At 42.2% G+C, this 1,145,298-nt stretch overlaps 10 protein-coding genes, 3 long non-coding RNA genes and 3 pseudogenes across 53 annotated transcripts; 8 read left to right on the forward strand and 8 right to left on the reverse strand.

The window, feature by feature from the left end:
• Nucleotides 1-29,933: 29,933 nt before the first annotated feature.
• CLYBL (citramalyl-CoA lyase) lies at nucleotides 29,934-285,982 on the reverse strand. 10 transcript variants are annotated; one of them, XR_014255988.1, is made up of 11 exons: nucleotides 285,878-285,982; nucleotides 149,504-149,690; nucleotides 77,718-77,906; nucleotides 73,652-73,753; nucleotides 71,813-71,906; nucleotides 70,328-70,495; nucleotides 65,652-65,776; nucleotides 50,393-50,512; nucleotides 39,289-42,670; nucleotides 38,868-38,913; nucleotides 29,934-35,216 (listed from the first exon to the last, which is right to left on the reverse strand). XR_014255988.1 is itself a non-coding variant. In XM_082434690.1 (9 exons), exons 1-8 carry the CDS (start codon nucleotides 285,937-285,939, stop codon nucleotides 50,417-50,419), a joined length of 1,023 nt encoding a protein of 340 aa, XP_082290816.1. In that variant the 5' UTR covers nucleotides 285,940-285,982; the 3' UTR covers nucleotides 29,934-42,670; nucleotides 50,393-50,416. The 10 variants fall into 10 exon arrangements, 6 of the variants coding, with proteins under 6 accessions (XP_082290816.1, XP_082290814.1, XP_082290817.1 ...); XR_014255987.1 differs by lacking the exon at nucleotides 38,868-38,913 and having other exon boundaries at nucleotides 42,552-42,670; XR_014255989.1 differs by having other exon boundaries at nucleotides 29,934-38,913.
• Nucleotides 81,474-116,363, reverse strand: LOC309647417. The gene is made up of 2 exons (XR_014256035.1): nucleotides 115,834-116,363; nucleotides 81,474-82,368 (listed from the first exon to the last, which is right to left on the reverse strand). It is a non-coding gene; the product is annotated as an uncharacterized lncRNA (long non-coding RNA).
• Nucleotides 96,443-386,888, forward strand: LOC309647423. The gene is made up of 2 exons (XR_014256041.1): nucleotides 96,443-102,110; nucleotides 386,327-386,888. It is a non-coding gene; the product is annotated as an uncharacterized lncRNA (long non-coding RNA).
• On the reverse strand, nucleotides 149,697-162,734 carry LOC309647362 (CUE domain-containing protein 2 pseudogene; annotated as a pseudogene). Its single transcript has one exon. The product of its transcript is annotated as a CUE domain-containing protein 2 pseudogene (transcript).
• On the reverse strand, nucleotides 314,994-372,292 carry TM9SF2 (transmembrane 9 superfamily member 2). The gene is made up of 17 exons (XM_082434637.1): nucleotides 371,940-372,292; nucleotides 358,474-358,541; nucleotides 356,636-356,729; nucleotides 350,990-351,117; nucleotides 345,901-346,030; nucleotides 343,034-343,158; nucleotides 342,022-342,133; nucleotides 340,561-340,640; nucleotides 339,633-339,741; nucleotides 335,417-335,549; nucleotides 332,998-333,117; nucleotides 329,764-329,821; nucleotides 326,578-326,737; nucleotides 324,672-324,823; nucleotides 323,336-323,447; nucleotides 319,677-319,848; nucleotides 314,994-315,683 (listed from the first exon to the last, which is right to left on the reverse strand). Exons 1-17 carry the CDS (start codon nucleotides 372,102-372,104, stop codon nucleotides 315,616-315,618), a joined length of 1,986 nt encoding a protein of 661 aa, XP_082290763.1. The 5' UTR covers nucleotides 372,105-372,292; the 3' UTR covers nucleotides 314,994-315,615.
• Nucleotides 386,889-388,387: 1,499 nt separating the features above from the next.
• LOC309647392 (uncharacterized protein) lies at nucleotides 388,388-452,707 on the reverse strand. Its single transcript, XM_082434731.1, has 8 exons — nucleotides 446,242-452,707; nucleotides 437,209-437,318; nucleotides 436,589-436,665; nucleotides 435,387-435,531; nucleotides 430,938-431,050; nucleotides 422,804-422,880; nucleotides 419,577-420,140; nucleotides 388,388-388,419 (listed from the first exon to the last, which is right to left on the reverse strand). Exons 1-5 carry the CDS (start codon nucleotides 446,276-446,278, stop codon nucleotides 430,997-430,999), a joined length of 423 nt encoding a protein of 140 aa, XP_082290857.1. The 5' UTR covers nucleotides 446,279-452,707; the 3' UTR covers nucleotides 388,388-388,419; nucleotides 419,577-420,140; nucleotides 422,804-422,880; nucleotides 430,938-430,996.
• On the forward strand, nucleotides 437,313-441,345 carry LOC309647366 (G-protein coupled receptor 183-like). The gene has a single exon (XM_082434687.1). The coding sequence runs from the start codon at nucleotides 439,393-439,395 to the stop codon at nucleotides 440,458-440,460; it is 1,068 nt and encodes a 355-aa protein (XP_082290813.1). The 5' UTR covers nucleotides 437,313-439,392; the 3' UTR covers nucleotides 440,461-441,345.
• Nucleotides 452,708-454,312: 1,605 nt separating the features above from the next.
• On the reverse strand, nucleotides 454,313-616,115 carry UBAC2 (UBA domain containing 2). 3 transcript variants are annotated; one of them, XM_082434669.1, is made up of 11 exons: nucleotides 615,657-615,831; nucleotides 587,541-587,668; nucleotides 585,293-585,412; nucleotides 584,205-584,314; nucleotides 569,662-569,711; nucleotides 569,493-569,580; nucleotides 518,564-518,687; nucleotides 515,078-515,125; nucleotides 492,796-493,041; nucleotides 466,247-466,369; nucleotides 454,313-455,515 (listed from the first exon to the last, which is right to left on the reverse strand). In XM_082434669.1, the coding sequence occupies exons 1-11, from the start codon at nucleotides 615,685-615,687 to the stop codon at nucleotides 455,408-455,410; spliced, it is 1,176 nt and encodes a 391-aa protein (XP_082290795.1). In that variant the 5' UTR covers nucleotides 615,688-615,831; the 3' UTR covers nucleotides 454,313-455,407. The 3 variants fall into 3 exon arrangements, with proteins under 3 accessions (XP_082290795.1, XP_082290797.1, XP_082290796.1); XM_082434671.1 differs by lacking the exons at nucleotides 569,493-569,580; nucleotides 569,662-569,711 and having other exon boundaries at nucleotides 615,657-616,115; XM_082434670.1 differs by lacking the exons at nucleotides 515,078-515,125; nucleotides 569,493-569,580; nucleotides 569,662-569,711 and having other exon boundaries at nucleotides 615,657-615,702.
• GPR183 (G protein-coupled receptor 183) lies at nucleotides 521,813-550,714 on the forward strand. The gene is made up of 2 exons (XM_082434685.1): nucleotides 521,813-524,329; nucleotides 535,471-550,714. The coding sequence occupies exon 2, from the start codon at nucleotides 535,489-535,491 to the stop codon at nucleotides 536,569-536,571; it is 1,083 nt and encodes a 360-aa protein (XP_082290811.1). The 5' UTR covers nucleotides 521,813-524,329; nucleotides 535,471-535,488; the 3' UTR covers nucleotides 536,572-550,714.
• GPR18 (G protein-coupled receptor 18) lies at nucleotides 569,718-584,198 on the forward strand. Its single transcript, XM_082434695.1, has 2 exons — nucleotides 569,718-576,509; nucleotides 579,071-584,198. Exon 2 carries the CDS (start codon nucleotides 579,105-579,107, stop codon nucleotides 580,098-580,100), a length of 996 nt encoding a protein of 331 aa, XP_082290821.1. The 5' UTR covers nucleotides 569,718-576,509; nucleotides 579,071-579,104; the 3' UTR covers nucleotides 580,101-584,198.
• On the forward strand, nucleotides 589,633-594,931 carry LOC309647549 (tRNA-splicing endonuclease subunit Sen15 pseudogene; annotated as a pseudogene). Its single transcript has 2 exons — nucleotides 589,633-589,749; nucleotides 593,937-594,931. The product of its transcript is annotated as a tRNA-splicing endonuclease subunit Sen15 pseudogene (transcript).
• A 51,381-nt stretch (nucleotides 616,116-667,496) lies between the features above and the next one.
• DOCK9 (dedicator of cytokinesis 9) lies at nucleotides 667,497-992,386 on the forward strand. Of its 24 annotated transcripts, XM_082434573.1 has the most exons (56): nucleotides 667,497-667,513; nucleotides 667,759-667,832; nucleotides 840,925-841,041; nucleotides 858,307-858,396; nucleotides 861,832-861,914; nucleotides 863,616-863,685; nucleotides 865,469-865,564; nucleotides 866,567-866,701; nucleotides 872,083-872,257; nucleotides 873,194-873,261; nucleotides 882,872-882,946; nucleotides 884,282-884,422; nucleotides 884,741-884,944; nucleotides 885,345-885,467; nucleotides 888,939-889,021; nucleotides 889,609-889,731; nucleotides 896,872-896,951; nucleotides 897,033-897,220; nucleotides 897,359-897,424; nucleotides 898,518-898,610; nucleotides 899,637-899,760; nucleotides 900,114-900,235; nucleotides 901,338-901,424; nucleotides 901,819-901,908; nucleotides 903,214-903,329; nucleotides 903,606-903,675; nucleotides 904,483-904,608; nucleotides 905,164-905,235; nucleotides 919,821-919,967; nucleotides 920,171-920,254; nucleotides 920,957-921,068; nucleotides 924,202-924,380; nucleotides 924,622-924,735; nucleotides 926,700-926,820; nucleotides 931,290-931,423; nucleotides 933,465-933,579; nucleotides 936,968-937,034; nucleotides 938,421-938,468; nucleotides 941,066-941,202; nucleotides 948,881-948,996; nucleotides 954,688-954,825; nucleotides 954,943-955,125; nucleotides 956,791-956,904; nucleotides 957,024-957,239; nucleotides 958,721-958,778; nucleotides 959,676-959,753; nucleotides 960,996-961,102; nucleotides 972,616-972,738; nucleotides 973,310-973,423; nucleotides 974,093-974,128; nucleotides 974,972-975,118; nucleotides 978,646-978,856; nucleotides 984,161-984,351; nucleotides 987,376-987,476; nucleotides 987,611-987,749; nucleotides 989,688-990,973. In XM_082434573.1, the coding sequence occupies exons 3-56, from the start codon at nucleotides 841,012-841,014 to the stop codon at nucleotides 989,808-989,810; spliced, it is 6,183 nt and encodes a 2,060-aa protein (XP_082290699.1). In that variant the 5' UTR covers nucleotides 667,497-667,513; nucleotides 667,759-667,832; nucleotides 840,925-841,011; the 3' UTR covers nucleotides 989,811-990,973. The 24 variants fall into 24 exon arrangements, with proteins under 24 accessions (XP_082290699.1, XP_082290698.1, XP_082290702.1 ...); XM_082434572.1 differs by lacking the exons at nucleotides 667,497-667,513; nucleotides 667,759-667,832 and adding an exon at nucleotides 670,953-671,018; XM_082434576.1 differs by lacking the exons at nucleotides 667,497-667,513; nucleotides 667,759-667,832 and adding an exon at nucleotides 712,478-712,901.
• Nucleotides 667,507-670,828, reverse strand: LOC309647400 (protein enabled homolog; annotated as a pseudogene). Its single transcript has 2 exons — nucleotides 667,932-670,828; nucleotides 667,507-667,895 (listed from the first exon to the last, which is right to left on the reverse strand). The product of its transcript is annotated as a protein enabled homolog (transcript).
• Nucleotides 699,590-712,487, reverse strand: LOC309647550 (uncharacterized protein; the record flags this gene model as incomplete). Its single annotated transcript, XM_082434980.1, has 2 exons — nucleotides 699,590-702,722; nucleotides 709,507-712,487. One exon carries the CDS (start codon nucleotides 712,485-712,487, stop codon nucleotides 711,768-711,770), a length of 720 nt encoding a protein of 239 aa, XP_082291106.1. The 3' UTR covers nucleotides 699,590-702,722; nucleotides 709,507-711,767.
• Nucleotides 721,967-732,811, forward strand: LOC309647415. The gene is made up of 2 exons (XR_014256033.1): nucleotides 721,967-723,930; nucleotides 724,239-732,811. It is a non-coding gene; the product is annotated as an uncharacterized lncRNA (long non-coding RNA).
• A 28,863-nt stretch (nucleotides 992,387-1,021,249) lies between the features above and the next one.
• On the forward strand, nucleotides 1,021,250-1,072,064 carry SLC15A1 (solute carrier family 15 member 1). Of its 4 annotated transcripts, none has more exons than XM_082434638.1 (24): nucleotides 1,021,340-1,021,453; nucleotides 1,036,549-1,036,727; nucleotides 1,037,214-1,037,230; nucleotides 1,038,481-1,038,562; nucleotides 1,038,673-1,038,814; nucleotides 1,039,765-1,039,884; nucleotides 1,042,518-1,042,617; nucleotides 1,042,836-1,042,926; nucleotides 1,044,830-1,044,913; nucleotides 1,047,409-1,047,491; nucleotides 1,049,761-1,049,847; nucleotides 1,050,389-1,050,478; nucleotides 1,052,219-1,052,263; nucleotides 1,052,418-1,052,450; nucleotides 1,052,532-1,052,620; nucleotides 1,053,144-1,053,225; nucleotides 1,055,287-1,055,406; nucleotides 1,056,461-1,056,607; nucleotides 1,057,425-1,057,474; nucleotides 1,067,963-1,068,070; nucleotides 1,068,193-1,068,301; nucleotides 1,068,853-1,068,996; nucleotides 1,070,239-1,070,346; nucleotides 1,071,287-1,072,064. In XM_082434638.1, exons 3-24 carry the CDS (start codon nucleotides 1,037,216-1,037,218, stop codon nucleotides 1,071,476-1,071,478), a joined length of 2,121 nt encoding a protein of 706 aa, XP_082290764.1. In that variant the 5' UTR covers nucleotides 1,021,340-1,021,453; nucleotides 1,036,549-1,036,727; nucleotides 1,037,214-1,037,215; the 3' UTR covers nucleotides 1,071,479-1,072,064. The 4 variants fall into 4 exon arrangements, with proteins under 4 accessions (XP_082290767.1, XP_082290764.1, XP_082290765.1 ...); XM_082434639.1 differs by lacking the exon at nucleotides 1,021,340-1,021,453 and adding an exon at nucleotides 1,035,224-1,035,306; XM_082434641.1 differs by lacking the exon at nucleotides 1,036,549-1,036,727 and having other exon boundaries at nucleotides 1,021,250-1,021,453.
• The last annotated feature ends 73,234 nt before the right edge of the window (nucleotides 1,072,065-1,145,298 follow it).

Below are 1,145,298 nucleotides of genomic sequence, written 5' to 3' on the forward strand. Positions count from 1 at the left end.
GGCCCTCGGGAGCTGGCGGCGGGGCTGGGAGTGGCGTGGGTAAGCTGGCCGGCGCGGGGCGCGGGCGGCGGGGCAAGAGGGCGCGACAGGAGGAGGGCGCGAGGGTGCCCGCGGCCGGCCGGGCGCTCCAAGAAGTCAGCGCGAGCAGCTGTGACTTCACCTATTAGCCCCGATGTCTTTCCGAGGAGCCTGGTGGAGTTAAACAGCCCACAATGGGCGCTCTGGGGCGCCTCCAGCCTGACCTCCACCCGGGTTTAATAGTTTCATAGGAACTTCATTAAATCAATTACTTAGTGAGCACATCATCATTTATTTGTAATTAGCAGCGAGGAGCGCGTTCTCTCCCCCAAGCCCGCGGCCCGGGTCCCAGCGGGGTTGGCGGAGTTGTGCAAGCACTTTTGTTTGCTCGAGTGTTGACTCCCGGCATTATTCGGCCCCGGTAATCTTTACGTCTTAATCTAGCATTCAGGGGACGAAGGGAAAACAAACAGGGCGCAGGCCAGAGGCCAGCCCTGCGGTCCCAGCCGCGCGCGCAGCACGGCCCTCGCTCGGCGCGCAGGGCGCGTCTCCAGGGCCCCCTCTCCTCCGGGCAGAGAGGGCGAGGGGCACCACGAGGGCAGCGGCGATGGAGGGGAATGAGCCAGGCCAGGGGACTCGGGAGGAAAGTGGCGAAGGAAGAGGAAGTGAAGGAGCGAAAAGAGCGAAGCCGGAGCAGGAAAGCATGTCCCGCAAAGCGAGCACAGAAAGAAAACGTCCAGGCTCGTGCGCGTGTGCCGGCGGCGTCGGAGGGGAAGCGCGTGTGTGCGTACGCAGGATGTGCGTGAAATCACATCCATTTCAGCTGCCAGGAGCTGGGCGGAGAGAGGGGAGCGCGAACAGGAGGTGCCGGCCTGGCGTGCGCGGAGGCAGCTCGATGGGTGTCCGGGACTGCAAAAGTGCTTTCATTTGGGGACTGCAGCCGCGGGCGCAGCTCCACCGCGGCCCACAAATTACGAGCGAGTGGTTAGCGAGCTGGGGGAGTTGCTGAAAGCCAGGCCAGAACCTGCGCGTGCGGAGCGACGCGAGTAATGGCCCCGCGAGGAGTCGTGATTCCTTTCGAGTGTAATCATCTTTCCCTACACGCCGCAGCGCCGGCCAAGAACCCGGTGGGTCGTAGGAGTCTCGGCTCCCGGGGCTGGAAACGTGGACGACGCGTCCTTGCCCCAGCGCAGGGATTTCCGCTCCCAGTTGGAGAAGTCCCTCCGGCACAGGAAACGCTCAACTTCTGCGCGAGATCCCAGCGCAGGAAACGGGGGGCGGAGGAGGCGAGGGGTCACTGATGATCCGGCTCCGGTGCTCAGCAGCCGGCGAGCGTGCACAGCTGTGAGGTTAGGAACAGGCCCATGGGACCCCCTCTCCCCCCCACCCCAGGAGTGGGCTTCCAGAAGAAACAGTGATCCCAGAGGGTCCTTGAGGCTAGTCTCCTAGGTGGACCTCGTATCTGTGAACTTTTGAGGAGAGGGTCTTGAATTTCTCCACTGGTTTTTGTGGCCAGGCCTGTTTGATTCAGGATGATATTTGGAGGCTATGAATGTGTGAAGGTTACCTTCTTGATTCAGTGTTTGGAGTGTTCGCACTCTAGTGGGCCCGGAGAGAGCTTGGTGCATCAGTGGGTGGCAGCATAGTGACAGGATCTGTGCTGGGGTGGGGGTGGGGAGGGAGGGTTGAGGCGTGGCCCCAGGGCCTGGCTGTCGTTGTGTTCCTGGGAGTGGCAGCTTTGTTTGCCTGGGACCCTGAGGTGGGCTCTCCTGAGGCCTCCGGTTGGGTGAGCCTGTACCCATGACATTGCCTTGAGTTTCAGAGACCCCACTGAGACCCCCCAGCTGCTGCTCACCTACCCTGGATTGTCTGAGAACTTGGGGTCAGCCTGAAAAACAGGAGTGGATCCAGAGAAGGACCATCTACTGGCAGGGCAACCATCTGGGAGAAGCACCTTTAAAAATACAAAAGCACTTGGCAACTTTGCATACTTCTCCCCACCCCTAAAGTGATATATGCTGAAGTAGTTAAAATGGTCAGGCTTCCAGAAGGATTACCAGCAAAAGCAAGTATGTCTGCATAACGCGAAACACAACTTTCTCAAATATCTCTCCAAACACTGTAAACACCAGCACGCCTTAGAGTCTGTTGTACATGTTTCTGCTTTGACATAATGAATACCTATGCATGTTACATGTATATTTGATCGTCCAAGACTGTACACACACACAGTTACAGCATATTTAAATCCAACCTTGCAAATGATCGGCGGGGGGGGGGCGCCTACCCATCCTGGACCTAGCCAAATTTAGGGCAGCCTTGAAGGAAGCAGAACTGAGAAAGACTCCCTTTAAAATAACAGTAAAATGGAATTCACCCCTGACTTCTCTCTCCGCTTCTCCCCCTCAACCTCGCGGCGACCCGCCCCTTCCCACAGCTTCAACAATGTTTAATAAAATAGCATCATAGGGAGAAAACAGGCAAGTCAGGCAAACATTTTATGAACTGGCAGGGAGTTTCGTGAAACGGCTGATTTAGAAAATCTAGATGTTGGCTGCAAAGTTTTCTTACAGATAAGCAGGTTCGGCGTCTCTCTCCCTGCTCTGAGTCCTAACAGCTTTGAACCCATTAGCTGGCTGCCATCTCAGACTCTGTTCTGCTTCTGCCTTTGCTGGGCCGCATGTCCCCGGCACCCCGCCCTGCCCAAGCCCTCCCTCCACAGTGGAAGCCCTGTGCTCTGCTCCCCACCTCCTTCCAGTGGGGCTTCCCCGGCAGGAGGTGTGGGACCCTTCTAGCCCACTCCCTTTACTTGTCTGGGGTCCTTGCCACTGGGCCCATCAGCCTGAAAATGAATAGGCATCTGCTCACATTTCTGTCCTGTCTCCGTGGAGGGATCTGAACAGGCTTCTCCCTCACCAGCTGCAGGTTGCCTCTTCCGGACCTGCAAGGAGAAGCAGGCCGGGCATGACAGACTGTAGACACAAAGCTGACCAAAGCCTGTGTGATGGACCCAGGAGCTCTCAGCAGCCTGGTCTGGGGTAATGACGTGTAAGGGAAATTTAAGGGAGGGCCAGGGGAGACTTGGAATGGGAGGAATTATGCCAACGTTTGTCTCGTTTTAGGGGCGAGGGCAAAGGTTTGACCACTCTGGCTTTTCTTAAATAAACTGACCCCAAAGTGCAAGCGTTAGAAAACCGGTGACCTAGGTCGAGCGTCTGCTGTGTTACTGAGAGAAACTTCTAGGTAGGCACGGGCACTCCTTTCTGCCTTCAGACCCAACCGCACGGGTGGTTCCCTGCTTATATCCGTGAGGGGCAAAATCAGGAAGCGATTCCAGGCAAGTGCCTCTCAGGAGGGAGCAACGCCAGAAGACAGAGAGGCAAGCGCAGGCAAACACTGCAGCCCAGCCAGTGCCAGCCCTCCCCACCTTCTCCCCCTAACTTCGACTTTCTAGACCTTTCTGGTCACCCCATAAATCAGAGGGCTGGGGTGGTCCAGAAGCAGAAAAGTGCCTTGAAAGCACTGTAGTGTCCTTGGCCACTGGCAAGGAGATTGGAGTGTTGGTTTAGATTCCTCCAATCTGAATAATGCCTGTTAGGAAGGAGCAGAGAAATGATATCATGAAAAATCTCCTTCTTGGTTCTTACATTCCTTTAATGGGAAGGTTTCCCTGGGCTGCATGCCTGTCTGGAGAATTGTAGACACAAAACTTCCCATTTCTTTAAGAGCAAAGGAAGCCCAGCTCGCATCCTGGGGGAGCCAGAGGCAACCTCCCTCTGAGGCCCTGGGGAGGCTGCCCTGGGCCCTGGGCAGGGGACATGAGTAGGAGCGGGGGGGGGGGGGGGGGGGGGGGAGGGGGAGTCATAGAGAACTCTGATGTCCATTACTCACATGCTTTTCTCTATTTAAAAAATTCTGAGGACTTCCCTGGCGGGCCAGGGGTTAAGACTCCACATTTCCACTGCGGGCGGTGCAGGTTCAATCCCTGGTGGGGGAACTAAGATCCCACATGCCACGCAGCCAAAAAAAAAAAAAAAAAAAACCATAAAAAATTCTGGTAATTTTTTGTGTCCGCGCTGCGGGATCTGAGTTCCCCGACCAGGGATCGAATCCATGCCCCCTGCAGTGGAAGTGAGGAGTCTTAACCACTGGACCACCAGGGAAGTCCCTGAACCACTTTTAAGTATACAGTTTTGTGGCATTACGTACATTCACATTTTTGTGCAGCTGTCACCACCATCCATTTCCATAACTTTTTCATCTTCCCAAACAGACCCTGTACCCATTAAACACTAACTCCCCATCCCCACTCCAGCCACTGCTAACCTCTATTTTACTTTGTCTCTATGAATTTGACTACTCTAGGTACCTCATATAAGTAATCATACAATGTTTGTCTGTGTCTGGCTTATTTCACTGAGCATAATGTCCTCAGAGTTCAACCATGTTGTAGCATGCATTAGAACACCATTCGTTTTTATGGCTGAATAATATTCCAGTGTGTGGCTATATAACATTGTGGTTATCTGTTTATCTGTCAGTGGACCTTTGGTGTGTTTCCACCTTCCGGTTACTGTGAATACTGCTGCTAGGAGCACGGGTGCCCACACATGCTTTTATATGTACCCATGTACCTATATATTTTTTTGTGAACCGATGTAAAACACTTTAAACTAAAGGGGGAGCTTCAGCCAAGAATTTAGAATATCCGATTTCTCACTTGGATCTGGCTCTCTGAGGTCAACGAAGTGCAGGTGGATTTCAAGGGAGAGCCAAAGCATTGTTTTCCAGTTCCATGGTATTCCCAGCTGTATTTGCACACGTGTGTGTGTGTGTGTCCGGCCCTACCCAGCGCTGCTGCTTCAGAGGAACTATTAACACATTAATATTATCAATAGCAGGCAGTGCCTGAGCCATTAGGGATTTATGAAAACATCTGAAGCAAGTCGTTTCAAAGCGCTGATTTGTTTTATAGTCAGTATTACATTTTATGACAGGCTCTTTTGCCAGCAAAATGAGCGTATAAGCATCATACGCAGCTCAGTAGATGGAAACCGCTGCCCTGTGCTGCCCTGCAAATTTGTGTTCCAGATCCCTTGGGAAGCTTCTGCAGTTTGCAGACAAACACTGACCCTTTGCTGAAGGGTCAGCCCAGAACCAGATAGCGAGTGTGGGCACCCCCCCCCCTTACATTTTTAGCTGTAGAAAAACTACGGCTCCTTTTCCTTTCTGTCATTTTCCTCACACCTAGAGCACAAGAAGCAAGCCAGTATCCAGCAGACCAAGGCCAAACATCTTCCTGGCCGCTTCTGCTTTTCTGTCGCGGTTGTTTTCCCTCCTGATTTGCCAGAGTTTCCCAAGGCAAGTTCTCTAGCTCTGGGGAAGTAGTCTCAGCCCCGCTTAGAACGGGGGTGACCAAGGAGGGGGGGCAAGCAGGTCCCTTGGAGGAGACGGATGTGTGTTTCTCAGCGCCCCACTCAAACCTGCAGCCCACCCCCAAGGGCAACCAAAGGAGGAGGCGGCGGTGTGTGGTCGAGGAGGGGGTGGGGTGCGGGAGAGGGGGGAGGGGCAGCGGGGCCGCGCAGGGAGCGGGCACACCCACCCTCCCTCCGCCCCCGCCCCCAAGCTGGGACCTGGGGGTCCCCTCGCGGCGGCCCCCCTCTGGGACGGGAAGGAGCACCCGGAAGTTCCTTCCCCACGCTCCCAGGGAGCGGGGTTTGTAAGATTTACAGCAGCTGTTTAACGTCTCCCTACCTAGTCATTAAACGCGGAAGGGAGAAAATTAAAATGGCAAAGTAGGATGAAATAAAAGGCGTCTTTTCCTGTAAAGAGACAACACCTAATTAGGGAGTATTTGAATCCCACAGAAATGCAGACGCTCATGGGTGACGTAAAACTTCTCCTTTTAAACCAGGAACAAAACCCAGAAAATTGGGGACCCGGCCCAAAGGTAGGCAGTCCCTTAAAACGACAAGCTCCTTCCTCTCACGCCTTTTGCCTGGCTTCCCCCTGCCCTCCTCCTCTTCCACAGCCCTGGGGGAGGAGGAGACTCAGACGACGCCGTGGAGTTAAAGTTTCTGGGGGCAGCGCCCAGCCCGGAGCCGGTTCCCTCCCCCAGGGCTCTCAGGCCTGACCCAGTTCCGTCCCAGTTTCCCTCTTTTGTCCCCTCCCGACTCTGTCTCATTGTTTTGTTTTGTTTTGCAACTTTTTCTCTAGCTTCCCCGTCTTTTCGGGGAGCCCGCCCCCATCTTCTGTTTCCCTCAACCTCCCGGAGCTTCGAGAGAAGTACCTTCTGCCTTTTTCTCCTGGCTCTTATCTGGTTCTTGGTTAGATAACAGAAGCTTTGCTCCCCTTCCGCGCGGTTCCACAGCTCAGCCCACTGGGTGTGGGCCCCTGAGCCCACCGGAAGCCTGGCTTTGACCTTTGCTCTCCGCTGCCTGCTGCCGATGCTTAAGGACTCTCCTGCCGCTCCTGCCGCTCCTGCCGCTCCTGCCCCGAATCAAACTCAGTGAGCTTAAGGGGTGCTCAGCCGCAGGGAGCTGGAAGGAGCTGCCTTCGCTCAGCCCGGAAACCTGCCTTCTGCCTCCGCTTTGCTCCCACGGGCTTTCCGGGAGGAAGCAAACGCGGGGCGCGCTCACTGGCCAGGACGGAGTTCTTCCCATAGTAGCTGCTCAGTTCCTCCGCTCTCCGGGTAGTTAGTTATTCTTCTAGGAGAGTGTCTTACTGTTTAGTCCTATGATTCAGGAGAAAGAAAAGACAGCTATGGGGAGGCTGAAGAAAATATGGATCAATGTGTCTTGAAATGTCTACAAGTTAAAGAGATTCTTAGTCACACCTCACCCCAAGTTTGCCTCTCTGGGATTATTTTAGGATTTTGATAGTTTAAATTTTCCCCAACATCACAATGCATAGGACAGAGCCAGAGGTGCCCAGATTCCTGCTTATTAGACTAAACAGTAAAAGGAAATCATTTTTTCCTTTCAAGAAGGAAGGAGAGGCTATTTTGTTGGCATTTCCCTTTGGGGATGGATCCTCTGTCTGGCTTTGCCTTTTAAAAGGGTAGACTCAGATCCCACCAAGGTGGAGTGTAATATGGATAGAAGCAGTGTCTGGTCCTCCCTGACCTGCTGCAGAAACATTTGTGTGTCCGCCTTGGCTGGGGTCCGGGAATGCAGCCCTCGTAGCTGCCTTAGTCCTACCTTCTCTTTTCTTTTCTGAAACATGTAGGTAGAAAGAGTTTTTTTTAAGTTCTTTAATTCTTTTCTTCTACATTAAAATGCATTGCATATACTATTTCTGAGTAAAACCTTGGGTGGTGTTTTTAGAAAAAGGATCATAGTAATAAAAATATTTTACATCAGTGTTGTATCTACCTAACACTCTTTAAGCCTTGCACATGTTTTAATTGATTTGATTCACGTACTACTTCTCTAAAGTAGAGTGGGAAGGCTTTGTTATTCTCATTTCGGGGGTGAGTAAATTGACTCAGAAGGTTAAGCTCACACAGTAGTAAGTGTAGAGCCAAAATGAGTTCAAGTCCATTTTTTTTTTTAACCAAAGCATAATGGACAGAAATAAAAAAAATAGAAAGAAAGTAATATGGTGATTTGGTGACCAGATCTCTCACAGTTTCTGGTATAATAGGGTCAGTGGATGAGCATGGTTCCATCCATTGCTCTCCTTCAAAAAAGCATCCTTCTTTACACAGATGGGTGAACAGAAAAAAATGGATGTTTGCCCGACCTTATTCCTAAGCAACACTCCAGCCATGGTGCATCTCCTTTGATGTACAATATGATCTTTCCACTGAAGAGGCTCTCATCATCTTTTCCATTGAAATTCACATTATCTCAAAAGTCAGCCCTTCCATCATCCCTGTCTCTAGTCCTGTATGATCACTCCTTTTTTTGAATACTAGTAGCCAGACCTAGTGACCTCTGTAGCCATGTGCTTTACTTAATATAACTCATTTAAATCCACAGCAAGGCTATGAAGCAGATGCTTTCATTATCTGCATGTAACAGATGAGGAAACTGAAGCACAGAGAGATTAAGAAGCGAGTTGAAAGTGACATGGCTGGAAATAGCTGAGCTGGGATTCAAACCTCTCTAGTCTGGGCTCCAGAGTCCTTCCTGACTCTTGTATGATGCTGCCTTTCAGCCATTATACTGTTAGGCATCATGCATGCGTTATCTCACAAGGCAATGCGTGCACTTCATCACATGATGCTGTACCATCTCCCTGTAGCGTGTGTCCTATTCTGCCTGAGGTGTGTAAAAGCACATTTTTCTCCTTCTTACACCATTGTAAGCTGCTTGAGTGGGATGGCTGTGCTCATCAGTTTTAAATGTCCTGTAGTACCTGTTGCTTATACAGCGTACATACTTGATACTCACACGTATTTTTGGAGTCAAGCTTAATCAACTGGAAAATGGTTTGTTTTCCAAGTATTCACTGAGTACCAACTATGCAAGAAGCCCTATTAGGCCCTGGTGAGCAAGTCAGAGAAGATTCTTCCTCTTAAGAAACTTAATTTTAGTGGGGGAAACAGATGATAAACAAACAGATAAAATAAGAAAACTATCAAGTAGTACATTTAGAAAATTAAAATGGGCTCTGATAAAGAGTGACAGGAGTAGAGGTACTACTTCAGGATGGGTGATCTGAAGGATCTCTAGGAAAATAAGATCTGAGGTGGGCCATGAATGCCGAGGAGTGAGCCATGCAGAGAGCAGAGGAAGGGCATTCTGGGTGAAGGCAATAGCTTGTGCAAAGGCCCTGAGGCAGGAAGGAGATTAGTGCCTACTTTCTTTGACAACTTGCAGGATTTCTGAACCTCAGCACTTGTCTTAGTCAGCTTGGGCTAGTATAGCAAAATAACAAATATTTATGGTGGCTTAAACAACAAATAGTTACTTCCCACAATTTGAAGGCTGAGAAGTCCAAGATCAAGGTGCTGGCAGATTTGTTATCTGTGGAAGGCCTCTTCTTGATTGTAGACTGCAACCTTCTCGCTGTGTCTTCACATGGCAGAGAGAGTCTCCTCCTCTTCTTTATGGGAACTAATTTCATCATGGGGCCCCACCTTCATGACCTCATTTAAACCTAATTAAACCTCAAAGGCCCTACCCCCAAATATCATCACACTGGGGATTAGGGCTTCAACATATGAATTTGGGGGCACACAAATATTCAGTCCATAGCAGTACTATTGACATTTTGGGCCAGATAATTCTTTGGGGGCTTTCCTGTGTCTTGTGGGACTTTTAGGAGCATCCCGGTACCCCCCAGCCTGTACATGTTAGATGCCAGTAGTAACCTCCTTCTCTCTAAAATGTGGCAATCAAAATGTCTCCAGACATTGCCAAGTGTCCCCTGAGGCAAAATCACCCCTGGCTGAGAACCACTGAGTTAGAGGGCCAGAAGGATGGCTAGAGTAGCTAGAACACAGTGAATGAGACGGAATATGGTTCGTGGGGCTGGAGAGATGCAGCCTGGACTCAGATCATGTAACGAGTTTAGATGTTTTTGGAGGTTCAGTGAAAGCCGTTGGAGGGGTTTAAGCTGGAGCACGGGATGATGTAATTTATTTTGGGGGGGAGAGGGAGGAGGCAAGAAGGAAGCTGAAGATCTGGGATCAAGCTATCGCAGTGGTCTAGGTGATGGGGGAATGGAGATGGAGAAAAGTGGACAGATTCGGGGTATGTTTCAGGTGAACAGTGGACAGCACTTGCCAAATCAACAGTGAGAGGTGAGGGAGAGAAGGATCAAGGAAATGACTAATGATTTGAGTCCAGTGACAGGGTGGGTAGTGGTGCCATTTGAAAGGCCTTAGCTGGGCCTTGAGACAGAAGGTTTGGGACAGAAAGTCATTCATGTGGAGGTGCCTGCTAGGCAGGAGGATGTAAAAATCTGGAGACCCAGGGAGGGGTTGGAGATGTGGGTATGGGAATTTGGGGCATGTTGATCTTCATAAATAGGTATTTAAACCACATGACTGAATGAGATCACCTAGGGGAACTGTATGAGTCGACAAGGGAAAGACGGCCAGAACAGAGTCCTGGAGACATTTTAGCAGGCAGAGGAGGGACCAGAGAAAGATCCAGATGGAACTCTCTGTGAGGTAGGAAAGGACGGAGCCATGGAAGTCAGGAGTGTGTCAAGAAGGCTGAGTGGTCGTTTGATTGGATGACATAGAGCTCATCCGTGTCTTCTCTATGGACAGTCCCTGTGGATATGGAAGGATGGATGGCTGATTGGGTGGGTGAGGTGAGGAGAGAGCGACCTAGAAACTTCCAAGGGGATGGCTGTGAAGGGAGCAGAGTATAGGCAGTAGCAGGTGAGGGACCAGGGTCACAGGCATTTTCTCAAGATAAGAGATGGTGGAACATGTTTGCGTGCTGGTACCAGTGGTCTGCGGGGTGGGGGGGGATTGGTTAGGGGGAGACAGAGAAAGGCCGAAAAAGGTTGATGGCTTGGGAGCAAGAGAGAATCCTGCAGGAAGAAAGTCCTTGAGTGGGATCCGAGCCCAAGTTGGGGGGCTGGGGTTTTTAAAAAATTTTACTGTGGTAAAATAGTTATGATATTTGCCATTTTAGCTATTTTAAGTGTATACTTGAGTGCTATTAATTATATTCACAACATTGTACAGCTAGATTGTACTATTTCCAAACGTTTTTGTCACCCCAAACCAAAACTCTAACCATTAAGCGATAATTCCCTAGTCCTTTCACCCCAGAGAGGAGTTTTTGATAAGAGCAGGACATTTCATCCCCAATAACAGGAGAGAAGGTGCAGACTGTGGCTAGTGGTAGGGGTGTTGATGGGAAGATAAGAGGTTTCTATCAGATGGCTTGCATTTTCTCATTGAAGCTTGAGGGTGAGGAAAGGCATAAGAGTGTAGGAGGAGACAGAAGCAAGTGTGAAACAGTCATTTGGAGAGTGGGAAAGTGAAAAAGCCAGGGAAGTATTGGGTTGGCCAAAAGGTTCATTTGTTTTTTTCCGTAAGATGGCTCTAATAGCGCTTAGTTGTCCTTAATTTCTTTTGAAACAAGTGTATTAGATTGTATTGTGACAGCTGTCATATCAGCGTGCATTTAAAAAAAGAACTTATCAAAATTGGTGAATTTTTGTGTAGCATTTTTAATATTGAAGGTGGAAGAAAAAAAGCAACATTTTCAACATATTATGCTTTATTATTTCAAGAAAGGTAAAAACGCAACTGAAATGCAAAAAAAGATTTGTGCAGTGTACGGAGAAGGTGCTGTGACTGACTGAAGGTGTCAAAAGTGGTTTACAAAGTTTCATGCTGGAGATTTCTCGCTGGACAATGCTCTGTGGTCGGGTAGACCAGTTGAAGGTGACAGCGATCAAATTGAGACATTAATTGAGAACAATCAACATTATACCATGCGGAAGATAGCTGACATACTCAAAATATCCAAATCAAGTGTTGAAAATCATTTGCACCACCTTGGTTATGTGAATCGCTTTGATGTTTGGGTTCCACATAAATTAAGCGAAAAAAACCTTCTTGACCGTATTTCCACATGTGATTCTCTACTGAAACAGAACGAAAACGTTCCGTTTTTAAAACAAACTGTGACAGGCGATGAAAAGTGGATACTGTACAATAATGTGGAATGGAAGAGACTGTGGGGCAAGCGAAATGAACCACCACCAACCACACCAAAGGCCGATCTTCATACAAAGAAGGTGATGTTGTGTATACGGTGGGATTGGAAGGGAGGCCTCTATTATGAGCTCATTCCAGAAAACCAAACGATTAATTCCAACAAGTACTGCTCCCAATTAGACCAACTGAAAGCAGCACTTGACAAAAAACATCCGGTATTAGTCAACAGAAAACGCATAATCTTCCATCAGGATAACCCAAGACCGCATGTTTCTTTGATGACCAGGCAAAAACTGTTACAGCTTGGCTGGGAAGTTCGGATTCATCCACCATATTCGCCAGACATTGCACCTTTGGATTTCCATTTATTTCGGTCTTTACAAAATTCTCTTAATGGAAAAAATTTCAATTCCCTGGAAGACTGTAAAAGGCACCTGGAACAGTTCTTTGCTCAAAAAGATAAAAAGTTTTGGGAAGATGGAATTATGAAGTTGCCTGAAAAATGGCAGAAGGTAGTGGAACAAAATGGTGAATATGTTGTTCAATAAAGTTCTTGGTGAAAATGAAAAGTGTGTCTTTTACTTTTAGTTAAAACCCAAAGAAACTTTTTGGCCAACCCAATATATTAGGATTGATGGCCCGTGTCAAATGTCCTCTTTCTATTTGTGTACTTGAAATTGAAGTGACACCAGCCAACAATATTGAGTGTGTTTTTAACTCTTTATTGTGGTAAAATGTACATGACACAAAACTTACTGGTTTAACCATTTTCAAGTGCACAGTTCGGTGGCATTAAGTCCATTCAAATTGTTGTGCAGCCATCACCACTATCCTTCTCCAGAACTTGTTCATTGTTCCAAACTGAAACTCTGTAACCATGAACTGGTAACTCCTGATGTCCCCTCCTCCCAGCCCCTGGGAACCACAGGGGGAGTCTTTCTCCCCAGCAATGTTTGGGTGTAGACATGGAGGGGCGGACACAGGCTTGGTGAGGGAGAGGGGAGCAAGGGTGTTAGTGGTGCTTGTGAGGTAGGGGTTACAGTGGGGGACCATGTAACTCAGGCTCCATGAGCCAGTGGGATGGAGGGGGTCATGAAGAGTGACCAATGGTGTCTTTGGAGCCCCAAAGATGGTGCTGTCTTCTTTCTCTTCCTTCCTCATGATGCTGCAGACGGCAGGAGTCAAACCTCATTTCAAATTTATTAACTAATATGGTTCCCTGTTGCTCTTCTCGTCCTGAAGAATGTTCTACAGGAGAGCCCAAAATGGCCACTCGAGTCACCTGGCATGATCCCCTCCCCTTACCTGCCACAGGTCCCTAGGATACACACACCCAATTAGGTAAGAGAAGAGGCATATGGTGTTTATTTGGGGAAAAAGGTACGTTTTCTATGAATAGCATAGCTATGTGAACAGACAGGCTGACAGGTGATCCCACTTTATCCCATCACACAATATGGGCATCCACACTGTGTGAAAACCCCCAAAGCTTCAAGAACTTGCAAACGTCCTCCTTGCGTTCTGCATCTCAGCCCTTGCTCTTCCCTTCAAAACTGAAGTAGAGGTGGAAAGGCCCTTTCTCAAACCCTGTGGGCTGTCTACTCAGAAATTTCCTCTGAACTTGCCTCTTTGGTGCTGTTCATATTTGGGGCTGGGCTATTGTCTGCATTGTCGATGAAATCGTCTCTTCTTCATAGTACGCTGGTCATCCTTCTGGTGATTGTGTTTTCTGATTTTGTCCATACATTTTTTTTTGGGGGGTGGGTATAAATTCTATTCCTGAAAGAGACACTTGCACTGTGTATAAGGCTACACCTTAGAGGGGAGCGTTGGTCCAGGCCCCTCCCACAGTACAGACATCCTGAGGAGAAGGCAGAAAGCCACAGGGGGTGGGTTTTTCCATAACGGAAAAAGCCGAGGCAGGTCACATCTTATGTGGTGACACTGGGTTAACTGTTTGATAGATAAGCTTAATTTCATGTAGAGTTATGTTTCCAGTAATACTACCATGTTGGACAGTGGAGCTTGTAGTACATACCAACTTACTAATCAGTTACAAGCTTCTCAATTAACATAACATAATTTTAATTAGATTTACTCAGTATCCAAATGATTACGATTGTCTTTGGCTGTGAGTTATAGGAACCTGAATAACCAGGGCTACACAGGTGAGGGGTTTATGTTTCTCCCGTAACAGGAAGGGCAGTGGTAGGCAGTGGAGGACTGGAAATGGAGATGGATAAAGAGCAAAGGGCAAACAAAAAGATCTGCAAAGTCAAAATGGTACAACTCCCATGGCAGAGAAGTTGGCAAGATAGAGCACAATTATATATGTTATTACCCTTCAACCCAACAATCCCATGTCTAGGAATTTACCCCAAATGGGATCAGACATAAATAGAAAATGACTCATGCATAAGATTATTCACTGTGGCATTACTGATGATTGAAAAAACCCAGATGTCCATCAATAAGTCACTGCTTGGATAATTCATAATATAGCCACACAGTCAAACACTATGCAGTAAAAAAGAAATGAGGAAGCACTACACATACAGCTATGGAGTGATCTCCAAGATTCAAGAATATGAAATTAAAAAAAAGAACAAGGGGAACAACATAGATACAGACATATTGATATATATCCTATTATGTAAAAGAGTAAGGAAAGAAATACACATACATTTGCTTATATTTGCAAGGGAAACAAACAAACACATCTACATCTAAAGGGGGAGGAAGGAACAGGTGTGGGAGACAAAGATGGAGGTGAGACCACTGTGAATGTACCTTATTTCATACTCTTGACTTTCAAATCATGTAAACAGGTCTTCATATCCCAAAACTAAAATAAAAAAGCATTTAAGAAAAGAAGGCTAGGGCTTCCCTGGTGGCACAGTGGTTGAGAATCTGCCTGCTAATGTAGGGGACACGGGTTCGAGCCCTGGTCTGGGAAGATCCCACATGCCGTGGAGCAACTAGGCCCGTGAGCCACAACTACTGAGCCTGCGCGTCTGGAGCCTGTGCTCCGCAACAAGAGAGGCCGCGATAGTGAGAGGCCCGCGCACCGCGATGAAGAGTGGCCCCCGCTTGCCGCAACTAGAGGAAGCCCTCGCACAGAAACGAAGACCCAACACAGCCAAAAATAAATAAATAAATAAATTAAAAAAAAAAAAAAGAAGAAGCCTCACCTAGACATTTTCTCTTTCATTTCCTTGACTAGAATTGGGTCACATGGCCACACCCAGCTGCCAGGGCATGTGGGAGGTGAATATTTTACTAGGCAGGTGACCATCCAAACCCAATCAGGATTTGGTAAGAGAGGAAGAAGGGGAGGGGACTAGACCTTGGGCAGCAACCATGCAGGGTTGGCCCTAGCTACTTCATGTGCCAGAGGATATTGCCCAGACTGGAAACATCTGTGACTGTGACTGCTTCAGGTCAGAGGAGGGCCAGCACTGACTGGACCTCCACCACGTGCAGCTGTACTGGTGGCTCCACATGGACCTTCTTGCCTCATTTCTTACTTTCAAGCCAGGTAGGGTGAGAATGTTCATGTTTTGTTATTTTACATGTAGCTGTCCAGCTTTCCCAGCACCACTTATTGAACAGACTATAAGAGACTACCACGAACAACTATATACCAATACAATGGACAACTTAGAAGAAAAGAGATACCATGTTCTTGGATTGGAGAATCAATATTGTTAAAATGACCACACTACCTAAGGCAATCTATAGATTCAGTGCAATCCCTATCAAAATACCAATGGCATTTTTCCCAGAACTAGAACAAAAAAATTTTTAATTTGTGTGGAAACACAAAAGACCCTGAATAGCCAAAGCAATCTTGAGAAAGAAGAACGGAGAGGGAGGAATCACACTCCCTGACTTCAGACTATACTACAAAACTACAGTAATTGAAACAGTTTGGTACTGGCACAAAAACAGACACATAGATCAATGGAACAGGATAGAAAGCCCAGAAATAAACCCACACACTTATGGTCAATTAATCTATGACAAAGGAGACAAGAATATACAATGGAGAAAAGGCAGTCTCTTCAGTAAGTGGTGCTGGGAAAACTGGACAGCTACATGTAAAAGAATGAAATTAGAACATTCTCTAACATAATTTACAAAAATAAACTCAAAATGGATTAAAGACCTAAACGTAAGACCAGCTACTATAAAACTTCTAGAGTAAAACATAGGCAGAACACTCTCTGACATAAATCGCAGTGATATTTTTTTGGATCCATATCCTAAAGTAAAGGAAATAAAAGCAAAAATAAATAAATGGGACCTAATTAAACTTAAAAGATTTTGCACAACAAAGGAAACCACTGACAAAATGAAAAGACAACCTACTGAATGGGAGAAAATATTTGCAAATGATATGACCAATAAGAGATTAATATCCAACATATATAAACAGCTCATACAACTCAACATTGAAAAATCAAACAACCCAATTTAAAAATGGGCAGAAGAACTGAATAGACATTTTTCCAAAGAGGAAAGGTAGATGGCCAACAGGCACACGAAAAGATGCTCAACATCACTAATCATCAGGGAAATGCAAATCAAAACCACAATGAGGTATCACCTCACACATGTCACAATGGCTATCATCAAAAAGAACACAAATAACGAATGTTGGTGAGGATGTGGAGAAACGGGAACCCTCGTACATTGTTGGTGGAAATGTAAATTGGTACAGACACTGTGGAAAACAGTATGGAGGTTTCTCAAAAAACTAAAAATAGGACTATCACATGACCCAGCAACCCAGCAATTCTACTCCTGGGTATATATCAAATAAAACCCTAAAACACTAATTTGAAAAGATATATACACCCCAATATTCATAGTAGCATTATTTACAATTGCCAAGATATGGAAGCAACCTAAGTGTCCATCAACAGATGACTGGATAAACAAAATGAGATGTATCCATACAATGGAATATTATTCAGCCTTAAAAAGGAAGGAAATTCTGACACATGTTACAACATGGATAAACCTTGAGGACATTATGCTCGGTGAAATAAGCCAGACGCAAAAGGACAAATATTGTGGATTCCACTGAAATGAAGTACCTAGGGTAGTCAAATTCATAGGGACAGGAAGTAGAAGAGAGGTTATCAGGGCTGGGGGGAGAGTGGGATGGGGAGTTAGTGTTTAATGGGCGCAGAGTTTCAGTTTGGGATGATGAAAAGGTTCTGGAAATGGATGGTGGTGATGGCACAGAAGACTGTGAATGTACTTAATGCCACTGAAACGGACTCTTAAAAATGGTTAAAATAGTAAAATTTATAATATGTATATTTTACCATAATTTAAAAAAAAGTATTGTTGTGAGCAGGATAATGTCTATAACAGGATGAAAAATAATTTGTCCTCCAGGGACAATTGGCAATGCCTGAAAACATTTTATCACTTAAAATAAAAAGAATTTAATAGACTTTATTTTTCAGAGAAGTTTTAGGCTCACAGCACAGTTGAGGGGAAAGTACCGAGGGTTCTCCTATTACCCTCTGCCCTCCCCCACTACCAACAGCCTACACGGGGCTGGCTGGCGTATTTGTTATAACTAATGAACCAACACTGGCACATCATTATCACCCCAAGTCCCCAGGGCAGGGGACTTACTTTAGGGTTCACGCTTGGTGTTGTACATTCTATGGATTTGGACAATTGTATAATGACACATGTCCACCATTATGGTATCATTCAGGATAGTTTCACTGCTCTAGGAATCCTCTGTGCTCTACCTTTTCGTCCCTCTCTCCTCCCCTAAATCTTTTCACTGACTCCTGGTGATATTTTTGGTTGTCACAGCTGGGGGTGGAGGTGCTACTGGTATCGCGTGTGTAGAGGCCAGGGATGCTGCTAGACATCCTACCAGGCATGGAACAGCCTCACGACAAAGAATTATCTGGCTCAAATGGCAACAGTACCAAGGCTGAGAAATCCTAATACAGAAGCTGAGCAAGAATCCCTTTAATCCATGACTACGTGGGGTACGTAGTAGATACTCAGTAAATACTAAATAAATGAATGACGTGTTTGAACAACCCAGAGAGAGCTACTCCTGAGTATACATAACATCCAGAAGAACAAAGGGAAACATCACCTGTTAAATTCAGGTCCTGTGGTTGTTCAGTTTGGTGCAGTGGGCTGGCAAGGAGAGGGCATTCTGACAAGGAGAACATGCCGTTTTCTTTCAGGGCCACGCCTGGAGATTCCATGTGCTGTGTGTGATAGAGTTTGTGCAGATACGCTTGGTAGTCCGTCGGCATTAGGTATGAGTCCTGTGACTACTGGGGAACAGCTGGGTCTGTGCTGTTTCCTCTGTAAGACAGAGGAATCCTGTGTACGTATTTAGCACAGAAGCAGCACTTTTCTCCTTTGTTTTATGAAGCATCCAAGAGATTCAGAAATGAAGAAAGGCAAGGGGTGGCAAGTTTCTAAACACCACTTGAAAGTGCATTTTTTTTTTTGTCCCTGGAGAGTTTTTAATACAGTATATTGAAGAACTGTCAGAGAGATAACAGAAGTGAGAGACTTTTGATATTTAGTTTGAAACAAAGCATAGAGACATGAGATTCAAATCTAACCAAGGGAGGGATTTCAAAAGAGAAACTGGGCCGCATTTTCTGGTTTTCACTCTCATATATCAAACGAAGCCCATCCTAAGTAACTGCTGCCACCCTGGCACCTCTGCTGTACCAGGGGACCGGGTACTTTAATGCCACAAGTCCTTCCTTTGGAGGCCCCGTTACCTTTGTTGCGTTTAGTGCCATCCTCAGGGGAAATGAGCCTCACTCGGACATGGTCGAGGGTGTTTTCTGTATTCCGAAGTTGGTCTGCGTGCTGCGTCCCACACTTGCCTTGACAATACGGAGTCCCTTCTCAGCCTCGTCTTCTGCACGTGTGATGTAGATGTGGCTGCAGGACAGGAGCAGGGCGGGTTGCTCAAGTCCATGCCAAGAAGAGGAAGATTCCATCTGAGCGCCGGGAGCTCACAGCTCAGCAAGGGAGACCTGTGTGTGGATGAACCGTCTGAACCACATGAAAACATGCTGATTTTTCTACTGGAGTATTTTCAAAGTGCTCTGGGAACACTGATGGTGGGGCAACCCTGCCTGGGCATCAGAGGATGCTTCAGAGAGGAGGGGACTTTTAGTCTGGGTCTTAAAGGTTGACTAAGAATGGAAACAGGGGAGAGCGGGGGAACATTCCAGGAAGAAGGAGCACAGATGAAAATCCAAGGGGTTGTAAATGGGACCATTGTGTTTGAGGGTAAGATGGTCCATGGGATGGGGGTTGGGGAGCTAGTGGCAGATAATGAAGCAGAGGAGTAAGTTGGAGCTTGACTGTGGGAGACGGTCATTAAAATGCAAAGCTAACGGTCAGGGATGCACAGTTGCACAACTCCAGGGGGTGCTAGTCACACTACAGCCTGAGTGAATGGTGCCCTGGAGTTGGGGCACTCAGAGCCCGTGTGGCTGTACCCATCGGCTCAGCGAATCGTTGCTGAGTGATTACTTCTAGACGGTACACTGACAGCTCTGTATGTTTTATCTTATTTGATTCTCACTACACCATGAGGAAAGTGCTATTTCCATTCCCAGTTTACAGATGGGAACCTGAGGCACACACAGGTAAGCTTGTGCGGCTATGAAGTGGTGGAATTGGGATTTTAATCCAGGCAGTTTGCTTCTAAATCCAAGGCAGAATGCTTCCCAAGTTTTGTCACTTACGGCACTCACAGGAAGTGATGTTTTATGACACAAGAGGGTAAATGACAAAGCTGCTCACCATCTGAAGTGCACTCCTGTGTCCCAGGCTGCATCCTGACTGACCTGACGGCTGAGGACATGCCCAGGGTCGTGGCACACCAGTGACCCATTTCCGCAGTACCTCTGGGCAGCGGGTGGATCTCAGACCTAGGGAGTACACCTGAGGTCACTTTTCCAGCCCAATTCTAGTTATATTATAATTAAGCTCTCAAATGGGGCATAGGAAAAAAAAAAACAAAACACTTTGCTTCAGGGTCCTAGATGGTTGGCTCTCGGTTTTGTAGTTGTAGAGATCAAGGGCAAAATGGTTGTGGAAAAAGCCTGGGCTCTGGAGACAGACAAATCAGGTCTTTATTACATGACCCTGGACAAGGTATTTGCTCTCTCTGAGCCTCAGTTTCTCTTGATGAAAAGGCTAGAGTAAATAGGCACTTCACTGACTTGTATTAAATGCAGTAGCTTCTGTAAAGCAGCTGGCACCAGCCCTCTGTAAACGCCAGCCTCCTTCTCTCCTTCCTCTCTTCCCACCAACCCCGATATTTCTGACTGGGAACTACAGTGAAGCCATGCGGCAGGGCAGTGGTTTGCAGAGAGCCAGGCAGTAGCCATCTATCAGCAAAACCACTTGTCATGATTGATGGGGACTTTGCTGGTGACATCACCCTTCAGAACTCCTTTCTTGTGAAAGTACTCCTGAGTTTTGTTGGTAGAAGTTTATAGCTGTCAAAACTGTCCATGAAAACAAATAAGAAAACTGTCCCACTCTTGTTTCCACTTTTTCCACACTTGCTGCAGTCATCTTGATAATTGTTTAAATATCTGCATTTATTTTATTGTGATTAAAAAACATATAACAGGAAATCTACCATCTTGATCACTTTTAATTGTACATTTCACTAGTATATTCACATTGCTGTAAAACAGATCTTCAGAACTTTTTATCTTGCCGATCTGAAAATCTGTACCCATGGAACAGCAACTCTCCCCTCCTAGTCCCTACCACCTTCATCATTTTATTTTTCCAAAGACAATTCAGTTTCCTGATAAGATGAACATTCTGCACTGCCAGTCTAGCAAGTTGCTTTTGAAATTATGACTAGATTAAATACTCCTGTGTATTTATTTACTGATCATAATTACTGGGTCTTTTTTTTAAATTAGTATTCAGAGGAGACTGACGATCAGTGATACTACTTGAAGACACATATATCTCACATAACAACCAAATCTTTTTTATTCCCTAATAGTTGATTTATCCCACATTCATCCAGTTGTCTGAAAGTATCCTAGGTTTTACAGGTTCCCTATAAAAGGCCTGTTTACTGAGTTTGAGTTACAGATCAGGCAAAGTGCAAGTAAAGGTTGAGTTAGTAGAAAACCACAAGCACGTGGACTGTTTTCTGCCTTTGAGAAAAACAATCCCCCCTCACCCCCCAGCACAGTGTGGAACTTACCTGTGAAATCCTTGGGGAATGAAAACAACATGGTACCTCTTGTTGGATTTAGTCCCTTGCCCTAAGAAGGGGCTCATGCGATGCCTGTGCTAATCAATAAAAGACAGAAGGACTCTGGGTGAGCAGAAAGGATGTACTGAGGACCGACAGTCAAGGGGTGTTTTTCAGATTCTGCAAAATCAGGTTTGTAAAGTTCATTATTGTCTATCTGGTTCTGGCCAGTTCACAGAATATCAACGATGAAAGGCCCCTTTTCCCAAGTAAATTGCACCAGGAAGTAGAAATCAGCCCACAACAAATGAGTTCTCTGGAAGAGGCCTGGTACATCTGGTTGGGGCACGTCTGCCTTATTTGGGTGCGATCAGGCAGCAGGCTAACACTTTTATTTTCTTGTGTGTGCGTTTGTGCGCACGTGCACGCGCGCACCTATTTCTCATCCCACGTCTTGCTTCCTCCACGGATGGGGGTTCGGAGATGCTCAGCTGGCAGTAACGACGCTCCCTTCCTTTGGGACATGTTTCTGAGCTGGTGTGTCACTGGGCCCTTGCCCGAAGACAAGAATCTACTTTCCTTGGCCATTCAGGCCTCTGTTTCTTGGACCAGAAGCAGTGTTTGTCTTTCTGCCAGTGGGCATTTATTCATGTTAACCGGTGGGATTTTTCTGGATCCCACACCCTGACAGTAGACTTTGGCTTCGCTCCCAAGCAAGCCTCCACCTCCCTCCTCTGCCAGCTGCCTCAGTTGCCTGGTCTCTGCTCCCACTACTCAGCAAGCTGCACCCCACACCTCCTTCCTATACCCCCTTCCTCTTCACCTGGAGTCTAATCTCTGTAACTTGTGTTTCCTCACTTTGGTTCCCCTGTTCATGGCAGAAATTCAGGATCTGGGCAGACAGTTGAAAGTGTTTCAGTGACCACAAGTCATGCAGCCTTCCTCTGCTTGGTACTTTCTGTGCTTACCCAAGGGACAATTAATAATAAATCAATGAAATGTGTTTCAATAATTCTCTTGCCTTATATCCTCAAAGACAGCTCTCAGGGAGGTATAAGGAAGCGGCAGCCTTCAGAATTTCTTCTGTCCTGCATCTTCAAACAGTTGGCGTTGATTAGTGGCTGTAAAGAGTCAAGGGGGTTAGAACTATGGAAGGGGGAAGGCTGAAAGGAAACCTGGAGCCGCTAGGTTCAGTTCAGTATATTCTGTGCTGGTTCAGCGCAAGACTCGAATGTTCCCCAGGTATACAGCTGCCAGAGCAAATAAGGAGTGTCAGCGGTGGAGAAGGAGAAGGAGGAGACAAGGAGGCCCATAAAGGGAGCAAGCACTGGGTGTCTGCTGGGTCACGATGGGAGAGAGAGGGCCATTGAACCACAGCAGTTTTCATACTTCTGTCATTAAGAAAATATATGAGCTTCAACTAAAACATGGCAGGGGAAGCAAGATGCCTCTTTAGTGATGAACTCTGAAGGAAGAACCAAAGCAACCCTGAGGCCCCGACCACGGCCCTGAGGCAGGACCAGGAAAGGGTGAGCAGACTCAGCTAGAGCTGGCGGTTGGGGAGCTGGGGGAAGCTGTGGACACAGCCCGCCCTGGCATGGCCGCAGGAGGAGGTCAAGGGAGAAGGCCATCCTGGAAGCAAGCGGAATCCTTCCAAAGCTTTCCACTTTCATCCTTTTGCATAATCAGATTTATGTTTCTCTTCTTGTCATATTCTCTCCAGCCTATTTCTAGATGTTAATCATGGGTAATTCCCGTTTTCATTGCATCAGAGTTGGTTATAAAGTGCCCCGTCCGTGACCTCCCTGGCCGGCTTCCTGGGGTAGACAGCTGGGGTGAACAAGACATATTCCCCTGTTCTGCTGGCTCGAGATGGGGGCCCGGGTGGGTTCTGACTGGTGGACTTACGATGTCCAAAAGGAACATCATCAGTAGGCGCGCTCCACAAGTGGAGATTATGGTGATTGCTGTTGCAGGGGAATAAAATTCTGTGCACTTGATGCAGCATTGAGGGAACCTGGAGTACTCTATTTGTATGGTACTTGTTAATAACATCCAGTCCAGTAGGTTCTGTGGGCTGAAACATCCCTAAAGCCATGAGTTAAGATCCATGCATATTGCTGCCCTATAGTTTATGGCAGTGACGTGGGGACATGTTCTTAACAATGATCCACATTAGGCAGGAGAGCGTTTGCTGAGGTCTGATTCAGAACACCAAGTCTGGTGGGGCCCTGACATCTTCAAGCCCTAGATGGTTCTCCAACTCACCTCATGACCCAGGTTCTGAAGAAGGTGGCGGTGGTGGGGTCCTGATGAGGAAGTGTGTTTTGAAGCAGTAAGGGTCGAGCTTCCTTTTGATTCCACGCTGCTTCAGGAGCTACATCAGTTAGCGCAAGGTGAATTCTGTTACCTGTCTGCATATGTGGACAAACACAAAGTTCATTGTCCTCTCATTAAAACGTACTATTATGATTACTACCTACGGTTAATTAAGTGCTTATTGTATATCAGGCTTTATACACACACGTACCGTACTGAGTGCTTTATCCGATGGTCTCACTCATTCCTGAAAGAGCTCCATTAGCTAGGAATGCCATTACCATATCCCCATTTTACAAGCGAGGAAACAGAGGCTTAGCGGTTTCACGGCTCATCATGGGATAAGTGGCAGAACGAGCATTTGAACCCCAGTTCTGTCTGATTCCAAAGCCCACATTCCACACTACAAAGTGAGACTGCCTCTCACTTTAAGTCTTTGGGTTTGAGTTGATTTATCTTCTTCATGTCCAGCGTGGTCTCCAGGAACCATCTCTTTAGACCTCTCATTCCTGTTGCCGAAACACTGGCCGGGCTCCTCTTCTGCTCAGAATTAATGATGGTAGGTGGCTGGGGTGACATCCGGGTGGCCTCCCATGGTGAGTCCCCCATCCAAACCAAATGGCGAGATCAAGCCCTTTGGGGGTGTCATTTCCTCACCCCTCTAAAAGTAATTCAGTTGTTTCTGCTTGTCAAACGCTTCTGTTTCCTCACTAAGCCCGTGTTAGTCATTGGGATATGTCAGTATGAATGGATTTACTGTGTTCCAACAGCTGCCGAGGCCCAGGCACATGCCCCACACATGGCGGCCACAGGAGCGGGCGGGGGGCCGGCCGACAACCGGGATCCCCGAAACTGCACGCAGGCCCTGAGGCTGGAGACAGGATGCTGAGGAGGAACCGTCCTTCTGAGGTCGGATGTCTGCCCCGACCCCGGCAAAACGATGAGGATGCTTTGCGTGCGGCGAGGAGACAGCCCTATAAAACATGTCGTCTCCGAGGTGTGGCTCTTCCCCGCTCGGAACGGAGCCCATCTGTCCAACAGTGTCTGAAATAACACCGCCGGCCAGCAAAGGAGTGTCCATTGTCACATGCGCATTTGGACGGCAGGTAGTCCACACGGGCCCCTGTAATTCAAGTCACAACAGCCTCTTCCGTGACAGGGAGGCGGGGAGTGAAAGTGGTAGTTGTGATTCCGACAACCAGGAGGATTGTTTTTCTAAGATTTTCTGCCAGTGGCCGTTGAGGATTCTTTGTGTGCGGCACCTACGGGATACCTCAAAATTTAGGCAGCTATCAGATTCCAAATTAAACACCTAGTGCCCCTGGCGTGCTGGAGAGGCAGGCTGGTCCTGCGGATCTGTGTGTGGGAAAGGCCAGAAGTTGATTGTGCTGGATGCTTTTATATGGAAATCCTCCTAACAGGCTTTCGCAGGATCGCAAATTAGATGCTAGGGTTTGAAGCTAGCAGGCCAATGGAGCTGTTGTTTAAAAACGCAGAAATAGTCTGCTTTGAAACTCGGGTCTCAGAATTTTCTAGAATGCGCTATTGTGATCCAGTCACGTGGGGATTTTCTTACCGCTTTAACACACATTGGGGCCTGGAGCTGACATCTGGCCTTTTGTCATTTCTTTGTCAGAGGTGAGCAGCGGTCAGATTGTAGCAAACATTTTCTCCTTTCCCCTAAATATTAACATCAGTGAGGGAGAGAATCGAGATGGTGTCATCCATGATTGAGGTTTAGGAAAGAATTCTCATGAACACGGGCTGTGAATCAGTACAGTTTCATATCCTGAACCTGCATCTCTCCTGCTTTGGGACCTTGGGCAAATTACTTAGCAACCTCAAGCCTCAGCTTTTTCTTCTATAAAATGGGGATAAGCGTTAACAAGAAGAACTCACTTGTTAGATTGTTGTGTGAATTAAAATGACATGATTGGACTTCCCTGGTGGCGCAGTGGTTAAGAATCCGCCTGCCGATGCAGGGGACACGGGTTCGAGCCCTGGTCCGGGAAGATCCCACACGCCACGGAGCAACTAAGCCCGTGTACCACAACTACTGAGCCTGCGCTCTAGAGCCCACGAGCCACAACTACTGAGCCCATGTGCCACAACTACTGAAGCCCACGTGCCTAGAGCCCGTGCTCCGCAACAAGAGAAGCCACTGCAATAAGAAGCCCGCGCACTGCAACGAAGAGTAGCCCTGGCTTGCTGCAACTAGAGAAAGCCCGCGCGCAGCAACGAAGACCCAAAAATAAATAAGTAGATAAATAAATAAATAAATAAATAAATAAAATGACATGATTGGGAATTCCCTGGTGGTCCAGTGGATAGGACTCGGCGCTTTCACTGCCTTGGGCCTGGGTTCGATCCCTGGTGGGGGAACGAAGATCCTGCAAGCTGCATGCCAAAAAAAAAAAAAGGACATGATTAACAAAACGTTTAGCATAGTACCTGGCACGTTATCAGCACTTACTATATTACTAGGGTGTTGTCTAAAGATGAAGATGGAAATTGAGTTTTGATGTTTCTTTTTGTTCCCTTATCCCTCTTGGGGGAGTGTAAGGTTTACTCTTGGGTTTTGGTGGGGGCCAGGATTTGAGCACCACAGAAAGGCAGAAGGCCAAGCCACTCGAGGTCAGTTCGTAGAAGCACAGATGCAGACACTGGGGGGATGAGGCAGCAGCCCCAGCTTCGGAATCTCCCATTCACCTTCTGTCCTGTCCTGAATGCACCCCTTGTACATGTCTCTACTTCCCAGCTTCCCTTCACTTTGAGTCTTAGTACCTGCGTTTCTCACCACCTGAAGCTTTACTAGAAAATCTAAAAGGCTTGATTCATCCTTGTTCTAGATGGCAAGTAGCTTCAGTCTAAATGTGCCAAGTGGGATTTAGAAAATAAAACGAGGATTTTGGAGAATGTAAGTATTTGTCCTGTCCACATTTATGAGCAGACTCTCTGTCATGTGGCTGTGGCAGTTGATGGGGACACAGGTGATGGAGGCACTCACTCCCCCCACTCTCTAGGAGTCTGTTGTGTGGCGTAGAAGCCAATGGATGTGGACAGTTTAAATGTGCCAGGTGCTATAATGCAGATCGTCCACGGTCGGGGCGGGGGCAGGCAGGGGCAGTTGGGGGTGGCTCAGGGAAGGCTTCAAAGCGGAGGTGACACCCAGCTCACTCAATTTGGTTACAGCACGAAATAACTGGGGTTTGAAAGGCGTCAAAGTCCAGAACCCACCATGCTATTCTATATATGGAATTGTTTCTCTACTTAATTTTCCTATTGTGCGTTTATGTTTTAAGAGAGAAATATATCAGAAAATGAAAGGCCGCCAGCTGAGGTTCCAGGTGTCCCTTCGTTATGCTGGATCTCAGGCGAGAGCCGTTGGGTTACATGTTTCCCTATAGCTTCTCCCTCCCGGGACTGTTGGGGGATTTGCAAATTGATGCTCTTGAAGCTTTAAAAGACTTGCATCAAAAAACCATATTAAGTTAGTATCAAGTAGAAAGCACTTCTTATTTACTTAGAGGTGGTCGAACAACAGAAGTATATGTGAAAGCAGCTTTAGCTCTTAGATTGATCAAAAAGAAAATGAAAAGATGTTAAAACGTTATACTTTAAACTCATGAGTAAACAAAAAATACTGTGTTTTACCCCCAAGTGTATTCATCTCTCCCTTCGAAAGTTAGTGCACACTTAAGGTTAGTGAATAATAACTAGTAAATCTACTGTTATAATGGCTGCAGATGGGAGTAGAGCATTTCATTTTCTTAAACTCAGCAAATATGTTAAAAACAAGATTAAATTTTTTGCATTTTGTATATCTACACGTTATTTTATTCTTAAAAAGAAAAAGCGATATTTTCTATATTTTTTATTTTAGGGATCCATCACATAGTTTTTTTGTAACTCCTGATATTGTCTAAAAAAAATAGGTTTTAAAATGACTGCTGGTGATTTTCAGACATTTATTCAAGTATTTCCCTCTGTTTCTAAAATACATAGAAAAGTGATACAACTGCTTTCTTAAAGGATTTACCAGGGATTATAGCCTTCAAGTAAAGGGATCCTGAATTCAGTCTGGTTGTCAGTTTGATTAAGAAGGAAGTAGCTCATCTTGGTATAAACATTCTTGAACAACGCTCTGTGACAGTCTGGCCAGGAGCACCCGGTGGGAGAAGCCTTCTAACTATAGTTGGAAATATTCTAAGAATAATTAATTTACTTTAGAATTAGAGGTGGTAGGTTTAAAGAAAAGACTTCTTTGTGGGCTTGAGACTTTCCTTGGGTAGCAAAGTGAAATCTGCACACCTGGGGCTTCGTGATGGTGAGTGTGTGGACTCTTCCCATCCCTCCCTGAATCCTCCATCTCACATTCCTTACTTTATCCTACGTAACCTCCCCGTCAGTAACATTACACTTACATATTTAAGAAACATGCGCTTACAGTTCCTTATGGATTAGCAGCAATTTCTGTCCTCTCAGAAGTAAGGTATTTTTGCAATGATGTATTGACAAGAAAGTTATGGGTGAGGGATGTGTCTAGATCAGGTGGTTCAGGTAAGAAGGGAGGAAGAAAGTTTTGAAGATGTTAGAAACCGTTGTTGACATTTTGGGCTGTCAACTTGGCTAACTGGTAAAAAGAAGGTGATAATTTCATTCTTTAGTAGGAACGTGAGGTGGGCTGGAAGAATATTTAAGAATTAGGTGATCAAAATGTTGAAATTGTCAGGTGAAGTACAGCAGACAGTTGCAAGATTTTGTTGAAGTCATTCATATGAAAGTCAGAATCATAAATTAATTCTAAGTGAATGGCATACTTCTTAGTTTACCGAAATTATGAAATTAGTGATAGTAAAACAATGTGATCTGAGCGTTAGGTAATGAGACTGGACTGACCGTGGATGGCTTGTCCGGTCTGGGACATGAGGACTTTTGTGTGTTTTCGACTAGGCAGGGGAAGGCTTGGACAGTCACACTAGTTTGGGATGCTCTGTGTCAGCCAGGAGTCGTGGGAATTTGCCTGCCCTGTTTGTTATGTTTGAGTTTGAATTTGGCTATATATGGGTTCTGTGTAAGATTTTAATGTCTTTCTTGGTTGGAAAGAATCTTTGCATGAGAGCGCTTTTGAGGAATATTGGTAATGAAGCTGGGAGCCATTTAGGGAACTGGCATACGAGCTACTACAGGAAAGGGTCAGATGCGTGGGATTAGCAAAAGGAGTAGCCCAGGAAATGGGGAAATGAGCTGGTCTCACTTACCACCATGTGGCCGGCAAAGCAAATTCCAAGCTGTGTGTGCCAGGGAGCATTCTCAGGAAGAGGAGACGACCACACCACTTTCTTTCCTGGCAAAGGATATGAAGTGCAGATTATACCACAGGTGGCCAAATCAATGCCAAGCTTCCCTCTGGATAATTAAGGCCATGGAGATGAAGGAAGAGATGCACAGTACAAAGATGGTGGATGGGATAAAAGTGAAAATTTACTGTAGTGCTTCCAACATTTTATCCACTGTGGCACACAGAGAAAATAATATTTTTATAGTGACTGGGCAGCTCTTGGCAGGAGATGACCAGCTTGGAAGCTCCAGCCATGCCTGGCCCTGTCCAGTCACCCAAGGGCTGAGGCGATCAGAGGCTCAAGCACACACCTGAAACCAATTCTTGCACATTGACTGGGGAAATTCTGGTCTAGTGAACATCGTGATTGCATCGTTACAAGATGGAGGTCATGGAGCCCTCTGAGAATCTGATGAAATTTATGGGCCCTCACCCCTCACCCGAAGGACCATTATGTACATACACATAGAATTTTACTCACAATTTCAAGGGATTCATGGAAGTGCTCAAGTCTACTTCTGGACCTCAGGATAAGAACCCTTGCTTTAGGTAATTAATCAAAGAAAGGATGTTGATGAAGAAATGGAGGCGAAGTCATATGGATAAATTCAGCAACTCGGATAAAAAAATCCATCTAAAGAAGGATAGAATCACAGACTCTATCTAAAGGGGTTCTCAAAGACCCTTTCTATAAAGCTCTGGCTTTGGAAATGGTTAAAAGGCTGGGGACACCAAGCAGAAAATATACAGGCCAGGTAATTAGATCCAAACAATTGAGCAAATTGCAATGGTTGAGCAGATTGCTTAGCTCCATGTTGTCTACTTTTTAAAGGTATTAGTGCTAACTTGGTCAGGGTAATTATTTGGTAAATGGTCAGCTCAGTGGCACAAGTTTAACTTCTGAATCCTTCCCTTCTAAACCATTTTCAAAAGGAACCTGCTCTAATTCCCTCAGTATGCATGGTGGAATGGGCAGGCCCTGGTGAAGCAGGCTGTTGCAAGTTTAGCAGGGGCTACTTGGGCACTTATTGCCCCAAGGGCTCTGCTGCTTGGTTTGTAATCAATTGTTCTGATTGACTCAGCTTCACTTGCCCAACTAAGCCCCATGCACCCTCAAAGCGCCTAGAGTCCTATGATGACAGGTACTCAAAACAAGCCATTCAGGGCTAAATGCCTTACCAATTATTTCAGAAACAAAATAAAAATCAGATCTCAAAAGACTAAGTGGTGAGGAAGGGATGGAGTGTCAGCTTTACCTTGAATAATGTAGGACTTCTGTTAGTTTAATCTCAGGTCTCACATCACGTGAAAAGTTGTCTCTTTGCAAAATATAGGCTGGAGGGAAATTTTGCCAGTGTCGTGCTCTGGTGAGTTAATATGCATTGCAACCGTTTTATAACAGATTATTTACCAACGGGAAAAGAATGCCTTGGCACGAGATGCCTTTAAGAGAGCAGTTCTATTGCACTAGCTAATTCCATATTTCAAAATCATTTCCACACACCTCCTAGTTCTTGTAGGTTCTCTCAAACTCTTCCCTCTACTGGTGAAATGAAAGAACTGATTACTAGGTGAGATTATGTTGCCCTCTGGTGTCTGCCAACCCAAAAGAAAGAGCTAGAACTCAAGAAGGGGACAAGAAGTAGAAGTAAGATAGAAACAAGACACACCATACCATGAGAAAGATGGAGGGATGGGGAGGGAAGGGGAGGGAGAGAGAAGAAGGGAGATGAGCCTGACATGAATCTTCTTCTTGCTGGTGAATGACAGGTTTTCAACTCACCGTTCTGGCTGAGGAAGAGAGTGATTGCCAGGGCTATCGGCCTGATCAACCTGGAGCCTTTCTGATCTGTGATGGAAGAGCAGGTTCATGGAGGGAGGGGGCTTGGCTTTCCTCTTTGGAGAACCAATGGGGAAGAAAACTGGGTGATGGCTATCCATCAGAACTGCAGGTTGCCTATCTGAGGACCCACCTCTTGTTGAGATGGAGACTGAGATTTCCATCCCTTTTAGGAATCTCCACCAATACCCCTAAAGGGGGGCAGGGCCTCACTGTCTAGCCCTTCAGTATATGCCTGGGCATGAGGGCCTTGGCTTTGGTGGTGGGATGGTGGCAGTACCACTGGTCCTTGGGGTTCCTCCTTACCCCTGCTATTCCCTCTTGCCCCATTGTCAGGGTTTGCCCACTCGATGGCTGTGCTTGCCAGGGCACGTGAGCAGGGTCTGGTTCGCTCTGCCTATTAAATCTTGAATCATTTTTGGATGCATCTGTCTTGTTCTTGACTTTTGATGCTCTATACAGGGACAGGTATTATGTCTTCTTGCTGCAAACTGGAAAGTCAGTGGAATATTGTTGATGACTTTTGCTTATAGAAACAATTGATGACTATTCAAAGAAATCAATGGAAGCCTGGAGCAAAAATGTGGGCAAAGTTTGGGCAGAGGTATGGGGAGGTCAAGCATTCCATCTTTGCTCAAGACTAGAGGAGATAATGGAGCCATGGAAAGGGATCCTTTGGGCAGCAGAGCCCTATAGGGAACAAGGAAAGGACTAGGGATGCTTGGTTACTTGCAAAGAGGCAGGAAGTGAGGCAAAGGAGGGAAGTGAAGTTGGGAGAAGGGGGCACCATCACATGTAAGTTCTTTTTGTATATTGACTTCCTTCCTTCCTTCTTTCCTTCCTTCCTTCCTTCCTTCCTTCCTTCCTCCCTCCCTCTCTCCCTCCTTCCTTCCTTCATTTTTTAGAATTTCTTGGCTGCACCGCACGGCATGCAGGATCTTAGTTCCCCGACCAGGGATCAAATCCAAGCCCGCTGCAGTGGAAGCGCAAGTCTTAACCACTGGACCGCCAGGGAAGTCTCTCTCCTGGGATCTTTAAATCCTGGTTTAAAAGACAGTAAAGCTGGGACTTCTGATGTATTCCTCAGGCTGACAGAACTCTTGAGTGAGAGAGGGATAATAGTCTGGCTCTTAGCACCCAGTTAATTCAGGACATTATTGAGTGAGTGGATGAAATATTATAACTCACTTTATTATTGGTTTTCAAATAGAGGGCATATATGGATGGTTAGTTAAGACGAGAAGAAGGGAAACAGATTATAATTTTTTCCCCCTCTATGACCATGTAAGAAATTCAGGTTGGTGCTAATTAGAGTCACGGAAACTATGAAAGACTAGAAAATACAAGGGAGGTTTAGAGGAAAAAAAGAAAGCCAATGGAATAATTTTCAAAAATAGCTAATTCATAGATTTGCAAATTATTTTAATTTATTAAATCATTATGCAACTGAAACAGAAGTAGGCATAATAATAGTAGTTTCCCCAAGCTCTTATCTATAGAAAGGTAATATGTGGTGGCAGGGGATTGGGTCAGGAACCCTACTGGGCACTTCCTGCTTCTACCCCCAGCTATGTTCCCCACAGGTGGGACAGCTTAGATGAATGCATATGAATACCTAGGGTTGGCTTTTAGGGCAAAGAAGCTGCAAAAGGACACTCTGAGCCCTACGTGGGGTGTGTGTGAGATCCCACCCATTTTACCTCAGTGCCTTCCAGGTGGGCTGTGCCTTTGAACTTGGGCTCCTTGAGTTCCCATTCACCTCAACCCACTTCCCTTGCATTTGCTCCCTCAGAGAAGGTGGCTTAGTTTATTCTACTCTAGCACTGGTTGTACCAGTAACCTGCATGCTCTTTTCTAGAAAAAGATTTGGTGAGACTCATCGTATTCAGACTAGGTTGTTCCTTAAGAAATCAGTTCGTTTTGGCTTTGTTTTGTCAAAATACGAGCTACAGCGAACTGGATCAATCGTTTTGCTAAATCCTCCCGCACCCCACCCTTTCTTCCTTTTTAAGTCAAAGCTGTTTTGGATTACCCAAGCAACAGAATGATTTACAAAATGAAAGAGAGGGACAATCTATTCTAACGGATGGAAGGCAGTAAAAAATATTTATGTGTGCCTGGCCGATGCGGACTTCTGGAAAGCGTTCACTTATGAACTGAAAGCTAGGGAAACGAAAGACGAAAATCAGCCCTCGGGGTTCTAATTTCGAGCGCACACCTTCTTAGGAAAAAACAACCTTCATTTCTTGGTTCCAGATTCTGCATTTGTCAAACAAAATTACTAGCCTGGACGCCTCCGTTGGTGGTGCTGTGCAGAGTTGTAGTTGATTTCTATGAGGCTGATTCTCAGAACTGGGGCTTGGAGGTGGCAGTGGAGAGAGGGGGGCTGGGGGCTGGGGGCTGGGGGATGGGATGGGTAAATCCTTAAAAGGCAATAATCCTGTCAGTTTCCTGGGCCAGGGGTTGGGGGAGGGTGGTCTTTTAAATTTGAACTCTTCCTAGGCCCCATCTTTTCCTCTATATTCTTTCCTCACTCAAATAATAATGCGCTTGTGAAGAAAAATATTTTTTAAATTAAAAAACAGCAGACAGTTATATATGCCCGTCTCATCCTCCTGCTGGCACCTTCCACCTCCCAGGGCTGGGCTGGGCTGGGCGTGCAGGAGATTTAGGGCTGTCAGGGTCGGAAAAGCTGCTTGCACCCTGGCTGATGAATCAGTAGTAAAGCTTGGCTCTGTAACATTTGTATGGAAAATGCAATGTTTGCACAATAAAGCTCTCCAGATTTTTAAGCTGTAAGAGTGAAGCCAGTTTACAACCAACAGGTTTCCCTCGTTGCCATTACCGCAAATAGTATCTTATTTCGGCAAAATGGTGGCAGCCAGCAGGCGGTCCAACAATGCAGATTTTAATCAGAAAATTTAATTTTATATACAATTCAGTTTGTGCACGGTGAGAAATGTTTCTCACGGCATGAACTTTCAGGACTCGGCTCTGAGCAAAAGGAGTTTCAATTTATGTAACGCCTTTCTCAGCACACAATACCCCGAAGCACTTCCTGGTAATATAAGGCTCGCACTGCTGCTGCAGACGTCTCTCTTAAAATTACCCGGGATATTTATTTGGAGCAATTAAAAGAAGCGGCTGCATTCCCCACAAATCCATGTTTACTGTAGATATTAAATTAGCCAAGATTTCAGTGCCGAGTGGCTGCATTGGGCTCTCTGCCTTGACGTGCTCCCTTGTAAGGCACCTTTCCACCTGGGCTCACTCTGTTTGCCAGTTGACTTGTAAACTCTCGAAAGAGAAGCCTGAATTGAAAATCTTGACAGAGCCTTTAAGAGAAGGGCCCTGGAGGAGTTGCCTCTCAGGCTGGGCCCAGGAAGAGTGGTGGGTACAGGGAGGAGAGGAGGGTCACAGGCTGTCCCGTGAATGACCAAGAGACGCCAGCCCTTGACTCACTTGCTGGACTTGAACATGGGTTGGGTCCAAAAGGTGCAAGGCCGCTTTTTCGGGGTCGGGGGTGGGATGGGAGCAGGACCTGTTCCTCTGGGTGATGGCGAGGGATATCACACACATACTTGGTAAGACAAGGCAGAGGGAGACAGCCAAGGCTTCTCAGGGAACAACCCTCTCAGTTGAAGAGGAGACAGGAGCTCATAACTGAGTCGTCCATACCGAGGTCCAGCTGGGAGGAGGTAATGAGAGCGGCTCCAGAAACAGGGGGTCTTAGCCCTGAGTGAGGAGGTGGAGAAGGCAGACAGGAGGGACTGTCCCTGTGGTCTCACCCTGGGCCGTGTGCAAGGGCCCCCTCTCTGCTTATGGGAGTAATGTAAACCCCCCAGTGCCCCCTCCCATCGTTTCCTAAGAGGGTCTGAGACGGGGTCCCTGTGCACACCTCAGGCGTCCCTCACTCCCCATTCCTCACCCCTCCTACCCCGCTGGCCTTCACCTATTCCCAGCTGTCGGAGCCCATGTGACCTTGAGTTCATTGACAGTTGAGTGGGGGCCCTGGTGCCTTAGACAGGAGCACCGCAGCCCTGTTCTATGTTATGCAGGACCCTGGGGGTGAAGTCATGAAGGTGCTGTGCCTGGCTGGCGGGAAGACGGCACCTACCTTTCACCGAGAGCCCACTCCAGCTGGGGCCACTCACATGCATGATCACATTCAATCCTCACGAGAATCTTGAGGGAGGTTCTATTTACCAAGAAGGAATCGGTGGCTCAGAGAGGGGTTAAGTTACTTGCTTAGCTGAGGTTACAGAGTTAGCCAGTGGCCATGGACCCACAAGGGAGGGCAGAGAAGAACCGGCTCGACTGGTGATCTCTCAGGAGTGAGGGCTGGCAGGCCACTGTGGGAGCTGGGCTTCAGTCCTGGGAGAAGGGCTGTCACACTGTGCCTCTGGCAGCAGGGCGACAGGAAGGCCGCCCCGTGTGTCCAGTGAGAAAAATGACCCTGAGGCTGACCCTAAGGTAAGGTTTAGGCCAGAGACATGGAGACACAGAGACTGGCACTGGTTTACAGTCACTGCCTGGGGCCCTGTTTGGAAACAATTCTGAGCCTGATTCTAGACTCAGTTGGAAAGGATTCTGAGGTTGATTAGCCATGTCTGCCCTGGACCAGGGAGAAGGGAGTAGTGGTTATTTAGGATGAATGTGCAATCCTCATCTAGGTGTCTCTTGGCTTTGAGAATTTTTTTCTTTTGGCTAAATGCTCATTATTTTCCACAAACAGACAGGAATCTTACCTTTCCTTCCCTGATTAACCCGAGTCCCCAGTTTTAGAGTTATGTTTGGTCACAAGTCCTATCTGGGGAGAATCATCAGGCATGCACAAAGAGAAAGCCAAACAGAGTTCTTAATGAGAGTTTAAAATTCAGAGAACACAGGAAAGATTTATTTGTATTTGGTATTTAGTACAAGCTTGGCACTATCCTGAGTTTTACAGATATTAACTCATTTACTCCTCATAACAACCCTATACGATAGGTCCCAGTATTAACCGCATTTTACAAATGGGACAGTTAAAGGCCAGAGAGGCTAAGCAACTTGTCCAAAGTCACACAGCTTTGTGAACTCAAGCAGTCTGATGCCAGAGTCTACATAATTAAATTATACCGTGCTGCCTCTCTATCAAGTCCATATTTCTGGTTTGCTTTCCTGGTGGTATTGTGCCTTGTTCTTCGTGTTTGTTTTCCAGATTAGACTGTGAACTCTGAAGGAAGGGATTACATTTTACTGTGTATAAGTACCTGACACATAGGAGGAGCTGAAACATGACTACATGAAACATTAGTGGTATGATTTTAGGAATCAATCACATTGTATTTGAGTCGTTTTCTATTTGTGTGTCTGGCTCCACTACTAGAGTGAGCTTCTAGGAGTGGGACTCTGAGGTATTTGTTTCTATAGCCCCACTATCTAACACAATATAGAAGAAACCCTGTCTCATTGGTTCACCAATTCATTAACTAATTCATGCAACAACAATTTATTAAGAACAAGTACCATGCTCAGTGCTAGGGATGAAGAAAGTAGATAAAATTTCTGTCTCTGTGGTTTGATTCCAACCTCACAAGAATAGATAGAGAAAAATGATGCTGACATTCTTTAAATTTGACACATTTGTCTATTTTTGCCAAAAATAATACTAGATTATTTGTCATTGCAACTTATCAATTCCCTCCTTTCCATAGTGTGTGATGAAGTCAAGTTGCAAACAATTATTTTATTCCTATTTTATTTACCAGGAGCATTGGTGGCCCACATTAGTCAGATCTAATATTTAAAGGTAAGAGAAAACCCTTTTGGTGTAGAGCCAATGGAAGAATTATTGGGTTCCCACAATGTGAGGTAGGGCTGTTTCATCCCCTTTTGTTATATGAAAAGCTTCAAGCATTATTAAGTGATGACAGAGAGTGCACTTGGCTTCTGGTATTTCTTTGAAGGCTTGCCTGTAGCATGCTGCTTGGAAGCAGGAATGATTCCACAAATGGTCAGGGAGCCACCCTGAAAACCGCCCTTCGCACCAGGTCCAGGTGTGTAAACAGAGCAGATGGGCCCTCCACCCTGGGAGAGGGAATTCCGAGGCTGGACAGCTGGAGTGGAGAATCACAGAGTTCAGGATCTCTTTTCCCTCCAACCGAGGCAGTATCTCAAAAATTCCCTCAACCACTTTTCTAATTCTCTGAGGCTGCTAACCGCATCAAGATCTCTCCTTATGGAGAAGGAGCAGGCTTTTCCCCAGAACACACAGGGAATAAGTGGCAGAGGGGGCACTGGAAATCAGGTTACTTTCATGCCAATGCTGGGCGCAGCCCACGACCCGACACAGCCAAGCTTGTCCTTCCTGTGATAAGAAGTGACCGTGGTGCCCAAGGCAGAAGGAGTCCTTGGAAGCCGGTGCCTGAGTCCTGGCAGCAGGAGGTTTCAGATCATATGAAAACTTCCTGCCGGGGCCTCTCTACTCAGGGCCTACTAGGTTTAACTGTAGAACGATCAAAAGCAGTGTTTCAAACATAGATTTTGTTTATAATTAGCTCTAAATTAGTTTTTAAAATTTTGATATATATTTAATGAAAAATTTGGAAACACAAAATTGTACAAAGAAGACAAAATGAAAATCACCAGTAGTCTCGACATCCAAACACAGTAATTGCTAACATTTTGGTGTATTTTCTTCTGTTGTGATTTCTTTTTAACATGGTTGTAATCACATTATAATAGTAATAGAAGCTAACATTTGTTGAGGGCCCTGATGTGTCAGGTACTCATCTTTATATGTGTTAACTCAATTAAGTCTCGTAACAATTCTATGAGATAGGTGCCACTATTACCCCCATTTCACAGATAATAAAACTGAGGCACAGAGAGGCTAGTTCCTTGCCCAAGATTACTCAAAAGTAAGCAGTAGAGGCCAGACAGTCCAGCTCCAGACTCTACATATACAGCTTGGTATCTGGAGGATTTTTTTGGAATTTTTTTTCTCTTTGATTTTTTAAAAATTAATTTATTTTATTTTTTTACTTATTTCTTGTTTGACCACATTGGGTCTTTGTTGCTGCACGCGGGCTTTCTCTAGTTGTGGCGAGCGGGGGCTACTCTTTGTTGGGGTGCACAGGCTTCTCACTGTGGTGGCTTCTCTTGCTGCAGAGCAAGGGCTCTAGGTGCGTGGGCTTCAGTAGTTGTGGCATACGGGCTCAGCAGTTGTGGCTTGAGGGCTCTAGAGTGCAGGCTCAGTAGTTGTGGCATACAGGCTTAGTTGCTCCGTGGCATGTGGGTTCTTCCCGGACCAGGGATTGAACCCGTGTCCCCTGCATTGGCAGGCGGATCCTTAACCACTGCGCCACCAGGGAAGTCCAGTATCTGTTTTTGAACAAACCTTTTTCTTATTTTCTTCAGAAACACAAGCTTTAAGCGGCTGCCTAATATTCCATCATGGTTTCCATGGTTTTCATGCCTCTCTAATTTAAATGACGCAACTGTGAGTTGTGTTTGTGAATGAGGCTTTTGCTGTATTTGGGATCACAGAATTTCCCAGATCCAGACGTAAAAGGCACAGGTAAATGACAATAAGTCTGTGGACACTCATTGCCAAATATTTTCCAGGAGGACTACCTAGCCTCACTGCCATCAGCCTTGTGAGTGCTGGGCCTTGGAGGTTATCACTCAAAAAATGATTTAGTTTGACAGTCAAAAAGCTTATTGCTTTAAATTTTCTCTGGTCCAATTTCTGACTACTCTTGTAATAATGAACTTCCGCTCTCATCCAAATTCTAATTTTTGCCTAGACTTATTTTCCTCACTTCTAGTCATCCTTACTTAAAACAACAATAAAATTAAATGGTAACACACATTTTTCTGATTACAAAACTTATAAATGTCCATTTTAGAAAATACGGATAATCCAAAATCCCATCTAGTTACATTTACTTATTTTATCGTTCATCTTATTTCTTGGCTATCACAGCGATGTGGGTTCACTGTAGCCAATTTGGAATGTACAGAAAAGAGTAAAGGAGCAGAAAGTGAAATAACTAAGCAGGGGCAAACTTTTCAGCAGTTCTTGCCATTAAAATTTTTATAAACTTTTTTTTTTAATGGGAATCTACCTCTAAGATACTTTATTCGTTTTTTTTTTGGTCTCAGGCCTGGAGCTATGATGTTGGTTAATTTTCATGTTTGTTGTAAAGGATAAGGAAGAGTAATTAGAACAGGATGCAGGGCGGGGGTGGGGCGGGAGAACCAGAATAAGAAAGGCTTTAGCCACCCACCTGCTTTCCCTTCTGATGGAGCTACTGGACACAGGGGCCTTAGGGCCACCCCAGGGTTACCCTCATAGCCCATGACTACCACAGTGACGTCACTCACCGCAGGCACACAACAGAAGCTCAATTAGTATCTGCTGGAGGAGTGAATTAATGAACGTATTCTTATGTAGGTATGACCTATATTAACTTACCGTCTCCTAGTAACTCTACAGCTTTAAACATTGCATCTCAGCATTCCTTTTGTTAAAAAAAAGAAAAAGAAAAAAGGTTTGCATCTGTGATCCCAGGTCCTGGCCTTATTAGGATCCTAGAGGATCGGCCAAACAGAGGTCTTTCAGCCCAAGGCAAATAATTGAGATCAAAGCTTCCTGGATCTCTCCCGGGAGGTCCTTGGCCCTCCAGTCAAAGTGACTGGAGCTCTCCTTTTCCCTTCGTGATCTGCAAGCACGCCATCCCGCCATCCGCCATCCCCGATGGGGAAGGGGGAGAAGGAGGCAGCTGAGGAGGAGTGGGAAAGGTGAGGGAGGTGCTGTTCTTGAGGGAGGGGGGTGAGGGCAAGCGTTTACCAAGCTGGCTCAAAGGCCCGCGGAGCCCCCAGCTGAGGCTTCTTACCAGAAGGAGCCCTTGCTCTCAGCGTGGCCCCCCTTTGCTCTCCTGAGGCCGTCAGAAGTGATAGCTAAGCTCAATTCTGCCTTCGTGGGGCTGTCGTTCTCACTCGGATGAGTTGTTATTTGATGTCTCTTTGCTTCTGTTTTTATAAAAATGGTACAATGTAAAGCTCTAAGGTTCATCTGTTTTGTGATCGTCAGATGACACTAGGAGAAATACTGCTTTTTGCCTATATATTTTAAATATATGTAAGAAAAATAAATTTGCAGAATATTAGTCAAGAAGCATGACACTGCCACTGCAAAGGGCAAACTTAAATGAATTTTCAGGAAGGGCAGCCATCTACACAAGTATACCTTATTTTAAAAATTAAATGTGAGACATTTCAAGGCTGTGATTATTCCAACCTATTCTGTGATCAGTGAGGGATGTGAATGTGTATAAAAGTAGAAAGTGTATCATGTGGGAAGAATCAGTCAACTATTTTACAATTCATGTGGCCCAAAACATAATTATGGAAACTTAATTAAGTTTGCTTTGTAAAGTTTAGCATGGCCAGGAGTTCCCAAATGATGTTACAGTATCGTACTTTAGACAGTTCTAATGTAAAAGCCATCCTGCATCTTTCAGAGTTTTGTTTGGTTGTTTCTCTTTTTAATCTGCAAAATGATGGGTTAGACTAAAGTATTTACTAAATGTTCGCCAGGTACTTCTAATTTGCAGCCAGGGTCCAGATCGTTGGCCTAGACGATCTCAAAAGTCCTTCTCTGGCACCAAAATGCTGTGGTATCTATAATTTTAAATTTTAAATCAAAATAAATAAGAAAATCAGATTCACCTAGCAGATAATTCTGCTTAAAAACATCTTCCTAAATTCAGAGGTCTCAGAAGTCCTACAATGAAACTTACTTCATAAGTGGCCCAACCCTCATGAAATATTTTGGACAGAGCTTATGAATTTGGAAAGTTTATGTTCGTTCCACATTCCAATATTCCTATATGAGTTTTAAGTCAATACCAAAAAAATTATTTTTCACCTTTGAGAGTCAAGATGTGGTCGAAGTTTTTGATTTCCAGGTGGAAATCAGAAGGCTTGAATGAAAATGTTTATGGATAAAGAGAGGTGAGAAATGAAGATATTGAATCTTTGCCATTAGCTTGGGATGACAACTCCCTGTGTGTGTGTGTGTGTGTGTGTGTGTGTGTGTGTGTTCGCACATGAGCCTCTGCTGGGATCTGGGAGGAACAGCTGATGTTGTGGGAATATCTCATAGAAACTATAGGGACAGATGGTGGCAGACTGCAGCCATGGGACCAGCATGCTACTGATTTCAACCTAGGAACCCTTCTTATTGAAGACTATGTCCCCAGAACCATCAAGTTTTAAAATGTAGTTGAACTGGAGATGGTTTTTATTTTCTTGTTATGAAACCCGGGCTCCCACATTCTGGACTCAAATGACTATATTCCATGTCTACTCAAGAACAGTATCTGTGGCAAAGAGATGTGAGGTTGAAGCCTCTCCAGGAATAAGTCAGGAAACAGAATGATCCAAGTTTGGTATTTAGATTAGAAATACAAGTGGAAGAAGTAAGGTTACCATCAGAAATGTGCATTTCTAAAGATATTCATTTGAAAGTTTTGAAAAAAGTAAAGCTCATGCCCTGGGGCTCCTGGGAGTATGTACAAAATACAATAATTAAATTAAGTCCAGCAGTTAAAATTCCTCATAAAAAGAAAAAGCTGGAGTGCTTCCCAATGGGGAATGCTTGACTTAAAAGAAAGGTTTTACTCTGTGGCCTGAAGGTCAACAAACTGGGACTCTGTGGGAATGTATAAAATTTCTTAAAGGGGTTCTCCGGTCTTTGTTTTGTTGAAAGAAAATAAAAGAGCAAAAAGAGACAAGTTTTGAAAATTCAAAAAATGAAGGTGCAGTCCTAAAATCATCATGATTTTTATAAACGCAGCACTAGAGGCTATGAAAACACGCTCTTTTCTGAGAACTAATGCAACACATATGCTCTTTGAGAAGGAAGGGAAAAGGCCAATGGCGCCTTTTGAACAAACTGTTTTCAAATGTGCTCATTTCCAGAGGCAGTGCATGCAAATCCACGACCCATTCATTTGCTACTTATTTTGAAAATATTCACCTTAAATATTCTCACAAATATATGTCACAGTTTAAAATTCCTTAGGTGATACAAAGACTGATTGTTTTTTAAAAAGGTCTTTATGAAGCAAAGTTGAAAAAAATGATTTTGGGGTGGGGTCACATCCTCAGTAATCTTAAATGGAACGTTTATCATAATTTGAAAATACCTGTTTTTATAAATAATCATTTATTGTTACCTTTCTGGTAACGTCCTCCCCCGAAATAAAGTTAAGAAAAGGATAGAAATGAAATTTTATATCCTTAAACTTTGTTATGTGTAAGCATCATTCTGGGTTCCTATGTGAGTTTCAGGCCGCACACTCAAATGACTTCTAAAACATAAAGAACCAATAACCAGTTTGCCAGGTCCTCATCTTCTTTATCGCTTAAATAGAATCTGAATGTTGGCTCTGCATTAAGACAGCATGATCAAATGTAGGACATTAGAAATAGCAGCTGTGGCAGCAATATTTAATTTACTGAATAATTAGCAGCCTCACTGACATTTCTCCGTTGATTCCCAAAGTGCAGCATTAGCTGTCCTCTGCACTCAGGCGCTCTGCAGTAAAATGGGCCAGTAAACTTCCTGTGCCAAGTTCACAGTAAATGAAGGACTACGCAGCGTCCTGCAAGCAGCTCACAGCTTAAGACACTAGATTTACTTCCAAAACACAGAAAAAACATTAGAAATGTACATTTTTACCCACTTTTGTTTTCTTTCCTACATTTGTTAATTTTTTTTTTTTGGTTTGGGAATTGCGAGGAGAGGAAGGAAGGTAAAATTATAAGAAAAAGGAAACGGGAAATGGAAGCAGGACAGTAGCCGGAGGAGGGACTATATGGAATGAGAAGTGATGCAGAGAATGATGGGGGCCATGAGGGTAGGGCCGCAGGAGTGGGGAGGGTACAAGAGGAGGCGTGGGGAGTGAACCCGGCTCTGTCCTTGAGTCTGCGTCCTGCTCCTTCATCCCTCCACTGGAACGCCTTTCCTCATGCCACCTACGACACTCTCCATGGCCACTAGGCCATTCCCCCCCAGTGCGCCATCCTGCAAAATGTGCGAGGGACTGTTTGTTTAGTCTGAGGGGCAGAGAGGGGGGGCATGAAGGCCTACCTCGAGGTTGAACTTGCCTGGTTGCCCAGCTCCCTGGCTGCACTGGATGACCGGCTGTTTGAATTGTGATGAGTTCACGTGCCCTGGCCAGGGTCAGGCACTGTCTCTGAGGCAGGCAGCTGTTGAAAAAGAGGCTTCAGCTATTTTCCTGTTGCTTCAAAAAACTCATCTAGAGCTTCCTTCGTCGGGAACTTAATGTGAAGCTATAATCTGGGGAGTTCTCGGGTGTGCAACTGTGTGGTTTAGTGGTTTCATTTCCAGACTTTAGTTGAAGTCTTGGTTTTGCCAGCTGTGTGACCTTGAGCAAGTGCACTAAAAGGGCCAATATTTGCACAAATCCGGGAGGCAAGATGTCTGATGGAGGAACAGACGTCTCAGGGCCTAATTGTAATGAACACACCTTTAGCGAGTTCTTGCGGGGGGGTGGCGGTTGGGGGTGGGATGGGGGTGGGGAGTGAGAGGTGAGCAGGAGAGGGATCTGGGGTACATGGCAATGTCCACCGTTCAGGGCCTCCACACTGCTGTGGGACACACCACACACAAAGTACTACAATAGAAATCTGATCCAATGCAATGGAAGGACTGGGAGAGGGCCAGCAAGCTGTCTCTGGGTAGTTGGGAAGACTTCACAGAAGTGGTCTTCAAGTTGTGTCTTGGAAAATGGTTAGGAGTTTGCTGGGTATGATGGAGAGGGAGGGATTACAGCTTGTGTAGAGCCTTTGCACAGGAGTGTCAGGCCCTGCAGCCGGGCACAGTCCACCTGCCCCGTGGCCAGGGCCCCTGGGGGAGGCGATGTGTCGCTGGGCTGGTGTGGAAATGCCAGCGAGGCTCCTGGTGGCCGGAGCTCCCTCACAGCACACTGGGAAAAGCATCACAGAGCTCCCCTGGAAGCTGTTGCATGAATCCCAGTCCCTGGAAATCCCACGGAGGAAACAGATGTGCTCCTCTCCTCATCTGGGAGTTTGGGTTATTAACACAGTTTTCCCAGAGATTCTAAGCCAGAAGTTCATGTTGGTTTTATGTTCTTCCTTCCATGGAACTCAAGAGCCCATTAAAAAAAAACAACAACAAAACTAAGCCAGATGCCTAGAGTGGATAGCCTTCTGAAGGAACTCTCCACCACAAAGCTATCTGAAATGGAATGCTCATTTTCTCTTGATTCCTTTACTGTGTCTGAATAACTAAGGCAATTTGATTCATTGTTTAAAAAAACAAAACCCAGCCAAACCAGCTATGTGGCATGATGTAGACAACAAACAAACATTCCCCCCACCCCCGCAGCAAAACAGTTTCTTTTCCCTGAATTTCTCCCCTTTAGCTAGGTATTTTAACATCACGATATAGTCACTGTTTGGTCTCTTTTGTTTTCATAAGATGGGGTTTTCAGTATATCAACTCTCTTATTTATGTAATGAAGGGAATCTGGAACGTTCCTTCCAGGGCTTAGACTAATCCCTGGGACCATGTCCAGTTTTCTATACGTCTACATGCTGCACACAGTGTGAGAGAGAAACTGATTTTGACTGACTGAGAAGTCTGACATTGTTGCAGGATTCCCCCTCGGTCAATAGGTAGGCACAGGTGATTTGAGAGTGGGTTGTTTTCTATTCTTCCTGGTGACACGAAGCTTTGTCTTTGACTCAGGTTTGGCAGTTATATTCCACCAAGAAGTGTGGTCCCTCTGCCCTTCCGGAATGCCCATCCTGATTCCTGAATGAGAGCTCACATTGGAGAAAACCACCTCGAGTTGGCCAAAATCTGCCCTAAGACTGAGCACAGCTTTCCAATTCCCTGTGTCTGGCCGAGGGCAGAATGGGGCCAGGACCCAGTGTGTTTGATCCTTTAGCAAATCTGACAGGCTGTTTACAAACATACAGAAGGGCTGACTTCGTTCCTCAGACCTCAGGCAGGACTCTAGTTTCAGGACTGCAGCCTGAAGGAACTCACAGGGACCAAAAGAATTGGGGAGGAGATGAAATAGTTGAAAAAAGTGGCTGGTTTTCAAAGCATATGGCGAGTTTTTCAAACGCTTTAAATTCTTAATTCGCTCCTCTCCTGTTACTGTCGCTATAGTAGCCAGTGGCACTTCTTTTTGTTTTGACATTTGACATTATTTTACGCCTTTGCTCCTCCTTTCACTTCACACAAGGGCATTTTAATTTTAAAAGAAAAGTGCATCCGGAACCAGTCCTACCGCTTTCCGACTAGCTGTCTGGCATCCAGTCGGGCTCAACAGATGTTTGTTGAATGAATAAACGAATGCATGAAGTGATTCTCTCTAAAAAGTTCCGAGAAATCTTTACTTTTAGCAAAGTTTGGGTTTGTCTTCTGTAAACTCGGGATTATCACTTAAAATATCCTCTGTGGATTTGATAGGAAAATAGGCAAAGTTAGAATCTTTTGAAGAAACTCCACTAAAAAGCTATCTGAAATGGAACGTTCATTTTTCTCTCGATTCTAAAACCGTGCTTGAATAACGAGGGCAATTCCACTCAATGACTGAAAAGCAAGGGGACCCGGATCCTCCGCAGGTCCCCTGGCCAGAGATCGGCTCCGAGCAGGACAGGCTAAGGGCGCCGGGATCGGGTCAGGGAAACCAGGACCCGCGAGATGCGCCTGGCGCTGGCAGGTCCCCCAGGGCCTCGTCCCGGCGCCTGGCCGCGGCGCCGACTTCGGAGGAAGACACAGGGGCCGGCCGGTCCCCAGGGCGGGCGTGAGGGCCCCGCGCAGGTGTCGGGCCTGTGCGCGGGGTGTGCGGGGCCTGGGAGACCCGAGAGAGACGTTATTGTTACACTGTAACGAGTCTGATTAACATGCTCCTGACACTTTCTCTTAGTTTCTCGGGCTCCTAGCAACAGCGCACAAAGGCGCGGGATTGTCCCGGGCTCCGCGGGGACACGGGGCAGCCTTTGATCTGCCACCATTACAGCGGGGCTGCGCGACAGGCTCGCAGGCTCCGGGCGGCCCGCGGTCCCGGCCCACTGCGCGCCCCGGCCCCGCCCGCCCGCCCGCCCGACGGTCGCAGCTCCGGGAGCGGCCGCCGCGCGGGACCGGGGCCACGGGGCGCACCGGCCGGGTCCCGCCGGTCTTCGCGTCGGGGCGCCCCCGACCTCAGCCTTCGGGAAGCGCGGGCGCTGGGGACGCGGACTCGGCGTGTCCTGGCCCGGCGGGCCACGTCCTTCCGACGGGGCGCGCGGTCCCCGAGATCGCCGGCCCTCCCCGTCGCAAGAAGCAAACAGTAAAACCGAGCGGGTCGCTTACAGCCGAAGAACACAAAAATTTTAAAAAGACAGGCGTGAGCGACAAACAAATCCCAAAAGATTTTGTAAAACATTTTAAAAATTAAAAAAAATCTGCAGGCTTCAGCCCGTTTAGCTGAAACTGGGCTCGATCGGCAGCAAACCACCAAAAGGCGCTAAGGATGATTTCGGTTCCTTCCTACAAATCACTTTCTTTTCGTCGTTGGCAATTCTTATAGATTCATAAGGAAATATATTGCCAAATAATCGCTGGAATTTAAACAAACTCACCACCACCACCCGTCACAGAACACTAAAAAGCTGCCCGGTCCCACCGCGCAAGCTTTCTGGTACTAAGGTATTTGAAAGTAATTTATTCTCCATTTGTTCGCTCTCTTAACCCCCCATCCCACCCCGATTTAAAATAAAGCGCGGAAAGAAAGACCAAGGTTTTAACATTTAAATGTTGAGGTCGGTTGATTACTTTCCCCCTAAGTTGCAATGTGAAAACCTGCCGGGGGGCCGAGGGGGAGGGTCTCAGGGCTGGGAGGACAGTGTCCCCCAGCCTGGGACGCAAGCTTTGCGGTTACAGACCGGTTCGGTGACCCTCCGCAGCACCAATATGCACAAGATCCTGCTGTTAATCTCAGAACCCGTTTTGTACCATCAACTGCCTTCCAAGTCTTATACTAGAGGTAAAAATCAAAATCAAAACGGAAGACATTTAGCTTTCCAAGCTAACCAGAAACCACAGAAGCAGAATGCCCTTCAAATAAAAAAGCACGTATTAACTCTTCTCTTAAGACATCATTAGAAAATTCATCGTCCCTATTCAAGGTCAGTTTCCCGAACTGCCGAAGAACTATCAGGGGCTGGGATGTTCATCATAATATTTTAGGAGAGAAAAGAAAAAAAAAAAAAAAACCTACACGGTCTATTCCATTTATGCAGCAAAATATGCCAGGCAACGAGTTACTTTCAAATTCAAATTGGAGGCGGCAAGTCTTCGTTGTTGAAGACACTTTTCCCAGTCAGTCCCTGGAGGAGAGGATGTCAGGGCAGTTAGCGGTTCAATACTTGTAAATCTGAAGGGAACCGCACCCAGATGCCGGGGGACTTCCCAACTTGCGCTCAGGGATAGTGCCTGACTCCGGACTCTGCTGGAGTTCCCCTCGCCATTTCAATAAAACATGATTGTACTGATATAATCCTCTATACATTAAAATGAGGTTGTCACAGATTGTCATTAAGACCTCAGTAAAACAATGAAGACATTATTGGGAACCCCCCCTCAGGCAAGGTATTAGGGAATAAAACAATCTACACCACTCGGGTCCTATTGAGATTAATGAAAAAATTATGCCAAAAAAATCTCAATTTCATTTTCCCGTGACGGGGCTTTGCATACATACAGTCAGTCTTGCCTTACACCTGATGATTTATTAAACTAATCTGTAGTGATCACCACTGATGTTCTCAACTCAATCTTGTCCTGGCTCATTTTCTAAGTAATTGTTTCTCATTAGTTCTGATAATGTTTTAATAGTGTTACCCATAATTTAGCCCCCAAGAATTAATAACAGGGGGGTAATATGGTGAAGCAGCTTGTGATGAGCTACACAAAATATAAACAGGTATAGTTTTTAATTAATCAGATTACTGCAAGGTTCTCTTCTTGCAGTCAGTCCATTCCTAGCTGGGAGGAATTCCCCGGGTTGGGCACTGTCACATACCAAGTGGGGTCAGCTCACCCAGCCCTCCCTCCCACCCTCCCTGTATTACCTTCACCCACCCGAGGCACCAAAGAGATGTGGGTGGGAAAAGTGGGGATACCTCTTGTCTCCCAACATCTCCTTGCCTTTGTTCCTCAAGGAATGAGGCATGATGGATCTCTGACTCTGACTAAACCCTCTTCTGGGTCCCTCTTGGAGGGTCTGTGCTCAGAGAGTGGGACCTTGGTCCAGATTTTTGGCTCTAGTGTGTCCCAGTGTCATGATCCTATCATAATTGGGACCCTGGGGTTATGAGGAAGATGATAAATTTGACACTCAGGGAGACTTAAACAACAAGGTGGTTTTGTTGGAACAAAGTGTGGTTTGAGATAAAGGGCGTGGTGACCAGTCCAACAGGGTTGGAAATCTAGGAACCTGTGAGCCCGTTGGTGATGAGGGTGGGGAAGACCTAGTCAGGTCCAGGCTCTCAGGGCCCCCTGGAGACCTTGCTGAGAGGATTGCTCTTCCCGAGGTCCGCATGCCTTCACCCTGGCATCTGGGGTCCCTTAGAGTGGAGGGCTTGGCTCTCAGTGAGCCCCAGGCTCGAGGAGGTCCATCTATAGGGTTTGGGGGTTGCCTGTGTAACAGGGGTGGAGACTAGAGCGTCTCCCTTTCATCCTGTCAAAACCCGAGGTGGGGTTATCTGGACCAACACATGAGGATGGGCAGGACGGCGGAGTTGAAGTGGGGGCTGCCTGTAGGGAAGTATGAAGAAAGGCTTTTATTATCGTCTTTTGTTTAAGACGGGTCCTGCCTATGCTTCCAACACCCTGAGGGTGTCAAAATGAGAGGAGGCTTCCCTCTGCCTTCCGAGCGGTCCTCCTGTGTTTGTGTGCTGAGCGGTGGGGTCCGGCTGCGCGGGCACCTATGGTCCTGGTTTACCCGGCGGGCACAGCTGCGCAGTGGGTTGCGGGGATGGCTTCTCCTGTAACTGCTGCCCACTGTCACTGTCCGCAGTCCTGAAGCCCAGTTTGGCTGGAGGCCAGTCATCTCCCAAGTCGGTTGAGACACTGTCTTCCTCCTTCCAGCCCCTCCGAGTGAGGACGAGGCAGGCTCCCACCTTTCTTTCCAGCTAACTCTGGAGCAGCACCGGGTGACCAATGCTCTCGAGGGGTTAGGGGGGTGCGATGCCCAGGGTAGGCAGGACCCCAGCGCAGCACATCCCATCTCAGTTAAGAGCCGCCTTGTCGGATCCCATGTTTGAGAACGTTAGTTGGTGTCTCAAAGCATGTGTTTCCCAGAACTGCCCAGCCTGGATCAGGTTCCTTTGCATGCCTGTCGGAACTGCCCTGCACTGGTGGTGGATGTTGTATGACCGTATGTGGGCCTCTCCCACTTTGCTTTGGTTCCATGATGCCTTTCCTTGTATATAACCTTCAGCCCTCCTCCCCTCTTGGGCTTCCTGGAGGAACTGGAAGGGGTAGGGGAAAGTAGACCCCTGGGTGGGGCACATGGTAGGGGCCACATAGGAAAATAAACAAAAAGGGCGTAGGAGGAGGTGAAAAATGAAAATAAAAAACAACTGTTTTCTATTTACGAATTTAAATAAACAGAACAGCCTTCCCTGCGGTGTTTGTCTAAGAGTAGCAGCTTTGCTGCTGTGTAGGTCATGAAAAGGTTGGTGTAGAGTTTAAAACTTCCCATTCTGTTAATTTCTTAAAGAACAGTCGTCCAGAGTCTCCACACAAAAGCTCATGATTTAATGAGGAGCAGAAACAAAATCTCTGATTGTTGGTGTTTCAAATTTCATTGGCGTCCTCTGGCAAACACAAGTTGATCCTTCGCAGCTTCAATACCCTTTAGCCTTCAATATAAGAGCACATGCTGAATAGGGAAGAATGGCTGGTTGTTATGTTTATTTACCCTTACTACAAGCTGGGTTAACCTCTTCAAAACAGCTTTACTAAGCCCGTTAACCACACCACCCATATGACCTGTAGCAGCATCTCTAATGTGATGCAAATCTCACAGGGGACCATATGCACCAGCTCTGTGGCATTGTGTCTTCTTAGAGGCTACAAGTTTATTGCTGAGGGGGCCCTGTCCCAGCCATACATTTACAGGGGGGAAATGGCCTCAATGGCAAACAGTTAAACAGGGAAATAAAGGGAGAGAATGGATGGTCTTGTGTTTCTGCACATTTATTTTTTAATTGCTGGTAACTGTTGACCCAAAGCATTCACCCAGGATGAGGGCTTTCATAGTGATCACCTAGCAGTCCAAGGATAGGGATATTTCATTTTTTGGGGGGGGGTGGGTGGAGGTTAAAGTAATCAGTTTTGAAGATTTATTTTTAGAAGATATCTATATAAACCAGTATGGTACTTAATCAACTTTTCTATGCCATCTCTGTTGTTTTATCAGATTACTAGTGAAATAAACACCAACCCTTCATTGAGTTATTATTTTTTAAAAGGTTGGCCTTTCTTAAAATTATTTCTGGTGTCGAGTGAATAATGCACAATGTGGGAAACATCTAACATGAGCAGGGTGAAGGGAGTATACGTATTTGGGTAAGATCTGTTTCACTAAAGACCGAACTTCCCCTGGAGCAGCCCATCTCTCCCCACTATTTTATCTCCCTGTGAAATCATAAGTCCGTACTTGTAACACACTCATGAACAATAAAATCATAAGCTTGGAACCAAAAAGAAGAAAGTTCATTTTTAGAGGAATAACTGGCCAGTGAGATAACCAAAAAAAAAAAAAAAAAAAAAAATGTGATTAACATGAACTGTAAATGAAGAAAGGCTCCCATCTGGCATACTAACAAGTTGCCTTGAGTATTATGGCTTGTCTTTAAGGAACCCACTGTATATGTTCAGCCCACCTGATGAGAGCTTCATTTAGCAGATCATTTTTCCTTGATGGATATGGCAAGCCTAACAATGTTCTGGGCCTGCTTCAGTAATGGCATGTCGATCACACTCCCTCGGAAAGTAAAGGCTCCCTGGAAGACAGAGAATACAAACTTCCTGAAAGAATGCTCGGAAATTACAGGCTTCCTTTCTGCACACACTTGTACAACAAGAACATTTTAGATTCCACCTGAATTATACTGACTTTCCTACCCAACTTTTGAGAAAGCCAAAGTAAATTACAGGGGAAAGATTTCTTTTTTCCTCCTAAAGAGGAAAAAGAAAACACTTCAGCATTTTAATGGAGAGGAAAAACATCAGGCACAAGGTATTGGAAACTGCTCATTTAACTCTTGAAATCAAGCAGAAAACAAGGGCGGAAGGAAAATGTAAATACTTCCATATATACTTTTTGAAATATTGCATAGAACTGTGAAAACAGTAATATGCTCTGGCAACTGATTACTGTTTGAATAAATAATTGTATGATCAGGTTAAAGGAAGAATGCTTCCTTCTTCTTGTAACGTAATTGAGGGGTAACACTATCACGTGATGAGAAAATGTAAGGTAGGATTATACTGAGTAAAAAGAGATTCTTCTGTCGGTACACACTTTTGCAGAAAAGGATTACAGTGACAGGGGACATGAATCTGTAACAAAGAAATCATAGGTCTGTTGAATGGTGAGCCTGGAAAGAACCTGAAAGCTCCTGATTTATACCCATTTTACAGATTCACTTTTTAAAAACTTCTGCAAAAACTCATTGAATGTGTCATGTGATCTCAGTGCTGTTCTAGATGAGGACTCTGATGCCCAGAGTAGTTAAGTGATTCTCCAAGGTCACTTGACTAGGAAAAGTTAGAGCGGGGGCTAGTACTTGGGTCTCAGAACCTCAAGCCTTCATTAGAGACTCCCACATTATGATGGTAGGGTAGTTTCTTTAGTGCCTCACAAAAAGAAGAATTAAATGGACAGAAGCAGTATGAATCTGAAATCAATGTCTTGTTATTCATGTTCTTTTAATCACTTCTTTTTGCTGTTTTCAATTACAGCTCTTCTTAATTCCCCTTCTTTCTACCTGTTGGTAAGGATGCTGGTGTGAGTGGGGAGCAGGTGGTCTTTTGAGACCTGAAGGTGGGTTGGAGCAATTACAATCCTTGATGATGGTCCATTTGTATATATTGCCATCCATTTCTGGATTTTACGAGTACCACCTCTCAACAGTCAATGTTGTCATTATTCAGGACTTCTGGGATAGTCTCCTGGGCTCGCTGGAAACCCTCATCTCTTATAATAACATAGAGTTATACACAGAATGGAGGTTAAAAACATTGGCAGGGAATCCTTAGCAGTGACTTTGAAATTTGTTTTTTAATCAAGAGAGATTTAAAAGTCATTAGGATTAGAATTCTCACCAGTGCTTAGCCTTCTCAGCCCTAGAATGATAAATCGGATTCATATGAACACCTGTGTTGCCTAAAATCCTATACCGTTAAGTCATTTTCCAATCTGCCCATTTTACTATTTATACTCCCAGATTGGTCTGTGCCTAATTTCATTCAACCTAGAGCTAATTTTGGTTGTCTCTGTGACCATGATGAATTTTATGAATTTGGTTAGAAGTTCTAAGGATATTCTGTGGGTTAGCATGACATGTGAAATCAGGGCATGGGACTCGTGCTGTTTTACAAGGCAAGAGTCTAGTTTTCTTAGTGGAGTATATGATGAAGACCAAAGGCCTCCTGGTTATCCGTCCACCACGTGGATTCTGGTCCTGTAAAACAGCACATGTGTCCTGCTAAAGCTTAAATAATAGGCTAATAATAATAGAGATGAAATTAGCCTAGATGCACATGAAATCAAAATGATGCACAGAGAATCAAGATGACTTGGCTTTGGGTCTATGCCATGTTCCCTGAATCCGCTTTGGATTCCACATGCACATCACATGCACATCAAAGATGCAAAATATTTCATGTAGTTTTTCACGACAGGGAAATCATTTCTTTCTTTTATGTGGCAGATTTTGCTTGACTTCCTTTGTTAAGCTTAAGCTGGAAAACAAAAGTTAACATTTTTGTTCTTTGTTTCCTTCATCTCTGCAAATTGAGGATTTTAGTGTTAAGAATCAAGACTTCCTAATATGAATATCCTCCTGTTTTCACATCGACCTAGAATATGGTTGGTTTTTTAACATATGGATCTACATGTGAAATGTGAACAGTCTGTTGATCAGGATTTGGAAGAATGCAGATTGTCAAAAGCTACCTAGATTTGTGGGGAGGGTCTGAAACATTCCTTAATGTGTGATCATAGATAAGTTTTGGTTTCACAGCTCAGTGCGTTTCTGAGAAACTGGTGTACCATTTTGAAAAGAAGAGGGAACTTCCATCAGCTTGAAGATTCGGAATATAATTTGGTTTAAAATGCCTCTAAGTAGTAACTCATTCATGGTTAAAAGCCTTAACAACCATGACTACAACAATAATAATAGCTATAATTTCTTGAGCAGTTGCTAGCCCCAGGACTGTGCCTGGTCTTTGACATGTTTTATTTCAGGTAATGCTTGTAAAAACACTGTGAGGTAGATACTATGACCCATTCCCATTAACAAATTGTTTTTCTTTTTCTTTTCAATTGTAGTAAAAACACATAACATAAATTCACCATCTTAACCATTTTAAAGCATATGAGTCTGTAGTGTTAGATTCACACTATTGCGCAACAGATCTCCAGAACCTTTTCATCTTGCAAAAGTGGAATTCAGTACCATTAGACAACTACTCTCCATTCCCCCTCCTCCATCCCCTGGCAATGAGTATGTATTCATCTGTTTCTATGAGTATATATCCATCCCCATATTATAACTGAGGAAACTGAGGCACAAAGAAACTTGTACGAGTCTGCCCTGTAGCTCGCTAAGTATAGAACTGGTATAAAACCTAGCTCTATTTGATCCAAAGCGTGCGCTCCAGGCTTATGCCCTGGGCTTGTAGATTGTTCTCCGAGTGGGTTGCCTGGCCGCCTGAATCAGAATCATCTAATGGGGAGGTGGCTTGTTAAAATGCAGATGCTTGGGCTCCATCCTGTAAGGTTTCATGCAGAAGGTCCAGGCGTTGGCCAGGAACCCTCTGGTGATTCTAATGCACATTGAAGTTTGAGAAGCTGTGTTTTAGCTCTCTTGGGTAGAAATGGTTAGGCTGGCTTTTAAATGGGTACAACTCCATCCCTGCTCTCAAGGAGCCTACAGTTTGCAGGAGGAGACACGGAAGAAAAGAAGCAGGTGCCATAAAATGCAACAAGAATTAGAGAATAAGCCAGTGTTATGAGTAGGGAGATCAGAGGCCTGAAGAGTCTGCCCTTCTTACCAATCAGGACCATGTTTGCCATTTCACACTGTTGACTTAGACATGATATTGTGTACCTAGTGCATGTCATGCATTTCCCGCTAGAGTTGTCATGGGGCTCCACCTCCGCACAACGGGCTTTTATTCAGCAATTACCTATTGAGTTATTTGTTGTAATAAATCACTAGTCAGCCACTGTGGCACCTCTTACTATACACATGTCTATGGCTTCAGCCTCCTGGAAATGAAGAGCAGTATCACCTTAGCATAGGTGTTATCTGTATAGGAAGGAAAACAATTACTTATTGGGCTGTACTTTTTCTAACATCTGGGTCATTGCCTGGTGGTAAGATAGGCACAGAAATAACATGAACTTTATCAGACCCTGAAGTTCTTCAATGGGGGAGAACCTGACTTACAATTTGATGGCAAAAGGACCGGTGATCATGATGGTGATGATGACAAGAGTAATCACATCTATGGGAAATATTCATATATTTTACATTTCTGGCACTTAGCACTTGAGAATTTTTTTCTGTAGAGTACTAAAAGAGTACTTTTCTAGCACCCATAAATTGATCTAATCCTTTCCCTACTCATTGTATTTTCAAATAACTTCTCTGGGCATTCAGGGAGCTCTCTCTGGCACATTCCCATGATGATGTTGCTCTGTCAGAATTAATGATAATATTTGAGCACAGCTGCTATACGCCTTCTTTTTCAGAGTGACACTTTATTTCTTCCTCTATGATGCTAAGTCTTATGCCCAATGAATTATTTACCTCATTACAGTTCCCAGTGAATTCCTAAAACTTTTAGTCAGTGTTGGCCACTATGGAATTTGTCTTTAGGACCTTGGTTGTGCCCTCTTCTTGCTAAACTCTCTCAGGCCCAGCCCTGACTTCCCATCACATAGCTCTTCCTTACTCCCGAAGTTAATTGCTCCTTGATACCCCTCAAAATGGGGAAAATGATGCTCACAGAGACACAAATGGGCACTGTTTCATTCTTTCTTTCCTGTTTTTCAACCTATCACACTTGGAGTCCTTGGACAGGCCCTAGTATGGCCTTGGTCCCCTCACAATTTGGCTAAGGGGTAAGGATTTAAGTTTGGTTACCAGGCACCCAAAGCTCAGTGGGGAGGCTGCCTGGCTCCCAGGCTGGCCAGCAGAGGTCTTGCTGAGAGACTGCTGGGACACCTTCCTAATTGGGACCGTGATGTTATTTTTCTAAAATATCAGATAAGATCATCCATTTGCTTAAACCTTGCTTTGGCTCCCTTTGGACTTACAAAATCAAGTGCAATCTCCTTAGCTGGGGGCCCAGGGCTCCCCACGGTGAGACCAGGCCCTGCCTCTGCTCTCAGCTTAGTCTCCTGCCAGTCTACACACACACACACCTCTGCACCTCTCCCACAGGCTCTGCTCTCTGCTCTGATGGTCCTTTCCCTGTCTGTCCGGCAAACTGCTCCTTATGCTTCAAGACGTCAGAAGATGTCATGTCCGTGAAGCATTTTTAGACTTCCCTGGTTGGGCTCATTTCTCTCCTTCCTTCCCTTACACGTCCTCCTGTAACAACATTTGTCACACTCTACTGTAATTATTTGTTTACGTCGCTGTCTTTCTCACTATGTTGGGAAGCCCTTGAGGACAGGGTCTCACATATCTTTGAATCCCCAGAATCCAGCACCCAAAACATGGTTCTGAGTGAAGCTTGTTTCTTTTGTGGGGCCTGAGCTGGGTGACTGAGGGGACAATGACTTGGGAAGACAGAATCACTCTTACCTTTCTGTTCTCCTATACCTGCAAGTGTCTTTCTGTGCCACTTGATCTTTCCCTGGTCTGGTAATACTCCCTGGTCAGTTGGCCAACACTTGCTGAGCCTCCAGTAGGACACAGGGACTGACCTAAGCAAATGTGATGTTGGGTTGGGGTCAGGTTAACTCATGCAAATGACTTAACGGTTGAAGTGCAAGTGAGTCTATCTGTAAGTGGTGCTTAAGGAATTAGATGCTGCAGAGAGAAAGAGCCATCAAAACGGGGTGGTTTGGCCTCGGAGGGGCTTTGGGGAACAGTACTTTATTTATTTATTTAGCTGCACCGCATAGCGTGTGTGGTCTTAGTTCCCCAACCTGGGATTGAACCTGGGCCCTCAGGAATGAACGTGTGGAGTCCTAACCACTGGACCACCAGGGAATTCCCAAGGGAACAGGTACTTTTAAAGTCAGCTTTAGAAGGTGAGAGATGCCAAATGAAGGTCAAGAGAGGGGCAGGGGAAACAGAGCAGTGTATCCATATGTGCGAGTGGGGTTGGCCTTCTGTGTTCGACAAGAGCCCCCTGTACTTCTGGTCATCAGTGACTCAATAGATCAAGCAAAATGAAGGACCACAGTATGAGTTACTGGATCTGTCTGTTGATGAAGGGGTTTCTCTAGGGCCTGAGGAAAGGGAGCCTAATCTAGCCTCAATGAGAGCAATCTGGAAGAGGGACAACAGACTTTCCTCACGACAAAGCACACAGGACTCAGTCCCTGCTTGATGCAGCCAGATTGGAACCCACAGGGCTCCCTCTGTTCTTGCTCCCTGCCCTGGTGGACCCAAGGGGGCCCTGGACCCTGAGGGGGAGGAAATTGAACCACTTGTTTCCTTTCCTTTATTCTGGGTAATTTTTTCTCTGTTCTAGAGTAGTCTGGGGATCCAACAATCTGATTTACAGATACAAAAACTGCAGTTCAGTTATTAGTTCATCTTTTTAAAGGAACTTATGAGTAGGATAGGACTAGAATCTTGGGTTTTTCACCCCAAATCTCAAACTCTTCCCACTAATCAGTATACCTCAAAGCATGTCTGGTAACCATGGTACATAAGATGATTATAGAAAAAATTAATATCAAAAATTTTTAATATATATTATTTTACATATACTATATTTAAAAAATTTTGATGTGATTTATAAAAAATAAATAGCATATCTAAACTGTTATTTCAGAGATATTATTACTTAGAATGAGGCTGAAAAAATTAATATATATAGGTAAGGCCCAGATAAGCAAGTATGTGAAAATGCAATTTTAATAACTGGCTTGGGAACAACTGAAATGCAACGTGCTTCCATCCTGAGTTTCCACTTGGACGCTTTTACTATAATTATTATGATGGCAGAAATACCAAAGGATATTTTCAGTGAGAAAAAATTCAATAATAAAAATGTGAATGACATTTTAAGTCCTCAAAAAACCCAAAGCATTTGTAAGAAGGATTAAAGGAGGTGACATTTGATCTTTGTGCTTCTGAATATCAGTAACCCTTTGTTTTATGGATAAACCATCTTTTAAAACTGCCATTGAGAGTAAAAGAATACTATTGAGGACTTGGGGAATAGAGAACATGTTTTTCTTTTTTTAACACTTTAAATTGTAGTGATAATTTGATAGGTATTTTAATATTTTGAATTAAAATTCAATAGTCGTTCACTCTATGACCAGAGAATTTACAGATGTTAATATATCTCTACTTGAAATTTCTAAAAGCTCAACTGAAGTCATTCAACATGGGCAATTCACATTGGGCTAATCTGTCTTTACTACTAGCACTGAAATTCTGACAGGTGATATTCCATGGCCTTTGATGGGGTGGCCCTTTAAATGATTCATAAGAATGTAACAGTTGAAATATTTGAAGGGGGTTTGTTTTGTGCCTGAGTGGGGAATATAGTGACAATTCGGGCCTATTGAACTGCTTCAACAGGATCCCTTCAGCCCCTGCCTCAGAGCACAGCCTCTGAGGGGGTGTCGGGTGCTGGGTATCCTGCATCCTGGGCAGCCTGTTGGATTTATTTTCCAAGTTCTGAAAGGTGGAAAAGCCTGGAGAAGCTCCCTCCTTATCCCTCCCATCCCTCCCCATCTTTCCCCTGTGGCTCTCTGGCTTGAAAAAAGAGCACAGAACCCTCCATGGAGAATGGGATGGAGGGTCCTGTATGCCCCCCAGTGCAGTTCCAGCTGCCAGGTCAGTGCTGCCTGAGAGGACGTGGGGAATCACCTGTCCAAGCGGCCCCTCTGTATTTAATTCTTTTAAATCCATTTAAAAGAATTAAAAAACTTATCAGCCGGAGGAGATAGGAATCAGATGCAGGTGACCAGCAGTTGGGAGCACGGCTATGCCGGAGGCAGTGGTGAAACAGGATAGTTTTCAGCAGACGGTGAGCAGGAAAAGGAAGACTACTAGCGAAGACAAATGGCCTGACACGTTTATAAAAAGAGGAAATTCTTTGGAACATGGCACCTGAGTGGATATAAAATGAAGGGACACCATTAACATCTTGCTTTTTAAAAAGGAAGCATGAAATTATTTAGCTTTAGCTCTACACAGGAAATAGAAACACTCATGTGTTGGACATTGGTAAGATTAATTTGGGACTTTACCGATAGTTTTAGGAAGCTGGAGGAGTAAAGAAGAATTAGTAGAAGATTTGGAAGATGAATTTGGCAGGGAAGATGGAGGTGGCTGAACAGTAGGGAGGAGAGCTGAGGTGAATGTTTAGGTCAATTATCTTAATATGTGACCAGTCCTGAGTTGTCTACTTGCCCAGATGGAGGGTCTCAGTGGACCAGAGCATCCTTACTTCACAAACGGATAGGGAGACCAAAGGTGCCTTCTGTTTTTAAAATTCTTCTCAGAACCCACTAAATGTAGGCAACAGGATTTATCTTTTAAAATATTCAGGCAAAATGATCAGACAGGAATAGACAAGTCTTTATTTTAAATATCTTTTGATAAGGAAATGTGGAAAAATCAGGCCAAGTATGCCACATGGAAAGCTACCTACCGACGTGAAACAATTGGATTTATAAGCATATTGCAATCTAAAGGAGTTTCCACATTTGCTAGCAAACTAAACGTTGTGCTTAATTTTCTGTTTTTTTAATAGCTTTATTGAGGTATAATTTGCATACCATAAACTTCACCCATTGTTAAGTGTATAATTCATTGACTTTTACTAATTACATAGAGTTCTGCAACTATCACCTCTCAGATTTTTTTTGAAACTAGAAATCTTGGAAAATATTTTATTTTTAATCCTGAGATAAATGTGTAAATACTTGCATTTAATTCAGAATATTTTACGTCAAATTTAAGCTGATATTGCCTATGAGAAAAGCAGAGAATGAGGGCCTTTTTATAGCAGCTTGCAGCTAAGACCAATAATATTAGACTTCTATTTTAAATGCTGTAGCCTTATTCTTTCTTTGGAAAATATATCTAAATGAACTAACATTAACTAGAAGGCACTTTAAACTTTAAACATTTACTAAAATACAACTGATGAACAATAACTGATGAAATAATTGGTGAAAATTTTTCTTTCAACTTTTCTAGAAGGGAAAAAAGGTCAGTATCATATATATTGTTAAAAAGTAAAACGGATAATTTCTTTTTAGCACTGTCAGAAATTTAGAAACCAGTTAGCTAAATAGTATTTACTAAATGTATATCATGTACCTATTTCCATCCAAGATGCTGCAGGGAGATCTGTGATAGAAAGAATTTTTTACTCTCTGGGGTAGTGGTGAGAAATTCCCCCACTTTTTTTTTTTCATTGAGGTCCACTAACCTAAAATGGAAAAAAAAGAGAATTCTAGAAACTCTTGATTCATATTTCTTAGTAAAGTAAAAGCTCCATTTGGCTGCTTTTAATATAAAAAGAATTACAAAATTCTTTAATAAGTACCACAAAATATTAAAAGAAGGCTCTGAACTTCTCTCTTACAATCAGCTGAAGGAGAGAAGGCACGGGGTAGTGGCGGGGTGTGGAGGTGATGTGGTGAGAAAGGAAGAGAGATATAAGGAAAAAGAGGAAACAAAAAAGAATCCATGGAAAGAGGAATGGGGAAGGAACAGGAAGGACATATACAGAAACACACATGCAGACCCACACATCCTAAGAGGGAGAAATACCGTAAGAGGAGAGGAGAGAGAAAGATGTCCAAGGAGTAAAACCATCCTTTCATGGCCCTTATTTGGCTCTTGCTATTAAAGGCACTGAAAGGCATGGTGTGTTTTTGCAACCACAGGTGTAACTGAGAACAGGACTTTGGGAACTTGTCCTTTGAGTGAGATGAAACTGAGCTCGGGGCCAGATATGGCCTCTTCGCCAAAGGCCCCCGGTCTTGCTCTGAGAGTTTCCAACCTACCTTAGGAGATTGAATGACTAATAAAACAGAATGAGGTTTGCAGTGATCAGAGCCAATAAGTCTTTCTGGGGCAGGGCAGTGGACAAGCGCAGGGTTCAGAACTGAGAAGGAGGGAGCGATGTGGGGAATAATAGCTAGGAAGGTTGGGAAGGTACAGGGATACTCTCTGCTCTTTCCTTCCTCATCAGTTTCTGCTCATGCAAAAAAAAAAAAAAAAAAAGTGCATTACTAAGAAAAAGATTCTAATCTGAACTAATGAAATTCACATTTTGTTTGTGACTGAATACTTTTAAAGCTCTATCTAGTTTTGGTCATTAGCGTGCAGATTCATTGTGACCGAATTGAAACCAGATTTAAGCTATGTTCTTATCTTTATTTACAAAGTGAGCCCCACATTCTGGTCAGGTCTCTATCACCATCTTGGCTGTGAGTGACCTTGGGTAACTTCCAAACCCAAGTTGGGTCTCAGTGTATTTTATAAGTTGTAAACTGAAGGGATTTAACTAGAATATTTCTGAGATTTCATCTAACAGAATTACATTTTTTAAAATTGAAATTGAGCAAGAAAAAAATCCTGAAACATATAAACCAGAATACAAGTATTTTGATTAAAATATCCTTCAGAATGTGTTATAAATTAAGGATGAAACAAACAACTTTAAAAATTATCAGATTTAACCTACATACAAAATCTCTTATCCTCTAATACTAAATCAGCCACTTGCCACTAAGCCTATGTGAAATAGGATATGATCAGCAGTAAAACCGTACTGCCTTGCTTTAAATGTTTAGAAATCTGCAATTTGTTGTTAATCAAATCAACCTTAAAGTCACCATTGGCAGACTATCAACTTTTCTAAGAACTTGACTTTTTAAAGTCAAAATTATGGGATATAGTTCTAAAGATTTTCAATGAACAAGGAAATAAATGGAGAAATGCAATAACTAAGCATCTCAAAAGTAGAGTGATGTCCCTTCCTCTTTCATTTTCACTGGCAATCACTCAGTTCTGATTTTAGCATTTCTGCTTACAAATAAAGGGGGCAAGGCTGTAGGCAGTGGGATGCATGAGTGTGGGAGGGCACACTGTTGTCTATTAGTGGAATCAACCCCTTCCTTTGACAAAGACAACAACCAAATCTTTGGATGGTTTATTTTATCTGCGTGAAAGAGTGGCAGTGGGATTTCTGGCACTTGAATAAGCGGAAACAATATTTTTGGCTAGAGAGACTTCTGAGTTCTCTCAGGGAGCCTTCTAGAAGGCCATCTGGACCAAACAGTATTTCTTTTGTAAAGCCTTGCATTTGGAAACACAAACGAAAGGTGTCTGAGCCGTAATCAGATACCTATGAAAATAATTTGCTTTCAATATTGGGGAGGGGGAATTATTCTTTGTAATTTTCTAGACGAAAAGACTTACATGAGGGAAAAAAACCTCTTTCTTTTTTCTTTCTTTATTAAGATATAAGTTCCCAATTTATATTCCTAGAGGGGATTTGCTTATTAATGTAAACATATTAATCTGCATTATTGCTCTCTCTTGAGTGAAGTTAGGATGTTTCAGTTATGTGTGTTGTTTATAGTTGTTATGTCAGCTAGTGACCTTATTTTTGACCTTTATAATTACTAGTGGAACCTAGATTTTAAAGGTGGACACTTTCCCTTCCTCGGTTTTTAGCCAGCTTGAGAAGTTATAATGAACAAAAAATATTGAAAAATTTAAACAAAATCCTTCCAAAACCAAATAAAGCATTTACAGATTTACTATGAATAGAGTGCTTAGAATACTGAAAATGAAGCAAAGCTATATTGGTAGCCAGACACTGCAGAAATATGAATATTCTAGCAAAGTACCTTTAAAGATCGATCTCATGTAATACATGTTGCTATTCTTAATACCTTTTGCTATTTTTTCATATTTTTCTGTTAGAGCCTCTATTTGAAAAGAAATGGTAAATTCTAAATGTAGGATCTCCTGGGATTATCAATCATTTTAAAAAAGCAACCAACTATTTCCTTTAGCTGTCATTTTTGCCTAAGAAGTGATGAATTTAGCACTGAGTTTATAATATAGATGTGAAAAAATACTCAGTAGCATACATATATGAATGTGTATATATATATATAGTATAAATATGTATATGTATTTATTTATATACAAATTACAATTTTATTGATATCAACTAATATTAACTAATTATTTGCTTGGGATGATTTCATTTCAATTATCTAATTTCATACTAGATACAGTTCTTAGTTGATAACAAAAGAAGTGTTAAAATCATATTTTAAACAATACTAAATTCAGTTCTGAATGGAGAATTTTCAAATATTGGAATCATTGTTATTATGAAAAAAATGACATCAAAAACGAAATTAACTTTTAAGAAAATACTTTACAAATTTAAAACAAATCACATGGCAGTGATTTATCCTGGCTAAAATATTTCACCAAATAATTTGAGACTAAAATAGTTAATGACATGCAGGTTGTATCTCAAATTATATTTTTCTGGAAGGATGAAAGAAAGAATCAAGTGTGATTAATAGTGTGGATATATACCTCACAACTGGTGTCAGCTAAAGTAGAAATATTTTAGCTTATGGGAATTAAAATAGGAGCACAGAGTATGTGGAATGTTTAAACTTTTTCCAGCAGATTTTAATGAGTCCCTAATATCAATCTATAGCCCTAATTCTTATGATGGGGACTGTCATGCCAGACAAAATTTTTTAGCCTGAAAATAAATATCTTTAGTTTCCTGAAACAAAGCAGTCACAAGTATCATCACCTGCCAAACAGAGACAGATTATATGAGCAGATTGTTATTTTTTATTATTTTTTAATGTAAAGTATTTTTTAGCCAACATTAGACTAAGGGCATCAAACTTTATTTCCTTAGAACTTTTAATTAATATAGAACAAAAAAAATTCCTGTGATACTAAAGACTAAACCCCAATAATTTATCTACTTGTGATCTAAGTATTCTCATGAAGTGTGTTATTTTGAATAATAATATTATTATCACTATAGAAAATACAAATGACCCAGCACTAACTGTGAACTTCAGCTATACCTTTCATCTTAGGGCAGAATACAATTTAAGATGGGAGCAGGAAGTAGAGAAAAGCAATGATACATAATTTTGCCTTCTTGGGTCATTTCTACTTGAAAGCATTACTTGAATGAAATTTTCATCAGAGGGCGAAAAAGGTCTTTTAGAAATTTATAAATATCTCACTAGGACACAAACCATCAGTTTCCCATCGTTGAGAGAGTCACCTGTGCTTTGGACAAAGTATCCGAGGGTTTATGTTTTCATCAGTGAGTCACATTTGAAATAAAACAGATTAGATGTTTGTTGGAAGCAATATTTTATACAACTGAGCGACCTATTTATACTAAATCTTTACAAACAGAACCTACATTATTTAAACCCCAAGACCCCTCAAGACCCAGAGTCACCTACCTGCAGACCCAATTTTTGTGACCAGCCAATTTATAGGCAAGGTGAAAGAAACATGCGGATTGGATAAAATAACCATATGTCCCCACTGGAAGCCCCATTACTTGAATCATTTAAACCTTGCTGGACAAAGCACCAGGAGAATTTGCTGTAGGAAACAAACCTACACGAATGGGGCAGGGAAGAAGTGACCTAATAGTGAGCCTCCCTTCTGCTCTAATTTCTATGGTTCTGTGTTAAGAAAAGCTATTCTACCACACTGTTGTGAAAGCGTATGTCCCAACAAGAGGGCATTTCTTATTTAAAAAAAAAAAAAAAAACAGTTCAGAATTTAACATCTAAGTTGCCATCATCAAAAGGCAAGGACACTTTAGGGCAATTTTCCCTGGGAATAGCACTTTCAAGATACAATGGAAAAGTGTTTTTCCCTCATTCAAGAACTTAAATGCTGGTAAAAGAGTGTGTTTCTAGTTTGAATTTTCTTTGCTGACTACGGAAACTTAGGTAACTTCTTCCACACCTCTAGCTGCTTATAATGCCAGTGGTGCCCTTTGATTTTATCCAATGTGAAACCCAGTGTAGACAGTTCAAGAAGGCAGTGTTGGCCCAGACTGGAACTCTACTTGGTCTGCCGTTTGGATGGTCCCCATCCTGCCTCAGTTTACTTCAGTAGGAAGTATGTATCAGGTACATATCCTTAGCTGGCATAAGGCACACACAGAGGTACAGAACATTTAGTGAGTGTGTGCACAGGCAAGCATGCAGGAGAGGGGAGTGGATGGAGTTATTTGCATGTATAAATGTAAAAGTATATGGCTCTTCTCTCTAGATAAGTATCTATATTTATTCATGGAGGATCTGGATTTTGGGATCAAGATATAGAAGTGGACATAAAACATAATGTCAACTGAAAAAATCTTTTTACCCACTGCAATATGTTTTTTTTGATAGTCACTACTGATTTGAAACGAAAGGTTGCTGTTTATCCCGAAACTGCTATAGTCCAAATGGGATGTCTCCAGTGTCATATATTCCGTCTTTTGATTTTAAGTGCCAGTTTGTGCAAAGATGAGCCTGAAAGTGTGTGAGGGTGAGCATGCGAGCATGGCTGGAGCTGAAGGCAGGTAATGAGAGGGAGGGAGTGACCCACTTAATATTGTTACCTACTTTTGAAAGCCCTGGGATTTTTAGGTGTTTTTACTGCCAGTGAAAAGTGTAAGCCACACTTCTCACACTGATGTCACCGGTTCACCACTGAAAACCAATTTTGTTCTTTTTTTTTTTGTAGGGGGTACTGTTTAACATTTAGAACCTTCATAATGTTTCAACATTCTTTCTCCCCTAAGTACTTTTGCATTACGGGCATCAAAACTTCATTCCTTATGTAAGTGACAAGGCCAGGTTTAGATACAACCTCTAGGATGGATTTATAAATGCAACTTTCCCCCCATCCTCTTAAAAAGAGGCAAACGGTATTATTGCAAATAACCTTTAAGATAATTAACTGACAATGCTGCAACTAGCATAAAATCTTCCTTCAGGCGACACCTAATTTAAGTGTTACTGGCACAAAGTGGAGACAGATTGTGCATCACCACTGCAATATTTACATAGCAGAAACCCACAGAGCAGGAAACGCGAGGCTCAATGATGCACTAAATTAGGAACAACCATACTCCAGTGTTAATTTGCTTTCCATTCTATCCAAATCTCAGGTCCAGAAATTGGTACTAACACATATACAACCTCCCACTCTTAAATGACTAAACCGGAGGAGATTTTTGTACTTTTTTCCCCCCAAATTAAAATAACTTGAAATTTATTTCTTCTCTCCACAAGAACCATTTGATCAAACTGTGTTTATTCCATTACAACTTGTTCTCATTCTGATCTAAAATTATTTTCATATGAATGCTGCATCAGGTCTGTAGAGTAAAACTAAACAGACTTCTATTTTCTCAAAGGCTGCCAATACAGTTTATGAAAAGAATAAAATGAGAGACTTGAGATCCAGTGAATGAAATATTTAGGAACGTGGAAGGGCAAATTTACCTTAAGTGAATTTCTCAGTGATAAATGTTGTCCCCCCTAAGCCCACACATATCCTCCTCCTCAAAATACGAGTTTTTAAAAACCACTCAAACAATATATATTTTTTCATTCTTCCCCACAGTATTTTAAACGCCAGTTTCACCAATGTTTCAAGGCATTAACAAAACATTTACCTTTCCTAATTGCTGATGTTCTTTAAAGGCAGCAATCAGTTCTTCAGCCCACTTAATTTTTTCAGGGGAAGGAGAAAACTGCTCCTGGACCACTGCAATTTGGTTAGGGTGTATCACCTGCTTACCTACACAAAGATTAATAACACCGGAAACACAAAACAACAAACAGATGTTCAAACAAAATGTCTCAACCACGCCAGTCTCCTGAATGCCTTACAGTCTGTATGTAAAATAACTAATTATTTTTAGAACTTTTTAAAAAGAAAATAACACAATCAGGCAGGCTTTTCCAGAATACCACATAAGAACAAATACAACAATGGGAGTAATTGTGTTTCCGATCCTATAGAAATGCCACCTTAGAGCAGATAATCTCTCATTTTTAGTTACAGGTGGATTGACCAGGCAGCACGTTGAATAACTGCTTTGGCTGGAACTTTAAAAGGATAATGTCTGCAAATTAAAGTGATTATTTTAAGTTAAAGTAGAAAAAAATTACATGTTAATTCTTTCCAGTTCTGCAAGTTGTCTTTTGCTTATTCTGTACCATTATCCCATCTTCCATGATTTCTTTTAAAAGTGGTCTGTTGGTTTTCATAAAGCTTACAGAAGCAGACATTACAACTATATTAATATCAATAGTGTCTTACAATAATACATTCAATTTTCTTTCTTTTAGATGAATTTAGTGTATCCCTTCTAACCACTAATAGAAAATTGGATTTCAATGAAAAAAATTTTATTCAGTATAGTAAAACAGAAGGCAGATTCGAACACTGTGATCTCTAGATTACTCCATTTAAAAATGTTTAAATAAAAAATTACATAAAGTTTCTCTAACCAAAAAAAAAAACCCCTCAGATTTTCCCTTTTTGCTTATGGAATGAAGATTGGATATTTCTCCTTTATACAGATGCTTAGACACCCCAGAAGAAATCTTATTTCTGTAGTAACGGTTTTAAAAAAGCTTTAGAAAGGAATCTTAAATTAAAACATTATACAAAGATAAGAGTCACAGGATTCTATGAAATCATGTAGTCATTAAAAAACAATTTAAAAATCAGGGAAGAGTGGAATCTAATCAGGTCATTGATAAAATGCAACATAATTTAATGTTATAATAATGATGAGATTATATTTTATTATATGATAAAATTATAGACATATTTGGTTCTTTAAAAATGAATGTACATTTAATGATAATTTACTCTGCTAAGTATATTTGTTGGCATATCAATTTGCTTTGCCTTTGAAACAGCAGCTTTAACATATAGCCAGTACAAATTATATCCGTGATGTTTTATAAAAGGTCCATTCCTGTTACTGTCATTATTCTGTCAAATAGAAAAAAGAACAATGTTTCTAAAAAAATTTTAGTATTTCATGAAAAAGAGTTTAAGTAAATAAATATAACAATATCTTTTCTTTACAGTAGCATAATTAAAACATCCTCATGTTGCTATTTCATTATCTGTCAGCATACTAATAAAACATTAAAATCCTATATAAATAAAGATGCTTTAAATTATTTGAGGAATAATTTCTGGGAACAAATAACATCAATTATGACAAATGAGACTTTTTTTCAATAGTAGATATTGAAATTATATTTAAGTAATCTAACAGTTGTTACAATATTATTAATAAAGGATGTCAGTTCTGGTAGTCATTTTGTACTAATTGTTAGTCCTGAATTTTATAATTTATGTACATAATTTACACTGATGTGTAAAAAGCCAGATTTCATGGGAACTTCTTGGTACAGACACTATAAATTGAGAAGCAAAACATAAACTATTTACAATGCTGTGAAACTAATGATGGCTTTTAAGTAGCCATATTTTGGTACTGAGGCTAATTTTAAGATATGTGTTAGGTTTTAGAAATTTATGAACCTCCATATGTGAAGTTATCTTTCGTCAAATCTTATATATCCCAACAACTGAACATCAGACTTTAATGCCATGTGGGAGCAAAGCAAATATTTTATACAGAAGAGTTGTTATTGACAAGTTACTGAGAGGGTGCAAAATTGGAAGACATTAAAATTTATGACCATGAAATCCTTTTTACAGTACCACTTGATATATAGTGCTTTAAATCAATACCTGTCAAGTCTTTTAGGTAACTGTATGATGGTGTCATTTTTGTCTTCTACAAAAGATTGCAAAAAAGAAGGAAACCTATAGTGCTTCATATTTATAATCTTTCTTCTCAGCATGTAGTACTGGAATAACTGTGATGACTAAGTTGGCTGTTAAAGCTTTATTCCAAGATTTATTTTTGGTTTCTTTTTATAAAAATAATTCCTAAAGTTAATAGTCATTTATACAGCCAATGCATTGATTTAAAGTCAATTTACATGGATTGCGGCCCCATGAAACAATGATTACAGAAAAGAAACTGTAACCAGCTGTTTGTTACATGGCTAAGTTGCAAAAAAACTACAACTCATTAAAAAATATCTAATTTTAAAAAGTCGAGAAAATCCTTATTAGCACAGATCCTTATCAGTGTTATGGATAACATAATACTTTATTGAATTTTAAAACTTTCAACCACTTGCTTCAGATAGGGTGTATAGCTCTCCTTTTTTCTTCCCCTCCTTCCTTCCCTCCCCTTTCTTTCCTTCCTTCTTTCCTTCCTTTTCTCCCTTCTTGTGCAAAGCCCAAAGTATGGCAATTAAATGACAAATAATTAGGACAAGCAGATCGTGAGTGGTCTAAAATACTCATTAAAGCACTTATTGTTTAAAAATACTACAAATAATCTCCTATCTTATTATCAGACTAATTACCTTTTCTTGGTGTACAGAAATATAATTGGGACAATAAAGACCTTCTTTCTAAAAATTACAAAATGGCTCTGAAGTTTAGCTTCCTACTTTACTGACTTGTTCACTTGAATATATAATGGGCACTGTACCCTCCGTGCCTCCTCATTCTCTCCCCTCTCCCTCCCACTTCCATTTTTTTTTGTGATTTAATACTCCCTGTTGTTGAGAAACAATAGTGCCAAGTCCGTAAGCTCCTCATGCTGAGTTGGGCACAGTCTAGAAATTTAAATCTGATTTGCAATAACTTGTCTTCTACGATTGAATTAGGGACCAATTTAATTCAGTCCTGTCTCTTGGAGAAACTCTCAAACTCCCTTATAAGTTCTGGAGCAAACATTTACCCCAGAGGAAGCAGGGGACACCCAGGTTATCCCGAGAGATGGTGAGAGAGGCCCCCATCAATTTAGTGTTTTCTATTTTTTATTGTATTAGTGCCTATTTCAGAGCAACATCTGGCTGCTTGGCAGCCAAAGACACATATTTTAGACCAACAACATCGGGGTCTATTAGATAGATTTCATGGAGTTTTTCTCCAACTTTTCCATTTGGGCCACATCCTAACAGGTCGTTGAAAAGAGGCAGGTGTCACAGGCACAGAGACAAGGACGACGCCAGGGATTTAGTGGAGGGACTCTTTCTCTCTCAGTCACTATTAAATGTAGGAAGGATTCATTTATTAATAGTTCAGATGACTGAGAAATATTTCTCTATAATAGACATTTATTTATTTATTTAACAAATTGGGGGAATCACATTTTAACTCTTTATGTTAAAAACACAAACACAAAGGTCAGAGCTTTACTTAATTCTACTATAACACTAAAATGGTTTCTACAGTCTTTCAATTTTACTTTGGGTTAAATTAACATCCACGAAGGTATCTTTAACATTGAAGGTCACTTTATGAAATGTTTCTTTCATTGACCTCTAAATGAACACATTTCAAAAATATTTACAAAAGGAATAGCATGGATGCTTGTCTCTTTTCCTTATTTTTTGGGTACATCTCTGATCAGGATATCCTTAGAACTTGCAGCAGGAGAACAAATAAGAATAAAAGAGCTTATGGTGTTTTTTACCCATGGTTGTGTACGTGTGTGTGTGTGCAACTGCTGACATGTGTTTGTATATAAAATCCTATTGTGGTTTTTTAAAAAATAGATTTCTGTTGCAAAAATATAATTTTCGGCTGCTCCCTGGGCTCCTGGGTATCTGAGTGATTGGGCACACCAATCAACAGATATCTGCCTGTTCTCCAGGACAGGATTTCGAGGACCCGCTGATCTTAGTGCCAGCCAATGCCCATAGGTGTCACCAGGTGCACAGACACTTACTGGGAGGTGGGAGAGTAAGGAGGGGCTTGAAGTGCCAGAAGAATAAAAGGCTAGTTATGAGTTTAAAAAAAAAAAAAAAGAAGATACCACTAAATTTTTTTCAGAAATAAATTAATATTTTGAATATTTGAGGAAATTTTTTTCTCCCCATCAACTCAAATTCTTACGGCAGTTCCCTCAAAAACACTTCTAAAATGGCCTCATCCCTCCCCTCGTGTCAGCAAAAACTGCAACAAAATACTTAAGAGGACAGAAAAAACTGGTAAGTAATATTAGGAGAAACTAAAACGAGTGCTTTGTTTTTTGACTTGTGGAGCCAAAGACAAACATGACAATTTGTTTGGCAGGTTCTGGTCCTTGATAACTTTTTCTTGTTTCAAATAGTGGAATAAGTATATGAGACACCTGGCTACATTAGAAACACCAGTTCCTGGTTAAATTTCTGTTTTTCTGGAATGTTTGCTTAATCTAGATACTGCTTTCTAAGATATTATTAAGAATCATACCAGTAAATCCCATTGCAGCTCCTTCTCTCGACTGCTTGAGAAGCCCCTCTCCATCCTGGAAGTCGATGTACACCAGGTCTATGGCCTGCAGGCCAAAGGCCTTTGCTACAACAATAATCTTTTGTCGGGCGTAGAGAATATCTTGGGTCTCCTTACTACTTGTTGCACCTGAAAACAGAATGTTGACCGAGAAAGGAGACGTTAACTTTGGAAACTGGACCTAGATATCTATTATAAAAACGCCGTTTGTAAAGACATCTCTGTTTTCCTGGGGATTTCTCCCTAGCGAAATGATGATTCAAATATAAATGAAGAGAGGGCTATGTGGAGGCAGAGTTAAATCTCACATGTATCTCTTTATATTGCAAGGCATCTTTTCGTGTAATTACTTGCACGTGCATTAAGAAGAGCCCCCTTCCCTACCTCAGGAGCTAGACACAAATGACTTGATAGGTCACAAAGGACTCCCGGTGTATTTTTTCCTTCTTGCCATTGCTCAGAAAGTGTCAGTCCAAAGATAGCACCATAAAAGGTAGCCAAACAGCTGTGCGTGGAAATAGTTAACTTCCGTCACTGAGCACAGAATTCGTGTGCTGTGGTTGTAATGCCATGTCATAACAGGTTCTGAGCCAAATACTGCAGCTTCAGGGTGTGGATGGAGAACTTGGGGAAACGAAAGGACACTCATTTTGAGGAGGCAGAAAGTGTCCACTGAGCTGTTGGATACACAAAAGTCTCCTGGAAAGACTGGTTCCTCTTTTTCCCCCAGGAGGGGGGTAACTGTCACTGTTTATATTTGGACCATATCACTGCTCAGGGAAAGCTCTTGTATTCAGGTCACTGGGAATGGTGTTCTGAAAACACTTTGTGGCCTTGGCCTCTTTTCTAGATGCACTCACAGCCTCTAGTTAGTTATACATGCACCCAGACCGAAGACATAGTGCCCAAGGGATGGGGAAGATCAGTGAAAACAAGCATACTATCTCAATAAATATTTCATAATAAAGGGGTTCTGAAATATATTTTAGGGGGAATTTAAGATCTATTTTAAATTTTTACATACTTCATTTAATGTAGAAAATGATTCATCAAAGCAATGTGAAACTGCCTTAAATTTGTGTTAGAAGCCTAGACAGCCGTCAGACTGATGGGAAAACAACACATTTAAGCAACAGAGAGGCTGTTCACGTAATGTAGTTATTATGAACACAGTAGATGTCATATATGCCTGAACATGTCTGAGGCTACGACAGGCTTTTTATTAGTTATTTTATAAATGAATGGAAGTGATGATGTAGTGTTCTGGAAGAAGGACAGCTATGAGGTGCCCTAAATTATCAGGAAGTATTGCTCATTCAGCTGAAAAACCATTGTCATGGTTGGCAAATATATATTGTCATGTAAATGCCCATTCTTGAAGGAGCAAAGAAAAAATATATACACATATGCACAGAGAGAATGAGAAGAGAACCATGTCTTTGACACCTATGCTGGCTCGAAAGTCTTCTCCTCCAAAAACGACTGCATCTAGAAAAAGACCCACTTGAGGCCCGTTCTTTAGTGCTTCTTCACACACTGCCTGTAAAAGAGCAGAACAGAACCAGAGCTCACAGAAATGCACCCATTAGAGAGAAGAAGCATGGTATATTTCAGTAACAGAAAGGTCCACCTCTTAACACACTTTAGCTGAAAGCAGTCCTGAAAATGCAGCCCCAATTCACCCCTTTCAAAAGGTATTTAATATTGTCCAAAGTAAGTATGTTGCATATATTTGCTTTGCTTAATGGATTATATTAATATAGTTAGTATATATTAATACAGTTACAATGTTCAAGTTTTAGTTCATCCAATCTCTAGAGAAACTTTCAAGTTAACTCATTTTGATTGGACTGTAAGTTATTTCTGTTCTTCCAAAATTTGTTTTTGCTTTAAGAGACCCTCCAACAATAAACATAAAACCACAGGAGAAAAGGAAAGAATTTAAAAATCAAACTAATTGGATTATTTGCATTGGGATCAAGATTTCTTAGTAAATGGTCTCAGGATTAAAGACAAACAATACAAAAATCTACAACTCCAGAGGGGAAAATAAAAATGCAATAAGTCATCCAAGATGTATGAATAAGCAACTTGGACATTTCTCTGTGAAATTAAATATGAATAACAGTCATCTTCGACAGGACTGTGGTGCTGCAAAGGTGGAGAGAAAGCATGCTAACATATGTGAGTGGGGAGGACATGAGAACCGGTGAGGACACTGTTGATTAATTTCAGGGGCTGTGAGTGCTTCTAAGTGTATTATGAATAAAATGGCAAACCAGTGCTTAAAATGAAATCACTGTATGAATCTAGTTGCATCTAAGAAATATGCGTTGACTATATCCTCAGAATTCTAGGGCAGGCTGGAAGGACTCGTGCTTAGTGGTGTAAACATGCTGATCACGAGGCCCGAAGCAGCTCCCCAAACATTGCACTCTGCCCCTCCTGCATAGGCCAGTAGGTCTCTCAAAGTTTCCTCTTGGAGCCTTTGCTCACATATTATCTCTCCAGTACAGTTCAACTATCTTTTTTTTGTTTTTGTTTTTAGGTATTTCTTCTCTCCTGCCCTCGGGGATGGGGCGCTACAGTGATGTTCACAGGTCAGGTGGAACGTGAGGCGTATTTTGGAAAACAATGTAAATGGCCACTGATAAAGAGGAAGAAACAAGCTAGCTATGAATTCGTTAAGGCAAATAGTTTAATGCAGCCATACAATGGTGAAAATGCTTGGCTCAGCTAATCTTCCTGAATGTATATTAGGAGATATTTTATGTTCTAATGTGGCAAACTGAAATAATATAGTACAAATTAGTGTGTATACTAACTCAAAAATAGTAATCTTATGTATTAGACATTATAGATTATGTTGCTACAAAGAGGCCTGATAATTTCCCAATAAAAGGCAATTGTTACAAAAGAATAATTGAAAGTTAATTCATAAGGGTGACAAATGTTCATGTACATTTATTCTATAAATGTAATAATTCACAGCAAAAATTTATATAGTGATTATTTAATTAAAATTAATGCCAGGAATATATAAATATTTCATGTAAATATTTAGGACTGGGAAGTTTTTCCTTGCTACTGTGTCTATTTCTCTGTTTTCTAAGATGCTCGCAACCTGGTTTTGGTTATTACAGATAACAAATGGTGCTCAAGGTTTACTTTGCTTATAAATCTTTCTAGAAAAATATTTTAAGTAGATGTTAAAATTGAAAACAAAAGTTCTCTTTAGGTAATAAATAAAATACTAACTTACTAGCCACATTATGGTTTTCTTACCTTAAAATTGAGTAAACCCATTGCAGTTTCCACAAAAGGGATTAAATTCATAGGTTGTTCAAGTTTTCGGCCTTGTAAGTAGAATGAAAATTTGTCTGAAAACTAGAATAAAAAGTGTCATAGGTGACTAGTGGGGGGAAAAAAATGTACAATCATTGAACTGTAGAATAGAAGTAGTATTTAAGTCTTTGACCTGAGGAAGTAATATCCCAGCCTCTTTCATCCACACAAAGAATAAAAAAAAAAAAAAAAAAAAAAAAAAGGGAAAAAACAGAGGAAAGACCAAAGAGAAAAGGTAACAAAGTTCCCAGCAAACTAAATAGTAAAACCCCAAGCATTAAAAATTGTTTTTTTTTCTGAAGGAGCAATTTGAGGCCTAGGAGTTAAGAAGTGGAAGGAGAGATTCTCAAGTTTAAATGCTTTCCTTGCAAAGGTTTTTACTTAAGCCCTCTCGCTTTCCCTTCGTTCAGTGCATGTGGCAGGCCCCTAAAACAATGAAGGCTTGCTCTACCTGCCATTCTGGTTTTGTTTCGGACCCCGCACAGACGTCGGTGTAACTGTTCAGCAGCTTTCTACGTGGAATCCATATTATTCATTATAGCAACACTACCCTTTGTTCGGAGGTTTTTCTTCATAATTTTTTAGCTTACCTAGGAAGACCTTAAAAAGGAAGTTTAATTCTTTGAAGACCAAAGCTCGCCAATTTTTTCCATGAGACCAGTTCACAGCTAGCTCTGTGCTGCCAGTGGGGTAGCCCAAATTCCAAAATCTATCATCTGGAAACATACAAAAGCTCTTGCACAGATCTCCCCCCCACCCCTTTCAAAGGGGGAAAAAAAAAAAAACCCCACCACACTCTAAATTGTAAATCTATTATGTCTATCTAGATCTAATAAGATGTGGGGAGATAAAAAAAAAAACACACAGGTACGAAAAAGCTATTTTTGTAAATAAAGATAAAAACATATATATCCATTTTAAATTTAAGGAATATTCAGCCATTAATGGATATCAAAGGAAAAGGGAATTTTAATCATCTCTCCATTCAGTCTCAGTTGGGTAAATCATATCTAAGAGATTTGCATAAATATAAACCATCAAAGACTTTTCATCTTCAAAGGGGGTTTCAAGACCCTATAAGCTTTGTACTGTAATCATCGCAGGTCACCACCCTGCAGGAATAGGGCTGCTATGGCAACATAAAAAAACTAATGCTTAAGGCTTAGCATAATATTCTGACTAATAGAAAGGAAACTCATTTTAAAGGCTGGCAGCCTATTTACCAGAAGCAGGATTAGAGGTGTTATTTCCCCTTTTAGCTGCCCCCCCACAACTGCCCATGCAGCACCTCCCTCCCCAACCAAAAAAAATCTAATCACTGGGATCTTTAAAAAGCTTTTGAGCGATTTGCAGTAACTTTACAATTAGGCTAAAATAAATCACAGCTTTCAGTGATGAAGAATTATTCCCAGTTGCTCCCACTGCCCCTCCCTTCCTCCACACCATGATCATCACCTCCTTAGCAACTTTACAAGGGAAGGAATAACTCAACCAAAACAGCAAGAAGGAAGAGAAGCCTACAGTTTCAGGGGACAAAGTGTACAGTATTCCACGAAAATGAAAATAAAGCCTAATTTATGGCACATTTAAGCTAGAAAATGGGTGATAAAATATTAGTGATTTTGGTGTTACCTGTGCACTGGAGAAATTTTGTTTTTCTTGTTAAGAAAAAAGAAAAACTTGCAATGTTACTTGCCCCATTCTTTGTGATAATGGTTATAACCACAAAAACCGCAGAGTTGAAAACTAGGTAAATCCTTTACAATATATTCCCTGTTCCTAGTGAGAAAAATCTCTAATGCCTTTTGTTTTTACGCCAATAGGGGCATTTAAAAATTAAATATTCTAGCCCATCCTCCTCCTCCTCCTCCCCTTCTTTCTTAAAAAATTGCATTAAGTACTAACACAAAAGGTAACTAGTGGAGAAGTTTCAATTAATTTTTTTCAAAAGGAGACGATTAAATGTTTCCGGCCTGGTAAAGTGTTCATTTCAGCGAGGTGGAGGGGACTGGGGGCGTGGGGGGAGGAAAAGAAGGGGGAAGATCACAAAGAGATTGGGGAGGAGATGAAGTAGCAGGGCTCAGCAATTCTTTCAGTTCCAGTGCACACCCGGCAGCGTGCTGGGAGAATGCGCCCTGTCCGGGATTTGTGGGAGAATTGTCCCGCCACAAAGGAGGTCCAGTCACGCTTGTTACCGCCCAATAAGCCGTGCCAGTCAAACAAGAACCCACACTAGCGACAAAAGGCCAGCGAGAGATTCTCACACAAAAGAAAACAAGGAAGCCCATCTTTCAGTTGTGCATCAGGCTCTGGGTTTTATGCTTCACATAAATACAAACGGAGAGGAAAAAATAAACAGCCCAAAAGACTTCTGTTAACTAGAAATCCTATTTAGATTTCGGTATGTTCCTCACATCCAAGGATTTAAAACAGCGAACAGAGGCCTTAGCTGAAGGCTGGGGTGAGCCCTCCCCTCTCAAATGAGGGGTAATAACGGTGATAAATAGGCATTAACTATGAAACCAAAAGGGAACAGTGACTTCAGATTCCATTTCAATCAACTTGAGACACATTCGAATGGGGTAGGAACTCTTGAGGACATTAACCTGCTATCACTAGGATCTCCCAGCTCCTGAGGGGTGACCTTGCTGAGAAGAGCTCCAGTTTTGAAAGTAAATATGGGCCCCTGAACGGAGGTCTTCAGGAAGACACCAATGCAGAGCTGACGGACAGAAAAATAATGGTAGCTACCTGTGTAATTCTAAACTTTCTAGTAGCTACATTATAAGAGTAAGATGAAACAGATGGTGAATTTAACTTTAATAAGAGGTTTATTCAACCCAATATATCTGAAATATTATCATTTCAACATGTAATCAACATAAAAATTATTGAGAACATTCTTTTTTCGGGGGGGGGGGGGCACCAGGGAGGGTGCTATGAAGTCTTCAAAGTCCCGTGTATCTTACAGCGCATCTCAATTTGGACTGGCCACATTTCGACTGCTCCGTAGCCACATGTGGCAGGCAGCCATGGCACTGGAAAGCACAGAGCCGACATAGCTACAGGCACTGAAAAGGTGAGCAATGTATTTGGGTGCCACAACTAGAACTTGGCGTATTGCTACAGTTGAAGCCACAGCCTTAGGGATCACCCTAGATGTGGCATCAAAATCACCACTGTCCACACGCCCTTACCATGCTTCCAGCACCTGGGTGCCACGGGCCCTCCTCTCAGGAGTGGCACGGTGGAACCGTACTGTATTCAGCAGAGATCTGCAGAATCACAGCAGCCCCTAAATAAAATCTAGCCTCACCCTCCAACCTCCACCCCACTTTAACAATTAGAACAATCATAGTATAATTAGGCCCATTTCAAAGTTTTCTTAAGGAATTTGACATGCCAGGGGTTTATTGGCTGAAAAGTCTGTCATGAAACAAACACACCTGTCAGCAATTTAAAAAGGATGAACTAGAAAACTGTTCAGGAAATAATATCTGTGCTAATTAAAACCACTAGTTAAAAGCTTCCTGTCTCTTCCTACAGTTGCCCTAAGGAGTGACCTTTTCCTCTCCTCCTCTAGGTTCATTTTTTCCTTTGCAGCTAATGTGCTTTCACTGTCTCTGATGACTTCAAATGAATCTGCCTAAGAGGTATGCAATCACTGCTCTTCCAGGTGGAGGGTTAGGGCCTGGCCGGTGTCGTCTCGGTAAGCTGGTTTCCAGGGGCTGCTCTGGAGGAGGCTGATCTGTCTAAAGCACAGATCTGTTAAGGCAGCAGGAGCATCATTTCAAGCGCAGAGCTGTTCCAGTGAACACTTACGGCAAAGCCAGGTTCTCCTCGTATGCAGGAAATGGTCTTTGGGGCCTGCTCCTTTTTCTCAGTTCCCTTTCTCTCTGCTCTGTGTATGCATTTTCAAAACCTACAGCACCCAAATCCTTCCTTTCTGCTACTCCTTGTTAGCCTCTCCTGAGTCTTTAATTAAAGCAAAGCATGAGCTACTCACCCACTGGATTTCTTCAGGATCTTCTACCTTCGGGAGCATCAGGCTGGAAGGAAGGACCCGGGACCGCAGGAGGGCCTGCAGGTCTTCTTCGGCCAGACCACTGGACACTGAGTTGATTCTTACACACTTTTCAGCTGGGCCCAGATCAAAGTCTTCAAGAGTTTTTACTATTCTCAATCGAGCTTCATCCTGTAAGTGTAGATAAAATGTATCTCCTAAGTTTATTTATCATTGAGAAGAAACACAATCAAACTGTCTATGAAACTCTTACGTGGATTGAGAGTCTGAGCACCATTATGACGTCTACTATGTCCACCAAATAACTGGTATTTGAAATGAGTTGTCCAATCTGACAGGCAAGTGACTGATTTCCAGACTTCATTCCAGATGACTATAGCAGAGATGAGAGCCATTGTAATGCACGCTGGTGAAAGAGTGGTCTAAATAGTGGTCTCAGGACTTCCCTGGTGGCACAGTGGTTAAGAATCCGCCTGCCAATGCAGGGGACACGGGTTCGATCCCTGGTCCTGGAAGATCCCACATGGCGCGGAGCAGCTAAGCCCGTGAGCCACAACTACTGAGCCCACATACCACAACTACTGAAGCCTGTGCGCCTAGAGCCTGTGCTCCGCAACAAGAGAAGCCTGTGGTGCACTGCAACGAAGAGTAGCCCCCACTCGCTGCAACTAGAGAAAGCCCGTGTACAGCCATGAAGACCCAACGCAGCCAAAAATAAATTTATAAATTTATAAATAAATAAATAGTGTTCTCATTTTGTGCATTAGCATTACTTTCCCACTGGAAAGGTAAAATAATTAATAGGTAACATTTATTGAGCATTTACTAAGCACCAGGCATGGTGCTAAGTGCTCTACCTGCATTTTCTCATTTAATAAATACAAGAAACTAGATAACTTATGGATTAATGGTAGTCTTGACTGCCAGCATATTCACATTAGGGAAAAAAATAAGGATTTGTTTTTCTCTTTCCACATGTGTCATGCTTTTTTTATTCACTTAAAAATTTTTTTGCAACTCAGTTGAATCTTAACATTCAATTAAGAAGGCACTCACAGGAAAATGACACTTCACACTACAAAAAAGCTCCAGCTTATTCAGATGGAAGGCAGTAATATCACCAAGAAATCCCTTCATGAAGTGGTAGACAAATACTTTTTTTTCTTTGATTTGGCAGGCTTTGCTCCACAGTTAAGAAAAGCTGAAAGGTTGAAAGTCTGCTTCAGTATTTGAATTGTCCCCAGAAAAACTGTATAAAACCAAACATGTTATTTATTGGCTTTGAGTTGGGGTGATGAAGGGGGGATAGGGGTTGGGGAGAGAGGAGTGCACTGGGGGCATGGGGGCCGGAATTAAGGGAAAGAAAGCCCTTGGGGTCATTACTTCCTGCCAATTTCAGTTTCAAAACCAAATTCCTCCAACTTGCCAACAGCCCTCAACAAATTCTCATTGTCAGAATGAACACTTATCAAAAGTAGTTTCATTTGGGAAGGGTTTTTATGATACTAATAAAACTTTAAAGCTTCTCACTGCTGATGAATGTAGTTTGAAAAAAAAAAGGTCTTAACAATATATGGCCATTTGGATGGCAATAGTTATCTAGGAAAATAATAAACCAAAGCATAGAAAAGAATTATTTGAGCCAATATTGAGTCGAAGTCCAATCAAGGAGACAAGCCGAGACAGTAGATTTAAACCAGGCGGATGTAGGTCTACGACCGGGTGGAAGCAGGGAAGGTCTCCAAATGTGGTCTGAGTTAAACAGTGTGAGGAAACCAGCTTAGAGCTGTCAAGTCGGATGGACGCAGAGTACATAGGAGCAGTTTGAGACAGCTCTGTGGAGTCCTGATTTACTGAGCTCTGACTGCCAATAATTACGCCAAGCTTAGACAAAAGCAAGAGAGAGCTCATGCCAGCTAAAGTGAGGAAGGATGCAGCCGACAGTGGCTTGGTTCCACACCGTGCTGTGTGCTGTCCCACAGCAATAAAATGCATCCGCTTGCTCTGTCCTGCCCTCTTGCTGCAGCCACAGGATAGGAAGATCCTGAAGGTGAAGGTCAGAAGTCAACTCAGTAGTATGGTTCCAAGGCCATCGACAGCTGTTGAGAGGAATGCTTCCTGTGTGTATCTAGATCCACGGCCTCAGAGAACCTAAGATGCGCTATGCTCCACGCAGCCTGGCACAGCTACAAACCCGGCATGGCTTCAGCTCAGAAAAGTTTCAACTTCCAGGTTTCCTTTCAAGGGCAGGTCGGGCTTGTAAAGGGTATGCTGGGACAAAGTGAATGGAAAATGGAAGGGAACTAACTAGATCATTTGGGCTGAAGTGCATTTTAAAACTTGAGGTAATTGAGGGACTTCCCTGGTGGCGCAGTGGTTAAGAATCCGCCTGTCAATGCAGCGGACACGGGGTCGAGCCCTGGTCCAGGAAGATCCCACATGCCATGGAGCAACTAAGTCCACAAGCCACAACTACTGAGCCCGCGTGCCTAGAGCCCGAGCTCCACAACAAGAGAAGCCACCACAATGAGAAGCCCGCGCACTGCAACGAAGAGTAGCCCCTGCTCGCCGCAACTAGAGAAAGCCCGCGCACAGCAACGAAGACCCAACGCAGCCAAGAATAATTAAATAAATAAATAAATTTATTAAAAAAACAAAAAACAAAAAACTTGAGTTATTTGAATCATCATCTCCATCCTCTAGTTTAATCTGCATGTGCGCTCAAGGACGCAGGATCCCTGGCAACATCAGCTTCCTAAATTGTTAATGTTGGTGTCAAACAAAATCTGACCTCTAAGCTGTTTAGTTGTTTCACTTGGATTCGAAGGGGACTGTTTGTTCAAAGCTCATGTTCTAAACCTGTTTGTGATTTTTATCTAAAGTCAGATTGCCATGGTTTCAGCACATTCTGGTTTACTTAGTAAAATTCAGCCCTTGTGAAATTGGCTGCAAATGAAGTACCCCATTCCAATTTTAGGCATAATCTGATTAGTACTTTTCATGCTGTAATAATGAGCAGTGACTACTCAGCATTTTATTAGACTTTTTTTCCTCTTTCTGGCTCAGAATTAAAACCAAGCTCTTTCCACTTCATCATTCTGTACCTTTCCAAAAAAAGATGATGGCTTTGGAGGTATATTGCCATACAACACTCTTATTAACGGGCTGTTGCTTGTGACAATTTACATAAGTGAAGTGTGCATCCCTCTGCTGTGTATCCCAAAATATCCAACAACTTCACTGAATTTACACCAACCAACAAGCATGTTTTTTTTTTTTTTCTTTTTGGTATTTTAATGGTGAAATATGTTACTGTGCTAGCAAATACACCCATGCCATCTGTTGGGTGAGAGGAAGGCAGTTTCTAAGAACAATTAAATTTAGTTCTGGGTCTTCAGCTAGAGAGAACCACAGTCCACCAGTGGTGAAAAGAAAGAAATTCTGTTCATGCTGTTCTCTCTCTCACACAGGCCTTACCTCTTGCTACCGTGTCTCTTACATCTCTCTCATCTCCATCACCTCGCTCCCTTCACACTTTCATTCTCTTTCTCTCTCTTTTTCTTTGGCTCCTGTTTGGCCCTGACCATCCTTCCAAGTGCCATCTCATTAGGGGGATTAGTAAGACTCGGCCTGGCAGACACCACCTTCTCAGAAGGGCTATCTGGGTGATCTGCTGAGATTATTGGGAGGTAAATGCTCCCTGGAGAAAAAAGGAAAAGGAAATGAAGGCAAAAAGAGGCCACTCAAAAACAACCTTTATTGGGGGGTGGGGTGGTCTTACATTCTGGAAGCAAAACAGGTTGTTCAAAATGAAGTTTAGAAGGAACTGCACTCTAAATGTGTTAACACTGCAGGACAGCCTTGGTAATAAGCATTTCTCAGTGTAGGATGAACTTGTCCTCCTAAAATCTGACAACCTGAAAAGAGGGAATAATGAATGTAAGGCCTTCCTCAACAGTTACATGAGATTTTTGCAGAGACTAATTACCTTTGTGTGTTTGTAGCATGTTTGATTCCAGAGGTGGGTTCTGCAAAGGCCACAAAGAAAGTTGGCACAGGTCAGACTCTTCACAGGCCCTGGTCCTAAAAGGTGGTGTTACCAAAGTTCCCACATTCAACTGATATTTCGTGCCATGGGCTGCTCAGTGCAGTGGACCAGTGGCTAATAAACTTGTCCTTATACATAAGCCACCGTATTATGTGACTCTGTCTGGGCCAGGAACCAAGGCGTGCTATGATTTCAGAGACCGGGTTCTTATCACCTGGGGAAGAGACATGCTCTGCTGACGTAAGAAAGCGGATAAATCAACCATCACCGAGACCTGCAGACTCTGAAATTAAAGGAGAAAATATGCGTGCCGTTGGTTCAATTGGCACCCATTAAAGCTAATAACTAATCAGCCTTGCAAGTTTCTAGCTCAGAATGATCAAATCTGCAAAGAAAACAACATCCGTCCACTTTTACACTCCAGTGGAAGAGGTGGTCCCTCGCGGCGGGGCGGCACAGTCTCGCCATCTGGAGAATAAATCGAGTGTGAAGTACAGTATAGTTTGGGACGAAGCTCCGTGGCAGCAGCTCAGCAGTCAGTTCATTAGTTCCAAACTTCCAGGGATTAGAGCGGCATCAATTCTACTGTCGGATAGGAAGAGACAGACAGGATACGAAATTCAAGGAGGATTGTGACAACCAGGAGGAGCCCCTTGGGCTTATTTATAAAACTACAAAGTATAAACATACCCAAATAAGTGTCTTAAATAATAGCATTATTACAGTTTCATAACATCTGAATTAACACCTTTCTCTTCTTCCACCTCCACCCCGAAACCTTGTATGTTAATAACATATAATGTTTTCAGATGAAATCACTGAGACGACCCTGAATGCAGCAGGAGCAGTGAGAAAGCTGTGCGGCCGAAACAAGACTTGGGAGTTAAGAAATACGGAATATTTTCTAGGCTCTGGGGAGATGCATAACCTTTGCGATTTTTAAAAATGAGCAATTACTATTTTCATCCTACAAAAGGCAAAGTGCCATGCCACATACTCAAAAACACTAATGAATTCTGTCTTTTCTGAATTTGTCCGTCTCACCTCACTTCGATTTCATCTAATTCATAAAATGATGTCATAAGCATGGATTGGAATGGGCAAAAGGCCCTGATATTGGCATCTATATAAAATGATTTTTTTTGAAAATTTTGAGATCGTTTGGTTTAAAATTAAAAGTTCTGATGTATTGTTCCATTTAAGGATCTCCTTTTTCATATAAGTTCTTTTTATACACTAATATTAAAAAACAGAAGTGCCTGTGACAAAGTCATCATTAGAAAATTACTGTATTTTTCTTACAAATGTATAAAATGTAGTATAATCACAGAGACTGCTGCAGTGACTGCATTAGAAAAAAAGCCAAATTCTCATTGATTATTACAACCTGGTAGTGTTTCTTTAGGTAAGATGGTAGTGTTGAGTTTTCTAGCCCCCCAAAAATTTTGGTTTGCCTGTTTTTTTTTTTTTACCTTTGTTTTTTTTGGCTGCACCACGTGTGGCATGCAGGATCTTAGTTCTCAGACCGGGGATTGAACCCATGCCCCCCTGCAATGGTAGCACAGAGTCTTAACCACTGGACCACCAGGGAAGTCCCTTGGTTTGCCTGTTTTTGAAAAAAGAAAATCTACAGCAATATTGAACATACCATGAGTTAACTGGTTAAAATTTCATTCATCAATAACACCAAAAGCACCAGTAACAAAAGAAAAAATAAACTGAACTTCATGAAAAATTTAAAATGTTGTGCATCAAAAGATACTTTCAACAGAGTAAAAAGGCAACCCACAGAATGGGAGAAAATATTTGCAAATCATATGTCTGATAAAGGAATATATATTCAGAACATATATAGAACTTCTAAAACTCAGCACCAAAAAAACAAACAACACAATTCAAAAATGGGCAGAGGACTTGAACAGACATTTCTCCTAAGAAGATATAAAAATGGACAATGAGCACATGAAAAGATGTTCAGTATCATTAATCATTAGGGAAATGTAAATCAAAACTACGAGACACCACTTAATACCCATTAGGATGGCTACTATCAAAAAAACAGAAAAAAACAACGGTTGGAGAGGATGTGGAGAAATTGGAACCCTTGTGCACTGCTGGTGGGAATGTAAAATGGTGCAGCCGCTATAGAAAATAGCATGGCAGTTCCTCAAAAAATTAAAAATAGGACTTCTCTGGTGGCGCAGTGGTTAAGAATCCGCCTGCCAGTGCAGGGAACACGGGTTCGAGCCCTGGTCAGGGAAGATCCCACATGCTGCGGAGCAACTAAGCCCGTGTGCTGCAACTACTGAGCCTGTGCTCTAGAGCCCACGAGCCACAACTACTGAGCCTGCGCTCTAGAGCCTGCGTGCCACAACTACTGAAGTCCGTGCACCTAGAGCCCGTGCTCCATAACAAGGGAAGGCACCTCAATGAGAAGCCCGCACACCACAACAAAGAGTAGTCCCGCTCGCCGCAACTAGGGAAAGCCCGCGTGCAGCAACGAAGACCCAACGCAGCCAAAATAAATAAATAAGTAAAATAAATTTATTAAAAAAAATTAAAAATAGAATTAACATATGATGCAGCAATTCCACGTCTGGGTATATACCCAAAAGCACTGAAAGCAGGTCTCGACGAAATTATTTGTACACCCATTTTTATAGCAGCATTATTCACAATAGCTAAAATGTGGAAGCAAACCAAGTGTCCACTGACAGAAGAATGGATAAGCAAAATGTGTTAAATACATGCAACGGAATACTGTTCAGGTTTAAAAAGGAAGGAAATTCTGACACATGCTACAACACGGATAAACCTGCTGTGCTAAGTGAAGACATTATGCTAAGTGAAATAAGCCAGTTACAAAAGGACAACAATGTGAATATATTTAATAACCACTTAATGGTACACTTAAAAATGGCTAAGATGGTAAATTTTATATTTTATCACAATAAAAAATGAGGAAAATGTTCATTTATTGATTTCATCCCACAAGTTATCACACTCTAGGCATTCTGTTTACTCTGAAACCGTAGATTTTGGTAGAGCAAAGTTTCTGATACGCTAATTATGAAAGATCCTTTAAAACTCAGGTTTATTAAAATGCCAAACCAGCTTTCATTCAAAGGACTAAGAAGGCTCAGGATGTGTATGGTTGGATACACTGGCATACAAGTACAAGTAGCTCTTTGAGTCTCTGTTTTCAATTCTTTTGGGTATATACCTAGGAGTAGAATTGCTGGGCCATTTAGTAATTCTATGTTTAGCTTTTTGAAGAACTGCCAAACTGTTTTCCAAAGTGGTTGTACCACATTTTACATTTCCCACCAACACTCTATCAGAGTTCCAAATTTTTCCACACTCTTGCCAACACTTGTTATTTTTCATTTTATTTGTTTTTGATAATAGCCATCCCAGTGGGTGTGATATGGTATCTCGTTGTGGTTTTGATTTGCATTTCTCTAACGATTAATGATGCTGAGCATCTTTCTATGTGCTTACTGGCCATCAGTGTACAGATCTTCCTTGACTTATGATGGAGTCATGTCCCGATAAACCCACTGTAAGCTGAAAATATCATAAGCTGAAAATGCATTTATACACCTAACCTACTGAACATCATAGCTCAGCCTAGCCTACCTTAAATGTGCTCTGAACACATATTAGCTTACAATTGGGCAAAGTCATCTAGACATGAATATCTCACGTAATTTATTGACTACTGTCCTAAAAGTGAAAAACTGAATGGTTGTCTGGGTAGAGAAGGATTGCCAGTGCATCGATTGTTGACCCTCGTGATCGCATTGCTGACTGGGAGCTGTGGTTCACTGCTGCTGCCCAGCATCACGAGACAGGATCGGACCACATATCACTAGACCAGGAAAAGATCAAAATTCAATATTCAAAGTATGGTTTCTACCGAATGCATACTGCTTTCGCACCATCATAAAGCTGAACCATTGTAAGTCAGGGACCATCTGTACCTTCTTTGGAGAAATGTCTATTCTAGTCCTAAATTTAAAAAAATGGGTTGTTTGTCTTTTGGTTGTTGGGTTATGAGTGTTCTTTATATATTCTAGATATTTAATCCGTATCAGATATATATGATTCACAAATATTTTCTCCCCTTCTGTAGGTCGTCATTTCCCTCTTTTTTTTTTTTTTGCCACACCATGCAGCTCGTGGCATCTTAGTTCCCCAACCAGGGATTGAACCTGCATCCTCGGCAATGAAAGCACAGAGTCTTAACCACTGTACCACCGGGGAATTCCCTGTCATTTCACTTTCTTGATAGTGTCCTATGATGCACAAAAGTTATAATTTTGCTGAAGTCCAATTTATTTATTTTTTCTTTGGTAGCTTGTGCTTTTGTTATCATTTTGAGATCATTGCCTAATCCAACGTTATGAAGACTTACACCTATGTCTTCTTCTACTAGTTTTACAGTTTTAATTCTAACAACATTTAGGCTCTTGATATATTTCTGGTCTACTAAGTTGTATACAATAGGGAGGCTTGTGATATTTTTATTTTGTGGTTTCAGTCTTCATCTCTCAACAAAATACAATGAAAATTCCCTGGGAAGAGGAAACTCAAGTGGAAAGAAAGGGCTTACTTCCATCAGCCTCTTCACTCAGCTCCGCCCTCACCCCTGACTGGTGAGTGGCTGGTGTTTAGCCTTCCTGTTGCCAACGCCCTACCCATCACCTCCTCCCCATGCTCTTCCTCTTTTACTTTGCCCTTTCCCCATCTGCTCCTAATGGATTTTCCTCAACTATATACGACAGGTCTTGTGTTGTTGTGGGTTTTTTTCTGAGGACCTTGCCAGGCTACCCCATGAGCCTCTGAGGGACCTCAAACCCAAACCTATAGGGAACTGGGAGCTACTCCTGAGAAGATGTCCTGCATGGGCATAGCCGCCCGTGTTTTTTACATTTCTTGTTAACTTTATGATTTAACAGTGAGGCTTTGAGGTACACTTTGCACACAGCTCTTCGCAAAGACAAAGTATTTGCTTACTAAAGGCTTGCATCGCCCTTCCCAAAGCCAATAACGACCACCACGCTCAGATTGGACTGGAGCTCCAGAGTCTGCAAGTTCATGGCTCTCTCCACTCATTATTTTCTTTGTTCTCACTCATTGCTTCTTCTCAGCCTCAGAGGAGCAATGTTATTTCTGTGTTCTAGCAGGGCACAAGAAGCCATGAGATCTGTTCCAAGTGGGATGATCTGAGTGAGGAAGGGGTGCTATGGCAGCTCTCTCCTGGGGGTAGGGGGTGGGCAGGAGCCATGGCCCCATGATGGGAGGGATCCAGAGGAAAACTGAACAATGTCATCACTCATGAGGTGTTTTATGTACTGAAGACCAAACTTCCAGATACTTGAAAACATTTAGATAACAGATAGGATTCGTCCTTTTTTAAAAAAGAGTGTTGGTGATTCTGAAAAGAAAATTTTCTGAATACTATTCTCACATTCTGCCTGATGTTCCTGGTCTGGTGCAATTAAAATTTTTTAACAAGCAGGAGAGGGCTCAATCAAATGTTATCCACCATGCTCGGTGGTGGGGACAGGTGTGGAGGAGAGGGAACAATATATAAATCCTTTATATTGACATATAAATCCATAGAGGAATGTATCATTTAGCTGGGGCGACGCAACGCCCGTAGGATGAGAATTGAAGTAACAGTTCAAGTCAGTGGAACAGACTTGAGGGGACTTAGAGGCAGGAGGGGGCACGGCAGGCTGAGCTGGGAGGCAGGAAATTGAGGATTTCAGTAGGTGCAGAGGAGGGAGGGGCACCCAGCAGAGAGCTGGTATAGGGCGAAGGGCAGAGGTGGGAATAATGAGTGAATCAAAAGGCAGATGGTCAGTATCTATGAGGTTAGGGAGGGAAGGTGCTGGCGCCCGGAGACGGACAGAAAGGAGATTCCCAAGCGGGCAGGGGAGAGCCCATGATTTAGGAGGCCCTGTTCCGTTGGGGGAGGAAAGGGTGATGGGGGAAGTGGGACAAGAATCACAGTTCACTTGAGGAAGCAGCTTCCACATCGGAAGCTGCCTGGTGCCCGGGCCGGACTGCGGGAAGGTCCACCCCGCAGCCCTTAGAGCATGAAGTGGAGAAGGTCCCTGCTTGAGTCAGCCCTGCCCGTGGGCAACTTCCCCATCCCCCGAGAATGCTTTTATCCAGAGATGGCCTCTAGTCCCAAAGCTACTTTAAAAAAAAATAATAATAAAATAAAATTATTTATTTATTTATTTTTTGGCTGCGTTGGGTCTTCATTGTTGCACGCGGGCTCTCTCTAGTTGCGGTGAGTGGGAGCTAGTCTTCGTTGCAGTGCGCGGGCTTCTCATTGCTGTGAAAGCTAATCTTTTTGTCTGGAATGGGTGTTTGTACGCGGGTCTCGAATCTGGGGGGTTCACAGTACCATACCTTGAAAGCCCTTGAAAGCGAAAATGGAAAGAACACGTGGAGTGGGAAGGATACCCCACGCCCCTACCCGCGCCTTCTAATTGGTCTCCCTCTGCCCTGGCCCTCCGACAGCGGAGAAGACGGCTCCCTTCCCACCTGGTGCAAAGCACAGCCGCAAGCAAAGCTGCCCTCTCCCTCTCAACCCACTCTATTTGTGTTTGGTGACTTCTCTGGGCTAGAGGAGGTAATGAACTGTTTTGGTTTAAAAGCCCTCCTGCTGGGTTGCAGTCTGCGTGGGAGAATAAAAGTAAACAAGCGAAAGGGAACTGTGTCATCAAAGGACTCTGCACCTGCCCTTCTTCATTGTAGGGTGAGAACCTTGCCATGTGCCACAGGTGGCACGGGGTACCCACACAGGGCAGGGCCGCGGGCCTTTCATTCTTCTTTAACAACAAATCAAGAGTGATCGGTTCATAATTTAATGAGACAGCCTTGCCGTGGTTCCAGATACGTATCAGGTAACAGCCGTGTCACCTGTATCCTGGCCTGAGCAGTTTTACTGTGATGCCTGCCACATATTTTGGCTGGTGACTTCCTTTACCTCTCAAGCCAACAGTGAGATACATTGCTAGAAATGGATCCAAATGGTCTTAATGTAAATATAAAGAACCAGTTTTTTCTTTGAAGCCAAAGCTGCTTCACTTCTTTGGTGGAAAACATTTGTTTCCCTTCCCATCACCAAATTTTGGAGGCAAGTCGGCTGCTTCTCTCTGAGGCTGCGCTAAGGTAGGTTATGAAGGAGCCCGGCTGCACCCACGTTTGTTGCCGCTGGGAAATTCCTGTCTGTGCGCCAAGTGCTTCAACAACACTTCGCTAAGGTGCTGACACAAAGAATCTTGTCTCAAGTAGGAGGTTATAAAAGCTTACAGATAGAAGTATAAATGTCTAATGATAAGGCACAAACAACCTTGCAATTAAACGAACCAAGCTAACAGGAATTTGAGCTAGCTGCAGGCTCAAGGCCTTGACTTCTCTTCTGGGCAGGAAGCTTTACCCTGGGACAGAAGAGCATCCCCAACAGGATTCTTTCCATTCCTTAGTGTTAATTAGTCTTCCTGGCAACCATGAATGAAGAAATCAGGTAACTGAATAAGCCCTGTGATGGCAGAAACAATGTAAAGAAGTATTTCTTGCAGCACATTAAACTGGATCATTATTCTCACAAACTGCTTTTAAGGTAGGTGAGGCTTTAGCTTTACAGCTAAAGGGAATTTTAAAATTCCCCGCACAATATTACCTGTTGGTTCTACCTTCGTATACTTTGATTTCTGTTGCCCAAATATACACTCACAACCTCATTTTATAGTAGCTGATCATTTATTTTTCATGGTTTGTCGTTGTTTGTCTTGCTTCCTAGCTATTTCCCAAAGAAAGTGAATTAAAAAAGACTGTTTCTTTTAGGTGGCAAATGTATAAGTATTTTAAAGGGTAGAACTTTTCCACCTTATTCCTTAAACATTTTATTTTATTCTAAAATCAACGAGGAAGGGAATTCCCTGGAGGTCCAATGGTTAGGACTCCGTGCTTTCACTGATGGGGCCCGGGTTCGATCCCTGATCAGGGAACTAAGATCCCGCAAGCCACGTGGCACGGCCAAAAAAAATCAACGAGGAAAGGGAAAGAAAAATATAACGTGTAAAATGGAAGAATGGAGGATGATGATAGCCATCAGAACATTCTATTTTAAAAAAGGCAGATTCTGCCCTTTGAGAACTAAGCTTTGGTTACAGCAAAGAGTGCTTCTCAAGGACCAGGCCATGTGGACGTTTCTCTCTGCCGACTACCACATCTTACGCCATAATTCCTCTGAAAATGGGTACCGTGGAGAAAGTGGCAGAGCCCAGAGTCATCTTTACTAGCTCACGGATACCAGATCTTCTATAATTAAATGTTTTCCTCGAGAAAATACTAATAAAACAATGCAATGGCTGGCACCACACTTGGTTTTCATTGCATTTGACACCTTTTCCTCTTGCCAGCTCTTCATGTTGACTTTCTCCTCGGCTTCATTCTTTCACTGGTGCCAGGCAGGCTCACTGCGGAACCACTTGGGTTTTCTTTCCTCTTTTTGCGCCCAGTAAATTTTCATAAAGCATTTAACGTGAGAACAAGCAGGTTAATTTGCTGTGCCGGTGAGCCAGGCTCTCGGAAGGCTCCCTGCAACACTGCCGTGTTCTGGCGTCAGGGTCAGAGGTTTTCATCCCAGTGGCAAGGATGCTTACCAGCCCCTTCTCCGTGCGGACACCAGGTGTGATTTAGCATAACGGACTGTGCAGATGCTCAGTGGCTCCTCTAACCCAGGCGTCAGAACCAAGTCGCTCTTTGCTCTTCATGCAAGGTGAAGATGAAAAGTCTCATGGGCTAGAAGTTCTGCCAGGAAAGGCTTCTGGACGTAGAAGAAATGGAAAATCACCCCATCTTGCAACAAACACCTGGTTTCAGGAACATGAAGTTCTTCTTCATGATATCAGTACCTGTTAAAATCCCCGGTCATATCACAGTGCTATTTTCCTCTAATGACAGGTAGGCAGTGAGAACCAAAGATTTTTTTCATATATAAAGAGAATATGCAAAAAACAGAAATAAGGAAATTTAAAAACTCACTGAATCCAGCCTTTGATTTATACCTAGTCAGTTGACATTGACTTTGAATGCTGATGCTCTAGGTGTCAGCCCTCATAGATGTTGAAGGTGACTGAGGAAGACTCTCAGGGAAGAAGCCAAGCTTGGTGGCCAGCACAGTGTAGGTCCCAGGGATGAGAAAAGCAAGCTCCCTGCGGATGGCAAGCTTAGTGACCCTCGAGAAAAGGGCAGGCTCAAAGAGGAGGCAAAGGTTGCCCCACAGGGAGAGTGGCTGAAGTCACACAGAAGATGATTTTAGGACAAGCTTAGCAAACACAACTGCTGGAATTACCAGCCTTTTTGTCCAGACCACTGCCACGGGGCAATTTAATGTGCAGCGACGTACAGTTAGTTAATAGAGAGGACCAATGCGTCCCAATGCCGAGCAATATGGTTTTAGAATGAAGTCTATGTGCTCAGACATTCAAAATCACCTGAAAACGATGATGTATGTGCATACACAGTTCAAAGGGCTTGTCTCTCATTTGCCATCACAGCAGCCCTGAGGTGTAGACAGGGCAGGTATTATTATCCATGTTTGCTTGAAGAACGTGGGGGTTATAAGACTCATCCAGGGATCCCACAGCCAGTCAGCAGTCGAGATGAGGAAGAACTCATGTGTCAGGCTCCCAGTCTTGTGCTCTGTCTGCAGAACCCCTCTTTGCATATCTTACAGAGTCTCTGATTTACCCAATAGCCTATAATAAACTATTTGTTTTCTGCTTAAACTCAGTAGAGCAGATTCTGTGGTTGGTTACCAGGAGCCCTGGCCGATATGGGGATCATATACACATGCATTATGTCATGTCTTTTTCACACAACAGGTAGGAAATACCTTTATGTAGGGGATAATCTATATAATCATTTGTAATGACTGCAGAGTATTCTATTGCATGGATATGCCATAATTTAATTAATCCCCTAATGATTAAGATTTAAATTTTCTCCAATTTTTTTGCTATTAATTCATTCATTTTGTTCAAGATATTTACTAAATACTCTTCACGTGCCAGGTACTATTTTAGGTAATGGAGATAACAGCTCCCTGACTACACAGAACTTACATTCCAGTCAGAAAACAACTAATAAACAAGTAAACCAATAAACAAATGCAGACTATGAAACGATTTAGTATGAGAACAGAATTTAATAATGGGAGAGTGATGGGGGGGAGGTGCTTGAGATAGGGTAGCAAAACAGCTTCTTTGAGGATGTGACATTTGCTCTGATGCCTAAAAGATTACATACACAAAGCTGTAATGAATATCTGAGAACATTCATCTTAGAGCACTCGTCTGAATATTCCCTTAAGCTAAATCCTAGAAGTACAAATGCAAAGTCAAATCACATGCTCATTTAGGCGCCAAAAGAATGGCCATGAGGGACCTCCCTGGTGGCACAGTGGATAAGAATCCACCTGCCAATGCAGGGGACATGGGTTCAACGCTGGTCTGGGAGGATCCCACATGCCGCAGAGCAACTAAGCCCGTGCGCCACAACTACAGAGCCTGTGCTCTAGAGCCCGTGAGCTACAACTATGGAGCCCGCGTGCCACAATTACTGAAGCCCACGCGCCTAAGCCCGTGCTCTGCAACAAAGAGAAGCCACTGCAATCAGAAGCCCGTGCACCGCAACGAAGAGTAGCCCCTGCTCGCCGCAACTAGAGAAAGCCTGTGTGCAGCAACGAAGACCCAACGCAGCCAAAAATAAATAAATAATTAAATCTTAAAAAAAAAAAAAGGGCTTCCCTGGTGGCGCAGTGGTTGAGAGTCTGCCTGCCAATGCAGGGGACACGGGTTCGAGCCCTGCTCTGGGAAGATCCCACATGCCGCGGAGCAACTAGGTCCGTGAGCCACAACTACTGAGCCTGAGCGTCTGGAGCCTGTGCTCCGCAACAAGAGAGGCCGCGATGGTGAGAGGCCCGCGCACGGCGATGAAGAGTGGCCCCCGCTTGCCGCAACTGGAGAAAGCCCTCGCACAGAAACGAAGACCCAACACAGCCATAAATAAATAAGTAAATAAATAAATAAACCGAAAGTTAAAAAAAAAAAAAAAAAAAAACCTTTAAAAAAAAAAAAAAATTAAATCTTAAAAGAAAAAAAAAACCAACACATTCTCCATAAACGTTTAAAAAGAAAAAAAAAAAGAATGGCCATGAAATTTCAACTCTCACAGCCTCCTTCTAAACGGGCTCTGAACCTAGCAAGTCTAGGTTCCAGTCCCAACTGGGCCAGTGACTGGCTCTCTAAGAGACTGGATAGTCTGCTATCCACTGCACATCACTGCACCTCAGTGTCCTCATCTGAAAAATGGGGACAATAAAAGTGCCTGACTCCGGAATTGATGAGGATTGAAAATGGTGTAACATAAGTGGTTAACAATGTTAGATGTAAAAAAATACATACTCATTTAAACATGTATACTAAAATTGCTTTTTAAAAAAGGGGTGTACGAATTTATTTATTATTATTTTTAGTATTTATTTATTTAGGCTGCGCCGGGTCTTAGTTGCGGCATGTGGGATCTTCATTTCGGCACGTGGGATCTTTTAGTTGCAGCACGTGGACTCTTAGTTGCGGCATGCATGTGAGATCTAGTTCCCCGACCGGGGATTGAACCCGGGCCCCCTGCAGTGGGAGCGTGGAGCCTTGGCCACTGGACCATCGGGGAAGTCCCGGGGTGTACGAATTTAAACTCCCATTTCCTGGTGCCCACCCACCTGGGGTTGGTTCTGAGCTCATACTAGCTCGACCTGTTTTCCGGAACCCAGCGCCCACCCACCAGGACTGTAACCCCATGAGGACAGGGATGGTAGCTTGTGGCTCTCATGTCCCTAGTGCCCAAACCACAGGAGAACTCAGGGGGCTGGTCTCCTGGCACTGAGGAGAGTCCCCAGAGAAGTCGATATACTCACAGATAGTGGGATAGCCTGCCTATTAAATCCTACACCTTTCATTTTAGATGACATCAGATCTTGAATATCCAACGTCTTCTTTCCTACAGGCGCCATGGCCTTCTGTTTGCTGGATTCTTCAGGAGGGCAGGTAGGTCTACTGTGCTCACCACTGCTTGATAAAAAACCAGAGAGCCACCTGCTGAATGTTTTCGTTTCAACATAGAGACCCCAAACCCGGAATCTTGAATGGGTGCCTTGTCAGGAATGGAAGGCCACAGGTTGCAGACGGCAAATGACTCACTGCCATCTGAAAAGGTCTATGCTGTTGGTACAAAACGTGACCACATTCCACTTCTTCCTTTGTCCATCTGCTGCCGTTGTGGTCTAGGAGTGATGATGATTTTAAAGATTCAAATTTGGACTGTGTGTAAGCTGATTTCTCAAGCCACATCAAATATGGTTTGGCAATAAGCACTACTTTGGTGCTGTTTGACTAAGAAGGTAGTCAAGCACACGAAGGTTTCTGTCCTTTTTCAGGCTGTATGCACATGTCACCTTGTTGAACGGAGGTGGCGGTGATTAAGGTGGCTAGCCACACAGCTGACTCACAAGAAGGCTGGTAAGAAGTTTTGGTTGATTACGATGTTGGACTAACTCTTTATCCACTCAGTGTGCTTAACAACATGGCTTCCATTGTCATCTTCTTAAATCCAGCCATTCTTAATACCAATTTTTCAGTTTTTCAAAAGGGTGTTAGGAATGTTTGATGTTTAATAACATAGTAACATGGAAGATTACCATATTTCATAAAAGTCAGGCTTCGACTTCTTCCAAAGCCAAACAACATACGTATTCAGAATTATTTTCTTGGCAACTCACTTTTAACTGCTATGGAAAATATGCCACAAACGGTAGCATTCCTGAGATAAAAATTTGATGTGTTTGGGGCCTGAAAAATTGGTTTCTGAGTTTCTTTCTGGCTGTAACATTCATCATTCTCTGTATAGCCCTACTCTGGTCAACTGTCCAAGAGAACCCCCTCCTTCCAATAGTACAAATACGTACCCTTATTACGTCCTTTTGGATAGAAATAATAACGTACTGCTGGCCTAATATTTTAATGGTACAAAAATGCAAAATATCTAATATTTGAGTATTCTTTGGTTTTAAATATAAAAGCTTAAAATCTTTGTCATTTTAGATGGAATAAGTTTTTTAAAAGTTAGCTTAAATTTATTATTTACCTTTATAAATACATTTAATATATAATTATTTATCCATAATCAAAGAACAGATAATGCCTACCTATCTTTAAACTGCATTGAAGAAGCATTAACAGGGACTTCCCTGGTGGCACAGTGGTTAAGAATCTGCCTGCTAGTGCAGGGGACATGGGTTCGAGCCCCGGTCTGGGAAGATCCCACGTGCCACAGAGCAACTAAGCCTGTGCACCACAACTACTGAGCCTGTGCTCTAGAACCCACGAGCCACAACTACTGAGCCCACGTGCCACAACTACTGAAGCCCGTGCACCTAGACTACTGAAGCCCGTGCACCTAGAACCTGTGCTCCTCAACAAGAGAAGCCTGCACACCACAACAAAGGGTAGCCCTGCTAGCCACAACTAGAGAAAGCCCGCGTGCAGCAATGAAGGCCCAACACAGCCAAAAATAAATAAATAAATTTATAAAAGAAAAGGAAGCATTAACAGATATAAAAGCACTAGGATTTTGAGGACTTCAAACGAGTTGATTTGGAGGAGTGCAAATCAGACATGTCAAGTAAAAAAAACCAATATGTGTCATTTTCAAGATCCATTTTTCATTTATAGTTAAGAAACTATATGACAAACCTTTTTAAGTATTTAGCAATGTACTTCTCTGCTCTTCTTGATATTTGGCTTCCTTGAGCGGATTGGTTTGGGTGGGGCTGAGACAGGTATTTTTCAAGGCTCTCCTGGTGATTCTGATGGACAGTCAGGGTTGAGAACCCTCTCCTAAAGGCATACGCACATGCCTTGCCTGCTGGACAAGCAGCCCTCAAGGCACAGATGAAGAAAAGGCTGCTGGGGAAGAGGAAGCCAGCAGCCCCTTAGCATTTGCCAGAAATCTGCAAGTAGCGTTTTATTTATCACATAAATCCTTACAAGCTAGCTCCATTTCACTATGTGACATACCTACCTGAGACACTGCTGGAAAATATTGTTGCTGAAGCAAACTGGAATCATGATACAGGCACACCTCAGAGAGACTGCGGGTTCGGTTCCAGACCACCACGATAAAGTAAATATTGCAGTAAAGCGAGTTGCATGAACTTTTTGGTTTCCTAGTGCATATAAAAGCTATGTTGGGCTTCCCTGGTGGCGCAGTGGTTGAGAATCTGCCTGCCAATGCAGGGGACATGGGTTCGAGCGCTGGTCTGGGAAGATCCCACATGCCGCGGAGCAACTAGGCCCGTGAGCCACAATTACTGAGCCTGCGCGTCTGGAGCCTGTGCTCCGCAACAAGAGAGGCCGCGATAGTGAGAGGCCCGCGCACCGCGATGAAGAGTGGCCCCCACTTGCCGCAACTAGAGAAAGCCCTCACACAGAAACGAAGACCCAACACAGCCATAAATAAATAAGTAAATAAATAAAATTAAAAAAAAAAATCTATGTTTACGCTATACGTAATCTATTAAGTGTGCAATAGCATTATGTCTAAAAAATGTAAATATGTTAATTAAAAATACTTTATTGCTAAAAAATGCTAACCATTGATCTGACAACACAGGGTTGCCACAAACCTTCACTTTGTAAAAAATGCAGTATCTGTGAAACACAATAAAGCAAAACACAATAAAACGAGGTACGCCTATATTTTTTGCTATTATAGTTGGTGATTGATATCCTGATCCTTATTCTCCTGTTCCCACCTGTGAGCTGAATGGAGGAATCACATGACAGTTGAACAGGGAGAGAATCATAAGCATTAAAGTGGGAGACCATTGAGGCCAACCCCTCATCTTACAGCTAAGCAAATTAAGGACCACAGAAATGAATAATCCTCCCATCACCACCATCTTGGAAGACTTTAATTCTAATGGTGTTTTTTTCTCACTATAAATGAAATATATACTCTATGGAAAAATTAGATATAGGAAAGTACATGTATGTATTTTAACAGATACTTGAAATCCATTTCACTGTCACGCCATGACGTCATCATTTGGAGCCCTGGAGCTGGGCTGTACAATACATAATCTAAGGCCACCACTCCTAAGTCCCAACTGCCTGCTTCCTTCATTTTCTTTCTTTTTTTAAAAAAAAAAATTTATTTATTTATTTTGGTTGCTCTGGGTCTTAGTTGCAGCACGTGGGATCTTTTTTAGTAGTGGCATGCGGGATCTAGTTCCCTGACCAGGGATCGAACCTGGGCCCCCTGCATTGGGAGCACGGAGACTTAACCACTGGACCACCAGGGAAGTCCCTTCCTTCATTTTCTTAATAAATTGTCACTCAACACTAGTTGAATCCATTCTTCATGCTCCTCCGTTTGGCTCAGGCCTATTTTTTCCTGGCCTAACCTGCTACCTTCGTGGGCTGTAGCTTCTGGAATGTTCTGAATTCTCTTATATCAACACCCATTCCCTGGAACACTGTTCATTCCATTCATCGTAACTGTTGTTTCTTGGCTTTGCCCTGCTGACTCTGTCTCACTACTCCCTCAAGGGAAGGAAAGGACGTATACCGTGTTTGCAGGGCCAGGAGTAGAGGGGGGCATCCTCTTCATCCCACCGCCAGTTCCTTGTCACTGCCCACCCCCCGCCTTGTCCAACACTCCCCCCACTGAAATCCATGCAATCCGGTTGTATCACCCTTTCAAATCCCCATCATGCTCATCAATGGAAGCTTCTCCATATCCCTCCAGTGGAAATCCATTCCCCAGTACCTATCCTGATGACTCAGACACACTTTGATCCTACCTTTCTCAAAGCTGCCTCATCCCTAAATTCTCAAGCCTGGAAACCACCCTCTCCAGTTTGCCTTCACACATTTCTAAGTCTTGGACACCTGGGGTGGGGGTCAGGTCACCCTCAGATTTTCTTGGCTGTCTACCACCTAACCTGGACTTCATGGTTAACTGTTGCAACTGCTGCCTTCACAAGCACCCTCGATTCTTGTTCCCCTTTAATTTTTTTTCACTCTTGTTTGAGTCCAGGGTTTGGTTTACTGGGGGGAAGATGTATTCATCATTCACTCATTTGTTCAACTACTCAAGTATGTTAGGTACTGTACTAGGTCCTGGGGATATAAAAATGTGTCCTTCTTAGGAATGAGCCTTGAGGATGTTGTGCTATGTAAAGTAAGCCAGTCACAAAAAGATAAATGTGTCAAAGTGTATGAATCCACTTACATGAGGTACCTAGAGTAGTCAAGTTCATAGAGACAGGAAGTAGGATGATGATTGCCAGGGGCTGGGGGGAGGGGAAATGGGGGAGTTGTTGTTTAATGGGTACTTTCAGTTTTGCAAGATGAAAACATTCTGGAGATTGGCTGTACAATGTCAGTACTCTTAATACTACTAAACTGTATACTTAGAAGTGGTTAGGATGGTAAAATTTATGTTATGTGTTTTTTTTTTACCATAATTAAAAATATTTCTTTTTTAAGTGCACCAGTCTTGCAATAAACAGAAATGAAAAATTGCGATGTAGGGTGATGTATGTATAACAGGGAAGGCATCACTTGGTGGTTGTTCAGGGGTGTGCCAAGACTGCTAATGGCCCCAGCACTCATTCTCCCCTCTTCCTTTGATTTGAGCAGGGCACACGGTTTACCTTTGAAAGCCTGCATGTCCCAGCCACACTGGCAGCTAGGATGTGAATGGAACCGAAGTGGTGTGCGAAACGTTGAACCTCTTAGAAGGAAGCCACTTGCCCTCCACTCTCTCTTCTCCCATCTCACAGGCTGAAACTCAAACGTGGTATGAAGAGAGTCTCAGCCACGCCCTATTACTCAGGGCATCAGAGTAATAGGTAGAAGCAACATGGGTCTCTGGATGACCGCAAGGACGAGGGCTGCTTACCTGCCTGGACTACCCGCCTGCCTCTGAACTGTTAGGTGAGAGAGAAATAAACTTCATTCAGTTTGAGCCACTCTAGCTTTGGGTCTTTCTGCTGCAGTAGCTGAGCCTATACACTAACAAAAAAGGAGGTCAACTGCACGTGGAGGATGGGGGTGATGGTGAGAGTGGAGTATGCAGTAGGGGCAAGAAGATTGTCTGGGAAGATAATATAAAGATAGGCTCTGCTACCAAGTCCTGCCTTCTAGCTTCTGAGCCCTGGGCACTGATCAGCAATCCTTTTACTGGTCCAGGATAATTCCGTTTCTCACTTCTCTGTGTGTGTATTAGGAACTGGGGGGTGTCTTCTAACAATGGAGGGAGGAGACCCAGGAGGAACCACAGGTGAAATTTTGGGGGGTGTGTGTAGATGATAAGTTGGATTTTAGATATGTTTGTTTAGCGCCTCAATGAATAATACCTCTTGACCATCAAGGTTCTGAACCAACAGAACAGTAAGGTAAAAGAGTCAGCAGGGGGAGATTTAAAACATCTCCTTTATTTCTGATAAGAGCTGGGTTAGGGACACAGTTTAGTGAAAGAGTGTGCTGGCTTTCTAATACTGAACCCTGGATTTGGATTGGCCATTATGCAGTTATGGCAGTAGCTCAAAGGTTCTGATATAACATAACATTTACTTAATCATTTACTTAATCATTTACTTAATCATTCTATTCCTTTAAATGATAAGAACTGATAGAATAAAGAAATATAAATTATTTAGTTAAATATATAAACTTTTCCATTAACATATAATGGTTATATAATGCATTCTTTCATTTTTAAATTTTCCACCCTTCCTCCCTCCCATCCTTCCTTCCTTTTTTCTTTTCTTCTCTCTCTCTTTTTTTTTTTGGCTTTAACAGATTTAATATGACATACCCCACATGCAGCTGGCCATTGGTCTCCATTGGTGGTCAAATGGAGCCATTATTGACATTCTGCTCCCGCTCTCTAACTAGAAAAACCAAAAGTTATTGTGAAACCCACACTCCTAATTCTGATTGTGACCAGTGGTAAATGGCTGGCTTGCCCAGTCCACTTAGGGGATGGGTTCTTGAGCTCCCCTGGAAGATAACTTTAGGACTAGAGAAGTCTGTCTGACAATAAACTTCCTTTCCAGGGTATTTCTCAGTTTTGATATATAAGTCTGAACACACCAGCTCACATCCATCTCTGTACAGTTACCCCTGTCAGTTTTTGCCACCATCTACTGAAATGACCTGTCTATGTGTTGGTTTCTTCTACCTGGCGAGCATGTTGTACCTGCTTAATAAATGTTTATTGAACTGAATAATTAAAAAAGAAGTAGAAGTAAGGTAACAGTGGGGTCTAAGGTGGGTTCTTTCAAGAGATCACTTTAAGGTGTGGAAGGAGAAACCAGTGGTATGAACTAGCGGTTGGCACCATGGGAATAGAGAAATGTCAGGAAGATCCAAGACCAGTACAAGGTAAGTGCTTTCATAGTTTTCCTACTGGAAGTCAACCATCAAAGCTAAGTTGCAAAACTGGATTATAAAAAACAAACAAGCATACAATGTGCTGTTATTTAAAAATCACTTGTTTGGAAATAGATAAATCCAATATTGTCACAAACACTGTAAGCTGTTCACCCTCAATTGTTAGTTAGCGAGTTGATTAACATCATATTCTAAATTTGAAATGAAAACTATATTGGAAAACAGTTTTTAAAAGATGTACTGAGACAGAACTCTGAGAACAGGCCAACAAATTCGGGCCAAAAGATCAGCTAGTCGACTGTTTGATAAATGTATAATAAAACAGCAGAATTGTATTGATACTATTACTCTGTGAAGCTGAAACACCCTAAAACAGAAAGGCTAATGAAGAGGGTGGATCTGGTAGAGAAATGAAGATACCAAAACAAAGCCGGGGATGGAGGAATGAAGCCCTTTTCTCTGATAGTGGGGTGTTTCCTTCTACCAAAAAATTTAAAAAAACGGTGGTTCATTCAAAGGATGATATTTATGGACAGCCATTACGTGAGCAAAAAATGTTTATTTCAAAAGAGATCCAATATTCAGAATAATATTATTAATATGTTTTAAGTCGGCATTCTTTGATTTTTATTATTAGTAAGACTGACCATGATGTTGCTAGAAAAAGAGATATCGGAGTTCCCAATTAATGTCCATCCTTTGAAATATAGTCCTCTGTAGTGTATTAGTTTCTTAAGGCTGCCACAAGCAATTATCACAAACTTGGCTGCTTAAAACAATGGAGATTTATTCTCTCACAGCTCTGAAGACCAGAAGAGTTTGAAATCAAGGGGTCAACAGGGCTGTGCTCCCTCCCTAGAGAATCCTTCCTTGCTTGTCCCAGCTTCTGTGGGCTGTCGGCATCCCCTGTGGCTGCATCGCTCTAATCTCTTCTCTGTGTCTCTTTTAAGAATACTTGTCCTTGGACTTAAGGCCCACTTGGATGATCTAGGATGACCTCATCTTGACATCCTAACTACATCTAGAAGGACCCTTTTCCACATAAGGTTGCATTTATAGGTTCTGGGAATTAAGATGTGGACACATCTTTTGTGAAGCCACCAATCAATCCACTACGGGAAGCATATTCCATGAACAGTGGAATAAAAGGTTCTTCAAAAGAGCTACTACAAAATAGTGTGTTAATGAAGATGAGTTCTCCCTTTTCCTTCCTTCCCTCTTAAATTCTACATTAAAGATCATAGTGCTGTCTGGCACCATATTTAGCCTTCCCATTCATTCTGTGCATCAGTGCCTGTTCTTGTCCTTTTTGCTTTTCACCTCCACTGAAAGGGCACCTGTTAAGGGGAAGAGGAAGACAGTATTTCTGAATCACTGTCTTTAGGATGTCTGCTTGGTTTAATTCTTTCCACCAAGAATGCCGACTTTTAAATTTAGGCCTAGTAGATATCATTCAAAGAATGCATTTTTAGATGATTGGCTAAGATTTGGAATCATAAAAACATACAATTTTAGGGCTGAAGAAAGTTCAGCAATTATCTAGTCATTTTAGAAACAAGGAGAGAAAAGTTCCAGGGAGATCAATAAATCACTGAGGGCTTCCTTGGTGGCGCAGTGGTTGAGGGTCCGCCTGCCAATGTGGGGGACGCGGGTTCGGGCCCTGGTCCAGGGGGATCCCACATGCCGCAGAGCAACTAAGCTCCTGCGCCACAGCTGCTGGGCCTGCGCTCTGGAGCCCGTGAGCCACAACTACTGAGCCCGCGTGCCACGGCTGCTGGGGTCCGTGCGCCTGGAGCCCGCGCTCTGCAGCAGGGGAGGCCACAGCAGTGAGAAGCCCGTGCACTGCAACAGGGAGTGGCCCTTGCTCGCCGCAGCTGGGGGGAGCCCGCACGCAGCAACGAAGACCCAACGCAGCCAAAAATAAATAAATAAAATAAATAAATAAAAATTTAAAAAAAAATTAATAATAAATAAATAAATTGCTGAAAGTCATCAATGTGATGGGGGTAGAGCCAAGACTATAAGTGAAGTCTCCTGATGCCTATTTAGGCACTTTTTCACTCTGTCACACACAATACAGAATGTGATGCAAAGCTCTCTCCTCCACGGATTACTCAAGATGTTGACCTCATTGGTGCCACTCAACGAGAGAATCAACCTTCTATGGACTGAATGTTTGTTTCCCTAAGATTCATATGTTGAAGCTCTAACCCCCAAATGTGACGGTATTTGGAGGATGGGGGTTTGGGGGGTAATTAGGTCATTAGGGTAGAGCTCTTGAATGGGATTAGTGCCCTCATAAGAAGAGACACAAGAGAGATGCTTTCCCCCATGTGTAGGCACAGAAAGGAGGCAGCCATCTATGAACCAGGAAGAGGGCTCTCATCAGGAACCAAATCGTCCTGAGTGTGTGCTGTGGGCAGAGCTTGCATACTCAGGTGAGTGAATGACTGACAGTATCTGAAAGGCCGCGAGGCTTTGATCCAGGTTTCACATTAGGGTGTTGTTTGGGACAAAGGTCACCTAGTTCAACTCTTGATTCTTCACTATACCCTTAGGAGAAAGGTAAAGTACCTGGAGTTAATGTCCCCACTTAGAAGTGTTTCTTAACTTGTCAGATGTCATCATTTGAGTCAAAAGCACCTATTGGCCTAGAAAATAAGTCTCCTCAATTCCTCTCTAGCGCTCAACTCTAAGATGAAGCAGGATTCCAAGGTCAACAACCCAAGCTGTGTTTTTTTTTGTTTTTTTTATTAAAACTCATCATTGCCCATAAAATCAAGTATATCTCTGGGGAATAGTAAAGCCGTCAACTAGCTACTTGTAAATGAGAGAGGCATTTTCTGGTTGACACAGTGAGCAAAAAAGACCCAGATGGTGGATCCTTTTGGCATAGACTTATCTGCTCCGGCTGTCTAATACATTTCTTCGCTGTGTTAATTCTTGCATCAGAACCGTCATGGCAGTTTGCTTATTTACAAGGAAGACAAAAATGGAAAGATTTTTGTCTGTAGGATTCTTGCCTTCCTCCTTCAACACTGGGGTGGCCTGTTCACTGCAGGGGGCAACTGAAATGACCTGGATCCTTTGGTGAAAAATTTCAAAGCTCTGTCCCATGCAAGGTTGAATACAGTCCCTTCCTCATGAAACAGGAAAGGGGATTAGACTTTTGGGGAGGTGGTTATGTTACCTCGGCTGGACCTAATGCCTGATGAAGGTTCAGAATTTATTTTAAAATGGGTTTTGGCTGCTTGGATAGAGCATGTTGCATTACTGCTGGCTGGAGAGTGAGTCCCGCAGGCTTTCGGCCCTGTCTTCTTTCATGAGGAATCCCTGCCAATCCAGGATCCGTGAACTGCTTCTGCCATCCAATCTCTAATTTAGCATATGTACAAAGCCAATTTTTGGACACCATGATGGAGCCTGGCACCTCTGCAGCCCACCATGTTTGCAGTGCTCACAGTGAAATAAGTAGCTAGAAAAATATATGCCATGAAAAGGCTTTTTAGATTCACAGATAAATTGTCTATGTATTATATATGTATATGTGTCTCTCTCCTGCTTTTTGAACATAAACTTCCCCCATGCCTTTCCTTGTAGTTATTTCATTTAGATTTTCAATCTGGGATGCACTTAGCAATAGCCAACACTGACAAAGATAAAACCCTGCTCCCCACAGAGAAGATCTGATTTTTAAAATGTAGAAATGCTGCTTGTTACAAAGTAGGACATTTCCCTTTTAATTAGTTTCAAAAAACACCCAAATAATTAGCAACTAGGAAATGATACCATTTTAGAGTACTTAAAAATAATTCCCACGCAAGCAAAACCAATTTGATGAGAGGCACAAGCTAGTGAAACCTTCAGTTTTGAGATAAATTCAACTGCTTCTTTGGGGACAGCTGTCACAACCATGGGAACATTCACGTAGCCCTCTGGCTTTGATTGTTGTTTTCGCTCAGAAAACCCATGTCTACGGTGTACTGAAATAGTTGGGAACAAGTGCTAATTGAGGCTCGAGTGCACCCACCCATCTTTGCTGAAAATGTGGATCTCCCTGCCTCCCTCCCTTCTATAGATTTTCTTGCCAATCATCTAGTTTTCTAACAGTTCTTCAAAAGAGACTAGGTAGCCACAAAAGCTCTATGGTGTCACGTCATGCGATCTTTGAAAATAAACACATGTATTGTGCTCTCTCACCTTGCAATGCGCTGGCCCTGAGTCCTCAGAAGACTGCCCATCAGGAGGGGCATCATTTTGACTTTCCCCTGTGCATAAATGAAATCAAATCTCTGAACAAAAGGGAGGGGAAAACGATGTGATTTTCTGATGTGTGTTTCTTCCAATGCTTAGATTGTGACAATGGCCAACTTTTTGACTCTTTTGGTAAATGAGATCCCTGCTCTGTCGGCCAGGTGAGCCATCGCCGATAGGTTTGCTTACATGGGATGAACGAATCCTCTCAAACCATACCCAGGCCTAACCTGCTATGGCTTCTGTTGGGTAAAAATGAATCTGAGCCCTGCCTGTATACATATAAATATTTCAGGAGCTTGGCTGACGGCGAGCTTTGCACGACCATGCAGAAGCCCAGCTTGATTGCCCTGGCCCGCCCGGTATGGCGCTCCCCAGGTGGCAGGGGCTGAGAGCGGGCCGTGCAGTTGGTAGGGGGTGGACGTGAGGGCCTACAGTCATTCTGAGTAGCCCCTGGGCTGATTAGTGACAAGGGCTGACAGGCTCCTATGGGGAGGTCCTGTCCAGTTTCCTTCTGCGGCAGGGATGATGGGCCATGCGTGGGGTCCTGAGGCAGAGACTGGGTACTTTCTTGTGTGACTGTGACTACATTCCTCATCAACAAGGCCACACTCACGGTCTCTTTGGAAGCCCTTGGCTTGCTGGAGGATTACCATCAAGAGACGTCTGCTCAGCAGGGCCAGGTTCTTTCCCCACCCCTCAAGGGCCAGCATGGTGCCTCCATGTGGCTTCACCCAAGCCAGAGAGAAGGGCAGGGCACCAGGTCTGGGAATTAGAAAGGGCGATTGTTATGTGTATACGGAACAGTCATGGACAGTTGGAAAGGCTTACACGTAACCCCATTGGGAATGGCTTAAAACTGAAGCCTGTGATAAATGACTCACAGAACCCAGACCCTGACTAGTATGCCTGGGAATGGCGAGAGGTGAGGTTCCTAACATCTGTGATTCTCAGAGTTCAAATGACTGGAATGTATGTAAAGGATTCCAGGACTGGTCCTGCAAACAAAAATAACTATTTAAACAGGGAAGAATTTTTCACTCCTGAGTGATCCTGAAACCTTAAAATATGAGATTATCACCTTTCAAGTTTAGTGTCAAAGGAAAGACTACTTCATTGTAATATAAAGCTTACAACTTCAGTCCCACTGTCTTAGCACCCAGAGACAACTGCCACCTCATTGGCATACTGAGGTTCCTTACTGATGGGTATGTGTTCAAGTGGGGAGACCAACTAGGTGAATAGTTAGAAACTATAAAGTTGTAAGAACTAAGGCAGATATGGGATTCAAATGCAGATATTTTGAACTTATAACTTTTGATAAGGTAAAATCAATAAGGATTTAAAAAATGTACTTCAGTTATATCAAAGATTAGTAGATTTTAAGATCAGAGTTGGATTATAATTTGGGATTAATTTACATGGTTTGTTGTTTTAGTAATGCAGTTGATTTTCCTAGTGTAAAGAAAACACTTTGTACCCTGGACCGCTGAGAGTTGGGTTTATAATAGAGACAAAAAAAAAAAAAGGCAAACTCTGGACAGAGAGAAGCTGTATCAGTCAGGGCTCTCTAGAGACACAGAACCAAAAGAAGATAGATAGATAGATAGATAGACAGACAGATTTATTTTAAAGCACTAGCTCAAAAGATGACAAGTGAAAATCCATAAGGCAAGCTGGGGGGCTGGAAACTTGGGCAGAAGTTGACGTTGTAGTCCTAAGGCAGAACTTCTTTTCCAGGAAACCTTACTTGTTGCTTCTAAGGTCTGCAACTGATTGGATGAGGCCCACCTATATTACCCAGGGTAATCTAATTTCTGTAAAGGTAATGTAATTTATGTAATTTATGTAAAGCCCACCTATATTACCCAGGGTAATCTAATTTATATAAAGTCTAACTTATGTAATTTATCTAATTTATGATTGTAGATGTTAACCACATCTACAAAACATATTCCTAGCAACATCTAGATTAGTGTTTGATTAAATAACTGGGTACTATAGCTTAGCCAAGTTGACACATAAAGCAGATCATAACAGTAGCTTTCTGCCAAACTGTGAAAAAATAATAGCTGTCTTCAGTCCATGAAGATTCAGCCTTCTTTCTCACTTTTGGAAGGGTCCAAGCCACAACCCATCACTTGAGGCATGATACTCTAGTGATCTATAGCTCTGCTGTCTTCCTCATCAGATACCCATTGGAAGAGGGCTGCAGGTCCTGAGCCTTGTACAGATGGTGTGCAGACAGGGGACTGGCAAACAAGCCGAAATGGAGGGGAGGAAGAGCCACCTATTTTATGGTTTCCATTCTACTAGTTCTACTAGCGTTCTACTAGTGTCTCTGAAGCAGTTCTTCCAACTACAGCCAATATACAAACGGTTGTCTGCCCACTGACCGGTTCCTGGTACATGCTCTCCATCACCATCGTTCTCAAATAGTCACTCAGTATGCCCTTTGGCCATGATGTGCTCTTAACACGTGAGATTATGAACGTATTGCACTGGGTCAATAAGTCATGGGTGTTCTCATCCCAGAGGATCATAAGCTTCCTTCCCTGCTAATTATACTCTAAGTCTTTCCTGTCATAATTTTTATATTTATAAAATACTTTAAACACAAAACATCCTTCCTCTAAGAGGACTAAATCAAAAGAAAAAAAAACCTTGGAATAAGAATGCATCCTTTTGATCTCTGAGGTCAGATAATGGTAAGTAACATTTACACGGTACTTTATCATTTATAAAGTGCTTTCACATACACTTATTTTATTTTTATCCTTGCAGCAACCTTGGGAGGTAGATGGTATTATCACCATTTTACAGATGATGGCTCCAAGGCTCAGAGAGGTTAACAGACTTTCCTGATGTCATACAGCCATCAGGCTGCTAAGCAGGGACAGGGGCTGCAATCTTCTGATCCTAGCTCCACACTTGGCTGCCTAGACTACTTTGGGGCTTGTTGCTGGTGACCAGCTTAACTCTCAAACCTTAGTTTACGAAGTTACATAAATGTGGCCAGAATCTGATTGCCCATTAAATCATGAAGTGGCTATCTACTATGGAAAACCTTCGCTGGAGGTAGTGTTCCCACATATGGCCAGGTACCTTTCCCCTCCCCATGTCTTACTCGGGTGCAGAGAGCTCTATTGGAAATCAGTGGGAGGCCTGCACAATGAAGAGCAGGGAATGAGAAGCAGGATGCAAATCTCTTTCATACAGTGGAAACTTACATTCTAACAAATAATTAAGAAAAAATCTGAGGTCGTTTCCTCAGCTGATCATCACCGGCAGAGCCAACTTTGGATTAAACACTTCTGCTCAGTGGTTTTGACATTCTCAGTCAGGCATAACTTTGTTTTTTTCCTATAAATTTATTTATTTATTTAATTTATTTTTTGGCTGCGTTGGGTCTTCGTTGCTGTGCACGGGCTTTCTCTAGTTGTGGCGAGCAGGGGCTACTCTTCGTTGCGGTGCGTGGGCTTCTCATTGCGGTGGCTTCTCTTGTTGCGGAGCACGGGCTCTAGGCGCGCGGGCTTCAGTAGCTGTGGCACGTGGGCTCTAGAGCTCAGGCTCAGTAGTTGTGGCGCAAGGGCTTAGTTGCTCCGCGGCATGCGGGATCTTCCCAGAGCAGGGCTCGAACCCGTGTCCCCCGCATTGGCAGGCGGATTCTTAACCACTGAGCCACCAGGGAAGTCCAGTCAGGCATATCCTGATGAAATCAGAGATGCAGAAAATATTTTTTGATGGAATTCAGGGACAAAACAGCTAGAAGGGAAGCCAATTCTGTGTGCAAACTTGTGCAGACAGAGATAAAGAGGAAAAGTGAAAGCAAGAGAATAAGAAGCGTGTGCTTGTGTGAGTGTGTATGTATAAATGAAGATGAAAGCAAGTGACAGAAGAGGAAAGGCGAAGCTGGGGTGATGCTAATTAATTAGACTTTAAGATCTTGGCAGCAAGAGGTGTGTTTTATAAACAATCTTCACTAAAACATACCTTTCCAACTATTAACTGTTTTATTTGCCAGAAAAAGACTCTAATTATTCTGTGCTTGTTTCAATCCAAAAGTGGAGAAAGAAATATTAATAAGTAAACATAGCCATTCTCATGCTATAATATATATCTCTGCACAGAGGTTAACGTTTCGAATGCTCAATTAATAAAGTGTGTCCAATTCAAACTATTTTACAAAAAAAGATTAAGTGGGGGGCTATTAGTCTGAAGGCTTCAAAATAGTGGAAAAGAAAAACTAGACCAAAGATATAAGAAATAATAGAATGTTAACCATTTAGGAATCTCTTAATAACATGCTTATACTAAGTCACCAGCAAGTCAACTAGCTTTCCTCTTAGGATTTAGGTCTAGAAAAGTCTGATCTATGAGGATAGAATAAAGACCTGCAGACATGCCAAATCTTTTAAAAAAATTATCTCCCATGTATCCTTTCTGAGGCAGTTAATAATGGATATACTCCATTAAAATGAGGGAACAAACCAAGAAAGAAAAAGACATGCGATCCAGTAAACAGAATATCCAACTCAGGAATTAAATCAAAGGACTTCCCAGATAGGAAGGGAAGCTCCCAGATAACAATTTAGTGAGTAACCAGAACAAGACTGGAGTGGTAGACGGCAACTCTGTTGGAGAGTTTGGGACTGAATTAGTGAGAGAGATGTAGAAAATAAAGCAAATTCAATAGGTGAAAGGATAAACAAACTGTGGTACACTCATACAATGGAATACTATTCAGCAATAAAAAGAAAAGCTATCAAACCACAAAAAGACATGAAGGAAACTTAAATGCATATTGCTAAGTGAAAGGAGCCAGTCTGATTCCAACTATATGACATTCTGGAGAACGCGAAACTATGGAGACAGTAAAACGATCAGTGGTTCCCAGGGGTTCACTGGGAGCAGGATGAACAGACCAGAAGGGATTTTTAGGGTAATAAAACTATTCTGTATGATACTGTAACTGTGGATAAATGATATTATGCAGTTGTCAAAACCCATAAACTGTACAACACAAAGAGTGAATCCTAATGTAATCTATGGACTTTGGGGGCTTCCCTGGTGGCGCAGTGGTTAAGAATCCATCTGCCAATGCAGGGGACACGGGTTCGAGCCCCGCTCTGGGAAGATCCCACATGCCGCAGAGCAACTAAGCCTGTGCACCACGACTACTGAGCCTGCGTTCTAGAGCCCGCGAGCCACAACTACTGAGCCCACGTGCCACAACTACTGAAGCCCACGCGCCTAGAGCCCATGCTCTGCAACAAGAGAAGCCAATGCAATGAGAAGCCCATGCACCACAACGAAAAGTAGCCCCTGCTTGCCACAACTAGAGAAAGCCCACACGCAGGAACAAAGACCCAACACAGCCAAAAATAAATAAATTTAAAAAAATACTCTGAAAAAAAAATCTATGGACTTTAGTTAATAAATTTTAAAGATTAAATAAATAAAACCAAAGCAATTATTAATTTCAGGAAAAAGAAAGCAAATATAATCACAGTAAGCCATATGACTCAGTTGTGAAAATACTTACTTAGACACATTAAGTAAACATTGAATATTGATATGATCCTAAAATATTTTATATTTATAGTGGAAAAATACAGATAAGGGAGAGGAGTGAGAGAGCTCAATCCTTATCTTACATAAAAAGAGGTCACTAGATAATATACAAAATTGAAAAATCAAGAAATAGTATAAACATGCTATTTAGAAATAGCAAGAAAGTGAAAAAAGTTGAAAGTAGTTCATTCTAGGGAGCAAGACTTGGGGAGGGGCAGGAAAGTCTGATTTTCTCTAAGAGCTTTATCGCAACAAAAAGGAAACCCATAAATCAGCTATGTTTCCCTGACCCCTCAGCACTCTGAGGCACAATTATGTAGTGGGTAGGGCACCATATTAATCAGGTCAGAGCTAGGACCTCTCTCTCTGAGCATATGGACCATACCTTACTCCTCAGCTCACTGCAGACATGTACCTTGTCTGAATGGAAACCGGGCTAGAGCACGTGGACAAATCAGCACAAATCCATGATCACCACTTACTAAGGCCCACTGGTCTGATTTGTCAGTATGTTGCACTTGATCTTGTTGAGAATGGCTCTTTTAAGAGGCACCAAACCTGCCCCTGTCAAGGCACCAACACAGACGAAGACAGTCAACTTCCATGAGTTAGTCTCAGCCTTGCTTCTGAATCATTTTCTTGACTCTGATCCTGTCCTAGTTTTAAGCCTCCCAGCCACCAGTCCTGCTGTTTTGCTCTCCTGTTTACAGTCTTACCTACTCATTTGGACTTGATGGTGTGGGTACCATATTTGTGTAATAAACCACCCCAAAACCTAGTGGCTTACAACCACAACCATTTTATTTGCTCAAGACTCTGTGGGTCAGAATTTGCCCTGGCCCACCCCAGGTGGTTCTTCTGCTGGTCCCACTGGGGTTTGTTTATGTGCATCCAGTTATCTGGTGGCTTGACTGGGGCTGGATGATCTAAGATGGCCCCACTCACCTGTCTGATTATTAGTATTAGTGCAGGCTATCATTAGGGCCATATGTCTCCAGCAGGGAGCCAGGGATCCATCATGAGGTGGCAGAGTTCCAGAAGGGCAAGCCCCAAATGTTCCCCTGACCAAGGCAAGCCACATGGCCCAAACCAGAATCAATGCAGGAGGGAACTACGCAATGGTGTGTATATGGGAGGTTTGAATCACTAGGGTCTACCACAGACACTTTCCCCACTTATGCTCTGGCTTCCTGCTTGGTCTCCAGCCTGCAGGTCTCAAAAGGAATATTTCCAGGAAATGGATGTGCCATTTTTTCTGTCTAAGAAGACTGTAAGCTCACTAGGGATTTATTTTTCACTCCTTCATAACCCATCCATAGTAGAATACAAAGGCAGTGTGCTTTCTTTTCTTTTTTTTTGTTTTTTAAGTTATTTTATTTCATTTATTTTTGACTGCATTGGGTCTTTGTTGCTGTGCACGGCTTTCTCTAGTTGTGGCGAGCGGGGGCTACTCTTCGTTGCGGTGTGCGGGCTTCTCATTGCAGTGGCTTCTCTTATTGTGGAGCACGGGCTCTAGGCACACGGGCTTCAGTAGTTGTGGCACGTGGGCTCAGCAGTTGTGGCACGTGGCTCAGTAGTTGTGGCTCGTGGGCTCTAGAGCGCAGGCTCAGTAGTTGTGGCACACGGGCTTAGTTGCTCCGTGGCATGTGGGATCTTCCCAGACCAGGGCTTGAACCCGTGTCCCCTGCATTGGCAGGCGGATTCTTAACCACTGCGCCACCAGGGAAGTCCAGCAGTGTGCTTTCTATGAGGGGAACCAGGTTGTTGTGAGCCTGAGGTCAATGCCACTGGGCTAGGCCATACCTAGGAGAGCAGGGGGAGAGGAAGGGTCGACACACATGAAGTGCCTTGGTGCTGTCTTGTAACACACACAAAAATTCCTTGGCTATGCCCTTTAGGGAGCACAACAAGCCTGATTTTCCATAGAAAATGAAAATTATTGATATGCTCATCCAAAAACAGGAGCAATTTTGGATAAATGGTATCTGTTCATTCATTTATTCACAGAATAGTGTGAATTAAACCAGTTAAGTGCCAGGTACAGTGTTAGATGCTCGGCATCCAAAGATGAATACATTATAGTTCCTGTCTTTAAGATGCTCAGAGCCTAGTAAGGGATACGGATAAATATAGATACCCTTCAACACCCAAAATCTAATCCATCCCTTGAAAATGGCCAGATAGCAAGTTTTTGGATGGCAAGAGCTTATATGCCATCACTATGAATGGAACAAAAGTATGATGTTCTCAGCCCACCTAAAAACCTTCAGAAAACATTTTTAACAGTTTAATTGCCGGGACTTCCCTGGTGGTCCAGTGGTTAAGACTCCGAGCTTCCACTGCAGGGGGCGAGGGTTCGATCCCTGGTCCGGGAACTAAGATCCCACATGCTGCGTGGGACGGCCAAAAAAAACCCACCCAGTTTAACTGCCCATATAACAACCCACCAAGTATTTTCTACATAATGTAAAAGATTTAGAACACTGATTATAATTATTTAACAATGAATGAGCACTCATGGGTGTATTTGTTACAGTACATGAGACTGTATAGTAGTGCATACAACTTATGTTTTCCTTCTATGCCATATTAAACATGTATGGTAATGTACATAAACAATGTAACTACATGCTAAGGAACCTCTCTTGGAAGACAATAACATGAGATGGATTGGACATTAGTGATAACACACCCGTTTAAATGACATGCAGTGTGATCCCAGCGGGGATACAGCTGAACACGCTCTGATCCTCTGATCTGAATCCATACAAAACCTAAATTTTTTGCCAGTACACACATACAAACCCATGTTGCAATTTTGATCAAGATGGTGAATGCTGTGTTAAAAGTTTCTGCAAGTTGTTACAGTGACTACTCCAACGGTGAGAGTTGAGCTAGTACAGGAGTTTTTTTTGTTTTTGTTTTTGTTTTTTTAGTACAGGAGTTTTGTACTAATATTGAGACTGTGAAACAATGTGACAATGTATAGGGTTACATGATGGAAGGAGGAAACAAACTGAACACAGATGAAAACAGCTAGGCATATTATGTGTGCATATGGGCAAGGTAAACAAAGTATATTGAAGAAGCACATCTACTGTTACTGTGAAAAAATTCTGAATGATTTTTTCCATTTCTCTTATTCTATTATCGCTGTTATATTGTTGTTTTTGCAGTTAAGACACGACTTTTAAAATGTGGGCATGTGCAAAAACAATGGATGCAAATATAAGTGTGAGCGCCCGTGAATGCAACCTCTCACCCCACCCCCACCATGGTCTTCAGAGCCTGGTTAGACCATGGCAAGTGGAGGAGGTCCAACACTCAGGAAAGATCACCTGGATCAGGTCTGCTTTAGGGAAGCTGGGATTCTCTGCAACCAGCAGCTACTGAATGCACAAGTCAAAATTTGTATATATTAAATACAAGTATCTTGCTTTGCATAGTAGGTGGCTGAGGGTGTATTACATTTTTGTAATTTAAATTATACTTCAAGAAACACAAGGGGAACTCAGTATTTAAAAGTCCCTTGCAGAGAATTCTTTTGATGAGTAAAAATTTCTTTCACTTTAGTGGTTACCCCCCTGATTTAACGGTTTTGATAAGCTGGATTTTCTCAAAGCCGGGTATAACAGCAGCATCTCACACTCGTTTTAGACAATTACGGGACATCAGCTTGATGGAATATTAAGCAGTCATTAACATTTATAATTATGAAGACTGTGGCAATGTGGAAAAATGCTTGTGGTGTGTTAAGTGAAAAAGAGCTAAATACAAAATTATATTTAAACCATTACTGCAACTGAGTAAAAATGCATGGGGAAGAACACAGAATAAAGAAAGTATTTTTACACACATCACGTTTTGATCTCAAGGGGATTAAGTGGAGCTTTTCAAAAAGCAAATTCTACCTTTCAGCTATAGAAACTGAAGAGGGTAGACCTCACATTTTAGCGGTGTGAGCTGCTATAACAGACACCCACAGTCACAGGGGCTTAACCCACTAGTAGTTCCTTTCCTATTCATGTCAAAACTAGTCTGTGGTGGGGTGGAGTTGCGAGGCTGTGTCTTCAGGGACCCAGCCCGTCAGTGGCTCTCATCTTAACCCACAACGTCCAAAGTCTTTCTCTGGCTATTAACAGTCAACAAGGAGAAAGAACATTGAGGATAGAGAAAAGTTTTTGTGGGTGAGGGATGGAAGTATACATCACTTCCACCCACATTCTGTGGGTCAAACTTTAATCACATGGCAATATGTAAATGCACAGGAGGCTCAAAAATATCATCTGTGTGCCAGGAGGAAGCAGAAGCAGGTTTTGGTGAACAGCTGGCTGATCTCTACCACACAAATACTCACATCTAACAAGAGGCAGGGCAAGAACTGGAAACCCAGGTCTTTCTAGCTTAGCTCAGTACTTACATTTTTATCTCTCATTCATATTCTCTCTCTCTCTGTCTCTCACACACACACACACACACACACATGCACTAAAGATAAAGATTTACGTGTGGAAATCTAAACAGAAGACAGCTGTTCTACATTTAAGTACAACCAATATACAATCTAATTCTTTTTAGGAAACACATTACATTCTCAATGAAAATCATCCCTGGGAAGGAAATACCAGGTATAAATCCAGGTTCTTGAGCAAGAGAATTTGGCTAAGAGCTGACTTGGCTGAGAAAGAATAAACAAATGCCTACATAATTACATGGCCCTTATATTTCCAGTGTCACTCACATCTCTGCTTAAGCATTATCCCATTGTCGATGGGTAGGAAGAAAATCAAATCCTACCTGTCGCATACATTAAGAGACCCCCTACCACTTCCCATGAAATCCCAGCCAGAAGGCACTAGAAAAGTGTTGGCATATTTATCTTCTTTGAGGCCTGTTTTTACTCGGCTCTTGCCCAACTTTTCAGATCTCCTCCACTGTGGTTGTGACCAACAAAAGGAAGGACACAGACACTGGGAGCTATTTTCAAGCAAAAACAGCTTACACAGCACATTAAAATATTATTTTGGGGTTACATCCTGAAAAACAGGTATCTGTCCCAAATTTGGCATTTTTGATGTTAAATGTTTTCATTTGGTGAAAAATCAGTTCAAACCAGGACAAATTATGAGATCTTATCGGAACTGGGTGAGGCTTGGTGAGTGTTGTTTGTGTCAAACATCTAAGTTACAGCCAGAGCTTAAATTGGACAATGAGAAAAATAAAATTGCTATTTTATATTTCTTTGTCCCCTGCCAAGACTAACCAGTACAATGCTCTGAACATTTAGGCACTTGGTAAATACTGAGCCAATCATTATAAACATCATTATTATGTTATGCTGTTTGACTATAGTTGAGAAACTACCAAAGTAAGAATGGATAATTGCATCTATAGTAAATGCTGCCAGGCTACTCTGCTTATAGGCCTGCTCTGAACTTTGTAAGGTTCACTCATTCCCTCATCCACACCACACACCCACCCTCCCCCACACACACCCATCCATACACACCATCTACACACACAAACACATCACCCCCCCAGAGATGCAACACACACACATGCCTCTACACACCCATCCACACACACACATGCCTCTACACACCCATCCACACACACAAATTCTATCTTGCTGCTTGCAGGGTTTCAGGTCCCTTTTGGGATTGTGACTTCTGACCTTTATTCTTGGGAATGCTGCTCCTGACAATCGTTCCATGGGGTGATCCTAAGTGTCCTGGTGAGCAATTGGGTCTGAAGTGCCACCCCAAGAGGCAGAGTAGGATGACCCAGGCCGGGTATGCTGCCCAGGGGCCACTAGAGAAACCTGTGCTTCAGGAGCCCCACCCTGGCTCACTCTTTCCCAACTTTTTATTGCAATGTTTGAAAGAAGAAACCTTGCTTTTGGGATAAAGGAACGTCTAGGAGGCTCAATTCCCATGCTCTGAGTTCAGTCTCTGTTTCTAACTCTAAGACCTGGGTGAGTTCCTTACTTTTCCAATGGGTTTGCCAGCCCTTGAACCAGGACTTGCAGTAACCCATAAAATCTACATGGTGAGGAGGGAGGAAAGGGTAACTTAAGAGCTGGTGTCAGAATTCTTCAGGGAGAAAACTGTCATAAAAAATTTTTATTTTAATAATTGCCTTTAATAAAATTAGTATAGAAAGGCTAAGGGTAGAAAGAACTATTTCTGTTTGTTTAAAAACAAATAAACAAAAACTGGTTGGGCCATTTGCTAGTGGAAAGAGCCCTCAGGGCAAGGCTGGGATGGACTAGGAGTGAGACAAAGAAAACCAAATTTCTCTGCAAAATAAAGTAAGAAGAATAGACAGGTTCTAGCAGTTTGAAAAGGAAGCGGGGAGGGAGTAGGAAAGGTGGTGGGACTTTGGTCCCTACTATGGCCTATGGATTTTTCTGTTTTAGGAAGTTTTGTGCTATAATATGATTCCCAGGCACTGGAGGACTTGGGGACAGCAAAGTGGCTGTCATCTAGTGTCAGGTAAGATATGTTGAGCACTTACTGTGGGCCAGGCACTAGGTTATGCAGTTGACATGCACATTCTGATTTAATCTTCAAACCCACTCTGTGATAAGCCTGCCGCTATCTCCACTTTACAGAGGAGGACATGGAGGCTTGATGAGGGACAGACACCCAGTAAGTCAGAGTCCAAATCTGAGTTTGACTGATTCCAAAATCCATCCTATTTATTAGTCACTAGAGCATACTGTCCTCATGAACACTGAAGACTATAGCACTAAGCTATGGAGCAGAAATTATTTGTGGTTTACTAATTAAGGGTGATAAAAGCATCCCAGAAATGCAAAGCACTAAATAAATACTAGTATCACTGTCCTTGAGCTTGACCACTGACATCTGAAGGAAGCACTGTCATCTAAAATGGAAACATGACAAGCCAGTAAGGGCTTATTAATGTCACATGAAAATGATATAAATACTCATGTTTGCATTCCACTGGATATTTACATTCTGAAGACCATCTTCTCAGGCACTGGACTCCCATTAAAGTCAGGATCATTTGCAAATCCAGTAGAAAATACAGACATATCACTTCATTTTTTTCTGAGACAATAAGAAGAAAAGTGGTGCACCATTTTGGCGCAGATCCGTAAAGCAGAAATCATGGTGCCTCTACCACTCCTGCTTCAAAAAGAAGAAATTATAGCCTTTCATTCTCCAAGCAGCATGTAACTAAGGTTTAGATGAGTGAACAGATGCATGCAGAAATCAGCCACGCGCATAGAAAACATTCATTTTCACAATCTGGTAAATCTGCTAGGTATGCATGAAACGGAGCCAAATTGATTTCAGCAGAATGCAATGTCACAGCCTCGGCGTGACAAGGAGCCTCCTCAGCCTCACTCATTGCCAGGCCTGTTATCATCCAGGGTCCTGGGTGTATTGATCACCCAGCACCAAGGGTCTGTGAACAGTCCCATAAATGGTGGCATGGTTTGCCCAACCCCAGTTGACTGGCTGTGTTATTTCCATCCCTAGTAATGGACCGGAACATGCAACCGTGTTCTTGCTTTTCCCTCTTTGAGGCCTTATCTGAGCTTCTTGCTACCCAGCTCCTTATCCCTCCTGTAGGTAGTTCATGGAATTATGGAATATAAAAACACAAAGTGTCCTTAGGGATCATCTTGTGCAAGTCTTTCATTTTATGGATGAGATCCAGGGAGGAGAAAAGTCTTGCCCAAGGCCACATGGGTCATTAATAATGGCCCAGGCACCTTCTGACTCCCAAACCCATGCTTTTTTCACCACATGCTGTCTCCATTGAAATTTGGACTCAGACTATGTAAGAGTAAATTTCTGCAATTCCATCAACCCCAAACATCTATATGGCTATTAAATATTTATAGTGCAAAGGGCTCTATTTAGTCTGCCCTTGGATTTCCTGATTATCTACTAGACCACAAGTCCTCAAACCCATAACAATACAAGTTTACAATCCCTCATTAGAAAACCTGGGAGACAAAGGTATTTTATTTTATTTTTTTTTAATGTTTGTTATAAACATTTTATTCAACAGATAACATTTATCTGGCAACTAATAGGTGTCCATTCTTGTGTTAGTTTTCAAGGAAATGGAAACACAATAGACTTTCTCAAAGTTATGAATGAAGAATTTTAGAATGAAGAATTTTTTGGAAAGGCAAAAGGCTACTCAGGCAGTTTATCTGACATCACCCCACCCGGAAACCTGGAGCAAAATGCAGGACTAGTCACATCCCCTTAGGGGATGGAGTCGACAAATCACCGTACATCAGTTTAGGGCAGGTTTTGCTGCCAAGTGGGTCAGCTAAAAACTTATAATAACATTTTTGGCTTTCAGAGCTCTTTGGATTTTGGAAATGTGGATAAAGGATTGTGGATTCATACTCTCCTCCTCACACAAGTGGCCTTAAATAAGTATCATGGACCAGTCGGATAGTATCACTTTATCAATAAAAGGGTGGTTGGTCACTAGAATTTTCTTGGCCAGACTTCGGTTTCTCTGTAGATTTCAGTTACGCCAGTTGCCTCTCAGTTATAGCCCAGATAGAAAATGGAATGGCCCGACACTGGCCAGACCTCAGGGAACTCGGGTTCAGAAGCTGACTGCCCTGTTCCAGCTGGGATCACCGGAGGGGCAGGCACATTGCGAGGCAGCTGGGGCGGCCGTGCGGGGACTGGCAGCGGCACCTGTCCTCTTGGGCTTCGGTAAGAGCAGCGCAGAGTGGATCTGCCACCAGGTCCCCAACGGGCAGCTGATCGCGCCTGCATCTCTGGGCTTTCTCGGGCTCCAGCCACTTCTCAGCTCCCTCCTTCTCATCAGATGGGCAGGTTTCCAGAGCTGTCAGATTTTCTTCTGCCCAAGTTAACAGGGACATTGATTTTGGAGGAAGGGAGGCCCTTCCTCCCCCAGCCCATCCTTCCCTCGCTCCTGGCTTAGCCACACCAGCTCTGTGGCATTGTCCGGTTTTATTAGTACTGCCTGGCTGAGGCCTCCTTTCCCAGGTGGCGCCTGTGATTTCCAGCTCCTCTCCACTTGGCATGTCGACGTGCACTTCTGGTCTCCCACGGAGAGCCTGCTTACCTGGATAATGGGCACTTGACCCCCTGGTTTCCAAAGTGGGCTTCTGTACCACAGCAGGGCTTGCATCTGTTTTTATTGTTTTCTGGACTGTTGCCGGGAGGGAGTCCTGTAAACGTGACCTTGCTTGGCTGGCTTTGGGATTGATGGAAATCAGATCACTTTGGGGGTTCTAATGGGCCTGGAAGGAGGGCTTCTGGAGTGGCACAGGAGGTCTACTGCGTTTGTGAGAAAGCCCTTTGCTTCTTCAGAACTGAACATGGCTTTCCTAAAATCTGTCATCTGGCATAGAATTGTAGGCCACTGTTTCTTTGAGGAATTTCCCCACAGAGACAGGAGGATGGAATTTTACTTAGAAAACTGTAAAAATCTTCTAAGAAAAAGAACGCATTTCTGCCTTTTGGAGCAGAGAGAGCAGATAGGTTTGGGGGGAAGGAGGGAAGGAGGGAGGGAAGGAAGGAGGAAGGGAAGGAAGGAAGGAAGGAGGGAGGGAGAGGGAGGAGAAAGGAGGGGAGGGAGGGGAATCCTGTCTCCCATGTCTTCTGTATCCCTCATCACCTCATTTCTTCCCGCTGACCATTGTGATGGCGTGCGGATGGCCTCCCCATCCACCCCGGCCCGGCTCCAGTCCATTCCACCGCATTCAGAATAATATTCTGTAAGACACCCATCTCTGCTGCTTAAAACCCTCAGTGGCCTTCCACTGTCCGTAGAATACATGTGTAGGCCTGGCTGTGGCACCTGGCCCTGCATCACCCAGCTCATGCCACCTGTCTGGCCTCATCCTGCATGACCCCTGGGCTCTGGGCACTCCAGCCACACGACCTTTTCACAGGCTTCTTGCTGCTCCTGGGCCTTTGCATGTGCCTCTCCTCTTGCCCACAGGCTTTCCGCTCCACTTCCCCCTGTATCCCACCCTTAGTCTAGTTATCGCCTTTGGATCCTAGTTCAAATGTCATTTCCATAAGGACTCCTTCTCTCCAGCCTGGAGTCCCGTTTTATACCCTCATAGCAGTTGTACTTTGTCTTCCCATCATCTATCACATTTATCACAACTACACATTAACTGCGGTGGCCATCGGACTGATGTCTGTCCCTCTCTCCAGCGCATAAGCTCTGTGAGCGGAGGGACTGCATTTTCTTTGCTCACCTCCAGCACTAGCAATCTCTTGCCAGATAGTGGTTTCTCAATAATTGCTTGATGAGTTACCGAGTGAATCATTTTTCTAGCTGGTATGCCTACCTTCACCAACTATGCTACGAGAAAAGCTCCCATGTTACTCCAGCGCACAGTGGAAACTTCCAGTTGCCAGCAATTTGGGCAGGGGTCATTCCTGAGAGTCTGAATGATGAGTCTGTGTCTCTTACTCCCTGGGGGCTACACCCAGCTCCATGCTTCTCTCCGGAAGCTCCAAGGGCCCCGTCTCACGGCACGCTGGCGTGTCTTCCCTGAATTTCCGTGTCGGCCAAGAGGAACATGTCACGTTGGTAATAACGTCAGTAAACTCTGACGCTGCCAAGGAGCACAGCAAGCGAAGGCCAAGAGGAAGCCGGCAGAGCCTTAAACACGCAAGCCCTGGAAATCATCTCATTACCAGAGGTGCCAGCCGTCACACCCTGGATGGAAGGGCATAATTACCGAAAACAACTAATCACTAACAGTGTGACAGCCGAGGGACTAGAGCCGCCCCTTTCTTCACTTCATGATCTGTCCCACCATGAGGGGAAAGGTGCCAGGAGAGGAAACCATGCATGACGACACAGCTCCTGACTCAGAGAAAGGACTCCCCTCAACTTTCACAAGATGCTTTGGGAGCCCTCTCTTTGTTACCAAGCTTGAATCCTTGATGCTTTTATCCAAATGCAGTGCCTCTGGACCCCAAAGATGTGATCACCAGCTCAGCATGGCAGAGGACAGTCTTCTGTGTGACACTGGCCATTCAAGGAAGGGAGTCTCACAAAAGTAACATTTTTCTTTCTCGGGAGAGCACGTGGGCAAATGCGGATTAGGCACCCATTGTGTAGACACTACTGCATAAGGTCCTTAGGGGGAAAATAAAAATAACAATGGTCCTCATAATTTCTTTGCTCAATTATATTTGTTATATAATGTATTTATGGCAATCCATTAAATTAAGTGGATGGCTTCATCCAGCAAACATCTGCATAGATATCAAAACAGAAGTTGTTGCAGGTATCTGGGAGTTATGTGTGTATAAAATTAACAAGCATAGCACCTGGATAAATTCAAGCATATCTTTTCCCCATAAGCCACCTCCTTCAACCATCTGTTGAGTACCTTTTTTGTGCCTGGAGCCGTACGAAGTGTTTAGGACACAAACATGGTTGTGGCCTCAAGGAGTTTGTGTACTAGTAGAAGAAACCCACATATAAATCAGCAACTATGCTGTGGAGTAGAGTTCTAGAATTGGAACAGTCATTATAAATTTTTTAAATGTCTGAGGGCAGCTTTTGTGCACAGAAAAGACCATGTAGGTTACTTTGGTTTTAAAAATTACCAGCTTAAAACATCTATCTTCCTTAGGCCTTTGTGTTCAGCCTACAATATTATTATTCTGTTTATAAAGAAAATGGATTAATCCAAGTTGAAGAGATTTAAATAAGTTCAAGTCTCAACTGGTGCCATTTACAGCTTTATTAAATTCCCTTAAACTTTAAAACCTGTATTTATGAATTTAATATATTTATTTTCTTTTTAAGTGCTTCAAATGCTTGACCTAACAAGCAAAACCTTCCCAAATACTTCAACAGTGCTTGTAAATCTTAAATTACTGATAATGTCTGTGGGGACTGATGTTTCCTATAGACCAAAGATGACCTCCAGGCACACAAAAGCCCAGGTGACTCTTTCTTTGCCAAGAGGATCCTGAGCCCTCTTATGGTTGCTACGACAATGGGGAATTTCCAGTTCCTATCCTTCGGATAGAGTTGGTTTTCTTGAATCTAAATTACAACCTAACCTAATTCTTTCCTCTCCTTTGAGTTGTAACCTTCTCCCCCAAGTTGCTGTTAACTTTTTTCAACTAACCTCTTTTCATGTTCTTCATATTCTTGGTTGAGTCCCAGTTTTTTTTTCTTTAAAAAAATATTTTGGGCTTCCCTGGTGGCACAGTGGTTAAGAATCTGCCTGCCAATGCAGGGGACACGGGTTCGAGCCCTGGTCTGGGAAGATCCCACATGCCGTGGAGCGACTAAGCCCGTGAGCCACAACTACTACTGAGCCTGCGCATCTGGAGCCTGTGCTCCGCAACGGAAGAGGTCGTGACAGTGAGAGGCCCGCGCACCGCGATGAAGAGTGGCCCCCGCTCTCCGCAACTGGAGAAAGCCCTCGCACAGAAACAAAGACCCAACACAGCCAAAAAAAAAAAAAAAAAAAAAAAATATATATATATATATATATATATATATATATTTTATTGTGGTAAAATATACCTAACATAAAATTTATCATTTTAACCCTTTTTAATATTTTACTGGTATTAAGTAAGTTCTCATGGTTGTGCAACCATCACCACCATCCATCTCCAGAACTTTTCTCATCTTCCCAAACTGAAACTCTGTACCCATTAAATAATAATTTTCTATTCCATCCTCCCCCTAGCCCCTGGCAACCACCATTCTACTTCCTGTCTCTATGAATTTGACTACGCTAGGTGCCTCATATGAGTGGAATCATACAGTCATTTGTCCCTTGTGACTGGCCCATTTCACTTAGTATAATATCTTTAAAATTCATACATGCTGAGCAAGTGTCAGCATTCCCTTCCTTTTTAAAGGCTGAATACTATTCCACTGTGTGGCTACACCACATTTTGTTTATTTATCTGTCATGGACACTTGGGTTACTGCTACAGTTTGGCTATTACGAATCATGCTGCTACGAACATGGGTGTGCTGGGTTCTAGTTCTTATAGATACTTTAATGCTACCCAACTGGATTTCGCATCAAATCAGACCTTTGTGGCTTAGTCATACTCATGCTGGGGCATGAGCCTAATTCTTGGGAGCCCAGAGGAGAGGCACCTAAATCAGAGTGGAATCTTACAGCTACTAAGAGTCAGAATCTTTATGAAAATAATGGGACTGGACTCAAGGTGAAAATATGGAAAATTAAAAACAAAAACAAAAACAAAGGAGACAAAAAGAAAGAATGAGAAATAAGCATGTAAGAAAAGGAATTTCTTTCTACTATAAAAATATACACTGCAATATATCTTCAAATACATGAATAATGACTAACATGCAGATGAGTTATGTAGTGGATAGTATAGGCCTTGGAATCACTTGGTGGTCTTGGGGCAAGTTGTCAAACTTCTTTCAAGTCTCAGTAAGAAAGCTTATATAAAGTGCCTGTCGAGTACTAGGTGCTAAAGAGACATGGACAGGACCTTCTGCCCCCTCTTGCTCTGTCTGAGGAGAAACAGCCAGATGTAGTTTGCAACTGCAACAGTGGAGTCCGAACTGGCTGGGTGTGAGGAAGCTCCTTTTTCCCTTGAACATCCTTGCAAGTAGGGTAACTCTACCTCAACAATCCTGGGCGAATGCCAGCTCTAATGGGAAGCATTCATTAGAAGCACAGGGCAGCTAAAATGGGGTCTCTGTACATCCTTCCAACTCTGCATTTCCACTGTTTACCATCCACCCACTTAACATAAGAATGCAGACACAGACATCTGGAGTGAAAACTCTGTTTAGCCAGATCAGATCATGGCCGTGTGTGAACACGATGGCAGGGCTGGCCCTGCACAACTCCACCACCTTACCTCTGACTCCCAGCAGCTCAATCACCCAAGGGTGAGAGGTAATGGGAAAAAAAAAAAAAAAGAAATAGAAGATGATAAAGACGAAGAGAAGGAAATTAGGTAGGGGGATGGCTTGAAGTAATAAGAACAAAGACGTTTAATATTAATTGAGCATATTCTATGTGCCAAACACTGTACTAAACTGATTCATATACATTACCTCATTTAATCTTTGCAATAATCCACTGAGGTAAGTACTATTATTGTTTCTGTTTTTAAGAATGAAAAATCTGAGGCTTAATGAAATTAAATATAACTTGCCCAAGATTAAGAAGTAACACAGGTGAGAACTGAATCCATCTTTGCTTCTGGCACCTAATGTCTTCATTTTAATGCAAAACTGCTAAAGTCACCCAATAGATAACGGCAAAGGGTGTAAAGAAACAAAATATAGGAAATTCCCTGGCGGTCCAGTGGTTAAGACTCCGTGCTTTCACTGCCGTGGTCCGAGTTCAATCCCTGGTTGGGGAACTAAGATCCCACAAGCTGCTAGGCATGGCCAAAAAAAAAAAAAAAAAGAAAAGAAAAGAAACAAAATACATGTGGAAATACACCTACTAAACACATGAAAACCATGCAAGTAATTTTTAAAAAAGCAACAATAAAGCATAATTTTACATGTACTAAAAATAGTAAAACAAAGTTAAAAGTAATACTTAATGTGGAGACATTGGTACACTCCAACACTGCTGTTGAAAATGTATTATTAATCTTTGAAAAGTAATTTTTTATATATCCCCCTGTAAAATGTTTCTACCCATTGATCTGGTAATCCTAGTCCTAGAAAGATATTATAAGGAAATGTCTTTAAAAAAAAAAGTCTAAGAAGGAAAAAGTTATATAGATGAAACCCTTTATTGCTAAAATTATAAAATTTTAAGTTATATAATAATTATACAATAAAATTATATAATAACTATATTATAAACTACAGTGAAAAACTGGAGACAATCTAAGTTTTCAGTAGTAGGGGAATGGTTAACTTAATTGAAATGTAACCACTTGATGCATATACACACATCTATTAAAATAATAAATACAAAGATTTTTGTAGCAATAAAAAAGCAGAGTATAAAATTATAACTATTCAATCATGTAAAAATTATGGCTTCAAATGGGCAAAGCCTGAAAAAGAACAGGGAAGTATTGGATGGAATTTTGTGTGAGACTGGTGGATTCAAAATGATTTCTTCCCTTTTAAAAATACTTTTTATGGCTGTTAAAAGTAATAAAAATTAAAAATTTGTAGTTGACAAGAATTGTCCATAAAAATAAGGGTACCTGCTGGGTTGTTTTGATGATTAAATAAGTTAATGGTTGCAAAAGCTCCTAGAAATAATCCCTGCAGGCACTCAATAGGGTCTCCCTCCCAGCCCTCTCTGCCTCACCCCTCCTTCTTTCCAGCTTTAGTATCCTGAGGTTGCAGGATCAACACTGGTCTCACAGTACCTCTGTACTCTCTCTTTCTCAGTATGAGCGCTTCTTTTGCTTTTTTATTGCTTTTATCTATGACTTCCAGAGCTCAATAGGATCTAGACACTTAACACTTTCTAATTCTCTCATCAAAATAAACTTGTTCTTTTCTCCTTGGTTAATATATGGTTTTTGTTTGTTTGTTTGTTTTTTAAGCATATAGTATTAACCGTCTGGCAGTTCTCCCAAAAATTAAACATAGAGTTACCATATGGTCCAGGATTTCCACTTCTGGGTATATATCCAAAAGAAGTAAAAGCAAGGACTTGAACAGATATTTGTACACCCATGTTCGTAGCAGCATTATTCACAATAGCCAAAAGCTGGAACAACCCATGTCCAATGACAGATGAGTGGATAAACAGAATGTGGTATATACATACAATGGGATATTATTCCAGCCTTAAAAAGGAAGGAAATTCTGATACATGCTACAACACAGACAAACCTTGAAGACATCACACTAAGTGAAATAAGCCAGTCACAAAAGAACAAATACTGTATGAATACACTCATATGAGGTGCCTAGAATAGACAAATTCAGAAACACAAAGTAGAATTGTGGATAGCAAGGGCTCGGGGGAAAGGAGAATAGGGAATTATTGTTTAATAGGCACAGCGTTTCAGTTTGGGATGATAAAAAAGTTCTGGAGATGGATGGTGGTGACGGCTGCACAAAACTGTGAATGTACTTAATGCCACTGAATGTACACTTAAAAATTATTAAAATGGTAAATTTTATGTTATGCATACTTAACCAAAATTCTAAAAAGGTATATGGTATTAATATCCCTCCTAGATAATGTATTAACAACTTACCAAGCACTATACGTATTGAGATCTTACCAAGTACATTCTGGAGGCAATGCCTTAGGTGAAAGATGAGGAAAATGGGAAAATTTCAGGTATTGTGGCATGCGAGACAGAAAGACTATAGAGCAGGTAGGCCTTTAAGTTCCCTAAAATCTGCACTGCAGAGCCCAAATCTCATTACCCTGTCTGTGTGTACAGGATCACTCTGACTGTCAATGGAGCATGGGAAATAAACATTCGAGGTGAGAGGTGAGTTTGAAGGATGAGGTGGAGGTGGTGGTCATGGGGCCAGCAGAGGAGGAATCAGAAAAACCACAGGAACAGCAAAACCTGAATCCACCTGCTAGAGCTCAAACAAGAGTCTCATCGAACAGTTCAACGTCAAATCCAGATCTTTGCAAGAGCCCTTGGGGGCCAGGTGGCCCAAGCTCCTGCCTGGGGCTCCTGATGAACGGGTGCTCAGGCAGGCCTCTGCTTTGTTGATGGGCACTCGCTCTCCCCCATTTACTCACTGTTCATTCTTCCATGGTTCTTTCTCCCACTGAACGAAGATCTATATTCAAGTCATTCGCTGGTGGGATCTGTCCTCGTTCTGCCCCCTGAAGCAGTGAAGAACATTTCCATTCCCTCTTCTCTTTGAAGTCTTTTCTGGTTTCAAGTCTTCTCTTTTTCAGAATTAATAACATCCTCAGTGTCTTCGACTGTTCCTTGTCCTCTAGCCTATGGCTTCAAGACCTGAACTCCAGCCTTTGTGTGTGGTCTGACCAGTACTTTTACCTTCCTTCAGTAGGACATGGTCTCCAATTAGGGCTGCTCTAGAACCCACTATAATTATGACTGTGAATATCTGACTCCCATGCTAGATTGTAAACTACTTGACAGTTCATGTGCAAAGGACCTGGGAGATTATTTATTTCACTGTTAGTTCAACCCATTGGACCCCCAAGATCAACACATGAAACATCTCCTAAATGGAAAATAAATAACACTTGTTGAGTACTTAGGCACTCTGGTAGATGTTTTACATACATAATTTCATTTAATCCACACATTAACTCCACGTTAGAAGTATTACTTTCTCCACCACATTTATTAAGGTAGTCAGTCTGAAGTTCACACCAATAAGAATCAAACCCGGGGTGGGATAGGGAGGGTGGGAGGGAAATGCAAGAGGGAGGGGATATGGGGATATATGTATACGTATATATGTATACGTATAGCTGATTCACTTTGTTATACAGCAGAAACTAACACAACATTGTAAAGCAATTATACTCCAATGAAGTTGTTAAAAAAAAAAAAAGAATCAAACCCAATGCATTGGACGCCAAAGCCCATAGCCTTTCCACAATGGTTCCATTTCAGTTAGGATACATTAGGCTGCAGAGAATAGAAAACCCAATTCAGACTGGCTCAAGTAAACACTAAGGACAGTTATGTGACAACAGTCAAAGGTGGGGGAGCTTCTGGGTTGGCAAAGCCAACAGCTCAACAATGTCAAGGATGCCTGTTTCTTCTGTACCCCCTTTGCCACCCACAATGTTGTCTTTGTTCTAAGGCAGACTGCCCTTTGTAGTAACTGCTATGACATGTTCCTTTGTCATCGTTAGCAAGAAAGAAAGACTGATTCTCTTTTAAGAGGAAGGAAAACTTTACTAGAAACCTTCAGCAAGCCATTCCACACATCTCACTGGTGAAGAACAGCAGTGGCTGGCAAGGGGAATTAATTACCCTTCACTGGCCTAGTCAGACTTAGTCCTTGAGTCAGGATGGGTTCCCCGAACTCATTTCCTGATGCTCAAGGTCAGAGAAGGGGAGTCCACCACAGTTGTACCACTCCCACCTCCACTGAGAGCAACAAAGTAGCACGTGTGGGCACAGTGCTGGCCGCTAGGGATCCAGACTCAATTCCTGCCCTCATGGGGCTTCCAGTCTATAGCAAAAGATAAGCACTGTACAGGCATTACAGAGGCGATGAATGTTACAGAAGGGGAAGTACATATAGCACAGGTAGAACACAGAGCCAGGGAAATCACTGAGTCTCAGTGGTCCTGGAAGCCCTCTGAGGACCGATGCTCCCAGTGAGGCTCAGAGGATGCTGGGCAGAAGGAAGAGCACAGGTGAAGGCTGGAGTGGAGAATAAATTGTACAATGCTAACACTAGACCTTAAGTCCATGACACACCTCCCAGCCAGAGACCAATCGTTTGTTCAGTTACTCGTTCATGCATGCATTCATTTCACGAGTATCTACCTGCAGCAGGTGAGAACATATGGACATCACTGGCAAAAAGGACTTACCTGAGAGATGATTAGTCTGTGAATGAGCCAAGCCTTACACTTTCCCCCTCATTCTCATTACCCATCTACTGTTTATTTGATCTTCCCCTAGAATCTGCCCCCCAAAAAGGTGAATTTCAAACCACAGGTAGTACATTTTGCTATCTCTAATGTTTGGGGAGAAGAAGGGGAGGAGGTGGAGGAGGAAAGAAAGAAAGAAAGAGAAAAAGAAAGGAAAGCAGGAAGGAAGGGAGGAAAAATTTGGAATCATTAAGTTAAAATATGGTTTTAAGATTGTAAGTAAATTTCAGTGATTTATGTTCTCTTATTAGGTGTTTATGAATAGGCCCATTAGCTTCTGATTTCAATCTCAGCATGTACACAAAGTGATAGTATCAGTAAGAACACAAACTGAAGGAGAAAAGGCATAAGTTGCTTGACACCAGAATTTGGGAAAGCATATAAATTCCATTTAGCTTTTCTAAGAAACATTCTATTCAGGATAGCAGTAACTTTTACTTCAAGGAGAATTCTTTCTTTCTATTACTTTCTTTTCCAAAACTTTTGGCTCTTTCCAAATCAGTCAATAACCATCAGGATGTAGCATTCAGTCTGATTTAAAAAAAAATCCCACTGCCTACTGCACTGTCAATAAATAAGGCCTGAGAACAGTATGGTTCTTGCCATGAGGATATCTATATATTTTTTCATTTATTTTGGTGGTAGAAACTTCACTTGGACAATGATGTATAACTCACACATTGTGAGTATTTGATAAATATCAAAATAATAAGAATAGGCAGGGTGAAAAGGGAAAACACACAGGTCACATTTAAAGGTCTTTAATCAACCTTCCTCACAGCATGAGCTCAGATGCCTAGAGGCCAGGAGACCAGGGAACTCCAGCTGGGCCAAGTGCAGCTCCAGGCCTAGGCTGAGGGCGATGGTGATTAGTCTTTAACCAAGCCCAGCCTACCCTCTGCCCCTCACTTCCTTCCTCAGAGCTAGCCGCTCCTTCTCCTACAGGGCCTGCTCTGATGAAACCTTTTTCTCAGGATAGGAGCTGATAAACTTATTCTATCAGTTAAGACTCTCTGAAGCAAGGGGCAGAGAACTGCCTCCACTACTGGCTTCTGCCAAAGGGGATTTTAATGGCTCAGGTGAGTGCTTTCGGGTCAGAGATTTTGCTCAGCGCCCGCTGGAATTAGGCTCAAGTAACATCCTCAGGGCCGGCTTCCTCCCTGCCTCTCAGTCCTGACTTCTCAGGACTTGATTTTCTGCTCCATGTGGTAAACTCTGGGCACTCTGAGCTTCCCAGGCAGGATGGCTGCAGCAGCACCGTTCCCAACTCTGCTCAAGCAAGGTCCAGAGAGAAAGAACCTCAGCCCCTTTCTCCCATGGAAATTTCGAGATTCACCCTGACTGGACTGGTTAATGTCACGTGTCCTGGCCTGAGTCAATCACCATGGCCAGCGTAGTGTCACTGATTGGTTAATCTTGAACCCCAGACTCCTTGGGGCCTGAAACCACACCTAGATGACCTGGGCTGGAATAGAAATCAGTAGCTGACCTCTGAAGAAGGAAAAATAGATGCTCAGTGGTAAACCACAAATGTCCTCTACACCTGTTCACATTCTTCCCAGGAGTATTTCCACTCTGGCAGGAGACAAAGCCTTCAAACAAAAGAGCCTCAAAAGGTTCTTTAATCATGGAGTTTCCAGTGCTCTACTGGGGAAGGCCTTGTGGGTGGCACTGCTTCTTCACCCTGCCAAGCCACCTGCCCTGGTGTGTGCCCAGGGACACCAGGCCTCTTTTCCAGCATAAACAAACGTATGACACGACTGCTTCGTGTGTAAACCTCTACCAGAAAACCAGCGTGTTGACATACACGTAATTATCCCCATTAGTACATGAGATGGATATGCACAGATTATCTACCTCGATACCTAAAGTGATTGATACCCATGTGATTATCTGCCATGAAGACACGCCCTTCCCTGCTTCTAATGCAATTACCTTCCTCCATATAGATGGAATTGATGCCCACATGATGACTTGCTTCAGATACACACGTGATTGATGCCCGTGCAATTATCTAACACAACGATATGCCATTGATTGATACCCATGTGATTATCTGCTAAGATGATACCCGTGCAAATGAAAATTGGCAAGACCTGCCAGCTCTAATAATAACCCTCACCAGCAAGTCAAAACCAATGGCTAAGACTTAAGGAAGTTTCTTCTTTAAAAATAAAAAAGCCACCCATACACTGTCGTGTGTGTGTGTGTGTGTGTGTGTGTGTGTGTGTGTGTGTGTGTGTGTGTGTGTGTGTGTGTGTATGAGAGAGAGAGAGAGATCCATCTTTTTGTGGTGTTTAAAGTAAAACTTGGAATAGGACTATAAAAATAAAATAAATGTCAAGGTCCTTCCCAGCTCTAAAACTGTCAGATTCTAGGGTCTAACAATAACTGAAAAAATGTTATTGATTTCACAAAGTAGCAAAATATTTCTTCCACCACCAATTTGTGTTTTAATTCGTGGACTTTGGTTTCTAGTGACTTTTTTGCCCTTTGGTGACCATATAAGGAAACCAGGAGTAGGGAATTACTGATGCAAATAATTATCTACAGCTGAAGCTGGGGCGCCGACATGGAAATCAGCAAGGCCACATTTCCAATTCCAGAGCGCGTGCCAGTATTATAGACAAGGCCACACTCAGCTTTACTTCCCAGCCTCCACTGCTCTTCTTAAAAAGAAACAGTCTAAGTAATAGCATGTTTGGTCATTTATCTTGTTCCCTTTTCCCAATTCGCTGTTCTGACTTTTGAGAAAAGCATGTAATATCCCCATAGCATTTGATGATTTTCTTTGTTATTGTCAAAAAATGCTAATCCATGAAGAGAACCTTCCTGGGTAATGTTAATTCAGCTGCCTGTTTTATAATAGGATTATGTTTTCCAGGATTTAAAAATCCCACTTGTTAGCTACCAAATGACTTCTACAACAACTATAAAATCTAATTTAATCCCTATTGGCATTAACGAAATAGCTGAGGTACAATTTATGTCTAACTACACTTAACACCCTACAACCTCCAATAAATATGTAACACTGCTTTTGAAGTTATAAAGGAAACTGTTCAGTGGGATAACCAGAGTCTCGTGGGTCCAATCATGCAATATCTCTAAGGCAGAACAAATGTTGTTTACATACGGTAAGGATTATGGGGAAAGTTTATTTAAACAGATTAATCGATGTTTACATGTATTAATGCTCCCTTTTCCATCATGCAAATTCAAGTTAAAATGATCTTCATTTCTTTCATTTGAAAATAATTATAGGGGGGAGTCAACTACTTGGTCTCTTACCATTTAGCTTAAGAACCTAATTAGGTTAGAATAAATTCAGAATAGAGGACCACACCAAACTCGAGGTAGAAGGCTAATATTGTATTTCACTTAACAAAGGGGGAAGGCATTTTCTGGAGGACGGGTGAAGATAAGGGAAAGGGAGGGGGCCCCAAAATGATCCTGTGGGCCAGATAGAATAGTAAGCAGATTCCCTTTTGTCTTTGGCTGTTCATCCTGTATCATCCTCTCTTCACAAATGGAATAGAGTTGGCATTAAAGGGCCTTCTGGGAATGTAAAATTCAAGTGCGGTGAAACAGAGACATATTTCTTCTCCGGCCCCTACCCACCCCCTCCTTCTTCAGACAGGTGACTATCAGGAAGCTTATGGTAGGCCAGATGGGAAAAGAGATGCGCGGGCAAATATTGTTTCAAGATGAAGGAGAGGAAAACAAGGAGGCTGACATGTAACATATCAAAGACTATCCAGGCACTGGGAAGTTGAACATGAATCTCAGGGCAGCCCAACCTCTTTAAAGATGCAAATTGCAGTCAAACACAGAAAACAGTAGGGTTCTGTTTATCCTTTCACAAAGGGTGCAAACTGCTAATCAGGCTCCGTTGCTGGGCTGGCCACTTTGTTTATCAATAAACAGGAAGACAGTTAGACTATAATTTTCCTGCCTAGTACTGGTAGCCAAAAGGAAATGCTGGCAGCTTGGTAGTACTGAGTTCCAGTTGCATCAAAACCCAATTATTATTGTAATAATGTATGGGTGTTTGCAAGTTGCACAGGCGTGCTACACATGTCCCCAGAATCATGTGAAACATATTGGCAGAGAACGAGCTTGGTGATACACGGACTAAGGGGAGCTGTCAAAATAGGCTGGTCCTCCAAGGGCTCAGCTGTGGAGTGTTGTTTAGAAACACACACGCTGGAGTTAACATGGCAGATATGGAAGTCTTCTACATGTTAATACAACACAACAAAAACATGGCTTGACTAAAATCAAACAACACATAGACTCTGAAATGGGAAATTTGATTGGAAAATGCTATAATTGCCACTACAAGCTCTGTTACCACAGAATACTTGTACACCCTTTAAAAGAGATGTTCAGAGTTATTTTCATGTCAGTGGAGCTCCCTTCCTAAGAACCTACAAGATCCCAAATCTAAAATATAGTGCAAGATCCCAAATCTAACATGTAATAAAAATTTAATCATACGTGTGTTTAGGCATTCGAATTGCCCAAATCATGACCTTAGTTCTTTGTTTCATTTTGTCTGTATAGACGCACTATGAAATTAAGATACACTCCAAGCTTCATATAGCTTCCAAATAGGGCATAACAAATACAAAATACAAAGGGACTATAATTTCCACAACACAATGCTTCTACTAATGTTGAAATAATACATGGGCAAATAATAGTTTATCATTATATTGACCACATGTAACTCACTTATTCATCAAATGTTTGCTGAGCACCTACAATGTACCAGGCACTACGGTAAGCTGTGGGGTATACAATGGCACCCTCTTCACAACGCTGACAGTCTAGCAGGGAAGCAGACACAGGACAAGTCATTACATTAAGGTGTGATGACTGTTATAACAGGGTAGGTAAGCACCCAAGCAATCCTTACTCTGTGTCTGACTCTCCAAGGTACCAAAGCACAGCTACCTACCCTGGCAACTCGAGGTAGGGGACTGTGGCTCAATTCTGCTCGGGCAATACCTGGACAAGTGAAAATCTGGCAGGTTCTGTATGGCTCAGTTAATAAGTTTCATCAGCAAGTGTAGTGGCCAAAAGTGCATCATAGGGTGTGAACTGCCTGGCTTCCCTACTTGTTAGCTGTGTGCCCTTGGGCAAGTTTGTTAACCTCTTTGTAGTCCATTCTCCTTGTAAGTCAATGGGGATAATAATAGCACCTCTTTCACAGAGTTTCTGAGAGCATGAAATAAGTTACTCCAGGCAAAGCAGTTAGAAATAGTACTGATACACAGAAAGTACTATGTACTCACTAAATGTTCCCCAGTATTGGTCTTGGACCATCTTCAGCACCATGGTCAGCTCCAAGAGGCCTGGTCCTCTTTGGAAGGGCAGAGCTGGAAAGAATGATTGTGGGAAACTGCCTTCGGCCCAGGAATGGGTCAAAATTCAAGGAGGCCGTTGTCATCCAGACCACTCAGGAGGAGGTGTGATAATGCCTGTCCCCCATCTGACCCTCAAAGTTGAAGATGTATATATGCAGTATGTCTCCTGGGGAAATACAGAAAAACCCAGTCATGGCTTTCAGTCCAGAGAGCCATGACTGCCCTGACCACTGGGAGTTCTTGATCTGGTTCTCCCTAACCTTGTTATGGCTGCAAACTTGGGCACTTCATATCCACTTCAAACTCGCTTTGCTCTCACAGACTACTTGGAATAGTTTTTTCATTTATTGGCCCTGTCTACTCTGCCTTCTCCCATGCATCTATCCATCCACAGCTCTAGGGAAGAGAAGCTCTTGAAACCCCCTGTGCTGTGAAAACCTGCACCAGTTGGGCCAGACCATCAGCCTTCCCCTGCTAGTAGGGAAGGGGGATTAGATGGTGTGGATAAAAGGCTTAGTGGAACAGCCTACTGGTGCTCAACCCTAGCTCCACTCTCCTATGCTGTACTGGAAAAACTTGAGGAGTCTTTCAGAAGCTCATGTTTATCTGAGGCCAGCCCCTTGGCTCATCTTTCTCTTTTGGTTTTTGCTCTTCTGACCGGTGTCTAGGAAGGTGTTTTTGGTCTTGTTATCTGGAGCTAATCAATACTTTGCCCAAGAATATGCTGCTGCTTAGACAAGATCTGGCTGGGAATTCAGAGCACAAGTGCTAACTTTTGGAGGTTAATTTTTGATCAGTGAATGGCTAGTGCAGTTGCATCAAATGGGAAAAAATTGCAAAAACATATCTGAAACAGACACCATACCTTTAAGTAGAAGGCAGGCTATGCCTTGCGTTAATTCATGACTTGGCACTTGCCCCTGACTAATCCACACTTTCATTTTCTTTTCCCTTTAAAACACCATCTTTCCTAACCTACAGAGCAAGTACAGAATAAGAATTAAACTATCATCACCCTGAGAAGCTCTGATGTACTTGAAAATATCTGGCAAAAGTAGGATATTATTTCTTTTTAAAAAAATTTTATTGAAGTATAGTTGATTTACAATGTTGTGTTAATTTCTGCTGTACAGCAAAGTGACTCAGTTATACATATATACATTCTTTTTCATATTCTTTTCCATTCTGGTTTACCACAGGATATTGAATATAGCTCCCTGTGCTATACAGTAGGACCTTGTTGTTTATCCATCCTATATATACCAGTTTGGATCTGCTAATCCCAAGCTCTCAATCCCTCCCTCACTCCCCCTCCCTCCCCCTTGGCAACCACAAGTCTGCTCTCTATGTCTGTGAGTCTGTTTCTGTTTGGCAGATATGTTCATTTGTGTCGTATTTTAGATTCTACATATAAGTGACATATAGTATTTGTCTCTTTTTCTGACTTACTTTGCTTAGTATGATAATCTCTAGGTCCATCCATGTTGCTGCAAATGGCATTATTTCACTCTTTTTTATGGCTGAGTAATATTCCATTATATATATATATATATATATATATATATATATATATATATATATATATATATACCACATCTTCTTTATCCATTCATCTGTCAATGGACATTCAGGTGTTTCCATGTCTTGGCTATTGTAAGCAGTGCTGCTATGAACATTGGGGTGCATGTATCTTTTTGAATTAGAGTTTTGTCTGGGTATACGCCCAGGAGTGGAATTGCTGGATCATATGGCAACTCTATTTTTAGCTTTTTGAGGAACCTCTATACTCTTTTCCATAGTGGCTGCACAAATTTGCATTCCTACCAACAGTGTAAGAGGGTTCCCTTTTCTCCACACCCTCTCCAGCATTTATTATTTGTAGACTTTTTAATGATGCCCATTCTGACAGGTGTGAGGTGGTACCTCACGGTAGTTTTGATTTGCATCTCTCTGATGATTAGTGATGCTGAGCACCCTTCCATGTGCCCACTGGCCATCTGCATGTCTTTGAAGAAATGTCTGTTTAGGTCTTCTGCCCACTGTTTGATCGGGTTGTTTGGTTTTTTTTGTTATTGAGTTGTGTGAGCTGTTTGTGTATTTTGGAAATTAAGCCCTTGTTGGTCGCATCACTTGCAAATATTTTCTCCGGGTCCATAGGTTGTCTTTCTGTTTTGTTTATGGTTTCTTTGGCTGTACAGAACCTTGTAAGTTTGATTAGGTCCCATTTGTTTATTTTTGATTTTATTTCTATTGCCTTGGGATACTGACCTAAGGAAACATTGGTACAATTTACGTCAGAGAATGTTTTGCCTATATTCTCTTCTAAGAGTTTTATGGTGTCATGTCTTATATTTAAGTCTTTAAGCCATTTTGAGCTTATTTTTGTGTATGGTGTGAAGGTATGTTCTAACTTCATTGATTTACGTGTGGTTGTCCAACTTTTCCAATACCACGTGCTGAAGAGACTATCTTTTCGCCATTGTATATGCTTACCTCCTTTGTTGAAGATTAATTATCCATAGATGTGTGGGGATATTATTTCCTAATTGTCTCTCTAAATCAGAATTTTAAATTCTGCCTTAAAATATACCCACTAGGGGCATTCACTTTGTTATATAGCAGAAACTAACACAACATTGTAAAGCAATTATACTCCAATAAAGGTGTTAAAAATATATATATATATATATCCACTAATTTATTATTGAAAACATGGTGGTATTTAATACTTTGGTATGAACTGTGGCCACTTAAATAAGAAAACTTGAAAAAAACACTATTCTTTGATATCAAGCATGTTGCACTGCAAGATTTCATGCTGTATCCCCTTTATTTTGGTGGTGGCTATATGTACTTGGTTCTTTAGTCACAGAGATTTAGCAAACTGAAACCTCTTGGGCTTATTTTGTGAAAATCACCTCTGGTCCCCTGTTTAAAAAGAACAGATTTTAATTGGTAACCAAAGTTGAAATAAGCAAGTTTACTGGTTTTCACTATAGTCTCCAAGCTATTTCTTAGTTCATTTCAGAGGAAATGGCTACAGTTTCCACTTTTATAAAGTTTCAGTTCATTTAAGCTGAGTTCCTTTCTTTCACCCTTAATTTTGAGCTGGACCTCAGCCATCTGTTTCATTGCCTAGGCCTGACCTTTCCATAGTCAGGTATATCATGTTATAGATTATACTCAGTCTTACTTAGATTCCTAGAAATTGCTGGAAAAGATATTACTGGCAACTTGAAGCCTGCATCTCTTTGTAAAGATATTTTGCTGAGCTTATTAAATGGAAATTGCTGGCTATTATGACCCTAGTAGAGATATTTGAATCCTTGCACTAAGAAGATGCCCGTTTGAAGAACAAAACGAGGGGGAAAGAGGTGGGTTTTTGTTGTTGTTTTTTACCAATTACTCCACAAAAGGGAAAGCCTATTTAAGGGTATGAAGAGATTAATAAAAGACCGAAAACATTTTACTGCTTTTATGAAAACTTGGATAGGTTTTTCTATCAGAAGCTTTAAGGATCAAAAAGAATTTACAGAGTTCCTAAGCACAGTTCAGCTCTCCATACTGTTCCCACAAGACTCACAGACACCCCAGTTCCTGGTGAAGAAATCTCCCAAGCTCTCAAGTCTTTTTTAATAAAAGCAAGGTCCCTGGGAGAGGAGCCTTCCCATCTTAATTTCACTCCCCTACTGAAGAGGAGTTAGCTCCCCACGCCCTGTATACATTTAATCATTCATTGCACATCAGTTAGCTTTCTGCCTGTTGGGAGAATACACCTCCTCGCTACTCTAATTTATTTCAACTAAAGTGACAGCACAGGAGTATTTAAAATTTAACCAAGTGGGGACTTCCCTGGTGGTGCAGTGGTTAAGAATCCGCCTGCCAGTGCAGGGGACACGGGTTCGAGCCCTGCTCCGGGAAGATCCCACATGCCGTGGAGCAACTAAGCCCGTGCGCCACAACTACTGAGCCCGTGTGCTGCAACTACTGAAGCCCGCGCTCCTAGAGCCCACACTGGGCAACAGGAGAAGCCCGTGCACCACAACTAGAGAAAGCCCACGCGCAGCAACGAAGACCCAATGCAGCCAATAAATTAATTAATTAATTTAAAAAAAAAGATAAAAAAAAAATTTAACCAAGTGAATTTGTGTATCTGTATGGTAAGTGTAAGTGGTAGTTTAGCATCTACATACTTGTGTGTGTGTGTGTGTGCGCACACGCGTGCACAAAAGGAAGCCAAATGAGAGAGCACAAATTAGAGAGAATACATAAGCGCAGGGTAGAAAAAAAGTTTACATCTGTGTGGCAATTAAAGGCATTACAGGGGCTTCCCTGGTGGTGCAGTGGTTGAGAATCTGCCTGCTGATGCAGGGGACACGGGTTCGAGCCCTGGTCTGGGAGGATCCCACATGCCGCGGAGCAACTAAGCCCGTGCGTCACAACTACTGAGCCTGCGTGTCTGGAGCCTGTGCTCCGCAACAAGAGAGGCCGCGATAGTGAGAGGCCCGCGCACCGCGATGAAGAGTGGCCCCCGGTCGCCGCAACTAGAGAAAGCCCTTGCACAAAAACGAGGACCCAATACAGCCAAAAATAAATTAAAAAAAAAAAAAAAAAAAGATAATTGGTGACCTCTGAAAAAAGAAACAACTATATATATATATATATATATATATATATATATATATATATATATAAAAGGCATTACAGAGGAACTCAAGAGTTAACTGGTTTAAAATGATGAGTGTCAGGAAATCTATTTACATTAATTGAAGATTAATGATAAGCCAACAACCTTGACTGACATTCCGTGTTTCTTAATGAGCAACTCACACTTGCAAATGCGATGACTCCCGGGTTCTGCAGAGTCTGACAGGTAACTGTAGGAGTTCCTGGTATGAATTACTGTTTGTGAAGAGTACTTAGAAAGTGGCTTATTGTGGGGTACAAAGCCGTACTCCCCTCATCTCTGCGGTGTTGCTTCCAACTGTCTCTCCACAACCACAATCCTTTGGTCCTTACGTATGTCCTGGTATCCAGGATGGGTGGAGGGAGCTGGAGCAATCAAAGAACATGGCCCAGTGAGGGTGATCCTGTGGGGTTTCTGAAGCACCGACTATTGCTTAGAAGGCAAATAGCTTCGCCTTGCTTTTCATGACAGAGGGCAGCTTCGACAAGATGGCCTAGGTCCTGGCAGCCCTAGGTCCTCTGCAGGCAGAGCAGGTTGTAGGGAAGGTAGCTGCTGCTCCAACCCCCCACCGACCAGGGGCTCCCCTCCACTGCTGAGGGCACCTCTCCTCAGACACCCCAGCCCCAGCCCCGGGCCATCCTTCTCCCTCTGTTTACCATAAATGAGAACAGCGTTGTACAGGGGGTTGCTCAGGACCCAGACCCCAGCCCAGTGCTTCTTTGCTCTGAGCTGCGGCAGGGGAATGCCTTCACAGTGTTGGCCACCTTCCTCCATCCTTTTCTTACTCCCTTTCTGTCAAGTACCCAGCACAGAAATGCAAAGTAAAAACCTATTGCTTAGCTGCTTAAGAAAGATAATTTTCTCTTTGTTTTCCTTAGGAAAAACATAAGTAAGATCTTTCTAAGCTGTTTCTAGCCCCCTAGTGTTAAGAAACCTTTGAGGGAGCTTGAAAGAAAAAGTGGTATTTTGCTGTCTCTAGAGTCTTTTCTTTGTCTACCATAGTTGAGGGAGAAGGTTAAAAAAATAGCAAAACTTGCAAACTCCATGACATTTAGAGCAAAAACCTATCTGTGCCAGCATATTACCCTGAGAGTCAGGAATCTAAAGTACGAATCAATACCAGTAAACCCTGGCATTGTAAGCAATCATCAGTGACTTGAACTGATGCATCAGACTCTTGGCCAGGGGTACAGCTAAGACAATTGCTATTTAGGTATTTATGAAATATTCATACAACACTTGTTATGTGCCAGGCACTGCTCTAATCACTTTACAAATACCCATTTAATATAATTCTGTTGTGGTAGATACTATTGTTACCATTATTACCTTTATTTTACAGAAGATGAAACTGAGGCACAGAGAGGTGGGGTAATTTGTCCAAGGTCACACGGTTAGGACAAGATGATGTCAGAATCCAGACACCAGAATCCGACAGTCTGGCTCCATAGTCTATGTCTTGACCATCAAGTTATGTTCCTCTACTTGAAAGAGACATCTTAAGACACATGCTAAATATCCATTCTCCTAAATTTTCTAAGCTTTATTTTTTTTTAAATGACGCCTGCTTTTTTCTTTTTTTAAAGCAATATTTCTATAGCAGTTGCAAGTTTACAAAATGCTTTTCTATTTGAGCCTCACAGCTGGCCTGGTGGTGGGTCGTGTAGGTTTCATTATCACCAATCTCATGGCACAGAGAAAGAAACAGAGGCTCATGAGATTACAGGACTCAAGTTCCCTGGGTAGACAGTGTTAAAACTGGGAAATTTAAATGAGCCACCTGTTGTCAAGCCCTCTACCCTTTCCACTGAGGCGGGTTGCTGGTCTCAAGTCAAGCTGCCCGTGAGTGACATCCCAGATTTCACTAGCTTAAGTTCCCTTAGAAAAGCCTTCCTCGAATCACAATTCAGAGCTCCTCCTTTGGCTTCCGGAAGGATCAATGTAAGACACTCAAGACCTTAAACTCCGAATATACTCCTGCTCTTTACAAATCAAATGAGGAAAAAATCAGACTATGTACAAGTCGCTTCTGTCCTTCAGGGGGAACCTTCTCTCAGGAACTATTAGAGGGTGTCCTCACCCAAACAGGGAAACATACCCAGATATAAAGAGCCACAGAATCCAGAAAACAGGATATCCAACCCAACAGAGAGGCAAAGGGAATTCCCAGGGTGGTGGGAAGGGAGAGTTCAGGATTCCAATCGTGCTGCACGCCTGAAGGACAAGTAGTTCAGACTTGAGGGGATCAGAAGAGTCAAGGGGAGAGTTCTCCAAGAAGATGAAACTAATAAAATACCAGATGCTTCTAAACATATTAAGAGGAGATTTAGACAATTAGTGAAGATGTGGGTGTTGAATTAGCGACAACTGAATAGAAAAATAAACCAGGGGAAGAAACAGATAATTATGAACTCCAGGGAAAACAATAGGCTGACAGAAAAGGAAAGGTGGGGACAAGGTGGGGACTTCCCTGGCGGTCCAGTGGTTAAGACTCTGAGCTTCCAAAGCAGGGGGCGCAGGTTTGATCCCTGGTCGGGGAACTAAGATCCCACATGCCGCACTGCACGGCCAAAAAAAAAAAAGAAAAGGAAAGGTGATCAGTTTATTACTACGTGACTCAACTCTAATACTTTTTACACTGAATACCAATCTTATCAAAGTTACATATAATTGTACTGGGACAAGTGAAGGATGGGAAAGGTTCCCATGTAATGGGGACAGGGTGGTAGCAGGAGGGAGAGATAACTCCCACAGCAGGGAGTCAATATCATGCCTGAAGTTGAGAAAATAATTCAAAAAGTGTATTATTTAGAGATATGGGAATAAATGCCACAAGAATAAGCTAGAAGAGATAAAAGGGATTATCTCTGGAGAAGGGAATGGAATAATGATTAGGGGCTGCTTTATTTCACAACGATTTGACTCTTTATATGTAAAAATAAATTTTACACTAATTTTTTAAAGTTTATAATTAAAAAATTTTAAAGGATGGGTACTTCACTTTTGGCAATATGGCAGACTACATTCTCTGAAGGGCCGACAGCTATAAAATGGATACATTTCAACAAAAGTACTTTTTAATGCATTGCTGGGCTCATTAAGAACATAAGGACTAATGTAAAACAACAACAACAAAAAATGAATTCTGATTTATGAGGAGTCAGAAAAATAAGAAAGCTAGGAACCAAATACCTATATCAGACCTGGTACCAGGATACTAGCCTGAGATCACTGCAAAGCTGAGGAGAATAAACAAAGACTCCAGATTAATAATATCCCTGACTCCAAGCAGAAGCAAATACAAACTCTCTTTAGAGGAAAATCTTCCTACTCTTGGATTCCCTTGGGATTCCCAAGAAATAATTCCAATCAATATGGGTTCATACCATGAGTATGAGTCACTGAACAACAAAAAGCAATTTAGATGCAAAAATATTGAAATTATCAGATTCAGAATGTACCAAACAGATATGAAAAAGAATCAAATGGAAGTTCTAGATATGAAAAATATAATCATTAAAATTAAAAACTCAGAGGGTGGGTTACGTAAATTAGACACAACTGATGGGGCAATTAGAAAGTGTTGATTAGATATGAAGAACTAACCCAGAATGTGGCAGAGAGAGACAAGGAGATAGAAAACATGAAAAGATAGTAAGAGACAAGGAGGATAAAACAAACATTTCCTAATATGTCTACTTGGCATCTCTGAAGGAAAGAACAGAAATGATGGACTAGAAGTGATAACTGAAGTGCTAATAGTAGAAATTTTATAGAACTGATAAAAGACATGAGCACACAAATACACAAAAAAAACACTTACACCAAGCAAAAGGAAAGAAGGGGGAGAAGGAGGTAAGGAGGCATACATCAATAACTATTCAATATTTTAGCAAAACTTCAGTACACCAAAGACAAAAGATCTTCAGCACAGCCAAAGAAGAAACGGCAAATAACCTAGTTTTTAGATTTGACAATGGAGTTCTCAGTAGCACTAATAGTAACCAGAAGGCAATGAAATAATAGCTTCAAAGTTCTGAGAGCAAATAACTGTCAATCTAAATTTGTCTACCCAGGCAAACAATGAAGACATTTCAAATAAACAAAAACTATGAGAGTTTACTATCAACAAACCTTCGCTATAGAGAAATTCTGAAGGGTGAACACCAGGAGAAAGAAGGATAAACCCAGAAAGAAGGTCTGAGATACACGAAGGAATAATGATCAGAGAAAGTGGTAAAATATGTAGCTTAATCTAAATTAACAACTGTACATATAAAATAATGATATAGTAACAATGTAAAATTCATGGGATTAAAAAGAGATAACTGAAATGTTCGTTAAAAATAATATAAATTGGCGAGGGAGATGATTGAATTTAAAGCTTTCTAAAATTCTTGTTTTGTCCAGGAAGAAGGCACAGGTTAATTTTAGGCTTTGCTAAGTATACTTGGTAAAATTTCAGGAGTAACCGATAAAAATTAGAAACATAGCCATAACTTCTAAACTAAGGAAAAAATGGACTAAGGAAATAAATCAAAAAAGTCAGATAATCTTTAAAAGGCAAGAAAAATTAGAAAAAGAGGGAATTCCCTGGCAGTCCAGTGGTTAGGACTCTGCACTTTCACTGCCATGGGCCTGGGTTCAATCCCTGGTCATGCAACTAAGATCCCATAAGCTGCATGGTGTGGCCCCCCCAAAAAAAAGAAAAGAAAAGAAACATAGAACAGGTGAGAAAAATGGGTCAAATATAATGGTATATTTAAATCTAAATTTATTAGTAACTATATTAGAAGTAAGTGGGTTAATGTTCCAGTTAAAAGACACAGATTATCTACATGAATATAAAACTTTTAAAACAACAGGAGACATATTTAAGTCATAAAGATATGGAAAAGTTGAAAGAAAAGGCTGAAAACAATATACTGGGAAAATACTGATCAAAAGAAAGCTGCTGGGGACTTCCCTGGTGGCGCAGTGATTAAGAATCTGCCTGCCAATGCTGGGGACACGGGTTCGATCACTGGTCTGGGAAGATCCCACATGCCGCGGAGCAACTAAGCCCGTGCGCCACAACTACTAAGCCTGCGCTCTAGAGCCTGTGAGCCACAACTACTGAGCCCACGTGCCACAACTACTGAAGGCCACGCACCTAGAGACCTTGTTCTGCAACAAGAGAAGCCACTGCAATGAGAAGCTGAGAAGCCCGCGCACCACAACGAAGAGTAGCCCCCGCTCGCCACAACTAGAGAAAGCCCGTGCGCAGCAACAAAGACCCAATGCAGCCTAAAAAAAAAAAAAGAAAGAAACCTGGTGTATTCTTATCAGATCACATAAACTTTAAAGAAAAAAAGCGGGCTTCCCTGGTGGCGCAGTGGTAAAGAATCCGCCTGCCAATGGAGGGGACACGGGTTCGAGCCCTGGTCCAGGAAGATCTCACATGCCGTGGAGCAACTAAGCCCCTGCGCCACAACTACTGAGCCTGCACTCTAAAGCCCGTGAGCCACAACTACTGAGCCCACGTGTCACAACTACTGAAGCCCGCATGCCTAGAGTCCGTGCTCCACAACAAGAGAAGCCACCACAACGAGAAGCCCACACACTGCCATGAGGAGTAGCCCCCGCTCTCCGCAACTAGAGAAAGCCCGCGCGCAGCAACGAAGACCCAATGCAGCCAAAAATAAATAAATAAATTTATTTTAAAAAAGACTAAAATATAATGAAAACAAAGCAGTGTTGCTAAAAATAATAAAAAAATAAAAAAATAAAGAAAAAAGCATTACAGGGGATGAAGAGGGTCAGGCATAATAATAGATAATTCAATATACGAGGAGGATATAATAATTTTAAATTTGTATACACCTTATAACATAGGCTCAAACTATCAGCAGCAAAAATTGATAGAACTACAGGGAGAAATTGGCGAATTCTCCATTGGAGGGTAACTTTCAACTAGCCTCTTAATTATTAATATATCAAGCAGATGAAAATCATTAAAGATTTAGCTATTGGAGCAATATAATTAACAGGTTTGGTCTAACGGAAAATACATAGAACTCTGCATCTAGTAAACAGACAATATACATTCTTATTAAGTATAGATGAAACATTTACAAAAATGGCTCATGTAATAGGCCATAAAGCAGAACTCAATAAGTTTCCAAAAATCAGCATCATTCAGATCACATTCTCTAACCATCATGCAACCAACCTTGAGGTCAGAAACAAATGAATAAGTTAAAAACCTCATATATACTTAGAAATTTAAAACTTCTAAGTCCCTTCTACTCAAACTGTGGTCTGTGGGCCACTCTTTATCCACAAACTCTCACCATGACCATGCCGCCAGGAGGTTAGTACAAAATAGGGAACATGGGTTTAGAAACCTCTATAGCACTTGACATTGCTGCAATACCCAAGCAGCATTTAATTTTTATAGCAATTCATTTTTATTGTATTTTATACAAGTATTGGTCCACAGTAGTTTAGAATTTTTTTAAAAAATGAAACAAAGTAACAACAACAAATAAAAATAACCAAACTGGTTCTTCACCACAGAGAGTTTGGGAAGCCTCTTTGTATCTCATGGCTCAAGCAAGAGATCAAAACAGAGATTAAAAAAATATGTAGAACCAAATGATAATAAAAAGTATGCATTCTTATAGACCTATCTTGTTAGATTACAATTTATTTTTTTTGCCTGTCTCTCCACCAACCTTTGACTCCTCTGGGTTGGGGACCATGCAACCATCTTTGTTCTCCTCCTGCTTGCCATGGTGCCTGGTTGAGTAGGTACTCAATATTTAGTTAAATATTGAGTATTAAAAAATTTACATATTTAAACTTAAATATTAAATAAATTTAAATATTTACTCAACCAAAATAGCAGCTCTGGAACCCTGCCTCTATCTATTTTACTCCTACCTTCTTGGCCTCACCCCGTGTCATGGAGATTTCACCAGAAATCTGTGCATTACTTGGCTTATTTTCACTGTGTCCCAGCAAGCAGTGGCTTAGACAGCCCTGTATCTCCTCATGCATTTAACAATGAAAAGGAGATGATAAGAGGGTAGTGGAGATGATCTTTTCATCATCCATGCTTGGAAAGGTGAGCTGGTAGCGCCATCCTTGACATGAAGGAGCTGCTTAAACACAAATTGGATTAACAGGACAGGATTAGAGCCTGCTGGAAGGTATTATATACTTATAAACTGCTCTGTGGAAGCTCCTCTTGTTTTCATTACAAGCGCATACTCCACAGAGTCAGTCAAATGAAATACGGAATTAGTCAATTACTAAAAAAGAAATGAAATATCTAAAATGAAGTGACTAAGTTTTAATAATGCCAAGAAAGTTGAATTAGGCAATAATAGTTCAGTTTAGCAAAACCATAACTAGATCATTTGAAATGACAGTTTTAACATGGTAAGAAATAAACTCACTGAAAATGTTCTCTATTCTATCTCCTCCATCAAGAGGAATAATATTCAAACAAAAATATGATTAAGAGGTGACTTCAAGAAAGGAAAAATAATATGAGTTACGTGAGAAGTTTCAGACTTATCTGGACATTTCAAATGAATTGAAGTCCCTAGGTTTAAATGCATTAAAATCCCAAGACACTGAAAGAATCTGCAAATGTGAACACGGCACTCCTGTCGGTAAACTTTGGGAAACTACGGAGTATACAAAGGTGACAAAAGATAAAGAGAAGCCAAGGCACTAACTTTCCGAGAAAGGAGGAAAATGTGAGTTATGCATGGAATATGCCAACAGGTGAACTTGAGGCTGATTCCTGGCAAAAATTCTAAGAGGTTCAAATCTGCCATTTAATGACCCTGGACAAAACTTTGCTATAAGGAGTAAATGAGATAGTTAAAGCATTTATTATAGCACCTCTTACATAGAAAACTCTCGGTAGATGGTAACTATTACCATTTTCGTCTCTCCAGCACTTCAAAGCAAAGGTGGTAACAACTAGGTAGTACTGAAGGGTTCTTCAAGATCAAGTCTCATCTAACTAACCTCATTTTTCTGGCAAGGTGGAGGTATGTGGAGAGAGAAGGTATTGCTAGACCATGTAAATCAGGAAGGTGTCTTCATTTTGAAATGGCATTAGATGAAATCTCTTATACTATTCTTGTGAAAAGACTGGATTTTAGGAGAGTTAGGTGACTGAATAACCATATTCACAGAACTGCTTCATGAACCTGACCTCTCCATGCTTGTTTCCTTATCTGTAGAAGGAGTATTACTTACTTGATTGTTATACAAATTAAAGCCCTTAAAACAGTGCCTGGCATTTAGTCACCATTATATAAATGTTTGTTAAATGAACTTGAATAGAAGTTTCTAGTGGCATGCTTGCACAACACTTGGCTCCAACCTCTTCAACATTTCTATCAGAAACTTGTTAAATTTTTCTAGTGTGCTGGTCAAATTCTCAGATGGTATAAATGTTGGATGATGAAATCAAAATCCAAAAAGACATTGACAGGCTAGGGCTATGAAATGAAATATATGAGATAAAATTAGGGGAAAAAGTGTTTTATAAGTACTAGCCTGGCTTGCCAGAACTCTCTGTGGATAAGAAAGGGAAATTTGGTTGACTCCAAGTTCAGCATACGTAAAACAGTGTGTCTGGCAATTAACGCAGTGGTTAAGAATCCGTCTTGCAATGCAGGGGACGCCGGTTTGACCCCTGGTCGGGGTACTAAGATCCCACATGCCGTGGGGCAACTAAGCCCACGCACCACGACTATTGAGCTCATGTGTCACAAACTACAGAGCTCGCGCACCACAACTAGAGAGGAGCCCACGCATTGCAACGAAAGATCCCGTGTGCCACAACTACAACCTGACGCAGCCAAATAAATAAATAAATAAAAAGAAAGAAAGAAATTAATTTAAAAAAAGAGAGAGAGAACTGCAGTGCTCTGTCTGAACAAAGACACTGTCTGGACATAGATGCCAAGATGGCGGGCACAACTTGCCCATCATAAACGCTTCTCTCCCCTGCCCCTCCTTAGGTTCCTCCTCAGTAGTGGCTCCGGGTATAAGGATGGGCTTCAGAACACAGATAAACAGTAAGGAAATACGAGGCAGGAATGAACCATATTTCGAACTCATCTGGGTAGCAGGAAACATCCTCAGGTGGGAATAGGAAGATAGCCTCAAGGTTTGTGAAGAAGTACAGTTAGAAGTTTATCAGGGCACCTAATGGCTCACTGTGCTACAAGCTAAAATAAATTCCCCTCTAATCATGACTACTACAGGATTTATCTAATCTATTCCCTATAGGAAATCAAGCTACTCCAGGCATTTTATCAAGCTTATTCCTTGTAATAATCCCTATCCCTGACAAAACAAGATTTTGTCATCCCACAGTACAGATAAAAAATTGAGGCAAAGAAGTCAAGTGAATTGCCCTGGGTCACACAGAACTAGAATTACAATTTAGTATCTAATCTTAGAGTGCACTACATGAGTTTTGGAAGGGAGCATCCTGGAATCATATTATGTCCTTCAAGAAAAGACCTATTTACCTTAATCTCTGCGAGAAAGAAGATTAATTGCACTTTCCTTGGTGCATGCCAAAGATGTCGAGTAGACGCTTTAGATTCCACATGTTTATTCTAATCCCTTCCCAAACACTTGTAAAGCCTTGGTTTGACCATTAGAAAGATGCTGTAAATTAACTTAAAAAAAAAATAAGGCAAATATTTGTTTGCTAGAATCTCCAAGGAAAGCAATTAATCAAGAAAGTTGTATAGGACAACCACGCTATTTCAGATCACCTAGGAAAAGAAACTATCCAAATAGATATAAATCCAGACGGCCAGCTCCTTCTGTGCCACCAGTCCCACAATCCATTCCCAGCCCAACCTCATTGTCTAGGGACTGGATAGATGAAGGTTGAGGGAAAGCATGTGTTTAATTTAAAAAGTTCCATGCAAACATCAGTTATTGTTAAAATAATTTATGTATTTCACCCAATTATTGAACAAATCTTTGCTCATTATAAAAACCTAGAAAAAGAAGTTAGGCAAACCAAAATGAAACAAAAAGCACCCACTATGCTACCACCCAGTAAGAACCTTTTGTACCTATTTATAAATTAGGTATTTTCTACGACTCATTTCTCTGATCAGGCCATGAGAAAATCAACCAAAAGCTGCAACCTTAAGGTTCTGTGTGTAGTTTCTCTTTAATTAAGGAGGGAAAATGGTGACTCATCCATTGAAGTCTATCTTTTCTTTTATCGGCACTTGTCCCAGAAGAGATAAGGCCACTACACAATATACCTGGCAGTAAAAAAAAAAGAGATAAATTCCTAATTCCATCTTACTGGTCTGAAAAATTTACACCACAATTCTAGGATTAAGTCATTTACCCAAACCAGCAAATATCACAGCCAAAATGGATTGAGTGTCTATCTCTCTCTCTTTTTTTTTAAGTGTGTATCTCTTTATCTATACACACACATAGTCACATATACTGAAGGCCATGATTTTAAATATATCTTGGCTGGATTCTTCCTGTCTCTTGGAGAAAAGAAACATACACATTCAGAACCCACACAAGGGCTGGTCAAGAACACGTCGATAATCAGAAAAAGGTGAGTACAGTAGACTCTTTCCAAATAGTGAGCAGTGCTACCAGGAGAGCACCAAATTTCAATTCATTTCCTTTTTCCATCATAAGGAAAAATCATGCCATTTACCTTTTTGTTCACAGCCACACCATCCTCACAGTCGAGGACTGCACAATCCACATTCAGAGAGGGAATCTTCTTAATTTTCTTTTCATCATTTCCAGGTATATAGAGCACTGCCCTTCGGGGAATGTATTTGTGATTGGGTGAGGAACTGTACCCAAGCCTGGACACATCAGCTGCCAGAGATGCTTTCCTGCAGAAGACATAATTAGAATTAGTCCAGAATAGGATTCATTTATAAATTTTTGAAAAACCTTATTTTAATACAAAATTAAAATAGAAAACATGGATAACTTTTTTAACTTCTGGCAGAACATAATCACACATAACAACTAGGAAAACAATAACAACAGAAATAATCAAGCAACAGAATGTCATTTTGGCTGAGGTTTAAAAATATATATAATACTGTTTACTGACACAATCTTCTGAGAAAAGAAGGAGGGTGTAGCTATCTCTTCTTGGAAAAACACTTCCAGTATTAGTATGCTGTCCAGATAGCATCCAGGGAGAAAAAAATTAAGAAATTTACATCCAAAAGGCCCTAAAGAACAATACTATCTACAATTATATGAAAGTAAAAAGTAGAAAATGAACAATCTATGTAAACAAAGTCTATGGCTCTCTCCCTGACAATGAATCTTTTTAAGTAGACAAATAAGTGATTCAAGTTCAATGTTAACAACAGACAAGGATGGCTGGCTACTTCTTAAGTCAGCAAAGACCATTATTAGCTCTGTAATTATGGGCAACTTGATTGCTGGAAACTTCAGATTCCTCATCTGTAAAAATAATACTCATGTTGCAGGTTGCTGAGAAAATTAAGTTAAAGGAAATAATGCACATGAAGCGATCAGCCGGAGCCTGGGGGTTATTAGCTTGATGTGGTAGGTGGGTGTAGCGGGAATGGCAGCCACTGTTCTTAATGGAGAAACTCTAGCTGTCAGTAGCCCTGCCTGCTCGTAAACTCTGCTCTCTCTCCGCTTCTCCTATTGTACTAAGTTTAGCCTCATTCCCATTTCCTGTGGAAATACGAGGAGTTGGCCAGAAGCTCCCTTGGCTCACCGCAGCCCTCTCCCCTAACCTGGTCCATAGTTTGGTCCCGTGAAAACCATGTTTTAGCCCATAACACATGGCAAAGGAAGATGAAATCAGCTTTCACAATCAAGACCAGTTACATAATTTGAAGCACCCTGTGTAAAATAAAAGTGCAGAGCCCTTGTTCAAAATTTATTGGGAATTTCAAGATGGCAACAGAAAAACATCACACAAAGCACCAGACCCGTCTAAGCATAGGGCCATCCGTGACTGTGCAGGTCACACATCCATGAAACCAGCCCTGCCATAACAGAAGGAGCTATACGTCATGAAAATCCCAGTTAAAGAAAGGTGAAAGCCCCAGCAAACTTGGTAACACCCTAATGTTTTACTCCCCCAGGGTAAACAGCATGATCCTTTCAAAAATATGCCAGCTGTATTCTTCATGAAAGCTCTTGACATTTAGCAGTTATCCTACGTTAGTTAGTGCCATCAAATATTTTACACAGTTGTAACATTTTGCCATGATTAGTGTGCCTTGTGACAATGTATCTCAAGAAAAAATCAGCATCTTTTTGGTGGCCTATCAATTTTGTTAAGGGCTCCCTCATTCTTTCTTGAAGCTAACCTTAATAAAATCTAAAACGTGAGTCGAAGTCTTATTTTTGCATAACATAAGCATTGTGCTATGTGAGATATGGTGACATATAGATGGGTTTTAAAAGTATACATATATTACAAGACATTTATCTAATATTGACATAAAATATAGTATGGACAGATAATTGAAGAATTCCCAAAGTATCTGTCATCATTGTATATTGATTAAAAATATCTGATTTATCTTAAAAAAGAAAATATAATGATGTAATAGGAACAACCACATTTTACTTATTCGTACTGGAAACCAGAATTTGTAACATATCCATTTCCTTTAAAATCATAAAAATGAAATTAAAAGAGATGAAAATTTTATTTACCAAGAAATGCTTAGGGCAAAATCACTCCTCATGAGGATTTGTTGTAACTGCACATGTAAAAGCCAAAGACACCTTCATTTCATGAAAACTGAGATTTCCTCCATGCGAAATAGCTTCTGACTGCCAATTTGGATCCGGCCACTGTGATCTCCAAGCCACACCACCTGAATCTCAAAGCCTGAGCCACTCAGACATGGCTGACAGGTCATACCACTGTCACATGTTAAGCACTAGATGCTTAAGCATTCCTAGGATGTTTATATATGATGTGTAATTTTTTAAAACATGATCATTTAAAAAATTTTCTGCCACTCATAAAGATGTTTCTGATTTCCCAGATAAAGTCTCCTATAATCATTGAAACATTATTTTCCTCTTATATCCCCTGCTCAAAAACTGTCAACAGCTCCCCATTATCTACAGGATTAAAGCTCAGTCTCAGCTGAGAGCCCTTTTCTCAATTTATATTCCACTATTCCCATGTTGCAACTATCCACCCTCGGAAAATTAGATTATGACTGTCCACAATATGCTGTATTGTTTCCATTGTACCTTTGCTTCTGCTCGAAAAGTATTTCCCCTAGGTTTATTTGAAACTTACAGATCTTTCTAGCTTCAAGGTTTATTTGAAACTTACAGATCTTTCTAGCTTCGTTCAATGTCCACCTGACTGCCGAGTCTCTTTTGACCATTCATCTTTAGACTCTCTCATCTTTAAAAACAGCATTTATCACTGGTAACCAAACCAGAACCAGCAAAGGATTGGCTCTGCCATCATGGCTAAAGTTAATCCAGGGGCACATGCATTCTGGAAAACCAATGGACGCTACAAATCAAGACACTTAAAAAAGTTTCCTGCTTTTTGACCCAGTAATTTCAAGTAATTTGACCCAATTCCTTTTGGGAATTGCTATAGATAAAATGTGTCCCCCCCCCCCAAATTCATATGTTGAAACATAATCCCCAATATGATGGTATTTGGAGGTGGGGCATTTGGGAGGTGACTAAGTCACGAGGGCAGAACCTAGGAGAATAATGTCCTTATAAAAGAGACACCAGAGAGCTCCCTAGTCCCTTCTGCCATGGGAGGACATAGTGAAAAGGCTGACATTTATGAACCAGGAAGTACATTCTTATCAGACACTGAATCTTCCAGAGCATTGATCTTGGACTCCCCAGCCTCCAGAATTGTGAGAAATAAATTTCTGTTGTTTATAAGCCACCCAGTCTATGCTATTCTGTTACAGCAGCCCAAAAGGATTAAGACAGGAATCTATCTTAAGAAAATGATCAGGAATAAAACTAGATATATATAATATTAAGAACTGAAAATAACCTTTAGGTCCAACAGTGGAATAAATTACAGTACCTACATTCAATGGAATATTACGCCATCATTAAAAATTGTGTTTATAAAAATATTTAATGTTAAGTGAAGATTGTTATTTTTAAACAGGATATAACATTACATATACAATAACATCTCAACTTTATAAAAAATGCAAAGAAAAATATCTGGAAGGAAATACATCAAAATGTGATTAGGGATGTCTCTGAACTGTAGAATTTGGGATTAAGACTTCTCTGCTTCCAGGGACTTCTCTGGTGGCGCAGTGGTTAAGAATCCGCCTGGCAACGCAGGGGACACGGGTTCGAGCCCTGGTCCGGGAGGATCCCACATGCTGTGGAGCACCTAAGTCCATGAGCCACAACTACTGAGACTGCGCTCTAGAACCCACAAGCCACAACTACTGAGCCTGCATGCCGCAACTACTGAAGCCCGCGTGCCTAGAGCCTGTGCTCTGCAACAAGAGAAGCTACCGCGTTGAGAAGCCCGTGCACCGCAACGAAGAGTAGCTCCCAGTCGACACAACTAGAGAAAGCCCGCATGCAGCAACAAAGACCCGACGCAGCCAAAAATAAATAAACAAATAAAAGATTTTTCTGCTTCTGCACAGTTTTTTCCTATTTTGCACATTTACCAGAAAAAGCGTCACTCTTTTTAAAAAAATCCTTTTATAATAGGCTTAAAACAAACCAATAAAATCACTTGAAAGGTCTCAAGTGGCAGCATAATATGGTGGAGAGTGTAAGAACCACCTATATGAAATGGCTGATATCTAACCATTTTGGCCTACAAAAATGCTAATTTTATGTGGTTCACGCCAATATTGTGACTGGCAGTCAGAAGATGAGGTGAGAAGCAAGCAAGAAATGTCAACTTCCTCTTAGGTGAGAAGCAAGGTAATAGCTATCTCATACTGGGGAGAGCTCACCACAGGCAGTAAAGCAGTATGTACGTCCATAGCTACTATGATCATCTGACACCTGTCACCCACGTGTGACGCTGGCCCGTGTAGACCGGCATCAGGAATCTTGTTGAATACAAGTGCCCTCAACTAGATCACAAACTTGCCGAGGGAGGGGAGGTCTTACGTCTCCCCCACGTTGCTTACCACAGGGTCTTGCGCACAAGAGCACAGAATTCCTGTTACCTCGTTACCCAACCAAAGCCAGCTGTCCAGAAGTGGGTATGTAAGACTGATCTGCCACCACACTGTCCTTATTCTTCTTGGGCAAGAGTCAAGTTTTAGTGGTGATTACAGGTAGGAGGTCATTTTTATTCCCTCTCTCCTTTGCCATCCTGGAAGCTTTAACCCAACCCATGGCCTGTTGCTTCTCCTTTGTTTATCTCCTCCTTCCTGTAAACACAGATGACGTCCTAGTTTGGGGCCTCGTTCACCTTTACCTAGATGACTGTGGAAACCTCTTATTTATCCTCACTGCCTCCACTTTGTTCTCTTGTTCATACATTCAGTGAGCACTTAGGAAGCATGCATTGGGTGACCTGCGCAGGGTCTCCACTAGCACACCTGGCAGGTCCCTTTGTGCAAATTAGAAAAAGGTGTCCCCTCGAGCCTGCCAGCAGGTGGAAGGGCAAAGAGGTGCCTCCTGCTCCTGAGGCGGCAACTTTGATGCGTAGAGGAGAGTTGAAGCTCAGCCCCACGCGTGGCCTCTGTAGGCACCCTGAGCAGGGCACACCCCGTACAACCGACCGCATGAGACTGCCCTGACCCGCGCTGTGCTGAGCACTGCGGGGAGGCGGCCCAAAAGATACAGGTCCAGTCCGGAAGGTCCAGGGAGGAACACCCAGAGGATGGCCCGCAAGCAGCTCAGGAAGGCTAAAGGCCTGTACAGAATGAAGCTTCAGGGAGAAAGATCAAAGGCAGCAAGACTGTCTGGAATACTAAGGAGGAGAAAGGTGTAGAGGGGGTTTGGGCTTCAGGTCCTGTTGCAGACTCTGAGGTCCCCGAGGGGGCTGTCACTGGGCAGATGGCAGGAGCCCGTCGTGGCTTCCCCAAGCCTCCCTCCTCCCGTACTGCTGGCATGTCCTCTCCTTCCCCCATCTCCGGCTGTTTCAAAATCTGTTCCCTACTTGAGTTGTGTTCAGCACTGACTACTGCGTATGAATACAATTGCAGTAGGTGCAAGATCTAACTTATTTTATTTTATCTTACATATTTGGAGTTAGGGCCTCTTGATAGTCAACATGTAAATATATTCAAACAATATGCAAAGCAGGGGCGTAAGATGAGTTGAAAAAAATCTGGTAGCCTTATGGTGAGTTCTCTCTACAGAGGGACCTTTTTTTAGATAAGACATCCCTTGGCAGGTCCAGGGGTTCTTCTGGCTGGAGGGGTTCCCTCCTGGCCTTGTTTTGGTCTTCTCCCTTTCCTCCTCCACCTGATACCATTTATTAACCATTTATACCACAGGAGGCAGAGCTAGTCCCTAATACTGCTGGGGTTCTCCACCTGGGATTCAATATCACCACCACCTGGGGAGCTTTTAAAACTTGTCAATTCTGGACCCCACCCAGTGCAATCAAATTAAATTCACTGGTAATAGGGCCCAGGCTCAGTATATTTTTTTTTCTTTTTTTTTTTTTTTTAGCTCTCTAGGTTCTTGCCACTTAAGTGAGGTGTTGCTATAGACCAGCACCATTGGTCTCTTATCTGTTCTCATGTGAGACTCTCCCATGTCTCATGGGAGCATCTACCATCACCATGTGGGAACTTGTTAGAAATGCAGAGTCTAAGGCCCCCACCCCAGTCCCACTGAATCAGAAGCTGCATATTAACAAATCCCCAGGGGATGCTTATCTCATGAAAGTTTGAGAATGCTGTTCTAGGCTGACTCAAACTCAGGGGCATAGTGGAATCACCTGGGGAGCTTTCAAGCATGCTGATGCTAAAGCTCAGTCACAGAAATTCTGAAGTCACTGGCCTAGGGCAAGGCTGAGGCTCTGGAACTTAAAAGCCCCCTAGGTGATTCAGATGTATAACCAAGTTGAAGGACCACTGTACTAGATGATCCCAATGTGTAGCCATTGCCCTAATGCAGGAAATTTTGCTCCAACGAAAACCTCTCTTAAGTGAGTCATGTGTTACTATTATATACAAGTAGATGCTATGAAAGTAATAATAAAGTCATAACTGAAAATGCAGCAAACTTGGAAAAAAAATCCATGTTTAAGGAAAAGTCTTTCTGATAAAAAAAACTGACAAACTGCTAACAATATTTGAAATAGCAGCAATAATTAACTAAGCTAACGTCCATTTGAGGATCTGCCATTCGGTATGTGACTTCTCATCCAAGCTAGTGGTTTCTTTACTTAGCTGATAGCTAGTACAGAGGTCTCTACTTTGGCTGCACATTACAGTCACCTGGAGAACTTAGAAAAAGATAAAAACCTCAGGCCACACTCCAGCCCAATTAAATCAGAGCCTTGTGGTGAGTCGCAGGCATCAGTGTTTCTTGAAAGCTTCAAGGGAGACTCCAAGGTGCAACCAAGGATGAGAACCTCCGCACCATGGTTTCAAAGTACCACCAAAGTGTCTTACTGGTCCTAGAAAGGATCTGGGATTGCTGGACTTTAAAAGTTGCCAGCACGTAGTCCTACCGTATTTAGGCAGGGGAGCTGGGTACCAATTATGCAACTTCCCGCTAATGAAGTGACTGGGAACGATAACTTTGAGAGGAACGGCAGTTTTCCTTGCTTGGAAACCATGGCGCTGTATACGCCCACCCACTGGATCAGTAGCCATCATGGCAGGGTTTGCAAGTGGGTGGGGAGAGGGCGAACACCAAGAAGTCCTTGCTGAGCCTGTAGTTCAAACTGGATTCTTAGATCAAGTCCATAGTGAACAGAAGGAAGTCTGCTAATTTCCAACTGCTTGAGGGTCCGAACCTCAAGCTCCCAGGAGGCAGAGTGAGCAAGGACAGGGCATGTGAAGTAAAGGAAGTCCCTGCCAGTAGCAGGGACTAAGCTCTTCAGATGCTGAGAGAAGCTTGTGGGGGGAAAGCATGAGTGATGTAACTGGGGAATATTCTGCCTGGCCTCCCACTCTTTAGGAACATTCTATTTGTCTTCTGCAGTGAGGGATATATTGGGTTAGCCAAAAAGGTAGTTCAGGTTTTTCGTAAGATGTTACGGAAAAACCCAAACAAACTTTTTGGCCAACCCAATAGCTCCAGGGCTAGAAAATGCTCTACCCTTACCCAACTTAGTTTCTCATGACCGGTGAGCCCTGAGGTTAACAAAATAGTTGCATCAGAGGAGTTTTGCTGAAGCCAGTACTAGTGCCTCAGATTCGGGTATTACACTGCTGAATCTTATCCATTTATGTATTTTCCAAAAAGTCACATTTCCCCTTAGGTGGAGGCAGTGTAACTTAAATTTACAGCTTTCACAAAAACCACATGATCATCTCAGTAGATGTAGAAAAAAGCATTTGACAAAATCTTTTATGATTAAAACAGTCAACAAACTAGATTTGAAGGGGAACCCCCAAATCTTGAGAAAGGACTAAATTGAAGGCAGTACAAACAGAATCTCAATTTAACAAATATCAATCCATCTAGCCTCTCACTGGCTGAGAACTCTCCAGTGCTCCAGCAAAGTGTCCAACCTCATGCTGTTTTGCTTTTGAAGTTCTAATGAATTCATATTCCAGGAAGAGGCCTGTATATCAGACACTTTTACAAATGCTGACCCAACTCACGGTTGGCTTACTTAACAAATCTATTTTTATTTAGGTGAAATGTGTTTATATAGCAATTGGAGTTTTAAAAATAGCAATGGGGTATTAACGTTAACTCATATTTAGTTCTTGTTAGAAAATCTGACAGGCTTTTCAAAATACATTGGTGAGGGACTTCCCTGGTGACGCAGAGGTTAAGAATCCGCCTGCCAATGCAGGGGACACGGGTTCGATCCCTGGTCCGGGAAGACCCCACATGCCGCGGAGCAACTAAGCCCGTGTGCCACAACTACTGAGCCTGTGCTCTAGAGCCCACGAGCCACAACTACTGAGCCCACGTGCCACAACTATTGAAGCCCGCGCACCTAGAACCCGTGCTCCGCAACAAGAGAAGCCACCGCAGTGAGAAGCCCGCGCACTGCAACGAAGAGTAGCTCCCGCTTGCCGCAACTAGAGAAAGCCCGCGCACAGCAACAAAGACCCAATGCAGCCAAAAATAAATAAAATTTTAAAAATATATACATTGGTAAGTTGGGGAAGGGAGGATTTTATGTCAGCACACACAGGTCAGGAACCAGGGCGTGTTGGCTAGATGCTGCTTTCAACACCAGATCTGATTCTAGTTTTCACTAGGTAACAAGTGATCACTAGGGGGTCAGATCCTTGGGAAGAGCACAAAGATAAACGAAGTCCCTGCAATTCTCAGGCGGTGACCACTCAGCCCTTGTCAGGTGGCTGAGGCACTGAGGGGCCAGAGTCCGTGCAGAGATGGGGAGAACGTGACCACATGGAGTGGGGAGCACAGGGGGCTCGGGGTATGGATCGGCCACTGCAGACCAAGTGCTTCCCGTGTCCTGGGAACCGCCATGTGGGGTCACACTGCCGCCTCCCTAGGAAGCAAGGGCTATAGGAACTTGGCGTTAGGAGAACTTCTGTCATATTCAGCGAGAGGGGACCTAGCCCTGTTCTCAGGGGGCTGAAGTGGATTCTCCTCCAGGTCTCCCTCTCCTCCCATCTTAAGTAGGAGGTACCCTTTCCCAGGGCCTCACAGCACCGGGCACTGAGGACCTGCACCGCCTCTGATGAGGCAGCCAACAGGCACCAGCAGGGGCTGGCGTTAGACCTGCTCTCCTAAGCCTGAGGTCAGGTTCGCAGGGGCGAGGGCTGGGAACCTGCACGGCCAGTGCAGCACGGCCCCTGGGGACCCCCCCCGTGGCGGGATGCCTGGGTTTGCTTCTCAGGATCCTGCTGCTTGGCCTGGCTCTTGTGGTGGTCAGCACCACACTGGCGGCTACAGCACCTGGGAGCATTCCCACTGCTTAAAAACTTCTGCTCCTCAGCCGTAACCCCCAAGTAGCCAACATACAAGTCTGAGTTTGCCACACACCCCCGGGATTCAATGCTGGCCATGCCCTGTGGGGGCAGATGCTCAGCTGGGCTGCTTCCCCTGCCCTCAAGCTACCTTCCCAGATTCTACTCCTCTCCTGTGGCCCAGGCAGCTGAGTCTCCAGAGGGCCCCAGCGCGGGGTTCCCCCCAAGTTACAACCAATGCAGATAGAGAAGAAGCTTGCCAGAGCCCAGGCAAACATCCGAATCCAGGGCTTGGGAAGGCAGGTGGGACTGAGGGTGGAGGCCTCAGCTGATCTCTCTTCACAAGCAGCAGAGCTCTCTGAAGCCAAGGCCAGGTGGTATATGCTGGACCCTAACTGAGGACTCCACATCTTAGCCTTGACGCTGATACTTGGCTCTGAGATGCTCTTGCCTCACCCATGGGTGACCTTCAGCCAGCACCATATGCTGGAGGGCTCAGATGGAAACAGGGAAGGCCAAGGAACTTCCAAGTTGTTCCCCTGGTCACATTCATGCTATCACTCCATAAACAAAAATGTATTGATCCTGTAAGTTCTGGGCCTAATACTTTTTTTGAATTATCTAAATGGCAGTCCAGACTTAACCAAGTGCAGAAAAGAACTTCATTCAGGACTTTTCATGATGTCACTCTTAAATTCAAAACTGAGTTGAAAAGCAATTGTAACTACAATAATGATTTAGGCAGCACAATTAATTCTAAATCATTTTAGTAAATAATACCATGATGGTTAATTTTATGTGTCAACTTGACCAGGCCACAAGGTGCCCAGACATTTGGTAAAACATTATTCTAGGTGTGTCTGTGAAGATATATCTGGATGAGATTAACATGTGAATCAGCAGACTGAGTAAAGCAGACTGCCTTCTCTAACGTGGGTGGGCCTCATCCAATCAGTTGAAGATACCAAATAGGCCAATACTCCCCTGAGTAAAAAAGGAACTAACTCCTCCTGCCTGATAGCCTTCCAGATTTTCCTGCCTTGAGACCTGAACTGAAACATTGGTTCTTTCTGGTTCTCAAGCTTGCCAGCCTTTGGACTGGAACTTACACCAATGGCTCTCCTGGGTCCCCAGCTTCCTGACTGCAGCTCTTGGGACTTGTCGGCCTCCATAATCATGTGGGTCTTATTGTCCTTATACTACATCTCTTATATATATCTCACACACACACACACACACACACACACACAGAGACATACCCTATTGGTCTGTTTCTCTGGAGAACCCTGATGAAGACAACGCCTAGACATTACTTACTAGATAGTTAACACATATCAGGGCCTAGCTGCGTGCTCTGCACACACCTCCGCACCGCCTCTCCCCATCCTGACCCAACACGGGTGTATGTGCAGCTCTCAGCACCATGCCGCCCAGCACATAGAGGGACTGGACCCGAGAGCGGAATGAAGGAAAGGATGGACTCAGGGCTAGATGGGCGGTGGGCTGGCAAGCATTTAAGGAGAGAGGGCCACATGTGTCCATTAGCCTCTGTCCTCAGAGGGCAAAAAGGGATAGTGGGCGTGATCATGGTTATGCTCTTCACAGACTTCCCCAGACTGTCTTCACAAAGGGTTGTACTAACTTATTTTGCCACCAGCGGGGCATGAGGGTGCCTAGCTGGCCATGCGCTCATGCACAGCCCTTTGCACTCTTTACACCAGGGTTTTGGACATTCCAGGAAAAGAGGCATGATATAGTGAGTGAAGGTGCCCATGGAAAGGGGCTAGAGATCTGAAACGCTGGGTAAAGGTTTATAATGGCCTTATTTGAGCAATGATGAAACAATCTATGGATCGTGTTAAACCTTCAAGATCAGTATTTCCCACCTTGAGCTGATCTGTATTCTATCATTTTACACCTCTGCTGGTCAAATTTTGTTTTTTACTGTGGTAAAATACACGTAACATAAAATTTACCATCTTAACCATTTTTAAGCATACGATTCAGTGGCATTAAATACATCCCCACTGTTGTGTAACCATCACCACCATCCATCTCCAGAACTTTTCATCAACCCGCCCATTCCCTCTCCCCCCAGCCCCTGGAAACCACTATTCTATTGTACTTTCTGTCCCTATGAATTTGAATGCCCTAGGTACCTCATGTAAGTGAGAGCATACAGTATTTGTCCTTTTGTGACTGGCTTATTTCACTTAGCATAATGTCCACAAGGTTCATCCATGTTGTAGCATATGTGAGATTCTCCTTCCTTTTTAAAGGTTGAATAATACTCCATTACATGTATGTACCACATTTTGTTTACCCATTCATCCACTGATGGATACGGATTATTTCCACCTTTTGACTATTGTGAATGATGTTGCTATGAACAAATATCTCTTCAAAACCCTGCTTTCAATTCTTTTGGGTATATCCCAGAAGTGGAACTGCTGGATCATATGGTTTTTTGAGGGAAAACCATACTTCTTTCTATAGCGGCTGTATCACTTTACATTTCCACTCAAACATTATTTTAAAATATTTTCTGCTGCATTCAAGTCCAGTTACCACTAAAGGGGTGTTTTTGAACCAAAAAAAGAAAAAAAAAAGAATCATCTTTTATGTGCCCTTGCCCTTTAGAAACCGCCTCCACAAATTCTAACAAATTTTGCTAAATTCCCATTTGTTTATAAACATAAAAAATAATAAGAAAACAAATAAATCATTTTGAAATAATACATCAATAAATTGCTATTTAGGACACCACACAGAAATGATACGGCCCTTTTGTTTTGTTCTGTTTGTTTGTTTTTCCTGGGGCTACCTCTACCGTGCCCATGGCAGCTCCAAGAGCAGGTTAGCACTGTGGAGCAAGGAAGTAGGGAAAGATGGGGGACAGGAGTTAGGGCGGGCCCTGTGTGGGGATGCAGGGCCCCTGCGTCCCTCTGGGATCTGAGCCTAGACGGCTTGGGCAGAGGCTGGCGAGTGCCTCCGTGGAAGCGGTACTTTCTGGCTGGCTTGAGGTTGACGTATGTGGCCTTCATTTCCTCAGCCTCAGGGTCCCGCACATCTTTGAATCGCTCCCCTTCGGTGCTCGCTACCTGGCTGTCGATGTACTGGATCAGCTTCTTGGGAACCTCCTTAGGACCCATAGGCCGGCGAATCTTCTGATCCTCTGCGCTATCCACCATCACGTACTTCTTTCTGCAGGATGAAGGACTTCAGCTCATCCTTTTGGGGGCCTCTGAGGCGCCTGGGCAGGTCCTGGTTGGGGCCATCCCAGGCTGGAGGCCTCCCCTCCTTCCCCTCTACCAGCATCTGCACAGCTTCTTCCAAGTCCCCTCGAGCTCTGGCCAACACCCACTGGGCCTGCTCCACCGAACAGGGAAGGAACACCTCCAGAAGTACGTCCACCCCCGGCAGCAGCTCCTCCTCAGCGCCGGATGCCTCTTCTTGGGTGTCCCGAGCAGCAGTCGGAGAAGAGATCGTCTCTTCTTTGAACCGCTGCAGAGGCTCTGGGGCGATAGATACCTGACCTTGGACCTCAGAGTTCTGTGGTTGCAGGTTCTCTTTGTTCCTGGCACCACTCAACTGCCCTGAGAGCCTCTGCATCATTTCCCCTCTTGTACCCCTTGGGATGTGGGCGAAGCTAGGCACATAGGCCTCCATCATCTCAGTGAAGGCCTCCATATCGAAATTCTCCTCCGATGGGCCTGAGGGGCCCAGGTCCTCAAGGACCCCGAGCACACAGAAGATGACCTCATCCCAGCCGCTGAGGTCAGCCTCTGGGAGGTGCGTCTGAACAAAGGTAAGGAGGGCTGCACAGACACCCCTCTCCAGCTCCATGCCCTCTCCCCTTCTGCTCCGTCCCCGCGCGGTGCAGCTCTCATCCCACAGCCCCACCAATGAGCGATATGGCCTTTTAAAAGTTCTCTTAAAGCAATTTTGACTCTAAGAGCTGATAAAGGTTGAAAATAAAAATTTCTCACAGAAGATTATGCACAAATCCTGATTCTTAAAGGACTCCTCTAGTTGGGGCTGCACCTTCGATCCTTCGAGGGAGCTGGAGGAGCATGACTGTACTGTCACTGCCTACTCCCTATGCTGGGAACATAAGTACCGGGAAAAACCGAGCTCTCTGTCATAAGGCCCATGGTCTGACCTTGTATGACAATTCTGATGCTCACAGAAGAATCTGTGGGACTAGAATAAAGAGCCCATTCATCTATCCTTTCCTATACACCCCCCAAGTGACAGTAAAATTCACCTATAAATTCCAGCCATGCTTATGACTATTGATAACTAGGTATTTACACCAGCATCTGTAATAATTGAGGCCTACGTATGTTCTCAGTTTGCTAAGTTCCCAACTGCCCAGAGAGATTCCTTCCCTATTTTGAAGAACCATGTCTCAGTTACTATGGCAACAGGGCAAGGAGAAGTGGGGAGCTTTCCATGGGCACAAGAGCAAAAGAACAGCTATTTGTCCTCCCACTGGCAGAACAGGGCCATTCGTGAGATTAGCATGTGGTACAAACACAAACAAGCATGCAGTCCACTTCAGAAAAGCCAAGAACATTTTCAGGGCAAACTCTCTCACAAAGCAATTATATCACACTTTAATCAAGTGCTCCATTTTGTACTGAAAGGAAGAGATACTCTTTTGTGTCCAAAGCAGACACACACAGGATAGCAGTTTGTGGTCCGCTGTGGATTCACTTCGAAGGAAGGAGTCAGGGCACAGGATGGGGAAGACCCACGGGCTGTGGGCCGGCCTTTCAGCCATTGTGGGGTGCCATGGAGAAGGAGGGATGCTGAGGGACTTCCCTCCTGGCCTATACTTGCCATGGAAACCCCAGGAAGAGAGGTGAGTGTCAAATAAGGGACAGATTTATCAGAAATAGAGAAAAAAGCAGAACCCTTATTTTTGTTCACTTCGGTAAAATTTGTGTAATGCTGTTTCAGTACAGATCTCTTCCTCCTCAGACCATCTGAATACCAAAGGGCAAAAACAAGTGACCCAGTAATGGAACTCTTTTTTTCATACAGAATGAGAAAGCAAACAAACATCCATATCAAAAATTACTCATTATCCTAATAAGTGAAATAAGCCAGACGCACAAGGACTAATACTGTACGATTCCACTCCTGTGAGGTACCTAGAGCAGTCAATTCGTAGAGACAGGAAGTATTATAGAATGGTGAGGGGGAAGGGGGAGGAGAATTACCGTTTAGCGGGTACAGAGTTTCAGTTCGGGAAGATGAACAAGTTCTGGAAATGGACGGTGGTGATGATTGCTCAACAGTGAGAATGTACTTAATGCCACTGAACAATAAGCTTTAAATAGTTAAAATGGTAAATTGTATGTTATGTATATTTTACCACAGTGAAAAAAATTTAAAGTTAACAAATCTCTTTCCCTTGTTATATCCATGCTATTGTTTCATAAACACAAATGTACTGACCAAATTCAGTACGGATCATGCATTCGATAAATACCGAGTCCACCACGAGCTGGCCCTTAGGCCAAGGGTTGCACAAACACGGACAAGAAGTCATGTGTCCAGCAGACCCTGGCTGGTCACTGAATCCACTTCTTTGGCCACAGAACTGTAGTTCTCCAAATAGGTGCATGGGTGGGTTAAGTCCCAAGAACAGGGAAAACCCTGTACAACTGGGTGACCATTAATGGGTCCCGAAGAAGAGAGCAAGTTTCCCACAAAAACAGAGATCCACGTTTATATCTCGAATGGATTAGTCCTTATAAATAAATGTGGCCACAGCACCACTCTGCCCCGTGGCACTTGGCTGCGCGGTAGCACTTCTAAGGGCAACGCTGCCATTTTTCCGAAAGGCAAATGAAGAGGAGTTTGATACAAGCTAAGGCCGAGTCAGCCCAGCAGACGATAAGGAGGAAGACAAGGGCAGGGGTGAGGGTATTTGAGAGGAGGTGAGGGAGAGGAAGAGAATGAGGAAAAGAAAGGGAGGGAGGAGAAAGGATGGGTCCTGAAGGAAAGCAGGCGGATAAGAAAGTGGGAGGGAGGGAAGGAAGGCGGAGGTGAGGGCCAAGAGGGAGAGTGGGGGATGGGACAAGAGGAGAGGAGCTTTGTTTTGCTGCAAAGCTCCTTGATTCCGGTTGAAGAGGGGATGACAATAGAGCATGTGCCTGCTAGTGGCATTCACCATAATCCCACTTTCTTGCTCTACTTTTGGTGAGAAGAGGAGGAGGAGAGGTTTTATCTGAATGGAAAACTGGAGGGATTTTATTCCCCCCCCCACCCCTGGAGTGACACTGAGGTCAAGAGGGAAACCTGCACTCCTTCACTGAACACGTTTAAGAACACAATGTGATTAGCATCTCTTCTGTTTCTGGGCTGCTTCAACCTGGGCCTCCTGGAAACACAAAGAAGGCTAAGGATGTTGTTTATCAATAGTTAACTGAGTTAATGTCGCTGAGAACTGCAGGAATGATGCTCAGGACCCTCTACCCATAGTGATTTTTTTAAAGTTAATTAATTTTTGGCTGCGTTGCGTCTTCATTGCTGGGTGCGGTCTTTCTTTAGTTGCGGCAAGCGGGGGCTGCTCTTCGTTGCGGTGTGCGGGCTTCTCATCGCGGTGGCTTTTCTTGTTGTGGAGCACGGGCTCTAGGCGTGCTGGCTTCCGTAGTTGTGGCACACGAGCTCAGTAGTTGTGACTCGCGGGCTCTACAGTGCAGGCTCAGTAGTTGTGGCGCAGGGGCTTAGTTGCTCCACGGCATGTGGGATTTTCCCGGACCAGGGCTCGAACCCATGTCCCCTGCGTTGGCAGGCGGATTCTTTATTTTATATTTATTTATTTTATTTTTGGCTGTGTTGGGTCTTCGCTGCTGGGTGCGGGCTTTCTCTAGTTGTGCGAGCAGGGGCCACCCCTCGTTGCGGTGTGCTGGCTTCTCATTGCGGTGTGCTGGCTTCTCATTGCGGTGTGCTGGCTTCTCATTGCGGTGGCCTCTCTTGTTGCAGAGCACAGGCTCTAGGCGTGTGGGCTCAGTAGTTGTGGTGCACGGGCTTAGCTGCTCCGCAGCATGTGGGATCTTCCCAGACCAGGGATCAAACCCGTGTCCCCTGCACTGGCAAGCGGCGTCTTAACCACTGCGCCACCAGGGAAGTCCCCATAGCAATTTGATAGATGCATTTCCCAGTGTTGGGAACGATGAGAGGAAGCACCTGTGAAGTACAGAACGTGGGCGCTTTCGGTAAATTGTAATTAAAACCTAAAGGACCTGCCAGTCGACTTCTCTTAGCCTCTGTAGAGACGATTTGGGGTTTTGGATGGTGAAGTTCTGAGTGCATGGAACCAACAGCTTACTTGTTCCACTCCTGGCCATAACTGAGCTCCCAGAGCAGAGCCTTATGTTTGGATTGTTCACTGCTGGCATTCCTGCCTAAGAAGATCTGATTCTAAAACAAGTTGCAGAAAAGACAATATTTAGTAGTTAATGTATTAAAACAGCCAATGGAGAGTATAGGAAATATTATCACCACAGGCCCACCAGAAAATTTCACACAAAAAAAGACCATTCACAAAAGTTCTCCATTTGGAGATTCCATTAGTACTGGGTTATCTTAGCTCAAAAAATAATAAATTTAAAGCTGAGATGACCAATTCCTGGCTTGGGCAGAACTTTAGAGGTAACTGAGCAAATGTGAACTAGAAAGATCAATCTCTCCTTAACTTTTTTTTAAGGTCACGAAAGAAGACTGTCAACCTGACAGATGTAACCATGGATTCTTTTACAGAGTCCTTCAAAAGCTCAAAGGCTGCTAAATGTGTCAAATTATGCATCTCCCCCATGACCGGGTTCTTTGATATGAAAGTAATCATGGGAGAATTTTTTTTTCCTCCAGAAAAGTGGATCTGCAATTTTGAGAAAACAGTTCTCTCCACATCTTATTTATTTTATTTTTTTGGTAGCTGTCATGAAAATCATCTAGGTTAACGGAATCTTCCTTTTCTCCCTAGACTCTCTCAAAAATTCCTTTCAAGTGTCAGTCACAATGAAATGAGGCCAAAATGTTACACAGCTTAGAATTTTGATATTTTGTTAGCTATAGTCCTTTGATTACCCTGATATGTCGATTTGGGGAAATTTTAATACTGATCTCTCTCTAGCGCTGAATAATTTTTAGAAAAAACACAGTCTGAGTCTAATTGCCAGACCCATACCACACTCACGAAAGCTGTGAATACAAGCTGTGATCACGAATCACGTGTATGTGGCTTTGACTGTGTGGGACCCACAATAAGATTAAAATTGTTTTTTTCCTTCTTAATTATTCAGAGCTAAGTGTGACGAAAATTAAAACTAAACATATGGATGTGATCATGAAGGCTTTCTCTAACATAGTTTTTTTTTTAAAGTATGTTTAATGTGCTACAGGCACTAACTCCTTTAAATATTTAAGGCAAGACTTCCTAGAACTTCTAATTTTAGGGGAGCTTAAGATTCTTTTCTTATTCAATGCCACACTTAGCAATGCACCAGCCAAAGTGCAAAACAGCCTCTTTTTCCTTTATATTTAGTTCTTAAAAAACCCACTCTTACTGAATATGTATAGTTACTTAGTTTTCTGTGGAATGAACGGGTCAGACTCAGAGAGTAACACTTTTATTGTAAATACACAGGGGATAAAATGAAAAATTAAGAGGTGAATCCTTTCCACAAGCTGTATGTCCATGACAATCTATGTTATGGTTTATTTTTGACTTGATTCAGGGTTTTCTATGATAATGGAAAGAGAGATGGAATAGGTTATCCAGAGAACAAGATAACCAGACAATTTTTTGCATGTGTCTTTGTAATGTATTAACTAATTTTAAAAGCTAATTTAATCTTATTTCTATCTGGAGTAACACCGATATTTGTCTTCCTTTGGTATGTGCAACTGATATGCTAAGAAATAGGTGGCTCGGAAGTCTGTTGGGTGACAAGGACAGACCACTTGAGATTGAAAAGTTGTTGTAGGTTATCATGGTACCATATGGACAATCTCCAAATGGTCCTTCCTCTGACTCTGGTTTCAGAAATGCAAACAGGGGACAGAGGAGCTCTGAGCTACAAGTTAGGAGGCCTGAAACATCCATGCGTAGATAGACTGACGTTGGATTTCAGCTTCTGCCTGCCTGGCACATTTCCCTGGCACCCTGGTTCTGTGCTTCCGTCTCACATGTCCTTTCTTTCCATTCCCATTTGCGCCTCCCAAATCTCTCACTGACTCCACATTTAGCTGAGCTCACATTTCTTTGCTAACCCCAAACTCCTAGATGCGCTTCCAGGGGGAATTCAACTGTCATCCATCACTCTAAATTGGTCCTCACCCTGACAGTCACTTCTGTCTTCCTCCTGGTTCTGCTCACTTAGCTAAGGTTAGGCTGGAGGGCTTAGCAGCATGCTGACTGTCCACATTGGCCAACCAGCTCCCAGTTAGTTTATGTTTGACTAAGTTACCCTTGCCAGGTCTCTGTGACTATAGTACAAGTGCTGAATACAAGAGGCTCTATTTTGGTTCAAAAACCAAATAATAGAGCAAACTGTGTAGTAGTTCTCCATGGCATCCAGCATTTTAAAGAAAACAGAGCAAAGGAGCAAAACCTAAGAACTCAGTTTATCTCATTCCCAGCAAGATCAGTAGACTGCAATAACAGCCCAAAGGCAGGAAAAACCATAGGATATTAAATTACAAAATACCAACATTTACATAGTAATTCCCACTAATTAAGAAAGAAAGATATAAGTTGTTTGTTATAAACATCACCAGGTCTTGAGCAAACACCAAGAGCTCACCACAGAGCCAAACCAAGCATTTGTCTAATCAGAGCCACTTTCCAAAGCATTTTATTGGTACAGCTGCAGAGCGCACATTTTATCACACATGCTAATAATCCCAGTTATGGTGCCTACATTTTAATCATTTGTTCTGGGCTTGTTTCTCAAACAATTGGCACTAATGAATGGTCAGAATACCTCGGATCATATATGTCTAATTGCAGTCAAGAGCGGTTCTGGTCTGCATGTACATTTCAATTTACCTCTGGGGATAATGTTTGTTAATTGTATTTCTTTATATGCAAGCTAAGAAAAAGGCAGCTCCGGCAAAAAAGGGACTAAGTGTTCTCCTCTTTCCCTTTGTTCCCACAAGAAGCTAAAGTCACTTCAAGAGGCACTTAATCCCATCATCCGCGGTTACAATTGCCTTGCAGCATCAATCAAAAAGAATCTGAAGTAAAATGATGCAGCTATATTGTGTAATTAAAAGCAATTCAGGTAGTTATTGCTTGGGGCCCTTTATGGGTCCAAATACTTAAAATGGCCCTGCAGGGATCCTAAACACTGTAGTGTTTTAAATTTGGTCAGTAATAATATCTGGAGAAAAGGAAAGAATATGCAAAAAAGAAAAAAAAACCCAAAAGACCTCAAACAGCAAAAAAAGCCCGCTAGCCTCTCCTAGTGCGAATTGTAAAGCAAAAGACCAGGGAGAGCAAAAGCCTGAAGTGAAAAAACCCATGACACGCAACTACACAGTGAAATAAACGTAGAAAAAAAGGAAGGAGAAAAAGAAAACAATTGATGTTTTCCAAATTCAACAGTCCCTCTCCCAATCCAACTTTTGCACTTAAGAAAAAAGAGTGTCATAATGTTGGCTGGGTCTCTTCAACCTGAAATGAAACAGCCTTGTACGACCTGTATTATAAAAAATAGAGGCTGTGTGAAAATCCAAACTTATTAAGAAAATAAAGTAAATTTATGATATGTTTAATGCCACAGTTACTTATAAAGGCAAGATGTGAAAAGTACTTTTTAAAAGTTTGGCACAGTTTTTTTAAAGTGATTTACTCAAATCATTTTTAAAAATTAAATGCTTTGGCTTTTAAGGCTTCATATATGGCTTTTTAAGCCAACAAGAGTTTAGCACAGTATTTTCTGTTGTGTGCTTTTAACAAAGAGCCATCATTGACAGGAGGCTGGGAAAATGCATAATTCTCTGGTTTTGATTCTTGGCTAAAATATTTTTAAGTAAAGACACAACTCCTCAACAGATGTAAGACTAGATGTTAAAATAACAATGTGTGTTTAAGTTTTATCATTAATTCCCCTTTTATAATAAAAACGGGAAAGAAGGCTTCCTGTTGATTTACGTAAAGGATTTCAGGGAAAAATGCTAAGCACAGAATTGACCTCATTTTCCACACAAATATTCTAGTAACTTAAGTGAGTGCAAAAGCCTACAGCTGAAAAATGCAAAAGTACTCCCTCAAAGTTTAACCTTATACGAACTACTGATGCAAAATGGCAGAATGGAACCAATCGTGTTTCATTCTTTAACAGAACCAAACTATAAAAAAATCTGTCATTTAAAAAAAAAAATCTGCTGACCATGCTTCTTCCATTATATTGATCATAGTGTTAGGGATACTATGTATGCTCAAGCGGTTTTGTGTCGTAAGTACTTCCTATAAACTTAAACCTATTTATTATTATTCAGCGTCCAGTCATCAAGCATCCGTTCAAAATCATTACCCTCAATGGGTGGGGAGTGGGGTCTGACATCCCCCCACTGCAGTATTCTCATCACCCTTACCTTCTAGCTGCCCTTGTGAGGCATCACACTCCGTGGGACTAAGAAGAGCAAGTGGGTGACGGAAGTGCCCTGGGCTTACTTGAGCTTGATTCCCTGTCTCTCCACCACCACCACCAAAGTGCCCAGATAATTTACTTCATAATCAAGTACCGGTGCTTCTTTGCCACGACTGTGCTGCCCTACCTGAAGGCCAGGCACCAAGCTGAAAAAAAACCCTCTATTTTGGATCCACCAAAGTATCTGTTCATGTCCTACAGTTTTTATTTCACTAGCCTTTGGATTTAGATAGGCAGGTACTTATTCTTAGGGAAAGGAAGTGTAAACTTTTAACAAGGGACATTTTAGGAACACCCAAAACTGCACTAAGTAAGAAGGAGAAAAACAGATCAATGATAATGAATTGCAGGCAAAAGTCTGTACTGCGATCTGTCTCCTGTAACAATTCCCAGACAGGCGCTTATCAATATCCTATTTCTTTCCTCCCGCGCCCCAGGTCTCCTCACTGCTCCCCTGTCCCGGATGCTCCCCTGGAATTCCCCGTGGATGGTGCCCACCACAAGCTGCCAGGAGCAGCCCTACAACCGGCCCCTTCGATTCCTGCCATTGATCCAGCTGTGTGCATGCTGGCTAAATGCTGCCAGGTCAAGCTGGAGAACAGGACTTGAAAATTCAGTGCTAATTACTCTGATTACAATCTGTGTCTCAAGCAGCCAGAGCCTCCGGGAAGTTGTCTACATGCGACCTGTCTCTGAATCAAAAATCTCAGCTTGAGAGATGTAGAATCTATACCTGAGGACTTTTCAGCTCGTTAAGTTATAATATGGGCGTCAAGTCGTTCATGATACCTTCTCCCGAAGCATATGACTAAGGCAAGCCCAGAACATGGAATGTACAAGACAGATGCAGAGGGGAAAGGATCAAACAGAACCCAGGTAGCCACAAAAACTGCAAACGCCAGCCCTGCAACATGATGCTCAGATGGCGATTTTCTTGAGATGACCTGAGACCCTTTGAACTCAATGAAGGAGTGAGTAGGGGCGTAAGGAAACATGCTCCCAGGCGTCCTCAGTCCGCAAAGAGCCAGAGCCAGCTTGTCGTGAGAATCTTGAACTTCTCAGGATCCATGCCAGTTGTGTATTTACCACTGAGCTCCCAAAGGCAGATGTACTAGAGTCAGAGAAAGTGATTTCATGAATATGTTTATATGACATAAAGAATCCAAAAAACGTTGATGCGGGAGAATGCTAAGATACCAGTTTGTTTTCCTGGGCTCACCAGCGTTTCTTTACATAAATCTGAATCATTTGGAAACAGGCTGGGGAGCAAGGCAGCTAGTTTTGCTCGGGAGTACATGGCTCATTTTCCTTTCTTCACAGACTATGTGCAGATATGCTTGTCCCTGACCAAGTTTATATAAATAGAGTTCTTCCCGGGGCATGAAAATTAGAACAGAATTAATTGCTCTGAATCATCATGCAGAATTCTAAAGGGACTTCTATTCTCACAGTGACATCACAATGCTAGGTTTCCAGACGCTGCCAAAGAGTTGAGTGTGATTTCGCCTCTAACCCATCACGGGGGCCCTTCTGCAGCTGGCGGGCACCACACAGGCTTTCTGATATGTGCCCAAAGCAAGGATTCTGAGGAAGAGAGGCTTTTCAGGGGACACTTTGGCGCTAAGTGGAGTCCCAAGACAGTAGGCAAAACCTGAACTGTCATTTTGAGCCTGGCCTGAATTGGCCAACACACGTCAAAACACCACAGGGCCTTTATGAAAATATGACTTCAAATATTTTTCTTTCCTCCCCTCATTTCCTCCTTTCAAGTACTTAGTTCACAAGGTGTGTCTGTTATGTGTGTTTATTTGAAAATGAAACTGCTTTTAAAGGGGTCAGTTGTTTTACATCAAGAACCCTGAAAATAGAAGATAAAAATTTCAGTATGAACCCATTCTACAGAATACCATTATTTGATGCCTTATTTAAATTATTTGCTGACTACTCAATCTAAATACAATTTTGAAAATAGAAGTGATTGTATGTTTTAAAAGTTTGGTAATTTCAAACGGTAATTTTTCTCTTTTTAAGAATTAAATGAAATCACAGTGTTAGCTTACCAAAACAAACAATTCCTGCATTTAAAAAAAACTTACTGAGCTCCATGTCAGGCGCTCCTGCCACTCAAAGTGAACAATCTTGTAAGTCAAAACTTTTGGATACCTTAAGTTTTCATTTTTTTGTTTTTTCTGTGTACAACGAGAGAGCCAGCAAATCTCCTTAGTCTGTTTCTGAATCTGGGTCTATGGGTCCGAATCTCTGGGTCTGCTTAGTTGGGAATAAGAACTTGGCCCTTAGCTTAATTTCCAAAATGTACAACAGCTCATACAGCTCAGTATCAAAAAAACCAAGCAACCCAGTTGAAAAATGGGCAGAAGACCTAAATAGACATTTCTCCAAAGAAGAAATACAGATGGCCAACAGGCACATGAAAAGATGCTCAACATCCCTAATTATTAGAGAAATGCAAATCAAAACTACAACGAGGTATCACCTCACACAGGTCAGAATGGCCATCATCAAAAAGTCTACAGATAATAAATGCTGGAGAGGATATGGAGAAAGGGAACCCTCCTACACTGTTGGTGGGAATGTAAATTGGTGCAACCACTATGGAAAACAGCATGGAGATTCCTTAAAAAACTAAAAATAGAGTTACCATATGATCCAGCAATCTCACTCCTGGGTATATATCTGGAGAAAACTCTAATTCAAAAAGATACATGCACCCCAATGTTCACTGCCGCACTATTTACAATAGCCAAGACATGGAAGCAACCTAAATGTCCATCAACAGATGAATGGATAAAGAAGATGTGGTACATATATACAATGGAATATTAGCCATAAAAAAGAACGACATAATGCCATTTGCAGCAACATCGATGGACCTAGAGATTACCATGCTAAGTAAAGTAAGTCAGAGACAAATATCGTATGGTATCACTTATATGTGGAATCTAAAAAAAAATGATACAAATGAACTTACTGACAAAACAGAAACAGACTCACAGACATAGAAAACAAATTTATGATTACCAAAGGGGAAGGCGGGAGGGGAGGGATAAATTAGGAGTATGGGATTAATAGATACACACCACTATACATAAAATAAACAACAAGGATTTATTGTATAGCACATGGAACTATATTCAGTATCTTATAATAAACTAAAATGGAAAAGAATCTGAAAAAGAATACACACACACACACACACACACACACACAACTGAATCACTTTGCAGTACAACAGAAACTAACACTACATTGTAAGTCAACTATACTTCAATAAAAAATAAAAAAGAACTCGGCCCTTTGGCTTGTGGACACTAATACAAGTTGACTAGCATCCAGCAAGGCCTGGAGTGGGGCCACGCTCCTGGGTGTGGACCACCTTGCTTACCATCTTCCTTCCTGGTTAATTGTAGGGACCATCCAAGTCATCATCACTGGGTTTCTCAATGGCCAAGAAACCCTTACATTTGTTCCTTTTCTCAGACAAATTCTTCTAACAACCGTCTGCCCTACACCATACCACAGGCATAATCTGTCCCCTGCAGGCTGAAAAACAGCTCACTCTACAAGCCCACTAAATAGAAAATGCACCAAAAATGGGCTGTGATCAATACAAATATGTACAAGGAAGACTGCTCCAAAAATAATTTCAATTTTATACAATTGATTTGTTCTTTCAAGGAGCCCTTAATTTACTCAATCCCTGATTGAGTTGTTACATGAATCAGGAAGGATTAACTATGAAGATAAAGGCAGATATTTCAATCAGGGAATACCCGCGATGGGTTAATTAAAGAATTTTTGCATCTCACTTACAGAACATTGCTGCTTAAGTATGGCATGGCATTTATTTAAAATGTCCCAGAGGCAATTAAGCCCTTGATTAACAATAAAATTTTCTTCCTTAACTTCATTCTCAATTACCATGAAGCTCATTTCTCATTGCCTGGAACTTCCAGCACGTGGTACTCATGGCTTTAACTTGCATGTGATTCCACCTAAGCCACCTAAAAAGGTTAGAAGGATTTGAGGTACACAGGAACTAGCCTCTTCTAAAAGTTGGAAGTCTTACTTGTTTTGCAGTTTGCTCACTCATCTCCTTCAGCTTGCAGGCTAGCCACGTCCATGTATGTGTGACGACTCCACTCCAAGTTATGGGAGGAACAAGGGGATGTGGTGACCAGGACACAATTCCAAACTCTGAGAGTTCAGTTTTTCTTGAACTCAGAGCAGACCTGGATCTGGTGACACCCTAAGCGTATCACTTAACCTCTCAGTCTCAGATTCAGATTCTGAGTTGGATGTAATAATAGGATTGTTGTGAGAAGTCTAATGAAATGATGCACGTGACACACCTGATAAAGTGCCTTGCACACAGGAAGTCCAATCAATAATAGCTCCTACTATTAAGGATAGGACACCCCTCTTCCTCTTCCCTGACCTCTGTGAGCTAGTCAGGTGGGTCTGGAACAGAGGGTTGCCTAGGATTCACACACCCACACAGACAGATGGTGGAAGGCACTCTGTCACACCCGGGAAACACGCCTACGAAGGGGACTGGGGAGCCCGCTTCCATGCTAAGGGTCGGCACCACAGAAAATAAAGAAGCCAGATTTATGTCTCCTCTCTGATGCCCCCAAATCTTCACAACTTAATAGCTGGATAAGCGATCTACACATTTTGACTTATCTGTGAATTTGTCATCAGCTCTACAAGAGTGTTTCATGATTATCTATGTACATTAATCTACGTCTGAAAAGAGAGAAGAATCAAAAGGGTTTTGCCATTCATTTTATTTTAACGTTATACAAATTTTTATTCAGTAATTCACTGATTCAACAAATAGATATTGGACATGGAAGCCAGGCAGGGATATCCAAATAGGGAGGAGAGAATCAGCCTTGGGGGAAGTCGAGGTCTAGCTGGGGAGACTGGGGTCTCTAAGGCAAGAGGGCAAATTCTAACTCTAGTTGGAAAACAGTGGGAGGGGTGACTCTGAGAAGGCTTCTCAGAGGTGGTGACAACAGATGGGGCCTTGGAAGGAGGAGGACAAACTCCAGAGGCAAAAAGTGTATTGTGGACGCAGTATAATCAGGAAGATTGAGACCATCTCCTCAAGTATCACCAGTGATTTTCTTTCTTGGCAAATGCCATGCCTACCTCTAATTCTTATCTGTTGCCCTCCTGCATGTGGGGGATTTCCAGGTATAAACATCAGCTATTTGAAATACCAAGACAATGTCCTTTTTCCAATCCTGTACTCTGTCACAGATGGTGACCAAAACAGTGACACTCAATATCCTAAAATTTTCTGACCTAAAAAAAACTCCCAGACTTCTCTGGTGGCGCAGTGGTTAAGAATCCACCTGCCAATGCAGGGGACACGGGTTCGATCCCTGGTCCGGGAAGATCCCACATGCCACGGAGCAACTAAGCCCGTGCGCCACAACTACTGAGCCTGCTCTCTAGGGCCCATGAGCCACAACTACTGAGTCCGCGAACCACAACTACTGAAGCCCGCTCGCCTAGAGCCAGTGCTCCGCAACAAGAGAAGCCACCGCAATGAGAAGCCCGCGCGCTGCAACAAAGAGTAGGCCCCACTCACCGCAACTAGAGAAAGCCCGCGCGCCGCAACGAAGACCCAACGCAACCAAAAATAAATAAATTTTAAAAATAAATGTATATTAAAAAAAACTCCCTTTTTTACTCTTCAGTAACATTTATTTATGCTTTTAAAATCATCTCTGAAATATATAGGACTTAAGTAATAATTCTTCTCAAGTAGATAGGGTGTTCCTTTAAAATCAGAATCATGTTGAAAGGAGATACAACCAGATTATATTGTGCATTACCTGAAGCTTACGAGAGCATTATTTAGGGACTTCCAGTATACAAGGGACAGTATATTTGTACACAGATACAAAATGTTAAAATGAAAGGCACCAGGACTCATACACACTAAGGCAAACAAACTTAAGTTCTCAATGGTAGTCTTTGTTCTTTTTTTTTCTTTTTAACATCTATTGAGTCCTTTACTTGCATTATCTCACTTAATCCTTCCCAAAATCCTACAAAATAAGTACTATTATTGCCATCTATTTTACATCGGGCAACACAGGTTTATTTTATTCTGTAACCTTAAATTTTCAAACAGGCAGCAGCTGACACTATTATGCCACATTTCACAACTGATACCAGTTTTTTCAGGGCACTGCACAAGCCAAAGAATATTAACTCCATCCATACTGGTTTCACGCTTAAAAAAGAAAATTAAAATAGAGATTTAGGCAAATAATGACAGTAAAGATGCCTTTTTTCCTCTTCAAAATTTTCTTTATGTGACAGTTTAGAACAGGACTCAGCAAACTTTATCTGAAAGGGCCAGATAGTAAATTATTTCAGACTTGTGAGCTGAGAGACAAACTCAAGGATATTATACAGGGACTTGTGTAACAAGAGGGAACACAAATTTCCACATACTTGGTAATGACAAAATTCAAAATTAAATTGCGTAGAATTTTTTTGTAATACAGTTCTACTCACGAGAAGAATAGCACTCCTTTTGGGGGGATAGCATCTCGCTTAATTGGAGTTCAAAGGTAATGTTGCCTATTCTCAATTCATTCATCTGGAAAAACCATTCTTAGTTCGAGAGCTGCACAAAAATAGGTGGCAGGCAGAATTTGGCTCTGGGACCCTGGTTTAGAATATTTCTCTAAGGCTAGAGCCACAGACAACTTCATTTACCCTGGAGACCCAGAGTTTCACAGACACAGGGCCCAAGTCACAGAGAAGTACCCATCTTTGAATCACAGGCCAGTGTACTAGTCCTGATTATTATTCAGAGACATCAACAAGCAGAAAGCTTCCAGGGCTCCTGGCTCCCTTCCCATGGGATTCTCATTTTTTTATATCACTTGTTAACTTGGGAGGTTTGAAGTCGCTGCCACACCTACTAGTTTGTGCTGAACTAAAGAAAAGTCAGTTTGGTGTAAATCACGAAAAGCAACTGTATATTCTCCTCTATTTGTGGCATTTAAAAAAAAATCTCAGTTTCTCTTATTCCCCTTATCCTGACACCAATAAATTTCTTTTTTGGCAAAGTTTTAACAGATCAGTTTTGTGTTCCTAAGTATATCCAGCATTTCACCCTCCTTTTAAATACAAAACCCAGAAACTTAGTCTTCTGTGGGCTCCCTGCTCTTTGTGCGACCACAGGGTAGGGGTGGGGGGAGGACAGGGGAAAGAGGTGAAGAAGGAAGATACTGGCTCACAAAAGTCCAGAGAGTATTTGACTAAAAAAATATAGAGCAGGGTGGAAGAGATGAATCAGAAATCCCACAAACAGAGGAGGTTATTTTTTTCTTTTAAAAGATTAAGGATTGCAGGTTTTCATGCTTACTCGGATGGAACAAGAAAATATTTCAACCTCTTTGCCTCATTCAGTTTGGGTATGAACAAAATAAAGGTCAGGCACATTCAAAACATCCATTATAATTTTCTTATTCCCTTTAAGATGATGAGACAACTGGTGAGAGATTCGGGATTACACTCCACTCAGTGAATGATCATGGGGAAGGAAAGTGGGAAGCAGGCACAAAACTCAAAGGGGGCCGGAACTGGTACTGCTCTTCCCTGCCTTTCACGGTGACAGACATTCTAGGTAAAGCCTCCTCGCCATTGCGAGTTAAATTCCAGTTCTAGCATCAAGCCGGACACTCTGATTCCAGTTGTTCAGAACGAACAGGGAAGTGCACACAGCTGTTTTATACAAGTGTCCAAAGGAGCATGAGCCGTTTCTTTTGAGGAGAGGAACCATATTTTCCAAATTAGTCCAACTTGTGGTTGACAGGCTGAACGCCCATTTATCTCCAGCTATAAGGAACGCGTGCTCCTGATGACTAATTGTGCCTTCCAGGAAGCAGTTCACCACCACCGTGTTGTACACTGGGAGTGCACAAGATAAAACGCAAGGGAAATAGACAAATGAGGAGAGGGAGGAAGTGAAGGCAGTAATTTTGACAATAAAGTGGAAAGGGTTTCAAGGGTTCAAATTACAACAGGGTCCGTTCAATTCAGCTTGAGCAGCCCTCCTTGTCTACACGGATAAGTCTGTTGATTTGCCTGTTAGCGCCAACTCCCCAGTGATTAAAATTTCTTCAAGATCTCCTCTTCTTTAACCAACCCTACTGCACAGTACATCACTGAGACTCCAAGATCTTAAAAAATAAATCTAAATAACTGGTCACAATGAGAAGGAAGAACAGAAGGTAATATTTGAGAGGGGGAAACAGAGACAGAGAACTGACTTTAAGAATCATGATTTTAGGGAGTCGTGATTGTAGGAAGCACTCTTTTTGCTGACCCTGGCACCATACCTTGTACATAATGTATGCTAATTAAACATATAAATGAGTAAAAAAAGAATGTAAAAGCCAAAAATCTTAAACTAGCTTTATATAAATATCTGTTCCTTAATCATGTAGTAGTGATAATAATTATTTGTAAAGAATTTTAAAAATTAGAAGAGCAAGTAGAATCACACTGCTTACCTAACAACCAGTGTACTGCGTTAACCATGAAAATGAAAACAGTGATACAGTCAGGAAATTGCGAAGGAAGTCGATGTATTCATATTTTTAAATATCTTTGAGTGAAGTATAAAGTTGTCCTGTAGAAACTGAAGGTGGGGTGCAGGTAAAGAATGCCTCTTTTACTACACACTGTGTTTTTATATTTTAGCTCTATTTTTAAGCTCTCAAGATATTTATAGCACTTATTTAATGGCTATGTTCTCAGAGATCAAGAAAGGGGGTACAGGTTTTATTTAAAACTCACTTAAAATAGCAAAATTACAAAACAGTGATTCATTATCATAATCCTCCTGTGGACATAGATTAAAATACACAGGAAACCGATTTCTCTCTGAAAAGTGAAGAAAGAAAAGACCTCTTTAAGACGCTGCTATACAATGACAAAATCCTGAAAACAATTTGGTCTGAAAGATGTAGGTGTCTTTCCATAATATAATGCATCCAGAAAAGAGGAAAAAGAAAGAAAAAAAGAAAAAACCGAATATATACTACCAACAAAAACAAAGCCCCTGCAGAATATACTGCAAAAGTCCAAAGCTTCTGATACTATTCATGCAAGTATACCTATACTTCCTGTGTTTGAAAATGTGCCAACCCCTTAGCCTCCAATGCAGAAGTAAGTGACAGTTTTACTAAAGAATTGAGTACAGATTCCTGAAATGCTAAAGCAATGTGAAACCATTTTGTTGTGGAGTTTGTTATTCCGTTTCCTTCTTAGCTAGAAAACAAAGAAGTCGGAAGTGACAGCACAGGCCTTCTGAGTATCAGAAGACTCCTAGCTTTCCCCCTCTCCATCATGCAGTATGGCCACTGTCCATGTTTTCCCACACTCTATACATTAAATGTGTCCATTAGAACTCTCCTGCTAACCCTCCCCCACCTCACAACCTGTACCTTCTCCCACTTCTGAAACCAGTACATGGCCTTCTCCATCACCCACCACATTGCAAATTGCAATATTTCTGTTCTTTCAGTGGAATCATCAGTGGTTTGATGCTTTGAGGCATTCTTTCATTTTTAAAAGCAAGCTAGAGAGTCATTTATTCTGCTGTTAGGCTTTTTATTTAAGTAAAGACATTAAAGTCATCTTCAGCTTAGAAGCAAGGTTTGTTAGCCCTATTTTGACCATACCAATCCTTATAACTTTTCCGCCCATGTTTACGTTTCTTTATAGAGTGCAACCTGCCTATATTGACAAAGTACAGAGTATAAAACCCTCAATGCCCCTCCCTGAAGCCCTCCTAATGAAGCTCTGTCTAGGGCTCCTGGGGGCTCCTCTCACAGACTGGGGCTGGGCTGCCTCCCTCCCAGTCACGGTTTCCATGATCCTCGCCACTGTGGTGTCCACCCCAGGCGTCCCACAGAATCATCTTGGGCTGCTTTGCTGCTCTCTCCGGGGCCTCTGGGGCCCTTGTCCGGCCAGCCCCCCTGTACACCACTGCTCAAAGGCGGCCCTGGGCCTGAGTCTCACTGTGTCTCCACCTGCAGATGGACCCACCTTGCCCCTCCTCTTGGGCCTAGCTTGGCGTGTCCTGAGGAAAGACGAAGGGCAAGTACTTGAGGTGGCAGTCCCAGTTCTCACTAGCAAAGAGGTCAGCGAGGCAGCCAAATGCTTTCTGCCCAGACTTGGCCAGTGCTGGGGCTGCCCCCACTAAGGCCCATTTTCTGTGCCTCCTGCCTGCCACTGGGCCTGCCACGCCGTCCTTGCACTTGTAGGCTGTGGTGGTGATCATTTCTACCACATCTGCTAGTCAAATTTTAAAAGACAAACTCAGATGTCGAATGATGTCCGTTAACACAGGAACATAAGGCCTCAGCTGCCCAACTGAGAGGCTGGTTTCCTGAGCATCTGCAGGTGTACCTTGAGATCCACAGCTACAGTGACAAGCCCTTGGAGAGATGGGGCCCTAAAGCACCTGTCACCCTCCAGCCAGTGGTCAGTCTCGTAACGGCACTAACAATAGTAACGCAGCACTGATTGCGGGTGGGGAGTCAGGACAGTCACACCCTTGAAACACTCAAGTACAGGCTGAAAGTGGCCCAGGATGTGGTGCTCCTCTTTCTCTCTTCCTAAACTTTATCCACACAAGAAAATCTCACTTTGCTAACTGACAGAGAAAGAAAAAGAATCTTTCAATGGCTCTTCAGTACCTCACCAATGGGCCACCTGTACTGTCTCTGGTCCCCTCTGGAGGAGGGAAGGAGTGATGAAGTACCTTCTGGCCCCTCTTTCCCCTATTCCCATTTATGTACATTTCCAAAGCCCATCAAACTCTGAAGATATTCAGCCCCCAAAAGACCTAGGTGTCCAAAAGTACACACCTTACCAGCTGAAACTATGCCTCAGAGACATAGATGGCAAGCACCACCAACCACCACTTCCCGTGTCCTTTCCTTATGCCTAATTGATACTCAAGCAGATGACTGATAAAGGAGTCCAATCTAAAAGGTCGTAGAAGACAGGTTTAGGAACTGACTTATAAGTAGAGGTCCTTTTGGCTAAGATCCCATATACACTATCTCCACAGAAGCAGCTGAGTACATTTGCTAGTCACCGACAGTGTATAAGGCACACTGCACCACGCAGGCACACCGCAGCACGCACGCACACTGCAGCACGCACGCACACTGCAGCACACACGCACACCGCAGCACACACGCACACCCTCCCCCACTTAGGGCTCACACGCTGGAAAGACGAGACATCAGGCAGAAGCATTCTTTTCAGCGCTACCTGTTTTGAGCTTATGATGAGAGAGAACTTTTAATGCAGACCTTCATCCTAATCTACAGGAAGAAGACAATTGGATGGTCCTTGACATTATGCTTTCTCAAGCTCTGAAACAGCAAGGCCCCGTAGAACTTCCAGAACATAATTATGCAGAAAGTTTTCAGCATTACAAAGCAGAAGCAACAACTGTCTTGGACATTTCAAAAAACTGCTGTTTTAAATCAAGTATTAAGAAAGACCCAAATTATACTGAATGGGTTTTCAGGAATACTCACCACAGTAAAAGCGGTATAATGGAATCTGTAAGATTACTTCTAACATTCTCTGTAAATAAAGACCAAAAGGTATCATTTTCTGTGAGATCTATTATAAGGTAAAAGGACAATTTTCTTAAGCTAGCACTTTGTATAGTTGGCCGTGGGAGAGAAAACTAGGGATTTTTAAAGCCCAGATCTGTTACTTGCCTATGTTTCAAAGGAAATGGTTCATTTGCTAGGTGGCCAACTCTTGCTACTTTCTGGATCCTAGACCTGACCTGAGGGTGGTTTGGCAGAGGCTGAAATGTGCTTCTGTTCATCCTTTTTTCACTTGGTGTCAGAAGACAAGGTGCCCAGACGACCACAATCCTCCGATTTTATTAGAGACCTTCCACCCTGCCTCCCCGCTGAGACCTTTATCTGAAAAAGAACCTTCAGCCCAGGAAGAAACGTGGCGGCAGGCTTGATTTTGTTGAGGAGATTAAGGCTGTGGCCTCTTTCTTCTCAGCAATCACCATGCTGATTTTGTGAAAAAAGTAACAATGGAAGATTTCCACTGTAGGGAAATATTTAAAATATCTGCAATTATGCTTCAAATAAACAAATGAGGCAGGTATTCCCTGGATCTAAAAAAATCTTTGAGGTATTTTCCACAAGAATGAGGTGCTAAATATACATCCTTGCTCTCTTTTTGGTGGCACAGAGAGGTAACGACCAGATAATTTCCCGGCCCCTGAGTGTGCATGACGGGAATGAGAATGTAAATGCTGAGGCCCTGGGGATACCTATTTCTTAGGAATAAGGGAGTGGGATTCCCAGAGGAGTCCACATGGGACAAGCCAGGTGCTGGCTGCTTTACCACATTCAGAGAACTTAATTCACACACCAAGCCCTGAGCCCTTGCCTTTCAGTCAAGGAAAAGTAAGTGACAGCTTGTGTCCTTTCCATGACACCATTCTGCCTCCCTGGCTCTCTCTAGTTTCAAATCTGGAAAAATCTATCAATCATGCAACTTCAGTTAGCATTCCAAGAACTACTCAGGTCAGGCCTGAGTGATCTATTCATAGACAGGCTTCACCCTCACAAAGAGTTAAAGCTGATTATCAAAACTAGTATACTTAGGGGTTTCCAATATTTATACTAATCACTGTAAATATAAATAAAAAACAATTACATTGACAATTATAATAATGGTGATACAACACTATGAGCCTGGTATACAGTAGCTGTTTAATAAATAATATTTGATGAATGAACAGGTATGTCTTTGGGTTCTTAATCTGGGAACAGTACCAAAAAAGAATCAACGAGAAGTCTAACATCTTATTCATTTCAAAATGATTTTTAAAACTCTTATGATTGGCTATTAAACCATTAGCAGGAAAGCAGTAATTATCATGAAACATACTCTAAAATTAGTTCTGAAATCTTGCCTTAACTTGTTTACATAAACATGTCTCACATATAAATGCATTAAAATAAACCCAACTACCCCTCTATCAAATAAAAAAGCAAAGAACAAAAAACCAAGTGCTTCAACTGGAAAAGAAGCAATTCTATCTACCCATACCCAAAACTATCTTCTTAAGTCAGGACTGTTAACCTACTGCCTTCACACGCATGTGCAGTGGCTGAATTCTGTCCTGTTAAGGACAGAAAGCAGCAGCCCTAAGAACCGACCCAACTATCTAGTGAGTAAACCACAAAGGAAAGGGGATTTACACAATCACAACAACGTTCCCCTGGGAGCCGTTCCAGTCCATCGGAACCCAAATCTAACTTTGCAGTGGCACCTAAATGCATGGACGCCTAATAGACTTTGCATTTGCAATAAAGTAAATTGTATACCTTTCCAAAATTAGCTTATAAAATACAATAACTATGTGATTAAGTTTTTAACTAAGTGCTTTAAATACATCCTAACCTGTTTCTAGATGGCAACAGCCACTGGGTTTCTACAGCACAGGACTCAAACGTTCCCTCGTATCCCTGATGGCCTCTCAACAAAGTTGGTAAATAAAAGAAAGCAAATGACAAGAGAATCCAGTTTCCTACCTGACCTGACCAGCCCAGGGCTAATCTTCAACTCTCCCACAGCAGCCTCAGTGAAAGCACATACTGGTGGCCCTCACTTTGTCCCTTTCTTGCTTTTGTTTCCTTTGAGAGCCATGCCTGAAACTTCCCCAAGCTGTGAGTTTCTGAGTAAGAGGCAGATCCAGTACCTTTAAAAAAGTTCACCATGGTAAATCATCATCATACTTACTGTTAGTTCTTTCCTTCTGTTACATCAAGATTTCTTTCTGCCACCAACCTGAGAGCAGGCTCTTCCCTGAGCCAAGATCTCAGATACCGGTCATGCTTAAAGACCGACCCTGCTCATCAAAGATTAGAGAGCGGTCTGCAGCATTCACTTCTCTTCACCATAGCCAAGTAGGCCCGATAAATGCTAATACTCAGCATGATGCGTCAAGAACTTTAAGCCTCAGCAATGGCTAAGCAGAAAGTATCACAAATTTACTGAAATTATCTGTGGCACAAAAGAAAAGAGAGGGAATTAAAGTCTCTCTCTTAATGCAATGCTTGACTGAACTACTCCAATCCCTTTTTAAACAGGATACTGGTGGCAAGTGACCCTGATGGCAGGCCCTAGTGAGATACACAAGGAACACTTGTTCTATTTTTTTCTTTTATGACCTCATTAAGGAGGATTTTGAAGATTGTTCCTGAATATGAGAACAAAGTGTCTTAAGACATCTCTAGCTTTTTATGTCTTTAGCCTTTTACTGCTGACATGGCCTTTGGGTCTGTGTTTATAACTAGGTACAGTTACGCTCACACTCATCTCCCCCCCGCAAAACAAGAATCAAGCAAGGTGATCTGGCTGAAAACAGCCAGAGCTGCACACCTCTAGATGCAGAGATGTGCTAGTTTCTTACACTGGAAAGTTCTGCCAAGACCAACTTGGGATCCACTCTTTTTTCATCTCCTCCGAGTTGTAGCTGCCATTAATTAGCTCTGGCGGCTGTTTTGAGGCTCTTACCAAGGGAGGGTGCAGGCTGCCAAATCTGCTAGTGTGAAAATAGTCCACCGCCAGCAACATTTTTCTGAGTGTTTGTTGACTCCACGCTTCACTTTAATATGGAAGATTATATTTTACGATCAGAAACAAACAAACAGATTTATAACCAAAGACTTGAAAGGAGGCAAACAGGGAAAAAGCCAGCCAAGGACTGAGCCTAAATGTAGTATTTTTATTGACTTCTTGGAAACCAAATAACCTGGCATATTAGTGTGTGCATTTTGCAACAGACATTCAGCCCCATTGTACTACTTAGAAGAGAATAAAAAGAAACCCTACTGCTTGAAACCCAGCGGAACATCCCCACAACAGGGCACAACTGTTCCCTCATGCATGAATGGGAAGGAGATGAAAGAAAAGATGGACTTCTGAGGTACAGCAAAAAACAAAGACAACAAAAGTGCTGATCATGAGGGAATGACACAACTCGCTGCAGCAAAAGGGATGAGAGAAAGGAACTCAGACAATGGTGGGACAGCTAAGTGACACGTAGAAGAATTGAAAAATCTACAGAAGTGTCATTTCTCTCCACCCTTGATGAAAAACAATTAAATGTTGGTACATCTGTCATAAAAAAGATCACTGAAACCTGTTACCATCATTACGTATGGTAAACTCAATTGCCCAAACTGTAACTCTCCAATTAAACATTGCCACCTCTGTCTCTCACCCTTGCTAAAATGAAAAGTTTTAACTTCTATGATGCTTTACAACATCTGAATATGTTGAAACAAATTATAAAGGCTGAGGGGTACTGAGAATGTGTATGTACACATGTATGTGTACACAGAGGTTTAAAACACCCTGTGTAAAAGATGGGCTTTAGGAAATTGGTATATAAACTCAGCTTTTGTTTATAAATATTTTCCTCTTGACTCACACTATAATTATGGAGATATTTGCTCTAAATTTTGGATTGGTTTTCATCTAGTAGCAGCTCCAAATATTTTGGCATTAAGTTTCTTTGCTCTCAAACCCCACTACCAAGAAGATATTGTTTGTAAACACTTAATATGAATGAAAGAAGCTCATGATTTAATGCCACTTTTAGGTAAATGCAGTCATGTGTAAGGAATGGGAATAATTACTTTTTGATGTTTCTGTTTTTCTTAAACAGAGGCACACCTGTCCACACTTCACTAATGTTGAGCCCTGCTAATGAAGTGTTCAGTGAGAAAATCCCATCAACCAAAGACATTAAAAAACCACCATATGAAGTCTGCATGAGATGTTTATTGCTCCAGAAGTCCACCAGCCTGGGAAAGTCACACTGCTTTTAAGTGAGCTCCTGAGCGTTATTCCTTGCTTGATAACGTGCAACCCCTCACGAAACCCAAAAAGCAGTTATTGACCCTGTCAGAATGCCTGATTAATGGATAAACGCTGTAATTGATTAGCAGAGAAGTGTGAATTAAAACAGGGCACGGCATCAATAACCAGCTTCTAACAAAGGTGGTTGACGTAAAATGTGAAACAAGAGCCTGCGGCTATATCTCATCAAAGGCACGCTTTTCTTAAAAACAGGGGAGAGAAAGGGAAATAAACAGGCCTAGTGTCCTGCTCCCTGTGATTCTTTAATCTTTCCTCCTGGTGAGGATGCCGAGTGGAGCCACCAGAGAATGGTATGGGAACTCACTGTTCGCCCACTTTCAGTCCACCTTCGGATATCAAGCAGTATGAAGCAGTTAAACGTCTCCATTGTTCCAAGACTTAAAGAAAAAGCACGTAAGAAGTCCTATTCTCTCTTCATTTTGTTTGCTTGGAACTCTCTTCACTTATGTCCTCATAGAAAAATAAACTCTGCTTGCTCCGGTGCCCCTGGAGAGGTAGAATGTTGCTTCCATCTGCTTCTGGACATGAAAAATAAATTCATTCATTCACTCAGTCAGTCAGTCAGTCAGTCAGTCAGTCAGTCATCTAGCACCTGGTACGGACCAGTTATTCCTCTGAGCTGGGGAGTACAGAGATGAATAGGTTTATGGTAAGCTGAGTGGATGCAGACCCCACTCCTATTTAAAAACACACAGAAATATTGGAAAATCTAAAGCAAAAGTGAAAAAAAAGAAAGGTTTAACATATAGCTGAGCTTGAAAGAAAAAGGAAAAGGAAATCTTCAAGTACTGAAACAAAGCAAGAACTCCAGGGCCAGAGTTCCTGGAGCTGATGCTGTGTCTACAGAGGGGTATCAGCCCTGGAACAAAGACTAGGGGCCGGAGTGTCAATACCCACGTGGGACAGAAGACACCAACTTGGGCTTGTGCAAGGTGAAGGAACTGAACAAAACTGGACCCCTTTAAAAGCTATCTAATCCACGAATAGGGAACTGGAAGAATTATGCCCACAAAGAAACAGCAAGGCAGCCTGAGGTCTGGCTTGGGCTCTGTGAAAATAAATAAACGTTTTGTATGAGTCATCAAAACCATGAGCCTGTGTTAAGAGCAAGTGCAGGCGTTAAGTTTATACCACCTAGATGGGTTTGAAGTCACAGATAGAGAAGTTAAAATTAAAAACTTGAGTTCAAGACTCTAAAACAACTGAGTCTTGGTTTGCAGAAGAAAAATGCTAAGCAGTGCTGCAAGAATGTATCCACAGTCCAGGGCACATGGACTCCCAGAGGCAAAAACAACCCCTACTGAAGATGAGCTCACAATACCGTCCCAACCATGTCAGGAAACAAACCACCAGGTGGGAGGGTCACTAAGCACAACATAAGGGTGAATAGGTACCTGAGAACTAGAAATAAGTGAAAATTTCAGAAGGAATATGAAATATATAAGTTTGAAGTTATTAAAGTGACACAGGAAGGAATAGTAACCATGGAAAGGTTAGGACAGTATTGGAAATAAAAATTAATTTGAAAGAATCAAATAGCATTTTTAAAAGGAAAATATATAGTCATAAAATTAATAAGTAAAACAGTAGATTAGACATGCCTGAAAAAAGAATCAGTGAACTATAGGATGGACGAAAAGAAACTAAACAGAGTGGTTTCTGTGCCACCACATGGCACAGAGAGGTAGGTGATGGAAGTCATGAAGTTAGGAAACAAGATGGGCAGAATGAGACATTACAATAAATGTCTAAGAGAGAATGGAAAGAATGAGGATTCACAACTGAGAAGTTTTCAGAACTGAAAGGAATATTTAAGTTCTCAGATGAAAGAAACAGAGTCACAAGCTAACTAAGTAAACAGAAAAGACTGATTACTCACAAAGAGAGAACAATTTTGCTGCACAATATAATGTTCCTAGGCAGCAAAATAAAGCCTAAAATAATGGAACAATATTTTCAAAGTACTGAAGAAAAATAACCTTCAGCCTTGAATTCAACTAAGTTGTCATTCAAGATAGGGCCAAAATACATACATTTTCCAGACAAACAAAGGCTGAAAGAAGTTATCTTTACTGAGAGAAGTGACCAAAGGTATATTTCATAATAAAAGAAACTGAATCCAGAAGCAATAATAATGTTGTCTCATTTAAACAAAGTACTAAAAAAAAAAATCAACAACAAATAAAGTACTAGACTCTGATAACATACTAGACAGAGAACATGAAAGATTTGAGGTGGCTATCAGAGCTAAAATATTCTAGAACACTTTGTTCAGAAGGAGAATAGAGATATTATCAGTTAACTTCAGGCTTTGTTAAATCAAATATGCATATTAAAATTATAAAATAATCACCAAAAGAAAAAAATTGAATATATAACTTCCAAATCAATGTGGATTAAGGATGTTAATATTAAACAAGATAGAAATTAAGGCAAAAAAAACTCCCAAAACCCTACCTAGGCATAAAGAATATCATTATCTAATGATGAAAAGAACATTTTATCAAAAAGAAATAATATTCTTCAAACTGTAGACATCTGAAATAAATGCAGAAATTACCAGAATTACAGAAGTAATTGACAAATTCACAACCAGAGGCAGAAATTGATAGGTCTAAAAGACAAAAATTTAATAAGAATATACAAGATTTGAACATCATGTTAATAATCATTAGCTAATGCACATACGAAGAATTCCTCACTGAATTATTAGAAAATACACATTTTTTCAAGTACACATGGAACATATACAAAACATGACCACTTACAAGGCCACAAAGGAAGTCTCAGGAAATACTAGTCAATTTTGTACAAACGGAATTCTCTGACCACAGTGCAGTTAAGTCAGAAGTCAATACTTCTGAAAACTTAGACACATATTTTTAAATAATTCATGGATCAAAAAAATATAATTAAGAGAAAATATTTAAAATATGTGAAAATGAAACACTACATATCTAAATCCAGAGACACACTAAGAACTAAGGTAGTTCTTAGGGGGCAATTTATAAGTTTAAATGTATATACTAGAAAAGAAAGAGTAAAATATTAATGAATTCGTTTTTCTACTCAGGAAAAAAAAATTTTTTAAGAGCAAAAGACAGTCCTAGGAAAGTAGAAAGAATAATAAAAATAAGAGTGAAAATTAATGAACTAGTTAACAAAGTATAAGGAAGGTCATCAAAATCAAAAAAGATTCTTTGAAAAGATAAATAAAATAGGCAACCTCTGGCAAAATCAAGAAAATATTAGGAATAAAAAGAAACTAAAACTATAGATGAAGAAGAGATTAAAAATAAGAAGAGAGGGCTTCCCTGGTGGCACAGTGGTTGAGAATCTGCCTGCTAATGCAGGGAACACGGGTTCGAGCCCTGGTCTGGGAAGATCCCACATGCCGCAGAGCAACTGGGCCCGTGAGCCACAACTGCTGAGCCTGCGCGTCTGGAGCCTGTGCCCCGCAACGGGAGGGGCCGTGATAGTGAGAGGTCTGCGCACCGCGATGAAGAGTGGCCCCCGCTTGCCGCAACTAGAGAAAGCCCTCGCAAGAAACGAAGACCCAACACAGCTAAAAATAAATAAATAAGTAAAGTAGCTATTAATTAAAAAAATAAATAAATAAATAAGAAGAGAATGCTAGGAACAACATTGTGGCAAGAAATCTGAAAACAGATAATGTAATAATTTTCTAAATAAATATAAGTAACCAAAAGTGATTTAATAAGAACTAAGAAATCTGAAGAGATCATATGCTACTAAACATATTGAATTAGTAGTCAAGATACACACACACACACACACACACACACACACACACACACACAGTACAGATAATTCCTAATAAGTTTTGAAAAGCCTTTAAGAAACAGATAATTCATAACTATACAAATTGCCCTAGAGAACAGAATGAGGGCAAGTTCCTCAAATAATTATTCCCAATTTATTTTGAAGAGAGTATAAAAACCAAAGAAGGCAAAAACAAGAAAAGAAAATTTATAGGCCTGTCTCACTTATAACATAAATGCAAAATTCCTGAATTTTAACAAACAAAATCCAGAAAATGGAAAAAAACTGTTTTATATCAGTAATACAAGGATGATTTAACATTAGAAAATATATTAGTATAGTTCATTATATTAACAAGTTAGAGAAAAGTCTTTTGAACATCTCAAAAAACGTAGGAAAAGCATTTGACAAAATTCAATAATTAATTATTTTTGTGCATCCAAAGACAATATCAACAGAGCAAAAAGACAACCCACAGAATGGGAGAAAATATTTGCAAATCATATGTCTGATAAGGGATTAACATCCAAAATATACAGAGAACTCCTAAAACTCAATAACAAAAAACAAACAACATGATTCAAAAATGGTCAAAGGACTTAAATAGACATTTCTCCAAAGAAGATATACACATGGCCAGTAGCACATGAAAAGATGGTCAACATCAGTGACCATTAGGGAAATGCAAATCAAACTATTGATACAATACAATGGGATACCACCTCATACCCATTAGAATGGCTACTATCAAAAAAACAGAAAATAACGAATGTTGGCGAGGATGCGGAGAAATTAGAACCCTTGTTCACTGCTAGTAAAAATGTAAAGCCACTATAGAAAACAGTACGGTGATTCCTCAAAACTTAAAAATAGAATTACCATATGATGGAGCAATTCCACTTCTGGGTATACACCAAAAAGCATTGAAAGCAGGGTCTTGAAGATATATTTATACTCCCTTGTTTATAACAGCATTATTCACAATAGCTAAAATGTGGGAGCAACCCACATGTATATTATGGATGAATGGATAAGCAAAACGTGGTATATACATACAATGGAATATTATTCAGATTTTAAAAGGACGGAAATTCTTACATATGCTACAACATGGATGAAACTTGAGGACATTAATGTAAGTGAAATAAACCAGTCACAACAAGACAAATACTCTATGATTCCACTTATATGGCATACTTAGAGTAGTGAAAATGATAGAGATAAAAAGTGGACTGGTGGTGGCCAGGAGCCACAGAAGGGGGAATGGGGAGTTGTTTAATGGGTACAGAGTTTCACTTTTACAAGCTGAAAAGAGCTATGGGGATGGATGGTGGTATGGTCATAATTCACAAAATTGTGAATGTATTTAATACCACTAAATTGTACACTTAAAAATGGTTAAAATGGGGACCTCCCTGGTGGTGCACTGGTTAAGAATCTGCCTGCCAATGCAGGGGACACGGGTTCAAGCCCTGGTCTGGGAAGATCCCAAATGCCACGGAGCAACTAAGCCCGTGCGCCAGAACTACTGAGCCTGTGCTCCACAACTACTGAGCCTGTGCTCTAGAGCCCACGAGCCACAACTACTGAGCCCGCGAGCCACAACTACTGAAGCCCGCGCACCTAGAGCCTGTGCTCCGCAACAAGAGAAGTCATCACAATGAGAAGCCCACGCACCGCAACGAAGAGTAGCCCCCGCTCACTGCAACTAGAGAAAGCCCGTGCACAGCAACGAAGACCCAATGCAGCCAAAAATAAATAAATATTAAATAAATAAATAAATTTATTTTTTAAATGGTTAAAATGGTAAATTTTATGTTATATTTTACCATAATAAAACAAAATTAGGGAAAATGGTCAATAATCATTCATTGTTTTTTTAAAAAACTAATAAAAGTTCATAAAGTTGGCTGGATACTAGATCAAAATACTCAAAAGCAGAAACATGGCAGATGAACATGTGTTTACCTCCACTTCCTTTCAAAAACCCACATTAAAGTGGGGAGGAGTATGAAGCCACAGAAACAGATGTAATGGAAGAGAGATGTCAACAAATTTGGAAAATGGAAAGTGAATCAACAGGTGGAAAACCTAACTGCTAACGCCCACAGCACTGGGGCCAAAGAAGTGTGGCAGGTCAAAAAGAATGAAGCTTCTTTCCACAACAGAACTCTGCAAAAGCTTAGGAACTGAGGTTCCTGGTGCCTCTGAAGGCAAGGATGTGGGTCTGAACAAAGGATTGTTTATACGGTATAAAGGGCAATAAGACCCTCCCCCTACTAACATCCTCAATCCAATAGTCAAAGGAAGTAACTCTCTCTGGAGAAAATGAACCAGAACAGCTTCCAACTTGCGGATGCAAAACACAGCAATGCGGAGGACTTAATCAAGGAGCTGAAAATTGCGACTAAGTGAAAGTCAGCACATAGAATGGTGAGGATTCCCCAGGCCTTGTCCCCTTGGCTTCCAGAATGCTGGCAGCCAAGTTTCATCCCCGGAGACCGGAGACCGGAGACCGGAAGCTGGAGGATTCCTCTCTAAGAAACAGAGGGCCTACAGACACTGATATCTGGCAATCCCCTGGTGAAGGTGTCAGATCCCTATCTGATAACCCTGCAGTGAGGTCGATCAATTAGCATGCATAATGAACTCTCCAGCGATTTCTAAGTTCCTCATTCTTAAATATGGACTGATAACCACAGATCACCAGACATTTGATGAAAGCCGTTAACATGAAAGATAAAGACTAAAACAAACAACCAAGCAGAGCACTCAAGAAAACTCTGAGTACAGAAAAACTCTAAATCTTGTATTATTTCATAAAAATTTAAATTTACATTAAAATAAAAATCAAGCAGCATTCCCATACACCAGCAACAATCAAGCACAGATTTTGTTTAAAGCAACACAAGTCCTGTCTTCGTGGCATTCAAATTTTAGTTGGATTGAGAGACATGCAAAGAGATAAATCACAACACAACATTGTAAGTGCTAAAAACAAGCCATTATTTAGACCCAAAAATCAGGAAAATGTTTTCGAGAAACCTAATGAAGTCAGTTTGGTATATACAAAATTTGAGTAGCCGTGCAAACATCCCAAGTTGAAGGAAGATTCTGAGACCATCATAAATGAAAAGGATGTCATCATCGAGGGGAATAACTTAGAGAGAGAAGGACACCCTGGGCAGGATCGTGACTTTAGTGCTCAAAGAAGGATGTAAAAACCCTTCTGGAAAACCAAGACGGAATGTTCAGTCAGAAGAAATTCCAGGGAGATGAGTATCCTTGATGTAGGGAGAGAGAGGAGAGAGTTCTGGGAAGTGGAGCATGTAACAGCACCAAGAGCCGGAGAGAGTCAACTAGTATGCGAATTAAAAAACGGGGCCTTGGAGGGACTTCCCTGGCGGTCCAGTGGTTGAGACTCAGCACTTCCAATGCAGGGGACTCGGGTTCGATCCCTGGTCGGGGAACTAGGATCCCACATGCTGCTGTGCAGGGCGGCCAGAAAAAAAAAATCAAACGGGGCCTTGGAATTGGCCATTCTGAAGGCATTTGAGACCTAAGAGGACAGTTTCAGAGTCAGAGGGATGAATATGTTCCTAGCAAGCTGAGAACTCAGGGTGACTTAGTGGGAACTGACGAAGGTGGACACAGACCTCTTCAAGAAGTTAGGCATCAAGAGAAGTTGGGAGACACATCAACAGCTTGAAGATGTGGACACAAAGGAAAGTTTATGTTTTATACTCAGCTCTCCTACCTGTGGATTCTGCATCCAAGGATTCAACCAACTTCAGATCAAAAATATTTGGAAAAAAAATTCCAGAAAGTTCCAAAAATCAAAACCTGAATTTGCCACAAGCTGACAACTACTTACATAGCATTTACATTGTATTGGGTGTTATAAGTGATCTAGAGATGATTTAAAGTATAATATAGGGAGGATGTGCGTAGGTTATATGCAAATACTATACCATTTTATATAAGGGACTTGAGCATCCACGGATTTTTGGTATCCTCGGGGTTCCTGGAACCAAAAATGACTGTACTTCATTTTTGATAAAGATATGTGTAGAATATCTTTGCAGGCTGTGGGGAAGGATTGCACAAAGGGGCAAGGAGGAAAAGATGAGGAGAAAGAGGGACTGAATTTGTGTACCAAGATTCTCCAAGGAGATGGAAGAAATGAGGAGGGGCCGACACAGGAGAGGAAGGATGACTCCTTCTCATTTGAGAAACTTAAGGAGGCAGGAAGAAGGTTCCTTTCCAAGTGGAGGGGTACGAGATGGAGAGAGGCGAGCTGCTTGAGTCAGTGGGTGCACTTCTGGAGACCAACGATTACTCTTTTTTTTTTTTTTGGCCGCACAGTTTGCAGGATCTTAGTTCCCCGACTAGGGATTGAACCCTCGCCCTGGGGCGTGAAAGCGTGGAATCCTAACCACTGGACTACCAGGGAAGCCCCTGAGTAATCCCTGATTACTCTTTTTTAAAAAAAGGATATTTAAATGACAGGGAAATTGAGATGAACCATGGAGAAACTGAACAATCAAGGAGATAGATTTTATATATTCTGTGGTAGCAGGAAAACTGGTTGGGAGCTATGTGACAGTACAGATGAGAAGAGGCAAATCAAAAGGGTGGTGAGGAGACAGGGCTGGAGGTGGCGAGTTCACAGGTCACTGTACAGCACGTGAAAGGAGAGTGTAGGAAAAGGGCAAAGAAAGGAACTGGGAAAACTGAGGGAGTTTAGAAAAGCAACATCCCTGGAAAGATAACTCCCTCCTTCACCTCTTTCCCCTGCCTGGGTAAAAATTCACAAATTCCCTCATGTCCTATGTTGACTTCATAAGTCTCAATGACAAAGACCACTGACAAAAATGCTGTGCAGTGTAAATAATAACAGCTTTATTACTGCCCTAGCTCCACTGGGGCAGAGAAAAGCAGCAGACGGTCTCCAGGAAGAACAAATGTTAGTGCTGCCCAGTCCAGAATGCAACCCACCACATTGCTCTGGGCATCTGGAGGGGAAGAAGAACACTGTCCGATCTCAAGTTTCTTAAAAACAAACAAACAAAGAAAACCCAAGCCACCAATTTAGAGATAGGTAAGCGTGAAGTCAGCTACAGAAATGCAGTAAGAGGGCTCTCTCCTCCACTAGATCTTTCATCTTGCTTCATTTCATACAGCTGCTCATCTGCATTTCCTTTTTATTGAAAGAACACAACATAAAAGCCTACAAATAAACTCTTACCTCTCATCAAGAGTTTGGGATTGGGGCAATCTCTAGGAGTTAACAATTTATAAGGGGTTGTGATCTTTCAAAGAAAGAAAAATCAAGCCGAGAAGGTGAGAAATGTGATAAGAGAGAAAAGAAACTTTTCAACTACAGCTTTTTAAAAACAGACATAGGAATGAAGGGCAGGGAAATTTTCTTAAACACTTGTTCTTGCTAGGAATTTTTTTTGCATGCTCTTTCAAGAGAAAGAAAGAAAAGGAAAAAATACAAGCTGAAAAGGAGCAAATGTATTTCCCATGGGCCAGAAAATAGAGGCTGGTTCTCAGATCAATGAGAAACATGGTGGGCAGGGGATGACAACATCAGCTGTATTCATTAGCTAGGGCTGCCATAACGAAGTTCTACAGGCAAAGTGGCTTACACAGTTCCAGAGGCTGGAAGTCTGAAATCAAGGCAATGTTGGTTCAGAAGTCTGAAATCCAAGGAGGGAAGGACTTGTTCCAGGCCTCTCTCCTTGGATTACAGATGGCCATCTTCTTCCCATCTCTCTTCACATTGTCTTCCCTCTATGCACGTCTATTTTTGTGTCCAAATTTCCTCTTTATTTAAGGACACCAGTCATATTGGATCAGGGTCCCCCTAATCTTAAATTAAGATTAGTTAAGATAACATCATCTTAACTAATTTCATCTACAACAACCATACTTTCAAATAAGGTCACATTCTGAGTATTGGGACCTCAATACATGCATTTTGAGGAGGAAGTTAATTCAACTCATAACAACAGGTAGTATTTATTGGGTTCTTACTGGGTGCCAGGCACTGTGCAATGCACATTTCATGTAATTCTCTGAAACTATTATCCCCATTTTATAAATAGGGAAGATTGGGCACAGAGAAATTAAGTAATTTACCCAAGATCAAACAGCTGGTAATTAACAAAGTTAAGATTTCAGAACCTGGTCCAAGGGAGTCCAATGTGCTAAGCGCTACCCTTTACTCTGTATTTAATAAGACAGTGTGTCACCCATTCAGAAATCTTTGTGATAGAATCAATACATAAATGCCCAAGAGAATGAATGAAGTACATGAATGGGGAATGAACATGTTGATGGGTGACTGAGAATTTCTACGCAGTGAAGTAGGGCCATTGCCCAAAGCACCCATCAGGTCTCCAGCAGTATCCTTAGGTCCAGGGTGGACGCTAAGTGGCACGTGGCAAGGAGCACACAGGCTGTGGAGTCCGACAGAACGTGTTTAGTGGCAGGAGACACACGCATTAGTGATGTGTGTGTGTCCAATTCTAATGAAACAATTCTGAAATGATTTTTGAACGTAAGGGAAATGATGAGATTTGAGGAGCTAGCCTGAGAAAAACACAATCTGGGCAACTACACAAATCACCATGCTTTATCAACTCCCTAATACAAAGTCAACTGTCATTTTAGCAGCAACGAGATTAACTGCCATTACAAAGAGAACTTTCTTTAGCAACTAGTGTTTCAAACTTTTAAATCTGTTTTATTATAGATCATATAGAAAAAAACAGTTGAAAGAGAAATACTTTAAATAGTATAATATATGCCTGGCTCCAACAGCCACTTAACTCACTAAGAACAAAGATGTAAATCAGCCTATGAAAGTCTCCCAGATCCTCTGAGCCTCTCATCCTGTCTTGGGGGCTAACTGTGACGTATGTGTTTAAAATCAAATTTCAAAATATGCATTTTTCCAAGAATCTGCCTCTAAATGTAGCCACCTTCCCCTTCTGGCACTTTGCTGAAGGAATGGAGATCTGCTCCAGTGCTGGAGGGAAAATAAATCTGTGACTAATTTAATGACATGTTATCTAACATAACAGCACAAGAGATTTGAACTTGACTGTACATGACTATCCCTTTTCCAACTGTTTTTATGCCGAATACCCAAGAAAGGTGCAATTACTCCATATCACCTTCCACACAATGATACTCTATTGATAAGCTTTTATCTCAGAAATACAGGACACAGTAATCCAAAACTACTAAGAAACCAAAAGCCATCTCTACCATATGCAGCCCCCGTGCCTCACCCACAAGAGCCTCATAATAACTGGAGCCATTCAATGAGGGACCTCTCAGGATGCAAACCAGGCAAGAGACCTGGAGGGTGGTAGACAAAGTTTTGAAATGGTTTTATATTTTGCTCCTCTGGGTGTATTTGGCTCAGGAGCACATTGTATCTTTTCCAGTGGCCTTGCCTTCATTGTGTTTTTGTTCTTTTAATTGTGGTAAAGTACACATAACATACAATTTACCATTTTAACCATTTCTATTTGTACGGTTCTGTGGCATTAAGTACATTCTCACTGTTGTGTAAATGTCACCACCATTCATCTTCAGAACTTTTATCATCATCCCAAACTGAAACTCTGTACCTGTTAAACGCTAACTTCCCGTTCTCCACTTCCTCCAGCCCCTGGTAACCATTATTCTGTGTACTGTTTCTATGAGTTTCACTACTTTTGGTACCTCATGTAAGTAAATAGAATCATATAGTATTTGTCCTTTTCCATCTGGCCTATTTCACTTAGCATAATGTTTGAAGGTTCATCCATGTTGTAGCATGTGTCAGTACTTCCTTCCTTTTTTAGGCTAAATAATATTCCACTGTATGGATATACTACATTTTCTTTATCCATTCATCCATCAATGGACATGTGGGTTGCTTCCACCTTTTGACTATTGTGAATAATGCTGCTATGAACCTGAGTGTGCAAATATCTGTTCCAGTCCCCGCTTCCAATTCTTTTGGGTATATTAGGGTATACACCCAGAAGAGGAGTTGCTGGATCATATGGAATTCTATGTTTAATGCCTTCACTGTATTTTTCTTACAAACATGGTAAATGTTGTAAACAGACGCATCCTTGCAGTGTGTGCTGGGTGCAGTGTGTGCTGAGGTTTCTAAACGCCCTAGATAACTGACAGTCACCTCCGAGTTCTTTGAGTTTGGCTGTGTATAAAATGCTAAAGGAGATAAAATACTAAGCCTAGGACCCCTACACAGGATAATCTGTGCAGATGAAAAAAGTCTGTCTGTCGACAACTGAGCACTTAATAATCTAGGAAAATGAAATATTCTACTGTAGTGTGCTACTGTAGTGTGCTAGTGTCCTTTTACATTCATTTCAGTAATTTAAATAACAGATATTTATTGAGTGCTGACTGTCATACAGTCCCCAAACCTGGGGTGTGGCCCTCTCCCTTCTGGGATTGTCTGCACATTGCTGAACACCCAGGGCATAGGAGGTACTCAACATGTTGGTTGGTTTCCCTGTTCACGTGTCATAATGTGAACACATAAAATATCAAAGAAAGAAATGCACTGCATTAGAAAAACAAATTAGTAAATGGATATGATCATTATTTAAGTCCTACTTACATCCAAATTAGTTTACAATCATGATTTAGATTTATAGGAAGTCAACCTATGCCAATTGAGCTATTTTAAAATTCACAACTGGACTTTAAATGTTCCAAGAACATTTCTATAACTGAGTCATTGGACCTCCAAAAAGAAAATGAAACCATCACAGTAATATGAATATATCTTTCCTTATTCTTCCCTGAAATGTGTCAGATAAAGCAGTGGTCCCCAACCTTTTTGGCACCGGGGACCGGTTTCATGGAAGACAATTTTTTCACAGACTCGGGGGTGGGAAACGGTTCAGGAGGTAATGCGAGTGATGGGGAGCAATGGGGAGCGGCAGATGAAGCTTTGCTCGCTTGGCCGCCGCTCACCTGCTGCTGTGCGGCCGGGTTTCTAACAGGCTGCGGACCAGTACTGGTCTGCAGCCCGGAGGTTGGGGACCCCTGAGATAAAGGAAAAAGACATCTGAAGGCTTGGAGGGAATGGATGGCACACTTCACAGAGAAGGAGAGGAAAGATCCGAATGTCATTAACAGCATAAAGAAGGCTAACTTGCTTAATGAAGGCTTGAGTACTGACATAAATAACATCCACAGACGCTTTTCTCCTTTACAGCAACTGCTTTCTCTAGATGTCATTGACCAGTGTAAACACAGGAGTATTTCTACATACACAAGCTTTGGTTTTGTTCTGTAAATGCAGAATTTACAGAATGTATAAGCATTCTACATATCTTTATGCATGCTATACATTATGATACATGCACAAGTTTATAAAAGTAGGAAAGTTCCCAACTAGTGGATGGAAGAAGACTAAGGCCAAATTCTCCATTCTACCCTAAACCCAGAAGATGAGTTTTCAAGGAAAAAAACAAATGCTTTATATAAAAGGGAAAAAATACAAACACACACACAGAGGGAGAGATCTTTCTGAATATATCTCCTATGTGGAGAAAGAACATATATATGAAACAAATGCAATCCAAAGAGATCCATACATTAAAAACAAGAGTTGAGAGGTAGGAAGGAAAAATAAAAATCACCTGACTTCATACTAAGAGGCTATGGTCAATTAAACAGAGGATGCACTATGGAGATGGTGGCCCAGGAAATAAAGGATGAAATGGAAACACAAACTGGGTGTTACGGCAACCAACGAAATAACAGAGTTTAGAACTACTGGTGTTTGTGTGATAGTCTGAATCCAGTGAAATTTTCATTTCAACTAGATTACCTGAGGTGGCCTTTTAAGAGAGAGTGCCCTTTTCTGTTGAAAAGGTATTATATTCACATGGTTCCCGGAGGGTACCAAAGAGTTCACAGTGAAAATCTTCCTCTCACCCACCCTTCCCTCTTTCCCCAGTTCCTCCGTGTAGCCAGTCAACATTACCAGCATCTTGTGTAACCGGAGCAAAGTGTTTATATATACATTCAGAAGACCTAGAGGCAGCTCCAGATGCCCAAAGTAAATGAGATGGAGCCACAAGTGGATATTTTCTAGGGAGCATTTTAATCTTTTCCCCCATCCCCCTTCTTTAAGGCAGGAAACTCAAGGCTCTCAGAATATTCTTTTCTTCTGAACTCACAGGGAATTCTGCATGAGGCTTTGTTTTCCAATGGTGAGCCAATTTTTTTAAAAGCCCCAAATAAGTAAATTAAGTTAAAAAGCAGATTAAAAAGACAGATGTGATGAAGATGGTGCCTAACATATAATGGAAAATCAATAAGTAGCTGTTGAATGAATGTGAAAGTGGCTCTAGAATCTAACATACCTGGGTTCAAATGTTGGCTGCCACTTACTGGGGGTGTGACTGAGTCTTGCTTCACTCCTTTGATAAAATGGGAATAAACACACATAGCTGCTGTCATGTTTTTGGAATTAGATGAGACAATATATGTGAAGTGGTGAGAATTCCCGATATGCATTAAGTGTTCCATAAAAGGTTGCTATCCTTATTGCTGCCATAAGCTACTCATGACCTCTAACTACTTTTGGTCACAGAGATGATTTGGAGATTTGGTCCCCCCCAAGGACACCCAAGGCTGTCACCGAAACACCTCTAAGCTTGTACCATGCTGGGGTGAAGTGACAATCGACACGGGCTTATGGCTGTCTTACATCATCCTCTGCAACATCACTGAAGCAATGTCAACTTCCTCTGTACCCAGAAGGGAAAATTCACACTCCCAAACTGACACCAACAAAGGAATCTTGACAATCAGGGCGGCGGGGGGGGGGGGGGGGGAAATCCAACTTTCCCATAATGAACAGTAAATCACTTGTTTTAAAGTTCATTCGTGCTGTGTTCAGAGACAAGAGAATAGATTGACAGGGTCCCACAAATACCTTAACACCAAAAAGAAGAGCATTAAAATGCTGATTCTTGAGGCATTACCTTTATCACTGTGGCAAATATACATTTGGATTCACTGAAGCCTTGGTCTAAAGGCCATCCATAAAATGCAAAAAGCCATGACCGGCCATGTCTTCAAGCATCACAGTGTGAAAAAGAATATAGAGGCCTCTGCACCCTCAGCTACTGGGTAAAAGTTGTCTGTTGTGATACTCTGTAGCACAAGGGCTGTCACAGCACTGAACAGCAAAGGAGTCACAACTCCAGACTTTACAACACCAGTACGACAGGCCGCAGGACTGTCCTCACTTTCCTACATCATGGGTCCCGAGCCCAACAAGGGGTGTTTACAAGTAGCTATTTAGCACCTTCCTCGCAATATTTTTACACCATGTTCTTGCCTTTCCTGTGGAGAAGAGAAGTGAGGAAAATACATTTTCTCTTCTGTGCCAAAATTTAAAATAGGAAAATGTAATCACATTAGGGTTGGTTATTTTTAATGGCAATGTTTAAAATCTCCTCTGTGTCAATGATGAAGAAAAAAATCTTACTCCTTAAAATGACTCTTTCATAGAACATCAGGGTTAGTTTGTGAGTGGCACGTTTTAAAAACATTTAATCAGTGATCTGAATATATGTCAACACCTTCTGGCGGTGTGCTATAAAATGTGAACCTTGTCAACAGCAACAGAAAAAGGTGACACACTTGGGACACAGAGCTTTTATGCTGACACACAGTAATAATATAATTTTAAAATTTATCATCTGTTTAGCTGCAAGCAACAACAATTAATCTTTTTGACAATTCATACAATGCTTTAAATGACACCTGGGAAGAAAAACAACACATTCTAATTTTTACTTTCATTGTCTTCCAGGGCTTCATAGCTACAAATGCGTATAATACCACACACAATAAATTTTGTGATTAAGATTAAAATGTTAGCAAAAAATATTTCCCTTGTCACCTCATGCCCCTCCTTGCCTCAGTTAATAAAATTACTTAACATGAGAACCATAAGTGAGAGCGAGTCCCAGAGGAAGTGTGGGCCACCGAGGGTTCATTTCTGTCACGTCAAATGACATTTTATTCCCAAATCATTTAACCTACAACTTTGCATGACTACTTATAGCCTGAATGGATTCTGGTGGGGGCCCAGAAATGACACTAATCCCTCTACTAGAAACTCCATCAGGGCATGACAATCCCAAGCCCATCTAATACCAACAATATAAAAAATACAGCCAGGCAAATTGTCTTCAAAATGTTCAGAACCATGTGAATATATACATGTTGTATGGATTGCTGTTTGTGTGTCCTGTGAAGCTTCATGGGATTTAGTGCTAGATTACATTAACATCCTTAATTAATCTCTTTCCTATTATACATTAAACCAAAACATTTTTCCTAATACACCTGCTCACCCAGTGCCCTGCTAACCCTGAGATTTAAAAGCCTGTGGGTTAAAAAAAAAAAAAAAAAAGCCTGTGGGTTAAAGCAAAGGCAATATCAGCACAAAAGAGGGCTGATGTTACTCTCATTAGTAAATCACAAGCTTGTGACATCTGCAGGTGAAATGAAATGGGAAGGTAGTTGCAAACCACCCCACTGTCCACACACTTCTTTCAACCAGCCTTCCAAGACTCTGATTGTACCCATTTGACAGATAAGGAAACCCGAGTGCTGCAACTCTAACTCAGGGATTCACCAAAGCCACATCCAAATCCCAGGTGTTTTCTATTGTCACACACCCTAAACTACAGCTAAGACTGAAAAATAAGAAAGTAGCTCAAAGAGCTTGGCCAAATGGGTTCAGGCACTGAAGTACATGGCCCATGCTTTGGAAAAGTATTGGTCGCAGAAATATATGGAAAAATATGAGTTCTGCTGCAAAGCATAGAGAAGACAGGGTCAGAGGAAGATGTAGGTCATGATATATAGGCATGCACGTTTGTGGAAAAAAATAGAGGGTTGAGTATGTATAGCTCTTTGTCTACAGATATTTTCTTCTTTTCTGATCTTTGTTTTCATTCTTTTCTTTTTCCTTCTTTCCCAAGTCTGGCCCTCCTAGGAAGTGATCAAATTGAGTTTTACCACGTGCCATGTGTCTTTTATGCAGATTAGGACCTGAGTAGTGGATTTTAATTCCAGTGTTTCCTAATGAATGATCAATATTACATGATTTTAAAATTTTTTTATTTATTTATTTTTGCCTGCGTTGGGTCTTCGTTGCTGCGCGCAGGCTTTCTCTAGTTGCGGAGAGCAGGGGCTACTCTTCGTTGCGGTGTGCGGGCGTCTCATTGCGGTGGCTTCTCTTGCTGCGGAGCACGGGCTGTAGGCGCGCGGGCTTCAGTAGTTGTGGCACGCGGGCTCTAGAGCGCCAGCTCAGTAGTTTTGGCGCACAGGCTTAGTTGCTCTGCGGCATGTGGGATGTGGGATCTTCCCGGACCAGGGCTCGAACCCACATCCCCTGCAGGCGGATTCTTAACCACTGCGCCACCAGGGAAGTCCCAATATTCGTGATTTTGAGGCCAGACTTCTATATGCCCCACAACTTTGTCTACATGTTTCTTAGAAAAAATTGCAAATTCTTTTTCAGAAAAGATTTCCAGAGGAGAGCTTGCCATTCTACATCGCATGTCAGACTTTCTCTAATGGCTATGCTGACTTGGGGACCATTACTCTAAATGTATATTTTGAGCCTTTAAGCAAAAACTTTATAAAGGTTTCCTTCATCCTTTGTTAATTACCGATGAACTGATCCCTCACATGACATGTCCCCAGTGTGTCCCTCTCTGTCTGAGCTCTAACAAGCTGCTTGTGTAGCATTTGAAACAGTAGCAGGAACTTTTAATTATGGACACGTTATTTTGAAAGGCAGAATTCTGGAATGAATTCTAGATCTGTGAGAGGGCTGTAGCATACCCGAGCCACTCCATTCTCACTGTGGGGACCAGGAACCTGAGACGGAGGGCTTGGAGAATTTGCTGACATCTGTGATCCTCATCTCCTGACGTCTGTCCAATTTCCTCTCAGTGCTTAACCATTTTCCTAGCCCTAAAAGGCATAAAAATTACTTTCCCACCGAGGAGTTCTTTCCCCAGCTATCAAAGAGGGAAAAAATCTCCCATACTTAATCAATTGATATACAAGTTTCCTTTTAATTATAGCTAGTGTTAATATTTAAGTCTCAGGCCTGAAACAGACCTCTCCAGCTAGTGGGAAAGGCCATAGAACATACACAAGAGAACAACTCTTAAAATGTGTTTAATTACAGGGAGCCCCTCACAGCATGGAACCAGAGCACAGGGATCTCAGAAAGCAATTTTCCATTTAGACTGTGCTCCTCAGCTAATTAAAAAACCAAGCGGGCCAGCAATCTGGACAAGGAGACAATGCACACTCCGCACGTTACAACACAGGTAAAGGTATGTGTGAGCCTAAATGGAAATGAGAGCTGCAGGAACCCAAATGTGAAAAACAGCCATTTATAGCAGTGGCCCTGACGGATGGGTACGTGCCTGACTGGCGAATGACATACTGCCCTCTTACTTCGTGGCTGAGACACGGGAACGCTCCAGCCATCTGCTGTATCTGCAGAGATCCCCAACTCAGAGGAGGAGAAGAGAAACACACGCTTCAGTTGCAGCTGGAACGCACATGCTTCCTGCTGACATGGGCTCTTGGCATGGCCAGGATTTCAGGTTTGAGCCCTCAATGACTGATATTTCCCCCCAACTGTCTGATCAGGTTTCCCAGGTTTTTGCAGGAATCTGTTTGTTTGGGGGATGGGAGACATATAAGGGAGGGAGGGTACAGAGTGGTCACTGACTTTCCAAAGAGCTCAATTCTACTCTATTGAAATGCCTCACAGATGAAGGAAGGAGGTTCCAGAGATTTGGTGCAGGTTTGCGCCAACCATAAATCCTGCTCAGCTTCCTTCCATTTACAGTTTATTGCATTAACATTTCTTTTGTGCCGGCTGCTGCTGGGAAGCTATTGTAAATTTGGGCAATTACAACTTTTGTTCCATCTGTCCCTCCCCTCCTCGGTAGGCAGTGTAACATCAAAGGTGGCCCATTCAGCAGAGGCTGGCTCTGTCTCTTAAATCCAACCTGAAATAGACGTTATTAGAAAGAGCAGGCTCTGAGTGAAAGGTAGCAGGATAAATCATGAAGATGCTGCTCTGGTCTTCTGAGAAAGTCTTAAAATAAGCTTTCTTAAACCCCCTGCACAAGCTCCCAAGTCAAAGCCGGGGTAGGCATTTGAGGGCCTCCTTGTCCAAATCCCCCTAAAGTAGATGTGTGAACCATGTCAAACAGGGGCGTGCCCCTGAATGTCAAGGTTTCCAGCCCTGCCTCTGCTTGGGTTTCAGTGGTGCTTAAAATAATCTCTCTCAAAGTATCTGCATAAACTGGAGTGGGTCCTAACTACCGCTGTGGGGCTGAGGCAGCCTGGAGAAATCCCAAGAGCCTGGTGAGGCCCCGCAGCAGATAAGAAGGGTCAGCAACCAGCTGGAAAGCTTGATGGACAATACGGAGCTGCCTATATTCCTGACAAGCTGTCACTTGTTACAGGGAAGAGAGAGAGTGTGTATATGTCTCAGGGGTGTTGGGAATTTCACCGGTCAGTTTCATTCTCAAGAACTTTCTAAGAACCTACTATGTCCCTTGATGGGTGCTGGACTGGGAGGGTGGCATTCAAAGATGAACAAGAACAACCCTTGTCTCAAGAAACTTAAAACCTAGTAGAGGAGATAGGCCTAATGATAACTGACTATAAGTTGCTTCATAATGAGTTTCATAGCACAGTCACAAAATGCTATGCATTCCAGTTCTTCAAAATGTTAAACACAGAGTTACCATATGACTCAGCAATTCTACTCCTAGGTATACCCAAGAGAAATGAAAATGTATGTCCACAATGTACACTGATGTTCATAGCAGCATTATTTGTAATAGCCAAAAAGTGGAAATAACCCACATGTCCATGATGGATGAATGGATAAATACAATGTAGTATATTCCTACAATGGAACATCATAAAAAGGAATGAAATGTTGATCCATGCTACAACAGGGATAAACCTGAAAAACATGACGCTACAGTGAAAGAAGCCAGACACAAAAGGGCACAGCTATACGATTACAATTATATGAAATGTCCAGAATAGGCAAATCTAAAGATTCGGAAAGTAGGTCAGGGGTTTCCAAGGGAAGGAAAGAGGGGAAGGTGACTGCTAATGGGTGTGGGTTTCTTTTTGGGGAGAGGAAAATGTTCTGGGATTAGGTAGGTAGTAGTGATCATTGCATAACTTCGTGAATAGACTAAAAAATTTTCAATCATACATTTTAAGAGGGTGAATTTTATAGTATTTGAATGATATCTCATTTAAAACTTTTTTTTTGTTGGTCGCGCCTCACGGCTTGCGGGATCTTTGTTCCCCGACCAGGAATTGAACCCCGGCCCTTGGCAGTGAAAACGCGGAGTCCTAACCACTGTATTGCCAGGGAATTCCCAAAACTTATTTTAAAATGCTATGGACCATTGTAAAGCAATTATACTCCAATAAAGATGTTAAAAAAAAATGCTATGGGAGGTTAGGATTGGAAGTAATGTGACTAAGGGAACAGGGCTGTTATATACACCTCCTCTGCTTGTATTAAGAACACAGTATGGATTCTAAGCACTTTGTTAACATGAAAGAATGAAGGAAGAAAATAAGTAACTGGATTCATTGCTCACTTGGATACCTCCTGGCTATGAAGAATGGACACTGAGTTTCTACTTTCTGAATTATTATTACTGCGATACAGTCCATAGAAATAACATTCTAAAAACACAGGGATTTGGAGCTCTCTGTGCAGTGCGAGTTTCAGGTTTTGAGGATTCTAGAAACTCCTGTCTGTGTTCCCACCACCCCATGGGCTCTGTTTTCACCATCATGTGGAACAGCTGGTATTTATTTGTCTTTTAAGTGATTTGAGGGCAGTAACTATACCTTTTATCCCTAGCCAGCAGTATGTAGAAGGGACTCAACAGGTGATTGTGGAAGGAAGGAAGGAAGGGAGGGAGGGAGGGAGGAAAGGAGGGAGAGAGGGAAGGAGGGAGGAAAGGAGTCACTATTTGCTTATAATGAGCTTATAGTCTAATTCTTTGAGCTTTCTTTTTATTTGTTCGTTTGTTTATTTATTTATTTTTGGCTGTGTTGGGTCTTCGTTGCTGCATGCGGGCTTTCTCTAGTTGCGGCGAGCGGGGGCTACTCTTCGTTGCGGTGCACGTGCTTCTCATTGCAGTGTCTTCTCTTGTTGCAGAGCATGGGCTCGTGGCACGCGGGCTCAGTTGTTGGGGCTCGCTGGCTCTAGAGTGCAGGCTCAGTAGTTGTGGCGCACAGGCTTAGTTGCTCCGCGGCATGTGGGATCTTCCTGGACCAGGGCTTGAACCCGTGTCCCCTGCATTGGCAGGTGGATTCTTAACCACTGCGCCACCAGGGAAGTCCTCTTCAGGCTTTCTTATTTCTCCATTTTCTAATCAGGAGGTGTTATTGCACTAAAATTTTTTTGGTATTCTAATGCTATTTTTATACATCAGAAGTGGTCAAACAGTGGCAAATTCTTATGGGTCAATCTAATACATAGTCACAAGAAACCATCATTTTGGTCCTATTTCATTACACGAAATGTGTTTTAAATTTGGGGCTCTGAAAGCTCCTTAAGGAACACCAACTGACAGGCAAGGGGGAGGGTCTCTGATCCCCGACTATCTCCTCCAAAAAAATAAATCAGAGTGTCTATATAAGGGTTGGTTTGAACTAAAGATCTAAAGACATGTGTCTAAAAATTAGTTCATACAGCTTACTCACAAGTCTAGATCAACTTAGTTATTCACTAAGAAAATGACCCTCAGGTCAAGGAAGCAAGGAGTAATGCTTCAGCTTTTTGCTTTCAGTTCATTTGAAAACCATAGTGCTTACAAATTTTCATCCTATCTACCAACAGGGCATCTAAGGAGAGGCATCTCCAGAAGAGGCAACCATGTTGGAAATTCTGCATGGGGCAGTGATAGTGGGTTAGAAACTCAAAGCAGTAATCCAAGGGTTAATCAAGAGAGAGACTAAATCCAGAAAGCGCTGTTAACCCAAGCCTTTCTGTAGTGTCTATACCGCCCTGTTGCCTCTAACCAAATAGGACACTGTAGGTCTCAGTATGACAGAAAGCTTTTGTTGAAGTAGGAGGTTGACAGCTATTTGTGAGGAGGGGTTTTTGTTTATTTGTTTGTTATTCAAATAACTTTTCCCCCTGTGGAAATTCAAAAGGAAAATGGCAGAAGTATGTAATTAATGGTTTTTTAAAATAGATGGGATCCCCCTCCCCGTTGAACTGAAAGTATGCATTGAAAAGGAATCCACCCTACTAAATGGTAAATTCTCATGTGTAAGTTTGATATTAATTCCTTCAAAAGAGTTGTGCTTGCAAGTCAGGTAAATGACAGGAGGGTCTGTCTAAGCATCAACATCCTCTGAAGGGCAGCTGCTCAGGAACATTCTCAGATCGTAATGACAAACAGAACTGGAACACTGATGATATTTGATCAATTCGTGACAGGGGAGTCACCTAGTTCTCTCTTCTCCAAGCTGTGTGGTATTAATGTGCTTCCTAAAATACCTTCAAAATTATTTTTTAAAAAAGTGCATGCCGTGGGAGGTGGCGGCGTTGGGGGCGGGAAGGTGGTGATGGGGGGGAGGGGGCTGGAGACAAGGGAAGATTCCAGAAAGGAAAAACCTACAATAAAAACTACCTTTTTGTTTTTTTAAGATTCCTTTTAATTGGCTCTTAAAGCAAAGACAGAAGCTGAAAACATTCCATGTAAATAAACGGCAAAGAACTCCAAATGCTTAGCAGACCAGAACACAGGAAAGAGCTTGCTTGGTACCGCCAGGCATGACTGGCTTTAGTGGATTTAACAATAAAAAAGAGGACGGTGCCGAATGACCAAACTACATGTGAACTTCCCTTCCAGCAAGAAAAGTGGTTAACACTTTCCACTGGGGGTGGGGGGAGGGTCCAGAGAGATAAATTCTACTTAACACAACAATGTGGATAGCATTTAGGCCACATGCAAATTTCATCTGCAGAGCTTTGCAAATAGAATGCAATTTACTGCTCAGAGGATGTAACCATTTGAGTTAGAGAGCTAATTAATAAAACCTTCAAAAAAGAATGCAGAGTTAAGTGCCATCATCTCCTGGGCTATTTCAACTTGGTTCTTTATATTTGCTGTTAAACAAAATTCCAAATATTGTTATAGCAAATCATGTTTTAGATATCTTATGAAAACGCAAGTTAGGTTTTGGTCAAATTAAAGCCTCTTTGAAAAACACTTGATAAGTTGAAGCTGCTTTTCTCCTCTGAACTTGTTCTGTGATGGATACAATTTTCAACAACTATAAAAGTTTCAAGTCATGTCACATCTAGAAAGTAATAGTAAATAAATGTAACTGTTCATAAATGGTGCTAGATCTTTTTTGCAGTTACTGAAGTTGAAATAATTGAGTACAATCTTCAAAAAGCATACTCTCACAGATACAGTTGGGCACATGGGATGTAAACTATACTCCTTCCTTGCTGTGTGAATCACGGAATTAAAGATAGAAATGATTTTTATCTCCAGTTTTCCTCTTGACTTTTTCTTCCCTAAAGGACGCCTGTGCTAGATAATTTTTGTTTTTCAGTGATAACAAGGGAAGTTTGAGCCTGATTATTCCTTTGGGACAACCTGTCAATGATTGCGAGGATACAATTCAAAATGTCCTGCAAATAACGCAGTCATGGCTCATTCTTGATTCTGTTTCCCCCTGAAGCTTGCTGAAGGAAAGCACAATGCTTCTTCATTCTGTCTTGGTATATGTGCTTCTGAATCCTGAAATTCAGAATGAACTATGACCACTTTTCAATAACTAGGCTTAAAAATTCAAAGACTTGATAAGAGGATGTTGAGTAGAAGAAGATACTTTATGAATCTGTATTAAGCCCCAAGGACTAGATCCTAAGACCTCCTACATTTTAGCCAGAGTGTACATGCTAATAAGGATGGGAGGGGCAATGCTTGGGGTGTGAGGCTTATTTTATGGAGAGTCCTTCAAACCCTGAGTGGGCAGACCTGGAAAATGCAGGTCTTACCTTGGCCACAGTCCCAAAGGTACATCTGTACCACTGGCTTTTGTCAGGATGAATGATGGTATTGAGTCATTTCAGGAAAGCAACTCATCTGCCAAAATATGACTGCCAAGATATTTGGAATAATGTAATTTAGCACTTCAATGTAATTTTACTTCCTGAATTTACAAATAAAGAAAAAGTTGCCTCTGGCCATTATAGCTTTTGCTCTGTGCTTTAATACCCAGGAACAGCTATTTTCACCATACTCCATTCCGTATAGAAGCTGGAAGAGATATATTGAGCATATTTCTTCTCTCTTTATGTCACCACTTCCTCATTCTCAGTTCACTTCTCATTCTTCTAGTAATGCCAAGCTTGTACACTTAAAAATTTTTTTGAAAAAAGAAAAGCTTCAGGAATGATATCATTAGCAAATGCAAATATGCTAATTCGCATAAAAAGATAATGCTTTAAAAGTCCAACCTGTCATATGTAAAATTATTGTAATGACATATTCAAGAAGAATCTGGAGATATGCTGCCAAGAAGGCAACACATTTAAGGCAATCTTATTACAAAGTATATGAAATCACAGACTGTAATATCCTGCAACTATTTGAATTTTAAAAGCTCAGTTTACAAATATATACCAATATTTTTCTCACTTTTAATCACTCCCCCACTGTTTTAGCATAAGAGCTAAAATAACCTAAAACGGCCCCCTAAAACACACACAGCAAGTCTGTTACACAGATCTAGAAAACAAAAAAATGTATGAAGGAAAGAATGTCTTAAATAATCTGAAACAGAGTAGCAAAAAAATGTGTGGTTTCTAGGTTTCAGCTACTAATAAAGAATTTCCTGGGAGAATTTTACTTTAAAGCAACTCTAGATGAAAATGCATATAATTAAGGGAAAGACTATTGCTTCAAACAGATTGACTGTCTTTAACAAGTTTCTCTCTTTCTAGCTACTCAGATATGCTATATTTCCTAATTATCACCTTTTAAGGGCCATCTGGGCCCATTCCTCCCCATCAGGGGGCAATTCCATTTGCATTGTTCCTGGGTTTAGTCATGATCAAGTAGTCTGGTGGTAAAGTTCATTAGAAATTAGAACAGAAGCAGTCAACCCAACACAGTAAACCAAGTATCTGATACTCAGGCACCCACAGTAGAGATGATAAGCACTTCATACCTATTCTCACATAACTAACAAGTCTTCCATGTGCATTTTATCAAATTGCTTAAAGAAACATTCAGCTAGTCCCTGACCAGGTGTGTAATAAAATTTGATTAAGTCTCCTCATACTGCAAAATATTTCTCAATTAAGGCAACATAACTATAGTCCCTTATGTCTTTTGGTTCAAAAGTCTATTAAAAACCCTTTTAATGATTCCCTCATTTAGCCTACCATTCACGAGCAGTATACTACTTCCTTCCTGTAGAGAACACACAAGAATTATCCTAATTGTATTTTCTGTGAAACGAATGCACATTTCTGAGAAAGCATATCCAACCCACAGACCGACACTGATGGGTATAGGTTCCAAAGACATTCCCTTTTGTCCTAATCAATAGATCATCCTATACGTTCACACGCTCTTTACAAACACGTTTGTGTGCCAAAGGCAAGCTTGGCCCCTGGATATGCTAGATGGTTAGGCAGCTGCCCTACAGCAGGGCTGATTGGAAACGGCGTGGCTAATTCAAGGCAGCCACACATGAGGGTTCCCTGCTTCATACCTCTTAAGGTCAGATACATAAAACCCAGGAAATAGTTACTGCCTCATCTTGCAATTGCTAAGCCTGGCTTGCAATGGCCATCTTAATCCGAAATGCCAGCCTGTTGAGATCGAGAAGGAGCACTCCCTGCTGAGACCCACAGCCCCATCGGGCTACACCTTAGTCTTGCAAATGAAGACAGCTGCAGCAGGCCCTAATCTATGCAAGGCAGGTGTAGCCCTGGGGCTCTCCGAAAGTGACCCTAGGAGCTCTTAGGGCTGTGAAGTGAAGAAGTTACTGTTATAAAAAGAACTATTTCATAGCCTCTCATTATCGAGGTTACTATGCTTTTTAAAAGAACAATGGCTTATTTCCTCCCATTTGTACCTTGATTTTCTCCTCTGCCTGTCTGAAATTCCCTTATTTAGACAGTCCCTAATTCTGAGCCCAGCTGGGACACTTCAAATTGGTGGCATACCTCACCCTTAACCAATGCTATTCATTCAATGCTATGCTGAAAAATTGGTCCTATGTCAAGTTGTCCATTTTTAAAACCTATCCTAAAATCTATTCTCCATACATTAGTAGAGATTTCAGGAGAAAATGATACCTATAGGATCTTCCTGAGATCCAATAATGAATAAAAATAATTCAATATTGCTTCGTAAAAAGAATCTACAGCAAAACATAGCACCACTGAAACTGAGCCAACAATAATTAACTCAAGAAGTAATCACTGAGTTCCCCCATTTCCTCTCTTATCCTCCCTTCTCTCTCTTTCTATGAATGGGTTAAAACAAATATATCTAGGTCTGAAGCCAGTTCCTGGTCTCCAGTCTCCCCCCAGGAGCTGAGGAAACAGAACTCCAGGGCTGTTTCTGCCTTAAGAGGGACTGGGGTGCACCTGGAGAGTGCTTGGCCGGGTCACCAGCAAGGCCACCAGCTGAGTCTGTGCCAGGTCACTGAGCCAGCGTATGTGGAGGGTTCCTGGCAGAAAGGGGACTCAGCAAACCTTAAAGCTTCTCCTCTGTGAAGACCGCCCCTCCCCATCTGAAGGACTGAAGTTTTTGCTGAGATGATGCTTAAGTTCTGTAGGTTTCAACAGAAGAGGTGATTGAAAACCCAACACCTTGTATGCGATTACTATACTGAAAGTTGGTCATCAAATGTCATTTTTAATAGTATTACTTTAAGGCATGCTTTAAAAATCTGGGAACTCATATATAAATTTTGAAGTAAAGATGATAAATACTTTTAAACATTAGGATTTTCTTGAAGAATTATTTTAGAACTTTATCAGTTCTACTATATTTTCTTACCCTTCACTTTTGGAATACACATAATATAGGCTTTTTTCCCCCCCCCAATTCCTATAGAACTGTTGAGTCTTTAAAAAAGTATAAAATTTGAAACAAGTGCAGAAAGCCTGTAAATGTGCCAGAAATACCGGGCTACACTTCCACACCCATTACTTCTAACAATTTCACAAGAAGGAGCACATTTTCATGAGTTGTCTGATGTTTTAGCAACAAGACTCCTATGGGCTTTAATGGAAGTCACACAGCTAAAACTCCATGTACCACTTTGAAAATTTAAGAGTAATTGCAAAGTCCCCCTTAGAGGGTCATAGAAATATTAAAAACCAAAGTATTTTGCTAAGAACTCCAATTATGCCTGAAGGCTTACATCAGATTTTATAAATGACTGGTCACATATATAATGTACTCTAATACTGTTTTATTGGCTGGTTGTTTTCTTTATAAAAGAGGGTCTTTGTGAAGTCCTGTCTGAAAGGGAACATACAATACAGTGAACTGCAGATCTGGTGTTCACTTAAACCCATGGCTCAATCTTACAGGGGAGGTGTGTGAGAAATAAATGGACTTGGGAACATTTTATCTTGCTATTTATAGACTCAGAGGGGATCATTTAGTTTGCTATTCCATCAGGCCGGTAGATTTTCAGGAAATACATTAAACTGTTGAACAAACCCAGTCTGCTGCCCTGGTGAACGTTCATCCTAATAATCCGTTTTGACTGGCTGAGTCAGTACGACTGACCCCCTGCATGTGATACAGTGGCAGCCTTTGTCTGAGGATCCTTGTCATAAGCAGAGCTTCTGACTCCCTTCCAGAATCATGCACAAGAAGTTTTATTAATCTGGGGGAAGACTCCAACATTTCTACTTTCATTTTTAAGAATTTTTAAATAATATCAAACTAACAGAAAAGCTGCAAGGATAGCACAAAAAATTCCTGAATACCCCTTACCCAGATTCACCAGTTGCTAACATTTTGCCACAACTGCTTTATCATGACTGCCCCTCTCTACTGGTTGATTGACTGATGTTCATATATTATGCATATGTTTAGTTTTTCTTCTGAACCATTCGTGAGTTGTGTTCATTGTGCCCTCTTACCCCTAAATACTCCCCCAAACCAAGGACACTCTCCTACACAACTGCACTATAATGTTCAAAATCAAGAAATACAACACCGGTACAGTGCTGTTATCTATTCTACAGACCTTATTTAAATCTCATAAATTGTCCCAATAATGTAATATATGTCCATTTTTTTCTGGCCCATGATCCAATCCCAAATCACTCATTGCATTTAGTTTTTTTTTTTTTTAATTTATTTATTTTTATGGCTGTGTTGGGTCTTCGTTTCTGTGCAAGGGCTTTCTCTAGTTGTGGCAAGCGGGGGCCACTCTTCATCGCGGTGCGCGGGCCTCTCACTATCGCGGCCTCTCTTGTTGCAGAGCACAGGCTCCAGACGCGCAGGCTCAGTAATTGTGGCTCACGGGCCCAGCTGCTCCGCGGCATGTGGGATCTTCCCAGACCAGGGCTCGAACCCGTGTCCCCTGCATTGGCAGGCAGATTCTCAACCACTGCGCCACCAGGGAAGCCCTGCATTTAGTTTTCAAGCCACTTTAGACTCAGTAAACTGCAATACTACATCCTTCTGAAAGACTTTGTTCACAGACAAATGACTCCTCTCATAATCCCTTCATGTTATGGCTCTGGTCCAAAATAGTCACAAGGGAAAAATTAAAATTTATAGAAAAATGTGTAATTTTTATCTTCCTTTAATGGGACAAGAAAGAGCATGTAGGATTGGCCACAGTAAGACATCATGAAAAATGTGACACATTTTCACAACTAAGCTGTTTATTTGGTTCTAGCCTGATACCAATATGACTAAAGTTTCAGGCTAGCAAGAGAAATACAAGTGGTCTAGACCCTTAAGCTCAACAGCATCCCATGCCTGTGCTGCTGCTCAGAGAGAAGGCTGGATATGGAGCACAGGTATTCCACAGGTACGCAGTAGTGGCACCAGAGAACACACACCAAATTCCTATTCTACCCTGATGGAATCATCATCATTCAGTGATGGAAGCACATTGGGTAACTCAAGATCTTACTTAGGTATAAAACAAACGAGTTTTTCTACTAATTGTGACAAACTCTAGGTTTGGGATTTCGGGGTAAGAGATTTGGTCTGTTACTGACCAGCTCCTGTCAATTATTTTTGAAGGCCTCATGCAAAATTGCCTTTTATAAGACTAGGTCAACTTAGGTATCATTCTTTTATTTTAATGGGACAGGAGTATCTGTCAGGCAACTGATATACCATCCCTACTAATGACCACTTCATGAGGCTATGTTATGCAGCTTCTAACTTTATTCACAAAATATTTCACATGGAATCTATGAAATGGGAATACGTTTTCATGCAAGGGTGCACTGCATCCTCAGACCTGCAGGCATGAGCGCAGAGAAGTATCAATACAATGCGTGCCCTAGAAGTCAAAGGTGGTATCAGATATTCTCTTGTACATGTGCGGAGGAAGACAATGCTTTTAAAGAATGCCTCCCATTTGTTGTTACAGGCATTGCCGTATTGAAATTCTCCCATTAGTAGACCAACTTCTACTGCCATTACCCATAAAAACACCAGCCAGTGAAAGCTACTCTATACCAGTTTGCTTTCAGCCAAAGTCTTGAATACAAAAGCTTCCAGCACAAATATTGAAAAATGCAAACTGGGCATCCTAAATTTTTATATTAAGTATTGCCCCAAGAATAAAACATGGTCATTTAGATGCTGTTATTTAAATTCTAAGTATGTGTGCTAGAGAGTAATATACACTGCTCTTTGGAATGCTGTTTCTCACACCAGGACCTAGTGGGCCAAATATTTTCTTTGAATGAAGTTTAACAACAGGCTCCTGGAAATCTGAGGGCAGCTGCTGAATTTTGTATATAATTAATGACTAGAGGAATCCATAGTTAAAAACATTTCTTCCGGGTGGGATAGGGAGGGTGGGAGGGAGGGAGACGCAAGAGGGAAGAGATATGGGGACATATGTATATGTATAACTGATTCACTTTGTTAAAAAGCAGAAACTAACACACCATTGTAAAGCAATTATACTCCAATAAAGATGTTAAAAGAAAACCCAAAAAAACATTTCTTCCCATTTCTAATAGACATTTCCTTCTCCCTCTTCCTCTCACGTTTTGTAAACAGTAGAATTACGGTTTATATAAAGTGGATTGTGGTTACTCATTACATGACACTTGGACAGATGTGTCCTTTGCAGATATAACAGGTCTGTGCTTCACTACCCCCAACACAATTACTCATATCTCCATCTGAGGAGCTCTAAGAGTGATTCAAAAGGTAAAAAGAAAGTCCCAGCACAGTGGACATCTGAATAACACTCTGGTAAACAGAAACACAGATCCACCAAGTGAGGAAGATGTAAGCTGAATACCCCAAAAGACCACATTGTTAGAGAGGAGTTCTGGGACACTAAAGAGCATTTCTTCAGGCCTAAAAAAAGTGCAGTTCCCCCTTCATAACATGTATCCAGGGCAGAGTCTAATTAGCTCTACAATTTAGGTCACAAAGCTTTTTTTTTCTAAAGGAGCAGTGTATCGGCAATATAAGCAGTTTAAATATTATGAATGAGAAAAACCAATCACTGCACACATACTTGCTTGGTTTTTCACTGCATGGAACAAGGATCAGCACTTAGTAGGTCCTCATTAGATGTGTGGTAATGCTGGGAGAATTATCCTGTACTTTCCATTTTTAAAGAGTTAACCTACATAAAAATATCAAGAGAGTGAAATATTTCACACTAACTCTTACTGCCTACCTTTTCGTTAATTATACAACAGATGATTCTAACGAAGCTGCTCTGGGAGTCTCCTAAAACAAAAAGGATAATAATACTTTCCTAATTTTGGTTTGGTTCTAGAAAAGGCAAATTGGTACATAATTAACAATTTGTTGGTGCAAATTTATCTGCATCTTTTAATTGGTGTTAATTAGATTAGGACTAAAATTTCTTTAATCCTCTATCTTGCCTTTTTTGATGCAAACTAATTTTCTCAGCTGGATGTCAAAGTTTCCCATTAATTACACTTTTGTAACTGGAGCTTCTTCAACCACGAAGACTCAAACATATAGAACAACAGCAGTTTTCAGAAGGCCTAGGGACCAGCCTTTTGGGGAAAATAAGGAATGGTGAGAATTGACACTTTGGAGATAACCAGTGAATTCACCCAAATTCACTGGTGAAGCAAGGTTTCCACAATTAGCAAATCATGGTCTGTCTGATGAGAGCCTCCAGCATTTGGTGGCTGTAAATAACATCCTGTAATGTAATTCTGCCACACAATGCAGATGTTAGAGCAAAACAACAGTGACAAAATGTTTAGCCTTACAGTGAAGAAGATAATCTCCTTTTAAATGCCAAGGATAACAATATGCTGCCTTTTACCCTATTACCTAGGAGCCATTCCTAATACTGGTAGAACCATTTCCGATGGAAAACGAACACAAATGTACACCATCTTAGGTGAATTAAGTTCCACATTTCATATGGCTTCCTCTAAATATTGTAACCCTTCTGCTATGGTTAACATGTCAGGGGGAAAGCCACAAAATACATTCAATATCTTTTATGACAAGGTGACCGGAAATAAAATTTTATGTAGTTAAGGATTTTTGATAGTTCTTTATCCATCGCATTCCTCTCACTATGCAGCAGTGATGATTGAAACCTGATGAGTACTGCAAAAAAAGGCTATAAAACATTTTATGTACAAATAAAACAGTAGCCATCAAGTTTTGCTATGATGTCCGAGTAGATATTCAGCATGAAAACATGATAAAACAACTGTAAACTGATTGTGATCAAATATAATTACAATGACTTGTCTCCAGTGAATGACATGAACTGAACACAGTCACAGACTTCTCCAAAATTACTTTGGGCAAAGAACCAAGAGAACACTATATCCTTTCTTCACTAAAGGCATTTTGCCAAATAAATCGCAAACACACAAGCTTTAATAACCACTGCCAAAAAAGCACTTGGGAACTCATTATGGAAATGTTTAAAACCACACACACACACACACACATATACATGCATGTGCACACGCACACACATGCAATCATATTTGATAAAACTCTTTCATTTTAATATAATTCCACTGAAAAAGCCACATGTTTGAGATTTTTAATTGGTGCTCCCCTGAAGTAAATCCAAGGACTGATAGGCAATTACAAGTCTTTTTTCCTCTCCTCAAAGTCAATGTATTTGGCTGCCTTTCCTGGCATCTTTATTTTGGTGATGCTGTAAGAAGATCTACTTGAAGATTTTTACGCAGCTAAAAGTAAACAATGACCTGGATTCTGAAATAACCTTATTTTTTCAATAAGCCAATGCAGGTAGATTCTCTCCCTCACTCTCTGCCCCTTTTGATGAGGTTTAAATACAGTATTATGTTCCAAAACAGAACAAAGAAAAATATCCATTCATTGAGCACTGCAGTAACTCAAAGTAACTATGGCAGGAACAGCTCTAGGAACTTAGGGACCAGGAAAAGAAAGAGAACAGCATGCATTCTAGGTCCTCCTTTTTAACCCTGTCTCATTTCTTGACCTCTTGCCCTGAAATGTTGGCAGTACTGCTATAAACTAATTATTAATATTAGCAAGAAAGTAGAAATCTAATTCCACTCTTAAGAATATACCCCAGAAAACACATGTCCACACAAAAACTTGTATTCAAACATTCAGCAGTATTACTCACAATGGCTAAAAAGCAGAAACAACCCGAACGTCCATTAACTGACCAATGGTATTTACAAAGTGGTCTATCCATACAACAGAATATTTTTCAGCCATAAAAAGAAGTACTGGGGCTTCCCTGGTGACGCAGTGGTTAAGAATCCGCCTGCCAATGCAGGGGACACGGGTTCAAGCCCTGGCCTGGGAAGATGCCACATGCCTTGGAGCAACTAAGCCCATGAACCGCAACTACTGAGCCTGCGCTCTAGAGCCCGCGAGCCACAACTACTGAAGCCCGTGTGCCTAGAGCCCATGCTCTGCAATGAGAGAAGCCACCGCAGTGAGAAGCCCGCACATCACAACGAAGAGTAGCCCCTGCTTGCTGAAACTAGAGAAAGCCCGCATGCAGCAACAAGGACCCAACGCAGCCAAAAATAAATAAATAAATAAATAAATACATTTTAAAAAAAGTACTGATATCGATACATGCTAGAACACAGATGAACCTTGAAAACATTATGCTAAGAGAAGGAAGCCACTCACAAAAGACCGTATAACATGACTCCACTTATATGAAATCCAGAAGAGGCAAATCTATAGAAACAGAAAGTAAATTTGTGGATGCCTAGGACTGAGAGGTTGCAGAAGCAATGACTACCAACAGGTATGAGGTTTCTTTTTGGGCTGATGAAAATATTTTAAAATTGACTGTGGTGGTGGTTGTACAACTCTGTGAATAGAGTAAAAACCACTGAACTGCGCATTTTAAGTGGGTAAACTGTATGATATGTAAGTTATATTTCAATAAAGCTATTATACATATATTTTTAAAAGTAGAGATCACTACGTTTGGGTCCCTTTAACGCGTGTTCCAGTAGACGCTTCAGGGTCAACCATAAAGATTGATGAGTGCTCCAAATACACTTTTATTTAAACTTTGTCCTCCCCTGAAGAGGAAGGAAATTAGGAAAAATCCATACTTCCTCCAAATTTGCTCTTGTTGAGGCCACCAATGAGCTCCCCACCAACGCTGCTAAATTCAGAGGCCAATATTCAGTTCCCAAATTACGTGACTCACCAGCTACATCTGGCACAATCACCACCCTCACCCCATCTTTTTTTTTAATACTTTATTTATTTATTTTTAATTTATTTGGCTCTGCCAGGTCTTAGTTGTGGCACATGGGATCTTTAGTTGCGGCATGCAAACTCTTAGTTGCAGCACGTGGGATCTAGTTCCCTGACTGGGCCCCCTGCATTGGGAGTGGGGAGTCTTAGCCACTGGACCACCAGGGAAGTCCCTCACCCCATCTTGATATATTGTTTTCATTTGATTTCCAGGACATACAACCCTTGGTTATCATCCTATCTCACTGCTTGTTATTTCTCCATCTCCTCTGCTGGATACTCCCTTCTCACCTCCCCCAACCCTGCCCCTTAATGAGTGTCTCACCGGGTCTGCAGCCTTGCGCTCACTCCCAAAGTGACCCCACCCAGTCTTACTGCTTTAAATACCACCTCTATGCTAGCAACTTGAACATGTAGATCTCCAGTCCAGGCCTCATTCCAAATGCTAGACTCCTATATTCAACTGCTGTCTTGGCATCTCCACCTGGATTTCTAATACATAATCTCAGATTCAACATGTCCAAAGCTAAACTCCTGATCTCTCCCCCTCTCCCTGCCCCCAAACCCAAGAAAACCATGCTCCATCTAGAGCCTCTCCCACCTCACTTAAGGGCAACTCTTTCCTTCCAATCACTCAAGCCAAAAATCTGACAGTCATCCTTGTCTCCTCTTTTATTTCCAACTGAGAAACATTCAACCCACCAGGAAGTCTTACTGGTTCTGTTTCAGAGTATATCCAAACTACAACTCGCCACTTCCCACTCTGGTTTGAGCCACCATCAGCTCTCACCTGGTTCAAGGCAACCATCTTCTGACTGGTCTCCCTGCTTCTACCCTTGTCCCCTACAGTCTATTCTCAGCACAGGTTCCAGAGGCATCAGTTTAAAATATGAGTCCTACCATGTCTCTCCTTTGCTCAACAACCTGTGATGGCTTCCTCTTCACTGTGAGTAAAGGTGAAAATCCTTACAATGATCTGGCCCCCGCTACCTCTCTCATCTCATCTCCTACTGCTTTTTACCCCTCTCACTCCACCAGCCTCCAGGCAACCTTGCTACCCTTGGACACACAGGGCTGTCTCCTTTGCCTACCACACTCTCCTCCAGATATATGCATATATATGATAGATAAGTCCCTCACTCCTTCAAACCTCTGCTAGCATTTCACCTTCTCAATGGGGCTTATCCTTATCCCCTATTTATTATTATTATTATTATTATTATTATTATTATTTTGGCCATGCCTCGTGGCTTGCGGGATCTTAGTTCCCCAAGCAGGGATCGAACCCTAGCCCTTCCACAGTGAAAGCACGGAGTCCTAACCACTGGACCGCCAGGGAATTCTTACCACACTATTTTAAATGGCAACCTGACTCCCAACCCCACCCCTACCCATTTCCTTTGCTCTGCTGCAACTTTTCTTTCACCATCTTCTAAAATTCTCAGTGATCTACCTATTTACTATTTCTGTTGTTTGTTGTCAGGCTGCTAAAACACAGGTTCTGGGAGGGTGTATCTTTGTTCTGTCCACTGTTGGATCTCAAGTACCTGCACATGGTAGTTCCTCAGTACGTATTCGTTGGATGAATGAATGACTGCTGAAAATCCTACTGGACCCATCACCTGCCAACATTTGTTTAATGGTGACTTTATGAGTTAAGGGCATAAAATTTTGTTACACAGAATGTTAAACACAACAACAGTGGGGAAAACTGAGGTAAAGAGTTATTGCTGCTGTTTAATATTTATTATAGCCCTAAAACATGCTAGGTAACACAGAGGAGACTCTCTCAACTCCATGAGTCTTCAATGAAATTGTGGATGTTGAGATATTTACACTCGTGTAGCAAATGAAAATTCACAGGTAAAGGAGGAGAATGTGGTATAGGTCTCATAAGAGCTTAAGTACCAGCATTTGGAGCAGAGAGGAAGGAGCAGATGTCCATCTGACTTGGTCTTTGAGGTGTTCAAAGGTTTTTTTGTGTGTGGGTTGTTTTCTTGTTTGGCTGCACCATGCAGCTTGCAGGATCTTAGTTCCCCAGCCACGGATCGAACCCGGGCCCCTGGCAGTGACAGCGCCGAGTCCTGACCACTGGACCACCAGGGAATTCCCTGTTCAGAGTTGTACGGTGATGCTTCTCCCTGCAGTGATATGTAAGATGGTCCTGAAACAGAGAGGGGGTCTGAAAATAGCCCATGCTGTAACAGGAGAAAAGTTAAAGTGACCTATTTTGTTTGTTAACACTGGTCTTGTAAGCAAAATGCGTTGCTGAGTTTAGAAAAAAGAACACATTGATGTTACAGTTCGCAATTTTAGAAATGTTATATGAAATTTTCCAATGAGACTGTGGAAGCACTGCCATATCCTAAGTCAAAATTTTATCCATTCAAAAACTTATTGTTACGGCATTTTCTGATTAAGATTAAAAAAAGTCGCAAAGTAAAAGATCCAAAGTAGTCACTTACGGTGTATTTGCTTTTTCTTGAGAAGGGCTTTAACAGGGGCTAGTAATAACATAGTTATTACTAACAATAATATTCATAATAATAAGAATAGCTAACAGCTAATAATAATACAGCTCTATATTAAAGAGCTCTCTCACCTTCTAAAAGACAGGAGACAGATTCAACACTCAAGCATCACCCAGGAGGCCTGCAGCGCCTGCTCAGAGGTGACAGCTCCAACAAGCAGCATCTCGTCATCCCTGTGCTCACAACTGCAGCTAGCGCAGTGGAACTTGGAGTTAAAATTAAAAAATAGGGGGGCTTCCCTGGTGGCGCAGTGGTTGAGAATCTGCCTGCCAATGCAGGGGACACGGGTTCAAGCCCTGGCCTGGGAAGATCCCGCATGCCGCGGAGCAGCTGAGCCCCTGCTCCACAACTGCTGAGCAACCCCCGCTCTCCACAACTAGAGAAGGCCTGCACACAGCAACAAAGACCCAGTGCAGCCAAAAATAAATAAATAAATAAAAATTAAAAAAAATTTTTTAAAAATAAAAACAGTAGTAACTGATTACGATTTATACTTCTGGACCTTCAGCACAGCTTCATTTTTTTTCTAAGCATATTTTTTCCTTTTTTCTTTTTTTCATATTTTTTCTCTTTTAATTACAAAAAGTCCATATCATGTCCCAATACTAGGTCAAAAGGAGAGCAGGAATTCACCCAGGCTACTCAGGAACCCCTGTGGTCTGTGCTGGGTAATACCGGCCCACACATGAACATCTTTGAGTTTTGCACTAGCTCATTATAAAGTTCTCCTTTATTCAATATGATTCTTTAGAATACACTTCCGGGCAAACTGTAATGTTGCCCAGAAGTTTCATTTTTGTATACAAATATCGTTTAAAAAGATGAGGAGCCCCACAGAATGTGAAGGATTGAATAAAACAATAATGCTTATCATCTTAAACTCCAATGTATCTGTTCTGATCAGTAAACTTTGAATCCCAAATCTATTTTCTTTTGCTGCACTGTGCAGCATGTGGGACCTTAGTTCCCCAACCAGGGATCGAACCTGCGCCCCCTGCAGTGGGGGAGCAGAAGCTTAACCACTGGACCACCAGGGAAGTCCCCCAAATCTAAATGTACTAAATTGCTTTCATTATGATTACTCCCAATACTAATTACAATAAATTATGATTAATAGTTATATGACTGAGTTCTAACCATATGCCAGGCAATGATCTTAGAAGTTTAGATACACAGTCTCATTTGACCACGATAATGGTATCCTCATTTTTCAAAGGAGAGAACTGAGACTCAGAAAAACCAAATAACTTCCTTGGGGTCACAGAACAACAAATATGGTGACAGGATACTAACCTCCAGGGCCTATGCTCTTAACCATTAAGCTCTCCTGCCACCAAATTAACACCAGGAAGTGAAGGAATGTGCATTAACCACTACAAGGTCACAATATAAATTACTAAAAGTTTGCATACTAAGTTGCTCAGGTTTATTTGTTCAGTAGTATTTGTTGAGCACTTACTATGTGCCAGCTATTCCACTAGACACTGGAAGAATACAGTATGACAGGATCCTTGGCCTGGAGGCTGCAGGTCTGTGTGGGAGTCTCCCAAAGGGCATGAGCTGAGAACCGAAGGTGAAGGAGAGGAGGTGAGGTGGGGAGTGTGCGCTTGTGGTGGGTGGGTGGCATGATTCCGGAGATGAGCCCAGGCAGGAGTCTCTCACCCATGGCTTCCACCTACCAGATTGGGTCCCTGTCACCTACTGATAGGACTTCCACAATAATTTCCTAACTTAGGTTTGCTGCTTCCAGTCTTTCCCTTGCCTCCACCAAGCCCTTGAATTTACCTTGCCCACTGCCATGGATTAATCTTCCTAAAATGCAATCATACCTGTCCCTAGTTTGAAAATTTTTAGAGGCTCCTCCCAGCTCAGACCTAACTCCCTGGTCTTGGTAGTCCAAAGTCCTTCATTAAGTCTCCCATCCTTCATTAAGGGTGGGGCTGATAGATGCCTGTTTTTAGAGCATGTGTCTGGAAACTGTGAACAAGTTATAGTTCAGGAAGTAATAAACTGCCATGGGAAACTCCACATACAATGATTTGGATAGTGAGAACTTTTAAAGTATCATTTATACCCAGGGTAATTTCTAACAGATCTTTCACTAAAATTAAATAATAGAATGAGAAAACATGCCTATAAGGAAACCTAACAGATTGACTAAGACCAAACCTGTCTTGCAGTTCCAGGAACTCTGACTCTAATCCTAAGATGTGTACTGTGTGGGGTGAGGAATACTGTTTATATCTCAGCTGCAACAGCTTTTAAAAGCTAAAAATAGGGACTTCTATGTGGAATGAAAAAGAAACTTTATAAAATCCATGCAGTTAAAGGCTGGCTCTCAGTGAACTAGGAAATCTTTCCTAGAAGAAAACAAAACTATAATTTTAAAACATCACCCAACTTTACATTTCCTATTTGGCAAACTGGGGTTGCTGGGGATACCCAACTTTTTTAAGGCTTATGACCCGCCCCCCCATTCTTAAAGGATACTGTAAAAAGAGCCTGTGGATTTTTTCTAAATGGCTAGAGAAGGCTCTAGAAGGAAGGAAGGAAGGAAGGACAACTTCCATGTTCTTCACAGTATCTTGGGCCCTTAATGCGTCACTCCCTGTTCAAAGCTGAGGCCCTATGAAAGCACCAGTGGTTCTGCCTGGTACTGAGGACACCTCTGGGGGCTCCACCTTCTGCCCTCCGCCCTGAACCAGCATTGCCCAGCTCCCTGGTGCTTTGAGCCCAGCTTCTGTCCCTCCAGTTCTTCACCTAGATTAACTCCTTGATTTGGCTGTACCGCAGCCTTTGAGTTTGGTTTTATCCCTTAATCCTATTTCACGGATTGGCTCCAGGACCTTGAACCTGGCCAGGTCACCCTCAGCCCACCCCTCCGGAAGGAAGCCCGGCTGGGGTCGCTGTGCCGGCCTCATGTCCACACCTTGAGGAAGTTCAGTCACAGGCAATGGAGAGCAGTAGGTTTCCTCTTTCTTCTACCTACCAAACACATCTGTCTACTCCAAATGGCCAACAGTTTGTTAACAGTGAAATTTTATTTTTGCTCCTCAGTTTTTCATACTTATTTGGCAAGCATTATTGAAAAATAATGGGCAACAGCTTTATTTCTCAGATGGCCACAGAATTCTTCAAATTATATATACACACACATTACATACATATCCTTTTGTTCTGAAACAGACCATTTGCCAACTGGAGTATTAGGGAGACTTTAGTCTTTAGAGGAAACAGGTGAACGTGGAATGAGTTGATTGTTAAGATTTACAAGAAAATGTGTGACTATTAGGAATATCTACTCTAGTCAAAAAAGTAAAAAATTAGCTTTTTAGATAATACCAAATACATTATATAACTTCACAAAAAATAATTTTTAATGTGGGTGTTAACTGCTTCCACTAAAATGTTCAATTTTATTCTGTAAACACCCAAAGACTACCTAGGAAATTGAGGCTGACACACAACACACATACACATAAAATTGTGTCTTACTGATCACTATTGAATCCTAAACCTGTTACAGAATAAGATGCAGGGCGGCCTCTCCAGGCTTCCAGAGGCAGTTTACCGTCTATACAAAGCAATATCCTTTAAGCAGGACTATACTGCAATCCATTCCATAATCTGGCTGTGTGTGTGTGTGTATGTGTGTGTGTGTGTGTGTGAGAGAGACAGAGACAGAGACAGAGACGGGGGTGGAGGGTGGAAGAAACAGTGACAGTGGCAAGATTACAGTAGATTTAAGATGAAAACAATGGATAATGTGCTCCATGTTCCTCCTTCCACTCTGTTCAGAACTTATCTAGCTTCACACCCATGGGATGATTACATGCGGGGTGGTTAGTTACAAGTGTCAGCTCTAGTATATCCCGGCAGAGCAATGACTTCTGACAAACCCTGAATCCTAAAGCTTCCAAAACAAAACCTCCCAACACAACTTCCTTCTCTGTTTGCTTTGAGGTCTACACGAAGGTCATTTAATTTAGGTTGGAAACCCTCCAAGCAGAATTCTGACATGTCTTCAGTGTGCAGACACTCAGTTGGGGTACAGGACATTGGGACACCACCCCCATGTGCTCTGCTACATTCAAGGGTGAGATGCACTGGCCTCCCACGAGATCCCCAAGTACAGGCAGCATCATGTGACAAACAGGAACACCACCTCGGAGCAGCCTGAAGATCATCAAGAACATCCTTAAAGTCGGCAGGTCATTTTAAATTTTGTTAATATAGGTGGGTCTGGTGGCTTCTGGGGGCAATGGAAATTTTCACGTTAATGGTGTGAATTTTGCACCATATTTTGACACCTGCTACATCTGATTCAAATGCAAAAACAACAACAACAACAAAAAAACCTGAGTCTGCATAATGAAAAGCTATTCATTTTTCTGTTTCCTGTCCCAGCAGGAATAGAAAGCAATTCCAAGCCACTCTGCAATATATCCAAGGTTAAAGATTTTGGAGGGAGGAGCCTGCCAGCATCTCATGTCCCAAATCACTGAAGCATTTCAGTAGACTAACTGATTCAAAATAATAATTAAGAAAGAAGAAAGAAGAGAAATCCTGTGAGATTTGTGAAAGTTCTGGTGCAGAACAGGTTCTTTCTAGAACCATCTCAGGGCAGCTCATCATGTTGGACCCGACCTCTGGAGTCTGCTCCAAGTCACACTACCAGAGCCCCTCCGATTCAGTGAGGGTCGACTGCTCAAAGCCACCCTAGTGTGGTCACAGTCAGCACTCGGCCCCTGGGGGGTCTCGGCTTGCCAATGCAAGAGTTCTCTGGGTGACAATCTATTTATCTCCACTCCCCCATACCCTTCCTAAATGTCCATCCCCTCTTCCCTTAATCCCCATTGCTACTATTCTCTATGTGGCCTTCTCAGCCTGCTGCCTAGAAAATGTTCCAGAGTCCAAGGTCCCTCAGGCCTCCTGACTGGAGTTCCTCGGAGCAGGTAGCCCTGAATTGGGAGGTCTCTTCTTTCTTCTCATCCTCAGCTTCTCCAAATGAAGCCCACAATAAATCCCTCCCCAGACATATCTTGGAAATGATTAATCTCTCAGATTAACCGAATGGGCTCAAATATAAAAATATTTTTAAAAAACAGTAGGGTCGTTAAAGAGTGACAGATTTAAGCGCCATCTGGGCTCGCTGGTCAGGGTGGCGCGAATTCCATCAAACGGCTGAACGGTGCACGATCTGGGAATCCCATCTGTTTTATTTAACATGAATCAGTCCAACAGTTTGGCCATTTTGATGTTAGAGTTGTTTAAAGAAAACCCCAGACGTATAATACCAATAGTTTTTCCTCCTTTAAACTTCTAGAATGCAAATTACATGCTTGATTATCACAATTAAACAAATGAAGCTTGATTTGATTCTAAGAGCAGCCCTAGTGAAATTCTAAATAGATTTTTTTTTCATAAAATGATTATTTTCCCAGTTTTACTTTTTTTAAACCTTTGGGACCATATGTGGAGAATTTTCTTAGGGTTATCATATGAAAGTTCACTTTAATAATTTTTTTTCACTGAAAACTATACTGATAAGATTTTGGATCTTGTAGAATAGCAAATTTTGGGGTCTCGTTTCTCATTTTAAGTTTTCCTTCTCTGCTCCCCTCAACGAAAATATTTTTAATGAAAATAATATGAAAGTATTATAATGAAAAGTAATCAAGAATATCACTTAGACAATTTTAGTTATTCTTAATAAACATGTATTTATTTAGTTTTTAAACAAAGTCTTTTCCTAGTTTTTATAAATTGCTTTTAACCTTAAGCACTTTGGACTGCTTCCCTGTCTTGCTGTGCTATAATAATTCTTAGAAACACTAATCAGATTTTCCTGTGCCCAATAACATAGTTCTGTTTCTGAACGGTAGCAGTAAATTGTCCCAAAACGAATACTCTGGCTAGTCTTTAACAAGCAGGGGGAAAATATTATTATTAAGAGTAAATATATTTTGCCTGTTTTGAGATCTCATAAGAAAAAAATCATATTGTCAACTACAAATCAAACTATCCTTTAATCGGAAAATACTCTTCTGCTATGATATTGTGATTATAACCTCTATCTTTAAAAATATGGGGATAATTTTCCTATTTTTTCTATTTTATTATTATGCTATAACATAGCATACTATGGTATCTTACATGTGAAACACATGAAAACAAAGCAATCATACAACAAAAATTCACATAGCTGTGCATAAAAAGGGGGATTGTACATTATCACATGATTTTATTCCTGCTTTTTATCATCTTTTATAGCTATGATGTGGAAGTAAAATAAATTCTTCAGTCCTAGATTTATGGTTTTTAGTCATTTTACATACCAAATATATTTCCTAAAACACAGAATCCTCTGGAAATATAAAGTTGGCACTATGTGGTATGTTACAAGTATGTGCATTTACTGTTTCCTCATCTATAAAACCAGGATAATAATATCTTCCTGTAGAACTCTTTCAAGGATTATACTTAATCATGTTTGTAAAAGTACATTAAAAATTCTAAAGTGCTGTGCAAATGTAAGGTATCATTAGTAATCATAATAACAATAATTCCATATTCTTATGGAACAAAAACTACTGAAAAATAAAACATCCTTTCTCTAAATCTCCTTTATGATTAAATAAAGAAGCACATTTATATGAATTGTTTCTAAAGCAGCATTTTACAATTGGCTTTAAAGTACCCACTTCAGGGAATTACAAAGAGTCAGAGAAAAAATTTCCTACAATTGACACGTTTTTAAATGCAGAAGCAAACAGTCAAATTGTCATAAACTTTATTTGTAACCTTTACTTTCCTAAAAGTTGCTGTGGCGAATTCAGAATTCTAAAAAGCACATGAAAACTTTTGTCCGAGGGGACTGGCCCCAGAGCTGAATCAGGATTTATGTCGCTAAATGTCAGTGGTCAAGAGTTAAAATCCATTTAGGTAACTGATGAAGGCAAATGCTGGGACCACAGATGTTTTCTCCTTTTCCTTCAAGTTTATAAAATCACAAACAGAGAAGAAGAGAATTTTTTGGAGGATAAATGCTATTTACAAAGTCTTTAAGGAGAAAAATTCTGATTACTAAAATTTCAGTAAATTTGCAGTCTCATCCCTCCCTGCATCACCTGAAACAAAAGAAATGGGTCCCAGCAACGGACCCAGTGTATTCTTCCCCTTCCCCTATGGGGACCAAGGCTGGCTGTGCTCCTGGAATAGCAGTAGCGAATGGGATCCATCCGAACCCAGCTTTCGTGACACTGGAGCAGCTCAGGTTGTCCCTGTGAGATGCCAGCTGGCTTCTGCACAAAGGTGTTGAGCTTTGTTTGTTGTTAATCCCTCTGGCTTTCTCAGCATCCCCAGGTCATGCAGACACGCAGTGGACACTTCTATCAGGTGGCCACAGTACTGAGGTCTGGTCCCCATGACCGTGTGGTGCTCACATCCCTAGGCATATCCCCAACTCCAGGGCCTGGAGCACTCACTCAGCGAGCATACCCAAAAAGAGCTCAGTTACACTTGGTTGTGAGCTGGTTCTGCTACCCAGCAGCGGAGTATGAGGACACACTAGGCCATGGGATGGGGGGTGGACAGCAGTGACTGCTTCAGGTAAAAATGACAAGCAGTTACAGTCGTGGGAGAACTACCACAGTGACATTCTTCCTTGGCCAGGTACAATGACCTTAATGAGGCAGCGCACATTCAAAGATGCCAACCAGAAAATGTTATTATTGATATTTTATACCCACTCATGTGGCTAGTATCAAACAAAGCCCTGTTTGCTCCAGTTTCATACAGACACACAATTTGCTTGCTCCAGTTCAATCAAAGGATGCCATTTCTAGGGCTTATGAAGTATAAGAAAATATTCCCCTTGGGGTTCACCTAAGTAGCACGATGTGAGCTAAGAGAAGTGGTAAGCCTGTGCTGCCTAGTTTTCTTCTAGCACACTCTTTGACAAAATAATCATATTTTGAAACCGTAAGTCATTTAAATGTATCTCATTCCCCATATCTGGATGTATCTGAGTAATTTTATTTAACCTTGGTTGAAAGAAAGTGCTGTGTCCTGCATCCAGCCTGAGATGTTTTTTCTTTGTACCAACAGTGATCGCCTCGGATCTCAGCGCTGTATTTTGAGCCACTGAACAGTGGCCTCTTTAAAAGTAATGTAAACCGAAAAAGCACATTACAAGAAAGAACAACAGCAATAAATAAGTGCTTGTGCGACCTAAAAAATACTTAATTCTCAATCATGTCTCATTATCCCTTACCAAAACTAGTGTAATGTGCAGTGAGACAGGGAAATACTTTATAAATGTGCTGTACTTTATACGTTATTAAGTCAGATGGTGGCAAAAGGTAAAATGGTATGACCCATTTCTCAGGTTATCCCATAAATCTGTACTTTTAAATGGGACAATCTGTCAAATTAGCAATACGAATGAAAAAATAAGCCTTCTCCTAAAAAAATCTTTATTTTCTACTCATTATGACCATTGCCTGACAAAAACAATGTTTTAAACACTTAGAAAATATAAATCTATTTTTCAAAGAATAATTACAACAAAACAAGACGAATGGCCTGCCGTCAGTAGCTAATGATTCTCTCTGGTCGAAAGTAGCTATGGGGAAGAGACACTAGAAGAAATTTAGAATCTACTTTGGCTCAAGATAATTGATGAAATTCTATTCCCCTTTGTTTTAAGGAAAACTGTTAGTAGCTGTATCAGACTTTTAAGAATGATTTTGAGTGCTAACATCTAGTCAAATTATTAAAAATCACACAACACAATTAAATCTGTGCTGAGATGTATCTTAATCCCAAACTTCCAAAACTCCTGTGTCTTTGGTAAAAGCATCATAAAGTACGCGACAACCACAGTAAACCTCTTTAAAGTGACAAAACAGCAAGGAAAGGTCAGGGAGCCAAGCAGGTCAACAAAGTTCTTCTTCCCCGTTTGGGGTCATTCTTCCCTCCAGCACTGACTGGTCTCCCCGTAAATTCCACATTAGCTCCTCCCATCAGCGGCAGCAGAAACACTTGAACTGCCTTCTCTCTCCACAAAAGTTTAGTTTGCTGATTGGGCATGAAACAAAGGGAAGACAGCAGGGGTACAGTTTATAAGGGGGCAGGCGAGGTTGACAGGCTATTGTGCTCTGGAGGCATCCACAAGCTGTTAATTCTATTTTAACATCGTTAATAAGACTGTTAACACATCAGACTTTGTTTAAAGACCTTGAAAACATCAACAAACTATTAAACGACCCACCTGAAATAAAATAGTATCCACTTTGGAAGTATCAAAATCATACTTTTTAAAAAAAATCCTTAAGATGAAAAGACTAAAGAAAGGAAAAAGGAAATTTATTAGTATAAAATGTGTGCAAGGACCCCAAATTCTTATGTTTAATACTCTTGAAACATTCTTTTTTATTTTGACATCACCTTCGATCTATGGATTTTCCAAATAAGGAAGTTACATCAAAACACAGTCAATTCCTTGTGCATATGCAAAAAGGGATTAAAAACACAGGCTTAACTAAATATTTTAAATGAATAATTAGTCTTTCAGATTAACAGCAGTTAATTTTGCAATAGAATAGAAAAATGTTTTGATCTCAGTCTTTAAAGAATTAGGAAAACACTCCATTATATCTGTAAGGTCAGTTTTTGTATACCTTCATGTCCAACTAAAAAACTGTTGAGTAATTTCAGTAAGAGTGAAAAGCTCCAATTCATGACTTAAGGAAAATAAAATTTTCTAAAAATTATTTTATTTTTTCCTCTTTTTCTTCACTTAGCTTAATTTTAGAAATTAAGACTATTCAAAATGAAAAGAATTATGCTTAAAATCAAGGAGACTAAATAAGCAGTAATCTATATTCAAAAATAAATACTTGTAAAGAAGAAATTTTCATTTGAATTTTTTGGTGTAAATTCATTTTTCAGTGTCAAACTTTTTCAATTAAAATAGCATATTTCTTATGGGATAGTCTACTAAAATTATTATAATTGACATTTAACTATCTTTTCATTCAAAGCAAAACAGCCCAAAATATATAGCAAATAATTTGTAGTAATTTTAAAAACAATTTTTAGACACTGTATATATCTGAAACCTAATGACAGAAAAAATTTAAAGCATTCTGGATGTGGCTTAAAGTACTGATTTTCCACCCCACTGTAATACAAAATATGTAGGTGTTAATTTTAAATATCCTTGTCTGTGATTTAAAAGAACAATTATTTCATACTCTTGCCAGTATGGGAGAGAAAAATAAAAAAGCATGAAAAATTGTGATAGTATTAAATTATGGAGAAGGGATATACAGCTTTTAGAAGAGAGCAGAGAATGCTCAGCAATATTTAAGTATTTTGACTCTTTCGAGTGCTGCTGTTTGTTGGTGGGCTTGGGTCGGGGGAGACAGTGAACGAAAAGACGGTAGAGAATAATCACAAACAAGGACATTAATACGAGAATACAAACGTGTAAACTCTGGGCAAACGCTGAGGTAACTCTAAATGCATCTTTGTGCTGAACGCTTGTACGTATGACAGTGTGCTCTCAACAGGTCACAGGACCAATGCACAGAGGCTGCTGTGTACAAGGCGTGGCGACTTCGAGTGACACAGTCTGGGAAAGCATCAGTCACCACACATTTTGAAAAATGGAAATCGAGGCAGTAACCCTGAATGATGACCGACGGAGAAATAATATTTGGCTGCCACTGTTCAATCGCCCTTCCCAAATACAATGCCGTGCTTATTTCTCCGGCTTCTCTCACGTTTCAGACACACATATTTCAATCCAAGTGTTTCAGTTGCCATAACAACTTCATAAATTTGTTTTCAGATGTCCCTTTTAATCACATCATTTGCAAAAAGCTGGATGGGTCAGGACAGTGCCTCAATTTATTCCATTCACACCTGGCTCCTGAGGAGTCTCTGTATTTGTTCCTTTTCTCTAAGAAGCTCAAACACCTGAAAATAATGTCACTATTCCTCTCTCTCCATAGGCAAAGGAGATTTTTTTAAAAAATAATCTGTTTGTGTGTGGCCTTATTTTCAAGTTTTTAAAACCCAGGCGACATAATGCCCAGGAATCATCCTCTGGTTCATGAAGTACTGGGACTGCGGTCGCTACCCAGTGGTGTACAGCAGGGCCCTACGCATAGAGCGGCCGCTTTATTTCCAGATATCAATTATTTATGCCACCAAACAGGTTTCTGATAGAATCTTTAGCAATTTTAATTGGCTTCTGGTGACGACTACTACTACCTAGTACCTTTAAAATATTATCTACCTTATGATGGGAAAATGAAACTATGCTAATTTATAACAGTTCCAAAGGCATGCATTAATTTTTTAAACACTCTGGGATATTTTTGGATTTTGTTCCAATAAAGAATAAGGCATAATATCCCTGGCACCATTAAATAAATGACTTTTGCCAACATCAACAACCAAACAATGGAAAACAAGACTCCACCAACAAACAGAGAGGGGGTGTCAAAAAATTCGGCTGGGCTTTTTGCATATGTAGTGAAACCGAAGGCACTTCCCCAGAAGGTATTGAAATGCACAGATAAGAACACAAAAGGCCCTAAAGTGGTTTTGAGGGTCACAATTTGCTATTAAACACAGCAGATGGAAACATGTGAAAGTCCACTTAAGGATACTCAAATGTAAAATAAAAAACGAGAGTAATAGACAAGTTAGGGCAATCTGACGATTCTAGAGTTTTATTTTTAATTGCACTCTCAGTTTGTTAGAACAGAAATACATAAATTTAAACTTAGAGGAATGAGTTGGAGGGGGAAAACACTCTTTATAACCCCATCTGTCGAAAACTAAGATGCATGGCGTATGGTATGCAACTAAGTACCAGAAAAAAGTAAATATTGGTTATATTTAGGGAAGAGTATAAGAACAGATGTTACATAAAAAGTTAGACCTTTTACTTCAAAAAATACTATACATGACTAGTTCTTTGCCACTGGGGGAAAAAACCTCTTTTAATTATGTAAAGAGCGAAGAGAAGGTAGGATTCTTTACCTTTGAATACTAAATTAGGAAACAGCAGCATCAAAGGCAGGCTTGATCTGTTCTGCCTGAAAAATTAATAGGCTTGACAAGCCTTCTACAATAGCTTCTCGGGTTGCAAAAAAAGAGGCTCTAGTGACACCAACAGTCCCGGGAACAAAATGCAGCTGTGATGGAGGGTCTGGGGCTGGGGGAGGGCTTTTTTGTTTGTTCGGGGGTTCTGGTTTGTTTTTCTTTCCTCCCAACGGTAAAGGCTTCCGCCACAACCCCGTGGAGGATCTGCCCGGGGCTCTCCCCCCTTCCACCAGCTTCTCTCTCCCTCCTTCCCAAAACAGCCAGCGCCCCGATGCCCGTCGGAGAGAAGGCCTGAGCTACAAGAGGGCCTGGCTGGGGGGCCGGCCACCTAACCCCGCAGTTTCAAAGGGCAGGGAGTTGAAAGGAGGGGAGGACCGCAAGAGGGGCAGGGATGCTGAGGAAAGACATCAATTCAGCATTCCTCAGTGGCTTCAGATCTTCACACTTGTTTTCTTTCCCCCTCTTCCCTCCTGGAAGGGTGAGGCGGGAACCAGCACTTCAAAGGGGAAGCTTTCTCGGTGCTTGCGTGGAAGGACGCGTTAGCTAGCTCTGGCTCTTCCCACCAGCGTGATTAACATTAGAGGTTGTTATTGTTTTTGACAAAAATTATCTCTTAAAGAAAACCACCTTTCATCTCCTGAGTCGCTTGCTGATGAAGCTGTTGGTGTCAGAGAGGGTGGGGAGGGTGACAGCACAATAGCCGGGCCCTCGCTCAGTCCCCTTCAGAAAAATGTAGGGAACACCTCTGTAGAGCAGGGGCACCCAGGCGGCCTGCTGCTCGCACATCAATCCTCATCTTTTGTCCACCACCTCTCTGCACCCCACTCCTGTGGTAGGGAGTAGGGAGGGCCGGCAGGGGCCAGAGCTTAAACGGAAAGGGGAGGGACGGAAAAAGATTGCCAATTCAATAGTAGGAAACCAACCGTATGGGGCAGGATGAGGCGGGCGCACAGACTTGGGCTCCCCGTCTGGGACGGAGAGGAAACATGGAGGTTCAAGGCAAGTGCCTCCTGATGAAACAAACTGGCTTAGTTACTGGGAAACGCTGATAAAGAAACTAGCTGAAGACGACTATTTAAAGGTGAAGGAAATCAGAGCTGCTTAAAGCACTCAATAACAAATCTTAATTGCTCAAAACAAAGCAGCTGAGTTTCAAGAGCGCTTAGGAGGCCTTTCAGCTGTAACTTGCGGCACAAAGCCCGTGCAATATTATCTTAAAAAAAAAAGATTTTCAGGATCAAGGAACCAGTTAGAACTTTACCTTTTTTTAAGGGTTTAATTTTTTTTCTATCTCCGCTCTCCTCCCGCAATTAAGTCAAAATTTAGATAATGTTACTACAATTTAACTACAAGCCATTATTTTACTGCCCTTTTACAAGCAAATATAAGGAACAGAGACCCACGTGCCTTAATCCTAAAAAGCTCAAAATCTGGACTGAAAGGAAGAAAACATTCCTGAACAATTATATAGAAAGTCAAGAAGGATTTTTGAAAGAGCTATCAAAAGACAATATTTGTATAGATTTTGAGCATTAGCAGCTAGCCTGACACAGCAAAACCATTGTATTTTCCACTAGTTTTGTTTGGCTATATACAGCTGTGTTTTCACAGATGCAAAGCCATGTGTCTCCACCAAAAGGTCTAGCCTTCCCTTCAGATGTGAATGCAGATCAAAGGTTCAAACGCAGAAATACAAGATCCTTTTCCCTTTGGAACATGTTTTTATTTTTCTGCAGTGGCTGCAAACCAGAATTTCCATCTGCTGTCCTTCTGCGGTGCACAGGTTAACCTTAACAGTGGGGCTCAGAGCACTGTTATCTCAGCTAAGAAGTGCACAGATGAATCATGTCTGCATGGACGCCCCGAATGCGCCCCAAGATGTCCACGCAGCTGAGACAGAGCTGGACCAGGCAGTAGCAGAATCCATAATAGTTGACAGATAGAAATTAGTTTCCTTATTTCTTTAAATATCAGAGCAGATTATACAATTTTAAGATGGGGTTTAGCTTTTATACAACATGCACCTTTATAAAGATAACAATATCACCTGATTTCCTGCTTATCCCTGCTCCCTCCTGTCCCCAGATATTTTGCATTTGAATCTCAGCTTATGGGAAAATTCTCCAAGAAGAGAAAATAATTTCATAAAATAACTTGCTAATCTTAAGTGATTTTTTATTTCAGTACAAGTTACTAACCCATAATTTTTAACGGAAATGTTTTAAACATTTCTTTCACCTATTTTACCTTTTCTTTCCCCTCAATTTCTCCTTGAGAAATTGAAATAACTCCTTCCAAATAACTCCTTTCCCCTCAATTTCCATTCCTTTTATTGAACACACCCTCAGAATGACTGAAGAGAAACAACTTTCCCTCTGTTAAGTACTCCAAAAATAGATTTACTGCCATGTAAACATGTGCTTAGGAAAACAGTAAAAATACAGCACTGCAGCTAAAAAGGTGGGAGGCTTTTAAGGTATTTTTGGCAGGTTTTTAGGCAGACGGAGAGACTTATCTACCCATCTGCAGAAGATCAAGAGAGGCTAGAGAGAGGCATGGATGGAGATGGCACATACAAAGCTTTGGCTAGTCCCTAGAGAGATTTTATAAAAGCCCAAAGTGGAAAATGGCACGGACCAGTCCTAACACTAATGTGTGAGTGCCATCTAGTGGTCTGCCTAAAACTGCACCCTAGTCTACCTACACCTAGAAACACTCCGTCCTGTCTGTGGCTCCCTACCTGTTTCCCTGCTCCACTTTGGCTCATTCCAGCACGTCCAACCCTCCTGCCCAATAACTGTAGTTTTTCTGCCCTAATATAAACCAACAAACAAGAAGAAAACAAACAATAAGAGGGATGATCCCAAAGGTTGGAGGGGTCTACCAAAAGCAAACTGTGCTGTCACAGGTGTCTCCCCAGGGCTACTTCCAAGCCACGTGGGGAGGCTTAAAGGGGCTGTTTCCACATAAGGAATTGTTGTGACCACACCTGAAGGACCAGACCAAATAAACAGGGAGTCTGTTGTCTACACAGGCACACTCTCTGGTGTCAGTGTATCAATCTTCTGGAGGGAAACAGCTGTATGACTGGACATCAATATTCCTCCGCAGGTACTGAGAGGCAGAGAAAGAGAGGTCGTCTGTTACAGCTAAAAAGTCCCTATGCCAACTATCACTTTCCAGCTCAAGTGACTCAGAAAGGTGAAGACGCCCCCTACCCCAGGTGGCCCAGGGAAACTAGAACTCATCATCCCCTCCTGTTCTGAGAAGGGGTCGCCAAGAGGAGGGTAGACAGCTCACGAAAGAATAAGGGGGGCACCCATGTTTCCTGCAGACAGAGCTGGAACGAGGCCCCTGCCAGGGCACACGGAGACTCACAGAGCTTAGTAAAGTGAGAGACTGATTTTCCTTAGATGACCTGCCTCACCTCTTCTCCCCTCCTCTTTCACTTCAATAATATAAGGTTACGTCACACACACTGTGCTCACGGCCCACACGTGGTATTAAGCTCTTTCAATCTTATCTCACCAAATCCTCACAAAAACTCTCTGAAATCCTCTCCATGTCACAGATGAGGAAACTGGACTAGAGAGAAGTGTTGCCAGCTCGCCACCAGCATGTGGCAGCACTGGATCAAGGGTGGTGGTCTGGCTCTAGGCTGTGCTGCCTTCACAGGAGCACCTTTTCCCTCTGAAAGAAAACATGGGCACTTAAAGCTTTCAGCGGTTAAAGAGGCTGCTTAGGGACTAACAGGGTCGGCTGTCAGATATGCAGGGTGAGGGCTACCGGGTAGTAAGTGCACTCCAGCTGTGTGACCTTGGGCGAGCCATGTAATATCAGAGCATGAGTTTGTCCATCGATAAAATGGGGATGTGCTATCTGCCTGTCCGCCTCAGAGGAGTTACTGGAAATGCGATGAGATCGTGTGTGGACGAGCTCTGTGAAGAGTCAGGTCCAGTGGAACGGAAGTGGTATCACCTTCATCATGTGGGACCATCCCTGCTACCTGACGTACAAACAGGGAGGGCTGTGCCACAAACTGACCACAGAAGCAAGGCCGACGACTTCCACGCTTCACATACTTATTTTGATCTAAAGTTCCATGGAGGACAGACACCTCCCCCACCCCCTGTGTGTCGTTTACTGGGATGAGAGAGGACGCCACCGCAGTTATGCCACGGCCCAAAGGGCAAACCTGGAATTAGGAAGCTTGTCTTATGAATGAGAATGAGAAACAACAGTGCTGATATTAATCCTACTGGACAAACGCAGTGGTTACTAGCTCAAGCATGCTTCCTTGCAGTGCCCCTCACCCCTTGGGCCACCAGAGGCCTCATCCTGCAGGACCTACACATGTTCCTGGAGGCCCAGGAGAAGGGGGGATGCCCAGAGCCGACTCTCCTGTCCCAGTCACAACAGGCCGCTGTCCTGGCTTCATTCTGCGAGTCACACACCCAGAAGAGCACATACTATCCTGACGGTAACAAGATGCAACACTGCAGCACTCGCCATACTCCCATGGGTTCTCTTCCCCTTCCAGCTTTCCTGAGATATAATCGACATACAATACTGTGTACGTTTAAGGTGCACAATGTAATGATTTGATATACACATATATTGCAGAATGATTACCACAGTAAGGTTGGTTAACACATCCATCACTTCACATAATTACTATTTTTGTGTGCGTGGTAAGAACACTTAAGATCTACTTAGGCCTGGCAAGGAGGAGGGTTCTCGAGACAGATCAGACATTACACAGAAAGAATGGGCTTTGGAGTGGGTCTGAGCCAGTATCTGGTTCCGCCAAGCATCCGTGTGTGATCCTAGCAAGACACTTAACTCTCTGGGCTCGTACTCATCCAGTATGAAATGGGGATGACAACAGCTATCCTGAAGGGCTGGAATCAGACTTAAATGAGATGATGTATTCATGAAGCTCAGAGCCAACCTAGGAGTGGGACTCAGTGCACAGTCAGTGACTGACAGAAAGGAGGGAGGGGATCGCCAAGGGATGATGGTGGTGTGCATTGCCATGGGAGCTACATACCGAACGGACTCAAAGCACTGTCCACACTGCCCCTGCCCACGCTCAACAGGCCAGCTGAGCACAGCTGAATGCTTAAGAACACATTAAGCTTCTGAAGCCGGGCAGACCCAGGCATACGGGTTGAGCTCCTCTACCTGTTCTCTCAGTAACCTTGGCCAAGTTTCTAGAGCTCTGTAAACATGTTTTCTAATCTGTAGAGTGGGGCTGATAACAGAACCAAGGCTATAGGACTGTTCTGAGGTATAAAAGTAGGTAAAGCACCGAGTACAGGTCTGGAACACGTGTGGCAGTGTGAGGTTTGAGATATTAACCACTGGGTTTGACCCTGTAGGATTAAAATCAGCATGTGTGTGGACATGCTGCATGTGTGTGGACACGCCAGTGTGTTCGTCCAAGTCCTGCATGTGTGTGGACAGTCCTGCATGTGTGTGGACACGCCAGTGTGTTCGTCCAAGCTCCACGGCTCGCCCTCCAGTCCCACCCCACCCTTCAACTACCCCTCGCGTCTGGGGTTCAAATGCTGCTACTGACACTGTCTGTCTCCTAGGATGGACCACCTATCGATGCCCAGCTAACGAGGACATTTCCCAGTCTCTCCGATGTCTGGGTATATTCCCGGGAGGATGTCCTGGTTGATGAGGTGTGGTCGGAGTGGGCCGAACTATGGAATCCCCTAAAATGAAGGAGTGCATCCTCCTACTTCCCATGTGATGGGCCGGGTCTGAGCAACCTTCTTAGGTAAGATGTATGCCGTGTGCTGAGGATGCAAGAGCCACAGGACAAAAGGAACCTGGGTCCTCACTGAGCCACCATATGAGCCCTCTACCACCTACCCACAGTTTAAGTGGGTAGAGAGACGAAACTATCTTTGATAAAGGCATCGTATTTTCGGGCCTTTTTGGTCACAACACCCAAACCTGTATCCTGACTTGTATACTAATTACTGGATGCGTCTGAATGAAATGGGCACCTAGCCCATTGTGTCTAGCATATTATCACTTGACTCAATCTAATTTTGAGCAGGAGAAGGAACAAGTAAACCAAAGCTATCCTATTGATCCACTCGGACATTGGACCACTGTGGGATAAAATACCTGGAAAACAAATGGAAAGCCAAGAAAAGGAGAAAATAATCATAGCAGGTTCACGTGTGGTGTTTTAAAATTTGAAATAGATGTAGGTAATTGAGGAGGTATTTTAAAATGAAACAATTATTTCATTTGATCATTAAACATTGACGAATGAACACCATTACCTTCAGGTGAGTAATCTGAGGCACAGACACTTGCCCAGGAGTTACCAGTGAGTAACTTTAAGTCCAGATTCCAAGCTTCCTAAGTGCTCCCTCCCAGAGATGATTTTCTTTCTTTCATCCATTTTTGTCCCTAGATTATCAGCCTCGTGACAGACTCGTCAGTGTCCTGTCACTTAATCCTGCTCTTTTAAAACAGCACAGCCATCACGATACTTGCATTCTGAAACATCTACAGGTGTTCCTAGTTGCCTACAAAAAGCAACATCTAAAATCCTTAGCCTAGAGGTCCAGGCTCTCCAAACTTGACCCAAACGTGACTTTCTGATCTCATTTCCCACCACTCCCTCAACACACCTCTGCCTTCAACTGGCTTATCTTTTCCCAGCACAAGGCACACCTTCCTGCCTTCGTGATTGTGCTGACACAATTCCACCTCCCCAGTGTTATCCCCCTTCTACCATGTGTGTTCAAAGCCTACTCATCCTGGAAATGTTATTTTGTCGCCACTTGCTGGTCATCTTTCAGGTTGTGTGTCCCCTCCAGCTCAAGACTGCAACTCCTCCCACCTTTCTATCAGCCACCCCAGGTGGCCGGCACAGTCCTTCCCACTGTTTCAGTTGATTGATTTACAAGGAGAAACAAGCTTCAGGGGCATCTTAGCCTCCAGGGCCCAACCAAGAACCGACTGTCCCCACACAGAGGCATCTGAGAAGCTTCGTCCTCGAGTGTGGGGATGAGAAAGTACGTGACCCCACTGAGCAGTGTGAGGGGTACTGCGGGCTCCCACACTGCCTTTTCTCACCTCACCCACGCTGCTTCCTCCACCCTGCACCCACAGTTTCCACTTCTGGCTAATTGATGCTGGCTAGCAGGGGCTGCGTTATCATCCCTTCCCAGGGGTATATGCATTTTAATAGAACTTCCCTCTCCGGGGAAGAAAGGCTTGCTCAGAATCCCTAGCAAGGCCAGTCTGGGTGCTCAAATGCTAGAAATGGAAGTCAGTCCCCTGCAAACGCTTATTGGCTATTGACTGCCCCAAGATCCACTCCACCTCTTGAGAATTTGCCTCATCCTGCCTATAGCTTACAGTCTGCTGGAATTATCATCAAGGCGCCCAGCTCTCTCAGAGCCAACTGGTGGACACAGACCAAGCAGACACTCCCTTCCTGGAGTTTGCATTTTGTGCTGGCAGCACATCCATTCTGGTGGCTGAGCTAGGACAAGATGGAAGAGTGATGCTAATGCCAAGATGCCTAAGCTGCCTTCCCACCGATTTTGTGAGTGTCCCCATACCCTTCCAATAAATCCCCCTTTGCCTAAAAGAGTATTTGTATTTCATTATTTGTTCCTTAAGAATTTTTGTTGCCTAAAAGAGCCAGATTCAATCTGTTGATTAACCAATAATCTTTTTTTTAAATTAGTTTTTATTGGTGTATAGCTGACTTACAATGTTGTGTTAGTTTCTGTTGTACAGCAAAGTGCATCAGTTATACATATACATATATCCACTCTTTTTTAGATTCCTTTCCCATATAGGTCATTACAGAGTATTGAGTTCCCTGTGCTATACAGTAGGTCCTTATTAGTTAATTATTTTATATATAGTAGTGTGTATATGTCAATCCCAATCTCCCAATTTATTCCTCCCCTCCCTATCCCCCTTGGTAACCATAAGTTTTTAACCAAGAATCTTAACTGACTGAAAGTCACAACCCGGAATTCCATTTCATTCAAAAAAATATTTATTCAGTTCTTGCCATGTACTCAGCACCAAGACAGGTGCCTGTTTGAAAGCAGATACAGGACTCTCTCTACCCTCCAGGAGGTTTAATTTGATATGGGGGACAGGATAGGGTGCAAAGAACAACAATTACACATGAGCAAAGCCATAGGGATGCAGAGGAAGGGTGTCTGTTAGCCAGGGTGGGTGTGGGTGATCGGTAAGACTTCATAAGAGCAAAGTGATATTTGATCTGCAAAATTTCACCAGGGAGAGAATGGGGAGAAGGACCCTGCAGGCAGAAGGAACAGCATGAGCAATGTCAAGGAGATGGAAAAGAGCGAGGGTGTCTCATTACAGTAAGAATTTTAATGCGACTATAGGATCAGGTACAAGGGTGGGAAGGAGATAATTCTGGAAAGGCGATTTTGGGTCAGGGTGTAAAGGACACAGTATGGCCATGTAAGGTCTTCAGTCTTCAGTGTTGGGAGCTATTGGAACTTTTAGAGAGTAGAGCAATGAGCTTTGTATTTAGAAAGCTCCTTCTGGAAGATGGAGGGGATGGAGGAGGGACCAGCAAGAGGGAGACAAGAAGGGGCCAGGACGTAAGCGAGGAGGGGATGGCGGGAGCTATGGCGAAGATATGAAGAATCAAAGGGCTTGGATGGAATCAAGGATAACTCCAAAGATTTCAGCCACAAAACATGGAAATGTGACTTCAGAGCCATGGCCTTGAGTGGTGCAATGACCAGGGTAACACACCTAACACAGAGACCTCCCCCGCTCACCTTACTCCCCAGAAGAGCACATTTACCTTTGGCCAAATCAAGATTCAATCTCACCCCTGAATGAGCATTTAGTGATAAAGTTTCTGTCTCCTAGGCAGACAGAAGCGGTAAGAGTGCAGGAACACCTGATGTTTCTAACACTGTTTTCTATTCCCCCCTTCAAAAATATTTTTTCATGAAGACTCACAGAACATTTAACACATAAGTCCTTCATCACTGTTTCAAAATTTCCCCACCCTTCATGTCCTTTAACAGCAAATAAATTAAGATTTGCCAAAGAAACCGTGACATTGTAAAGGTACATCTCACTGAAGTCTGCCTAACTGTTACGTTTGTTTGGCTTTTTGACACAATTTTTAAGGTCCTTATATTCTTCACGGAACTACACCTGGACTATCATATGAAAAATGGGTGCCAATTCGAAGTATTTTGGCTAAAACCAGTTCCCGCACATCATTGTCTTATGCTAGAAGTGAGCTGGCATGGACAACAAAGGGTTGCTATTAATAGTAGAACACAGAACGCAAGCAGAAAACTTCAGTGAAATTTTGTTTTTTTAAAACCTACTGTTTAGTGCCCAGAAAAGGGACAGACTGTGCAGCATCTGTGCTGGGCGGATATGGAACTAATAAACCACTGCCGTTTTTACTACACATAGGCAGAATATCACAGTACATCCAAAGCCGAACATTTGCTGTCCGAGAAAAATGATTTACGTTCCAGGGCTTTTCTTTCACTTGATATGAAAGTTTATGCGCATTTAGGCATCCGAAATGATTTTATTAATTTAACTCTCCTGTAATCATTAACAGGTTTTTTTTAATTTGAGAGGGGTTACATTTATGAATGACATATTACTATAAACATATATACATCCTTATGTTCAAACGTAAAACATCCATTTTAAAGTCTGATTTGCAGATGTAAAGCCATATAACACGTAAGATTGGGCTGGAAAAAAATGATGCTTTGATGCATGTAAAAAAAATGACTAGTTTTGGGACTTCCCTGGTGGTGCTGTGGTTAAGAATCTGCCTGCCAATGCAGGCGACACGGGTTCGAGCCCTGGTCCGGGAAGATCCCACATGCTGCAGAGCAACTAAGCCTGTGCGTCACAACTACTGAAGCCCGTGAGCCACAACTACTGAAGCCCACGAGCCACAACTACTGAAGCCCGCACCTAGAGCCCGTGCTCCGCAACAAGAGTAGCCACTGCAGTGAGAAGCCCACTCACCGCAACAGAGTAGCCCCCGCTCACAGCAACTAGAGAAAGCCTGTGCGCAGCAACGAGAACCCAATGCAGCCAAGATTAAATAATAAATAAATTTAAAAAAATGACTAGTTTTTAGAAAACTACTAGTGAAGCTAGATGGCTAACTTTCTACTATCAGTCCAAGAAAGCCGTAAGAAAAGCGTATCTTCTTACTGAATTAATTTTATCGGAATATCAAAGCAAGTTTATAAAAGACTCTAAACATCGATGACAGTACAATATCCTTCTTCAATAAATAACTACCCAAGGCTGATTTCTTAAGCCTTAGGCACACTTGGCCATCCTATCTGCTCTGGAATACATTAATGTAATAAAAAGGCGCTTCTAAATAGTAACACAGGCAGTTCCACTAATCAGATTATCATCATAATGCACTGACAATGAGAGAAGTCACAGAAAACAAGGACTGACAGAATACTGTTTCAGAATTCAAAGAACAATGGACTACTTATTTTGGCATTCCATAATCATTTTACCTACACACTCTTTTAGAAAACTGGTAAAATTCAGGAAGCAGAACCTAGAGGGCTAATACATATTTGGAGTCTTCTGAACAGTCAATGGCGTTCAGATTTTTGTCCTAGGACTTGAAAAGTTAAAGGCATGGTCCTGCCAATTGTGAGATGCCCTCTCCAACACAGACCACCCACAACTGCGGATTTTCCATCTGGTGAACAAAACAGGCAGCTCCCTAATTATTTTTAAAAAGGATTTTTTCCCCCTAACATACTTTCTTTATTTGTCTGTGACCTGGAACTTAATGGAAAACCTGGTGTATGCCAACTTCATTTCTTCTAATGAAACATCCTATTTTATTGTTTTAACTGGGTTTTTTCAAAGACTCTAAGATAGAAATCACCCCAGAGCTAACACACCAAATCACCAAGACAATTCCAATGAACAACTGTTTTCTCTGAACAGAGAGTATCTTGTTTAAATATTAACCACTGAAGTTTTCGCTTACAATCAACATGATGAAAATAGGAGGGAAATTATTTTCAATCGTTTTCAACTGGGCACCCATACTGCTAATGTCAAAATCTATGGCTTTTCCAACAAGATGGCCACCTCTGCCAAAAGCATGTTCAGAAATGCCAACTGTAATTAAAATCTGGCACCTGTCTTGGGCACCAAATTTGCTTCTAATATCTCCATGTTGAAATGTGTCTCAGCTTTGAGAGGACGTTAAGATGCTTCTTGCTCTCTGCCCTTCGGAAAAACACTCGAGTGGAAAAATTGACGGCTGTTTTCCCAAAAATTACATTTTTACATCTTAACTATCCTAAATCTTCTCTGCTTTCTTTCCCTGAATCTGTTTGTTTAATTAGTCCCAAGAGAATCAGCATACATTCCCTTCACACATTTTTTTTTTTAAATAAACCTCAGAAAAAATGGGCAGTGAAATGAGTTCTTCCTAGTATGGAGTTGTGCTTGGGGGGTGGCAGTGTGGCATGGATAGATTTCACAAGGGTTTAGATACTATGGAATTGGGAGGCTATAGAAGCGGTGGGGGGGTAGGGTGCTTCTCTAAGAAGGTTTTTCCGAGACCAGAGCAATAAATCTTGATGTGATGTGCAATGTCCTCTCTGACTGTTGTCTATGGACAAGCCTGTGCCCCAACTATTGTTTTGTTGAGCTGGGGCCCTAGAATCTAAGGTTTTTGTTCTTTAAACAATCCATAGGGGCTTCCCTGGTGGCACAGTGGTTGAGAAATCTGCCTGCCAATGCAGGGGACACGGGGTCTGGGAAGATCCCACATGCCGCGGAGCAACTAGGCCCGTGAGCCACAATTACTGAGCCTGCGCATCTGGAGCCTGTGCTCCGCAACAAGAGAGGCCGCGATAGTGAGAGGCCCGCGCACCACAATGAAGAGTGGTCCCCACTTACCGCAACTAGAGAAAGCCCTCGCACAGAAACGAAGACCCAACACAGCCATAAATAAACAAATAAATTTTAAAAAATTAAAAAAAAAAAAAGAATCCATAGCATTTCCCAAAAAGAAAATCCCTTCTCTCTTACAAGCCTTTCACACGCTGGACACCTGGCTCCACTTAGGTGAGGCCAGAGTGGTCCTCAGGCCCAGCTGAACTTTGGAAACTTAAATCTATTGCACAGCTTGGCCCCAACAAGCCCAGTGGACAAAACGCCAGAGTGTGAGATGGCCCAAAAGCAGGCTGGTGCCCGCTTTGCTCACCATCAGAGCCCAGGGCCTAGCAGGGTGCCTCACTACGAAAAGAAGAGTGGGCGGATCCCATGTGAGCACATCTATGTAAAGACCACCTTATACTAAGACACTATAAGGTCACTTTGGCTTCAATAGTAAAAGGAAACTGATGAAGTGGATTGTAAACCCTTCAAGTGCTAGAAGATGCGCTTCTACCAAGACTCGTTAGGGGGCGCAGACACACAGATGTTCTGACTTTGAAACTTGCCAGCCTCCCTCCTCGGCTGACTGTCAGCAATGCTATGCACCCCAGGGGCCCCTTGAGTTCCTGTAACACCTCACTCTTCATCAGAAGTGAGAAAGGGGTAAGAAAGCACGATAGACCACTTAAGGTACAAACAGATTTTACTATTAAATAAAGCAGAAAGTATATAAAAGCAGAGCCTAATTTATGACAAGGCTATGCTCAAAAAGACTCATCAAATCCTTAAAAAAAAAACTCACCAAGAAGTTGCTTCTTTGGAACTGCAAATGAATTTTTCCCGATGGAAAAGATGTTACAAAGGATGGTCAGGCACTCAGGAGAGCTCATAAAAGCCCATTTAACCCCACAGTGTTCTAGAGTGCTGGTTTAACTACACCCAACCACTCTGCAACAGTGTGCTTATGGGACGAGAATGATGAGTTTCAACTAGGGAACTCCACAGCCGCAGGAACAAAGATACCAGGACACGGCTCGCAGCCTATGAATGCCCCATACTCCCTTAAACAAAGCCATCTCCCTGGATCAGAAATTCCACTAAGGCAGCATTTTTCAACAACAAATTTTTTACTGCAACGCACAGGAAAAAACGTTTTATGTGGAAAGCCCATAAACACACACATCCACCACATATTAAAAGAAATAAAAGTTTTATAAAACAAAACTTCACCTGTAACATACTTTGACTAGAACAGTTTCTATTTTATTATAGTTCATTTTTTCAAGTGCTCGTCCTGACCCAATAAATATATTTACAGCTCACTATGGGTTGGGACCCCCAGTCTAAAACACCACTGCCCTGGAACGGCCCAAACTGAGGAGCAAAGGCATACAGAGTGGTGGCTGCTGAGGTGCATTCCCTCAACTTCTTATACTGCAAGGCTAACTTCTAACATGACTGTGAATGAAAAGATAAAAATGAGACACTCTCCTGCAAGTGTGTCAGAAATGCATGTGTCCCTGAGTTCAGGCTCCCACCTCTTCAAGCAGTTCCCTCTTGCTTTTCTACCTTGTTGAAGAGGTTAGGTGTTGGCAGAAAACCTGAGGATGCAGATAATTACAGATACTAGGTAACAAAGACAGAGACTGCAAATCATGCCAATGAAGAGCCTGAAGATCTGTAAACTTTAAAAGAAAAAAACCTCGTTATTCAGAATACTTAGATACCACTTAATCAATGCTTGGGCTTTTGTCACCAGAGCAATGCACAAACTGTGGCTGGTAGCGGGAACCAGTCATTACCATCCACTAGGAGCAGAGAGAAGCACAGTATCCCAAGCCTTCTAGCCCTTTGGTACAGACCTACCACATTTTCTCTCCAGAGAAAAGTCCAAAAATTCTGGGTGAAGGAATGACCCTGGTGACTCTAGGGTCAAATTAGTACCCGAGAGGAACCCCAGGAGCCCAGGGGCAAAGTCCTCATGAAGGCCCAGTGAGCACTTGAGTTCAGAAGATTAGAAAGGAGCCAATACTCTGGTTTTCACCCTAGTGGTGGATTCAAGCAACCCCCTCCCACCCCTCACCCCGCCTCCTGCCCTATGACCCATGCCAGCCCTCTCCCATGTCTGGCTTCAGCTGACGGTGACTGGATGTTCCCAGTGACCAGAACCACATTCACAAGAGGTACACATTAGCCAAAGCTGTGGTACTGAAGGGTTAGAGTGTGAGGCTCCCACCAATGCCCAAGTGTGGGCTTTCCAACCAAACCTGAGGATTCTTCCCAACAATCTCTCAGAACCACCTTGCACTGTGCCTGAGAACCTGGGACCCTTACAGGCACTCCTCTGGGAGGAGGGGGGGGGGGTCCTTCGTGAGATGTGTCATATGGGTTTTCATCATCATAGGTATGCATCTTTTGCATTCTGTCACATTTTATTTTAAAATTCCATTCAAAAAATTGGGGAGCATTATTTCAAGATTTAATTTTAAACAGTTTAATTTGACTTAATGTTTCAAAAAGGGAAATGCATCAATCTCAGAAACATCTCACTCCATTGAGTTCATCTGGGACCTTTTATTTCTGTGCTCTCTTTCCTTCTTCTGTTACGGGACTTTTTAAATAAATAAAGTGACTTGGGGGGTTGTATAATAAGTAATGGAAAGATGCATATAGTGTCAACACCACAATCTAAATAGCTTTGGTTCATCTGGGTTCCTAACTTTATCCATTAACAACTCATTTTAACCTGTACGTTATAAACGACTAATTACCCATATTTTAAAATCAGCAAGGGCTTCCCTGGTGGCGCAGTGGTTGAGAATCTGCCTGCCAATGCAGGGGACACGGGTTCGAGCCCTGGTCTGGGAAGATCCCACATGCCGTGGAGCAACTGGACCCGTGAGCCACAACTACTGAGCTTGCGCGTCTGGAGCTTGTGCTCTGCAACAAGAGAGGCCGCGACAGTGAGAGGCCCACGCACTGTAATGAAGAGTGGTCCCCGCTCGCCGCAGCTGGAGAAAGCCCACGCACAGAAACAAAGACCCAACACAGCCAAAAAAAAAAAAAAAAAAAAAATCAGCAAAAAGCATGGTATGTCAATTGGGGTTGTATCAACTGCAAACAATGTATGATTGTAGGCTTACATTGGTGATCTGAGAAAAGACTCCCAGCAGGATTGAAGGAGAAAACTCCATAGAAAAAAATTATGTATTTGTTGTTTGGCTATATGGTTTATAAAGCCAACCAATGAAAATCCTTGAAAATCCTATGTTAGAAAGACAATAAACGTGAAACAAAGTAAAACTAGGCACTTCTTCTTCTTGTTAAGTCCTCCCATAAGGGGAACATTTTTAGGAAACGGATCGGCATGAGCATTTGGGTCTGCACTGCCCACCATATATTCATATACATACATGTGTGTATTTATGTATCTATGTCTACGTCTGGGTACGTGCATACCTATTTCCAGAGCAGTAACAATCGTACAGCCCTGAAGACAAAATAGCAGGGGGCACTGACCATTAAGTTATTGGTTCCAGGCCTTCGCTTCCTAATTGACAACTTCAGGGCTACTTTCATCACTTGTCAACTTCAAACCCACACTCAATTTTTCCTTTTAGATGATGCTGCATCTGTAATACAGCAGTGTTTCTGAATATTGCAGCAAGTCTGCTAGGAATATTTCTTCGGAAGTACAGCTTAATAAAGGGTGGAAAGGGAGGAAACCTGCTAAACGTTTTTCACATCTATCAACAACTCAAAAGAACACTGTGGGGAAAAAAACATATTTTTATGCTTAAAATATTTTCCACTAGCCTTAGCAATAATTCAAGCTATTTAAAGCAAGTAGATATGGATTTAAATAAAACATAAAAGGGTATTTGATACAACCAAAAATACCTTCAGCCTAACACGGTGAAGCTAGTGAAACATTGAAGATGACATTTTATGTCAATTCACATACAAAAACCATAGTGAAATATATATGGCTCCAAACTAAGTGATTTTTAAAACCCATAATGAGACGAGCAAAGTATTAAATAGTTTAGTATGCAACTGTCCAGTCTATTAAATTGCCTTGTTTGAAAAAATAAAATAATTGTTTTAAGTTGATAGGTGCTTTAAGCATTATTTTCATGATTAAAAGAACACCAAAAATAAATGAACAAATTCAAATTTTACTTTTATATTATCAAAAGCTAGATTAAAATCACATCATTCTGTTTAATTAAACACTACAGTACATAGAAAATATAAATTTTCAACTAAGTATACATCAATCACATGCCTGGAATTTTCCCAGATAATTTCATTTTTAAATACTTTGTTCAATTAGCCACTTCCATAAATGTATTCAAATCACGTGTTCAAACTGTGTATACTAATTTGTGGTTCTAAAAATACAGTCACCTTGTGTAGGCTAAAAGGATAGGTTTTATGGTTTGTTTTTTTTTTCTTTCCTTTTTTGCTTTCATTTGTTATATATAAATGCATTTAAACAATTGCTAAACCATTGGGGCACTCCTTTAAGAATGATTCTAAAAACATGTTCTAGAACTGGATTTGGTCAAGTATTTATTGTTATGGTTACCAATATTTATGAAACAACGTATGATTAAAGCATAGTAATTTCTGCATATTTAGAGGCTTAATGCTCCGTACTGCCACTGTGACCATAATGGAGTGGGTTAGGACATGGAGAGAATCCAGAAACATTCATTTTTTTCTGTTCACCAGCAGAACTATCATTTTATCTGTACACTAGCCAAGAAAATAAGATCCAAGGCACACTGTACACAACAAAGTTAACCATAAATGTCCTCTTTTAAACTTTGCCCCTTAGAATCAGACATCCTTCTCAAGAGTGTGGGGAGGCAGCAGTGCCCAAACAACTCTAGTGAGAGGAATGGGCTCAGACCACAGGGTGTCCAGGCCCATGGGGACAGCTTACACTAGCCAGGCAGAGCTGGTTGACACGCCGTGCTCAGAGCGTGTTTGCGGCCCTTTCTAGCCCAGACACTTGCTGACACTGCATCAGCTGAAGCTCAGCCAGTCCCAGCTGATACTGTCTCTGTTTTCATGCGTCATAAGCTAACAGGTAATCTTTTCTTTAGATCACTCAATCAGTATTTTCCTAACAGGACTTTAAGACCTTGGTAAAATCTAATAGTCCTATTTAGCCATACGTTTAACGACCTGTAGCAAGGGTGAGCAATGGAGAATGGTTAAGCTATACCTATAGTAAAGCATTTGTCAAAGCTGGGGTTAGTGTTTTGCTTGGGGAGGTTAAATTGCTTCTTCAAAGATACAATTTGAGGAGTTTCTGCTGAAAATATGCATAAAGCTCCAAATTTCACGTTACATGAAATTCCACAGAGTTAATGATAATCACTCCTTTAACTTAGCAAGTCTATTCTCTTAAAGTTCAAATTTATTGTCAAGAGTTCAATTCAACAACACTGCTGTCTCAAGGAATACAGTCTAATAAGAGGGAGACATCTTATCAGGTAGATTCAATACAAGTCCAAAGTGTTGGAAGAATAACAGCTATAACAGGTACCATGCTAAGCTCTTTATTTATATTATCTTTATTCCTTCTGTTTCAGCAAAATAAGTAATAGTACTGCCACCATACAGATGAGGAAACTGAGGTTGGGGGATATTAAATAACTTGCCTGAGCTCAGATAGCCAAGAGATTGAAGGACAAGAATTGAAACCAAATCTGTCCAACACCAGACCCTGTCATTATTCCACCAACCTGCATGACCTCTCCAAGAGTAGGACAGAAGCATTAACAGGAGTTATGGGAGTAGAGAGGACCACTTGGTCCAGCTTGGTAGGGAAGAAGTAAGGCTTCTAGACAAGATATTTCTTTTTTTTTTTTTTTTTCCACAAAACTGGTTTTATTTATTTTATTTTTTTGACCGTGCCACAGCATGTGGGATCTTAGTTCCCCGACCAGGGATCGAACCCATGACCCCTGCAGTGGAAGCGTAGAGTCTTTAACCACTGGACCACCACGAAGTCCCTAGACAAGGTATTTCTGAGGTGAGAATAATTTTCTGTGTGAAGACAAGAAGGGAAAACAAGAATAAGGAATAACAGGAGAAGGCCAGGAGTGAAAGTGTGGTAAAGAACTGGAAACAGTATGGCTGGAACCTAAAGTGTGGGAGATAAGGCTGGACATGAGGTAGGGGCTGAACTAGGAAAGCCTTGTGTTAAGGAACGTGGACTTCATCCTGTAAACAATGGGAAAGTGCCCATTCAGCCCTTGGGGAGGCAGGGTAGATCATGGAAATAATGACAGAGAGAAGAGACAGATTTGAGAAGTATTTAGGTCAACTGGCAGAGCCTGGTAACTACATGTATCTGGGGTTGTTAAAAAGGAGAGTCAAGGAGAAGTCACAGGCTTCTGGCTTGGGTGACAGCACAAGTGATGGTACCATTACCACCTGAGATGCAGAACCCAGGAGCAGAAGGAGCCCTGGGGCCCTAACATCAGCCACTCACATGTGAGAAAGCATTAAGCCAGATTGTGTGTGGGGATGGCAGTGTTAAAGAAAGAATTTTTGAGCAAGAACTGCTTCTCTGGAGTTTTCCCCTGAGTGAGAGGGGAAGTCCAGGGATGAAGAAGAAGATGCCAGAAATGGAAAACAATGTCAAAGGCCAGAGAACACTATCTGACAACCCCATCACAGCCTTAGTCAAATGACAGTGTCCTGTTGACAGAGCAAGAAAGAAATCCAGAATCCTGACTCCCAGTCTATATTTTCTTCATTTCTGTCAAACTCCTTATAAGGAAGAGACAGATATTATTTTCCCACCTCATAACAAGTATCTCTATTTTTTCCCAACTATTTCAAGACATTTTAAAATTTATTTTTAAAAAATAAAAGTGATACATACACATTAAAAAAACATTCAAAACAAAACTTTAGTCTCCCTTTTCATACTCTAAGCCCTCAATCTCTTTATCTGTTCATTCATTGTGCCTATATTTTCCATTAAGTTCTTGAACACACTTATGATAGATAGCCCTTGTCTGATAATTGCAACATGTGGGTGATCTTGAGTTTGGCTTCAATTAACTGCTCCCCCCATTTTCTCATCTATGTAGTGACTGTTCCCAGTTTTATGGATATAATTGACATATTATATTAGTTTAAGGTGTACAACAGAATGATCTGATATATGTTATATAGTGATTTTTGAAAGGGCATTGGGCATTATGATTAATATGTTGTAGAGACTCTGGATTCTGTATATTTCTCTGAAGAGTGATTTTTTTATTCTAGCAGACAGTTAACTTTGCTGAACACAAACATCAAACCCTGTCTCCCCTACAATGGGCAGTAGCTAAGATCTCTGCTCAGTTCTTTCATCTTTCAGCTTCTGCTTTTTCACCAGTCCCCTTGGGATCTTCCCTCCACACATACAGTTTAGTGGCTAGCCAAGGATTTGTGCCATTCTGTATAGAGATTGTGGGGTTTACCCCCTTTGTAGCTCCCTCCCCTCTGGGATTTCTCTCCTAATTTTCTGGCTGCTCTGCCAGTCTCCATCTCTGCCTTCTAACACCTCAATATAGTAAGGCTGTGGCTTTTTGCCACTTAAGTTAGGTGGATTTGGGAGTGCCTGTAGGTAAAAAGCCACAAACTTGCAAACTTTACCCACTGTAGTTTGTCTTTCAAGGGTAGATTCTCTTCCAGTTTCTGCCTGATTCTGTTTGCTCTCTAGTGCCTTAAAATGAGTTCGTTTTAAAAAATACTTTGTGAATATGATAAATGTTATCTACAGGGGGGATCAGAGCAATCAAGCTACTCCACCATTCATGGAAACTATCTTACTCTTTTTAATAGCTACATCATTACTATGGTATGACTATATCATAATTTATTTAACAAATCCCCAATTTATGGGCATTTTATTAATATATTAGTATCTGTTTTGGTAACAGTAAAAGAATCCTTCTTTCCAAAGGTGTCCAGACTAGCTGGCTGAAATGTAGTGGTTCAGCAAACAGGCTTCAGAAACAGGCGTTTGGCTCCTGCTCCATCCTTTAGTAGGTCTGTAAATTTGGGTAACTTGCCTAACTTCCCTGAATCTCACTTTCTTCATCTGTAAAACAGCTAAAAGATATTTAGCTAAATATCATACTTTCCTCATGATAATATTAATGTATAAAAGCATAATCCTTGCATATAGAAAGAGCTCAATAGAGTGTAGTCCTCCCCAAGAATAAGAACTGGATCCAGAAGAAGGCAGAGATGGGGTCAAGATAAAGAGTACAGTCCACTGGGGACAAGAGAGCTCAGCTGGGATGGGTGGTCGTAGAGGAAGGTGAAAGAAAAGAGAAGAGAAGAAAAAAGGGAGGCCAAAAATAATATGTCTTTGTTCAAGGTAAGATTCCATCAAACACTATCTTTTTCAAAACTCTTTGGTCAACACTTGCAGAAGGCCCTGCCTACAACCCTTCCACTTTAGAATTTCTCTGAACTTTCTGGGCTCCTACCAGCCTGATGCATGAATTATTACTAGGAATTCTTTTCAGAGACTGTACTAGCCATCAGCCTTCCTAAAGCCTCTCCCAAACCCAGGAAGGCCATCCTCACAAATACATTAATGCTCGTACTACAAGTGGCTCCAAGAGTACAGAAAAGGGAGGAGGCATAAAAGAAGCAGATGGCTTTGCAAGAGGCACTGCATGATTCATCAGGACAGTGTCCCCCATTTTCCCTCTCGGAAAAGCGTTGCTTAAGTAGCCCACGTGATAGTCAAACAAGGAATGTCCCAAGCTGCTTCTGCAGGAGAGGATGGCAATGTGTAGCCAGCATGCAAGCACGTTTCTGTTTGATGGGAATAACCCACTTCCAGCTTGGGCCCCACCTCACAGTGATGTGGACCACAGGGGCAGCAAGCAAGGCTACCTAAGTAGAGAAGCCACATCCAAACAACTCCAGGCACCTCTCAGGGCCAGTGGGGGTGAGCAGAGCCTTTCTGCCACATCATTAGAGAAGACTACCTGCTGACTTGTAACAGGTACATGAGCAGAGGTTACCTTCAAATGAATAAACACCAGCTCCAAGCAGAAAGGCACATACTAGAACATTCTGAGATCCTCAAAAGAGGATCAGCATAAAATCTCCTTGGGAAAGGAAGAAGTCTTCAAAAGAAACCGGGCTTAAAACAGGAACTCTAAGCAACGGGAACCTGGGGCCCAGCGGGAGCAGTGGTTTCTCAAGATAATACTGATCTCTTGGCGTGGAGCCACCTCACTGCAGCCCAATCCCATCTGTGTCCTCTGGAAAGAACTGGACCTTGATACGGAGGATGGAAATATTACTGAGAGCCTACAATTTCCACTGTGATAGTCCCTCTGGGTCACCCATGGCAATCAGAGAAAGAGACAGCAAGAGGGCTGCAGAAGGACCTGAGGCTCTCACCGCAACAAGACCTGAGAGCAGGAGGGCATACACTGAGCATCAGGGACAGCTCTGACCAGACTGGGGGCAATTCAGGTAACATATCTTACTCTTGGAGGAGGGTAGGCGCGGGGACTTGGAACACTGAGATTTAAACAGTCACATTTGTACTGGTTAAGAGGCAAAGCCTGAAGCACCTTGGTCACACACATTACGCCCAGGTGGACTCTGTAGACCTTTCTTGATCTACAGATCGTTGAATTCTCACCTAATCTGCTTTTCTTCATCGTTTCAGTTAAAGAACTACTCTTAGGATAATTAGCAGAGATTCTGAAGCTGGGCTGGCCCGCTGTGAGGGCCATTTGTCATTCCCACAGGCAGCCAAGAACCTGAATCCTGTCTCCATGTTGAAACTCTCCACCTTATGAGTCAATGGAAGCTGGAAATGCTTCCCCATTCTCCCAGCGCCAAGGGCTCTGCCTGTCACACACACCTGCCCCAGCCTGGGAATTCAGAGTCAATCACACAAAGATGCAGGAACTGTGCAGGAGTAGCTGTTTCAAGGTAAAACCCCCATATTAGCTGTGACACAACCGTCATCAGAGCCAACATTTATTTTCAAACTAACAAAAGTATTCGGTTTTACTTGTTCCACTTGCAGCAGGGCCCCCTTCCTCCCCACCCTCATTCACAAAGGCAGAATAAGAAAATACAATATCACAGTAACAAGTAGGAAATAACTGGCCATTGTCTTGGCCTTTTACAGTTAGATGTTTCATGGGATTTGCCCGCGACACTTAAAGGCACATTTGTGATTCTGATAACCCAAGACTTTAAACTGTATTACAGACTGATTACCTTCCAGAGCCTAAAGCTAAGGTTTACAAGCCTGTTCTGCCTTCCTGCAGACGCTCCATGCTTATAAATGACACCTTCCAGTGTCTTAAAGTATGAGAGGTAGCTAGCCCCAAATTCTCAGGCTGCTAATGGTTTCACATAAAATGAGCTCCTACAATTTTATTACCATCCTGGTGTGAATTCACAGGTGAGGGGCCACCAGGGAAAAGATGAGGATATGTCTCTCACTCCTGGCCTCCTGACTTTTCCAACTTTTCCACTAGATGTTTCAAATGATTTCTTTAACTCCCAAGGCTGCTGACTAAGCCAAAGAGGCTCTACTATGTTACTTAGAGAAAGCAGGAGTAAGTCATCAAGTCCCTCTGGAGAGACAGGGAATACGAATTCATATCCTACCTTACACTTGTAAAGCTGATAAAGCAACTGATCCAATATATTTTGACTTAGATACACATTTAGTGGGTATCAGTCAATTTGCATGTTAAGAAGTAACTACCGGAAAATGTTAAATTTCACATTTCAATCAGATAAGCCAGACATCGGTTCAGTATACATCATATATGATACAGTATCTCTCAAGACAAAGATTACTATACTTAGAAAAGTGATCATGTTAGCATACAAGTGAAAAAGTCCTGATGGGTTCTGTAAACTGCACGATTCAGTACCTCTGCATTCATATGAAGTTTTAACAACACTCAACATGCCAAATACAGCACTGATGAGCCGCTTTTGAAAGAAACCTTTAAAACAGAAAATACATGAAATTCACATGTTCAGATATATCTAACTTTGTATGACTATTTCTTACCTTTGAAAGTGACTTATGACAGACTAAACAGATAAATGGTAGATCTAAGAATATTTACATTATTTCTCCTAGAGGAATCAAAAAAACTAAAAACCATACAATTAAAAATAATTTTTCAGTTTTCAAAAGCAGTTGATCAATAAATAATGAATACCTAGTGGTAGGGGCAGCGGATGTTTCTCAGTGTCTTTTAAAAATAGAAAAGGTAAATTAACTTTTAAATGTCTAAATGTGAAAACAGTTCAGTATGGCAGGCTCTAACTACTTTTAAAACTTCTTAAAAATTTCAAATTCAAATAAAACAAAATTCCACCAAATGGCTTATATATAAAAAAGCCTTCAAAAAACAGCTGAACTTAAAATTCACACACAAAAAGCCTTCCTTCTTAAGGCCAAAATTCTTCTAAGATCATTTGTCATAGGCTTAGAAGTGGTGAAAACCAAACCAGCTGCCAAGAATTATTTACTCTGTAGCACAGACAACTAAGGATGTAACTAACACCCACTAAGTGACCTGCAGAGAAAATAGAAGGTTAATTTATTCTGCATGCTTTCCATTTTACTTTCTCTTAAAATAATACTCATCACCATATTCAACTCTTTCTTCATGCATTTTATCCTAATCAAAAATAGAGGCGAAGGAACACGGGGGAAAAAAAGTGGGAGTGGCAAGAAGCAAACAGATCGGGATTTCTCAGTCAGAAATTTAAGATGAACCCTTTCATTAAGAATAAATCTATGGGGCTTTCCTGGTGGCACAGTGGTTAAGAATCTGCCTGCCAATGCAGGGGACACGGGTTCGAGCCCTGGTCTGGGAAGATCCCACATGCCGCGGAGCAGCTGGGCCCGTGAGCCACAATTACTGAGCCTGCGCGTCTGGAGCCTGTGCTCCGCAACGAGAGAGGCCATGATAGTGAGAGGCCCGCGCACCGCGATGAAGAGTGGCCCCCACTTGCCTCAACTAGAGAAAGCCCTCGCGCAGAAACGAAGACCCAACACAGCCAAAAATAAATAAATAAATAAATAAATTTAAGAGTGGCCCCCACTTGCCACAACTAGAGAAAGCCCTCGCACAGAAACGAAGACCCAACACAGCCATAAATTAATTAATTAAAAAAAAAAAAAAGAATGCTTCTGTTTAAAAAAAAAATGAAATTTCCTCTGGTTCTCTCAAAAAAAAAAAAAGAATAAATCTATGATAAAGTACATCATGACTACTTTTTTCCTCTCAAAAATGTAGGATTAAAAACTGTAATTATGGGCTTCCCTGGTGGCGCAGTGGTTGAGAATCTGCCTGCTAATGCAGGGAACACGGGTTCGAGCCCTGGTCTGGGAGGATCCCACATGCCGCGGAGCGGCTGGGCCCGTGAGCCACAATTACTGAGCCTGCGTGTCTGGAGCCTGTGCTCCGCAACAAGAGAGGCCGCGATAGTGAGAGGCCCGCGCACAGCGATGAAGAGTGACCCCCACTTGCCACAACTAGTGAAAGCCCTCGCACAGAAACGAAGACCCAACATAGCCATAAATTAAAAATAAAAATAAATAAATAAAAATTTAAAAAAAAATTTAAAAGTTTAAAAAAAAAAACTGTAATTATTATAACATCTACAATATTCTCAACATATTTTTATATACATAGTAGCTTTTGGATCTTTCTAGATTCAAAAGCACCAGCTGAAACACAGAGCCAGAGTGAATGCAGTGAACCGAGCCCATGCCAGGTAAGCCAGAACTGTAGACAGCCCTGCAAGTGTAGTGACAACAGGGCCGGTTTGTTAGTCCTGAAAATATATAAGTTCTTTGTAACTGAAGCTCGGGAATGGCATCTGTCTTAAATTACATCCACCTGGGATTGCGTTTCAACAATCAATATAGAAGATAACTGGAACTTGAAAACCTCACTTTTTTGGTAACTGACATTTAAACTGTTTGAAGTTTCTCATTAAGGTCTCTTAAGAAATTAACTACAGATGTTGGAAACTAAGTGTACAGTACTCAGAGAAATGAAGTCACCTGAAGTCTCCAAATAACGAGAAGTATTTAAAGATAGTAAATGCATTGGAAAGAAACGATGGACTGGCCTGCCCCACAGGCTGTGGAGTTTCATCACTTTTTCTCTCTTCCAATTAGGTTTCCCAGCACATTTTGAATGTAATTAAAAGAAAAGAGAGAGGCAAGAGGTTGAAATGACATGGGACTACCACTTAGACCAGAGTACAGAGTGAAGAACTAACCTGAGATGGAGGCTGACAGAGATTTAACATCTCCACTGCCTCCCGGTTACCAACACAACGTACATCTGAAATCCTGGTAGGACCTTAGAAGCCCTTCACAGCCTGACCCTAACTGACCTGCTCAGCTTCATGTCCAGCCCCTCTGCCACAAGGCACCCCACACTCCACACTGACCCACTCCTAAGTCCCCTGCTCTGCTCTGCACATGCAGTTCCCTGGGCCAGGAATGCCCTTCTCCTGTCATCTTTTCAGATCTGCTCAGAGGTCCATTTCCCTGTGAATAGACCCCATGCCCTATGAAAGTCACTCACCCCTCTCTATTCCCACGTAAACTATACACTTCTTAGAACAGAGCCCACATCTTACATGAAATGCACCAAATAAAGGACCTCCAGGTGCCTGCCATGGAAAAGACCTTCCGGAAATCTTCTCCCATTCCCCCTTCTTAGCTGCGGCCTAGGACTTAGTAGGGGCATAATTCTCCTTCTTTTCAGGAGAATGTATAAATGAATGACTGAATAATAAAAATAGATGTGTTATAGGGACTTTTACTTAAAAAGAAGACCATTGATATGTTCTAGAACTTCCTGTTGAAAAAAATTGTTCTATGAAGGAAAATACTTTCCCCATTTACCTGCATAATAAAATCAGTGAGTCCTGCAAGAAAGTGCTTTTGTCCTCACTAAAATAAAAATCAAATTTAAAAACATCAAGAGAGAGACAAAACCACATCAAGCAGTAAACCATACGGTTGTGAAGATAAAAAGATCAGCTTCTCATCCCTCATTAACAACAATCCTGAAAATACTAACATTTTTACTAATTCCTCAAAAACAGTACACTAATTAGTAAAGGCACCTGTGTCAACAGTCCTGTTTCCACTCTTAGAAGTTGTTTCTTCAGCTGATACCTGGGGTCCTCACTTAGCACATGACACGTTTGCGGAGCCTGACCGCTCATCACCGCTGGTCACTGGCTAGCCGCTAACGCTTAGCGGTTCCCACACACAACAGAATGTGTGCAGCCATCCAGCTGGCTTCAGGAACTTGCTAGGTAGTAGTCCACCCAGGCGCTGCACAGAGACAGGAATTAGGAAAGGTGGTAACTTTTCCTCAAGGAGCGTACAGCTCGATGGGCCTCAGATGAGCAGAAGAGTTCCCGAATGGGGGATTCTGCGCCAAATCAACCCGTGGGTTCCTTAATTCCTGATGGAGAAGACATGAGACTTCTCCAACAGCAGCTCAGTAATTCCAGTGTTGGCGAGCAGGGGGTCCATGCTCTCTGCGACACCTCACTCTAGTACGACACCCCAGGGTGTCTGGGGTGGAGGTAGTGGAATGATGAGGGGTAGGGAAGAAGCAAAAGCAGAAAAGATTTCTGAATGAAAGAAATATTGTTTCGGATCCTGCTAAGCTTCCTCCATTGAGCTGAAAGACCATGACTTTATTTAATACACCTTCCAGATGCTGAGTTGAGGAAAAGAAATGTGTTCCAAAGGTGAGAAATTCTAAAATAAACAGAATGTACCTGGGGCAGAAACACTGGCTGGGGAGGTGCTTTTGACCACATAGACTTGGACTGTACCAGGTTCTCCCAGTGACACCTCCGTGTTGGGGTACAGCCACGTACTGCCATTAAAATCTCATCTTCCCCTCCCCACACTCATGCTGGTAAATGAAAAATGTAGACAAGCATGTACAGAAGACACCCACTTTATGCTTTCGAAAACTCTTTCCCAAAAAGAGAATATTGAGGAATCTGAAAACAGCCCTGGACTGTGTTCAAAAACTCAAGCCAAGAAACAAACTTCAGATTTGACATCTTAAATTAGCAGGAATGTTTAGACAAATCTATAATCAAGGAAAACATACATACACCCACATTCACAGCAAAAAAGTTTGCCTTTCCACCCTCTCATGTCAAGTGGATAATTAGTCATGAATTCTGTTTACTGTGACCATATGATGATTTTTCTCAACCAGGTATTTTTTAATAAGTACCTACTATGTGTCAGACACTGTGCTGGGCACAGGCTCAAAGGGGTGGACGTGGAGATTCCCATCTCGTCGAAGAGACCAAACATAAGAGGGAAATGCACCCATTCACATCTCGTGAGTAAACTATGTGATGAGGAACAAGATGCCCTGAGGGAGGAAATGGGGGTGGGAGGATATGTCTTAGACGGTGGAGCTGAGGTGGACGAAGAGGGGCTTTATGTATCTATCTTATTTCTTTTTTTCTTACATCCACTGTTTATCGGTGTTATGAGCCAGCACTCATTTCATTTAATTCTAACCACTCTCTGTGGTATCACGAGCCCCCTTTACAGATGAGGGACCTGGAAGGAGCTGGCTAGTAAGTGGCAGGGCAGGGCCCTGGCTCAGCTCTGTGTGATCTTGGGAAAGTGTCTGAACCCCACTGATCCTCAAAGCCCATCGTCTTTGCCCTCCTTGCTTAAGGAAGCAAGAGAAGGCCTATGATGCTGGGGTGAGTAGAGTGTGTGAGAAGGGTGGAAGTAAGTGAGATGCAAGACATAGAAGGGGTGAGACCAGACACGCCCTGGAGGGCCACGGGAGGGAGCTTTAAGGATGCTAAGCAGGGAAGTGAGATGAACCAATTAGTGTATTTAAAAATAGTTTGCGGACTTCCATGGTGGTCCGGTGGTTAAGAATTCGCCTTCCAATACAGGGAATGCAGGTTCGATCCCTGCTCAGGCAACTAAGATCCCACATGCCACGGGGCAACTAAGCCCGCACACCACAACTACTGAGCCCGCGTGCCTCAACTAGAGAGCCCACGAGCTGCGAACTACAGAGCCCACATGCTCTGGAACCCGTGCACCACGACTAGAGAGAAAACCCACATGCCACAACTAGAGAGAAGCCTGCGTGCTGCAACAGAAGATCCCATGTGCCGCAACGAAGATCCCACGTGCCTCAACTAAGACCCGACAGAGCCAAAAAATAAAACTAAATAAATAAACAAAATTAATTAAAAAAAAAAAGTTGTCTGGGAAAAGTGAATAGTTTTCAAAAAAAAAAAATAGTTTGGAGGAAACCAAGAGACACCACTTCACACCCACTAGGATGGCGACAATAAAAACAATAGAAAATAACAAGTGTTGGCAAGGATGCAGAGAAATTGGAACTCTTGTGCATTGCCAGTGGAATTGGTGCAGCCACTGTGGAAAACAGTTTGGTGGTTGCTCAAAAAGTTAAACATAGATTTACCATATGACCCAGCAATTATATTCTTAGGTATACTCCCAAAAGAATAGAAAACAAGTACTCAAATACTTCTGCATGAATGTTCACAACAGCACCACTCACAGCTGTCAAAAGGCAAAAACAATCCAAATGTCCATCTACTGATGAACGGATAAACAGAATAAAGTATATACCTACAATGGAATACTATTCAGTCATAAAGGGGAACGGAATACAGGTACATGTTACAACATGGATGAATCTTGAAAACATTGTGCTAGGTGAAAGAAGCCAGTCACAAAAGGCCATATATTGCATAACTCCATTTATATGAAATATCCAGAATAGGTAGAAAACAGACTAGTGGTTGCCAGGGGCTGGGAGGAGTGGGAACAGGGAGTGACTACTAACAGGTACAGGGTTTTCCTTGGGGTGATGAAAACTAAATAGAGGTTATAGTTGTACAACATTGTAAATGTACTAAATTGTACACTTTAAAATGGTTAATTTTATATTATGTAAGTTTTACCTCAATTTTCAAAAATGGGTTGGAGGGGTATAGGTGGATGTAAAAGACCCCCTTCACAGTGGTCCAGATGAGAGATGACCACTAGGATGGTGGCATTGGAGACAAAGAGAAAGGGACAGAACCACGAAATATTTTTGGAGGCAGACCCAACAAGTCTTGATAACAGAATATACATCCTAATATCTATGCAGGTGGCATGTAACATGGGAGGTGATGAGGGAGGTGAGGCAGGCAGCTCATCAGACAGCTACTCTGAGACCTCAAACCTGAAGCTAGAAGAGTGGGTGTGGTAAGCAGAATAATGGCCCCCAAAGACATCCATAGCCTATCCCCTGGAACCTGGGAATATGGTAGGTTACATGGCAAGGTGGAATTAAGGTTGCCAATCAGCTGACCTTGAGATTGAGATTAGCCTGGATCATCCAGGTAGGCTCAATATAAACACAAGCATCCTTATAAGTGGGAGAGGGAGGCAGAAGTGAGAAAACCAGAGAAAGGGCAGCATGAGAAGAATGTGACCCACTGTTGCTGGCTCTGAAGATGGAGGAAGGGGCCATGAGCCAAAGAATATGGGAACTTTTAGAAGCCGGAAAAGGAAACGGATTCTCCTTTCATGCCTCCAGAAAGGAATGCAGCTCTGCTGACACCTTGGTTTCAGCCCATTGAGACCCATTTCAGACTTCTGACTTCCAGAAGTTTAAAATAATAAATCTGTGTTGTTTTAAGCCACTAGGTTTGTGGTAATCTGTTACGGCAGCAATAGGAAACTAATAGAGTGGGGAAGAGTTGACAACTGAAGGAGAGAATCAACAGACCTGGCAACAGATGTGGTATGGGTAGGAAAGGGAGATGAGAGCATCAAAGATGACTAGGAGTTTGATCCTAGATAACCTTAATGAAGGGAAAAGGTGGAAAGAGCCATCAGAAGGGGTTGGGCTTCAGAGGGAAGGGGCAGATGGCTGTTGTCTGAGAGGTCTGGGGAAGGACGACTTCTAGGAGGAAGTGGCATTTGTAACGGGCCCTGAGGTGAGAGGTATGAGGAAGGGTGTGAGCAAATCAGAGAGGGGAGAGGGATGGGGGGGTGTGAAGAAGGATGAGCATTCTGGCTAAATGCCACAAGGTGAGCAGTGCTGGGAGAAACACTGGAAAGGTGGGTGATGGATGAGGTGGCCTGTGCTGCCACCCTAAGGGGTCCAGACTTCATGCAGCAGACAGTTGGAAGATATCAGGGAATTTATGCTGTGTATGGGGGTGGGTAACAGGATTGGAGGCCAGCTTTAGGAAGCTAAGTAAGAAGTGGGTGCATGAGTATGAGCGTGAGGTCAGGGGTTCCTAAGGGTTAGGCTTCTCCCCAGTCTCAGGCGTGTCACCAGACCCCTGGTAAATCCCAGACTGTTCTGTAGCACAGGGAGAGACTGACGACCCGAACTTACAGCCTGGACCTTCGACTAGAGGATGGGGGGTGGGAGGGGCACCACAAGCCTCTCTGACGTCCACATTTGCTTTCCTGGTAGAGGAGAAATTCTCTTTATGGGACAAATCCTTTGCAGGTGAGGCATTTGCAGAAGACATTCGTTCAAATGTACAACATTTGGGTGGGGCTACACACACGACATTTGCACATCCTGGTTTTCTCAGAGTCTCTGGGCATCACTAGGTGAACGGCTGAGCATGGGACCTAAGAACACTGTGCTTCAAGCACTGGGGCATTTGTGGGGCAGCCTGAGGGTTCCAGGAGGGCAGGAGGAAACTGGAAGCGGACAGCATACAAGCAAAAATCACGTCTCTACTTTCCGAGTCATTCTTGCAGATAACGCTAATTTAGGACATCCACCTCTTCTTACTCCTGAGTTCTTCTAGGTTCTGTATTCCCGCTATACCCCAATTACTTCAGAATCATAGCCCCTCTGTACTGCGGCAGTCAGCAGCCACTTGATTGAGGGCTTGAACAGAGCACCTGGCAGAGGTCCCTACTGCAGAGAGAGAGAGAGAAACGGTGAACACACCTCCTGACCTGAGGATATGAAGGATGAGGATGAATAACACACGAACAAAAATCCCCCAAGATGGCAGAAGGGAGGAGTGTAAATCAACCGGATGCAGGCTGTGCTCATAAATTTGGGGGAAGCAAAGCTTTTATTACCTTCAATCTCTGAAGTCAAATTGAGCTGAAATGGACCAAAATAACCCAAAGCTCAAAAAGCCATATATTTTGTATTTCTGAATTCTCCAAAGTCCTCTTGCTTTAGGTCAATAATTCCTTCCTAGATTATGGAATGTCAGTGGGCAGGAGGCATCTAGTCCACTCTCCTTGTTTTAATTGTGAGAAAAAGGCTCAGTTTAGACAAGGGCCTTGAACAAGGTCAAGGGCTAACTGCGGCGTCAGCACTGGACTGCAACCCCAGAGCATCTACCCAGGATCTTCCTGCTCAGAGCAGAGAGTCAGTAATTTGATCTTGGGAACTGTTTTTTCTTTTTTAACATTTGTAAAAAAAAAAACCTGAATAGCACCAATAAGGGATATTAAACCAACTCTGATTTTTAGGAGCTTGAATAAGTTTCTACTTTAATCTGAACTAAAAGTATTTCGTGAAGGCAGAAATCACCCACTGGTATGATTTAAAGATGTTATCATTGTTTCAAAGGAATCCACTTTAGACTCAAAACCTTAACATCATGTTTCTGTGCTCTATATAAAACATGCACTAACAATAGTCAAAGGGTGGAAACAACCCAAAGATCCACTGATGGATGAATAAACAAAATGTGGTATAGACATATAATAAAATATTATCCAGCCTTAAACAGGAAGGACATTCTGATTCCCTACAATATGGGTGAACCTTGAGGACATTATGCTAAGTGAAATAAGCCAGACAAAAGACAAATATCGCCTGATTCCACTTCTATGAAAATACAGAATAGCCATTCATAAAGACAGAAAGGAGAATAGTGGTTACTGGGGACTGGAGGTAGGGGAATGGGCAATTACTGTTTAATGGGAACAGGGTTTCAGTCTGGGATGAGGAAAAGGTTCTGGAGATGGATGGTGGTGATAGTTGTAAAAAAAAGGTAAATGTGCTTAATGCCACTGAACTGTATACTTAAAAGTGGTTAAAATGGTAAATTTATGTATACTTTATGATAATAAAAAAGGCACTAATCTCCAGATACAGTACCTTTCATTCAGCAAATCTATATTGGACACTTATCGCATGCCAGGCACTGCTTCATGGGCAAGGTATATAGCAATGGGATAAACAGACCAAGTCCGTGTTCTCATGAATGTGGGGGCTGCGGATGGGGTGCAGACAACCAATAAATAGATAAACATACAGTACGGCAGGTGGAAATGAGTGCAATGGAAAAAAACATTAGGCAGAGTGAGGTGGAGCGAGTGTAGCACGTTAAGGGGGTGTGTGCTTTGTTGTACAGGGTGGTCAGGAAAGACCTCTCCGGTGGGTGACATTTGAGCAGAGACGTAAAGGGACAGAGTGCTGCAGGCTGAGAACACAACCGTGAGCAGGAGGCCGGTATAGCTGGAAGGGGCAAGAGGAGGGAAGAGGTAATAATGAGGGCCAGAGCACAGAGCTACTTCTTAAATGTCTCACAAACTGTGCAAGGGGCCATTTATAGGTCAGTACAGAAATATGCCCTCACATCTAGCTGTCTTTCATTTGTGTTAAAACAAACAGGAAAATCAATTCTCCTGTCTTAGTATACTAAGATGCATGCACCTAAGGAGACAATTTACATCTTCCATTGCTAGAGCGCCCTCCAGTGTTTCTATATGAAAACAGCATCTGGCACGGATTCTTTTTTTTTTTTTTTAACATCTTTATTGGAGTATAATTGCTTTACAATGGTGTGTTAGTTTCTGCTTTATAACAAAGTGAATCAGCTATATGTATACATATATCCCCGTATCTCCTCCTTCTTGCGTCTCCCTCCCACCCTCCCTATCCCACCCCTCTAGGTGGACACAAAGCACTGAGCTGATCTCCCTGTGCTATGCAGCTGCTTCCCACTAGCTATTTATTTTACATTTGGTCGTGTATATATGTACATGCCACTCTCTCACTTCGTCCCAGCTTCCCCTTCCCCCTCCCCGTGTCCTCAAGTCCATTCTCTACGCCTGTGTCTTTTTTCCTGTCCTGTCCCTAGGTTCTTCAGAATCTTTTTGTTTTTTTTTTTTAGATTCCATATATATGTGTTAGCATATGGTATTTGTTTTTCTCTTTCTGACTTAGTTCACTCTGTATGACAGACTCTAGGTCCATCCACCTCACTACAAATAACTCAATTTCGTTTCTTTTTATGGCTGAGTAATATTCCATTGTATATATGTGCCACATCTTCTTTATCCATTCATCTGTCAATGGACACTTAGGTAGCTTCCATGTCCTGGCTATTGTAAATAGTGCTGCAATGAACACTGTGGTACATGACTCTTTTTGAATTATGGTTTTCTCAGGGTATATGCCCAGTAGTGGGATTGCTGGGTCATATGGTAGTTCTATTTTTAGTTTTTTAAGGAACCTCCATACTGTTCTCCATAGTGGCTGTATCAGTTTACATTCCCACCAACAGTGCAAGAGGGTTCCCTTTTCTCCACACCCTCTCCGGCATTTACTGTTAGTAGATTTTTTGATGATGACCATTCTGACTGGTGTGAGGTGATACCTCATGGTAGTTTTGATTTGCATTTCTCTAATGATTAGTGATGCTGAGCATTCTTTCATGGGTTTGTTGGCAATCTGTATATCTTCTTTGGAGAAATGTCTATTTAGGTCTTCTGCCCATTTTTGGATTGGGTTGTTTGTTTTTTTTGATATTGAGCTGCATGAGCTGCTTATAAATTTTGGAGATTAATCCTTTGTCAGTTGCTTCATTTGCAAATATTTTCTCCCACTCTGAGGGTTGTCTTTTCGTCTTATGGTTTCCTTTGCTGTGCAAAAGCTTTTAAGTTTCATCAGGTCCCATTTGTTTATTTTTGTTTTTATTTCCTTTTCTCTAGGAGGTGGGTCAAAAAGGATCTTGCTGTGATGTGTCACAGAGTGTTCTGCCTATGTTTTCCTCTAAGAGTTTTATAGTGTCTTACATTTAGGTCTTTAATCCATTTTGAGTTTATTTTTGTGTATGGTGTTCGGGAGTGTTCTAATTTCATTCTTTTACATGTAGCTGTCCAGTTTTCCCAGCACCACTTATTGAAGAGGCTGTCTTTTCTCCATTGTATATTTTTGCCTCCTTTATCAAAAATAAGGTGACCATATGTGCATGGGTTTATCTCTGGGCTTTCTATCCTGTTCCATTGAGCTATATTTCTGTTTTTGTGCCAGTACCATACTGTCTTGATGACTGTAGCTTTGTAGTATAGTCTGAAGTCTGGGAGCCTGATTCCTCCAGCTCCGCTTTTCTTTCTCAAGATTGCTTTGGCTATTCAGGGTCTTTTGTGTTTCCATACAAATTGTGAAATTTTTTGTTCTAGTTCTGTGAAAAATGCCATTGGTAGTTTGATAGGGATTGCATTGAATCTGTAGATTGCTTTGGGTAGTATAGTCATTTTCACAATGTTGATTCTTCCAATCCAAGAACATGGTATATCTCTCCATCTGCTTGTATCATCTTTAATTTCTTTCATCAGTGTCTCATAGTTTTCTGCATACAGGTCTTTTGTCTCCTTAGGTAGGTTTATTCCTAGGTATATTATTCTTTTTGTTGCAGTGGTAAATGGGAGTGTTTCCTTAATTTCTCTTTCAGATTTTTCATCATTAGTGTATAGGAATGCAAGAGATTTCTGTGCATTAATTTTGTATCCTGCTACTTTACCAAATTCATTGATTAGCTCTAGTAGTTTTCTGATTGAGTCTTTAGGATTCTCTACGTATAGTATCATGTCATCTGCAAACAGGGACAGCTTTACTTCTTTTCCAATTTGGATTCCTTTTATTTCTTTTTCTTCTCTGACTGCTGTGGCTAAAACTTCCAAAACTATGTTGAATAACAGTGGTGAGAGTGGACAACCTTGTCTTGTTCCTGATCTTAGTGGAAATGGTTTCAGTTTTTCAGCACTGAGAACGATTTTGGCTGTGGGTTTGTCATATATGGCCTTTATTATGTTGAGGTAAGTTCCCTCTATGCCTACTTTCTGGAGAGTTTTTATAATAAATGGGTGTTGAATTTTGTTGAAAGCTTTTTCTGCATCTATTGAGATGATCATATGGTTTTTCTCCTTCAATTTGTTAATATGGTGTATCACATTGATTGATTTGCATATATTGAAGAATCCTTGCATTCCTGGGATAAACCCCACTTGATCATGGTGTATGATCCTTTTAATGTGGCACAGATTCCTTTCCCCCCCTAAATTTTGGTATTTGGCCAAAAAGTAAAGTGGGTATATCATCCTTCTCACAAAGAATACTGTGAGATTAAGTAAGAAGACAAGTCAAGTGTAAGTGCTTTAAAATAAGCCTGCACTACTTGTAAAGTGGTACAATGTATACATATGCATGCAATTATGTTTTTAAATGACCATATAAATTTTAAAAAGGTTCATATTTTTTAAATATACAATTTTTTAATATTTATTTTATTTATTTATCTTTGGCTGCGTTGGGTCTTCGTTGCTGTGCGCGGGCTTTCTCTAGTTGCGTCGAGCAGCGGCTACTCTTCGTTGCGGTGCACAGGCTTCTCACTTTGGTGGCTTCTCTTGCTGCGGAGCATGGGCTCTAGGCACGCAGGCTTCAGTAGTTGTGGCACATGGGCTTAGGTGCTCCGTGGCATGTGGGATCTTCCCAGACCAGGGCTCGAACCTGTGTCCCCTGAATTGCCAGGCGGATTCTTAACCATGCACCATCAGGGAAGTCCCAATATACAATTTTTTAGCAATGTAGAACTTTCATCTCAAAGGCAAACACAGTCTACCACCAAATTGTAACCCTAATTTTACTGGGGGTGGCAAGGAGGACAATAAAGTACAAAGTGCTGTCTTTAAATTTTTTCAGTATTCTGGGGTTCTGAGTATTAATATTTGAAAAGTGTCCTGCAAATACTTACATAGCACTTTGGTCACTCTGCCTTCTCAGTCAGAATACAGCATGGGGGACTTCCTTGGTGGCACAGTGGATAAGACTCTGCACTCCCAATGCAGGGGGCCTAGGTTCGATCCCTGGTCAGGGAACTAGATCTCACATGCATGCCACAACTAAGAGTTCACATGCCACAATTAAGGAGCCTGAGAGCCACAAATAAGGAGCCCACCTGCCACAACTAAGACTCCACGCAACCAAATAAATAAATAAATATTGAAAAAAAAAGAATACAGCATGAGGAAACAGTTCAGACAGACTTGTCCATACCAAGCATACTATTAAAATGGAATCCTTACTTTCTCATGGAAATTGGCTTTGATTCCTTTATTATGAAATCAGGCACTTTTGCCAATCTCCTAGCCTAAGAGGAAGATGTTACACGTGGCATAGTTTTGAAGAGAACTTGTAGAAGTAAAATTACATGGCTGTTTACAGAAACACCTGTAGGCTGGGTCAGTATGACAGCTGAGGCCACATAGTGAAAAGCCGCTAGTGGCTGACAGCCAGGAGATGGGGTTCTTTCTAGGCCTGGCACCGCCAGCTATGTGACCAGCAAAACAAGACAGTCTGTGCTTATTTTACTGTGCATGGGCCTGCTGACGCCAAGGAAAAGAGGTAAGTAAGCCTTTAAAAGGCATACTGCTATCCAGGTATCTATCACCATTTCTGGAGGGCAATTTGACAACAAGCATCAAAAGGCTTAAAATCTTTGACCCAGCAAGTTCACATATTGAAAATTACCTCCAAGGACTTAAGTAAGGGTAGCCACAGAGACCTGGATATAGGGATATTTATCTCTGCATTTCCCAAGGGAAAAAAAAAAACCAAACTTGGAAATAAACCCAAAGAACAACTGTGGTTATATACAAACAAATATATATGTGATAGCTGAGGAACAATAGTGAACATCAATGCTCAGAGATTAGGTTAACATCCTAAAATTTAACCAAAACATAAAATCAAAGCAACTAAATAAAAAGCCATCTTAAGTCTGGCTTATAGTTGGAGAAGGAAGGAAGGGAGGGAGGAAGGAAGGAGAAAATGAGACAAAGGAGGGAAAGAAGGAAGGAAGGAAAGAAGAAGGAAGGAAGGAAAGAAGAAGGAAGGAAGGAATCTCAATTCTGGGGCCCACTGATTGTCTACATCATTCAAATGAGTTATTTAACTGATAAGCTATATTCAAGTAAAAACATGAAATAAATTAAACCTTTATGAATTATAATGGATTTAAATTCATACCCAAGTGACCTATAGGAAAACACAAATACTATTTCCTTGAAATTTTCTTTATTGATTAATAAAGTTCTAAACTTAACCTGTCAAGATCATGAGCAATGCATAAGGGGATAAATAAGAAACATGTAACAACAGAACACAACCCAGTTGCACTCAGAGGCAAGAAAGCATATGTTTCTTACAATTAACAACTCTTCCAATCTTACGAATATTAATCAAACCCACCAATAACCACTCCCCAAGGAGCCCAGCTTTCTTCTCCCTGTCTTCCTAAAATCTTAGCCACATGCACCTGCAGACTTCCCCACAGGGAGTCATGCATAAAATGGCAGCTCCTACAGAGTGGCCACTGTAACATTTAGTTAAGAAAACTGTGACCAAAGGCTGTTTTCAGAAATTACATCAATCAAAACTTGGCTGTTGCAAAGCCATCACTGGAGAAAATAACCACTTCAGGGAAGTGCCAACACTGAGTGGTGTCAGCCACTCTGGATGCTACCTCATTTGACCATGTATGATGTCCTCCACTGGGCTTAACTACAACCAAGCATATGCGTCACCTTCTAACCTCAAATGTAATTTCAGAGAATACTCCATCCTCAATGCACCACTATGGAGTATTTCTAGAAGAATGAAGTGTTTATGCCACTCAAACATTCTGCAAAGCAGGGGCACTCAGGAGAGTTCCCTGAGAGGACAGAGACTTCGGTGGCTACAGTTATTCAGGGTAGAACAGAGAAAAGCACATGTGATGAAACTGTCCTCAACTCCCTTCTGGATCATGGGCCCCGGGGAGCAGCGGGTAAAGGTTTTTCAGTTCATCTTCGGGTCCCAGCCTTTCCTCCCCACCCTCGGTCTCTCCCTGGGGCTACCCAATATCCTTCCTCCCAGCCTGCACCCACACAGATGGTTCTAGTTCACAGCGAAACTCTCTAACAGGGCAATGGTACAATGGGAGTAGAAGCCCTCCACAGCTGGTATGGATCCACAAGTGAACCTTATGCTGTTCCACAGGCTTGGCACAGCCTTGCTGGCACACAGCCCCTTGCTGCGAATTTCCCTACAGCTACATCTTCTCCAGGAGGCACCATCCACATGCATTTGCGTCTTCCAGTTCAGGCCTAGCTACCACTTTTAGTTCTTGCTCACCAGCTTGGCTACTGCCCACTAGTTTTGGCTCTAGTTTTACCTCATTTCCCACCAACTCCTCCGAGCAGCCCACAGGCATATCCCCTGCCTCCAGGCTACTCCTGGTCTATATACCGCTTTATGGTATTTCCTATTTCCTCAGAGTCTCCTCTGTCTTTCTCTTCTCTTCAGCCCTGCTCCTAGCAGAGGCCCTTCTTTCTCCGTGAAAACATTCTGAATACTCTATCCCATCCCATTCTCTTAGGAAGCCATTCTAGAAGGCTCTAGCTCCAATTCTTGAATCTCTGGTCTACCATCTTAGATTATCTTTACTCCATTCTTCAGCCCTTCATTTCTCTATCTCTAGAGTAAATAACCATCCTGGTTTGCCTGGAACAGAGGGGCTTCCAGGAATGTGGGACCTTCAGCGCTAAAACCAGGACAGTCCTGGGCAAGTTGAGACAGTTGGTCCCCCTACCTCCCCGGACTACTTAAAGTTACTTTCTGCCTCATAACCAAAAACATGATTTTTGTTTACAGCATCCCATTTAGCTTCTCACCATGCATTTGGGCAACTCAAGTCTATTTCTAATGATGTCAACGAACATTTAAAAATACCTAACACTTCACATTGACCTTTTAATACCAATTCAAGTGACAAAGTACACATATTCTTATTCTGAGTTCTTTTCAAAATGATCATTCTAAAATTTCTCAGTTCTTTTTAACCCCTGACTCCTCTTTAGCATTCTTTCTATAAAGATTTCTTCCCTTTCTCTCTCACTGCTTTCATTCTTCTCTGCCCTACAATTTCTCCCCTCTGCACCCTTCTTCTCCCATTTCCATCCTCCATTTGGATGGCATTAAAAGGTCAAATTAAACCCAAAGTAAGCTGAAGATAGGAAATAATAAAGATAAGAACAGAAATCAATGAAATAGAAAACAGAAAAAATAGGAAAAATCTATAAAACCAAAAGATAGTTCAAGAAGATCAATAAACTGATAAAACTCTAGCCAGACTGACCAAGTAAAAAGGAGAGACAAAAGAATTACAAATACCAAGGAAAGAGAGCAAGTCACTACTGACAATATGAACATTAAAAGGATGATAGGGCTGGAGGTGGGAGTGAGGGTTAACTGCAAATGGGCTCGAGATAATTTGGGGGATGGCAGAAATTTGGGGGTGATCTAAAACTGGATCGTGGTGACGGGTTGCACAACTCTACAAATTTACTAATGATTATTTAATTAACACTTACAAAGGATGAATTTTATGGTGTGTAAATTATACCTCTATAAAGCTCTAAGAAAAAGGATAAGGGACAATCATAACTCTATGCCCATGAATTTGACCACTTAGATGAAATGGACAAACTCTTTGAAAGACACAAACTACCAATGCTCACTCAAGAAGAATTAGATAACCTGAGTAGCCTTTTATCTATGAAAGAAATTGAATTTGTAGTTTAAAATTTTTTCCACAATGAAAACTCCAGGCAAAAACATTTATGGAAAAAACATTACCAACCTGATCAAAGGCAATTTAGAATATCAGTACCCATTATGAGGAACATTTGAAATCTTCAAACTTAATTTCCTTAAAACCAAATTGGACTACAATAGTTCAAAGTTTTCCAGAACTGAGTGGAATGCTTATTTCGATTGGTATTTTGAGGCTTTCCAATGATATCAGGAATCTAAAATTGCCTCTCTGTAAAATAAGGTTTTAAGACGGAGGCAAAGGTTAAAGAAAGATAAAATGGCTGCTGAAGTCTCAGGCTCTTCTTGGGCTTCTTTGTCTCAGACTCCACCTCCGATGCCATCTTCCTCCTTCTCTTCTACACCACCTATGCCTCCTCTATACCCTCAATTCTCCCATACTAATTCTCTTGCCAAACTTCCCCTTTTCTCTGAAACTCTCCCCACTCCCTTTTCCTCTGAACTTGTCAGAATTTATCCTTTTAAAATTAAGTCTTCTGAGTGTCCAGAGGCTAAATCCTTAATTTCTTATTCTCCCTGGACTAAAGGTGAACTGCAAGCCATAGTCAAAGATTCTCCTAAAGTAACCGAAGATCCTCACAGGTTTGTTGAAGAATTTAATATAGTCATTCAAACTTATCAACCTGTTTTTTCCTGACTTATATTGGCCGGTTCATATGCTTGTTGATGAAGGCCAGGCTCAGCTTTGGATGAAAACCACTAACTGGAAAAGTCCTGAAAGGTCTCTAGAATTACAACTGGGAGACCAGCCCACTAACTTCTTATACAATCAGGCTCAGGCAATCACGAGATGACTTCATCAAGCAATCCCTAGGGCTTTTCCAAAGCCTGTTCATTGGAACAAAATTCAGGCTTGCACACAAAAATCTGAGAACCTGTTCATGATTATTACAATCAACTTCAGATTGTTTTCAAAGAAAATTCTGGTCTTCTTTCAGATGTTGATTCCACCCAGGTAGCTTTTAACTCCACGTTTATTAATGGGCTGAACTGGGACCTTCCCTTGAAGTAAAAAGGACCAGGTTGGAATGGGAAACTGTGTCCATTCCAGATTTAGTTAATCTGGCAAAACAGATCTTTCCTACTCTAGATGAGTCACCTCCAAGGAAGACCACCAAATTTCTTAATCTTCAGCTCTAGCAAATGAAAGCTCCCAGAGAAAATGAAAACCTTCCTGTTTTCTGCTGTTATTGTAAAAAGCTAAGACACTGAAAAAGAGACTGTTACAAATTTAAGTGCTTTAGGTAACTCTGGCCCTCTAACCAACCTTTCTGGAAGAGATTTTGAGGGGTCTATTTGAATTTTGATGGGAGGTGCACTGTGAATTTTGCCAACATCAGTTGGAGATTTTGCCCATAAGGGAAGTGGTAGCTGATTCAATGGGGACAATCAGTGTTTCCAGAAACTGCTCTAGTACCGTCAGAGATGGAACAAATAAAAGATGTCAAAGGGTCATTTAATTCACCTGGTAGGTCACTTTGATGACTATTGTCAAACTGCAGTTTGCCCGAACCCAGTTTCAATGTTTAGGGCATCTGATATCAGAACAAGGGCTAAACCTAGATCCAGATAGACTTTATGGTATCTTAAGTTTCCCCAAACCCAAAACTAAGTGCCAACTGCGAGGTTTACTGTTACTGCCAAAATTGGGATTCCAAATTTCTCTCTTATGGCCAAACCTCTATATGTTTTACTCAACAATAATAACCCTGACCCATTTTTATGGGATGAACTGAATGACATAGACTTCAAAGCCTTAAAGGAGGGTATGATGAACCCACCTGCCCTTGGGCACACCCATTATAGATTCCCCTTTTCTTTTTTTGTATATGAAAAGGAAGGGAACACCCTTGGCGTACTCACCCAAAAACATGGGGACCACCATTGACACACAAGGTATAATAGCCAGCAACTGGGCCCTGTGGCACAGGGATACTCCCCTTGCCTTAGAGCCATTACAGTCACTGCCCTCTTGCTTAAGACCACCAAGAAAATTGTTGTGGGATCCCTTTTAACCATTTTTGTACCTCATGCAGTAGACGCTCTCCTGAATTCCCACCATACTCAACATTTCTCAGCCAGACATCTCACCTCCCCTGAAGTCCTCTCATTACCTGCCCCTCACATAACTCTTTTACAGTGTAATAACCTTAACTCAACTACTCTTCTCCCCTCCGCCACGGAAAGAGTTCCTCACCACTGCTTAACTCTGACGGACCACTTCCTGACTCCTCACAATGATCTACAGGAAATTTCATTGGGTAACGCTGACTTCTCACAGTTCACTGATGGTTCTTTTTCTTAAAGGTGATGAAGGCAAATATTGTGCTGGGTATGCTATTACTACTCCTTTTGATGTTGTTGAGGTAGCATCTTTACGGCTACTTTGGCCCAACAGGCTGACTTATATTCCCTTACACGTGCTTGTGATTTAGCCAAGGATAAAACTGCCAATATTTAAACTGACAGTAGATATGATTTTTGGAGTAACTCGTGATTTTGGAATGTTGTGGAAGCAACATGGCTTCCTTATTTCCATTGGAAGTAAAAATTTAAATGGCCCCTATGTTCAAGAATTATTAAAAAAAAAAAAAAAGAATTATTGAATACAGTACTCTTACCAGCTGCTTTAGCTATTATTAAGGTTCTGGGACATTCTAAGCTTGATTCTCTGGAAGCTAGGGTAAATCACTTTGCTGATAATTCTGCAAGGAATGCTACCTTTAAAAGGACCACCAGCATCCAAACTTCTGTCATGATCCAAAGGGATATTTCACCAAATGATAATTTAGAAAAACTGGCTAGAGAAGCCCAACAATTGGCCTCAGAAAAGAAAAAACAAAATTGGAAATTCAATAATTGTTGTTTTGATAAAAAGAGAAAGCTCAGGTTTGGACCAAACAACAACCCAGTCCTACCAGACACAGTAAAATTCCTACTCTTCACCACCATACATTCATTAAACCACTGGTCTACTGACAAAATGACAGCCTTCATGAATCAATATTGGTGGGGAAACATTAAGAAGGTCACAAAAAGTGCCTACCTCACTTGTCCCATTGTCCAAAGTAGAATCCAGGGAAGCTGTTCGTGTTGCTCCCAGACATTTTAAACTGTTTAATGAACCATCTGAGGTCTGGCAAATGAATTTTATACAATTTATTCCATCTAGTGGAATATGTCATGACCTATGTTTTAGTCATGACCTATATGTTTACACACTGGACTGAAGCTTTCCCTTGCAGACAGGGAACTCCTCTCAAACTTCATAGTGATTGAGGAATCCATTTTTACTGGCCAGGCACTTACAAAGTATGTGCTGCTTGTCTGGTTTTATAACACTTTCACTGTACTTCCGACCCTCAATCCTCCAGTTTAGTTAAACAGACTAACGGCATTATTAAGACTCAATTGGCAAAATTTGTAGAGACCCTCCAAATACTTTGGCCAAAAGCGTTGCCATTGGTCCTTCTAAAACTCAGATCCATCCTTTTTGGAACTCATAAACTCTCACCCTTTGAAACAGTCACAGGATGCCCAATACACTTGGCTCCTGCTTCTTTTGACGCACAACTGATAAAAGGAGAGACACTCCAATATTGCAAAGGCTAACTGGTACTATTAAAAGTAACCATGTTTTGGTAGAGCAATCTTTTCACAGTGTGCCCTCAGGAAATGAAGACCTTAAGCATCACACATTGCAACCTGGAGATTTCATCTATTGGAAAAGACACCTCCAGAAGAACTTTCTTCAATCTCACTGGAAAGACCCCTATCAAATACTGTTAACCAACCCTTGTGCCACCAAACCCCAAGAAACAGACTCCTGTATTCATGTGACACACCTAAAGAAAGCACTAAATTCTGACTGGAACCGAATGTCACCTGGTGACCTGAAAGTAAAGATTTCCCAGAACTGAAGCAGATGCTAACTGATCAGACAGCTTTCCCAAGAAATCTGTACCAGGCCTTTTCAAAGTTTGTTGCCAAACCTTTGATGACGTAACACTTCAGATGATCTCCAATGTCTACGACCTTGTTAACACATAGACTTCAGATAAAAAGTGCCTGAGAGTTCCCCCTCCGGCCCCTCATTGTTACTGGAATGTGACCTTAATAGGTTACCAATCTGTGCACTTTCCCTACAACATGAAACACTATACGTAGGGAAGGTCCTTCCAGACACTGCAGCACAAAAAGCTGCTGAAACGAGAAAACCTGACTTGATCAGCAATGCTTTCAGAGAAAAATCTTGATCAAAAGGTGGAAATATGAAAAATTAATTAAACAGAAACCTTAATTACATAGAGTTGGGAAACTAGAAGGGGGTACTCTCATCACCTGGCACCACTGCAGAGCCCAAGAGGAAGAAGAAGACTGCTCTTCTTTCCTGCCAAGGACTCAATAAATGAAAAGCCATGGACTCTGCTTACTACGGCCCTCCCAACTTCCTTTCCTTCTCTATAAAAGGATTCTCCTTCCCTTGTCATGCAGAAAGTTGAACATGTATTGCCATGGTTGCTGACCCTGAATTGCAATTCTCTGCTGATCCCAAATAAACCCATTTCTGCTAGAGAACTATCTGGCAGTCTATTTGCTTCAGGTCAACAACCCTTTCCCCAGTTTGGTGGTAGCCTTGAAAACCAACAGCTAAAACTACAGTGAAAACCAGCAGCCCGGCAGCCACTGGAGGGGGCAGGGCAGGACTGGAGCTCTTTCAAAGCTACACTCCCAGAGGACTGCCACTACTTGACCTGTCTGGTGGTTCCCTGGAAGACCCCACTGACCTGACTCAGAGTTGAACAGTGGTAACAGCATTTTCCCCAAACTCATTTTTCAAAAACCATCAGAAGCAATTATTTAAGATCACAGCTACCTGAGATAGTAGATAACAGTTGGGGTAAACAACAGGTTAAAAAACAGCTTAAACAGAAAAGCTGGAGAATGAGATATCCATAGAGTTTGAAAAGCTCTGACATATTCCTGGGAATCTAAAAGTCTATGCATATGTGTAGGGCAGTTGATGGCAGATCCACCTTATAAGAAATACTAATGGAGGCTCTTCAGGCTGAAAGTAATCCCAAACAATAATTCAAATTCATACACATACACAAAGAGCAATGGTAAAGGTAACTGTGTAATTATAAAACACTGTTTAATTGCATACTTCTGTTCCTTTCTTCTCTTGTCTAATTTTAAAAGCAACTATATTAAAAAAATTATATAATTGTATTGTTAGGCCTATAACATTTAGAAACGTAATATATTTGCCAGTAACAATACAAAGGAGGGGGGTAGGAGCAAAGATGTACTGGGTTAAAGAAATGGCACCAGATGGTAACTCAAATCCACAGGAACATTTGAAAAGAACCAGGAACAGTAAATAAGAAGATTACTATAACAAATACTATAAAGTAAGTGTGTGTTTGTGTGTGTGTGTACTTGCATCTCCTTCTCCTAGTTTCTTTAAAAGACATAAAATTATATAAATGATAACTACAAGCCAAAGCAATCTTGAGAAAGAAAAACAGAGCTGGAGGAGACTCCCTGACTTTAGACTATACTACAAAGCTACAGTAATCAAGACAGTATGGTACTGGCACAAAAACAGAAATATAGCTCAATGGAACAGGATAGAAAGCCCAGAGATAAACCCATGCACATACAGTCACCTATCTTTGATAAAGGAGGCAAGAGTATACAATGGAGAAAAGCTTCTCCAATAAGTGGTGCTGGGAAAACTGGACAGCTACATGTAAAAGAATGAAATTAGAACACTCCCTAACACCATACACAAAAATAAACTCAAAATGGATTAAAGACCTAAATGTAAGACACTATAAAACTCTTAGAGGAAAACATAGGCAGAACACTCTGTGACATAAATCACAGCAAGATCCTTTTTGACCCACCTCCTAGAGAAAGGGAAATAAAAACAAAAATAAACAAATGGGACCTAATGAAACTTAAAAGCTTTTGTACAGCAAAGGAAACCATAAAAAAGACAAAAAGACAACCCTCAGAGTGCGAGAAAATATTTGCAAATGAAGCAACTGACAAAGGATTAATCTCCAAAATTTACAAGCAGCTCATGCTGCTCAATATCAAAAAAAACAAACAACCCAATCCAAAAATGGGCAGAAGACCTAAATAGACATTTCTCCAAAGAAGATATACAGATTGCCAACAAACCCATGAAAGAATGCTCAACATTACTAATCAGAGAAATGCAAATCAAAACTACAATGAGGTATCACCTCACACCAGTCAGAATGGCCATCATCAAAAAAATCTACTAACAGTAAATGCTGGAGAGGGTGTGGAGAAAAGGGAACCCTCTTGCACTGTTGGTGGGAATGTAAACTGATACAGCCACTATGGAGAACAGTATGGAGGTTCCTTAAAAAACTAAAAATAGAACTACCATATGACCCAGCAATCCCACTACTGGGCATATATCCTGAGAAAACCATAATTCAAAAAGAGTCATGTACCACAGTGTTCACTGCAGCACTATTTACAATAGCCAGGACATGGAAGCTACCTAAGTGTCCATTGACAGATGAATGGATAAAGAAGATGTGGCACATATATACAATGGAATATTACTCAGCCATAAAAAGAAACGAAATTGAGTTATTTGTAGTGAGGTGGATGGACCTAGAGTCTGTCATACAGAGTGAAGTAAGTCAGAAAGAGAAAAACAAATACCATATGCTAACACATATATATGGAATCTAAAAAAAAAAAAAAAAGGTTCTGAAGAACCTAGGGAAAGGACAGGAAAAAAGACGCAGACGTAGAGAATGGACTTGAGAACACGGGGAGGGGGAAGGGTAAGCTGGGATGAAGTGAGAGAGTAGCACTGACATATATACACTACCAAATGTAAAACAGACAGCTAGTGGGAAGCAGCTGCATAGCACAGGGAGACCAGCTCGGTGCTTTGTGACCACCTAGAGGGGTGGGATAGGGAGGGTGGGAGGGAGACGCAAGAGAGAGGGGATATGGGGATATATATACACATGTAGCTGATTCACTTTAGCTGTTTCTGTTATACAGCAGAAACTAACATAAAAATGTAAAGCAATTATACTCCAATAAAAATGTTAAAAAAATGATAACTACAACAAAGTATCACTGGATTTGTAACATATATAAATATAATATGTATAAAAATAATATCATAAAAAAGAAGAAAAGGGAATAGAACTATATAGATATAACATTTCTCCATCTTCTGGAATTAAATTAGTATAAATCAAAAGTAGATTCTGATAAGTTAAGATGTATATGGTAACATATTATACATACAATGAAATATCCAGCCATAGGAAGGAATGGAGTTCTAATACATGCTACACCATGGAAGACTCTTGAAAACACTATGCTAAGTGAAATAAGCCAGAAACAAAAGGACAAATATTGCATGATTCCACTTCTATGAAATACCTAAAATAGGCAAATTCAGAGACACAAAAAGTAGATTAGAGAATACCAGGTGCTAGGAAGAAGGAGTTATTGCTTAATGGGTACAGAGATTGTTTGGAGTGACGAAAAAATCAGGGGGATAGTGAATATGATAATGCCACTAAACTGTACACTTAAAATGGTTAAGATGGCAAAGTTTATGTTATACATATTTTACCACAATTTTTTTAAAAAGATGCATATGGTAAGCCTTAGAGCAACCACTAAAAAAAAAAATAGTGGAAAAAATCATTAAAGAAATAAAAAGTATTACATAAGAAAATATTCACCTAATGCAAAAGAAAGCAGTAGAAAAGGAACAGAGAAACAAAAAAGACATGAGACATATAGAAACCAATACCAAATAAACACATTACAAGAAAGGAAAAGTACAGACCAATGTCACTCATGAATACAGATGTAAAACCCTCAAAATATTTTGCAAATCAAATCCAACAATGTATAAAAAGAATTATATGCCATGACTAAGTGGGATTTATGCCAGGTATACAAGGCTGGTCCAATATTCAGAAATCAATTAATGTATATGCCACATCAACAGGCTAAAGAAGAAAAATCATATGATCTTATCAATTGATTACAGAAAAAGAACCTGACAAAATTCAACACTGATTCATATTAAAAAAAAAAAAAAAAAAAAAAACCTCAGTAAATAGGGAATAAAAAAGTTCTACAAAACACCTACAACTAACATCAGACTTAACAGTGGAAACTGGATGCTTTCCCTAAGATTGGGAACAAGGCAAGAATGCTTCCTCTCATCACTCCTATTTAACATGCTACTAAAACCACTAGCTAGTGCAACTAGACAAGAAAAGGGAAAAGAGAATCTTACCGTATGATGAATATATGAAACAACTTCACTGAAGGGGAAGGAAGAAAAAGGTGCTAACCTAAGTAACTGTGGAAATGAGTGGAACCTATAAGACTAAAGGGAAAGGAACTACACCTAAGCACTGCACTCTAGTTGATAAAGCTTTTTTCCCATGGAGTATGGCCTAACAAGTCAGATACTGCTACATGTGTATGCTGAAACTGAATAACTGAGTAACTGGATGGCGCATGGTGGGAGCCAGGTTTCTCACTGGGGGAGTGAAAATTTACAAACAAGCAAGGTGAAGAGGCTAGAATGATTCTATGGTTACATCAGAAATATTTCTAGATGTGTATTTATGCATGGGTTACTATTCACACATATTTCTTTGAGGATTTAAAAGACATCCCTAGCAATAGCACACCTACCTGTCGGCAGTTATGTTCCCCCAACTTGAGGACAGGGTATTTATATAAACTGAGAAGTGGCAACAGAGAGCTGCAAGGCTGGAGACAGGATAGGCGGGGAAGCATCAGGGACAGCAAGAGAGGCAAATGTTGGAGGGTCGGGAAGAGGTTTCAGCACCTGCCTATCAGCAATGTTGCTGATACTCTAAAAACAGAAGAAAAAAGCCAACAGGAGCCAGTCCACTGGCCTGAAGCTGAAGTGCAACACAACTGGGATAGAAATTAAGGCATGTCTAGGCAGACTTCTCTAAGTTGACCTTGGGCACATTTACTTTTCCCATCCCCATGTGTGCTGAAGGCGCCAGGACCCACAGGACTTAATTTGGGGTGTAGGCTCTGGGAAGGGCCCTGCATGAAAGCCTGCTGCCATGGCCTTGGTGGGGTGTGCAGGCGTGCTGAGAACGAGCCAGTGTGCTAAGGCAGATGAAGGGCATTATAAGCTGGTCCCCAAGAGCCTTAGAAGTAGGTGACTGGGTGTGGACACCTGACCCATGTTGAACAGGCCACAGAAGCTGGCCCCTTCACAGGCCAGGAAAGGACTTTCTGCAAGGGTCTGGGTAGACCCCTTCAGGGGCTCCTCTGGCTCCAGGGGTGAGCTCCGGTGTCCAGGGACATTACCAGGCCCAGATGTAGGAAATGGGAAGGTGGGATGCATAAAACCAGGCGGGTCCTGGTATGGGACACCGCTGAGTCAGGAAGCACCGAGCAAGCAGATGTAAAAAAGTTCCAGAGCAGGGCTTCCCTGGTGGCGCAGTGGTTGAGAATGTGCCTGCCAATGCAGGGGACACGGGTTCGAGCTCTGGTCCAGAAAGATCCCACATGCTGTGGAGCAACTGGAGCAACTGGGGCAACTGGGGCCGTGAGCCACAATTACTGAGCCTGCGCATCTGGAGCCTGTGCTCCGCAACAACAGAGGCCGCGATAGTGAGAGGCCCGCGCACTGCGATGAAGAGCGGCCTCCGCTTGCCGCAACTGGAGAAAGCCCTCGCACAGAAACGAAGACCCAGCACAGCCATAAAAAAAAAAAAAAAAAAAGTTCCAGACCAGGAGCCACTGACTTGGTTTCTGAACCCAACTCTGCCATTCTCCACTTTGAGAGTCACTTAAGCCTCTCCTAGCCTCAGTTTCCTCATCTTTATGAACGACTCACCCAGCTTCTTCACATGGTGATCAGCGAACAGAATGCGATACTGTATGTGCATGTAGTTGGCAAACAAGCAAGTCTCAACCAGCGGTTCTCAAAGTGTGATCTGGGGACACCTGGGGGTGGGGGCGGGGTGCCCTGAGACCCTTCGAGAGGGTCTGCGAGCTCTTCCCTTTTCCAAATAGATTGTGCATGAGCCTGGAATTTCCTGGCAAACTTCCTCCAAGACAGCTGATATGAGACTCCAATGGTCCTTAATTAAACTGAAGAGATTTTCAAACATATAAAACCATGCCACTTTTTTTTAAATAGTTATTTTCATTATAGATGTCATTTGCGTTAAATTTGAATGGATTTGTTATTTTTAAATGAATATTTAAAATTTTTGTTTTAATTCCTCATACCGTTAAAATCAACAGATACAAGCAAAAGCTCTTCGGGGTCCTCAATAATTTCTCAGCCTGTAAAGGGGTCCTGAGGCCAGACAGTTTGGGAACCGCTGTGCCCAACAACAGCGGAGGCGAGCCGCCTCTCAGCAGCCTCTCAGCATCCTCTGAGAGGCTGACTCCAGGCCCCCTTTTATAAAACACGCATACGTTCATGGTTTCCACGTGTGGGGACGCTAGTTTTGTTTTCTGGGTCTCAGAGATCCAACGCTTGTACCCATTTCCCCGGCTCAAGCAAGGGCCCTCCCACAGGGAGGCACGGACAGTGTGGGGCGACCCTCGCGGGGCGTCGGCGACCTTGGCAGAGGTCGAGCCCGCGCGCGCGGGAGGCGCACGGTGCTCCCGGCCGGCGGGAGTTCCCGCCAGGGGGCGAGAAGGCCGCGCCTGCGCGGCGCTGAGCCGGGTACCGACCCACGGCGAGCCTGGCCGGGTGGCGGGGGACTGGGGACGTGCACTCACAGCCTCAGCAGCGCCGCTGCCGCCGCTCCGCGCGCCGCCCTCCTCAGCAGACGCACCACCATCTTGTCTGCGCGTGGGCCCCGCCCCCGCCATGTCCGTCTCCGCTTCGTCCCGCCCCCGTCGCCACGCCCCCACGCCGCCGCGTCCCGCGCACGTCCTGCCCAGAGCCCGTGTCTCCACGCCCCGCCCCGTCCCCGGAAGCCACGCCCCCCTGCCCTTGCGCACCTGCCCCCTCCGGCTGTCAGAGCTTCCAGGCTGTAACGCGAGGCAGAGCAGAGTCCGAATGGGTGGATTTTTGGGTGACTGAATCCAACCCTTCCCGTGCTTCTGGGTTTTTAGGGCGGGTTTTGAGAGACCTTGCATTTTCCCAGCCAGACGTGGCCAGATTTTCTAGGGATTTCTTTGTTGTTTTTGTTTAAATACTATACCTAACAAAGATTGTGAGTCTCACCGTGTGCGTGCCTCGGTTAACAGTCAATCCATTATGGGACATATATGACTGCAATAGGGTCAGAATAGATGCTGCTGGCAGCTTTCTGGGCCAGAGAAATGCTTGTTGAAGACACGGGGCAGCGAACACAACGCTTCACTCCAACTCCTTCCTGCCAGTCTGTCAAAACTCGGGCTTCACAGTCAGGAGAATGCTAAGATATTAAAACAGGTTACCAGCTGTGTGACTTTGGACAAATGACTTAAGCTCTCCCTGCTGCAGTTTCCTCCTATAAGATGGGAATATAAATAGTACTCACCTCATAGGGTTATTATAAGGATATGTTGCGTTAATATACCGAGAGCTTAAAACCTCTTCTGGCCCAGAGCACGTGCTCAGTAATGTTAATTACTGCTCATTATTATTATCACACCAATTCCTTTCTTAAAAATCTTTGGTGACGTCCAATGAGAAGTGTTAAAATGAAAAACAAATGAAGAACAACCTTGAAAATTCCCTGAGCAGACAAAATCTGTTTCATCACACAAGCAAAGCCTAATTTAGCTTGTTTTGCAAGACAACTTGACCTAGGTCATTTCTTGCTTATGCCTCTGGAAACGACAAGCAAAAACTTGAACTATTTCCCAAGGTAACCACTGACCAATTCCCTATATTGAAGAAAACTCTAGTATTGTAACCAATCACTGTGAAGAATAAACAGTCACTACTTTCTCACTAAATAAGCTGCTTTGTAACAATATATCCCCGAGCCTCATTCCATGTTTTGGTTTGAGTGCTCCCAGTTTGCAAAATGTCTTTTTGATGTGGGCACAATAAACTTTTACCAATTACTATTTCGGGGATTCATTGGTTTTACTTCTGTTATTTATGAAATTTTGACAGAAGCATTTAGAATAAAACCCCAGTTCTTCACCATGACCCTGAAGTCCTTACTCTATCTGGCCCCTGCCTGTCCCTTCAACCTTATCTCAGCCCCACCCATCTTCTTTCTGTGGGTTTTTTGTTTTTTGTTTTTTGTTTTTTTAGTGCGATAAGCCCCCTCCCACTTCAGGGCCTTTGCACATGCTGTTTCCTATCCCCAGAACGCTTATGGCTATACTGTCGCATCCTCCTGGACATTTACCCTACCTGCCACCTGCTCAAAGAGCCTGAGCTGACAACCCAAACTAGAGTATCCCCCTGGTCTATTTCACTGGCACAGCAACCTGATCATTTCCCTCACAGCCCTCATCACAATGTTTATTTATCAATTTGTGAATTTACTTTCTTATTGTTGCCTTTCCCCTGGTGGTTCTCAAGGTGGGAGGGAACTACTGCCCATAATCAGCTGGGCTTTCAGAGAGCATTATTGTCATTTAGGGTGCAGGGCTAGGGATGTTCGGGCAATCCCACTCATAGAAAGGCTGCTAGTGCTCTGGTCTAGAAACACCATCTATAGGAATAGAATGTGAGCTCTTTGAGAGCAGGGACCCGGTATATCTTGTCATTGCTGTGTGCCCACAGCACCTGGCTCAATGACTTGTAACCTGTAGGTATTTAATAAATATAAGATGAAAACGTTCCTCCAGCCTCATTATAATTCTGAGAACTGCCATATGAGTTGTTATCCTTACTAAAAATGCCCTGGTCCTTACGGCTGTTTAGGTAAAATACAACCTCCAATGACTTATTTGCTAAATGATTCAATTTCTTTCAGATTCTGCTTGAAGAAATTGCAGCTGTGCCCATTCTCATCAGGACTGCTGTGTTTCTGTTTTCTTTTTAAAGTTTATTTTTATTTTTATTTTTTGGGCTTCCCCGGTGGCACAGTGGTTAAGAATCTGCCTTCCAGGACATGGAAGCAACCTAAGTGTCCATCGACAGATGAATGGATAAAGAAGATGTGGCACATATATACAATGGAATATTACTCAGCCATAAAAAGAAACGAAATTGAGTTATTTGTAGTGAGGTGGATGGACCTGGAGTCTGTCATACAGAGTGAAGTAAGTCAGAAAGAGAAAAACAAATACCGTATGCTAACCCATATATATGGAATCTAAAAAAAAAAAAAAAAAAGGTCATGAAGAACCTAGGGGCAGGACGGTAATAAAGACACAGACGTAGAGAATGGACTTGAAGACATGGGGAGGGGGAAGGGTAAGCTGGGACAAAGTGAGAGAGTGGCATGGACATATATACACTACCAAATGTAAAATAGATAGCTAGTGAGAAGCAGCCACATAGCACAGGGAGATCAGCTCGGTGCTTTGTGACCACCTAGAGGGGTGGGATAGGGAGGGTGGGAGGGAGGGAGATGCAAGAGGGAAGAGATATGGGGATATATGTATATGTATAGCTGATTCAGTTTGTTATAAAGCAGAAACTAACACACCATTGTAAAGCAATTATACTCCAATAAGTGTGTTAAAAAAAAAAAAAAAAAGAATCTGCCTGCCAATGCAGAGGACACGGGTTTGAGCCCTGGCCCGGGATGATCCCACATGCTGTGGAGCAACTAAGCCCATGCGCCACAACTACTGAGCCTGTGCTCTAGAGCCTGCGAGCCACAACTACTGAGCCCGCGTGCCACAACTAATGAAGCCTGCGCGCCTAGAGCCCGTGCTCCACAACAAGAGAAGCCACCGCCATGAGAAGCCCCTGCACCACAACAAAGAGTAGCCCCCGCTCACCACAACTAGAGAAAGCCCGCACCCAGCAACAACCCAACGCAGCCAAAATAAAATAAATTTATTTAAAAAAAAATTAAAACAAAAATCAATTCAAATAATACCTTGCATAGAAAGAGCAAGATGCAAATTTACCCAAAGCCAGTTAAGCCTCAGGGCCACTGACTTGCACTGGTCCCCTCCAAGTCCCCACCAATGTGTTCACAAGGGCATTTTTTTTTGTAAACTGTACCAAAGTAAAATATTTTAACTACCATTGGTTAAGACACTTTCTTCATCTACTTCAACTGTTCCTCTCTTGGGCTTCCTTTGTGTTGGGTGCCGTTGGAGTGGCTGCAGGTATTTTGGGAGTCTGGCCAAGGAGAAGCTGAGCTGCGATATATTTGGTTTAGATTTAATAGAATACATTTATGTGATTTGCAATCATTTCCATGTTTGGTTATTACTAGCAGTCCTGGTTTAGGAATGGCTTTCAGAAATTCTGCTATCCACTGTGCTGACTCACCAGCATAAAGATGCAAAGGTCAGAGGTCATACCCCAATAAGGATGTGCCCCTGGGGCACCTGACACCAGAAGTGTGAGTAGTAGAAGAGAAACAAAGTTTGAAAGGCATGGAGCCAGAGACCATCTGTGGAAAATTCTTCCAGTTATCAGAAATGTAAAATTGTAAAGAGAGAGTTTGGTTCTTATCTGTATCTGGCCAACACGGATGCTCTCTCCTGTCTGGACTACACTCTAATAACATTGTGGTGGCTTTCGCAGTATCGGCCCAGCTCGGCTAGGACCACTTCTCCCAGAATTTCCTTGCCTGTGTGGTACCGGGTTGGGGTCATTCACAAGAGACATTTGCATGAGCTCTGGAAGGTGGAGGTGAAGCAGCAGGTCATGTGCGCTCACCCTGCTGACACGGGGCAGTCAGTGTTAACTTCCTCTCTTTTGAGATTATCTACAGATCTCATTACTTTACCTTTACATCCACCCATTTTTTTCAACTCAAACATTTATCGACATGATTCCTGACCTCAAGAAGCTAATCTGAATGAAATTCAGGCACGTGCTACAACATGGATGGACCTTGAGGACATCAAGCTAAGTGAAATAAGCAAGTCACAAAAGGACAGATGCTGTACAACTTCGCTTATATGAGTCTCCTAGAGTAGTCAAATTCATAGAGACATAAAGGAGAATGGGGGTTGCCAGGGGCTGGAGGGAGGGGAAATAGGGAGTTAGTGTCTAATGGGTACAGAGTTCAGTTTTGAAAGATGAAAACAGTTCTGGGAATGGATGGTGGTGATGTTTGCACAACAGTGTGAATGTACTTAACGCCACTGAGCTGTACGCTTAATATGGTTAAAATGGTGAATTTTATGATGTTCATATTTTACCAAATAAGAAAAAAGATTTTATTTACTTATTTATTTTTATTTATTTATTTTTAAACGGAAGTATAGTTGATTTATAATATTATGTTAGTTTCAGGTGTATACCATAGTAATTCAGTATTTTTATATACTACACTCCATTTAAAGTTACTATAAAATATTGGTTATATTCCCTGTGCCATACATTACATCCTTGTATGTTATTTATTTTATACCTAGTAGTTTATACCTCATAATCCCCTTTATCTTGCCCCTCCCCCCTTCCCTCTCCCCATTGGTAACCACTAGTTTGTTCTCTGTGTCCATGAGTCTGTTTCTGTTTTCTTATATTCATTCATGTTTTATTTTTTAGATTCCACATAAAAGTGAAAACATCTAGTATTTACTTGTCTTTCTCTGTCTGACTTACTTCACTAAGCAAAATACCCTCCAGGTCCATCCGTGTTGTTGCAAATCGCAATTTTTTATTCTTTTTTTTTTATAGCTGAGTAATATTCCATTGTATGTATATACCACATCTTTATCCATTCACCTGTTGATGGACGCTGAGGTTGCGTCCATATCTTGGCTATTGTGAATAATGCTGCTATGAACATTGGGTTGCATATATCTTTTCTAATTAGGATTTTCATTCTCTTTGCGTAAGAAAATGCAAACAGGAGTGGAATTGCTGGATCATATGTAGTTCTATTTTTAATTTTTTAAAAAGGAGATTTTGAAAAGAAGCTATCCATGAAAGAGGTAGACAGGTGTAAGGGGGAAAAATGGGTGGGTTCTGAGGTCTGCTGGTGATATGGAGAAAAGGGATATGGAAATAGAAAGGATGCTGCAATTCCCTCTATGTGACAGGGGCAGGGAAACCAGGAGGCTCTGCAGAGACGGGATAGCTCCCGGGACGTGGAGAGTGAACCTGAGAGTGTTAGGAGAAAAGCAGAGCAAGCAGAGAGAACACTGCTCCAGATTGTAAACCACAGGAATGGCCAAGTCTCAACCAGTGTTGCCCTACAACATAAAGGTCTCCTGAGTGGAAACACGTTACATTGTTACCACGTGGTGTTATGTCATGAGACTCGAATAACTCTCACCGTTAACCGTCGAAATATTGAGTTTTCGTACTGGCTCAACTACAACTACAGTTTTGGAAAATAGTCACACCCAAGGAGATAGTGGATAAAAATATCTGATCAAACCATGGTTTACTACAACCATTTCGAGCTTAAATAACCATTTAAAGCCATAACAGTTAGGAAAATGAAGCTGCATTATTCTTTTGTTACAAACACCAAAGCCTCTTTATTATAATTCATTTTCCCCTTCCTTTTGGTGTCTGGCTGATGTAGGTTATTTTCACCAAAGTTGCGTCTCAAAGGCTGGAGGGCCAGTGTCACTGATTCAAGACTTCAGAATGTTGCACTTAGAAAGAGGAATATTAGAAGTTCTGTGGAATAATTTTTCAACAGTGGCATAGATGGAACTGCACTCTGAAATCATCCATCCCTCCTGCTGCTCTGATACAAAACCCTCCCAGCCTTACCTCCTGGCAGGCGCTGCCTTTGATAAGGTGGTGACTATGTCTGGCTTTCTTGGGAGAAAGGAGACTGTCTCTCAAATTTAGGCCAAATGCAAAATAACTAGAGACCACATTGTGGACCTTCTGAGCCTTAGCTTTCTCTCTATAAACTGAGGAAGTTAGACTAGCTGACCTCTAAAATTCCTTCTGGCTCTCAAATGCTGATTGTATAAGATCCTTTTCTAACCTCAGCCTCCAAAACTGTGCTGCAGTGCCGCCTAGTGTCATACGCAGGTTCTCCCCCTACCCCCGCCCCCGCCCCCACCCCGCTTCCCACACACTCTCTGGGGACTCTCCCAACCCTTCCCCTGATCCACTTTCTTTTTTACAAAGCACTTATCCACTTCTAAATTACTAGATAATAGGCTTATTTGTAATGTCTTTGTTGAATGTAAGCCCTATGAGAACAGGGATTTTTGCCTGTTTTGTTCACTGGTGTATCCCAAGCCCCTGGAACATATCATGGCACAGGGCAGATGTTTAGAATTAATTTGTCCAACTCAAAGTGTTGAGTCTTGAGGCATCCTCTGCCAAGATTATCCTTTACATCAGAGAGTCTCCAACCCCTGGGCCACAGACCTGTAACGGTCTGTAGCCTGTTAGGAACTGGGCCTCACAGCAGGAGGTGAGTGGCAGGCTAGCAAACGAAGCTTCATCTGTATTTACAGCTGCTCCCCATCACTTGCATTACCACCTGAGCTCCGCCTCCTGTCAGCATTATGGTGAGTTGTATAATTATTTCATTATATAGTACAATGTAATAATGATAGAAATAAAGTGCACAATAAATGTAATGCGCTTGAATCATCCCAAAACCATCACCCCGCCACCACCCCATCCGTGGAAAAATTGTCTTCCACGAAACCGGTCCCTGGTGTCAAAAAGGTTGGGGGCTGCTGCTTTACATAATTTTCCCTGTTATTTTAATTCACTTTATATGTTAAAAGTTATCTTCAGTTGCTGTTTCTTAATTGCCTACGTGGTGGGGTGAATAATAGCCCCGAAGATGTCTGCATGGTAATTTCCAGAACCTGTGAATATGTTATTTTGCAGTTTTGATGAAATTATGGATCTTGAGATGGGGAGATTATCCTGGATTATGTGGGTGGGCCCAATGTAATCACAGGGTCCTTGGGACGGGGAAGCAAGAGGATCAGAGTCAGAACAAGATGTGACATGGACTCAAGGTCAGAGTGATGAGAGGCCACAAGGCAAGGAATGTAAGCAGCCTCTAGAAGCTGGACACGGCGAGGAAACGGCTTCTCCCCTCCGGCCTCCAGGAGGGACAGAGCCGTGCTGACACCTTGCTTTTATCCCCATGAGAGCTATTTTGGACTTGTGACCTCCAGAACCCTAAGATAATAAAGCTGTGTTGTTTTAAGCCACCAAGGTTGTGGTCATTTAATACAGCAGCAACAAGAAATGAATATACTTGAAACGGAGCAGGACCCTGTGGTCCTTCCCCCTCACGTCCTCCACCTACCTTTGTCTATGGAAAAACTTTAGCCAAATAAGTTTAATCAGAGAAGTGAGAAAATGCAGAAACAAAGGAAAACAGTTCAACAGGACTGAATACTAATAGTTTAGTCATTAGCATAGTCAAGGACCTGTTTTATAGATACTGAAACCCTCACCAGGTGGAAGAAGTTAACTACATGATGACCAGACTGTAGCCATGACATAAGCTGCCACAATTCCGAGAACTGGCCTCAAGGAAATGGGAAAAAACTGACCCCGGAAAGGAAGATTAACTGTACTTAAAACAATCAAGATGACGCCAGTCAGACCACCACATGACCAATTTCAAGATGACCGTCAGAGCTGACTGTGCTGTTTCTACATGTAGTCTCCTCCCTCCATCTATAAAAGCTCTTGCCCACTGGTTGTCAGTGAAGGGGAGTCGGCCTTTGGACAGGCGTCCACACCCCCCCTCGCACCCGTTGCCGGCCTCTGAAATACAGCAAACTTTCCTTTCCACCAACATTGCCTCTTTATTGGCTTTTGAGTGGTGAGCAGCCCGACCCCACTTCCGGTAACACACCTAGTAAGAAGAAAACCTTCCCAAGCACACCTCCATAGACAAACTGGCTCTTAAAGAGTGCTTTTAACGCCAGTTCCAAGTCCAAAGTGACACTGTTGGTTCAAATGACCACAGATGTCTCTGTTAGTGTCAGACAGAATCAACAAACTTTTGCTCTGTCCAGAACCTCCTTGACTGAAAGTTTCTACAGAGAGCAGCTTAAGTAATTTTTCAAGCCAGAATGGGAATCCTTTTTCTGTATGTCATTTGAAAAGGACTCTCCACCCCTGAACTGATTAAATAGAGACACCAAGCACTTACTACTGCCTGAAGTCACATTACACACTTATTTGCTTATTGCCTGCCATTTCTGTCACTCATTTGTTTATGGTGTGTTGCTTTCCATTAGAATGTAAGCCCCATGAGGGTGGGAACTGAGTTTACTCTGTTTGCTACTGTATTTTCAATGCCTAAAATGATGCCTGAGACACAGTAGATGCTAAATAAATATTTGTTGAGTGAATGGCTGGGAAGTTGACTTGCTAAGAAGATTTAAGAAATCCTTCAGCACCACTTTGCCCTACCTCTGAGAAAAAACAAATGATAGCAATTCAAATGCAGCTGAAAATGATGAGATTAAGAAGAAGAAGAAAAAAAAAAAGCAAGCAGTCCCAGGTTGTTAGTTTTGAGTGATGGGAGGAAATGAAGGAGTCACATGAAGATAAGAGAATGCGGGTGGCACAGGAGTTACAGACAGGCTTCAAAATGATCCCTTGCCGTCTCTTCACAAATTATGCATTGAGGAAATAAAAGAGATATTTGCCTATTATAAGAATCTATTAGGTCCAGCAATCCCACTGCTGGAGTGGGATATCCAGAGAAAACTATAATTCGAAAAGATATATGCACCCCTATGTTTGTTGCAGCACTATTCACAATAGCCAAGACATGGAAGCAACCTAAATGTCTGTCGACAGAGGAATGGATAAAGAAGATGTGGTACTTACATACAATGGAATATTACTCAGCCATAAAAAGAATGAAATAATGCCATTTGCCACAGCGTGGATGGACCTAGAGATTATCATACCAAGTGAAGTAAGCCAGACAGAGAAAGCCAAATATCATGATATCGCTTATATGTGGAATCTAAAAAAATGATACAAATGAACTTGTTTACAAAACAGAAACAGACCCACAGACATAGAAAACAAATGTATGGTTACCAAAGGGGAATGGTGGGGAGATAAATTAGGAGTTTGGAATTAACATATACACACTACTATATATAAAATAGATAACCAAAAAGGGCCTACTGTATAGCACAGGGAACTATACTCAATATTTTGCAATAACCAATAAGGGAAAAGAATCTGAAAAAGAATATATATATATATATATATAAAACTGAATCACTTTGCTGTATACCTGAAACTAAACCAACATTGTAAACCAACTATACTTCAATTAAAAAAAAAAAGAATCTATTAGGAATTTTGGTTATTAACGTATGCAGCCAGGGAGAGAGGCCCATGTCTTGGCCACTACCAGGTAGCCCTATGAAAAGTAAACAGTAAAGATGTTAAAAAAAAAAAAAGTAAATAGTAATAACGTGAAAGAACTAATGTGCAAGGTTATTCCCTATATCATGGTTTGTTATCTCAAAATATTGGGGAAAAAAATCTAAATGTTCATCACCAGGGAACCGATTTTTTAAAGTATGGTACATGAAACAACAGAAAAGTATGCAACCATAAAAAGAATAAGGAAATAAATTATTTCCTTAATAGTTTATTTCCTTATTCTTTTTACTAATATAATGTACTAATATAGAAACTATTTTGTTATGTATAATAGAAGACATTGCTAGTGAAAAAAGACAAGGCACAGAACAATTGTATTATATTCTATCTTTTGTGTAAAAAGAAGAGTAAAATAAAAATGTTTCATATTTTCATATAGTCAATTATTTAAAAACTCTGAAAGGATAAAATAATGCTGCTAAGGACAGGGGTTACCTGTTGGAGAAGGCGGGAACAAGGCAAATGGAGAAAGGGAAGGGAAAGGTTTTCACTGTATCCCTTTTGCAATTTTAAAACTTTTGAATCATGTATATGTATTATTTATTCAAAACACTAAATTTAAATCATATGAACAACAAGGCAAAAAGAAGAAAAGAGAACACAGTCTCACCCAGCTAGACCTGGGTCCCTAACTCAACCTGATGCAGAGCTCCCTGCACCGTGTTTGTATGTGGACAGTGGGATACCATATGCATTTTAGCATCTTTGTGGCCACCGAGCTGTGTCTGTTTCATATCCCATATTGGATTAAAAACTCCCAAAGTCCCAGCCTGTTTCCCGGAGTGAGGGCCCAGGAACTTGCACAGCTGACAGAGTCTTCACAGCCTCTATGGACAGGAGACTTGATAAAATGTGTAACGTTGAAACATATAATGAAAGCTGGTTGGTTAAGACCCTCTGGCTTTGGTGGAATAATCTTTAATGCACCAGACAAGAAGATTGCTAACCAGCCTTATTACTGACAATTTCCTAATATCCCTGATAGGGCAGGCAGGTGATTTGAGGATTATCCAGACGCTGACAAATCCCCTGGGCCCTGACAGTCTCGTTTACAAAAGAATCAAATCTGTTTATTGCTGATAATAGATGGTACGCCTTAAGGTTTGCTTGTAAGTAACATGTGCGTCGCTTTTTTTTTTTCTTTTCTTTTGGCAACAGGAACCAAACTTGGATTCATCCTGATAAACTGGGCATTTGGGACTTTACGGGATGTAATTGCTCTAACAGTTTCCTAATCCCTATTTGCTAAACCTTTGCACCCCAGCTCACCATGGCATAAACGGCCTTGATCCAGGGCAAAATGGTCCATGTAACCAAAGAGCCTATTCTTGTGGCTACATTCACTAATCATTCTTCCTCGTTTTTATGTGTAGTTCTGAGAATTATTTAAAAGGACAAAGCAAGTCTTGAATTTGTAGGTGTGACAAGCTGAACTCTCTTCATTTGTCTCTGTATTCCTTGCAACAGGTACAGTAGCTAACACACTGGAGATTCTCAAAACCAGTTGTGGGATTGCCTTGTTCATAAACTATCATCATTTCTCCAGTGAAATGTTCTCAGATATCTAAATTTTAACAAACTACAATTGGAAACCCAAATAGAGAGTAATTTAAATTAGCTTTGTCATTCATTTTGATTTATAAGTAAAATGTCATCTGCCAAATTCTAAACCTATGCATATTGTCAGTATTTAATCTTATCCATAACATCTCAGTGAAGGTGGTTATTTTTTAAAGTATTGCTGCATAAGAAAAATTTTCTAAGCATAAGTTAATATCTCACTTAGCAAGATCTGCCTGACCTTTGATCTTATGACTATTTTCCTATGTAAGTTGCACCTGAAACTGATAACACTAGCCCAGACCCGGAGGGAACTCTGGGCACCTATACTTTTTTTTTGGAGGGGGAGGCACCTATACTTCTGCACTTTGCATACTAGTCTAGGGATCCATGAGGACCTGCCTGGTGAAGAACGCTATCATTGGTATCCAAACTCATCCTATCCCATCTGTAATATTCTTCATTCTAATTTTCTGCCTAATGAAACAATACAGCTAGCCATAGGATTTCCAGCCTTCAAACAAGGCCCCTTCTGAAGGTTTTGTCATTAGTTTTCTCAAAATTAGAGGAGCTTTAGGATTCCAGAAGTTGAAAAGGCCCAACTGTTAAATGTCTCTCTGTCTCTCTTTTTAAAATCCCATTTAGTATTCAGTATATGTTCATTATAGACAAATTGAAACCTATGGAAATAAATCAATAGGGGCATAGGGAGAAAGTTAACATCCCAAGGTAATTGTTAATATTCTGATGGCTTCCTTATAGACATGTTCTTATGCATTTTTCTCTGTGTGTGTGTGCGTGTGTGTGTGCGTATCTCTTTTTCTCTCTCCAGAGATGGATAATTAACATATATAGATAGACACACACACATACACATGTATCTTAAAAATAACATCACATATACATTCTGTTTAAAACTTGTGTTTTTCCTCTCAGTAAATCACTGAAACATATATTTTAGGTAATATTGTAACACTCCAACCCACATGGAGATACTCAGACTTTTGTGGAAAAGAAATCAAACAAAATACATATATAAAAATACTAAAGACAAATCCAGGGAGAGACCATATGTAAGCTGTGAAAATGAGTTCAGAGTATTAGAAAATTACTTCCTTCTAATTCAAATTTTTTTACTCTGGTAAACTTTGAAAAATATTTTTCACACCATAAAATTTTTATAGGAACACAGCTAGGAAATTCTCCTATTGTCATGCAATCCTAAGCTTAAAGTTCGCAAAATCTAGTTTTTGCTTCTTCTTTTTCTTCTTCTTTTTTTATTTTAAGCCTTTTAATTTAACTTATTGACCCCAGTATTTTTGCTACATCCATTGCTAGGATCAAATCGTTATTCTTTTCAAAAGCATTTCTTTAACCTGAGGTCAAACGAATGTGAAATATGAGGAAGTTATAAATAGACTGAAATCTAGAACAACCATAACCTTGATGTACTTTATCTAAATTTTTATAACTTTGAAGTACACCGAATACAGAAAGAATGCAGAGCTTTTCTTTTCCAGCCAGAGAAACCACACACACAAAAAGAATAAAAAATGATCTCTTTCTCATTTCTGTAGTCAATTTCTCAATCCAAAAAAAGAAAGTGGGGGAGGATTTAAGTCAATCCAACAAAAATAAACTGTTGCTACTGTTTATTGAGAAAATAATTCCTTGAGATTTCTTTTTCCCCAAAGAACTACAAAAAAAAAAAAAAAACCATAAAGAAGATCTCTAGCTTAGTTTATTTCCTAGAGGAAAAATTGTTTAACATCTGTTTATTTTGTAAAACCTACCAATAGCAAGTGGGCCCATAAAATTCCCCCCTTTTTTGTGTGTGGTGGGAAAGAAGCAGGGGGCAGGCTAACTTTGGCCTGCAGTTGGAATATAGTTTGCTGTCTGGAATTGCCCAGTCTTGTTTGGTTTCTATAAGATTCCCAAGGTCCATGAACTCATGTGTCCCAGATGAATAGCCCAAAGGGAGGGGCTTGGGTTGGACGGCTGGAGTGAGACCAGACAGTGGAAGACTCCGAAATCCAGGCAGTAGAGTCTAGACTTGACTCTCTGTGCAGTGGATTGGGTTGACTCCAGTTCTCCCCCCTCTCTACATTTACACCTTTCCATAGGCTCAGAGTAGGTAGAGTATCTCTCCTTGTCCCTTGACTTTGCGCTTGGCCAATGATGACAGTGTATCAGTTCCAGCTCTAGGCCTTGTGAGGCCTCACATCTTTCTGCATCATTGTGAGAAGAGCACACCCTGGCAAAGCCCACCAGGAAGAGGAGGAGGGGGAGGAAGGACCCGTGGAACAGAGCTTCCCCACAGACCTGCAGTAGAAACAAAGCTGCCCCAGTAGAGAGCAGAGCCCCCAGCCCAGTCCAGACTGGCTGAACCTCAGCAGACATATAAACGCTTGCCAGTAATAAGTACCCATCGTGTGACACCCCTGCGTTTTGGAAGGCTCTGCTGTGCTGCATCATTGCACTAATACAAACTGATACACACCTTTAACCAAAATAAAAATCATTAAACATTTTTTTAAGAACCTATACTTTAGGGAGTTTAATGTGTGGCTGTGTACAGGATGGATGAGATGGGGAAGAGATAGTATAGTAATCCGCATGTCAGGTGATGAGCCCAGAACACGTGTGGAGGCAGCAGGTACAGGATGAGGCCAGACACTGACAAAGGATTCACGGTTAGAGAAGTGCATATTATGTAAAACGAGATTCCCCTTTACACCCACAACATAGGAAAAATTAGAAAGTCAGATGATAGCAATTGCTGAGAATGGTGTAGGGAGATGGAAATTAGCATGCAATGCAGATGGGAGTGTAGACTATGCTATCTTCCCGAGAGCAGCTCAGCAGAACTCAGTAAAATTCCTATGTGTACACCCCATGACCCAGCAATCCCATGCCTGGGTGCAACTCAGGAAGTTTACCCAGGTCCGTAAGAGGCGGTAGATAAGGATGCTCACCCCAGCAATTTGTGGGAGCAGGTTGTTGGCGACAACCTAGTAATATCAAAGGGAAGGGCAGACAGCAGTTAGTAATGAACAAGAGGTACGTATAGCTGCATGGGTAGGTCATGCTGTGGAGGAGAGAAAAATGAAAAGAGAATGAGACCCATAGCCCAATACTGTATGTATGTACATATGTAGGGATGTATGTGTATATATATATATATATGTATATGTAAGTATATGCCTGTATTTTTCAGAATTATGTACATATGGACATATTCAAGGACATACACCAAACATATTACAGGAGGATGGAGTAAAGTGGGAATGGGAGCGAGGTTTGGAAATTAAGAAAAAAATAAGAGAAGGGTCTTACATATACAGATGATACTAGTGGAATTAGCTAAATTCTGGTACCTGAATTCCAAACATATGGATGTGAACTTTCATCAGAGAAAGTGGTGGCAGCTTCCAGACTGGAGGAGAACTTGAGTGAAGGGACAGGACTAGAGATGGTTTGAGAGCTCTCCATAGAGTGTTACCACTGGAGCTCTAACATGAATGAACTTTTATTCGTATAAATATGTGACTTCACTGGTTCTTCCATTGCAGTATATCCCATTTGTGCCAGCTATCGATTTATTGCCTCAGGGCTCCAAATCCACCTTACTTTGCCCTGCCCTGTGACGCTGGAGCTGGAACCCTGTAAACATGTCTCCTTTGCCTCCTGTCCCAATGGTAAGTTTTATCAGTAGCAGGGACGGGAAGGACGCTGCAGGTGAAAGGGACTTTTTTTCCCCTAGTTTCAGTGTCTTTTTTCTTGTTGCTACAGCGTAAAAGCCAGTGGGGCCAGCGGGAGACCCAGTGACACACACAGAGTCTGAGAAGTTTCACTGTCACTCCAGTAGGTAGCCTCCCAGGGTATTTCACCAGCATCCCAACTGCTTTGCCAGGGGGACCCAAGCACCCCAGCAAAATGCTACCCCATCCAGTGGCCTCGGTCATACCCTCCCCAATAAGTTCTTAACCTGTATGTCTTCCTTGGATAATCTGCCTCTGCTCTAGAGGTAGTGCTTTCTCCCTACAGCTGTGATTCCTGTGTCTTCAGAGTTCTCTTTACAGTTAATTCTCTCTTACCAATTTAGTCATCTCTATGCTAAATTTTCCCTGTTCAAATTACTGGTGTGGTTTCTCTTCCGACTGGACCCTTCGAACAGTAAAGCAGGAAACAGCACAGCACAAGCCTTTCCATGCTTCTCACCCTTCACAGCTAACTCGCACTGTCTCCTCTGTTTGTCTTCTTGATTCATTGCAATCAGAAATTTCATTGATAAATTCCTAACCGTCCAAAAGTCATCTTTCAGACCTTTTCTCTCTTAATTGCTTCTCCCTGATACCTACCATGTTTCAGATCATTCCTTTTGAAGCCAATATGGTTCTATACAGTAGCAAGAGCTAGCATGTTGGAGTTGGACAAAACTGCTTTGAAGTCTCAGCTCTGTCAGTTACAAGCCTGGTGACCGTAATCTTTGTGAGCCTTGGTCAGCCTTCTCATCTGTAAATTGGGGAATAATGATGTTGATACACAGGTCACAGATTATTTTAAAGAATAAATATGGTAATTTATGTAAAGCATCAAAGCATAGGGCCTGGCAAATAGTAGGCGCTCAACAAATGCTGGTTCCCGTATGTTAATGGCCCTCCACCATCCCCCCCCCAGTGGATTCTAGGCTCCCTTCTACAGCACCTTCCTTGGGCAATGTTACCACACAGGAGACTCTAACTACCACCCACTTACTCGGTCATGCCTTCTAGATCTATCTTCCTCCAAGACCTCTCTTCTAACCCAGCGAGGGGTCTGACGTCACCTGAGCACCTAATCACACCTACAACCCCCTTGCGAACCCCCCAACACCAAGCACTTTCTCGCCTGCACCTCCATGTGTCCTGGTCACAGCTGACCAGCCAGGGACAGGCACTCCAGCAAGAGCTACACCTCGAGGCCGGCCACAGCAAGCCTCCACCCAAAGCTGGGGGTCTCTCTACTGACACAGTGACCCTGGAGACCCAGTAGTCCCTCTCTGTGGGCTCTTTTAGTGTGAGACAGAGAGGAACATGGTATGCGCAGCCAGAACTGAAAGAAAACAAGAAAAGCCAATTTGCAGATGCCTCATGGCGATCACGCCTAGGGGTAGGCAGTGGCATTGAAGAGAAGGAGAAAGAGTCACAGAAGAAGCAGAGATGCAGCAAAGCCCTGTCATCGGGAGTGGAGTTCCTACAGAGCCAGCAGCAAAGGACACCCCGTGCCGGGCAGCTGGAGCGGCTGGGAGCTCCTGCTTGTCGTGAAGAACATGCCAAGACTCCAGGGAGCCTAGATGCTGAGATGACTTCCCGTCTTTCCTACTTCCCATTGCTTCACTTCACTCATTCATTCTCTCTGTCTCTGTCACTCTCTCATAGAAATAGCTTCATATAGCTTTACATAGCTTTTCCCCCCCTGATTGTAGTAGGAGATGCTCATTATCATGGTCTTTACAATAAATGCTGCCACCTGAAAAAACCCTGAAAGGGTCTTTGCTCCTTACAACCTGAAGGGGCTTAACGACATCCCAACAGAGCTTCAGACTTGTCTAGATCCATCTGCCAAACTGACCATAGGAGACCCTTTCCTGGATGTCTGCTGAACGTGTGCATGAATGCATACACACACACACACATGCACGCACACGCACACACACACTAGCAGGGGGATACAGGAAGAGTGAGCCAGGATGGGACACAGTAAAGAAGCAGCTAGAAAGGCAGGTAAGTGCCTTAAGACAAGGCATTGAGCAGATGCCAGTAGATTCAAGCTCTGGTTCTCAGACATCAGGGGGCATCAGAATCACCTCAATGGTCTGTTCAACCTCATCTTGCTGGGTACCTCCCCACCCCCTGCAGAGTTTCTGATCCAGCAGGTCTGGGTGCGGGCCTGAAAATATGCAGTTCTAACGAGTTCTCAAGTGCTGCTGCTGTTGTTGACCGGGGAACCACACTGAGAGCCACCAGAGTTTCAAGAAGAAGCGAATGGCTAAGAAAATCGAATACCTCAGAGGCTTGGCGTGAAGTACTGGACAGATTGAGGAAATGTCTATGCTGTCAGTTCAGATAGTAATTTCCAGAGAACAGCAGATTGGTGGCTTCCTGTCCCCTGAAAAAAATACCAAAAAAGCTATTCCTGTCCCCTGGGAATACCCCATTGTCAAAAGCTGCCGGCAGCGTGGGTGAGCCCTCTTCATTAAGGCTGCCGTCAATCACACTGCCCCAGAGCCCAGCCCTGACTAGGACAGTCGCAGTGGGTTAGCGGGTCAGTCAGCGTTTGTCACCCTCAGCATCCTGCACTTTTAACCAAACCCTCAGGTCAAAAGCCTTCAGTGCGATAAAGGCATTCGTGGTCTGAATCCACATTTCAATAGAACAGAAACTGAAAATAAGCAAAATCACTTTGAAAGGTGATTAAGAGAGTCAGCCCTTGAAAACAGCTATGATTTGTCCATCATGCAGGTTAGAGGTCAAAATAGGAACGAGGAAGCAAAGGCTCTAGAGCTCCCTCAGATGGACATTTTAATTTCAATTCTGTCCCCACTTTAGAGCACATTTCATTACTTGCTGAATACGGGAAGTTATTGGTTGCCTACCGTTTAGTTTCCTAGAGCTGCCATAGCAAATTACCACAAAATAGGTGGCTTAAAACAACAGAGGGACTTCCCTGGCGGTCCAGTGGTTAGGACTCCATGCTTCCACTGCGGAGGGCCCAGGTTCGATCCCTGGTCGGGGAACTAAGATCCCGCAAGCTGTGCAGCACGGCCAAAACAAAACAAAGCCCAAATCAAGGTGTCAATAGGGCCACACTCCCTCTGAAACATGTAGGGGAGGGTCTTTCCTCGCCTCTCCCATCTTCTCGAGATTTGCTGGCCATCCTCGGCATTTGCTGGCTTGCAGCAGACATCATCACTCCAGCGGCTCTTAGTCATCACGTGGCATCTCCCTGTATGTCTCTGCCCTCACATGGCGCTCTCCTCTTCTTATGAGGACACCAGTCATACTGGATTAGGGCCCACCTAACGCCAGTATGTCCTCGTCTTAACTAATTCCATCTGCAAGGACCCTCTTTCTAAATGAGGTCACATTCTGAGGTAGAGGGAAGGGGGAGGAGGGCGGGTAGGACTTCAACATATCTTTTCTGGGAGGACACAATTAACCCATATTATCTACCCAGGACCCTTTACTCTTTCCTGATGAAACCCAAGTTTTCCCAGGATTTCCCTGGCAGTCCAGTGGTTAAGACTCCGCGCTCCTAATGCAGGGGGCCCGGGTTCGATCCCTGCTCAGGGAACTAGATCCCACATGTCGCAACTAAAGATCCCACATGCCACAACTAAGGCCCGGCGCAGCCAAATTTATCTAAAACCAAAACAAACAAAAAACCCAGGTTTTCCCAAAAGCATGTTAACTGATACAACTATGAACAAAAATATCCAAGCTGATTGTGACCACCTAGAGGGGTGGGATGGGGAGGGTGGGAGGGAGGGAGATGCAAGAGGGAAGAGAAATGGGAACATATTGTATATGTATAACTGATTCACTTTGTTATAAAGCAGAAGCTAACACACCATTGTAAGGCAATTATACTTCAATAAAGATGTTTAAAAAAAAAAAAAAAATCCAAGCTGAGACTGGGAAGACCCTGCCCATGTGGCAATGGCTTGTCCCAACAAGTCATTCCTGTGTAAAAAATAGGTACCTGGGGTAACCCACAGACTATTCTCTTGAAGGGCTTACAGCTATGGGGACTCTGGGCAAAGTGACAAGCCTTTAAGAGATGGGCACATCAGAAGGCCATATATAGTCGTGGCACGTCTCAGATCATTAGTGTGCCAATTATCTGCTTTCCTGGATTTATCCCCGTTAGTTGGGGGAAGGGCGACCCTTTAAAAAAAAAATCTATCTAAGCTCTTATAATAAAGCCTAACATATAATAGGCACTCAAACTGCATAAATGTTTCAAATATTGTTAAATATGTTTATTTTGCTAAATCCTTTTTCTGCCCCATTGTGAGCAGTTATCTGCCTATGCCACAGAACGAGTGAGAAAGTATTTTACTAAAGGAGCAGATATTGGTTTTCCCAACTCGGAACCGAGGAAGTGGATGCAGAGCCTGAGGGACAGCTGTGGGTGATCAGGCTGGGACCACGTTCAGTGTTTTTGCAAGTAGATTAAATAAGACAAAGTGGCAAATGCTGAGGCAGAAAATGCTGGAATGTTGGCAGAGAGTCTGTTTTTTTCCTCAGGCACCAATAGTGGGTCCCCAGGGATTTGGATGTGGCTCAAGTGGGGCTCAAGTGGCCTTGGAAGGAGGTTGGGTAATAGGATGACTTTAGCTCAGCCCAGGAAAGACAGCGTGGACCAGACCTGCAGGGGTTTGAGTTCAGGTGCAGTCAGGATTTAGTGACAGTTTCCTTCCCATCCATCCCTGACCCACAAAGTTGGGTGCAAACTCAAGGAGACTTTGATGGACCCACTTACACATTGCAAAACAGATATGCTAGGAAAATTGTTAAAGATTTGGAAATGGGCAAAAGAGATTATTAGTATCCTTCCAATAAAATGCTGGGGTGTTTTCCCCTGACCATAAAGGAGTACCAGATCCTATAAGGGTGTGTGCACCTCTGTCTTTGATTGGACTAGTATACACTTCTGTAGAGACAGAAGTAAACTTGTAGAAAATGGATAGTCAGGCAAACGCTTCCTGTCTCTAGCAATGCCAGTGAGTCCTGTTCATAGTAACGCAAAAGAATCTTATCCAGTAGAGAATATAAATCCCTGTAAGTCTCAATCTCATTTGACCTGGTTATAACCTCTTACTTGTTCTTTCATTAATTAATAAGTTAAATAAAATCTTTAACATGCAAGCAGTTTATATTTGTCTGAGAGTCATATTTTACCTTTCAGGATATTATACTTTAACAGGTAAAGAGGTAAATAGGAGTAAAGTGAGGATGGCATGGATGCCTGGAGTCTCAAAGTTTCAACATACATGTAGTAACTATGGAGAAAATCAAGCCAGTGTTGGGGAGGGATGAGAAAGTAACATGTTGGGGAAAAATTCAAAAGCGGTGAAGTCTGTCATTGGACCTTTCCGATGCTCTTTTCTCTAACCTCCTAACACCCTAACTTTCCTCATCTTGCTGACCCAAGGCTATATAAATCTCCTCTCTAGAGACCCCACCAGGGTCTGAACCCACCCCACCATCCCCAAGATCCAAAATTCCTTCTTCCTTTCCCAGCAAGACCCTCTGCCTAACTAAGAGGTTGAAACTGAGTACAATTCCTCAAGGGTATTTTTTTCTTTCCTTTTTGAGAAAAAAAAAATTTAAGTTTAGATTTATGCCAAACTGGTGAAATTGTGGTAGAATATATAACACGATAGTTACCATTTTTAAGAGTACACTTTAGTGGCGTTAAATACATTAATAATATTGTATAAATATCATCACTATCTCTACCTAAAATTTTTTCATCTTCCCAAACACCAACTCTGTAGCCATTAAACGATAACTCCCACCCCTGTAAGTCCTACCCTACTTCCTGTCTCTATGAATTTGACTACTCTAGGTACCTCATATTAATGAAATCATACAGTATTTGTCCTTCTGTGACAGGCTTATTTCACTGAACATAGTGTCTTCAAGGTCTGTCCATGTGGTAGCATGTGTCTTAATTTCCTTCCTTTTTAAGACTGAATATTCCATGGTATGAATATACCACATTCTGTTTATCTGTTCATCTGTTGGTGATCATTTAGGTTGTTTCCGCCTTTTGGCTAATGTGAATAATGCTGTTATGCATTTTTTCTCTTCTTTTTAAATTACTTGGCCAGAAGAAGTTTTAAAAGATCTCTCACTGGGGCAGTGTGTGCAGTTTGAAGACTAGGAATTCCACTTTGCCTTGCCCTCATCTCCTCACAAACCAGGATCTGCAACCTGGCATCCCGCTGCTGAAAGATGGCTGCCCTCCAGCACACTTTCCTGAAGCATATGCCAAGGAATGCTTGCTACCTCCCCTCGCTCCCCATCCTATTAGCTGGTATATTAGTTTTGTACGGCTGCCATAACAAAATATCACAAACTGGGTGGCTTATAAAATAGAAATTAATACCCTACAGTTTTGAGGCCATAAGTCCAAGATCAAGGTGTTGACAGGTTTGGTTTCTCCTGAGGCCTCTCTCCTTGGCTTCTAAATGACTGTCTTCCCTCTGTGTGTGTCTGTGTTCTCATCTCCTGTTCTTATAAGGACACCAGTTATATGGGCCCACCCTCATGACCTCATTTAACTTAATTACCTCTTTAAAGGTCCTATGTCCAAATACAGTCACATTCTGAGGTACTGGGGGTTAGAACTTCAACATACGAATTGGTGGTGGTGGGGGACATAAGTCAGCCCTAAACAGCTGGTTCAGGGTTGAACCAGATTGACAGCATATCACTCTCACACACCCTGAAAGTTTTTACTCTGCTGGTTTGATGAAATTGGGCTTATGGAATAGGTGCGCACATTTATTGACATAGCCTGGAATCTGCTTAGTGGACAAAAAAACCACTTAAGACCAGACCGAAACTGCAGAAATCCCTGGAAGGAAATTTCATTAACTCACTGACTCAACTGCATCCCAGGACAGGGTTTTCTGGCTGCTTCCTAAGAAGAATGTCAGGATGCTGCCAGCGAAGGTGGTAATGGGGGTGGGAAGGAAGCTGGCTGTGGACTTTGTGATTTTGGGTAACTTGCTTAACTTACCGGGGCTTCAGTTTCCTCCTCTGTGAGAGGGAGGGTCTCTTTAGGCCCTTCCTGAATACTCAAACATGGGCCAGGAACTCCAGGCATCACCTGGAGCTGGTGAGATGTGCAGAATCTCTGGACCCATTCCAGGCCCGCTGAATCAGAACCTGAATCTTAAGATCTCCAGGTGATTCACAGGCACATGGAAATTTGAGAGGCACTGATTTAAGACTTGTTGGGTCTGGCAGTCACAGAGGGAGATCAAAGAGCCAGTCACTATGAAACAATTTCTCCCCTCCTTCGTTTCTTCCCCTCAGATAGCAGGTTGGAGGAAAGATGTTCATCCCTGCTTCTAAGCTGCTGTGAATACAGGTAGGAAAGGCTCCCATCCTATAGGCAACTGTCACCCCATTCAGAGCAGAAAATAAGGGTTCAAATGCAACGGCCCCCCGCCACTTGCTAATAATCCTTGGCTGCGAGATCCAGGGAATGAGCAAAGACCAACAGGATTACTGGGTTAATTTCGGAACTCCCCCCCACCCTGCCCCATCTCCACCCTGCAATCTGCCATAGATTCATGTTATAAAAAGGGAGAGTCGAACTCAACAGTAAAAAACAATCCAATTCGCAAATGGGCAAGACATTTCACCAAAGATGGCAAATAAGCGCACGAAAAGATATCCATTATCAGTAGCCGTAAGGAAAATACCAATTAAAACCACAATAAGATGTCACTACATGGACTTCCCTGGTGGTCCAGTGGTAAAGAATCTGCCTTCCAATGCAGGGGACGTGGGTTCGATCCCTGGTCGGGGAACTAAGATCCCACATGCCGCGGGGCAACTAAGCCCGTGCGCCGCAACTACTGAGCTCACGTGTCTCAACAAGAGAGCCTGCGTGCCGCAAACTACAGAGCCCACATGCTCTGGAGCCCGTGCACAACTGCAGAACCCACATGCCCTGGAGCCCACGTGCCACAGAGAGAGAAAACCCACACGCCACAACTAGAGAGAAGCCCGCGCACCACAATGAAGACCTGATGCAGCCAAAAAAATAAATAAAATAAAATAAATATAAAAAAAGATGTCACTACATACCTATCAGAACATAAAAAAATAGTGACATCAGCAAATGCTGGTGAAAATGTGGAGAAACTGGATCTTTCATATGTTCCCAGTAGGAATGTAAAATGGTACAGCTACTCTGTAAAACAGTTTGGCAGCTTCTTATAAAACTAAACCATTTGACCCTGTGATTTCATTCCTGGGCATTTATCCCAGAGAAATGAAAACTTATGTTCACAAAAAAATCTGTATAAAAATGTTCAGAGAGGCTTTATTCATATTAGCCCCAAACTGGAAATAACCCCAATGTCCTTCAATGTGGGTAACAAACTCTGGAACATCCACCCTCTGGAACTTTCTCAGCGATAAAAGAGTGAACTGCTGATGCACAATACAACCAGGATGAATCTTCAGAGACTTATACGGAGTGAAGAAAGCCAGTCCCCAAGGTGACATACTGCTTGAGTCCATTTAAATGATATTCTTGAAATGACAGAACTGCAGAAATGGAGAATGGATTAATGGTGGGAGGAGGATGAGGGAGGTGAGGGTAGCTATACAAGGCCAACCCGAGGGATCCTTGTGGTGATGGAAATGTTCTATATCTTCATGTATCAATGTCATTGTCCTGATTTTGATATTGTGCTATGGGTTTTGCAAGATGTTATCACTGGGGGGGAACTGGGCAAAGGGTACGCAGGGTCCATCTGTGTTGTTTTTTACGATTGCATATAAATTTACAATTCTCTCAAAAGAGAGACAGAGAGAGAGAAAGAAAAAAGAAATTATTCTTTAAAAAAAAAAAAAAAAAAAAAAGACATAGAGACCTGGGTCCTGGTCCTCATTAGAGAAATGTGCTTCAATTCTTTGCCCATTGAGGAATTCTGGTGCTTCTGCTGGGTGTGAAGTGGGAAGGGAGAAGGTCAGAGAAGGGGAAAAGGAGGACTTTTTTTTTTTTTTAAATAAATTTATTCTATTTATTTTTGGCTGTGTTGGGTCTTCGTTGCTGCCCCTGGGCTTTCTCTAGTTGCAGTGAGCGGGGGCTACTCTTCGTTGCGGTGCGCGGGCTTCTCATTGCGGTGGCTTCTCTTGTTGTGCAGCACAGGCCCTAGAGTGCGTGGGCTTCAGTAGTTGAAGTACACAGGCTCCAGTAGTTGTGGCTCACGGGCTCTAGGGCACAGGCTCAGTAGTTGCGGTGCACGGGCTTAGCTGCTCCACGGCATGTGGGATCTTCCCGGACCAGGGCTTGAATCCGTGTCCCCTGCCCTGGCAGGAGGATTCTTAACCACTGCGCCACGAGGGAAGGCCAAGGAGGACGTTTTATTTATTCTCTAGAAAGCCCTACATTTCTAGGCTAAGTAGACAAGTGCTTGGACCATCCTTCCTCAGGAAATAACTGGTTGCCAAAGCCCAGCCAAACCTCAGAACCCGCTAGAAATCCTAAGAAACTACAAAACAGATCTTCTGTGCCCTCGTGGGCACCATATGTCAGAAGCCCTGTTTGTCAGCAGGATGGGCCCGGGGGACACTGCTCTGCAGCCTCCAGATGTGGGAGAAGTCTGTCTGGGGTGTTCCTTCCACCACACGCCACCAGGAGGCCAGGCCTGGCTCAGCTGTTCTTGCATCAAGGCCCTGGGCAGCTCCTAAGACCTGCCTTTGGCTGAGGGGCTCATCGAATTCCCCTTGAAGACAAGAGGGCGTCTGTGGGACAGGTCATCTCCCTGACGACTGCCGGGTGCCCAGGCGGAGGGTTCTGTAACTTCCCTCCCACCACGTCCCTTGGCATCCCACCTACTTGAGTCTTGCCCCTTCAGTGTTTACAGGGTGCTCACAGACTAGTGGAACTTCAGCTTCCTGCCCTGCCCGGCGCAGACGAGGATCGTAAAGGCACGAACCAAGGGCGACACCTTGAGCTGCCCTGCGGTGCACAGGGCAAGCGGCGGGACGACGGGAGTCAGGCTCCATAAACGGAGAGCAAGTCACTGTCCTCCCTTTACCTCCCCACCTTTTTCTGTCTCAAAGACAGTGGCCGTTCAACTGCCACACCCTCTCCTACATTTTATTCATGTTTTCTGTTCACCAGAAAGCCAGCAGACTGGGCTCCTCGACCAGCAGGTCCCAGTCAATGCACATTGCTGGGTCAGCCTCCAGTGGTTTCCACCACCATCCCTTGCCTTGACTCGAGGGGCCTGGGGCTCGCCTCCACCGCCCAGTCAGCAGCTTAAACCCTCAGAATGCACCACAGGTTAGCTCCTTCTTGCCGGGAGCAGGATCAGGGTGTATGGGGCTCCCCACCTCCCAGCAACGCTCACATCTTCCAGCAATTTCTCTCCTTCCGAGAGCGGCCACGTTACGATTTTAAGAAAATAAAGAGTAATACGCTACTCTGGATAACGCATACATAGAACATCTAGAAAAGCTGGTGAAATCAGGATAAAGATTACAATGCCAAACCATTGTGTTTGCGTAACTAGAACATTGAGAGGATCAGAAGGAACTGTGGCTTAATATAAAATGACATCCTGACCCAACTCCCGTTTAGCCTTTCGTCATTTGCTGACAGAATTTCACATACGTTTACTCACACATACCTCATAGCAGCCTGAAGATTAAATATCTGAATGTAAGTGCAAGTCAGACGAGATCAAAGTAGATTTTACAGATTTTTCACAGCTCTGAAAGGTAGGCTGCACCTGCCAGTGGAAGAGGGCAGCTCACGGGCACTGTGTAGGGTCTGCGCTTCCTTCCCTCGGGGCGCATTTCACCAGCAGCACCTTGGGCTTTGGTTGGTGGGGATCGCCACAGCCTCCTGGGACCATCCTAGGAGGCCAGGGTGCAGCAGGGTGAGCCTGGGGAATTGCCAGAACCTGGAGCCTGAGCCGGGAGTGTGTCTGAGGCACCCGTGCGCCTGGGCTTCTGGCCACAGCCTAGGACAGTGAGGGAGAACACGGGGAGTCCCTTCAAACCCCGGAGGGGCTGCTCCAGCGCGTGAAGTCAGCCACCTCGGGGGAGCAACGACGAGGTGCCGAGAAGGAACTACTCCCCAGCTGTTCACACCGATCCTTGGATTTTTTTTCCCCCGGGAAAACAAAGCTCATTTCACTGTTACTCACATGGTTAAAAATGCAACCACCCTGACATGGATGTAAAAACAAATGAAATTCACACCTGAGGTAGAAATAAACCACATTGTGGCTTCTCCTGAAATTAAGCTTTGATAAGACTGGGTGGGGAGGGTAGGTGGAGAGAAAGCCGAGGAAGGGCACCCAGCTGCTGAGGCAAATGGTGCACGCGAGTGTGTGTGCACAAGTGCACATTTTAGCCAGGCATCAGGTTGTTTTTAAGTCCCTTTTCCAGAGATCAGTAACAAGGGGCCACATTTCTACATAGCAATTCGTGGAATCAGATGCTGCCTCCATGAGCTGGGATCTTTTACTAGATCTCCTGTCATTGTGTACTGTCTCTGGGCAGTCGAGCTGGAGCAACTAGCCAGCTATGGGACAAGAGAATTTTCTCTTCAAATTTCTTTCCCCAAACAGGTCCTAAGAGGTGGTCTATACCACTTTACAGATTTATTAAATGTCAATGAGGTGACTTTTATAACAGCGATGCTTTGTACTAATATACCAAACATACCCAGCCCAATAAAAATACAAACTCCACAGCTGCTTTCTTAAAACTCTCACGCCAATTCTGAAACCAGATACTATTAATACTGTCAGTTATAGGAATCAAAAAAGAGGTTTTCAAGTAGGTAAATTAAAAACGAAGTTTCAGTTTCTGGAAAGAAACCGTTAACAATGATTGTCTCCAGGGGAGAAAAGTCAGTGACTGAGGATGAAAGCAGACTTACTTTTCTCTATATTCTCTTGTCCATTTTGAACTGTTTACCATGTGCATGGATTACCTATTCCAAAGAAAAATTTAAATTAAAGTGAAAATTAAATATTCAGAATCTAAACTGAAACTGTGAATACAGACTATCCCTGTTAAAGTGCTTTTTCTTAAACCTTCAAAATGAAGGGAAACAAGCTCTGCTATTTAAAAAAGCCCTCCCTCCTGCACCCCCCCGCATTTCAATCGCTGTGTATAATTCCTTTGAAGAGCAGAGTAACCATGTGTGGGAGTTAAAAATGCATTTAATCATTTCCCCCCAAATTTGACAGAAGTGTGGCAAGGAGGGCCATCTGTTTTATTTGAATGAGAAATGACCCAGCATTCTGATTTCAATTAGCCTCTTTGTAGCTTTACGTTTGAGCTGGTTCCATGGGTAACAGTTCAAACTAAGTGTAGAGAGAAGCTGGCCAAGTTCTGCCAGTGCTGATTTGTTTTAACAACTGTCAATGAACATAGAACAAGTGTACAAGACGATGTTGCTGGAAGCACATTAAAATGCAAAATTTTACAGAATCAAAACCCCACATTCTGGAATCTGAGAGCTAAACAAAATATTGAAATAGTGTCTTTATATCGTTATATCAAATAATTTAAATATTTAAAATCAATATCACTTATTTAAATTCTTAGTTTCAAACGACAAATATACGCCTACGACATGCAAAGTCCTGTTATGCCATGGGCCTGAACCGAAGACGATACAAGTAGTGGTTCCTGCCCTTGAGAAGTGTGTGATCTATTTGCAAGGATAAGCCTGCAAAGTTATACAATAATTTGAGTAATATTTAAGACAATAATAGAACTGTCAAACATCAGTACTGAAAAAATTATTATGAATTCTGAGGATGGAAAGGGAATACTTTAGTCAAGGGCTTTATATTGGAAGGGATCTGCTCATTAGTGGTAGAGCAGGGCTGAAACACACACACCCCATCTAACACCTGTGTCCCTTCCACATCACCTCTACTCCCTTTTTACACACAAGCGCACGCACACACACACACGGCAGGTTTACAAAGGTGGGTGCACTCCCTCCAGAATGGTCAAAGGTAACCCAATGATGCAACACTGCATTGGTGATGGTCCAAAGCCACTCCCATAGCTCTAGGGAAGCCAGCCTGAACCTCAGCTCCAGTTGTCACTGCCTCCCAGGGTGTGTTTGTCAAAAACACCAGATTCCTGGGCCCCCATCCTGCACAGGTTGACTGCCCAGTTCTCTGATAAATTCATGTAATGGGTCTCAAGGAAGTCATATGAATGGGGGAGGGGGAGAGTCATTTTTGATGGCAGCTAGTTTGTGCAATTACTGATGTGCAATTTACTGGAAGTGTAACTGATTCACACTTTCCCACGGCACTCAGGTGTTCCCAGTCCTTACCATCTGCTTCCTTGATGTCCTGAAAGAAGGTTCTGTGACCTCGGTTCTGTAGCTTCCACAGTTTCTCAACATGTCCCTCCTCAAGGAGTTGGCCAGTTCTCCAAAGCCACATCATCCAAGGCAGAGGAGTCATGGTGGTGATGGCCACTGAGAGGGGACCCTGTGGCAGGGCCCTGGCTCAGCGGCAGAACCATGGGATGAATTCCGAGTCCCCAGCTCCTTCCACCCGAGCACTGCTGAAGCAGGAAACAGGGAACTCTCCACAGTGCGGCTAACCCAGCCCCACCTGCTTAGTTTACTGCCATACATGAGACAGTCCCAGTCAACATGCTGCAACACGGTTATTTCTTAACTCTAGGAAATCCAAATTAAGACAATGTAATCATAAAGAAGAAGAATCGCTAGTCATTGTTAATGTACAGATCATAAAAACTGACTTTTTAAAAAAATAAAAAATACTGTATTTTGAAAAACAGGTAAAAAATATGAAATTCTTAATGGCAATGCAGTAAGGCTCATATTAACTACTATACTTACATAATTTATCTGGCTAGATCTGCATGATTAAAATTTCTGTTACTGCCTAATAGTGAAAAATTTTAGTTTTGTTACAAAGCCCAGGAGACTGGAATTTCATTTAGCTCAAAACTCAGAAAGTATTACATTAGCAAAAATCAGTAAAATCTGACATAATAGTATAAATCATTAAAAACACCATTGGTAAATGGATTTGTATTTACAGAATCTCCATGAATATGCAATGAAGATGTTTTTACAATATTTATTAAGATAAGAATTTTATAAATTGAAAGACTCAGAGGCACATAGTTTAAAAGGCCAATACCATGGGAATAATGACGTCAACACAGAAAAGAAGATATGAACAGTTACAACCAAGACAAGATTTTTTTAAAAGCCACATCCCCCCAATACACATCATACGAATTATCCTTCAAAATTACCATGATAAAAAGCTACTTCCTTCAAAGAAAAATAATTCTTTCCACCTACCAAGCCTAGAAAATCCTATTTACAATGAACTGTCCTGTATTTCATCAGTATTGTTTAATATGGCCTCTTCTACTTTGTCATTAGAGTACTGAAAATTTTATAGCTATTATATTTACAAATGCACATAATATTTAAATTTGCTCTTCGCTGAGAACAACTGAAAATATACTTAATCAAATCACAATACAAATGTTTTAGTGTTGATAATACATTCTGTGGAGACAGGTGTATGGGGAGAGGTGTATTTAGAATTATGTTGTTTCTGAAGGATTACTAGGCCAATAAGTCTGATAAAACTCAAGGTAGTCACAAAAACAGGTCTTTGTTGATGAAGAATTTAATTTATTTCTGTTTTAACTGGACACACGGGGCTTCTTCAGTCAACCTTCACCACACTGTATATTTTGGTAACAAACCAAAAGCATGCAAAGAAGCCAATTGTTCCTATAAAAGAAAAAACAAAAATAAATCCCTTTTCAAAGGCAGCTTCATGATTTACACAAAAATACAGGCTTAAAATGATTGGTTCCTTAAAAAAAGCCACAAAACCATAAATCATTACTTAACAGGAATATACCATAGATCCGTGAACTTTTTTGAAAGATACAGAATTCAAATCAAATTTCTTTCAGAAATTGATAGAAAAAACTTTTTATGCTATAAGATTACTGAACGCTTTCTGTAATATATTCTTTTTCTTATTACATGGAAAAGGCTAAAATTGAAGATGAAAAGGATGCCAATTTTACTTTTCTATTTAAGAATATTTTCATTTTTTTTCCCCACGTCTTTTTTGGGAGTATAATTGCTTTACAATGTTGCTGTATAACAAAGTGAATCAGCTATATGTATACATATATCCCCACATCCCCTCCCTCTTACCCTTCCTTAAAAAACTAAAAACAGAACTACCTTACGACCCAGCGCAGCAATACCACTACTGGGCATATACCCTGCGAAAACCATAATTCAAAAAGAGACATGTACCACAATGTTCATTGCAGCACTATTTACAATAGCCAGGACATGGAAGCAGCCTAAATGCCCATCGACAGATGAATGGATAAAGCAGATGTGGTACATATACAATGGAATATTACTCAGCCATAAAAAAGAAATGAAATTGAGTTATTTGTAGTGAGGGGGATGGACCTAGAGTCTGTCATACAGAGTGAAGTAAGTCAGAAAGAATATTTTCTTATCACAAAATGGAAAACTGCCATTTAATTAATTCAACATATGATATGAATGGCTTAAATATCAGAATATCAGATTCACAGAGTAATTAAATGGGGATATTTTCTAAGTACAGTTAGCGGGAATGATCAGTTTTCAAAGAATTACAATAAAATAACTCAAAAAGATTTTACAAAGTGTTGAAAGTGATATGATTAGAATAGTAACAAAGGCACACCCCCTCTGAAATGAGAGGTGGTGTGGTACTGGAGGACAGAGCAGCTCTGTCATGAGCTGTGTGTATCATCTTTGAATTAGACACCTGGAATCTCCAAGCCCATTTCTTTATCTTATTTAAGAGGGATAATTTTATCTGCCCTATCTCCATAGACTGTTATGTAGAGTAAATGAGATGATTCATGAAAAAATACATGCCTTAATTTTCAGGTATTTTCATCCCTCTACATGCCAAAAAATCTGAATGCTAGACAGGTGACAAAAATGAGGCTCCAAGGAGTTACGTAACTGTCTAATGGCCTGTGGCTGGTAAGAAAGGCCAGAATTCAAATTCACTTTTTCTGACTTCAAGTGTAGCATTCTTATAAACTATACCATGCTTAGATTTACTAAACATAAATTCAGAGACTCTGTTTTAAGAGAATATATTCTAAATTGTGAAACTAACACATTTTTAAAGCTGAGGCATAGCTTTTTTCCCAAGATTACCCCCTGAGAAATAGTCACTAGGTAGGGGTGCAGAAGAATACAGAAGCAGATACATACATGCCCCTTGTGGAAGTTTTATCTTTAAAGTTCCAACAGTTTTCACCATTGTTTTAAATGTAATATAAACAGAAAGTATTAAAGTAGATTTTCTAAGTCAAGAGACTATACATGGGCCATTACTACAGAAGTTATGAATGTTATTATTCTCACATCATACATGTACCGAGTACCTACTCTGTGCATGTCATGCACACTGCGTGTGTTTTGGAGGGACACACAAATACACCTTTTGGATATTCAAAGGGTCATTATTAAGACTTGGGAAGAGGTTGGGGTTAATTTCGGAAAAGTAATGGTGAAAACATAAATATATTTAAACAATCTTATGGTTAGCAAGAACTTCAAGATAATAAAAGGTTATTTTAAGATGAGAAAAAACATTATATCATCATTCTAGCAACCCTAAGAAAGTTGTTTATTTTGTTCTTAACAAAATACTTCTAGTATTTTATTTTGTTCTTAACATTGAATAGATATAGTGTACATACTAAAAGTGGCATCTTTCCTTATGTGACAGAACAATTATTTTGTCTTGTATAATAGATTGACTTAAATAAAAGGTGTCAGTTCAGAGTCCTGAAATAAATATGGATATCCCCACTTCAGAAAAATTCAAGACACTGAAAGGGCTCAGCACTCCTATGTAGAGAACCTTTTCCACAAAGTGAAATACACTGAAAGTTACTGGCTTAACTGGTTGATTCAATTTGATGTGGCTCCAGAATTTAGATTACAAAATTTGTTTTACTCTAAATAAGTAAAAATATGACACTTTAAAAATCAAGAACAATAAAGTTCAGGTGATGGTTAAATTATCATTGTACTTTAAAAATCAAGAACAATAAAGTTCAGGTGATGGTTAAATTATCATTGTAACATATGCCTGGAAAAACAACAAGACATTCACCAAGATCATTATTTTTTGTGTGTAACAAGGAATAAATTACTCTATATATGCATGCATGGACACAGATACAGATGCACAAAAACAGTAATCCTTGTTTCACAGGCTATGACTGTTTTACAGACATTTATTAAGACTTATGGCTATGGACCTAAATCTATCCCATAGCATCAAGATATGCACCCCCCAACTTCTACCCCACTATGTCTGACCAATGAATGACCTGCAGTACAGAATTGATGTAAGTGCCTAAAGCTTGTTACATACTGACATAGCAACAGGGGCACTTCAAAACTCTACCTAATTTTCTTAAATGTTAACAGATGAGTAAAAAATAGAAAAGTTCTAATTTTTTAGAAAGTTTTTTTCTGGGACTTCCCTGGAGGTCCAGTGGTTAAGACTCCGTGCTTCCAATGCAGGGGGCCCGGGTTTGATCCCTAGTCGGGGAACTAAGATCCCACATTCCGTGCAGCCAAAAATAAATAAAAACTTTAAAAAAAAATTTTTTTTTTAAGTTTTTTTCTTTTTGACTCCTATATTTCCTGACATAGCATGCAACACAATCTTAGATAAAATTTTAGATGTACATTTTTTATGACAAAGAAAGGTCCCCCCAGTCTTTTTTTTTTTTGGTGTAGTCCTTCCACAAATGCTGACCAAGCACCCACAGGGCTCTGAGATACAGAAAACTTATCTAGGTGGACAGAGAAGATATACACATAGAAATACCAATATAAAGCACACTGTATCCCATTAGGTACTTGGATTTTAAAGTGGAGATATAAACCTGTAGTTTAAAACTTCTAGAATAAGGGATGTCCTATGATTATCTTTTCTTGATATCATTTATTCTCAATCTCATCTTGACTTCACCGCCTCAATTTCTACTTACTCCTAAACTTAGGTAGTTAGAGCTTTTTATGCTATTTCTGAAATGAGCAGAAGCAAGACTGTTCCATTAAGAGATTAACAGGGGGGGCTTCCCTGGTGGCGCAGTGGTTGAGAATCTGCCTGCCAATGCAGGGGACACGGGTTCGAGCCCTGGTCTGGGAGGATCCCGCATGCCGCGGAGCAACTAGGCCCATGAGCCACGGTTACTGAGTCTGCGCTCCGCAACAAGAGAGGCCGCGATAGTGAGAGGCCTGCGCACCGCGATGAAGAGTGGCCCCCACTTGCCGCAACTAGAGAAAGCCCTCGCAGAGAAACGAAGACCCAACACAGCCATAAATAAATAAATAAAATTAAAAAAAAAAAAAAAAAGAGATTAACAGGGGAAAACCTTGAGAACTACTGCTTGAGATGCCCCTGTACTTGCAGCACAACAATGGACCCCGTTTAGTCTCCTCCCCTTAGGTTCTGTTTTCTCACCTTCAGTTTACTGATATTCACCTCACAGGGAGGCAGACCAAACTATGCTTAGCTGCACTCAAAACTAAATACAGGAGCACTGAGTAGCACAAGCTTTCATGTAACTGTAATGTGCCTAAGAGCTTGTAATTTGGATGCAAGTTAAAATAATTGTAATCTGCCTAAAAACTTATTAACTAAAAATAACTCGTTCTAATTCTTACCTGTAAAAAGAAAGAAGATCAAAACCATTATCATGGTATAACCAAAGTACAGAATTGTACTTGCTGTTCCTGTGATTTGCAGTTTTGAAAAGAAGTAGTGTATTGCATATATTAAGAAATAAACTGCAGTAAAGCCACTGGTAAGGAATGAACGCCATTGCCAATGATAATCCTGGGTAGAAAAGAAAAAAATGAAAGATCAAGAATTACTTTCCAATTAATAGATAATGTGCAGTAGAATAAAGTTATAAAGCAAACACAGCTAAGTGAAATAGCGCCCCAAGCCTAATTTTTGCTATTGGTTCCAGTCTCTTTCTCACACTGAACTTTGCCAATTTCCCTCCTCACTAAAGGTGCTGAGAAGCACCCTCTAGCTTTGATGGAACTACTTAAAGACTGGCTAAAAACGTGTAGAAAAATCTTAAACAGTTTATGAATAATGAAGCATTAGGATATATTTTAAAATATATGTCTCCCAAAAAGAAAAGAAATATACGAAGAGCTTAGTTACATAATTCAAAATTAGTATTACTTATAGTCTAGTCATCTCTATATTAGGAAGAAGATTATCCTCAAAAAAAAAAAACCTGGTTGAAACCCATTTTTAGTTATTACTAACAATTTATATAAGGTAGGTTTTTAAATACAGCTTCTCTTACTTTTACATAAAGTGGCTTACAGCTTAGCAGGAGATCTTCTAAAAGATACTTCACTATCTTACCCTTTGGAATATGTAAAAAATATATATATATTTCAAAAGCACACCAAGATTAGAAAATCCTAAAGAATCCACACACGAAAACTACTACAACTAATAAATGAATTCAGCAAAGTTGCAGGGTACAAGATCAACATGAAAATCAGTGTTTTCATATACTGACAATGAACGATCCAGAAAAGGAAGTTTAAACAATTATTCCATTTACAGCAGCATCCAAAAGAAAAAAATACCTAGGAATAAATTTAACCAAGGAGGTGAAAGATTTGTACACTGAAAACTACAAAACACTGCTAAAAAAAAATTAAAGATGATTTAAATAAATGGAAAGCCATCTGTTTTCACGGATTAGAATACTTAATATTGTTAAGATGGCAACACTCTCCAAAGTAACCTACAGATTCAATGCAATCCCTATCAAAATTCCAACAACCTTCTTAGCAAAAATGAAAAAGCCAATCCTCAGAGTCATATGAAATTGCAAAGGGCCCTAAAGAGCCAACATAATCTTCAAAAAGAAGAACAAGGTTGGAAGACTTACCCTTCCCAATTTCAAAACTTAATACGAAGCCATGGTAATCAAAACAGTGTGGTGTTGGCATAAAAACAGCATATATACCACTGGAACAGAATTGAGACTCCAGAAATAAACCCACACATCTATGGGCCAATGTGTTTTCAACAAGGTTGCCAAGGCCATTTAATGAGGAAAGAATAATTTCTTCGACAAAAGGTGCTGGGAAAACTGGATAGCCACATGCAAAAGAATGAAGTTGGACCCCTAACTAATACCACATCCAAAAATTAATTCAAAATGGATCAATGACCTAAAACTATACACTTGGAAGAAAACATGGGGGTAAATCTTCATGACCTTGGATTTAAGCAATGAATTCTTAGAAACAAAAGAAAAAAATAGATAAATCAGACCCTCAAAATTAAAAGTTTGGTGCAAAAGACATCATGAAGAAAGTGAAAAGACAGCCTACAGAATGGGAGAAAAAATTTACAAATTATATATCTGATAAAGGTCTAGTATCCAGAATATAGAAAGAACTCTTAACAATTAAACAAAAAGATAAACAACCCAACTTACAAATGGGCAAAGGAATTAAACATTTCACCAAACAAGATACCCAAGAAAATATGCTCATCATCATTAGTCATTGGGGAAATGAAAATCAAAACCACAATGAGATACCACTTCACACCTTCTAGGATGGCTATAATTTAAAAACCCAGAAAATAGCAGGTATTGGCAAGGATGTAGAGAAACTGGAACACTTGTGCATTGCTAGTAGGAATGTAAAATGGTGCAGCCACTGTGGAAAAAACAGTTTGATGGTTCCTCAAAAAGTTAAACAAAGAATTACCATATGACTCAGCAATACCACTCCAACATATATACCCCAAAGAACTGGAAACAGGTACCCAAATAAATATTTGTACACGAATGTTCATAGCAGCACTATTCACAATAACCAAAAGGTGGAAACAAGCCTAATGTCCATCAATGAATGAATGAATAAACAAACTGGAGTACATCTATCTATGCAATGGAATATTACTCGGCTATAAAAAGGAATGAAGCACTGATACATGCTACAGTGTGATGAACCTTAAAACATTCTGCTAAGTGAAGGAAGGCAGACACAAAAGGTCACACATAATGTATGATTCCATTTACATGAAATACCCAGAACAGATAACTGTGCAGAGACAGAAGCAGATTGGTGGTTGCCAGGGTCTGAAGGGGAGAGAAGAACGGGAAGTAAATACTTAATGGGTACGGGATTTTATTTAGGGTTGATGAAAATATTTTGAGACAGAGACAGTGGGTGTACAACACTGTATATGTAATAAGTGCCACTGAATTGTTCACTTTAAAATGGTTGATTTCATGTTATGTGAACTTAATCTCAATTTTTAAAAAAGCATCTCAAGTTTAACAAAGTCAGATTTTATCTCCTGTATAGAAAACAACTATAAAAGAATGATTTAACACAATCTAAATCTTTAGAAGTGACCTAAGGACACCAACACACATCACCATGCTGCCAAGTATATAACTCATAACAATGTAATCTCTGAAATGTTTTAATAAATTTTTCCACTTAAAATGTTTATTTTCACTAAATTTTCAGTCTACAAGTGTCTGTATCACAAAAAAAGAATATTAATTTTAAAGTCAGACAGTTAAAGAATAAAAATTCAGCAAAATGTGTTATTCTCAGGAAATTAACATTTTAAAGTTAAGCTCTAAATAAATAAATATACTGAATTAGGATACTATCTTAATTCAATCTTAAAGAAGGCTACATTCGATTTAGGAATACAGGTCAATTTCTACCTTAGTAACACATATTTACAGAAATTACTTCAATTACTGTTAAGTCCCCTACATATGAACCTTCAAGTTGAGAACTTTCAAAGCTGCGAACGTGCATCTGGTTCCAGCAAGGAACCAGCACCTGTGCCATCAGCGTCAGGCGTGAGTGAAACTGCAGTTTGCCCTCCGTCTCCTACTGCTGACGATCCTTCAGCTCTACCATCTCCCACCTCCTCTCCCTCCTCCAGTCAGTAACTCTTCTTGCCTGTTCACTCGATGCCAGTCCTTGTACCCCAATTGTTGTACTGTACTACTGTACTTTTCAAGGTGCTGTACTGTAAGATTAAAAATGATTTTTTTGTTTTTTATGTATTATTTGTGTGAAAAGTATTATAAACCCATTACAGTACAGTACTATACAGCCGACTGTGTTAGTTGGGTACCTAGGCTAACTTTGTTGGACTTATGAACAAACTGGACTTATGAACGCGCTCTTGAAACAGAACTCGTTCGTATGTAGGGGTCTTACTGTAATAGTATTCAAAGTGGCCTTATGCCAAAATTATAAATACTGTCCACAAATTAACGTAATTGAATATTGCTAATACATACCTCTGCACATAGGTGGAAATAGCAAAGAAGTATAGTTGCTTCAGAACAGGTAATAACCAAAATGATAAACACCAGGAACAGGAAGCCAAACATGTAATACATCTGGTGTGACCTATAATCAAACATATCAAGATGAAGCTATAAATATTTCCTCTTTGACACAGAAAATGACAAAATCTTCTTCTCATTTTTCTTGAACTGAAAATGTTTGCTTTTTCTCCCAACTAATCAAAGACAAATTCTCATAGATTTAGACAGTGATGGGGCGGGGATGGGGCAGGGGGAGGAAGGATGCAGCAGTGCTATTGGACTCTGCCTTCCTGTTCAGGGAGAACCTGAAACTCTTATTTATTCAAATATGCTTAGCCCATCTGTCTACTGGTGAGTCAGACAAATTTGATAAAATTAATGTGAAGACAGAGCCAAACTAAGAAAAGGTTACATTTGGTACATATTGTTTTCTATCATGTATGATAAAAATCAGTTGAATTTGGAAAAAACACTAACAGTCAGGAATGAAAGACAAGTTCTAATCACTAAAAAGCTCCAATTTAGTTCTAACAATGCTACCTGGGACCTTGGTACTTTCTGTAACATATGTCAATGCGATCAAACAAGGATCATAATATACTGCAATGTACACACCCTAACAGTGAGGCTCAAAATTGCCACTACGTGCTTTCCCATTCAAACAAGAAATCAGAGAGTGAAGGGATCTTGGGATAAGAAACGACTTTGTAATTTTTTTTCCCCCCTTTGGCTGTGCCATGCGGCTTGTGGGATCTTAGTTCCCTGGGCCCTCAGCAGTGAAAGTGCAGAGTCCTAACCACTGGACCACCAGGGAATGCCCAAGAAACGACTTTGAAGGCTGTCTAGCTCAACCCTTTCTCCAATGCTGGCTTGAATCCCCTCTATCAAGAGCTCAGAGTATCTTCTCTGAAGCACTACAGATGACTTATTAAAGAGCACAGGTTTGGAGAGATTTAGGTTAATTTTCTGTCATACAGAAAATGTAGCTGTGTGACACAGGCAAATTACTTAACCTCCAAAATCTCATTTTCACCTCTGTAAAATGGCATAATACCCACCTTACAGAGGTCTGAGAATTAAGTAAGAGTAAGAAATAATAAGCCCTTGATTAATAATAACTTATCACAATTATTCTTTCTCACACTGAAAAGATAAAATAACCTTTTGTCTCTTAAGATTTCCGATAATTGGAGAATGGCTTACATTTATAAGGTATAAATAGTAATCCATATAAACAAAAAGAGAAAGCTAGTACTACATATAATGGGAATGGGAATAAGAGGACTTGACTTAGTCCTTAGCTTACCAAATACTATTCAGAATGAAGAAAAGCTGTATAAAGATGCACCCAAAGGGCAAAATCCCTCCCATGATAATACCAGGTAACGGCTTTGTGTAGAAGGACTGTTCAGGAATTTGACGTGGAATCTGATTGGTTCGAACTGGGTGTTCAATGGCCTTCAGAAAAAAACAAAAGAAAGGATTCATAATTATATATCTATAATCTAGTACAGAGAGGAAAAAATTCTTCTCTGTACTAGATTATTTGCCTGCTTTTTCTCAGCTTCCATGCTGACACGAATGGCGATACAAGTCTACCTGAGTCATCCAAGTGACATTTGTATTTAGAAGCAACAAACCAGATACCACCAGGTACAATATTCAGTCTGTCTTCTGGAACAAGCCACCACTGTTTCCAGCAGTGATCCAATGACTAATGGCTTTAGACAAAGTAAGAAACACACAGGAGGAGATAATATAGTACTCAGAAAATAGTACTTAATAAAAAGGTAGAGTTAGGTTTTTCCTTTTAATTACATACTTGCTGTAAGAAATCAGCTGGTTCTGAAACTGTGGTCAATGTATTTTTTTTGGAGATGGACAATGTCATCTTTATTAAAATTGCTCAATTTTACTAAGACTTAAGAACATGAAGATAATGAATGGCTCTATGAAGCTTTATAATCCTAAGTTATTGGTGACGTTCTCAATTATTCTCCCTTTCGTAACACATTATATGGTAGTATAAAAACAAATGGAACCTAAAGTACCTAAACAGTTACATAAGAGGAAAAAAGAGTACATATGTAGAAATTCATTTCCTTGCAAAAAAGTTCAAAAACATACTTCTATAGCTTTTGTGATGACATATCAAAATTTAAAACTTGATCTTCTCATTGAGATTATACTCCTGTGGACTAGATTATTTTACATGTAGGTATATGTGTATATAGGCAGAGAACCACTAAATCGTTCTTCAATTTTTATATTTTTAGAATTTTAAGTACTTAATCTATGTAATTAAAAAAATTTCAAACCATATCAGTTTACTACTTCTGCTATATAGATTTTAAGTCATAAGTTAAACAAAATGCCAAAGAACTGAAAAATCTTTTAGTAGCCTGGCATGGTAGGTGCAGTGGAGACTCTGAAGTCTCTTAAAAGTCAAGGTAGATAAGTTTCTTCCAGGGTTTTTTCAGGTCCCCTCACAAAGTGTACTACACTACGTAATTTCTCTTAACCTTGTGGAGATACTTTCAGAGGAGAGCAAAGATAGTGAGGTGGAGTTAAAGGAGGACACTGAAGAATTCTCATTTTCCTCTTAGCCTGAGGGTAGAAAGGGGGCAGCAGAGGTGGAGACTGAAAGACTGAGGAACTGAGACTTGATTATATTATTTCTTAAAATCAAATATTAGCAGGTAAGCATATAAAATTTATTCCAAAGCTACATATTAAAAAAATTGCTACTCTTACTGTATAGTCACTTTTGTTACAGCTTCACTTCCTAACCCATACTCAGTTTTACCCAGTTTACTTAGTTAAGTAATATAGATTAGAAACACTTATGGCTAAGAAAAAAATGCATGTACTTTTTAGATTAAAAAAAAGTAATAATTTATTTTTAAATATATTCAAATTTTTCATTAGTTTAAATTAGCATTTCACTTCCTATTAATCCATTTTAGTTTCCATTTCCATTTACTTACAAAACTTTGAAATCTAAGTTTACATCCATAACCTCTCTCTACCACACTCTTCTGAGTACTATTTTAAGAATGACTGCAATCAAACTAGGAAGTCATAAATTTTCTATGAAATCCAGATCCCACAGGACTAGTTTGTATCTTTTAGATACCTATGTCTTTTAAGGTGGCATATGCTAATTTCCACAGTTGAGATTCATTTGAATAAGTTAACACCTATAAACTTACATTCTTCTTAAAACCAAAGTATGCACCAATAAATGTTAGAGGCACAGATATGCAGAACCAAAGAGCCAATATGGCAACCAACGTCCCAAAAGGAATAGCTGCTGAAGATCCTTCTCCCCAGAGAATCAGATTCATTATAAAGAAGTCAGCAAACACAATCCTGAAAGACACAATAGGTTTTTGGGTAAAACCTGAGGTGGAAGCAAAATGATATAGTAGCAATCATATGTAGTTAATATCATGATTTCTGTGTTACACACAAGGAAAGTGCAACTGCTGAGTCAAAGGGTATGTGAATTTAAAACTTTAGTAGAAACTGCCAAATTGCTCTTCAGATTGGTTTTGCCTGGCTTGAACTCCTATCAGCAGCTTATGAAATTTACCTCTTTCCATATTTTCATCATGCTTGGGATTGTTAACTTTGTTGTTTTAATTTGCATTTCCTATTGACAACTGCAGCTGAGCATCCTTGTGTCTGTTGGCTTTCTAGGTTTTACCTTTGGTGACTTGCTGGTTATATTCACTGCTCATTTTTCATTTGGGTCGCAGGGCTTTTGCAAAGTCACATATGTGAGTTATTTATATACTCCAGCAAATAACTCCTTGTTAAATACCTTTCTCCTAGTTTATGACTTTTAAGAACCCAAACATATGAATGTGTGTACTTCGTCCCTTTCAGTCATTCTTCTATGAGTACATTTTTAAAACATGGCTGTAATAATACTATAATCACTTCTGTATACCCCCCCGCCACACACAGTTTTTAATGTTATCAAAGTGATCAATTTTTTCCTTTACCTTCTGTGTAACTGAAGAAAGCCTTTCCTAACCCAGGCTCGTAAAAACACTCTTCTAAATTTTTGTCTAACTGTTACACCCGTTATATTTAGGTTTTAATCCACCTGGAACTGATTTCATGTGTGTGAGGTAAGAAGAGAATTTTTCTCCCTTCATGTGGACAATCAATTGTCCCAGCATCATTTTACATTGTTCCTCTGGTTGGTGATGCCACGTCTAGCATGCTTCTGTGTATACATGGTCTACTTCTGTGTTCTCTGTCCTGGCAGCCAGAGGACCTCTCCAAATGCCTTTGCAATACTTGGTCTTCTCATCAGGTAACATGGTGAATTTGTATGTATCTCTAACAAGCTTTGTAGACTTGTCATATGGACTGTCCCTATTTTGAGAAGTTACTTCAGGTGTTGCAAAGTTTTTCTGTTGCTAATACTCCTGTGAATACAGTCTTTTCCCCATACAACTACCACTTCCATTAAGATGTTTCACTTGCTACTGGTGGTATTCATAATCTTGAAATATTAGCTGATATCTAGCCATTTTGCCAAACTCTTTTACTAATTCTACAAGTTTATAGCTCAAATTTATGTTCTCTGTATACAAATTATGTCACCAATAAATAATAATATAATCTCCACCTTTCTTTTTGTTTCATGTCTTAATGTAACTAGAACTTAAATAACTGAAGCCCTAAAAGTGATTTATGAAAATGTCTCTAGTGTTTCATCATTAAATGATGTTGGTTTTGAATTAGAGATGAGATTTTTATTAATAGAAGGGAGCACTTCTCTCTCCATTAAATTCTTTTTTAATCTGGAAACAATCTTTAATATTATCAAATGCCATTTTGCTGTGCCTACTGCAATAATTATATGCAGGTGCTTATTTATAAAAAAAATTTTATGAATTGATTTCATATTGATTTCATATTATCAATATCAATATTATCATATTTCATATTATTCTTTTCCTAGATGAACACCAATTCCCTGTGCCCTGGGGACTCGGGTTCTTGGCTCTTCTCCTTCTCTCTACTTACCTCATCATCCCCTGGTGAACACCTGTTTTTAAGGGTGGGATGAAGATGATAAATCAGAGAAAGTTTGATCAGAGATGTAAAAAACTAGCATAGGATAATTTCTGTGAAGGCAAAAAAGGAAGGAGTTTCAAGGAAAAGGTATTCCAATGTTACACAATGTAAAGAGGTAAAGACAGGAAAAATGGTTTCTAAATTTGAAAATGGGAACATCTTTGGTAACCTTAGACAGAAGTTCACTAAAGTGATGCGGGAAAAAGATTATGTGGGTTTACAATGTAAATATATGCTAAAAAAATCAGAGTAAGGGAGTACAGACTATTTCTTCAAGGCATTTTGTTGAAAATTGAAAAGAAATAAAGACAGTAGACTAGAAGATGCTTATAGGAAGCTCTTTTTAGAATATGGGAAACGTAAGCATATTTGTAGGAAGAGATGAAACACATGACCAGAACACAGAGAAAGCGAGAAATGGATTATGTCAGAGATTGGGGGGATGTTTGAAAGGCAAGATTCCAAAGGAAATTGTGGCTGACAGTCTTGGTAAGGAGGGGCACTTCTTCAACTGTCAGCAGAGGTAAAGAAGACAAAGGATATGGCTTGAGGAAAGCATAAAAATCTGAATAGAACATGAATGGCTGAGAGGCATGTGAATCTTCAATGGAGGTGAAAATCTGAGACTATTTAACCCAATCATGTATAAAAATGCCAGCTATTCTTTCATTTCTGGCCTGCAAATGGAACAGTCTTGGCTTCAAGATTTAACCCTTGGCCTACTTTATTGCTGCTGATTATTCAGAGGCCAGTTCTTGCCCTCCATTAATCTGTGAGCGGGGGATAAACTGGGTTCTATTTCTAGGACCAGACACACATCAGATACTTGATATCAGAAGCTATCTTCCAAAGCACCACAGATGTTCTGTTTTTTTATGTTGGTGGTTGTTTTTTTCATTTTTGGTATATGTTACTCTAATCTAATTAATGGAATATGCTTAAAAGTAACTATACTTATGATAAAAATCTGCAAATGTATGCCTGCCTGAACGACCTTCAGGTGAGGATTCATTTCTGTGATTAGGTCAAAAACTATATGCAGCCTTACATGACAATGTGCCAGACCAAGAAACAGACTTTCAAGAAAAGGAATATAAAAATTTCTCATGTCTAAAGGTACCCTTTCCAGATAAGACATGTAGTTGCCATTCTGCAAATGTTTATTAAATATTCACTTTTTAAAAATTAAATTCATTTTCTTGGGTACATAGAGACAGAAAAAGATTAGACTTACAGGACAGAAATTCTGGGAACTAAAATATGACTATGTCAAGCAAGTTATTATTGAAAAATTCACTTACCCAGGACAAAGAAATGATGTTAATAAAACGTTTGTTTTCCACTTCTCACCTCCAAAGGCTGTAGAAGAAAACAAAAGTGGCATTAACATAAAGACTTTTCTTCAAAGCAAACCAAATATCCATACCTCAGGTCTCATATTGGACAAATTAACAGACAGCACTGGGTGCCTATTCCTAGAAAATGACACTAGCAAATGTCCTAATACTCCCTAATCAATGATCCAAATCAGAGATGCATATCACAGGACTGCCCTGGATAAGTCCCGCTCTAAAGATTGTTTCAGCATAAAATAAATCTAGTGTCAAAGGAAAGTCATCCAAACCAGTTTTTCTTTTCTAATCTTTCTTTTAAACTTCAAAACAAAACAAACCCTTAAATTCTAACCCAGTTTTAATTAATGGGACTAGATGGAAAAAGGGTGCACTGCAGATTCTCGTTTATCCTGAGGTCAGTTTCAGAATTCGTTATAAAACTAGGAACCCTCAAGCCTGACATGCAACACACTTCAATGCCCATAGTAGGTCTGAGTCTCCAGGATGCCTCCAGCACGGTAGTTTCAGGTAGGCCGTGGGTGGCGGTGGGGAGACCAGTGTGTAGGATCAGGTGACCAAGAAGAGTAGACGGGTTACGGCCACTTGACAGAACAAATTTACTTACAAACTTTTTACTCTCCTTTGCCCCTCTCTAATTTTTTTCCCCACTTTATTTTTTTTTTTATAAATTTATTTATTTTTTATTTTATTTATTTTTGGCTGCGTTGGGTCTTCGTTGCTGCGTGCGGGGGCTACTCTTTGTTGTGGTGTGCGGGCTACTCATTGCGGTGGCGTCTCTTGTTGCAGAGCACGGGCTCTAGGTGCGGGCTTCAGCAGTTGTGGATCGCGGGCTCCAGAGCGCAGGCTCAGTAGTTGTGGCGCACGGGCTTAGCTGCTCCGCGGCATGTGGGATCTTCCCGGACTAGGGCTTGAACCCATGTCCCCTGAATTGGCAGGCAGATTCTTAACCACTGCGCCACCAGGGAAGCCCTCCCCACTTTAAAAAAAACAATTAAAAACTTAAGTCTCCAGACTAAAAAAAAAAAAGAAAATACTCCCCTGCTCCTAGTTTAAAAGTTGGAGATAAAACTAGCTGAGATCTGAAAACCGCTTTGATTTTTAAAAAAAGTTTTAACAATTTATAAGCAAGTTTAAGTACCTCTTGCCCTAAAAGAAAACAACAAATTATATATATATGATTTGAATTCACAGCATTACTGATAGGCTATTGTGAAATTATGAATTTTGGGTTTAATACAACTCTACTCAAAATCCTAATATATTTTTTGAAACATTAAAAATGCTTCTATAAAATGAAGCATGTTTTGACTAGGGCCACGTGACAGTGTGTCTCAGAATGTTCTGCCTGATTAACGTGCTACTTAATCTGCAGCTAGGAGAAATGAAGGACGGAGAGAAGATGAAGGGGAGGCGTGTCTGTCGGGCAGAGAGTACGGATCAGAGCTCAAGCAGAGGGAACAGCATGTGGGAAGGCAGGTGCACAGGCTGACTGAGGAACTCAAAGAAACCCAGCGCACAGCAACAGTGAGAAAGGGGGAGCAGGCAGGGGTCCAAGCGTACCTCACATGTGTTAAAATACATCTGACCACCCTAATCCTATGTCTATTAGTAAAGAATGAAAGAAAAAAAGAACTCTGACAAAATTCACAGAAATTAAACACACTCACACACACATACATGAATATAGAACTTCACATACTCTATGCATCTAGCAAAGTCTAATATTTCTATTTGGGGTTGAGTCTAGCCAACCACACCTTAAGGCCACCTGTGTAACCCTACCATGTTTTAGGGTTATTCCCTAAACCTTATGCCTATCAGAAACCTTGGGCAACCCTAGCCCTGCGTCAGCATCTCCCTGGCATTTAAATTCACAGATTACCTATGGGACCGTCTCAACGGGACGACAGGATTCCTGAGCAGGACCCTGGCAAAGCTGCTTTCTAAGTCATCTAATCATATCCCCATCCTTACTCTGTGGCTCTGATCGTTTTTTTCACTGAACTTTATTTTACTTCTGGAAAGCAAGAATACAAGAGAATGCAACAAATCATGCTACAAAAGTAACTCACTTCAGGGCTCTTTAAAACAGTGAGATCTTAATTTACTTTAAGTACAGTTTACTTTTATAAATATTAAACTGATGTAAGTACGACCTCTCTCATATAAGGTATTCCTGTATATACTACTTGTTGGTTGTTTTTTTTTTTAAAGTAGAGGGAAGGATTTTTAATTAATTAATTTTTTTATTTTTGGCTGTGTTGGGTCTTCGTATCGTGAGAGGGCTTTCTCTAGTTGCGGCAAGCGGGGGCCACTCTTCATTGCGGTGCGCGGGCCTTTCACTATCGCGGCCTCTCTCGTTGCGGGGCACAGGCTCCAGACGCGCAGGCTCAGTAGTTGTGGCTCACGGGCCTAGTTGCTCCGCGGCATGTGGGATCTTCCCAGAACAGGGCTCGAACCCGTGTCCCCTGCATTAGCAGGCAGATTCTCAACCACTGTGCCACCAGGGAGGCCCCTACTTGTTGTTTTTTAAAACTTATTTATTTTTGGCTGCACTGGGTCTTCATTGCTGCGCGCGGGCTTTCTCTACTTGCGGTGAGCGGGCTTCTCACCGCAGTGGCTTCTCTTGTTGCAGAGCACGGGCTCTAGGCGCACAGGGTCAGTAGTTGTGGCGCACGGGCTTAGCTGCTCCGCAGCATGTGGGATCTTCCCAGACCAGGGCTCGAACCTGTGTCCCCTGCACTGGCAGGCAGATTCTTAACCACCGCACCACCAGGCGGATTCTTAACCACTGCACCACCAGGGAAGCCCTATACTACTTGTTTTAATGAATAAATCAGTGATACTCACTCGTACACTTTTTCCTTTATTAGTCTAAATATGTTTCTATGAATGTAGCAAATCTAAGTTGTTCAGCCGAACCTGTGATGTCAAAACTTAAGAAGGAGAGACGCGATGACGGATAAGCAGCACCCAAATTTGTTTAACCCACCGTTTAAGCATGTTTGAACGAGCAAATCTAGGGCCAGTCATCCCCTTCACAAGCTTCATTAAATAAGGATACACACCTATAACACGTATTGTTTAAAGAGCATCAACTACCAGACACAAAGGCTCAGACAACTGATGTAGCAGGTTAGACTCCTGATCTGAACACCCGGCAGGGTGGCTTTTACTTACACTTATAGAACCTGGCGGCGACATAGCCTGCAGGAGTGCCCAGCAGCACCCATAAGACCACAGCACAAGTCATCAGTGCTCCTCTGTTGGCAGGCGACAAAAACCCCAGGCAAGCAAAAACTAAAAAGTAAAGTTATGCATTTTAGTATGGTTTCCTCTGAAGTGATAGAAGACCCCTCTCATTTTTTAAACAATAAACTGAATGCAACTTCATGAAAATACGCTCTCTTACCAGGCAACCACACTGAAACTTAGTAATGTTTAAGGCACTGTATCTATAGGATCACACATAAAGCAAGCTCCAATTTGGAAGTTTCCTGTCAGGGTCCATAAGACCCCACCTTTCCTGTTATCCGTGGAGGCTCGCTGGATGCTCATGAGTGCTTTCAGCTCTTCTGAGATTCAAGTACAGCTTTTAAAATTAACATCAATAAAAAATATTCCCACTATAAAATAGTCTCACTTTTTGTTCCTTGTAAAAACAATACTGAGTCCTCTGGGGTGAAAAAAACCTTGTAACATTAAAACATAAAGAGATAAGACAGAATCTAATCAAAGAACAAAACAGGGGAAAAAAGATTTCATAGTACTATTCGCTTTGTGAACACAAGTTACTGAAGGGCTTGGTCAATGACTTGGGAAATTCTGGTTCCTACCCTTATTCAGCTAGTTCGTTTTATTTGTTCTTCCCTATATAACCCTCCCAACTAATAAGAAAAGAAGTACTATCTTATATTTATAGCAATTCCTAGCTTTAAACTGCAAGTCAGAAGTTATGGTTTTCTCAGAAAGAAATCCAAGAACAGATGCAGGTGGCTTTCTAATCCCAGGAGCACCAAAGTTCCCAGTGTTTCCCCTGGGTGCACAGCCAAGCACACACCATCGCACACCCTCTGATCAGCACCGACTGAAGAGGAGAAACTCACGATCGATGACAGGAAACCAGACAGGGTAACTTTAGACGGTCTACTGGAATTTCAGCTAAGGTGCACCCCCCACCCCCAATTCCTCCCAGGCCTGAGAAATGGATTGTTCTGAAGCAAAACAGTCCATATTCGAGCAGTGAAGGGAAACAATCCCTATCATTTGCTAACCTAGGCTCTCTGAAACGTTCCTTCCTTACAAGTTCACTTTCTAGCTGACCCCAACAAAGATCGGAGAGGGGCAGAAGGCAGCTCTCAATAGAATTTTAAAGCAGAATTTCACCCTCAAGCATCCATTCTGCTCTAACGCCACCTCAGCTCTCTGGGGATTCCGTGCAAGCGCCTGTGTCCAAACCTCTTTCATGACTCGTTTTCCCAACGTACCCTCTTCAGTGTAATATACTTACAAATGCTAGTCTCACCCATCACACCGGCATCTCCTTATGTAAGTTGTTAGTAGATAAATATGTTCTAGTTAGTCTTCAAACTGAGCCGAAAGGTGCAAATCAGTAAACCCCAAACTTATTCAGGTGCCAGACATCTGGCATTGATAATTCTCTTCCCAAACATTTATGTGGTTAATTGCATCATAAAAACTTAGAACAATTTTACCAGCAGAAAATGATTATAGTATTAGGCATTTAATATGCAATCAAACATAAGAACAAATGTTTGCTAAAAAAAAATTATTGAAAGGTCAGTGGTTTCTGAATTCTTCTAGTAACATTCACGTGCTACTGTTCATCAGTAGCACGCAACAATAAAGGAAACATGGGGAAATGAATGCATAATTCAGAAAATTCTTTTCATAAACATTTTTTTCTCTTGTAACTAGGAAAACTGAAAGACCATGGCATTAATATATTTCCAGAGAATAGTCTCAGAGCCACTCCAGCAGCTGAAGAATACCTCTAAGGGATTTCTATTTTTAAAAAAAGAGAAGAAAAAGATTGTCCTAATTGACAAAACCTTAATAAAATTTCTGAAGATTTTCAGGTGGCACAAGGAAGAGCGACTTTTTGTGTAGGAAGATCTTTCCTGAACATTGCTAGAGAAAGAAAGAGGTCTTGCTTCCTAAATCCTGCCAAGGTGGAAAGGTCTACAAAGAGCTTCCTGTCCCATCCCCTTCTTCTTTCTCTCTCAGTGGAAGCCAAGAAATCTTACGCTCTGGTGGGACAGGACAGTCAACCTGCGTGACCCTGCTGCCAGGCTGCCCAGACTCAGACCCAGATGGTCTTTGAGGATCTAGTCATCTGCAGCTGCAGTGCTCCCACAACAAAGGCCTGGTCTCTATGCAGCTGTGAGGGAGACATGAAGAGTCAACTTCTGGCACAGCTAACCTTGCCCCAGGTCACTTATGGCCAAAGCACACAGATTCTGAGAACCAAAGGGACTCTCAGAAACAACCGAGCCTAGCTACAACTTAGGAAAACTGGATTTCAAATAATTATTTAGAGAAAGTAATTTCTACTTTGTAATTTTCACGGAACACTTACACAGAGTCACGAAAGTCATAATTAAAATCTGTGTCCCTGATCCCAGGAAGACTGACAGCAGCATCCCTTTTCTTGGAGGACGGAATATATCACCATGAACTAGCTTCCAGCCAAATTCTTCCTGGGCATCCTCCTAAAAAGGGAATAAAGTCGTTTAAGTGCCATGTGGTATCACCAAGAAAACTAGGCAGTTTGTTCACTGTTGAATATGCGGATATGGAAATTTTAAAAAAAAACCTTACAAATGTTAGTATTTATTTCAGTTTGGAAGTATAAAGCTTGACTCATGGAGCTTTATAGCTTTCTTGAATTATTTTGAAAGGAATGTTGTGTGTTAAGGTCTATAAATATAGTTACTGAGAAACTTTAAGAAGAAATACAAAGATAATGTGATACCTAGTTCTAGTCTAATAAGTCAAGCTTTATGATCCAATTTGATGGCGATTTTAAGTCATACTCTATAGTCTTCTTTTTTTTTTTTTTTTTTTTTTTTATAGTCTTCTTAACCTACACTTACTAATCTCCAAAACAAGCAAATGGTATTAGGTCTCATAGCTACTTTGCTTGTATAGTAGGCTTGGCTGTGAAAATATTAATAAGCTTGTGTCACCAGCCCAAACTGCTCCCCTATCTCCAGACACACATACACACCTGCCTAATCAACAGCTCCACTGGGTTGTTTAATGGACACCTTGAACAGAATTATCCACAGTGGAACTGATTCTCTCTCCCCGCCCCTACCTGCTCTAACCTGCACTCTCCCTCAGTAGATAAAAGCTCTATCCTTCCAGTTGCTCAATCCCCAAAACCTCAGAGTCATCCTTGATGCCTCCTTTTGTTTTTTTCACACTTCACATACAATCCTTTAACAATTCTTACAGTTCTAGCTCTAAAATATATCCACAGGATCCACCACTAGCCCCTGGTTCAAACCATCCCTTCTCACCTGGCTCTCACGGACTTCACTAAACTAGTCTCTGTTTCTGCCCTTGTCTCCATTCAGTTGATTCTCAATACAGAACCAGAAAGATCCTTTTAACTAATCGGGTGGTTCAGACCAGAAACGTGGGGTCATTCACTGGCTTCTCTCCCTCTTCCACCCTCTCCACAGTCAACTGGTCGATCAGAATTCCATCCCACCTCCTGAACACCCTCTGTATCTATCTGCCCACTTCCCTACTTCTTCCCTGCCACCATCCCCTATCTCTGGGAACTCTCTAACAGTCTCCTGACTGGTCTCTGTGCCTCCAATCTTGCCCGGCTCCAAACGATTCTCCACATAATGTTCAAAGTGATTTTCCTAAAACATGAATCTGGCCATGTCACTGCTGTTTAATATTCTTCAACAGCTTCTCAATGACCTTCAGAATGCACAGCTTAGAAGTCCTTCAAAATTTGGTCCCTGGTATTTTTTCAGCCTCCTCACTTAACATTTCATCCAGGGTACATCTGTATCCCTCCCCCAAATTCCCACTCAAATTTCTATCTTTGCGAGCAGTAGACAAAATTTTAAAAATAACATTCTAGTATTTTATAGTTTCACATTTTCATTTAGATCATTAATCATTTCAATATAAGCAATAAAGTTGGAATCTACCTTATTTTTTTTCTAGATGGCCACCCCCCCTAATCCAAAAGTATTCATCAAATCTATTTTTTCTTTGTTGATACACTTTTGTTAACCTCCAAATTTAGACTCATTATTATTATATATAGAAAATACTTACTTGGAATTTCTTCGTTCACCAATCCTCCTAAATCTCTCTTTAGGATTGTTATTTATTTATTTTCTACTAAAGTATTTCTATAGTAATTCCTTCAGGTCTGATAGACTGATTCACTGCTAAAGTATTTCTACAGACATTCCTTCAAGTGAAAGTCTGTTTGTGGTCAACTGGTTTTGTTAGTCTGAAAAAGGTATTTCATCTTCATTTTTGAAAGACAGCATCTCTGAGTACATGATTCTATGTAAATAGTTAATTTCTCTCACTGCCAATTTAAAAATATTATGTTTTGAGCTTCCATGGCCAATTTAATTGTTTTTCCTTTGCAGATGCTCACTCTTTTTCCCCTCTGGCTGATTCTAAGATCTCTTTTCTCTGGTGTTCTGTGGTTTTGCCCAGTTGATCTAGGTGTGGATTTCATTTTATTTATTACACTTTGGATACATTGCCTATCCTTTATCTACGGATTCTTATCTTTCATCTATGCTGGAAAATCGTAGCTGTTACTTTTTCATATATCTTATACTCTGTAATTAATAATCTTAATATCTGAAATCTTTGGGACTTGGTGTAAATTTGTTGTTTATTGTAAATTTTTGTGAATTTCTGATTAATAGATCATACTTTATTGACCTTAAATGGGGGGAATCCTGCAAATCCAAATTTGAGAGACTTTCCTTCAGAGTATTTCTACTCGATTCTGCTGGGAATCAGAAGGCATGTACTAACCTAGAACCATTTTGCCCCCCTTCAAGAATCCAGGCTTAATACATAGGAGATCGAGGTTCACCACTGACCCAAGGTTTAATGTCCCAATTAGTTAAATACTTGATATAAGCACGGACCTAAAGGAGAACTTCAACTTCTCATGCTTGTACTGCTTCCTGCTCTGGCCTCACTCAATTTGGGGGGGATGAGGTGGATTTGGGGAAGTCCTTGGATACCTTTTTTTTTTTTTTTAACCTATCATAAGCCCAGCAATGCATCAAGTCTGGTACATCAAGGGCTAATTTGTTTATTCATTCATTCAACAAATATCTGTTGATCACCTACTATATGCTTGTCACTGTTTAAAACACCAGAGATACTACAGTGAGTATAACAGAAAAGTTCCTCTTCTCATGAGTACACCTTCTCATTGGAAAGGCAGACAATAAACAAAATAAGTAAAATATATAGTACTCTAGATGGTGATAAGAAGTATGGATGTGGGGTGTGGGTGGAGAGGATGTAATTTTAATGGGATGGTGAGGAAGGTCTCATTGGGAAGATCATATCTCAGCGAAGACCAGAAGGACGTGAGGGAGCTCTCTGAGGGATGAACACTTGAGGAAGACAGAAAAGCAACTGTAAAGGCCTGGAGATGGGAACCCGCCTGATGTGTCTGAGGAACAGCAAGGCAACCAGCATGGCTGGAGCAGAGCTCCAAGAGCTACTGCAGAGCCTTATGGGCCACTGTAAAGACTATGGCTTCACTGAGTGCAGTGGAAGTCACTGGAGGGCTGTGATTGGGAGTGAAATGACCCTGAACAGATACGCTCTGACGGCTATGATAAGAGACTGGCAGGAGGGAAAGAATGGGAGCAAGACTGGAATAGGGTTTCCTGGCCTGTCCCCCAAAGCCACCTCTGTACAAATAAAGAAAAAATTCCATTAACTCAGCAATTATTTGGAATTGCCAATTATGAACAAAGTATTGTGAAATTATTTTAATCAAATATTTAATAAGGCATACAATCAATAAAATCATGGAAAAGAAACTGTGGAGTACAAGTGCTAAAAAGCTTCTAAACATTAATATGTTCTTTTTTCTAATTAGAACAGGACAGAGAGATGGGGGGAGCTAAGAAGCTGGGGAAGAGAAAACAATGAAAATCTGAGTTTTATGTATTCATTACAAGTAGTAATTCTTGTGGAAATTTTGTTAAAGAGCTGCTAGGAAATTAAAAAGTATAAAATGTAAAACATTATGCAACTTAAAATGCGAATAAATGAAGTTGAGGCATTAATTACTTTGAATCCACCAAAAGGTTGAAATGATAAAAATTCAGTTAAAATTAATTTAAAAAAATCAAACATACACACATATAAAAATTGCTTGGGAGCTATTCTACTCAACTTTGCTGTTTCCCAAATGGAATAGAGAAATAGAGACCTATTTTTCTGCTGGAAATAGAGACTCTGACAGAGCTGATGGCATGTAAGTGAAAAGAGGGCAGAGCTGGAGCTGTGCACCTGCACCCTTTCTGCACCCTCTACTGATGCAGACGAGGCCGTGAACAGTTCAGCTCTGAGAGCTGCGGTCACTAAATTTCTACAGAAAACCAATCCTTAAGGATCATTTCCTTATTTGAAAATGTGAATTCAGAGTAACTTTTGAGAAGAATGTTGTAAAAGCAGATTCCGTCTAAAGCTATTATTTAAATTTTTTCCAAAGAAAAAATAAAGACTGTCCTCGGCAGACCAAAGAACAGTTCAGATGTTTCACTCACCGTAGAATCCATCTGATTATATCTGGCAATATCTTTATGCAGCGTCCGTAGCATAATCATAGCCACCATTCCAGACAAGAAGAGGACAATGACCAAGGAATTCATGATGCTGCAGAAATAAGCATGTTAGGATTAATCTACAGCTTAATCTTCGGAACAGCAAAACTCTTTAAAAACTATTTACTGAGTAACATTAAAACAGCATTAATCAAATTAAAAACTTGACCTAAAAATCCAACGAATTCAATGAACTGTGTTCTGCTACACGGCCTTCTAGTGGATGCATAACTGATAACTGTATGTACTTATCATAATTTTGTGGTCTGTTGAGAACTAGAATTTTTTTCTCCATGGTCAACATTAATAACTACTGTGCCCAAATTAGGGCAACATAAGCTGCAAGGATCAAAAATGGACTGGTCTGTACCCTCAAGAAATCTACTGAAAAACAAAGTTACTCAGTATATTAATGAGTAACAAAAAAGATTAATCAGTGAAGTAGGAAAAGGAGAGTGATGGCACCATGAACAGCTCTCTAGATAAAAGTTTTGAGTCATGCTTAGAAGAGAGAATAATAATAATAATAATAATAATAATAATAAACAGTCGTAACAGCCGCAGTGGCTTGTCTATTGAGCCCTCTTTCATGCCAGGTAAGGTGCTCAAATGCTCTGTTTCATTACCTCCTTCAATCCTCAGAATAGTCCCATGAGACAGGTTATTTCTAGATAAAGAAATGGACTCTGAGAAACTGGGTGATCTAGCCTGACTCACAACCAGTGACTAAAAGCCAGGACTGAACCCAAGTCTATCTAATTCAAAAGCCCAGCCTTCTGAATAACTGGAGAATCAGAGTGAGTGGGATGTTCAAAGGGAGAGAGAATAAAATAAGGACAGAGCATAAAGAAGATTAATTCTATACTCTTACCTAAACCACTGAATGTGGGTATGAGGCATAGATTCCAGAATGTAGTCCCATCTAGATGCCCATCTGATATTCTTATCTTCCTAGAGGGATTTAAAAACACACACACACACACTCTTTAAATAAGAATTTGCCAATGAAGCATATCAGGAATCCAAAAATTTCCATTCACAGCTTAACATTCCAGTCAACAGATACAATTCCGCATTATCATAACTTGGGTTAGTCATGAGACTTATGGACCTAGATTTACTCAAGTCTCAGGAAAATTAGGATAAAATTAAGCAGTAAATAAAAAATAAGAGTTCCTAAAAGTATCTAGTTACTTGTATTTTTTTAAAGTCTTACTTTAAATCTTAATTAGCAAAGGCTTATTTTAAATGTCAAGATTTAGAGCTTTAGAGTATTTAATTATTTTCAGAAAATTGAGTGGAATAGCTTATTCTTTATTCTCTTTGATGCTATCTATCTATACCTATGAGACATCTAACCAGACCAGAGTCTAACCTAGGTACCCTGAGCATCTGGCAGGTGTCACCCACACTGAGCTCTTAATACCTAGAAAGAAATATGTACAATTTACTGCACCAGGCTTGCAAAATTACACAGTATTTAGGGACAGTAAACGTCACGACTATATTGGATTGCCAAGATAGTTTATTAAAAATAGAGGTGGGGGCTTCCCTGGTGGCGCAGTGGTTGAGAGTCTGCCTGCCAATGCAGGGGACACGGGTTCGAGCCCTGGTCTGGGAAGATCCCACATGCCGCAGAGCAACTAGGCCCGTGAGCCGCAATTACTGAGCCTGCGCGTCTGGAGCCTGTGCTCCGCCACAAGAGAGGCCGCGATAGTGAGAGGCCCGCGCACCGCGATGAAGAGTGGTCCCCACTTGCTGCAACTAGAGAAAGCCCTCGCACAGAAACGAAGACACAGCACAGCCATAAATAAATAAATAAAAACAAATAATTTTTGAAAAAAAAAAAAAAATAGAGGTGGAATATTGCCCAAGATTCTCATAAAATGAACTTTTACTTTCCTCCTAAGAAAACCCTCCCTTGAATTACCTAGGAACCTATATACATCATCTACCATCAGGAAACTTTCCATTTAAGCTTACACTCAAATCCTGATTTTAAAAATGGTGTTGTTTGCCCAAATGCTTGTTGCATATCTTTGACACTTTCATACTACCCTTCATGCCTGATTTCTACCTTTTGCCTTGTTTGTACCTCTTATGGCTTAACACTTTTAATCAGGCTCAGTTCTCCAATTCCCCATACTTCTTATTTAAACGAAGACTTAGTTTTGAGTGCAATTATGTTGCCTGGTGCACTGACAAACTATTCCAAAAATTAACTCATTAAAAGCTTATCTATTTGATAAGCTAATCATATTTTTAATTAGTTTAAGTAATATGAATTAAAAATCAATTTCTGAGTTATACTAAAGATAAAAATCACACTCACCTGGAAGCTAACAGAGTAAGTATAGGCAATTCTGATCTCCCCAGAAGCCTTGTTACTTATATCCATGGGGGGTCCAGAGCAGTCTGGTTTATCTATATGGGTGTGCTTGAAGCTGTGGGAAGAAACATTTTGGCAAGATGCTGATAAAATAGTTTTTTAAAATGGAGTAAAGGTTAGAGATTTTGTTCGTATTTCACAATGCTGCTGATAGTCAAAAGTGATTCATATCACACTGAATAGTACAAATATTTACTTCATATAAATAAACGGCTTAGTTATTATAAGTGTACAAAATTGTTACTCAAAATAAGAACCAAACTTTGGAAAACATTACTTGAAGAGCATTAAATAATCTTTAAAGAAATCAAAACAAACACTGAGGGAGTTTAAATTAACTGCCATCCTATTATGGCATGCATTGCTTTACCACTAGTGGCACAAGAAAATGGCTGTATCAGTTGGGTTGGGGGGGTGGGGAGTCATGGAAAGAAAAGAATACTCAAAGAAGCATCTCACAAATAACTGAGGAGTACTTTCACACTAAAAGAGCTGACAATTTGAAGAGATGCCCTTTCAATGACTTATCACATACTGGCTTCTAACATTGCATGGAGACTTTTGAAATGACACACTAATCAGCTCATTTGGGCCTCTGAAAGCCGCAAATATCTGAGGTAATGCTTTTCCACTGTAAAAGGGAACATGGTCCTAACCACTTATGCTCTCCATTCCAAGCTAACATAGAAAAGCTGTCAAAAACTGACTGAAAAACAAAACAAAAAGGCACCTTGGCTACTTACCATGACAGGAAAATAAATATTTATATGGTTTCTCTGGGCAACCCATAACTCAATAACAAATCATGCTAAAGGCAGTTTTAGTAAAATCAATTAAAATACCAAATTATATGCCAGAATACTGATTAAGGAAAAAGTTAATTGGTCCCAAAATATTTATTCTTTGGGTCTAAATTTCACTTACAGTTATTTATTTTTATCTCTTGTATAATTACCTTTTTGGTTCAAGTTTAGCAGCCACTAATCTTGCTCCCATGGATCCAGTTTCAACAACATGGTAGTGTATTTTGATGTCAACATGGTTAAAGATGTAAAATGTATCTCTTTCATGGAATTCTGACTGTGGAGCAGAACTTAAAGTTAGTGGTAGAAAACTGGCTATAAAAGAGTCAAAACATAAAATTTTAAAATGAGCCAAAACAAGTAAGAAAATTTGAACTTGGACAGAATTTTAATCCTTCCCCATAAAAATGTGTAAGTTTTAAGTTTAAACTTTTTTTTTTTAATTGAAGTATAGTTTTTAATTGAAGTACAATGTTGTGCTAGTTCCTGGTGTACAGCAAAGTGATTCAGTTATATATATATTCTTTTCCATTGTAGGTTACTAAAAGATATTGAATATAGTTCCCTGTGCTATACAGTACAATCTTGTTATTTATTATATTTTATTTATAGTAGTTTGTATCAACTAATCCAAAACTCCTAATTTATCCTCCCCCTCTTCCCCTTTGGTAACCATAAGTTTGTTTTCTATGTCTGTGAATCTGTTTCTATTTTGTAAATAAGTTCATTTGTATCATTTTTTTAGATTCCACATATAAGTGATACATATTTGACTTTCTCTGTCTGATGCATTTCACTTAGTATGATAATCTCTAGGTCCAACCACGTTGCTGCAAGAGGCATTATCTCATTCCTTTCTATGGCAGAGTAATATTCCACTGTGTGTGTGTATATACCACATCTTCTTTATCCACTCATCTGCTGATGGACATTTAGGTTGCTTCCATGTCTTGGCTATTATAAATAGTGCTGCTATGAATACTGGGGTGCATGGATCTTTTTGAATTAGTGTTTTTATCTTTTCCAGATACACGCTCAGGAGTGGGATTGCTGGATCATATGGTAACTCTATTTTTAGTTTCTTAAGGAACTTCCATACTGTCTTCCATAGTGGTTGCACCAACTTACATTCCCAGCAACAGTGTAGGAGGGTTCTCTTTTCTCCACACCCTCTCCAGCATTTATTATTTGTAGACTTTTTGATGATGGCCATTCTGACCGTTATGAGGTGATACCTCACTGTAGTATTTTGATTCTCATTTCTCTAATAACCAGTGATGTTAAACATCTTTTCACGTGCCTACTGGCCATCTGTATGTCTTGGGTGGAGAAATGTTTATTTAGGTCTTCTGCCCATTTTTTTGATTGTTTTTTGTTGTTGTTGTTGAGTTGTATGAGCTGTTCGTATATTTTGGAAATTAAGCCCTTGTCAGTTGCATCATTTGCATATATTTTCTCCCAATCTGTAGATTGTCTTTTCATTTTGCTTATGGTTTCCTTTGCTGTGCAAAAGCTTATAAGTTTGATTAGGTCCCATTTGTTTATTTTTGCTTTTATTTCTATTGCCTTGGAAGACTGACCTAATAAAACATTACTACATGAGAAAACATGTCAGAAAATGTTTTGCCTATGTTCTCGTCTAGGAGTTTTACGGTGTCATGTCTTATAAAGTCTTTAAGCCACTTCGAGTTTATTTTTGTGTATGGTGTGAGGGAGAGTTCTAACTTCATTGATTTACATGTGGCTGTCCAGCTTTCCCAGCACCACTTGCTGAAGAGATTGTCTTTTCTCCATTGCATATTCCTGCCTCTTTGGTTGAATATTAATTGACCACAGGTGTGTGGGTTTATTTCTAGGCTCTCTATTCTGTTCCATTGATTCATATGTCTGTTTTTCTGCCAATACCATGCTGTTTGGATTTCTGTACCTTTGCAGTATTGTCTGAAGTCTGGGAGAGTTATGCCTCCATAAGCTTAAACTCTTTATAAGCCAAAATTAACTGGCAGAGGTACAAATTACACTTCTTTAATGTTTTAATTTTTACATAAAACTTTAAAAGTACCTGACAAGATATCTCTTATTGTCTAGCTTTTCCCTTAGAAAATAAAAAAAATTAAAATTTAAATATTACATGTTATGACCATGCTAAATGTTACACATTTTAACACTTTTCCTCCATGGAAGTTTAAAACTTCAGAATAAACCAATAACCTAAATTATTCAAGAGTCCTTGGTCAACTCTCACAAAAGCATTAACCAAATAACCAGTTTCATGATCGAGCTCATGCTAACTTCTACTACCAGGTCATATTCATTAAGAGATTAAATCAGGTTGACTTCATTATACAAAATTTAATATATATCCCCAATAATTTTGATTACTTTCTAAATTAATGTCTTCACTTTATTATTTTATTTTTTAAATTGTAAAAGAATGGCCTCAAAGATTAATACCTTTTAAAAAAAGGTATAATACCGAACTTTTACAATACAATATTCTATGGACTTAAATTCGCAATACAAATTTCATGGACTTCTTATGAGGTCTTTTTGGCAGTCAACCATGAATTTTTTTTTAATATGTAAGACTTATGAATTTAACTTTTAACAGAGTCAGAACATACAAAGTCCTAGCCCATAGCATAGTGTTTAGCATATAAGAGACACTGCCAGTAAATGTTGAACTGAATCTGAATTATTTTAGTTCTAGAGTTATGAATTGTTAATCTGGCTTAAATTTAAAGACTAGGTATGGGAATTCCCTGGTGGTCCGGTGGTTAGGACTCAGCGCTTTCACTGCAGCAGCCCGGGTTCAATCCCTGGTTGGGGAGCTAGGATTCTGCAACCTGCACATCAGAGCCAAAAAAATAAAAAAAGGACCTGAGTAGTTGTCCTTCAGAACATCTGAATTGCACTCATTCAATGAATATAACAATTTTTGTCCAGCTAAAGATTGACGCCTTTTACCAAAAAGCCATATTTTAAAAAATAGTATAGAGTTAGTTTATCACAAACGTACGTTAATAACACAGGCATCTTTTGCATGGCCTTTATCTGTAATGTAACAGCCAATAGGAAATCCAGGATTACAGAACCTCTGACCATCTTCAACATCATAACACCATGTTACCGGCATATTATCCACAATCCTATGCATAGAAATAAAAGTCAAGTTAGAAACCACCAAACATGACTAAGAATTACTTCCCAAATCTGTGTCAACACTTTGTAAAATTTAAATGTCTAAAAATGCCTTAAGGTGTCAAAACTACAATCAAAGAATTTTGATAAAATGTGGTACTTCGTAAGTAATAGTACCGTGCCAATATCTGACACACTGTAGTGGGAAAAAAAATCTCTATACCTTCTTTGAAAGGGAGTAAATTAAATAAATTAATTTACTGCAATCGCTAATATAATAATACCATTATCTAGACACCTAAGTATAATTTACCTTCAGCGAACACTCAAAAGCTCTGAATAGGTGCAAAGCAATATATTTAGTTCCTTGGGAACAGTTTACGGAATAGTATAGAAACAAACGTCTTTTATTACTCAGGTAATTCAATAAAAAGGAGAAGAATATAACTGCAAGATATGGGGAAATATTCAACTTAAGGGCCACGCGAAAAAGTGAAAATAATAGTATCATCTATTAAAACCGTGTAAATCCAACTTATGTCTAAAAGAAATGCTGCTATAAAGTTAGAGAAATAAACCTTTCAAGTTCTATAGTGAAAAGAAACTTTTTTTAAAAAAAGGATAAAAGTAAAGAATAAAATTTTGTAGTCCTGTATAATTACATTAAAGTGCGAGCATGGGGTCCCCTATGCCCAAAACACATCACAGGATACAAATTTTAAAAATTACTAAAAATATACCAGCTGTATTACAGTCATAAGACAACACTCCAGGGCATGTTTTATTTGTGAATTAATGTATGCCTTAGGAAGTAAAATTATGATTCTATATTCACCCAGGGTGTACGTTAATGACCTAATAAAACATGTCTCGTCACACTTAAATGCTATTTAATAGTACCCAATGTACTAAATTTTAGAATCACCTACACTGTTAAGTTGCTTATTATTATAGCCAGCAGGCTAGTAGTTCCCATGAAAAGACTAAAATATCAGAAGCATGAAAACCATGTTATATAATATAAATAATTCAGATTTTCTGGAGGCCTCAAGAATCAGTTAATTGCTTTAATTTTTTAGATAGACAATAAAGTTCAATCAATGAATATATACTTGCAATATATTAATTTTTATATCTTTACACTATCATATCAGAGAGAGTACTACATAAAATTATAGTGCTAGTTACAAAATGAGAATTAAGGGGCAATTTAGGTTTTTTTTTAAAGTTGAATGTCCTAAATTTATCATTTATATAATGCCTTGACATAACCTTTGCCTGGCTGGAAACAAAAAAAACCCAACAAACCCTTGGAAGTAAATGTAAGAAAACTTAAAGAATATAATTTTCAATTACTGCCTTGCTAAATTGGGAAGTAGTAGCTATTGAAATTCATAACACCAAAAATATTTAAAAATTCTATTTTCAATCTGATACAGTGAAAAAGAGTATAAGAAGAGGACTCAAGAGGTTAAAGGTCGAATGACTGGCCCCAATTTTTTACCATTAAGGACTGCATTCCATTATTTCCCTCTACCCTCATGGGCTCCATCTGAAACACTTCTAGCAGTCAAGCTTCATTTATTAATAACTCAATTTTCCCAATAAATTAATTTCTAGAGTTTCTGATCAGAATGGAATAAACCATGTGGCCACAATACACTCAAAAAAAAAAAAGTGCAGCCAAAAGCAAAGAAACTTGGCATTTAGGTTATTCCACATAGTTTTTTTTTTTTTTTTCTTCACATAGTTTTAACATAAGTTAATTTACACTATCTAATTAGGGTTTTGAATTTTTGAAAATAGCACATCATTCCCCGTTGCCAGCCTACTGGGATCCAAGATTGGTAGTACTCACTGGACTAAAATATCTTCAAAGACCCCTCTCTGTCCAATAAGCCAGAGTCTGGTGGTTTTATGGTACTAAAAAAATTTAAGTACTTTGATAACTAGTTAAATAAATTACACTTTTATAAATAAAATGTCACAAAGACTTGGAAACTTAGGCAAAAAGTATAATCACAAACCTTGCAGAGTACAGGGAATTCAAGTGTCTGCTGCTGGTATCAAAACATTATAGTCAGGGGACTTCCCTGGTGGTGCAATGGTTAAGGATCTGCTTATCAATGCAGGGGACACAGGTTCAAGCCCTGGTCCGGGAAGACCCCACATGCCGCGGAGCAACTAAGCCCACGAGCCATAACTACTGAAGCCCGTGTACCTAGAGCCCATGCTCAGCAACAAGGGAGAAGCCACTGCAACGGGAAGCCTGTGCACTGCAGCGAAGGGTAGCTCCCGCTTGCCGCAACTAGAGAAAGCCTGCGTGCAGCAATGAAGACCCAAAGCAGCCAAAAATAAATAAGTAAATAAATTTATTTAAAAAAAAAATCAGTCAGTCTCAAGAATCAAGAAGTAGCTTAACGTTATTGACAGAGTAAGCCAAGAAGATCCTCAAATTACATTCTAAAGTCCCAAATAAGAATTAAAAGTATTCATCAATTTAGATATGAAAATTAACTATTGTTAATTAACTGACTGTTCTCTATAATGAGAACAATGAGTTGGTGCACTAACTAATAATCAGTCATTTTAATCGTTCAGAAGGTAGTGTGGTTAAAGTGTTATAGGGGAAGAACTACAGTTCATTCATGTGATGGAATGCTATACATTACAAAAAGAATGAGGTAGATATAGATCTATAGATGTGCTTTACATGGAAAAATGCCCGTATTTTCTTAAACAAAGTGATAAATTTGCAGAATAATGTGTACAATAATTCCGTTGTTATTTTAAAAGGTACATACTCTTTTATATACCTACATGTGCATAGAAATCTGGAAACATACAGGAGAAATAATAGTGCTACCTCTGGGGAGCAGGATTAAAGAAGTTGAGGGTAGTAGAAAACACTTTTTATAATCTTTCATATTTCTAAGGGTTCCTGCTATTTTATCTCTGTCAACTCTGCTATCTATGCTTAAAATCAAATTACATAGTAAAAATGTCTGAAGCCAGCCAAGGACAGAAATATACTCAACTAATGGTTCATATAAATTCATCAATATGAATCAAATATTTTCTAAATGTGTAATGAACTGATTTAAGGACTAAAGCCCATTGCCTAGAACTACCAGACTGTAGATCTGTGATATGGCTTAGATTTTTTGTTAATGGATTCAGACCTGAAATCATGAACTCTTCTGATACAACTACAAAAATCACTATCCACCAGCATTGTTCCAGTTTATTTTTTTAGGCAGAATTGTTTAAGTTTGCAACTATTTTAAATTATTCTTCTTGTTATTAAGCATCTTGGGATCAAAATAGTACCTATGTTAATTGCATCATAAATAAGTTAAAACTATTTCTAAGTACTTTATTGTCAGGAATCTACTGAAGAAGAGGTGCTTCTAGTATCTTTAAGAGGAAGACTCTAAACAGGATTCTAAGAACAGAGGGTAGAAGAGAAAGCTAAAAATCACCCATAGTGGCCTAAAGAGTCATTCTTTCAATTCAGTCAACAAATGGCCAGCTGCCAGAGTAAATGGAGGTAGAAGGGGTGAAAATGAGCCTTAAGGCTCATAAGGACTGAGCCTTAAATATGATTTTGAAGGCCGGAAAGAACAATTTTAAGCAAAGAGAAAACACCAAGGGAAACTTTTCCATTACTGATGAATGAGAAATGCATCCCGAGTTACATTAACTCAGCAAGTAAGTAGTATTCTCACAGTAGCTTACAGGAAAAAAGCTCTTGGCTTAGCAGAAACCAAAGAAATGAAGAGATGGAGGAGACTTTCAAGTTCCTGTTAGCACTGAGGGTCAGATGAGAAAGAAGCTGATGCAAGTGTAACGGGCAAGTTTCCTTCCTTCTAACAGAGCCCTGCTATGGGAGACTCATTTCTGTGTAGTTCAGTTGTATTTTACTCAGGTCTAGACAATCAGAGTGAATCACCCTAATCACAGACTCGTTCATGAATGGGTATGTGACCCAGGGTTGTCCCTCTCTAGGACTTTTTTGTTCTACGTGTACAGAGGGGAGGATGGGGAGAAACCAAGGAGGCAAGAGGGAATGAGAGGTTCCAACAATCCTACTGAGCCACAGGATCTGGTCATGTCCAAACTGAAATCAATGGTTCTCACCTCCCTAAGTGAGGGAAAACGGGTCAATCTGAGATAGTGACAGGACAAACATTCAAGAGGAAGTCTATGAAGATAGTCTTCCTGTTCACCACCTCCAGCACCTTACACTTTTTGGGAGAGGCAAAACATATGTAAACCATGACCACCATAGAACACAGGCATTTGCTGGCAAAATTATCTGGAAGAATAACAATTGGTTACATTTGAAAAGTTGGGTTTTCGAGACCCTTTTTTAATACTGTTTTAATATTGTATAGTAAGTAAATACTACTGGGGAAGCAAAAAAAAAGTTTTAAATGCTTTTTGATTATGATGCAAACTGGTAAAAACATTGTTAATGTTACATCATGTTTATAAAATAAAAAACAGATTACACAAATTACAAGTATTTTTATTGGAAGAAGATGCTATTTCTCAAATATCAAATGAAAGTTAAATTTTGTTTTCCTATGGTCTTTTTCATGGCCTGCAAATATAAAATAACAGTATTCTTCTAGAAGACTGATCCAGGTCCTTTCCCAAAGCATAAATATGCCCCTTTTAACTACGTATGAATAAAAGAAGTGCTCTAGGAAACAGGTCTGTGTACCTAAACAAGTACCAGATATTACAATAATCTGAGTGCAGAAAATGATGATACTTTAAGCTGTCAACCTTAGTAATCCTCTGGCAAATAAAAGTCACTACTTCATATTACTAATAACAAAAAAAGGAAATAAATTAATTTGCTATTTTTATAGAGTCAATGAAGTATTTACACATTCAATGAAACAGAGGTTTCTTCTTGAAAAGGAAAAAGCCCAAAATCCCAAATCTCCACGTCTTACCAGTGATGTTGATAATTCAGTAACATGCTTTTTTTCAAGAATTCTAACTTTTGTTTGTCTTCAGCTTTCTCTGTATGGTACGTTTTTGTACAAACAAGCTTACAGGTCTCCTCCTTATTAAATGTAAACTGTATTAAAATAAAGTGGAAAGCAAATTAAGAAAAAATATCCAGGTCCTTCGTGCCTGTAAAATAAATAGAGTAAAAGCACTGGTCTCCTTAAATTACTTAAGTGCATTAATATTGATAATAAACATATAGAAATTCCCCACAGATCAATCAGATTTAAATTTCAATCTTATTCTGTTTCTCTAAAAACCTAAGTCATCAATTTTTCTTTTAATAAGTAACAGTTTTTATTTTTATTTTTGATAATTTCAACTAACCCATCTCCTAAATATAAGTGAGCCCTAGGAGGGGAAAAAACCAACACATAGAACAAAACAACATCAGTATCTCCATAATAATGTCCCCTGATAATGTTTTGGAAATTATGGATTTGAAGACTTTCTATTAATAAACAGGTAAGGTTTTATGTCTATGTAGTCATTCAGTGGGTGTTTGTTAAGTGTCTCCTATGCACCAGGTGATGGAGGTTCAGCAGTGAACAACACAGGCTGTGATGACACAAGAAGTCGTCAAATCTGGATGTCTAGAATCAGAACAAATGTGATTCTTTTTACTCACATTTGAAGATTGTCAATTTTTAGGATGTTATGTAATAACAAAGCTGAAACAAAAATTGATAATTTTTTAAACCGAAGTTTAAAAACTAAGGAGTCCTCCAATTCTGGAGTCTAGGACTTATTTCATGAGCATGAACACACACACATTATATTATTCACAACATATTATATAATGTAGGTTTACTTTACCAGGGTCTATTTACGTCTTAATTTTAAAAATCTATTTCCTAGTTTTCTTAAGGCTATAATTTATTAAACTAATTATATATACTCCATAATGTAACTATATATAGTCCAATACACCTTTTAATAAATTCAAACTTTATTACAGGGAGTAAAAAAAAACCCCAACTTGCGTGTGTTTCACTTCAACGTAGTCCATCCTTTTATACATTATTTATTAAAGTCCCTAAACCAGTTACTGTGCATCCTCTGACAAATCAATGTCTCAAGTGTAGTTCACTGCTGCCACCTGTCAGCCAACAGTTTCGCTCTCAAGGCATTGCTATTCTGTGAATACAGCAATATTTACGTAAATATTTAACAGTTTAAATCTTATATGAACCTTACAGGTTCCATCTAAAAGACTGGGAAATGAAAAAAACAAACGTATACATACTAAGGAATCAGAGGGATAAGTGTCAAACTTAAAGCAGAGAGAGACATAATTAGTTACCACAAAAGTAGCAAATCTTACACCGCAGTCCGACGCTCACTGGGCTCAGGCAAGTCAACGGTGTGTTCAATCGTGAAGGAAAATAGCAACCCTAAAGATGACACTTAACCATCGTAATAAACGCTTATTACCTCACGTAACCCTCCCAACAGCCCTATGACGAAGTCTTCTTTGCTGACTCCTCCTCCGTCTTCCTCACCCATTAATACCAACTGCCCCAAGGCCCGGTCCTTGGAATTCTTCTCTTCACTATTTTTACCCACTCCCTTGGGGAGTTCATCAATTCCTGGCTTCAAATACCAACTATACACTAATGATTCTCAAATACATGTATCTAGGCTGAACCCCTCCTCCAAACTGCAGACACGTATCTTCAACTGTTAACTCAACATCCCTACTTGTATGCCTACCAAACATCTCACGTCATGTCAAAACAAACTCTTCCCCATTCCCTCCAAACCTGCTCTTCCCCCAGACTTTCCCATCTTAGAAAACAGAAACTCCACACCCCACATCCCACCTCTCGGCAAACTGTCGGCCCCAACTTCAAAACACAGCCAGTTTCTGAGATGCTGACCGCTTCACAACTCCCACCCTTACCCCAATGATCTGAGTCACCATCCAGTCATGCATATTTTCATGACTGATTGTGAGAGACTCCTAACTTGCCTCCTGGCTTCTCACTCTCCCACGGTCCATTCTCACTGCAACAGTCCTGGTGATCCTGTTAAAATCTAACCCTACCCAAAACCCTTCAATGCTAACCATCTTGCCCAGATGTACAGGTCAAAGTCTTTACAATGGCCTACGAGTGGGCTACACGATGTGGTCCTATTACTCCTTTGCCCTCATTTCCCACTATTCTCTGTCTTGCTCACCTGCTTGAGTCGCACCAGTTTTTCTCTGTACCTTGAATACATCGGGCGAGCGACATCTCAGGACCTTTGCTTTTGCTGCTTCCTTCACCACATCCTCCCCTCTCCCCACGTATTCACATGGCTCACTCCCTTACTTGCTTCAAGTCTTTTGCTCACCTCTCAGGTGAGACTTTCTCTGGCCTATTTAAAATTGAAAATTCTCCATCCACCTTCCCTGATTTATCTTCAATAGTTCTTTCATCAGCAATTGACACAGCATGTGTTTCAGTAATTCGTTTTGTTTCCTTCTCCTCATCAGAATACAAGTCCACGAGGACAGAGACTTTTTTGGTTCACTGCTATACCCCACAACTACCACAGTGCCAGGCACGTGAAAGACATTCAGCAGTTGTGTTAACTGACTGAATGAGTGAATATGAGTGGTTAGACTTGAGATTTTACAATCCTATGATAGGCGGCTCCAGCTTCCCATAATGCACACGGTATCTTGCACTGTTTTTTTCCTGACCTCAGCAAAAGTCATCGATAAAAGATGGCAAAGCAGATTTGGGGTTTTGTTTTGTTGCTGGTTGCTACCATTATTTTTACTGCAGATCTAAAATAAGGCAAGATTCTTTGAAAAGAAAGGACAAAGAATCAATACTAAAATCACTGCTGAAAAATACATCAATACATTTATGGTTGCCCTGGGGAAAAAAATCTGATATCTTGGTCCCATGTTTCTGTTAACCTATGCCTTGATCTTAAGAAATGCTTGCTCTGTCTCTTTAAGCTTGGGGCTTAAAGAACTTGTTTTAGCACAAATCTTGATCCTAAAAAATTCTAGAAAACTCCGGGAAAATGTTAGGTGTACATTCTTTCTCCATTTTAAAACACTCCTTCTGTTCTTCTATTTTACCTCAACTCCCAGGACAAAATTAAATCTGAAAAGCACTAGGCCTGGGCTTCCCTGGTGGCGCAGTGGTTAAGAATCCGCCTGCCAATGCAGGGGACACGGGTTCGAGCCCCGGTCCGGGAAGATCCCACATGCCACGTAGCAACTAAGCCCGTGAGCCACAACTACTGAGTCCGCAAGCCACAACTACTGAAGCCTGCATGCCTAGAGCCCATGCTCCACAACAAGAGAAGCCCACGCACCGCAATGAAGAGCAGTCCCCGCTCACCTCAACTAGAGAAGGCCTGCGCACAGCAACAAAGACCCAACGCAGCCAAAAAAAAAAAAAAAAAAAAAAAAGCACTAGGCCTAAAAGAAGGGTCTTTTGCATAAGCAAGGCATAATCTTTACATAAAAATAAATGAACCCTGAGTAGAAGCCTACTAAAGAAGTAATTTGCCTTTAAAGTCTACACCAAAGGGACAAAACTTCTCTATGGATTTTCATATTTTGCTGTTTACTGTTAGAGACTCCTGTTGTCCCTCAAGTTCACTGAAAGTGTTACTGATGCTCTTCCCGCCTTCCAACATTTAAGATCAAGGCATAAGTAAACAGAAAGATGGGACTGAGAGACCAAAGGAGTATTTTAAGGTAGTTATACAATTTAATAAATATGCTGAAAATCACCCTCTGCTATAAAAAGAATGCAACAATTTCCAAAGTAATCTTTCAAAATATCACATCAGGGAAATATGATACAATTAATATGCTTGCCCTACTCAATACCACCCATGTCCATATATTTTGAGTTCCTTCTTTTCCAGTGACTTCATCTCATTAGGCCTTCAAATCTACTGTCTTTGAAAAATTAAAAAAAAAACAAACTCTGGCATCTTTACAGTAGAAAATCTCAAATTAAAACATTTTAAGAGGACATATTTACGGCTGAAAACTATGAACCTGTAGTGAATTAAAGGTGTACAATTATGTCTTCCCCCAGTGCTTCACGGTGTAGATACGGTGCTGGAGTAAGAGGGTTAATGGGACTAACCGAGGCTTTTTGGGGATTTGCTGGACAGATGCTCAACGTAGTAAGGGCCAAGGGAGACAGACGGTGGTGCTTAGTGAGAAAGCAGGCAAGGCAGCCAATCATGGGGTCACAGAATAGACGGGTGTGACACCAAGAGAGGGAGCTGTTAGGCTGGGGTCAGGTTACAGTCACTGAAATGAGTGTGCCCACATGGACAGATGCCCACAGAGTTAAAGAAAAATGCACAGTGCAGGATAATATTTTAAAACATAAACACACACATTTAATTCTATTTATATATGCTTGTAAGTACATGGAAAATTTCAGGAAAGATTAACAAGAAACTGTGATGTGGAACAGGGCGGAGGGGGAAGAGAAACTTACTTTTCTTTTTATAGTCTGTACCATTTAGTTTTATATACGGTGATACATTATTATTATAAACTAGTTTAGGGACCTCCCTGGTGGCGCAGTGGCTAAGACTCCACCTGCCAATGCAGGGTATACGGGTTCAAGCCCTGGTCCAGGAAGATCCCACATGCCGTGGAGCAACTAAGCCCATGTGCCACAACTACTGAGCCTGTGCTCTAGAGCCCGGGAGCCACAACTACTGAGCCCATGTGCCACAACTACTGAAGCCCACGCGCCTAGAGCCCATGCTCCGCAACAAGAGAAGCCACCACAGTGAGAAGCCCGCGCACCACAACGAAGAGTAGCCCCCGCTCGCCGCAACTAGAGAAAGCCTGTGTGCAGCAACGAAGACACAACACAGCCAAAAATAAATAAATAAATAAATAAATTTAAAAAAATAAAAAATAAAAAAAATAAACTAGTTTAATTTTTCTAAAAGAGAGAGATATATTAGTCTTTGTGCAGCAGGAGAGCAGACAGAAAATGAACACGGGACTGTGAAATTCAGAAGGATAACAGGCTTAAAAGATAACAGATTTAAAAGGCAGAATAATTCTGGATGATGAAGTACATATACTGAAGAGAATATCTTATAGTGTGCTTAGCTTGGTTCAACTGATGTCCTAAAAATGTATCAAAGATGTACCAAATATACTTCCACTGATCAAAACGGAAAGGTTAGCTTCCCCAAAACCCAATGGGAAAGCTGAAGTAGTGCTGTATCTGCTAATAGGGAAATTCTAGGGAATCTGTCCCCAAATGAAGCTGCTGGGACAACTCTTCATAACTGAAAGCTGGGTTCCAGGTCCCTCTGTAAGGTGAGGCAGGGAGTCTGAGCACTTTTAGGCCACCACATTATCATTTATTGGTATAATACTGACTGTAGGAAATGTTCCTTTGAACAAACTTATTTATGACATGTCGTGAGAAGGGGAGGGATCCTTCTAAACTGTGACTTTAAGAAATTTTTCCTGGATGCAAAAGAGAAATGAATTCCTTCTTAGCTAAGTTATCACAGGCTTTTCTACAAGGGGGGAAAAAAAAAGAAAAAAGATGCAACTAAATAACTTTTATATAACACTGAATACAAACCTTATATGGTGACGGTTCAATTCTTTCCCCAAATAATACCTGACCTAGATTTTCAGATGGGCGTTTTCCTTCTGATGCTTGGCAAAAATCAAACCTGCGGGCAAGAATATTTAAGTTTTTAAGCATAAAAGGAAGCAGTGAGATATCAAACGCCTAGCCAACCTAGAGGACAGATTAGGTACTGATCACTCCAGCAGCTCTAGTAGATGAATAAGAAATATATTCCTACTCCAAGTTCCATGTACCACATCTCCCCAAAACAAAACAAAACAAAAAATCTGAAAATTATGCCTCAGAATGCTTTGATTTTTCAATAATACTTTTATTAAGATGTAAATTATAGAATTTTAAAAATGGACACATTATAATTTATTGTTGTTCATTTCAATGATAAAATTATTTACATCCTAGTCTTCCAGGGAATTTTGCATAACTCACCTCCTGTTATCTTTCTAATTCAAATATTTACTTAATGCCATTTCAAGAAGATGTATCAACTACATGGGTTTCCGTCTCATCCCAATATACTGGCCAACATGAAAAGCAGGCTAGACAGACCCTCCGAGAACATGGAGCTGTGGCGAGGCCATAACCAGGCAGCTGTAAGCTTCTCTCTGTGCTATAATTTCCTTGTATTACTAACCAAATTTTCATAAAGTTTTGTTTGAACGTTACAGCCTAATTTCAACCTTGCTATAGAATATTAAAGGGCAGTTCTGTGCTCACCATGGTCACCACGGTTGAGACCAGCACAGTGATGGCTACAGACTAGTTAGATCCCTAAGAGGAAGATGAATCTTGGGTGATAAAAAACTGGGGCTGGGAAGTCCCCAAATGAGGAGTCTCCATCTACTGGATATAAGAGATTCACTGAGTTTTCCCAAGAATAGCCACAAAGATTTAAGAAGAGAGATTTATTTAACAAAACAAAAACTAGAGAAAGTCTCCAATAGTTACATAAATTATGGTCCATTCATTCATGAAATTTGTATTCTCTTCTTACACATGTTTAGGCACATGGATTCTGGTAGGATAGTCAAACTTTTTGTGTGTGTTTTCTACAGTAAACATATTTTCTTTCAAAACTCTTAAATACCAGAGAAATTTAGAAGCCAACTAAAATTTAGGAACATATTTTATACCCAGTATGGCACATAGTGCTCAAGTGAACAAAGGATATTTATGCAGCATTTTTTATAATATCAAAAAATGGAAATAATGAAATGCTCATTAAATAGAGAATTAGTGAAACAAATCATACACAGACTCTATACGATCTCTACAAAGGGATAATAAACAGCTACTAAAAAGACTGAGGTAGCTGTGTATTAACATAGAAAAGATGTCCACAGAGATTCAGTGAGAAAAACAAGGTGCAAATAAAATATATAAACCTACTTTCATTTAAAACAAAAATGTATAAATGTGGTTGTGTATGTTATAATAAGCAGAGAAAAAATGCAGGGGGCAGACAACAAAGCAGTTATTTCTGGGGATTGATTATGTGGGACATATGGATTTTGTTTACAACTATGTGGGTTTTTTTATAATCAAAAAAATTAAAACAAAATGGCTATTTGTCCAGTCAGGTAAAAGAGGAAATCCACTATTTTAGTTGGTGCTTCTGTTGCATTGCAAAGTGACATCAACAGATCACATTTCACATTTTAACCCTACCTTAGAACTAAACAATACCCCTTTTAAAAATGTTTTCAGGCCCCGTACATTTTTTAAATGCATATGAATTTATCCATAACTGTGGAGAAAGTAAAGTTCTAAATGTACAAAATTCTGATGAGTCATAAAATTTCATATAAAAACCAAGCTGAAAAACTTACGCTGTATATTCATAAGGGAGAACAGATTCCACTGAGTCAAGCCTGTTCACAAATAGTTCTATTTCAGCCTGAAAATGAAGAAACACAGAATTAGAATATAAACAACTAGAGACCAAAACTTAGGTCATGCCTAGAATTAAAAAGGAATTTGACTTTTGAAATGAGAAATTTTATGATATCCAACTCACTTTAAAAAATTACTTATAAATCCATTCACTGAGTAGATTTATATGCATTTAAATTACAATAAAATAATTTTCACTTGCAAATGTCTCCAATAGTTTCTAAATGCTTTAAGTTCTAAAAATTTCTAAAAAATTAAATAAGTATTTAAATTAAAGAAGGTATCATTCACTACATCAATATAGATTGTTTTTAAAAATCTGGTTTTCAAATTCAGTATTTCATTCTGCAGTACAAAGATAATTTTTATTTTTAAACAGTTTTATAAAAACATTCTCGGGGCTTCCCTGGTGGCGCAGTGGTTAAGAATCCGCCTGCCAGTGCAGGGGACATGGGTTCAAGCCCTGGTCCGGGAAGATCCCACGCGCCGCAGAGTAACTAAGCCCGTGCGCCACAACTACTGAGCCTGTGCTCTAGAGCCCGCAAGCCACAACTACTGAAGCCTGGACGCCTAGAGCCTGTGCTCCACAGCAAGAGAAGCCACCGCAATGAGAAGCCCGCACACGGCAACAAAGAGTAGCCCCTGCTCGCTGCAACTACAGAAAGCCCGTGCGCAGCAACGAAGACCCAATGCAGCCAAAAATAAATAAATAAAATAAATAAATTAAAAAAAAACACACAAAACATTCTCACAGCATTCAAGGAATGCTGTCAACAAGAAGAAAAAAAGAAATGGATGCATCCAAGAAATATTTTGAAAATAAATGTAATAGGACTGATGGGTTTTATGTGAGAGTAAAGATAACACACGCCTTAAGTTTAAAGACGAGAGATGCTTTAATTTTCTCATTTTGACAAGTTACAAAAGGGACACTGGAAGAGGATTAGGTTTGAGGGGAGAGATCATGAGTTTGTCTTTAGACATGTTTTGTTTGAAGTGCCTTTGAGATACCTAAGTATAGAAGGATAAACAGTCATGGCATTCAGAAAAAAAATCTGGAGATATGAATTTGAGACACATCTGCGATTAAATTCAATATGAGACCACTAAACTTTGGCTAAAAATTTTTAAAAGCTATAACACCTGTGGCTCTTTGAAATGTGAAGTGGTTACAACCTTTTGGAAAGCAAAATACATACATTCTTGCACCCAGCAATCCTACTTATGAGAACTTATCTCCTAGGAATAAAATCATGTGTGCACAAGAGATCATGTATAAGAATGTACCCTGCAGACTTGTTCATTAAAAAACTAGAAACATATTGTAGTATGCCTGTTGATAGTAAATTAGCTATTAAAATAAACACCATGGGACCATTAAAAAAAAAAAAAAGAAATGTTGCCAGGTAGGTAAGAAATTTCTAGATCAATTGTACTAGAAACACAATCTCATGCTCTTAAGCAGACAGGAGACAGACAATGACGACATGGTTTAATTCTGGAGGACTGCTTTGATCAATTTGAGAATGCTTAACTACAAAGGTAGTAACAGAGAAGAAATTCATAAAGACCAAATCAAGTTCAGCAACAGGGGAGAGGGAGAACAGCTGTACCAACTTCCTAGGAAATATGGGCTAACTCAAAGCCACACCTTTCTACTGAAGCTCCCAGGATTTCTTCAACATATATTTGAAGTTCCAAAGGAACTTGTACCCATGTACCCACTCTCCCAGTAGGGGCTCATTGCTACTCAATACAGAATTCTTTAGTTGAAAATGTCAGTAAGTAATCTGTGCCCTGAAGTACTTTTGGTACTAACCAAAAACAATTAAATAGGAGCTGTTTACCTGTATTTTATAGGGTTAGATCACTATGGCTGCCTCTGGACTCTGATCTGAGGCTACCTGGAAGGGCATAAAGCCACACTTGCCATTTTGATCTCATTTACTAGTGCTGTCAGCAGTCCGCTATACCTGTTAGTACCCCAAAAGTGAGACAAGATGTTCAACGTACAAAAACTAATAATACACTGTCATTGGAAAGACAGCAAAACACAGTGGGCAAAAGTAGACCTCTGGGGCCAGTTTGCCTGGGTTCAAATCCCAGCTCTACCACTTATACTTGGTCAAATTATTTAACATCTCTGTTTCCTCATGGGCGCTTCAGTTTCTTTATCTGCAAAATGGGGATAACAGTAACTACCTCACAGAGGTATGAGGATTAAATGAGTTAACACTTATAAAGTATGTCAAACAGTGCCTAATACATGAAGTGCTATGTATTTGTTAAGTAAAGAAAACCAAATAAATTTAATGATATTCAGAATAGGGAATGCCTAAACTACACTGCTCATCCACTAAAATGCTCATCCAACATTCATGATATACAATGGAAGACATTAGCCTTTGTACACGGTACTGAAAACAAACATAAAACCCCTAAAACCGTACTCAAATAAAATGACAACTCAACGGTAACACTGTCTCAAACACAAAAATAGTTTAACTGTGTCTCCTTGTACAAAATATTCAAGACTATATCACTGGTCTTTTTGGCTAAGAAGATAATAGGACATGATATTTAAGCTTACAGAATGCTTGAGTAATTATCACAAATTTATATGACTGTTGTGAAGGCAAAATTCCCCGTTGATAGCTTACTCTGCCAAAATAATTTTCACTAATTATAAGGGGTTAACACTGCTATGAAGATACACCAGAATCCAAGCGCTCTATTTAATGTATCTTAATGAAGACTGAAAGTTTCTAAAAAGCTAATGCAGTTCACATCTTCAGATTTCTTTCTAGGGAGGAATGCAGCTATTATATTCTACACAACTTTCTATGTTTTGAGTCTCAAAATCCATAGATCCACATTTTCATCACATAAGCTAACTCTCTTGTGCCACAATTAAGCATATTCCTTACTCTCAGTACAAAGAAATTAAGAACACAGACTCTGAAGCTAGGCTGCCTGGGTTTAAATCCTGGCTCTGACATTTACTAGCTATGTGATCTTGGGGAAGTTTCTTCACTTCCCTGTGCCTTGGTTTTCTCATTTGTAGAATGGAGGTAATAATAATCCCTGTTGCAACTGGTTTTTAGAAGATTCGAGAACAGTGCCTGTCACAAAGTACTAGGTAAGTATTTACTATTATGCAGCAACGTCCAATAGAACTTTAAGCCATGATGAAAATACTCTCTATCTGCTCTGTCAAATACAGTAGCCACTAGCCACACGGGGCCATTGGTCACTTGAACCGTGGTCAGTGTGGCTGAAGATCTGAATTTAAATTTTTATTTAATTTTACATTTAAAAAGTCACAGGAGGGGGCTTCCCTGGTGGCGCAGTGGTTGAGAATCTGCCTGCCAATGCAGGGGACATGGGTTCGAGCCCTGGTCTGGGAGGATCCCACATGCCGCGGAGCAACTAAGCCCGTGAGCCACAACTACTGAGCCTGCGTGTTTGGAGCCTGTGCTCCGCAACGGGAAAGGCCGCGACAGTGAGAGGCCCGCGCACCGCGATGAAGAGTGGCCGTCGCTCGCCGCAACTGGAGGAAGCCCTCACACAGAAACGAGGACCCAACACAGCCATAAATAAATAAATAAATAAATAAACTAAAAAAAAAAAAAAAAAAAAAAAAGTCACAGGAGGACTTCCCTGGTGGCGCAGCGGTTAAGAATATGCCTGCCAATGCAGGGGACACGGGTTCGAGCTCTGGTCTGGTAAGATCCCACATGCCGCGGAGCAACTAAGCCTGTGTGCCACAACTACTGAGCCTGCACTGTGGAGCCCACAAGCCACAACTACTGAGCCTGCATGCCACAACTACTGAAGCCTGCAAGCCTAGAGCCCGTGCTCCACAACAAGGGAAGCCACTGCAATGAGAAGCCCACACACCGCAAGGAAGAGTAGCCCCCGCTCGCCGTAACCAGAGAAAGTCCACATGCAGCAACGAAGACCCAGTGCAGCCAAAAATAAATAAATAAAATAAATAAATTTATTTAAAAAAAAAAGTCACAGGCATCTAATGGCTTCTATATGGGACAGCACAGTAATGGAAAAGAATAAAATGCTGCTTAGTACCCTTTATATACCCTCTTCATATACTTAATATTTTACTCTAGTCATTGCAATCTTCCCTCTACTTGGAAAAATAACTCGAATGTTAGTCTATCCCAGAGGTTGGCAAATTTTTTTCTTAAAGGGCCAGAGAGTAAATATGTTAGGCTTTGCTGGACAAGCGGTCTCTGCCGTTGTAGTACAAAAGCAGCCACAAACATTACATAAGTGAATGAGCCCAGCTGTAGCCCAATAAAACTATTTACGGGGATTGAAATTTGATTTTCATGTAACTTTCACTCATCCCTAAATATTCTTTCTCTTCTAATTTTTTTCTCATCGCTTAAAAATGTAAACACAGCTCTTAGACTGAGGACCCTACAAAACAGAGAGCAAGCTGGACTGGACGCCTAGCTCACCCTTGGCTCTGTTTACCAGGTATTTTTCAACGTTCTGTAAACTCATATCTTAGGAAACCCAAAACAGGGCAAGAGGTTCACAGATCTGATGCCATTTAAAAACAATTTTAGGACACTGTTGAAGAGCATATAAATTTAGGGTAAAAGTGTCTTCCATTTCTACCCAATGGATGCGGCAAGAATTTATGCTTAGCCTATGATGTTCTCTCTGAAGTTTCATGGTACATCTCTTAGCTGTAGGATTATAAGATTGAAGGAAAACCTTATTCTCATTTTCTGACTTCTCTCATCTCTCCTTTCTTAATCTTTCAAAACGGAAAGGTCTTAATCTTTTGAATCATCTATCTCCTTGATCATGCCAGCTGCTTTTCTCGGGACCTTGCCCTACTCTCACATCTTTCTTAAAAGGTATAGCACTGAGAATTACAGGCAGAATTCAAGGTACAGACATCAAAGCTTCATATATGTATAGAATGACATTGTTACTTTTCATTAGCCTTTTTGGCCAAAAGCATAAATTCTTCAATGACACTCTTCATCTCTTTCCAATGTTCTGTAACTGATAGTTTAAAGCTCATCACCTCAAATATATAATTAACTGTTTTTCTTCAAATATACTTTAACTTGTCCATGACCAAATTAATTTACTACCTTTTGTTCTCTCATATAACTTTAAGAGAGCTTCTGGAAGTATATTCCCAGTGGCTTTATATTATGTTGATACAAGAGTTTAAATACTACTAGCTAATTAAAACATTTTACATTCATTCTTTTTGCTAAATTTAAGATCCAAATTAGCCTCAGGGACTTCTGGAAGTCTGTCTCCATTTTTACTATTCCCCATGGTTTATTCCCTACCCCTGCTTGCCCTTAAGCTAACCCACACCACTTGAAATTCCAATTTAACCTTTTTAAAAAACAATCTTGTCAAAACTTTAGACATCAAATTCACTGGCTCCCTCTTAAGTCTACTTTAAGTCTCTGAAGCAAACTCTAGAAGCCAGGAAAATTTCTCTTTCAGACACCATGCTAGTCTTCTGCTTATATAATTTAGTATCATTTAAACTGATTATTACCACACTTATTCCATTTCAGTCTATAGCCCAAAGACCCACACACCCTCCCTATTTTCTTATTTGTACATTGTTAGTTTTTATCCATCTCACACTTGGCATTTTGTCTACTATCAACTCCCCATTAAATTTACCTTATCTATCAACTTTTCCTGATCTGGTGAAGTAGCTTCAAATTCTACTCCAATAACAAAAATGTTAACGTCACCGAAGAAGCATGTTTTTCAGCCTTGCTGTGTGATTCATAAGGATGTCTACAATTATCAAGGTCTGTCCACAAAATTTTCCAAACTATTGAGAGCAAAATTCAAAAACAATTCTTCTCACAAATCTTTCACCTAAAAACAAAACTAATTTTAACACACAGCACATAAATAGGGAACACAACTTCAGTTTGGAGGGAGAACAGAGTCAGACTGCTGGGTTCATTTCAAATCCTAGGTCTACTGCTAATAAATATGTGCTTATGGGCAAGTAATTCTGAATGTGAGGAATGAATGATGTAATAATAAAACAGAAAATGATATAGAAGCTGGTTTATAGTTGGCACACAGTAAGTTAAATGTTTAACTATAAGCTAGATAAAGATAGCTATTATTACCTATTATTTTAGAGAAGCTGGACCTTCCTCAATACAAATATGTATTAGTATAAGGATAACCTTGAGGGTTTCTGTTGAGAGGCCCTCCTTCCTCCCTCCCATTAAAGGACACTAAGGACAGTGGCTTCTGATCTACTGTTTATGCCTCTTCATTACTCCCTTCTTGGCCATCAGTCTAGGGAAGGGGAAGATAATTATCAAGCTCAATTCTCATAATAGCCTTATGAGCTAGGAATTACTTGCTCTACTTTAAGACAAATAAGTACAAAAACTGGACTGCTGGCTCAAAAAAGTGAGTAAACTCAACTGCTGCTACCACTTTTAATTTTTGCTGCTCTCAGTCCTCCACTTTTCTTCCTTCTAGTCTCTTCTGACACTTTTCCACACTTACTTTTACAGGAAAGTTGGTCCATCATAGATCTCACCACTAAATTATGGACCTTTTTCCGTCGCTGGGTGAACTAATCAAAACACACCTTGGATACTCAGTTCATTTTGGCTATTTCTGTAGCACTTTCATTCATTCTTCCTTTTTTAAACTGTGAGAATTTGAAAATTTAAGATTTATCTCATTTAAAACATGCTAAGAATTGTAAATTTAAACTGAAACATTTAACACAGAATAGAGCAATTTACAACATATTTGTAAATAATGCTACATTTACAACACTCTATTTTAAATATTGACCCTTATAGTGAAACAGGAAAATTTCAAAAATATTATAAGTATTATAAGAATAATATTACGAGATCCTCGTAATATGACAATAGGACAAATGTTAAAAACAAGAAAGGAGAAAGGAAATGAGACTGCTAGTGAGTTTATGTGGTTTCATGAGGGGCAAAAGTATGTTACAAACACGACATTCATCCCTAAAAAATATAAATATACACACAGATAAAACAAATAGAAGAAAATATAAACAACTGTTGGCTCTAAGGGTCTAGGTGGATATACAGGTGATCATTATACTATTCTTTCAACTTTTTTGAATTTTGAAAATTGTCACAATGAAAAGTTGGAAAAAGAAAAGGCTTTAAAGATGAGAGTAGACTTCAGTCATACTATGAAGTGACAGAAGCCAAATCAAAGCAATAAGAAATAAAGACTAAAGAGTAAAGTTGTGTGTGGGAAGATGTTAGAAGCAGGAAAGATGACTTCAAAAGAAGTAATAAATAGGGGGAAATAGTAGAATTTGCAATATATGTGAAAACCCAAGAACATTCACAACAACAAACCCTGAAAAACCATGAGAAATTCATTCAATCAACACATTTATTCAAAGCCCATTACGTCCTGTACTAGACACCGTGAATGCCATAATAATATAAAACCCATGAATGGTTGCCTTTCAAAGAATTTATAATCCAGATGGGGAGATAGGGCACGCATTCAAGGAAGTAAAAGAAAAAAGTGGCAAAGCTATTTATGTGTTCTTAGGGTAACTAGTGGAATTTAGTTTTCTTATTAAAATAGCAATCGCTGTAAGAGGGCAATATTTGATTAATTTTAAGGTTATTTTCCATTCTAAACATCTTCTTTATTACCCATCCAAGAGTTAATTATGTGCATCTCCTTCTGGAGATAGCCAACTCCAAGATACCACTTACATGACTCAAAAGAGCCTTAAAGGTTACTTTCTTCACATTCCCACTTTCAAACTGTCCCAAAATGAGTTATTACAAGCATGAAAAGTTGTGACAACATTAACCATTTTAAGAAAGGTACAGATTAATCCTAAAGCAAGACTGTAAATTCTAAAGCAAGACATAGACAAAACAAGACTGATTACCACCCTAAGAAATCTTTTATGGAAATGCTTTTATTTAATTTAGAGCTCTATCATCTCCCTTTTACATCCTTCTCCTCCCAAACGTACAATTTTATTTCTAGTCCCCATCTGCCCACTCTACTTCTGATCCCAACTTTGGTCACAACTACACCCTATTTTATTACTTCAAAGCATGCCATGCTATAGGACTGCATTTCCCCCCTATTTCCTTGTTCCTTTGTGTTGATTCTGCTTTTACAACTGCCATCGTGTATGTCCCACCCGACACCTACAACTGTTTTTCAAGGTAGAAAGAAATCTCAGTGAAGAAATATGACTTTGTACAATGATCAAAGCAAGTGACTAGTCACAAAAGTGTCTGAGATACCAAGGTACAGCCATAGAAAAGGAAAACTATGGAAGCTTCAATTACTTTAATATTGGAGAAGCCCACAGTGGGAAAAAGTCTGAAGAAGGAAAACCTTGGCTCAGATATAATTTTAAAATCCCAATAGAAATGCTGGAACTCACAAATGGATGTTCATGAGCTTTGAGTTACCTGACCAACAATGCCCAGAAGCTGGTCTCCTAGACACTAAGGTTCTTCCTCCACTTCCCATCAAAAAATAAAATTTCAACTTTAAACTGTATCAGAGAAAGGAATAAACATAAAATGTGACTGGTTAAAAACCGATGACATAGGTAAAGAGCTTTTTGTTGTAACTGCAATAACTGTGGAAGTCCAGGATGACAAGCAGCCCAGGATCTGCAGGGCAGGGCAGGAGAAGAGGTACAGCGCTCAGCCTAAAAGACCCAAGAGTACCCCAATGTGGTGAAGAGCCTAGACTTCGGACTCAGGCACTCCTGGAGTTGCATCTTAGCTTTGCTACTTATGAGGTATGTTTGCTTGAGAGGGTACTGCATCCTACCCAGCTTCAGTTTCCCCATCTAAAAACCACAGGATTGTTTGGAGGATTAACTAAGATTAATATATAACTGGCACACATAAAGTACACAAATTGTAGTTTCTATCATTGTTATTAGCAAAGGGCACTAAATAGGTATGAAAGGTGAGAGTAAGAAGAACAAAGAAAAATATATTTCACCAATTTCTTACAAAGCCTTTCATCAATACTTAGTTAATTTTCATGGCAACAGACAATGGCCTTGCAGAGTACATATATTTAGGTAGCTACAATTAACTACAGTACAACACTACAAGGACACTGCCATAGAAAACTGCAAGGAAGAATAGAAGTAGGGGTTTGGGGAACTGGGGTCTAAGGCTGACTGAGCTCAGACCAGTTTCTAGGACTTATGTGTGTCTGCATGTGGAGCACGTGTCTGTGGTTTTGTTTCAGATGTTCAAGAACACACCTCTTGAAAAGGGCTTCCCTTTGTAGAGAGCAGTAGGACAGTATTTTATCTGTATCAACAACGCTTGCTTTCCTAATCCTAGCTCTCACATCCACTATAATGAACGATCACAGTTTTAAAATAGTTTTATTCAAAAATTTAATTTCTGAACACAAACCTTCTCAGTTCCATGTACTTTTTCACAGGAACAAAGAACAATCGTTGGAATGTGAATTTATCCAAAGTCATTCTTTCCAATGCCAGATTTCATATGTGAAACAATATCAGTAACCCTCACACACTGATTAGTTTCCAGTAGCTAAGAATCAATGCTCTTCTTCCAGAAAAAAACTATGAAAACATAAAACTAAACATCGATAAATATATACTGATTATATTGTTAGGTACACATGTAAATTATATTTTTTCTTTAAATATTTCTAAATCTTCAAAATCTCTATGGTCAAGTTAAAACAGGTAAATAATACATTCATTCTTGTGTTTGTTCAGAGCAACGTTGAGAACTGTTTTCTTAAATTTGACTAATTCCATATTTATAGGCAACTGCTCCCAAAATAACAGACACAGAATTTATTAAAAGCTTCTAAAAGTAACTACTGAGAAAGGAAATTTAAAAGTGTGATTCTGATTTTTTTATAAAAAAGTTGTTAAACTAATCCATTTAAACTTTTTTTTTTTTTAAAACACCAGGGAGGTATATTTGGTCATTTTTCCTTACTGGACAGGAAAGAAAATCTTACTCTTTCATCTAAGAACATGATCTGTTCGTGCACACACATCATCAAACAGTAAAAAAGTGGCAAATGTTTTCTAGAGTTAGTTGTTCATGTTGACAAGCCATTAAATAATTGCTTGAAAGTTAAAAGCAGCAAGGGTGAACTGCTCACTAACCTTCAGTTATCAGCCATTAGAATGCCATTCAGCACACTTAAGACTCAATCTAAAGGTAACTTCACATTTATCTATTCACTTCTGACCAGGGCTTATTCTACTTACTGCAGTCAACATATTATCCCCTGAGCTTAAGAAAGCAAAATGCTAGCAGAAAGGAATACCATGGTTCAATTCTTTAATACTGTGGTTTGAAAAACTAACAAAATAAGACAAATAAGAGAAGAGAATTGAAAGACAGAGAAACCTCAACAGCAACAAAAGCAATGCAGCATTAAAAAATGTTTTAGGTACCATCACATAGCTATTAAATTGACAAATAAAAACTGTAAAATACTGTGAAGACACATGGAATCATTTAGCTAATGGCATTGTAAATCAAACCTACCTTTCTTCAAAGAAACCTGGTGATATTAAATAGAGCTATAAAATTGCTTCTTGCCTTTGACCTAGTAATTTGTGAATATGCAATGAATTCCTGCTAAATACATTCTAGCAAAGTTACTTACAATAGAGAAAAATCGGGACCAATCTAAATGCCCTACAAGCAAGAAACAGCTAAGCAAACCATAGTATTGTAATACTACAATGAAATACTGTATAGTCAATGAAAATGTGCACTATGTTGATATTCAAATGTACCTGTAATGATAGCAAGCTAAAAAAAAAAAATAATAATAAAGGCACCGAACACACACTATTTATAAAGGCTAATGAAGATCATAAATCAGAAGTTAGAGGAATATGAATATGACTGGACTCCTGTTTCTATGCCAGTAAATTGAACATAAAATAATTTTGAGAGGAGAAAATGACCAAATCCTCAGGGCTCTTTTGATTGTCTCTCAATATATATAGTGAGCTAAATACAGGACATGGACTTCACAGGATATGTAAAGACTCTACTCCATAAATTACATTTATGCTGAAGATAAACTTGGTTCATCTCTACACTTATGAATATTGTATAATATTGCAACAATGATAAATATTGTACTTTCCCTCCAGGAAAGGCAAAATATCTTTCAAGGGGAATATATAGTAAGCAAATATGATTATCTCCATCTTACAGATGGAAGAACTGATAGAAATAGTATCAACGACTACCCAATTCCTCCAACTGCTGATTCCCTAAACTAAAAGCATCTCTGCAAATAATTATTCCCATTTCACAACTCCCATTTCCAATTTTTAAAATAAGTCCTTTCAACTTTTCTGACAGCGTAGACAAGACTGTCTTCCTTAACAAATATGGAATGGATGAGAAAAAAAATATTAATACCCTGATTGAAGTAATGAAAATTTAAACTGTTTACTGTTTTTCTCCTTTGAGAAGCAAAGAGAAGAAATATTAAAGTGTAATTCAAACTCCCTACACCAGTTAGTCAAATTCTAGGGAAAAACTGCTAAAAGTGCCTCTTTCTACTGGTCTAAGATCTGTTTCCACCGACCAAGATGTGAAAGCAGCTGGCAACAAAGACGAAATCCAAACATTTCAGAAAAATGGTCTTGCCTGTTTTATCCCTATACCTGTGAAAACTAAAAATCCAAAAGGACTCCCAGAAATTAATCAAAAGTTAACTAAAAAGTAACTACCTAAAGAAGGACCTGCTGAGGAAACAAAATTATCTAACTAGCAGACCACCTGTAAATTTCACTCATACTCATGTCTGAAGTCCATCTCAAATGTCACTTCCTCTCTGTAGCTTTCCCTGAAGACTCCAATCCGCAGATGTTTCCTCATTTGTGTTTTAGAGCACTTTGGACAGCCATCTTTTATAACATATCAGATTTTGATAACCTGTCATAAGCTTATGACCTCTGAGGTTCCTAGGAGACAGGAATATCTTTTTTGTGTCTAAGGCACTAGTTAGACAATATACGATTGCTGTTAAATTTAAAGACCAAATACTAAGTTTTAAAGGCTGATTACGAAAATATTTAATGGAAAAACCTGTGTGCTTGTGAGACTAGCTCTCTCTTCCACTTGGAAGTACTATTTTCTTTCAGTCAGAACTCTCAAAGAGTGAAAATTTCTTGCACTGCAAGGTACGAGAGTTACAGTATTCAAGCACTAACTGTTGATGTGAGTACACCTAAAAGATCCTTAGACATTTTTAGAGATCCAAGTTTTTAAACAGGAACTGTAAAATGCCATGAAAAGTTTAATAGCTTCTTTAGTGCCCTAAAATAAGCTCAAAATTCACAACTATAGTAAAGCTAGCAGTAATAAACACCAGCTTAAAAAAACCAAGCTTAGTAAATAAAACTACTCATAGATTGTAAAAGTTTGCTGAACGATTATTTGAACTGTTAAAAGTATTAACGGTTTCAAAGAGTTTCTTGCGCCCCAAAGGGTAAGTTTTAGCAACCTAAAATAACTGTGTATGTATACCTTCCTGCCCTCTACCTAATAACCTAAAAGCAGGGTACTTTACCTATGTCTCTTTTACTAGTGGTTAAACTGAAAACCTTGAGTTTAAGGTGGCAAGAGATCAAAGTTTTCAAGATCTGCCCTAGGAAGAAAACGCCGGTTTCTCCTGTTGTCTGCTCCTTTTAAGTGTTTAAAACAATCTCAGAGAAACTAGTGGGATCTTACATATTTTTTGCATATTAAAATTTTTTTTTACACTTAAATGGTAGACATTAACTGTCTCAACCATCACAGCAACTCCTTATTAATGCAGTTTACGCGGTTCTGGGTGTTAAATCCCACAAACAAGGAAGCGACTGCTAACCGTGAGGTTAAAACACCGAAGTCCTAGAAAGAACAAGTCCTCATAACCAACCAGGGTTCCATAAAAAGTAGAAAACGGGAAGCAATGAAAGTACAAGTTACTTGAAGACCTGGCCGTCCCCTTCCTTGGAGGCGGGACACGGGGCTGTGAGCGGACACTCGCCCGTGGAACGCTCGCTGACCTGCACGCCTCCAACGCCAAGCGAGCGCCGTACACACACAGTCCCTGTTCCGGGAAAACTGAACCCACCTGCTCGTGCTACCTGGCCCGCCGAGTCCGCCAGAATCTACCCCGCTACGGAGGCCGTTCCAGAGCCTGCGCCCCACAGCGCGGCCAACCCCACGCGCTTCTGGGGACACCCGACCGCACCCACTGCTACGCCCCCTTCCCCTGGGACGCCGGCTCCCCCCGGCAGGGGGAGGCTTCCTCTTCCGACTGTGCACCGGGGGGTCCGCCAGGCCGCACCCACCTTGCACTCGTCGCTCTTTTTTTCTTCCTCGCAGAAGTTGACGGGCGCCAGGCCGGGCAAGTAGAAGGCGGCGCTCCGACGCGGGCCCGGGGCCGCCCCCAGCAGGAGCAGCGACAGCAGCAACTGCCACCGAGGTGGAGACGGCGCCGACAGCCTCGCGCTCATAACGGCTGTTTCGGGGAAAGGGCAGCAGAGCCGCGGGGGGTGAAAAGGGAAGGAGGGACGGGGAGGCTCGGCGACGACAACCAGGCCGCCGGAGCTGAGCCAGGCCGGCCCCGCGACGGATAGTTCCGGTTGCGCTAGGAGACACCGCGGGTTCCGCAACAGACTCCGAAGCGGACCTGGACGGAGCATGCGCAGCACCGCCTGCACATGCTCAGTGAGAGCGGCCGCAAGCGCCCCGAGTTTCCGGGAGGGAGAGTGGAGGAAATCCACTTGCCAGGTTTTCAGCGGGTCGGCTGGGGTGTTTGCCGCGGGAGAGGGTCCAGCGCTCACGTTCTTGTTCCAAATTCCGATCTAGAGCCCCCTTGGGGCGTCGTGGAGCGTCTCACTTGCCCAGCGCCCCGTGCTTGCTGCCTTGCCCCGGTTTTCCACGGTTTCCTCACTACAGTGCCCAAGGCACACCAGCCCCTATTACAGAGGTGGTGCTCCAAAAAGTACTTGCTGATGGAGGCTGAGTTGGTGGAGGGAAGAAGTTTGGGAGACGGTTGGGTGCAGGATAAGGAAACCAATAGGGAGGAACTAGCCACAAATCTTCAAATAGACAGCTACTCAGAGGTGTGTCAACGGACAGGTTCCCAGCATTGGATGCGGTGGCTCATTCTTGCGTGGGACAGTGATTGTTTGCATAGACTAAACAAGATCTCTTTAAAGAGGTGAGTGGAAATGAGGTGGGGGGAAAAATGGGAGTAGACAAATAGGAGAAGGGAGTGTTGACATTTCTTTGCAAAGGAAGACAGGAGCACACCTGAGAGCCCAGTGAGAAATGTAGTTCCAGCAAAATAGAAATCTGGTATGATCATCCCTGGGCAAGTTTCTGTCACTTTTCCTATTGAAGTGATGCGATGTCCGTTTGTATATGCACAGACGTACTTGTGTGTGTTTGTGTGGTGCATTTTGAGTATTTTTCAAGGAGAAACTTGCTTTTCGTGACAAAGGAAAACACACAACATAGAAGATGTGAGTTAAATTTTATTCGGGGACTTTACTGAGGACCATAGCACAGGAGACCGCCTCTCAGATAGCTCTGAGGAACTGTTCTGAAGAGGTAAGGGAGGAGCCAGGATATATAGGAGTTTTTGGCTGGAAAAACACAGGTAGGCCAACATCAAAAGGTTACAGCTAAACACAGAGAACAGACATCTCAAGTTAAAGGTTTTAGTGCTTTTGTATGTATGAGAAGATGCAAGAATCTGAGTTCACTGAAATTATTCCTTAGATATGCATCTTAGCTATCCAGGGCCAGTGTATAAAGCACAGAATATTCCTGTTTTTTCTCCATCCTGAATTCCCCTCAGGGTGCACTGTTGGTGCACAACTGCAGTAGCGAATAGCTTGATCCTTGTAGAACTGGACTGGGGGGGGCAACAGTCTTTATAAAGTCAATTCCTTTGAGCTTTAGAGTTCAATCGAATCTGCCGAACAGGGCACCAACTTAGAGTACATAAGCAAGGAATCATAACCCAAAAGTACCTCCTGCTCAGAATTCAAGAATTGGCAAGTCAGGACTTCCCTGGTGGCACAGTGGTTAAGAATCTGCCTGCCAATGCAGGTGACACAGAGTCGATTCCTGGTCCGGGAAGATCCCACATGCCGCAGAGCAACTAAGCCCGAGCACCACAACTACTGAGCCTGTGCTCTAGAGCCCGCGAGCCGCAACTACTGAGCCTGCGCGCCACAACTACTGAAGCCTGTGCGCCTAGAGCCTGTGCTCGGCCACAAGAGAAGCCACTGCAATGAGAAGCCCGCGCACCGCAATGAAGAGTAGCCCCTGCTCGCCGCAGCTAGAGAAAGCCCGTGTGCAGCAACGAAGACCCAATGCAGCCAAAAATAAATAAATAAATAAAACTAAACTTTCATAAAGTTATTTTTTAAAAAAAGAATTAGCAAGTTTGCTAAGTGGACAATTCAGAAAAATATGGAGACCCATGCAATCCTATCTAAATTCTTGCGGGGATCTGCACATTTCCCCCCCGGAAAGTTTATAACATTTATTAAATTTTCAAAGGAATCTATGACCCTTTAAAAAAAAGGCTAAGACCCACTGTTCTATACTGTGGGATAACCAGAACAATGAAGGAATTCTTCCTTGCAAAGGTAGTTTGCACTATGAACTCCAGCTTTGGAACACTACTGTCTAGTTATGTGGACGTTGAGCAAGTTAAGACACCAAGTCCCAGATAATAGGGGAGAACTGGGAAGTAGAGAGAAAAGGATGTCCATCTTCTTTAGTTTGTTGTGAAGTTTGGGGGGCGGGGAATGCACATTAAGTGCTGGGCAGAGGAAAGGCAGCCATTTTTATAACCCAAACGGGGGTAAGGGTGGGTAGGCAGGTGAGGGGGGCCTGAGCAGTGGGATCGTGTCTAGGTCACTTCTCCCTCGAGCAAATCAATTAGCATATTTGTTGAACTTACTTGGGCCAGGGAAAATAACTTATAATATCCTATACTTGAAGTCATAGAGATTTCCAACATAATAAGTAAGAAGAAGCAGTGTTCTCTCCATTTAGAAAGGAAAGGGGCAGGACAATTTTTGTTCGCTATCTTCTAGTTATCTGGTGCCACTAAATAGTTATCTTCACTATCTCACCGCTCCCATCCCAACCTTTTCCTCCTCCAGTGTTCCACAAAGCAGGAAATGGGCACCGCTGCCCACCTGCTTCTCAGGCCAAAAACCTGGGAGGTAACCTAAATTTCTCTTTCCCTCACTCCCCACATACAGTCCTTCAACAAGCTGTGCTCGCTGGGCCGCTAAACTAGACTAAATCCTTTCAATACTTTCCATGTCTACAGCTACCCCCTAGTCCAAGCCAAAATCTTAGTTCTCTTGCACTAGTCCTTACTGCTATTAGCCTCTCATGTTCCACTCTTGACAACAGCGATCTCATAAAATCTTTATATCCCTCAATTCCACTCTTTTGCTTAACCCTGGCACCCCACAGTACTTATCACTACCTGGAATTAACGTGGTTATTTGTTTACTGTCTCACTCCCTGTTTACACGTAAACCCCATGGGAGTAAGGACCTCTTCTCTACAACCCCAAGCCTAGAGCAGCGTCTGGCACATAAAGGAAGGGCAAGTAACCGCAAAGCACTACAGGACTGGTACTGGCCGGACCCCATAAATTCTAGATCTGAATTTAGAATCTCGGACTTTCAGCGCCGAAGTAAACCTGAGGTTTTCCACACGCGTTTAACCGCCTCTATTCACAGAGGAAAGAAGGGGGACTGACTGCCCGCAGTCAAATGGCCACTCATTGAGACCGAGCCCGCTGCAGTGGGAATGTCTAAGGGCGGGTGGTCCCTAACCTTCTTCCTTCCAAACCAAGCCACCCCCCTCTATCTGCCGAGCTCAGCATCAGCAAAAACCCGGAGAAATGGAGTCTTCCTCAATAAAAATGGTCACCGGACTCCAGGCGCAATCCGGTCCGCCCATTGCGCGAATCGCGCGTGCGCACGGCCAACCAGCCGCACCTCGCCAGCTCCTACCCCGGCGACCTCTTCCCCGCTTCCGCCTCCAGAGTTCAGACACGTCATCCCGCAAGGCCGGGCCTAGTGGGAGGGGCCGCGGGGCGGGGCTCGGCCGCGGGGCGGAGCGAGCTCCTTACTTCCGGATCCGGCCTGGCCCCGGGTTCTCTCGGTTACCTGGCGCCGCTGTCTGCCAGGTATCCCGGAACTGGCGTGGGAAAATCGCCGCGCTTCTCAGGCCGCAAAATGGAATCCCTTCCTTGTGGGCGCTTTTACCCTGGGCGCTGCCACGCAGAAAGGCTGAGTGGGGATTCTAGTTCCAAACTAGGAAGAAATGAAGTTTTGCTTCCATCCTCCCCTTGACTGTGACGCTCCCTTTCTCCCAGTACTAATACTTATGACTCGGCTGTAAAACTTGAGGGATTGGATTTTCTCCTTTCCTCTGCTACAGGTAGCATTTGCCGGCTCCGATTTAAGGCTGTTAACAATCTGGCGTTTGTTTCTTCCACCCCTTTACGCCAAAGTTATTTGGACAGTGTGTTTTTCCGCATTTCCCACGTCTTCTGTGTCTTTACTCGCAAATGAAATATAGGATGCTCAGTTAAATTTTAATTTCAGATGAACAATGAATGATTTTTTAGTCTTTGTACGTCCCAAATATTCCATGGGACATGCATATATTTAATCTGGCAACCCTACTTCTGTGTCGCATTATAGGAAGGGCAGCTGTACTCTGCTCGTTGTGTGCCTGTAGTGATGTTTTTAGAAGATAAAAATCACCTCATTGCCATTCTATTTCTGATATAAAATTGTGATAGTCCAAGGGACAAGAAGTCAACCATTGTCCTCTTCCCTCCCATTCTAAACACTGAAACTTGCAAATAAAATTGGCCCTGAGGCTGTAAACACAACTCATGGTAGTTCAGAGCCAAGGTATCTTAAGTTTTAAGATGAAAAATGGTTCCAGGACAACATGATTTGTAGGCTAAAAGTAGGAGTTGTAACCAGAAGAGGGATTATTTGGCCAGCAGAACCTGGGAAAATGAAAGCCACTGAGGCAAACACTAAAGTATAAAGACTCCACATCTGCCGTGGTTGTAGCTCTGTGATGTAAATGGAGGTATTCTAATCATATAGCCAATTCGACTTGCTCTGAATTTATGTCCCAACCAACTTTCTGCTTACAATGTACTTGTCATGTAGTTTGATTACAGAGAGAGAATGTTTGCTGGATTCATGTAGCTGGTCTCCCCTGGAATTGTTGTTGTTTTAACAACTATATTGAGGTATAATTTATATACCATGTGATTCACTCACTTTAAGTATACAATTCAATGAGTTTTAGCAAATTGACTGAGTTACGCAGCCATCGCCATAATACGGTTTAGAACATCACCCCAAATAAGAGAACTTTTAACATTTATCCCCCTTTCCACATACAGCTCCAGGGACCACTAATCTACTTTTGGTCTCTATAAATGTGCTTTTTTCTGACTCCTCTGGGTTTCTTTAAAATTATTAATTATTTTATTTATCCATCATTTCAGTGTCTGTGGCTAGTATAAATTCACCCTAGAGATAGGTCTCTTTTTAGTGTCCTGACGAGTAAATAGTTGCAGGCTGTTGGATTATCCTGAGTTCCCCAATGTCAATGCCCTCCAACCAAAGAACACCAGGAACACACCAGGAACCACTTGACTAGTGGTTAGGTATGTCACTAGTCGACTTTATTGCTTGATACAGTGAGGGAGCATGCACACCATGGGGAACCATGGGGTGTCTCAGTAAGAGGGTGTTAGAAGGAGACTCATTATAGGATTTGGGGCTTGTGCTGCATGATCTGGGGGAGTGTTTAAAGAAGTGGAGCTTTGCTCTGGGTTGGATGCTGCCAGGAAGCAGTGGTAATTCTTAAGACTGGATATCTTAATAAGTCTTATCTAGAAGGAGGGCAGACTAGACTGAGGCTAAAGTTATAGAACTGGTAAAGAAACAGCAGGCATTACTCTTAGCCAGAGTAGGGGGATGTTTGGTCATTCTGTGGTTTGGACAATATTCAGGGTTTTGCCTGTTGTTTAGACATAATTACAGAGGGCTCCTGTTTTGTCTTGAACATGATCAGAGAGGCCTTGCTGATGTTCATGTTCTGTGAAATTGTTTATACTCAACAAGGCCTACCTGTGATTACCAGGCCAACTCCTCCTGTCAGGGGCTGCTTTGCACTTTTTCACCAAGATAATGCCATCTAGTGGGCACTTTGTCTGGATAAACTAGCCACCCATTCACTCCTCTGTGTCATTAGATATATTTGCCTTTTTCCTGAAACTTCTGTGAAAAACATTAGGCCATGGGGTAAACCCCAATCTCAAACTCAGATTGTGATAATTTTTATGGATTTTTAAATAGTTCACCTTCATCTCGTAAGTGAGGCAAGTGAACAATATTAGTGCTCTAGTTGTTTGCTTTCTTTCATGACCCTGCATCTTTTAAATGCAATTTAGCAATAGTTGCTATGCATATAACCAACAAAAGTTTCCTATCCAGTACATAAGAACTCTTATGAAAGACAACTAAGTAGAAAAATGGGCAAGAGATAAAACAGATACATCAGAAGAATAGATAGCGAATGGTCAACAAAAATGAAAACATGTGCAACCTCATTAATCATGAGGAAATTGTAAATTAAACCCCAATGAGATACAGCTACACCCACAGCAGAAGAGCTAAAATTTTAAAACCGACAATATCAAGTGTTGGCAGGGTTGTGGAACAACTGAAATGCACATCCACTGCCAGTGGGCATGCAAATTGGTGGAAAGTTGTTTTGCACACATATTCTATAACCCAGAAATTTCACTCCTAGATCTAAATGCCTGTTTACATTTACCAAAAGATGTGTTCACCAAGATAGAACTCTAATGTCCATCTACAGTAGAATGGATAAACACATTGTAGTATAGTTCTACCGTAGAATACTACACAGCAATGAAGACAAATCACTGTTAAACACAACAAGGTGTTTTAATGTCAGAAACATATTAAGTAAAAGAAAGACAATGAGAATACTTGTATGATTCCATTTATATAAAGTTCAAAAACAGGTAAAACTAATCTATGATGCTAGAAGTCAGGGTGGTGGTTACCTTTTGGGATCTATAAAGAGGTAGTGATTAGATAGGCATGTGGTAGGGCTGCTGCAGTGCTGGTAACGTTCTATAGCCTCACCTGGGTGGTGGTTACCTGGGTGCAGTCACCTTGTAATAGTTCATAGAGCTACACACTTATGATCTGTGCACTTTTCTGTATGTTATACTTGAAAAAAAGCTTATTAAAAGATATAATTATTGTGGGCTTCCCTGGTGGCAGTGATTAAGAATCCACCTGCCAATACAGGGGACACGGGTTTGATCCCTGGTCCGGGAAGATCCCACATGCCGCAGAACAACTAAGCCTGCACGCCACAACTACTGAGCCTGCACTCTAGGGCCCGCGAGCCACCACTGCTGAGCCTGCGTGCCACAACTACTGAAGCCGCGAACCTAGAGCCCGTGCTCTGCAACAAGAGAAGCCATCGCAATGAGAAGCCTGCACACCTCAGTGAAGAGTAGCCCCCGCTCGCCACAACGAGAGAAAGCCCATGTGCAGCAACAAAGACCCAACACGGCAAAAAAAAAAAAAAAAAATCATTATTGTGTGCTCGCTTCAGCAGCACATATACTAAAATTGGAAGATATCATTATTGTGAATAATATCATTATTGTGAATAATATTGTGAAAAAGTTGGTAATCATTGAAGTTGGGTGTTGGGCACAGGAGGGTACCCTTCTCTCTATTTTATGCATTTCAAATTTTCCATGATAAAAAGTTAAATATATATGTATACATATACATATGTTTCTGTGTATGTATATTTGTGTACCTATATATGTATGTGTATATATTTATTTGTAAATGTTTGAGTTGCTCCTTGACTTGACAATCTCTTCAAAAGTGAGTAAGATTTTCCAGAAACCATAGCAATATGAGAAGAGCCATGTAATTCTTTTATACGGTGTTGGATTTGGAAATTGGCATTAAAGAAGTTCAGCATATTTAGACAGTATTAACCAATGAAAGCAATATATCTAATATGTGAAACAACCTGAGTGAACATTTTTATACACGTATTAATGGAAATATGTTGAATATATATTATATGTATATTATAGATAAACATATAAATGAAGAGAACAGGAGACAATACGACAATGTCTTTTACTACAGGTCAAATCCTATTAAAATGAACTTTGGCAAGGATTACAAATTTTTTGTTTCATCGGAATGTTTTAAATATGCTAGAAATAAATGAGATTTGAATGTCATTTGTGAATTGTGTTTGAGAGAAATAAATACATCATTCTGTTCATTTTGCTTTGGACTCCTGACTAATGATTGATTTGAAACTTCTGAGTATCACTAGGTATAGTTCCCTAAAATAAAATGTTGGACAAAGTTTTCAGAAAAAATGTCCAGAAAGGGAAATAAAGAGAAAGGGTGCAGGAAACAGGACATGATTGCCCAACAAACCATATGAGGCCTGTCACCATGATTATTCTTAAGTAGCTGCTGAATGATCCAAAATATACAAGTTCCCCCACAAGAAAAATATTTGAGTAACTTGGGGTTAGAATGTTTACTGAAAATAAAATGTGGACTGAGGGAGTTGGGGAGTGTGGATTGAAGGGTAACTGTATAAAAACAATTCAATGGAGTCACAGTGTGATCATGTTTTCTTGAGCACTAACTTTAGAACATAATACCCATGTGGGATGAACCTCACTATTGAATCTTGTTGAACCACCACAACTACCAATAACCACTTGTTTAAACATTTTAGAAGACTGATACAAAACAGAAAAAGCCTGTAGGCAGACAGGAACACTTTAACATCCTCCCCTTTTTCCTCCCCATACCTACTGACACAAGAGGGAAATGGTTTTAATGACCAGCCATCTGCCCAGGGACTTTTCTCCTATTCCTGAGAGGTTCTTAATGTCATGGAGCATAAGAATTACCATATAAGGTAGAAGGCAATACTCCATTCTGAACTTTGAGACCTACTTAAAGGACTTTTAAAGGCACTTTCAGCCTTATACAATTTTTGCCAATTGTGCTGACTTTAGAACCCAACACGCAATTCAGCCATGTTCCATGCAGTTTTGACTCTTAGCTAGGGTTGCAGGTAAAATACAGGGTGCCCAGTTACCTTTACACTTCAGATAATTTTTAGTATAAGTACATATGTCCCATGTCTATCTGGAGCATATTTATTTAAAAAGTATTTGTTGTTTGTTTTTATTTGCCAAATCCAGCGACCCTAACACTGATGGATCTTTGATTTACAAGGATCTGAACAAGGACTCTAAAGGGGCCTGCACAATTAAGATACATTGAAATAAAACCGGGGGAAAACATTTGCAATAAAATATAGTTATTATAGAATAATAAGAAAAAGATGAACTACCCCTATATAAAAGTATACATGAAGAGACGCTTCACACACACACACAAAGATATACAAACAGCAAAAAGCATTTAAATAAATATTCAGCATTATTTGTAATGAAAGAATAACATATTAGAAAAAAGACATACTTTTTTTTTAAGCTACCAAGGAAGCAAAGTTAAAAAGCAATGGTAGTGCCCCATGTGATTTCATATCTGATCATGAGACTTAAATATCCTTTTTGGAGGACAGTTTGCATTGTGTATTTTTTTAAAGCCTTTAAAATGTATATAATATGAAAGAACAATTCTGCTTCTCAGGATCTGTCCTAGAGAAATACTTAGAATGTGAAAAGATTTAGCTCTAAGTATGTTCACCAGTGTAATGTTTTTAAAAGTAAAAAATTTAAAAACAACCTAAATGTTCAACAAAAGAGTTTGTTAAATAAATTACAGTAGTACACCCATGCAAGGGAATACCCTACAGCCATAAAAGTTACATTGAGAAGAAGTAATAACATGGAATGATGTTTAAGATACATTGTTAAATGAAAAAAGCATATTATAAAACAGCATGCACCTTCTGATTTCAGTTTTGTTTTTAGAAAATATATACACACTGTTAACAGAATGAAAAGACAGACTATCGACTGGGAGAAAATATTTATAAATCACCTGGCCAACAAAGGACTTGATTTCAATATAAAGAACTTTCCAAACTCAACAGGAAGAAAACAAACAACCCAATTAAAAAATGATGAAAGGCTTGAACAGACACTATCAAAGAGGGTGTGTGGCTTGCAAATAAGCACATGCGTTCAACGTCAGTATCCAATAGGAAAATGCAAATTAAAACCATGGTGAGGGCTTCCCTGGTGGCGCAGTGGTTGAGAATCTGCCTGCCAATGCAGGGGACATGGGTTCGAGCCCTGGTCTGGGAAGATCCCACATGCCGCGAGCGACTGGGCCCATGAGCCACAATTACTGAGCCTGCGCGTCTGGAGCCTGTGCTCCGCAACAAGAGAGGCCGCGATGGTGAGAGGCCAGCGCACCACGGTGAAGAGTGGCCCCCGCTTGCCGCAGCTGGAGAAAGCCCTCGCACAGAAACGAAGACCCAACACAGCCATAAATAAATAAATAAATTAAATTTAAAAAAATAAATAAATAAAATAAAACCATGGTGAGATACCACTATGCACCTATCAGAATGGCTAAAATTAAATGCACTGGTAATACCAACTGTTGACAAGGGTGTAGAACATCTGGAAACCTCATATATTGCTGTTGGGAATGCAAAATGATACAGCCACTATGGAAAACAGTTTGGCAGTTTCTTACAAAGTAAACATACACTTACCATATGACTCAGGAATCCCACTCCTAGGTGTTTAAAGTCTAGAGAAATGAAAACTTTTGTTCACACAAAAATTTGTACACAAATATCTATAACAGCTCTATTCACAATCACCAGAATTAGAAACAACCAAATGTCTTTCAATCTGTAAATACATAAACAAACCATGGTACATTCGTACAACGGAATACTACTTAGGAATAAAAAGTAATGCGCTGTTGATACATACGACACCTTGGATAGATCTTATACACACTGAGTGAAAGAAGCCAGTCTCAAAAGGTTACAGACTCTATGATTCCATTCATATGACATTTCCCAAAACCCAAAGCTATAGTGACAGACAAGTGCTTGCTAGTTCCAGGGATTAGGGGTGAGGGAAGGTATGACTACAAAGGGATAATGAGGGAATTTGGGGAGTGATAATATTGTGTACCCTGATTTTGGTGGGGGTAACACAATATATGCATGTGTTAAAACACATAGAAATAGGTGTTCAAAAATGGGGAAAAAATCGCTTATATGTAGAATCTAAAAAAGTGGAACAAGTGAACTTTTTTACAAAACAGAAATAGCCACAGATGTAGAAAACAAACTTATGTTTCCCAAGGGTGTAAGGGGTGGGGAGGGATAAATTGGGAGACTGGGACTGACATATACACAGTACTATATATAAGAGAGATAACTAATAAAAACCTACTGTATAGCACAGGGAACTCCACTTAATACTCTGTAATCACCTATACGGGAAAAGAATCTAAAAAAGAGTGACTATATGAATATGTATAACTGATTCACTTTGCTGTACAGCAGAAACTAGTACAGCATTGTAAATCAACTATACTCCAGTCAAAATTAAATAACTAAATAAAAATGGAGAAAAATATATAAACAGAAAAAAAAGAATGGAAGGACACACATGAAAATTCTTAGAGTGGGTTATTTCTATGCAGTCAGATGCAGGTGATTTCCTCCCTCTCAGTTCTGCAGTATTTCCATTTTTAAAAATAATGAACATATGTTTCATCTGTAAAAATATTTTATATAGACAGGTTATACGTATTTAAACACATAAATATATATATATTATATATATTTCCATATATAAGTAGAAAGATTTTTTTTATAGGAAAACTTGAGTGATACCTGCCATTATTTCTTTTTGGTTCAGCCTTTTGTGGGCAAAGAAACTTCACCGTGCTATTGGAGAAATATCTTTTAGATGAGATGTTTCTTTCACTTATGAAAGCACTGGCAGTGCTCTCATCTTCCCATAAATCTTGTGCTCTGCCCTGGGCCATAGCACAGTGTCCTGGCCTCTGCTGCACCATTAGGTTTGTCATTAGCATCCGTTAACCAACAACTTCGACTTTGTGGTATGAGGCCAGAATTCCTTCCGAAATGGAAAAATGTTGGTGTGATGATGCGATCATAGACTAAGTACTGTATTTGTTTCCCTTTCACATCATTCTAGTGTGTCTTACAAATGGATCACAGTTCTTATCAAGAATTAAGCATTAGGAAGCTGCCAGGCATTGCAATAGCACTTGGCTTATTTGATTTTGCTCTACAAAAGTAACCAAGTTATGCTAGGTGAAGTTTTTATTTTTTATTTATTTTATTTTTTTATTTTTTAAAGTTTAGCTTTTTTTTTAAACTTTGGGTTTATTTATTTATTTATTTATTTATTTATTTATTTATTTATTTTTGGCTGTGTTGGGTCTTCGTTTCTGTGCGAGGGCTTTCTCTAGTTGTGGCAAGCGGGGGCCCCTCTTCATCGCGGTGCACGGGCCTCTCACTATCGCGGCCTCTCTTGTTGCGGAGCACAGGCTCCAGACGCACAGGCTCAGTAATTGTGGCTCACGGGCCTAGTTGCTCTGCGGCATGTGGGATCTTCCCAGACCAGGGCTCGAACCCGTGTCCCCTGCATTAGCAGGCAGATTCTCAACCACTGCGCCACCAGGGAAGCCCTAGGTGAAGTTTTTAAATGGCTTTATCCAAAATCTAGAGAGGAGAACTTAAACCAAGTGCATGAGGCCTCCTTAGTCATTACTTACCTCATCCAGGACAGAAGCCCGAGATTCTGACTGCAGACTGAGCAGCAGACCCCTACAGGGCTGTGGCAATCAACACTCTAACCACTCCTTGAGGGATCCCAGCCTCCCTCATCTATTCCGACCATGGCCACCAGCAGGAAGTGAGGCCACAGGCATCCCACAGGCCAACTTGTTTCTCAAAAATCCACAGCTGTTATCGGACACTGAGCCTCTGTTTGACAGCTTGACCGTGAGCAATTGGCTGTCTTGAGAGCTATACCACGCAGGGCAAGGATATTCCAAAAGGCTAGGACAGGCAGGTTATAACTTTTTAGGGGTTTGGTCTTGATTCCCATTAACAGTTCTAGAACTCAAACCAGGACCAAAAATTCTGTATATTTCCACTGCTACTCAAACATATAGGTACATGCATAGAAAATGATCTGGAAGTAACAATAGTAGGCTTGAGGGGGGTGGGGGGACTTTAACTTTGTCTGTAACTGTCGAAGTTTTTACAACTTATATTATCTATGTAATTTAAAGTAATTTAAGTCCTAGAATTCTTCTGGGGCGGGTGGGGTGGAGAAAGATGGATAAATTCACCACTCTGTCATTTTATAAGAGCAGTTGTTCTGAAGGAGTTAAGGACAGGAGAATTTGAGAGAAGTGAGGGTCTTGCATTCTCTCCTTAACTATGGAAATCTGGAAGCAAACACAGCACCTGAAGAAGGAATTAGGCTCTGAGTAACTCTGAATGGGGAAGGTAGCTTCGTAGTTGGGGAAAGAAGCTTCGAGAAATGGGGTTTGACGGTCTACTGATCCAACAGTTCTCACATTGGATTATTTCTGTTCTAACTGCTGAGTGAATGAGAAGTGGAAAAAGATCCAGAACAAAGAGTGACCACGTGACTGAAGGAAAGAGATGACATCTGGAAGGGTGGACATACACTGCACAGTCCATGGAGGGAGGAAGGCAAGCTGGGGACGAGGGGCAGGGGATAAGTGCCGAACCGTCCACCACCATATTTTCTTGCTAGTTGCATTGGCATAAATATTGTTCATTTTGCAGATTCAAGATCTTTCAGGTTGCAAGGAAGAGGGGCACATTCAATGGTAACTCAGGTAATAGGGAATGCACCATGTACATTTCATGCAAACACCCTGAGAGCCAGGTGAGACCTTTAAGAAAGAACTTCACGGAATCTGTGTGCCAGCCTGAGAGGAAGGTGGCAGCATTTTACTGGTAGAAAGTGAAAAGAAAGGGCACCGTCAGGCTTTCACTGACTCCCCACTGAGGGGGGATTTCAAAGGTTCGTGTCCTTGAAGAGCTCACTGTTTAGTGAGGAAGCCAACGACGGTAATTCAGTGGACAGATTCCGTAAAGGAGTGCAAAGTGAGGAGGGAACGGAGGGGAGATTGTGACAAAATTATCTGGGCAAGTTTTCTGAGGATTTGCTAACTGGGTTGGTGCGTGCAGGATAAGTGTGACTGAGGGGCGCTGAGGATTCAGCCCCAGTAGGACCAGAACCAGGACCACCAGGATCAAAGATTCAGACCTGGTAGCAGAGAGGGTTGTAGAGGTTCAGCATAACAAAGAATAGCCTGAGGTCTGCTTAGAGGAACATCGTAAGAGGTACTGTGTATGAAGTTAATAACTCCCACAGAACAGGCTTCCCTGGTGGCACAGTGGTTGAGAATCCGCCTACTAATGCGGGGGACACGGGTTTGAGCCCTGGTCCGGGAAGATCTCACATGCTGTGGAGCAACTAAGCCCGTGCGCCACAACTACTGAGCCTGCACTCTAGAGCCCGTGAGCCACAACTACTGAGCCCATGTGCCACAACTACTGAAGCCTGCGCTCCTAGAGCCCGTGCTCCGCAACAAGAGAAGCCACCGCAGTGAGAAGCCCGCGCACTGCAACGAAGAGTAGCCCCAGCTCGCCGCAACTAGAGAAAGCCCGCACGCAGCAACAAAGACCTAACACAGCCAAAAAAAAAAACTTTAAAAATAACTCCCACAGAAGAGACTGAATTAAGAATCAATCTCACAAGAAAGCTGAAGAGTTGAGTCACAGTTTAGCATTTTGAGAAGCTCGCTTCTGAACTGGTTCAAAGGTGCTAACAGCAGACAGGCAGCGGGGGGCTTCTTTCTTTTCTCCTTCCTTCCCTCCTTCCCTCCCTCCCTCCATTCCTCCCTTCTTTCCTTCCTTGCTTCCTTCTTTCCATCATTAAGGAATTCTTTTTCAGGAGAATCAAGAATGAGAATATTTCATGACCTGTTATTAGGAAATTGCAGTCAGTGATTCAGTGCAGGAGAATGAGGTACTATGTTAAGCTAAAGGCAATAGAAGTTCACAGAAGTAACAGGGGCAAATGTTCCACCAGGGAGAAAGCAAGTCACTAAAATAAAATACCATAGCTATTAAATACATCCCACTTGTAAGTATTCAGAATTTCCAAGTAAGAAAATTAGACTCCTTGATGATGCCCTTAAATTCTATTATTTTTATTCTGGGTACAATCTGACATGTCTAATAAGAAAAAAGTAATGGAATAATTAATATGCTCCTATTTTTTATACATATAATTGCATTTTTCGCTTTATTAAATCTTAAGATATTATTGTTAAAGACATTACTAAAATTACATGTGTATACTCAGTGTCTCTCAGAAAACAGAGTTCCAAGAATAATGGTGGGTCATTCTATATTTGAAGAAAAACATCTGTTTTTAGAGAAAACTTTCTTCCCTAATGCATTTATTCATTTAGTTCATTTGTTCTTTCCAGTTCTTTGCATGATTCTCTTTAGTAATACAGTGAAGGCAATTTACCCAAAGATTAATATTTTCTTGCTAGTTGCAGTGGCATAAATATTGTTCATTTTGCAGATTCAAGATCTTTCAGGTTGCCAGGAACAAGGGCACACTCAGAGTAGCTCGAGTGCTAGGGAATGCACAATTAGGATGAGGGAAATGTCTCAATATCAAAGCCAGTAGGTTTCAAAGGAAATCAAAGCAGTACAAAAATCATTTGAAAGGAGCTCAGAAGACACGGAAGTTGAGAGTCTGTTGTCCCCTAGATTAGGGCACTGTCCCCATGAATACTCATCAGCGTCTCCTCATCCATTGCTCCCGTCACTATTGATCAGTCAACTCATTGAGCCTTGTCATTCTAACTCCCTTGAGAGGACTGAACTGATTTAGCCGTCGCTGTCCAGTAGAGGGCTCTTGTGGTAGTCAGAGTTCTTGGTTGCATGTAATAAACTGCGTCATTTTCTAGGGCTGCCCTAGCAAAGTACTACAATCTAGGTGGCTTAAGTAACAGAAATGCATTATCTCACAGTTCTGGAAACTAGAAGTCTGAGATCAAGGTATCGTCAGGGGTGGTTCCTTCTGAGGGCTGCCAGGGAAGGATCTAGTCCAAGCCTCTCTCCTTGTCTTGTAGATGGCCATATTCATGTTCACATGGCACTCTTCTTATATGTGCCTGTGACTGAATTTCCCCCTTTTATAAAGACACCAGTCCTAATGGATTAGAGCCCACCCTAATGACCTCATCTTAACTAATTACATCTGCAGTGATCTTATTTCCAAATAAAGTCACATTCTGAGGTACTGGAGCCTAGGGCTTCAAAATATGAATTTTGGGTGGACACAGTTCAACTGATAACACAAATCCAGATCAAAACAGTTTAAGTTAAAAGGGGATATTACTGCAGATCTTCAGGAAGGACAGGGGCTCAGGAACAGTGGAAACCAGAGCCTGGAGGACCACCTTGACTCTGGTCTTTACTTCTTTGTAACAGCTTCGTTTACTTCTCTTTCATACAGTTTACATCCACAGGGCGGGGGATGTGATGATTGACAGCTCCAGAGATCCACATTTCCATCATCAGAGAAGAGATGAATAATAGATTCTCTGGCTGCAAATTAAAACATTTCAGGATAAGGGCTGTGTTGTTCTGATGTGGTTTCAGAGCCCACCCCTAGACTAACTGCCGTGGTCACAGTTCTTTCCAAACATGTGCCACATGGTCAGAAGGAATGTTTCTCAGAAGAAGGAGGATATTTTTCTTGGTGGAATAAACAAAAGATACCTATTACCTTGTCCCTGGTGGGTAGAGTTCTCACAAAAGACCATCTCCAAAACTGCTTCCTGCCATTGGACCAGGTCCCTAATAATCATCTAATCAGTGTGGCTATGGTCATGGTGCGCTGTGAAACCACCTGGTACCAAGCATGGCATCCTACATACAGGGATCTCTTTAGTAGGGATATATGGACAATGTAAGCTTTTTTTGTTTTTTTGGCTGCGCCGGGTTCTAGTTGCGGTACGCAGGATCTTTGCTGTCACGTGCAGGATTTTTAGTTGCAGCATGCGAACTCTTAGTTGCAGCATGTGGGATCTAGTTCCCTGACCAGGGATCGAACCTGGGCCCCCTGCATTGGAAGCATGGTGTCTTAGCCACTGGACCACGAGGGAAGTCCCAAGGCAAGCATTCTAAGATATCTCAAAATTGCACAATGTAGCAAGAAAGCCCATCATATAGATGAATTTTATAAAGCCAGTTTATAATAAATTGTTTTCTTATATATTTGCGCTCTCTACTTAAAGTCAAATGCAGAGGAAAATATCCTAGTTAATTGAGCACTGCACATGTAAAATTCTCCGGTTCATTCAGGTTTTACCATGTTTTACTTATTCTGAAGTGTTCTGGTGACTAGAGATCATGTGTCAGGTAAAAGAAAAACCGAACACTACATTTCCAGAAAACTTCTGTCCACACAAAAACCTGCACACAAATGTCTACAGCAGCTTTAGTCACAGTTACCAAAACTTGGAAGCAGCCAAAATATCCTACAACGGGTGAAAGGATAAACAAACTGTGGTCCACCCAGACAATGTAATATCATTTGGTACTAAAACGAAATGAGCTGTCAGGCCATGAAAGGACATGGAGGGACCTCAAATGTGTATTGCTAAGTGAAGGATGCCAGTCTGAAAAGGTTGCATACTGTGTGTTCTAGCTATATGACACAGTGGAAAAGGCAAAACTATGGAGATAGTAAAAAGATGAGTGACGTGAAAGATAAACAAAGCCTGATGCTAGTTCAAGTGATAAGGATTTTGGTCAGTTGCAAAAGGGAAAAGAACCCAGCGTGGACTGAATTCAACCTTGATCCGTGCTGAGGTGACTGGGTGTTTAAAGGGAGAATGAAGGTGGGGGGAGGGGGAAGCGGGGACTTGAGAAGAGTCAGGGAAGTGAACAATTACAAAAGGTGGGAAATGGGGTGGGTCCACGTGAAACCATCTGGGTTTGCTAAGTTAGGCTCCTTCCCTCCCACAGAGGCTGGGAGAAGGGACCCCTATCTTCAGGCGCTGGCTGGCACAGTCACTGCTTTGGGCAGCCTTGAGTTTTCTCAGGCAGGCACTTTAAGGGGGGAGGGGGGGTTAGGGTCATCCCAGGGATACGAACTTGAGATGTTAGAAACCATGCTAGTGTTTGACCAAGTCTTCATGGGCCAAGGTTGAGGCCTGGTGGAGAAGACGGCTCAGAGGAGCCTGGGTAGAATTTGGAGAGAATTACTGTCAGTGGTTACCAGAAGTTTGGTGGAGCACAGGGGACTTCAGGGGTAGTGAAATTATTCTGCATAATACTATCATGGTGGATACATGTCATTATACTTTGTCAAAACCCACAGAATGTACAACACCAAGAGTGAAACTTGGGGCTTCCCTGGTGGCACAGTGGTTAAAAATCCACCTGCCGGACTTCCCTAGTGGCGCAGTGGTTAAGAATCCACCTGGCAACACAGGGGACACGGATTCGATCCCTGGTCCGGGAAGATCCCACATGCCGCGGAGCAACTAAGCCCGTGAGCCACAATTACTGAGCCTTTGTGCCACAACTACTGAAGCCTGCGCACCTAGAGCCCGTGCTCCGCAACAAGAGAAGCCACTGTAATGAGAAGCCCGCACACCGCAACGAAAAGTAGCCCCCACTCGCCATAACTAGAGAAAGCCTGCGGGCAGCAACAAAGACCCAAGGCAGCCAAAAATAAAGAAAAAAAAAAAAGAATCCTCCTGCCAATGCAGGGACACGGGTTTGAGCCCTGGTCTGGGAATTTCCCACATGCCGTGGAGCAACTAAGCCTGCAAGCCACAACTACTGAGCCTGCGCTCTAGAGCCCGCGAGCCACAACTACTGAGCCCATGTGCCACAACTACTGAAGCCTGCGTTCCTAGAGCTGATGCTCCACAACAAGAGAAGCCATCGCAATGAGAAGCCCACGCGCTGCAAGGAAGAGTAGCCCCCGCTCGCCGCAACTAGAGAAAGCCCGCGTGCAGCAATGAAGACCCAACACAGCCAAAAATAAAATTAATTAATTAATTACACACACAAAAAAGAGTGAACCCTAGTGTAAAGTACAGACTTTTGTTAATAATAATGTATCGACATCTGCTCATCCATTGTAACAAGTATGGCACATTAATGCAGGATGTTAATAATAGGGAAAATATGTATGGTGAAGAGGGGGGTATATGTGGACTCTGTATTTTCTGCTAATTTTTTTCTGTAAAACTAAAACTGCCCTAAAATAGTCTATTTGTTTTAAAATGGAATTTTCAGCTTTTTTCATTATGTTTGAGTGGAATCATTAAATTTGAAGTGAATAACGCTAGTTGTTATTTTAATATAATATGTTACAGACTTGAAGATAACTTTAGCATGCTATGTGTAAAGGAAAAGTTACGATTGAAAAGTTGATTGCTTCAAAAGTATTGCATAATGTTAAAAATGTTTAAAATAAAAGGTAGCTTCCTACTCCACCCAGGTGACTTCTCTTAGGAGTTTGAAATCTCCCCGCAACTACCCTCATTATTTTGGTCCTCACAAAATCTTTTTTTGTGTGTGACAGCAGGGAAGCTGTTATAGTTCCTGCTCTGAGTCAGTGAGACAGTTTTCAGAGTTTGGTTTCCATGAGAAAACACCTATTCAGTGCCTGGCACAGAGGTCCTAAAGAAATAATATTTTCCCTCTCTATTGGAAAAGGTACCTCTTTATTTGGAAAAGGTACCTCTTTTTATTGGAAAAGGTACCTCTTTATTTGAGGTAAAGCATTTTAAAACATGCTCAAACAAAAAGACTGAGGCTCTAAAAGAAAAAAGTTTTTCCAAAAACTGAGACAGAATGCTGAGGAGCTGGGAGACTTCCTTCTTTATTTCCAGGGACTACTAACTTTATTAAGGCATTAGCACACCCAGTCCCAGGAAGGCATAGCCTTTTGATTGAAAATACCCAGTATTTGGTGAACATCGAGAAGGGCGCCCTATTTGGGTAATGACTCAGATTAGATATCCAGCTGTCAGTAATTGTAGCGTTTGCTTGGTTTTATGAAATCTTTTATTGACTTAGGCATTCTGGTTCGGGTTTTGTTTTTTCCTTCTCCACCTGTTTGTGGATAGATTTTTATGAGTGCTGTGGAATTCCTTATTTTACACATTTACTTACATTTCATGCTAGATATTTGATGAAGGAAATTGAGCCTTTCTTTCTATTGCCTTATGAGCAGGAGATCCTGGGGTAAACATTGCTGTGTGGCAAACCAGGACCAGTAGGAGTACTACGGAAACAAGCTTTGAAAAGAGAGGTAATTACCTAAAATTAGATCAAGCGAAAACTGCTCTATTAGGTAAATCCTGTTGCTAAATTGCTTACAGCAAGCGAAGCATGGGATAATACTGTGTTGGATGAAAAAAAAATTTTTTTTAAGCCTTAGCAACAGGAAAATGTGTCAAATACCTAGTGTTATCAAGTTCTCTCTTACTTTTCTTTCTTACTTTTCCAACTTGAAAGAAGACATGGGGAATTATATATAGACAACCGATTCAGGGCATGGGGGTGGGTGACCCTGTTTTAAAAAATGTTTGAAAATAAGCAAGTTAGTCACTTTGAGATCAAGTGATATTGCTGAGAAATTAGTGATCTTTTTCTAGAACTTAATGGACAGACTGTTTTCAAAACTAACCATTTGTTCTAGTTGCCCTACTTTCATTAGGGCATTATGAAAGGCTTTGAGGCATCATGGGGATTGAACTTCCTCAAGAAAAGGGCCATAACACAAGTAAGGGACCGGAGAACTGGGTATCTTGGCAAAGTTGCAATTACAGCTGTTTGTGATTTCTACAGGAGTTCCTTCTCCAGGGCTATGAATTCAGCCCAGTAGGAGAACTTTGAGCTATTGGTACATACTCTGTCTAGCTATCTCATGCCTGTTGGGGAAATCTACAGGCTGCAGGAGGTCCCAGTAAGTGGGGAGACAGTACATTGTATCGTTCTTTTCTCTCTCCCTCCTGCACCCACCACTTATAGCATAGTCATCTGACTTAAATCAAAGTAAGAGCTGATAAATCATTAAAATCATAATTTTGAAAACTATGTATAAATTTGGGGAAATGCTTATGACATCATATTACACAAAAGAAGCAAGACACAAAAATGAACTTTGCTCTACACCACTGTAAAGCAATTATACTCCAAAAAAGATGTTTAAAAAAGGAAACTTTGCTGTGATTACGACTGTGTAATAGTTACGGATACATATGAACATGGTCTCCAAGACAGCAGGACAAAATGAAAAACATCTGGTTTCTGGGGAGATTTTTTAAAAGATCTTTGAGTTGGGTTTGCTTTAATCTTGCTGTAGTTGGTACAAAAAGAAAAAGAAAGGCAGAGTGACATTAAAAATATTGAATAACTGGTATTTTACACCACGGAGGCCACTCCAACAAGCAGCTCCCATAATTACAGAGCGAGCCAGATGGTGGCAGGTAAACACAGCCTTGCAAAGCCAGGTTGCACTGGGCATTTCCCATGGGTCTGGGGGTTGGGAGTTGTTGCAGTCCCAGCGGGATGCTAGTGGGTAGATGCCCCCCAGCGATGCCTTTTCTGGAGCCAGAGCAGTGGGTGGGGTGTGTGTGAAGCACCGGGTGGACTCCGCCATCACCTAGTAACCATCCAGCACTGTACTATTTCCACACTTTGGCAACCGGTACAGCTGTACCAGTGCCTGCAAGCAGATAGGACTCCTGATTAAGAACCATCCTGAAAGAGAGAATGAGATGATGCTTTTAAAGCCCTTACTGACTATAATGTCCCGCACCTGGTAAATACTCCATACACACTGGCTGTTGTAATAGTGCTGCATTCCTGATTTCACTTTTATTCTTATTAATAAGCAAAAAAGCACACAGCCTAGGGGTTCCACCAGGAGAGTATGGAAGTAGGGTGTGCCCATCACACCTTTTTTTTTTTTTTTTTCACAGAAAGAGGTTTATTATCCCTTAATTTCGCTGTCCCTTTCCCCCAGATCTGCCCATCAGGTATCGCCTAGTTCAGCAGCCCTCTGGTCTTTGGTGTGGAGATGGGGACAGAGAAGAAGAAACAGCAAGGACTTGAACCTGGGAAACGCTTGTTAACGTCAGCACTATCCTTCCAAACAACATTCATGGAAACACATTTCCCTACACAATCAGGACAGGGACCGGGAGTTAGGAAACTCCAATAAGGGTGCCACGTACACACCAGAAAAGTAGACACAGTGCTACAGCTGATCTTCTAACCTTCTCATTTTATACATGAGAAAACTTAAGCTCCAAGAGAGTAAGTACCTTCCTCAACTTGGTAAGTTACTTTTTTTTTGGTAAATGCATTTTCTTGTGTGTCTTGTTCATTTTACTTTATAAACACAGATACCTACTTCCAGGTATCAAGAATGTGTTAAGAAACACAGCTGAGGGCTTCCCTGGTGGCGCAGTGGTTGAGAATCTGCCTGCCAATGCAGGGGACACGGGTTCGAGCCCTGGTCTGGGAAGATCCCACATGCCGCGGAGCAACTGGGCCCGTGAGCCACAACTACTGAGCCTGCGCGACTGGAACTTGTGCTCCGCAACAAGAGAGGCCACGACAGTGAGAGGCCTGCGCACCGCAATGAAGAGGGGCCCCCGCTCACTGCAACTAGAGAAAGCCCTCGCACAGAAACAAAGACCCAACACAGCCAAAAAAAAAAAAAAAAAAAAAAAAATTAATTAAAAAAAAAAAGAAACACAGCTGAAAAGCACAAAAAAGGATCAGCAAGGGTCTGTCACTACCCATAGTGCACGGAATGATTAGCGTTCAAACGCGTTCTGGAGGGGAACAGGCAGCCTAGGGATCCCCTCTAGCTATGGCAGGCCCAGTCCCTGCTGGTAGAGGAAGCCAACGCCTGTTACTCATGATCATCCATCTCACCCACCATGGGGAGTGGGGCGTTTCCATCACAAGCCCAGTGTAGCTCATCCTCTTCTTCTTCCCAGGAAAAGGAGCCTTGTGAAGATGCCCACAGAGTCACGAGCACTGCAGCCTCGTCAACACTCACACCTGTGGGTTTTCTCCCTACAACACCATCATTTCCAACAGAAAGCTGTGCTCTTTCTAGTGGCTGACATTTAGTGTGTGTTTATTATGTGCCAGGCATTGTACTAAGCAGTTTATATGGATTACTTCATCTTATCCTGTTAGGAAGATACTCTTATTATGTTCATTTGCAGATGGGGAAACTGAGGCTCTGGATGGGTGGATAAATGGTGGGTAAAGCTGAGGTTCAAACCCATTCTTAACCATAAAATTGCCTTTATGAATGATGGTCTAAAATAAGGTAAATTCAAACATCTTCAAATCTAGGGATCAATAAATGATAAATGTAAAATAATGATATCTAACACTTATAACAAGCTTATGAAATAGGTGCTATCATTACCTCTGGTTTATAGAAATGCCTAAAGTACTTCAGGCTCTTTTGATAAAACCACATCCAGAAGAAGGAGAAACACACATAGATACAAGCACACGACATAAGCAAATACACACGCATTTAGACTTGAAGAAATATACTCATAGGCAGAAGCATATTGTTTTCATCAGCTTGGGCTGCTATAGCAAAATACCAGACTGGAGGGCTTAAACAACAGACATTTATTTCTCACGGTTCTGGAGGCTGGGAGTCCCAGATCAAGGTACTGGCAGATGCAGTTCTTTGTTAAGGCTCTTTCCTGGCTGGCAGATGGCAGAAAGGCAAGGCCTTTCCTCGGTACCTGCAGGAGGAGAGAGACAGCTCCAGAGTCTCTTCTTATAAGGGCACTAATCCCATCACAAGGGTTCTGCCCTTATGCACTAATCTAAACCCAAATACTCTTGAGAGTTACCTCAGTAACCAGAGGGGGAAAAAAATTCCCATTATAAACAGGTATTTGTTTTGCAGACAAAAGAGTGTTTTCCTTGGAACCCCTTACTAAGACACAATTCCATGAGAGAGGTATCATTAATCCCATATTACAGATAAAGAAACCGAGAATCAGAAAGTTAAGTAATTTACTCAATTGTTTTAAATGCTTGCCAAGTTCGGGGGACCCTCTTCTATGGAATAGGCATACTTTGATTCCCTCTCTCTCTCCTAAACTTTTTATTATGGAAAAATTCAAATTACACATAAATTGGGAGAAAGTAGAAAAAGCCTCCACGTACCCATCACCCAGCTACAACAGTCACCAACTCATGCTATCTCTTGTTTCAACTATGATTGTTTTTAACACTCAACGAGATGGAAATTTCTGCACAATGATAAGTAGCAACCAGACAAATGGGTAGTGTATTTTGCCTTTTATTTTCTATCTCAAAAAATCTGTTCAACAAAATCTAAGCAATATCTCTATAACTCTCCAGCCCCTTGCTGAGAGATGAATTTTTCAAATGTCTAAGCACTGGGAATTCCCTGCCATCCAGTGGTTAGGACTCTGTGCTTCCATTGCAGGGTGCATGGGTTCAATCTCTGGTTGGGGAACTAAGATCCAACATGCCTTGTGGTGTGGCTAAAAAAAAAAAAAAGTCTAAGCATTTCAGGGATTCTTCTTACTTGTTCTTAGGGACAGATACAGAAATGCTGCTTGTGACCCACAGCCAAGCTCTGTGGGGAGGGCAAGGTGCCAGCTTCAAAAAGGGGAAGGACTCAATTCCCTTTGATGACCTATCTTGGGGCAGTAAAGATGGGTCATGTGACAGCCAGTCATAATTCTAAATGAGTATTTCAAGCACTTTGGGGGGACACTTCCTTATTTATTCTTTAACACAAACGTTAAACAGTAAGAAAGTAATTTTTAGACATAATTTGGTATAGGAATTTGGTGAATATTATCCAATCTCTTTTCTTACTACAATACGTATAATTTATCTTCTGAAAAAGATGTATTACTGTGACTTAATACCAACATACAGCAGTCACAATTTGTTCATCCTATTTGTTCTTCACAAGAAGGAAAAAATCATTAGTTGTATTTAATTTATAAGCCTATAAGGGAGCATCTGACCAAAGGTCTTCCAGACCATGAGCTTCACTCAGCAAGCAAATGACACAGACACAATTGGAAGCCAAGGCCCATCTGTCTCATCTGTGTATCATTCAGCTTTGCATAGTAACAAATGGCCCCTGTAGAGGAGGAAAAACTTTTCTTCTACCCTCTTATTTCTGTCCCTGTGGCATATGAATTAAACTGACAAAAAATAGATTAATAGGAGGAAAACAATAGTTTACCTATATGTGTAACACAAAGGATTGCTTAGAATTTGGAGCTTATATACCATATTAATAGGTGAAATAGAGGGGACGAAATGCATGTATGGGAAAGCAAATGACTTTTTGGAAAGATGAAGAGTTTTCAGGAGAACAAACAGGAGATAAAATATTGGTGATAATGTTTGTCTATACACGCATGAGTGGTCTTTCCATCTCCTGCAGGGCCATAAAACTCCCCTGGAAAAGGGATTTGGGGAAGGTTTTTTGTTTGTTGGTTTTTGATAAATTTATTTATTTTTATTTATTTTATTTTTGGCTGTGGTGGGTCTTCATTAATGCACATGGGCTTTCTCTAGTTGCAGCGAGTGGGGGCTACTCTTTGTTGTGGTGTGTGGGCTTCTCATTGCGGTGGCTTCTCTTGTTGCGGAGCACAGGCTCTAGGTGCGCAGGCTTCAGTAGTTGTGGCATGCAGGCTCAGTAGTTGTGGCTCACGGGCTCTAGAACGCAGGCTCAGTAGTTGTGGCTCACGGGTTTAGTTGCTCCATGGCATGTGGGATCTTCCTGGACCAGGGATCGAAACTGTGTCCCCTGCATTGGCAGGGGGATTCTTAACCACTGCGCCACCAGGGAAACCCTGAGAGCTTCCATTTGAAACAGGTGTTTGTGACTACTGCTCATAATCCATTGGCCAAAGCAAGCCATACAGCCAAGCTGGAGGATAATGAGACAGGGAGAGCACACTCTTCCTACAGGGAGGCCGCTGCAAGTCACGGGGCAACTGGAAAGGGACTCTCAGTGATAAGGGGAGTGAATAATTAGGAACAATACTATTCATACAGTTTTTCAGTCTCTAAGATATACTCTTTCCACTCCATTCTGCTTAGAAAAGTTTCAAAGAGAAAGTAAGACTTGAGTTGGATTTTCAAGGATGGTTCTAGGCAGGGGTGAAGCAGATGCTAAGGCAGGAATATTTGGAAACAGTAAATATATGAAAAAATGCCTAACCTCCATGTTACTATCTTTCACGAAACAAAATATTTTTTGCCCATCAGACTGGCAAAAATTTTTTTAATTGATAATATTCAGGATTTGTGGGAGTGCTAGTCACTTATAAACTGCTGGCGGGAGTATACATGGTTTAGCTTGTGTGAACAGCAATATCGCAGTATCTACTGAAAATAAAAACGCAAATACCTTTTTTTAAATTAATTTTTATTGGAGTATAGTTGCTTTACAATACACACAAATACCTTTTGATCCACTGATTTCCACTTCTAGGAATCTCTCCTATAAAAATATTTGTTCATGTGCACAAACATATATGTACAAAGGATGCTCAATGAACTGGAGAGCCAAATGCATGTCCATCAAGGTGAGAACTGTAAAATAAGCTATAGCACTGGAATACTATGCAACAATTAAAAGATATATATACACATATAGATACATATATACATTAAAAGGTATATATGTATCTATATGTGTATATTACATAGGTATGTATGTATATATCTGTATGTATACATATATGTGTGCATAGATATATGTATGTATGTATATATATATACACACACATATATATACATATACACATTTAAAGATCATCCAAACCTTTTCAAGCACAAAAGGCAAGTCACAACATATAATATAATCAAAATGCATAACATAATACCATGGAAACTACATATAACTGTAAAAAAAGTCTTAGCAGGATGCTCATTAAATTGTCACAGTTCTTACAGCTGCAGCAAAATTAGTTGGGATCAGTGGTGACAGTAGCAGTGTAGGACTTTACTTTTTACTCTAAACACTTTTGGGTTGTTTGAATTTTTTACGAATAGAATATATTCCTGTATTGTTTAGCATAACATAATTAAACAAATTAAAATGCCTACAATTAAAATAAAATAATACCAATTTATTTTGTAATAGTCATAAAATTCAGAGAAGTAAAAAAGATCATAAAAATCACCACTAGGGTCGTTTGAAAATGACTCTAAAGGCAAACTCATTTGAAAGACTGGTCATATACAGGATTCTCTTGTTCTGCTAAGCTTCATTCTGAAAATCAGATACCCATAAGATAATATTTCATGAAACCCACCTCCAGATAGCTTTAATCAGTTGACTTAATTTTGCTGGCAGCTCATAAAGTCCCATCTCAAAGCACTTCTAGTAACCACAGCTGATTGCAAAAGTACTGACGGAACCTTGTGATAGAAAGCTGAGCTGAGAGATGTCTAACGCAAGAGAAATTTCTCGACTGGTATTTAAAAGAGAGTTTGACTAAAGCTGATGACTGTACAGCCTGATTCAACCAATCACGTGCGGCGTTCCTGCCAAGTTTATTACCTGCTTAAATCAAATCAATAATCTTGGTTATATAAAGCACGGTTCAGTGGTTTCAATTTTCTTTTGTCATCAGAAGGACTGAATAGGAGCTGGAGTAACTAATGGAAATTCCTTTCATTCTTCATCAAGCTGAGTTAGAGGTTTCCTGAAGCCAGATTTTCTACCAACTGTATAAATTGTTAAAAGCCTCGCACCCAGAAAGCTATTCACTGCCATTTTCTTCCTTGATGCACTTTGCCTTAGACCCACACTGTCCTCTTCTTTGTTAGCACTGTTACATTATTCATTTTAAAAGTCCCATTCGTTTTATAAGTGCCCTGGGGCTAGGATGCTTCTGTAATGCACTTTTGTTTGGACGGCTATCCCATTACCATATTTAGGCCTCATAATGCCAAGAAATCATCCTTAATGGCACCAGGTAACAAATCCAATACTATCTGCTAGGTACTTCTGTGATCTTTAGAAAACACCCAGCACTGTCCACATGAAGGAAAGGAAGACCAGCGAGACTGGGTAACTTATCCAGCTCATGGCAGTCAATGTCTGATGGATCTCCAACTTCAAAGTAATTTTGCCTCAGCACCACCTGGTTTCTGGTTCAGGGCAGCATGATGCCTGGTATGCAGTGACAAAGGATGGAGGCTGGCTCTGAATCCAGGCACCTGAGGCAGTTTTCAGTCTCTCTACACCATTGACTAAAAACAGCTTTATTAAGGTATAATTTACACACCATAAAATTCACTAATTTTTAGTGTATGATTCAATGATCTTTAAAACTTTTACAGAGTTGTGCAGACATCACCACAATCCAATCTGAGAACACATCCATCAAAAAAAGCCCCCCAGCCCATTTATAGTCACTCTCTGGTTCCCCGCCCCCATTACCAGCCCCAGGCAACCACGAATCTGCCTTCGGTCTCTATAGATTTGCCTTTCCTGGACATCTCATGTAAATAGATTCTCACAATACGTGGTCATCATTTTTGTCTTTCTGACCTCACAATGTTCAGATCATCATTTTGACGTGGCAGTGTATTCCACTGACTGCTCTCTCTTTCTGCCACGTAGTCACATCTTGCCTTGTTGAGATTTAAGCTCCCTGTGAGTAGGTAGGCACAATTTCATAGCCCCTGTAGTACACTCTCTCAGCGTCCTGTCTCTTTCTCCTTGTTCAAACCATTTCAGTGCATGCCAGCCCAAGTTCAAACTGCTGGAAACTTCCTGTTTCCTTTTTAAGTGGAGGGCTGTTGGGCTATCTTTATGGCAGAGGCAAGGAATTAACTTCCCCTGGGAGCAGCCCTAACCAATGGCTGACTGGACACAGTGTATAAATACCCCAGCTCTCTCACTTCTCAGGAGCCCTTGGAGGTATGTGTTCTGTACTGACTCTCAAAGAGTTTCCCTAGAGAGACCAAGTTCTCCTTGTCCACAGTACCTCCTGGCTTGATTGCTGACCCCATACTGGCTGCCTTGCCGTCTGGGTCTCCCTCCCCTACTCCCCTTCTAGTGTTTTCTTTTCCCTCAAAATAAACTACTTGCACTGGGATCTTTGTCTCAGTGTCTGATTCTGAGGGAACCCAAATTCAGACACTCCCCGCCATGTGCTCAATACATACTGAGCCCAGGGTAGATGTCTGTTCCACCCCAAGCTTCCTATTTCGCTACTTTCATCAATTCATCCCTGTTACATAATAGCCAACTGGTATAGGGTGGCTATAATAAAAAACAGATAATAACAAGTGTCGGCAAGGATGTGGAGAAATTGGAGCCCGTATATACCTGTGGGAATATAAAATGATGCAGCCACTGTGGAAAACAGTCTGACAGTTCCTGAAAAGATTCAACATAGAATTACCATATGACCCAACAATTCCAATCCTAGGTACAAACCCCAGAAAAATGAAAACATATATCCACACAAAAACTTGTACATGCATGTTCATAGCACCATTATTCACAATAGTATGAAAGTGAAAACAATCCAAATATCCATCAACTGATAAATGGACAAATGAAACGTATTATATCCATACAATGGAATGTTAGCTATTAAAAAAAATGAAGTACTGATTCATGGAAGTACAAATGGATGAACCTTGAAAACAGTATACTAAGTGAAAGAAGCTAGTCAGAAAAAGCCATACATTTATGGTTCCATTTATAGGAAATATCCAGAATGGGCAAATTTATAGAGACAGAGAGTAGCTTAATGGTGGCCTAGGGTAGAGGGAGTGCAGATAGAGGGTTTGGGAAATGCCAACTAAAGGGTATTGTGTTTCTTTGCGGGGTGATGAAAATGTTCTAAAATTGATTGTGGTGATGGTTGCACAACTGTGTGACTATAGTAAATTCACATTGAATTGTAATACTTTAAATGGATAAATCTTATAGTATGTGAATTATATCTCAATAAAGCTTTTACTTTTTTAAAGAAATGCTAAGAAGTGTGGTTATTTAGGAAATCGCCCAGGCCACCCTCCACTTATGTTCACAAGCATGCCTTTGTATCTTGGCCCTCAGATTTCTGGCATCAAGATAAGATGGCAAATAAGTACATGAAAAGATGTTTCACATTATTAGTTGTTATTGAAATGCAGATTAAACCATAATGAGATATTACTACACATCTATTCAAATGTCTAAATTTAAAAGACTGACCATACCAAGTGCTGACAAGGATGTGGAGGAACTACAGCACTCATGCACTGCTAGTGGGAATGTAATACGGTATAGCAAGTTTGGAAGCACTTTGGGAATTTCTTAAAAAGTTAAACGGACACCAGTCATATTATCTAGCCATTCCATGCACAGCTATTTACCCAAGAGAAAAGGAAATATATGTCTATACAAAGATTTGTACATGAATGTTCATAGCACCTTTGTAAGAACCCCAAACAGGAAATAGCATTTTATGTACTGCATGTCTGTATACCCACAAAATTCATATGTTGGAACCCCAATCCCAATGGGATAGTGTTAAGAGGTGAGGCCTTTGGGAAGTTATTAGGTTTAGATGAGGGCACGAGTATGGAGACCCCATCATGGGATTAGTGCCCCTATAAGAAGAGAAAGAGAATAAAGCTTCCTCTCTCTGCCCTGTGAGGAGAGAGGGAGCTCTCTCCAGAAGAAGAGCGCTCTCACCAGAATCAGGCCATGTTGGCACCCTGACCTCAGACTCCCAGACTCCAGAACCATGAGAAGTAAAGGGCTTGTTGTTTAAGCCACCCAGTCTATGGTATTTTGTTACAGCAGCTGGACTGACTAAGACACAGCCCAATGGATAACAAATGGGTTAACAAGTCATGGTACATCCATACAATGGAATGCTACCCGGGAATAAAAAGGAATGAACTACTGATACCCACAACAACATGGATGAATCTCAGAAAAATTATGCTGAATGGAAGAAGCTAGACAAAGAAAAAGTACAACGATATGATTCCACTTATATAAAACTAGAAAATGCAAACTAATCTATAGTGACAGCTGATCAGTGGTTGTCTAGGGAGGGGGGTTAGGACGAGAGGCAGAGATTACAAAGGGGCATCATGAGAAGACCTTGGATGTGATGGAGATGGTCACCATCTTGACTGCAGTGAGGGTTTCAGGGATACACACACACACACACACACACACACACACACAAACTTAAACTGTACACTTCAAATATGTGCAGTTTATTGTATGCCAATTATATCTCAGTTTAAAAAAAGACATAATCTCCAAGCTCTGGGTAGTTTACTATAAAATGTGCTAATCATAATCCTAGATTTCCATATTCCATTTTTCAGGATGAATTTAACTATATTGTTAAAAAAACAGAAAACCAACCTTTTTAAAAAAATTTCTCTATGTTTTTTCTCTATTTTTGATTTTTAGATTACTATATGCACAGATTTCCCATGGTTTGCTATACTTAAATAACAAAACAGGGTATAGAAGAGAATATGAGTGAGCTAAAAACCATGCAAGGAAATACAAAGGTCATCTAATTTGAGGAACTATTCAGTTCATAAAAGTTTATTTTAACATTCCACCAAATGGTCATTTCAACTGTGCTTAAATTTTAAAAGATGAGGAACTCAGCTTTTCCTGAGACAGTCTATTCCATTTGGACAGTTTTATATTAAAATGTTATCTACATATTGAGCTGAAATCTGTCTTTCTCTTTTTTTTTTTTGGCTGCACCAGCATGCCATGCAGGATCTTAGTTCCCCAACTAGGGATGGAACCCATGCCAGAAAACCAACCTTCGATACCTACATTTTTTTTTTTTTTTTACTGGCTTAAAATTTTTATTTTGGAAATACACAATTTCCTCTTTTTTTTTTCTATTGTCAAAAATCATTTGCATTATTTTTATTTTTTTTTATTTTTTATTTTTTTGATACCTACATTTTTTTAAATTAATTAATTAATTAATTAATTAATTATTTATGGCTGTGTTGGGTCTTCGTTTCTGTGTGAGGGCTTTCTCTAGTTGCGGCAAGTGGGGGCCACTCTTCATCGCGGTGCGCGGGCCTCTCACTAGCGTGGCCTCTCCCGTTGCGAAGCACAGGCTCCAGACGCTCAGGCTCAGCAATTGTGGCTCACGGGCTTAGTCGCTCCGCGGCATGTGGGATCTTCCCAGACCAGGGCTCGAACCCGTGTCCCCTGCATTGGCAGGCAGATTCTCAACCACTGCGCCACCAGGGAAGCCCGATACCTACATTTTTTAATCTTCAACTTCCCGCCTGGCTCTTGGGTCTGCTAGCCCCTCTGACTTTGGCATCTGTTGCAGCCACAGGTAGGAGATTCCCTTTCCTAATCTGAGCCCCAGAAGAGCTCCACCAGCTGGGCTACTGCTCAGTCTCCTGCAAAGAGCTTCCAGGCTAGAAAGGGAGCAGACTGGTGGTTACAACACAGGTAACAAATACAATGATAGAGCTCTGGGGCGCAAAGCCTAGGCCCTGACTCACCCTACAGGCCTGGAGGAAGGCTCTGAAGAGGAAGTGTTGTCAGAACTGAAGAGTAGGAACTGGTGAGGGAGGAGGCTGGAGAGCTACATGGGGTGCAACATAGCCAGAGGAGAGAGGAAGCCCAGTGGGTTTGAGGGAGCTCAGGCAGTGGTTGAGAATGGTTGACAGAAAAGAGAGAGATGGGATGGGTGGGTGACAACGGGGAGAAGGAAGCCGTGGCAGGAAGATAGGAGGCTGGGGAGCTGAACGCCCTGGATCCGAGGGGTACCGGGGACCCACTGAAGATCTTTATTTAGGGGAGAGCTATGATCAGAGTTTCAGCTTAGAAGCCAACTTTGATGTAGGCAAATGCTAGGATGGTATAAATAATTCCAGCTGAAACTACCTGGTCTTACTTCTCTGTATCCTTCGTCACTGCTTGTATTAGTGTTCTGTTGCTGCGTAACAAATTGCCATATACATCATGGCTTCAAACAACACACGCACTTATTAGCTCACAGTTTCTGAGTCCAGGCTGGCTTAGCTGGGTCCTTTGCTTAGGGTCTCATAAGGCTACGCTGAAGGTGTCTGCCGGGCTGTGTTTCCACCTAAAGCCTCCACTGCAGGAGAATCCACTTCCAACTCATTCAGGTTGTTGGCAGAATTCATTTCCTTACAGGTATAGGACTGAGGTCCCTGGCTTTTGCTGGCTGTCAGCTCAGGTCCTAGAGGTTACTTGCAGTTCCCTGTCCCATGGACTTCCTCAGCAGGGCTTCTCCCTTCATCAAACCATCAAGTACGACCTCTGTAGTTCATGCCGGCAAGATAACACCTTATGTGTGTGTGTATATATATATCTGTATATACAGTGATATAATTGTACAATGTATATCATAAAGTAATCATGGGAGTGATGCCCTACCCCTTTTACCATATTACATAACCTAATCAAGTGTGGTATTGGTTAGAAGCAAGTCAAAGACCCCGCCCACCATTCATCAAGTGAAAGGGATTACACATGGCTTGAACTTGGGGGACCCCCTGGAATCTGTCTGCTGCACTGCCCAAATGTAAGAACTTTCAGCCTCAGGCTCCTCGCCCAGCACACAGCTCAGCGGGGAGAGAAGTATGTATCTTCATAGTTCTTTGCTGCCACTTCCAGACCTTGCTCCTCCACCCTCCAATAAGAATATTGCTCCTTCAAACTCCACCATTTGTCTCTGTCCATCCTCTTTTTTTTTTTTTTTTAAATATTTATTTATTTATTTGGCTGTGCCGGGTCTTAGTTGCGGCATGCAGGATCTTCGTTGCGGTCTGCGGCATCTTTAGTTGTGGCATGTGGGATCTAGTTTCCTGACCAGGGATAGAACCCAGGCCCCCTGCATTGAGAGTGCGGAGTCTTAACCACTGGACCACCAGGGAACTCCCTGTCTCTGTCCATCCTTATTCTCTCTGTTACCCACAGACCTCCAGCCAAGTGTGGGTCCCAAGTCCACTGTGGGCAGCCCTGGGGTTGCAGAGGGAAGCTCTGAGCACTTCCTCTTCCACAGAGGAGAAGCAATTCTGTACCTGAAGTATCTTTACAAAGAGGGAATGGAAACCACCAGGTGAAAAACAGGGGGTGGCTGGAGAGAAATGTCCATTGGTATAAACTCAGGCTTCCTATTTATGTTTTGGACCCAGTTTCCCGAGTGGATCTTGTATCTGCTCATCCTGTTTTAGCTTTTTTCCCCCTGCTTTCCGTACTTCTAAATAATATCCTATTGCTTTTCCTTGATTTTTCCACTTTAGAAATTATCTATCGACTTCTTAGTATAGCAGGTGAGGGTTTGGCTTCTTCATACACTCTTTCCAACCCTTCCTCCTCACTCCCCAAGTAGCTACATCACGATTTTTGGTTAGGTTGTTAGAATTTACTAATCTTTATTGAAAGACATTTAATAAACAGAAAGCTACCTGTACTCAATGTAAAGATGGCACCTAATCATAGTGCAACCTGGTTTTTTCTTGTATACATTTTAATTTTCTTAAATTTAATAATTGTTTTTGTTTTCATAATGTACCTATCACAAGTTCACCCCCATATTTCATATCAGAAATGTAAGTCTTTTGTTAATTATTCAAACAGATTAAGTATTTTCAATTCGCTCTTATTGGAGCCTCCTGTTTGCTGCACAGATGTTGTCCTAGAAGTCCCCTTCATCATCATTCTGGATCCATGTTTTACTCTCTGTTTTGGTGAAGTACATCCTCCAGGAGCTTCTGAAAGGGGGTGCGTGGAAAGTACATTTCTTGAGACCTTGCACATTTGAAATAGTTTTTATTGTACCATTACATTTGAATGCCAGCACATCTGGATATAGAATTCTAGGCTGAAAATAACTTTCCTTTAAGATTTTGAGGACATTTTGGTCACATTTCCTAACTTCCAGAGTTGCTGCTGAGAAATCCAATGCCATTCTGACCTTTAAGCCTTTGTGTGTAATCCGTTCTTGCTTCATAAATACAATGTCTTCTCTTAACTCTCCCAGGATATGTATCTATCTGTCTGTCTGTCTATCTATCTATCTATCTATCTATCTATCTATCTATCTATCTATCTATCTACCTATCTATCCATCAATCCATCCATCCATCTATTTAAGACTTCCTTCTCCCAGCATCTCCCTCAGCTTCTCCCCCATTTTTCTCCTTTGTTTTGATCTCTTCCTTTCCCACTGGAAGCTTTCCTCAACTGTCTGGTGATCCCTAGCAGTCCTACAATATTTAAGGGTGGGGCCCTAAAAGATGGATGGAGCTCTGTAGTGGGTGGAGTTTGTTGACTGACAGCCTTCACTCTAGGGGTATCTGGCTGCCTGATTCACTGGGGCTCCCTGGAGAGGTTTAGAGAAGATACTGTGCTTTTCCAGTCATACAACCAGGAAGTGATAGAGCTACTAGAAAAACCCAGAGTTGCCCACAGAAGCTCTTTCTGTCTCATTACCCTGTCTCCCAGCTTCCCTCCTTTCCTTCTTTCTTTCTTATCTCTTAATGAGTTAGATAGTAATAATAACAAAAATATTAATAGTGTAGGGGAGGAAAAATAATTTTCCCCTACCCTTCCTAGTTCTCAGCTGGGACCTCACCTGTAACAAAAGACAAATTAACAAGAGAAAAACAGAAGTTTATTAACCAGTATACCTCATGTATACATGGGAGACACCCAGGGGAAAATGATTAGCTCTCAGAGGTGGTTTAGAACTCAAGCTTAAATACTGTCTTCAACTAAAGACAAAAGAGAGAAGAGTGTGGAGGAGGCCAGTCATGGGGAAGTGACCAGGAAAGGCACGGTAAATATGAGTAAGGTTTGTTATGTAGAGTTAAGTTGGTGCCTTCTCCATTGATAAGGGCTTAAAGTTGTCTCTGGGGATTAACCTTTGTCCTTCCTGTTAGAGAAGGGAGGAGGGACAACTTTATAAATTTATGTCCTGCTTTTAGGCAAATAGGGGAGGACAGAGAGCTTTTCTTATAGCTGTTTCTTCTCAATTGCCTTCAGCTCAACATAATTCTTATGCCAAAGTGGCATATTTTGGGGTGGCATATTTTGTGGTAGCATATTCTGCCACCGGTCAATAGCTACAAGTCATTAAATATCAAAAAATCCTGTGCTATGCTAGGGGCATGACATATATTAGATGCCCTTGAGAGCAGAAACTCTTCTGTGTCGTATTATCACACCCTAGGTGATATCAGGGCTTCAGAAAAAAATAAAAGCACATAGTTGTCCTTACATAAACATTGGAGACTTTTGCCAGACAGGACTGGGGTGTGGTCTAATACATGTCATTGAGGACAGTAAACTTCGTTTACTTAGAGTCAAATCCTTAACATTTTCTACTCATTAAAGGACAAGGGAAAATAGTAAGTACAAGATCCCTAACTTGGGAGCGGGTGACCCACATTTACCATGGTAGACACTAAATGTATATATTACTTCATATACTTTTTCTAATTACTTTTAAATTTCTAAAACTATCTTGAAAAATTTCAAAAATATAGCAAAGTTGAAAGAATTTTACAGCGAACACCTATATACCTATCACCTAGTTTATACTACTAACATTTTATTATATTTTATCAATATCTATCCCTTTATTCTTTCCTCGACCCATCTACAACCTATTCTATTTATTTATTTTTTTTTGGGACAAAGTAAATTGCAATCATCAGTACACTTTCCCTTAAGTATTTAATTAAGCAGAGTTCAATATCTGTTTAGTTTTTTTATTTTAGTGTAAAATTTACTTTCAATGAAATGCAAATCTTAAGTGTACATACACTGTTTTGAAAATACACATTTAGGGGTGGGATAGGGAGGATGGGAGGGAGACGCAAGAGGGAGGAGATATGGGGATATATGTATATGTACAGCTGATTCACTTTGTTATAAAGCAGAAACTAACACACCATTGTAAAGCAATTGTACTCCAATAAAGATGTTAAAAAATAAAAAGAAAATGCACATTTACCTCTGAGAGCCTAGACTCTTAAGCACCAGCGGGGCAAAGATTAAGGTGCTATTTGCCTGATTTGCTTTTATTTAGGCTAGGTGGCAGGGCCAGGACTCACCCTCAGGGTCCTGCATGTAAAGTTGGATCCTCTTTTTATTTAAAATTTTTACATTTTGTTCATCATGGATTTTTTTGCATTGATTTCGGTTTCCTAAAATTGTATTAAAATATTATTTATCTGAATTATGGAATTTTTTGCACGCTGGCGCCCCTTAAATTTTGCAGTAGGAGCGAATGCCTCACTCACCTACCCTGCTAAGTAGGAAGTCCGAAGCGAGGACCTGTTTGGAGCAGAAAAAGTCTGGCACAGGAGCTGAATCCACTTGCTATTCAACACAGAAGCCAGGTGGTTCAATCAATAAAAACCATGGTTCCGGATCACTTCCCTTGCGTACTTAATTACTAACCCCGAGTGATAAGCAAGGCACGATCTGGCGATGACAGTCACAGGCCAAATGCCCATCCACTGCCAACATTCAGCAGCCACCTTAGGACTAACATTTTCCCGAGCTCAGGAATGGAAGTGGGAGGGTCCCAAATTAGGTGGCGTGGCCTTCTGGTGAGTCTCAAGAATTGGAGAAGACGTTGTAGAAAGAATTGGTTTTGTATTAGTAAGCAGACCACCGGAGCTAGAAACTGGGAGCTAGTGGCGGCGCTCTGCTGGGCGGAGTGCCTTACCTGAGCAGCCCGCTGGGCGTGAAATTGACTCGGAGCCGGCCACACAGGTCAACTTCCCTGCCAGCGGGCGAAGGGCTGCGGCTTCCCGTAGGGAGATACTGCGAGCAGCCCACTTGCCCGGGCTGCAGCCCGGACGCGGGAGACGGGCTCTGGGGGCCTGAGGGGCTGTGCGCTGCTGGGACTTTGTTGCAACGCACTGATTCTTAGCAAACGGCTTTGTTCGCCTCTGGAGCCCGTAGCTTCTTTGTTCCAGGATCCGGGACCTTGATTTTTAGTGATTTCACAACCTGGGCCATAGCAGGGTAGTTTCTGTATGATCTAATTCTAGGAAGTACGAAATAAAAACGGAGCCCATTACTGCTGCACAGACCTTCAGCGGTAGGGGAAAAATAGTGTATTCTAACGGAAAACGAGGCATTGTCTATTAACATACCCTCTGTCTTAGCGGATTCTGATTTTTTACTTCTGATTCTGATTCTGAGCTATCTGACAACTCGAAGGGCAGCAGATAACTGGTAGCCATGTAAATTCCATCCTAACTGGAAGAGGTCCAGCTGACTCCCCCCCCTCAGCTGGTGGAAAAAAAACAGCTTTGCTTCTTTTACTATTCAACTTTTCTTTTACTCCATGTATATTTGTGCTTCTTGACTTCTGCATTGAAACAGTTATAAAATCTGCCTGATTCCCTCACTGAATGAGGAACTAAATAGTATCCTTGACACGTGTCCGTTTTTTTATATTTGAATGAGAGGCATGAGTTTATCTTCTCCTGAAATTTATCTTTAACAGCCTCCACTTTCTAAGTCTCTCTAGGATGATAAAGTAACACTCAAGTTGGTTTGTGCAGCCCCTCCAAGGGGAAAGCATGCGTTTTGGGGAAGCAGGAAGGGATGGGGGCTCACACTGACTGAATATGTTCTGTGCATCTGCTACTTTACAAACAAAACTGAATTGAATATGCACAACCCCAGGAAACAGCAATTGCTACTCCATTTTATGGAGAAGACAACTCATGTTCAGAGATAATTTCAGAGATAAATACTATTCAGAGATAAGTATCATTGGAGATAACTATTATTCAGAGAGTACGTTCAAAGATAAGTAATTTGACCAATATCACTTAAGATTTGCAGTTAAGATTTGAAGTCATATCCGTCTAAGCCCCAAATTATGCCACACGGTTGCCATCCGGTGTGAGAAGGTGGCCCTGCCATGTGTAGAGTGTTTAGGTTTGAGGGATATTTCTCTGCCATGTCCTGGGTCACAGGGATACTCAGGATATGGGTCTGGCACACTGAGGAGACAGTTGTTAATTTGTTCAACAGAGGAGAGGCCTTACCAACGTCAAAAGGAGAAATAGGTGGGGTTCACCCGTTACTGCATTTCCCTCATTCTCTGATCCTGCTCCACCAGGAAAACCGGGCAGAAAGCTGTCTGTGAAGTTTGCTGTCTGTGAAGTTTGCTGTCTGTGAAGGGCCGTGAGTTGGGGGTTAGACTACTGATGGGAGAAAGAGAAGGGCAAACAGGTCTTGCCTTCAAACTGGCCTCCCTCTCAAAACTGTTCTGGGGGGCTTCCCTGGTGGTGCAGTGGTTGAGAATCTGCCTGCCAATGCAGGGGACACGGGTTCGAGCCCTGGTCTGGGGAGATCCCACATGCCGCAGAGCAACTGGGCCTGTGAGCCACAACTACTGAGTCTGCGCGTCTGGAGGCTGTGCTCCACAACAAGAGAGGCTGCGATAGCGAGAGGCCCGCGCACCGCGATGAACAGTGGCCCCCGCTTGCCACAACTAGAGAAAGCCCTCGCACAGAAACGAAGACCCAACGCAGCCAAAAATAAATAAAATAAATAAATAAAATTAAAAAAAAACTTCTACAAAAAGAAAACCTGTTCTGTAAAATAGGCAATTGAATAGCCCAGCATGCAGTTTGTTGGGATAATTTAACAAATATCAGGGTGATCAGACTCTCCGAGAAAAGACAGTTGGAAAGGGTTTCTTTCGCCAAGAAAAAAATGACTACATTACGTACACTAGGAAGCCTTTAGATAATGTTCTAGCTGGGTTGGCCAAAGACCTAGACGGCCCTTCCATACCGTATCACTATGGATCACAGTATTTGGTATTTTGTATATATATGTATTTGTAATGTGGTCAGGTTATTCTTTATATTAATTTCCATTTTATGCTCATTGCATTCTTTCATAGAGGACATAGAAATTTCAAAGTAGCTCCAGCTATAAGATACAGTTTAAAAATAACTTTAGTACCAACTGTTCATTTAAGCATTTAAAAAATGGTATGGAAATTCTACGAGTCAACAAAGAAATAGGACAGCAGGCCTGTAAGTATTTCCATATTCTGACCGCTGTGCCTACATTACTACTATTCTAAAAATAATATGAATTTAAAGGACATTTTTGTTTCTCCGATGGGGGAAAATAACAGTAAAACAGGCAGCATTGTATGTGCAACTTTGCATAAGTGCTCTAGTGTCTTCTGCTGGACACAGCTGAGTACTGCAGGTGAGGCTGAACTATTGGGCCATAGACTCCTTTGGCATTCTGCTCATGCCTACAAACTCTTTCTCAGGATAATGTTTTCAAATGCATAAAACAAACTAAAGAGAATAACAAAGGAAATAATTATATTGAGTAAATCAACTATAATTCCATTGAGAAATTAAATTAAAAATAATTATATTGAAATATAGTGGTGAGAATATAAAAATAGCTTAAGATTAATTTATAAGTTATTTATTACTCAATTAAATAAAAATATCCAGCTTTGGGTTTAATTACTGTAATTTCAAAATAGTGATGCGCTTAAGCAATATTTTGAGATATCTTTAGCAAACATAACCTTGCATGAAAATATCTGTGATTTCTATTGGTGACAAAGTTTTAGGTAGTGTGTGTATTCACTTCCTAGGGCTGCCATAATGAAGTACCACACACTGGGTGGCTTAAGCAACAGAAATTTTTTGTCTCACAGTTCTGATGGCTAAACATCCAAAATCAAGGTGTCAGCAGGGCCATGTTCCTTCTGAAGCCTCTAGGAGAGGATCCTTCTTCGCCTCTCCCAGCTTGTGGTGGCCCCAGCCTTTCCTTGACTGATGGCAATGTCACTCCAACATCTGCCTCTGTCTTCACATGACCATTTTCCCTCTGTGGCCATGGGAATCTCTCTCTTCGTATGAGGACATCAGTAATATAATTAATATAATATGATATACTATAATAGATCAGTCTAATTCAGGACACCCTGAATTCTATCCATGGGACATAGGTTAAGAACCTCTAAAAGTTATTTCCAGTTAATACGTATTTATCATGTTCATACTTTGTTCCCAGGAGAGTCTTAAGTGGTGAGAAGAACATGAAAGATGTCCCAGCTTCCTAGAAGGGATAAGACTTATACCTGTAGAGCAACCAGAAAGCAATATTGGGCAGTGGGAAACACTGTGGGATGAATTTCATACTTTATGGGCTCAGAGACTGAGAACTGGGAGAGGTCACATGGATGGGACAGCTGGGCAAGTTTTATTGAGGACCTGGGACTTGATGTGGGTTTAGGATGGCCGCAAGATGTGAATCATCAGGACACGTGTCAGACCATGGAAACGGTATGAGCTAAAATAAAACCTCAAGAAAGAAAGCCAGACACTCCAAAAAGATTTAATAGTCAACTAGCCTAAAAATTAAGTTTGGAAAAGCTTACCAATTGTAAAAACTTATCATTATAATCAAAAGTACTAATTGAATTCCCAGAAATAAAATTGCCTGGTGTGATCAATTAGAGTTGACCCTTGAACAGCTAAGGTTTGAACTGCAGGTGTCCACTTGTATGTAGATATTTTTCAATAGTAAATACTACAGTACTACATGATCTGTGGTTGGCTGAATCCAAGGATGTAGCAGAACCTCGGATACGGAGGGCTGACCATAAGTTACATGTGGATTAACAATGAACTATTTACAAAATTAAGTAAAAAGTTTCTGCTGAAATGATTTGCAATATCTATTTCATCATTGACATATCCCGTGCAACGTCTTAATTTTCCTAATCTATAAAGAGCTCTACAAGCCAATAAGAAAAAAGAACAAGAAAAATGGTCAAAGAAGACTTAACTGTACACAGATAGGAAATACAAAAGCCTCTTAAACATATACTAAGACGTTCAACCTCACCCTTATAAGAAACATTCAAATTAAGTTATATTGAAATGCCATTTTCATCTCTCAGATTGACCCAGATCAAAACATTGGATAATATGCTCTGTTGGTAACAGTGTGGGGGGATAGACATTCTTATAATATAAGAATAGGGCTTCCCTGGTGGCAGAGTGGTTGCGAATCTGCCTGCCAATGCAGGGGACATAGGTTCGAGCGCTGGTCTGGGAAGATCCCACATGCCGCGGAGCAACTGGGCCCGTGAGCCACAATTACTGAGCCTGCGCATCTGGAGCCTGTGCTCTGCAACAAGAGGCCACGATAGTGAGAGGCCCGCGCACCGCGATGAAGAGTGGTCCCTGCTCGCCACAACTAGAGAAAGCCCTTGCACAGAAACGAAGACCCAACACAGCCATAAATAAATAAATAAATTAATTAATTAAAAAAAGAATATATTGGAATAATATCTTATACCAGTGTAAGTTGGTGTAATCTTTGTGGAGGTCAGTTCGGCAATATTTTATAAACGCTGTTAGCACACTTACCTTTTGACCCAGAAGTTCCACTTCTTTATCTTACAGATATGTTTGCAAGAAATTACTTTTGTGAAATTACTTTTGTGAAAGGTTATTAACTGCTCCATTGTTTGCAAGAGATTGGACATGATAGGAATGTCCATTAACAGAGCACGTTAAATAACCTCTGGCACAGAGCTACACAACGAGATGCTAGGCAACTTCATAAGACAAAAGAATGAGAGTTCCTTAAAAACTACTATGGAATGATTTCCAAGATACGGTGAAATGGAAAAAGCAATGATGTGTGCACATTTTGGCTCATCTATGCATAAAATACTCTGCAAGGACACACATGGGGCAGACAGCTCTGGTTGCCTCTACAGCAACTGGGGGGTGGGGGGGCGTGCATCTTTCTGCACCTTGTGAACTTCCAACTCTGTGGGTGCATGACCTGTGCAACAAGCAGACTGCATTTTGGTAAGATTTTCAAATGACAAGTGTTGATATTAACTTACTTTTGCTTATCCATTCCTTCTATTCATTCTGCCAGTAGTTATGCAGGAACATAAGCACGGTGGGAAGGCCCCGTGCTCTCCTGGGAGAGCTGCTTCCAATCCACAGGTCTTTAGAGCTTCAGGCGTCTCAGGGTGGACATCCCACTGGAAACCCTTCCCTGACTCACGGTGACCAACTCTCAACAGTGCAACCTCAGTAAGTTACGATGCTGTCAGTCTCCTCTGTGTCTCTCTCTGTCTCTGTATCTCTCTATCTCTGTCAGTCTCTCGTGTCTTCAAATGTCCCCTCCCCATAAGCAGGGGACTAAAAAAAGCAGGGGTTGTGGTGCAAAGTGCCATCCCAGTGTCATCCCAGTGCCGTCCCAGTGCAGCACCACGAACCACTGAAGGGCCTGACCGGGGTGGGGCGTGGGCAGATTTGATTTTTGGAGATAAAGTTCTCTAGGGTGGAGCACGTGAGGGCAGGGATACGAGGTAGGTACCTACTGCAATTTTTCCAGTAACGTTCCACATGAGTGAAAAGCAAGCACATGTAGAAAAAGATGACCGAGGTGTTATCCCAGGTTCTCTTCATTACGCATCCCTGGACGGGGATATGTGAAACTGCTCTCCCGCAGAAATAAATCAAGCAGATGCCACAACACCTGGAAAACATTCACCAGCACTGAAACATAATTGCAGAATTCCCCAGGCCTGCAGCGACTTGCCTGCACCGTCATCCTGCCAGGTCTGGTCTGTCGGTCAGAGGTGTCCACTTGGTTCCATCAGACGCCTTTTGCCCTGGTGATGTCAGCCTCACCTCTGCTTCCAGCCCCAGGGAAGGTGAGCAGCTCTGCTCGGCCCTGATGGGTCTCACCTGCAGCAAGCGAGGCTTGCCTCTTGCTTCTCAGCTGTGGTCGGCTGAAAAATGGCCCCCAAAGATCTCTCCATGTTGCAGTCCCCGGAGCCTGTAAATGTCCCCTTCTTTGGGAAAAGAGTCGTTGCAGTTGTGACTAAGGATCTTGAGATGAGGAGGATGACCTAGGTGGGTCCTAATTGCCATCACATGTCCTTATAAGAAAGAGGCAGAGGGAGGTTTGACACACAGAGGAGAAGGCAACGTGAAGGTGGAAGCAAAGGTTGAAGAGATGCGACCATGAGCCCAGGAACGCCGTGGCCACCAGAAGCTGGAGGCAAGGAGTAGATTTCTCCCTCGAGCCTCCAGAAGGAGCAAATCTCCAAGACACCTTGATTTTGGCCCAGCGAAACTGATGGCGGACTTCTGGCCTCCAGAGGTGTGAGAGAAAAAATGTCTGTTAGGCACCCAGTTTGTGGTGCTTTTGTTACAGCAGCAGCAGGAAATGAATGGATCACCCAGGGCATCTCCAGAGGCTGGCACTCAGCAGACAGCCTGGGAGGGCATGGGTTACTGCCCCCAGGGGACCCCTCAACCACTGGGGGGCCAGATAATGAACTAAGCAAGGGGTGCCACCCTCCCAGTCCTCCCTGGGCAGGTGGACAACTCTGAGATCAGCCTATACCCTCTGCAGAGGCTTCTGGTGGGCAACTCGCAAGCCTGCCTTGTATGGTTTTCCCTCTTCTTATTTCCCTTCACCCGTCCTTCACTGCTGCCTTCTGGGATCACATCCCATCAACCAAATTACCTGCAGCACACAACCTTTGTCTCAGCTCAGGCAGAGTCCCCCCAAGGCAAAGGCAAGTCTGTACCTCCAAGACTTGGATTCAAGTGAAATCCAAGAAAAGCCTTACGGAATTTTTTAAAATATGAGATTAAAGGATCAGCCAATCAGGAACAGTCTTACGAGCACGGTCAAATGGGCAGTGTGACACCAACCATTTTCTTCTTTACCCACATTCTAAGCCGGTATTTCACGGACTAGGAGTTTATTAAAAATAGTTGGCAGAGTTGATGAAGGAGAGCACATGCCCCTTAAGAATTAAATTTAGCTATGTTTTCATTTCAGTGATAATCTAAAAAAAAAAAAAAATGGATAGGACCAACTGAATGACTCCATCTGGGGAAGCCCCATGCAGGGGGGTCTTTGTGATATGTGGATGGCTGTGATTACGCCCGAGATCACCTGTGCTTACAGGGTTTTACTTGTAACGCAGTTTCTCAGAGAAGTCTCAATTTTCTTTGGTTCACAAAGAAGTCTTTTCATTTAAAGGGGTCCACGTGTAACTCAGGTTTGTGACCTTGGAGTGTTTCCCTTTATACACACACACACACGCACTCTCACAAAATCACACACACACATAAATATATCTGAAGGGTAGTTGGGCTCATCAGCACACAGGTGGAGGGTCACAATTACCAAGGACAGATTTCAGGAATCAAAAGTTACCAGCAGAATGTAAATTGGTGCAGCCACTATGGAAAACAGTATGGAGGGTCCTTAAAAAACTAAAAATAGAGCTACCATATGATCCAGCAGTCCCACTCCTGGGTATATATCCAGAAAAAATAAAAACTCTAATTTGAAAAGACACATGCAACCCAATGTTCATAGCAGTGCTATTTACAGTAGCCAAGACATGGAAGAAACCCAAGTACCCATCAACAGAAATTGACTTAAGAAGATGCCATATATATGTACACACCATGGAATATTAGCTATAAAAAGAATGAAATAGTGCCATTTGCAGCAACATGGATGGACCTAGAGAATACCGTACCTCATAAAGTCAGACAGAAAAAGACAAATATTATACCATATCACTCATATGTGGAATCTTTAAAAAATAATACAAATTAATCTGTATACAAAACAGAAACAGACTCACACACACATAAAAAGCAAACTTATGGATACCAAAGGGGAAAGGAAGGGGGGAGGGACAAATTAGGAGTATGGGATTAACAGATACAAACTACCATGCATAAAACAGATAAGCAACAAGGATTTACTGTATAGCACAGGGAATTCTATTCAATACCTTGTAATAACCTATAATGGAAAATAATCTGAAAAAATATATATACCTATAATGAATCACTTTGCTGTCCACCTGAACCTAACGCAATATTGTAAACCAACTATACTCCAATTAAAAAAAAACGTCACCCACCAAGTCAAGCTTCAGTTATGTGAGAATCACAGCTATGGTTCTGTTTACACTTCCAGTGTGAAATTGTGGACCGTGTATCAAATCAGGAGGACGCGTGACAGCCCTGCTGCTCTCCATAATGTGTTACTCTCAGCAAAATGCTCTTTGCATTGTTTTTTCCTAAAAATGCTTTGGATCAGATTAATTTGCCCAGCCTTGCAGGCCCACTTCACCTCCTGGCTGGGTGCCCTGGTTGACCTGCACAGGTGAGTGGTGCAGGGGTGCCGGGCACCAACAGTCTGCCCTCCGATTTCCCCTGTGAAACTTTGATCTGGGGAAAGGACCCAGCCAGAGGTCCCAGCAGCTAGTTTCTTCTCAACAAGACTAAAAGCGAGATGACTGTATTTCTTCATCTAAATAACAGAGCACAGAACAAGATGTCAAGAAACCCAGAGAAATTCTTTTCTCTAAATCATTTGCCTAACTTAAAAGGCACTCATCACAAGCTGTGAGGCTGGAAGTATCCCTGCAGCTTTCTCTGTTGCATTTTTGATAGGAGAGTGATTTTATTTCTGCAAGATGTGTGCGACAGGCCCTGGTGTATGCAGGCGCATCAACTATGGAGAGAGAAAGAGCTGTCAAACGTAGCTCTGCTATATAAGTAAGGTCTTGTCTTTGAGGCCTTAGGTGCTGAAGGGTTTCTCTAAGATGCTTGGGGCAAACGTTCAGGCAGTTGAGTAAAAGGGACTTGGGTACACATATGCATAGAAAAAAGACTGGAAGGAAAGACCGCAAAATATTAACCAATGATTATCTCTGTATGTTAGGGTTGGCTATAATATTTATCTTCTTCTTTACGCTTGAGTACATATTCCAAGATGAATGCAAGGAGCATCAGTTACTTTCATCAGAAAAATAGTTTTAAAGTTCACGTTCTTCAAAGACAATCCCATCTGAGCTGGACACAGGTGAGTGCCAGGTCAGGACATCAATTCATCAACACTCTTTATCCCAACCTCAGCGTGTGCCCAGCACGGTGCTGGGTGAGACAGGACGGGGAAAAAAAGGGAATGGACACTTAGTATTTACGAGATCCCAGACACAGTCCGTTCATATGTTACTCCCTTAACTCCTGCAAAAATCCGCTGGGTGGGCTGTTATTTTTCTCACTTTACAAGGAGGAAACGGAAGCCCAGAAAGTGAAGCAACTGGACCAGGTAGCAGCAAACCCTGCACCTCCCACCCTGGCAAGTCCGGGCCCATGAGAGTTCACTCACCTTGGGCAGAGGGTACAGCAGGAGGCGGCATAACCCAGCGTGGGTTTGTTTCCTGCAGGAGCGTGCCCATCAGTCACTTACAGACCAAAACCAACCAAAACTGCCTGGACTTTCTCAGGAGGCAGAGCCCAGCTGGAGGCTGTTACCTGCCCGGCAATTGAAGGCAAACTGAGCTGGAGATGGGGGAGGGGCAGCGAGAGATGGGATGGCCACGTGTCCCCAAAGCCCTTGGAGGCATTGCCAGGTAATCAGTGAAATGCACTTAAAGCTTAAAGACTGGCTGCCAAGTACCTTGTGAAACGGAATTCCAAGTTGGACTTACTTTTATTGTTCTCTTTGTGCTGTAAAGTCAGGCACATTACTAATAAACCTGGTAAAAGACTAAGGCATGCATAAGACATTTTTTTTAACATTAAAACCCACTAACCTCCCCGCAGATGTCAGACTTTTAACCTGATTCAGGGTCCGTGGTTCTCCTTCTCTGTGTGTAAAATCTACGTGAGCAAACATCAGCTTACTGCTGAGCGTGAGTCTTCTGACATCAGCAAAGAGCAGCTTGTTCTTCTGGGAAATTCACGCTCTGAAGCCCTGTTTTTCTTACAGAGAAACAGTAAGGTCACCAAATAACCCAATAACCCATCCCTGAGTCCCGAGGCCTTTCTGACCTATGAGTTTTTGAAGGCACTTCTGTTTATTTCTCCTTTGCGGTGACAGAAGAGTGTGGGTGTCACCTCAGGGAGCCCACTGAAAAAATTCACTGAGTGAGGTCATTTGTATGAGTCAGCCAGGGTTTTCGTAACAAAGTACCACAGACTGGGGGGTTTAAACAACAGAAATTTATTTCCTCACAAATCTGGAGGCTAGAAGTCTGAGATCAAGTTGTCAGCAGGGTTGGTTTCCTCTGAGGTCTCTCTCCTTGGCTTGCAGACGGACGTCTTCTCCCTGTGTCCTAATGTGGTCTTCCCTCTGTGTATGCCTGTGTTCTAATCTCCTATAAGGACACTAGTCATATTAGATTAGGGTCCACCCATATGACCTCATTTTAACTTAATCACCTCTTTAAAAACCCTATCTCCAAATACAGTCACATGCTGGGGTGCTGGGGGTTAGGGCTTCAACAGATGAATTTGAGGCGGGGGGGACACAGTTTAGCCCATAACATTGCTGGGAGGAACAGAGATGCCATAGAAATGCTCTGCTTTATCCTTTATGGATCAGGGATCAGCCTATGGGAGGCCCCGTGGGGAGGCAACTTTCTCCACCCACTGTGAGCTCAGGATGGAGGCCCCGGAGAGGATGCTCCCAGCCATCTGCTTCTACTAACTGGGACTCACACTTCCAGCTCGGACCATGCTCTGAGGAAAGGCATCCCTAATCCAGGCAGCTCAGATGCCCGCTAGGACCCTGCAGATCTCTGCGACAACACCTTGCCATCCCGGAAGAGGGCAGAGACATTCGCACCAGAGCAGCCCAGGTGATGGGCGCTCCACCTGCCCACTGCCTTGAAGCAATTCTGTATCCACGGGAGTTTGGGGGTGGAGAGGAGGGGGTCTTACAGGTCATCCAGAGTGCAGGGCACCATGGTGATTTGGAGACACAAATGCCACGCAGAGAGGCAGTCAGGGCCGCCCTATCCGGCTGCCCCCCATCAGCTCTAGAAGGCTGCAGCTGGATTTATTCACTCATTCAACTGAAATCTGCAGGGGCCAGATCTGCGCCGGGCACAGGTGTTTGTGATTCATTCACCAGCGAAACAGACAACAACCCGTGAGCTCATGGAGCCTTTATTCCAACACTGAGGGATGGGAACAGATTCGGGCTGCACCCAGAAGTGTTTCCTGTGAAATGTCCACTCCGTCCCAGGGAAGTGGGGACTCCCGGCCTCCTCTGCTGAGGGTTTCTGGGTGGTTTCCTGTTTCAGCCCCACAGCCAGGGGAAATTTCTGCTTTTTGCTCTTCTGAACTCTAAGCTGAGACACGCACATGCTTGATGAGGGATTTTTCTGGTCAGAGGAAAGTTTTTTGTCCTGTGTGCACTTCTTAATATATCCTGAAAAACTCAGTTCAAGTGTCACTTCCCGTAAGAAGCCTTGTCTGAGCCCAGCAGCCCTGCTCCTCTGCTCCTGCAGTGTGAGTCACCGTGTGGTGCAGTTGTTTGTCTGGTTGAGCTGTACGCCTCCCCCAGCCCCTGGGTTCCACCGGGCAGGCTCTCTGCCTTACTGTCTATGTACCTGCCCTAGGGCTACTAGTGTCCGGCCCAGAGAATGTGCTGGATTAAATGACAGAACAGAAAACCAGGTGGAGTACCTCCGCCCTGCCTTCGGTCTGGTCCTTAGGGTCCAGCACCATCATACTCTTTCTGATGCCCAGATGGTGGGTCTATGACCACGTGATTTCAAAGCAGCAACGACTATAAAAAATATTTTGAGATATTGGCAACAACTAAAGTGTGGTGTGAAAATCTGTTATTTCTCTCGGCACGGCTACAACTTAGGGATCGTTGCCTGTGTTCATAATAGAAGGCAATGCTCAATTTCAGTGAGAGGTTAGGGAAAATAAAGATGTAAATTTTCCCTATTTAAGTTCATGAACCCTCTGAGTTCTAGTCATAGATTCTTTGAAGGATCCACATACATGTGATTGAGATCCTCCAGACCAGAAGTTTCATCCCCCAAGTCGTACTTAGCCCTTCCCCTCGTAACCCGCAAGCCAGCTCGGGTGCAAGGTTCTGTCACCTCCCAAGCCTTGGGTTGATCTAGAAGTCAGATGCCCTCAGCTCCTATGCTCCACTGGCATGGCACCCTCCAGCTGCAGACAGAAGTTGGCCCCTTTCCTGCTCCCCCACTGGGCCCCAGATGTGCAAAAGCATCAGTCGCAGGTAATTACACCAAACAACCTATAGAGCCCAGTAGACAATCCCTTCTCCCCAGTGGCCCTCCTTGGCCGCCCCAATGCCAGGGTTTGCTTCCTTTTCTTTTTCTCCTTTCTCCCCAGCACTGCCTAGTCTCTTTGGCTTTCCCCTTCTACCTTTTCTTCCTCTCCTTTTCATGCCAGAGACAAGTCAGCTCTGCCCCACCCCTGCCCATCCCAGCAGCTCAGGTTCTCAGCCCAACATGAGGCTCTTCTTGGGTAGACATTTCAACAATTGCAAACTGTTTATCAAAATGTTTCTTCCAAACGCACATAGAACTCTCCTCGATATTAACTTGAATACAATTTTCTCCATCTTATTAGAACAGGGTCAAAGGTTCTTTGAAGAATCTTGCTCCTTTGGGATTTTCCCCCACTGATGTGCCCTTCTTGGAACAAGGATACAATCCGTATCCATCACTATCTCTTCTGTTTCATTAGCCATTGGCCTCCTGTTCATTTGGGATGATCTACTATATCTCAGTCTCTACATTAAACACAAATATTTCATGACAAGTAGGTTTATCAGGAATGGGTTATTATTAGGGAACCTATCCGTGTAATTCACTGAATTGAGGCATAGTTATTTCAGTAGACACCCCCAAAACATTTGACAAGCTGGATATTGTTGATAAACTTTTAGCAATGCAGGCACAGAGGCCACATTCCTAACCCTAACCAGGGTCTACCAGAAGCTTACACAAATCATGACATGTAATGGTGAAACACTAGAAAGAAGGGGTACCTGCCATCACCGCTTCTCTTCAACCTTGTAATGTGGATCCTTGACAATGTCGGAAAATAAGACAAAGGGGCCTGAATCTAAAATGAGAAGAAAAATATTGTCACTATTGCAGGTGATGTGATGAACTACCTAGAGAATCCAAGACCCCGAATGAAAAACTAATGGGAGAATTTGGGGAGGTGGTTGGACACAAGACCAACATACACAGATCAATGGCTTTCACATCCATTAGTGTGGATATTTTTAAAAAACAATAGAATATAACAAGTATTGGTGAGGATGTGGAGAAATTGGCTCCCTGTGCATTGCTGGTGGGACTGTAAAATGGTACAGACACTGTGGAAAATGGTGTGATGATTCCTCAAAAAATTAAACAAGGAGTTCAAATTCAAATTCTGGATATATATCCAAAGAAGTGAAAGCAGAGACTCAAACAGATGTTTGTACACTGGGTGTTCCTACTCTTCACAGCAGCAGTATTCACAATAGCCAAAAGGGTGAAACAACCCAAGTGTCCATTGACAGATGACTGGATAAAGCAAATGTGACATATATGTACAATGGACTATTATTCAGCCATAAAAAGCAGTGGAGTGCTACATTGCGGACGAAACCTGGAGACATCATGTTAAGTGAGAGAAGCCAAACACAAAAGGACAAATATTGTGTGAGGTTCCTAGATCAAATTCATAAAGATAAAAAGTAGAACAGTGGTTGCTGAGGGCTGGAAGTAGGGGGAACTGGGGTGTAAGTATCTAATGGGTATAGAGCTTCTGTTTGGGAAGATGAGAAAATTCTGGAGCTGGATGGTGATGATGGTTGCCCAACAATGTGAATGTACTTAATGCCACAGAACCATTCACTTAGAAAGGGTTAAAAAGGTCAATTTTATGTTATGTGTATTTTACCACAATTAAAAATCTACGGTTTTCTTAATCGCTAACTCTAACTAATCAGAAAAGGTAAGGGGAAAGGGAACCTACTCACAAGAGCAACAGAATCCATAACTAACCAAGAATGAAACCACTGACTCTCCTGTTACAGTCACTATAGCTCTACAGGCAAATAAATGAACAAAGCTGAATGCACAGTCCAGAACTCCCAGACATTCCACTTCTAAGAATCTATCCTAGTAACAAAAAATGTAGACATGTGCATGGGTATATATGTACAGGGAGGCTCACAGAAATGACATTTGCAGAAGTGAGCAATGTTGAGAGCGATGTAGGATAAAACCCATGGTTCAGTGAGGAAAGTCATCTCCCATTTTGCAGCTGTTTCAGAGACGAATCAGAGCTGTGCGTTCTGACATGCAACGATCTTGGTGATATATTGAGAAGCATATTCACATAATTCCTCGAGCATAATCTCATTTGTTTATAGACAAAATAAAAGCTATGTAGTTGTATATTACCTAGAGAGGTAAATGCATGGAAAAGTGTCTACAAGTATGCATATCAGACTGTTGTGATTTGTCCTAGGGCAACTGTCCTTTATGAATTTTCTATGAGAATGTATTCAGGTAATACTTGGGATTTTTTTTTTTTTCTTTAATAAAGTAGGAAGAACCAGTTTTCTCAGTCCTGTGACAAGCTGGTCTTGTCTATGCACCTACCAGGTCCTCTCTGTGGAGCCAGCATTAGGGCATCGGTGGAGGAGGTGAGGACAATAGTTACGGGGCCTCCTGCTGGCCTTCCAGACGAGGAGGCCTGCGTGGGGCTGTGAGGGGAAGACCAGGATTCCACCTGAGACCCTCCCTTCTGGTACAGCAGTCGGTTACTTTGGGTGTCCCATAACCTTTAGCACAGTCATCCTTGACTTTGACCTTGGCTGTACATTGGAATCACGTGTGAGGACAGAAAAGCTCCTGATCCTAATCTGCACCAGGGGATTCCCATTTCTTTGGTCGGGGGTGGCCCTTGACCTTAGCCCATCTCTCTGAATTCAGGGCTCCTCTGTTCTCCTGTTACAGCCCTCACGGTGTTATCTAGTCTGGCACTTCTCACTTATGCAAGTGATATTTGAAACCAAAGGAGAGGCTTTTTTGACATTTGACCTAACTGGTTTCTGCTCATCACTCTATCCCATTGAGATGTGTTTTAACTTTTTCCATCCAGTTAATCTTTCTGCGTCTCCACCACCATGATGGGACATCCTCTCTGTCTCCTAGGCACAGAAGCCTCACCCGGACCAACCTCTCATTCATTTGGGTCCTTGGAGGAAGGCATGGTTTCCGTATGACTGAAAATATCTTCCCCCTTCATTAGTAAGAAACCAAGACCCAGGAAGGCTATTCAGCAACAAAAAGAAACTAACTGCTGATACATGCATGCCACAACATGAACCTCAAAACCATTATGCTCAGTGAAAGGAGCCAGATGCCAAAGACCATATATTGGATGATTCCATTTAAATGAAGCATCCAGAAAAGGCAAAAATATATGCAGAGAGAGAGCAGATTAGAGGTTGGCTGGTCTGGGCTGTGATGGGAGGGGGTGACCATAAACAGACACAAGGGATCTTTTGAAGGTGTTGATTTGAAACAAATCAACTGCCAGATGTCTCTCCAGCAAAGATGGGTTTATTTGGGATCAGCAGAGAATTACAATTCGGCATCTGCAGCCATGGCGAGCCACGTGCAAGTCTCCACGCAGCAAGGGAAGGAGAACTCTTTTATAGAGGGGAAAAGGAAGTTTGGAGGGCTGCTGTAGTAAAGAGAGCCCCTGGCTTTTCATTGGCTGTCCCTGCCAGGAAAGGAGAGGAGTCTCTTTCCTTCCCGTCGGGCTCTGCTATGGCCACAGGACATGACAGCTCCCCCTCCTGACTATTTAATCGACGTTTCTGCTCATTAATTTTTTACAGGTGTAATAGGGATGTTCCAGAACTGGATTGTGGTGATGGTTGCCCAACTCTAAATTTACTGAATACCACTGACTCGCACTTCTATGGTATACAGATCATACTTCCGTAGCGTGCACCAGACTGAGTAGAATTAAGCCCTCTTTCAAATGGATGTTGTTGGGGAATGTGAGACAGCTGGGGTTCCCCGGCTGCTTGGGGGGAGGGTGGAGTTCAGCAGCTCAAACAGCTCAGCCCTGGCTCCCAAACCACACACCCCTCTCAGCCAAACCAAAGCCCTAGGCCAACTGGACCCACCCACCTTTTTACACTGCGCCCTGGGGTCTCCCTCAGTTCCCAGTCACCTTGGCGAAGGTCCTCTCCTAACCTCTAACCTTTGACAGGGCTCCCGCCGAGGGTGGTGGGCTCTGCATCACCACCAGGTCCGCACAGCTGCCCGACTGGCCTCTGGCGGAGTGTCAGGTGCCCCTGTGAAGCCCGTGAGGCTTGTTCTCCGAGGGCAGCGGGAACCTGAGGGCACACCACTCACTGGCTCCCGCGCCGACTGGTTAGAACAGGGGAAACTGTAAACCCATTTTCAGGGAGTGACAGAGGTAGAGAGCCGCTCAGTTCTTGCTGATAACTGGCCCCCCCTCCCCTCCCCCCTCCCCCTCCCCCTCCCGTCCCCGTCCCCTCTCTTCCCCTCCCCCTCCCCTCCCATCCATCTTCTCCCGTCTCCCCTCCCCCTCCCCTCCCCCTCCCATCCATCTTCTCCCGGCATCCCCTCTGCTCTCCTCTCCTTCCTCCTTCCCCTTCCCCTTCCATGTCTCCTACCTTCTCCCCTCCCTCCCCCCTCCCTCTTCCCACCTGTATTGTATTGGGCACCACCTCCTGTGCAGACACTGAGCTAGGAGGTGGGCATACAGCAGTGAGCAAAGCCAACCTGGACCTGTCTTCAGAGTGCACAGTTTGTTGGGGGAGATATTAACCTAATAATCACACAAATCAAACGCTGACACACACATAAAGGTTGGAAGGAAGGGCCCATTGGGCAACAAGAGGTTCTAATTTAGAGGGTCCTTGAAGAGCACTTGGCCAAACAAGGTGATACTGAGGTGGAGGCTTGAAGGCTGAGAGGAGCTCCAGGTGAGGAGCAGAGAGAAGGCTCTGGGTGAGGAGGTGCACCTGGGAGGAGTGAAAGGTGGTCAGTGATTGGGGGGGAGGGGGAATCTAGCCCCTCCCCCAACAATCTCCATGGCGTTTCCGCCTCTTCCCACCGAAGCCAGGCCCCCGAGGAGAGATACACTCCCCGGAAAAACAGGGGATGCCGTGCAAATACAGCCTCACGTCACCTGCTCTCAACCCTCTTCCCTCCTGCTGCGTCTACCTGGTCAAAAATGATGAATCTGCTGTCGGTGGGCTGGGGGCGGGGTTTATTCTAAGATCTTGGGAAGGCACTGCTGAGGTTTGACTAGGGTGAGACACACCCAAGTGATGTTATGACACCGCTGATGGGTGAGGGGCGAACGACGTGGGAGCCCTTTTGAGCCGAGTGGCCCCGGGAACTTAGGTCCAAGGTGAGATGGATCCCTTTCCTCCCAGGGGCTGTCTTGGTGGACGTGGTGGTGGGGATTGGCTGGAGCTGGAACGTGGGGACCCAGGCCAGCGCACTTGGCGCCAGCCCTGGTTTTGATGGTGAGGAAGGGCCCCCCGAAAAGCCCTGCCAGGGCCCTAGATTTGGGGACGCACTTCCTCTTCCCCAGCCCTCCCTTCCCCTCCCCCCCCCCCACCGCGAGGCCCCTTCTATTTATAGCGCTTCCTCTCCAGATCTCTGCACTTGAAAAGTGTCCTTGAAACACACACACAAGAGAAAAAAAATTCTGAAAAATGTCAAACCACAGGTCCTTTCCCCACTCTTCTTTTTAAGTTTCTAGGTTTGTACTATTCCTGGTTGACCCTAAAGTAGACAGGGTCAAATGGGTGCCCCGAGTTTTAATGGTTCAGAAGGTGCTGGTTGTTGGGTCCTGGCTCTGGCAGCCTCCTGGGGACCAACTCAAGGGGCAGGGGACTTGAGATCCTTTCTCGTGGGTAAAGTACGGGGCCACAAACACACAGCCCCATCTAGCCTGTAACTTTGACAAGATCAGCGGCAGTGATCTCAGGTGGTGAGATGGAAGTTGGAAAGTACACTGAATTGGAAGCCAGGATGTCATGGTCTAGTTCAAGCTGTGTTTAGAAACATCACTTACATCTCTGAGTGTACCTTCCACTCTGTAAATTTAAAAAGTTGGACTAGACCTGTGTTTTACAAGCTTTTTTGACCCAGAGCACACACACCCGTAACAAAAGTCCCATGAAATATTCAATAGTATTTGTTTATTGTGACGCATTTTTTTTAATATTCTGTTCCATTTTTTAAAAAAATTTTGATCATGACCAACTAAAATAATTTCAAAACCTACTATAAATGGTTAAAATAGTAAATTTTATGTTATGTATATTTACTATAATAAAAAAATCGAAAAACCCATCGTGAATTTTACAATGGCTGAAAAATATTGGACTACACAATCCCTGAGTTCTCCTCCAATTATTATTTTTAAAATCTAATTGTGCAATCATAGAGGAAAAGTGCCTCTTTGATAAAACGTTCATTAAGCTTAAATTTTTTTCAGATAATTAAAAATGTTTTCTCCCTTGCTCTCTTTTTCTCTTTTAAATATCAACTAAGTATGGCATCAACTAAAACTGCACCCATGCATACTCTGTGGCCCAGCAATATCTGCCCTGGGCATATCCCAAAGGAAATGAGTGCATGTGTTCACCCAAAGATGTGCTCAGGAATGTCTGTAGCAGCACTATTTATAACAGCCTCAGCTGGATACAACTCAGATGTTCATCAGCAGGAAAATGAATAAATAAGTACTGATCTATCCCAGCAAAGGAATAAAGACAGCAGTGGGAGTGAATGAACTACAGCTATTAACAGTATGGATGAGTTGCACCAAAACACTGTTGAGCAAAAGAAGCCAGAGCTGGAAGAACACATACCATGTGATTCCATTTATATCAAGTTCAAAACCAGGCAAAAATAATCTAGTATCATTACTAACATAGTAACCCTGGGAGGTAGTGACTGGATGGGGCTGCTGGGGTGTAGAGACTGTTCTGGGCTTTTTATCTAGTTGCTAGTACATGGGTACATTTTGTAGGAGTTCAGAATGAACCATCCCCCCCAAATGTGTCACTTTTGCATGAGGATTATTTTGAGCTAAAGGCAATCGATACCCTGCGGGTTCTAGAGAAATTACTGCCCCTCCCCTAACTACTTAGAAGAATTTCATTTGTGGATTTTTCCCAGAAAAAGAGTTGTTACCAGAGTTACCTTTTACCAAAGTGGCTCCATCTGTATGTCAGGGAAAGCACATCTAATTACCCAACATCTGCTCTTCTTCTTATCCCCACATGAATGACCCTCCCGTCCTTGGAAACCCCAGGTCCTGATCGCATTCCTCAGCTCAGGATGGCGTATGGACCTCATCTTACCTTTCTGTCTCTGACCATCTCATGTATGTGTGGGTCTCTGACCTTCTCCTGTATGTGGGGCTCCTGTATATACGAAACTAAATGTGATTTTCTCCTGTTAATCTGTCTCATGTCAATTTAATTCTTAGACCAGCCAGAAGAACCTAGAAAGGTAGAGGAAAGTTTTCTTCCACATCCTCATCATTGATCTCTGGGAAACCTCCCTGACTACTTGGGACCGGGACAAGCATCCCCTCGGGTGGTCCCTTAGTGCCCTGAACTCACCCTCTCAGGTGCGTCTTGTCTCTCCATAGAGGTCGCCTGCCTGCTCATCTGTCCATTTCACCAGAAGGAAGGACTCTGTCGCTGTTTTATCTCTAGCTGGTTCTGGAAGTTCAGCATAATGTAGACGTTCACTCCACATGAGGGAATAAATAGGTTATTCACGTGTCTAGAAGTCTATCAAGGATTAGATGGATTTTAAAAAGGAGGAAGAAACAAATACATCTGTAACCACTCCCAATCCTTCTCCTCCTCCATCATTAAAAAAAAAAAAAAAGGATAAAAGGCATTAGTTTTACAGACCCCCACTCCCCTCCCCCAGCAGTGGCTGTACCCGGAACTAAGCCACGTGGTACCTCTCTGCTTATGCTTGGGGCTGAAGATGCTCATGGAACAGAGACGAGCAAACCACAGAGATGAGATAGGGGCACACCCCTGCTTCCCTTGGGCAGGCACAGATCACATCAGAAATCAATGCCCTGTGAAGCTGCTTTAAGGGTAACACCCAGGGTGGTCGCCAAGCTCAGACATCACCAGCCACAGCTGCAGTGGCTCCACCCGCCCCAGAAACAGCAGCACCGAGTCCTTTGTGTCCTTCAGATCTGGGTGACACTATCCCTTGGCCACCTCCTTAATTTCCAGCCCCGCCTGCAACCTCCTTGAAATTGAACCTATCAGAAGAAGCACCTAGATCTTTGATGCAATTGGCTGTGTGGCCTTAGACAAATCACTTAACTTCTCTGAGCCTCATTTTCCTCATCTGTAAAATGGGACTAATAGTGCTTCTTTGTCGATGAACTGAGGTATAGATAAATATATAATAGTTAAGAGTGACAGAGAGTAAGTCCTCAATCAAGGGTGCCACTACTATTACTGTCATTGCTATTGATTTTCTGGGCCAGGTGGGAGGTGACAAATATTATAGATTACAAGGAAGGAAGTTGTCAAGCCACCTTGAGAAGGAATCAGGACAGTAAGTGGGTCAGGGAGTCGTACCATAGGTCCAAATCCTAGCCTTTGGGGGACAATATTTGCTGAGTCATCATGTGTTTGGGGCTGAGAGGAGGTGTGTGTAGGGATTAAAGGGCACTGCATTGTGAGGGGAGCCCTGAAAAGGAACCAGGAGCCGGGGGTTCTGGTCCCATCTTGCTGGAGAAAGCCAGGAGGCTTTGGGAAAAAAAAAAAAAAATCCCATGTGTCAGTTTCTCCACTTGGAAGACAAAAATGTCAGACTAGATCAAGGGTTCTCTACCTTTTCTTGTGCCGTGGATCCTTCAGGTGAATCTAAGCACCTTCCTCAGGGTGATGGTTTAAAATGTATGAAGTAAAATACATAAGATGACAAAAAACAACTCATGTTAAAATACAGTTATCTAAATGTTAAAAACCAGATTTCTAATATGATGTTCCTTCCACATGATTATTAAGTAATAACAACTGTCATCTCAAAGCAGTGATGAGCAAACACATTTCAAGGTACTTGAATCACCTGTAATGGGCTGTGAAGAGAGTCATGATTTCTGTCAGTGACAGAGTCACAGGTACACTTCACTGCACTGTGACCGCCTGCCAGGGACTAGGCTGACAGGTTGCAGTTAGAGCCTAGTGAAAATAAAGAGGTAATTGTTCTCCCACCCAGCTTCACAGGCCTCCTGAATCCTGGCCTCCCAGGGACTAGGCCATGTCTCCCACACCTTCCACTGTAGCAGCCCCTGTAGAAAAAAGAGCCGCTGCACTTCCTACCGCTGAGGAACTCAACAGGTGGTTGAAATGAAACACCCCTGCCCAAGAAATGACTGGAGAACAGCCCCTGAGAGCGTGAAATCCCGTGCACAGTACAGGTGGTAAGCACAGGACGGCGGCCAGTGAGGGCTGCTACTTACACTGGACAAGATCATAAAAGGGCAGGAGAGATGGTAACTTTGTAAGGGATCCGCTAGGTTCCAGGCCAAGCACGTGCTAGGGGACTGCGCGATGTGTTTCTATGAACACAAGGAGAGCCCACCATGTACTTTCCAGTCACGTGTACACACGAAGGGGACCAGAATATGCCACCCACATGTGCCACTTTGGCATAAGGATTATTTTGAGCTGAAGGCAACTAAGAAAAATAGCAGAAAGAGAAGGAAAAAATATCTCTGCCTTCTTCCTATTTGGCTAAAAGCAGGGTAGAAATTTCCATTTGTAAAGGCATTTTGCCCTCCTTACCAGGAAGACAGCAACTCTTAATCATCTGAGAGGACTCTAGACTCTTAGTCCAGAGCCAACAGAGAGGAAGGTGCGTGATAAAACCTTACTAGACAGCCCTCAATCTTCTACTCCTTTCCCCATCTATTACGGCATCCCCACACCCCCTCCCTGCTTTCCTCTGTCTTGTTAGTTTCCACCACTTACCACTCTTTGTTTTGTTTTTTTTAAACAAATTATTTATTTATTTATTTTTGGCTGCGTTGGGTCTTCGTTGCTGCGTGCGGGCTTTCTCTAGTTGCGGCAAGCAAGGCTACTCTTCGCTGTGGGCTTCTCATTGCGGTGGCTTCTCTTGCTGCAGAGCATGGGCTCTAGGTGCATGGGCTTCACTAGTTGTGGCATGTGGGCTCAGTAGTTGCGCTCGTGGGCTCAGTAATTGTGGCACACGGGCTTAGTTGCTCTGCGGCATGTGGGGTCTTCCTGGACCAGGGATCGAACCCGTGTCCCCGGCATTGGCAGGCGGATTCTCAACCACTGCGCCACCAGCAAAGCCCTACCACTCTTTGTTAAAATGCTGTATAAACTCATTCCTATCCACTTTGGTTCCTCACTTCTTTTCTGTGAAGCCTCCCGGGCCAAGTCAGAGTAAAAATGTTAACATCAGATAAAATGTGTGCGCCTTTCTCCTGTTTGTTCATCCTGTTCGTTAGTCTTTTGTCCAAATAATTGACACAACTGCAGCCACTAAACCCAGGAGGGCAGAGGAAAAGTTTCCCCTCCCAGCACACACAGGTACGTTATGTGTTCCTGGCTCGAAGCTGGCGCTCAGTAAACACCTGTTGAACGACCCATGAGTGAACAGTGTGGGGTGAGGGTATTCCACAGTTTGTTGCCCTTCGTAGGCCTCCTAGTCTGCCCTTTTAGTGGGAGAGCCCTAAATGTCTTGAGGACACGAAGGAAGGTTCTCCTGGGGTGTGCCATCTGTGTGTAAGTCAGGCACCTCTGGAAACCGCATTAGTTCTTCCTTCTGGGCCGTGGGAGGGAAGTTTATGGTAAAAGGTGCCGGTAAGACAGGGCTTCTTTACCAAACTTCTCTCCAACCGATCTGGAGCTTTGGGGGACATCTTTTAGGGACCAATCTACACAAGGGAAAAATGGGGTCCCATGGCCTTCATCAGTGGGAGGTCAGTTAGGGGGGCGTGTTGACCCAAATTCTAGACAGGGGAGGGGTGGCGGGGAACCGAGGCGTGAGGGATGTCTCGCCAGACACAGAGCTCAGCGGTGGGGCTGGGGTCCAAGGCCGGGCTGGAGAGCCGGCTGCTGACTGAAGCACCTTCCTTCTGCGTGCAGAGAACGCTCAGAAAGAAGCTCACGCTCATATCCCTGGGGCGGCAACTTGGCAGCGTTACAGCCCTGATCTGGGGTGGGTCTGATGCCTCATTGACTCGCCAGCTGTGTGGTAGGGAAACGAGGGGGGCGCGGGGAGGAGGGGTGGCTGGGGAACACGCTGGTTTCACCTGCCGTCCAGCCACCGCCAAGTGCAGCCCTTGGGAGTGCGGCCCATCAGAGCTGCACGTGGGCTTTCGGGCTCCGTTAGAGCACCTTGCCTGGATCTCAAACCCAGGGAATCCCGAGCCAGGCCGAGTCTCCCCTCGCTTCCCGACCCCCAGCCTGAGCTTGGCAGGGTCCCCAGACGGCACTTCTTGCTTTACTTCGCTCATCACCCCCTCATGGGGGGAGGGGAGAGGGGGGAGAGAATGCTGGCTGCTTTTGAAGTTCCTGACTCTGGTGGCTTGGGAGTAACATCTCTGGCCTAAGTCCCTGCCTGTGGGGGGCACAGAAATGGAACAGAAGGGAAACCGGTTCCTAGAGCAACATCCCCCCACTCCCTCCTTCTCGGGAGGCGTGGGAGACAGGCCTGCGTGGGAGGCCATGTGTCTGAGCGAGCTGGTCCTGTGGCAGGGAGATCACCTTGGCTGATACCCTGGGTGGTTTTTTTTCGCTTTCTTTTTTTTTCAGCAGGGGTGGGTGAAGGGAAGAAAAGTGTGGAGCCTAGTGCGGTGCACTGATTCAATTTCTGCAGAGGGGAGAGTGCTCGGGGCGCCTTCGATGCTCCAGGGCCCCCTGGGAAGGCAGCTGGCCGCGGCACGAGATCCGCCAGCCTCCCTGGCGTCACCCTTGGTGAGCGAGGTAAGCCGACCAGAGGTGAGTCTTTTCAGGCATCGCGGGAAGGACGTGCCTCGCTGGGGCTCAGAGAGAAGGGCTCAGATTGTTCTGCTCTTCACACACCCTCTCTTTCTGCTTCTGTTGGGACCAGGTAGAGCATCCCTATCGACCCCAGCCACCAGCCAGGACCCCTGCCGTGCCTGACTGGGCAGAAGGACACGTCAGGCCAGAAGGACCAAAGGTCAGTGTCAGTCTCATGTCACGAAGCAAAACCCGCTGACAGAACTGGGCTGCTTTTACTGGATCACACCCTGGGGTGCAGACCCTTAGAACCTTCTGGAAAGTCTCTGGATCATTCTTCCCTACATGGCTGCACTAATTGATAACCCCTAACAGGGGCACACCTGGCCCTCCACAGTCACAGCTGGGTGAGTCTCAAACGGCACATACTCTTGTGAGTGGGAAATGCATCAGGAGCTTCATATTAAGACGTAAAAGACTGTAAGGGAGGGGACATGTCCCTTCTTCCCTTCTGGCTTCTTTGGCTGGCCTAGTCACAAAATTGACAAGAGACAGATTAACAGGAGAAAAACAAACAAAAGCTCAATAACGTGTATACGTGGGAGAGACCCAGGAAAACTGAGTAACTCGCCAAAATGGGCGAAACCATCACCTTAAATGCTTTCCTCAGCTGAAGACAACAGAAGATGTTAGGAGTGGGGGAGCTAGAGATGAGAGGCGAGCGGGAAAAGCACAGTAAACAAGGGTAAGGTAGCTCTGCAGATTTAAGTCCTTGCCTTCTGCATTGACTAGAGTTTCTACAGATTGAGTCATTACCCCTCTTCTTGGTACGACAGGGGAGACACTCTTACAAATATAAGTGTCTTTTACAAAGGGTAACTTCTATTTGGTTTTCAGAGCTTCTTCTGTGCCTGTGCTTTCTTAAAAATAACCAGCTTAAAAGAATCCTTAGGCCAAACAGGTGTATTTTGGGGTGGCAGATTCTGCTCCCCTACAAACCAACAGTGGGTCATTTCCTAAGAGCAGATGGGATGGAGTTGGAGAAATGGGATACTTTGCGCTTGTGGGGGGAGAACCCGGGGGCGGGGATGACGGGGCAGAAAGGGGCCGAGGAGCATACCTTCAGCAGGTGTGGGCCAGAGCCCACGGTGCGCAGACCAACCGAGCGGGCAGGCACTGGGCAGTCGGTGCTCCTGCTGGGGAAGGGACGTTCACGCGGAGGTCTGCACCCGCATCGATAAGCAGGGGGATGGGCTGGACCAGCAGGAGGGACAGAGCGGCAGGTCCGAGGAGTCAGGGCCCCTCTCTCGACGGCTCCTCATTTGGGTCTGATCTCCCCGGACTCACAGCTGTGACAGCACCCGCCTGCCCCTCTTCGGGATGTGGATGTGACTTCTCCGTGGGTGCCCTGGGAAGAGGGACCACGGGGCTCCCAGCATCACCCACCATCCAGACAGCTTGTTTTGTGCCAAATACCAAAACAGGAAGATTAGGAGAGGCCCGAGGGGCACGGGGTTACGGGGGTTGCTAGGGCGCTGAGGGGTGAGTCACGGGGAGCAGGTACCTGAGTTGCCCTCAGATGCTGGAGCACCAGGTGCAGGGGCTGCCACAGAGACCGGAGGTTTCGGGGAGGAAGTGGCGCTTGGTGAGGCCTCGGGGCTGTGCGGTGTACCCGGTGCCCTGGGCTGCGGGCCGGTGTGTGGTTTGCCCTGGGGAAGAGGCCCAGGAAAGTCAGGAAGCGGGGGACGCTTGCTCAGGGTGGGGTTTCCTTAGGAGCCAGTCCCACCCCTGTGCCCAGTGAGTCCTGAACAGACAGGAAAAGGGACACAGAAAGTTCCAACAGGCGTCAAACCACTGCTCTGTGACTGATTGCTAGTGATTCCAGCGGCTGAGTCGACCTGTGGCTGAGACCCTCCTGAGCTAAACTGGCCCCTTGAGACACCCTCCTCGCCCTGCTGGGGGCACAGAGCCCATCCCCGCAGCTCCCACCTCAGTGCGACCTGAGGACCGGATTGTTCAGTGAAGGGATGAATCAGAAGAGCCTTCCCTCTGAATTCGGAGCTGGCAGGACCCCTGGGAGAGCGTAACTACCTACCTATCTCTATCTAGCTATCTATTCATCTATCTCTATCTGACTGTCTAGTCACCATCTCTATATCTTTCTAATCTATTATTTATCTATCTACCATCTATTTACCTACCCACCTATCTAACCATCTATCTATCTAATCATCCTCACTATATCGGCTCCATCTATCCACCCATCCATCCATCATCCTGAGGTTCAAAGGACTTTTCAATGTTCCTCTCTCTACTGTTCAGATGGACTTTTCTTACTTTCCATTTGAATGGAGGCCTCTTCTCCACCTGCAGAGACTAGACAGAGCTCTCTATGCATAGGTTGCAATGAGGCATAATCTACAGCAGGATCCCTACTAGCTAGCCCCAAATTGGTAAAGGAGGGAACAGCTGTGTCCTGACTCAAGTGAGGTTTTGGGGCTCATGGAGCTGGTGCCCTTCAAGCCAGCACGTGACTGCAGAAGTTCAGCACCTCCACCTGTATCTCTGGTCCCGTGAGCTACTGTGGCCCTTGGGTAAACTGCACACCCACTGCAATCACAGTGCTCACGTGTGCATCACAGGGACAGTCACTCAGGCTCCACCTGCTGCACCGAGAGCATTGGTTTTCTCCAGGTACATGCCCAGGAGTGGGGTTGCTGGGTCATATGGTAGCTCTATTTTTAGTTTTTTGAGGAACCTCCATACCGTTCTCCATAGTGGCTGCACCAATTTACATTCCCATCAACAGTGTAGGAGGGCTCCCTTTTCTCCACATCTGGAATCTAGAAAAATGGTACAGATGAACTTATCTGCAAAACAGAAATAGAAACAGATGTAGAGAACAAACTTATGGATACCAAGGGGGGAAGTGGGGGTGGGATGCGTTGGGAGATTGGGACTGACATGTACACACCACTATGTATAAAATAGATAACTAATGAGAACCTACTGTAGAGCACAGGGAACTCTACTCAACACTCTGTGGTGAACTAAATGGGAAGGAAATCCAAAAAAGAGGGGATATATGTATATGTATAACTGATTCACTTTGCTGTACAGCAGAAACTAACACAACACTGTAAAGCAACTATACTCCAATAAAAATTTTTAAAAATAATAAAAAAATAAAAGATAATGATAGTAGTAGTGGTAGTAGTAATAGAACAGTAATCATAATAGTAATAATGTCTAACACATTAAAAAAAAAAGAAGATATATAAATGGCCAATAAACCTGTGAAAATGTGCTCACTGTCAGTAGTCATTAGGCAAATGCCAATTTAAACCACAAGAAGACACCCCTGCACACCCACCAGACTGGTTCACCTGAAAAAGACTGACCATGCCCAGGGCTGGCGAGGATGAGGTGCCATGGGAATCCCATACACTGCTGGGAGTACGCAGAGCGGCTGCTTTGGCAAAGTGTTGGCCAGGACCTGCCAAAACGAAACGTGCAGAACCTGTGACTCACCAGCCCCACTCCTAGCTATGTACAGTACTCAGCAAAATAGATATTTATGTGTCACCAAAGACACGTGAAAGAACATGCATAGCTGAACTTGATATAACAGAAGTGTTCACCAACAGTAGGATGGATGTAAATAGGTGGTGATGCACACATACAACGGACTATCATACAGCAAAGAGAAGGAACAAACCGCAACTACACCACACCACAACTACACTACAGCGTGGGTGAATCTCACAAACCAATGCTGACCCAAAGAAGCTCTGTGTGTGAGAATACACATACCCAAGGCGTAGGATTTCATTAACTTAAAGTTCAGAAGCAGACATACTGAGTTGTGATTTTAGAAGTTAGGATACTGATTACCCTTGAGTGGAGGTAGAGGCTGGGCGGGGGGCAAAGGAGAGCTTCTGGGGGTGCTGGTGAGGTGTCTCCTAATCTGGGGGCCAATCACACAGACGTGTTCACTTTATGAAAATCGTCAAGCTCTACTTTTATGATTTGTGCACATTTTTGCATGTGTGCTGTGATTTGTAAATGGCTGCAAATTCTTTGACCTTCCTCCTATTGAGAGGTGGGAGCTATGTCTCCTCTTCTTGATTCTGGGTGGGCTTGTGACTCACTTATAACAGTAGAAGGCGGACATGATGATACCACACTTCCCAGGCCAGCTTAGAAAAGGTGATGCAGTGTTTTTGAGTACAGTGTGTTAATAGAAAATCTGAGGGTCAGTAAGGCCGACAGATCAGGAGACGATTGCTGTTGAGAAAGAGAGCTTGTTACTTACAGACCCCAAGAAGAGGGGCCATGCCACATCACGGGGGGCCACAGGGGGAGAGCTGGGGTTGGTCAGGAGACAGAGCGAGAGGAGCAGAAATGTGGGCAAGAGCCTTTACTGTGGTTTCGGTGGAAGGGAACAGGCAAGGCAGGGTCAGCAGGCTTAGGATTGTTTGAATCATCTCAGGGGGCTCTGGGACAGAGGGGCTGCCCCTGGTACCTGGCCCTGGGTTGATTAGGGCAGGTGGTGGGAGTGGTTGGTTTGCATTTGAAAAGTACACTCAAGGAACTGCTTAACCCAGGGAAGGGCAGCCCCTCCAGGGTCAGCCAGGCCCCAAGATATCAGAGCACTAGAATATAGAAAATAAAACACATGGTTAATAGCTGGAGATTCTACCTAGTTTCTGGGACACCTTCTTTTGGAGCCTCAACCTACTGTGTAAGAAACTGAGGTACGTGCAGGCCACCATGTTGTGAGGAAGCCCCCGTCTCACGAGGAACCCTTGTGCAGGTGCCGTAGCTGACAGCCCAGTTGAGGCTCCAGCCAAAAGTCAGCGCCAACCACCACTCATTTGAGTAAAATCACCTCCAGATGGTCCCAGCCCCGCCACTGAGTAACCCTCAGCTGTTGATTCTTCCCAGCTGAGGCTCCCAACAGTGGAGAGCAGAGAAAAGCCAACCCCGCTGTGTCCTGTTCAAAACCTGACTGTGAAAATAATACAGTGTTTTAAGTTGCTAAATTCTGGGGGTAATTTGTTACATAGCAACAGTGAGTGGAACAGTATGTCACACTTCCACATAAATTTACTTAAAAAGAGGTAGGCTTATATGTACCACATCTTCTTTATCCATTTACAAAACAGAAACAGACTTACAGATATTGAAAACAAACTGATGGTTACCAAAGGGGAAACATTGGGGGAAGGGATAAATCAGGAGCTTGGGATGAACATATACACACTCCTATACATAAGATAACCAACAGGACCTACTGTAAAGCACAGGGAACTCAATCTGTGATAACCTATATGAGAAAAGAATCTAAAAAAAGAATGAATATATGTATAACTGAATCATTTTGCTGCACACCTGAAACTAACACAACATTGTAAATCAGCTATAATCCAATTAAATTAAAAAAAAAGATATATGCTTTTCACAGGCATGTGGCTTCAGCAAATTATTAAGTATTACTCGATAGAGGCATAACCCCACAGATACAATATTACATTTTAATTTTCTGTCTCCCCAAGGACCTCTATGACATGGCTTCCTGCACGGCTGAGCCAAACAGCCTCGTCCACCACGCCAACTCCTGCCTTCCTCACCACCCACCCCGGGTGGCCAGCGTGATGCTCTCTTTGTTCTACACAGCCCTCTTGGTCTTCGGCACCCTGGGAAACATCCTTGCCCTTCGCCTTGCTTATCAAAAGGGCAAGAAGATCAACTCAACAAATGTCTACCTGGTCCACCTGGCAGTGTCCGACCTCCTGTTCACCCTGGCCCTGCCCGGAAAGATCGCCTACTACGTGCTGGACTTCAGCTGGCCTTTCGGTGAAGGGTTCTGCAGGCTGACGGCCTTCATATTCTACGTGAACACCTACTCAGGGATCTACCTGATGGCGTGCGTGAGCGTGGACCGTTATGTGGCTGTGGTCCGCACCCACCAGTGTCCCCGGCTCCGCAACCCCGGGCGGGCCAGGCTCATCTGCGTGGCTGTGTGGGTCCTGGTGTCTCTGCAGACGGCGCCCCTGCTCTTGCTCCCCATGACCAAGCTCGTGGCCGGCAGGCTGACCTGCATGGAGTTCGACAGCGTCCAGCCGGTGCTCACGCTGCCCATCGTGGTCCTAGTGACCTCCGCTCTGAGCTTCTGCGGGCCGCTGGGCATCATTCTCTTCTGCTACGTGAACATCACCGTGAAGCTGTGCAGGATGGCCCGGGACAACCCTCTGACAAGCAGGAAGGGGCACCACCGCAAGGCCTGCCTGCTCACCCTGGTGGTGCTGGTGGCCGTGCTTGTGTGCTTCGTCCCCTACCACTTCAACGTCATCCAGTTCATGGTGAGAAAGGTGCTCCACCAGCCAACCTGCCCCGAGCAGAGGGCTTTCAAACTGTGCCTTCAGCTCACGGTGTGCCTCATGAACTTGAACTGCAGCATCGACCCCATCATTTACTTCTTCGCGTCGATGCGTTACAGGAAATGGCTCCGCAGCATTTGGAAGCGCAAAGCCTCAGCCTCCTCCTCCTCCTCCCCTCCGGGAAAAAGTTCCTCCGAAGCACAGAATATCAACCGGACTGGAGGCCCCTCGCCCTTAGAGGAGAATGAGGTCTAAGAGGTCACGGGCTTTAAGACTGCATCTGGGGGTAGGGGGTCCAGGGTTGGGGGCCCAAAGCTTATACAATTTTGGGGGTGGGTGGGTTCTTTAAGAAAAGAATACAAAACAGTAGATGCAAAATTAGGTACAAGGTCTTGGATGGTAAGTGAGGAGCCCAGAAGCTTGCACTCATTAGCTTTACGGTGAACCTACCTCTGATGTATCCTAATAAACGCCACTGCGTCCTTGGCCTCTGAAGGGTGTGCGGTTTCTTCCAGGAAAAGAGTATTTTCACAGCAAATGCAGTCACAACCGAAAGAATCATTGGCTGAGTAAAAGATCCACAATTTAGACAAGGTTTCCAAATTGGGGTGGCAAGTTGTTGTAAAGAGCAAAAATACTCCCCCCCAAAAAAACAAAATTTCTAAAAGCTTGGCACTAATGTTTACAAAAATGCCAAGGTTTTCCTGAGAAAGTCAGAAAACATGGGGAGGCCGCACGCACTCCAAGTTATTGGCCCAGCCGCCTCCGGGGTCGGGGAGTGGGGTGAGAGACTGGGTGGGGTGCGCTTTTGTAGGAGAGTCTGAACCTGGTGCAGGGGGTACACATTCCTGTGACGTGTGTGACTGGGGACACTGCTGGGGGAGAAAGTCAGGAAAGTGGGCACGAGCTTTTCATTTGCTTTGTGTGTGTCAGAAAGTGCTTATCCATGGGAGTGTTGTTTCCATTCCGCCAAAACAAACCTTTCCGGCGCTTTCTTGAGTTTAAAACAAGGCACAGAGCTTTTCCACTTGGGCGATTTTGAGTTCTGTAAAATAAAACACGCATTTCCCTGCCAACGTGCGGGGAGCACCAGGGCCAGCGTGACGTCTGTCTCCGCGGCACAGGCCCAAAGCAACGTGCTCACGGCCTCCACGGCCCCCCGCCCCGCCCCGCCCCGCCCCCCAGAGCTCCAGCTTCAGACAGGTCCTCCCCGAGGTCATCCCCGGTCCCTGATCTCCAGCGACCGCCTTCCGCTCCAGACGATCAGCTTCCTCCACCTCACAATTTCCAGGTTTGGGGCACTTGACTCTTCCGTGCAGAGCTTCGCAGTGGCTCTCTTGAGAGGGGACCGTCTCACGGGGCGCCCAGACGGTCAGCTCCCGAGAGACGCCGGGGGCACAGGCTCCTCCTCGCAGCCCCCTGCAGCACAGTCCCTGTTACTCCCGGGATGGGGGTTGGCGCTCAGTCCGCCCGCACTGGTTTGAGCTGATGAGCATCCTTCCTCGCACGCTGCTGTGTCCCAGGAGAAGCTCTCGGGGGCTCACGTCGAGGCTCTGGATGCGCTTTTCTTCCATCCTGCCCCCGTCTCTGGCTCCGCTGGGCTCGGGGCAGGGAGGACACTCAGCTCCAGAGTGACCCACAGACACGGGGCTGTGGCCCCTGTGGTAAGACAGGTCCCAGCACTGAACGTCGATCCTGGGGACGTGGTGCTCGCGGTGGAGGGTGCTTCCTGCCTGCGGCTGGGGCAGGAATGGTGTTTAAAGGCTGGAAGAATTTGGAATTCTGCTCTTGGGGGTCTGTGGATTGAAGGTGCAGAACCTCAGCTGAAAGGTCCATCTCTGCACCCTGAGTACCTCTCCCAGGAGCCCACAGCTCATGTCCACACCTGGCTGGGGTGAAACGCTCACACTCACACCCTGTTTGCACTGACCCAGCCCTCATCAAAGGGCATGGAGGTGGCAGGAGAGGGCCTGGCCAGCCCGCAGTTTGCTGCCCTCACAAGCAGGGGCTCCCTCCGCGGAGAGCGGCCAGGCCAGCAGGGCTGCAGACCTGTGTGACTCCGGACGCTACAAATCCTTCTTGGCCGTCCTCCCAAGCGCTTCTCGCCGCCTGTCCACGCTGCACGCCGGGCTCCTCACATCCAAAGCCGCTTGGGGCTGCTTTGTGCTGAGCACCTGGAAACAGGAAGGAGGAAGTCACATCCGGAGGGCATCTGGGAACAAAACAGGATCAGGAAAGAGGACGAGATGGTGAGCTCCGGCCGGAAGCAGCAACAATGGGTCGGGGAGAGCCGAGCCGAGGTGCACCACCGGCTTCCAGCACTGCCGCAGGAGGAGGGTGATGGCTCTGTATTCAGACAAGGCGATGATGGGTGTGACTTACAAAGAGGGAAATCTGAATTCCGAGGACTGAACCAGCCAGGGATGTTCCAAAGCGGGGCTCAGAGCGCAGACCCCTGAGCTCAGGGACTCAGGAGGGAGAAGCGTCCTGCTGAGGACTCACATCCACGCCCGAGCCTCATTTTCCTCGTCTGTAACAACAGGGACTACAACATGTACCACATGGGGTCAGTGTGCGTGCGGCGGAGGCGGTGTTTCATGAACCAGCACCTGCGTAAACCACTCAAAACTACAGAAATCATTTAAATGAAAACTGGCTGTGGCCACGGACGTCTGCCGAGTGGGCTGGCACAACTCCTGTCAGCAGGGATAGACATCTCATCATTACCGGGACCAGAAGGTCCCAATGCCCAGGCCACACCCAGGCCCCGAGAGCAGGGGTTCTCAAAGAGTGGTCCCCGGAAGAGCGGCGTCAGCACCACTTGTTAGAAATGCACATTCTTGGGCCCCACCGCAGACCTGCTGAACCGGCCGGCCTGGGGGAGGGGCCCAGCGCTCAGTGTCTCAACAAGCCCTCCAGGTCATCCTGCTGCAGCTCAGGCTTGAGAAACCTGGCTGGAGGGGTCCTTGGAGACGCCAGCATCTCTCTCGCCCACGGTATGAGTTTGCTGGGGCTGCTGTAATAAAGTACCATCAACCGGGTAACTTAAAACAACAAAAACCTTCTCTTGCAGTTCTGGAGGCTAAAAGTTCAAAATCAAGGTGTCAGGAGGGCTGGTTCCTTCTGAGGCTGTGAGGGAGACTGTTCCGGGTCTCTCCCAGCTTCTGGCAATTTGCTGGCAGTTGTTGGAGTTCCTTGGCTTATAAAGCATCACCCCATCTCTGCCTCCATCTTCACATGGTCTTCTCCGCATGTGCCTCCGTCTTCACGCGGCATTTTCTTCTTTTCCTAAGGACGCCAGTCATTTTTTTTTCAACATCTTTATTGAAAGAAAGTATAATTGCTTTACAATGGTGTTAGTTTCTGCTTTATAACAAAGTGAATCAGCTATACATATACATATGTTCCCATATCCCCTCCCTCTTGCGTCTCCCTCCCACCCTCCCTATCCCACCCCTCTAGGTGGACACAAAACACCGAGCTGATGTCCCTGTGCTATGCGGCTGCTTCCCACTAGCTATCTGTTTTACATTTGGTAGTGTACATATGTCCATGCCACTCTCTCGCTTCGTCCCAGCTTCCCCTTCTCCCTCCCTGTGTCCTCAAGTCCATTCTCTACGTCTGTGTTTTTATTCCTGTCCTGCCCCTAGGTTCATCAGAACCATTTTTTGTTTAGCTTCCATATATATGGGTTAGCATACGGTATTTGTTTTTCTCTTTCTGACTTACTTCACTCTGTATGACAGACTCTAGGTCCATCCACCTCACTACAAATAACTCACTTTCGTTTCTTTTCATGGCTAGTCATTTTGGATTAGGCCAACCCTTATGACCTCATCTTAACTTGATTACACCTGCCAAGACCTCAGCTTAACTTGATTACACCTATTTCCAATTAAGGTCATATTCACAGGTCCTGGGGCTTAGGACTTGATCTTATCTTGGGGGACAAAACCCAACTTATAACACCCACCCATTTCTGAGCATCCCTCTTTCCAGATACTCTTCTCGAGTCTCATCCCATCCCTGACCCCTCCCCAGCTCTAAGCCCCTATTGTACCACATCAGTGCCCCAAGTCCAAGATGCGACTTGCAGGAAGGAGTAAGAGGGGTCTGTTTTAAACACCAGTTGGTCCAAAAAAAGTTGAACTGCCATGGTTTGTTTTTCAGGCCCAATCAAGACAACCCCATGTCAAAATGGAAGCATCAGAGGGACCCCCTCGGAGGGTCCCCTCACTCTGCGCGTGGGAGCTTAGTTCAGAGGAATGTGTAGGGCCCAGGGCAGCCCTGTAGGTATGGGCTCTGTAATGAGGACCCCCGAGTCCCATTCCGTGGCACGGACAACCAGAGGAGGTGTCGGGGAGATTCTCCCCTTGGGTGGAGGGTCTCGTGACTATGTCTAAGAATTTTAATTGCTTGACATTTTGAGGAGGAAGAACGGAGTTTCATAAATTGAGCTGGTAGATACCCAAATGTCCCTACGGGCTCTCGGCTTTCTCCAGAAAGCTCATTTCCACTGAGAATCCCTGCTCCCCTGGCATCGCCACACACCACAAGTGAACCACGGTCCAGCTTTCACTACGCTTTTCTCTCTTCGCCGAGTGACTGCACATGGGCAGATACAGAGACGAAGTCCCTCTGGCGTGTGTGCGGGTTGTGGGCAGCCAGACTCAGGGACGGACTGTGTCCCCCCGTAGGGACTCCATCCCTGAAGGTCAGGTCACACCTCAGGCCACATGAATCCCTCATGACAGGGATGCCCTGCTCCCTCTGTAATTGTTGAAATCTTGAGGTCTACACCACCGTCCAGTGCTCACATTCTTTGATTCCAAGAAGCCCTGACATGTGCTCTGTTGCCCTAGCAGCTCTGTAGTGGGACAGGCCGGGGAGGTGGCCCGTCCCAAGCCAGCGAGGCGCCCTCCTGTGTGTCCGTTTGTGTGCTTAATGCTAATGCCTCACAGTATTCCCTTTGACCGGCTGCATATAAAGGGTAAAGTCCTAGAAACTGACTGAGGTAGGACATTGCCAGACATGCAGTCCCAGGGACGCTCATCAGCTCGATCTGCTGTTGCCCCTGACAGCAGGTGGCAGCTCAGGGGGACGGGAGAGAGCCCTGCAGAAAGGACAGGCTGGCGACACGCCGCTTCTCTTGTAACTTACCATTCTGTCTTGGGGCCGGTTTCCTCCTCAACATTCACTTCTTCATTAATTCATACATTTATCAAGTATTAGCCTAGGCTCTGAGGATACAGTGGGGAAAATGGAGCCACGGCCCCTAAAACTCATGGATCACAGACCAGAAGGTGACACACAGACAACTGTAACCAGACAAGGCCACACAATGTGCTAAGTGTTCAGTGGAGACTGATGAACTACAGGAGGAGAGGCTGGGGAGACTAGGAGGACTCCCAGGTTTGGGGATAGACAGTTGGATTGATGGTGGTATCACTCCACAGGTTGGGAACACAGGAGAAGCTATAGGGAGAAGGTGGGCTTGGGTGCCCCTGGGACGGGCATATGGAGGTGTACAGTACAAAGCAGGACATCTAAGGCCTGAAGCCTAGAAGAGAAGTCTAGGGTGAGGGCACAGACTTGGGAGCATGAAGTGGGTGTTATTTCCGGGGGGAGTTGAGGGTCTGCTTTAAAATGTAGGTTTTATTATTATTTAGGTGTGATGAGGCAGGTTACCTGCCTCCTTTCTGCCCCAGTGTTCGTCATCACTGTGGAGTGGGGTGAGGAGGGGCATTTTGTCAGCATCGTGACCTTTAATTCCATCCCCAAGGGATTTGTTATTGGATGAATTGGGTTCCCCCACAAATTCATGTGCTGAGGTCTCAAGCCCCAGTACCTCCAAATGTGATTGTATTTGAAGACAGAGTCTTTAAAATGAGGTGGTTAGGTCCTAATCCAAGATGACTGGTGTCTTTATAAGAAGAGGAGATTAGGACACAGACACACACAGAGGGACGACCATGTGAAGACTGAGAGAAGACAGCTGTCTACAAGCCAAGGAGAGAGACCTCAGAGGAAACCAACCCTGCCGACACCTTGACCTCAGACTTCCAGCCTCCATAATGGTGAGGAAATTAACTTCTGTTGTCGAAGCCCCCCCATCTGTGGGACTTCGTGGCAGCCCCCGCCAGATGATACAGTAGTCTTCATCTCTCTACCCGATTTAAGGAAAATAAGTGGATCCTGCTCTCTTCTTTCAAACTTCACACCTCCTACCACCTGTTGAAAGAATAACAGAAGCCAAGACACAGTGAATGTTATTATTCCCACCAGTTTTCTTAGGCACCTCTAAGAACTAAAAATGTTACACTGAAGCGAGTGTGGAGTTCATGCTGGGGAGTGAGCTTGCGGTCGGTGGAGGTGACACCAGAATGTAGGGCCAAGCGGTGGCTGCAGCTGTAGGAGGAGCAGGGGGTGCCCACGGTGCCACATCGTACATGGTACAGGTTACCACGCTGCTTCTCCCTCGGTCAAGTTGATGACCTGGGTTTACTGAGCAGCCGTCATGCATCGCCCTGCCCATCCCACAGCCTAAAGATGATTTTCCCAGCCTGCTCGGCTGCCCTCCTCTGTTGAGAACTTCTGCAGAAGCCTCTTCATCTTTTTTTTTTTTAAATAAATATATTTATTTATTTATTTTTGGCTGCGTTGGGTCTTTGCTGCTGCTTGCCGGCTTTCTCTAGTTGTGGCGAGCGGGGGCTACTCTTCGTTGCGGTGCACAGACTTCTCACTGCGGTGGCTTCTTGTTGTGGAGCACGGGCTCTAGGCACATGGGCTTCAGTAGTTGTGGCTCGTGGGCTCTAGAGTGCAGGCTCAGTAGTTGTGGCGCACGGGCTTAGTTGTTCCGCAGCATGTGGGATCTTCCCGGACCAGGGCTTGAACCCATGTCCCCTGCATTGGCAGGCGGATTCTCAACCACTGCGCCACCAGGGAAGTCTGGGAACTTCTGCAGAAGGCTGTTCACCTTATCTCTTGTTTCATCCATGTGCTCCTCTCCTCTGTTCACAGAGGGCTCTGGTTATGCGTGTGGGGATGTGACAGAGACCAGTAGTAACCGCAATCCTTTCCATAAACTCTGATGTCAGCTCCTCCGCTGAGCTTGTGCAAGCAACCGACTCGGGAACCTTCACACTCAGGTCCCTGGAAGCACCTTCCGTGGGAAGCGTGGCCTTGAGAGCTCTGCCTCTCACCTCCAACCTTCATCCAGTGAGCCCACCGCAGGCAGGTGGGGCTGGAGGGGATGCCTTCCGGGTGGGGACCCACAGAACGTGGGTTCCAGGCCTCCTGGGCCCCAGGCAGCCTCAGTGAGTCACTGGCAGTTCCAGAACCTGGCCTCCAGGGCGAAAGGAGGATGCTCATCAGGATACCGGCTGATGTCCTTTCAGCTCTGAGCGCTGGGATTTCTGCGGGCGAGACGGGCAAGCCCAGCAAGTGCAGCCTGGTTTCCTGTGAGTCCGCGGGGTTTGCCCGGTACCCGTCTTGGTGTATCTTTGGTAGCTTTCATTTTGGCTTCGGTGGGGGGACTTGAAGGTTTAGCCTCTGGCTGGTGTCCGCCCTCATCTGGGAAAACAAGGGCTGGCGTGGGGCTGGTATCAAACAGTGCTGGAGAGAAACCTGAAAAGAGAGGGGAGGAGGCGAGAGGAGGGCAGAGGCAGGGAGAGTGAGGCCGGGGACGCCCCGCTCAGCGTCGACTGCGCTGAACGTCCGGTCGATGCTGTCAGGGGCCGGGGCAGGGGGCCCCCAAATGTGCCCCCAAATGTGCACCAATGGCATATTGGTTATTTTGAATTAAAGTTACTTAAGGAAGAGCTGATGTAAGAGGGACACTCTGACCCTCATCTCTGTCTCCCTGAAGGCAGGAAATAAATCTCTCCTATGAAAGGTTCACTCCCTGCACCTGGAAGTAGAAGGAGAGGGGGAGTTCGGGCAAAAAGCCTGCATAAGCAAACCTTGTTACTTATTTCATTGACTACCCCACGCCCCAATTCTGTTTAGATTCTTCACTAATTAAGCACCAAAGCCAAAGTTTCTTTGTCCTGTCATTTCCTCACAAATTTGTTTCTTTGTCTAAAAAGTATAGAAGCTGCCTGCTTTGGCCACTTCTTAGGTCCTGTTTCTATGAGACCTCCCTGTGTAAAAATTCATATTTGTTTCTTTCTCTCCTGTGAGTCTGTCTTGGGTCAATTTTATTATTAGTCCAGCCACAAGAGCTCAAGAAGGGTCAGAGGGGGAAACTCCCCTCCCAAACCGTGCTCTTCCTAGGACCTCATGGTGGGAGGCAGGGAAGCTGGGAGCTGGGAGACAGGCTTGCTGCACCTGGGATGCTGAGCAAGAAACCCTGTCCCCTAATCATGGCACTGGAACTGTTACTCATCTGTTCCAGCTCAGTGAGGTTTTGGGGGCCATCTAGGCAGCAGAATAAGAAATCAGGGGCAGAGGCCCCTAAACTTTCTTACTGCCGCCCTTTGGGAGACCTCTTTGGCGGTTCTCCTAATATGAATGCCTTTCTCGCTATCCTTGATTGATGCTACGATAGAAATTCTCTTAGCAGACCCCACTTAGCCATCTCAGGAGTTGTGTGGGTCTGAGGGTTGCCCACCACTCACAGCCTGCTTGTGGCTGGTGGCCTCTCCCCAGCCCCTGTTCTTCTGTGCCCACAACTGGGGCCCTGTGCACCTCAAGAGACAGCTGTGTTTGTTCCCAAACCTTTTCACATCAGTTGCTATCAAAATTAAATAAGTATTACAAAAACCAATAAAGCATAAAGGCAAAAAGAAAGAGTTGTTGTTACAAGAACTCAGCTGAACGCTTTGGAAAGTTTGATAAAGGTGAATTGCTTACAAAACCAAACGTGCTGTCAAAATAGATGTGAGTGTAACATTTATAGGACGTTGGAAAAAATGTAAAAATCCAAGATGACGCACAATCTGATTGCTTTGCTGAGTTCTGGGGCTAACTTTAATTAAAAAATCCAAACTGGAACTCATAAATGATGCAATATGGGCGTGGATTATGAAAGACACAAGTTTCTAATTAGTACAACTATAATTAAAAAAAGTAAAAAAGGCTTTGGCGACATCAACACCAGAAGACTGGTGAATTAATTACATTGACATGTTTTAACTTAAAATATTTAATATATGGGCTTCTGTATATATATATATACATAATACATAAGCATATATGTGTGTATGCGTGTATGTATGTATATATACAGGTCTTCCTTGATTTATGATAAACCCACTGTAAGTTGAAAATATCCTGGCATTCATAGAATCACTGGTTACCTGTCAGGTTCACCAGGAGTATCACTCAGCTCAGGTTCTGGGAGGGTCCCCTGGAGCACTGCAGCTGGTTCTGGAACGCGGTATCCTGCTCTGTGGGGTGCTGACCCCAGGCCCCGGGTCCCAGCCCCTTCCTCAGTCCTCAGTCCTGGCAGGTCTTTGTCCTGCACCGGAGGCGCTTTTGTGTTCCCGGTGAATTTGAGGTTCTTGATGTCTTGCTTCGCAGAAAGAATTCAGTGGGAGACGAAGTGATAGGTAAGAAGTAGATTTATCCAGAGAGAAACACACTCCACAGACAGAGTGTGGTCCATCTCAGAAGGCGAGAGAGGCCCTGAAACATGGGGTGGGTAGTTCTTATGGGCTGGGTAATTTCACAGGCTAATGAGTGGGAGGATTATTTCACTTATTTCGGGGAAGGGGTGGAAGATTTCCAGGTATTGGGCCACTGCCCACCTTTTGGCCTTTTATATGGTTAGCCTCAGAACTGTCATGGTGCTGGTGGGTGTGTCGTTTAGCAGCTAATGTATTACAATGAGCGTATAATGAGGCTCAAGGTCTACTGGAAGTTGAATCTTCCGCCATCTTGGACCTACTTGGTTCTAACCAGTTTTTGTCACGTCCTATTGCTATGTCATTCTTTTAAAGGTTGTGCCCTGCCCCCTTCCCTCCTGTTTCAACTGGACCCCAACATGGTTAGGCTGGGAGCATAGATGGGACAGAAGTGGATTAATTCCCACCCAAGCCACAAGCCCCACCAGACATCACAGTGCAGGGGAGGCCTGGGTCTGGCACTCTGAGGATATCCACCAGCTTTGGACAGGTGGGATAAGGTCTGGACCATGTAAGGAATCTCCTGGAAAGTGTCTGAATCCATGGAAAGTCCTGAGGACATGCTGTGCCCTCCCCAAATCTCTACCAGGAGCTCGGCTGGAAGTGTCCTCACTGTGAAATGAGGGGCACAGTAGAAGTTCCCCAAGGATGCTGTCTCCCCCCCCCCCCCATTCTAATGCCCTGGGGCTGCAGCCACATTCTGCCAGCCTGGGCCCTGGGGCCCTCCCAATGTAGGGGATAAACTAGGCCCGCTCGGTCTGAACCTCTGGAAGAAGTCTGCAAGCCCTTAAGGGGGGATGCGAGATTTCTTTGGAGAGTTTCAACTTTTTGTTGAGTATTTCGTAATACAGAAGAGTAACGTTGGTTAGGTTTCCTCTAACTTCTAGGTTCTTCTGGCTGGTCTAAGAATTAAATTGACATGAGACAGAGAAAATACAATTTAGTTTTTCGTATGTACAGGAAGCCCACGTACATGAGAGGGTCAGAGACAGAAAGGTAAAATGAGGTCTAGACGCCATCCTGAGCTGAGGAACAGGGTCGGGGCTTCTGAGGACGGGAGGGTCACTCACAGGACGAGAAGAAGAGCAGATGTTGGGTAATTAGATGTTTGTCCTGACACACAGATGGGGCCACTTTGGTGAAATCTATCTGTGGTAATAATTCTTTCCTGGGAAAAATCCCCAGTTTCAACTCCTCTAGGTAGTAAGGGGAAGGGCAGTAGTTTCCCTTGAACCCACAGGATCTCAACTGCCTTTAGCTCAAAATAATCCTCATTATATAGCTCATTCTGAACCCCTATACTACGTATAGCATCTATGTAAACTATTAAAAACAAGAGGGAAACAGGCACCCTGTATGCCCCGTGCCCTCTTCCCATATATCCACTTCCTTCCCTCCTCTGCCCAAACCAACAGTATCCTCAAATTTGGAGTGGTTTTGAGCTCTGAATTTAGAAATTTCATAAATGTTTAAAATGGCCCCTCATACACTCAGAAAGAAGACAGGCTGGGAGTGGGTGTTGGGCTTTACTTGTTGTTCTGCTGACACCGGGGCTGTCTCTGTCCACTCTACTGAGGGGCTGGCTTTTCCAATTATTTGACTGTTTTGCTTGAACAAAACAAGTGAGCTTTCCCCCTTTAAACAGGTCCTTAAGGCACCAGCAGGTGTTGATGTCACATTTATGTCTGTGTGGATTTAAACTGGACAGGACCCAGCCTGCTGACGAGGGAGCCCTGACCCTCCATGCCCACTGCGGGGTTCTGAAAGGACCTCTGACCCTGGCGGCCTGATGCATGGGAAAGGCTGGGGTCAGGTACAGGCTACCGAAATAAGGGTTTTACAAAATTTGCACAGAAAGTACTAGGCTGAGCAATGTTCAGACACAACGCAGTACTTCCGTGGAACATCACTGCATAATCTTACAATAAAAACTCCACACACACAGCTCTTAGGATAGCAAAAGAGCAAAACTGACCACGGTCCCCTGTGAAGGAATGAAATGGAAATCTTGTAGGACAGAAAAGTCAGCCACTTGGGCTCGGGTTCCCCACTGCCCACCCAGGGGGCCCAGTGCATCTCCGCAGGGGCAGGGGGACCAGAAGAGGCCGAGGAGCATGGAGTTGGGACCCCGTTTCCCACAACACAGGCCTTCGCCCCTGGGTTCCCTGCGGCCTTCTGATAACTCCTCCCCTTTACCTTTGGCCTGGAAGTGAGGGGGAAGCGTCACAGAGATTACCTGACAGCCACAATCTTTGTACTGAACTCAAGTGCTAAATTCAGAATAAGGGGTTTACAAAGGCTGTGAGGCGGCACCACAGGAACCCAGGGCCTCCGGTTAAAGACCCCGAAAGACATCAAGTCCAGTCGGCTGTTTAGACATCAAGTCCAGTCTACCGGGCCACTTTTGAAAAGGAGACTTGTCCTTAATGCCAATTTAATCTCACAGGGAGACACTGCATCACCACCAAGGCTCCTGCAAAGTCTGGGGGGTCAAAATCCTTACCTTGAATGTTGACAGTGTTAGGAGAGCAGCTGCGGTTTCCCAGGAGCCCTGGGTAGTTGGGAGCAGCCTGGGGAGAGCTGGGTGGACCTGGCTTTGGGCACATTTAGTGGTTTGGAAAGACAATTCTGGCCCCACAGGAGGAATCCTGGCCTCGCACAGTAAGAGAGGGTTTCCCCGCAGCGTCCCTCGGGGGCCCTCCCTTCTCGGCGCTGATAGGAGGGCGGCCAGCACAGGGGAGGAGCCCCGGGGCCCTGCGACATGGTGGGAGCTAGGGGGAGTGGGGCAGGAGGCAGGCAGCCAGGACAGTCCCCAGGGGAAAGTCTGGAGGTGGAACACATGAAACTTTCCTTCTCTCCTCCCACTGCCCCTGCAGGTTGCACGGGGGGCTGGAATTTCCCAGCAGGACAGCAGAGCCCAGGTCTAGAGCAGCCAGAAGGACAGATGCTGACTGTGGGGAGGGGTGACCCGATTCCAGGAGCAGCCCTGGGCAGGGCAGGGCAGGGCCTGAGGCACCGGAGCACAGGTGCTCAAGTTCCTCAAAATGTTTACCTTTCGAATCCCGAACTCAGTCTAGGTTTATGAATCAGGACTTCGAAGGCAGGTTTTCCTTTATTTGGGAAGGGGAGGGGTGGCTCACTGTGGACAATTTCTTCTTTCTTATTTTACAATCTGGAATCTGCTCACTTGCAAATTAGGCCCAATCTGATAACTTTTGCACAAAATCAAAAGCCTAAATGATCTTTTCTTAGGAAACCAAGCCGAGTGGCTTGCTGATGCCCCACTACGGCACGCGTCCCCATGCATGAACGCAAATGGGGTCCTTTAGGGGTCCCATCAGCCTGAAAGACTTCCGGGTGTCTTGACAAGAGGTGTGGGTGTCCTCGGGAACTCACACTCCGGTGGTGGGTGCCGTTTGTATCAAATGTGCAGAAAGCAAGAGCAGGTCGGGGTGGGAACTGCAGCAACTGGTCCGAGAGTGAAGTCAGACGTGGAGGGTGTGCGGGGGTGTGGGTGGGGTCAGGGACGCCCTAGAGGGTGGTGACAGCCGAAGGGGGACAACAGCCCGGAAGCTGCAGGAAAAGGATTTAAAATAACGGGTCACCACTGGGAAGGTTAGACCTTGGCAGCCGCAGGGAACTGGAAAAGAGGTTGAAAGAAGCCAGGACAAACCTGAGGGGTCCTGGCTCTGCCACCGTCGGTGCATGTCCAATGGTCACGCCACCTGTACGGACCTCGATTTCTAGTAAAGGACTGAAGTCGAGGGTCATCGAGGCTCCTTTCAGCTGGACAAGGCTCTCTCATTTAGGAGGGAATCCTGACAAGAAAACAAACAAGAACTTGGGGTGGTGAATCCTCTTTAAGCCTCACCCTGTGATCCCAACAGTGGGCTCTCTGCTCTCCATCCTCTGGGAGAGAAGCAGTGAAAAGTCTCGAGGGAGAATTTTGCCTCTGGTTTGATTTCGCTTCACTAGGCACTCTCTGGAGGTGAGAAGGAACTCAGGAGATGGTGTATTTTTGGATAGGTTGCTCTTTTTCGCACTGGAGGCCCAGAGGGTGGGTTTAGATTTGCTGCAGAGGTCATACACACATCCACACTCCTAGGCCCTCTAGTGATGCCCTGCCAGTGACCGTGGTCAGGGACGTCCCATTACTGTCAACTGTCCTTACACCTGAGATGGGGACACTCAGATCAAGTCAGGGCCTGTGCTTGGAACCAGCTAGGCTCCCAGACACTCACCTCAGCCCCCATTCTGAGCAGCCTGACGGCCCCAACAAGCCTCAGAATGGGGTCTCACAGGGCCAGTCCTACTTACAGGAATCAAAGGGCTCCTCTCACTTCAAGGAAAGCACCCAAATCTTCTGAAGAAAGATGAGCAGTCTGATAAAAAAAAACTTTTTTTTTGTTTGGATGGTAAAGAATAGTACAGACTAGAACAAAGTTTTATTTAGGTAAGTCTAATAAAGAAACACCAAAAAGTAAAACACATTAAAAACTTTATTGTAAGTACCACGCATGTCTAAATTTGCATCAGTTTGCAACACTTCTGCTGGCTTTGCAGAACACAATAGTTGCAAGTTTCCTTAAATCTTGCTTTAGATCTTTTCAGGCTCATCTGCTCCGGCCACCCCCTCCTCCCCACGGTGGGGTCAGTCTACCCTGCCTCAGGCTGATATCCGATCACCCCAGGGCCAGGTGGAACCTGCCTCCAGAGGGGCCGGCCCTGCAGCTAGGACGCCCCGTACTGCTCCAGGGAGCCCGCTCTTCTCTTTGTCCCATTTTTACTCCTAGCCTGAGTGGCTAACTGTGGATATTCTAAGCAAAATTAACTCCAGTTATGTTTCACGGAGTATTCCAGAACCTCGAATCGGTACCTGATTCTTATCATTGTTTTTTAATGGAAGCAGGGAGTAGTTGGGAAAAACCCCCTAGACGGGAGCGGGCTGGGACAGGCGGAAGAGGGCTCAGTTCCCTGTCCCTCCCTCAGTGGCCGGGCCTGGCCAACTCTGCGTGCGGCAGGTATGAACTGATCATCCCTAGGGAGTGGGGACTCTGAACAGCCACCTGGGTTTGAAAGCAAATTTGAGGGGGGGAAAAAAAAAAAAAGCAATGAAAAAAGTCCATAAAGAAAATTTGACAGGTCCTTTCTGAGTAACAGTCCCATTTCCAGCACTTATGATCAGATATAATGTAGGAAGATGCATTATAGTAAAAAGAATATGACAATAGCGGTAATTTCCCATCTGGAGTGCTATTCAACTGCTTGCAGATATCTGCAATTTTAATGCATTTAAAACACATTAGGAATGGGAGATTAATTCTCCAAACCAAGGAAAATACTCCATAAAAAAATAAAGATAGAAAATACATGCTACCTTAATGGCAAACTTATTTTGGATACTTAATGGTAATGATCTTGGAATTAAGGGAGGGAGCAGCGGGGACCACCCTTTGCTCAAGAGGACAGCGAGAACATCGCGTCAGAGAGTGCAGGGTCCTGGGGCTGAGCCGGTAGCGGGACGGCACCCGCTGTGGTCAGCAGCCCGCCAGCCCCTGTGCTGTCCGCTGGGACCGTCAGTGCTGCAGCAGGAAGTTGGTGGCCACGTTAAGGTCATTATTTGAAGCTCTCAGGGCTTCCAAAGCGTCACCTCTGGAAAATCCCATCTCCATGAGCCGGGCAACCTGAAAACAGAAACAAAACCAGAAGCCTGATGAGGCTGACGACACTGCCACTGACCCACCAGCCCCAGAATGTTCCTCGTGTGAGTTCTGTAGGACAGATGAAAAACACACAACACAACAGGTTTTCATTTCAGTGTGAAATCTGATGCTTATAAAATTACAACCGGCTCAACCTTTTAACGTGCTCACTATATACAGACAATAAATACGCATTTTCTCACTGAGTCCTCACTTTAGAGACGAGGAAGGGGGCTTCCGAGGGTCGGTGACCTGCCAGGATGAGCAGAGGGCAGCCGAGCTGCGGCGCGGGGCCTGGGAAGCAGGTCTGCACCAGCCACACTCCTTCCGGGTCGAATCTGACTCCCGAGGAAGAGCTTATCCAAGCCGCAGGCGTCCTGAGGCTGGTGGGCTCCGAGGGTACACGCGCCTTTGCGTTCCTGGCGTGGCTCAGGCAGAGCACGGCCTTGGGGAGCCCGCCACACCCCGCCCGCCCGCCCAGCGTCTCACGGCAGGTGCAGCGTCCCCAGAGTCCCCGCCGGCCTGCGGGCAGCAGCTGCGCACAGGGGGCGAAGCCCGGGCAGAACTGCTTAGAGGAGGCAGCTAAAGCCACCGAGAGCAGGGAGGTCGAGGCCTCCATCTTTTCGACCACAAATCCCGAATCTGTGAAAGTACAGGTTTCCTGTACTTTTACATACAGGCAGTCTCCAAGGTCAAAACAGGCAGTGTCACTACAGTTTATTCGTAACCTGTTTTCCCACTTTAAAATGTATTATAAAAACACTTATGACCCTGGACTAGCCGCAGGTGTTGCTTTTTTTTTTTTTTAACTTATTTTGAAATATACTACATTTGCAATAATATATAGTGAAAAGTGATACTCTTACAAATGTTGAGATTTCCAACGAGGTGTGAGTTGACAAGGGGCTGGGGACTTAGTCACCACTTCTAACCTTCCTTCTGGTAGAACGCGATGCCCTGGGGCTCCCCAGTGGTCAGAGCCCCGCTGCCTCTCCTTCCCCCCAGCTGAGGGGGGTGTGCGCGGGAGGGCGAGGGCAGGCCGGGCAAGCGGGCGGCCGCAGGGGTGACTGAGACCCCAGATTCCTCGTCCCTCAGGGGGCCTTAGGGAGAGGCTAACCGGCTGGGAGGAGACTCGGCCCACTTTTCAGAAGCCGGGGTTCTAGCTGGTGTTTTTGGAACTGACGCTGTGATCCCTCATCGGTGGGCTGTTAAGACCAGGATTCAAAGAAAGCACAGTGAGGGTCCTCCCTCTAAGGAACCTCCTTCCAGTTCTCCACCTGCACACACGCCTCCTAAAGGCCGGCCTGGGGGAGGAGACCGCCGGTTTCCAGCTCAGCTTCCGGGGTTAACGGACCGACTGCCGGCGTGGGCAGAACGGCAGGGATCCCTGCTTCCATCTCCTGCTCTGGGAAAAAGTGGCCCTTTCCGGAGTCTCAGGAACACTTCTTCACCCACTGGCAGGGATGGAAAGCTCTTCCTCAAGGGAGCCGAATCTGAGTCTAATTAGTTACCGCCTGTGGGACTTCAAAGGCCCTAATTTGCCTTTTTAAGCCACAGGAAACAGCCCCATTCCTTTCTCTGCACGAGGCGCTCGAGTGGCCTCCCCACCTCCGCAGGCACGCAGCTCCTGGTCCGTCCCAGGCCGTGTGGCTCCGTGTCTCCCACCTTTGCTGCCGGTGTGTCCTCTGCTGGGAGGCTCTCCCCTTTGCCCTTGGCCTGGTTAACTCGTCTTCGTCCACTGATCTCGCGGCCCGTGTCCCTTTCCCACGTTTCCCAGCCGAGGAGAAACCCAGAGTAGGGGTCTTGTGGTCCCACTGACCTCTGTCCTGTGCTCCTCCAGGCTGTGACTTAGGGCCGACAGCTTCTTCTTACCACCATACTGTTAAGAGCCCTGGCTGCCTTCGTTCATCCCTGTGTTTCAGAATCCAGCACTTTCCAGCCTGCCCCTCCCCTTCCAGCGCTCACCCATTTGTGCTGCTGCAGAATATGGTACTGCGGGCGTGGTCTGCCCAGGACAGAGGGCAGCTAGACTGTGCCATCCCAGCCCTTGGCACAGTGGGTGTGCATGCATGTGTGTGCATGTACACGTCCCGAGCATGTAGCTACAGCACCCTGGGGTGGTGAGTTAGCGGGCCTGCTATAAACCCTGAGTGAAATGCGCTCAAGCCGGGCCTCCGAGTAAGTCTGTATCTGCTCTTCCAGGTTTACGACTGGGAGCATCTCTGTCGAACGTCCTCTGATCGTTTTCTAGCCAACCAAAACTCTGTCAGCTTAAATTCTGTTGTTTCCTGTGTTAGCTCCCTCAAACTCTATCATCCTCACATCTGATTAGCACATTTGCTAATAAGCTCTACAACGTCACTCAAGTTAAAATGCCAAGCAGACAAGGCCAAAGGCAGGGCCCAGAACTCACCAGAGCCCTCCCCTTTCTATCCAAGTGGCTCATCAACAGGTTTTTTGAATTTTAACCAGTTTCAAACTTCATATTATTATCTGTTGCAATGCCACTAACATCTCTCCCGACGTGGCGAGAAGTGCAAATGTCTTGGTGGCATCCTGTGTCAACAGGATCAGTTTGGTGCCTTCAGACCACAAGGCCCTTTACCTCTCACAAGTATCTGCTTGATAATCTATTTCAGGCTCCTGCCACACGTGACACATCAGTTTTGCCGTTCAACTCTCAGAATCCGCACTTTTCCCTTTCCTTGGGGTCATTTCACACTGAGTGTCACTCGGGGAGCGGGGCCACAGGACCCGTGCTGGATGTGTGTCAACAGGGAGAAACCACCTCACTGGTCTGGGTACTCCGGCCAGGCTATTTCATACACTCCTGGATTGAAATAACCTTTCATGATGTTTATTCCAGTCACTTCCGGCTAAGGACCACTATCTTTAGTGGAGTGAACGTGGCCAGTGAGGGGGTGGGCAGCTCTGCCTGCCTTGTCTCTGTTGCCCACGGACATGACACCACGGGCCAATGACTTGGCCTCTCTCAATGACGGTGAACAGTGTGGCAAATGCTACACTCGCTGTCACCTCTGTCACCTCTAGTACTTCAAGCATAGCTAACGCCTGGCTGCCTCTTTGCACCCAGCCGACAGGAACAAATCCATCTGTTTGGCGATTCACGATTCATAACCTGGAGCTGATGCCGTGTGAGCCTCGCCCCGGCGCTGGTACCAGGCGGGGCTGCCGGCCACAGCTTCCAACTGTACTGGAGTTCCCTCTCCACTGACTCCGAGTCTGGTCCGAAATCCAGGAGATGCTGAGCACGGGTTGCTGCACACACACAGCAGAGCGGCCGCGTCACCGCGGCCCCGAGGGAGAAGCGCCTGGGTCTGGCGGGGGTGGCCGGGCCGCGCCCGAGGGGGTGATGTCTGGTGTGAGGAGAAACGCATTCCCTGCACACAAGGCTTCCTCCAGGTTCATTCTCTCTGCAGACGCACAACCACACGTGCCGTCACTGGCTTTGACAGCTGAGCTGGTTTCCACAGGTCTCCACTGAAAAGGATGCTCGCTGTTCTGTGCAGGCAGTGGCCGAGTGGCCATCACAGCCCTTTGCCTAAAGCTGGCTTTGGAGCCTTTTGCATTTCTTCAGGGGTGAGAAGACGAGTGTGATTAGAGCATTTTCACTGCTGAATGACCTGGTACTTTGACCAGATGAGAAAGCTCACAAAGTAGAAACAGTGTTAACGCTATTTAAAAACTGAAGGAGCACAGGAAGAAAGGGCATCTGTAAGTTTCCTTTAGTGTCCCAAACTGTAAACGTCTACAAAACATGAAATGGCATGCTTGGGCATGGGTATGAGGGTAACGATCAGAAAACCAGAAGAAGGACAGAGAGAGGGGTCCCGACCATGTTTCCTGGCTGCCCCGTCATCCTGCAGAGGACGGCGCTGGCTGGGGCGGCCGCAGCCAGGCAGGGGGCTGTGCCTCCCACCGCTGCCCTTCCTCGGGGGCTCAGCAGCTCACGGCCAAGGCGGTAAGGGCCGCAGCAGAGAGCTGCAGCCCCCGTGGTGGACACCGAGAATCACCGTCGTGGTCCTCCGTGTTTATCGGCGCCCGACTTGCACAACCCTTGTGTGTTTCGTAACCGTCTGAGTGTGAAGCTTTATTTAGCACACGATGCGGGAACTCCCGTGCTCAACAGTAGCAAGAGAAAACTGAGGCCACGCAGACCTGCGGTTGCATAAGCAAGACACGGATAGGGTTCTAGAGGTTCACAATTCCTTAAAATAAAACCACAGGGGAGCTGGCAGCTGTTAGAGAAGCGCCCCAGCCTCAGCTGCTGGGAGGTGGGGACCCCGCCAGGTGGCAGAGGGGGCTCTGCGGAGTCACTGTGTGGCCCCAGGATGGGGACTAGAGCCTCGGGCTCCCAGCTTCCTCACAGCTTTGAGGGTAGGAGAGACAGGTGTGAAAGGCCTAGAACGGTGACCGGCACATAACAGGTGCTCAGTAAGCGTTCCCTCTTGTGATCATTCTGTCCTATTGAGAAGCCATTGGGCCGGGTGTAGAGGATCACTCCCTCAGAGCCTCCGACGTGACAAAACTGCCCTCGGGTTTTGTTTTCAGCACTCACTTGAACTGTTTCCACTTTGCTAGTTTTATACCCTTTGTTGGTCAAAGAACTGACGTGTCTTTCACAAGATCAAACACAGGCTTGTTTTCAGAGTGGCTGGAGGGAGTCCTGGAGCAGAAGGGCCACCACCACGCCGTCTCCTAGGACCAGGGTCACTGGCATCCAGGGAGAGGCCCATGTCCCCAGATGACAGGGACCTGATGCCACCCGGGTCCACAGCCAAGCACACCCACACGCACACCGCCCGCCATGGCTGAATACAGCGATGCTGAACAAAGCAAGTGACCTTTGCTACCTGTTTCTAGCGTTTAAATTGCGTAAACAAGAATTGGCCTAACAAAACTAAGGTGGCCAGCCCGAATGAAGTCGGATAGGAAGACAGCAGAGTCAAGAGCATGTCAGTCAGTGCCGCGCTGGTGGGTCTGCGGCATTCTGGAAAACCTTCTAAAACGCATCTCCTTCAACATTCCTCCTCTATTCCAGAGCCCCGTGAGTACCTTCCTCCTCCTGCCTGTGCATCACAGGAAAGTTTCCATCTAAAATACTCACCACAAAACATCAGAATAGAGTTCATCTTAGTTTCTAGCCTAAAAACCCGAACGATCCTTTTCTCTAACTTCTTTTAGAAGCCAGGTGTAGCTGGGTTATTATCCAAAGAGGATGGTATGCTTTTCCCATTTTCCCCATCACTTATTCACAAAATCTCAAGTGACTCAAATATCACATCTCCAAGGCCTGTTTCTTACGATTGAAAATGCAACTTCCCAGCGGCAAGATGAGAGGGGCAGGATGGCAGGGAGAGGCCGGCACTGAAACTGTAGCTCAGCCTCCTCACTGGGAGGGAAACACACTTGCGCAAGGTCCCCCTGCAGTGACCTCCGACTCTAACAGCTGCTCTTCGTCAGGGACCCCTGAGGCCAGACCGAGGTCTGGGAGCTGGGACAGGAGCGGGCGCCGCGGGACAGCCCTGTCACTGTCACCCGGCAGTGCTGCAAAGGAGGACGAGGTGGAAATATGCTTCCCAAGGAGAGACCTCACCAAACGAGAAAAGAAACCTATAGAGAAAGGAGATAAATCTGGACTGGTTTTCCTTTCCTTTTTTTTTTAATCCTCTATGGTTGGAACTTGTGCCCCTACTACCTCAAGGTAATTCTTACTCAAGAAAATGAATAAAACCCCACTTTAACATTCTACTACTCTTTGACACAAGTGAAGTAGGAGGTTCATTCCAATGAGATTTATAGCAATTCCTCTCAGTTTGAAACACTCCTTTGCTTGTTTTGTTCAAATAAGACTGTGGTTTTCTTTAACTTCCCTTTAGCTAAGGGTGTCAAAAACAAATCGTTTTTGGGGTTCTTACTTCCCAAATTCTGACTCTTGCAGAAAACGATGCCCACCTGAAAGGTAGTCCCAACCAGTCCCCTGTGGGCTGCCCATGGTGGCTGGCCGCTTCCCAGGCCATGTGCACACCCGGCCGGGAGGAGTGACCCCAGATAGGCCCTGGGAGGTAGGCTTGCCCTTCCCTGCCCTCATTATAGCTGTCATTTGTCACCAATCAGGGCAAGCTCAATGCCAGATCCCTGTGGGTCAGTGCCACCCTCATTCCCTATTAGCTGACCCCCTCTCCTCTTCCTTGGAACTGCTGAACCCCTGTGATCACACGGTTGGCTGAGTGGACTGTACCTGGTTATCTTACGCTCCTGCCCGGCCGCAGGTGGCTCAGTGGCCCCTCATCTTTGCACTCTCCTGCTTGCTTCAGGGTTTAGTCCTGAGAAGGTCCTGGCTACAGGCTGGGGGGGCTCCTTTGCTTACATCTTTCAGTACTCAGAAGAATTAGGCACCCCCGAAAGCTGGTTAATTATTTGATTGCCACTCAATATTTCATTCTAATGGATAACACGTTCTAACACTAGCATTAGAGATTAGAGGTGGAAAGGTCTGACGAAGGACCACCCTCTAACACATTTTTAAGTGAAAACAAGTGTTCTTTCGAAAAAGAAGCCCTCCAACCACACCTTCACGTTCAGCCCTGCTCTAACCGCCACTCGGGCACCTGCTGTGTGTCAGGCTCTGTGTCAGGAGGGAAACGCGGAAGAGACGGTACTGGCCCTCATGGAGCTCACCGTCCGCCAGGGAACCAGATGACATGGGTGTCTCTATACCAACACCCAACTCACTGGGGTCCAGATACCCAGAGCAGAAGCGCTAAGTTTTCATAAGCTGAGCATTTTGGAGTTTAGATAGGTTTTTCAGAGGCGGTGGTGAGGACTCCAGAGATGGAAGAGAGACTCACTGAGAGTTAGATTCTCTCACACTGAATACATTTCGCTACTTATCCGCTATGACTGAGAGTGTCTGTGTGCCATCTCTCTAGGGCCGATGGATATTTCAGAGGACATGAATGGAATCCACATGACGGGTCTCACATATCATAAACGTTCGAAGTGGTACCATACCTCGAGTGGGCAAGAGTCTCATAAGCACCCGGACTGTAATACGTTCCCTGGGCAGAGATGGAAGACACTACATGCGTGGTTATGAGCGTAACGCGCCCCTTCTTTCACGTCGAGCCCATCCTCCAGGGAAATCCAACGATGGGGTTCCCTGTTTAAAATCCTGCATTGCACCTTAATGCCTCCAGCACAGAAGCAGAGGCCCACGCCCCACTGAGGACCGCTGGGAAGCCTCCCTACTTCTTCCCCACATGAGGCCCCTGCCCCAGCGGTCACTCTCTGCTCCAGCCCCACCCACCTGTGCTTCCCCAGATCTGATGCGCTTTTCACCAGGCCACATCTTTACAAAGAGCACTGCCCCCGCCCTCCCACACTGGCAATCCTTCAGCAGCATTGGAAGGTTTGATTACAGCTGGCAAGCGCTGCCCCTGAGCCTGGCTCCACCCTGGGCTCTGCACCACGTGCAGGCAGGAATCGCTTGCCTTACCTATCTCCGTAGTTCAAGAACCTAGCCCAGTGGTTAGACTGGGCAGAGCGGACAGCTGATAACTGCTGGCTGACTACAAGGAGGGAAACATGTGATTGGAAGTGAGGAAGTCAGCATTTGTAAACTCCATGCTTGTCCTCCTTTCGTTAAATGCCGGCATTGGCTCAGTTAGTCCTGTTTAACTTCCTTGTCCGATTTCACCTGTGCGTCCCATTAAGCATAAATCGAAGGGTCACCTTCTAAGCTTGGGGAGGGCTCAAGAGAGACAAACTTGGGAAGTTTTTTTCCCTTTTGATTAAAAAAAAAAAAATGAGGCCAATATGACAAAATTTCATTATTTGTTAATTTTGCATGTGGGTGTAATATGAAAATCCCTGGTTAAGAAGAAAAAAATAAAAAGAGACAGAAATGCAATAATGCATACACTTATTTTTAAGATACTAGTAGGGTTTGGGGTGGCATCTGCAAGGGGTGATGAACTGGCAAAGGTGCTTGTTGAAAAACAGTAGGAGTGGATCGTGAAGAACTAAAAATCCAGAAACTTAATAGCAATAGTAGAAAAGGTGGCAAACATTGGCCGTATGGCCGTATGTTAGAGTCTTACTAGACTTAACAGGGGATGCACATTCTTTCTTAGAATATTCTTTGTTTTCAAAATAGATGGACTACATTTCCTATCTTAAATAACTTTCACTAAAATTCCTGAAGTATTTGCTCACATCAGAAAAAACTCAAATAATCATTTCTCTTTTCCTTGGTTTAGAAAATTACTAAGTTTCTTAAATGCATTAAAATCACATGACTGATATTTAAATAAAGTACAGCACATCTAATTGAAAAATTAAGCATAAAAAGGTTTTGTTAATTCAAACTATCTTAATGTTACTAACAAATAATTGTTTAAAAAAATATATTTATTTATTTAATTATTTTTGGCTGCATTGGGTCCTCGTTGCTGCGGGCGGGCTTTCTCCAGTTGCCATGAGCGGGGGTCACCCCTCGTCGTGGTGCGCGGGGCCTCTCACTGGGGGGGCCCCTCCCGCTGTGGAGTGTGGGCTCCAGAGCGCAGCCTCAGCAGTTGTGGCAAACGGGCCCAGCTGCTCTATGGTACGTGGGATCCTCCCGGACCAGGGCCCGAACCCGCGTCCCCTGCATTGGCAGGCGGATTCCCAACCATTGTGCCACCAAGGAAACCCCAAATAATATTTTAGACAGTGTCTAGCCTCCAACTAACCAAGAGATTATATGTAACTATACATTTGTAAACATTACTGTAAATGTCTTGAGGTAAGAACAACGTCTTTCTTCTCTTTTACAGTCTCTCGAGCACCTAACACAAAAACTATTGAGAGTCTACAGAAATAATGTTGAGGGGGACCTCCATGTCTTAATGCGGGGCAGTCTGTAAGGCCATTTCAGGATAATCAAGAAAGAGAAAAGACAAGATTTAGAAAAGTCAATGAATAAGGAAGCATGTTAAAAACAACGTCTCATGTATTTACATCTTTTCATAACAGAGCCAAGAAGAAGTAAAGGATATTTTGAACTGATACCAACATCATGTTAACCTCGCTCTCGTCATTCTGGGAGGATCAAGGAGAATGATTCATTTAAAAAAAAAAAAACCCTAAAGACTTCAATTACACACATTCACCTTGTTTTCATTTTTTGACACTTTTTTTCCCTCAAGTGTCAAAACTAAGAACTATTTCACCTTTAAATACTTTCTATCGTTAACGGCTGCTCTGTTGTGAGGGATGTGACCTGGGTTCTATCAAGGAAACAGTAATATAACAGAACTTTATTTCTTTTCACCTGAATTTGAGAGTATTAGTTTATTTTTTAATCTGTTATTATAAATGCCTTATAAATGCTGAGTTACTCGGCTTTATTTTCTAATCGTGGGGCTAACAGTTTTTTGGAAATTCGCTAATGGAGGTGGAAGAGAACTATGGCTCCTTAATCCATCTCTCAACCCTAACGAGTTGCTCAAAGGATGAGTCTGAGCTGAGAAGTTAAGGGCGAGGGGTTGGGTCAGCTCGCCAGGCATATTCCATCGGTTTCTCTCACTTGTGGTGGCCTAACCCAGAGGTGCCAGTGGGCGCCCTGCCCAGAAGCCCCTCCTGAGTTCCAGAAAAAGCCAGGATACATACAGCTTTGCCACAGAGACCGAGTGCCTTGGATCGGACTGGCTTTTGTTGGCTCTGGGAACAGGGGATGGGGAAAGTGCATGGGGTGACTCGCTATGAAACACTGACCTTGATTTGCTTTTATGAGAAGAAAGCAACATTTGCAGAACGAAATTTAAAAAGGTTGTTACTGAAGTGCTCTCAACCTACTAGCTTAGATTTTCAAAAACTTTCTAGTGTGAAATAATTACAAACTTCTAGAAAAATTTCAAGAAGAGCACAAAGAACCCAATTACTCTTCATCCACATTCACCAATTATTACTTTGCCACAGTTGCTTTCTGTCTACACACACACACACACACACACACACTCTCCCATTTATTTTTCCTGAGCCACCTGAGATTAAGCTGCATACATCCTGTCCCTTTAGATCATCCTATTTCCTCGTTTCCTCTAATCTACAATACACACAATATAATTTCAGAATTGCTGTACTCATACCACCATGAAAAATAAACCCATGAAGAGTTTGAGGTTTGCAGTTCTTTTTTTTTTTAAGAGGGCATATTACGTTCAAAAGTTACTGAAATTAATTTTCCCTCTCCCTTTCGATTATATTATTCACTTAAGATACAGCTGGAACATTTATTTCAGTGTCCTTTTAGTTTTATGATTGTCCCCATTGTTGATTTGCTTTTTCAGTATGTAAAACATTAACTTGGTTCCTAAGTGAAAACCACACAAACAGAGAAGCTCCCTGTCCTTCTGCCTCCTTCTCTCCCAGCCTGCGTCGTGAACCAACTTCAGTAAACATGAAATATCACAGATTTAAAAATAAGCGATCACAACGCATTTTTGTTTCAAATTATGCCTTCCTCAAACTCATAAGACCCACAGTAGCCAATAAAGGGCCCAAGTGTCTAATATCACTGGTGTAGGTGGTGGTTTACCTGATATCAAAATCTTTGTATTTATATGCTTGATTTCTTTCAAGTCTCGTTCACCAAAACTGCTTGGAGTGTGAAGCATGGGTTTAGGGTAAGTACCAGGTGTTTCTGATTACCTGCTCCTCCGAAACCTCTAGAGGAGGGGACGCTTGTTGCTCAGACTGCCGACCATCCTGATAGTTTACGTTTCGTCGCTGACGTAGAGGAGGGAAAAGACGGTTCCAGTTGATCATTCCTCCCTACAAAGAGATCAATGCACAGCGTTCAGACACGGGAGGAGCAGAAACATCGTGACGCACTAAAGAGCTTTCTCTTGCAATGCAGTCACAGATGCAGACTGGAAATAAAATGTCAGATGGACCTGCTGTGTGCAAGCTGAATCAATAGGCTAAAATCAGCAGCCTGCAATAGGTGCACAGAGAGAAAAGAAGGTAGTAGCTACTGCCAAAGGGATCTGTGCAATTTGACTCCAGAAGGCAGTGGAAGACACAGGCAGTCACTCCTACCCTCAGCCCCATGGTGTCCCCACCGACACTGTCCCAACTCCGCTGGACTCGGGAAGACACGAGGCAAATTCAGGGCAGGCGACCAGAAACCTGGAGCTTCCTTCAGCAGCTCTTTAAAATGTTGCTCCTCCCCCCTTTCTCCTCCAGCTCCCCTTCTCCCTGTTCTTGTTCTTTTTTAAAATTTGAGTAAATTCTGGGCAAGGTCCACAGAGAGAGACTGCAGGCGGAGATAAAACCCAGGTTGGGGGACAGGCTCGGGAATGTAAAGGTAAACCTTACACGCAGGGACAAGAGGTTCACACCTGTCCTCTGTGTGGCTTTATGGATAACTTCACATTGGTGGCGATGTCATTTCTTGCCTTTTCTATGTCATCAATGAAAAAAAGCCACTATGTGAAGAAAACATGTGCACTGCATGATGCTTTTAAAAAACTGACATTTTTGCCTATATGCCGCCTTTTAAATTTATCAACTTAAATCTGTTTCTAGATGTTTTCTAGTTCTGGAAGATTTAGAAACTAAGAAAACCTAAAATTTTTCCTATTATAATATAGGAAAATTATAATACCTAAACATGCTAGATAAAATTTAAAAATATTTCATATGCATAGCTGAACATAAAGGGAAGATGGAGGCCCCAAGATGCCAGAAACAAGCTCTGGAAAACCAGGGCAGTAAAGAAGAGAGGATAGAGTGTGAGGGGGGAGCACATCCTGCTAATCCAGAGCTACTTGGGTTTTATCACCTATTTGGGTTCAGGAGAGGAGGCCTTGGGTCTGAAACAGGCAGTGACTTTAAGCTCATTACCTCCTTAAAGGCACAACCTCAAATGGCAGCACCCCCAGTGAGAGAGGATGAGAAAAAAACCAACCAAAGAGCAGAATCTCGGTCTGCCTGAGAGGTGAGAACTGCAGGGAAATTTGGGGTTCAAGTTACACCACATATCTGCTCTAAGAACCCATCGAAAAGTACATAAAATTCGTTCTGGGATTGGAGATGGATACACCTAAGGAGCCAAGCAGAAGTAAATCTAAAGTTACTCTGGAGAGACACTCTCTCATCCTGGAATTAGGTGGGATTCATAGATACAGCTCCAGTGGGGGAAGACTCGGACCCCAAACTACAAAACCCATGAGGAAAAAACCCATCATGAGCAAGAGTCAGTGTGTACAATAAATAGGAGGACTAGATCCCCAAGAACTTAAATTTACAACATTCTGAAAAAAAACATAAAATTAGAAGTTTTAAGATGACTGAGATACAGAAGGAGTTAAAAAAAAAGAATAGGACACTATAAAAAAAAGATAGTTTTTTTAAAAAATAGGGAAACTAAAAATAGAGATATTATGCAAAACTGTTCTGGAGAGATACTGGTAGAAATAAATTCAAATATATTAATGATCACACTAAATATACATTGACAAGCTCACAAGCTGAAAGGCTGAGATTGTCAATTTTGAAATCTCTCCCATTCCCCTCAACCCAACAACAGACAAACTGAAAATATAAAGACATAGACAAGTTGATGTAAAGAGATGGAAAAAGAAATATTAAAGCAAACTGATGTTGCTATATTCATGTCAAATAAATAGACCTCAAGGGCAAAAGAGGCATTATTGGGGATAAAATCACTAAGATACATTGATATTATTTATATATAACATGCCAGCATCAAAATACAGAAAGTAAAATTTAACAAAATTACAAGTGAAGTGGAAACGTCTAGACATATATTTAATTTTCAGCATATACTGATAGATCAAGCAGACAGACAATTAATAACAATACAGAACATAAATAACAAGTTTGTCTAGATGGACATATATAGCCTGCACTCAATTTTTAGAGAATATACATTCTTTTCTAAGTAAATTATTTATTAAAAAAGTGACAGTGCACTAAGTCCTATATGAAATGTCCACAAATACCAAAACATAAATATTATACAGACTATATTCTCTGACTATAATGCAACTAAAAATAAATATCAAAATTATAATTAATATAAAACAAAAATGCACACATTTGAGATCAAAAATGAAAAATCATAATGGAAGTTAGAAGATATCTAAAAGTGAATAAAATTGAGACTACTACCAATCAAAGCTTGTGGGATATAATTAAGTAGTTGATGTAATTTTAAAATATTGAGCTTAAAGAAAATGAAGACTGAAAATTAAACAGTTAAATACAATTTAAGAAGTTAGAGAAGGTAACAATGGTCTAAAGAAACTGGTAAGAATGAAGTACAGAGCAAATGTTAATAAAGTGGGAAACAGAGACACAACAGAAGGAATCAATGAAAACCCAATGCTGACTGTTGAAAAAGTCAAATAAAATGAATAAACCTGATGCTTAGTGAAAAGACAAAGAAAGAAGCACAAATTATATTAGGAATAACACAAGGAACATAATGACAGATATTAAATAAGAATACTTTATTTGTGCTAATAACTTTGATGAAATAGACAATTTTCTAGAAAAACGTAACTTGCCAAAACTCAAGAAGGAATAGAAATTGGTAATCAGTTTTAAAAATTGTTCAGGAGCATTGACTAAAGCTGCACATACGTGGATGCCTCAGCAAATTCCACTCCTGGACAACATAAATGCAAACACATGTTCACCAAGGGCAGGGACCAGAATGTGCTCAGCAGTGTTGTATGCAATCCTCAAAGACTGGAAACTACCCAAATGCCCACTAAGTAGAATGGATACATTATAGTATATTCACATGATGTAGTATTATACAGCAGTTCAAATGAACAAACTACAATTGTATGCAACAATATGGCTAAATCTCTCAAATAAAATGTTAAGTAAAATAAACACAAAAAAGTACATTTGTATGATTACTTTTATATAATGCTAACTTTTCTGTATGTTATACTTCAATGGAAAGTTACAAAAAGAAATAGAAAACCTGATTAGACTTTTAGCCATTAATGTAATTGAAATAATACTTAAAAATCTACCTACCAAAAATCTACTGGTGAAGTCTATGAAAATTTTGAGGACCTGCCATCTTACACAAGTCGTTCTAGAGAACAGAAAAGAAGAAGAGCTCCCCACCTAATTTTTTGAGGCTATATAACGCTGTTTCCAAAAATCAGAGAAGGCTATTATGAGAAAGAAGAATTATAAAACAATCTATTTTTCATTTATGGACAGATGCAATAATCCTAAATAAAAGATTAGCAAACTCAATCCAACAATGTTCAAAAAAGATCATCATCTTATCCACTATGATGTACTATATTAGGATTTACCTCAGGAATCTTAGAAAATATAGTAATGTAATTCACACATTAACAGATTAAAGGAGGAAAACCAAATGTTCACACTCAACAGATATAAAAATAATTTGATAAAACTTGATGAAGAGACAAGAATGCCTATTATCACCACTTGCTTTCAACAAGAGTCACGGCATAATGAGGATGAAACCAACCACCTGTGAAAGAAAATGCAGAAGGATGGAAAGGGAGAAACTGTCATCACACATGATGCCTGTCTACCTAGAAAATGAGAACCAGTGAGTACAAAATAAAAAAAATCACTAACATTCCTTGCCTGCGATCACTGAGAAAATATAAGTGCAAAAAATTCCTATTTACAAAGAGAGATAAAAACCATTAGGTACTCAGGAATTAAATCTAACAAATAATTTGCAAGATCTCTATGAAAAATGGTAAACTTGATTGAAGGATATCAGAAGACCTAAATACGTGGAAAGACAGCACATTCCTGCCTGGAAGACTCAGTACTGTCATCTTTTCACACTCTGCCAGTTCCAGGCTGTAGCAGAGACTGCTGGTTGACTTTCAATATCCACATTCCCTTTTCTTTAAAAATAGGACTTTTTTTGGGGGGGGTGACGCACAGTTAGTACATTTCTCAGCTTCCCCCACGAGGACTCAGTTCTGCCAATGGTATGCAAGCAAAAAGGGCATCTGGGACCTCCAGAAGAGATCTCTTTCTATTTCTTTTAAATGAGTTAAATTTTTTAAAAAATTTATCTTATTGAAGTGTGGTTGATTTACATATATATATTCTTTTTCATATTCTTTTCCATTATTGTTTATTACAGGATATTGAATATAGTTTCCTGTGCTCTACAGTAGGACGTTGTTGTGCATCCATCTTATATAACTTAGTCTGCATCCGTTAATCTCAAACTCCCAATCCATCCTTCCCTCACCCCGCTCCAGAAGAGATCTTAAAGGGAGGGATGCACCCTTCCTCATTGCTTCCTCCTCCTTCCTGGAGCCCAGGCGGGCTGAGGACAGGGCAAGAGCCAGAGAAAAGGAGCCTCGGGGCGCAACTTCATGCAGGGGCCCCACCAGCTCGGGGCTATCAACGTCTGACTTCTTTTACACGAGACAAACTTCTGCCTTGTTTGGGTTTCTGTGATTTTGTGTTTTCTGTCATATGGAGCTAAACCTATTCCTAATGGGTATATATTCAAAACTCACAAGTGTGCGCACACGCGTGTGTGTGTGTGTGTGTGTGTGTGTTTTGGTTGAACGAGACAACCTCAAGTTAAGGGTCAAAATTAGACCTGAATATTTTCAAGAAGTATAAGGGAGGGTTTTTTTTTCTACTAGTTATTAGGACTTACTGTTAGACTACAAGAATTAAAGTAGGACGGTATTAGCACATGATAGGTAAACAGGGCAAAGAAACAGGAGAGACAGTCAACAAATCAAAAGTAAACATGGGCACTTGGTATATGATGGAGGAGACATTGTAAGTCAGCAGGAAAAAGACACACCACTTAATGAACAGTACTAGGACAAATGGTTATAGAGATGGAAAAAGAGAGGACCTCCCTGGCGGTCCAGTGGTTGGGACTCTGTACTTCCAATGCAGGGGGCAAGGGTTCGATCCCTGATTGGGGAACTAGGATCCCACATGCTGTGCAGTGTGGCCAAATAAATAAATTAATTTAAAAAAAGAGATAAAATTTGACCTTTACCTCATATCTTATACAAAAACAAATTTATTTTATAATAAACCCCACAGGGACTTCCCTGGCAGCCCAGTGGTTAGGACTCCGTGCTTCCAATGCAGGGGGTGCGGGTTCGATCCCTGGTCGGGGAACTAAGATCCCACACGCCACGTCGTGCAGTCAAAAAATAAACAACAACAATGTGATTAAACCAGCCAAGATGACTAAATATAAAAAAATAATAAAATAAAATAAAATAAACCCCATAGGTTAAAGATTTAAATCTGGAAAGCTAAACTGTTAAAAATTTTAGAAGAAATAAGAGACATTCTTTATGTTGCTGGGATAGGAAAGGATTTCTAAAACAAAAATATAAAGGATCAATCATAAAAAAGGATTGCTAACAATTACTACAAACAAGAACTTTTGTATGATTAAAAAAAATAAAGCTAGAAGGCAAAGTACAGATTAAGTACAAAGTAAAAAAAAATAAAGCTAGAAGGCAAAGTACAGATTAAAAATAAAGCTAGAAGGCAAAGTACAGTGACTTTGCCAGATTAAAAGAAAATGTTTGTAACATATAACTGACAAAATAGCATCCAGAATATGTAAAGAATCAATGAGAAAAAATAAATAATACAAGAGAAAAGCAGATAATGTATATGAATAAACAATTTACAGAAGAGGAAACCCTGAGTCAATAAACATAAGAAAAGATGTTCAACCCCACTAGCATTAGGAAATGCAAATCAAAACAGCAGTAAGTCATTTCATACTTGTAAGACTGGCAAAAATAAAATGTCTAACAATACCAAGGATACGGATGATGTGAAGGAAATGGGAACTCCATATATTGTTGATGGGAGTTTAAATTGGCACAAACATTTTAGAGAACAATGTGTCAAGCTCTAGTAAAACTGAGGATGTTCTATGATCTAGCAATTTCATCTCCAGGGAGCTATGAGTGCCTAATGGTGCATTTATGAGGATATTCTGTGAAGCACTGATTATAATATTAAGTAAGCAAATGTAAAAAATTCAACTGTCCCTAAAGAGGGAAATAAATTATTAAGTGGTTCTATTATATATGTGCAGCTAGAATAAATGAACTAGATCTAATGGATAAATCTCAAAAATACAACGAACAAAGAAAGTTGTATAAGAATATGTATATACAATACCATTTACATAAATTTAAAAATATTTAGAATAGTATACTATTTAAACTATTTTACGGATAGTTTACATATACATAGTATATAACTATAAATATAAATATGTATATATATTAGTGGTGATTCTACTTCCCAGGGGACATTTGGCAATGTCTGGAGGCATTTTTGGTTGTCTTGGGTTGGGGGTGGGAGGCTGGGGACAGGAAGGTGGTGCTGCTGGTATTTAGCGAGTAGAGGCCAGGGATACTGCTGAACATCCTATGCGGCACAGGACAGACCCCGCGACAAAGGATGGCCTGGACCAAAATGCCCCAGTGTCCAGGCTGAGAAGCCTTGATACATACTCACAGGTGGTGAAGATACAAACACGCACCGGCAGTGGATACCATACAAAAGCATCAGACACGACACACCTACTATGGAACAGTGGGAAGAGGAATGAACCTCTGGCTGATTCTGTAACATTTTATTCTTCAAAGGGAGTGAGAGTGAAAGAGTAGGCAAAACAAAACAAAACTAAACCCCAAGCTGTGATAGTAAAAAAGTGCTTAAAAAGCAGAAAGTTACAGGAGCTCTAGGTTCTGGGATGTTTTGACACTAATCTGCTCTTTCTGTAGGTTCAGCGTGAGCCTCTGCAAACAGGAAACGCTTCCTTCACTTTGTCTTCTTCAAAAGCAATAACCACATATTCAAAAGAGGAAGAAGGAAACAGCTTGCATTTTGAACAGCCATTTTATGTTATTAGTTGTAAGGAGATTTTCAAATGAAGTAAAATTTCTTGTGAAAATTAATAAACAACTAATTTTCCAACTGAGAGCAGTAAACGTTTGTTAACGGTTCATCAGGTGGAAGTCACATGGAGTAGAACTCCACCTCTAAAGGCCTTGGCGGGTTTCTGAAGGGACGATCAGGTCAGGCAGTGTCTATACCGAGAAGCCTGATCAGAAGAGCCCCCCAGGGTCCTCTGGGGCACTTGCAGCTCCCATGGGAGAGAGGAGCAAGGTGCACGGTCTGGTCCTTGCTTCCCGTGGAGCTCCTGATCTCCTCGGGGAAGGCATGACATCCAGAAAGGGAAAAGCCAGAAGCAGGCAAGATGGTCTATAACCAGGAAGGAAGCCACAAGGCATCAGTTAAAGGGCATAGCCAAAGCTCGGGGGTAGAACTTCAAGGAGGATGGGGGCTTAGCTGAGTTTTAGAGGATGAGGATGATTTCAACAATGGAGAGGAGAATCAGGCATTTTTGTCAGCCTGTTCAAAGACAGGGGACTGAGAATGGGTTTATTCCTACTTCAAGGGCCAAAGCAATGCTAAGGAGAAATAACAGAGGAACAAAAATAGAGGATGCTGCGTGACTGAGAGCAGTCTCCAGAGCCAAAATACCTGGGTTCAAATCTCAGCTCTGCCACTTATTATGTAACCTTAGGCTTCAGTTTGTTTTTTTTAAACTTCTCTGAACCTCAGTTTTCTCATCTGTATTATGGGAATAATAACTACACTCACGTCATAAGGATATGAGAAATAAATGAGTTAATATATGTAAAGCATTTAAAACAGAGCTTGAAAACTTCTAACTTATTACATATTACATATATATATTAGCTATTATTACTATCTAATATTTGTATTGTATCTTACAGTGGTATTTCTTGTCTTCCCAGCTAGACTATAGCACCCTGGAGAGCTGCACTGGGGGTAAGATTTGCATGAAACTCCCCAGGTGGCCGGCACAGCTCTCAGCTCAGTGCAGCCTGAGCTGAATCCCCAGCAAAGAATGATTTCAGAGCAGGCACAATGAATGTGATGGTTTAGAACAATTAAAATTCTTTCTAAAAGCATCCTCATCTTATTTTTAAAAGGTCAGTCACTGGGGAAAAAAATGCATCCTTTATTCTCCATCTTTGGTGATCTGAAACCCTTTATCAGAGTGCTAGGTTTTGAACTGTAAAGCAGGTGGGGCCACCTCCACGGCACTGTCTGTGGCTGCCTGTGGACCATGTCGGGAAGATTCTGGGGGAGGGTACGGGTTCATCAGGAAACAGTGACATGACTGCTTAGTGATACCTGCCTTGGGCACGGAGGAGGCGAGGTGGCACCTATACAGGAACTACACACCCTGCTATAGACCATGGCTGTCCAATATTTTCCACATCATGGCACACACAGAAAGATATATTTGTGTGACACACAGGACAGAGAAAGCTGCATGCAACCAGCCTGGCAGCTTCAGGCTTTTCCCAGCTGCCCCAAAGGCTGAGGGGATCAATACCTCATCAGGCCATCTGTGACCGTGACACAGTGGTCGGGAAGTTCCGCCACAGACCCTAAGGCAATACTTGTACATTTAATGTGAGCAATTTACACTGGGGACGGGCTACCATGGAGTTCAGATGCAGAGGAGACCAGATTGTTTCAGGTGCATCAGTCAAGGTAAAATCAACAGAATTATTGAGTGTCTACTCAAGTACCTGGTAGTACCTGAAGCCATGAAGCTAAAAAGAGAACTAAGACAATGTCTGTGCCTTCTAGAAGCTCCCAGTCTGGTATCCTAACCATTAAATTGCTTTTTCTTTTTCTTCCAGGTTACTCGTAACACCCTCTGCTTGATCAGTGGTTCCTCCTCTGCTCTCCGCCTGCCCTGATCCCTGGCTTCACTGGGCCCTACCGTGCCCCTCCCGACACCCCTCTCTGGCTTCTGTGGAATCACACTTTCTTGGTCTTTCAAGCCATCTGGTCACACCCTGAGCGCCCCTCAGAGACGCCTTCTCCGGTTCATGTCCTTTATACGCTGGTGTCCCTTAAGGTTCTGTTAGGATTATTCCTCTTCTCTCTCCACGTCTGCCCCCAGGGTTTTAGTCTCCCTGCGTGTGGTGGAGACTCCTACCTGCTTTCCCCCTCCAGGTGCTGCCCCTCAGAGCCACACGACCAGCTCTCCTGACGCTTCCCCTTAGGTGTTCCAGAGACATGTCAAATGGAGCGCATCCCAAACAACACTCATTGTCAACCCCGTACCTCTTCCTCTGTCCCCAATCTTGGGGAATGACATCAATGTCCATCCACAGCACAAGCCAGCTCACCAGGCTCTGTTAATTATGACTCCTAAATACCTTTGGAATCCATCCATTTCTCTCCACCCTTACTCTCACTGTCCTATTTTATTTTTATTTTTTATTTTTTTTATTTATTTGTTTATTTATTTATTTATGGCTGTGTTGGGTCTTCGTTTCTGTGCGAGGGCTTTCTCTAGTTGCGGCAAGTGGGGGCTACTCTTCATCGCGGTGTGCGGGCCTCTCACTATCGCGGCCTCTCTTGTTGCGGAGCACAGGCTCCAGATGCGCAGGCTCAGTAATTGTGGTGCACGGGCCCAGCTGCTCCGCGTCATGTGGGATCTTCCCAGACCAGGGCTCGAACCCGTGTCCCCTGCATTGGCAGGCAGATTCTCAACCACCGCGCCACCAGGCAAGCCCCTTACTGTCCTATTTTAGATCGCCATCAAGGGCGGGCATGGCTTCAGAGTGATTTTCCTGAGATAAAAATCTCATCATGTCACCTCTCTACTTAAAAACTCTTCAATGGTTCCCCATTGCCTTTTCATTAATCTTAAAATACTTTTTTTCTTCATTAATAGCAATCGCAAAATCACTACTTGCTAACATACTTTTATAAAAAAAGTTTTCCAAAACAGAAAAATAATTAATGAGAAGAATGTCATTATTTTCTATTTTTGTAAACATTTTTTGTGTGACTTAACGGAATATAGTTGGATTCTCGTATCTGCTTCTGCAGTCAATTCTGTTACACGCTACTCTGGCTTCTGAAGTATATAAAAAAATCTAGCCACGTATAGATATATAGTTAGAAAAAAAATCGGAGTATATTAAGAGCCTTTTCAGATAATTGTAGATATTCTTCTTTGATACTACTCAAGTCCCTATTGGTTTTAGGATGCAATTCAGGTTTCTCACCAGGGCTTGCCAGCCTCCTGCTTACCGTTCCAATGGTTCTCCTCACCACTCTGGCCTCACATTCTCGACTCCTGCCCGGGAGGCCTCTCTACTCCCCCAAGTCCGGGTGAGCTGCTCCTCCCGTGTACCCTCACATCTCACTGCACCTTTGCAAGGACAGCACTTGGTACATTACACTTCAGCGACATGCTCCCTGGCAGGAATCTCACAGCAGGTGACGAGCCCCATGAAGGCTGAGATTATTCATCTTGTCTCTGTAGACCCAGCCTTGCCTGCCACCTGGCATATTCAAGTACGTAAGAAATATCTGCTGAATGACTAAATCGTGGACAAATACACAGCAAAGCGTATTGCTGAGATAAGTTCTATGGGATTTTCTTCAGCAAAGACCCCACAGTTCGTTGTAATACAGGCCCTAGTGTCAGGATGGACAGGGTAGGAGGGGATGACGCAAGGAGGCTCAGAGAGCAGAGCGCACCACGTGGCCGATATGGTCTTTAAGGGCACGAGGCACCTTCTCCCTCTAACACAGGAACCAGTAGTTTCAAAGGACCACTGCTGGGAGAATGCAGATGGGGGCTCCTCGCAGAAGGGGGCACCCGTTAACGCACTGGACTGCTGCTGAGTGCCCCTTGGCGGCTACAGCTCGCAGTGTAACTATGGATATGCTTGGCTTCATTCCTTTATCTTTTACGTGCAGTGCACCGTACTGGGGCCTGGTAAAGAGCGCTGTGACACACAGAGAAGTGATTAATTTCCTACGGCCCTGGAAGAGCTTAGCTGAGTTGACAAAACAAAGGCACATTAGAAAGTAAACAAGAGGCACTGAAGATGCAGCGTGTGACTAAGGGCTACGTGAGAGGTATCTTATTAGACTTAGAACTAACAATAAGCACTACCAATATAGAGGAGAGAAACATTGCCAGAGGCTGCTGTCATCAGCGATAGCTTCATGGCAAAACCCAAAAACAAAGGAAAAGAAAGAAAAACAAGACAAACCCCATTCCCACCACCTCCCCAACTGGGGAGGCAGTGAGGAGGCATCCAGAGAGACTACCACCAGGAATCTGTGCCACAGCCCAACACGCAACTCAAAGGCTCGGCCACTGCTGCTCCCTGCAAGGAACGCTCCAACTGGTGCGCGCCGCCACACGTGCATCCTGCATCCTCTGGGTTGAGGGATGACTTGCCTCTTGAGAGGCCGGGGCCTCCCACCACAGCGGATCCTATTTCTCCCAAGACGGGTACGGTTTTCACAACAGGCAGAGGAAAGGACTCTGGAGAAAGAACAGCAGGCTTCAGGTTCTCCCTGGCAATGGGCTCCCCGCCCCTGGGGGGCGAGGAAGGAGGGCGGTGTTGGGCACGTGCTGAGCCAGACAGCGCCCGCGTCTGCCACGCTTCCCGAAGGCTGGCTGACTCTCCCCTAAGGGGCCCTTCTCCGCCATGGGCAGTCAGGATCAAAGCTGTCCCCGCCTTTTGGGGGGAGGTTTGGTTTTGATTTTGGTAGAGAATGGGAACGCTCAGCCTCTTGTGAGGAGGAAGTGGTGGGGAGGGGCAGTGAGCTCCCCAGGTTGGGGACATCTGCTGTAGGAAGCTGACACCTCTCTCTTGCTTTAAGGCTTTTTTACTATCTTAATTTGATTTACGTGCTTGTGAACACTGAACACAAGTTAGTAAGAACTGCACAGGATTAAGATACAGCTTCCTTGAAAATATGAAGGAAAGAGCACCTTTCGGCACAGGGATGACCGATGTCTGCGTTACATCTTTTGTTTCCTCCCTTCTTTGTCGGCCAATTTTCTGGTCATTTCTTTTGCTCCTTAACCTTAGCTCTACGCAGCAATTACTAAATAAAAGTCAAAATTAATATTAGTTCTGGTACTTGTTACCAGTAAACGTTTGAAGAAGAGGTGAAACTTGTTATTAAAAATGAGATTGGGGATTACTCAGGGTTTCCCCTCTCTTTTTACATCTCCTCCCTCAGAGTGGTCACTCGTTTTCACCCTTCAGTGATCACCTCTCACTCCCTTACTCGTCCTTCAACCAACACTGGGCCAGGGCGGACAGCATCGCCTGAAAGCCCGGGGACCCTTTTGGACTCAACTCTCTCCCCGATACATCAAATCCGGCCAGTTCTCAAGTACCACCGATTTTCCCCTTCAAGGGCGTCTGCCACTGTTTCAGTCTTTGTCGTCCGCCTCTGAGATTAAGCCAACAGCCTCTTAGATGACATCACTGCCACTAATACAGGCCTTGGTTTATGGTGCTTCCCAGATGCTGCATTCGTTATAAAGGGAAGGTTTCTGGCAACGCTGCACTGAGCAGGTCTATTGGTGCCATTTTTCTAACAGCATTTGCTCACTTTGCGTCTCTGTGTCACATTCTGGTAATTCTTGCAATACTTCAAGCTTCTTCATTTCTACTGTATTTGTTAGGGTGACCTGCGATCAGTGATCTCTGACGTTACTGCTGTAATTGTTTGGGGGTGACAGCAACACTGTGGCCTTATTTTAAGAAATTGCACAGCCACCTCAACCTTCAGCACCCACCGCCCTCATCAGTCGGCGGCCGTCAGCATCGAGGCGAGACCCTCCACCAGCATAAAGATTATGACTCCTTGAAGGCTCATAGGATGGTTAGCATTTTTTAGCAATAATGTATTTTTTGATTAGGGTATATACATTTTAAAAGATATAATGCTATTGCACACTTAATAGACTACAGTGTAGTGTAAACATAACTTTTATATGCACTGGGAAACCAAAAAATTCGTGGGACTCACTTTATCGCAATACTTGCTTTAATGCGGTGGTCTGGAACCGAACCTGCACTATCTCCAAGGTGTGCCTGTATTGTCTCCATCCAACCTGCACACCATGGCGGGTGAGTCGTGCATGAGTTACCCCACCAAGGCCTTTCACAGCACCACTGCCTCAACTGAAAATCTTACTGCATCACATCTAGATTATTCCGTCCTGTTTTGAACGTCCTCCAAAACCAGCCTCATCCTAACTATTTCTTACCTCTTCCCTGCATGTCCCTTCCACTGACTGTGTCCCTCACTTATTCAGACCACATTTGCTCCAATCGCGTCTGTTACCTAAAATGCCCTCCCCTGTCCCCTACGACCATCTGCTGCCCTACGGGTTTGTACAGGGCCCAGTTCTTGTTTTGTGTCTCTAACTGGCTTCTTTCTTGACAATCCAAATCCTTACTGGTCTCCCTGTCTGCTGAACTTCTACAGAACTAGGTCAAGTTGCCAATCTAAGAGAATGTAACACTGAGTCTAGGTTTCCTCATCTGTAAAACAGAAAACTGGACTAGATGATCCTTAAACTAATAATTATTAGTTGCTTCTTCCTAATCAGTATATTAAAGAATGTCTTGAAAGCCAAGCAGTTCTCTCTCAAAAAGAGACCTTCACTGTTGCAGCAGAAGCCCAGTGGCCTCCTGCCAGAGCTGTTGCAGGAGGGACGCCCAGACAGACAGACACTGGTCTAGACACCCTCCATTTTATAACCTCCAGTACTGCTTATGAGTGTTACCTGCACTGATCAAGGAGCTCTAATGAGCATCTCTAATGATCAAGGACCCTTGAGCAGCCACCCCTACTAGACGGCAGCCATGGACAGTTCACGAATGAGGAATGTGGATTTGTGGAAGTGAAGTGCTGACTCTCACAGTGGTCTCTCACAGCCCAAAGCCCACGCTCTGAACTACCAATGAAACCTGCACCTGCACTCCTCACCCCACCCTGGGAATCCAGGAGCAACAAGGGTGCATACACCACCATCGCTTAAAAAAGTATGATTTTTAAAAAAATCTCGGTATCGCTAATCTGTGCTCTAATCTCGGACAGGAGATCATGACTCATGAGTCTGGAAATTCCTGTACTCCTGCTGCTTTCTTCACAAAGCCACATCTGTCACCCACAGCGAAAGACTGCAGGGTCTGAAGCTGGGGTGGGTTCCACGAAATTCAAGGCTTCTTGAGAGGATCAGAAGGATTTTTCCTGAGTCACTCACAGGTAGTCCAGGGGTCTGTCCTGCACTAGAATCGTATTCTGGTTTTAAAACCCACAGGGATGGCTTTTTTTGAGGAGGAAAAAGTTACAAAATGATTATAGGGACAATTTTTCTAATATTCCCCTGTTTGACATTATGTCTGCTTCAAGGTACATCTCTAAATTCATTTATGGTTTTAAAAAGTGATTAATAAGTGAGAAAATAAAAAATTATGAAAAGAATTAGGATTGCTGATAACTTCTATCTCTCCAAAATACCAATTATGTCATCATCGTTTACTTGTTTCCTTAAGTACCATGAGATTGAACCACACTCTTCTTTCTCATGAAGACCACGGCAGAATGGAAAATAGAAATGATTTTCTCAAGGTCACTTAATGAGTCAGCCTTGGAAAGGGATTAGAATTTATACTGATCCTATCTTTCTGTTCTGAATTTTGTCAAAAAGGTCAGTATGACCAACTACAAGAGCACCAAAAACATAACAGTAGTTTCTGCAAGGAGATACAGATTGAGATAAACAGCTTAGCTTTAATTTCACTTGAAAATAGAGTTCTTGCACCTAATTTTCATTTAATTTGCAGATTTTTATCAACCAAGCACTAGTAACTTATTCCGCACCTGATACTATACACTTCATACTCATAAAAGAAAAAAGTCATAAAAGAACTAACTCCAACTGATTAGATTGCTTTGTTGACAAGGCAGCACAGCAACTTGAAAAGGATGGTTTTTAAATCAAATTGCACCAAAAAGTGAAAGAGCAAAGCTAAAAAGGAAAAGTGCTGAGAAGCATGCCATGTGCCTGTGTGCTGTTTTCAAGGTTGCTTGGGTTCATCTTGGCTGAGAACGTGCTCCCTTTGGATTCAAGGTGGACTCCTTTGCTACACACACACACACACACACACACACACACAGACACAGACACACACACACACACAGACACACACACACACAGACACACACATACGTGCTCCCTTTGGATTCAAGGTGGACTCCTTTTCTAACACACACACACACACAGGTTTAGGTATACAGTTTTCAGGGCTCCACTCCAGACACACTTTCTTGACCCTCCATGGCTGGGTGAGGGGCTTCTCCTAGAAGAGGACTCGTGACATTTTGCTGTAACTGCCTCTTCCTACTCTCAGCTCAGGGAGAGGAAAGATTGTGCTGTCTTGTCTGGGGTGGTACTCCCCAGAGCCTGGCTGAACACTAAATAAATCTTGTGGAAAGGATGTTAATGGAAACTAAGAGGTGAGTAAGCAGCTTCCTCAGAGACCTAGCCAGATGAAGGGGCACTGACAGACACTGGCTCCATGGGGTGGCACCCGCCAGGATGAAGGACAAGCAGACATGCTGCCACATGGACAAACCTCAGACACATGAGGCCATGTGAAAGACACCCCTCACAAAGGACCCAAAAGTATATGATTAGATTCAGTGTTCAGAACAGGCCAATCTAGAGAGTGAGAAAAGAGATGGGTGGTTGCTCAGGGCGAGGTGGGTGGTAGGACTGGGGAGTGACTGCTAATGGGAAGAGTCTCTTTTTGAGGTAATACCAGTGTTCTAAAATTCAGTGTGGTGATGGTGGGATAACTCTGTGAGTACACTAAAATTCACTGAATTGTACTCTCTTTTTTGGCCACACCGCACAGCTTGCAGGATCTTAGTTCCCCGACCAGGGATCGAACCTAGGCCCTGGCAGTGACAGTGTGGAGTCCTAACTGCTGGACCATCATGGAATTCCCTGAGCTGTACTCTTTAAGGAGGTGAACTATATGGTATGTGAATTCGATCTCAATAAAGTTATTAAAAGACTTAAAAAAAAATGAGAACCTGAGAGCACTTTTAATACACTAAAGATATTTTACTAAATTAAAAATCCTTGATTAATAAAAGGAACGAACTCACATGATTTTCAAGGCAGATGTGACTCATAATAATGTATATGTTAGATGTTACCTAACAACGCCTGCTGGGGTGGATAAAGAGAAAATTTTCACAGCCACAAATGTTTCTAAGTGAGGGTGAGAGAATACACCTCACCCTCACTTAGAAACTTAGCTAACAATTCAACCAAATACTGAGAAAATAACTGAAATGCATGTGTGAATAATGGTGAGCTGCTGTAGGCATCAACATCTACTCTCCTTGCAGGTCAAATAAGCTGCTCGTTACTGAAAACGGAGGTGATAATCAATCAGGAAACACGGGCAGCCGGAGGAAGTGAAGAGGTAATGAAAAAAATGAGCACCAAATGACTTCACTGCTTTGTTGACAAAATTCCCACTTGGCTTATACCAAGCACGATGCGTTCCTAGTGGGCTTCACTGTAATTCTACTTCTAGAGTAAATGGAGATTTTACAGAAATACCTTAGAAAGTCTTATCACCAAGTTTATGTTGTGGTATATGATGGCATTATCACCATCAGCCAACAGAGAGGATGGTGGTCACACAAGTAACAGACGATCGCAACTCAGAGAATACAGACTTCCCGGGAAACAGAGCTGCTTGGAGAGCTGCTGGCTGCATAATCTTCTAGAGCAGGGGGTGGGCAGAGTTCTTCTGTAAAAGGTCAGGTAGTAAATGTTTTAGGTTTTGAAGACCAATAGGCAAAATCAAAGATATTATGTAGGTGTTTACAGAGCCACTAAAAATGTAAAAACCATTCTTAGCATCGGGTTTGGCCCATGGGCCATAGCCTACTGACCCTTGTTCTAAAGGTTACAAGTTTTGAAGAGTAGTAACTATCCGGTTAGCTCCTAAATCAGGACTCTCTCTCAAACTTCCTGAGAGCCCAAAAACAGATCCCCAGTGCAATCAGAATAACTAATATTTGACAGATCTTTCTGGTATATCAAGTAATTTTGCATAAATTATTTTATCCTCATGACAACCCTATTAGATAGACTGTGCACAGATCTCCCTGTCAACCCAGTGTTGATTCCTTAACTGCAAATTTCTTCCCCTTTTCATTTACATTCTGCTTTTCTATCGTGATGGCATCATGACCAGCAAAGAGGGGAATCCATGCTAAGAAGCTACAGAGACTCCTGCAGCAACCCTGCTGCTCAAACGTTCATCATTACAGGGCACTTCAGTGACTGTTCTGGAGGTGTGAGCGCACAGAGGCTCACAGAGCTTGACTGTGGCCAGGTAGTCTCACGCAGTGAGGACACGCTGCCTCACCACCAGAACTCAGAGAGTCCTCACCATCTCCCGGCTGCTCTTCTTCCTTCAGGATCAGCTTTCTCAAGGCTATTCGTGTCATGGCCAAAGTAGTCTTATTTATTTATTTATTTATTTGGTTGCGTTGGCTCTTAGTTGCAGCAGGCGGGTTCCTTAGTTGCGGCAGGTGGGCTCCTTAGTTGCGGCAGGTGGGCTCCTTAGTTGTGGCATGCGAACTCTTAGTTGCGGCATGCATGTGGGATCTAGTTCCCTGACCAGGGATGGAACCCGGGCGCCACCAGGGAAGTCCCCAAAGTAATCTTTATTAAAGACAAATCTAACTTACTCTTCTGCCTAAAGCCTTCACTGACTCACTACTTCTAGCAGGATGAAAGAAAAAACACTCCTCAGTGTAGCACAAGACCCCCGATGTCCTGGCCCCGGCTTTCTCCCCAGCCTCTCTTCCACTGCTTCCTCCTTAGGGAAGCCCTGAACTTAGGCAAATGCGATCACTTGTGTTCCCACAGCTGTCTCAAGCCCTTGTGCTTTTTCTCACACGGTTCTCTAGGCCTGAAATGCCTGCGTGAGCGCTGGTCTCTTCCAGATTCCCCTCAACCACATAGGGCTTTGCTGAGTCCCTCAGGGAGAACCAGGACTCTTCTGCTGGTGCAAACTCCAATAGAAACCTAGCACTTCGTATTGACTCATCTCTCTTCCCCCAGGGGCTGCAGGCTTCCTGAAGGCCAGGGCAGCGCCATTTTCTCCCTCAGGGCTTCACACTGCAGTGGAACCAAAAGAGGCATAAATAAGTGGAGCACACAGCCCCTGTCCTTCAAGAATTCAAATGCTACTTGGTGAATGAATAAAGCACAAACCCACGAAAAGTTACGTAACAGTCCCAGCAGTGGAAAATGATCTGCAGCTGCTAGTACCAAAATGACTCGGCAACGTCACCGACCCTGGAGCCAGCAACCCTGTTCGGGGCGGGGAGTGAACCTGAGAGCAAGAAGCTGGTGGGAGGAGAGTCAGCGTGTGACTGACACGCCGCCGCTACATCAATGTACAGAAGAGTGGGAAAGCTCTGCCGTGGGGGGAGATGAGAGAAGGAAGAAAGGGTCCACTCGGCCCTCATCACAATGAGTCCATAAGCCAATCAGCCAAAAGCTTCTGCGTAGTGACCACCGTGGAAGTGTCCAGAAAGGTCATGTCACTGTGATGATGAACTTCAGGATACTGTGCACTGACCCTGTAAGCTCCAGATGAAGCAAGGTCTGCAGAGCCGTCACACTGCTCACTGCCCTTTAGAGCCATGGAGGTGTATTCGCTGCAGAGCATGTTACAGCTGCTTCGGAAGTGCAACGTCAGAGTTCACTTTCAAGAACCAAGATGTGACTCCCGTGGCAATGTCCTAGGATGAGGCTGGCTGGTCAGGGCAGAAGGGATGCTTGTCCTTCCTCTGCTTCCAAACCCTGCACTACTTCTTAACGCGGTGCGTTCCCACTGAAACTCCTTTCAAGAGCGAGCCAATTCTTGCTGACTCTTGTGATCTTCTCCCTGCCATCGTCTCTGCCTGGCCTTTTTTTGGGGGTGGGAGGGTAGCCTCTGAATCTGTTGAGCACCCCCTCTCCCATTCTTCCTGAAACGCTCCTCTCCGGGCTGCTGTGCCACTGAACTCTCGCGGATTCCTCCCTGCCCCCTGGAATTCCTTTCTTCCTCCTCTCTGCTCTCCCTAAACATGGGTCTCGGGCTGTCTTTAGTGGTTTGTCCTCTCAGAGGATAGCTGTATACTTTCCAGCCAGGACTACTCACCTGTATTCAGCTGGCCTCAGTACATTAAGAAATTCTGTAAATATTTATTATATACATATCGAGTCACTAATTCTCCAAATGTATGGGTGCCTACCACATGCCAGGCATTATTCACACATTAGAGACACAATGGAAAAGCCCCCCCCACCCCAAGACACACCACTGGCACAGATGGGACGTGAGTCAATGGTGAGGGGCGGGAGTGGCGAGGTCAGGAAAGACGCCAGGGGCTCTAAGGACAGACAGAGGGTCAGTGGTGCCCGGGAGGCTGGAGAGGGCTTCCCAGAGGAGGGGATTTCAGAAAGTTTACTCAAGAGTGAGCAAGAGTTAGGCAAGCAGAGACTGTGTGTGGGGTGAGATGGGGTGCGGTGGGGAAGTTGGTACAGGGGAAGTTTGTTGTTGGCAGAGGGAAGGGTAGATGAAGAGGCAAGAAGTGAGAAACAACACGGGGCTGAGATGAACTGGGAACAGTTCAGCATGATTAGCCCGAGGCTGCTGGGGGCCGGGGGAAGGGACGGGCTAAAAAGCAGGCAGGGGTCTTGTGTAGCGAGCGTGAACTGCCTTGTAGGCTCAGGAGGGCCTCTGAAGGACTTTGGTGGGAGTGAGACAATCAGGTTTGCGTCTTCACAGAGCTCGCCCTGGGGGCTGGAGTGTGGGTCAGGGCGGGGAGAGGGAGGCAGGTGTGACCAGATTTTATTAGGTGAGTGACCACGGTGGCCGGAACTAAGGCAGGGGGATGAAGAGAGAGGGAGTGGTGGGTTTACGGCGAGAAGGCAGACTCTCTGGGGTGCAGGTGAGGGAGGGGACACGAGGGACATGGATGCACGAGGGAAGAGTCCAAGGGGAAGCCACAGAGTTCTGGTTTGGGCCTCTGGGTGGACGATGGTGCTTTCCATCAGGGAGGGAGGGAGACGGAGAAGCCAATTTAGCAAAGCAGGGGTAAACTTCCGGTGCCTGTGGAGCATTCAAGTGGAGATGCCTGGCAGGCAGTAGGATATTTAGGCCTGAAGCCCAGGAGAGAGGAGGTCTAGGCCGTAGGTCTAAGTCTGGGAGCCGTGAGCTTAGCACAGAGGGGAGAGCCATGGCCTGCGAGTGTGCAGGGGGGGAGATCAGCGGGCTGGACCTCAGGGGACAATGCCGGTTAGGGGCTCAGTGAGGAGCTGGCCATTATCCCGGCCAGGCGTTCACAGAGCCGAGCGCTGGATTTCTAAAATCTCCTGTTGGTCTTTTCCTCCGTGGTCTCTCCTTTCTCCACCCATCTCACATGCTGCAATGAGAGGAATTTCTCTGAGATACCTGTCCTACCTTTACAACTGACTAAACCACTTTTGACAGCCTCCAATGTCAAAATCCAACTCTGCCGTCGGGTTGAAAAACACCTCCCTCGATTACAGTCGCTGTGTTACTCCCCTCTGTCACTAGGTACCCTACCACCTCAGCCCCCCATGTCTCCTCGAGGCCTTCCCCTTCCAGGCCTCCTTGTCACCTCCACGCCTCCGTCCCTCTGGCTGGTCCTCTGCTCTGGGATGACCTGCCTCCTCCTCTCCGCCCGCCCACGTCCTGCCCACCCTTCAAGTCCCTGAAACCCCCTCTCACAGCATCAGGACCCCCAGTGGCGCCTTCCTGGCTGTCTTACTGCCCTGCGCACTCCGGTCTATATTTCATCGTTCTTGGATGTTTCTCTATTTCAAGTGTATCTGCTGAGCTCCCTGACGTTGATCACAAACTCATTAAGGGAAAAGACAAGTTTTTCACTTCTTAGGTGCCCACCGAGTCCCCACCCGTCTTGGTCACTGTCTCAATTATGACCACTGGCTGACTGCGACCGCAGAGCCAAGTGTGGACCACAGGCGGGCAGGCGACAGCGAGCACAAAGCAGCAGCTGCCAGGCGGCGAGACAAAGTCCGACAGAAGCAGGCAAAAGACGTACAAAGGAATTACACTCAAACAAGACTTTGGCGTTATTTTGGAGTGCTTGAAATTAAAAACTGCAAACAGATCAATCTAATGCACAGTAATTAGGAACTGATTGGTTTTTTGACCAAATAAATTCTGGGTTCTATGAAAAACATTTGAAAATCCACAGTTTGCAAACAAGTGAGAGACTTATCTTAAATGCAATAACAGAATTTGAGAAGGCCTACAGTAAGATACAAGGACACTAAAACAATCAAAAAAGATATTTTAAAAACATAGAAGATGGAAGCACAAGTTCTAACTTTGATTGAACATTAAACTTGGCATTGAGTTTCCTGACAGCCGAAGCAAAAAAGGAAAGGAAAAAAACCAACAACAACACACACACACAGAGGCCCTGGAATCGGACACATCCGGGCCCCTATTCCGCAGCCCTGCCGGCAGCTGTGTGTCTCTGGGCAGACCGGCATCCCCGAGCCTCAGGGGACACAGAGGAAACAGCTGTGTTTCTCGAGGCCGACGCTGGGAAGAAATGAGGAGGGCACTGAGTAAGCCCCGGACTACAGAACCATACGCTCTTCTCTCCAGCACAGTGAGAAGTCTGCGGCAGGAGCCCGGGGGCTGGGATTCTGAACTGTGGGCAAGACTGACCTCGGAAAGTGAAAGAGCCTGCCACGCAGCGGGGAGAGCCACAGACCAAAGGACGTCACTTCACAGCCGCCCGGCTGGAAGGCCCTCTCCAAGAGGGTGGGGATTTTGGTCTGTCTCAGCCATGGATGCTTGGGCTGTGCAACCCGGCAGATACTATGATATTCAAAGTATCTGTGGTGGGGAAGACACCGGGTGGAGTCTGCAGCGAGCCACAGAGGACCACCATGATGCGGATGCCCAGGGCACTGGAGCAAGGGCACGCATACACAGCAGAGAATTACCCACTTTCGAAACACTGCTGCTGGACCCTGGGGGACAGGAAGTGCCTGACCACGGGGACAGAGTGAGCGCGTGGTCAGAAGTATGAGACCTACCAAGTTCTGTGGTCAGGTGGGACCAAAGAAAGCCATCGTCGGACGTAAGTGGTGTATCCAGGGTCAGCACGAGCAGGGCGGGGGGCGCAGGCGAGCTGCACAAGCAGGTCCGCCAAGACCACCATGTCGATAACCTCTGTTGCATAAAAACCTCTTCCCCAGTTCACACCTCCTGCTACATGGGGGTGGGTCCCTAACCACCAAGTGACAAGGAGGAAAATGGCCAAGTTCGGTTCATAGATGGGCTGGCTTGGTACACAACTGACAGCTGAAAAGAGACCGTGGCTGCACTACAGCTCCACTCAGGGGTCACCTTGAAGGACAGCGACGGGGACAAATGCTCCCAATGGGTGGAGCTGGGGCAGTGCATTTGGTCGTCCGCTTTGCATGGAAAGAGAGGTGGCCTGAGGTAATGACACCTAGGGACCCACTGGACGTGGTGAATGACTTGGTTAGGCGGTCAGGGGATGGGAAGGTAGGGGACAAGGAGGCCTGGGAAGTCCTGTGGGTCCAGCCAAGGAACAGGCATGAAGCGTGACATCTAGGTTCCAATGTTTACTGTGAACACCCAGCACAGGAGAGAGAGACAGAATGACTCGGCAGACTGACGTCAGCCAGCCTCTGTCACCGGCCATCCCAGGGCTGGCAGGTGAACAGAGCAGCCAAGATGGCCGGGAAGGAGCCCCACTGTGCATGGACCCCACTCTCTAACGTGGACTTAGCTTCCAGAGTAACAGAGAGCAGTGCTGAGCCCTGATACGTACGCCACCATCCATCAAGGAGAACCAACAGTCATAGAGCCAGGTAGACTATACTGGGCCCTTTTCAGTCTGGAAGGGGCACTGTTATGGACTGAAACATGCCCCCCCAAAACTCATAGGCTGAAGTCCCTAACCCCCAGTGTGACTGTATTTGGAGACAGGGCCTTTAAAGAGGTAATTAAGGTTAGACGAGGTCATAAAGATGGGGCCCTAATCCAATGGGACTGGTGTCCTTATAAGAAGAGACACCAGGAACATGCAGGCACCAAGAAAAGGCCATGTGAGGACACAGCAAGAAGGTGGTTGCCTGCGAGCCAAGGACAGTCCTCGCTAGAAACCAACCCTGACGGTATCTTGATCTTGGACTTCTAGCCTCTAGAACAATGCGGAAAAATTTGTTATTTAAGCTGCCCAGTCTGTGGTAATCTGTTAGGGCAACCTGAGTTGACTATTATAGGCAGCAATTCATTTTACCTGGAACTGACACATTTTCTGGTTATGGGGCTGCCTGCCTTTTCTGTCGCTAAGCACCACCACTGTGGGTTGACAGAGGGCATGAGGTACTGACCAGGGTTCCAGATGACATCACATCAGACCACAAGGCCCGCTTCCAGCAAAGAGGGCACGGCAGTGCCAAGACCACGGGATACACTGACCCTCACACAGCACGACCCAGGCGCTACCAGCTCGCCAGACCAATGGGTAGCCAGGTGAAGGTAGAGCGAGACGTCAACCTGGAGATGGTACCTGCCAAGGACAGCGCTTGAGGCTCTAGTGTGCAGTACAGACCCTAAATCAACAACTTCACACGGGTGCTGTGTACCCAGTAGGTGGAACACACGGCTCTTGGAAACAAGGGATGGAAGGAGAACTGGCCCTGATTATCCTCCCTCAAGGTGACCCACTTGGGGAATCTGGGCTTCCCGCCCCACAACTCTGGATTCCGTGGTTTACAGAGCTTGGCTCACAGGAAGGGAACGCTTCCGTCGGGGACAAAGCAAGAATACCGTTACATCTTAAGTTACAGCTGTTGCCCAGTCAGTTTGGGCTCTTGTGCCAAAAGACCGGCAGGCAAGGAAAGGAGTCATTATCCCGGCAGAAGCAATTAATCCTGATCATCAGGAAAAGCTACGGCCACGGGCACAAAAGGGGGAGGGAAGATCATGGGCGGCACTCGGGTGATCTGCGAGGGCATCTCTTGTACTTCCTCACCCAATTTCTACAGTAAACAGACAAGTGCAGCAGACACAGCCGGGAAGGGCTTGGGGACCAGGGACCCAGACCCCACAGGGATGACAGCATGTGTCACTTCATCACATAAGCCTTCCAGCCAAGGGTGGGGGACTCTCAAGTGGACAACAGACGAGGGAGATGGTCATCAGGGTATCCTCGAGACCAGCTTCAGCAGAAGGGGATGCAGTCTGTCCTGCTAACCTTCCTCTTGAAGGTTTCTCCTGGGAAAAGAGCACCACTGCAGTCTTGGAGCTGTTGCTCCGAGAACTTAAGTAAAACAAGAAGATCCAAGCAGCACGAGGGGCGGATGCTCTGGACGGATCTGGATCGGATCTGCAACCCAGATCCTCCCCCTCCTTCAGGACCAGCGCTCCATCTTCCTGCTGTGGGCACCGGATGGTTCTCAAGTAACACCTGCTCTGTGGATGGCGTGCAACTGGGGAGAGGCACCTGCAATCTGCGCCAACACCTTTCTGAATTTGGGACGACTCGGAAGGTCTCTCGCAACTCCAGGGCTTGGGCACCGTAAGCCTAGCTCGGGCCTTCTTTGTGACTGGGGCTCGAAGTCGCCCTCTGCCCTTCACCACCACTCCCCCAAAGACGCTCATCCTGACGGCGTTCCCCGATCCACTTCACACACGGGAGTCTGCCTGGGGACACCAACCTCAGAAACACAACCTCTCATTTTGCTCATGAGCACAAGACCACAGCTACCTACCAGGGAATCTCCCCGCAGGTAGTCTGAAGGTACCTCAGTCAATATATTTCCCATCGCCTGCTCTTCTGATGTTGGTGGGATGGTGCTGTCATTGATCTGTCTCATTAGCTAAGCCAGAAACCTCAGAATCATACACTACTTCTTTCTCTCCCTCATAGCTCTGTCCATTCTATCAGAAAATATTTATACTCATTATTACTCAGTTTTCTGGACACTGGTTATTCTGAGTTCTCATACTTTTCATTCTTCCCTCTGTTTCCTCAAAGGATCTACCTCTTCCTCCTGCTAAATACAGGCTTAGTCTATAGCCTACATTCATCCTGGATGTGATTTTCCTACAGGACTCACCTCCCAACCCTACACACTTAATCCATGACCTGCACCTGCAGCTCTGACCTCTCCAAGAGTGATGTCTGTCCTCCATGTTCAACTACATCAGGGGCACTTTATTGTATGTTCCAGAGTCACCTCAAATTCAAATACACCTGTAGGGAACAGCCTTCACTTCTCTCTTTTACCTGCAGACTCGGCCCATTGATAAGGGGCCCCCTTCTTCCCACCCCAGATAGAAACTCTGGGACCCACCTCTCCACTGACGTCCAGGGACGTCACACCTGATTTCACTTTCCAGACCACACACGATGAAGACCTACTTCTCACACGCAATGCAGGCAGGAGATCGGGAGATGGCAGGAGAGAACAGAACTCTCTCTCATACCCCAGAGGGTAAAGGGGATGGAGACAAGAAACGAGGAACCCAATGCACTGGATCACAGAAGTGCCAAAGAAGGACCAGGTATGAGGTTTCAGCCTGACACAGAGTAACCCTGGAAAGACCAGTGTGGTGTTGGATTGTTTGGATAGAGCAGTTTTTGTGGATAAATGCTCAGTATTTCCTGACGATTAATGACAAGGCTAACAAAACACAGCATTTATCTGATCTACTTGTTGGTTGTTCCCTTGAAAATTTTCTTACCTTCATATTCTCTCCATTTCAACCAAGAAAAATCAAGAAGTTTGACATTTGCTCTTCACTCCAGAGCACACAATAATAAGCATTTTAACAGGAAGACACTGTGGCTTTTACAAGATGATAAAAACAGATAAATATCCCTTCTTGTTAACTAGGTTGGTGTTTCTCTAAGAAATCATGCTTATCTAATAGAAGTGGAGCAAGAATGTCCAGTTTGACCAGTCTTTCAGCTGCAAGTTACTTTTTTTACCTTAAAAAGAAAACACTAAGAATAGCCACTATCAGAGACCTACATTCCACTTGGAAACATGTCAAAGTATCTATGACACAATGCATAGGAATGAAATGTAGACTCTACCACACATACAGTCTCAAAGGAGAAGTTTACGCAGGCCCCTGAGTATTTCTGAATTTTCCACTGTGATTATTATCGTTTACCTGCTGCTGCCTTTGCCGCCTCACTTGTGCAAACTGTGACAGCATCAGCTGCCGGTCCAGCAGCTCCATCCTCTGCTGTCTCTGAATGTCTACCGTGGCCCCCATCCCGATTCTGGCCTCGCTGGTGGGTTCTGAAGATGAGAAGATGGGCTCAAGTGTCCAAGAACAGAACTTTGCCATCCAGCTGGGGACGCAGAGCACCTCATGAACTTGTAACATTTTGCTGTTGTAGCAGAGCCCGGAAATCTAAAAGAAAAAGAGCCCAACTGGATTGCTGAAGTGTCATAAAATGTTAAAGAACATATTTAACATAGAAATCAATAACCGCAAAACACTTCAGATGGTGTTTTCTTTCACTGTTGTAGTGTTAGGTGATAACCAGAGCCCCTATCAGGTTGCAGGATACAAAGCAGCACAAACCAACAAAAAATTGAATTTACTCAGTAAACAAATGTGTTTTTATTAAGTTAGAAGAGACAGCAAAATCCTAACTATGTAACACTCAAAGTACTGGTAAAAACAAAACAAAACAAAACAAAACAAAACAAAATTTAAAAAAACAATGTTGCCTTTTAAAAAAAAGCCATGAAATATTTGATTATCTAAACACTTTCACACTGTACTACCTCTGTGGTTATTCTTATTGGCAGATGGCCATCAGAGAGAGATACTGAGAGAAAACAACTTTGATATTCGATGATGTGACCCAGCCATACAATACGTTTATCAGAAAATAAAGACTACCTAAAATGTATATAGCGTTTTAATAAAATTTTCAAGTATTTTTCCTAGATTTTAAAATCCTTGCCAATAGTTGGCAATTAACAATTCTGTTTACAAATAAGGCTATTTTTCATCTTTAAGGCAATTTATATGGTAAGATAAGTCTAAGGAGTCTCTAAGGTTTCCTAGGTAAAAATGAGAATGGCTATTCCTTTGTTAAAGAGAAATCTTTAATTTTGTGAATTTGATTCTTAGGATAAGAAGTTATTCATACCAAATTAGAACATATTTGACAAATTTCTGTCTAATAAAAGTACACTTTAATGTTTTACTAATAAAAGTTAAATTAACTAATTAGGCAAAAATTTATTGAGCATCTGCTATATACCAAGTGCTGTTCTAGGCACTTAAAGTATAGCAGAAGACAAGATAACTAAAGCCCTACTCTTAAAGAGGTTAATTGTGATCAATACGGAGATAGGACAGTAAACAAGCAAACACACAAAACAATTCCAGACAAGATCTATGAAGGAAATAAAATAAGGTGACTTGGAGCAAGGACCTTCTTTAGGTCGGGTGGAAGTGACACTTGAGCAGAGTTCTTAAGGATAGTGAGGTGTCAGTGATTTGATGAACTGTAGGAAGAACCTTTCAGGCAGAGAAAACAGCAAGTGCAATGCAGGAATGAGCTTGGGAGTATCCATTAGAAATCTTAGTGGAGCTATCAAGAGGGTTGTTGGATATAAAAATCTGGAACTCAAGAGAAAAGTTTGCAGAGATAAAGATTTGGGAGTCAGTGGTATAAGACTGTGTTTAAAGCAACAGGACTACAGGAGATAATGAGGGCGGGGGACGTATTACAGAGGAAAGAAGAGGACTTAGGACTGAACCCAGGGTACACCAGCATTTTGTGGATGGACAGAGTAGGAGCAGCCAGGAAAGAAATCTGAGAAGGGGCTGCCAGTGAGAAGAAGGAAAACTAGGAGAGTTTAGTACCCCTGAAGCTAAGAGAACCGTGTTTTAAGATGGGAATAGTCAGCTATGTCTAACGTAGCCCAGAGTTCAAGTAAGACAGAGAGAGGAAGATGACTGTTGGATTTGGCAAAATTAAAAACAGATTTGGTGCAGTGGTAGGAGCAAAAGACACACTGGAGGAGGTTGAAGAGTGAACGGAAAAGGACTTTTGGTTTCAAATAATTTCTATGCTACTTCTCTCAAAAATGGTACAAAACAGCAAAGAAAACAAAAACAGAAACAAACTTCACATTCACTGAAAGCATCTGTAATCCTCAACCATACTAACAAAATGGAAAACACATTGAGTAGTTAGAAATACTTAGCATATGAGAAGAAGGGTAAATCCAAATGAGGGAGAGGGTCCCCCCCGACAGACTCAGGGATTAGAGGCACCAGGTACTGTGAAGGTGGGAGTGAAGTGGAGGATCACAGAACTCTGTGCAAGAAGCAACCCCAATTCCTCCCCTCACCCAGCAGAGCCCCTGTCTACCCTCTCCCTTCTCTACAGGGAGAAGGTAAAAGCTCTGCAGGGCCTGCATCAAAGAGGCTCTGGAGTGGGTAGAGCAGGCCAACAGGGGAGGCCAGGGGCTCTACACATGTGGACTTCATACAGACAGAGAGGCCTTCCGTGTATGTCTCATAGAACTTGCAGAAGAAGACAACAGAGGAAATATAGGAAGAAGGGGACTATATTTCAAGAGATAATAGCTGAGTTTTCCAGAATTAATAAAGAATATAGATACTCAGATTGAAAATGCAATAGTCCCAAGATGGATAACATAATGAAATTTATATCTAGATCCATTATAGTGAAACAGAGAAAGAAATCCTTAGAAGTGTGAACAAAAAAGAACAAAAGAGCGCAGCTCATTATACAAGGATAAGTCACAACCCACAGCAGTCACCCGCTGACAGCCCACCCTGGGGAGAATTCAGGGTGAAAAATCCGGATGAGGCACTCTGTGCTTTAGATAAACAGGCCCCTAGAGGGCTAGATGCATATCTCAGGAAGAATTTCAATGACCCCGGATTCTTGCACCTTCACATACAAAGAAAAGCACTAAAATTAACTTGAGATTCTGCTCTTTCTGACTGGCGGTAATCTTTGACTGAGATGTATGCCTGAGTAGATGTATTTCACGGCCAAAAAATTCATATTTATTATACTGGCGCCTCCCCTACTTCTTTGGAGCAGTTCCTCAGAGCTACAGCCCAGGCTACAGTCCTCAGTAAGACCCTGAATAAACCTTAAACTCACAACTCTTACATTGTGCGTTTTTCTTTAAGTCAACAAAAGTAACCAGAGATCAAATACTGACTGCCTAGAGGAAGGAAAAACAATGTACTGTGAGCAGACAACAGCAACAAAAACAATGAGATACTGAGGAATAAACTTAATAAAAAATATACAAGGCCTTTATAGAAAACTAAAAAACTATAATAAGGGATATTAAAAAAACCCTCTAGTAATAAATAAAGATATCATAACATCACATCTGCGAATGGGAAGATGCAAAATTGTTAAGACATCAGTTTTCACCATATTAATATATATATACAATATAATACAAAAGAGACTCTTGGGGTTTTTTGGTTGGAACTTAAATAACAATCCTAAAGTTTGTATAGAATATTAAGGTTTAAATTTTTAGAAACATAATGTTGAGAAAAAGAAGCTGGACCCAAAAGATTGCATACATTATGATTCCACTTTGTAAATGGATCAGTCAAGTGGGAAAACCATAAAGCGAAACATGGAGGTGATGACCATCTGCGCCAGGAGAGCAGTCACAGAAGGGAGGGGCACCAAGGGCTCCAGGGGCCAGCAGTGCTCTGGCCTGCAAAGGGTTTTACGGGTGTGTCCACTTCATAGTGATTTGTTTGGCTTCATGACATTTATAGTTTATGCACATTTTGGTGTGTGTTATGTATCACAATAAAAAGATTTAAAAATAAAGAATAAATGATCCAGAAGAGTCAAGATAATTTTTGGGAAACATAATAAGGCCTATCAGATTTCAAAGTATGCTATAACGTCTGAGTACTTACAACAGTGTGGTCCTTACGTAGAGCTACTCAAATCGACGTAAAGAGCAAGAGCAGAGAAAAAGACTCGCGTACAAGGCACCGGGTTCACAGCAGAAACGGGTGCGTTAAACGGGAAAAAAAATACACGGGCCACACGTAAGGATAAAGACAAAACAGCTCTCCCTTCCTGGCACCACACATAAATTCCCAATGGATTAAGGACACAAATATAATTTATAAAACTGTAAATCTTTCTGCACAAAATACAGAAGGAACATCTTTTTGGTACTGGGATGAGGACGGATTTTTAAATAAGAAACATAAAGCCCAAACTATAAAAGAAAACACACATTCATCTACTTTACAATTTAAAAGCTACAGTGGGGGACTTCCTCGGTGGCGCAGTGGTTAAGAATCCGCCTGCCAATGCAGGGGACACGGGTTCCAGCCCCGGTCCGGGAAGATCCCACATGCCGCAGAGCAACTAAGCCCGTGCACCACAACTACTGAGCCTGTGCTCTAGAGCCCGCGAGCCACAACTACTGAAGCCCACGCGCCTAGAGCCCGTGCTCCGCAACCAGAGAAGCTACTGCATGCCCACACACCGCAACAAAGAGTAGCCCCCGCTCGAAGCAACTAGAGAAAGCCTGTGCACAGCAACAAAGACCCAATGAAGCCAAAAACAAACAAACAAACAAAAAAATAAAATAAAAGCTACAGTGGGCCAAAAGTTACCATAAATGAAGGGAAACACAACAAGAGCCTGGGAGAAGGTCCTTAGGATTCTTGTCCTCAGCAAAGGTAGCGTCAGAACATAAAGAAACTATCCATTTGTAAGAAAAAGACAGTCAACCCTATTTATAAAGCAGATGAAAAGGCAATTTCAGAAAAGGAAATTCAAATGTCCAACAAACACATGAAAGGATGTTTATCCTCACTTGCCTTCAGAGAAATGCAAATCTTAATTGAACAATGTTAAATATAATAAAAATTAGCAAAAATGGAAAAATCTGGTTTCAAGTTTTCATGAGGATGAGGGGGAATTGAGAATTCTCCCACAGTCCTGAGGGAAGGCAAAGTGGCCTGACCACTGGGGAGAGCAATTTGACAATACCCAGCAGAGCTGCCAAAGGTATATTTCAGGAAATTCTCAATTGCAAAGCTCTGTGTAACAGCTAGGGAACAGTGTCCCAGGAGAGGAATGGTTAAAGAGTGGTTTATTCATCCCACAGAATACTAAACAGCAGTTAAATAAACTCGGTGTACATGTATTAACATGTTTCTAAAAAGGTATTACATATTGTATTCATCTTTTTGCAGAACTTGAGAACACAAAATGCTAGTATTTACTGCTTATGGACGCATACTCATGTAGTAAGTACAGAACCGCGGAGTGTGGTTTCTGCTGCAGCAGGATGATAAGGGGAGGAGGAAGGGGAGGCGCCGGGGGCAGCACTCTCTGTAACAAATATATATATATATGTAATAAAGAAAGAGACAGGAAGTAAATATGGCAAAAATATATAATGAATTGGAGGCGAAGAAGTAAGGATTCCTTTTCTGAAGATCTGGATAAAAAGGAAGATAGAAAATGGAGCTGTATAACAGCAAAATCACACTGATTTCGCTGAAGATAGCAAAATGTTGTTATAAATATAACAAAATATGAAAAAAAATTGATCAAATCAGAACTGTGAGATTTGAATTAAGTGAAAAATTAAACACTTGTATTTTTTAGTCTCAAAGCGATTGTGAATTTGTCCATTTGTCCATAGTTGTTTTAACTTCATGTATTTGGAAAACGGTGGTGTATTTGGAAGCTGTTATTAGGCACACATACACTGACCCTTTTATCATAATAAAGAATCCCTCTTTGTTCTGAGTAATACTCACATAGAAATCTATTTTGTCTTATATTAATATGGCCAGTTCAGATTTCTATTTCCATGATTAATCTTTCTTCATTCTTTTACTTTCAACCTTTTTTGTGTCTGTGTTTAAAGTGTGTCTTGTAGACCCCATATAGCACTTTCTTACTTTTAAATCCAGTCTGACAATCTCTGCCTTTTGATTAATGTGTTTACCTATTCACACTTAATATACTTACCTTGACATAGTTGAATTTTGCTGTTTGATTCTATCTCATTTGCTTTTTGTTCCTCCTTTCTTAATTCCTTTTGTGTTAAGCAAATATTTTTTAGTATTTCATTTTAATTTGTTTAATGGAATTTTGTTAGCAATAGCTCATATTTTTTTCTTGTGTTTGCTCTAGGGATTACAATACACACATAAGGTGCTTAGAGTTAATACTGAATTACTTCAATTAAAATATAGGAAACTTCAAGAGTATAATTCCATTTAACATCACCCCCATTTACTGTGCTACTTTTCCGTCTTATATTATACCTATATACGTTATAAACCCATTAATACTGTGTTATTTATGCTTTATGAAATCATATACCTTTTAAAGAAATACAGAAAAAAATAACGACAATGTATAATTGTTGCCTGTACTTAAGGAGTTCACAATTTAGTAAGGGGGTGGGTTCTTAATGGGGGGGGCGTTGGTCATAGATTCCTTCAGGGAATTGATGAAGGCCGAAGATTTTCATTCTCTAGCCCATATCTATCCCCTCACCATCACATATACAGTTATGAAATTATGTGTTCAATATTAGTAGGAACATCCTATGAAGAATTAGGACATCCTACCCAGTAATAAACAAATGCACGACTGCAAATTCTGGCAGGGATAAAGTAGGGCTTTTGTGCTCGCTGGCTTAAAGTTCTATTCTAAGTGTTACTTATTTGAATGTATGCTCTGGAAGGGGAAGAATTTTGGTTGGTTTTGATCAGTGTTTGGCCTCTGCACCTAGAAAAGCACCTGCTGGGAGAATCGTAAATGAATGAATAGTCCAAAAAAACCCAAAAATGTCATCTTAGATTATTTTAAAGAAAATTGGAAAGGTGCCAGTAGACACACTTTTTTGGTCCTAAGTTCATATTTCCCATGTGACAAAAAGGTAGAATTCACCCGTCCACGCCTCTGATACATCAGCATGACCTCAAGCTGTCAAACAAAGTGCTACTGTAAAAAAGTTTCAGGTGGTGAAATTAAAATTCATATTTTAAGGCAAGAGAAGAAAAATTTAAACATAAATTTTCTCTGCCCATTTTGTCCCCCTCCCCCTCCTCTAGTGTGCACTGTGCGTCTGCATTATGTGCTAGCCAGACCTCCCCTACGGCAGAAATACCTGCTCAACCACAAAGGTCAATCTTTCTCCTGGCACCACTATGTTACTCCTCAGATGATAACACTCCTTACTCAATCCTGTAAATGGTCACAATGACCCACCACTTGCCTTGTACACGCAGACACCTTAGGTGAACTTTATGTACAATGCCAATATATCATTTTCCTTAAAGATAGAGATTGGTGCAGAATAGACTGGTCAGACAACCTGGGGAGATACTGGGCTGCACCTTAAATCTTAGCTCAGATACTGACTTATGACCTTATTAATTTTACTGGCTATATTACTTGTATTCTGCCTATTTTACAAGATTATTGTTTTTTTGCATTACCAAATGTGTGGTAAAATACATGATGATTAGGTGACTTGAAACAACTGACCAAATATACAGTCCTATAAGATCAATGATTGTAACAATGTGACTCTAGATACGGGAAGAAGCAACAAGAGGGAACCATTTCCTAGACCATAACAGACTAGTAAGACAGGCAGTCCAGAGGCTTTTGGCTACTGTTAACAGGGCCTAGTCCAGTAATAGCACTGAGTAGCCTATCAATGAAATCCTCCTCTGACCTGGGAATGAGCATTCCTGAGCACAGTGGGAAAAACTGGTCACGACATGCCTCCCAAACCTTAGTCAATACTAAGACTGAAAGGGAAGGGATTGTAGAATAAACAAAGTTGCCCACCATCCAGTTCTCCAAGAATCAAGTCATTAGCCACTGCAGTCGCTGACCTACAGCACACTCTGAAAGGATTTCAAGGCGAAGTTCAGGATGAAGCACTTTGTGCTCTGGGAAAACTGACAGAACTGGCTCTTAAGACAGATATTTCAGGAGAAAATGTCATAAACTTAGTTTCTTGCATCTCTGCATACTTAGAAAAGCACTAAAACCATTAACTAAGGTATCTGTTCCTTGCAAATAGCAGTAACCTTCTACCAAGATGTGCGCTTGACTGCATGTACTCCTTCGTCAAAATCACATGTGTATCGGCCTCCCCCTTCTCTCTGTGGAACAGTTCTCAGAGCTCTCTGAAAGACTGTCTCCTGGATTATAATCCTTGGGTTGGCTCAGATAAAATTTTCCATTCTTTCTTAGATTGACTATTGATTAATTTTTTGGTCAACACAGGTATTCACACAAAGGATTAAAATATAAAGAGCTTTAAGAATTTAGTTTCCTATAAATATTTGATAATCACATCACTCTATTCTATGAGCAGATGGGGGATAAGATAAGCACATTAAATTTTACCTAAGTTATACCTCATTATTACCAAAAGCCTTGAGAGAGTATCACTTATTTATTATACTACCTTACATTTACACATTACTTTTAACTTTAATTTTCATTAACCCATAAACCCTTCTTATACTGGGACTTCTGAATGAGAGTTTTCTTGAAACCCACAGAGTTTGTGAAAAAAGAGGCTTTAAAAATAGACCACCTGCTGGGATCTGCAATGTCAAGAGGCCAGGGGAAATTCTAAGGGAGAGGTCTGGCAGGCCCTCAGAGCCCAGAAGCCCAAGATCAAGCTGAGAGGCCCAATGACAAGGGATGAAACAGTGGCAGTGATCTCGGGCAGGCCAGGAGTCAGGGCCAGGATGCTCAGATACAGTGGAAATGAACAAGCGGGCTGTGTCTGCGAAGGGCAGGGAGAGCTGGAACCAGAGCATTCAAGCAGCAGGAGTTGGGAATCCCGGCCAGGTAAAGGGCCCCAGAGGTCAAGCAACCAGAGAGCATTCCGGACCTCTTGCAGTTGAAAGTCCAGGCCAAAGGGAATAAAGAATTTAATTTGCTGGGTGGAAACATGTGAAACTCCCTTGATTACAGAGAGTAAACCTCAACTGTCCTCTGGTCTTGTTTAGTGTTAGCATGAAACCACAGCCAGCAAAGGTGAGAAACCATGACCTGGCACCAGCACTCAGGTTTCTGTTGATCTCTTTCTCCAGTCAACTGTGGCTGAACAAAAACCCACTTGGCAAACTACACTGCCAGGGTCCTGGTGAACCAAAGTCCCAACATTCAAGAAACTTGTCACCTAATGGGACAGTAGGACAAACACAAGGGGCTGCTTTCCTAGGGGAGAGCATTGCCGTCACAAGATAAAGAGGAGCCGAGGGAACAAACGTTCCCGTGTATCTGGACCCCTTCATGCAGACTTCATGTTCACTCAAGTCCTGAGGACACCAGGCCCACAGAGGCCTCATGTATTCATTCAACACATAGTTACTGAACTTCTATAAGGTGCCACGCTGTGTTCTGAACACTGGGATACAGCAGGAGGCAAAACAAAGAAAATCCCTGCTCTAATGAACCTTACATTTTCCTGTTCCTTCTTCTTCACTGAAAAACGTTAAAGAAAGAAGGAAGGAACTTTGGAAATTACTCATTTTATTATGCAAAGAATATGTACACAAGTTAGAAATGCCCAAAGTTATTTGTGCCATTTGTGATTAATTATGAAATGACTGTTCTTTTCTTGACAGAATCATGTGGCTTTAAGCACTTATTGAAAGAGTCTTGCTATCTTGTTCTTTGTCAAGTACAAAAGTGATTCAGATGAATTTCCCATACCCTCTTTTCTTTTTCAATATTATTTTAAAGTATCTATTTAAAACACTGGGTATCCTTCTGATTCTTGAAAAGTTGAATTAGAATAGGAACAGAATTAATTAAACTAATAATAGATTATTTGTTTCTAACAAATTGTCTTAGAAAGCTGCTCTAAGCTTTTCCTTTCAGAAAATCATGCGTCAAGAGGATTAGGTTAACTGCATAAAGCAGAAAACTGCAAATAACAGTGGCTTAAATACAACAGAAATTTATTTCTCCCTCATGTTAGAAAAGCTACAACCATCTTAACTGCATTCCAGGCAGCGGGGTGAAGAAAATGAGGAAGAACAAAAGGACAAAAGGCTACTTTAAGGAGCCTTCCTAGAAGTCCCACCAATATGTATGCTTATAGCTCATTAGCCAGGATGCCAGGATTTAGTTTGATAGCCATACCTAGATGCAAAGCAAACTGGAAAATGTGATCTTTTAGTTGGAGGCCCTGCTGCCTCAAATAAGATGAAGGTTCTGTTACGAAGGAAAAAAATACACTGGGGGACAGCTAGAGTCTCCAGCACGTGGAAAAAAGCCTTAATCAAATGCTAAAATGTAAATACCTTTGAATTTCCCTTTCAACAAGGAGACCATCCCCCTTTAAACTTATATTCACTTTCATAAACTGATTAAACAACTAAAATTGAGGGGAAAACAGGCATATGTTAAAATTTGCTTCTTACATTGGACTAAAAATAATAAATTAAAAATGAATGTAAAGATCAAGAACAACTTATGCATTTACAGATAGATTCAACAGGGAAAAACGAAATCCTTTTTTATGACCAGGAACAAGGCAAGGATGTCTATTCACCACTCTTATTTAACATTATACTAGAGGTCTTACCTAGTGCAATAGGCAAGAAAAATAAAAGGCACAAATTAGAAACGAAGAAGTAAAACATATAAACCAAATATATTTCCTGATGACTTGATCATATATGTAGGAAACCATAAGGAATCCACAGAAAAGCTACCAGAAACAACAAATTCAGCAAAACTACAGGATACAATAGCAATATACAGAAATCAACTGTGTTTCTATATACAAGCAACAAACATTTGGAACAAAACAACTCCATTTAAAATAGCATCAAAACCCCACAAAAACTTAGGAATACATTTAATGAAAGATGTGGAGGGCCTGTACATCGAAAATTTAAAAATTAAAAAGGGGAATTAAAGAATTACTAGAAAAATGTAGACACATATTATGTTTATGAATTGGAAGACCCAATATTGTTAAAATAGTTGTACTAGTTATCTATTACTGAATAACAAATTACCCAAAACTCAGTGGCTTAAAACAATAAGCATTTATTACACATACAGTTTATGTGGGTCAGAAATCTAGGAACTGCTTAGTTGGGTGGCTGTAGCTCAAGGTCTCCCATGAGGCTGCAGTTGAGATGTCAGCCTACCTGCCTTCATCTGGGACTCCTGACTGGCGCTGAAGGACCAGCTTCTAATGTGGTTCAGAAACACAACTGGCAAGTCAGTGCTGACTGCTGGCAGGATGCCATCATTCTTTGCCATGCAGACCTCTCCACAGGGCTGCTTCAGTACCCTTGTGACATGGCAACTGGCTTCCCCCAGAATGAGTGACCTGAGAGGGAGCAGGATAGAAGTAACGTGTCTCTTATCATCAGCCTTTTGGAGTCACACTCCATCCCGCCATATTCTATTCATTATAAGTGAATCGCTAAGTATAGCCCACACTCTAGAAGGGGGGAATTAAGCTCCATCTCTTGAAGTATAAAATAATTTGTGGCCATATTTTAAAATATCAAAATGGCAATCCTTCCTAACTCATCTATAGTTTCAGTGCAATCTCAAGCAAAATATTAACTGTATTTTTTCTTTTTTGAAGGAAATTATAAGCTGATTTAAAAATGCGTATGGGAAATGGGACCTAATGAAACTTCAAAGCTTTTGCACAGCAAAGGAAACCATAAACAAGACGAAAAGACAACCCTCAGAATGGGAGAAAATATTTGCAAACGAATCAACGGACAAAGGATTAATCTCCAAAATATATAAACAGCTCATTCAGCTCAATATTAAAGAAACAAACACCCCAATCCAAAAATGGGCAGAAGACCTAAATAGACATTTCTCCAAAGAAGACATACAGACGGCCACGAAGCACATGAAAAGATGCTCAACATCACTAATTATTAGAGAAATGCAAATCAAAACTACCATGAGGTATCACCTCACACCAGTTAGAATGGGCATCATCAGAAAATCTACAAACAACAAATGCTGGAGAGGGTGTGGAGAAAAGGGAACCCTCTTGCACTGTTGGTGGGAGTGTAAATTGATACAGCCACTATGGAGAACAATATGGAGGTTCCTTAAAAAACTAAAAATAGAACTACCATATGACCCAGCAATCCCACTACTGGGCACATACCCAGAGAAAACCGTAATTCAAAAAGACACATGCACCTGAATGTTCATTGCAGCACTATTTACAATAGCCAGGTCATGGAAGCAACCTAAATGCCCATCAACAGACGAATGCATAAAGAAGTTGTGGTACATATATACAATGGAATATTACTCAGCCATAAAAAGGAACGAAATTGAGTCATTTGTTGAGACGTGGATGGATCTAGAGACTGTCATACAGAGTGAAGTAAGTCAGAAAGAGAAAAACAAATATCGTATATTAACGCATATATGTGGAACCTAGAAAAATGGTACAGATGAGCCGGTTTGCAGGGCAGAAGTTGAGACACAGATGTAGAGAACAGACATATGGACACCAAGGCGGGAAAACTGCGGTGAGGTGGGGATGGTGGTGTGCTGAATTGGGCGATTGGGATTGACATGTATACACTGATGTGTATAAAATTGATGACTAATAAGAACCTGCAGTATAAAAAAAAAATGCGTATGGAAAGTCAATGTTCCTAAAATAGCTTAACCAGTTTTGAAAAAGATGAACAAAGTTGGAGTACTTATGTTACCTGATTTCAAGACTTACCACACGCAAAAGTACTCAAACAGTATGGTACTGGCATGAGAACAAACATATAAATCACTGAGATAGAAAAGAAAGTCAAGAAACAGACCCACACTGGTCAACGGACTTTCAACAAAGGTGTTAAGGTAATACGCAAAGGAGAAAAGAGTCTTTTCAACGTTGATGGAACAATGCTAGATATCTATATGAAAAAAAATACATTTCAACCCTTAACTTCACAAATATTATACTCAAAGTGGATCTTAGACCTAAATGTAACAGCGAAAACTATTAAATTCTAGATGAAAACATAGGACAAAATGTTTGTGACATCAGATTAACAACTATTTCTTAAGATATCAAAGCACAAACTATTTTAAAAATTGAAACACTGAATTAATCAAGTTAAAACTTTTGCTTATTGAAAGTCATAGTTAAGGAAACAAAGAGGCAAGCCACAGACTGGTATAAAATTTTTACAAAATATATCCAACAAAGGGCTTATATCCAGAATATAAAAAGAACTCTTTTAATTTAATTATAATACAAATGTAACCCAACGAAAAAGTGGGTGAAAGATTTGAACAGACACAACACAAAGGAAGATATACAAATGGCTAGGAGTCACAGGAAAAGATGCCCAAATTACTAGTCATTAGAGAAACGCAAATTAAAACCATAAGATATAATTACACGCCACCTAGAATGACTGAACTTAAAATGACTGACAATGCGAAGTGCTGGCAAGGAGGCGGAGGAATTGGAATGCTCACGTACTGATGGTGGAAATGCAAAATGGCACAGTCACTTTGTAAAATAATATGGTACCATATATTTTTCATATGATAAATTCTAGCAATTCTACTCCTAGGCATTTACCCAAGAGAAGTAAAAACATATGTCCACACATAAACGTGTACACAGATCTTCACAGCAGCATGAAAAAAATGTTTAGGGTGACGGGACTGTTTTCTATCCTGATTGTGGTGGTTACAAAACTGTATACAATGACCAAAGTTCACCAAACTGTACACTTCAAATTGGTAAATTTTATTGCATGTAACACTTTAATGAACAAAAAAGAAAAAAATTTTTCATAAAAAAGTAAATGTGAAGATCTAGAAAGATTAAGACATTTCTGGATATACAATTCTCCTCTTAAACTTTATAAAAGAGGTGGGATTTTCGGAGACTAAAACCAATCTTTAGCAATGAAAAACTTCTGATACCTTAAAAATATTCCAAGCTAACATAAACTAACATAAGACTTTCTGATAATAAGCCATGCTGTTGTTTATAATGTATATATTCAAAATCCCGTGCACTGATTTTTACCATAGTTCTTTACCAGCAGTTAAAATCAAGACATAGGAAAAATATCAACACAATCAGCCGCAAAGAGGAAGGAATACTGGACATTTCTATTTAAAAAAATCAGTTTAAAGAGATAATCAATACTGATTCAAGACTTTCCATCTCCTGAAAGGAAAACAATGTAAAGACCCTGTGAGAAAATGCTCTGTGTGGCAACTGCCATGTAATCTACCAGTAATCATCTAAAATGAAAATGTATGTGTGTTTTTCTTGCTAGCCTCTTCCTTATCTCCATTTCTTTTTCCTTTGACCAGCAGCAGTACTGACCCAGCTTCATATGTTTTATACTATCCTTTACGCTTTCTCAAAGCCATCCTTTACTTTGTTTTCTTGTACATGACAATGCCAGAAACACAAGACAAAGAGTTTGTTGAAGGTGAGGTTTGAGCTGCATTTTTAATCCATCATATGGAGGACCAGTTAAATATCTTTGATGATATTAGAAAAGAAAGTACAGTACAGCTATAGACCGAATTCTTCATAATAGGGAGAAAGCAGAGGCTGCCAACGGGATAAAGTTTTCTTGGATATTGGTCGGCCCACAAAATTTTTAATGAAGGCTGTAGGAAGTTGCTGTGGATACGCGTCTTTCAGCACCTCTGGGTACTTTTAAAACTTCTTCATGACCAAGATCTCCCTCCAGAATCGTGTCTCCGTTGACGATGATCAGGGCCTCATCTTAGTGGTGTAGTCAAGGGAAGATCTAAGAACAGCTTTGTACCTAAGTGTCTTGTGGTTGAAACAGACATGGATGAGAGCCTTGAAATGTGCAGTGGAAGGCACTGAACCCACTGGACCGCCAGAACACCTGGCCTTTGGTCCTGGCTCTATCATCCATCAGCTGTGCAACCTGAACTTCAGCCTCCTCATCTTTCCAAATGGTAAGCCCAGGTTCTCCACCACCGTAGAGAGCGTGTCAAGAACCTAGTAAGGCAGTACACGTTGACAGCATCCTAACAATCACAAAGAGTTACAGTGTTTTATTGCACAGAAATAATTATTTTGATAATACTGAATTTTGAAACTCAACAATTAGTTATCGAATAAAGATAAAATGCCAGACATTTTGCTAGGCACTGGGGATTATAAAGAATAATGTATAGTTTCTAAACTGAAAGGGCAGACTCAGAAAAGGCTTCAGAGTCAGAACTTAAATGAATAAGTTTTTTCTAGGAAAAGAAGGCATCTAAGGGTGAAGGAATGGATATAGTTGGAAGAAACTGCATATGGTTATGCAAAGCCACCTCTTAAGAGCACAGACACTAAAGCTCCAGTACCTGCATTTGAATGTTGTCTCCACTATTTATCAGTTATTCTTGGCAAATAACTTAAGTTCTCTGTGCCTCAGTTTCTTCATCTATAAAACGGGGACAACAGTTCCTACATCATCAGGTTTTCAGGAGGACTAATTAAATAATATTTGTGAACTGCTTAGAAAAGAGCTGTATTAGTCTGCTTTCTCTAGGTTATACTGTGGTAACAAATTATCCCAAATTTCAGTAGCTTATAACAAAGGTTTATTCCTCACTCATCTTACATGTTGGCCACAGCCCTGATCCGTGTGTCTTCTTCATTCTGGGGTCTGGGCTGAAGGAGCAGCTTCTATCTGTCACATGCTTTTCTCATGACAAAAGGAACAGAGCAATGGCAGAACCACACAATGGTTCTTAAAACTTCTGCTTGTGAAGCATTCATCACTTCTGCTCATGGTCCAGTGGCTCATGTAAGTCACAGAGTAGAGTCTGGTGTTAACAGGGCATGAAGAGGCAGGCCCTTCAGGGAGGGGCCCGTAGAGATGGGCAGCAGATATTCTCAACAAACAAAACAGTTGAACAAACAATATAATCTACCACAAGTGCCTGGTACATAGTAAGTGCCATGTGTTTGTTCAAGAAAAATAAGTGATGGCACAGAATCCCGAGACAGCATGAGATGTCGGGAAGAGTAAGGTGCTCAGTGTCCCTGGAGCACAGGGTCCACAGGGCTGAGAGAGGGACCTGAGGAGGCCTAATTTTGAAAGCCTCTGAAAGGTTTTTGCCTAAAAAAAGGTAAGTTAGTACAAGGCAAGTTACAGTAATGAAAATTTTATAGGTATATTTTATGAGGCACTTCTCTGACAGTTTTATCAAGACATTGGCATGATTTCATGTGTTCTGCACTGAACATTTAAAAGTCTACTAGTCACTCCCTGTGTAACACTTGTCTAATAAGGCATTCTGTCAGCCCTGGACTGAGTTGTAATTGTCATGGCAAGGCAGAGGACAGAAGGTTTCGGGACAGGGGAAGGGGGCACAGAGAGGAAGGGAGGGAAAATGGGGGGAGAGAGAAGGTATGAGTGAATCAATGAAAGAGAGAGAGAGAGTTGTACAATGGACTGACAAGCACTCAGTTTGGTGTTGGGATTGTAAATACTGTGTTATATAAGAAGGTGAAAGCACCCTCTAAATGTGGCTGCTTCTTAAGGATCCACTGTCATCTTCTACTTCTACCCTAGGTTCTTTCACAAGCCCAACCCACCTCACAGCTCTAACCAGCCTTGACTTCCCTCTGCAGCTTCTGTCCTCATTTTCTTTTTCTTTTTATAAATTTATTTATTTATTTATTTTTGGCTGCGTTGGGTCTTTGCTGCTGCGCGCGGGCTTTCTCTAGTCGCGGCGAGCGGGGGCTACTCTTTGTTGCAGTGCATGGGCTTCTCATTGCGGTGGCTTCTCTTGTTGCGGAGCACGGGCTCTAGGTGTGCGGGCTTCAGTAGTTGTGGCGCGTGGGCTCAGTAGTTGTGGCGCACAGGCTTAGTTACTCCGCGGCGTGTGGGATCTTCCTGGAGCAGGGCTCGAACCTGTGTCCCCTGCATTGGCAGGCGGATTCTTAACCACTGCGCCACCAGGGAAGCCCTGTCCTCATTTTCAATGAACTGATAGAAAATCATCTCAGTCCCTAAAGTGCAACTGAAAACCTTGGGCATCAGATGAGTTACCTGACCTGCTACACTGTACCCTTCTTTTGGTGAATTGGGAAAAGAAATCTAAGGGAAGCAAGAATAAGGAAGAAGAAAAGGAAGCATGAAGAGCAGAGAAAGACATGAAAAGCAGGGCAAGGCTCAGAGGACCCAACTCCCCATCCTCATTCACCCGAGACGCAGGTCAGGGCTCGAAAACTTACTCCAAAGAAGTTCTGATTTCCATAGTAGATAATGCTAGTTCCATAAGCTTTCTCCTTAATGATATACCATGACTTGGAAAGCCCATCAACATAAGGTTCTGTTTGATGCTTTTTCTTTTACAGTTACCGTAAGACAATGTTTTATTTTTTGTCTTTAAAACTCTTGTTGGAGGAAGAGAGACAGACAAATCACAGCCCACAAATGAGCCATCCTGACTCCTTCAAGGTTGCTCAACTCTCTCCTTCCCCCCTTCTTTGACTTACAAACCCTAATAAGACTTCTATAATCTTGCACCATCGTGAAGTTTTTTGTTTGAAAAGCTTTAAAGATCCTCACTGCCTACAGATAAAAATACAAACTCAGACCACATCCAAAGTCCTAACGAATCTGGTGTGAATCTACGTTTCTAATCTAGTTACTGGGTAGGACAGATTTTCTTTCACACTAAGGTTGCTTGATCACAAGATAATCAAAGTCTGACATACTGTACAGAACAGGTAACAAACACAGGAAATGACTAGATCGTAAATGGACAGGTTGATGGGGAGAAGCCTGGAGTCTGAGAAGTACAGGCCTGTCTGTTCATCTGCTGCGAAACAGCTTGAAAGAGGACCAAATGATGATAAATATGTGAACTGTAAAAAGAGAAAAACTGGCAAAAGCAGGCTCCTTCTATTTTAATCACGCTAGAATCAGCTCAGGCCCGAGACTTCAGCTTTTGAGAATTAGGGCACATCCCAGGGGTAGTGACTCATAACTATGATTCAGAAGATGGCAGAAAATGAAGAAGTACAAGGATACGGAAGGCCCAAAGACTTTCTGCAGAACCACAAAAGAACTTAAATAAAGTTCGATAAGAAAGCAACGTTTTCTTTAAGGAAAAAAAAGTATTAATGTGTAACAAGACTGAAGGAACTGTGAACATATAGAGTGGCCTCAATTTTTGAAGGTCTCTCACCAAAGATGTGAAGAAGAGTAGTTAGACATGAGGTGGGAATATGATGAAAGTAGGTGTATAGTAACATTTTGAAGCACTCACTTACACTGAAATATTTCACTTGGCTACTACAGCCAAGCTTTCCAATTACAATTTTGCAAACTTTCATGAAAACAGTCGTATTTTAGATATTAAATGTTGGTGTTGGGACTTCCCTGGTGGTGCAGTGGTTAAGAATCCGCCTGCCAATGCAGGGGACACGGGTTCGACCCCTGGTCCGGGAAGATCTCACATGCCGCGGAGCAACTAAGCCCATGCACCACAACTACTGAGCCTGCGCTCTAGAGCCCGCGAGCCACAACTACTGAAGCCCACGCGCCTAGAGCCTGTGCTCTGCAACAAGAGAAGCCACTGCAACGAAGAGCAGCCCCTGCTCGCCACAACTAGAGAAAGCCTGTGCGCAGCAACGAAGACCCAACGCAGCCAAAAAAAAAAAAAAAAAGTTGGTGTTAAAAGCCAGAATTGTCAAAGGAAGAACAACGCAACATTAAAACATGTATCAGTGGTACATGTGAATACAGCAGTTAAGTCCCCTACATACAAACAAGTTCCGTTCATAAATCCAATTTGTTTGTAAGTCCAACAAAATTAGCCTAGGTACCCAACTAACACAATCGGCTATACAGTACTGTACTGTAATAGGTTTATAATACTCTTCACACAAATAATATATGAAAAACAAACACAAAAAATAAAGAAAACATTTTTAGTCTTACAGTACAGTACCTTGAAAAGTACAGTAGTACCGTATAACAGCTGGCATCCAGGCGCTGGCATCGAGCGAACAGGCAAGTAGCAGCTACATCACCGCTGCTTTTATGCTTGCTTCCTGACATCCTCGGCTTGAAATAAAGATTCTGTACTACTGTACAGATACTGTATAGAGTACGGTATTGTACTCTATACAGTACCGTACAGTAAAGTACACAAAAACACAACCACATGTAGAGGATGCACGCACGTGACAATGTACGCCAGACACGTGAACTAACTTGACTGGACATGCGAGCGCGCACTGCCATCTTTGAAAGTTCGCAACTTGAAGGTTCGTATGTGGGGGACTTACTGCAATCTTAATCTTTACGTAAAACCGAATGACCCTTAACCTTTCTGGCAGCAGCTGGAATCCCTGAGGGATCACAAAACAGAACTGTGGAGAGACAGCTGTCCTAGTCAAATTAACTCATTATTGCTCCTCATAAGCTAAACACACTTCCCCAACCCCCCTCCACCCAGGAAAAATATTTAGTCCTTATTCTCTTCTGTGACATCACTGAAGACAGAAAGTGCACTCCCACCTAGCAAAATACTGTCCTGATGTAATTTATCTCCTCCTCCTCTTTTAGTCAGCGGGATATTTTTAAGCTCAGTATTCAGAAACATTTCTAATCATGAAAGAATGGGTGACACAAGGAGAGAGAAAAACCAGCCTAAGCAAAATAAATCCACCAATAACTAAAAAAAATAAACCCAAAGTTGGCAGCTTCTCAGAGGGCATGAGTAAAGGTTTTGGTTTCTATGACAGCAGATAACACATGACTTAGGTTTATACAAATGTCTTTTTATTAAAAAAAGCTCCTTCTCTTAAAAGCACAGATTGAAATAAAATTACTTCCTTACTACATAGAGTATGTTAGGAGAACTATTGGTTTCAGAGCTAAAAGGTGATTATTTTATCAACAGGTTTTCTAACATTCCTCCAAAACACTGAAAACCATCTGTGCATTTCTTTCTGGTAGTAAAAATTTTATTTTCTTTTTAGTATTTTATTTAGCATAAAAACAACCCCCCCCACACACACAAAAACAAAAAAGGGAAGTTGCCTGATAAATACGGGGAGAGAAGTCAGGTTAAGCAAGAGACATCTGGGACAAGCTGTGGCTTTGTGAATCTCAGATCTCGATCCCTCAATCAGTGGTGTGTAAACCAAACATTCACAAATAATTTTAATATCCTCCTTTATAATTATCCTTATCTAAAGTATACCATACTATATTAAATATTTCATAACAAAAGTATGATTTTTCTGTAAAAAGTCAGAAACAAAATATTCATTAAATTCAAAACAAGCACTAACATCTATGGTATAGCATGAAGGAAAACTGGTGTAATTATCCCTGATGTTAACATCTTAAGTAAACATAGTATCATCTAACTATGGTGGAATAATAATAAAGAACAAGGCTGATATGAAGATTTATCAGACTTGTGTAATGGTAGGAGGTCAGTAATATTAGCTGAATTAGTTACTATAAAGTGAAGATTCAATTGGCTCAAAGGTGTTTACTAATAGTGGGATTATTCAAATGCTAGCTACATTCATCTGGGGATTATATTTCAAATACTGAGCAATTCTATTCACTCTTCTGAAACCAGGAATTTTAGTGTTAAAAATTTGTTAAACTTCTGATTCCTTTAAAAAATTAAATCAAGCACCTTACCACCTGTTAAGCATCTGTACGAGAAAAGACTGATCACAACACACATACTTTAGATTTTAAAAAGACTAGAAAGAGATGAAAAATGCAACCTCCAGTTCTAGAGCACTGACTGTCACAAAGTGAAACTTTCTGAGGTGACAGCAAGAACTTATTTTAAAACCAGGAATCTGAAAACAGAATAAAGAAAGAAAATGGGATGCCTTAAAACAAATGAGTCACATAATGAGTTATTAAAGAGGGGTTCAGATAATGTGAGCAAATCAATTAACAGTAAACTAACACAATGAAATGTAACACAATAAGGTACTTTTCAAATTTTTGAATGCTTTAGGAAAATATCCAAAAAAGGGCTCAAGATTATCACTGCTAAGAGAAACAGAATGTTATCATGAACAAAGGAGTGAATTCTCATGCTGCTTTCATTATGAAAGCAGTGAACTATCTATTGTCTGCAGGCTGGTTAAGTACCTGCCAATCAAGCTGGCAGTTCAAGTGGGGATGAGATTAGACTGGGCAGAGCCTGGCCACTGTGCCCCACAGGATTAGTATGACCCCAGGCTGTCCTTTAAATCACTACAAGTCTTAAGAATACCAGGTGGCTCAGATGGCTTGAAGACCCCACAATGGAGTTCAGCTCTGTGGTCCTGAAGCAAATCTGGGCATCTGAGAAAAATGTTTAGGGAGGGGGAAACAAAGTGACTTCAATCCCCAGAATTCTGGCTGGATGTTGTGAGGAGTGAAGGATTAAGTTGTATATGAAAAGAATAAACATAGAAAAGAAATAAAACAGAGAGCATAAAGGAAGGAAAGAAGTGAGCAGGCTTAATGATCCAGTGTCTCAAAATACCATTCACCCAGGAAACAAGAATAAGTAGTGATAACTTACTTAAAATGTCTGCAGTGGAATGCAGTTATTTCCAAATCCTTTCCCTTTGATGTTATACATGTTACTATAAATCCAGTCTGCAATTTTCTTAGTCTTTTCCAAGAAAGAAATTGAAAACTATATTTCACATATACTAGTTATAAACTTATTTTTAGATAAATTTGGGAGTGCAAATTTAAGCCATGGATGAAAAATAAAGCTCAATTTCATGCTTTAGATTCATTTTCAATACCTCATAGAGTTTATTAAAATAAACTTATATGCTTATTAAAGTAAAATAAAATAAAATAATAAAATAAAATAAAATAAAATACAGCAGGGTGGGGATGGGGGAGATGAAGGCGGTCTGGCACACAGATGAGATGCCGCCCTCTTCCTTCTCTGGCCACACACCCTGATGAATCTTCCATCAGTTCCAATCCACCTGACTTTCCACTTAACCTTATTTTTCCCCTTGCATGACCATGTCTCTTTCCAAAACAAGCAGAATATCTCTCACTAATTTTGGTAAATCCAACTTCTTCATTTTCTTTTTCTGCCATTTTGTCCTACTATGAGTTCAACTACTAAGTAATTTAAAAATAACACTGACAAACTCAGCTAAAACTTTCATTAAAATTACCTTGAAAACTGAGACGAACTGGCTTCTTTCATCTCAATTATCCATGCAACTGGCTTTTTCATCACTAAGGAAGTAGCTTTGAGATGCAATCTGACACCTGAAGACAACTGAGTATGACCCATAATCTAAATATGACATTTTTCCTAAAGTTTGTTCAGAAAAGAGGGGGAATTGGGCGAGGGGGGAATCACACTTACAAGTCCACTTATGGCTACAATCCAGATGTAGGAACCAGAGGTGAAAAGCTATAAAAGAAAAAAAAAGGCAACTAAAAATGAAATTCAACTGCCAATCACAGCATATTTATTTTTACATAACTACAGCCATAACCATTTATGTTGTCTTAATTATACATATCTTAATATAAACAAATAGAAAATTAATAAATATCAATTCTGTTATATAAAAGAAAACAACACATTAACTTTTCTTTTCTTTTCTTTCTTTTTTTTTTTATACCAAGACCTAACTCAGCTTTTCAATAGCCTAAAACAGATTGGTTGAACCCAGCCCACTCCCGTGCAAAGAAAAATAAGTGAAATTCAAGCATATTCTTATTTACAAATGGACATTAATTGGCTTAAAGTAAAATACTATATAGAAAGAAATTATTAGCATTAACAACATACAAAATATGTAGTCACCATCCAATGCTTGGTGTTAAGTAATGACATGTAATATTAGTTTATATAATTCTCTCATTTCACTTTCTTGTTATTGCTACTCTAGTTTCAGATGGAAGACATCTGCCAGCATACAGGTCCATGTCCACTGCTGCTCTGCTTACCTGCTGATACTCCCATTCCAGTCTACCCAAGAAAGAGCAAACTAAGTAATGGTATCAAAGTTCATTAATGGCAAAAGCAGTTAGAATTGGGTCTCATGAAACCTCTCCCTTTGTTTTCCAAATCATTTACATCCAAGGGTGTGCTCAGCGTTTAAAAAAAAAAAAGTCACAAGACATCTCAAAGTGTTCCTGCAAGAAAGAAAAGATTTGTAGCCTAGTAACAGGATATTATTGGGATGATTGGTGAAATTTGAATAAGATAAAAATTTGAATACGATTGTATCAATGTTAATTTCCCAATTTTGTTAACTGAACAATGGTTACGTAAGAGAATGCCCTTGTTTATAGGAAATATACACTGAAATACTTAGGGAATAAAATAAAGTCACATATATAGATTAAAAAAAAAAGACTTGTAGCTTAGCGTTTGTTCACATTTAGATCTTTAGATGGGGAGTTTAAGCACTTCTGCTCGTAGAGAAAGAAGCGGGTTCATTGCTGACACTGTGCTACATGAAAACCTCAAAGTGGTGCCCATTTATCAAGGATACATAGAAAAAAAGATACACAGAAAGAAGACAAAGGTAAGAGATGACAAACCACAAGTAAAAAAAGAATCTGACCAGCTGTGCTCTTGTGTTAGCTAATGTGGAAATGAGCACTGGCTACAACTTCAAATTTAATCCCTTGATCTAAAATTTAATTCTTTGATCTAGCATGGATGCTTGATCAGTGTGAATGACTGATAATAACAAGGATGAGAATGATGTGGAAAAATATTTTTCTGTAGTCTTCTTCTAAAAGTTTAGAGAACAATAAAACAGCTAACACTTTCACAGCACTTGCTGTACGCTTTCTCTCACAGCTGGGCTCCTTGAGGGCAGGCGCCACATCTCATGCTTCATTTTATCCTCCGCAGCCCCCAGCACCGGGCATTACATGACTGGCTCTTGGGCCATGTGTACTTAAATGACCCTTCACAAATATTGTTGCTCTCCTGATAATGATTAAAGTCATTCATTCACTCATCCATTCATCCGTCAAACGTCCCTGGTTTTAAGAAGTTGTTGAGTAACAGACAGAGGCACAGAAACATGTGCGAAGGTCCAGAGGGGAGGGATGGAAGGAGAGAACAGAAGTTTTGGGAACAAAAGGTTCACGCTCATGTCAAGGTGGGGAGGGGTGGGGGCTGACATGGGACAGGCAAGAAGAAACCCTGGATGCCATTCATGCTAAGGACTTCAGATTTTATCAAGAAGCCAGGGGCATCTCCACCTCTACTTTCTGACACCAACTTCTACTTCACCAACAAAACAAAACAAAACAAAACAAAACAAAAAAAACAACCCACTCACAATCTCAGAAAAACCAAAGGTGGCAGCCATAGAGACACAAATGATTAATTAATAAGAGGAACCAATTGACTTAGTTCTTATTATCTGTTCAGATTACCCTAAAAACTCAATGCTATAATCTCTAATCCTTCAAATGACCCTGTAAGATAGATATCGTTGTCCCCACTTTACAGATGAGCAAATGGGGGATCAGAAAAAGTGACAGAGAAAGAAAATAATTACCAGAGCAACTAATTAAACCAAAGTCTACGTGGCTCTAAAGACCTTCCACAATGCTCCACTGAATTCCTACTCCATAATAAATAAAACAATGTTTTTCACCCTCAAAGATGCTCTATAACTAGAGTCAACAGTGAAGCTTAGACGCTTCCATAACTTGACCCAAGTCTCAAGGTAGTGTGTGCCATGTCAGAACTGGAACTTGGGTCTCCTGCCCCCCATCCAGGGTGCTCTTCTACCGTTGCATTCTGCTTTCTGTTGTAACATCTTAAAAGAGAATTAAACATGCCGCAGCAAACCCTAGTAATAAGAGTCAAATGCGGAAATGGGCTATTAGGTTATGTGAGTATTCGGGAGGATAAGGGAGAGTGTAACGCTATATAGGTTGAGAGATGAAGAATAAACACATTTCATGAGAAACGGCTGTAAAGTGGTTAGGAAACACCCACCCCAGATGAGCCACTGCTAACACAGGACAGCAGACTAGAGAAGTTAGAGGAAACGCTGAAGGTTAAAAGGGGAGGGAGCAGGGCGTTCTACAGTGACACTGGTATCCGGTTCCACGTGCGTGGGGTAAGGAATGTTATGAGCATAATGGTGGATCAAAAGGCCAAGCTACACATGGTACCACAGGAAACAGCAGAGTAAAAGTTTACATCAAAAGGTGTGAGAGTGAAAGAAAAGTGACAGGTACTACAGGTTGAAAACTGAAAATCACATGTATCTTCTATGACTGGGCCTGGGACCCAGGAGAGAGCAATCAATATTCATTGAATATTGGTGAAGATAATCTTTTTCAATTTAAGTCAAACAGTCAGTCCTCTAATGGCCTTCGTGTCAAACCATCTAGTGGATGGTGACAGTGCAGTCAAGCCCGTGCAGCGCAGGAGTTATGAAGCTGGCAAAGCATATCTGGTTCCTGCTTCAGAGCTTTATTTGTGACACTCTATTCAATAAATTAATTTTGACAGTGGTTCTCCACTTTCCACCTTTTGACTGTTCTCATTTGTTTCCACTTCATACTATGATTTTTAAAAAATACTTAAACGCAACTGTACAATGAAATTTAAATATTTTCCACCGATTCAAATTACAGTGAAAGCTCTTATCAGATTTCTAAAGGCTATGAAAGTATTCTAGTATCTTATATTCCTTGAAGTTCTTGTTCTGTAACACTTCCTTTGAACGTTTGATATAGATCATGAAGCCAAACTTATGGGAAAAAAACACATTGTTTTCAAGGAGATCAAATGAGAAAAAGACCGAAAAAAAAAGAGAGAGATCTGGTTAAAGAAACATGGACATAAAAATGCATACTGTACCTGTAGTCCCAATATATAAATCAGTGTCTTGTTTGTGATGGACAACGGGCCCAGAATATGTGCCACCTGGACTCTCGGGATGGAGCAGTAAAATGGTACAAACAGAGCAAACACAGGTGCCAGGCTATGCAAACAAACAAACAAATAAAATCACTATGGTGTAACACTCAATTTAAAATACCAATGGTAAATGTATATCTGAAGTAACACTGCCTATCATTTTATTTCAGTCTGAAAGCATGGTCTTAGATACGCAAGTTGGTTTCTATACGTACATCACATCCAAAATAATTTGTACATATATATAACATTTTATGAGACCTCTAATTATCTAACCCTTGTCGACCCTCCCAAAACTACTGCAAAGAGGCGGTTCAGCATCTGCTAATGAACTGTCAGCACTGTGAGAAAATCTAAAGTTGATGCTGTGTGTTCTTCTCACGAATGACCTGAAATCTGATGAAAGAGATTAGGTGAACCAAAAGCAAGAAACATTACCACTCATCACACAGTCAAATCCAAAATCTTCATCTCAGACGTCGTCCAATCACATTTCACTCCAGCACTTGACATGGCTCGCCGCTCCTGTCCTCCCTTCCTCAAATTCCTTCCTGCTTTTGTCTGAAACCCTGTTTCTTGCTGGTCTGCCCACGTGTCTCCCACCACTCTTCTCCTACCCTCTCCAGGGTTCCATTATAGTCTTTTCTTCTTGCTCCAGTCTCTCCTGGTATAATCCTAAGCCCTTCTGTGGCTTCAACTAAAAAAATGACACGAGTCCCCAGACTGTCCGGCTGTCCCCTCACCTTGGCTGTGAAACTCGATTTGATACCTTCGACTTGACATATTCAAAAGTCACAAACGTCTTTCTACTTAAAGTCTTGTTTCTCTCTAATCCATCTGCTAACACTGCCAACAGTACTGTCTTCCCCAAACACAACTCTGATCATGTCACACCCTTGTTTAAAACCCTTCCTTCCACAGGCTGCCAGTATCCAAAGAGGAAATTCAAACATCAGCACGAATGGGCAAAGTCCTGCGATTCTTTCTTACCAGGGTGGTTTCTTGCAACCGTCCTCCTCTCCCTTCCCCTGATCTGGCCCATCTCCTCTCACCCCCTCCCCGCCCAGATGCTCCCTGGGCACCTTAGGCTCTGATGACTATTCACTGACACAAGTTATTCTTTCAACACAAGAGTGTCCGTTGCACTTTTCTGCTCAGGAAACTTACACTTACGGTGTGTGACAGAGCTCAACTCTTCCCAGAGATCCCTCCACCCTCCTGCTGGTTAGCTGCTCTCCTTCACCCTCACAGCTACCCCAGTGTCACTGTTTGAGTGAGTCTGTGTGAGAGGCAGTGGGCCAGGCACAGCAGCTCCGTCCACATCTCTAAGTAAGAAGCAGCCCTGAACCTCAAGGAACTAGAGCTCCAGGACGGCGAACTGACATTCCTACGAGGGCGAGGTGGGAGACGTGAATGAGGCATGTGGTTTGGACACACACTTAACACCCATTCTTCATTAAACTCACGGCTTAATTTAATTAGTCTTTTATTTTCTCATGTTTTGGATAAGTGGCATCGTACAAAGAACGACTGCTTTTACCATAAGAAAAATGCAAGAAATATTTTTCACTTCCACAAAGAAATGTTCTCACTATCATTTCTGCGGAAAGAACAGGTCCCTCACGTGCATTTTCCCATCTTCGATAGAGAATGTATTATTAAAAAAATCATTCACTGTCCTCTCGATTCTATTAAAAACAAAACCAAACCAAACACATGCTGAAGATGTGATAAATGGCAGCATCATCTACAGGCAGCTATAAGAAGGTAGTAAATGCTAGAAGAGGGAAAACCCCAACCAGTGAACAGCTGAGTGCCAGGCCCTGGTCAGGACTGGAGACCCGAAGGCGGGTAAGATGCAGCCTCCCGCGTAAGGAGACGGCAGGGACAGGGCAGCAGAGGTCTGCAGACAGCTGGGCGGGCGGGTCTGGAATGCTTCACTCCTCTGGCCCTCCTCCTGGGCTGAAAACATCCCAAGGCAGGGAACAAGATACATCCTCGTGGTTATCCCAGCATTGGACCCAGTGCTGGGCACAGGAGAAAAGCTCATTAAATGTGGGGCAATGAAACAATTCTTATTCTTGAACAGCTGTATGATCTACATCTTAACTAACTACATAGGGTTTTAAAAAAAATCTCCCATTAGATTATTCATTTTATGAGAAAGCACCACGTTCTATTTAGTGTTGCATCCCCCTAGTGCCTAATGCGGACACTTACCCGTAATCGACCGGCAACATTTGTTAGATTAAAAAAAAAAAATTAACGAAAGCAATTTTAACAGAGGGTTATTTAAATTGTCATTCTAAATATCAATACTACACACAAACACAGCTGATGAAGCAGCCGTGCATTCTTTTCATTAAAAAGAACAAGTTAATCGCTCCTGGGCTTAAAATCCTGCAATGACACACCGCCAGCCAAGAGTAAAAGCCAAAGTCATGACAGTCACGCACAAGGCCCTGCGTCCCCCACCCCGACCTGCCTTCTACTCCGTAGACTCCCCCTACTAGCTCTCACTGCTCCCCGGACGCTGGGCCGGGCACACGGTGCCCCAGGGCGCGTGCCGCTGCTTCCCCCTCTCCTGGCCATCTTCCCACAGACAAGTGCATCACTCACTCCCTTACACCCTTCAGGTCTTCACTCAAATGGCACCTTCTCCAGTAAGCCCTCCCTGACCACCCCACTCCAAACTGTAGCCCGCGCCCACCTCATAGCCCCACCCCTACTCTGCCTTCTCTCTTTCCTCCCCCCACAGCACCGATAACCTCCTAATTTACTACGCGGCTTATTTACCATCTGTCTCCATGACTAGGATGGAAGCTCCACGAAGGCAGGGATCTCTGTCAGTCTGTTTGCTGCTTTACCTCCACTCTCTAGAACCACGCCTGGCACAGGGTAGTTGCTCAGTGAGTACTTGCTGAATCAATGAATTTCTCTTTAAAGTGGTAAAACCATACAGCAGAATTTGTCTTTTGTTTTAAAGAGCCTCTTTTCTTGTTTTGTTGTTTTTAATGGGATTAAAACATACAGTTTCATAGATATACTCAAAGTATGGCCTGTTGGTCTCTTGGCAATAACAAGAAAACTCTATTTTGGTTGCACTTGAGTTTCTCACTACAGAACATGTCTTTAGGTACTTAACTTATAGAAGGTCTTCTGTTTACATTTAGCAATAAAGTGTAAAAAATCTGAAGCAGAGTTCTTGCTTGAGGTTACATTCCAATGTAAACTAAGAAATATTTATAGGAATTTTAATGACCCCAGCTCATATCTTATATACCAAGAGAAGAAGTTTCAAAATTCCTTAGAAGTTATTCATCACTGTGTAGTTTTAAAGGATGACTAAATACTAAACCACATCTACCCATAATACAAAAGCATGTATTTCAGACCACGGTTACACAGGTTGTTTTGTAGAAAATTTCCATTGCTATTTCTATACACACTGTTTTTAGTCACTGACCAGTTTTTCTCTTTTCCTTATTTTATGACAACATTTGTTCCTTATACTGGCAACAATAACTCAGTTTGACCTTTTCGTACTGTGAACAGCTAACTTCTGGACGTCCTATCTGGCTTAAGCATATAGGGCTGAAGTTCAGAAAAAGAAGAACACGAGTTATAAAGAATTCATTCATTCACTAACGTCACTAATATTTATTGAGTATCTACTCTATACTCACAACTGTGCTTGACAGAACAAAGAAAATAGTAGAAACTCTCAGTTCAGGTCACAAATGTCCATCTTACCTCTTCTACAGAAAAGGACATGGACTCCACTTTTACAGTACAACTAAAGAAATCCTGGTAACTTTCAACAATAAAAATAAGGTTTGTGAGCTCGTGAATTATCTCACACTAAACCTCAACGGCATCTCAGAGGACAATTACCCTATCACCTCTTCTTTATACACCTGACTACTCTAATACCAAAAAAAAGGGGAGATCCAGTTTGCTAGAATATTTACTTTACCTAGATTTCATGATATAACAACGTTTTACTTAATAAAAACTATTTCAAAAACTAAAAACCAAAACCCCACCAGGATGGCTTTTCAACAAATTGAAAAACTTCTTCTCAACAGTGTCTTCTTCAAGGATTCTTCAATCCAAGTTTTAAAGGAACTAGTTCTAGAAGATTTTATCATATTGATCCACCAAATCATAAAATCTCTGTATTTCCCCCTCACAGAATTATTGGACTAGGAATTATCTTGGTGATCATTTAGTTCAATACTTTTATTTTATATAATGGGGTGGAGACCAAAAGAATTTAGGTGAGTTGTAGCTCTTCTGTTTGACAAGGTTTCTCTACAGACCTTCAGCACTTTAGAGCTTATAAGAACCTAACAAGCCTCTCAATGGAATAACACCACTGAGAGGCTAAAGGTCCTCAGCCACTTTGACAGAATCCTGGAGTGGGAGGGCCTCTGAGGTCACAGGGTTACAAATTCCTACCAAATGATTCAATTCTCTCTACAGCATCCCTCAAAATAGTCATCCGGTTTATGCAAGCACCTGAACAAGAGACAACGTGCCATTTTTTTATGATCTCAACTTTTAAGATCTACTTTCGCATTTTGATTTGAAAGCTGTCTGGTAACCTCCTCTTACAGGCCTTCCTTCTACTCTCTGGAGTTAGGAAGACTGACACACACAATCTAAACCCTTTACCATGAGAGAGTCCTAACACGTGAGGATAAAGATCACGTCCCTGCCGAGCCCAGACGTGCTCAGTTTATTCCATCATTTCTCCTAAGACCGGGCATCCAGACCCCTCACCACCCACGCTCTAAGGTCATCCGTGCCCTGGTAAAACGCAGTCTCCTGAGCTCACTGGGAATGGCCAGATCATCTCTCTTGTTCTGAGAGTTATATTTCCATTATTTCAGCCTGCAAATCAATTTGCATTTTGATAGCCATGTGACACTGTTGGTTTAAACTGAGTCCATTAAGACTTGAAGGTGAACAGCACAGGTCTCCTTCATCCTGTGCACGAGAGGCAATTCTAGCTGTAGGACGCCCCCTTCACCTCTTCCCTTGTCATGCATGTGTCCACGCAATCAGCGATCCAGTCAGTTGGTCTCCTGCCTGAAAATACTGACTAATCACTGTACACATGCAAAACAGCATTTTTCTCCACTCACCACAGAAATTTGTTTCTTTCTCATTAAGCTGTTGATAAGATACAGAATGAGTGAACTACTCCCTGCACCAAGTTTCCAGGCAGACAGAATTGTCAAAATTGACACTTTTTCCCTTAAAACCTTTAAAAACTCACACTTTACACATAATATGGATACAGAATCATCAATAACTATGATTCTTTTTTTTTTCCTGGTTAAGGTTTATTGCTTCAGTCTCTTCCAAAGGATTTTTTTTAAACTTAAATCTTTATAGAAAAATTTATAAAGTTCCATAGATATCAAAAATTCATAAATTCCAAGGGGTTTTTGGATAACTCTTTTTTAAAAAATCACTAACAGAAAAATTTCACTTCCTATTAAAAAAAAAAAAGCGCACACGCACACATGAGGCTAACTGATCATTACTGTGCTCAGTCACAGGGTGACAGAAAAAAAGCCACCACCATAAAAGGATGTCTGCATAATCTCCCTTAAAACAACGTGCCAAGGTTAACCTACTTCAGTTTGGGCGAATACTGACTGCTACCACACAGAGGTCCCAACAAGGCACTAAGAGGTAAGTACCAGATATTTTGCTTTTTCAACAAAGTCTTGTGAGTTAAGAAAAACTTTGAAGCCCTAATTAAAGTTTAAGGTAAAGGTAAAGAATCTATTCAACAAAAAGCTATAAACATTTCTAACAAAGATTTTATCATTAATATAGTTGAGACTCTCTGGTGACCAGCAGTTCTAATAAGCTGATACTAAGCTGGGTGAAAGCAATGGATCATGCCAGAAAGATCTTTGCCAAAAAACAGGGCTTACTTTGTACTTCTGTGTGAACTCACAATTACAAAAAACAGTATCAAATATTAATCATCAAATACTGCCAGTATTTCAGGATACTTTATGAAGGAAAGGAACAAAGTTATTTTAAAATGGAGTATTCCTACACTGAAATGTACTGTACTTATAACAAGTTATACAGCACAATTTAAAATAAAAGAGTTAGTACATGTTACTATTTGACCACATATGTAAGTATATAAAAGTCTTTCCTATACTTCTATTATTTCTCTACTTTTTATACTTTCTATTATTTCTCAGGATAGAATTCCAGTAGTAGAATTCCTGGGGCAAGGGTACACATTAAAAAAAAAAAAAAAAAAAAACTTCAGATATAAATGGATACTTTTCAGTTTACAAAAACATTTTACCAATTTACTCTCCCACCAGTGACAGTCTGGGCCTCACTGCTTCTCAGCCAACATGAGTATTTTAATTCTACATATAAACTATTAATCTAATAAGTGAAAAAAGAACATCTCTTGTTTGCTTTATGTTTATTTGATGATCAGAAAGACTAAACACATCTCCGTATTTTTTTCTAGAACTTCTGTGTGCCTAAAAAATAGCACAAAACAATGAATTATATGCAGTGAATTGCCAGTATTTACGTCCAGGTTGGGAATGGCGGTAACAGAAACTTGGTAAAATATAAGCTGTGCAGAGACTTCCTCTAAAGGAGGGTGTGTTTTTTTTTATTTTGGTGGGGGGGTGGTCTCACTTTAAGTACAATATAGTGTAGTGGTTAAGAGCATGGGCTCTGGAGTCAGGCTTGAACTGGGGCTCCATTATTTACCAGCTGTGTGGCTCTGGACAAGTTACTTCTCAGGCTTCAACTGCTTCATTTGTAAAATGGGGAGTAATCATACTGCCCAGGTCTTACAGCACTGGCTCTCACAGTAAGTGCCGGAAAACGGCCTGTTATCATTCTCTCCTCCCTCTGCCCATTAAACCACGGAAGGATGAATCCGATACGCAAAGTTTCCTTGCCCTATCATTTCTATGGGAATTATTTTTCTTGAACTTATTTCCAGATCTTTAGAAAATATTTTACATAAAGACTGAGTCTGTGGATGATTATACATCTGTGTTTTCTGTCTGGACTTTGCATTTGCTAGTATTTCAGTGCATGTTTTCTCTTGGGGGTTAATCATAGTTTTTGGACATAATACTGCAAAGAGCCCACCACTCCAGAAAGCATTCTCACTCACAAGGTTCACCTATCATGTGGTGGCGGGAATTCCTTTTATAAATTACTTTCAACTAGCTTCTGAGAGCTTTTCAGTAACATGACCAGCCATCTAATGGAATAAATATTAACTCAGGTCACTATATGACTTTCATTCATTTATGCTTTCCATAGGCATTTACTAGATATCTCTTGCTGGCCAGTTCTGAAACACTCTATGGGATAAAACGAGATAAAGCCATCATCCTTAAGAAGTTTACATCTAAAAAAAGAGCTCACCATCCAGTAAAGGAGTTTACTAGCGACAGTTTTCTCTCTGCTATGGTTAAGGGCCTCCTGGAGTTGTTAAAATGCCCTGGTTGTGTATGTGCTGAGGATGTGCAGTATCCTCGGGTCTGTATCCTTCCCAGCTTCCCAGGAAGTTTGTAAAATAGTGGGCTTCAATGTAAGATGAAATAACACACGTTAAAATCCTCTGAAAACGACAGAGGTAACAAAGATCCTTGTGGTATCTGGAAAGCCCAAAGAGAAGAATAAAAATATTTTGTTAAATATCTGCAAATATTTAAATAGCAGTATAAAAATAAATTAACAGCATAAGAGCTATCCTAGGTATTCACCATCTTCTCTCAGTGGAAATTTCAAACTGTTTTATAGAAATCTTGTTAAAAATAATAAAAATCTAAATTTATTTACAAAACTTTTACTTACTTTGAAATATGCTACAAATAAACTAATGAACTCCTTATTTATATCAACATATTTCCCTCCTTCCCTCCCTGCTCCCTCTTCCCATCTCTGCTCGCTGGTTGAGACAGGTGTATGAGTTGGTATGCGTTAAAGTTTTGAGATGTCTTCCTATTTTACTTGTTTCCTACCGATAACATCAGATCATGCTGGAAATAGGAGCTAGGGCTAAAACATACTACACTGAATGTGATTTCTGGAGCCAAACTGCCTGGATTAAATCCTGACACTTAACAGCTGTGTCTTCAGGCAAGCCTCATAAGTGCTCTGTGCCTCAGTTTCACCAGTGGTAATGGATTTGGGAAAGTTTTGTGAGATTCAGTGAGTGAATATACATAGGGTGCCCAGGGCAGTGCCTGGGACACAGTGTATGCTGAATAACACTGGTTACTATTATCAATCAAACGTATCCTGCAGTCTGATAAGAAACTCTGAGGATCAAGAAAGCTGGGATTCTGCTATTCCTTAATGGATATTCATTGAGCATCAATCATGGGCCGGCTGGAGATGCACAAAATTAACAACACAGCCCCCACTCTCAGGACTTCACGGGCCAGTAGGAAGCAGAAAGAAAACAAACAGTACAGAGGGCAGTACAGAGGGCAGTGCCCCGGTGAGGACACCCCACGCTGCCTTTCTGCGGGGGGCGGGGAGGTGCTGTCGGGGGAGCAGGAGAGGATAAAACCAGGGGAACTTCCAGGAGCAGCTGATTCTGAACGAAGCCCTGAAGGAAAGCAGGAGCTGAGGATGCAGGACCGGGGAGAGGAGGCTCCAGAGAGAAGGAAGAGGGTCAGAAAGGAACAGAGCTGGGAGAGAACACAGGACATCAAAAGACAGCAAGCAATCTAGTAGGGCCGGAGCCAGGGGGTCGCAGGATGGAAGACGGCTAGAGATCCAGCTGAAGAGGCAAGCAGGCCCCGAGCACGAAGGAGACCGGGTGGCATGACAGACGGCTTTCAGTTTGCCTCGGCACCATCTGAACGGCACTGTGCGTGCTGCAGCTGCAACTCCCCGGAGGAGTGAGGGCGGCCTGAGGCAGGCAGAGCAGTGGCAGCAGAACGCACACAGGTGGACGGACAGACAGAAGGGAACGTGCAGAGGAGAGGCCGCGGGCCAGCGGGCTGGAGGCCCAGGAACTGCTGACCGGCAGGAGGCAGGGGCTGCCGAGGACACGGAGGCCTGCGCGCCGGCGTGGTCCCTGGCTTGGCAACTGTCCTGAGGGGGGACCCTGAGCAAATGATCGAATCTCTCCCGAGTTCTGCTTATCCATAAAAGAAGGATATTTAATGTTTCTGACTAATTTCTATGAGGTTAATAGAGACGAAAATCAAAATTTGAAACTCCCTTGAACTTTAAGGAGAAAGGGTACATATTGTTTCTAGAAATATTTTGGATTCAGAGGATAAAGATAATACGGACTCAGCCCTTCATTATAAGGAGTCTTTGTATATTACGCAGTTGGTTATCCTACATACAGGTCAAATCATGCCACAGGGAAACACAGTATTTGTCTTCCTTACACTGAAATGAGTATTACGGTGGGATTATTTTTTTTCTTCCAGTTCCTAAACATTATGCCATATATTTCAAGTCCGTAGTGCTACCACCTCCTCTGTCTTCATCTCTGAAGACTTTCATACCATCCTAGTCAGTATTAAAGCTGCCAAAAGCCACACAAGGAATAAATAATCAGTGAAAGGTGAAAGAAAAATAGCCAGACTATGTAAAACCCCAAATGTGCAAGTGGGTGTTTAACCAGATAACACAAATGTCAGGCACCTTTCACTTTCCCATCAATTCCAATGTACGTGTTAACAGAAGGTGAAGTGTCTTTAGCGGGTGCCCACTGGGTTCAGGACACCACCAAGGCACAAAGAGGAAAGTGCAGATGGGCCAATGCTGGGTTTTTTTTCTTCTGTTCTGAAGAAGCTCCCTGTGCACCGTCCTGCACATGACCCTGTGCAGACCTACTGAGAGGTGGGCAGGACCAGGCTGTGTCCTGGGGTCAGCCGCAGGGTCACCCTTCCACAAGCCGGAGGATGTAAGCAAGCGAGCTCCCTGGGAGACAGGGAAGAGAGGTGCCCTCAGACACACTGACCACAGATGACTCGACTCCTGACATAAACACTCTGGCACGTGGGAGGTTCCGTCTGAGAAAGTGGGGGCACCTGTCAGTGGTCACCTTTCTGGACAATCTTCCCTACATAGCCTCCCAAAAAATCAATCTTGGACACAGCTATCAACTTAGGACTCAAAGCTAGTGGGGAAAAAAAAAAAAAAAAAAAAAAGAATCACCTGATAGTGCAGGAAGATTTCTTTGACTAGGTTATCAGGGTGTGTGCTGGCTGTCAGAGCGGGTGAGAGAGCGGTGTAGTAGTCTGGAACGGCCATCAGACTGCACCAGTGGAGGGACGCGAGGCTGGGCCTGTGCTGGTCACTGCCCGTCTGTGCCTCAGGGATGCCTGTTTCGCACCTGCCTATTTTGCAGGCCAGTGGGACACACAACTGCTCAGGTGACGGTTGTTGAGTCACCCTAAAGCAGGTGAGAAACACGACTGGTTGAGTGCTAGGCCCCGGTGTGTGTGACACTGGACCAAACTCAGATGTCCCTGTTTGCTCAGCTTCAAGAACAAGGAGGCTTTCTCAAGCAACTGACAAATACGTATAAAACTAGGTAACAGGAGGAAGCAGCAATGATTTCTTTCTTCCATGGGGTTATGTTTGTCCTCAAGGCAGTAAACAGCCTCAGCCTGCTGTCCTGACCCACCTGTGCTCGTCTGCTTCCCAGGAGACCAAATCCTTGTTGCTCCTTTGAGCCTGGAGGCTTCCTCTGCCCCCTCCTTTCCCAGTGACTTTATTTTCCCACTCCAGAAATTTTCCCTCAATCTTACCCCTCTTCAACAAAATAACCAAAGGACAGTGTAGCAACAGAAATCAGACAAACAATGGGATCAGACAACAACACTCATCATTTAACAACAGACACGTATCACTTGTATCTGCAGGTCCATTCTTCGGGTTGTTTTTGAGAGCATACTCCTGGAACTTCCTCTTTGGTGCAGGCCACTGTGGGCACTTTGAGTCACATCATCTCAATGTGTAAACATGGTCCTGAGCAGACTTCACCTCACAGAGAAGTCACCTCTTATTAAGGATCATGTCAGCATGATTTGACCCATTCAATTCGTTGCTAAGGCCTGAATTTAAACAAAATTACTAGAAGTTTATCCCCTTCTCATTTTTAAGTGTTGATGATTATTAAGCGAATAAATATTAGGGGTAAAGGTGACATTTCAGGAATCTTAAAGCTAAACACTAAAAGCCGGTATTCTCACATTTACTAAATCTTTGAATACAGTGAGGATTTTATTCTGTTTCTACCACAAATAGAAGCTAAGAAAATCATTATCCAAGCAAGTAAATTGGGATTGCAGAAGTACCCTGTGAAAAATCACAAATGCCTCCAAGTTGGTATCCAGGGTAAACAGTTCTAGAGTACAAATCACATTAGCTCTTAGTTTTCTTTAATACTAATGAATGAGTTTTGAGGGGGCCTTTTATTTTTTCCTTTCTGCGGCTAGAGAGAACTTGACAGTTCATGTCAACATGTCTGGTTATGCAAAAATGACACGACAGTGTCTTAAGAAACACTAGCTACTCTATTAGTGAGGAAATCAATTCTAGAGAAAAGCACACACAGGCGCACTTTCAAAAATGTAAGTGAAAATACTTTGGAGGATATTTTGCTATGGAAGAACTTGCTGTTTTACACATGTTAGGATAATAGAAAAGTTAAAAGGATTAATATTGCATTACAGAGACAAACCTGAGATAGCCTCCTTTGCTTATTAACAAAAATGTTAAGAGAACTGGCACAGATGGCTGCCCCGTAGTTCCTTGGGTGGAACCTGAATAAGCACCCACACTTCCCGCAGCCCAGGTACTATCTGTGCCCTCAGGGCAAAGCTTGCAATCCTCTTTCTTGTCTCTCAGCTGTGAGGCACTAAGGACAACTTAGGGACATTGTACATCTTTTCATTAGAAAGCATTATGAGGAAATTATAATTATCACAGGTACAAGTATTCTAAGGAAAAAAAAATTTAGAACAAACATTTCCTTTTGCTTTTCTTAAGGCAATAAAATGACGAGCCATAGTATCAACACTTTCAAGTACAACTCAGTGTATCTATCCTAAATACCATGTCGGACGCTGTTGTCTAATAATTATGACAAATATTTAAAATATAGAGAAAGAAAGAAAGAAAGAAAGAAAGAAAGAAAGAAAGAAAGAAAGAAAGAAAGAAAGAAAGAAGGAAAGAAAGAAGGAAAGAAAGGATTTAGTTATGACTAAAAGAGGAAGGACTAGAAACAGTTAAAAGGGGAATTTGCAATCCAAAGGTTGGTAAAGGAGCACTGTAATGCAAAGAGCAAGCAGAGCCCGGGTGTGGGCGAGAGAAGAGACATAGCAAATACTGAGATAACACCTCATTCAGACAACAGCACATTCCCAACATCCATCCTTCAGTTTAAGGTCCTCAGACATTAAAAGGTATCATTTCTGAATTTCCAGGATCTAGCATATGGAGGAGGCACTAAAAACAATTTTTGCTGAATAAAAGAATGGAGTTAAGTCAAGGTTCAGGAAAGTAATCCTGAATCCTAAAATGATTAAAGGAAGGGATAAAAGAATATTTCTGAGGGAAGATGATAATAAATTGGGATTGGTTGATATAAGAACGGGATAACGACCGTCAAGTATGTGAAAGTGGTTTCCTCTCAATTTGGAAAACATAAAACGGACTAAAACTATAGCATTAATAACACAGGACAAGTAACACCAAAGGTAATACACTAGAGCTGCTGACGGATGGAATCAACCTTCCAGAGGTTACCAAATATCCAAAAGAACACATTTCAAAACAGCCCAGATTCTCCTTTACCTGCGATCCTCTGGGTCAGCCCATTTTCACATCCACGTTGTGCAAGTGCCTTTCTTGGACAGACTCGGGGCAGTGGCGGGCAGCAAACAGCCCTTCCCCAGTCTCCCCCCTCAGGGCTCTATGACGCAGCGTCCACCAGTCTAGCCTCCCACTCGGGAAGGCACCTCTCCTGGAGTGGGAGTCCCGTTGTCCTCCGGAAGAATCCTCTCCCTGCTCTGGAACGGCTAGGCCACATGTGCCCCGGCTGTTTGTGTACAGGTGAGGATGGCCCTGAAGCCTAGACCACTTTGAAACCACAAACTCTCAGTTCTTGAAAGGCAGCGTGAAGCAGCTGCCCCTGCCGAGGACTGGACAGAGTAGGAGGCTTGAAGCCAGGCTGGCAGAGAGAAGGATCCAGCATGACCCTTACCTTCTCTGACAGCGGTTTCCTCGAGTGGAGAGTGGGTGGGTGATGGCAGCACCTGGCTTGCAGGGCTGCCGGGACGGTTCTTCCAGACATGACTTAAGGTAGGCACCTAGCGAAAACTAAGGCATAAATCTGAATAAAGAGCACTAGCTTTGAAAAGTATGTCAGAGGACAAGGCTTTTGCAAGAAGAGCTGAATTTCAAAAAAGGTTTCTTCAGATTAAAAAAATTATTTACCTATTTACTCATTTCATAGTCAATTCATGTTTGCTGTTAAAAATTTAGAATATATGATGAAACTCAAAAATTACTTGTACTTGTGAATTATGTCTTGGCCTATATAGCCATGCAGGGGTGTGTGTGTGAATAGTTGCTTTTCCTACCCGCAAAGTGGCCTGTTGTGGAATCTGCTTTCCTTACTTAACATCATTCTCTGTCAGGAAATGGGCATCTACATTGCCATTTTCAGTGGCTGCATCGTATTCTACTATACGGCCATAAAATACTTAACCAGTTCCCTAATGATGGACATTTGATTTGGTTGCAAATTTTCGCACTTAAAATTAACGCTATGTTAAACATCTTTTCCTTAACTTAAAATGTTCTGAAAACACTGCCTTTTGTGACTCTACTGGATGCTTTATTTCATTCCGTGAAGCAGCTGGGCATGCATTTACAACTGGTGGGCAATGGCACATTCTCTGATTCGTCCATTAGTGTAACTTTCCTAATCTCTACAATAATTAGTATTCAGATGGAGGATTAGCAGACTGCACGGTGTATTTTTTTCCCCACCGTGTATTTTAAAGGCGGTTCCCGGGAACCTGCTTTGGAAGACTCCTCGAAATAAAACTTACATGTTGAGATTTTCAGAAAAAAATTTTTTTCACAAAAATTAGAAAAACAAAGGCAGCTCTTGATGCCTGTTCCTAAACTGCAACCCGTGCCTGGAATTTCCACCTCTCCCTCGTGTCCAGTCTCGGCTCCTGAAAGCCACTTCTCACACGAGCGAAGCCTTTCCCTACTAACTGGATGAAGTTTTCCTACTTTTATTCCACAACTGCAATTTACACGATTTCCCTTTCAAGAATCACTCCATCCCCCCACCCCCGCACAAAATATAAAGTCCATATTTATTGGTTTTTGTTTGTTTTGTTTTCTATTTCATTAATATCTCCGATTAATTTTATTATTCTACTTTTTGGGGGCAAACTCAGTTCTTTTCTAGCTTCTTGAGCTGTATATTTAACTTAGCTATTTCCAATTTTTTAAGAAATAAATTCATTCAAGGCTTTGCATCAATCTCGGATTAACTCTTTAGCTGCATTCCACAGTTTTGTAGTATTTTTGTCCTTTGGTTCTAAGCACTTCAAATTCTGCATTGTGATTTCTTAACCCATGAGTTCCTCAGAAAAATATATTTTTAGATTCCAAGTGCATCCTTTATCTTTTTATTTTTGATTTCTAACTTAGTTGCACTGTACTACTCACAAGGAATGTGAGCTGCTAGCTAATGATTTTCTGAGAAATCTGAGACACCTCTCATGATCTAGTACATGGTTAAATTTGCAAATAATTCTAATGTGCTTTCAGCACAAATTCTGTTAGCTTTTAAGTCATGCTGGGTCAATCTTTTTTTTAACCTGTCATATTCTAATAAAAATGTGTTAAAATCTCCCATTATGGCTGTGGATTGACCATTTCTCCTTTAAATTCTGTCAAATTTTGCTGTTACATGTACAATTCATGATTCTTTTTATGTCCTTGGTGAACTGTTCTTTTGAACTTGTGTAGTGACCTTCTTTACCCCTATTAATATTGATTGTGCCTTGAATTCTATTTTTTTCTGATGTTACTATTGCTACTCTGGCTTTCCAGTGGTTGGGGTTTGCCTGGTGTGTGTCTTCCCGTGCCTCGGTTTTCAAACTTCCCAAATCGCTTTGAGTTCCCTCTCTTCTAAGCAGCATGCAGCTGGATTTTTAAAAATCCAAACTGACGGTCTCTGTCTTCTAATCGGTGAGTTCAAGCCATTTAAATTTGTTGTGACGCATTTCCTACCCTCTTATTTTGTGTTTTCTACCTATCATCCTCATCCTTTGCTTTTTTCCCAGTCTCCTTTCTTGTATTCCCCTGATTAATAAAAAGTACTACTTCCTTTGTTGCTCCCTTTTGCTTTAGGTTGTATTCCCATATTTTCATGATTAACCTATCAACGCTGTAGATAATGCACACCTATGACATTAGTGCAATCCTCTCAGAACCCTCCTTGTCCGTCAGCATCACTGTTTTAAGACGGTTAGAACTAAGTTAGCAGAGCTCCAATTCATTTAATACAGCAGCCGGAGGTGTAGATTTGTAGTCACTGCTTTGATAAGGCTAGGGATAGGGATAGAGTTCTTTCCTTTAACATATAGTACCATCATCGCTAGATATATTGAACTTTTCCCTCAGCTCTGGTGACTTTCAGATTTGTGCATAGAGATAGACCTATCAGAAAATTATTTTTCTTCTAAAAATAACTTCACAGAACTTGTTGCTCTTCTCTTCCTTAGTTTTATCAAAGTTCAACCTCATATATGGAATTTTATTGTAGGAGTTTTCCACTTTTCAACTTAGGACTTGAAATTTCATCTTAGACATTATTTATAACAAGAAAGGAGTTGGAAATAATCCAGATATTCATCAAGGGAGTAGGTAAGCAAATTATGCATTAACACACTGTAATACTGCAGAATATCTATCAAATGTCCATAAAAGATCTACACATATGACAAAAATATAGATTACACTGATCCCTGAACATGGTAAATGAATAAAGCAGAACACAGAACACCACATGTGTAATGCTTCCTACAGTGTGTACATGTAGGAACACATACTGCATGCATCAGTGGGGTATCTGCATTAATTTTAAAGTTTCCCCTTGAAGCTCTTACGTTTTTTCCCTTTTTGTTTCTTTTTCTTCTTTTTTGTTTTTGTTTGGTTGTTGTGGTCATCGTCTTCTTTTCTTTCTTTCTTTTTTTTTTTTTTTTTTTCAGAAAACCTAACAAAGGCCTTAGCTTGTTTCTCATAATTTTTAGGTTAACACAAATCAGATCACTGTGGTAAGTTCATGTTTCACTACATAAATGTGTGACTGATTTCATTTCCTGGCAGTGATATGCATTTGGCGGAAAAAAAAAAGTCCAACTGATATTCAATTTAAAAGCAAAGTTTTACGCTTCCTGAAATGTGGGGCGCTTTACATGATTTTACTCTTAACCAGACGATGATTCAGAAAAAGGAAGGGGAAATTTCTGCCTAAAAAGTTAGTGCACTCCCTCTTGTCACAAAAATACATTTGCCCTATTTAAATGGTTCTATTTCCTTTGCCAGAGCTTTGCCAAAACCACCAAATTGTGAGAGTAAAAACATAAATTTTATTCTCTGTTCTTTCTGTTACTATATGGTATGTAACCACATTACGTATCACAGATTTTAAAAAATTATATCAATCTTGAAATTTTAAAAGTTAGATCTATAGGAGGCAGTTTATATCGCTTTTAGTTAAACATGCTTTTAATTAAACGCACCCTTCTTGGTTTTTTTAGAGACCTTGAACACTGCTGATGGATATAAAAATGGACAACTTTACTACCCCCTCTGCAGCTCCTCTGGGAAGCGACTGTGACCTCTACGCCCACCACCGCACAGCCAGGATCCTCATGCCTCTGCATTACAGCATCGTCTTCATAATCGGGCTCGTGGGAAACTTGTTGGCCTTGACTGTCATTATTCAAAACAGGAAAAAAATCAACTCTACCACTCTATATTCAACCAATTTGGTGATTTCAGACATACTTTTTACCACTGCTCTGCCTACACGGATGGCCTACTATGCACTGGGCTTTGACTGGAGAATTGGCGAGGCCTTGTGTAGGATAACTGCTCTCGTGTTTTACATCAACACGTACGCAGGCGTGAACTTCATGACCTGCCTGAGCATTGACCGGTTCTTTGCTGTGGTGCACCCCCTGCGGTACAACAAGATGAAAAGAATTGAACATGCAAAATGCATTTGCATATTTGTATGGATTCTCGTATTTGCTCAAACACTCCCACTGCTCATAAAACCTATGTCAAAGCAGGAGGCTGAAAGGACTACGTGCATGGAATATCCAAACTTTGAAGAAACCAAATTTCTTCCCTGGATTCTGCTTGGTGCATGTTTCATAGGATATGTACTTCCGCTCGTAATCATTCTTATCTGCTATTCTCAAATCTGTTGCAAGCTCTTTAAAACTGCCAAACAAAACCCATTAACTGAGAAATCTGGTGTAAACAAAAAGGCTCTCAACACAATTATTTTTATAATTGTTGTGTTTGTTGTCTGTTTCACACCTTATCATGTTGCAATTATTCAACACATGATTAAGAAGCTTCGTTTTCCTGATCTCCTGGAATGTAGCCAAAGATATTCATTCCAGATATCTCTGCACTTTACAGTATGCCTGATGAACTTCAATTGCTGCATGGACCCTTTTATATATTTCTTTGCATGTAAAGGGTACAAGAGAAAGGTCATGAAGATGCTGAAACGTCAAGTCAGTGTATCAATTTCCAGTGCCGTGAAGTCAGCCCCTGAAGAAAACTCACGTGAAATGACGGAAACTCAAATGATGATACATTCCAAGTCTTTAAATGGAAAGTAAAAAGGAATTAAATCTTGGATTTATAGCAAAGTAAACTGTATGACAAACTTTGCAGGACTTTTCTTATAAATCAAAATGATTGTTTAACTTCTAATTAGGATTCTTTTAAATTCCTTTCATTGGGCACTATTTCTCACCTCCGACTTGGAAGTAAATTGATATATATGCATTTTTTTATACTCGAGGACAACATTAAGCAAAGTTCTAATTTGTAAATGAAATACTACACCAAAAGGGAGCGTATTTTAATAACTCACAGTGTAGAAAGAAAAGTTTTGTGTTAATGAAAAATTTAATCATTAATATTTCCTGCCAATAATTTGGCAAAAGAAAAAAAGACTGTTAAAATTGTATATTGCAAAAAAAAAAAAAATTGTATATTGCCAGTGTATAAATGTTAATATTGTACATATTTCTTTTCTTTTTTTTGATAACATATTTCTTCAGTTCATGTTTCTTTCAATCTTAGACTTTATCTCCTCGATAATAAGTTTTTTTGTTTTGTTTTGTTCTGAGTCATAAATTTTTGTTTCAAAAAACTCTTTTGGAATAAAGAGCTGGATGCTACAAAATTATGAGTATGTCCTTCAATGCTCACTGTCAACTCTCAGCAAAAGTTACAGGGAGGATAAAATTAGCAGTAGACAGATTTTGGACAGCAACATTATAATGAGGATGGTGACGAATGCAATGAAAGCTCTTCCCAAACAGCCGGCATAGCATTCAAGGGCCACTGCTCAGGAATAGGACATGGACTTCATGTGGAAGGAGGCACCACTTGCTAAAGTCTTCTTGAGAATAAAAAAATATACAAATAGCCTTGGTTTTTCTTGGGTCCCTAGGGGATGGTTTCTTATTTATACAGAAGTTGACAGTACCCTGTATCTGTATTTCAGTGGTCTGGGTTACCAGAAAGGGTAGGGAGGAAGAGCAGTGGGGTGTAGTTGTCGCTTGCCTAAAGAAGATGGGGAGTAAAATGCAAAACCATACACTTCAGAGTAGCCAGGATTGTTTACAACATTATATATTTGCTCAAATAAATACCTTTTTATGAGTAGCATGACCTCTGCAAGTACAGTCACCCATCTGCCAGCTCAAATTTGCTTTATTGAATCCCCAAATTACCCCAATACAGTATCCATGTTAGCAATGATACCAAATTTGATAACAGAACTAAAGAAATGAAATGCTGTGTCATGAGTCATACTTAAAATTTTTATTAGGCTTTATATCCTGGAAATATTTTCTTTTAAAGTCTTCTCTTACTCATTTTCAACTTTCATCCTGTAAGAAAACTAATCTTAATGGTTGATTCAGCACCATTTACTGAGTGCTTTCTGATTTGTATTTTGTTAATTTCATAGATAGCTAGCTGACCTTAAAAAGCTATTGTCAAAAATAGGCACTGGTCCTTGTTTCACCTTACGGAGACAGGTGAGACCACAAGGATGCAAGTCAGGAACTTAGGGCCTTTCCTTCACTCCATCTAATAAACTTTTCCAAGTGAAGGAGAAAAAAGGGCAAAACACTAAATTTTATGCAGGGTGGCACTTATGTAGTCATTTGAGTTGGATCCCAAAAGAGAAACCATTGTGAAAGTTGCTAAAGGAAAACCAGAAACAAAGCTTCCTGAATTTCAGATCATCTTTATGGCACACTAGCTCTATTACTATGTTCCAGCATAGACTATTGTATGTATAAGCCAACATGCTGTTTCATAGCAGATAAGAGCGTCCTCTCAGTGCTAATGGTCAGTTCTTAAGGTCCTCCAAACAAGGTAGTAAATACCTATGTCACTTGACAAAGGAATGACAGACACACGCTCCTTTCTGAGTAGTTTTCTCCCTCCTTCTTCCACTATACCGCAAGTCTGCGCAAATGATTTTATCCAATCATCAGTAGCCATACTGCCAAAAAGGTAAACTTTAAACCTACTTCCAATTAATCTTTAAAAAAATAAGGTCTGTACTCTAGTCAACTCAGCTATTTGCTCTCCTTCAAAAGGACCTTACTTCCTATTTCATTCATGAAGCCACTGTTCACACACGGCCTTGGGGCACCCTCCCAGTGTCTTGTAGTATTAGTTGGCTTCAGGTTTATTTCCCATGCATTTCCCTCAGGAGTAGGTAAACTTGGAGAACAGGGACAATGCTGTATAATTTTGTGTTCTGTTACAGAAATAAGGAGGTGGCCTTATATATAATACATTATTTGAAAATCACAATCTATAAATATTTTCTCCATCAGTCAGGTGATATATTATTAACAATTTTAAATAATAACAGGTAGCTGGGAAAAATCATCTAGGAAAGCTGATAGTTATATGGCAGCTAACCATATTTACCTCTTCCATAATTTTATTTTTATTTCTAAAAGGATCATTTGATTAATTTAAAAAAACCTCTCAAAGCTACTTAATTTGAGTCAGTATAAACATGTAGACCCTTCAGTGATAGTACAGAATAGATAGTATAGAATAGTAAAGGTTAGATTTTAGAAATGACATCATGTATATATGAAGAGTGCAATAATTCACAAAAATAGTCCATGCATTATGTAATGTCTTCCTTTTCACAATCCTGTGAAACAGGATGAGCAGATTGTATCACCCACACTTTATAAAGAAACCTAAATTCAGAAAAGGTACCTGGTAAATTAGAGGCAGCATCAGGAATGTAACCCTAACTTCATATCCCAGCCATAAAAAAGACAGAACTGAATCACACAGATCCTGAAAAAAGTATTACAAGGCTTGTTTCGTTATAGGCCAGCAGGTGAGCTAACCCTTAAATAGGACAAATAACCAAGAGTAGGTAGATTACAAACTCAGGCTATGAGCTCCCTGAGGATGAGAACGTCGTAGGTTATGTACACAGCACGTGGTACAGAGCCTCGCCCACAGAAGGCTCTCAGACATCCATCTAATTGAATAGCACCTGCTTTGTACTATTACTAACAAAATACTAAAGCCCTACTGAAATATCCGCGAAGTTCTTAATTTTTCAATGAAATGAAAAGAAACACTCTAAATGCTTAATTACATATGCTAGAGAATATGTAATTGTGTAATTGAAGTCAAAGACCCTCTAAGACCCTGCAATATAAACTAGACATATTAAAGAATAGAACTAATTTCCCAAGAAGCCAATTTAAATCTAGATACAGAAATATGTTCTGCTTGAAAACAATTTTATATTTCAAGAGGCAATGGCAGTGACTCCTACCAATCAGTAAAAAGTACCAGGCAATTTTAAAAGAGGAAGCATTGACCTTAAATTAGCCTTTAAAATGGTCTATTTTGGTCACTCTTAGCCCACTGTAATTTGTTATTCTTTGCAAAGCTAAAAACATTTGCTCGTTGACTATTCAGGTAAGAGTGAAAAAATGAAGAGCTGATCTGGTGACAACACAGCCCATTCTTTTGAATCCAGGGAAGACTAAAGGCACTCACGAGAACCGATGTCACTGGAAGCTTGTTTTACGTTAAACTCTAAAGAACTGGTCACTTAAAAAATAATCCTCAAATTTCTACTCAACTAAAAGCTCAATTAGCTGAGAAGGAATGATTACTGACCGTTTTCTATGTGCCACTTTTTCAAGCACCTGACAGGCATTATCTCATTTAATCCTCATTACCTTAAGAGGTGGGTATAACTTTTTCTCCATTTTGCTGATGAGGAAACTGGAGTGCCAGGCCACGGAGACGTGGAGCTGGGGACTCAATCCAGTGTACTACAGGCACTGGCCCCAGTGCCTGTAGCCGGACTTGGAGCACGAGCATGTCACCTCCTACAGAAACATGTTCATTAAGAGACGGCTCCATTCCTCCACTTCCGGTGGCTTCCCAGGCCTCAGACACTTCCCATCACCACATCGGACTTCCAGCTTATCGTCTTTCTCTGCAGGGGCCCCCTGATTTCTCGGCAAACTCAAGCTCCATTCTCTCAGTCACCCACCCCTGATCATCCTCTCTCATCCACGGTATTTGGCCAGTGAACCCTGCTTGGGTTTTCTCCTCTTGCACTCACTCTTGCCCGTCTTTTCTTTGTCCCAAATCATCATCCTAGTCCGGATGTTGGCATCACACACCTAAATTACTACAACTTCTTTCTCACTGGTCCCCTCAACCGGAGTCAGAAACTTTAGCCTTCTTTTCAGGTGCTATAGTGGAAGCCAGCAGATTAATAATAACAGCAATACTAAATAATTCCTAACAATTACATGGCATAATGCTCTAAGCACTTTATATATAATCAAGCCTCACAATAATTCTGTGAGGCTTGTCCCATTACTATCCTTGTTTTACAGATGAGGAAATTATGCTCCAGAGAAGTTCAGTAAATTGCCCAGATCCACACAGCTAGTAAGTGGAGAGACAGGCTCTAGACTCTGGCAGTCCGGCTCCAGGGTCTGTCACTCTTAATCACTACATTGTCTCTCTTAAGCAAGTAGAATTATATGCCCAGGTCCTCAGAGAGCCTTGGAAGAGACACTTACTGCTCGAATATCCTCAACTTCCCTTTGGGGGTGCACATGACTACCTCTGGCCAATGGGTTGGGGGCAAAAATGATATAGGTCACTCACTTCCAGGCTGGAGCTCTGGAGAGCAGCGAGGGATCTTCCATACTGTTCTTCTCTCCTGCCACAGCGACCAGCGAGGTTCTAAGTGGTGGGACCTTTGTCAGCCTGGGTCCCTGAATGAGTAAATGGAGAACTCCCCACCCCTGTACCCTATCCACCTGTGTTGGCCGAGTAGCGCAAATAAGAAATGCATTTATGTATTCAGCCACTGAGATTTCAGGGTTAATTGTGGCCACACACAGGCTAGCCTCTGATCAACACAGTGCTTAACCTACTTAGAATGCAACTGACCAATACAATGAGTGTAAGAAAAGAAAAATGCACACACGATGCAGTTCTCCTGGCAAACAAACATAATCTTCCTTAATCCCAGTTTCATCGTGTCATTTCACGCTCTAGGACTGAGAGTATTTCCCCATGGTCTACCACATGAAGTCCAAATTCCTCTTCCACACTTTCAAGCCTCTGCAACCTCATCTCCCTCCACTGCCCAACATGTACCTTTCAAGATAGTCTAGCTGTGCTGTGAATATAACAAATATTTGGTTCTCCTGGTTGGATTATTCTGCTTCTGCCATTTATTCTTTACACTCATAGTCTAATCATACCTCCTCCTTTAATTCTCCTTTGACTACTCAAAGCCACCCATCTTCCCTTTCCTCAACTTATTTGGCTTTCATACAGCCTATGCCACATAGTTTTAACTTTAAACAAATATTATCTTGAAAACAAAGGGAGAGAAAAAATACACTGGCCTGGAAACCTGGTTCTGGTTTGACTGCATGTCAGCTACATCACCTCTGTCCAGTCTTTCAGCCTTTCTAGATTTCTGTTATCTTATCAACGAAATAACAGCACTACAGAATATGTATGCTCTTTGCTAACCATCAAACAGCCTATGGTCTGTTATTTCACGTGCATCACTCTTATATCCCTCAGCTGAAACATAAACTCCATCAGGGCAGAGACTTGACTTTTACTTCTTCCTATTCTGGGTATCTCCGAGCACAGCACCTTGCATAGAGATAATGTTCAAAAAAATATATGTTGACTACAGGTCATCAAATGTTAGTTGAGGACACTTTATGATTAGTACTATTCAAGTATGTGGATGAGAGGTTTTATTTTTGTGTGTTGTAGTTTGTTAGGCAGCAACAGATAACTAATACATGCTCAGTACTGAAATACTAATCCTGTAAAATACATGAAATCAGAGACTGGAATGACACTTAAATTAGCCAAGATTTCTTTTCCAAAAAGAAAGTTTTCTGTTGAAAGTATAAGAGGAGTGCCACTAGCTTTCCTTTTTCTTCCACATACAAGGAAGCTACAGAGGACTACTCTCATTTATTTAATTTATCCCAGATAATGCATATCCAGACTCTTCAAACTTAGAGAAATCTCTGCAGCACTGTAATTGTTAGAAGGAAGAAACTGTATAAGACGGTCCGTACATGGGAAAATACACGATACGATGTTTCAATAGTTTATCTTCCCCCCAAATTGTAAAGACCTGCTTTCTCTATTTGCACACTTACTACGTTGCTTCTTCTTGTTAACAGTGATCTTCAGCTGTCTTGTCTACTTGAGTGAACTGCAAGTCAGTCCTGGGCAGGAACCACAGCACCTTCCGTCTCACGTGGTATCTACCGCAATGGATCTGAACCAAGAACTCAAGTAATTTTTGATGGGCTTTTAACAGTTTTCTCAGAGTGTGAGAACATTTATTTCTCTTCCCATATCTTGTAAGAATGATTTTTCCCATGCAGGTTGAGAAGAAAAAAAGTGTGTCAGAATGAAACTACACAAAGGCTGCAAAAGGTTTTAATCCTACTCTAAAAAAAGTAACATTTTGATGCGTTCTTACAGCTTCAGTTCCACAATTTTCCCCTTAAGTCCTACAGTGAAACATCTGCTTTTTTTTTAATACGTAGTGAAAATATATGGGGTTACTGCCTGTGTTAGGGTTTAAAAAAAATCAATGCAAACAATATTATTGGTCTATCATATATTATAATCCAATGCAGTCCCTGTTGTGAGTCCCAACACAGGGTAAGGGCTCTACCTGAGACGGGGCCTATGATGGTGCCTGAACCCACGCACTCAGGTCCCCAGAGACCCAGGGAGGGGAGACCCTGGGAGGAGGGAGAGACCCCAGAGGGAGAGAGCCACGGAGAGGCCGGTCAACTGAAGGCAGGGGCAGGGCTGAGAGATACTGTAGGTCTTGGCCTTGAAGAATTTAGAAAGCAAATAGTAAAATGGAAAAGAGAACGAAAAAAAAAGTGTCCCATTAGGGATCCAATTGTCAAATTATTTGAAGTTTGTGTGTTTGACAAAATGCTGATAAGGTGATGGGTAACGTGGTAGTCATTATATTATTCTCTCTGCATTCATGTATGTTTGAAATTTTCTGTAATAAATTTTAAAAAATGGTTAAGTGCAGTCCCCAACACATTTCCCATACTGCTGTTACAATCAGGGGTGGAAGCAGAAATTCAGGAACGGATTCACAGGGGACTGAGAGGGAGAGGCAGGTGGAGGTCACACGGCTGCTGTTTTCCGTCTCTCACCAGTCAGCCGCACAACCCAAGTCATATGGGAAGACAGGAATGGGATACACGGAGCCACATTCATATCCTAGGAGCACAGGGGAGGGTAGTGTCAATGGACCTACAAGAAGTCCTAGTAAGAGATGGCTTTTGGTGACAAAGTCACCAGCAAAGAACAGGTTATACCAGAAATCTGCATGAAAAGATTGTCAGGGTTTCATAAACACACACACACACGGGCAAAGAGCTGCTTCCTTTCCCTTAAACCACATCCCAGTTCAAATCTGAATGTTTCAGATTCAGGTATGTTGCTTTGTACATATACATGTGAGTCAAAGATAAAAGTTAACGTTCTTTTGATTACCAGTTATGTCAGCCAAGGTTCACTTACAGATAATAGAAACCTCTCAAGCTGTTTGGGGCAGAAAAAGATTTAGTATACAGACCTAGGTGTTTGTGAAACTTCTGAAAGGGCCAGAAGGGCAGATCCAGGCTTTGCGTCCAGGAACAGGCTCCTGGAACAACACATAAAGACTGGTCTACCACGAAGACTGCTTCCTCTGCCACATTCAGGATGCTGGGAATCAGGAAGTCATTACGTCATTTCAGCAGAGTCTAGAGATCAGGAAGTTGTCTGAACACTGTAGCCTCTAGGGCCCTGCTGGGTCTGTGGAAATGGACCAGCAAAATGGGCATCTCATATGCTACTGCCTCAGCTCACACTGAACTCAAGCACCATACAAGAACCTAAATCACAGGCAGCACTCTGGATGCGAGGGACTTTAAGAAAGACAGCATTCAGCTTTCCAACCTCTGCTTTATGTGGATATACACTAAGAGGACCCTGGAAAAGATAATGAGCAAGCTAATCCAGGCATATTCACTATACCATAAAAAATATTAAAGTATTCCACCAAAAGGGAGGAAGGAGTGTCTAATTAAAAAGAGAGAGAGAAACTTAAGAGATATCACAACCAAATGCAATACCAAATGTAAAGGGCTTTTTCACAGAGAAAAAATGAATATAGGAGAAATTTGAATATAGTTTTGGTAGTATATAATATTAAGGAATTATAAATAATTTTGTTAGGTTAAAGTAATATGTTTATATAAGTAAACGTTGTTACTTTTTAGACCTTACTTAAATATGGAATATTACGATGTCTAGAAATTGCTGCAAAATGCTTAAAAGTATTTAGTTTTTAGGGGAATAGAATAAGAATAAGGAAGGGGAGCAAAAATGTTAATGATTAATTCTGGGTAATAGGGCTCATTTTATTATTCTCTCTGCTTCTGTGATTGAAATTTCTCATAATAAAAATCTTTAACAGGTTATACCAAAAAAAACAAGGGAAGTACAAATTATTTTCATCTAATGCTTCCTTCAAAATCTTTAATTTTACCACATTATTAAAATAAGTACCATCTTCTATAAAGTAACTAACTTATACTCTTCAAAATGTCAAGAACACAAAAGACAAAGACAGAATGAGGACTGTTCCAGATTAAAGAGTAAAGAGACATAACAACTAAACCTAAGATGTAATTCTGAGATGTCCCATGGACCAGATTTTTTTTTTCTTTTTTGCTACAAAACTGGATAATTGCCAATTTTATGGTAATACATACTGATGTATTCAGGGGTAAAGGGGCATTACATCTCCAACTTGCTCTCAAATGATTCAGAAAAAATACCATGTGTACATAGAGAGAAAATGATAAAGTAAACGTAAAAAACATTAATAACTAGGGCATCTGGGTTTAGGGTCCTATTCCTGTAACTGTCCTATAAGGCCTGAATTATTTCAGAATTTTTTAAAAAAGTATAAAACACAGTGGCAGCACTCGAAGCTCTGAAGAGAAACAGCATAGATTTTTTTCTGTCTATTAAATTAAAATGAATATTAAGAGCTAAATAACTGGAGTACTTCATAGTGCTTCTTCAGATACCATTCCATGGGGGATTATTTTTGTACTTCTCATTTTAGCAGCAAAATTTGAATGTAATCATAAACATTGTCTTTAGAGACTAACATTTACTTTTATAAACATTTGTGACACTGTAGCTGAAAATCCAAATAGGAAGCCTCAGTTTGATGAGTCTATATACTCAAATTACTTTCTAATAGAATGAACAGGTGACCATTAACTAGACTTTTTTTTACCTAAAAAAAAAAAGAAAGCGGCATTGAGGTTGTGTTGCACAGAGGGGCATGTCTGTGCTAAAAGTCAGACAGGCATGAATTTCAGTCTAGGCTCTGCCACTTAAATAGCCGTGACCCTGATGATTCAATCAATTCTCAGAGCCTCCACTTTCTCACAAAGGATACAACCATATCAATATCTACTCTTGCAAGACTGCTGTGGATGTTCATTTAAATCAGGAACATATGTAAAACAGGGCTCTATGGTACAAAATAGTTGTTCAATATTTATTTGTCAAGATAACTAAAGAAAAAGAATAAGTTTTGCTGCCAAAAAAAACCCTCCCAATAGAATGTATAATATTAACATTTCAACACCACTGTATTTTTTCTCCATGCTGTTGCTGATACTAACAAACATATTCTCTGTCTAGTAACTTATTTATACAAAAAATATTTATTAAGGGCCTACTATGAGCTAGGTACTGTTCTAGGTACCAGCATGTGAGAGCTGAAAACAATAAAGATCAAGGTACCCTCATGAATCTTATGTTCTATAAGCCAACATTAAACATTAAATAGGCAAACAACATCAGCTTATGGGAGGGGATAAATTTAAGTATTAATTATGGTTTTATTGCATCCCAGACTGGATCTTTGCCCTCCCAAATAGTCTCTGAACTACTTTAATAATAAACCACCTTTCTGCTAAAGAAGCCAGAGTCGGTTCTATTACTTCAACTAACAGGCATGCCTGTGTCTTGTAACTGAGAAAGCCTCTTTTCCTCTGACCTCAGATAACAGAAGCAAATTAGATACTTCAGAACCCAACATATACCATATACAAAAAAATTCAACCCTAAGATAGGTATGAGATTATTTTTGTGTGTTGTATATTTTGCTATGGTTACCAAGGCGTGGTTAGCATTTTGAATTTTTTTTCTTAGAATAATACAATGATCTGAATCTAAAATCTTTCATAAGGGCAACTTTCCAACCAATGATTAAAAAAAAAAAACAGGAAGTGAATCTTGAATAGAACCAGACTTTGAGTTCCCTTCAGTATTATCTACTCTGCTGTCATCTAGCCTGATTAACAACATTAAACTTTTCACCATCCTATCCTAAGTTAAAGTTATTAACATTTTCACTTCTGTTTGAATAAAACATATTTCCTACCAAACTGGAAATTTTGACATATACTCAAATATTTTAAGTCCTAAGAGGAAGACAGCTAAAATACAGGAATTGAGTAGCAAAGCAACTTACAAAAGCAGAAATGAAAACAGATGTTAAACTTCTTTGAAACAAATTTTTACTAACAGCCTCAACCAAAGCTATTTCAGTCAAGTACTAGAAATATTCTACCTAGTCAAAAGATCTCAAGCTTCATAGGTCATTGGCTCCTCAAGGGTGTGCGCCAACTCTTTTCAAGGTTCTATTTACCACCCACCACCATGCATGGTATGGGATTTCAAAACAGGTGATAAGCTCTGTAAGAGCTTAGTTTAGGTCAGTGGCCCTCCATCAGGGGTAATCTTGCGCCCCAAATGTCATCTGGCACTACCTGGAGACGTTTTTAGCTGTCATGACTGGGCTGGGGTGCTACAGGCATCTGGGGCAGAGGCCAGGGGTGTTACTCAACATCCCACGATGCAAAGGACAGTCCCCCACGGCAAAGAACTGTGCGGCCAAAAGCGCCAGCTGAGGCTGAGAAAACTCTGGTTTAGGGTAACTGTATCGCTGCCCTTCACATTCAAATATAAAATCACTGATCGTGTGGCTTTACATACCTTCTGATGACAGCTTACAAAGTCTTTCAAACAAGATACAGTACATTAAATCCGTTCCCTGGAAAGATGCTCTGGCCACTGAAACTATCAATGAAATCCCTGCAGTGTAAAAAACCTGAGTCTCCTTTCACAATCAACCAGCAATCTCCAAGGGTAAGAAACTCACTATTTAGGCCACTTAATTTGATTTGGAAGACACTGGGCTTCAAACATTACTAATATCTTGATCATTTCTAATCATTCCTTAGACAATGTCAAATACACAAGTGAAGTAACAGAAGCCACTTCTTTTCCTTATGCATCTTCTAATATCATCATGATTTTTCTTTCGCCACTTTACAGAAAATGGTGCTCAAGGTTTCTGAGCCTGTTTCCTCAAAGGAGACGACAGTTCCCACCGTACAGAGGGTTACAGTGACATCAGTGTGTGGGCAGAGTGCCTGGACAGGCATGGCGTGTGCTGATTCCTGATGCATGACATCAGACACACAGCATTAGACACCCGGAAACTAAACTGATGGGAAGTTTGAGAACTTTTTGGTTAAGAAAAGAGCTATTCTGAGAATATAAGAATGAATGGATTATATGTTTTTCTTTAGGTAAGATCCTGGGAATGATTTTATAAATCTACAACATTTCAATCCTTTAAACATATCATTGAACTCAAATTTGAAATTCATTTTTTACATTTTTCTTGTAACAGCTTTGAGGTGACTTACAAAAAAAAAAAAAAAAGAAGAAGGAAGAGAAAAGAAAAGAAAGGAAAGGGCATTAAGGACTTCCCTGGTGGTCCAGTGGGTAAGACTCCATGTTCCCAATGCAGGGGACCCAGGTTTGATCCCTGGTCGGGGAACTAGATCCCGCATGCTGCAACTAAGAAGCCCGCGTGCTGCAAGGAAGATCCCACGTGCCACAACTAAGTCCCAGCGCAGCCAAAATAAATAAATAAAATATAATTTAAAAAAAAAAAAAGAAGAAAGGAAAGGGCATTAGTACAAAAGAAAAATTGAAGTAACTAGCATGTGGCAGATCAAAATTTCCGTTGCAGCCAGGTCTCTCTGGTGTTCAAGAACCCTCTTTTCACTGCTCCATGCCGTCTCCCAGCTGCTCCACGCTGAGGGAGCTTTAATAAAAGAGAGTAAGATTTTGTTCCTAAAAGCACTAAGTTGAGAGAGGGGTCAATTAGGTAAACAATTACAAAACCAAGTAATAAATATTATACGTAACTTGTAAGCATAAAGTCATCTGTGAGCACAGAGGAAGGCGTGATCACTTCTGGCTGGGGTAGGGTTTCATAGAGTAGAGATGTCCAAGGTGAGCCTTGCAGGTCAAGCAGAATTTTGCCAGCCAAAGGGGAGAAATGATGTTGTGCTCAGAACTGTCTGATTTATTAATAAATTGATTCAGAGATGTGAAATGACAAGGGGTGACAGACGGTGGTACATAATGTGATTAGGCTGGTGTGAGGAGCACAAGGTGGGGAATGACAGTGAACGAGGCTGGAAAGGTTGGTGGGAACTCAACTCCGACGTGTCTCACTAACAAGTTAAACTTTACAGAACAGCAGTAGGAAGTCACAACTTTATGACGCTGTAAAGGAATAAGATAAGATCTTTTTGGAGATAAAATTACGGAGGTGGGGGGACAGTGCAGATGATAGCTTTGAGTTGGTGACAGGAAGAACAGTTGGGAGGCTAACTGCAATAGTCCAAACAAAAGGAGATGAACTGGAATCCAAAGACCAATGGCTTTTCATTCATTTATTTACACTATCTACCCGCCCACCATCCGTTCACCCATTCATCCACCCACCCATCCAACACAGTGCCGACTACGTGGCAGCCACTATGCTAACTGAGGCACAATCAGTAGGTAAGACCAGCACGGTCTCCCGCTTGCACAGAGCTGACATGCTAGTGTAGGCGACAGAGAGTAAATGGTCTACTACACAATTATTTAATCTCTGCGGTGACAAGTGTTACGAGAAATGTTCTAAGAAAGCACATCACAAGAGACTGTGACCTAATTGCAGGGTGGGGATGGTCAAAGAAAGCTTCTTTGAGAAGTGTCCTTTAAGCCCTTCCCGAAGTCCTGGAGTCTGGGCTATTTATTATCTCACACCTCTCATTCTAAATAAAAATTTGAGAAACTTCTCTTTCATTAGTCAACTTCGCTTTTGTGCAGTCACATTAAAGTACCTACTTCCTAAAATCCCTGGTAGGTCTAACCAAACCAGTAGGTACTGCTGGGAGGGGAGAGGAGGACTGAGGCTAAACGGAGCAGGGTGGGCAGAAGCTAAAAGATAAGAGAAGGGGAAAGAGGAGAGAGTGGGGATTGTGGGAAAAGGAGTAGGGGGATAACAGGGCTCAAGCTCCAAAGGCTTTAGCTACACAACAGCAGACTTTATAAAGAGGGACTCGTTAAGGAAAGAACGTCTAAATCTTTGTTGTGACCAACACTCAGAAACATAATCTTCTGCAGACTGATAAACATGATGAACTAGCAGCCTGTCAACTTCCACTGCTTTATCTTGATTTCGAGGCATTCTATTTTTAGAGTGGAGTAATCTAGGTCAAAATTCCCACTGACTTATATGTCAAGATTGGCAGATTTCTTAGCCTCTCTGAGAATCAGTTTTCTTACCAATAAAATGAGATAATCATACCAATTTCACAAAGTACTTTCTAAAATGGGAATCAAAAGAGGTAAGATATTTAAAATATCTATTAGTTCAACTCATCTAATCTATTAATCTAAACACATTAATGTGATCACTTCAAATCCGGAGGCCCTGGCAGCTCTATCTTTGAGAAATATCACTTTACTTCTAAAGTAAAGGCACTGGACATTATTCAAGCTGTGATGATTATTTACGTGTTGAATATTTAGCCCAAGTTCAAACCAGAGGGACAAGTAATTTACAAAGCTAACTGTCATTTATTGTTAACTCTGCCCACAATACCCACTTCCCTTAAAATATCCCAAACGGTTGATGTTCAAGATGCCCACAGATGATTATAGGTGTGCTGCTACTCTCCAACTGGCCCTCAGCTGGAGAGAACCCAACCCCTTAGCACTTTTTTTTTTTTTTAATATTTATTTATTTATTTATGGCTGTGTTGGGTCTTCGTTTCTGTGCGCGGGCTTTCTCTAGTTGTGGCAAGCGGGGGCCACTCTTCATCGCGGTGCGCGGGCCTCTCACTATCGCGGCCTCTCCCGTTGCGGAGCACAGGCTCCAGACGCGCAGGCTCAGTAGCTGTGGCTCACGGGCCTAGTTGCTCCGCGGCATGTGGGATCCTCCCAGACCAGGGCTCGAACCCGTGTCCCCTGCATTGGCAGGCAGACTCTCAACCACTGCGCCACCAGGGAAGCCCCCTTAGCACTTTTGAGATTAAAAGTTAACACTACCTCTTGGTACCAACTGTTACTACGGTAACAGTGGGGTCCAAATGAAAGTCTCATTTAGAGCAACAAAATTAAGAAAGAATTACATTAAATATCTATGACTGATTTTTAAAAATAGGTCTAAATAACCAAGTCAGTCCACCAAATAAATATGGTAGCACCGTAATATTTGTTTCTTAGCCTCCTGAATTGGCTGTACCCAGTCCTAAAAAGTTTTATCCTTTGCAATGTCATGAGGCAGAATTAGACCTATGTCAAACATATAATCTGATCATCAAGGACATCAGGAAAGGTCCCTCTATGATAAGACTAACAGGAAATTTATCCTGCTGGAAACTGGGTATTTGCAAAAATGAGAAGAACAATAAATTCCCGTAGACAGATCCTGAGACTGAGCAGGCCCCTCCCTGCTCCTTTCCCACCAGCACTCCAGCAGATTACAGTGACCGGTGTGGAGATGCCTAAGACACAATTTGCAAAGAAATAGAGAACGAGCCTTGAAAAGATGCTCACAGCTGCTGGGATTGGGTGAGAAGAGTAGAGTAGTAACTAACTTGGCAAACCTGAGAAAACTAAATACTAAAGCAGCCATGGTGAAATCTGAGATGCAAACTGATTAACACCCAAGCTTCCCAAGGGCTGCAGGATCAGTGGCACTGCATTTTTCCAGAACTGCGAAGAGGCAGTCAGGGCACTGATCCCCTCCCAGCACTCTGTCCACCTGCTGACTGCCCCTCTCCATCCTGGCACACAACTCAGGGTGGGGTTATTATCTAGAAATGGTAACAAGGAGGGTCTTGCGACTAGGGGACTCCTATGCACGGTTGAGAATACAAATACAATACTAGAAATCAAAGTTTATGTATGAAATGTTGAGACTCCCAGACCTACACCCTACAGGTAGTAGGCTGAAGAGCATGCCCTGAGGAATCTGACAGTTCATGAGGGAAAACAAGGCATATATTTATAGACCCTGATATTGTGAGTTCACAGTGGAACATCCCAATGAGGGGACCCTACCATGAAGTCCATAAGGGTCATTCAGCCCCTCGCACACAATCCGTTTTTTCAATCAGCTTTTTTAGAAACTGGCTCTTAAATATAAACAGATAGCCAAAGGTTCAGAGATATTTAAGGAAAGCCCCTAACATCAAAAGCAGAAAACAAGGAGGAAAAAAGAAACTCAGAAGAAACAAACCGTGCAGGGAAATGAAAACCCTGAGGCAGGGGGAGGATTATCTTTAATATCATGAAAGATACAAGAAAAAAGACTACATCTATGAAACAAAAACAGGATGCCAGCAAAAATGAATATTGAAAAACTAAAAAAGAACTAATGGAAATTAAAACTAGAATAGCAAAAATATTTAAAAGGTACTCAATAGATGAAAAGGTACTTAATGTCATTAGTCGTAAAGGAAATACAAACTAAAACCACAATAATATATCACTACACATCCGCTAGAATGACTGAAATGGAAAGGACTGCTAACCCTCTTGGTACACCCGTGCCGGGGGAATCAGCTGTCAAGTCACGCAGACACTCGGGCAGCTTCATGGTGAGGGACTGAGGCTTCCCGCCAACAGCCATGTGAGCGCGCTACTTTGGAAGAGGGTCTTCCAGTCGAGTCAGGCCTCCAAACCACCATGGTCCCTGCTGGCATTCTGACTCCAAGCACATGACAGACCCAGGGCCAGGGTCACCCGGCTAAGCTGCTCCCAAACTCCTGACCCACAGGGAAAGTGGCAGCATCTGCCAAAGCTAAACATATGTACCCCTTACAATTCAGCTTTCAACTCCTAGATGTACACCCAACAGAAATGTATACATACACACAACAGAAGACATGTTCAAGGGTGTTCACAGCAACAGTGTCTATCATCATCCCAAATCAGAAACAATACCAATGTCCATCAACAACAGGATGAATAAACAGCAGTAATTCATACGACAAAACACACTATGCAAGGATAAATAAAGCATGAACTACTGCAAAGTGCAGCAACATCAACACGATACTGAGAGAAAGACACTAGGTATAGCAGTCCACATTTCCACTTATATAGAGGTCAAAGCCAGACAAAATTAGACCAGGGCTAAAAGTCAGGATAGACCTTGGGGAGGAAGTAGTAACTGGGAGGCAGCACAAGTGGGTCTTTCAGGAGGCAGGCGATGTTCTATTTTTCCATCTGGATAGTGTTTAGAAGGGTGTCACTCTGCAAAAATTCAGTAGGCTCCGAACTTAGGATATGTACATTTTTCCATGTACATGTTGTACTTCAATAAAAGTTTATATTAAAATGATAATTAGAATTAGAAGACAGAGCCCAAGACATCTCCTAGCAAGGAGAACAAAAAGACAAAAAGAAAAAGGAGAGAAGGAAAAAAAAAAGATTAAAACTAGACTTGTCCAAGAGGCTGAACACCCGTATAGTACGATTTTTCAGAAAGAGAGAACCAAGAAAATAGAAGGGAAATAATCAAAATAATTCAGGAAAAATTCAAAAAGAGAATGTCTGACTTCCCTGATTGACAGTGTCCACCAGGTGTAGAACCAAAAGAGATAAAAGCACCTCATTACAAACTGTCACAAAGTATTAATAAGCAGATCTCCACTCAATCTGTCAACAGCAACACTGCAAGGTTGGTACTGGTGACAAGAGGTAGCATTCCCTCACCTATTTCTTCCTTTACATCCTCCCTCCCCAACTCAGACAAATTACCATATAAAAAAAACTGCTTCTTCTCAATATTGTTTATTTCTAAGAGTTTGAAGGTGAATCCCCAATTAGCCTGCATGCCTGATGGGATGTCAGCAAACAGGAATGGGTAACAAATGGGCTCTGTGGTGACTGGGTTTTCTATCCTGGGGGGGCTCACTGCCCCAGGGATCTGCTCTGACATTGCCAAAATGTTTAATACGCCTCAGGGGAGCACAAGTTCAGAGGCCAAACTAACTAGGCATCCTTAGAATACAATCACAACGAAAGAGAAAGAACAAACTGAACAATATTACTAATGAAAGCAGAATTTTAATAATAGATGAACCCCAAGTTATAATATGTATTAATATCTATACTAATATAAGAGAAAATATTAAAAATATGAAATCAGACTACATGGAAACATTAAATATGAAAAACTTAACAGATGGGACAAATACAGGTGAAGAACAAATTACCAAGCTAGAAAAATAAACTAAGGGATCCTACCAGAAGTCAGCATAAGAGGCTGAACAGGGAGAAGACATGGAGGTAACACGTTCAAAAAAACAGTAAGTCATTTAAAGAAGGCACACATATTTCAACTAAAGGTCTCTTAGCCATACAGTTGAGATAAAAATAACCTACACATAGACACATTATGGTGATATTTAAGAAAGACAAGGGGAAATTCTAAAAACTTCCAAAGGCAAAGAATAAACAATTGACAAAGGGATAAGATCAACCTCAAATTTCTCAAAAGACACAGGGGATTCAATAAGATAGTACAGTGATACTATTAAAAATATTGAAGAAAGAGAACTTCAACCTAGAAATTTTGTATATCCAACTTATTTAAAAGTGATAGCAAACAAAAAAATATCTTTATGTATACTCAAAGGACTCAAAGCTTTGCCACACACTGTGAAAATACTCGTGGAAAGAGTACTCCACATGTAAACTGATACAGCCACTATGGAGAACAGTATTGAGGTTCCTTAAAAAACTAAACATAGAATTACCATATGACCAAGCAATCCCGCTACCGGGCATATACCCAGAGAAAACCATAATTCAAAAAGACACATGCACCCCAATGTTCATTGCAGCACTACTTACAATAGCCAAGTCATGGAAGCAACCTAAATGCCCACTGACAGATGAATGGATAAAGAAGATGTGGTACATATATACAATGGAATATTACTCAGCCATAAAAAGGAACGAAATTGGGTCATTTGTAGTGAGGTGCATGGACCTAGAGTCTGTCATACAGAGTGAAGTGAGTCAGAAAGAGAAAAACAAATATCGTATATTAACGCATATATGTGGAATCTAGAAAAATGGTACAGATGAACCAGTTTGCAAGGCAGAAATAGAGACACAGATGTAGAGAACAATCGTATGGACACCAAGGGGGGAAAGCGGGGGGCGGGGGGAGGGTGGGATGAATTGGGAGATTGGGATTGACATATATACACTAACATTATGTATAAGACAGATAACTAGTAAGAACCTGCTGTATAAAAGTAAATAAATAGGGCTTCCCTGGTGGCGCAGTAGTTGAGAATCTGCCTGTTAATGCAGGGGACACGGGTTCGACCCCTGGTCTGGGAAGATCCCACATGCCGCGGAGCAACTAGGCCTGTGAGCCACAACTACTGAGCCTGCACGTCTGGAGCCTGTGCTCCGCAACAAGAGAGGCCACGATAATGAGAGGCCCGCGCACTGCGATGAAGAGTGGGCCCCACTTGCCGCAACTAGAGAAAGCCCTCGCACAGAAACGAAGACCCAACACAGCCAAAAATAAATAAATAAATAAATTAATTAATTAAAGTTTAAAAAAAAGTAAATAAATTAAAAAAAAGAAAAGAAAAAGAAAAAAAGAAAGAGTATCCCACTAAGAATTAAGAGGGAACTACAGAAAGCTGAAGTTAAGGGTGATCAAAAAGGAGAAATAGACAAATCCACAACTGGAGTTCAAGTATTCAACATTCCTTGTTCTGTAACTAACAAAACAAGTGGACAGAAAACCACTCAGGATACAGAAAACATAAAAAACACATCAACCAACATGACCTAATTGACATTCATAGAACACACTATCCAACAACATCAGAATACACACACTTTTTAAGTGCATTTGGAATATTCAGCAAGGTAGACCAAGAAACAAACTTCAACAAACTTAAAAGAATTGGAATTGTACAAAGTAGGCTCTCTGACTACACAGAATTAAATTAGCATTCAATACCAGAAATGTATTTGGAAAATCCTGGAAATTAAAAACTTTTTTGAATAGTCCATGAATTAAAGAAGAAGTCATACGGGATGTTGGAAAATATTTTTAATTGAATGAAAATAAAAACAACATAAAACTTGTGGGATGCAGCTAAAGCAGTGCGTAAAGAGAATTGTGAAGTATTGAATACATCTAATATTGAATATTAGAAAAGCAAGGTCTAAATCAATGGTCTAGACTTCTATTTTAAGAAAGTAGATAAAGAGGATCAAATTAACTCAAAGCAAGCAGAAGGAAGGAAATAATGATAGGAGCAAAAATCTATGACACTGAAAAGTGAAAGTAGAGAAGAATCACTGAAACTGTTTTTTTTTTTTTTTCTTGTAAAGACTTTATTCTTTCTAGAGCAGTTTTAGGTTCACAGCAAAATTGAAAGGAAGGCACAGAGATATCCCACACACATGCATAGCCTCTGCATTATCATTTGTTAAAAACTGATGGACCTATACTGACATAACATTATCTTTCAGTTCGTAACTTACATTATGGGTCACTCTTGGCAGACATTCTATAGGCTTAGACAAATGTATAATAACATATGTCCACCACTTTGGTATTGTATAGAGTACTTCCACTGACCTAAAAATCCTCTGTGTTCTCCCTAATCATTCCTCCCTTCCCCTTAACCCCTGACAACCACTGATCTTTTTACTGTTTCCATAGTTTTGACTTTTCCCAGAATGTTACATATTTGGAATCATACAGTATGTAGCCTTTTCCGATTGCTTTCTTTCACTTAGTGATATACATTAAGGGTCCGCCATGTCTTTTCATGGCTTGTTTATTTCTTGTTAGCATTGAATAATTCCATTGTCTGGACAAACCACAGTTTGTCCATTCACCTATTCAAGGACATCTTGGTTGCTTCCAAGTTTTTGTAATTATAAGTAAACCTACAAAAAAATCCGTGTGTGTATAAATATCTGTGTGTATATAAGCATCCACATAGTTCTTCAGACTTGTTAATATGTAAAAGAAACTGAATTCACAGAGGAATAAAACAAAAACAAAAACACGCACCAAAAAAGAAAACTCCAGGCCCAGATGGCTTCACTGGCAAAATCTACGAAATATTTAGGAAAAAAATTATACTTATCCTATACAAACACTTCAAGAAAATGCACAGAAGGCAACATGTCCCAGACCAGCACTAACTTCATACCAAAACCAGACAAAGATATTACAAGAAAATTACAGACCGATGTTACACATGAATATACACACAAAAGTTCTCAACAAAATATTAGCAAATCAAATCTAGAATATATAAAAGGGATAATACATCAAGTGGAGTTTATCACAGGAATGTAAGATTGGTTCAACATTCAAAAATAAATGTAATTCTCCATAAAGCAGTCTAAATAAGAAAAACCATACACCATATCAACAGATGCAAAACAATTTTGACAAAATTCAGTTTATTCAAGGTAAAGAACTCTAGGCAAACTATAAACTAAAAGAGACTTCCTCAAACTGATAAAGAGCATCTAGGAAATAGCTCTGCTAACATGCTTAATGATGACCGAATGTTTTCCCCCTAAGATCTGGAACAAGACAAGGATGTCAACCCTCTCTACCTAATCAACATCATACTGGATTGTCTTTGTCAGTGGAATAAGGCAAGAAAATGAATAAAAAGGCTTACAGATTGGAAAGGAAGAAACAAAAATGTCTATTCTCAGACAACATGAATATCTACATAGAAAATCCTAAAGGATCTCCAAAAAAAAAAAAAAAAAAAAAGCTACTAGAACAGCTCTGTGAGAAAGTAGAATGCTGAATGTTGGGTACCAAGGACTGAAAAGAGAGTAGGAAATGGGGAGTTACTGTTTAATGGGTGTAGTTTCAGTTTTGTAAGATGAAAAAGTTACAAAGATCTGTTGAACAACAATGTGAATATATATAACAAGACTTAACTGCACACTTAAATGGTTAAGATGATAAATTTTATATTATGTGGGTTTTACCACAATTAAAAAAAAAAAAGCAATAGAAAGCCAGGTTTCTGTTTTAAGCATGGCCATGACTTGGTTATATTTGAATTGTAAAATGATCATTTTTGTGCCTTTGACCCACTGATGTAATGAAATACATGATATATGCTAATAGGTATTGATATCTTTACACCGAACTATTTCAGTATTCCTGGAATAAATCTTACTTGAAAAAAAAAATCAATTGTATTTCTATATACTAGCAAGGAACCATTGAAAAATTTTTTTAAATTTATATAACATTTGCCGGGACTTCCCTGGTGGCACAGTGGTTAAGAATCCGCCTGTCAATGCAGGGGGCACAGGTTCGAGCCCTGGTCCGGGAAGATCCCACGTGCTGCGGAGCAACTAAGCCCGTGCGCCACAACTACTGAGCATGTGCTCTAGAGCCCATGAGCCACAACTACTGAGCCTGTGTGCTGCAACTACTGAAGCCCACACGCCTAGAGCCCGTGCTCCACAACAAAAGAGAAGCCACCACAATGAGAAGCCCGCGCACCGCAACGAAGAGTAGCCCCCGCTCGGCGCAACTAGAGAAACCCCACGTGCAGGAACGAAGACCCAGTGCAGCCAAAAATAAATAAAATTAATAAATAAATTAATTAATTAATTAACATTTACCATGACACCAAAAACTATAAAGTACTTAGATATGAATCTAAAAAAAGTGTGCAAAACTTGTATGCTCTAAACTATAAACACTGAAAAGAGAAATTTTTTAAAAAACAGACCTAAATAAATGGAGACAGAACATGTGCATGGATTAGAAGACTCAATGTTGTTTAAATGTCAGTTTTCTTCAAATTGATGTATAAAGTCAATGCAATCCCAGGGAAATCCCCAGCAGGCTTTTGGGGTAGAAACCAACAAACTGATTTTAAAATTTATAATGATAAACAAAAAAACCAGAATAGCCAAAGCAATTTTGAAAAATAAAAAACTCTGAAGCCTCACAATATCTGTAATCTCAAGATTTAGAAGGCTACAATAACCAAGACAGTGTGCTATTGAGGAAAGCATAAACATAAATGTCAGTGAGACTGAATACAGAATCCAGAAACAGACCCATATGTACATGGTCAAGTAACTTTTGACAAAGGTTCCAAGGTAATTCTGTTTAAAAAGGATACTCTTTTCAACAAAAGGGGCTAGAACAACTGGATATTCTTACAAATGACTTTCAACTCATAATTTGTACCATATATAAATTAATTCATAATGAATCATAAATCTAAATGGAAAACCTAAAACTATAGAATTTCTAGAAGAAAAAAATGGATAAAATCTCTGTGATCACGGATTAGGCAAAGATTTCTTAGGACACAATAAACATGAGCCATTAAAAAAAAACAAAACAAAACATACTGACGGTTTAGATGCCATCAAAATTTGTAACTATGCTCTTCAAAGATCACTGTTCAGAAAATGAAAAGACAAGCAAGACCGGGAGAAAATATCGGCAAAATACACATCTGATAAAGAACTTGCATCCAAAACCTAAAGGACTCTCATAACTCAGTAATAAGAAAACAACCCAATTTAAAAAGGGAGGGGGCAAGAGATTTGAAAGAAGATGTACCAATAAGAAATAAGCACATGAAGAAATGCTCAACACATCATTAGTCATTAGGGAAATGCAAAGTAAAATGACAGTAGATACTACTGCACATCCACTGGAATGGCTAAGAATTTTCTTTAAAAATTGCTACTATCAAATGACCTGAGGATGGGGAGTAACTGGAACTCTCATACACTGCTGATGAGAGGACAAAATGTTACAGACACTTTGTAAAACAGTTTGGCAGTTCCTTAAAAAGTAAAACATACACTTACCATACCACCTAGAAAAATAAACAAAATCAATAAATAGGAGAGTTCAATATAGTTGCCAAATTCAAGATCAACTTACAAACTCACTAACATTTCTCTACTTCAGCAATAAAATAACTACACTTGGGAAACATAATAAATAAGTACAATATCATTCACCACAACAAAAATTATATGGTATCTAGGATTACAAAATATCTGTAACATAAAATGTTTAAATCTAATAAACAACATAGATGTTATAAATAAATGGAGAGATCCTTGATGCTCTTGGATTGGAAAACTTAATAAAGGTATCCGTTCTCCCCCAAAGCAATCTATAAATTCAATACCATATCAAATTCCAGCTGACTTTACGATAACTTACTCTAAAATTTATATGGAAGAGTACATGACTACACGAGCAGTTAGGTTAATTTTGAAATAGCTGAACAAAAAAGTGACTTGTTCTACTAGATATTAATACATACTAAAAACCAAAATGATTTAAAGATATTAGAGTATGAGGCACATGAACAGATAAAGAGACCAATGGCATAGAATAGAGAGCAAAAAGCAGACACACACACACACACACACACACACACACACACACCCTATGACCCTATATTTTGCTCCTGGTTAATAGGCCACAGCAAGTCCGTCACAGGTCCATTAGAATCACAAAAGTGTGAGTGAAGATACAGATAAAACAAGATGACTGTGAGTTGATCATTACCAAAGCTGGGTGATGTTGAAACTTGGGTTCATTATAGTGCCCTCTCCACGCTTGCATATGCTTAAAAAATTCCGTATAATCATCCCAAATCACTGAACAAAAAAAGAAATCAAAGCATGTGTTGCTTCAGTGACCCCCCAAGGAGGGTACTAATTACGTGCCCCTGGTGTTGGGGGCTGAATTTTTAGGCTAAGATACAGCCTAAGATAGGAGACATGGCCCCAAGCTGCTCAAGGAAGAAGAGGGGGACTGAGCACAGATGCTCAAAGACCTGTACCTTTCACAGAGAAGGCTAAAAATAGTCCACTCAGTCTGCTGAAGCAGTGAAGACATTTAGCTTACACGAAAGGCCTTGGGAAAGAAAACAATAAGCAGTCCCAACAAATAATCACAATCCAAGGCCAATATCATACCTAAATCTGTGGTCTAGATTTACCCCACTTGAATGGCATGGGAACGCTAACGTAAGAAAACATAAAAGCTATTGCAGGACAGCAAAAACGCCTGGGAACCCAGCAAGAGTAAACACAAAGTCCTCCTGTAGATATCCTTTCATGAGCTAGGGCTTGTGAGGGTTCCCACAGCAAACAAAACCCACGGAAAATAAGTCCACTATGGGGCTTCCCTGATGGCGCAGTGGTTAAGAATCCGCCTGCCAGTGCAGGGGACACAGGTTCGAGCCCTGGTCCGGGAAGATCCCACATGCCACGGAGCAGCTAAGCCCGTGCGCCACAACTACTGAGCCTGCGCTCTAGAGCCCGCGCTCCGCAACAAGAGAAGCCACCGCAATGAGAAGCCCGCGCACCGCAACAAAGAGTAGCCCCCGCTCACCGCAACTAGAGAAAGCCCATGCGTAGCAACGAAGACCCAACGCAGCCAAAAATAAATAAAATAAATAAATTACAAAAAAAAAAATTCACAATGAAAAATCACAAACTACAAGATGCAACAACAGAATGCCCTAAGGGAGAATTTGGTAATATGAGAAGTACAAGTAACAGAACAATGTATAAATGGGCAAAACCATTACACACTTTTTTACAGGAATAGGCACCATAAAAAAAAAAAACCCAGTATAGACCAATATGCCTCCATCTCCCAAAGAATCATGAATGGCTCCCTATTGCTCGCCGAGTAAAAGCTAAAGCTGGTACCAAGGCCTGTAAAGCCTGGTGACCTCTCCTACCCACCCTGACTTCACCTCCTACTATCCCCTCGCCCCACCTACTCAGCTCCAGCTACACAGTTGCCTGAGTCAGGCCTCCAGCTGCAGGCCTTTGCGCTGGCAGGTCCCTACACCTGGAATACAACCGCCCCCCCCCGCCCCAGATCACATGGCTCTCCCCTTGAGTCCTTGTTCAAACGTCACCCACTCACCGAGGCCTTTCCTGGCCAGACTGTTTGAAACTGCGACCCTGCTTACACCCTGGTGTTCCCTTTCCCGCTGGCTGACTAGTGGATTTGTTTTTACACAGCATATTATCATCACCCATCATACTGTATCTTATATTATCTTGTTTACTGCGTTCTATCCCCGATTATAATGCAGAGTCAATGAGAAAGACTGTGTCTGTTTTGATCAGTGTAGGATCCTCAGAGCCCGGAACACATACTGCCTACCACAAAGCAGGTTCTCAGTAAATGTGTTGAATGAAGAAATGGGGAAATCAGAGGAAGCTGATCATTCTTGTAAGAGATGAGGTAGAATTCTCTCATTCATTCATGCATGTATACATGCACGCTCAAACACTACTAAGTGTTACCTTATAATACAAGGGAGTGTCAAGGTATTCCTTTCCTTACTGTGGAAATTATTCCTTCATTTCCTAAAAAAACGACTAAAACTGACTTTTCAAAAAATAACGTAGATAAAACATTAGAACATTTTCTAAGTTATTAGAAGTACACAGACAGTATAGTAAATATCACCCTTCACAGTTCAGCTTCCTGTTCCTTATTTTTATCCTTCCTTAGAAGGATATTAAGTCCACACCATCAACCATCAATTTCTAAATATATATAGAAACTATATAGTTTGTCTTAGGGCAAACTCTTATCTCCTACTTCCTCAGTTGATGGGCTTTGAAAATATTCTATTTCTTGCTGATACCTATACCCTTGGATATTGTATAGAAATGCTAGAAGTAGGCATTAAAATCTACCACTCCATTCTGTGCCCAAGAATCAGCTAAGGTACATTATTTGGGAAAATAAAAGCTGATGACTATAACATGGTATTATATTATCACCTCTGCTAAATTCCAAGTGTTTTCTTATTAACTTTTACATACATGTGCATTCTGGTAAAAATACAGCTTGTGCCTCATATAAGACTTCAGAGAAACAAAACATAAAACAATATTACTGTATCCCTTTGACAAAAATCTCTGCTCATAATTCTCTTTGGTTAGCCCAGATAACAGTATTTTTTTTTCTTACAATTAGCACTGGGACCAAGTAGGGTATTACTTCATCTTGCATAATTATAAATTTTGAATTGTGCTATATTGAGCCCACTCATAACCAGAACCTAAAATGATTCTTATGTTTTTATCATAGGATTTTCACAATTGTTATACGAATGGTGTCTGAAATAATTTGCCATGTAATTTAGGAATAAAGACACATATACAATACCCATTTTAAATTCTAACTACTGTATATATGCTCTAAATACAGTCACAGGGTATCCAAACCGTTCAAGCTGTTTGTATAAACCACAATATCTCTCTAGTATTTTTTGATTACAAAACTATTTCACCATTTGAGCCCCATTTAATAACTTTCAGAGTAGATTTAGTTTTTATCAAATTCTGCCTAACACTGCCATCTAATGGTTCACCACGTGACTGCAGGCAAAGCCAATTAAACTGCTGATGTGCTCACTCAGAAAGGGAAAAATATCCTTAACATGGAAGCTTAAACAGTTCATATTAAAGTTCTATAAGAATTGTTAGTAATATATGAAAAATATGTTATTTTGGATATTTTATTTTACAAATGTTTCAAAGATGTCACCCTACCAACTCATTATTTAGGTCTTGTCATTTTACCCTAAATTTTAATTTTGTCAAGATTTTTTTCATTCTGTTTCTCTTTAATTTTAAGTATTTATAAAGTATTTTCTGAAAGTATGTACTTCAAAAATTTAAAAATATTCTTTGTTCATAAGCAAAAGCAATCATTTAGATTATATAGGAAAAACACCTCTTCATTTTACAAATAGTTTATTTCACTAGTATAATAATCTACTGCAGTGAATTATGTACTTGTTATTTTATATTTATTGAGTATAATTGACAGGAAAGATTATATTAGTTTCAGGTGTACAACAGAATGATTCAATACTTGTATATATTGCAAAATGATCACCACAATAAGTCTAATTAACATCCATCACCATACAAAGTTACAAAACTGTTTTTTCTTGTGATGAGACCTTTTTTTCTTTAACTAGATTACCAGTTTATTATAAAAGGATATAACTCAGGACCAGCCAGATGGAAGAGATGCACAGGGCAAAATACAGGGAAAGGACACGGAGCTTCCATGCTCTCTCCAAGTGAGTCACCCTCCGCTCTCCCTGAATCTCCGTGTGTTCACCAACCCGAAAACTCCTGATGAGAACTTTTAAGATCTGTTCTCTTAGTAACTTTCAAATATGCAATACGGTATTATGAACTACAGCCACCATGCTGTATGTTAGATCCTCAGGAGTTATTTTTATTTTATACCTTTTGACCCCCCTTCACCCATTTTGCCACCCACCTCCCACCTCTGTCAATCTATCCTCTATATCTATGAGCTTTTTTAAGATTTCACATATAAGTGAGGTCATACAGTATTTGTCTTTCTCTGACTTATTTCACTTAGCATAATGCCCTCAAGGTCTGTCCACGTTGCTGCAAATGACAGGATTTCCTCTTTTTATATAGCCAAATAAATATTCTGGTGTGTGTGTGTGTGTGTGTGTATACACACACCACATTTTCTTTATCTATTCATCCACTAATGAACACTTATGTCTTTGTTATTTAGAGAATAGGAGAACAAGGTTGCTATACCGCTGCTGGGCTGCACAGAACTTCCTGGGAAACACTGTCCCTCTGCTGGACTCCTATTAATGTCTCTAGTTCTCTAAGCCTACCAGCGAATCCCACAGTAAGGAAAAGCATATGAGCAGAGATGCTCAGAGTTTCAAGGGCTTTCACGGAGATTTCACTCATGCCACCTGCCCAACGTGTGGATTTCCTGGACATCCCTACCTGGTGCTTTTCCAGCCACTGCTTGAGTATCTGTCAGTGTCCGCAAGTCAGCACCTCCCAAGGGAATCACTTTGCCTCCAGACAGTGAGTGCCTCTGAGTTACCCCTTACCAAGCCCAATAACCTCCTGCAGCATCTCTGAAGTCTTAATTCACCCTTGGCCATGCCCCACCCCCCCAATTTTTAACTCCTCTTTCATCCTGCAGCCCCTTTCAACAGTTGAAGACTGTTCTCCTGCCCCATCTTCTCCTCTCCAGGATCAACACTGCCTGCTCTCTCAACTGTTCCTCACGTGGCAGGTCTGCATCCCCTCCCTGTTCTGATGCGGACGAGGACCACCAGAGCCGTGCTTGTTGCCCCGTCATACTACCTACAGCATCCATGAGCACATCAGTGTCAACTGGTAGTCACATCACAATGCCATCTCACAGGCTTCCCTTAGCTTTTCCAGACACACGACTACCGAAACAACAATCCTGCCATTCAGTGACTCTGCAGTTGATTGTTTAGGCTAAAGAGAAAGACCTGATGTTCTCTCTCTTCAGTGTTTTATACGTTGATCACAGAGCCCACAACTTGCTAAACCAGTTAATGTATTACAGCTCTTGGTCTTTGAAGGCGACTGCTAGCAGTTCCCCCCAGACCCAGTCTCCCTTATCTCCAGCGACTTGGCTCCCTCGCTAGAGCTACTTTCCCAGCCTCCCCTATGATTAGGGGTGGCCACGTGACCAAGTTCCTGCCAATGGTGTATGAGCAGCAGTGACATTTACAACTTCCAAAGTACCTGGTGAAAGAGCAATCCCTTATCCTGGACTTCCCTTCTGATTCCTCCCTATTGCTAGAAATGGAAACCTTGGAGGGCACACGGTGAGGATGACAGAGCTGCCCTACCAGCTTGGTCCTAATGACTTCCTAGAACAGAGCCCATCTGTCCACCAGGGATGTTACAAAAGAGAAACAGACACCTGTGTTCTCTGAGCCACTGTGTTCGGGGGTTTCTTTGCTCTACTATTATTAGAATATCTCCCAAAGCTTTTGTAATTTGCAAATTTCATTTGCAAACATGCTACATTTTCAAGGCAATCATTGATACATATTAATCAGGCCCAGCAAGGAATAAGAACACTATAGAAAGGTAAATGTTCTTTCATTTTCATATTATTGTAATAATAGAGACAAACAATTTCCAGAGCATAAGAAAGAAGCACTTGTAAGTGGAAGGCTCTGAAGTGAGCCAATTCTGGGATACGGCTTGTTTCTGTTCACCCTGCTTTACACCCTCCCGGATGAAGGAAAGGTGTTGAGGACTGGAGATAAATACTCTTCAGATTAAGTCACTGGGGAAAGTCTCTACAGGACAAATGGATTTTACTGAGGGAAATCTATTCTACCCTATCTTAACATTTAAAATTTTAAAGCATTTCAATTCATCCTTATCATGAGAATATGATAAATGGGTGGACCTAAAACCATGCCAAAAAACTTCCTTACATCAAAGGAAACAAGCAGAGCAAGAAGGCAGCCTATGGAATAAGAGAAAATATTTGCAAATCATATTATCTGATAAAGGGTCATTACCCAGAAAATATAAAGAACTCCCACGTGTTAACAACAACAACAAAAACTGATTAAAAAATGCGCAAAGGACCTGAATAGACATTTCTGTAAAGAAGATATATAAATGGCCAACAAGCACATGAAAAGTCGCTCAATGTCAATAATCATCAGGGAAATGGAAATCAAAACCACAATGAGATACCATCTCAGACTCATTAGGATGGCTACTATCAAAACAAAACAAAACAGAAAAAAGTGTTGGCAAGGATGTGGAGAAACTGGAACCCTTGTGCACTGCTGCTGAGAATGTAAAATGGTACAGCTGCTATGGAAAATAGTACGGTGGTTCCTTAAAAAATTAAAAATAGAATTACCACATGATCCAGCAATTCCACTTCTAGATATATACCCGAAAGAACTGAAGGAGGGTCTCAAAGAGATATCTGTACATCCATTAGTCACAATAGACAAAAGGTGGAAGCAAGCCAAGTATCCATCAGCAGATGAATGGATAAATAAAATGTAATATATACATACAACTGAATATTATTCATCCTTAAAAAGGAAGGACGTTCTGACACATGCTACAACATGGACGGACTTTGAGGACATTATGCTAAGTGAAATAAGCCAATCACAAAAGACAAATATTGTACGATTCCACTTACATGAGGTACATAGGGTAGGCAAATTCATTGACAGAAAATAGAATGGTGGTTGCCAGGTGCTAGAGGGAGGGATGGGAGTTGTTCAACGAGCATGGAGTTTCAGTTTGGGAAGAGGAAAGAAGTTCTGGAGATTGGTTGCACAACAATGTGAATGTACTTCAAACACTACTGAACTGTACCTTAAAAATGGTTAAGACAGTAAATTTCATGTTGTGTACATTTTACTACAATTAAAAAACATTTAAACCATATCAAATTTGTTCCAAGGCCACCTTTATGTTTAACTCTTAGTAGAACATCAGGCACAAATAACATTTAAAGTGGAATCTTCTCAAGGCCCTAGCCCAGGAATACACGGTCCTACAGAGGAAAACACTTTCCTAAAAACGACAGAATGCTTCCCATGAAGGCAGAAATGGTCTCTAAGCCAAAACGTTTTAGAGGAATAAGGATATGTCTACTACATAATTCTGCATAATATAGAAATATTGAGAAATTAACATTAAAATATATGTATTATCTTCTACCAATTAACAGCTTTTAAAACATTGATTTCAATCTCAACAAGACTTCAAATCCGGTAAAGGTGAAGAGCTCCACGACCCGCTGTCACCTGTAGGTGGCAGTAAAAGCACAGTGTTTATGTCAAAACAACCTTGGATGTCAATCAGTATGGAACAGTGGAAAACATACATGAGCTTACACATGAGTGTAAGTTCTCCTACATGAAATAAATTGTATTAACTTTTCTGATACATCAAATATTTATCTTGCCGAAACACCTTCACCCTAGGGCCTCTCCTCAACCAACTCTAATCTATCTCGTCTCACTCTTTTGCTTGATCTTGTCTTTGTGATCATATCTATTTAGAAACATTAGGCGTTCATTCTGGGGGGACACCGTATAGTTTTCTTTCCTTTAGAAAAAGAAACACACAAACACTTGTCAAATCAAAAAGCCTATTTACTGAGGGTCTACTGTGTGTGAAGCACTATGCTAGGTGCTCTGATACATGTGAAGACGAATGCACCGGTCCTTGTCAACAAAACAGACACAAAATATGAAGAATAATACACGAGATGAGAGTATGATCAAGGGATGAATAAAAACACAACTGTAACAGAGAGAGCCACGGACACCTCCAACTCCCAACTCTAAAAACCTAGGATTACTGATCCCCAAATAAAGAACTACATTAACATTAGAAGAATAAATCCTCCACTAGAGGCAGGCTGAAGCCAAGGATCTATGTCCCTCCGTCCAAATGTACACCAGCAGGCCGCCCTGCAGGTCTCTGAGGGTGGTACTACCCGCCCACTTCCTTCCCTTTCCTGTTAAGATACTTATTCAGATAGCATGGCTTGTTGATGGCAAGAGGCCATATGAGTTAAAAGCCATAAACTTCTTGTAAAGAATATCCATATGAAAAGCATTAGCAATAAGGAGATACCATGGTTGCAAAAATTCAACTGATTTGTCACTGGGGCTAGACTAAGTTTTAAGCGTAAGAGGGAGAGTTCTGGTAAACAACAATTCTGAGTAACGCAGATCAGTACAGATTTATTACCAAGGAAACAAAGAGCCCGTACAATTTTTATGTCTTCCTCTGCAGGCTGATTATAATGTCTCCAGGAGGTTCTCCACCACCAAGAACAACAGCTCTCCTGAGAGAGTGGCGGAGGGCAAGTGACAGAGTGGGCAGCCTTGCAGGCTTAGGAGCTGGGCAGCCCTGGACCCAGTCCATCCTCACAGCTGCACTTCCTACTTGCCACTTACAAAAGTAATGGTTAAAGGAAAAAGGGTTATAAGTAGATAGGCAAATTAGCTGGAACAACCTAACAGTCTACTAGAAATGTTTAAATGTCTAAGGAATAAATATCAAATATGTTAAGAAGATTAAGTTGACTTAAAGATAAATTTTAAATAAGATTTAAAACATATACACTAAGGTAAACAACAAGGTCGTACTGTAGAGCACAGGGAACTATATTCAATATCCTGTAATAAACCATAATGGAAAAGAATATGAAAAAGAATATACATATACATAATTGAATCACTTTGCTGTACACCAGAAACTGACAAACACTGTAAATCAACTATAGTTCAATTAAAAAATTTAAAAAAAATACACACTAAAGAAATCAACACAATAAAGGATATGAAAGGAAGGCAAAGGCCAGGAATTAATGGGACCCCCACAGGGTTCTGGGTGCTCTGAGTTTCAAGTAGGACCCAAATACCAACAAACACATTCAAGGCTCCCTGAAATGAGGTTTGACTAAATGACTCCTGGACACATTTGGGGTTCCACGCAGAAGCTGTGAGGGCACAGAGGCCCAAGTACTATCCTATGTCTCTCATCTCCATTCCTACAAAAATTCAAAAGGAGACAAAGATAAAATACTCACTGCAGTGGGAAGAGTTCCTTAGAACTGTATAATGCCAGAGGTGGGAAGCCCTTCGAGAAAGCCTCATCCAAATTCCCCTTTCTTCCAGCTGGGAAGAGTCATGATCAGAGAAAATTAACTAACTTTTAGAAACAATAACTCAGCTAATTAATGAGTAGCATAGACAGACCTCTTGCACTGCTATTCACTCCCAGTCTGAAAATTCCCAGGAAAAATATGCTGCAAAGAAAAAAAAGAGATTTCAGGCAGGAGAGAGACAATGAGAACTAGTATTTGGTGTCTAAAACATGTACTTTACACAAGCTATAAGAATGAGATGATTCATAGATAAGAATAGATGATTCACAGATGAGATGAGACTCAAGGTGTTTAAAAAAATTACTCACGGAAACAGCTTAGAAGAAGCAGATACCCTCAAACCCAGTTTTGCCAACTCAAAGCCTAAGCTTTTTTAAAGAAACCTCTTTGATACAAAATGTTAACACTCATATAGAAAAACCCAGCATGCTGGAAAAATCCACTTGCTTCTTTTCTCTTCTCCACCCTGCTCTGTTCCTGAGGCTGAGGGTACAGATTCCACCCAAAGGCTCAAGGGCCCCCTGGCTTCTGCTGAGTTCTGCTAGCGCCTCAGAGGACATCTGGGCGAGGAGGAGCCTGAGGCCAGGGTACTTACTCCCCTTGTTCCTTGTTACTTCACACTTACTGTTTCCAAGGCAGCTGACTCTCCAGGGGTGATCCCTCCAGGTTCTAGTAACCTCTCCCTTCCTTAACCTCTTTGGGCCTAAAGGTGGTGGGCACAACAAGGCAACAGTCCTGCCAAAGGTCCCCCTTTTGTCACTAGGTTCCATTCTTTTGTCATTAGATCTTTACATATAAGCCTTTGAATTATTCTAGTTTAAGCGTGCCGTCTGTTTTCTATTGAGACCCTTATAGATACAAGGGCAAAACAAAAATAGACAGCTTAATGAATTATCACAGAACAAACACTAAAATAATTAGCACTCAGGTCAACAAACAGAACTTCCCAGCATCCTGGGAGCTCTCCCGTGTGCCCTACGTATTACATGCTCCCGCAACCCACCAAAAGGTTTTACTGCCTATGCACGAATCCCTAAACTCTTTATTTCAGTTTGGTCTGCTTTCTGAAATTCATATAAATGGAATCGTACAATATGAATTCCTTCGTGTCTGGCTTTTTTCACTTAACACCACATGCACAAGATTCGCCTGTGTTGTTCCATGCGCCTTCTATGTGATTCATTTTGATTGTGAAAAGCAGTCAACTGTTTGTCGACACAACTGATCTATCCACTCTACAGCTGCTGAACATGTGGGCTGTCCCTAATTTGGAGCGATTAGAAATAATGCTACTGTGAACATTCCTACCTCTAACTCCTGGTGCACAGGAACACGCATTTCTACCTAGGAGTGGAATGTGAGTCACAGGGTGTATGCATCTTCATTTTAGTTCTTAATATCCAACTGTTTTCCAAATTTTTGAGCTCCCACCAGCCAGGCGCAAGAGTTCCTGGTTGCTCTGTACCCTCACCAACACTTTTCTTTTTTTAATAGATCTTTATTGGAGTATAATTGCTTCACAATAGTGTGTTAGTTTCTGCTGCACAACAAAGTGAATCAGCTATATGTATGCATCTGTCCCCATATCTCCTCCCTCTTGCGTCTCCCTCCCACCCTCCCTATCCCACCCCTCTAGGTCATCGCAAAGCACTGAGCTGATCTCCCTGTGCTATGCGGCTGCTTCCCATTAGCTATTTTACATTCGGTAGTGTACATATGTCGATGTTACTCTCATTTTGCCCCAGCTTCCCCCTTCCCCTCCATGTCCTCAAGTCCATTCTCTATGTCTGTGTCTTTATTCCTGTCCTGCCACTACATTCATCAGTACCATTTTTTTTTAGATTCCATATATATGCATTAGCATACGGCATTTGTTTTTCTCTTTCTGACTTACTTCACTCTGTATGACAGACTCTAGGTCCATCCACCTCACTACAAATAACTCAATTTCATTTCTTTTTATGGACGAGTAATATTCCAGTGTTGGCTGAGTATATATAATGGAATACTACTCAGCCAGCACTTCTTGTTGTCAGTCTTTTTCACTGTAGCCATTTTGGTGAGTGGGTAGTAACATCCTTATTATGGTTTTAAATTTCGTTTCCCTGATTACTTATGAGGTCCAGCATACTTATACATGTTTACCAACCTTTCGGATACACCCATTTTTGAGTGCTTAAAAGTCTTTGGCTCACTGAATGGCAGAGATCTCCCTTCCAAAATTAAATTTACAGGCTGACAGAATCCAGTTACAAAATCTTTCCTTGGGAATATCAACTCATTAGTGAGAAAGAGGGAAAGGAAAGGATGGTCTATTCCCTCAGAAGATTTTTTTTGCTACAGGTCAAATTACTATTCTGATTATTCTCTATTAAGTAGGACCAACTTCAACAAAATTTACTAAAACAAATACCATAATACAGACAATACCATAATACAGAAAGAGTACAACACAATCTCACAATCTGAGAATCTTGAGTAAATATCCCTGGGTTACACCATCCATACAACTATTGTGTCCTCAACATACTTTGCTGTTGGCATAATGATTAAATTCAGTGAAGCATGTAAAGCACTTAGACCTCTGCTCAATGATTGTTCACCTCTGAATACAGATAAGAGTAATGGCAGAGATAATAAAAAATCCTAAGTAACTCTTTTTAAACCAACAAACTTCAACCTATAGACGTGTAATTACTTTTTAGTATACAGATGCCTGATACTAAAATCCTCCATCACACACACTAGTATACAACTTTGGATTTAAGTAACTCAATAACACACCTCTCATTTCTTTACCAATCCTGACTCTCCACAATACCTTTTTCTTCTACGCTGCTACTTCACCATATTACTAGATATCTTCCCCTAGAAACTCATCTCCCTCTACATCTCTCCTTTAACTGTGAGACCAGAATCTGTAGGAGGTGGCCATGTACATCACAATAACCAGAGAGCTCCAATTAATTGGCTGTGCCCGAGGGCCACTGAATGGCTCTCCACGCAGTTAGTGAGACGTTACCCTGCAAACTCTTGGCCTGGGATTTCAGTGGGTCCAGGAATGATTTCACTGTCATGTTGATGCCTTCTCCTAAGATTCTCTAAGTGAAAGAATCTTTAATATCTTTAGGGAACTCTACTTTGCCAATTTAGATCTATTTTGACTAGAATTATCTATCATTTTGGTTATCTGGGTTCAACTTGTTTGCTGTGAGGTAAGTAATCATCTGATTGTCTGTACGTCTGTAAAATTGTGAAACTGAACAAAAATTGCCGAGGAAAAGGAATTTGGGAAATGTTAAATTTATTAATACAATTTAGGAAATCAAGTGGAAAGGAGGTCCATACTAATTTGGCTATAAGACTACAGCTGTAAGTTGCTGGATTTAAAATAAAATAGATTTAGACAAATAGTATCTCAGTCTTCTTTATCCAGAAACCACTATTCAATATATCTGCCCCTCAAAAAAAAAAAAAAAAAGAGCAGTGCGTTTAGATGCAAGCTTGAAAAAGAAAGGGGTATGGCACAAAGATTCCATAAGATCAAAGTGGGAGACCGTTAGGGTCAAATGATAAGATTTTCACCCTAGTTCGGGGCTCCCCCCATGTCCCTCACCACCTCTCCTTTCTGGGGACTGGCTGTCTACCAGCTGCTCTGGCTGTGTGCGCTGATGGCCACCTGAGCTGGGAAAGATAAACAGTAACTACAGTGGGCCCCTCATCACAATATTGGTCTGAGGAACTAGGATAAGCCTCACTCACACTTGCTGAGGTACAGAGAAATGTGTTAAGAACGAGAAATACAATTTTATCTGTGGCATAGACAAATCTCTGATATAACATCATGTTTTTTTTTTTTTTTAATATTTATTTATTTGGCTGTGTCGGGTCTTAGTTGTGGCACACAGGCTCTCTAGTTGTGGTGAGCGGGCTCTAGAGCACGCGGGCTTAGTTGCCCTGCAGTATGTGGGACCTTACTTAGTTCCGCGACCAGGGACTGAACCTGCGTCCCCCGCATTGGAAGGTGGATTCTTAACCACTGGGAAGTCCCAAAGAGCATGTTTTTATAATGGGGATTTACTGTGTAAGTCTATTAACTACATCCTTTCTGATAATTATAAAATTGGCTTAACTAAATTATAACTAATTATAACTAGATTATATTCACTCTGAAACTGGGCTCGAGTATTAAAATAAAAATTCCTTTAGGGCTTTTAGCATCTAAACCAGAATTCAAAAATGGAGCTAAAACAGATGATTTCATAAAGTGAAGGAAACTCTGTGAAATCCCTCTTTTGCAAGGTGAAAAATTTCTTTCACTCATATCCCAAAATAAGTGAGGAAATTAAAGCTGCATGAATGGTCCCCGAAGGAGATAAGCGCCTCTATTTGAATAAAAATTTCATTAGGTTCAAGTATTAAAGAGGCAAACCAGACACTATGAGTTTAATTCTTGATCCACTGTTTACTTACTTGCTGCCAAATGGTTTGGGGGAATTTTTTTTTTTAACTGTAATTCTTTTCCAACATAAAATTATTGTGTGCCAAGCCAGGAGCACAGAGAACAAGGCTAAGCGCTGCAGGGTCATGGAGAGAAGGAGAGTGGGTCTTGCCTCCAGTCTGCCTAGTGACTGGCAGGTTCCCCTCACATTGGCAAGTCAAAGTGTCCCTGATGCTGACACTGGGCTCAATAATTCGACCCTCCATTTCTTCACCTACTTTTTCAGTCACACATTCAACCAGTATTTACTAACTGCCTGTTAAATACACACATATACAACATGTGCAAACCCTTAAGGACCTCAGTGTAGTGAAGGATAAAAGGCAAATAAATTCCCAATAATAATACAAACACACGCCACTAGGGGGGTAAGAATCCAGTGCTAAGGAACCTTACAGGGGCGAATAACCAACCAGCTTCAGGGGTCAGAGAAAACTTCCTGGGAAAGGCAGCATCTAAGCTAAAACTTTTAAGATAAATAGCAGCCGGCCAAGCCAAGAGATGGGAGTGCGGTGGGAAGGAATGTCACAGCTGTTGGTGGAACAGCTTGTGAAAGGCCAGGAGTAGGAAATCCCGTAAGGCTAAGACGGAGAGAAAGGCGGGACCCACCTTCAAGCTGTGCCCCTGGGTACCTCTCTCTGAGAGACTAGCAAGTCAGAAAAAAGAATCTCCCTGTGTACAAGGGGATTTGTCTTAATGAGATATATGCCTTCCCTGTACCTGTTGACTTCAGCAGCACAGAGAACACTAATCAATACTGAATTTTAGAAGACCTGTCACAGGCTATATGAAATTAAGGCAATGAAAAGACTGGATCTGCAGATAAAAGGTTCCTATCTCCAAGTGAAATATCAAACTCCTATCCTGCATATGAAACATAACTCCATGTATAACAAACTGATTACTGTAATTCAGCAATGAGCAAATCATGTCTAGTGAATAAATCAGTGTAATCACCTCACAACGAGAAGTCTTTACAGCAGCTAGGGCAGAAAGGGGAGGGCACTGAACTTGGCACAGAAGAGACTGGGCCTGGTTGTCTGAGTTCTGCAGCAAGTTACTGGTCCTCTCTGGGCCTCGAATCCTCATTTACACAAGAAATAGTTGCTGTGGTTGTTGCTTGTGCTTCTAAAACCCATTACTCTGGCATTAACATAATCAAAAGTACTTTAATCACCAAAGGAAAGGATTTAAACAATTTATAAGTCACAGATTTACTACGGTTTTGTCTGAAGAAAAAAAAAAAAAAGGAGCATGTGCCCTCAAACTGCCTTAAATTAAAAAACCAGTTAAGTTCATGTACCTTTTAAAGGCTGATAAATCACGCATAACCAAGTATAAAGATAATTAAAATTTTAGTACAAGCAAATGAAATTATGATTTTTTTTAAAAGAAAAGAGAAAGTAAAAACTTTAACGTAACTAGGCAGGCAGGCAATGACTGGGGCTGCTCACTTCCCTTTTCGTTGGTCTCACTTCCCTTCTTAGGTTAAAATACTCCTAATATGTAAATTATTCCACTAAAGACTTCCAAAGTTCTTAACAATTTGTAGGGATGTTTTTGCAAAAGGAATTACTTCTAGACTTCCATGTGACAGAAAAGGGATATGAAGCATTGGGGACTCAATAAATAAAGCAAACCAAAGTAGGTAAAGGTATATGCAAAGCAGAAGCAAATAATTGAGGGTCCCAAAATGTCTACCATTTAGAAATGGTTTAGCAGTAAAAAGTGGATATTCAATGATTTTAGGAACTTTGTAGTAAAGGGTTAACACTGTTTGGAAGTTACCTACTAGGTGCCAGGTTAGCTCTTGGACTTCTCTGGTTTAGAGTCCTCACACTCCTACCAGATGGGTATTATCTCTATCTTAGCACTATAGAAACGAAGCAGGAACAAAGGCTCAGAGTGCGTAAGTAACTAGACAAAGTCACACAGCTTAGAAACTAAGTTATACTATGAATTCCATTCAGTCAACATCAAATCTCATTCTCTTTCAACAGATGATGCAGACTTTAAGCACCAAAGTAAACAAACTGAAGACATTTTCTCCCTTCTGTATGATTCTCTTAAATATATGCCATCATTTCACGAGGAGCTTATGCTAAGCATGACTTCATAAACAAATCATTTGTGAAAGAGAAAAACCACATCCAGGGCAAAGTCACAAGTTGAAGAAGCCTTATTTCAGAGAGTACTTCCTGAAAGAGACAAAGCAGCAATTACAGCTGAACAAGTACCAACTCCTATACCGAGTATTATATTTGAAACAACTTTTTAAAGCAACGGAAGAACCTAAAACAAAAGAAATACAGCATTTCTTAAATATACCACTTCTAGAGAGAGCTATTTTAACACAAGCAACTCAAAGAAATCTCTTTTACAGAACTGGGTATACCGAGAAATGTTCCTCTCAAATACAGCCTTTTGATGGACAGGAGGTAAGTAGCATTTAATTAACTTCATCACAGATTATCAGAAATAATGCTGTACTTATTTACTAAATCTCAAAATCCTTGTTTTATTTTAATAATATATTACTGAAACTATGTTGGTGAAGGACCCTGAAATGGGATATACTGTCATCTTCCTACATTATTAACATGTTGTTTCATTTATTTTCAATACTGTTTTACATTAATAGTAAATGTAATTTTTTTCAACTTAAAGAAAATGTTGATACAATAAATCATAAATATCTTTAGGAGTCTTTGTCACCTGGTTTCAATTACATTGTTTCACAGAATGTACTTAAAGGCTTTTAAGAAAAGACTATAGCTAATCATGGAATCTAAAGCTTTTAAAATGCTGACTTAAAAGCCAATCACTTTTCAATATTTATCCAAAAATTTATCTGTGTGTACAGAGTACAACCTGTATGGTAATGCCTTTAAAACACATGCATCACACATATTTTAGTTAACCTTAAGCAAATGAACACAACTGTTGGTGACATAAAGTCAGCTTGAACCCAATGAGGGGAAAAAGATTTACTCAAAAATGGTTTGTAAGTAAGGAATTTCTGTGACAAAATTCGGGAATAAGGATGGGTGGAGGGAGTTCTGATACAAAAGAAAAAAGGATACAAAATGTCATTTACATTACAATTTTTACTATTTAAAAATTCATGGAAAGTTAAAAATGAGTCAAGTCTCTAAAATTATTTTCCTTTGTATGATAATACTAGAGAGTTAATTTTTCTATGTAGTATTTTTCTCATTTTATAGAAATTAATATTCTAGTCAACACAATATTTGGAAATTTTAATAAATACAGGCTTTTAAATATATAGAATTCTGCTCCAAAATCATATTTAACCTAAATATTTGGCAAACTCGCTACAGTCAGGAAGGTAGGAAGGGAAGAAAGGAGGGAGAAGAAAACAAATTCATACCTTGTGTTTGTCCTCAGCAACTGCTCAAATTAATTTTAAATTACAGCCCATGATGCCACTACCAGATGGCTAACCTCCCCCAGTTTTCACTAAAGAGAGACTCAGGGCTGAATGAGAGAGAGACCATTCTGCAAAGTGACATTTTTGAGGGAAACTTTTCTTACACCTCCATATTTCAAGGAGGATGCCACAAGGTTCCATCTCTGTGTAGCGAGTCTATTTTTAAAATCACTGTTGTTGATGTTATATCGTGGGTGACAGAAGTTTCCCACTGAGGGGGTCACAGCTAAACTCCTTTCCAGTAGAAATGGGCATTTGGGGGGGGGGGGTGGAAATTAGTTTCTGCAAACACATAAAGTTACTGAGTGACTTCTTACTAATAACTATTTGTCTTTGAGATTCCTTTTTTAAAGTTAAATTTGACAAATAATACTTAACGCTTCTGGATCTCGGTAGAGTGAGGGCGTGAAAGCTACTATACTAGCAATATCTTATTCTCAAGGTGTTGCTCTCCGTGCACCACTGCAGCAGTGTAATCAGCTTCTGGGGCACTGTTAAACACCATCTGGAAGACTCAGCATTAGGCACTCCCAACTGTGCATTAAAAACTAGCCCATCTATTGTTTTAAGAGCCAAGTTCTTATGGGACTTCCCTGGCAGTCCAGGGGTTAAGACTCTGCGCTCCCAGTGCATGGGGTACGGGTTCGATCCCTGGTTGGGGAACTAAGATCCCTCATGCCGCAAGGTGTGGCCAAAAAAAAAAACAGAGAGAGTAAAGTTCTTGATCTGTATACCATGGCACAAGACACTGCTGTTTCTAGACCTATGATAATCTAGAGAGAACATAATGCTATGAAGAAGTGTTTGCCACTTTAAAAAAAAAAAATGGTTTAATGGCCAATTAAGCAAGCCTTCATTGACAAACTAGAGAGTGCCCGCTGTGGGTCACCCTGCCAAAGTTTCCTTCTTTCACTTATCCATCAATTCAGCAAATATTACTTACTGAGTATCTACTATGTACTCACCAGGCAGTGGGGATTTAGCAGTAAAAAGGAAATGTTCCTGCTCTCAAATGAGAATTACTGTGAATATTCAGTAAGCAACCAGTTATATGGTTTCTTTATTAGTTTTCTAATACATAATTTATATATTAAAATTATATTTAATGAGTAAAAATTCATTATTTGGACATTACTAATCTGGGTTACCAAATATTTAAACAGAATGAAGATGATAAAAAGTGGCAAACTATCAATACTTTCTAAGATTCAAAATTCAGAATGGTCTTTCCCCAATTAGTCCCAACAAAGGATACCTATCATAGGCACAACTTCTACCCAATTTCACACTACAGAGAGAAAATGAATACATTTGTCAGTGCATTATGACACACCAGACCATCTTAATACACTAATATGTTAGTACATATTAGTAATAATACCTAGGGAGTGTATTTCTTAATAAATACTAAGACACATATGTTGACTCTATGACATAAAATACTGTCAAAATTAAAATCCACTGATATGCCAAGTCGAGTGTGAGAATGTTAAGCATTTATTTTTTCAACAAAAAGTTTTATTCCTCCTATTCTTAACTATTTTACAGTTTCTAAGTGTCATGCCCACCAACAAGCTATAACATGACCACCCCTCACAATCAAGCTCAACCTGGCCCTTCTATCGACCCATATCCAGACGAATACAAAATAGCAGCCCTTGTCTTCTACAGCTGCATCTTCATAACTGGCTTATTTGTTAATGTCACCGCCTTATGGGTTTTCAGTTGTACCACCAAGAAGAGAACCACTGTGACCATCTATATGATGAATGTGGCACTACTGGACTTGATATTTATAATGAGCTTACCCTTTCGAATGTTTTATTACGCAAAAGGTGAATGGCCGTTTGGAGAGTACTTCTGCCAGATTCTTGGGGCTCTCACGGTGTTTTATCCAAGCATTGCTCTATGGCTTCTTGCTTTCATTAGTGCCGACAGATACATGGCCATTGTACAGCCGAAATACGCCAAGGAACTTAAAAACACATGCAAGGCCGTGCTGGCATGTGTGGGAGTCTGGATAATGACCGTGACAACCACCATCCCACTCCTACTGCTCTATGAAGACCCAGATAAAGCCTCCACCCCTGCCACCTGCCTCAAGATTTCTGACATCATCTACTTAAAAGCTATTAATGCGCTGAACTTCACTCGACTGATTTTCTTTTTCTTGATTCCCCTGTTCATCATGATTGGGTGCTACTTGGTCATTATTCATAGTCTCCTTCACGGTAAGACATCTAAGCTGAAGCCAAAAGTCAAGGAGAAGTCTATACGGATCATTATCACGCTCATGGTGCAGGTGCTCGTCTGCTTCATGCCTTTCCACGTCTGCTTTGCTTTCCTGATGCTGGGAGGGGACGAGACCAGCTACAACCCCTGGGGAGCCTTCACCACCTTCCTCATGAACCTCAGCACCTGTCTGGATGTGATTCTCTACTACATTGTTTCAAAACAATTTCAGGCTCGAGTCATTAGTGTCATGTTATACCGCAATTATCTTCGGAGTGTGCGCAGAAAGAGCTTCCGCTCAGGTAGCTTACGGTCCCTAAGCAACATAAACAGTGAAATGTTATGAACGGTCATTGTTTGTCTTCGATCTCTTTAAATTCACTTTACTAACTTAGGGTCAGTGGATATTCTGTATGATATCATCAAGTCCCTTCTCTCCCGAAAAAAAATAATAAACTTTAAGAACTCTTCCTCCTTTGTGAGGTCTTATTACTGTGGCAGCATAATTAAATATACTGAAGTATTTTAATAAATTCATTATTTTTATCTTTAAAACCTGTATAAAACATTTTCATGAATTACTGGGAGAAAAGCATCCAATTCGTGTTTCATATTCAAGCCTTATCTAAATACATAGTTGACTTTTTGGATTTAATTCTATGTGCAAGTGAGTCATGATGTCAATCAGGTCAGCAGGCAAAATAATGGAGCTATTGTTTGAAATAATTTGACTGAATTATTTTCCAGCTAGAGGCAGCTCCCTTTGGTCTAATTTATACTCAGAATTGGTGGTCTAAATCCAGTACTTTGTATTCTAAACACCAAACTTCCATGATTCCTACACAAACAACTATGTTCAACTCATCACTGTTACTGCTGCAGAGCAAAATTTGCAGAAGCAAAAGCACCTGCGGGTGCTGTAAAGGCCATTGCCATCAGCCCCCATCTACTCTAAATTCATTTTCCTTTGGAAACAGACTACAGTCATTCAATAAACACTTACTGAGAGCCGAGTATGCACCAGACTCTACTTGAGACTAGTGGTGGGGGGACTTCCCTGGTGGCATAGTAGTTAAGAATCTGCCTGCCAATGCAAGGGACACGGGTTTGAGCCCGGGTCCGGGAAGATCCCACATGCTGCGGAGCAACTAAGCCCGTGAGCCACAACTACTGAGCCTGCGCTCTAGAACCCGCGAGCCACAACTACTGAAGTCCGTGGGCCTAGAGCCCGTGCTCCGCAACAAGAGAAGCCACCGCAATGAGAAGCCCACGCACCACAACGAAGACCTGATGCAGCCAAAAATAAATAAATAAAATAAATAAATTTATTTTAAAAAAAGGACAATTAATCCTGCCAAAGGGCAACAGGGTGCAGAAAGAAAACCAGCAGGTACGAGAATACAAATACATAGCATGTTAAGAAAGCTGAATGACTGACGGCGGAGTGGCTTGAAACACTGGATTGGGGTCAGATTATGAGGGCTTTGAAGGGAAAGAAAAAAACAACAATATATGGGGTGGGGAGGCTGCTCCTGCTAGGATGTCTGCATCGGTGACCTTACTTAGCTTCCTCCACTGCCCTGCGAATTACAGAGTATGAGCCCCAATTTACGGATGAGGGAAGTTGAGAGAAGTAACTTGCTCAAGATGACACACAAATAATACACGGCAGAGCTGGAATCTCAGGTAAATCTGGTCTATGTGATGGCAAAGCCTAAGCCATCCGTACTATTCTAGACTGCCCTGATGCCACCTTGAAGAAGTTTGATTTTTATTCTGAAGAAAACAAGGATTTAGAGGTTTTTAAAAGGAAGATTAGCAATGGTCAAACTTGTATTTTAGAAAGATAACTTCTGAAAACATTGCATGAAATACTTTGGAATTGATAGGAAGACTAGTTGGAGAATTATTGCAAAAATCTAGGCAAGAAAAGATTGGTTAAGACTGGGATAATGACAGAAGGAGTCAAGGAGATGCGATGAAGAGCTGACTTATATAGGACTTCGAATGAATAAGAGTCGGTGCCCTACTCCACTGATGAGAAGAGGGAAAGATTTCCAGCTTGGATGACTGAGTATATGAAAATGCCATTAATTAAAATAAGGAGTACAGAAGGAGGAGGAGATAAGAGTGCAAAAAGAGAGGTGATCAGAGGAGGTAAGAGCTTCTGAACACGATGAATTTTCTTTGAGTCTTAGAAGTCACTAGGAAATATGACTGAAGAAAGATCAAGAAAGCAATATGGACTGGAAATAGAGAGCTGGGAAACAAACAACAGATGCTAACTGTAGTTGAAGCCACGAGGGTGGACGCGATAGCACAGAGAAAGCACCTGGAGTAAGCCTGAGAAAGGAGCTGCAAAGAGTAAAGAAGGTCAAAGAGGACCAGGAGAGAGTAGTGTGCTAGGATTCAGGCGAGCAGGTTATTTCATGAAATAATGGGATGTCAAAAGCATCTAATGTGCTACTGAAAGGTCAGATAAGACAAGTGAAAATAAGCCATTGGCTTTAGAAATTAGTTGGTTACTGGTGACCTTTATAAGAGAAGTTTTAATAGTGGTGAGGTTAAAAAAGAGAGAGAGAGAATTAAATAGGAAGTGAAGAATTGTAGGAAGTGCAGGTAAACTTGGCATTGATGAGAAAGAAAAAGGTAACGACATTATGTGGAAAACACTGCAAATTATAAAACACATTGACTAAAAAAGGTTTCCTCTCCTGGGTTTCTGAAGCTTTGCTACCATCAAAAGATATATTTACAAAATGCAAAGTTTATTGAAGTAAAGATTTATGTTCCAAGAAGTCTATGTTTGAGAATGCATCAAGATTCAAAAAAGCCATACTATAATGTTTCATGATTTAAAAGGAAAGAGAAATATATTCTCATTCAGGTGATGTCTGAATTAACATTCACACTGTCTTTCAAAGGGGACCCTATAACTTTTGAATTTACTCAAATTTGCAATTCTTGCTACTAGCTAAGATTTAAATAGGTAAAAGCCTTCTGGCCTTAAGAATTAGTTAAAACATTGTCACCAACTTCAAAATTGAATCAATCTTCCTTATATGTACCAGTCACAATTCCATAAAGAAATAAGTGTCATTCATTCAAAGAAATAACTGTCATTCAACTCTTATGTGCAACAGAAAAAAAAAAAGTCATCTCACAAGGGGACGATGTAAATAAGAATTAAAAGCTATGTTACTACCCAGCCACTAAATTTATCCTAACACAGACATACACAATACACATAACCCTTCGACAACTCAGTAGGCCTTAGAAAGAACCAAAAAGAATTGGCCTCAATGAGAAATGTTTGGGGAAAACTAATGATTTAGTAATGCTACTTCTTTTCTGAATCAACATGGAATCCTTCCTAATGACTACACTATTTACCACAATAGCAGAATAGTCAACTTAAACTTCTTAGTCTAACTGCAATTACAACCCGTAAAACTCAAAAACTGCATAATTATGACACAGAACTTTATGTGTCTCCATTAAAATATTATTCAGAATCATACATTATTAAGACAACTAAACATCAATACTCATGCCAATAATTCAGTAAATCCCATGAAGGGCAGCTATTACCATAAATATTAACAATGTAAGTGTGAGAGCTATAAGATCACTAACCGTATTTTAAAAATAGAGATCCAAAGTGAATCTAAATCAAGGTACTTGCAATAGCCTAACAGTTCTCAAAAATATATACTGAAAATTAAAATAAGGCTGAAGTTAGTACACACAAATTTTAAATATATGTTACCTTTATTTTATAGTATCTCATCTCTTAAAAACAGTCTCAGAAACTTAATTCAGAGATGCTTTAAAGGCATTTATATGTGCTAACAACTCTGCTCCTAAATGCCAATTATTTCATAAACTAATACATGTTTTCTCGTTTTGTTTTTAAAGAAGACCAACACAATATGAAAGCACAGACACTCTACGAGTTAGGTTGCCCACTGCAGATTGGCTACAAAGTTATAACCTATATACTGATTTTCTTTTACCTTTGGTGAAAATATATAAACAATATCATTTAAAAAAAGCATCATTCTTCAGAAGCTTAACTTCAGACAAATAAATTTTGTTTCCTAATCTAATTAATTAAATTTTGTATTTTTATGTTTAATTAGTTAACAAAGTTACAAAGACAAAATTTCACTATGAAAACACAATTCTATCTTCAGGACCAGAACAGAAAATTCACTAAAAATTCTCTAAAATATGAGATTTGAAAGCTGAAAAAAAGAGTGAGTGTAAAACAGATTCTGTTTCAAGAACATAATGAAAATGTTAAGTATACACTGGAATTTTTACATATAAAATCAATTTTACTATATCTAAAAGTTTAAAATATTCTCTTACTGACTTTCATGGATAATAATGCTTTAAGTCAGATTTAAGTAGTTATGAATTAAGCTAATATTTGAGAGCTACTTACAATCCAGAAGGCAAATTCCTGGCTGCAGTGATACCAAAGGAATACCGCACAGCTTCAACGAGGATGAAGTCACCCACCGCTGACAAAACCCAGGAACCCAGCAGAAAGGACTAAAAATAAAACAGGAAGAACATTATAGAGAGGAGTCTTCTAAAAATAAACTAACATTTATTTAATTAGAACCAGCTCAGGTATATATATATTTTTTAAAGTTTGTTTTTGTTTGAGCAGACTTTTCAAAGTGAGGGAGTAAAACCATATTGGTCAAATGTATTAACTTCCATAATTTCTAAGTATGTTGAAGAAAAGATATTTATAGTATGACTTATTTTTACAACTAATACACAAACCATTAAGCAAAACAAGTGATTAGAATTTTATTAAAATAAAAATCCTTATTAAAATGGTTATTGCTGGGCTTCCCTGGTGGCGCAGTAGTTGGGAATCTGCCTGCCAATGCAGGGGACACGGGTTCGAGCCCTGGCCCGGGAGGATACCACATGCGCGGAGCAGCTGGGCCCATGAGCCACAACTACTGAGCCTGAGCGTCTGGAGCCCGTGAGCCACAACTACTGAGCCTGCGCTCTGGAGCCCGCAAGCCACAACTGCTGAGCCTGCGCTCTGGAGCCCGTGCGCCACAACTGCTGAGCCTGCGCGTCTGGAGCCCGTGAGCCACAAGTACTGAAGCCTGCGTGACTGGAGCCCGTGCTCCGCAGCAAGAGAGGCCAACACAATGAGAGGCCCACGCACCGCAACGAAAAGTGGCTCCCACTCGCCTCAACTAGAAAAAGTCCGCGCGCAGCAACAAAGACTCAGTGCAGCCAAAAAAAAAAAAAAAGGGTTATTGCCCACTCACACTGATATTATTATCTATTATCATCATTATTATTTTATTATGCTAATGGCTTAAATTTAAATTTTTTCTTTGGTTAATGTCCATGTTCCAAATCAGACAGAGGATCATGTAATAAAAAGATAATTGCTAATGAAAACACCAAGCTTAACAAAATAAAACTATTTAAAAACAAGACAACAGAAACATTTTTTCTATAACCTAAGTAGCAAAGGGAAAATACATAAAAACTTACCGCAAATTTTCTGCTTCCATATCTTCTTTCAAATATCCTAAAATTATAAATAAGCAGACTACTGCAGAAAGTATCTTTCAAATCAAGGCAAATTATTCTTCCACAAATCAACCTCCAAATCTAGATGGGGATTTAAAAAAGAATAACAAATAAGAGTAAGATTTGTTCAGGTCTCTTCCTTAGCAAATTTATTACGTTTACTTTATACTGCTTATTTTTAATACTCTAAGCTCAGATTCCCCAAGGTAGAACTGAAACTCTCCATATCTCTGTAGCAGCTCTTAGAAATGCACACTGAGGGCTCCTTAAGAGGTTCTAGCAGGAGAGCGTGGCTATTCGCACCCCTAGACAGAGGGTGATTGTCCTCCATCCAGGCAGGTCCCACCTCTAGAGCACAGATGCCCACAAAGTGGTGCAGGAGAAGGGGACTGTCGCCAACTTAGCCAGATGAACCAAATTAACCCCCCAACAGACAGGTACCAACTCAAGGCCACAGGGCCCTGACATTCCCTTACGGCAGTGGTTTTCAGGGCTGGCCATATGCTAGAATCCCTTGGGGATCTTTCTAAAAAAGTACACCAATGCCCGGGCCCCACCACTAGGCTCCCTGACTCAGTTGGTCTAGGGTGAGGTCTTGGCATCAAAAAAAGAAAACAGTTTATGTAGGTGATTCTACTGTGCAGACAGGATTAAGAATCATTGTATTACAGCAACTGAAATCATACTGAAGCTCTACTATATTCCAACAGAAAGCAGTAGTATGGATAAATAACTGAATCACAGGAACTTGGCAAAGCCCACCTAAGCAATGGCATTAATGACATCCCTATGAAGAAAAGGTGTCAGTGCTCAAGAATGGATTATCATGCTTAAAATGGCTAATCAAGTATTTAGCAAAGAAAAGGTGGCAGGTTATAACCATAATTTGCACTAACACTCTCTGATATTGTGATTTATAATAAGAAATATATTTTGGTCTTTGCCCATTGGAATTTCCAAAGTGAAGAAAGCTATAACGGTGTCTTTTGTCGTGTTAATGAGGTGACTTTTGGAAGCACCTAAGAATGGGGGCTGGCTTCCAGGGGAACCAACCTTGTGATTAAAAGGTCAGAACTTTCAGTCCCACACCCTGACCTCCGGGGAGGGAGAGGGGCTGGAGGGTGGATCAAATGCCAATGGCCAGTGTTAATCAATCCTGCCTCTGTAATGAATCTCCACAAAAACCCAAAAGGACAGGGTTCTGAGAGCTTCCTGGGTGATGAACATGCGAAGATCTGAGGAGAGTGGGGCTCCGCACCCTTTCCCCTTACCTTGCCCTATGCATCTCTTCCATCTGGATGTTCATCTATATCCTTTAATAATAAACTGGTAATCCAGTACATAAAATGTTTCTCTGAGTTCTGTGAACTGTTCTAGCAAATTAATTGAGCCCAGGGAGGGGGTCGTGGGAACTCTGATTTACAGCCATTCGGTCAGAAGTACAGGTAACCACCCGGGCTGGTGACTGGCATCTGAAGTGCGAGCGCAGTGGGCAGTCCTGTGGGACTGAGCCCTAACCTTGTGGAATCTGATGCTCTCTGGGAAGATGGCGTCAGAACTGAGTTCAACTGTTCACCAAGTTGGTGTCTGAGAATTGCTTATCGTTGGTGTGGGGAAATCCCTGCCAAGTTGGAAATGGTACCGGGATACCCCTTTTGCACTCCACCTCACAGACAAGACCCAGCACCAGCATTTTTCATGCGATCAACCCATAAATCTCGAAAGCCATAGACTTCTGCTCTTCCCAGCAGCAAAAACCCAAGGGAATTTTCCTACTTGGTTTAACCACCACTATAAAAGTAATTCACAGACTCCCAATCTATTAGAGCTGAGAGAGCTTAGCTCCTCTAACAGATATTCAAACGGAGGCAAGTTTTTGAAAATGTTAAGTATGCACACTAATCATACAAAAAACAGATTTAACATTGTTTAATTCTCTTGAAATTAAAAATTGCATTTCCATGAGTAAAAACTGAAGCTGAAAAGAGATGTGTAAAAGGAAATACTGCAACTGCTTCATTATAATCTGCTTTGCTGAAATTATCAATAAATACAACTAGAGAAGTTACTTGTTAGTGGAATATTAATAATAAATAATATTTCTGACAAATTTAGAGGCTTTGAGAGACTAAGAATGGCAGGAAGGAAGGCAAATCAAAGAAGAAGGCCTGCCTTCTCCCCTCCCAGAGGCCAGTGGAGCGGAGCTCACCTGGAAGTCGTCCTTGACTGCCTGGAGGTCGTACACAAAGAACCTCTGACAGTGTGGAAGAAGGAGGGCCAGCAGGAGGGACAGGGCACTGGGGACCAGTAAAAGACCCTTGGACACAGGTGCTTTGTCTGGAGGGAAAAACAAAACTGCTTTCAGAATGACTGTCCCTAAGATTTGAAAAACCACATGAGTGAAAAGCAAGAGAATTCACTTCTTTTGAATTAGAATGAAGACAAAGTTCACACACTCTGGACTTTAATTCTTATTAACATATATTTTCAGAACATCTTCCTGCAGAGGTAAGTGATCAAAGGGCACTGGAAAGCAAGTGAAATCGGCTGACGGGGGCTTCCCTGTCATCTGGCTCTCATACGAGACCAAACCAGGTTTACTTCCATGGAATACCTTTTAGAAGACAGTCACCAAAGTATAGAGAAATAGACAGGGGAGTACGTTTTCTATGAAGCTGACCAGTTAGCGCCTGAGCATGACTGGGATTCACGTACATAAACATTTACTTTAAGAAATTTAAGAAGCGGTTAAAAGCGCTAACACTGCTGCCTGCAGTGGTCTGCTGAGATTTTCCACCACGGGCACCCTGGAGCCTTGTCTAAATCTCACGCAGCCTTCAAACAACAGCTCAGTTTCCACTTCCTTACATCAGTCTCTCCCATTTTAGCCTGAGGGGCTCTTCCCCCAACCTGCATCCCCATTTCCAGGTACTAGTTGAGGAGTCAGGGTCTGGAACCTGTTTTGCCTTCCCGACTACATTAAAGATTCCCGAGGGAGGCCACCTGCCTTCTCTTCTCGATGTTGGCCATAAAGCCTAGCACAGCTCCTTGAGGGCATGAAATGTCCAGATCATCAACAGGCAAGACCACAGGAAAGCATCACGGACATTTTCAGACAGAGACATTCTCAGATGGTGTGAGGTGCACTTCAGTGGGGAGTGAATCTACCAGTTATGGTTGGTAGTGCGGTTACTGCACTTGTTTGCGTACATAAAAATAGCCCAACTACTTCCTCTCTGGTAAGGTCTTACAAACAGCTAAACTGGAACCATCGGTAAAGTGGCTGCATACTGTCTCCACGACCAAGATGCAATCAAGGCTCCAGGGAATCTAAGAGCTAACGGAGCTCCCTGCCCCCCAGAAAACGGAGTCCCCACCACCTCGTACCCCAAACGTACCGCAAAGCACCGTGGTTGTGAGCCTGACCAACCTAAATCCTAACGCGAGCCATTTCAGCCTGTTTTCCTCACCTGTAAAATGAAGATAAGAGACGCTACCTCAAGAGTGTTATGAGAAGTAAATAAAGAATGAATATAGGGAAAACTGCTCCAACCACCGCAATCACCACCCCAGGAGAATGGGCCTCCTTGGTTAAAGGCAAGCTCCTCCCTTATTATTCCGACAGGACCGAAGACGGAGCAGAGGTGACACAGGTGCACCTTGAAGGTTTCCTCCTTCAACTTGGACTTCACCGATCCTTGTGAAATGGGTCCCATCATTTATTCATTCCTGCCTCTTCCTTGCTGCCTGCAAGATTCCACTGTAGGTTCATGGTCTCAAATCTCAAACTGACACTCTCCACTGACCAGCAATGCTACTGCTCTTCTCTAGTAAGTGTGCTCTCTCCTCAAACCTTCCTGCTCCACACTCCCAGTGGCTTACAGGTCACCATATGAATAAATGAATGGTTTGCTTTGGTATTCTCACTCATATCTCTACAATTAATAAGCACCTACTACTGCAGACCATGCACTATCCTAGGTCCTGCGGTACAGCAGCAAATGATGTACAAAGTCCCTCCCCTTGTGGTACCTACAGTCTAGACAGCAGAGAAAAGAAAATACACAAAGCAAGGTAAATATCATGTCAGATACAAATAAATGCTATAGAAAAATTAAGCGGGGTAAAGAGCGAGGCTGTGTTTACCCACCATGGATTTCCTGCTCTCTTTCCACATAAAAGATAGGATTGCTACCCACCCACACCTGCCCCTAACTGAAGTGGCATATGGCAATGTGACTTGCTTTGTCCAAGTCAACATAATAGATGTCCCTTCCAGGCAAATACTGGAGAGCCAGTGAATGGCCTTTCCCTCGGCCAATGCTCAAGATGGTGGCTATGCTCTGAGCCGGACTCCAGAGTTCAAGACAATACGGAACAGGCCCTGCCAGGCGACTTGCAATGGAGGAACGGCAGCAGTAAGAAACAAACCTTGTCGTTTCAGGTCCCTGCCATTTTAGAGCTGTTTGCTACTGCAGCATAACTAGCCTATCCTGGTTTAGGGGAAGACACAGCGCTAGTGGGGAAAGAAAGGTGCTCTTTTCCATAGCGTGATTAGAAGGCCCTCCGGCAAGGTGAAGTTTGAGCGGACACCTGAGGATGGGGGCCTTGCAGATATCTGGGGAGCAGTATTCTCGGCAGGGAAAAGAGCAAGTCCGAGTGCTGTGAGACAGGAACACACTCAGTACGATCAAGAAACAGTAAGGCTGCCAAGGCAGCTAACAGCAGAAGAAGCGAAAAGCAGAGAGGCAGGATATAAGGTCAAAGAAGTCGAGGAGCAAACAGTGTAGAACCCTATAGGCCATAAGGACTTAACCTTTCCTCTGACAGTGACAGGATGCTCTTGGGGACGTTAAGGAGAGGAATAACATGATCAGACATGTTTTCAAAGGATCGCTTTGGTTGCTGAATTGAGAAGAGATTACAGGAAGGCAAGCATAGAAGAAAGGAGACCAGTTAGGAGGCTATCATAATAATCCAGACAAAAGATGATGATGGCCTGGACCAGGGTGGTTTGGGTGGGGGTAGTGAGAGTGGTCAGAACTGGGGTATGTTTGGAAGGTACCGCAGGCAGGATTTGCTGGCTAACTGGGTATAATGTATGGGCAAATGGAGAAATCAAAGACGACCCAAAGTTTTTGTTGCGAGCCAGCAGAACTGTTGCCAGTTCCTAAGGTGGAAAATTCTGTCACCCTCGCCCTTACCATGCCTACAAGATCTGGGCCCACCTTGCAAACTGTTCCCTAACCCCCATCTCCACCCCCCACCTCCTAGGGCTCTACCCTTTATACCAATGCTGCTCAAAGTAACTAGCCCACAAGCTGTTATCAGTCCAGAGTGAGAACAGAATGTGAACCAACACACTATGTCCTGCAGGGAGGAAGTCCTGCTATGAAAAAAATATCACCTGTACTGAACACGTGCTCTGCTCAAATGTCACCTTATCTGTGGATACCCCATGTAATTCTCTATCCCCTTTGTTCTGGTTTATTTTTTCACAGCACTTATCAACAACTGACTTATTAATAGTGATTCACCAAATCTATGATTCAAACTGACTGTAAGATATACCATTATTTTAGGTGTTACTAAAAAAGAAACACTCAAATAATTCTAAGATGGCATCAGCTGTAAAGTACAACCCAATATTAGAAACACTAAAATGTGAAAAAATGCAATTTGGAATCAAGAAATACATTTCTCTGTGTATTGTCCATCTCCCCATCCTCAGTCCCCACTAGAATATAAGCCTCTTGAGGGCAACAATTTGTCTGTGTATGTTCACTGCTGCAGTATCCCTCATGCCTATAACAGGATCAGGTCCATAAAGGCAGTCAACAAGTGTTTATCTAATGAAGAGATGCTCAATAAATACTGGTGAAAGCAAACCAAGCATCCATTGATGGATAAGTGGATAAACAAAATGTGGTATATCTATACAGTGGAATACAATGAATTATATTCAGTCTTTAAAGGGAAGGAAATTCTCACATGCTACATCATGGATAAACTTTTTGGACATTATGCTGAAGGAATAATAAGCGAGACACAAAACGATAAGTACTGTATGATTCCATTTCTATGAGGTACCTAAAGAGTCAAATTCAGAGACAGGAAATAGAAAGGTGGTTTTGAGGGGCTGGGGGGAGAGAAGAATAGGGAGCTGTTTAATGGGTATAGAGTTTCAGTTTTGCAAGATGAAGAGTTCTAGCGACAAATGCACAACAATGTGAATGTGCTGAATGCCATGGAACCATACACTTAAAAATGGTTAAGATGGCAAATTTATGTTATGTGTATTTTACCACAATTAAAAATAAAGACTAAAAATAAAGAAAATATTTACTGAATTAATAACAGATCCTATTTATACAACCATTTTAATTCTGTCTAGTACTAAACCCCTAAAAATACAGACCTGACTACTTAACTCAGATAACACTACCATTAAGTCCTCCTCTTAAGATGAACAAAAATCAGATCCCAAAAACCTATGAGGAAAGTAACAGATAATATACAATGGTCCAAGAAGTCCCACATCACAGGACAAGTATACAGTATTACTATGGACAGCAGGATTTACCGATTAACTCAAGATCTGTACATTTCACCATACGAAGTTTACCGCAAAACAAATAAAAAAAGAACTTTAAATGATTATTAAATTCTAGTTAACAACATGTATGCTTAAGTGTTTAGAGATAAAGTGACTACAACTTACTTTGAAATCCAACAAAAAATAAGACAAATTGATGAAACAGAGAACGGATATTTAATAAAGCAAATATGTAAAATGTTAATTGCAGAATCTAGGTGGTAGGTATATGGTGTTCATTACACCATTCTTCAACTGTGGAGGTGGGCACATAGTGAATCACAGAATATGAGAGCTAAGACTTCAAAATACACGAAGCAAAAACTTATAGAAACAGATAAATCCACAAATATAGTAGGAATCTTCAGCACTCCTCTCTCAGTAATCACTAACACAAGTAGACAGAAAATCAGTGTCACGGACTGAAATGCCCCCCGCCCTCCTCCAGATTCATATGTTGAAGCCCTAACCCCCAATTCGACTGTATTTGGAGATAGGGTCTTTAAAGAGGTAGCTTAAGGTTAAATGAGGTCACAAAGGTGGGGCCCTAATCCAGTCTGTTCTTATTGGAGAAGGAAGTGGCAGCAGGGATGCACACATGCAGAGGAAAGACCATGTGAACACACAGGGAGAAGACGGCCATCTACAAGCCAAGGAGAAAGGCCTCAGGGAAAACCAAACTTGCCAATGCTTTGATCTTGGACTTCCAGCCTCCTGACCTGTGAGAAGATAAACTTCTGTTGTTTAAGCCAGCCACCCATGCTGTAATACATTGTCATATCAATCAGTAAGAATATAGAAGACTTGAAAAACAGTATCAGTCAATTTGACCTGATTGATATTTATAGTATACTCCACCCAACAACAAAAAATTACACATTTTTTTTCAAATGGATAAGGAACATTCCCCAAGATAGACCATATTCTGGGCCATAAAACACACCTCTATAAATTTAAAGAAATTAAAATCATACAAAGTACGTTCCCTGATTACAACAAAATTAAAGTAGAAATCAACAACAGAAAGGTGGATGGAAAATCCTCCAAATACAGCTGACCCTTGAACAACACAGGTCTGAATGTCAAGCGTCCACTTATATGATTTTTTTTCAATAAGTACATACCACGGCACTACACAATCCATGGTTGGTTGAATCCACGGATGCGGAACCACGGATATGAAGGGCCAACTATAGAGTTATACTCGGATTTTCAACTGCATGGGGATCAGCACTGCAAACACCCACATTGTTCAAGGGTCAACTGTACTTGAAAATTAAACAACATACTTCTAAATAATACCTGGGTCAAAGAGGGAGTCACAAGGGAAATCAGAATATATGTTGAATAGAATAAAAAGTAGTACAACCAAGCAAAATTTGTGGGCTGCAAATAAGGCAATGCTTAGAAGGAAATTTATAGCATTAAATGCTTATACAGGAAGAGAAAAGGTCTCAAATGACAATAAAGACTACAAGCTTTAAAACACTAGAAAAAGACGAGCAAATGAAACCCTAAGCAAGCATACGGAAAGACAGAATTATGAGCAGAAATCAATGAAATTGAAAACCAAAATATAATAGAGAAAAATCAATGAAACTAAAAGCTAACTCTTTGAGAAGATCAATAAAATTTATACACCTCTAGCAGGACTTATCAGGAAAGAAAGAGAAGACACAATTACCAGTATCAAGAATAAAGGAGGGGACATCATTACAGATGCCATAGACATTAATAGGCTAGTAAGGGGTTGTACAACATTGTGAAATGCACTTAATGCCACTAGACTGTACACTTAAAAATGGTTAGAATGGTAAATTTTATGTATGTACTTTTATCATAAATAAAATAATTTTTAAAGGATAATAAGGGAATATCAGAAACAACATTTTAGCCACAAATTTGACAACTTAGATGAAATAGGCAAATTGCTTGGAAGATGCAATCTACTTATCAAAGTCAAAAAGAAACTTGAACAGTCCTAGAGAAATGAAGAAACTGAATTCATAGTTAAGTCTTCCAACAGTGGCCGGGCGCGGAGAGCGCAGCGCAGTGCACCACGGGCGCACCGCACGGCAGGGCACGGAGGAGAGCAGCGAGTCCCAGCCGACCGCGGGCTGCAGCGATGTGTACCCGAGCGGCGATCGCGGCGGCGGCGCCCCATCATGGGCCCCCGAGGACGCCTGGATGGGCACGCACCCTAAGTATTTAGAAATGATGGAATTAGATATAGGAGATGCCACCCAAGTTTATATAGCATTCTTGGTTTACCTGGACCTCATGGAGAGTAAAAGTTGGCATGAAGTAAACTGTGTGGGATTACCAGATCTCCAGCTCATCTGCCTTCTTGGTACTGAGATAGAAGGAGAAGGGTTACAGACTGTGGTACCTACACCCGTTAGTGCTTCCCTCAGCCATAACAGGATAAGGGAGAATTTGAAGGCATCTCGAAAATTGCAAGGTGATCCAGATTTGCCGATGTCTTTTACTTTGGCCATAGTGGAGTCTGACTCCACAATCTATTACAAACTTACTGATGGATTTATGCTGCCAGATCCTCAGAATATTTCCCTTAGAAGATGACACCTATACTTCCCGATGCTTGCTTTATTCACACAAGATTGGATTGAGAGCCATCAGCCTGATTCATCTTTTATCTCAGAGATAGTCAGGGTTGACTTAGCTGGTCCCATTCCATAAGTTTTCTTTCTGAAGAATAAAACTTTCCCAGATAGAAGAATTTATTTTATTCAAAAATATAGGGTAGTTGCTCTAGAACTTTCTCATCTGGAGACAGTTTATAGTTGTATACAAGTTTATGCCTAGGGTGTGTTCAGAAGAGTAGAACATTGTTGAGACTGCCACCTCTTTCCCTTACTCAACCCTCTCAGTGCCTTTTGGTCACTACAGCTAGCCTGGAATGAATGGCATTTCAGGTACACCTTGACACCTGGAGAGTTTACTTTAGTCTGCTTTTTCATCCCCAATAGAAAGTATTCTTTCAATTGGTTTTTTCATGTTGCAATTACTGTTACTTCCCTCTTTGGTTGACTTTAAATCAAAACTAAAAATATGCTCATCCAGAGTGTAAAATTACATGTCTAGATTAATAGGGACCAGAGAATTGCTACCTACAAGAGTACTGGGTCTTTTTTTTCCATTCTTATTACCACCACCTGTACTGTATCATAGCTAGAATATTACAAGAGAGATAGTAAGGGACAGTGTTAACCTTAAAAACATCTTTCTTAAGTAAACCCAGTTTTTCCACTTTTGTTAATACCTCCCAATTAAGCTGCCTAAAGTATAAACAATTATATGCACAAAGATGTTTCAAGTGACATTTTGGGGCATATAATAATCCAAATTATAAATGACTTAAAAGTTTAAGGCAAGGGTCAGCAAAATTTTTCTGGAAAGGGTCAGAAAGGAAATATTTTAGGCTTTTCAGGTCATATAGGCTTTCTCACAACTTCTCAGCTCTGCTGTTTGTAGGACAAAAATAACCATAAACAGTATCTAAATGAATGGATATGGCTGTATTCCAATAAAACTTATTTGCAAATACAGGGCCATAGTTTGCCAATCACTGGTCTGGGGAAATAGTCAATGAACATATATAGCTAATGAATGGTGTGTTATGTACCCATTAAAAATTAGTAATGAATATACTGAAAAACATGAGAAAATATTTAGTAACAAAAAAGCAAGATACAAAAGTATATGAATGTGTATGACTATGGCTATAAATAACATACCAAGTATATAATAAAAAGATGACAAAATAAATTACTAACTGGTTATAATAGGATGGCAGGGCAGGAAATGGATGACTTTGTCTTTCTTCAATGTTTTAGTTTTTCTCTATTTGTATTACTTTTATAATAAAAATGTTTAAAAAAAAAAAAAAGTCTTCCAACAAAGAAAACTCTAGGCCTGACGGCTTCACTGAAGAACTGTACCAAACACTTAAAGGAAAAAGAATACCAATCCTACACAAAATCTTCCACTACGTAGAAAGGAGAGAACACTTCCCGATTCATTTTATGAAGCCAACATTACACTGATTCCAAAAACAAAGACATTAAAAGAAAACAAGAGACCAATATCTCAGACCAAATTGCTAATATTTTGTTGCAATATTCTCAACAAAATATTAGCAAATTGAATCCAGCTATACATAAACAGGATAATACATCACAACCAAGTGAAGTTTACACCAGGAATGCAAAGCAAATCAATCAATGTAACTCACTACACTGGTAAAGAAAAATGTACTGCACAACTTTATTCACACCCTGTACAATTATGTGCTTATTCTATGAAGCCAATTTTTGTCCACTCATGAGACAAAACTGGTCACCTACTGCTGTGTAGTTAATGACAGGTTATCCCTTTGATCTAACCTTACTCCTAATACTATCCAACATTTATTGAGCACTTAGCAAGTGCAAAGTCCCATTCACAGCACTTTATGTGAACCACCTTGTTCCTGAGGCTCCTACTCCTCAGGGCCTTTACATCTGCTACTCCCTCTACTCAAGATGTTCTCCCCACATCCAGCCTGTCCTCAGCACTCAGTCCTCATTTCAGACAGCATCTCAGAGTAGCATTCCCTCATGACTTTTCATTTATTGCAGAGCACTTTTCACTATTTGAAATTCTTCTTTGTTTCCTTCTTTGTCTGTCTCCCTCATCAGAATGTAAACTCAATGAAGGCAGGGTTTTGCTTGTCTTGCTCACTACTATACATTTCTATACCCAGGACAGTATCTGGCATATAGTAGTGTTTTACTAAGTATCTGGTGAAGGAAAGGATTATATGAGGTAGACACGACCCTCTCCAAATTTATAATATGAGAAAACTGCGACTCAAAGAGTAAGTTACCCGTCTGTGATCACAAATGACTTAGCCTGGGTTCCACTTAAAATAAAATGCAAGACAAAGACTAGCCGGCAGGTAGTTTATTTTGGAATGTGGTTCCAGGGAGCAGGAGTGAAGGACACAGGGAATGAAACACAGAGAGAGAGTCAATACAAGGATTCATTATGAAGCTGGCCACCTCTATGAGTTACAGATGTTTCTGTCAAGTGCTGAGTCCCACAGGATTTTCTAAGAAGCCTCGTGAATGTACCTCAGAACCATCACCCAGGGAAGAAACAGGAAAGCATTTTTATCCATCATCCCTCAAACGTCTAGAGTGGCCACAGAAAAGAAGCCCCAAGGGAAGAACAGAGAAATAGGCTTTACCAAAGCAGACCAGGTTACACCAAACAAGAGTATAGAAATACATGGAATAAGAGGTGAGGCTGAGGACACAGGAATGCTGTTCAAGAAGAGGCGTCTGATCTAATGGCCAGGGAGTGGCAGAACAAACCCTGATAATCTGACTACAAATAAAACTGCTTCCTATGCTGCACGGCCACAGAGCTCCATGGTCCAAAGGGACTGTCACCTGCATGGTGGATTTTAAGTGAAAAACATACATAGTCACAAACAGCAATAACAGAAATCCAAGTGGTACCCTAGGTAACAAAAGTAAATGCACTTGTGAATGGAGATATAAAAAGACGGCAGTCTGGGAGGGTACAACACAGAGTGGTGGGTACTTATTAATCGTTAAACTGATCAAAAGTTTAAAATATATATATAAACCCTCTGATCCAAAAAAAATCTACATCTAGGAATTTAGCCCAAAGTAATTATCACAGATATACACAAAGATTTTTGCTACAAAGATGCTCATCACTGCATTGTTTATAATAGTGAAAAAACAAGAAACATGAATGTCCAAAAGGAAAATAGATAAATTATGTTCTACCCATAAAATGGAATAATACTAAATTTTAAGAACTAGGTTGTAGAAAAATATTTCATGCTTTGGAAAGATGTTCCTAAATAGTAAGTGCAATATTTCCAGTAGCATTATTATATATTGAATAATGCTTTTTAAAAAATAGTTCATAAATACATGGGTTTTTTAAAAGCACCTATCAAAATATTAACAGTGGCAATCTCTGAATGATCTGTTCATGGGAGGTTTTAACTTTTTATGAAAATAGTTTAAGAATTAGAAAAAATAATTTTGGTTTAACTAGTTACTAACTCAGTTAAAAGTTTCATTAAATCCTTATGCAGTGAGATAAGGCAAATCGCTAGCAATCTGCTGGCCCCCCTGTGAGTGGAGCCAGGAAGTGGTTCATACATGAGGAACCCAAGCAGTGATCAAATGGAAGGTTAAAAAAAGTCACTTCTTTACAATGGGTCCTTCCACTTTTGAAAATAGGGATGTAACAAATTTTGAGAACGACAGACAATGCATTAATCTAAAAATAAAAATGCAAAACATCTATGGTAAAGACAACATAAAACACCGAAGTTTAAGGTGTTTCCTTTTGGGTCATTCACCTCTTTGGTATGACCGCAGTACGAAGCCATCTCTCTGTGGCAAAGAATAGCAATCAGGCTATGGTGACTGCGTATTATCCTAAAATAATTATTACACTATATGTGGATTACGTTATGCCAAGCACTGTGCTAAAAAAAGCACTTTCTGTGTAATACCATCTCAGTGAATGCTTATAGTAAACCTGAGGCAATACTTAGTTATCTGAATGTTCTAGGTGAAAAATAGGCTAAGAAAGGTTAAATAACTGGTTCAAAGTCACAGCTAGTTAGGCTGAGATCTGGACCAGTTCTGCCTGACTCCAAAGAAAAAGTTTTTGTAATATATAACAAGGAAATCTGTTATCTTTATATCATGGTCAATGGTCCAAAGGGATTTTTCACTCTTACTATTTTTAGTACTTCACTTGTATCTTTTTGGTTGCTCAAAAAGTTAAACATAGAATTACCACATGACCCAACAATTCAACTCTTAGTTATATACCCAAGAGGACTGAAAACAGATATTCAAACAAAAACCTGAATATTCATCGCAGCATTATCCTAAGAGCCAAAAAGTGGAAACAACCCAAACGTCTATCAACAGATGAATAAACAAAATGTGGTATATCCATACAACGAACTATCAGTCATAAAAGGACACATGCTAGTAACACATGCTACAATATGGAAGAACCTTGAAAACATTATACTAAGCAAAAGAAGCCAGACTCAAAAGCCACATATTATGACTCCATATACATGAAATGTCCAGAATTTAAAAATCCAGAGACAGAAAGCAGATTAGTGGTTGTCAGGGGCAGGGAAGGGGAGGGAATGGTGAGGGACTGCTTAATGGGAACTGCGCTTCTTTTTGGGGTTGATAAGAATAGTCTGCAATTAGAGAGTGGTTGGTGATGACTGCACAACAATGTGAATGTGCTGTTAAGTCAATAATTGTACACTTTTAAATGGTTACAACGGTGAATTTTATGTTATGTGAATTCTACCTGAATAAAAATATACATCTTTTAGGTACTAAAGATACTAACCACAGGTCTTGCAAAGCTTAGCCATGTGGGCTGTTACAGAAGCATCGTAGCTGAGGAGAGATGCAGGGGGTGGGGATGGGGTGAGGAAAAGGCAGCAACCCAGAAACTCTGCCCATCCCCACAAGTCACCATGTCACAAAGTATATTCGTCAAAAACCCCGGTGTGGTTCACACCCCTGGGAGGAGAGGCTGCCATACCCTACCAGATCGGTTTTCCTATTTCTGACTACTCAACTATTCGGTAAACTTCTCAGGGGTCCCACAAGAATGGGGTGATTTGGTGTTTTATGAAGTCACTTCCTTAAACTTATTCATCAAAAAGGGGCTAAACCAACATGCGTAAGTCCACGAAAATGCAGAAACCCGTGCACTGCGAGGGACACCTTCTGCATCCACCTTGCTTTACTCTTCGGGCCTATGAGCTTCCTGGAAGAAAACCTGATGAAACACACCCTCAGTGACCAAGTGCCTTCTGGTGACCGTCTCCACAAAGACATCCAGAAAACTGCCTGGGAATCAAAAGGTCCCAAGTTTATTTTTGTGACAATTACGTACAATGCTCGGGAGTAAAACACTGTACGCCATCCACGAACCCGCTGCTGTTCCTAACACACCGGGGAGAATGTGAAGGCCCTGGGCGTCTGCTACACTGACCACTCCCCACCCAACAGGTGGCCCGGGGGCCTGGCTTGGGAGGGCAGCCCGTGAACGCTTGTTACTGGACCAACGCTTGTAAAACTCATCAGCAAAATGAACAGGAGAAAAGGCTAGGAAGTTTCCAGAAAAGAACCCTGAAAAAAGGCAAGAAAGAGGAAGATTTGCCCTCTAGAGACAAGAATGTATTCTATATCTAAAATATTCAACAGCATGAATTAGGGGGGAAAAATGAACGAGCAATAAAATTGAAAAAGGAAGTTCTAAAACAGAGCCGAACACAAAGGCTCGCGACGCCAGAGAAAAGTGTGTCAGATCTGCACGTCATCAACAGTGGCAATAGGCTCCTACACTTTAATTTTAGTCCTGCCACTATGCTGGACACTACTCGGGTTTATCCTTCTTAGGGAGATTTTATACAAACATAAAGCCTTTCCTTAAGTGTAAAAAAAAAAAAAAAGGCAGTCATTGTTAAAAGTGCTAATTAGACAAGGAATACAATAAAATGAAATAATACTTTTAAAAGCCAAAAGAAGTAAGAAAATTATAAATGTTACACATAAATAATGATAAATTATTCAACGGTAGGAACAGCTCTGAAAAAGTGAATCAGAAAGCTTGTCTAGACAAGCTTGTTCTAGACCCATGCGATAAACTGTAAGAGAAAAGAAAAAAAAATTTTTAAGAGAAAATGTGTGGTTATTGGCAAAAAAAAAAAAAGATCTGTTGTAAATTCAAGTGCCTAAGGAGGCCAGGCAGGTAGCAGTGAAACAGGGGAGGTAGGTGGCCAAAAGCGCGTATCAGTGGATTTTTGTCACATAACAGTTCATCCCTGGTGTGCCAGACCATCATCTCAAGAGCTAAGAGGAATCTGGATTTCTGTCTGAAAGACACTAATTTTAAAATGTTGGAAGGTGACTCTCCTCCCACCCCCCTACCCTCGCCACCAACACATAGCTCAAGCAAAACACATCTGTGTGGACTGCCAGTGTTCAAAGTCTGGCCTAGAGAATCATCACTGAGGTGAATGCCTATCAGAGCAATGCTAATTTAAGAGAAATCTGAGTCGTAAGGACCAAGGCTGGTGAAGGTGCTGCCCTAACGGTAACAGCTCCAGGACAAACCAAGGATGGTTCTATATGTTCAAAGACCCTATGAATCTTTGAATCAACCAAAGTAGATTGACAAGTAAGGATACCATACCTCTAAAGACATACACTTGAACATCTGAGAAGATAAGCAGGAGAGGGAGTTATCTGCTCAGCAGACGTTTAATGTAAACTAAACGGGTCTATTGGGGGGAAAGACGCAAACAAAACATATATCTGCAAGATGGAGAAACCCAAGTCTGATTTTAAAGTTTGATGATCCAAGGAACCTCTTCCACTCCTGTCTGGTGGAAAAGCCTACTAAAATAGAGAACCAAGCTTAAATCCTTTCAAGTTTGGACCTGTACACGGCCTTTAGCACCTAATCCATTTGTGAGTATAGATGCTACTAAACATCTTTAACCACTGATGCTGAGACTGGCTGGTTGGTGGGGACAAAAAACCTCACTTAAACACCATAAACACTAAAATTAATTCTAAATGGATTGAAGAATCAAATAAAAGCAATGAAAGCAAAAAGACAGCTCGACAAAATTTCAGTTCAAGATGACAGGCTCCTACACCTGTCCACTTTTCCCGCCTCCCAAAGTCATATTGAAATAAAAGGACCTTCAAAACACCAGAGAAATGCCTCCTTCCAAATAGTCCAGGGAACTAATCAGTAAATACCAAGACCTGGAGAGGAGCATAAGCAAACAGAATTACCCAACAGAATAATTTACAGTGTTTCTCAAACTGCAGTCAGTCCCATTACGGCGCCACAATTTTTGTTATATCCCAGTGTTACCTATCCTATTATTTAATATTTTTCTTTAAATCATCTTACTATGTTTTAGTTAAATAAATGTATTTTAAAGGAAACTTTATATCACTATAAGTGCAAAAAGAGTGTCACTTTGTCATCAGTAGGTGGTAACTATAAAAATAAACACAGTTTACTAAATTCTAACTAATATTGTTGCTGCAGAAAGATCTGGGCCTGCCTCCTGTTCTCTATGTTACCAGAGGAAACTAGCTGCTGTTAGAGAGGTTATTTCAGACTAGCAGCTAACTGAGACTTTCTCTTTGTTACAATCAAGAGGAAAAAGAACTGAAAAGGGAATTATTATCTTAGGTTTGTTTCAATGGCCCTTAGTGTTGAGCCCACATCCTGTTTAAACCATCCCCCGTATAAATGGTGCACGTGCCTGCCGTGACAGCTGGGCCAGGCCCTTCCACAAAACCCCACCCCCAGACACACTCCTTTGCATTTTCTCATACACAACCATTCACTTGACCACCCCAGCTGAAGAAAAGGCTTTGCCCCCAAAGTAAAGTCTGAGAAATGCCCTCCAAAGAAAGTGGCGATCTACTTAGGGAGGACATTGTAAGGGTCTGAGGGCTGAGAAAGACTAGAAAAGAGCTCGGGCATCTTCAGACGCCCACAACAGATGCCAGCCTGGGTAACGTGGGACAGTGGGAGGCGGGTGGTAAGAGGAAGGGCAGCTTCACTCAGAGTAAGATTTATACAAAGAGCCAAGTCCCCCTAACCTGGCCCACAGCAGGGGATTTTCACCATCTTTGCCTGTCTCCTGCTCCCCACCTCTGTACCCTATATGGAAAGCAGCCTATTCACAAGCTCTGCAAACTTGAACACAGCCTACAGGCAGCCCTGCCAGCTGAGGTTTGGACCTCTTCAGGACAAAGACCTATCTACAAATAAAGAGGAAACCCACACCAGCTACTTACAAATCCAGTCTTTCACTATGTAGAAGAATGGTCAAGTGAGCATCCGGAAAGCTCACCCCCGTGTCCTCTGCACCAAAACGTTTACTGCAGGAGGGATGCCAGGGGAGAAAACAGAAGACTCAGAGAAGAAAATGATGCAAGGGTCAAGAAACAGCAATAATTGAGTGTGAACTTAAGTAGTGAAGAAATATTAAAAGAAATTAAGAGACTCCTTGAAGTAGCACAGGTTTTCTGACCTAGGGCTCTATCTTCTTCTACGACACCAATCACACACCTTGGTTCAACAATGAATACACAATCATAATAATGTAAATATAGCTATTGTTATGATTTTCTATATAAAATCAACCTACAGACAAAGCATGGAAGGCTTAACTATCATTACAGAACAGGCTATAAAAACACACAACATACATAGAACACAAATTAAGAACTGAGAGACAAAAAAGTACATGTTCTTGGGCTAATTTTTCTCATTTTCATAGTGTAGTCTACTGACTGTGCCAAAAATGGATGAATCAAAAAATAAAGGGTTTTGTCCATTGTTTAAAATTATAAATGTAACCACTACAAGGGGTAACCAAACCAAAACTAAAACATGGAGAGGTTGGAGGTATGCAAATTCCTCATCTTTCATTATGTGGAATCTATAAGCAGAACCAGTAGTTGACAAATCAATAAAGGCATAAATATATCATTTAAAGCTGTAATAACAGAAGAAACAAAGAAAGAGGAACTTAAAAGTGGCTACTGCTAGTGAAGAGAATTCATATTATATCCTTATATAAATTTTTACCATATGCTTATATTACTCTTACATTAATTACACACACACACACACACACACACACACACACACACAGGATTCATAAGCAAAATACAATCTACAAGAATATTCTCCAAACTGTTCTGGGACTGAGAAGAAAGAATTTCACGTTTCACTTTCTCCTTTTCTGGGTAGCCTGAATTTGTACCAGCAGTATATATTACCTACATAATTAGAAAAATATAAGATACAAAAATATTAAATGAATATTTAACAGATCTCAGGAGGCCCAGGACTTAATAAAGAAAAGGATGAATTTGGCTAAATACAATTTATGAGCTAAATCCCTTTATTTTAATGACTTATTTAAATGAAAAACTTTATATGAGAAAAATTTCATGAATAAAATTAAAAAGCAACTGACAAGTGGTTAAAATATTCGTAACATATACGATGACAAAAGCTAGTACCCTTAAAGGACTTTTACTAATCAATTTAACAAAAACAAAACAAACACTAACACTCCAATAAAAAAAGAAAAGGCAAAGGACATAAATAGTCAAATCAGTTCAAAAATATATTAAAATGGCCAATAAATATGAAAGATGAAAATAAGTTCACTTTCCCAGGCATTCAAAGAAATGCAGATTAAAACAATGAAATGTCATTTTTCAATCTCTCAATTGGCAATAATCATTTTAAATTATCATACTCAAGTGTCACAAGAGTTTGGTGAGAAAGATATTCTCCTAAACTGCTGAAAAGTGTAAAGTGACACATCCTTTCTGGAAGGATTTGGCAATACAGATCAAGAGCTTAAAAATTTTCCTATTCTTTGACACTATAATTCCACGTTTGTGATCATTTCTTTAGGATGAAGTCAAAGATGTGATCAATAACTTAAAGATGTTCACCATAACATTGTTTAAATGGGAAAAAAACTGGAGAAAAACATTGAAATATAACACGTTGTAATCCTCAAAGTCATGATTCTGTATCTAAAAAAATGTTAGGGGAGCACAACAAAATGTTTATTTGAATGCCATGTCTGTATAAAACACGTGTGTGTGTGTGCCTGAGAGAGAAAGAATGCATAGGTAAGAGCCTGTACAGAAAAAAATCTAAAAGAATGAGCACTAAAATATCAGTGATGATTATTTAGGTGGGAGAGTAATGTGTGACTATTCCTTTCTGTATTACGTATTTGTGTAATTTTTTAATTTTTTTGGCAGCAAGCATGTTTCAGTTTTGTAATAAGGCAAAACAAAAAAATGTTAAAAGTCATCTTTGAACATTATTAATAACATGGGGCAAATTCATTTAAGGTTAAATGAAAAAATCAGAATATGAAACTGTATGTAGCTCCAATTTTGCTTTTAAATCTGTTTACATACATACATATGAAAAAATTTACAGAATACCAATATGTTAAGGATGAAGTCTGGGTAGCACAGTGAAATGGAATTTTATGTTTCTTCCTTTTATTTCCCAAATTTTCTATAATGAAAACCATTCCCACTAAGTCTTAGAAACAAAGAGTTAATAAAAAGTTAAATTTCCTTGTTGCAGGGCCCATAAGCCTTGGAAGTACTAATTTCCATCATCAACTTTAAAAACAACATTAGGGACATCCTGGCTTCAGAACACTTTCCAAATATTAATACTGTGCTCTTTCCACTGTATCATGCTGCATTCAAGGGACTAAGGTAACATAAGCATTGGAAAATGTCTGAGAACAGTGGCAATATAACTTATAAAAATCTTAAGAAAAATGTCTGGGAAAGAGAATCATGATTTAAATGAGGATTAAATGACAATTTTCATTTATAATTATAATTTAAATGAGGGTTAAAACTTAAGCATGTACAGCATGATGACCATAGGTAGGAATAATGTATTGTATACTTGAAATTGGCTAAGAGAGTAGATCTTGAATGTTTTCACCACACACACACACACACACACACACACACACACACACACACACACACACAAAAAGATGAGGTGATGGATATTTTAATTACCTTGACTGCAGTAATCATTTCACAATGTATGCAAATGACAAAACATCACATACAACATGAATATATAAAATTTTTGTCAATTATATCTCAATAAAGCTGGAAAATATAAACTGAACAATAAAATTTGGGGTTTAAAAATAAAACAATTTTTTAATTGAAAAAAAAATCTTAAGCAGCCCTGCATAGTACCAGTGTGTTCTAGAAAGCACACCTCAAAAATGCTGGAGTAAATTATTTATGAGATACTCTTTATCAGGTTGTATTTATTAAAATTCCATAGAAATGCAATTTTTAAAGTAGCTTGATTTAAGGTAGGTTCCGCCTTCATGACTAAAACTGATAGTGCCACAAGTTGAGAATGGAAAAAGTTGGAGAAGTTAGATAATAACTTGACTAATAAGGGAAGAGAAATATAATAATAATAATAATAATAAAGGAAAAAGAAAAACGTGCAAATAAAAACAACAACAGTGCATTAGCTCCTACAAAAAGATCCTAATTAGGACATAAAACATCTCTAGTAAAAGCAGAACTGGATCTTGGTTCTGCTTTAGGAAGAAAGAGGGAGACTCATGGACTGAAAGAAGGAACATGGCGGACACATGAGGAACCAGCTGCAGCAGTCACAAGGGGGGCAATAAAAAGCAACTTGCCAGGACCCAGAATAAGTGTTCAAGGGCTGGGAAATAAGCTCCACTGCTAAGCAGAGCTGCTATGTTCACCATGAGCCTACGAATACCGCAGTCGTCAAGAGAGAGAAACGTGAATAAACTTCCTTGAGTCTGAGCAGCAGCAGTGTGCGCTAGTTCAGAACCCACAATGTGGAGCCACACTAGATTCAAATTCTAGTCCTGCTCCCCACCAGCTATATGACGCTGGGAAAGTTACTTAAATACCTGGGCCTCATCTTCCTCATCTGCAAACTGGGGAAAATAATCCTACTACCTCGTAGGGTTGTTCTGAGAATTAAAGAGTTAATATATGTAACCTGCTTAGACAGAGCCTAGTAGTGTTACATAAGTAAAGTTTCCAGTTACAGTGTTACATAAGTAAAATAATAACTCACACTTATTAGCTGTTGATTGAAAAATTATAGAGAGATAGGTAGAACTCCCGTTTACATTATGATTCTTTTTCCCAGATGTTCTTCCTAAGGCTTAGAAGTTATATTGCCATTGCTCCTAGCCATTTTCCTTAAAGAGACTAAATTCACATCATTTTAGTCTCTTTAATGTGGCATGGCACAATGGAAAGAACACAGGCTTTGCAGGTAGGCAAACCTGAGTTCAAATCCTAGCTCTTCCACATACTAGCTATGTGATTTTGGACAAATTATGTTCTGAGCCTCAACATACTCATTTGCAGAAAAAAACAGAATAACAATAACTAGACTTACTGTGAAAATTAAATGTAATAACTTGAGTAAAGCAATCTTTTCTCCCTTAAATTGCTGGTAAAGTTATAGGTACCATTCTTTGGGGCTAGAATTTGGCAGTATCAAAATTATAAGATAATACTCATCATTTAATCTTCTTTCACTTCTAGGAATATCTGAAAATTAAGATGCTCTCGGTGCTACTACAATAGAAAAAAAGGAGGGAGGCACCAACCTAACTGCAAGAATAGCGTACTAAGAAAATGCTTATGACAAAAGAGAAAAAAGCAGAATATACACAGTCATTAATGATTACATTTTAAGAGTACTGCATGAAATAAAAACAAGTTACAAAATAGTATTCAAGTATTCAGGTGTGATCAATTTATTTTTAATTATTTCTTTGGATATTCATTTTTGCAATGAAAAAAGTATGAAGATAAACACCAAGATATCAATAAATGATATTTTTATTTCTTCCTACTACTTTTCCAGACTTCAGAATGTTCTTTGGTGAACATGTATTCATTTTATAATAACAAAATCAGTTCATTTAAAATAAGAACATAAATGTATAAGGGGAAAAAGATGAAGAAAATGAACTGAAATGCTAACTGTGGTTTTTCTCTATCTTGCAAACTTTCTATAATGTGGTTAATCTTACTTTTAGACTGAAAAGAAAAACATTGTTTTTAAAAGCATCCTCCCTCAAGCTTGCCTTTCCCTAGTTAATACTTGTCTTTCCTTCTCAATCAAAATTCTTGAATAAAAAGTAGTGTATTCTTCGAGAGTTTCAAAGATATACTCCCCCCAAACTTAAGAACTGTGGGAAATAGCTTATCCCCAAGAGTCAAGCATTAAAGGTAACTCTTGCAGGGGTTTGGGCAACCCAGGCCTGCTGAGTTAATCCTTTACTACAACAAAGAATGAAATCACAGCAGAAATATATAAATTCTAAAGTCAACTCTAAAGAGGCCAGCCAAATGATTCTTGGCCCCCAAAACAGACATCCAACTAAAACAAGAGGGTAAAATTGCAGTTTCCACTGAGGTACCGAAATACAAGGGTTGCTGCATACCAAAGGGAGACTCCACACCAAAATGCAGATTTTACAAAGAAAGAGAACCAAAAGGAGTCCCATGACGCCGAGACTCCTCTCAGTCACATCATGAATATAAACAGTGAGTGGACGGGTGAGAGTTCTCTGCTGTGAGGAGAGGACGTTATGAGGCAGACGCGTGGAGTGAAGCACCGACGTGCCGTGCATAAAACCAGGCTCTCGTGTCAAGCCGCGCGTGGGGCTCAAAGGGCCTGTTCAGTGAGATGAACACGTGACCCCTGGAGGGGGTACCGGGGTTTCTAGAGAGCAGCAGCAGGAGAAGCCATGTTGATCAATGAGATAAGAATGCATGACCAGGGCAAAGAATCAGCAATTCCAGCACAGCAGAGGTGGACCACAGGCCAGAGGCAACGGTGGGGTCATCTTTCAATCAGTCCAGCAGTGTCCTCAAGCAGGCCAAACAGGCCCTAGAAGGAGGAAACTGTAGGTGGACCTAAGTTCCTAGGAGCTATGAAAGACACCAAATAAGCCCACCAGCATAACAATGCATCCCCCCAGGTCAGGGGAGCAGCCGGAATGGGCACCTCCCAAGAGACTCTAAAAAGCCCACAGGACAGAGTCAGCTTTAACCACGTACCAGGCTCAGAGAGCCACATAAGAACAATCCTAGTTCCTCACTACTCCTTCTTCCTCCCACTCCACCTCATCTAGAACCCAGTAAGGTCAGAAACAGGAAACTGGGGGGTCAGAGGGGACACAAAAGGACAGAAGCCAACTATACCACTTTCTCTGACAGCAAGTGGTAGCCAACTACAAATCTTAACTGGGAGAAACAGGGAGAAAAAGTCTTACCTTTGAATGAAGGCTGAGTGCTGATTAATACACTGAACTGGATACTTTTAATTTTTAAATTGAGCCTATGTTTTGTGACTTCTATTCCCTAAGATCGTTGCCACTTGAATGCACCTTTTGTCTTTCACTTAATGAGCCATGCTCATTAAACAGCTGTTGAATCAATAACTTGAAGAGTGAATAAAAAGTCATAAGGCCTGATGCCTTCTCATAAAAGGAAAAAGCTTTCCAAGCTGAGTGCATTTTAAAGAGATGGTGAGAGACAAAAATAAAGATTTATTTTAATCATCTCCCACAAGTTATGTATTCAACACATTGAGTACATACCTAAAGAAAGAATATATCAATCGGAACATAGTTTGGTCCTTCCTGGCAGCACAACCACAGCTGCACTGGGAAACTGTGGAAGTGTCCATTTCAGGATGGGGACAGAGCCTTCGGGCTCCGAGGCAGGACCCTAAAGCTGAAATGAAGGGGGCGGTTACAGACCCTGAATGACCCACCAGTCCTTGTGGCTCACCCATCTCTAGAGCGAAACGAATGTCCTCACCATAGGCTGCCACCGCTGGACCTCGCATTCATCAACCTCCCCTAACTGCACCTGACTCTAGGCTCCCTAACTAATGTTTTGGATCAAAACGAGTTTCACTCAAGGGAAAGTTCTAGCTCATTTGTGAACTTTATTTCTCACCCTGGTAAGTCTGTACTGGTTCCCACCTCAGGGCTGTGTGGCTTGAGTTAGCGTGGTATCCTGGGTACTGACAGCCATCTGAGTCTTCAAAGGGATGACTCCAGCTGTGTCTCCCTGAGACCCCCAGCTGTCCATCCCAACGGTCGACTCTATTTCTACTCTCTACCTCTGGTTCACTCCGTACCTCAACAAAAATAGGTTTTGGCTTTAATAATCCACTGAAACTACTCTTCTTAAGGTAACAATAACTTAATGCCAAATCCAGTAGACCCTGAGGATGTGAAAAACTAAGTAGATGTGGTCAGGAGATATGAAGAAAAAGTCAAAGAACAAGGAATTTTAGACAGATACGAACTACTAGGTGTAAAATAAATAGGATACTGGGATGTAATACACAGCACAGGGAATGTAGCCAATATTTTATAATAACTTTAAATGGAATGTAACCCATGAAAATATTGACTCACTATGTTATACGCCTGAAACTAATACTGTAAATCAACTATACTTCAATAAAAAAAAAGAATTTTAGAAAGAAGTGTTCATCAAGGCCAGTGTGAGAGAACATTCCACTAAGATAAGGGCTGAGAGGCACCCATCTGATCTGTTGACAAGGAAGTCCCCGGTCACTCGTCCTCAGTGGTGTCAGGGGTTGGGGGAGCAGAAGCAGGCTGCAGTGAGCGTCAAGCCACAGCAGGTGACCCTCAAAAAACAGCTGATTAACTGCAGCGGGCTAAAGAGTGAAGGGAAGGGAGAAAGCGAAAAAAGTGAAGACATGGTTCAAGAAGCTTGGTTGGGAAGAAGAAACAAAGAAATGGTCAATGGATGGAGGGGTTATGCTTCTGTAGTTTTAAGAACAGACCCCAAAGAAGGATCCAGTTAAAAATACTTAACCCTGAGTACTTACTATGGCAAAACTCTAGGAGTTTACACATAGTAAATCTTTTAATCTTCACAAACCACCCAATAAAATACGGAATAATATTATCTCCTTTCCACAGATAAGGGATCTGAAGTACTCTGGGGGGTCTCTGAAGAGCCACAGGAAAAAGCATCAGCTTCAATGCATGCCAGGCAAAGAGACAAGGAGGGAGTGTCACTTAAGTGTTAAGAATAGGTGGAGAGTGGGCCTCAGTTAGAAGGGTGCCTCATTCTTTTAGATTGGAAAACAGGAACTAAGTTCACATGCCTGAAAACCCTTACTCATCACTCAAAAATCAGCTCAAACATCACCTACATTAGGAAGTCTCTAACAACTGTTAACGTGTGGATACAAACAAGTTAGCGAGAGGACGTGCCCAGGTGATGGCCCTTATATTTAGGTTGGGTTAAGAGTGGGAACAGTCTTGACCATGACAGGGAGACAACCAAATCCAAGAAATGTAACTGAGCGATCGCGCCGAGGACTCAGCTTGGACTGGACACCACACCTTAATACAAGGCTGGGGTTTTGCCGGGTGAGAGAGCAGGACAGCCGAGGGTCTCGATGGGAATGCAACGCGGGCAATTAACTATGGTCTCCAGACTGGATGTGGAAGATGCCAGAAATGGGCTGCAAACTGGAGACAAGGGGATCAAGAGTCTGGTGATCAGAGTCACCGTGAGAGAGTGCGAAGAAACTGCAGGAGTTTGTTTACAACGAAAGAGGACGAATCAAATTAGGTTGGGTGAAGACAGTTCTCTCCTAAAGAAACACCCACTTCTGCCTACTTTGCTGTCTCCTCTTTCTCCACCACGCAGTAAATACTGGATTGGAGTTGCTTAAAGTTCTGTCCTCAGCCTTCTAGCTCTACTCGCTGCTTCCAGCGTCCTCATTCACATCCACAGCCTAACTCCCACCTAACAGCCCATATCCAGGCCAGCTCCCTCTCTCCAGATGGCCCCTGGGTATCTCCCACTGGGCTTCACAAGCCCCTGGACATTAAACATCTTTCCCCAGATGAGCTCCTCCCTCTCTACGCTCCCTGCCTCTGTGAACAGTAACACCACCTGTCTACCCCAAGTCACCTTCAACTCCTCTTTCTCTCCCCCAGTCCAATGAGCTTGACTGACACAGCCTACCTGCCTGCACATCTTTAGAATCCCTCTTTTCTATCCTGTCCATCCTCACTGCTACCACCTTCACTGGGGCTGTCAGCATCTCCCACTGGAGTCTACTGTTCTCTGGGCCCCTCCTGCTGGCCACCCTGTTGCCTTGACCTAAGTCTGTCCATTAGAATCTCCCCCCGATGTTTTAAAAATTCAGATTTCTGATTCCCACATTAGCCCTTCTGAATCTGACTCTCTGGGAATGGGACCCAGGAATCTGGACATTCAGAAAGCTCCATAGCTGCTTCTGTGTGGCCATGCCACAGGCAGCATATGGAAAACACTGCTCACATCCGCACCAATAATCTGTCCTGCCTGCCACAGCAACGTGAAGCCTTCCCAACTAGCGTTCTATTAGCTTTTCACCTTCTTCTGCTCCCCGGACTCTGCCCTCTGGTAGGACTCTGCCCTACCATCTGGTCCTGGCTGTGCTCCTGAACAGGGGCAGCTGTGGCCACGCCTCCTCTTCTCCCTCTTCATGTTCCATCCCCAGCTCTCGACTCACCAGCCCTCTGAATGACGTCACTGCACACCTCTGTGCAGAAACTGCTCCCTTCAGCTGTAACAACCATCCCCTAACTCATCACCTCCTGCCTCTCGGCCAGGCCCTGCCCAGGCTCTGCCCCTCACAGAGGCTCTCTCCCCACTTGCATGCCTGACCAACTCTTACCCATCCCTCAAACATCAGCTGAGATATCGCCCACGCTGCAAGTCTTACATGCCCCTCCCCTCCCCAGCCCACGGCTGCCACAGACCCGCAGCACCCAGTACAGAAGCTGTTTCATTTCTTTTTTTAAGTTTTTCCCCACTAGACACACAACTCCTTGAGGGTGGGATCTATACCTAGAATACAACAGACACACAATTCATGTTGGTTGAGTCCATGTTAGAGTGAATACACTGTGAAGTGAATAAGTCATGGGAACACTTACTATCAAATGTAAGAAATGATACATCTATTACTCAACACGTAATTGAGTGGTAGCATTCGTCTCTAAGCAAGGGTCTAAAATAAGGCATGAACACGATTTCTATGCACTTTTATCCAGTCATAATTACCTGACACGGCAGACAGCAATACAGTTTCATAGACATGGTCGCAAATGCCCTGCCCTTGATTTACTGCCCTGGCAGCACCAGCTTTCTTCAATACCTTGAAAACGCCCTGCTGTGCCTGTTTGAGAGTCTTTGTGCTTGTTGCTCTCTTTCTGCAAGATGCACACTTTTCAACAAAAACTGACAGGTGGGTTCCTTCACGCCATTTGTGTCACCTTCCCAAACATCTTCTCTGACCACACCTGCTAAAGCAGCATCCTTAGCATTCTTTTAGCGTCCTGCTAAAGTCCTCCATAACCGCAGTCTATGCCACTACCCTCAGATTTTCTTCATGACGCTTATCACCATGTGAAAACACATAACTTACTTATTGGATGTTGGTCTCCTTCATCCTGTGTACCACTTTATCCTCTATACACGAACAGTGTGTGGCTTATGTGGGTAGTAAACAGACACTTGTTGAATAAATAAATGAAAGAGTGAGAGAGGGAGGAAAGCGAGTATAACACAAATACACTATCTACTAGTCACAGATGTGGGAAATACGTCAGTGGTAGGAAATGGCCAGGATTTTTCCCTTAAAAAGAGAACGTTATTCAGCATCCCTGGGGGCACTGCTAGGCAGATTATTCATCCTCGGGACACTTACTCAGGATCAGAACTCTGAATTACCAAAGGGCTACACGACTTATCTAAAGGAAATCACTTCCCTCTCAGTGGGGAGCATTGCAAAGAAAAATTTCAAAGCAAAGTAAATTTTCCCACCCAGACTTGCCAAAAGACCAGTCTTGGAAAATCAGTGCCTAAACACCACTGTAAGCTCTGCAAACACTGGGACCAAGATTTGTCTAATGTCATATTCCCAGCCCCTCGCAGTTTCCGAGATGCTCAAAATGTTTGTTAAATGAGCATATAAGATATGGACTTCAGGCTTCCCTGGTGGCGCAGTGGTTGAGAATCTGCCTGCCAATGCAGGGGACACGGGTTCGAGCCCTGGTCTGGGAAGATCCCACATGCCACGGAGCAACTAGGCCCATGAGCCACAACTACTGAGCCTGCGTGTCTGGAGCCTGTGCTCTGCAACAAGAGAGGCCGCTATAGTGAGAGGCCCGCGCACCGCGATGAAGAGTGGCCCCCACTTGCCGCAACTAGAGAAAGCCCTTGCACAGAAACGAGGACCCAACACAGCCAAAAATAAATATAAAAAATTAATTAATTAACTTTAAAAAAATGCAGTTCCTTTAAAAAAAAAAAAAAGACATGGACTTCTGAGGAATGGCCATTCCATCAATTCTTATGCTGTGGATACATTTATTTTAGAAAAAGGGCAAGACAGCTAAGGAGAAGCCTTTGGCCTAGGCCTCTCCCTAGGTAGCAGTTCGGCGAATTCAATACTCATCAACCATGTGCCATAGGTAATCACATATTACTACCTTCCCCAGAGTCACCCTGTATCAAATCTGAATACACTTTGAAAACATAATAGCTAATACAGCATAGTAACCAATAACAGATTTTGCTTGCCTTTTTAATTCTTTAATGTGTTTTGGTCAGCAAGGAAGGATAGGTCAAAATAATGAAAGAAAACAAATAAAATTGAAGAATTCTACCATTAATTTCATATCCACCAGTGTATGGCTCACAGATCCCAGGAAAATCACACCACCTTCTTGACTATCAGTTTCAACAGTCATGTTCTTTTTCCAAAGGGTAGTTTGGGGAAGATTAATTACCTAGTAGTTGTAACATATCTGAGGCCAATGCCTGAAAGATGCCATAAATCAAATTAAGTATGAAACAAGGGAAATCACAAATATTAAACCCACTTCAAAACCTGAGAAGTTGAGAAGTGAGGAAGATTTATAATTATGCCTGTTGCCCTGATACTAACTTACTCCCAGGCTAAGATATGTATTCTCAGAAAAAGATTCCTAACATTCACAACAGATCATTAATATTTGGAAATGTCAACTGCCTCTGTACTCAGTAAGATTAACTTCACATGGATAGAGATATGAAGTGTTAACAGTGACAAGCAATTGCAAAAATTATAGCTATTCAAACAATTCGCTGTTGCTGTATCAGTGCTTAATCTCAGTGCTGTTTAGTTAATATACAGTCCACCTTATCAAAAGTCAATTAAGCCATTTCAATGAGAAAAAGAAAGTCGTTTAAAAGGCTATATATATTCCTCTGCCCTCTATCTGCTGACACTCCACAGCTGACACTCCAGTAAAATATAGCAACATCCAGCAGCAATGTCTCTGCTTTCGTGCCAAACTACTTCCAAACTTCCTTCCACTTTCAAGTACTTTAATCAGTTTTTGTTTGTCTAAAAACTCCTAAGAGAGACTGAGAAGAAAAAAAAAAAAATCTAAGTAAAACTAAGGGGTCAGCTCCTGAAGCAGAGGTTGGAATTTGCATCTGGGGGAGAGCCAGTTCGGTCCCTCTGTAGCCTAAATGAATGGAGCAAGGTGATTGGGAAGGGAGCAGGCTTCCAGCATCGCTTCCACCCGGACAGCCTCTTCTTTTTAGCTGGCAAACCTACCGCTGAGGGCAGGGGGCCGGGCCCGAAGACCAGGGCGACCCAGCCCGACCCTAACTGCCCAGCCCACAGGCAGCAGCCCCAGGAGCATCTGAGTATCGCACCTGGGGCTCACAGGTGGGGGGCTGGCGGCGGACTCAGTCCCCACTGACCCCTCCAGGCTGAAATGGGGGCGGTGTCCGCTGCCCCCCACGGGCAAGAACTACCAAGGTTCTGGCGCAGGGACGGCAGATCGACCCCCAAACCGCCTGCAACCCCGAGAGTCCCCGCTGCCCCCAGCCTCCTCAAGGAGGTACCCAGTGTGGTGTGTAGGGGACAGCCAGGATGGCGGCGTCCGGTACTCACAAAGCCCACTGGAACCGGTGCTGGTGAACATGGTCCCGCCGGACCCAGAGGCCCCGCGGGGGACAGGGGGAGGGGAAGCGGAGGTGGAGGGAACCCGGGGACCGCGCAGGCGCACTCCGGCCGGGCCGACGAAACCGGCAACTCGACTCCACTCCAGAGGCCGCCTGCGAACGGCGCATGCGATGCTCGTCTGCCCCCCTTCCCTTCCGGCCCGGGAAGGGAAGTGCGTGCGAAGCGAAAGTGGTTCGCCTCTCCGGGTTTTTCTGACGGCTGCGGGAGCCTTGGAAAAGGAGTGGGATGGCGTGGGAGGAGCGGGTGTAACTCCTGGGAGCCGCACACTAGTGCTTTAGCGCCGTCACTCGCCCTGTGGAGCCACCAAAGCAGCTAATTCCTGTGGAATGCCGGCGCGGTGATGTTCCTCACGACCTCTAACCTCTCCCGGGACTGCACGCCCGGTGCGTTCCACGCATGCTCAGTCTTTCTGGGCCGTCCCGGGAGCTGGCTCCCCGGCTGACTGTGGACAGAACTGTCTCGAGTTCCGGTGCCCAGACAAGTGCAGGAGAGGCAGCTCCTCTGAGGGAAGGGGAGCCGGAGCTGGAAGACCTTCCCTGTCGCGGGGAGCGGGACCGTCCAGCTGTCCCCCCCTCTTTTCCCATGTCGGTCCCGCACGAAAGCCCCCGAAAAAGCGCCAAGTGCCGTGGTCCCTGGACCCTCACCCCTCCCCGCCGCGGTGGCCTGTGTCCAGGTGTCCCAGGCGCGGTGAGTCTGTGGCGGAGCGACCCTGCTCCCCAAACTTCATCCCTGGAGTCCTTCTGGACCCATGTCGTTTAAAGTTTTTTCCCTTGCAAAATTTTTGCTCCTTGCCAAAGCAAAGTCACGGTTTTTAAAGTGAGTTTGAGCTTGAAAACTTTAATGTTATGCGGTAGTTAAAAGAACGCATATGGGGAAACTGACCAACTCTGAGGCTAAATGAAAAGGATAGGCTACAAAACTATGTACGGTATACTTTTAAAAAAGAAAAATTCTTTTTGAGTGCTCATAAGGGCCAGGCAGCATGCTAACTCCGAAATTTGTAGATCAATAAAACACAGTCCCTGCCCTTAAGGAGAGGTGACAGTGGGCCAAAATATTAACACATTTATTTCTAGAAGACAAAAGTATAAACTGACTTTTGGGCCAAAATATTAACACATTTATTTCTAGAAGACAAAAGTATAAAGTGACTTTTATTTTCTTCAGGCTTTTCTTTATTCGTGAAGCATGTTCACAATCTTGAAATACGTTTTATGTTTAACTTAAGATTCATCCAACTGAGTTATTTTGCCGTAAAATGATACTCTCAAGGTCCTTTATGTTTGCAGAAGCTGTCAGCTGCAGCCAACGTAGGACAGTGGTTCTCACGGTAGGTGTGGGGACCGCCATCCACCCTTTAGGGAGTACCAAAGGCCAAAGCTATCTTTACAATGATATAAAGATATTATTTGTCATTTTTACTCTTAATCGCTCAGGAGTATCCAGTGGAGTTTTCCACTGCACATTCGGAACAGTTGTATAACTTAATGAGCCAGTATTTTCCAGTTGACCAATACGTGATGTTACAAAATCATGCATGGGTAAAAGATCAATTAAAACTGCAAGATAAACCAATAAATTTGGGGGTCAACAGTACAAAAGATAGGGTTTCAGACTTCTCATTGCAACTAGTCTTTAAGAAACTACCATTTCTTAAGCTGCGGTGTCATATCAAAAAAGAATATCCATATTATCAAAAATGACTATTAAAATGCTTCCTTTTCCAGCCTCATATCTGTGTGAGGCCAGATTTTCTTCATATACTTAAACTAAAACAATGAATCACGGGCTTCCCTGGTGGTGCAGTGGTTAAGAATCCGCCTGCCAATTCAGGGGACACAGGTTCAATCCTTGGACCGGGAAGATGCCACATGCCACAGAGCAATGAGCCCATGTGCCACAACTACTGAGCCCTCGTGCCACAACTACTGAAGCCCATGCACCTAGAGCCTGTGCTCCGCCACAAGAGAAGCCACTGCAATAAGAAGCCCGCGCACCGCAACAAAGAGTAGCCCCTGCTTGCTACAACTAGAGAAAGCCCACGTGCAGCAACGAAGACCCGACAAAGCCAAAAATTAATAAATAAACTAAATAAATTTATAAAAAAAAACTGAATCACAAAAAACAAAGCAGAAACACATATGAGAATCCAGCTGTCTTCTATTAAACCAGATGTTAGACATTTGCAAAAATGCTAAATAATGCTGTTCTTCCCCATAATTTTTTGCTTGGGAAAGTACAGTAATTTTCCACAATAATTTATTAGTTATGTTAACATGTAATGGGTATACTATTTTTTTAACATTTTTATTGGAGTATAATTGCTTTACAATGTTGTGTTAGTTTCTGCTGTAGAACAAACAGAATCAGCTATACATATACATATATCCCCATATCTCCACCCTCTTGCGTCTCCCTCCCACCCTCCGTATCCCACCCCTCTAGGTGGTCACAAAGCACGGAGCTGATCTCCCTGTGCTATGCAGCTGCTTCCCACTAGCTATCTATTTTACATTTGGTAGTGTATATATGTCCATTGCCACTCTCTCACTTTGTCCCAGCTTACCCTTCCCCCTCCCTGTGTCCTCAAGTCCATTCTCTGTGTCTGCGTCTTTATTCCTGTCCTGCCCCTAGGTTCTTCAGAACGTTTTGGTTTTTTTTAGATTCCATATATATGGGTTAGCATACGGTATTTGTTTTTCACTCTCTGACTTACTTCACTCTGTATGACAGTCTCTAGGTCCATCCACCTCACTACAAATAACTCAATTTCGTTTCTTTTTATGGCTGAGTAATATTCCATTGTATATATGTGCCACATCTTCTTTATCCATTCATCTGTTGATGGACACACAGGTTGCTTCCATGTCCTGGCTATTGTAAATACTGCTGCAATGAACATTGTGGTACATGACTCTTTTTGAATTATGGTTTTCTCAGGGCATATGCCCAGTAGTGGGATTGCTCGGTCGTATGGTAGTTCTATTTTTAGTTTTTTAAGGAACCTCCATAGTGTTCCCCATAGTGGCTGTATCAATTTACATTCCCACCAACAGTGCAAGAGGGTTCCCTTTTCTCCACACCCTCTCCAGTATTTACTGTTTGTAGATTTTTTGATGATGGCCATTCTGAGCGGTGTGAGGTGATACCTCATTGTGGTTTTGATTTGCATTTCTCTAATGATAGTGATGTTGAACATCCTTTCGTGTGTTTGTTGGCAATCTGTATATCTTCTTTGGAGAAATGTCTGTTTAGGTCTTCTGCCCATTTTTGGATTGGGTTGTTTGCTTTTTTTTGATATTGAGCTGCAAGAGCTGCTTGTATATTTTGGAGATTAATCCTTTGTCAGTTGCTTCATTTGCAAATATTTTCTCCCATTCTGAGGGTTGTCTTTTCGTCTTGTTTATGGTTTCCTTTGCTGTGCAAAAGCTTTTAAGTTTCATTAGGTCCCATTTGTTTATTTTGGTTTCTATTTCCATTTCTCTAGGAGGTGGGTCAAAAAGGATCTTGCTGTGATTTATGTCATAGAGTGTCTGCCTATGTTTTCCTCTAAGAGTTTTGTAGTGTCTGGCTTTACACTTAGGTCTTTAATCCATTTTGAGTTTATTTTTGTGTATGGTGTTAGGGAGTGTTCTAATTTCATTCCTTTACATGTAGCTGTCCAGTTTTCCCAGCACCACTTATTGAAGAGGCTGTCTTTTCTCCACTGTATATTCTTGCATCCTTTATCAAGGAAAAGGTGACCATAGGTGCGTGGGTTTATCTCTGGGCTTTCTATCCTATTCCATTGATCTATATTTCTGTTTTTGTGCCAGTACCATAGTGCTTGATTACTGTAGCTTTGTACTATAGTCTGAAGTCAGGGAGCCTGATTCCTCCAGCTCTGTTTTTCTTTCTCAAGATTGCTTTGGCTATTTGGGGTCTTTTGTGTTTCCATACAAATTGTTCAATTTTTTGTTCTAGTTCTGTGAAAAATGCCATTAGTAGTTTGATAGGGATTACATTGAATCTGTAGATTGCTTTGGGTAGTATAGGCATTTTCACAATGTTGATTCTTCCAATCCAAGAACATGGTATATCTCTCCATCTCTTTGTATTGTCTTTAATTTCTTTCATCAGTGTCTTATAGTTTTCTGCATACAGGTCTTTTGTCTCCCTAGGTAGGTTTATTCCTAGGTATTTTATTCTTTTTGTTGCAATGGTAAATGGGAGTGTTTCCTTAATTTCTCTTTCAGATTTTTCATCATTAGTGTATAGGATTGCAAGAGACTTCTGTGCATTAATTTTATATCCTGCTGCTTTACCAAATTCATTGATTAGCTCTAGTAGTTTTCTGGTAGCATCTTTAGGATTCTCTATGTATAGTATCATGTCATCTGCAAACAGTTGCAGTTTTACTTCTTTTCCAATTTGGATTCCTTATTTCTTTTTCTTCTCTAATTGCCGTGGCTAAAACTTCCAAATCTATGTTGAATAATAGCGGTGAAAGTGGGCAACCTTGTCTTGTTCCTGATCTTAGTGGAAATGGTTTCAGTTTTTCACCTTTGAGAATGCTGTTGGCTGTGGGTTTGTCATATATGGCCTTTATTATGTTGAGGTAGCTTCCCTCTATGCCTACTTTCTGGAGACTTTTTATCATAAATGGGTGTTGAATTTTGTTGAAAGCTTTTTCTGCATCTATTGAGATGATCATATGGTTTTTCTCCTGCAATTTGTTAATATGGTTTATCACATTGATTGATTTGCGTATATTGAAGAGTCCTTGCATTCCTGGGATAAACCCCACTTGATCATGGTGTATGATCCTTTTAATGTGCTGTTGGATTCTGTTTGCTAGTATTTTGTTGAGGATTTTTACATCTATGTTCATCAGAGATATTGGCCTGTAGTTTTCTTTTTTTGTGACATCTTTGTCTGGTTTTGGTTTCACAGTGATGGTGGCCTTGTAGAATGATTTTGGGAGTGTTCCTCCCTCTGCTTATTTTGGAAGAGTTTGAGAAGGATAGGTGTTAGCTCTTCTCTAAATATTTGATAGAATTTGCCTGTGAAGCTATCTGGTCCTGGGCTTTTGTTTGTTGGAAAATTTTTAATCACAGTTTCAATTTCAGCGCTTGTGATTGGTCTGTTCATATTTTCTATTTCTTCCTGGTTCAGTCTTGGAAGGTTGTGCTTTTCTAAGAACTTGTCCATTTCTTCCAGGTTGTCCATTTTATTGGCATATAGTTGCTTGTAGTAGTATCTCATGATCCTTTGTATTTCTACAGTGTCAGTGTTACTTCTCCTTTTTCATTTCTAATTCTGTTGATTTGAGTATTCTACCTTTTTTTTTTTTGATGAGTCTGGCTAATGGTTTATCAATTTTGTTTATCTTCTCAAAGAACCAGCTTTTAGTTTTATTGATCTTTGCTATCGTTTCCTTCATTTCTTTTTCATTTATTTCTGATCTGATCTTTATGATTTCTTTCCTTCTGCTAACTTTGGGGGGTTTTTTGTTCTTCTTTCTCGAATTGCTTTAGGTGTAAGGTTAGGTTGTTTATTTGAGATCTTTCTTGTTTCCTGAGGTTGGATCATATTGCTATAAACTTCCCTCTTAGAACTGCTTTTGCTGCATCGCATAGGTTTTGGGTTGTTGTGTTTTCATTGTCATTTGTTTCTAGGTATTTTTTGATTTCCTCTTTGATTTCTTCAGTGATCTCTTGGTTATTTAGTAGTGTATTGTTTAGCCTCCATGTGTTTGTATTTTTTACAGTTTTTTTTCTGTAATTGATATCTAGTCTTATAGCCTTGTGGTCAGAAAAGATACTTGATACGATTTCAATTTTCTTAAATTTACCAAGGCTTGAATTGTGACCCAAGATATGATCTATCCTGGAGAATGTTCCATGAGCACTTGAGAAGAGAGTGTATTCTGTTGTTTTTGGATGGAATGTCCTATAAATATCAATTAAGTTCATTTGGTATTATGTGTCATTTAAACCTTGTGTTTCCTTATTTATTTTCTGTTTGGATGATCTGTCCATTGGTGAAAATGGGGTGTTAAAGTCCCCTACTATGATTGTGTTACTGTCGATTTCCCCTTTTATGGCTGTTAGTATTTGCCTTATATATTGAGTTGCTCCTATGTTGGGTGCATAAATATTTACAGTTGTTATATCTTCTTCTTGGATTGATCCCTTGATCATTATGTAGTGTCCTTCTTTGTCTCTTGTAATAGTCTTTATTTTAAAGTCTATTTTGTCTGATATGAGAATTGCTACTCCAGCTTTCTTTTGATTTCCATTTGCATGGAATATCTTTTTCCATCCTCTCCTTTCAGTCTGTATGTGTCCCTAGGTCTGAAGTGGGTCTCTTGTAGACAGCATGTATATGGGTCTTGTTTTTGTATCCATTCAGCCAACCTATGTCTTTTGGTTAGAGGATTTAATCCATTTACATTTAAGGTAATTATTGATATGTATCGTCCTGTTACCATTTTCTTAATTGTTTTGGGTTTCTTTTTGTAGGTCTTTTCCTTCTTTTGTGTTTCCTGCCTAGAGAAGTTCCTTTAGCATTTGTTGTAAAGCTGGTTTGGTGGTGCTGAATTCTCTTAACTTTTGCTTGTCTGTAAAAGTTTTAATTTCTCCGTCAAATCTGAATGAGATCCTTGCTGGGTAGAGTAATCCTGGTTGTAGGTTATTCCCTTTCAGCACTTTAAATATGTCCTGCCACTCCCTTCTGGCTTGCAGAGTTTCTGCTGAAAGATCAGCTGTTAACCTTATGGGGATTCCCTTGTATGTTATTTGTTGCTTTTCTCCTGCTGCTTTTAATATTTTTTCTTTGTATTTAACTTTTGATAGATTGATGAATATGTGTCTTGGTGTGTTTCTCCTTGGATTTATCCTGTATGGGACTCTCTGTGCTTCCTGGACTTGATTGACTATTTCCTTTCCCATGTTAGGGAAGTTTTCAAGTATAATCTCTTCAAATATTTTCTCAGACCCTTTCTTTTTCTCTTCTTCTTCTGGGACCCCTATAATTCAAATGTTGGTGCATTTAATGTTGTCCCAGAGGTCTCTGAGACTGTCCTCAATTCTTTTCATTCTTTTTTCTTTATTCTGCTCCATGGTAGTTATTTCCACTATTTTATCTTCCAGGTCACTTATCTGTTCTTCTGCCTCAGTTATTCTGCTATTGATTCCTTCTAGAGAATTTTAAATTTCATTTATTTTGTTGTTCATCATTGTTTGTTTGCTCTTTAGTTCTTCTAGGTCCTTGTTAAATGTTTCTTATATTTTCTCCATTCTATTTCCAAGATTTTGGATCATCTTTACTATCATTACTCTGAATTCTTTTTCAGGTAGACTGCCTATTTCCTCTTCATTTGTTTGGTCTGGTGGGTTTTTACCTTGCTCATTCATCTGCTGCATATTTCTCTGTATTCTATTTTGTTTAACTTACTGTGTTTGGGGTCTCCTTTTCACAAGCTGCAGATTCATAGTTCCCGTTGTTTTTGGTGTCTGCCCTCAGTGGGTGAGGTTGGTTCAGTGGGTTGTGTAGGCTTCCTGGTGGAGGGGACTGGTGTCTGTGTTCTGGTGGATGAGGCTGGATCTTGTCTCCCTGGTGGGCAGGACCCCGTCCAGTGGTGTGTTTTGGGGTGTCTGTGACCTTATTATGATTTTAGGCAGCCTCTCTGCTAATGGGTGGGGTTGTGTTCCTGTCTTGCTAGTTGTTTGGCATGGGGCTTTCAGCGCTGGAGTCTGCTGGCCGTTGGGTGGAGCTGGGTCTTAGCATTGAGGCGGAGATCTCTCTCGCCAATTGATACTACGTGGGGCCAGGAGGCCTCTGGTGGACCAGTGTCCTGAACTCGGCTCTCCCAGCTCAGAGGCGCAGGCCTGATGCCCGGCTGGAGCACCAAGACCCTGTCAGCCACACAGCTGAAAATACATTTGCTCTTGATTTTTCCATGTCCCTGGCCTGTGAACGTAAGAGACCTGTCTCCTCCAGCTGTTAAGACAAGTAGTTCTCTGCACCTGCCCGCCAGAATCTTAAAAGTTTATATAGAGGCTCTAAGTGGGTTTCAGTCATATATTCAGTGCTGATGGTCTCAACACTGCCTTACTTTCTCAAAGGCTGCATCCTTGGTATACTATTTTTAATTTAATTTCAAATATTAAACAATTTACTCAGTTTCTTAATTTCTAATCCAGTAAATACCAGTAGATACAAACCCATGTTAACAAAAGCTCTTGCAGTTCTCAATTACTTTTTTTTTTTTTTAATTTTATTTATTTATTTATTTATGGCTGTGTTGGGTCTTCGTTTCTGTGCGAGGGCTTTCTCTAGTTGAGACAAGTGGGGGCCACTCTTCATCGCGGTGCGCGGGCCTCTCACTAGCGTGGCCTCTCTTGTTGTGGAGCACAGGCTCCAGACGCGCAGGCTCAGCAATTGTGGCTCACGGGCGTAGTCGCTCCGTGGCATGTGGGATCTTCCCAGACCAGGGCTCGAACCTGCGTCCCCTGCATTGGCAGGCAGACTCTCAACCACTGCGCCACCAGGGAAGCCCCTCAATTACTTTTAAGAGTGTTAAAGGGATCCCAAGACCAAAAGTTTTGAGAACTGCTGAATTAGGAGATAAAGCTCTCTGAAGTTTAAAAAAAACAAATACAAACCCCTCACTTATTTATGTTCAATTCTTAAACATGCTTAATTAAATACATGATAACTCAATTTGGTATGCAGATCTTGCTTGAAAGTATTTTCAACACTCCATACCCTGAATGTACATCTCCTTTGCATTCTGAGGACCCGTGTGTGTTGACTGGTAGAAGGCTGTAAGTTTGCCTTAAAAGAAGCAAGTGTTGCCCTTGGACAGGCAGCATCGGTCTCATCTGGGATCTTGTTTGGACTAGAGAGTGCCAGGCCCTACCGCAGACCTATTAAAGCAGTGTTTAGAAGACTCCCAGCTAATCCTATGCACACTGAAGTCTGAGAAGCAGTGATTGTCAACAGGGGCCGATTTTAGCCTCCAGGGAACTCTTGCTAATATTGGGAAACAATTTTGGTGTGAGAACTGGGGGAGGAGACTGCTACTGGCATCTAATGGGCAGAGGCCAGGGATGCTGCTCAACGTCCTACAGTACACAGGACAGCTCCACAGTAAAGAATTCTCCTGCCCAAATGTCAGTAGTGCAGGTTCAGAAACCCTACAGTAACTAGTGTAATTCATCCAACCTTTATCACACAGTCCCAGATCTCTTCCTGTATATCATTTCTGTTGTCCATGCCTATATTTCTACTTTGTGTCTTCTCTGGATCATATTTATGGAGACCTAATTCTGTCAATTACTAGGAATCATCATTTGCCTCACTATGTGTTATTGATCTACTTTCTACATTGGGGTAATAGCGATACACTTGAGAGGGTGAGCCGCTTCCCGGGTAGGGAATGTGTTGTACGAATGTTGTATCCTACCCATTTTGAGTCTCTTGGTGTGAAGGTGTTGTCTTCCTTTAATAAAATAAAACACAGCTTCTCTAAGGTTTTAGCATCAGAAAGAAAATCTCCAGGTGAGCGCTGGGGGAAGGCTGCTGACCAAAATCCCTGATAAGCCCCTTTTCCTATATGTTTCACCCTGCCTTTGGCATAGTATTCCTTTCAAATAGCAGAGATAAACTGGAATTTTCCTAAAGATTACTAAGTAGCAGAGGGGGCCAACAACAACAACGAAAATAAGAATCACGAACTTCCGAAGTAACAAGTTCTGAACAGATGACAGCTACCATGCCATAAGGTTATTAGGCCATAACCTATCCAACTTTCTGGCTTAGGATCCCCTTTCCAAATTCCCAGGGATTCTAGTCAGCTACTTTTTGGAGGAATCAGTAGATAATGTCTAGGGTTGATGGTCAGTACTTGGATAAAGTAGGCTTCGTACTGCTTCAAATGCACTTTCAGCATATAATATCTATAAAATCAATATTTATGAGAAAGTAGGTGTGGAAGCTTTTTAAAGAGTAGTTGCATCTTTTTAATGATACAATAATATTCATAATACATGTTTAATGAGTAGGGAGCATTTGGGAAATATGTAAGGGTATTTTTGGTTGTCGCAGTGAACTGGGAAATACTGCATGGGGTCCACTGATGCCAGACAAAATCTTTTTGCAAAAAAACCAATTGTTTTCTTTCCTAACCAACTTTTGACTCTCACAGCTCACGCTTCTTACGTAGGTAAAAGCTCATTTGTATTTATTTGAGTCGAGGACCAATTCTAATTCACATGTAAACATGTATGCCTTGCAGAGTTTTAATTCATGGTAAATTTTCCAGGAATGCCACTAATATTGTTTTGGTTGATATTTGAAAATCAGGATCTGTTTACCAATTCAGAAAACCACACCACCTACAACAACTCCACTCGTTGCACTTGAGTCACCAGTATCAGTTTACGTTTATGGCATTCTTAGTGCTTCTATATTTTTCACAAAGATGTACAAATTTAGCCCTTATTTTAAAAATACTATATATAATTTAGATATTAAGAAAAGAGGTTGAGAGCACTCAGCTGAATATTTGAAAACGTCCATGCTGGCAACATATTTTTTTTCTAATTCATCTAGATGAACCCATCAAGACCAAGTGAATATTTTATAAAGAGAGACACAGAGTTGGCAAAGATAGAAACTTCAGAGATTTAAGGAAAGTTTGGAAATCATAGTATTGTCCTTGAGATGTTTTTTTGATCCAATCGGAAGGATATGAGGTACCATTTCTTATAGAATAGCACAAATGATACTGTGGAAATCCAAACAATATAAGGGAAAATTAATTGTAACTGCTGTATAAGAAGTTATTTTTATGAGAGAAAGAAACTTAAATGTTTTCTTCTGTTAACTGAGCAATAATGTTGTATGTAGGAGAATCTATGAGAAATCCAGAAGTAGAAAATAGGCTCTGAAATGATCTACAGTCAAAAGAATGTTGCAAGTGAATTGCAAGAAACCTCTATGATAATGAAGCTTTACTGACCACAAATGTTAAGATTCATGGGAATAAAACATTGGGCAGTTAATTTATTTCCATATGTATGGACATTGGATCCTAAGAGTTGTGAAAATTTGAAATTCTTTAAAATTTTTTCACAGGAAGACCTTTTTCCTTTTCCAATGTCATTGAGCAGCAGATGGAGCTGCAGCTACAGTCCGCCAGTAAAGTAGGGTCGTAAACAACTCAGAAGTAGCAACAGCCCCATTGGCAAGTCACTGCGTTACTCGTTGACAACCTCACTCACCAAAAGCTTAGTGAAAGGCCCACAAGCCAGTGAATGTTATCACTGCTATTAATAAAATTTAAATTAATGCCTTGAGTAAAAGATTATTTTGTAAACTTTGCAATAACATTGAAAGGGAGTTTGACCATCTTATCCTACATATAGAAATAAGATGGTGATTCCAAAGAAAATTGTTTTAAAATATTTTATTTATTCTTTAATACTGACATGCATTTTTGTTTCAATCAATAAAAATTAAATAGTGGCATCAAAATATTATGAAGAGATTTGACATATATTGCATATGTATCAGAAATGTTAAATCAAGTCCTTAAACTGCAAGCAAGATTGATATTATTAAAGAGGAAGGAATTAACATGAGATTTTTCAACAAACTTACTTGATTTTAAGAGAAGCTCTCTTGCCCAGAATTTTCCCAGTTCCTTTATCTATAGCAGATAAGACTAGGTCTAAGATACTGGTTTGGGATTATATTGCTAATTTTGATGCTATTTTAAAATAATGAGTAGATCTAAAAGTCAGTATGGATCTACGATATCAGATTTGGTGATTAATCCACTTGAAAATGGTGAAAGATATTAGCCAATGTTTGCAGAAAATGTTAATCAGGCTAAAACATGATTTGGGGACGAAAGAATTATTTAATTATGGAAAGATTTGGATTCAGCTAGGACTTCCATTCATCCTCCTTTAACATGCGAGCTACATTATTTATTATAGTATTTCCAAAGGCATATTTAGGTGAAGAGTTTCACTAAACAATTCTGGCAAAAGCAACAAAATGTAACAGAACATCTGAGATTTCTTTTAACAGAATCAGGACATCATTAAATTTCATCAATCAGATTTTTAAAAATATTTCAGATTATTACCATCTGTTTTAGTTTGGGTCTCCCCAAAAGCAGGCTCTGAGGCAAAGTTTCAAATTCAGTTTCAAGTTTCTCTGGCAGTGGTCCTAGAAAAGACCACTGGGAGAATGGGAAGGGAAGGATGGATGCCAATAGAGATGAATTATCAAAAAAATTAGCACTGTGGGCAACTGAGCCAGCGCCCCACAGTCATGGTGCCAGAGGGGGAGGCAGCTGGGGTATTTATCCACTGACTCCCATCAGTTACTAAGGGCTACCCCCAAGCGGTGCAATACCCCAGCCCTTCCAGCCCCTGACGTGAGTGGGCAGAGGCTCTGGTGGCAGAGCAAGAGCTGCGGTTGGGAAGTATGCTCTCACGCAGTTGGGACTCATGACAGGGCACTGACACTACTGCACCATCCTGCCTCTGGTTTTCTCGTTTATGTAGCACAATGGTATGAAAGCTGTGCTGAGAAAATTACATATGGAAATCAGGGTGCGGGTTTTTTTTACGGAAGTGATGGGTTGATGTGCCTTTTTCCCCCCAGTCTTCCTCCAGCACCCACCTTAGAAGTCCACTGCATCATTTCTCTACAGTTCTTTCCTTCCTTCCTTCTTTCCTTCCTTCCTTCCTTTCTTTTCTTCTTTCCGTCCTTCTTTCCTTCTTTCTCTCCCACCCCCCCTTCCTTCCTTCCTTCCTTCTTTCCTTTTTTTCTTTCTTCCTTTTTCATCTCTGTGTTCTATCACATAGCAAAGGATGTGGTCTCCAGGGTCTGAGTTTTAGAGACAGAACTTATGCCATAACATGTGGTGGGATTTCAAAACAGGAAATCAGTTTTCTATCATACTTCATCACTACCCCTCAAAACAGGGAAGTATGTTAGAGCAACTAATAAGGAGCCTGATTGTGAGACAATCGAACTTCCTCGTCTTCTTCACCCTGACCATCTGCTCTTTCTTGGAGGCTAAGTGAAGGTTACTTCTCTTTCTCATGTCACATACAAACATGTCTGGTCTCTTGGTACCACACATGTACCTTCTCATCCTCCATTAGTTATTTTTCTGCTGCGCATTCATTTTTCTATACATCCTGTGTGGCATCACTGCTGATCTTCTTACTTCTCTTATATACAAACTAATATATTTACAGGTGAATGCAAGCATTTGTCTCCTAGTGTAGTCATGTCCAAACACCCACAGATCAAAATATATATTATTTTCTTATACATTTCTTTCCTTTGTTTCATCTCATCAAAGTAAGGGTGTTGTATTGATTATTAAAATTATGTATAGCATATTTTTCTTGACTTTCATTTAGGATATTAAAGACAGAATTGTAGAATATTTGTTATAAAAGGGAGAGTTGGGTCTCCTAGGATTGAGAACCATTAGACTAGATGTATATAATTTATGCCATGCATACATTTGACAAACTGGAATTGGATTCTGGATGGCCTAATGTGAATAAAGACAATGCAGTCTTAGGTCATCTTCAAAATTACATATCAGATGTATAAGACATTTTCTTAGGTCTTGTTTTTAGGTATATGACTTATAAATAGGAGACATAGAAGCTTTTAATTATCTTAATACAACCATACATATTCCATAACACTAACCATTGGTTAGAATATTTATAAGTTATAATCATATTGTTCACAAACAGGATTATTCTATTCCTTATCCATTTTTCTTCTCTGAGGGTAATTTTGATCAAGTGGATGGGCTCTTGCTCATGGTAGAGTGCAGTAATAGAAGTGGAAAGGATTTCTAGCTTTCCATTGCAAGGTTGTCAATACCACACCTTCATTTCCTAGCCCGTCCATGTTGTTTAAACAAATTGAACACTCCTCATTCAAAGGGGATATTGGATATAATGCTATTAGTTTGTGTTCCCCACAAAACCAACCTTGAGACACGGATTTGGGTGCAAATCCCACCTCTCTACTTGAGAGGTGACCCTAGGAAGCAAGATGAGGAAGTGAGGGAAGTGAGATAAGGAAGAAGGTAGTCAGTAATGAGTTGGTTACAACTGTGGGCACTTGGAACTAAGTCCTACTAGAGACCTAAGAGACAACAAAACACACCTCAAAACTGTCTCACGAACCACCAAGGAAGCTGGGCTATTTCACACCAACTCCCTTTCTCATTGGATGAGGTTTGCTCCTGGGGGTTATAAACCCTCCTGCACTCTCAGCCATGCTCCTGCATCCAGAGAAAGTGCTCAGGCAGAGAGACACAGGTATTTTTATGACAATTGTCCACTGAAGCTCTAGGTGACCTTCAGCGTGGGCAAAGAGGATATGGTTGGGACATTACCAGCATCTGCTAAAAGTGGAAAGAAGGAAGTGAGGCCAAATAACCAATTCCCCTTATCCTCTTACCCCAGGCCACAGGGCAGGACATTTTTATGGGGCTAGCATTTTCCTTCCCTTGATGGATATGGCTGGGGATTGATGCCACATAAGTGACTTCTCTTGGACCATAATGTAGCTGCCCTGGATCCTTGACAGGGTGCAAGCTGGATTTCAGGGCATCATCAAAACAGGACAGACATGCCAAACTTCATAATCTCATCCCCTGCCCAGGATACGTCCTCTTATGAAACTGCCCAGCCACCTCCTGTCCATCACAGCAAGGCCAGTGCCCAAGATCTACTTCCCCCAGTTATACTTCCCCAAAGTATAATCTCCAGTTATACTTTGCTGACCCCATCTGTGATGGTGAATTTTATGTGTCAACTTGCCTAGGCCACAATACCCAGACATTTGGTCAAACACATCTGCAGTTGCTATGAAGGTATTTTTTAGGTGAGATCAGCATTTAAATCAGTAGACATTGAGTAAAGCAGATGACCCTTGCCATGGACTGAATGTTTTCATCCCTCTGCCAAATATGTTGAAGCATTAATCCCCAATGTGATGGGGTTTGGAGATGGAGATTCTGGGAGGTAATTAGGTCATGAGAGTAGACTTAGTGCCCCTGTAAGAAGAGATATGAGAGAGATGATCTCTCTGTCTCTGCTATGTGAGGACACAGCAAGAAGGTGTCAGTTTGTAAACCAAGAAGAAGGACCTCACCAGAAGCCAGATTGGCCCGCACCTTGATCTTGGACCTCTTAGCCTCCAGAACTGTGAGAAATACATTTCTGTTGTTTAAGCCGCCCAATCTATGGCATTTTCGTTATAGCAGCCCACATAGACTAAGACAACCCTCCATAATGGGGGCGGGGGGGGGGGGCTCATCCAATCAGTAAAAGGCCCTAAGAAAAAAGACTGACTTGCTCTAAAGAAGAGGGAATTCTGCCAGCAGATAGCCTTCAGACTCAAACTGCAGCAGCAACTCTTCTCAATTCTCCAGACACGGTCACGTAAGCCAGTTCCTTATGATGAATCTCTCTCTTTGGCTAGACAGGTAGATAGATAGATAGATAGATAGATAGACAGACACACAGATAGGTAGTTATTGATGGAGAGACAGAGAAATGTATAGATGCAGAGATATAGTTATACATCCTACTGATTCCGTTTGTCTGGAGAACCCTGATCAGTACACCATCCCACCCGCTTCCAAGGACCAGTGACCTTCCTGGGAATGCCGGGCTCATCAGCTCCCTTGCTGAGAGATGGTCCCTGTCTGCTTGGCTCTCTAACTAGAGTATGCTTGTGCTATCTGCACACTCTGTGATCAGTGGACAGTCCTGACCCCTTGTTCTCTGACAGGCACCCCCATTGCCAGCTGCGCCTCTCCCCAGACTGTGTGTGCAGCCTGTCTGCCTAGACTTGCCCTCAACCTTTCACAGAGTCACTCAGACCCGGTTCTGGGATACCAGACTCCTGTATTCATCATGGGGCTTTTCCTACTTTACGAGGCTTTAACATCCTGGGGCTTGGAAAGAAAGACTGCTCCTCTAAGGGCTACTGATTCCCAGAGATGGTGAATAACTTGCCTGGGAGCATGCCTTTCATATGCAAACCAACCAGGCCGAAGCCCTCACTCTCGGGCCCCTCCTGTATGTAACTCTCATACCCACCCTAAACCGATCTTCCCCTGCCCTAATTACCCCAGGGCCAGGTAATAGACAACTAGAGATCGCCCCTATTGCTCAGAGCCTGCCCAAAGTATTCGAACCATCCAATCCTAAACTTGCACAAATTTGCCTACCCTTCTTCGCCTGTTCCTCCCAACAGAAACCACAGTAAAGGCTCTAGACCATGCTCTCTCCCCGCTCCTTCTACCTCCTGACTGACCCTAGTACTTCCCGCTGTGGCCCTGTGTGGCGGGTCCCCCTCCTCGTGGGAATTGTAGTAATAAACTTTTCTTCACAGGCAGCTGTCTCCGTGGCTGTCACCATACCATACCTGATTAAAATAAATCCCAGGTAGGTTTCAAGATAACCCCACCTTCCCTCCCTCCCTTCCATCCCTCCATTCCCCCTCCCCCACCGTGTATGGACAAAGGATTTCCAAAGTCATTGTAAGATAAATTATGTTCTAGGAGAGTGTCATAGAGTTTACTGGTAGAACTGCATAAACAAGGGCATTTAACATTCTCCTTTATATTGTTTCAATGATAATATGTGTGTTTAGAAACTGGTGTTGGTTAAAATGTTAAAGTGAGGTGATTGTTCTGATTTGGCAAGTATTTATGTCCTTATACCTGCCGGATTTATTTATAAGGAAATTATTCAGCAACAAGTGCCCTACCAATGGCCAAAAAGATATGAAAAAATAAAGACCTGCATTTTCTGAACTAGCTGATAGCAGTCTGTCCTTGTGTGCAGGCCAAGGAGGTTATACCTGTGCAAACATGCCAGGTGGACAGACTGGGACTCAGGTGGACCCTGCATGAGGGAGCCTGACTCCAGGGAGGAAGGAATGCCCACAGGAGGGGTGGGATCCTGACACTGACCTTGATCGTGCCTACGAGCATATGTCCCTCTGGCTGAGTGCCCTTTAATAAACCACTGCCTTTGTATGCCTATCATTCTCCGAACTAAAACATGCCCATCATTGGTTATAACCCTCATCTCTGGTGCTGATGCCCCTAATTTATTCCCTTGCAGTTGCTCTGAGTAATATCCTTAACCAAACCTGCTCCACTGGCCACCAGCTAACTAGACATCCGTTCAATGTCCTCCTGATTCCTTAGTCATTTTTGAAGTGAGTTTATCAAACACCTTCAGCCTCCTCTTCTCCAGACTAAATATTTCTATAACTTTTTAACCCTTTGATCATTTTTATTCTTTTTTTAATTCCTCTCCAATAGTCCATATTATTCTTACACCGTGGAGTTTAAATGGTATATGAGACTCTACATATAAAAGAGAGGCATAAAATATCATTGATCATGATATATTTCTGATGATAACTGACAAGGTCTAATCCCTTACTCCAGACTTCCTAAAGGAAAGGAAAAGAAGTTCTAATACAATCTGCCAGTCAACTCAAGAGCTGGGTGGATAAAGAAAATAATCTACCTCAATTTTTAACATAAAAGGTATCATTTAAAAAATTATTCCAAGCAAATTCACAGCAGAACAACTGCTCCCCCTGCCACCAACCAGTAGTTTATATGAACTCCAGCTAACAATCCATCACGCCAAATTTAAAAAGTCCAGGGCTTTTAATCAACAATTCTATTTAAAGAAATAATTTGTATACTGTTACCATACATTGCATGTTCTTTATCATCTTAAAACGTGAACACAAATGTGTTATGTACTTAAAATATAAATAGGTAGTTATGTCCTCTAGCATCTTGATATCTTGTAAGAGTTGACCAACTCTAGGTATCTGTTCAACTTTTGGGAGTTGAACTGGGTAGTACAGTGCAGTGGTCTAATGCTCAGAGCCGGGAGCCTGGCTTCAAATCCCAGCTGGACTCTCAACTAGTGTAGACCCCCAGGTAGGTCTACTTGACCCTCCACACCTCATTTTCTCATCTGTAAACAGGGAATGGTGATATAATAGTATCTGCCTCTAGGGGTCTTCTGGGCATTAAATAAATTAATACTTCAAAAAAAAAAAAAAAAAAAGAGGGCTTCCCTGGTGGCGCAGTGGTTAAGAATCCGCCTGTCAAGGCAGGGGACACGGGTTTGAGCCCTGGGCCGGGAAGATCCCACATGCCACGCAGCAACGAAGCCTGTGCGCCACAACTACTGACCCTGCGAGCCACAACTACTGAGCCCGCGCGCCACAACTACTGAAGCCCGCGCGCCTAGAACCCGTGCTCCGCAACAAGAGAAGCCACCGCATGAGAAGCCCGCGCACCGCAATGAAGAGTGGCCCCCCACTCGCCGCAACCAGAGGAAAGCCCACGTGCAGCAACAAAGACCCAACACAGCCAAAGATAAAATAAATAAAAATTAAAAAAAAAAAAGAAAGAAAAACCACTTTGAACAGATCCTGCCCGTAGTAATTTCTTGCAATTATTATCATTGTCATTTTCATAATTATACTCTGAACATTGGCAAGGAGGCTGAAACAGTTCTCAAAATCAAGTCTGCCTATTTGTGCCTGAGCACTCATGAGACAGTTTGTTCCTAAAATAGTAATTAGAAATAAAGGACCAGAACGGTGTGATCACGCCATCTGACAAAGGACCTGGAAATGCAGGTTCTGGCTTAGCTCCGCCAGATCCTGATTCTCTAGGGAGTCGAGTTGCTCTCCCCGCTGTGTTCCCAGGGCATGCAAAAACAGAGGGGAGAGAAGAGTCACTCTCCCCCTCCTTCTTCCTCTATCATCCACCTTCAGTCTGTTTATCGCTGCAGCATCTCTTGCTGGCCTGAGGTCCAAATGGGCCATCACTGAAGGAAAAGGCTGGACATAAGCAATCAACAGATGTACTTAGCTTGTATGTTAATCAGGCAGTAAGATTCTCCCACTCACACAAATAAAGATGCTCTCTTCCAGTTTTTAAGGACACAGGCTCACTTCATTTATCTTTCATTTTCCCACTTTTGAGCGTGACCCAGATACAGAGAACTTTTTTTTTCTGTAAAAAGTCAACAATACAGGGGCTTCCCTGGTGGTGCAGTGGTTGAGAATCTGCCTGCCAATGCAGGGGACACGGGTTCGAGCCCTGGTCTGGGAAGATCCCACATGCCGCGGAGCAACTAGGCCCGTGAGCCACAACTACTGAGCCTGCGCGTCTGGAGCCTGTGCCCCGCAACAAGAGAGGCAGCGACAGTGAAAGGCCCACACACCACGATGAAGAGTGGCCCCCACTTGCCACAACTAGAGAAAGCCCTCGCACAGAAACGAAGACCCAACATAGCCAAAAATAAATAAATAAATAAATAAAAATTTTTAAAAGTCAACAATACAGTCATGATAATAACAGCTCTTAAAGTGTGAGGAACAATAGGGTGTGGTAGAGAATGTGTTGAACTGATCAGCACAGGTCCCATCTGAAGAGCTGAGCCACTCTGAGCCCTACTAGAAAATGCCAGAAGGGACTGGGGGGGATTCAGAAATGCAGCCCAGGGCTTTGGGCTTTGATGAAGAATTTCCCAGCTGTTAAATGTTGGCTCATATTGATATCTGTGGGCCAAGGAAGGCCTGCAGCAGATGGTGTCCACTCCACAGCTGCCATTAACATTGTAAGTTTGGTCACAGTACCAATGATGACCTGGGGGTCGTGCAACACGGTGGCATGGGTCCAAACCACAACAAGCAAGGAGCCTCGATGCCTCTGAGCAGAGAGTCTCTAAGACGCTGGTTTTCAGACTTGTGTGCACAAAACCAACAAGATGCTTGTTTAAAGCGCAGAGTCCCGAGGCTTATTACCTGAGATTCTGAAGGGAGGCCCAGAAATTTGCATTTGTTAAAGAACCAAACATATTTCAATAGACCTTATTTTTTAGAAAGGCTTTAGATTTACAGAAAAATTGAGAAGATAGTACAAGGAATTCCCATAAGCCCTACACCCCCCAGTTTCTTCTGTTATTAACATCTTACATTACTGTGGTGTCTTTGTCCCAATTAGCAAACCAATATTGATACATTATTATGAACTAAAGTCCATACTTTAGTTCATAATGTTTCCTTTTTACTTACTGTCCTCTTCTGTCCAGGATCCCATCCAGGATAGCACATCGTACTTAGTTGTCACATTTCTTCGGGTTCTTCTTGGCTGTGACAGTTTTTCAGATTTTCCTTGTATTGATGACCATGAAACTTTTGAGGAGTAGGGTCAGGTAGTGTGTTCCTTTCTTGGAACTTGCCTGATACTTTTCTCACGTTAAGATTGAGGTTATGGATTGTTGCGAGGAAGACCCAGGGGTAAAATGCCATTTTCATCACTTCATACCGAGTATACATACTGTCAATCTGACTCCTCGCTGTTTGTGTTGACCTTGATCACCTGGCTGAGGTTGTGTTAGTCTGGTTTCTCTACTGTCAAATTAATCTCTCTCTCTCTCACACGCACACACGCACACGCACACGCCTTTTCATACGGTCCTCTTTGAGAGGAAGCCGCTATGTGCAGCCCACACTTCAGGCGGGAGTTAAGCTCCATCTTGTTGGGGACAGAGGATCCACATAAATTATTTGGAATTCTTCTGCACAGGAGATTTGTCTCTTCTCCCTGTTTATTTACTCAGCCATTTATTTACATCGGTATGGACTCACGGGTATTTATTTTATACTTTGGGTTATAACCCAATACTGCTTTGTTTTGGCTCCTGTGTCACTTTGACCACCCCCCAGCCCCACCCCCCGCCACGTGAGTTTTGAGTCAGCATTTTTAGCAAAATCCCCAAGTGATTCTGGTGCAGGTGGTCCAAGGGCCACACTGGGAGAATCATGGCCCTAAGGTGTGCCATGAGCTCTAGCTACAGAATCCCACCCATTCAGTGATCCCTTCAGCAAGCAGGTAAGGGGTGACTCCTCTGTTGATCTTACCCCTTCAGCAAACACTGAGTGTCATCTTCCAGCCTCCTCCTGTTACCGAACCAGGCTGGTTTGCCCAACTCACAGCAAGCTAAAATGCTGAGGCGCCAAGGTCTGCAGCAGAGAGGGTTTAGTCGCAAGGCAGCCAAGCTAGGAAACAAATCTCAAATCTGCCTCCCTAAAGGGAAGGGGCTCAGGGTATGCATCGGATAACGAATAAAGAAGCAGGGCGGGCTGAGGCGTGGGGAGCCTGGGGAAAGGTGATTGGGAAAATGTGCGGTAACCATCCTTCTGCGCAGGCGTAACTAGGCTGCAGGCCTCCGCGTGTTCAAAAGGTCACCCCGAGGACACTCACGCATGCCCAGTTGGAGGGTCCGTGGTCCTATCCGGTCTTAACCAGCTCAGCTCGAAGCAGACACAGCTGACTCCAAGTTTCTGGAACAGAACTCTGGCAAACATCTTATTGTTTAGGCTACACACGGCTTGGAGGCCATGCAAGTCTTAAAACGACCTTGATTAGCGAAGGTAGGTGAGATGGACTTGAGTCATAACCCAGGGTTTTACTCCCTGCCAGACGCTGTGCTGGGTGCTGGGCATGCAGAACTTGTCCAGAAGTTCAGACTTGGGGGGTGGACATGCAGTGGGGGAAAACGTGGATGTGGTTAACAGGAGAGAGGAAGAGAAGTACCCACCAGTCCTTTGACCTGTCCTTACTCAGCTCCCCGGAGGCTACAGAAAAGAGCCTGCTAAGAACTGGAGAAGGGATATAGGGACAGAGCAGGAGCCCCGAGAATGTGGGATGGAGTTGGGCTCAAAAGCACCCTTGGAAGATTTGGGATTAAATAGGAAGAAAATGCTTTATCTTTTGAGACTGAAGAAGAGAAAATTGGCCATAGACATTTTTATAGATTGGGGGGGCATGTTTGAGGTCACTTATAATGGCTTTAATTTTCTGGATGAAAAGGGAGGCCGGGTCATTCTTACTTAGAGTGAAGGGTTTAGGCTTAAACACGGGGCCTGGGAGGGCATTAAAGTTTTGAGATAGTGGTTGGGGGTGCATCAGTTTTAATCCAGTCGAGAGACAAAACCCACAGCAATGTGAAAAGAGAGAACTAAATGTGAAGAACTGTTAACTACATTAAAGTTAAAAGACAACTTTTATAACTTTGTGCCAAGATATCACAGAGGAGGCGGCTACCACCTTTCGGGCTGGGCAAACAACGGCAGCTGGGTGGAATTACTAAAACCTTAAACCGTATAGCAGTGGTCCCACGGGACCGGAACCCAGCCCTCTGAGAAGGGGGTGCTGGCTGGCTGGTGATGGTCGGGGAGCAATGACACTGTCCCTGCAAGTGTTGGAACAAATGGAAACTGGATTCAGTTGTTGCTACAGGAAAGCACAGCCCCTGCGGGTGAAGAGGCATTGCCGGGGTGTTGCTCCGAAGAACCACAGGCAGAAAGGACGTCGCAAGTCCCTCCTCCTTCCTCCAGGCTTGCAGCCTTCCTGTTGCATCCCTAACTGTTAGAGCCCAAAGTGTGGTTTGCAGAATCTCAGCCCAGCATCATGAAGCCAAGTAGAGAAGCATGAGTTTGGAGCTGAGAGGCAATGACCATCATGGAGAAGCCACTCCTCAACTATATGGTGACATTTGGAAACTATACACTATACACACATGTATACTGGCTGAATTTCTTTCCTCCCTTGTCTGAGAATCATTTCTACGGCCTCTTGCTGAATTGGAGCTTTCTTCTCATCCCAGGGCTCAGCCACTGGTTCCCTTGGTTGTTTGTCGCCTCCCAGAAAATTCCTGGTGGACTATCTAGTTCAAAAAGAACTAAAAAAGGGTTACAAGTATCCATCGACGGATGAATGGAGACACCAAATGTCATATATACATACAATGGAATTCAGCCTCAAAAGGGAAAAAAATTCTGACTTACCACAACACTGACGAACTTTGAGGCCATTATATAAGCCAGTTACAAACAAATATTGTGATTCCACTTAGATGAGGTACCTAGAGTATAGAGTAGTCAAATTCATAGAGACAGAAAGTAGAACAGTGGTTGCCAGGAGCAGGAGGAATGGGGAGTTGTTGTTTAATGGGTACAGAGTTTCAGTTTTGCAAGATGAAAAATATTCCGGAGATGGATGGTGGTGATGGTTGCACAACAATGTGAATGCACTAAATGCAACTTAAAAATCATTAAGATGGTGAATTTTGTTGTGTGTATTTTACCACAATTATATATTTTTAAAAAGGAACTAAAAGGTTCCAGCTGGGGGCTCTGGGTGGGCACGCCTCACCTGACGTGTCACAGGTCTGCATCTTCCCACAGTGATTCATTCCTCAACTCACCTTCATGAGCAGCATTTTCCAGACTTTACGTCGTAAGTTCCAACGGGTTTTGTCCTCGTTTGCTCTGCTGCACACCCACCTCCCACCCGGATGCGTATGTGCAGGTGCAGCCTTCCCTTCTAGGTTTCCCGTGAACAATGTGTTATTTCAGTGAACGATAATAATGGCTAATATATACGTTTTTTGCAGTTAAAGTTTGAATTAATACTTTATTTTTACAACACTTAAATTTTATTTATTTTAAACCACTGGCTATTTTTATTTATTATTTTTATGGAAGTATAATATAGTTGCTGTACAATATTATATGTTATAGGTGTACTATATAGCAAATCACAATTTTTAAAGGTTATACTCCATTTATAGTTATTATAAAATATTGGCTGTATTCCCCATGTTGTACAATATATCCTTGTAGCTTATTTTATACCTAATTTCATTCTTTTTTATGGCTAACTAGTATTCCATTTTGTGTGTGTGTGTGTATCTCATATCTTCTTTATCCATTCATCTGTTGATGGATTGATGGACACTTAGGTTGCTTCCATATCTTGGCTATTGTAAATAATGAATAATAACTAATATGAATTGGGTATTTACAGTATGCCAGGCACATTTATTATCAACAGCAAACCTCTGTTGTAGACACTGTTCTCACCTCCATTTCACAGATGAGGAAGCTAAAGCTAAGAGGGGTTGTGACCGGCCTTAGGTCACCTACCTGCGAAGTGGAGAAGCCAGGACTGATGGGGTTCTCTGATTCCAGACCGTGCCTTTAACCAGTGGACTCTACCGCCCCCTAGTGGATCCCCTGGTCTTGCGTTGTCTCACTGATACCTCGTCCTCAGGAGACGCAGCTTTTCTCCCTCTCGGTAAGAAGACATTTCACAGTCGTTACTTTATGCATTAATAATGCTTCTATTGTTTTATGTAGCACACCCCTTCTTTCAGCCCTGGCACCACACCAGGTTTGCTACAGCGAGTGGCAGCAGTGGCTGAGGTTTTTTTTAAAAAACATTTTCTTTTTAAAAAAATTTTTATTTATTTTTGGCTGCGTTGGGTCTTCATTTCTGAGTGCGGGCTTTCTCTAGTTGCAGTGCGCGGGCCTCTCATGGCAGTGTCTTGTTGCGGAGCACGGGCTCTAGGCGCACAGGCGTCAGTAGTTGTGGTGCACGGGCTTAGTTGCTCCGCGGCATGTGGGATCTTCCTGGACCAGGGCTTGAACCTGTGTCCCTTGGATTGGCAGGCAGATTCTTAACCACTGCAAGTGGCTGAGTTTTGCTACACCTCTAATGAGCATCCCCAGAGCAGCCTGGTGGCTTCCAAGGCTTGTGGCAAGATTATCCTATGTTGGTTACAATGGCCTTTCAATCCCTGCAGGAGCATCCCTGATAGATTTCAGAGTTTTCCTCAGCCTCTCTGGCTGTATTGATGCTTAGAATGATAAAGAAACTCCTGGATTTCTATCTCAACTACATGAGTGGTTTTTGGACTAAATAACTCTCCAAGTTTCTCTCTTGATCTGAGTCATCTGCTTGGGGTTCTAAGTGGGGAATCTATCCCTTGAAAAGTGCCCTTTCCATACCACATAGGCCGCTGTGGCTGCCTCCGGGATTTCTGGCAGGTAAGTCCAGGTATACTGGGTGATGCAGACATCTTTTGTTGTTTGATCCAGGATTTAATGATGTTCATGCATTGCACTGGGTTGTTATGCTTGTTTAGTCTCTCTTAATCTAGAATAATCCTCCCTCCTGCCTTCTTGGTTATTGCTTTTATCACGTGGAACTTTTCGGAAGGTCCAGGTGAGTTATTTTAGATTGTCTCCCATGCAGAGTTTGTCTAATAGTTTCTTCATGATTGGATTCAGGTTAAATATTTTTGGCAAGATTGCTTTGCAGATGATGTCTTGTACTTCTTTTTGCCTCGTATCTGGAGGCACAAAAACCTTATCTGGGAATTGCACACTCGACAAATAGATACTGAGAGTGTATCGTGTGATGTGCTGAGTACTCTGCTATCCAGTGAAGACATGTGGGAGCCATTGATAATGATTGTGCGGGGAAGCGATAAGGAAACCAGAAGGGCAGGTTTATCAAATAAGAATAGGTTTAGCTACACTTAATAAAAAACTCACAGCAGCTGAACCAAATAGAGGTTTGATTTTTTTTTCTCACACACCTGCAAGACGGGAGGCAGGCGGTCCAGAGCTGATATGATAGTTCCACCACATTCAGGGTCTCTTTCCGTCTCTCTTCCTATCTGCCATCATTATGGCTGTAGTTCCATGGATCCAAGATGGCGCCTGCCCCCCCAGGCAGCATGACCCCCTTTCCGTCAGGAAGGAGAGAAGCGGCATGCCCACTGACTCTGCTCGGCTTTGAAGGAGCTTTTCCCAAAGGGCACCCAGTGCTTCTGCCCATAGCTCATTGGTTAGGATTGTGTCACATGCTCAACCCAATCAGCAAGGTTGTCTGGGGAAGGTGCTTGTTGGGAACATTGTTACACTTGACAAAAACAGGGTTCTGTTAGTAAGGAAGAAGGGGGGAATGGATATTACCTAGGCAGTTAGCATTCTTTTTTATTTCAGCTGCACCATGTGGCTTGCGAGATCTTAGTTCCCCAACCAGGGATTGAACCCAGGCCACGGCAAAGTGCTGAGTCCTAACCACTGGACCGCCAGGGAATTCTGGCAATTAACATTCTTTGCCATGGAAGATAAGGCAAATTTTTAATGGCTGGAGAGACAGCTACACAGATAATACATGAAAATTAAAAATTTCCCACCAACCTAGGAAAAAACTGATGCAACCATGGTAACAAGTAGCCAACGAACTAGTTTTACATCCTTTTAATCGATGAATGACAACTTGCCTCAGTGACACACTTGTACAAGCTAATCAATCAGTTCAATCCCTAGCTTATGAAAATCAGCCAATCAGAGATCAACTCATTTTAATAAATACACCTCCCAGCGCCAACCAATCAACAATAGCTCAGCGAGCAATCACGCTCCTACAGATGATGTCAACCCGCTTATGCCTCTGAAAGTCTCCCAATCCCCGAGCTCCATGCTCCCCAAACCCTACATAAGCCAACCCTGTACTCTGCTCAGAGATACCGAGCCTAACTAGCATAGCTCTCCTGTACTATAGTAGGCAGCAAACTCAGCTATTTCTTATTTCACGTCCTGTTACGATTAAGCAGAATCGTGTTCTTTAACTTGTTTGTATCCTTCAACCATCTCCATCCATAGCCTCGGTGGATTAGGTGCCAAGGCACGCAGAGATGTCAGCAGCACAGGCTGATGGAGAAAGAGGACCCCGAGCTCCTGGTATCGGGGGCCCGTCCAGGTGCAGGGTTACCCCCAGAAGTGAGTAGCCAGGAATGTCTGAAGGAAGATGATAAATTTGGGCTTGATTTCTTATCCAAAGGGCACAATCTAGAAGGGGCAAAGTAAGAGGTAATTCCAGACAGTGGTCATAATACTTAATGACAGATGTTGATGGTTCCAGGTGATCTGTCTCTTTAGAGCAGGTCTCATGCTTGTTGCTCAGGAAACAGAGGTAGAGGCGGAGCCCTAACCAAACAGTGTAGGGTAGGAGTAGGTGCATTACAGTCTATGGGCCAATCTGCTTCTCCTCCTACCCACCTGCCCCCACTCCCACTCCCCATGGTTACATTTTGAGGGGTGGGATAGCCGTTTTGTTTTGGTGATAAACTATACATAGCATAAAATTTGCCATTTTAACTAATTTAAGTGTACAATTCAGTGGCATTAAGTACATTCTCAGTGTTGGGCAACAATCACCACTAAGCATTTCTAGAACTTTTTCATCATCCCCAGTAGAAACTCTGTACCCGTTAAACAAGCACTCCCCATCCCCCCCCCGCCCTCCAGCCCCTGGCAACCACTATTCTACTTCCTGTCTCTACGAATTTGCCTAATCTAAGTACCTCATATAAGTGGAATCACACAATATTCATCCCTTTGTGTCTGGCTTATTTCACTCAGCATGATGTCCTCCAGGTTCGTGCATATTGTAGCATGTGTCAGAATTTCCTTCCTTTTTAAAGCTGAAGGCTATTGCATTGTGTGTATAGACCACATTTTGCTTATCTGTTCATCCATCCATGGCCGCTTGGGTTGTTTTCACCTTTTGGCGAATAACGCTGCTATGAACATAGGTGTACAGGTGTAAGTGGTTACATTTTAAATGGTTATATAAGCAGCTACATAATATTCTCTCTTTTGCTTCTTCACATTCAAAGCCTAAACTTTTTATTATCTGACCCTCTACAGAAAAAGTTTGCCAACCCCTAGTTTAAGTGGTGGGTTCAGGACAGAGAGTGATCCTTGCAGAAGCCCACTGATGTTGGCTTGTTGAATGAGGACAAGAAAACAGATGTTACTTGGTGGAACGAACGTTTGGGGCTTGTATTACTTTGTTAGGACTGCTATAACCAAGTGCCACAGACTGGGTGGCATAACACAACAGAAACTTGTGTCCTCACAGTTCTGGAGACTGGAAATCTAAGGTCAAGGTGTCAGCAGGGTTGGTTCCTTCTGACCTCTCTCCTGGCTTGTAGATGATTGCCTTCTCCCTGTATCTTCACGTGGTCTTTTTCCTGTGTATGTCTGTGTCCTAACCTCCTCTTCTTATAAGGACACTAATCTTGTTAGGATCAGGGCCCACCTTAATGACCTTGTTTAATCTTTATTTATTTATTTATTTTTTGCTGCATTGGGTCTTCATTGCTGCGTGTAAGCTTTCTCTAGTTGTGGCAAGCAGGGGCTACTCTTCATTGCAGTGCGCAAGCTTCTCTTGTTGCGGTGCGTGGGCTTCAGTAGTTGTGGCTCACTGGCTTAGTTGCTCCGTGGCATGTGGGATCTTCCCGGACCAGGGATCAAACCCATATCCCCTGCACTGGCAGTGGTTTCTCTTAACCACTGCGCCACCAGGGAAATCCTAATATTAATTTTTAATTGAAGTATAGTTGATTTACAATGTTGTGTTAGTTTCAGGTATACAGCAAAGTGATTCAGATATATATATATATATATATATATATGTGTATATACATATATATTCTTTTTCAGATTCTTTTCCTTTTCCTTTGTAGGTTATCACAAAATATTGAGTACAGTTCTTTGTGCTATACAGTGGGTCCTTGTTGGTTATCTATTTTACATATAGTAGTGTGTATATGTTAATCCCAAACTCCTAATTTATCCCTCCCCGCCTTCCCCGACCTTGTTTAATCTTAATTACCTTTTTAAAAGCCCTATCTCTAAATCCAGTCATATTCTGAGCTACTGGAGTTTAGACCTTCAACACATGAATTTTGAAGGGGACACAATTTAGCCTATAACAGGGCCCCTACTCCACATGGGAAATACCAGGCCTTTAACAGTGCACCAGAGTCTTGACCTGGCCTGGTAGTGATGGTGTTGGAAGTGAGGAAAGATAGACTGATGTACTCCTGCACTCATAGATGTTGGCTCAGAAACTGGGCAGGCCTGAGTCTGCTGGTGGAGAAAACTCACTGTCACAGGACTTGCTGAGGACGAGTGCTAAAGACTTCCTTTTTGACAGGCTGTACTTTTGTTTATCAAGCAATTAACTGCAGAATTTCCCAGATTTTTTTCTTATGACAATAAAGAGTAAAAAGAAATCTGGTATACTTTTAGCAGCAATTAACCTGAATTCACATAGGAGTGCTTTTGCCCTGCTGTGAGCCAGCTATAGCCAGTGTGGCCAGTTCAGTTTCCTGCTAGGAATTCTGCTCCCACGCTTCTCTCTGCTCTGTGATCTTCATCACTACCCTCACCCTGGTCCCTGGTTATCTCATGTCCATTTCAGAAAGTCATGACCAGAGGACACTTTGAAGGAACGTGACCAGATACACTTTGGGGCCAAGAAACGACCCTGCCCCTCAGTGGAGGCAGCTGGGGCCAAACTTGTGTCACATTTTCCTTTCTTCTGTCTGCCTCAGAGGTAGAAAAATGCTACAGTTCCTGACCTATGACATGAAAAAAAAGAAAGAAAAAAAAAAAGCCTACAGGTCCCCACACTTCAAACCCCAACCGATGGAACAAGAATAGAAACTTGGAAATGTTTAGAACAAAAATTTCACCTGGACTGACCTCGTTTCATTTTAGGACACTGGAACGGATTCTAGTCAGATGAATTTGAAGCAGCAGAGATAAAAGATCCAATTACAAGAACTATGATAAGACAATCCTTTTAAAATACCTTAAAACCAGCAAAATGTTTCTAGTGCCCCCAAAACTGGTCAAGTGAATGTAGAATGGTTTGTTTAAGGTAGCGGTTCTAGACAAAACAGAAGCTACTTACTGCCAAACTAGATTTTAGTACGGCAGATTAGATATTACAAATAAAAGATGCAGGCAACCAATGTATAATTTCAAACACCTAGTGCTGTTAGGAGGATAATGCTTGTTCCACTTATGTATACGATGCACTCCTGCCCTGAACATCTTTTCTCTATACTTTGTTCCCTGGAACCATTGTTTTCAGCACCGTTTCTCATTGTCTCCCTTTGAATACATCTTCTTGCACCGCCTTTTCTCATCACAGCTTTTCCGAGTTCTGACTTCATTAGTTTCTCTCAACTCTCAGGTGCAATATCCTCTGCTATTTGGATCTCACATCCCCCGTGTAAGGAAGCATCAGTGCCTCTGAAGTTTAGTCCTATAATTAGAATCTGGTGCATTGGCGTGGCTAGTCTATAGGGGCTTTAATTCTGTCCCTTGAGTGTTCCCTAACTCATGGAGTCACATTGTCAGGTGACTTTATACAGTCTCTGGCACACGGTACGTACTCAGTAACGTTAGATACTATTATTGCTGAGACAGGCTAGACCCAGCAAGATTTCACTGGATGCTGGTGAAGATGAACAGGGAATACAGCGAAGATGAACAGGGAATACAAGGAATATAAATACAGTCTGCGTTAGAAATAATCTCTAAGGCCACCACAGCTTTCCTTTTGTCCTCAAGGCTTAGGTTCCATTCCCTTTGCACATGGGGTCCCAAAAGGAGAGTGCTCCTGGCTTGTCTCTCTAGGTGGTCCCAGCTGATTTCCCACCACCAGGTTCCTCCTGGACACCTTGACCTCTTTGTAATTTAACCCAAAAGAAAAGGTCTCTTTTCATCGCTTAAGGCCTCCCTCCCCATTCTAGTTTCAGGCCTGAAAGATTTACCTTTCTCCCGGGTATTTGGCATCATGAAAGGATTCGCCTTCCATCCCTACCTTCCATTCTCAGCTGTGGTTCCTGAGTATTGAGATGGTTGGCTCCAGCCCTAACATTGGTCCAACTGTATAATATCATGACCACAGGACACACACTGTGGACCCATATAACTACACCTATACAATAAAAGAAGGGTGGCTCCCTCATAACTGGGTCTCACACTTTATCATTTAAAGTATAATATTAATACTTACCTTCCAGACTGATTTGAATTGGGTTGAGACAATGTCCACTAACTTGTTCTAAGGACTTCAAATTCATGGAGTCACACAATGTTAGGAGGGGGAGAGACCTAGAGATTCAAAACTGGAACTATGGAATTCCACTTCAACTATATTCAAATTTAACTATGGAATTGAATTAAAGTGCCAAAGCTCCCCCAAAGGGAGCCATGTGAATTTGCTACTTCTTATATGTGATTTCATTAACTGAGATGAGATTGTGAAAGTTTGTGACTTGGAAGAGAATCTGAAAAGAAAGGAAAGGAGAGAGGACCATAGGGACAAAGGAATAATCAAAAGGTGGATCCTGGAAACAATGTATCTGCTTCATAGTTTTGTCTTTATCCCTGTCCTAAGATACCAGGGGTGGTTTGATGTCTTCCCCGTCACTAATAATCTGACCTTAATTCAGACCATGTAAGTCTGTGTATTCTATTCTCAGCAGCAGTATGAAGATTGCTGCCCACTCAGCCTTGGTACCACCAGTATCCTGTGAATAACATCAATATACAGTTCTTGTACTCTCATCTAAGGCCAACTCCTTCACTTTTGAACTGTATCTCATTATCTCCCAACTCTTCAAGAATAGACACAATTCTTACTTTCTCTTGAAACAACAATTTTCCACTTCTTATTAGATCCTTTAAAAATATCCTGCCCCAAAATATATATCCTTTTATTCTCCTGCTTTCACACAATTTTTCTGTTCCCCTTTACAAAAACTCTCAGAGCTGGTACCTGCTGTGTCCATTTCCTCATCTTCCATTCTCTTTGCAACCCATTCCAGGTAGACTTTTGACACATGATTCACTGAAATCATGCTCATTAGGGTCATTGATGGCCTCTGCCTGGCAAGACCCAACAGTCAGGGATTTCCCTGGTGGCACAGTGGATAAGACTCTGTGCTCCCAATGCAGGGGGGCCAGGTTCGATCCCTGGTCAGAGAACTAGATCCCACATGCATGCCACAACTAAGAGTTCACATGCCATGACTAAGGAGCCCACGTGCATCAACTAAGGAGCTGGCAAGCCACAAATAAGGAGCCTGCCTGCCACAACTAAGGAGCCCGTGAGCTGCAACTAAGGAGTCTGCCTGCCTCAACTAAGACCCGGTGCAAGCAAATAAATAAATATTTTTTAAAAAAAGAGAAAAAAAGAACCAACGGTCAGTCCTTTGTCCTCAGTAGTTTTGATGGGAGTCAATTATTCCCACCTTTTTAAAAAAAAAGTTGTGACTTTTTTTATACATTAAAAAAGATATAAAGATTAATATAATAAACATGAATGTATCTATTGGTCGCTTAAAAAGTAGAGCACTTCCACTAGAAACTCTCGTGTGTCTTTCTCTGATTGCTTGTCTCCTGGACGTAACCATCCTCCTGAATTTTGTGCTTATGATTCCCTTGCCATCCTGCCTGGCTTCATTATATATGTGTATTTCTCTAGCAATGTATTATTTCTCTAGCAATGTATGTATTTTTGGTTTTATGAACTTTACATCAACAGTAACTTACCGCACATGTCTTTGGAACTTGCTTTTTTCTCTCTCCACATTATTTTTATGAGATTTATTCATGATGCTGCTTGTAATCCCAGCTTCCTTATACTGCTGTGCAGTATCTATTACATGCCTGTATTGGTTATCTACTGCTGTGTGACAAATTACTCCCAAATTTAGGAGTATGAAACAACAATAAACAGTTTCTGTAGGTCAGGAATTTAGGAGAGACTTAGCCTAGTTGTTCTAGCTCAGGATCTCCCATGAGACTGCAGTCAAGATATTGGCTAAGTATGCAGTCGTCTTAAAGCTTGACTGTGGCTGGAGACTTTGCTTCCAAGATGGCTCACTCAGGAGAATGAGAGTTGGTGCTGGTTGTTGGAAGGAGTCTCAGTTCCTCGCCATGTGGTTATCGCCACAGGGCTGCTTGAGTATCCATGCAACATGGTAGCTGGCTTCTTCCAAAGAGGGAGATCCAGGAGAGCAAGACAGAAGTCACAATGACTTTTATTACCTAGCCTTGGAAGCCACACACCATTATTTCTAAAATATTCTATTGTTTCCACAGTTCAGCTCTATTCAGTGTGGGAAGGGACAGCTCAAAGCATGTGAATGCCAGGGGTTGACATTTGTGGCCGTCTTGGAGGCTGGCTACTGCAATGACTATATCACAATTTATTGATCTATTCTCTTGTTAATGACATTATTTCAATTTTTAAAATTATAAACAGTGCTTCTATGCTCATTCTTATTCTTGTTCAGGCTTCCTGATGCACATGGACAAGAGTTTCTCTAGAGGGAGACTACTGGGCCATAGGGTATGTGCATTTTCAAATTGATAAGATAAAACCAAAATTGCCCCAAAGTTGTTTACCAATTTATACTCCTACCAGTGGTGAATAATATTTCCCATGCTCTATATCCTTGCCAATACTTGGTATTGTCATATTTTAAAATTTATGCCAATCTGGTGGGTATAAAATGATATCTTTTGCAGATTAAAATTTTCATTTTTCCAAATTACTAATGAGGTTGAACATCTTTTCATATGTTTATTGCCCATTCAAGCTTCCTTTAATGATAAATGCCTGTTTGTGTCATCTGCCCATTTTTTTATTGCATTATATGTCTTTGTCTTACTAATTTGTAGGAGTTCTTTTTCTATTCTGAATTATTAAGAAGCTTCTGGTTATTATATGTGCTGCAAATATTTCCTCCCAGTTTGCACTCTGTCTTTTTACTTTTTAATACTGTTTTTTAATGACCAGAAATATAAAATGTCTTCTTCTTTCCTCCTGTGGTATGTGCTATTTATGTCTTTTTAGATACATACTTCCACTGACTGAGGTCATAAAAATATTTGTCTCTATTTCCTTCAAAAAGTTCTTACGTGTTGCTCTCCACGTGTAGGTCAAGTGGAACCTGTTTTGGCACGTTAGGGGAGGTGGGGATTTAACTCTGATGCTTATTTCTGTGTGGACTACCACTTGCTCAAGCCTCCTTTCTAATACACTTTCTTCACTTGGCTTCAGGGACATCCGCCTCCCAGTTTTCCTCCCATCTGGCTCATTGCTTCTTCTTCTTCTTTTTTTTTTTAATATTTATTAATTTTTTTGGCTGCACCGGGTCTTAGTTGTGGCACGCGGGATCTTTAGTTGTGGCACGTGGGATCTTTAGTTGTGGCACGTGGGATCTAGTTCCCTGACCAGGGATCGAACCCAGGCCCCCTGCATTGGGAGCGTGGAGTCTTAACTGCTGGACCATCAGGGAAGTCCCTGGCTTGTTGCTTCTTCTTGGTGTGCATTGCCAGCTCTTCCTCTTTGCAGCCTCTACATGATGAGTGACTGGGAGTGCCCTCTTCTCCTGTCTGTCTGGATACTCTCACCATTCTTACCCGAGTCCATGACTATAAATAACATCTGTATGCTGATCATTCCACCCTCACATCTTGACCCTCTTCCTTCATATCTCCACTTGGCTCAATCCTTCCCATCAAATATCACCTCCTGAGAGAGGGCTTCCCTGACCATACTATGTAAAATAGCAGCACCTGCATCTCCCCCTATGCTTAACTTGCTTTATTTTATATCAAGCATAATTAGTCACCTCCTGATTTTATTCTAGAAATAGATTATATTTTGTCTGTCCACTATTTGAATATGTATCATGGACTTGGAACTGTTTGCTGATGCATCCAAATGACTAAGAACAGTGCCCGGCATATTGTGGATGCACAATAAACATTTGTAGTGAAACAAGCAGTGATCAGGGACTTCCCTGGTGGTCCAGTGGTTGAGACTTCGCCTTCCAATGCAGGGAGTGCGGGTTCGATCCCTGGTCAGGGAGCTAAGGTCCTACATACCTCATGGCCAAAAAACCAAAACATAAAACAGAAACAATATTGTAACAAATTCAATACAGACTTTAAAATGGTCCACATAAAAAATGTTTTTTAAAAAAAGAAGAAGCAATGATCAGCTTTACTTAATATCATGCTTCATAGCTTATGGAGCTTTTTGCTATGCAATTATGTTCCTCCTAGCATCGATTTAATCCTCAGGGACATGGTTTTGCCTACATTTGTGAATATCCGAGCAATAACATCTCTTCCTTTGGAGGTCTCTTAACATTTTTTTACTCAGAACACTTAATTTTATTCCCAGTTGCATGCATTATTAGGTGTGTGGCTGTCACTTGAGGAAACTGAACAATAACATCTCTTGGCTGACCATGTCAACTGTTATTTGATGTCTCACATAAAAGGAATGTGGTTCTGAAAAAGGGACAAGTGCTTCAAATTAATGCATGTACAAAAATGTTTGAATGCAGAATCTCAAAATAGGGCTATTTAGACTAGTGGTTCTGAGTTGTTTCTTTTCAGCCAAAATACATGCCCATGAGCTACTCTTACTTTTATACAACCATAGACACTTTTGTTGGAAGTAAAATATTATGAAACATTTTTATTCACCACAGCTGTCAGCCGCTAGCTCCCAGAATCCCAGCCCACACTTACACTCGGGGTTATCTAGCACAGGGGTCCCTAACCCCCAGGCAGTGGACAAGTACCGGTCTGTGGCCTGTTAGGAACCGGGCCGCACAGCAGGAGGTGGGTGGCAGGTGAGCCAGCGGGGCTTCATCTGCCGCTCCCCATCGCCCCCCATCCGCTCGCATCCCCGCCTGAACCATCACCCCCAGCCCCACAGTCCATGGAAAACTTGTCTTCCACGAAACCGGTCCCTGGTGCCAAAAAGGTTGGGGGCCGCTGCTCTAGCAGACCTGGTCCTTGCTTCAGAGCCCCTCCAGGAGATGTGCAGACAATATCCAGACCTCTCTCCACCTTAGTTATTCCTAAGCCCATAAATCTATGTAGCTAAGTCCAGAAAAATATACATTTGGCAAGTCTGAGCAGCCAGAGAAATTCATTCATTTACTATGTCTATTGAGTTTTGAGCCCAGTACATGAGAATTTGGTCACTTGTGTCAAATTACTGGTTTGCACTCTGACTCATTCCACAAGCCAAATAGAATGAATGTGTGCATCTCTCTCCCTGAGGACACGAAAAGCGAACTTGAGGCTGATGTTAAAATAGATTTCTCATTTTCTGGGAACTCAGTGGGCTGGTTATGTTATCGAAAGTTCTGGCACTGTGGGTCAGGCTTCACTGGGTGCTAACCATTCGCAATCTCAAAGCACACATTCAAGAAAATGTGGGAAAGATTCTGGGACTTTGCAGGGGGCGGTGAAGCTCTAAAGCCTGTTGACAGAACTGTTGAAGACAAACTGTACAGCGGGGAACCCTGGACAGTCTAAGCTTCTCATCAGCAACACAGCTGATGTCCTCGAGAAACCTCCTGAAAAGGTGGTCGGACTGATTGATGCTGATTGACAGTGAATCAGAAACTAAATCAAGAGGAGCGGCTTGCCTGGGGCCCCAGAGAGCACAACACTAATGTTAAATAAATCCAAAAGCAACAGCTGTGTCCAATGCTCTAGAGATTTGGGGTTCAGACATGGGATAGGTGTCACCTATAAAGTCTTAGCAACTTCATCAGAATCTAAGAGGAATCATGTATATTGGTCAGGAGGGACCCACAGCCATAACATAAAATAGCCAAATCCAACTGGCTTAAGCAAGAAAGTCAGAGTCTAATGTGTTGGTGGGGAGCAGGCTCTGCTCCATGTAGTCATTCAAGGACTCAGGCCTCATTCATTTGGTGGCCCTTCTATCCCCTAGAGACCGGGAGTCTCGGAAGATTCTCTGCATCCAACCAACAGACAAGGCAAGAGGGAAACACAGAGAATCTAAGGCGGGATTAGGGACCACATCTGGAAATGCCACACATCACTTGGAATGCCACATTCCATTGGCCAAGACTAGTTACATGACCACCCCTAGACAACGGGACCTGGGAAGTACGGTCTGGCTGTGTGGCCAACTTGATATTGGTGAGCTCTAGCAGCCTCTGTTACAAGAAAGAATAAAACTCAGTTTTGAAAACAAATTTGTTAAATTTGAGAAAAGCCAAAAGGACTGACCTTCAAAGCAGGCTCTGTAAGAGGTCATAAATCTTACTCAAGTAGTGCTGTTTTCAAAAATGTTCTTTGGACCACCACTCTTAGAATTCCCTTCAGAGACAGTAAGAAGCTCATTTCTTCATAGTCACCCTGGTTTAAGCCAATTCTCAAAGGACTGAATTTATTCAACATGTGAATGATACCAATCATTGACATCCATCAATTTGATTCTAAAGAAAATGCCCTGAGTTGCTTAGATTTTACACAGTCAGAAAGTATAAATAAGATAATTTTCTGCAAGGTGTGAATAAACAAAGATAAATAGATCTTCCCAGGGGTATTCTCATTCTTTAAAAGGGATCCTGTGGGGTCATGTCAGCAAACTGGAAGAATAGGAGTTTTCTACCATCTTCCCCCTAAAGAACACCAATTCTGACGGTTGCCCGTGGACAAGAATGTCTTTTTGGAAGTCCAAGAGTCCAGCAGAGGAGCTCCAGCATGTCAGTGAAGCAAAAAAAAAAATGGGGATTGGATACACTGAAGATGTTAAGAGGAACAGTTTTGATTTACCTGCATCCCTCCTCCCCTAAACTGGCACAGCTCGTACCAAGACGGACCATCTTGGCTGGCGATTTCTCTCACGGGGGCAAGTGGGAACATGTGAGTGAGCGCCTGGCTTCCCCAGCTGTGCAGGACACTGCCGGGGGGGGGGCGGTTTTTTCTCGCTCCACCCAGAACACTGAGGTGTGTTGCACGACTGGGGGAGGGGAGGGCCTGGGAAGACAGCAGCCAGGGCCTTCGGAGGGCATCAGAGGGATGCAGATGCTACTAACCATTTCTCAGACTCCATCAGGAAGCCCACCCAACAGCCACTGGGGATGCCTTGCCTGCAGGTCCATACAGATACAGTGGCAGTGACGAGCTCTTATAAAGTACAGCCGAAACGGAACAAACACCGGACCTCAAGTCTGAAAACCAAGGGTTGGTTCTGGCCTAAGGTGAGCCAGCGACCCCATCTGTGAAATGGAAACTAACCATTTTCCTATATGAAAGGAATTTTCCTCTTTATTTCAATAGAGCAGAAGCAGAATGCCTCTAGATCACGATTCCTAAAACTTTCTCCAGTCATGTTTTTCTGTTTTTGTTTTTGGCTGTGCACCCGCGAAGCCTGTAGGATCTCAGTTCCCAGACCAGGGACTGAACTCAGGCCACGGCAGTGAAAGCCCAGAATTCTAACCACTAGCCACCAGGGAAGTCCCCCTCTAGTCATGTTCTTTCAGGTACAAACAACTTTAAGGGTTCCCCTCTTCTCAGAATCTGAGATCTCCATGCTCTGGCCCCAGCCAGCCTTTCCAGGCTGATCTCCAACAACTCTCCTGCTGCCATCCTGTGTTCCAAATAAACCTGATAATCCGGTCCTGCCCTCACTCCTCTCTCTGCATCTGTGCTCTCCCCACCCCCTCCATCTCCCTCTCTCATATTTACCACTTGAAATCCCATCCATCCTTCAAGGTCCACATAAATGCCTCTTCCTCTGTGAAATTTCCCCTGATTTATCTGAATCTCCATAACATTTGGGTAACTCTCTGTCGTGTAATTTATTTTTTATATAATTGCTTTCTCCCCATCCCTAGGAGAACTGGTGTTTCTCTCTGTGGTGTATATATTTCCTTCAATTTTCTGTTCCCCTATACAGCCTAGCAAGAGGACTTTTACCTAGTAAAAGTGCACTAAGTCTTTATTACATATTTCATGGACTTAAAACGAAGCAAATTAAAGGCATCAATATTGCCAGTAAAAGCCAACTTTTATTAAGCACTTCCTGTGTGCTAGACCCTGTCTTAAGAACTTCTCATGCATTATATAATTTGTCATGTAGACATTTCTATATAGTTACACTTACTTTCAGTTTGCTTGGCTATTTTATAATTATTTTTTTTTTTTTTTTTTTTTAAATTTTTATTTATTTATTTATTTTTAATTTATGGCTATGTTGGGTCTCCGTTTCTGTGCGAGGGCCTTCACCAGTTGTGGCAAGTGGGGGTCACTCTTCATCGCTGTGCGCGGGCCTCTCACCATCGCGGCCTCTCCCGTTGCGGAGCACAGGCTCCAGACGCGCAGGCTCAGCAACTATGGCTCACGGGCCCAGCCGCTCCGCGGCACGCGGGATCTTCCCAGACCAGGGCTCGAACCCGTGTTCCCTGCATTAGCAGGCAGACTCTCAACCACTGCGCCACCAGGGAAGCCCTATAATTATTTTATATTTGGCTATTTTATGTATAACTCTTAACAATTCACTAATTCGTAGTGTATAGCCTCCAAAATTAAGAAGTATCAAAGGAAATAAAATACAAACTTTCCTATTTAGGTAGATTCATGTTTAGGAATTTCATATTCTTCAATTTAAAAAGGCTTTAAAGTACACTGGTAAATAAAAGAATCCATATAGGGGACTTCCCTGGTGGCGTAGTGGTTAAGAATCTACCTCCCAATGCAGGGGATACAGGTTCGAGCCCTGGTCCGGGAAGATCCCACATGCCACGGAGCAGCTAAGCCTGTGCATCACGACTACTGAGCCTGCACTCTAGAGCCTGTGAGCCACAACTACTGAGCCCGTGTGCCACAACCACTGAAACCCGCGGGCCTAGAGCCCGTGCTCCGCAACAAAGAGAAGCCACCGCAATGAGAAGCCCGCGCACCACAGCGACGAGTAGCCCCCGCTCACCACAACTGGAGAAAGCCCACACGCAGCAACGAAGACCCAATGTAGCCAAAAATAAATAAACAAATAAATTTATTTTTAAAAAAGTATCTGTGTGTATTAATCAGAATGATAACACATGGGGAGGGGTGACAATTAATAAAATCAAAGAATGGATTGCTCATAGATTGTGCCCATAACAACAACAAAAAACCCAGTATTTTTTCTCATTAGACCATGATTATCCACCATTTTTTAAGTGGTAAAGAAAAAACTGTAGAGCATTCCTGCTCTGTGAGAAGAATTCTTTTCCTGCCCTACATTTTCCTGTTGCTAACATAGAGCACAGGCCAAATTTTTGGCCTTTTATCCTTAAGAGCATTCTCTTAATCACATTCTTAGTTGTTCTATCTCCAAGTTAGAAAATGAATTTATACTTTATAGTGAAAACTACAGCACTACTCCTTGAAGCATTTGCTCTTTATAGTCAATCTGGCCTAATCATCAAGCTCATTATCTGGTCATTGCCAAGGAGGTGGTATAACCCCCTGAATCACTCATTATAGCTAAGTTTCTGCAGTAAATATTTTTTTGTGGTTAAATATATATAACATAAAACTTACCATTTTAACTATTTTGAAGTATACCATTCAGTGACACTAAGTTCATATTGTTGTGCAACCATCACCACCATCCATCTCCAGAACATTTCCATCATCCCAAATGCTACCCATTAAACAGTAACTCCCCATTTCTCCCTCTCACTAGCCCCTGGCAACCACCATTCAACTTTCTGTCTCAATGAATTTGACTCTTCAAGTACCTCATATAAGTAGAATTGAGCGCTAAATGTTTCAAAATCATCTCTTTTCTTAAACAAACAAATCTCTTGTTACATGCTGTGTCTTATGCATCTTTGATTAAGTGAATTGGCTGAGTTTATTCAAAAGCCTAAATAAAACTTTTTGATTTTCCCCTCTAAACGGGATTGCAGATAAGGGGTTATTCAATCTGTATGTGTATCAAAACTCTTTATCAGTGTGGGCTAGTCTCTGGAGAATCTTGGCCACTAAAGGTGGGGAGGAGAAGTTAGTGTCTCAGGGAGCATCCTTTGATCCACTGGGAGCCGGGAGCCTTGATCAGTGTGTCCCACTTCTAAACTATTGTGAGGTTGTCAATATGGCTTCTTGGAAGGTCTCAGTGGGATCCAGTCTCAGTTGGTCACAGCAATGAGCAACTGAATAAAATATCTTCCAATTGTTTTTGCCTTCTCTCTGATTTCACTCTTCCCAGTTGCTCACTCTTTTTTGGGGATTGCTTCCCAAGACAAACTACCCTCACACAAGCCCTTCCAGAGATAATGTCATCTGTGTCTCTCTGTGCCTCTTTGTCTCACTCTCTCTGTCTCTGTCTCTCCCACAGACACACATACACACCTCCCCACTCTGCTTTCCTTTGTGTTGGTTTCACTCTTTGGCAGGTTACGCTCACCTCAACTGGAGTCAAGACACCACCCACGTTTTTAGGCTTACATCTTAATAACTTAGCAAGCCTAGAGTGGAGAAAAGCATATTTTTTCCCCAGTAACACTGGCAAAATTCCTGGCATGATGCTTCCTGTCTCTGATTGGCCTGGCCCAGGTCGTGGACCCCCTCTGAACCAATCATTGGCTTGGGTCAGGAGCCAGGTGGTGGGGTCAGCCCCACCACTCCATATACACTGAGAATAGGAAAGGTATGCTTATCCAAAGGTGAATCGGAGGCCATATGTGGCACCAAATCCATGCATTATGGAGATTTAATTGCTCTTCAACCTCATCTCTGCCTAAATTCATTCATTCCCTCTTCCTCTGAAGACATCCAGGAAGCAATTCCTGTCCCTTTCTTGATTACCTCCTGGCTTAGCACCAAGTGCCAGACCACACTGGATGTGTGGGCAGATCTCTTACCAAAGTAGTAAAGTGCAGGAGACAGAGGTTCTGACCTCATCAACATGACTCCTTCCCCTTTACCACAAAAGGGGAGGGCCTTATAAACATAGGGCTTCATAATGAAAATGCCCCACTTGGTGACCCTCCCTTGTGATCTGCATCACCTCTTCCCGTGACCCCTCATGTTTCACATCACCAACTGAGTGTCCTCCAATTCAATTCAATTCTGAGACTAACTACCTAGTGTTAATGCAGACCTCACAAATTAGGGCTCAGTTCTACAAGACAGCTTCCACTTCAGATGCCAGCCTGGGGCCACTTGCTCTCCTGTCCAGCTTGGCTGAAAATTCAGGAGTTCTCACAATGCCCCTCTCACGTTTGATAACTCACTAGAACAACTCACAGAGCTCAGAAAAGCTCTATACTTATAATTAGCATTTTATTATAAAGGATACAATTAAACAGCTAGCTGAAGAGATGCATAGGGCAAGGTCTGGAAGGGTCCAGAGCACAGGACTTTCCGTCCCTGTAGGGTCAGGGTATGCCCCCCAGCTGGTACATCAATTGTTCGCCGTCCAGGATGCTGTTGTTTAGAGTTTGTTAAATCAAGGTGTCATTACACAGGCATGATTGATTAAATCATTGGTCATTGGGGGTTAAACCCTCCAGCTCTTCTCCCCTCCCTGGAGGCTGAGGTTGGACTAAGGAGGGTCTGGCTGCTTCCTGAAACTGGCTCCAAGAGTAACTGAAATAGCTAGAATGGCCCTGTCCTCAGCAGCTGGTATCAGTGGTCTCAGCGCCAGTTAGATTACTTTTGACTCCCAAATTTCTCCTCGGTTAGGATGGAACCACTGGAGATTATTGTCATTCTCCTCAACAATGATAATTTTAAGTGGTTCTCTTTCCTTGGTGGTTCTTTTTCCTTCCCCTATTCAACATGAGTTGTTTTATAGAAATTGGATTTTTCCAAAAATAAATGATCAGTTTAAAAGATTCCATACTCCAACAAAGTTGTTTTGAGACTCTTTTCCTCGGAGACCTTCACTTCCACGGCCTCACCTCTCACCTAAGCACAGATGGCTCTTCAACTCAAAACTCTTGCCTTAACCTTTCTCTTGATAAGCAGTTTAACCTGTTATTCTAGGTCTAGCTCCAACTTTATCACTTGTTACATAAGTATATAAATGCTGTGTTCCCTTAACCTTTCTCTTGATAAGCAGTTTAACCTGTTATTCTGGGTCTATCTCCAACTTTATCAGCTGTTACATAAGTATATAAATGCTGTGTTCCAGTCATGTTGATCTATTCAGTCTTTAAGCATTAGGCACATTTCTAAAACCATACCTCTATCCGTGCTGTACCCAGGCCTCCCTATTCTTCTCTGCTTGCATGCACTCCCCTATCTGTTAATTCTCACTTCAAGTCCCTCCTCCTCCATGTAGACTCCCAGCCTTCACTGATCTTTTTGTTCCCTACACAACTATATTTAGGAGTCATGTGCTACCTTGAACCATCTCTTACTCTTTTATGTAAGTGTCCCTTCTCCCCATCTCAACTGCATACATATTCTTGTATCTTCCAAAGAGTCTCATGCTCAGTGTGTGTTCCTTGATTTTACTTTCCCTGACCCCTATTTCTCCTAGAATGGCAGATGTTTCAGGAACTCTTCCTACATAACAAGCCATTCACAGTTCTGTGAGTTGACTGAGCTCAACTGGGAAGTTCTCACTTGGGGTCTCTCTTGAAGTGGCAATCAGATGTCAGCTGGAGTCTCGGTCATCTGAAGACTCAACTGGGCTGAACATCCAAGGTGGCTCACTCTTGTGACATGTGGATAAAGTTGGCTATTGGCTGAGAGCTCAGCTGGGGCTGTCAACCACAGCACCCAAGCCTGGCCTCACCATGTGCTTTTCACAGCCTGACAGCTGGGTTCATAGAGAGAGTATCCCAAGAGCAACAGCTCCAAGATTCCCAGGCAGAACCTGCAAGGCTTATTATGACTTGTCCATTGAAGTCCAGGACATCCCTTCCACCACATTCTGTTAGAAAAGAAAGTCACTAAGACTGGTCCAGATTCAAGGAGAGGAGAATGAGACCCCCAACTCTACGGGAGAGTGACAAGATCACATTGCAGAGGAGCACAGGGGATGGGAATCTAGTGTTGCCACCATCTCAGGAAAATACAGTTGGCCAAGGAAGGTAACATGTACATTTCCATCTAGAGTTACACTAGTTTGTAACCCACCTGCTAAGGTATTGAGGCCCCCTTGTAGTACATGTATTTGTTCTGTTCTCCTGGCCTCTGGATGGACCTCTAAGACATTATTAGGAAAGCCAACTGGGTGATCAGAGCTGAAAACGTTCAGTGGCTCAGGATCAACAAAATAGCAAGGTAAGCGTCATAACTAAACTGTCTACTCTCTGTACAATGAAGGTATTATTTTCCCTAATTTAAAGAACACTGCAGAGGGGCTAGGAATGTTTTATATCTTGTTCTGGGTGGTGATTGCACAGCTTTACTCATTAAGTTGCAGAAAGAAGAAGATAGATTTGAAAGCTGTTTAGGAAGATATTTAGGACTTGGTGATTGGATGTGTGGTACAAGCGGTCAGGGTGCTGGCTGGCAGCTGCTCTTCACCGTGTTCCGTGATGCTGGGCACTAATTTTACTGTCAAAGGGATACATGAAAAGACGGATTAGAACAGACTCTCAGAGCTTTCCTTGAGATTGTCTTAAGTTCCTACTGGAATCATTCCACAACACTGTTTATTTTCTTTCAGTAAGATTTTCTCCCCATTGTGTGCCAACACCCATTATGTTGCACAGAATTATTAATCATCCATGTGGAATTTTATGTTTATAAAGTCTCTGAAAAAAATCAACCTTTTCCCCTGCCCCCACCAGCTGAGCTCACAGACCATGGCCCTCTCTCTGGACATGTACAAACCAGTCTGATTTGTTTTGGTTTTGGGTTACCGGGCCAAGTTGTTAAACTGACTCAACCTGCCAGTTAAATACCTGCGAACTCAGGGAAAACTAGTCAAACTCATTTAAATCAATCCCAGACACAGAGCCAGGTCAGTGTTTCCTCAGTGACTGCAGAGCACATGCTGAAGTCCCCAGAAGAGACCACAGAGGCAGGGTGAGGCGATGACATTGCGGGTATGATGTTAGCTCTCTTGAACTCTAAGTCACCACCTATGAGTGTATGCAACGTAGTAATGACTGTTTCAGACATGCTGAATATATAGTTTAACTCAGCATTTCACTTTGATGGGAAGAGCCTCAGTAGACAATGAATGAACAGGACCTGAACGTGTGTCACATTATGAAACGAGGCATGTGGAAGCATGTTTCCAAAACAGGTTAGAGACTTGCTCCCCCTAAAATCTTATCCATCTCAGTCAGAGGTATCACTGTCCACCTGGTTACTCAGGCCAAAAGCCTCTGAGTCAACCTCTCTTTCCCTCACCTTCCCCACCCCACCCCCTGCCACCATATTTAATGCATCAGCCAAGCTCTAGCTTCCCAGTACCTGTATCCTCAAATACAATTATCAGTTATCACCACATCCACTAGCATCACTCTATCCCAAGCCACCTGACGCTCCTACCTGCAGAATTGCAATAGTCACCTACCTTATTGATAGATTTAACAAAAACAATTTTTTTAATTCCTGGAAAAATAAAATACCGTAACAAAATCAATGACGAATGACTAAACAGGAAAAATACTACACATACAACCAAATTTAGACTCCTTCATATATAAAAAGCTAATACAGATTATTATGAAAAAAATAAATATTTAAATTGAAAAATTGGCAAATTATCCAAATAGTTTGTAAAAAAAAGGAAATATAAATCATTCATAAGCAAATGATATGATGCTTAATTGCACTCTAATGAGAGAAATAGAAATTCAAAGTGGCATGAGATGCTGTTGACACTTGTAAGGTTGGAAAAATTCAGAAAATTTAGTAATGCCCTGATGGTGATGGGAGGACTAATATTGGTGGGAAGGCAAATTGGTCCATCCTCTTTGGAGAGCAATTTACAAAGTGCCACCAAATTTACATATGCAGATATTTTTGACTTGGCAATTCTACTCTAGGAGTTTATTTTACAGATATGTTTGCACATGAGCTCAAAGATGCAAATACACATGCAGTAACAAAAGAAGCCAGCCAAATATACTGGGAGCTGGTTAAGTAAGTTTGGTATATCCGTAGAGTGGAATACTATGCAACACTGAAAAAGAATGAAACAAAACTACTTGGTATCGATAAGAGAAAATTTCCCAGGTATATTATTAAGTTGTAAAAAGCAAGATGCAGAAGAGCGTACATAATATGCTATAACGTTTAAAAATATGGGTAAGAAAATATACTTCTTGCATATTCATAGACTATTTCTGGAAGGAAACTTGTAACAATGGTTGCCCCTGGAAAGGTCACCTGATAATTTTGGGGAAAGGGGAGGAGACTTACTTTTCACTATATTTCTTTTTGTGATGTTTAAATTTGTACCATATTAGAGAATTGCCTTTTTTAAAAAAAACATTATATACAATTAAAATTTTTTTTCTTATGAAAACAGAACAATAATTTATCTTGGTAATAAATAGTTAAATTCAGAAAGACAAAGAGAAAAGACTAGTTATATTCTGTTATTTTAAAGGAATATATTAGTAATACTTTCCTGGAAAAGTGTGAGGTTTTACCTAAAGAGATAATTATAAATTTCACTTCTATTATGTCTTTACATTTTCAGACTTATTATGTATAAATGAATACCTCAAGCAAAATAATAGCTAATATTTAGAGAGTGTTAACTATGAGCAGACACTGCACAATGTGCTTCAAAATAACAGTACTGTTCTCATCGCCAGTTACAGCTGAGGAGATGAAAGCTCAGAGAGATTAATTAACTGGCATAAGGTCACACAGCTAGTAAGTTATAGAGCTGATGCAAACCTAAGCCGTCTGACAGGAGAGTCCACATTCTTAATCACTGTACAGTTTATTTATTGTGTTATTAATGACTCATCTGTTTCATACAAATAACACTTAAGGGTACATAATTTCCAATTCAAAACTGATACTTATCAGAAGAAGAATCTAACCTTAACTACAGGAAGTAAAAACACAAATGTTGTAGATATTTGAGTTCTATAAATGAACTTATAATATTGTTTCTGATTTTATGACAACTCAGAAAGATAAAAATATAGTGTTTTAATACATTTGAACAATGACTGGGGCTTTCCTGGTGGCGCAGTGGTTAAAAATCCGCCTGCCAATGCAAGGGACACAGGTTCGAGCCCTGGTCTGGGAAGATCCTACATGCCGCAGAGCAACTAAGCCTGTGCACTGCAACTACTGAGCCTGCGCTCAAGAGCCTGTGAGCCACAACTACTGAGCCCGCATGCCGCAACTACTGAAGCCTGTGCACCTAGAGCCCCTGCTCCTCAACAATAGAAACCACCACAATGAGAAGCCCGTGCACCGCAACAAAGAGTAGCCCCTGCTCAACGCAACTAGAGAAAGCCCACAAGCAGCAATGAAGACCGAACGCAGCCAAAATAAATAAACAAACAAACAAATAAATAAAAAACGATGACTGGAAAATAGAGCCACTGGGTTCTATATACTGTACATACCATTTTTTGTGTGTTTATATACTTGACCTTCACAAAATCTTAAAGTAATAAATAAGATGTTTTAGGTCAGTGTCAAGGGTTGAATTGTGCCCCTAAAAGATATGAAGTTGTAAGCCTCCCTTATGAGTTAAATTGTATCCCCTCAAAATTCGCATGTTGAAGTCCTAACCCCTATTAATCTCAGAATATGACAGTATTTGGAGAAAGGCTTTTTACGGAGGTAATCAAATTAAAGTGAGGTCATAGGATGAGCCCTAATCCAATATGACTGGTGTCCTTATAAAAAGGGGAAATTAAGATACAGAAACACACATGCACAAAGGGATGACACTATGAAAAGACACAGGAAGAAGACCGCCATCTACGAGCCAAGGAGAGAAGCCTACAACAGATCCTTCCCTCACAGCCACGGCAAACACCTCCCTCCCCACCTGTGAACATGACCGAATTGGGAAACAGGTCCTTTGCAGATACAATCAAGTTAAAATGAGGCCATACTCATGAGGTTATGGTCCCTCATCCAATATGATTGGTGTCCTTAGAAGGAGAAGAAAAGATACACAGACACAGGGAGAACCCTGTGTGAAGACAGAGGTAGAGACGAGTGATGTGTTTACAAATCAGGAGATGCCAAGGATTGCCAGCAACACCCGAAGCCAAGAGAAAGGCATGGGACAGATTCTTCCCTAGAGCCTTCAGAGGGAGCATACCCTGCCCGACACCTTGATTTCAGACGTGTGGCCTCCAGAACCATGAGAGAAGATATTTCTGTTGCTTTAAGCCACTCAGTACTTGCTGCAGGGGTACTTGCTACATTAGGCCTAGGAAATGAATACTGTCACAATCCCTACAGTCAGGTTGGTGTGGGAGTGGCTTCTTAAGCAAGTGCTCACAGGTGAAACCATGAGAGAGAGAGCGGTGTGGGGAGCAGAGCGGGAAAAGGAGAGTAAGGCTGCTCGGCCAAGTTCCACAGGTGGTGATGTCCCAGCTCTGAGGGGGACTCAAGTGTAAGCGATGCCTTGGGGTGGGCTCACCCGAGGCAAGGGAGCTAGGGTTCCTGCCCCAGCACCCCATCCGTTACAGGCTGTAGACCACCCCAAGGGCCTTCACCTGCAGGCAAGTGGGATCCAGTAACTAGAAGGTAGTTCTCCATAAAGGTGCAGCACACTTTGCTTGTTGAAATCAAAAGCACCCCCAAAAGGGAAAGAAAAAAATGGTAAAAGTGGATGAGAGGGGATCACGGTGGAGTACCAGCATCATCGAACACATCAAACTATCTGGTCTGTGATATCTGGAGTCCAGAAGCTGGATGCTAACGCCAGTCCCGCTATAAACATGCAAATATTTCTGTTTTGGGTGGTAAACAGCCACAGCCTTGGGCCCCCGCTTCCCCCCTGCTACTTTGGTCCCATCCCTGGAATCCCTGGACTTCCCTACAATCCAGCAACTAAAATGCTGGGCACAGAGGGTGGTCACCAAACACTATGGCCAGTGTTCTTTCTTTTCTTCTTTTTTTAAAAAAATCTTTTTATTTATTTATTTGTTTGTTTATTTTTGGCTGCATTAGGTCTTCATTGCTGCGCGCGGGCTTTCTCTTGTTGTGGCGAGCGGGGGCTACTCTTCGTTGTGGTGTGCAGGCTTCTCACTGCGGTGGCTTCTCTTGTTTCAGAACGTGGGCCCTAGGCACGCGGGCTCAGTAGGTGTGGCTCGCGGGCTTAGTTGCTCTGCGGTATGTGGGAGCTTCCCGGACCAGGGCTCAAACCCATGTCCCCTGCATTGGCAAGCGGATTCTTTTTTTTTTTTTTTAATGGATTTTCTTGTGGATTTTTTTTTTTTTTTTCGGCTGAGTTGGGTCTTTGTTGCTGTGCACGGGCTTTCTCTAGTTGCGGCGAGCGGGGGCCACTCTTCACTGCAGTGTGCGGGCCTCTCATCGTGGTGGCTTCTCTTGTTGTGGAGCACGGGCTCTAGGCATGCGGGCTTCAGTAGTTGAGGCTCACGGGCTCCAGAGCGCAGGCTCAGAAGTTGCGGCACGTGGGCTCAGTTGCTCCGCGGCACGTGGGATCCTCCCGGACCAGGGCTCGAACCCGTGTCCCCTGCACAAGCAGGTGGATTCTTAACCGCTGCGCCACCAGGGAAGCCCGGCAAGTGGATTCTTAACCACTGTGAAGTCCCCAGTGTTCTTTGTAATTAGTCAGCTATTAAGATTTTGACTATCATTCCCCAGATTAAGCACCTGCTAGGTACCTAATCCAGTGATTGGAACTGTGAGGGACAGAAATTTTAGATAATACCTGCCTTCAAGAAGTTTAAATTTGAGGTGAGAACAGATACAGATTAAATAATCAGGAATAATTATGTGCTAAACTCTGTGTCTCAGTCCATTTGGGCTGCTATAACAAAAATACCATAGACTGGGTGACTTAAACAACAGATTATTTTTTTTAAACGTGTATACTGCAATTTTATTTCAATCGCACAAACGAAGTTAGCATGTAGGAAATTTAAATGAAACAGTACTGTAAAAATAGCAGAGAACCAAAAAATCTAAAACGGAAGTACACCTAAAGCATGAGAATTCAACATTCATTAGTGTTTCATCTTCTTATTTGATTGACACTTGATGTTTGCAAATTTTGAAACAGACTTTGAGATCATGATGACTATTGTGAAGAGATTTCAGCACCAGTACTAAGACTTGAACATTCAGTTGGTTTGCAATTGACTTGTTAGCCAGTTACATAATATATAGTACAGATTTGTCACAGGTCAGATCACAGTGTTGAAGCAAAGAAGTACCTTCCTGTAATTAGACAGGATCCCCTAAACTGCACTCAGCTTAAGACATCCAGTGTACAAGAGCATGAAAGCCATCATAATAATGTGGCTTTAAGGGACATAGTTTTGATAAGGAAAATAACCTAAGCTTCTGTTTCCCATTTTAATTACTGAAATCTCTTAACAATGACAAAACTGTCACATAGGACAGTAAATGTATACAGTAATTCAATCAAACTTCTTGGAAAGAACACATTTAGCAATCTGGGATAATGCAGGATGACAGGGAATGTAATGTGATTCAGTATTGGTTCTTTTTGTCATTTTACACAGACATCATGTTAATATTAGATCAAGGCACAAAACTTTAGTGCATAAACCAGTTTCTTTTTTAAGATCTAGCATTTTTTAAAATAGATATTTATTGGAGTATAATTGCTTCACAATGGTGTGTTAGTTTCTGCTGTATAACAAAGTGAATCAGCTATACATATACATACATCCCAATTTCTCCTCCCTCCTGCGTCTCCCTCCCACCCTCCCTATCCCACCGTGCTAGGTGGTCACAAAGCACGGAGCTGACGTCCCTGTGCTATGTGGCTGTTTTGAGTTCCACAGTAAGATATAATTCACGTGAAGCTCAGAATCATGTTTCAGACCATTGAACTTACCGAAGTTAAAATATAAATAGCTGAAGACATGATGTAAAAGATGAAGTACTTGGTTCTGTTAACATATTTACCAATTAAAGCCACAAAATATTCCTCATTATTATTCATGCAGATAATTGAGAAAAAAAGATAGTGCAGAAATTAACTTTAAGTAAAACATTATTCCTTCCCTTCCTCCCACTCCCCTATACTCTGCAAAATCTTTTCCCTGGGACTAGGCCTTGAAAAGGCCACTACATATTAGTTTGACATGCATTACTGTCTGCAATTAAAAAAGCTAATTTTGGGACTTCCCTGGCGGTCCAGTGGTTAGGACTCTGCACTTTCAGTGCCAAGGGCGTGGGTTCAATCCCTGGTTGGGGAACTAAGAACCCGCAAGCTGTGTGGCACGGCCAAAAATAAAATAAAATAAAACAAATAAAAAATAAAAAAGCTAATTTTGTGGTGGTTGTAATTACATTATAAAAATGTCCACACACATAAATCTAAAAAAGGTTGAAAACCTACAGTAAATCTACAATATATTGTTTTACATTTGACCACTGGTTTGTGTTATGTAGGAGTCACAGATTTGGTAAAGCATTTGTAACAATTTAGGAAGGCATCTACATCTTTAGATTCTGGACGAATTTTATGTTTGAATCTACAAAATTGCATGAAGTCTAACTCGAGAGACTTCCTATCATTCTAAAATTCCTCACTCTGGACAAATCATTTTTAGGACACTTTCTTATAAATATCACCCTGTGAAAGCACATACAATTCCGGTTGTTCCACATCTTATGATCTTAACCTGCGTAGGGCTGACCTCAATTATTCATGGAATATCAAATATGATAGGAAGACAAACCTGAGAGAAACATTTACAATACAATAGCATAACTTGCTAAATTCTTCATCAGCCTTCTCTGAAAAAAACTTCTCAAGCCTTTCTCCTCTTTATCTTAGTGTGGATTGTGGAAAATGTGCGATTTTTCTCTCGACATGAAAATATTTCAAGGCATGGCAATCTTGCCTGACAGGTTTAGTATTTTCTGCATGACTGATACCGGAACTCCTGTATGACTCCCTTCCATCCTGTTGTAAAGGTCAGAAAAAAGCAGCAAACTGGGAGGGAAATAGCGTATCGCCAGAGTAGTAATGTCTGAAGTCTTTCAAAGTATGTTGGTTTTTCCCTCCTTCTGACTGTTTGTCTCCATTTTCTTCTTACAGCTCCCAAAATGTAGGGGGTTTGTTGTTGTTAACAGTTGTTCTTTGTAGGTTTTTTTTTTTCCTTCTCCGGATTAAAGTCCTATCTCTCCTTAGTTTGTTTCTCTATGCAGTATTTGACTTGCTCAGTTCCTGCCTGATTGCATCATCGAGCTCATCTTTTAGCTTAGTTAATTCTTTTCTCATTTCATCTAGAATATCCTGCTTCCGCCTGGACTCCGTTCCCCTGGGCTGCGAAGAAGGTGCAGATTTTGGTCTGGAAATAACAGGTGACTTGCTACCATTCATTGTATTTGTTCTTTCCCAAGGTGTTCTTGTCGGTTCAGGTGTTCAGGTACTTGTTCAGGTTGTTCAGATTGTTCAGGTACTTGTTGAAGAGGCCTTAGAAGTTACAGGCTCTGAATCTTCATTTTTGTTCTCTTTTTGTTCTGTTTCTATTGTTGATCCCTTTTCAGCAGTTCTTCTCCTCCTGGCCAGCAGGGCACTCATTTCTTCCATTAAACCACTACCCCCTAAAGGAAGGGGTCCCTTTCCATGACCTGTATCTGTTTTAGATAAGGCCGAATTCACACCAGTGTTATTCCCTCCGCTTGGGAAAGAGGCATCTTCCATTCGTGACACTTTCCGAAGTTTTGCTCCAGCAGTTGCAGCGGCAGGTCCAGTTAAAGGGCAGTTGTCTTCAGATGTGGATCCCAGAAAGAATTCAGATGCAGGGAGGGGAGGAGCAGGAGGTGGTGGGGAGGAGGGGGTACTTGATTAGGAAGTGGTGGTGGAGGAGGTGGAGGCCCAAGGACGAGGACGGAAGTGGAGGGAGTGGAGGGGGTCCTGGGGGAGGAGGGAGTACAGCTGATGCCTGGGCAGGACCTGGTGGGAGTGGAGAAGGGGGTGGAGGTGCAGGTGGTCCCAAGACAATGCCCTGTTGGGCTGGAGTCTCTGCCGGCTGAGAGGCGGCCTGCAAGCCTGGCTCAGAAGCGGGGGAGTCTCCCACCCAGCACAGAGTTCGGAGACGTCTCCTCAGAGGCAGGGGCAGCAGCAGCTGATAGTCTTTGCTCTCGCTCGCATTCCAGCTGCTCCCTTTCTAGCTGCTCGTGCGGCTCTCTTTCTGGCCTTTCCCGGTCCAGTCTCTCCAGCCCCTCCCGCTCTTCTCTCTGCCTCTCCAGCTGCTCCTGCTTCAGTCGCTCCCTCTCCAGCCTTTCCCTTTCTAACCTCTCCCTCGCCAGTCTCTCCCTTTCCATCCTTTCTCTCTCCAGCCTTTCCCACTCCAGCTCCTTTTGTCGTTGCTGTTCTTGTAGTTGCCTTCTTTGAATTTCCAATTCTCCTTGTGATGGGCCATTCTGAACTTGGGCAGGTAGCTGTGAATTTTGTCTAGGCAATGTTGGCCCTGTTTCCTGTGAAATCAACACTTCTAAGGCGTGCGTCACGGCACTTGCGAACACTGGCATCTTCTTTGCTGCCAAAGTTGAGACCATATACCTGTCTAGAGTCCTGCCATTGGTGGAAGGTCTGTGTAGCTTGATTGTACTTCAGCCCTTTAGGAACGGCACGGTTTATCACGACCTGATGGTCCTGAATCTTCCTGCTCACCACTCTGAACGTGTTGTTGTCTGTATGATGATATATACGAACTCTGCTGAACCCAGTTGAACCACCAGCTGGCACTCACTTTTTATTGGCATCATCATAAACCATCACAGCAGCTCTTGCCTGACAGATAATCTGTCCAATTATTATTTTAAATGTATCATGCCACTTCCTTTTGGTCTGCAGAGTTTCTGCTGATAAATCAGCTGATAACCTTATGGGAGTTCCCTTGTATGTTATTTGTTGCTTTTCCCTTGTTGCTTTTAATATTTTCTCTTTATCTTTAATTTCTGTCATTTTGATTGCAATGTGTCACGGTGTATTCTTCTGTGGGTTTATCCTGTATGGAATTATCCGGGCTTCCTGGACTTGGGTGATTGTTTCCTTTCCCAGGTTAAAATGTTTTCAGCTATTATCTCTTCAAATATTTTCTCAGGCCTTTTCTCTCTTCTCCTTCTGGGACGCCTATAGTGTGAATGTTAGTGCGCTTAATGTTGTTCCAGAGGTCTCTTAACTGTCCTCATTTCTTTTTTTTTTTTTTGAATATAAATTTTAATTTGTTTGTTTATTTATTTAGTTATGGCTGCATTCGGTCTTCGTTGCTGCATGCAGGCTTTCTCTAGTTGAGGAGAGCAGGAGCTAATCTTCATTGCAGTGTACGGGCTTCTCATTGAGGTGGCTTCTCTTTGTTGCAGAGCATGGGCTCTAGGCGTGCAGGCTTCAGTAGTTGTGGCACATGGGCTCAGTAGTTGTGGCTCGCAGGCTCCAGAGTGCAGGCTCAGTAGTTGTGGCACACAGGCTTAGTTGCTCTGTGACATGTGGGATCTTCCAGGACCAGGGCTCAAACCCGTGTCCCCTGCATTGGCAGGCAGATTCTTAACCACTGTGCCACCAGGGAAGTCCTCCTCATTTCTTTTCATTCTTTTTTCATTTTTCTGCTCCTCAGTGGTGATTTCCCCTACTCTGTCTTCCAGCTTACTGATCCATTCTGCTTCATTTACTCTACTGTTGATTCCTTCCAGTGTGTTTTTCACTTCAGTGATTGTATTTTTCAACTCTGTTTGGTTGTTCTTTATATTTTCTAACTCTTTGTTAACAAATCCTTGTAACTTATCAATCTGTGCATCCATTTTTCTCCCGAGTTCTTGGATCACCTTTACAATTGTTACTCCAAACTCTTTCTCTGGTAGATTGCCTATCTCCACATCACTTAGTTCTTCTGGGGTTTTATCTTGTTCCTTCATCTGAGACATATTCCTCTGCCACCTCATTTTGTCTAAATTTCTATAGTATTTTTATGTGCGTGGTGGGTTAATTACGTTTCTCAACTTTGGAGATGTAGCCCTCTCTAGCAGACATCTTATGCATCCCAGCAGTACCCTCCTCTCTCATCACCCAAGGGTCAGGGGTCAGCTGGTCCCAGAGTAGTGTCTGGCCTGTTTGCAGACAACAGGCTGCTGGATCGTAGTTTTCTTCCTTCTGGTTTCTACCCCCTGGTGGGTAAGGCTGGTCTAGAAGCTCATGTAGGCTTCTTGGCGGGAAGGGCTGATGCCAGCCCACTGGTGGGTGGAGCTGGGTCCTGGCCCTCTGGTGGGCAGGGCTGTGCCTAGGGTCCTGTCTAGAGGTGGCTGTGGGATCAGGAAGTCTTTAGGCAGCCTGTCTGCTAATGGGTGGGGCTGTTAGTGGTTTGGCCTGAAGCCTACAGGCTGTTGGGTGGGGCTGGGTCTTGGTGCTAATGACCCAAGCAAGATGTCTGCCTCAAGGATAGTTCATGAAGATGAATGCTCCTCAGTATATCTGCCACCAGCTCTTATGACCCCAGCATGAGCCACAGCCACCCCCTGCCTCTCCAGGAGACCCTCCAAGACCAGCAGGTAGGTCTGGCCCAGCCTTCTATGAAGTTACTGCTTTTGCCCTTGGTTCCAGTGCACATGAGATTTTGTGTAATCCTTTTAAGAGCTAAGTCTCTGTTTCCCCCAGTCCTGCGGACCTCCTGCAATTAAGCCCCGCTGGACTTTAAATCCAAATGCTCGGGGGCCCCTCTTCCCGATGCCAGACCCCAGGGCTGGGAAGCCTGATATGGACCTCAGAACTCTCACTCCTGTGGGAGAGCCTCTGCCATATAATTATTCTCCAGTATGTGGGTCACCCGGGGGAGGGAGGGGGTGGTGGGGGATTTTTTTTTTTTTTACTTGTTTCAGTTTGTTCTTATTTTTATTCTTTTTAACATCTTTATTGGAGTATAATTGCTTTACAATATTGTGTTAGTTTCTGCTGTAGAACAAAGTGAATCAGCTATACATATACATACATCCCCATATCCCCTCCCTCTTTCATCTCTCTCCCACCCTCCCTATCCCACCCCTCTAGGTGGTCACAAAGCACCAAGCTGATCTCCCTGTGCTATGCGGCTGCTTCCCACTAGCTATCTATTTTACATTTGGGAGTGTAGATATGTCAATGCCACTCTCACTTTGTCCCAGCTTACCCTTCCCCCTCCCCGTGTCCTCAAGTCCATTCTCTATGTCTGTGTCTTTATTCCTGTCCTGCCCCTAGGTTCTTCAGAACCTTTTTTTTTTTTTTTTTAGATTCCATATATATGGGTTAGCATACGGTATTTGTTTGTCTCTCTCTGACTTACTTCACTCTGTATGACAGTCTCTAGGTCCATCCACCTCACTACAAATAACTCAATTTCGTTTCTTTTTATGGCTGAGTAATATTCCATTGTATATATGTGCCACATCTTCTTTATTCATTCATCTGTTGTTGGACACATAGGTTGCCTCCATGTCCTGGCTATTGTAAATAGGGCTGCAGTGAACATTGTGGTACATGACTCTTTTTGAATTATGATTTTCTCAGGGTATGTGCCCAGTAGTGGCATTGTTGGGTCATATGGTAGTTCTATTTTTAGTTTTTTAAGGAACCTCCATAGTGTTCCCCATAGTGGCTGTATCAATTTACATTCCCACCAACAGTGCAAGAGGGTTCCCTTTTCTCCACACCCTCTCCAGCATTTATTGTTTGTAGATTTTTTGGTAATGGCCATTCTGACCAGTGTGAGGTGATACCTCATTGTAGTTTTGATTTGCATTTCTCTAATGATTAGTGATGTTGAGCATCCTTTCATGTGTTTGTTGGCAATCTGTATATCTTCTTTAGAGAAATGTCTATTTAGGTCTTCTGCCCATTTTTGGATTGGATTATTTGTCTTTTTGATATTGAGCTGCATGAGCTGCTTGTATATTTTGGAGATTAATCCTTTGTCAGTTGCTTCATTTGCAAATATTTTCTCCCATTCTGAGGGTTGTCTTTTCGTCTTGTTTATGGTTTCCTTTGCTGTGCAAAATCTTTTAAATTTCATTAGGTCCCATTTGTTTATTTTTGTTTTTATTTCCATTTCTCTAGGAGGTGGGTCAAAAAGGATCTTGCTGTGATTTATGTCATAGAGCGTTCTGCCTATGTTTTCCTCTAAGAGTTTTATAGTGTCTGGCCTTACATTTAAGTCTTTAATCCATTTTGAGTTTATTTTTGTGTATGGTGTTAGGGAGTGTTCTAGTTTCATTCTTTTACATGTAGCTGTCTAGTTTTCCCAGCACCACTTATTGAAGAGGCTGTCTTTTCGCCATTGTATATTCTTGCCTCCTTTATCAAAGATAAGGTGACCATATGTGCGTGGGTTTATCTCTGGGCTTTCTATCTTGCTCCATTGATCTGTATTTCTGTTTTTGTGCCAGTACCATAGTATCTTGATTACTGTAGCTTTGTAGTATCGTCTGAAGTCAGGGAGCCTGATTCCTCCAGCTCCATTTTTCTTTCTCAAGATTGCTTTAGCTATTCGGGGTCTTTTGTGTTTCCATACAGATGGTGAAATTTTTTGTTCTAGTTCTGTGAAAAATGCCTTTGGTAGTTTGATAGCGATTGCATTGAATCTGTAGATTGCTTTGGGTAGTATAGGCATTTTCACAATGTTGATTCTTCCCATCCAAGAACATGGTATATCTCTCCATCTGTTTGTGTCATCTTTAATTTCTTTCATCAGTGTCTTATAGTTTTCTGCATACAGGTCTTTTGTCTCCTTAGGTACGTTTATTCCTAGGTATTTTATTCTTTTTGTTGCAATGGTAAATGGGAGTGTTTCCTTAATTTCTCTTTCAGATTTTTCATCATTAGTATATAGGAATGCAAGAGATTTCTGTGCATTAATTTTATATCCTGCTGCTTTACCAAATTCATTGATTAGCTCTAGTAGTTTTCTGGTAGCATCTTTAGGATTCTGTATGAATAGTATCATGTCATCTGCAAACAGTGACAGTTTTACTTCTTCTTTCCGATTTGGATTCCTTTTATTTCTTTTTCTTCTCTGATTGCTGTGGCTAAAACTTCCAAAACTATGTTGAATAATAGTGGTGAGAGTGGGCAACCTTGTCTTGTTCCTGATCTCAGTGGAAATGGTTTCAGTTTTTCACCATTGAGAACGATGTTGGCTGTGGGTTTGTCATATATGGCCTTTATTATGTTGAGGTAGCTTCCCTCTATGCCTACTTTCTGGAGAGTTTTTATCATAAATGGGTGTTGAATTTTGTCGAAGATTTTTCTGCGTCTATTGAGATGATCATATGGTTTTTATCCTTCAATTTGTTAATATGGTTTATCACATTGATTGATTTGCATATATTGAAGAATCCTTGCATTCCTGGGATAAACCCCACTTGATCATGGTGTATGATCCTTTTACTGTGCTGTTGGATTCTGTTTGCCAATATTTTGTTGAGGATTCTTACATCTAGGTTCATCAGTGATATTGGCCTGTAGTTTTATTTTTTTGTGACATCATTGTCTGCTTTTGGTATCAGGGTGATGATGGCCTCGTAGAATGAGTTTGGAAGTGTTCCTCCCTCTGCTATATTTTGGAAGAGTTTGAGAAGGATAGGTGTTAGCTCTTCTCTAAATGTTTGATAGTATTTGCCTGTGAAGCCATTTGGTCCTGGGCTTTTGTTTGTTGGAAGATTTTTAATCACGGTTTCAATTTCAGTGCTTGTGATTGGTCTGTTCATATTTTCTATTTCTTCCTGGTTCAGTCTCTGAAGGTTGTACTTTTCTAAGAATTTGTCCACTTTTTCCAGATTGTTCATTTTATTGGCATACAGTTGCTTGTTGTAATCTCTCATGATCCTTTGTATTTCTGAAGTGTCAGTTGTTACTTCTCCTTTTTCATTTCTAATTCTGTTGATTTGAGTCTTTTCCCTTTTTTTCTTGATGAGTCTGGCTAATGGTTTATCAATTTTGTTTATCTTCTCAAAGAACCAGCTTTTAGTTTTATTGATCTTTGCTATTGTTTTCTTTGTTTGTATTTCATTTATTTCTGCTCTGATCTTTATGATTTCTTTCCTCCTGCTAACTTTGGGGTTTTTTTTTTTGTTCTTCTTTCTCTAATTGCTTTAGGTGTAAGGTTAGGTTGTTTATTTGAGATGTTTCTTGTTTCTTGAGGTAGGATTGTATTGCTATAAACTTCCCTCTTACAACTGCTTTTGTTGCATCCCATAGGTTTTGGGTCATTGTGTTTTCATTGTCATTTGTTTCTAGGTATTTTTTGATTTCCTCTTTGATTTCTCCAGTGATCTCTTGGTTATTTAGTAGTGTATAGTTTAACCTCCATGTGTTTGTATTCTTTTACAGTTTTCTCCCTGTAATTTATATCTAGTCTCACAGTGCTGTGGTCGGAAAAGATACTTGATACAATTTCAGTTTTCTTAAATTTACCAAGGCTTGATTTGTGACCCAAGATATGATCTATCCTGGAGAATGTTCCATGAGCACTTGAGAAGAAAGTGTATTCTGTTGTTTTTGGATGGAATGTCCTATAAATGTCAATTAAGTCCATTTGGTATTATGTGGTCATTTAAACCTTGTGTTTCCTTATTTATTTTCTGTTTGGATGATCTGTCTGTTGGTGAAAATGGGGTGTTAAAGTCCCCTACTATTACTCTGTTACTATCAGTTTTCCCTTTTATGGCTGTTAGCATTTGCCTTATGTATTGAGGTGCTCCTATGTTGGGTGCATAAATATTTACAATTGTTATATCTTCTTCTTGGATTGATCCCTTGATCATTATGTAGTGTCCTTCTTTGTCTCTTGTATAGTCTTTATTTTAAAGTCTATTTTGTCTGATATGAGAATTGCTACCCCAGCTTTCTTTTGATTTTCATTTGCATGGAATATCTTTTTCCATCCCCTCACTTTCAGTCTGTATGTGTCCCTAGGTCTGAAGTGGGTCTCTTGTAGACAGCATATATACAAGTCTTGTTTTTGTATCCATTCAGCCAGTCTATGTCTTTTGGTTGGAGCATTTAATTCATTTACATTTAAGGTAATTATCGATATGTATGTTCCTATTACCATTTTCTTAATTGTTTTGGGTTTGTTATTGTAGGTCTTTTCCTTCTTTTGTGTTTCCTGCCTAGAGAAGTTCCTTTAGCATTTGCTGCAAAGCTGGTTTGGAGGTGCTGCATTCTCTTAGCTTTTGCTTGTCTGTAAAGGTTTTAATTTCCCTGTCGAATCTGAATGAGATCCTAGCTGGGTGGAGTAATCTTGGTTGTAGGTTTTTCCCTTTCAGCACTTTAAATATGTCCTGCCACTCCCTTCTGGCTTGCAGAGTTTCTGCTGAAAATCAGCTGTTAACTTTATGGGGATTCCCTTGTATGTTATTTGTTGCTTTTCTCCTGCTGCTTTTAATATTTTTTCTTTGTATTTAACTTTTGATAGTTTGATGAATATATGTCTTGGTGTGTTTCTCCTTGGATTCATCCTGTTTGGGAATCTCTGTGCTTCCTGGACTTGACTGACTATTTCCTTTCCCATATTAGGGAAGTTTTCAACTATAATCTCTTCAAATATTTTCTCAGTCCCTTTCTTTTTCCCTTCTTCTTCTGGGACCCCTGTAATTTGAATGTTGGTGTGTTTAATGTTGTCCCAGAAGTCTCTGAGACTCTCCTCAATTCTTTTCATTCTTTTTTCTTTATTCTGCTCTGCAGTAGTTATTTCCACTATTTTATCTTCCAGGTCACTTAACTGTTCTGTCTCAGTTATTCTGCTATTGATTCTTTCTAGAGAATTTTAAATTTCATTTATTGTGTTGTTCATCATTGTTTGTTTGCTCTTTAGTTCTTCTAGGTCCTTGTTAAATGTTTCTTGTATTTTCTCCATTCTATTTCCAAGATTTTGGATCATCTTTACTATCATTACTCTGAATTCCTTCTCAGGTAGACTGCCTATTTCCTCTTCATTTGTTTGGTCTGGTGGGTTTTTACTTTGCTCCTTCATCTGCTGCATATTTCTCTGTCTTCTCATTTTGCTTGACTTACTGTTTTTTGGGTCTCCTTTTCGCAGGCTGCAGGTTCGTAGTTCCCATTGTTTTTGGTGTCTGCCCCCAGTGGGTGAGGTTGGTTCAGCGGGTTGTGTAGGCTTCCTGGTGGAGGACACTGGTGCCTATGTTCTGGTGGATGAGGCTGGATCTTGTCTTTCTGGTGGGCAGGACCACGTCTGGTGGTGTGTTTTGGGGTGTCTGTGACCTTATTATGATTTTAGGCAGCCTCTCTGCTAATGGGTGGGGTTGTGTTCCTGTCTTGCTAGTTGTTTGGCATGGGGTGTCCAGCACTGGAGCTTGCTGGTCATTGAGTGGAGCTGGTTCTTAGTGTTGAGTTGGAGATCTCTGGGAGAGCTCTCGCCGATTAATATTACGTGGGGCCTGGAGGTCTCTGATGGTCCAATGTCCTGAACTAGCCTCTTCCACCTCAGAGGCTCAGGCCTGACACCCTGCCGGAGCACGAAGACCCTGTCAGCCACACGGCTGCTGCAGGCATTGATACTTTTCTAAAGTCCTGATTGTTTTTGTTTATGACATCTCAGTTGGGGTCTGTAGAAATGATTATGACAGCAGACACAATGAGAGGGGAAAGTTAAACAGAGTTCCAGCCATGGTTGCTGCTTCAGTCCCTTCAGGGGCTCCCTCCAGCCATGGATGGTCTGTGCCCCATAACACCAAGTGTTGGGTGGTGGTAAGGGTTATGATTATATCTTGAGTGTGCCCCTCCTACCATCTTGTTGTGGTTTCTTCTTTATGCCTTTAGATGTAGAAGATCTTTTTTGGTAGGTTCCAGTCTTTTTTAACGGATGGCTGTTCAGCAGTTAGTTGTGATTTTGGTGTGCTTATGAGAGGAGGTAAGCTCAAGGTCCTTCTACTCTGCCATCTTGAAAGACTCCACAACAAATTATTTTTCACAGTTGTGGAGGCTGGGGAGTCCATGATCAAAACATCAGTAGATCCAGAGTCTCGTAAGAACCCACTTAGTGGCTTATAGATGGCTATCTTCTCACTGTGTCCTCACATGGCAGAAAGGCTGAGGTTGCTCTCTGGGGTCTCTTTTATAAGGGCACTAATCTCATTCATGAGGGCTCCACCCTCATGACCTAAACACCTCCCAAAGGTCCTACCTCATAATACTATCACAATGGAGATTTAAATTTCAACATATGAATTGGGGGAGGGGGCACATTCCGTCCTTAGCACTCTGAAGTCCTGACACATTAAAAGTGAACATTTCCTTCGTGGTCCATTGGTTAAGACTCTACACTCGCAATGCAGGGGGCACAGGTTTTTTTTTGGTTTTTTGTTTTAATTAATTAATTAATTAATTATATTTTTGGCTGCGTTGGATCTTTGTCGCTGCACACGGGCTGTTCTCTGGTTGTGTCAAGCGGGGGCTACTCTTTGTTGTGGTGCACGGGCTTCTCATTGTGGTGGTTTCTCTTGTCGCCGAGCACAGGCTCTAGGTACGTGGGCTCAGTAGTTGTGGCTCACAGGCTCTAGAGTGCAGGCTCAGTAGTTGTGGCTCGCGGGCTTAGTTGCTCTGCGGCATGTGGGATCTTCCCGGACCAGGGATCGAACCCGTGTCCCCTGCATTGGCAGGCGGATTCTTAACCACTGCTGGGGGCACAGGTTTGATCACTGGTCAAGGAACTAAGATCCTGCATGCCACATGGCACAGCCAAAAAAAAAAGTGAACATCTTCTGGGAAAAAAAGAATGGTTGAGTCTACCCATGACCCTTAGGTTTCTGTAAAGGCTCCAGGTTATTTATATTTAAATGTTATCAGTCAGTGGTTTTATTTATGCCGTTCCCACCACTTTTACTATATTTTTCACAAATTAATGAGCTCTTTTCATATTATATCTATAGACACAACTAAATATAATACACGAGGAACCCATTAAATTCTGTAATCACTGTTTCTGTAACAGGATCTGTGGCTATTCATACTCAGCCAAAAGAGGCCTTTTCAGAGGAAAAATGAAATAACCAATGCAAAGACACCTATGATTTCCTTTGGAGTATTCCAGCCACATGAGTGGAAAAAGATAAAGAAGATGGTGGAAGACCCCAAATCTTCCCAGTGAAAAGCTGTGAATTCACTTCTGCTTTGGGGTCAGAGCTTGACCACAGACCAAAAAGGAGGGGCATATGAATGAAACCACATTGGTTGAACATCTGGGTTGCATTTGGCCCAAAGGCTTACCTCAGTTTCAGTTTTCTGAGATATAAAATAAGGCCAAAACGGATCCATGAAAATTGCCTAATTGGCAGTATTCTCAAGGCCTGTTGGGATTCAAAGATGACAGTTACAGCTAGAGAGTGATCAGTTAGAACCCAGGCTCCAATTTAGGATAATAAGCAGCAAGCATCAAGGAAGACTTCTGTTTTTCATGTTGGTATTTTGAATGAGCTCTGGAAAATACTTTGGGAAAATTATAAACCCCTTTGCATAATTTTACTTTGACATCTAATAGTTTTCATCATAAATTTGACATTTCTGGAATATTATAAATATTGCTCTTTCAAATGTATCCAGTGGAATCTAAATGCCATGGCAATTTATTATTTACATCATCCATTTAAGAAACACAGATCATCTTTAACGGTTGGATAGTTCACATTGTTTCTCATTTTCCTGCAAACTCCTACTTGTTTTCCATTTCCTCCCTAGAAGTTTATCCTAATATAACTTTTTTCCTTTGGCCACACCACCCGGCTTGCAGGATCTTAGTTCCCCGACCAGGGATCGAACCCAGGCCCCTGGCAGTGGAAGCATGGAGTCCTAACCACTGGACCACCAGGGAATTCCCTACATTTTTATGCTTTAATGTCTTTTATTGCTCACCCTTTCATAGTACTTTGCCAGAGAAAAGTGTGTATATTTAATATAACTTTCTGTGACTATGAAATTGAAGGTGATAAAAATTTCTTTTGTATTGAGTTGATATTATCATTATTCTTAGTCCACAGTTGATTAAAACAACAAAAATATATTACAAACTTTAATAAATGATAAAGAAAAGTACAGTTTTATTGAAAATGTTGCCAAAAACTGGAAACACGTAGATGTCCATCAATAGGAGAATGGATAAATGAACTGTGGTATATTCACACAGTGGAATCCTACTTAGCGATAGAAAGGAACAAACTATTTATACATGAAACAACAGGAATGAATCTTGAAAATATTATTTTTATCTAAAAGAATCCAGACACAAAAGAGCACATATTGTATGATTTCCATTCATATGAAGTTCTAAAACAGGCAAAACTAACCTATGGTGGAAGAACATCAGAACAGTGGTTGCCTCCGGGGTGGAGTTGGGGCAGGGATTGACTAGGAAATGGCATCAGGAAACTTTCTGGGTGATGGCAAGACTCTGTCTTGAGGGGGTTTTGTTACACAGGTGTATGTATTGTTGAAACCCACAGAATGGTCCACTTAAGGTTTGAGCATTTCATTACATGTTGATCTTACAAAAAAAATAACTGTCAACAAATATTGAATTCTAACATGCTGAAGTATTGGGGGTAAAATATACTGGTGCCTGCAAGTTACTTTGGAACTTATCTGGATTGATAGATGGATAGAATGGAGGACAAATAGATATGTGATATGGCAAGCTTAGTAAAAATAATTCTAGAGTCTAGGCAGTGGGTATATGACGTATACTGCAAAATTCCTTCAACTTTTCTGTATGCTTGAAATTTTTCATTAAAACATTTGAAAAATGTATTGAAAATGCTATCTTACTGAGATGGGTGTGAATATCTTCAATCAGTTCATATATCCAAGAATATTAATTCTTGTTAGAATTAATGCTAGTTTCAGCATCAACTTCATGCATGTTTTCCTCTTTTAAAAATGTAAGCTCTGAGAAAACATGTAGATAGATGGTAAAAAATGGAGAGAGAGAAAACGGTGGAGAGAAAGGCATCTAGTTGAGGGACGAAGAGGATCCACCCAGCACGGTGTGGAGAGGAAGGCACGGATACAGAGACACTGCAGGAGTACAAACAAATGGACTTACCGCAGAGATCAAATCCAGGACCGAGTGCCTTTAGGGGGAGAAGACAAAGATGTTTCAGGGACACTAAAGCTGAAGATCCCATCAGCAAACATAGGGAACACATTCTAGAGCAGAGAGAGAAGTCATCCCTGGACATTTTCATCTCAAGTCACCAGAGCTACATCCAGGGGGAAATACTGAGTAAGAATTCAGAAGTGTGGGTATGAAGTTCAGAGGCGAGTTCAGGGACAAAGAAGTTGATTTGCAGCATGAGTACTTAGCTGATTTCACTGCTCCGGTTACCCAGCCAAAGTTCATGCTTTGGAGCCATATCCTTTGAATTTTGCCCATGGTCTTGGGAGTTTGGTACTTTGAAGGAATAGGGGGGATATCAGATTAAATCGTCAAGAAAAAATGGGGGAGATTCTAGGACTCTACCTACCCTCCGGATGATTGAGAAAGAGTTGGCAGTGAAGAGGAGGAGAATCAAGGGAATAAACCCTCACTGAAGCCAAGAGAAAGGAGAGTTTACCAAAGGAGGGTGTGGTCAGACAATCATGTTAAATGCCGCAGAGTTTAAGGAGGATTAGGACTGAAGTGGGGCTACTGTCTGCTGCAGAACAGCAGTTATTCTCCACCAGAGCAATTTTGACCCCCATACCTAGGAGGGTGGTGCTACTGGCATCTAGTGGGTAAGGGCTAAACATCCTACACTGCACAGGACAGCTCTTCTCACAACAAAGAATTATTCTGCCCCAAGTGTCAATAGCGCAGAGGTTAAAATCCCTGCTAATACAGCAACTGTAGAATTTTCTGGGATGAACTCATTTTCAAATATTCTTATCAGAGCATGTGTCTCCAATAGGAGCTTAGAAAATGTGGTCCCCCGAAGTGAGAGAGTGGCATGGACTAACATATACTACCAAATGTAAAATAGATAGCTAGTGGGAAGCAGCTGCATAGCATAGGGACGTCAGCTCAGGGCTTTGTGACCACCTAGAGGGGTGGGATAGGGAGGGTGGGAGACGCAAGAGGGAGGAGATATGGGGATATATGTATATGTATAGCTGACTCATTTTGTTATAAAGCAGAAACTAACACACCATTGTAAAGCAAGTATACTCCAATAAAGACGTATAAAAATAAAAATATAAAGATAAGCTAAATGACCTAATACTTAAAAAAAAAAAAAAAGAAAGAAAATGTGGTCCCCAGTGTTGAGGCATCCTGAAGGGAATTATCCCCGTATCTTAGCCAGGGGGATAGACTCTGCTTTCTACCTTGTTTCGGAGCTTATTTCCCGCTGGCTGTCCCCTTCTTCACTCTCTCTCTCTTTTTTTTAATTTTTAAAATTTATTTATGTATTGATTTTTGGCTGCATTGAGTCATCGTTGCTGCGTGAGGGCTTTCTCTAGTTGTGGCGAGCAGGGGCCACTCTTCGTTGCGGTGTGTGGGCTTCTCATTGCAGTGGCTTCTCTTGTTGTGAAGCACGGGTTCTAGGCGCACGGGCTTCAGTAGTTGTGGCACGCGGGCTCAGTAGTTGTGGTAAACAGGCTTAGTTGCTCCGCAGCATGTGGGATCTTCTCGGACCAGGGCTCGAACCTGTGTCCCCTGCATTGGCAGGCGGACTCTTAACCACTGTGCCACCAGGGAAGTCCCTCCACTCTCATTTTTTAAAATCTTAAACTGATACTCCTGAATAACTTATACTTCCATGATCTCCAGTGAACCATGCCCCATCCTGTTTTCTACATTCGCACAAACTCTCACTTACACATACACACACTATTTTGCACACATTCTGTATCCTCAACACATCATCTTATTTCTCTTGATTTTCCACCTAGAGGTCTGGTTGAAATGACCTGGAATCACCTCCTACTCCCTGGGTTGGTCCAGTTGCTGCCACTTACTGCTCCTTCCGCAGAACTGACCAGCTCATCACAGCCCCTTCATGCTCGCTGCTCAGGAGCCCTCAGTGCCCAGCACACTCTAAGGTTCAGAAATTATATGCTGGCCCTGAATCCTTGATGAGAATTGGAGTTGACAGTTTTCTGGAAAACAAACAAAATTTGTCCCTTCTCACCTGGCCCGTTATGTCTTCCCCCCATAGAACCTTTCCAGTGAGTTTCTATGCTGGTTAAAATCTACTGGACTAAATTCTATATTCTTCAGTGCTGATTTTTCTCTTTCCTCATTCCTTCCCTGCTTTGGCTGTGAGACCAAAGGGCCAAAGAGCAATTTAAAAAAATAAAGTAAATATGTTTAATAGCTCTTTCCTCTTATTAAACTTCACAGCATCTCTTCATTTCTCCCCTCTCCCACCCATCCTCTCATACTGGCTGGAAAAACTGCCCTGCATCTTGGCTGCCAAAGTTTGACTTGTTCTGGGCTTTCATTCAGGTACTTTCATTCTGAGTTTTCCAGCACTAAACCTGTCTTCTGAGAGGGCATTAGAAGAAGTAAGGGGTTCATGGCAGCAGATCTGTTCTCCTCTAGCCAATGTATATACATATATATAGACTCTGAGTCCTCTGGCTCAAGAGCCAGGAGATCCTAACGTTATTATTGAACTTTATGTAATCAAGCACTGAGCACTGGCAAAAAGTACAGACACAGTTTCTTGGGGATTTTTTTTTATTTGACAGTTTAATCGAACTTGTTTCTCTTTCTCTGAAAATGTTCTAGAAAATAAAACAGCAGTAAAAATTGATTTTTCCACACTGTTATTTGATACATCAATCTGTTACTTTCCAGTTTGCTTCCTACTCCTCTTGTAGATATTTTGATGAGTTTCTGTTAAAGCAGTAACAATGTAATTTTTAATGATGGGGCTTCCCTGGTGGCACAGTGGTTAAGAATCCGCCTGCCAATGCAGGGGACACGGGTTCAAGCCCTGGTCTGGGAAGATCCCACATGCCGCGGAGCAACTAAGCCTGTGCGCCACAACTACTGAGCCTGCGCTCTAGAGCCCGTGAGCCACAACTACTGAGCCCACGTGCCACAACTACTGAAGCTCACATGCCTAGAGCCCGTGTTCTGCAACAAGAGAAGCCGTGACAATGAGAAGCCTGCACACTGCAATGAAGAGTGGCCCCCGCTCACCGCAACTAGAGAAAGCTTGCGCACAGCAACGAAGACCCAACACAGCCAAACAAACAAACAAATTAATTAATTAATTAAAAAAAATTTTTGTTTAATGATGGATATTTTATTGCCGGTCTCCTAGTGCTCAGCTTCAACTTTCAATCTAGTGGTTTATTTACTAAGACATTGGTGCTTTTGACTATTTGTGACTCATTTCTCTAAGGCCCCATTCTTTTAAAATGCCAAAGCACAAGTAAGGACAGTTATATAATCAAATGATGGTTTGATAACAGACACCCTGGGCATCAGCCATGAAATATGCATTCAAGGATCAGATAGCAACAAAGGGAGAAAAGAGACCGGAAAAAAAAAAAAAGCAGAGCCTCAGGGACCTGTGGGACAGTAACTAACCATCTAACATCTGTGTCATTGGAGTCACCGACCTTTGGCTGGTGGCAGACAGGACACCAGTGGGAGCTGGAGAGTCAATTTTACTCTTTCCGGAAGACTTTCTGAGATGCAGTGGTTTATCCCACCTGTCTGAACACATCACACAGGGCCAAGCTTTCAGCTGTGCTGCTTATGAAGCTCTAGGCAGCTCAGTATGCCCCCCTTTATAATTATTCTCCCCCTTCCCATTTCCCTCCCTGCTGCTTCCGGGAGCTTGCGCTCCCCATGAACATGTTACCGCAGAAGATTTGATTCTATTTTAAAGCAAACCTATATCTCTTTATCTTTCTGGAATCCTCTTATTTATGTTATTTCCCCTAGTTATATCTCTCGAGTTTTTTTTCCCTCTTGTAGTTTCCATTTCTTTGTATATTCATTGTCTTTTAAGCTTTTTGTTCTATTTGTCTTCCATACCACCAAGCTGGATCTTAACAGTGACAATTTTCTCTTAATATTTTAGTTTAAAGTGTTTTTAGTTCCAGAAAGTTTGTGTGTGATTGAATCTTCTTATGTGCTCTTTTTATATTTTAATTCAACTTTTTGTCTGTCTCCTCCAACAATTTTATTTCCCTAAAACCTAACTATCATGACTATTCTGATAGTTTCTCTGTGGCTACTGTGTCTTCATCAGGTATTTGTATTGGTTTCCTATTACTGCTGTAACAAATTACTGCAACTTAGTGGCTTAAAATGACATAAGTTCATTATCTCACAGTTCTGGATGTCAGAAGTCCTAAAATTAAGATGTCAGCATAACTTCGTTCCTTTTGGAGGCTTTGGGGAAGAATTCATTTCCATGTTTGTAGAGGCTGCCTGCCTTCCTCAAGTGAGTCCTGCTCAAGTCTTCCATGTGGCTGGGTTTTCTTAAACCTTGGTTCTCACTCTAGTGGCTGAACACTCTGTCCCCACTTAGCACTCAGTTCCAGTGTCTCTTGCCTTGTAAGCCTGCTTTTGTAGCCTGACAAATGACTGTCCCTGTAGCCAGTCCTGTGGCTTCCAGACGTTACTGCTTGTCCGTTTGGATCATTATGTTCCCAAATGCAAGGCTGCCATGCCTCAGTGTCTGCCCAACACCCATGTATTGTACTTAGTCCCCTTGGGGGATTGGTTCCAGGGAGCCCCACAGATAACAAAATCCACGGATGCTCAAGTCCCTTGTCTAAAATGGCATAGTATTTGCATATAACCTACACATATCCTTCCCATGCTTTAAATCATCACTAGATTACTTCTAATACCTAATACAATGTAAGTGCTATGTAAATAGTTGTAATTACAATGTAAATACTATGTAAATAGTTGGTACCAAGTGGCAAATTCGAGTTTTGCTTTTTGGAACTTTCTGGAATTCCCCCTGCCCCCCATCCAAGTTTGGCGAATCCCGGGTTGGTTGAATTTGTAGATGTGGAACCGGGAAATACGGAGGGCTGTTTTTCTGGATTTCCTAAGTGCTAAGCGCTGCCTGGTTCACTGTCAGTCTTAGGCCTCTCAGCAGGTGATGTGCTGCCTGCAGTTGGGTCCCCTCCCTCCACGCATCTTTGTTTGCTCCATGAGCATGTGTAGACTCCAGGTGCAGACCGCTCCTGGGCTGTCCTGTCCTGTCTACTCCATCCCCAAGCTCCTCTTCTGATAGAAAGGATGTGGAATTCAGAGACTTCCCAGCAGGGCAGCTCCTTGGAGGTGGGGACCTCATTTTGCATACGCTCAATTGCATTAAACTCCTAGCTGTTCTGAAAAAAAAAAAAAAAAACCTGATTTTGTTCAACCATGTTAAACTCTTAGTTATTATGGAAAAAAAAAATCTGATTTTCACATTCTCATTTTACCTCCAAAATATATAATTTCATCAAACTCCCCTTCACAAAAGGCTCTTCTATAGCTCATTAACCTCAAGATTTTGTTCTCTTATAAAAATATATCAGGAAGATTTGAAAGTCTGAAACTGTGATGAAAACCCCGTGTTGGCCTGAGTGTATGAGGAGAGCGGTTGGGAACATTCTCTTCCAGCTGTCCTCATATGGCAGCCATAGAATCTTCAGCACGTCTTTTTACAGTTTTTGTGACTCATTTCCTCACTTGTTAACACACAAATACTAATGCAGTGCCAACCAGCCATAAAGGAGTGTTATGAAAATTCTGGCCATATGGTAATTAAAACTTTATTTCATATATGATTTTGAACTTATGTATTTATAATACAATACTCTAGGGTTTGAATATCTTATGTTATTTTTGGCTCCTCTTGTAGTGACTGGAAGCTGTGAATTATATAGACCGTGATGGAAAATCACTCCCTGCACAGCACCCTGGAATGCAGTGTCCATAAAAGGCACCGTGCTGGCTCCAGAAATTGAACGATTTCATACCTAACCTGTGATCCTAGTTCCCTCCCCTTCGCATCTGAGAGTGCACTGGCACAAAGGGGAGAAAAGCCTCTTTCTTTTCACATGTTTTCATCTCACAGCTCCTCTTGCAAGTTTCCTAGTTGGAAAGCTATTTCTACACAGGAAGGTTGCTGTTCCTGGAAGAATCCTTTGTGGTCCTATGGTGTAGCCTCTCTCCCAATGCAAAAATCCCATCTACAAAATCGAGAGATGGCCTGCCCAGCATTAATTAACTTAGGTATGTATTTATTGAACACCTACTGTGTGCTAGATATTGTGTCAGGCCTTGCACATTGGCAGACCCCCAGATAAAGACTCAAGTGCAAGTAGTTTATGTGAGAGAGGGTCCCAGGAAACACTGGTGGATGTGAGACAGGGAAGGGAAGGGAAGGAAGACGATGAAGGGTCATTATCAAGCAAATTACCACTGTGGGCAGAGAGCTCAATCCCGATAGCGAACTCTGAAAACTATGAATTGAAACTCAGAATTAACCCAACTGAGGAGCAAGGGGATGGGTATTCAACCACCAATTCTCCATTGGTTCAGGGCACTTTCAGGGGAATTAACTGTCAGCATTTCTGACTTCCCCGTGCTCAGGCACAGTGTGTTCCCAAGGCAAGAGAAAACCTTGAAGTGGAGATTTTCAAGGTCAGCTGTAAGTAGCCTTTGACTCTGGAAGCAAATGCCAAGGGGTTTGGGGTGAGGGGCACCGATAACACCTGCTACATGTGGGGAAGATGGACAGAATTAAGACCCCCCCCTTCCCACTTGTGACTCGAAGGAGGGAGCGGGACGTTCACTTGTTGAACCCAGTGGTGTCCAAGGTGGGCGGGGTACAGGTGAACAGGAGAAACACTGGAGTAATGGAGGTGAAAAGTCTGAGGGGACATTGTGCAAAACCTGAGGCAAATCAGGGTGCAGATGAGCAGTGAGAAGAGCGACGGCCCAGACGACCTCAGGCCATGAGTAGTTGTCAGGGATCCAAATGACGAGCTGGTCAGGAATGACGTGGAAACGCCAGCCTTCTCGCCGCTGATGGAGACGCTTCCCCAGGGGAGAAAAACCCGACACAGGGCAAACCTTGGGCAAAGAGGTTAGAAGGAAGCAGGTAAGCTGGGCAGGGCTGCCAGCTTCTCTCTTCCGTCCCGGGGGAGAGCTAGTAGAAAACACGTGTGTCAGGGAGCCAGGCAGAAGGGCCAGCAGGATGAGTAACCAGGGGCAGGGAAGGTGCAAGGCTGGACCGCAGTGCTTTCACTAGGCCTGGTTCTGTTTAACACCAGTTACTCAGGCCAGTGCAAGGGATGCCAAGCCAGGCCTAAGTCCACTCCCTTGTGGGAAGGAGCAACTAGTATCCAGCTGGGCTGTAGGTTGTTTGGGTTATGGGAAGTGGCAGGGCTGAGCCTGTACGAAGTCGTTCAGGGGAGCTGCTGGGTGCTGGGGCAGGTGAGGGTGACTCTCCAGGGTAAGGCAGCTTGAAGAGAAGCACTTCACTTGTTAGGATGCTTTCCTCTGGGTCGGACTGAAAGCTACCTCCCTTGAACTTTTTCTTGGTCCCTTTGGAATTCCTTGATCAGTCCCTAGAAAGCTTTTGTCAACATAGTGCCTGGTCCATGGCAAACAATAAAGGCTCCCCTTTAGGTAGGTATTTGTGCTTTGTGAGACATTAGGAAGGTTACGATAAAAATGTTATGACTAATGTCCCCTCCCATGGTTTCAGCTAGACTGTTCTTTTTTTTTTTTTTTAATATTTATCTATTTATTTAGGCTGCGCTGGGTCTTAGTTGCAGCACACAGGATCTTCGTGGCAGCATGCGGGATCTTTTAGTTGCGGCTGTGGGCATGTTTCCCGACCAGGGATCAATCCGGGCCCCCTGCGTTGGGAGCACAGAGTCTTACCCACTGGACCACCAGGGAAGTCCCCTCTGCTAGATTGTTTTATTCCTTATATTTCCAGGGAAAGAGCCTCTGCCATTGACACATGTTGGGTCTGTAGTGCTTTACTGCCAAGCTCCTCATTCCTGACCTTCTACTTCCTATCTCAGGCTCACAATCCAAGGCACCATCTCAAACAGCAATATCTTTCCCCTTTTCCTCTGGTCTGCCTTTACAAGCCTGCCACTGCATTGCGATGCCCATCCTCTTACAGAATTTTAAATGTACCCAGCATTTGTCCAGGTTACCTCTCATTGAAAGAAACATATTTTGCTACCCTGTGAACCTGCCATATTGACCAAAAAGGGCTTTAATTCATTTTATGTTATCTGAAACTTAAAGGAAAAAGAACTTTTAGACTGAAATGCTCTACATGTTTGGTGACAAAGCACAGTAACAACATATAAAGCTGCCATCTCATTCAATCCAAACCAAAAGGGGAAAAAACACAACAAAGCAACTGTCATTGTTTTAGCCAAAGCAGCACCTTTAAGGATGAATAACAATGGTGCACACACATTGGCAAGTCTGTTTGTGGTCACTTTGCAAATTTGTATAAGTGATACTCTTATATCCTAATTAGGATTTGAAACATTGCTCTTTTTATAACTGAAACAAGCGTTTTACTGTTTACTCTGCTTTAAATAGTACCACTCAACTGCAGACAGGAGACAACTAAATTAATCTACAAATAGTAGAAGGGAATTGAAAAGTTTGGTTAAAAGTGCTTGTGTCTTTTGAGCTAAACATTTTCTATTTCATTTTAATTGCATGTTTATGGATTTCTGAGAAATTAAAAATATGTTCTCAGTAACAAGATAGAAAGCCCAGAGATAAACCCACGCACCTATGGTCAACTAATCTATGCCAAAGGAGGCAAGGATATACAATGGAGAAAAGACAGTCTCTTCAATAAGTGGTGATGGGAAAACTGGACAGCTACATGTAAAAGAATGAAATTAGAACACTCCCTAACACCATACACCAAAATAAACTCAAAATGGATTAGAGACCTAAATGTAAGACCAGACACTATAAAACTCTTAGAGGAAAACATAGGAAGAACACTCTTTGACATAAATCACAGCAAGATCTTTTTTGATCCACCTCCTAGAGTAATGGAAATAAAAACAAAAATAAACAAATGGGACCTAATGAAACTTCAAAGCTTTTGCACAGCAAAGGAAACCATCAACAAGATGAAAAGACAACCTTCAGGATGGGAGAAAATATTTGCAAATGAATAAATGGACAAAGGATTAATCTCAAAAATATATAAACAGCTCATGCAGTTCAATATTAAAAAAACAAACAACCCAATCCAAAAATGGGCAGAAGACCTAAATAGACATTTCTCCAAAGAAGACATACAGATGGCCAAGAAGCACATGAGAAGCTGCTCAACATCATTAGTTATTAGAGAAATGCAAATCAAAACTACAATGAGGTATCACGTCACACCAGTTAGAATAGGCATCATCAGAAAATCTACAAACAACAAATGCTGGAGAGGGTGTGGAGAAAAGGGAACCCTCTTGCACTGTTGGTGGGAATGTAAACTGATACAGCCACTGTGGCAAACAGTATGGAGGTTCCTTAAAAAACTAAAAATAGAATTACCATATGATCCAGCAATCTCACTACTGGGCATATACCCAGAGAAAACCATAATTCAAAATGACACATGCACCCCAATGTTCATTGCAGCACTATTTACAATAACCAGGTCATGGAAGCAACCTAAATGCCCATCGACAGATGAATGGATAAAGAAGTTGTACATATATACAATGGAATATTACTCAGCCATAAAAAGGAACGAAATTGGGTCATTTGTTGAAACGCGGATGGATCTAGCGACTGTCATACAGAATGAAGTAAGTCAGAAAGAGAAAAACAAATATCGTATATTAACGCATATATGTGGAACCTAGAAAAATGATATGGATGAAGCAGTTTGCAGGGCAGAAATTGAGACACAGATGTAGAGAACAAACGTATGGACACCAAAGGGGATAAGCGGTGGGGGGTGGGAGGGTGGTGTGATGAATTGGGCGATTGGGATTGACATGTATACACTGATGTGTGTAAAATTGATGACTAATAAGAACCTGCTGTATAAAAAAAAAAAAGTCCTCATTACAGCAGGCACCCACACCAAAGAGAAAGAACAAGCCACAAAGAGGGAGAATGAAAATTCCACAACAAAGAATTCAGAGGGAAGGATAGGATTATTCTTGCCCAGCTGAAAAAGAGTCAGAAGAAATGGGCTCTCTCAGTATAGAGCATAACCTTTTCTTCTTCAATTCCCATGTGGTTGTCCCCAACTCTTGTTCATTTTGCTAAAATTTTTGATAATGTTAAATATCTCAGCAATGAATTTTCAATCATAATTTCCATTGACAATGTAGTTTAAAAACTTCAACCTGGAGAATTTACACACACACACACACACACACACACATACACATTCTCCAAGTTTAAGTGTATATATATACATATATATATATATATATATATTTTAAATAAACACTTTCTTTTCCTTAATATTATTGACCCTGAATCTGAAGGCATATATGTTTAATGAGAATATATTTCTTTTATAAATGATCTTTCTTCTTTTCCCATTTTTATTGGGAACTCCATTTCCATTAATTCCCATTCTACCAAAAAAGGAACCATTTTTAAGGTCAGGTTAAAAGTATTTTTTCGTTTCTTTTGATCTTAATAACTGACATAAAAGTAGGTTATGTCCTACTTTTAGGAGAGAGCCTGTGCATGGTGAGGAAAACATGAAGGGAAGTCGTAGTTTAAAAAAGTCATTTCTCATTCTCTATTTTCTAAAATATTGAAAATATTAAAGCTGAAACCATCCCTATGCGTGATTTTGCTTCTTTTAGAGTAGAGAAACGTGGATTTATGACAAAACCTAAATCCTAAGGAAAAGGTAATGACAACTTTAAAAGAAAAACAAGTTTTTCAAAAAATAAACAGAGTGAACAGTGGTAGATCTATAAATGAGGTCAAAAGAGAAAGAATACGAAACATCTGTTGCTAATATTCCTTTAATGCTTATAGTAAAAATTTCCAAATTAAGTAGGTCTAAATTTTTAAAACTTGCTTTCTGAACTTTCATTGACAGAAGGGGAAGAGATCAGAAATCTCAGCAAACCATTCTTGCCTTATAATTTTTCTCATTGTTTTTGAGTAAGGTAAGATTTTTTCTGACCTGCACCAACACTGTCAAATAAATTTTGTTTAGATTTTCTGAAGCAGGAGTTTAGATGGACGTTTCTGGGCTTGAAGCTTGGAATGGAATCATCATAGAGGTTGGTATAATAGATGCAAGAATGTTAACTGCATCTATTAACTCTGAATTCCTCCTAGGCATTACTTTCTTAATTCTTCTGAACAATCCTATAAAGCAGGTATTATTATCCCTATTTTACAGATAAGGAAAGGTGAGTCTTAGAAATTAAACAACTTGCAGAAAGTGGAACTGAGATTCAAGCAGAGGTCTGTCTGTCTCCAGGCTAAAGTACCAAGTGACTCCCATGTAGGGTTAAACAAGCTGATAAAGATAAAGGTGGCAAACAGGATGGGGGAAATAGGGTCAAAGATGGGGTCTTTTCCTCTGAGGTATTAATGAATGGGTTTTTGAGTCAAAATTTGAAGTAGGTGATAAGGTAGGAATTGAAGTAAATCGTTAGGTTAGGATTCAATTTAGGGCTGGCATTGGAGTTAGGATTTTACTGAGAGGTGGGGATGGCCTCTGTGTTTGAGATTGAGTTTAGATTCAGAGTGCCATTTGCATTAAGTACTGCAAAGGGATTGGAAACCAGCGGTGTTAACTAAACTTCCCTGATGACAAGAATCACCTGGGGAATTGTTGGAGCTACAGATTCCTGGTCCCTCTCAGCTGTGCTGGATCCCCCTCCCAGGAAGAGTGATACCATTTACGAAGAAGCCCAGGGTGGTCTGATCATCAGGAAAGTAGAGAAATGGGCACTGGTCGCAACTCTGGCTTCCCACTAGAATGGTATGGAGAGCTCTTTATCAGTACTAATGCCTGGGGCCCATCCCTCAATTAAACCATAATCTGAGGGGGGGAGGTTATTATGTTTAAAAGTTCCCCACATGATTCCAATGGGAAGCCAGGGTTGAAATTACAGATAGATGGTTAGAAATGAAAAGAGAGAATTTCAGTTTTGGATTCATGAAGATCTTTAGTGAACCTCTTCTATGACAATTCTTGCATACTGCTTGATTTACATATATTTGCATGCCTGTATGTGTGTGTGTGTGTGTGTGTGTGTGTGTGTGTATATATATATATATATATATATATATATATATATATATATATATATATATATATATATATATATATATATATATATATATATAAAATAACACCGTAGCCTTGAAGGGCAGAGACACTAACTTTATCACCCACATACTTAGCACTGTGATATTGAATAAATATATATTTGCTCTGTGCATATAGGCATTCAAAGGACATCTTTGGCAGCTCTATACAAGGACAAGAAATATAGCATGTATATTACATGCAAATTCACCCAATGAAGGGACTTCCGCTCTATTTGTTTTATGAATTGTCGAGATTCACTCAGTGTTAAGCAGTTTATTCATTGACTGGAGTCTAGGGAGCCTTGGCCCTCCAGGTCCTTATTTCATGCACAAGACTTTCCTGGCACCAGCCCTTTCTGAGCAGTTCCTGCCTTATCTCTCCTGAATTCAGGCTGGCCCTTAGTTATTTGCTTGATCAATAGAAGATGGCCTTTGGGGACAGCCAATGGTAGGTCATAAGAATTCTTGCAGCTGTGTTCTGGAGCTCTGGGAACACTCCTGGAGCCCTGAACTGCCATGTAAGAAGTCCAGCTACCCTGAGACCACCACACTCAAGAGAATACGTGGTGAGTCCCTGAAATTACGTGAAGAGAGAGATGCCTGGCCAACCCCAGAAGCACCTCTAGACAAGAGTAATGTCAAAAGACTTAAAGCCCTCTTTTTTTTTTTTTTTTTTTTTTTTTAAAGAAATTCATGTTCTTTTATTTATTTATTTATGACTGTGTTGAGTCTTCGTTTCTGTGTGAGGGCTTTCTCTAGTTGCGGCAAGTGGGGACCACTCTTCATCGCGGTGCGTGGGCCTCTCACCATCGCGGCCTCTCTTGTTGCGGAGCACAGGCTCCAGACGCGCAGGCTCAGTAATTGTGGCTCACGGGCCCAGTTGCTCCGTGGCATGTGGGATCTTCCCAGACCAGGGCTCGAACCCGTGTCCCCTGCATTGGCAGGCAGATTCTCAACCACTGCGCCACCAGGGAAGCCCAAAGCCCTCTTTAATCTGCCAAAGCACATCATATGGACTTCCCTGGTGGCTCAGTGGTTAAGAATCCACGTGCCAATGCAGGGGACACGGGTTCAAGTCCTGGTCCAGGAAGGTCCCACATGCCGTGGAGCAACTAAGCCCATGCACCCCACCTACTGAGCCTGCGCTCTAGAGCCCACGAGCCACAACTACTGAGCCCATGTGCCACAACTACTGAAGCCCGCGCGCCTAGAGCCTGTGCTCCGCAACAAAGAGTAGCCCCCGCTTGCCTTGACCAGAGAAAGCCTGCACACAGCAACGAAGACCCAACAGAGCCAAAAATAAATAAATATATTTATGTATATAAAAAAAGCACATCATACAATAATATCACTATGATGCGCCATCTATAGTATAAGTAAAATAAAATTTAAGTAATTTATAGTAAAATAATATGTATTTCAATATTTTAATGTCTCAAGCAAAGCACAAAATAGTAGGCAGAAAGAAGAATGCATGTGTATGAAGAATCACTGGAGAATATAAAATTACAAATGCAGGCTCAAATGGGCGTGTTAAGCTGGCAACCCAAATGCCACAAGCAGTACTGCCTTTGGTGATTTTTGAAGATAATAAACACATTTTTGTATAGGTCTAAACAAAATCAAGTACAGTATCTCCTGATTTTACATGTTATACACATTCCTGAAAAATTCAGTGTAAATCAAAAGAGGGTCAAAACTGCCTTGTGGGGGACTTCCCTGGTGGCACAGTGGATAAGACTCCACGCTCCCAATGCAGGGGGCCCAGATTCAATCCCTGGTCAGGGAACTGACCCACACGCATGCTGCAACTAAGAGGTCGCATGCCACAACTAAGGAGCCTGTGAGCCGCAACTAAGACCCCATGCAACCAAACAAATAAATAAATATTTGGGGGAAAAAACCCAAAACTGCCTTGTGTTTAGGAATTCTGGTCCTGGGTAAATGGGAGCGGATGGATTGGGAAAGAAAACCAGAGTGTGAACTACCACCGAACTGCAAGTGTTTCCTATTTTTGCCCCCTCCAGTACCCCCCATACCTGGACTCAAGGTCATCTAAAACCTAGAAGTGGACCCCAGTCATGGACAGAAGAGCTTCAGGAAAAGTTCTCTAGTTCTGGTTGAAGCAACTGGAAAGGGGACTCCTAGTAGAGTTTGGGGGGAAATCCAAGCTCTTTTTTTTCCTTCTTTTGTCTATTCTTTTCAGCCTTAACCCCCCACGCAATTCCAGCCACAGCAGCAGCAGTGGGAGCCTGCAGTTTCGAAAAGCCTTCCTCTTTAATCAGAGGAGCTGTGATCCCAAGAGGGGAGGCAAACTCCTAGTGCTTTTTCCTCCCATCTCTTGGTCCTGGACGTGAGGACGCTTCTGAGAAGTGTGCAGCAGAGTGGGATAACTTTCAAGATGGAGGACCAAAAGAAGGAACTGCCGGGAACTAGAATGCACCAGCATCACGGCAGAAAGGGGACACCTCAGCAAAGTTCATGAACTCCTGGGCTAACCTCCGAACTGCACACGCGTGGATCTGACCCTAAACAGCACACTATAAACTCTGAGAACCGAACTAGGCGGTAGACCCTGGTCCCAGACTGGCCACTGGGGGATGCACACACAGGACAGATCCAAAAAGCACAGCAGAGACTTTGAAAATGGAACTGGTATTGGAAAAACCACAAACAGAAAGAAGAATAGAACAAAAAAGAGGGTTTATAAATAGACTCACACAAATATGATCATTTGATTTTCAGCAAAGTTGCAAAGGCAAGTCAATGGAGAAAAGATAGGCTTTTTAGCAAGTGATATTGGGACAATTGGTCACTAATATGCAAAAAAAAAAAAAAAGCCAAAACAAACAAACAAAACCTAGCCTAAATGTCACAACTTATACAAAAATTAACTTAAAACAGATTATAGATCTAAATGTAAAACACAAAACTACCAAAATCTTAGAAGGGAGCATAATCTTTGTGATCTGGAGTTAGGCAACATGTTATCTTACATGACACGAAAAACAATCCATTGAAGAAAAAATTAGTAAATTAGACTCCATCAAAATTCTGTGAAAGATGCCATTAAGAGAATAGAAAGACAAACAGTAGACTTGGAGCAAATATTTTCAAGTTATGTATCCAACAGAGGACTTTTATCCAGAATACATAAGAAGTCTCAAACTCAACAGTAAGAAAACAACCCACCTTAAAATGCACAAAAGACTTGAACACTCATTAAAGAGAACAGAGGCAGATGGCAAATAAGTATATAAAAAGATGTTCTACATCATTAGCCATTAAGGACATGTAAATTAAAACCATGATGAGATACCACTACAAACATTAGGATGGCTAAAATTAAAAACACTGTAATACCTAGTGCTGGCAAAGATGTGGAGCAGTTAGAACTCTCATACGTTGTTGGCAAGAATGCAAAATGCTACAGTCACTCTGGAAAGCAGTCTGGCAGTTTCTTGTACATACATTTTCCGTATGACCCAGGAATCCTACTCCTAGGTATTCACCTAGATAAATGAAAACTTTCGTTCACACAAAAACCTATACATGAACATTTCATAGCAGTTCTATTCATGGCTGCCAAAACCTAGGAACGATCCAAATGTCCTTCAGTGGATGAATGGATAAACTGGGGTACATTCCTACAATGGAACACTACTCATAAATAGCAGGAACAAAGAATTGATTCATGCAAGTGAAAATTATATAAACTTCAAAATGTCCATGAATATAAATAAAGTTTTATTGGAACATAGCCATGCTCATTAATTTAAATACTGTCTATGGCTGCTTTAGCAATCACAATGGCAGAGTTACAACAGAGACTGAAAGGCCCACAAAGCCTAAAATACTCATCTCCTGGCCCTTTACAAAAAAGTTTAGGTACCCCTGCTTTAGACTACAGCGAAGACTAGTCAATTATCACCTGAAGGTTCCCAAAAAATTGAGCCCAGGACCATGACCATGGGCCAGTATTTCCCATTCCTATTCCAAGGGTTTTTATTGAGCTACATCAGACCTGATGGAACTTGGTTCTTAAAAATTTTTTTTCCTACTGTGGTATGTAAACACTGGAAGAGCGAGGCCAAGACCACATGCAGGGGAAAAAAAAAAAAAAGATGAAGAGATGAAAGATGAACACTGTGGGCATTAATAGAGCAGTAGAGCTGGGGGAACCTTAACAACCCTTTTATTTTTACAGTTGAGGACAATGTGACTCAGGAAGTCTTCCCCCAGATTGCATAGTGTCTGATGTCTGCTAGGTCACATTAGCAAAAGCAGTTTGTTCATCTCTCTCTAGAAACTTGTTCAGGGCCTTGACTCAGAAGACTTACATTGAAACTTAAGACAATTAGGATTCCTCCATGAGCCTACGGCCTTTTGAAACTATTATCTCCTGGCATTGAGAGTGTAATTCTATTTTGCATTTGCTAAAAACTGTAATCATGAAGTGTTGATAAGGCACCTGACAGTTTGGATGTTGCCTCATTTTAAAGCCCACAGGCTCCTGAATCTTCAGTTCACTTGTGAGATCCAAGACACGTGGAAGGGCAAAGAGTGGTCGAAGAATAGAGATCAAATTCAAGGCACCAGAGGTTGTATTTTTATTTTCATTGGACAAAATACATTCTTTCTTTGTATGAACTAAAGGAAGTGTCCATGGTTGGGTTTCCAATGACTGCCACCCTCTGCCCCATGTCACACGGGCAGCTCCGGGTCAGTGTAGACCTGACCTGAGACTCAGCACCCTGGGAGGAGGAGAGAAATTCGGCAGCTGCCATAGGAGGGCCTAAGGAGGAGAAACATTTCCATCAGGCTAATGAAACCTGTCAGCACCAGCAGGGCCCCAGAGCATGATCTCCCAGGACGCAAGAGGGGGAGGGGTGGAAAAGCAGCTAACAGAGGAGGAGGAGGGGCCAGGAGGAAACAGAATTCTCTACATCCGTCCGATTAGAGCAGGAGAGGGAGGAGTTTGGCAGGGGGCGGTCATGAAATGAAATAAAATTAAAATATGGTACAACAACAAACCGCTGACTTGGTTCTCTGGACTTGACCTGCTGCTAGGGTGCAGCTTCTTTGGGGCTGGTGGCAGAAGCAGGTTTGCCTAAGCTTTGGGGTCCTCCGTCCCCTCTCCAAGGCCTTGGCAGGGGCCTAGCAATGTGTTTATATGGTCTTAGTTGTTTTTTTTTTTTAATTAAAAGATACGGAAACATTTTTGAAAAGTTGAAAAAAGTTACCACAAATCTAACAACTCAGAGACAATCACTGTTAACATTTTGGTAAACACCCTTCATACACACATAAAGACATCTATCTCTTCAAATACACATGTACATTGATGTATTCAATTTTACATACTGTATATACTACTCTGTAACCTACCTGTCTCACTTATTGGGACAGCTTGCTAAGCAAATAAAAATCACCTTTGCTTTTTTTTCCTTCCAGTTTTATTGAAATATAATTGACATACAGCGCTGGATAAGTTTAAGGTGCACAGTATAATGATTTGACTCACATCAAGAAATGGTTATCTCAACAAGCTTAGTGAACATCCGTTATCTCATAGAAACACAAAATTATGGTCTTAAGGTTTTTTTGGTTTTTTTAAAAAGATTTACTTTATCATTTATTTGTTTATTTTATTTATTTTTGGCTGCATTGGGTCTTTTTTTTTAAACATCTTTATTGGAGTATAATTGCTTTACAGTGCTGTGTTAGTTTCTGCTCTGCATTGGGTCTTAGTTGCGTTAAGTATTTAAAAATTTGTTGAAGTAGGATATTTTAACCGCAATCAGTTAACCCCACTGTGTCTTTCCATTTCAACTTCCTTCATGGACAGTTTGCAGATTTGCTAAGGGAAGGTTGAGTTAGGAATACACTATATTAACTGCAATCGAGAAAGATGTTTGGGAACATTTTAACAAAAACACACAAGAAACTATAAACTCCTATTTAGACATAAGGGTAGCTTATTTTACATTCTTTAAATTCATTTACTAAAAAACTGAGAGAAAATTCAGGTAAAATTACTAGAATATGAAACAAAACAGTTAAGATGAGTGATTAAGTCAATAGAAGTTATTCTGACATGGAGAAGGAAAGCATTACACAGACTTTCAGATCATACTAAAACCAATCATTCACTATGAGGAAGGGGCAGTCTATCAGGAGAAATAAATGGTATTTGGATTGTTTGAAAATCCGATTAGTGAAGAGTTGTGAATCATATGAACTCATTGGAAAGGAATTTTAAATTCTTACAGATTAAACATGAAACGTTGACACTGATGAGGAGAATATAAAACTCTTAATCCTCCAGTACACTGAGGACTTTGATGACAAACTGGCGATTTAATATTGTCAATTTGAAGACATTGACCCAAAAATACTTAAAATATTCTGAAATCTTACAGCTCATCTATGAAACTTCTTTGCTTCCTTCAAATTTGACAAAATCCAAGAGAGTTACATTACGAACAACTAGTTGCAAAGTTGAAATAAATCTGTTCTAAGTTATCAATAACAGAAAATTTCAATTAAGTATGCTCGAGGGAAGACTGAATTTTCTTTCTATACTCACTATAAAAAGCAGTACAAAAATCATTGTCTTTTGAAGAGAGTATCAGAATGTATGCAGACAAATATTGTAGGAAAAAAAGCATTTCAGAGATGCATGAGGAAGTTAATTAGTTAGAAACACTGTTATGTTTCTGGATTTTGTAATGTTTGTGATATTTAGTAGCTTTAAAAATTGTAATTTGTGTGATTTTTCTTATACTAAATATCCACTTTTGTACCCAATTTGGTATTTATAATTTTGTATTCTTTTTCTAAAAGAGGGCCTCTTGAAATTCTGTAAGCTTTATATCTATTATACATTTTTTAATTGTGGTGAAATATACATGACATAAAATTTACCATCTTAACCATTTAAAAATATACAGATCACTGGTATTAAGAACATTTACATTGTTATATAACCATCACCACCATTCACCTCCAGAACTCTTTTCATCTTTCCAAACTGAAACTCTGTACCCATTAAACACTAACTCCCCATTCCTCCCTCTACCCAGCCCCAGGCAACCACCATTGTACTTTCTGTCTCTATGAATTTTGACTATTCTACATATCTCATTAAGTGGAATTCTATAGTATTTGTCGTTTTGTCATTATCTTACTTCACTTAACATAATGTCCACAAGGTTCATTCATGTTGTTGCATGTGTCAGAATTTCCTTCCTTTTTAAGGCTTAATAATATTCCTTTGCATGTATATACCACATTCTGTTCATCAGTTCAACCATAATTGGACACTTGAGTTGTTTCCACCTCTTGGCTATTGTAAATAATACTGCTGTGAACATGGGTGTACAAATATCTCTTCCAAACCCTGTTTTCAATTCTTTTGGATATATGCCCAGATGTGGAATTGCTGGATATGGTAGTTCTCTTTTTAATTTTCAAGGAAACACCATAATGTTTTCCACAGTGTGGAAGCAGCTGCAACACTCCACCAACAGTGCAATTTCTCCACATCCTTGCCAATACTTTTTATTTTCTGTTTTTTGGATAATAGCTATTTGAATGGGTGTGAAGCCCTTAATGTATTTTTAAGTCATGGCTGGGATTTGGTTTTGCTGAGTAAGCTTTTACACAGCTTCTCCGTATTAGTTCTCCTCTTCATGGCCACGTCCATGGTCATGGTTAGAACACAGCTTAGCCTTTGAGTGCTGCTCTCAGTGCTTCTGTATAGTATTGTTTTCACCTTTTCTTTCTCTTGAAGTCCTTGGTATCAGTTTATTCAGATTTGCTTTTGGGTGATCATAGATCCCATCTTTTGGGGTTTATTATTTACTTATTTTAGAGTTTACTGTATATACATACATTTCTACCCCGTTAGTCAAGAGGATGTGTTCTGCTTACTTGTTCATTCTACAATCTGTTGAAAACTTTAAGGTAGGTCTGTAACATTCCCATATATACTCAATGGTGATGCTTTTTCTGTCTGGTTGATGTTAAAGCTGATACAGCTGGTACTACAGGACCTGTTGCTAAAACACTGAAAACTATGTCCTTACTGGCCGATAAATAGCCATTACCTTGTAACCCTGAGCACCTCCCTACCACCTTGGGATCATATAAAGCGTTAATGGCTGTTGGTGAAGGGGGCCTCCAGGCCTGAGCTTACTTAGAAGGGCCTTTGGGCTCTTAAAATTCTTCTCGAATAAGAAGCCCCACATTTTCATTTTCCACGGGGCTCTGAAAATTATGTAGGCAAGTCCTGAACAGATCATGTAGATTATGGCAAATTACGTAGCCAATCCTCAACAGAATCATTGCCCTTTTAGACACTGGACCTTTTTCGCAAGTGGAAAGGGATTCTGCCTTGAGGTTTCCACCAGGAACAATGTAGGTGAGGCCACGCCAGTTCTCTTTGTGCTAACCACAGATTCTCTTTGGCCCTGTTCCTCTGCCATTCATCCTGGCCCACATTCTTCTGGAGCCTAAGCCTGGAAAAAGGCATTTAGAGATCAACATTTTTCTGCTATGAGAAATTTTATATTTTTAAGAAGCATAACCCTTTTCTAAGCTCAATTTTTACCCCTGATTCTCATTTCTTTCATTGTCGACTGTATCCCCCTATCTGTTTAAACTCTGTGTTTGTGTTCTTATTACTATATTTCCTAGAAAAATTGTGTAAGTTTTGCTAAATAAATCTTTTCCAAAGGAAACTGGCTTTTAGGTCATATTTCAGCTAGTCAGTTTTAACCAGGTAGACATTTTAAAATCATGCAGAATTCCTGCCTAATTTCTGCTTTATTGGCTCATTGAAAAGCCTTACCTACAATGGAAATAATTGAGGAGAAAGCTCTAGTTACTTCCTCAGATACATTCTTGATACACAAATCCCATTGGAGCATGTTTGGAGAGATAAGTTATCTAGGAGTACATCTCTATTTGTGTTTCTATAGCTCATCTGTGACATGAACTTTAACTCACTTATCTTGCAGGAATATTGTGGGAATTCATTTGATAAGGTCAGAATCGTTTCAACAACAGCACTTTTAAACCAAACAATTATGATTATGCGTTCACTGTGATTATATATGATCATTATTTGATTATATCTAGTATAGAAATAATAACAGGTTGTTGAGATTCAGTGATATTAGACAATTTTCACTCCACGTCAGTTGCCAGCTCTGTTTTATTAAATGATGACACGACAAGCTTAGACTTTGTAATACAAACTGCTACAAAGAATATTAACAAAACTCTGAACTGCACATTACAAAACGAAAAATGAGATGAACAAACATCATTTGCCTTTTTGGTGTCAGTCAACCTTTGTAGTTTATGAACAGTGTTCACAGATTAGAGCAAAACTGCTGGTGATGAGCTGTTAAAAGGGAGGGAAAATCTGAGGCTAATTCAAAAAGAGAGAGAACTTGGTGATGAAAATATCTCCTTAGTCTTGGGGTAGGGAGTTTCATCTTGCAATCTGAACCCTCTCTGGGTGCATAGTAAACAGCTCTGACAACAATTTCTTGAAACATTCTATCATTATTTATTTTTTTAATATTTATTTATTTATTTATTTATTTATTTATTTATGGCTGCGTTGGGTCTTCGTTGCTGCACGCTGGGTTTCTTTAGTTGCGTCGAGCGGGGGCTACTCTTCGTTGCGGTGTGCAGCCTTCTCATTGCAGTGGCTTCTCTTGTTGCAGAGCACAGGCTCTAGGTGCGCAGGCTTCAGTAGTAACAGCACGCCGGCTCAGTAGCTGTGGCACGCGGGCTCTAGAGCGCAGGCTCAGTAGTTGTGGCGCATGGGCTTAGTTGCTCCGCGGCATGTGGGATCTTCCCGGGCTCAAACCCACGTCCCCTGCATTGGCAGGCGGATTCTTAACCATTGCACCACCAGGGAAGTCCCTATATTCACCTCTTGAAAGGATCTCTGCAACATTAAAAAAATGCAATTTGTATTCCTTTTCCTAGAAAAATGGTGGCAAACTGTTGGTGCTGCCCTTTAAAGAAAGGTGGATAGAATGAATATGGCTGGTAACAAATGCTAATTTAAAAACTGATGTCTTTTTTTTCCAGCTAATTTAATTTAATATTCTCCTCCTACTTTATTATTAGTCTTGTAGCAAAGTAACTATTTACTATAAAAAGGATAGTTCAAACCTGAAATGATGCTCTATGCTATAGTCTAATACAGTTCAATCATAAGTACTAATGATTATAAGAAATGTAGGAGACAACTGGATATTACATAATGATTTCATATTTGAAAGGGTATTGAATGATATCCTTTTAAGTGTTCTTTTATGGCTTAAAAAATTCCATTTTGTTGACATCCTCTTTCAGAGTATATTGAGACATTTCATAATCTTTTTAAGAAATAGAGTTTAGAATATTTTCAACTCTTTGTTAACACTTGACTCTTATCTAGAGAGTTTTAAAGTATAATCTGAACGTGAAGCCTCAGGAAAAAAAGATATTCAATAATTTTGGGGAAATATTATTTTTATGAAAAGTCCTGAATGGCCCATGTCTTTATATATTTTGAGGCAGATACTTTTAGGTGCATACAAGTTTAGAATTGTTATATCCTCCTGGGGAATTGAAGTTTTGAACTTTTCTTTAAGTTATTCTTTAGTAAATCTCTTTAACTCTGTAATGATTTTTGCCCTAAATCTCTTTACTTTGATCATAATATACCTATGCTAAACTTTATTTTGGTTAGTATTTGCCTAGTATAAATTTTTTCTATCCTTCTATATTCCACCTTTCTTTTTCTTTATGATTTAGGTGTATCTCTTATAAACAGCATATATATGGTTTTTGCTTCTTAATTCATGTTGTCAATCTTGGTCTTTTACTGGGAGTATAAGTCCATTTATAATTATTGTTGTTACTAATATATTGGGATTTCTTTTTACCGGCTTATTTTATTTTTTCCATTTGTTGCACTTTTCCTATATTTTTACTCCCTCTCTTTTCTTACTTCCTTTTCTACTGAATCGTTTTTTCCATTTTTACTTTTTCACATTACTAGTTTGGAAGAGAAACACTCTATTTATATACTATGAACATCCTAGACAGTTACATTTAACAAATTCTAAACCTAATCAGTATTTTCCTCGTGAACAATATAAGAACTTGCACATACTGTCCTGTCAAATACCATCCTGCTTTATATATAGTTGTTTGATATTTGAGGTTGATTTAAGCTCCACAAATTAGGCATCACTATTTTTGTCTGATATAGTATTTATTTAGATATGCTCACATATTTATTAGTTTATTTGTTCACCATTCTTTCTTCTATCTCAAATCTCTCATTTGGAGTAAATTTCTTCTTGCCCCAAATAAATCCTCTTTTTCTTGTATTGAAATGTAATTCACATTCCATAATATTCACCCTTTAAAGTGTACCATTCAGTGGTTTTAGTATATTCACAAAGTTGTGCAACCATCACCACTATCTAATTCCAGAACATTTTTTTTTGCACCAATAAGAAACCCCATGCCCAACAGCAGTTACTTCCAGTTACTTCCTCATGTTCCCTTCCCCCCAGCTTCTGGCAACCACAAATCTACTTATTCTGGACATTTCATATAAATAGGATCATGCAATATTTGACCTTTTGTGTTGGCTGCTTTCACTTAGCATACTGTTTTTAAGGTTTGTAGCTGTTGTGGCATAAATCAGCTCTACCTCCCTTTTTATAGCTGAATAATATTCCATCATGTGGATATACCACATTTTGTTTATCCATTCATCAACTGAGGGACATTTGGGTTGTTTCCACTTTTTGGCTATTATGAATAATGCTGCTATAAACGTTTATGTACGAATTTTTATGTGGATATATGTTTTTAACTCTTTTTGGTATATACCTAGGAGTGGAATTCCTGGGTCATATGGTAATTCTATGTTTAACTTCTAGAGGAAGTGCCAAACTATTTTTTAAAGTTTTATAATTCTACCAGTAATATATGAGGATCCTAATTTCTCCACATCCTTGCCGACATTTGTTATTGTCTGTATTTTTGATTATAGTCATCCTAGTGGGTGTGAAGTGGTACCTCCCTGTGGTCTTGATTTGCAATTTCCTAATGATTAATGATGCTGAACATCTTTTCATGTGCTTATGGACCATTTGTATATCTTTGAAGAAGTATCTATTCAGATCATTTGTCCATTTTTTAATTAGGTTGTCTTTTCATTGTTGAGGTGTGTTTTTTTAATTTTTTAAAACTTATTTATTTTAAAATTTATTTTTGGCCATGCCACATAGCTTGGCTTGCGGGATCTTAGTTCCCTGACCAGGGATTGAACCCCAGGCAACCGCAGTGAAAGCGCCAAGTTCTAACCACTGACTGCCAGGAAATTACCTATAAGTGTTTTTTTTTAAAAATAAATTTATTTATTTATTTATTTTTGGCTGTGTTAGGTCTTCGTTGCTGCGCGTGGGCTTTCTCTAGTTGAGGCGAGCAGGGGCTACTCTTCGTTGTGGTGCGTGGGCTTCTCACTGTGGTGGCTTCTCTTGTTGCGGAGCACGGGCTCTAGGTGCGCGGGCTTCAGTAGTTGTGGCTCACGGGCTCTAGAGTGCAGGCTCAGTAGTTGTGGTGCACGGGCTTAGTTGCTCCACGGCATGTGGGATCTTCCCGGACCAGGGCTCAAACCCGTGTCCCCTGCATTGGCAGGCGGATTCTTAACCACTGCGCCACCAGGGAAGCCCTATAAGTGTTTTTTTTTAAAAAGTATATATTCTGAATACTGGACTGTAGTAATCAGGACAGTGTGGTATGGGCAAAAGAACAGACAAAGAGATCAGTGGAACAGAATAGAGAGCCCAGAAATTGACTCCCATAAATATAGTCAGCTGATCTTTGACAAAGGAGCAAAGGCAATACAATGGAGCAAAGATTATATGGAGCCAGTATGAAGCAGTAGCACCCCACTCTCATGTGTGTATCTATCTACTCTCATCTACTTATCAATCATCTATCTAATCTATCTGTATTAAAACCCATGAGTTCACACTATACCTCCAAATCCAACCCAATACCACAGGGTTTATTCTAAAACCCTCCTTTCTATATTTGTAATTCCCTTCTCTGACAGTGAAAAACCTGGTTTTCATTATCAAGAATATATTACTTATTTGTTCAATCCTGGAATACACAGAAAGTCATCTCAGAATTGCTGACTGATACATCTTAAAAAAAAAAAAAGCCTACTTGTTCACATCTCTCTCTTTTTTTTTTTAAGAGTTCTTTTTGTCTTTAACCTAATGGTATATATTCCAAACACTGTGTTCAAAGGGTACTGGGTTTAGTTCATTTTATTTCCCCCCTTCAGTGTGGTTATATTATTCATTTGAAATAGAGTTCTGTCCATTGGTTTCTGTTTGTATTCCATTTTAGGGTTTTTCTCCATTCTTGTTGATTTTATTTCTTTTCTCTTTGTCGGAATTTTTTAAAATATGTGAAACATTAATGTAAAAAGTCAGAATTGTACAAAAAAGTATATTCAGAGAAGTGTCCCTGACTCCATGTTTCCCCATTTCTTCTCTCCTTCCTACCTTACTCCCACTGACCCCTTGAAGGTAACCAAACTTACAAATCTCTGTTTTATCCTTCTTGTGTTTGTTTTTGAACAAGCACACAGATACTAGTATATTTTCTTATTTTCCCTTATATCTTACACAAAGGCAGCATACTTTAGATACTCTTTTTGTTTTATTTAAACAATATATCCTGAAAATTATTTCACATTAGTTGATTGACATCTTTCTCATTCATTTTTACAGTTAAATAATATCTCATTGTGTGTATGTACCATATTTTACCAGTCTCCAATATTGATATTTTCCAAAATTTTACTATTACAAGTAATGCTGCAATGAATACCCTTGGGTGTTGTATTTTATTATCATTTGAGGTGTATTTTCAGAGTAAATTCCTAGTAGTGGGACTGCTGGTTCAAAAGGTAAATGCAGGGGCTTCCCTGGTGGCGCAGTGGTTGAGAATCTGCCTGCTAATGCAGGGGACACGGGTTCGAGCCCTGGTCTGGGAAGATCCCACATGCCGCGGAGCAACTAGGCCCGTGAGCCACAATTACTGAGCCTGCGCGTCTGGAGCCTGTGCTCCGCAACAAGAGAGGCCGCGATAGTGAGAGGCCCGTGCACCGTGATGAAGAGTGGCCCCCACTTGCCGCAACTGGAGAAAGCCCTCGCACAGAAACGAAGACCCAACACAGCCAAAAATAAATAAATAAATAAATATTTAAAAAAAAAAAAAAAGGTAAATGCATATATAGTTTTGTTAGATGTTACCAAATTCCTCTGCATAATGGTTATATCACTTTGTACTTCTATCAGCCATGTGTGTGAGTGCCTGTTTCTCCACAGCCTTTCCAATAGTGTTATGCTTTGTAATTTTTCCCAGTCTGATTGATGAGAAATTGTATATCAGTGTAGTTTTAATTTGCACTTACTTTATTATAAATGAGGCCAAACATCTTTTCATATGTTTACTGATCATTTTATGTCTTTTCTGTGAATTGTTTGGTCATGAATTTTGTCCATTTTCCTATTGGGTGTTTGGTCTTCTTTCCCCTTAAAATTTAAAAGTGGAGAATTTTTAAGGGCCTGCAGTTTGCCCAACTGCTGGGAATGGAAGTTTAAGTGTTTGCTACTCAAAATCTGTGCATCAGCAGCATCTGCTTGGGTAAGGAATCTGACATCAGTGGGGAGCTTGTTAGAACTGTTGATTTTGGGTAACACACCTGATCTTCTGAATCAGAATCTGCACTTTAACAAGATCCCCAGGTGATTTTTATGCATACTAAAGTTTGAGAAGCCCTGGTCTCAATGATCTCTTAAATACCTCATATTTCATCTCCACTAGGAATCTCTCCTGAAAAGATAAAAGTGGGGCTTCCCTGGTGGCGCAGTGGTTGAGAGTCTGCCTGCCAATGCAGGGCACACGGGTTCGAGCCCTGGTCTGGGAAGATCCCACATGCCACGGAGTAGCTAGGCCCGTGAGCCACAATTACTGAGCCTGCGCGTCTGGAGCCTGTGCTCCGCAACAAGAGAGGCCGCGATAGTGAGAGGCCCGCGCACCGCGATGAAGAGTGGCCCCCGCTTGCCACAACTAGAGAAAGCCCTCGCACAGAGACGAAGACCCAACACAGCCAAAAATAAATAAATAAATAAAAACAAAGTAAACAATGCGTTTAAAAAATACATTAAAAAAAAAAAAAAGATAAAAGTGAAAGGGGATTATATTCCTCCAGTACCATTAACCCTAAGTGGTATCTGTAAGCTTATTAGATTTGTTAGATTAATTGCATACCTTTCCCCCAGATGCTCTTCCTTGAAGGGCTGTGTCTTCTATTTATATTACCTAGTGGAATTTTAAAATGCTGGTTTTTCTAAAATTAATCAACCAGTGTTTTTAGAAAACAAGCATTATGAGAAATATTTAGACAATGAAGCACAGTATGATAGTTCTTAAAAAAAATTAAACATAAAATTATTATGTGATCCAGCAACTCCACTTCTAGGTATATACCCAAAACAACTGAAAGCAGAGACAGAACAGATATTTGCACACCCATGTGCACAGCAGCATTATTTACAATAGCCAAGAGGTGGGAACAACCCAAGTGTCCATTGATGGATGAACTGATAAAAATAACAAGTGATACACACACACACACACACACAATGGAATACTGTTCAGCCTTAAAAAAGGAGAAAATTCTGACACATGCTAAGTGAAATAAGCTAGACACAAAAGGACAGACATTGTATGCTTCCACTTATATGAGGTACTTAGAGTAGTCAAATTCAAAGAGACAGAAAATAGAATGATGGTTGCCAGGTACTGAGGGTAGGGGGAAGGAATAGGTACAGAGTTTCAGTTTAGGATGATGAGAAAGTCCTGGAGATGGATGGTGGTGATGGTTACACAACAATGTGAATATACTTAATGCCACTGAACTGTACACTTAAAAATAGTTAAAATAGTAAACTTTACATTATGTATAGTTTACGAAAATAAAAAAAACCCCAAATCTTTTCACCATTAGATTGTAAGAAACTTCAGAATTTTATTGTTCTAAAATTTGACGCCTAGTAATGCCTTGTATACAAAAGGATTCAACATATTTTTTTAAATAAAATAAAGGGTTCAGCTTTCATAGGAAAAAAAATGAAGTACAAAACTAAAAGATGCTTATTTAAAAAAAATTCAATCAATGCAAAAATAAAGAACGAAAGCTCCCTCTGCCCTTCCCTGGATGCTAACACAGGACTGACTGCCCTTTACAGGTTACTTTTTATTTAGGCTAAAAACAGATGTGCTCTTTCATGATACACCTGTAAGAGATTTTAAACTAATTAGGTATTATTAAGACACATACAAATCCTAAAGCAAACCTAACAAGGAAATGATGCAGTTAAGAGGTTATCATTAAAACATAGATAATGCTTGAATTATAAATATTTGGGTGTTGTACATTTATATACAACTTTTCAAAACTGGCTGCAGTTATATTTCATCTCCACTACCTACTAGTATCATCCTTGGCAAAAAGGAAAGCTTTCTTCCTACAGTTTTGGTAAAACAAAAATGGGGTTACTCCCTCAAGCTATGGTAGATGGGTTTGTCTTCCACCACACTTTGAACACCATCCTCCCCATTCCATGCAACATCCTCACCTGGAGCTGACACTTCTCCTTCTATAAAGGTGTGACAGCCTCTCTCCAGGAATTGATGCAGTAAGAACTCACAATTATAGGTCCACACTGGTGGGGATAAAAAAACAAAACAAAACAAAACAAACAAACAAAAAACCAGACTTTGGTAAGTGTATTACTTTCCGAGGACTGCTGTACCACAAACTGGGTCGCTTAGAACAAGAAATTTATTCTCTAACAGTTCCGGAGGCTAGAAATCCAAAATTAAGGCATCAGCAGGGCAATGCTCTCTCCGAAGGCTCAAAGGAAGAATCCTGTCTCATCCAGCTTCTGGTGGGTGCCAGCAATCCCTGGTGTTCCTTAGCTTGTAGATGCATCGTTCCAGTCTCTGCCTTTGTCATCACAGGCCCTTCTCTCTGTGTCTGTGTCTCTTCTCTTCTTCTAAGGACACCAGTGATACCGGTCCAATATGACCTCATTGTAACTTGGTAACATCTGCAAAGACCCTATTTTCAAAATAAGGTCACATTCACGGGTACTGAGGTTAGAACTTCAGTATGTCTTTTGTGGGGACACAATTCAACCCAAAAGTGTAAGGACCAAATTTCTGCTCAAAGTTAAACCTAAATGTCCCATTTGTTAACTCCACCAGGAAGAAGAGGCTCTGCTCTGAGTTGCTGGGAAAATCAGTCTTCCTGGGCTTAGTTCACATTTCCATACCTCCTTCTCTGTCAGAACTTGTCCTTGTTTAGGCATTGCCAGTGACTACTGTCAGCACCACGCATCATCCCCTGCTTCCTAAATGAAAATCTGCCAATTCTAGAATATGATGAGTCAGTAAGCAGGCACAGAATTTAAGACTAGTAGAAATGGGTAAACTCTTCACTTTCCAGATATATGTGCTCTTTTCTGTGGGTGAAATTAGGAGATTTGGGGAACTCTTCACTTTCCAGATACATGTGCTCTTTTCTGTGTTCATATATTTCTTAAACAAAACAAAGCAAAAAAAGGAAATGAAGGAAAAAAAACCCACGTTGTGTGCTTCTGTTGTTTCTAATAATAAAAAAATAATCTATTTGCAGTCTATGGAAGTAGATGTGGTTTAGAGAGTTAAGGTAACACAGTGGGGTAAAGATTTATGCTATCTGGAACTTCTTCAGGAGTCAGAAGCTCAAAGGGAAAAAATTTAGGATTCTCAGACTAGCACCTAACAGTTCAGGTAAGAACCGAACTCACATATCCCATGTAGCCCAGAGGCGTATGTATGAGATGGGCATGGTCATATCAAGCAGCACAAGCTCCCCATGAAAGCAGCGCCTTCTGCCGGATGGGGTCACCCAGCCCTACTCCTGGAACAGAAGCAGCCTGGTTCATGTCTAGGCCACTCCCTCATTTCGCAGTAAAGGAAATGGGTTAGTAATTGTTTTTATAACCACGCATGATTGTTTTGTTTATCTTCCAGCCTGTCAGGCTCACTTAGTGCTACATCCTGCATCCCAGGGCACTGGGAAAACAATCCAATCCAGCAAGCATTTACTGAGTACTGACTGCATGCCTAAACTCCAGGCTTATTATGGGCCAGACCTGCCCATTAAGTCCTGAACGGTGGTGTTTTGCTTTCTACACTAGATTGGTAGTTTTCCCACTTTAAGATTACGGTATTTGACTTTCTGGCAGGGTGGGACGCCACGGGCGGCCTCCTTCGGAGTTGATGTCTGCCAGGTAAGCCTCAGTGCACTTGGGTAGCACAGGCACGGGAGATTCCCCTGAAGGCGGGGTCCACAGTGCCACCGCGCGCGCAGGTAAGGAGCTGTCTATCAGCAGGCGATGGGCGTGGCCTGCGCAGACCGACCAATCAGCAGACCCACCCTTAAGGCAGTCTCCCCGCCCAAACCCAAACCATGGAGCATGCGCCATGGGCGCTACGCAAATTCCTCTTTCCCCGCGCGCCCTCTCCGCGGCGAGGTCAGAGTTAGGCTGCCCCGAGTTTCCTCAGAAAAGAGGAGAAAAGGAGAGGTGGGGCCCGTTAGGGATGGGGAAGGCGGAAAGGCGGTGTGAGGAAGAAGTTCCTCAGAGTCGTGGCTGTCGCTAGCAGCCGCCAGCTCCCGGGTCATGTTGGGCCCGCAGGCCGGCGCTTCTGGGTTTCCCGGGCTCCGCGCCCACTGGTCCCGCCCGGCCGCGGAGGCGCGGCAGATGGGCACGTCGTGTCCCCTCAGCCCCTTGCAGGTTATTGTCCTCAGTGTACAGGGGAGCTGGGCCAGGCTCAGAAGTTTTATGGTGACTCAGCAGCTCGTCCTTGCGGGCCAGGGTCTGCGTGACTCATCCCGGACCCTCCCTTCGGCTCCAGAGGCTTCCACCGTCCGCGCGACGCCTCTGGGGGCGGAGTAGTGTTTTGAGGCGGAGAAGCGCCGCCACGAGTGCGCGCGGTGCTCCACGCCGGGTCCCGGGCAGGGGCGCTCCGTCCCGGTCCGCACGGCCCGGGCTTCCGAACGGCCCTGTGCTCTTCGAGTGCCACCTTCCTGAAACCTCCGTCCCTTCAGCAGCCCCAGGGGGGGTGGGCGTGGTGCCGCCGAACCCCGACCCCGCCGGTGACCGCGGAGTCCCCACGATGCTGGGGCTTCGCGGGCAAGGAACCCAGGGTCCCAGTGTATAGGCACCGGCTCCGAGGACTTGGCGACCCGGGAGGGCGCCGGGTCGCGCGCCCTCCCGGCGGCTTGCGCGGCCCTCGCCTCGGGTCTTCGGACGTGCGGCCTGGGGAGCAGTCGGACCAGGGAGGAGGCGCCCCCCGGGGCCCCTACCTGCCCCGCCAGGGGTCCGGGACAGCGCGCTGCCAGCGTCCCGCTGCCCGCCTCCCGCGCCGTAAGGCACCCGCCGCCCGACCTGCAGGGCCCGCTGTCCCGCCGCGCCGGCCCCTCCTCCGCCCGCCCCGCCCCGCGCCGCGCCGGACACCCCGCCCCGAGGAGGCGGCCCGGCGAGCGGGCGCCGAGGGAGGCTGGTGGCATGGGGGAGCCGCCGCCGCGGCCACAAGCACGGTTGCCCCTAGCGAGCCCCGGCGCCGCTTGGAGCGCGGGGGACCGCGGGATCCTAGGGGGGCGGCTCGGGGCGTGACACCGAGCGGAGGGCGTGGCTCGGGCTGCGCCGCCCGGACGCGCGGCGAGCGGCGGGGGGAGCGGGCGGCGGCGCCGGGGGCCGCGGGCGGGCCGGGACGAGCGCCAAGGGCGCACCTGGCGGCGGCGCGGCCCGGCCGGACTGCCGGAGCAGGCGCGGCGGCGGCGCTGGTGGCGAGGATGTCGCAGCCGCCTCTGCTCCCCGCCTCGGCGGAGACTCGGAAGTTCACCCGGGCGCTGAGTAAGCCGGGCACAGCGGCCGAGCTGCGGCAGAGCGTGTCGGAGGTGGTGCGCGGCTCGGTGCTCCTGGTGAGTGCGGGACCACGGAGGGAGGGAGGGAGGGAGGCGGGCGGGAGGGCGGGAGGGCGGGCGGCCACCTCCTTCACGCTCCTCTAAGTCGGCGGGGCGGAGGCGGAGCCGCCGACCCTACTGGATCTGCAGGATTAAGAGGTGGTGAAGGAGGGGGGTGTTGGACAGGGGAGAAGGGAAGGTCCTGGAGGGGCAGCAGCTCCCAGACCCCCACCCTGCGTCTAGGGGGTCCTCTCCCCACTGCGGCCCCTTCCCTCCGGGGAAATTTCCTGGGAGTGAGATCGCCATCTCCCTCATCCCCCCTCCCCCCCAACTTTACGTCCCTCTGCCGACTGAAAAATTACTCTCTCCTTTCGCCCTCCCTCCCACCCTCCCTCCCACATTCCCTTTGTCCTCCCTTATTCTGGAGGGGCTTGGCACCTGTGGCCTGGAGGGGCGCAGGGGAGTGGAGGCGGGGGCTTCCTCTTCCAGTCCGCAACCCAGGGTGGGATATGGCCCTGCGGACCCTTTGGGTGGGCTGAGCTCCAGAGGGGAAGGGGTTCCGCATTCTCTCCTCCACTCCCTCCCCCTGGCCGGCATCCTGAGATTTGGCCGCCTCTTATCAAGGGTTAAGGGTCTTGATAGGAATTCCCGGTGACTTAAGCATGGGTGCAAATTACTACGAAGTTTGGGGATTCGGAGCAAGCAGACCGGTGATTAATCTGGTCGTAGCAGAAAGTCTTTTGAGAATAGGCCTCTCGGTGTGAGGAAGATGAAGTTTTAAATGAGCTTTTCCACTGCCCGGGCTGGTCCTGCAGTATTTGGAAACGCAGGACACCCCATCACTTGGAAGGTGCGGAAGGGGAGCGATGTTTGAGCAGCAGCGTGCTCTCCTGGGTAGCTGGAAACTTTTAGCAGCTCCTTGCGTTGGCGCTGGCCTTTGTTTTCTTGAAAGGGGCTTGTTTGTGGGTGACTTGTGTTTGTTGGAACGATCCAGGAAGATGGGCCTTGGAAGTGATTCTCTGGGCTTTGTGGGGCTGTGTGTGGGTTATTGTTGGGGTGGAGTGCTGGGTCCCTTAACACAGGGCCTGGCTCATCTTTTCGGTGGCAGATAGATGCCCTTTCTGGTCAGACACGGAATGACATGAATGATGGTTGTGGAGATTTGGAGACGAAGCTTCACTGATTTCCATAGCTAGTCTGCTCAGTTTGATTTTTCTCTCAATTGCTCTGACAGCTCCCTCTAGATTCCTCAAACTCCAATTTGTTCAGTAATAAGGGATTTTATTTTTCTCTTTTTACTGAAGTTGATCATTTGATGGTAAGGAGTAGAGCAGGAGTTGAGAGTAGACCAAAAGCTGGGATCTCTTCCATAACTTCAGTTGCTTTGGCCTCAGTAGTATATCCTGCATCTTCCTGACTTTTGCCAATGTGTGTATGTTAAGGAGAAAGCCCGCAAACATCTGTGGCATCTTTTTTGTTCTGGAAGGAAACTTAGTTCTTTTAACTGGGGGCACTGTCCTCATTAGAGATTTGAGACAAAAGAAGAGTAAATAAAATCATGATTTCCAAAGTGCGGACAGACCCGGACTGAAAAGGAGGTACTAGTTTGATAAGCCATTAGGTTGAGCAAAACACTGCTCATTACTCATGTGCAACAGTCCTTGAATTCAACAGCCCTTCCTGTTGGAGGCTGGCCTACTGATAGTGACCTAGTAGTGTCCATTCCCATGTGCGACATACTGCTGCTGTGTTCTACCTCATGACACTGTAATAGTACATCTCTTTTCCCTATTGACCCTTAAGCATGAACAGCCAGACATTTGTCTGGTGTCTCAACCCTTAATGTTGTCTGTCTGTGATCACTTGTCTGATGAAACTTGTGATGAAACAAACACAAAATGCCGGAAAGTAGGTGGGCCTCCTTGGGCGTTTGAAAGGCTTCCCCGCTGAACGGGAAATACACTGCAGTGATTCTGCATTGCAGATGGAGCAATTTGCAATAGCTCACAGATACTAAAAATTACCCATCAACCTCACCCCCCTCACCTCCTGCCAGGTACTCTGCCACCGCCTGCTGTTTCTTGCTGCTCCCCAGTGTCTGCCAGGAAGCCACAGCAGGTGCACCTGTCTCGGCTTTGTTCTAGGAGCATCTAAGAAGGTACCCCTGATCCTTGCAGGAGACAGAGCAGCAACCAAGCCGGGGTTTGGAATCCCATGGTCCACCGATCCGTGCTTGGATGGAAGTAGTACTCTGCTCTGTTTTTGACAGCTTGGGTCAGCGCTAATACAATGCCTACAGCATAGTAAACACACAGTAAATATCTCTTAACTAGCTGACTAACGTAGCAATTCTGTAGATGGACTAAAAGAAAAATGAACAGGGTATGGCTTTAACTAGCTTTTCTCGTGTTTCTAGTATTGATGAGTGGCTTTTAGTGAGATCAGAAACAACAGAATTAAATAGTTCAGTGGGTAATAAAGGCTGCCATTTATAAAACAAGCTCTAAAGTGTAAAAGTAAGGTGTACTCATAAATTTTTTGTTGTTTGATAGGTTCATTTTTCATAAGCTCAGGTGTGTGGGCCTTTTTTTTTTTAATTTTGTTACATAGGTTTTTTTTTAAAATTTATTTATTTATTATTTATTTTTGGCTGTGTTGGGTCTTCGTTTCTGTGCGAGGGCTTTCTCTAGTTGTGGCAGGCGGGGGCCACTCTTCATGGCGGTGCGCGGGCCTCTCACTATCGCGGCCTCTCTTGTTGCGGAGCACAGGCTCCAGACGCGCAGGCTCAGTAGTTGTGGCTCACGGGCCTAGTTGCTCCGCGGCATGTGGGATCTTCCCAGACCAGGGCTTGAACCCGTGTCCCCTGCATTGGCAGGCAGATTCTCAACCACTGCACCACCAGGGAAGCCCCTGTGTGGGCCTTTAAAAATGGTAGTGTATTGATTTGTTTGAAAACCTTGAAGAAAAAATACAAAAAAGCAGAGAGAATAGCATCACGAACCTTCATAATCCATCACCCAGATTCAGTAATTATCAAGATTTTGCTAAACTTGGTTTAACTGTCCCCTTTTCCGCCTCGTTTTTTTGTGTGGTTGTGAGTGCCATGCCTCCCATCATTTCACCCCTATATGATACCCAGTGTGTATTATTAAAAATAGGGATATTTTCTTACTACAATGCCATTATGTTAAAGTTTGCAATAATCTGTTGACATACTATTCAGATTTCCCAGATTGCCTAAGAAACATCTTTTAATGGTAGTTTGTTCTAATCGGTGTCCTAACAAGTTTTGCTGGCTTTTTCAAATGTGGTTTACTCTTTCATGAGCCTTAGAATTATTAATGATGGAGTGAACCCTCCCTGGGGTCAGGAGTCCTGAGTTTTAATCCTAGAGGTTTAGTAGTGCAGAGCGTGGGCTCTGAAGTCAGAGCACCTGGGTTGTAATTCCAGCTCTACCCCTTACCAGCTGTGCAGTCTTAGGCATATAACTTAGCCTTGGTGTGCCTCGGTTTCCTCATCTGTAGAGTAGAGATAGTAATCATACTTACTTTATATGGTTGTTGGGAGGATTAAGTGAGCAATAGAGGTAAAGCCCTTAGATGGTGCCCAGCTGATATTCTGCCAGCTACTTAAGTCACCCTGGGCTGTCGCCTAACTTCTCTGAACCTCAGGGCTCCTGTTCTGTTAAATGAGGAGGTGTACTAGATTGTTCTAGAGTCCCTTTCCTTACCAACAGGATTCGATTCTAAGATGCTTTTATAAGAGTAGCAGAGGTACTACTAGTAATATTCTTAACTGTAGGAAATGTAATTTATGATTTTGGGTAATGAAAGAAGAATCCTCACAATTCCAGAATTAGCTGTCCGTGATTGAGAATAGTCAGGAGGGCCGCACGTTCAAAATATATGCAAGCTCAGGAGAAAAACTAGAAATAATTCCCTCATCAGGGTTGAGTTGCGATTGGGCCTTTCAGATGTATTAAAGATAGCATCATAATGACCTAGATCTAACGGAGTATACCACCCGAGGCCTAAAAATATTCTTTTCCTGAAAGGTTTGTGTAAATATTGGGACAGGGCGCTTCGCATGGGTTTGCTGGCTCGATTGCGCTTGGGTATTGATATCCAAGTCATCTGGCTGCCGGCTTCCTTGCCGATCTTATCTCAGCGTGCTCAGCTTCAGGCTCTCCTTTGACATCAAGCCCCTGCTGGTGACACCATTGCACAGCCATCGGAGAGCCTGCAGTATGAAACGAAATGAAACCAAGTCAGGCCGTCACTAAATTTTCCTTTGTGTAACTGGAGGATGATGGACAGAGGTGTGGGATGATAATCTCCCGGAGTGCACGCTTGGGGCCCTTCTCGCCCTCCCAGTTCAGTCAACACGAGATTCCAGTATGATCTGAGGTAACCTGAGACCCGAGGGGTGGTGTTCTTTGAAATACTCAGGTAACGTAAAACCTCATTTTGGCTGTAATTTTAAATCAGATAGGATAGTAAATCGGTAACAGAACTGGCCTGAGCTTCACCTCACTGTCTTTCTCCACCCTCTGGTAGAGTCCTAACAACAGAAATGTCCCAGAATACAGGAAGCAGGGTGGAGGCCCATCTCCAACTAGATAGTCAACAGCAGGTTCTATTTCTTTGGTTTCTGGTCCATTTGAATATTGGGAGACAGGAGGACATTAGTAATGCCTTGAATTTGAAAAGGGAAGAACGGAATTGTGAAATCTTCATCCACATTTGTTGAGGGCCTGCTCTGTGCTAGGACTTTTTGCTGGGTGCTGAGGACCTGCTGCTGTGTTGGAGCAGGCACTTGCCCTGAAGGGTTTATGGTCTAAACAGGTGGACAGGTCAGTCTTCAACAAAAAGGTAGCAGTACGCAGGAGCACATATAAAGGTTCAAATGCCTGGTTCAGAGAACACGTGAAGATGAAATAACAGAGAACGGATATACTTGGGAAAGGGTTTGTGAAGAATTGAACTGGACCTGGAAGATGTAATAATAAGGGAGACTTTTCTCCAGAAAAGAATGAGAGATAGAGATTGAGCACATGCTTAAAATGCCCGGCTAGGCCAAGAAGGAGCAGAGCAGCTTAGGCAGAGAAGGGTAAGTTTTAGAAGGAAGGGAGGGAAGCTTTGAGAAATACAGTTGCTAATTTGGGGAACAATTTCAATGACTGGCTGAGAACACATCATAAATGCTTCTTAGAGAGATCTTCCCCTCAGTGTAATCTTGGGGGTAAATAATATGACAGTTTTGTGTCACACAAGCCTAAGGACCCAAAGAGAAGTCTATGACCGAGAACAGAAAACAGGCCTCTGTGTGTGTCAACCTTTAGGGTGCATGTGAGCAGTAGTCAAACATGGTGGGTACACCATTGAGTAAATGATATTGCAAAAAAAGTATTGGGGTCCCACCTTATACAGTAAGTCCCCTACATACGAACCTTCAAGTTGCGAAGTTTCAAAGATGTGAACATGCCCCTGTATCCCAGCTGTTGTACTGTACTACTGTACTTTTCAAGGTACTGTACTGTGAGATTAAAAATGTTTTCTTTATTTTTTGTGTTTTTTAAATGTATTTTTTGTGTGAAAACTATTATAAACCTGTTAACAGTACAGTACTATATAGCCGATTGTGTTAGTTGGGTACCTAAGCTAACTTTGTTGGACTTAATGAACAAATTGGACTTAAGAACACACTCTTGGAATGGAACTCGTTCGTATATAGGGGACTTACTTGTGTCACTGAAATAAGTGATAACTAAATGTAAGAGTCACATGAAATAAATCAAAGAAACAGCATAAAACATGGGTGAATAATCATGTAAGGGTGGAGAGGAATTTTTTTAAAGCATGAAAGTAAAGGAAAATACCAGTTTGGCCTGGGCTTGGGAGGTGAACCGGGGCCTTGCCATTGATGAAATGAGGACTTTGATCAAGTTTCTTCACCTAAGCCTCAGTTTGCTCATCTGAGAATTGGGATTGTTAGGTATTATTATCTTAGGGCATTCTTAAAATAAAGATTAAATAGTTTAATATATGTAAAGATCCTTAATACTAAGTGCTTAACAAAGGTAAGCTTGTATTATGATAATAAAAGATTGCTTGTCTTGACTAAATATATCTGGAGCCAGCATTTATTAAGCACTTACAGTGTCCTAGGATATGTGTTAGGTCTTTACATGGGAGGTCAAGTCACCTCAGGGTCACAAGCCTATAAGTGGGGGATCTGTGTCTTGAACCTGGGCACTGTGGCTTCAGACCATGTGTTCCTACTCACCACTCTGCCTTCTTGCCTCCCCATGCAAACTCAAACCTCTGTTCTGTACGTTACAAGTACCATAAATTTAAAAGTCAAATAGTAAGCTTAGAAACAGTATTTGTCTTCTTTATATATCTATATCTCTGTCATAGTGTTAAGTTTAAAAAAATATATTGAGAGTTCTTAAGAATCAATTAAAAAAAGAAAAATACTCCAGAAGAAAAATGGGAAAGGACATTAATAGGTAATTCCTCAAAGAAAGGAATACAGTTAGCCAATAAGGAACAGAAGAAAAAAATGTTCAGCCTTGCTAACAATTAAAGAAACATTAATTACAACAAGGTGCCATTTTGCTTGATAAATTTGCAAATTTGCAGAGATAGAAAAGGTTTTGCACGGATGGGGTGAGCCGGGCACTTTTGTTTGCAGGGCTTCCTCGTCCCACAATTCCAGGGGCCCGATTCGCATGGCATTTTATGAGAATTGTGTCACCTGGGTTTTGTAACATGCATGGTATAACTTTTTGAGCTGGGCTGTATGTATCAAGAACTTTAACATGCTTCTGTTCTTTGGCTCAGTAGGAATTCCCCCTAAGGACTAAACTGAAATGTACATAAAGGACAGTGACTGAAGTCACAGTGCTGACGGTTCAAGGCAGAAAATGTAAAATACTGACCAACTGCAAACTAAAGGTCTTAACAGTAGTCTAAATGAATTGTGGGGTTGGATTGTTTATGATGCCATTAAGTTTAGTTTTAGAAGAATAATGACTTGAGAAAATTCTTCCATTATAGTGTTGGGAGGCAGTGAGGCCTGTGGTTAAGTTTGGGGGCCTGGGTTCTGTCACCACTTTAATACTAACCACTCTGTGGCCTTGCGTTGTGCCCCTGCAGCCTGGCTTCTGCCTTTAGTGTGGGGTGGCCTGTCCGTCCTCACCCCTTCAACTTGTCTTCTGCAGCATTTGTTACCATGCAGCACCCCTCTCCCCTTCTCTGGTTCTCCTCCCGCTCCTCTGTTCCCTTGCTTCACTCACCCCCCTTCCGAAAGAGTCCGTTCTCCACCTTTGGCTCATAACATTTCATCTCTTCCCTTCACTCTGCAGGGAGCTGCATACCGTCATTGCAATTTCTGAATCATTATCTCAGTTTTGATTTTTTCCCCCAGCTCAGACCTGCTTTTCTGCTAACTTGCCTGACGTGTACTTGGCTGTCCTACCAGTCCCTTAAGTTTAGCATCTATGAAACATAAACAGTCACTTTTCATCCCAAAGCAGCTGTCCTCTTTGCATACTTGTATTCTGTAGTGAGAGTCATCGTTGCATGGTCACCAACTCTGAAATCTCTAATTCCTCCTTTGCCTCTTCTGTTCATCTCCTTTTGCCTTCCTCATCCTATCATCACTGCATCTATCACGTTCTATTTCTGCATCAGTCAGTATGGGCTAACGACTCCCAAATCTCAGTGGTCTAAAACAGAAAGGCTTATTTCTCCCTCACACTGCCTCTCCATTGAGGGTGGCTGGGGACCACGTTGTCCACATCCTGGCACCTGGGTTGATGGGACAGCCACTGTCTTGAATGTGGTGGGTTCTTCTTCTTCTTTTTTTTTTTTTTGGCTGTGTTTGGTCTTCGTTGCTGCACGCGGGCTTTCTCTAGTTGCGGTGAGCGGGGGCTACTCTTCGTTGAGGTGCGCGGGCTTCTCGTTGCGGTGGCTTCTCTTGTTGCGGAGCACGGGCTCTAGGCGTGCGGGCGTAAGTAGTTGCAGCACACAGGCTCAACGGTTGCAGCACGCAGGCTCAGTAGTTGTGGCTCACAGGCTCTAGAGCGCAGGCTCAGTAGTTGTGGCGCATGGGCTTAGTTGCTCCGTGGCACATGGGATCTTCCCGGACCAGAGCTTGAACCCGTGTCCCCTGCATTGGCAGGCGGATTCTTAACCACTGCACCACCAGGGAAGCCCCACAATTTATATAATGATGTGTATGTACATTTGTTTCGCATCTGTTACCCTCACTGGACTGTTGGTTTACCATGGTTTCCCCAGTACCTGGCACTTAGCAGGGGCTCGAGATACATATATATATATATTTTTTAAATTTTTATTGAAATATAGTTGATTTACAATGTTGTGTTAGTTTCAGGTGCACAGCAAAGTAATTCAGTTATACATATATATATATATATATATATATATATATATATATGTATTCTTTTTCAGATTCTTCTCCATTATAGGTTATTACAAGATACTAGATTTTTATTTTTTGATGAATGAAAGACTCCTGAAGTCTCTACATCTGACACGTTTTATTTTTAAATCTTTTTTTGATTCCCCACTGCCCTTAATTTCTCTCCCCTGCACCCATTTCTATTTACTTCATTCTAGCCTATCTCCCTCTGCCAGATTAACTTTCCTAATGCACAGGATCCGTTATATCATTAGTTTCTCATTGCAACCTGATAGATTTGATGATGTTCATGTACATAAGAATGCATCACTTTGAGGCTGGCCTTTTGTCTGCTTTAGTTTAAATTTATTTATTTATTTATTTTTGCTGAGTTGGGTCTTCGTTTCTGTGCGAGGGTCCCCTCTAGTTGCGGCAAGCGGGGGCCCCCCTTCATCGCGGTGCGCGGGCCTCACACTATCGCGGCCTCTCCTGCTGCGGAGCACATGCTCCAGACGCGCAGGCTCAGCAATTGTGGCTCACGGGCCCAGCTGCTCCGCGGCACGCGGGATCTTCCCAGACCAGGGCTCGAACCCGCGTCCCCCGCATTGGCAGGCAGACTCCCAACCGCTGCGCCACCAGGGAAGCCCCTGCTTTAGTTTAGAAAAAGCAAGTTGTCAGTAAGTCTGTGTGATCTTTGCATAGGTTTTGAGAGCAGCTGCGCATTTTAATACAAGTAATATTCATTTCCTTTTTTAGGACAGTTTCTTTTCACCCAATCTGTTGAACTCCAATGTGTAAAAGAACACAATGATCTAATTCTTATGTTAGGTATCTAGTAACTCATCTGAGAACAAAACAAAATAAAACAAAAATACAAATAATAAAAACCTGGAAGTGCTTTTCTATCACTTGAAGCATGAGTTTTGCAAATCATTAAGAAGTACTTAGATGGTGAAGTTTTTTCTGTTTCTTTTACATCTCTGTCACTTTTTCTTTTTCTCTAATGGACTCCTTAAATTCTTATCAGCAAATTGTTGGCAAGGAGACTTACTACCTGATCAGAGCTCTGTAATGCCAAATGGTTTGTTGGGATATCCCTGCCCCCCGCTTTCTTTGAAGTTGGCAGGAATAAATACAATTAAGATAGTGCTTGGGTATGTCTACTTACGGAAGCTGGCTGGGTCAGTGCATGTGTTGGAGATGTGCCCATTTATTTATTATAGATTAACATTTGTTGAATGTTAGTCTGAAAGTGAATCTGAAAGCAGATGTCATTGAATTGCCCACCATCTCCATTGACCACAAGAAGTTTATTCTCAAACTCTGTGTCCTTAGAGATTCACATACTGTGTTTTCATACAGAAAATACACGTTCTGTCGTCATGTGGATATAGAAATGTTCTAAGGAAAGTTGTTTACCATGATAAATTAAAAAATTATAAACAGTATATACAGATTGTTCACTTTTTAAAAAAGCATAAGCACTATTTTGTTGATGAAAAGGTTTTATGGTATTACAGATGCTACAGTACAGTATGCTCTTGTTTCAGGAATAAGTTAAATATCAGATGTTTAGTCTCTGAATTCTAGCACTTAGAAAATACCGTGATATAACCAAGTTTCTGTTAATAGGGGGATAGTTCTGTGAGGAGTAGCAGTAGGATATAGTGGATAGAACTTGAGCTCAGGAGATTCTAAACCCAGCTCTTCAGAGAAAGCTCTGCTTTCTCAGTCTCTCCACCCCAAGAATGGACATCGTAATAGCACTCATCCCATAGATGTTTGTGATGACTAAGTGAGAAGATGCATATAAAGCACTTACAATAGGGCGCACAGTAAATACCCAGTAAGTACAAGCTTTTGTGATTTATGAGGGCAGCCTAAAGGAATATCATATAACTCTTAAAAGTGCTTCTTATGGAGGACTTATAACAGGGGAAAATTTTAATGTTGGGTGAAAAAGAAATAGTATGTGGAAGTATGTACGTCACAGTTGTGTAAGAAGTAACCTGTGTGTAAGAAAAATGTTGGAAAGAAATAAGTGAAAAGGGAATATGATTTGTTCTTTATATAGTCTAATATTTCCTAATTGTTTAACTTTCATAAGTGAATGGATAATAACCTATCAAGAAAAAAGAAAACGAATATAGGAGGGAAATTTTGGTGCTTCATGTAAGACACTCCAATTAGTCCTCTTTGAAAATTGTACATCTTAGTGCTTATACAGATGTGCATCTTAATGTAAAATGTGTTCCTGGAATAAGATACACACGTGCATCTTGGTAGCAAAAATACTGTCAACAAGTTAAGAGTCCTGCTTTGAATGCTCAGAGGAAGGAGGCCCAGGTGAAATAATGAAACGTTGCACTTGACGGTGTTATAAAATTCTTTCTAAAAAACATCTTGCTTGAGCCTCTGGAAAAATGTAGTCAGATAGACAGGGATAGTGGGGTTTTTTGTTTGTTTGTTTATTTGTTTGTTTAAATTTCTGTTTTGATGAGGAAACTGAAGACCAGAGAAATCAAGTGACTCTCTTAAGGTCACCTGGCTGATAGTTAACATTTTTTCTTGATAAGGTGGCAGGGTGTGTCAAAAAAGATATAATTTTAAAATTTGAGTTTGTCAGAAACTTTTTTTTTTTTTTTAAATTTTATTTATTTATTTATGGCCGTGTTGGGTCTTCGTTTCTGTGTGAGGGCTTTCTCTAGTTGTGGCAAGCGGGGGCCACTCTTCATCGCGGTGTGTGGACCTCTCACTATCACAGTCTCTCTTGTTGCGGAACACAGGCTCCAGATGCACAGGCTCAGCAATTGTGGCTCACGGGCCCAGTTGCTCCGCGGCATGTGGGATCTTCCCAGACCAGGGCTCGAACCCGTGTCCCCTGCATTGGCAGGCAGACTCTCAACCACTGCACCACCAGGGAAGCCCTGTCAGGAACTTTTAAATGGTTAATTTGAATCATTACACGCCTTTGTGGAAAGTACCATGAATTCTCTGGGTTGGCAGAAATTTGTGACGTGGAAATGAAATCATACTGCTTTGGAGGTGAAAGATATCTCTAGAGGTCATCTGGTTCAGCTTCCTAATTTTACAGATGAGGAAGATAAGATCTACCATGATTAATCTGTTTGTCTATGGTCATACAGTTTGTGTTACAGACAAGAAAAAAGAACAAAATCTACAGAGTTTACTGGCTCTGATCCAATGTATTTTCCACTGACCCCAGGAAATAATTGAATGTACTTTGTTTACTTTTGCATTTTATCAAGTATCTTTATATACTGTGGTAATCAGATAATATCAGAATATGAAACATCTCTTTGTACCATGGATCTCTTCCCGTTTGTATATTTCATTAGTCCTAGGCCAGTTTGTAGGTGAAATTGACATTCATTTTTCCATAAGCCAAGAAATGAGTTCTTCATTTCTGTTTAAGGGATATTAGGAGGACAGAGAGAAAGAAATAAAAAGCAAGAATTACAAGATTAATCTACAAAAGATCTCAATAGAAACTTATTGAAGAAGGAAGAATTAATTTAGTAGTCAGATAATATTTTTTTAAGGGATATAAAATCATGGTTTTATGTGTACTTTGGTTAAAATAATTATGTGGCTTGAGGAAAAAACCTTCATGGGCCTATTAACCTAAAGTTCTTTAATGTAGAATAAACTCTCTTAATCTAGGTCATTTTACCTTTCAGCCTGCTTTGCCTTGGCTAAGATAAATATTCAGTTGTAAATGGCAATTTGTTCAAATTGTATCATTACAAAAAGAGTTGTATTTCTAAGATTGTTTAGAGAATTTATTTAATCTGTCATTCTAACTTATTGCTATTTTCTTAAGTAGAAAGCAGAGTTCCTATGGTGATAGCAGAGGTCCCATAATATTTATAGTATATTAAATTTGTTTATAAACCATTACACTAGCTAGAATTTACAGGATATTTAATCTCTGAGGTTAGCTTTTTTTCTTCCCAGGATTTGAATATGTTCATTTAGCCATTTTAATTTTCTTTATTCTTTAAAGAAAACCTTCTGAGAGAATGTTAATTATTTTTTTTCCAGAAGATGAGAAATAACTGCTGTTTTATCATTGTTTTTTTTAAATGGAAGAATGTGTATCCTACTGATTTCTGTGGAGTTGATTTTGTGAAAAAACCAATTAAAGTATCAAACTTTTAAAGGGACTTAGAACTCAAAGCCACTTAAAACTGAGATGGGCAAAGATTCCTGACACAATGTTAATTTCTCCTGGTAGAATTAATATATCAGGCATAGTTGCTGGGGACCCCATAGGTGGTGGGATGGTGGGGATGGGCTCCTTTGGTGGATTTTGGGGAGGGAGGGTCCATTTGAGGAAAGGCGTTTCAAAATAGCTTCCAGAATTTGAGAAAATCACAGATGTCTTCTTCCATAGCTTGAGTTGTTGGAAATGATCAGAAAGAGTGCTGACTTCTTTCTTTACAACTTGGAGTCGTGGTGTCTTGGATATCTCCTACTCTGTGAAGCAAGCCCCAAACCACTCTACCCCACAGTCTCCCAGCATATTCCGGTGAGCTGTACACTGGCTGTTATGAGACCTGGGTTCTACCTGTGATGCCTATCCCTTTGTGGTCTTGGCCTGGTGTCACCTGCACAACGTGGGGGGACACTGACCAGCCTACAGTGGATTTAAGCTCCTCCTTTCGGACCAGATTTTTTGCTTTGCAGCCTGGCCTAGTGTGGCCCTGGAGCTCATTTCCATCAAAGGTGACCTTTGGGAGGGGAGGGGCAGAGGCCAGATGGAGCCCAGGCTTCTGTGCTCCAGGCTTCCTCGTGATCTTCTTCTTATCAGTCCAGGGTGTCTTGCCCTGGAGCCTCCTGAGGATTCAGTGTCCTCTTGTTTATCTTTTAGTCAGGATCTTAGCAGATCTTGAGGCATTTTTTGAGTTCTTAACAGTGACGTTAGCAGACAGAAATGCTGTGTTGTTACAATTTTTTAAGCTCTTGTGCTTAAAAACTTGTGTTCAGTAGATCCCCATTTGTCACTGGTTGTTCATTTACTCAACAGACACTACAAGATAAACATTTGATTAAGACACAGACCTTGTCCTCAAAGAGTGTGCAGTCTAGAGGGAAAAGGAGCACAGACAGGCCCCAGGGAGCCCTTGGGTTGGTGTTCCCCTTTGGGAGTCCTCTGCCTCTTGGCTGTTTTCGCACCCTGGAAGGAAGAAGGACGGTTGTGACCTGTTGCAGGTTGAGTTCCTAGGAAGGTGCTGAGAGTGAAGTCACCTTTCTGGGAAGTAGAAAGGTACTGGGACCTCAACTATTACACTGCTTTCATGAGACCCAGGAAACATGAAGCTTGACCTGCGTGTTCATTGTAGGAGTAGGGACAGAACGTTTGTCTCATGAAGATATTGAGTAGAGATAGAGGAAACTCACATCAGTGATAAGAGTGCAATGGGAATTGTGGGTCAGGCTCAAAGGCACAGACTATAGAGCTAGAGAGGGAGCTGTTAACATCCTAAAGAGTCCTAAAATTAAGATTTTTATCTATGCACGAGTAATTTACTTTGCCAACTAGGGAGAACAGATTGGGCGTTTAAGAGATTTATTTCTCGTGACATCTGGAATATGTTCTGAGGTGCAAAGATCCCCAAATATGCAGGGATTTAGATCTTGATCATGTCCTTATTTAGTCCTAGAAGCCATATGAAACTTACGTTAAATAATTCAGTGTCATAGTAACATATTAAACTTATGTTAAATAATATGGTAGTATATTATTGTAGTTATTTATATACTATGGTTGAGGGTTTAAGAACTGTAAAACCTCTGCTTTCTTCAGAACTGAAAATGAAACCAGTTTTTGTCCAGATTAAAAATAATCTGAATTGATTGTGAGAACTGTGCATGAAAAGAAAATTCAGTTTTTTATGCAAAATTGTCAGTGACTTTAAGCTCCATGGACAGAGATTTGCATGGTGCTGTCGCCTGGGTTTTTAGTGATTGTAAAAGGTACTAAGCATGGGCGCTTTTGGAAGCAAGGTGACATCCTGCTGATTGCAGTTAGGCTAATGATAGCATAACTGACACTAGAAAAGTACCCCTTTTCAAATGCAGAGGAATGTCTTTATTAATAAAATACTAAAAGTCATTCTTATGTAAGGGTGCATTACTTGGTTTAGGCTTGATTTTTATTTAGTTTCATAGATTGATTTTTGCTTCCTACTTTTAAGGACGTGTGTGGATTATGTTAGTAAGCTCCTGGGAAAAGAAATGAGCAAGTATTTGATTGACAAATAAATACACATATTATAGATGCTTCCACATCTATGTCTCCACATTTCTGAATAGATTTTTTAAAATTAATTTTTTATTGAAGTATAGTTGATGTACAGTGTTATATAAATAACAGGTGTACAATATAGTTATTCACAATTTTTAGAGGTTATATTCCACTTACAGTTGTTATAAAATATTCGCTATATTCCCCGTGTTGTACAAGAATAGATTTTTAAAAAAATATTTATTTATTTATTTGGCTGCGCTGGGTCTTAGTTGTGGCATGCGGGATCTAGTTCCCCGACCAGGGATTGACCTGGGCTGCCTGCATTGCGAGCGTGGAGTCTTAATCGCTGGACCACCAGGGAAGTCCCAGGAATAGATTTTTTTAAAAAAATTAATTAATTAATTTATGGCTGTGTTGGGTCTTTGTTGCTGCACGCGGGCTTTCTCTAGTTGTGGCGAGTAGGGGCTGCTCTTCGTTGCGGTGCGCAGGCTTCTCCTTGCAGTGGCTTCTTGTTGCGGAGCACGGGCCTTAGAGTGAGCGGGCTGCAATAGTTGTGGCTCACAGGCTCAGTAGTTGTGGCTCACGGGCTCTAGAGGGCGCAGGCTCAGTAGTTGTGGCGCACGGGCTTAGTTGTTCCGCGGCATGTGGGATCTTCCCAGATCAGGGATTGAATCCATGTCCCCTGCATTGTCAGGTGGATTCTTAACCACTGTGCCACCAGGGGTGTCCCCAGGAATAGATTTTTAATTTCACACATACACCGAACTAATGGAACACATTTGTTGAGTCCCTACATGTGCCAAGTACTGTGCTAGGTGCTTGGGGGAAGCAGGATGAGTAAGACAGATCCTTTCCTACCTTGCTGACAGACTAATAAGGAGGGAAGATTGCAAAATAAGCTTTATGCACATTTAAATAGAAGATTGGAAAGTTTAAAGTAACGTGTTAAAGGCTACTAAGGAAAAGAGAGTACCTCTAGTGGAGGGAATTAGAAAAAACTTACTGAAGATGGTGGCATTTTGAGCTGAAGGTAGATTTGAGAGATGACAACTGTTCTGATTAGAGGGACCCTGTGATGAAGGCCCCGAGGAAGGAAATCTGGGGAACATGGTAGTTGAGCCTGGTGAGGTGTTGGGAGAGTTAGGGGCGCACAGATCCCGGTCACCCAAGGAAGGAGAGGGCTGACAAAGGCCATGTCTGGAGTGTTGACTTTTTTCTTCGTTTTGGGTTTTTGAGCTGGAAGGTGCCTGGATCAGAACTTTGCCGAGGGACTATGGTGACCATGACATTGGAGCCCAGTGGCTGGGGTGGGGATAGAGGCAGAGAACTGGGGTTTTAGATGATACTTAGGAGACTTTACCATAATTTAGGCAAGAGGTAGAGGTCATGTGTAAGAAGAATTTTGGGATAAAGTCGCTAAGTATTTGAACCTGATTAGGTTAGGTTATTTATTCAGTAAATATTTACCAATAATCCCTCCTCCTCCCACCCCAGGGTGAACTTGGCGCTCCCTGGCTACCGGAGAGTGGGAAGCTGGAGGCATTAAATACAGCCTTACGTTTCAGGCGGAGACCAGGAAGGTGGTGATACAGAAATCTGAGCACACCCACCCCTCTTACTCAGGCCTTGAAGGAAGTGTAAATTTACGTGGTCTCCTGCTTTCAGATAAACCGGTGCAGACAGATGAGAATCTCATCTCCCACTATAAACCCCCACCAGAGAAAGGGATTAGCAGTGAGCTGTTAGGGGCCTTCATTTTGTAGAGAGTGTTTAGGGTAGAGCAGATAGCTTTAAAAACCACCCATCTAGTCCTTCTTAAAATACTCAGTCGTATCAGCGTATGCTAAACCAGGAGGTCCCGACCAGCTGCTTTCTCTGCCACTGTGTCTTCAAGGCTGATAGTCTGACTTCATATCAGTTTTCTGGAATCACCTTTCTTCCCTCTTCTTTTAAGGAAAAATTAAAGAAGTCTTTAAAAATGGTAGGTTCATAAACAATTATTTAGAGAGAAATAAATAATTAGGTAATTCATTTTGTTACCCTTTTCATGCACATTTCTGTAATTTACTTGTTTTAGGCAAGAGAAGATAAATGACTGCTTCGTACAGCGGGGCCCCAGTTCATTAACAGGGCCCCAGTTCATTTTTGGATGTGAGTTTCTTTAATATTTCCAGATACAAGCTAAGTCACTGCATGGATTGATAAATTATAGATGGAAAAGTGTTCTCAGTTCTCCTCCTCTTGGATTTCTTTGCTTCCTATGACTGTAGATCTCTCCTCTTTGAAATCCCATCTTCCTTTGATACTGTTGTTACTACCTGGCTGTTAATCAATATGGTGACAGTGGTAACAATGATAACTATTTTTTCATGTCTTCGTTTGTCTCTCACTGTTCCCCATTCTGCTTCCACTGTAGCCATACCCAAGAAGGATGAGTACCTGAAGTTTTCCTCCTTCTACCCTCCGGAGAGTTTAGCTGCTACCTCTATTTCAAAAACTCATCCCATATCTTAATTTCCAGCCTTAACCAAGACAGTTTTGAGGGTCAGGAAAAGCCAGTTGGTGAAGGGCTATGGTGAGAGAAAAATGAGGAGAATCAATGAGAATTTGCCCCAAATGGAAGATCTACAGGTCTTAGTTGGCGGCTCCAGAATAGAGAAGCACAGGAGGGAATGGAGACGTGAAGGTGTTGAACCTACCTTTCTTGTTGTGAGGCAGAGCTGCGCAATGTGAAATCCACTGACTGGAGTTTGTTTGTGAATTGTTTATAACTGGCCTATGATGAGATATGTGCAGAAATTGAGCATCAGTGTTTAGAAATCTTTAACAGTTTGACGGGGCAACTTTAAGTCTGTTGAATCTAGTAAAAATTTGTGACATATCTTGCATGCCTTTGTCTTTTATTTCATTTGTTGTTATTATTATTTGGTATATTATACAAATGTTGGTCCCCAGTGGAATGGGGGAGTAAGAGCACCTTCACAAGTAGTTTGAGAAGGCCTGTTGTCGGTTTGTGCAGATGGTGGTCGGGGATGTTCTATGTGAAGTGGCTGGTTTGGGCAGCAGGAATGAGGGACGCACAGGCCGGGAGCAGGTGGGCGCTCCTCTTAGCAGCTGAGGAAAAGGGTTCCCTAGTGAGACGGAGTCTTGTGACTCGAAGGAGGTTTTGGGGTGAAGAATAGTGCTTAGGCACATGGCGCCCACACCCAGGTGAGGCCCAGCCCCAGCGTTTGGTAGGAGTGTGTATATTGCCCTACCGGCAGGGGCTTCTAGGCTCGGGCTGTTGGACCATCACCGGTAGTGTCATTTTGGGCTCACCAGACACGAAGAGGTTATCACGTCTTTCCCTGTGCCTTAAGCTTGCTTTTCCTCTTTTATTTGTCCGTGTCCTTTCGTACCTTGACTCTGCCTAGATATACTACTGCACAGACCTTAATGGTGATTCTTCTCTTTTGTTTCCCAAATGCGTCTTTAAAATTCTTCTAACATGAAGAAGGATTCCTTCTGTTGGTAGTTTTCCTGGACCCCTTATATTCTAAGCCGTGCACCTTTCCATAGGCCTTTTCCCAATTCTATCACTTGTCTGACAGTGGCTGTTTTTTCTTTCTGTGAAAGGTGGCGTCATGATAGATGTCCAGCAGATATTAACACCAGCAGAGCAGATTCTGGCATCCTGGGCTGGCAACTTCCTAATTCTGTCTTTTCCACCGAAGTGACAGGATATTAAACCACCGAACTGGTGCGCGGTCCTCGGCTGCCTGCCAACGGAATATTCGGGGAAAGAATGGACCAGCTTTTGTTTCTCTTGCCTTCTGTGTAGCCTTGGGGTGGATTCTGAGGGGATGTTTTCCCTTGCAGCTCTAACCCGTTTGGTATTGAGAAAGCAGGAAAGCGAGTTTTCCTGTTACGAGCAGTGAACAAAAAGCAAGCAGCGGATGGAGATATCCTGTTGGAGGAGGCTTGGGGTGTGAATGTCGACAAATGCACCTCGTTCTTCCCGTGTCTTTAAGGAATACGAGGAGATGGGAAGGAAATCAGTCACTCTGCAGGCCAAGTCAAAATGGTTTTCCGTTTATTTATGGTGCTTAATAAGATTATAAGTATGTGCTTTGTGATTTAAAAACTTGTCAGACACAGAGATCTATAGCACATGACAAATTAGGAAAATGAAATAGTTTTTTGTTTCCCATGAGGTTGTTCTAAGTTTGCCTGGGAGGGGGCAGTGAACTGTACAAGTAAATGTAAACTCTATCCAAGTTTTATTTATTATTAAGTTTAAAGTTCACTTAAAATGGCAAATTCTTGTTGGATTAGATTTATAAGAGGATGGTTTGGTATATGCTCTTAGGGGACCATTCCTTCGTACTTTTGAAAAAGAACTAACTTTTTCCTCTCTTACTACAAGAGCAATACATGTTTATTATAGGAGAATTAGACAACACGTACAGGCAACTGAACAGTACAGGAGTGGGCTGGAAAGACATAGAAATGGAAAATTAGAGCAGTGTGGTAAAGGAGAGAAAACCAGGGTCTTCTGGGAGCAGTGGGGGTGGGAAAGGGTCAGGGACGATCTCCCCAGGCACCACACCCCGGGGGGGCTGTCTTGCATGCATGCCACACCTTCAGTGGTTACTTTATACCCTTTGAGGCTGGTGTCCCCACTCTACCACGAGTCTAGACCTGATTGAACATTCCAAGGTTGTTTGGGGCTGGAAAACTGTGTGATGACAAGTTGAAAGGCCAGTTAACTCACTGCGTTTCACATCTTGTCTGTCTAGGAGGAGGAGTGCTAGGCAAGGAGAATCTCTGAAAAGAGATATATTAACTAGTGAGTGAGTGGTGTGTGTGTGTGTGTGTGTGTGTGTGTGTGAGAGAGAGAGAGAGAATCTTTGAGAACCTTAGCTGTAAGGGAGATAAAGAAAATATAAAAGAGATGATGCAGAAGAGTAAAACAGTTTTTTTGAGGAGGGTGAGGGAGAAATGTACTATGGCCTCTGTCATCCTTCAATGTCTTCTTGACCTTCCCAATTCCTCCATGTCTTGCCATATTGACAAGTATTTAGGTGTTCTATAGAATGAATAAGTTTCGTTTCACTGTTGTTATCTCAGTAAACACTTACAGAGCAGCTGTCAGCAGGTCATACTTTTAGTCAGATTTAGCTTATAAGGATACCGAGAGATGGCCTTATAAGGTATGGGATTAAATTATCTTTTTTTTTTTTTTTTTTAAATCTGTGAAAACTTATTTACCATCAAATCTGCTAGCCATTTTATTATAGGTAATGTAGGATTAATAAGTAAAGTGGAAGGTGTAGAGCCTTGGACTGGATAATCTGTTGATTTTGGTAACTTGTTTACTTAACAGATATTCATTGAGTCCTGTTACATACCAGCTGTTGGGCCAGAAGCTGGACTAGAACTGTCAATTAGACAGTTTATTGCAAGTCTTTGCAGTGAACTTTGCAACCTCGCAGACCTGCCAGTCTGGTCAGGACATAAATAGGTAACCAGACAGTTCCAGTGTGGTGGGATAAGAGCTCCAAAAAGAGACATGTGAGGTGTCCTGCCTTTGCATGGTAGAGGCATCTGTTCTGGACCAAAGAGAGTGACATCTAGGTGGAGATCTGAAGGATAAAAAGAAATAAGCCAGATACAGGGGGTATTCTATTTTAGTTATAGGAACCAGCATGTGCAAAAAGGCCTGGAGGCAAGAAAAAGCCTGGCTTTTTTTTTCTTTTAGTTTAGCATCCAGTAACTAAAAGCTGGTCAACATGGCCAAAGTCTTTAGTCTCAGATGGGAATGATGAGAGAGGGCTCTGAAGAGGTGAGCTGGGACCCAACATGAAAGGCCTTCTTAGGCATGTTTAGAAGTAGAAACTTAGGAGTTCAGCAAAGATGAGGGACAGAGGATCAATATAAAAAAATCAGTGGTGTTTCTCTACTAGCAATGAACAAACCAAAAGTGAAATTAAGAAAACAGTTCCAATTACAATAGCATTACAATAAATAGCATCAAAAAAATAAATACTTAGGACTAAATTTAACTAAGAAGTGTAAGAATGCTAAATAAATGGAAAGACACCCACTGTTTGTGGATTGGAAGAATTAATATTCTTAAGATGGCACTACTCCCCAGATCTATCTACAATTTAATAAAATTTCTATCAAAATCCCACCTGCGTTTTTTGCAGGTATCGACGTGCTGATCCTAAAATTCATAAGGAAGTTCAGGAAACCCAGAATAATGAAAAAAATCTTGGAAAAAAAAGAACAAAGTTGGAGGACTTACACTTCCTGATTTCAAAACTTTCTACAGAACTGTAGTAGTCAAAATAGTGTGGTATTGGCATAAGGATAGACATATATATCAATGGACTAGAATTCAGAGTCCAGTAATAAATCCATGCATTTATAATCAATTGAGTTTTTTACAAGAGTGCCAAGACTATTCAATGGAGATAGAATAGTCTTTTTAGCAAACAGTGCCAGGACAACTGGATATCCATATGCAAAAGATTGACGTTGGATCCTTATGTCACACCATGTGTAAAAACCCACTCAAAATTGATCATAGACGTAAATGCAAGACCTAAAACTATAAAACTCTTTGAAAAAGAACGTAGGTGTAAATCTTCATGACCTTGGATTAGGCAGTGTTTTCTTAGGTATGACACCAAAAACATGAGTAACCAAAGAAAAAATGAACTGTATATTATCAAAATGAAAACTTGGGTTTCAAAGAACACTATGAAGAAAATGAAAAAATAACCCACCGAATGAGAGGAAAGGGACTTGCATCTAGAATGTATAAAGAACTCTTACAACTCATTAATAAAAAGACCACTCAGTTAAAAAATGAGCAAAGTGTCTACACAAATGTTTCTTTAAAGAAATATACAAATGAATCTGCCTAACATTAGTCATCTGGGAAATGTAATTTAAAACCACAAAGAGCTACCACTTGGCTCCCACTTGGATGGCTAGAACATAAAGACAGACAATAGCCCTTGTCTGTTATTGTCATGTTGGTGAGGGTGTGGAGAGATCTGAGCCCTCACACATTGCTGGTGGGAATGTGAAATGGTGCAGCCACTTTGGAAAACAGTTTGGCAGTTCTTCAAAAAGCTGAATATAGTGGGGAGGGATAAATTAAGAGTTTGGGATGAACATATACATACTACTATATATAAAATAGATAACCAAAGAAGGACCTACTGTATAGCACGAGGAACTATACTCAATGTCTTTTAATAATCTATAAGGGAAAAGAATCTGAAAAAGAATATATATACACGCTCTTAATATATATATATATTAATATATATATAACTGAATATATATATATAACTGAATCATTCTGCTGTACACCTGAAACTAACACAACATTGTAAATCAACTATACTTCAGTTAAAACAAAAAAGCTAAATATAGAGTTACTCTATGACCCAGCCGTTTCACTAGTAGGTATATCTAAGACAATTGAGAACATATGTCCACAGAAAAACTTGTACATGGATGTATTAGTCATGATTCTCCAGAGAAACAGAACCAATATGAAATATATGTATATATATCCTATATGTATAGGAAGAGGTTTACTATAAGGAATTGGCTCACGAAATTATGGAGGCTGAGAAGTCCCACAGTCTGCCATCTCCAAGCTGGAGACCCAGGAAAGCCAGTGGTATAATTCAATCTGAGTCTGAAGGTCTGAGAACCAGAAGTACCAAGGGCAGAGGAAGACTGATGTCCCAGCTTAAGTAATCAGGCAGGAAGGGCCAAATTTTTCCTCTGCTTTTTGGTCCTGTTCGGGGCCTCTGATGACTGGACGATGCCCAGCCACACTGGGGAGGGCAAACGGCTCTACTGAGTTCACTGATTCAAATGCAAATTTTATCCAGAAAGGCCCTCACAGACACACCCAGAAATAATATTTAGCCAGGTATCTGAGCACCCTGTGAGCCAGTCAAGCTGACACATAAAACTAACCATCACAACAGATGTTCATAGTAACATTGTGGGTAATAGCCAAAAGGTAGAGAACCCAAATGTCTATAACTGATGAATAACAAATATTATAGTTAACCAGATATAGTATATCCATACAATGGAATATTATTTAGCCACAAAAAGGAGTGAAGTACTGATACATCCCACAACATGGATAAACTTTGAAACATGCTAAGTGGAAAAAGCCAGGCATAAAGCCCACATATTTAGAATGTCCAGAATAGGTGAATCCACAGGGACAGAAAGTAGATTAGTGGTTTCCAGGGACTGGGGAGAGAGGGCATGGAGAGAGACTGCTAATGCGTTTGGGGTTTCTTTTTGGAGTGATAAAAGTTAGATTGTTGTGATGGTTGACAACCCTGTAGATTATACTGAAATCGCTGGATTATGTACTTTAAATGAATGAATTTTTTGTGGTGTGTGAATTGTATCTTAATAAAACATAAAAAAAAAAGTATGAATTTTATTCTGAGGTTGGTTGGGATCCCCTGAAGGATTTTCAGCGGGGTGGTGACATGGTTGGATTTGTTTTTGGAAGATCATTCTGGCTGCAGTGAGGAGAGCGGCTTGGAAGGGTTGAGACGGGAGGCAAGGATCCCACTAAGAGGCTGTTAGAGGGATACAGATGCGAGACTCTGCTGGTTTAAACTAGGGAAATGGCAATGGGAATGACCGGAAGCAGACAGTAAACTTAACAGGGTTTGGTGATTAATTAGATGTGGGAGGGACAGAGGCGGGCGGGGGCTGGGGGCAGCGATTTGAGGTCTGTGCCTATATGCCCAGCTTAAGCCATAGGTGGAGGGGCGAGCAGGGGAGAAGGTGACATTAGCATGCCACCGCTGGACCCACTGAGAGGTCCTGGACCGGGCACACAGAGGTGTCGAGTAGGTAGTTGATACAGAGCTCAGGAATCCAAAACCTCAGGGGGTTTGTTAAAAATGCAAATTTTGGAGCTTCACTTTATGTATATTAAGTCAGAATGTCTAATCAGGGTGTATCTCCCTAATTTGAGGCCACCCTGTGGACGTGCCTCGAAACCATAGGAGTGGATGTGAGATTTCCTGTGGAGAGGGTGTGGAAGAGAAAAGAAGGGACTCCGTCACCACTTATGAGCCCAGTAGTGGAAGAGGAGACTTCACAGGGGTCTGGACCCTGAGAGATACGAGGCATCCAGGAGGGTGGGGTGTCGGGGAAACCAAGGGAAGGGTGTTTCAAGGCAAGGAAACGTAAGCTTGCCATAAGCTTCTGAGAGGTCAGGTAAGGTAATAGATGCAAAGTGTGCATTGGATTTACTGACAAGGTGGTGACCTGGTGAGGTCCATGGGTGGTGCAGACTTATACCCAGAGCCGGGCTGGCATGGGGCTCCACATGTGGCCCATGGGTCCTCCAAGGGATAGAGTCCACCAGCCAGCACGCTCTCCTTGGCTCTTCATTCCACAGCATGGCCTCGTTGGAGCACAGTAAACACTTATAGGGCCTCTGCTGGGTGAGTGTTTGACCAGGATGCTTGTAGGGGAACCCTTGGTGAGTGGCCCTGGCCTACGGGGCACATAGAGCTGGGCAGGGGAGGGAAGATGCAGCTTTAGGGCAGAGAGTCCTGCGGTCGCTGACACAGGTAGATGTCCTGTCTGATTTTTCACTTGGCCTAGTAGAACCCAGCGGCACAGCATGTGTCAAGATGTGAAGTACTGCTATGCTGATGGTCTGAATCACTAAGGCTGGGGTTTTGAAGTTGGGGCATTTAATATTTTTCTTGGTATGTTGGTCATGTGCAGTTTTGAGAGAGATACTGTACAAATACTTGAAATAACCTTCCCAACCCCCAATTTTGGCACATTCTTTGAAATATTGTTTAATACAAGTTACGGTATTCTCTTAGAGTTGTAAATCTAGATCTCATCAGTTTTCAGCATAACAAAACTACATTGTATTATCAGTATAAGAAAAATCAACATGAAGGATAGTATCTTCAAAATCAGTTAAACGCATGTCAATTAGTATACTGTCTAAGCAGAGTGCCTACTGGACTTTTAGTCTGTTGTAAGCCAGCATGGAACTCCGGGTCTGCTTATCTGTGTTTTTGAAACCACTGTTCCTTAAGGAGGGTTTAAGTTATTGTTTCAAAGAGCTTTGAAGCTGTTCCACTTTTAAATTTATAATTTGCACTTTTAACCTTTATTTTATAAGCTGCAGTTACTTTTTACTTTATTAAAGGCAGCACATTAGTGTTATGGAAACATTTAAATGTTCAAATAACTATTATTCTTTTATTTGGGGGAATATTGTGTAATAGATGTGGAAGTCCCCTAAATGCAAAATTGACCCTCAGTCAGTGGTTTAGTAAAGAAATCGGAGATGAAACACGAAAGTCCAGTCAACCAGCTCAGCCAGGACTTCCCCTACCTGAGTGGCAGGGTAATTACTCTTAAATTAGGACTTAAAAATATCATCCCCCACCTCCCCCGCTGTTCTATGGTTATCTATTTTGTGCTTGCAAGATTTCACACCCAAGGTATCAGCTGATATTTTGGATCACTTCTTTAGTGTGACTGCTGGAAATTCTTTGTATTAATTTGGAATATTGGTTGCAAGTGACAGAAAAGAGGGGGGTGTATTATAAAGATGTAGGGTGTCTCCCAGAGCCCAAGGGCAGGGATGCAGCTGGGTGTATCGAGGGGTTTCCCAGCCTTCAGTAATCTCTCCCTTACCCCTGCTGGTCTCCTTAAGGTTTTGGGTCCTTCTCTACCTGGAGATTCCCTTTCTTTGCTCCCAGTCTTCATGGTGGGAAATGGCACTTTGAGAGTCCAGCTACTTGAAAGAGACTGGCCCATCTCTCAGGCCCAGCTCTGACACCCACAAGGAGGGGACCTGGCTTGGATCTGAAGTCCACCCTTAGAACCTGCCTTTGTGGCTGGGGCCATGGGTCATTGTAGGAATGTGGCTTCTGGGAGCCCCAGTGCTGTCCCTACGGCTTTGTAGGACTACTGCCTTGCGTCAGAGCAAGGGACTGCTTCTGGGCCCCAGAGGTGGACTGGCCTGGGCAGCCTTCCAACCTGTCCTGGCATGAATGACCCCCAGTGCCATGGAGGGGGTTATGGAAAAAGGGGCATCGCAGAACAAAGGTGTGTTACGGGGAGGAGGGAAGTGCTGGGCAGCCACCCAACAAGTATTCACTCCACGATGTTAATTTTAACTTAGAGAATGGTATTGGGGAGGGAAGTTTGTTGCCCCAGAATATAAATCCATTCAGAAATGACTTTTGGATTGCTCATTTCTTTGTTCTGGACAGTTAGGAGCTGGTTTTACTCACAGTGAAGACTGGGCCACACCTAGTTGAATCATTACAGACATAACATCTTTTTTCCCCTCAGAGTTAATAATGTACAAAATAATATTAGTTATCCTTTATAAGGATATTAACATATCTTTATAATGCTTTTGAATATTTAGTATTTAAATTGCCCTTTGATGTTTTCCATTAAGATTTGTTGTTTTAAAAGACAAGCTCAAAAACAACTTCCTCAGTACCATTTAATGTGCCGAAACAATGTCAAACAAGAAAGTCATTGGATGCTCAGGGGGAAGCTAAATTGCCTATTATTAGCCTGTATGGCAAAACAGATCTCACAATTGCGTTTTCAGAAGTATTTTGTACACATATATTCTAAAAATGACTCCGAAATATATTTAGTGCTCTCTTTATCAGGAAAAAAAATGTTTCCAGGGGGGCACTGTGTTCACTAAACTGGAAGAAGACCTTCTGGAATTTAAATTTGTCGTCTTCAAAGCATTTGGTGTGGAATACAATAACCAGACTAGGTTCTGTTTCATTCAACTACAAAGGCACTTTTGTTAAAATTCCATGTCCCTGTGATGCTGGTGCAGCTGATTTTTGGTTCGGATGGTGCTTTTGGAAAGCTTGGTTTATTTCGGAAAGAGCCCAGATGCCTTGGGCTAGGAATTTACAATAGGCCTCAGATTCTGGGTCTAGTGCTGCATACTTCTAGTCTTCCCTGTATCTGTTGTCTGTCTTCGTTTAAAGCTGGAGAGAGGCGGTACAGGCTTATGAGGCTGTCCTGTGGAAAGCCTGGAGAAAAGTTAAGATCTGTGTGCATAGTAGTAATTAATATAATTAATTACGTAGCTTATGTCCCATATAAGTGCATATAGTTTTCCATTAAAACCCAAATCCAAATTCCTTGTGCCTCTTTTCCTGCTCTGCCCTGTGTTTTTGGACTGACCACAGATGACTGAGTGCTTGCCAAACTGCCCTTTTCTTCCAATCTCTCCCTCCCCTTTCATCTCTCCAAATGGAGAAGCCCCAGCTAGCTTTCCCATACCAGGTGTCCTCAAGTCACCTTCCTCCACTCACAAGAGCATACCCAGCCCAAACAAACATCCCATCTCCTACTCCCGCAGCATTTCCTTCTTTTCTTTCGGATTCCTCACAGGGAATCCTCCTTTCCTGCTTCCACATGGGGACATGGATCTTGCTTTTGAAAGTTTCTAGAAAGCTCCTTTAGCGTTGGTCTTCAACAGAAGGAACCGTACCCCACACAGAGGGCAAATTACTATTTTTTTTTTCCCTATTCTGTTTTTGGAACTTTTATTGAATTTCAAACTTAAACAGAACGGCAAGAATAAAACCAGGAAGTTCTGTATACCCTGTACCCAGATACCCCAGCTGTTTACATTAGGGCTGAGTATTATTGATCATCTTCCTAAATGAACACGGAAAAAGGATAAGCCAGATATGATTTCTTCCCTAGCATGAACGACTTCTCTGTACTTTTAGGCTTTTTTTTAAACCTTGTCTTGTATTTATTTGTGTACTTACCTCATCAAGCAGTATTTAATGTTTCAGCCTCGGAAACTCCCTGTGCCGAGCTAGTGAGAACCTAGTAAGTCTGTTGAATGCAGTGATGATTTTGCTTATCAAATTCAGTTTCTCCCACTCACTCATTCACTAAGCTATTTCTCATGTTTCCTGTGTGTGCCAGGCTGCAAAAGAAAGTGAAGAGATTGCGGGGAGATGGGAGAGGCGTGGTGCTTCTTTCCCCCGTTGCACTGGGTGGCCTGGGGTCAGGCAGAGGGAGGAAAGTGAAGCGCCGGACGTGGATGAGCAGAACCGGAAGTGGATGAGTAGGGCAGGAAGCGGGTGAGCGGGACAGCTTCGCAGCTGGGTAATAGCCGGCAGGTAGGCAGAGAGTGCTGGTGCTTCCTTCTCCAACTGTTTATTTTTTTTAAAAAACAAATTATTGAGATATTCACATACCACACAATCCCCCTTTTAAAGTGTACAATTCAGTGGTTTTTGATATATTATTAGTTTTTTTAAAAATTGTGGTAAAATATATATAACAAGGTTTACTATTTTAGCCTTTTAAAAAAAATTTTTTAAAATTGTAAAGTACACAAGACATGAAATTTACCATGTTAGCCATTTAAAAATATAGTTACAGTACATTTCAACATTGTCGTGCTGTTATCACCACCTTCCATCCACAGAACTCTTTTCATCTTGCAAAACAGACTTTGCACCTATGAAACAGTAACGGCCCATTCCCCCAGCTCCTGGCAACTACTGCTCTACTTTCTGTCTCTGTGAATTTGACTTTTGTAGGTGCCTCCTGTAGGTTAAGTCATACAGTGTTTGCCTTTTTGTAATTGGCTTATTTAATTCAGACTAATGTCCTCAAGGTTCATCCATGTTGTAGCACGTGTCAGAATTTCCTTCCTTCTTTTTTGGGGCTGAATAATATTCCATTATATGTATATACCATGTTTTGTTTACATATTCATCTGTTGGGCACATGGCTTGCTTCCATCTTTTGGGTGTTATGAATAATGCTCCTGTGGACGGGGTGTACAAACATACCTTCAAGTCCCTGCTTTCAGTTCTTTTGCATATACACAGAAGTGGAATTTCTGGATCATGTGGCAATTATATTTTTAACTTTTTGAGGATATTTAAACAAGTTTAAAGTGTACAATTCAGTGCATTAATTACAATCACAATGTTGTGCAACCATCATTGCTATCCATTTCCAGACTTTTTATCACCCCAGACAGAAACCTTGTATCCCTTAAACAATAACAACCTATTCCTCTTCCCCAACCCCTGGTAATTTCTATTCTACTTTCTGTCTTTATGAATTTGCCTATTCTAGGTAGCTCCCTATGAGTGAAATCATACACAGATATTTGTTTGTTTCTGGCTTCTGTCACTTAGCATAATGTTTTCAAGTTTTATTCATGTTGTATCAGAGTTTTATTCTTTTTTATGGCTGAATTATATTCCATCGTATGCATATATCACATTTAAAAAAAATCCACTTGTCTGTTGATGGACACTTGGGTTGTTCCACCTTTTGGCTCTTGTGAATAATGCTGCAATGAATATTGGTGTACAAGTATCAATTTGAGTCTTGGCTTTCAGTTCCTTTGGGTATATACCTAGGAATGGAATTGTTCCTCCTTTAACTCTTGACACAGTCTCTGTGTTAGTTAAACGAATGAGTTAAGCCACTGAACTCCTAAGTAGTGGAGTAATGGACCATTCATTCATTCACATGTTCATTCAGGAAATTTTCATATCAGAAACTTTCTGTATTAAAAACGATGAGAACCTTTCTCTCCCTATTTTATATCTACTAATAGCAGTCATGACTGTGATTTAGTTTCTTGGTCTGTAAAATGGATGGATGAATACCTCTCTCCAGAGTTGGGAAGGTAAGTGGAGAAGGCACCCTATAATTCTGAGACACCATCTTTTTTTTGTCTTCTTTGTGGATATTGGTTTAAAAATGGCTCATAGTAAAGGCAGCTCAGATGCCTTTACTATGAGTAAGGTGGCTTGATCTTTTCCATCTCTCTCCTTTAGCCTTATCCCTTAACTTCAAGATGGTGCTGTTTTTGATTGCACTGGTCTGTGAGTGCACTGGTCTGTGAGTGATAACCAGTGGAGTTAAGACTCTCTGAGCAGAGGAGAGGGAACAGAAACACCAAAGGTAAAAAGAGGAGCAGGTTTTATCAAACCACCTGCGGCAAAACAATAACAATAAAAGAAATTTGATATTATTCTGTGCCTTCTCTCTTGTCCTCAAACCCCATTCAACAAAACAATAAACAAGAAAAGCCTAGTTTTTAGGTTGTCACAGTTAAGAACTTAACTATTTTGTGTGGGTTTGTGTTGTTTCCCCAGATATTCTGTAAAACCTGCTTCATCATGATGGGTGTTATTTCTGCTATTGTGAGCTCAGTGTCTCTCTGCTGTTTAGGATGTACTAGGATTCTGGGTTCAGCTCTCTTAGCCTCAGTTCTAGGTCATAGTGGGCAACATGGGTCCACCTTCTTTCAAATTTTTAGATAGGTAAGAAGGTAACACCTACCTTAAGGGTCTTAGAGAATGGAGAGTAACATTTCTATGTTATAATTATAGAACCAAGTCTTCATTTTTCTAGGTGAGAACTCATATTTGTAATTTTGCAGCCTTTGGGGTTTATAAATAGACCTGGATAATCCCCATGAACTAGATTTCAGAGCAGTTCAGCAGAAGAGTCGCATCCTTTGACATGTGGCAAAGCATTGCAACATCTTTTATGGGGGGAAATGGAGAAAGGTGAAAATGATCTATATAGAAATTCACTTCAGACTTTGACTTGGGCTTCACCATGGTTCCCCCTTTCTTGCTTAACATGTTAGGGCAGATAACCTTTGAGATGTGGTGTTTAAACTGTGTTAGCCCCATCTGTTGTGTGTTTTTTCAATGCAGAATTAATCTGTTTCCCAAAACCACCTGATGTTTTCTTGGGAGTAGGAAGGTAGATAAGTGGAGATGGAGGGTACGAGGTGCTTAGCTTCCCTTGGTGATAACCCTCTGAGCTTGTGCTATCTGATGGACCCAGGCCACACGTACTATATATCACTGGGGACCAGGTAACAGTCTGAGGTTTCTTAGTTACAGTAACTGATCCTGACTCCAGGCCATGGCAGGAGGCAGAATACTCTAGCAGTTAACGAAACCTGGGACCCTGTTCTTATTTTTTTATTCCTTTGTACAAGTATCTGAGTTACAGAGGTTTCTGCCTTTCTCAGAAAGTTCTTACTGTTGGCCTTAAATAAAACCAGGTGACTTTCTGGTTCAAGTGGCTTACAGAAAGAATATCTTTGGAAACAAGTTAAATATTTTAATGCAATTATGTTGAATTCAATTAAATTGAATTTGAATAATTAAGTTTGTATTCTAAATTGTTTCTTAAAAGCCTAATGTGATGTTTTGGAAATATGTATCAGAGCTGCTGGGGTTTTTTCCTCCTCTTTTCTGACATATGTGATTAGTGTGGGAAATTATAGTACCCACTGCTGCAGTTTTGAATAACGTACAAGTGACAAAATTTATCTTCTTAGTTCTTTTTGTGCAATATTGTAGACTTGTGAAGTTTTACTTTTCCCATTTAACAAAGTCCTTGTAATCTTGTGGTTTAAGTTATTGACATCGTTCTTGCCTGATTTCAGTAGAAAAGGACAGTAGGAAAGTAAACACAGTGGAAATGGGGAGGGGAGGTAGTGGTGATGTCAACAGTAGTCTGTTTGAGGGGAGAGTGTAGAGGCTGCTGCCCAGAGGTTCATTTTCAGGGCTCTTCAGGGACTGTGGCCGTGGAGACAACTGGCAGACAGGGTACTGGAAGTGGTTTGATTGAAGGGGTAATGGGAAAGACTTCACCCTACCATATAATCCTGAGACCTGAAAAATCTACCATTAGTAAGTAATTCGTTTATTTGTGTTAAGCATAGCTGTCTTCCTGTTGGTCTCCTTTATCAAGTATATATCTCTGGGAACAATAACACCTTAACTCACTAGTATCTTAGTGCAAGTTAGTTTCTCTATGAGATTTTCTAATTAAATTTTCTATGAGATAACTGTCCTCTGAGATAAAACGGGCCATAGAAAGGAAAGGGGAAAAGGGCACAGAATGGGAGAGCAACTTCATAAAGCTTCCCAGTGACCTTGGTTGATGGCTGAGTTAGCAATAAGATTGGAAATTTCACTATCAGAGTCGTTTCTGGCAAGAATGGATGTGCAGTGATTCAAAGCAACTTTTACCTATCACTGATTTTATATTCTAACCTGGGAAGATGAAGGATGGTGTGTGTAAAATATCTGGCTTAACCTTTGGCACATGACAGGCACTGAATTTTTGAAGGCTGTTAAAAATAATATGTTATTGGTGGTTATCAATAACTAATACTATAGTTTTGCTCCCTTTAACAGTCTTCAGAATGAAAGGCAAAGGCCTCTTGAGTAAAAATGTTACAATAAAACCTGTATTATCTTTCTTTCTTGGAGATTGTGGCAAGAGGGTAAATGAAGAAATTGATACTTGGAAATATTTTGGGATAGTAGAATATTTTGTATGTTGATCATCACTCTTTCAAGGAATCTAGGGAGATGGGGAACCACCTTCAGGGAGTCAGCTATGTGCTAGCATCTGTGTAACATGAGATTCTTCCATTCTGCTTCAGGCCCAGGTAGTGGGTGGTAGGCCAGGTGCAGGGGTCCCTAGGAGAGGATGCTGGGATTCCACCGTGTATACCCCTTTCTTTGCTGGGTACCCACTGCACCTGGCAGGTCTCTCCGTGTTGCCGCGTGGACTGTGGAGTGGTGCATTTATGCCCCTACCCTCCACTGTAAGCCCTGGTTCTGCTGGCATCCACATATTTCCATGAGAAGATGGTCATGCTGAGATGCCAAGAGCTAATGACTTATGGTTATTAAGGATGTTTTGAATCTTTAAACAGGAATGGTCCCTTGGCTGAATATCAGTTTGGCATCTGTTGCTCCTTGAATTTCTTCTCTATTTTCAAAAAGCCAGCTCGTTTCTCTTTCCTATGAGGTATTTCCTGTGGTTCTTGTGTTTTTTGGGCAAATTTATTATGAGGGAAGTTCAGCAGATTGTGAATTTTGACTTTTTCTTAGCCATTAGAGGAGTGAAACATATTCTTTATCTCCACACCAGAAACATAGTTTTTATTTGTTGTTGGTTTTTTTTTTTTTTTATTTGTTGTTTTTTGAGAGGGTTTTTGTCTGAGAATTGAGGTAATAGAGGGTGAAAAGGATGACTGTGGTGATGGTGAACGACTCCCTTCTGTAGCTGGGTCAAGTCCTCCAAGTGACTGTCCTCATCATTTCTGTCTCTGCTTTCTTTGATTTGCTCCTTTGATTGGCATATCTGTCAGTGAATGACTTGTAAAGCATTCTCATAGCTTTAAGTTCTGGGTGTTAAAAAACCACAGGAGGGTAGGGGAAGAGAGATAAATTAGGAGTATGGGATTAATAGATACGCACCATTATATATAAAATAGATAAACAACAAGAATTCACTGTATAGCGTAAGGAACTATATTCAGTATCTTGTAATAACCTATAATGGAAAAGAATCTGAAAAAATATATATGTATAGTTGAATCACTTTGTTTTACACCTGGTACTAACACAATATTGTAAATCAACTATACTTCAATTAAAAATAAAACCACCCAGAACTTGTTTGCGTGATATTTTCTTTGGTATGAAACCTGCAAACTTAGGTTCCTGTTAGGGGTGGCAGAGAAGGGGGAGGAGGAAGAGCCCTCAGGCCCTTGGCCCCAAACCCAGGGTGAGTTTGTGTCCCAGGCTCAGTTCTTCATGGGCTCTCAGGAAGTTGCAGGTGTGTGTGCAGGGATAGTAAGCACGTGTGGAAATCAGTGAACTAGGAAGCAGTAACTGAGCTTTGGACCCGAGGAGTCAGGGGAAATAGGTGGCCTGGAGGGTCACGGTTTTAATTGCCAGCTCCTGGCCAGTGAAGGGTACGCTGAGCTGGCTAAAGAGCAGAGAACCTGGTGAGGTTTCCCCTCCTTCCAAGCGCCTCCTTTCCCTGTTGCGCCAGGTGACAGTGGAGGGACTGACCCTAAGTACACAGAGGGCAGTGGCTCGCACACCCTCTCTTGCTGGAAGGAGGGGTGCCGAGTGTGAGGGTGGGAGGGTGGTGCTGCAGAAAGAAGTCTCCCACCTGCTCCTCACCCTTCTTACACCCACTTCGTGAAATGAGCTTATCGTGCTTGGCTTCATACATTGGGCAGCTGTCTCTGAAAAGGTTTGATCTTTGACCTGGGGAGTCAGGCACCTTTGGGTCAAACGGGAACCAACATTTGGGGAGGTCATGTATCTGAAGTAGAATCCAGTTTTAGAGGCAGAGGCACCTAGGAGTGGGTCAGGCTGCAGCTGCTCCAGGTTATAGATGAAGAGAGCTCACGGGACTTGCTGATGGTGTCTGGAACATAGTGGGTGCTTGTGAAATGTTTATTGAATGGACGGGAGAATAAGTGAGTCATTCAAGATCACGCTGTGGCTGATTCACATTTCTGCTCTCTTAGCTATTGCTACTGGCGTATCACCCCAAAGCCGTCTTGTTTATAGTTCTCCTACAGGCCTGAAATATGGGAAGAATTATAGGTACTGGATTATAATTAAAACATCACTGAAGTTTTATCTTCTGCTTTGTGACATAATATAAATGTAAACTACACATTCCAGGATGAAGGAGGGATAAATTAGGACTTTGGGATTAGTATATACAGACGACTATATATAAAATAGATAAACAACAAGGTCCAATTTATAGCTCAGGGAACTATATTCAATATCCTGTAATAAATCACAATGGAAAAGAATATATGTATAACTGAATCACTTTGCTGTACACCAGAAACTAACACAACGTTGTAAGTCAGCTATACTTCAATAAAAACAAACACACACACACAAACTACACATTCCATGTGTGTTTCAATTTTTCATTTGTTTTTACTTGTTGTCTACTGTTTGAAATTTTAGGCAGGATCCAAAATGTAATCAGGTGTCATTTTACATTCTGAAACCTAAATATCCTTGGTAAACTTTGAAAACTTCATAGGTCATTTTAAATATATTTGCTATATTTGTTGCTTATATTTTTAGGTATGATAAAGATGTTGGCCTAAAAGAGTGTCTACAGCATTATCTTGAAAGATCAATAATTTCCTAATGAAATTCAATTTTTTTTGTGTTAGAGATCATTAACTGGCTATAGTATATGTCATACCTTCAAAAATTACTTGTTACATCAGTAGCCTTTAACTGGCACCCTCAAATCAGATTTGTCTTTTTGTGGTGTGTCCCTTCCCCATGGCTATGGCAAGCTTCCTGAAGCTCTGGGCTGGCCAAGATCTGATGAGAAACTTTCGCATCACCTGCTACCTCCGCTTAGCCAGATACTCTGAGGTTGGAAGGTGAGGGGGTGGGGAGGGTGTGTGAGTTTGGAGGTGTTGTAAACATTTTCACATGAACTCAGTGTTACTGTTTGTGAATTTTTGCTTCACAGTTGGGCCTTGCCTCCAGAATTCTTAAGTAATGGAGAATTGCGTAAGAATAGCCATTGATTACTCTGCCAGTTGGAACGAGGAAACAGAGTAATTTATTGAAGTCCATACAATGCCAAAACGTATTTTTTACTATTCCTTTTCATTCTATTGTCAGGCACATCATTTATCAGCTGGTATTAGTAGCAAAGCGTAATTTAAGTGATTGGAATTTCACTTTTTGGTACTTGACATCTTTACCTTACAAAGTGGGAAGTCACGAGAAACTGTCAGTGATGGAATAATATTATAAAGTGTGTTACTTACAGTTACACAGGTAACTAAAGAGACCTAGAAATAGTGACAGTGTGAGCATAAGAGTGTTGTTTGTGTGCTGTCCTTCTCTCTCACAGCAGAAAGTTGATTGAAAATGCTTAGAAAGGATGAATTTAGAAAATCTATATATTAGAGATACAGAGGAAACTACCAGGAAAAGCACCAAAATCACTGAAAGGCTTTGCCTCTGAGGAGCAAGGCTGAGAGGGGAGTGGGGTGAGCCAGGCTACACTTGCTTTTCATGTCAGCTCTTTGGTAATATTTATGTTTTCGGTTATGTGCATATGTTACTTTGACTAATACAGAACATACATTGTTAAAAATTCCAGCTTGTCTTCCTTTCCAGAGTAGGGACCGAACAGTAGCAGAGTGGTGAAGTTAAGCAGTGAGAGTGAGACGTGAATTTGGGGAAGCCCAGAGTCCTGGTCACCCTTAGGTTGTATCCAGGTTTGCCTCTTTCTCCCAAACTCACAGTTTGGTAAAAAATCTTGCCAGAGCTTTGGACCATGAAAAAACAAACAAAACAGTAAACCAAGAAGCAGACAACAACGAATCACTTTTAACTCCACGTGAACATCTTCCAGAACCTTGAGCGCAATGGGATACAGTATCAGTGAGCTCTGTCACTGGGCACCAGTGTTGGGTCAACGCTTGTGCTGCCATTGTAGTCCCTGGTGCCGCCCATGACCTGGGGGCCTTGCCAGGTTGAAAATTGGTGGCAGAGCCGATTACTCGACTAGCAGGAGCTCTGCTGTTGAGGAGTCCTAGACGGGAAAGCAAGAAAGCGAGGGGAGAGCGAACTGTTGAGTTTGTATCCAGGGACACTTTGCAGGAAAGGCTGCTGCTTAAGACTGGTGCTTCTTAGAACCAGTGATTTGAGAACAAGTTTAACTGTGGAATTTAATTTTATGTTTGATTACTTTCAGACAACACCCCAGGAGTGAAAAACAATGTAGTAAAGAAGATATTCTTAGACCTGAAAGTGTTTAAAAGTTGAAAAATAATCCCCGAATTTTTGTTGTCTAATTCTAGGGCCCTGACAGTAACAAGGCTGAGTACTTGCATGGTAGGGGCATTTCTCAGTCTGGTGGCTCTCTGCTAGAATCTGTGCAGTTGTTCTCCTTAAGGTGGTCCCATAGGAAAGGCCGTGTATTCTGAGGAAATCAAGACTATATAACTGCTTTTTTTTTTTTTTTGGCAAATAGGCCATACTTTACTTCCAGGGTCAACTGGAATGTGTTTTATTAGCTTATCATCTTGGGAAATTTTATCATTGAGAAAAGTATACCAAAAGGCTTGGCTCACTTTATTTATTTGTCTCCTATATGTGAGTCCAACACAGCCATCAAAAAATGGCATAGATTTCAGTGGCTCTTTGACATATTGTTTTAAATAAACATTTTGTCTATTAATTAATTGCTAGGAATATAAGAGATTAAACTTGTTTCACCCAACTTTTGCTCTCTCTTCATACTCACCCTTATGGGAGAGGAAATTTCAAGATGGATTTTCACTTGAAGCATAACCTGAAGAGGAGCCTTTAGGAAACATCCAGAGCTACACTTTGTAGCATCAATGCACATGTGAAGTTAAGCATAAGTTATTTCTGGGGATATCTTTAGGAGAACTACGGGTCAAGAGTTGGATGTAATGAAAATGAAAAAGTACATGGTGGATTCAGGCAGAGAGAGATATCCGTATCTGAGTTTATACTCTGAATTAAACAGGTTTCGAGGGTGTGGATGAAATGCGTTCAAGGTATTTAATACTGCAGTGAGTCAGAGTGGCTCTTTAGAACCCCGCCCGCACCCCCCCGCACCAGGGCCTGCACCTTCCTGTTGACCAGGCAGGTTCTACTGGGTGTTTACTGCCAAGACGGGACCTAAAAGTGGGGCAACCGTTTAATTGTTGTTTTGCAGAGTAGAGCTAAGGGGGTTAGCCCACTGGTTTTAAAATCCTTCTTCCTTTTGAAAACCTCAAAACCAACAAATTACTTCCTTTCTTAATCTCTGAGAGGGTGAGTGATGAGGCCTAGCCTTTAGTTATGTGATGTGTGTGGCACCGAGGTCAGGTTCCTCCTACCCAGAGCAGATGGGCATCGTTCCAGCAAAACCTGCTGCTGCGCGTCCCACCTCCCACCTTCCCTGGGAGGAAGGGCGAGTTTGGAGCGGTCACTCAGCTTGGTTCTGTGAGTCTGGGGTGGCCGTGTTGAAAAGGAGTTCCCTCCTTTTCTGTCTGCTTTAAGATTTCCTGGTTGTTTTGTTAGTGGCAGTCACTTTGATACCACTTAAAAAAACTCTGATTAACATAGTGAGGCAAGTCTTGCAGAAGATGTGTCCATCTGGGTGCTACTAAATGGCTTGTGGGTGATGTTTTTATGGGTTGGATGGGGTGGGAGTTTCCTCCCTTTTTTTCTCCGTGTGGTAAAATCCCATCCTGCTGCTGAAAAACTGAGGGAGAATGTGTGTGTGTGTGTGTGTGTGTGTGTGTGTGTGTGTGTGTGTGATGTCAGCAGTTGAGCTTATAATCAGGCGAGTTCTTTTAGTGTAACTTCTACTTAGGGTTTTAAAAACTGCATTGTAGATTGGGGGAAATGATTGCCCTTGTCTTCAACCTGTTGTCAATATGGAAACAATTTCTAAGGGAGCCCAAAGTTAAGTTAAGTGTCTTGTAAGTTATCTCAGTTGCTCTTTGTTCTAAGTTTTTGCATTTCCAAATTCTTTTTTTTGGTGTGTGTGTCAAAATTTGCACTTTTATAAAGCATCAGTGAGTAATTACTCTAAAGTAAAGAAGTAGGAAGTCATCCTGGTTTTCACAAAGAATGGTCTCTTGTTCCTTTCCAGTTGCCACCGTACAGTGGTCCTGGGTGGTATGGGTCTGGCCGGGGCCCTCAGCCAGGTGAGAGAACATTTGATGTCTCCAGAGGTTGAAACACCTCAGCTGTAGGAAGCATCTGCTGTTGCAGGAAACCTCACACTAAGCATTTATTGACGTTCTGCTGTATACCTGCCGGCTGCTGAGGGGACACACATAAATTATACCCGACGCCTGCTGCTCCCTTGCCTGCAGGGTTCTTGTTACTTGAGCCAGTGATTCCTGCAGAGACGATTGCAGGAGGGCTGGCCAGTTGTTCCCCTCAGCGTTGGAGTTTAAGATCATTTTGCATAACCAGCGTGGGGCAGTGAACAATCAGGCGTGGCCCCGGCTTTCCACTTGTGAAGTTCAGCAGTGTTGCAGGAGCAGTTGAACATGCTTTATGACGAGCAAACCATGACTGAGCCTTCCTGAGCCATTGTTCACAGATAACTTTATAGCAGAGTTAAAGTGTCATATAAATAAGAATCACAGTTGGGTTACACAGTAATTAAATGTAAATGATGAGTAAGTGCTCACTGTCATTCATTCAGCAAACATTTACTAGAGGCCTCTGGCGCCCAGCAGTGTCCAGGGAGCTCACCCCTGCCATGCGGAGGGCTGGTCACGCCACTGCTGTTCCGACTACTGTACGGCACCTGTAGAGGTCTTGGAGGGTTTCAAAGAGGGGCTGAGCTGAGTAGGGGGGCAGGGGATATGGATGATTTGGGTAAAGGAGTCAGTTCTCCTCCACTATTACCACTGCCTGCTTGAACCCCCTTCCCCAGTTCCCTCTGGGGTGTCTTCTCCTCCCTTTCCTCACCCTTTGCGGATAAGGATTAGAGATGGTCCTTGGCAGCTGCACTTTTGTCTGCCTCATCTTTGTCCTTGGGTCCTGTTTGTGTACCTGTCTGGCAGCCTCCCTCTCTCCCTCCTGAGGTCGACATCCTAAGTGATGGAAAGCTAGAGGGGCTGACATCCCAGGACAGGAGACCGTAGAGAAATGGGACAGATGACTGTTCTGTACTCGGGGAGGGGAGAGCCTGTCCAGGATTTCTGGGGCAGAAGGATGAAAACCCCAGGCGCCTGCAGCTGCTTCAGGGCCAGTTAGTTCTAAGGGAAGTTCAATTTCCAAGGCAAGGAAAAGACGGGATGATTTCTTCCCGGTTTCTTTCTTTTGCCTCTGAGTCCTGTTGCGGTGACTGTAGGGGGTTTGAAGGGTTTGGGGCTGATCGAGGAAAAAGGTACAACCACGAGAGGCAGTAGTAACACACAAGCTTGATTGGACAGCACTTGGACGAAGTTGCATGAGACCAGCCAGAGGCTTACAGCCAAGGGATCACCATTCAGAAGAGGAGGAGGGCAGGGGACTCCCCGGAGTGGGCTGAGGGGGGACTGGAGAGGGCTCACACGTCTAAGTGACCTTGCTCAGCAGCAGGGCGCTCCGAGGGCTCTTGCAGCCTGGCCCTTATAACTGTAAGGCCCTATCTCATCAGTGTCTGGTGACGTTCCACAGGGTATGTAAAGAAGGCTAAATGGCTAAACATCTGCTTGTTTGTGCTGTTTTCAAAATAGTCAGATGTGTAAAAATTTGAGTTTGGTGCCAATGGGCTCTTGAGCCAACCTGTCTCAGCCTGCAGTGAAGAAATAAATGACCTGGGGACCAAGGCACAGAGCACATCTTTGCCGCAGTTATATAACAGTGACACATCTTTCTGTTCCACAGTTGAAAGCAAAATGTCTAAAAATGTAAACTCATGGGGAGTAGGAACTCGGTGTTAACATATTTCACTCAAGTTTAAAAATATTTCCAGGTTCCTTCCTCATTTGACAGGAGATCTTCAAGTCTGGGAAGCATCACTCTGTCGCCTGGCAGGACTAAGTGGATATTTTGCAGGAGGAGGAGGCTGGACGGTGCAGTAAGCTTACACACCTTTTGGCTGGAAAGCGTGGAGGTGTAGGTAAAAGGCCACATTTAGTGGAGTCTGGGGTGTGAAATGCTGCTGCACCATCTCTTGCTGCATGATCCTCAAGCATGGTTAGTTTCGGTGCCTCAGTGACTAGCTGTAGAACAGAGATAATACCTCCCTTGGCAGTTTGTTAGAATTATTGGCTACAGCAGAAATAAAGGTGCCTGACCATAGGCTGCCAATAAAAGCCCACTAGAAAATTCTTACAACCACAGAGTTTCCTGTATTAATCGTATTGGTCTCTGTATTTGTTTCCTATAGCTCCCTTAACAAATGATCACAGACCTGGTGGCTTAAAACAACAGAGGTTTACTCTCTCAGTTCTGGAGGCTGGAGTTGGAAATCTGGCAGGGCTGTGCTTCTTCTGAAGGCTCAAAGGGAGACTTCTTCCTTGCCTTCTCCAGCTTCTGGTGGTCTCTGGCATTCCTTGGCTTGTGGCTGCATCACTCCAATCCCTGCCTCTGTCTTCACACAGCCTCTCCTCTGGGTCTGTGTCTTCTCCTCTTCTGTCTCTTATTAGGACACTCGTCATTGGATTTAGGATCCATATGGGTAATCCAGGATGATCTCATCTCAAGATCATTACATCTACAGAGACCCGTTTTTACAGATTTGGGGGGTTAGGACATGGACATATCTTTTGAGGGGATACCATTCACCCCACTGTACTCTCCATCTGTATCCTGATGACTAGAAAGTGTACCAGAGGCACCCCATGGCCTGCACTAGGTGTCCAACTCTAGGGAATGATGCTTTTACACATCAAGGTAGTTCATTCTTAGCTTACTGCAGAACACTTAAGATATACAGAGGAGTATAAAGAAACCAGGGGGAAAATGTGTCTGCTTACCAGTACATAATTCTCTCTAGGAGAGTAGGAGAAAGTGGATTATTTTTGCGTGTTGTCCTGCTTGAACATCTTCCTGCCTTCCTGTACTCTGTTTCAAGATGCTCTGACCGCAGATGCTGAGTCCTCTCAGTTATGGGCTGAGGTGTGTCCCTCTGCCCCCACCCCATTCATATTTCAAAATCCTAACCCTTAGTACCTCAGAATGTGACTGTATTTGGAGATAAGGTCTTTAAAGAAGTAATTAAGTTAAAATGAGGTAGGAATGGGCCCTAATCTGACTGGTGTCTACGTAAGAAGAGATCGGGACACAGACACACACAGAGGGAAAACTATGTGAAGACACAGGGAGAAGATGGCCATCTATCTGCTGAGGAGATAGGCTTCAGAAGAAACCAACTCCGCTGACACCTTGATCTTAGACTTGTAGCCTCTAGAACTGTGAGAAAAGACATTTCTGTAAGCCAGCCAGTCTGCGGGACTTTGTTGTGGCAGCCTGAGCTGACTGATACACTCCCCATACCCAATAGCCCCACACAGTTGTCTAATGGCTCTTGGACACTTCTGGACAAAGGGTTCTGCAGGGCCCACCTTAGGTGTGAGTGGAATGCCTAGGAAGAGGAAAACCAACTCTGAACGTTTGTGTGGGTCATCAAACCAGATTCCTTTTTAGTTTGCTTCAGAGGAATAAAGCCATCTTTTGTTACACTGCTGACTTATGCAGTGATGCTTGGGGGGTTCCCGGGTAGAGCAGTGAGGCTGGAAGAGGTGGGTCAGTCTATTCTATTAAGAGTGTGTCCATCCTCCACCGTCCCACCCCCCGCCCGCCCCAGTCTCCCCACCCCCGTGCTGTCATTGGCTCCTTTAGGACACAAGCAGGTCTGCCCTCTGTGTGTCCTCCCTGGGGTCTGAAGCAAAGTAGGAGCTCTCTCTAAATGTTTGGTGAATGAATACTTGAGTTCTGGGGATCCATGAATGATTGATGCAGCCACTAGATATCTGGTACAACACTTGGATTGAATTTTGAGGTAGAACACTTAAACAATCACTGTGTACACATTTTTCTGAAATTTTTATATTTCTGACTATATCTTTGGTTTCTCAGAAAGTCAGTGTCAGTTTTTTTCAATTTCTACTCAATTCTCACCAATACTTGTAGATATCCCTCTTGCTGATTGTGATAGGAAAAGAATTGTGAAGTGATATTATTTATGGAGTACTCACTATGCTAGAGGTAGGTACTGTTATTGTCACCCTTTAATAGATGGGAAAACTGAGCCTTAGAGAGGTTAAGTAACTTGTTCAGGGTTACGTGCCAGTAAGAAATGGAGCTGGAACTCCTCAAACCAGGGCTGTCTGACTCCAGAGCCCCTCCAGATTTCAAGCATCCTCTCAGTACTATCAGGAAAGTATAACTCCCGTTAGGCAGTCCAGACAGGAATTTGTAATCAAAGTACAATGGTACTCAGCCTCTTTTAAGCTGTGGCTGTGCTGATGACTGAGCAAATACGGAGGAGGGAGCACTTGGGGTCTGCTACCAAGAATGCGCTGGTCTTCCCCTCCGGTGTAGAGACCTTCTCTAGCAGACAGAGTCCCTAGTGGGGTCGAATTACTTCTGCACTACATTTCCTCCACCAAGCACAGTGCGTGTTCAAGGACTGATAACCTCATGGCGCCATTTTGCAGAGAGTAGCCACTATACTGTATTACTTTTATTATCAATATTCAATTAAAGTAGTACATGTATGACTTTCTACCAAGGTTTCTTTGTAACAGTTTAATTTGAGAGTGTTTTTGTTTTTGTTTTTTAATTTTAGTAGTTAAAAATGAAACAACTCCCAAGTGTTAAGAAATGAAAACCTTTTTTTTTTCCTATGAGTCATGGTTGACAGTAATGTCATTTAGGTCGTAGAGCCATTTTAACACTCATAAATTACAGAGCTTATTTTGTGAGCTGAGTGTTCAGGCTTTTAAGATCCCGTCTTGTGTATTGGAGAGTTTACTAACATAATTATTATGTGTACAAAACAATACGTTTTCTAACTTCAAAAAGTAAAGTATTTTATTTACGGGGTCTATTGCCCAAACAGATGTTGTTTTTTAAATAATGCATTAAAAAATTAATCTATGAAAGATGTTTCCTGAGAAGTTTGGTAATTCATGTGCAGATTTTCATTTAGAAATTCTCTAGTAAAGGAAGTAGATATAAATTAAGTGAAATAAAAGTTAAACTACTCTTTTCATGTTTTACCGTTGTTCTGAGGATAATGTGGAATGATAATTGTCGTGCACCAAATGTGCATAATTCCCAAGACAACCAATAGATATTATATTTATGAGTTTTTCATTGTGTTTTGAGAAATTCTCATAGTGGAATTAGGAGAACTTTCATTCATCCGCTAGTGCTTGATAATTTCTAGGTACTATTTATCCTTTCCTTTCTTAATCCCCCTTTGAAGAATATACACGTGCACAGACTGAGTGTAAATGTACTTTCCCATGGGAGAAGCCAAAAATGGCACATAGGAAAACTGAACTCTTATTTTTAAAAGGACGGAGAGTATGAAATGCGTATTCTTCTTCTCTTTTTTTCAGAAATCAGTTTTGTTTTGAGTTAAAAGTGGCATAATGTCAGCTTTTCAGCTTAGTAATTAGTAATACTGGGGTATTTTGATAACCTTAGAGCAGAGTCTGAATTAGATTAGTTCAAGCTACAACAAGTGTACATTTGAGAGTCTTTGTGTGAAAATGCTACTATAGAGACATTTTCCCCATAAGTAGTTTTATTGAGGATAATTGACAAACATTAAAATGCACATACTTAAAATGTAGAATTTGATAAGTTTTGACATGTGTACATCTGTAAAACAATCACCACATTCAAGAAAATGAACATATCCATCACCCCCAAAAGTCTCCTTGTGTCCTTTCATAATCCTTCCTCATCCTAGGGAATCACAGATCTGCTTTCTGTTACTATACATTATTTTTTATAAAAATGCCATCATGCATTACAAACTTTTTTGGTTTATCTTCTTTCTTTTAGCATAATTATCTTGAGATTCATTCATACAGTTCATTCCTTTTTATTGATGAGTAACATTTGATTATAAGGATATACTATATATCAGTCAGTCAATCTAGTCACTTGGACATTTGGATTGTTTTCAGTTTTTGTTTATTACAGATAAAGTTGCCATGAATGTTTGTGTATAAATTTTTGTATGGATGCATGTTTTAATTTCTCTTGGGGAAATAACTGTAGAATGGTTGGTCATATGGTTGGTGAATGTTTACTTTTTAAGAAACTGTCAGACTGTTTTCCAAGGTGCCTGTACCATTTTACATTCCCACAGACAGCTCATCAGAGTGTTTTGGAGTTCCTTTGCTCCACATCCTTGGCATCACTTGTTATAGTCGGTGTTGAATTTTAGCCATTCTAGTAAGTGTGTAGAGGTAGCTCACTGGGTTTTAAAATAAATTTTGCTGATTACTGATGATGTGCATCTTCTAATGTACTGCTTCTAGATATCTTTTTTGGTGACGATTTTGTTTAAACCTTTGGTCTATTTTTATTGTTTATCTGCTTATTATTGAGTTTTGAGAGTTCTTTTTATCTGGATAAAAGTCCTTTATCAGATACGTGATTTGAAAACCTTAAATCACTGAGTTAAAGTTTGTTTCTTCTGGATTCTTCTTTTTTTGGCAATATTTTTTAATTGTGGCAATGTACATATAACATAAAATGTACTGTTTAAACATTGTTTAAGTGATAAGTTCAATGGCATTAAGTACATTCACATTATCTTATTTTTTAATACCACAGTCCAGAGTCTTTCAGCCCATCATTGTGTGAGCTCTTAGAGGGCAGGAACTGAGTCTTATTCTTAGTTGTATTTCTAGAGTCTATACCATGCTTGGCACGTAGTGGGTCCCCAATAAATATTTGTTGAATGGATGAAATGTTTGTTTTCAGGTTTGTAGTTATTTCAGTATTCGTTAGGATTTAACTTTAACGAAGACCAAAAAACAGTGGCTTATAAAGGATGGAAGATCTTTTTTACAATAATAGTCCAAGTGTAAACAGCCCAGGCTTGCTTGATGACTCTACCATTTTGGGGTCCAGGTTCCTGCTAGCTTGTTGTTCTGCCATCTTCCACATGATCTTTCTTCTTGTAGTTTTAGACGCGTACTCCAGCTTCTGCCAACTGGTCTGTATTCTGGCTAGCAGGAAGGGGAGATGGTATGAGGATGACATACTCCTTCCCATTTAAGTGCATGACTTTAAAGTTGCACACATCACTTCTGCCTACATCCCATTAGCCAGAATCTAGTCGTGTAGCCATACCTCACTGCAAGAGAGGCTGAGAAATATAGTCTTTGGCTGGGTGGCCATAAGCTCACTCATACTTCTCTTACTGTATCAAAAGGGCAGGATAGATACTGGGGTGAGTGAGGCAATCATCTGTCTCTGACAGTTCCTTCATATTTTGTATTACATTACAGTTAATAGTTTAATTGGAGTTGAGGATGCTTACTGCTGTTATGAAGTATGCTCACTCAAAACTGATAGGTTGAGAGTTACGACACACAAAAGGTTCATAATGGACATTATTGAATTTGATGTTTCTTCAGACTTAAAACACAAGTCTTGAGTGAACATGTACGTGAAAGTTGACATTCAAATTGTAAAGCTGAGGCAGAAGACAGAAACACATCTGTTAAGAGTATTCTATTTTATTCTTTAGGAAATGGGTTGACAAAGTTTTGGAACATTGTGGGAATGTGACAGATTGGGGTCAAGGAAGGACAGTGTCATGGCTTCTCATTGAATTTTGGGTGAAATTCAGACACATTAATATGGTTTACAAGAACCCACCTTCTTGTTTCACAGATGTTTTGGTCACACTGAATAAGGGACAGTTCCTTATTATTTTGTATCTCCATATCTTCTAGCAACTCTGCTTGCCATTTGGATGTATTACCTTTTTTTTTTTTTTTTTTAAATTATTTATTTATTTATTTATTTATTTATTTTTGGCTGTGTTGGGTCTTCGTTTTCTGTGCGAGGGCTTCCTCTAGTTGTGGCGAGCGGGGGCCACTCTTCATTGCAGTGTCGCGGCCTCTCTTGCGGCGGAGCACAAGCTCCAGTTGCGCAGGCTCAGTAGCTGTGGCTCACGGGCCTAGTTGCTCCGCGGCATGTGGGACCTTCCCAGACCAGGGCTCGAACCCGTGTCCCCTGCATTGGCAGGCAGACTCTCAACCACTGCGCCACCAGGGAAGCCCTGTATTACCTTTTTAAAATAGAAATTTGGGGGTGAAGCAAAGAAAGGGCCCATAAATTGGAGAAGTGAGCGCACTTAAATCCACCTGTCTGTCTTTGCCGTTCATTGAGCGCTAGGGCCCTCCTGGAGGTGCTTCTCACTGGTCATCCCTCTTCATCCTCACAGTACCCCCTGAGGGGTATATCACTGACCATGATTTACAAAGGAGGAACCAAGGCAGAAGTTAAATGACTTAAGGTTGCAACATGCAGAAAGTTGGCAGGACCAGGAATCTTGGCTGACTTCTGAGCTGGGTTTTTCCCGTCACATCTTGTTCTTTTCTTTGAGAGGAAGGTCTGCCCTTGAGTTTAAGGTGACGATTAGTAACTGCAGTAACATCAAGAGACTGTAGGATCTCTGTGAACTTCAAAGTCGGGTCTGAGTTACACCTACTGGATGTGTGCCACGTGAGAACTTTTACTTTGATTACCTGTGAGGTGACCTACCTCGTTACTTATGTTGGGGAAAACTGGGAAGGGGGAGGAAGCAAATTTGGAGTACAGTTTTAACTAGTTGGAAAGAATTCATCCTTGACTCTTGGAAGCTTGTGGTTTTTATAATCTTTTTTTTTAGCACTGCCATTTTAGGTAGAGGTTTGCGATAGCAAATGAATGCTTCAGGGTTGTGTGAACTGAACAGTACTAAAAATGTGCATTTCCGTCATCCTGAGGATCTTCCGTTAATCCACTAGATGGAGCACATGGTTTGAATATATTTCATGATTAGAAGTTGGAAGAAAGTTATGGTCTTCACTGGAGCCATATTGCAGACCCCCTGAAGTTGGCCAGGCAGTTTGATCTGTGGGTTTTATTTTTTCCTCTGTGAATACAAAATTTTCTTTTACTTGCTTAGTACTTCTGTGTGTAAGGAATGTAGGAGGTTCTTTGGGGTCCTGACAGGGAAGCATTGTGGTAGAGTAGGAGTCCGAATCTGGAAGTCTGGGGATGAGGGACTAGATGTCCTAGTTCAGACACTCAGTACTCTGTGACTTTGGTCATGTTTTCTTTTTTTTTTTCCCACATCTTTATTGGAGTATAAATGCTTTACAATGTTGTGTTAGTTTCTGCTGTACAACAAAGTGAATCAGCTATATGTATGCATCTGTCCCCATATCTCCTCCCTCTTGAGCCTCCCTCCCACCCTCCCTATCCCACCCCTCTAGGTGGTCACAAAGCACCGAGCTGATCTCCCTGTGCTATGCAGCAGCTTCCTCTAGCCATCCATTTTACGTTTGGTAGTGTATATACTTCAGTGCTACTCTTTCACTTCATCCCAGCTCCGCCCCCCGCCCCCCGCCTCGTGCTCTCAAGTCCGTTCTCTGCATCTGCGTCTTTATATTCTTGCCGTGCCACTAGGTTCATCAGTACCGCTTTTTAAAATTACATATATATGTGTTAGCATACGGTATTTGTTTTTCTCTTTCTGACTTACTTCACTCTGTATGATAGACTCTAGGTCCATCCACCTCATTACAAATAACTCAATTTCGTTCCTTTTTATGGCTGAGTAATATTCCATTGTATATATGTGCCACATCTTCTTTATCCATTCATCTGTTGATGGACACTTAGGGTGCTTCCATGTCCTGGCTATTGTAAATAGTGCTACAGTGAACATTGTGGTACATGACTCTTTTTGAATTATGGTTTTCTCAGGGTATATGCCCAGTAGTGGGATTGCTGGGTCGTATGGTAGTTCTATTTTTAGTTTTTTAAGGAACCTCCATACTGTTCTCCATAGTGGCTGTATCAATTTACATTCCCACCAACAGTGCAAGAGAGTTCCCTCTTCTCCACACCCTCTCCAGCATTTACTGTTAGTAGATTTTTTGATGATGGCCATTCTGACTGGTGTGAGGTGATACCTCATTGTAGTTTTGATTTGCATTTCTTTAATGATTAGTGATGTTGAGCATCTTTTCATGCATTTCTTGGCGATCTGTATGTCTTCTTTGGAGAAATGTCTATTTAGGTCTTCTGCCCATTTTTGGATTAGGTTGTTTGTTTTTTTGATATTGAGCTGCATGAGCTGCTCATATATTTTGGAGATTAATCCTTTGTCAGTTTCTTCGTTTGCAAATAGTTTCTCCCATTCTGAGGGTTGTCTTTGGTCATGTCTTCTTTAAACATCTTTGAACCTCAGTGTCCTCACTGGTAACATTATTGTACTAGGTAATATGTAAGATACACCTTATACATAAGGCATATTGGGCCTTCCGTGCCATCCCTTTAGGTTACCTGTGCGACCAAAGACGCGCTCACTCCCATTTTGCCTGGCTGAAATGACACTCACAGCCAATGCCTGTAAAGCGGAGAACCCATCAAATTGTAGGACCTGAAGGGACCTTTGATGTCATTTAGTTCAGTTGCCATTGCAGTGCTTCATCACTCACTGGCATTTCTGCTCCTGCTTGTTAGAGAATTTTTGCATATTGGTCCTGGTTTTTCCTTCTAGAGCAGCCCAGACCTTGTAATCTAATCTGACTTCCCTATTCAGATTTTCTCTTTTAAAGCCAAGATGGAACATTTATCTTTGTCTTCTTTACTACTGGGCCTGGCTGAATTAAGTGATGTATAAGAAAGAGAGAGTATCATCAAAATGTTTCTCAGTCTTTAGTTCTTACCTGATGGATAGGAAAGTGGCCATATATATATTAATCTGTTATCTGTTTCTAGATATGCTAAAACATCATATATCCTAAATTTTTAAGCTTTTATAGCTGGGAACTAATCTTTAACAGTTGTTGGTTGACACATTTGTTCCTAAAAGCCAGTGATATCTTAGACTACTTGAATCTGCTATTCATGTGTAATGAAGTGAAATGAAAACTTTCATTTTTAGGCATCTTTGAACTTTCTATGGGAATGTGTAATTTTACCATTCGTAATTTCTGTTAATTTTAAATTAAGTAGACATCTGCTGAATAAAGACTTTCATTTAGGTTGGTGTTCCTATTGGTTGCCAAGTACAAACAATTTTGTGATATGTTGAAACAGACTCTTCAGAATTCCTTTAAAATTATACATGCTTGATATCCTCAGTGGGAAAGCAATAAAACATCACTTTATAACATATAAATTAATAAATTTATAGTACCTCTTCTTTTGGTTGTTGAAAAGGACCTGGCCTCAGTCTTTTGTTTCCCAAATAGAGGGGTTTTAGGAGTTCATATATTTGAAAGGATCTTGGAATCAGTTTTAACATTATTATATAATCTCCACTGTGTCTTCATTGGCACTGAGGTAATGGATTAAACGTATATGGCCATATTCCTATCCATTGGGTGAAAGCTAAAAACTGAGAAACTTCCTTGGATCAAGGCCACTAAGTGTAAGGATGTACCTTGATTTCCTGGTGACCTCCAGCTAGTGACCTACATTGGTGACTCTGATGGGTTAAAAGAAGGAAGTGCATCATTAGTTTTTCCCAGGAAATTTTGAATCATCAAGCTATTTCTTTGGTCACATAATAGATATAATCAAGCTGTTGATCATTATGAAATTAAGAATCATGTGTTCCCAGAAGTGGCCTTGAGTTTGTTCACTTGTGGAAATTGGAGGACTCTAATCTCTCTCTCCCATCAGTGGTGTGTCCTAAGCAGGTAGTGTGACATCAGCCCCTGAATTCCCTGTGGTTCTCATCAGGAACAGGAGGAATAATTCCTCACCTTCCATGGATATGAGGAATTTATGTACTGAGTAGAACATGAGGCTGGCCTTTTGAATGGAGACTTTACACTGGCTGTGCATGAACCACTTTGTATTTTAGAAGTTTTGGTAGGGCGGCTGGAATAATAAAAAAATATAAATATACCTACCTGCTTACTGAGCATTTTCTTCAATGCTCTTCAGCTCTAGAGTGTTGAAAAGTCTTTCAGTTGATGAAAAGGACCTAGCCCAGCCTTATGTTTCCCAAATAGAGGACTAGATCTATTTTAAGGAAGTAATATAACTAAATAAAGCACTGGAAGTTCATATTTTCTTTCAGCATCTTACATGTATGGATACTTTATAATTTTAAATACCTCTTGTGTAATCATCATTATTATTAATGGGATTTGTGACATGCTGGAAAGAGCAGGGACTTAGGAGCCAGGGAACCTTGGTTCATATCCCACATGCCAACTCTATGACTTTGGTCAAATCAGTTTACTTCTCTGAGCCTTGGTCTTGTCATCTGTAATGAGAGAGTAATACAGGCAACCCATGTCTCATGGCTTAATTAGTTCCTGGATAACATTAAATTTACCTTATATTTGTCTTAAGCACCATGTTACAAATTGGGATTCTTTTGCAGAACATAATTTTATACTATAAAAGCACCAAAGATTATTTCTAAAAGTTATAATAGTAAACATTAGCTTTTAAAAACATTAATTATGTAAAACAATATTTATTATAAAATTTATGTTATCATTATATTCCTTTTTGAGATATTTTACATGGACTTTCGGGGAAAAGTCTTCTTAAAATATGAATGCCCTGAACTTGGGCTAAAGAGTACTTCTTTTCTCTATAGTAAGTATAGATATCATCCAGGAATCAACAGAAGAGTTCAAAATCTGAGTCATTCATTTTAAGAAAAAGTATTTGCCTGTCTGAATGATTAGTCTAGTGGAGGGAGTGTTTCCATCTTTAGAGATCCTTTACTTTTACATTGTAATGATATCCGAGTTCAAGTTCAACCTTGTTTTCAAGGTCAAGAACAATTTCAGTGATGTATGTAAATGTATTTAGTTATACTATATGCCTATGGTCAGTCAGTCTTTGCTGTTTTGTAATAAGGCATCATCAGTCTGTCTTTCTTGGCAATGACATTATCACTGTTAAGAGGCATTCCTTAAAAAAAAAAAAGCCTCTCCTTTCACAGGAAAGAATTTTCTCAGCTTTAAAACTGTATCTCCCTATTTAATGACATTGGCTAGATCTGAATGCTGGTACTATCCTATTTGTTCAGTTTTGAAGCAGTCAAACCATCTTTCACTCAAGCTGGGCATTTCTTTAGTGCTACATACCAGACCTATTCTTAAGCATTTGAAAGAAATATATTCTGTTTACTGAAATGGTTTGGTTCTTGGGCATCCTGTATTTATCACATGTAATTATATGTATGTCCAGACACAAACATTTTGTTTTACTTATTAGTGCATCGTGGTTTCTTATCATGATTTATTTCCTTTGCCTACGTCACTAGGTTTTCTTCAAATCTTTTTCCTAGTCTTGTTTCACAGCTTCATTGAGGTTTAATTTACATACCAGAAAATTCATTCTAAATTTTAAAGGTACAATTCAACAAGTTTTAGTAAATTCGCAGACTTGTGCAGCCATCACCGTTATCTAATTTTAGAAGACTTCTGACACTGCCAAAAGAAATCTCATGCCCATTTGCAGTCATTCTCAGTTCTCACCCCCAGCTCTAGGCAACTACTGATCCGCTTTCTGTCTCTAAAGATTTGCTTTTTCTGAACGTTTTATATAAATGGAATCACTCAATATATGGCCTCTGTGTCTGGCTCCTTTTACATAGCTTAATGTTTTTCAGGTTCATCCATGCCTCTAGTATGTGTCAGTAGTTCATTCCTTTTTATTGTCAAATAGTATTCCATTCTGTTTTCTGGATAAAACACGTTTTGTTTATCCATTCACCAGTTGATGGGCATTTGGGTTGTTTCCAGTTTTTTGGTTATCATGAATAATGTTGCTGTAAACGTTAGTATACAAGTCTCTGTGTGAACATGTGCTTTCATTTTTCTTGGGCAGATACTTAGGAGTGGAATTGCTAGGTTATGTGGTAACTCTTTTAACATTTTTAGGCCAAGTGTTTCCCAGAGTGGCTCTACTAGCAATATATGAGGGTTCCAGCTACTCCATATCTTTGCCAACAGTCAGTGTGGCCAGTCTTTTTAAATTTTAGCCGTCGTAATAGGTATGTAACGGGATGTCATTGCAGTTTTAGTTTGCATTTTCTTAATGATCTTGAGCATCTATTTAGTGCTTATTAGCCATTCTCATTCTTTGGTGATCCTAGTTTTTTTCTTTTTTAAATAAATTTATTTTATTTATTTATTTTTGGCTGCGTTGGGTCTTGGTTGCTGCGCACTGGCTTTCTGTAGTTGCAGTGAGCTGGGGGCTACTCTTCGTTGCGGTGCACAGCCTTCTTATTGAGGTGGCTTTTCTGGTTGCGGAGTGTGGGCTCTAGAGCGTGTGGGCTTCAGTAGTTGTGGCTCGTGGGCTCAGTAGTTGTGGCATGCGGGCTCAGTTGCTCCACGGCATGTGGGATCTTCCTGGACCAGGGCTCAAACCCGTGTCCTCTGCATTGGCAGGCGGATTCTTAACCACTGCACCACCAGAGAAGCCCTATCTTAGTTTTTAAAAACTCCTTAGAGCCTAGTACAGTTGGCCATCTGTATCCATGGATGCAGAACTTGCAGATACTGAGGGCTGACTGTACTATGCCATTTTATATAAGGGACTTGAGCATCTTTGGATTTTGGTATCTGCAGGGGGTCCTGGAACCAATCCTCTGCACATTACAAGGAATGACTGTATAGCATAACAGTCAGGGTACAGCCAGGAAACAGAAATCACACCAGTTATTTTAATAGAATTAAATATAAAGAGTTGCTGTTAGGTATAAAATTAAGTAGGTAATTGAAAAGTTAAAAAGAGAACATTAACATATCACGGAGGTAGTGGCTGCAGGAAGCAGCCATCAGCCCTGGAGCTTGGGGGACCAAGGGTTGAGATTGTGTTATTAAATCTTAGATGCTTAGAGCAGGGGGATCCCCAGAGCTGAAACCCAGACCTCGGAGGAGTGGGTGCTGGGCAGCTGGTGATGGTGTTTCTGAGGGGGATCATGATGAGGATGGTTCTGTAAGTGCTGGAGAAATGGCAAACCTGATTCAGCTGCTGCACAGGAAGGAACTGCTGCCGCCAGGGTGAAGCAGTGTTGCTGGGTAACACTGGGAACCAAAGCCAGCAGGAAGCTGGCACGAAGGAGCAAGCTCCTCCTCCCCAGCCTTTGCAGTCTCCCTCTGGTGCCCCCTGCTGGCGAGCCTAACTGGGACCCAACTAGTAAAACAATGTGGTTTTCAGAGGACCAGCTCTAGCATCCCAGAGCTGAGTATGGAAGGGTGGGGCTGGAGCTGGGAGACAGTAGCTTAATAACTGGCACAGACCACCCCTTTGACTACTCAGCACGCAGACCCACCCTCTACACATATTTGAACTTCCATACGTGTTTCAGCCTAACAGAACGTAGATATCCCTCATGTACATGAAGGTGTTCTCATTGGCTCCTCAAACAAGGAGTCACAAAGTCTCACTGTATGCATCTTAGGGAGGAGTAACATCATCCATTTCTGGGCTTTGTTAATTAATCCTTAAATTCAGTAGCAGTCTCGTGAATATGTGCTACCCGAAGTCTAAAGTGTAAAGTTTCAACAGCAATGCTTGTATAAAGTAATACAAGAGGAAGGAGGAGAAGAGATGAAATTGGTACACACACACACCCAAGCAGGAAGGAAGTATGCATAGGTGTTGCAGTGTTCATTTCTCTAACTGGCTGTTTGGGAGTAGTTCATAATTATATCTTTATTGTCCTCTTACTAATCCCATACGTTCTTTGCCCCCAGCCAGAGAGCCTCAGTTGATTAGACTTCTTTACCTGAACATCTGAATTCTCAGTAGTCTTGACTTTCTTTGGATTGCTGTGGTTTTTCATCAACTTGTACTATTGGAGATAGAAATACTAAGAGATGCCTTGAAGAATCCATCCTGGGCTACAGCCACGGTCTTTCCTGACCCTTTGGAAGGTGTCAGCCCAGTTTCATCTTACCCTAACTGGTAGAGTATCCTCCTCATTTGCCTTCTGGTTCAGCAGCTTGAGGAGCCTCCAAGGCCAGGTCTCACCTTTCAATTCATTGTGCATTGTTGTCTCCCTTAAATGGAAGCATTCTTCCCTTTAAAACCAGGCCCTCTGTACCAGCAGGGATGGAGTGTGTTATTAGGGTTACAGTGAGAGTGGCCACGCCCACCTCTACCCTTTGATTCCTGGGCCAGTGTCTTCTGACTTAGGGAGAGACAGCTGCTTCAAAACATGTAGTATATCGTGTGAGACAGAAGGCCATCCTTTCAGAATGTTTTTACAACTGTTGTCTTCAGTAGGCCCTTCCATTCTGTTCTTGGGCCAGCTGCTTGTAGGGAATGGGATATGTGGTGACACTGGTGAATTCCAAGTGCTGACAGACACTACTTCGTAAGTGGTACATGTGGTGGTTTCAAACTGCAGGCCATGAGCCATAGTGGTCCTGAAGCCAGTTTAGTGGGCTGTGACCAGTTCCCTCCCTCCTTCCCTCCAATGAGCTAGAATGGACTAGAGAGGCTAGGGTAGAACATAATATAGTGTAACACATGTTGTAAGGGTACGTATTCTTGGGGTGATATTCTTATACACACTGTATCGTGATTTACTATTCATTTATTAATATAATTCATGGTGACAGTACTTTGAAAGCTACCAGTCTAAGGAGATGTTTGAACTTGTGGGTTTCTCACATCCAGCCCCACGTGGTTTATCAGTCCCAGTCCACATGATGTCAGTGTTGGTTGTACACACTTCAGTGGTCCTACACACCAGGATGTGGAGATCTTGTTTACTTGTAACAAGGTCAAAGGATGGCAGTCACGAGTGAGATCACCTATAGAATTGTTTAGAAGATTGAGACCATGTGACTGAATTCTGTGCTCAGCATCTGGCATGTAGCAGGAAGGAATTAGGTCCACATAACCCACTCTATTAAAGATGTGCCCAGCACTATTTATAGAACGTTTTTCTTTCTTTTACCATAAAATTTACATTTAAAATGTAAATCTCCTACATTGTTTAGGTGACTAGAGTGACCTAAATAGAGCCAATTCTGTGATTTAAATAAAATTTCAGACCTCCTGTTCACAATCTATCTCTTTCCACCCCTCCTCTGACTTTTTCTCCAAGTGGTATTTTTTTCTTGGATCTTGAGAGCCTTGTGGTTAAAGCAGAGATGAGAATTTTGTGGGAAAAGATCTGCAAAATAAATTTCTTAGAATGATTTGGGATAGATGGCTCAGCCCTCAGGCCCAGACCTTGCCTAACAGAATGAATGAGCCAAGTTATTGACTTGACAAAAGTTTTCCCTGAAGTGCTCTGTGAATTTAATAAAGCAGGATAGCTTTTTTTTTTTTAACTCTTAAAAAAAATCATTTTATTGATCCTTTACCATACAAAATTTATTCAAATTAAACCCATTTTGAAGTGGTAAGATCATAGCTAGAGGACAGGTTACCCTGTGACAAATCTATTTACAAAATCCATCATAAAAGCTAAAGCAGGATAGCTTTAACTGGGCGTTGTTTAAGAAGTCATCTTACCATTCTCTTCTGTACTCTCTTTCGCATATACAACGCTAGGGATGCTTTTGGGAGTTTGCTGTGTTGGAGATAGTGAGATGCTTTGGAGAGATAACTGTTGAGGATAGAGTACCTTCAGGAGAAATTCAACTTTAAAAAAAAAATAAGTTGCAGGTGTACAATATAGTGATTCACAGTTTTTAAAGTTTAAACAAATAACTCCATTTATAGTTATTATGAAATATTTGCAGGACTTCCCTGGCGGTCCAGTGGTTAAGACTCCACGCTTCCAATGCAGGGGACGCGGGTTCCGATCCCTGGTTGGGGAACTAAGATCTCACATGCCGTGTGGTGTGGCCAAAAAAAAAAAAAAAAATTGCTATATTCCCCTTGTACAATATATCCTTGTAGCTTATTTTCTACCTAATAGTTTGTACCTCTTTTTTGTTTCTTTCTTTCTTTCTTTTTGGCCTCCCCCTGTGGCATGTGAGATCTTAGTTCCCTGACCAGGGATCGAACCCACTCCCCCTTCAGTGGAAGCATGGAGTCTTAACCACTGGACCGCCAGGGAAGTCCCTAGTTTGTACCTCTTAATCCTCCACCCCTATGTTGTCCCTTTCCCTCTCCCCACTGGTAACCACTAGTTTGTTCTCTGTATTTGTGAGTCTGCTTCTTTTTTGTAATACTCACTAATTGTATTTTTTAGATTTCATATACAAGTGATATCATATAGTATCTGTCTTTCTTTGACTTATTTCACTAAGCATAATGCCCTCCAAGTTCATCCATATTGCTGCAAATGGCAAAATTTCATTCTTTTTTTATGGCTAAGTAGTATTCCATTGTATATATGTGCCACATCTTCTTTATCCATTCATCTGTTGATGGACACTTGGGTTGCTTCCATGTCTTGGTGATTGTAAATAGTGCTGCTATGAACATTAGGTGCGTGTATCTTTTTGGATTAGTGTTTTTGTTTTTTTTGGTTATATACCCAGGAGTGGAATTGCTGGGTCATATGGTAGTTCTATTTTTAGTGTTTTGAGAAACCTCCATACTGTTTTCCACAGTGGCTGCACCAATTTACATTCCCACAAACAGTGTACGAGGGTTCCCTTTTCTTCTCCACATCCTCACCAACATTTGTTATTTGTGGTTTTTTGGTTTTTTTTTTTTATTGATAGCCATTCTGACGGTTGTGAGGTGATACTTCATTGTGGTTTTGATTTGCATTTCCCTGATGATTAGCAGTGTTGAGCATCTTTTCATGTGCATGTTGGCCATCTGCATGTCCTTTTTGGGGAAATATCTATTCAGGTCTTCTGCCCATTTTTAATTGGGTTGTTTGTTTTTTGATGTTGAGTTGTATAAGCTGTTTATACATGTTGGATATTAACCCCTGATTGATCATATCATTTGCAAATATTTTCTCCCATGAAGTAGGTTGTCTTTTCATTTTGTCCATGGTTTCCTTTGTTGTGCAAAAGCTTTTAAGTTTAATTAGGTCCCATTTGTTTATTTTGCTTTTATTTCCTTTACTTTAGGAGATGGATCCAAAAAAATATTGCTACGATTTATGTCAAAGAGTGTTCTGCCTGTGTTTTCCTGTCCCTGATATGTACTATCTATTTTTTTTTTAACAATTTAAGACATTATTCATTATACAATTTACCCTTTTAAAGTGTACAATCCAGTGGTTTTCAGTATATTCAGAGTTGTGTATTTATCACTATAATCAATTTTAGAAAAATTTAATTACCCCCCAATGAAACCCTGTACCCCTTAGCTGTTGCCCCCTAATCCCACCCTACCCAGCCCCCCAGCCATAGGCAACCACTAATCTACTGTCTCTACATATTCTGGACATTGTATACCAACAAAATCATACAATATGTTGTCCTTTGTGACTAGCTTCTTTCATTTAGCATCATGTTTTCAAGGTTTATCCATGTTATAGCGTGAATAGTATTCCATTGTATGGGTATACTGCATTTTGTTTATCCATTCATCAATTGATAGACATTTGGGTTGTTTTCACTTTTTGGCTATTATGAGTAATACTATTAAGAACATTCATACACAAACTTCTGTGTGGACATGTATTTTCAGTTACTCTTGGGTATATAGCTAGGAGTGGAATTGCTGGATCATATGGTAGCTCTATGTTTAACCGTTTGAGGAACTGCCCAACTGTTTTCCAAAGCAGCTGCCCTATTTTACATTCCCACCTAAAGTGTATGAGTGATCCAGTTTCTCCAACAGTTGTTATTATTTGTCTTTTTTATTTTAGCCATCCTAGTAGGTATGAAGTGCTGTCTCATGGTTTTGATTTGCATTTCACCAATGACTTTTCATTTGCTTGTTGGCCAAATGTGTATCTTCTTTGGGTTTTGTCTGTTTTTAGTTGGCATGGAGGGATGGCAATATCTGTAATCTATTGTCCAATTGTCATGTGGAGACTGGTTTCCCAGAAAAGTTTCGCACTTCCCTGACATAGTTAAGTCCACTTACACATCAGAGAATGCTTAGTCGAAGTAACGTTCTTTTAAAACACAGTTAGAGTTAAGCCATATCCCACCCATAGGCTGTGTATAGAAGAGAATCTTATGAAGGCTCTGAATTTTGTGTCTTTGTAAAAAGAAATTAAAACTTTTTAAGGAGTCAGGTAGAAAATGGAGTTTTATAAGCTTTCATAAGTGGGGATATATGATATATCTAGTTCTTTCTGACCCACTGGCCTAGATAAAGGAGTACATATTTTATTTTGTATCTTTTCATTCTGTTTTTTCAAAACCATAGGGATATTTTGAAAAATTCCATTTCCCACCTATGTTTTGGAGAAGTAACCACTGTGGTATCTAGTGAGTTCTAGTCTCACTTTGCCGTTGTGAGTTTGCTCTGCTTCCTTGTTTTTTTGCTTAGTGTCTCATTTACAGTTGGACCTTGGCACTTGCTGTATTCATTGTGCTCTTCTGTGCCATCAGCCCCCCTCCACTGAGCCCCTCCCCTACCAGTGTGTTCGGTGAGGAATAAAGCTTTGCAAATAGCTCTTTTGGCAGCTTCTCGTATTTGACATATGAGTGGCATTTGTGGGTTTATTGGTTTCTCTTCAAAAAACTGAGTTCCCTCAGAAACCATGGTTTTGCTCCATGACCTCCCATAACAGTGATTGAAGTTCTGACTTTGCCTGCAGCTTCCTGAGCTGAGGGATAAATCAGCACCTGTATAAATACTGTTGGTTCGTTCATTTTGTAGCTCGAAATGAAGAAGTAGAAGTCATCTATGAATCAGGAATTTAAATCTCAAGCTGTCTTTTTTTTGTGTGATGGTACGTAGTTCAAAGGGTTTTTCTAAGAAGTTCATTACCAAGTGTTAATGAGGAAATATTGTAGTTATTAGTTATATAAACTAATCTAATATAAACTATTTGAAATAGGAGAAAAATAAGCATATGAAACCTATTCCTTGGGCTTGTCTGCCCTCCGTGAGGGGCAGGAGGAGAGAAGGGGAGAAAAGACTAGTTACCCTCCTGGTTTTCTGTTATTTCACATCAGTTGTTCCTGGAAGTCATAGGAAAGCAGTGCCTAGTAAGTAAGTTGCTTTTCTTTTTTTAAATGTATATATAACATGCCATATACATAACATAAAATTTACCATTTTAACTTTTTAAGTATCGTTTGGTGGCATTAAGTACACTCCCATTGTTGTGTAACCACCCATCTTCAGAACTGTTTCATCATTACAGACAAACCCTGTATCCATTAAATAACAACTCCCCATTTCCTCTTCCCCTCAGCCACTAGAAACCACCATTCTACTTTGTGTTTCTATGAATTTGTCTATTCTAGGTACCTCGTATAAGTGGACTCATATAGTATTTGTCTTTTTGTGATTGGTTTATTTCACTTAGCATGATGTCCTCAAGGTTCATCCATGTTGTAGCATGTGTCAGAATTCCTTCCTCTTTAAGGCTGAATAATATTCCATTGCATGTACGTACCACATTTTGTTTATCCATTCATCTTTTGATGGACACTTAGGTTGCTTCCACCTCTTGGCTATTGTGCTGTTATGATCATGGATGTATATAAATATCTCTTTGAAACTGCGCTATCAGTTCTTTTGGGGATTGACCCAGAAGTGGAATTGCTGGATCTTAAGGTAATTCTCTTTTTAATTTTGTGAGGAATTGCCATACCCTATTTCAAAGTGGTTCACCATTTTGCATTCCTACCAGCAAGTAAGTTGGTTTTCTTAGTGCAAACTTTTCTTCCTTTTGGAGATCTGTTTTATTTGAAAAGTTGTTTAACTTGGTCTCCTGTCAAAAAAAGGAGGATTCTTTCCCTCTTTTTTGGGAGACTGGTCATCTCTGGAAGACCACCGCCCTCAGTTCCATGGAGCCTGATTTGGTTGCTTCCACTCCATTTTACCTGGTCACCCAGTGAGCGTGCAGGTATTCAGAACATCCCACAGGGACTGGCTGCCTCCTTAATATTCCAGCACCAACACAGAGACACCTGTGTAACTTTGCATTCTCTGCTTCTGAGAATGATTAAGTACCACTGTTAGCAGCCGACCTGACTCCAGTATTTTATGTGGTCATGACTTTAGAGATACATTTTTTCTTTAGCAAAATTAATTGTTTCACCACAGTGGTACAGACAGGAATGCAGACCGGAGCTCTCTCAGGTGTCTGACACCCTCCTCTGCACCGCTGTCCCTACACCCACCTTCATCTCTGCTCACCTAGAGGTAACAGTCCTGGCATTTCAGTGTTTTGAGGTGGGAAAGATAAACAATGGATAAAAGTTTTTGGATACATGGTAAGTCTACCCACTCTCCTCCAATCAAATTTTAAGGTTTATGTTCCTGAAATACACAGTGGTGGGAAAGTTTTCCTTTTCCTTATTTTTTAAAAAGATTTTTATTTAATAACACTTCCATAATTTCCCTTATTTAAAAAAAAAACTTTTTAATGATCTTGGCTGAAACCTCCACTCCTTCACCAACTATCTTAACTCCCTTTTCCTGTTCCAGCACCCACATTTCTCTTTTAATTAATTTTTATCACTACAAGTAATTTGTAGTTTGAATTTATTAGATCTCACATTCTCATATGCATGAATTTTATGTAAGGGATGCTTGTATTTTTGGAAGAACTATCTCTTTACTCTTAATATCAGGGAAGAAAAAAATTTGGGGTAAAAGGGAGAAGGGAGACCTACATTTATTGGGCATGTGGTATATACTAGGCCTTGTGCTAGACACTCGGCTTATGATTGATTATACTGATTGAATAAAAAATAGGGTGTTGATAGATCAAGTTATATAAGGTTTCTTTGTTCAGCAGAATTCACTGCCTTAACATATGAAATATGGACTGTTAGGGATGGAAATAAGCTCTTTGTCTGGACTGGCCATCCTAAGGGCACTTAAATAGAATAAATGACCTGTTAGATTGAGTTCTACCCATACTCCATTTATTTATTTAGGTTTTATGAAGTGTGGCTATACCATGTGTTGTGTATCATTACCTGAGGTCTTCATTTCAGCACTTCAGGATGGACAGAATTCCACTCCCTTCCTGGCCTCCTAAGGTAGAACCCAAGGTCTGACCCGGGTCTAAGGCTTACTATATCTGTTTGAGATACTATAGTCATTCCAGTTAGTAGTTCAAGATATTTTTAGGTGTCACTTCAGATTCTTCTTTATCCACATTTTTCTGAGAAAGTATTAAGTAAATCTACCAAACAAATCTGACTATTAGAAGATATTTAAAACAGAAAGATACTTGGCGAGGAGAGAGCTACACATGGGAGCAACAGCTCCCGATGGATATGCCCGGGGCCGAGATGGCGGGGGGCGGGGGTGGTGGTGGTGGTGTGTGCTCAGAGCTGGAGACCTGTTTGCTGTGGTCTCTGTGGCCGAATGGCTAAGGTGTGTTGTTACCCCCGATGTGGGCAGCTAATCTCCCTGGACTTACTGTTCATACAGGCTTTCTGGTGTTTTGTGCAGCGTGGCGCCCCTTTCCCAGACCTAAAATGCGCACCCAAGGGCAGCCCCAGGCACATGCCATGTTACTTGGTTAGTGTATTCCTGACAAGAGGGGCCAGAGCAACATTCAGACGTTGCTGAATTTGTTAAACAAGGTGGCTGTTTCCAGGTGCACAGTAAATCCCTTGTGAAGTATAAAACAACAGCTATTTCTGTGTCTATAGCAATGTCTTGGTTGAGTTCTCTCCTATTGTTTTATTCGAACTTGAGAACCTTAGGTGGTGGGTAGAATAGATACTATCCTCTTTGCCTCTCCTATTTTAAATGGTGGTTTTATTGAGATATAATTTACCGTTGGAGCCACTCCACAGAAACAGGATTGACACCTGCCCCCCTCCCCCCAAATTTGCTTTGGATGTTGAGACTAATGACACCACACACACACACACACACACACACACACACACACACACGCACACACACACAGAGACACACACACACACACATACCCCAGGAGGGTGTGAAAGGCTTATTACTCACATAATGAAGCACTCTGAGGAGAGCAGGGCTGTACCCAAGCACATCCTGAAGTGGCGTGGCTTGACCGAGCAGGGAAAGGAGACTGGCTTGGGGGGTTTCGTGGTGGTTGGGGGGTGGGGCGGGGGTGAGGGTTCCTGGGAGTGGTTTGAATTTCCCGACGGCACTAAGGGAGGGAGCCAGCCTGGCACTCCCTGTCCTTTGCCCACAGGGGAAGGAGGAGAGGTGAGACTTAAGAGCTGTTAGCAGTAAAACATCAGAAATGGATTCGGGCTCTTTGTTGTATTCACATACAACAAAATTCACCTTTTAAAAGTGTTCTTTATACAACACAGGGAATATAGCCAGTATTTTTTAGCAGCTATTAGTGGAATATAACCTTTAAAAATTGTGAATCACTATGTGGTACACCTGTAACTTATAATATTGTACATCAACTGTACTTCAATAAAAAAAAGAAAAAGTGTTCAATCCAGTGGCTTTTAGTATATTCACAGACTATATATTGTGTATAGATAGCATGTATGCTAGAAACACTAATTTCTGAACATTTTCATTACCCCTAAAAGAAATTCCGTACCCACTAGCAGTCCTCCTGCGTTCCCTGGTAGCTACAAATCTACTCTCTGTCTCTATGGATTTGCCTAATTCTGGACATTTTATTTAAGTAGAATCGTATAATATGAGGTCTTTTGTAACTGTCTTCTTTCACTCAGCATGACATTTTCCAGCTTCATACACATTGTACCGTGCACTGGGACTTCATTCCTTTTTATGGCTGAGTAATATTCCACCGTGTGGTCGTACTATGCTAGTTAGTCATAGTAAAAGATGACTGACTTGGAACATCTGAGGGTGAGGTGATGATGGGAGAGCCAGGTATCATTATTAGCAGGAGAGGAAGACATGGGCTTGGATCTCAAAGGGAGTCAAGGGCAGACATCCAGTCTTGGATGTTGTATAAATTAGAGGTGACATTTCAAGATGTGAGAGTAAACGTGATCTCCAAATTGAAATATGTACTCTGTAGGTAGCTGAAATGGTTGCCAATAGATACCATCCATCTATTCATGTCCTCTGATGGAATTCATGGCAATTATCATTTTAGACTAATCCACGATCATTATGATGCAGAAGAATCAGTGAAACCAAACACACATTTTGAATGATTCATTTTTGTCATGCTTCTATTAGCATGAAACTCACTTTTTGGCCTTGTTGAATCCTTTGCTCTATACGTTTTCTGTTTTTCTTGCCCACTCATTTTGTTGGTTGGAAAATGATTAATATTTAAAATTGATACAAGTTGCTTAAATGCTTATTAATGTATCTTTAGGAAACATTTCTTTTTCCTCTGAATGACTGTTAGGAAATTGTTTCATTCTCTTCCATTGTTTTAAGTATTAACTTAGGGTTTTTTTTTTTGTTTTTTTTTTTAAGTAAATCAAATAGAATATACCAGCAGCTTCAAATTTGCTTGGTTATCATTTATGATCCTTTGTAAAGTTCAAACATAATCTTTTATATATTAAGTAGTATTCGCTGGCTTCTGTACCCAGGATGTCTAAAATAAGTAATAATAGTAAATTAAGTTTAAATTTCTAGGTATCATCTTTATTTATCTTGAATTAACTATTACTTTTTAAATTGTTCCCCTTATGGTACAGAAGTGAGATTAGTTGGTGAATCTTCTGAAATCTCAAGACAGACAGTTTTTAACCCAGGTGTTTAGTTTTTTATAGTCTATAGGATTCAGTTTCTGTGTAGATACGTTTCCATGTTATTTATCTGCCAGCACTGGGATGTCACATTAAGACTTAGATCTTATGATATCAGGGCTTGGGTGTAATCTTGAATACTGTAGTTCATTTTTTAACTGAATTACCATTCTGAAGCTGATTGCTTTTGACCACATATAGTTATTCTGGTTTTGTTTGTTTGTTTGTTTGCTTTGCATGTGGCCAATATCTCTACTCCTTTGATCTCTATAGCTATTTGTTACACTGCATAAAAATTCAGGAGATAGACGAAGCCTAGACTTTTGCTTATCTATTGGGCCTAATAGGTAAACTAACCATAGAAAGCAGAAATTTTAGAATTACGTGACTGCATGGTATTCTCTAAAGATTTGCTTTCACTACATTACACAGGTTTCTGTTACCAACCTGCAGGTACTCAATTATTATAATTCACTCTAACTTTGAAATCTGTAGATAGAAAATGAAAACCATCTGGTGCCTTGTGAAGTAAGGAAGAATATCAGAACAGATTTTAAAAGAGCAGTAACTTTTTTCTAGATGCATGTTGTAGGTGGGAGGGGTTTCCCCTGTGTGTTCATCGTGGTCTTTTTACATAATTCGCTTTTCATTTTCTAGAAGGAAAGTGGCAAGAGTCAACTTGGTATTATATCAATGACGAGCTTTCCTATCAGCTACCCCCAAAGATATACACAAGGTAGTATAGTGTTACTGAGTTCAGTCTGCAGTGGAAGGACCTGGATTACTTATGCACCAAAAATAATAACTTTGTTGCCTGTGGGACTTAAGTGTGCATTTACCATTGCATACCAGGGAGCTGCTTCAGAAGGTGCCAGGTAATCCTGTATCCATCTTCTCATTTGCATCTTTGGGTACCAGGCATGGGAGAATTCTTCTAAGCAGTGCAAACTTGCTAGCCCCCTCTCTAGCAAAGAGTGGAAATGGGCAGAAGTCAAGATTGACACAGCAATTTCATGTTCCCTTGTGGTTTGCTGTCAGCAGGCTGTTACCCACACACGCAAAAGGTTGTTTGAAGTGGGCTTACACATGTTTCCATAGCAGCAGTCATCTTAGTGATTCCTCTCGTTTTTGGACTTTTTTTTTCTTTTGCTTCCCTATTCCTCGCGGATGCAGGATTAAACAAACAGCATATTTAGGTCAAGGAAAGAGATGTTTGCTAATATAGATGCTAGGCTAAGCATTCTGGGAGAGAGGTTTCTTGCAGCAGATGAACATTCTTTGTGCCTTCCAGCAGCATCTGCAGCAGGGTGGCTGTCTGGCACCGTCTTTTTCATTTTGGGCAGGTTCTGAGATTCAGAACAATCCCAAGCAAATCACAGGAGCCGGCAGTTTTCCAGTAACCACATGTGAATCTGCTTATTTGTTTTTGGTATTAACAGTGAAGCAATCTATTGGAAAAACAATACTTTAAAGGTTTTGGTGCATCTGAAGGTGTGTCATCTTGTTTTTGCACCACCCCTCCTGTTTTACACTCGGAGCTTGGATTTTTTTGTCAGGCTGCTGGGCAGAAGCGGAATCTAGTACAACAGCTCGGAGCTTCCCTTCTGTTCTGGTGTCGGCAACTGCCTGTCATGAAGATGGTGCAGTGGGAGCCTGCTCTGAAGAGCCAAGGAAGATGATGTGGAAATGGAGTAGAGATTGCTAGAGACCTGAACATCCACACCTTGGGGATGGGTTGCACTACTAGTGTGATTCTGTTTAAAGGCATCCGCACCGTTTTTGAAAGAAACTGTGCTTATATGTGCAAACAGCAAGGAGAGACTAATGCCCTTGAATACACAGCATACAATTGGACAAAAGAAGATTCAGAACTATTGATCTCCTCCTGTCTGGTAAATGCTGTCTCTTAATTAACAAGTAGTTTGCTGGTGTTAGGATAAACTAGTCTTTACCTGTAAAGCAAATATGTTTATTTCAGTGTGCTTATATATATGTAGCTTGTGTGTATGAATGGGTAATTAGTGGCCTTAAAATTAAATTATGAAGTGCCTGTTTGTATGTGTGAGAATGTCATGTGTTAATCAAACCTGAAATACATACAGAGAGAGCAGCTGGAGTAAGATATTTGGTTACAGACCAGTTTTCTAAGTTAGCTTTATGAGCTTACATGTTCTTAGTATAGTTCTAGAAATAATACTGGGCAAAGCCTGTATTTAAGGTCTAATATAGTGAACCCTCTCCCTATGATGGTGAATTACTCAGTCCCTTTACATCTTAGCCTTTTACTTGGCTAGATTTTCCTTACTAATGGCTTGTGGTTAGTCCTTTGAGTCAGGGGGAGAAATTTAAAGGGAACATGAAAGAAAACTAATGTAATGGGTGTGAGAAAAATATTTACAGTTTTATTATTTTAAATCCAGCTATTTATAATTTTGTGGGTGAAGGCTCTTGAGAGTAAAAGGAAGCTTAGGTGACACTTCTGTGTTCTTTCCTCCTCTCCCAATGCACAAGGAGGTGTCAAGTCACAGATGGGTGTGCCTCTCCGTGGCCTTCTCACAAATACCAGGCTCATGAGAAAGCCACATATTGGTCTCCTCCTCCCTCAGGACGCCTTGCCATTTTTCCTTGTTCTTCTCACAGTTTTTGTCAAAACGAGTGGGGAATAATACACATGGGAGTTTCTGTATGTGGGGCTGGCCAGCAGGATCTCGGTATGGCGAGGGCAGGGTGTGCGGAAACCCCAAAACCGTTCCTGGTCGTTAGGCTGCCGTGTGAGACTGAGAGGCTGGCGTGCCATATGCACCTCCGGATCATACCAGGTCGCCCCAGCCTTGCAGAAGCCCCTAGAGGGGATGTGTTTTGTGGAGAGGCTTATGTGATGTTAGCTCTCAAAATCCTTGGGAGGAAAGAAAAGGAGAGTATCACATGAGCATCAGATGCGTTTTGGAAGGCAGTGAGTGTTATGCGTGGGAATGGAATTTAAGTGGTGCTGTTTTAACTACTAAATATTTTAAACTCTGAAGTATTTGGGGATATGCTTTTGAGAAGAACTGGTACCAGAGATGAGGAGGACTGGCTCATTACAGTGGCTGTCCCGGTAGTGGAATCCGTAACCCTGACAGCCGTAGTACTGCTCGGCCCATGATGCCAGCGCCTCTCCCATGCCACCAGCTTCTGCTCCCTCAGGCCACACTGACTTTTGTTGGGTTAACCTGCCTTTGGGAGACTCTGCATGTTTTTCTTTTTCTTGTATTGTGTGAAGGAATTCTAACCTGCCAGGGGCTTTGTTGGTACTCTGGGGCTGGATTCTGAAGCACTGGTCCTGTGCCTTTGGTCGGTTGCTCTCTGCCACCAGTCCTCACCCACACCAGCAGACCCCGGCACACAACGGGCCCGTGTGTGCATGTGGCCGAGGTGCTGTGGGTGGAAAGATGCACCCTCTCACTGCTAACTGGTCTCCCTGCCCCTATGCTTGACCATGTGCCTTCTTCTCTACGTGGCAGACAGTGGTCCTTTGGAAAGGAAATTCACACCATCCTTCTCTTGCTCAGTCAGATCCAGAATCCTGACGGGGGCTTCCAGGTCTATCCCCAGCCTGCCCACCGGACCCCGTTTCCTCCTTGTCACCCTGTTTCCTCCTCAGTCTCCTCATTCCTCTCTCTCTGGCCTCTTCCTCTGGGATCTCTACCCAGACGTTTACCTGGTCCACCCCCAGCCTCTTGCAGGGCTTTGCTCAGATTTCCCCATGGCAGCAAGGCTTCCTTGACCACCGGTGTAATCCTGCTGCACCCCCAGTGCACCCTTCTGTGGGTCCCCGCTATAGTTTCTTCATAATAGTGATCTCAGCTGACATAGAGTTAGGCAAGAATAATAGCGTTAAGTGTAGTAATAGTAATTAGTGCTGTTACTTATGGTACTTACACAGGAATAAGATTTATGATGGTGGGGATTTTTGTCTGTTTTACTTACCGCTCTGCCCTCAACAGCCTGAACAATGCCTGATTCCTAGTAAGTGCTTGGCTAATAAGTGAATTCTGATGAAATGGTTTTATGGTCCTGAATTTGAACTTGGAGAAGCTGTTGAGAAGATAGGTTATCTTCTAAAACCAGTCTTTTTTTTTTTTTTTCAAAAATTTTTGTCTTGGAGCTACCCTAAGAAGTTATGTGGTCCAAGGCTGGCCGTTCCTTGGGGTTGCTACGATCCTTGAGTGGCAATTGATAATACTATCTTTGGATATTGTCCGCACTAGCTCTGTTGAGACTTGTTCCGTGGCATGGGCATTTGAGGACCTTCTCATCCTTTGGTTTGATCCAGCCAAACCCTTTATTAAGGGAGCCCTGCCCATTGGCCCTCCCTTGGGCCTGCTCCATGCAAAGTAGGTTGACCTCCTCATCAGGCAGATGGGGGTCCTTGTCAGGCGCCTCAGCCTTGGTGGGGAGGATGTCTGTCCTTCCTCCAGCTCAGGTGGCGACGCCAGCCTGTGGCTCGACCTTAACTGTCAGCAGGTCAGCGCTGTACTTCACTGCTCCTCAGGGTATAACCCCAACCCCGGCCGCTCAATGCATAACAAACCTTGTGGAGGAAAAGTAATGTTCATGAAGCTACCATTCTTCTAGAGACTCTAAAATACCGGAGATTATCTGCCTATCAGAAACCCACAGGGGTGGACTGGCTCATTTTGGCCTCAGAGGAATTGCTGCTCCTGAACTAAGCTTTGCATTTTTCTCTTGCCCACACTGAAGGACATCATAAGAAACATCCTTATGAAAGTGATGTCTACTATGAGGGTGTTGAGGGCACTATAGTGTAGTGGCTAAGAGTCGAGACTCTGGAGCTAGCTTTCAGGGTTTGAGTCCCAAATCCACAACTTGCTAGCTGTGTGACTTTGGGCAGTTTACTTAACCTCTCTGTTCCTGTTTCCTTACCATTAGATGCAGATAATAACAGTGCTTACCTCATAGGGTTATTAAATGAGTGAATATGTCTAAAGTTCTTAGAACGGTGTTTTGCATGTAAGTTAGTGCTAATTGTTAGCAATTATAATTATTTCTATTTTTTAGTGTTCCTTTTATGAGGAGCCCTGGAAGAAATTTCTTCTCTTCATGCTCTGAATGGTTGTGCTTTTCCTGAGGAACTACTTCGTTTTTATTTTATATACATTATGATTCATGTAACTGACCTCAGCCACCTCTTCAGTTGACTGTTAAAAGAAAGCTTATCTTTTAACATTTTCACAATATGACCTGATTCTAACAGATACGTAGGCTCTTTCAAAATGATTTGTTTTATATTTCCCTTAAACTTTGCTTCTTATTTTCCTGTATAACTATTTTATCGCTGTCTGCTTCTTCTCATCTGCTTATTAAAATACTTTTAATCCTCTTCTGTATGTTTTTATGTAAATCACTTTAAATCCTTTTGAAACAAAGCAGAGTATGAATTAATAAGTGAATAGAGAACTATAGTGAAGAACAAACCTTCAGGGTGGCTCTGAAGCAAAATCAGATGTCTTTTTTTAACGTTAATTTAATTCCATAAAAATCTTATTAAGCTTGCTTTTTTTTTTTTACGTTTTGTTTTCACACAAGTTGCGTGCTTTGCTGTGCCAATTGCTACATCAGAGTTAAGACAGTTTTATATAATATTCACTTACAGCACGTGTAGTGCTTACGCTACACGTTACATCTTCATCCGTTACCTAAAAATCACCTGGGTGACTTCTTTAAAAATGAAACTACAGCTCATTAAAAATCAGATGTCTTGAGTGCAGACGTTAGCTTTGTAGTAAGGCTGCAGCTGTGCGATCTTGTACAGGAAGGTTCTTTTTATGTCTAAAAGGCATGAATCAGCCCCGTGGCGGGTGGTACACTGGGGAAAGGGCTTATCTGGCAGTTACGGACTGACTGAATGTCCAGTGTGCCACACTTAGAGTTTGATTAGTAATTCTGCCACAATGGAGGGACAGGATTGAGTTGGGGTAGATTGTATTCCTGAGTATAGAGTTTTCTAAAGTCTTTCTTTTCTAATTAATGGAATGTCCAGCTTATTCAAGAAACACCCTTGAGTGCTTCTTTGTGCGGGGTGCTGGATGTACAGGAATGATGAGGAAGCTCAGGTCCCCACCGGGGGAAGCCGATACAGGACGCACAGGGCACGGTCAAGGGCGTGAGGGCTCGGCTTGGCCCAGGCACCTTCCATGAGGAGGGGCAGCTTGAGCTGAGACAAAACACTTGTAAATCCCATTTTTCCTTGTCTGTGAAGGTTTGTGATGCACCCAGCCCTATTGACTAGGACTTGCCCTGTTTTACTCATAGCCAGTAATAGAATCTTCCTCTCTTAATGTTTCTGTGGAGGAATTGAGGACCTGTGGGATTATGCTGTACCATGTTCTCCTTTTGCCAATTGTAACTGACGTGGAAGAAGTCACTTAATTATAACCTTGATGGCCGCTGGGATTTTGTGGGTGGCTTCATAGAGAGCACGTTGCTGCAAGTCACAAGGAGAGAAGAAGACAAGCTTTCTTGTCCTCAATTTCTTTTGTGACATGTTGGGATAATATATTGATAATTTTACCCATGGTAAATTGATAGTTAATCTTTTTTTCTTACCTCCTTAAAGCTTTGAAGTTTTTCATGGTTTTCCTATTTCAAGATGTGATACACGTCGTCAGCATGTTCTCAGCCTTTACTGCTGTGTAGGATTTTATCAGACCACTTTAGTCTCCCCAGGCTAAACAGTCCTTCCTAACGTAAAACACCTATTGGCTATGAAAATCCTTTGGTTTATCGTATGTGCACTGTGCAAAGAGAACAGAGTTGAAGGCGATACGGCCATAAGAGCCTGCGGTCCTGCCTATGCGTGTCTGTGCGGCTGTGCGGCTGCAGGGATAGGTGGGTTGCGGGAGGGTAAGGGGAGATAATGGTATAATCGATGACGGGCTAAGTGAAAAGTGGTATAGTACCTGTCAGCTTGAGGCAGCGGGGAAAGTAAAGGCTGGATCTTTATTTTTTCAGATGTTCTCTCATAACTGTTTCTTGCACTATTACAAGTGTCTTGAAGTGTAAGAAAGCGGAAACCTGCTTGGCCACCTTCTGGAACACTCCTTTGGTTCTAGGTCCGGTCACGGGGCCATGGCTTTCGATAGGCTGTGTTTTCCATTTTATTTCTAATATCCTTCCTAATGATGCCCAGTGGATTTTGTTGCCTATTTTGATCACAGCAGTAAATTGGGCTGATGTTTTCAAGGAACAGTCTGCTCTGATTCCTAGATCCATTTCCTGCGTCCTGAGATTGCGTTGCTCTATTGATGCTGCTTTTTGTGAGTGCAGCCAGCATGAGCTAGCAGGAGCAAGTATTGTACCTTTCCCCGGTGCTTTTTAAAAATTTACTGTCTTTTTAATATTTATTAAATCATAAGCAGGAAATTAACATTCATTGTAGAAACTAAGCATGCTGTGTTTGCTACACAGAGGTAACCACTGATACAAACATTTTGAGGCAAAAACCTTCAAGAATTTCATCCATGTATAGCGTTGTTCATAAAAATTACATATATAATGGGTGTCTGTGGACTAAATTTTGTTGTTTCCCTCCACCCCCAGTTCATATGTTGAAACCCAAATCAACAGTATGACTGCATCTGGAGGTAGGGTCTTTAGAAAGTAATTAAGTTAAGTGAGGTCATAAGGGTGGGGCCCTAATCCAATAGGACTGTGGCCTTCTAAGAAGAGTAAGAAATCTCTCTTTCTCTGCTATATGAGCACACAGCAAGAAGGCAGCTCTCTGCAAGCCAGGATGAGGGTCCTTACCAGGAACTGACTGACCATGCTGCCACCCTAACTTTGAACTTCAGCCTCCAGAATTGCAAGCAAATAAATTTCTGTTGTTGAAGCCACTCAGTCTATGGTATTTTGTTATGGCAACCGAAGCTGACTAGTACATAACAATATACATGTTATTTTGTTCTATAGTCTTGTTGTTTGCTTTAAATAGACATCACAAACATCTTTCTATGTCAATGAGTATACATTTATATCTAATTCTTAATGGTGTCATTTCATTGTATGGATGTGTCTTAGTTTATTTCGGGCTCCTATAACAGAATAACATAGATTGAGTGGCTTGTAACAAATGTTTATTTCTTATAGTTCTGGAGGTTGGGAAATCCAAGATCAAAGCAGCCATAGATTTGGTGTCTGGCGAGGACCCACTTTGTGGTTGTTAGATGGTTGTCTTCTTACTGTAACTTCATGTGGAGGAGGGAGTGAGGGATATCTTTGGGGCCTCTTCTATAGAGAACGCTAATCCCCCTCATGAGGGTTCCACCCCCAAAGGCCTCCCCTCCAAACACCATCACATTGGGAATTAGGTTTCAATATATGAATTTTGAGGGGGCACAAACATTCACATTGGAGGAAGTGACATTTTATTTAACTTATACCCACTATCCCATTTTTTTCCAGTTGTAAATGCTGTGATAAACATCTTTGCATATGTACTTTAAACACTTGTCAAATTATTTTCTTAGCATAGACTTCTAGACTTGGAGTAGCTGGGTCAAAGTACATTTGCTTTTTTTTTTTTTAAGTAGCTCTTTATTGGAGTATAATGGCTTCACAATACTGTGTTAGTTTCTGTTGCACAACAAAGCGAATCAGCCATATGCATACACATGTCCCCATGTCCCCTCCCTCTTGAGCATCCCTCCCATCCTCCCTATCCCACCCCTCTAGGTCATCGCAAAGCACCGAGTTGATCTCCCTGTGCTACGCTGCTGCTTCCCACCAGCCAACTATTTTACATTCGGTAGTGTATATATGTCGATGCTACTCTCACTTCGCCCCAGCTTCGCCCTCCCACCCCATGTCCTCAAGTCCATTGTCTATGTCTACCTCTTTATTCCTGCCCTGCAACTAGGTTCATCAGTACCATTTTTTTTAGATTCCATATATATGCATTAGTGTACGGTGTTTGTTTTTCTCTTTCTGACTTACTTCACTCTGTATGACAGACTCTAGGTCCATCCACTTCACTATGAATAACTCAATTTCGTTTCTTTTTATGGCTGAGTAATATTCAGCCATAAAATATTGTATTGAAGATGTGCCACATCTTCTTTATCCATTCATCTGTCGATGGACGTTTAGGTTGGTTCCATGTCCTGGCTATTGTAAATAGCGCAGCAGTGAACATTGTTGTACATGTCTCTTTCTGAATTATGGTTTTCTCAGGGTATATGCCCAGTAGTGGGATTGCTGGGTCATATGGTAGTTCTATTTTTAGTTTTTTAAGGAACCTCCATACTGTTTTCCATAAGCTTTTGCACAGCAAAGGAAACCATAAACAAGACAAAAAGACAACCCTCAGAATGGGAGAAAATATTTGCAAATGAAACAACAGACAAAGGATTAATCTCCAAAATATACAAACAGCTCATGGAGCTCAGTGTATTTGCTTTTTAAAGGATTTTTGTATGTATAGCCAGATTGTCCTCCAGAAATATTGTTTTGAGATTTTTAAAAATTGAAGACAAGAAAATTTGTTTTCTCTGCTTCTGACTTCAAGCAGTTTGCCTTCATAATTGCTTTTTTTTTTAAACATCTTTATTGGAGTATAATTGCTTTACAATGTTGTGTTAGTTTCTGTTGTATAACAAAGTGAATCAGCTGTATGTATACATATATCCCCATATCTCCTCCCTCTTGTGTCTCCCTCCCACCCTCCCTATCCTACCCCTCTACGTGGTCATAAAGCACGGAGCTGATCTCCCTGTGCTACGCGGCTGCTTCCCACTAGCTGTCTGTTTTACATTTGGTAGTGTATATGTGTCCATGCCACTCTCTCACTTCGTCCCAGCTTACCCTTCCCCCTCCCTGTGTCCTCAACTCCATTCTCTATGTCTGCGTCTTTATTCCTGTCCTGCCTTTAGGTTCTTCAGAACCACTTTTTTTTTTTTTAGATTCCATATATATATGTTAGCATATGGTATTTGTTTTTCTCTTTCTGACTTACTTCACTCTGTATGATAGACTCTAGGTCCACCTACCTCACTACAAATAACTCAGTTTTGTTTCTTGTTATGGCTGAGTAATATTCCATTGTATATATGTGCCACATCTTCTTTATCCATTCCTCTGTCGATGGGCACTTAGGTTGCTTCCATGTCCTGGCTGTTGTAAATCATTATTGCTTTTTATTAAGCTGTTGATGGAGTTATCTGCTCAACAGAATAGTATCAACTTAGATTGCTGTATACTTAGGCAGTAACATAGTCATACCAGGATTCAAATTAGCACTACTTTTGCCTCAACTTCTGGAAGCATGACCACTAGCATTCTTAAATATCCCTATAGAATTCTGAAATGTTCCATTGTGGGGGCTGGAATGTGTTTGTTCTGGGGGGTCATCAACCTTTTAGAGTTGGTAGCTATTTCATAGATACTGAAGAGGGAAGAGCAGCAGAAATACTGAGTAGAAACAGATGAGTAGGGCTGTTACTGCTTTTGCTCAAGTCTTTTTAGGTATCCCAATAGCTGGTTTATGTTTCTCCCATTGATCTGGTGAGAAGCAACAACTTTTTTGCTTTTTTAAAAGGAACATTGGTTGTCTTTCATATTTAGAATATGTAATTATTTTAGAAAATATAGAGACTACAGAGAAGAATAAAGAGTATAACAAAATCAGCCATAACCCCACAGCCCTGAATTAATTACTGCTTAACATGTAGTGTGTGTTTTCTGATATCTTTCCATGCTTATGCAAATATAAAATATGGTATAATATTTCATAAATAATTCTGATGCCTTTTTCTCTTGCCATTTTGTATGGCCATTTTCTTATGCCTGTAATGTTCTGCTAACACAGTGTTTAATACGTGCGTAATATTCCATTGTAATGCATATACTAGAATTTATTTAAATGCTTTTCTTTTGTTAGGCATTTAGGTTGTTATAAAGTAAGCTTATTGAAGACATCTTTACCCAAACATATTTTTATGGATCTGTAATTATTTTCATAGGCTAGATTCATAAACGTGAACTTGTTAAGGCAGGAGTGAATTTTTTAAAGGCTCCTTAAGGCATATTGTTTTATTGCTTGACGATTGATCCAAGTTACATTCCTAGCACCAGTGAATATATTAGTCTTGTTTTATATATGATGATTGCCAGGATCGTTTTGCCAATTTGAGAGATAAAAGATACAATTTTGAAACTCAAATCCTTTGTCATATTCATTTCAAGTATTTCTCCATTTTGTCATTTGCCTTTAATTTTGTTTACCTTCTTTATAGTACTTATTTTACTAATAGGAGTTTAAATGTATGTGATAAGCATAAGAGTCTTTTCCTCTGTGATTTCTTCCATTACTTTTTTTCTTCCCCCCTTATTTTTTTGGCTGTGTCGGGTCTTAGTTGTGGCACACGAGATCTTTGTTGAGGCATGCAGGATCTTTCATTAAGGCCTGTGGTCTCTTTGTTGCAGTGCTCGGTCTTCTCTCTACTTGTGGCGTGTGGGTTTTCCCTCTCTAGTTGTGGTGCTCAGGCTCCAGAGCGCGTGGGCTGTGTAGTTTGTGGCACACAGGCTCTCTCCTTGAGCCGTACGAGCTCAATAGTTGTGGCTCGCTTAGTTGCCCTGCAGCATGTGGGGTCTTAGTTCCCTCACCAGGGATCGCACCTGTGTCCCCTGCATTGGAAGGTGGATTCTTTACCACTGGACCACCAGGGAAGTCCCTCTTCCATTACTTTTATGCTTAGAAATTCTTGCCTATCTCAGGTCAGATATTCACCAGTATTTTCTTTTTAACTTGTTTGCTTGCTTATATTTATTTACTTACCATTTGGCTTTTTTATCCAAGGGGCCTGCTTGCCAACTGGTTTTATAAATAAAGTTTTATTGGCATTTGTTTTCATGTTGTCTATGACTTCTTTCTTAGTGGCAGAATTGAGTAGTTGCGGTAGAGGTCTATAATATTTACTTTCTGGCTTAAAAGATTTATTAGCTGACCCTTTATAGAAAGTTTGCCAATCCTCGCTTTAGTCAATCTAGAATTTATTTGGTATGTAGTTTAGTTGAGGCCCTAACTTGATTTCCTCCTTACTCCCAACACTCATTTTTCCCAATCCTGTATTTTGAATAATCCATTCCTTAGTCATTGATTTGTGATCCTGCCTTCATTATGTTTTATGTTCCTTTACGTACTAGGCTTTGTTTTGGGACTATTCTTTGTCCATTATAGAAGCAAAGTTCTTAACCAGCTATGAGTTCAATTACAGTTTAGTAAAAATGGAAACAAGAAATTTGAAGAAACAAATTCTACATTTTTAAGATTTATCTGTAAATAGGCTGTACTGCATAAGTTGCTGAATTAGGTAGTTTTATAAAGCATGTATTGGTAAAGATTCAGGGGCTAAGGGTTAAGGATTGAGTGTAGAGTTAAGTATATTTGGAAATTTGTTTCCTTGTGAAATCCCCTACTCATAAGGTAGATCAAGCTTGTCTTAATAAGGACTCTCTGGTGCATTTTGATGAAAGAGAAATTCCAATGTGGCAGCTGCATCCTCAAGTAACCTTGGTTTGAATCTACATGTTTTGTGTATCCGGTCTCTCCTAACAAAAGGAGTCCCAGCAAACTGTAAGCAGAGGTACTACCAGAGTTTCCAAACCAATTGTGTTGGTGTCTGCAGGAAATTTATCTGTATCTTAATAGATGGAGAGTGAATTCTAGTTTTTCCTTTATATGTTATATGAATTCTAAAGATAATTGATTTCCCTCGCCTACATTTTATGTGTGTTAAGTTTTAGATATGCATATGTCTGTGTGTGACTGTCTGTTTGTATATGTGTGTGTATTTTTTGTTGTCACCTCAGTACTGAAATATTGGATAAAGGGGTACTTTACTTTTCTCGCATGTCAATGAACAATCCAAGGCTTTATCTTCAGATGCATTTCAATAAACATTTGTTTCTCTGCCAAGGAAAAACCCATATCCTAGAAAACTGAAGTAGATGTGACTTGTGAACCTAAGCAGAGGGACATGGAGCTAGTTGCTGATGGATAGGTTTTCTCTGCTTTTCTAGAGTATGTTCTGCCTTTACGGGGTCTGTTTGCTTATACAGTTCTAAGATGTGGGCTTGGTGGCAGTCCTTGCTAATAGTTTTATCCTTCTGCACGTTTGGTATTCCTTGTGTTTTCTAGGCTTATGAAATAGGTAACAGGTAACATCAAAGAATTTGCCTTATAAGTTACTCTTATTTCTGTAAGCTTTCTTTACTGTCAAAGAGCAATCAGAAGAGAACCCTGAAATTTTTTCTTGTTTTTTCCCCTCTACTGGAAAAACTATTTCCTGTACTTCCAACACTTCTGACACCAAATATGTGGGGTTTATGCCTCGTGTTAAACAATTTGGACACCAACTGCTCAGAGTTAGTGCAGATCCCACAGGTCAAGGGCTCAAGGGCTCACAGGTTTTCACCTTTGCTTCTGACCAATCAGCTGTAAGTCAGGGTTTCCTACGTCCCCGCTCCTTGGATTCGATAATTTGCTACAATGGCTCACAGAACTCAGGAAAACACCATACTTACTATTACTGGTTTGTTATAAAAGATACAACTCAGGAACAGCCAAATGGAGGAGATGCATGGGGCAAGGTATGGGGGAAGGCTACGGAGTGTCCATGCCCTCTCCAGGCATGCCACTCTCCTAACACCTCTAAGTGTTCACCAACCCAGAAGCTCTCCAAACACCTGTGTTTAGGAGGCTCCATTATGTAGGCATGATTGATTAAATCATTGGCTGTTGGTTATTGAACTCTTATCTCCAGCCCCTCTCCTCTCCTGGGAAGTCAGGGAGCAGAGCTGAAAGATACAGCCTACTATTCACAGGATTGGTTCCTCAGGCAACCAACCCCTCCTGCTCTAAGAGTCACCTCATTAGCATAAACTCAGGTATGGTTGAAAGGGGTTTATTATGTATAACAAGATACTTCTGTCACCCCTGTTAGTCACGGAATTACAAGAGTTTTAGAAGCTGTGTGCCAGGAATCAGGGCAGAGACCAAATACTTCGTATTATGTCACACTCAATATCCATTGGATACCTGCTAATACAATGGCGAATAAGCCACAGTCTGTGCTCTCAGAAGGCCTGGAGATCTCCTACGTGGGATACAGGCTGTGATGGGGATAAGCCTAGCTACCATGAGAAAACCTGCAAGGGACTCCTAGCTCACCTTTGGGACAGAGTCAAGGAAGACTCCTGGAGGAGGTGATGTCTGACTTGAGTCTTGAAGAAGGTGAAGAAGTTAACCAAGTAAAGGGGTAGGAGAAGGACATTTCTGCATAAGGAGCAAAGTCCTAGGGAGGGAGAGCTGAGACCTCCTTGTAGCTGCTCTAGTTTCATGAGACTGGAGAGGGCTTACTGGGCTGAAAGTACAGTGGTGACCAGTGGGGCTAGAGAGGTAGTACGGATCAGATCATGGTGGGTCTTTTGGAACTTTATTCTAATATTGGAGGAGAGCCATTTGCTGAAGGTTTTAAATAAGGAAATACATGGTCAGACTGATGTTTTAGAAAGATCTCTCAGACTGTAGAGTGGATGATGGGTTGGAGAAAGGGGGTGTCTGAAGATGGGAACACTAGTGAGGAGGTCTGGGCAGCAGGATGACAGGCGATCATGGCCTGACTAAGGTGGCTGGTAGTGGAGATGGAGGGTGGTATCTGGATCTAAGAGATAGTTAAATGAGAGAGAAAGGAGTCAAGGGTGTTCAAATGTCTGCCTTGAGCACCTCCAGGCTGCCGTCTACGGAGCTGGGGAACAGCTTTGAAGGAATGAGTCTGGGGGAGTTGGGATGGAGAGGAGGATTTTATTTTGGGTCATCCTGAGTTTGAGGTTAGGTACAGTAAAGTAACTCAGGGGGCCATGACTGTTGGACTGTAGGTAGAACTGTGGATCCCAGCCTGGTGAGGAAGGCATGGCAGTGGACAGAGTCTCCCGGTGAGAGAGCTGAGAGTACCAAGAGCCAAGGCCCTGGGAAGGGCAAAGGGAAGGAGTTGGAATAGCTGTCTAGAGTTGAGTGGTCAGGGAGGTAGAGGATGGTGAGATTTGCATCTGGAAGCAGGATTACAGCCCCCTAAATGCCCAGAGCTTGAAGAACTTTGCCTGCATATGTTTGTTTAAGCCTCCTGCCTCTAGAGCACCGGCAGAGTCATCTGAACCACTCACAGAAACGTTTAGCGAGCTGTGTGCACAGTATCCTTCTTGCACAAGGTAAGTATCCCCTCTGCCCTTTAGAAGGGGCTTAAATAGTGGAGCAGAGGAATAATTGATCATTGAATAAAGTCATGGCCCCTCCTTCTACCCCCATCAGAATAGCTGACGTTTATTGAGTGTTCACTAGTTCTCATGCACTGTTCTAAGCTCCGTATGTTTAGTTACTCGTTTAATTCTTATGACAACCTGGTGAAGTACTCTTGCTACCTTAATTTTATAGGTGAGGAAACCAAACCAGGGAACAAAGAGAAAGGTGAATAAAGTGTAAAGTCGTATAAGTAGTGAGTAGCACAGCTGGGATTCAAACCAGTCATTTAGTTGCAGAGCCCTGTGCTCTTAACCATCATAGCGTAGAGTCCAGCCTTCTGGTGCAGCAAACATGGGGTGTGGGAAAGTACTCAGAAATGAATGAACCTCGTAACACTGGATGAGTGAGAAAAAGAAGAGACAAAGAGGACAAGGAGCCAGTCTAGCTTGGGAGATAAGAGGAAACGTCAGTAGAAAGCAATAGCTGAATTCCACAGGAGGTCGAAGGGTGTGTGGAACAGCTGATCGGGGGCGACTGGGAAGGACTGAAGAGAAGGTGGCGTTGCAGGGGGTCTTGAAGGATAAGCGCAAGCCCTGAAGGCATTATGGTGCGGTCGTGCGTGGGGAGGACCTGTAGCCGAGGGGAACAGCGGGCAGGGAGGTGTGCAGGGAGGGCTGAGCGGCTCAGAGTGGGTGTGAGATGAGTTGGCCTGTCTGTGAGAGCTGCCTCAGGTGCTGAGCAACCAGTGTTCAGTTTGGAGGCCCGCGGGGCCCTGTGGGGTTAGACCATCCTTCTCATGCCAGAGTGGGGTTTGGAATCAGAAGGGAAGAGACTGGGAGCAGGGGGACCAGGGTGAAAGCCCTGACCCTCCAGACAAACCCTCTGATGGAGGGCATGGAGGGAAGGGACCGCTGCACACTGGAAATGGATGAGAGAGCAGGGAACAGCAACGCCCAGTCTTCTGACTTGGGAGGTGGTGATGCCGTTAATCAAATGCAGGCGTGGACAGGGAGGGACGGGTTTAAGCGCAGCTGGCATGGAGCAGAGGAGGGAGGAGAGCGGATCACGAGTTCACTTCTGGTCTTGCTGTGTTTGAATGCCCGCGGAGCCTTCAGGTCAGGGACAGATCCAGCTTTTGTAGGGCCTGAAGCTCGTACAGTTGAGAGCCCTCTTGAAGAGAACTAACAGAAAATGAAAAGACCAGGTTAGGTACAGGACTTTAGGAGGGGCCTATGCCAGGGAGGGTCGTGAGGCGTGAGCTTCGGTAATTTCTTGGTGAACCTGCGCCTGTGTCGTGGCAGATGCCTAGGTTCCTGGAGGTCCTTTTCCCTCTCTGGTGTCCCTTGCTGTGTCTTCCTGCATCTCAGAAAGCCCCCAGGTTCCTCTCTGAGCCATAGGCTGGTCATCATCTTGTTTAGACTGTAAGCGCTAATTAAAGTTAACCCAGGGTTACCTTAATGTGATGTCTAGGAAGGCCTGTGCTGTGCCTTCTGACTTTTCTGCAGAAGAGGTGCCCTACTCCCACCCCCTCCCTCGCCCCCCAACTCCCTAACACACAAGTGAAACGGAAAGAAAAAGCCACAAAGCGCTTGTATGGGACGAGGGATTCGGTTTATTACCGCTGTCTATGACCAGAAGAGTGAAAGTATGGGTTGGCCAAACAGTTCATTCGGGTTTTTCCATAACATCCCGCACGAACTTTTTGGCCAACCCAGTATGTTCTATTTAGATTATCAGCAGGAATTGGTGGCCATGTGTACATTGAACTGTAGCACTTCCAGCTTTTCCTGATAAGAAAGAGTTTGGGGGACTTATTTTACCTAGAGCCTCTTAGAATAAAGTCTTTTAAACCAAATTTGTGTAGTTTCCTAACAGAGATGAAAAATGGTTGCATCATAGCCAGTAAATGTAAGGCAGCACATTTAGGTAATTATCCCAATAATATGTACAAAAAGTTCCGTAGCAGTAAGAAGGGAGCGGAGAGGGGAATGCTAGAATCATTGTTTCGTCTGTGTCGTTGATAACTTCGCAGAAGAGCCTATCCTTGCAGGGAGATAATTACTGACACTGCCAAGGACAAGGTTGTACTTGGGTCAAACGTCCTCTCTCCTGCTGCTGCACCTTGGCCTTTGGAACCGCCCGCTACAGTGCCTCGTGCTCTGGGCAGCCACCTGCCCCCTCAGTGCTCGAGAAACCTACCCCCACCCTTCCTGTCACTCTCAGTCTGCGTGAGGATGATCTCAGCTAGATGTTAGGCTCTTATCTGATTAAAACCTTCACAACACGGTATAAATAGCTTACAGAATTCTATCTGTCAAAGGGTATTTGCACTTTAGAGGGGAGTTTGCTAACTAAGGGTAGCGCTGCAGGTTATGGAAGATTTTGGAGCAATTTGTCATTCATTTCCAAACTGCAGAATGAATGGAGTTTGTATGCTAGTATCTGTGTGTGTTGGGTTTTTGTTTAGATTATAGGAGGAGAATGTTTTTACCTCATTTTTCTTCTTCTTTTTTTTTTCCCAAGTAGGCAGTGGTTTTCTGTGTATGGTTATCTAGTGCAAACTTCAAATGTTTAATTGGGAGGGTATGAGATATTTAGCGGTGGCCTTCTCTGCTGTGTCTTGCCAACTGCAAGCTACCAAGCTCCCAGAAGGATGAGCTTGGGAATCTAGCACCTTGCTTTGGAAAAGTTGGCTCCTGCTCTTGTGAACTGAACATATCTGCAAATTGCATCACCGGGCCTGAAGTCCTGGGACCCTATAAAGAAAGGGTACTGAGATGTTGCTTTCTCATTCAGATCCACGACCTGCTGGTGTTCCTGAGTCAGGGCTGAGAACTGAGTGCTACATCTTAAGAAGGACCTAACAGGGCAGGAGAAAATCCAGAGAAGGGCTATTAAAAGGACTGGTGTGTACTTATAACTTAAAGTTGATAGGTGGGAGCCCCTTCTATGTATGTTATCTCCCAGAGCCTTAAGTTACACCAGATCCTCCTGTGTTTATAAATCTGATTTGGGGGATGAGTGGGGTGGGGTACTGAAGGCAGGCAGAGCCCTGAATGTTTTAGCCACTCCTGCAAAGTAGACATCATTGTCTTATTTTTGGTTTCCCTTTTCCACTAACTGGAGTGGGATTCACCAGTCCTTCTTCACCAAATTAGTAAATGAGGGCACATGGATAGTTTCTGGGAACTTGGATGCAAGAGAGTTGATGCTGAAATTTCCGTTTTCACTTTTCACCCTTAGAATTCCACCACCTTTTAGAATGGGCTGTTGTGTTACAGAGGGATGCAGGCGGCTGTCCAAATCATACTCTCTTGTGACCAGTGTTGTAAAACAAGAGGAAATTCTGATAGTTTCTGGAGATGCGTGTTTATCTGGAAAATGCTGGGCACTGTCCAAAGGGAAAGCAGGCAGTCATGGTCTCAATTTTAAAAACAACCTCTAGCTGTACCAGAACTTGAAAACTTGAAAACATTTTTATAATTTCTAATCACCCTCTGTTAAAAAAGAAACGTTTTTTAAAAAGACCATTGGAGATAAGTTTTAGTATTGCTTATGTTTTCTGTCCTGCAACCCCAGACGTGTAGGGCTTGGCTGGAAGCAGGCAATTAGAGAATTCAGGAGAAGGCCAGATGATCTTGAAACAAGTAAGAGAGTTCATCGTTTAAGAATTCCTTCTATTGGGAAATGAATTAAAAAAAAACCCCAACAAATCCTTAAAACTATTTTTGCTTTTCTGATTAAGAAAGAGTTGTTTTGTTATCCTTTCCTTGGCCATCTTCCTGTGTCTGTGTGTGTGTGTGTGTGTGTGTGTGTCTGTGTCTGTGTCTGTGTGTGTGTGTCTGTGTGTTTATAAACTGCTCCTATGAACCTTGTTTGAGACCACACACCCACCCTCTGAGCCTGTGAACAACAAGACTAATGAGTTGGAAAGGCTGTTGAAGGAACTCAGGGAATTGCCACACTAGGTTTTAAGAGAATACTTAGGCCATTTATTTCCAAGTATACAATGTATGAGCTTCTGGTGCCGAACTCTTGAGTTTGGGTTTATCACAAAAGTAAAAGGGGGAGTTGACGCATACCTCTGACTTCCTGTCTGCCCTGTTGTCTGTGGTTAGATTATTTATGTAACAAAACTGTGATTCTAAGCTTCCCCCCGTCCCTTTTCTCTATTTCTCTCCCTGCCCTCACCCCCAGTGACATTGTGGCTGTCTTTCTCCACTATCCACTCCCTGTACATTTGGGATTGCAAACTAATTCAGAAGATAGCCCTAAAGATGAATCTGGCTGCTCAGATCCGTAAGCAAATACAGATGGCCTTGGATTGTCCACCACGAGGGACAGTCTGCCCCCATCGCCTCTCTCCGTTACTATTTTGGAAGTAATGGAGAGTAATCTGAATGATCTAGAAGAATTTGTGTGCCTAGAGTTTAAGCAGTTGGAGTATTAGCAGCTGTGCAACCTCCCTTGGTGTTGCTCTTCCTGTCCTGGGTAGAAGGTAGACTGGGAAGACCTCAGCTGGGTGGGGAGTTCGCAGGTTTGCTCTGGAAGCAGGAGGTGCTGAGCAAGCCTGTGCTCCCTGAACCACAAGCCTCTTTCAGACTTCATGCATCTTACCAAGTCTCTTGGGTCGGAAACTTGTAAAATATTTTGGCAGCTTGGCTTTAGGCTCTCTCTGCCTGTGTGATTCAGATGGAAACCAAGACCAGGAGTGCTGTAAGTGCACTTGAGGTTAAAAAGGGCTCATCACACTGGTGACAGGCTTTTTCCGCTTTTCTGTCTGCCTGGACAAATGATCAGCCCTTAGTTGATACCAGAGGGTGAGTACAATTGGAACCTCGAAGGCGGGGTGGTTCCTACCTTCAGGGGCTTCCGTTCCATTTAGTGAGATGAGACGTGTACACGGAGACGCGTGGGTGCCCTCGTCACACCCCGTGTGGCTTTTCTCTGTGATGTGTCCCCTCATCCCTGCCCTATGGCTCCATTATCCATCCACGTCCCACGTCAGCTGTTCTCAGCTGTGACTCACTCACAGAGGGCCAGCCAAGTGCTCAGGAGCCATGGAGGCGGATGTCAGGTTGGGCACTGTGGTGTAACTTTCACCACCATCCTGGGATGTTTCTGTGGTTTGCAGCACATCTTGGAAAAGCAGACTGGCCTCTGCCTCACAGTCTGAGAAACTCCTCAGGGCTTTAGCAAAGAGGACTTGGGGGATTTAGCAGGGATTTGTCGGCACAGGTGGGCCGGGCAGTACCACGCCGGGCAGAGCCAACCCCTCCCTAACTATAAGGTTGCAGAATGGCATGCTTCTCAACTGTCCTCCCACGATCCCGCATGGAAGTGTCTTCTGTTCTGTCACAAAGATGCACAAAATCAGGGAGGCATCTGGAGTATTCTTGACCACCCAGGACCTAACGTCTCACCCTGATGAGCTGTGAATCAGCAACGCACAGAGACGGAGAGTGAATTCCCGGGAAGAAACAGTGGAGGCTGAGCCTGGCAAAGCCTGGGAGATAGTCCAGAGAGCTGGGCCCTGGGGATGGAGTGTGGGTGGTAGGTGGTGAGAGAATGCCAAAGGATGTCAGGTGGTTTTGAAGACAAACCTTATTTCACATTGCTGCCGATCTGCTTTTATTTCAGGTGTGGCAAATGGGAATCTAGTGGTCTAGCAGGAGACACATTATCAAAGCCCTTGAGAGAGGTCTTCTTTACAGAGTGTTTTAGGCAAAGCCACTCTGAGGGCACAGCATGACTGAGGTTAAACAAAAGGCTTTATTTAGAAGTTCAAGCCAAATCGGTGAGTTCTTTTTTATCCAGAGTTTTCATATCGTTCCTGATTGGGGGTGGGGGTGGGGAACCATACCTTTTCAGTAGGCGGAAAGTGTATAATCATCTATGGAGGGACCCCACTTCACTGTTCCCTGAAGTTACGGAGATGCGCGGCCACTCGGGCGGTAGCAGTAGGCGCCCCTGTTAAGCAGGTATGTTCCAGAGTGAACGCCCCGTGCAGGGCTTTTTTTCTGCTTAGAGGTTGCGGAAGGGTGAGCATGCATCTTTTCTTGTTTTCTTTCTGTTAAGCCAGCTGAGAAATGAGTACAGATTGGGCTTAGCACAGATGCAGTTTCTTTGGATTTCAGAACACTCAGACTTTTTTTGTGGAGTGCTTGTGCTGTTTGCTTTACCACTGGCAGAGCAACTTAAATCCACATTAATATTATAATAAAACATAAACAAGGACTTCCCTGGTGACACAGTGGTTAAGAATCCGCCTGCCAGTGCAGGGGACACGGGTTCGATCCCTGGTCTGGGAAGATCCCACATTGCCGTGGAGCAACTAAGGCCTTGAGCCACAACTGCTGAGCCCACGTGCTGCAACTACCGAAGCCCGCACGCCTAGAGCCCACACTCTAGAGAGCCACACAACACAAGAGAAGCCACTGCAATGAGAAGCCCGTGCACCACAATGAAGAGTAGCCGCTGCTCGCCGCAAGTAGAGAAAGCCCACGCGCAGCAATGAAGACCCAACGCAGCCAAAAATAAATATATAAATAAATTAAATAATTAAAAAAAAAAAGATTTACATAGGAAATCAGGTGTGGTCATGGGCATCCTTCTGTAACACAACAGCCCATGACCAGAGTGAATAGACCTTGGCCAGGTTGCTTAATTTCCCTGAGCTGTCCTTCTTCTTGTGTAAAGGCAGGTTTGGATTAGATTATCTCTCCAGGGTCAGAAAATCTTTTATTTTAAAATTGATTATTGGAATATATATACATCATCAGGGAACTGTAATGTACAGTCCAGTTGGAGTATGGGATATAAATATATGAAAAATTAAGTAACTGTGTAATATTAGTCTTGATCTTAGCTCAGGATGACTTTAGAAGGTGCAAGTCACCTAATGGTGAATTGCTGTTAGTACTCGGGGTCTGGAAAAAGGTGTGTGACCACTGTCATCGTTGGGCTGGTTTGCACCTTGGAAGCAGTGTGGGTGAGGTGGGTTTGTGGTAATTACTAGTAGTAGCACCTGTATTTCTCAGGGCCAACATCTTGGGTGATGTCATCCACTTTCTTTTTTTAGCCACCACCTGCCCATACGTGGACTCCCACCAGATCTGCATCTGAAGCTCTGGTCTCATCTCTGTGCACGTGTGGCCACATATCATTTTCTGCCTAAAACCCCTTGATGGCTTCCCATGTAGCTCAGGCTAAAGCACACAATCTTTAATACACCTATCAGGGTGAATCTGTACTCTGCTTACGCCACCAGGCTCAACATGTGCTGTTCTCCCTGGATCACTGCACTGAAACTGAGTGGGCTATCTTTCATTCCCCAAATGGGCAAGCTCTTTTGCGCCTCAGAACCTTTGCATGTACTGTGCTAACCCCACCCCCAACTTGCTCTAACTCAGCCATTCTTTATTCAACTTCACTCTTCCTTCTGGCTGCAAAGTATCTTCCTCAGAGAGGCTTATTTGACCCCAGACTGGGTAAGCATCTTCTGCGTTTCTTTCAGCACGCTTATCACAACTATACGTAAACCAGCAGTTGTGTAGCTCATTACTTACAGGATGATTCCCTTGGGAGCTCTGCACGTGTTTGTAGAAACCTTGACGAGTCAACATGTCTCCCGGTGCTCCTTCCTCCCAGCCCACTTGCCGGCGTTATGTGATGAGCCACTGTAACGTCATCACTCCCAATGGTGCCCTGCTATTAGCTTTACGTGAGGGAACGATATTAATAGAATGTCCACAAGCAAAGGCCTTCCTGGGAAAGGGTGTCTCTGTCATGGTAGGACTCAGGGTCCTCTGTGGCCGCATGACCTGCACGCACATAGACCCGGACGGTTGAGTACCACCACCCAGCAGAGAGACTTCTAACAGCATGATTCAGACACTAGGGATGTTTTTCTATGTGTACATTTCTTTAGAACACCTTGGTCATTTATACAATTTCCTGTTTGTGGACTGGTAACCATACCTACCTCACTAACTTCTTAAAGTTTTTTACTTGTTTACAATTTAAAGTGAACAGAAACATAAAACTTAATGTTTAATATTGTTGGGCTTCTATTCTAAAACATAATAATTAAAATTTTTTTAAAAATTTAATTATTTATTATTTATGGCTGTGTTGGGTCTTCGTTTCTGTGCGAGGGCTTTCTCTAGTTGCGGCAAGTGGGGGCCACTCTTCATCGCAGTGTGCGGGCCTCTCATTATCGCGGCCTCTCTTGTTGTGGAGCACAGGCTCCAGACGCGCAGGCTCAGTAATTGTGGCTCACGGGCCGGGCCTAGTTGCTCCGCAGCATATGGGATCTTCCCAGACCAGGGCTCGAACCCGTGTCCCCTGCATTGGCAGGCAGATTCTCAACCACTGCGCCACCAGGGAAGCCCATTAAATATTTTTAACACAAAAAATTAGTTACCATATGTAAGACCTGGATTTTTGATAAGCATGTTTCTAATTTTCTTCCAGAAGTCATACAAAAGAATGGAAAGAAAAGGGAAGATAAACTACCACTTTATATACCACTTTATATTAGCACAATTGGGAGGAAGGAACAAAGATAATGAATTAATTGACCTTGATTAAGGACATAATTGTAAATATATATGTATATATATATATATATATAATATGTACACTCACATATATGATTATAAATAACATGATTATATAAGATAGAATTGTAGGATGAACACACTGAACTCTTTGTGCCTGCATTCTCTTGTTGCAGAAGAAGATCTGTACATTTGAGAAGTCAGTCAGTCTTCTGATAGGGTTGGTGCAGGGCTTCTCAGCCTTTGCACTGTTAGCATTTTGGGCTGGATAATTCTTTGTAGGGGGGTGACTTGTACATTGTAGGAAGTTGAGCAGAGTCCTTGGCCTCTACCCACTAGATGCCTCTTCCACAAGACATCACAACCAAAAATGTCTCCAGATATTGCCAAGTGTCCCCTGGAGGAGAGCAAGATCACCCCCAGTTGAGAACCGCTAGATTGGAGTATCTCGTGCTTCAGGTTAAGTCTGTAGTCTGGAGGGTGAGTGCTCAAAACTAGCCTAAGTGCTCAGAATAAGGCAGGCAGAACAGGGTGCCTGTCTCCATCAGCATTTCTGTCCGGGGAGATGGTGTGCACATCCCGGCTTCTGTTGAGACTCATGCTGACAGCCCTTCCTCTTCAGTGGGCATTTCATTCTGGACTTTTCTGAAGTAAATGAAGTCGAGTTCATTGATTTTTTTTTTTTTTCTTAAACTTTGAAGCACCAATCCAATTCTGAATTCTTCTTCTTATTTTGTTAGGAGCTCTGTGCCAGAATGGGACAAAGACCAAACATGTATTTCTTATTATAAATCACAGTCTGGCCCCTGGTCTTTGAACAAGGAACTCTTACAGCAAAACAATCATAAAGGTCAGAAGATACTGGCACATTACTAGAATCTCATTCAGTCATTAACAACTATCCCCTCCATCATCATGTTGTATGAAAAAGTCTCCCAGGGCGAGGCCACTCAGGGTTGCAGGCTTGTATATTTTTGTCAGATTCCAGAAGCAGGAGTAGTGTCAGCAGTATTTGGCTTTATCCTTTCTGACATCTGATCTCAGGCCCAGCCAGATGGAAGAGATGCATAGGGCGAGGTATGGGGAAAGAGCACGGAGCTTCCATGCTCTCTCCAGTCACACCATTCTCCCTGAATCTCCACATATTTACCAACCTGGAAGCTCCCTTAATTATACTGTAAGAGCCAACTCAAACCCACCTTTGCAGGGAGCTAGGTGATCACTCATCAACTCCTGTGGGCATTTGATTGCCTCTCTCCTAGGTTCTCAAATGCTGGTCCTCAAACCATGACAAAGCTCTTTCTGATCTGTGTGCAAGTGAGAAAAATAAGGGAATGTAGTGAGCTCTTAAAGATTTAAAAGCTTTTATGAAAAAAATATAAGATTGGCATTCCTAGTGGCAAGTATGTTTGTGTGTATATGTTTTAATAAACTTTCTATATGAAACAATGGTAGTGATTAATGTTATCTGTTTTTAGTTTGTTTGGGTTTTGTATTTTAGTATTATTGCTTGGCAAGATAAATGTTGGAAACCTATGACAGTGCCCTGATAAAAGAAATTGATAATATATGCGAAATTTCTTTGACAGAGTTGTGTGTGAATGAAGGATATCGAAAAGGGATCTTCTCATATTGCAGCTTGACTGTATTAAGGTTATATTGCTGAAAGTGATATAATTTTTTTCTCTTTAGTGTAAAACCAGTTTGCTCCTTGAATTTTTGACATAAGCAAATTCCATGTATTATTAATCTAATTCTAACTACAGTGAGAGAAAACATTTAATAAACTGTTTTTTAACAAACTATTTTAAATCACTTCCCCCCTCCCCCAAATGATAACTAAGGGACCGTTAGATCACAAAGGGACCATTTGTATTTGAGCAAAGAATATGTTTAGCTCAAATAGAAGTCTTTCTCCTTGTACTGTTAGAAAGAAAAACACTATATTCCCCAGCGTTCATTTGGGTACAGCACAAACAGCATGCCTGTTTCAGCATCTTGCACCTAGAAATCTATTTTCACCATTTAATTTTTAAGAACTATGTTGTCTGTGTGAATAAACACTTGTGGTAGGGTTGCAAATTTGGTATAGTCATAAATTAGAATCTGATTTCGTAGAATATTGTTAACAGTGATTTTAGAGGTTATCTGTCTCACTGCCATATTTTACAGCTATTCAGAGGGCACTAACATCTGGCTTTTAATCCAGTTGAGTGAGTTGGGAACTGTTGTTGTGTGTGTGTGTGTGTGTGTGTGTGTGTGTGTGTATGTCCTGAATAGTGGGAAGGAAGGCACTTAGAACTGAACCACTGGAAGGGATTCCTAGTGAAGTCTTGCTCCTCATAGCCCCTGCCTTCCTGAACCCAGCACAGGCCCATCTATCTTCTGCCGTGGTGTTTGTCAGTTCTGGTTGCTTCTCTCCAAGACAGTTAGCCATTTGTATCTCACCAGGTTGAGTAGCACCTGGTTAAAATAATAGACACTCTTTGCATGTGAATTATATATCTTTTCCTAGGAGCAAATTTTTAAAATTTCCATATCTAATTTCCCAAAAGTTTCCGTAAAGTACATTGAAGGCAGATGTTACTCTGCTTATAGTACAAACACAGCAATTACATGGCAGTTAAATTGTTTCTCAGGTCACATAACAAGATGATAATAAAGGGGTGGTTCATCCAAGAATTATGATTTTGGAGTCTCACAGTTGTCCATAATGAATAAATCACCATACTCTGTACCCCTGTCATTTCCCAGGAATTTTGCAGATAGTTGAAGTATTAGCAGACATTCATATTGACTTGAGAGTAATTATTTTTATTACTGCCTATGCTGTGGAAAGGAAAGCTCTGCTTTAAGGTTCTCACTGAGGACTCAGGCAGAATTCAAACTCTTGACTGCTGAATACAAGTCTCCATTTCTCTGGTTTTTTCTCCCCCTTACTCCTTTCCCAGGCCCTGTGACGCTTCTTCACTGAAAATCTGGCTGCTCCCCAAACACACCGTGCTCTTCCAACCCTCCAAACCTTTCTGGATAGTAGTTCGTTTTCCCCTGAATGCCTTTTGTTCGGTTCACTGCTTGACAAATCTTGTTCTTTAAAGACGTTGGTTTTCAAAGTGTGCTGCCTAGATGAGCAACGCCAGCACACCTGGGAGCGTGTTCGAGCTGCAGATTCTCACCGGCCCTCCAGGCCTCCTGCGCTGGAGGACTGGGGGAAGGGAGACTGACAGCAGCTCAGAGGAGGGTGTCCTTAGAGGGCTAGCGCTCTCACACAGACCTCCCTCCCTAGCTGGATCATCCTAGAGAGGATTGGAAGAGGACCCAGCAGTCTTCGTCTTAACAAGCTCTCTGAGTAATTCTGACATGATGGAGTTGGAGAACCACCATGTTTAGTCACCTTTCACGTGGCACCTCATCTCTGAAGCTTATCCTGAGAGTTCTTGAGCAGATAGTCATCTGTCATGTGAGGCACTTTTTCTTAGCGTGTTAATTAGTCAGGGTAGGCTAACTGCTGTAACCAAATGACAGTAGGTTAACACCAGGTTTATTTCTCGCTTGTGACAAGATCTCATTGGGTATACCTTGAGTGGTCTTCCACGTGATGATTCAGGAATCTAGTTTCCTTACATCTGTGGCTTCTCCCTTACCCAGGACTTCCTCAGAGCTGCCTGTGGAGTCTGCTTTCAGTGGGCCCATCAAAGAGACAGAGAGAGAGAGCTGGGACCATTGTGCACCTTGTTTTACAACTGCACCTAGACTTTGCTACCTCATTTTTCTTATGTTCCTTGGCAAGAATCCAATCGCATAGTTTCAGCCTAACTGCCAAGCGGATTGGAAAAGGTGGTCTTTCTTTCTACCCAGGAAGAAGAAACAGTACTGGGGAGCATCTAGCCCAGCTCTGTCCAATAACAATACGATGCCAGCCATATCTGTCATTTTACATTTTCTAGTAGCTGTATTAAAAAAATTAAAAGGAGGGGCTTCCCTGGTGGCACAGTGGTTGAGAATCTGCCTGCCAATGCAGGGAACACGGGTTCGAGCCCTGGTCTGGGAAGATCCCACATGCCGCGGAGCAACTAGGCCCATGAGCCACAACTACTGAGCCTGTGTGTCTGGAGCCTGTGCTCCGCAACAAGAGAGGCCACGACAGTGAGAGGCCCGCGCACCGCAATGAAGAGTGGCCCCCACTTGCCACAACTAGAGAAAGCCCTCGCACAGAAACGAGGACCCAACACAGCCAAAAATAAAATAAATAAATAAATAAATAAATAAAGAGCATGGTTGCAAGACCAGGCATACACATAAAAAAAAAAAAAAGGAAACATGAAATTAATTTTATAATAATATATTTAACTTAATCCAGTATATTCAAAGTATTATTCAGCACGTAAGCAATAAAAAATTATGAACAAGATATTTTACATTGTTTTTTTTTTATCCAAATCCTTTGAAATTTACACTTAGAACTTATTTCAGTTTGACTAACCAAATGTCAAATGCTCAATAGCCCCGTGTGACTAGTGGCTACTTCAGTGGACAGCACAGTTCTGGCCAGTCGCTGCCACATGTGGTATGTACGTTACTCATTTGCATCCCTCCATCTTCACTCCCCCACTGGACTGTGTGTTCCTTACCTCTCCGTCCTTGCACAGTGCCCTGTGGTTAAGAAATGCTTGTGAGTGATTGAGGCGGGCAGGAGACTTAATGTGTGAATCCACTAAATCATGAATGGATTAATGAGTAAATATGGGAGAGCATTCCTCTTGGCTCTTTTAACTACTCTAATGAAAGTTCCTGAGAAGTTCTCTTTTGTGATAAGTGCTGGTTTGCACAGAGTATGACAAAATTAGTGTCACAGTAGAAGAATAAAGTAAGCCCAATTAGCTGTGGTGCTACTATGTAGTACTGAATTGCAGTAAGTTTGAGCTGAAAGAACTTGACCATCAGATGGTTTGTTGTCCTCATTTAATGAGCATGTGTCCCTGAGACAGGTGGAGACTTGGAGGTGGCACATCAGCTCCGGGGAGATGGGTCTGCTGACACTTTTAGTTGATTTAACTCTATTGCAATAAATCTGAAGTCCTGTGTTTTCCCCCAAATGAATGAACACATATTGGAGTATATGCTGCCGTTATTTCAAAATGACATGCTAGGGAAAGTGGTAACATAGTCTCAGTTTAAAAATGCTGCTAAACAAAACTTGTTTAAGATTTTTTGTTTTACCACCTTTTTTTAAGTCTTAAATCAGGAACTAGGAAAGCTCATGTAAGTGTTTTCAGTCCAATGTACACATCTGAGATTCTATTTAAAAGGAAAATAGTAGTACATTAGACTGTAATATTGGATTAGGTGTATTTTTTTTTCATTACTGGGCTAATTGCAGTGTGGAGGATGCATATGGGGGATGTCACTTTGGCATCTTATTCCTCTTGTGGCAGGAAGAAAGGAAATCCTTAGAAATGCATGTGGCCTTTCTCTAAACAGATTGCTTCATTGCTTTTAGTGAGCCACCATAATGGTCACGAACTTGAATAAGAGCTTGTAATTCAGCTGGCAAACAAGGTGTTTGTGAAGGAATTCTAGGCAACAAAACCCTAGGGTTGGTTTTGTTCTATATTCTTTTCAGGAAAGTATACTGCTAAGCGCCTGTTTCAGTGTGTGATCACCCCAAAAATAATTTGAGAGATGTGTGAAGCTTGTCCTGTTCTGTAGATCTTTTCTTATTGGCTTGAAATTGAAAGGCATTTTATTTTGGCAGGGGTGGGGGAAGAAGGAGCAAGGAAAAGTGGGTGAAGGGTGATTCTGGTGGAAGAGCCCACCCACAAAGTTGTGTTTTTCCAAAAAGTGCAGCTAAATAGAAATGATCAGTCACTAATGAGTCGAAACCTGCCATGGTGTTTCAATTAGGCTAAGGCGTGTGTTCATCCCCTGGAGGATAGTAAAGGTTTTGGCCTCATCCCCATACTCTACATGTTTCCTTGTATTGGATCTGGGCTTAAACATTGTGGGTGTTCCTCCTATATCTTTTACGTTATTAAATTAAGATCAGTGATTCTCAGACTTAGGTGAAAGCCTGCAGCATAGTTACCACCCGCGGAGCTGTGAAAACTATAGATCCCTGGGTCTCAGCTCAAGGTTTCAATTCAGAAGTTCTGGGTGGGGTCCTGGATCTGTATAATACAGAGGCGAGCAGGCATTTGACAGGTTAAGATCAGGAGGTGGTAGGGGAACATTCCAGATTGACAGACAGCATTTCTGGAGGCATGAAGGTGAGGCATGAGGAGGCAAAACAGTCAGTAGTCTTTGTGCATAAGACTTGGGATGGGGGTGGTGAGGAGGGCAGGGGGGACCACAGTGGGTCTGTGTGCTGCATCAGCCTTGCAGGCTGTGGGTTGAAGGGTTGCACAGTTTAGCACATGGAGAGACTGTCCTGCCCTGGGAGCTGGATCTCCAGGTTATACTGTTTGTTTCTTCCTTCCTGCCTTCCTTTGGGGGATTAAAATGGGAGGAAGGTCTTTGCCCTCACATTTCCGTCTTCCTTCACTCTGTTCCCTACTTTGAACTATTAGGAGGTTTCACCTATGTGTGAACAATAAAATAAAAAAGGTTTCAATAGAGTGAGGTTTTGGTCCTTTGCCCAAATTGCCCTTGTATTCACCTCGTCTTCTAAGGAAGAAGAACTTATGTTGAGCTTAAGTTTTAAATCTTTCGAGTTGTGGATGATCATCTGAAGATCTGGTCACTTGTAGACCAGTTTTAAAAATAGATGCTGATTTTATCTTTATGGTCAAGGCAAGTAAAAATGACCTCTTATTAATCTTTTAAAAATTGTTTTACCACAGAGCACCTCTGTGACCTTGGACTAATTCCCTAACTTCCGTGCCTTGGTTTCCTCATCTGTAAAATAAGGGTTGGCGAGGACTAAATATACTGCTTATCATAGTGCCAGGCCCAGAGTAAGCCCATGCTGAGCAGAGCTGTATTGGAGCCTGAAGCAAAAAGAAAAAGCAATCAGTAGTACTGATCTTATCTTTATTTCAAGTTTTGATTTGTCTATCATGGCTTTTTTGGGTATTAACTTTGATTTAGTATTTCATTAAATTTTATGTATCTTGATTACTGAGTTTTTAGTGCTGTCTTAAATTCTGTTCCTCAGTTGAGTGCCTCACTTAACCTATCCCAGTCCCGGCCATGGAGGAAGTATTATATACGCATTAGCTACTTTTTAGACATAATTTAAAAAGTTTCCCAAATGGTAATAAATGGCTTTAGAAGGTTTAAATAATGTGTTTAGTTTAAAGTAATTCATGCTTATTAAAGAAAGTCTAAAAAGTGTAGATAAGTAGAAAGTAGGGAAGATGAAAGCCTTTTGTTCCATATTTCAGACGCAACCGCTATTAACATTGCATTTCAGTTTTCGCTTCCTGTTATCTTCCATTCTAATATTTTCAGGCCTCAGAAAACTCTCCAGTATTTTCTGTGGCTCCCTTAAGGAGATACATTTTCGAAAGGGAGGTAAAATTATGTTTGAAATAAAACTTAGGGGCTTCCCTGGTGGCGCAGTGGTTGAGAATCTGCCTGCCAGTGCAGGGGACACGGGTTCGAGCCCTGGTCCGGGAAGATCTCACATGCCGCGGAGCAACTAAGCCTGTGCGCCACATCTACTGAGCCTGGGCTCTAGAGCCCACGAGCCACAACTACTGAGCCTACGTGCCACAACTACTGAGCCTGTGCTCTAGAGCCCACGAGCCACAACAACTGAGCCCACGTGCCATAACTACTGAAGCCACATGCCTAGAGCCCGAGCTCTGAAACAAGAGAAGCCACCACAATGAGAAGTCCGCGCACCACAACAAAAAGAAGCCCTTGCTCACCTCAACTAGAGAAAGCCTGCACGCAGCAATGAAGACCCAACGCAGCCAATAATAAATAAATAAATAAATAAATAAATTTATTTTAAAAAACTCTTAAAATATTCCGACCTACTTAATTACTAGGTTTAAAATTAATTTTGAAACATAGCTCCAAAGCACAGCAACTATGTGAACTTAGGGTAAGTTATTTAATTTATAAGAACACCAGTTTCTATAAACAAAAATACCTCCATATAGTGTAATTATTGTAACGGTTAAATTGAAATGAATTAAATGAGTATGTATGTTGAAAGCCTAGCACATAGTAGGGACTTGGGAATGGTTTCCTTGCCCATCTCTGCCAGACCCCAAGCCACTCATTCTCTTCCCTTTCCTCTCCCCTTCTGTGTTGAAATTCCTGTGTGACAGTTACCTAAATAAATAAATAATTATTGACTTCTAGATTTAGGTCTTGGCAAAACATAAATTGAAGTGTGTGCCTGGAAAGTTCCTAAATGCTTCATACAACTTTGGAAGACTCATTTATTTCGTATTTATTTAACCTGCTATTTTCGAATCGACAGAGGGACTTCACGACCTGGCCCCCTTTTTGGAAAGGCCAGTGGAATATTCATAGCCCCTGGTGTTGCACTTTTCAGAGCTTGATTAAACATGTCTCTCTCTCGCTCTCTTTTTTTTTTCCCACCTCTCTCTTTTAACTATGCTTTTCCTGGAAGAAGAGTTTTTTCCCTTGTGTGGGAGGGGAAAGCTGAAGTCCATTGTGTTGCATGTGTAATACTTTAGAAATGTGACAGAAGTAGCACTGGACTGTTCAACCTTCAGTACAGGACCAGAGGTGCTGCAGCTCCATCACCACCACCACCACTGTTGGTTTCTGAGTTGTGTGATGTGTGTGTGTTGATTTGGCAGTGAAGAGAAGCTCTGATGGCCTGCCTGCCTTTGACATTTGCCCTCCCCACCTGCCTTGTTTGCATCTCCACCTCTGGTCACCTTTATTTGTAGCTTATCTATGAAAAATTCATTTAGTTTAGTTATGTATTTTTACAAGCACTCGGGGGGAAGCTTTGACTTGTCAGGATGTATTGTCCAGGAATAACATTTGAGCCTCCTAAAACTGTCGGCTTTATTTTCTATTCCTTGTCAGTCTCTTAATTTCACAAAGGAAATCAGTCACAATGAGCTTGGAGGGCCCTCATTTAGGCAGCAGGATGAGAAGGGACACATCATCTTTGCTGCTGATGAGTTTATCTTATGGAAGGGACATAATCTACTGCTTTTTAAAAGAGGGGACTTCCCAGTTATTGTTAGGGAACAGGTATGATTGTAAATGATCATTGTCTTTTAAATGCAAGCTAAATTTGGCCAGATCTTCTGGAGGAGACTCCACACCCCCTTTGCGAAGTTTCCTCATGGTGGGTTTGCCCCTTGCAGCCTGGGAGTGTTTTCCTTTTTGCAGAAGTAGGTGTGCAGTGTTGGCTGGACCCGTTCTCTCTCCTTCCCCCTTGTTAGGGAGCTGATGGCCATGAACTGTGACACCTGGGAGTAATCAGAGCCCTGTGACCTCTCCCTGCTTGTCCCATCTCTGTCATCTAGATGCAGGCATCAAGATGGTCCCTCGGCTTTGCACCTTATAAACACTGATGGAACATGCTTTAAGTAAATTAACATACACAAATATTTTAATGAAACCTGTCAACCTGGAGGGTGGTTATTCGTGTTTTTCATTATGTGTTTTGAGAGGTGGATATGGGGAGAAGTGAAAGAATGGACATTTGTCTTCCATTTATAACCAAATAAGGCATTTGAAAGAAAAACTTTAGTGCTTTCAACAAAGGTTTTGATTATTTTTTTTCTTGCCAAGCAGCATTCTCTGGCTCTTCACCTCAGTATTTGTCACATGGTGGGGAAAGTTAGAAAATTCTACTTCGTGTGAACTCCCTTGATGCTTGAGTTCGTGATAAATCAAACCAAGGTGAGGCAGTTTCATCCTTTGTTTCTATAAGCAAACATTTATGGATTACCTACTGTGTACACAGTACATAGCCACCCCCCCTCCCAGGGCTCAAAGCTGACGAGGGGAGATAACACATGCTCCAGTCAAGGTTGAGGCTGCCACAGGCCCGGCTTTGGTAGCTCAGGCCGGGAGTTTCATTTCCTGAGAGAAATCCCAGGCACATTATGTTTTCCTTGGCTTTGTAAATTTCCATCTCTGAAACAAATCATTGACACTGCTGGCTGAATTATCATTATACTGACTAAAATAAATAGTTCACAGAAAAACTGTGGGTATCCAGAGTGTAAGAGCTCTATATCCAGATTGAGGGGTTCCCAACCCTTTAGTAGATTCATCCAGTAAATGTGTTTTGAGCACCTACCCTCTTTTAGGACCTGGGACTAGAACAGTAAACAAGATAGACAAAAATCTCTGTCTTCACAGAGCTTCTTCTGTTTTTAAATTGGAGTTAGACAGACACTAAACAAATAAGGAAAACAGAATATAGAGTGCCAGGTGGTGATGGAGGCTGTGCAAGAATGGAGGCAGGAAAAGGGGATGCTGCAGGTGGGGTGGGGAAGACTGTCTTTACTGAGAAGCTTCTAGATCATTCGCAGCTGCAGGCAGCATTCCTCCACGTGGTGGGACACGTCCATTATCCACCTAGGTCTTGGGAGTGAACAGTATCTAGCTAGGATAATAATGGTGGACTTTCTGATCCCTGTTTTCCAGGTGAGGGAACTGGGCCCCCAGAATGGTGAAGTCGCTGTTCTAGATTTCCACAGCTGGTAGAAATGGGAGGACTCTGCCCATCTTACTTTCCTCATCTGAAAACAGAGCCTTCGTTAGGGCCTGTCCCCCACTGTCCCAGCCCTGTGGGCTCACCCCCAGCTGGGGAGAGAGGGCAGCAGGCCTCCCCTTCCTGCTTCTTCACCAGTAGAACATCCTGTAATTCTTGTCCTCTGCCAGCCTGTCGTCTCTGCCCCAGCTCTGTTGGAAATGAGGATCTGATACGTTTAGAAATATATCTACCTTTTAGTCTTTGTGTTTTTCTTCTGTGTGTAGTAGGGCAATATGATTTTGAAATGTTTAACATTCCATTCGGATGGTTTATTTCTCCCCAAATGCCATCAATAGGGGAAGTTTTAACAGTTAATATTATAGACATGTAGAGCTGGAAAGATATTTTGGTGTTAAGTTCTTTGTTGTTTTACAGGTAAAGTGTGTGGGTCCCAGAGAGGTGAAGTGACTTCTCTAAGAGCACACAGCTGTTGAGCAGTATAGTGGGGCTAAAACCTCAGTGTGAGCCTTCTCTATGCCATTACCTTGTAATACAGCGTATTTGTTTATTTCTAACTATAGAAGTGATAAGTGCTTTTGAAGAAAATCTGGAAAACAAGAGTGAGAAAAATAAAATCACTAATAATCTTACATACCAGAAGTAATCAGCAGTCACATTTTGTTGTTGCTGTTGTTTTCAGTCTTGTATATGTGTATAATTGTGGGCATTTCCTCAATGTCATCAAAAGTTCTCAAAAAACATAACTTTTATTGGTTCTATTATTTGCCCCGTTTGGAGGTTTACTGTGTTGGCCTTCGGGTGTCCCCTGGGCATTAGGCTTCATCTGATGACTCATTTGCAGACTTGGCCGTCAATCAGCAAATGAGTAAGACTGCAGGTGTTGACACTGCTGATTGCCATCTAATGGTCTGTTTATTTAACCACTTAAACCATTTAAATTGCTTTATCTCTACTTAAATTGAATTTGAACCTGCTAAAGTGAAGAGCTTTGTATCTTAAAACTTTGGTTGACTCTCTGGCTAGTCCCTCTGGACCCCAGTTACCTTATTCTGTGAGTGGAGGGTCTTCCCTTGGTCCCTTCTCTAAGAACTAGATAAACTCTAGGGGCTTCTCCTCAGAAATTACAGGAACACAAAATTTTGAATGTAATTTTAGAGGGTTCGTGGACTACTTTCCTCCCAAGTTCAGCATTGGATTCCAGACTAAGAAACACTAGGCTAGATGATGATGTGTATCTCGTTTCTGTGATTATCTGGGTAAATCTCTAATGACAGGAGTCACTGAGGTGAGCATCAGACTTTATATCAGAATGTATTTTTGATATTAACTCTTCTGAGAGGCCCCAGGGGTCTGGTATAGAAACCCTGTCTCCTCTCCCCTCCCACCTCTACCTGTCCCCACATCTAGCCTATATTTTTGTCACCATATCCCTCCTCTACTGTAACTGACTATTTAGCACTTTGCTCCCTGCACCCATTGCCTCCAATCTTGTCCTGTACTCTGTTCTGCTACTTCTGTGTACCATATTTTTGTTTTCTCAGAGGGACAGATCATATTCCCAACACCTTTTCTTTTCTCTGGCTATCAAGCTGACCCATACACTGTGGAAAATCTTTAGTCATTTGCTCCTTTTTGCAATTTTTCTTAATAATTTTTTCTTACTGTTTCACATTTTCCCACAAAAGAGAAAAGGAATGATTACTTTGGAGTATATATCTAATATGTATTTAACTATCTACTCCAAAGTAGAGTACACTTTATTTATTCAAATATACTTTACATATACTTTAAAGGCATATATATATATTTGCCTTTAAAGTTGTTATATTTTAAATATCCTCCTGATATGCCAAGAACCTCTAATAGGAGAGTAAAAAAATTCCATTGAGATAATTGACATTTATTCCTTGCACAGTCATTCTTTATATAGTTACTAGCTACAGCAAAATGCAGTTTGAATTTTTATATAATTCATTGCTAAAAACAAGTTTATTTGCACTTCTTAAAGGTTCACTTAACACTGTTTCCAAGGATACCTTTGTCTTTAAAAATGGCTAGCAAGTTTTGCAGAATAACATTTTCTTAGCTGGGAGAAAGGAACATTTTAATTATTAGTAAATGATCCGTTGGGTTTCAGTTTATGAACAGTTGAATGCTTCTGCCTTAATTTGGGTCATTAACAAGTGAAAATATTTGCATAACTTTACGACCACCAAATTGCACTTTAGGGCTAAAGATAACCGGTGACATAAAACTGCCATAAGAATTCAAGTCAGCCAATACGTTTTGAATGCTTGCAGTACCTCAGACACTGGGGACTCAGAGGTGGTTAAGGTACAGTCCCCGCCCCCATGAATTTACAGTCTCATTGAAGAGTGCGGCACATACAAACTTAATAAAAGGTAGACTGTGAAAAGCTCCAAGATTGGAGGTAAATGAAACTAATGCCCAGATGGCATCAGAAGAGGAGCTAATTCAGTCTGGCCAGGAGTATCCAGGGAGTTTCAGAGGGAAGGTGGCATGTAAACAGGGTCTTGAGATGTCCTCTGGGCGAGAGGGTCCTTTATTCAGCTTTTTGCTTTTCAGAATGTGATGGAACTTCATCTTACGGTGGGAGGAGGAAGATGGGGGCTTTGGAGTCTAAAGTTAGCCTTTCTTATAGTAAAAAATTACCCTTGGAAAATTCCTTAAATTTCCTATAAAGTCTTCATGTTTTTTTTGTATCCAACCTGTATAATAATTTGTATGTATATCAGAATCTGAGAGCTGAAACCCATATACAGAAACATCCATTTCATCTTGTCTCTGAAATGTTCCTACTTCCCCATGGTTTTTATTCCATTCTGTTTTAACAGTAAAACTCTATACCCTTAATGCACGTTGATAGACGTCTTTGTTATTGTAAGAGTTAAACTGGTTAGTGTGTGAAAGAACTTGAGGTCGCTAGAGTTAGGAGCTTGGTGAATGTTTGGATTTGAATCCAGAGGTCCAGCCTATACCTTGTTCTTTGAAATGTTGTAAAGTAGAACTTGACCACATACTTCCTGTCCTTCTAAGATGGCATTTCCTCTTGTGGCTGCTCTGACCAGATGTCAGTCTCATGTCCTCAGACATTGATCTCATGAATCCCTTAGAGGAACCACATCCTACTTGTTGGTTTAGGTTCGGATGCTAAATTCTGTACTGTGTGACTCCCCTTGACAGGCAGACTTCTAAAGTGTTTGTCTGTCTTCAATGAGCAGAATCGAACAAGGGCCCCTTACATTGCCTGAGAAGTTAGGTGGCAGGATTGGTGACAGTAGTATCTCCATTCCTCTAAGTCCTGAGAATTTCCTTCTTTCATAAAAAGTGGACCCACTCGAAGGTGACAGCCTAGACCAATGTCTTGCTCCCACATTGCTTTCCTTTATCTGGAATTTCGGTATAATGCTCTGAGGTGGTGGTGAGAAAGCTGTGTGAATTTTGCTGCTGCATTTCCTGTAAACATGTTGAGAACCTTGTCTAGACATTAATCAGTTCTCTTTTATGTAACTCTCTGTGTGAGAAACTTCAAAAAATTTACTTGCCTTACAGCTTGGTATGTTTTTTGGTTTGATGATATGAATTATGGAACTGATTATGTTTGCCTTTCTGTCTTGGCTACCTGGAAGCTCATAGGCAATTCAGAGTTTTTTCTTTGATTACAAAAGAAATATAAATTCATGGCTGAAGTTTTGAAAAGTATAGAAAAACTTAAAGAAGAAGATGCTCATGGCATGCACACAGGGGGATCAAGACAACTGTTTAAAGGCTGTCGTCACAATCAAGCCGCAAAGAGGGAAGGGCAGTGGATTTTAAATTGCCTAAGCACTTTGTAATGTGTTGTAGCAACACAGTAGGCAGAATTGTCATTTTAGATCACACAGCCAAAGTCCTGAATTTAAGACTAAGGTTAATTTCTTCAGATTGGAATAGCAACAGCAACAATAGTAATTACCATTAAATAAATACCTACACATGTATTAGGCACTGTGCTATGCCATTTTTACAGTTTTACCTCTTCACTGAAATTACCTTGATTGGATTAAACCCAGATGCTGCCTTTATCTTTAATTGCTGATCAGTAGCTTTTACGTGTTTGTACTTTTTAGCTGTTGGCATCGTTGGAATAGAAAACTGGTTCAGCATAGCGTCATGGTGAAGAGTGTGTACACTGCATCCATACTGCCAGTGCAGTGTGTGACCTTCTGCACATACGTAACCTCTCTGCCCATCAGTTTCCTCATCTGTAAAATGGGAATAATCATGTTACCTACTTCATAAGGTTGTTATAAAGATTAAATAAATTACCTCTGCAGGGTTTGGGACACGGTGAGCACTTACAGTGTGTAAAATAAATAACCTTTTAAGTTCCTTCTCATTACTTACAGAATGTCCGAGTATTTTGACCCAATAAATAGGATAGCAGTTCTCTCCTTAAAGTCCAGAACTTCTGTTGGCTTAATGATGATGGGGATTTGAGGAAGAATTGGGCTTTTTAGAACTTCTCGAGCCATTTCGAAAAGGTTTTCAAACTGTTGGTTATGTTGTACTTTACTAGGGCTCAGTTTGTCTGTTCAGTGCTTATGGCTTGCCTCCTCTGATTTATAGAACATTTCTAAGTTTTGATTTAACTTATTTCAAATCTGTATTTATGTTACAGGCTCTTTGGGTTTTTTCTATCCTCTTGTAACTTTTCAAAGATAGATTTAAAAACAATTTTTTTGTTTTTTCTTTTTAATTTTGTTGTTGTGGTTTTTTTTTTGTTTGGTTGTTTGGGCTGCACTGTGCTGCATGTGGGATCTTAGTTCCCAGCCCAGGGATCGAACCTGTGCTCCCTGCGGTGGAAGCACGGAGTCTTAATCACTGGACTGCCAGGGAAGTCCCTCCCCAAAGATAGATTTTAAAAATCCATAGATTGTATTATTTTGGAACACAGATTTGGTGAGTTTATATTACCCTGAAAGATTACCCGAGGTTGAGAAATTGGGTAGTTTAAAAAAATACTATAGAAACTACTAATTTTTTTTAATGGACTCATAGAACCCTTGTGACTCATTACCCAATAGTATCCACACTCAGAAAGATTCCTGATGTTTGAGTGACAGAGACTGGGGTGACCTCGGCGGGCCCTGGTGGGAAGAAGAACGTGTGGACGTAGGGCGCCATCTTGGCTCCCCCAGTGCCCCCTCGGAGCCTTCTCAGCCGCAGTCACTTGACCGGGAGAGGAAGAGACTTGTACCTATACCTTACATAATAGTTTCTATATTTTCCTGGATATATACACCTGTATACCTTGTGGCACCTGTTGTTGTTAAGTGATACCTCGTTCCGTTGTTTACTTCTACTTCTATTATTACTCTTACTAAATTCTCCCCAGTCTCAATGAAACAAGCAGAATAACTAATTGGGAGAAACTCTGCCGCATTCCAGGAAGTACAGATTAATATTTAATCCCATCTTAATGTGCATTTTCCATGTAGCTTATTAATAAATCCCTTAACACTTTTGTTTTGGTTTTTCCTGAGATGATTTAAAAGTTACTTCACTAGTAATGTGAAGAAATGATTAAAATAGCAGGCTTTTGGGAAAACACATTTTAAGTGCTATCACCATTGAACCATGGGATGGTGACCTATCTACTTTCCTGTGCTTTTGTGTAAATCTCCATTAATTGTATGAACCTGTTATTTATGATGTCTATTAATCTTGCCTTCTCAACTTGCTCTGACACTCCCAGAAGGGAGAGACACTCTACTCTGCCTTATATGTTTACTGTGATCCTCTCAGTACCTAGTACCAGACTCATTAACCTATTGGTACTCACATACATATTGATGGATTTAAAGTAATATTTTGTTTAATTTACCATGACATGTGGTATCTCATGAAAATGTGTGATGACCTCATCTTTTGTCTACTATAAAATAGTAGGTAAATTAAGTGTGCGTGCTGCGGGCTGTCGTGCAGGGAGAAACTCTTCACTTACATCTGCAGGCATGAGGTGCCGGCCACAGGAACCCCTTGCTGTTTGCACCTCCCTGCTTTGATCATCAGCCAAGCATTTGGTGTTTAGCCATAACACGAAGGAAAGCATCCGAAAACTATAAGAATTTTAGAACAGCCAGATGACCTCGCTTCTCTTCAGCTCCAGATGTGAAGTAATCACGAAGGAGTCTGACTGTGGTTTTCTTTTCAGCACAGCACTGTTTTGACTCGGGTCGATGTGGCCCACGCCGCGTGGAGCAGGCACAATGAGGCCGGTCTTTGTCGAAGGGGCAGCGCACTGTGCATTGTGCAGTTTGGGGTTTGTTTTCCTTTGGCCGACGAGTGGGAACCTCCCATTTTCCGAGCAGTAGTAACACCCCTGGAGGCTGGCCCTCCCACCCAAGCGGGCTCTGCAGACCCAGCCGGCGGGGCTGACCACTTGTGCCTGGGAAGTCAGCTTCCTTTCCGTCCTCAGGCCTCTGGCATGCGTGTGCCTTGCACAGCCAAGGACTCGCAGCTGTCCCAGTTGCAGACTTTCTGACTTGCGTTTTCAGCCGAGGATGCAGGCTGATAAATTCAGGACAAGTAGTAGAAATGTCAAAAAGGAGCTGGTGATCGAGTCCCCCCAGCAGTGCAAGGATGCAGCCCAGGGAGAAGTGGAAGCAGAGAGCCTGGGGCCAGTGCTGGTAAGAGGGCCCCATCCACGGGGCTTCTGCTGTCTTCTCCACGCAGTGCTTTTATTGCGTGTGCATGCTCGGTGCCTTCTGGCTCTCTGGTTTGATTTTAAACTTGCCTTGCCTATTTCTGGCGAACTCTCTTCTCTGTTTCCTCCTGTAGATTGACTTCAGTTCCACTTTGATTCTTCTTTGGGAGGAAAGATATGTTGACGTTTTGTGGGTGAATGTGGTTTCCAGGAGGCTTCTTTGTATAGAACAACTATGTATTGTTCATGTCTCACCTAGCTGCACTGTTGTCAAACGTAAACCCAAGAGGCACATTGTAATTGCCTTTTACAGGATTGAAAAACCTCTTTTGCAAAATTAAAACATATTTACATTATGTATTTATGTGATTGTGAAAATTATGATGATGACATGGGGGGAGTGTTAAGGAACATAGCTGCTGAAGTTACATGTATTCTCACTCATTTTAACAGGTTTGCCTTGAATTGAGCAAAGTAAGAAATAACCTAAGCTTTGAACCAGTTAATAGAAAAGTTTCTATTTTTAACATTAGCTAAACTCAGAGCAGTTTGGATAAATTCAAGTGCTTCGGTAGACTTTGTAAGGGAGGAATGTGAAAAATGGTTTCGTTGTTATCATCAATGAGTAGGTTGTGCTTCTCTCTCGGAATTTCTTTAGTACAATAAAGGCACATAATTTTTTAAGCAAACTCCAAAAAACCACCAACATGCCCTGTGGTGGGGACAATTGAGCCTTTCAAAGGATCTGTTAAAGGGATTGTTAAGCTTGTACTTAGCAATTTTATATAGTGACTTTTTTTTTTTTTTAACACAGAGGTTTATTTGCTGTTATAAAGTGTTTGGTTAATGAACTTAATTTTCAATTAATGTCTTTAAGAATCTGAACTTAAACTTCTCTGTAATGCATTTTATTTGAATTAAATTGCCTTTGACCTGTGAGACTGCCTTATATTGTATTGCCTTCAAAATTACGTTGCTAACCACGAACTGAGAAAGTCAAGTGTGATGGGCTTTTTCACTGTAGGTTTTCATCTGAGAGATTTAGGCCCCCCTCCCTGCTCCCAACATTGTTTAGAGATGTTATTCGTTATCTTGGATTTCTTTCTGCTAGCACAATAGTTCATTTATCCATTGAGAAGCTTGAGCAGCTTTCATGCAGTAGTAGATTTAACCGGTTAAAGCTCCCAGCTGATGTCGCTTATGATTTCTTGGAGGAAGTTGTGTGGTTTGGGTTCCCTTGTGAATATTCTTAAAAATCTTTTGTCAGTGTTTCTCCAGATGTGTAGAAATATTTGTCCAGAGGATTAAATACACTGTAGAAAGATGCTCTGTGATTTTTTTTTTTTTTTAATCACCCAAGTGACTTTTAAAAAACTTGCTTCTCTTTCTTGTGCTCAAAAAATCAGCCGCTTATGTCCCAGTTATTTGTTTAGGTCAAATCTCACTCCAGGCAGTTCCACGGGGAGTTCGTTTTCCACTGTAATGGATAAGGCTGTGCTGGCTGCAGCTGCACCTGGTGGGAGTGCTTGTGGGGACTCAGAAGCTTCTGGCAGCATGGAGAGCTCTGGCCCGTGCACCTGCAGAGAGAGGTGTGAGGGAGAGGGGGAGGCAACAGTGATACAACAAGAAACTTTTTCTTATCTCATGGTGTTTCTCTTCTTCCATTGGGGTAAGCAAGATAAAAAGAGCTACTACCAGATAAGAGAAGCAAGGATATTTAAGCAGAGCCTCTGCCCAGGGCAGATCTCCTTACCTGTGATTCTCACTGCCCACAACAAATGAGAATTCAACACACTGCTCGGAATACAGCTTTTCTCCAAGATGATTTTTTAAAAGTATGCCAGCACAGCCATGAGGTCTGTGTGTTGTAGTGCTGTTTGTTACTATTATGTTAGTAGCCCGTGTGCCTGTTGAGAATCCCCAAGTCTGTAATGTTTACATGTAAGTAACTTACTTTGAAATCAAGTTTTGCTGGTTTTAGTTATGTACACAGTCACTCCTTGGGGAAAATATTACATAGTTTAGAAAGCAAAAAAGTAATTAATGCATATAATTAGAAAAATGAATAGTGTAAAATAGGGAAATGTAAAGTACCCTTACCTTTAATTTCCAAAAGTGCCCGCCATTTATTATTTGGTGTATAACTTTCTCCAAACTTTCTCCTGTGCACATAAAAATATAATTTATTGTGTGTGTTTGGAAAATGCATAGTACTATAAATTTCTGCATTAATTTTCTCCCAGAACATATCAAGAATATCTTTCTTTGTCACCACGTATAGATTTATGTCATCATTTTTAATGACTGTACCATAATTTGATTCCATTTGTTTCCAATTCTTTGCCATTAGTACAATGTATAATCATTGAGAAATGGCTTTGTGGGCTGTGAGTGACTAACAGTGAATGTACTAGTAAAAGTATCTGAAAGCACTTATGCTGGTCAGAAGTACTTTTTCTGTAAAACTTCTATCAGAAGTCAATGTTTCGTTCCCCTCTGCCAGGGCAACAGTTAAGTTTCCCTTAGCAGTGGCTACTTGTTCCATGGTAGGTAAAGTCAATGTTTCTAAGAGAAGTATATATTTGGACATTACAGATTTTCAGAGACTGCAAGGTTCAACTTACAGGCACCTATGCAGGGAGGTTGTGTCCCTTCACTGTGACATAAATGGGAGGAAGTGCATGGTGAAATTTCCCCTTTCCTCTCCAGGCTCACTGCCAACCCTATAGAAAAATGACTGTGGGCTGTGAATGACTAATAGGGGAACAATCAGGATATTCTTGATGTCTACAAGTTAGTTACCCCACTGAATCTGAATACCTATTTTTGCCCCCCAAACTCTAATGTAATTCCTGGAAATAATTTATTCTAATTGTTACGGCTCAACAATTTAGAGGAAAAGGGTGTGGCCTCAGAGAGTCAGAACTGGCTGGGGTATATGTCCTGTGTGTTGCCTTTGCATTGGGTGACTTTCAAGAGGCAGGTGAGGACTGCAGCACAGGTCTTACTTTGCGAATTTTGAAGGTTGTAAGATGTGAAGATGGAGAGAGCTGCATTTTCACATGTTAGGTACACTCCTTAGGTATTTACAAAGAAGTATCTTTTCAGAAACACCTTTTCCATTTTTGATATTTTTCTTTTTTTAAAAAACAGCAATCAGAACTTTATTTATCGGCCTCACCACGTGGCCTGGGATTGAACCAGTGCCCCCCTGCGGTGGAAGTGCAGAGACCTAACCACTGGACTGCCAGGGGATTCCCAATTTTTGATAATTTTCTGGAATCTTCAAGTGTTAAACACTGAATCTGAGTTCTTATTTTAACATTTTAAAGAACAAATGATTAGCTAAATGACCACGTGAGAAAGGAGCATGTGTACCAGTGTAGAAAGGAGAAGGAGACTGGGCTTCTGGTTGGACAAGTCAGTGCATTACCTGGAGGAACCTTTTCTCCCTTAAGTTCTATTTACTCTAGAAATAGCAGAAACGAATTAAGGTACAAACCCTGAAGGATAAGCTTATGGGCAATGATCATGTTGTTGTCAACATCCTATAAGACTTCAGAGGACTGTGATTGAGTTAATTAAATTATACTTATAAAGCTCTTCTCTTCTAAAGCTTTTCTGCATCTCTATGGAAGTCTTCAGAAATAATTAATTATATTATGTTGATGATACTTAATATGTAGTTTCTTTTTTTTTTTTTTTTTTAAATACTGAGTGGTAAAGGAAGGAAGTTCCTGCAAGCTCTGTGTAATGACATATTCCCAGGTGACAAACAACAGGACATTTTACTAATTCAGAGCCATAAGCCTTCACTATGCTCTTTGGTTTTCCCCTTCATTTGTTTGTTCATTCAGCCGCATTTATAAGTACTGAGGTTTGCCAAACATACTGGGTGGTGCACTGGGGATACAGGGCTGAGTGAGATACACGCTCCCTCTCCCCAGGCAGCAAGGTCTGGGTAATGAGGGTCTTCCTTCCTCAGAAATGCTTTTCACGTGGTAGTTTTTAGGCACAGTGAGTGTTAATCTCACCCATCCTTTTCCACTTAGGCAGACAACACTTAAATCATCATCAGCTCCAGCAAGGACACATTCTATTTTTTAGCACCTAAAGCAGGCCTAGCCTTGCTTTACTGAAGGCATAGGGACCTCTGTTCACATGAATAGTCTGTGTGATTGAGGCCCCGCTATTGCACCGTATTTTGTGGAGCGGTTGGTGGAAGGAATCTTTGGGAAGTGCATGCTTCTCTTACCCCAGAGAAGGGGCTTCCACAGCTCGTATCACTGCCTCATTACAGCACTGAGCCACTCATGTCTTCTGGGAGGCTTGCTCTTACAGAGCACAAAAATCCACCCAGCTCCGGTGAGTTTCTTTCCTCATGTCTGTCATCAACGTGGAGGCAGAGTGGCTGGTCACTGTTTTTTATAACAAGGTAATGGCAATTGCTTGCTTGCTTGCTTTTTTTTTTTTTCGCTGTAAGGATAAAAATAGAAAATATTTATATAGTGCCTTGTTTTGTGTCAGACACTGTTTTAAACCTGTTTAAACATTATTTCAGTTAATCCTCCCAATTCCAGGAGGCAGGTACTGTTATTATTAGTCTTTTTACGGATGAGGAGACTAAGCACAGAGATGTTAGGTAACCTGCACAAAGTCATACATTTAGGAAGTGACAGAGCCAGGGTTTTAAGCTGCCAGTCAGGTTTTCCAGAACCCATACCTGAACACCTATGTATGATTCATTAACAAAAATGAATGTATTCCTTATGCTTGACATTGGGATTATAAAGATGGAAAAGAGGGGTTCAAAGTTCTCTGTCCTTAAAAAATTTTTTAATTGTTAGAGAAAGGCCAATTTCAAAGTGACAGAACAACAGCAGTTGAATAGCACAGAAAGATAAAGAGAAGGATGGTCATGCCTGAAGAAGTTGGAAACATGAACAAGATGGAGTTGGGAGTTACGTCACTTTCCTTTTGAGTGTTCCGTTTTATCATCTTCCCGGAAAGTTATACAGGAGCATAGATTGGTGGACTATCTGACAGTCTGGAGACATCTTATTTTCCTCCCTAGATTTCTTTTTTTTTTAACTGATTTACAGCATGATCCAGGATAACCCTGAAATGTTTATTCCCTAATCAGTACAATAGGCACCGTGGTCCCCGTAGGGTTTAGAGGAGGCTGCCAGTTGCCCAGTGTGCTCTACCCTTTGACAGGTAGTGGCTAAATACAAGATAGCAGAACTATGTCACAGGCAGTGGGTGGTGTTGGGTGGTCTCAGAGAAAGCACTTTGGAGACCAGATTCAGCTTTGGTCTGGAATCTGCCTTTCAATCTCTGAGGATGACCACCCTTCCCTCCCCAACTCCATGCCAGCCCGGCCCTGGCTTTAGCACTTTCCTCGTCTGTAAAATGAGAAGCGTGTAGTAAATAATCTCGAAGGTCTCTTCTGGGGCTAAAGCTCTGTATTTCAGGGTCATTAGCTTTGGTCCCAGAATAACCTGTGATGGAGTCAGATCCAGATCCTAGAGTTTCAGTTTCAGGCTCTAAGCTTAGTTTATCCAAAATCGTTTGGGTTTTGCGCTGTAGGAGCTGTAAAACAGGGGATACTGGATTTCCACCCAATGTAATGAATAAGATGAGTGCAGTGGGTTGGCAAACCTGGAAATAAATAGAAGTGGTAGCAGATTTGCAGTTACCAGGGATTACTGTACAAGAGAGGCAAGAAGACCTGGCTTGAGCCTACAGATGACATGACTGAGTATAATTTTTAGAAACAAGAAGACTTGGAAATTATAGTTTATCCTCCTCAACTTTCCAGAAGTTCGAAATATCCCTGTAATGTGATACAGCTCTTCCGAAGTTTCTCTTAGAGCACCGTTTGGAGGCTTCAGAAGTTTTTAGTGCTCGCTTTCCAGACAAGTGTACGTGCCACCTACTAGCGGGTCTCTGAGTGCTCTGCCAGATGCTCGGGGAAGAGCCAGTCTGAAGTTCTGTTTTGGGGTCTCCTTGCTGTGGGGAGCTGTCACTACTAAGGGAGAAGCAGAAGTGAGTGGTACCAAGGGCCCTGCACGCACGGTCAGGAGTCCTGGGTCCTATGTCTTCTAAACATTTGACATTTCTAAGCTGAGATTGCATTTCTGTCAGATGGAGGTAGTCGTGGTGTCTGTCCTCCAGACTCCTCATCTCCGAGGGTTGTCTGGCTGCCCCGGTCAACTTACTGCATTCAGTCTTTTCTTACTTCGAGCCATGCTCCAAAGTGCCACCAGACCAATCTTTCCAAAACGCAGATACGGTTATTAATTTCCTCCCTAAACCCCTCCCCTGACTTTCCTTTGCAGAGAAGGCAAAGCACGGCCCACTTGACCCTCAGAAGTTGGCCCTGAACTTGCTTGCAGGTCTCCCTCATCTACTGCACTTTCCAAAACGCGTCCTGACCCGGGCCGTGTATTCTTCATCCGGGGGTGCTTTCACACCCGGGCACAGTGCTTCTTTTGCCTGGCATGGCTTCACTGCCCGACCTTTCTCCTTCATCCTTCAAGTCCCGGTCACATGCCAGCTCCTCCAAGAAGCCTTTAAAACTCTCTCCCCACATCTTCCCGTAGACTGTGTTCTCCGTGGCCCATCATGGCATCATTATTCTAGCGTGTTAGGTTATTATGCATCTCTGCTGTATTGTAGCTGAGGCTTGTACTCTAGTCTCCCTCACTAAAGCGGGGGCTTCTGCCCCACAGGAACCATGGTTTTCTTTGTACTGTCTCTGACATAATGTCAAAGCTCCCCCCGCCATCTTTTTTTTTTTTCTTCTCGGCATCACCTTTGCAGGATGCGAAGAACAGGTTGCAGAAAGGGCTTCTGGGAGAGACGGGATCTGAGGATCATTCTCCCTCTTCATTCTTCCCTCTTCCACCTTCATCACTTCAGCCACTAATATTCAAGTATGTTGAAATGCCAACAAGTAAAAAGGGATGCCCCTAGAGGAGCCTGCTTGGCTAAATGTGATGTGGGTACTGTGCCCCCAAACTCTCCTTTGCTTCTGTTATTTTCGATCTAAATTAAAATGTCAGCTAACACTTTGTGACTTGAGGACGCAAGTGCAAACTTAGGTGACCAGGGTCAAAACTCTTCTATTTCTTCCTCTTAGCCAGCACCCTTTCCATATGAGCACTGCTTCTTCTCATCAGCCACACCTGAAACTGTAACATCACCTTTAATGGTTGTAGGACATTTGGAAAAAATCAATTGTGTGACCTTATTACCAGAATCCCAGTAAATTGATTATACGTGGAAAGGCTAGTGGAGACCTACAAGATGTAGGGCAAAGAAGACCACTCTTCCTGGGGGGAAAGAAAGGAAAGCGGGGCCTGTTAGCAACACTGAACAATGTAGGTCACCTGCTTTACTTGACCAAGACCCGACCTGACTGTTTTGTCTCTAATAGGGTAGTTTTCCCCAAATTTGTCTTGTGTCCCCAAGTGAAAATTTCAGGAAGTGGTCTGTCCTTTGTTTTGCCATGAAGTATTAAAAATTACCTGTGTGTTAAAAAAAAAAAAATGTTTCATACAGTCTATAATAGTGCTAATAGAACTATAGCATGAGCCACATATGTAATTTTAAATTTTCTTGTAGCCAAATTAAAGTAAAATAGATAGGTGTAATTTATTTTAGTAATATAGTTTTAACCCAATATTTCCAAAAGTATCATCATTTTAGCATTTAATCCTTATAAAATATCAAGGTGTTACACATTCTTTTATTCATAGTAAGTCTTTGAAATTTGGTGTCTGTTTTACACCTATCACACATCTGAATTCAGGATAGTCACACGTGGCTAGTAGCTACTGTAGTGAACGGTGCAGGTCTATAACCTTACATATTCCATAGCTGAAACACCTCAAACCAGAAAGTTGTCATTTTGGTGGGTGAGTCATTGGATGGGGTGGGGAGGAAATGCATGATGTAAGTTTAAGGTTGGGTTTTCCTTGTGAAGATCATGTCCTTGAAGTATTTGGAGGTAATGTAAATGAGGTTCTACCTAATGGCATTAAAACCTCGCATTCAAACCTGATTCTTCAGGAAGATTTAATATTTTGGAGTATGATTTATAATGTACTTGATATGGAAAATGAATATCCTTCAGGAAAGGGCTCTGCCTTTTCTCTCTCCCCCGTGAGATCATGGAGCCTGGGCAGTTCAGTGTAGCTTACGTTTCCAGATCTCAGAGCAGGGCAGAAAGCCTCAGATTTCTGTCCTTGCTGGAGGTGTGCAGGCTGAAGCATCACAGTGTAGAGCAGTGTTGTGCGTTTCTCATACAAAGAGAAGTGGAAGCATTAGGGGAGCGCTTCCTGTTCTGGAACTCCAAAATTCCATCACGTGTCTTGCTAGCGGGTGATGGGAAAGGTCCTGGGCTTGGGGCCAGGAGACCCATGGGTCACCATCTGTGAGACCTTTGTTAATTCATGTAACCCCTCTGAGCTTCAGTTTCCCCATCTGTGAAGTGGTGATGATACAACCATAAGAATTTTGGGGAGGTTTAACGAGAAGATATATGTGTGATCCAGCAAAGGCATGTTTATGTTGTAGGGACTAAAATTCTCCTGTATCTGAATGACACTTAGCTATGTACGATCCCCATGACCACCATTCGGCGAGGTCCTGCTCTGTACCAGGCACTGTACATTGAAACCCTTCAATAACCTTGTGATAAAGATAAGAGAAATTGGTACTTTTCCCATTTTCAGATGTGGATATGGAGATTTAGTAACTTGTCTCAAGGCCACACAAACGAGTCGAGCTAGGATTCTTTTTTTTCTTTTTTTTTTAGAAAGCTCCCTGACGTATGTATGTATGTATTTATTTTTGGCTGCATTGGGTCTTCATTGCTGCGCACAAGCTTTCTCTGGTTGCAGTGAGCGGGGGCTACTCTTCGTTGCAGTGCGCAGCCTTCTCATTGCGGCGGCTTCTCTTGTTGCGGAGCATGGGTTCTAGGCATATGGGCTTCAGTGGTTGTGGCACGCCAGCTCAGTAGTTGTGGCTCGCAGGCTTTGGGCCCGTGGGCTCAGTAGTTGTGGCGCGCGGGCTTAGTTGCTCCACAGCATGTGGGATCTTCCCGGACCAAGGCTTGAACCCGTGTCGCCTGCATCGGCAGGCGGATTCTTAACCACTGTGCCACCAGGGAAGTCCCTCGAGCTAGGATTTTTAAAAAATACTTTTTAATATGAAATTCTCAAACACACACAAAGGTAGGTAGACTAGTAGAGTAGTTCTCTAACTTGGGTGGCATCACAATCACACACAGATCACAATCAGATTGCGTGACCCCGCCCCCAGAATTTCTGATTCAGTGGGTCTGGGGTGAATGTGCATTTCTAAAAAGTTCCAGGCGGCGCTGATGCTGCTGGTCTGGGACCATGCTTTGAGAAACACTGGACTGATATGAGGAATCCCCATCCACCTGTCGCCACCTCCAACAGTAGTAACTATTTTGGGGACCGGGACTTCAATCCTAACTCCCCACACCTGCCCTTGGTGGTCTCTGAACTGCCTTTCTGGTGATGACATGCTCAGAAACTCCTGTGAACCAGAAATGTGTTATGAATTCCATCCCCCGCCATCAATATTTTCAGATAAGTAGCTTAAAGTAGGTTGTTTGGAAATCTGACTAAATCTGGCTTTTTGAGCCCTTTAGCCTAATTACTTAACCTCTTTATTTCAGTTTCAAAAATAACTTTTATCGACATAGGAAGAATTAAAAATTTCAGGCCATAATGCTAAGAAAAAGGGGAGGGAAATTATTGGTTGGAACAGAGTCTGTAGTATAGATTTAAGATAGAGTCATTTAGGCCCCTACCATGGTGCATCTCTTTCTCTTTTGCTTGCTTTCATCATCACTTTTCACATGTGAAAAAATGGCAGCCAGAATTAGCCGCTGGGCTGGACGTGTGTGTGAGAGATGCTTGCAGAGCTGCTCCTCAGGCGCTCCGCCTGTTCTCTCTCTTCTCACACCCTTCTTTACCCCTCTTAGGCTCATGCCCTGTGTCAGGATAGAAAGAAGACACTTGTGGTGCTGTCTGCAAGGGTGGTCCCTCCTCCACTCAGCTCTCTCCTTGTGCTCCAGAGGCACAGGGCATAGAGGAAGCCCCCTAGATCCCTTGTTCTCTCTGACCCCCATTGAGCACAGCTGACTAAATACAAGCAGTTATGCAGGTTTTTGTTAACTGGTATTATTATCTTCATTATTATCTCAATTCCCATTACATTTTCTAGATGCTATTGACTTGACAGTTTTTCATAGAGTCTTTAATTCTGTTCATTTTAGTAATGGGATAATAATTTTGGAAAACCAGTTATTTATAAAAATGACAAATACAAAACCCATGCACTTATCCTTCCATTAAATTGATTGATTTTGAGCGTCCAAGTATTGCTCATACTGACATGCCTGATTAAATAAAATCTCTCAGTGACAAGTTCTCTCATCTGAGTGCTCTTTTTAGTACTGTGTAAAAAGGGAATTCAGCATCTTATCAGTGTTTATAATATAAAAAACTATATTCACAAGTGTGTCATTCTTGGTGTTAGTCTGTTCTGAGTGTAACACCACATTTCAGCATGAGAAATATATTTAGATGTGTACAAGTCTGGTGTTCATTATGCGCTCTTCTAAACATTCTCCGGTTCATCAGCTGTTATGGTTTAATGCTCAGGTTTGAGCTTTCTTCTCAGTCCAAGCTTAGATAGGGCTCCCTTTTATCTCCAGTTTTCTATAGCACGTGCTTGTGCATGTTGTCAGTGAACATGCAAAATTTAAAATGTAGAGGCTTAGAAGAAGAACAGGGACCAAGGAAGAGCATGGTCCGGGAGTCAGGCGACCTGGGATTCAGGCCCAGCTTTGCCAGCAACTCTTTCCGGGACCTTAGGACAGTCACCTAACTCCCATCCATGCTCCCAGGTGTCTCTGTCTGTAAGACGAGAGGGCTAGAGCAGATAATCTCAGGTTCTGATGTTTGCACAATTGTAGTTCTAGTATTACTGAACCTCCTGCTCCTTTTAAACATGCATGATTCTGAACAGCTGCTGAGACCATTGTTCCTACACACACTGATGCAGTCTGGAGAAGAACATGTATTGCTGAAGGAGAATGTGATCATATGTTGATTACCATGGTCTCCTAAGTTCTAATGTCCTGGGTTAAGGGAAGAAGACCATGTGTATTACAAGGAGATGGGAGGCATTTTCCACGGCTGGAAGATGTATGGACCTAGTTTTATGTCTCTCAGTCTTCACTGGTTTGCTGGCTTCCTTAGGGCCCTTCACAACATGGCCCACCTGCCACTGTGGCCTCATCTTTCACCACAAGCTGTAGTCTAGGGGTGGCTTTGAGACATGTGGGTACCCCAGGTGAGCTAATCATTGGGACGACCTCAAACACAGTCTATTCGTGGGACTTCCCTCGTGGTGCAGTGGTTAAGAATCTGCCTGCCAATGCTGGGGACACGGGTTCGAGCCCTGGTCCAGGAAGATCCCACATGCCGCGGAGCAACTAAGTCCGTGCACCACAACTACTGAGCCTGCGCTCTGGAGCCCGCGAGCCACAATTTACTGAGCTCGCGTGCCACAACTGCTGAGCCTGCGTGCCGCAACTACTGAAGCCTGCGCACCTAGAGCCAGTGCTCCGCAACAAGAGAAGCCACCGCAATGAGAAGCCCGTGTGCTGCAACTAGAGAAAGCCTGCGCTCAGCAATGAAGACCCAATGCAGCCAAAAATAAACAAATAAATAATTAAAAAAAAAACAAAACGACATGCTATTTAGATAGTTGTTTATTTTAGAGGGGGGACTGAGGGCTGCCTGGGGCAGAGGTGAAATGGGACCCCTTGTGCAGAGCTGTTCGTCTCTGACTCCAGTGTTCCCACCTATTCAGAGAAACCGAGGCCCTACGGGTAACTATCCATCGTTTCTTAAGCATATCCATTCCAGGAGTTCCGCTGCCGACTTCAGGCGGCTTGTTCATGTATTCTTTGCAGCCGCATCTAGTACCCTTTCAGAAAGGAGTTCTCATAAATGTAGTTTTCTGCATCACATTGGATTTCCAGTGATGCAGGCACTGGTGCCCCAAGCCCTTGGCCAGCTGCCAGCTGCTCCCTTCATGCAGCTCTGCCCAGCTGTTCCGAACTGCCCGCTGCTTCCTGAACTCACACTGCTCAGAGGGGATCGACCAGGCCCTGGAAGAGACTCCGGCAACTTCCTATTCATGACTTTGTGTTTTCTTTAACCCCTTCACTCTTCGATTGTACAGATTTCAGGCCCCACAAAATCTGGTTCCATCCGTGAGCGCACTCCCTGGCTTCTCCGTTTTCTCTGCCAGGAGCCCCCAGTCCACCCTGAATCCTGGCTGACTTGTTCAGCTCTTAGACTCGGCTCTGACCGCCTCCTTTAGGAAGCACCCGCGTTGTTGGGCCCCTTTGCACACTGAGTGCCTGTGCTATGCCAGGTGCTGTTCAGGGGCGGGACAAAGCAGAAATAATATAGATACAGTAAATAAAATAGAACTCTTTGCCCTCATGGAGCTTGTAATCTAACTGGAGTGGGAGGGGGAGGGGAGTCAGGTTCATTCTAGTGGGTCAGATGCCACTCCTGGGTTCCCGTTGCTGTCATTCTGCCTGGGATTGTTCACAACATCCACCTTCCCTCTGGATTGTGAGCTTTCTGGGGTGGGGGCTGTGTCCTTTATATCTCAGTGTCCCAAAGACCTGGCACAACGCGCATGGATAGGCTCAGTGAAAATCTGTGGAGAGAAGGAACATATAACTGCTAATAGCATTTGCACATGAGGAAGGGAGGCAGCTGCTAATTTCCTGTGCCCACCCTAATTATAGGAAGCTGAGAAGTTTTCCTTCAAATCTGACAACTTCAAGAAGTTCCCGGTGGGAGTATAGAGTGAGTGAGAGTTGTGTGCAAGACGGTAGTGCAGAAAGGCTCGGGGGCCACAGTGATTAACATCTGGTTGCAGAAGCCCTCTCCTCCTTACTGCAAGCCGTCCCCCTCCCCAGCGACAGTGCTGGGGTCCTGTTGGCAACATTGAGAAGTGCACCATTTTGAAAATGGACTCAGTTCCACGAGGGATTTTTATCTCAGCTGGTCGAGTAGCTTTTATAGCTCTGCAGATAAATCAAGGAAGTCCTAAATTCTTCATAAGCAGAAGCGACGCATTTCTCATTTCTTAAAATAGAGTGCTCCAAGAGCTGCCATTTCCTTAGTTTGCTATTTCAAGAAGTGGCATTCAGGGTTTCAGCTTGTGTTAACATTTAATTACCAGGCACACAAAGGCAAGAAATGACTAGAAAGTTCACGGGAAGCTATCATGTCAGAGGGAAGAGCAATAGAATCAGAAAGCCTTTTTGTTTAGCTCTTCCCATGGTTTTTGAGGCTTCATACATGTTTGGCCAACGCTGAACTCATTTGTGGGCTGATGCTCTCCAGTTCTGCTGGATTCCAGGGGAATCTCATTTTCTTGGTGCTCAGAAGATCCCCTGACTTCTGATTGCCTGTGGATCTGGAATTTCAATTCGCGTGGTTGTTGAGCAGCCAGACGCAGAGCAGCAAATGCTGTAGGAAGGACTGAGTTCAGAGAGGCTCAGAGGGAGATTGACGGGAGGGCACGTGGATCATGCCCTTTGGCGCCCGTGAGAGCCACGTGATCACTGGAGGCTCGCCTGCTGCCCGCTGCTTTGACCAGCAGATGGGGACTGGTGGCTTTGGTGTCAGTGGTTCACCTGTGCCCATGATGTCCCTTGAGATGGAGGTGCTTCTCCCCACCATCTGGTCACATGGCCCTGGCCTCAGGCTGTTCCTGTGAGTCTCTTCCAAGGAAGCCAAGGCTTTGATTCTTTGATAGAAAACCGTCTGTGGGCCCTGGTGACTCTGCTCCATCTTCCGCCCTGAGGAAGCGCCACACAACCCTTGATGAGCAGCGTCCCTTGGGATTTACCACCCGCCCCCCCCCCCCCTTTTCTCCTCCTCAGTGTTAGACCCTGCTGCTCTCATGGAGCTGCCCTCATGGGGGGGGTGGGTCTAAAGTGCTTCTGTGTGCACCCCGACCCCCCAACTGTCCTCAGTCCTTCCTGACACAAACTTCATCGATACTCAATTCAGTTTATAACATAAGCGTCTATTTGGGTTTTCTTTGGGCTCAGTCCCTGAATTCCACTGTCATCTCTATTTATTATTATATATTAATAGTTTTCTCTGCGTTCGGGCTTTTGTTTTTCCTTTTTTTGTGAGAGTCCCTGCCACTGTTGTCTGTTTAATTTAATATGTTCCTGGAGGATAGAGGAAAGTTTTTGTAAACAGATTGGTAAAATTGAATGTATGTATAGCACCCACTCAAAAACAAACAAAAAACTAAGATTACTGTCATGCAAGCAACACATTTAATAATAATAATAATGGTTACATTTATTATGTGCCTACTGTTTGCCAGGCTGTGTCGAACATTAACTCAACGAGGCCCAGAAACAACCTCACGTAACTGCACAGCTCAGCTTTCTTAACCACTGTACTATAGACTGCCTTCAACTCGATCAATATCTGTGTGGCATATACGGCCCTATCAGGGCAGATCCAGGTTTTCTGAGCAATGAAGCTTAGAATTTTAGGGGCTTTTAAGAAAAATAATTAAAAGTTATAAATATAAAATTTATAAATACAAAATTTGGCCTGGAAGTGAATATTTTAGAATTTGAATTTAGAATAATTTAGAATTTGAAAAGAAGTCACAACAAATTACAGAATTTAAAAAGCCAAATTATCAACATTGGAAATACAGGAAAACAACACATTTTTATCAATGAGTCTCTTGACACACCTCAGTAATAACTTTCTTCCTGGCATTTTTTGGCTTCATACTCCTGTTACCTCTCATATGATCATGATTTTGTATCATCATTCTGTGTGGCAAGCATAGGTCATTCAATCTTTCCTGTAGCAAGGTTAGTCGAACTTTGTATTTTATTAATCATAGCTTAGAAAAGTTTCTTCTAGCTCTGCAACATTTGGTAACATCACATAAGCTTTTAGGATTGGATAAACCTCTGTTAGGTTTCTTCTGTACAGGAGCTGTGTGATTTGGGGGCATTCTCAGTTTGCGCAATGACTAATCTCAAGCACCTCCTAGCAGTTCTGGCCCAAGCACCTTGGGATGTGCCTGTATTGCAGTATGGCCCCTGTGTTGCACCTCGTATCGATTTGCCTATGTGACACTGGGTGGACCGATATAGTGGGCCATGTTCCTGTAAATCTTCCTAAACCAGGATGCCAGGCAGCAGTTGAACTCAACAGGGACGTGTGTGGGGCCTGGAGAGGGGTCTGTGCAAGTGAGGGGCAAGCATCAGCTGTCTTAATGACAGTCACTGTGTCTCTGGGTCCTGGGCTAGATGCTGCGGGAGCACAGAGATAAGGAGACCTGGCCCTGTCCCAAGGCACTGATAGTGGAGGAGATGAGCTGTCCGTGGGTCCTTTCAGTGCAAGGCGGAAGGAGCTGCACCCTAGGACTGCCACTAACCCAGATGCAGTGGTCAGAGGCGGGACAGGCTGCCTTTTAATGGGCTGAGGTGGTGCCCCAGTTATATGGCCATGCACTGCATGCCCTGGGGCCAGAGCAACTACGCTTTAACTTTTTTGGCATCTCGGCCTCTGTCAGATTTGGTTTTTTAGAGGAAGGATTCTGCTGCTGAAATAAAACATCTTTGGACCTCTGCCTGAAGGACTGTAGGACTCTGACAGGTGTATCGGTGTGGGGAGCGACAGGAGCAGGCCTGTCAGAGACAGTGAACCACATTGCTTGTGTCATGGGCGCACGGGGCTAGAGATGTGAACCTGTGCATCTGCCTGCCCAAGGAGGGCTGCGCTTTCACGTTAAGGAGTTCAAAACCTTGCCCACCTGAAGAATTCTCATTCTTCCCTCGGCACTCGTGAAGCAGCACTTCCTTGGTGAAGTGAGGAGACTTTGCAGCCCGTGGACAGTAATTGACACCACCTCCCGCCCTAGCTCTGCGTTAACGTCTGCTCGCACCTCTCGCTGTGCTGAACTAGGTGTTCACGAGCCTGCTTGACCCCACTAGTCCGGGGTTTCTGTGACTCAGTTCCATGGCTGTTCTCCAGGGAAGGACAACCCTCCCCCCAAAACTGGGTATCACATTTAGAAAGTAATGTGTATATACATTTCTGGGGGGAGGGGGCCCATGGTCTCAAAGGGGTCTGTAACCCCAAGGAGGTTAGGGAGCTCAACACTGGGCTTGTTCCTCGTTCATCCCTAAGTTTACAAATTCCAGCACAGTTCCTGGGTCATCCTGATAGACCAGGGGTTCTTCAGAATCCCTTGGAGAGCTTGTTCAAGCATGGTCGCCATTCCTGGAGTTTCTGACTCAGGCTTGGGATGGGGCCTCAGAACTTACATCTGTGTGAGCTTCCCAAGTGATGCTGATGGTGCTGTTCCCGGGACCCCACTTTGAGAACCGCTGTTGTAGACTCTTGTGGACTGAAAGTACCACAGTCCTCTCCCTGTCTGATTTCACAGTAACCGAGAACTGAACGTTCATAGATAAGGACTTTTAACCTCCAAACGGGGGAGTAAGCTGAAGGACTCGTGTATAGATTGAGTTACATTTTTTACACACTATAAATGCACGGTACATGCACTGTACATGTTCTCAATGCCCTAGATCGGGAGCTGGCCGAGCCCCATCATGCTTAGGGAGACACCGTGTCCTGGAATATTGAAAATTCAAACTGGTAAATGTGCAGGGTTCCGAAACCTGGTAGTTCTGATGGCCTAGGAGCAGTTCTAGGAGTATTGACCATTCATCAATTTGGGTAATTCTGGACCCAGATTTTTTTTTCTTTTGAATATAAAAAATCAAGAACTTGTATGTAAATTATCTCAATAGAAAAAAAAAAAAGTAGCTCTTTGTATAATCAGGCCTCATAAGATGGCTGCCCTCTTGCTGTCTTGTACATCCCCTGCCCGATCCTGCCCTGCGTCACCCTTACTTTATGCACATGATTGCCTCCCTCTCCTAAGCTGACGGTTTAGTCAGTAACTACCTATGTGATTGGTCCGAGAGTGACTGTTGTAGCCCTGGGACTAGACCAGCTCCAGTGTGTTTGGTCATCAACAGGAAACCGCAGCCCTCACCATGGTTGCTAGCCCAAAGAGCTGCAGGGGGACGTGTTCCAGCAGTCCCCCTGGCAACCGAGGAGCCCTTCTGATGTCATGCCCCCATAACTGATAGCCTCCTCCTCCCCTGTGTAGCGAAGATTGCTGTCGTGTCCTGCCTGCCGTCAGCTGTACTTGGTCAGGTGTCGCTCTGCGACTTCGGCCTCTGGCTTGTAAGATTCCCTGTTCAGTAAATCGTTGATGTCTGTGTCGCCGACTCCGGGTTCTTTCTTTGGCCTCATGGCCGGGCAGTTGCAAGGATTGCAGGACTCTGGGGTGCAGCCCGACACTCTTGGAGTTATGTCACCAGGAGAAGCATTGAACTTCGGTGTGTTGAGATGGCTTTAAAGCCAAGGCCACGTGCCAGCTCTGTGCTAATAACGCCTCCTTCTTCTGAACCAGGATGAGGGGACTGGCAGTCTGATAATTAACCTAACTTCACTTTGCTGTTAGTGGACATTCCTGTTGCCAGTGATGCTGCGGGCCAGTTTCCTACACTAGTGCGCTGTCCCCCACACTTGTGACCAGCTGGAAGAGCTTAGTGGAGCTGAAGAACACTGAACAGCTGTAACCAGTGAATCATCAGTTTAAAGAAGAGTGGAAAATAGGCGATTGTGCTCTTGACTCACAGTTTGGTAGATACAGGCCCGCCTCAAGTCTCCCAAGCCCCTCTCTTCTGTCATTTCTTTCTGTCTTCTTTTTCTGTCTTTATCTTGCCCTTATGTTTCCTCCATCCCTGCATCTTCTACCTCCACCCCACCTAGGTGTCGGTCACTTTTGTCTCTTTCTCTCCCCCATCTCCTTCTTGACCCTTTTCTTTTCTTTCTTCAGCAGTCTTCCTTCTCAGCCTTTCTCCTCTGATAGTTTCTTTCTTTCTTCCTCCTAAAATCCACATGTAGAGTCCACATTGTGCCAGTTATTCGTGTTTGAAGCAAGAGCTTTTTGCCTTGTTCTTAACTTAGGTAGCAGGTGAGTCGCTCTGCGTTGGCCCCTTTTCCTTGGAGTCAGTGGTGCTGTCGGGGACAGTGCTCCCTGCAGCTGCCGAAGACCTCTGCCCAGTCAGGTCTCCAGGAGTCACTTCGTTGAGCAACTTAAGGGTTTGCACAAGTTTCAAATCTTCCCAGTCCTGGAGTCCCGAAGACCAGAGAAGACGTGTTATTCTTCTCTGAGATTTCCTGTATTTCTCATTCTTCCCTGAGATTTCCCTTATGCCATTCTTCTATGGGCTTTCCTGGTTAACGTGCATCATCAGTCTTTAACAGAAATGCTGGCTTATAAACTCTCCACAGGCGTGCCATGGTTGAGCATTGGTGAGCACAGACCCTTAACAAGGCAGCCTGGAGAAGGAAGAGTTCTGATTGATAGAAGACTAGGTTCTAGCCCCGTCTGCTGGCTACTTGGGACGCTCAGGCAGTCAGCTCAATTTGTGATCCTCAGTTTCCAGCCTCAGTCAAACGGAGTGACATTTCCATGCCTACCTTTTAGTGGTGTTAAAAGATAAACTGAGGCATATTAAACATTTCAAGAGTTTATTTGAGCAAAAATCGATTCAAATTGGGCAACACCCAATTCCCAGTGGTGGGGAACACTCTGATGATAGGAGCTGGGGAGAGACTTAACATAAAGAAAAGTGCAGAAGCAAAGAAAGGAATAATTGATTGGCACTAGCGTGAAGCCTAGTCGGCTGTTTGCGCTGGGTTGTCCTTAGTGTTTTGATTTCATTAACCTTGAGGTATATACAGGCTTACATTTCAGTTTGCTTACGTAGACTGCCACCTCATTGCATTAGAGCCACCTCAGACTGATGGCCTCCTTCTTTAATTAATTTAACAGTGGATTAAGTGTGATCATCTGTGTGAAAACACCTCAAAAATTAACAGTGGCCCACAAAAGCAAGGTAATCCTAATACCTACAGTGTTATATTAAATACTGCCAAGATACCGTCAGGGGAAAACAGTAGTTCATCTAATTAACAAAAGCGTTATTTGGTATGCTAAATAGCAAAACTGATTTATATAACTGAATATGTTACTGATTTATATAACTGAATATGTAACTGAATATGTTTGTTGTTTTCATTTACTAAACCTTTAAGAAATCCAAGTTCAGTCAAATGGTGGGAAGTGTCATTAAATGCACTTAAGAAGCTGTAAACATTGTCTGTATCAGTCCAGAGGCAGAAAACACATCAGTTGATTGAACATGGAAAATTAATATAGAGAATTATTAAATTGGTAAAAGGGGATCAACTACTAGGGAGTAAGTGTAATGCTAAAGCATGGGTCAGCAAACTATGGCCCGTGGGCCAAATCTGGCTGTTGTACTGCCCCTCCCCCTGCCATGCCAGTTTTATTGAGATGTTGACGTAACATCACTGGGTTGCCTGTTTTTGTAAATAGAGTTTGATTGTAACACTGCTGTGCCCATTTATTGACTACGGCTGCTTTTGCTCTGCAACAGCAGAGTTTACTAGTTACGACAGAAACTGTAAGTCAGCCAAAATATTTGCTCTCTGGCTCTTCACAGAAAACGTTTGCCAACCCCTGCCCTAAGAATACAAGCCTAGTCTATCCAGGGAGCAGAGACCCAAGGAAAGCACAAACTTGGAAGAGCTGCACAACCCCCGCCTGACCCCCCCCCCCTCCCCCCGCAGACTAAGATTCAGGCCTAGGTGGAGGGAGTGTGGCCCTGGTCTCTGGACAGTGGAGAAGTCAGTCTGCTGAGGATCTGCGGGCTGGAGGCTGGGAACCACCTGCTGGGGTGCCTGTGCAACTTCTGCAGGGTGTGCGCCCCTGGGTCTCTCCCAGAAAGCCCCCAGTGGCTGCTGGGCTATAGGAACAAAGCAAAAAACCCAAAAACCAAGGAACAATTCCAGAACACTGGAGCCTGAGAAAAGCCCCTTTCTCAGCAGTGTCCCCGCAGCACCCTCTGCTAACCAGGGCTAACACTGCGGCAGTTTTCTGAGAAAGCAGTCTGACCTTACCCTGTGGCCTGGAGGGAGTGGAGCTGATGCTCTGTGCCGAGGGGCTGGAAGGGGAGGTACCCAGCTGAGGATTCCCCTGGGCCAGCTGGTGCCTGTGGAGGTGCCCAGGGCTGCAAAACTAGGTCACGCGCTCTGGGCTTCGCTGGCTGCCGTCATGTGCTGGACACGATACGGGGCAGGGGAGAGCGCAGTGTCTGTTCCAATCTGCAGTCTTTCTCCTTCTGACCTCCTTGTAATGGAAGTTTAGCTGTCAGAATCCTGAGCTCTGTCACTGTAGAAAGCTCTGTGCCTTTTTGGATTTTATTAGGAATATAGTCATGATTCCTAAAGAAAATGTTATTGATTGTGACATTGATCCATTTTGCCAACAAGCACCTGTAGATTGATTACTATATACAACATAACAAACTAAAATAAAGGAAGAAATGATTGAAGTTGAATTAAAATATTTTGGAGAGTACTTTTATTTTCTGTGTCAGTTCTTACTTAAAAATAATTACTTGTGTAAATCTTTTTTTGGCCTCTTTTGAATGTAAAAACAGTTTAACATTACAAATATTTTAGAGGAAGAAATTACCTACACTTTCACAAGATAGCTTTAATTTTTTTGATTGTGTATATTTTTAATCTCCGTCCATAAACGTGTACTATTACCCAATTATAATAATTGTGCACTTGTTTGAGCACTGTGTTTTTTCCTCAGCATATCATGACGTCATGTAGAGTCTACTTAAATCAAGTAATTGAAGTTAAATATGAACATTTTATTCTTATATTAGGCAGAGCAAGCTGACTGCTTCGTTAAGAAACTTGAGAACCTCATTGGCATAACACAGTAGATGCTTTAGTTCTTGTTCTCAGGCTATCTCAGTGCCTGTTTCAAGCAGACAGCCTTCTGCAAGGTGATTCAGGATCCAAACTCCTTTCGTCTTGGGGCTTCACCCTTTCCTCAGGCCTCCTGAGTCCACTGCTGGATCCTGTGCATGCTGCTGGCACAGGCTGCTTAAACAACAGATATTTATTTCTCATAGTCCTGGAGACTGGGAAGTCTAAGATCAAGGCACTGGCGGATTCAGTGTTTGGTGAGGGTCCACTTCCTGGTTCGTGGATGCTGTCTTCTTGCTGTGTGCTCGCATGGTGGAAGGGACGAGAGAGCTGTTGGAGGTCTCTCTTATATGGACACTAATCCCATTCATGAGGGTTCCACCCTCATTACCTGATCACCTCCCCAAAGCCTCATTTCCTAATCCCATTATTTTTCAAGATTAGGTTTCAACATATCAGTTTTCAGGACACAAGCATTCAGTCTATAGCAGAGGCTTTTATGAGCCAGGCTTGGCAGCGACCACATCCCTTCCAGTCACACGCCGTTGGCCAGAAGACAGTCGCATGACCACACTAACCATGGGGAGGCTGGGAAATGTAGTCCAGCTCTACTTGGAAGGAAAAGAGACAGATTTTGGGAACACACAGAAGACTCAGTTACAATTCCCAATTTAGATGGCACATACCAGATGTTTCTAATATATTTCCTATCTGTATATGAATTGTATTTTAATATATAGAGGATTTGTTGAAATTGTGTTATCAGATGATTTTTTTATTAATTTCAAAAATAATCTTGCAGTAAGGAATTTATTGATATAATGAATTTACTTCTGATAAGTGTGTGTGTGCACGCACGCGCGCGTGTGCCTTTTTTAGCACTTGGCACACTGTGCTGTAGTTAGCTGAATATGTGTCTTTATCCTCGACTTAGCCCGGTTAGTGCCTTGCACGTGGGAAGTGATCACTGGACACTGTGGCCATGACTAGAACTAGATGAGATCTTTACTGAGAATAACTTTGGAAATAGCTAGAAAAGGCATATTCCCTCTTTTCTTTCCCCAGTTGCTCGTTGCCTCTTTCTTTGGATTAGTGCATGCCAGTGGTGATCATCCTTCCCCCCTGGGGGCCACCCACAAGCCCTGGTTTAAGTACTTTTTTTCCCTTGCTTGCCTGATTTTGATCCAGCTCACATTTCTCTATGTTTAGGTGTTGCATATGTAAGTGTATAGATAGTTCAGGTTAGACAGGGATATTTTGAGACTCAGAGATGAGTTCCATAGAGTTTTATATAAAATAGTGAGCGCTGGGTATTGCTTTAAGCCCAGGGCCAAGAAGAGATGGTCATGGCTGGAGCTGCTGGCCTTCATTGCCAGACCATGGCTGGACCTCCAAGCAGGGCAGCTCTGGCAAAGCTTAAGGCTTAGAAGGGGACTGACCTAGCCAGGGGTGACCCAAGACGTGACTGGAAGTTCCACCAGCCTCCATAGCCTCCTTTGTGTTTAAGTAACCAAACAAGCATGAGGACCATGAAGTGTTTTCTTTCCTTTGAAGACAACTTGTTTCACTTGTTTCTGATTCTTCCTGATAGCAAAACTGATACACTCTCATTGTAGAAAAGTTGGAAAGTATAAAAACATGTAGAGTAGGATGTATAAAGTTCTTTAGTCTTAAGAAGTTACTTTTATCATATAAGAGTGTTCCAATTGCTTATCTTTTTACCTTCTAGGCCAAACCAAAGCTGATTGAGCCACTCGACTATGAAAATGTCATCGTCCAGAAGAAGACACAGATCCTGAACGACTGTTTAAGGGAGATGCTGCTCTTCCCTTACGATGACTTTCAGGTAGGTAACTTCTAAGTGTCTGTAAATAGAGCCGTGTGGTATTATTTTTGCATATATATGTGTATATATGTGGGTGTATGTGTGTACACATGCAGATATGAATATGTTACATATGTATGTGTATGCATATGTGTATGTGTATGTATGTACATGCATATATGCAAATACATGCATACACATATGCATAAACACACATCGTATATGACACAAATATTTTTTCAAGTGTGTATCTTTTATCTTGAATAGAAGTGCTATACTCTGGGCTAATTCTGTAGACACAAGTGCCTCCTATGTCTTAGGAAATTTGTTTGAAGAGGTATTTAGGGGTTTTGCCAAGTGCCTTAGAGTCTTAAGGATGGGATTTGCTCGGAAGCAGTGGAGGATTTTGCCATGCATCCTTTTAGGATGTCACTTTGGGAGACTGCCTTGAGAGAGGCCCTGAACTGTGTGTGGGCTCATAGAGAAGAGTTTGGGGGTTCTGACATCGAGGAATGTCCTAACATTTACCTCACTGATGCAGTGGCAGGTGCTGTTTCTGGGAGCTCAGTAGCTGCCAGCAGGGGACTCAGCACAGCTTCTGCTGTGAACTGCTCTAGATTGTTGCTTGAAGCCTTTCAGACGATGGCCTGTGGCTGAGTGACCCACAAGAGCTTTGAGCCACTGAGGAGTGATAGAACCCCAGTACCGTTAGATGCCTGGCAACCTGGAGTCATCTCTGTCTTCTGGAGATTCCAGTGACTGCCCTTGATCTCCTGGGACTTAATCTTGGCACTTCCTTCTTCTCTACCTGATGCTGTTACCATCCAAGACCTGTCTTTTGTGAATTAAACTGCCTTATTTTTTTTTTTTTAAAGCTTCCTTGATTCTTTGTTGTTTAATTTTAAAAACTAGTACATACTTGTAACAAACAAACAGGCACTATTGAAACACTTGACATTAAAAGCCTCCCCTACCACTTTCTTTTTAATCCCACTCCCCAGAACATAACCTGCTATATATGCAGTTCCTTATGTACCGAATTGTCTTTAGAAATTTCCATGTTAATGACAATTGTTAAATTATATTCCTTGAAGTTTTCTTTTTCCCACCAAATTTAAAAGCTTCCAGTTTACAACAAAGGTGAGAATTTTCACAAATGTTCACTTTTTCTAACTTATTAGAGACACATGTGGGTAAAATGATTGCTCTTTAGTTCTTTCCTGAAAAATAAGGAATGCCGCGGAAACGGAATTGACTGTTAGTGGGATGCTGCTGCCAAAGCACGTTCTGCTCAGAAATGGCTTCAGATCACGCCGCCAAATACGATGCCTTGAAAACTTCATTACAAGAGTAGACTACCTAGCTAAGGGATGACTAAATGGAAACCTCAGAATGATGCCTTTTGTTAGCATCACGTGTTAGCATGAGAAGCTAAATCAGATGATGACAAATTGTACTCCATGCTGACGTATTTTTCCTGTGGTGTGCTCTGAGGAAGCTAAAGGTTATCTCAAGTTTCTCTGAGCATGACGTATGTATTCTTCTTGGTATCAGTCAGAGTAACAAACTTATTTCGAGTTTTGCAGCCTGGAATGCAAAATTGTATTTGCAAACCTGAGATAAAATTGCTTAAGAAGCAAACAAACCACAGAAATAATATACACTTAATTTAATTTCATCTTTTATCTCACAGACAGGGAACCTGGATGTTTAAGCATTTGTAGAAACAGATGATTGAAACTTTGAGAAAAAACTCCTTTGTCCCTTTTGCCTATAACAACTTCTCTGGGGATACCAGACACAAATATTCTAGGAACGGCAAAGAACTCACTGACATTCTGCTGGCCAAGATTGAATGAACAGTGTTAAGTTCTGTTTGGGGGAAGTTTTTTCAGAGATTAAGGAGCTTGAATTTCAGCTTTCATCCCCATCACAGTAATTGTGATGAGGCACAATGAAGTTTGGATAGTTATTTTTTTCTAGGAGACTCCTGTATTCTAATCCAGTAAGGTTATATGCTTTCTTGCTAAATTGTCTTGATGATTTTAATAACTGTCTAGTTAGTGGACTGAGCCAAATGTCTTAGTGATGTCACAGATTCCTTCTGTCTGTCCCTGCATTTTTAGGCAGAATTATTATTGTACTATTAGAGGCAGAGGGAACAAATTAGATCAGGGGAAAGTATTTTACTTCGTATGGAAAAATGGTAGCAAGTTGGTTAGGAAATGGGTCAGATAGTGAGCAAAATGCATAGTGGGGTTGATTTGCAATCCTATACTTACTAGTTAAACAATATTAGTTACCTGTTAAGATAATAGAATTTGGTGTGAAGTCCTGTCAACTACATTCAAAATGATAATTTACGAAACTATAGGTGAGCATAGTGATGATACGTTTGTACAGGTCGCAAGTAGACCCGTGTTGGTATTGGTCAGCCCCTAAGAGCGTCTGAGTTCTCTGAAAATGAGCCTTATGGAGATAAGGTTTGTTGTTGGGTGTACTCGTCTAAGGTGGGAGAAGAGTGTTTAAGACAAAAAAACCCGAGAGACAGAAAGTCAATGTGAATTTTAAAAAGACAAAAGGACAGTTCTCAGCTGTCAGAATATTTATGAAGTGAAGTTTTGTCTGCCAAGATGGGGGTAGGAATACCGTGGCTCATATAGACTATGCTTGTTTTTTTTCAGAATCAGACCCTGGCGCTTTGGGGTCATTCTGTCTCTGCCCTGGCTTTATGGTTCTCCTTCCTGGCAATATCATCTCTTCTTTCCCATCCTTCTAGAACGTTCTCACCCTTTGAGGCCACTTCAGATCCCCTGTCTTCTGAAGTTGTTCAAATCCACAGTAATTTTTTCCCCATTCTCTTAGTTCCTCTAATACTTATTGTCTACATTGTGTACATGAATACCTAAGTGCGTTGTCTAGAGCTTTTCAGTAATGGCTTCTCATGCTTTTTGTGTTCAAGTGTCCCCACCCGTGCTGCGGCCCTGAGGACAGGGTTGTGCTGGTGCCTCTGTCACCTCCCTCCCCACCCATCCACCTCCACATCCACATGACCTCTGCATGCTGGATGCCAGGCTTGGGTGCTTCTGGCTTCATATAAAATCTGTAAAGTTATTATGAACATTAATTAGTTAGTTTTCTTTGATTCATGAAGTGACTATGAATACCAGTGAGCACATGTGGAAATGCCAGTGACTAGATTTGTAAAGCTTTTTGCTGAGCCAATGATTTGGTTTGGTGGAAAATTAGGTAATTTTTGAAATAAAAATAAAATGGAAGCGAAACAGTCATAAAAGGAGCACACTTTCTGGTGACTAATGGACCTTTATTGTTCTTAAAGTTTTGTGGCCTCTTCAAGTTTACTTGGCAAAACTCTGAGAACTTACTTTTCCGTGGGTAAATAATAGGTAAACTTTAACAGGCAATTAGACAGAGATGATAACCTTTAAGATTAAAATGTTTTAGATCAAGAAAGGTTAAGTTGAGGGACTTCCCTGGTGGTCCACTGGTTAAGACTCTGCACTTCCAATGCAGGGGGCATGGGTTTGATCCCTGGTTGGGGAACTGAGATCCCACATGCTTTGTGGTGAGGCCAAAAAAAAGAAAAAAGAAAGGTAAGTTGGCTTTATTGCTTAAGAAATGACAGATCTAAACATAACTGTAAATAATGCCCAGGGCTCCTCCCTTTCCTGTCAGAGGCACAGAATTCGATGTGAGTCTGGCCATTGATTTCCAATCAAGGTTCTCCTCCTTCAGGTGGAAGCCTTTTACTGGATGATACTGTTGGTGGTGACATTCTTAACTGCTGGCATCAATCCACTGAATCTATAGCTGGCTTTTGAGCTCCTTGTATCCTGGCTTGTTACACAGCTTACTAGTGTTTGTGCAATTTTATAAAGTGATAGAATATGGAAAAGGTAGTAAACAGTAAAAAAGGATGTTGGGAGGCATTTTATGGATACCATTTATATTTCACAAACATTAGACTTTGGAGTCTGATATAAACTAACAAGGCATAGAGTTTATATGAAAGAAATAAAGAGAGAATGTCATATTCCGCTTCTGGGGATATACCCAAAAGAATTGAAAGCAGAGACTCAAAGAGATACTTGTACATCCATGTTCCTACTGGGATTATTCACAATAGCCAAAAGGAAGAAAAAACTCAAGTGTCCATCGATGGGCGAATGGATAAACAAATTGTGTATATGCATAATGGAATATTATTCAGCCTTAAAAAGGAAGGAAGTTCCGATACATGCTGCAACATGGATGAACTTTGACGACATTACGCTAATTGAAATGAGTCAAAAAAGGACAAATATTGTACGATTCCACTTGCATGAGATACCTAGAATAGTCAAATTTATCCAGACAGGAAGTGGAATGGTGGTTACCAGGAGATGGAGGAGGGGGGATGGAGAGTTAATTGTTTAATGGTTACAGATTTCAGTTTTGCAAGATGAAAAGAGTTCTGTGCATGGATGGTGGTGACAGCTGTACAGTAATGAGGATATTCTTAACGCTACTGAATTGTACTCTTAAAAATGGTTGAGATGTAAATTTTATGTTATAGACATTATACCACAATGAAGAAAAAAGAGCAGGATGTTACGGGATTTCTGTGCTGTAGAGACGTGAAATTGTTGTCTTCCTGCAAGTTGTGTGAGAAGTCAGGGCAAGGAGTGACTCTCAGGTGTTCTTCCTACTGACATTTCATGGTGTATCATCAATGTCAATTCTCTTTAGCAAGAGAATTTAAAAGATGGGAAAATTATTAATAATTGGCAACTCTAGAAATTTTCACTTTTGGAAATGTTTAGATACAGGAGAATCCTAGAGTGTTCTCAGCATTGTATTGAAAAATGTGGTCAATCCATTTCCCTTTAAATAACATCCTGATTTTTATTTTTCTTCTGTTTCTTTTCCTCTTCTGCTTACATGAGACTGATAATGATCTACAAACCACTGACCTGAAAAGGAAACCAGGCCCCGCTACTTACAAAGGGCCTGGAAGTCCCTCATCTCATTTCCCATCTGTCCTTTTGAAAAGAAAGAATTTTTTTTTTTTCACAGTGTTTTGTCCTTACTTTTTATTATATGCTGCCAAAAAATAATCTCAATACTTTGTTTTGTGCTTTTTATTGGAAAGTGTTCTTTTGATAAAGTTCCTCAAAATTTTTATTGGTCTGCATTCAGTGGCCAACAATGTCAGTTTCTGTGAACATTGTGGGTTTTGGGTTGTTAGTTCATGTCTAGGATTGAACCTACCTGAAAAATCTGGATAAATAATGTTTCCAAATTGACGTTGTCCAGACCTTCAGGAGATGAGGATTTTAATTCCAGGTCAAGAATTCTGCCTTTTACAGAAAACAGTGACAGGTCATTTTTTTTTTTTTTTTATCATCAAGTATGTCTTAAAAAGAAAAGCTTATTTTTTGGAGAGCACTGATCAGCTGAGTTGAAGAGTGTATTTATTTAGCATATAGAGTTATACTCTTTGTGCAAAGAGCTCAGACAGGGTTCCTGCTTTCGAATTGCTCAGAACTTAGGAGAGGAGATATTGAATTAATATTAATCGTAAGAAGGAGAATATGACCACTGTCATGACAAATTGAATCCCATGGGAATTTATTCTTGGAACATTAAGTTTAAGATAGTGGGACGTCCAGGTGCTGAGTCCTTAAAAGTGGTTGGAAATGCAGAAGTCCAGCCTAAGAGAGAAGCCAGGGTTATCAGTCTGGGCTCACCCGCAGAGACGTGAGACAGCGGCCACAGGGACCGAGAGCATGAGAGTGCCCTCAAGGGACTGAATCTTGGGGAACATCTTCACCTAGGAGGAAGCGGGGGTGGGAATCAGATACAGAAAGTGGGAAAAGGACCAGGAAACTGTGGGGCCCTGGAAGGGAGTGCGAGGAGTTTTGAAGAAGGCAGGCAAAAAGAGCGGACGGCCGTGCGCTCCTGCCACTGGCGTGGGAGAATGGTCCTCGGAGTTGACAGCTAGGGCATCGTTCCCTGTGATGGTCGTTTCTTGCCGGGGCTGAAGAAGTGAGCGCGTGGGGCACAGAGGTTAGCGTTAAACGGTAGCAGAGAGAAGGGATCATCGTAACTCAGAGCAGTTAATAGGAGGTTTTATCGGGACTGAGAGAATGAGCTAGGAAGGGAAGTCCAGGAATGAGGAAGAGATTGAAGATGCAAGCTATGGGGGTGCATTTTGAAGCAAGGCTCTTTAGGGGGCCCTGTGGGGATGGAATGAAGGGTCTTTGCAGGAAGAGTTCAGGAAGGAGAGAGAGTTCTGTCTCTGAATAGGAAGGAGAGGATTGGGTATTTGAGAAATTTAGAGGCAGATTGGGCTGAGGGAGCTAATGTCAGGTTGGCCCAGGTGAAGAGCAGCCTGGGGGCGAGTCAGGAGGGTTTGGAAAGCAGGCTGCGGGGCTTGGGATGGGGAGGGCGTAACAGTAAGAGTCATCAGTCAGTACCCCCACTGCTGTAACCGTGGCCACCGCCCTCATCCCTTCTTACCTTGGTTAATCCTATCAGGGCTTCCAGATCCTATCCTTGCCCTTCTTCCTGTCTATCCTAACAGAGTAGCCAGAGTGATCTTTTAAAAAGTAAGTTTCAAGGTAGATCCGATGACCTCACTCAGGGAAGTCTTACTGTGGCCATGATCTTGTCCACCGCATCTCTCTGACCAGTCGCCTCCCCACTCTCTGCTGCAGCCACACTGGCCTCCGTGGGGCTCCTCTGTCACTCCAGGCAGCCTCCTGCCCCAGGGCCTCTTCTCAGGCTGTTCCTCTTCCCGGAGAGTTCTTTATTCAGCTCTCACTCACCCACTGCAGGCCTTTCTCCAGTTCTTACTTCTCCGTGAGGCCCTTGCCCGCTGCCATGCCCTCCACCCTCTTGGCATTCCAGGTCCTCTTTACCTTGCTTTGTTTTCTTTCTTCCTCACCATATCACTTACCTGCTTCTAAGATACTCACATGTTTATTGTTTATTCATGTGAACCCCGTGAGGGCGGGGATCTCAGTCGTATTCACTGATGTTTCCCGAGCACACAGGACACATGGCACAGAGTAGGAATTCAAGAAATACTCATTGAATGGAAGGAGCGAGTGAGAGAGAGAAAGAGAGAGTGAGAATGTATGAATCACCAACCAAGAGCGGGCTCCTTCCACCGAAGATTTTGATTAAATCAGCCTTGCTGAGAATGTTAACAGCTTGAGAACAGAGAAGAGAAAACAAAGGATGGGGGTTAAGAAGGCAAAGGGGTGGGCGTGTAGCTGCCGGACCCAAGAACGAGGAAGCTGAGTCCTCATGGCTCTCGGCTGCTGGGGAGTGTTCAGAGGTGGATGTTGGATGGGGAGGAGAAGACACGGGAGGACCCTGAGGATGAACAAGCAGAAGTGCCTGGTGTGGGGGAGTTGGAGGGATGGAAGGTGGCGCTGGGAGAAGGGGCGTTGCCGTGTTTGTGATCCCACAGGTGGAGTGTTGGGTAGGCAGCGTGGAGTGTGGGCGACTGTGGAGGGCCCACAGGAAGGGTGAACTGACATGTGTGAGCACTGAATAGTTGGGTAGAAATTCAGAAGATTAATAGGTGTGAAAATGTTCAGCCCAACTACCAGGTCTAATGATTTAAATGATACATAAAATCAAACTGAAATAAGAAGTAAGTTATGGGTATAGCTCCTCAAATGACTATTTTGAACATTTAATCTAAGCTCGACATGGATCTTTAGGCCCTTGGAAGGTATGTATTGTAACCTTTCTTGTTAGAAATGCAACAGGAAAAGAAGTGATTTAGGAACCTTGGTCATTATTGTTATTACCTTGACTGTTGCATTTGTTCCTTAATTTGTTAAAACCTTTGTGTTCAGCTCACCCACTTTAAAGGAATATCAGCCTTGGAAGTATGCCAGTTCAGTGTTCATTTGGTGAAGGGGAAAATTGCTTTTGAAAAACAGCTTCTATATCAGATTCTCAATCAGAAAATACAGAAATATATTGAAGAACCATAATTAACTTTGATTTGTGCCATCCTTTCTAAATGAAGGTAGCAGCCTTGTAGGGTAGGAGGACAATCTGGCCGTAACCAGCGAGGTTCAGCTGATGTGGCACCCAGGTGGGCACTCTGGTCTTCCTCACTGCCCACGGGTGTACCTCTGGGTTCCTATGCTCTGTACAAGCAGAGGAGGCCCATTCTTCAGTGGAGGGTGGCCCATGCCGTGCTCCATGGGATGCAACTCTAGGGGACATGATTGATGTGCATTCTTTGTTCTCCTAGGGAGCTGGGGCGTTCATACAGAATGCGGTGTGATGGTGCCCCAGCAGCTGGGCACCTCAGGGAGCTGCGGTGCCTTTTGTGAACACCATTGGAGTAAAAACTTGTCAGGTTGATTTCTATGTTTACTAGCACTTTAGACATTTTCTTCATTTTTCCTCAAGACAGCCCGGTGAGGGAAGTAGCTCTTCCCTGCCCCCGCCCCCCGCCCCCACCATACCGGCAATGTATGACATGATTTTTGTTAGAAACACCATGCAGTGCTTAGGAAAACTTATGATCGAGTGGGGAGTTGAGATTACCTACATAAATAACTAGATGAAATAAAACACACACACACAAAATGTTACCTTCATAAGTGAATCTGAGATTTTATTCTCTTCTCAGGTAGAATAAAAGAAATTGGATGAGTCTAGTAGTCCATTACTGTATGCATGTTTTCCCCATATCAGGTCACATTTTCTTTCCTTCCTCCCTCCCTCCCTTCTCTCTCACTCACTCTCTTTCTTTCTTTCTTTTTCAAATTTTCTTTGCTTTTTAAAAATAATGTTTGCTCACATTTTAAGTAGGTCAGAGAGAACAATAAAGGTTCTACAGTGAGTGGAATTGGGTAAGCACAGACCTTATGTGTAACCAGTGAGGGGTAGAAGGACACTTTTATCTATGTGATTCATGTATATGTCTTAGGTTATTAAACACTACTTACAGGCATTGATAGAGGAAGATTTGAGCCAAGATGAAATCTTAAGACAGTGCAAGCAGTGGAGATTTATTTATACCATATCTCTAGCATTCACTGAAAATCATTCTTTATTATAGTTATTTGTAACTATAAGACTTTATTATTTTCTCCCCAAATAGAAAATAAAATCTCTATGAGAGTGGCAAACCATAGTTGTTGGTTTTTTATTATAAACCATAGTTTTTTGAAAGTTCACCTTTGCATTTGTGATGTTCCTACAACAGTGCTTAATTCGTGGTAAGCATTTAATATGTTTTGAGTAAATGGATGGATTTGAGATCTTGGCACCAGCTGCCTTTGAGGTCGTAAGAGCACAGCTCAAGATGGTGGATCAGGGGAGTAGAAGAGAGGGAGACATGTTTGCATGCAAAAACAAAACCCAAAAGTCCTTCAAGAAAAAGAAAACCTGGGTTTTGGCCTCAGAATCATCAGATGCCATTTAACATATTACTAGGCACGCACTCTGTGGTTCCTACAACCTGAACGGGTCCTGCTGTGTCCATACCTCTGGCTTTTCCTACCGGGGTTTCCCGGCAGAGCCTGGGCCCTGCCGAGTGTCCTGTGTGGGTTTGATGGACCTTGCATCAGCAGCACCCTTGAGTGTGTGCCTGAGATCCAGTAAGGACAAATTAAGGGAGTGCCGTGAAGTCCCCTGATGTCAGAAGTCCTCCAATCAGGACTTCCCCATCTGCTTAGTATTTTATCCGCAAAGCATAACCTCTGCTCCACTGTGTTTAAGACAGGACTTTGCCTGGAGTCCCAGGCTTTGAAGGGCTGCTCTGAGCAGACCGTCCTGGTGGTGCTGGTAAACGTGCAGAGGGGCTTGTGTGAAATTATCCTTGATGCACGAGCGAGGCCTTACGTGTGAATGAAGGCATGTGCCTCCCTAAGGCAAGTCCTGAAAGGAACCTTCATTGGGATATTGAAAGTATATAAATAATGGACATGTTTTAACGTGAAGCATATTCAGTATTCACTACGCTAGGTATTCGCACAAAGGTATGGTGTTTTTAACAACTAAAATTGCATTCTAAAGAAGACATAGAGAACCATACACAGACAACTAGAAAATGAAAGAAGCTACACTTGCCTACCCCTTCCTCAAGGCTCTGTTACCGAATAGAATGGTAGTTGTTCTAGACACTAGGGCAGTGGCAAGACCTGAGATGTAGTCGTCTGGGTCTAGATTTTAGCCCCAGGTCTGTCTGTTACTAATCTGGGTATTTCAGTAAGCCATAAACCTTCCTAAAATTCACCTTTCCTTTTTTTTTTTTTTTTTTAAATGATGCTCCCATGTAAATTCACCTTTCTTAACCTGTAGTTCAGAGATAACATTTGCCCTAAAATTGGGGTTCTCATTAGATGTGTGAGAATCCAAAGAGATACCACCATTCAAGGAGGCTCTTTGTACACTCTGGCTGATGTCTGCCAGGTAGCAGGGAGGGAGCTGAGTGACCAGGAGGCTTAGTGGAGTCTTCTTCCTCTCCTCTAGGTAACATCGTTTTATTTTTGAGGATGGCAATTTTTAGATGCAAAGTCATATGATGTGGAGCAGGCTGAGCCCCCTACTCACAGGGAAGCTGGACCTGCCACGTCTCCACTCAGGTGGCTGCAAGGCCTCTCCTGGTTTTCTGGATAGCCACCCCCGTCCTCACCTTTGCAGTGATATTTAAGAAGTGATTAGAGGGACTTCCCTGGTGGCGCAGTGGTTAAGAATCCGCCTACCAACGCAGGGGACACGGGTTCGAGCCCTGGTCCGGGAAGATCCCACATGCCGCGGAGCAACTAAGCCCGTGAGCCACAACTACTGAGCCTGTGCTCTAGAGCCCGCGAGCCACAACTACTGAGCCCACGTGCCACAACTACTGAAGCCCGCGCACCTAGAGCCCGTGCTCCGCGACAAGAGAAGCCACTGCAACGAGAAGGCTGCGCACTGTGACGAAGAGTAGCCCCCGCTCGCCACAACTAGAGAAAGTCCGCACGCAGCAACGAAGACCCAACGCAGCCAAAAATAAATAAATTTATTTAAAAAAAAAAAAGAAACCAGCTTCTCTGTAATACCAAACACCTCCCCCCTCCCCCAGTTGATGAGTCTGGTCATTAAGGGTTTTGAACATTTAACTTATTTAGTTATAATGACCAAGCTGTTATGTAATACATAATTTGGGGGGTTTTCAAGGTAGCAGAATGAAATTTTTATGACTGTCAAAGGTCTACTGACATTTATGAATGTACATATATGACACTTTAGGAAACAGGACACTATGCAGTGACAGAGCTACCTGATGTCTCACCAGTTGCTAAGACACTGTCTCATTCGGAGCCCCAGGTGATTCCATTTAAAAACCCCGACTGCCCATTCATTCAGACATTCATGTTAGGCCAGATGTTATGTAAGGGTGCTGGAGAAGCAAAGATGACTAGCACAGTCTGAGGTTCTTGAGTCTGGTAGGCGATGCAGCAAGGTTTCTGAGTAATTTCCGCAGAACTGCGCGTGTGCCGTGTGCTGCAGGAGGTGGGAGTGAGCAGCCCCACAGCCAGGCACAGGGGCTGCTACGTTAGGGAGTCAGAAGTAGCCCGCGTGCTGGAGGGTCAGAGACGGGCAGGAGAGGAGTCCAGAAAAGTCAGTACCGCGGGTCACCAAAGGTCAGGTCATGCTGAGGAGTCTGGACTTTATTCTCATGGCAGTGGTGGTGGGGGTCCTTGAAAGAATTTAAGCTGAGGCATGACGCTATTGATAAGAGTTTCAGAAAGATGACTGGCAGCTGTGCAGAGGGCTGGTTGAGGGAAGGCAGACATCCCCGTCAGGGAGGGTGGCACACTGAGGTTCACACAAGAGCCCCATAAATCAGTGCGTTGTCATGGGGATGTACAGCAAGGCAAGTCCTTGACGTCACAGGGTGATGCTGTTGAGGGAAGAGAGAGAGACAGTTAAAGATGGAAACCCGGGCACGCGGCAGGGGCTAGTGAAGAGCTGTCAGAGAAAGGCAGAGAGGTGTCCGTTTCTCTGCCCGTATTAGGCTCCGTCCTTGTAATGTTTTAGTTTCTCGGGAATTGTTTTTTATTAAATCCCTCCAGAAACCTAAGTGGACATCTTTCTCTGGACCCTTGTCTTGTCCCATGCCTTGTTTGTTTTCTTGATTATTAGTGTATTAAACATTGAGAGTCCTCAGGAAACCGCTTCCCTGGAAATGGACTTGTTTGATCTTCATGGAACACTGTGGGTCTGATCTCTGCAGTGAGATGTGGGGAACGCCCTGTGTGGATTTCAGTTTCCAGCCTAGCTTGGAACTGAATCCTCTCAAAAGCGAGGCATCTGCTCTGAAACAAATGCATCTGCCAGATATTTGGAAAGGTCCCATTATTGCTGTGCTCAGTAAGTTGCAGCAAAGTTCCCAGCCTTGTCTAAAGTGAGGTTTAATACTGCGCGGGATACAAAACGTTTAATGTACAGACATGCATCCAAGGGGGCATTTCCAGCAGATTCAGAGGGACCTAGAGGCAGAGGAAGGAGGTGTTGAGAGCCGTCTGTCTAGACGGGAGCAGTTGAAAATCCACTTGGCGCAGCTGAGCATGATAAAAATTCAACCCAGGGCTTACTCTTCAGCGAGGGAGATGGGCCATGCCCGAGGGATGCCCGCCTAAGAGCTCAGTCTTACCCAGACCGCCTGGGCTTTGATTTCTGCCACATCCACTTGCCTCCCTTCACTGTGCCTTGGCCCCTCCTACCCTCACTCCCCAGGCCTCAAGGCCCATCTTAGAGGTAAGATGGCAGGAGCCTAGGAATCCCTTCTCTCTCTCTGTTCTGCAGCCACACCTACTGACCGATTACTGAGGAGAACCCTCTTCACCTCTTCTGTGTCTCAGCTGGTGCACTTTGGCCTCGCCTTCCTTCGGAGTTGTTCTGCTTAGGACACCCGAGGAGCAGCCATCTCTGAGCTCGCACTCCCTCCTGGGCTGCCCGTGATGTTTGTTTTCTGTCTGAGAACGGACACTCCCTGCCCTGTGCTCCTTAGAACAGGAGAGATGGGGAGAGTCCTTGTAGATCCGCACAGCTGGCTCAGGTTACAGCCCACCCACTTCTCTGGGATATTGTCTCCAGCTCATTGTTCCTGTGTCCCAGGGGAAGGGTGGGCCTTTTGTTTCAATGTCTGAATTGTAAGTCCTATAAAATATGATATTTTAGACACCCAGTAGATATGCATACTTCCCACCAGGAATTAAGAGGGTTGTTTTGTTATAGTTTAATGCCCATTGTAAAGTGATTAATACAAAAAATCTGGTGCCTTATGAGTTGAGAGGATTAGAAAAATAAAGAAATGATGACACAAAAGAACATCTTCGTTAAGACTAACGCCTGTATTTAAGTCTACACAGTGAATCTTCCCTCCTTTTAATCCAATTCCTTTCATAAAAACACATTAAAACAATTCCTTTCATTAAAAAAGTAAGTGAGGTAATATGACTATAAATCAAAAAAGATACAGAGTATTCATCTTTTTTCTGGATGTCTTTTAAGTTTTTAGTTTCTCACAAAGCAATTCGTAGCACGCAGATAATAAACCACTTGTGTGAGAGAGGGAGACTTAGAATTCCATGGAACTATGGAGTTTTTAAACCACAAAGGAAACCTAGAGATCCTAGAAAATTCTGGATGTGGAAAGTTAAAACTTTCCTCCAAGATTACACAGCTAATTGGAGGCAGAGCTCAGATGAGAACTCAGGTTTCCTGGCTCTCAAGTCCAACCTCTTTCCAAGATCACTTCTCAGATTCTTCCATAGGAAGTTTAATTAAATTATGTGCTTCACATTGCTTGTGGTTTGAAACATGAGCTTCTTGGTATCCCAGCTTCAGTGGGGTCAAGGTAGCGCGTTAGCCAGCACCCTACGGAGGAAAGACAGAGCCCTGGCCAGGTTGGGGGCAGGAAATTCATTAGTAAGAGGGATTCCAAGTTAAAGCTAAAGAAACAGGGCCACAGCAGGCCATCAGGGAAGAGCAGTGAGTGGTGAAGAAGAGGGGCAGGAAATGCCCGGAAGCCCCCGGGGTTGTGCCCAGGTGAAGAAACGTGGTACCTCTGTATGTTCCCTTTAGGGACCCTGCTTCCCTGGGCTGAGCATCCCACATTCCTGACTACGGCTCATAGCCATTAAAGTGACCCCAGTTTTTGGAGGGAATCATTTTAACCAAGAGGAAAAAAAAAGTTTTTAAAATAAAAAAGGCTGTATTTGAAATTTGTCATCCTAACTAGGCTTGGAGAAAGTCGTAAATTGTACCCTTTATATTCGGATCTGGGGGCACCTCTGCATTTCATCAGTTCATTCCATTAAAAAAATAAAAGTCCCATAAAGATTGGCCTAGGCTCTCAGGTGTCCATGCATCATTACATAAGTCCTTTAGAAGAGGACTTCCCCTTTTTCTCCTCCTTTTGCCTAAGTTACCTTTTCAATTAGTCCTAAAATTCTGTGGAAGGCCTCATAAGACTCACACCCATACTTGGCCAGGGTAATTGAGGATTTCTGTGCGTCAAGCACTGCCAGTGTTTAACCTAAGAAACAACATTGACTGAAAATAATTGACTCTATTATAGTTGCTAGAAGAAGGCTTCTATTTTTAAATTGTATTTTGTACTGTGAGATTTATATCCCAAAGGATGTTTGAGATGCTAGCTATGTTTAGATTTAATTTTCAGATCTTAATCACGCTTCATAGTGTGCACTGCTTTTTTCCCCCTACCCCTTGCAGATGTACAGCTTTTTTAGTAGAATGGAAGTAATTTATTTCCAAACAAAGGGATGGGACTGATGTTCTTTGAATGTCCTCCTTGATGATGATTTATATAAGGTGGACACAGACCCATCTTTTAGCAGGAATATGATTTTAGTTAATAGGAAAGTAGGAAAGAATATCACAACCATGAAAAAGAAAATTAAGCTCACATTTGAGAAAAGCTTTAGTGTTCATTGAGTATAAATCTGCAGGTGTTGATTTGGACATTGTTATAAGCCAGATAAATAAAGCTACAGAAATGTAATGTGAATCGATTTGACATACAGTAGACTATTACCTGACTGTGACTTTTAATACATAAAATATATGGAGAAGTTAAACAAACCAGAATACCATTTAATAATGTGCATTGAGAACTAGAATTAATAAGCAGATCAGAATACATTCATTGGCTGTGTGTTCTCCGATTAGGAAGAGCCGAAATGGGAATTATAATAAACAAGTGGGTTGGTGAGGCTAAACTCAAAGCAGAGGGAACAAGAGGAAAGACCTTGGCAACTGGTGACATCAAACAGTGACTCCTCATTGGAGCCAAGTCCAGATGTCCCCCAGTGGGTCACAGCCTGATGGATCCCAGCCTTTCCTATTAAATGGTGACAAAGACATTGACAGAATTGCTTTGGTCATACAAGCCCTGTTCTTTCTGTTGGCTCATTCTTTCCCTAGTTAAAACCATTGACTAGGCTATAGGTTGGTGCGGTTTTAGAGGTGTTTAATTCAAGCTTAATTAGAGTTTTAGGCAGTTTTTTCTTTGGCGTATATTTTTTTAATTCTAGGACTTAATGGGTTTGCTTTTTATGTGTATGCAAAAAGCTAATCTCATCTATTATGACTTGATTTTGTTATTTTAACTTTCTAAGGGTAGGCTTATCTTCACATTTCTCTTCCTTTTTGTACTAAACACAACTTGTACTCATCCTGTACAGTGTAGCTTAAGCATCTTTGCCTCAGTGCACGTGAAGAAATAGTGCACAAGAATAGTCCTATTTCTTGACCTGAGCCATTTCATGAACATTTTAAAAGTATGATAATTAGTTTCAAAAAATCTTGATAGACCCAAATAAATCAAGATAAGGACGCAGTAAGTGGAGGTATAGAATGTTTCCTTCTTTGAATTATACATAATTTCTTAATTCCTCTTTACTGGTATACCTGATTCTTAACAGTTTTGACAATCTCTTACAATCAATGTTTTACTTTGAAGCTTTTTGAATAGATTATGCCTCCAGTGCCTACTGTCATTCATCTCTATGGCATTTCATGGAACCAGGTGTGTAATAAGGGTCACCATTTGTGACTTTCACAAAGAAGCCAAGAGCCAGGGTGTTGAAAGCCCTCGTGGAGGAGGCTGAATGAATTAATAATTCACCTGTGAAGGACTTTGGTAGAGAACAGAGTTCCTTCCTTCTCTTCCTTTAGAATAAGGAAGCCTTATTCTAAAAGTAGGATTTAAGATTGCTTTCAAAGATGGACACAGTGCAAGCAAAGAGTAAAGACAGGTGAAGCAGACAGAACGGGGAGACAATATGGGCAGGAAATAAGATTATTAAAAAATGTTTGCCCTGGATTTCTTCCCCTGTGCTGGAGGAGGAGGGACCACAGATCTGACCCCAAATTTCCTCCAATCTTAGGAAGAAGAAAAACAGATGGGATAGATGCTGGGAGATCCCAGCTTAGTAATTAGCCTTAGGAACAAATGGGATAGATTCTGTCAACAAGCTGGTTTCTTGTGTGCTGTTTTTATAACTATGATCTGTTAATAGTATCCAAGGATTACAGTCCATGGGAGAAAAAATCTAGAACATTTCCTTCCTGAAGCCCAAGGCCTAGTTAACTCGAATTGACACTACAGTCCCTACACTACAGTGTTAATTAGGGTAGATGTGTTGCTGCCTAAAGTCATGAGACATTTTATTATTTAGAATAAACATTTAAGCCTCATGAAACAGGAGCAGTTCTCAGTGATAGGAGGGAAGGTAGTGTTCACAGTCATAGATTCAGTCAACAAATATTAAGGACCTGCTACGGGTCCCACTGGGGATGTGGCAGTGAATAAGAACAGTTGTAAAAGGCAGTTAAGAGATGGATGTACAACAGTGTGAATGTACTTAATGCCCCTGACCTGTACACTTAAAAATGGTTCAAATGGTGAACGTTACGTCTGTTTTACCACAGTTTTAAAACTGCCGCAATCCAGGCAAGTAAGAGGCAACGTAGTGGGACTAGATCAAGCACGTGGGGTGGGGGAGTGTTAGGGTCTCTGAAAGGGGCCTCTTTCCTGCCTGGAGGGGTCCTTGGGCCCGTGATCCAGAAGGACTTGGGAGCCACTGCCCCCACCTTTTGAAGTTTAAGGAGCCAGCTGGAGTCTGAGGTCCACGGGGTGCGACTGCAGAGGAAGGGGAAGGGCCCCACTGCCCTGGGAGGCTGGAGCCTTTCTGTTCACTTAACCGAGTCGTGTCCTGGTGCCTTCCTTCACAGACGGCCATCCTGAGACGACAGGGGCGGTACGTATGCTCCACCATCCCTGCCAACGCACAGCAGGAAGCTCAGAGCTTATTTGTTACAGAGGTAATGTATTTCTTCTATGTCTCCTCACCTTTTAAAAATTTCAGTGATATTTTTAAGAAAGTGTCAAAGAGGTGATTACATTTTTATGATGGAAGTTAGAATAGAAAAATAATGTGAAGTTTTCAGAGTCTGAAACTTGGACAGAAATGTTAACAGGGGTCAATTTGATGACAAAACATGAATTCTGCAAAACTTATCTCATAGCCTTAGAATAAGGAGTAACTTGTGAATGAACTCACTGGACACCTAGCAGACTTTGATATTGTTTTTAATGGAGACTCAGCACATACATTTATGTATTCATTGACTTGATTTATATGTTTATACTTGTAATTTATTATCAAGATTAGTTCAATATTCATGAAGTACCAGGTAACAATGAGCAGAGCCTAACTATCTCTGATCAATATATGATTATTATTACTTTTGTTTGAACATACAGAAAACGACTCTTTTGTTAAGGAGGAAAGAAAAATTATTGCTTTGAGATTGCTTGCTTTTTCTGTCTTGTTTGTTTCTTCCTCCAGGTGCCTTTAAATAGGATGAACGAGTTAAGTGTTTTAATTTTGTTTCTTGAAGTGCTCCTTCATTTTAAAAATAGTGTATTTTTATCCCCATTTTTCTAGTTGATATTTAGGAGCTAAATACGCCCATCAATAAATTTGCCCACTACAAGGAAGCTATGCTGTTCTAAGCGAAGGCCCATTACAATAACAACATTTAGTATCACTGAGATTTTTGAAAACTTGAATGTATAGTTAAAATTTTTGAAGTGTGTTCTCTTATCATTCTGAAAAGGTAACTTCTTGTCTTACCTCCTTTGCCACTCTATTCGTAATATTAACGCAAGACAAACGCAGCCAAATATGTTTACAGAGTCTCAAATGTTTATTTTAAAGCAGGACATCAGGCGAACTGTCCTGCAGCCTGTTTTTGTAAAGAAAGGTACATTGCGGCACAGCTGCACCCATTTGCTGTCTCACATATGCCTGTGACTACTTCACATTACAGCTCAGACACCAATGGCTGCAATGGAGACAGTGTGTCCCTCAAAGCTGAAAATATTTGCTATCTGGCCTTTTGCAGAAAAAAAATCTGTTGATCCTTGTTTTAAGGCATATAGTAAAATTGTTAATTACTAATTCAGTTCTCCCAGTTTCTTTAAAAAAATATTATGTTTGAGGGACAACTCTCCATTAAGTTCTTTCATCGCTGCAGGTTGGGCAATAGCGACTTCACCCTGTGGGGCAGGAGCCAGCATAGCGACACCCTCTTGGGCCCCTTCCACCAGGGTGGAGTGCAACAGCGCTTCCGCCCCGTACTCGTGTCCACAGGAGGATGACCTAATGCCTTTAAACAAAACAAAACAAAACTTCAAAAACCTTCCAGTATAACTTCAAAATATTATTGAATTTCACAAGTTTGAAAGGTCAGTCATGAAATCAGCCCAGTCAGATCCCTGTCTCTTTAGAGATGCAGTTCTCTGGATACTGATTTCTGATTGAACCCCTTGTCTCCTAGACTTTCTACACCTCCAGAGGGTGCGGGTTGCTTGCCTTGTTCTGTGCGCCTGCCTTGGAATTTAGCCTGTGCCTGCCTTGTGGGTGGTCAACAATAGCTTATTAAATGAGTGATGCTAGTTACTTAACCTGGTTAACTGTGTTTTTTTGCAGTTCCTTATAATTTAAAATATTTAAACATTGTAATGATCTTTCTTACCCATTTTCCCTAAGATATTAAAAATCTGGGCACTCAGGTGTTCTGTTCATAAATGCATTGATTATGTACAAGTGTATACTTATTTATTTATTTTTAATTGGGCAGGTACATTTTATACTTCGGAATCGGTTTAATGTCCTACAAGAGACTTTGGTGGTATGACTTTAGTTGAAGGGCTTGGTGAAAAACCAGAACAAAGATAATAGGAGCATGTCCACAAGACTGTGTCATACATAGTCTGCCCTGACTTGGCTGTGCTAACGGACCCAGGGGTAGGATGGGAAAACCCAAACCTACAGATAATTCTGAAGTCATACTGGTTTTGGAATGTGATTTTGAGTGTGGATGTCTGATGTTCTAAATGTGAAAATGCTTTGAAATTAAAAAAAAAAAAAGCATTTATAAGAATAAAATGGTATTTAAAAACATTTGTAACTACATAGCAAAGAAATTGAAAAGTTGTTCAGCTCCCACATCTGACTTTGTTTTTAACCCTTCTCTGCTCTTTATTCCACCTCAGAATGATAATATAAAAAACTTACTCTACCTTCCGTTCACAACCTTGCCAATAGAGTGCTTAGTGTAGAGCCTGGCACGAGAGGCATTAGCGGTAGTTACTTTCATGACCTTGGGGTTTTGCTTCAGAAAGCCTTTGGGCATGAAGTATGAAATAGATAAAAAGGTTCACAGTATAAACAATGAAGTGAAGTAAACAGAATAGAGACTTTGTTCATGATGTTACAGCCAGAGTCAAGTCAACTAGGTACGACTAATACATTTAACTACCTATGTTTTCACTTTATTCATTCATTTTTTGCCACACTGACATCTATATATGTGTAGTCAAGAGCTGTCCATACGGAAAAGCAAGTTCACTGATGGTAAATAAATCAAAGGCTTCACCTGTTGATTTTGACTCATTCATATTTGAAGATCTGGTGGAGGAGACTTTATAATCTTAAGACTCTACACACTACTCAGTGGATCCTCCTGGACAGATGAATGAAAGACACCGTGCTGGTTGGTCGAGCTTGTCAGATAGCGAGGTAGTTTAATGCAGTCCGTGTAGGTTGGTGTCACTGTGGAATCCGGGCAATGGACTGCTCCATACTTTGTACATTTGTACACATGCACGCACACATGTACACGTGAAGAGGTCATGGTGCCACTGTGAGTTGGAATCTAAATCTTTCTTCCTAATTCCCTCACACTGTCCCTTATAAATAAAATGAAAATCTGAGGGCAAATGTATGTAATATTGACTAATGAGCAAGTTTTAATATTAGTAAATACTACGAAAGTATCTTTAGGTTCACACTTTCCATTTACTTTCATGTTCTTCTAGAAGCCCACGTGACTTCTTAGGAACTGTTTATACTATTCTCTGTTTTAAGTCAGAAACAGCACATTGTTATGTAAATGCAGCAAGAGGAGGTGAGGTTTGTCTCCTTGTAACATCTGCTCTTGGATCTTGAATGACAATGACTTAAATGACCCCTCTCCCAAGTGTAATGTTTCAGTGGTTCTTAAGCTTCATAGGAACCTCTACTGGTGGCATTTCAGGCATGAGAGGGTTGAGGGGAAAGAATTTTTTTGATGTTGGTGTGGGTGTGCATTCATAAACTTCCCCAAATGTTCTCCAAAAGTCATCACATGTCTTTTTTCTTTTTCTCTTATGCTTTTTTTTTTTTATGCTCCCCTCTCCCCCCCAAATAGTGCATCAAAACCTATAACTCTGACTGGCATCTTGTGAACTACAAATATGAAGATTACTCAGGAGAGTTTCGACAGCTTCCGAAGTGAGTAAATGATCAGACCACACAAGATGGGGTTATACACACAGGGAAAGTTCTTTGTACTTGAAATGCCTAGGGAGATATGTAACTTCACATGCAATCAGAGTGATTAGAGAAAATATTTCTAGATGGTTTGTATGTATATGGGTTAGCTATTGTTTACAGGGTATTTGTTAATAGTCCTCAAGCCTAGTACTCTGGGAATTGGTAGATGGTAATAACACATGGATGGTTTAATTATGTTCAGTGATTCTGCTCAGGGTACCACTGATAAAACAAAAACAGGTGAGATTTTTTTCAGTGAGAAACAGAAAACAAAATGTAAGTGTATTGAAATATGCTGAGGTGTGTTTTATCTTAAAAAGAATATTTTGAAAAGACATGAAAAGCATTTTATATTGAACAAATTTTATATTTAAAAAATGTACATCAAAGAACAAGCATTTTCCCAAATTTCCTTACCTCCTTTAAAGTATTAACTCATTCTAAAATATACCAACAGCAAGTGTGTTTAGGTTGATGAGCAGTAGTTAAAGTAAACCAGGTATAGATAGGTCTTGCCTTGAGAGGGTATCTGTTATAAAATGGTATATCCTGAAATAACACAGTTGGCAGATTTTAGTTTATTATGAAAATTAAAAGCAAATAATGATATGATGGATTGTCTTTCAAAAGTAACCGTTGCCAATGAAAATTTTAATTGAGACCCTATTAATAAATTTTTCTTAGGATTTGTTGCATCTGTGAGTTTGAACTGTTTATACTATTCTCAGTGGACCTAGTTGTTTGTTTTTTCTGTTTGTGTGGTTCAGCCACTCCTTAAGAGTGTCCAGCCAACTTCCCAATTGCCTCTTTTTAAACCTCGGCTGAGAACACTCCCTTCTAGCATTGTCTTCTGCAGATGGGTATGCTCCTTACTTCTGTATATGTACCCAGTACTTATTTGGGGACTTAATTCTTCCTGTTGGGTTGGTAAAGCTATCTTCACTGATAGGTTTGTTCATGCTCTTCTCATGACTGAAAGAGAACCGACTGGGGATACAGTGTATTTTATACGATATACTTTTACTGCTGGTGGATTTTACCTCTTGGCATTTATAAGAATTTCAGTTGTGTGATGAGAAGGAGACGAAGGTTGTAACAGTGATTAAGAACATAGATTCTGTAGTCGGCCTGCATCATCTACTTACTCTGCCCTCTGTAAGCCTTAGTGTCCTCATCTATTAAGTGGTCTTAGCACCAGTCCCCACCATCTAAAGGACTAAAGGAGGTAACACATGTGAAGTACAGCACAGTGCCTAGCACATAATAACTGTTTAATGACTGATATCGTTATTGTCCTGTTTTTGTTGTCAATACCATCGTCATTAAGACTGTGGTTTCCAATCACTTCAAATGGAGTGACCTCATTTAAACTTCGTATTAAAAGTTATTCTACCATGTGTTTATTTATTAATACACTTTCCCATTTTTAATCTACATAACTCCCAACAAACCATGCCGTCTTGTCTGCTTAGCTTTTGGGAGCTCTCTAACTCTTGGATCACCCACTTTGAAAAGCAACTTCATCTATTGTTTTTATTCTTTAGCCAAGTGGGCCAGCTTTGGATTTGTTAAATGCTGGTTCCTTTGATGGGGGAAGAAATGCAGCATCTCTTCATAGATTAGGTAATTATAAAACAAGATTCTTTCTTCTTTTTAAAGCAAAGTGGCCAAGTTGGATAAACTTCCAGTTCATGTCTATGAAGTTGATGAGGAGGTGGACAAAGATGAGGTAGGATGCTTGCTTACTGATCTAAGAATTGATTTAGTTCACAGATTTAGAAGATCCATTGGAAAATTAGCAACATTTAGCCAACACAGGAATTGGAATGTTTCTTGAAACAGGGGAGGAATTTTAAAAAATGCATTGTTTGATTGATTGAAATAAGGTCTCTGTTTCAACTTGACTGCTTAGCATTGCCTGTTCCTCTGGTCCTTGTTTATTTGTTCTGAGATCATTTTCAAAGTCCTGGACAAGATTTGGCTACATTGTTAAAAGATCAAGATTACTTAGATCCTAAGTTTAGGTTGTTTTTCAGCAGGCTATTTGAAACAAACTGGCAGCCAGTAGATTTTAAATAGCTGTTTCTTCAGTGAGGGCTTTGAGTAAAGTAGATAGTACCCAGAACCTCTGAATTTAACAAGCCCACTCCCCCTACTATTGGAGGAACGGTTATGGCCAGAGAAGTGTATGAAGAGAGCCGGGCATTAAGGTGACCGTGTACACTGAGCAAGGAAAACCTAATAAAAAGTTAGTGCTGCCCATCTCCGCATTACTTATTCTTCCCTACTCAGTATTAGATGCCTAATTGTGAGTGTTAACAATGTCCGTGGTAGCAAATTATTTTAGAAACCACTTTAAAAATATTCTGGGAAGAGTAAGTGGTCATTCAAAATGAAAAATAAGATATTAAAAACTTGGTGCTGATTAATAGTAAGAGGAGGACCGATTGAAATAATGCACATAAGAGCGCACACCAAACTGTAAAATCCTAGACAGATAAGTTACTTCTGTTATCACTAATAATAACAACAGTAAAACCACCAATATCAAAATTGAGGTGGTCTCAGACAAAGCATAAGACGGGTCTTTCTGCGGTTGTCTACTTGATTAGAAAAATAAACATCGTAATTAGACTGGTCCTCAGGAGGTGTGAGCTGGGTGACCTGACAGCGTAGTCCTCTCTTCCTAAGGCGCCTCCTCAAGTGTGTACTGGACACAGTCTTAGGGGGCAAAGAGTCACAAGGCAGAGATCTTAGAGAGTGAGGAAGGGGCGGGGGTCAGGATGTGGTGGAAGGTTTGCCACATTGTGTATTTGTGTGTGTGTATATTTCATCTGTCTGTCTGCTTATTATATGTGCAAATATAAGCCTGACTTATTTATAGCAGTAGCTGGCAGCCCCATGCCCTTAAACCCAGATCTCAGTGTTTGGGTCAGAACTTGAGGAAACATGTTTCTTTACTTTTCTAGCTGTTGCCCTTCACTTTTCTCTCTTCTCCTTTCCTCTCTCCCTGTTGTGGTCTTGCCTCTCTTTCCCTCTTTTCTGTTGCCCCAGCATTTTATCTCTGCTTTCTTTATTGCCTGCCTCATATTTCCTTCCTTTCTTATTCACCTTTCCCTGAACTAAGCATCTGGGAAGTTTTCCAGGAATTTGCTTTTGTCCTCCAACTATATGGGAGTGTAATGTGAAAACATTTTTCATCAAACCGGGTGAGACCTTACAACTTGAGTGCTTAAGTATGGTATGTACTTTTTGTGGCTCGTTAAACACTTAAAATACTTGGGGGAAAAAAAAAAAAAAAACTTGGACTAGAACAAGCTTTGCTTTTTAATGGACTAGAGTTTGCAGAAACTTAGGCTTGTTTCCCCTCTTTTATTGGTAAGTGGACACAGTAGGTGTTAGTGCCAGATGGTTACTCCAGTAAAGGGGCGAGGGGCAACCTGGTATGAATTGAATGGATTTCCCATCAGTAATGACGGGAGATTGATGGTGGTATTGCACTTGTCTCCTAGGATGCTGCTTCCCTCGGCTCTCAGAAGGGTGGGATCACCAAGCACGGATGGCTGTACAAAGGCAACATGAACAGTGCAATAAGCGTGACCATGAGAGTAAGGAGGCCCATCACCCTGCTTTCCCCTTACTAAGCCCTTTTTTTCCTGTGGGTCTTGGGAATGATGCTCAAGATGAATGAGCATGCTGTTTTTCCTGACAAAAGTGACATTGTCTGGTTAGTGAGATGCCTCCCTGGTGATCGGTGATCGACCCCCACTGGTACAGCCCCATTTCCACCCGCTCCCCTTGTCACCCTCCAACCACCAGCGTGATGAGATCATCGTAAGGCTGGCGTGAAGGTGCAGTCGCCTTACTGCCTTTCTTCTCCGTATTGACTACAAAAGGGATACTTGGTACCTCGTAGAACATCACAGAGGGGCTACACCTAAGCACTTTCATGGAGGTCTTCCTGCAACAAAATCAAGAAAAGCGAAAATCAAGGACTAAAGGGAAAATGGTTAAATTGGAAGGGGGTTGTCAAGAGAAAAGTAAAACTAGTGTAAAAACTATTCAGGAGAGAAGTAGGACCAGTGAGAGGCCAGAATTAATAATAAAGAGAAACAATGGAAGTGAGGTAGGATGTGCAGGGGATAAAAGTTAAATCAGGGGAAATGCTAATTGTTGTAATCCTGAGGCTGGAAAATCATCCAGTTCCGCGAGGCAGAGAACAGTTCCTACTCTGTGTGAGCAAGACACCCTGGGGACTGGAGAAAGTTTCCATCCTTCTGAGCTCCATCCCAAATTAGACTGAGCTCCATCCCAAATTAGAATTCACTGCACCGCTTCTGGGTGGTTATGTAAAAATCTCTGATTCTGTGGGTGAGAAAAATGACCCAGGAATGCTTAGTGAACCAACTCCACAGAATTTAAATTCAGTAAAATTATTAGATGTAATGGAGAGTCTTAACTCACCCAGTTACCTGGGGCGCTGGCCAGAATTAGATTTGTTTTGGAGAGAACTGAAATGGTTTTTACGTAGGGTGTACTTGTGAGTTATTGAGAGAGATTGTGGCTGTTTTCATCTTGAAACCGTAATTATGTGTGTATTTTTCTCTCAGTCGTTTAAAAGACGATTTTTCCACTTGATTCAACTTGGTGATGGGTCCTACAATTTGAATTTTTATAAAGATGAAAAGATCTCCAAGGAACCAAAAGGATCAATATTTCTGGATTCCTGTATGGGTGTGGTTCAGGTAAATACAAAACGATTTTTATCGTTGAGTTTTCTCATTTGTAAAGTACCATCTATGAATTAGCAGATTTAAGCAGACACTTCAAAAAATGGCAATATTCGTGGTAGAAGTATAATAGCAGACTTAAAAATGAGTTAAAGGCTTGTTTTTCATCATTTTAGAAGATAGTGGGTACAACACACAGGCAGAATTATGTTGTAGGAGGCCCGAGTGCTCTGCATATGAGTTTTTATGTTTAAAACCTGGCTCAGCTACTTTTTTTTTTTTAATATAAATTTATTTATTTGTTTATTTATTTTTGGCTACATTGGGTCTTCATTGCTGCACGCGGGCTTTCTCTAGTTGCGGCGAGCGGGGGCTACTCTTCTTTGCGGTGCGCAGGCTTCTCATTGCGGTGGCTTCTCTTGTTGCGGAGCACAGGCTCTAGGCACGCGGGCTTCAGTAGTTGTGGTGCGCAGGCTCAGTAGTTGTGGCTCGCCTGCTCTAGAGCACAGGCTCAGTAGTTGTGGCTCACGGGCTCTAGAGCACAGGCTCAGTAGTTGTGGTGCATGGGCTTCGTTGCTCCGCGGCATGTGGGATCTTCCCGGATCAGGGCTCGAACCTGTGTCCCCTGCATTAGCAGGCGGATTCTTAACCACTGCCACCAGGGAAGTCCTCAGCTACTTTTTAACTGTGTGACCTTGGACTGGCTATTAACTGAAGTTTCTTCACATGCAAAATTCAGATAATGATAATATTTCCTTAATAGGGTAAGAGAATTGGATGAGTTAACTTGGAAATATTCAGAACAGTTCTTAACATCTCTGTGATGACTTTTATCATCATAGTATCAATGGCTCAGTAGTACATTGGCCAAGAGACTGGGTTTCAGATTCAGACTGAGTTCAGATCCCTGCTCTACCACTTACAGCTCTATAACCTTGGAGATATTTTTCAACTTCTCTGTGCCTCAGGTTCCTCATTTGTTAAATAGGGATAATGATAGTACTGAATACGGTTATGGAGAGGATTAATCAATACATATAAAGAGCTTAGAACAGTGCTGGCACATGGTAAGCATTCAGCCAATATTAGGGTTGGGGTTAGGGTTTGTTATCATAGTGCTGTTACAGTTGTAGAGTTAGTCTTAAAAATTATTTTAATTATACATGATACATGAATGTATTTGTATTATGAAATGTTAGACAGTACAGGTAGTGCAGAAGTCCCTGTTGACCTCCATCTCTCCCTTTCTCAAAGAGCTACCATTACCAGTTTGGTGTGCCTCCTTCCATGCCTTTGTAGAATTGCCTTTGAAAGCAGGTTGGCAGTTTCCCCATCTGTCTGTTCGTCTGTCCATCCATCCATTCATCCACTCCCCTCCCATTTTCCAGGAAGATCTAAGGCAGCAATTTACAAGGATACATAAAACACAGGCTAATATAAATTTAAAGTGGTGTGAAAGGAGTCAGGGTAGTAGGGAGGAGATGAAGTGGGATTAAGTTAAGGAAAAAGCGTATATTTTAAAGGCCTAACACCCGCAGTGGTGGGTGACAAACCAGGCTCTACGCTTTCTAGCTTGGAGACCCGTTCAGTTGCACAGTGTCTGTAGATACAAACAGTCCAATTAGTCAGAAGCTGCCTGAGTAATCTCAGAATGAAGCCCATTCAGACGTTTCTCTTGGGGGCCCTCATACAGAGGGCACTGTGTGATTAATGAACAATCTTCTTGACGGCTCCTCACAATAGACGCAGTCACCGTTATCAGAGAATTCTTCCTTAAAATGACTCAGTGTTCGCCGATGACATTAGCCCAAAGCTCGGGTCTCTAAGAAAGGTTGTTTTGTGGGGCCAGTGTGACTAAGGTTAGAGACACAGCTCTGGTTTGACCCTCAGGTGTACTTGCTTATGCATTCACATGCTTACTTAAAATTAAATTGCATTTTCATCCAAATAATACATTCATCTGGTTTAAATGTCGAACAGTACAGAGAGGTAGCACTAAAGGCACAGGCCTGCCAGCATCACCTCACTTCACCTACTCCCCACTCCCTGAAATGGTCATTTTCAACTTTTTCCACTGTTTTTTTTTCTTGGGATTTGCCTCCATATTGCTAGATAAGGAGTGTCCGCTTCTCTTCATTCATTAGTTGTGGACATTATGTGAGGCTGGAGAGGGTTTTAGCTCCTGCAGCCCTCCTTCCTGCTCTAAGCTGGACTGACTGCTTCCCCAGCCTCTGCACAGTCACCTTCCTGGAAATTCCCTTTGCTGTCCTGCCTGTGTCACATTCCTTCTTTCCAGGATCCTATGTCGTCTTCTTTCTCATTTTCCTTTCTTGTTTTGGAGGAACACATCCTCCAGGAGCTTCCTGGAAATCATGTGTAAGATCTTAATTTTTTGAGAGTTAGATGAAATTTACCTTAGAATTTGAAGGCATTCCATTGTCTTCTAGATGCTTGTGTTGTTTTGGAGTCTTATGTTATTCCCTGTTCTTCACAATCTTCTCCTTATCTCTTATCTATGGTGACCTGAAATTTAGGTTATTGTGTCTTGATTTTGATTTTTTTGGTAAGCTTTTTTGTTAAGGCATGACATAAGGAGAAAATAAACATGTAATGAATGAGTTTTTAGTAAGTTTAGATCTCTGTTATCTCTTTGTGCTGAGAAGTCTGTTCTTCTTCTGGAGACTCTGTCCTGCATGTTCTCGCCACTTGGGTCTTCTGAACTCTGGGCAGCCTCCTCGGTTAGCAAGACTGTTGGACTCTGTTCAGGCTCACCTTCCTGGGTCCAGATTTGGCCTCCAGGCAGAAAGTGATGAGGTGATGGTAGGGCTCACATCATCTATTTCCTTTCTATCAGGGATCACAGGGCTGCCCTGATGGTTGCGAAATACCTAAAAACAGTTGTTTCCTCTATTTTGCCCAGTTATTTCTAGTAGTTATGTTGGGAGAATAAGTCCAGACCTTGTTGCTTCATCATGGTCAGCGTGGAAGTTAGGGGTCCGAACTCAGATGACTACAGGGGCCAAGCAGATAAATTAAGTGAAAGAAGAGGCCTGGGTGTAAAGCGATAGGGAATGCTGGAGACTGTGACAGACTGGAGCACAAGTGGTCCCATTTAAAGGGGCAGATGATGTGCTAGGTGGCACTGCCAGCTCAAGGCTGCCAGATCATCTGGTTCAAGAAAACCAGAAATACAAAATTTTAGTTAAATCTTGGTATTTTTAGTTACTGATGACTAATTTAAAAACAACAACAAAAAAACCCCAAAAACATTGTGCAGGACCAAACCCTAGATCAAGGTGATAGCACCACTTAATATTCATTGATAATTATTTTTGCATCAACAGCTAATTGGCACATGGCACTCTCAGCTTGTAACCCAAACTCAGCTGAAAGCTGCCACTGTAGAAACCAAATTATATCAAAGTATGTTTATTCACAGCATAAAGGAAGGAGTACCAGAGCGAATTGTCAATGACAGTGAAGTAACTTCTTGTCTGGGATTCCCAAGTGGGAGTTTCATTTGTATTCTTAAGCTGAGAGACCTTTTCAGTTACATTTTAGTTGAGTTTTCTGGCACTGACTTTAAAAAAATGTTTAAAGCAAAACTAAATATATTTGGCAACCTCATTTGGAAAGTAGCAGTAATTACTTTTGTTTTATAAGAGTTTTGTTGCCTGTCTTCAGCAGAGTATAGATGATTTACAGTACGGAGTCCCCGATCACTCAGTCTCTGGAATACATTTCGGAATCTAAGGTTCTGACTTCGGTGGCCATCCCTTCCTTCATGTTCTTTTTGCAGGTGTGGCTGACGGTGTTTACATTTAATGAATTGTGTCTAAGGCTTCAGCATGTTTAAATAATTTGCTTTTATCTCCATATCTGTTTGTAAGCTCACCTCCAAAAGTTGTGGCTTAAGTAGTTCAGGTTTTTTTTTTTAGTATTGCTTTTGGACATTGTAAAAAAATTAGTTGATTAACGCCGTGAGTTCTAAGAAATGCCTATACTAAAATTTAAAAATAGACCTGAAAAGAATCCAGTTACGAATCTTGAGCCCTAAAAGTATTTTAGAATCTTGAAGGTGATTACACTTATTTTGCAGATAAGGAAACTGAGGCTCAGAAAGAGGAACAATTCAGAATCAAGGCCTAATGCTCACTCTACTTTTAACTTATTTTCATAGAAATGAGTAGGTGAGGAGTGCAGGGGAGAGAACTCCTTTCATATCTGGCCTTTGACCCCTTCTCTGACTCTTGCTGTGAAGTGAGGTGTGAGGCCTTGTGCACAGTGGTCTGCATGCTCTGCTGGGAGCAGTTCTCTCCTGAGAACCGTGCTGCAGAGGTCACAGAGGCGACTTTGGGAGGGCGACCCTGTCCCCGAGACATTCGCTGAGAGCCCCCTCAGGGACTGTGGCTAACCAGCTAGAATTTTAGTGGGCGAGGGCTCTGCTCGGACGCCGCACATTGGTGGGAGTTTGTGATGTCACATCCCTCGGCCTGTAACTACCAGGAGTCTTGTGTCATGTTCCTCGGAGCTGAACCTCTATCTAGTGCAGTCACCAGGGCGATTGTACCCCCCAGGGGATGTTTGATAATATCTGAAGACATGTTTTGATCTTCACAACTGGGGGGCTATGCTTCTGGCATCTAAGGAGTAAGGCCAGGCTGCTTCTAAACAGGCTGCAGTGCACAGGACGGTCCCCATAACAGTTACCGGCCCCAAGCGTCAGTAGTGCCAAAGTGGAGAAACCCTGGCCTCGTGCACATTCATCCTTCGTCATTTAATGCACATGGACTGCGGTTTTTATACTTTGAGTCAGATACCCTTTCACAGGCATAAAAGCTGGAGGCATGAGGAAAGCTGGAGGAAGGTAGACATGGTGTCTAAATACCTTTTGGGCCTCATAAATGACGAGAAAGTTGCAGGTAAGGAAATCAGACATATTGATAGGTAATGGTTTGCTTTTAAAGTGTGATACCACATTACTACTTCATTAAAAAAGATAGGAGCTAGAGGAACTGAAAATTTTCAATGAAATTTCGTTCATTCAGATATTTTTCAAGAGCCTATTATTTGCCAAGCAGTGTTCTAGAAATAGGGATGTAGCATTGAACAAAAGAAATCTCTGCTCTGAAGAGCTTCCGTTTCATTGGATGGGACAGACAACAAATAAATATGTAAAATGTGTAATGTGTCAGATGGGAAAATAAAGCCATGAAGAAAATAATTCAGGGAAGGTGGATACGGATGGGGGTTTATTGGGAAGGGGCCTGCCTTTTTAAATAACTTGGTCCGAAATGCTGATGAGATAGTACCCATCAGCAGATAATAAAGAGAAGAATTTTTAAGGCTGTTCCAGTTCTTCTAAAATGTGTCTCTTTACCCTTTTTCTGTTTCAGAACAACAAAGTCAGGCGTTTTGCTTTTGAGCTCAAGATGCAGGACAAAAGTAGTTACCTTTTGGCAGCAGACAGTGAAGTGGAAATGGAAGAGTGGATCACAACTCTGAACAAGATTCTCCAGCTCAACTTTGAAGCTGCAATGCAAGAAAAGCGAAACGGAGACTCTCATGAAGGTAGGCGGGTATAGCTTTCCCCAGGTGCATGCACACTCTGCGGGTGTCTTCTCTTTTGCCAGAGGGCACAGGAAGTAGCCAGATTACTGCACAGGTACATGGAGGTGGGACAGACGTGAGCTCCTTACAGGTAACCTGTCAGCAAAGATTTTGTCCCAGTAGAATGTCCTACCCTGACATCATTTGTATAATGAGAAGAATCACAGCTTTGGAGGCAGAAAGGAATACCTGAGTTCAAGTCCCAGCAATACCATTTTTCAGCTGTGAGACCTTGGGCGAGCCACTTAACGTTTTCAGAGCCTTGGATTACTCTCTTGTAAAATGGGAATAAAAACGGAACCTGCTGGTTGATAGGAAGATTAAACAAGATAATGTATCTCAAGCACCTGGCATAGAGTCGGCACTTCAAATACTAATTATAGTTTTTATTGTTATCATTAATCATATCCTTTGGAATTTTCAAGTGAAAGTTAGGATGGGCAGAAGCCACAGATTAAATTGGTTGGGAAAATCTGGCTATGTTCTTAACAATTCATGTTTTACTTCAGGCCCTTGAACAGGTGATTCCCAACTCTGGCTGTGCCTTAGAAGTCCCTGGAAACTTTTAACAAGTACTCTTTCCTTTGTCCCACCAGAGATTCTGGTTTAGTTGGCCTGGGCTGGTGCCTGGCGGGTGTGGCCATTTGGGCTGCTGTCCAGAGCTCTTGGCAGTTCTGGTTAGACACTGTCCGTGCTGTTCCAGCCATCAAATGTTCAGCGCTCACCACTGGGCCTGGCATCAGCATTTTTTAAAAGCTCTGAGGTGTTTCTGTTGGGTATCCAGAGTTGAAAACCACTGTGTTAAAGGGCACATAAGAGAAACGGCCTTCCTCCTCCTGTTTTAAATAAAATGCTTTCAACTATGAGTGACTCAGGTAATCTGTTTTGCTGTTTTAGATGATGAACAAAGCAAATTAGAAGGTTCCGTTTCCGGTTTAGATAGCTACCTGCCTGAACTTGCCAAGGTAACATCATCTTAAATCTTCTGCTCTTCATAGAATGATATTGAAATGATTAACAAATACATTATAGTAAATTATTAAAATCATGTTGTAGTTATTGCTATTTTTTGACTTCAGTATTTGGTGAGGTGAAATACATTGCTGACTTAAGTCGGATTTGAGTCTGTTTTCCAGAAAGTGCCTTACAAAGTATTCTCTTTTTGTTATTCTTTGTTTTCCCCACATAATATTTAATACCACATTAGAAGTATTGAAGAAATAACCAAGGTGCACGGGTAAATGTTTCCATAGTAACATGTTACTTACTATGTTCACACATACGCTTCCCCTATTCAAGTTAATAGAGACAATTCCAAAAAGGATGGATAAGTAATAATCTTGTTACTGAACCAAAGAGGGTTGCCTGAGTTATATGAATTTTACCCGGGTCCGTCTGAATGAAAAAAAAAAAAAAGTTATACCTGTTTTTTATAATCTTGAGAAACTCAAAAAGTTATTGAAAAGCACGAAGATCAAAACAACCATATTCCCACCACCCAGATTCAACACCTGTTACTGTGTTGTCTTTTCAGCTTCAACATTTTTTAAAGAAATAAAAATACCAGTTATACTTGAAATTCTTTTTTAAACATCATCTGTACTCCATTCCCTTCTTCCCCCACAACCTCAACTAGAGACAACCACTATTATGAGTTTTCTGGAAATACTTCCATTTGATTTTCGTATATTTACCAATATATCTATCATAATAATATGTGGCTGTGTTTTGTACGTTTAACATATTATATAAATGCTAACATATTATTCTGCACTTGCTTTTATTTTTAAATTAGCCTTGTTTTTGAGATCCATCCAAGTTGGTATATAGATCTAATTAATACCCTTTATTGCATTGTGTAAGCATTTTATTTTAGCAGTTCTATTATTTCCAATTTTTTTCTGTTACAAACAATGCTACAATGAATATCCTTGTACTTGCCTCCTTGTGTGCATCTCTGAATAATTCTTTTTAAATGAGAGAAATATCCTTGTCTTCTTTGGCCCTTTATATTCTTACTCTGTTGTTGCCTTTCTATTCTTTTGTGTGTGTGTGTGAATACAGTGAAATAGAGACGCTACACACCCGTATCTTAAACACTGTAATAGAAAACATGGTTTATCTATATACCATTATAAGTAGACTAGCATTCAACATTGACCTTTACTTTAAGACAACATAGCTGTTCTAAAATATAAGATCTCCCTCCCTGGCTAGGACTTTAGAGTATTGTTTTTCTTTAGCACTTGACTGTTACCACAGTATCTTTTTAGCACCTGCCTATTAAAGCTAATTTTAGTGCTACCATTGTAACCTCCTTCTAGGCTGGGAAGAGTTCAGCTTGTGTGTTTGTGCTTTCATGTTATGAACTTCTGTGTGTCATATTTTGCATTGAGATTCGCTTTTTTGTTATGTTTTGAGGTTCATGATTTCTCAAAGCGAAATGTCTGTTGAAACAGATAATATATGTAGTGCAATCTAGAATTTAAAAAGTTAACTTTCTATACTTACTGGGTGAACACAGTGGATACCTAGGAGAAGACTCATTATTTGAGCTTAATGTTGATTAATTAGAAATGTTTTTTTTCTTGTGAAGACATGCAGGAATTGTGCCTTCCTTTCTTCTCTCACTGCCTACTACTACCTGGCCTTCAGAATTCCTTGATCCTAAGACCTAAGGAGATATATATCACACATATTTATTCTTTTAAAAAATATATATATACATATTTATAAAACATATTTGAAGCTGTTTTTCAAACTGGTGGGTAATGACCAAGTGAGCTGAAGCTATTTTAGTTGGTAAAAAGTAATTAAATTGGTTAAATCAAATTAAATTAATTGGTTTCAATCTCCATTTCTCATTTACTTTAAAATTTTTTCTTCTTTTTTTATTGAAGTAGAACTTACATAGAGTAAAATGCTCAGGCCCTAATTGTGTAGTTTGATGGATTTCACATTTGTACACCCACATAACCGCCATCCATATCAACGAACATTTCCAGCACCTTAGCAGACTGTCTTGTATCCTCCCTCCCAGCTGACATTCTCATTGTTTTGACCTCTATGACTGTAGATTAGTTTTGACTATTCTAGACCTTCTGAAAAGTGGAATCATACATATGTACTCTTTGTGTCAGGCTTCTTTAGCTCAACATTATGTGACCCAGAATAAGAAATGGATAGAATTGAATAGAGGATATTAAAGTGTACTGCCTTTAATAATGATAGATATTATTTAAGATATATGTGTAGGGCTTCCCTGGTGGTGCAGTGGTTAAGAATCTGCCTGCCAATGCAGGGGACATGGGTTCGAGCCCTGGTCCAGGAAGATCCCACATGCTGCAGAGCAACTAAGCCCGTGCACCACAACTACTGAGCCTGTGCTCTAGAGCCCGCGTGCTGCAACTACTGAAGCCCGCACGCCTAGGGCCCGTGCTCCGCAACCAGAGAAGCCACAGCAATGAGAAGCTCGCGCACCGCAACGAAGAGCAGCCCCCGCTCGCCGCAACAAGAGAAAGCCTGCGCGCAGCAACAAAGACCCAACACAGCCAAAAATAAAAATAAATAAATTTATAAAAAAAAAGATATATGTGTATATCATGCATATATCATATGTTGATATATATATATGTAGAAAGAGAGTGAGTGTGTTTGTGTATGTGTGTGTTGTGTTGTGATGTAAATGTATTTCTTACTGTGGGTCATGGTCAGAACCTAAAAAGTGCAGCATTATAAGGGACTTAACTGTTGTTTTTTTTTCCCCCAGCTCTCAAGTGTTTTTAAACCATTTTAATTTAAGAAGGTAGAAAAAGTGCAGAAGGTAATTTTTCGAAGAGAAAAAAAAAGGAAATTAAGATGTGCTGTTATCCACCAGCATGCTGCCATCCCACTTGTGGGGCAGGTATCTGTTGTGATGCCTCTTGTCCGCCTGCTTGGTGGCAGAAGTGCAGTGTGAGGGGCTCAGGCACCAGTGTGCCCGGCTCTCAGCCCCTTCATCATCCAGGGCCCCGAGCGTGAGTGGTTTTGACTATTTATAACCCCCTCCAGTGTATCTGGGGTGGGGATCATTTGTACCTGTTAAGAAAGGAAGGAGGTTGATCGATACCTGGTCATCCTGATTTTAGAAGGAATGGATTCCAGAGTGTGAGATTGAATAGGGGTGGGAGGGCATGTGGGAGGGGGAGGGAGGCTCGAGTTGCACAGCTAGGCAAGGAGGGAGAGTTTAGTCGGGGTGAGGAGGTTAAGAGGCCAGTACCAGGGAAAGGTCCATGGGGAGATCAGGCCACAGTTACGTCAGATTGCAGAGAAAGGACTAGAACAGTGGGGGCAGGCAAAGGTGTAATTTAATGGCAGGCTCCTCTCAGGTCAACTCCTCTCTCTGCTTCTTTCATCCTGTTGCCCCGGCTTTTGTTTTCCACTGTGACGGAGACATAACCAAACAGGATATGAGCGACAGGAAGTTGTTTTAGTACAAAAATAGCTGGTGTCTCATTGTGGAATGTGATGGAGGGGCCCTTGACATACAGTAGGAGTGATGTGGAATTAGGTTTTCAGAATATTTTGTATATTCTTGGCCCTTTTGTTGCTTGTACATTTAGTACTGAACATCTCTATTGTTTTCTTATGGGGACACACTGTGTATACCCTAAAACCTGTTCTTTTCCTCCTATTGTCTAAAATGGAACCAAACATATGTTTGCTCTAAACCTAACAGCATTTATAGTATTAGAGTACATAGTCTTATAAACATTTTTATGAAATACACAAACTGTAGTTAAAGGTAGTTAATTGGTTTCTTCCCTACAGTGTCAAGGGGTAATATGATCATGTGGTAAACCCGATTACTATTTATTTGATAAATATTTTTTCTGGTTACGTTTACCTTAGGTAACATTGGAATGAATATATATATACGTATGTATATATATCACCTCCTGTGTAAAGGTAGTATGAAGAAAACCCTCATGCTTCCACCTTTTATTTTCCTCCATAGCTTTTATATTTTTGAGCTCTTTGTGTACTCAAAAAACAGCTGCTCACTCTTAATTTGGCCTCCCCATGTGGTTCCTGTTGAACCAAAATTGCTCCCATTCTGTTACCTTGTAACTTCTTTATAGTGAATGAATTTACCTTTCTTGGTAAATCTTCCACAGTTGAACACAGGCTAGAGTCTGGTGTCTCAAACTTTATGGTCTCATTGAGGTTGAGTAAGCATCAGGGGGCCAAGTTCAGCAGTGCTTGTCAGAACCCAAACAGTTTCACGGACACCTTCTCTGAGTTTTTAAACCACATCTGTAATAAATACTTCCTTCTCTGTATCCTAATCCAGAAAATTATGTCATTGTGTTATGATACAAAGGAATCGGCTAGGGTTGTGTTTGTGAGGTCAGCTGGCGTTCCATTTCTTGGGCTTCCTTATCTAGAATGCTTTATTATAGCTTTGTGACACAGAGGATGAGATGATGGTCCCTGGGAGTTAGATATCATGGAAGTAGTGGAAACAAATCATGACAGCTCTTTAAATTAAAAGTATGTATTCTGGCTTCAAAGGATTTTGCTAAGTCTTCCTGTTTGCAACCCATTCTGTTTAAATGAGCCAACAGTCAACACAGTACTTTCCTGATGAGCCGTCCTCAAAATATGATGCTCTGGCCTTCAATTGTTTTCCCTGCTCAGAGATAAACTTAAGACGCAGAGTATGCCTAAACTTTTTGGTAGTTCTTCTGGAAACTCTTGAATGTTTGGTTCATAACTGCCTCTTAAGACAAGGAAGAAAACATTGTCAGGGTGTATCATTAGTGATTAAACTTAGGGAATACAGGAGTGGGGGGAATAGCCTTTGTTTTAGACAAATCATTCTCTTCTGTAGTATCTGAGAAGTGTCAGTTTTTACAGAGAATGGCTCTGTCATTGTCACTTTTCTCTCTCCATTTTCCTCTATACTGAACCCAAAGTATTAGACGGGCAGTGGGTAGGACCAGCAACAGGGTTTGGGGAAGAACCAGTTGGGTTCTTCCTGCATCTACGGTATGGATTGACCACAGGTTATTTTAAGAGCAGAGCTGGTCTCTGTCACTTTGAGAAGTGCTGGATGGCATAGTCTGTGGGATATTTTTTTTTTTTTTTTTTTTTTTTTAGGAAGGAGGGAGGGAGGGAGGGAAGAAATGGGATTGAGTTTTATTTATTTATTTATTTAATTATGGCTGTGTTGGGTCTTCGTTTCTGTGCGAGGGCTTTCTCTTGTTGCGGCAAGTGGGGGCCACTCTTCATCGTGGTGCGCGGGCCTCTCACTATCGCAGCCTCTCTTGTTGCAGAGCACAGGCTCCAGATGCGCAGGCTCAGCAATTGTGGCTCACAGGCCTAGTCGCTCCGGGGCATGTGGGATCTTCCCAGACCAGGGCTCGAACCCGTGTCCCCTGCATTGGCAGGCAGATTCTCAACCACTGTGCCACCAGGGAAGCCCCTGTGGGATATTTTTTTACAGCTATATTTTGTGGGCTCTTAGACTGTGAAGGTACTTATTACAGGAATTAATTTTATTGTCTTTACTAAAATTTAAGTGAAAATAAATGTACTTGCTATAGTAAGTAAAAATATTCAAAGTTGTATAAAGAAAAGTTCATCTTTTCCCTTCAACCTCCATCCCCAGATTCCTGAGAGCACTGATGTTATTAACCTGTTATAATTGTTTCTTTACCAAACCAATTGCTCATGGAAACATATTTACACATATGCAGTGTTCTTAGTTATTTTTAAAAATATGCTAAAAAAATATGCTAATGATATATACATTACTCTGTAACTTGTTCTATCACTTAAAAATTTTTCATAGATGTTCCCCTGGGGCCATAGAGGATCTAGTTCACTCATTTTCATAGCTGCATAATATTCCAAATATGGATACTGAACACTTTATTCAGCCATCTTCCTATTCATGAGCATCTAGATAATTTTCAGTTTTTAGCCTATACAAACAGTGCACAATAAACATCATGACATATTTATAAGCTGAAATACTCATGCTCTTATTTCTGTACGAGGAATTCCCCAAGGTGGGATTTCTGGGTCACAGTTTATTGTGCTTTTAGTGCTTTAAATATTGCCAGGTTGCTTTCCCAAAAGGTTGTAACAATTCATATTCCCATTTCTCTGCATCCTCACCAGAGGAGTGAAAAATGATGTTTCACTGCTTTAATTTGTATCCCACTGTTTAGTAGTGGTATCTTTCATATTTTCGTATATTTATTTGCCATTTGGTTTTCCTGCCTTCTGACTTGCCTGTTCATATTCTTTACCTATTTTTTTCTGGTCTAATAGTTAAAGAATCTGGGCTCTGAAGCCAGACAGCCTCAGTTAGAAGCCAGGTTTCTGTTTAGGGTTGTGAATTTGGGGCAAAGTATTTACCCCTCGAGCCCCAGTGTTTTCTCTTAAACCAGGATAATAATAAGACTTGCCTCCTAAGTTTGTACCAAATTTAAATGTCCACCTAGGCTAACATCTAGCATAGAGATGTTGGCTATTATCAACAAATATTTGCTTTTATCATTATGATGCTTTCAAGTATTTATTATTCCCTGGCTCTGGGGGAAAGCCCTGCCCTTCCCTAGCCACATTTTCTTACTGCCTAGGTTTTAGTTGGTAATTCTTTCAAACACTGTTTATCAGGCGTCCCATCTGTTTAAAGCACTCTGGGTCTTGGGAAGGATGGGAGGAACTTTAAGAAGCTGAGCCTGCTTTTCCTCTGTCTCATAGAAGAGCTGTCAGTGTGTGCAAGGTGGATTATAAGCTGTCACGTTATTTTTACATCTAACGTTGTCCCTTCTTCCCCATTAAATGGTTTTTCTAGTGAAGAATATATCCGTTGGATATTAGTGGCAACATCAGGATACTTTGAGTCTATTTTGGCTAGTTGTTGATTTTTTTTTTTTTCTGTTAATGTGCCTGCATCTCTGTTTGTCCTCTAATTATATACAGCTCTTAGCAGTCTTTCTTGCTTTATTCATTTCTCATCTCTTACTCTGCTTGAGTCAACAAGCATCTTTCAGAAAGACATGAGGAAATGCATCTACATTAAGAACCCATAGCTGTGCTCCAGTGTCTGAGATCATAGCGTTTGCCCTTGTTGAAGGACTCAAGCAAAAATTCAGGAGAATGCATTGCTGTTGGTGGTGGCTCGCAGCACCTAGTACTGATGTCTTTGTTAGGAAACGCCATGGGTTGTATACAAAGTAAAGCAAATTCTTTGGGTTCAGTTAAGTGTATTCTACATGCACGTGTTCTGGCCCTTTTGGTTTGAAAAATTAGGATAAGGGGATGGGCAAGATGGATTTAAAACATTGTCCTACACACCCCCGTCCCCAGCCACAGGCACACACTTTCCTCTGTAAGCATGAGCAGGTGATTTGTAGGAATGCCCCTGAGCCTCCAGAAGCCTTAAAGCTGCAGGGAGAGCATCAAGATAAACTTTGTTGTAGAAGAAGACTCGAGCCATCATCTTGTTGAACATTTTTACTCAGAAATGAAAATAGAGTCCAAGGAGGCTAAGTGGCTTGCTCAAGTTCATGCAGCCAGTTAACAACTGAACTAGAACTAGAACCCAGTTTCTTAGCTGGCATTCTGGTGGTCATTTCATTCTGCTAGATGTAGATAGTTTGTCAGATATGGTCAGGGTAGAGTTTGGGTCATTGCTAAGAACCTATTACAACAACTACATGGCTGAGAAAATTAAGATGCTTAATTTCTCATTGGCCGTGATGAGAAATGTAATAGACCTCTTTAAGCCACCAGCAGAGAGGACAAGACGCCCTCTCCCCTGTGGCTGTCACCACCCATTATGTGCTGAGATGTGACTCCTGGTCTTTGGGCAAAGGAGCAGATGAGAGAGGACATTCTATTAAGAACTATGACCGCCAGGAAGAACAGGATATAGATTTAGAGGCAGCAGGTGTGGCATAACGTGGCTGGAGATGACTTCTATCTTGTGAATGTCTAAGAAGCTTCCTCTTCTCCCTGTTCCCATATCCCACTTCTCCAGCCCCCATCTCTGCCACCATGTCTCTTTCCCTGAATGACTTCTCTTCTTCTGTCCATCCCTTCAGTGTTGGGGCGCCTGGGTTTCTGTCCACAGACTCGCTTTCACAGTTTCCCCCAGGGACTCTCACCCACCCCCCAAGACTTGCATCCTCACCTCTGTGCTGATGTTCTCCTGGTCTTAACTCCAGCCTTCCTCCCCACCCTGTGCTCACGTCCCATCTCTCTGGCTGTCTACTGGATGTTTCCAGTTGGAAATCCCGCAAGCATCTCCAGACTCTACCATCTTCTCCACAAACCTGCTCTTCCTCCCAAATTAGTGGATTGACCAGTCAGCAGGCCACCCAAGCTAGGAAGGTGGGATTTGTTATGGGCCTTGCTGTACTGGGAGCCTGCTGTGATAACTCAGGAGAGACCATGTGGACCTCCTAGTCTTTCCCTTTGTAATCCATTGCTTTAGCCCTACCCGAGGGGTGGATCTAAAATGCAGAACTGGTCATTTTATTCCCTTGATTAAAATATTGCAGGATTTTTTGGATTCTGAGTGAAATCCCCAGACCTTACCATACAAATCTGACTCATTTCTCTACTTTTTTCATCATGTACAACCATTCAGCTGTAATGAATGACTTGATCATTGCTCAGGTGTGACTCGTACCTTTATACCTGTAGTACCTCCTCTTAGAATGCCCTTCTCTCCTTTTCTGGCCAAATGTCCTTGTCCTTCAAGATGGGCCTTCCTCTGGGAGCTCTTTCCTGGCGGCCACCCCTAGTGCAGGTTAGCTCACTGTACGTACGATTTCTTTTGCCATTCATATTGCTGTGTATTTTCTGTCTTCCCAGATGGTGTTCCTTGGGGATAGGAACTGCATTTCATTCATGTTTGTGTCCCTAGCTTGACATAAAATATGTGCTCATAAATATTTATTGAGTGAATCAGCAATTCTCCCCTTGCCTGCTACTGACACCTATGGCTGTCCTTCAAGATACGCCACAGTTTTCTTTATTCCACCATCCAAAACGTATGCCTTCCTCTTCCTTTGCTTGTACCCTCAGTCTCAGGCTGGACCCTAAGTCCTTTCTACCCTTTGGGCTCATTTCCTCTCTCAGTATCTATCCTCTCTGTGCATCCTTTTCATTTGGTCTGAAATGCTCATGTTTTCCTCCTTTTTGCTATCTAAATTCTATCCCTTCATTCAAGGCTTATCCCCTATTCCATTACTTGATGAAGCTTTTCTTGATATTAATGCTTAATTATTCTCTTTTGCTTTCTTTGCATTGGTTTTGGCTGCAGTTGATTATCAGCTTCATACTGCCAGGGATCAAGTCTTCTCTTTTTTCCCCATAGCACTTACATTGTGTGCTACATACTGGATAGCCTATCCTTGTTCATTGACATGCAGGTGACCCTCCAAGATGCGGGCAGAGCTGTCTGGCAGTCTGGCTCTTCAGGATGGGGTAGCTTTCAAACATATTTAGCCATCTCTGTAAGAAAAGGGTTTTTTCAATGTAATTTTAATTTTCTGTTTATCTTGTTATCAGAGTACCAGAGAAGCAGAAATCAAACTGAAAAGTGAAAGCAGAGTTAAACTTTTTTACCTGGACCCAGATGCCCAGGTAAGAACTATTTTAATATTTAAAATAGTGCAAGGAAAGAAAACCTTTGTTAGGTTATTTGTTTGTTTGCTTATTTATATACTTTGGATAACAAGCGGTATAACAATATAGAAAATTCAGGAGAAAGAGGAAAAAATACAAACAACCTATAATCTCATTACCATAGCACAACCATTGTGAATATTTGATATTTAATAGATTGTTGAAAATTGAGGGAGAAGTATCCAAAGACACTCTCAAGTCCACAAAGAACATGTATAATTTACCCCCTATTTTCTGACGGTTTTTTCACCGTCAGAAAATAACAGGCATCGCTACAGATGCCCAGGAGACTGTGATATTTTCTGACCAGCCCCAGCTCAGTTCCAGATACAGGCCTCGCAGTGCATGTGGTCCACATCTGTGTCCCCAAAAAATCCAAGACACGGCTTCGGAAGACCTCCAGGGTTGCCTACAGATAGGGCTGCTTTGAGGGGCCAGCTGTTCTGCTGTGTTTCCTCCCATAGTTTCCTCTTCTTCATTTGTGGTCTTTTTTTATAGAACTTCTTTTAACCATTTATCTTTAAAAATAGGTATTTTTCTATGTCTCTCCGCAGACTTCATAACCGTATATATACATATATATATATATATTTTTTTGCTTTTTGATGATTTTTTGTTTATTGTGGTGAAATATGCATAATATAAAATTTACCATTTTAACCATTTTTAAGTGTACTATTCACTGGCATTTGGGTAGATTCACATTACTGTACAACTATCACCACTGTCCATTTCCAGAACTTTTTCATCCTCTCAAACAGAAACTCTGTACCCATTAAACAACAGCCCACCATGCCTCCTTCCCCTCACCCCTAGTAACCTCTATTCTACTTTCTGTTTCTATGAATTTGCCTATTTAAGAAGTTCATATATGTGGAAGCATACAATATTTGCCTTTTTATGTCTGGCTTGTTCCCCTTAGCATAATGTTTTCAGGGTCCGTCCCTGTTGTAACTTGTGTCAGAACTCCACTTTTTATGACTGAGTAATATTCCATTGTATGTATACACCACATTTTGCTTATAGATTTTTCTGTTGATGGACACTTGAGTTGTTCATAACAATAATTTTTAAGCTCTGCATAATGATCCATGGAGTAGATATAGCATCATTTATTTGACCATTATTATATACTATATAAATGTATAAAATAGTAACACTGTTGTGAGTAAATTAAGGTATATAGCGTTTCCATATTTTAAGCAATTTCCTTAGGATACGTTTATTATGGGATTTTTTTTTTTTTTTTAGTGGGAGCATAATACACTTATATATTTGCATTTTCTTTTAAAGAAGCTTGACTTCTCATCAGCTGAGCCAGAAGTGAAGCCATTTGAAGAAAAGTTTGGAAAAAGAATTCTTGTCAAGTGCAATGATTTATCTTTCAATTTGCAATGCTGTGTTGCTGAAAATGAAGAAGGACCCACTACAAATGTAATTTTCTTTTTAAAAAATAAAGATTAAAAAGCCTATTCAGAGGTTTCAGATGTGCCTGTTGCAGTGCAGCTGGGACATTCAGTCCTAGTTCCTGGTATCAGAGAGGTGCGGTGTTAGATCAGGGTGCCGAGGGTTGTTTCGGCTGCCCGGACAGGATGTTTGTGATACAGGACAGGTATGGAGGCTGTTGCTCTTTAGCAGTAATCTATAGCAACAATCATACATAGGTCTAGTCATTTCTTCTTTGATAGCCGCGTTCTTTTTTCCTGACAGTTTGAGCCATAGTGATGGTCTGGATTGTTTTGTTTTGTTCAGGTCGAGCCTTTCTTTGTTACTCTATCCCTGTTTGACATAAAATACAACCGAAAGATTTCTGCCGATTTCCACGTGGACCTGAACCATTTCTCAGTGAGGCAGATGCTGGCCACCACATCCCCGTCTCTGATGAACGGCGGTAGGCAGAGCTCGCCTGCCCTGCAGGACATCCTTCACGAAGCCGCCATGCAGTATCCGAAGCAGGTGGGGACAGCGTGAGCCCAGCGGTCATGCCAATAAGGCTTCTCTTGCACGTGCTATGTAAATACGTAATGAAACTTTGTAATGCACAACTGGGGTAAATGAGACGGTTAATTATATTGACAGCATATATAATTAGACAGTAAAAGCAAGCTGAAAGAGAAGAAGTAGTTTTTGATTTCTCATTTCTTTTTTCTAAACTTTCTGCTCGTTGCCTCCGCCACCAAATAGCCTTTTTGATCAGATGATGAACTGTTGATGAGTTAACCAGTTTGGCCCTGGGTGCTTCTGAATAGCTATACTGTATCAGTGCTCTTTGCTGCTTGAGAATCTTTAATGTTCATGGGATTTGTTTAACGTGGCTGTAAATTCTACTCATGGAAGAAAATCTTTTGTTCCCTAGGGAATATTTTCAGTCACGTGCCCTCATCCTGATATATTTCTTGTGGCTAGAATTGAAAAGGTGCTTCAGGGGAGCATCACACACGGTGCGGAGCCATACATGAAAAGCTCAGACTCTTCCAAGGTATGGATGACTTGCATGCTTTGTGATGATAAACAGCAATCAGAAAAAAAATATATAGAAATGCTTAAGGAAATCACAGTTAAGCCGTATTTATATTCTAAAAGATGTAGACTGGTCTCATAGATGGTCTTATAGTTAACCTTATGTGTCCAATTTTCAATGAAAAGTAGTTCCATGTGTAAATAAAATACTTCATTTGGCTAGACTATCCTGCCATCCTGAAATAATTGGCAAAGGAATTTCCAGCTTAGTAGTAAACTTTCCATCATTAAAAAGTACGTATATTGTATTTAACTAGAGTTCATGCCACTTGTTGGCATGTCTCCGAGGTCCTGGAATTATAAATTTGGGTCCATTTTACACTTAAATGTGAGACTGGAGACTAGGAGGTGACCTGGCTCAGATGATCTGGCCAGCAGTGTCAGTAGATCAGGCACACTTGTGTTTTGTCAGGTGGGGCGGGGCTACGGTGGCAGAGGTGGTGTGACATTAGGTGGAAGAGGGAAAGGAAACGTACAAGATGTATGTTTGGTGTGTTTTCATTACTTTGGTGTTTGTTCATTACCTGGGGAGTGCCTAGGTGTGGACATACGGTAGAAGTCATCTAGGCCAAGAATACCTTTCACACTCCCAAAAACTGAATATTAGAAGTCATCTAGGCCAAGAATACCTTTCACACTCCCAAAAACTGAGGTTTATGAAGGTTTAGTTACCTGCTCAGTGTCCCACAGCTAGAGTTGCCAACTGGCACTTGACTGTCACTTTCTAGCACATTGAGCTACCTGGTTCCAGTCAGCTGTTGAGTGCTGTCCTGTGCCAGTTTTACAGTACTTTTAGTTATTTAAAAAATTTTTGTATTCGTGGTCATCTGAGACCCTGATACATTGACAAGGACTGGTCAGCAGTAGGAGGGGACACCCCAGAGGCTCTAACTGGGGTTTTCTGAGTGATTCAGAGCTTCCTGTCTTCCTCTCTTTGGCCACTGTACATCACAGGTGTGTCCACCAAGATGCAGGACGGTTTTTAAAGAACAGGTTCCAGGAGTCAGAGACCTGGGTGCTGAGCTCCTAACTAGCCTGGATACATCATGTCACCTCTCTGGGCCCCAGGTGTCCCATCTGTAGTTGAAAGATGATGTTGCTACCCCCCACCACCTACATACGAGACAGTGCTATGGGTACTAAATCACTGACGCATACAGGAGGATGTCATTATCAGTTATTACAGCTCCAGTCAAGGAGAAGCCCATTTACCCAGGCGCATGGCTTCAAACATATGCCTTTCTGGCTGATAAAAGCAGAGTAAAATTTGGTCTCTGGAGAGAAGCTGTTTTATTTTTAAAATCAAGTCTGTAAAACCTTGGATGAGAAGCTCTTTTAGTTCTTTGATGGTTTGATTAATAATCAATGAATGCCCAAGATAAGATCTACTCCCCCGCCATGTATGCAACACATTTCCAAGGCCGGTATGCTCCAGCTTTGCTACTTCTGCCTGCCACGTGCATGGTTTGAAATTTGGCAGCTCACGCTGGTGTGAAAATCACATACACTTTCCAGTGTCCGTTGAGCATCTGTTGAATTTGCTCCTCCTTCATTACTTACGGAACGTAAGGCTCAGCCATGTGTACATTTTTCCACGCGTTCACACCTCCAATGCAGTAAATTAAAGCAGAGATTAAGACTCAACCACCTCATATAAAAAAATAGGGGCTTCGGTAGAGATTTTGCTGAGGGATGATTTTTTCTGTATATCAAAATGTCTCTTCATGTTTTCCAAGATGGTCTAGAACATCATTTGGAGGAAATTATTGTTTTGGAGGAAATTTTTAGGAATAGTCTCTGTAGGTGTCCACCACGAATAGATTTTCTAAAAAAGAAAGAAAAGGGGGGGGAAAGCCCAAAGGGCAAAAATGAGTTTTTCACTCTGACTTTTATATATATTGTGTTCCATTGATACCCTCAGTAAGTCTGAGAGTTCAGTCCTCGTTCACTACAGGCAAGAGTGAAACTTACTTGAGGCCTGTTTTGGCTTTAAATTTTACACAAATATTGCATTTTACTCCACAACATAGTCATTACTGTTAGAACCTAAAAATAATCATTTCTACCTGAAAATGTGTAAGTAAAATGGCCACCCCAGGAAGGCAGACCATTTACTCTATGATCCCCGAGTCCCCGCATGGACATGCCCCACTTGAAGAAGAAAGGGAGGGGCTGGATGAGCTCCCGACACCTGTTTTAATCGAGAAGTGTTTTCCAGGTCATTCATGAAGGCAGCAGTTCCCCCCACCACCACCACGGTTACGGTAGAATCGTCATGTTTAGTAACTGGAACGGATAATGGCAAGTCTAGCCCAAGCTCTTCATTTTTCGGGTGGGAAAGTAGAGCCCAGAGAGGTTTAGTGCTCTAGACTCACACAGCTGGTTTCAGTTTTACTCAGAGACAGGGAGCTCTATTGTTCTCCTTCTGAGTCTTCTAGATGAGCGCTTCTCAAACCTGGTGCACACAGATCACCGGCAGTCTGGTCAGAATGCAGGTTCTGACCCAGGAGGTCTGGGGTGGGGCCCAAGACTCTGCATTCCTGACAGGCTTCCAGTGGGGCTGCTGCTGCAGCTCTACAGAGCACACTTTAGTTCACAGGCACTAGGTCACATTTCCCAAAATTGGTTTGGCTCCGATGTACTTAAGTAATGTAAAAGACCCTTCAACCCTCCGCTCTGACTCTGAATCAGTCACACTTTGTAGTGGTAACAATGCAGTATTCCAGAAGAAGCAAATTTGGGGAAATTGGGTGTCATCTGCTTTAGCAATAGGGGTATAGTTGATGAATAGACCTGCCATGCATACATAGGCCAAAAGCAGATCTGCTTCCCTGTGCACTATAGAGTTAATCCAGCCACCCACAACAAACCAAAATTAATCATTAGAAGTGAAAGTAATGGTAACTTATACCTAGAAAACAAGAACATAGTGATTGAAAACATTGGCCTAACTTAAGTCAATACCTGTAATGTCTTAATAATGAATATATATCCCCCAAATCTGGGGAGTCTGCATAAGCCAGTGCACATTAGGAGTTATGAAAGCTTAGTATTTTCATTAGTGTTCTCATTTAAACTCTAACAATGTGATATATTTGGGCATGAATACCAAGTATTAGTAATTATTAATAACTCAGTGGACTTATAATATATAGCCCTTAGTCATGAAGAAATAGAAAGGCCTATGAAATGGCATGCTTGTTGCTTATGAAGACCAAAGAAAAGACGTACATTTTGGAAACAATTTTCATTTGATATTCTTTGAAAATCACTGCTAGGGAATGTGAGAAGCAGAATACTCTGCACTGAGTATAAATCCAGCCATATTCATTGCAGTAAGATGTGCTTGTCCATGCATCTGATACTACCATAAGAGGTTGTTTGGTTTGTGGGATACAGTAACTCATGGTTTTATTCTGATGTCTTCAAGGTTGCCCAGAAGGTGCTGAAGAATGCCAAGCAGGCGTGCCAAAGACTAGGGCAGTACAGAATGCCATTTGCTTGGGCAGCAAGGTAAGGAGAACATCTTTTATACCTTTTATATGGATGTAGATATATGGAGATAGATAGTAGACAGACAGACAGACAGACTGACCTATTCTGTTTTTTTGTCCAGAGACAAAGAGGATTTAAATATGTAAAACTGAAAAATAAGTAAGCTCCATATCTGAAAAATCATTTATTAGAGACCCAGAGAGGAGAGACGCTAGCTGGAGGATAGCCATGTTGGCACTGGCAGGATGGACACGAGTGTTTGTTGCAGAGCTGGGATTCCAGGTTCCAGCCACATGCCTCCAGCTGGGAGTGGGTGGCAGCCCAGTGAGGCCTGCAGATCCTCTTTATTTGTGATCTCTACTTCTTAAGCACTTGGCTGTGTATGTTATTTCCTAAGCACAAGCCATTTGCTGGAAATGTTTTCTATGTAAATTGAGTTAGTTGTGTTCATCCTCATAAACATATTCCATGTCTTTAGATAATGAGATTTCTGCGGGCTATAGCCAGTGGAATAATAATTAGTCTTCACATAGAAACCGGAGTCAAGTTATGGATTTATTTTGGTCATTTGGAAACAGCTTAGACATGTTGTTTTGCTATTTCAGGACGTTGTTTAAGGATGCATCTGGAAACCTTGACAAAAATGCCAGATTTTCTGCTCTCTACAAGCAAGACAGCAATAAGCTATCCAATGAAGACATGCTCAAGTTACTTGCAGACTTTCGGAAGTGAGTCTCAAGGCCTTACTTATTTCCACACCTGAAAAACAGAAGTTGTTCAGTGGAAAGGGAGGAAGCAGGAGCAGTCTTTTCAGTTGCTCAACTCATAACACCAAGGCGTTGTTGGATGAGCGTGGAACTTTTCCTCAAGTCCTTGAGCAGGAAGAAGGGGTTTAGAGTCAGAAGAGTTACCTGGTTAATTTGAATTGTATAAAGAATGTTATTGGTGGTGCTGTGAAGGGTTTGTTGGGTAGAGATGAGCCCAGGGAGGAAAGAGACAATTGAGGAACCTTCGGCAAGAGGTGGGCAAGGACTCCGCAAAGCCGTCGCAAGTGGACGTAGGAAGAGTAGGAAGCAGAACTAGTTCACGTCATGTTAGACAGGTGCAGTTACTAGGTCTTGGCTTCCTGGTTGGGTGTTAGGGTGGAAGGAGAGAGAAATGGGTGGTAGTCTCAGGTAAATAACTCCCAGTTTTCTGACTTGCACGATGGAGTGATTTGTGGTACCATTAACTGAATGGGTGATGGGGGGAAGGATAGTAGCTCATATAGTACTTAACAGTTCACAGGCATTGTTCTAAGTGCTTGACCTATGTTAGTGAGGGTATTTGTTTCCTAGAGCTGCTCTAACAATGCACCACATATTGGGTGGCTTAAAACAACAGAATTCTAGAGGCTGGAAGCCTGAAGTCATGGTGTTGGCAGGGCCTCGCTCCCTCTGAGATCTCTAGGGGAGGATCTGTCCTTGTGTCTTTCATCATCTGGGAGCCCCAGGCATTCTTGGGCTTTTGGCAGCATAACTTCAGTCTCTGCCTCCCGTCTTCACACGGCTGTCTTCCTGTGTGTCTCTGTCTATAAATTTCCTTCTTCTTATAGGAACACATCATTGGATTAGGGCCAACCCTAATGACTTCATCTTAACTTGATTACATCTGTGAAGATCCTGTTTCTAAATAAGGTCACATTCGTAGGTACTGGGGGCTGGGACTTCACCATCTTTTCAGGGAACACAATTCAACCCATGGCAATAGGGCAGAGACAGGCTGAGTGAGGTGTCCAGCATTGTGCTGCTGGTGGCAGTCAGGTGGCTGAGGATCTGGGCCCTTAGCCACCAGGCTGTTCTGGTGCTCCGTTGTAGGAAGTTCACTGCTGAACCTATGACATGGACTTCCTTTGCTAGGGACGTGGGTTTTACATTTTCTCTGGGAAAATTCTGGGAAGGAGACAGAGCTGAGGGTATTAAAAGATAATGAAATGAGAAGAAGAGCCAAGAGCCAGCCAGTAACTATTCTATACCTTAAGTGCCTTTCAGTCTGATTTTTTTACTTGAAAAAATGCATTTCAGAGTAACTATATAAGTTTACCTAGAATTCAGAAGGGCTGTTTAGCTTTCTTTAACTTCATTTTCACCTTTTTTCTTACTTCTCTCTCTTCTGTTTTTTCAGAATTCTAAACAGAGTCATAATTAACATCTTTCAAAAACCTTTACTTATTGGTAATGGGTAGTGTATTGTTATACATACTGTGTTGTCATAGAGTATTGTTAAGTTTTTATTTGATTTTCAGGAAATATTCAGCCTTGCTTATAGAATAAAAAGTTGATTTTTTAAAAAACTCTAGTCACCTTGAGTTAAATAGATTACAGTTTCCTCTCACTAGCCTACCATGCGATTCTCAACAATCATGCCGTAGGTCTCTGTGTACTCACGTAGGAAGGTGGGCTCACTGTACCGGTAAGGAGGAGAAAGTGTATCTATGTGACGTCGTTTTTGAAAAGAATATATTTCATATAGTTCTTTTTGTATATAAATGAAGAAATGGATAGGCGAATAGCTCGCTAGATGGAAAGATAGAAGGACATAAAAATAGTCATTTGGGTTATACACCAAATGGTAGTCATGGTTTTCTCTGAGGGATGGGTTTATGGGTGATTTTTCGCTTTCCACTTTGTAGCTTTCCATGATTTTACATGAACTTTTCTTTTTTAACTAACATTTACCCACATATTCCAACAAAACAGACAGTGAAGTTTCTTACGTGCCATGGGGGTCGGGAGCCCTGTCTCAGAAGTCACTCCCTAGGCTGGTTAGCTTGAAGCTCCCGCCGCAGTGGCTGCTCTTTGGGGGTGGTCCCAGCTGAAGGTCTGGCTTCCTGGGTGGAACCTGGAGGGTGGAACTTCACAGGTTCATCAATCAAAACATGATCCGAGCAGAGAGCCTGTGACCAGGCAGCAAAGAGCAAAGCCTCCGCTGGTCCCGAGCACAGGGTGGGATCTCCCTGCACAACAGGCCTTCAGTAGGAAGGGTTTCCTGGGAAGAGTGTGGTCCAGATGGCCAGCGAGAGACTCAGAAACCCGAAAATAGAGACCCAATGCTGTCAGCAGCAGAAAATGCAGTGGCACGAGGAAAGCTGCTGTCCTTTTTCAGGAAGAATCCAAAGAAATGCCAGTGTTTCTTTGTGTGTTTTTCACAGTTGAGTTAGGGGAGTGGAGGATCCCTTTTTTCATTTTTTAAAAAACCTTAGTGTTGCTCTTTTTCTTTCCTCTTTGTGTGTGTGTGTGTGTGTTTTTTTTTTTTTTTTTTAACAAAGGATAATCTCATATCAGTGGCTTGGGCACCAGCTTGGATCCAAAGCTATGGTTTCTGCTCCCATGATTGTCTCAAAATGCCATTTAACAATGGTTGAGAAAAATGTTCTGAAGCTGTGCTAGTGTCTAGAAAACAGCTGGCAAAGCTCATCAGCCACTTTGCCCCTCTCCCTTGTAGTGATTATCAGAGGAGACATTCCACGATTTAGTAAGGAAATAATTCTGTCAGATAGATGGTATTGCTAACATATGTGCTCCAGGAAGTATCTATCCAAGAAGAGGGACGTGGTTTTTTACGTTTGTTTGATTTGCTCATGGCTGTGTCTTGTCTTATTTCTGCGGCGGATCTGAAGGCAAAGTATAAACATAGAACATTTTCTTTAAAATGCAGACCGTTTTTTAAATGCTACCATATTAAGTAGTTTAGGTAATAATGCTATAAGTGTTTCTGCGTGAGGCTTACATATTTGCATTTATTTGTACCTCTCTATTCTCTGTACCCAAGTTTGACATTACTATTGTTTGCAGCCTAATCCGTAACTCACTTCCGTGATGGGAGATCTCAGGCAGGTCACTTGGCCTCTGTGCTTGAGTGTCCTCTTCTTTTTAAGGGGGGATAATAATAGCCCTGCCTCCTAGAACTGTGGGGGGAATCAGTGAGAACGCCTGGCAGGGTGATTCCTCTCACCGTGAGTGCTGGTCGCGTCCCCTGTTCCTTCTCAATACGTCTAGACCCTCCACTTCTCAGTAGACGTTTGTATACACGCTACAGAAGTAGTTGCCATCCTGTATCTTAAATAGTTGACAATATCTACTGGATTTTTGGCTTCTTGAGGACGGGAATCGGATCCTGTTTGTCTTCTGTCCCCGGTGCCTAGTGTAGTGCGCATTGTAGCACAGCGTAAACACTTGATAGATGCTTATTGAAATTTATCATAGACATAAATTCAGTGGTTTTGTTTCAACAAAAATATCTCAAATTTCTTTCAATCATATATATATTTTTAAGTGACAGAAAAGCTTTTAGGGAATATTTCCTTTTACAAAATGCAGTTAGAAGAGTACACTCACACCAACAACACACCCAAGCATGTCTGTATTACCAATTGATCACTTTAATGGGTCAATATAGGAAGTAGGGAAGGGAAGGCCAAGCTCCAGAAACACAAAGGTAAAGACACCAACCCTCTTGGCATGGGATGACTGCTAGTTTGTGATACCATTGCCCTTTCCTCTGAGGGAGTGGTTGAACCAGCAGGAACGTATGGGCAGTGGGAAAAGAAAACCTTTCCTTTTCCCAAGAGAGGGAGTTTGAGCCTCACTCTTAAGTTCACATGTAGACAGAAGCAGTTTCCAAATGCCAGACTCCGTACATGCATCTCCATTACACATTTATTTAATCAGTGAAGTTTTAAGATGGGTTTTCATGCTCAAGCATTCTTTCATAAGTTTCACATAGAATGTAGGTACTAATTTTTAGCATTAAAAAAACTCCAAACTAATTCCGGATATGAGAGAATTCTCTTTGTGCAACACATGCTTGGGCACACACCGCCCCCCCCATCACTTTGGAAATGCTCATATAAAAGACAGTAGAATTTTTGATGTGTGTGACGTTTTGATCTCTAATAAGCCAAGTTCAATAAAAATCATAAAGTTTTAAAATAGGTTTAAGATTATGTTTTAAAAAACTGAGTTGGTAGAAACAGCTTCCACAGAGTCCCTGTGCTACCTGATATGGAACTAAGCTCAGATCCGTGCTTGCTTGGAAATGAATGGAAATAATGCTGCTACAGAAGTAGCAACTAGAAGTAAAAGCTGTCAGTAGAGGGAGGAAACAGAAAAAGAAGTAAGTATAAAGCTGTCAGTAGAGGGAGGAAACAATAAGAAGTAAGTATAGTTAGACACAGAAGTAAGTAACACATCGTAGAAAGAGTTCCAGTGAATGAAGATAATTTAATTAAAATTTGTTGCTTAGAAATCCAAATCTCTCAAACTTATATGGGCATGATGTCATAGAGATAACCAAAAAAAAAAAAATCTTGAAGAAGGTATATATTTATCCACAGGTAGAAATAACTAGGAAGGGGTGAAATATAGTACTCTCGAGTACTTATGGTATATTTAAAAGTATCATTTACATTAAACATAATATTTCTGACTCAAGGAAGCAGATACAACTCTGTAGGTGTCTCTAAGATTTTGTCAACACAGAGTTTTATGGTATGTTGCAGAGTTAAGTTGCTCAAATGAAGAGGTGGAGCAAGGCAGTATACATCAAGAAAATTTATACCTGCATAGAAACCCCCTGGTCTGAGGGATGATGCCCCAGGAGCTTTGGGTGAAGGTGAGGGAGGCTCTGGCGGAGTATCATTGTGGTAGTTAACAGTGCTTGGGAAGCCACTGACAGCTCCCAGGAAATGATTGTCGAAGGCACAGTCTTCCTGTTAGAAGAAAAGGTTACTGTGTTTGTGAACAAATCACACAATGGCACAGGGACAAAGTATCGGGGTAATGCTGGACAGTACCTGGACATCTTTTGGCCAGCAATCTTTTTAACTGAAGGCAGAATGATGAATATTTGTTGACTTGCTTTCCTGACAGTTATCTCTCTCAGGATTTCAAGGAGTTGTTCATTTAAACTCAGATGTAAACAAAAGACAAGTGGAAATGAGAGGAACCCTGAGAGAAAGTGATTCTGTAAGTTGGAGCTGGTGGTGGGCAAAGATGACTGTGCTCAATGTAGGCGGCAGTCATGTGAAAGCAAGAATTTGGAACTGTCAGGGACCTCCTGGTTCAGATCCACAATACCACAAGATGTATTTTAAGTTACATGTGAGATTGCTTAAGACAACAATAATGTCTGAGGAATCTTAAAAACAGGAGTTAGGAACTTTTCAAAACTGGGAACAAAACCAAATGCTGAATCTGTTGGCCGCTGAGCTGTGATGTTTCTTGCCAGTGTTCTCAAAGACATTATTAAACAGGTGGCCGAGGAAGAACCAGGAGGCAGTGTTCTGTGTTCTAGAAACAAGTCACGTCACATAGAACTAGTTATCCTAGCCACGTTTCTGCTTCTCTGTTTTTAGTTGGGTTACCACGCTGGTCCAGCAGAGGAATGCAAAGTGTATATTCTAAGATGACCAACGGGTCAGAGAAGTGTAGCGCATGTGAGAGAGTGGACAGTTGTTCAGTGCTGGAGTGACCAGAAGCCAGGAGGGGTGATGAGTGGCTAGTATCAGTCTGGCGATGAGCCTCTAGAGGTTTGAGAAGGAGCTGCTTCTTGCAATATTCTGTGCATTCTCTTCATCAGTGACTTTTATGAGAATGTAAGGTGCTGATGAATGTCTTCATGACATAAAGCTTTTAGGCATATCTAATACATTAGATGTTAGAATCTGGATTTAGGAGGGTTTTGATCAACTGGAATGACTCGATCATAAAAAGATAAAATTTCACCGAGACAAAAATCAAATCCTGTTCTGACTTCTAAAAACATAATTGTATAAATACAGGATGGAAACATATAGCACGATAGTGAAGCATATGGAAAAAAAATTAGGGAGTTTAGGTGCTTGTAAATTTAATGTGCGTCACTACGGTGGTGTGACTGTTTAAAAGTAATAGAATTTTGGCTGCATCAGTAGAAGGGTATATTGTTCAAAACCAGACAGCTGCTCTACCCCACCTGGGCAGACCACACTGGGCCTTATCTATGCAGTTCTGGGAGCCATGATGTAAAGGGGATGTTCTTATGTGAGAGAAATGGCATTGGAGGGAGATGCAAAAGGGCTGAGAATCCAGGACTTCAGGAAGGTGTGATAGCTGTGTATAGGTGGTTAAAAGTGTTACACAGAGAAACAGAACTATGGTCCTTGATGAGTGGAAGCTTCAGAGAAGTGAATTTTACCATGCTGTGACGAAGAGCAATCTGGGTATCGAAACGCCTATGTTGAAGATTTCCATGTCACTAGGAAGGGCTGAGACAGGTCAGGAACGTCACAGAGGACATTCCTGTATTGTATGGAGTCAGACCAAATACAAACACCAGACATTTCACTGAGTACCTTCTTTGTATCTGGCATTTCACTAGACATTGGAGCCTAAGATGGCTTCTGAATTTTCATGATTCCACATGAGCCAAGAATGTATGCTGAGGATGGAGTGGTTCAGGAAGACTTCCGCTATAACATTTTGCTAATATTCTTATCTGGACTCGTGGTGTCCAGCACAGTAGCCACTAGCCATGTGTGACTGTCGAGCCCTTGAAATTCAGCAGGTCCTACTGAGTTGAGCTGCAAGTGTAAAATACACACCTGGTTTCGAAGAATTAGAACACACTTTTTATACTCATTACATATTGAGATAATATTTTTTAAATGTTGGGTTAAATAAAATATTTTTAAAACTAATTTTTACCTGTTTCCTTTTACTTTTTTAAAATGTAGCTATTAGAAAGTTTAAAATTACTTTTATGGCTTGCATTATATTTCTCTAGGAAGTGCTGCTCTAGAATTCAGAGCTAACCTAACCTGTTTGATTTTTCTCTTCTTTCGTTTGTAGACCTGAGAAGATGGCTAAACTCCCCGTGATTTTGGGCAATCTAGACATTACAATTGATAATGTTTCCTCAGACTATCCTAGTAAGTGTTAAGTTCTATGTAATAAACAGACAAGTTTTTGTTTGGTTTTTACTTCAATTTGTTTGTTTTTAATTTTTTTAGATTATGTCAATTCATCATACATTCCTACGAAGCAATTTGAAACCTGTACTAAAATGCCAATCACGTTTGAGGTAGAGGAATTTGTACCCTGCATACCAAAACACACTCAGCCATACACCATCTACAACCACCACCTTTATGTTTATCCTAAGTCCTTGAAATATGACAGTCAAAAGTCTTTTGCCAAGGTGAGTGCAAAGATTGAGGTTTTATTTTTGATACCAAGCTCTCTTAGGTTTTAGCTTCTCGTGTTCTTTTATAAATATTTACATACTTTGGCGTTTTCTTTTCTTTTCTTTTTCTTTGTTATTTAACTATCGCTGCAGGCTAGAAATATTGCTATTTGCATTGAATTCAAAGATTCAGATGAGGAAGACTCTCAGCCTCTGAAGGTTTGTATTTTATGTGTTCGTAATTTTCCATTTTAAAAATGCAGTTGCATGACATTGTACAACTAAAGGGATTTAGCACATTTTAATCGACACAAACACAAAAATACGTGACATCACAGAATATAACCACATATGCTGAACCTTACAGAATTTGGAATAATTGAGTTCTTGTTCTTAATTGATAATGTCTGTTTTGTTATACTCTTTAGGGAGGGGGTTTTCTTATACGTGTTCAATTCAGTAAACATATCATGCACCTAACTTGAAAATGTTTATTCTAGTATGTAATAATAATAGTAGATTATTGGTGATGTTTATTGAGTGTTTGTTATATTCCAGGCTCTGCTCGTAGAGCCCTATAGGTAATTAGGCTCCTTTAATGCTCATAACAGTCTTCTGAGTTAGGAACTATTATTATCTGAATTCTTTTTAGATGAGGGAACTAATGCACAGAATTTAAATGAATTGCTCAGGGCCATATATTAGTGGAACCGGTGTTCAAACCCAGGCATTCTGGCTCCAGAGCCCAAATTCTTTACTGTAACTGTGTGGAAATGACTTTCCAAGAAGGGAAGGAGATAAAGATGCAAAGAATATAATATAGTTTTGCCCTCAAGAAATTCACAGTTTAGTGGGAAAGGCAGTCATGGAGGAAAAAGCTCCTGGCACGCAGAAGGTACAGAAATAGTGAATAATTAGTATAAAACATTGCCGAGGCGACACAGGAAGGAATGAATCGTTTCTTGAAGGATGCGTGAGAGTTTGCTTGCTGTGCACGGGAGGGAAGGGCGTTCAGACCGAGAGTTTGTGTCGGCAAAGGCATGGAGGTGAAAGTGAGCAGTGAGCAGGTGTTGTCCGGGGCATGGAGGGGTGGGGGAGGGAGTGGAGGGGAGGGCTGGGAGATGAGCCGGGGGTGGGTAGGATCTAGCAGTAAGAGGGCTTGTGGGTCTGGAGTCTTGTAAGCAGGAGAAATCCATCAAAGGTGGCTTAGTTTATGCTGTAGGAATGCTGCTTTCTTTACAACACATCTGAGTTTAATTTCTTACTCTATTAATTGAAGACTGGTGTCTCCCTTTGCTAATTCTTATTTTAGTGCATTTATGGCAGACCTGGCGGGCCAGTATTCACAAGAAGCGCCTTTGCTGCAGTTTTACACCATCACCAAAACCCAGAATTTTATGATGAGGTAAGTGAGGTTTTCAAGAGAAAACCCAATTTTACCAGTTTTAAGGAAAACTCCAGTTTCTTTGCTTAGTAAACCAGAATTCAAGAGAAGCTGCATGCTGAAATTACAGTAATAGAACTAAATGTTGAAATATTTATTTTCCATAATTTTTCTAATTATAAAAGTAACATTTATTATAAAAATAAGAACTTGGAAAATGCAGATAATATAGAAAAGAAAAAGTCAAAATTCCTCCCGTTATCACTACCACAATTAATATTTCCGTTCATATGCATACTTAAGTATATAGTTAAATACTTGTTGGACCTGAGAATCTTCCTTTCTTATTTTTGGGTTTCCTTATGTAGAATTATAATGCAGTTCACTAAAACTACTATATGAATCCTACTTTTAAATGTTTAAACCTGGTTTTTCATTAGCCTTGGCTGTGTGAAGTTAACGAAGTGGTTTCTGTCATGAGTTTTCCAGTTCTTTCTAGAGTTGAAATACCAATGCTCCTGTTTTTGGTCAGTGAATGTTTTTAGTCCATTCAGTCTGCTGTAACAAAATACCACCAACTGGGTGGCTTGTAAACAGCAGATATTAATTGCTCACGGTTCTGGAGGCTGGAAGTCTAGGATCAGGGTGCCAGTATGGTTGGGTGAGGGCCACCTCCCGGGTCACAGACTTCTCAGTTGTGTCCTCCCACGGCAGGAAGGGCCGGGGAGCTCTATAGGATCTCTTACAAGAGCACTAATCCCATTTATGAGGGCTCCATCCTCATGACCTAATCACCCCAAAGGCCCCCCCCACTAATACCATCACCTTTGGAGCTAGGATTTCAACATATGCATTTGTGGGGAACACAAACATTTAGACCAGTACAGTGTATTAAGGATCCATTTCTTCCTTAGCACAGCTTTACAGTCTCAGCTCTCTTTAACTGCAAACGTTAAATCCGTTTGGAGAGCAAATGCACGTTTGTACATGGGTGACACGGTGTTGTTTTGGAATATAAAAAAGATTGTTATTTTGTCTTCCTTGCAGATTAAAATAGAATTGCCCACCCAGCTACATGAAAAGCACCACTTGCTGTTCACATTTTTCCACGTCAGCTGTGATAATTCAAGCAAAGGAAGCACAAAGAAGAAGGATGTTGTTGAAACACAAGGTTTGAATTTCATCATTCCTTTGATTGTTCACAACTTACACATTAGGTTCTTAAATTTTGTTTCGATTCTGAATTTGCATCCTTCTGTGAAGGCGTTTTTAGATGACGTTTGTAAAGGTAGCATGCCTGGCTCACATACGTCCATTTTATAGGAGATAATTTTAGAATTCTAATCCCAAAGAGGCCAGAGTACATTATAGACGCTGTTCTGCAGAGACTATGTTCAGGGCCTTTTCAGTTTCTTACTCTGATTGGTATAAACAGTTCTTAAAAGATCAGGCAATTTAGTAACATGGCTGTCTTCATACATTTTCCTACACTTACGGTGATTTTTTTGTTCTTTGTTTCAACAGTCGGATATTCCTGGCTTCCTCTCCTGAAAGATGGAAGGGTGGTGACTAGCGAGCAGCACATCCCTGTCTCAGCCAATCTCCCGTCCGGCTACCTTGGCTACCAGGAGCTTGGGATGGGCAGGGTACAGTACTTTAAGATTGGTTGATCGCACTTCCTTCAGAAAGCATTAAAGATCAGCTGAAACGACAGTAACACACAAAAGCATGCAGTATTTTTGCCAGTCCCACATTTTGGTTTTAGTTATTCATTTACAAGTAAACTTAGGCCACTGGAAGGCAGTGCTGTTAACAGTTACCACAATCTGGAATTTGGGCATTTTATAAGCCCTGAACCAGCAGTGCTTCAGCAGGGAAATGGAAACTTGGAGGTACTGTATGAGATGGAAGTTTGTCTCTGAAAACTAGCCGTGCTCAAATAAAGATAGGTTCTTAGAGTCATGCAAATGGTTAGGAATTGTCTTCCAACTTATTGTTAAGTCTAGTAAGCAAATCTCTCACCCACATGGTAGTCCACTCTGATACATTTCTGATTGATTAGAGCTTGAATTTTCTCTGATTTCTCCAATTGGTTTGTTGGTTTTATATTCTTTTCAGCCATCTTAAATGTTATAGACTTCAGTTTTATAACATGCTTAGTTAAGATCTGTTCTGTTTCATTGTGAATGGCTTTTAATATCTCTCTGCATTTAAATAGTGCCAAATTTGGGCCCATGTTATGAACAAATAGTTAAAATATTCCAAAATAAGGGTAAATCATATAACATTCAGTTATTATTCCTAGTCTGAACATGAGAAAAACAGAGGTTTCAGAAATAAAACTAAACACAAACAGGTGATGGACCCTTTGCCTGTGCCAGGAATACTTAACTATCCTATTTACTTTTTCTGGTACCTTATGCCATGACTTTCAGAACCCTGAACTCAGGTTTGGTTAAGTCATTGGTGAAATTGGGAGTCTTTCCCTCTCAAATGGCCAGTAATTCATTCAGCTGCAAGTACACAGAAAAGACAGCTTAGAATATCCAGTAAGAAGAGCATTGTACTTGGGAGAAGAAAGTAGGCAGAAATTAGTACTGGTTACATTCCTGCTGTGAGCCAGGCGTAAATATCAAGTTACTGAGGCTGGCTGGCCTTCAGCACCTCATCAGTACCTTCACTGAAGATGATGTTTGAAGCTAATGTCACTAATCTGTTGGGATGTTTCTTCCCTCCATATTTTTTCAGCATTATGGTCCAGAAATTAAATGGGTAGATGGAAGCAAGCCACTGCTGAAAGTTTCAACTCATCTGGTTTCCACAGTGTATACTCAGGTAAGTGCTGTTCCATTAAAATTAGCAGTGATTGCTTTGTGAATGAATTTGCATGATGTTTTGGCAAGATAAAATCCTAACTGAAATATTACATGGATATATTTTCACTCTATAAGTCCTTTTTTGAAGAAAGAAAGTGCATATAAGGTGCTCTCATGTAATGATATAAATGAATAGTACAAGTAACATTTCTCAACAGTTTTCCTCATTTGTTGGAGGATCTTTGAAATCTTTTTTTAAATTTATTTTTGTTTTTATCTCTTTGATGCTTTCATTTTTATATGATGTTTTGTAGTCTAAATAAAACATACATGCTGCAAGAAGCGAATACTTCTGTTTCCACAGCAGATATGCTAATAAGCTTTCATTTTCTTTTCTTCTTTTATCTCCCCAGGATCAGCACTTACATAATTTTTTCCAGTACTGTCAGAAAACCGAATCCGGAGCCCAAGCCTTAGGGAGTGAACTTGTAAAATACCTTAAGGTATCAGATAGCTTTCTTAGTAACCCCTTTTTAATGAGTGTAGAGTAGGTTGGGTTTTTTATTTGGTGGTGAGTGTTCTTCTTACCCCTTGGAAATCTTATAAGGCTGCTCTTAGCTAGATGCCCTCACACTGATGGCATCTATATGGTTTTAGATAGTGGGAAGAAGTGGATTCGGAAATAATACCACTGTGATCTTCATTCCAGCCCCACATATCCTTTTCTCAGGCTGGACCTAAAACACATTATTCCGCATAGAAAACCACCCACTTAGAGGCCCTCCCTGTGAGTGCTCACTGGGCGCAGAGCACAGTCACAGGCACATAAAAAGCAGTGACTTTAGTCCCACCGTTAAGTAACTTCTTATTCATTGTAGGGGACAACATAAACTTGGTGAATGCTTGCTAGGTGGGCAAAGAACCCAGAAATGATGCACATAACCAACCCCAGCTTTGGGCAGGCTGGGGGGCTCCTGGAGTCATGGCACAGGGAGAGCAGGAGGGTTGGTCTAGGGGAGTTTCACCCAGAACGTGATTCTAGGGGAGCATTTTGAAAAAGGGCATTCTAAGCATGGGGACAAAATAGAAGAAACGTGAGAAGTGGAATTTGTTTGATGTAAGCAAGGAAAATGGAATGGGGATTCTGAAATTACTGCTCCAGGTCCCCTTTCAGCTACATCATAAGAGCCATGTGACTTGAATAAGAGCCTTTTATTCATTCTCTATTGCTGCTGTAACAAATTACTACAAAATGGTGGCTTAAAACAACACAAATTTGTTTTCTTACACTTCCTGTAGGTCACAGGTCTGACACGGGTCTCACTGGGCTAAAACCAGGGTGTTATTAACAGGGCTGAGTTCCTTTCTGGAAACTCTAGGGGTGAATCTATTTCCTGTCCTTTTCCAGCTCCTAAAGGCTGCCCTCATTCCTTGGCTTGTGGCCCCTTCCTCCATCTCAAAGCCAGCAATGCTGCATCTCTGAGCATTCTTCCCCCCACTCTCCTGCCTCCCTCTTCCACTTTTAAGGATGCTTGTGATTACTTCGGGCCCACCTGGATAATCCAGCAGAGTCCCCTGTCTCAAGGCCAGCTAAGCTGATTAGCAGCCTTAATTCCCCTTTGCCATGTAACACATTCACAGGTTCTGGGGTTTAGGACGTGGACATCTTTGTCCATTAGTCTGCCTGCCACTGTCTCCATTTGTTTAAGATGGATTTCTTCCATCCTTATTTGGAACTAAGTGGAAACTTCTTGGGGTTGGTTTACTTTTAAAAAGATAACACGAACTTTGCCATTCCACGTCTGTAGAGCCTGCACGCGATGGAAGGTCACGTGATGATCGCCTTCTTGCCCACCATCCTAAACCAGCTATTCCGTGTCCTCACCCGAGCAACCCAGGAGGAAGTCGCCGTCAACGTGACACGGTGAGAGAGGCAGAGAGAGGTGGATGCTCTTCTTCCCTTTCAGTCTGTCCGCATCTGGAGCACAGTCATACGTATCTGGGATGCGAGGATGTGTTGAGCATTATAGTTAAGAAATTTCTTTTGATCCCATACGCGGGGACCCCGTCTGATTCCTTGTTTCCTCGTTTCCTGTGGTGCCAATAGCATCATCATTGTTCTACTACTACTGTGATAATAATGAAATGTTTCCATTGTCACATTACTATTCATTGCTTTGTTCATTCCTGTGGTGTGTAGGGTCATTATTCACGTGGTTGCCCAGTGCCATGAGGAAGGATTGGAGAGCCACTTGAGGTCATATGTTAAGGTATGTAAATGAAACTGCCCCGCTCATTTAAATCTGTGGCTCTCCAGTTTTCCTTCTGAGGACTTAGTTTTTTAAATCTAGTCATTTGGGGATGCATTTGGGATGAAACTTAACACCTCTGCTTTATCTTCTATGCCTATGGCAGGTGCTTGCACCTGAACGCGGGGAAGTCCAAAGAGGGGTAGCCATTCCTTTATTTACTTAATTTCATTCTTTCAGCTACATTTCGTCCTTTAATGGGTTTTGCAAATAATGTGACCCAAATGACATAGAAATTTAAGGATGGGAAGGTTAGCTGTGGCCACCATCGAATTAGAAGACTATGAAGGAAAGTAAGAGATGCCGTTAGGATAAACATCAACAAGTTCGTCATTCACATACAATATTCCGTGAACACGGTGGCCTTTACTGTTCTAAAAAGTTACACGTGTTCTATTTAACCTTCAACACCTCTGTGAATTATAGTTATGTATTAGCTCAAAAAGTAAAATTGGGGTGCTTTAGGGAATCAGTTCCCGAGTGTCATGCGACATGTTGCTTAAAGTCCTTGGGAGGTGGAGTTCTGGGCTGGAGGTCCCACCAGCTGAGTCAGGTGATTCACATGTTTTGATGGGCTCCCTTTAGACACCCTGGGCTCCCTCTTCCTGTCACATGACAACCACCCTTCCCACCTTCCGTTTCCACGCCTTCCTCTCCCACCCATGCAGTTGTATCTCGCTCCCTGATCTCCATCCTTTGGAGCCTCTCCAGCTTTCAGCCCAACTTGGAGAACCAGTGCATTAAAATATCTTTCCCTTTTCTTCAAAGTATGCTTATAAGGCTGAGCCGTATATTGCTTCTGAATACAAGACGGTGCACGAAGAGCTGACCAAATCCATGACCACAATTCTCAAGCCTTCCGCCGATTTCCTCACCAGCAACAAACTACTTAAGGTATGTTGGGAGGGCCAGTGTGGCTCTGTGGTATTGAAACCGAAGAAAATTCAGACTTCATGGCCTGATGGATTTCACCCTCTTTGTGTGCTTTTGGAGACAATCACCACCTCCTGAAAGGGGGTAACAGTTAGTTCTTCAGCGCCGACTTTGCTGCTCATACCTGTGCTCCTAACAGAGCCGCAAGGTGTTACTGTATTCAGTTTCACAGTCATTATATTCAAACCGTTGGAGGACACTGAGTTAGAGACTACAAAGGCAAGTGTCCACGGGTGGGACCCAGCCGAGAGGAAAGGCCAGTGCCGAATGAGCTGGCACCGATGGTTGGCTGTGCCGTGCTGAGTGTCTGCTGAGTATATGGCATTGTTTACTGTTGGACACGTGGAAGCGGGTGCATCTGCCTTGCACCTCTGCTCTGACAGCCATTCGCCAAGAGGCTCAGCTGTGTTTTCAGGTCACACTTGTTTCATGTCAGTGACATTGTCAGCCTAAGGGAGTAAATGTCTCACCTTCTGATTTGTTGTTTTCCTTACTGGATTCTTTTGTTTCTTTCAGTATTCATGGTTTTTCTTTGAAGTTTTGATCAAATCCATGGCTCAGCATTTGATAGAGAACTCCAAAGTTAAGGTATGTCACTTCCTCTCGGGGCTTGCCTGGCAGTTCTTACGGGAAATTCTCTTTCACTGTGTTTGTAGCTAACACTTATTATTGCTTTCTATGTTCCGGTCACAGTACTGTTCTAGGGGCTTTCCAAGTAGTAAGGCATTTTAGCTTTCTAACAACCCTATGGGGGAAGTACTAGTCTTATAGTTTTATAGATGAAGAAACTGGGACCAGAGTGCTTGAGTTACCTGCCCAGGGTCACCCTGCAGTGAATGGAGGGAGCCGGGCTTTGGGCCAGTCTGGCTCCAGAGCCCACACTCATGGAGCTCTGTGTTATTAAATCCAGAGAAAAATACGTCTTTTCCTTTGACTAGCTTAGAAATCTTCACATCTGTTGAAAAGGGAGTAGCAGTTTAAGCGTTCATTTCAAATGTAACTACCCAGTGTTTGTTAAGTGTCTCAAACATTGTAGAGATTTCTCAGGAACTTAGGTGGGAAAGTCTGGTATGACCACACATCCTCTGTGGCCAATTAGTGGACTCTGAGACAACTCCGTCTCCCCCGACGCCTCCTCCCCATGGTGCCTGGGTGTGTGTGACCCTCTGGGTCCCCGTGCTGTCCCCTGGTTCCCACTGGTCTCTGCCATGAGATGAACAGACTCTGGCCTGATGCCCCCGCTGGCTGGCTGAGGCTCAGTGTAGATAAATATTTATAGAATTCCAACGCAGTAAACCCAGGTGGCTGTGCGCAGAATTGCTTGTGAGACTCGCGGAGTCCCGGAGTTGCTGTATGACTGGATTCTCACTGTGTCACAGCTGTACAGAAGCGGGTGTTGGTGCCTGTGGTCGGGAGCAGCAGGCGCTCGTGCAGGGAGCAGGGGTCCTGGGGCCCAGCAGCCTCCTCAATGCACGTGGGAAGGAGGGCGGAGCCCCAGGGAGGGAGGCTCAAGATCTAGGTCCCCTGGACAAGGGATCTGGATGGAGAGGAAGCCTGGGGAAAGGCTGGTAGATTTTGTCAGGTGGAAGGCTGGTGGTTCAGAACCTAAAGCTGTGCTTTTCTTCTAGTAGAGCTGGAGCTGGAGCCTGATCAGGAGGTTTCCTTTCATTTCTCTTTTCTTTTAAATCCAATTTTAGTGCACAGGGAGAGGCCAGATGGAGGTGGGCCCTGCCTTCCACAGAGTAGCGCACCATCTAAATCTTGCCAGCACAGCCTGCCAAGGGAGATATCTAGCAGATTGTCTACTTGGCAGTGTGCAGCTAAACAGGCATGCACACACACACACACATCATGTTATTTTGCCTTTCTGTTAAAAATGCCCTATACAGGACAGGCTCTAGGCCTGTCATCGTCTGCTGGGGCTGCCATCACAAGTACTCTACACCGGGGGACTTAAACAACAGAAATTTATTTCCTTGTGCTTCTGGAGGCTAGATGTCTTGAGATCAAGGTGTCTGTAGGGTTGGTTTCTCAGGAGGCCTCTCTCCTTGGCTTGTGGGTGGCCTTCTCCCTGTGTCCTCACATGGTCTTCCCTCCGTATATGTCTGTGTCCTAATCTCTTCTTAATCCTGCTGGATTAAGGCTCATCTTGATGACCTCATTTTAACTTAATTTCCTCTTTGAAGACCCTATCTCCAAATGCACTTACATTCTGAGGTAGGGTTAGGACCTAAATATACGAATTTTGGGGGAAGGTTGGGAACAAGGACACAATTCAGTTCATAACTGAACTACTGGATTTTTCATTATTTTTGTCTTTAAATAAATGGGATCACTTCAGAGAGATTAGTAAACCTTATTATATTTTTAAAAATAACTGATGTGTTCAGAAAGTATTCATTGAGCCCTTATTATATGACAGGCTCAGAGGTTACACGGTTAAATGTAGTATGATTTGTGCCCTCATGGAGTTCACATGGGAAAGCGTGCAGTTAGACCACGGGAGCCATGTTCAAGGGGGTAAGGAACACTTCTGAAACATTCCTGAGAAGTATATTTATTTATTTGTTTATTTTTGAATTTTATATTATTTTTTTTTATACAGCAGGTTCTTTAGTTATCTATTTTATACATATTAGTGTATACATGTCAATCCCTATCTCCCAGTTCATCCCACCACCACCACCTGCCCCCCAACGTTGCCCCCTTGGTGTCCATGTTTATTCTCTACATCTGTGTCTCTATTTCTGCCTTGAAAACCGGTTCATCTGTACCAGTTTTCTAGATTCCACATATATGCATTAATATACGATATTTGTTTTTCTCTTTCTGACTTAATTCACTCTGTATGACAGTCTCTAGGTCCATCCACGTCTCTATAAATGACCCAGTTTCATTCCTTTTTATACCTGACTAATATTCCATTGTATGTATATACCACATCTTATTTATCCATTCCTTTGTCATTGGGCACTTAGGTTGCTTCCATGACCTGGCTATTGTAAATAGTGCTTCAGTGAACATTGGGGTGCATGTGTCTTTTTGAATTATGGTTTTTCTCTGGGTATATGCCCAGTAGTGGGATTGCTCAGTCATATGGTAATTCTGTTCTTAGTTTTTTAAGGAACCTCCATACTGTTCTCCATAGGGGCTGTATTAATTTACATTCCCACCAACAGTGCAAGAGGGTTCCCTTTGCTCCACACCCTCTCCAGCATTTATTGTTTGTAGGTTTTCTGATGATGCCCATTCTAACCGGTGTGACGTGATACCTCATTGTGGTTTTGATTTGCATTTCTCTAATAATTAGTGATGTTGAGCAGCTTTTCATGTGCCTCTTGGCCATCTGTATGTCTTCTTTGGAGAAATGTCTATTTAGGTCTTCTGCCCATTTTTGGATTGGGTTGTTTGTTTTTTTAATATTGAGCTGCATGAGCTGTTGTTTATATATTTTGGAGATTAATCCTTTGTCCATTGATTCGTTTGCAAATATTTTCTCCCATTCTGAGGGTTGTCTTTTCGTCTTATTTATAGTTTCCTTTGCTTTGCAAAAGCTTTTAAGTTTCATTAGGTCCCATTTGTTTATTTTTCTTTTTGTTTTCATTACTCTAGGAGGTGGGTCAGAAAAGATCTTGCTGTGATTTATGTCAAAGAGTGTTCTTCCTGTGTTTTCCTCTAGAGTTTTATAGTGTCAGGTCTTACATTTAGGTCTTTAATCCATTTTCAGTTTATTTTTGTGTATGGTGTTAGGGGGTGTTCTAATTTCATTCTTTTACATGTAGCTGTCCAGTTTTCCCAGCACCACTTATTTTTTTAAATTTATTTATTTATTTATTTATTTATTTATGGCTGTGCTGGGTCCTCGTTTCCGTGCGAGGGCCCCCCCCAGCCGCGGCAAGCGGGGGCCACCCTTCACCGCGGTGCGCGGGCCCCCCACCACCGCGGCCTCTCCCGTTGCGGAGCACAGGCTCCAGACGCGCAGGCCCAGCAACCGTGGCTCACGGGCCCAGCTGGTCCGCGGCATGCGGGATCCCCCCAGACCAGGGCCCGAACCCGTGTCCCCTGCACTGGCAGGCAGACCCCCAACCACTGCGCCACCAGGGAAGCCCCTCCCAGCACCACTTATTGAAGAGACTGTCTTTCCTCCATTGTATATCCTTGCCTCCTTTGTCATAGATTAGTTGACCATAGGTGTGTGGGTTTACCTCCGGGCTTTCTATCCTGTTCCATTGATCTATATTTCTGTTTTTGTACCAGTACCATATTGTCTTGATTACTGTAGCTTTGTAGTATAGTCTGAAGTCAGGGAGTCTGATTCCTCCAGCTCTGTTTTTTTCCCTCAAGATTGCTTTGGCTATTTGGGGTCTTTTGTGTCTCCATACAACTTTTAAGATTTTTTTGTTCTGTAAAAAATGCCATTGGTAATTTGATAGGGATTGCATTGAATCTGTATATTGCTTTGGGCAATATTGATTCTTCCAATCCAAGAGCATGGTATATCTCTCCATCTGTTTGTGACATCTTTGATTTCTTTCATCAGTGTCTTTTAGTTTTCTGAGTACAGGTCTTTTACCTCCTTAGGTAGGTTTATTCCTAGGTATTTTATTCTTTTTGTTGCAATGGTGAATGGGATTGTTTTCTTAATTTCTCTTTCTGATCTTTCGTTGTTAGTGTATAGGAATGCAAGAGATTTCTGTGCATTAATTTTGTATCCTGCAACTTTACCAAATTCATTGATTAGCTCTAGTAGTATTCTGGTGGCATCTTTAGGATTCTCTATGTATAGTATCATGTCATCTGCAAACAGTGACAGTTTTACTTCTTCTTTTCCAATTTGAATTCCTTTTATTTCTTTTTCTTCTCTGATTGCCGTGGCTAGGACTTCCAAAACTATGCTGAATAATAGTGGTGAGAGTGAAAATCCTGTCTTATTGCTGATCTTAGAGGAAATGCATTCGGTTTTTCCCCATTGAGGGTGATGTTGGCTGTGGGTTTGTTGTATATGGCCTTTTAGGTAGGTTCTCTCTTTGCCTACTTTCTGGAGAGTTTTTATCATAAATGGGTGTTGAATTTTGTCAAAAGCTTTTTCTGCATCTGTTGAGATGATCATATGGTTTTTATTCTTCAATTTGTTAACATGGTGTATCACATTGATTGATTTGCATATATTGAAGAATCCTTGCATCGCTGGGATAAATCTCACTTGATCATGGTGTATGAGCCTTTTAATGTGTTGTTGGATTCTGTTTGCTAGTATTTTGTTGAGGATTTTTGCATCTATATTCATCAGTGATATTGGTCTGTAATTTTCTTTATTTGTAGTATCTCTGTCTGGTTTTGGAATTAGGGTGATGGTGGCCTTTGTAGAATGAGTTTGGGAGTGTTCGTTCCTCTGCAAATTTTTGGAAGAGTTTGAGAAGGATAGGTGTTAGCCCTTCTCTAAATGTTTGATAGAATTCACCTGTGAAGCCATCTGGTCCTGGACTTTTGTTTGTTGGAAGATTTTTAATCACAGTTTCAGTTTCATTACTTGTGATTGGTCTGTTCATATTTTCTATTTCTTCCTGGTTCAGTCTTGGAAGGTTATACCTTTTTAAGAATTTGTCCATCTCCTCCAGGTTGTCCGTTTTATTGGCATATAATTGCTTGTAGTAATCCCTCATGATCCTTTGTATTTCTGCAGTGTCAGTTGTTACTTCTTTTTCATTTCTAATTCTGTTGATTTGAGTCTTTTCCCTTTTTTTCTTGTTGAGTCTGGCTAATGGTTTATCAATTTTATTTATCTTCTCAAAGAACCAGCTTTTAGTTTTATTGATCTCTGCTATCGTTTGCTTCATTTCTTTCTCATTTATTTCTGCTTTGGTCTTTATGGTTTCTTTCCTTCTACTTTGGGTTTTGTTTGTTCTTCTTTCTCTAGTTCCTTTAGGTGTAAGTTTAGATTGTTTATTTGAGATATTTCTTGTTTCTTGAGGCAGGATTGTATTGCTATGAACTTCCCTCTTACAACTGCTTTTGCTGCATCCCATAGGTTTTGGATTGTCATGTTTTCATTGTCATTTGTGTCTAGGTATTTTTTGATTTCCTCTTTGATTTCTTCAGTGATCTCTTGGTTATTTAGTAACGTATTGTTTAGCCTCCAAGTGTTTGTGTTTTTTACGTTTTTTCCCCTGTAATTTATTTCTTATCTCATAGTGTTGTGGTCAGAAAGGATGCTTGATATGATTTTAATTTTCTTAAATTAACTGAGGCTTGATTTGTGACCCAAGATGTGATCTATCCTGGAGAATGTTCCATGTACCCTTGAGAAGAAAGTGCTATCTGCTGTTTTTGGATGGAATGTCCTATAAATATCAATTAAATCTATCTGGTCTATTGTGTCATTTAAAGCTTGTGTATTCTTTATTAATTTTCTGTCTGGATGATCTGTCCATTGGTGTAAGTGAGGTGTTAAAGTCCCCCAGTCTTACTGTGCTACTGTCGATTTTCTCTTTTATAGCTGTTAGCATTTGCCTTATGTATTGAGTGCTCCTATGTTGGGTGCATATATATTTATAATTATTATATCTTCTTCTTGGATTAATCCTTCGATCATTAGGTAGTGTCCTTCCTTGTCTCTTATAACATTCTTTATTTTAAAGTCTATTTTGTCTGATAGAAGAATTGCTCCTCCAGCTTTCTTTTGATTTCCATTTGCATAGAGTATCTTTTTCCATCTCCTCACTTTCAGTCTGTATGTGTCCCTAGGTCTGAAGTGGGTCTCTTGGTAGGCAGCATATATACGGGCCTTGTTTTTGTAGCTATTCAGTCAGTCTGTGTCTTTTGGTTGGAGCATTTAATCCATTTACGTTTAAGGTAATTATCAATATGCATGTTTCTGTTACCGTTTTCTGAATTGTTTTGGGTTTGTTTTTGTAGGTCTTTTCCTTCTCTTGTGTTTCCTGCCTAGAAAAGTTCCTTTAGCATTTGTTGTAAAGCTGGTTTAGTGGTGCTGAATTCTCTTAGCTTTTGCTTGTCTGTAAAGCTTTTGATTTCTCTGTCAAATCTGAATGAAATCCTTGCTGGGTAGAGTAATCTTGGTTGTAGGTCCTTCCCTTTCATCGCTTTAAGTATATCGTGCCACTCCCTTCTGGCTTGCAGAGTTTCTGCTGAGAAATCAGCTGTTAACCTTATGGGAGTTCCCTTGTATGTTATTTGTCGTTTTTCCCTTGCTTCTTTTAATAATTTTTCTTTGTGTTTAGTTCTTGTCAGTTTGATTACTGTGTGTCTCAGCGTGTTTCTCCTTGGGTTTATCCTGCCTGGGACTCTCTGTGCTTCCTGGACTTGGGTGGCTATTTCCTGTCCCATGTTAGGGAAGTTTTTGACTATAATCTCTTCATATATTTTCTCGAGTCCTTTCTCTCTCTCTTCTCCTTCTGGGACCCCTATAATGCAAATGTTGTTGAGTTTAATGTTGTCCCAGAGGTCTCTTAGGCTGGCTTCATTTCTTTTCATTCTTTTTTCTTTATTCTGTTCCATGGCAGTGAATTCCACCCTTGTGTCTTCCAGGTCACTTATGTGTTCTTCTGCCTCAGTTATTCTGCTATTGATTCCTTCTAGTGTATTTTTCATTTCAGTTATTGTATTGTTCATCTCTGTTTGTTTGTTTTTTAATTCTTCCAGGTGTTTGTCCTTTAGTTCTCCAAGTCTTTGTTAAACATTTCTTGCATCTTCTCGATCTTTGCCTCCATTCTTTTTCTGAGGTCCTGGATCATCTTCACTATCATTATTCTGAGTTCTTTTTCTGGAAGGTTGCCTATCTCCACCTCATTTAGTTGTTTTTCTGGGTTTTTATCTTGTTCCTTCATCTGGGACATAGTCCTCTGCCTTTTCATTTTGTTTATCTTTCTGTGAATGTGGTTTTCGTTCCACAGGCTGCAGGATTGTAGTTCTTCTTGCTTCTGCTGTCTGCCCTCTTGTGGATGAGGCTATCTAAGAGGTTTGTGCAAGCTTCCTAATGGGAGGGACTGGTCGAGAAGTATACTTAAAATCAACTATCAGTGTCATCTATCTGAGAACTGTGATAAAAAATTAATAAAGGAATTTAATTGTATATGTTCTTTTCTCAAGATGGCAAATTAACCATAGAACTTTAGGGTCATTAGGGACCAGAAAGCTAACTTCTTGTCCAACTCCTCCCTTATTTCACAGAGGTAGAGACGGAAGTCTGTACCCATGAAGTGACCTGCCCAGGGTCACACAGTTGAGCAGAGCCAAGAATCATGCTAGAGGCAGGATCAGCCTATCTCAAGTGTTCTGCCATTCCCAGCCTATAACCCCATTCTCCAATGCTGTGAGGAAATAGTTTGTACTTGGAACTTTACACAAAGCACTCAGATGCTGCCATGCACAACCTTTTCTGTAAGTTAATTATATCTTGGTGTCAAAACAACATTCAGACAGTTTTTAGAGGTAGTTTATTTTAAAATTATCCAGTTTGAAAAGAAACACAGGCATCCAAAAGGAGAAAGCTTAATTGCAACATAATTTACTATAAAAAGAGATTCAAAACACCTGCTCACCACTTCGGGGAGTTTGACATTATTCACTTTTAGAGGGCCTCTCCTGTGACTTCTGCTTCCATGTCACCCAAGATAGCATCCTTCCCCTAAATCATGCCACTCTTCCCCTAAACCACACCTTGATCTAGGAACTTCTCTCAGAGTTTTTGAAGCATGCATTAACTTTGCCTCATATCTTAGGAGTAATGAGTTTTTATGTTTGAATTATTTATTTTAATATTTGTCTTATATTTATATCTTAAGAATTACATGTCCTAGTCCCCGATCCCTGTGTTCTGGATTTAGGGAACAAGTTCATATTCACCATTTCTGTACTGCTCGTGATTTCCAGAATCATGATCAAATCCCCTCAGAGTTTTTCTGTTTTTAGGCTGAAGATTGTCAATATAATCCATTGTGTTTATAATCCCGACCTTGACTTTTTTCCTCATTGGTGAGTCTGTCTTAAAGTGCCATGAACAGGCACACAACTGTCTTGTAGGGGCACCTGGGCTGTGGATTCATGTAAGAGCCAGATGTTGCTTTCAGTGTTGCTGAAAGCGCCCTGCCCAAGGATATCTGCCGTGGATCAACATTTGGGGGCATAGTGTGTCTTGAACTGAGGCCTTCATTTTCCAGTCCCAGTGCCAGCAGCATTGTTCCATCTGATGCCCATGTATGGGGAGGGATAAATCTGCATGCCGTTATACCGAAGATGGAGGCAACCATGTATATATGTCCACCTTCCCGTCTGTGGCCAAGCAAACTACACTTTGCTACACTTGCAGAGGAGAGCTGTGAATTGGAGCCTCTCTCTGAACTAGCATCTAAAGTAATCAATTTCTTTACTACCGCAGATGGACCTGCAAAGTTTGGATTGATTACATATGACTGTGCCAGACTTGAGTGTTTTATAGGTGAGGTCCTTAGAATTTGTAATAAGTAGTTTTTGAGAAAGATACAAAGCAGGCCTCATTGGGGCTTACTGAGGAGTTCCCAACCCCCAACCCCACTCTGCCTCTAAGGTTAGCATATTTTAGGTGTGTTTTTTCTGTCATTTATTTTTAGTAACTGTAATTTCAGCAGACTCATTTTGAGTTTCCTTCCCTCCCACACTGAATCAAGCAAATTGTTAGCATTCCACAGGTGCTCCACAGGGAAGCTGGAAACCTGGCAGTGGACAGGATGAATATCTACCTTTAAGTGTCAGTTGTTTAGCTTTCAACCATTTTCTGTCTTAATTGAGCAAGGAAAGAGCTTTCATTTGAAGAGTGAACAAAGGATGGTATGGTTCATGTTCTAAGTGTACTGCCTGGACTTCCCCTAAACCATATGTGTGAACTCTATACATACATGATGGCAGAACAGTAATAGCCATACTTCCGTCCATGAGTGCGTGTTTCAAATAGCGTTTGTTCTGTGCAGGGCATTGAGGAGAAATGCAGGTAGAGTGGAGGGTGCGTCCTCAACCTTGAAGCTCACAGAGTCCTTGGAGAAGGAGAACATGCAGTCAGAGGAGAGTGCAGGAAGGTGTACAAGCTTCAGCATGGTAGGAGATTCACGTGGAGCTGGAGCTGGAACTTTACCTGGGCCTAGAAGGATTATTTTGGGGAGCTTTGTGGCCAAGCAGCAGACGGTTTGGTAGAGACCATAGAAAGGCAGGGTAGTGACAAGATGAAAGAGAGTGTAAATGTTAGCAGAGTGATTGGGAAACTTTTGTACCAATGAGTCTACCTTCCTCCTGGGGTTTAAATAGTCTGTGGAACAGATTAATGCACCTGTCATTGTTCATATGTCTTTTTTTTTTTTTTTTTTTAGCTCTCTAACTGTACTAATATAAAATGACATTTTCTGGTGATGCTGATGAAGATCTAGCATTGGGAGGGAAGAGGTGGGCTTGAGGATGAGGACACAAACCATTATGAATGAATAAGAGAGGATATTAAGACAGAACCAATAATTTGACCCAGCAATTGTACTTCTAAAGTATTTACCAAAGAGAAATGAAAACAGATATCCACACAAAGACCTGTATGCAAATGTGCATAGCAGCTTTATTCATAGTAGCCAAGAACTGGAAATATCCATTAAATCGTGAATGATAGACAGGTTGTGGTAACTCCATACAATGAAATACTACTTAGTGATGAAAAGGAACAAAGTATTGATTTGATTTCCATCCAGTAACATGGATGGATCTCAAAAGCATTATGTTATGTGAAGGAGGTCACTGTGGTCACATATACACGATACACCATACACTGTATGAGTTCATTTCTATGACATTCTAGGAAAAGGAAAACTACAGGGACAGAAAACAGAGCAGTGGTTTCCAGGGGCCAGCGTGGGGGAGGGGATTCAAAGGGACAAGAGGAAGTTTTTTGGGTGATAGAAATGGACTGTGCCTTGGCTGTATTCACTTGTCCAGATGAACCCAACTGTGTACCTTAAAAGGGTGAATTTTAGTGTATGTAAATTAAACCTCAATAAATCTGACTTAGAACATAGTAAAGTCAGATTGAATGGGGGATAAAAGGCCGCCTGGATATTAAGGGTGAGCGTACAGTGGAATGGAGCTTTTGAAAGAGAGAATCGGGGCATGGGTTACCAGGGAAGGTGGAGGTGATCAGTTTTCTTGGGAAATCTTATGCTTTAGGGCTATGGGTTCAGCTGCTCTGACAGAGATCTAAAGTAATACTGACAAACAAGAAAAATTATTTCTTTCAAAGAAAGAAAAATTATTTCACATCAAAGTCCAGGGTAGTATGGGGGTTCCGTTCCACAAAGTTACGGAGGCCCAGACTCCTTCCATTTCCTTCCTTTGTCTACCTGGAGGGCTGCTCGTCCTCCTGATCTGAATGGGTCACCACCACGTCCACGTGGAGCCAGCACGAAGGGGAGGGCACGCCTTTTCCCTGTAAGGATGTGGCACCAGCAGGGTGCAGAGAAAAATAAACACAAGAAGATCGATTTTTGCAAATGAAAACGAGGACACAGGAGAAGGAAAGAACTTGTAGGACAAAAGAGAGAGAGAAGAAGTGATGTAGGGATTCCAGTAAGAGGGAGTAACTTGAGACTGCTGGAAATGTCATTGGCAAATTTCTTGTCTACCCCATTACTTTTCCGTTGTTACTGTTGTTTGCTAAGCCAGGAAAATGAAGTTTATTAACTAGTAGTCTTATTTATTGTAACACTGAGCAGTGAAATGGCCTGTAGAAGAGAGGTCTCTACACCCAAGAGAGTAGAAGAACACAGTAAGGAGGAAAGCATTGAACACGTGAAGGCTTTTGGATGTCCTTGCACAGTGGGCAGCGATTTGGGCAGCAGTGGGTGTGGCACCCAGATGATGTAGGACATGGTATAGCCCCTCGCTGGCATCTGTAGAGACGTGGCTGTCAGCAGCAGGGCTCACAGGGCCCTTCGCTTCAAGGCTGAGTGTGGGTCATCAGGGAGATCCCACTCAGGCCAGGGGTCAGGTGGCAGGAGCTGAGCAGCCAGCAGGAGGGCATGAAGGTGTTGGGCTGACAGCAGGGTTGGGGGCATGGGGCGCAGCAGGCGGGCTGGAGGAGGCGGATCAGGTGTGGGCAGGTGCTGGGCAGGCAGACCAAGCACCGGCAGCACTTGTTGGAGGCATAGATGGTGGTGGTCGGGCCACTGCGGATGCTGCAGCATTACCAAGGGGAGATCCGGCTGCAGGACATGGTCAGGAGGTAGGTTTCGTTTGGCTGAGAAGTCTCCTGCTGTCTTAGTGTCCTCTCCTGAGCCAGCGCTTATATACTCACTCCCCTAGATATCAGCCCATTAGCCTAGATCATGTTCTTCCATCTCAGTTTATAATAATCTCCATAAAATCATCTCATTACCTCCGTCTTTATTACCCTTTGATGTGTGTCTTACCTCATTGCTTTGTTGCCAAATTAGGACTCTTGACAATAGCCGTTTGTCACTGCAGGGAGAGCTTCATCTCACCATTAAAAAAAATTTATTATAGAAATTTTAAACAATAAAAATAAAAAGAAAGGAAATAGTTTAATGAATCTCATGTGCCTCTCACCCACCCAGCTTCAACAGTTATCAGCACTCTGCCATTCTTGCTTTAGGTATCCACCCTCATACTTCTTGTTTCCTAGAGTATTTTTAAAGCAGTTCCCCAATATTTTATCATTTCATCTATAAAACTTCAGTGTATAATATCCAATGGATAAAGCCTTAAAAAAGAAATAACCATTGTACCATATGATACTCAATAAAGTTAGAAATATTTCTTTATTATCATCCAACACCCCATCTGTATTCCGTTTCCCCCAGGTGTCTTAAAAATGTCATTTTACAGTTGGTCTGAATCAGGATCTAAACATAGTCCACACGTTGCATTGGGTTGATGTGTCTCTGAAGTTTCTTGGATCCTCACACTGTTTCCTCTCCATTTGTTTGTTTCTTTAATGCAGTGTATTTGTTGAAGAAAGTAGACCATTTGTCCTGCAGAATTTCCCTTATTCTAGACTTGGCCAGTTGTAACCTTGCAGTGATACGTGACATGATTCTCTGTACCCTCTGTATCCTGTACACTTGTGTAGTGATATCTAGAGGCTTAATTCCATTCAGGTTTGATTTTCTTTGTGGCAAGGATACACCTTAGCTGGTGCTACTGTATCACATCAGAAGGCATAGGAGTCTGGTTGTCCCACTTTTAGTTATAATAGTATTGACTAACAGGTTCCATTCGGTCCACCCCATGCTTCCATTATAGAGTTCCCCATCCACTTTTCATGGTTTAAGCAGCTGTTGACTCAGCCCCATTCTGTAGGCTTTTCTTGGGAAACCTCTTTTTTAGGAATGGCCAGCTTAGGTAGCTGGCGGTCATGCCTAGTGGTTAGAGTTGGCCTTGCCTGTTTTCCTGGAAGCTGATCATCTGATGAGGCTGACACCTCAGGATATAGAGTTACTGGTTTGCACATATGGAACAAAATCCTTTTGGAATTTCAGATTTTACTGTTCTGTTTTTGAAAGTAGGTAAATTTCCAATTCTTATGACTTGATCCTTCCCTCACTGGATTCTTGAGTTTGTGTACATTTACAAAGATTGTCTTGTTATTGGTTTGAGAACTGAGATTATTATAAAGCTGGCATTTCGAAATTTCATAGTAGGTTTTGGTATTTAATGCATAAAATAATGCATGCTTTCATAGCATAAATACCTAGGCTCCAGTTCTAGTTTTACAAAGTACTATTTGTTTGATACTAGGATACTGGTTTGGCTGCTCCAAAATAGGCCAAAATAGTAGTGGCTAAGATAAGACAGAAGGTTCATTTCTCTCTTTTGGAAAATTATGAGCCAGTAGGCAGCTCAGACAGTGGGGAGCTTGCCCCCCAAGGTCATTCAGGGACTCAAGCTCCTATCCAACTATCCAGCCCAGGTGTCACCCTCGTCTGCATAGTTGAGAAGCTGGCTCACCACCACTCCACATTCCAGGCAGTGGCAAAGAGGAGGACTTGGTAGGCAAGCAGCGCCTTTTATGGGAAAGGCAAGCGTCACTTCCTCTTACAGCCCATTGGCCAGAACTAGTCACATGGCCATTATCTTGCCACAGGTTATGCTGGGAAATGCAGTCTCTAGCTGGGCAGCCATGTGCCCTGTAAAACCCAGGAGTTCTGTCACTGAAAGGGAAAAGGAAAGGAAGGATATTAAAGGTCAGTTAGTACTCTATTGAATCTTTCCAAGCTTCAGTTTCATCTCACCTGTAACGTAGGGATGAAAACACCCCCCTGTTGTGGCTGTTAGAATCACGTGCATGCACGGATACGTGTCGTGGGGCATCCAGTTAAGCCCCCTTCACATTCCAGGCCTTCAGTAAATGGTTCCATGCACTGGGGCCAGAGGGGGGGCAGCACGGCATCACAGAGCAGAAAGAGCGTAGTCTTTAAACTCATTGTAGATCTGGCTTTGAATCTTTGTTATTGTTAGCTGTGTGACTGAAGACGCATTTACCTAACCTCTCTGACCCTCTATAATATGAGGGTGTTTAAGAATTTAATGAAAAAGTACATAAAAATATCTAGTGCGGTGCCTGGTGTGTAGAAGATACATGGTAAGTGGTAGCTAATTGCCAAGTGATCTGTGTGTAATTTCTTAGGTAAGCATTCCTGATGGGGAGAAATTATTATGTAAAGTCAGTTTAAAGAGGACTTCTAAGCAGTTTCAACTAGTGACATACAGTCACCATTCTGTGTGTGTTCAGTTTGAATACTTGAGGCTTAACCCTAAGCCAGTGTTTTCTAAAGAAATCTCTGAAAGATACAGGCATTAGAATCAAAGTAAAATGCAGTAAGAATGCAGGTCCGATCAGAATCTCTGGAAGTAAAGGTGCATCTCCACATTTTTATAAATACCTCCACAGTGGTCTTTATCATACTGAAGTCTAACATCTCAGACCTGATCCACAGCATTTATTTGAAGTATTAGAATACTTATACAGTACTTCGAGAGAAGAAAGAATAATTTATTTTATCTAATTTCAGATAAATAAGATGAGAGCCCTGGGTTTTTGAAATGAACTCAGGGATGAGATTTTTTTTTTTTCCCCTCAAAGGTTGCAACTTAAAAAATAATAAATGTTTGCTCTAAATCCTTTTTAGTTATTGCGAAACCAGAGATTTCCTGCATCCTATCATCATGCAGTGGAAACTGTTGTGAATATGCTGATGCCACACATCACTCAGAAGTTTCGAGATAACCCAGAGGCATCTAAGAATGCGAATCATAGCCTGGCTGTGTTCATCAAGGTGGGGGCCTCCAGGGGAGAGGGTGTCGCCAAGTGCCTAATGTGCTTTTTCTAGCAGAGTGACTCGTACATATAGATGCTCAGTGAATGTTGATGGCAGGTTTTTATGCCAAAGGATATACTTATTCACAATAAATGCAGATTTGAAGCCAACTTTCCAAAAAAGCCTAAATACTTAACCTTTGTGGGTTGTTTCCTCCACAGAGATGTTTCACCTTCATGGATAGGGGCTTTGTCTTTAAGCAGATCAACAACTACATCAGCTGCTTTGCTCCTGGAGATCCTAAGGTAGCGTGTGTGTGTGTGTGTGTGTTACACACTGTTCTTTTTGTCTCTCTGAGTGACATCTGGATACCCACCTGTTTCTCTTGGTTCACATCAGAATTTTCTTTCAGTCCCAGAGGCACTATTCATTCTCCTCTCTTGGAGATACTAACTAGTACTAACTAATACTTGCATTAATGTGTGAGATATTAGGGACACAGTAATTCCACATGCAACATAAATACCTGTTGATTTTTCTCATAAATACCTTAAATGACTTCTCAGCTGCAGAACTAAAAGTATATGTGTTGCAAATCATAGTTTATTTAACAAGGTAACAGAAGTAACCATGTAGCCTTTCTCTGCTAGAATTATCTGTCTCTTCCCTTGCGTGTCTATTTTAAAGCTCTGCCTTACTCATTTTTTTATTGCACTGAATCTGTGTCTATAATTATAAGCTGCCTGAAATCCTTTATTGAAGTAAGAGGAGCATAAATCATAAGTGCCCTAAAAGTCAGTGGAGGACATTGTTTAATGAAATGTGTTCCCAATTTTCAAACAAATCCCTGCAGACATTCTGAAATCTGTAAAATAGCCTAGAGCGTGCAGCTCTAAGACAGGGAAGAGGCTAAAGACGAGTGTGTGATTCCTAATAGGTTTTTCAGGAGGCTGTATAAAGTATCCACGGAGGTATTTAACTTATGACTAACCATTTTTTTCCTGCAGACCCTCTTTGAATACAAATTTGAATTTCTCCGTGTGGTGTGCAGTCATGAACATTATATTCCATTGAATTTACCAATGCCATTTGGAAAAGGCAGGATTCAAAGATATCAAGGTAATCTATCTTTAAATATATTAATCCTAGTCTTTTCAGAAAGAGAGCCAGTCATTTTTAATAAAAGAGAATTAGTTCACGCATGACATTCAAATTATCTGATATTTTTCATTGATGAATTGATTTTTTTTCTTGTTAAATTTCCATTAAAAAAAAATTGATAAAATGCTATATAGGAACTTACATTTTTTAGCAAATTTACCAGACTACAGATCATGCCAGTGTGACTCTTTTTCATTGAAAAATTCCATTGCTTAAACAATAGTAATCCATTTTATTTACTGTAGTTTATTTTTATTTGTTTCACTTTTCTTTTTTCTTATGAATTAGCTTTTCTTTCACCAGCTGTGGAGTCAAATGACACTCCTGTAGGTAGGTGTGGGGTGTGATGCTTGCTTTCTTGCATCTTCCTCCTTTAAAAGAAAAAGAATGCAAGTGATTGCTGAAATGCTTACATATGCTATTCATGTAGGCATTTGCCGTATACTTGGATCAGTTTTAAAATTGATGATAAACCAGTGAATTTGTTCTCGCTGTAGCTAAGACATTGCCATAGCATCCCCAGGGGGCATCTGGTTTTTTGCTCCTGGGGTCACTAGGTCCTCTAGGACGTTTCTTTAAGAAGTAAAGCAAACAAACAAAAAGCTCTGCTTCATTTCAAAAATGTATTATTCCACCGTTTTCATAGTCCTTGTTTATAGCAGTAGCGGTAACCTATGTCACAAGCAACATGGCTTTTCACATGCTTTTTATGTTTGCATGCTGAGTCTTTATTAACTGTTCTGTATCCTTTTTGAGTTTGAAGAGAATTAAGCTCATAGAGATTTCTTTGTCTTCACTGAGTAAGTCAAATGAATCAAATTAGTCTCTTGGGTCTGTCAAGTAGTATCTAGCACCTTGTATGTGCTCAGGATTATTTATGCTAAAGGAGAGAAAAAGTGGAAGGATGCCACCAAACTATTAATGACACCTAAATCAACTGACTCTGAAATTCAGAGAGAAACTCACGAAGGAATTCATTCAGAGACATAAATACCTTGCCTTTTAAAGAGCAAGAAGGGGGACTGTGGCCTGAAGTTGGCGGTCATGCATTCAGCAAATATTTGCTCAGCACCAACTATACCTAGCCTTGGGATAGAGTTGTGGACAACAAGGATGAAATCCCTTGCTGTCTTACCTGTGTGAAATATGTAGAACATGAGAGAGTGGTAAGTGCTAAGGAGAGAGAAATAAAGCAAGAGAAGGGGATAGGAAATGGGCTGGCATTGAGATCGGGTGGCCAGGCAAAGCCTCACTGAGAAGGCAACTTTGGGATGATAATTGAAGAAGGTGAGGGGTTGAGCTCCTGGGCTCTTCAGCATCCCCCATCAAACCCCAGCCCGCCCGCCTGTCCCACCCCGCACTGTTCCCCACATGCCAGGCACACCTGCTGGTCCCAGCTCCTCACACATGGCAGGCCCTCCCTGCACTTCTCAGCCTCACGCAGCACCTCCCTGGGGATCCTCATCTTCCTCCTGGCCAGCCACTCAGCACCTCCCATGTGGGCCCAGCCAGGTCTCCCCCTCGCCTCTCCCAGCGCCCCACCTGGAGTGAATTGCTCCCTACTCTGCACCCCAGACCCTCCTTCACCCCACCTTCAGTTCCTAGCCCACCTGTCCTTGGAGACCGTGACTGTCTTTTCCTCTCACCTGTCAGGGTGCTGAGGATAGCTCTTTCTGCCCAGCGGTTGGGCAGTGAACGTGTGCTAATGTCCATCTTCCCCACTGGCCCAATTGTCTATCCTGTAGAAGCAAGTGAGGAGTGAGGAGGAGACCCTTCAGGTACCCCACAGACTCACACAAGCTCTTAGTAGACTGTCGGGGTATTTGGCGGCTAGAAGGGCCGCCCTAGGCAGGTGGCGTGGGTCAGCTACAGATAATTTCCAGAACTGCACTGATGGAAATAAAGTTTCGGTTTTTTTTTTAGCATCCTCCTTCCTCTTACCCGTCTCACCTGCTCCTCTCTGCACATGCACACGTACACACACACACGTGTACAATTAAACCCATAAATAGTTCTCCTTCTAAGGGGATCATGTGAATTCAAGCTGTGAACTGTCTTTTCAGTAAACTGGACTTAAAGATCATAAACAGTGGACATGAGTATTCTGGAAAGATGAACACTCTTTCCCTTCCTTCTGCTAAAGAGTTCATAGGACTTGGGTCAGACTTTGAATAGGTTTAGAAGCAACTAACATGGGATTAAAGTCAAAGGAGAGGCCTATAGATTTTCCTCTAACAATGGATTCAGTATAAGAATTTAAATCCGAGCCACAGCTTTCTGGATAGGTGTATTTCAGCTTTAGAGTGTGATGTTTAGCTGCTTTTATTTACCGTCCCTCAGTAGGTTTCACGTTTGCTTATTATCTCTTTTCCAGAAGAGCTTTCAGTCTTGTCACTTAGCTTGCTGATGACTTACTAGTTCGATTTGGTGCTTTGTCCATTTTAGTTCTAATTTATATTAGTTTTCTATTGGCTTTTTGAGGTAAAGAAGTTTTAAAAGTATATTTTAGAAAATTCTAAGTCAAATAAGATCTTCTTCAGTGATAGCAAAATAATAGGTAATATGGTAACTCGTTCATTTTAAACACATTGGGTTTTAATGGGTGTATACGGGCATTAATGACCAGGAAATAGATAAATGAACTCATGTAGTGAAGAACATTTTAATAGACGACCTATATTTATTCTTTAATTACGTGTCTGTTATGCACAAATTACTCCCCTATAATGTTGTCAGTTACTACAATTTTATTTTTAAATTTCATATCAATAACAAAATTACATTTGTAATATAACATGCTGTTCTATATTCTAAAAATTGGTTCTAAAACTATTCACTAACTTAATAATTATGTAGGATGTAATATCTTTTAAAATCAAAATCCAGTACATTTATTTGTATTTAAATTTTGTTTTCACTTTGGAGTGCAGAGCAGTATTTTAGGTTATCAGCCCTTTCCCCTTGGAAGCCAGATGTGATCACCTGATGACACACACAGGGGAGGCTGAAAGCAAAGGATGAGCTTGGTTTTTATTTTATTCAAAGAGTGTTACATCCTTTCTAACTAAAGCGGTTTCTATCCTCATTTCAGATCTCCAGCTTGACTACGCATTAACGGATGAGTTCTGCAGAAACCACTTCTTGGTGGGACTGTTACTGAGGGAGGTGGGGACCGCCCTCCAGGAGTTCAGGGAGGTCCGGCTGATTGCCATCGGTGTGCTTAAGAACCTGCTGATAAAGCATTCTTTTGATGACAGATATGCTTCCAGGGTGAGTGTTCCCTAATGGAAGGAAATACGATTGATGAATGTCCTTCATTTTGAGTAATATAAAGAAATAAGCAATTAGAAAATTAGTGGTAACAGCACTAAGACTTTCTCTGTTTATACAATAAAATCTAACAGCAGTCTTCATAGGAAGGATCCAAATACAGGAGATGGCCAAGTGCTAGCTCAGTCCATCATTAAATTCTGAGTCCGGGATAAACTTACACTTTGCGCCTTTGTTTCAGAGCCATCAAGCAAGGATAGCCACTCTCTACCTGCCTCTGTTCGGTCTGCTGATTGAGAATGTCCAGCGGATCAACGTGAGAGATGTGTCTCCCTTCCCCGTGAACCCTGGCAGTGTACGTAAGCACATTCACATAGACACAGCCTGTATTTGCTTCCTGTGTCTTCCCTAACAAAATACCACAAACTGGGTGGCCAAAAACAACAGAAATTTATTCTCTCACAGTCAGAAAGCCAGAAGTCCAAAATCAAGATGTCAGCTGGGTTGGTTCCTTCTTGAGGCTCTGGGTGAAGAGTTGGTTCTACACCTTTCTCCTAGCTTCTGGTGGTTGCCCGAAATCCTTGCTTTTTTTAGCTTATAGCTGTATCACTCCAGTCTCTGCCTCTGTCTTCATATGGTGTTCTCCCTGGTGTGTGTCTGTGTCTCTGGTGTCCTGTCCTGTCCTTATAAGGACACCAGTGCTTGGATTTAGGGCCCACCCTAATCCAGGATGACATCATCTTATCTTACATCTTAATTGCATCTGCAAAGACCCTCTTTCCAAATAAGGTCACATTCTGAGGTTCAGGGTGGATATGCAATTGGAGGGACACTATTCAACTATACACGTCTCCTCTTTTTTTGCCCCTAAAACCATAATAATCTACAGTAGTCTTGGTAAGTTGCATTTCTGGCTAAGATGGGGTCAATCAGTAAACCTTCAACTCTTGTTAAAAATCATTATAAAAAGCCATGCTTTCCTGATGGCTCGTTTTCTTGTAAGATTTCAGGATCTTCTTTGTGTATCCAACAAAAAGTTATAGAGGAAGGAGATTTTTGTTTTTGTTTTTTAAAAAGCATAGTTCTAACCTCCGTGCTATAAGAGCTCAGTGCTAGCCCCGGTTCTGATATGGAAAAGCCACCTCTTGGGGCTGAAGTTTCTCTGTGTCTGTAAAATTAGAACGATAATCAGACTAGATGTCGGGGGGCCAGGGTGAATGACCCCACCTCCCCAAACTGACCACCTTAATTTACTTTACCTTTATGCAGTCATTTAAAGATATACTGGAAATTAAGTTGACTGAAGGGTGATGCCAGAAATGATCTCAAAGCGTTTTGGTTGGAGACAATCTGCCATTAATTTGGATAGGTGTTAGCAGTTCAGCAGTGCCCTTTTCCTGTTTATTCTGGACCCGTGAACCGGCTGCATTGTTCATCTTGCCACTTTGTCATTACGGCATATGCCGGGGGAGCTCCCTTGTGTGTATTTTTGTCCCTTTTCCCCCAGCAGTGGTGCTTTGTCCTGTTTCTTATACATCTCCTACGTGATGGTGCATTGAGATGAACCGTATTTCTAGAATAGTTTTTGTAGTTCCAGAGAGCGTGAATGTTCACTGTCCTTACATGGAATGCACCACACTAATCTCACCCTCTACAACATTGTATTTCACATGCGTATTCTCTAAATTTGTCTGCTTTTCTAATCGGAATAAGTAATTCAGGGTGTAATGCTACCTATCTGTACTGCTTCAACCCTGAGAAAAATGAACACCAGCTTTTGCTTTGGCTTTCATGAAAGTAAAATCCCTTTTATGACATCACTTCATAATGACCATAATTTCTCCACTGATTGAGAATTCACACGAAGCGCCCACCTTGCAGAGATTTTCACTGCTGCTACTGTGAGGTCACTGTTACTCATTTGGGAAGATTTCTGATGTGAGAGAAAAAAACCAACGTTCCAGTTAGAAAGAGCACGTGAGGCTTCTTCTGAAGGAAGAAACATACGGAAATAATCTACAGAAATGTTGGGCATCAGAGCTCTGGAAAGGGAAGGGTGCTAGACCTCCTGGGGAAATATAGGACTTCATGGGCCAAGGTTTCCCTGCCCGCCCCAGACCTGAAGTGCCGTGTGCTCCCTCCTCCTGCTCCTTCTCTGACCCCCACCCCCCACCCCCCGCTGTCCTCCTCCCACTCAGGCACGTTTAACATGCCAGGCTGTCTGTCCTGTTTTTATACTCGCCCTCACACTTCCAAGAACTGTTGGTGAATCCTTTAAAGTCATCTTCAATTGTTTCTTGTCTCTCTCCTCCTTGACAGACTGTGAAGGAGGAATCCCTTACTTTGCCAGCCGTGAACCCGATAGTGACACCGCAGAAGTCTGGGAGCACGCTGGATGCCAGTCTGCACAAGGACCTCTTTGGTGCCATCTCTGGCATTGGTAATGCTCGGGCTCTGACCTGTTTCTCTGCAGTCTAATTCGGAAAGCATCTTTAATCCAATCATTTGTTAGCTTTCAAATCAGAACTTTGAAGTCTTGAGTTTCTACTTCAAATATTCTTTTCCTGATTTTGCTCCTCAGCTCTGAAACCCCTTAACTCTACACTGAAATAAAGATCTCAAATTTCAGGAATAACACATGTAGTACACTTAACCACATATTTGTCCTGTTTGCTTTTTGTTTAATGCGTGTTAATTTTTCATTTTAAATCTTCAAACTGGATTGTTTATGCTTTTAGGAAAAGAATATCTTTGCAAGTGTGTGTGTGGTGGGTAGGATTTATTTGTAGTGTTAATGATTTAGATGAGATATGACAGAGTAATTGCTGATGGAGGTACTGGTTTATGGCTAGAATGCAGTCCTGAAATCAGTTTTCTAAAATCTTCTTTCCTACAATATTTTTTCTATCTGAAATAATGATAGAGCAGCCCCCATGGGGAGGAAAACAGATGGCATAAATCAAGATTCAAATTGAGTAGTTTTTCCATAAGAAAATGCCTGAGAAATGTATTTATTAATATTGTGATTGACTGAGCACATGTGCCAGCTCCTTCATAAAGATAATGGTACAAAAAAATATATATATCTTCACAGACACTCACAGGCTTATGCTGTCTTTATTTCTTCCTCTCTTTTACACCACAGTTTGAATAAATGAAGCATCCTGCTGTGGCTAATGCTTAGACCACCCAATAATGGAACTAACTCATAGGGCAGAATAAAGGGCAGTCCTTTTACCTAATTAATCTGAAGGACTGTGGTTCATTCTGAGTTTATGTCCTTAGCTTTTGTGTTGTTCTAGTTGCTAACGTGGTATTTCATGTAGGTGATGAAACTGGCAGACTGTAAAATTGGAAACCGCATACCAATGCTCAGATTTATCCCATAATGCCCATACCAGTCTTTAATCTTACTTCTGTTTCTGTGTATTTTTCATAGTAATACTTACCTCATTTGGCGTTGTAAAGATGAAATGAGTTAATTCATACAAAATGCAGAGCCTGGCACGTGGTGTTTCCATTGCCTTTCTCATGGGGCCCTCGCTCTATCTCCTTTGCCTCACTCTGTCCACAAGCCCAGCCGCTCTCCAGGAGTGGGGAAGGGGTCCTTTCAGGGGCTTTGTCTGCAGCGGTTCACAGCACTGTTTTTAAAGTCAGACAGATGTGGCTTTGGATCCAGACTCCACCATTTATAATTGCCATGGGCAAGGTGTCTCTCCTCTTTACCCTGTGTCCACATCTCAGAAATAGAGTCGTGGTGAGGGATGAAGAGCTAGTTGAATGTGTGCAGTGCTTGGCAAGGTAAACTGTGTTATTATTTGACCGCCATTATAACAAGCACAGTTCTTCAGTGTTATTCATGCTTTGTGATAGACTCTTAGTAGCCTAAATCTTAACTCTCTGTCCTCTCTGACCAGTATTCTGTAGGATTCAAGACTTTGTGGAAATGATGAAACTAGAATGAGGTGATGTTTTGACTCTGACTTGATTCTCCAATTCCACATTCACCTTGTTAGGGTTTGGGATGCCTTTTGAGAACATAGAGATGAGCCGAAGGGGGGGTCTTTAGCACAACTTCAGTGACATAAATGGCCTTCGATTGCTCTGTGTTCATGGTGACGTTACAAAAAGTACTCAAGGCTAATTTTGTCCCATTTCATTCTTTCTTGAATTTCAAGATCTGGATCCACTTTTCATGGGAATTCACCACAATAGACTTAATTTATACGCAGGCTTTTATCTATGTTGCCCCCATCTTTAAACACTTTAATCCTTGTTTCCTTTTAGGAATGCCTTCCAGGAAAGCCCCCACCTTTGAACTGGGTTTACTAGTTGTTTTCTGGTAGCTTTAGCAATTCTTCTTTTATTCCTCAAGGAATTTCCAGTTAGTTTTAGTCCCAGTGCTTATCCTTCAAGAGCTGACTTTCTCCTTACGTCTCTTAAGGAAATTCTGTTTCCACACTTACTGAGAATGTACCCTCAGCAGTTTTTTTAATGTCTTTGGAACATGGTGCATGAACATTTCTGAAACTGATTCATTGCCTGGATAAAAACTACTCTAAGATTACATTCATTTTAGGGGCTTCCCTCGTGGCACAGTGGTTGGGAGTCCGCCTGCCAATGCAGGGGACACGGGTTCAAGCCCTGGTCCGGGAAGATCCCACATGCCGCGGAGCAACTAAGCCCGTGCGCCACAACTACTGAGCCTGCGCTCTAGAGCCCGTGAGCCACAACTGCTGAGCCCGTGTACTGCAGCTACTAAGGCCCGCGCGCCTGGAGCCCATGCTCCACAGCAGGAGAGGCCACTGCAGTGAGAGGCCTGTGCACCGCGGCAGGGAGTGGTCCCCGCTCGCCACAGCTGGAGGGGGCCCGCGCACAGCAGGGAAGACCCAACACAGCCAAAAATAAATAAATTAATTTAAAAAAAAAAGATTACATTCTCAAGGCATGCATTATCTTAGGCTCAGGGTTCCTTTACCTACCTACTCAGTGTATTGCATTTTGCTGTCTGTACAAAGGGGAGAGAGTTGAACTAAATTTCTTTTAAAAGTTATGCACTGGGCCAGGATATTAAATACACACACACACACACACACACACACACACACACACACACACACACACACCAGGAACATAGTTCTACTAAGCATGTTGATTTTGATTTATTGCATTTACATCTGTTTGCCTTAGATTAGGACTCTTGTTCTGGAACTGAGCCTAAAACTTTGAGAATTTAATGTCTAATCTTACTTTACTGAGAGCCTTTTTCTCCTGAGTTCTGTGTTCTACACTAAGTATGAAGTCTGGTTATATTAGGAAAACGATAGTTATAATTTGGTCACAGTGCGTGTTTCCTTTCTGAGTATAGAAGAAGGCCCCTGGCTTTTTCATAGTGTTTTCACCTGCACCCTGCGGCAGTCAATCACACAGCTCCTATTCTGGGTAGGCGTAGCCCCTGGCCAATGGTTTACGTGTTCCTGCCTGCACTTGCATTTTCAGATTCCCTTGCCCTTCTTTTCTTGATATACTTAATACACTGAATTGGTTTCAGAGACGGTGGTGGATAAACCTGAGTGTTAGGGATGGGGAGGGGATTAACTTAGAGGTGTATCAGTCCATGGCAGCTAATTTGCAGGCTGAAACCCAAAAAAGGGCCTGCCTGTTCTGAGGTGCCAAGTAAAGGCATCTCAGGTGAAGGCAGCTTGGGGATGGGAGGCTGTGCTTAAAGCTTGCTGCAGCGTGGCGCCGAAAGTCTTCTGCAGTGTGCACTGCCAGCCCAGGCTCGCAGCCGGAGGCATGCCTTTTGGTTCAAACCAGAATGTGCAAGTCTAAGAGTCATTTTTAATTATGTGATTTATTTAAATCTTATCTAAGCAGGAAGTCAATCTATTACTTTAAAAAATTCCACAGTATTGAGGTAGGGGCTGACTTCTCCCTTAAAATGCTATTTTTTTCAACAGATGTCACAAATTTTATTTCCAAGTTAGATTTCCTTTCTGCTTGTAACTGTTTATTGCAGAGATTCCCAAACATTCTCAATTCACAGCACCCTTAGTATCAAAGTAATTTTTCATGGAGTCCCCAGGCCAAAAGAAACACCTAATGGTTCGTTTATTAGGTACTTAGGGCCAAATAATAAGTACTTATAACCTAACAACTTAGTAGGCATTTGAAAACTATATACATACATAAATTTAAAGAAAAAAATTTTTATTTTTAATAACCACGATTCTTACTAATGGGTTGTGTGTGCCTGTTGGGCGCTACACGGCTTCTCAAATTTGGAATCAGATCGCTCACCAACATTCTCATTTCCTGTTCCACACTGATTTTCACCCAGTACTTGCTTTTTATCATAGCGACCACCAAATACCCTGCTTCACAGAGATATGACATCATGGAAAGGAATGTAGCACAGTCGGAGGTTGAAACTACAGTTTCCAGCAGATGTCAAGTATCACTGTGTTTTCCTTGAAATTTTAAAATGTCCCATGACACCCCTCAGAGTTTTCTGGGGTACCTCAGCCCACCGTTTGAGTACTGTGGGTTTATTGCATGGTTTAGTTTTTTTTATTTGATAGTTGTAGGTGGATTGATCTTTTTAATTTTTTGAAGTCTTTATTCTACCCCAGTCTGAACCAGCATGTTCTCCTTTAGTCTGAGCAATCCAAGGTGGTTTCTCATAAGTGAATTGATAGTTATGTCTGAACGTTTCAGATTAACGGTTATTTGTATCTCAATCTAAATGGCCTGGTTCTTTAAAGGAGAGGTAATTGAATGAAACTCTTGAGCCAGCTTTCTCACAGGGAAAAATAAGTGCCACAAAAGCAGTTTCCCTTAGAGTTCAGTACTTATTTTTATTTTGTTCTGTCTCACCAAATCTTTGGTCTTGGCTTGATTTCTGTTTAGCTTCTCCATACACAAACTCAACTCCAAACATCAGTAGTGTGAGAAATGCTGATTCAAGAGGATCCCTCATAAGCACAGATTCCGGGAACGGCCTTCCAGAAAGGAGTAGTGAGAAGAGCAATTCCCTGGATAAGGTAATTTCTTTTAATGTACCTTAAGTGTTGCTTATAACTAATGGATTTAGCCCAAAGTAAGCATGCTTCATGTTCTAGTGTTCAGTAAGTATGACCTTTTTTTTTTTTCCCCTTAAACAACTCAGTTAACCTGGGGTAGATGATCTCAGAGTATGATCTAAGGATGGGGCCCATTCCCTGAAACCCCCTGATTCCTGTTCTAGGATTTCATCAGGGCACTGTTTACAGTGGAGCACTTTGAGCCAGTGGTTCTGGCAGTTTGAACAGGTTGGGAGATCAAAATGCCACTTGCTTAGAATCCCCAGGGTCTGTGTGCCAGAGAACACCGATTATAACACAGTTATCTATGCAAATGGGCGCTGGATCCAAAGCTGGCTCCAAGAAGGATGAATCAGTCGTATAGATGAGGCAGGGATAAGGCTTTATTTGAAATCACTCTGTTCACACTGTGCCCCCAACACAACACATCCTCCTCATATTTAACTATTTTTTTCTTGAAATACCTAAGTTTGGAATTTTGTGCAGATGGATGAAGCTTGGATTTAAACCTGGAACCATGATAGATTAGTCTCACCTCGGCCACGTTTTCCTAAGTTATTTCAAGTTATAGGCAAGTTATGTATAGGTTAAGTTATAGGTTTATGTACCAATAAACAAGTGATTCTCTTAGGGATGTATTCCTAGTTCTCAGAAACGTGGAAGCCACCCTTCCTCGGGGTCAGGTTCGTAACCTTACCGCGGCTGTGTGGTGGCCGACCTCGCCGTGATGATCCTCAGCTGGGGTTCTGTAGCCGCCCGAGCATCTCCGCGCAGGTGTCATGACCTGTCGAACTTCTCCCTTGACCCTGACATGCCTTCGTGCGTAGAGGGAGAAGCTGCTCAGAAGGCACTCGGCTTGTGTCATACGCGGAGCTGGAGAGGAGGAGAGCGGCCGGTCAGCCAGGAGACACCGGGTCACCATGGACTTCTCGCTGCTAACGCTGCTGCCTCTGCCGGAGGAGTTCCCACAGGCGGTGCCCCTGCTCCCGCTGCAGGGAGGCCTGGGCTCTCCCGGCGGCGCTGATGAAGTGGGTGGGCGGGAGGCGCACCTGCACCACGGCTTTGCCACTAATTGCAATGTGTCTCCTCCTATAATAAAAACACTCGTGTTATGTTATTAGTTAAACCTGATTAGTATATATCTTTTCCATTGCCCACCAGTGCCTTGAATGAAAGATATTTTTTTTGCTGATCTTTCTGCTTTGGTATTTGGCAAAAAAGTTTTCCAGATTTCAATTGGAAATATAACTTTCAAGATTTTTAAATTTCTTGTGTTTTTTAAATGAGATGAGATTCTTGTACTTTTTTTTCTAAGTGAATGCTTTGAACATGGTGTGAACCTGCTGTCTAGTGGCAAAGCTGCCCTCACCCTGCGCCCTGAGCTTTCTGAAGTTTGCAGTGTTGAGCTAAGCTGATGATGGCGTGATCTCATCAGTTTAGGGGCTTTGGTCCTGCTGCACTGAGGTGTCCCTCTTTGTCCCTATCAGGCACCTGCCTGTGGTTTCCCCCCAAGGCTGCCCCAGGATGTAACAGAATAACAGTGACTCAGCTCCAGGCTTTAGTGGCTGGTCCATAGCCGCCCCTTGGACTTAATTTGCTGTTTCAGCCACTGACGTTTTCTTGAGGATATGCTTGGTTTGGCACTGTCTTCTGAATCATCATTTCTGTTTGATCTTAGCACACAAAGTTTTTTGCATGAAGTTTTACTTGGCGTTTCGGAACTAAGCCAGTAACTACGACTGGTTTTTCAGTTTGAAAGGTCTGTGCCTTCTGGCTTGTCCTGGGAGAGTGTGCCGAGGAGACAAGACAGAGCTTCCGTGGATTAACGCTTGTGTGTATTTGCTGACGGTGTGCTTGTAGTTCATTGACAAATCATTTATACCTTCCAGTTTGTATGATTTGACTCACTTCTAAGACTCTTTCTCTTCCAAGGGAGAAAAGTGAACCTAATTTTGTTTCACCTATAACGAAGGAGAAAAATCACCTGTGTTTCCTTCTTTAGCACCAGCAAAGTGGCACTTTGGGAAATTCTCTCGTTCGCTGTGACAAACTTGACCAGTCTGAGATTAAGAGCCTGCTGATGTGTTTCCTCTACATCTTAAAAAGCATGTCTGATGGTAGGTAAAGAAATGAAGATATCTGTTTTACTTTCCTTGTTTCAGTATTTGGTTTATTTTTTAAAAATTGTAGTTGGTTCAGAGTGTTTAAGGATTTAAAGGGATTTTCTCTCTTGTTTGAAATACATATTAATTTACTAAATGTACTGGAAATAAAAGTCTTAATTTGGAAATTTATTTTCATTAATTATTGTATTTCAGAAAGAGTTCTAAAATGTGAATGGCCTATTTTAAAAATTTATATTAAGCTCAGACACACATCTTCACTAAGGGAGACAGAAGCAGATAAATGAAGTAGCTTTTGATTTTTTTTTTTTTTTTTATTTCATTTGTCCAAGCAAACTTACTGGCAACTTGTATAATTTTATTAGTCAGTCTCTTGAATTAGAGAATGTAGTGTTGGTGACCTAAGCATGTCTTCCATTTACAGTGTGTGTGACATTCCTGGCTTTAACTAGAAGCGAGGTGTGTTTAGTTTTTTAATGGAAATAGTGGTGTTCTGGTAGATTACGCTTCTGATTAAGGGTTTGACAACCACATTTTTAAATAGAAATGACCACAACCATTAATGCTTTATCAGTACCATTTAAAGCTTGTAAACATCCATGGCAGGACAGTTCCAACTCTGATTGTGTGATAGAAGCAATCACATGAAACTGTGCCATAGTATAATGTCACAGTTCTTATCTTGGTCAAAAATCTTCTTAATTTTCCTGTAACAAATTAGGAAGGGTACTGTGAGCTTCATTAAGGTCATTGAGAGAAGACAAACTCTTTTGAGAGTAAAATGCCATTTTTGGAGACCTGAAGCCCACTTGTCTGGTGGCAGGGGGTGTGGGCGTTGAGCATCCAGGGGAAGGTACTTCTGCTGCAAATAGTGTTTCTTTCGTATCGAGTTTCCGTTTCAGCAGCGCTAAGAGCCTGACCTGTAGCTCAGAGGTTAGGAGCAGCGTACCGGTAGATCCTTAAAATGCTTTGGAACTGGAGGATTTTATTCTTCTGTCAACGTGTTACTTTAAAATAGCTATTTTGAAAAATACAAACAGACAAGATTTTTGTGTGTGTGAACGATGACCAAATACAAAAGCACCAGGCTCTTATTCTGATTTTTCAGTTAGAAAGTTGAAATTCTTCCCATTAAGTCAAACGTTCTCAATTTTCATCATGGTAGTGAGTTTTAGCCAGCATTAGAGTCCTGTTTTTCCTTTATTGAAAGTTTTCTTTAAAATATTTTACATTTCAAATATTAAATGTGATGTGTAACTAGAAAATAACTGTTTTTAAAAAACAAATATACAAGAAATTTTGCATCCAAGTGAAAGTTACCCTTTAAAGTCAGCCTTTTGGAAGGCCAGGCACATATTTAAAAAATGCAACAACTTCTTCAAAACAGTTTTAGAATATCCTTTTTTTTTTCCAACTACTGTTGTTACACTTTTTTCCCCTTTATAATTAGAATTTCTTTGTGTGTCTCATTTAAGAAATCTTTACCTACCCCCCAGGCTCTGAAGATATTCTCCTGTATTTTCTTTAAAAGCTGTATTATTTAAATTTTCACATTTAAATCTTTAGTACCTACCAAGCATTGGTTTTTGTGTATGGTATGGGGTGGGGGAGAAATTGCCTTTAGAATAGTTCCCCAGACAGATAACAAAAATCAGTTGTGTAACTAGCTCTATAGCTACTCTTTCCTTTATCCCACATTTAATGCGCACCTTCTACACGCAGGGCCCCTCGCCCTCTGCACCTTCTTGTGCCTTCTTTCTCTGTAATAGAGCTTAGCTCTGTCTTCCCCCCTCCTCAGCCAATAGTCAGAGCACAGAGCAAGGAAAGGCCATGATGGTACCACCTGGCTGGCCAGCTGGTTCTGTCTGCTGGCCTCAGATGTCTGCAGGTTGACCCCAAGAGGCCCAGCATCCAGGGAACTCCCTGGGTTCCCAACACACCAGCCTCAAGTAACCAGAGTCTGTCCCTCTGGTTTCTAAACTCGAAACCCCCAAGAGATGGAAGCTCCCCGACCCACCCTCTGGTCTAAGAGGCCAACCGTGGCTTTCAAAATCAGGTGCACTTGATTTAAATCGCCATTCCACCGGCATTCTCTCAGCTGGTAGTTGGGAGAGTTACTTAGCTTCTCTGAGCCTTCATTAGTTCATTTGTAAATGGGAACTCTGCCCCAGATCATGGTGAGGATTCGATGACAGGATATATGTGAAATCATGAGACCTAGCACAGTGCCTGGTGCATAGCAGGTACTTGATATGTATCGCACGGCTTCTCCCGCCTGTCACTGTTCTTGACAAGTGTAGAATAAAAGTCCGTTGCCATGCATCTTCGTGAGCCTCCAGCATCTCTGCAGCCGCCCTCTCGCTCATCTCAGGCCCCAAAGGCTCAGTGGCTTTTTCCCTGAGAGAAGTCTTTTAACACAGTTCTCAACTTCAATGTAAAATGTAAGAAGGCAAAAATGTTTAACTATCACACGCTAACACTCTTTGTGCAATGTCGAATGGTTAAGAGTCATACACAGAGAATGCTTTCTGTAAGTGAATTTGTAGGATTTGCCTTAACTAAAGATGTGCCCAGTTGCTCTTGATAAAGAACAGGTGTGGTTCTTAACCACTGGTACATTGTACCATCGTGCTAGGAAATAGGAACTCTCATACACTGCTTATTTGGAAGGCTATTTGGCAATATATGTCAAATTTTAAACGTACACACTATTAACATGGCTAGTTCACTTCTAAGAATTTCTCCTACAGATGTAGTTGGATGAGTGTGCAAAGACGCATGTAAAAAGGATTTTTACTGAAGCATGATTTATAATAGCAAAAAATTGGGGGGAAGAACAAGTAAATGTCTGTCAGTAGGGGAACTGGTTAACTCAATTGTTGTACATCCATGGAGAGGACTATTATGCAGCTTGGAAAAGACTGAGATAGATCCAAGCTTTATTGCTGAATTAAAACTCAAAGGGCAAAACAGTGCCTGTAGGATACATGCTTCCACTGCAGTGTGTGTGTGTGTTGGGAAGGGGTTACTTACGTACATGTAAGAATTTTCAACAGATTCTCTACTGGGGAGGGATTCTGTAGTGGGTAATTTTCTAGTCCATTTAAGAGCACATTATGTATAAGTTAAATAGGTACCATGTAGGGCTAGATGATGCATGCTGAAATTAAAGTTCACATGTTCAAATGTAACTTCTTTATACTGACTAAGCCTGTTGTGCATGTTACCCATTATAATAGATTGGTCACTGTGGTTTATCCTTTGATCAACTATAAAAGGGGGCCGAGGAAAGTTTGGAGGCCTACACTCTGAGGTCTCTTCCCATCTTATAATGTACGAAATACGCATTATAATTCTAATCAAATAAATGTTTACTTTCCAGATGCTTTGTTTACATATTGGAACAAGGCCTCAACATCTGAACTTATGGATTTTTTTACAATATTGGAGTGAGTAGTTTCGTCTTTGCTCATTGACTCTTGATTTTTCCTGGCTAGTTAAGAGGTGTGAAGAATACAGTGCACCGACAGTTGAACCAGGAATGCAATATATATTCACATCCACACTTATCCTTAAGCTCTTTCTCCTGGACCTAACCCCAACACCTCCTCTCAGGAGCTCATGACCCAGTGGACAGCAACAGCCTTAAATGATTAGATATGTGATTATTGTAGATGACAGGTTACTACTTGGGCGTATAAGCCATTTTAATAAAATAGCACAAAATTTATTAGCTGAATTCGGTGGTTGCTGTTCAGAAACTGAGACATAAAAATTGCTACAATTTAAAAATATATAATAAGTAAAAGTGAAATCTTAAATGCAGTCTATATTATTTTATCACTTTAGTTTAAGTTTCTGTTTTCCTTTAAGCTTTTTACTTTTAGAAACACGAATCTACAATCCCTTATCCAAAACTAGTGGGGCCAGATGAGTTTTCAAATCCAGACTTTTTGGATTTTTGAAAAATTTACATAGAGAGTATATTCCGCAGCACCCCACAGTCAATCACATGATTGTTTCTGCAGTAAGAAGTTATTTCTGTGTACTATGATTGTTCACAATAGTAGGTTAAATCATGACCAGGTAGCTTTACCTCTGTTAGTTGGGGTCATGATTTGCTGCCAAATGTGTCTGCACAAATTCGGGTGGAAACCCATGGTGTTCAGAGCTTTGTGCATTTTGGAATTACGGTCTTGGTTCCCGAATTCATGGTCACTTCCTCTGCTGAGTTAAAGGTGGGAGTTGTCACATGTGAGACAAGATTCAGCGCCAGAAGAACTTACTAGACATTATTTTAACTGCCTCTTATTAAATATATGATTTTTTTTTTAAAAATCAATGTTGTAAATAAAATACAGTAAAATAAAACAAAAAAATACATACTTGATGTCTGTAAGGAACCAGTCCATTTACTTGAATCAAAAAAGAAAGCTCCTTACGTAGGCTGAATGACAACGAATAAGCAACTTGGAACAGTGCATATGGTTTCCACCATGCCTTCTAAGGCAGATGTGGAGTAAATATCCACACCCGAAGTCAACAGTCAATCCTGTCGGTCCTGGGCCTTTCTTCTGTGTTGCTCAGACCAGCCACCGTGGCACTGACAGCAGCACAATATGCAATATACGGCCTCCCTTGCGTTTGATCATTTTCTCTGGGTTTAGAGGGACCTTCCAGAGAATTTCTGAAAACCAGAAGTAAGGGGCTAGTGGTAGATGTAAGAGCTTATTGAATATGTTACTGTAAATGGGTTTAAATAAAGCAATGTGTCAAAAATAGTTTTATCTCCAATAACTTTATCGCTCCCTAATAATCTTTCATGCTCTCCACAGAGTCTGCTTGCACCAGTTCCAGTACATGGGGAAGCGATATATTGCCAGGTACCGTGGGAGTTTTAGTTTGAAGTGTTGTGTCATTCTCTGTGTTGCTTGGATCCAGAAGTGTGGGAACTGTTGTCTGTGGGGATTGGCGGTTGTAATTCTCATAAACCTCCATGAAGACAGTGGCAGGTCTTTGGATTGCTGCCATGAAATCTGGTGGCATCTTTTACCTATGTTCCTACGTTCCTTCTGTCTTGTTCTGTCTCAGGCATACCTCCTGGAAAGATTTTCCTCCATGGCCTGTTGCTGCACTTCTCCACTTCTTCCAAATCCTCCCTCGTGCTCTGTTCCTTCTGTCTCCTCTTTCTCTTCTCCCAGTTCCTCTGGCTGTGTCTTCCCTCTCTTTCTTTTTTTCCTTCCTCAATGATCTCTCTTTCCCTTTTTTGCTTTCAAAGGTCCTTTTTTACCATTCCACCTCCCAACTACAAAGAGAGTAATTTCTCATCTAACCACTTTCCTCCTTAATGAAAGAATGTTTTCAGTCCATCTCAAATCTGTTTGGACTGCCACAAAAAAGCATCTCTAAAATTGAGCCTTTTCTCCTCTTTTTCTGAATAAGCTGTCTGTGCCCTCTGTTGCTGTCTGACCGGAACTCTCTGTTGAGTATCATAGACCCTCACTGCCCCGTCCCAGCCATCCTCTCGGTCCCGCGCTGAGTTTGAGGAGAGCTGGACACCCACTGCTGATGGGCAGCCGTGCAGCTCCTTCTCTGGAGGCTTTCCTCCCACTGCCTCTTGTCGTTAGCGAGTTCTTACTCCTTCCCTGTTGCCATTCAGTGTGTCTGTATTTGTTTTCTTCCGTTGTTGTGTATCCTGTGATAATGTGTTCATGGGGTCTTGGTCTAAGCATCCTATTTTTCTATTGTTATTGTTGCTAAAATTTAATTATAAGTCAACATATTTATGTTTTAAGAAAAACTTTAAAATTTAATTGTCATTGAGGTTTTTCTCTTATCTATAATTCTGCTTTACAACAATGAAATAGGAAATAGATTTTTAATAGACTTTCTATTTGAGTGTCAAGATTTCGCTCTTTATGGTAACATTGTTTTTTTCTTGAGATATTTGAGAAAGTTTCAGAATTGTGTTTATGTCAAATAAAAGTATGTTTTCTTTTAAAAAGCAAATTTAGAGAGACTATATTATGCCTTCTCCCTATTAATACTTTCTATTTTTAATTGAAATGTGGTGGCACTTAACGTTCTCTAATCTTAACTCTTATTTTTTATCGTAACAGTAATTTTTGCATTTGAGTTTTTTGGGTACTAAATGCAAATATATACAATGTGTCCTTATATAATAACTTCATTCTTTTTCACTTTGTCCCATGAAGATGGGCAAACAGTATATTTGCAACAGAAAGACACTGCTGGGGGAGCTTCACACCCTCTCGCGGTGTCACCCATGTCACAAGATGGCATTTGGAAAATGTGGTGCAAATAGAATAAAATGCCTCAGAGCTGAACATGGTGAATGTGAAAAGCTGAAGATTTCTGCCCCAACAAACTATTTTGGAATTGGATTTTGTGAAGCAGTTAACTTATTTTTTCAATGTCTCTAAATTTAATCTTTTTAAAGAAAAAAATCTTCTGACTTCCTAAGCACCCTGTATATATTTGCATGTAAAAGTATGCTTCATTGGACTGTCTTAAAAATAAATGGGCATAGATAGGCGGGGTGGAGGATGGTGTTACTTCATAATGTGCACAGTGGAAAGACGTGCCCTGTTTTATAAAAAATTGCCATGGTCTCTGCTGCATGTGGAAGAGATCCTGAGTGATGATTTAAACGTTGTCAGTGTTTGCCCTCTGTGGTGGTCCGGTTCTGTGAACACTGCACCTTCTCATTGTGTCACTTTGAAATCACCCAGCAGCATGTTGCCAGATGATATTCCATGCATGTCCTGTTCTACTCCACACAATAACACAGTGAGGGAGACGGTTGGCTACGGGACGGGGGACAGGTGTCATTCCAGCGCTGGTCTCATTTTTCATCTGCTCTGGTGATGGTACACAGTAGGAAGTTAGCTGTTTGATTGCTAATCCAGATCACTTTTCTATTTTCTTCACTTGACTGCTGACAAGTCTAACAAAGGTTGTGGCTCTTCTCCTCCTTTCCTGGGTAAGAATAAAGGTGTTAAACCGCCTCATATAATCCTTCCCATTGCATGTTTGTTCTCTGTTTCTTCCAATGCATTATTTTAACTAAAAAAAATTTTTTTTGCTGTTTAATAACATACATAATCCAAAAAGATTCGTGGTGTTTTGGCTGTTGTCCAAAGGCTGGTCATTAGCACCACATTGGACTGATGCTCACCTTTTTAAAAAGTAGCATCTCTAAATGCCTTTCCAAAACTGAAAAGGTCTCTGCTTTGGCCTGGTTTTTGCTCCTTCGTCTTCAGATGCTTTGCTGTGAACTCTGCAAGTGCCGCTGCCTGTGTGTGTCTTTGGCTCATGTGGCCCCAACAGGCTCCTCTGTGCTTGGTCTGTGCGTGGCCAGTCTCCTTCGTTCTGTGTCCTGGCCTCACTAATGCTCCCCATCTCGCTGCAGTGTAACAAGTCTAACTTTTGCTTCTATCCCATTTCACTCATGTTGCAGGAACCAGGAGGGGTTGGGACCCATAGTTCATGATCGAAAATCTCAGACATTGCCTGTTTCCCGTAACAGAACAGGAATGATGCATGCCAGATTGCAGCAGCTGGGCAGCCTGGATAACTCTCTCACTTTTAACCACAGTAAGTCCCATGACACACCATCGTAACAGCCAGCCATCCCATGTGACAGTTCAGAGGGGAGAGCCCCTGGCCACACCACACCACATCACCAAATTGACTTTTCTTCCAGCTCAGAGCAGTAGGATGAAGAGCTCGTGGCGCAGTTCCCTTCCTCGGAGGAGAATGACATAATGTGGGACGCGGTCAACTACAGCACCAGACCTGAAAGCCTAGACCCTTTGCCCCACCCCATCTGCTTGGTGTTTTTAAAACAAAATCTGGCCTGATATCCAGACATTCTCTGATATTTTTAATTTAGTATTTTGATTTGTTGCCAGTAGCCAACTTATCATCAGTTTTCCCCGTGTGACTCCCAAGAACATCTGGGGCAAGTTCCTTTCACCCTCCTGACCCCATGCGTGTAATTGATCAAGCGTCCACATTCTGACATTCCAGCCCTGAATGTATGTTAATCGTTAAACTGCCGTGAAACCGTAAAGCCCGTGAATCAATGTGTGAGGGTGTGGAAAAGCCAATAACAAAGTGACTTTTTCTGTGTTTTCAGTGTGAGAAAGATATCAAGTGTGCTTGGAATTTCTGTAGACAATGGTAAGATTTAATCAGGTTGAAGTCTGCTTATGAGGCCGCTTCACTTGCAAACCGAGACTTCTTGTTCATCTCGCCTTCCTAACTTTGGGGCTTCCTAACTTCACAGTAGAGACTTTGCCAAAACATGGGAGCATATCTTTAATTTAATTTTATCAATTGCCAGAGGGGACATAGCATCATGTGCTGTTTCTAGAAATCTAAGTGTTTAGTCTTCTTAAGGGTTTCTTGAAGCAGAAAACCTAAAAGATATCAATCATGCAGCACTTTATAAACTAATGTCATCATTTCTGTCAGTGGTGTGTTCTCTAAATTGTCCCATCTTTGCTCCAAGCATGACTTAGCTAGTTATTGTTCTATCTGGACAATTATTTGTACTCATTGCAAGCAGTGTCTTTAATTCATGGTTAGTAATATCTTCTCATCATTTCTAATCATAAGAATTCATTCCATTCACTGTGATTTCCATACCTCTTTCTTAGTGCAGGCTAAGAGCTTAGACGATATATTCCTGACACCTTAAATTGAGAATAGTTCAAAGTAAAAATGCTGAGGAATCAAAATATGGCACCTTCCCACTCTTCCAACCCCAAGAAAGTTAAATGTAGTGGGTACAGTCTCTCTTTATAAAATTCTAGGCTTAATTTAAATCAATATTATGTCAGTCTGCCACACACTGAATTGGTAGCCTTCAAATGCTAGTTCTGGGTTCTATACTTAGCTGTGGAATGTGCGTTAGTGACACGTCTAAGGCTACAGAACTTGATTTTTCAACATCTTGTCTGTTAGGGCTGTTTTAGCTCTGCAGACAAAGGGTTTAAACAAACAAAACAAGGAGTTTCATTGTTTTTAGTTTTTATTTCCTATTTAGCAAAGAGGAATCAAATTCCCACTGTTCTGCAAGACCTGCTACATTGCCTTTGCCCAGATAATATATAACACAGGGACTATCAATACTTCACTATCAGTTGAAATAAATGCTTAAACTTTAAAGCACTGTAAAAAAAAATCATAAGCAGACCAAGGCCCCGCCTCCAAAGATAATCATGTAGGAAACATAGAAAACAAACAAAAATAAACTGAATGATCAACACACGAATAAATAACCTTAATCCACCAAGATATGCAGCAACCCCTCCCACTGCACATGGATTTCGCGGTGGTGGTTTGAATTGGAGGAGAGAGACAGCTGGCTGTGTTCTACTGCCAAAAACCCTATTGTTAACATGGTTGATTTCCATCCTCTCTTTCTGCTACCCACAGAGAACCTTGTCCTTCCTGCCCCTCTCCTCTTCCAACCCGAAGTTTTTCTTTAGTCAGTTTTCAGTGACACCATTCTCCATCAAAGTTTCTCCTTTTGCCTTCCCACTCAAGAGTGTGTAGCTGATTATTTTAGCCTTTTAATGTGTGCCTACAATTCCTGCTCACCCCGAATAGCTTCTGATGTCTCATAGTCCTTGCATCTTCACCCTGAACTCAGTCTTCACTTATATCTCTAATTGTGATTTTGTATTTGGGAGGCTTCAGCCTCTACCACCATTAGCTTTTTGAGTTCCAAATCGTCAACTCGGCCAAAAGCCACAGAGAAGGGAGTGTATACTGTATGTATACATGTGTTATGTGTGTGAACTCATACATACATGAGTTTTTACATCTTTACCTAGGTATTGTATGGGAAATTTGTAGCCACGTATGTCTCTTTAAGAAAATTCCTAGTTAACGAATACAGTACCTTCTGTTGGGCCAACCAGTATGACAGAGATCCAATATGTGAGAGACTTGCTGGGATGCCAGAGTGTAAAATGAAATTATTTTGGAAAAGAATGAAAATAGGAAAAGTCCCCTCCTATACACCTGAATTTTTCATTTCCTTTCTCTGAGTAGGAAAGGCTTTGTCAGATCTTAGCGTGACCAGCAGGGGGCAGCAGAGGACTGCGAGGAACTTAAGCCAGTGCAGGCCAAGCCGCACCGTCTCCATCACCTATTAACAGTAGGACACGGGAAAAGACACACACGCAGCACACATGTAACGCTAGCGGGCACTTTCCCTTACTCTTGGATTTTTATAGGAAATAATGAAAATGACAAATTTCACTGTGGCCAGTGGTCTTAACTATTTTAAAAACACTCAAAGTGTAGGAGTTTGTTGTTTGGGTCATTGCCCAGGCTTATAAAAAGTAAATGTTTACAACGTTAAGGCATTGACCTGTTTACTGCAACGTATACTCATTGTGTATCAGTAGAAAAGACTTGTGCCAAAGGACAAATTGAGAGTGATAGGTGCTCGGAGAATATTTTATATATTTTATATAAACTGAGTGATGAGGGGAAAACTAAGTGAAACGTGTTTGCAAATAAGTGATTCATTTGCAAAAAATTTAAAATAACAGTTTGTATTTACTTTAATGTTACGTATTGTTCTAGGAATATGTTAAATTCACTTGCATGATAATCCGTATTTCCCATTGGTGTGATGGGAGAGAAGCCAGCCGAGAGGGAGAAACCCTTGAAGAAAAACCTGTATTTCATATAATTCAGTATAAGAGACAGTTTAAGATCACTGGATTAAGTTACAGAGAATTAGATCTCAGGTGAATATGGGGAAGCATCTTCTAACTGGACTACCTATTAACTAGTACAGGTACTGGCAGCTGGAGATGTGAAAACAGACTGGATGAGGACCCCCTGGGGATACTGTCCAGGTCATTTAAGCATCATATGAGGAGTTAGACGAGGTGGCTTGTTCAGACCCCATGTAATTCTGATATTCTTTGATATCTGTGAATCTCAAATAAGAAACAATATAGATGATAATTAAATTCCTTTATTGTAGATAATATTGAATCAATATAAAAAATGCAGGGGAGTCTCCAAAGTAAAATCAGTATTTTTCAAAAGTTCTTAAGTGTGGATGATATATCTTTTAAAATAGGTGAAATGGGCTTGGATGCTTTAAATGTCTATACTCAAGATAGTAAATAAAATGTCTATAAAGCCACATTTCCTTGATTTGGAGATACATTTTTGCCCCTTTGCTAGCATTTCTGAAATCAGGATATATTTTACAGATTTCGCAGATCTTATCTTACAGATATATCCTGAATATTACATCTAACATGGTAGCCTGTCATTGATTGGTGCTTCTTGCAATTGATAGGGTTTCAGAGTTGAGAAAACCTGACACAATGCCCATTTAAAGTCGGTCATTTTTTGTATTTTTAGTATCTTTAAAGAGGACTTTAAATTAAAAGGTATGATATGCTTAAACCAAGTGTTGTCACAGTTTGGGGTCTATATCCCGTACCATTTTCAGATACAGCTAAGTATCTGATTGTCTAAGTGACAATCACTTATGCAACGTAATCTGAGACTAGAAAGCAGGTAGTATAACCATTTCCTCAAGTATAAACTCTGAGATTATAGACTAGTTTCACAAATCATTTTGAACCTATTTGTTTCTTTGGTGGTTAATCAGAGGGCAGACAGCAAATCACATGATTTTTTGCCTTGGAATGTCATTCCTTATTCTGTTCTCCACTCCTTGCCCATCTGTGGGGAAAAACTTTTTAGCAATAAAAATGAGATGGAGATCAATAATAGATTGTGTAGTGGTGGATCCATCTGATACTTTGCATAAATATGTGTAGTTAGTAAAAGCTGTAGACCATGAGTTAATATATCCAGGAGGCTAGGTCTTCTACATTTGGGGATTTCTTTTAGCAAGAAGATTCCTAACCGTTCAATATTTATATTTTTTTCATAAAATGTATTATTTTTCCGGATTCATATTATGGGCCAGAGAAAAAAATTAAAAATAAAAACAAGAATTCTGGTTTCATAAAGAGTGAAGGCAGCTTTCAAGAAGGAAGTGCCTCCTGTGAGAATATGTATCTGCCTTATTCTTCTAGCCCAAATGTCCTCTGACTTGGAAAAGGCGAGTGGCAGTGGATCAGGCTTCTGCCCTTCTGACCACATCACCTCTGATGTGGCACCTGGGAGGGAGGGGTAGTTTACAGGTGTCGTCAGCATTACTAAACCGAGCTTTTTAGGAAACAGGACTTCATAAAATGCAGTAAAGTTAGGTAAGTCTAACCATAGCAGGATGACATTAGAGGGAAAAAAATCTCATCCTCGTCCTTTGAGTATTTAAAAGATTTGGGGATTTGAGAATAAATCACTTATGTGAGTGACAGCAGAATGAAAATTGTGTACATGTGAGCAGTGGATCCTAAGGTCTCTGAAGCACCCCCTGAGGTGCCTGCTGGAGATGGCGCATCAGGGAAGTCCTTCCCTCCCTGACCTGCCTCAGTGACCATGTCAGTGCCTGTGCCCCAAGGCACCACTACCCCCTAGTGGAAGTCAGTAGGGTTAACAGTACTCCTTACTGGCCTCGGTCAGAATCTGCTTAGTCAGCTCTCAAAAGGTGCTGACCGATGCTCTGAGAAATTACTGTGTCTCTTAAGACCCCTTCTTGGGTTTGCCTGTTCAGTTTCATTTTCCTGTGTTAGCCAGTAGCAAGGTGACCATTGATTAGAGTCTTCCCTCATGCACAGCTTTGTTCCAGGTCTTGAGACAGACTGTCCCCGTGGGGGTATCTTTTGGCAGATTGTCCAATCAGTCTCTGTCACTCACACAACGTCCCATGCTGCCACTTATTTTTAGGGATGTTTCAGTAACACTGCTTCAGGAACCTGCTGATTTTTGAGACGAAACGGTTTAAGGAAAAGCAAATTATAACCAATGGTGGCTAAAAGGACTGTTTGTTTTATTCTTACATGATTCGGACACAGGCAGACAGTTTTCTATATGAATTGACTCTTACTCTAAAGGAGATTAGATAGTGTAATGTAGCTTAGAGAAATTTTGTCATTAATTAGCATGACCCATTGATTATATATGTTTAAAAAATAGCACATTGACAAATTGCAATTCTTGAATTTTTCTAGACATTCAGCCAGGTATAAGTAAACTCTGTTGGAGTTCTTCAGTGTGTAGACCATCTCAACTATAATAATCACACTTGGATACACTTATCCAATAGGTTATCTAGAAAGAGAAAAGGATAGTTCTGTGCAGAGAATACAGTTAATCACCAAAGCAAGTGCCTTGTTACAGTTTAACCCAGATTATAAAACATCATTTGGGATAAATGGCAGCCCTCAATATAGGGTCCTTTTGACCTGTGTGATAATTTTGGTTGGTCTGATAAAAGGTGGTGTTTTCTTTGTTTGTTTTGTTTTTGTTTCTTTTTTTTTTTTTTTTTTTGGTCCTCTCTTGCCCTGATTTGTGATCACTGTAACAATAATCATTAGTTTGTTTTTCTCTTTTGTTGGCTATCTCACCAAACAAACCTTACCAAATGAGGAAATGCCTTGGCTTACAAAGGCAGTTCAGTGAATATTAGTACCAAAAAATGTCTGTCTTTCTTTCTGCTAGATTTCTTACCAAAAAAAAAAAAAAAAAGCAAACCAGGAATATAAAGAAGCAGAACTAGCACGGTGCCAAATGTGTTCCATAGCCTTACTAGGGACACAATGACTCTGTCACACTGTGAAAATAATGCAGGCCACTCAAAGCCACCATTTTAAAAGCAAAGCAGAGTTGGATGAAAGCACATAATAGTTTTTTTTTTTAATCATACATTAAAAAGCAACTCGGTAGCTTTAGAAAAGCTTTTTGTAGTCTTTCAAAAATCATTCTCTATCTCTGACATTTATTAAAGTCAGAATAACATCATTCTAGTTACTTTATTTTATCTTAATAATAGAGATTATGGTACAGTGACCTGGATAAGGAATTGGGAGTGTAGTTTCTGGTTTTATCCCATTACTGGCCTCAAGAAAATTCTCTAGGCTTTCTGTACTTCATTTTCCTTATCTATGTACAAAATGTCCTCCTCTCTGGAGTATTAAGAAAATTACCTCCATAGTAAGTGTTGATTTGTTTTGCTCCTTGGAGAAAGACATTACCTGACGTTTTATTATATTGCCATCTTTCTTTGTTATCTAGATCAAGACTGAAACACCTTTGCATCCCTTATATATATTTCTGCTAATGCATACCATTTCATAATTTAATCTCAAATTGTATGTCAAACTACATTTATATCAATACTAAATTGATTTTACAGCACATACAGAAGATATCAGTTTGTATTTAAATTATGATTCTCAAGTCCTCTCCTTTTCTTAAACATTTCTTTCAGTCATAGTGGCTTTTGTGCTTTTTTATTAAAGCAAGTAGAATACTATTAGCAGTGCAGTCAACTCTTGGTTATCATTCATGATTCCAACTGATAAAACAGATCCTTACTTTATTGACTTGAGACTTACATAACGTTCACTGTGTGCCAGGCACTATTCCAAGAGCTTCACAGCAATTAACGAATTTAATGCTCACCACAACCCTTTGAGGTAGATACTGTTATTATCCCCATTCTACAGATGAGGAAACTGAGGTATAAAGAGGTCAAGTAACTTGCCCAGGGTCACACAGCTAGTAAGGGGACAAGCTTGATTCACTGACCAGCAGTCTGTCCCTCAGCTCATTTTCTTTCCCTGTGCTGTGCTGCAGCCTCTGTCTGTGTGGGAAGCTTCAGAAATGTCAGCCTCCTTCACTACCCCGCCATCTTAACAGCTCAGTCAAGTGGCGCAATTGAGTGACTCCGGTCCATGTACCAGTCCTAGCTCCCCTGTTTACCAACTGTGTGACTTAAGACAAGTTGTTTAGCCTTTCTGGGCCTCCATTTCCTTATCTGCAAAAAGGGTTTAATAATGTACACACTTCATAGGGCTATTGAGGGATTAAATAAGGTGATACGTGTAAAGTTCATAGAATTATGGCTGGCACATAGCAAGTGCACAATAAATGTTTGCTGCTGTTACTTCCCTCCCAGAGCTGAAAAAGTCATAATTGAATGGAAACATTTTTAGTACCTCCTTTTACCCCCCACCCCCGGAAAAAAAAGGCAAACAGGGAGATAAGGCCCTGAAGGAAGCCTTCTGGAAATAATCAAAAGTTGACTGTGACTATACCGTCCGCCAGCCTTTCTTCTTCAGCCGCCGGCAGTAACCTTATATTATGATTCACGCAGGCTATGGCCACTCGGACGCAGATGTTCTCCACCAGTCGTTACTTGAAGCCAATATTGCTACTGAGGTGTGCCTGACAGCTCTGGACACCCTCTCTCTATTTACACTGGCATTTAAGGTTTGTATTGAACAGCTGTTCATGGTCAGAGCCTTACCTTTTAAATTCATTCTGCTTATTTAACTGAATCAGCAAGAACTTCTTATGTTGTATTTTTACTGCAGCAACTGTTTTTGCCCCTGTAAGGAAACCATTAATCCTTAAATTCCCTTAATGAAACCGTTCCACTGTTAATGACTTGAATTCCCTGAAATATAATACAGCTTAACTGGTCAGGGTGTGCCACCTGCTTGCAAAAGGTGGACACAGTCTCAGGAGGTGGTTAACGCTTGGCCAGATGAAAGTGTTTACCGGGGAAGGTGGCTTTGCTGAGCCCTCGAGAATGATAAATACAGGAACCTAATTGGGCATTTCTGCCTCTACTATCTTTAAACATATCCACAGGTGGTAGCAATTAAAATTAGATGTTTATACATAGAGGAGCAATACCTAAAAACATTCACCTTTTCAATTTTTTTTTGGATCTGTTACTAAATTAAATGATAGAAGCATTTCAAGTATAGAGAATAAAAAGTGATCTTGGTCTTATTTTTAGGTTTTAGCAAGTAACATTTAAGTAGGTTCCTTCTTGTTTTTAGGAACCTAACCCTTCCCATTCTCACTCAATAACTACTTCCATTTCCAGAGAAGCTGAATTAGTGTTAATATGCTCTGAATATGGAATCAGTATGTTTACTTGCAAGGGTATTTGGGAAACATACCCAAAGTCAATCTGTGCTTTACTCATCTCCTCTTCTCATGAAGCACATTTCTTTATTAGAGTAAAAATAGTTACCTGATATCATGTTGTTTTATTATAATTTACCTCTGTTCTTAGCGGCCATGCCACTCGTGTCCCCAGCAAGTGTCATAACTAGGAGCCCAGTCGAGAGGTGAGGGCATACAGATCCTTAGGATGAGTATGGGGACAGCAGTGTCTTCTTACGTGGAGCCTTACTCTAGTGGCCTTCAGTCATGGTCCCCAGGCTGGCAGCAGATGCAGGCCCCGAAGCTTGTTAGAAATGCAGGTTCTCTGGCCCTGGCTGAATGAATCAAACTCTGGGAGTGATATGTGCACAGACAGTATGGCCTGAGAACCACTGCTCTACTAGAACCATGTTTTGAACCTCCTTCTGTTTTCTTTTGGAGATTTTTAAGTAAACAGGCAGTGAAATTTGTAACGTGAGCATTTGCCCTGGATGACTATATCAGTGCTAACCGTGCATCCGTAAGTTCAAAACAGTCGTTGGGACACTTTCTTCCACTCTCTGCCTGGGCCTCAGCGTATAAATGAGCAGGAAACCCCGGGGCTGCACAGCGGGTGTGGTCTGGCACCCACGGGCAGGTGAGGGCACACGTGGCACAGGTGTGGTCTGGCAGCACTGTGAGAATAGTGGCAGTTTCCTTACTGCACAGCCTGCGGTTCATACTCAACCTCCTTTAAATTGCTTGCTTCATATTAAAGAAGAGTATTTGTCAGGGTTCCCGGACCTCCAGTGTCTGGCCACCAAATAGCTTCTGACTCAAGAGAGAAACAACGTCTGATGGTCTCTGACTGAAGGCTGATTGTAAATTTGTTGGGTGGAATGTCTTTGGGAAAATCACTTCATGTCTCCAGACCTAAGATTTCTCATTTGTAAGATTGAAAAAATAGGATCTGCCTCCCAGGGCTGTTGTAGCTTAAAGTGAGATGACCCTCAGAATGGACGAGCAGTCTGCTGATACAGACCAGGCTCCAGGACACTTGGGAGCGGCCACGTGTACAGAAACACCACGGGCTTCAAACCCCAGCTCCACCGTTAGCCAGATGTTAAGCTGTGGGTGGGTCCGCTTGACATCTCTAAGCCCTGATTTCCTTACTTAGAACATGGCAGTTATTCCTACTGTATAGTGAATTGATATGAAGTATCCAAAAACATCTATCCTGTGTGTCTGGCACACAGTAGGAGCTCAAATGTTGACTCTAGTTTAGCAATAAGCACTTTCCCTAGGCTCACGCCTTCCCGGTCCTATGGTAAAGGGTCTGATTGCTGAGACGCACAGGGAAGATTGTGTTTTAGAGCTGAGGTGATCTCTATCAGAGTCTATATGCCTGTGTGCAAAAATCTTTGATGTTTAAAGCTCGGCCCATACACACACAAACACACACACACAGACCCATTAAAAAATGGGAAGATGGGCAAATGTTATGGCATCAAAGGATGTCATGCCAAGCTGTGGGCTTACCTGGCCTAGGTTCACAGGTCCAAGAGGCCCACTGGCACAGCAGCACTGGGATCTTCCTTTGCAAATATTTACTCAGCTGAGGCATCAGTTGGAGCATGTCGGAACAATTAAATTATTACATTGAGTTAGCTGACATAATTGTTTGCAGAAAAATCTTCTTCCACAAATGTTGCCTCATCGTTACTGAGCCTCTTAATTGACCACATCTAATAAGTTGCCAAAGGCAATCAAGAAATCATGTTCTTAATGAGAGGAAATGTTTGAAAAGATTTAAGCCCTGAACCCCAATTTATTATTATATTAGCTTCCTGCCGTTTATTGAGTGCCTTCTGTGTCTTCAGCGTCAGTCCTCACAACAGCCTGGCCCAGTAGATCTTCTTATCCCCCATTTTACAGATGAGGAGATTGAGGCTGAGACAGGTTAGGAAATTAGCCCAAGATCACTACACAATTGGCCTGTCAAAGCCCTTTTTCTCCACTAAGTCACGTGTGTGTGTGTGTGTGTGTGTGTGTGAGAGAGAGAGAGAGAGAAAGAGAGTGTGTGTGTGTGTGTGTGTGTGTGTGTGTGTGTGTGTGTGTGTGTGTGGAGGGGGAAGGAGCTAAGCTGGGTGAATGTCAAGGTAGTTGAATGATCTCTCACACAGAGAAAAGAAAATTACCAAGCACTTACCAGATGCTGGTACTCTGGGGGCACTTTCACATATATTATTTAATACACGAAAGGTGTGTTTTGTAAACCAAGGTGATTACATGCAGAAAAACATGGTTCTTCTCTGGCTATTTTTAAATGTCTATTAATACAGTCCTAAACCAAATCTGGCCTTTAAATAGTTGATAATATTTTTAATGTACATACAAATTTAATCTGAAGATGTATTTTAAGTAATTCTCTGTAGTGCCTTCTCTTGATTTGAGGTGCATGGTGAGAACCAGCAAGTACCTGATGAGAAGGATCACTGTGAATGACCAGGGTGGCGAGCACGTGGATGATGGGGGTCAGCTAGGGAACCCGGGGTCCGGTTTACACAACCATGAGCCTGGGGTTTAGAGCATCTTGGTGATTGGTGAGCCTCTGCGACAGAGAGAGTGCTACTCTAAGCTAGATTTTTTAAGTTATTCTATAAATCAGTGTCTAAATAAAAATCAAGCCATATCCCTGGGAAGGATGTAGCTGTCTTAAATAACATGGTTCCAGATATCTCATTTTGGCACCCGAGGTTTAAGTTCGTTTTTCTCCTGTTCCTGGCTCTTTAGAAATTACTGTTACTGTGTGTTCATTCTCTGAAGGCCCCATTTCCCTTAGGAGGCTGGTAACAACAGTCAAACTTGAATCCACATCAGACAATTCCTGAGAATTATTTATAACCTATTCTCCACCTTATTGCTAGAAATAAGTCATGCCTTTCACGTTATTCTAACGTCTCATTTAATTTCATTTTAATCAATGAAATTCTCCCATTTTCAGTAAAAGTCTATAGGGAGACAGAGGTAGAAATGAGATACTCCATTGTTATCCATGGTTATTTATGAGTGGAAAAGTGAAGGTGATTTTTGTTTTGCTTTTTTCCCTGCTCAGAGCCTTTCTGAATGTTCAATGTTTTTAATAAGAGAGAGAGAGAGAGAGAAGAAAATTGATTGGAAAATAAGGAAGGCAGCTGGTAAACTGGGGTGTGTTCAGGACGAAAGGTCCCTTACCCCTTTAAATGAGGCGTTGTTTATATCTTTGTGTGAGTTTTTACTCCATTCTTCAACCAAGTTTTGTGATCAGAACCCAAACTAAACCCAGAACTAAATCCTGAAAATGGGAAGCAAAAACCTTGACCAGAGAAAGTGAAAGGAAGGAAAATTTAACTCCAGTGGTAACAGCTTGGAGATAGGCCAGTTCAGACAGCAAGGCCAGAGGTCTTAGCGATTTTTGTATGAACCATCTCTCCTGGATATCTCCAGCAAAGAGTGCTGAGAAAATAAAAGCTCACATCCAGATTCATGCAAACCTTAATCCAGCCATAATTAGGAAGGACTTTGACTCCTGGGAAAAGAACTGCTCAGAAACAGTAAACAGTAAGCAGTTTCCCAAACACTGGAAACAGCCTCTTTTTTTTTTTTTTCGGTTGGTGAACAGCTGCTCATGGTTGAGAATTACATCATATTCAGTTAATTAAGTCACATTTTCTGCTCATTAAATTCCTTCTCTTTCACATGATGGAATTCAACACTGTGCTTCAGTGTTTCATGATATAAAGAACACTGTGAATTCCAGGCGTCCTACCAGCTGTAAGTACACCCGTGAATTACTGGACCTAAAAAAACTTACTCCTTGAGTAAAACTTTTTCTCCAACAATAAGATGAGGTAAATCTTGAAACTATTACTCCAGCCGTAATTTGCTGTGCAACCGAGCTATTTGGACATAAGTTATCTCTGTTTCTTTGGCTAAACTGTAAGGTTGGTTTGAGGTAGTGACCTCTGGACGTTTTTTTTCAATGACAGTCATTTTTGCCTACTTGTGCAGAATGCACACAATCTCCCAAACACACCTTTGTCCTGACAGGCCTGTCTGTATTTGAAGATGCAGCTCTCCGGTGTCACGCACATATGTCTGCATGCTGGCCTCTAGTTGGGCGACACCTCTGTCCACTGTGCATGTTCAGCAATCATTGGGAGTTTTAGCCAACCAGGCTTTCACGGTGTTAAATCAGTGTGAATTTGCTGCTGGTGGGAGAAAACCTTGAAGAACGAGGAGAAGTAATTAATGGTGGCCCTCTTGCCACTTAACTGAGCTAGATCAGACATCAGACGATCCCTATACTTGACCTCAAGTCTTCCCAGTAGCTGTGCAAGCTTAGTTTTAGGGTCGCTGTTTCACAGATGAGAATGGCCAGGCTCGGTTTACCTGTGCAAATCCGTGCATGTGAGAAATGGTGCCTGACCGAAGCCTGTGCGTTTTCCCCCTTACCAGACTGCCTGGTGATTCATGGCTTCACAGAGTGCCTGAGAGCCTGCGGCGGGGGAGAAAACCCAGCCCTCACTGGTAGAGGACCTGTTCCATACACCTCACTTCAGTTATTTTTTTCCAGCCCATTAATTAGCTGATACCTGTAATGGCACTTCTCTGTTGGAATTAAGGTGTCGCAAACATTACCTCCGTATTAGTTGCTGGTGATAGTACAAATAAGTAAATAAATAGAAGCCCAATCAATACTGAGGCACAGTGGTCCTTTAAACCGTAGTAGAGTCTGCTGGGAAGTTTTAAATTAGTCTCTCCCTTAGTAGAAAAAGTGAATTCTCCAAAGCATAAATTTATTGATAAGTTTGTTTGTACTACAGGGGACTTCTGTGCTTTCCTAGAGGATTCATGGGAAGTTTGTTTAAATTATAAGTTGTCTTAGTACCTGAAAAATGTAACCTTTGAGGCTGAAAGTTGTATGAAACCGCTTAGCAGTGTCTGGCGTGTCTCACTGACCAAGCTGTCCTTGTGTGTTTTAAGAACCAGCTCCTGGCTGACCATGGACATAATCCCCTCATGAAAAAGGTTTTTGACGTCTACCTGTGTTTTCTTCAAAAACATCAGTCTGAAACGGCTTTAAAAAATGTCTTCACTGCCTTAAGGTCGTTAATCTATAAGGTACGTTGTTTCGCCAGGGAAGGTCATTCTTGATTCTCACCCATTCTCCTGTGTCCACCTGGAGCTGAACGGAGCACTAACCTCTCTGGGTTCATTTGCTTCCTCACGTCCCTCTAGTTTCCCTCAACGTTCTATGAGCGGAGAGCGGACATGTGTGCAGCCCTGTGCTATGAGATCCTGAAATGCTGCAACTCCAAGCTGAGCTCCATCAGGACCGAGGCCTCCCAGCTGCTGTACTTCCTGATGAGGAACAACTTCGACTACACTGGCAAGAAGTCCTTTGTCCGGACGCATCTGCAGGTGCGTGTGCTTTAGCTTTCCAGGTCAAGTGTGCTGTGTGGAATTCTGTTTTAGCAGGAGAATTTTGAATGTCACATTTACCAAGTTACCTCAGTGTAAGTATTGAACGATCTGGCCTCTAGATGGAAAATTCAAAAGTCACATTTACTAGTTTTATTTATTTCATCCTCCGCATTGTAAGATTTGGGCCCAGGATGTGTTTCTATTGGTAAATTGACATTTAAATGTCGAATCAATATTCGACTGACCAAAATTCCACTGAGTAAAGATTTATAGAACCTGGGAGAGGATACCTCATAGTAAACATCTTAGGTAAGACACAGAAAGCCCAAAGTGGCTCTTTTCTGTCTTCCTTCTGTTGACACACCTGCCATTCCTCCAGAGTTAAAGTGTCCCAAATTCTCTGCTCTGTGAACCAGGCCAGATACTGAAGATTCTTATGTATTTTTGTAGACTTTCTTTTTCTACAAACACACATAGGAGCGCCTTCTCCATCTCTGTACTTACTCTTTTTTTAAAAAACAAATGTTTATTGCTTGCAAACTGTGTGCTGGGATTCATGGATACAACCATGAACAAAACAGGACCTCTCCTGGCCCTCAGAGTGTGTCATCTACTGGAGGACAGACAGACACTGAGGCCCTAGTGCCGTGTGCCCGGTCCCCTAACAGAGGAACTCGAGTGCCCCAGGGAGGGGACCAGGGGGCTTCCCATGGGATGTGAAGCGTGAAGAGGGGTCGGGGTTGAGCATGTTCCAGGCCACGCATGCACCATGGGAAAGGGACCATCCAGGGGACCAGAGAAGGTCCTTACAGTAGAGGTGAGAGTATGGGTGAGAACAAGTTGAGATGGCAACATTGCACATTTGGAGGGATCGCCTGCACTCCAGGCTGAGAATGGATCAAGGAGTCAAGACCTTAGATCGGGAGACCATGGGGAAACCATGATTAAATTTAGGCCAGAGAGGATGGTGTCCTGGGTCAGGCATGGTGAGGTTAGAAGGGAGAGGAGATTGAATTGACAATACTTAGTGATTGATTATACCTGGGTGTGGTGAAGGTAAAGGATGAGAAGGGGGAATGGGGGGAGTTGACAGTACTAAGTGATTGATTATACCTGCGTGTGGTGAAGGTAAAGGATGAGAAGGGGGAATGGGGGGAGGGGGATGGTCCACGGTTTAGCTGAGTAACTGGGTAAAGGCGGTGCTATTTATAGACCCCCAAAAAGACAGATTCCCCCACTGCATAGTTAATATGTACATGTTTTAATAATAAACGCAAAGGACAGTCCATTTACTGAATATTTAGTACATATAAATTCAAGCCAAAAACCAAAGAGGTAAATAATAAGGTCTTCCTTTTTATTAGAGAAAGTGGTAGGTAAGTAACCATCCGAGTGATACGGGCTTATCTGATTCTCATTCCTCTACACTCTGCTGATTAGCATTTTGATGTGCAACCGAGATGCAAGGGTAGCAAAATCACCTTCTGGAATAATCCTTGGAAGGGGGAAAATGACTCAGACATTGTTTCCCACACTGGAGCCATCCTTGCTCGCAGCTTCCCTGTTGCCCCATCCCCGTGCACATCCTAACCGAAGCCAGGAGCTGAACCTGGGGCGTCACTTGAAGGTGAATTGATGTGCTCACGTTTGTGTGTCCCTAAGGTCATTATTTCTGTCAGCCAGCTGATAGCAGACGTCGTTGGCATTGGGGGAACCAGATTCCAGCAGTCCTTGTCTATCATCAACAACTGTGCCAACAGTGACAGGCTGATCAAGGTGGGTGGCCCGGTCTCGTTCTGTGTTTTACCCCAAAAACTCCACCTCATCATCTGACATGTATGCAGACGGACAGAATGCAGCTGAAAGCCCCGTGTCCCCCTCCACCCTTGTTTCAGCACACCACCTTCTCCTCGGACGTGAAGGACCTGACCAAAAGGATCCGCACAGTTCTGATGGCCACGGCCCAGATGAAGGAGCACGAGAATGACCCCGAGATGCTGGTGGACCTCCAGTACAGCCTGGCCAAGTCCTACGCCAGCACCCCCGAGCTCCGGAAGACGTGGCTGGACAGCATGGCCCGGATCCATGTCAAAAACGGGGACCTGTCCGAGGTAGCCCCGCAAGCCTGCCAATCCGGGCTTTTGAGAAAACAAATTGTGTCCCATTCACTGAAGGAAGCCACTTCTGAGAAAAATTTCCCAGTAATTCAAAGAAGCCAGTTAAAAATATGTGATACTTTAAACAGTGTTGGGCTCGGGGTTCCTTCATGGTCATCTAAGCATTTTAACAATTCACAGCATCGTAAGGGGATGTCTTCATCACAAAAGAGCATTGTTTGAAGGCTCTTAGAAAACATCCGTGCTCGCACAGGTGCCTGCTAGGTCAGGTGCACTCAGTTTCTGCGTCAAAACTCCTCTCTAGATCTAAAATTCAGCTATTTTATGATAAAATTAGATTTCCCTGTATCGAAGTCATGACAGGGCATTGCTTTTTCCTGTTTGAGGTAGTCAGTTTCTGTCTGTAGTCGTGGCAGGTGTCAGAGCTCCCTCGTGGACAGAGCTGCACAGTTCAATAAGCGACAGCATGGCGGGGGCAGAGGGGGAGTGTGGGCTCCAAGGCAGACTGGATCCCGGATCCGACATCGACTAACTCGGTGACATTGAGCCAGTTCTTAACCCCTCTGTGTCTCTATGACATCATCTGTAAAATGGGGGAAATTAAGGAAAACAGTAGGCCGTAAGGTGGGTTGTATTCATGTTCCCATGAAAACTCTACTCAGGGTTCATGCCTGAGGCCTTTAGGTATGATTAACAGTACAACCAAAGAAGTGTGCTTTTACTTTTAAACCTCTCTAACTGCTTAAATTAGTAAAATTGCGTTCTCTATCTGAAAATTTTATGTAACTATTTTTACCTATAGATTATTCAAAGAGTCCATTCTGTTTGACCGTAAGTTTAATCTAAAATATACATTAGCCGTAATAAAAGTGAATTACATACTGTTAGTAGTAGTAATTTTTTTATCATTCTGATAAGAACCAGGGCTCAGACATTGGAACCTTATGGTAGGTTCATTTCCAACAGCTATCTTTGATGTTTTGTAAACCATGGCAACTTGGTGAAAAGAATTTATTTTTATTTTTTCTTTTGGTTTAAGGTGTTTATAATGTTATCCATTTAACATAAAATAATATTTTCATTTAGAATTTTTGGAAAAAGTTATAACTTCATCTCTGAATCTAAGAATGTACATGCCTTTTCTTCAAATGATCCTCTTTTCCCTTTAAGAGAAATAATGCTGAAATTTTATAGCAAGAAAAAATGCTTCTTAAAAATCTTTTATATTTAAATTTCATAATTTTAAATAGAAATAGGTCTTAGCAAATTTACTGCCATTTGTCTCAATTCAAAGTTTAAAACTTTCAATTTATTTGAATTGTTCTACTTTTTTCAAAAGGTAAGATGTCAGCCATTAGAAACACTAGTTGATGCCTTGAGATCTCATATAAGTACATATAGTCATTAGATTTCTGTTTGTGAGCATTGTGCCATGCTTTATAATTGGTGATTCTGAAACGTGTCTTTTGTTATAGGCAGCAATGTGCTATGTCCATGTCACAGCCCTGGTGGCAGAATATCTCACACGGAAAGGTAAGAAACGATTCCTGGGTTTTGTGAAATAAATATAAAATTGCACAAAGCAGCAAAGACAAGTGAGAGCCATTAAGAAAGATTTGGACGTGAGGGATTCCTGTGTGTGTGTGTATGTGTATGTGTACACTATATTCATTGTTTTATTCACTGGCGTGACATTTGCTTGATGTGATAGGCACCGCAGAAACGCAAAACAAAAGTAGGTGGCATTTTGTCATATAACCTCTTACTAATAACTCCATATCGCAAAAACTAGTTAATGAGCTTGGCATCTGGGAGTCCCTGACCAGCCAATCTCCAGCTGAAAAGATTTTATTTTCCCTTAAGATAGTTCCCACCAGAACTGTTTATCAATCAAAAGGCAGCTGTAACAGGAGGTGATGAGACAGTATTTTCTGGAGCACAGCCCGGTCGGCTTTGCTGTGTGCGAAGGCAGCTTGTAGGCTGGAAACCTTGCCGCCCCGTGGAAGGAGCTGGCAGGAGTGAGTGCCGCCCACCTGTGTGCTAAGTGCTCGTTCCCATGTTAGCAGGCCGCGAGTTCTGTCACGGCTCCTCTGGTTAAACACCAGTTGCTCGTTTCCACTTCAAATTTGAGAACACGGGGCTTTTAGAAAGGCCAGTTGTGTTCATGTGTGTACTGGAGCACGGCTGCACCAGATCTGGCTAATTCCTTCACAATGTGAGGACTAATGTAAAACCACAGATGGCCAGGTCAGGGAATTTCTATCTTTCTGGTACAGCTGGCTCTTTGGAATGGAATTTAAGGGCATCTAGGCTTGTCATACGTCAGAGCTGGAAGGAGAAAGAAACCAGGGAGGGGCTCCGTATTCTCTTACTGCCAGCACGATTTCCTGTTGAGACCTTCTGTCGGGTAATACATCTCCTCACGTTTAGAAGCAGACCTAGCCCTCCAGCTGGAGCCGTCCTTCCTCCCCTCCAGCCACAGCATCTGCCAGAGGAGGCGCCGGGGAGGTGAGCTGAGAGTGGGCCGGCCGCCCCATCCCTGTGACACTCAGACGTGTGGGGTTTCTCTTTCAACTCTGCTGGGATGGACTTGGCTCTCCTTCCCTCCCTTCTTTTCCTGGCCTCTCTGGTTTGACGGCAGGCAAGGAGAAGAAAGCACTTTGGCCACCATTGTCGTTGTTCCACCAGAGCTGAGTTGTATTTTTAAATCTACTCTGTAGCCAAAAACATGGATGGTTGGATTTTATAATTTTGCTTTTTGTACACTCATGTATCCTCAAGCTCCCAGGTTAGTGCTTTGCATAGGGGAATCTTTGTCTCCATGAAACAAAAGCAAGGCGAAAGCTGGACATTGGCAGAGATGCTAGACAACCCATGAAGGGGCTGGAAACCTTGACCATGTGCAGCAAAAACATCTCTGACTTTAGGGTCCACTCTTTCAAGACTTGATTTCAAACTACTCTGTGTTCCTTTTTTTCCTGAAACATGGGAGGTCTCAGTTCAGGTTTTGACTTTTGTTTTACTGTAAGCAGCAATCTCAGTAGAGTAGGAAGACATTTCAAGTCCTTCTTCACTTGATCGTTTTTGCCCAGCTGACATTGTCCAAGTGACATGAAACTTTCCCCAGTGACTCCATGGGAGGAAAGGCCTCTCCTTACCCCTCAGGCTGCTGACGTGGAACCAGCCAAGGCAGCCCCTCAGCTCACGGCTGCAGCCATCGAGTCACAACTTGGTAGACTGCTTCCTGCAGGAGAAGGGCGAGTTCTAATCTGAGTTCTGGGTTACCCCAGCCAGAGTGGGTGAGATGACAGCTGGAAGGAAACAGAGTTGTTTTTGAGTCTGTATTTCTCTGATTGGCTTTGGCTTCTTTATTTTTCTTGGTATCTGAGCATGGGTCATTTTACCAAATCAAACTATTGTTGTTATTACTTTGCTATTAATTTGATTCAATACCTATTTCAGTTTATTTAAGGATTACATACATTTTAATAAAGGTGGATGGAAAATAAAAAGGGATGAGAAAAATTAAAAAAATTGAGGGCGGTGAGGGTTAATTAAATATGAGGAAGCGAATGAAGGAAAGCACACAGTGGCGCCCAGGCTCCCCGTGGGAATGCTGGCCTGAGACGCAAGAGATTTCAAGATCGGTCCTCGTTCAACCCAGAAACAAACAGGGCAGGAAGAACCCTCGCGGTTCATCCACTTTCAGGTTGACAGCTCCAACTGTCTCCCCTGCTCTCTCAATTCTAGGCATGTTTAGACAAGGATGCACAGCTTTCAGGGCAATCACCCCGAACATAGATGAGGAGGCCTCCATGATGGAAGACGTCGGCATGCAGGACGTCCACTTCAACGAGGTGAGCGCCGCAGCCCGCCAGGGCGCCGGTCACCCCAGTGTCTCGGGTGCTGCCGTTCACCCGCCCCCGCACCAAACTGGGATTTCCTGTCTGCAGCTGCTGTGTACACACTTCACTCTAAGATAATTCTCCAGAACACTGAAACTGAACAGTGAAAGCTTCTGCCAGTCCCATTTCCAGGAACTCCTCCTTTTCTCTGGAGAGAATTTGAGGAGCTAGTTAATAGTGAAGTGAGGCTGAGAGCTTGAACACTTGCGGTAAAAGGTCCAGTATTTTGAATCATAAAGTTTCTCATTCTTTGCAACAGTTAATTTCTCTGGTTCCTGGGTTTTATAGCTGTTTTAATCTGACTTTTAGATCAGTGTCTCCAACACAAGACGTCTCTCCGATGTCCCCAAACATGCAAGGCCATGAGAGGCCAGACTGGGCTCAGGGGCAGAGCAGCCCCTGTCCAGTCCCCCAGTTCCCTGCCCCCACTTGAGTGCTGTCAGCCAGGGTCTGTGCACCATGAGTAGATAAGACCACCCTTGCCCACCCCCCATAGAGACCAGAAAGTTTGACTTTAGATCAATTGTAGCAATTTTTGCAAGTTTCTTGCCAAAACAGGATCACCCTGCAGCCACTTAAAATCTGAAACTAGAGAGTTCTGAGATACAACTAGGAATTTGAACAAATGCCGATTTTCTGTGTGCGTTTCCTGAATTTTCCTCTTCTGTGAATATCTGCCAGAAGAGCTCTTCATGTGTGCCTGCCTCCCCTCAGCTAGAACAAAATGAAACAGTCAAGGGAATGCTTTTTAATCCTGTCCATCTTTTAAGGAAAGATAAAGTTTTCTGTTTCTTCATGTGGAGAGAAAGAACAGAGAAAGGAGTAAACGTCTTCTGCCTCTGTTATACTTGTGTTTATGATGTGGAAGTCCTGCAATTAATATCAGGACTTTTGATCATGTTCATGCTGGTAAGCGGGGCCCATGAGCAAACATCCTCCATGACATTGACCATCCATGAATCAGCAATTCTCAAAGTGTGGTCCTGGGGTCCCCGAGACCCTTTCAGGAAGTCTTTGAGGTCCTTACTTTTCCAATTGAATGTCTCTGTGAGGCTGGATTTTCTTTGTCTACATCACCCAGAACAACATATTGAAGAGATTGAATGCAGAAGCAGAGACAGGAATCCAGGCTTCTCCTACGAAGTCAGACATCAGAGTTGCAAAAAATGTAAAACAGTGCCACTCTTCTCCTTAATTTTTTTTTGAAAATGTTATTTTTTCATTAAAAGTGTTATTTTCATTAACATGTAATAGGTTTATTATCTTAGTTTAAAGTAATAAATCTTTTTACTTTTTTTTCAGTTTTCACTCCTAATATTGTAACTATTGAGAGAGAACACCCATATATATAAAAGTTCTCAGCTATTTTTAAAGAATTCTCAATAATGTTTATGCTATATAAAGGGACCTTAAGCCTCAAAGGTTTAAGAACCACTGCCAAAAATTGTCTAGTCTCAAATGACCCTCTAAATTAAAAACTAACTGTGAGAAAGGATATATATTGAGTGATTTCACATTTAAAAATTAAAATAATTTTAACCAAAATACATAAAGTTCTCTAAGTATTCTGAAGGGGAAAAAAAAAAAACCAGTTGGTTATTACATGATCTTAACAGTTCAGCGGTTTCTCCACCTTGAAATGCCTGGCCCAATGGTAATTTTTCATTTTTTACTCTGATGTGTGTGCCTGTCCCTTAGGCAACAAGGCCCGCACGCTCTTGGCTTTGAACTCCTCGCTTCAAGGAGGGTTTGCACTGGACTTTTTCCTGAAAAGAGGCTTTGAATGCATTGTTTCCTTGGAGAAACCACCCTTGTCCCCTGCTGCCCAGTCAGTCCTCCGGAGCGCAGCACTTTGTTTAGATTCGATAAGGAAAACAGCAATGCCAAGAACAACTAAAGATTCGAAAGTAAACAGTTCTGAGTAACCTGTCCTCAGGAATGATAACATGAAGTTCAGGTTTGCTCATCAGATCAAGTAGTAGGCTGGAATAGTCTCTGCAGCCTAGGGAATGAGCCCTGTGAAATCAAGGGCAGACTTGATTGGGGAGATTTGTGGATGGCACCCGCTCTGAGTAATAACGGAACATGTGACAGGGATAACTTTATCAGTTAGTTTCGGAATATGGATTTTCCACCCTGTCCTTGAAGCGTAAAGTTGGTAAATCTTTAACAACGTCCATAGTACACAATGATCTATCCTGATTAGGATGTGGCACAGGGGGTTGTAAAGCCCCAAGCAAGCCCTGCACATTAAAAGTGAAACTAGTCAGCAGTGAAAAAAGAACATGTTCCAAAAGTCACGAAAGCAGAAACTGCCACGTAGTTTTTGCTTTGGCTCTCAAGATGTTTCAAGAAAAAGTGAAAGTCGAATATCTCTGCCAGAGAAGGAGTTTTGGGGAAAGCTGATGGGAATAGGTGTAGAACAATAGTTTAATAAAAATCATTGCCCTTTCAATGTGCATTATTAGATACATTTAAATGTCTAAGATGCTCTCCTAACATGATTTTAGAGGCACTACCTAAAAATGCACAATTCTCCTAGGAGGAGACCTCAGATGAGTTTTTATTGGTAGCAATCCATCTTCCTTGACTCTGATCTAAAGAGCGAACTCCCCCGCAGCTGCTTTTGATTAAAGAGAAACATTCCATTCCTGTTTACATTTTGTTTCACAAATTGGAGCCTATGCAGATTGAAGAATTCTGAGTTTCCTATGGTATCAAAATTACATGCAGCCCATGTTGTTTTGAGATCCCTCCCTCATTATCCCATACAGGTAGGGTCCTAGAAGGAAATAGGTAGCACTCTCAGAAATTGAAGCAAGTCTAACAAAGGGACTATTTTGAAAAGTTTGATCAGGGTTTAGGGAAACCAGCAAGGAATATTGCAGAACCCTGGAGGTTAGCCACAGCTGGGTTGCCACTGTCGACCTGTGGGCTAAGGGAGCGGGGAGAGAGAAACTACACAGAGGGGCCACCTGCCCCGGCTCAGTCCCGGCATGGGGGCAGGGAGGGAGGCACCCCCTCCCCACACTCTCCTTCTGTCCACCAGTCTCCTGCTGGCCTTCCACTGGCTGAGCCCAGCAGGCAGGCCAGCAGTCCTGGTGCGTCGGCCTGCATGGCACAGAGCAAGGGAGGAACGGGGCCAAAAGGGACTGTAGTGGGGAAATGGAAAATACAGTCCATCCTCATTATTTGCCCAGTTGCTAAAATTTCTTTGTTACCCCAGAATCAGCATGCACTGAGGTGCTTTTGCAGTCATTTGGGGACATGGCACAAAGCAGCAAAAAATTTGAGACCACATGTTCCCATCTGAGGCTGAACAGGCAACACTCTGTCTCCTTGTTTCAGCTCGTGCCGTAAACGGGGGTCCTTCTCTGGCCCCCTAGCATGGTGCTGAAGTGCTGTCCAGTGTTCCTGAGCTCAGGAAGGTGATGTGCCTTACAGAGAAAATACTTGTCAGATAAGCTCTGTTCAGGCAGCAGTTAACAGTGCTTTGGGTCGTGGGTTCAATATTAATGAATCAACAATATGTACTAAATGAGGTGTCTTTAAACAGAAACACACATAAAACAAGGTTATGTACTAATCAGTTGTCAAAAATTTTGTAACCAGAGGCTCTCTGGAGCCTAATCCTGTATTTCCCCAAGAAAGGGGTGTTCCGTGTTCACAAATTCAGTGTTGGTGGTGACCATAGAACATAACCACAGCAAATAATGAGGAGCGACTGTATTTGGCACACTAAGTGTTGTTTCACAGACCAGCAACAGTGAGTTTCACCAGGCAGGTCACTGACTTGTATTAGCCAAACTGCATCTATTCAGAAATAACAAACATAAAATGTTTATACCTACAGAACATCCCAAGAGAGAGTTATCAACAAAACACATTCTGTGGTTCCTCTGCTTACATCTCATCCAAGCCTGGCAATTTTCTGTAACCCTGTAGAGTGGTCTAAGCATCTACTTCTCCTTGACCGAGAGTGCTCTTAGAACCATAAAAGTTATATAGCATATCTTCGCTTTTATCTCGAAAACAGTAGCAGTAGGGAGTGGGGCCCATGGAACTTGTCTGACTGCTCTACCTTGTCTCATACCAGGACATATTGCCGTGCTTCTTGTTGCAAATATTTCCTAAACTTCCTTATGCTGGAGAGACAGGGGTGAGCATGATGTGGTCCCTGCCCCGGCACACAACACTGCTTCTGATGCTTTCTTGCCATTGAGGAGAAACACCTAAACCACGGTCCCTTAGAATCTGAATTGAAAGTTGTCTCAGTTCTTTGTGGCTTAGAAATTTCTACATTTACATGTGTTGATTCGCTCCGTAAACTAGCTGTGTGCCATGTGCCAGCTCAGTGATATATGAGGGAGGTGCCTGTCTTAGAAAGTTTGACCCAGTGTACTAGTCCTCACGCTTTAGTGTGCTTAAAAATTACTTAGATTCCTGTTACAAATATAGATTCCCATTCTAACCCACCCCCACCCATCCCCAGATTTAGTTGGGTGACTGTAGCACCTGGGAATCTGTATTTTAACAAGCATCCCAGGTGATTATTCTGATACAAAGGATCTTCGACTGTATCTTGAGAAACGATAATATAGTGGAAATGTGAATGATGCCATGATGTACGCCATTGCCCGAACCAGGTCACATGCTTACGGTTATTCCCAAATGGTAGATAAAAGAGACAGCTAGCTTCATAAGAAAGGTTAAATTAAATCAGTCAATCCTAAGATGGGGCAAATATTATTTAAGTGAAAAAATTTTAAATACCCTGCAAATACACAGGCTCATAATGCATTTTCAAGCACACACACGTGCCCATGCACAGCATTAGTGAGCTATTTCCACAGACAGGTGCTCGGTGCCCTCAATTGCATGGCTGTGGCACACCTAAAAATGACTGGCTAATTACATTCAGCTTCCTGAATGGCTTACGAGCTTAGTGTACCGAGATCTTTTTAAGTCTAGTCTAATATCATAAAATGTATACTTTCCAGGTGCATAAAGCTCATTGAGGGTTTTTTTTTCCCCGACCAGTAATTACTTATAGTTCTTTGCGTGTATTGACAATTTAGAAGAAAATAACTTGGCATTTAGATTTTAAACAAGGGGGAAAACTATCAGACTTTCTGTATGATCGCCTTTCAAGGTCACCACTCTCTGACCACTGTCAGTATAAGTTCTCGTTTTCAAGTGATTGCTGAGAATTCAAAGTAAATTAATACGTGGAATTTCTGTTGAGAATATTATTCATATATGCCCCGATGTTTAGTTACTATGATGTCTTAGTTTTTATGACTCTTTATAATTTTGTCTTGACATATGGTCTCTCAAACTTAGCTGTCTATGATTGCTGGTTATTTCTATTCAAAGAATTGTTACTTGATGCACCAGCTGTAAACGTCTAGGTATAGAGTTGACATTAGCTTGAATAATTTACCTTACCAAATTAAGCTTTGATGCTCAGTAATCCATACTCTACCTTTATGAGAGAAGGACTTAACCTTTTTAAAAAATAAAAGCCATTTTTAGTTTGTTATTGGGTAAAATCTCTACTCTGCTTTTTATAGTATACATTACCATTTTCTACAATAAAAAGTGATATTCAGACTGATACACTATAGATCCTGAATGCCTCCTGAATCAAAAGAAAAGATAAAATAATGTCCAGTAGCATATATAGGTTGATGATGTATTATTTCCTAATTCTTAATTACCATCAAATTGTGATACTTATTTCATAATTATTTACTAAGCTCTATTCACTTTATGAAACATTACTGTTTTCCAACCATTCTGGGAAGTGTCCCTGGTTGAAGTCTATTTTTTTGTACCAAATATGGCAGAGTTTTCCATAGTGAACTGAATTGTCCATAGTATTGATATGCCACATGAATTCAGGTTTCATCGTTATTAAACTTTCCTTGTGTTTCTGGTTTGACAAATGAGTAAAAGTAGTATTCAAATCTTAGTCTCACAATTAGGAGCATTTGGCCCAGGAGATTACTCATAAACTCTATTTGATATATATTTAAGTGACTAAATCTAGAACCATTCAAAACGTACCCGAAAGGCTGCTATACGCAGACACCTTATGAGGATAGACAGAACATCATTTTAAAATCAAGTAACATCTTCCTTATATAATACTTCCTTGTTGTGATAGTGGATGTATGTCTGTGTGCATTTTCATTTCTCATAAAATTATCTATATTCAATTATTAATTTATTTTTAGCAACCTTTGAGTGTGGCTGTTTAATCTGTATATTTAATCTTTCCACCTCCCTGACCTCATCTCTTTGCCCTGTTTGACTCAGATTTTATACTCTAGCCCTCAAACTACTTATAAATTTCTCACACACCATGCTGCCGTCTCTCCCATGTCTCTGCCCGGGCTGTTCCCTCTCCCTGGAATGTCTCCCCCCTCTTCCTTGCTATTCCCACCTTTCACCTTCACCTCACTAACTCCTGATGATGTGTAAGACTCAGTCAGTCATCACTTTTCTGCAACCTTCCATGGCCCCCCATCCCCCATCACTGGATAGTTGCCGCTCCTCTCTGCATCCCTGATTCCCTGCGCATTTATCAGCACACTCACCGCCATCTTTTGTAGTCTCTTTATGGATCTGCATAGAGATCTGAGCTTTATGAGCAGGAAGTGCTCTCTTCACTTGGTTCTTGGCCTCCCCAGGACTCGCTCAGAGACACACAGACTACTGTTAAGTCAGTAAATGCCTACTGCTCTCAGTTCAGAGTGTCTACCCTTCTGACTTGCAGTTTGGCACGTATTTGAAATCACTGTGGTTTTCTCTGTCCTCAGTATCTCAACATGCACGTCAAATCTCTTCCAGTCGGTGGTCATGGGTCTCTAGTCCATCAGTTCTAGCTGCTTCGAAGGACAACCTCTCTGTGTCTTTGAGGGCCTCCTCCTCAAAGCCAGTTTCATGTATACCACATAACCTGATAAACTATCCCAAACCCACCCCCACCCCACGTTTAGTAAAAATCTACAGAGCCATTGTTATAAATTACAGAAACTTAAATTTTATTTATATAGATTTGTTTTATAAACCCAGTGTCGAGCACAGCGCCTTGTACGTAGTAGTTTCTTGGTAAAATGTGTGAATGAATGAATGAAAGAATCAAGTTAATGATGTGGTAGTGACTGTGCCTGGTTATAACATTTATAACTCTTTGAGAAGAATGTTCAATTTTCTATGAGATTATATTAAAGTTACTCTAGAGTCTTATTGTGCTGTAACTGCTAGGCATGGAGTTAAGAAACTTTAGGTCTCTCTGATCCCATCCACAGTAAATAGGGTGTCATCATTGTGTATTTACATCTACAGTGTGAACCATACTATAGTTTGAACAAAGCCCAGTAGTGAGAAAAGAAGGGGCCAAATGAGTAGTCTGTAAGTTAAACCTAAGAATAGCTTTAAGATGGGTAAATTTCCATGCCTTGACTATTTTGTTATCAGAAGAATTCCTTGGTTGTACAGCATTCTCATCCCTGATGGGAAATTGGGTCTTCTCAGAATTCGTTCACCTCTGCTATAGTCCCACAGCATCACTGAGAATGAAGATGCTCGATAAATACCCAGTGCAGTGTCTGTGATCTAAGATATGTAAGAATTGCAAGGCTTTGATAAAGGACTCGTTTCCCTACAGCGAAGGACAGCTATTAGTAATATTGTTATATTACTAACAAAAATACAGATCGATTCATTCATCCAAGAAATTCTTGCCTACCACATATGTATGTGGCACTGTGGAATATTACATTACCCAGTAGAAGTAAGATACCATTTTTCAAAAATTAGTACAAAGTAGAAAGTGATGATTGAAAAAGAGAGATTTGTTTAACTGGCCTGTTAATTACATATAGCATTTAGTTTTCAGAGCATTTTAATGGGTAAAATTTTATTTGATCATCACAACTACCAAATTAGATTAGACCTTTATTACCTTCCCAGTTTTACAAATATGCTAAAGTAAGTACATTGACACTGACACTATACAAGTTTTATTTTTATGCTTTTCTTTTATGTAGATTTGTATAATCAGAGAAGCATGAGAAGAATCATAAAATTTTGTCATATTTAACCTGGATAGATTCTCCATTGGAAAAGATTTGAAACAAAACTAAGAGAAAACGGAGAGAGGTTTTGCAACTTCATAATACAAATGCACAAAGAAAAGATATGGTGTTAGGACCTTTACTGACTTTTTTCTTTGTCTATAGCTGTTAGGATAATTACTACATATTCTGGCTTCAGTGTTTGCACTTAATGAGACCTACAATAAAAGTATGAGACAACTGATGCACCTCTTTATAAGCATTGGTACAGAGTTTAGTCACACAGATGACAGTTTTATGATTTGTATGTTGTAAATATGACATAGGAATTAAATGTCTTGCTTTAAAGATGGTTTGTTTAAGTCAGTTAGGTAGTATTTTCTGGTAAATTGATTCACAACTGCTTTTAAAATGTTTATTTTCTTTGGACCTATAAACCGTAGACATTAGGACTATAATGAAACATTAGGCTGGTAATGAAAAACACAGGTCCTGCCCTTCATTTACAGAACTATGGAGGATACAAACATATTAAAAGGCAACTATAAAAGCCTTAAAAAATATATTAGCAAATTTAATCTAGCAGTATATAAATAAGAGGAATATATTGTGACTAAGTGGTGTTTACCCTGACAATGCACCGTTGGTCCAACCCTGTAAAAGCCAATTAATTCACCATATTAACAGAATAAATAAGGAAAGTCTTATGACCATCTTAATAGATGCAGAAAAATCATTTGAAAAAATTCAATATCCATTCATGAGTTTAAAAAAAAATCCTAGGAGTAGAAAGGAACTTCTTCAAGAAAAAAGATTATCTACAAAAAACCTACAGCTAACATCATACTTTATGGTGAAAGACTGAATGCTTTCCCCCTAAAATTGGGAACAAGACAAGAATACCTGCTTTACCACTCCTGTTCGACATTGTGCTGCAGGTTCTAGCCAGTGCAGTAAGGTAAGAAAAAGAAATAAAACTGCGTATATTGACATAAGACGCAGTTGTCTTTTGTGACAGAAGTAACCCGAAAGAATTTACAAGAGAAGTTACTAAAACTGAGTTTAGCAAGATCATAGGACATAAGATCAGTGTACAAAAATCAATCAACCTTCATGTTTAGAGATTCTTATACCATAGTTTCACCATATTGTTAACAATTATTTTGTATAATTCCTACAAACAGGTATGATGGATGACTTTAAATCTTACTCAAATAAAGGCCTTTACTCCAAAAAAAAATCATCAAAATTAAAAAACAGTACGGTTTATAAAAGCATCAAAAACCTTGAAAAATTAGGTATAAATCTGTAGCGATTTGTATGCTAAAAACTACCAAACACCGATGAAAGAAATCAAAGAAGTCCTAAATAAGTGGAGCGAAAGACTCAGTATTTTTAAGATGTCAGTTCTCCCTAAATTGATTTATAGATTCAAAGCAATCCTAATCGAACTCCCATCTGGAGTTCTGGTAGAAATTGATAAACAGATTCTAAAATTTATATGGAAAAGCAAAGGAACTAGACTAGCCAAAACAATTTTGAAAAAGTTGGAAGAGCCGTGCTATCTGATTTCAAGATAAAGCAGGGGTTCTCAGCTAGGGATGATTTTGCCCCCTCTCTCCCAGGGAACATTTGGCTGTGTCTGGAAAGGTTTTTTAATGTCACAATTTGGAAAAAGGGGGAAGGGTGGTGCTACTGCTACTGGCATCTAGTGGGTAAAGGCTAAGAATGCTGCTAAACATCCTATAATGCATAGGACAGCCCCCCGGAAAAAAGAGTTATCTGGCCCAAAATATTGTTCATGTCACTGTGGAGAAAGCCTTCTGTAAAGCTACAGTAGTGATCAAGACGGTGTGATATTGGCACAAAGACAGGCACATCTATCAATGGAACAAAGTAGAGAAGCCAGAAATAGACCCACACATGTATGGTCAGTTGATTTTTGACAAAAAATTCAAAGGCACTTCAATGGTGAAAAGACCGTCTTTCATCAAATGGTGTTGGAACAACTGGACATTCATATGGGAAGAAAAAGTTGACCCGTACTTTACACTGTATTCAAAAATAACTCAAAGGATCATAGACTTAAATGTGAAATATAAAACTATAAAACTTCTGGAAGAAAACATAGGAGATAATCTTTGTGAACTTGATAAAGGTTTCTTAGATGTAATGTATAAAGCACAATCCAGAAAATAAAAACTTGATAAATGGAGCTTCACCAAAGTTTAAAACATCTGCTCTTCAAAAGACACTGTTAAGAAAATCCAGAGACAAGCTACAGATTGGGAGAAAATCATAAATCACTTTTATGCAAAATATATAAAGAACTCTAAAAACCCAATAATAAGAAAATAACCCAGTAGAAGAAGAGTGAGGAAAAGATTTGAATAGGTACTTCACCAAATCTATATAGATGACAAATAAGCACATGAAGTTTACTCAACCTCATTAATGAAACCCTACTCCAATGGGCTTAAAGAAAGGTCGAATAAATTGGCTCCCATTAGGAAATTCCACAGAGGATTGACACATCAATCTGAATGTTTAACAAAGTGGTAAAAGATACAGTTACTTTGGAAGGGAGGAGGAGCTCTCCACTCTGTTAATAGGGCAGACAGGCCCCTGGCTGGCCATGGGATGGATGCCAGCCCATCAAGCTACCTGCTTGACTGGGGCTGGCATGTCCAGTCTGCTGAGAGCATCTGTCCCAGCATTCCCAGCAAGGGTCCTAAAATTCACCCTGATTGGCCAGTTTAGGTCACATGATGAAGCAATGATTGGCCAGAAAATAGATTTATGCTGGTTAGTTTAAACCTGAGACACTTGTCCCAGCCCTTGAGTCATAGTGTTAGCTTCTTCCAAAGTTCAAGGGCTTTAATGGAGGCAGGGTGACTGCCCAAACTTCAGTAGATAGAAATTTTGAAAGGAAAAGGGAAAGAATGTTGGTGAGGCAGGCGTAGTGCCTACCGCACTCCATTACTGAGTTGCTCTAAGATGTTTAAATTGGTTTGAAGTCATGCTTAGTGACTTTCCATGTCTCAGCATTGTCATTGTTCCTCAGAAAGGAAGAAAATCTAAATTATATTTAGAAAAAGAAAACTAAGAACAAAAATCGAGAGCCTGTGTGAAACCATCAATTTCAATTTTCTTCCATGCATTTAACTATTACACAGTCACACAATGTGACCCTTCGTTTCTGTTTGTAAACATGATTGGAAAATAGCTCATTAAAAAAAAGAATTTGGAGGTTAGTGTTTAAAAATGTTACATATTTTGAAATTCTATGGCCGTCTTAACCATTTATGTATTCTGCAAGGAACACAATGCCAGTTTCCCTGTAACACTCTTTCCTGGCCGGGGGCCTTCTTCTTTGATCAGGACGTGCTCATGGAGCTCCTGGAACAGTGTGCAGACGGACTCTGGAAAGCCGAGCGCTATGAGCTGATCGCCGACATTTATAAGCTCATCATCCCCATCTACGAGAAGCGGAGGGATTTTGAGGTATCTGAGTGGTTTGTTTTCTCCCGTTTGAGAGGACAGTGGAGTGACACACATCCCCAGACATTCTTATATGCAGAGAGCGCAAGCAGGCCATTTGAGCAATGACCTCTGACCCTCCACGTGACACTGGCGGTCGCCACCCTCAGAGCCATCAGGTGTCACACCTCTACCCAGACCTCAAATCTCAAACGACAAGGGTTGGGAATTCTGGCACTCCACCTACATGGGAAAACAGTGACCCTTTCATCCTTGCTGGGCTGGGGAGGCCATCCAGTTTCTCTTAGCTAAGGAATGGAGTAGGAAAAGCAAAGACTACAAACATCATCAGAGGACTGAACTGGCTTACTGCACTGGAAATCCAGTGGGTCTTCAAGGTGCAGGATGGCCCTCTGGGTAGAAAACGAAACAGTTGGATAATGATCACTACAGTTGTGCTGTCAAAATGCATTCTTGATTTTCTTTGAAACTCAAGTCCAACGAATTTTCACCTATATAGTATCATTTCATTGTTATTTTAAAATAATTCTACTAGTTGCAAGTGGGAAGAAATGGGTTTCGTTCTGCTTTCCAGAGGCTGGCCCATCTGTATGACACACTGCACCGAGCCTACAGCAAGGTGACCGAGGTCATGCACTCAGGCCGAAGGCTTCTGGGGACATACTTCCGAGTAGCCTTCTTTGGACAGGTGAGCCTCCTCTCTGTTCTCGAGGCCGTCTCAAGTCCTTTTTTTCTTGTTTAAACTCTACCAAGTGGTATTTTGTAAATTTTCTGTTTTCTAGAAATGCTAATTTGATGAATTTGTCATGTTTAGTATGGTTCTTATCTTCCTCAGTAGTAAACTTTCTGCCTTTTTTTCTTTCTTCCTGTCTTTTCTTTATTACTTTCTTAAGGCAGCGGTAAGTTCTCCTTCCATAAGATATTCTTAGCGGCATCTTTGGTACTTCAGTGTGGTTTGCAAGTTTCCTTTTCAAGTCTGTATGTATATCTGTCCAGTCATTACAAACTCCAAAACAAAATTAACATTTTATTCCATTTACAGAAATAAATCACCTGTTTCCTTACACGTCTATACTGCATGTTTTAAACCAAAATTAAGACTTTCTGGTTTCCTTTGTCCCTGTGCTTCTCTGTCTTTTATAATACAATATCTCTGCAAGTAGATTTACCATTGTAATATTTCAGAAACCCTTTAGAAAAGGGGTCATTTAAATTTAACTGAAAGTTTAACCTCCAAGTCTCTAACATGATTAAATAGTATAAATTACAGTCCATTTATTCAGGGTGTGTGGTTTTCTATGAGCATTATATAACCTTCAATTTATCCTGTTATTTATTGTCTTTTATAACTTTATAGCAATACCAGTTTACAGACAGTGAAACAGATGTGGAGGTAATTACAGTAAATGCTTAAAAAGCAAGTAATGTAGTGAAATTACTGCATCTAAACTCCTAGTTTGATGTGGGTGTTTTTTGTTTCATGTTAGCCTGCATTTTTTTCTTTTATATACTGTGTTTTTTGCACCATTTTCTCTCTTTTATTTTAGATGAGAATTTTTTTTTTAATTTATTTCAAATATTAACCCAAATCCGGGCTTTTTAGTTTTCAACCTTTTTCACTTCCCATGCAATACTTAGCCTTCTTGTATCGAGACATGATTGGTGCTAAAACAGATGATGACTGGTGATAATGAAAATATTTCCTGATCTTATGCTACCTACAGCCCTTTAATGTTTGTCTCATCAGGAAGACAAAATAGAATTTACACCAACTTCACATAACTTTTGCCAGACCAGAATGCTTCCCTTTATGCCGTAAAATCCCAAGTAAACGGCAGAGATCAGGAGAAGGGATGTGTGTGCGTTTCTGAGGCCTGCAGATAGCAGGCTGTTGAGTCACGTCTTAGTGAGTTCTGCTCCTTGGGAATGTGAAACAGGCTTGAATCCCATGATTAGACTTCACCAAGGGAACACAGTCTTGAATCCCCAATCTTTCATTTCCCTCAACACTTAATGACAGCATTCTTGGATGAGTTTGCAATTTTGTGTTTCGCCTTTACCTTGCACCCAGACCTCACATTATTATCATTTTCCTTCCTATTCGGAAAGCGTGATTTTGTTTTTAGAATCATTCCCTTTTTTGTTGTTGTTAACGCCTGTAACAAAAGAATCCTTCCTGGGTGGTAAGCCTTGGGCTTATATTTGGGGATAGCTCTAATTGTGCTTTATGTCACAGGGATTCTTTGAAGATGAAGATGGAAAGGAGTATATCTACAAGGAACCCAAACTCACGCCTCTGTCAGAAATTTCTCAAAGACTCCTTAAACTTTACTCAGATAAATTTGGTTCTGAAAACGTCAAAATGATACAAGATTCTGGCAAGGTATGACTATGCTTGGAAATGTATTATAGCAATATAATATTGTTTTTTTGTGTATGATTGATCATATATTATATATTTATAAATGTGGTAGAAAAAAGAAGACCCAGGAAAAAGTTAAGAATAGTTGGCCTTGAGTGGCAAGTGTATTTTTTTTTCTTAATATCTTTCTGTGCGTCCCAGGTGTCTTTCATTAAGCAAACCTTTATTTCATAATTTTAAAGATATTATTTTACAAAATAATTAACATCTGAAGGGATATACTGTTTTTAGTCCAGCTATTTAGAAACTCTGTGAGAGTAGGGTCCTAGGTTCTGTTTGTCACTGTAGTTTTTGCTTGCACTTAGCACAGTGCCTGGCATGTTACTTGACACTCTGACTGACTGTTTGATATATGGACAGATGGATGGGCAGACAGAGAGACCAAGGAGTGAACTAATTAGCCAGCACATTTGTAGGAATGAGATCTACTTTCTACTTAGAGAGGCTGTCCTCTGCTGTATTGCTCTCATGAAAACCCTTTCTGAACGTACACGTTTTTCCTATATGCTTTTGTGTTCCACTGTCTTCAGGACATCTCCCGAGAGATGGGATCCCTTTGCTTTCTGAAACTCAGGCCAAGATAGAACTTCTGTTCTTTGCATTAAAAATGCTCTTCCTGCTCAGTTTCCCGCAGCAATAAGCTCTACCTCTTTCTCAGTTCATCCTTTTGGAGGATCCTTCGTTCATTTTTTTTGTCCTGAGCCCTGCTTTGGAGTCCCCAGTGTGTGGACTCTGTTTCCTTGGGGCCCTTCATTTTCTCCAGAGAAGACTCTTCCAGTCTCCTGCCCAGGTGGTAGGGAGGGGACAAGGGAGGGGGGAATTCTGAATTCTGGAGGCAGGGGATGAGCAAGGGCGAAGGTCCCACGTTCAGCTTGCAGTCTTTCACCTGCCCTCCCTGCATCCTGCTCTGTTCCTTGCCCCTGCTTTCTGCTAAGACTGGTGAACCCACTTAGACTCTTTCCAGACTGGTTTCTCCAAGGAACGGTCTCTTCTGTCTTGTGGGGCTGGGACTAGGGAAGGGAACCCGGGGTTCTGCCACCTCACATAGACTTTGGGCCACTTGCCACCCCACACGTCTCCTGATCACCGAAATCCTGGTCCTGGTCCTCTACAGATGCCAGTCTGTTCAGGCTGCCATAACAGATACCATAGACTGGGTGGCTTATAAACAACAGAAATTTATATCTCACTGTTCTGGAGGGTGGGAAGTCCAAGGTCAAGGCACCAGCAGATTCGGTGTCAGGTGAGGTTCTTCTAACTGCTTCACAGACTGCTGTCTTACTGCCGTGTCCTCACGTGGAGGAAGGGGTGAAGGAGCTCTGTGGGGTCCCTTTTATAAGGGCACTGATCCCATTCATGAAGGCTCTACCCTCCTGACCTAATCACCTCCTGCCTCCTAATACCGTCACGTTGAAGGTTAAGATTTCTGCATGAGAATTTTGGGGGAACGCAGACATTAAGTCTATCACAACAGGCTTTTGCAGGGTGGTCTGACTCCCCTGTTGCTGCCCCTCTCCATGGGAACTTGATCTGACTCCCCTGTTGCTGCCCCTCTCCATGGGAACTTGATCTGACTCCCCTGTTGCTGCCCCTCTCCATGGGAACTTGATCTGACTCCCCTGTTGCTGCCCCTCTCCATGGGAACTTGATCTGACTCCCCTGTTGCTGCCCCTCTCCATGGGAACTTGATCTGACTCCCCTGTTGCTGCCCCTCTCCATGGGAACTTGGAGTAGAACTTTCTCTCCCAAGTCAGGAAGTACATCTCCATGCACCTGCCTTCCAGATATTCATTAAACTCATCCACTGCTGTTCTGGCCTCTCTTCTTGGTCCTTGCTGGTTAATTCTATACTGTCATTTTAATAGAGTTGCACAAAGGAAAAGGGACAAACATACATTGTTGGTCCATTTTTAGCTGGAAACCTCAACACAACTTAAGACCTACTTCCTTTCTAGACCAAATCACTCAGGTCCAACTTGCCTTTTTCTCTGAAACCAAAACCTTTGTCTGGATCAAGCTGTGGCTTTAACCTTAACAACCTTCTGTCAAGGTTCTCACGCATTGGTTCTTCTTGCCCTTTTGATATGTGGTCCTTGATGCAGCAGCTGAAAGACGTCCTAGACCACCTTCTCTTCCTCAAACACCAGTCCTTTATTCCTTCTGCTGATGCACACATACAAGTTTGAAAGTGAAAACTAGGGAAACACCACTGAAAAATAGGCAAGAATCGTCATTTCCTCTGCTTTTAAATTGTTTCTGCTAAAGAAAGTGAAGTCTAAGAGGTTTGAATACAATTATAGTGATTGGCCAGATGGCCTTTTCTAAAAGAAAAATAACTCATGACTATGTATTTTCTGAACTTCTAGAGTTTAAGGCACTTGCACATCTGTTTTTCATGTTTCTTCACACACGTCTCTGTTAAGAGAACAGTGGTGCATGATAATTTGGGACCAGTAAACCCATCTTGATCTCAGTTGTTTGCCCTTATTCCAGGATCGTCTCCAAATTCTCTGTATGGTCATTTCTTTCATGTCCCCTTTTATTGCTCTAGAAGCTTAAAAACAAGATGTGCAAAGTTGATTTGTCTCCCTAATATATTAACTTTTGTTTTTGTATGGAAAGTGCCTATGTTTAATTTTCTAACATGTCACAGAAGTTAGAGCACCACGAGGTCTAGCCGTGTAGTTTTAAAAGCATTCATATGCTGAGTCTGTCAGGAACTAAATTTATAATCCGAGCAGTCTTAGATTAGTCTGTACCTGTATTAAATTAATTCATCTACATCTGTTTATTTCTAATCTATCTACAGATTAATTATGATTTGGGGACCTAGGCTTTAAACATTATTAGTAAAATAAACATTTCTGTCTCTAAGCCAAATATGTAAAAATACAGCTTAGAAAATAATCAGAGGAATCCAGACGAGGAGTCATTCCACACAAAAACTAGTATGATGTCTTCAAAAAAGTCAATGTCATGGAAAAAAAATAGTCTAGATTAAACAAGACTAAGGAGACATAACTAAATGTAAAATGCAATCATTGATTAGATTCTGGTTCAAACACAAATAGCTATAAATAATATTGAGAAATTCATCTCAACTTGGTATAGTTGGCACTATTAGGAAATTAGTGTTAATTTTGTTACATATGATGATGTATTGTGGTTATGGAGGAGAATATCCTCATGTTTAGGAGATGCTGGCTCAAGTGTCATGATGTGAACCACTTACTTTGAGATGCTTCAGCTAAAAAAAAGTCTACATATACGTGTGTGTGTGTGGATAGACACATATAAACAAATATAGCCAAGTATTAGCAATCGTTCTCAGTGGTGGGTATGTGGGTGTTCGTTGTACTATTTTTTTCAAACTTTTCTGAAATTTCCCAAAACTTTTACTAATACGAAGTGGAAAAACACAGCTTCGGCATGCTTTGGAGTCCTTTCAATAGCAATAACTATCTTCCATTTCCTTTATGCATTTAAAGGTCAACCCTAAGGATCTGGATTCCAAGTATGCGTATATCCAGGTGACTCATGTGATCCCATTCTTTGATGAGAAGGAATTGCAAGAAAGAAAAACGGAGTTTGAGAGATCTCACAACATTCGCCGCTTCATGTTTGAGATGCCCTTCACCCAGACTGGGAAAAGGCAGGGCGGCGTCGAGGAGCAGTGCAAACGGCGCACCATACTGACAGGTACAGTCTCCCTGGCCCCTTTGTTTAAGAATCACACCCAGACATCAGCCCAGATGTCAAGATAAAGAGCCCCCCAGAAGGGATCCAGAAGCATCTAGAATTGGAAGGGCCCTTCGAGCTTAGTTAACTTTCCTTACATATCCGTTTCAGCTTAACGTGTATGTAATGCTTGCTTTCGAATACTCATGACATTTTTCTATTTACCTATTTGTATTTTATTCTTCCACCAGACCAGAAGTTCATATCCAATGTCAGGTAACTTACCCTTTTTAGAATCTGGTGAAAACAGCTCAGAATGCTTTTGCACACAATTTCAAGTGATTTGCAGACTCTCTAGACCCATGGCCCCCCCAGGTCAAGAACCCCCACACACAGTGCTGCATCTGTGTCATGGGAAGAGACCCCTTACACACCAGCATGAGCCTGCTCAGAGATTCTAGGTGGGGTGAATAAATGGGACATGAGGCTGGACCCCACCCACGTAGTCTCTGAGTGGCTGGCCAACTTCAGCTTGGGCACCTCCAGTACCAGCAAGCTCACTGCATTCACAGGCTGCCCATTCAGCTGTGCCAGAGTGTTAATGGATCCTTTGGCACTGCCTAGCCATTGATCACCCACCCCCAGAGCTATGCTGTGCATTATCTCCCTGTTCCTGACAAGTGTAGAGTCATCTTGGGAGTGATTTCTACCTTCTTTAGGGGAGCTTGACTCCATCGCTCTTAGGGTTAGGGTCAGCAAATGACGGGTAACCTGAAATAAAACGCTTTCTTGACTTGAAAAAAAATTGGTGAGGAGGCTATTGAGAATGCCAGTTGTGTCTATATCTGCTATTGAAGCACATTTTTCAAAGAGTGGCCACACTTAAGTCGAACCTGGGAAGCACCCGCTGCTTGTCCAGCAGTGGATGTTGTCAAGTGTTCCGCCTGGGCGGGAACAGGGATCATTATAATAGTCAGTGAAAGGAGCACTGAGGATGGCGTGTTTCAGGTGGGGCTCCACCCTCGCCACTGGACAGTACACTTTAAGTGGGTGAACTGTGTGGTGTGTGATTTATGTCTCAGTAAAGCTGTTAACCAGGGAAGGAATATGGTTCATAATGAAATAGCTCAGAACAGCATATTGCACAGGATTTTTCACCATTCTTATGAGGGAACTGAGATAAAAATTAAAATACAAAACCCCCCGCCCAAAACCCTACATTCTTAAAGAAGGAGTCTCTGCTCCTGCTTTTAGAATAATAAGATAACATGTAAGGCACAAACAATATTGGCCTCTAAAACATTAGCCCCTCCCCATAGGTAAATGAATTGTTTTTCTAATGGACACAGGAGCAAATTCTTACTAAGCAAAATAACTGCCTTTCTAGGTGGAGTCATTTGATGAGAATTACCAGCTTACCACGTTTATCTCTACAGCTGTGATGACCTCAGATCAGTGCTTATCGAAGGTTGTTCCTGGCAACATCAGCAGCATCAGCCTCACCTGGGAACTTGTTAGAAATGCAGATTCTTGGGCTCCACCCAGACCTTCTGAATCGAGGACTCTCGGGGTGGGGCCCAGATGGTTGTGCTTAACCAAGCCTTCCAGGTGATTGTGATGCCACTCAAGTTTGAGAACTGCTGATTTAAATAAACCTAGCTCACTGATGAGTCAAGGTCAGGATGTTTTATTAGGATTATTCTGCTCGGGTAGCATACTGATTCATGAACAGTTACCATGAGGTGCTTTCCCTGGCCAGTTTCCCGCTTCGTCACAGAAATGTTTTTGATTAGATAACAGGCTAGAGCAAAGCTCTGTACCTGCCAGAGCAGAGGGGACAAAGAGTAACCCCACTGCAGAGAGAGGCAAAGTAGACACAGGGGCTGTTGGCTTGGGAAATAACCACCTTGAGAAGGTGTGGGCAGTGCAGAGCCTGGGCCTGGGTCCTGTAGACCCAGTCACATCCTCACTGTGTGACCTTGGGCAGGTCACTTAACCTCTCTGCACCTTAGTTTTTCATCTGTAAAAAGGGATTTGTACTATCCATCTGGTGTCAAAGAATTCTGTAAATTATGCCCAGGTGGGGAAAGAATGTACTTCATTTTGCCACATCTCACCCACCATTGAGCTCCTTGCCTTTTGAGGTTGGTGATGAGCAAAAAGAGATTATAATACAACACAACACCAAAAAGGGGTGCAGTTTTTGCCCTGAAAGATTCTCAGAATTTCAGAAGGATAATTACTGGGTAGTGTAAAGATTTAGAGAAGGGGTTATAAAAATGCTATTAAGAGCCTATAAACTACATCAGCCTTCAGTTAAAGACACACAGACCAGGATATTCTGAAGACTTTGAATTTGAGAGTTTTCCCTTGTGTTATTAATCCCTTAGGTTCTCCTTCCGCTGCATTGCTTCAGAGCTGACCTCCGGCCTTCTGAGTTGTCGGGGAGCCCCTGCCCTCCCTGCCCTCTGAACCCAGACTGGCTCACTTTCCTGGATAGTTTAGTCAGTTAGCTGCAGTTGTGGAATCATTTGAAAAACCTAATGATTGCCCTCCAGGCCCCCTCGGTGTAAATTCCTGAGCCTGCCTCCCTACGTGATCCCCTCTGTTCCTTCTTTCGTGGAACTCATTCCATGGAGTTTCTTCCCGGTCACTGTTCCAGAGTCTTCCAAATCATGTCCAGACTCCTACTCAGGTTGGAAGTATTCTCCCACCCGTCACCCTCTGTTCAGTCTAACCAGACCGTACGCCCACCCGCGCTTCTCAGCCGTCTCTTCCTCGTCCTCCTGCCTGAAGGGCTGCAGATCCCTGGTGTGGGCCGTTGATTAATAACACGGTGGCTCACTCAGTCCACCACCTAATTTTCCACCTTCCAGGCCAGTTTGCTCTTTCTTTTAGCCATTTGGGCAGTAGTAACACATTCTTCAGTTCAGCTAAATTCATTGAGCACAGGCAGTGTTCCAACTTGGCATATCAACAAAACAGAGCTCTCTGGCTTGTGCAGCTTAGACTCTAGCAGGAGGAGACAGATGATAAACAGTAAATATAATGGGTAAATGTATCTGTGTTGGAAGGTAATACATGTTCTGGACAAAAGCAAAGGGGGTTGGAATTGTGGGGTTGGGGGCAGGGGGGCTGCAGTTTCATGGCATGGCCAGGGTAGGTTTCACTGACAGTCCAGACTTGAAGGAGTTGAGGGAGCAGGCCCTGCACATGTCTGGAGGGAGAAGGCGCCGTCGGGGCAGAGGCCAGCGGCAGGGGTCCCTGTGCCCGGCACATTCAGGGGACGACCAGCAGGCAGGCGTGGCTGGCGCTGAGTGAGCCCCAGTGAGAGGAGAGATGAGGCCAGCAAGGAAGGCGGGGGCCAGGGCAGTCCCAGATTGCATGGACCTGGGAGGCTCACGCACAGACTCAGAGTTTTCTGTATCATTACACCCCTCCTTTGCCTCTTTCACTCTCCAGTTAACCATCGTAAGGAGCGGTGACTCAGGACTGTTTTGGCTGAGTGAAATCGGCGTACTGTGGACATCTCACAGACATCCTTGGAGTTGATTTTTCTCTCTGAAATAATGGCGCTACCGCACTGTGGCACTCAAAAACACTGTGATCATACTAATCACGTGTGTTTGGACATGGCTGTTAGCCTCATAAAACGTGTGTCCTGACAAGTGAGAATGCAGTGGCCCTCCCCTCTGTAAAGCGTGTCAGTCTGTCACATCCGAGTTCACCTCTGGCCGGAGGACCGTGTCCCGTCTCCCTGGCTGATAAACAGCAGCATCTAGTTCTTGTCACGTGTCAAAGGAGCCTTCAGCCCGAAGAGGTCTTGCCAGTCCCAGTGTTGCCGCTTAAAAACTCTGTGTCCACACGGAACACAGAAGAAATAGTAGACACAGACCCTTGGCCTTAGATTGATAAAACATGTAGCGACTAGAACAGGCCTGTAAGTGTGTGACAAACAAGGTTGCATCACGTTGAATGTCTTTTCCAGCCTTGGTCAGACTCTGGGTAGCCCGAGGGAACTCTGTGTTTTGCAGGGAGCTGGGCTTTCTCATTTTGTGATCAGTCCTTTTTGAGTAAACCCTCCCCAGCCACTTAGTAAATAGTAAAGAATCCAAACATAACACTTCCATCTTACTTTAGCTTTGTTAAAAAATAAAATAAGCTTTTAAGCATATATCTACCTGTCTGTCCATAAATATATATTAAATAAGAATATTATAGATTTTTACATATACCATATAAGCAAAAAGGTAGAAATGTGAAATAGTACCAGATTGGAATCAGTTATTTTTCTGTTCTTTTTTTTTTTTTTAATAAATTTATTTTATTTTATGTATTTATTTTTGGCTGCGTTGGGTCTTTGTTGCAGTATGCAGGCTTCTCATTGCGGTGGCTTCTCTTGTTGCGGAGCACGGGCTCCAGGTGCCCAGGCTCAGTAGTTGTGGCTCGCAGGCTCTAGAGCGCAGGCTCAGTAGTTGTGGTGCACAGGCTTAGTTGCTCCGCAGCATGTGGGATCTTCCCAGACCAGGGCTCGAACCCGTGTCCCCTGAGTTGGTAGGCAGATTCTTAACCCTGTGCCTCCAGGAAAGCCTTTCTGTTCTTTTTTAAATGAACTCTTTGGTGTTGATATGTTCAGGTGTCTTATTATAAGAAAGGAAAACAATATCGAGTGGTGCCTTTTTTGGTTAAAAAAAAAAAAAATTAAATATTTTTATTTAATGTTTTTGAATCACTTAAAAGTTTTAAAATATCTTTATTATTATGCAACTCAAAGAGTTTGTGAATTTCTGCTTCATAAAATACTTTGCTTGGAAATATATCTCATGTTATTTTTCATTGATTTCTCTGGCTGTACAAACTTAAGCATGTGATTCAAAGTTGTTCTATGGCTCAAGCATATTTCTGTGGAACTCTTTTCTGGACTTAATTTATTATATGATATCTCAAAACTGTTTATTTAGTCTTTTTTATATTTGCAAAGCCATCTTATACCTACTAGCTCATTCAGCTCTCATAATTTCCAAGGAAGTAGTGCATTTATGGGCGAGAAAATTGAGCAGGGAATGATAGAGTGATTTCTTCAAAGACAAACTTCTCGTATTAAAGTTAACAAGAACCCAACTCTCTTGACTTTATGTGATGCCTGTCATTAGACATGCACAACGATAAACGAGGACAGTATTCTCATTCCACGAAATACTGGCATGTGACCTAGGCAAGCTCTGGGTTTCTTATCTGTAGAATGGGAGTAATGATCACTTCTACCTCAGTACTGGTGAAGCACGTGCAAGCTGTGGACTCATTCTAGGCCGTGTTCCTCCACAGCCATACACTGCTTCCCTTACGTGAAGAAGCGGATCCCCGTCATGTACCAGCACCACACGGACCTGAACCCCATCGAGGTGGCCATTGACGAGATGAGTAAGAAGGTGGCCGAGCTCCGGCAGCTGTGCTCCTCGGCCGAAGTGGACATGATCAAACTGCAGCTCAAACTCCAGGGCAGTGTGAGCGTCCAGGTGAGCCGGACGCCGGACCAAGCAAACCACAGGGCAACAGAGAACAGATCCTTAGACCTTGGGAAATTTTAGGTCATTCACACCAGCAAGGTCCAGTGTAGATCCCTGGCTTTATCAGGTGATCCCCGTTACCTCCCTTCAATATTTGTGCAGTTTCTCCTGATACCAGAGGGGCGGTAGCCTTGGGGCTACAAGAGTGTCATTCTCACCAAGTTGTCTGCCAGGGGTAGGAGATGGCTCTCCATACAACCTGGTTTTTCAGTAATTTGAGGAATTCTGGGTGCCTGATTGGAAGCATAAAGACTCTTTTAAATATAAAGAAGTGTGGATAGCTATAGGTTTTCTTATAAAACTATTGTTTTCTGGTTTCTATGAAAATTGCACCTGAAAAAGTACATTAAGTTTCACTCTCTTAATGGTATCTTTTATTAACAAAATTATTCATTTTAATATAGCCCAGCTAATCAATTTTTCCTTTATTTGTGTGTCCTCTTTAAGAAATCTGTGTCAGAGATATTCTCTGTTTTCTTTGTTTAGATTCATGTGTAGGTGTGCAATCTATCTGAATTGGTTTTTGTATGCAGTAGCATATAGGGGGTCAAGACATTTTTTTTCCTATAGCTGTTCAAGTGATGTGTACCATTTATGGACAAAGTCATCCTGGATCTAGGTGCTGATTACACAAATATGTTCAGTTTGTGAAAATTTATCAAGCTAAACACTTATGATATATGCACCTTTATGTTTGTATAGTGCACTTCAATCATAGGGGTTTTTTTTCAGGTATTTTACTTATATGATTTCCTAAGAAGTTAGTAGATGTTAAATCACTCCCTCCAGGGACCAGCATGCTTCTTGCTTTATTGATGTTTTTAAATGTATATAAATAACTCTAGCATCTGCTTTATGTATATGTATATATTCCCATATCCAACTATTTTCTCTTTCTGGAAGGGTGTGTTTATGAAAGTTACATATAGATTGTAATACAATGGTTTCATTTCCTGAAGTCAGTTTTTGTCAACTTTTTATCAGATCCACGCTGAGCTGTTACCTAACATTTTTCTAAATGTCATTCACTGCAAAAGTATTCACAGATGCTTTCAACCTCTTCCCTTATGGCCCAAAAGACTAATGTGCCAAAATAAGTTATCAAGCGAATATGATAAATATTCTAGCCACACGACTGATTAGATAACGGGCCAGAGGCCAAAGTTTTCTGCAGCCTAAAACAAAACCTGACCTGGGAACATCCAGCCTCTATCTAAGGCCAGTGGAGGAGTGTGTGTGCCAGTAAGGGATGGGGCTGGACAGCTCCAGCCTTCTAAAGGGCAAACTGTGCCCTACCATTTGATAGTGACCTTGAGGGGTTTTTTTGTTTCGTTTTGTTTTTTTAATTTAATTTTATTTATTTACTCTTTATACAGCAGGTTCTTATTAGTTATCCATTTCATGCATATTAGTGTATACATGTCAATCCCAATCTCCCAATTCATCCCACCACCACCCCCCGCCACTTTCCCCCCTTGGTGTCCATACGTTTGTTCTCTACATCTGTGTCTCTATTTCTGCCCTGCAAACCGGTTCATCTGTACCATTTTTCTAGATTCCACATATATGCGTTAATATACGATATTTGTTTTTCTCTTTCTGACTTCACTCCGTATGACAGTCTCTAGGAGTGACCTTAGAGTTTTATAAATGCCCAATCATCTTTAAAAGCAAAGAATTCCATGATGAAATGAGGAGATTAAGTTTATACACATGCACCCTCCAGGGTAACAACAAAGCTGGAGTCAGGGGAAATGAACTTTATTGTTTTATTTGTGTGTTTCTTTAATTCTTCCACCAAGAGCCTCTGGGGTTGCTGTTGTACAGGACAGAGACATCAGGTGGCTCCGTGATTCTGCACTCCACTCCAAGATCTTGTTATGCTGGACTTTATGAAGTCTCATCAGCTTCCCTTCTGCATCTTCTTAAAACTGAACATATGTATCGTTTTGGATAATTCTTCATTTGGGTTACCTTTAGGTTGTTAACATAGCTCTCCACACATATCCAGTAATCATATCCAGTTATCACCAAGGGTTAGCTAGTTGTCCCTGTCTCAGAGGGCCCCACCTCTAATGTCTGTGCCCCCCCTCTCCCCACCTCTGGTGTGAATTCTCTCGGCTCAGTTACTGTGCAAGTCCTGTACACTGTGGACCAGGACCACGGCCCATCCCCTTCCCCGACAGCCACAGACGAGACAGACAGCCCTCCCTACTTACCTTCCAAGTCCACCAGACCTCCTAGGAAAAATCATGCACTAATCACATGGTCAGGACCTTTCCCAAGATGTCTCAGGTGCCTGGAACTTTCTCCTTCCCATCCAGTGTGTCTAACCTTCTTTCAACACTCCCACGTTTCCTGACTTACCCAACCTCAGAGAACTCTTCTTGGTGAATTAAAGGAGACATGCAGGGCTCTGGTTCATTCATCCTGTTGCTAAATGCCCCAAATCTTTGTCTTTCCAGCCCAGCTGAATGGTTAGTTCATTTGAGGATAGCAGATCAGCTTGCCCATGTCTATCTACATAATTCCATGAGGTGAACAGTTGGTTTTTTAAAACTGGCTCATATGCTTAATTTTTCAATTTTCATTGCACTCACCAGATTGACCTCTTAGTTCAGTGTCATGTAGCACGAATACCAGTTGGAAGACTTGGGCTGTGATCTCAGGTGTTTTGCTTATTGGCTATTCGACCTTGAACGGGTCCTTAAGTTTTCCAAGCATTGGTTCTTCCTACATAAAATGAACCAGCATCACAAGTGCCCTAAGGATGACTGAGATGATAAAATCAAATAGCTTATAACATCATGAGCTTTATTCATGGTTTCCTCTTTGGGGTCCTAAGTTCCTGGAGGGCAGAGGTCATGACTGACTCACTCAAGCAGCATTTTTAGCAAATGCCAACTGAAACTAAATTAATGATAATTGGTATTTTCTTCAAAACGTAATTTAAAATCTTTGTTCTTTATCCAGGTCAATGCTGGTCCACTAGCATATGCCCGAGCTTTCTTAGACGACACAAACACAAAAAGATACCCTGACAATAAAGTGAAGTTGCTTAAAGAAGTTTTCAGGTAAGCACACGGGAAGTGTCTCCTTTTCTTCAAGTACTGATCGTTTCTGTGCTCACTCAAGAAAGAGATCCTATCAGTGGGACTCATCCTTTGTTCTGTACATGCCTTGATTTCCCTCTCCCACACCTTTCCAGGCAATTTGTGGAAGCTTGCGGTCAAGCCTTAGCGGTAAATGAACGGCTGATCAAAGAGGACCAGTTAGAGTATCAGGAGGAAATGAAGGCCAACTACAGGGAAATGACAAAAGAGCTTTCTGAAATCATGCATGAGCAGGTAGGTGCCACCCTGGAGTGCTTCTCATTTTTAGGGAGCACACATCAGTTGGGGTCTCAGGTGCCCCCAATGATGGCCTAAACCCTCCGACATCCTTCTGGAATTTTGCTATCTGAAGGACAGTGTAGCATGCTGCACTGCCGCTACTACCTAACCGTGGGTACTCGGGGAGCGGCTAACATTGTGCTCACCCGTCACTGTCTAATATGACCAGAGGAGACCAGCACCCTCCTCCTCTTTATCACTTAATCTAGCTCAAAAACACCTCACGTTAAAAAAAATACCAATACCGTTCCTGGAAGTTTCTTTATTCACCCAGTCCTTTGGAAGAACAGAGTTTACCAGCCTAGTTTAAGGAATTCTCTGTTGCAGTAAGTGTCTTTCACCATTTAAAAAGATAGGGTCGTTCAGTTTTTTACTGTTTACAGCTGACCTGGGTGCCCTCGTGGGTTCCTCAAGGCTACTTCTTTATTCCTTGTCATTGTGGGCAGCTTTCCTGATTGCACTGCTACCATCGTCTTCCTGTATGAACTCCTTTTGGTAGGATTACATATGTGGGCTCAGTAGTCATCGGGGGGACAGCTGCCCAGGGAACTGAGTGAATCTTAAAGGCCACCTCCTCTTGCTTCCTGAGGGGTCTGTTCTCCACCAGCCACAACGACTTCTTCTGAGTCACGGACTCAGTCTTTGTGATTAGTGTTGGCACCTTGATAGCACATGACTGCTTCTGTCTGTTCCCTACGGTACTTTCATTCTCGCAAAATGGAAGCCAGGACCATTTGTGTCAGTTAACATACCATGTGATGATTTAGTGAGAAGGATCCTGTTGTAGGAAACTAACTTCAATGTCTAAGCTTTAACTTGCTTTTTTTTCTCCTCCATGCTCACACATTCAGATGGGATGGTAATGTCATTTTTTAATTTTATTTCTCTGGATCTTGATAACTGGCTCACATAAAGTTATTACTGAGTTTGGGCAACTGCAGACATTGACATAATGACCATGCACGTGCAAAAAGAAGCCCTCTTCTGGGCATTTAGAAAAGTAGGAAAACAAAATTGAATAAACATGTGAATCATTAAGCAGAAAGAGAGGGTCTCATGGGAACAAGTTTTTGGAGAAAGCTCAAGGTCTTTTCCATGGGGCCTCCAGACAGGATGGAGAGCTTGATCAGTGGGTGCCAGCATTTGGCACTAGAAAAGATGAAAGTAGGAAGAAAATTGTGGGCTGAGAATATTAAAATAAACTCCCAGATTGTATGGACACAATGCCATGCCGTGCTCTAAACTACACCTTGAACTTTCCATTATCTCAACAATTGTGAAGATTAAACTTTGAACCCTTGAGCGAAAAGAGTCATGACCTGGAGTAGACTTGCTTTTGGATTTTCCAGGGGAGCCTCTGAGTGTGTCTGTTCTTCTCAGTTTCCACCTGGCAATAGCTCAAGTCTTGCACTTAGAATTCTTCCTTGCGTTACTGAGCGTGAAGGAGACTTGATCAGGGTCAGCGAGGCAGCCACTCTCTTGCTCCCAGGATAGAAATCTGTAAGACCCTAAGAGAAGGAGCTGGTAGAGAACACCCGATGCTCCAGACTCAATTAAAAACGACTTTTCCAGGGGACAAGGCCAGGTCGTGTCCCCATCAAGTACGTGTAGGATAGGCCTCAAGGTGCCTTATAATCTGGTGAGGTTAGAAGACTCTCTACTCACTAACCTGGAAAGGAAACAAAACATGTTGTTCTTGACCTTCTCCTTAAAATCCTGATCTGAAAAACGTCATTTATGAGGTGAGCTAACACGCTCCCTCTGCAAACCGCCAAAGCCAAGCTCTCTGAGGGCACCACCACTCACAGTAACAGTGGCCACTGGATGATAAATGTGAGAAGTGTCATTTGGAGCAGTTTACGCTTGGGTAACCTTGTGTTTCTGTGCCTCGAGATTTGCCCCCTGGAGGAGAAGACCAGCGTTTTGCCGAATTCCCTTCACATCTTCAACGCCATCAGTGGGACTCCAACGAGCACGCTGGTTCACGGCATGACCAGCTCGTCCTCCGTGGTGTGACGTCACCTCGTGGACCGCGTGTGGGGACTTGCTTTGTCATTTGCAAACTCAGGATGATCTCCAGAGCTAATCACTGGGCACGTGCAGGACACGGGAGACCGAGCACAGGGAACGGTCGAGGGGAATGCGGGAGGAGGGGAATGAGGAGCCGTGTTATTTCGTTTCATGGCAGATTTTCTGGAGGAGTCCTAAGAGAGTGCACATATTTTTTTAAACCTTGCTGGCAATATTCAACATTTTCATTATGTCTTAACAGAGGTATGTGGTGGACACTCTTAAGCTGGAGTTAAATTTTATTCTTCCTTACAGAGTAGTATTAAAAATCAACGGCCTGGAGAAAACAAGTATTCTGGAATGTACATAGCACTGAAATCGAGGCTGGGGTAACCTTTTGCCTCTAGGCTAAGCTGGAAAATCTTGAAAATATTTTTTTTTTTTTCCTGTGGCACATTCAGGTTGAATACAAGAACTATTTTTGTGACTAGTTTTTGATGACCTAAGGGAACCGACCATTGTAATTTTTGTACCAGTGAACCCGGAGGTTTAGTGCTTTTATACTCATTTACTTGCATTTAAAAAATATGAAAGCTTAAGAAACTATGTGAGCTTAGGACTAGTCAAGCGGTTTAGAACCAAAGGCCTGTATTAATAAACACAACTATGCTAAACATTTAAAGTAGTACAGTATACTGTTATGTACATAGAGTTTGTTAATACAGTCTTGGCATTGTGTACATACACGTATGACATTTCTACATTTTTAATACTCACATCAGCTTCCGCATAAAGTTTAATTGTGACAGATTTGTGTTGTTCTTAGTATATGCAATACACTTGACTTTACTGTTTTATTCTTGTACATAAAAAAAAGTGCAATATGGAGATGTATACAGTCTTTGCTATGGTTAGGTTTATAAACTCTTTTAAAAATTTCATCCTTTTGCCAAAACGGTGGAGTATGTCATTGGTAAATCATAAACCCTGTGGTGAATAGTGGTGTAATGTAAAGCTTTCACCATGTTATATTTTCTTTTCAGACATTAATTTAGTAATTTTATATTTGGGAAAAATAAAGGTTTTTAATTTTATTTAACTAGAATCTCTGCCCTGCTGTAATTAAACATTCTGTACCACAGCTGTATTAAAAATAACATTGCTGATTTTCCGGTAGTGAGTATTGGGTATTTATTGTCTGACAGTCCTAAGAGGGGCAGGATATTGAAATATTTGGGGGTGAAATAATGTGGTAAATGAAATACCTAAGGGGGAAAAAAAGAGGGTAGGTAGATGACAAATGTTGGTAATTGTGGAAGCTGAGGCTGGGTGCATGGGAATCATTGTACCCGTTTCTCTGCCTTTGTGTAAGTTTCCATGGTACAGATTTCAAGAGGCAGGGCTAGGGGCCAGATCTTCCAGAGGATGTGGATAAATGCTTTGTTTCACTGCAGTCTGGCTCTGAAGTCTACTGGTTGTTCTCAAGTACACATAGACACGTTAATACTTCTGTCGTTTCCTCTTCAACTGCACCAAGGTCTCCATCTTTATCATCTCCCTGCTTGCTTTGAAGGTGAGTACTCTGGGATGAGGTGGTCATTTATCCCAGCAGTGCATCAGTGGCCAGGTGTGCACACACTCCCTGTGCCCTACATCATCATAAACGCTGAAGCCGAGTCAAGTGATGCCTCAGACTGCAGGTGCTGGTCTGCAGTCTGCCTGTGGTGTGCCCAGGGACCCAGCAGAGGAGCCACTCAGCCCCAGAGTTCCAGTGATGGAAGCAAGAGGAGTCTTTCACAAGAGATAAAATAGCTGGTTTTCCTACTTGAAGGGTTTTGGAGGCTGTCTTTTTTCATAACCAGTTGAGGAAGGAAATCATGATGCTGTGTACATCCTGAGCACCCAGATGCCAAGGATCTTTTGGTGTCTTTGGAACATTCTCTATCAGTGGGCAAGGCTGTATTTTACAGATGGCGACAAGGTCATGAAGAAGAGATGTGAGGAGTTACGTCAACTCACCAGGCTTCAGCCCATTCATTAGTGGATCCAGACTTAGGGCTTGAGAAGATTCTCTGTGATTGCCCTGAGTCTCTGACGTCTCAGCCCCGTGTAATAAACCTTGACTGTCCCTAACACCAGCAGGGATAGGTATAAGAGTTTGTCTCCCTTGTTGCCGAGCTGGATTTCCTGGTCACAAATGCCTCATTTAGAAGCCATAAAATGCAAGTCATCGTGCAGTAAGATAAATACATCTAGAAAGAGATAACTTGCTACCTTGTGGTTAAACTTGGAAAGTAGTTTGTACAGATTTCATGTCAGATAAGATTCAGCTTGGAAGGTGACCAGCCCTCACTAATTACAACAGTGGAGAAAGGAACCATCTCTAAGATGAAGACATCTATTGACCCTGCACTGAAACACATTCACATCAATTAAAAACCTCATTTAGTTTAGGCATAAAATTTTAATTTTGGTATAAAGTTACACATTAAAGTAGTAGTTTATTGGGGAAAATTGTGTTTTTTAACATTAAGAAATCTTTATTGCTAGTTTTCAATAAATTTTTAAATGTTTTCCATAGATCTTATTTATTCTTTTTTTTTATTGAGGTAAAATATACATAACATGAAATTTACCATTTTAATCATTTTTAAGTGTACAGTTCAGTGGCATTAAGTACATTCTTATTGTTGTGCAACCATCACCACCATTTATCTACAGAACTTTTTCATATTCCCAAACAAAAACTGTACTCATTAAACAAGAACTCCCTATTCCCCGTTTGGGAAAATTCTTTGAAGTAACTTCGGAATTAAAACACTATTTAGTACTTTATCAGGGATATTTGCCACCTGGGAACTAACTAACTGTAGGTAGTATACATAAATAAAGTCAGCCCCTTGCATGGAGAAAGCTGTTGAGAGTAGGGATATGAAATTAAAAGGTGACTTATGTAATAATCATTGGGATTTACATAACCATATGTCAGAGTTACTCAGTGTAGAAACTCCGTTTAAAAACATTTTGATTTCCATCAACAGGGGATTGTTTGCATAAACTATTGTACATGTACACAGTGACTCCACTGTGTAGCTCTAAAAAGGGATTAATATCTCTGTTTACTGCAATGGAGTGATCTTCAAGATACCATATGTACAAAACACAAGACAGAGAAAAGTGCAAATAGTGTGCTACCCTTTATTTAAGAAAGGAAGGATAAGTAAGCAGAGATAATTGTGTTTTTTTAGATGGAAGGGAAAAATCAAAAAAGAAAAGCTTTAAGTTATTACCTATATGGGGAGAGAGGGAATAATACATAGGGGACAGAGTTAGAAGATTAACCTGTTCAAATATAATTTGCTTCATAGATTTGGCTCTAGAACCATGTGAATATTTACAAAATTATTAAAATAAATTTTTGATTCCTAAGAATTGAAAGCAAAATGAAATAAATCAACATAATAACCACATATACAGTTGGTGACACAAATACATAGGAATTATTTCAAATGACTTTAAAGTACAGGAATTTCACTTTGCATCTCTAGTGACATGTACCTTAAGGACAAAAATAGTAGCAACAAATAAATAAATGATTGGTTAATAAACAAAAAACATTGTCAATAATTGTTTTGTGGAAGTGGTGTTTTGTTTTTGTGAGATTATATTGTCATTCTGAGACTGTTGTGTGTTTACTGCTGGAGAAAGTAAATGAGTGATTATATGGATATCATTAGGAACCAAGTTTTTGGCATGGGAGGAAAAAAAGTTACATCTATAAGACAAAAATAGGTTAAATTAAAACTCTTTAGTTCTGAATTTGATATGGAGATACGAATTTGAACTCATCATGTATTTATCTTAAATACACACTTATTTCCTCACTTGGTTAACTGAAAAGACTTAAAAACCATGACCAAGCCAGCTAATGAGCACCTCTAAGTGCCCAAATTGTGGTCTTTAAATACCTTTCTGACCAAAACTATCCAGGCTCCATGGAGAATGGCTGATTCTAGATTTAGGGCAGAAAATGTCCAAGGTGAGTCTGGAGCGTCTTCTCATACCTGACTTCCATGGGACTGGCAAAGACACCACAGACCCTGTCAAAAGAATTTAAAGAAGCTCCTTCTAGGTAGATATGGGATGAACATAAACAAGAATAATAATAGCAGTGGGTTAAAATTATATAATTAAGTTCATGATGATACTAGAAAAATAAAGACTAGCAACTATTGAAGGAGCTAATATTACCAAGAAAGACAAAGAGGTGATACATGCCTCATGATAGAAGTACACCACCATCTATGACAGAGTCTTGCCCAAAACTGTAACCTGAATCTGATCAAGTCTGTAAATCTATCCACCAATTCCCTGGGAAATACAGGACACAGAGGAACATGTTAAATGACACCACGGGGAATGCAATCAGCAAAATCCAATTCTGTGGGAAGCTCTGTAGTGATTTCTTCAGTAAATTTCAAGAAAAAAGAGATGGAGAGGGCACTTATATGTTAAAAGAAATTCAAGGTTCTCTTGTTATGGTATATCTACTATGTAAAGTAGATAAACTTTTCCCTATCCCTTCCACTAAATACAACTAAAAACCCTGGACATTATACATTAAAAAACAAACAAACATAAGAAGACTCTGAAAGGTGAAGTGAAGGAAACAGACCAGCCAGCAACATTGGGACCCAAAGAATGATAACAGTGATAAGCCCCCCAGTTTTCTTGTTTTTTTTTTTTTAATTTTGTTCAAGGCTTTTTTTTTCTTTTTTTAAATAAATTTATTTATATATTTAGGCTGCGTTGGATCTTCGTTGCTGCATGCAGGCTTTCTCTAGTTGCGGCGAGCAGGGGCTACTCTTTGTTGCGGTGCGCAGGCTTCTCATTGCTGTGGCTTCTCTTGTTGCGGAGCATGGGCTCTAGGCACGCAGGCTTCAGTAGTTGTGGCACACGGGCTCAGTAGTTGTGGCGCATGGGCTTAGTTGCTCCGTGGCATGTGGGATCCTCTCAGACCAAGGCTCAAACCCGTGTCCCCTGTATTGACAGGCGGATTCTTAACCATTGCGCCACCAGGGAAGTCCCCCAGTTTTCTTTTTGCCTCTTATATCCCATACTTGGAGTTGAAGAATTCAGCAACACGGAAATACCTACAGGCACAGACACAAGAAGATCAACACCACTTCACGCTCATTATTTTAGCTATTATCGAAAAAAAAAAAAGTTTTGATAAGGATGCGAAGAAATTGAGACACCTGTACGTTGCATGAAGTTGTCTTTTCCTGACTCTGGTCTTCTTCTTCATAATTATGTCTGTGTCCCCATTCTCCTTGTCACCATTTCCTCATGGCGACAAGTCCGGGGGGGGGCGGTCCCCATGAGCACAGACAGAATTTGGATGCATGTTTGTCCTCTTGGCACTCGTATAGTTTGCAGCCAACTCAATGCGATCATGACCAAGCAAGTCTCTGGGTCATGCCAGCCTTGGGACAGAGCCTGAGAGCTTGGCCTTGAGTCCTGTTGTGAACCACGCCATCCCCTTGGCTGTCGTGCCCGTCATTTCCCATTCCCTGCTTCACCAACTGATGGGATCAAGGTTACATCTTTAGTACTTTAACACTTGTGTTTCTTAGTATTCACAGAGAACAATAGCCTCTGTCCCCTGTAGTGATGGGCTGAATAATGGCCCCTGAGCGGGAGACCATCCTGGATTATCCAGGTGGGCTGATATAATCAGAGGTCCTTGTAAAAGGGATGCAGGGCGAGTGAGGGTCAGAAAAGGTGACATGATGACAGAAGCAGAGATTGGGCTGATGAGCTTGCAAAATGCAGGAAGGGGCCACGAGCCAAGGGATGTGGGCAGCCTTGTGAAGCTGGAAAAGGCAAGGAAACAAGTTCTCTCCTGGAGACTCTGGAAGGAACCCACCCTGCCAACACCTTGACTTTAGTGCAGTGAAACTGACTTCGGACTTCTGACTTCCAGAAGTGTGAGAGAATAAATCTGTGTTAAGTCACTAAGTTTACCGTGATTGGTTACAGCAGCAATGAGAAACTAATACACCTGGTATTGCTTTAAGTAGCGCTCCCTAGGAACTAACCAGCAAATTGCATGGCCTCCACTTCCACAGACCACGCAGTCCCTGAAGCCACGTTCTCTTCCTGAGGTCCCCGTGTGCTCTGTAGGGCCTTGCTGGCATCGGATGGACTCTGCCATTTGTCAGGAAGTTCCATCTCCTCCGTCCAGGGATGTCACCCCAGGAGACAGAGGTGTCTTCTGTTCTAGAAAACTCTAGCACAGGCCGGAACAGCAGTGCAGCCCCCAGAGTTTGGACAGAACCACCTCATTTTGGCAGAGACCATCCTCTTTGTCCTCCCCCATGTCCACCTCCCCTCTGACCACCGCCTGGACCCCAGGGCACTTTGTAATTTTATTTTTTCTGATTCGCAAGGATAATAGCTGCACCTTGCAGAAAATCCATGCAGTACAGAAACGAATAAAGAAAAGTAAAACTGTGGCAGTTCACCCAAATTGCTCCCCAAAAAATAACATGAGGTCAAGGGCACAGCTCATTATTTTGTCTCCTTTAAAGCTTAGCATCTTTCTTGGATTCATGGTTGTATTTGAAAGTTTTCTGACAAATGTTCCAATTACAATTTGGACTATAGAATCTGCCTGGGACAGCTGGATGGTATTATTTGGACTTGAGCAACTAGAAAAAGACAAGGAAATTAAGCCACCAGAGGTGAATTGTATCTTAATTCAGTCTACACTTACTAGCTGTTTGACAGTGGGCAAGTTTCTTAACTTTTTTGCCTCGGTCTCCTTATCTGTTAAATGGGGATGCTAATGGTTCCCAATACCGCCCGTGGCCCTGAGGATTACAGGAGTTAAGAACTTAACTACTTGATTGGCTCTGAGTAAGCTCAGAGTAAATACCACTTTTGTTTTTTTTTAAATCAAGGCTCAGCCCAAATGAGGAAAGAGGAGAAAATTCGGTATTAATTCTTGCTCAATAATTGTTTGGACCAGTGTTTTCCTGCACATGTTCTATGGAACATTACTGATTCCAAAGGATGTGGGATGTTAATTGGTATTATGGGGAAACAAAATTAAAAACAAAATTAAAAATTTATGGTTATAGTAAGGCAAAGTTAAGCAAGCTCTTCCTACGGTACTTCTCAGAGTCGTCTTTATGGACTTTGCTTCCAAGATAGGTCTCTCCTAAGGGGCATTTCCCCAAATTAATTCATTGAGGCAATCCATTTTGCTTCTCTATAGCCTGTCCCAGGACCAGTGTCCCACAGAAGGCACTTTGGGGACTGCTCCGTTAGAACATTCAAGACCCATCCTCTGTCCTGCCTTTTCTCCCCATTCTGTGTGGAGCAGTGGCTCCAGTATGCTTGTCGAGACTCCAGCTGGGAGCACAGATGCAGTGGTCACCTCCTCCGCCTGGGCAGATACCCCAGGAGAGGAGGGTCACCCCTACTCCCAGATTGACTGAACCTGTGTTTGGATGAGGCTGCATGTCGTCCGGCAAGTGTCCGGGGTGTGTCACGCTGCACAGACATTGAGCAACAGGTTTGGCACCAGTCTGGAGCTTGCTCCTTCCGTGTCCACACATGACTTGAGCAAACTTATTTTTCACTCTGTCCCTCCCTCCACAAGGCAGGGATAAAGCCATGTCACCTCCTACCTCAGGTGGGGGTGATACGCGTATTAAAGGGGGACCTTCAAGGCAGAAAAGGAATGCCCTCCTCTTGTTTGGAAAAGTGAGAACAGTGGTTACAATGGTTTCTTGAAGTCAGTGTCGATTAGAGTTTGCTGGAATGTGGACCCACTGGTTGGGATTTGGGTGGTGCCATCTACAGGCATGCTGGCGTTAGTCACCTGGGATTTACCTGTTTTATTAGGGTTCTCCAGAGAAACAGAACCGCTAAGACGTGTGCGAGTGTGTGCATGCACGTGTGTGTTTGTGTGTGTAAAGATTTAAAGGAACTGGCTCACACAGTTATGGAAGCCAGCAATTCCCAAGATCTGTAGGGTGAAGTGACTCAGAAGCAGGAGACCCAGGAAGAGCCAATGGTGTAGTTCTAGTCTGAAGCCCAGCAGGCTAGAGACACAGGAAGAGCCGATGTTTCATTTTGAGTCCAAAGGCAGGAAAAAAAGCCGATGTTCCGTTCAAAGGCTGTCAGGCAGGAAGAGTGCTATCTTACTCTGGGGAGGATCAGCCTTTTCTGCTATTCCAGCTTTCAGCTGATTGGGCGAAGCCCATCACATTAGGGAGAGCAACCTGCTTGACTCAGTCTACTGACTTAAGTGTTAACCTCATCCAAAAACACCCTTAGAGAAACACCCAGAATAACGTTTGGCCAAATATCTGGGCACCCCATGGCCCAGTCAACTTGACAGCGGGGCGGGGTGGGGGGCGGAGGTGGGTGGGGAGGGAGGCTTATTGGAGGGTGCAGCAGAAGTCATTTTAGATCTGAGGGGAGGAAAGAAGACCCCCTGTGGCTCTGCAGGGGAGCCGTGCGGCACCCCAGGGTTGCTCGGTCCCAGGACTCAGTGTGGTGCGAAATGCCAGATGCCCTGCCTGCTTCGCCCTGTCACTGGTGTAGACCCCCCCTTTCCATGGAACCAGGAGTCAACCTCTCTCCCCTACTCTATTTGGAGGGTCGCCCTCCTTTAGTTTCTACTGGAAGGAGGGGGCGAGGGCTCCCGTTCCTCCTGAGTCGTCCACGTGGCAGTGCCCTCCTGGGCCCCTTGCACCCACCTGGGGTGCCCTGAGAGGAAGCGTCTCCCTCAGCCTGGGGTGAGAGGAGGGGGTGGCCCTGGTGCAGGTCTCAAGCCCCTTCATCTCCATGGTGTCACCAAGGCTGTGCCTGTCCAGAAGGCTTTGCCCTAGGACAGGAGCACCGGGTACAAGAGGCAGAAGCAGCAGGAACGTGAGCCTGTCTTGCCCTGGGGGTCTCTTGGGAAGGCACCAGTTCTGCCTGTGCCCCTGTGACCTCAGGTCTGCTTCCTCTGGCAGCAGGCAAGTCGTTTTGCAAAGCTCCATGGAGACACCCCTGGCCTCCTTGCTCTGCCGCCCAGGTCGTGGGGCTGCTTTAGGCCCGAGGCATGGGTACCAGGGCTCCACCAACACCGCTCCTGTCATGTCCTCCCTTGCCTCTCCTGTGGCCAAACCCCATGGTCAGTCCTCAGTCCTCGCTTTGCCTTGGCTCCTAGGACACAGCCCTCTCTTGCCTTCCTTCTTCCTCATGGTCCCTACTTCTCAGATGCAGCTGCTGCTTTTCCAAGGGCCCCAGGGCTCAAGGCATCACTTCCTTTGCCTTCACCCACTCCCTTGGTGATCTTGACCGACCGCCTCTACGTGCTGCTCTGTGACGACTTCCACATTTATGTCTCTAGCACAGACTTCTGCAAACTGCAGACTCTGTCTACCTGTCTCCTTGACGACCCCCCTTGGAAGTGGATTAGAATCCGAACTCAACACGTGCTGAGTCCAAGCGCTCATCACCAGAAGCCTTTCTCAGCCCATTCGATGGCCCCGCCATGTAAAAATGAGGTATGCGTAATGAAATGGGGCTTCATAAACGTTGCTCTGTTTTTACTTTCCCAGGGCTGGGGAGGATCTGGTAAAATTTATCAACTTTCCAGGGGGCTCTGGAATCACACAGGTCTGTGTGTTCAAATACCAGCTCAGCTACGTACAGCGACGTGGCTTTGGGCAGGTGCCTCGCGCTGTCTGGCCCTGCCAGGCTCACAGGGTTGTTGCCAGCGTCCATGGATGTGCACGCAGAGCCTGGCGCCTGGTGGGCTCTTAGGAAATATCCCTTTCTGTCCTGTCCTTGTACTGCCCTGAGGACAGAACTTCAGAAACATCCCAGGGACCCATGGGCTGCCTCTTTGTCCCCACTGTGACCCGGTGAGCACCTCCCTGTTGCTTCAGTTCACCCTGACCTTGAGGGTTTGGCATGTTTGCACATGAAATAACATTGGCCTGGGGTGCCCCGGCCCGCCCGCAGCCCTCTGATGGGCCAGGGCTCCGTACTGTGGGTGCTGGTTGGCTATGGCCTCCTCTGGGGCACAGTCCACACCCCCCAAGCAGAGGCAGTACCCACATGGTGGTCTGTGCTTCTTATTTAGCACTCGTTCACTCAGAGCTCCTATCACAGAGCTGGAGCTGCAGAGAAAGTGAAGAATAAATAAAGAGGGGAAGCTAACGCATGTTTAGTGCTCACTACGCAGTAGGCACTGCTCTAGGGCTTTACAGACGTGAACTTACTTAATCTGCCCCTAAAGTGGCACTACTGTTAGCCCCACTCACAGACCAGGGAATGGAGAGGAAGGCAGGGTGACGGATTGGGGCAAGGTCACCCACACAGCTGGGAGGTGGCAGAGCTGGTGTCTGAAGCATGCATTTGGCTCCAGAGCCCATGCTCGTAACCATCACGCTGCCAAATTAGAGCTATCACTAATGGTCCTTTAGGCTCCAGGCCCAGGTGACAGGCCAGACAGCTGGGCCTCAGTGAGAGAGCTTGAAAGTAAATTCAACATAAAGGCAAAGACATCGCTTCCTCTGGAGCCTATGGTCTTTTTTTTTCCCCCCAACATCTTTATTGGAGTATAATTGCTTTACAATGTTGTGTTAGCCTATGGTCTTCCTATATACTTGATTCTGATCTTTTTTTCTTTTGCTTTTTTATGATGGAGAATTTCAAACATATACAAGAGAGACAAACCCACCCCACAACTTCAGGACTGATCGAGTCATGGCCAGTCCTGTCTCACCTGTTCTCACCCCCAGCCTCTGCCCCCTCCTCTGTCATTAATTTTTTTTTTAAGTTTTTTTTTTAACATCTTTATTGGAGTATAATTGCTTTACAATGGTGTGTTCGTTTCTGTTTTATAACAAAGTGAATCAGCTATACATATACATATATCCCCATACCTCCTCCCTCTTGTGTCTCCCTCCCTCCCACCCTCCCTATCCCACCCCTCTAGGTGGTCACAAATCCTGTGTCATTTAGAAGCACATTCCAGACATTCTCTAGGTTCACCCTCAGATAGTTCAGGATGTAGCTTTAAAAGATAAAGATACCATTATTATGCCTTACCATTAACAGTTGTCCCTTAATATCATCAAATACCCAGTCAGTATTACTTCCAATTGTCTCTTTAATGTCATACTTTTTTTTTTTTTTGGTGAATGTTTATAGCGGCTTCATTCATTATTGGCCAAAACTAGAAGCAATCATGGCGTCCCTCAAAGAGAATTGATAAACAATTGGAAACTGTGGTACATCCATACAGTGGAATATCACTAAGTAATAAAAGGAAATGGCTTTCAAGGCGCAAATAGTGTATACTGCTAAATGAAAGCAGCCAGTTTGAAAGGCTGCATACTATATGGTTCAGTGTATATGACATTCTAGGAAAGACAAAAGGATCCAGGCAATAAACAGATTGTGGTTGACCAAAGTTGCTGTGGATAGGGTTGGAATGGATGAAGCACAGAGGATTTTCAGGGCAGGAAAACTATTCTATATGACATTATAATGGTGGATTAATGATGCTATGTAAATATCATACTTTTTTTTTTAACATCTTTATTGGAGTATAATTGCTTTACAATGGTGTGTTAGTTTCTGCTTTATAACAAAGTGAATCAGTTATACCATACTTTTTTAAAGTTGTTTTTTTCATCATTAGTCACATGTTGAGAAGCAGATGTTTCTTTGGACTGTTTTTAATCTATATATTTCCCCTCCACCTTTTAGTTCTTTGAAATTTATTTGTTGAAGAAAGTGGGCCATTTGTCCCACAGGTCTTCCCACTGGATTTTGCAGATTACATCCCTAGAATGTCCATTCCATCCCTTGTATTGCCTCTCTATGGGTATTTGGATCCAGAGGCTTGATCAGATGTAGATTTGGATTTTTTTTTGTTTTTTTTTTGTTTTTTTTAGCACAACTGTCTTGGAGGTGGTAGTGGTTCCATTCCTGAGACAGAGAATGTCTTGTGGGGCTGATATGATACTCAATTCCATTCATTGATTAGAGGTTGCAAAATAGTGATGTTCTGTCTTCACTTACTAACTGGAATATTTCTCATAAGAAAAACCTCCCCTCATCTACCATCTGGTTAGCCCTCAGCACAGCTCATATAGGAAAAGCAGACTGAATACTTAACTCTTTCCCTTTAATTACCAGTTCTCAAAACAATGACTTAGCTCACTAGTATCCTCCTACATGACCAATTTGCTTTTTTCTTTGTAGTGCCATTATGAATGCACAGATGTAAACATATTTGATGGCGCATTGCAGCCGTCATTCTCACTGATGTTCAGATTGTCCCATCTTGGCCAGTGGGAGCCTCCTCAGGCTGTTCGTGACCCCTGAAGTCATGGTCCTCAAAGTCATGGATAACTTCCTTGCTCCTGAGTATCGTGAGATGGTCCAAACTCGTCTTGTCTCTTTTCTGGCCCAGCCATGGCATCAGCCCATTCTCCCAGAATACCTGGGGTTTGTTGGTTAGAAATTTGCAAGCCACTGGTCTGGACATGAGGGATGCTCACTGTTCTGGGTTGGTCACTGGTTTTAGGTCTTTACAGTGGAAGGACCAGGAAACGCACGTCTATAAAATGCCAACCACCCCGTGAGCTCGTAATGCTACTTCCAACTCAGTCCAGGACTGCAGGTGCCCACTAACCTCTCCTGTCCTCCAACTCTATCCGCTTTCCTCCACACCGACAAGACTGGCTTTCAGGACATTCGGGATGGAATTTCAATACCACTAATTATCTACTTGCTTTATTCCATGTTACATACTTGACAACCTCAGAATAACAATACTGGCACTCTCTCCAAAAATATAACTCAATAACACCAAGTGTTAGAAACAGTTGAAAACAATTTTTTGCAGTTATTTTGGTCCTTAGGTTTTATCCCATGAGAGATGTCCAGTCAGATTACTGCATGTTAAAGTCACTTGGACTAGTTAAGTTCATCTGTATTATTTTGTTTTCGATTTGTAAAGATTGTTTGTTTGAAATTTAATCTTGCTTATGACTTGGTGAAAGATTTACGTAGCACAAAAAGACATGGAAGAAACTTAAATGCATACTGATTAGTGAAAGAAGCCAACCTGCAGAGGCTACATACTGTGTGAGTCCAACTAACCACATAGCCAACAGAACACACAATATATGTGTCACCACTTACTGTGGGATCTGCCAATGTGCTGGAAAAGGCAAAACTGGGGAGACAATAAAAAGATCAGTGGTTGCCAGGGGTTAAGGCAGAGGAAGGATGACGAGGTGGAGCCCAGAGGATTTGGGGGACAGTGAAAATACTCTGAACGCTACCATAATGGTGGATGCATGTCATCATACACTTGTCAGAATCCAAGAGTGAACCCTCATGTGAGCGACGGATTTGGCGTGACAATGGCACGTCAGTGTGGGTTCATGGAGTGTGACACTGTCCCGCTCTGGTGCGGGCTGTCCGTGGGGGGCTGTGCTTGTGTGAGGGTGGAGAGGAAGGATGTGAGAACTCGCTGTGCTTTCCACTCAGTTATGCTGTGAACCCAACACTACTAAAAAATAAAGTCTTTTATTTATTGTTTTAATTCCCATAGTTCCCAGGTCAAATATATAAGAAAAAAGAGGTACATTTAAAGAAGTGTAACTTCTATGCTTGTCCCTCCGTTCTTTCCTACTCCTTAAAGAAAACCAATTTTAAATGTTTTGGAAGATCCGTCCATTTCTGCAATACAAGACACAGCCCCCTCCCACCCTTCCTTAGATGCGTGGCAGCCTGCCCTCCCCACCTCGCACTCCCTCGGGAGATTTCTCTGTAGTTCTTGTACAGGTAACTTTCCATTCAAAGACTCGTTTTTGTTACTTGTGAAACATAGTCGTTTATCCAACTACTAATGAAATACCATCTCATTTTTCTTTCAGAGCAATAAGAGCTAATAGTGCATTTGCAAATAAATGGGCATCTGCGTAGCACATTTTGCTCTCTGTCTGTGGCTTTCAGCCTCCCCTCTCTCTTCCTGGGGCTGCGACGGTAGCTCTCAGATGAACGCTGGGCCTCTGCCCCGTCCCGTCCTTCCCGGCGCTAATGAGCCCTGAGACACTGGCCATTCGTCCAGCCCCACCTAAAGCCCTCGCACGCCTCCTAACCCCTCGGGTAATGGGAGCAAAGTCCCCTTGTAAAGAAAAATCAGTGTTCTGCTGATTTCGATGAATTGCCCTCCTGCTTCTCAAGGAAGGTCTCCATTGCTGAGCTGGGGTGAACAGCGCTTGTCCCCCAAGGCAGGCTCACGCCTGTCCCCGCAGTGAGACACCTGTGCGCAGAGAGCAAGTGGGCCCTACCCTGTCCCCCAGCCCCGCCACGTGGGGCTCTCACACACCAGGGTCTCTTTAATGGTGCAGATGCCGCTAGCCCAGGCTTTGCTGGGTGCGGGTGGGCTGCTGCGCTTGGCTGTAGTAAAGGCAGGTTGATCCCAGACTTCATACCTTTAGAAGGACATTTAGAGACTAGCTCTGGGGTCGTCTTTAAAGGTTTAGTGGCATGTGTGTTTTTTTTTTTTCCTCCTTTATTTATTTATTTATTTATCTTTGGCTGTGTTGGGTCTTCGTTTCTGCGCGAGGGCTTTCTCCAGCTGCGGCAAGTGGGGGGCCACTCTTCATCGCGGTGCGCGGGCCTCTCACTATCGCGGCCTCTCTTGCTGCGGAGCACAGGCTCCAGACGCGCAGGCTCAGTAGTTGTGGCTCACGGGCCCAGCCGCTCCGCGGCACGTGGGATCCCCCCAGACCAGGGCTCGAACCCGCGTCCCCTGCATTAGCAGGCAGATTCTCAACCACTGCGCCACCAGGGAAGCCCCGGCATGTGTGTTTTGATGTCGGTTTTTGATCATAGAAACTTGGACTTGGGAGGGTCTTTGAAAGTCATGTGCCCAGTGGTTCTCAACTGGGAACAATTTTGGTTCGGTCCCCAGGGGACATGGGGCGATGTTTGGAGCCTTTTTTAGGTTGTCACAGTCGGGTGTGGGGCTGCTGCTGAAATCTCACGGGAAGAGCCCAGGGATGCGGCTGAGGGTCCTGGGCCGCACAAGGCAGCCCCTACGGCAAGGAATTTCCCGGTCCCGCTGTCAGTAGTGCCGGCATTGAGAGGCCTTGATCCCAACCCTTGTTGGTCAAGATGTGGTCTGCAGACCAGCAGCCTCAAACAGACGAACACGTGGCGCTTGTGAGATGGAGGGTCTCGGTCTCCACCCCAACCTCTGATTCAGAATCTACGTTTCAACAAGGTTCATCTGTCCAGTTAGGTCTGGGAATCGCTGCTCTAAGCAACCCCCAGTCTCCCACCCAAAGCCAAGGGGCCTGGTAGCAAAAGTCAACGCTCCCGCCAAAACGCAGTGCTCAGCTAAAGCTTTGTCTGAATAGCCAGCTCTTGTAATGTCTTCAATATATTTATCTTAAGGAACGATTTAGCCTAATGGAATTCTATGTATGCGCCATATGATGTGTGAAAACAGGTACGACCATCATTTCGATTTTTAATCTTAAGATAAGAAGATTCCACAAACCTTTCAGTAGTGTGTTCCAGTGTTTTGAAGCTCCGTTAAGGCTCTTGGTTGGAGCATCTGCTGGTCGGTTACAGAGGATGCAGCTTTGAAACCCTTCACCCACCCAGCCCCAGTTATTTCCTGAGTATCAGAATAACCTGCCTGGAAAGTGAGCCTCAGAAGAGCAGAGATGGGGTCTCCTTCTCATTTGGTCTCTCCTGGTGCCAAGCACAGTGCCTGGTGGTGAGTAAATGCTCCACATGTTGGATGAAAGGAATTGAGAGATGCTGGGGGAGAGAGTTTGGGGAAGGAGAGTGAGAGAAGGAGGATAGGGAGGCTCTCTCCACAAGACATTAAGGACACAGACGTGGACATCCAGGAGAGCCAAGCTCCCCAAGTGCAGCCTCAGAGCGGCCACCTCCACCACTCGGAGGGGCTGGGAGAGCAGTGAGCTAGCAGAGCTGGTCGGTTCCCTCCAGTGCCCTCTCCGGCTGAGAATTACTTCAGAGTGTTCTTCTATCTGAAGGTCATCAGCCTGAAGCCTTCACTTTCTCCCTCTGTGCCCACGGCAACACACCACTCCTGGAATGGTCATCTCCATGACCGGCCAAGAGCTCTAGGCAAGAATCTGAACCTGACCCTGAGCGGTCTGCCCACTCCTGGTTGCCCCCAGTCATTCGTAAGCAGAAGCTCAAGGGCTGGCATTCCATCTCAGTAAAAGAGCTGTCACCGTGACGATGCCTGTTACTGTGCTGATAACGCACCTGCCCGAGTGCTCTGTGCGCATCTGGTTATTCTTCACCACTTCAGAGTGAGCCACGCAACAGGAGACGGAGGCTCAAAGGGTACAGTGATTTGCTGGCAGTCAGGACCAAAGCCCCAAGCGTCCCAGGCCTGTGCTCCCTGAGCCAGTGCAAACGGCAGTAGCTCACGGGCTGCTCAAGAGATGATAAGGCAAGAAGAGACAGGCCTTTCCTCATGAATATTAAGGCTTTAATATGTTGAACTAATTTATGTATATTTCACATTGTTCCAGAAATAATTTCAGGTGGAAGGTGGGTAGAAAGAAGAAAACCAAGCCAGGAACATAAAAGAGAGGCAAGAGTGGAGCTGAGACAAAATTGCGTATAATTAAAGACCTAGACTTTTGCCCACAGGAAAGCACACACGTTTGGCGTTTTACTTGCCAGTGGAAAAAGAAATTCAGTTTTCAGTAGGTGACTAAAACAATTGCTGAAGGAAAACATAAGCGGTCCTGAAACTGAGATAGGACATGAACTTCTTAGGGTCTATAAAGAATGGCCGTCTCAGCAACAAGCTTCCAATAGACCTTGTGTATCAAAAAGCCGAGGGCACCACATGGAAGGGCAGCTCCACAAAAGAGGTTCTACAAGGGGCGCACCATGCAGTCCCAGCACACAGCCCTGCAGGTCTGCTTCTTTCCAGGGGTGGACCTGAGTCACCAAAGGTCCACCTCTGCTCATGACCACCATCCCCCTCCCAGCACCCTGCTCTCCAGCCTGTTGCCCAAGACTCTGAATCTCCCAGCTTCTGAGGACAGCCCTTTCTTAGACTTCCCATCTTCCCAAGGGCTCCAGCATCCCTCCTTCCCCACCTTGTCCCCACCAGGAACAAAAGCATGGCCAACGTCCATGGGAGGCTAGAGAGCAGATGCCTGAGCTCCTGGGCTCTGGAGTCAAGGGTCCTGGGCTTGGATTCTGGCTCTGCCACCTCCTGACAGTGGACTTGGAGCCAGTAACTCATCTCTGCCTTAATAAATGGAGGATAATAATAGCATCCACCTACCTACCAGAGTAAATGGGATGATACAGTCATTCAGCAAATATTTCTTGAGCTCCTATTATGTGCCAGGCAGTGTTCTAGGCCTTTGGGATATACCAGGCCCCCAAAGACCCCTTGTCCTTGTGCTTTCCTTCACTCAGTGCAGCACAAGAGATTCCTTGTACTGAAGGCATCTAAGAAAGAGGCTAGGTAACAGGGGTGCTGTAACAGGACCTGGGGTCTTGCTGCCCTGAAGAGCTTCCTAGAGCAGCATGAGAAAAGACAAGGAAAAATGATGTCAATATGGCCTTAAACTCATGCGAATAAAGTATATGGCAGCAGTCTTGCCTTTCCTGCCATGTTGATGAACACATATTTTTAATATTTTTGCCTCTAAAAAACCCCCTGTAACTCTCATGTTTCGCTGTTGGGAGTATAACTGGTACAAACACTTAGAAAAACTACCCAGCATTGTATATTAAAAATGACCACACATATACCTTATGAACCAGCATTCGGCAGAAGATATCCAAGAGAAATGCTTTATAAATATATAATAAAAGATGTATACAAAAGTGTTCACAACACTAAGAGCCAAAGGGTAAAAACAACCCAAAATGCCCATCAACAGGAGAATAAGCAAATAAACTGTGGTGTATTTACACAATAGAATGCAATCCACAAAGAGAAATGAACGTGCTTCAAGTACACAACCATGTGTGTGAATCTGATGAACGTAATGTTGGATGAAAGAAGTCGGACATGGAGAGTACATACCACATGATTCCATTTATATGAAGTTCAAAGTCACCTTCAGTGTTAGCAGGTGGCACAGTGGTTACTTTTAGGTGGGTTAGTGACTGGCACAGGGGATGCTTCTGAAACTACAAGAATGTTCCATTTTTTATTTAGGTGATATGTGAATGCACTTGGGTGAAAATCTCTCCAGCTGTATGTTTGTGACCTGGCTAGAACTTCCAGTACAATTTTTTTTAACTCATGGATTTTAAAAATGGAGATATAATTCCCATACCATAAAATTCACCCTTTAAGCATGTAATTCAGTAGTTTTTAGAATGTTCATTGTACACTATCACCAGTGTATAGTTCCAGACTATCTCCATCACTCCAGAAGGAGACCCTGCACCTACTAACGGTCAGTCCCCGCCCCCTTTCCTCCCTGCTCCTGGCAGCTGTTACTCTGCTTTCTATCTCTATGGATTTGACTAGTCTGAACATTTATATAAGTAGATTCATACGGTATGTGGGCTTTTGTTTCTGGCTTCATTCACTTAGCATAATGTTTTCAAGGCTCATCCTTGTTGTAGCCTGTGTCATTCCTTTTTATGACTGAATAATATCCCATTGTATGGATAGGCCACATTTTGTTTATCCTTTATCAGGTGATGGACATTTTGGTTGTTTCACTTTTTGGCTATTGTGAATAATGCTGCTATGAATATTTGTGTGCATGTTTTTGTCTTTTCAACTCTCTTGTGCCACACCTAGTAGTGGAATTTCTGGATACAAGATTGAATAGAAGTAGCTGGGAGCAGGCATCCTTGGCGTTGTTTCTGATCTGAGGGGAAAGGGGGCCTTCATCAAGTTGATGAAGTTCCTTCTAGTCCTAGTTTGCTGAGCGTTTTTATTTTTTAATTAATTAATTTATTTTTATTTTTGGCTGTGTTGGGTCTTCGTTTCTGTGCGAGGGCTTTCTCTAGTTGCGGCGAGCAGGGGCCACTCTTCATCGCGGTGTGTGGGCCGCTCACTATCGCGGCCTCTCTTGTTGCAGAGCACAGGCTCCAGACGCGCAGGCTCAGTAGTTGTGGCTCACGGGCCCAGTTGCTCCGCGGCATGTGGGATCTTCCCAGACCAGGGCTCGAACCCGTGTCCCCTGCATTGGCAGGCAGATTCTCAACCACTGCGCCACCAGGGAAGCCCTTGCTGAGTGTTTTTAACATGAAAAGTTGTTGGATGTCATCAAATGTTTTTTCCTGTATTTATTGAAATAATGTGGTTTTACCATTTATTCTATTAATATGGTGTGTTACATTGATTTTTGTATGTTAAATCTTGCATTCCTGGGATAAATCCTACTTAGTCATGCATAATTCTTTTTGTTTGTTGCCAGATTCAGTTTGTTAGTATTTGTTGGGAAGTTTCTTCTATATTCGTAAAAGATATTGACCTTTTCTTGTGATGTCTTTATCTAGTTTTGGTATTAGGGAAATACTGGCCTCATAGAATGAGTTGGGAAGTGTTTCCTCCTCTTCTATTTTTTTCAAAGAGCTTGTAAAGATTTGACATTAATTCTTCTTTTAATGTTTGGTAGAATTCACCCATGAGGTCATCTGGGCCTACGTTTTTCTTTTGGAGAAGTCTCTGTTTACTAATTCAATCTCTTTATTTGTTATAGGTGTATTCAGGCTTCCTATTTCTCGTTGAATCAGTTCAGTAGTTTGTATCTTTCTAGAAATTTGTCCTTTTCATTTAGATTATCAATTATCAATTTAGATTATTGAATTGTTGACATATAACTGTATATTACATCTGTATATGTTATAAATGCAACATAATGTTATAGTTATTGATTTGCATAATTTTGTTTTTTTTAAAAAATTAAGAGTAGATAATTTAAAAAGTCTACTTATACAGTGTTTTATATTTACCCTCAAATTTACTATTTCCAGCACTCTTAATTTTTTCAGGTTACTATCTGTTGTCATTTCCTTTCAGCCTGAAATACTTCCTTTAGTATTTCTTGTAAGGCAGGTTTGCTAGCAACAAATTATCTCAATCTTTGTTTAACTGGAGTTTTTTTTATGCTTTTATTCTTGGAGAATAATTTTGCTAGATATAGCCATCTCAAATCTACTGTTAAGCCCATCTAGTGAATTTTTCATTTTGGCTATTGTTCTTTTCAACTATAGAATTTCCACTTGGTTCCTTGTTATAGTTTCAATTTTTTTTGTTGTTATTTTCTTATTTGTTAAGTCACTATCAACATATTTTCCTGTAATTCTCTAAACATGGCTTCCTTTAATTCTTTGGACACAATTATAAAAGCTGCAAAGCATTTTTTCTGTGAAATTCAGCCTCTGGGCCCATTCAGTCAGTTCCTGTTGATTGTGTTCTCTTGAGGAATGGGGGCTGGGGGTGGGTAACACTTTCCTGCTACTTCACCTGTCTCATACTTTTTTGTTGAAATTGGACATTTTAGATACTATATTGTTACAACTCTGAATTCTGGTTTTTATCCTGAGCCCCATATGTCATTTCTATTTTTCTGGAATTGTCCATTTCATATGTATTTTTAAATTTATTGCCACATATTAATCAGAATATCCAAAATTTATTTTTTAATATTAAAAGTTAAGAGTACAAGAATAAAAATTCTTCAAGTTTAAAATAGTTTCATTATTTTTAAAAAGGCGCCTCTTTTGGGACTCCCCTGGTGGCTCAGTGGTTAAGAATCCACCTGCCAATTCAGGGGGCACAGGTTCGATCCCTGGTCTGGGAAGATCCCACATGCCGCAGAGTAACTAAGCCCGTGCGCCACAACCACTGAGCCCACGAGCCACAACTACTGAGACTGTGTGCCACAACTACTGAAGCCCGTGCGCCTAGAGCCCGTGCTCTGCAACAAGAGAAGCCACCGCAATGAGAAGCCCTCACACCACATGAAGCGTAGCCCCCACTCGCCACAACTACAGAAAGCCAGTGTGCAGCAACAAAGACCCAATGCAACCAAAAATAAATAAATAAATAAAATTGAAAAAAGTAAAAAGGCGTCTTTTTAAAAGAGATTATAAGGCAATTTTCAATATATCTGTATAACAGAAAAAAATTCAACACCAAAAAAAATGAATGAGAAACCTCTGTTTCTTACTTCTGATTTGGAAAGCCATCTAAGATAAACTTTTAAGCTTAAAAAAACCGAGGTGCAGAATGGTGTATATAATCTGTGCCATTTATATATGTGCTACCATTTGCTTGTATGAACCTAAATTATCTCTGGAAGACAATTTGGCTGTTGGGAAGAGAAGCAGGTAGCTGGGGAATAGGATGGGAAGAAGAGTTTATACTCTCTTTTATACTATTTCGAATTTTAATGTTTAAAAATTAATTTTGTGTAGTGGCTTCTGACTGTTAAAATAATGAACACTTAATAAGTACTCATAACAGGCAGGCATGTGTTAATTCATTGGGTCCTTACAATAATGCTAAGAGATAAGTACTATGTGAAGCCCCATTTTACAGATGAGGAAACTGAGACACACAGACCCCCACAAAGCTGGACAATCAAGCTACCAAAGCCAGTGAGTGGTGGAAATGGTTTTTGGGCCCAGGCTCTTAAGATCCCGTGTGACATGTGGCTCCTTACACAGCTTCCTCTTCTTCACGGGCCACCTGAACACAGGAAAGTCATCCATTAGTGTACACAGCCCATCCCACAAGACTGCAAATCCTATGCCAGGGAGGGCTTCTCGTTTTTAGTATGACTCACATAATAGATGCTCAGTAAATATTTCTGAACAAAGGAGCGAATCCTCCTCAGGGTACTTTTTATACACTGGGTATAAAATCTTTATTTTCTCAGGTTGCCCTGAAAAAGACATAAAACACATTTCCAAAGGTTAGAGATGCTAAGGGGCGACCTAAGAGTCAGGAAGTTTAAGACAAAATGTTCTGAAGCCTCTCACGTCCGTCTCTGAGCCCACAGCCTTCTCGGTGTGTGTCCCTGGGAACCGTTGCTTGTGTACAGGCAGCCCAGGCCGTTCGTGCGTGTGCGACATGTGTGCAGTATTACAAACAACCCAGTCCTTCCTCTGGCCCTGGCTGTAGCTCAGAGGCTTCCCGCCTGCCTCTGCCCATCTCCTTCCCTGTCTCCTTCCCCTGCTCCCTGCCCCAGTGAAGTCCAAAGTCACAGAGATTATCTAGTAGAACACAGTGAACTATCACTCACTGGCTCTGACACATGCTTTCCCATTTAAACATCTCTGAAATCAGTTGCCTCCTGTACCTAGTGATAAGAAAGCCTTGTGTCATCGTTTAATCGTTGTTGTTTTCTTTCTTAGTGATCCATACAGCTTCTTGCAGTAGTTGGGAGCTTAGCTTTGGTGAAATTGGGGCAGGGCGGGGGGGTGGGCAAAAGGACAGGCAGAAGTCCAGTTCCTCTAAGAACTGATGCTCAACTCAGTTTTGACTCTACGCTTGGGTTTGGGATATTCCAGAGTCACACGATGAAAAATAATGTAAAAACAGTACCTATACAGCCCTTTTTATATGCTACACACTGAACGTAGACTGCCTCTCCCCTTTGCCACAGCCCAGACAGATCAGTAGCTCCGTTTAGAGAGAGAGGAAGCTGAGAGTTAGAGAGATCAGGTACCCAGGCCTTGCTTCTGTGCTCCCCATCCAGCCAAATGTGTGGTCTGTCGGCCCTTCCCCATGTTATTTAAAAACATCTTCCTGAAGGACCTTCAAGATGGCGGAGGAGTAAGACGTGGGGATCACCTTCCTCCCCACAAATACATCAAAAATACATCTACCTGTGGAACAGCTCCTACAGAATACCTACTGAACGCTGGCAGAAGACCTCAGACTTCCCGAAAGGCAAGAAACTCCCCACGTACCTGGGTAGGGCAAAAGAAAAAAGAGAAAACAGAGACAAAAAAATAGGGACGGGACCTGCACCACTGGGAGGGAGCTGTGAAGGAGGAAAGGTTTCCACACACTAGGAAGCCCCTTCACTGGCGGACACGGGGGGTGGCGGGGGGGGAGCTTCGGAGCCATGGAGGAGAGCGCAGCCACAGGGGTGCGGAGGGCAAAGCAGAGAGATTCCCGCCCAGAGGATCGGTGCCGACCAGCACTCACCAGCCTGAGAGGCTTGTCTGCTCACCCGCCAGGGCGGGCGGGGGCTGGGAGCTGAGGCTCAGGCTTTGGAGGTCAGACCCCACGGAGAGGACTGGGGTTGGCTGCGTGAACACAGTCTGAAGGGGCTAGTGCGCCACAGCTAGCTGGGAGGGAGTCCAGAAAAAAGTCTGGACCTGCCTAAGAGGCAAGAGACCATTGTTTTGGGGTGCACGAGGAGAGGGGATTCAGAGCACCACCTAAATGAGCTCCAGAGATGGGCATGAGCCGTGGCTGTCAGCGCGGACACCAGAGATGGGCATGAGATGCTAAGGCTGCTGCTACTGCCACCAAGGAGCCTGTGTGTGAGCACAGATCACTATCCACACCTCCCCTCCCGGGAGCCTGTGCAGCCCGCCAATGCCAGGGTCCCGTGATCCAGGGACAACTTCCCTGGGAGAACAGAGGGCGTGCCTCAGGCTTTCGCATCACACTGGCCTCTGCCACCACACACTCGCCCCGCATTCCATACCCCTCCCTCCCCCTGGCCTGAGTGAGAAAGAGCCCCCTAATCTGCCGCTCCTTTAACTCCCTCCTGTCTGGGCGAAGAACAGACGCCCTCAGGCGACCCACACGCAGAGGCGGGGCCAAATCCAAAGCTGAACCCCAGGAGCTGTGCAAACAAAGAAGAGAAAGGGAAATCTCTCCCAGCAGCCTCAGGAGCAGCAGATTGTTTCTCCACAATCAATTTGATGTACCCTGCATCTGTGGAATACCTGAATAGACAATGAATCACCCCAAAATTGAGGCAGTGGACTTTGGGAGCAACTGTAGGCTTGGGGTTTGCTGTCTGTGACTGACTTGTTTCTGATTTATATGTTTATCTTAGTTTAGTTTTTAGTGCTTGTTATCATTGGTGGATTTGTTTATTGGTTTGGTTTCTCTCTTCTTTTTTTAAATTATATTTTTATTTTTTTATTTTAATAAAAAAATTTTTTGTCTTAATAACTTTATTTATTTATTTATTTTTTCCTTTTTCTTTCTCCCTTTTCTTCTGAGCTGTGTGTCTGACAGGGTCTTGGTGCTCTGGCTGGGTGTCAGGCCTGAGCCTCTGAGGTGGGAGAGCTCAGTTCGGGACATTGGACCACCAGAGACCTCCCAGCCCCATGTAATATCAATTGGCGAGAGCTCTCCCAGAGATCTCCGTCTCAATGCTAAGACCCAGCTCCACTCAACAACCAGCAAGCTCCAGTGCTGGACACCCCATGCCAAACAACTAGCAAGACAGGAGTACAACCCCACCCATTAACAGAGAGGCTGCCTAAAATCATAATAAGTTCACAGACACCCCCAAACACACCACTGAACGTGGTCCTGCCCACCAGAAAGACAGGATCCGGCCTCATCCACCAGAATACAGGCACCAGTCCCCTCCACCAGGAAGCCTCCACAACCCACTGAACCAAGCTTAGCCACTGGGGGCAGACACCAAAAACAATGGGAACTATGAACCTGCAGGCTGCAAAGAAGGAGACCCCAAAGACAGTTAAGCAAAATGAGAAGACAGAGAAATACGCAGCAGATGAAGGAGCAAGGTAAAAACCCACCAGACCAAACAAATGAAGAGGTAATAGGCAGTCTACCTGAAAAAGAATTCAGAGTAATGATAGTAAAGATGATCCAAAATCTTGGAAATAGAATGGAGAAAATACAAGAAACGTTTAACAAGGACCTAGAAGAACTAAAGAGCAAACAAACAATGATGAACAACACAATAAATGAAATCAAAAGTTCTCTAGAAGGAATCAGTAGAATAACTGAGGAAGAAGAACGCATAAGTGACCTGGAAGATAAAATAGTGGAAATAACTACCGCAGAACAGAATGAAGAGAATTGAGGACAGTCTCAGAGACCTCTGGAACATTAAATGCACCAACATTTGAATTATAGGGGTCCCAGAAGAAGAAGAGAAGAAAAAAAAGGGACTGAGAAAGTATTGAAGAGATTATAGTTGAAAACTTCCCTAACATGGGAAAGGAAATAGTCAAGTCCAGGAAGCACAGAGAATCCCATACAGGATAAATCCAAGGAGAAATATGCCAAGACACATATTAATCAAACTATCAAAAATTAAATACAAAGAAAAAATATTAAAAGCAGCAAGGGAAAAGCAACAAATAACATACAAGGGAATCCCCATAAGGTTAACAGCTGATCTTTCAGCAAGCCAGAAGGGAGTGTCAGGACCTATTTAAAGTGATGAAAGAGAAAAACCTACAACCAAGATTACTGTACCCAGCAAGGATCTCATTCAGATTCGACAGAGAAATTAAAACCTTTACAGACAAGCAAAAGCTAAGAGAATTCAGCACCACCAAACCAGCTTTACAACAAATGCTAAAGGAACTTCTCTAGGCAGGAAACACAAGAGAAGGAAAAGACCTACAATAAGAAACCCCAAACAATTAAGAAAATGGTAATAGGAACATACATATTGATAATTACCTTAAATGTAAATGGACTAAATGCTCCAACCAAAAGACATAGACTGGCTGAATGGATACAAAAATAAGACCCGTATATATGCTGTCTACAAGAGACCCACTTCAGACCTAGGGACACATACAGACTGAAAGTGAGGGGATGGAAAAAGATATTCCATGCAAATGGAAATCAAAAGAAAGCTGGAGTAGTAATTCTTATATCAGACAAAATAGACTTTAAAATAAAGACTATTACAAGAGGCAAAGAAGGACACTACATAATGATCAAGGGATCAATCCAAGAAGATATAACAATTGTAAATATTTATGCACCCAACATAGGAGCACCTCAATACATAAGGCAAATGCTAACAGCCATAAAAGGGGAAACTGACAGTAACACAGTAATCGTAGGGGACTTTAGCACCCCATTTTCACCGATGGACAGATCATCCAAACAGAAAATAAATAAGGAAACACAAGCTTTAAATGACACATTATACCAGATGGGCTTAATTGCTATTTTTAGGACATTCCATCCAAAAACAACACAATACACTTTCTTCTCAAGTGCTCATGGAACATTCTCCAGGATAGATCATACCTTGGGTCACAAATCAAGCTCTGTTAAACTTAAGAAAATTGAAATCGTATCAAATATCTTTTCCGACCACAACACTATGAGACTAGATATCAATTACAGGAAAAAAAACTAAAAAATACAAACACATGGAGGCTAAACAATATACTACTAAATAACCAAGAGATCAATGAAGAAATCAAAGAGGAAATCAAAAAATACCTAGAAACAAATGACAGTGAAAACATGATGACCCAAAACCTATGGGATGCAACAAAAGCAGTTCTAAGAGGGAAGTTTATAGCAATACAATCCTACCTCAAGAAACAAGAAACATCTCAAATAAACAACCTAACCTTACACCTAAAGCAATTAGAGAAAGAAGAACAAAAAAACCCCCAAAGTTAGCAGAAGGAAAGAAATCATAAAGATCAGATCAGAAATAAATGAAAAAGAAATGAAGGAAATGATAGCAAAGATCAATAAAACTAAAAGCTTGTTCTTTGAGAAGATAAACAAAATTGATAAACCATTAGCCAGACTCATCAAGAAAAAAAGGGAAAAGACTCAAATCAACAGAATTAGAAATGAAAAAGGAGAAGTAACAACTGACACTGCAGAAATACAAAGGATCATGAGAGATTACTACAAGCAACTATATGCCAATAAAATGGACAACCTGGAAGAAATGGGCAAATTCTTAGAAAAGCACAACCTTCCGAGACTGAACCAGAAAGAAATAGAAAATATAAACAGACCAATCACAAGCACTGAAATTGAAACTGTGATTAAAAATCTTCCAACAAACAAAAGTCCAGGACCAGATGGCTTCACAGGTGAATTCTATCAAACATTTAGAGAAGAGCTAACACCTATCCTTCTCAAACTCTTCCAAAATATAGCAGAGGGAGAAACACTCCCAAACTGATTCTACGAGGCCACCATCACCCTGATACCAAAACCAAACAAAGATGTCACAAAAAAAGAAAACTACAGGTCAATATCACTGATAAACATAGGTGCAAAAATCCTCAACAAAATACTAGCAAACAGAATCTGGCAGCACATTAAAAGGGTCATACACCATGATCAAGTGGGGTTTATCCCAGGAATGCAAGGATTCTTCAATATACACAAATCAATCAATGTGATACACCATATTAACAAATTGAAGGAGAAAAACCATATGATCATCTCAATAGATGCAGAAAAAGCTTTCAACAAAATTCAACACCCATTTATGATAAAAACCCTGCAGAAAGTAGGCATAGAGGAAACTTACCTCAATATAATAAAGGCCATATATGACAAACCCACAGCCAACATCGTTCTCAATGGTGAAAAACTGAAACCATTTCCTCTAAGATCAGGAACAAGACAAGGTTGCCCACTCTCACCACTATTATTCAACATAGTTTGGGAAGTTTTAGCCACAGCAATCAGAGAAGAAAAAGAAATAAAAAGAATCCAAATCGAAAAAGAAGTACAGCTGTCACTGTTTGCAGATGACATGATACTATACATAGAGAATCCTAAAGAGGCTACCAGAAAACTACTAGAGCTAATCAATGAATTTGGTAAAGTAGCAGGATACAAAATTAATGCACAGAAATCCCTTGCATTCCTATACACTAATGATGAAAAATCTGAAAGAGAAATTAAGGAAACACTCCCATTTACCATTGCAACAAAAAGAATAAAATACCTAGGAATAAACCTACCTAAGGAGACAAAAGACCTGTATGCAGAAAACTATAAGACACTGGTAAAAGAAATTAAAGATGATACAAACAGATGGAGAGATATACCATGTTTTTGGATTGGAAGAATCAACATTGTTGAAAATGACTATACTACCCAAAGCAATCTACAGATTCAATGCAATGCCTATCAAATTACCAATGGTATTTTTCACAGAACTAGAACAAAAAATTTTACAATTTGTATGGAAACACAAAAGACCCCGAATAGTCAAAGCAGTCTTGAGAAAGAAAAACAGAGCTGGAGGAATCAGGCTCCCTGACTGCAGACTATACTACAAAGCTACAGTAATCAAGACAGTATGGTACTGGCACAAAAACAGAAATATAGATCAATGGAACAGGATAGAAAGCCCAGAGATAAACCCATGCACATATGGTCACCTTATTTTTGATAAAGGAGGCAAGAATATTCAATGGAGAAAAGACAGCCTCTTCAATAAGTGGTGCTGGGAAAACTGGACAGCTACATGTAAAAGAATGAAATTAGAACACTTCCTAACACCATACACAAAAATAAACTCAGAATGGATTAAAGATCTAAATGTAAGACCAGACATTATAAAACTCATAGAAGAAAACATAGGCAGAACACTCTATGAAATAAATCACAGCAAGATCCTTTTTGACCCACCTCCTAGTGTAATGGAAATAAAAACAAAAATAAACAAATGGGACCTAATAAAACTTAAAAGCTTTTGCATAGCAAAGGAAACCATAAACAAGACAAAAAGACAACCCTCAGAATGGGAGAAAATATTTGCAAACAAAGCAACTGACAAAGGATTAATCTCCAAAATATACATGCAGCTCTTGCAGCTCAATATCAAAAAGAACAACCCAATCCAAAAATGGGCAGAAGACCTAAATAGACATTTCTCCAAAGAAGATATACAGATTGCCAACAAACACATGAAAGGATGCTCAGCATCACTAATCATTAGAGAAATGCAAATCAAAACCACAGTGAGATGTCACCTCACGCCGGTCAGAATGGCCATCATCAAAAAATCTAGAAACAATAAATGCTGGAGAGGGTGTGGAGGAAAGGGAACACTCTTGCACTGTTGGTGGGAATGTAAGCTGATACAGCCACTATGGAGAACAGTATGGAGGTTCCTTAAAAATCTAAAAATAGAACTACCATATGACCCAGCAATCCCACTACTGGGCATATACCCTGAGAAAACCATAATTCAAAAAGAGTCATGTACCACAATGTTCACTGCAGCTCTATTTACAATATCCAGGACATGGAAGCAACCTAAATGTCCATTGACAGATGAATGGATAAAGAAGATGTGGCACATACATACAATGAAATATTACCCAGCCATAAAAAGGAACGAAATTGAGTTATTTGTAGTGAGTTGGATGGACCTAGAGTCTGTCATACAGAGTGAAGTAAGTCAGAAAGAGAAAAACAAATACCGTATGCTAACACATATATATGGAATCTAAAAAAAAAAAAAAAAAGGTTCTGAAGAACCTAGGGGCAGGATAGGAATAAAGATGCAGACGTAGAGAATGGACTTGACACGGGTTGGGGGGAAGGGGAAGCTGGGACGAAGTGAGAGAGTAGCACTGACATTTATACACTACCAAATGCAAAATAGATAGCTAGTGGGAAGCAGCTGCATAGAACAGGGAGATCAGCTCGGTGCTTTGTGTCCACCTAGAGGGGTGGGATAGGGAGGGTGGGAGGGAGACGCAAGAAGGTGGGGTTATGGGGATATGTGTATACATATAGGTGATTCACTTTGTTATACAGCAGAAACTAACACAACAGTGTAAAGCAATTATACTCCAATAAAGATGTATAAAAACCCCCATAAACTCACTTCTAGACACGTTCTCATGAGAAGAGTGAAAAACTTAGAAGGAAACCTACAGTGAAAAAAATAAATAGACTCTCCAGCTACACTGATGCTGGAAGACAAGAGGCCATGTCTTTGTAATTCTGAGGGAAATTGAATTCCAATGAAGAATTTCATTCAGGTGTAAGAGCAAAATGAAGATGTTTTCAGGCACGTAGAAAATTTGTTTGCCAAGCACCCTTTCTGATGATGTTCTCCAAGGAAGGGAAGGAAGGGGAGAAGGAGGGAGGGAGGAAGTCAGTGAGTCATGGGATCCAACAGCAGAAATCCTAACGGGAAGAGCACTGGAGGGAAGTCCCAGCAGGATTGTGCCCCAAGCCCACAGGGCACTCAGCCCTGATGGGAACCAGATGTACGAGTGAACCCTCTAGAAGAAAGTGGTTTCCATGTAATAGCATGATTAGAGAGTTGGATAATCTTCAGAATAAAGTGAAAGCGTATGCTTATTCTAGCAGTAAGAAAAAAGCTAAATGCAATTATGAAAAAGAAGAAGAAAAGCCATACAACAGTTGTGTAAAGCAAACTAAAACGTGCCTTAAATGCAACCAGTGGTGGGGCTTAGAAAAGAAATCCATTTGACACCAACATCTGGAACATTCTGCTTGGCACAGGAGTGAAACACTGGAACCACAGAGTAAATGTAATCGGAAAAGGTACCATGAAAATGTAATCAGATTCTATTGCCTGGCTCTGCAGTGAACATTTACAACTTCGATAGCATAATGGTATTTATTAGATTTAGATTTAGATTTTTTTTTTTAAACAATTTAATTTATTTATTTATTTTTGGCTGCGTTGGGTCTCTGTTGCAGTGCGTGGGCTTTCTCTAGTTGCAGCGAGCAGGGGCTACTCTTCGTTGAGGTGCGCGGGCTTCTCATTGCGGTGGTTTCTCTTGTTGCGGAGCACGGGCTCCAGGCGCGTGGGCTCGGTAGTTGTGGCTCCCGGGCTCTAGGGCACAAGCTCAGTAGTTGTGGTGCACAGGCTTAGTTGCTCCGCGGCATGCGGGATCTTCCCGGACCAGGGATGGAACCCGTGTCCCCTGCATTGGCAGGCGGATTCTTAACCACTGGGGAAGTCCCCTGTTATTAAAGAAAGGAAGTGCAGAATCCTCCATAAATGCTTTCCACACTCACACTCCACCTAAAGACACACGTCCGGGCACCGCGCACACATTAAACTGAGCAGCCTTCCACCCACTTTTGCTTCCCTGCGCGGACGTAGTGCTTTCCCAGGCAGTGCTTTCCAGAGCGCGGTCCCCTGACCAACAGCGTCAACCTCACCTTAGCGCTTGTTAGAAACGCAGATTCTCGCGCCCCACCCCTACCTACTGAGTCAGCAAATCCAGCTGAGGCCGGGGACCCTGCATTTCATGCTCCTTTCCCGTGGCTCCGATGCGCGCTCAAGCTGGGGCGTCCCCGGCCCAGGTCCCCCCTGTCACCCGCGCTATGCCTCTGGCCGGCCCCCGAGGGCCAGGGGGCTCGGAAAGCGGAGTCCAGGTGCCGGCCGCGGACAGGTGTCCACCCGCTGGGGCTCCAGGGTCTCTGACCTCTGCCTCTGCTATTCCACCGCCTCCAAGGGTGGAGCTCTGCTGCCCCGCCCGCGCACCTCCAGCTACACAGGTGCTGGGCAGGGCTTGCACACCAAGTCGCAGGAAGCAGCGCCTTAGCAAAAAGGTCCTCCGTCCTGGACTCCTCGCTCGCCAGTCGCAGGGAGCCCTCGGAGCCGCCACCATGGGTAGGCGCGCGGGGCCGGGGTCGCGGGGAGCCCGGCGCAGGGGCTGCGCAGTCGGGGCGCTGCGGAGGGGTCGCCGCGGGGCGGGGCCGGGCTGCCACGCCGGTCCCCGCGGTCGCCGGCGGCTGGCGGACCTGCGGGCGGAGCCGGCAACGCTGGCAGCGCGGGAGGGCGGGCGCGCAGCAGGGACACCTCGCCGCGGCGGGAAGCGACCGGGGGTCAGCGGAGCCCGGGGTGGCGGTGGGGTTCGCAGGCTTGGGCGTGTTTGCGGGGCGGGCAGCCTCCACGCCCCGTCCCGTCCCCGGGCGCGGAGGCAGAGGGCCCCAGGCGCCCTGTCACAGGTTGGAAGGACGAACGCAGTAACCATCACCTGCCTACCTGTTGTGAATCCTCGGTCTCTGTGTTCCCACCCTGTGGGCTGAGAGCTAGACTGCGTCGTGCTGGTGATGGCAGGGCCAGCAGAGCCTCCGTCCAGGAGGGGGGGAGCGTGGCGCTCAGTGGCTGTTCAGGTGCTTCTCTTGCCTCTGGCTGGCCGGGTGACCCAGAGCTGCTGACGGAGCCCTGGTCCAAGGGGAACTGGGGCTGGCCCGTTGGGGCCCTATTTAACGTTCTGCCGCTGTCTTCGAGCTTCAAGAGAAGGCATAGAGGAGAGTAGCCGGTCCTCCATAGGCAAGGAGTGTCGGCAGAACATCTAGAAAACAACTTAATCCTGCCTGCTTCCGAATAAACAGCTCTGGAGTGAACGCAGAAGCAGAACGGAGCTGCAAGAGACCAGAGATCAGCCCAGCCCTCTTCTCCCCGCAAGCCTGTGCATGGATGGGTCGAGGCTGTCACAATGTGGCCACGTGGTTGAGAGAGCCGGGTCTGACTTTGGCCAGCCTGCACTTGTATTCCCGCTCTGCCACTTGCTCCCTCTGTGATCTTGCATCAGTGAGCTAAGCTCTGTGGCCCTTGACTCCCTCAGCCATTAGGCAGAAGTGTCCATACCACCCTCAGTGGCAGCGCTGAGCTGTGTAGGAGCTCAATGCCGGCTGTGCATGGGCACCTGGCTCTCAGACTCACTGTGCCATGCCGAGTCGTGGTCCTGGAGTAGCGGTTTTGAGTGGGTCACCCTTGGGACTTCTAGCGGTGCTAAGTATGCTCGTTCCAGAAAGATGCTGCAGCCTCCTCTCCCGTGCAGGTTGTCAGGGGCCGGTACCCATCAGAGCTCAGCTTTGCAGGCAGCCCGACTCCTGGGCTGGAGCTCTGGGTCCTGCTTCAAACACCATTTGCTTGTCACTCTATGTAACTTTTCTGGGAGGTGCTCTGAAGTATTCATTTTGGTTTTCAGATCCCAAATACCTGAATAGTATCCATGCCGAATTAGAACTTTTCCTAACACAGTTCCAATCGGGGTAGCTGTTGGCAGCCTGATTGTCAGTGAATGAACACAAGTTAGCTTTTGAAGTATAGTCCCCAGTGAACTGACTTTCTAGTTTACAGATTGGTGCTTAAGGGTTTTGGGGTGGGAGGTTGTTTGTTTTGCAACTGAGATTGGCATAGCATGTGAGTAGCAACAAAAAGTTTACATTCAGACACCAGTTTTATGTTTACTTAGGTCCTAAATTTTCAATATCTGGGTCTAGTTAGTAAATGAAACAAATAATTAGGAAATGTCTTTTAATTTAAAAAAGTAGCAGTAACATCCCCTCTTAAGAGCAGATCTTTGTTACTTAGATGATGCCAAGATTGTTTCAGATCCCCTCACGACTGAACGGGGAACACTTGGAAAGCTTGGTGAATCCAGCAGGAGGGAAAGAAGCAAGGAAAGTTCTTAGAGAAGCGTTTGCCTTGAAAAGGGCCAGATAGTAGATATTTTTGGCTCCGGGGGCCACACAGTGTCTGTGGCAACGACTCAAGTCCACCCTTGTAATTTGAAATATGAAACAAATGGGCGAATCTGTGTTTCAGTAAAACTTTATCAATGGGCACAGAAGTGTGAATTTTATATGCTTTGCAGGTGTCACAAAATAGTCTTTAAAAGCGTTTTTTGATTATTTTAAAATGTAGACACCATTTTAGCTTGCGAGCCATACAAAAATGGGCAGGGGGCCGGACTTGGTGCCGCGCCATAGCTGCTGACCTTTGCTTTAAAGGGTGTGTGTGATTATCAGAGTCGGGACCAGAGGAGGCAGGGACCAGCCTGCCTTGTGGAGTTAGGTCTCCGAAGGGCAGCGAACCTCAGTGACTGGAGTGCCGCCTCTGAGACCTTTGGAGGGCTGGGGACACTTTTGTGGAAGATTTGGAATATTCTTTCTCCGTCCTGTTACCCCCACCCGACTCCCTAGCCCAGAGCTTAGCAGAGATATATGCCAAAGTTATTCTCACCAATTCCTTCCCTCACTTTGGTCCTGGAAAACCATAGATCCTGCCCTGTCGCATGCCACATATATGACTCTGAAGATGGAGGTTGATGAGGCTTCGGGTTCTAGGAAGAGGCTTCCGGTTTTCCTGCCCCCCATGCCAGGGCCTCCAGGCCGACCTGAGAAGTTCATTCACTTAGTGATGACGCTTTATCACATTCCTCCCCTCCAGCTCTCAGCTTCCTTCTGGCCTTGTAGGTAATTCTGAAGAGTTTTTCAAGTCAGTTTCCTGAGTATAAAAGGAGGGACTAGCCTTGAAGGTCCCTCAAACCTGGTCCTTTAAAAGTCCTTCCACATTCTCTCCTCTTTCTAGAAGCTCTTGGGTAGAACTGTGAACAGAGCCGAAGGACCAGGGAGGCTGGCATTCCTGCTGTAGGCTGTAAGTGTGCTGCTGGAAGCTGAGGGTACCCCACACCAAAGGGAGCCTTGGGCATCCCAACCTTGGGAGAACCTCTTCCTCCCATACAGTAAAAAGAGAGAACTTCTGACATTGGGTCCTTTTAGGCTGACATTACTCTAAGTCAGTGGTTTTTAGGCTTTAGCATGTGTCGGGATCACTTGAGCAATGGCTCATTCTAACACGTGCCTGGGCCGCAGCCCTAGCGTCTCTGCTTCGGTGGATCAGGGCAGGGCTCAAGGATTTGCATCTGCAAGTTCCCAGGTGATGCTCTGCTGCTGGTCCCAGGACCACACTTCGAGAACCACTGCCCTAAGTGACTCTACGTGACAACTTTCTTTTTCTCGACCCTTGCCCATGTCCAGACGTTGCTACTGTGCCCCCCAAAATGAGGTCATGGCAAGAAGATCTAGTGTAGTCTGGCCCCTGGCTTGTCCACGTGACCAAATTTGGGGCAAATTAGTAGCTAGAATTTAAAAATTAGCTCACAAAGGCAGTCTTAGGAAAGGGAGCCTTGATTCAGTGTGGTCCAGCTAAGGCTGGCAGGGGGTTGACCTGAATCTCCTATTTATGCAGTTTTTGTTTGCTTGTTTGTTTGTTGTAGCACATAAGGGAATAAAACTGTCCTGCCTTGAGGAGACTCATATCCTCAGGGGCAGGAGTGCAAGCCCGTAAACAACATTTTCCCACGCTGAGTTACAGGTGAGGTGAGCAAAGTATTATGAGACCAGTACAAAGTATTATGGAAGCAGCAGCTTACCACATCAAAGTTGGACGATTTGCCATCTTTTAATAACATTTTTTCCCTAAATTAATGCTTTTATTTATTTATTTATTTATTTATTTTTGGCTGTGTTGGGTCTTCGTTTCTGTGTGAGGGCTTTCTCCAGTTGCGGCGAGCGGGGGCCACTCTTCATCGCGGTGCGCGGGCCTCCCACCATCGCGGCCCCTCCCACTGCGGAGCACGGGCTCCAGACGCGCAGGCTCAGTAGTTGTGGCTCACGGGCCCAGCCGCTCCGAGGCGTGTGGGATCCTCCCAGACCAGGGCCCGAACCCGTGTCCCCTGCATTGGCAGACTGCGCCACCAGGGAAGCCCTTGGATTTGCCATCTTAATGGTAAACATTTGCATAGTCCTTCACACCCTTACAAAATGTCCTGAGTGGAATTATTCCATTTTTGGTTCACTTGGATTTTGATTAATAATTTTCCCAATACCTTTTTTTTTTTCTTTTAATTTATTTTTGGCTGTGTTGGATCTTTGTTTCTGTGTGAGGGCTTTCTCTAGTTGCGGCGAGCAGGGGCCACTCTTCATCGCGGTGTGCGGGCCTCTCACTGTCGCGGCCTCTCTTGTTGCGGAGCACAGGCTCCAGACGCGCAGGCTCAGTAGTTGTGGCTCACGGGCCCAGTTGCTCCGCGGCATGCGGGATCCTCCCAGACCAGGGCTCGAACCTGTGTCCCCTGCATTGGCAGGCGGATTCTCAACCACTGCGCCACCAGGGAAGCCCTCCCGCTGCCCTTTGAGTTACTGAAGGACAGAGGCCCATTGAGGGATCGTGAGCTACCAGGCTGGTTCGCAGGGAGCCCTCTGTCCTCCGGGGTCGAGCCAGATGAATGGAACCATGGGGCAGGGACTACCAGCCAGCTCTGTTTTCCCACTTCTCTGGGCGGTGGCAGCTCTTGGACACAATTACATCCTGATTCCATCCTTGGCAGGAGAGAAAGTATGTCGGTGTCCCAGGTGAGCTGATAAGGAAATAAAAACAAGGGGGGACTCTGAGGACATTCCATGTTCCTCCATGATGATGGTGAAAGAATAAGGGCATTATTGTCAGGAGATGAATGAGAACCGTGAACTCATAAAGTCCACGGGATTGCAACATGAAGAACCAGGGAATCGCTGTTTTGTAACTTTGTCCCCTGGTTTCAAAGGTCAGAAATACATCACTGAGGAAACAGCACAGTGGGGTCAACTCATGGGGTCGATGTGAATGGGCTGTCAGGCCTCTGCTTGCCACCCAGATTCGGTCCAGGTGCAGCTACCATGAGCAGGCAGTACAGGGTTACAGGACCATCTCAGCAGCTGGAAGGTGCCACAGCCAAGGGGAAGGGATAGGATCTTCCGCAGACTCTCCTGAAGAAGGAGGAAGGTCTAGTCCTTCCAAGACTGGAAACCAGCCAGGGCCTCCCACTCGGCTGCCGCCAGGATCCTCTCATCGCACAGAGGGGTCAGAGTCCCTAGGTATGACGTAGAAATGTGTGAAACTGAACATGTGCCCATCAGGAAAATTTGGTTCAAGGATCAGACATAAGACCAGAAAACTCACAAAGTATGCCACATAAGAAGACCCATTCAGAGTTCTCAAAGTCAGCATTTAAAACTTCTGCTCTCTGCAGAGTTTTATCGTAAGCTCTATTAGGATATATCAGGAGGTACAGCTGAAATGTTCTCGGAGGAACAAAAGTTTTTCTTATTTAGTCAAAACACAGAAGCTCCCATAATGTATTCGTTCCCTGTGGCTGCTATAACAAAAGTATCACAAACCAGTTTGTTTAAAACCACAGAAATGTATTCTCTCACATTGCTGGAGGCTGGAAGTCCAAAATCCAGGTGTCAGCAGCGCCACGCTCTCTCCGAAGGCTCTAGGGGAGACTCTGTCCCAGGCCTTTCTCTTAGCTTCTGGTGTTGCCAGCATGCCTTGGTTTGTGGACATATCACTCCAGTCTCTGCGTTCATCATCACATGGCCATCATCTTCCCCCTGTGTATGGCTGTCGTCTTATCAGGACACTGGTCATATGGGATTCAGAACCCACCCTACTCCAGGGTGACCTCATCTTCCCTCTTCTCATCTGCAGCAAGCCCATTTCCAGATAAGGTCACCTTCTAGGATTATGGGAAGGACAGTAGTTTTGGGAAAACACTATTTAACCCAGTACACATGGTAATAGAAAATATTCTCTCTGAAATATGTGTGCTATTTGTCCATAACTTTAGTTAGGAAATATTCTTACTGTGCAAAGATGGTTCCATTGTGGCCTGCGTCCTCAGCTTAGGTGCTACATTTAGTAACTAGTGTCTTCCCCCCAGCAAGACAGATGGACTTTCAAGTCATAGCTCTAATCAGTTCTGAACAGCAATCTATTAATAATAGAAATGGTCTGTAAACACCCCCCCCCCATGTATAATAGTAGGTGAATCAGAAATGTTCACAGTGATGTCATAGACATGGGTAATTTACCTCAATTAGTTGTAAAAATAATGGTCAGACTCTGTTGATACTGTGTTACGGATCCATGGATAAAGTTTCCAGGCAGTCTTTAACGATGAATAGTGTTTATTTTTTTTAATAGCTGTCTCTTCTGTGCGTGTTCATTCTAAAATTATAAGACTGGAAAAAATAAGTCACCTAACACTTCCGTGGAGAGTTGTTAGGTAATATCTGACAGAATTTAAAATACGCATAATATTTTACCAGCGTTCTACTTCTAGAAATTTCTTATGGATATTCTCATGTATTCTCAGGATAAGAATAAGGCATGTACAACCTAAATATCAATGGAGGAAAAAATTTGCGTTCTGTACCTAGTTTTGCAGCCTAACTTCACACTTACCGTGATCAGAAAGCTGTTTTTTTTCTAGTGGCAATTTAACATCTAAGAGTAAAAAATCTTTGTGTCTAAAATTTTGGATCTCTAACTTAATTGCCTCCAAACAAACTCTCCCAAAGACCAGAAGATTGGTTTTTAGTTGTTGGTTTTTTTTTCAATTTAGTGACACTTGTGTGCCTTTGGCATTGTTTTCTCCTATGAAACACACGACATTATCAGGGCAGATGCTAATATGCTTGTTTCTCTTGCCTGCTTGGAGCGTGTCACTTGCCATGGTGGGAAGGTGACGTCCAGGAGGCTGAGAGCCGCTTCCCCTCACGTTCTCTCCTATTTCCTTTTAGAGCAGCTCTGAGGAAAGGTCTTTCTTTACCCTGAGAATATGTTTGTTTATTCACTCTCAGCAGTCATAGCATTTAGAGTCAGTCTCATTCTAAGTTCAGAATACAGGGTGTTCTTCTAGAAAACGAGAATGTCCAGGTGTAGATACAGGAAATCCCTGGAGAGCAAGGATTGCCTTCCTTAACCCTGAGTAACTGATCTGCCTACACCTGAGGCAGAACTTAGGCCTGTCCCTGGATCTTTCTGTTTTGCGTAGCAGTTTACTAACTCTGTCGCACCCTCTGGCCTGGCTGCCCTTTCCCTGCAATAGAGGAATAAACAACTTCTGAGCATGTACCGAGGGGGTTGGGTCCTGGGGCCCCTAGAGGTGATTTCTTTCTGAAGAAGAACGGGAATGGCGATCAATGATTCACATCTGTGGTTATGGAAACAAGATGCTAAAAGTTGTAGGTGATTTATAAAACCATCAGCAGCGGTCATTACGGGCCTCTTAAGCCTGTGATTTTAGACAGTCATGTGTAGAAACCTTTTTAAAAGGTAGGAGGATATCTGTAACCTACAACAATAGGTCGAGTACTACAAATGCTCTTGACTGTTACGGGTTTAATTATGTCACCCCCGAATTCATATACTGAAGTCGTAACCCCCGGTACCTGAGAATGTGACTTTATGTAGAAATAGGGTCATCACAGATGGAATCAGTTCAGATGAGGTCATGCTGGAGGAGGTGGCCCAAATCCAGTGTGACTGGTGTCCTTGTAAGAGGGGAGATTTGGACCCAGACGCACCTAAGGGGAGAAGACCAGGTGAAGATGAAGGCAGAGATCGGGTGATGCTAATACAAGCCAAAGAACATCAAAGATGGCCAGCAACCCACTGGAAGCTGGGCGATAGGCAGCGAACAGATTCTCCCTCACAGCCTTAGGAGGAACAGCTCTGCCCACACCTGATCTCAGCCTTCCAGCCTCCAGAACTGCGAGACGCTGCATTTCCATCGTTTTAAGCCTCTCTGTTCATGGTACAATGTTGTGGCAGCCCCAGGAAACGAAGGCACTGACCCAGGGCTGCCTTCCTCGGCCCTGACCAGGGGGCCCCTGGCCGAGAGAAGGAGGTAGTTTCAAGAAAGATGAAGGCCTGGCCGTCGGACACACACAGGACCAGTCCCGGCTGCTGGGCGGCTCAAGATGCCACGAGGCAGCTCACTGCACCCACAGGCAGCGAGGAAAGACTAGCCAAGAAGGGCGACACCGAAACAACAGGGGCCGATGACGGCAGCACGGTGGTGAGGGACCCCGTGGCCGAGAAGCCAGTGCCAGGCTGCAGCCAGATGGTTTCACACCCCACGTCTGTCTCCTCTGGGGCTGGACAGAGAGCCCCAGGCCCCGGCATCTGGGCTCACGCCTCGGGCTGTGTGGATACAAGGTCGCCAGCGCCCCAGGCTGAGCCCCTGCCATGGCCTTGTGCCAGGGTCGCGTCATAAAACCTACACTGTCCCATTAGCACTGGCTTCCCCATATTTCTAAAGCAGCTCCACGTTCTTCGGATTTAGCTGAAATTCCTAGTTCTCAAAGGCCTGATAACTCATTTGCTTTTAGCAGCAGTGCCGGCAGGACAGCCAGGAGCTTGATTAAATGGCTTTAGGAAAACCATACATCAGTATGTTCTGTGTTTATATAGCTATTTGTCAATGTATCAAAGGAAAAATAGATTCTCTCTTAGTGGGGAAGGAGGTAGTTGTGGAAAAGAGGCTATTTCTATAAAAACAAGTGAAGGGTGGGCAGGGCCAGTGCCCATCGGTGTGCAGGCTGCGCCCTGCCTGGGGGCCCCCGCAGGAGGGCCCGGGGCTAGAAGGCACCGCCCAGGCCACCAAGCCGCTCTCCACTCGCAAGCCTTGCCTCCCGGGCAGGATCCTGCCGGAAAGATCACAATTTTCTAAAGCACACAAAACTGCCATGCGGAGGAGCAGGGACCCTGAGGTGGGAAATGTGGCCAGACATTCCAGGAAGGAAAAAAATCATCAAGTCAGGCAAGAAGCAGCCTCAGGAAGAGCCACTCTGGAAACTAGGGCCTTGGGTGACAGGCGCAGAGCCTGTTCTATAACTAGCCTGACTCCTGTGGGAAAAGCCCACTGAAGGAAAGAAAACCCCTTTCACTTCTTGATCAAAGCTGATCAATTTTGGAAAAAAAATCAAAGCAGGGGTGCAACACCAGGCCCCCCGCCTCTCCCGCCACCAAGTCTCAGCTCAGCTGCAGTTACGCCTGGTGCATGTCCTGCTGGGCTCTTTTTGAAATGGCACACGCTTTATTTTCTCAAAAAAAAAAAAGAAGAAAAGGTGGGGGGGATCATATGATATGTGAGGCTCTGAAACACTTTCCAGAAGTCAGAACAGCTGGCTGTGTCTGGGGTGATTGTAAAGAGGCTAAAGGGATCTAAGCTGGGAGAGAGGAGTGGGGAGACCGAGGGGGGCATGTGTGTGTGTGGGGAGGCGCTAACTGCCCTAATGCTGCCAGGAGCCATGAAGGAGCCCGGAGGGAGGGAGAAGTGGGAGGCCTGGCTGGACTGCTGGGGTGGAGGATGACAGAAGTCAGGTCCCCAGGGGAGGCCTGGCCTTGCAGGTAGCAGAACCAGCGAGGTTTGAGGGCAGTCCTGAGAGCCTCCACCCGGGACGCTCAGGTCAGTGGGGTGGGCAGGGGACGGGAAGGTGAGGCAAGGCGTCTTGTTTGTCACCGTCGTGCTGGTGAATGGAGGGCAGAGCTCAGAAAGAGGGATTGAAGAGCCGAGGCCAGAATCACATCATAGGAGCTGATCACCCAGACGTGAGCGATGCTTAGCGCTCCCTGCGCCCCAGCCCCTCCTGTGTGGCTCCCTAGCTCTGCTCCAGGGCAGCGAGTGGCTCCCAAACTGTATCCCCGGCACAGACAGCCGGCCCCACCCTCTGAGGTTTTGATCCCATGGGTCTGGGCTGGACCTGAGAGTTTGCATTTCCATGGAGTTCCCAGGAGCTGCTTCTGCTGGTGCAGGGACCACACGTGGAGAACCGCTGTGCCGGAGAATTTTTGAATGTTCCTTTAACCCCTGCAGCCACTCACAGAGTCACGCCCTATACTGCTGCCGATTTGAAAACAGCTTGACTGAAAGTCAGTGCTTGCCACTGTGGCTTGTGTTTGGGAAGTCTGACTTTTCTCTGTCCACAACTTCCTCATCCCATGACCTAATTTCCCCAGGTGACATCATAAGGACCTTCTGATTTTGGTCAATGAGAGCAACCCTGGAGGGGACGGCCTCTTTCTTCAAGGGCCACCTCTCACCCCTGCCAGGGCTCCCCATGGCAAATTCTTGTCCCTATTTTAAAGTCAGTCCATTCCAAACATCCATCCACACTACCCAGATGTCTTCATGGGATGCAGTAAATAACAAACTTCCTCTTATTAATGTAGCTTCGATCTTATTAACCAAGCTGCAAAGAAGGTGTTAGCATTTCTAGATGAAGAAATGGAGGGCCAGTGGTTGAGTGTTTTGACCAGAGCCTCATGGCTGGGAAGAATGTCTCCAAGCTGATTCCAGAGTCCCATGTCCTTCCATCTACTAACTGCGGGGGTAATATTGTGAGAGTTCTCACCTTAACTCAGAAACTACTTCTGCTAAGAGTGAGGCGAAGTATATTCTAGCAGGAGCATTGTGTCCCCTGGGGTCTCATGTGACCGACTTTGTGAGGCATATGCACAGCCTAAAAGAGCCATAATCAAGGAAACTCGTTTTACTCCTGGTTTATGAAACCATTTTCAGACCCCCTCATTCCTGGTAGCCACCCTGTAAGGCAGCATCCCCACTTTAGAGATGGGTAATGAAGAGTCAGAAACCTGCAGAAGGCAGCTGAGCAAGTACAGATTCTGCCAAATCCATCAAAAAGGCAGGTGCCTAGTATGGACTCCTAAGCCCTCAGGTAGAAAATGTAGCTCAGGAAAACAAACGATAAAAGGACCTGTCGCTGACAAATAAACCTTGCTAGGAGGTTTGAGTCTTACATCTATGTCAATAGTGATGAAGCCTACATCTACAGAGCTTGAGGCAAACCCATGTGTATTAGCCTCCCATGGCTGCTGTAACAAATCACCACAAACTTAGTGGCTTAAAACAACACAAAATTATTATCTTAAAGCTCTAGAGGTCAGAAGCCTGACATGGGTTTCACTGGGGCAAAATCAAGGTGTTGGCAGGGCTGATTCCTTCTGGAGGCTCAAGGGACAGAATCCGTTTCCTTGTCCTTTCAGCTTCTAGAGGTCACCACATTCCTTGGCTCCTGGTGGCCTTCCAGCAATTGCTGTCACCCCAACTTCTGCTTCTGTCTTCATATCTCCTCCTTTGACTCTCTTAATGACACTTTTGATTGTGCTGAGGCCACCCAGATAATCCAGGATAAACGCCCCATCTCAAGGTCTTTGAATGAATCACACCTACAAAGTCCCTTTTGCCGTGGAGGGTAACAGATCCACAAGCCCTGGGGATTGGGACGTGGACATCTTTGGGGTACCACTGTTCTGCCACCCACACCATGCGACTTCAGAAATGTCATCCCCAACACATCATGCAGTACTTACATCTTTCCCTCAATTTCCCTCCCGGCGATGATAGGGAATACTTTTCTCTCTGCATGCAGGTGCGAGCTTCTCTGTTAGATCCAGCAAAGACGCCTCTTCCTTCCCTTCCCAAGTCTAAATCCTAGAAAAGCACTATTTACGCCCATCATGCTGCTGAGGGAGTTATTCAGTTTCTAGGTAGGTAATAAAACATTAAAGTTAGGGTTTCCATCCCTAAATGGTTCAAAATATGGAATGTGCTTCATTAAATAGTAGGAAACAGTCACCTTAATGGGGAGATTCCATCAACTAGTGGGGAGCAATAGTGTGTCTTTCTTGGTTTTTCCTGCTGTCCTCACAAGCCAGTAATCACAGAGGTGTATAATGTACACTTATTTTACTAAATTCTTTAGCCAAAAGAGAGACAAAAGCACTGCTAGGCTTAGAATAACAGTAACAGCCAGCATTGATTCCACGGTTACTATATGCCGGGACTGGCTAAGCTGTTTTACTCTGATCAGTAGTTAAGACCAAGTGACCCATAAAGGGTGCTAGAAACATCGGACCACTCAGGTATTCCGATCAGATTTACTATCAGGATATCAACAATAGACCCAACTCTACCAAAGTAAACAGAACCTTGTGACAGTTGAAATTTGAGTTCAGACTTAAGGCTCAATGTAACCCCCCCTTCCGCACTTAGCTTCCTCAGACAGCAAACCTTAGAGGACACGGGTGTATTAAGAAATGCTGGGCTTCCCTGGTGGCGCAGTGGTTGAGAATCTGCCTGCCAATGCAGGGGGCACGGGTTCGAGCCCTGGTCTGGGAAGATCCCACATGCCGCGGAGCAACTGGGCCCGTGAGCCACGACTACTGAGCCTGTGCATCTGGAGCTTGTGCTCCGCAACTAGAGAGGCCGCGATAGCGAGAGGCCCGCGCACCGCGATGAAGAGTGGTCTCCGCTCTCTGCAACTAGAGAAAGCCCTCGCACAGAAACGAAGACCCAACACAGCCATAAATAAATAAATTAATTAAAAAAAAAAAAGTCTGACTCTATTAATAAAGGAGTGATAATTAGTCATTTAAAAAAAAAAAAAAAAGAAATGCTGACTGCAGTATTATATCCAGTAAGTAGCTCTGAATTCTGAATAAAAGAAGAGCTTAGCAACCTCTGCCCCACGGCAATAAAAGTGGTTCTTTGGAACACACAGCTTTCAGAAAAGAAAAAACTTCCTGAGCCATGAGTGGGTGCTAAATCTCAGATTTTCACTTGAGTGAGTTCAGGAATTTCATTTTCCATCATGTAGTTCTGGGTGCGACGGTTGTTGTAACAAGGTTTAAGATCTCTTTGCTGTAACCCTATTCATGTTTGAGCTAAACAAAACCTTTGCCATTATTATTTAGCAAATAATTGGTGCTAAGTAATATTTAGCCAAAAAATTACAGGTGCTACCCTGGCCAGGTGAAGTCTTTCCCTGCAGACCAAAATTCTGAGAAACATGTGAAAGAGATGATTGTAGCAAAGCTCCAGGCTGTCTCTGTTGAGTCTAGATTTTCATACCCTCCTCCTGCTTTTCTCTAGAAGGCCCATTGCAAGAACCAACCTGAGCCGTTGTGTGGACGATACTCATTGCTTTGTCTGGTCTTTGGGAGACAGCGGTAAGGCTCCATTATCTGAAGTCTAAGTAGGCGGAGCGTCATATGGTCCTGCTAGATCCTCAAGAAGACGGAGCAAAGAAACAGGCTTCCAATACTGACAACAGGCTCGTCCTGTAGAACTTTGCAAAAGCGCCTTCCTGGCAGGTCCTTTTATTTCACAGCAGAGTGGCCGTCTCCCCACTCTGGTGATGAAACACGGCAACATGTAGAGTCTGGTGATGAAACGTGGCTTGTTTGTCCCCGATGGTCCCATCAGGAAACCGATGGCATACTCAAAATAGGGGCGTTTATTCACAGAAAGACATTTGGATGGGTGGGGGGCAGGGCACCGTAAGTGATGGTGCAGGTACCCGGCGTATCGGCCTTACTGTTACCACCTGTAGGAAGTGGTACAAAACCGGGATGGAAACCTTGAAGGAGAGTCGTGTGGAGAGAGAGAGGGCCGACCTCGGAGGCGCAGTGGCTGACACTTGAGGGTTCAGCCATCTGAGGTGGCCTGGGCGAAGCCTCAGGGAGAGGAACACCCTGACCCTCTGACCTCCTGCCACGGCTCCCCACTGGCCAAACTCTATGGGGATTGGGAAGACATGGGGACACTGATGAGACCCACCAGGTCAGCCTCACCGACAGAAGGAGGCTAGCGGGGCAGATGGAACTGCTAAGTGGCAGAGCCAGGATATGAACACGGTACTTGATGACCGATGTGGCTGGTTCTTTGGAATATGTATTCATTCAACAAACATTTAATTTGCACTCTGGAAAGCACCGTGTGAGGGGCTGAGGATTCTGACGTGGTAGCATCTCCCACTGAAGGACCCATCGAGCCCTGGTCGGGGGCTATCCACATGGAACTCTTACAGCCATCCTAGAAGGTGGGTGGCGTTATCTTCATCTGATAGGCAGGCTGTCCACAGGGGAGGTGGGCTTGCCCAGGGTCACGGGGGGTCAGGACTGAGATCCCATTACCCATCTGACCCCATGCCCGCATTCTTCACATGTTGCCCCTGAGAGCAGCCCCTTCCCACAAGGAAGTCTAACTGGGGAGAAAACCAGTCTATTAGTGGTGAAGAACCTCCTTCCAGAATTTTAATATTTCCCACCTTAGGACAAGGACTAAAATAGCATCACTGCTCTTAAGTGGGCAAGAGTGGGAGACTGTCTGGTGTGGGGCGTGAGGCCATGCTGAGCTGGGGAAGTGCGGATACCCACAGCCCAGCGTGAGCAGCTTCAGGAAGGAAGACCCCGGCCCACAGGATGAAGGGGGGCCTGGAGGACCACGCGGTCCAGGCCCAGAAGGGAGTTCCTCAGGCAGAGCTGCGGTGTTGTTTCTTGTGGGATGGGGCCCTGGACTTGCACATGATGAAAACACAAGGTGGCAGGTCCGAGAGGAAAGGCCCAGAACGAGGAAGATGTAAGAGCTGGCGCTGGGGGCCGTGGTGGAGACGCCAGCGTGCTGTCGGCTTCTGTATCCGGTTCCCTGCCCCCCACCCCCGACCCCGGGACACAGGGCACAGGAGGGTCTCTCTGGTGCTCGGGGACAGGGCAGGGATAAAACTTACTTACGTAGATCGGTCAGGCAACTCGACCTCGCAGCCTGTGTGTGATTCTCCGAGTGTGGTCCCTGGGCCAGCAACACTGACATCCCCTTGGAACTTGTTAGAAAAGCAAGCTCGAGGGACCACGCCAGGCCTACAGGGACCGCAGCTCTGGGCGTGGGGGCCAGAAGGCTGCTCCCCCTAAGCCCTGGGGCTGGTTCTGAGGCAGCCTCCAGTCTGAGAACCATTGCTGTGGGATCCGTAACTCCGCAGGGGACTCTAAGCTGTGGTCAGTGGGGCTGGAGGAGGAGCGGCAGGAGAGGGGTGGGCGCGTGGAACAGCCTGTGACAGACCCTGATAAATACGGGCCAAGGTGTTGATATCGGGAGCAGCGCAGGTGACACTGCAGTCAGCTCCGGCCAAAATTCAGCAGAGACAGAAAAGCAGGGGCTGCAACAGAGGGGATGAAGGGTACAGGTAGGATTTAGAAGGCGATCAGGGGCACCCGGTTTGTACCAACTCACTTGGATTCTCACCCATTTTCTTCCTGTTCTCCTAATTCACTTTTCTGACGCAAAGACGCTGGGGACGTGGGGATGGAGACCACGTGGTTCTTCCAGCAGAGGAGAGGCGGCCACAGAAACTGCTCGTTATCGCCCTCTGGTAACGAGGGGAGGTCAGAGGCGGCTTCGCGAAGGGCACGTTAAAAGAAGGCTTCCTGGCAAAGCGGTCGCTGTCTTGTTGAGGACTTTAGGCGGGTGCGCGTGGCGTGTCCCAGGAGCCTTGTGTGCCGGGGCCGGGCAGGAGGAAGGGCGGCCCGGGGAACAGGACGGACGTCGGACCTCACTGTGTAGCAGGCACTCTTAAGCGTTTTCTATTTAACCCCCATCCAAACCCTCTGACCTTGTGGGACGGTGAAGTTTGGATTCTATCCCGTGGGCGTTGGGCAGCCTTTTTAAGTCTTTTAAGGAGGAAATGGTTTCGGCAGATTCTCTGAGCCTCTGGCTCTCCATCCTGTCCACACACGAGAGTTGCCCAAGCAGGTGATTGAAAGAAAATGCAGTCACCAGCCCAACCCGACTCGGAGAAGCAGCCCAAGCCTGGGACTGGGATGGTGGACAGGGCCGGAGGGTCTGGACAACACACCCGACGGCCTGACCGACACGGAGGGTCTGTCTGAGCTTAACTCAGCCAAAAGCATTTTAAGTACTCGACTTTAACGGTGGCATTTTGTTTTCTTTCAGGAATGTCCGTACAGCAGGTGAGTATCCTTTCTACTTCTCCACGTAGCTTCATGATGTAAACTTCACAACCTGTTTTGCCCGTAAATGTTCACAGCTGTGCTTTATTCGCTTAACAAATGCACCTCATGCATTTCACACCAATGAGGGGACCATCCTGAGTTCCTGTGTGACATTTCTTCTCTTTAGGAAATGCTGTGTACAGGCATACCTCATTTTATTGTGCTTCCCAGAGACTGTGTTTCTGTACAGATTGAAGGTTTGTGGCAACCCTGTGTTGTCAGATGATGGTTAGCATTTTTCAGCAACAAAGCATTCTTAAATTAAGGTATGTACCTTATTTTTTTAGACATAATGCTATTGCACACTTAACAGACCACAGTATAGTGTAAACGTAACTTGCATATGCACTGGGAAACCCAAAACTTTGTATGACTTGTTTTATTGCAATTATTGCTTTATTGCGATGGTCTGGAACCAAACTCACAATCTCTCTGAGGTCTGCCTGTCTAGCTTTTCTCAGACGAACAGTAAAACTATAAAACAAGAAAATCTTCACTTCATTGTTGCCTCTATGTAGAGTGTAAGGGAATAAAACTTTGTGTGTGTGTGTGTGTGTGTGTTTATCATTTTATTTGTGTTTATTTTCTTTTTTTTTAACATCTTTATTGGAGTATAATTGCTTTACAATGGTGTGTTAGTTTCTGCTTTATAACAAAGTGCATCAGTTATACATATACATATGTTCCCATATCTCTTCCCTCTTGCATCTCCCTCCCTCCCACCCTCCCTATCCCACCCCTCTAGGTGGTCACACAGCACCGAGCTGATCTCCCTGTGCTATGCGGTTGCTTCCCACTAGCTATCTATTTTACGTTTGGTAGTGTATATATGTCCATGCCACTCTCTCACTTTGTCACAGCTTACCCTTCCCCCTCCCCATATCCTCAAGTCCATTCTCTAGTAGGTCTGTGTCTTTATTCCCATCTTGCTACTAGGTTCTTCATGACCTTTTTTTTTTTCCCTTAGATTCCATATATATGTGTTAGCATACTGTATTTGTTTTTCTCTTTCTGACTTACTTCACTCTGTATGACAGACTCTAACTCCATCCACCTCACTAAAACTTTTTAATTCTTGATTCCACCTCTGGAGTGCCTCTGATAAGTTACCAAACACGCATCCGCTACTTTCCGTGCCGTTAGCCCTCGTTGGTGAACATGGACCAGCAAGGAGCTTGTTTCAAACGCAGACTGTTTCTCTTTGTCAGAATTGCTTTGGTTATCCCTTGAGCATCTTCTTCATCGTGATCAATGAGTTCTGTGAAAGATTTTCCTACTATGGAATGAGAGGTAACTCTTCAACACTCTCCCCGCCCGCCCCCCGTCAGTGAAGAGCCTGAGTCACCGTAGCCACTGCTAACTTTGTTGCCCTCTCCTCCTCCACCACCCTCGGCAAAAAGCGATCCTGATTCTGTACTTTCAACGTTTCCTCGGCTGGAACGACAATCTGGGCACCGCCATCTATCACACGTTTGTGGCTCTTTGCTACATGACGCCCGTTCTCGGAGCTCTCATTGCTGACTCCTGGCTGGGGAAGTTCAAGTGAGTCGCGGCAGCTTTCTTGTTAACGAGCAAGCCAACAAGTAATGATAAGCTTTGGGGTTTGGGAGGGTGGGCTAGGGGAACGAAGAATCAGGGAACGTAAAACTCTCAGGAGAGAGTCCCAGGCCCTGTTTCCGCTCATCCTCGTATTGCCAGAGTTCAGCACAGTGCCTGGCATTCGGCAGGGTGATTGCAAATAGCATCGGTAGGAATATTTTTTTCCTCCTCTAAACACTTATAACATCTTTGTCGCATCTTGAAATAGTAGTAGGGATAGCATCTGTTGTTAATGATGCGTGAGAAATTAAGGGCTGGGAGAACAAAAAAGCTCCCTCGAAACAACGCAGCTGCTGAAAGGCTCAAACTGCTGGACCACAAGCACGGGGTGCTCAACCAGTCCTGCAGGAAGAGTTCCAGGAGTGGGCTCGATGCGGGGGCAGGGGGCGGGTCATTGGGACATTTCCTTGGACTTAACACAGAAGGAAGTAAAGGCTCTTCCAGGTCAAATGCATGACATGGGCAGAGGCAGGAATATTCACTATCTCAAAATTACTCAGTATAATTCAAAAGTAACCAATGGACCACTCCTGCCCAAATATTGTTACCAGGTGCAAGATAAATCTCTCTGACTGTTTAAAGATACAGGTCCTCATTTCAGCAGTTAGGTAACAATAGACACTGAGTCTTTCAAATAGTTGAAAGAAAGAACAGATCTTCTGCCTCCCCAGGTTCCCGCAGCCAAAACTTTGCTCAGTGCTTACATGCTGAGGACCGAATTCTTCAGCAGGCTGCCTTGCAAAGGTTTATCAGGTTATCGTCCCAGTTTGAGAAACAAGGAGAATCGTGACTGGGCTTTTGAAAGTTGGAAGCAGAGGCCTTTTTGCACTGGCGTAGGAAGTGTCTGGCTTTTGTACAATTAACTTGGATTCTCTTGACCTCTTTTTACACAGGACAATTGTGTCGCTGTCCATTGTCTACACCATTGGACAAGTAGTCATCGCTGTGAGCTCAATTAATGACCTCACGGACTTCAACCACGATGGAATCCCTGACAACATTTCTGTGCACGTGTGAGTTGATGTTAACTGCGGCCCTACCCCATCCTCTCACTAGTTGCTTGTTTGGTGCTCTAATTTAAAAAAAAAATTTTTTTTTTATTGAAGTGTAGTTGATTTACAATGTGTTAGTTTCCGATGTGCAGCAAAGTGACTCAGTTATACATATATATATTCTTTTTCATATTCTTTTCCATTATGGTTTGTTACAAGATATTGAATATAGTTCTCTGTGCTGTACAGTAGGACCTTGTTGTTTATCTATTTTATGTATAGTAGTTGGTGTCTGCTGATCCCAAACTCCTAATTTATCCCTCCCCCCTTTGGTGCTCTAATTTTTAATCGTTTTCCTTGAACCTTCAGCATAAGCGTAAGGAAACCTTTCCTCCCTCATCAGCGTAGAGAAAGGTGTTTAACTGACTCAAAGTTGGGTCCTCCGTATGTCACCATCCTAACAGTTGTCTGGAGTCATTGCTCACTTGAAGGCTTGGTGTCTTGGGTGCATCTCCCATGAGGCATGGTCAGTGCACAGGATGTTTGTATTAATCTCGATCTTCCCTAGAGGGACATTAACTCCCACAGACCTTGATCCTCAATTGCCCCAGGTTTCCTCAAGACTCTGTACCTTTGATTTTCTGTCTTGTACCACATTTCTGCTCATTTTTCAGTAATTCAGTTTCATAAATATTTTTTCTAGCCCTATGTTCTGCTTTCTTGATGAACAGTGCTATTGACAACTGCTCCTCTGTGAGATGAATTTCCCTTCATGGCAGTCTGGCTTAGCAGACAAGTTGTAAAGATTTATTTCGTTTCCTGTTCTTTTGCTTCGATTCCTCGATCTATGAGTAAACCATCTAATGGGTTGGGAAAATATTATTGAAATTCAAATTAGTATCTGCAGTATCTGTGTTTCTGGTTTGTTAGTCAGTCAGATTGCCATCCAGGCTAGGTCCCTGCATGTGAACCCGTGGTGCCCCCAGGGAACTGTGTAGGTGGAGGGGAGGGGGTATAAGTAGGGTATAACCCACAGCTCAGATTTCCAGGATCTGAGTCCCACAGAGGAGCTGTAGGACCTAGGCCAACTTATCTCCTCCACACCTCAATTTTCTAATCTGCAATATCAATTAAGAACATGGACTTTGGAGCCAGGCTGTATGGGTTCAAGTTCTGCCTGTGCCTCTTACTACTATTGATCTTCAACAAGTTTCTTCACCTCTGTGCCCAGGTGTCCTCACTTGTAATAGTACCTGCCTGTGCGTTAATCCAGGTAGAACACCTAGAACACTGCCTGGCAAGCAGCAGGTACTCAAGAAAGCTTAGTGACTTATTTTATTTCATGGGGTTAGTATTGAAACCTGCCTACAATCCTCACGAGAGTGCATGGTATATAATATTCAATTGGCCACATTTTTGTTGTCCTTTAAAATGCTCAGAGTGACACCACCAAACACAAGTTGTTTTAAGAGACAAGCAAGGTGAAAGAGATGCTTCTGCCAGTTAATCTAGGAAGATGGGCATGATTTTTTAAAGAATTCTTTCTTTGTGCAGTATCTTCCTTGACTTTATCTGTTTCATAAAATATTTTTTTAGCATTTTAAAACAATATTAGCAATCAAGAAGATATGGAATAAACACTTATAAAACCTGAAATTTGTAGTAACCTATTGTAAATCTAACAAAACTACAAAATGAGGGTTGGTAAATTCTGTGAGTGCTTTTTTCAATTCAGGAGATAAAACACAGATAACTTGGAAAACACAAAAGTAAATTTAAAAAATACTCTTTAATCCCTTTTATTATTATAAATAATCTTTTTTATTCTAAAAAGTTATAATAATAAACATTTTGCTCTACTTGTTTCAGTCTTCTGTACTTTGTAAACAAGTTAAGATCCTACTACATAACCTGCTATTCTGCTTTGCAATTAAATCATGTTTTCTAATGTCTTTTAATGACTATTATTAGTCTATTATGACTGTACCAGAGACAATGCTTAAAATTTCACTTACCCATTCTTTTTTTTTTAAAGTGTACACTTTTTTTAAATAAATTTATTTATTTATTATTTATTTATTATTTTTAGCTGTGTTGGGTCTTCGTTTCTGTGCGAGGGCTTTCTCTAGTTGTGGCGAGCGGGGGCCACTCTTCATCGCCGGGCGCGAGCCTCTCACTATCGCGGCCTCTCTTGTTGCGGAGCACAAGCTCCAGACGCGCAGGCTCAGTAGTTGTGGCTCACGGGCTTAAGTTGCTCCGCGGCATGTGGGATCTTCCCAGACCAGGGCTCGAACCCGTGTCCCCTGCATTGGCAGGCAGATTCTCAACCGCTGCGCCACCAGGGAAGCCCCACTTACCCATTCTTTTGCTAAAAATCATAAGGCTACAAAAGAACTCCATACATAAATCTTTGTTCCGTATTCAAGCCATTTCTTTAAATTTTCTAGATGGTAAATTATTAGATAAAAGTATGAATTTGAAGGCCCTTGAGTTCAAGTTTCATTCAGCTGTCAAGACTGCATTTCTGTGAATTATCTTCTCATACGGGTTGAATCCCTTCTCTGTGTGCCTGGTCCTCTTAGGGAAATTAGGGGAAAGGGAGGCCGATGCTTTTAAGGATCTCACATTTCAGCAATACTCACCTCTTTCCCTAGGGCACTGTCCATGGTTGGCCTGGCCCTGATAGCTCTGGGTACCGGAGGGATAAAGCCTTGTGTGTCTGCATTTGGTGGAGATCAGTTTGAAGAGGGCCAGGTGAGAGCATGCATCTCCACAGAAACCATGTAAGTGATTATAAACACCCAGGAATCAAATTCCACGGTCAAAGTGTATTCTCCATTGGAGGCTGTTCAAGTACACGTGAAAGTAAGACACTGACCAAAGCTAAGTTCAAAGTCAAGTCAGATCATTGGCTACAGTTGATCCATTACTGTATAGCCAAAGTCATCCTACCTTATCCTTTTTTATTACAGGAAAAGCAAAGAAACAGATTTTTTTCCATCTTTTATTTGGCCATTAATGCTGGAAGTTTGCTGTCTACTATCATCACTCCCATGCTCAGAGGTAAAAAATATCTGAAGTGGACCTTGGTTTTTCTTTTTTTAATTGTGACGAGAAGTCAGGTGAAAAGGTTGAGTCCTTGTTGGTTTGTCCTGTCCCTCAATTCTCCCACGATGCCTCGGCTGTCACATACATCCTAGAGGATACAGTGAAATCTGGAATGCCAGCTACTTTTCTTTCAAGATTTAACTCCTAATCTTAACTGAATCCCTTATCCCCGAGACCCCTGAAAAATTTAAACCGTCCTTAGCATAACAATCGATTTTTCTAAATTATTGTTAATGCAAAGTCCTTACTCATGGTAAGATATAAGACAAGAGAGGCTGTTTGGAAACCACACCGGGTGGGCCATAGTTGACATTTTTGCCTTCAAGCTTTGCTCCCCAATGACGTTCAGTGAGTCAGGAAGAATTTAGCAGGCAAGGTTTTATTCTTTGCTTTCCCATCATCTCAGTTATTTCTAAAAGAACTGCCCCCAAGGAAGAGAATGGGACAGCATCTATCATCAGCTCATATTTTTGTGCTTGTCAGCACTCCACTGAGGGTTTATGAATTTCCCATGTGGAAGGGAATATCTGGGGACAAATTAGACCAAAACAGGACTATGGTGTCCACACCTCGAGTCAGAATAAACCATGAAAGAAGATAGTTTATGGAGTTTATGTACTTCTGCCTGTAGTAGCACTTTGAAGATGACACTTAAACCCCATTCCAACTTGCTTTGTATGAAAATTTACTAGATTTTATTCTTATATTATGTTTTCTCACCCCCTAATCTCCCCCGCCTCCAGGTTCTACTAGAATATGTGCTGTGCATGTTTGAATTAGAAAATGTGTAATAGGATAATTTTTAAGGGAAAATTATGGCTCTCATACAGATATAACATCAGCATGACAGAGATTTTATGTAACTTATTAGTTAATGAGGGAACTGGAAAGCTGCTACAATCAGTTCAAATAAGGATTTGACTAACAGAGATTTATGTTCTTTACTGGGTGGGGGGATTATTTTACACTGCTGTGAATAGGAATCATTTGTACAGTAACGAACAGGAAACATTTGCATGGCTATAGTTTTCTGCCTAGTTAACTTCTTTCTCTGCAGAACTGTGAAACAGTTGGTCAAAAACAAAGACAAACCCCTTTAGGATCAGATGATTCCTGGAGGCTCCAGAACTCCATTGAAAGGATTTCCAGTAATTTCTGTTGCCCCTTCCAAGAGTCTTAATTTTTTCCCTACCAACCCTAGGATTTCAGAGCTAAAATAGATCTTCAGACAGGAGTTAGGAGACTATGGCCCACAGGCCAAATCCAGAAATCTGGACAAGACCATCCATGTGTGTATTGTCTATGGCTGCTTTCACCTACAAAGGCAGGGCTGAGTAGTTAGGACAGGTCCACAGCCTAAAAGATTTACTCTCTGGCTCTTCACAAAAAAGTTTATTGACCCCTACCCTGGGTCATCTAATTGTTTTCTAATTGGCATGAATTCAGGGACATATAATCCTGATTTTCCAGGGCCCTTTGATTTTACTTTCTGAGTCCCACTTTCTTCACATTATTGTGTCTAGGTCATTTTCATCTCTCCCACTAAGTAAGTCCACAGAACATAAGGGTTCCCACTGATTTTGGCTTAGCTGGTATCAGACATCTATTTAGTGGCTAAGGTTAGAACCCGCCTCCATCTCCTGCTCTTTCTACTGCAAAGCCGTTTGCTCAGCCTTGTAGTAGACATCAGTCTACTGCAATGACAGTCTACTTGCAATGACATCAGTAAGACAAATGGATAAGTCTAGAACATTAAGTGAAAACAATACGTAAGAACCAGTTAGGGATTTACAAAACTGGGAAATAGATAAGTATTACCATTGCCATAATGAATTTTAATCTTGTCATTTCTCCCCAGTTCAAGTATGTGGAATTCACAGTAAACAATCTTGTTACCCATTGGCGTTTGGGGTTCCTGCTGCCCTTATGGCTGTATCTCTGAGTAAGTAGAAATCAGTTGAATTAATACAGTCCTATGATCAGGTCAGGCCCTCATATTAATTGTTGTGACCAGTTTTTAAAAGTTCATGTAACAAATTGTAATAGTAAGTAATACAAAGAATTGCCACCCCATGTTAAATATACTCTGAGAATTCAAAGAAAGTAGAGTTGGCATATTGTTTCAGAGAAAGTAGGATCAAAAAAGAGTCTAGAGGAAAAGGGATCAATTGAGTTGGACATTTAAAGGTTTGAAACTATTTAGGCAGATTAAGAAGAAGGTAAAAGAATCTGCTAGACTAGGTGAACCCATGGCTGAAAGCTTTTGTTCTTATCAACATGTGCTCATCTACAACTTGCCTGAAGACATGGCAACCTGGTCCAATTGTCACTTAAATATTTCCAGTGAACATCTAGTTTTCCATAATGTATCATCTCTAAATGTTTCTACAAGACTGTCTCCCCTCTGGGAGGAATATATGTGTATAGTCATTTGCACATAAGTTCTTGGCATTGGCTTTTTAGGAGGTCTGAAGAAGTTTTCTACAAGGGATAGTCCAGTTTAAAAGATGGTGGGTGTCTTCATTTCCTTGGGCTGCCATAACAAAATATCACAGACTGAGTAGCTTAAACAATAGAAATTTATTAATTGTCTTACAGTTCTGGAGGCTGGAAGTCCAAGATCAATATGTCAGCAGGGCCATGCTCCCTCTGAAGGCCCTAGGGAAGAATCTCTTCCAGGCTTCCCTGCTACCTCTAATAGTTCCCTGGCTTGTGGCAGTATAACTTCACTCTGTCCATGGCCTTCCCCCTGTGCGTGCATCTGTGTCCAAATTTCCCCTTTTGATAAGGACACCAGTCATTTTGAAGTAGGACCCACCCTAATGACTTCTTCTTAACTTGATCATCTGCAAAGATTGTATTTCCAAATGAGGTAACATTCTGAGGTCCTGGGGACAGAGACTTCAACATCTTTTGGGGAGAACACAGTTCAATCTACAACAGAAGCAAAAGAAGGAAACAGAACCCAATAACTGTCTCAAGCCTTCATAGCATCTCCTCCCTCTCAGATGAGGTAGCAGTCAGCACTATCACATTCTCTGATTTTTTTTTTTTTTACCAGTTTTTAATAGTATTGAGTATGCCCTTATTTCATCTCTTTTGCTCATGTTGTAGTAATTTAGCTTTATCCTTACACTTAGGTGAAAGCTCAGGATTCGCCCCCTTTTTAACATCCATTTTCTTCTGTAATTGTTTAAATATTGCCACTCTCCCCTAGAAGGCTCGTATATGCCGTCTCTCCTCTAATTCTGGGTAAAGAGATAGGTTTTCAAAAACTATTGTTTTATGCCAGATGCTGTGTTAAATTGGCATCAGGTAGATTCTCTTTTCGTCTCTATGAGTCATCCTTACATCAAAGATTATGCTTTTTCTTATAATGAATTTGAGAAGAGGCCAAATCCCATGCCTTACCACCATCTCTAGAAGTTCCTATCGGCAACAATGCTATGCTTGAACAAGTTCATTAGTTAATCAGAAGCTTAAAGATTAAAATATTGGTTGGCAAAAAGAGATAAACTCAACTGGGTATTCCATGTCTGGATTGAGGGAAATTAGCATTGGGTGAGAATACAAGTAAACTTCTCTTCCTTTAACTATAAAGAACATCTACAATCCAGGCACATACTTGGAGATATGCTTGAGAGTTGGCCCTTGTCAAAACGTCAAGCCTTCTTAAATTGAGGAAAACAAGTAGAAGTCAAACAATTCATTGATGTTTTAAAATTACTGAATTGTGGTATTGGATGATCAGAAATCCCAGCATAGGGATTGTGGTTTTCAGAGTCTTTTGCAGAAAGGCTTTTTTTCCCCCTAAGTTATTTTCACAGTATTATGCATTTTCAAAGAAGGTCCATGGAAGAATGGCCTCATTGAAAGAGAACTTTTAACTTTTTGTAAAACTGTAACTGCACATGCAATTAATGGTAACTGTTTCTGTACCATGACCACAGAATAAATTCTGCCATATGTGATTAAGTAGAAGTTTCAACAGATTAATTCCTATTTTTGTCTGAAGATTTAAAAAACAGAAGAAACTTTCTCTTGCTATTGCAGCCAGAAAATTAAAGTTGTGTTCTATGTATTTGTAGAATAAGGCATTAATCTGCTTTGTGAAAGCATTTAGCCCTGTAAAGAGGGATAGAACTTGTGCTCAAATAGCTCTACCGAGTGTCTGCAAGCTGCCCCAAGTTCTGGGAAGGAGATAGTATTAGGCTTCAATATTCATATATGAGAACACAATATAATATTTCTCAGAAGCTGCTGTGATTATTAGAATCAAAAGCACTTTGGAAACCAGGAGAGAGGGAGGTAAACCCACTCTATGAGTAATCCCGGTATTTCCAAAACAAGGTTGTAACTCAAATAAAAACACATATTCTAGTTCACAGATAGTTCTGTCAAACTCCCTGTTGACTTATCTTCTTTTGCCCTCCCCAGTTGTATTTGTCATTGGCAGTGGAATGTACAAGAATGTCCAGCCCCAGGGTAATGTCATGGCTAAAGTCGCCAGCTGTGTTGGGGTAAGTATTTCAGTAGTCCTCTCTCTCAATCACATTTAGTCACCCCAGAGCCTTCTACCTCCTTTAAAGTAAAATTCAATGAATCTTTGACTTTCCTTTAGACATTTTGTTCGTGTTCTTTCCTTTTTTGATAAATTGAAGTTTCTTATAAAACTCACCAAATGGAAAAGGACACAAACAGAACTCAAAAAGGGAGGGATGGAAATGGCTATTGAACTTATAAAATAAGATCAGTGGTGAAAGAAAAACAAATCAAAGGGACTCTTTACCTCTCAAAATGACAGACAACATCTGATGTTTGTCAGGGAGCAGTGAAACAAAAATGGAGAGGTCTGGTTTCATAGTGTATATCCAGAGTCTGAAGTGTGGAAAGTGTCAGTAATCCTACTTGCCGGAACTAAGGCCAAGAAAATAACTTTTAAAAATGAACACAGCTTCACATTAAAAGATTATCAATGTGTGTAATACTTAGAAAAAAATTTATGACAAAAATTGAAGTCCAGCAAGTTGCTGAAAATAGAACAGTGTTTAACTTATAGTACATCTATATCATACTATGCAGCCATCAGAAGTCTTGTTTCCAAGACTACTTCACCAAATAGGAACATGAGGAATATGGTTTCTTCCGTGTGCATCTACACGGTATGTGTCCACACAGGCACATTTTAAGGCAGGAAATAAATATTGAGTGTAGGAATTTTAAAATAATGGAGTCAAATAACTTTATTCTCAAATGTGCTACCCATTTTTTTTTTTTTAGGAATATCTACATTGTATAATCAGGGAGTAATGTGTCACTCATTTTTTTTTTTAAGTGTGGATAATCTTTTGGATGTAAAGGCAGCCTTAAGATAACTTTAGTCACTTACTTTCCCCTTTTCCTGGTGTTACTGTGTTAAACTATACATGTATGCTTTATCAAAGTCAAAATTTCTCCCGCCTCGCTGCTATTCCCTTTTCCTCCTATACTTTCCTCTAACATTGGAACTATTCCCACCAAAAAGCTTTTTCCAGTCTAATAGGAATGATCCAATTCCAGTGATCTCTAAGTTCTTTCTTCCCAGGTAATTGATGACTTAGTCCCAATGCCAAAAGAACAACTTCGAGCTATTTAGTCATGAGAATGATATTGTTACTTCCCAGCATCCTAAGTCATCTCGTAGCTTTGAGTTATTGCTTTTAAGTCACAAAGTCATATGCATGTCCCCAGCTGGCATCACTGTCGCCTTCTCCTGCTGTTACATCACTGTGAATGCACTTTGCTTTCCTAAAGGCATCTTACAAAAAAGGAATCTTGGAAGCCTCTGATTTTGTAATGGGTAGTGGTAGGTAGGTATGTTTTTTGGATCAGTGTTACCATGTTTTAAAATATGTTCAACTATAATCTTTATTTTCTTCTAATTCTGTTTCTATGTAGTGAGTTCTCCCTCTCCTTCGTGTGACTGTAATACATTGTAATAGGCCTTCACCATCCAGTATGGTAGCCACTAGCCACGTGTGGCTATTGAACATTTGAAATGTGGCAAGTGCAACTGGGGAACAGAATTTTAAATTGGATTTCACTTAAATTAATTTAAATTATGTAATTTCTTATACACATATTTCTATGTAGTGGGTTCTCTTAAATTTCAAAACCAGTACTCAATTCAGTTATTGGACAGCTTTTAAATATGTTTGAAGCAACTTAGGTGTGTAAGTCTAGTTTTTCAAGCATAAATTTTAGGCAATGTAAATACACATCAAACATTTTTGATAAAAATTTAGCATCCAAATTGAAATGTGGCGTAAGCGTGAAGTATACCCTAGATTTTGAAGACTTGGTATGAAAAGAGAATGTAAATTTTTTCATTAATTTTTTAACATTGAGTACATGTTAAGACCATATTTGGGGTTTGTTGGGTTAAATAAAATATATTTAAAATGAATTTCACCTGTTTCCCTTTTACTTGTTAACATGGCTACCAGAAAACTCAAATGGCAAATGTGTCATGTGTTGTATTTCTACTGAACGCTCCTCTCTAGAGAACCCGGAGAGTAAAGTAGTAAGTAACAGCGTGACTTTGTTTACCCCGGCTCAAATGCTCTCAGTTAGTGAGAGGTTTGAAATAAATGCATGTTATGCCTTTAGCATCGTCATTATACTAACGTCTACAATTTTATATTTTGCTTCTCTCGTAAGTCTTCCATTAAAGGGAGTTTCATTGAAATGTGTTGCACTGATAAAGGAATCAGTTCTGTTTTGAAACTTGATTGTTCTTCCTTCCTTCAGTTTGCCATCAAAAATAGGATTAGGCATCGGAGTAAGAGATTTCCCAAGAGGGAACACTGGCTGGACTGGGCTACCGAGAAATACGACGTAAGTGATGATTATTGCTACAGCGGCCCCAGTGATCGTAACACGTATTATTAAATAGGCTACATGGACAGAATTATCAGTCGTATCTTCATAAACTTTGTTAGCATTTTAGATAAGACTCTGTGTGAGAGTGCTTATTTATATTGAAAAGAACTTGAGAAACAATGGATATAATTTATCTGGAAACAATATTACCTCTTCACAGATGTTCATGTGGAATAATCTGCCATTAGTGATATGTCATTATGACCACAAAACTTTAGTTTGAATATGGAAGAGTTAAGTGATGGTGATGGGATTTACATTTAGTGAATTTACATTTAAATTTGAATAATTTACCTCCTAAAGATGTTTTCACTCTGATTTTCAACACCTTAGGAATTCGGGGTTTTCTAAAGAAACCTGTGATAGGGTTCTTGGACCAATTACTCACCTCCCAGCTTGTCTCTAGATGCAAATATGTCTACGCTGAAAATAGCACTGGCTGAGCGCTCTGGCACAGGTCATGTCTGATTTGTCCCCACCCTCACTCCAACTGCAGGAGCGGCTGATCTCGCAAATTAAGATGGTTACAAGAGTGATGTTCCTGTATATTCCTCTCCCCATGTTCTGGGCCTTGTTTGATCAGCAGGTAATATGAAACTGTGTTTCTGTACATCTTCATTAACAAAACATTCTTTGGGCATTACCGCATAGCAAGCTGTACTTACTTAGTGTTTAGCTCCTGAAAATGTTCTCTTCCAGTTCCTTTTTTATCTTTCATTTATTTGGTAACTGTTAGATCACCTTGGGTTTCTTTCTTTCTTTTCTTTTTTCTTTTTTTTTTTTTTTAAATGATCTAGATGGTTCTATCCACATTTCTGTGACAAAACAATGAAGAAAAGTAGGCGGGGTCAAGTAAATGAGCCTTGGGAAAGACAGGTATCCAGGACTGCTGCCAGTCAAAGTGAGGATACAGAGCTTCTCTCCGGATACAGCATGTAAAAGCTGTATTGTCTTTTATGGGATCCACAGAATATTTAGACTGAGAGGGACTTGATATCTTCCACACTGAAATGGGATTCTTGGGCTAGAAGCACCATCCAGAAATGTGAAATGCCTGCCAAAGTCATTCTTATCAGAGCAGGAACTAGAACACATCATTGACTTGTCACCCTGCTCTTTCTCCCACAGCTGGAAGATGAGTGCCTAGGAATTTTTCTAAATAGGGTTAGAAAACCCAATGCATGATGCTCAGTAGCCAAAGTAATAAGCTATCCTTTCTTTTAGAAACTGGGGTTTAAGAAGAAATTTACACACATGTATGGTTTTATTGTGCAGGAAGGATTATTAAAAGGGTAAACCATCTCTTGGAAAAAACTGAGTATAGACATTAATCTCCTTATTTGTAAGTATGGAATTTAGACCAACATCTTAAGAACAAGTTTTGCATGTTGGGCGGGGACTGGTTATTAGAATCAGGCTTGCACTAGAAATGCACTGAACACCTTTTATCTGTGTGACTTGGTGTAATCCTTTAACCCTTCTGAAAGGGTAATAACCCAGGACAAGGCTGTGAGGATCAAAAGAGAGAATGTATAGTAAGTAATCAGTGACTGGCTTATATTAAGAACTCAACCGGTAGCATATTTCCTGACTTTCTATGATGTTCTCCTAGTAGAGATGATAGATTATGTTGAAGAATTCACATATCCAGTTCTCCATGGAATATATAACATATACTTGTACAGTCCTGCCTCATCTTTTACAAAATAGGTTGAATATAACTAGGCTGCCCAGGTTTAAATCCATCACTCTCTTGATGGAATTACATTTTAGGACAACCTAGGCTGTCAACAATAGGCTCTTTTTTTTTTTTCACATTTGCATTATATCACCATTTTACTTCTTAAAATTTACTTTAATGACAATGATACTCCCTTCTTGTTTTTTTGTTTTTTGTGTTTTTTTTTTTAACATAACAGTAGGCTCTTAACAGTAATAATGTTCCTGAAACTTTGATCCCAGTGAACATAAAATATCCTCAGGGTGTGAAGATGCTTTCACCTTGCAGGTGATGTCAGCTTCCCAGCAAACCTCAGAAATACATTTTTGCCTTTATGAAAGAGAGCTTATCTCATAGTGGTACTCTGTAGGCTCTTCGTGAGTGGTTGGAGTGCTATATGTTGTTAGCTGAACAGCAGAAATGCAAGTTGTTTCTTCTTACCTACAATCACCATGGAGCTGGGAGAGGAGCCTGTTGTTGAAAAACATCTTTAAACCGCATAGCAATTCGGACCTCATTCCTGATTTGGAAAAGGCTCCGCACTGACTTATAAAATGTTTAAAACCCACATTCCCAAATGACGCAGTAAACTTACTTGTTTTTAAGGGCTCCAGGTGGACACTGCAAGCAACAACTATGAGTGGGAAAATTGTAAGTCTGGGACCTGGAGCTGTTTTACAGCCCCTGGTCCCTATTCCTTTGCTTTAGCCCCTTTGCCCCCTTTTTGCTTCCCTCTCATAACATTCCAACCCCCCAACTGATCCTCTGTGCGAACTTATCCATGAGATTTTCCGCCTCTTTTTAGGGAATTATGGAAATTCAGCCGGATCAGATGCAGGTAAGAGAAGATATCTAAGTGGCTTTCAGAGCTCAGAGCCGCCACGGAGGCAGTAACAGCTTCTCTCCGCTTCCCCTGCAGACCGTGAACGCCATCCTGATCGTCATCCTGGTTCCCATCATGGACGCCGTGGTGTATCCTCTGATCGCAAAATGCGGCTTCAATTTCACGTAGGTGACCCTCGGGTTGGGGTTCGGACTCCATCTGTCCCGGGGCTTTGTGGATGGGCTGCGCTCCCTCAGCTCCCAGAGCCTCAGGAGAAAGAACGTGTGGCTCCTCTCCCATGACACCACCTATGTGAGGGAGTTTTCAAAGAAATATTTTTGAATCAGATGCCTATGTGCCGACGTTTCTGAAAATTTGCCCTTAAAATAAAAGTGCTATTAATGGCACCCTGAAAAAAGCCTCTCATTAAGGCTCCCTCGTATGTGTAGATGATAGAAATAGTAACTGTGGTCCAAAGTAGTTTCTAGAAATTAAATGTCCAAATGCAAATGAGAAGCTGTAACATTTATCCTCCTTAGTCCTGGTCATGAACAAGAGACAGAGAGACGCTTGGAATCCACGTGTTTTGGGGGGGAGTTGGTTTTGCCTGGGGGAGGCGGGCGGGAGAGGGGTGCTTCCCTTGTGGGTTTGCCATCAGCTTGCTCGCCTGCGGCTGGCGGAGAGACACCCTCTTGCTTGTCCCGCCAGCTCCCTGAAGAGGATGGTAGTCGGGATGCTGCTGGCTTCCATGGCTTTTGTGGCAGCTGCAATTGTGCAGGTGGAGATCGAGGTGAGTTGCTTTCTGATTCTCCAGTGGCCTTTCTTGGTGGGTCTGGTGGAGTGGCCTTCTCCAGGACCGAGAGGATGAGGGAGGCCAGGGACTTGCTGATAAACTAAGTCCTGGGGCTGTGGATGATGTGCTGCAGGGCAAAACAGTCCCTTTCAGTCAGCGTGCCCTGTGGCTCCTTGTCACTGCAAAGGACGCAGCCAGGAATAGGGCCGAAAGGGTGCACTCAATTAGGAGAAAACTTAGATGGCAGTTACACAGGGGCTTCCATTTATAATACAGTGTTTTGTTTTTTTTTTAAGATATAATGTTCTCTTTAAATTTTTATTTATTTATTTATTTATGGCTGTGTTGGGTCTTCGTTTCTGTGCGAGGGCTTTCTCTAGTTGTGGCGAGCGGGGGCCACTCTTCATCGCGGTGCGCGGGCCTCTCACTGTCGCGGCCTCTCTTGTTGCAGAGCACAGGCTCCAGACGCGCAGGCTCAGTAGTTGTGGCTCACGGGCCTAGTTGCTCCGCAGCATGTGGGATCTTCCCAGACCAGGGCTCGAACCCGTGTCCCCTGCATTGGCAGGCAGATTCTCAACCACTGGGCCACCAGGGAAGCCCAATAATACAGTTTTTATAAGGGGAGGGAAGTTTGTGGAACTTGTTCTTTTGCTATTTAAACTCCTAGGAGATCTGGTTAAAAGAGGTTCGTCACTCACAAAGTCCTTCAAAAATGTGTAAATTGTGATGGGAAATTGTTCATGGGAAGATGCCTTTTGTATTCTAACATTCCTGATGATGGTTGGTTCCCGAGCTAATCCACAGAGGGTGTTATGTAGTATGTAAGATGAGAGGTAAAATCTCTCTCTCTCATTCTCTCTGTCTCTCTCTCTCCCCCCATCCCCTCCCCTCCTTTTCCCACCCCTCCACGCCCATGTCTCTCTTTTTCTCTGTCTCTTTCTCTATTTCTGTCTCTGTCCCTCTCCCTCCCTCCCTCCTTCCCTTCTCTCTCTCTTTTTAAATTTTTAAGTGTGGTAAAATATGTATAACATAAAATTTGCCGTCTTAACCATTTCTACATGTACAGTTTGGTAGCACTAGGTACATGCGTACTGTTGTGACCTCAGTCTCTAGAACACTTCTCATCTTGCAAAACTGAAACCCTGAACCCATTAAACAACAACTCCCCATTTCCCGTCCCCCCAGACCCCCAGCCATGACCATTCCATTTTGTCTCGTTGAATTTGACTGCTCTCTGTACCTCAGATAAGGGGAGTCATACAGTATTTGTCCTTTTGTGTCTGACTTATTTCACTGAGCACGGTGTCACCAAGTTTCATCCAGGTTGTAGCACATGTCGGAATTTCCTTCCTTCTTCAGGCAGAATAGTAGTCTGTCGTATGGATATACCACATTTTGTTTATCCAGTTATCTGTGGATGGACATTTGGGTCATTCCACCTCTTGGCTGTGGTCAGTAATGCTGCCTTGAGCTTGGGTGTGCTCACTTTCTCTTGGACGTCACTAGCTTTATGGGAAATGAATTGTGGGGCTCGAGTAGACGTGGATTACTTCAGTGACACTGGGATTTGGGAGAAGGCATTGTAAGGAAAGGGCAGAAACCCTGAGCAGGGTGAGAGGCAGGAGGCTCCCAAGCATTGTGAGGGGATATTTAGAGCACCATGTCCAGGGCTGAGGTCTGAGCTTCTAGAGTTACGAGGGAGAGCAGACCTCAGGTGCTACAACAAGATCAACCTTCATTTAGGCGATGGTGACTCGGACCCCTCAGGTATTAGGCTTCATAACCTGGCATCCTTTGACCAGGTCTGCCCTGGAGGTGGCTAGGTAGGCCCGAGAGCAGCCTCTTGCTGACTGCTTCCATGTTCTGTCCGAGCATCACTTTCTGTGGGCGCCATGAAGTGCAGGATTGGAGGCCTCCTGGGCTTTGTGGTGGGTGCGTCGTGTGCCTCAGCCAGCCCACCTTCCTCGGCCGGGGGGAGAGTGACTCCAGTGCCACGGTTAAGGTCATCTTCAGTATGCACTGAGGACCTCACTGCCAATTCTCTTTTATTTTGCTCAGAAAACTCTTCCCGTCTTCCCCAAAGGAAATGAAGTCCAAATTAAAGTATTGAATATAGGAAATGAAAGAATGACTGTATCTTTTCCTGGAATGACAGTGACAGTTAACCAGACGTCTCCAGTAAGTAGAAGGAAATGCAACTTTCTTTTTCCTCTTCTGACCTGAGTTATCACAATAGGATTTGGAGAAGCCGATCTTCTTGGTTCTTGTGTAAATCCAGAGATGAGCCCAGAAGTGAAATGTCTTCATCTCTGATCTCATCTTGGCTTCACTCTGGACCAGTGTGCTCTTTACTGTGTCTGTGAATCACCTGGGGAGCTTGTTAAAATGCAGATTTGTGACCAGTGGGTCTGAAATGCTGCATTTTTACAAGCTCTCGGGTGACACTGCTGCTGCCGGTACGTGGAACCACACTTTAAACAGCAAGATTCTGGGTCGACGGTTCTCCACCGGGGCTATCGAAATAACTCCCACAGGGAACACTTGGCAATCTCTGGAGACATTTTTAATGGTCACAGCTGGGAGTGTGCTTTTGGCGTCTCCTATGTAGAAGCCAGAGGTGCTGACATGCAGCCTCCTCAACAAAGAATTATCTGCCCCAAATGCCAACAGTGCTGAGACTGGAAAACCCTACTGTGGATGGATGGCCATTGGTCTCGATTAGAGCTTCTCAACCTTAAGTCTGGAGAGCTTTGACAATTCTGACGCCTGCAACCCAACTCCAGAAATTTTGATTTAACTGGTCACATTCCTGGTCAGCGCCATTGAGAACCACTCCCTTAGATCTTGCCAAACTAATAATCGTGAAGGAAGAAAGAACGTTTGACTCCCGATGCTTGGGAAGGCCCAGTATTGATTTTCACCCAGGCTGTTGCTTTTCCTCAATGCTGTTCTTTGCCCAATGGTAGAAATAATTTCCATAGCATTTATCTTCATAAAATGAAAGTAAAATGCTGGATGAAAATCATAATTCTTGTGGTAATGCTAAACAACTTCAGGATACAGTCCACAGGGGTGGGCTAGGGCAGAGGCTGAGACAAACCAATGCCAGCCCCCATCGAGGCATTTTTGGATGTGTATGAACATGATCTGGGAATGCGAAATAATATGCATGACAGTGTCAGTGCAGAACAAGGCTCTGGTATTAACTGTGATTCCTTTCTCCCAATTATAGAAAAGTGAATTTATGACTTTCAGTGCAGACAAACTGACACGTATAAACATTTCTTCTACTGGATCACCAGTCGCTGTAGTAGCTCATAAGTTTGAGCAGGGCCATCGCCATACCCTTCTAGTCTGGGCCCCAAACAATTACCAAGTGGTAAGTAGCTGTACACCTGCAGCTGACTCTTGACTGTGCTGTTGGAGACACGGCCTTTTAGTGGTGTGACTTTTTTTCCTCCCCATGTAGTATTATATTAGATAATCCTCAATTCTTCCTTCTTCAAGGACACAGTCATTTGACTTCCAGTAAAGGTTTGACTGGCGGATGGGAAGGGTTAATAGTAATTTTACAAACTTTAAAAAGACCTTCTGGGCACGGTATGGTGTATGTGTACACAGGTCACACAGAGTACCTGTGTGCATTCTCAGAGACTTTTTGAGATAAAGTTTTAAATATATCTTTAATGGCATTCATTTAAAAAATTTGCACTGAGTAATTGGGAAATTAGAGCTGTCTCTAAAAAAATAGAGTGAATACATCAGGTAAAAGCAATAGAAATGAATAAAAATGATTTCATGACAAAATATAAGCATCTGGATATTCCATTCAGCATATAAAGAAGCTATGAAGGTGTAGTTGACCTAATGAAGGGGTTGTGGGTATTCTGTAAGGCGAGTTTAAGTGAGCTTCTACAGAACTGCGTTATGGACTTAAGACTTCTTGGTAATGTGTTTAATTAGGGGACTGTTGAGTGGCTTGCCCTAAATTCTTGGAGAGCAGTGTTCTGTGGAACCACTAGAAAGCAAGCATGAAAAGTTGTAGAGGCTCATCTTAACTTCAGGTGAACCAGGGCTGAAGGGTGGAGCCCAGCAAACATAATCACGGTGCCCTTAGCTCCTAGGATAAATGCCAATATCACTCTCCTTCTGAACTTATTCTGATAAGTTAGATTTGAAAATGTTTTCTTTCTCAGGTAAAGGATGGCCTTAACCAGAAGCCAGAAAAAGGACAAAATGGAATCAGGTATGTGTATTTCTTTAAAACTTAAGTTATATCAGCTTCTTACATAACTAATATATACCCATAGTAAAATTCAACTATAACAAGGATATAAAATGAGAGTATGTGGTTTACCTCAAGAATGTAAGGCTGGTTCAATGTTTTTTAAATCATAAATAAAATCCATCATCTTAATAAACTGAAGAGGAAAATCCACATCATCATATCAATTGATGCACAAAAAACATTTGATGAAATTCAGCATCCATTCATTTAACAACTCTCAGCAAACTAGGTACTGAAGGGAACTTCCTTACTCGGAAAATGTACATCTAAAACAATCCAAGCTAACGTTGTACTTAAAGGCAAAAGTCTAAATGCTCTCCCCCTAAGATCAGGAACCAGGTTAGATTGTCCACTCCACTCCTATTCACAATCTTTCTGGATGCTAGTGCCATGAGGCAAGAAAAATAAGTAAAAGCATCTAGATTGGAAAGGAAAAAATAAAACTATCCCAACTCACAGAAGGCATGATTGCATAAACAAGTCCCAAGGACTCTACAGAAAAAGCCCATAGAATCAATAAGTGAGTTTAGAAAGGTTACAGGATACAAGGCCAACAACAAAACAAACATATTTCTATATACTAGCAATAAATGATTGGAAACTGAAATTTTTAAACTATACCTTTTACCATAGCTCAAAAAAAGTGATGAAATACTTATTATAAATCTTATAAGACATATACAGGATTTGAGAGCTGAAACTACAAAAGGCTGATGAAAAATCAATGAAGAGCTAAATAAATGGAGAGATATGTTGGTTTCATTGATTAGAGAACTTAATATAGAAAAGATGTCAATCCTCCCCAAATTGATTTATAGGTTTAGTGCATTTCCTATCTCAATCGTAGCATTGGTGTTTTGGTTTATGATTTTTCCAGTTTTATTGAGGTATAATTGACAAAATCGTATATACTTAAAGTATACAACGTGATGATTTGATATATGTATACACTGTAAAATATTTATCACAATCAAGTTAATTAACATATTCATCACCTCAAAGTTACCCTTTTTAAATTATGAGAATTTTAAGATCCAATCTCTTAGCAAATTTCAAGTATACAATATAGTATTAATTAGTCACCATGCTGTACTTTAGATCCTTAGAACTTATTCATCTTAAAACTGAAAGTTTATACCCTTTGGCCAACATCTCCCCTCACCATTCCCTCCTTCCTTGGCAGCTATCACTCTATTCTCTGTTTCTATGGATTCAACTTTTTCTTTTTAGGTTCCCCATATAAGTGACACCATACAGTATTTGTCTTTCTCTGTCTAGCAGATTTCACTTAGCATAATTGGTCAGTGTAATGGTCCAGAAATAGACCCACCCAAGTACAGTCAACTGACTTTTGACAAAAGTACGAAGACAATTCAATGGGCTAATAAGTATAGTCTTTTACAAAAATGGTGTTGAAACATTTGGACACTCATATGTAAAAAATGAATTTGTCCTAAACTTCACATTTTATACAAAATTATATAAAAAATCTTATACATCATGTAGGAAAGTTAACTCAAAATTGATTACAGACCTACATGTAAAATGTTCAACTATTAAATTTTTATAGGGAAACAGAAAATCTTTGTGACTTGAGTTCTTAGATATGACACCAAAAGCATAATCCATAAAAGAAAAAAAATAAATTTTCTCAAAACTAAAAACATCTGTTCTATAAATCTCACTGTTACGAGAATGAAAAGATAAGCTACAAACAGGGAGAAAATATTTACAAATCACATACATATCTGACAAAGAATTTGTACCCAGAATATATAAAGTACTCTCAAAACTCAATAATAAAATAATCCAGTTAAAAAATAGAGCAGAAGATTTTAACAGACATTTTACCAAAGAAGATACACAAATAAGCACATGAAAAAATGTTCAACATCATTGGTTATTAAGGAAATATAAATTAAAAGCACAGTGAGTTTTCATGACACACCTATTGGATGGCTATAATAATTTTTTTTTCTTTTTTTAATTTTACACTTTATTTATTTATTTATTTATTTTTGGCTGTGTTGGGTCTTCGTTTCTGTGCGTGGGCTTTCTCCAGTTGCGGCGAGCGGGGGCCACTCTTCATCACGGTGTGCGGGCCTCTCACTGTCGCGGCCTCTCTTGTTGCGGAGCACAGGCTCCAGACGCGCAGGCTCAGTAGTTGTGGCTCACAGGCCTAGTTGCTCCGCGGCATGTGGGATCTTCCCAGACCAGGGCTCGAACCCGTGTCCCCTGCATTGGCAGGCAGATTCTCAACCACTGCGCCACCAGGGAAGCCCCTATAATAATTTTTTGAATTGACAGTGTCAAGTGCTGGTGAGGATACAGAGCAACTAGACCTCCCATGCATTGGTAATGGAAGTGCAAAATGGTACAGCCATTCTGAAAAACAGTTTGGCAAGTTCTTATAAAATTCAATATACACTTACCATATGAGCCAGCCATCTCACTCCTAGATATTTATCCTAGAGAAATGCAAATTTATGCTCACATAAAACCTATACTCAAATGTTTATAGAAGCTCTGTTTATAATCACCAGAGATTGGGAGTCACCCAAATATCCTTCAGTGGGTGATGGATAAACAGACATCAGACTTTATTGCATCCATACAATGGAATATTACTCAAGAAAAAAAAGGAATGAACTATTGATACATGCAACGATATAAAAGAAATTCAAGTGCATTATGCCATCAAAGAAGCCAATCTCAAAAAGTTATACATACTATATAATTCAGTTTATATGACATTCTGGAAGTGGCAAAAAAACCCCCTAAGAATGAAGAACAGATTAGTGGTTGACATGGGTAGGAGTGGAGGAAAGGTTTAACTACGCGGTAGCATGAGGGAGATTTGGGGGCAGTGGAACTGGTCTGTATCCTGATTGTGATGATGTTTATATAAATCTAGACATGTTAAAACTCATAGAACTATATAGCAAAAAAGCCAGTTTACTATAAATACACTTTTTTAATAAGAATAAATTGGGGAAAAATGAGAGTAGGTCTCCTATTTGCCTTAACCCTTACCGCAATTCCCATTTCTTTGTGGCTACAACTGAATTTCTGATTTTAGCTTTTACTAGCTACCACTAGAACACATTAATAGAGAAATAAGTATATTATTACAGGGGTATCTACTAATTTAATGGTATAAAGAAATTAATGTACTCTTCATCTCTCTTAACTGCCCATGTTTCACATTGTTTTTTTTGTTTTTTTTTTTTTTAATGTAAGGGCTTGGGTGCTCTTATAGCTACTTTATTTATTTATTTATTTATTTATTTTTGACTGTGTTGGGTCTTCTGTTCGTGCGAGGGCTTTCTCTAGTTGCGGCAAGCGGGGGCCACTCCTCATCGCGGTGCGGGGACCGCTCTTCATCGCGGTGCGCGGGCCTTTCACTATCGCGGCCCCTCCGTTGCGGGGCACAGGCTCCAGACGCGCAGGCTCAGTAGTTGTGGCTCACGGGCCCAGCTGCTCCGTGGCATGTGGGATCTTCCCAGACCAGGGCTCAAACCCGTGTCCCCTGCATTGGCAGGCAGATTCTCAACCACTGCGCCACCAGGGAAGCCCCTCACATTGTTAATACTTACATTTATTTTTCCGTGTATTTCATGGGCTAGGTGGAGTCTAAAAAATAGATCAATACACAGGATTTACAATTTGACTGTATAAATATTAGTCATAGTGTAATAAGAGCGATCAGTCTGAAAGAGAAGAGAATGTAACTTTATAAACTTGAAAATGTATCCTCAAAGGGAAATGTTCTGAATGTCAAGATTCATTGACATTCCATGAATTGTTCGGTGGTACTGCATCTTAATTGCCTTAATTGAACCAAGGCTTTCTCGCATAGCTTTTGTTTTTTCCTGTAACTTACTTGGCCTCTCATTGACAAAAGCATAAGCCTTTATCCCCAAGGTGAGCCGATCCAGGGATCCATGTCTCTGGAAACCTTCAGCATGCGCTTTGATCTCACTGGAACCTTTGCTCTGTAATCTTGTGATGCCACTATCCTCATAGAATTTTCATCGTATGCCCAGGTTTCTGCCTTTCTTTCTTGGATCTCATGTCATCTTTCTGGGACACCTTTCTTGTTTTGCTGCGGGATATGCTCAGTTATCTTGTCAAGAGAAGCAGTGAGGTAAATTGCAAGCCCTTGCGTGCCTGAAAATGCCTTTTTCTATTCGCACACTTTATCATAGGTTGGATGCTATTTTCTCCCAGAACCTTGGAGGTTTTTTTTTTTCTACTGGCATCTAGTACCTAGTTGTGCAGACCAAAAAAACCAACAACAAAACGCATCTGCCAGTCTTTGTAGTTGATCTCAGTTTCTTCTCTCCACGCTTTTGTTATCTCCTTTCTCCTTGGTGTTCTCACATTTTTCTGCAGTGAAACTAAGTCTGGATGTGATTTTATTCATCTTGCCTGCACTAGGCCCTTTGAATTTTTGGTTCCTTCCCTCGTTTTCTTTGTTCCCTTCTGTATTCGTTTGCTAGGGCTGCCATAACAAAGTACCACAGACTGGGAGGCTTAAACAAAAAGAAAATTACTTCCTCACCATTCTGGAGGCTGGACGTCTGAGATCAAGGTGTCGGCAGGGCTGGTTTTCTCTGAGGTCTCTCTCCTTGGCTTGTAGATGCCATCTTCTCCCTTTGTCCTCACATGGTCATCTCTCTGTGTGTGCTTGTGTCTTAATCTCCTCTTCTTATAAGGACACCAGTCATCTTGGATTAAGGCCCACCCTAATGACTTCATTTTACCTCTTTAAAGACCTTGTCTCCAAATACAGTCAGTCCCATTCCAAGATACTGGGGGGTTAGGACTTCCACACACGAATTGGGAAGTGGGGAGCACATTTCAGCCCCTAATACCTTTTCTGTCTTCTGGATCGCTGTTCTGACCCTCACACACTCACATACGCACAACTGCCTTAGCAGACCTGGAAGGAAGTACGCTAATAATGGTCACCTGGCCCTTTCCTGACCTTTGTATTTGATTCTGAGCTGGCAGCACCTCTGGGATTTCCTTTGTGCCTCAGAGTATTGTTTTGTGCCTCAGAATCCATTGCTTTGATTTTGTCAAAAATGTCTCCTAACTTTAGAAACTTCGGACAATTCAGATTGTGGTATCCTTTCTTGTTCTGGTGCTGTTAAAGCTTCGTTCTTCTTCTCCTCTTCTTGTTCTTCTCCTCTTCCTCTCCTCCTCCTCTTCCTTCCCCTCCCACTCTTCCTTCCCCTCCCCTTTCCCCCCTTCCTCACTCCTCTCCCTCTCCCTCTCCTCCTTCGTTGTCTTTGATGAGATCTTAGAAAAGAAGAAGGATACATGAGGTCACCAACACTTAACTCCACCAATCCATCCATGTGGTAAAAGCTAAACCAGAAACTTTTTTCTTTTTATTGGCAACAACAGATTCTTAATGGATCAAAGGTTTTATTATTTATTATTTCAGTAATGCCCAGGAGACACATTTTTAAAAAAAGGGAAGTTCTGAAAAACTAGCGTCAGAAACAAACTGATAATTAGAACAACTTCAAAAATTTCAGGAAGTCAGACTTCTGAGTAATATATGAAATAAAGGAATAGTGTATAGAATCGTAAGCAAAATGGAATCCTCTTAATTATGTGGTATCAGGAAGCTGCAGGACTTAATAGACTACAGTCTTTTAAATCAATGGCAATACTTCAGTCAAAAATTGGTCGAGAGTTTGATACTGATCTTTCTCATGAATTTTTTTAACGTTGCATATTGCTACATATATATGTATCTATAAACAATATGTTTTTTGCATGTTTTTAAACTTAAAATGTTATTGTCCTGTGTATATGTCATTCTGCAATCATATTACAAAATATATTACATTAAAAATATTATTTTAATATTTAGTCATATTCATGTATGTGTCCCTTATCCATTCACTTAAACCATTGTATAATATTCCATTGCATGGATATACCACAATTTTTTTTGTCCATTCCTCTGTACAGGAAATTTAGGTTACTTTCACTTTTCCAAACAATGTCACGATCCACATTCACATATATTTCTTTGTCCACATGTGGGAAGTTTCTCGAGGGCAGTGATCTTTAAACCTCTTAGCACATTCAATAAAAATATTTTGAGCATGTACCCACAATGTATGAATATGGTATCCTTTATCAATTATAAATATATATAAACTACTGTACCAAATTCATATGTTCATCATAAGTAATACGAAAAAGAAATATAAAAAGGATGAAGAAAGTTTTAAAAATCAATATTTTTATTCACTAGTGGTACAGAAATTATTCATGTAGATAATGTGATTATATGCTTCATTGGTTGCTAACAATCTCAATTTAAGATTTACTGTCAGTTCAGTTTATTTCGGTCCTGGTCTTCACGACTGCCATACTGAAAAAAGATGCTTTAAGGAGGGAGTGTAGCTGGTACATGATTGGCCATAAGTAGATTCAGAAAGATATCTTTATTTTAAAAATTGTGCAGTTTTCCACAGATGGTACTGGAAATCCACATACAAAAGACTGACGATGAACACCCCCTTCACTGATCCCATATATAAAAATTAACTCAATGGATCGTAGACCTAAATATAACTAAAGCAATACAATTTCTAGAAGAAAAATAGGAGTGAATCTTTGTGACCTTGGGTTAGGCAGTGGTTTCTTATATATGAAACTAAAAGCACAAACAACAACAACAACAAAAATAGTAATAGGCTTCATCAAACTTGAAAACATTTGTGCTACAAATGATGCCATCAAGAAAGTGAAAGACAACCCACAGGATGAGAGAAAATATTTGCAAATCATATATAAGAGACTTATATTCCAAATATATAAAAATTATTACTACTCAATAATAAAGGGACAGATAACCCAATTTTTTAAATGGGCAAAGTATTTGAATAGACATTTATCCAAAACGAATACTATTGGCCAAAAAGTACATGAAAAGATGCTCAACATCATTATTCATTAGGGAAATGTGAATCAAAACAACAGGATACCACTTCACATTCACCAGGCTCTAATAAATAAATTTAAAAAAAAAACAGGTAATAACAAGTGTTGGTGAGGAGGCAGATAAATTGGAATCCTTATACACAGCTGGTGCAAATGTAAACTGATGCAACCACTTTGAAAAACTGTTTCTCAAAATGTTAAACATAGAGTTACCATATGACTCAGCAATTTTTCACCTAGGTATACACCCACAAGAAATGGAAATATATGTCCACTCGAAAACTTGTAGATGAATGTTCATAGCAGCATTATTCACAATAGACAAAATGTAGAAACAACTCAAATGCCCATCAACTGATAAACAAAATGTGGTCTATCCATACAATGGAATATTATTCAGCCATGAAAAGAGATGGAGTACTGCTGTATGCTGTCACATGAATACACCTTAAAAACATTATGCTAGGGCTTCCCTGGTGGCGCAGTGGTTGGGAGTCCGCCTGCCAATGCAGGGGACATAGGTTCGAGCCCTGGTCTGGGAGGATCCCACACACTGCGGAGCGGCTGGGCCTGTGAGCTACGGCTGCTGAACCTGCGCGTCTGGAGCTTGTGCTCCACAACGGGAGAGGCCACGACGGTGAGAGGCCCGTGCACTGCGATGAAGAGTGGCCCCTGCTCTCCGCAACTGGAGAAAGCCCTCGCACAGAAATGAAGACCCAACACAGCCAAAAATAAATAAATAAATAAATAAAAATAAATAAATTAAAAAAAAAAACCATTATGCTAAGTGAAAGAAGCCAGGCACAAAGACCTCCTGCTGTATGATGCCATTTACATGAAACGGCAGGCAAATCCACAGAGACAGAAAGGAGATTCGTGGCTGCCAAGGACTGTGGGGAGGGGGAATGGGGAGTGACTACTCACGGGTATTGAGTTTCTTTTTGGAGAGATGAGAACTGGATTCTTGTGATGGTTGCACAACCATGTGGCTGTAGTGAAATCACAGAATTGCACACTTTAAAGGGGTGAATTTTGCGGTATGTGAACTATAGCTCATAAAGCCTTTTTAAAAAAAATTTTTTATTGAAGAGGAACAAATATCTCTGTCCCCTCATTATTCTTTAAGGAACTGGTCCCTTCTTGTTGTTTCCTCAGCTGGTTCCCACTCTCCATCCCTCCTCCCATGATCACTTTGTAGCTTAGACCCTGGTGCTCCTACCACGTCAAGCCAGCTTGAAGCCTAGAGGACCCTAGGATTTGCCTGATCAGAGCTCTCAGAGCACAATTGATCTGGAACCTCCGCTTTCCATGCCTTTCGAAGCACTCAGAATGTGTTTGCTGTTTATCCTCTCCTATTTTCTGTGTGTATATGAAAACACATCTGAGATGTGTGATGTTGCTTTTTTTTTTTCAGATTATTTCCATTCTTATTGGTATCTTGTACCAGCCCTGAGACCTATTTCAGGCGGGCAGTAGTACTCAAGCCTTAGGATAGGATTTATTCAGCCTTCTGGCTTATAATATATAAAGCCAGGCCCCAGGCCCAAGGGTCTACTTCATAATTTCATACTGTTTCCACTATCTCTCTTTTGAATGGTTCATCTTAATCTTTTATAAAAGTGGCATTTACAGTTTGGAGCAATAGTCACTGTATTAGGGTCCTGTTGACCTACATCAGGTTCAGTTTTCTATTTTAATCACCTGTTAAATGACACCAAGTCAAATGTTTCATTCATAAAAATGTTCTCTCAGTCCCTGGAATTTGACCAATATTACTTATTGCCACACAGTAGATGAAACTTGGCCACTGTTGACAAAAAAATTAATCAATAGTCCATCTAAAGGAGAAGTAGAGAATTTTATTCGAGCTGATCTAAAAGATTATAACCCAGGAGACAGTCTTTCAAAAAACTCTGAGGACTGTTCCACTTGTTAGAAGTCAAAGGTACTTCATTTATACAAAGGTACCTCAAGGGAATTCTCTGGCGGTCCAGTGGTTAGGACTGCACGCTTTCACTGCCGAGGGCCTGGGTTCAGTCCCTGGTTAGGGAACTAAGATCCCACAAGCTGCCTGGCGTGGCCAAAAAAAAAAAAAAAACCACAAAGGTACCTAAAAATATACATTTTTGAGACAAAAGATTGTACATCAAAATGACACAGTGACATTGTTACATAAGGTTCACCAAAAACACATAGTCCAAGTCTGCACATACAAAGCAAGCAGCAGGTCACCACGACCCCTTACAGAATTAGGAAAGAACGTTATCTTCCAAGGAGTTACATTGCTGACGTCAGAAGAAAGGAAAAAAAATCGATCTTTATGGTGGAGCCAGCATTCCCACCTTTGGGGAGGTCAAGTTAGTGTATAATGCAGATGCACACTGCATATTAGGGAGTGCTCAATACAGGGCAGGGAATGTTATGCTTACATATTCTTGTCCTGCCTTAAAACGTAAATTTTATTCCATCACCATGTATTTTAGGGATGTGGAAGTTAAATGGTTCTTTATGGTACTTAGGTGTATACTGTTATTACTTCTCGTTCTCTGAATTGGATGATCTTCTGTATGCCTTCAATCACCTATCTGGTAGGAAAGATCCGCTGGTCTTATTTGGAGTAGCCCCCTTCTCCCTGGGGCAGTACAAGAGTGTCAGAGTCTTCCCTAGCCTGGAACACTTGAGGAAGGGATCTCTAATCATCTGTCCACCCGGTCACCACCTATATGGTCCTTTGGAGGCAAACAACTCAAACGGTCCCATTGAAGCTGGGGCACGGGGAATGCTTCAGAGACTGGAAACCTTGGGACCCAGCACCCAGTCCTCCTGGGTGTTCCATTCCCAGCCGTATTCCCGTGGGGTGCTGATCTCTGTTACTGCACGACCTGCAGACACGGGTCTCTGCCATCGGAAGGGAATTCCTCAAAACTCTCTCTGACTGCTGGGCTGGCCCACGTCTTCCTGCCCACTCCTTGGAGCCCCTCCCTCCTGAAGCGGCTCTTTAAAGTAAAGGAAATAAATGGGCTTCCCTGACGCTGTAAAAGAAGCCCCAGTTGGAGGCTGTCTTTTAGGTACTCGGCAACTACTGCTTTTGGTCCTTCACCACTTTGGCTGTCAAGCTTCTGAAATAAGAAGCACAAAGACATGGCTGCCTTCTGGAGGGGGAGGAGATCAGCAGCTATTTCAATCTGTACTTAATATCCCAAAATACCACTGAAATAGTTCCTAGTCACAGAGTACTTAGAACAGTTCCCGGCATTTACCTGTGTGAAATAAATTATTTTAGGTGTGTTCTCATGAGGTTAGCAAAGGCAAACCTAGAGTAAGTTACTTTCTGCCTTTATACTCTAGAAATTTTCTGCAGACATCTTAAATTCCTTCCAAAAAGGAACAGAGCCCAACTTCAGATGCACATACTGTGACCTGGAGCAAATCATTCCATAGTCCACTCACAAGACAGATGGTTTTCTGTTTCAGATTTGTAAATGCTCTTGCTAAGAGCTTCAATGTCACAGTGGATGAGCAACTTTATGAAAACGTTACCAGTCACAATGCCAGCGAATATCATTTTTTCTCTTCTGGCGAGTAAGTACCTACAATGGACACTTTGCTCCCAAGTTCAAGGGTTTCAAATCTTTTTCTTTAAATAATACATTGAAACTTTCAATAGCAAGAATATTAATTTATATCAATCTTTCTTTTCATAGAAAGAGCTTCACAATAAACTCATCAGAAATTTTACAACACTGTGAAAATGAGTTCAAAACATCCTACCTTGAATTTGGTAGTGCGTATACCTATGTAATCACAAGGAAGGTTAGTAACTCATTGCACTGAATCAGAAGTTCCATGCAAAGTTTATTGATATGAGTGCTTGAAAACAGGACATAGTAATGATTTAACAGAGTGATATTAGGATCTGTATTTTAAACGAATTTAGAATTAATTCAGTTCACCACTAATTCTGTGATTTATCATTGCCTTAAGTTCACCGTTAGAATAAAATTAAACAGACTGACTTGCTCTAAACGTTCACATTGACCAGTGTCCTCATAGACTATTAACATGGACCTTGGAAGCTTTTAGTTCAGAGAGCTGGCAATGTTTTCAACAAACCTGACTTCCAATCTGCTCTCTTATTTAAGAAGAAAAAGCTAGTGAACCTATTTTCAAATCCTACCAAGGCCATCCCATCCCAAGGATAAAATGCAGTGTTAACGTATTTACTTTTAAAATGTGTACTTTCTGGATAGATCCTATGGTGTAATCCTGAAGGTCCAAATTCAGTTTGCCTGTCTGAGCAATTTTTATTCTGGAAGCAGTCTCGATTTTCATTTCTTCTTCTTGCTTTTGCCTTACCGGTTTAGGGTAACAGCTGCCCCACACCGAGGATATTTGAAGATATTGCCCCAAACACAGTCAGCATGGCCCTGCAAATCCCCCAGTACTTCCTCCTCACCTGCGGCGAGGTGGTTTTCTCCGTCACAGGATTGGAGTTCTCATATTCTCAGGTTTCTTGTCTATCATTTTGTACACCCCTCTCCTACAGCCCTGCCTTCAAAAAATGCTGCTGGGACTTAATTAAAAGCTGGGGTAGCCATGTATTTGCAGTGTAAAAGAAAATTCTAGAAAGCATTATGGTAGGTTCTACCAAACAAGGTTTTAGAAATTACCAAGTCTTATTTACTGAATAAGAATATTACTGTTCAGGGAATTCCCTGGTGGTCTAGTGGTTAGGACTCCATGCTTTCACTGCTGAGAGCACAGGTTCAATCCCTGGTCGGGGAACTAAGATCCTGCAAGCCACACGGCATGGCAAAAAAAAAAAAAAAAAAAAAAGAATATTACTATTTAGTATCATGAGTGTCCTTATATAGGTATCTGAATTCCCAGTCACATGCTAGAGATTTGGGGTCCTAAGTAGGAAAACCTCTATTAACGACCATTACCAGGGTCGTGATGGTCAGTGGATCCCACGTTCTGAAACAACCCTGTTCATAACAGGCTCATGCATAGGTCTGTGTCCCCATTATTTTTAAGGTTCACTTGAGGTCTCTTTGTAGCTCCCAGTAAACACACTGATTGAGGCCTAGCTTTTAAAAGTTAAAAAATAGTATTGCTTTTGTGAATATTAGACTAATGAGGCACATTTTGCTGATACCTAAATTAGAGCTTAGGTTCTGAACTATTTTATCAAAATACAGTTACAGTCGTCCTAACCCCAGCATGCCCAATACCGTCAAGTTTTGCAGTGAAGATTGTAAATATGAGCTGGGTAATCCCTTCCTGCGATGACCTCACAGTCTAGTTAAGGAGATGACTATAACACAGGTGACAAGAGTTCTAAGAGAAGTTTTGGTGACATAGCGGGGAAGCTCCCCAAAGAGCAAGATGACAGCGCAGAGAGCAGCCTCCATTCGGGGGGAAGGAGAGGTCGGACTGGATGGCTTTGTTTGAAAATTCTTCTGTAGAAGCAGAATCGGTTCATCTGTAGATTCGTCCATTTCATTAGGATGACAACTTTGCAAGCATGTGGAGAGTGAAAAACAAAGGATTCTTGTATGTTCAAACCACAGGAGCATTTGGGATGTCTTGTTAGCCAAGTGATAATCCTTTTTACACTTAAACCAGCCTGACTCTTAATGTGCATTTTGGGGGTAGACGGCCTAATTAAGGGAATCAGTGAGTTAGTTGTGTTCTCCTGCTCTGTGGTTGACGTCTAGATTGGGACTCACTCTGTTTCATTTCCTCAGGCTCCTTCCAACATGAAGTCAGTGCTTCAAGCAGGGTGGCTGTTGACAGTGGCATTTGGCAACTTCATTGTTCTTATTGTAGCAGGAGCAGGCCCGTTCAGTGAACAGGTACTGATGCAGACAGAGATCGCGCGTACCTCTGTCTTCTTGCCTGTTAATCGTCATCGCGACGACCCTCCCTAGCTGTCTGTATATACACGTGGTCATCTTGGCCAATGGCTGAATAACACTGCCAGACGAGCCAGATAGGGCAGATACAAAAAGGTCTTATGGCCAAGTGTGTGCTGATTCTTCTTATTTCTACTTGGAAAATAACCAGATGTAACCAGATGGGGTTAACATACCTACACCCTCATATGGTTTACTATCAAAGGAGACATCTTTCCTGGCTTCAGTGAATGCAGCTCAATGGCCCCAAAGCAGGCGTGTTATCCAGAAAGTTTCATAATACCTAAAGTTAAAGCCATTCTAAAGGTTGTTGTAATTTTTCCCCTTAAAATAAAATGAGGGCTTTTCTGGTTCTGGAACTCTCCTTCAGCACTCAGAATCTCTGCCTCATAAGGGAGCTGTCCCTTTACCCCATCAGACTCATTGCTTCCCCCACCAGGTCCCATCAGAGCCTGTGCTAATCCTGCATGCTCATGACCTCAACGTTTTGCCAAAAGATAACATGGGGGTCTTAACTTAGAACATTTCAGCACATTCTTTTCCTCTCAAGAGTACTGCCTGGTGTGCTCTTGGTCCCCATCCTTCCAGGGGCCAGCTATTTGTCTTGAGACTTGGGTCTTTCAGAAATTTTGTCTCATCTTCTTAAAGTCCTGGGTGTCTGCACTCCAGAGCTGTTCGAAGAATGTTACTGTTACATTGGGCATTCAAGAAAAGCTGGCCATTCTGTATCTGTGGCAGTAGCTACCAGTTTCCCCTAACAACTGCATTGCCAACACCTTCGATCTGGATGTCGTAAGAAAAAAATACCCGCGATATATACATTCCCGTAACCTGTATTGTTTTTGTTTTTCTCCTTGCTCCAACTTCAATTCCTTCAAAGTGGGCCGAGTACGTTCTGTTTGCGGCGTTGCTTCTGGTTGTCTGCATAATATTTGCCATCATGGCCCGATTCTACACGTACGTCAATCCAGCAGAGATTGACGCTCAGTTTGACACGGATGAAAAGAAAAAGTACCTGGAACAGAGTAACCCACATCCCAAGTTGGACCCCGTCTCACAGACAGAGGTGTGACCATCAAGAAGCAAGTGGAGGACGGATTGGGCCCAGGATGTGCCCAGGTGTCTGTCCCCTGGGGGCAGGACACTCTGTTGTATGGCCGCTGATGGGGAAGACTTCAGAACTGTGAACCAAACCCAGAAAGCTGTTTTCTAAGCAGCCAGCAATGACCCTAACACTCTAAAAGAAGTCCTTTTGTTTGTTTGTTTTTCAGAGAAGTCTTATGTAAAGCATACACACACACATACACATACTTTTACAACACTGAGGCCATACCCTGCACTTATCTCCTTTCCTAACACACAAAGTTATTTTGGACTAACTTAAATTTTTGAAATGGTGGCAAAGTTCCATATTGTTTGCATTCGAACACTCTATGGAATCAATGTTAAATGAGGCAAAAAGTGAGTGTTTAGGCTTTAGAATGGTACACAATAAGGACCGGCTAGTAGGAACTGGTAACTTTACCTTCTGTTTTTAGTTTTGTTTTTCCAGTCCCTACCTCTTTTTAAATTATGTATGACTCAAAAAACTACTCAGGTAAAAGCAAGTCATGATTTTTAGAGTTTCAATGGTATGAAATAAATTCTCATTCTTAAGAGTAAGTGTCTGTGTATTTGGGGGCAGAGTAAGAAATCCTCAACATTTCCTTTCCTGATTATAAAAGCTGTGCCCGCTCATTAAAATTTCATCAGAAGGTGATAAAAGCATGAACAAAGCAAGGCCCACGTACAGTAAATTCCAGGAACATGAAATATCAAAATTTGTTTCCTACTTTTCTCAGGGTTATCTGTGGCTACACTTCTCTTTTATTACTAGGAGCTTCCTGTGTGCATATTTTTGTACCACCTCAACGTGTTTGTCTCAATACTCGTGAGCATTTTTCTACTTGAATAGAAATGGTTCCAAAATATTATAAACACTTCCTGCCTAATTCATCCTATAGATATTTATCATATAACCATTCCCAGGTATCAGACTCAGAACGAGTCTGCTTTGGCACTCTTGTAAAAACGAGCAACAGTTCTTAGACAGACGTGTGCACAGTTCTCAATGTGGGAACTGGTTCCTGGGTTAGGAGCTTTGATCTCTAAGATGCTTCATGCACAAGCTCATCATTGCAGTGTGGAGACGGAATGAAACAGAGAGAAAGTCTAGAGTGAGAAACGCCAATGTAATAATCAAAGCTTGCTGAGGACCTTTTCTGCCCTTTGGATCACATCCTCATTCCTTAACTGAGAAGGCTCTTTCTTCTGTGGATACGTCACCTTTCTCTCTGCTCACTGTGACCCACCAACTTCTTCTAGTTCCTGGAATGCAATGGGTTCTCACTTCTAGTCAAAGACAAAAGAAAAATCAGGTCTTGAGACACTTATTTTCTACCCACCCCTCGCCCATGCACTCCTCCTGGCAAAATCCTCTTCATCTTCAGGATCCAGGCCACTTCTTCCAACGGTTTTCCTGTTCCCCAGTTTCGTTACCAAATTAAGTTGCATGGTCCCTGTTTGAGCCCTAGCCCAGCTGGGTTCAAGTAGGCAAATAATGAAACTGAAGCTGAGGTGGACACAGCACAAGCTTTATTCATGGGCCAAAGAATGGAGAAACAGGAGGTAAGTTCACAGATCAACTTCTCACCCACCTGGCGAGAGGGATTTAATTTTAGAGTAAAGACAAAGGGAGGAGGAGTGAGGCTAATGATGGGGAGGCATATGCATAAGTCTACTGGGGAAGGGGCAGGGCTTTTTCCGAGGGAGTGGAGTGCCACCGCTTTTATCCTTTTTTGGTCCTTGATGTCCGGTCATGGCCGTTGGTAGGTGTGTCATTTAATATGCTAATGTAGTAAAATCAGTGTATAATGAGACTCAGGGTCTGTTGGAGGTCAGATTCGATTTGGGCCACCATCTTGGTCCCAGCTGGTTCCATCTGGGTTTGTTTTTTAATTAATTAATTTATTTACGGCTGCGTTGGGTCTTCATTGTGGTGCGCGGACTTCTCACGGCGGTGGCTTCTCTTGTTGCGGAGCACAGGCTCTAGGTGTGCGGGCTTCAGGAGTTGTGGCACGCCGGCTCAGTAGTCGTGGCTTGTGAGCTCTAGAGCTCAGGCTCAGTAGTTGTGGCGCACGGGCTTAGCTGCTCCGCAGCATGTGGGATCTTCCCGGACCAGGGCTCAAACCCGTGTCCCCTGCATTGGCAGGCGGATTCTTAACCACTGCGCCACCAGGGAAGTCCCCATCTGGGTTTTTTTGTTTGTAGCTTCCTTTCTTATCTCTGGACCCTTTAACTTAAAGATTTATGTTCACTCCTGCCAAAGGTAGGGGTTGGCAGGTTTTGAGCAAAGACCTGGAGCAGCTCTGGCAACAGTTTGGCTGTCTCTCCTCTGCACTCCTGTCACACAGCCCTTGGTGTGTTGTGACTATCCAGCTTTCCGTGGGCCGGAAGCTCTCTGCATGTGTCCTGTGATCCATTTAATTTCCGGAAGGTGGCTGGCCTCTTTGTGTTAAATAACAATTTTAAATCTCTTGGACCATGAGGAGTGAGATGGAAGAGGCTGAGAACTGAACACTGAGCAGTGATTTGAATGCGCCTCGTTGACAAGGTCTAGTATGAAGGACTAGCTATAAGAGACTACAAATTTTGCCTCTCTGGTCATTTCTACCCTCTAACTTACACTATGCCTTCGATGGAGGAAAACAACAGTCACGATGATGAGCTCTCAGCTGCGTTACCCCACTCTTGTCAATAATCCAAAGAGAAGTCATCCTAAATCCTCAAAAGATATTCTGGTCCTAACACTTCTTACAGCCGTTGGGTAACATGGGACAACTCTTCACCTTTCAAATCTCATTTTCCTCTCCTACAAAACAAAGAGAACACGAGACAATGTGAAGTCTCTAAAATCCTTTGTTTGAGGGTACCTGGCACACACCAGGCTTCCAAATGTTGAATGACGACCTGCCCCTCAGTCGACTATGACATTAACATTGAGTATGCTTTGCAGTTGGACGAAAACATTAACTCAGTGTTAATGTGACTGCCATTGGCCTTTAAAGGATAAGAGGGGGGACGGGGGGCATCGGGGCACTTTGATCATCAGGGGTGAGTTTTCAGAGTGATCTTCCCTCTTATCTTCCCATTTCTTCCAAACGTAATCAAGACTGACGGGTGCGACCGTGGGGGTTCTAGACAAAAGACTTTGGACAATGGCAAGTGTCATGGGGCAGGAGTGGCCGAGGGGGACACATAGGGCCAGATCCACAACCTCTGGTCTTCTGCCTTTTCCTTGGCCCCCATTTTTTTCTGCTTTACACCTTTCTCTAAGTTGCTGATCAGTGTTTAATCAAAATAATTCACTGACTTGAACATTGGCTGAGTGTTGAAGTATGATCCTACATGGGTTGGGGAGAGTATCTGGAATGGAAATGCTTTCGTTGTACATAGCAGGATTTCATTGCTTATACCTAAAAGCCAGAATATTTTGTGGGGTTTTTGTTTTGTTGTTTTTTTAATTTTTATTTTATGTTGGAGTATAGGTGATTTACAATATTGTGTTAGTTTCAAGTGTACAGCAAATTAATTCAGTTATACATATACATATATCTATTCTTTTTCAGATTCTTTTCCCATTTAGGTTATTACGGAATACTGAATAGAGTTCCCTGTGCTGTACAATAAGTCCCTGTTGATTATCTATTTTATATATACTAGTGTGTATGTTAATCCCAAACACCTAATTTATCCCTCCTCCCCTTTCCCCTTTGGTAACCATAAGTTTGTTTTCTATGTCTGTGAGTCTGTTTCTGTTTCGTAAATAAGTTCATTTGTATCATTTTTTTAGATTCCACATATAAGGGGTATCGTATGATATTTGTCTTTCTTTGTCTGACTTACTTCACTTAGTATGATAATCTCCAGGTCCATCCATGTTGCTGCACATGGCATTATTTCATTCTTTAATGGCTGAGTAATATTCCACTGTACCATCTTCTTTATCCATTCTTCTGTCAACGGGCATTTAGGTTGCTTCCTTGTCTTGGCTTTTCTAAATAGTGCTGCAGTGAACATAGGAGTGCATGTATCTTTTTGAATTATGGTTTTCTCTGGATATATGCGCAAGAGTAGGATTGCTGGACCACCTGCTAGCTGTATTTTTAGTTGTTTAAGGAACCTCCATACTGTTCTCCATAGTGGCTGCACCAATTTACATTTGTACCAACAGTGTAGGAGGGTTCCCTTCTCTCCACACCCTCTCCAGCATTTATTGTTTGTAGACTTTTTGATGGAGAATATTTTGAACAGTGGTTATAATGTCCACATGAATCTTATTGGCCTATTCTTGTTTTGTTTCCACATGTCTCCATAATTTTTTTTTCATTTTGTGGATGTTCTTTATTTCTTTCAGGGTACTAACATATTTATTTTGCAGTCTATTTTAGGCTTTATAAAGTTACTTTATTAAATGCACCTTCCAGTTTAATTTTTGTTGACCATTTTAGCCATAGATTTTTGTCATGCATTCTGGACTTTTTTTGCAGCTTCATTTTTTTTTTTATAAATTTATTTATTGATTTTTGGCTGTGTTGGGTCTTCGTTGCTGCACACAGGCTTTCTCTAGTTGCGGCGAACAGGGGCTACTCTTCGTTGCGGTGCGCGGGCTTCTCATTGCGGTGGCTTCTCTTGTTGCAGAGCATGGGCTCTAGATGCGCAGGCTTCAGTAGTTGTAGCACATGGGCTCAGTAGTTGTGGTGCAAGGGCTTCGTTGCTCCGCGGCATGTGGGATCTTCCCGGGCCAGGGCTCGAACCCGTGCTCCTGCATTAGTAGGCGGATTCTTAACCACTGCGCCACCAGGGAAGTTCTGCAGCTTCATTTTTTTTATGACAAATAGTAGTAGTTAACATTTATTGGACACTGAATATGGGCAGACAGCATGTGAAGCACTTTACTGTGTCACGTTTACAAGCATGTGGTCCTTGCAACAGCCCTAATTTAGATTCCTGTTATTATTCCCATTCCACAGAGCAGAAAACAGGCACAGAGAAACCAAGTAATCTGCCCAAGGTCACATCTACTGTCTGGCTCGAGAGCCCAGGCTACCAGCCACTACACCAGCCTGCCTCTCACTGCCAATGGTTACTGGACAGTATGGATTAACTGAATTTAATCCTTATAACGATACTAAAGAAGGTCTTATTACCCCCATTTTAGAGATGAGAAAACTGAGGAATAACCAGCTTAAGTAACTTGACCACGGCCATATACCCAACAGTTGGCCAAGCCAGGATATGAACTCAAGCATGTCTGAGCGGGGAGAAGTACCTCTCTCCTAATCACCAGGCTGTACTGTCTTCTTTCACGTAGTCAAATGCAGACATGTGATGGTAGGAGCGATGTGCCAGGGACAAGGGCAAAGGGGGCACTGGGAGGCCTCAGAGAAACACGATCCACCCGAAATCCAGGTGGACACCCCAGGGCTGGCCTAGATGGGCAAGAGGGGCCATGTGTAGGGAGGAGAGGCTGGTAAACCCCGCTCTCAAAGGATGAAACAGAACAGATGAAACACAGTTACCATCTTAGAGGGATCCAGGACCTCCTGTAAAGACCTTGTGACGTTCTGGAAACACTGGAACCCCCTCCCCCATGGATCTGGGTTTTGCATGTCCCCATGGCCAGTGGGAGTCCTGGCGTTGGCTCCTCCGAGGTCATGGTGATCAGCTCTGAAGCTCGCCATGCGGGGGCCAGGGTCTCCCGTGAGGGGCAGCCGGCTTGGGAGGCAGGGGTAGGTGTGGGCTACAAAGGAGGAGTGGCCAGCAAGTCACAGCAAGGGCCACAGAGAGTGGGCAGGCTGTTTGGTTTCCTTTCTCACTGTGGTAAAACATACATGACAAAGTTCACCGCGAACCATTTTGAAGTCTACGGAGTCCAGAGGCATTAAAAGCATCCACTCCGCTGTGCAGCTGGCACCACCGGCCCGCTCCAGAACTTTTATCATCGTGCAAAACTGAAACTTCGTCCTCATTAAACACTAACTCCCCACTCCCCGCTCCTCCCAGAGGCCTCCAGCAGTTCCCCTTCCGCTCACCTCCATCCTGTGATGTCGGAGGCCTTTCAGGCTTCCTGGAGAAGCCCTGAGTGTCTGGGGCCTCCAGCTCACACCTGATCAAAAGCGATAAACAGGAGAGAGCCTGGGCCGCCTGGGGCTCCGAGGTGTGTCCGCGGGGACACAGCCCACCTCCAGCACCTGCAGCCTGACCACGGAGCGTCTGTCCCCCCTTCCCAAATCCTGCTGACCTCTGACCACTCAGAGCCTCCAGGGTTTTTATTTACTGGAATGTCTGGCTTGTTCTAATGAGACTTGGAGGCTCCATAGATGTGTTTAAAGGCTCATAAGGAACAGGAGCCGGATCTGTAAGGTTGCTATTCTGGTGCCCTTGAAACAGAGACCCTTGCACGTTTTTGGTTTTTTTAAAAAATATTTTCCAGTTGTTTTTTTTCTTTTAATTTAAAAAATATCTTTTGGCCACACCGCGTGGCCTGTGGGATTTTAGTTCTCTGACTAGGAATCAAACCCTGGCCCTCGGCAGTGAGAGCGCAGAGCCCTAACCACTGGACCGCCAGGGAATTCCCGAGAGCCTTGCACTTCTTAAGGCGGCAGTTTCCGCAGGCCAGTAAGGGGCCCTAAGAGCTTTTGCTGTGTGAGAGTCCTGCCCTAAGTGCAGAATGAAGAAAGTGCTTCCCTTAACAGTTTCCGTTTCATACGTGGCTCCTAAAGCAGTCTCTTCCCCCATCACCACAGGGAAGAGGAGGGAGGTGCAGGCCGTCTCTCACAGAACTCGCTGCGTAAGTCTTCCCAGCTCTGCACTTACCAGCACAAGGTGCCGAGAGCCCCTCCCGAAACTGTACCTTTGGGCAGAGATGACATTCTCAGCTGCCCCATGCTGTTCAGCGGATTTCAGTCTTGGTAAGACTAACCTTCAATGAGTCATCAGTCTTACTTGGATCCTTGGTTTGGCTTACAAACCTGCGAAGAATTCTTAATGTATCCCACTCAGCTACTAACAGTCACAACCCACGTGTGTCCAATAAGTATTAAGGCCCTACAGCAGGCAGCCCAGGCAGGAGGGAGGGAGCCCTTAGAAGTGAGAGCTCTCTCCCTCTCCCCACTGCTGCCCCCTCTTTCCCTCCCCCCACCACCCCCAGGAAGCCGTCTGCAAGCCAGGAAGAGAGGCCTCACCAGAAACCAACCCTGATAGCATCTTAATCTTGGACCTCCAGCCTCCAGAACTGTAAGAAAATTAATTCCTGTTGTTTAAGCCGCCGAGTCTGTGGCATTTTGTTAAGGCAGCCCAAGCTGGCTAATACAGGGTCCAACCGTCACTGTTTGTCAGGGACTGAGGGAGTTCCCAGGGCAGTCCCGGGCAAACTGGGATGAGTTGGTCAGCCTAATTTAGGAGACAATGTATGTGCAGTGCTTGGGCTTCCTACAGAGCGTGGCAAGTAGTAAGTGCTCTATAAACACTCACAATGATTATTTCATTCCTTCAACAACAATTATTTAGTAAGCACCTGCTCTGTGCTCAATGCAGTTTATTTTATTTTATTTTTTATAAATTTATTTTATTTTTGGCTGCGTTGGGTCTTCGTTGCTGTGCATGGGCTTTCTCTAGTTGCGGCGAGCAGGGGCTACTCCTTGTTGCGGTGCACGGGCTTCTCATTGTGGTGGCTTCTCTTGTTGTGGAGCATGGGCTCTAGGCGCGTGGGCTTCAGTAGTTGTGGCATGTGGGCTCAGTAGTTGTGGCTCGTGGGCTCTAGAGCGCAGGCTCAGTAGTTGTGGTGCATGGGCTTAGTTGCTTCACGGCATGTGGGATCTTCCCGGACCAGGGCTCGAACCCGTGTCCCCTGCATTGGCAGGCGGATTCTTAACCACTGCGCCACCAGGGAAGCCCTCAATGCAGTTTAATACACTAGGGGTACAAAATAGATAAAGCCTGCCCTTGTGGAGTTGGCAAGCATTTATTGAGTACCCAGACCAGATCGCCAGGGTCTAGCTGTGAAGAGTTTATGTAGGGATGTGTCAGAATGGGAGGACAAAGTTCGGGCAGGGAATGGCCCTCGATTGCTTCTCTCTGCTGTTCCCCAGCAGAAGCCACCAATCGAGGCAGTCACCTCGGTTGCTTCCTGTTTCTAAAAAACAGAAGCCCGAGAAGCTGGGTAGCACCAGGGCCTGGTTAAATGACCACAGGTGTTTTGCCCAAAGGCCCTGGGCAAGCCCAGCCCCCAGCTTTCCTTTTGACTAAGCAAGGGTATCGCAAACTGCTCCCCTGGAAGTTCCCCAGTTTGGCCACAAGATGGCAGAAGAGAACATCCTTGGGAAAACTTGCGACAACATGCCAACAAAAGGCTTTTGTAAATGTCATAATTACCTTATTCGGAATTTTTCATGAATGCACATCAGAAGGCCTCATCATACACTGCGTATTTTTTCCTGGAAGTTCCATTCTTGGGACTGGCATTAGTGGACTGTTTTATCTGGGACTCAGGTATAGATTCCAGCAGGGGTCGCTGTTCCCTGGGATGACACCAGGCAGCAGGTGGAAGCAACAGGCTTTGTGTGAATTGGGAAAGAAACACATTTATCAAGCACTTCCTACAAGCCAGAGTTCGCATTAATCTAATACACATCCTCATCCACTCATTTAATTGTGCAATAAATATTTGTTAAGCTTCTCCTGGTTTCCAGGCACTGATACAGGCCAGGTAAACTAATAAATATATAATAGTGTCAGGTGTTGATAAGTGCTATGAAACAAAAAATAAACAGAGTAAGGGGTGAAGGCTGGTATTTTAGAAGGAGTGGCCCAGGAGGGCCTCTCTGAAGAGGTGACATTTGAGCAGAGACATGCATGGAGTAAGGGAGCGAGATGGGGAAGAACATTCCGGAAGGGGTCCTAACAAGGGCGGATGCCTGAGATGGGAATATGGTTCGTGTGTCTAAGAACAGCAAAGAGGCTCCCGTGTCTGGAGCGTGGTGAGCAAGGGGCGAGGGAGAGGTGACCCGGATTGATCGTGTAGGGCCTTGGGGGCCATGATAAGACTTTGGGTTCTTTCCTATGTGTGTTGAGAAGCTGCCAGACGGTGGTTCTCAATGCGGGCTGCTCCTCAGAATCATCTGAGGGGCTCTAATCCCAGCGCCTGGGCCTCCCTAGACCCAGAATCAGAACTCTGGGGTTGAAGCCGGGGCATCTGTTTTTTTCTAAACGCGCCAGGGATTATTAGGAACCAAGGTTGAAGCCACAGCATTCGATATCGTGAGAGCACAATAGAAACTGTAAAAGCACGGTGCAAACACTGTGATTAGCGATAATGTGTGCCTTTCGGGAACAACTTTGGATCTAGTAAGTGCATGGAAGCATGACGTGGGTCACTGAGCGCAGCTATTTAAAACTATGAACTTTAAGTTGGAACCCCTATCTCCCATGAACACCAGTGAATCTTTCCTGGGGAAAATGAAATTCCTAAAGCATCGTGAGTCATTAGAAGCTATGATGGCCAGCATAAGAAATAGGATGATACAGGTAAAATACAGGCATGTCTCTGTTTCTATAAATTTGTCAGGTATGTTTAGATGTAAACTATCCAAGGCAAGGTTTGGATTTCCTCGGTGCTGTTGTTCAGAACAAGCATAATGAGATGCTGGTGGTCACGTCTCCGGAAACAGCAAAACTCCTCTCACATCCTCTCCCTTCCTCTGGGTCCTTTGTTCTCTTGTTCTGTTCACATCTGCATGTGCCCTGCTGAAGGCCTCTGTGGAAATGAGAATTCTCATTTTATTGAGCAAACATGTGTTGACTTTGATTTGAGAAAAAAATGTGTTGGGAGTTTCTTAAGAACATCCCCAGTGGTGCCTGGAATGCCTGGCAGAAGCATGTATAAATTTTAGATCATTTTCTCAAGCAAGGTGTGCCAGCCAAGGCCTCTGTGCCTTGCCTTCGACATATCAGCACCTCCACACAGAGGAACTTTGAGTATTACAAACAAATGCCCTGCTTGGACCCCATTTTGTTGCAAAATTAAGTATGATGGGGTTCCTTCCTGGCCTGAGCTGGGGTCCCCATCTCTGCCCTGAGAAGATTACCAGCAGTTTGGAACATTGCCTCCATTTGCTGGAACTCTTTCCAGGAGTTCCACGGAACCCTGCCAGCCTCTCTTCTGGACCATCCTCCTTCCTGACCCCACTCCTCCAATCACTGGGCAGCAAAATCCACCCTGGGCCCAAGAAGCCATAGACATAGATGTTGAAACTGACGTTTCCCACCTTCAGCTTGAAGGATAAAAATCAAGTATCAGTTAGGTGTGGCATTTAGCCGTGATTAAGTGCATGTGAAGCCTTTTGACTGGCCTTTGAAATTTCTGACTGCAATTTAAAAATAAATCAAAGAATGGTAGACCCTAAACAATGTGGTTTTGGCAGCAGAGGTAGGAAACAGCACTGCACTAACCCTTCCTTTGTTCTTCTCCAATGAGTGGTGGGGTGAAGCTTTCAGATTATGCTTCCCTTAATCAATAGCTTGGCAAGATTGTGTGCAGAGTGGCTGGTCACCTGCTACCTCAAGTTTGTTTTAACAAGGTAGAGGTAAGGCACCCGGTAAGCTTCTCACTAGAGATTTGATTGCATGAAATCTACCCACACCCGCCTGAGTCAAAATAATTGTCCGAACCCAATCCATCTTGAATACTCTGTATTAATGTAGTATATTTTTTTAATTAGTCTTTTAAAAATCAAATCAGTACATGCAAAGTCTAAAAAGGCAAAGATCTCTACAAGACTTGTTTTGAGAAATAGCAATCTGCCGTTTTCCCTCCCCTGGCCAATTCCCACTCCTTAGAGGCACCACTTTGAACTGTTGCAAACATTCTGATGGTTTATCTCCAAATGGCATGCTTATATAACTACTTGTTGGTTTCTCAGTTCTCAACTTTACATACTAACTTCCTACTGTAGACAATGAGAATTTAGCTCTTCCTCACACCCCCTCTGCCATTCACACCAGCTGCAAATGCACACTTGTATTGGGGGGAGGGTGTTCCCCATCCACCCAGGACAGCTTTACAGTGACTCTAGTTAGATTAATAGTCACTGTCACATTGTTATGCTCATGTAAGTGCTGTTTTCACATAAGCTACGTAGTGTACTAAGATTAGCTTTTCCTTCTCTGCAGATACTGTACTTTGGTTTCCCTGGAGTTACTTATTCTTTTAAAAATTTGCTTACTCTTCTATATATTTTTACTAATTCAGCCTCCAAATCTGCCTTGATTTAGTAAATCTCCTCTCAATATGATCAAATACACTAAATGTTCTATTGATTTCATCATCTTAAAGAGGTTTCTTCTGGAGCCTTCTGAAGGACTCCAATCTGGAAGCCAGAAAGAGCCTTTTAAAAGTATCTTGGGGTCCCCTTCACCTCTCTGCTTTGTCACCTCCTGTCACCTTCTGTATCCCATGTCATCTTTTTTCTTGATTCTTTCCTTTTTTTCTTCTTCTTCTTTTTTTTTCCGGTGGGGCATTTTTCTGTAGTAGCTTGCTGAGAAATGAAACATGGGAGGTAAATTTTTTCTAGGGTCTGAAAACGTTTTTATTCTACTTTCAGACTTTCTACATTATATTTGAATGTCTGAAAACGTTTTTATTCTACTTTCCCATTTGATCGACACTTAGCTGGGTGTAGAATTCCAGCTGGAAGCCATTTTCCTTGGGAACTTTGAAAGCATCCCTCCACTGACTGTGAGCTTTCAATGTTGCTATTGAAGAGCCCAAGGCATTCTGGTTATTGATCTTTTGTATGAAAACGTTTTTCTCCCTAGAAGCTTGTAGAATCATCTCTTGGCTTCTAGTAATTTGAAATTTCATGGTGAAGTATGTTGGTGTGGATCCATTTTTATCCATTATGCTGGCTCAGGGGGCCCTTTTTATCTGGAAACTCATGTCCTTGGATTCTGGGCCATTGTCATGAATTTTGTTTTAATCCTCTCCTCTCCATTTCCCCTGCTCCCTTCTAGAACTCCTATTATTTAGATGTTATTCCTTCTTGAGCCTCTAATTTTCTTATCCTTTCTCTCCTACATTTTTTCTTTTTGTTTTACTTCTGAGAAATCCTCAACTTATTTTCCAAATTCCCTAATTTATTTTTCTTAATTCCTACCAGCTTTAATCCGAAGAGTCTTTTTAATTATCTGAATTGTTATTTTTGATGGTATCCAGCTTGTATTTCATGATGACGGTGTCTTCTCTCCTTTTAGACTATGCCTGTGGGTATTTTAAGCATTCTTCCCCTAGTTAGTCTCTGTTCCCTCCAAGTTGTTTTTCCCCAAATGTCTTATGATTCTTGGCTGTCTGCTCATGTTTAAGAGGAGGGGTCTGAAAAGCTGCTGGGAAGTTCTGTGCACAGACCCATGGTCTTCACTCTAAGGAAATATGGATAAGCCATTTTATTGCAGAAACCCAGAAGGTGGCATTTTTTTTTAGCTGATCCAGACCAGAGGGTAAAAGCATGACTGTCGTGGGCTCTGAATGGGGTGGAGGGGGAGGAGGAACTTAGCATTCAGTGTGTAAGACTTCATTCACGTCCTGTGTGTGCCCGCTGTCCCCAAGCCCTTGATGCTTGGTTTTACCCTCTCCAGAGACTAAACCACCAGGGAGGTCGTGGGGCGGGAGATGGACCCCGCTGTGCAGGAACGGGATGGGGGAGCCTCACAATCAGATTCCACGTGTTGCCCCAGCTTCACACCTGCTTCCTAAGGTGCTGATGCTGCTGATTCCTGAGATGGGTGTGAGTGTGTGCATGTGTGTGTGTGCGTGCATGTGTGTGTGTGCAGTTTGAGTTATTTTATAGCTTCCTTATTATAAAACTTTGAATCCAGCTCTCTGAATTGGCTAAATCACTCACCACTCTTCTACCTGCTTTTCAGCTTCCAAAATTGTCAATATTGTTTTCTTCTCTCCAGTTCTTGTGAGTTGATACATTTAAAAAAATATATTTCACTATCCTTACTGTCATTTAGTGAGTTTAAGGAGGGAGTAGGTGTACATATTTCTATTCAGTCCACATCTCTATCCAGAAGTCCGCCACCGCCGTGACCCAGGTGTATAATTGCAGCCTTCTTCTGGTTGAACAGACTTTCTGTCTCTACTCTTTCCAACAACTTATTCAAGATGCCTGGAAAAGCTACCTTCTCCCCAGGCCTAGTTTGCTGACCTGTTCTTCCCAAACCCAAAGCAGTCTGCCGGGTCCTGCAGAGGTTAGCTCGCTCCCACTCTCCTTCCGTTGGACTTCAAGCCATAAGCCAATCTGCAGCATCCACTCAGGACAGACTTGGTGGGGCTGAAAATCCAAGGACCCAGGGAGAGTAGAAGTTATTTATCCCCACTGACATCCTGACATTAAGAAATAGGCAGCCTCAAATTCTGATCTGGCCACCTGGCGTCCAGGGAAGTTGGTTTCTGATTTGTTTTTAATTTTTTTTTGCTTAGACTTAGAAACAGGGAAAAACCCTAGTGGTATACTTGCCTTTGGCTGCAAGTAACAGAAACCGCAAGCCACACAGATGTAGGTAACGTGGACATTGTTTGGCTACATGATTGAAAGTCCAAAGATAGGACAGGCTGCAGGGTTGGTTGATCCAGCTGCTCTACGATGTCATCAGTGACTCCGTTCTTTCAGTCTCTATTTTCTTTCAGTTTTTCTCCATCCACATCATTCTCATTTCATTTTCCCCTCGTGGTTATAGGAGAGCTATGCCAGTAGCAGTGCTTCCTTAGTATGGTCAATTTCAGTACACACGTGAGAGAGAAGAGACTTTCAACTCACAACTGGGTGTACGTGCATAGCATGCGACCCACGTCTGAGCTCATCACTGTTAGCAGAGCACGTGCACAACCAGCTCAGGTCCGGGCAGTGGGGAGGTTGTCAGGAGAGCAGGACAGGGCAAAAGAGGTGAATGCCTTAAAACTAGGGTGGTGGCAGTGGGACCAGGAAAGAAAGAAGAGTTTTCAGGGGGACATCGTTTGAGGTGATTGGGAAATCAAGTAGGAGAGCAACTTGAAGAAGGCTGGGGAGGACGAAGGACCAGTGGAGGAGATTTGGGGGCATGAGAATTTGGAGGGAGAGAAAAGCCCCCTTGGGGCACTACATCGGTCAGGCCCTGTTGTGGGCTGAACTGTGTACCCCCAAAAAGATACGTTGAAACCCTAACCCCTGTTTCCTGTGAATGTGACCTTATTTGGAAATAGGGTCTTTGTAGATGTCAACAAGTTAGAGTAGGGTGGGCCCTTAATCCAATATGACCAGTGTCTTTACAGGAAGAGCTACAGAGACACAGAGGGGAGAGTGCGGTGTCATGAGGAAGGCAGAGACTGGGGTGATGCAGCCACAAGCCAAGGATGCCAGAGCTTGCTGGCAACACCGGAAACTAGGAGAAATACCTAGAACAGAGTCTCCCCTAGAGCCTTCGGAGGGAACATGGCCCTGCTGACAGCTGGCACTTTGATTTTGGACTCCCGGACTCTAGAACTGTAAGAGAATTAAGTTCTGCTCTTTTAAGCCACCCAGTTTGTGGTAATTTGTTATGGCAGCCCTAGGAAACTCATACAGGCCCCCAACAGAAAACAGATGGCACCCTCGAAGTGAGGAAGTGAGAAGAGTCTGTAGGAACCATAAGTAAGAAAGATTGTGGGTGAGGCTGGTGGGACCAGCACGATGATTAAGCCCCTGGATCTGGTAAAAACCTTACTAGTACGAGACAGAGGCAAAGGGAGTGAGCAGGTACTGGAACCCAGAGAAGGCAGCTCAGCCGTGGGAGAGGGTGATGGTCCTTGAAGGAGGGATGCAGCCAACCCAAGGCAGCCTGGGAGGAGAGATACCCTGACCTCCCTCTCCTCCCGCCTCCCACTGGCTGAACCCAACCAGAAGCCCGTGCAAGGGAGCCCGGTGGGCAGTTCATGTAGACAGCGTCCTGGGGCAGAGAGCAGAGTGGAGGTGGGCAGAGAATGGACCTGGAGGGGCCCCTGGAAAATATTCCTGGGAAAAAACTGGGGAATGTGGTTTTAGCTAGAACCTTCTGAGAGAAACTGTCAATAGGCTGGATGCCTAACCAGCTGATGTGAACTAGCTTCTTGGTTCCCCAGATGGAATGGGTCTTGGGGCAAGGGGCATGGTTTGGGGCTGGGAGGCCACACCGCAAATCCCAGCTGGCTGCTCCAGATGGCCCCCACGGGCCTTGCCTCAGTTTTGTTCCTGCCTCTGCAAAAGGTTACTGTGCCCAGGGACCTGTTCCTAGCAACTCAGGACTCCCCTCACATTTCAGATTTAGGCTTTAAAAAAAAAAAAAAAAGCCTAGCACATTATCGTGGAAGTCACTCAGACCCTTTATTATGGCATAAAAATTAGGATTTTTAATAGCCAAATGAAATAATGAGAATGAAAACTATACCTTGGAATAAAGCAAATAACCAAATTCCAGTTAAAAACTCTGAAGCCTGCTGTGCCCTCTCTCAGTTGTGGGATTTTTTGTTTGTGTTTTTGCTTTATTTCAAAATTGAACTTTTTACAAAGTTTTGCATTAAGTTTGTCATATTTTGCATCAATTTGTCGTTAAGGGAGAATAAAGTTATTTGGATTATACATCTCCAGAAAATGAAAAACAAATGAAATTTTTTTTCTATTTAGTTCTGAAGTGCCTCAATGGCCGGTTTTTACAGAGGTATCTTATACAACAGCTGAACTCAACATTAATCTATGAACCAAACGTTTCCAAGGGCAGAAGACTCAGAATAATAGTTCTGATACAGAACAAAGCCATCCATTACTGTCCCTTCTGCATAAGCACAAGTCTTTCATTCTCATTAAATTGTAAAAATGATGATGTAGTGGCCTCCATGAGACATGTAAAATGTTTTTCAATGAAAAAATACATTTGAGGGAGAGGATTTTATTTATAGGCAGTCATAACCAATGTAGTCAGATTAACGTAGCCATGTTGGAGAGGTGTGCAATAAATCATTCCCGTTTTGTAGAAGTTTTCCTGAGCTTCCTCACCAACAGATTTGCACATATTAAGATGGCTAGAGCTGGGATTTTTTTGTCCAAGTGAGATGAAAGATCACTGTTACAAAAAAAGAAATAATTATAATAGCACTTGCTGCCATTTATTGAGCCCTTACCGTGCCTGTTCCACATGCATGAATTCATTTACTTTCAACAACAGCCCTGTGGAGTGGGCTCTGCTATTACCCATTTTACAGATGGGGCCCAGGCCCTGTTCAATGACAGGCCATGTTTTTTGGTTTGTTTTTTTAAATTTTATTTATTTATTATTTATTTATTTATTTTTGACTGTGTTGGGTCTTTGTTGCTGCGCGTGGGCTTTCCCTAGTTGCGGCGAGCGGGGGCTTCTCTTCGTTGCGTTGCACGGGCTTCTCATTGCGGTGGCTTCTCTTGTTGTGGAGCACGGGCTCTAGGCACATGGGCTTCAGTAGTTGTGGTGCGCGGACTTCAGTACTTGTGGCTCGCGGGCTCTAGAGCACAGGCTCAGTAGTTGTGGCACACGGGCTTAGTTGCTCTGCATCATGTGGGATCTGCCCAGACCAGGGCTCAAACCCCTGTCCCCTGCACTGGCAGACGGATTCTTAACCACTGCACCACCAGGGAAGCCCCACAGGCCATGTTTTGACTGCGATGCTTTTCATCCTGCGATTTAGAAGGGGTTTTCTCCCCTCTTGTGTAAGACAAAATCCAAGATTTGATTTTAAGAAGAGCTGTAGTTCAAGAATTAATTGATAAGGTGTGAATTACAAGATTGATCATGAGAATAGAAAAAAGAAGCCTTAACAATGAAGTCATAGATTCTCCCTAAATGGCTTTGTGAAATTAACATTCCATATAAAAATACAAGTTTTTGTTTGATTGATTAACTTTGGGAACTAGATTAACTAATTCTAAAGTTGACATGAACAGATAAACATGTAAGAATACCAGGAAAACTCTAAACAAGAAGACCATTGAGAAAGGACTGCCCTGCAGGATAACGTCGAGAACTGGGAAGAGTGGGAGATTTTACCCTTCTTCCAAGCCAACAAGCTACCCCACCACAGTTGCATGATGCTTGTAGAAGACATGAGATCCCCCAGTAAATCCAAAGTGTCGACATCATCAACATTTTCCTGTGTGGCTTCCCCAAGCCTTTCCCAGAGGTGACATGAAGAGGGCCAGGTGGGTTGCATTAAGGGGAAGAGACCCTGAGTTCAGGAAGCCCACATCTTTCATCATGGGCAGGACCATGCCTGCCCTTTGCTTCCAGGAGACACTGCCTCTATCTTCCAAGGCTGTTTGCTACACACATATCCTTGAAAGATAGCCCAGAACAAAGGCATCTTCAGCTCAAAAGATGTGCAAAAATGCAAGAGACCAAAGACAACTGTCTCCCAACTGTATTATACAATCTCTATAATTAAAACAGGGAATATGGGTCATGAAAAGACAAACAAATAGAATGGGACATAAAGATCAAAGTAGACCCAAATATATGGGAATTTAGAATTTGATAAAGGTGTCATATCAAATCACTGGGAAAAAACATGGACTTTTCAACAAATGGTGTTAGGAAAATAGAGTAGTTATCTGGGGGAAAATTAAGTTGGCTCCATATGTCACAGTGTACTCAGAATCAGTTCCAAATGAAGAAGATATTTAAATACCTAAAACTATGTGGAATTGTGCACATCAAAGTAATACTTATATATATACCATACTACTGGGAAACTTAGCTTTATTTGCAATTTTCTAATTTTTTAAAGGCCAATAAATATAGAAGGAATGATGGAGTTAGAACATTACCATTCTGAACCATCATAATAATGATAGATTAAAGCTAGAAATATCAATGGTGCTAAAACCACTAGATGAAGGTTTGGTGAATGTAATGGTTAATTCTATGCGTCAGCTTGGCTGTGCCAGACATTTGGTGAAACACCAGTCTAAGTCAACATTGAAATCTCTAGTCTCTGAGTAAAACAGATTATCCTCCACAATGTGGGCAGGCCTCATGCAACCAGTAGAGAGACAGCCTGGGGCTCCCAGAGGAAGCGGAAATTCTGCCTCCACGCACACATCCTATTGGTTTTGTTTCTCTGGAGAACCCTAATACAATGGTATATTCCCACAATTAAATTATTAATTGCAAAGGAAAAAAAGGGAACTTTGCAGTGGAGGGAGCTGGAGGGCAGTTCTTTAACTGAGGGGCCACCAATAATGGGAAGAACCAGCATCACATGCCCCTGAGGCAAGGCCCTGAGAAGGATCCAATAGCATCAATGTGGCAATCCTGCCAAAAATGAACAACCGGATTCTAATCGGGAGGAAAGCTGATTGCAATCACAAGGAAACAATCACAGCTAAAACGGAGGGGGCTTCCCTGGTGGCGTAGTGGTTAAGACTCCGCGTTCCCAATGAAGGGAGCCTGGGTTCCATCCCTGGTCAGGGAACTAGATCCCACATGTATGCCACAACTAAGAGTTCACATGCCACAACTAAAGAGCCTGTGAGCCACAAATAAGACCCGGTAAAACCAAAAAAAAAAAAAAAAAAGTGTAATCCTGGACTAGATCCTGGATCAAAAAAAATTTTCTATAAAGGATATTAATGGAAAATTGGTTAGATAATAGGATGGCATTGTTATAAAATCTCCTGACTGACTAATTGTACTGTAATTAGTTAAGAGAATGTCTCTCTCCTTAAGAGAGAAGGAGTGGGGAGAGGGATAGAGAGCAGGAAAGCAAAAAAGAAAATGTGCAAAAATGGCTAAAATTGGTGAATTCAGGTAAAGGGTATACGGAGTTCATTATACTATTCTTATAACTTTCCTGATGTCTGAGATTTTTTTCAGGATAAAAAGTTTAAATTTAAGAAAGAAAACAAGCATTGTAAATGTTTTAATCAAATATTAATAAGCCTGCTTTGAAAAGACAGACAGAAGGATTTCCAATTCATTTAATTACATGGCAAAACTTTTTGAGCCTTCATGCCACTATTCTAGCCGTATAATCAAGATGAAGTAAGGTGTTGCAGCAGTAAGCTTTCCACTTGCCCTCCCCCAATTACCTGGTACAAGTCCTCATGGGGTCCTCCCTCCCCATAACTGATACAATGGGTATAAATTCAAAGCCAGGTATTATGTGGCTTGGTACAAGAACTATTCTTTTAAATGCCTGTACCTATGATATGTTTTTCTTCCTTTACCTGTTTATTTTAAAGATTTCTTGAATTGCAGTTTATTTTGTCTTAAAGCTCTGATCAAGCCCCATTTTCATACTTTACAATATGGCGGCTCTGCCGTCATTACGGGATTTCAGCTCATGCGAAGTCAGGAGCAGAACCAGCCCATCCTAGAAAGTTGGGACTCAGCCCAGGAAGGGGTGTGCAGTGGAGGGACATTCTTGTCGGAAAACCTGACAATGGGCAGCAGGGGCGCAGCCCCAAGCTCAGGGTTTCAAGGGCCGGCTTTGGGGACCTTCAAGACTTAGGAGACAGGGCAAGATCCCGGTCCTGGAGGACCTCCGGACAAAAGAACTCAGAGCGGAAGTGGGGACAAAATGAGCGTCCAGGTGCTAAAATGCTCATACCAAACAGGGCACTGGTCTCAAAGCAGAGGCGTAAGGGGCGTCAGTGTAGGGTGAGCTGCTAGACCAGCGTTGTCACAAGCTCTTGAGGTCACAACTCCTTCAGCTATTTTGGTTACCCTTTGACCTTTGCCTTCCTTGTCCTTTACTCACCCCTCCCCCTGCCCCACCCCGACTTCCCCAAGGACCAGCCATTTAGAACTGCGCAGACTCAGTTTGACGGTGTCCTCAGTGACTACGGGTGCATTGAATGTTTATTTTGGCTGAATGGGCGTGACTGAGTGTTAAAATCAATACCTGGTTGATGTTGAAGCCAAATATCAAAGACTAAACTCATGGGTTACAAAAAAAAAAATCTGAAATATCATCAAAAACTATTTAATTATTCTTACAATGTTATATTAAAAATTTTAGAAGTTAATTTTTAAATTTGACGTTTCAGTGTTGAAACGATTTCTCTTGTGGCCACGAAACTACATTTTTCCGATATTAGTCACTCGCTTTCAACGGAACTCGTTGGGGGAGCAAGATTTCTTTGGCTTAGCCTTGCAGGGCAAGGTACGGATGCTGATAATGTTGTCACCAAGTTATTAAGCTTCCCTTCCTCTCCAGTGGCAAGGGACAAAGGTAAAGATTTATCTATTCTTTAATGCCTGAACTTAAAGATTGATCAATGGGAATGATGCAAGTTCACTGAAACAGTCCTGCAAACTACGACCTGGGCTGTGCTTTAAGAATGATGCTTTATTACACATCGATATGTTACCAAACCAAACTTGGATCCGCTTGCCCTCATGCAGTAAAAACGATCTACTGACGGCAGGTTGCGGTGAAGGAAAGTGCAGCGTTTATTGCAGAGCGCCAAGCAAGGAGTCCAGGGCAGCACATGCTCAAACACCCAAACTCCCCAGTGGGTTTCAAGGAAGCCTTTTTAAAGGGAAGGTGAGGGAGGGGAATTTCAGTTTGTGCACTATTCTGTGATTGGTTGATGGTGAGGTAACAGGGCGGAGTCACAGGGGTTAACATTATCAATCCTTAGGAGCCCTAGGTCTGGGGGCTACGTGCTCATGGTCATCAAGTAGTTAACTTCTTCCATTTGTGGTGGTTTTAGCACCTGTAAGACAGCTCAGAAAATAGGCATCAGATACTATTATTATCTGGGTACTTCAGAGAGGGGCTGAAGCAGGGGATATGGGGGAGGGGTCTGTCCCAGGAAGGGCCCATGGGGTCCTGCTTAGTTACAGATATTTACTCATATTGGAGAATAAGTAATTCAGGGATAACAATAAATGTGAACCTTATTCCTTGTATTACTGGCATCATCGCGCTGATTAGAGTTAATGGTAACCTAGGTGCCTGAGGTCAGGATGCCTGAAAAGACAAAGAAATTGGCTCTTTGACCTTCCAAAGGTGCGCCTGATTGCACAGCTGAATCAGATTTTGGCCAAAAGCCAGAGCTAAGCACCCTTGCAGCCTTATCTGCTATTGGGTATTTTTCGAGAAAGGTTTCCTGGTCTCTCTACCAAACCTTTTTCAGGAAGGTGAGGTACAACAGGATTAGACCACATGCCTGGTGACTGCCGGGGGCTCACTTAAGCCTCTTTGGGGGATGGATGGCTCTGACCCCACAGCTCGACATACCTGTTCTCTCTGTAGGAACATAACACGCACAGGCAGAATCTGTCCTGTGTCCACACCATCAGAGCAGTGCCCCGCACAAAGCTGGCCATCAACTCATTTTTGTGGAAGGAATGAATGAGTGAAGCAATGAATGGATGTCCAGTCACTGGCAGCAATGACAACATTTTATTTAAGATAAGACCAGCAATTACCTGCCTGAGGACATCTGGCCATGACCTAGCTAAAGGCAGAGGGTCTGACCTTATGATTTACTGGAGATCTGTTTCGACCTCTGGTAGCTTTGCTAGAAACCCACCGGGGGCTCCTGGGGGAAGTTTTCGAAAAGCAGGAGGCTCACTCCACCAGAGCCCTGGAAGCGGGAGGGAGGCGGGGCCGCATTTCCAGAGCGGGTAGGTTGCAAAGAGAAGGAAAGAAAACGTGGGCGCGCAACGCCTGTGATGTTCTGGCAGCTCCCGTTCTCTTTTGCTTCCCGCTGCAGCTCAGGCGGCAGCCTTCAGAGTAGGGCTTCTTAAGTTGCTGTTGAATGGCTCTGACTCATCACCTGACGCTCGTTTTTTGTTCTCATTTTCCATTATGGAAACCTTATCTTGTGAGTCGGGATCGGAGATAAAAACGTGAGAATGGCGGAGGGCGGGGGCGGGGAGTGGGTAAAGGCTGTCTGGGGAGAAGGAAGGGGGACAGAAGCCCTCATAAATCCCCCCTTTAACCAGAGGGTTTCTTTCGCCGGGAACGTGGAGCCCGCTGCCCTCGCTTTGGGCTGCAGGGGGCGGGCGGGAGAGAGGAGCTCAGCCGGAAGGGGAAACTGCTCCCACGCCCGCTGGTTTTTCTGCCTGCCCTCCTCCCCAGGCTGGTCCCTCTAAACCAGGAGACCCTGACTCCTGAACCACGTGTGGGGTTTTTTAAATCGAGGTATATTTGATTTGTATTATATTAGTGTCAGGTGTACAACATAAGTGATTCAATATTTTTATAGATTATACTCCATTTCAACTTATTACGAAATAATGGCTGTATGTCCCTGTGCTGTACAATATATCCTTGTGGATGATCTATTTTACACACGTTGGTTTGTGTCTCTTAATCCCCCTTGTCGGTCTTGCCCACCTCACCCCCATTGGTAACCACTGGCTTGTTCTCTATATGCGTCTGTTTCTGTTTTGTTGTATACATTCGTCTGTTTTATTTTTTAGATTCCATATATAAGTGATAGCATAGAGTATTTGTCTTTCTCTGTCTGACATTTGTGGCTTTGGTAAGGGCAAATATAAATTAAGAATAAGAGGCTTAATTCCTCCAGTTGAAAGGAGGAGGGGGGAAAAGCCTTCCGCAAGCTCTCCCTTTTCTTTCAGAATTTTTCTCTGTCCTTTCAAATGTATGTAAATCTTTTTAATGGCCAGAGAAGCCACTTGCCGCCCTTAAGACTCAGGGTCATTTCCTCGAGGACCTGGCGCCGGCCCTTTGCAATGTAATATCAGGGAAGATAAGGCCCTGGCTCCCAGTTTCCCGGGAGGAGATGGGCCGGAATTGTCACCGGACTCTGCACTGTGAAACCCGCAAATGTAATCTATGTACCCACTTAGCCACCTAAGAGTGAGACGCTTCCTGTCTGCAATCTCATTAGCAGGTTGCCTGCAATACTCATCACATTCTTGTTTAATGCTTGATCGATAGTAAACCTGCTTTCTTTCTCTGCTACCATTGTGGAGAGGTTTTCAGGGTTAGGAGCGGATTTTGTTTTTAATTCTATTCCCCACACTTTGTACAGCACCAGGAATGAATTTCATGTCAGGGACAAGCAGAGAGACACAAATCCTCTTATTGACCTGACGAAGGCGGTCCAGGCCCAGCGCTCTGTGGCTTCTCTCCCAGATTTTTAGCCGCTGATGTTTGTACTTGAGGGCTTTGAATTGTGGGCAGAACATGCTCTGTGAGCATCAAAATATTAAGCCTAAATCTACAGGAACGGGATTTCGGAAGTGTCCTGAGAGGGCTGCTGTTGGCCCACGTGCTTTGATTCCATCTCCAACCTGAGAGGCCAGGTGGATGGTGAGATTCCAATGAATTGCATCACCCCAGGTGGCACCATATCCCTTGCTCACTTATCCTTGTGCAGCCTGCCCTTGGCTGTGGCTGTCCTGTCACTCAGCAAACCAGCGAAATCAAAGAGGCCCTCCCACTGTACGGGACATGATTACCTGCCCCAAGATACTCCTCTCCTTTACTGCCAGGAATCTTTCCCTGAGTCACACCCCAGGACTCTTAGGAGTTGGAGCTGAATTAGCTTTAATCAGCATCTTCTCTTTAGATACACAGAATCACCTGGGAAGGCTCTGCGGGCACACTCCCACCTTAATCTGTTTGCTTTTTGCAAATGTCCACCAAGACCTCACACTTGGAGATGGAGCTTTGGAAGGAGAAGATGAAGACTGAAGAAATATGGATTAAGAAAAAACGTTATTTTAGAGCCGGGCATGTAAATGGAGGGCACCATGGGGGAGAGGTCTGTTAGGACATTTATGTACAGCCCAGGAAGCCAGCCGGCTATGTAAGTCAGACTTGTAGGAGGTCAGACCATTATCTCTAGTAACCAGTCCAGGAAGCTAAACAATAACCCTTCTAGCAATTGGGCAAAAATGGCCGGGACTTGCTTAATAACTGCCAGCTTCCCTAATTTTCAACCTCACTTCCAACTTGGGGCCAGTCAGAGAAAGCCAAACATGCCCCCCAACCAATCACATAGGAGCCCCTCTCCTAGTCAGCCTGCCCCCAGCTTCCGCAGGCCAATAGCCTCCAATCAGGGCCCAGGTGGAGCCTTCCCTTTTCTCGTCTATGAAGCTCTCCCCCTGCCCTGCCTGCCCTTGAGTCTCTGCCAAACACAAGTGACGCTGGCTGACTCCCTGCTACAGCAGGCGCTGAATCAATAGCCTCTGCTTCTCTCATTCGGTTGCTCTTTGTTTATTTTCACAAAGGTAAGACCACCTTCTCCTGTCTCGGAAGAGAGAAGGCTCCTTCCTGGGTGGGGGGTGAGTGGAGTGAGTGGTGGGTCAGTGTCCTCTCCTCCTGCCAGGGTGAGTCTGTGTGATGCATCCAGGGGGCCAGAGATGCTTTTTAGGACTGGGAGCAACGTTCCCGGTCACCACAGGCAGAGGCTTATGAAAGAGGTCTTGCCACCTGCCAGCTTGGGCATGAAGCTCTTCCTTCCAGAATCCTCACACTGTCCTCCCCGACGGTCCTGCCATCGCATCCCAGCCTGCCCTCCCCAGGGCGGAGATGAGCGGACAGGGGTCTGAGCTGGTTTTCATGTGTTCTGGAAGCGCCTTCCCCACGTGGGTGTTGCGGTTACTAAGCCATCAGGTCTGTGGGCATCGTTTTGGAGTGTCACGGGAAGTGACTCTCTGGGCCATCTCCTTTGGAAAGCAAACAAAAGCCCCACTAGCAGTCGCCCTGGCAGAGCGGTGGGCACTGTGGCACGTGGCAGGACAGCTGCAGGCAGGAAGGAGAATGCATGACAGACCCTAACGGAACGAGCAGCGCTGTGCTGCCTGGCAACCGCTTGGGGTGACCTGATGGCTGGTGACGGCGACGACCAGATACAAAACACAGGCAGCCCGACCTCCGCCTTCAGACAGAGAATGAGTCAGGTTCCCAACAGACATAGTGAATTAGACCTCGTGGAATAGAGTTTCATGTACTTTCTCCAGCTCTTCCTTCATGAAGTGGCATAGCTTTCCATGAAAATATTCAGAGGTGTCCCTAGCCTTCATCCTTTACACGAAGGCCTCAGGGAAACTGATTCTCCTGTATTTTTTGAGAGTGTTAATTCAGCCATGTGGGATGTTCTGGGGGTTATAAAGAAACATCCATGAGCAGGCCCCCAAATGTCTGTACCCATCAGAGACTAGATTGGACACTAAATGTCCTTGCTAAGTCCCGTATTGTTCTCGTGTTGGTTTGGTTTTGGTTTTGTTACTGTCCACAGAAATGCTGTAGACCTTACAGATTTAAGGCACTGGGATGAAAAGAAAGGAGTCAACAAAGCAAATGCCAACAAGCATCTGTGTGCTGATGCCACTGGGTTAGGGGGGTGTTTAGATTTGATCTTATCATCAAAATGTAGCCAAAACTGGATGCAAAGCTGTCCCAGTTGGATGGTGACAGCAGTCATGTTCGCTTGGTCTGAGAATGTTCTCAGAACGATGCCCATGGGACTTCCCTGGTGGCGCAGTGGTTGAGAGTCTGCCTGCCAGTGCAGGGGGCACGGGTTCAAGCCCTGGTCCAGGAAGATCCCACATGCCGCGGAGCAACTAAGCCCGTGCGCCACAACTACTGAAGCCCACGCGCCTAGAGCCCGTGCTCCACAACAAGAGAAGACACTGCACTGAGAAGCCCACACACCTCAATGAAGAGTAGCCCCTGTTCGCAGCAACGAAGACCCAATGCAGCCAAAAAAAAAAAGTATGTTAAAAACGACGCCTGTGTGACTACTCAACCTGGTGAATGCACTGAATTTCACTTTATGGACCTTTTTTGCGTTCAGAAAAATGCTTTCAAAAATCCCTCAGAGGAGAAATGTCGAGCATTATCACACTCCCCTGTCTCTGCCATTATGTTCCAAAGCCCTTTTTGGCATAATTACTACATTGAAGGCCATTATCAGCGCTGGGAGTCATCTCGGCCTTTCTCATTTTTAACTGTCAGTCATCACACTGGAATTTTTTTCACTTCCTGTTCCATTTTTGTGCTTACTCATCTTAATACTTCCTATCTGTTACTGAACCTTATTTTAGCCAATACAGTGTTCAATGGAATTAAAACTCCATTTAGAAGAAAGCACGTGAAAGACAAAACTAAAACGTGCTAACCGACAGAGACCACTAAGCACCCCAATGCTGGTGTTCTTTTCATTAGAGGCGCTCAGTAAAGGAAACGAGCCTCCTCTGACCTCGATACCAGTGCATTTTGGAGCACGTGCATTGGCCTAATGATATGAAGATGCTCCAATAAAACAATTTACCAACTGAAGAGCAGTTAGTTGAATTTTTTTTAAAATTATGATGAGGCAGGGTACAGTTTTTTTCTTAATAAAAAAATTATAACTCCTAGGCTAGGCCATATTCTTTCCTCATTTTAAGCAGTGTGTCCTCATTTGGTCTGGAAATGTCAAAGAGAGCCTGAATGATGAATGAAGGAGCTTAGGAGAGGCTCAGGGCCCTGCCAGCGCTTTGCTGTGTTCTCGCGGAAAACAGTTAACCGTTCCTGACCTCAGCTTTGTCATCTTGCTTGCTCTTAATCATATTGCAGAATGCAGTGCAATTCCAAAGTGAACGAAGGTGAGGCTCCTGGGGCTGGGACAGAACCAGCAGACACAAGACAGTGGCCAACGCCAGATCAGCCAGAGAGGCTGAGTGCTCATAGCCTACAGCGTGTAAAAGCCATCGACGTCAGGCGTTTTCTGCCAAAATGGTTTCTCAAGATCAATTTCTTGCCTTACTGAGCATCAAACAAAAAATTACTTTTAGGTTTCCCATGGCAACAAGCATGCATCCATCCCGTGGATAGATATTTTCACGTGGCTTTGCCACGGTTGTTTCCTGGGACTCTGAGCCCCTCTGCCTCAGCCCCAGTCGGGAGCAGAGTGCATCGTAGTTTTCTGACTATTATTCTCAGCTTTACTTGTTGGAGCAAAGACCAACACCTCCCTTTCCACTGCATATCAAGTCCTGCTGCCAGAGGATCAGGCCTGAGGGTGGTATCCCCACCCAGCAGCGTCACAACCCCACATTATGCTACCCCTGGGTCTGCTGTCATCTTTAAGACTTTCTGGATGTTGGAGCCTTGCGTTTCTTCTGGACTTTGATCTTCACCACTGGCGTGTAAGACTTCCTTAACTCCAGACCATCCCTGTTCAGCCCTGGGTATCACCTGATCCAACAGGCTGGAGTTCCTAGACTCCTGGTCCTGGCTCTGCCCAACATCACTGCCTCATGTACCTCCCCGTGGGCCTCTAGCCTCAGTGCGACCAAAGAGGAGGAGTTCCTGGGCCAGAGCAGGCATGCGGCGGCCTCAGAGTCATTGTAGGAATCTCCAAGAATCCGCCACAAGACACTGGCGGTCATGATGGCTGTCTCTCTGGTCCAGTGTGGGCCCCGGACCGCAGCATCAGCGCCATCTGGGAGCTAGTTCGAAATGCACAGCTGTACTTAATCAGAAACTCGGAGCCTGGGGCCCAGCCAATGGATGCTTTAACAAGCCCCGCAGGTGATCCTGGCATAGCGAAAGTGGGAAGCGGATTTTAAGGAAGGCTTTGCTGAAATGCTTGGCCCTTCCTATACCTCCTTGTGATCCAGACTGTCGCCTGGAGAATGCACAGCCCTCAGCTGGCCCACTGGGCTGACAGGACCTGACCATAACCCTGGGATTTCTGGAAGGCATCAGTAAGTCATCTGGATACCCAAAGACAACAGTCAAAGATTTCCTGAAACAAGATCCTCACGAAGATGGAGGAGATACAGCACAAGCTGCATTGTATCACCACCCCTTCCGAGCCCGCAACCCTGGCTGGAAGGCCGTTGTTGTCTTCGACTCCAGAAAACAGACCGCATTGTAGTGTCCCCAAAGGACCACCCAGTGTAGACCGTGGCTGAGCAAAGGTGATCCGGAAATCCAGAACTGGGGGTAAGTAAGGGCCCTGATTTTGAATTTTATGCATCCAGTAATCACTGAAAAGGAACATGTTGCCTTGCTTTGGGGTGGGGGTGGATTCCAAGACACCTGGAAAGTTGTAGGTTAGAATAAATTCTGTCTCAAGTTAATTATTCAGTTTTTCCACTTATTGACTAATGTGCCAGGCATTGTGCTAGGAGTTTCTTGGTTGATCTGCGGAAAACCGTGTGTGAAACCCTTTGCTGGTGGAGAGATGTCAGGCGGTGGAAAGAACTGTGCCTGGAGTCTGACCACTTGGGTTGGGGTCTCAGTTCTGCCACTAACCACCAACTAAGTACAAACTAGGGGATAAACAGTACTGGATTCATGGGCTTTTTTTGGTGGCTCAGTGAGAAAATGCCTGATCAATGCTCAAGAAGTAAGTTTCAGTTATGAGTGGTTACTCGCATTTTAAGGAACATAAGCAACAAAAAGCTTGGAGAGGCAAACCAAAGGTGCTCAGTGCTGGTGGCACGTTGGAATCACCTGCAGGGCTTTGCAAAGCCTAGTGATGGGCCAGCACGGCAGCTGGGGCTGAAGCTAGTGGGTGAGTGAGTTGCCTGAGATGTCACAGCTGGCAGGTGGCAGGGCTGGGACTTGAGCCCAGGTGTCCTGACACTGAACAGTAACGAGCCAGTTCAGCGAAGCGCAGGTGACACCTCCAGGTCAGATGGCAGAGGTGGTGTGTGGATGCCGGCCTCTGCGAGGCTTCCCCATGACAAGACTTACTTGTCACCATGGGGATGGTATTTTCCCAGCGGGTCCAGTTCAGAGTCTGTCTCAGGTGGTGCTGATCTCAGCAAGAGTGACCCTTCGGGGGCATAGACAATGTTTGAAGTCACGGAGAAGGATCTGAAGGTTTCCTTCTAATTAAAGGGATTACTCGGCCACTTCAAAAAGAAGGAAAAGGAAAACAAGAGAAAAAAAGCTGCTTCCTGACATTATACAGAGCTGAATAATGAATGAAGCGCATTCACACTTATTTACCAGCTCTGTCACTTCCTAGCTGAGTGTCTTTGGGCAAGTTACTTAACCTCTCTGTTTCTCACTTTCCTCACTTGAAAAGTTGGGATGATAATATCAATAGTATGTACCTCAAAGTGTTTCTGTGATGATTGGATGAGATAATATATGGAAAGCCCTAGGAATAGTGACTGGCATGTAGAAAACGGGCAGTTATTAAATTCAGATTTCACAAAATTGAACCCGAGTTTTCTAAGTCTAGGTCTCAAAGTCCCCTCCTTCTATGCCTGCACTGCATCGGCCCTGTCTTTGTCATCTCTCACCTGGGCTCTTCGGCGGCTGCCTACCTGTGTTCCTGTCTCTAGGGCTCCATCCAGTTCCTCTTTTATTTATATATTTAAAATTTTTTTACTTAGTTTGTTTTTATTTTTATTTTATTTTTCATAGTAAAAGTAAAATACTTTACTTTTCATTGTAAAGGTAAAGTAGCAGTAGCAAGAAGTGTGGGGTGAGAAAAATCCATCAATTATCCCAATAAATCTGCTGTAACTCCTGCAGTGCTGTGTCCTAAGCACAGAGTTCTTTCACCGTGGTTCTCACTCTTTAGAGTCCGTAAGAACCACCGGGACGACTTGGGTAAAATTCAGACTACTGAGCTCTAGCCTCAGATGTTCTGATTCAGCAGACGTAGGGCTGGAGACCTGAGTACTTCTGATGGCGCGATCTTTGGGACGTATCCTCGTGGCATCGTGCACGTTCCTATCCTGTTTCACCTATTCATGGAAGTGTTTCACCACAAGCACCTTTCCTGGTTGCTACACAAGGCTTCACGACTGTAACTTGGCCTCCACAGGGCTTCCATGGGTCCTGATATTCACTTGTCACAGTCTGGGTGTATTTTCCTAGCGACCCAGCTCAGACTCTTTCTGTGGTTGCACCGATCTCGGATAAAGGGTGCAGGAATACAGCATTCCATCACAGGGGGGCACGGTCATTTACCTCTCATGGAACCTTTCAGTTGAATATGTGTAAACTATCCAGGCAGGTCTGTGTGCGATTAACCCAAGTGAGGGTCCAGGGTGGAGAAACAGACCCAGAATCAATCCACTGGGCCAAGACCGAGTCTGGAGGAGGAGATTTAAGACTGCAGAAATTCCAGAAGCCAGTGGCTGGAGCAGCTGGAAGAAGGCTCCAAACCACCAGGGAAGGGACCAGGGTGAGCGAGTGCCCAGGGCTTGGATCATCCTGCACGACCCCAAGAGACAGTGCCTGGCTGGCCCCTCCTGGTCCTTGCTCTGTTAGCCACATTGGCCGTACTTCTTCTCAAGACTTTCTGTTGAGTTTACCGCAGCAAAAACCTTTTATACCTACTGACCTGCTTGCTCATCCGTCTGTCCCACGGCTCTGTCCCTCCCTTTTCCCTACCCCTTATTGTCTTGGTTAATTAGTAAGATTATGTTCTCAGCCGGACTGATGGGAGGACAAGATCCTGATGGCAGAGGGAGAGCCAAATATTCCGGTGGTTCAGCGGCCGTGTGGTCTGTCTTCCCTCTGTCAGTGTTGTCAACTGGGGGCTGAAAACCATTTTTAATACCTTGTTACTGAAAGACTTCCCAGGAAGCAAGATGGCCCCTCATCTTGTCACCATGAAGGTCGCCCAAGGCCTTCAGACTCACCCAAGGGTGAACAGGCCGGACTCAACAAAACCAAAATGCTCACTTATTAATTTACAATAAAAACAGGCAAGTCTTCATTTTAGCTGGTCGACAGAAAAACATGACCTCAGAAAACCTCGTCGAGGTCAGAGTTGCACAGTGAATACAAAATTAAAGTGAAAGAAGCCAGATGCAGTAAGAAATATTTCCACCACACCACGGTCATGTAATAAGTTTCCGTTCTTCGCTATCGAGACTGTTCTATCCTGTCCGTGAACCCTTTTCCTCTGATTCTTGGCGCTCTGACCAGTTCCTTTCCCTTCATCTTTCCCTTTTCAGTGTCTCCAGCCAAACTCTCTGAACTAAACTCCCGGAACTATTGTTTCATCGTCAGCCTTTGGGCGGAGCTTGTGCCAATTTAAGTTGCACTTCCTCATATAACTTGGTGGTTTTATGATCATTTCTTTTTTTTTTAAATAAATTTATTTATGGCTGCATTGGGTCTTTGTTGCTGCACGTGGCTTTCTCTAGTTGTGGCAAGTGGGGTCTTCTCATTGCGGTGGCTTCTCTTGTGGAGCACAGGCTCTAGGTGCGCGGGCTTCAGTAGTTGTGGCACGCGAGCTCAGTAGTTGTGGCTCGCGGGCTCTAGAGTGCAGGCTCAGTAGCTGTGACACACGGGCTTAGTTGCTCCGTGGCATGTGGGATCTTCCCGGACCAGGGGTCGAACCCATGTCCCCTGCATTGGCAGGCGGATTCTTAACCACTGTGCCACCAGGGAAGTCCCTGATCATTTCTGATAGCTTCTCCTCTTGGCCAATTCCCCCTTCACCTAGTCCTGGGCCTTCCATGCCCTCTTGTGCCTTTGAGTTCACATAATCAAGGAAGAGGAGATTTGGAAATGTCAGGGCTTGGCTGCCAGGCTTGAGAAACTGGTTTTGCAGGAAACTCGCTACGGTGAGAAACAGGCTTTACAGAAAGGGCGGTTGGCACGAAGGCATCTTGAGCGTCTTGAGCGTGTAGGAATGTATGTCTCGGGCACAATGTCGGGGCAAGGGCCAACTCCTGTGTCCACTTAGGCAGACTGGTGAGGTCAGTCTTTATCCAGGCAAAGCTTCCAGGCACCAGATCTCCAGGGGCTGATGAAGTCACCAGGGCAGAACCGCAGGACTGGCCATGACCCTTTACCTACTTTCTGTGCCCTTTGCAAATGACAGCCTGCCACAGGGGACTAGGCCGGAAGCCCCCGCCCTATCTACACTTATCTTATCCCTAAAGCACGTCTTCTCACCTCGGCATCATAGACATTTGGGGCTGGGTCATTCTTCGTAGTGGGTGGGCTGGTTTGTGCATCAAGGGTGTTTAACAGCATCCCTGGCCTCTGCCCTCTAGGTAGCAAACATCTTCCTCGTTTATGACAACCAAAGAAAGAAGTGTCTTCAGACGTTGTCCAATGTCTGCGTCTTCGGACGTTGGTGCATATTCCCTGCAGTGAGGGGTGAAGGCCGACCCCCCCTGGTTGGGAGCCACAGGTGTAAGAGCGACCCTGTGCTGTCAGAGTCTCAGGGAAGAGGCCAGGAAGGGAAAGCAGCTGCCACTGCCTCTAATTTCAGGTGGGTGCGGAGAGAAAGACTGAAGGCAGACCAGGGCTGGAGAAAGCCGCACTTCCTGAAGCAGGGGGCTCTGGTGGTCCTCTGCCTCTACATCTCAGAAATTTGTATGTGCAGCCAATCGTTCCATATGCTAAGTGCAGAAATCTGCCCTTTTGGCGTCCTGGCCAATCTCAGAGCCGTCCCCACCCCCGAAGGCAACCCACATCTATTATGTTTACTCAACTAAACAGGATCTTGAAAATTTTTTATTTTTTTTAAAGAATAAGACTTTATTTTTTTAAAAATCCTCCAAGCAAAGTTCTTAAAGCCAGAATTCATCACCAGCATCTTAAGAAGTAGTATTTTTGTTGTTGATGTCGGCATTGCATGAACAACACTGAGAGTAATTGAAAAGAAAAGAAAAACTCTACTCTTAGACCATCCCCCAAGTCCGAGGCTTTCATTTTTCACTTTCCTTCTAGTTCTCAACTATACAAAGACATGTTTTTCTCACACACTATACTCTTGAGTAGACCCACCCTCAAGTTCTCAACACCACCTTCTAATGAACATTTATGGGATAGGCATACACGAGTTGTTCTTTTGGTCTCCGAAGATATTTTTAAAGAAAACATAAACCAATGTATATACATTTGCAACAGTTATTTCAGCTGTGGCATGATATTTAGTAGAGGGCATCTAGGAAGACAGTTTCAGTCTTGATTCCCCAGCTGTGTAATCACTCTACTTTAACAATGGGACTTTAAACCAGAAATGACCTTAGGAGTCATCCAGAATGCTCACTTTACAGATAAGCTAGCTGTGACCCAGATATGTTGACCACTCCACCAAGATAACATGAAGAGTAAATGGCAGGACTGGGAAGAAATCCCAGGTGTCCTGATTCCATGACCGAAGCTGATGACTTTTCAGCAACCCCTTCCCTACTGCATACCCATAAAAGTTTACCGAGGGGAAGGACCAGTCAGAGCAAAACCATGGTATTTATAAAGAAGCTTGTATAGCCGATTTTCACAAAGGGCTTGATTTAGTTTCCCACACTGCAAGGATTAGGGTTCTGGGTTTGTGATGTTTCGTAAAAATATGAGTGTAACCTGCCTTCTTATTTTGAATTGTGAGAGTCCTTTATTCAACTTGTTGTTGTTGTTGTTTTGGCCACGTTGCTCAGCTTGTGGGATCTTAGTTCCCTGACCAGGGATCGAACCCAGGTCCACGACAGTAAAAGCGCTGAGTCTTAACTACTGGACCGCCAGGGAATTCCCAATACAAGTTTAATCTGGCCCCTATCATTTATGAGCACCTAAACCCTAGCTGAATTGCTTAACTTCTCTGAGCCTTGGTTTCTTAATTTGAAAAATGTCAGTAATAACACCTATCAAGTATATATTAAGGATCTACAAAACATTCTATCCTTTGGACAAATAATCTCCCACTTGGGAAATTTTATCTTTAAACAAAAATTCTGGGGCTTCTCTGGTGGTGCAGTGGTTAAGAATCCACTTGCCAATGCAGGGGACAAGGGTTCGATCCCTGGTCCGGGAAGATCCCACATGCTGCGGAGCAACTAAGCCCGTGCACCACAACTACTGAGCCTGCGCTCTAGAGCCCGCGAGCCGCAACTACTGAAGCCTGCGAGCCGCAACTACTGAAGCCCACGCACCTAGAGCCCACTGCAACAAGAGAAGCCACCGCAATGAGAAGCCCGCACGCCGCAACAAAGAGTAGCCCCCGCTCGCTGCAACTAGAGAAAGCCTGCACGCAGCAATGAAGACCCAATGCAGCCAAAAATAAATAAAATAAATTAATTTTAAAAAAATTCTGGCATACAGAAATAGTACATTTTTGTACATAATACTATCACCCTTTGGTTTATAACTACTATTTGTTGAGCCTGCTATGTGTGAGGGCTGCTGGCCACACTACCTGCTTTTTCTATGGAATTGTCCCTAATCTTCATAACAAATCAGAGAAATGGGTATTGTAGTGTTTATCTTACAAAGGAGAAAACTGAAGGCCGGAGAGGAGAAATGCCTTGCCCCAAATCTCGCAGGTAGTAAGTGGCAGGAACAGAAGTCAAACTCACATCTGCCTCTCTCAAAGCTTCTTTCTTTCCACTATGCCTTGTTATTTGTATATAATGGCAAGTATTTGGAAACAAACTAAATATCCGATGATTGAGGATGATTTAAAAATGATAGAATGGAATATTTTCAGCTATTACAATTTCATTTCTTGAAGGTTTTTAATCACTTTTAATAAAATGCTTAATAGATTCTCCTGCCTATTATTGCTGGGGAGGCCGTAGGGTAGAAGGAAAGGGTCTCCATGCCCAGCATATACGTCTTTTTGTGGGATGGAACACTGTGCTGAGACTGGTCTGGAGATGACACGTCGTTGTTGTCATTATATTAAGTTTAAGAACCAGGATACAGCATAGCATACAAAGTTGAACCACAACTTTGAGTCTTTTATTTTTTTTTCTATAATATTTTACTATAGTTTTTATTTTTTATTTTTTAATTTTAATTTTTTTTTAAACATCTTTATTGGAGTATAATTGCTTTACAACAACTTTGAGTCTTAAATGCACTGGAAAAAAGTTTGGGAGGAAAAACACCATTATGGAAGTACCTGGTTTTGGTGTTAGGATTATAAGTTTTTTCACTTAAAAAAAAATTATTTTCCAAACTGTCTAAAATTTTTTCAATGAGCATCTATGAATTTTATATTCAGAAAAAAATTTAATGCTTAAGTATAAATCACTACTTTTCTGTCCATTCTTATGTAAAAGCAATGAATATAGTTTATGTGAAATTGCTTTGAAAACTATAAAGAAAATTGAAAAAGCAAAAATTTTAGTATGTATCATAATTGGTTATTATCCAAGGAAAAGATATTACTAGCAAGGCAGTAGATTTAGGAGTTACTGATTCTTCAAATACCAAGGCAGATCAATTGTGTTCCGAAAGATACTTTTTCTGTGTAAAGTTTGCTAGCTTACTGCTAATATTTACCAATCACTTAGTATTTACCAGACAGGATTTTTTCACATATGAAGGAGGTTCTGACATTATCCCCTTTTTTCAGACAGAGAAACTAAAGCTTCTGGTGATTAAGTAACTAGCATAACACAGTTAGTGATCCAGTGTATAATTTTCAAGAAAACCACCTGTCTGACAGACGACCAGTGAAGAAATAGAGAAAGTAAGCTCTCCTCAAAAATATACCAGGTCCAGATTTCATAGGGTAGTTCTATCTTCTACCTACCTTCTAACGATCAGATGCTACTTAACATATTCCAGAACATAGAAAAAGAAGGAAAACTTCCAAATCCATTTTATGAAACAAGTGTTACATTAATCCTAGTACTTGATAAAGATGGCACCAAAAAAGAAAACTATAGACCAATTTCACTTATGCATAACAGTGTAAAATTCTTAAATAAAACATTAGCAAACAGAATTCAATAGCACATTAAAAATAATGCATCATGTGGTTAGATTTTGATGCCAGTTGTATCCTCCTCCACCTGTTAGCTTCCACACTCAACAAAAACACTGAATTTTTAAAAACTGTGGTAAATACAGACAGGAACATGTACAGATCATAACTGTACGACTGGTAAATTTTCACAAACTGAACATAACCATGTAATAGCACTCATGTCAAGAAACAAAACATTATCAGAATTCCAGAAGCCCTCTCAACCCCCTTTTTATCCCCCTCAAGGGTATCTACTATCTAGATTCCTACCACCATTAGTCAGTTTTGCTTATTTTTGAACTTTATATAAATAGACTCACACAGTATGTATTCTTTGGGATCTGGCTTCTTTCACTTGACATTAAGTTTGTGAGATTCAAGCCCATTACTGTATGAAGTTAAAGTTGATTCATTCACAATGAATATAGTTTTATATACAACAGTGTGAATATGCCATAATTTCTTTGTTCCTTCTACTGTTGATGGAGAGTTGGATAGCTTCCAATTTGGAACTCTTCTAGTAGTGCTACTATGAATATTCTTGTACATATCTTTTATCAAACATACGTGTGCATTTATCTTGGACATCTACCTAAGACTATAATTGGTGGGTCAGGGGAGATGCACGGCAGCAGTTAGTAAATATTACCAATTTTCCAAAGTGATTGTACTAATTTACATTTCCAACAGCTGTGTATGAATGAACATTATGATTGTTCCATATTCTGACTAATCCTCATATATTTTTGTCGTTTTCCATTTTAGCCATTGCACTGAGTTTATAATAGTGTCACATTAGAGCTTTAATTTGCATTCATGATGTCTAATAAGAATGAGAATCTTTTTCATACGTTTATTGCTCATTCTTGAAATCATACTTAAATTTATCAGGCCACTGGAATTTTATCTCACTTTGCATCAGTGTAAACAGACTCATGTGTTAAAATTGAGTGTGGATGCTTTTAATATCCTTGGTAATATGACACTTAAAGAACTCTCACCCACATGGTCCAGTCTCAGAGTAGTGTGTGATCAAAGATAAGAGTTCATCAGTAAAAAAGTAATTTCAAAATAACTCAAGTTCTTGTATTACAATTCTCAGACATCACGAAAAGAAATACATAGACAAAAATGCCTCTTTAAATCTCTTTTTCTCTATTATCTAGTCCTCACAGCTGCCCTGGCATCTTTCTTCCAAAAAGCATGAAAAAGAGAGTTATAAAATAATTTTCAGTGGAAAGTCTTTTTATCATTAATCAAAATCCAAATTTCATAGAAGACTGATAAATGCAGCCTCAGACAATAAAACAAACAAAACCCACAAAAGCTTCTGCATCTTATTTAACATCTTGCTGGAAGCCCTGGCCAGTGCAATAAGGCAAAATGTAGAAAGAAAGGGCACACATATTGGGAAGGGATTCAAATAGTTTCTCTGCACAGATGAGATGATTGTCTACATTGAAAATCCCAAGGAAACAAAACAAGCCTCCTGAATATAATAAGTGAGTTTAATAGGTTGTGGAATAAAAGGTCAACATAAAAATCAATCATCTCTACATACTAGCAGTAAAACCCGTACTGAAATTTTAAAAATACACATGCATACACACACATGCTATTTACAATAGCTTACCCAAAATGAAATGAAAAATCTACAAAATATGTACAGCATCTGTATGCAGAAACCTACAAAACTTGAATGCTGAAAGCAATGAAAGGAGATCTAAATTAATGGAGAGTTCATAGACTGGAAGACTCAACATAATTAAAATGTCATTTCTCCCCAAATTGACCTACAGATTTAACATAACTCTAATCAAAATCCCAGCAGGATTTTTTTCTAGATATAGGCAAGCTGATTCTAAAATACATATGGAGAGGCGAAAGAATGAGAATGGTCAAAATGGTTTTGAAAAAGAAAAATTCAGAGGAATCATACCTCTCATTTTTAAAACTTACTATAAAGCTACAGTAATCAAGACAGTGTGGTATGGTGGTCCAGTGGTTAGGACTCTGCGTTTTCACTCCTGAGTGCCCAGGTTCAATCCCTGCTTGGGAAACTAAGATCCCACAAGATGCACGGCATGGCCCCCCCCAAAAAAAAAGAGACGGACTTCCCTGGTGGTGCAGTGGTTAAGAATCTGCCTGCCAATGCAGGGGACACGGGTTCGAGCCCTGGTCTGGGAAGATCCCACATGCCACAGAGCAGCTAAGCCCACGAGCCACAACTAGTGAACCCACATGCCACAACTACTGCAGCCCGTGTTGTGTTTGTTTCCACAACAAAGAGAAGCCACCTCAATGAGAAGCCCGCACACCACAACAAAGAGTAGCCCTCGCTCGCCGCAACTAGAGAAAGCCCACGGGCAGCAATGAAGACCCAATGCAGCCAAAAACTAAATGAATAAATAAATAAATTTATTTTTTTTAAATGCATATTAAAACTACAGCGATATACCACTCTTTATCTATAGGATTGACAAAAATGTCAAAGTTCAACAACACAAATTGCTGGCCAGGCACTCTCATTCATTGCTGGAGGTAACGTACATTAGAAAATTTCACACTATCTATCAAATATTTCCTTTGACTCGACAGTTTATTCTGGGCGAAATGCAGCATATTCAAGGTTATTCCTTGCAGAATTTTTTATAATAGCCAAAAAATGGAAACTAGCCAAATTCCATCACTAGGGGACAAACTGAATAAATCATTGAATGTATCCATTTATTGAACTGCTCTGCAGTTATAAAAAAGAATGAGGGAACTTTCTATGCCCTGATAATGGATGATTTCCAATATATATTATTGTTAAGTGAAAAAAGCAAGATGCAGAATGGCGTGTCATGTGTGTGCATTCTGTATAAAAGGTGAGGGGTATAAGCATGGAAATTGGTACTTGTACTGCATAGAGAAACTCTGGAAAAATAAACAAGAAAGTACTGGAAGTGCTTATTGGTGGGAAAGAGAGCGGAGGGAACAGAAAGATGGAGAGTAACAGCAGAAACAAAATTTTCACTCTGTGTCTCACGGTCTGGTTCGTTTTGAAGCCATTTGTGTAAATTACTTGTTTGAAAAAATAAGTTAACAATTGTATTTTGAAATAAGAAGATAAATTTTCAGTGATAAATCATCCATTCGCTCTGTTGGATACAGAACAGGCAGAAGAGGATGGGAAAGCTGTGACAGGAAAACAGAAGAAAAAGAAGCACTTCCCTTGCTCACAAGAGGTAAAAATGCAGAAGGAAGTAGAGTTGGTGAAATTTATACATAAGAAGCAGAGCGTGCATCCTAGAAAGGGGAGCTGGTGAGTGCGACAGAGTGGAGGAAAAGGACTTGTTTTTGGTGTAGAAGTCTTGGATTTGTGTCTTCTTTAAGCTGACTGGGGGACTTAGGGCTGGTCTTTTAAGTTCTCCGAGCCCGTTTTCTCAGAGAAGGGACAGGGGGCAAAGTCGGAATCCCCCTCACAGACAGGAAGGAAAAGGACAGGATATCCTGTCCCAAAGGATTCTGCATCCCAACTAAACTCCATGAGTTTGCTTATTTCGTTGTCAGTGGGCTACCTTACTGTGTGGCCAATTTCAGAGAGTTTGAATGGTGTCCTGAGGGAAGCCATCTTTGAGGGCTTTGAGTAGGGGTGTTGGAGGGGGCGCTGATCAAACGTGCTCTGTGCAGAAAGGGGGTTGGATGAGGCGAGGCTGGGGGCCAGGAGGTCTCCAGGAGGCCGCCACAGCAATCCGGGGAGAGGCGATGGTGGCCGGAACTGAAAAGAAGGAATGGAAAAACATGGATGGAACTAAGAGATGCTGAGAGGAACTGAGAAAGTGTTAAAGAGAAACACAGCTGGACATTAGTTAAAGTGGTGAAAATAGATCTTATTCAGAAACTACTGGCGGTAGGGGAAAGTTCTGGGCTTCATTCTGATCCGTGCAGAGGTGACTGTGTGTTTTAAAAGGAGAATGGGGTGGGGGTGGCAGGGGCTTCAGAAGAGTCAGGGAAGTGGAACATTACAGAAAACAGGAAAAGGGGTGGGTCCGCGTGAAACCATCTGGGTTTGCTAAGTTAGGCTCCTTCCCTCCCACAGAGGCTGGGAGAAGGGACCCCTATCTTCAGGCGCTGGCTGGCACAGTCACTGCTTTGGGCAGCCTTGAGTTTTCTCAGGCAGGCACTTTAAGGGGGGAGGGGGGGTTAGGGTCATCCCAGGGATACGAACTTGAGATGTTAGAAACCATGCTAGTGTTTGACCAAGTCTTCATGGGCCAAGGTTGAGGCCTGGTGGAGAAGACGGCTCAGAGGAGCCTGGGTAGAGTTTGGTCAAGAAGAGCATCTCGGTCAAGAGTTTGGTGAGTGTCTGATGGTGTAGGGTGGGCAACAGAGCAGAGGCAAGGGCGCCTCCCAGGTTCCCCATGGAGCAGCCACGTGGGTGGGATGTTGTTACTATTCCCTGAGACGGAAAAGAGAAAGAAGCCAAGGCTGATAGGGAAAGATGGTGAGTTCAGTTCTGAACACAGTGAGTGCCGGGGGTTAGGTGCCAAGTGAAGGTGGTTGGTGGGCAGCTGGAGGTTAGGGTCTGAATTCAGCATAGAAGTCTGGGCTGGAGACAGCTACCTGCCAATACCCATCGGAGGCCTGTGAGCAGGTGGCTGGCGCCTGGCAGTGGATGTAGAACGAGCGGGACCTGAGGTTCAACCCTCAAGAGTGTCACTTTATTTAATTCCCCCAAATGCCGTATGGGGTTAGGAAAGTAGTCATGATTATCTCCATTGGTCAGTGTCAGATCAGGGCACTGGATTTGAGCCTGAGGGTGTGACTAAAGTCAGCCAGTCATTCCAGAATCCCAGCCCCTAATTAACTACCTAATTATTCACCTATTAATTCACTCATTATTGATTAATCCACTCGAATATATTTCTCCACTCTTAGAACTAGACAATTGTATTCACTTTTTATGGATTTTGATGAACTATTTTAGTATTAAAAAAAATTTACCCACCAGGAGTTAACAAAAGATAGGATAAGAGGTAGAAGAGGCCACATGGTCCCCCCGAACTAATAAGGAATGCTTCCACTTGTTACGTGCAACATCTCAAACGTGCGTTCTCTCTCTCTTCAGTGACGTTGATCCAACCAAAGTCACCTGTAATCTCTGCAAGGTGAAATGTGAGAGCACATGTCCAAGGGGTGAAATTTCTCAAGGTCCACTAAAGGTAGCATCCCGGTTCTGTACCCCCATCAAGTGTCACTGAAGAGGTTGTGTACACAAAGTCCCTGGTGGGGCAATTAGCATCTTCTTGCTATACGTTTAAAGTTACCTCACGTCCAGAAACACACTTTATAGATTAAAAGAGATCATTATTAGCCTATCAATGCCTTTCTCTTGGCTTCCATCTGCTAAATTATTTTTTTCAGAATGGTTTTGTCATTTACTTTTTTTTTTTTTGGCTGCGTTGGGTCTTCCTTGCTGTGTGCGTGCTTTCTCCAGTTGCGGTGAGCAGGGGCTGCTCTTCGTTGCTGTGCGTGGGCTTCTCATTGCGGTGGCTTCTCTTTGTTGCGGAGCAGGGGCTCTAGGCGCGCGGGCTTCAGTAGTTGGGGCACGTGGGCTCAGTAGTTGTGGCTCGCGGGCTCTAGAGTGCAGGCTCAGTAGTTGTGGCGCATGGGCTTCATTGCTCCGCGGCATGTGGGAACTTCCCGGACCAGGGCTTGAACCCTTGTCCCCTGCATTGGCAGGCGGATTCTTAACCACTGCGCCACCAGGGAATCCCTCATTTACTATTTTAAACCCATGATATATTGCATACAAAATAAAAATCCATTTATCAGTCCAGTTAATTTAACACTGTTTTCTCCTGCAGTGGGCAGCAATTCAGCCGCTAAGATGAGGGAAACATTAGTTTTTATTTCCTTCATTTAACCTCCATCATTCCTCATTCGAACTCAAAGTTATGTATCACAGCCTATCTTTAGTAAGTTTGATTTCTGGGAATTGTACTCTTTAATCCCACTCTGCCTATGGGAAATCCTCTTTATCACATGTACAGGGCTGAATAGAGTACACACATACCCCAAATTCATGTCTTTCCTGGAATCTTGGAATGTGACCTTACTGGGAAATAGGATCTGTGCAAATGTAAAGTTAAGATGAGGTCATACTTGTCATACTCATGTCTATTAGGATGTGAGTATCCTATTACGGAGAAAATGGAAAACAACAAGTGTTGATGAAATTGTTGATAAATTGGAGCCCTTGTGCATTGCTGGTGGGAATGTAAAATGGTGTAGCCACTGTGGAAAACAGTTTGGTGGTTCCTCCAAAGTTAAATGTGGAATTAGCGTGTGATTCAGCAATTTCACTTCTAGGAATATACCCAAAAGGATTGAAAGCAGAGACTCAAACAGATACTTGAGCACCAGTATTCCTAACAGCATTATTCACAATAGCCAAAAGATGGAAACAACCCAAATGTCTCTCATCAGATGAATGGATGAACAAAATATGGTATGTACGTACAATAGATTATTATACAATCTTAGAAAGGAATGAGATTCTGATACATGCTACAACATGAATGAACCTCGAAAACATTATGCAAAGTGAAATAAGCCAGACAAATACTATATGGCTCCACTTATAGGAAGTACCAAAAACACGCAAATTCCTAGAGACAGAAAGTAGAATAGATGTTACCAGGGGTTGAGAGGAGGGAGACTGGGAAGTTATTGTTTAATGGGTACAGAGTTTCAGTCTGGGATGATGAAGTAGTTCTGGAAATAGATAATGCAGATGATTGTGCAACAGTGTAAATGTACTTAATGCTATTTAATTGTACACTTAAAACTGGTTAAAATGGTAAATTTTTGTTACGTATATTTTAACCACAATAAGAAGTAACAATAGGGGCTTCCCTGGTGGTGCAGTGGTTGAGAGTCTGCCTGCCAATGCAGGGGACACGGGTTCGAGCCTGGGTCTGGGAGGATCCCACATGCCGCGGAGCAACTGGGCCCGTGAGCCACAATTACTGAGCCTGCGCGTCTGGAGCATGTGCTCCGCAACAAGAGAGGCCGCGATGGTGAGAGGCCCACGCACCGCCATGAAGAGTGGCCCCCACTTGCCACAACTAGAGAAAGCCCTCGCACAGAAACGAAGACCCAACACAGCCATAAATAAATAAATAAATAAATAAATAAATAAATAAAATTAAAAAAAAAAAAAGAAGTAACAATAATAAAAGAAAAAAACATAGGATGAAGTCATACTGAAGTAGGGTGGGCCCCTAATTCAACATGACTGGTGACCTTAAATGGAGGAGGAGAAGGACACAGGGCAGATGGCCATGTGAAGATGGAGGCGGGCATTGGAGTGATGCCTTTACAAGGCAAGGGTCGCCATGGATTTCTGGCAGCTGTCAGAAGCTGGAAGAGGCAAGGAAGGGTCCTCCTCTGGAGCCTTCAGAGAGAACGTGACCCTGCCAACACCTTGAAGTTTGGACTTTCAGCCTCCAGGACTGTGAGAGAATAAATTTCTGTGGTGTGAAGCCACCCAGTTTGTGGCACTTTGTTACCTCAGCCGTAGGAAACCAATACATCATATTTCAGATAGTTAAATATAAAAAAGAAGCATTTGATTTGGGAAGTTTGGGAAGGGCCAGGAAGGGAGAGTCTCAAGGGGACACTGAGAAAACAGTTTCCCATCATTTCATTTTGAAAAACCAGCTACATTTAAATTCTGTCTGAGGAAATCTCATTGTCTATTTAGGGCTTACTCTGTATACAGTAAACCTTATCTCAGGGACTTTTCCTCTTTATACAGGTTTTAAGTGTTTGAAGAAGACCATATTTGCATGATGGAAAACTATATTCTAGATGTTTAGTGTCTGGGAAGGTATTTATGAAATATACTAAGTCTACAGAAAACATTGCAAAGCCACCTGATTCAAAACTTGAAAACGTATGTACACCAGAGTGTTCACAGTGGCCACGATTTTCTTATGAATTTTTTAATTTGGGGGGCATGAGTTACTTTATTTTTTTTCTTACAGATATTAGATCTCATTTAATACTTGCAACAGTTCTACATAGGAATTAATATCTCTATTTTTTAAAACTAATTTTTATTGACGTATAGTTGATTTACAATGTTGTGTTAGTTTCTGCTATACAGCAAAGTGAATCAGTTATACATACACATATATCCACTCTTTTTTAGATTCTATTCCCATATAGGTCATTACAGAGTATTGAGTAGAGTTCCCTGTGCTATACGGTAGGTTCTTGTTAGTTATCTATCTTTTTTTTAAATAAATTTATTTACTTATTTATTTATTTTTTGCCTGTGTTGGGTCTTCATTGCTGTGCGCTGGCTTTCTCTAGTTGCGGCGCACGGGCTTCTCATTGTCATGGCTTCTCTTGTTGCGGAGCACGGGCTCTAGGCGCACAGGCTTCAGTAGTTGTGGCATGTGGGCTCAGTTGTTGTGGCTTGTGGACTCTAGAGCTCAGGCTCAGTAGTTGTGGCTCATGGGCTTAGTTGCTCCGCGGCATGTGGGATCTTCCCGGACCAGGGCTTGAACCCGTGTCGCCTGCATTGGCAGGCGGATTCTTAACCACTGCGCTACCAGGGAAGCCTTAGTTATCTATTTTATACAAAGTAGTGTGTATATATGTCAATCTCAATCTCCCAGTTTATCCCTTTCCCCTTTCCCCCTTGGTAACTGTAGGTTTGTTTTCTACATCTGTGACTCTATTTCTGTTTTGTAAATAGATTCATTTGTACCATTTTTTTAGATTCCACATATATGCGATATCATATGATATTTGTCTTTCTCTGGGCATGAGTTACTTTAGTAATCAGAAAAAAATTAATGTTAAAATAAAACTTTTAAGTTTCAGAATCAGCAATAATTCAGTGGATAGGTTGAAGTTAGCCTCTTGGGGGCCGGCTCCTACAAACTCCAGGCCAGAGGTTCACAAGCATGCTGCCGCCCACGGACCCCAGCCCGTGACACGTGGTTCATGACCCTGGTGCTCTGCACTCAGTGATCTGGACGGGACACCATGTGGAGATCGTGATCCTCTGCGGAGCCCCATTTATCCCTGGGCTCACGGCTTTGGATGCAACTATGCTCTGAGTTTTTCTTCCACCAGAATGATGATGTTTCCACGTTTAGAGACATTCTCTACATATTTGATTATTTTTCTCACCAAGAATAAACCCTCTTTAAACAGTTTGGTTTGTATCGACAAACATTTATTTTACCAGGCACCGTGCTAAGTGCTGTGAGGGCAGTTTTGTGATTAAGGACCATGAGATCTAGGATCGGACTGGCTGGGGTTTGCATCCTGGCTCTGTCATTTCCTAGCACTGGGAAATGGGCACATTACCCAGTTTCTTCAATCTTCAGTTTTTTTGTTTTTTTTGTTTGTTTGTTTGTTTTTAATTAATTTATTAATTTATTTATTTTTGACTGTGTTGGGTCTTCATTTCTGTGCGAGGGCTTTCTCTAGTTGCGGCAAGCGGGGGCCACTCTTCATCGCGGTGCGCGGGCCTCTCACTATCGCGGCCTCTCTTGTTGCGGAGCACAGGCTCCAGACGCGCAGGCTCAGTAATTGTGGCTCACGGGCCCAGTCGCTCCGCGGCATTTGGGATCTTCCCAGACCAGGGCTCGAACCCGTGTCCCCTCCATTGGCAGGCAGATTCTCAACCACTGTACCACCAGGGAAGCCCCAATCCTCAGTTTTTATATCTGTAAAAGGGAGATAATAGCTGTAATCAAATCTCAGAGATCTTTGATTAAAGGCATACATTATTTGTTTACTTCTAAGAAAGGCAAACACTGCCATTGAAACTTCGGCATGTTGCCTTAAAAAAATAGTCCTGTATAGAGTGTGAATGGGTCACACCAGCCTGCCATGGCTTTCACATTTCCTACTGCATTGCTCAGCATGTGATGGGCAGTCCTTCTGTGCACATTTCAGGAGCTAAAGGTGACACAGCTTCATCTGCCTATGGGGAATCTCCCTTTCTCAGGGCCATGAAGCCCTTGGTTGTGCCTTTGCAAGAAAATGTAGGCGTGCAATCATTTCTCCAGCAGCACATTTCCAACTCTATTCCCATGTTTTTTCTGTGCTCACGTAGTCCCAGCAAGGCACGCAACTCAGTTGAAATACTAATGTTAATTGCAAAGACCAAGTCTGTGTATACACAGGCAAAGACAAGTACATATTGCTGCTGCCAGGTCCGGACTAACTGTGAAATGCCATCAGTTATAAGATGCATCAGGATTCTGAGATGTTAGTGAAACGATATATACATATATACTTAATACATAATATAGTAGCATATATATAGTTTATATTTATTTATTTATATTTATTAGTAGTATCAATATTATTAGTATCATTATATATATCATTAGTATATATATTAGAATTAATGAAATAATTCTGATGAATTCTAATAATTCTAATTAATGAGGTTATTCAGTGTTACCTCCTTCTTTCAGTTTTGTGGCAATTAAACAACGCCTGGCATATATTAAGTACTCATTCAATGTTAGCAGTTATTCTTTTCTTATACGTGTGGCTATGACACAATCCCGGCCCTCCAGAAAGGCATGGGTTCTGAGGTTTAGATTTAAAAATGGGCTCCAAAAGAAGTAATACGAAAAAAAAAAAAGAAGTAATACGTGCGATCACTAAGTGAGTGGAACCCTAGTCCGTCCTTCCTTTCCTGAGGGATCACTATACACCATCTCTCCTTTGATCCAGCCACTAAGCCAGCATTTACTGAAATCTTTCTATGTGTGGAGCTGTGCAAAGGGCCCTCTGGACTTGCGGACAACATTCAACAAATCAAGTGCAGGGGTCTGTGGCAGTGCTGGATGGCGATGTTTAGAGCCCCTAAGCATTGCTCATCTGTGTTTAAAGGTGGAAAACGATCAGGGCGTCAAAAGACAGCTGAAAACAAAGGAACAGTGTGGGGAGAAATTGGAAAAGAACAAGGCCTTAAAGATGATGGAAAAAAGCAAAGCATTGAACGAGGAATGGGAACTAATGTCCAGACCTGTGTTTCTCCAAGTCAATGTGGGGCTAACATTTCCTTCCCATATCTCAATTTTGAGCATCATAAGGAATCATCGAGGTTTTTACATCCACTTCATTATGGAACAATGTGAAGCCTGATTTTCTGTATTTATCAATTATTGTATAATGTGTTCTCAACACAGTGGAAACACCTAATCTACTGACAGAAAAGTCTTTTAAGCAATATTCCTTTTCATCACGGCCTGGGAGAAACTTGATAACTGATGTACAAAGAAGTCCCTGGCTTTTAGTAAAGAACCTTAAAAAGCAAAACAAAAAACAAAATCTCTGTGTCAGCAACAAAAATATCTTTGTGAGGCAGGCTCTAGTAGAAGAAACACAACCACCAAATAAGGAACATGAGCTTCTTTTCTTTTTTTTTTGGCATTTATATAAATAGACTTTTGGATAAAAGGGCAAAGGACATGACCTTTCCATTAAAATAATATTTTTAAAGCTGTTCATTACAGTAAAAAATTTTGCTCTAGGACAAGAGTGGCACACATATATAATAAATATTTATGTATATTAAATATTAGTTCTTTTATATAACTAAATAAGTATAATGTATATGTAGCCTATAAAGGTCTAGAAATAAATATAGAAGCATAAGCATGGCCAAAAATTGCAGTGATTGAGTGACTTAAAGGTCTAGAAATTATTCTGGAAGCCACTTTCCAGTCAAAGCAGAGTCTCTGATGAATTCTAAACTTGTCTTACTGATAATATCACCTCCAGATGCTGACCAATGGAAATAAATAATTGATCAAAGTTAAAGCTTGGGAACTCTGGAGCACAGTGACCGCCAGCAGGGAGGGCGTGCCGGGTGCCTGAGTCAGGTCTTCAGGGTAACAGGTCAGAGAAATTGGCTGGTTCAAGCCTAACCCACCAGGAGAGTGAGTTGAAGATTCAGGAGCAGACCACTGAACCCACAGGGGAAGAGCTTCGGGCCTCACAGGGGACCTGAACCAGGACTCGTCATCGCTCAGGCCCGAGGTCACTCTCTCCATTTCTCTGGCTACCTGGTTGCCCATGTGTTCTGCATCAGGCTTTCCCCAATGCCAAGAATTCGGGTAACAGTGAGATGCTCCAGGGGGGACTTAGTGAGGGGAGCTTAGGGGTGTAAGTTAGGCCTCGAGCGATGGAAATGGACGTGCGTACTTGCTTGCGCACTGATCAGTTGATGCCTGTAGTGGAGGGAGGGGTGGCGTAGAGGGAAACAGAAAGCGCCCAGGGGCTTCTAGCCCCACGGATGGGGTGGCTCCAGGACACAAGGGCGATCCCCAGAAAGTCACCAGTGAGGGCCGTGAGCGACAAGGCTTGCAGAGGCTGGCAGTGGGCACACACAGCTGGTAAAAGGAACCCAAGGGGATCTGGGAGGGACAACAAGTGTGTCTGCTGTAGCATCTCCACTTCCTTCTCTGTGCCTGCTTTGTTCTTCTCTCTCGGAAAACCAGTTCTGTGTCATCTGCCTCCATGTGGGCCAGATGTGGCTGCTCCGGGCTGTGCCTCCTACCGCTTCCCATGCAAGCGCCTGGAAGAGACAGACAGTCCCTGTATCCCCGTTCCATGTGCCCAGGAGAGAGAAGCTACTGACTTGGTTTGAACCAGACATTCTCCACCCCAGTCCCGCTGACTATGGTCCTGGAGCCAAGGATAGTCCATAGATCAACCGTTGAGTGCAGGGTCTTAGCCTGTGTGTGTGCGTGTGTGTGTGCGCGTGCACGTGTGTGTGTGTATGTGTGTTGAGGAGGAGGGATGGACAGAGCAACAAGTTCTCAAAATGTCAGGATGGACCTGGCCAACTTTGTGCTGGATCCCCAGCTCTGGGCTCCGTCGACTACGTACCCTAGGTTTTAGGAAGGCAGATGTCAGAAATGTTCAGAGGGAAGAAATAGATCTGACTCCAAGGCCAGAGACTCTAAAAGCTTAGTTGGCTTAGGAGGGGTGAGGGCTTAACAGCGGCAAAATTCTGAACAAGCAATTACAAGTGATGTTCTTTTTTGAAGAAGAAATGGGAAGATATCTAAAGAAAGTCAGGTTGTTCATGGGTGCCACACAGGGACAGATTATAAGGTATTGTTTATAGATTATGATATTGTTTATATAGAAGGATGTATACAGAATCAAGTCAATGAAAATTATGGAACAAAAAAATGGTACAGGAGCCCAAAGAACAAAATATTCAGGAGCTTTAAAAAATAGATATATTTGAAATAAGGATAACAAAGAGGTAACTCACAGCTTGAGACTGGGGTATAATGACAAATGACTAGCTTGGGGAACACAGGCCCTTTTAAGACATATTGCTAAGTGGAGAAAGCAAGTTCAAAACAGTACAGCCAGTGGGATACTTGGTAAATATATAATTATGCCTATATGTATCCATTAAAAAGAGAGAGATCTGAGTGTTGAGTTTATGGGTAATTTTACTTCTCTTGATCTGTCTTTTTTCTTTATTTTTAAAAACTATGAACTTCTATTGTTTAGATAAAGAGAATAAAGTTAAGCAATGAAAGAAAAAAGGAGAACTACTTGATTTCAATATAGTTTTTTTTTTTTTAATGAGAAAATTTTCAAATCCTTAAAGAGGAGAACAGACTTAAGAGAAGATCTAGATGTTTTAAACGAGTTTAACACTCCAGGCCCAAGCAGATTATTCCTCAAAGTTCTGCAAAAACTTTAAAATTATGTCCCTGGAACCACTGCTAGTAAGCTAGACAAATTCAGGGCAGCTTCAATGGGTGAAACATGGATCAGTGAAAAGAAGTTAAAGAGGCAGAAGTTGCTTTAAATCAGAAAGGGCATGATTTGCCCTGGGAGGCAGCTATGTCCTGTGCTCGGACATGTCGAGCAGTGTCTGGCAACTTCCCTGTGACGATGCTGTGATGGGCGTCCTCCAGGGATGGGAGGTTGGACCAGGTCAGGATCCTGAAGAAAGGTCAGTGGACCACAAAGTTCCTCAGACGAACCTAAAGTGATCTAAAAATGCAAGTCCTCTCTTGATTCTTGTGAGTGACTAATACACAAGTCATAGGTTTCAAAATTTTGTAAACAACCCAGGGTCACTTACACATAATCTATGTGACAGGATAATTTACTGGGGCATCTCTTCTAACAGTTTCTCCTCCCCTGTTCCACCAAGGTGGGCAGGGCTTTTGTGCTCCCTCATTAACACTGTGCCTCAGAGGAAGTTGGGGGCTACTGTGTCCAAAATGAAATTACTCAAAAGACACTTTTTCTTCAGGCCTTTATCTTCCTAAAACCAGAGTGATTAGAGAAATAATGCTCTCTTCCTTTGCAGACACCAGTGGGCAGAGGAGCACCTTTGAGGCAAAGGCAGGGCAGCAGGAGGGATTTCTTCCAGTCCTTGGCTTTGTTCTCTGCTGTCCCCAGTGGAAGTGCTGAGATTTAGAAGGGCCATGGGAGGCTGGTCCCTAGCTATAGGGCTCCCGGCTCCAAGGAAGCAGAGCCTTCAAGAGTCTGTGGTGGGTTTAGAAAATGGAGATAACAAAGAGGATGAAAAACCCAGAAGAGTGACCTTGCCTGTTCCCCGCACCACATAGAACTTGTGCCTTCCACTGAGGGTCGGGGAAGAGAAGAGAGAGACCTCATAACAATGGAAATGTCATTTTCTTCCAGCCTAGCAGGCCAGAGGGTTGAAAGATTTACTTTGATATAAAGAAAATGAAGAAATAGAATTTTTTTTTTGCACACCTTGAGTTTGTGAACTTATACCTGCTACTTAGGTGTGCTATAGTTACTGATACTAGGTTTAGAAGTGGTGAGAATTGACACAGGATTCTAAGTTGGGGCACTAGGCAGAAGTCTGGCTGGCCGCCTTGAAGCTCTTAGCAAATTGGCAGCACTTGTGCATACTTGGATAGTTGGAATTCCTGCAGTTTGGGGAGAGGATGCTATTTATCAGGGCATTAACAGTAAGTACTATCTTGAACAGGGCATGGTCTCCAGTTGCTGCCATTCCTGCTTCATTTATTAATTACTGTTACTTCAGCAGCATCATTTCCAATTTAGTTTGTCATGGGTTCCGTGACAGTTAACTTCCATCACAATCTTTATTTATCTTCATGCTCAAATTGCCCCAGATTTAACCACTGGGAACTCCAACTTGGTCCCTCTGTTCTTTTGATATCTCCCCATCAGCATTTGAGCCACTTTCTTATTTGATGGCAGAAGATGTGTCGGGGTCATTTCGTGCTTTCCTTGGAGTCAGCCATTTCTCCAAAGAGCCCTGGTTCCTTTCAGTAGAAAGTGGTATTTAGAAACCAAGATCTGGGCTCTATATGTGCTCACTATTCCTGGTGCATCATTGCTTCTAGGTCCTCTGAGCAGATAGAGTTAGGAAGTGTGTGTATGTGTGTGTACTTGGGTATGTGTACATATATATGTAGGTCTATCTCTATCCATATAAAACCATGAGATCATATTGATGCATCTAGTTCCAAACCAAAACCACAGGCCACATTCTCGTCTCCCCTCTGTCCATATTTATAATTCCTCTTTTCCGATAGTGAGAACAGAACTCTCATTATCCTAAGTATATCCTATTCATTTGCTCAAGACTTGAGTACACAGAAGGTAATTTGAGTTACTAACCTGTACCACTGTTAGAGGTAAATCTACTAGCTAAATATTTCTTTATAGTTTTGGGGTTTTTTTTAGGTAAAATGTATACAGAATGACATGTATACATCTTAAATGTACAAATTAATGAATTTTGATGAATGCATAAGCCCATGCAGTCCATACCTTTATCAAGATATGGACCATTTCTATCATTCTGTGAAGTTCTTTCATGCTTTTTTGCAGTTAATCCCCATACCCCACCAGAGACAGTCACTGTTCTGGTCCCCCACCCATAGATTAGTTTTGCCTATTCTGTAATTTCATAAGAAGAATCTTATAGTGTGTATTCTTTGGTTTTCAACCTCTTTTGCTTAGTGCCGTGTCTGGGTCACCCATGTTGTTGTATATCAGCACTCCATTCTTTTTTGTTGCTGAGTAGAATTTCATCGGACAAATATATTACATTTTGTTTATCCATTCTCCTGTAGATGGACTTTTGGGTTATTTCCAGTTTTTGCCTATTGTGAATAAAGCTGCTATGAACATTCTCATTTAAAAAAGAAAGAAATAGCAGTTGTACGGGACATTTTTTCTGTCCCCCTTTTCCTCTCAGCCCACCTCTTTCCCCAACCACTGCTTCAGCAACGTGCTTTGAGCTATGTAATATGACAGCACCTCGCCTCAGCTGCACCGCACGCCTGGCACTTCCCCAGCATGCAGTACGGCCCTCATGCATGTGGAAATATGAAGCCGGTGGGAAAATGTTCCCCCTTCTATCCATGGGTAGACTGTTCTGAGGCGTGTTCTACATGGGTCCTCAGAAGGCCCCAGCAGGACTGAACCCCTGTGGTCCATGGTGGTGACACTCACAATGCACCTTGAAAGGGCCCTCCCTCCTGCCCTGTCGCGCTCTGCCCAGCCCCTCACTCCCACTCCTGGGCATCAGGCCCCAAGTAAACTGTCCATATGCGAGCTCTTGCCCCAGGCTCTGCTCTTGGGAGGAACACAGCATAAGAGAGCAGCTTCAGCACACTATTTAGAAGCATACAGGCAAATAGCAGAGGCAAAAACTAAAAGTATTAAAATACGACTATATTGCAGTGTTCTCTAAATTGGCAACTGGAAAGTTTCTCTCTTCTTCCCACCCCTACCTCCTCTTCTTCCTTCTTTCTCTCTCTCTCTCATCACCTCTAAGATGTATTTGAACTTCCGAAATACTGAAAAGTACAAGATCATACATCTTCTTGTGAATATGTAGGTTGTCTGATTGTTTACTATCTGCCTGCCTTCCTCCCCCTTGTGATTTCCACCAGGGCAGAGATGGAGTCTGATGTAAACACTTATAAAAACATAGTAGGTGTTCAGCAAATATTTGTGAATAAGAGAATGATGGACAGCAAGGAAAAGGGAAGTGGAGGAGGCTGAAGTCAGTGTTGGAAGAACTCTAAGAGATAGATACTTAGTAAAAGACTCGAAGAGGAAAGGAAAGCGGATTGAATCCCCCCCGAGCTTGAACGAATAAATAAAGACGCATAGGGATTAGGGCCAGAACCAAGAAGTAGTTTAACCAGCAAAAGACCTAGGGAGGGGTTTCCTTGGTGGTGCAGTGGTTAAGAATCCGCCTGCCAATACAGGGGACATGGGTTCGAGCCCTGGGCCAGGAAAATCCTACATGCTGCAGGGCAACTAAGCCCATGCACCACAACTACTGAGCCTGCGCACCTAGAGACCATGTTCCGCAACAAGAGAAGCCACCACAGTGAGAAGCCTGTGCACCACAATGAGAAGCCCGTGCACCGCAACGAAGACCCAACGCAGTCGAAAATAAATAAATAAATTTATTGGGGGGGGGGGGAAAGACCTAGGGAGGCAGGTTTCCCCCACGGACCCTCCTTCACTGGAAGGCAAGGGAGGAGGGTCTAATAGCCTCAGCAGAAGATAATGCCTTTGCCACTATCCTCTTCCAGTATATCAGAGAAAAATAGGTTCAAAAAAGATTATTTTCATAAGCATGCTTCCTAACTAGCTTATGACAATTTTTCTATAAATCCTTCCAATGCTGCTTTTGTAACCCACGAAGGAAATTCTATATCTCAGTTCCTTCCGGTGACACTACTTCCTAGATAACATACTTGCATTTCACAGATTAAGATGGTTACTGTGGGTTAATAGAACAATTACTGGATCAGCAATTTCATGCTAATTAAGGGCAGAGCCATTTGCAAACAAAAGGAAACAGGTATTAAGGTATCCAAAGGGTGGCCCCAGTAAATGTGCCGCCATCTCTTTCTGTAAAGTCTTGTTTGCTCCTCAAGTTAGGACCCTGAAAAGGCAGCAGATGTTTTGTGTAACGAACCAGAGGATTGTATATATGGAGGATAGTTTAGGAAAATGAGCGGGTATTTTTCCTTTCTCCGCATTAAGGAAATCAAAGCTGGATTTGCTATTTAGACTGGGTAGAAAAATAGTCTAGAGTCCTCATCCTAAGCATAGGGCAATGACAAGGACTCCTGTTTATGACGGTGAAAAAAGTCTTTATGGAGATCATTATAAACTTAACAGGCAAAGGCTGAGTTGATTTTGTGGTTGATATTTTAAGTGGAGGTTTAACCTTGCAGACTTTCCAGAAAACCAGAGATAATAGGAGTTAGGCTTGTGTGCTTGGGTAACAGATGAGCCAGGGGCCAGTTGGATTTACTGGTCCAGGAATCTTAGCACCACTGACGTTCCTGCAGTGCAATGGGGAGCCACTGGAGGCGTTGGAGCCGAGGAGAGGCATGATATGACCTTTATTTTTACTGGAACACTCTGTTGAAAATAGACCAAGGCACCAAGGTCAGAAGTGGGAAAACTAACTGGGAGGCCATTGCAGTGATTCAAGGGAGAGCACTTGTGTCTTGGATCTGGGGGGTTGGGTGGGGATGGGGGTGGACATGGGTGTACCGTGGAAGTGGTGAGAAGGGGTCGGATTCTGGGTGTATTTTGAAGGTAGAGCCACAGGGGTTTGCTGACAGATCAGATAAGGGATGAGAGAGTAAAAGTGAAGTCAGCGATGCCTCCGGGGTTCTTGACTTGAGCAACTGGGAAAATGGTATTGCCGTTTACTGAGACGGAAAATGCAATGAGAGGAGCAGGTTTTGGAGGGGAATCAAGAGCTCAGTTTTGAACAAATTAAGTTTGAGATGCCTACTAGATATTAACGTATAGACGTTTAGTAAGCACTTGGATATGGTCCAGACTCCAAAAAGAACTCTGTTGGAGATATAAATTTGAGAGTCATCAGTGCTGAATATTGATCTTACCAAAAATTACAGTACAGCTCTAATGGGAGGGCGGGGAGGAAAAAGTGTACGTGTGCATGGAGGGGTGGTATGTAAGAAATGGAATCTTCATCTTTTATAGCAGGAAGTCAATGGTAGATAGCTAACTTGGAAAAAAAATCAAGAAATAGCTGTATATGCATCATAAGAAACAATCATCCCTATTACTTCTACTCAAAATCTTAAATTTTTTCTTCCTCATCTTTTTTGGGGGGGATATTTTTTTAGAATTTATTTTAATTTATTTTTTAACAGCTTTGTTGAGCTATGACTCACATACTATAAAATTCATCCATTTAAAGTGTACAAACATAAGGGCAAGACAGGAATAAAGACGCAGAGGTAGAGAATGGACTTGAGGACATGGGGAGGGGGAAGGGGAAGCTGGGACGAAGTGAGAGAGTGGCATGGACATATATACACTGCCAAATGTAAAATGGATGGCTAGTGGGAAGCAGCTGCATAGCACAGGAAGATCATCTCAATGCTTTGTGATGAACTAGAGGGGTGGGATAGGGAGGGTGTGAAGGAGGCTCAAGAGGGAGGGGATATGGGGATATATGTATACATATAGCTGATTGTTATATAGCAGAAACTAACACAGCATTGTAAGCAATTATACTCCAATAAAGATGTTAAAAAAATTTTTAAAATAAAAATAAAGTGTACAATTCAGTATCTTTTGTATAGTCTATCATTACAACCAATTTTAGAATTTTCATTAAGCCAAAAAAAACCCTATACCGCTTAGCCATCCACCCCTAATCCCTCTATCCCTCTCTCCCAGCCCTAGGCAACGAACAATCTTCTGTCTCTATGGACTTGCCTACTCTAAATGTTTCATATAAATGGACTCATACAATATGTTATCCTCTGTAACTGGCTTCTCTTACTTTGCTGTTTTGGGGTTTTTTTTTGATTCTTCTCCCCTTCTTCCCTAAGTTCTGTCCTTTCAAGCCCATCCCCAAGTTTCAGGTTCTTTGGTCCCTACTTTGCAGAAGCCACTGTCATCCCTTCTGATGTTGTCTTTAGAAAATCCTGCCTTTGCTTGTGGCCCTCCAAGGCAAGACGGTACCTCCCTGTAACACCACCAATGATTGCTATCCAGCTCTTTGAATGAATCAGAAACGTTCTGGGGAGCCCCTTCAGTCCTCCTAGAAGTACCTCGGATTCTGCTTCCTGAAAGGTGGGCTGCCTGGTGATTTCAGCCTGCATTCCAGACAACTTAAAGTTTATTAGCAGTATCTCTTATCTGACTGCAAATGATAAGGTATAGAGAGCTTTTGAGGAAAATCTGCAATGCATTTTATACTTTGGATTGGATTCTACAGGTTTATGAAATATTTCTATTCCCAAACTCCATTTTTATGTTTGAACAAGTGAAAGGGATTTTTTTTAATTGAATTTTATAGACTCGATAGTACTGCTTGTTTCCAAAGGCCTGTGGGTTACCTATGACAACAAAAACTTGTCTACACTGGCATTTGACACAGGACTGAAACAGAGTGCTGAACCTATTTTCAACATATTTGGGTATATCAGATGATGTTCTTTCAAAGAAATGGCCATCGTGTCCAGGATACAGTCTTCCTCATAAAAAAATAAAACTAGAAAGAATTTTATTTTCCATACTTACAACATTTGGATTTTGATCCTTTATCCAAAAGGGTTTCTCTTAAGCTTTCAGAGCATAATTTATGGCATTTTGCAAAGAAAACCACTTCTTTAATACTTGAGGGCTTTTTACATGCATTTATTATATGAATTAACTAACTACATAAACTGAGAAATAGTCCCATTTGCAATGCAAATATAGTATTCATACAAAAAAGGACAAAATCAAATGAAACCTTTCTTGATTTAAAGTACTTTAAAAAAATAAGGCTGTCAAATACTTCTTATCTTAAAAGAGATACAATAAAGATGAAAGTTGGACAAAGGAAAACAGTATCTTAAACCATAGCATATACAAGGAAAATTATACAGAATACACTTTATTCTAAGAAAAATGGGAGGCTATTGAAAGACTTTTAGTATATGAGGGACGTGATTTGTTTTGCTATGTGAAGAATCTGTCGGAGGGGACCAGAGTCAAAGCAGAGCGGTCAGGTGGAGAAATTATAGTGGTTTAGAGAGGTGCTTCTCAAATTTCATATACATGCAAATCACGTGAGGTCTTATTAAATGTAAATTTGGATTCAGTAGGTCTGGGATGGGGCCTGAGACACTGCATTTCTGACAGGCTCCCGGGTGAATAGGATGCTCTTGGTCATGGACCACACTTGAGTGGCCAGAGTTTAGAGTAGGGCAGTAACAGCAAAGACAGAGGAAATGGATGGACTTTAAAGCAATGTAGAGGATAGGATAATGGGACCAACTGATTAACCAGGAGAAGGAGATGCAAGGGCCAGGGATTTTTGAGTGAGTGGGTTTGTGTGTTCAGATTAGTCAATGCTGAGGACGCAGGAGGAGAAGCAAGTTTGTGGGGGAAGATCTTGACCTTGGCAAACATCCAAATGGAAATCACAGGTGAATAGTTGGATTTACAAGTCTTGAGTCCAAAAGAGAGGGCCAGAGATATAAATTTGGGAGCCACCAGGATAACTAAATGGTATAATGGACCCAAGGGAGCAAAGAGGAGTAAGAGGATGAGGAGGCCTGGAACTGAGCCTTAAGAGCTTCCAGTATTTAAAGGTTTCGTGAAATAGATTGAGTCCACTGGGGAGAATAAGAAAGAGAAACCTAAAAGGTAAGAGGAAACCAAGAGAATATATGATACAGATGCCAACAGAAGAGAAGGCTTCAAGAAGGCAACATAGTCAACAATGTCAGGTGCTAAAATGAAAAGATGAAGGACTTCAAATAGCCCATGAGATACATCTGCCTCGGTCATTGGTGAACTTAGTGCAGCTTCTGCAGAGCAGTGGGAATGTACACAGATTGGAGGGATCTGCTGAGTGGTGTGGGTGGACGCCAGATTGGGGGGATCTGGGAGGGGAGTATAGGGTAAGGAAGTAGAACACAGTTCCAAGAAGTTGTCTGTGGAGGGAGAGAGACAGTTGGCATGGTAGCTGGAGGGGCACGTGGGGTCAAAGGGAGGTTGTTTTTGTATCTTTTAAAACAGAAGAGACATGAGTGTGTTTAAAAGCTGATGGGAAATATTGAACAAAGAGAAACTGAAGATGTAGAATCGATAGAGAACAAGAAATAGCATAAGGTCACTGAAAAGAGAGGAGGGCTGGAGGAAATAGACTTAGATGTGGGGAAGGGCATGTCCCCTCTTGCAACAGGAAGAGAGGACTGGGGCCAATGTCAATAGGTTTGTAGACACGGAGGTGAGATACTGAGGGATTTCTCATCTGACGGCATCTGTTCTCGGTGAAGCAGGCGAGGAGGTCATCTGCTAAGAGCGATGGGCCAGAAGTGGGAAGAAAGGCCGCCTAGAGTCGCAGAGGTGGTCTACAGGGAGCGCTAGGGCCCCATCTGAGACCGGTGATCTTAGGTCTATAGCCAGTCCACCCCGCAGTGATATTTACACTGGGTGCTCTGCTTCCCAGGTGCCAGAGGGAGAAGATGGACATTTGGTTCATCTAGGATTAGAGACTTGCCAGGTGGATATGCAAGAAAAGTCCAAAGAGATATAGAGTTTAGTTTAAGCTACTGAAAAGAACATTCTGTGGGCTATGGGGCCTGGGACACAGTAAGGTCCCCAAGAATTGTGTTTATTATTACAGGAGAAGAGAGACAATTCCTCGCCTCACCCCAGCCCTCCACGGTTCCTGCCCAACCACCATCACCTACACATACAACTCCAGCCCCTTTGTTCCCAAGATATTTGTACAGAATGTAGAGGGGCTTTTGGAGGTAGGTATGGTTTTTTTTTAATAGTTGGTCATTTTCCACTTATGTGTCCCCACTTCATTATTATTCAGGGATGATTATAAAGCCTCAGAAGTTGGGTTCTTTGTTCAGGAGTTCAGTTTACCACTGGAGTAATGTTATGTGCAACTAGTTCTGAGTTTCAACAAATGATTCTACTTGAGAAAAGTAATCATCAGATGAGTCACGGTATGTAATTTATTATAATCATAATAATTTCTTAAGATCCCTTATGGAGAAAATCACATTTTTCTAAATATAGTTGCACTTAAGGTCTTTTTTTTCCTTTAAAGTGTTTTATTAATTACTAGTCTGTAAGGAATGCTGTTTGGTCTGCTAATCTGAAAATTAAAAGTTTCTACGGAAGAAGTAGATTTCAACACAAAGGTCACCTTAGGAATGACTAGTGAGAAAACTAGGAACACGTTTTGGTACAAGAAATTAGGAAGTTGGGCAAATAATATAGCTTCTTTAAGGCTGAGTTTCTTCACCTGTAAAGTGAGATAATTAGAAAATACAACTTCCAGTATTAAGTGCAATATTAACTGCTCTATACAAATGGTAGCCACTAACCACATGTGGCTACTTAAATTTAAATTTATTAAATTAAATAAAATCTAAAATTCAGTTCATCAGTCACACTAGCCATGTCTCAAGTAATCAATAGCCGTAGGCAGCTAGTGACTGCCCTCTTGCGCAGCACAGATATAGAACATTTCCCTCATTAGAGAAAGTTCTATTGGACTGCTCTGGTCTCTAATTCTAGTTTTAATACAATTGCAACAAAGGGAAGATGGTAAGATGCTTCCAGACGTCATCTTGTTATAATTTGCCACTTAACCACAGTAGGACATTTCTAGAATACACCCACATCTCACCTGCCCCAAAGGACCAGGAGTGAATTAAAGCAAGGTGGACCTTTTGCAATGAAATAATCTCCAGGTAATGGGGAGACAATACATTCTAGACCCCTCCCACTTTCCTTCCCACCCTGCCTGTCTTCCTTTCCCACATTTTTAATTGAGTGCTAAGTCCTGAGTCAGCTACAAGTCCTGAGTCAGCTACTGGCATAAACATGATTGGACCTGTCCGTTTGAACTGACAGAAAAACAGATGATGATAATAAAGTGTATTTGGTAAGGAATATGATAGAAGGATCCTTGAGGTTCTGTGAAACTCTACAGGAGGAATACATAACCCTAACAGAAGAGGCAAGGGAAAACCTTCCAGAAAGGGTGATACTTAAGGAAAGTAGTAAAGGATGTTTATGAGTTAAAATGGTTTACAGGTGTGAATATTATGGTTTGACCATTAATTATGACCCTATTAAAATGCAACAATAAAGAAAAGAGAAATTTGAGGAAAATCAATAGCAAGTAGTTTTTGATATCATTAGTGTTACAAACTCTCTGTGGTACGCATAATTTGCAGAGGCACTATTAAAACCCATCCATTCTGAAGGGTTACCTGCCTAACTCAATCTTTTTAGTTGCTTCCTCCTTTGTATTAAAAGGACAGTGAGTTGATTCTGCTCATAGAGACCCATTCCCTTACCCAATTGCATTTCTCAAGACTACCACTGTTTCAATAAAAGTTGCATCTCAAATCTCCCAGTTTGGGCTTCCCTGGTGGCGCAGTGGTTGAGAATCTGCCTGCCAACGCAGGGGACACGGGTTCGAGCCCTGGTCTGGGAGGATCCCACATGCCGCGGAGCAGCTGGGCCCGTGAGCCACAATTACTGAGCCTGCGCGTCTGGAGCCTGTGCTCCGCAACAAGAGAGGCCGCGATAGTGAGAGGCCCGCGCACCGCGATGAAGAGTGGCCCCCGCTTGCCACAACTAGAGAAAGCCCTCGCACAGAAACGAAAACCCAACACACCCATAAATAAATAAATAAACAAATACTTAAAAAAAAAAAAAATCTCCCAGTTTCTCAGACCAAAATTCTTGGAGTTATTCTTGACTCCTCTATTTTTTTTGCACTCCACGTCTGTTCCCTTAACAGATCCTATTGTCTTTGCCTTCAAAATATATCCAGAATTATATCCCTTATCCCTTTTCCTTGTAATACCTTCGTGGTCCAAACCACTATCACGTCCTGCTGAGAGAATAGCAAGAGTCTTCTCATGGTCTTGTCAATAATTGCCTTTTCACCATCAATTCTCCACTCAGAAGCCAGAGAAACTCACTTAAAACTTAAGTCAGATCCTATCATGCCTCTGTTCCAAACTCTCCATTTCACAGACAAATTCGAAAGTCCTCATCATGGACCACGAGTCCCTACGGGACCAGCTCCAAGCTACTTCATCTCTTACATTCTCTCTTGCCTACTCATCCTGCTTCTGCCACACTGGCCTTGCTCCTTCAGGCGTGGTCCAAGCACACTCCCTCTTCCGGGACTGCTCAAAAGCCACACGGATCGCTCACTCCCTCACTTCATCCAGGTGTCTGTCCAAGTGTCCTCAAACACAGAGGCCTTCCTTGCGCATCTAGCCTGTGTAAAATAAGGTGCTCTGTTCCATGAGCTCCACCATCATCCCTTATCCTCACTCTGCTTTGTTTTTCCTTCACTGCACTTATCACCACTTGATGTGTTATATATTTGTTTACTAGAATGCGAACTCCATGAGAGCATAGATTTCCTTTTGTTTACTGCAATAGCCCAGTCTGTTATTCAGAGTCTGACCTATGCATGTACAGTTCACAATTGTTAATGAAGGAGTGAATGGCATTTACCCTATTACATTTCATCTATAATTATATGACCTCCATAGACTGTGAGGCCCTGAAGACGTGATTACATATATTATTCCCAGCCACCAGCCCACTATGTGGAAGGTAAACTCACTATAAAAGAAGTTCCTTGAATGTATCCCCCTCCTTATATGGAAAACTATAGGATCATAGATGCAAAATGGATCTTAAGGGGTGTTCTGGGGCTTCCCTGGTGGCGCAGTGGTTGAGAATCTGCCTGCCAATGCAGGGAACACGGGTTCGAGCCCTGGTCTGGGAAGATCCCACATGCCGCGGAGCAACTAAGCCCGTGAGCCACAACTGCTGAGCCTGCGCGTCTGGAGCCTGTGCTCCGCAACAAGAGAGGCCGCGATAGTGAGAGGCCCGTGCACCGCGATGAAGAGCGGCCCCCGCTTGCCACAACTAGAGAGAGCCCTCGCACAGAAACGAAGACCCAACACAGCCAAAAATAAAAATAAATAAACAAATAAAAAAAATTAAAAAAAAAAAAAAAAAGAGGTGTTCTGGTCTACAGTCATGCCCTCGGGAAGACCACACTTAACACTTACTCTATTTCGAAAGGCCACCCGGAGAGAAGAATCCATCATTTTCTCTATTTAACTACTTTTAGTTCTAGGATACTCTTAAGGCAAATCTAAATCTCATTTTCTTTTATCTTGGGATCAGAAGAATTTTAATAAATAAAACTGGTTGGTTATACATCAATTATACCTCAATTAAAAACAAAAACAAAAGCAACCCCCCAAAACTGGTCAGTATTTCTTTTTCTTTTTCTTTCTTTTATTTCCGTTTCCACAAAGAATCCAGGATCATTGCAGAAAAAACAAAGAAAAGAAGAAAGAAAAAAATTATCCATAAGGCTCAAAGATAACCTCTATTAATATCCTTTCTTATTTACATGTGCATATATACATATATTAGTAAATATTTTACTGATGTATAACATATACAGAAAGAAGTGCACAAATCATAAACAGCTTGATGAATAATTCAGTCAATAGACCAGTGTAACCACAACTCAGTCAAAAAATAGCCCCCCTCATTCCCACACCTAATCATTATTCCCTTTATCCTCCCTAAATTTAACCACGGATGTCTGACACTGTAGATTATTTCTGTCTGTTTTTATTTTTTTATTTTTATGTTTTTCTAATTTTTTGGCCATGCTGTGCAGCATGTGGGATCTTAGTTCCCCGACCAGGGGTCAAACCTGTGCTCCCTGCATTGGAAGTATGGAGTCTTAACCACTGGACTGCCAGGGAAGTCCCTATCTTTGTCTGTTTTTAAACTTCATGTAAGTGGGACTATCCAGTACTCTGTATGTACAGTATTCTTTTATATCTGCCTTCTTTTACTCAATATTATGTTTTGAGCTGCAGTGTATACACATAAACACACACACGCAAAATTTCTCTATTAAATCTCTCTTGAGCTGTATCTAATCAGTTTCTTTTATATTTATTTAATTTATTTATTTATTTTGGTTGTGCTGAGTCTTAGTTGTGGCAGGTGGGCTCCTTAGTTGTGGCATGTGAACTCTTAGTTGTGGCATGCATGTGGGATCTAGTTCCCTGACCAGGGGTCGAACTCTGGCCCCTTGCATTGGGAGTGTGGAGTCTTATCCACTGCGCCAACAGGGACGTTCCCTCTAATCAGTTTTTAAACCCACCAATTTTTTAAAAACTTCAATTATATTTTTTATTTCTAGAACTTTTACTTGATTTGTTTTTTTTTTTTTTTTTTTTTTTTTTTTTTTTTTTTTTTTTTTTTTTAATGTCTGAAACATTTATATTAACATATTTCCATACAAATAACCCAATGAAAGTTTAGTATTAGTTGTTTTGTTTGTTTTTTTATACTGCAGGTTCTTATTAGGCATCAATTTTATACATATCAGTGTATACATGTCAATCCCAATCGCCCAATTCAGCACACCACCATCCCCACCGCACCGCAGTTTTCCCCCCTTGGTGTCCATATGTCCATTCTCTACATCTGTGTCTCAACTTCTGCCCTGCAAACTGGCTCATCTGTACCATTTTTCTAGGTTCCACATACATGCATTAATATATGATATTTGTTTTTCTCTTTCTGACTTACTTCACTCTGTATGACAGTCTGTAGATCCATCCATGTCTCAACAAATGACTCAATTTCGTTCCTTTTTATGGCTGAGTAATATTCCATTGTATATATGTACCACATCTTCTTTAACCATTCGTCTGTTGATGGGCATTTAGGTTGCTTCCATGACCTGGCTATTGTAAATAGTGCTGCAATGAACATTCGGGTGCATGTGTCTTTTTGAATTACGGTTTTCTCTGGGTATATGCCCAGTAGTGGGATTGCTGGGTCATATGGTAATTCTATTTTTAGTTTTTTAAGGAACCTCCATATTGTTCTCCAGAGTGGCTGTATCAATTTACATTCCCACCAACAGTGCAAGAGGGTTCCCTTTTCTCCACACCCTCTCCAGCATTTGTTGTTTGTAGATTTTCTGATGATCCTCATTCTAACAGGAGTGAGGTGATACCTCATTGTAGTTTTGATTTGCATTTCTCTAATAATTAGTGATGTTGAGCAGCTTTTCATGTGCTTCGTGGCCGTCTGTATGTCTTCTTTGGAGAAATGTCTATTTAGGTCTTCTGCCCATTTTTGGATTGGGGTGTTTGTTTCTTTGATATTGAGCTGAATGAGCTGTTTATATATTTTGGAGATTAATCCTTTGTCCGTTGATTCATTTGCAAATATTTTCTCCCATTCTGAGGGTTGTCTTTTCGTCTTGTTTATGGTTTCCTTTGCTGTGCAAAAGCTTTGAAGTTTCATTAGGTCCCACTTGTTTATTTTTGTTTTTATTTCCATTACTCTAGGAGGTGGATCAAAAAAGATCTTGCTGTGATTTATGTCAAAGAGTGTTCTTCCTATGTTTTCCTCTAAGAGTTTTATAGTGTCCAGTCTTATATTTAGGTCTCTAATCCATTTTGAGTTTATTTTTGTGTATGGTGTTAGGGAGTATTCTAATTTCATTCTTTTACATGTAGCTGTCCAGTTTTCCCAGCACCACTTATTGAAGAGACTGTCTTTTCTCCATTGTATATCTTTGCCTCCTTTGTCATAGATTAGTTGACCATAGGTGCGTGGGTTAATCTCTGGGCTTTCTATCTTGTTCCATTGATCTATGTTTCTGTTTTTGTGCCAGTACCATATTGTCTTGATTACTGTAGCTTTGTAGTATAGTCTGAAGTCAGGGAGTCTGATTCCTCCAGCTCCATTTTTTTGCCTCAAGACTGCTTTGGCTATTCGGGGTCTTTTGTGTCTCCATACAAATTTTAAGATGATTTGTTCTAGCTCCGTAAAAAATGCCATTGGTAATTTGATAGGGATTGCATTGAATCTGTAGATTGCTTTGGGTAGTATACTCATTTTCACTATGTTGATTCTTCCAATCCAAGAACATGGTATATCTCTCCATCTGTTGGTATCATCTTTAATTTCTTTCATCAGTGTCTTATAGTTTTCTGCATACAGGTCTTTTGTCTCCCTAGGTAGGTTTATTCCTAGGTATTTTATTCTTTTTGTTGCAATGGTAAATGGGAGTGTTTCCATAATTTCTCTTTCAGATTTTTCATCATTAGTGTATAGGAATGCAAGAGATTTCTGTGCATTAATTTTGTATCCTGCAACTTTACCATATTCATTAATTAGCTCTAGCAGTTTTCTGGTGGCAGTTTTAGGATTCTCTATGTATAGTATCATGTCATCCGCAAACAGTGGCAGTTTTACTTCCTCTTTTCCAATTTGTATTCCTTTTATTTCTTTTTCTTCTCTGATTGCCGTGGCTAGGACTTCCAGAACTATGTTGAATAATAGTGGTGAGAGTGGACATCCTTGTCTCGTTCCTGATCTTAGAGGAAATGCTTTCAGTTTTTCACCATTGAGAATGATGTTTGCTGTGGGTTTGTCATATATGGCCTTTATTATGTTGAGGTAGGTTCCCTCTATGCCCACTTTCTGGAGAGTTTTTATCATAAATGGGTGTTGAATTTTGTCAAAAGCTTTTTCTGCATCTATTGAGATGATCATATGGTTTTTATCCTTCAGTTTGTTAATATGGTGTATCACATTGATTGATTTGCATATATTGAAGAATCCTTGCATCCCTGGGTTGATTTGTTTTTAATAGCTTCCAGTTTTCTAGAAGATTCTCCATCTTTTCATTTAATTTCTTGACAATATTAGTTATATTTATTTTAATGTTCATTCCGATCACTTAGATAGCTCCTATGAGTATATTTTTTTGTATATTTCTTCTCTTGGTTTTCTGTCAAGTCTTGCATTCTTGTATGCCTAGTTATATTCTATAAGTTCTATTTCACTATACCTGGTTATTTTTTTTATTGAGGGCCTTACATTGTTTATGAAAAAAATGTAGAGGTGGTTTGAGACTCTAAATGATGGTATCTACCTCAGAAAGGATTTATGTTTACTTCTGGCACAGAGCAAGGCTAGGACAGAACATCATCTTAAGCTAATTTATTGAGCTGATTTGAAGCTAGACTTAATCCTTGTGAGATTTAGGCTATTTCTGATTCACCCTTATTCTTAGGATATAGTGCATTTGTGGTCCCAATCAAAAGTTTGGATTGTTGCCAGAATTTCTCTTCCTTAGAGGGCACTGAAATCTAAACTTTGCCCGCCTGGCCCTGTGAAAGTGCCAAACCTCTGTTTTGCTCTTTTGCCACTAAATTGTCTCTTCCAAATTAGCAATTGCCTCAAGAAGAAAAGCAGCTCCAAATGCCAGGTTCACCTCTCTTGGCTTCTCTTTCTTCTGGATCTTGGCTCTACAAATTGCCTTGCTAGTTCTCTGACAACTTCCAACACATGGGATTTTTTTCTTCTTTATTAATTCATCTAGTAATTAATTTGTCTGACTTTTCTAGTCATTCTTAATGGCAGATTGTTCTGAAATAACCTAGTGAGCCATTGCCAGAAGCAGAATTCTACATATATTCTAATGAAAAATGTTATTATGTCACACCTACATTCCTATAACTTACTTTTCTCACTTATCCTTATGTGAACCATGTATAGCTTTAATAAACATGTCAATATTAATTTACACATTAACTTAAAATCACTACATAGAATTTATACCATTCTAAGAGCAAATCATAATTTTTTAGACAAACTTATAATTGGACATGTCAACTGTTTCTATCTTTTCCCTATTATAAACAGCAATATGATGCTCATCTTCATATACACATTCCTAAGTAGTTGTAATTATTCCCCAATTATAATATCTTGAAATAAAATATTTATTTTATTTGAAATAAAAATTTTAAAGTATGACTATTTTAAGGTTTTTGTTATATTACTAAAGATCCCTCTAGGAAAATCAAACCAATTTACACTTCCACCAGCAGTGTGTAAATGCCAGTTTCCTTATATTTTTAAGCACTTTCTAAAGGTTGGAATTTTAATTTTTAAACTCACCTGTGTCTGATATAAATTAGTATTTATTATATGATTCATCTATTTTCCCATACCAGGGACACTCTTGGGATTACAAGAGAGAGAAACTAAACTTGGACCCTGACCTTACTTCTGACCTCATGATTCTTCATAGATACTCTATGACTCTCTTTTTATTATGAAGGTTTATTGGTAAAGTTCCCAGAAGGCCTGAATCCTCCATGTGGAAATTGGCCTCCTCGTGTTCTCACCAGTTATATGTGTATTTTGGACCCTGCCTTTGTCTTTAACTACAATCGAGTATTATGGACTTATTTAAAATACATAGTCCAGGATAGCTCCTTGGTCTCAACTCTACCTCTCCATGTGGTGTGGCTATAGTTTCCTTTTCCTTCTTCCTGTACTTCCCTGAACTTGTCCTGCTTGAACTCCATTCAGTGGTCTGACCACTCACCCAACTCACCGAGGTCACTCATCCAGATCAGGGGTCAACAGACCACGGCCCTGGGGACAAATCTGGCCTGCCAGCTGCGTTTGTAAACATTTCCTTGAACACATCACCCTAGGTTGTATGCATATTATCCGTGCTGCTCGGCTGACACAACAGTGGAACTAAGTAACTGTGGCCGAGGTCGTATGGTCCACAGACCTACAATATCGACCATTCGGCCCTTTACAGGAAAAGTCTGCTCAACCACTGATCCACATACCTTTGTAAGAAGAGTCTGAACTTAGTAAGAGATCTCCCCGCTACTAGATTAAGCGGCTGTACAGAGCAAACCTCCAATCCCCCCGCTCCAGCGGGCATAGGACTCCTGTCTGCTCAGTGTCATTTTATTTAGGGTACAGTTTCCCCCAACCCGTGCCTTGAAACTGTCCTCTGTCCCTGGATTCTGATCTGAATCTGACTGAGTTGTTACCTCTTATGATTTAGGACCTGGATCATGTGTAGACTTTGGGCTCAATAGGCATAGAGGATGAAAGTGTATGAAACGCACACCTACAGAGAGAAGCATAGCATTTGTGTGGCACACTGGCCTGGACAGAGGAGGGTGCTCTGCACCAGAGGCCGCTGGTCTGGGGCTCTGGGTGCCTTGGCACTGCCCAGAGGCTAGTACCTTCGGGCATGGACAGCTGCCAAACTGATGTGCCGCCGCCCAACACTTAGGAGGCTGTTGGTACAAAAAGGCCAGAAAATGGAGTGAAAAGCTAACCACTAGTATGTCCTCTGTATCTGTGAGGGTGCTTCGTTTATGTTATGTTCACTAGTTCCTTGTATTTTATAGATTCCACATATGTGATATCATACAGCATTTAACTTTTTCTGGCTGACTTATTTCACTGAACATCATGCCCTCCAAGTCCATCCATGTTGCTGTGAATGGTAAAATTTCGTTCTTTTTTTATGACTGACTAGTACTCCATTGTGTGTGTGTGTGTGTGTGTGTACATATATATGTGTACGTATACACACGCACCACATCTTCTTTATCCATCCTTCTGTTGATGGACACGTAGGTTGTTGCTATCACTTGGCTACTGTAAATATGCCGCTATGAACATTGGGGTGCAAGTACCTTTTCAAATGAGTGTTTTTGGTTTTTTTTGGATATATACCCAGGAGTGGAATTGCTGGGTCATAAGGTAGTTCTATTTTTAAAACTTAACATTTAGATATAGATTTAACATTTAGATGTAGCTGGGCTGTGAAAAGCCACATCTAGACTTGACAAAGAGGAATGCATATTATCCAGAGTGTCTGGACTAGGAAATGGACGGGCTAACTAGAAGGTACTTGGGCTGACCTGCTTTGGGGAAGAGGTAAGTACGTGGATGGATAAGCACAGGTTGGCTGTACCATGCTGGGGGGCAGTACAGAAGAAATTATATGTATGGAAAAAGAGAATACGTGTGTGTGTGCACAAGTGTGTGTGTGTGTGTGTGTGTGTGTGCACAAGTGTATGTATGTGTGTATATGTGCGCATGCGTGCTTGTGGTGGTCAGTCAAGGGGTGGAATGTATCAGGCCAGGAGTCTTTTTTCCGTTGGGAAACTGCCCCTTCCATGTTGCATGCTTTGTGGATTGGACTCTGAGTCTCCTTGCCCTCTGGTCACAAGAATGCACATGCACTAATTTGTGTTCCTCCACTAGATGTGGCCTAGGGACACTGGGTAAGAGAAAGTCACTCTCTCTGGGGTTGCAAAGACTATATAGAGTGACTCTTGTCGTCACACAGAGAGGACTCATATGTGCATGAAGGCATGCGGAGGTCAGCAGGGGTGACAGACATAGAAAGACAGAGTTCTGATTTTATCATTGACCCCACCCTCCTGGATTTATCCATGCCTGATTGAGCCAAGCTTGGGTTTCCGTCACTGAGCTAAAATTTCCCCTTTTTGCTATGGAGGTTTGAGCTAGATTTTTGTCACTTGTTATCCAAGGATCTCTGACTAATAGTATCACTAACATAGCTTCTTAGGAAAGCAAATAAATCTGGGCCGGAAAATCAAGGTATGGGACTACATGCTTATCTTTTTGCAGGTGAAGTCTTGATGACAGGGTAGTGTAAGGCCAGTATTTTCATGAGGATTCCAAGTATACTTGGTTCTGTGCGTTTTGGAACCAAGGCCCGCAACCAATGCCTGCAACTCATAGGCACATTTTATCTTTGTGTGGTTATACAATGTTCCTTAAGCACATAATTCCCTAGATCTGCTTGAAGTGAAAATGAAAATCATTTTCTACAATTTATCTTCTGTGTCAGAAAACAGAGCCAAGGGCTTTTAAGAACTGGTGCTGCAGTTCCGTGACTGTAGGATGAATGACATCACCCTTCTGGGGATGATTTCATTTATGCCCTTTCTGAATACTCTGAAAGCAAACCCAGCCTTGGGAGAGAGGGAAATACACACACACAGCGCTTGATGAGTCTTTGTATACGGAAGCCTCTGTAAGCTGATTGGCAAGGTCAAGCAGCCACTATTCAGAGGGTGACAAGCTCTGTTATCTGGCTCTCTGCCAGGCAAAATTGCACATGAGAATTTTTCTAGTGAGGCTGTTCCAGTGAGTCCTTCTGAAGAGACTAAGCTTCCCTGTTGTGAGCCCCTAGAACTGTCACGCCAGGAACACACAACAGAAAGTCCCCTGGTCCGCTGTGGGCTCAGACTCCAACCCTCCTGGTGAACTGCACCTCCAAGTGCAGTGATACTCATGGTGAAGGAGGAACTAAAAAGAAAAACAGACCGTATTAAAGCACAACCTTTTGGCTGAAATGAGTGCTTACTACTTTTATTGAAATCCCTGCAAAATATACTGAACTTTTTTCTCTGGTAGGTATTGCCATGTATTCCAGATGATTTCTTCTAATTAGAAATATTTTACCAAGCAAACACCTACCTCTGCTCTCAGTTGTCCAGTGATTGGAGATGAGTGCTCTGGTTTCTCTGCAGGATAAAGTTTAGGGACTACGCCCAAGGAAATATGAAGCAATGCTTCTGAGCAGAAATGTGAAACGCGAAGTGTGTAGAAAGGCCATGGGAGAAAAAGGAAGTTCTTGTTCATGGAGCTAAGCCTGGAGGAGCTAGTTAAAGTGGGTGACCAGAAGTGCATTTACAGTGAGAAGGGTGTGTTATGGGCTGAATCGTGTCCCCTGACCCCATTCATATGTTAAAATCTTGATCTGAAGTATCTTAGAATGTGACTGTATTTGGAGATAGAGTCTTTAAAGAGATAATTAACATGAAGGCATTAGGGTGAACCCTAATCAAATATGATGAGCGTTCTTATAAGGAGAGGAGAACAGGACATATACACACAGACATACACAGACACATAGGGAAGATCATGTATGGACACAGGGAGAAAATGACCAGCCACAAGCCAAGTAGAGAGGCCTCAGAAGAAACCAATCCTGCTGACACCTTGATCTTGGACTTCTAGCTTCCAAAAGACTGTGAGGAAATAAATTTTTGTTGTTTAAGTCACCTAGTCTGTGGTACTTTGTAATGGCATCCCTAGGAAACAAAGGCAGATTGATTTAGAGTGATATTGCTGTGAGGGCTTGCCCTCTGGGCCTCGCACCCACAGAATGATACGTCATTTGCACCATTCTTCAATGGTAGCTGGATCTTTTCCTAGGGCTTTAGCATATATTTTCTTGCTGTCACGTCATCCAACTGTGACTAGACATGCTTCTTTATACTGGTCTTAATTATCTGTCTTCCTCTTTTGTGTCTTCACCTGCTTACATGTGTAGAAATTTGTTAAGCCTTCTGTTAGGTACTTATCCAAGCTACTCATATTTCTCTTTAAAGTTCGCCATGTAAGTCCCTTTCTTTAATCTGTAAATTTAAATTGCTAATGTGCTACTTGTCTAGCTGTTCTTTATAAAGTGGCATTTGGGGGTGTTTATCTTTTCAACTCAGGAGAAGTGAAGGGACTGATTGTTGAATTCTTGTTTTCGGCTGAGCTTTTCGAGCTCTGCTGAGACTATGAGCTGGCTTAGGGGAAGTCAAACACAAGGGTTCTATATTTGGAGGGGTATGCAAACGTCCTTTGTGGTCCCAAATATATGTGAGAGCACAATGCATTGCCCAATTCGTGTCTTTAAGTCAACACAAAAGACAAAGAGGGTCAGGGGATGAAAATAATTCCGTGGGTTAGTAAGCATCTCCATGGAGACCAGGAAATGCATAATCTCTATGGAGACCCTCAAAATCTCTCCTTCTGAAATTATAGTAGTGTATGATCTGTTGTAACTGTAATTGAGAGTGGAGGGAAAGTGACAAGAGGAAGAGGATGAGAGGATAATCCTCTTCTTTCCTTAGTGGAAATTATGGCTAGTGTGGCTCTAATCTTAATCAATTGGTATTGTAAGATTCTGAAATTAGGATTCTGGGAGACCATGTCACCAAGGGTGGGATGAGGCACGTGAGGACCCAGTTTTTTATATGCCCAGCGCTGAAGTAGATGTCTGACATAAGTCGGCGTTCAAGAAATGTGTTAATATCTGAATGAATGTAATGAACAATTGGGCAGGATCTCATCATTAGCTCAGGCCCTGTCAATCATCTCTGCTCTGCTAAAACAAAGGGAGAGGGTTACTGTCAGGGCCATACTGGGTACTGTCTGCATATGACTGAGCGCAGCCAGTAACTCCTGTTTGTTTCTCTTTTCTCTTTCAAGGAGAATGCTGCTCAATTGTATAAATATGGTCAAAGGAGGAAATGAAGTTTAGTTGTGGTGAGGAGATAAACAGGGTATAGGGAAACAGACCAGCTAATGAATGCAAGTCACTGTGTCCAGATAAATCCCATCCTATTGTAACCTACGTGTTCTTAGCCTCACTAGCCTCTGGATACAAAATGGCATTCTGAATACTTTTTATGCCCAGATTATTATGGTTCAATGCCCCCCGTGGCTCCTTTGTTGGAAATTAGCCCACTGCAAAGTGGGCCCAAGGGTTCTTTTGAGTTTCCTATGGTAGTGCCTTAGATCAGTGCCCAGACATTTCTGTCCACTTGTCCTGTTTCTTCCTCATCTTGCTGCCATGTTATTGGCCTGACGGCTGACCCTAAGGAGAGACCTCTTAGCATGATGGTCTCTATTGGATGACTACTGATTAAAAAAATCATCTTTAATTCCAGACATAGCCACTGTTAAGTCTTGGTGTATATATAGATACTTCCAGGTTTTTCTTTATTTATTTACACATAAAATTATATATATGTATGTAAGTGATATATATTTAAATATAACTTCATGCATATGAAGTAGCTTGAGATCAGACTATACATACTGCTTTGTACCCTGCATTTCCTTAATATATAATGAAAATATTTTTCCATGTTACTAAATATTGAAGTACATCATTTTAAATGACTGTATGAATACATTATCATTTAAGTAACAATCTCTGTTAGACTTTTAATCTGTTCCCAGTTTTCCCATGACCATAAATATCACCGCATCACATCTTTTTATATCCATTCTTCTGCACTTCTCGGTTGTTTCCTTAGGGTATGTTATTGTAAGTAAAATTCCTGGGTTGAAGATGATGAACTTTTAATATTCATGCTCTTGCCTGTTTTGCCGTCCATCTCTTTAGGTACCCATTTTTTTGGTACACAACATTTACACAAGCTGGTGAGCTCTTAAGGATCAGGGTTCATGCTTTTTTTTAACTTTGCATCTGCCATATTCTCTTCATAGTACTTGAGGGTGGCAGGGCTTCAGGACTCAGTGAAGACAGTGCACCAGTGACAACCATGAAGGTATCTGAAAGTATCCTGGAGGATGCCGCAGAAAAACATGCATATTTCCAAAGGGAAAGCAGGGATTGCGTTTTAGCACCTCGCTCCTTGTCTGATCCAGAGCACACGAGGGCACTCTGAATAGTGACACTTCATAGAATAAACACTCTTTACTTTGGTGGAGGACTTTTTAGGTTCTTCCAATAGTCTGCGAACTCTCAGGGGCTCATTTTTGTATGTCCAACCTTGCCCAGCCGTGGTGCAACGAGGGCATTCATGGGCATCAATGAGATGCCAGGGTCCTAGCAACCTGGGATGCAGCAGATCACTTCAGTGGCTGCCACTGTTTGTCGTTGTAAATAAAATACTACTTTCTGGAGGCAGCACTGACTCATTCCTTCTTATTTCTTTCCTCTGCAGTTGGAGGAGAAGTGGCTAAAAGGTGGAGGCAGCCGAAAGAGCGGGAGAGGGCCAGGGGAAAGTCTAGACACGGTTTCCTTCCATTGTCTTCCCTTCCTCCTTGCCCCTCCCTCCCCCATTTTCCCTTCTCGTGGGTGGACGCCCCCGCCTTGGTCCGGAGCCCAGAGATGGTGGGGTTCAGCCCCCTCACTTTTAGCTAAGTTTACAGCTCCTAGCGTTCCAAGCCGGGTGTTTTCCAGTAGCCAAAGCACCGGGAGTTAACAGCTCTCGGCCTCTCCCCTACGGCTTTCCTCCTTGGGTTGGCTGGAAACTTCCCCCAGACACCGAAGAAGCTCCGCCCTGGTAGTTTTGAACCG

Source organism: Balaenoptera physalus, assembly GCF_965194825.1.
Source record: "Balaenoptera physalus genome assembly, chromosome: 18".
Lineage (NCBI taxonomy): Eukaryota > Metazoa > Chordata > Mammalia > Artiodactyla > Balaenopteridae > Balaenoptera > Balaenoptera physalus.

Coding starts and splice junctions, on each gene's coding strand:
- LOC309647392 (XM_082434731.1), bottom strand. CDS start 446,278: ATGGAGGCTGGAAGTCTGAGGTCAAGGTGTCGGCAGG. Junction 436,666..437,208: donor GCATGGTCAGTCTTTTTCAG/GTGAACCAGTCT, acceptor CCATTTTTCTAG/ATTCCAGATGTGGAGAAAAG. Junction 431,051..435,386: donor AGCATCTGAGGGCAACTCAG/GTACCTGCTCCC, acceptor TATTTTCACTAG/GCTCTAACTGCAACCTGTCA.
- CLYBL (XM_082434690.1), bottom strand. CDS start 285,939: ATGGTGGTGCGTCTGCTGAGGAGGGCGGCGCGCGGAGCGGCGGCAGCG. Junction 149,691..285,877: donor GCAGCGGCGCTGCTGAGGCT/GTGAGTGCACGT, acceptor TGTCTTCTGCAG/GAAAGCATCTCTGGCAGCTG. Junction 73,754..77,717: donor ATCCTGAAGAAATCCAGTGG/GTGAGTAGCTCA, acceptor TTTTTATTCTAG/TTTTCAGACAAATTTTCATT.
- LOC309647366 (XM_082434687.1), top strand. CDS start 439,393: ATGGCTTCCTGCACGGCTGAGCCAAACAGCCTCGTCCACCACGCCAAC.
- GPR183 (XM_082434685.1), top strand. CDS start 535,489: ATGGATATAAAAATGGACAACTTTACTACCCCCTCTGCAGCTCCTCTG.
- SLC15A1 (XM_082434641.1), top strand. Junction 1,050,479..1,052,218: donor GGGCCTTGTTTGATCAGCAG/GTAATATGAAAC, acceptor CTTGTTTTTAAG/GGCTCCAGGTGGACACTGCA. Junction 1,068,071..1,068,192: donor CATTTTTTCTCTTCTGGCGA/GTAAGTACCTAC, acceptor TTCTTTTCATAG/AAAGAGCTTCACAATAAACT.
- DOCK9 (XM_082434576.1), top strand. CDS start 712,773: ATGTCGCAGCCGCCTCTGCTCCCCGCCTCGGCGGAGACTCGGAAGTTC. Junction 861,915..863,615: donor GAGTTTCGACAGCTTCCGAA/GTGAGTAAATGA, acceptor TTCTTTTTAAAG/CAAAGTGGCCAAGTTGGATA. Junction 897,221..897,358: donor GTCAAAAGTCTTTTGCCAAG/GTGAGTGCAAAG, acceptor CTATCGCTGCAG/GCTAGAAATATTGCTATTTG.
- UBAC2 (XM_082434669.1), bottom strand. CDS start 615,687: ATGTTCACCAGCACCGGTTCCAGTGGGCTTT. Junction 587,669..615,656: donor CACCGGTTCCAGTGGGCTTT/GTGAGTACCGGA, acceptor TTTTCCCTCCAG/ACAAAGCACCTGTGTCCAAG. Junction 455,516..466,246: donor TAGAGGTTTCGGAGGAGCAG/GTAATCAGAAAC, acceptor TTCTGTTTTCAG/GTTGCCCGGCTCATGGAGAT.
- TM9SF2 (XM_082434637.1), bottom strand. CDS start 372,104: ATGAGCGCGAGGCTGTCGGCGCCGTCTCCACCTCGGTGGCAGTTGCTG. Junction 346,031..350,989: donor CTGAATTATCAACATCACTG/GTAAGACGTGGA, acceptor TTCTATGCATAG/GATTGTGGATAATATGCCGG. Junction 329,822..332,997: donor CGCCGCCAGGTTCTATAAGT/GTAAGTAAAAGC, acceptor TTTCTTCTACAG/CCTTTGGAGGTGAGAAGTGG.
- GPR18 (XM_082434695.1), top strand. CDS start 579,105: ATGACCACCCCTCACAATCAAGCTCAACCTGGCCCTTCTATCGACCCA.